This window comes from Ambystoma mexicanum, chromosome 2q (assembly GCF_040938575.1).
Source record: "Ambystoma mexicanum isolate Mex_15411 chromosome 2q, UKY_AmexF1_1, whole genome shotgun sequence".
Taxonomy (NCBI): domain Eukaryota; kingdom Metazoa; phylum Chordata; class Amphibia; order Caudata; family Ambystomatidae; genus Ambystoma; species Ambystoma mexicanum.
In genome coordinates, this window is record NC_090924.1 from 1,030,808,785 (window position 1) to 1,031,765,674 (window position 956,890).

The following is a 956,890-nucleotide window of genomic DNA, read 5'->3' on the forward strand; positions in this document are numbered from 1 at the left end:
ATTCTTTTACTTAGAAACCTTGAGTCAGTGTTTGTCTGAATCATAGCAATTGCTGTCCTTTGTGTAACTACTTGTACTGCTCACTTACTCTTGAGATGAGACTGGCTGCTCCGCTACTGCTACCACTTTAACTGTGTAGTACAGGCTTGTACCAAAGGTGAAACTGTACTATCACTTGTAGTCTTAATTGTGTGTGGTGTTCCCAAAGGGTACTGCATATAATTCTGCCTAACACTGGCATCATGAAGCGATTGACGTAACTCTTCCAACTGACTGTCCCCGGAAAAGACAGGAGCCACATCAGGCTCAAATTCCAAATCAGACCTCTCCTCATCCTCATAGATATTATCCAGAGGAAGAACAAACTCCGGCCTCAGAACAGAAGAGGGTCTGGAATCCTTAACAGGCCTCAGACTTGGATTAGCCTTCCTTGGAGGATCCAAAGTACCAGGGACCTCCATCTGCAAATTCCGGCCAAAAGGCCCCGAAGGCGCCGAGGGCTGGTGTGAAGGCAAAGCTTCGACGTCCGTATCTGACGGAGTCTACACCGACCTCGTACCCTTACCAGATTTCTGCAGTTTCACCGGGGATGAAGACCGAGATCTGGATGCAGCATGTCTCTGTCGATCAACCTGAACCTTGTCCGAACAGGACCTCGAAGGTTCCCGATGAGTATCACGTAAGGACCCGAGCCTGAAGGAGCACGAGCCATGGACCGAGACCGTTCCCTGGCGGCTTCTTCCGAAGGTGCGGACATAACTGTGCCCTGGGAATGAAAAATCGCCAGCATCTGCTCCCTGAAGGCTGCCCATTCATCCAGAGTCCAGGACTTAGTGGGACAAGCCACTTTCCTCCAAGGAGGACAGGGAAGGCGACCGGTGACAGCGCTTCCTGGAATGTCGAAACGAGGACGAATGGCGGGAACCACTCTGGGACCGAGATCCCCGGGACTCCTCCCGATGAGGAGAGTCGCCCCTCGAATCATCGGTGCACTTCCCTTTAACAGCTTTATGGGACTTACTGGGTTTAGAACCCCCTACCTACCTGTAACCTCCCCCTTATGCTCCTGCAAGGCCTTAGCAGTCAGCGACTGGCATTTCGAACAGTTGTCAGTGTCACGAAACTCGCCCAGACACCACAAACAAATGCAGTGCAGGTCCGTAATCGACATCTTAGACTTGCAGTCCCGGCAAGTCTTAAAGCCAGACTGCGGAGCCGGAGGGGGTCGAAGAAGACGACATTCACGAGGAATACACGAGGCGCGCCAAGTTCTCGAAGTAAACACGTTTGTGGAAAAAAAGGAACTGAGGCTACGGGCGCCGTGCGTCCTATTTATAACATCCGGTGACGTCGCCATCGATGGAGGCCTTCGAGGGACATCGACCCAGCGCCATCGACGCAGGACACCCTCTGCCCAATCATTTCCAAAGTAACACAGCTCTGGACATTACATGTCAAAGAAGTGGAATACTGTGGGGGACACAATCTATTCGAAATTAATATTTAGGCTAGTTAGCATAATTTAGCTTTCTTAACAGAGAAAGCAATTGGCAGGTAATCTTTGTGGCTTGTATCCTATGAATGCTTAAGAAGGTGGTAATTGGCTGTTTGCGCTATTAATGCTCTTCTGAGCACCACCTTGAGGGAAGCTGGACAAGTGCACAAGAGTACAGCCGAGAAGGCTCGTCCTTTTTGCATAGAATTGCATAATAGCCTGGCACTTAAGGGATTAAAGGGACAAAAGCCCCCTCCCTTATTGGGCACCAGGAAGTACCAAGAGTAACAACCGAACGACTCCTTATGAGGCAGAAATGGTTTCCATGCCCCCCCCCCTTTACCCAAAAAGAGGGACATGAAGTTGGTGTGCCTGGGTGTTTTGCGAAGGCATCATAAGTAAGACACAGACAACAGATTCACTTTTCTACAAAAATTGTTTGTTTTGCTTATAAGTTAGGATGGAGTAAGGCCTAACTCGTCCTATACTAAGGTGGGATTTCTTTACCTAAAGAAACTAAGGCTAGTCTGTGTCATTGAGTTCAACTCAAAAGTTGGTCTGTGTCCAAAACCTATACTTGCCCTCACAACTAAAGCAATACAATGTGTAACAATGTCAGCAATAAAAGCAACCTTGTTTAACAAAGTTCTGAGCTTTTTACAGCTCCTGGCTTGCTTTTCAGCTTCCCCTTCTCCAAGTGCAAACAATTCCACAAAGGCCTCAAGGTTCCTTTGCCCAAGTTCAAAACAGTTCCACAAAGGCCTGGGGGCACCCTTCCCCAAGAAGGCAGCTCTTCCAGCTTCAAAACCACAGTCAATTCAAATCTCTCTGGTTTCAACGATTCCAGTTCATCTTTGTAACCTTTCAGGTCATAGATAACTTCTTTCTTCAATTACTTCAACATTCATTAAACAAAGCAACTTCTGTATCATGACTTTCCTTGGTTCTTCCTAAGTAGGGGTTATTCGGTCTGGGCGCAGTTGCCAGACCACACAGTCTACCAACTACAGGCCAGGCAACCGATGGCCCTCTTGGCTTTCCTTTGGACCACCTTGCCCACAAGGGGGTTTTCTCTGTGAACCTGTGTCATTTTGAGCACATTGGATTCGGTTTCGGCTTGGCTGTCTCTTGACCATGCCACAACATGACTCACACAACTCACTTTGTGGTGTTCCTTCCTTTTCACCACCTTTCTTTAATATCATCCATTAGTACGTATCACTTGCTTTTCACTTAGTTCATCAGTGCTCATTACTGGCTTCCCCTTTGTTCATACTTTCATGTTGTCCAATAATGCACATTACTTGTTTTCACTGCATTCATAATTGCACATTGCTTTCTAATTTCCATATACTTGCATATCTTTTCTCCATTTCAGTATTCAATAATTTTTTTTTTTTAAAGCTTTATTGTTTTTTTTAACAATAATACAATTAACAGTCCTTAACTTGATTACCCCACATTTCCCATTGTCCCCTCATATTTTCCCTCCACTCCAGGCAAGACATTTTGGACACATAAAATAATGCATTCAGCCTGGTCCATTTGCTTTCTTGGAGTTGCTCACATGAGATCATTGAAGTCTTCTAGTCATTCGGCGTTATTCATTTTACCCGTATACAGTCCATATGTGTCTATGCCCTATTTTGACTACCATTCTGCTTCATTCATGTACTACATCCGTCCCTCTTGGTGGAGGTTCTCCCACACTCAGTTTGGGCCTTATTCATGGTGAACCCACCTCCCCCAATCACCCAATCTTTTTCCAATCTAAGTAATACTGTCTAAAAGGTGGCCACTAATTTAAAGGTCGACTACTGATCGGCAAGGTTTGTGAATATTGGTTTTCTCTCTGCTCACACGTGTTCACAAACTCCATCCATCTACTAAACATTGGTGTGGTGTGTTCCCCCCACGCGCTGGCTATGAGGTATCTCGCAGTCACCAAGCCTATCCCCAGTAATTTATTTTCTTCCTCAACCAGTGCTAAGAGCCATAGTTGGTTATCAACATCTCTGACATGGCATCTGCTATCCCATCCCAGAGGGGCCGTACACGTAGGCATACCCATGCTGCATGATAAAAGTCAGCTGCCTCTACATTACATCTCAAGCATGAGGAGGGCCTATCTGAGTATATTCTGTGTAACTTGGCTGGGCAATAGTAGGTTTGATGTAGAAATGTATAAGGATTAACCTGAATTGTTTGTTCATGGACAGGTTACAGGATTGGCAGCATGAGTTTCCAGTGCTCGTCATTCATGGCCTCACCCAAATTGTCCTCCCGTTTAGCCCTATGCCTCTGTTCCTGGGCAGTCCTCTCACCCCTGGCTAATTTGTATATCGTGGACACTAGTTTCCGGGTCAATAGTGGTTTTAACATGTATTGCAGGACGGGGTGTGTGGCTGGCACATGGGGAAATTCAAGCCATTTAGGTCCAATTACTTCTCTGATCCTGTAATACATAAGTAGGGTCACCGCTGTCCATTCACCCTTTGTACATAGTACAGGATGGTAAATTCATAACCTGGAAAATACTAGGTCTCCTAGTGTCTGGATCCCTACCTTTTGGAGGGGAGTCTGGAAAGATCTCTCATGTGTAAGTGGTATCCTGTGTGTTTTGTATAATGGGAAATCCAGAGAGTATGCTGTAGTTACACCAATAAGCTGTGCTATCCCTTCCCAGGCTCTGCACGTCATGGCCGTGGGCTGGATCACCCTCTGTGGTATACGCATCTGTGTTCCCCACAGCACTCCCATAATGTCATCCGGGGGGACGCTGCCTCTCTGGCCAAAAGGGAGTGTGGGAAGTCAGTGTGGCGTGGTCCCAACCTGCTATATATTGTATCGGAGATACCAGGCAATATAAATATAGATCGAGGTACTCCAGACCGCCCTGGTCACATGATTGTGTAAGAGTGTCATAGGATATCCTTTCATGCTCTTACCAGTCTGATCATTAAACTTCTGGTTCAGGCCCAAAAGTTTTGAGGGGGCCAGTTGGGGACGGTATTAACACATATAGTAACTTTGGCAATATGACAATTTTTGCTTATGCTATGCACGCCGCTTGATATATGGGTAGGTGTATCCATGCTTCTACTTTGTGTTCCATTATATCCAGTGTTTTTATATAGTTACCAATGTAGAGATCTCCTACGTCTGTGGTCACCATTATTCCCATATAACGCATCCCAAAGGGGCACCAGCGGAAGTCCGGGCCAATATCAACTCTGTGCACCGCCGGGGTCATTGTTAATATCTCAGATTTAATCCAGTGAATTCTGAGTCCTGAGAGTTCTACAAATTTGCCTATTTCTTGTATCGAAGGAGGGAGGTTTACTCTTGGGCGTTTCACATACAGCAGAATGTCATGCACGCATAGTGATAGGACATTAAGCTGTGTCCATATTCGTATGCCCCGGTGTGCATGTAGTTCCCTGATGTGGCAGGCGAGGTGTTCCATCATTAGTGCAAATAATATCGGTGAGAAGGGGCAGCCCTGACGCGTTGCTCTCGACGGGTAGCTATATTCCGATGTCACCCCATTCATACACGCCACCGCCCTGGGGGGCCGCGTACAAAAGCTTGATCCACTGTATGAATTTTAACCTGAGCAACAGAGCACCTCGAAGAGGAACGGTCACTCCACCGAGTCGAAAGCCTTTTCGGCATCCAGTGCTGCTATTGCTATGGGGATTTCTGGATTTACATTATGCATTAGTTCAAATATTCTCTGCCGGTTGTGTTGCGTACAGCGGCCTGGTAGAAATCCTGCCTGATCTGGAAGAACCAGCGCAGTCATGTGTGGGAGTAGTCTCTCTGCTAGTATTTTCACAATGATTTTGTTATCTACATTGATTAATGATAATGGCCGATATGATGTATATTTTTGGGCTTGAGTAACACAGTGATTAGTGCGATTAGTGCCATTCTCATGGATTCTGGGAGGATTCCCGTCACTAGGGAATTGTCATACAGGTCTCTTAGTCTAGGGAGCAGTAAGTCCACATATGCCTTATAAAATTCTGTAGTTATGCCAACATTACCTGGGGCTTTACCATTCGGGAGAGAGAGGATTGCTCTCCGGATCTCATCGTCTGTTATTGGGTTATTCAGTTCCCCACCCAGCTCAGGGTCTAGCCAGCCCAGCACTACCTCATCTAGGTATTGCATCAGCGCATCATGCCCTGTACTAGCCTGGGATGTGTACACATTTTCATAATACCCCTGACAAACTGTTAATTCCTGTCAGGTCTTTAAGAAGCTGGCCGGCTTGGTCCTCAACATCCATGATGGGTGTTAGTTGCCGTTCTTGTTTTATGGCCCATGCTAGTGTCCTACTGGGACAGTTGCCCTCCCCATACCTCACTGCTGCTATTGGGTCTCCTTTGAATCTTTCATCCCAGATTGCTAATTGACATATTTCTTCCCTCTGCTTTCTTAGGGATTCCCTTATGTCCTCAGAGTCCCGCACACCCTGCTGTTCCTCCAGGCACTGGAATGTTTCTTCCAGTTTGCGTATGGAACCCCTGAGGGCCTTCAATACACCCCCTTACGTGGACATACAACAGCCTCTCACATACACTTTAAAGGCCTCCCAAACCATACCTGGGTCTGGGCCTGAGCCTAAATTTGTGGCAAAGTATGTCTGGAAATCTTGGACTATATTTTGTCACGGAACGCTGTGGCTCTAAACCTCCACCACAATTGTCTAGGGGCCCCAGCGGTCTGGTCAGGCGAAACAGGACTAGAGAGTGGTCGGAGAAGGTACATGGCAATATTGCTGCCACCGTTAAGTTTCTCGCCAGGGTGGAATTGGCCATAATGTAGTCTATTCTAAACGAGCTGCCATGGATGTCTGAAAAGTATGTATATTCTCTCTTATGTGCGTGTCTTTCTCGCCATATGTCATGTTAATTTGCTATGGCCAGCCACGCCTGTGTGGCACGTGGCAAGGTCAGCTGGGTTGTGGAGGATCTATCATATTCCAGTGTGTGAGATATTAAAATCCCCAACCCAGATGATGTCATATCCCGGGAACTTATGTACATGATTGGCGCATTTGTGGAAACATTTGGGGGAGTCAATATTTGGCGCATATATATTTATCAGTAGGAGTTTTAGCCTGTGGATTTCCCCAGCCAGTATTACACACCTCCCCTCTCCGCCACTTATTTACTCATGAAGTCTAAAATCTAGGGAGTTATGTATATAGGTAGCAACTCCTCTAGTGTGAGTGGTGTATGAGGAGCCGTATCTGTATTCCCCATCAGGGCATGCAGGGGATGGGTGCTTTGTGAGCTAGGTGTTTCCTGTAGACGTTGTGGTTTTTGCTTTGATTAGCGATTAGTCTAGCTTTTTTCTGATTGATGAGGCCTCTTACGTTCTGGGACATTATTGACAACACTCTATTCTGCCTATCGCTTGTGTCGGGCGTAAATTTTAAACTTGTGCGGAACTGTACGGTTCGGCTGTGTTGGGTGAGGCAATTCCTGCCTTTCGGTGTGATCTATCTGAAAGCCTGCCTGATAAACCCTTGGTGTCTGTGCTTTTGAGTGAGCCCCCATAGGGCCTCTTCTTGTGCAACTATATGAACTTCCCTTAACCCCTTTGCTCCTGCTCGCCCGCTACTTCCACCCATGCCAGAAACAACCTACCGGCTCCCCACCCGCCTCAGAACATGTTCAAAGAGGTCTGCAGTTTTCACAGGAATTGGGGCAATAAGGGCGGCCCATACGCTCCATGTGGCGACGGTCGTTGTCTGGTGAGCCATGCCCCAACCAGTTACCCCGGGAGCCTTAGTAGTCAGGCCCATTGGTAGTTTCATCGTAGCGTTCATTGTAAAGGATATGGTGATGATTTCAAGGTGATTGATGTGGCGATCTGTCCGGGTCTGGAATGTTCATGGCAAATCATTCGGTTGCTCCTGGGGTGGTGAAGAACCTCGTTGAGCCGTTGTGCTGTACTCTTGCAGGGTACATCATTGAACATCTTACATCCTTGTTTCGCAGTATTTTTTTGACAGCGTGGAAGGTTTTTCGTTGGTCTTGTACCGAGGGGCTGTCGTCTGGTAAGAGCCTAATCGTGGAAACCCACATTTTAGTTCTTTCTTTTCCCTTGTGGCTCAGAGTAAGGTGTCCCGATCCCTTTAGCAGAAGATCCTAGCGATTATGGGGCGTTCCAGCTCTCCCAGAGGGTTGGGGGGGACTTGCAGCCAGTGATCGGTGTGTGTGTTCCACCATATACATGCTCAATAGTGCTGGGTTCTCCAGGATATCGACTAGTAGCTGTTCCACAAATTTCTCCATGTTATCTATCTGCGTAGTCTCTGGAACCATCAATATGCAGATGTTTTTTCGTCTGGAGTGTGCCTCTAAGTGCTCATGGTTAGCTAATACTTTCTTCCCCAACTGTTGTAGGTCAGACACTTCACGTTGCAGGATAGCCACTTCATCCTCGCCCTCTCCAACTCTGTTCAGCTTCCATCATGTGCACACAGTTTGTCGATGTGTATTGCGGAAATATCCACCTTGCATGTCAAGGTGTCAATCTTTGCCCCCAGTTTGTCTGTGCTACTTTTCAATGCCAACCATGTCCGGTTCACAGAGACGTCACATCCACCTGCGTTTTTGCCTGGGTCGGTTGGGAGGAGGCAGCTGGCTGTGCCTGGTCAGCATGCGCAAACTGATCCATCTTCGCTTGTTTTTTTGGGGGTTGACCATTCTGGTACTGGGGCCTAATCTGAACAAGGTTTGATGCCTGACCTTGGTGGTACATAGTTGCCAATGGCTGTCCCTGATTTCAATGGTGTCCAGCTGTAACCAGATTGTTCTTGCTGCTAGGGTTTCCTGTTTTCTGCAAGGTGGGGCTGGTACGATCTCCCCTGCAGTCTCTCCAGAGTACTGGGTTTGCTAACCCGCCCGGCCCTACCCCTGCCCAATGCGCGATGTATATCCTGGTGTCTCGGTGTGTCGCCTGTGTTAGTGTGACTTTGTGGTCAAGCTGTCCAGTGAGTAGCCAACGTGTCCTCGCGGCTGCTCCTATTAGGTATATTGGTAGGGTTTGTTGCTCCAGGCGTTAGGGTTCTTTTACCGGCAGGTGCAGGGGCTTGGCGGTCCGGCTCTCATGTGTTGACCATATTGTGGCCTCTTTCCTCCACTGGGCCTGATCGGTGCTGGGGTCTACCGGACATTCCTTATTGCCTGTCCAGGCCTGTGGTGGCGTTTGCGTGGCACGCAGATGGGCTTGTGGGGTTATCCTTGGGATGGGTTGTTCAGGGGGAACAACGGGTCGAGGTGTTCAGGGGGAACAACGGGTCAAGGTGGTTGCCCGCAATAGGATTCTGAGTGGCTTAGGGGGTACTCTGACACCCTTTACGGTGGCTGTAATGAGGAAGGTACTCTACAATTGGTCCCCATGTCAGCAGCGTGTTAAGTGTTCCTTGGTTAGTATGACCAGGGGGGGCAGGAGCTTCCCATCTTGGAGCCGGTTTTTGTGTCCTGAGCGCTGGCCCAGTTACGCTGTTTTGTATATCTCACTTATTATCCCTGAGGGATTGAATCCACACTGTCTGTGGTGGAACCCCGGTGTCCCCAGCTGTTGGGATGAGACTTAGGGTCAGTGGGGATTCTACCATATGGTATTCGACTGGGCAAGATCTGCGGTTATTGCGTATTCTTTTTTCACCGCTTTCTACTAGTATGTATATAAGTATAGTATAGTAAGTGTTGGGGTGGAGCCTTTGACTGCCCCTGCAGTGCCGATTCACCGGTCATTATTCCGGATCAGTTCAGGAGCTGTGCGGTCTTGTTGAAAGGGGGTCATCACAGATGTGCTTGCAGGCCCATGCAGGATCCTTTTTATGTTGAAGGGGGGGGGTGGTGTAGCTCACCTTCGTGTCCCATTTCACAGTCAAGGGCTCATCCTCCAGGTATCCCCTGGTTTCTATGGTTCCAGCCAGGTGGTTCGGGCACTTGGCAGAATGCAATCTGCGGCACTGCTTTTGATGTGTCACTACTTCATCTGCTTTCGCTGCTCCTACATGCACGATGCAGAGTTGCATGCGGTTTCTCCTCGCTTCAATGTCTTCTTGGGATCTGCAACCTCCCTTCTCACTGTTCCCGCAGCGTTGGGCAGCTCCTCCTCCACTCGCCCAGCCTGTGTGAAGGATCCCAAAGGCGCCCCAAGAGCACTGACTCGCCAAAGTCTTATTACAGGCTGCTATTTCGTCAGGGTGTGCCTTAACAGTTCACCAAGCTAGTCCGCTGACCACCGGTGGTGTTCGGGTGATCTGGAATCAGGACATTATCAAGGATTTATAAGCCGTTGCCAGAGCTTTTCAGGCGGCTGCCATCTTGGTGAGCCACGCAACAGTACCCCAATACTGTTGTATTTCAAAAGTACTTTGCAGCTTGTTCGATATTCATATTCACTATATGTTTCTATTCAATCAGCATTTCCATCTGCCCAATTCCAGCTCCTGGAGCGCCCCGGTACGAGTGTTCCCTTTCTTTCACTCACCAGTGTCCAGCGGCTCCTCCGGGCATCTTCTTTCTCGTCTCCACCTCTCTCTCGCTCCCCCTGTGCTTGTTGGGAGCTCCAGAAAGCAGCTCTCGCCTCCTTAGGACCTTGCTGCAGCTGTCTGCGGCTCACTGGAGTCTTCTGTGTCCCATAGCTCTGGCTGTGGACACTCGGCACAGTGGACTTCAGGGGTTGCAACAATCCCGTGGCCCGCTCAGGCCCCAGAGTCTTTCTTGCCCCTCTGAAAGGGTCAGCATCCTTTTCACCAGCCCCTCTACAGCCTGCTCCACATCGGGTTGCTGCGTCCTTCTCCACAGGGAGGTTTCTCCCTCGCTCCGCTCTCTCCTTTTATGCACTTATAGCCTCTCAATTGGTTGCAAGTGCAAGTCCTTTGCCTGACCATAGTTAACTATGAGTGGGACATGCCTGGCCTTTGTAATGGTACTCCATAGTCCTCTTGATCGTCTCAGTACAACGGGTCGATAGCAGGGTAGATACAGAGACCCTGAACTGTTTTAACTGGAGCAGTCTGAGCTTTCCTGTGTACAAATGATGAATCACCAGAACCCCCGCCCCCGCCAACCCCTCGGCACGTAGCTGAAGGACAGGGCAGCAGAATGTTGCTGAACAGCCAGGCCTAAAGACTTAGAATCACTCTGGACTCCTTGAACCTCAATATATTTATCAGCCTGAGCTCCAAAGGATTTGATGCCATCGAATAGCATGTCTAACAATAGCGACTGTACGCCCTACACAACAGAATGTTTCAACAAAGAAAAACTGCATTACAAACGAACTTCTGATCAAGCGTCTAACAATCCACTGCAACTAGATGGGCTTGCAGCGTCGGACGTGCTGCCACCTTGTCAGCCACCAGGTCCAGGAATCCATCCCTAATCTCACCTTCCAACAAAGCTTTGAGGATTCTGAAACGATCCACAAAACATGAGAAACGTTTTCGAGAGCACAAGAGGCATTTACAGCTTTCAGTGCTATGCTCCCTGACATGAAGATCCTTTCAGCAAGTTTGTTAATCTGCTTTCAATCAAAGTCGGGTGCCATGATTCCCGCCCTTCATGTCCCCAGCCCTCCAAGATGTCAGGCTGGAGCCAGGCCACGATCACCTACATGGCCCTCAAGGGCCTCTCCATCCCTACAAAGACCCACTTGGAGTCAGACTTGGCGCTTGTGGCACCAGACTCACTCACTCCCATAGGATAACATTGGGGATTGGACATGTAGTGCATTGATGGGGACAAGATGGATGCTGTTACGCTCACCTGGCTCCCACAGAGGCGTCAATCGGAACTGGACAGCTGCGGTCTCCACCAATGTGACGCGTAGGGCCGAGATGACGGACTGGACTGGCCCACCTAGCTTCGTTTGCTTGGCCCGTAGGAATATTCTTCTGTAAATGGAGAAAGGGAATTAACCACCCGTGGAGTTGAGCGTAAATCCACCCACCCCCGCTGTTCTCCCCACAGATCACCTTTGATGTCCCCTCTTATAGTCTCACCTGATGGTTTGAAAAGATGAGCTCTCCATCCTGCATTGAGCGCAGGGGCGCGTTGATAAGTAGTTGCTTCACTGGCTCGAAGGAATTAGTGAGTTGCAGAACAATATTGACTCCGAGATTCCCGGCAAGACGCCGTAAGTATAAAGTTCGCAAGAGTTCAAATGCCCGACTTTCACTCTTTTCCGATTCCTTGCAGGTTGCAGCTTGATCCTAATTAAGAGTTCCTCGTGGCAACCGGTAGTATTCTGGTAAGGATTTGTATTTTCCAACACAGTTCGATAAAATAATGTCAATATGTAACCTGTTGCTTTCTCCCTTATTCAGGCGCGGAGAGAAAGTATGAAGTCTCGGGGAATAATACCTCTGGTGGTAAAATCAGTTAAGTCTATCGGGGGGTAACTAATATTCCTCTGTGTATTCCCTTGGCTCACCTTGCTGTTCTTGTCTTCTCCTTAGGTGCAGGAGTGCGGCGGGAACATGCAGGAGGATGCGGTGGAATGTGAAGATGCTATGAAGGCCGGTGAGTTCAGCGCGGCGCTGTAGCAGGCGAGGCGATGCGCATAAATAGCTTCTTTCTTCCAGCTCGAAGGATCGGGAATTCAGGTAAGGATCAACGGTATTGCTCTTGTTCTAACCTTTTCTCCTTCTTTCTCCCTTTTTCTAGGAGCTCCAAACTCGAGGCGGGCGTAGCAGAAGGCTGGATGCAGACTTGCAGGCACGGTGAGCATTACGCTGCTGGATGCAGAATAGCGCAAAGCGTGTGCTGCTCTTCGAGCGTGGTTTGAATAGCCTCCAAAGTAGTCCCAGGTAAGTATTCCTCCCCAGCCCCACCCAAGTAAAAAATAGTCCCTAAGTAAAGTAGTCCCTTCCAAGCCTCTTTTGGCTTGGAGCTCTTGCAGCATGGTCTGCATCAGGTAAGTTTGCAGCATGGTCTGCATCAGGTAACTTTTAATCTATGAGCCTGGCGCCTATGGCGCCAGGACTGACTCTACATATGAGCCTGGCGCCACAGGCGCCAGCACTGGACCCAAATAGCCCCTACCAGGGGTTGTTGGGCTTGATTAGGATAACTTGATGCCTGCTTCCGGGGTTGCTGGACTTGGTCTGGGTCCCCGGGGGTAGGCATCATGACAGATGCCCCCACATATTTCGGTTCCCAGAACTGCATGTGCAGTCTAGTCTTTTGGGTGTGGTTCAGCCCAGAGACACCTGGGATACCGAGAGACTATTTAAGCCATGCCCAGGCTGAGAAACATGCTTTGTGTTTTCTGCACCTGCAGCGTGACACTCACCGTGTTCGGATCGGTCTCCAGTAGGCCTGCATCTTTCTTCTGCGCTCAGCTCCTGCAGGAACTCCATTAGGAACGGCCTTAACTTGCGGCACTTCTGGCCATCATTCATCGCTCCTTCTGTTCTGCGGGCATCCTCGGCGGTGTCATTCCCATCCCGGCACGCCGCTTCCTAAGGAAAAGGGAAAATAACAGAAAAAAGGCATTATTAAGCATTCAGCAAATCTTCACTTATTTTTTAAAGACTGTACGAGCTTCAAACGCTTACCTGAATCCCAGCCGCTCTAGGGGAACTCTGTCTCCGGAACTTCTCATCCATCTGCAAGAGGGAAAAGACACTCCAGGTTGGCGTGGAAACATCTAGAGGCGCTGCATACCGCGCTTACTCACCGCATTTCTTCATAACCAGCATCCATGCTGAAAACGTTGCGGCACCTAAAAGACACAGAAAAAGAACTCAGTTCAATACAAATACGAAAGGGTCGCATTGCGCATCGCGCTCTCACTCACCTTCAGCGCTACTCATCTCAGCAGCACGTCGCCATCCCTGGACGCCGGCCATCATCTATAGAAGGAAAGCAACGAAGTTAGAGAACTGTTCAAAAGACTCATTATACTTACCTGTCAGACTCTTGCCAGTGAAGTAACTAGGCAGCAACGAGCCGCATCAATCAACGCGCCCCTGTGCTGAAAGCAGGATGGAGAGCACACTTTCCAAGAAAACAAGGTGAGCTGTGGATCAAAGGGAGTGGTTGGACCCCGGGGAAGAAGGGGTTCAAGCACACAGAGACAATAGGGAGTTAAATTCTACCAATCCTGTGTTTCAGGCCCAGTCTCCAGTCGAGTAGACTCCAGGGAAGGGTTTGAGGTCGTAAGAGGTCAGAACAGGCTGAGTGACGTCCCTGTGGATACCAGGTGAGCGTTACAGAACATAAAGCCTCACATCAAAATCCACCTGGGCGTCATGGAAACGTCAGAAACCGACCAGTTAGCCCACATGTTGGGGCAGCTACGTTCCGAAGTGCATATAGCCAGGCAGGAGACCAACACCCTGAGGAGAGAGCCGATAGTAGCCAAAGAACGCACTGATGATTTAAGCCGGCAACTTCTCCAGTCACAAGCAGGGCATGCACCATTGCCGGGAAGCATGCCCTCGATGCCAGCACCATCAGCCAATCCCGTTCAGATAACCCTTCCTGGGGCAGTTCCCTTGGCCCCACCCGAACGATTTACAGGGATCCCAAGAGGTTTGCAACGTTCATGAACCAGTGCCGCCTGCACTTCCTTTGTAGACCAGGGGCCTTTCCGAATGACCAATCACGGGTCGCTTTTGTGCTATCCTACCTAAGTGGTAGCGCCGCGGACTGGTCTGTACCCTTTGTGGCCCAAGACGATCCTTTGCTGCATGACTTCAGGGGCTTTCAGCGGGAGATGGAAAAGCTGTTCGCCCGTCGTACTCATGGGCAGGCATTAGACGACGAACTTCTGTCCCTACGCCAAGGGAATCAAGACCTATTAACATACATAGCCACGTTCAATAGACCCGTAGTTGAAGCAGAATGGGCAGTGGAGAAGAGAACCACATTATTTCATCAGGGATTGTGGGGGGAGCTCAAGGATGTTCTCGCACAAGTAGTAAACCCCCCAAAAGACTGCTCAGAATTCATTGACCTTGTTGTTCAACTGGATCATAGGTTGCAGGACCGAAGAGCAGATCGAACCAGACCGGACCCTCGCCCTATGTATGTGCGTTCAAAGGACAATATTGCCCGCACAACAGAAGGTTCAGGAGAACTAATCCAAATCGGGGGGGTCAGATCCCCCTTGACTAAAGCGGAAATGGATAAAAGGAGACAGCAGCAGTTATGTCTGTACTGTGGAAGGTCAGGTCATTTCCTTATAGAGTGCCCTGTGAAGCCACCGAGGAGGACGGTAGGGGCCACGGACAAGGAAGATACCATCAAGGAATCGGAAAAATATCCAGCCCGGCAAGTGTAGGGGTCCACTTGTCGAGCAAAGAAAGTGAACTACAAACCTCCCATTTTGCAGGTCTTGATCAATCACCAACAACCATCTCGGATGCACGCAGTAAGAGCGTACATTGACAGTGGAGCCGTTGGGAATTACATCGACCAGGATCTTGCGTTACGCCCTAAATCAACCACCGACACTGTTACCACTGTCGACGGCACAGAAATAGCTTCTGGACAGTATCCCAATGCACTGCAGCTTTAACCCTTCTGTGCCAGGTTGGACACCACGAATCTATCGTTTTCGACCTCATTAAGGGACCACAGTTCCGGTTGATTTTGGGAATGCCATGGTTGGTAGCTCACAATCCTCAAATCGATTGGCGAGCAAAAGAATTGGCCTTTCCAGAGACTTGCGCCCACACATGTTAACGCCAAGAGAAACAACCAATAGACAATAGAACCTCCACGCTTGCGACTCTGGCAATCGGCACCCTACCAAGTGAATACCAGGACTTTCAAGATGTCTTTCAGAAAGAACAGGCCAATACCCTGCCACCGCACAGACCATACGATTGCCAAATCGACCTGATACCCGGCGCACAAATCGCTTGTGGGCGAATTTACGCACTCACGGAACCAGAAAACCAGCACCTGAAGGCCTATCTTGACCAATACCCGGCCAACGGGTTCATCCATCCCTCGAAGTCTCCAGCAGCCAGTCCTCTTTTCTTCGTACCGAAAAAGGAGGGGGACTTGAGAACGTGCATCGACTATCGCACGCTGAAGCAGATTACCGTAAAAAAACCGCTACCCCCTGCCACTAATCCCTGAATTGCTTGATCAAGTCAAAGATGCCCAAATCTACACAAAACTAGACAGGAGGGGGGCATATCACCTTGTTCGCATAAAACAGTGGGACGAATGGAAAACCGCTTTTCGCACCAAATACGGCTTGTAGGAATATCAAATAATGCCCTTTGGCCTTTGCAACGCACCTGCATTTCAATACTTCATGAACGATGTCCTACCGGAATTGATTGATGTATGTGCTCTAGTGTACATAGACGATATTCTAGTATATTCTGCATCAAAGCAGGACCACGTTAAACACATCTGATCCGTATTGGAGAAACTCTGTCAACACCAGCTCTATGCCAAGCTCGAAAAGTGCTCATTCCATGCCTCCGAGGTGGAATTCCTGGGCTTTATTCTCAGCTCGAATGGAATCCGAATGGATGTACACAAGGTAGATGCTATCCTGAAATGACCACCCCCAAATTAATTCAAGGCGGTTCAAAGTATGCTGGGTTTTGCAAACTTCTACCGCCGGTTCATCCCAGGATTTTCGCAAATCGTGCATCCCATCACGTCATTGCTAAGGAAAAGCAACAAAAAGTTCCAGTGGACAACAGAAGCCAAGGAAGCTTTCCAGGAACTCAAAGCAAGAGTCACATCTGCCCTAATCTTACGCCACCCTCGTCCTGATCTCCCATATCTGGTGGAAACGGACACCTCAAGCATGGCTATGGGAGCCATCCTCTCACAAAAGGACCCCAAAACGGGCCAGTTACACCCTGTTGCCTTCTGGTCGCGTAAATTCACACCCCCCTGAACTCAATTACGCTATCACAGACAAAGAACACTTGGCCATTAAGTCAGCCTTTAAGGCATGGCGGCACTACCTCTTGGGCGCCAGACACACAATCTGACCACCAGAACCTCCAGTACCTAAAAACGGCAAAGGCCCAATCCTCACAACTACTACGATGGGCTCTTTTATTTTTGCTGAATATGACTACGTGATTACATTTCGACCAGGGGTGAAAACCGGGAAGGCCGATGACCTTTCCCGTATGGGGGTGGAAGAGCAAGGGTATCAGACCCCTGACCCAATAGCAATCATCCCGAGTGACAAGCTCCTAGGAATCACAGCAACCATAACTCAAAGAATTACATGAAGAAATCCAAAACTTGATGAGTCCGGAGCAATTACAAGCGTGGAGTGCACAAGGAGAACATTACATGATAAAAGATCAGTTGCCCTACTTCAGGAATCATTTATTCTTACCAAACCAAGAACTACGAGAAAAAGTCATGTCCGGTTATCATGATTCCTTGATCGAGGGCCACCCCGGAATCACTAAAACCCTAGCCAAGATAAAAAGAAATTATTGGTGGCCCACGTGGAGTAAAGACATTATCCAATTCATCCTATCTTGTGGAGTGTGTGCTCAAAACAAGTCATCCAAGCAGAAACTGGCTGGGCTATTACAACCATTGGAAATCCCACCAGCACCCTGGCACACGTTGTCCCTCAATTTTAATTACCGACTTACCACCCAGTCAGGGGTTTAACACTATTCTTGTGGTCGTGGACCTTTTTTCAAAAATGGCACATTTCATTCCTCTTAAGGGGCTCCCAAATGCTTCCACTCTGGCGAAGGTATTTCTTGAAGGCATTGTACGGCTCCATGGGTTTCCTTCAGTTTTGGTCTCAAACCGAGGTACTCAATTCATATCTAACTTATGGAGAAAATGCTGTTCTATGGCCCACATCGAGATCCGGCTATCACCCAGTCACCATCCCTAAACGGATGGTCAAACTGAGAGGACAAATCAGACGCTCAAGCAGTATCTGCGTTGCATGTTACACCAAGGTGAAGGAAGCTGGTTCGACCTATTATGGATAGCTGAATATGCTTATAATAATTCCCTACACACCAGCACTGGGCAGACACCCTTTTATACCATGTATGGCAGGCACCCACGTACGTCTGAGTTGGACGTTCCTACAACCCTGGAAATGCCAGCAGTCAAAACCTTGCACACAACCATTTCCCAAACCTTTAAAAGGGCACTGAACACCTACTTCAATCTAAGAATCGCCAAAAGAAGTTTGCTGATCAACACCGAGCAAAGGCCCCCAACTACCAAGTGGGAGACAGTCTGGCTGGCCTCTAAACACGTGTCCATTAAAGGAACCCAAACTTTCCGTCCAAGATACCTGGGTCCATTCACCGTCACCTCCGTGATAAATCCTGTTGTGGTCAGACTAGCTTTGCCGTCAAACATGCAGATTCATCCTGTGTTCCACGTGTCTCTTCTTCAACCTGGGACCCGGGTAGCAACGCCACCACAGCCAGTAGTAGTCGCTAGGGAGCCAGAATTCAAAGTAAAGGACATCCTGGATTCAAAGTACGTCAGATCCAAATTATACTACTTAGTAGACTGGAAGGGGTATGGTCCCAAAGACAGGACATGGGAGCCTTGCGAGTACATCCATGCACCTCGCTTGGACGATTTCATCAAAACCATCCAAACAAGCCAGGATTTCGGTTTTACCAGGCTTGAGGAGGTGGCAAGTAGTCATCCAGTGGTCGATTTCAGTGACAGGAGGCAAGGTCAGGACGGTGGAAGCCGGTGATTTGGGAATCTTGAAAATTATCTGGGTGTCATCCGGGTAGTTGTAGCAGTTTAGGTTATGAGAGCGGATGAGTGCTGGGAGGGGACCTCGGAGGCTCCCTGTGTGGCCCCTTTGGGGTCAGGGTGAAGGAGGGAGGAGAATGATTTGAGAGCAGTTGGAGTGAAGGAACAAGTTACTTATCTGTAACTATTCTCCAGCATGGGTCTAGCAAGGATTCATATGCTCATGAATATTTCCCGTCAGGCTGGGAATCCTCGGTAAAAAAAAAAGTTTCACTTTAACTTACAAACTGTCTTTCTCCCTTAGACCAATCACTGTCCTCTAGGTTATACTGCCTCCATCCAATGACAGTCCTCTCCATAAACCCGCCCTCTTGCAGATTTGGTAAGCACATAAAATAGCAGCATGACCAAGAAGAGCCTCGGAGGGAGGGTTCGCAAGTGAATCCATGCCAGACCCATCCTGAAGAGCAATAGTTATAGGTGAGTAGCTTGTTTCTCCAGAATGGGGTCTGTCATGGATTCACTTGTTCATGAATTTAACGAATACATAGCAGTAAAACATTACACAAAGACAGGAGGTGGCAAGGTTCAACAAAAGCAATCAACTCTTACCTCTGGAATAGACTCACCTCAAGTAAACATGTTGCGTAGCACTGCCTGGCCGACTCTGGACTCCTCCCTGGAATCCCTGTCAACGCAGTATAATCTTGTGAAGGTGTGCATGGACCTCCACGTAGCCGCCCTGCAGATGTCCAGTAGGGGCCCACCAGACGGGAACGCCGTCATCGCAGCCATCATTCTAGTGGAGTGGGCTCTTGGACAGCAAGGCAGAGGTCGGTTTGCCAACCGATGACAGTGCGTGATGCAGACAGAGAGCCACCTTGAGATGGAAGCCTTGGACAAAGCCTTCTCATGGTTCATGGGACCAAAGTTCACGAACAGCTGAGAAGTCTCCCGAAAACTCATGTGTGTAACGTAGAATTTAAGGGTACAAGCAACGTCCAGCGAGTGCAAGGCCCTTTCAGCCCGTGACGAAGGCTTCGGGAAAAACACAGGTAACACCCAAGGCTTGTTGAGGTGGAATTCCGACTGAACCTCCGGCATTAAAGAGAGGTGTGTCAGCAGCACCACCAGCGGATAGGGCCTGGATCTAATCCACTATCCTGGCAGAGGTGATGGTTACAAGGAAAGCCATTTTCCACGAGAGGAACTTGAGCAGGGCCTAATGCATAGGATTGAAGGCATCCCCCCCCCCATGAGCCTCATCAGCACCATGTTGAGTTCCCATGTTGGGTCAGGAGCTTTCACCAGCAGGAAAGATCGAAATAGTACTTTGGTCTCACCGACTCGTCAAGGAGTTCCTCAAAGTGAAGATCTTCCTTGATACCTGGTGTAGTGGGAGATAGCCGCCAGATGCACCTTGATGGAGGCGTGTGCCAGTTGGGCCTTGGCCAAGGACAGCAAGTATGGAAGAATCTGCTGGGCCGTGAACCTCAGAGGGGTTACCTTCTGCGACCAGCATCGCATAGCGAAACGCTTCCACTTGTGACCGTAGCACTTCAAAGCAGACGCCCTGGCAAGGACCTCCCTACAGTCTGCAGGCAACACATCCCCCAAACTTTGGGACTGCACGAGCCAAGCCCTCAGGTTCAACGATCCTGGGTTGTGGTGAAGGATTGCGTCTCCTTCTCTGGCGAGAAGATCCGGAACCACTGGCAGCTTGACCAGCAGCGACGCCGACAGCTTGATAAGGTCCAGGTACAAAATCTGCCTCAGCCACACCAGGGCGAGGAGTATCATCCTATATCGGCATTTTCTGAGTCTGTTGACTCATAGCAGGAGAGGCAACAGAGAAACAGGCCTTTCCACAGGAAAGATAACACGTCCCCCCAGGCTACTCAGGTTGGTGCAATCTGCTGGCAAACCTCTGGCATTTGGAGTTTTCACACAGTCGCAAACAGATCGATCTGGGGCCTGCCCCACTTTATGAAGATGCGGTCCACCTGGTCCTGCCTAAGTCGTCACTCACGGCAAGAGCGCAATTCCCTACTGAGTGCGTCTGCAATGCTGTTCTTCACTCCCCCCAGGTGAAAGTGTCCAATGGCCCACTGCCACAAAACCTGCGCCTCTTTGGAGAGCGCTGGGGATCAAGTGCCCCCGTTTCCTGATGTAGAACATCGTGGTGGTGGTGTCCGTGAAGATCCTAAAATCCTTTCCCTTCAGAGACGGAAGGAATGAACACTGCCCGTAGCTCCAGGATATTTATATGGAGATCCTTCTACTCTGCCGTGCAGACGTCCAGTGTGGGCTCGGCATCTTTCCAGGGAAGCGTCCGTGGTGACAGTTTCCTGGTATGGGGGTTCTGAAACCCTGTGCCTGGGCGATGTTTGAGTGAACGCCCCACCACTATATCGCCTGATGGAACTCCTTGTTGAGCAGGACCTTGTCCGTAAAGCTTCCGGACACCTGTATCCAGCAAGCTTCCAGGAACCCCTGAAGAGGTTGCATCCGTTACCTGCAGAGCTGGATAAGGTATATGCAAGACAACATCATGCCAAGCAGCAACTTGATGGTTTGCACTGCAGCAGTCTTCATTGACAACAGGCATTGCACTGTCCCCTGAATGGCTGCTACTCTCTCCTCCGAGGACAACTCTATACAGGAGACTGTGTTGAATCTAGCTCCTAGGAACAGCGCGTTCTGCGATGGCGGACCGGATAATTGATGGAGAATCCCAGATCTGTCAGCAGCTGGGCAGCCATGTCCGTGTGTCCGACGCCAAACTCTCGCGGGCTGGCCCGGATGAGACTGTGGTCGAAGTATGGGTACACATGGATCTCTGTAGGCGCAGACGGGCCGCCACCGGTGCCAGGCACTTCATGAACACCCTGTGGGCTGACTAAGCCAAAAAAAAGGGTCTTGAACTGGTAGCGCTGTCCCTGCAGTACGAAGTATAGACACATTCAGTGGTTCTTGTGAATAGGAACGTGGAAGTAGGCGTCCTCCAGATCCAGCGACGTGAAGAAGTCCTTTTTCCAGTTGGCTGAGCATGTGCTGCAACGTGACCATCCTGAATTTTTGGGACTGGGGGTACTTGTTCAGACGTCGCAGGTCCTTTCTTTTTGACTAAAAAGCATTTTGAATAGACTCTGGAGCCCGAGAGTCGACGTGGAACTAGCTCTATTGCCCCTTTTTCATAGCATGGCCCGTACCTCCTCCAAGAGCTGAGGGATGTGCTGCTCCTGCCGGGCCACCTGAGGGATCTGCAGACACCTGTGCTGACCCATCTGTCAGTGGTGATCTTTTCCCACTCACTGACAAATTCCGTCAGCCGGCCTCCCACAGGGGTGCACAGGTGGGGGCCAAACGTCCTGGCCGGTTCAGGTTGCATTGGCACTAGCCCCTGCCTTGCGGGTGACAGCTGTGCTGGCCTCCTCCACCGCAGGTCTGGGAACGGCCTCTGTCGGCATCCTGAGTCGTGGATCTTGAAGGTTGACGGTACGACAAGGACAAACCTTTTGATGACCTGCTCGCCTTCCCTCTGGAGGAGCGCAAGGAAGAGCGATGCTGCAGGAGATTGCCCAGGGAACAGACCATTCCTGTATCCACCTTCATGGCTTGCAGGGACTTGTCTACGACTTTCCAAAAATGGTTATCACCGCCTGGACCTCCTGGCAGAAATTCGTGGCCTTCAACCAGTCCTGCCAACGAAGGCAGACACTGCTCCCCATCTTCCGGAACCGTGTGTCGGCAATGTTCATAGACAATGAAGGCATGATCCGAAGCTACATCTCCCTCCTGGAAGAGGGCAATCGCCCCCACCCTTTTGTAGGGGAGGAACTCCAAAATCGGGCTGAGGTTGTACCACAGCTCCCTGTCGTACCTGGCTAAGATCGCCAGTGGGTTGGCCGCCTGGATGGTGAACTTCATGGTGTAAATGACCTTCCTTCCCATGGCATCCATCTTCTTCGCCTCACTGACCAGAGGACGGGTTAGCCGACCGATTCCTTGCAGCTGCCAAAATGACTGAATCCGGCAATGGTTGCGACCTCAGGCACTTGGGTGCGGATTCCGGCACCCGGTACTTCTTCTCCAGCTGATCCTGTGTGGATGGAGCCGTGCAAGGGTTCAAGAGGGCGAGGACTTCCTCCCACCCATCGTCCAGAAAGGGCACCGCCATGATTGTCTTCCTCTTGGCCTTGCGCCTCTGGTACAGGAAACCCTCTTTCTTGGTTTCCCCTGGCCCAAGCTGGATAAGCCCTGAGGCTTTGGTGACCATGGAACAGAACGACCCCACCTCACATCTGGCGGGGACGCCCTCGGCTGCGGAGACCTGCCACCCGCTGCGACGACCTGCCACCCGCTGCGACAATGTTGTCATTGGCCATATCCGTCCACATGTCCACCGGGGGAGAGGGCGCCCAGCGTGGATGTGGAGGCTGGAAACTTCAAAGAAAACGTTCTTGGCCCTTGAGGGGCACTGAAATTCACCGACAACCGATCGCTGCTGTCGGCAGTTGGAGAAAAGAGCACATAGGCTCCTTTTAGAAAAAAAATAGACATTTTTTCCATTGGATAAAGATAAAACAGAAGTAGCTCACAGAGCAAAACTCGAGGACTCCCAACACTGAAGCGTGCAGTAAAAATCTGAAGATGGCTGCCAGAAGAGGGGCTTAGGGAGAGGATTGTCATTGGATGGGGGCAGTACGACCCAGAGTACAGCAATTCGTATAAAGGAGAAATACAGTTTGTAAGTGAAAGTGAAAATGTATTTTTACTGAGGATTTCCGGCCTGACTGGGAACATTCCTGAGCATGTGAATCCATGCCAGATCCCATGCTAGAGAAATGAGGAGATCCCTCTTTGAAAAAAATCCCTGATGCCTAGAGAGTGCAGTCTCTCCATGAGGATGGTGTGGTTGATGGCGTCAAAAGCAGCAGAGAGATCCAGGAGGATAAATACAGCACAGCCTTCCAAGTATTTTCTTTTAAGGACACCCCAGAGATGAGGGAGGATTCTGTTCCCCGGTAGGGTCTGAATCCAGATTGGGTGGGGTCGAGAAGGCAGTTGGATTCAGTCTAAAGGCAGAGCTGCGTGCATGCTAAGCGGTCTAAGAGCATGGCAATGAAGTGTGTATTGGAGATAGGGTGAGAGTTAAAAGGAAGGAGGGGGTCAAGAGTGGGCTTTTTAAGAAGGGGCTTTACGTGGGAGGTTTTGAAAGCCCTGGGAAAGACGGCTGAAGTAAGAGAATGGTTAATTATGGATTGTGGAACGCTACCTGCGGATAGGATGCTCTCAAGGAGTGAGGGGGGACAGCGAGAAGAACCAGAGGGGTTGCTTTAGGATAGTTTCAGAAATTCAGGTTGAGAAATGGGAGTAAAGGAGGAGAGGACTGGCCAGAGGGGGGCTGAGAAAGCATGAGGTGGGGAAGAAAGTGGGAAGGGCGATGATAGTTTGGTGGTGATGGAGCACTGCCTTTCGATAGTGATGGTGTAAAAGTGGTCTCATCGATGTGAGTGAGATGAGGGCATTGGAGAGCCATTGGTCGAAAAAAGGTCAAAAGAGAGGCTCTTCATTGTGTGGGAGGGAACCAGCCAGGTTGAGGTTTATAATGACCTTATTCCAAAGAGGTACAGGGGAGGGAGGGATGGGGCTAGAGAGATGGGGGCTTGGGGAGGGGTTCAAGAGAGAGAAGTAGGCAGAGTTGTCTGTCCAGATTAGAGGACGGGGAGACAGGAAGGTCAAGGGTGTGTCCTGCTATGTGAGTGGGGTGCGATATCAGTTGGGTCATGTTCAGAACTTCCATGTGATAGATGAGTGGATGGTTCCATAGGATGGAACGTCAAACCAAATCTGGAAGTCTACTAATATGGTACGGGACTGCTGCAAAATCAGGATGGGTGATAGGGAGTCGCTCAAAGGTTTCTGCAATTATGCTATTGAAACCAGGAGGTCTGTAAAGGAGTAAGATGCTGTGGGTGAAGAAGGGCGGCATTTAGATTTTTACTAGTAATGATTTGCAGTCACTGCTGCAGGGTTGTTTCTAGCTGTGTAGGACAGAGGTGGTGTTTGTGAAGGATGGCTTTAAGGTTTGCTGGACCAATTGTGAATGATCAGGGAGTAGCCAGGGGGCAAGGCCTCATGTGTGATAGGTTTGTAGGCGTTGGAGAACAAGGTTTTAGTGATATAGAGGATGCCTGGGGTTTCATCAGCGATAACGTTAAACATGTTTTTGGCGTTGACTAGGATGCAAGAGAGCAGGTAAGGTTTGTGAAGGAGGTAAGGTCTTGGAGTGGAAGGAGGAATAGGCATATGAGGGATGAAGGGGTAGGAGGTCTATCGGAGAGGTGGCAGAGGGGTGTGCTTGAGTAGGATGGGTGGGGGAGGAGGGTGAACTGGGGTGGTAGGAGAGAGGCTGTGGGGTGAGGTGGAAGTGGAGGTGAGGTTCAGATAGGGTTGGCTGGGTTGAAGGCGGGGAGGTTTGGGAGATTTCGGAAGGGGAGGGAAATAGATTGGACAGGGTTGAGAATTGGAGGGGATGAGACTGTAAGGGGTTGGGCAGAGTTGGTCAGAGCAAAGGATTGAGGGTGTGATGTCCTGTGGAGGTGGCCTTTATGTTTAGGGGGTGTTGTGAGCAAATGGTGTGTGTGAGTGTAGGAGGGGCTTTGGAACGTGCCCCGTTAGTTAAGTCGTCCCGAACTACATGCAGGGAAGGGAAGTGTGATTTAAGGAGGATGGGAAGTGGTTGGAGGGGGTGTGCATGTAGGGAGGAGGGGGGAAGTGGAGTAGCAAATTGGGTTTATGTTCTGGTTTCTGGAACGACAGCCTGCGGCTCTATTCTGGGAAGTGTGATGTGCACTTACGGGAAGGATGTGTTAGATGTGGGGGATGTTGGGTGGAAGGAGGAGCGTTGGGTAGAGTGGGGGGATAGGGGCATGAGGTGTGAGTGTAGGGGTGTTGGGAGAGGAGTGAGGGAAAGAGTGACAGAGAGGGTCATTGTTCTGGTTTCTAGAACACCAACATTCTATTCTGGGATGTTGTAAGGCCAAGCAAGATGATTAGCGCGAGATGTAATGGGGCCTCATTACAAGTAGGGCAGTAAATGTGGCGGTAATTCTGCCAGACAAAACTACTGTTGCCACCATGGTGTCCAGCAGAATTACGACCATATTACAGGTTAACGGACGTGCGCACAAACCATCGGTCAGGGGTTAGCAATCCATGGCGATGGCAATGAACAGGTACCCGAGAACAGGCTCCAGGCAGCACCCACCTTCATTAGGGAGAGCAGCTGTGACTGACAATCGTGTTCCAGGGCCACAAATGTAGGATCTGCGGAGGTCAAAGCTCCAAATCAGCATGGCAATGGTAGCAGCAGAGGGGCCTGGGTCAGTAGATGGGCAGCCCAGATGATGGCCTGGGGACACTGCCAAAATCCACAGATAGCAAGGCACTGATGCAGGACTAGATGATGATCATCAGTCAAAAGGAAAAGGCACTATTGAGCGTCTTCCATGGTCATAGGATAGGTAGCAGGCTTCACCAGTGTATACCTTGGGTAATGCTGTTCTTCAGCAACAGTTCTCTGGGTCGTCATGGCAGTTTTCATGTTGTTGAATTCTTGTCTCCAGTGGGCGAGCTACAACGCTGCTCTTCTCCAAAATCTAGGCTGGGTGGTTTCCCCAACCCACTTATGTAAAGGATCTGCACCAAACTAGTAAGGGTTGTCCAATTATGGGCATCCTCTTACCCACATTGACTGAACAACAGGCACAAAGCACCTTTCCAGGTGTTCCGGCCAGACCCTGCTCAAGTGCTTGCACAGATTTGGTAGTTTCAAAACATAAAGGGCAGGAAGGCTGCCACATGACAGAACTTAAACCACATGGGGAAGGCATTTTGAGTTTATGGTCTACAAATCGGCATTGCAGAGTCAAAAAAGATTGTGCTTAAAAATACACCAGAAAAAGATGTACACCATTGTTCACTGCCACCAGCCTATTTTTGGCACATCACATGGGCATGAAGAATTGTTGGCAGACAAAGGAACACTCTACTTATGGTGGTGTGCATTACATTTAAAAATACAGGAAAAGAAAAAGGAGAAACGGGTTGTCTGCACTTGTACCGTTGGGGGCTGACCAGTGGCTGCATAATGAGTTGAACAGGTACGTAAAGCTGAACATGCAATTACACTGGGGGGTGTTGGGTGCATTGTAAGCAATGGAGGGAAAGCAGCAATGTTTTCCCAAATGCTAGCGTTAGTAGCATAGCGTCAACCCACCAGGAAGATGGGACGATAGGCCCCCTGTTACTTGGACACCTGCTGTTAGGGAGAATTCTCATAAATGGCTGATTTCCATTACCTAAAGGGTCCCTCGGCAGCTTTGCTGGATTTCTAGGGTTTATTTTTTTCACCTGGTAAGAGTGCGAGCCTTTTACCCACTCTTACATGTGTTTTGCTGTGTGTGTTTTCACTTTGTGTGATCTTGGGCACCGGAGCCTCGACTGCTCCATGAGCCCCCCTTTTTTGTGTGCGTTACACAGCACCTTCAGTGCAGTGACACAGGGTTGTCTTTGAGACTTCCCACCGACTCCATTTTTCTGGGGCTGACTACTGTCCCCCAGAAACAGGTAAAGTTGCCATTAACTTTATAAAGTCACTTTAAACCACAGACTCAGTACACCCCATCTTACAAGGATTATTGGAAAGGGTTCACTCTTATTCCTTTTTGTCTGTGCCTCTTGGAGCCTTGTTTCGCTCCCTTAACATTAAGACTTGGCTGCCCTACCCTAACCTTTCTACTGCAATTATCTTATATAAATGTGGTATTGTTTTAGGCTGTTATATTAGCCTCGAACATAAACCCGCTTGACCAAATACATTTTATTTTGGTTCCGGCTAGGTTCATTCGCCATTTCTTTTTGTTAAAGTCTTTCTCGTGTTTTTCTCTTTGCGCCAAACCGGGGATGATTCCTTTGTTCGCTGTCTTTTCGCGGGCTTCTGCACAGAAGCCCTCCTTAAGGCGCCTGATTGTCTAGGTAGGCAGGGTGTGGGGGAGGGATCTTCAGACCCCTGCCATGGGTTCCCTTGCTAACCCAAGTCACACTCTTGTCGGATTGGCTAAGGGGGCTGGCCTTGCCAGGCCAGCCACCCTGCTGTGTGATTGACAGCCAGGCTGTATGAATGGGGGAAAACTGCATAAAAAGCAGGTCTCTGGGATTGGAAAGGCAGAGTCGCCACTGGAACGAAAGAACCAACGAGGAACTGGAAGTGAGGACCCCTACCACGACTGAACCGTCCGGTGAAGCCCTGCTGCAGGTCCAAATCTCCAAATCCGATGACAAGATCCTCCAGGAAACTTCTTCCCTTGAGCTGTTGGGACCAACCAGTTTGCCCAAACTACAAGTCAGGACCCCTCCTCTGGTCCAATTCGCTGTACAGAGCTACAGTAGGCCGGATAGCCAGAAAGGTCGGACCCTAATTGGGTTTTAAGGTGCGCACATTTTATTCGTTGTTTTGCTCTGCTGCTGGCTTCTTCCCTGGGTGGCGCAGGACCCTCCAGTGTTTGAAATCTTTCTCCAATCCGAGTGCTTGTCCTTCTCTTCGAAATAACTTTTCTACCAACCAACCTCGTCCGGAATCTGTGCCACAAACTTTACTGCCAACTACCCTGAACTGTGTGATCTTGAGCAAAAGACTTTTGACCCATTGACTTTGGCCCTAAGCCTTTTCTACCTGATTCTATCACTGTAGTCTGTCTTGTTCAATTGCACTGAGTACTTACCTGTTGGTTTTGCCTAATTTCAAATAACTTCATCTTTCCCTCCCTTTTAAATTGCTGGAGTGCCATTTTGCTCCCACTTCACTTTGTGGGCTTACCTTGTCTGGAATTTAAGGGAAGTGGTGTGGTGTATTTATGATTGTGATTTTTAACTTGCTTGCAATAGTGAACTGTTACACAACTGTTGAGTAAATAAATATATATTCTTTTACTTAGAAACCTTGAGTCAGCGTTTGCCTGAATCATAGTAATTGCTGTCCTTTGTGTAACTATTTGTACTGCTCACGTACTCTTGAGATAAGTCTGGCTGCTACGCTACTGCTAACACTATAACTGTGTAGTACAGGCTTGTACCAAAGGTGAAATTGTCCTGTCACTTGTAGTCTTAATTGTGTGTAGTGTTCCCAAATGGTACTGCATATAATTCTGCCTAACACCGGCAAACACATAAAACCGGGTTACAACCTTCTGCTATTCATAAGTAACCCAGGGAAGTCAAACAAGTTCCATAGCTAGTGGTAGTTCCAGATTGCGGTGTGATGTCCAGGTCCAAGATGATAAAAAAACGAATGACTAACAGCCAAGGTGGAAAACTCCTGCTTAGTACATTTGAAAAATTGGGGCCATCGTCTGATGTACAAATAGGAGTAGAGTGGTGCATACGGGAAAGAATGCATGCAGATCCAAATGCTGGGAAAACCCTACCATTGACACGATTAGGGACAAGATGGGGGAAGGAAACCAGGCATGGTAGCCAGCGGCTGAGTTAAGGCAAGTGCACTACGACAGAACAGAGCAGCTAATCCAAAGATTGAACATAGAAGCTCAGAGGTCAAGTCAGACGGTCACCTTCAGATATTATCCTTAACTTTTAATTGCCATGGTCACCACACCCTCCATATCTTATAAATGTGCCAACCAATGTGCCAATCTCTCAAAATTCCATTTTATGTGCCTAATATGCTGACACCCACCCGCCTCAATGCAAATGCTGTCATTAATTCAGACATCGTTTTCCTGAGACACAAAAAATACAAAAAAATTAAACAATGTAAAAATCTCATCACAAGATGTACTTGAAAAAAAGAGAAGACCAGCCAAATGTTTAAGACAGTTACTACTTGTAACACCACAGAATTAAAAAAGAGTGCAAAAGCAAGTAATGCAGTACAAAACATGTGGCATAATCAAAACAAAAAACACGTATGCCAACAAATGTTCCACCAAACCTGGCTTAAAAAATACATCCTTAAAACGACAATGATTCCAAATACCTGCAAAAAACAGCTACACCCAAATACATTCAAGGATTTAAAAACAACTCTACTCATCCACCCACAATCTGTTTCATTGCAAGACTTTTACATATCAAAGTTTGCTTAGAAAACGTCAAACTGAAAAATAAAATGCATTACAAAGATATTACTACTTAAGCGAATACAAATTACAAAGAAATCACAAACACCCAATTTTAAAGTCGGCCATGAGATCACAACCATCTGCTCACAAGTTCACATGTGGCTTCATTAACAGGTTAAGTGTTACTTACCTGCCTGAGTGACTAACATACTCCTAGTCAATAGTCCCCTTTCCTCCATCCTGTATGGACGTCCCTCGTGAGGGATGGGAATGGAACCTCTTTTCCACCAGAAAAATACATTTCCCCTTTAAATTTACTGGCATGTGGAGGCGCGGTCTCGGGAGCACAGGCTCTTAACCCCACCCACCAGAACCACACCTCAGTCCCCTTTTGACGCATCAGCTTTATTAGATGTAACAACCTTACTGGCCTATTTCTAGCAGGATGGACGGTGGGACGTATGGATGAAAGGGGACTGTGTGCTAGGAGTACATTAGTCACTCCGGTGAGTAACAATTACTCCTATTTCCCGCCCCCTTTCCTCCATCCTGTATGAGCAATTACAAGTGACAACGCCCTGTGGAGGAGAGCCTGACCTTCTAGGCACATAGATTACGTAGCACCGCTTGCCCGACCGCTGCATCATCCTTGGCACTGGAATCCAAGCAGTAGTGCTTGCAAAAAGCTGAAGGAGCGGACCACATTTCCACCCTGCTGATCATCTGCCAGGGAAAAGGTCGCTGAAGCGCGACTGCTGTCGCCTTAGCTCTTACAGTATGCACATGCATGCCCTGTGGCGGGTCCTTGCGCTGCGCCTTGTATGCCATCCTGATCGCCGGCGTCATTCATCATGCTATGGATGCCATGGAGGCCTGATGTCAAGGTCTAGAGCCTCCAAATGTCACAAACAGAGCGTCCGTCCTGAGGATGTCCTTCGTCCTGTCTAGATAGAATTTCAACACCTGCCTGACATCCAGGCAGTGGAGTGTCTTCTGCATTCTGCTTGGGGTCTAGGAAGAATGTGGGAAGCACTATCTCCTTGATATGGAAGGATGATACCACTTTAGGGAGAATCTTGGGGTGCGTGCATAGCACAACCATGTCCTTGTGAAATCTAGTGTACGGCTCTGAGGCAACTAGCGCCTGGACCTCGCACAATCTGCGGGCAGAGGTAAGCCCGACCAGAAGGGCTGTCTTTATAGTGACCAACTTAATGGCTGCTGTGGGTTCAAATGGTGTGTGCGCAATAGAGTTTAGGACTACATAGGTCCCAAACGGTATGAGGGCACCTGACCAGGCGGTAACAGCCTGGTTAGACCCGTCAGGTGTCCCCTTACTACGGGATTGGCCGAAGGCAGGGTAAGAGTCGGAGTTCCTGCATGCGCAGATAGCGGCCAGGTACGTTCTGCAGGTATCCACCTGGACGCCCAACCTGGTGAGATAGGCCGAGAACGGTGTAACCTGGCCGAGGATGCATGTCAACGGGTTCACCATGTGTTCCTTAGCCCAAAAGCAGAAAGTGTCCATTTACTTTTGTACGGCTTGCGCGTAGCCTGGCTCCTGTAGAATCTCCAGATTGTCAGAAGACAGCTAAAGGCGCTGGAGCGCCAGCTGCTCAGGAACCAGGTCGCTAGGGCTAGCCTCTCTGGAGAGGTGTAGCACTGTGCCTCCCTGCTGTGCTAGTAAGAGGGCCCTTCTCGAGGGGGAGTAGAATCTCTGGCAGAAGTGACATCTGCCGTAGGTACGAGAACCAGCGCCGTGCTGGCCAGCGAGGCACCATGAGGACGATTGAGGTTTTTGGAGCTCCTGATCTTGCTCCCTACCTTGTACACGAGCGGTGTGGCTGTGAATGCATATACCCACATCGCGACCCAGGGTACCTGGAGTGAGTCTCCTAGAGAATTGCATCCCCTTTTGCCCCAGGATGCGAACTGCTGGCACGTGCAATTGTGAGCGGTCGCAAACAGGACTGTTGTTGGGTGACCCCATCTGCTGTACACTTCCTGGAGAATTCTCCCGTTCAGCTGCTATTCTCAATTGTCAGCGGCAACGCGGCTGAGCCTGTTCGCTTGCAGATTGGACTCCCCCGTTAAGTGTACTGCTGAGAGATACACTCCCTGGCCGACAGATTCCCAGATGTCCAGGGTCAATGCGCACAGTTGCATGGATCTGGTGACCCCGTTTGTTGATATAGAACATGGAGATTGTATTGGCTGTCTGGATGCACACAACCTACCCTTGATGGTTGGTTGAAAGGACCCGAGTGCCAACTGTATAGCCATAAGCTCCAGCCAGCTGTTGTGATTCTGCCAGTGGGTTTGGGTCCAGACCGTGCATAGAGTGCGCTCCCAGGGTGGAGCCCCAGCCATGGAGTAAGAAATCCATGGTAATGGTGTACTTTATGGAGGGCGGACCGAAAAGTCTGCCCACCAAAATATTCTCTTGTTGCCACCATCTGAGGTCGTGGTCAAGGTGTTGTTGAATGGAGATCGGGGCCGACTGGTGGCCCGATTCCTGATCCCAGGAATCCGTGAAATGTAGCTGGAGCCTACTCGTGCGGAGCCTGGTGTACGGGATTACCAGGAGACATGCTGCCAGCACTCCCAGAAGGTGTTGATACCACAAGGCTATGGTGATCATCTACTGAAATTGGAGACTGCTGACCGGATCGCCGTCACCTTATCCCCATGGAGAAAAACCCTCTGCTGCTGCGTGTCCCACAACAGGCCCAGAAACACCAGCATCTCAGTAGGAGTGAGCTGAGATTTCTGGTAGTTGATCGAAAACCCCAATTCAAATAGGGTAGAGATAAGTCTGTCTGCTGAGTCTCAAACCTACTCCAGAGAGGTAGCCCTGACTAGCCAGTCGTCTAGGTATGGGTAGACGTGTAGCCCCTCCGATCTGAGGAGAGCTGCCACTGCATTCATGAGCCTTGTGAAAACTCTCAGCTGAATTTAACCCAAAGGGCAGAACCCTGTACTGGAAGTGCAGACCGATGACCCGGAACCCGAGGAAGGCCTGGCGAGGGTGCACAATGGGAATGTGGAGATATGCGTCCTTCAGGTCTAGGGAACACATCCCGTCTCCCCAACACAATGTCATGGCAATAAGCACTGGCATCACCATATTGAACTTCTGTAAGGGTAGGTAAAGATTCAGGGAAGATCAATCCAACACCACTCGCAGGCCCACCTGGTTCTTCTGGATAGCGAAGATGGAGACGTAAAAGCCCTTCCCCAGTTGGCAAGGGGAGACCTGCTGTACCATTTCGCACTTGATAAGGGAGCAAATCTCTGCTAAGAGTGACAGTGTGCCGATCTGTCGGAGGGGATCTCAGAGAGAGAAGGAAGAGGTAGCCGGAAGACCCAGGACACTATCGAGGACCCAGGCGTCCGCGAAATTTGGCCACCAAGCCTGATTGTGCAGGGCCAGGTTGCCCCCGACTGGGGTGCAGTGGACATGAAGCGGAACATCATTGTTTCTTCTGGTCAGAGGCGGAGGCAGAGGAGGGGGACTGGAAGTACCCCATAAGAGCGGTTATGTGGTGCTTTCTTTGGTGCCGACTGGGAGACCTGTCTGGCTGTGTGGTCCTGGAACCCACAGTAGCCACCAAATGAGCACCTCTGGTCTGAGTAGGACTGAACTAATGATTTAGTTGCCGTTTTGGTAAGTATGGCTAGAGACTTTGCTGTCTGGGAGCTGGTATTTTTATCAAGCTCCTCATCAGTTGAGGCATGGAAAAGATCCCCCCCTGACCCCCTCAAACGGAAGATCAAGGATTCGGTCATGCATATCGTGGTTGAACCTAGTGGCCTTCAACCAGGCAGTGCGCCTCATGTCTGTTGCCAGACATATTACTGTATTAGCTATATCGGTGTGGCCCACAGACCTCCATCATATCCTAGGCCACAAATTTCACCTCAGTCAGACCGCCTTGAATGAGGCTTGTCTTTAGGGATATCACGCAGAAATTGTGTAATCTCCCTGCACAGGGGTTGATTAGCTGCAGCGAGGATAGAGTCTGCGTTGGCCTGCCTGAGGTGTAGCCCGGCATTTGAATAGATCATCTTGCCATATGAATCGAGGGTCTTTTCTTCCTTGTTGAGGAGGGCTATCGTGGCGGTACTAGACAAGGAAGCCTGGGGTTTGGCATACATGGATGCAGCAACAATTACTGATGACAGGGGTTGCTGGGGTGTAGAGAGTAGTATGCTGTCCCCCTCAGTTTGGCTGAACCTAGCATCAAGCTTTTTGTTGATGGGTTGTGTGGAGTGGGGCTTGAGCCAGCCCTTTTTGGCCAAAGCTTCCACATATGTTTGTAGGGGGATTCCCGACCGAGCCTCAGCATTGATGCTCAGGACCTCTGCTAGCACTCCAGCTTCAGGGATCTCCTTTTGTGGCTGGGTTTACTCAGGTATTCTGAAAAGCCTGCAATCCTGTCATGAAAGGCTTTTACTGAGGAGGGCGTATCCTGCTCCCCATCGTCCGTGTCCTGCTGGGCCACTGTCCCCGGGCATGAAGGTGGGGGTGGCACCAGCAAGCCTCGGGGCTCCTCCGTGGTAGCAGTCTGGGACCACACAGGTGTTGCTGAAGCCTCTGTACTAGGACGCCTCTGTACTGGGCTTCTGCGGTGGTGGAACCTGAGGAGGAGGCATGAGGTGCGTTGCCATGGGCTGCGCCCGCCGGGGAGGCCAACAGCAATATGTCTTTAATAATGTCCCCAAGGATTGTGCCCATTTGAGGGGAGAGCATGAGTGACATGAACTTGTCAAAAAACCTGTCTTCACTGGCTGGCTGTGAGCGGTCTTGGGCGGAAGGAGGGGGGTGATTATGCCAGCTGCCTGCCTAGCCCCTGTCTGTACATGGGGATATTGTACCCAGGGATGTTGGAATAAGACTTGGACCAGGTTGAGTGGAGTCTGTCCGAGGAGCCAAAGCTCTCCTTTGTTGGTCACTGGGCTGAGGGGCCTCCACGCCTGCCTGCAAGGCTTCCCGCCTTTGTTGCTCGCGAGTGGTAGCCATCTTGTCTCTAACCGCCATTTCGCCCGCACCTTGAGCCCATGGACCTGTAGCTCAGCCTGCATGCTCGACAGTACCAGCTCTGCCCCGCCCTGCACCTCAGGTGTATACCCGGAAGGCAGTAAACCCTCGCCCTCCCGGCCGGTAGTGCTGCCCCTGCATGAAGGCGCCCCCTCGGTATCCCCCTTACGGACCCGGTATCAGGGCGATGCCTCTCAGGACGGGTCCCGGTGGTCGTAGACCTCACGGGTCCCTCGTTTGCAGGACCGGGAGGGCCCTTGAACCCCTTGGCTGTGAGGCCGGAAGTTTCATGAGCCTCGGTGTTCCTTTAGCCGGTGTGTGGGTCAGACTGACCCCTCCCGCCAAAGTGCTTCCCTGGGAAGGAGTCGCCTCTGCGAGGTGCTTTGGAGAATAATGCACCCGTCTTCTGTGCCTTATTCCAGACTTATTCCTTGATGTTCTGTGGAGGAGTCCTCTTAAAGAGTTCCCTCCAATGCTTGAGTCAGTGCCTGAGCGACCTGGGTGTGAGGGAGTTGCACGCGGAGCATAAGTCCCAACCGTGGTCCTCACCAAGGCATCGAAGACAGAGCACATGGGGATCTGCTGTCGCGAACGAACCGTTGCACAACGGACACCTGCTAAAGCCTGTCAGGGTCAACATGCGCCGGGGACAGAGATAGGGCATTGGTGGATGGCGTTCCCAAGTCTACAATAGAAAGGAAAAAAATTGATAAAATAATAGGGAAGCGTGTGGAATTACAAGGAAAGGCTTCACCAACGAGTGCTGGTGGAGCGGTCTGTTCCCGACAACGCGGAAAAGGGGACTGTGGGGTGGTGCCGATGGGTGCGGGTTGAGGGAGGGGAGCCTGTGCTCCCGAGGCCGCCCCCCACACGCCAATACATTTAAAGGGGAAATGTCTTTCTGGTGGAAGAGAGGTTCAGTTCCCGTCCCTCACGACGGACACCCATTCAGGATGGAGGAAAGGGAACGGGACGTAGTAGTAAAGTCCAAATTAGTCACATCAAGTTACTTTCACCTACATATACTGATCCACACACTTATCCAATCACAAAATTATCAAAATAGGAAATATCCAACAATCTTCATTGGTTATCTTAATCAATACTATATCAAATACAGGACCAAAAGGTCAAAGCCTGTCCATGGAATATTGCATTAAATGTGCATTCCGTGATCATTACCAAAATATTAGCACGCATCTACAAAACAGTACAAAGAATGTTGATAATCTGAGCATTTGCAAATCAATATGCTGACTCCAACAAAAGAATATGCAAAGTAGTGAGGAAAATAGTATGCATGCAATTATAACCTTAGTATGGCAAGAACATGCGTTAACATTTGGGCACAAATTATACAACGCTGCCTTAACACATTTATAAATCACATGGGGGGGCGAGGAGGGGGTTGTGGGAGGAGTTGACGTTACAAAGGTAAGTTATAAAAGTAGGGTGTGCCAACATTAAGGTTTAACAAACTATTAAACAATAAACATATACAATAAAACAAAAACACTGATTGATTCTTAAATTAAACACACAAACAAGTGAAACAGTAACATCAGCACATCGGCATAGCTATACAAAGTAAAACAAAATCGTACATACCAATGTAGAATGCATCCGGAAAACACACAAAGGTAACCACGTAAATAATAACATTATATATCATGGCTTCAAAATATACACCTGCATGTGCTAAATCACAAGCTTACAACACATACTATTGCTAATATTTTCATGCTACATTCCACAAACAACTTACATTAACATGTCAAGAACAAACACATACAATATCAGTATACAAACTGAATACAAATTACTAGTAACAACAACAAATTACCTCTGGTAACATTTCTTTCAAACCCTCATTTATGATGTTCCATGTCTCCAGCAAAGCAGTTCTTCTGAAACATTTCTGCCACCAAGGGGCTCAGAGTCGCTTCACTTTCTCTCTGCTCGATACCCCTATGTGTTGGGAATGCAAGGTCATGCCCAGCATATATATATATATATATATACACAGGTGTCTCACCCCATGACATCAGTTCTGCCCTTTTCCCCCTAGCACTGATGCTGAGGGACTGCAGAACTCTGAGGTTTACTTGCTACCTGCCAAGTGGGGTAGGTTGACAAGGAAATGAGGAACCGGCGGGAGGAACAACTATCAGAAATAACATTACCAGTGGTAAGTAATGTGTCCTAATGGATGCCTTCCTTCCACGGATGCTTCATTTATGATAGACTCCCATAGCAGTACGCAGACCTAGACTATGGAGGACATCACCTATACCATAAAACTCTGAAGGACGGCTCTACCAATCTGTCTAGCCCTGACTGGGAATCCAAGCAGCAATGTTTGGAAAAAGTGCAATGAGGCACACAGAGCCGCCTGGCAAAGCGGTCAGTATTAGCCAGACTACTTTCAGCTCCAGCAAATTGATAAGGCAACAACTCTCCTTCGGGGACCAGTGGCCGTTGACTTGAAGGGACCCAAAATGATCCTCCTAAGCCTTCAGGGGGGCATCGGTGACAACCTGTACCTGTGGCTAAGGTGCCCAAACTGCCTGCATGTTGCCCCAGCAAGCCAGGAGCCTTCACTGCCCCTGCTTGGACTGGGGGAGCAGCACCCTCTTGGGGAAGGTGGTTTAACACCTAAACATCTACCTCTAGAGCTAAAGGAGAAAGCTTATTTAGCTGGCTGCTGTACTGCCAAACTCATCGATTTTGCAGCCAGTTTCTGAGAATAAATATTTTAAGGGACTATCAGTCTTCAGCACAGACAAGTGTTCTCTATCAAAATCCAGGTCAAGAAGCTTCACCAGGGCAGTCGACAAAAGATCCGAGCTCCTGAGACAAGGTGATCTGCGCAGCAATGTTGACATGCACAAAGCACAATCTACAGTCCGCGGCAAACAGCCCAGCTTGGACTATCTGGCATGCTCTGTCTTTCCCATCCTTTATGTCTAGGAAGCCATCCCTGCTCTCATATTCTTGGAAGTGGTTGGCGGCTTCTCTGATGGTTCTCCACCCTCAATATTTGGCAGAAGCACAGACGGTATTTACCGCTTCCTGAGCAATCTCCCTGATGCAAAGACTTTCTTTGCCAAGACGCAGACCCCTTCTTCGACTCCCTATCCATCGGGAGGTTAGATGTGGAGGTTGTGGACCACAGGTTCACTGTTGTAGCTTGTACCACAAGTCCCTCTAGCCTAGGACGTGCCATCAAAAAGGGAAGATCGCCCTTTGCCAGCTTGGCATCGAGCATGACGCTGCCAAAGACATGACTAGGTCCACAATGGTGGCATTGAATGGTAAAGCCTGATCCGTTTGCAGTTCCCAGACAAGAATGTCTGTCAGCTCATATTGTTGAAGTGCCTTTTACGGGGCACAGAGGCCAAGTGAGACTACTTTCTCAAGCACCTTAGGGTACTGAGCACTAGGGTGACTATACAGAGACATTGGCTGAAACGCAACATCCAGAGACTACAATGAGTCAAATTCCACCCTTGACTCAGACAGATCGCCTCAGTCTCCCAGAAGCTCCGACTAGCATGGGATTTCGGCAGGGCCCAAAATTGTCTTCCTTAATCTATGAAGTTACACATTACTTATGATTGCTATGCCTTTTAAGAACTGTCAGCAGTTGGTGCATTATTAATGAATCCAAGTATTGCGTGGTACCACAGAGTATATATATTTTTGCCATTATTAGAATAGAACTGCCTGAGAACAAAGTGCATTATTTATTTGTGTGTATATATGAGGTGTTATCATCTAACAGTGTGTGGACATTCCGTGTGGGGGCTTGGGGATTCACTGTACTTAAGAATCAGCCTGCATCACCTCCTGAAAGCTTAAGCCTTGGTTGCTTGTCCAAGCTACCATATAGAGAACCTTAGATGGTGTGCTCTGTGCTTCGGTCCCAATCATATAGAGGGCAGAAGCTGCAGTCTTTACACCCCCACCCCATTCATCCAAAACCTCAGGAAGGACCTGAAGACACTACTCTTCAAAAAACATCCCCGCGGTCGCTGCACTCAACTTTATTCTCCCTTCTGGATTCCCTCCCCATATGTCGATAGATACCCTTTTGCTGCAGTCGTTTTCAATTCACAGTCGCTGCAGTCCTTGTTCCCCAGCATGTTCTTTATGGACTCAAACGGGGAACTTATTCCAAAGACAGACTACATGGAAACCCCTCTTGCAATTCTTAGGTTCCAGTTTGGCAATTTTGTGTCTTCCGGTGGTGCACTGGCCTCTGGAGATGGTAGGTTTCTCAGCCCAGTAGAGCAGTGTTTTGGTTGCAACTGTTTTGCAGGGAATACAGGTAGTCTTGAACCTGATGCATGCTTCAAGGGGTAGTCAGTTCAGCATTTTGGAGATGGGTCATGCGGTCACATTTTCTTAGTCCTCTGATGAAGCATATTGTGGCTTTCAGAGGGACCGCAGTGGCATCTGGGTCCAGTGAGAAGGCTTTGGACAACTGTTCTGAAACTCCGGAAGAGATGAAAGGCTTGCCTTTGCAGAGGAGTGCAAGCTGGGACCAGGACAGTCTGTGCTTCAGTCCATGGATTTTGTTGATGCAGTGGACCCTTTAAGTAAGGAGTGTTATCTGCATGTTGGTGTATCTGGAGGTCTGTGAGGAGTTCTCCAGAGGTTTCATATTGAGGCTAAAGGTGGCAGGAGACATGATGAAGCCATGTAAAACTCTGCAGGTTAGTAGGAGGCGCTGGTATCTTTTGGGGCTCATTTGGAAGAGGTGGTCTCTGATGGAGTATGAGTTGAACCACTGTGACTATGCCATTGAATCATATGCCTAGGCAAGAATGTTGAGGAAGACTTTATAGTCAACAGTATTGAAGCAGTAGAGTTCTAGGAGGACGGGTAAGAAGGGGTCCCTTTTTATCGAGATGTGTAGAGCCTCGTTGATAACTAGGATGGCGGCTGCCTCTGTACTGCATTGTGGTCAGGATTCATGGTTCTGTCGGATATTTGCTGACTGATCCTTTCTATCCCTTTATCAAAGGAAGAGCCAGATGTGGCCATAGAAGCCAACTCTCCTGGCTAGATTGTGAGTTTCTTCAGCAAAGGGTGGTCTGTTCCATTTTCAGTGCATCTGGGAAGGTGTCTTGAGTGAGGAATGAGTTGATGACATTGAGGGGTGGCGTTTCTGTTCAGCTTTGATTATCTTCAAAATAGAATGGGGAGAATGTAGCCTTTTCAGTTTGGTATTGGAGGAGGGCTGTCGGTGTACTAGTCAGGCCTTCTGGAGTAATTGTCCTGATTTTGATCCACCTTGATATGGTGTGGATTCGTATGGGTGGGATGTCTTGTGTATTTGAAGCAAACAATGTGCTACCTTATCAGGTCTAACTGGTCTGAAGAAGTGGTTGATAATGTTGCATTTGCCAGTAGATTATGATATTGCAGGGGCTGGCAGTGGGTTGAAATACTTCACAGCTTGGAAGATGGCCTGCTCTTGCTGGATGCTTCCATCATGGTTGTTGCATAATAGTTTGGTTTAGCTGTAGTGATGAGCGTTCTGGGTGCTGATCGAAGTGTTCTCAGGATTGTTAGGTCTTCCAATTGGTGGGGTTTTCTCCGTAACATTTATGCGGATGGCACACTTCCTGTTGAGAAGTTCCTCTATGTACCCAGGTATGGAGTGCTTACGTTGCATTTTCAGTGGTGCATGGGAGTTGGTTCTCTCATAGTGTGGTTAAGTGCGCTGAGCTGGGCGATGATATTTTCCAAGGGGTTGGACATGGTGGCCAAGGCGATGAGGTTTTCTTTCAGGGCAACCTTGAGAAAGTTCTTGAAAGAGCACTGGTGGGTTTGGGATGGTAAGTGTTGGCCCAAATGGGGGGAGAGGCGAGTTGTGATGTAAGAGGGGTATGGCTGCTGGTAGGTCCAGCCAAAAAAAAAAGCAAGACATGATAGCTGGAGAGTCGTTGACTACCAGGTCCAGTGTGTTGCCTTTGTTGTTGGATGTCGGCTAAATTAAGGGCTCACAGGAAGAGGATAGTTGTGTGCGAAGATGCTGTTGTATGTAATGAGGGCTTATTTTGTCGCGAAAGGCTTTGTTGGTTTGGGGTGGTCAGTAGGTCAGGTGGAAGGTAGTGAAGTGGCAAGTGAGGGGTCCAATGGATGAAAGTGTGGTTTGCTCCTGCAGGGTGCATGTCCATAACGTCTTGTGGATAATAATGAGCCCTCTGCCAGTCTTCCCTTTTTAGTCCTTGTTTTGGACTCTGTAACCTGTGGGGATGAGGACATTCAGGATGTGCCAGAAGTTGGGTGTGTACCAGGTTTCTGTGATGTAGAGCACTTCTAGGATGTGCATGATGATATGGTCCGCAAAATCTGCTGCATGTAGCACTACAGAATGAGGATGCGTTTGTGCTTTGGCTGGAAGCAGAGTTTGGACTGGGTGTTTGCATGTCTGGGTGAGGCTGGGAAGGTTTGAGTGTGGTGTTCTGCACATGCTGCTTGCTTACATGGGTTTGCTCCCAGCAGGGGGATCAGGCCCTTTTCCAGGTCCCAAAATGACTAACAAGGAACTTGTCTTTTCTTCACCTCAAAAACCCGGGCGAGATGCCCTGTGATCTAAGAGTTAAGGTAACTAAAGGGGCAGGGCTAAGAAAAAGAGCAGCACAATGTGCCAAAATTGACAGGTAATGAAATGTGGAGCCCAGTAGTGGGTTTAACTCTACTTTCAAGGGGAATCATTAGTACCTCCCCTGGGGTAGGCAGCATCTGGATTGGATTCAGAACCGAGGCAGAGCTGTTGCAGCCTTCTTTAGTCACCCTATAGTCGTTACTCATTTGCACCAGTTGGTCAGCTGGTCCAAGTGGATCTGTCAGGCGACACCTCTCCCACCCACCTGCTAACCACTGCTAATCTTTAGGTGATCTTTTCTTTGCTCTACCATTTTCTATCCCTTTTTAAGTTGCCTTTCAGCCTCTCTTCTAGTGCAGTTGGCCAGATGGTGAGAGTTAATCTATATCACAGAACATCTGCCCCACTCACCTGCTAATCATGGCTAATCCTTTGTGTCAGAATGCTTTTAGATAATGATGCATCTAGCAACAGAGTTATTTCCTCTTAGAAAGTACTTATGTATGGAATTTGGGGCGCTGTCTGCTGTAGAGGGTAGTGAATGTGAAGCCCTCAGCCAATAACTTGGCTTTCAACTCCTACAAACGGAATGATCCAATTGTTGACACAAGAAGGTGGCAGAATACACCTTATCCTGATCTCTTAATGGGTGGGCTGTTAATAGGACTCGCATCCAAAAGTTGCCTTGGTAAAATCCCAGACATCACATACACATTTATACTTTTCATTAATTCCTAAAGCTAAAAGTACTCAAGAGTCCAATATCTGCAGTGTGGAAAGAAAGAAAACCAACAAAAGAACATGTAGCAATGTATGTTTACAAGATGTCACCACTTTGACCAAATTCTACGGCACCAATTATTTAGTTTGAAATCTAGAGTCTACTGCAGGGATTAACAACCATGCTCTTCCCAGTCGAATCTGTAGAATGCGTTTCACCCTGGTTATCATTCTGGAAATGGTATAACAAATTTAAATACAGTAACTCAACATGGCATATTCTGCACATATACTTTTGACACTTCTGTGTTTCCAGTACCAAATGTGTAATCCTTCTGAATGGTAAAACAGAGAATATAAAATGTAATGTTAAAATGCCTGAATACTTTATTCTTCATATTTACAGATGGATGTGTAACTTTTGATTTGATTGTTAGCATAAAAAAGTAAAACAAATTGAAAAAACACTTTGCATATTTACAGTAAAATGATACAACTGCATAACGTTGATTTAAAAAATAATGTACAGAATTGTAATCAGACTAAAACCTGTGGAAAGATTATGCACTTTGTCAAAGCAGTGACCAAGGAGGTTCAGAACTTTGGTCTTCGTAATGTTTCAAGCAACATGAACCTTCTTGTCCAGAACTGCTTGTAAACCCCATAGAATCTGAATGTGGTTCACTTGTCTGAAACAACTCAACCAGACTTTCTGTTTGAGCATCAGCAGTTTTCTCTTTGCAATAACCATTTGTGTAGCGTTTACTCTCACCTTCAGAATAGCTTGTAAATCCTATGAAATCTGAACGTGCTTCACTTGACTGAAATAACTCCAATAAAACATCCAGTGAGCTACTCGTAGGTTTCTCTTCCCAGTAATCTCTTTGCAAAGGTGTACCTTCTTTACCAGAGAAACTTGTAAATCCCAAAAATTCAGAATGTGTTTCACTTGTCTGAAACAAAGACAACAAACTTTCCGTTGGAGTATTAGAACTTTGCTGTTCCCAAATATGTTCTGAGCTGAATGGATGTTCTTTTCCGGAGGAGTTTGTAAACCCCAAGAAATCTGACTGTGTATCACTTGTCTGAAACATCTCCAAATAATGTTCTAATGATGAACCTTTTGCAGTATATTCTTCATGCTGAACCGTGATATCATTAGCCAGATCAGCACACAAATGAATGCTCCGTCTCCGACTACTTCTTTTGTTTCTTGCAAAAGGCACTTTTACTTTCCTCTTCAATTTTCCACCAGGTAAAATGTCTGTTGGAGGAGATCTGTGTAAAAGTGGCTCTGTCTCATGAAATTTGCAATTTTCTTTCAAGTGAGAATTTCCCAACTCAATGCTATTATACATTTTATGAACCAAGTGATGAAAGTCTGGTATTTCATTATTGTTTTCTGGTAAAGGTAATAAACAATCTTTTGAGGGAGAATTTTGAAGGATCTGCCCAAGTTCATAACCTGCGTCAGCTTTTTTAAACATGTGATTCTCCATCCTGAAGCTTTTAGGAATTTCACTGACTGCTGGATCAATATATGATTTTTTAAAATTATTTGTGGGGAAAACGCATATATCTTTTCTCACAGAGTTCTGTAGGATATTCTCTACGAAAACTGTAGACTTTCCGTTCAAGTGAAAATTCTCCAATCTAAAGTTATTAGGAATTCTTCCAACCACTTGCTCAAAGTTCGGTGTTGGCACATTTTTTGCTGGGAAACAAAATACATTTTCCTCTATAGGAGAACTGTGCGGAGCCTGCTCCTCTTCATGAATATTACAATTTGCATTTAAGTGATGGTTTGCAAATACAAAGTTATTGGGAGATGAAGTAAAGGATGAATCAAAATCAGAGGTTTTCAAATCATTTGCTGGAAAAATATATGAAGTACTTTTTTTAGTAGTGCCGTGTGAAATCCTTCCCATTTTTGAAGCTGTACAGTTTTCTTTCAATTGGCTATTCTCCATTATGAAGCCTTTAACATCACCTACCTCTGAATCAATGGCTGATGTTTTTAAGTCATTTGCCAGAATAGGGGAATTCTGTAGCACCTGTCCTGCCGCAGGGGTTGTGCAATTTTCCATCAAGTGAGAATTGTTTAATACAGAGTTACTAGAACAATTATCAGCCACTGGATCATCGTTTTGCATTTTTAAATCATTTGAGGATGAAATAAATGAGCCATTATTTATAGGGGAACGTTGTGGATCCTGCCCCATTCCAGCAACTGGAAAATTGTCATTCATTTGGTTACTTTGCCTTCTAGGAACACTAGCAATCACTTGATTGGATGGTTCTAAATCCTTTGGTGTAAACAAGAGAGACACTTTCTTTACTGGAGAGTGTTGATTCGGCACTGATTCAAAAAGAGCACACTTTCCTTTCATTTTGTAAACCTCCACTGCAAAGCTATTAGTAATTCTACTATCCACTGAAACACTTTTAGGATGATCTTCAACCAGTGGTTCAATATTTGATGTCGAGTCCTTTCCCAGCGAACTACATGAGACATTTACAGAGGAACCTTCCACAACACATTCTACTTCATCCGTTGTACAGTTTTCTATTAAGTGAGAATCCTTTAACAGAGATTTATTGGAGAAATTACTAACTGGGACAATTTGTGGTGTATTTAAATCATGTGCAGACGAAATCAATGAGGTATTTATTAAAGGAGAATATTGTGTGCCTTGCACCATTTCAACTAATGAAAAATCCTCATTCATTTGGTTACTTTCCAGTTCACAACTACTGGGAAAACATACAACTGCTGAATGGGATGTTTCTAAATCCTTTGTTGTAAACAAAAAATCTTTTAAAGGGGAATTATTTTGATTCTGCACTGACCCCAGCAGCGCACAGTTTTCTTTAATTTGGTAATCTTCCACGCCAAAACTACTGGTACCTCTACTGACCATTGAATCAATGCTAGGAAAATCAACAAAGGCTGGATCAATGTTTGACGTTTGTACGTCCTTTATCCGAGAAATACATGGGGCATTCAGAGAGGTAGTTTGTGGAACAAATTCTGCCTCATGAGTGACATTGTCTTTCAAGTGGGGATTCCTTAATACAGAGATATCAGAATAAATACCAATCACTGGATCAAAAGCAGGTGTTTTTAAATTGTTTGCAGTAATAGACAAGTGATTTATATTTATAGGAGAATGTTGTAGATCTTGCTCCATTTCATGAACTGTAAAATCATCATTCATGTGGTCAGATTTCAGTTCACAGCTACTAGGAAAACTACCAATCACTTGCTGGGAGGTTTCTAGATCCTTTGCTCCAAACAAAAATGAAACATTGTTTACAGTAGAATTTGGTTTATTATGTGTCAATTCAAGAACCACACAATTGTCTTTCATTTTGTCATCTTCCACTCCACAACTATTGGTAATTGTACTGACCACAGAATCGGTGTGTGTTTTAGGGTAATCTGAAGGCCAACTAAATGAATCATCTTTTACAGGAGAAGTATGTAGAGTGTTCACCAAGTCATGGTTTGCATAATGTTCTTTTACTTTGCGATTCTCCTTTGGAACACTATGTAAGGTTGTAAAGTCCTTTCCTGGGAAAATCAATGAAGCATGTTTTATATTAGAATTTCTTCCAACATAACTTTCTTCATGATCTCTGCATTTTTCCTTCAAGCAATGACTCTCCATTTCAGATACATTAACATTATGAATCACTGCATCATTTAAATTGGATATCTTTAACTCTTTTGGGGTAGAATTAGCCAAAGCATCTTTACATGGCGACTTTTGCAGAAGCTCTTCTTTGGGAACTGTGCAATTTTTTTCTGAGTGACAGTTATCAAACACAAAGCAATTAGGAATATTACCAACCATTTGACCTAAACCTGAGGTTTTAGAACACCTCACTGGGAAAATGAGCGGTGCAGCTTTTCCCAAGTACATTTGCTGAGCCTGCCCCATAGAATGGACTGTAATAAATTCTTTTAGGCAATTGTTTTCCATTACAAGGCTCTCAGGGAGTTTGCAAACTACTGGAACTAACTTCAGCTTTTCTACATGCATAGGGCTTACTTCCAAATGAGTTGGGTCCACTTTGAAATCAGATATTTTACTTGCAACAGAATTCAAGTTTTCAGATTTGCAACATTTTTTGGGGAAACTCAACAAGGAATTCATTTTACGTTTTCTTAGTGAAAGTCTTCCGACAGGTTTTGGGATTTTCTTTCGTGTGTCTTTAAAAGTATTTACTTGAACTTCACTTGAAGCATTACATGGATGCATTTCACCTTCTTGGACCATTAAAGACTGGTCAATCAAAAGTGCTTTTCTTTCACTGTTCGCTGCATCACTTTGATCTTTAGGACCATTGTCTTTGCTCCCTGGATTGCTTTTTTTCTGAGACATCAATTTTACACAATTAGATATTGCAAACATCCTATCAGTTTGATCAGATTTTTCAGTTTTGCAGTTTTCAGCTTCCTTTACAGTATCTATAGTACATGACGTATGATGAAAAGAGGGAGAACCTGCGGTTTCGGAAACCAGGGAAGGTGTTTGCAAAAAACTGTTCAATGCATCCCTAGGTTCACTCGAAGCATTAAACAGATGCATCTCACCTTCTTGGACCATTAAAGACTTATCAATCAAAAGTGATTTTCTTTCACTGTTCGCTGCATCACTTTGATCTTTAGGAACAATGTCTTTGCTCCCTTGATTGCTTTTTTTCTGAGACATCAATTTTACACAATTAGATATTGCAAACATTCCATCAGTTTGATTAGATTTTTCAGTTTTGCAGTTTTCAGCTTCCTTTACAGTCTCTATACCACATGACGTATGATGAAAAGAGGGAGAACCTGCGGTTTCGGAAAATAGAGAAGGTGTTTGCAAACAACTGTTCAATGCTTCCGGAGGTTGGTCATCAGTTCTAAATATTTGGATGGGGGAGATGGGAACGTTTGCACATGAAAGTTCTTCCTGTAAATGACACATTTTATTAAGTCGTTCCTGTATCTGCTCCTTTTCTAAAACTGTTTCGACAGGAATTCTCTCTCCAGTACTACATTTCCTCCTGAAATTAAACAAAAGGTTTATTAGAGAAATATGTCAAAATGTGTTTTAAAACAGTGATTCAAATAAGCTAAACAATATTGTTTGTATTTGCACATTGTCAAGAATTCTGAAATTGATATGAATTGATATGATATATATATATATATATATATATATATATATCATAGTTGATCTGCTCAAGACTTAAGAGACTGTGTGCCCTTCACTTTTGGAGGACAAAACCTGGGGGCTAAACCACAATTTTAAAAATAATGGTTATAATAATACTGCATGGCTTGCCTTAAATGGGAAAGTGTGGTGTCCTGTGTAGAGGCTATTGGCAACTCACTGTTCAAATAAAAGCAAATAAGCAGGTCAATGGATTGCATTCTCCAAAAAGTTCCTCATCTCAATAGCTATATCCAGCGTTAGCTGTTCGGAATGTTTTTTCAGCAGGGGACATAGTACTGCTCGATATCAACTACGCCCTCGTATACAAACCGTGCCACTCCTCAATTGGACGTCAGATTGGGTGTGGTATAAAAGGATGCACTCCACACACACACCCATACCTCAGTTCTTTTTCCATGCCTTCAGCACGCTATTCAGAACATGCTTGTTTTCAATCTCATTGAATAACTGTCAGTATGTCGGGGCATAAACCGTTCGGGTTCAAGGACTGCAACTCCAAAATGTCCCTCATGGAACCGCACATTGCATGTGTGCGTTTGTGCAGTCTTGGAGTAGGGCATATGACAGAGCAATGTGGTTCCTGCCTTTCGATGAACCCGGCGCAGAGCAGACCACCATCTAAATCCCTGACAAAAATCTCTCCCTGCACTCACCAAGCACCCGATGCCCGAAAAACATTGACGGCCACCGCCATAAGAATCGCACAACTCATTGTACAAGAAAAAATGCAGAGGTGATTCAGGCTCGTCTAATGATACTGGTAAGCCGTACCCTGCGAGGGTGCGTCTAGAAAGGAGAGGGAGGATTTTAAGACTGAAATGCTGGCTGATTGGCTCCAACTGCACCTGATCGGTCACAAAGAATGACCAAGCAGGTTTGTTAGGCAAGATTGTATGCAGTACTGTGTGGGAGATTGCACCAGCCTTGTCCTCTTGGCAATAGTTAACCCAACCTTTGGTATAAGCATGTACTACACAAGTTGGTAGAGTGACTGAGCAGCCAGGCTCATCTCAAGAGGGGTTAATGTGAGCTGTAGGGTTGCAACACAGATTCAGTGTGACAGATATCCAAATAAACTCTTGCACTCAAGGTTTCTTGATTAAGCAATTATTTAAAACCAGTTTGAATAAGCTTTCTTTTGAAGGGAGCAATAAGGAACACAAATATACTTCAAAAATACATACTCAGTTTCAATAAATCAGTAGATATCCATTTGGGATGGCACACGGACACTTCCTACATCCTGAGGTGACTTAAATACTAGAACACTGTGGACATTGATATAACACTGGCACATTTAGAGCAATACTGAGTTTGGTGTAAAATAAAAATGGTTTCGGAATAAAACAAAGGTTAACAAATATTCTTAAGCAGGTATGTACTTTTGAACTCCCCAATGCAAAGTAAATTAACCCTTTCCCAGCTACACAAGTAAGAATGTGTGACTTTTGTTGAGGGATAGTTAAAGCACAAAGTCAGAGGATAGATGAGTCTTTTAGGGAGCCAAGACAGCCAAATGTTAGTTGAGCAAAGTCTAGGGGAGCTGAAGCACTTCTTGCAGTTAAGTAAAATGTCTTGCACAATGTTTTAGAAGTCTTTGTAGAAAATAGAATCACTGTAGTGCCACAATCTGGGAGGCTTGTGAGGGGCAATGCTGCAAGCAACTCTGCAAAAGCAACCAAGGCAAGTCTCAATTGAGAGCTAGCAAGGCTACACAACAAGAGGTAAGCACCCCTTAGTTTTACAGTACCTTTGGTTTGAAGAAATTGGTTCCAGCTGTCTTCTGTTCCTTTGTAGGTCTGCAGATCCTGTGTTCCTGGACCTCAGTCGTGGGGACAAGAGGGAGGACGTCTGGGGACTCCTGCACTATGAATGGAAGTCGGCAGCAGCAATGGGCAAACTTCAGATCAGCGGCACTTTGCAGTTTCAGCTTCTCGCGACCCTCGCAAATAGCACCACCGCGGTTTTTGGATACCTTAATGGACTTTCCTCGTATCTGTGGTCCAGCACTCTGTTGAGGTAGCTCAGGCTTAGTCAGTCCTGCTTCATGGGAGTCCGTAGGATTTTCCTGGAGCTCGGGTCCGACTTAAAGACACTCACTAGATTCTGGTGTTCCTCTCCCTTGCAATCGGTTGATGCAGCAGCAATGGAAGTACAGCCAGCTCCGAAAGGAACTTCAGATGAGCTTGTCTTGGGGGTTGACTGGTCCCACCAACCCAAGGGGAGAAGTCATCCTGGGCAGGGCTTCTCTAGTCGAGGCAAATTTGGAGCGTCAGCACTGCAGCAGGGCTTCATACGGTCCAAGAGTTGCAGAGGGCATCTCTTCCAAGTTCTTCTTCGGATTCCTTCGTCCAGTGGGTCTTTCTGCCTTCCAAGCCAAAGGACCTCGCCTTTGGTGCAGAATTCTCCCAGTCATTCGCAGCCTAGCTGTCAATCACAGAGCAGGGTGGCTGACCTCCAAGGACAGCCAGCCAGTCAATCACCTTTGGGTGCATTCCTGTAACCCAGGGCATTAAGCACAGGGAGTTCCGGGTACCTCCCTCACTTCCTGCCCCTGCCAGACACGCTGCAGCCAGCGGCGGGCTTCACCAATGAATCCTGCCAAAGAAAAAAAGAACCAAGGGGCCAAACCTGGTTTGGCGCGCAGATTCAATCTCAAGAAGGACCTTTACAACAAGAAATGGCGAAAATAGAAGACCGGGGCCATTAATGGGCACCCATGGGTGCTTTACTGTAGCTGCAATTGCAGCCCGCGGTAAAAACACTCAATGGTAGTAAAAAGTAAACCATTGCCACCAGCCATTAATTGTAGAAAGGGTTATATAAAAATGTTACACGAGAAACTAGACAAAGGGGATACTAAGTAACACCTCCAGCTCCCTATTATAAGATAGTGTGTGCTGGGTCAAGAAAGTTACAAATGTAAATAAGGGAGTAGTTTCTTACCTGTAACTCCATTTCTCCAGCGTTGGTATCTTTCAAGGATACACATGCTGTGAATATTTTCCGTCGTCAGGCTGGGAAACTCAGTAACTTTAACTTAGTGTTTTTCTATGGAAAACTACAACACTTCAGTGTCCCATCAGCATTCTTTTTGGGTGCCGTAGGCTACACCAATAGGATGTCTGATATAAATATCCCCGCCCCCAGGGCTGCCATTCAGATTTTAACCACCAAACAGAGGAAACCCTAACAAAGGTTTGCCTGCAGGGGCGGCCAGTGGGCGTATGTGAATCCATGAAAGATATCAACGCTGGAGAAATGGAGTTATAGGTAAGAAACGACTCCCTTCTTCAGCATTGGTCTTTCATGGATTCACATGCTGTGAATAGATTACATAGCAGTATGACAACTTGGAGGTGCATGACAGGCAAGCCACACCCCAAGGCAAAACAGAACATTCCCTGAAGCTGCAGGGTCTACCTTACTGAAACAGGCGTTGGAGGACTGCCCAACCCCCCTGCACATCTTCCACATGTTGTTGCCCCAGGCAGTAGTGCCTGGTGAAGGTATGCAGCACCGCCAAGGTAGCCACCTGGCTTCCGCAATTGGTATACCAGACCGTAGCGCCGCTGACCGTGTTAAATGAGCCTCACGAGTGCCCCCCTCAAAGGCTTGCCAGCTTTTGTGTGACAAAATGAAATTGCAGAGGAGATCCAATGGGAAAGTCCCTGCTTGGAGATGCATAGCAACTGTTGGAGGAATCAAATGCCACCAACAGCTGCTTCGACCTGCGGAAACCACGGGTACAGGTCAAATAAAACTTCAATGCCCTCTTAACGCCCAGAGAATGCAGGGCCTTTTCTGCCGGCGTGGTTGCATTAGCAAAGAACACGGGTAAGGCAATGGAAGCAAGTTTGTGAAATGCTGATGGCACTTTCGGAATAAAGCGCGGATTAGTAGCCAGGAGAACCTTGTCCCTCAAACCTAGGATACGGCGGGTCAACGACCAGTGCCTGCAATTCGGACACCCTTCTGGCCGATGTGATCGCCACCAGAAATGAGACTTTCGATGAGAATCTTGCAGGAAGCCATTGACATGGGTTCAAACGGCGGCTTCCTCAGAGCAGAGAACCACATTGAGACTCCACACTTTCAAAAAGTGCTTAACCAACTGATCACTAAAGAGGGGGGTAGCATGTCGCCGTCTTGTGAACTTAGAAATCTCCGCCAAATGCACCTTGATCGATGACCACGCCAGGCCCCCTTGTGCAAGCGGCAACAAGTACGCGTGAATCTGGCCCGGAGAGACGTCCAATGGCTGCACTTCTGGATGCCTCTAATACCAGGCACAGAACCTTGCCCTTTTACGACCATACAATACATTGGTAGAAGGGGTCCTTGCCGCCTCCAGGATCCGCCGACAATCCTGTGAGATACCTAGATGACCGAACTCGCCGTGGTCAGGAGCCACACAGCCAGGCTGAGAGATACCAGATTGTGATGCCACACTCTGCTTTTGTCCTGCGACAGGAGATCCACTCCTAGACGAAACGGCTCTTACACAGCCGGATGAAGGAGATCTGAGAACCACGTCTGCCAGGGCCAGAACGGGGCTACCAAAATCACTGTGCAACGATACTTGGACACCCACTGGATCGTTCTCAGACTCAGTGGAAACGGGGGAAAGGCATACGCGAAGAGGCCCGTCCCTGGGAACAAGAAAGCGTCCCCCCTCAACACCAGATGAGCCACTCTGCTGGCTAACAGCAGACGCTGCTTGTTTTCCAGCATGGCGAATAAGTCCAGCAGAGGAGACCCCCATTTTCGGAAGATTTTTGCAATCTGCTCCTCCTTCAGCTGCCACTAGTGCAGCTGACTTGTGTCTCTGCTGAGCGTGTCAGCCTGAACATTCTGAACCCGTTGCAGATGGAAAGCCTCAATATGGATCACCTGTGCCAGGGACCAATGCCAGACCCGAGCCTCCTTTGACAGGATCTGGGAATGCGTGACGCCCTGCTTCCTCAAATAGAATATAGTGGTGGTATTGTCCGTCAACATATGCACCACAGTTCCTTGAATGAGAGTTAGAAACTACTTCAGAGCCCAGGGCACCGCTCTCAACTCTAGCCCTTTGATATGCAACCTTGCCTCCTCCCGAGACCATAGACCCCGTTTACTTGTGACTTGTTGAGGTGTGCCCTCAACCCCGCAGGGGAAGCGTCTACCATGATTGTGAACTGAAACTCCTGTTCCAGCAGAGGCATGCCTCGTACAATATTGTCCGTGCAAGTACAACATCGAAGGGCTTCCACCAGCCCCCGGGCAACAACCACAACCCTGGACTCTGCGACCACCTGTCTGCAAGGAATTCCTGCACTGGTCTCATGAACAGGCAGCAACTTTTAACGAGCGGAATGCATGAAGCCATAGCTCCCAACAGCGACATGTAACTTTGGACTGAGACCACGGTACCATAGCCCCACTCGCCCGCCTTAGACCGCAACTTCACCACTCTTTCGCTGAAAGGCTTCACCAGATAGTCCTGGGTAAAAAACTAAGCCCCCAGAAACACCCAACTCCCTGGCCGGCATCAGATAGGATTTTCCGAAGTTGACGGCGAATCCCAGCCGTTGCAGCAGGTCCATGGTTGCCATGAGAGACTCCAATGTCTGTTCCGGTGACAGCCCCCTTCCCAACCAATCGTCCAAGTAGGGGCACACATGATGGCCTTCCCTGTGGAGGAAGGCAGCCAATGGAGCCAGGCACTTTGTGTATTTCCTGGGAGACGACTTCAGGCCAAACGGGAGGACATGGAACCTTTAATGATCCTCCCCTACCACAAAACGCAGTGTTTTTGCCTTTTCATCGTGAAAGTAGGCATCTTGCAGATCTAAGAATGCCAGGAACTTTCCCGGTTGCACCGAGCGGATGACATCCTGAAGTGTGAGCATCTTGAACTTCAGGCGTTGCAGATTCCAGTTTAGCTGTCGAAGATCTAGAATAGGCCTCCACTTGCCATGGGGCTTTTTTATAACGAAGTACTGGGAGTACACCCCCTTGCCCCGCTCCTCGTCCGGAACTGGTTCTATCGCCCCTTTCGCTAGCATGAGGACCACTTCCTGCCGCAAGACGGGAAGATGCGTTTGTGCCACATACACAGGCGGAATGGGGACTGGAGGACACCGAAACTCAAGAGTGGCCAAGACGTACTGCATGCAGCACCCAGTGGTCTGACGTGATAAGTTGCCACTCGTCGACGTGGTTCGCCACCCTGCCCCCAAGCAGCTTGTCCATATGACAGTCATTGTTGAGATTTCCCTTTAGCAGCTGGGGCGTGTGCACCCTTCTTACGCTGTGCTTGAAAGTCTCTGCTCTTTTGAGCCGAATGGAAGGAGCGCCTGTAGCCTTGAGCCGAATTTCCAGTGTGTCTGTAACCTCCATCTCAGGAGGCAGCAAACCGGGCATTACAAGAGGCTCCACGAAAGGCCCGAAACAAACGAAAAGGACGGCCACTCTGTAGGGAACCTAAAGAGTTCATGGTCTGTGCCTTTCAGGGCCTCGTCAATCTTTTCCCCGAACAAGTGTTCACCCTCACAGGGCATATCCACGACTATGTTGGACTTCCGGGCGAAAATTTGTGCATTTCAGCCAAGCCTGCCGTCGGACCCGAACCCCATTATTCATTTGCTTAAAGCCCGACTCCGCCCGGTCCACTGCAATGTTGATGCTGTGGTTGGAGGCTTCCTCCCCCTCCCAAACCAGCAGCATTGCCTCCTTGTGGTGTTGTTCCCGGGAAATCAAGTATCAGGGCCAGCCTGTGCCACATCGCCTTTGTCATACCCGACCATAATAGCCAAGGAATTTGCAGTTTTTACCGTGGTAGCCTCCACAGTCAGGACCTTCTTCCCAAACACTTCCCGTTTCCTGGCCTCACTGTCCAGGGGAGTAGAACAAGTTGCTTTCTTACCTGGTAACGTTCTTTTGATGGGATTTTCCGACGACATATTCCACATCTATGACAGGTAATCACCACAGCTGTGCTCCTTTGGAAACCTTTCGGCGTCTGCGTCGACACGCTGTCCACGAGGGCCTCCGTCGAGCCGACGTCAACGGATGTTATAAGTAGGACGCACGACGCCCCTAGCCTCAGTTGTAATTTTCCCCCAGAACGTGTGGCACCAATCTGCTGCCAGTAGGACTACAGAAAGCCTTGAGTAAATGGAAGCTGTGATCGCATAAGAAATCCTGTAGAAGGGCAGGCTGGGAGGGTACGATGTGGAATACGTCAGGAATAGGTAAGAAAGTAACTTGTTCTTCGAAGGGATTGGTTCCTCCGACGTATTCCACATCTATGACAGACTCCCAAAGCAGTACCAACGTAAGGAGGTGGGAAAATAATTTAGAATTTTAGAATGCCCAATTAAATTTCAGAATAGGGGACTGCCTTACCAAAGGCCAAATCTTGCCCATGGATAGAAACCAGGAAGTAGCGTTTTACAAAAGTAAGGACAGAGGCCCATGTGGCTGCTTCACAAATGTTACGAATGGGAACACCCCTCTGCAGGGCAGTAGAGGCAGCCACACCCCTAGTAGAATGGGCCCGTAAGCCTACCGGAGGGTCTTTACCCGCCAAGTGGTAACATTCAGAAATTGTCAAGATAATCCATCTAGAAAAAGTCTGTTTCGTAACAGCTTGTCCCAAACGCCTTCCAGCGTATCCTACAAAGAGCTCATCGTCCACTCCCGGGACATGCGTGAGATGTAGAAACTTAAAGCTCTCCTAGGATCCAACCTATGGAGCCTCTCCTCTTCCTTACCAGGATGCAGGAGGATAGAACGCCGGAAGAATGACCTTCTGGCTTAAATGAAATTCCGACAACTTTTGGATGAAAAGAAGGACGCACTAAGGACAACTCTGTCCTTATGGAACACTGAAGGGTGGCTTAACGGAAAGTGCCTGCAACTCACTCACTCTGCGAGCGGAAGTGACCGCAACTAAAAACACAGTTTAAGGTCAACAGTCTCAAAGGACAAGAATGTAAAGGCTCAAACGGAGCCCCCATTAGGAATTTTAGAACCAGGTTCAAATCCCAACCGGGCACCTGGAAAGGTGACAGTGGGAACACATTAGTGAGTCCTTTCAGAAACGAAGAAATCAAAGGAATTTTAAAATAAGAACATTCCTCAGACGAGCACTTAAATATGGACAGCGCCGTCAGGTAACCTTTAATGGTACCCACTTGCAGGCCCTTGTGGGTTAACGAAAGCAAAAGAGATAGAACCACAGGAATGGCACATGAAAAAGGATCCACATTCTTTTTTTTTAAACTCTTTATTTTTGGTATTTAACACACCATACAACTACACACCCACATTAGGGAGGACATTAACTTTGCGCCGTCGTCTTAAATCCATCCGCCGCCCCCCCCCCCCCCCCTCTCGCCCTCCCACCCCCGCTTCACCCGAGCAAAGTCTCTGCAGGTATTCGTCACTCCCTTCCTGAACCAAGGTTTGAGAAAAAGTTGTCCTGGACTGAGATTCCATCAGGGTGTGCCTCCTAACTCTGAGGTGCCAATTGAGGGGGGCTCCACTCATCAGGAATGTTATCAGCGGGCCCCATATGTCAGGTGGGCGAGCGTGTAGAGGCAGAAGTCCGATTCTAAATCCTGGTAGTAGAGTAAGTCTTTGCGCCAGGCTGCGTAAGAAGGAGGGGGGCCCCGGCCCCACGCCATGGCCACTCTCCGTCGAGCAAGTGTCAGCAGAACCCCTGTTAACCTCCTGGATGGGACGGAAAGCAGCCTCGTCATGCCGAGCAACGCTGCTGTATGTCTCGGGTGTATAGTTTCTCCAACAATCGCCGTCGTCGTATCCAGCACTCGGTTCCAGAGAGGGGCAATTTTAGGGCACTCCCAGGACAAATGGACAAAGTTCGTGGATAGGGAACCGCATCTCTTGCACTCTGCCTGTACGTCAGGGTGATGTTTGTTGGTCTTTTCGGGAGTGGGGTAGGTTTGATGGAGGAAGTTGAAATGGATAAGTTTGAGGCGTGAATTAAGTGCGATTTTCTGATTCTGATTCAAGACGTAGCTCCAATCCTCATCTGAAATGACTGTTTAGTGCTCTTTCCCATCTGGATTTTCCACGAGTTATGGCGGGGGTCGTGCTAGAGATTAGTGCTTTGTATATTTGTGACACCAACCTGCCGTCACCTTGAGCTTGAATAACGTCATGCAGCAATTGCCAGGTAGGCGGTTGACACGGGAAGCCCGGCAGGAGGGACTGTAGTGTGTAGCGAGTTCGAAAATAGAGGAACACGTCCAGTGCGGTGTTACCCCCTTTCGTTTTTGCTTGGGCCGGTGTCAGGAAGCCATCCTCTGTGAAGAGGTCTCCTAGAGTTTGTATATGAAGCTTATCGACCCATTGATGAAAGACCTTCTCTGAAGTTAGGGGGATACCTGGTATAAACTTGACCGGTAGAAGAGGGGAGTACCGTGTTTGCACCCCGAGCCTTTGGGCTAAGGTTTTCCAGACTTTGTACGTCGTGAGCATCGCGTTCATCGTGTGGCAGGGAACAGGGATCTGGCCGAAGATTACTGCAGTCAGAAAATTGGGCGTTGCCAGGGCTCGTTCCACATGTACATGAGGGCGGATCGTGTGAGTCGCATACCAATGGCTGAGGTATTGTGCCTGGGCAGCCCAAAAGTATTTCTTCAAGTCCGGGAGGGCCAGTCCCCCATTGGACACCGGAAGTGACAATGTTGAGTATGCCACTCTGGCTGGTGTGCCCGCCCAGAGAAGCTCAAGAACCAAGCTTTTCAGCCTTTTCAGAAATGTTTGCGGTAGTAACAGGGGGATATTGTTAAAGAGGTACAGTAGTTTCGGGAGGATCACCATCTTGACCAGGGAGGCCCTTCCCCAGAGCGTTAGTGGAAGCGTCTTCCAGCGTGCAACTTTGTCCTGGAGGACCTTGACCACGTCCTCGTAGTTATTGCAAAACACCTCATGTTTGTCCAGGGACAGCTGTATCCCCAGGTACCGGACACTGGCAGTATTCCACGTCAGATTGAACTCGTCTGCAAACTGTTTTGTGGCCCTGGTCAGTGGGAAGATGACGGATTTAGAATGATTAATTTTTAGCCCAGAGGCCGCTCCGAATTTGATGACTTCCCTCATGGCTGGATTCAGGTTGACCTCTGGGTCACGGATGAAGAGAGCCACATCATCGGCATATAGGGAGACGATGAGCCTGTGTGGGCCAATGATAAGTCCCCTCTGTTGTCTGAGTTCCCGAAGGTTAGAGGTGAGTGGCTCCATTACCAGGGCGAAGATTAAAGCTGACAGCGGGCAGCCTTGTTGCGTACCTCTTTGCAGATCTATTGAGGCTGATTTTGTGGTACCTACAATGATGTTTGCTTGTGGCTTGGTGTACAGGAGAGAGACAAGCTTGATGAAACGGGCACCTAGACCCATCCTGGTGAGGACCGTGAACATAAACAGCCACTCCACCGAATCGAACGCTTTCTCAGCGTCTAGAAGGACTGCAATTGCCTGACTTGAGGGGTCTAGTGCCTCAATGATGCCGAACATTCTCCGGTGCCGAAGGTCGTATTGCGGCCTGGGATAAAGCCGGCTTGGTCCGCTAGTACAAGGGCGGGCATCAGGGGCATCAACCTTTTGCTCAGAACCTTGGCAAGTATTTTGTTGTTGAGGTTGAGCAACCAGATAGGGCGGTACAATGCACATTCTTCTGGTGGTTTGCCTGGTTTGTGCAGCAGGATGACATTGGCTTCACGGGGGGAGTGAGGGAGAGTCCCAGCTTCCAGCGCCTCTTCGTACACCGCCGCCAGGAGAGGAGCCAGGGTGTCCGCGAATGCTTTATAGAATTCTCCCGTTAGGCCGTCTGGGCCCGGCGCCTTGGAAGAGGGTAGGGCCTTTATGGCTGCTTTAATCTCTTCCTGCGAGATCAGCTCATTCAGAGGTTCCCGCAGGTGTTGTTCGACCCAGTAGAGCTCTGTGTCTTCTAGATATTCCAATGGGGCGTTTGAATCTTTGGGGAGTTTCGCACTGTAGGGGTCTTGGTAGAATAGCCTGAATTCCTCTGCAATCTTATCGTCGGTGTGGATCACCTTGCCTTGCTTTGTTCGGATCCTTTCGATATGGGACTGTTTGTTGTCGGCTCTGATTAGGTTCGCCAGAAGAGCGCCAGGTTTTTGGCCCTCGCCGTATTGGCGGACTTGACTGGTGCGACTTAAAAATTTGACCTCTCGCTCTGCGGTGGCGTTGAATTTTTGCAGTTCCGTTTTCAGAGCTGCCGCTGTCTTTGGGTCGGCCGAGTTTGTGTTCTGGATCTCGAGAGATTTAAGTTTACTTTCGGTGGCAGTAAGCTCGCTCCTGATGAGCTTGAGGATGCCATTTTCTTTGGCGTGGCAGACTCCTCTAATGAAACATTTAAAAGACTCCCAGATTGTGCCTGCTGAGGGGACAGAGCCAAGGTTGGCTTCAAGAAACACGTCCATCTCCTCTCTTAATTCGGAGGCAAAGGCATCATCACGTAGCGAGCCCGTTTTGAAGCGCCAGCGCTGTAGGGGCGGCGTGGGGTTGGATGGCTTGAGATTGAGAAAAAGCGGTGAGTGGTCTGAGAGCGTTCCCGGATGGATGCAACACCGGCCACATGTCCAGGGGCCATTTGCTGAGGTGAAAAGATAGTCGATCCGGGAGCTCGTGTTGTGGACCGCAGAATGGAAGGTAAAATCCTGCAGCTCTCCATTAGAGATTCTCCATACATCTTGAAGATCGAACGCTTTGCAGATTTCCTTTATTTGGAGGCTAGCCTTAGAGGGTGGCAGTGGTGTGGCTCTTGATCTGTCTCTCATAGGGTCTAAAACAGTGTTCATGTCTCCGCCCCAGATTATTATTGCAGGGTCGTGAGTGGAGAGCTGTGTCAACACCCAGCCAAAGTTGTCGGGACCGTCCACATTCGGCGCATAAGAATTAATGAAAGTCATTTTTTGACCTGCGATGATGCCGCACACCAGTACTGCTCTTCCCTCGGAGTCCTTTGCCGAATGGAGTAGACGGAAACTGAGCCTCCTGTGTATGAGTATAGCGACTACTCTCGAGTATGTAGAGTAGGATGAGAAATATCTGACATCCCCAGCTCTTGGCCCACTGATGATCCCTCCCAGGGCTGAGGTGTGTCTCTTGGATCAAGGCCACGTCCACATCATGGCGTCTGAGGTATTGCAGGATTTTTCTGGTTTTTGCTGGGATATTGCCGCCTCCTATATTCCACGTTAGGACATTGAATGGGGTGAGTAGATTATTATGTCAGACCACAATGCCATTCCGATCTGCCGCGCTGGTTTGGCAATAAATGGTCTAGTGCTAGGTTCAGTGATCAGGGGTGAAGGGCCTGGTTGAGGCGGCGGGATCGACGATGGGCAGGGAGCAAGCGGGGAACTGGACGGTCGGGATCTGGCAGCGCTGAACAATTCCAATGCACTCTGAGGGCTCGATCTCCGGGCAAACCCCAACAGGCCCGAGACATTACTCTCCGAAGGGTGGGCAACCCCCAACTGGCCCACCGAGATGTCCCTCATTAGCCAACAGTTAACACAAACGGCCCATGGCACCACCATGCTGAGGAATGAACCTCCGCCTCAGCGGAACGAACTCAACTAAAACTAAACTTAACAGTAGCTGTGCTAGGGGCACTCTGGGCCTCCCAGGTGTCCCTGCCCCGTCTTTCGCTTAGTGTGACAGTTCCGGCTTACTTTGTGCAGTGGGCTGGTTTCTGAGTCGTCGCCCTGCCTTACTCTTTATGGAGGATTCCTGGGGTTTCTTTCTCTCTGCGGTCTGGGGCGAGCTAGGTTCTGGTCTGGGCATCCCAAACAGTCCAAGAATAGGTTTGCTTCATCCGGGGTTTGGAAGAACTGGATCTTCCCATCGTGCTGGACTCTAAGGCGCGCAGGATATAGCATTGAATACATCATTTGACTGTTTCGGAGTCTCTGCTTGACACTGGAAAACGTTTTCCATTGTACCTGCACTGATGGGGAGAAGTCGGGGAAGAAATGAATATTGTCCCCCTCGTGGCGCAGCTCGCCTTTCTCTCTGGCCAGCCGGAGTATGGAGTCCCAATCTCTGTAATTCAACAGCCTCGCTACTATTGGTCTGGGTGGCGAGCCCGGCGCTGGTCTAGACGCGGGAACTCGGTGAGCCCTCTCTATAATGAAGAGATGTGATAGAGCCTCCCGTCCGAACAGGTTTATGCAAAGGGGCTCGACAAAATCCTCCATTTTCTCCTACGTTTGCTGTTCTCTCACTCCCATTATCCGAAGGTTATTCCTTCTTGATCGGCCTTCCAAGTCTTCACACTTGGCAATGGTTGTTTTAAGTTGTGATTCCAATAGAGAGACTTTGTTGGTTAGAATTGATGAGCTGTCGTCGAGATTTGACACTCTCTGCTCCATATCGTTCATGCGTTCAGTATGTGAGTCCATCCGATGTTGCAGGAGGTCGACTTTAGATGCTAGACCATCCATTTTATTGCTCAGATTGCTGATTCCAGCCTTCAAATCAAGGAGGATTTCTTTAGTTCGGATGAGTTGCCACTAGGAATTTCTTGCTGCGGACAGACTGACATTGAGGCTAGGTCCTCCTGGGGGAGTGGGGCTCCGGGCGTCGAGCCACTTTCAAAGTTTAACTTCCTCTGGGACTTGTCAGTCTTCCCCATCGTGGCAGCGGATGTGGGAATGACTGGTGTCGGCAACGGGAGTGGGGATGACTGATGTCGGCTACTTATGTCCAGCCTATACCAGGGGCGCCTCCGGAGCCCTTACCTGGACTGGCCTGATCACTGGTTGATGTGGGTGGTGGTCTTGCGGCTTTGTGTAGGAAGAAGCGTCACCATCCGGTACCCACGGGCAGTGGGGAAGGGCTCTGAGAACTTCAGTGGGGTGGACTATCTTTTCCGGTGTAGTTGGCACTCCTGCTGCGGGGTGGTGCTGCCCACCTTAGTGCAGTGGGGCCCAAAGTGACCAGTTAGCAATGCTCAAGTCACAGTCGGAGCAGTGTCATGATGGACAACTTCTGGAGTTCTGCGCTGACCCAACCCTTATGGAGATCCCGGATTGCCTGGGGGGGGGGGGGGGTGTGCTGGTCTGGCACCCTACGGGGAGTGATGTAGACCCCCCCCACTCCTTACCTCCACACCCGCTCAGCCTTTTCTTTCCTCTAGGCGTGTGCGCGCTGGGTGCTCTCGAGCCTTGGAGGGGGGTGAGGGGGGGGGGGGCTCCTGGCTCTCGGTTCGCCGCGGGCTCAGCAGAGGATGGACTTGTAGGAGTGCGCTGGGGGGGGGGGGGGTGGTAGGCCCCCGACCGCTGTTACGCCTCTCGCTCAACGGCCCTCAGCCTTGGAGCTGGATGCCGGAGCAGGCGCGACAGAGGCGGGCGGCGACGACGTGGGGGAGCAGCTGTTCCTCTCTCAGAGCGCCGTCACCTCCGAGGCCGGCCGCTGGGTTAGCTTGTGGCCGGGGTCCCTGCACGGCTGCCGGAGTCCGATGGTGGAGGAGGGAGGGCCCCCTGTGTCCACGACGACACGCTGTCATCTGACGGGTGCCCGCCCAAATTTGTCGTCGGCTCCCTTGGCGTCCTCGTCGCGGCTTGGCTTCTGGTGGGGGATAGGGTTGCCGCTGGCGAGGGAGCGGGGCTTTGGATGGTTGGCGCCCCGCTAACCAGCTACGCGGGGCTCGGGGACAGAGCCGCGTGGGCCGGGTTTTGGCATGGGGGCACCGATTTGGTTCCGGATTTCTCAGAACTGTCACTGGGGAGACCGGGAAGACAAGGATCTGCGGGTTGACACACAGGTTCGCCAGGAACTGGAGGATTCCACAGGATTAATACGGGGCGAAGAGGGAGCTTTAGACCAGGTCGGCCATCTTGGATGGCCCTCTAGCGCCCTCTGTAGGGATCCACATTCTTAACCCTGCACCAGTCGCAGAACTTCCTCCAACGGCAACGGTACAGGGACTTCGTTGCAAGCCTTCTGTCCGAAAGCAACACCTCCATCACGTCGTCAGGAAGGTCCCAATCCTTATACCTCAACCTTTCAGAAGCCAAGCATGAAGGTTGAGGGACTTGACCTCTGGATGGAGAACTTGACCCCCCTTCCTTTGAGAGGGGATCGTCTCGGTAGGGAAGACGGCGTGGAGGGCAGATGGACATGTCGAGAAGGTCCGGGTACCACATTCTCCTGGCCCATGCCGGAGCAATGAGGATCATTCGGAAACAGAACCTCCGTAACCTCTGCAGCACTTGCGGAATGACGGGGACTGGAGGAAACGTGTACAGCAGTGGGAAGGACCACCCCACTACGAACGCGTCCGCTAAGGCTCCTCTTGGGAGGAAATTCCCGCAAGCAGAAACTTTTGCACTTCCGGTTGACACTGGTGGCGAAGAGATCCACTTGTGGGGTTCCCCAGAGGGTGAAGATCTCCAGGAGAATTTCCTGAGCCAGCTCCCACTTAGACTGTGCTCTGCCTGCTCAGAGCATCTGCGGCCGAGATCGGAATTTCCTGCTGGATGGCCCAGAACCAGAGCTGCATCGCCTCTCTGCACAGAGGGAGAGACCCTGCCCCTCCCCCCTTTTTGTTGAGGTAGTACATGGCCACTGTGTTGTCCGTCAGAATCAGGACATTCTTCCCCCACACAGATGGCAGAAAAGCCTTCAGGGCTAGCCTGACGGCCCTCAGCTACAACAGATTGATGTGGAGTCTGGACTCCGACGGAGACCAACGACCGTTGACCAGTTCTATGGCGCCTTTCTCCAGCAGGGATTTGATTTCCTGCGCAAGGAGCGGATCCGGACACTTCAAAGAGAGATTCCCTGGTGGATTGTCATGAGGCCTCTGCCGGAAAGGAAGACAGTAACCGTGGGCTATAATCTCCAGACCCACTTATCTGAATTAATGGCACACCATTCCACAAGATGCTGCGCCTGCCTTCCCCCAACCGGCGAACCATGGGACATGGCCAGCTGCAGCAGTGCCTGAGGGCAAAGAAGCAACTGCTCAACCGGCCTTGGCACCTCGAGTACCCTGTTTTCCACCTCTGGTACTCCTACATTGGCCCCTTTGACTGGCCGCTCCCCTCGAACTACCAAAAGACGAGTAGTATCAAAAGGAACCTCCCCTCCATTGCTGTCCCCTAGGACAAAAAAGCGGAGGTTGGCGAACTGCAGCGCTCAACGACTTTGCTGCAGCCTTTGAGGTCTGCAACCTCTCAAGGCTCTCCTCAGCCTTGCTGCCAAAAAGATGGACACCATCAAAGGGCATGTTGAGAAGCCGGGCTTGTACGTCAGGAGCAAACCCTGACTTCCGAAACAACGCAAATCTGCGCATCATGGTGCTCGCCGCCATGGACCGGCTGACAGTCTGCCATGTGCAGACCCGACTGAACGGATTCACACATGGCATACTTGCCATCCTGAACGAGGGCAAGAAAACCATCCCGTTCCTCCCCTTCGGGAATATGTTCAGCCGCCAAAGACACAATTCCACAGCGTGAGAGTGAAACGTGCTAAGGCACACACGGAGTTGGCTGCCTGTAAAACCATAGCCCCTGAAGAAAACACTTTCTTCGCCCAGCCATCAAAACGTTTGTCGTCCCTATCAGGAGGGATGGCAGGGTACGACATCTGCTTTGCCGGGGTCGTAGCCGCCTGCACCACCAAACTCTCTGGAGTGGGGTGCGTCGACAAGTAGCAGGGGTCGCTACTGGCTGGACTGTATTTTTTCGGCAACGACTTGCTCACTGCCGGTAGACTCTCCGGAGCAGTCCAAGCCGCCACCACCCTTCTCTGTAAAGCCATTTGAAATGGCAGCACCGGGTCAGCGGGTGGACCTTGGTCAAGGATATCCGTCAGGTCATCCAGCAGAAAATCCACTGGTGGGGTAGAAAACCCCCGAGTACTCCGTCACCCTCGACATGAGGCGCCTGTACAAAGATTCAGCATGCGTACCAGACTCGTGGCCTGCCAAACTCGACCCCCGGGGAGGTATCAAGACCACTGGCGTCGTGCAAAAACTGACGCAGGTCTTCCAACTGGCTATGAAGAGATAACAGGTCATCAGGAACCTCATCAGGTACAAAACCTTCCTCAGACCCTTCATCCACGTCAGAGGTATAATCCAGAGGCTGGAATAAATCCCTGGATGAGGGCACAGAAAAAGATTCAAATACAGGCCTCACTTACTTCTTCAGGGCCTTCCTCAGAGTTTCCACCGATGCACGGCGTACCTCCGGTAAAGCCTCCACAAAAGGCGTAGAGGGCTTCGACGGGATCAGCGTCGACGTCGAGCCTGGCACCGATGGCTTCGACACAGGCCTCGAGGGCGGTGCCCAGAGCGTGTCCTTCGACGGCCTCGATGACTTCCTCAGAGGCGGAGCTTCGATAGAGTCCCTCGACGGACATGGCGCTGATGGCGTCAACTTCTTCTTAGAAGACCTCACAGGCGACGAAGACCTGGAGCGGGCATGGCTAGAGCGATCCACCATGTCCGATCGGGACCTCGAACGCTCCCGATGATCGCGCCGACCGCCCGAGCCTGAAGGCGTGCGAGCGGTGGCCCTAGCACGTTCCCTGCCCGCTTCTTTGGAAGGCGCGGACGGACCGGAGCCCTGCAATTGGAAAATCACCATCTCCTCCGTACGAAATGCATCCCATTCTGCAGGAGAGGAATGCTTGTTGGGACAAGCAACCTGCCGTCTGGCGGAGTCCTCGGACGAGGAAGGAGACCGGTGATGGCGCTTCCGCGAGTGCCTCAAGGAGGCAGAGGAATGGCGGGAACCACTCCGGGACCGAGACCCCCTGGACTTATGACAACGACGCAGAGAGTCGCCCCTCGAATAGTCAGTCGAACGCCCAGCAGATTTCGACTTCCAGGGTTTGGAAACCCTACCTACAGTAAGCTTCTTTCGCTCCTGCAAGGCCTTCGATGTTAACGATTGGCAATCATCAGTCATCGGTGATGTGTTCCTCGCCAAGGCACCAGAGGCAGACGTCGTGCGGGTCCGTAAGTGACATCTTGGAACCGCAGTCCCGACACTTCTTGAATCCCGACCGTGGGGTAGAAGAAGACGAAGACATGATATCTTCACAAACGCCAAGTTCGAAGAACCGACAGACCAAGATGCGCCAAGATCTCCGAAGCAAACACGTTCGCGGAAAAAACAGAAGAGGCTAGGGGCGTTGTGCGTCCTACTTATAACATCCGGTGACGTCGGCTCGACGGAGGCCCTCGAGGACAGCATATCGACGCAGGAAATTTTCCAAAGCAGCACAGCTGTGGTGATTACCTGTCATAGATGTGGAATACGTCGGAGGAACCAATCCCGTCGAAACACATTTGTGTTGGATTCTGACCTTACAATTAGCCACCGCCGACACCACCGACTCGGGCGTGGGCTGTGACACAAGACATTTGGGGTCGATTCGGAAGCCTTGAACGTCTTTTCTAGATGCCCCTTCACCACAGGTTCAGAAAAGTGGTGGCGCATAGTGCAAAGACGCTCCTGCCACACATGGACCAGAATCGGCACAGAGAAGACCGCCTTCCGTCGCTTTGCCATGTGGTCGAAGAGAAAGTCTTTTTGTTCTTCTTCATGAGCCAGGCCAAACTCCACATCATCCGGCAGAGACGGTTGAGCCGAGCTACTAGGCCGTTCCACCTCAGGATCCGTATCCCATGCATTGTCCCTCGTAGGCGACAAAGTCACCGTCGACAGAGTATCACGCGGAGAACTCCCCTGATCCGAATCTTCCAATTCCCCTTCAGAATGACTTCTGGGACGGTCCAACCCAACCGGTAACGGCAATGGCAACTGCACTAGAGCCGACATCCTAGGGGCCTCACCAGACGCATGCTCAATCACCAGGGCCACCGGGCTCAGCGGAGTCCTCGCATCGAGTTGCCCCAATAACGACTGGAGTGTGTGCAACACCTGCAAGGATAGGAGGGACTGTTGATTCACCAACGGGTAAAGGGGTGGCCCAGCCCCCACCCCACTTGACAGACTGGCGTGCACCCTGCAGGCCCAGAGCCGACAGATCGAAGATCGGTTCCCGTTCCTCCTATAAACCAGAGTAAACAGTACGCAGCCAATTCGTTTTGCCAATCCAGAGTAAACAGTACGCAGCCAGTTCGTGTTGCAAAATGTCCATAGGAAGCATGGGGCCAAAAGCCGGCAGATTGCCACGGTCGCCCCGTCGGCAACATACCCCCCGAATCCATTGGCGCTGACGACAACAGCGGGCCACTGTCATTAACAGCCATGAACGTGGCGGACGACACCGTCGAAGACGGAAGAGCAGATTGTACTGCCACTGTGGACGAAGGAAAATCAGTCAACGACACTCTCGTCGTCGGAACTGAAGCCTCCGCGGGCCTAGATTTCTCCGGTGAAGCAGACTTCTTGGAAGAACAGCCGGAACTGTGCTTCGACGAGTCCCGGCTGGACGAAGATCTATGTTGGTCTTTAGACGATAGTGCTTCGAGGAGGAAGACACCCTCGGCTTCGCTTGTCCTCTGTCCGACGCCTTCTCAGGCCTACCACCGGGCACCCCCGACTTTTCCGGCCTATCCGACTTGGGCAGCGAGGAGCCATTTGCCCCTTTCGAGTTATGTGACCTGGACGTAGAGGACTTGCTACCTCGCCCCACCTCAGACAATGGCAACTCAGACCGCTGCTGTTTAGCGGGGGGTTCCGCTGACGCTGCCTGCCGGTGCGCAGGGGCCTTCCCCGCCGTCACCGAAGAAAAGGACAATCGACTTTAATGTTGGATACATCCACGTTGTATTTTTCATTACATACAACTTGCTATGTATAACATCATAGCAGGAGGGAATCATTAACTTCTTAAACTCCTCCTTTCCATCTATTAATGACGCACCAACACTTGGTTTATGTCACAGGCGTCACATGATTCATTCTCTTCAGCAGTTTTGTCTCTTATCACTATTCGTTACCATATACGCAGGTCACGTTCTGGTTTATAATCAATGTGACCCACAACTCTTCTCGGGCAAATGGCGAAAAATCAACTCGGACACCTGGATCCTCCAACTGATCGAGTGGGGCTACTGCCTTCCATTTGTGAAAATGCCCCCATAAGGACCTCCACCCTCCCCACGTCATCCAGACCGGGAGCTACTAGAAGAGCTGCAAGCACTTCTACTGAAGGGAGCACTGGCGGGAGTCCCAGCCAAAGAGGTAGGCTCAAGCTGGTACTCCTAGGACTTCCTAGTTCCCAAGAAAGGAGGTGGAATCTGTCCCGCAGACAGTTGCCAAGGTCCGTCACTGGGGATGCACAATACTAGGTCATGGTGCCCCTGTTTGGCTTGACCTCTGCTCCGAGGGTCTTTACCAAGCGGGTGGCAGTAGCAGCAGCACACCTCAGATGAGCCGGCGTCTTTGCATTTCCATACTTGGACGATTGGCTGATCCAAGCATGGTTGACGAGGCATGTTTCGAGGCACCTCGAGGACACCTGTTCACTGCTGCATGACTTGGGTTTCTCTGTGAACTTAAAGAAATGCCACACATCACCAGCACAGAAGCTCCAGTTCATTGTGCAGTCTTGGAAACCCAGGAAAATAATGCCTTTCCCTCCCCGATGGTCAACCTTTCCCATCCTTCCAGCAGTCCACTGGCATGGACATTCTTGTACTTGCTGGGCCTCGTAGCATCCTGTATTTTCCTGGGGCCGCAGGCGAGATGGCACATGAGATCCCTTCAGTGGTTTCTTGGGAGCCAGTGGTCACAATATTACAGCCAGATGTCGGATGTGCTCCAAGTATCAAGGTCGGTGGCGACCAACCTGATTGGGTTGAAAGAAAGCACACAAGTTGGCGGGAGAACCATTTCTGGCATCGTGGCTAAAGAGAAGGTGGTCACAGACACTTTGCTGAAGGTCTGGGTGTTAGGGAGAATTCTCTGTTTAGGCTGAATTTCCTAACCTAGTGAGTCCCCCAGCAGCTTTGCTGGATTTTTGGGGTTTATTTTTTTCTCCTGCCAAGAGTGAGACTCTTACCCTCACTCTTGGGCATGATGAGTGTGTTTCTATGAATCTAGATGTGTTTAATGGGCTATGGGGTCTTTTACTCCATAGGGCTTCATGTGTTTTTGTGATGTGTGTTACACAGCACCCTCAGTGCAGTGACACAGGGGTGTCATAGTGACCCCCCAGTATAGACTCCATACCCTGGGACTGACTACTGTCTCCCAGGGCATGTAAAGTCACCATTGACTTTACTAGTCTTAAATTCTGAACAGAACCAGTACAAACCATCATATTGTGGACGTACTGGCTGGGGCAATTCAATTGCCCTGGGGTCTGTTAGTCAAGGGGGCACGTCTCCATCCCCCCTGATCGAGTTTTGGCTGGTGGCAGTGGATACTACTTTTTATATTCAACCGCAAATATTTTCCTATGGGATTTCCCATTGTTTCAGGGTACTATCTTTATTTAATTATTTACGGTAGCCTCGAACATACCGCCGGTTTATTTAATTAATATTAATTCTCCGGTTGGTATTTTTTGCCAAAACTTGATTCTAAAAAGGCGTTTGTGTTCTCTTCTGTGACTCCAACCCAAGTCGAGCCCTTTGTTCCACTTTTTGGCGGGCTTCTCCACAGAAGCCCTCCAAAGTGGTGCCACTCTGTCTGGGGTACTTAGGAGGGGTGGAGGGAAATTTAGGCACCCTGGACTGAGTTGCCTAGGCAACTCAAGTCGCACTCCATCCTGATTGGCCCAAGAGGTGAGCCGGCCGGCTCACCACTTAGCATGTTTGAGTGACAGCTAGGCTGAGTGAATGGGGGTTTGCTGCATAAAAGCAGGGCTTTGGGGACTGGAACGTCAGAAGTCGCCACAGGACCTAAGAATCCGACGAGGGAGAAGCTGAATCGACCTGCCACGACACCACCACCGGTGGAGCCCTGCTGGACTGCCTCACCTCTTTTCCCAACGACAGAGGAGATCTCCCGCCGGAGAGTCTTCTTCCTTTGACTGGTGGGGATAACCAGTTTCACCGCCTTTTCGCTTTCCTGACGTACCTCGTGGCCGCCTTGCCCGTGCCAAGCACCCCGGCAACCGGGATACCATGTTTTACCACGACCGCGAAACAAAGGTACCACCTTTAACCGGAAAATTCTGCGGCTGGTTTCTTCCCTGGTAGTGCAACGACCTTCATCTTTCCTCCAAGTCGAGATCTTCTCTTCCCCTGGACGACGACGCAACTTGCACCCACTACCAGGAACAACTGCCCAACTGCCACCGCTGGACGATCCTTCCCACTTAAAAGGTACCGTGTCCCGCCTGGCTTCCCTTGCTACCGACTGTGCGGGGTAGATTTAGCCCCCGGCTTTCGAACCTGGGTTAGTCTGACACCCAGGCTAAACTTTCCTAAAGCCTCTCTAAACTCTTTTTGAACCCTCTGCAAGACTTTCTACGCCTAGTGTAACTGTGTGATCTTGGGCGCATTTGTGCTCTGCTCTCTCTAAGAGTGGGCCCAGCCTTTGGACTCTGGCTCACCAGTGACTTTTGCTTTTCTGCCTTGCTAACAGTGTTCCTGAATCTTAGAGTGGTGTACCTTTCCATATTCTGTCTTTTTCCCTCCCTTTCTCACAAACATATTAGAGTGCAATCTAGTTAAGCGCTCACCTCTGTATGAAAATAAGTGGTGTTTTACTGTGACTTATCTGATAAGGAAAAAGGGGTGTATATATTACAATAGTAACTGTGTTTAAAAACACACAGTTGAAACACTCCAGCACTCTTATTGTAAAATATTCTAAATAAATAATTATATACTTTGATACCAAAGCTCTGGTCAGTGTTTGCTTGTATTATTCTGAGTGCCTATTGTGTATACTTTGCATACTGCCTAACTCTTCTTGAGGGAAGTCTGACTGCTCAGCCACAGCTACCAGGTAAATCTGGGTGGTGCAGACTGCTACCAAGTGGGTTTACTGCCAATACCTGTAGTCTTAAATCTTTTGCAGTGGTCCCTAGGGGAACTGCACAGGTTTCTGCCTAACACTGGGGAGGCCACTAAGGCTCGCTCCAGATCAGCAGCAATTGGTCTCAGGAGGAGAAACGTTGCCACATCAATCGGTTGCAGCTGCGGGCAGACTGGTACCGACTGCTTGCTGCTGGCACCGACTGCTTTTGCACCTGCTTTGCGGGGGAAACATGTCATGGTGTTATTGACAACATGGTGACCATGTACTACCTCAACAAGCAGAGAGGTGCGAGTTCACTACCCTTGTCCAGGAAGGGCAAGCAGCTATTTTTCTGGATGCTACACAACAGAATCTCACCCTCTGCAGCTCATATAGCAGGGGTGGCGAATGGGTTGGCAGATTCCCTGATCAGGTAGAGCATGGTCTCCCACGAGTGGGAGCTATTCCCAGAGGTCACAGCAGAGATCTTCACCCAGTGGTTCACCCCAATGATGGACCCGTTTGTGACAGTGGACAATACGAAGTACAAGCAGTTTTGTTAGAGGGAATTTCCCACAGGGGAGGCATTGGGGGACTCTTTTCTAGTGGAGTGGGTCTTTGGCCTCCATTATGCATTATCGCTGATTCCAGTCATCCCTTGGGTTCTCGATTCAGGGCTCATCTGATCCTGATCGCGCCAGACAGTGCGAGGATGACGTGGGACCTGGATCTCCTGGATCTGGCCATATGCCCACCTCTCCGGCTTCCTCGGAGGCCAGGCCGCTTGTCTCAGTCGGGAGGCAATGTGCTTCACTCGAGCCCAGACACTCAACTAGAATGAGTTGCTCGAGAGACTGAGGTACGGCGACTGGGACCTCAAAGAGGTACTAGAGGTATTGTTGGCTGCATGCAGACCTTATACTCGGTCCTTTTATGCATGCAGCTGGAGAATGTTTGTCGCCTGGTGCAAGGCAAAAGGAGTGGACCCCACAACATGTCCCACTATCTCAGTGATGGAGTTTGTGTTGGCCCTAGCCAAATCGGGCCTGCAAGTGGGCATATTAAGGGGCATCTGGCTGCTCCGTCCCTTTTTAAGACTACGTCAGAGCAGGACGCCTCCTTAACCATTCTGTGGAGGCACAGTTTTTGAAGGGTCTTGTTAATTGCTTCCCTCTTTCATCTTTTGTGGTCTCAGACTGGGATCTGAACCTAGTCCTGGCCTTTCTGATGGCGGCTCCATTTGACCCTTTGCATTCTGTTCCCATCAAACTTGTTAATTTCAAAACAAGTCTTTTTGGTGGCAATAAAATCAGCTAGAAGAGTTTGCAAATTACAGGCACTCTTGTAAAGTCCTCTTCCTGAAGTTTTTCTTTTTTTTGAAGGAAATCTCCCTGAAGGTGTGTCCCAAGAACTTGCTAAAAGTAGTGTCTGAATTCCATCTGGGCCAGAGTATAGATCTTCCACTGTTTCACCCTCCTCCTCATCCTTCCAGGAACGAGGAGAGGCTCCACAGATTGGATTCCAAAAGGGAGCTGAGTTTTTACCTGGCCAGAACAAGTTCCTTCAGGAAGGATGGCCAGTCGGTCACCTGCTCACAATCCAGGCTGGGGCAAACAGTCACTAAATAAACCATTTCACGATAGACAGTGCTGTACATTTTGGAATGTAACCAGTCCTAAGACAAGGAGGTTCCAGCAGGGCTAAGGGCCCACTATCAGACGTGTTGCCACTTCCTCTGCTCTTCAGAGGGGAGTGCCTGTCAAGGATATTTGTCATGCAGCAACGTGGTCCCATTCACACGTTTTGCCAAGCATTACCGCTTGGACTTGGGCCAGATGCACGCTTTGGTACGGCGGTCCTCCAGAGTTTCTTGCTTTAAACTTCCAACCCTTCTCCAGAATGGCTACTGCTTAGGGAGTCTATCAAGATGAGGAATCTGTGGAAGAATGCAATTCATTGAAGGAGAAATGACTTGCCAGTAATGGTCTTTCTATGGATTCTTTTCCCAGATTCCTCATCGCAATCTGCTGTCGCTTTTCTGTGTGCGATGACATGAGAGTGCTACGTCTCGGCCAACTACACTGCTCAGGATACCTACATTTCACCAAATCCAATTTCCACAAATAAGAAATCTTCTAAATGTTTTTTCTTTGAATTTGGTTGGGTAAGTGGTTACGTTTTAAAAACAGATGGGGTGGGGTAAGGGTATAGGAGGGGGGAGGTGTGGGGGGTCTTAATAATTTTTCGAAGATTTCATCTTTAGGTGAAGTGGGTTTGCTGAAATCACATGCATCCACCTGGGTCTTCTGGTTTGAATGGATAGCCTTGTTATATGGCATATGCACGCTTTGACAATTGTTGGATCACATATGATTTACATGAAGATATATTTTTGTTGCGGAAATGTCCTTTGTTTTGATGAGACGTGGTGAAACCACACCTACATGTTGAAACCGGTCGATCTTGTTACACTCTTGGAAATGTGATTAGGTCCCATTTTTATAACTATTAAGATCCACTCCAAGACAGAAAAAGAAAATAGATACATGTTGAATATTGTAATTTACTGGTGTTGATAGGAAATGAGATGGAATTTTGTTCAGTGTTTTGTATAAATATGAATGAATACGAGTTTATGGATGACTGAATTAGGATATATTTTTTGATTTACTCATGATCTATTTCATGAACAATTTTGTAGCATAAATAATTGTTTATACTTTCCTATACATTTTGTCCTCGGGATCCTTTTTTCAGTACATATCCATATGAAACATAGCAGTTGTGCTGTCTGTGAAAGTTAGAGCCATTATCCAACAACAAAAAAGAAAGGCTCCATAGACTGATTTCAGCTCCAATATTTTCATGTTAGAATTCAGCCCTTTGTACTGCACCGCCTGTACCCGAAAATGGTCTACTGTAGCATGCCACCCAGCGAGGAAGGAATCTGTCATGATAAATACCAGAGGATACAGAGTGTATAATGAAAAATGTAGCATCATGTTGAATTCCAAATTGACAGTTATTAGAATAGATTTCTAAACGCTGGCCTGGTGGACAGATGTTTAGGAGGTCACCCTTGTTAGATGAACAGGGGACACTTCTGGGAAGATAGCCAGACCAATTTACGGTAGCTTGGAGAGCAGTCAAGTCTAAATCTCAAGATGAGTGTTGGTGATGCGGTCTCCAATGAGCACACGGTGAAGAATTACAATTAGTAGTATGACATGAATTGCTTACCGTAATAGCATTTCTGATAATATGTGCTTAGAGTCACATGCTGTGCATATAGTCCGACATCTAGTGGTAACCACAGAGTATTGCATCTCGTCTTTCGAGGATTGAAAGGGGGTGTCGGGATCGGCGTGTCTGTAACCCTATCCATAACATGTAGTGACATGTAGTGTCCCCAGAAATTCTTACGCATCGAGGTACTTCAGATTGTATTTTTTCTGCCGTGAGGGAGCCTTATGACTATGGTGAGCGAGTACAGAAAGAGCGAAGTAGTAAGACGTCTATGTTCCTTCCATCTGAGCGGGGAGGAAGGTGGGCACATGTGAATCTAAGCAGATACAATCATCAGAAATGCTACTATGGTAAGTAATGCATGTCTTCTGATTCTTGTTAATCTATTTAGAATCACATGCTTTGCATAGACTAGCGAGCAGTACTCAGAGTTGGAGGCGGGATGTTAGAAGGAACAGTAGTGAAAAGATGGCTTAGTACTGCTTGTCCCACCTGAGAATCAGACCTAGAGTGAGTGTCTAGGAAATAGTGTTTTGTAAAAGGTGTGTACAGAACTCCAGGTTGCTGCTTTGCAAACGACTCGAGAGGAACATTTGCAATGAATGCCATGGAAGCCCCCATGCCTAGAGTAGAGTGTGCTCTAGGCTTGAAGGGCAGTTCTCTCTTGGCAAGTTTGTAAAAGAGGGAGATTCAGTTGACAATCCATTTAGAGATAGCTGATTTAGAGCATGGGTTCCCTTCTCTACCAGCTGCCACTGAAATTAAAAACTGGTTTGTTTTCAATAGTGGTATAGTTGTTTCCAGATAGTATATGACTGCCCTGCGCACATCTAGTGTGTGTAGGCTCTTTTCTGCCACGTTGGTAGGGTTCTGAAAGAATGTAGGCAGTTCTATAGACTGGTCCACATAGAACTTTGAAATGAATTTAGGCGCGAACCTTGGGTGAGTGCACAGAACTACTGTATCTCTGAAATGTGACAAAAGGCTCCAGAATAGAAGAACGAGTTACTTACCAACTGGTAACGTTCTTTCGATTGGATGTTCCTCCAACGTATTCCTCATCTTAGATGTATTCCATCCAGCTTTTGCTGCTTCGGAAAAGAATTTCGGCAGAGGGCGCTGTGCGTCGAGTCGATGGTCCCTCGAAGGCCTCCGTCGAGGGTGAAGTCATTGGGTGTACAAGTAGCATGCGCGGCGCCCGTTGGCCTCAGTTCTGTTTTTCCACCTCACTTTTGTTCTACTATGTAGATTGTGCCGGTAATCAGGTATCAGCCTTGCGAGAGTTGAAATGGCAATAATCTACAGAGAGGTAGGCTGAGAGGGCAATGAGGAATACGCTGGAGGAACATCCAATCGAAAGAACGTTACCAGTTGGTAAGTAACTTGTTCTTCAAATGGATTGTGTCCGCCAACGTATTCCTCATCTTAGCTAGACTCCCAAAGCAGTATGGACAATTCTCTGGAGGAGGGAGTACATTTGTTGATACCCTCAAATAGCTGAATATAATACCGCTTCACCAAAATTCAGCTGCTTAGACTGGGAAGCCTCCAGATTACAGAATTTTGAAAAAAGTATGCAGCGAAGACCAGGTTGCTGGTTCACAAATGGATTTTATGGGAACACCTCTTTGAAGGGCTGTCAAAGAGGCGATGCCTCTGGTACAATAGGCCCTTAGGCCCTCTGGTGCGTCTTTGCCTGCTAATCTGTAGCATTCTGAAATGCAAAGCCCAATCCAACCGGATATGGTTTTCTTTGACACGGATTGACCCAATTTCCTTCCAGTGTAGCCGATGAAGTTGATTATCCACTCCAAGCTCGGAGAGCCTAGAGATGTAAAAGCTTAGAGCTCTTTTCGGGTCCAACCTGCGCAATCTTTCATCCTCTTTACTAGGATGAGGTGGAGGGTAGAATGTGGGTCGAACAATTTTCTGATTTAGATGAAAATCGGACACAACTTTAGGAAAAAATGAGGGTGTAACCTTGAATACCACTCTGTCCCTGTGAAACACAGTATAGGGTGGCCCAGAAGACAGTGCCTGCAATTCACTGACTCTACTTGCAGATGTTAAGGCAACTAGGAAAGCAGTTTCCCATGTAAGTAATCTTAATGGACAAGTGTGTAAGGGTGTAAAAGGGGCACACATTAAGATCCCAAATTGGTACTTGGAAAGGATAAGGAGGAAAGACATTGGTGAGTCCTTTTAAGAATTGTACTACTGAAGGAATTTTGAAATAGGAGCTTTCTTCCGACGAGCGCTTGAAGATGGAAAGCGCTGCAAGATAACCTTTTATGGTCCCAACATTTAGACCTCTATGTGCTAGGGACAACAGGAAGGACAGTACTTCCAGAATAGAACATAGAAAAGGATCAAAATTCTTTTCTCTGCACCAGTTGCAAAACTTTTTCAAACGGCAATGGTATAGAGATTTTGTTGCTGGTCAAGCCGAAAGCAACCCCTCCTTGAACTTCAGCCTTTCAGATACCAAGCGTGACGGTTGAGAATCTTGACCTCTGGATGGAGAACTGACCCTCCATTTGAGAGAGAAGGTCCTCTCTCTCTGAGGAAGACGTAACGGTGGACAGGTGGACATGTCTAGAAGGTCCGGGTACCACATTCTCCCGGCCCATACGAGGCAATTAGGATCATGCGGTTTCCGAACCGTCTCAGTCTCCTGATGACCTGAGGAATGGGGGGGTATCGGAGGGAACACGTATAGTAGTGGGAAGTTCCACTCCACCACGAACGCATCCCCAACGGCTCCTCTCGGGGGAAATTCCCTTCAGCAATACGTTTCACACTTCCGGTTGATTCCGGTTGCAAACAGGTCCTCTTGAGGGGTTCCCCAAAGGGCGAAGATTTCCTGAATGACTTCCTGAGCCAGTTCCCATTTGTGGGACACCGTGTTCTGCCTGCTCAGAGAGTCTGCCGTCATATTCTCCTCCCCTGCTAGATGAACTGCTGTTAAGGAGATTCCTTCTTGAATTGCCCAATACCAAAGCTGCATTGCCTCTCTGCACAGAGGTAGTGACCCTACACCACCTCTCTTGTTTAGTGCATGGCCACTGTGTTGTCCGTCATTATTAGGAGATTTTTTCCCCTGACAGATGGCAGAAAAGCCTTCAGCGCTAGTCTGATTGCTCTCAGCTCTAAAAGGTTGATGTGTACTTTAGACTCCGATGGAGACCAGCGACCGCTGATTGTCAGATCGTTGGCATGAGCTCCCCACCCCATGAGTGAGGCGTCCATCACTACTGTAATCTCCGGCCATGGCTGCCAAAACTGTTCCCCTTTTAGGATATTCTCTGTGCAATTCCACCACAGAAGATCTTGCCAAACCTTGTTCGGAATCTGAAGAACATCCGTCATTTGACCTGAAAACTGGGACCATTAAGTCTTTAGAGCCCATTGAAGGGATCTCATCCTCAGGCGTGCTTCCGGCACTAGAAAGATGCAGGATGCCATGAGGCCGAGCAACCTTAAGAAGTCGTAGGCCTGGAGATTTTGGGCATTTTGGAATTTGGAAACCATCTGAAGAATGTCTTGAGCCCTTGACTTGGGAGGCGAGTCTTTCCCAAGGATGTGTCCAATAAAGCTCTTATGTACTGGAGCAGTTGGGAAGGTGTCATTTGTGACTTCTTGAAATTGAGGGAGAAGCCCAGTCTGTGGAGGAAGTTGCAGGTGACTTTCAGATCTAGTGCTTGTTTGGCAGAACGTGCCCTGATCAACCAATCGTCCAGGTAGGGGTAAACATGAATCGCCCCTCTCCTGGGGTGCGCTGCCACCACCACCATCAACTTGGTGAAGACCCTCGGGCGGAGGTCAATCCAAATGGCAGGACTCGAAACTGATAGTGTGAGCCGCCAACTACGAACCTCAGGTATTTTCTGTGCTTGAGGTGAACTGGCACATGAAAATAAGCATCCTGGAGGTCCAATGACACCAAACAATCTTGAAGTTGGAGGGTCCGAAGGATCTGAGAAAGAGTGACCAGCTTGAACTTGTCCTTCCTGAGGAGCTTGTTCAAGTTTCTTAAGTCCAAGATGGGTCTCGGTCCTTTTTGGGAATCAAAAAATACAGAGAGTACCATCCCTTGTTCCTCTCCACTATAGGTACTGGCTCTATAGCACCTTTCTCCAGCAGGGTTAGAACTTCCTGCTGTAGGAGCGGGTCTGAAAACTTCAAAGGGTGTCTCCCTGGTGGATTGTTTTGAGGTCGCTTTAGAAAAGGAAGGCAGTAACCTTGGGCTATTATTTCTAGAGCCCAAACATCTGACGTACTTGCTCGCCATTCTTGCAGATGCTGTGACAGCCTGCCTCCCACAGGCGTCTTGTGATGCAAGTCCTCAAAGTGGTTTTGTGGCGGTTGCTGTAGCCGCTGATGGCAAAGAGGCTGCAGCTGGAGCTGGCTTTGCACGTTTTCCTCGTCCACCGCGAGTGGCCTTTTTCTGGCCCCTTTGACTGGCCATCCCTCTAACCTTTCCATATGAGGAGTAGTAACAATAGGATCGCCCCCTCCAAGATTGTCCTGGCGCACGAAAAGGCAGAGGTTGCCTAATAGCAGCTCCTAAAGATTTGGCAGATGCTTTTGAGGTCTGCAATCTCTCAAGGCTCTCGTCAGTCTTGCGGCCAAAAAGGTGAGACCAGTCAAAGGGCATGTTCAGAAGGTGGTTCTGTACGTCTGGTGCGAAACTCTACTTCCGTAACCACGCAAATCTGCGTATTACCGTGCTAGTACCCATGGACCTGCTCACACCATCTACAGTGTCCAATCCAGATTCAAAGGATTCCTGCATGGCTTCCTTTCCATCTCTAGCAATGGCTAGGAATCCTTCCCTTTCATCCCCTTCTGGTATGTGCTCCGCCGCCATTGCAATGCACTCCCACAGAGTGTATGAAACCTTTGCCAAGGCACATGTGGAGTTGGCTGATTTTAACGCCATACTCCCAGCTGAAAATACCTTACGTGCCCAACCATCCACGCGCTTATCGTCCCTGTCCGGAGGGATAGAAGGGTACGCCATTTTATTTGAAGCTGTGACTGCCTGGACCACCAGACTTTCGGGAGTGGGATGTGTAGACAGATAGTCGGAGTCGCTACTGGCATGGCTGTATTTTGAAGTAAGGGATTTATTCACTGGAGAAGTAGAATCCGGAGTCTCCCAATTTTTGGCCACCCTATTTTGCAAGGCTACATGGAAGGGTAGGACTGGACCTTCGGTGGGACCATGGTCCAATTTATCAGTCAAATCATCCTGGATGAATTGGGTTGGCGGTCTAGCCCATCTTAAATAATCGACCACTTTTTTCATTAGTTGACGGTACGAGGGACTGGCATGCGCTCATGGTTCTGGGTTGCCAAAATCTGTTTCAGGAGATGTATCAATGCCACTTGCATTATGTAAGGACTCCACCAGGTCCCTCATCCTGCTTTCTTCAGAAGACAGGCATTCTGGGACATTTGGTGTACCATATTCCAAAAATTGAGGTCAAGGACTTGAAAAATTCCTTCCTAAGAAGAGGTTTAAAAGCCTTTTCTGGGAGAGGCGAAGGAGGTGTGTTAGTGGACCCTGAAGGTCTTATAGGCTCTGCAGCCTTCACTTCTGGTCGAGTTGGTTGAACTGGAGCCTTTCGAACCTTTGCCGCTGAGGGCTTTGGGGTCGACTTCGACAAGGGCGTCGATGGCGCCGACGGAATAGTGGTCGTCTGCTTCGAGGCGCTCTTCGAAGATTTGCCCTTCGAGGTGTGTCTGGTTTTGGACGGCGTCGGTGACCTCGAGCGGTCTTTCGCTCGGCGTCCTGGAAGGTTCTCGATCCTTCCTTCTTCGATCACCCGGGCACGCGAGTGTCAGAGCGATGACGCTCCCGTCCGGCTTCCAAAGAAGGTGCAGACCGAGGCTTTGCTTTTTCAAACACCTCCATCATTTTAATTCTGAATGCTTCCCACTCTTCGGAGGAAGAATGTTTTGTGGGGCGTTTCATTCTTTTCGGGGATTCGTCCGAGGACGAGGTGGAGGGGTACCTGTGGTGCCTTTTCTTCGATTTCTTTGTCGAAGACGACGAGCGATGGGAATTGCTTCACGACCTGGACCGATGCCTTTCGCGTAGAGGAGATGTCTCCCCATGGAACCTCGACTTGACGCTACAGGCTTTTCGGTCGGATTTACAACCTACCTGTAGTTTTCCCTTTGTCTCTCGCAAGGCCTTCCCCGTCATCGCCTGACACTTCGTACAGGCCTCTGTGTCGTGGCCTTCCCCGAGACACCACAGACATTCTCAATGCGGGTCCGTGATAGACATTTTCGAACAGCAAGATTTACATTTGTTGAAACCGACCGCGGGTTCGTAGTCTGTGTCGATTATCGATATTCTCTAATAATATTCACTGCGTCACAGAACTCGAGACGCACCGAATCTCTGAAGCAACATGTATCGCGGAAAAACAGAACTGAGGCCAACGGGCGCAGCGTGTCCTACTTGTACACCTGATGACGTCACCCTCAACGGAGGCCTTCGAGGGACCATCGACTCGATGACAGACTACATCGACGCACGGCACCCTCTGGCAAAAAAAAATTCCGAAGCAGCAAAAGCTGGATGGTCTAAGATGTGGAATACGTTGGAGGACACAATCCACTTTAAAGGGCCTGTAGTTCACCAACTTCGTATGGAAGTGAATGCCACTAAAGGCAGTCTTGTAAGTGAGCGCTTTTAGGCTTGCTTTGTGCATAGGTCTGGTGAATACCACATTAAGGTCCCATCCGGGAGCAGGGTTGGAAACGGGAGGATACATTCTCTTAACCCCTTAGATAAAAGCTTTAATCACTGGGATCTTCCACCAAGACACATTCTGCTGAGACGTAGTGTAGGCTGAAAGTGAAGCTAGGTGAACCTTCAGGTAATTGAATATAAGACCTGGGTCCAGCCAGTGAATCACATAACACTGTTTAGGAGAACATTCAATTGGATTGATGTCCTTTGTCATATGGTTTACTACCAAGTATTTCCATTTATTGGAGTAGCAATGTCTGGTGTTAGGTTTCCTTGCCTCTCTGATTATATCCATGCATCTGAGGAAAATGGAGAGGCCCAAACTCTAAGATTTCAGGAGCCAGTCCACTAAGTTGAGAGTTTGCGGGCATGGATGGAGCGCTCTACCCCCCCTCCCCCCGTCCTGAGACATGTTGTGAGGGCAGGGCAGCTTCATCAGAGGAAACAGACCTTTCCATCAGATGGGAGAACCAGGGTTGGCGTGCCCATAATGGGGCCACCAAAATCATGGTCACTGGTCCCTGTGCATCTTGTGCACAATCTTGTTGAGTAGGGGATTTGGGGGAAAAGTGTAAACAAATCTCCCTGACCAAGTTATCCAGAGACCGTTCCCCTTGGACTGGTTCTGAGGGTACCTGAAGGTGTAATCTGGGCATTGCGAGTTTTCCAGAGTTGCGAATAAGTCTATCTCTGGGAAACCTCATTCTGCGAAAACCTTGGAGAAGATGTCTTCGTGTAGTTGCCATTTGGACTCCAAGGGCAGTGTGAAGTCTTGGCTGAGCACGTCTGCAGAAAACTGAGTTCCCCTGGAAAGTGTTGAGACAATAGAAACATCTTGTGTTTGAGGGTCTACTTCCAAATGTTCTGAGATAGTTTGGACAGCCCTGGAGAATGAGTGCCCCCTGCTTGTTTAGGTAGTACATGGCAGTGGTGCTGTCCGTGAGGACCAGTACTGTCTTTCCCTGTAGCTGTGGCTGAAAGGCTTTCAGTAATTTGAACACTGGTAGTAGCTCCAACAGGTTTATGTGGTTGGAAGCTAGTGTTGGGGGCCAAACCCTGTGTGCCGTCGGTTGAAGGTGAGCCCCCCGCCACCCCGTGAGGGATGCGTCCATCGCGAGTGGCTTCTACTGCGGGGGTGGGAAAGGTTTTCCCTTTCAAGGGATTTTCCCTCAACGACCACTTCAGAGAGAACGAGGGCTACCGAGACAACCACTAGATTGTCCCATAGTCCACTGGACTGACACCATTGGCCGTTTAGCGACTTTGGCATGGGGCGCAATTGCGCATGAGGAACCAAATAAATGCAGGACACCATCATACCTAGCAGTAGCATGGCCTTGCGTACCGTCACCTCGCGACCGGCTTACATACTGAGGGATTTGAAACTGCGCGTTTTGAACCCTCTCGTTGGCGGGGAAGATGAGCCTGTCATCTGTACGAATAAGAGCCCTTAGAAACTGCTTAACTCGACTGGGGTTGAGGCTGGATTTCTTCTTGTTTATGGAGAATCCCAGACTGAATAAAAAGTTGATCGTCCTTTTGAGTATTTGCTTGGCATGTTTTGTAGGAGTCCCCTGTTATGAGCCAGTCGAGGTAAGGATGAACTGGGATGGATTGCCTGCGCAGGTGAGCCGCTGCCACTACCGTTGTAAATACCCTTGGGCTGAGGCAATGCCGAAGGAAAGGACCTTGAACGGATAGTGCTTGCCCTCCATCATGAACCTTAGGTACTTTGTGTGCCGGCAACATTGAAATATGAAGGCATGCATCTTTCATGTCCAATGTTGCCATGTAATCCCCCTTCATGAGAAGAGGAATTACTTCTTGCAGCGTCACCATACAAAACTTTTGGGGTTTGACAAACTCGTTCGCTGGGCGCAAGTCTAGCACAGGACGCATGGTTAGACCCTTTTTGGGTACAAGGAAGTAGACTGAATCAATACCCTTGTTTACCTGTAGAACGGGGAAGACTTTGATGGCGCCTTTTTCCTGCAGGATCTTCACCTCTTGTAGCAGGATCTGGAGGTGTTCTGGTGTCAGGATCTTGGGGGTCTGTACAGAGGTGGCCGGCTGACCTCTATACAGTACCCGTGGGTGACGGGTCTTTAGCACCCACTGGTCCGATGTGATCCCCTCCCATGCATGCAGGAAAGATGTTAATCGTCCCCCCGACTGGGGAGGCATGAGAGGGGACCCTGACTCAAGAGTTATTTTTGACCAGAGGCCGGAGAGTCTTTAGGGGTGGCGTTGCGACCCCTTCCCTTTCCCTGACGGTGTCCTCTGGGAGGGTAGGTAGTGGGGGTGCTATAACCTTGTCCCGAAGACCAGTTGTTCCTTGAGCCATACAGATTATGAGGGGGGGGGGGGGGGGGGGGGAGAACGTTGATAGGATTCGCCGCGAAAGGAGCCACGAGAACCCTCCCCCCCACCCCCAAGTCCCCCTCTTTGAAAAGGTCTTTGGGTAATTTGGTTCAACGACTTGAGGGTCTCATTCTTTTTTGGCAGTCTCCAGTGCCTCGTCCACCGCTTTTCCAAACAGATCTTCCACAGGTTGGTTAATTAATGATGCCCGAGTCTCGGGTTTAAACCCAGAATTTCTCAGCCAGGCATGGCGCTTTAACAGAGTACCTTGTGCCAGGGAGCGACCAGCCGTTTCAGCAGCATCCACGGTATTCTTGTGAATGTTGTGATTAACTTGTTTGCCCTCTGACGATTGCAAGTAGGCAGGTGCGCACTGGTTCTGCTACCTTGTGCAGACCCTCTTGCAGTAGGTTCCACTGGACATCTGAATAACTAGCCAATAGGGTGGTATTATTGGCTATGCACGTGGCGTAAGCCGCAGCAGTGGTTATTCTTTTCCCCAGACCATATAATTTTTTATACTCGTCTGATGGCGACTCGCCTGTAGACAAGGGGACCCATCCCCCATCCCCAGCCTCTTCGTCGTAGTTATGACCACTAGAGTCTGGCGTAGCATGACTTCTGATAAATAGGGGATCGGTAGGGTCAAAATAGTTTCTACAGTCTGGGATTAACAGATCGAGTCTGAGAGGGCGTTAATAAAGAGAGGGCAATATGCCTCTTGATGGAATTGAGAAAGGGAAAAGCTTGGCTAGCCGGAGGCTTCTCTTTTAAGATGTCCTGCACAAAATCAGAGTCCATAACAGCCCCCTGTGTGGCTATCTGGAAGTGCCCTGCCGTCTTCCGGAGAATGGCATTAAACGCATTTGGATGTCCACAGGAGAAGCCTGATGCACAGGGGGAGATGCAGAGTCAAGGCCAATGGCATCCTGGTCCGGGGTTGGAGTCAGGGATAGCCATGGTGGGTTCTCACCAACAGCTTGGTCATCTCCCCAAATTGGGGTGTGATGAAGAGTATCATCGAAAAGATCACCCCCCGTGTGTAAGGGTCTTGTGCATAAGGGTCAGGAGGAACCTCTTCAGGTTCTGAAAGATCAAAGACCTCCTCCTGGAGGTGGTCTGAGGTCCTCTGATATTTAGTTGCTGAGGGTACAACATAAGGGAACTCCGCACAAGGCATTTTTGGGGTAAACCTCTCTGAAAAATGTACACATTTCTCTAGCCTGTTCATACACCCCTCAAATTTCTCCCTATTCCATTTATATGACCCAGAAGTGTCTAAGGGGGGGAAAGAATCCTGTAAATCCTGTAGAGGATCCTGTAGTTTAGAACATCAAGCTTTTTCACTGATAGTCTTAGACAAAGACTGGGGACTCTCTGTAAAGTCCTGACACTCTTTGGGGCGTCCTGGCGTCTCTTTCGATGTACTTTTAGGCCTATTGCGTCCTTCCAGACGTTCGGATGCATCTTTCAACGTATCCGTGCATGTACCAGCCGCCAAGACAATCTTCGCAAAAGGCTTTCGGTTTATGCTCCGTGTTACGGGATGCTGTTTAGGCTGAGAGGGCGGCTGCGTCAAAATTTTCTTAATCATTGGTGCGCTCTTAGAAGGCGCATCGATGTGGGATTTGGTGCTGGCGCACTTAGTTACAGAATGGCCGGACGTATGCCGCTGACGTGGAGAGGGCTGCCGGTCCTGCGAATCGGCGGGTGTCATCGAGGCCCCCGACGCACCCGTTGACGCCTTGGACCGTTTCGACTGATAAGTCGCATGGTACCGGCGGTTGTGCATTTAGTGCCATGTGCAGTGGGTGCGTCCTTGTCGCCGGGGTGTAACCTCCCCATTGCAGGACTTGCGTCGTGCCTATTGGGGCTGGGGACAGACGTCTTGGAGCGAGCTTGCTCCGTTGTCAGGTCAGTGGCGTCTGTGTCGGAGCCATGGCCGTCACTATGGGCCTTATCGCTTTCGGCGGCTGTGGCGGCGGGGGAGCTACCCTCGGCCTGCGAAATTGCATAGGCCGCCCACCGTTTTACGCAACACTCCCTTACGGTCTTGGGAAGAAAGAGCCTATACAGTGCCGACAGGACATTCAGTGTAGTTGAGGGGAAAACCATTGTTGCACTGAGGGTGCTCGTCTTTCCAGGGAAATGTTCCCTTACAGGAATTGCAACATTTTAAATGGAGTCTTGTCTATAGCACAAGGTAACAGAAGCGACTACAATACCAAAGGGGCAAAGAGGAGAAAAGGACAGACATTCTTAAAAGAAGGGAACCCCCAAACCTCACAGTGTAGGCCGGCCAGAAGGCCGACAGCGTCGACCAGAACGCCAGCTGTCGAAGTCTGTTCGTTCTTCGGCAGTGCTTCAGTAAGCGAAGAGGGGACGAATGTTGTATAAATGACCAAAGGTCAGGATTTTTACAAATTGCAATTTTTGATAGCGCTCCGCATAAGGCGACCAGCTAGGTGGGCGGAAAAAAACAATCTGAGGGACCTGGACGCATGACACGCCTATGCAGACATCCCCTTTCAATCCTCGAAAGACAAGATGCAATACTTCACGGTTACCACTAGATGTCGGACTATATGCACAGCATGTGATTCTAAGCAGATTAACAGGCATCAGAAACAAAAATATACTATTTATTATAGGCCCAATAACACCACAATGAATAATGAAACACTCGCAAAATACCACAAAAGAAACACACTGTAATATATATAAACTCACTAGAGTCAGAGTGATAAAGTGAATAACTTTACCAATACCTGCAAAAGAATAGTGAATAACCTGTGCAGCCCTGTTAGGCTTCAGAGATGGCAGCCCTAAGATGAATGGAGCCTTGGGCTCAATGTTCAAAGCACACAGTTGTGCGTAAAGATACAAATTTCTTCGGAGGAAGCAGGAAAAAGTAATGGTAAGAATTCTGATGGGGGTGAAAACAGGTTCGAAGAGTCTGCTGAGGATCCACTACCATGAACAAGGCTGTCCCCGACTTTCGGAGGGCTTTAGGCTGAAACTACTACCCAAGCCAACAGGAAGGCTCACAAGAAATCTTCAATGCGTAATTATGATTGGGTGAACAAAGGGCCACTGTTAAAGGACTTAACTACTCGCAGCCCTTAGCTCGGTTTTGGTCCGAACTTGGCAGGTCCAGAGGTGGTCACCAGAGGTACGATTTCCTACCCCCCGTTCGGTTCCCAGATGCACAGGCGCTGCGGGTGCGGCTACGTGTCCAGTTTGGCACAGGAGCTGCTACTCTTGATTCAGGCAAGAAAAGAAGAAAAACAACAATGCAGAAGGTCTCAGGGAAGTGGAAGGAAAGTGGGAAAACCGCCTTTTGTGACTGTCAGTATAGCACAGCGACGCAGGGGAACCCAAATGATATGATGCAGCCTTCTATCTCGTTGCCAAAAAGGTGCTGGGATGGTGAAAATCGGCAGAAGGGTGCCTTGTTAGACAAGCTAGGATTCCCTAAGGTCTCGGGTCGAAACTCGAAACTGCAACCCTCCTGCATGGCAACCAAGTTTTGAGCTGGACATCCCACTGGATGGCCCAGGGACCTTTCCGAACAGGCTCGCTTGAAGTGTTACCGGGAGACGTTGCGAGTGATTGTTCCCACCACTGAAAGGGTTTGAAGCACCTTCTTGGGATCAGGCGCAAAGCATGGCTCCACCGGGGCACCATGGGATTCACTTGCCATACGATAAGGGCGTCTCAGGGTCGTCCTTTAATCTGCTAGGCTCCTAAAATACTTGGCTCCTCCATCAGATCTGATGAACGGTTGCAGGGCCCCTCTTATCCACTGTCCGGTGAGTGCACGTACCCAGCCCATCAATGGCAAGAAGTGCCCAACACATGCAGACCAGCAGTCGTTCAATCAGGGACCACTGTTCTCCTCGTGCCCACATGCACAGCAGACACCCTGGGCACCAGTAGTGTGGATTGGGGCCAGACAGTCCCAGCCCACTTCCGGTGTGCCTGCACAAGTGACCTGCAGAGGTCTGCAGGTAAATAGATGCCCAAAAAAGGAAATCCCGGACCTGGAAAAACAGGGAGAAGGCAAAGGGAGAAAATGGCCAAATGAACAAACAAAAGACCCTGTGGCACAGGCATGCTGGACACTAGCCACAGTTATGAGCCACACATGGTAAACGTGGTAAGGCTCTGTAAAATGTTATACCAATACAAGAAAAAACGACTGCTGCAACCAGTTTGTCCCGTGGCACATTGTACAATCACTAAATTCCTTACAGGGTCTCTGGGCACATAAAACACAAAGCCCCCATTGCGTGGTACTATAATGTACTGAGTGCAATGATAAATAGTTACCAACAATATGCAACAAAGTTGAAAGACTAAGAAACAAAGTTTCTCAGTGCAGACAGCACGAAGGACGTGTCAGCTCCCCATAACAATGGACTACAGCGTAGGAGTGTAGCAGAAAACTGTGCCCCACTGTACAAAGTCAGGTCAGGATACTAAAACAAGTGCAAAAAGTTTGGGGGTCGATGTACTATGGAAGAAATGTTGCTTCAAGAGAAATCTTTTCTAACAGTGGTCAATACATGGCAAGACTGGGACTGTCTTCAGATTTTGATTCACTGGCAAATGAAGTGGTCTTCCACAAATGAAGCCCATCAAAGGAGTCTACCAAGATGTAAGATATCATGAGACCCATAAACATTTGAAAAAGCAGGCTCAGAACTTGGACTGCAAACCTAATTAGATCGAATGGAAGGTCTAATGAGATTGAATGGAGGGAAGGGCCTCCCTACCCAGGTTTGTGTCACACAACTTTACATAAACACACTGGAGATGATGGGTAGGGGTCATGGTGGAATTTTTCAAAATTTCCAAAGCCCACAGGAAACAGAAAATCAAGTGTTACTGTGGAGTGTTAATGCGTGGGCGAATTCCTGATGGACCATTTCGTCCATGCTAGAATATAAGTAAGGATATCAATGCATTCTCCACTGGCACAAGCCAGCCATGATCACCGTCATCTGCTTTGTTTAATGAAGACTTGTTGTGCAGAGATGAGGCCAAAGAGGAGCAGTTTGAACTAGGACACCTGGATTTGAGTGGCAAATCTGAGGAACTGGTAACAAGGAGACTGGAGGGGAATGGGAATATAAGAATCCTGCAGATCAAAAGCACACAGAAATCCCCATACTGAACTGCAGAGGAACCATCTTGAAACAATTGTTAGGCAAGCTGTTGAAGGCAGAACGTTCCTCATTTTTCCTGTGTCTTAGTTCAGAACTGCAAAGAGGTATGAGCAGAAGCCCTCCAAAGGATCTGCATGAGGCATCTCTTCCACTGCACTGATCTATAGCAGTATTTGCATCTCTGCTATCGAATGCTAAGAAGGTTAGTGGGGTGACAGGTAAAAGGAGGAGGGGGATCTGAATGCTCGGCCCATTATCAATAATGTCCAAGGGTTGTTAGCATTTAGCTTTCAGGCAGAAAAGATTCATGCAACCCCGCCTTGTGTGGGGTGTTACTGGACAGTGGAGTAGTCAAACCTTTTGTTTCAGAATGCCGTGGCCCTGGCTTGGAAGTCCCAGTCACCATGGAACAAGTGGCTCCTGTCAGACTTTTGCCAACAACCATGTGCACTTCTTTATCGGCCGTTTCATGACAGAGGTCAGCAGGGACAGACTGGGGCATAAAATTGTCTCGGGCACTAGTGAAAAAGTGGCATAGAATTGCAAATGGCAAGTCATTTCTTTTGTGACAGACTGTTTGATGCAAATTGCGCATTTAAAAAAAATGTATTGTTACACTGGTCAAAACTACTAACCGCACGGTGAAGTAACTTATCAAACTGGCCCACATGGGCCCAAAAAGTGGCACACTTTGAACAAAATAACTGGCCCACAGTATTTTGTGTTTTTTGGTGCAGGCATTGCCCTATGCCTATAGGCCAGTTTGCGTCTGGATGTCAGGGATTTTGATTATTCTTGTCCTTTTCTTCAACTGTGGAGAAGTGGAACAATTATAGCCTGTCACAAAAGCATTTCTATGTTTGGAAATTCTAGGGCCACTTTTTAAGCCCCGTTCAGCATTTTGCTTTTTACACATTTTTATTTTTGAAGATCAGTCCTATTTTTGGTGGTAAATGGTGCTGGACTGCCATAAAGGCTCCCTGTCCTTGGGGTGTTTACATAGCACTCAATTTCTGACCTATGGTGATTAGATCACCCTATGTTGGTTTTATGGAGTAGGAGGGTGGCAGTTGTAATTTAGTTTTGGCTTCAAAGGCGCAAGCCATTTTACCACATTGGAAGCCCAATGTACCTTTTTCGTGGACAGCGTAAATAGGCATTTACAGCTAGAAAAGTGGAGAGTATGACTTGAAAAATCACAAGTACTAAAATGCTTGTTCTTAGTCTAAAACCCACTGGACCCAATCTGGGTACAGGAAAAACACCTAGGGCAGGTGAGTACCCACATAGTGACAGAGTTTTACGGTGAGTAGAATGTTCCATTGTAAGCGGGACATACATTAGACAATCTGTGTTTCATAGTGCAGGTGTTTCCAGCTCAGATTTGCAGCCTGCTTTTGTAAATCAGACTTATAGTTACCTTGTACCAGTTCATTGCCTCTTACCTTGTCCAATGTATCTGCTAATGTTTCCTGCATTCCTAGTTTCTGCTTTTTTGTTCTGAATTCTTGTTTCCCCTTGAGGGCTCTTAGTGTCTGGTGTTTCATGGTGTCTGCACCTATGCCTCTGTGTATTGCAGAGATTGGCTCATAACTTGGGGGGAACCTCTGCCCTTCCCTTTGTATCATCCTAACTGTACGCTATAGTGTATTTCATGTAACATTTTGTTTTCTGTTCACACAACACATCCACTGAATGTTCTGGCTGGACCCATGCAGGCCTGACTCATGTAGGTACACTCCTTGTTTGTGCCTTATGGTCCAGATACAGAAGCCACTCCTGCTGCCCCATTCCATGAGCTTGCAGGTATGGCGCCTGTATGAGTAAATGCACAAAGGCTTTGAGCTTCCCTTATTTGTGTTGGTAGTCCCAAGTCTGGCCTGTGCACACCCCTAGTGTGATGCCTCATCGTTTGTCCAGTACATGGTTCCCATTCTTTATTGTTCAGCATCGCAGCCTTTGTTTTCTTCCTATTCCATTGTCCTTATTTACCTTGTCTGCTCTTCCTTCTTGTTTGCCCTTGTGTTGCATGTTTTTCCCCTGTTGCTGTATATCAGAATAGCAGCCCCCGAATCTACCTAGGGTGCCCTGTGCATGCCCTGACAATGGCACATACAATAGGAGTGGATTGAGCCTTGTATGATAAATGTACTGTTTTTGTGCAGGTACTACATATTGAACTGTGTGTTATGTCTGGTCCCCATTTTGCCCCCCACCCCCGTCACGATGTTATGCGCCCATCCTGGGGTAATGGACCCACATTTAGATCTTGGGGTGAGGAGAGTCAATGGCATTTACTGTGTTTATATTATATTGTGTATTTTATCCTCTGTGTGCTACCTGATAAAGTGCTTATTTGAAAAGATGTCTATGTGTAACATAAAAAATTGTGTTTATCTTTCAGTATAACAGTGGGATCTTTTCTATGGATAAATGTGTGGATTAGTTGTAGCTTTGTGTCAGCCTGCTTTCCATTCTTGAGTTACCCCTGCCCCCGACTCCTTTGTCACATTAACTAGCTTTAAGATGGTTTGGCTTTATTTGGCTGGGTGGTTTTGCCCCACCCGAGGGTTAATGGTTGTACAACCCTCAAAAGTGGGTGGGTGGTGGGGGAAGGGGGTTGTACAAAAACTGCTGGAACCGTTTAAAGCAAAAAGTCGAGGGCCTTAAAACGTGGCCATGGAATTCCCAAAAATAGAAACTGTCTGACAATAGCCCATAACAAAGGAGCCCCCTGACATTCTCTAGTGATTCTTGGGCATGTAGTTACACATCTATTCCCAGGTTTGTGCCTCTGGGGGTGCTGTATCGGCATAGCCAGTTGCTGATAAAAGCATAACATTTGCCAGTTGGTTTGCATCAGAGCTGCATGCAAGAAATTGTTTATTTTCAAAAGGGGGTAATGGGGCCATTTTCTGATAATCCTATCATTTCCCCCCATCATTTCCCCCCATCGCCCTGGCTCACCTGCTTTTGCGGCACTAAATCAAATCCCCCGCCCCTGAAACAGACTTTATCAAAACATTCATATTCCCCGCCTCTATCCGTGACGTGACTCAGAGCTGCATGCAAGAAATTGTTTATTTTCAAAAGGGGGTAATGTATGGGAGCAAGGGGTCCTCAAGCCCCCTCGCGTCGTACGCTCCTCAGTACAAGGCTTGGACCACGTGCCTCTGGTAGTGGGATTGCCCCTTGCCCTTATGTAAAGTTGACCACGGTTGACTGCTACATAGATGGGACTACTGAGTAGGACACGGGGCATCCATCTTTTGTGCCCCCTTTCGACTGCTTCTTGGGTAAACAGGCCTCACTGCGATAGTACAGCAATGCTCAGCTCCCCTTCCACCGCGGCAGCCAAGGACAGAGACACACACGGGGCGTGAGAATGGTTACACCAATTTGGCCAGAAGGAGGATCATTTGACAAAAGAGTTTTGGACCTAATATCAACACATTTGCTAGCGCGATACAAAGGGAAACAGTTACAGAACCGGAGAGAAGTGTTAGATTTATGGCAAATGTTTGCGGAAGTTGCCCCCACGGCAGATGTAGGTACAAGCCGAATGACAGAAAAGCAGAAAAACCCTGAAGAAGTAGGCGGGACACCAAAAGGGGAATGCTCAACAACTACGACCGAAAACGAAGTAACAAATATCTATCCCTTAATGACTAGGCCAGCGGTAGCCTCATTTGCGTGACCTTTGATCCTCCTCCAGTGGTGTACAATTATGCTCTGAATTTCAGGCCACTCTTTGGCTTCGATCCCAGCTATTTTGTCCAAGGCCTTCTGCACCTCTTTCGGCAAACCCTTTTTAATGATAAAATAGAATAAAGCTGTTGATTGATGCCGTACCAGTTTCGCTTCTCCACAAGTCTTGCACTCGCAAAATGAATTGCGCAGGATCCTCATTCTCCTCCATCGTGCACTGCATCACTGCATGTAAATCTGGAAAGTCTGGAAATGCACGCCGTAATGCATCCCACACTTGTGCTCGAACATTGTTGAATGGTGATCCATTGTGTCGGTCACAGCTCATCGTTACTCCCGGGAACCCTGCCCTTTTCCAGATTGTGTCTGCTTGGTCCCCGATTGCTGATACTAATAGACTTTTTACATCACCTATAGCTAATGGCACGCCTGCCGTGTTCTTCTCAAATACATGTATCCACTTACCTGCCCCTCCCGTCAGCGGGGGGAGGAGTTTTAACAAGTTGGTTTTGTCCATTTGGGCCCACGGAATGTAGTTTGGCCTACCTACTCCTTTATGTATCAGTGGCATTTGTAGTTTGTTTCTTTCCCGTTTTGCTCGTTTTCCCTTTTTTCGTTTTACTTACCAGTAGGTTTCCTGTCCTCCCTGTTCGTTGTCTTAATCTACCTTGCCATAATGGTGGCGATAGTGTGTCTGGGTAACGGCGGTTTGGCAGTGGGGAACCCTCTGCGGTGGCTGCCTCTTCGTATTCATCTAAATTGTCCCATATTTCTTCCATTTCTGACTCTAGCTCGTTCTCCTCCCAGTTTTCTTTGGGTTCACTTCCTTGTCCTTCCCTTTGATCTCCACTTTGTTGACTCTCCGGTGTGTTTGGGCGTATAATTCTCACTGGTTTGTTATTCAATTGGAACAGGAACTGTCCTGACTGCCACTCTTGTTCTTGCCTCTGCTGCGATGACGTCCCTTGTGATGCTATAGATTGCCCTGATACCGAAGCTGCTGGGGTTGCATTGCTTACTGCCCCTATCGGGGGTGCGAGATCTGCCAGTGACAGCGGGGGTACCTCCCCTCCCCCTGGCAGCATTTGCCCTTTGTCACATAAAGCTCTTAACTGTTATTTCCATTTGTGCATGTGCTAACTGACAGTTCAAATCACCTATTAAATGTGCTATATCCACAGGAGGTGCGCTCGTGGGGCCGTACAGGCCTCCTTTGTCATATGGTGGAGATTCGGGGGCTGTTGCCCCGCCCTGAGCAGTGGGTGGTATATAGAGGGGTTCACTAAACCCAGCCAGCTGCCTGCGCGCCCCGTGTGTGTGTGTGTCTCTGTCCTTGGCTGCCGCGGTGGAAGGGGAGCTGAGCATTGCTGTACTACGCAGTGAGGCCTCTTTACCCAAGATGGAGTCGAAAGTGGGCACAAAAGATGGATGCCCCGTGTCCTGCTCAGTAGTCCCATCTATGTAGCAGTCAACCGTGGTCAACTTTACATAACGGCAAGGGTCAATCTCACTACCGGAGGCACGTGGTCCAAACCTTGTACTGAGGAGCGTACTACGCCAGGGGGCTGAAGCTGGAGAAAGTTGCAACAATCAATATGCTACAGTTTTCTTCCTCTGAGATCACTGTTCGTCTGAGAACCGGCATGTGAACCAGGATGAGCTAAGCACTTTCTGCTCGATTCGTCCTCATAAACGTGCAAGCCACCCACCCCCATTAGGACAATTTGTCATCCTGACCCTGCACCCCCTGTAAGGTATTTCTTTCAAGTGCCAGACCCTCGCCTGTGCTGCGAAACCCACCCAATACACTCCTTACTAACCTTAAGCATTTTTACTACTATATATGTTTTTACTTGTACTAATGAGTTTGAAACCTAGGAAAAGATGCGAAACACAGCCTGATTCTTCTTCATGCACAATGTGGTCAAGGCCTCCAATTAAAGCCACGAATGACCCAATTGTACTGACAATCATTGTGTGTGATGTATGTAGAAATGTGACGGCACGAACGTGCAACACGCCCCCCCCCAAATTTTTTTGCAAACACCGCCGTCCATCGCTGTGATAAGATCTAAGACTTCTCTGTTTTGCATCGTCATCAGGCGCAGTGCACGGAGCTCTATTTTCATGATGTTGAATCCTTCTTCAGTGTTGTTGGCCAGCTGGATGAGCTCCCAGCGTGTTATCTGCAGCCATTTCGCATTTGCCCTTGCTTGAACGCCTGGTGCTAGAAATGATGCTAAGAATGTTTCTGCAGATGAGAAAAGCTTGTACTGCTGTGGGATTTCAGCAAGGAGTTCTGACGATTTGGATGAAATATGTGGTGAACCCAGACGTCTAGTGTCCAAACTATATGGGCTAATGCAGAATACTCAGCATTCCATTCCTGATGTGAAAATAAAATGGGTACAGGATTTGGGGTTCCAACTCTCTGATGCAACATGGCATACATGTTCCTTGCTTACAAAAGCGGTATAGATAGGCGCTCGTCTTAGACTGACCCAATTTAAACTATTAAATCAACTACATTACACACCGACCAAAACTGCCAAATTGGCCTGTTTTTTGGGAAGAGGTGGCTGGGACTTTATTTTATGTACGATACTAGACACCCCCTCTACACTTGCACCGGTTAAATATCTGCTTGGAGATATAGGCAAGGTGTCTGATTACTTGACGTTTTTTCAATTTTGCCTGCGTAATTGGCAAAAAATGTATACTCCGATACTGGAAGTTCAAGAGACCTCAGATTCATATTGAATGGTTATGAGATCTCATTTTCACCTCAGAGAGGAGAGGTACATTTCCACAGTGCCTCCAACGTGTAGGCCTAAAGACATTTGGACTCAGTTGCGCATTTACCTCGCACTGGCTTCGTAGATGTGTGTTCATAAGTGTCATTACCTGTAGAGTTACCTGCCCTCAAATGTTCAGTGTTTTATAATGATTATTTAGATTGTGTGCTGCTACTATAGAAATGTACAATGTTCTCTATTACGCCATGTCACTTAGCTGGCAATTCCTGTTGAAATGTATGTGCTTGCTGTCTGCCCTTTTTGTTCTAAATAAAGTTTATTTTAAAAAAAGCAAGGAGGAGGATTGTTGTGCGTATAGGTAAGTGAAGTGAACCTATCACAGGCTCTGCCCGATCAGAAATTGTTGCATCAAATGATGTTCCTTGGGTGGAGTTTGTTGGGTATTTAAAGTTAAACACGTACAAAGTTGTGAGCGTTTTTGGGAAAGGTGCAGAGGATGAGAACCGGTCTGAAAGTAAAAAAAAAAATGCTGGTTGTGGTTCCACTTTGATATAGATGATGGAAATCCTCCTTACAAGAGCTTTTCCAGAGGGAACTTAATGCAGAAGCCTTTCCTGAGACAGAACTAGATTTCCTCAGAGGGATTTGGGAGTAGAGGGACAGTGTGAAAAGAAGAACTTATCTGGTGGGGTTGCCTGGAGCTGTTGATGTCTTTACCCGTCCTTGGCCTTTAAAAGACAAACTAAAAGTGAGCACAATAACCACAGTGCATTTAGATGTGTGTCCCAAAAATACATTTAATCCCAGATAGCAACTGAAAGTATTTTGGGGGAATCTGCTTACAAACAATGCTACTAAGTGGGGACAGCACCTGCAAATTTAAATTTTGTGGACGTAGTTTTAAAACCTTGGCCTAGAGTCAGGGTATATTAGTCTCCGATAGTAGTCCAGTATTAATAAAGGGAGCATGGTGTTCAATGGGATAAAGATTTTCAGGGATTGGACTTCTTGACCTGTGAAAACCATGGTTTACATAAAAAAATCCTGAGTAGAGTTTTTGAACCCCCAAAGCGGTATAGGAAACATTAGTGAGAGGAAAGGACTACTGCTACGCTAGCGTATACACAACTACAAACCAACAGTGATCTCAATCATAAAGGTGTAACAGGAACAGTCAAGAGATATCTCCTTTGCCTTTTATGGTTACGGAAGCCAAAGGCAGTTTATGCTCTTAAAAGGGGCGTAAATGTGACTAAAGGAACCTAAACAGCAATAGTCCAAGACTCCAAAATAAAAATGTGCAATCAAGATTCTATAAAAATATACATACTTAAACACATCAATATACAAATAGACTATAAAAAAGACACTAGGAACAACCCACCCCCGTGGAAAGAACACGGAAAATGCAGAACATGGAGATGACTGCATTCTGGGTACGAATGCACGCAGGGGCGAAGAGCAAGAAATTACAATGTGTCTAGTAAAGGTCGGTCCTTGTGAAAAAGGGGCAAAAGGGTGGCTAAGCAGGCACTATGGTCCCAAAGGTGGAACAGGGGGTCCGGGCCTCTCAAACGTACCCTAGTCTCTCTGGTTCAACAGCGTTATAATGGGTTTCTCAGTGATGTGCTTGCGATTCGAACTGGGTTTGACTGCAGCGAATCATGGAGATCCAGGCGGCGGCATCAAGTTAGATTTGATGTGAAGCTCCCGTTGAGTAGATTCGGTGTCAGAACAGTGTGGATCAAAGAGACCACCAGGTTAGGCTAGACAGTTGAGCCTGTTCAAGGTGATGGGTCACTTAGACGGGCGAAAGGATGCTTTCAGCTGCACAAGTTGAGGTTCGAGTTGGTTCGATGCAAAGACTTCATCAGCGGTCACCTTCTTGGTCAAGCCAGAGTGGCGATTAACTCTGCTGGTGCGATGCAGCGGCAAACTAGTTTAAGCAAACAGTGGTTTGAAGAGTGTGTCAAAGGCAGACTTGGGCTCGAGGATGGTTTGAAGTGGTGGAAACCTGCTTTGAATTCTCTGGGGCTGCAAGTCCCAATCCAGAGGCTCCACAACACAGTAAGTCTGCTTCCACTTCACTCCCAGTCCAGGGAGCTTAGCTGCCACCCGAGGGCCCTGTGAATCCGTGCATCTGGCAGAGTGCAGGCCCTATAGCAGTCTATCGAAAATGTTCCCTTGGATGGCCTGGGGGACAGAGCCCGCTGCTGCCTTGGAATTACTTTTTTCAACTCAAAACTGAAGACTTGCATAGAGTGCACTCCCAATAGGATTCTTCCTGTCCTGAACACAGTCCAAAAATGAATCCCGAAAGTAGTGTAAGAACCCTTCCTTAAAAAGGGCCACAGGAAATTGGACAAAAGCAAGCCTGCTGTAAAGGGGTCCAATCCCTGGCTCTGTGACAAATGACCCTTACCTTCTTGCTTCATACCCAGAGTGCTTTGTCCTGCATAAAATGGAGAGAGAGAGCCCCATCGAAAACAAGATGGCATAACCTTCCCCTTAGCTCCCATCTACTTGCTACTCTAACCCCGACCCATTCCCAAACCAACAGCTTTAAAGGAAATTGTCACAACCCACATCCAAAAACCCCTCTGACAAGCCCATGGGCCAGGAGGGGTCTGGGCTCGGGTCTCTAATAAGCCTGGGAACCCACTTCTTAAGCCCTCTTGGAGCCAGGCCTCATACACAGTGAAAAGACATGTGCTTAGGTGGACTACTTTATTTTGAAGCTGCCAGTCAACATGGAGACATCCACATAGCCTGGCTCCTAGGAACCAAGCTATGCGGTATAGTGTTTCGGGTGTGGTAGCCTAGGGACTACTTTACCTGGACTACTTTCTTGAAACTATTTAAACCACACCCGAATGGGATAACACGCTTCGCGTTACTTTTCAATCTTTCAACGTGACGCTCACCGTGTCCAGCTATACCCGCGAACCTCGGAGAAGCAGAACCTGCAGGGAGATAAAAGAATGATTAGCAGCAGCATCTTACCTGCAATCTTCATCTTTAACCGCCCACAGCTCTTGCAAACCGCTTCCTTGGATCAGCACATCTTCCGGACCGAAGGATCTGAAAAAAGGAAAGAAGCAAGGTATTAGAGACATCACAATATTACGAAGTGCTCCGAAAGGCTTACCTGGCAGGTCGCCCCTCGGCCGGCATCGCCTTGGAATTCCACACGCTAGGAGAACACCGCGACCTATGAGTAAAGAAGAGAAAACAGGTTAGAAAAGGCAAGACATCACAGCGCTGCGTATAGCGCTTACTTACCGCATCATAGCGCTCATCACGCGCCACCATTTATTGGCGAGGCCCAACTCAGCCGACACGCCACAGTGAACCTCTACATATCTAAGGAAGAGAAAGCGACATTTAAACCAAGAAAGGCATGCAGGAATAACAATACGAAAACAGCAATAAAACCTACCTGGAAGACATCAAACGGGCGGGCGTCAGTGAAGTAACTAGATCGCATTCACCCACGAAGGACAACGCGTCCCTTCCAAGAAGACAGGACAGAGAGCACACCTAATTCAACAATAAGGTGAGGAGAGGGCCCAGAAGGGCTGAAGTCATACGGGGTGGAGGGAGGCTAATTACCTCAGTTGGCCAGTCTTGAACAAAGCCTCCTGTATTTTCAGGCAGAACCTCCCCCATAGTCCACATCTGGGAACCACTGAGAAGGATACCAGCGTCCAATTTGGCTGGGTGGCGCCCCGTGGATACCAGGTGAGCGTAACAGAACTTCAGGTTTTTGCATGCATACCGGGTGCAAGGCTCACCTTTATTACAGGGGTGTCAATTTGAAGCACGGTTCCCAGAAGCTATTCTGCTGATAATTTCCTTGGCTGGAGCAGTGGTTTCCCAACCTCCCAGAATATAAAAAAGAGATCCTTTCTTCCTTTTGCCTTGCTTCCAAAACCCAAGACAGGCAGTCTGAGCAAGAATCCCCGTAGCCTTTCCATAGCTTGCCTCAGGTCACAGTATTGACACCAGTAGGATACCAATTTGATGTGGCTAAAATAATTGTGTGGCTATCAGTTACCATACCAAAAAAAAAAGGTATGGCTTATTTGTCAAGATTACCCCACCACCAGATGGATAAGGCCTACAATGATCATGTTTTTGGATCGGAGGTGAAGCAGTTAAATGCAATCTGTCTGCAGTGACTGAGAAGCTGTGACGAAGGGTGCATGTGACCTCTGAACATGCACTGTGCCACAGAAGGGCAGGCGCTGCAGTTCAGGAAACCGATGCTGCAGACCATGGTTGTGTACTATGCTTTTGGCATGGAGCTTTCTAAAAGTGGGTCCAATTAACAGGCCACCCTTTCTGAGATTATCTGAGTTATCTATATCATTTCTATTGTTAAATAAAAACAATCCAGGGCTTCTACACCCTCACCAGATGGCATTACATCACAGTTCTGCCCCAGTCCTCTTCATCAAGTAACATTACACAGAAGAAAATGGATTCAACCTTAACTGGGCTCATAATGAATTGTAAGGGACAAGTTACTTACCTGCAACTGTTCTCCAGCATGGATCTGGCATGGATTCACATGCTCATGAATATTCCCTGTCAGGCTGGGAATCCTCGGTAAAGAAAAAAAAAAAAATCAGTATCCGTTTCGTTTCTGATCCGTCTTTCTTAGTAACCAATAACTGATCTCTGGGTCATACTGCCCACAGCCAATGACTGTCCTCTCCCGAAGCCCCTCCCCTGGCAGCCATCCTCAGATTTGGTAGCACGTAAAGTGGCAGTATGACCAAGTGAAGAGCCGCAGCGGGGAAGGAGGGAGGGTTTGCATGTGAATACATGCCAGACCCATGCTGGAGAACAGTTACAGGTAAGTAACTTGTTCCTTCTCCAGCATGGGGTCTGGCATGGATTCACATGCTCATGAATATAAGAATACATAGCAGTACACACATGCACAACCACGGGAGGTGGCAAAAGGCTTGCCCAGGATGGCCTTCCTCCGACTGCGAGGCCAGACGCGCCACTGTGTCGAGCTTGGCTCCCAGAAAAAGTGCGACTTGCGAGGGGACCAGGTGGGATTTCAGGAAGTTGATGGAGAACCCCAGGTCCGTGAGCAGCTGGACGGTCTTCATTGTGTGTTCTACAGCGAGCTCCCTTGTCCCTGCACGGATGAGTCAATCGTCCAGGTATCGGTAGACGTGGATCCCCTGCAGGCGCAGCCGCGCCGCCACTGGTGCGAGGCACTTGGTGAAAACCCTGGGTGCCAACTTCAATCCGAACTGGAGGGCCTTGAACTGGTAGTGCCGTCCGTGGACCACGAACCCGAGGAACCTTCGGTGTCCTTTTAGAATGGGGATGTGGAAGTATGCATCCTCCAAATCCAACGATGACAGGAAATCGCCCTCCTCCAGCTGTCCCAGCACGTGCTGGAGGGTGACCATCCGGAACTTGTGCCTTGATGTGCTTGTTCAGTCGTCGTAGGTCCAGGATGGGCCGCCATCCTCCTGTCTTTTTCACGAGAAAGTACCTTGAGTAAAATTCCGGAGCCCCGGAGCCTCTTCGGGACGAGCTAGATGGCACCTTTCTTGAGCATTGCCCTTACCTCCAGTAATAGTTGAGGGACGTGGTTTTCCTTCCTGGCCACGGGAGGAATGCCGGGGGAACGTTTTTTGAAACTCAAGGGCGTGCCCCTGGGCCAGGGCGTCCAGCACCCAACGGTCGGTGGAGATGGACTCCCACATGCTGACGAACTTCGCCAGCCGGCCTCCCGCCGGGGTGCTTCGGTGGGGTCCCAAAGCCACGGTCGGTTCAGTCTTGCTTGGAGGACGCTTTGCCGCCTTGACCTCCCTGGAGACGACAGCAGAATCCACCCGACTTGCCTCGTACCCATAGGCTTCTTGCGACGAGGAGCGGACCGCCTGGCGGTACGTAGAGGATACACCGCCGAATCCCTTGGAGGCACCTTGCTTGCCTCCGGAGTTCCGAAAGGACGGCCGTCGTTGCTGGAGTACTCCTAGGACCCGAGCCATCTCTGTGTCTGCCTTGCTAGCTTGGAGGGACTCATCCACTGTTTCCCCAAACAGGTTGTTCCCGTCAAAGGGCATGTCCAACACCTTGGTTTGTACGTCCTGGCGGAAATCTGTCGCCTTGAGCCACCCTCGCCGTCTAAGGCATACGCTGTTGCCTAGCTGGCGGAAACCGGTGTCGGCAATGTCCGTTGCCACCGTTATGGTGTGGTCCGACGCCACCTCACCTTCCTGCAAGATCTCCAGGGCCTCCACCCTCTTGTCGTCCGGTAGGAAGTCCAACAGGGGGGCGATCTTGTACCACAATTCCCTGTCGTAGCAGGCTACGATCGCAAGGGCATTGGCCACCTTAATCGTTGTTGCCGCCGAGATAACTCCATAATTCCATCGCATCCAGCTTCTTTGCTTCGCCTTCCGGCTGGGAAGTTGACGTTGAGGCCGATGCCCCCCTCCCCCGCTTTCTTCTTGGCCACCGCTGAGACGACCGAGTCAGGGGTCGGTTGCACCCTAAGGCACAGGGGGGCCGCGTCTGGGACCCGGTACTACTTCTCGTACCGATCCCTCTTAGCAGGCGTTGTAGACGGGTTCTAGAGAAGGGCGAGTCCCTCGTCCAGGAGGTCATCCAGCAGAGGCACGGCGAGGACCGTCTTCCTCTGGCCTCGCACCGTTGGTAAAGGAACCCCTCCTTCTCTCCGGGACAGAGCTGGAAAAACTTGGATGCCCTGGCAATCATAGCGTGGAAGGACCCAATCTTGTCGGGCTGGCCCGAGTCGGGGGCGATGGGAGATCCGTCCCGTCGTCGTCATCCGTGCCCGTTCCCGTGTCATCCCCAGCGACGGGGGCAAAGGTTGAGCAGGCCGAGAGGGCTGAAAACGCGGGGCTGGATGGGTCCGTCTCCTCTTGCTTGGGGGACTTCCCAACAGGCCTGGTTCTGGCTCCTCCGTCGGGCCTGGCTCTGGCTCCTCCATCGGTGGTAGGGGCAATCTCATCCTTATCTTTTTAGGATTGTATTGCCAACAAAATGGCCGCCGAGTTGTCCTGCGGTACCGGAAGCGACAGGCGCGACGGTTGACTTGGAACCTCGCCGGCACCGCCGTCGCTCTCGTCGTCCTCTTCGGGATCCTTCCCGTGGGACCGGGCCTCCTCAACGCCCTCATTGAGGCCCTCCAAGACTTCAACCAGCTCCTCCTCAGAGGCTGTGTCCGTATCCACGATGCCACCGGTCGCCCCCCCCACCCTCTTTTTCCGCCAGGGTCTTCACGGGGGTCTTCTCGATGGGCCTGAAAGAGGCTTCCCTCCGCAGTGGCAGGGAAACTCTGGGCCCCGAGGTCGCCTCCACTGATGTAGCCTCCACAGGCTGCGTCAGGGCCGCCGCGACTTCCTCGCTAGAGGCCTTAGCCGGGTGAATCAAGGCCTTCACCACCTTCTGTGGGCCTGTGGCCTTCACCTTGGGGGGAGGGTCACCGCCTCGCTCCGCCTTGGCTGGATCCTTCGAGCCGACCGGGGCCTCTCCAGAAGCTTCGCCGGGTTCTCGGCTTTCCTCTTCCCCGAGCCAGAGCGTTGGCTCATGGTTGATGGCGCCGGAGAGGATGCGTCCCTGCCTGGCAAACGAGGAGCCCGACCGTTTGGCGCTCCCGGTGCACGCGGACTTGCGGTGCTTTGCCTTTTGTTGGGCCCCAGTCACCGGGGCGCCCTCACAGGATTTAGAAGACCGCTCGGACTTCTCACCTGACGGGCTCTTCCCTTCCAGCCAGTTGGAGAGGCGAAGATGTTGATTCTTCATGATCCGCTCCGACATGTTCCCGCAAAACGCACAGTCCTTCTCCACGTGTGTTTTGTCCTCATGAAGGCAGAGGCATTTCTAATGCTCGTCCTCCTTGAACACATTCTGTAGCTGGCATCCAGGACAAACCCTGAACAGCTTTCCGGGCGTCGAGCTTCCTTTCCCCTGGGCCATGTCCGGTTAGGCCTCAAACTTCTGGACTCCTCCAAGAAGCGCAACTCGACGAAAACTTCACCCTTGAGGGGCGTAGAAAATCCGAAACGGGTCCCCGTTGATCAGATTGAGAAACGGTGGAGCTTGAGGCTCTGTTTAACCGAAAAATTAGAAAAATCTCTTTGAAAAAAGCGCGAAAACGTAGCAAGCTCGAGAGCTAAAGGACGAGGACTCCCAACACTTGAACATACAGTAAAAATCTGAGGATGGCTGCCACGGGAGGGGCTTAGGGAGAGGACAGTCATTGGCTGTGGCAGTATGGCCCAGAGATCAGTGATTGGTTACTACTAAGAAAGACAGATCAGAAACGAAACTGATACTGATTTTTTCTTTACCGAGGATTCCCAGCTTGACGACGGGGAATATTTATGAGCATGTGAATCCATGTCAGACCCCATGCTGGAGAAAGATAATTTCAGGATGCCTTTTGTACTTCAATTGCATGATTTCAAGCTCGTGTGACCCTTTTATACATCAAGCAATGTTGCTCTCCAAAGTAAAAGCATCATCTTAAACCCATGCCTGTAGACAAAGTAGCCAGGTTAACCCTACCAAACATTCTTGCATCTATGTCCAAGTTAGAAACCAACAGTGCCCAACATTTTAGGGGATACCCTTCTATGTGAAGCCATGAACACTTGTTGATGGTGTCAGGCAAATGAATTGAACCATTGTAAAAATAATTCCAAGAACGTTTTTTTGTTTTATGAACTCTATATTGACAACAATGTATATGTTTATATTGGAGAGGATTTTACACTGGTCTAAAATAGTTATAAATGTAAACATTAGGGAGATAACGGGCAGTTTGCGTTTTTTGCTTTAGACAAGCTGCTTGAATTAATGTGGAAATTTGTGGGTGATTTATCTAGCATTATCAACTGGAGGATGACCTTTCATTTCTTGATTTGTTATTTTAAATAAAACAAACCTCAGATACAAAACTGCCAGTTGCTTGTCCCATATTTTGAGGCAAGTTTGTCGTGGTGGAGGGTGTTAAATGAAGGGCATCTCTCTTTAAAAGAATGAACTGTAGAACTTCAGATATATTTGACAGATTAAAATCCTCGCCAGATAGACAGGGAGAAAATTATACCTGGACCAACCAGAGTGGAGGTGGGGATACCTATTTGTGTTTTCTGTGGGTTGCAAAGCATGTCAGGAGACCCTAACGGCAGGGAGAAAGTGGGATGGATTGGGTGAGATTATGCACCTACCCAATGCAGACCACTGAGGACATCAGGGATTCTACGACAGCAAGAGGCCATCTTGCTGTCCTAGAATGCAACATGCTCAAATCATTGATAATGAGCTAGGCCCAGGTCTTGGAAGACAAAACCTTACAACGGTTAATGAGGTGAGCAGAGACACTAACTTCCCAAGACTAAGTGACTGTGTGACGCTATCCTGACGAGAACCACCCATGAACCTTGCTTTCTAGACCTGTGGCTGGATGTTATGGCTCAGTAGCGCTGGTCCTTTTAGAGCAGAAGAGAACATTCATTGACCAACCTGACACTTCTTTATATAAAAAACACCATCTGCTGGTAAATAAACCCTTACATGCCCTCTGAGTTATCTCTGCGAGCTCATGGCCACAGGTCATCAGCATTCGGGAGCTTAGCAGGGTGACGGTGGGGTTAATGAGAGTATTTGCAGTTTATTTTCCCCCTGCCCAGAGTGCTTATATTTAGTTATATCCTGATGTGTGCAACATGTGTGTAAACAATACCTGTGGTGAGAACTCCTAATTCCAGTCCCAGTTGTTCTGTCCCTAACTATTACATCACTCCATTGGGAGATGGCCTACTTGGTCTTCATACCATTCTTGGACAAGAAAACCTAAAGCAAGCTTGTCAACGATCCTGAACTTTAGTTCTTGCATTGTATAAACCAAGGACTTTTAGGGCAAGCCCCTTAATGCATTTCTTCTCCAAGGAAGCAAAATGTAAAAGAACCTTTTTTCTAAAGGTGAAACGCAACCACCACCTCAGGCTTAACTGGCAGGTGCAATCCAAGGTCATCCAACATACAGACAACATGGAAAGGAGACTCAATACAAATGACTGCAGCTCGCCAAACTGACCAACTTTTGCGATTACCACCAGAAAAGTGACTACAAAGGGAAAGCAGCTGTAAAGCACAAGAATGCAAAAATTCAAACAAAGCTGCCATAATAAATTAGTAGTGAGCACAAGATTCAAGTCTCAAGACAGAACAGCAAATTGTTTTGGGGGGAAAAGATTTCGCAATCCCTTAAACGGTATAACTGTCAGATGAAAAAATAGGTCCCGCTCTCTGTTGTGATGTGGAAACTGAAATGTCTGTCCAGTGAACTTTGACAGTACCAACGTTTGGTCCATCCTTGACCAATGAAAACAGGAAATTAATAAAAGCTATTGTAGTGAGCGCTTACGATCCAACGGCCTTGTGAAGGCATCATACAAATATTTTCTTGAATCTACAAGCATAAATCGACTTACTGGCATGCCTATGCACAGAACGCATCGCTACTGAAGCATTTTACATAGGCATGTAGTTTCAGATGATACACTTAGATCTTTGCCACACCTTTAGGGATTATACCTCATCTGGTGGACGTATATCAGTGTAACTTTATTATGTGATGCCAGATGTTTGACAATGTCAGGTGGGTAGACCACCTAGAGAGTGTCGCACAAAACAGTTGGTTTCACTAAACACAGAGAAAGCTTTTGATCAGATGGACTGCTGGTTTCCGTTTAGGAGCATGGAGAAAAATTTAGCGAATGATACAGGCCTGCTACCATCAAATGGTTCCTCAAATCCCCCATCAAACTAAAAAATAAATTGACATCCTATGCGCTGCCAATTAACCCAGGCTAAATGAAATTAAATAAGAGAAAAAAAAAACGGAGCATCTGAAATAGATCATGGCTAGGCTGTTGTGAAATACCAATGCCATACTAAAAATAAATACCCTTCCCAAACGGGTATGCTTCGCTTGTGCTATGCATATGCCCAGCTGTTTTCTTTTTCCTTCACATTTACAGAAGAACACCATCCCTTTTTTTATAAGAAAGAAACATTAGGGTATAACAATCACATGAGAATGTGCCAAGGATGGTGGGGGAGGGAGTGGCAGGTGTTGCACGATTTGGGCCTATTTTGTTCGAGTGGTCACAATATCATACAGAAAAACACATGGGCACTGATATCAACATTGTGTCAGTTCATTAAAAGCTGAGCTATGATTACATAAAGGAGAGGTTGCCAAAAATCGTGCACAGTAGCATAGTCCGAGTACAGTGTCAAATGCCGGTATCATTTAACCAGTAATACATCAATGCTCACGTCATTTCCTTACCGTTTAACCCAGATTCCCCCCAACATCAATTTCACGCTTGCGACAAAAGTCTTCATAGAGGAAACAGATGTTTGGGAGTATACTTCACTTAACATGCTTTAGTGAACACCAACAAATAATACCAACAATATAAAACCGATTTTGGGATCACACAACAAGGTGGATTAAACAATCTTTAAATAGGTAACTGGTTTTTACACTTTGGGATTATGGAGGCACTTTGCAGATATCCAACAGAACTTGATCATGACAGTCTGGCTCCAAAGGTTTGACCTAAGTCTTATGCAAAGTCATCAAAGAGTCAGAACGGCACTCAAGAAGAGGATTTTTAGAAAAGTGGGGAAAAGCAGATCTCCACGGAGTCTTAGCCTTTGTCCGAATTCTGGGTGAATGTAGTGCACTGTAACAGTTCAAAGCACTGCAAAGATGCATGATACAAGATAATGTACAAGTGACATCTGAGAGACTAAAAACATTTCCAAATCCATCAGACATGTTGGAGACAATGTGGTAGGAGGGGTGCTGCACTATTACATGTAGTCGCCCTTTTCAAGAAAGGACATACTGGAAATAGATTCCAAGTGCTATCAGAGCATTTATAGGTTTTATCATTCCTTTGCATAATGAGAAAATGGTTTCATACTCATCTACCGCAGTATTTCTGGCAACTGCAGCTTGGGTTTGAAGCAATTACTATGGATTAAGCGACATAAAAACAAAAAGCAATACTTTACTTTTACATTTTATTTAAATTAAAAAAAAAAAAAAACAGTGAGTTACTCATCACAGATACCAAGTTTAACATGGCCATAGGGAGAGGGTGCTACATCAGTTTGGCTAAATATTGTATAGCAACCTATAAAATAAACAAGCCTGTGCATGACAGGAGGAGTTACAGTTAAACTCAAATCTAGGGTAAGAGAAGGGATATGTACCACCTGGGAATGGTGACAAATGAGATCACTGAAGATTAGAAAACCAGAGACACTATTTCTTTCAATGCAAACACATGCAGATGATGGATGACACTTATCCATTAGGGTGCCAAGTCCACAAGTTGGAAGTTCAGAGCGAGCCATGATGCAGCTCCATTCTGCTTCGGGAACATTTTCTGGGTCGCCTGTCCCATCCAAAGGAATTTAGCCCAGCAGGTTGCCACCAGGTGAAGAGGTAAAGAGAATGTGCAGAAACAAAAACCACTTCTGTCTTTGGCCACCCATCAAGGGATGTGGAGCAACAGCTGAGAATTTTGAGATTGAGGACGACACAATATTCAAAAGCAATGAGCATATAACTATGGTGGAAGAATTGAAATGGGACCTATGCCCATGGGAGTCCCACATTAAAAAGTGTATCTATGGAGTTGCAAGTGCTGTGAGATTCTTAATCTTTGACTCTTCTTTATCCTTTTATTCGCACATTTGTTATATCTCACTCCAGTCGTTATCAGTTGTATAACATCCATAAATCTTGCCGTTTTCTCACAATTTATGCAACTAAGGTCTTGCTCTCCCTCGCTGATTTTTTTCTATACCTTTCTACTGTTCATTTATTCTTTTCAGCCTTACTGCATCTACACGTGCTACATTTTGTTTTATTGACAACTTCTATCCGCATTCTCTTCTTACTCTCTCCCAGGGGATCAATTTGCCCCGCTTTACTTTCTCTTGATGACCATCCTTCAGCTCTGGTCTACTTTTCCTTTGCTTAAATGTCTCCATCTTTCCCCTCCTTACCTGTCCTCAATTTCCTTCTCTACTCCGGTTTCTTCTCAAAGATCCCAGTCTCAGTTCCTTCTCTCGATCCCCACCTTCCCTTGTGCGTCCCTCCAGATTCCGGTCCTTTTCACTTCTAGCCCATACGTTTTGGAATGTCCTTCCCCTCCCTCTCCGTACGATCTCTACTCTTCCTCACTTTAAAGCTCATCTCATTCTCAAGGTGCATCTTCTCTCAGATTGCCTTCCTATAAGGACTCATGCTTTATCACTCATGTACCTTTTGTATATTCATGTAAGGCGTTCTAAAAATCAAATGAAATACAACTGTCTTCCGACGGCAATTTATAACATGGATGTACGCTTGCAACTGTTATTAAAAGTATTAATGTGACTTCAGTGTACAAGATACAAATCTCAGTTTACATTATACATTACTTATGGATGTGCATCCACGGGTGTAGGTTTGTTAGTTAAGTGTTTTGTTGTTTCTTACATATTAATGACTACATACATACGGATTACTAGAAATGGTTTCTTGAAATACCAATAAAGAGTTGACAAAATGATCTTCATTGTCCTACACTAGTCTGATATTGAAATGATCATGTCAATACTTCTCGCCAACAGATGCCTTGAAGAAATCAGCAAGTTAATGCACCTATATATTTCCCTTGAGAGTGGAAAATATTCCTCAGAGTCTTGAATCTGGTCTCATATAAGTGGTTTCTGTTAATAAGCATTCATTGAAAGGACCTTACTAAAAGTAGGACTTTTACATAGTTATGATCTCACCACCAGGGATTTGGTGGATATCAACTCTGAGGAATTAGAATAGAATTACGTTTGCATTGGTATCAAAACTGAAATCAGTATGCAAAATAGCCAACATTAAATTAACCAGTTGTGATTAAATACAATGCACACATTTCAAAATTAGATAATTAGAACACACCATTGTCAAATGTTTGGAATATATAAATAGAAATTCCAAACAAAGCTTCGATCAGAACAACCCTAATTACCTTTTGTTTTGGTCATTCGTACGGTCCACAAATTCATTGACATACTTGGAAATCATATCATCTATAACTTGATAATGAGCACTCTGGGCAAATATTCTGTGCTGTTCACTTTCAACATGCTGAAATAAAGAGAATCAAACAAACACATTTAGAAGACAACAAAATGCCCTTCTCAGTTTCTGGAATGATAGTGATTTACTTCTCAAAATACAGTAATCATTCTTTTCGGAGACACATCTTTAGATCTGCATACCATGTAACCTTAATTATAGATTTGCAACCACTGCTCTAGTATTTCTAATACATGGACGATATCTGCATAAGAGTCTGTACATAATTACAACTGCAGAACGTAATAAGAATTACTCATAGGTTACAGTTGATTCGTGTTGACATAGTCGGTTACCAAAATCAGAACATTGTGTGAAATGCAGCTCTCAGCAGCATTACAACTGCCATTAAAATACTTCAAGCAATGGCGCACTTTGGATTCCTTTCTTTTAAATGAATTTTGTCATGTAATGGCTATTACTTGATAAAGAAGGAGGACATTATGGTAGTATGTTTATTTAGTGAACTGCTGATATTTAGCACAGGACGACAGGAATGTATATGCATTGTCAGAAGAAAGACACCAACAATTTGTAGATATGGTTCACAAGTTTGCATTAAAGATATAAGGCCTACATTGCCCCATCTTTATGGGTGGTCCCTGGCTATGGGGAAGTACCTAGTGTAGAAAAGTAAGTTCCTTGGACACATCTGTCAGGTTCCATAAATCAGCTTTATTCCATGTTACACAAAGTTCCTTTATGATGGCAAGTATGAACCGCTGGGCCCCATCACCCAGGCTGGGGCTCTCCAACTGACAAGCAGTGGCACCTTCACTACAGGCATTCCTACACTCACAACTGAACATCCTCTCATGCATTCCCAAGCACCTGCATTCACACCAAGCACATTACAGCACATCTCCCTTCTTCACACATACAAATTCACAGGAGGGAAACGGGGGACACTCATACGAGGCACCTTTCTTGTGAGAGGTGCAACTCAAAAATAAGGAGGGCGTCCCCCCCTGGACCACTGGCTGTGCCTCCAACAGCAGCCACTCACTCTGACGTAAGAGTTGCCCCCCCCACCCCCCTCCTGCCCATATTCTACATCTCCTAGTCACGGGAATATGGCAAGGAGTCCCCTCCCTTATTCACCTACAAATCTGACCCATTCCTCACTTCAATTAAAACCCAGCCATTACCAAAGGGCGAGGTCCAAAAGTACCAGTGACCACTCCTCATACCGGAGGAGAGGTCCCACTCTATACCATACTCACACTTGGGGCTGTGTCGCCACGAACCAGCAAATCCCACCCCCCCGTAGCTGCCGAGCAAATATTTTTTGCAGGGACTCCCCTCTTCAAAGCCGCAGAAGTAGCCATTCCCCTTATGGAGTGAGCATGTAGCCCATCCGGTGGGTCTTTTCCTGCTAATCTCTAACACTCCAGTATAGCTAGAATAATCCAGCGGGATATGGTTTGTTTTGTCACCGCTAAACCCAATTTACGACCTGTGTAGCCCACAAAGAGTTGGTCGTCTTGACGTAATTTTGTCATTCTTGCAATGTAAAAGCTGAGGGCCCTCTTGGGGTCCAGCCTATGTAATCTCGCCTCTTCTTTTCCCAAATGAGGAGGATAGAATGTTGGTAAAACAATTTTCTACGACAAATGGGAGTCGGAAACTATTTTTGGTAAGAAAGATGGTTTAACTTTCAGAACTACTTTGTCTTTGTAAAATGTGGTGGATGAGGTTTACATGAGAGAGCCTGTAGTTCACTAACCCTGCGGGATGATGTTAATGCCACAAGAAGGACAGTCCTTAGTGTTAGAAGCCTCAATGGACAGGAATGCAGAGGCTCAAATGGTATACATGTTAGGAATTTAAGAACTAAATTCAAATCCCAAGTTGGAACATGAAATGGTATTGGTGGATATACATTTGTAAGTCCTTTTAAGAACTGTATTATTAATGGTATTTTAAAGTCAGAAACCTCTTCCGAGGAGCGCTTAAAAATGGACAGCGCAGCAAGATATTCTTTGATTGTTCCGATCTGGAGCCCCAGATTGGCTAGATGTAACAGGAAAGAAAGCACCATTGGTGTGCCACATTGAAAAGGTTCCACATCTCTATCCTTGCACCAGTTACTGAATTTATTCCAATGACATCGGTACAAAGATTTTGTTACTGGCCTCCTGGCCGAAAGCAAAATCTCCATTACGTCATCCGGAAGGTCCCAATAATTGTATCTCAACCCCTCAGAAACCATGCATGAAGGTTGAGCGTGTTGACCTCTGGATGGAGAACCAGACCTTCCTCTTGCGAGAGAAGATCCTCTCTTTGTGGAAGACGTATTGGAGGGCAGATGGACATGTCCAGAAGGTCCGGGTACCACGTCCTCCTGGCCGAATCCGGGGCAATTAGGATCATGGTTTTCCTGAAATTTCTCAACCTACTTGAGGAATCACGGGGACTGGAGGAAACGCGTACAGCAGGGGAAAATCCCAATCCACTACGAACGCGTCTCCTAGAGCTCCTCTCGGAGGAAATGTCCTTGAGCAATACTGATCGCACTTTTGGTTTACTGAGGTTGCGAATAGATCCACTTGAGGGGTTCCTCAAAGGGCGAAGATCTCCAGAAGGACTTCCTGAGCTAGCTCCCACTTGTGGGAGACTGTGCTCTGCCTGCTCAGAGCATCTGCCGCCCTGTTCTGCTCTCAGGCTAGGTGAACTGCCGATAGAGAGACTCCCTCCTGTATCGCCCAGAACCAGAGCTGCATCGCCTCTGTGCACAGAGGTAGTGATCCTACGCCTCCTCTTTTGTTGAGGTAGTACATGGCCACTGTGTTGTCTGTCATTATCAGGACATTCCTTCTCTGTACAGAGGTCAGGAAGGCCTTCAGAGCTAGTCTGATTGCCCTCGGCTCTAAAAGGTTGATGTGTAGTCTGGACTCCAATGGAGACCAACGTCCGCTGATTGTCAGATCGTTGGTGTGTGCTCCCCACCCTGCGAGTGAGGCGTCCGTCACTACTGTTATCTCCGGCCATGGTTGCAAAAAAGATTCTCCCTTGAGGATGTTGTTGCAAGCCCACCATGATAGATCCTGAGCAACTGCGCTCGGGACTTGCAGGAGATCTGACATATTCCCCGAGAATTGGGACCACTGAGTTCTGATGGCCCATTGGAGGGATCTCATTCTCAATCTGGCCTCTGGCAACAGAAAAATGCAGGATGCCATGAGACCGAGCAACCTCAGGAAATCGAAGGCCGGTAGATGCTGGGTTTTTTGGAATTTATTTAGCATCTTCTGGATGTGGAGAGCTCTCACCTCGGGCAGCGAGGCTTTTCCAGAGGAAGTGTCCAAGACTGCTCCGATAAATTGGAGTTGTTGGGATGGTACCATGTGGGACTTCTTGAAATTGAGAGAGAAGCCCAGGTTGTGGAGTAAGTGCCAGGTGATCGACAGGTGTTCCTGAGCTTGTTCTGGAGAGCGTGCTCCGATTAGCCAGTCGTCCAGGTAGGGGTATATGTGAATTCCCCCTCTCCTGAGATTCGCTGCCACTACCGCCATCAGTTTGGTGAAAACCCTCGGGGCAGAGGTCAGCCCGAATGGCAGAACTCGAAATTGATAGTGAGAACAGCTAACTGCAAACCTCAGGTATTTTCTGTGCTTGGCATGGATTGGCACATGAAAATAAGCATCCTGAAAGTCCAATGATACCAACCAGTCTTGGAGTTGGAGAGCCTGAAGGATCTGAGAAAGGGTTACCATCTTGAACGTATCCTTCCTGAGGAATTTGTTTAATTTTCTCAAGTCCAAGATGGTTCTCAATTCTCCATCCTTTTTGGGGATGAGAAAATAGGGGGAGAATCAGCCTTTGTTCCTCTCCGCTACAGGTACCTGTTCTATTGCACCTTTCTCTAGCAGGGTTATAATCTCCTGCCAAAGGAACGGATCTGGAATTTTGGTAGAGTCGGCTCCTGGTGGATGATCTTGAGGTCTTTTTATGAAGAGTAGACAGTAACCTTGAGCTACTGTCTCCAGTGCCCATGCATCTGAATGAATGCCTCGCCATTCTTCCAGATGCTGAGAGATTTTGCCCCCCACAGGTGTTTTGTATAAGACTTCAGAGAGATTTGGAGGCGGCTGCAGGAGCGGCTGAGGGCATAGATTCCGTTCCTGAAGATGGCTTTGTAGTCTTTGCTCGTCCACCACGAGTGACATTTCTTCTGCCCCTTTGAAAAGCCTGTCCTCTTCCTCTACCAACAGAGGAGTAGTATCGAAAAGGACGACACCTCCAGGAAGATGAGCCCGAATAGGTTTTCTGAGGCTGTTGCAAGAAGGCACTTTGCTACCGCTTTCGAGGTCTGTAGTTTTTCCAGGCTCTCATCAGCCTTACTACCAAACAGCCTCGAGCCATCAAAGGGCATGTTGAGAAGCCTGGTCTGTACATCTGGGGCAAACCCAGACTTTCAACCACGCAAATCTGCGAAGCACTGTGCTTGATGCCATGGACCTGCTAATACTATCAGCAGTATCCAGTCCAGACTGGAGGCATTCCCCCATTGCCTCTTTACTGTCATTGGGCCTCATTACGAATCAGGCGTTAAGGGGTTAACCCTTAACGCCAGATTACAAGGTCCGTTAGCGCCATGGTGATATTAACGCCTGCTTTTTGCAGGCGTTAAAATCCCTGGCGCTAAGGGACCATGGTGCTAATTACGCCACCGTAATTTACGGTGGCGCAATTAGCGCCTTCCCCACTCCCAATGTGCCCTATGGGGCAAAAATGGGAATGGGGAAGGGTAAAATGGGAAATGGGGATTTACCGCCCCACTCACCTTGGAATGGGGCGGTAAATCAGCCATCCACCATGGTGTAAACTTAGTTTACACCATGGTGGTAAGGGTACGACCCAGGCAGTAACTTACCGCCTGGGTCGTAATGAGGCCCATTGACTATATTCAGGAAGCCTTCCCTTTCCTCGCCTTCCGGAATATGCTCAGCCACCGCCGAAATGCATTTCCACAGGGTATGTGTGAACCTGGCCAGGGTACAGGTGACATTGGTAGATTTCAAGGCCATGATACCTGACGTAAAAACTTTACGAGCCCAGGCATCAACCTTTTTATCCTCCCTGTCCGGTGGTATGGTTGGGTATGCTGCCTGCCTGGATGTAGTAGCTGCCTGAATAAACAAGGTTTCTGGAGTAGGGTGTCTACTCAGGTACTCTGGGTCAGAAGTGGAAGTTGCATACTTTTTTGGGAGATTGCCGTCTACTGCAGCAATGCTATCAGGTTTTTCCCAGTTTTTCTCAACTGTTCTTTACAATGCCCTATGAAAGGGGAGAACTGGATCTTTCCGGGGTCTTCGGACTATAATATCCGTCATATCATCTTGTTCAAACGTAGGGGAGGCTCTTCCCCAACCCATATATTCAATCACCCTACTCATCAAATTCCTATACCCTGAGTCTGCATGTTCTGCAGGATGAGGTGCAGCAAACTCCAATTCGGGTGATGTGTCCACACCACAAGCAGAACGCAGAGTTTCAGATAAATCCCGATACAAAAATGAGAGATCTATCAGTTCCTCTGGAACTTGTCTAGTCCCATATTTTACTCCAAGAGGAGTGACCTCATCTGAACCAGATTCCTCAAAAATTGAAGACATGGACCTAAAGAAGTCCGATCTTGGTAAAGGTGTAAACCTTCTCCTTCCTCATAATTTGTCGAAGGAATTGGTTTTCTTCGAGGGAGTCGAAGGAACCTTCGACACACTCGACAAAGCCTTCGACAAAGGCGTCGAGGATAAATTAGGCTTCGTTATCGGAGCAGTCGGCGCCGATGAAGTTGCACCCGACTGACAATTTTTGTTTCTTATGAGGGATCGGAGAGGCACTCGATCCTCGAGGATCTCTCGACGACTTGTCGGCTCAAGATCTATGGGTACTACTAGGCTTAACTGTTGTAGTTCCCGACTTCCCTGCATCGTCCAAAGGAGCAACCGGGGTCTGGCTTTTTTGAGGTTTCTTCGAGGGGGTCAAGGCCGCGTTCTCAAAGACCTGCAACATACTTTTTCTAAAGCTCTCCCACTTTGAAGGGGAATCCGATCTAGTCGGACATCGTACCAATTCTGTCGACGAATCGGACGATGACTGAGATCTATGTCTCCTTTTCAGCTTTATGGAGGAAGACAAAGAAGATCGTCTCGACCTGCTACGAGATCGGGATCTCTTCGAGTGCTTTTTATGGCATTCCAATTCCTTAGAGTCAGATGATTTTTTATGTTTTTTAGATAAGGCTTTCGAAGAGCCCTTCGACACCTCCCGCCCCACCGCTAACTTACTTTTCCTCTCACGGACGGCCTTCTCCGTCAGAGTGACAGGAGCCACAGTAGCCGGTTCGATGGTCTGAGCCTAGACACCACAGATACGGTAAGGATCGGTGATGGACATCTTCGATCCACAGTCATTACACTTCTTAAACCCAGTTTTGGGAGTCGAAGCGGTCGATGAAGACATTTTCTTGACAGAAAATCTCAAAGCGCGCCGTTCACGAGAGCAAAGCCATCGGAAAAACGGAACTGAAGCCAACTGACGCGGCTCGAGCTACTTACACCATCAGTGACGTCGACACGGTACGGAGCCCGTCGAGGGACATTCGACGCCACGACCGAGCACAGGGCCCTCTGCTGGGAAAAAAAAATCCGATACAGGGAAGCTGGCAAAACGAATTATCACAAGATGAGGAATACGTGGGAGGACACAATCCATTCGAATAATAGTTTTAAACGGTCTTAAGTATCACCATTGGAGCGGGTAAATAAAGACCTGGGTAAACTACAACATAGCGATAATATATCGGAAGCTAAGAAACTGCTGCATAAAGTGATTGCTTCGGTAATAAGCTTAGTTAGACCAAAAGCGATCAAGGTACCATCGCAAAATGTATTTGGGCATGTAAGAAGGGGTTCCAAAAATGGTTACATTTTAAGAAATTTAAATAGGTTGAACGGTGGAATACAATTGCGCAACTTGTCGTGCAATAGCATAACACTGCTGTATGGGGTGTTGCGCGGGGCAAAAAAGAGAACAGAGTATTAATTGCATCTCTGAAGGCCAGTGGATGGAGCATATCAAGTCCAGTGAGGATCAAGTGTATATTGTGAACAACCTTTCCCACTTCCAAATGAAATACTGAGTTATGAGGAAAGAAGGAGGGAAGATTTATATATGCTCCGATGCTAAAGTCAGGGCAATAACTGGGCAAGATAAAGCAGTGGGGCAGGAGCCCAAAATCAGGCGTTGGCAAGACCACGGGAACCACGTGGAGGACAGTCGCTACCCGCAAAATCGCCGAAACCACTGAGCAGTAACGACACAGGGTGTCCAAAGCCTTGTACACGAACAAGGAAATCACCAAGAGGAGAGAAAACCGAAGGAGACGTGGAATGCTACAGAGAACAGAGAAGCAGTCACAATGCTGCAAGACTCCCAGAAACGTTCCCCCACAGCATAGAAGGTAAACGGTTAACCAATGTAACAGGTTGCCAAGAAATGAGCTGTATGTTATGCAAGTAACTCGTCTCAGTACAAATCGCATAATAAAAGGCCTCTTTAAGGAAATAACTTAAAACTAAGGGGAGAAAATAGGAAATAATACAAGACGAAATAATAACACTCAGATGCAAATTGTTGATAACCATACCCTGGATAAATTTGAGAAACGCAAGGGTGTGCTCAAGGATGACCCAGAGGATCTTTTGCTCAGGTGACCAGGGCAGAGCCTTCGCCTTTGGAACCAAACCCTGGGGGTGGACTAGTGCGGGAGGATCACCTGGACAGGGCGGCCTTGGGAATGTGGGAAGAATGCCCTCAGCAGAGATGCCGTATTCCCTCCTATCCAACACTTCCTCCACCTTTATAGGTTAGGAATCCTGTCCCGTTGCCCCCTCCCCAATTCCACAAGTACCAACATTAAAGGGAGGCTTAAGAGAAGAAATATATCCCTTTCTGACATCCCCTCAGTCACTATGGGACATTATCAAAAACCCATTCACGCACAACCATCCATCTGTCCCATTCACCTGACAAACACTTAAAAGGTTTTCCTCCATCATTAGAGAAAACTACAATTCCCATACTTCCTCCCTATTGCCTTTTTTCAAAACCACTGGGAAGAAGAACAGAGCTGTGAAGATTGCCCATAGGAACCAATGTACCATGGATTCCTATGTGCAGTCTCCATCTTGTCCCATTAACGAGGACAGGCAGAGTCAAGCCTCCATTTTCAACCACTGACACCTGAAACTGGTTAAACCTCCCTACCAGTATAAAAAGCAGAGACAGGAACACACCGAGCAAGCTGGGGATGCTGGATGGTGTACAGATACCGGAGGGAGAAAAGTCAAGCTGGAGAGAACCTGGAAGTCCTGGAGGAAGAAGGACAGCCCGATTGCTGAACCTGTGAGTACAGGGGAGGCTGCAGTGTGGAGAGGGAACGGTACCTCCAGAGAGCCAGACCAGGGGCAAATGGGGTTACATGGCAGTGCCCACACCATAGCTCCTCCCCTGGGCAAAGCAGGACAGCCCTGGCCTTTGAGGGGCAAGTGGCATGACACAGATCTCAACAAAGTATCCCCTTGAACTCCGGCAGCTCCTAAAACCGCCAGAGTGCCAAAAGGGGGAGATAGTGAAGTGGGAGCAAAATCAGAAAGAAGGATTATGGGACTTGGAGTCCAAAGACATTTTACTGAGAAACACAGAGCAAGGCAAAACACACAAAGGAGCAGCGTTTTCTAGACAGCAACTGAATTGGGAGGGGTTCAAGGGGGTCAGCAAACCGAGAAGGGAGAGCACAGCGGGAGATACCCTTAACCTTTCCGACGAGAAACCGTTACATTCCAGAAGCCTTCAGATTAAAAAGGTGTAAGGCCAGGAAACCAGACTGAAGAATCCGGCATTGTGTGTTGGAGACACCTGGGGGCCCTCCTGCAGGACTAGTTGAGTCAAGGAGGAGCAACCGCTGTGGTACAGTCCTTGGCTCCAGGATCAAAGCAGCACCAGAAAAATCAACACAACCGGTGAGTTGGGGAGACCGAAACCAGGCCGGTCTGTGTTGAACCAAGATTGCAAGCAGTAACATTGTACTAAGAGCAAAGGATATGAACGCGTGTGATGAAAGACGCAAGTAAAGCGCAATTGGTGATGGATGTTTGAACTTTGATATGAATCAGAGAAGGTACGATACAAAGAAACAGAGTTGTCTGGCACTGCAGGTGTGCTCAATTGAAGGTCTCTGTAAGTAAAAAAGCGAACCTAATGAATGAAGTGGATTGAAGTGGTCCTGCGACGGTTTAAGCAAAACCCATTGCACAGTTGAAAGTCTTCAATTTTTGATACAAAGACGAAAGCAAAGAAACTGAGATTACAAGTTCTGACCCTGATTGAGGGAGACCAAATGTGAACTTGCTTTTAAGGGGGTCTGAACCCGATCGAGGGAGACGAATGGTGAACGGTAAACCTGAGAACATGTGAATGTGAAAATCCTGATGAGAAAGCAACTTTGACACTTGTTACGTCAGGCACTCTGCAATAAGACTTATTGGGAAAGAGACTTTAGCAGGGAAGGCCCAGATATCCATGTTTTGAACTATATCCTCGTGGCAGAGAAGCCAGAGTGCATGCAAAGCTCGAGTGGGCTCCTTGTCCTGTGCTGAAAACGTGGGTAAGGGAAGCTAATTACTCAACTATCCTGATACATTGTTTCTTGAATAGTTCTTTTGCATACACCATTTTCCCACACTATGTGTGTTTAAAGGTAAGGATTGCAATAGGTTTTTTTTTAGTATAGGCCCTTGTATTTTTTTTATATAATATTTTATTGGTTTTGTAACATACAAACTGTGGTCCTTACCGGACCAAAACACAAAACAAACTAAAAACAATAATATTGTACAGTGGTACACTCAAACAAGCAAATCATACAAAATCGCAATAGAATTGCTATACTATGAATCCCCTGTTGCCAGCACGTTCTACGTGCAGGGGTGTCACGTGGAGTCTGGTTACATGCTTCACACCTCGTCTTCCCACTGGCGCCATATCTTGTCCGCCTTATCGGGACAACCTCGGCCTTTAAACACTCTCCTTTCTATGGCATTGCAAATCTGTACATCAGTGATCTACTGGCTTATTTGCGGCGTCTCCGCAGCACCCCATAGTTGTGCTATATTCCTTTTAGCAACTGCAGTAGTTGTCATAAAGCAGAGTTTTTCATACCTTGACAAGTCAATTTCACTGTCCGCTCCAAGGAGTAACAGTTTCGGGTCTCTGGGGATTGTTTTATGCAGTACTCTAGTTAGGATGTCACAGCATTGCTGCCAATACCCACGGATGTTCGGGCATTCCCACAGTGTGTGAAAGAAGGTTCCCCTCTTCACTATGGCATCGTAATCAATTGGGTTCCGCTATCTTGCCCCAGAGGTATAATGCTACCCTCGGGTAATAAATTCTATGTATTATTTTTAGCTGAACCAATCGCAGCCTGGTTGAAATGGCTACCTCCCTGGGGAACATCAGTATCTGAACCCAGTCTTCCGGTAATATCTCCCCGACTTCGGTTTCCCACTTCGTTTTGAGGCGCACCAGCTCCGTTGTAGCGAAGGAGGTGATGGCATTATACAGGACTGTGGTGACTTTAGCCTGAATGGTATCCGTTATTATATTGCGTTCTATTGGTGTGGTATCTGGCAGGTCAGCTAGTGTGGGGAGATGTTGCTGTAGTGCGTGTCTGAGCTGCGTGTAATGGTACCTTTCTGTCTCTGGGAGGTTAAAGGATATAGCCAGCTCTTCGTAGGATTTGATGGTGCCATTGGTTATAATGTCGCCCACTCTCTCTATACCACATCCCCTCCATACTGGCCATCTCAGTAATTTGGCTACTTCGTGGAGGTTCCTATTATTCCATAGTGGCTGGATTGGTGTGACCTTGTCTCCCCATCCTATGAAGATGTGTGATTCTGCCCAAATACGGGGCGTCTGTGCCGCCATGTTTCGGGAAATCGCTCTGGGCGTTGCTTTGTACAGCTCCAGGGGGGGCGATGCCCGTACATGTGGTAGTGCTGGATCTGCGTGCATCGCATCATTTACTACAGACATGTGACTGGCCCAGTAGTATGTCTGTAGTCTTGGTAGGCCAATCCCACCTTCCCATATTGATCTTTGTAGTGTTTGTAAGGCAATTCTCGGGCGTCCCTCCCATAAGAGTTTTCCGAGTAAGTTATCTATATTCCGAAATTCTTTCATAGGTATACATAAAGGGGCGTTTTGGAGCACATACAGGTAGCGGGAGAGTGTCAGCATTTTGAACAACGCAGCTCGGCCTAATAGTCAGAGGCAGGGACCTCCAATGTCGTACATCCCCTGTGAATCTCTCCGTAATGGGTTGTAGGTTATTCAGTGTATAATCGTCTAGGTTCCTCGTGATCTTAATTCCTAGTTACTGGAAGTGATCAGGAGCTATTCTATATGGGCATGACTCAGGAACCTCACTGCCTAGAGTATTTAATGCAAATAGTGTAGATTTAGCCCAGTTTACTCTCAAACCGCTAAAAGCACCATATTTCTGGAGCAACTGTGTCACCACCGGGCAGGTCGTCTTCGGGTCCCTCAGGTATAGCAATAGGTCGTCTGCATATAATGAGACTTTGTCTTCCCATTCCAAACCACCCGGGATGCTACTCCATATGGGTGTCTCTCTTCGCAACTGAGCCAATGGTTCCATGGCCAGTGCAAAGAGCAGCGCTGATAGTGGGCATCCTTGTCGGGTCCCTCTCCCCAATGCAAAGGGATGTGAGGTCCAACCGTTCACACGGACTTCAGCCATCGGTGCCTCATATAGCAATTGGACCCAGGATAGGAACTGCTCCTGAAAACCCATTTTTCGCATGATAGCCCAGAGAGCCTCCCACCGGACAGAGTCAAAGGCCTTTTCAAAGCCTACTGCAAGTACACCCAAGGGAATATTGAGGGTCTGGGCCCGCTCAATGGCTAAATTAAGTCTTCTTATGTTCATCCTCGTGGATCTGCCCGGCATGAAGCCACATTGGTCCGGGTGGACTAGGGATGTTATGACTTGCTGTAGGCGTATTGCTAGAAGTTTGGCCAGAATCTTGGTTTCAACATTAATGAGGGAGATAGGCCTATATGACCCACATTGGTCCGGAGGCTTATTCACTTTGGGTATAACAATTATTGTGGCTTTCTTCAGGTCTGCCGGGAGGGATCCCATTGTCCGGGCTTGTTGGAACATGCGTAGTAGGTGGGGAGCTAGGTTGCTACAGCCGATCTTCCAGGTTTCTATGGGGAAACCGTTCGGTCTAGGGGTCTTCCGAGACTGGAGCTGGGTCATAGCCACTGCAATTTCATCTTCCGTGATGTCTCTTTCTAAACCAGCAATTTGGATCTCATTGAGGATCGGAAGGGTGATATCATCTAGTATAGAGTTTTCAGGGGGAGTTGTGGGGGCCCTGTATAGCTCCTCATAAAATTTTGCAAATTCCTCAGCTATGTCTTGGTCCGCAAGGCAGGATTCCAAGTTTTGGGACACAATCGATCTCACATGGCAATGTTCCTCGTCCCTCCGTTCAAGCCAGGCTAGGACCTTCTCTGCTTTGTCTCCAGTGTCGTATGTTCTGGCTCTCATTGCACTATGTGCCTGTCTGGCGTTGTCCAGTGCGATATTTTGCAGTTTCGTTTGAGCCAGTATCAGTGCTCTATTAGTATCTGGACTGTCGTTGGTGAGATGTGCGTCTTCTGCTTGTTTAACATTCGTTTCTGCTTCATGCAGTGATTGCAAGTGTATTTTCCTTTGGGCCGTCGTCCAGGAGATGATTTCTCCTCGTAATACCGGTTTATATGCCTCCCAAAGTACGGCGGGACTTTCTACTGTTCCCGTATTGGTCTCAAAGTATTCTGTTGTGACATTTTGGATACGTTCTATTAGTTCAGGAGAGCCTAGATAATAGTTGTTCAATCTCCACATCGGTGGAGGAGCTGAGTTTGCACGTCGTAAGTGATATGAGTGGGGGGGGAGTGATCCGAGATGCCCTGCGGAAGATATTCAGCTTGCGTTACTGTGTGTGTTAATGTCGCAGGCATGAAGAAATAATCCACGCGTGACAGCGATGCATGCACTCCTGAGTGGAAGGAGTACCCCGTTTCTTCCGGGTGTAGGTCACGCCACACATCCCTGATGCCAAACGCCTCCACAAACGTGGCCAGATTGGTTCAGCGGTTGGGGTATCTGTTGCGTAGATGCGTACGGTCTTGTACATTGTTCATGACGTCATTGAAATCTCCTCCCAGGACCAGAACATCCGAGGTGTCGCTGGTTAGTAGGGGCGTAATATCTTCCATAAGTCTGGACTGAAGAGCCGCTGGGGCGTAGATCGTCATAAGGGATATCGTCCTGTTCCAAAGCGTGCCCGTGGCATATGTAAATCTGCCCCCGGTGTCCTGTATTATTTTGGTGAGGGTGAGCGGTAGCCTGTTATGGATTAACATCAATACCCCTCTGGCTACCCATAGTAAAACCAGCTTGTGTGGTTGTGCGGTAGTTCGATCGTTTAAATAGCGTGTTGGAAGTACCTGCCAAATGGGTTTCTGTTAGGAAGGCTATGTCCGGGCTTTGTCGGTTCAGGAACTGTCTCACTAGCCTCCTTTTCAGGCTGTTTCCTAGGCCATTTACATTCCAGGTGAGTAGTTTTAAAGTTTTGTTCTTGTTATCCTGCAGAGTCGCGTTTGTGTGTATGGTTCCAGCAGGCGATAAGGCCTCCTATAGCAGGGGCATTGGACTCGCTTGATTCGCAGCAGGGAACAGAAATTGCTGTCTGAGTGATCACTATCTTCTGTAATATGTAGTATTTCATTGCGTAGTTCCAACTTGTAAACTTGTGCCAAACTCCCCCCTCCCCATACTTCATCCCCAACCGAAGCATCTGTCGCCCTTTTAACAGTTCAAACTTTACTTAAACAGTATATCTAGGCAATCTAGAACTTTGCCTATCGTGTGTACGTTTCTTGCCAAAGAGGGGGCGGGACGGTATCAGCCGTCAGCCATTACTTTCTTCCTGTCATGTGAGACACGTTTTGTCTGAGTTCGCTTTCTTCCGTGTCCCGTGATTTCATTTGTTTTATCCATTGCCATTTTCCATCATGTGTTTCCTTGTTGTGCCACATCCACCTGTCGCTGTGGTGAGCCGTTGTCTGGTGGTCTTTCTGGATGTGGCCTATTACGGTCGTTTCCAATCTTCTTCCTTCCACTCCAGTCACCCTCAATGCGCCTTTCTGCCCAATCCCATGCTTCCTTGGGATTCGTGAAGTGTACTGTCGTGCCCTTGTAGTATATTTTAAGTTGAGCAGGGAAAATCAGGCCATATTTGATTCCACACAATTGGAGGCATTTTTTTTTAAGTGGGTCAAAGGATTGGCACGCTTTTTGTACCTCCCTCGTGAAGTCAGGGAAGGAGATTCGAGCCATTGAAGGTGATGGACCCTTTCGTTCTCGCCATTTGTAGTATGGCATCCCTGTCTCTATAATTCAGAAGTCTTGCTATGACTGCACGTGGTGGTGCACCCGGGGTGATCCTGCCCGTTGGGATGCAATGGGCTCTTTCGATAGGATAGAAAAGAATTTGGAGAAGGATTCTGCATCATATATATCCAATAGCCATCTTTCAAGGAACAGCTCCATGGATTCTCCTTCCACCTTTTCGGGAAGGCCTAGGATGCAGACGTTATTGCGCCTTGATCGACCTTTCCCTTCATCTACTCTTCCCTCCAGGGACGTTATACGTTGTAACATGCCGGTTATCTGGCGGATAACTCTTTGCAGATTGTCTTCGGTCTCCGATACGCGTGCTTCCGCCTCTCAAGTGCGTGCAGTCAGCTTCTGCAAGTCATGCCTCAACAGGGATACCTCAGCCCCTATGGCGTCCATTTTCTTTTCCATGGATGTCCTGGAGCTGGCAATGGCGCCCATTACATCCCTGAGGAGATGTCTTCTTCCATAATCCCAGATTCAGCTGGTACTGGTCTCTCTGGTGAGTGGGACAGCGGGGTGGTTGCATACTGTTCTATCCTGCTTTGTGTGGAGGGGGGGGCCCATAGCCCGCACCGGGAGGTGACCGCCGCGGGTGCTGCGGGGGTTCCTCCTCGGCAGCGCACCCCGGGCAGATGGACTGAATTCAGGACCCGCCCCCGCCTCTCCTTACCGGGTCTCGCGGCTTCTTCCCCCCCCGGCACAGGTCGGCAGATAGGTAGCAGGCTGGAGGGCGCTCAACGGTGTACGGAGTGCCCGCTTCCACTCTGAAGGTCGGGGGGGGGGTTGGGGAGTCCGGCGCGGGTCTCCTCTCTCTGTCGGTGCGTTCCCTCAGCCACCCGCCCTCCGGCGAAAAGCTGGTCCGCGCAGGGGGATCGGTATTTGCAGCGTCCCTAGGTTCGTGCTCGACAGCGCCCGGCGGCCATCTTGGAGTCTTCCAAGACGCCGTCGCTCCAACTCTTTGGCGGCTTATTTCTCTGGAACTGGCTGTCGGTTGCACACTCGAACCACCGGGTGCGAAAGACGTTATGTTCCGACACTCGGAAAGATCTTTCTCTTCACATGGAGATTTAGTTTTTTGGTAGGCTATTGCAGGATACGGCTGCCGGCCTCAGGAGCACCGACAGCTCACGTCTTCATGCCAGGTCCGTTGGCCACGCCCCTCCCCCCCCCAGGCCCTTGTATTTTGACCGAGACTCCACTAGGACTGTTATAATTATTTGATGGTCGTAGCTTGCTCTTAACCTTAGATTCAGGGTTAGATAGGGGTTCAACAAACCCATTGAATTTCAATAAACGCCCTTGAACTGTAATTTTGTGTGTCTTTGTTCATTGCTTGATACCATGCCTTCCTTACAGAAACAGGGAAGAGTACTAAACCAAGATATACAAGAAGAGAAAATAAGTAGGAATAATTACAGTGAACCTGAATTCAGACAAATCAGACAAGTGTAGTTAAATAAGAGATCAACATACCAAAGTGAAAAATCTAAATTGACCAGGAGAAAACTGCTACTGACAACAGAACCAAAAAGGGAAACTGAGGACAAGGGAAAACTACAAGCCACCCTTTAAGAATTACAGAGATTTATGAAAGATATCCAAAGAGATTATGTGAGAAATTCTTATTATTGAAAGAATTTTATAGACTTGTACTAGAAGTACCCTGAGGAAAAAGGAGTGGAGTCATTCTCAGTGAATACATTAGTTTATATAGTGGTAGGGTCAGTTAGGGCAGTTTTGTATAGCACTTTTTCCTTTTGGACTTCCACGACAGACTTACAAACACATTAGTTAGTAAAGTAGGCAGGGACCACCCAAAGTCATTGTTAGGGAGAATTCTCATTTATGGCTAATTTCCATCACCTAGTGAGTCCCTCAGCAGCTTTGCTGGATTTCTGGGGTTTATTTTTTCCACCTTGTACGAGTGGGCTTTTTTACCCCCACACACTTACATGTGTGTTGCCATGTGTATTTCTACTTTTTGTGTGATTTGGGCTCTGGAGCCACACCACTCCATGAGCCCCACTTTTTGTGTGTGTTACACAGCACCTTCAGTGCAGTGACACAGGGTTGTCTTTGAGACTCCCCACTGACTCCAATTTTTCTGGAGCCGACTACTGTCCCCCAGAAACATGTAAAGTTGTCATTAACTTTATGTCTCTTTAAACTACAGACCCAGTACACCCCATCTTACATGGAGTATTGGAAAGGGTTAATTCCTACCCCTTTTTTCTGTGCCTCTTGGAGCCTTGTTTCGCTCCCTTAACATTAAGACTTGGCTGGTGGCAGTGGTATCTACCCTAACTTTTCTACCGCATTTATAGTATATAAACATCGTACTGTTTTAGGCTATGGTATTAGCCTCGAACATAAATCCGCTTGACCAAATACGTTTTCTTTTGGCTCTGGTCGGGTTTAGTCGCCATTTCTTTTTGTTAAAGTTCTTCTTGTGTTTAACCTTTCGCGCCAAACCAGGTTTGCCTTCTTTGTTCGCTGTCCTTTGGCGGGCTTCTGCCCAGAAACCGTCTTTTGGCGTCTGGGTGTCTAGGTGGGCTGAATGTGAGGGAGGGGTTTAGTAACCCTTGCACAGGGTCTCCTTAGAGACCCAGGTCGCACTTTGTGTCGATTAGCTGAGGTGGTTGTCCGGGCCGGACCACCCCCCTGCTGGATGATTGACAGCCAGGCTGTGTGAATGGGGGATTTTGGCATAAAAGGCAGGACTCTTGTGCTGGAAGTCAGAGTCGCCACTGGAACTGCAAGAACCGAAGAGAAACGGAGAAGACAGCTGCTGCAACTCCCGGTGAGGCCCTGCTGCAGTCCTGAGCTATCTACCCTTCAACGACAGCGAAGATCCAGTCCAGAGTCTTCTTCCCTTGAGCCTGGTGGGATCAACCAGCTCACCTTCAACAGCCAGAGAATCCTCTTCTTGGTCGAAATCGCTGCACACAGCTGTAGTGGTCCGGATAGCCATCTGAAGAGCCCTGTCCTGTTTTAAAGGAGCGCACCTTTTATTCACCGTTGCTTCGCTGCTGCTGGCTTCATCCCTGGGTAGTGCAGATCGCTCCAGACATCGTCCTTGACCCCACGACTGAAGCTCCAGGAACCGTGAGTCTGCAGGAACTACCAGGAACAACTGCCGTAGCACCAGCTTTCTTCAAACAAATAAGGTACTGTGTCCGACCTTGAGGAATGGGGTTGAACCCTTTTTCCTCGCCAAAGGCTTGTCCTTTTCTTCCTCCCCTCTTATAACTTTTGCTTCCGTTTGACAATATGCAAGTACTTCTGGCAATCTTCAATCGTGAACTGTTCTAACCTTGTGATACTCGACAACAGGATTCCTGTCCCATTTAGACACTGGCGCAGGCCCATTGACTTATCTACTTTTTAGAAAGTGTCCTCTGATTCCATTTGCCTTGACAAAAGTATTGCCTATGATTTTTGTTCCCTATTCCCTTGTTTTCATTCTTTGTGCTAAGTGTGTTTAACTTTGGGTGTAGTACTTTCCGCGGGTACGCTTTATTTTTCTCAAGACCGAACTGTCATTACTGTCAAAAAGTGATAGTGTTTTAAACCCCCGGTAACACCTTTCTTTCGAAACACTGGTCTATCAGAGTCGAATGTACTTACCTTTAATTGACCAGAACAAAAGGAATTGGTTGTGTGTAGTATATTTGTGTGTGGTTTTATTTAATAGAAATGAAGTGTTTTGTGAACAGATGGTTTAAAAATAGATGTACATCTATTTTTTAACCAGAAACCTTGAGTCAGTGGTTGAGTCACAGTAATTGCAGTACTTTGTGTAATCTTTACTACTGCTCATTTGCTCATGAGATAAGTTTAGCTGCTCAGCCACTGCTACCACTTTACTGTGTAGTACAGGCTTGTACCAAAGGTGAAATTGTATTACCACTTGTAGACTTAATTGTGTGCAGTGGTCCCTAAGGGCACTGCATATGATTCTACCTAACAGTCATAGGGAAAGTTAGGCCTTCTACCATATTTTGGATAAACAAAAACACATGTCTGTTAGGGAGAATTCTCGGTATAGGCTAATTTTCCAAACCTAGTGAGTCCCCCAGCAGCTTTGCTGGATTTTTGGGGTTTATTTTTTTCTCCTGCTAAGAGTGAGACTCTTTCTCCCAATCTTAGACATGATTTGAGATATCCTTTGACTTTGTAATGTGTTTTATGAGCTATGGGGTCCTTTACTCCATAGGGTTTCACATGTTTTTGGGTAAGTGGGTTACCCAGCACCCTCAGTGCAGTAACCCAGGGGTGTCATAGTGACCCCCAAACAGACGCCATACCCTGGGACTGAGTATCGTCTCCCAGGGCATGTAAAGTCAGCATTGACTTTACTAGTCCAAAAATTGTGAACAGAACCAGTACAAGCCATCATATTGTGGAAGCACTAGTAGGGGCAATTAGATTGCCCCTGGGTCTTTTTTTCGAGGGGGCACTGTGCAGTCCCCCCTCGTCGAGTTTCTGGCTGATGGCAGTGGTCACCACGCGAAATATTCCACCGGAATATTTCCTATGGGATTTTCCCATTCATTTTAAACACACCACTTTTTTTTTGGTGCAATGTTAAAGATACCGCCGGGTTCCCCGGTTGGGACTTTTTGACAGGACTCTGTTTTAAAATGGCGTTGGAGCTCGCCTCTGTAACTCCAACCCAAGTTGAGCCCTTTTTATTTCACTTTTGGCGGGCTTCTGCACAGAAGCCTCCAAAAGTGGTGCCACTCTGTCTGGGTCTACAGGATGTGTGGGAGGGGCGGTTTAGGCACCCTTCACTGAGTTGCCTCGGCAACTCAAGTCGCACTCTTGTGTGATTGGCCCCGTGGTAAGCCACCCGGCTCACCACTTAGCATGTTTGAGTGACAGCTAGGACTGATGAATGGGGGGGGTTTTCTGCATAAAAGCAGGGCTTTGGGGACTGGAACTTCAGAAGTCGCCACAGGACCAAAGAATCCGAAGAGGGAGAAGCTGAGCCGACCTGCAACGACGACACCACCGGTGGAGCCCTGCTGAACCGCCCCACCACTTCCCGACGACAGAGAAGATCTCCATCCCGGAGAGTCATCTTCCTATGAACTGGTGGGGATAACCAGTTTGCCCTCTTTTTCGCCTTCCTGGATCGTCTCGTGGTAGAATCGCCCGTGCCAAGCACCCCGGCGGCCGGATAGCCACGCTTCACCACTACCGTGAAAAGGGAAACTCTGCGGCTGGTTTCTTCCCTGGCAGTGCAACGACCTCCAGCTTTCCTCCACGTCGAGATCCTCTCTTTCCCTGGACGAAGCACCGGCTTGCACCCACTGCCAGGAACAACTGCCCCGCTGGAGCTTTCTCACCATTTCAGTTACTGTGTTCCCCCTGTTCTCCCTTGCAACGGACTGTTCAAGGTGTCCTGTAAATTCTTGACTCTCTATCCTGGGGTGACCTCGGACCTGCTAACTAACTTTTTCCGAACTGATCCAACTCCTTTTTAAACTATCTGCAAATACTTTTAAAGTACAATTCAACTGTGTGATCTTGGACACATTCTGCCTTGCTCTCTCCAAGAGTGGGCCTGGCCTATGAACTTTCTTGCTCTACAGTAGACTCTGCCTTTCTTGCCTTGCTGTGGTTCTTTTAAAAGTGTTGGTATTGTGTGCTTTCTCATTCTGCCTTTTCCCCTCCCCTTTTAACTAACTTATTGGAGTGCCATCTTAGGTTAAGCGCTCACCTCTGTCTGCAAATAAGTGGTGTTTTAACTAAGACTTGTTCAATAAGTAACCAGGGATGTATATATATTGATAGTGACTGTTTTGAACTTGCTTGCCATATTAGTGTTAGTGTATTTTTAAATAAATAATTATATACTTTTATACCAAAGATCTGGCCAGTGTTTGCTTGTGCTACTGTATTTTGGTACCTAATGTGTATCCTCTATATACTGTCTAACTCTACTTGCGAGCAGTCTGACTGCTCAGCCACAGCTACCAGGTAAATCTGGGTGGTACAGACTGCTACCAATTGGGTTTACTGCCAACACCTGTAGTCCTAAGCCTTTTGCAGTGGTCCCTAAGGGAACTGCACAGGTTTCTGCCTAACATCACTGTCCTTCGGACTATCCATAGTTCACTGTTTTGGCGGGTGGCAGAATGAAAGTGTTTTTTCCTTACTTTGCTTTATAGGTGTTTTTGGGGGCTTTGTTATGGCCAGAAATGACCCTCATTTGGGCACTCAGTATTTAACAGGTCTTTCCTGCTTGTGACCAAGAATTACCTTTTTGTCGCGTGTTGGCAAGTGTGGCAAATAACGCTGTTCTAGACCTATACGAGGCTAGTTGAATGGAAGATGCTGGCGGTGTGTTCGAAGTAGTCTTGAAACCTCTCAGGTCAGATGACAAGTACTTTATGAAAGTAAGAGGTCTGGAGGGTGGGTCAGGTCGTTCAGGCTGGGTTCCGTTAGGGGTTCCTTGGCTTCCAAGAAACCAAAGATGCCTCTGTTTGCCATCTCCTGAAATTGATACGTGAGCCAGGTTTCTCCGACAATTCCGTCAAATAATCTTAAGAGGTTTGGAAATCTGTCACGTCACCCTCTTTCTGGGTTGGGCTGAAGAACACCCCACATCTTTGCCAACTGCTGGAAATGTTCCCTGAAGCATCCAGAGATGAGTGGCCCGAGGTCAGCGATAGAAGATCTATATCGGCATCCTTTGGACTCCAGAAAGCAGGCGATGCTCTGCTTGCCTGATGAACAGACAGAACAGTAGAAACTGCCCGGTCCTCTTGATCCAATGTGACAAGTCGTGTCAGTTCCCCTTAAGGCGCTATTCAAACATCCAGGTCTCAGCTATTTGACCACGGAATCCAAGCACACCATCTGTCTGGAGTGTCAGTGTGGCTGTTGCCTCAGAAGGATCTTATCTACAATGTTCGAACAGTTTAGCGAGACACTGGTAGCATTCTCCCACCATAGGAACACTCATCTAGTAGCATGTCCTGCTGGATGCACTTGGTTTGAACTGTGACCTCTATGTAGAATCACTACTGTACTTTCTTCGATCTGAAGGTGATAGGCTATTGTTTCTTTGCCTGTTCATAAGGTGGTCCCTCTGATTCATACTGTGCTGTGTGCTCCTATCATCTGGTATCAGGGTCTTAAATTTGCAGACCTTTCCAATTTAGCTGACAATTTCCTGCAAATTGGACAAGGAACATCCCCAGCCTCAAAAAACCCTTTTTGCAGGATACTCAATGACCTGCCGATATACAAGCTCTTCAAAGAATGACTACTCGTGCCTTCTTTTCATGGGTTAAACCCACACACCAAGATGATTACATCCATGACATTCTCAGACATCTTCCCTCTTAACCACACACACCGTAGGTCTGGCCACACTTGGTACTTAAGGAGTGAACCTCACACTATAGGGAAATAACATTTTGAAATCACTGCTCAAGCTAAGATCAGAACTATTAAAATACACCAACAACAAACACGCCAATACGTTTTTAATGATTAATTAACATCTCTCAAGTAGGCAAGGAAGGCTTCAGGAAATGTGCGGGTGAAAATCCAAATCCTGCATGGATACATTTGAATAGTGTGCCCTCTTAAAAATAGCCTTCTATTAAGTAACTGAAAAGATTAAAAAACACTATTTTCATAACTGCCTTCACTCTACCCAAAACAAATCTGCTGAAATGTTCACAAATGCATCAAACTGAGCAACCCACTCGACTAACTCCAATCCTCTTCCAATGGAGGCTAATACCCTCTTTTCTGCCTTCCAGGAAAATGTTTCAATAATCCAGAGAGTTGTTAACGAACAAACTGGATGCCACATGCCAACCATGCAGGACACCCTCACGGACTGCAACAATCTCAAATTCGCTAAAGATCCCTAAAAAAGGCATCAACTCCCTGACCAGTTAAATGAAGGCCTCTGCAAACCAACTCCATCTCAGCTCAGCATCCCTGAAGGACACTTCACAACCTAACGGAACCCAGTGCCAGTAATGCTTCACTCTTGACTTGATGTGCTACCAGGATATATTTATTTAAATTTTATTGTATTCATTTACAAAGAGCGCAACAGCCTAAGGGCAACGTGGCGCTGTTACAGAAACCTTAAACATAAGTTGCATCGCGTACACATACAGTTGCAGCAGTTGACATATAATAGTATACAAGTCTTGTTTGAACAGCCATGTTTTGAGTGCTTTGGCACGTTTGACTTTGGGTAGTAGTAGCCTGCAGGTGTACGATGTTCTACTGGGCCTGGAGCAGTGGGCTCTGCTTATTTTCTGGTAGAGATAGAGAGGTGCCAAGTTGGCGATGCACTGGTGGGTGATGGCCAAGGTTTTGAACAGGACCCTCTCTGACGGGCATGCAATGGACTTCCCTTCTTGCTGTCATGATGTGTTCCCCTTTTGGGATGCTGAAAGCTGCCCGGAGCACATTTTGTATGACTTGATGTTTGTGTAGGTTTTTGGAGGAAGTGCCAGCGAATAGGACATTGCAATAATCCAACCTAGAGCCTATGATTGCTCTGGCAACCTCCAGTTCACCTCCATGAATTCAAATTCAAAGTACAACCTTCATAGATATCCACAGCACAGCCCATTGGCCTCCGCTCCCCAGCCTGTTCGCCCCACTCCTTCTCGCTTCACCCCTGCGTCCTTATTACCAATCGCCCTATAACCTTATTAACAACGATCACTCGCTCTCCACACTCGCACTTGACTGACCTGGAGAACCCCTCCAGGCATGAGAGCAAGGCTCACCACATACATGGTCATTAACTGCATGGAGCTGGGTTTGCTCAATATCCTTGCTGTGAACAATGCATACGCCACTCAGCAATTGCAGGCCCTCAACACCCTTTCCAGCACTCACTCCACCATACACACCTGCCAAGCAAGCATATACACACACACACCCCATCAGACATACAAGCACACACAAAACAACTCCTTCCCCTTGCACACCAAAACTGAAGCACAGACTGGCAAGTTATGGTGCTCTAACTCAGTCTTCATTGTACTAAAAAAAAAAAAGGAAAAAAAAAAAAAAGAGCCAGGGCCAGGTGTTGAACCTGCACTTCTTGGCGCGGTCTTGTTTCTGAAACAAGCATGTTACCAATCTCTCCTTGTTCCACACCGGTCCATTTCGCAGTTTCATTGCACTCCCTAGATCTTCTGCGAATACTATCCATCTAGAGTATTTCGAGACTGCCTTGCACACTGTTGTGGTCAACAGAACTTTGACCTCACTGCCAGAAGGAAACTATCTCTCCATCACGAATTGAGTCTGTCATACCATTCTATGACCTTCATTTTGCCTGCCACAATAATTCTCACCACTTTAGTTTTCTATTTATGCTCTCCTGGCTTTGCGCATCCACAGAGGACACAACTTGGTATGGTGCTTCTGCCCTAGCACCATCTCAGAGACCCGTTACGGATGGTGTGGCACTAACCGGTACAGATTCCCCCTTTCTAGTACACCCTTATACGACACACCCCTATCCCTACTGCCATCTTGCTCACACCATATGGGGCCTATTCAATCTTTACACGTACCGGTTACTCTGTAGGTGATGCAAAGAGGTGATGGCATGCTGCACACCTAGCTTGGCCAAAGAATCCTCCATTTCCTGAGAGAAAAACTGTGGCCCATTGTCTTAAGTCTCGCTTAGGCACACCTGCTCTATACCAGGATGACGAACAACGGAATAAACTCCTGGTCAACACCAACCTTACCAATGCTACTTTAGCCCACTTAGACAAAGTATCTATCGACAACTCAAACACTCTCAGACTACATCAGTGGTCACTGGGTGACTTGAATTGGTGAGGTGCTTGTGATCAGCACTTTATCAATATTGAAGCATTTCCCACACACCGACCACACATTTTTTATGTCTTTATCCATACCTGGCAACCAGAAATCTCCCCTTATTATGACCTAACTCGACCTTTGTCCTCTAGGATCTATGTGGCCACTGAAAACTATAATGCTGAATCCGAAAGTGTTGATTTATTTAACCATTTTCCCGCTATTATATGCAGGGGGAGAACCCCTGCATTCCCGAAGACACCTCACATGTTTAAATAAACCTACCCGGCTCCATATAGTTGCAGAGAAAAGTGCATTTCGAAATCCAACATTTTAATAGACCCCTGATAGATGTGATAGAGATGGATGTGGGGTGATTGGTATAAGGGTGTGCTAGAAAGAGTGAATCAGAACCGGTTGGTGCCACACACATATCCAACCAAAAAGTCCAATCCTTGTAATGTGATCCATCGAATGAGCCACGTGAACACCCTTTCAGTGCCTCTCTGGTTGAAGATGGTCTGTTATTGTGAAATGACTTCCCCACGAATACATATTGAATTTATTGATTGCCTCCAAAACCCATTAGATCTTCCAGCTCAATAACTGAGTACGTAGTTTCTGTCTGAGTGTTCTGGGCCAAAACGCAAAAATACTTTCTTGTGCACCATCAGATTAAGCCAATACTGCTCAGATTACGGTTTCTTTTGCATCTGTACCAGGAGCCTGCAAGATTTTGGCTCTGCAAATGTTTTTAAATTCAACCAACGTAAACCCTAGTAAGCATAGGTTAAGGATCATGGGAGTGGTTGTCCAAAACATCTGGTTGAAGCCAACTGGTATATACAATTGTCTCTTCCCTCATGGAATGTTTGCAAAAAAGGGGATGTAGCAATTTCTCTTGATATTGCGAATTCTCCTTCACAGTCTTGAGACCATGCAAGCACTATTCCCTTTCTGGTCATTTTCCTCATCTCCTGTGTTTTATCCACCATGTTCTTCACAAATTTTGAGTAGAACTAACATTTTTAAGGAGGATGATACCTCTTCTTGTTATTCTCATTTCTTGGTATTCGCATTTGCTGCATCATTTTCCAGTATGTGGTGGGTCGTACTCAGGAGATGGACGAGGTGGTATTGTAACTGACTATGTTCACACAAAACCTATGCCAACACCAACGCTTAGGTTCTTGGTCCTATCCTACAAAGAAAATTACAGAAGGGTGCTTGTCAGGATGTTGTTATAACCCATAAAGTCTGCTTTCCAGATCTTACCCTAACCCGGGTTCGGTCTCTTCCACTTACAAAATAAATACAAATCATGGCGTCTTTCTTAATGAGACTCCTGGCTCCAAGAGTACGGTTTAAACAAGTCTCCTTCAGTGCCTCTTGAATCACTTGCGTGTTGGGAAGTTCAATCAAGTTTCAGTATGGTCTCTCGTCCTCACATGGCAATGGCTGATCAATTTCTTTCTCTTGTGTGATAAAGTACCTGACCTTTTCGCCCTGGTGTTTTAATCCCACCTTAATTTGCAAAATTCTCATCCTACTTTGGGGGGGTCTGGTACCAATCATCCAGCCTCCTGGTCCCACTTCTCTTTTTCTGCTTTAATGTAGTTTTACTCTCACCTGACCCACCTTGGGGCCCTCTCTTTCACCCCTCCTCGGGGTATCACTCCAATCACCCCATTTGGGGTTTCACTCTGTTCAGGCTGGCCCAGGCACCCCTCCCCCCACTTAGAGTGTCAATCCATTCACCCCGCCTCAGGGTATTCTAGCTTTCAAGCCACCTTGGGGTTTCACTCGGTTCACCCCGCCTGTGGGTACTTTTTCTCACCCCACCTCGTGGTTATGCTTTATTTACCCTGATTTAGGTTCTTATCTCCCTCACTCAGACGATGGGGCCTGGTCTGACCTCCCATTCCATCTACCGGTTCCCTGGAACAAACAGTCTTGCTGAAGTGTTCCAAGGGAGACTCAAGGAGTTTGGTCTGGGTCTTCGATTCTGGGTCTTCGATTCTTCAGTGTCGTAGTCAGACTGTCAAGCAGAGCTTGCACCCATCTTTCTCTGACTTGCTGCAGCACTTCAGTGCTGGTATTTAGGCTTGCCAGAAGCTGGGCAGCCTGTGCTTCGTATGGCTCCTCCTGGCTGTGTGCTCCCGGTTCCTGCTTCGGTAGGGCCACAGGCTTCCCATGGGAGTCTAGGGTTTAAGGGCAGAGACATGTGCACTTTTCTTCCCTCTGCTTTGTGTGCAAGAGACAGGAGTGTAAGGAGTCCTGCAGTCAAGAAAGGATAGGCAATAACTACAGACAGGCAGTCATGGCAGTAAAAGTAAACCGAAAGGGGCAGGGAGTACAATGAAGACAAACACGTTAGGTTTCCACTTGTATGTACGCAGAATGGGGGCCAGGGGTGAAGAGTTTCCCATAGGGTCAGCGGAAACTCTAGCCTTCTGAGCTGGTTACTATTACAGGGCTCCACTCTGAATACTCATGGAAAGAGGCAGCAGGAGTGGGTGTCTGTGCCTGGACCCCAAAAGCACGAACAAGGAGACAGTACTCACAAGACTGAAGCCTGTAAGGGGCCAGCAGGAAACAAACTTTGAATGCCCACTGAAACAGGAACCAGCACACCTAACATGGCACACAATACAATACTGAAACGCAACAAAGGAAAGGGGCATAGATGCCAACTGGGAAACCCAGCAGGCAAAATCTGAACAAAGGAATTACAAAGGCACAAGTAAGGACTAGAACAATTCCAGAAATATCCAAGGAAAGAATAGGAAGTCAAAGTAAGCTGATGCAATAGAAACCTTCCCCACTACAAAGTGATTTGAGGGATGCACACCAGGATTCCCAGAAGGTATTGTACAGTCTTTGTGAATGGGAAGAAAGGCTTTGAGCAGCAGGACATCAATGACTGTGCTAAACAGTGGGTCATAGACAACTTTGTTCAGGTTCTTATCTTCCCAGTTGGTTAAGGAAGTATCAGGCAAGGACTGGTTTTCAGGTAGCTGGCCTTAAGAGTCTTCTGTGTTCAGGTACACTGTTGGATTGGGGGTATTCACCAATGTCAAAACTGGACTGCATTATGGTACTGGTTCAGTTCAACATTGTTCTCAATTTCTGGCTCATGGTCTAGTGCCCATGTGTCCACAGAAGCAGAGAAAATATCAGGCTTGGTCACTTCAGTAATGGCTGCATGTGTAATTACATACCATAATCCAGCACAGGAACTGCACAATCTCTTAATCACCAGCATCTTCACTCAAAAGATCACACATGGTTTGTAACGTAATGGCAGTTTCAGCTGTTTTGCCAACAGGAGTGATGAAGTAATGTGGGTCTTCTACCTTACACCACGCAGGAGCCAGAAGGTAAGTTTACATATAGATTTATTCTTAGGTAGTTGATAGGTAGAGAAAGCACTGGGACATCCACACTCATCCAGAGCAGCAACCAACTGACATTTCCAGAGCAAACAACTGACATTCCCAGAATGCCAGAAGCCAGACTCCTCCAAATTTCCACTAGCCTAGAAGGTTCCACATGACCTCACAGCCCAGGTGAGTAGGTAAGAATTACCCACATTCCACTCTGATGACACAAGCCACCAGGAAGCACAGACATAATCAAGCTGCAAGCTATGATTATGACACATCTCCCTCCTTACACCCGCTAACAACAACACTTGCTAGCAGAAAACTTCAACTCACTAGCCCAGAGATAACACTTCTACCACTGAGAATCTGCGGCTAACATTATCTCAGGGATAAACTACCACTGAAACAAACATGCCACGCCACAAAAATCTCACAAAGATCTTAAACGGAAATCACAAGACAAAGTTAACCAACTAGAACAAAACCACAGACCATCTCCAAAGCCTGAACGCCCACACCAGCTAGAAAACCTGCTGATGAACAACAAACAATATAAATGGAAGAAACAATATAAAAAGATCCTTCCCCGGTGGAGACTCTGCACACCACAACCGCTAAACTAACCCACTCAGCTCTTAAACCCCATCCAGACATGTGGCCACCATGTCCATGTCCAACGAACCCAACTCAAAAACGCAAAACCTCAAAACTAATGACCCACAAGCTCACACAGAATCACACTGTCCCTTAACCACATAATAGACAGCACCTCGCTGCCCCTTAACTTAGCCCTGAGCAACCCACATCCACCAGAGCCCACCCGGCCACTGCGGAAATTACCTGGGGACATTCCCCTACAGACAAAAAACAACACAAAACAAATGTGCATTTTACCCCCGAACGGAAAGCACCCCCAACCAAATGTCAAAACTGCCCTTTCAAAAATCTAGAGCTGAATCCTGCACCCTAAAGTCCAGAAACAAAACAAATACTAACCCTGCAGAAGAAAGTTCGCCCACACCTCCCCCTGCAAAAATAAGCATAGTCCCAAAGATACAACATGACCTAGGACCCCGCTCCCACAAGTCCACTGGGACCCCAGTGTCCTAAACAACATAGGCCACAAACAAACACAACAATCACAAATTCCATGTGTCAGGCCCAGACCACTAACATCAACCCATGACCCCAACCCTATGGCACACTAACCCAGAGGCCACAACACCACTATTACAGGCCTCACCCAACACCTACCGTAATTAGTCCTCAGAATTTGGAAAGAGCCTTCATGTGCATATAGGCACCCCACAAGTCGGGATGAAGCTCGCTCATTGCAACGCCGCCAGCATCTGTTGCAAAAGTCCTGCTGCCGTGTCCACCCCTTAATACACATGAAACGCAAGCCCTGCTCTTCCAAAACCTTGCTACCACCTTCCGTCTCTTTCGAACATCCAGTGAACAATTCCTGCGTTCCTCCACAATCTCCACTGTTCCGCCCATTATCCTCCTCATGAGCACCCACAGTTACCAAAATGGGCTATTCCAGCAATTCTAATGTCCCCCGCAACACTGAAAACGTTCCAACGTCTGCCGTACTACAAGACACCTAAATGTAAACACAGCCCCTTGTGACGCCGCACTCCACAGCTGCCTCCAGTCTCGGCAGGGCCTGACTCTCCTTGACTGCATCCGGCAATTCGAATGCTATGCTGCGTTACAGGACAACAACGCACTCCAGCAACCCACGCTGGAACGCCCCTAACGATCCCGCCGACATCACATTGGCCACCGGCACCATAGAGGAAACACCTCTGACCCGCTCACCTACGGAGAGATCACTCATGTCTTTGTCCCGCTGTCGCTGCGCCACCCGGGACACAGCACGCTCCACAATGTCCAGCAGCCCTCAGTGGCTGTATCCTGGTCAGCCACCAATAGCAACCATGGGCAGCGCCTCACCAGCCGTCGCCCTGCTCACAGGGACCGACGTCTGCTCCCGCTGTAGCCGCCAATACCACCTATGACCAGCGCATCCCCAGCCGTCGTCCTGCTCGCGGGGCCCAACGCCCGCTCCCATAGTAACTTGCTAAGCCGTCTATAGCACCCACGGCCAACACCTCATTAGCCGTCCACCGCACCGCTTCTCAGCACAGCACAGCGACAGTAGAAACAGCAGACAGCTCCTGACAGCTCTTGACCTGGTCACCTCAGCCCATTGCCACGGACCACTGCAGCTATTCCTCCTCACCAAGGCCAGTTGTTGCCCTGATTCTGCCACTTGCCGGGGCCACCGTCCTGGACCCTGACAATACCCCACTGCTGCTCCTGCAACACCCGAGATGCAGGATCTGCCGAGCAAACAGCCTCTGGCCTTCCGGACCCGGTATAAATGTGGAATGTCACCTCAGGAAGGAGGTACTCCTTTCCAGCTGCCCCTTCCCAGCAGCGGAACCATCCTCGTCGCCAGTGAAGTAATGTGGGTCTTCTACCTTACACCATGCAGGAGCCAGAAGCTAAGTTTACATATAGGTTTATTCTTCGGTAGTTGATAGGTTGAGAAAGCACAGGGACATCTACACTCATCCAGAGCAGCAACCAACTGACATTTCCAGAGAAGTGTAGGTGCCTTTCCCCGGCTTACGTGTGAGAGAAAATAAAATGACCAACCCAACCCCTTTCGGGGAAGAAGGCACAGAGACCCGGCTGCAAGAGTTCAAAGGATGGTTTATTTCTCCAGCTAAGAAATAACCCAAAAAACCCCTACCAAACATTTACATCATACTTGTATATATATATCAATTAAAGTAACTCTAACCAAAAGTGCTAAATGGACCAGATTGGCTAGGCGGTGTGCTGCTGTAGGTGTGGGTGGCATCTCTTCCTTCTGGTTGGCTGAGTGGCTGACGAGATGACGGACGTCAAATATCTTGTGCTCCACGCAGGTCAGGGTCCGGTCACTGTGGTCACTACCTAAGCTAATATGTTGCATTCGAAAAACACTAAATAACAAATTATCTAAAACATTTTATGCTACTTTTCATATTTTTACACAAGTTACACATAATAATTATTGTCAGTACAATTGGGTCATTCGTGGCTTTAATTAGAGGCCTTGACCTTTATTGTGCATGTAAAAAGAATCAAGCTGTGTTTCACATATCTCCTAAACTTCAAACCTATTAGTATGAGAAAAAACATATTGTAGTAAAATGCTTAAGGTTAGTAGTGGGTGTGTTGGGTGGGTTTCGCAGCACAGGCGAGGGTCTGGCACTTGAAAGAAATACCTTACAGGGAGCGCAGGGTCAGGATGGCAATAAATTGCTCTAAATAGGGGTGGGTGGCTTGCACGTTTATGGGGACGAACGAGCAGAAAGTGCTTCGCTCATCCTGGTTCACATGCTGGTTCTCATGCTAGCAGTGATCTCAGAGGAAGAAAACTATCATATTGGTTGTTGGAACTTTCTCCGGCTTCAGCGTGAGAATGGGAGAGCAGAGCTTTCCTTCGCAGGGGGAGTGCAAGGGTGGGGGCCAGCCAGCTGCCTGCGCGCCTTGTGTGTGTGTGTGTGTGTGTCTCTGTCCTTGGCTGCTGCGGTGGAAGGGGAGCTGAGCATTGCTGTACTACCGCAGTGAGGCCCGTTTACCCAAGATAGAGTCGAAAGGGGGCACAAAAGATGGATCCCCCTGTGTCCTGCTCAGTAGTCCCATCTATGTAGCAGTCAACCATGGTTAACTTTACATAAGGGCAAGGGGCAATCACACTACCAGAGGCACGTGGTCCAAGCCTCGTACTGAGGAGTGTACGGCACGAGGGGGCCTGGGGACCCCTCACTCCCATACATTCCCCCCATTCGTTACATCTAAAGTAACAAACTACTTATCTTGTTCTTTCTGTTATCCCTTCGGTAGCGCTCAGCTTCAGCCACAGCCTCATCCCAAGCGGGTGTACCCTTTATTGGCATCCATGCTTTGCACACACTTGTTACTGTGTTACCTCTTCTTGCGTATTCTTCTGGGGTGACCATTAAGTATATCCCACCATCCCCATCTAAAATCTATCCAAACCTCGTTATACCACAGCAAGTTCTTTGGTTCTTTAATGGTAGTGTGATGTAGACTATCGACCACGTCCCCATACTGCCTATAGAGGGCAGTCATTCTATACTGCGGTGTATTCTCCAGTTTGTACTTGGGCATCTATCATGGAATCCACCGTTGTCTGTCGGCCCACTGTTACCATCATCATCGCTGAATTAGGCATATTATTTTCACAGCATCTTAGTCCCAGTTGGCGCACACAGATTATTAGGAGAAGAAAGACAATAATGGGAATGAGTATCTTCGCTGCTATGTTCACCCATGATGGTATCCAGCTGAACAATTGTCGAACCACATGTCTGCTCCACCTTCTGTTCTCATTCTTTCTCCTAAATTATGGACTGCTGTTATCACGTGTGACAGTGTCCGTTATCAGCACCTGAAGTTGGTACGAACGTTCAACATGCCCCCCCAATTTTTTTGCAAACACCGCTGTCCATCGCCGTGATAAGATCTAAGACATAACTGTTTTGCATCGTCATCAGGCGCAGTGCACGGAGCTCTATTTTTATGATGTTGAATCCTACTTCAGTGTCGTTAGCCAGCTGGATGAGCTCCCAGCGTGTTATCTGCAGCCATTTCGCGTTTGTCCTTGCTTGAACGCCTGGTGCTAGAAATGATGCAAAAAATGTCTCTGCAGATGAGAAAAGCTTGTACTGCTGCGGGATTTCAGCAAGGAGTTCTAACGATTTGGACGAAATATAATTGGATCTTTTGCCGCGTGACAACTTGGTTCTCAATGTTTCTTCTGACAATAGTTCGTATGCTGGGGGCTCTGTGATTGTCTCATCAGGCGCTGTCGATGTTTCAGCCGATTGCCCTGCTGCTGATATGTCAGCTGAAGGCCTTGCTGTAAACTGAACGTAGCTCTCTGGTATCACCATTAATGCAGAGTGAAGTGTGGCTAGGGTACAAGTGCCCCTCCAGGATGCTGGGAGATGCAGGTAAGCTCGTTTGCCACAGATCCAGTATATGTCCATTAATGCAGCAGTGCCTTTTTTCATATTTGGTATTAAAGTCTTATTGCACTGTTGTGCGTTTCCCATATTCACCTTCCCTTCTCCATGGAAGCAGAGTTTGTGCGGTATTTCCCTTTGAAACTTTATGGGTCTCTCCAGGGGTGTGACCCATGTCAGCTTGGTGATATGCTGTGACCAGATGGGGATGCACGTTTCTTTTGCCCACTCGTATGTTTCGTCTGGCAGCCCTTGAAGCCCCTCAGCTTTGCATTGAATCGTTTCATCATGCCACTTGTCGTCTGCATACCTTGTCCCTTTTATGATGAAAAATGGCTCTTGGAGGCAGATTACTCCTTGTGCATGTTTGTTTGTTTACCAATTTTTCCATGGCGACTGTGTGCCTGAAATGTCTTATTCTACACAGCATCAGATGAATCAAACATTTGGCCTCAGACAAGGGTATTTTCTGTGGAACTAACATTTTTGGGGTTCCAGTTGCACGAGGAATAAGTGAGCACACGTAGCAACTTTCATTGCTTGCTTTGCTGCAGTGCTCATGTCTGAATACCATTTATTTGATTGGTCAGGGGTCCTCTATTTCATCTATTCCTCTATTCCCGCCCCCTTTTTCTCCTTTTGTTTTTTAATTGGGTACCAACTCGTTGATATTGCAGCGGGAATATTCTGGACCATGCATCATCAATGTTGTTCATGGTGACGTGTGTATTCAGTAGTGGTTTCTGGTGCCGTGTGTGTGCATGCTTGTATTTCTGGAGTTAGTCAATCAATAGTAATCATCATTTACATTCCATCCAAGCTCTAATTCCTTGGCCATAGTATTACTCAACAATGGAATAGCAGTTTTGTTCACCTGCAATTGTTCATAGGGTGGCGTTGCATTTATGCTATTTGATTGAACGCTATAAGTGTCCTTCAAAATGGTTGTTACTCCAGTCCATATTAGTTTAGACCCTGGTTTTGTCATATTAGCCCCGCTCCCCCCTTTGTTAATTTCATTTGCCACAAATAAAACAACGTTATACCAAATAAAATAAAACATCATTATTGCAAATAATATGGCAGCATATTTTATAATGCATTTTACATTGTTCAATCTACTGGCCCTAGTGGCATCCCCATTTTTATCTAACATTTCAGCCTGCTCAGCCGTTTCATCGCATTGGCTCATGTTGAACCTATGTGGGCGAGACAAATTTGTTAAGTCATCCTGAAAAGAAGCATATTTGCAATTGTTCATTCTTTTGCATCTTTTTGCTCAATTAGGCATTTAACAATTTCTTTCCATTTATCATAAAAGCAATGAAGAAAAATAGAAAAAATAACACGATTCATATGAGATTTAAAAAGAAAAGAGATTAAAAAGAGAGACAATATGTAAAAAACATTTTGCTTTTTCACTATACTTTCCTTGTCTTAGTTGCAGTTTTCATCATGTCAGACTGTGTTAGCGATGCCATTCACAGGCTTTCATTTTGGGGGAGTGTGACACCGCGCGCCCTTCTCACGTCTGAGAGGTGCACCCAGTATTTCAGTCCCTTCACTTTAACTGCGGTTGGGGTGCTAAACACCACTGTGTATGGACCATGAAATCTTGGTGAATTCCACCTTCTTACAAAACCTCTAACATAGATGTGTTCCCCTGGCATTAAAGGCCCCTCCGGGCTATCTGCTGCTGGCATGGAGGTGTCTGTTGCTACATCTTCAGTAAATGGCGGAGCAATTTATTTTTCTATGCTGCGTACTGCACGCGTTAGCTGTGCTAGGTATTCCTTAAACTCTTCCCCCAGCACTGTGGCAGCCCTGTGTGCATCAGACGCCCTCCTAACGGGAGAGAGCGGCGTGTGCATTCTTCTCCCTGTCACGATTTCGTGCGGGCTCAAATGGTGATCCTTGCATGGTTGATTTCTGAGTTTGAACAGTGATAGGGGCAGACAATATACCCAATTTTTTTTCAACGTGCTGCATAATTTCTATAAATTGCTTTTGAGCAGCCTGTTGATCCTCTCCACAACTCATTGGCCACTGGATGATAAATCGAACATAGTTTATATGTTTCACACCCAGAAGGGAGGTTACTTCTTTGAAGAGATCATTCACAAAGTGCGTGCCGTTGTCTGAACGGATCACGTCACAGATTCCCTACCGCGAGAATACTTCTCGCACAAGGAACTTGGCAGCATTTTGCCTCTGGATGGGGACAGGGGCCCGCTTCCACCCACCGCGAAAAAGGGCATACCACCACAATCAAGTATCTCGCTCCATTACATCTTTCTCCCATATCGGCGTTGTCAATATGTAGTTCTCTGAATGGACCTGTAGGGCGTGGCAAAGTCCACACAGAGTTCGTAATGTCATTCCTGAATTGTAAGTTTGGCATGTAGTACATTCAATCACAAATTTATACAAGTATTCGTGCAGCTTGGGAACAAACCAATCCTCCTGAATTTCTGAGGCGATGTGTTGTTTTGCAACGTGAGCTGGGAAATGCAGTTGTTGGAACGCTACTTCTAATAATTCTACAGGCATCACTACCTTGCCTGTCGTTTCCCGTCTCCAAATGAGATCTGTGGCTGATTGTTTACATCCTTGTTTGCCCCACAACTCCTGTTCTTCCGATGGGGCCCTTCTCTGGAGTTCTATCAATTGTGCTATGAGCGTGTTACTGTATGCTTCTGCTGTGGCTGTTTTTACAACGTACTCTGATGTTGGTGTCTTATTGAAGTATGAGGCTTCGTTTGCTGCTGTCGGCTGCCGCGTTCCCCAATGAGACAGCGTCTGTGTTATTGGTATGGGTTTTGCATTTAACCACTGCCACTACCGACGGCTCTGCTAAAACTTCTGTTAGTTCATTTAGTAACGTGGCATGTTGTACGGGGGACCCGTCTGCTCTTCTGAATATATTATTACGGCACAATCTTTGGCTGTGTGTAACGCACTGGTTGGTGCAGTCAGTTCGGCTGCTTGTGCAGAGTAATGTGAGGGGAGGCGCCTTTGAACAATCACTTTGTATGTGTCTTCCATGCGCACTACTGCCATCCACACATGTTTCTGCTGACCCATCTATGAAATAGATTTCTCCTTCTGTAAGGGCATTTTCTCTTGCTTTGGGAATGTCATCGCCCTCTCCCTCATACGTGCTACAATAGTGTTCCTGTAAATCCTCATTTGTGTATGGCTCTGTAATGAATGTGGCTGGCTTCACGGTCTTGCATCTGACCACATGTACATTTGGACTAGATATTATTTCATAAGCAGATGCTCTCTGTGCTGCGAGAGTAGATTTTGATCTTTCCAAGATAGCAAATGAGTGTTCCGCATATAGCGTCACTGAACATCCCATTACGATCGTGGCTCTTTTCTCAATGGCGAAGGCCGCTGCAGCGAGGGCCTGTTCGCAAGCGAAATGTCCCTGCATTACTGGGTCTAATATTCCACTGTAGTACGCTAATGGTTTGTGGCCTAGCGATGTCTTTTGTGTCAATACTGCTGTCATCAATGTTCCATTGTTGTGTGAAAACAGGAAAAATTCACTTTCATAATCTGGATTTGCAAGGACTGGGGCGTCTGCAATAAGGTCTTTTAATCGGGAGAATTGGGCAATTGTCTCGTGTCCATTTTATTGGGGCCCTGTTCTTCTGTGCTTCCTTCAGTGCTTGTAGCATTGGCCGTGTGTATGCTGCATAAATCGAGGATCCATGCTCGGCAATAGTTACATATGTCAAGAAATTTCTGCATGTCCTTCACTGTTTTTGGTATGATAATGTGTCGAATGGCAGCAGCTCTGTCTGGTAGTATTCTTTTTCCATCTTTAGATATTTGCTGACCGAGATATACAACGTCTGCAAGGCAGTATTGTAACTTTCCTTTGTCCACCTTGTATCCCTTGCCAGCCAGTACGTTAAACAAGGTTATCTAGTCTTCTCTACACTCTTCTTCTGTTTTGATGCAGATGAGTAAATCATCTACGTACTGTATAATGGTGCTTCCCACATCTATGTTGCCGATATCTTCTCGTAGTACTCTGTTAAAAGTGCTTGGGCTCTCGCAATACCCCTGTGGGAGTCTGCGGTGTTCATATCTGCTGTTTCCTAATGTAAAGGCTGTAAGGTACTGCGACTCTGGTGCGAGTGGCACAGAGAAAAAGGCATTTTTCAGATTAATGACAGTGAAGCAAGTTGCCTCTTTTGGTATACTGCACAATATTGATGCCGAGTTAGGCACTAATGGAAACTCTTTTTGGATGACGTCATTGAGTGGGCGGAGCTCCTGGACCATTCTCCATGCCCCTCCTTTCGCTTTTTTAATCGGAAAAATCGCTGTGTTGCATGGGGAAGTTGATGGCACTGAGATACCTTGGCTTAGGAGTGCATTAACTGTTTCTCTAATACCTTCCGCTGCTTCTTTGGATATTGGGTATTGTTTCACTCTGGGTGGGAGGGCACCTGGTTTCAGTTTTATCTTTATGGGAGTCACCTCATGCAACAGTCCCATATCGTGTGGCCCTGTAGTCGAAATTTCAGGTGCTCCCCTGGCCATATCTTCCTCAAATATCGTTAGTGGGGCCTTTATGTTAGCCATGAGTGGGTTGTGTATTTCTCTTTATTGGATCATAATGTCACATGGTATGCTTATTTCCATTATTATTTCTCCATCCCCCTCGTAATCGGTAAACAATTCTTCATCAGTTATATCTTTTAGCATTATGTTCGGCTCTATGCATAGCACACTTCTCCAGTCGCGTCCCTGCGCGTCCAGGCCTATGACCACAATGCGTTTGTTGGAAACTTGAACTGCCTCAATGTCTATAGATATAATTGTGCCTGGCACTAAATCTGTTGGTGTGATTGGGTGGAATATGAAGTCTGATGGTATTCTCCACTCTTTTTGTGTTATTTCAGGCACTACTCGGGCTAATACCTGTATTCCATAGACAAACATGTCCATGTCAATGGGGATCCCTCTTACTGCAACTTCCTTTGTAATCGTGATTATTATCAGGAGTGCTCGTACGGGGCATACCCCTGGCGTCGAGCACACTATCCCTCTTTCAGTAAAGGCTACGGTCATGTTTAACTTACCGAGCAAGTCTCGTCCCATCAAATTGATTGGCGCGTCTTCGTAATACAATAAGGGTGCGCGCACTGTTTTTCCCCCTACTGATACATCAATATCTTTTGTATAAGGAACTTTTAAAATAGCCCCAGAGAACCCCTGTGTCTCCAAATTTCTTCCCGAGAGTTGAAACTGCCCTTCTGTGAGACATGATTTTTCTGCTCCAGAGTCTACCATAAAGATAAACTGCTTGTTTCCTATCTCTGCCGCCACTAGTGGTTCCTCATTTGCACTTTGTGTGGTCGATAGGACTGGACACGGAAGTACTCCCTGTGGGCTGTCCTAATCTTGGTATCTTTGCTGACCTGGCACTGAAAAAACATTGTCACCTACGACCGTTACGCCACGAAATGGTGCAAGGGCACCGTTTGCGGCCGCTGCAAAAGGGTTATTGTTTATGTTCCCTACTGAGTTTTGTCTTGCCATGGGCTGTAGTGCGTTTTGCTGTTGTGGCTGCTGCTGTTGTGGGGCTGGCTGTTTGTTGCATTTGGGGGTCATAGCAGTACTGATCTTGTTGTCCCCCCCCCCATTGAAGCTCCACAAGGGCTACCTGGGTGTGGGCAGCCCCACCCCTGTTCATTGTTCATGGGCTGCTGCTGCCCCTGAAAATACCCTGCTGGTTGCATTCTACAATCTCGTGAATAATGTCCCCATCTTCCACAATTCCAACATGACCCCTGTTGTCCTCCTCTTGGTCCTTGCCCACCATACCCTCTGTTTCCCATTCCTCCATATCCTCCCCTCTGCCCACGGTACCCACCTCTTCCTTGGGCCGGCCTGTTCTGCCACTGTGATCCTTGGCATGGATGTTCCTCTCCCGTTCCACTGTCCTTGGTCCATCCCAACCCACTGCGCTGCTATCCCAACGGGCCTTCCTCTCGCGTTTTCCTCCCCTTCGTTTCCTCTGTCTGCAGTTCCACTTGCAGTAAGGGCGGCAACCTTCACTAATTTCTTCTGCACTAATTTTGCTTCGTCGGCCAGCCTCTTTTGCGTGACCTTTTCTTTCCGTTTGATCCTCCTCCAATGGTGTACAATTGTGCTCTGAATTTCAGGCCACCCTTTGGCTTCGATCCCAGCTATTTTGTCCAAGGCCTTCTGCACCTCTTTCGGCAACCCCTTTTTAATGATAAAATAAAGCTGTTGATTGATTCCATGCCGTATCAGTTTTGCTTCTCCGTAAGTCTTGCACTCGCAAAATGAATTGCGCAGGGTCCTCGTTCTCCTCCATCGTGCACTGCAGGTAAATCTGGAACGTCTGGAAATGCACGCCGCAATGCATCCCACACTTGTGCTCGAACATTGTTGAATGGTGATCCATCGTGGCGATCACAGCTCATTGTTACTCCCGGGAACCCTGCCCTTTCCCAGATTGTGTCTGTTTGGTCCCCGATATTTGATACTAATAAGCTTTTCACATCACCTATAGCTAACGGCATGCCTGCCGTGTTCTTCTCAAATACATGTATCCACTTACCTGCTCCTCCCGTCAGCAGGGGGCGGAGGGGAGGAGTTTTAACAGGTTGTTTTTGTCCATTTGGGCCCACGGAATATAGTTTGGCCTACCTGCTCCTTTATGTATCAGTGTCATTTGTAGTCTGTTTCTTTCCTGTTTTGCTCGTTCTCCCTTTTTTCCATTTTACTTACCAGTATGTTCCCTGTCCGCCTCGTTCGTTGTCTTAATCTACCTTGCCATAATGGTGGTGATAGTGTGTCTGGGTAACGGCAGTTTGGCAGTGGGGAACCCTCTGAAGCAGCTGCCTCTTCGTATTCATCTAAATCATCCCATACTTCTTCTATTTCTGACTATAGCTCGTTATTATCCTCCCAGTTTTCCTTGGGTTCACTTCCTCGTCTTTCACCCTGATCTCCACTTTGACTTTCCGGTGTATCTGGGCGTATAATTCTCACTGGCTTGTTATTCAATTGGAACAGGAACTGTCCTGACTGCCACTCTCGTTCTTGTCTTTGCTGTCTTTGCTGTGACGACGTCCTTTGTGATGCTATAGATTGCCCTGATACTGAGACTGCTGGGGTCGCATTGCTTACTGCCCCTATTGGGGGTGTGAGATCTGCCAGTGACAGCGGGGGTAACTCCCCTCCCCCTGGCAGAGCTCTCAACCGTGTTATTTCCATTTGTGCGTGTGCTAGCTGGCGATTTAAAATCGCCTGTTAAACGTGCAATGTTGACAGGAGGCGCACTCGTGGGGCCGTACAGGCCTCCTTTGTCATATGGTGGGGGTTCAGGGGCTGTTGCCCCGCACTGAGCAGTGGGGGTGGGTGGTATATACAGGGGCTCACTAAACCCTACTGCTGGCCTGGTCATTAAGGGATAGATTTTTGTTACTCCGTTCTCAGTTGTAGTTGTTGAGCACTCCCCTTTTGGTGTCCCGCTTAGTTCAGGCATTTTCTGCTTTTCTGTCATTCGGCTTGTACCTACCTGCCGTGGGGGTAACTTCCTCAAACATTCGCCATAAATCTAACACTACTCTCCGGTTCTGTAATTGGTTCCCTTTGTATTGTGCTAGCAAATGTGTTGATACTAGGTCCAACACTTTTGTTGAATGACCCTCCTTCTGGGCAAATGGGTATAACCCCATCTCCTTTTATCTCAGTGATCCACTGATCGTGATACTTCTGTATCCTGTCGCTATATAGTGGAAGGTGCTGGCAAATATGTGCCAGTGGCGTTACTACCCCCATGGCAATACCTCTTTTCCTTTCTTGTGTCTTCTGGTACCCTTGAGTCCCTTCCCACCTCTCACTTGATATGTCAGTTACAATATGTGGCAATACGTTCTTTATCAATGCTCGCAATTATGGTATGTCGCATTAGCTGTTCTTCTTGAGAGGTGTTACCTGGTCACCGGTCACAATTTATTTCTTTGCCTATTATTCATTAATCACAAGTTACTTGTACTGAAATACTTTGGTGTGTTCAACAAGACATATACACAAAGCAGATCGACAAACATATAATCATGCAACATACACATGCACTGCCTGCGCGCGTTTGTTCTTTCCCTATTCCCGTTACTGTCCCTGGTTTTTCTTCTTCCCTATTCTACCTACTATTTTGCATTCACTCCCCACCCCTTTCACCTTTATTATGTCTCAAGATTTCTTACCTCCACGGAAAAAGAATATTCTAAAACTACTCCGAGTCTACTTAATATACGAGACCCCTACTATTTTCTCTATCTCTATTCTGCACTTGGTCGGGACAAATGCTACGCGGCGCTGCCTTCTACCCCGTACGGGCTAGGATACCACTTATCATCTTCTCACTTCTTACAACACCTAATGGCCATATAAAGGATAGATCAGAAAAGCCTCACCGTCACTCACACAGACCCTATTCTTAACTACCTTCCCTTTGTTTGCCAATTCCCTTCTTCCTGCATTTCCCCTTAAATTCCTTTGGGGTCTTTGCAACCGGGACACCATGTGTTCAGTCAGGTACTCCGAGGGTCGCCGCTCACGGCCGGACCTCGCTAGGTCCGTCCCCCAACCAAGCCGTGGCCTGCCTTGGCAAGCAGCTTTTTCGATAGGGTACTCGTCAACCGGGAACCCTTGGCCCTTTCTTCTTGGTGTGCACAGTCTGGTCAACCACGGAGGCGATGGTTTTGCTGGGGGCGCCCTGGATCTCGCTGCCGGGCTGTGCAGGCCTCGAGGCACCTCTCCAAATCACGTTGCGGGGGTCACCAAAAATGTAGGTGCCTTTCCCCGGCTTACTACGTGTGAGAGAAAATAAAATAACCAACCCAACCCCTTTCGGGGAAGAAGGCACCGCGACCCGGCTGCAAGAGCTCAAAGGGTGGTTTATTTCTTCAGCTAGGAAATAACCCAAAAAACCCCTACCAAACATTTACATCATACTTGTGTATATATATATATATATATATCAATTAAAGTAACTAACAAAAAGTGCTAAATGGACCCGATTGGCAAGGCGCTGTGGTGCACTGGGTGGCATCTCTTCCTTCTGGTTGGCCGAGTGGCTGACGAGATGACGGACGTCAAATATATTGTGCTCCACGCAGGTCAGGGTACGGTCACTGTGGTCACTACCTAAGCTAATATGTTGCATTCGAAAAAACACTAAATAAATTATCTAAAACATTTTATGCTACTTTTCATATTTCTACACAATTTACACATAATTATTGTCAGTACAATTGGGTCATTCGTGGCTTTAATTAGAGGCCTTGACCTTTATTGTGCATGTAAAAAGAATCAAGCTGTGTTTCACATATCTCCTAAACTTCAAACCTATTAGTATGATAAAAAACATATATTGTAGTAAAATGCTTAAGGTTAGTAGTGGGTGTGTTGGGTGGGTTTCGCAGCACAGGCGAGGGTCTGGCACTTGAAAGAAATACCTTACAAGGAGCGCAGGGTCAGGATGGCAATAAATTGCTCTAAATGGGGATGGGTGGCTTGCACGTTTATGGGGACGAACGAGCAGAAAGTGCTTCGCTCATCCTGGTTCACATGCTGGTTCTCATGCTAGCAGTGATCTCAGAGGAAGAAAACTATCATATTGGTTGTTGGAACTTTCTCCGGCTTCAGCCTGAGAATGGAAGAGCAGAGCTTTCCTTCGCAGGGGGAGTGCAAGGGTGGAGGCCACCAGCTGCCTGCGCGCCTTGTGTGTGTGTCTCTGTCCTTGGCTGCTGCGGTGGAAGGGGAGCTGAGCATTGCTGTACTACCGCAGTGAGGCCTGTTTACCCAAGATAGAGTCGAAAGGGGGCACAAAAGATGGATGCCCCGTGTCCTGCTCAGTAGTCCCATCTATGTAGCAGTCAACCGTGGTCAACTTTACATAAGGGCAAAGGGCAATCCCACTACCAGAGGCACGTGGTCCAAGCCTTGTACTGAGGAGCGTACGACGCGAGGGGGCTTGAGGACCCCTTGCTCCCATACATTACCCCCTTTTGAAAATAAACAATTTCTTGCATGCAGCTCTGAGTCACGTCACGGATAGAGGCGGGGAATATGAATGTTTTGATAAAGTCTGTTTCAGGGGCGGGGGATTTGATTTAGTGCCGCAAAAGCAGGTGAGCCAGGGCGATGGGGGGAAATGATAGGATTATCAGAAAATGGCGGCTGATTTTGAGTGCGTTATTGGACGAAAAGTCGGGTAAGGTCCATAGGAAAGTTTTCTACGATCTACCGAGTTATGCTTAAAAACACATGGCCGAACCGTAGGGACAATAAAAAAAAAGTCCCGGAACTATCCTTTAACTTTACATAAGGGCAAGGGGCAATCCCACTACCAGAGGCACGTGGTCCAAGCCTCGTACTGAGGCGTGTACGGCGCAAGGGGGCCTGGGGACCCCTCACTCCCATACAGAAGCCAACCGACTTTCCCAGAACCCCCTCCCCCCAGCCTTCCACTATCTTAGAAGGTTCCACATGACCTCACAGCCCAGGTGAGTAGGTAAGAATAACCCACATTCCACTCTGATGACACAAGGCACCAGGAAGCAGAGACACAATCAGGCTGCAAGCTATGATTATGACAGAGTGACTTCTTCACTAGCTGTACAGCAGTCAGTTACTTTGGATGGTAAGAGTTCAATTAGGAGAAGCATCTGTGTTAAGGTTTAGCTGGTATGCCTATACCAATTCCAAGTCGTCCATCTGCTCTGCATAGGCCTGTATCTGTTTCTCTGTTACCAGTCCAGGGCGTATTGTGTTGATATTTAAAGACATAATGTCAGGTATTGGACATACAGTGTCATATAGTCTGGTGAAATGTGTCCCTTTGCAAGATTCTTACAATACAAGTAGACCTTCTCATCATAGGTCTCGAGTTTGTCTTTTAGGGCGCAAGCGCTGTTTCTGTAGCAGATATGTTCCTGTAATATTTTCCATACGTAAAAGTTCAGTGTAGCAGAATTGGTAGGTATTGAAATATGAAGGCTGACTTTGGTATTATCATGGGTAGTAGACATTGGCGAAACATTAAAGAATCCTATGGTCTATATTGGAAACCCAGCAGCCAAATTCTGAAAAAAGGAATTACAAAGCCACAAGTGAGGGCAATAACAGTTAAATAAATATCCAGGGAAAGAATAGGAAATCCAAGTAAGCAAGGTTCAGGACACAATTGCAAGGAGCAGGAAAAGCAAGAAGACACAAATCTAAGTCTAAGGGTACAGTTGAACTGCAGACTATAAACTAAGGACCGGCATCAAGAAACAGCCGACTGAACTATAGACCGGGACCAAGAAAACTCAGGACCAAAACTCTGGATTGGCATAGAAGGACTGAACTGCAGACTGGTAAAACAGAACTGTAACTATGGACAGGAATAACAAGGGCAGGACGGCAGACAGATAAACTCAAGACTGGAATCTAGGAAGCTAAAGACAGGTAACAAGACTATGGGCACAGAACAAGGAACTGCAGGCAGGGAACAAGATAATTGGTGGTAGAGAGCAAGGGGCTGCTGCAGACAGGGAATAGAGGACTGCGAGCAGGGTTGCAGTGCAGGAAACGCAGAGGTTCAGGGTGGAAGACAGTGGAGTGCAGGCAGAGTAGAAGGGCTGCAAGAAAGCGCACAGGGCACTGGAACAGATTCTGGAAGCAAAAGGACATAGCCGAAATCCAAGGATCAAAGCACAAGGGGCTGAGAGCGAACTGAATGCAAGAACCCTATGCTCATGCAAGCACCTGCTTAAATACTGACCTGCCCTGTGTTGAAGCAGGCTCATAAGTAGCATCTGCAGCAGCACACCTGAAGGTAATCTGTAGCATCCCTCTATTGTCCTAGGAAAGTGAAAGCAGCGCTGATCTCTACGGCTTCTGGGGATTGTAGAACTGCTGCATAGGAATAGCCAGGGAAGGAGATCTACTATAAGGTGCATAATGGGATAAGTTTGTGAAATTAAGCAATAAATTACCAAAGTCTTGCAAATGGGGAGCAAACACAAAATGATGATTGTCCAAGGAGGATTATGGAGATGAATGAGTCCCAAATAATCCACACTGGATGCCAATTGGTGCTCCAGTGGCACAGATGTGACAACGGGCTTGGCCGCTCTTGTGTCGGTCCCACCTTGCAGACGCCGGCTGCGTCCTGTCACGCCCCCAAGGTGGCAGATCTCTCTCTACAGCGGCCCCTTCTTCCTGGCTCCGCGCCGATTGTCTTTGTTTCCTCTGTAAGGGGGTGGGATCGCCCACAATGCCATCATTTTCTGCAGTCACTTGGTAGACAGAGGGTCAGAAGCCACACCAACCACTCCTACAGGATGTTTCAGGTTTTAATATAGGTTAACACTTGTGTAGACAATGGAGACATTGTGGTTTTAGGAATAGGGTGGATAACTTACATCCCTCTCTAGGGATCTCCTGTCCTCAAAGAGGTCACCCTCTGTGGGATCCTATTTGACCTGTGCCCAAAGGGGTGTTAATCTTAGCAGGCCCAACTCCCTAGTCCCAAAGGGGGAGGCTCCCCGTCGGGGAGAGGGAACAAATTCCCTGAATTGATGTCAGGTAACATACCTTTATCTGTCAGCTATTACCCAAGTACGTCACTTCTTTTTGGTGGAGTTTGCATTCGTCCAAACCGACCAAGCCAGGATCACCAAACACCTTTAGAAAAGTCAATAGTCATTGATCATGCTCTCGTTTGTTTCGGCCCCATACTAGTAAGTCATTTTGGTATGCTTTAACTCCTTGTAGAGTCCTTAACAACCGAGTCATGTCCTAAAAAAACACCTGATGCAGTTAAGCCAAATGGCATTCTCTTACATCTAAACAGCCGTACTGGTGTGATTAATGCAGTCAGATCCATGGACCCTGGATATAAAAGAATTTGATATGCTGACCTGAGATCAATCAATGAAAACATTGTCGCTTCTTCAATGGGCATCATTTTTCTTATATTTTTGGTAGGGAAATATCTCAGCCACTATGCACTTATTTAATCCTCATAATTTGATACACAATCTGATGTCTTCATTACCTCTCCTCACTACGTCCATCCTGCTGAACCATTCAGATGCCTTTGCAAGCTTTATAGTTCTCGCCGTACAATGTCCCAAATCCTAGTGGCACACCTCTCAACTTGGATACCTTTGGCATTGCTCCTTTAGGTGTGATGCTATGAACAAATTATTCAAGCACCCTAATTCTTTCCCGAACACTAATGGGCACCACTGAGCCACTTCTCCTGTAAGGGGCATATTTAGATCTGCTGTCTCCTTAAACAAAATGTGTATGGGTCCTCATTATCAACTCTGCTTGATCATCCCAAGACAGGAAAATTGATGTGATGGCCTGGAGATTCTGGAATTTCAGCTCTGCCTGAGATTCTCCTACAAGGAGGTAGCTGACCATACGCATGAGCTAACAACAGACTCCAATAATGCACAGAGCTTTAACTGCCCTGTTGTTGTCTTTGTACTTATTAGTGTGTAACCAGCTCCACTGTCAATGAAGTATTAAGTGTCTAAGCCATTCAAATGTAGGCTCGTAAATGGTTTCTTCCTTTTCTGCTGCCCCCTTCAGACTGGTGACATGGATCTCCTATTCCCCTGTAATATGGTCGTAGGCGGCTTTGGACATCTATACTACCCTGCCACCTCGCTTAACCGCTCTACCACAATGGGTTAAGTGCTCCTTCCTTCCACAGTCTCTGCATATTATGTTGAGTGCAAAGCATTCCTAGTCATATGCCAGATCCGAGTTACTACCCCATCGATCATGTTTGGTTGATAGAGTCCGGACCCCTTCCCTCCTGTGGCACGATCAGTCACCTTTCTGGTCATACTTTACCTCTACCATGCTCATTTCACGCACAGATCTTTATATTAGTAAAAGTTCACTTGTTTTTTTCTTAAGATCCTAAGACAAAATTCTATATTTCGACATTCTCAGCGATCTCAATGACATTCTCTTTCCATAGCTGTTCTCAAATTTTTTGATTTGCACATTTAATCATTGACTGGTCTTGTATACTCTTCATAGTAATGTCAATTGGCTAGCTAGACCCCCTCAATGCTGTTAGATTGTTCAATGGCCTCGTCTTGTCTTTGTTTTCTTATAGCAAAATGGTACCTCACCAATGACATGCATTACTCACCGTAATAGCCTTTCTGATGGTTGTATCTGCTTATATTCACATGCTTTGCATGTGGTCCAACATCCAGTGGTAACCGCAGAGTATTGCATCTGGTCTTCCGAGGATCGAAAGGGGATGACGACATGGGCATGCCTGTAACACTATCCTTAACCTGACGTGTATTGTACCCAAGAACTCACACACGTCGAGGTCCCTCCGATTGCATTTCTTCTGCCATGAGGGAGCCAAATGACTATTGTGAGTGAGTACATAAAAGAGAGAAAGTAGTAAGACGTCTATGTTCCTTGCACCCGAACGGGGAGGAAGGGTGGGTGAATGTGAATCTAAGCAGATGCAACCATCAGAAATGCTATTACGGTGAGTAATGCATGTCTTCTGATATTTGTTAATCTGCTTAGAATCACATGCTGTGCATAGACTAGCGAGCGATACCCGGAGTTGGGGGTGGATGGAACAGTAGTGAAAAGAGGTCTTAGTACTTCTTGTCCCACTTGAGAATCAGACCTAGAATGAGTGTCTAGGCAATCGTGTTTTGTAAAGGTGTCAGAACTCCAAGTTTCTGCTTTGCAAATGGACTCAAGAGGAACATTTGCAATGAAGCTATGGAAGCCCCAGTGCCTCGAGTAGAATGTGCTCTAGGCTTGAAGGGCAGTTCTCTCTTAGCAAGAGTAACAGAGAGTGATGCATTTTACAGTCTACCTTGAAATGGCTGATTTAGAGACAGGATCCCCCTTCTCTACCAGCTGCCACTGAAACAAAAAACTTGTTTGTTTTCCTTAGTGGTTTAGTCCTTTCCAGGTAAAACATGACTGCCTTGCGCACATCTAATGTGTGTAGGCTTCTTTCGGCCACGTTAGTGGGGTTCTGGAAGAAAGTAGGCAGTTCTATTGTTTGGTTCACATGGAACTTGGAAATAAATGTATGCGCAAATCGAGGGTGAGTGCGCAGAACCACCTTATCTCTGTGAACTGTAACAAAAGGGTCTAGAACTGAAAGGGCTTGTAGTTCACCAACCCTTCTTAAAGAAGAAATAGCCACTAGGAAGGCTGTCTTATAGGCAAGATCCTTGAGACTTGCCTTATGCATAGGCTCAAAGTAGGACCCAAAGCCTTAACTTATCTTCCACCACAACACCTTCTGTTGTGATGTAGCGTAGGCTGAGAGAGCAGCCAAGTGAACCTTAAGGGAATTAAAAACCAGTCCTGAGTCTAGTAAGTCAGTCAGGTACAACACAATGCGAGTAGGAGAGCAATCAATGGGATTGACACCCTTGGCATTACACCAGATAACAAATTGCTTCCATTTACTGGTGAAGCAGTGTCTGGTGTTAGGTTTGCTTGCCTCACTAAATATGTCCATGCATCTCTGAGGAAGTTGTAGGTGTCCGAATTTAATGACCTCAGGAGCCAGGCCGCTAAGTTCAGGATTTTGCAGGCATGCGTGAAGTGTTTCTCCCTTGGCCTGAGATAACATGTTGTACGGGCAACGCAGTCTCATAGAAGGAGAGGGACATCTCATCAGATGAGAACCAAGGTTGGCTGGCCCACATGGGGACCACCAATATCATGGTGACTGGTTCCTGTTGCATCTTGTGCACGATCTTGTCGAGTAGTGAAGTCGGGGAGGGTGGGGGTCGTTAGCGTAAACAAATTTCCCAGACCATGTTATCCAGAGACCAAGAACATGGTCACTGGTTCCTGGTGCATCTTGTACACAATCTTGTTGAGTAGGGGAGTCGGGGAGGGTCGGGGGAAGGGGGAAGCGTAAACATTTCACAGACCATGTTATCCACAGACCGTTCCCCTTGGAGCGGTTTTGTGGGTACCTGGATGCGTAATCTAGGCATTGGGCGTTCTCCAGAGCTGTGAACAAGTCCATCTCTGGGAAGCCCCATAGTGCGAAAACGGAATATGTCTTCGTGTAGTCACCATTCGTACTTTGCGGGCAGTGGGAAGTCTCTGCTGAGCAAGTCGGCCAGAAGATTGAGTTTCCCTGGAACGTGTTGGGACAACAGGAACATCATGTGTTTGAAAGCCCATATCCAAATGGTTTGCGACAACTTGGATAGCCCTGGAGAGTGAGTGCCCCCTTGTTTATTCAGGTAGTACATGGCCATGGTTGCAGTCTGTTAAGATCAGGACTGTCTTCCCCTGTAACTGTGTCTGAAAGGCTTTCAGTGCTTTGAATACAGCTAATAGCTCTAGCAGATTTATGTGGTTGGACGCTACATCTGGGGACCACACGCCGTCTGCTGGAGCAAGTGAGGGGGCACCCCCCCCCCAACCTCGTGAGAGATTAGTGTCGTGAGAGTGGCTTCTACTGCGGGGGAAGTGAAGGTCTACCCCTTCAAGAGGTTTTCCCTCAACCACCACTGCAGTGAGGGAATGAGGGCTGGCGAGACAACTACCAGATCTTCCCATTGTCCGCTGGCCTGACACCACAGGCTGTTGAGGCACTCTTGCATCGGACGTATGTGCAGATGCACGTGAGGAACTAAGTAAATGTAGGATGCCATCATTCCTAGCAGTCGCATGGCCTTGTGTACCGTCACTTCCCAACTGGCTACATACATAGGGATCTGAAACAGCATGTTTTGAACCCTCTCGTTGGAGGGGACAATGCCATCCTTTGTTCGAATTAGAGCCCCTAGAAAGTTTTTGTCTTGCCTGGGGTCCAGGCTGGACGACTTCTCGTTGATGGAGAAGCCCAGATTGAATAAGAGGTCTATGGTCTTCTGAGTGTTCAGTAGGCATGTTCCGTAAGATTTCCCTGTTAAGAGTCACTCGTCGAGTTGAGGGTAAACCGGGAAGGATAGCTGCGCAGGTGTGCTGCTGCCACCGCCAGTACCTTCGTAAATACCATTGGCGCCGAGGCAACGCCAAAGCGGGAGTACTTTGAATTGATAGTGCTTGTCCTCTATCATGAATCTAAGGTATTTTCTGTGCGCTGGCAACATTGAAATATGAAAGTATGCCTCTTTCATGTTCAGTGTTGCCATGTAATCCCCCTGTTTCAGCAGCGGTGTTAACTCTTGTAAGGTGACCATACAAACTTTGAAGTTTGACAAATTTGTTCACTGGGCGCAAGTCTAGCACAGGGCGCATGGCGAGATCCTTTTTGGGTACAAGGAAGTACACTGAATAAATACCCTTGTTTACCTGTAGAATCAGGATGACTTCTATGACGCCCTTTTCTTGAAGGATTTTTCCTCTTGCAGTAGGATGCGCATGTGTTCGAGTCAGGTGGCTTGATTTCGGTGGTGTGAATTGGGGTGGTCGGCAAAATTCTATGCAGTACCCGTGGGCTACGGTCTTCAGTACCCACTGGCCTGTTAGCCACTCTCATGCTTGAAGGAAATATATTAAACACCCCCAGACTGGGATGGCATGGAAGGGGACCTATATCCGAATGTCACTTCTGACCTGAGGCCAGGGAGCCCCTGGGCGTGGAGCCTCGGCCTCTACCATTTCCACACCGCTGTCCTCTAGGTGGATAGGTGGTGGTGCTGGTGGTATTGGATCCTTGCCTTGAATTCCAGTTACTTCCAGAGCTATATACTGTTTTTGAGGGGCGCGAGATTGCCCTCAAAAGGACCAGTGAGAGCCGCCCCCTCTGTTGAAAAGGTTTCTGGGTAATCTGTTGAAGGGACTGGAGTATCTCATGTTCTTTCTTGGCCGTTTCAAATGCGTCGTCCACTGCCTTGCCAAACAAGTTGGCTTCTTCAATGGGCTTGTTAATCAAGGTAGCCTGGGTCTCCGGCTTAAACCCGGAGTTCCTTAGCCAGGCATGTCGCTTGAGCAAAGTAACTTGTGTCAGGGTTCTTCCCGCTGTTTCAGCAGCGTCTAAAGTGTTCTTTAGCACATTCTGATTTACTCGCTTGCCTTCTGATACGATGGCGAGCAACTTAGCCTGTAAAGGTTCCGGTATTCCTTGAAGGCCTTCTTGCAGTAGGTTCCACTTGACGTCTGCATAGCTAGCCAACAGGGTGGCGTTATTGGCTATTCGAGCAGAAAATGCAGCAGCAGTTGTGACCCCCTTCCCCACTGCATACAGCCTCTTGGACTCCTTATTGGGTGGTGCCTCTCCTGAAGACAGGGGTACACCCACCGTTTCCCATTAGTAGTAATTACTAAAGAATCTGGAGTGGCATGGCCCTTAATGTAAGCAGGGTTGGTAGGAGAAGGACGGAACACCTTCTCCACCCTGGGGTTCACTGCTCTGGTTTGAGCTGGCGTTAACAATGAGGTTGGCAATCTTCTCTTGATAGAGTTCAATAAAGGAATAGCCTGGCTGACAGGAGGCTTCTCTTTGAGGATGTCCTCCACAAAATCTGAGTCCGGCTAAGCTGCTTGTGTGGCGATCTGAAAATGTTCAGCCGCCTTTTTCAAAATTTCATTAAATGCCATTATATCGTCCACAGTGGAGGTGTGGCGGATTGAGGGGGTAGGGAGGGGGGGGGAAATCCACACAGGGCATCGTGGTCCAGGGGGGGAACCCCAGTAGAGGACGCCCAAGCTTGATCCACAATCTGGCAGCTGTCTTGCCAATTGTCCATAGGATCTGCAGCGTCATCCATATTGTAATAGTCCGCGAAGGATGCATCATCTTGCACATAAGTGTCCACAGGGACCTCGTCATCAGTGAGGTCATAAGTATATTCCTCATGAGGATCGTCAAAGGTCTGTCAAAACTTGGCCATAGGTGTTAAGGGCAGGTCCTCCCGTGGCCTCTTGGGATCAAACTTTTCAGAATAAGACATTTCTCTAGTCTGTCCATACAACCTTCAAACTTCTCCCTGGTGCATGAGGATGAACCAGAGGGGCCCAGGGGAGGAAAGGGCTCATCTTCTCTTAATCGGTCAAGATTTATCCCCTAGTGAGCTGGATAAAGTCACAGGACTCTCAGAATAGTCCATGCGGGGTCATAGCTCATCCCTTCAGAACACTCAGTGGTTGTGGCGGCGGGGGAAGAACTGTCGGCCTGCGACATGCTGTAGTCTGCCCACCGCATCAGGCAGTGCTCCTTAATCGTATTAGGACAAAGGAGTCTACAAGCCGCCTCATCCTGCAAGATCTCCAGGGCCTCAGCCCTCTTGTCGTCCGGTAGGAAGTCCAACAGGGGGACGATCTTGTACCATAACTCCTTGTCATAGCGGGCCGCGAGGGCGTTGGCCGCCTTAATCGTTGTTGCCGCCGATGAGTTAACTCGTCATCCCATTGCATCCAGCTGCTTTCCCTCCACGGTGGCAGGGAAACTATGGGCACCGAGGTCGCCTCCACTGGTGTAGCCTCCTCAGGCTGCGCCAGGGCTGCCGCGACTTCCTCGACAGAGGCCTTGGCCGGGTGAATCAAGGCCTTCACCACCTTCTGCGGGCCTGTGGCCTTCACCTTGGGGGGGGTCACCGCCTCAGTCCCACTCGGCTGGATCCTTAGAGATCGACCGGGGCCTCTCCAGAAGCTTCGCTGGTGTCGCGGCCTTCCTCTTCCCTGAGCCAGAGCGTTGGCTCGTGGTTGATGGCGCTGGAGAGGATGCGCCCCGACTGGCAGCCGAGGAGCCTGACCGTTCGGCGCTCCCGGTGCCCGTGGACTCGCAGTGCTTTGCCTTCTGTTGGGCCCCCTGTCGCCGGGGCACCCTGACAGGACTTAGACCACCGCTCAGACTACTACTACTTCTCACCTGACGGAGAGACGAAGGTGTCGGTCCCTGATGGTCTGTTCCGACATGTTCCCGCAAAACGCACAGTCCTTCTCCACGTGCGTTTTGTCCTCATGAAGGCAGTAGAGACATTTCGAGTGCTCGTCCTCCTTGAACACATTCTGCAGCTGGCATCGAGGGCAAACCCTGAACAGCTTTCCGGGCGTCAAGCTTCCTTTCTCTGGGCCATGTCCAGGTAGGCTGCAGAAACTTCTTGACTCCTCCAAGAAGCGCAACTCGACGAAAACTTCACCCTTGAGGGGCGCAGAAAATCCGAAATGGGTCCCAGTTGATCGGATGTAGACACGGTGGAGCTTGAGGCTCTATTTGACCGTAAAATGAGAAAATCTCTTTGAAAAAGCGTGAAAACGCAGCAAAAAGCTTGAGAGCTAAACACAAGGACTCACTTGAGCGTGCAGTAAAAATCTGAGGATGGCTGCTAAGGCGGGGCTCAAATGGGAATGGGGAATAGTTCTCAGAATGGGGATTTAGCGGGTCCTCCAAGGTTGGAATGACCCGGTAAGTACCCATTCCGAGAACCCGGACGCGGTATGCGGTAAGGGGGTAGCCATGGTGCTAATAGTACCATGGCTACCTCCTACCTCGTAAGGAGGCCCTATGTAACATTTAATGTGCATTGTTTTTGAATAAGGTCAGCTGACAGGAGGGGAAGCAATGGGCGAAAGCAAACGGGCATACATGGGGGGTGCCCTTTTCCTATCGCCTGCCAAGCCCCCTATCCAGCCAACCCTTCATCCCACAAACGTACTCCCACCCTTACACTAAAGCACCACTGGGATAGGGGAAACCGTGTTTTTTAGTTTAAACCTAGGAGGCACTTTCTTCTGGGGGTGTTTTCCCGGCGTTGATCGGATTTCACTAAACAGGAAAGCCTAAATATACATAAGGGGCTCTAAGCCCATCCCTTTGTTTTCTCGTGTATGGGTCTGTCACAAATTGCCAATGGGGGCCCGCTGTGGCAAACCTTCCATTTCGTGGGAGGGTTTCCAATGTCAATGGGATCGTCTTTATCACAGGTCCGTTACAGGTGAGTGTTCCGTGGTGGAGAGGATTGGGATGCTCTGGTGTACAACGCCGCTCTTGCGGCTGCAGTGAGCTGCTCTCTGGCAGGCCCACCGCTCAGGATGTTGATAGTTGTGGTTCTCTGAAGAAAAATACCCCAGAGAAAGTGGCCAGCATTTTACAAAAAAGGTATGGGATGATCAACATTGGCACCATTTACAAGTATATGGGAACATAATGAAGGGACAGGGGCTCTTCCAACGGCTTCTTTTCCCCGAAGGAAGGGACTGGCTCTGCCTTAACACCTTCTCCACTATCCTGCAGGCTGGATTATAAATGGCAAGCTTGGCACTACATCCTGTGACCGTTGATGGTGAACCCAGGGAAGACTCGTACCCTCACTACAGAAAGGAACCAGACACTTCATAATTTGGCCTCTGCCAACAGCCTGGATTATTCTTGGAGAATACATTTTATTTAGTTCTAGGCAAGTGTTAGGAGTTTATCCCAAACAAATGGTGTGCCAATAAATTGACATTGAAACTTTAATGCTTGTGGCCCATACTTTCAGTCTGCTTCATACTGCCACTTCCATGTAATGTTGCATCTTGCCAAATTGGATTAGTCTGCAGAACATTACCCTCCTGAGGGTTTGAGCTGATGCAGGTTTGCCTATTTCCATTCCAAGAACCAGAAGACTAAGATTAGACAGGGCATTCCTTTCGGCTTCATAATTCTCTCTGGGGTAGAGAAGACCTGTCTGGTCTGGTGCATTTTCCTTGCGCCCAGGCATCCAAAAAGATGGTTTAATGGAGTTGTGGCCAAGGGTGCCCAACACGGCCGCCTAACTCAGTCTTTCCGAGCAACCGCGGGAGCCACAGTGTGGAGCTTGGGTCGGCCACAATCAGATAAACACAGCCAACTGCATATGAGAGACACCTCCGGCCCTGCTTGCGTGCCCCGTTGTGTCTGGGGTAGGGCCGTGCTGAGTGCCCCGTCAGAGCCGCATGGCGCAGCCTGTGTGCGGAGAAGGATCCTCGGATAGCAGTAAGCACTGAAGTCGGGAGTTGTGACTGGGAGCCTTGCTGCTGCGCTGCTACGCCACCCGACAGCACAATGCGAACTCCAGCCGAGACAGTGGAGCGGAGGCGCTTGGCGCCCCATCCTGAGCTGGGAGCACAAAGCTCCAAAGTGAAGGCTGAAGGGATCATTGGAGCAGCGTCGGGGGCAGAGGAATGGTGGGGTCGCAACCCCATCCCAAGAATGAGCATAGTTGATGTGCTGAGCCCCATTGTGTGTGCTGAGAGGTTTGCTGCATTTTCCCCCCCCGGGAGGAAGGGGAGAGCAATTGCAACAGGTGTCGGGCTCTCAGGTCCCCTGTCTCTCCGCCCGGGAGGGGAGGATGAGCACCAGTTGAACAGACTACCATGAAAGCCAGCCCAACACTGAATAGTGCAATGACCCCGCTGCTCCTGCTCTACTGCCATCACGAAGGGGAAAGAGGTCCTTTGACAGAACGCCCCTCAAACTGAAAACAGAATGTCTGGAACAATTTGTGGACCAGCAGCAACTTGCCCAAGTGGATATTTCTCCTGGTAGGCTAGCGAGATACTTGCACATTTAGGGGCCGACTGCTGGCAAAGAAAGGGGAGCTTAATGAGTGTGCACCAGAGTAAGGCAAGCAACGTCGGTCCAGTACATACATCCCTTATGATAATCCACACCCATGTATTAAGTTTTAGAATTTTGAGTAATATAAATCCCATTGAAAAGCGTGAAAAACTGATAGAAGGGCAAATAAAGGTCACACAAACTGGAGGCTTGGACTGCTATATGCTGCATAAAATATGTAACCTGCTTAGGTAAGTGTTTAGATGTTTCCACTGTATGAAGGTGCCATTTAGGACAAAACTGGATTTTAAGTAACGTAATTGTGGGAGGTTTGGAACATTGTAAAACTCACATCATAAATCTGATCTCATTTTCTGGAAATCCAACCAGCTGAGAGCGAGGCAGAGACCATCACCCTTGTCCAATCCAGTTGTTAGAGTTGTGTTTAGTTAAGCCTTCCCCAGCCATATACTTTGATGTGATTATGCATTATAAATAAGAGTCCCTGACAAGACTCTAAACACACTCGTCCTGACGTTTCTGCGCTGCGTTCCTGTTCCATCCATCCATCCATCCATCCATCCATCCATCCATCCATCCATCCATCCAGATTCCAACTACAAGGCCAAAACATTGCTGACCCAACTCCAGGACCCACTGCAAACCTAAGCAGTGCTGATCCTATTCCCAGCTAGGCCTCAATTCTGAAAACCCACTAATCTCCCATTAAAAAGGGGAAAGCGGTGGTACCTTTTGCATCCTGAACCAGCCTGGCTTGCTGCCCACTAACTGCATGCCCGCTGCCATCCTGCTATCCAGCTGACCTTTAGCATCCAGTGACCAGAATTGCCATTCCAGTCCAGTGCCATCGGTGACCAGAACTACCCAGCTGTTTGCCAGGCGCGCCGCAGTTTGGTGACCAGAACCTATTGACGGTTCAAAAATTCCCAAACTAAAAAGTGGACTGCGAGTATAATCGCCACCCCATAGAAACCCATAGCCTATCTTGTCTTTGTTCTTATTCCACTCACCCCCCCCTCTTCCCCCCCTCCCAAGTCATCCTAACCTTATCCCGATAACTTGTTAAAACTGTCAGCATTATCCCTACAACCCTACCCTTGATTTCTAGTTATAGCGCCATCTGTTTAGTAATTTTGTCTTGTGTTATCCCAAGCCATTAGTCCTATTTTGAGTGATCGGACTGGTTTCAGCCAGGTTTTGGGCGCTGGGGTGACAGGACTGAAATCGCGAGTCGACCCTGGATCTTACTGTGTCCCTCCTTGGTGGGCTAGCCTGAATACTCTAGTTTAAAGTAAAACTGTTCTTGTCACAACTGATTTCCTTTCCTATTTCACGGCTTCATTTTACTCAAAACGCATCTTTTTATATCTTGTATAACTCCTCCAATTTACCAGCTAGAGACTTACTTTCACTCCTAGAATATCCCTCTATACCCCAACCCGAAGACCGCACTCCAAATCAGTGTATTTCACCCGTTGTTAGTAAAAACCGTTCAGGTAATTTCAGGCGGGAATTGAAAAATGTACAAAGTTTCCAACGTGTCATTTTGCTGCAATCTGTTTTCAAATTTCTACTCATTTTCGAACTGTATGCTTTTGGTAATCCATTCTTTCTGATTGTTAGTGTCTTTGCATTGTTGCTTTAGTGAGGAATTCTATTTGCTTCAAGGTTTTTAACACCCATTCATTATTTGTCCATTTCCGAGTGTCATTTCATAACATTGCATGGGGTTTAAAATCCGTTTTTCTCTCTTATTTGGGATGGAAAGGTCAGATTTGGATTCAGTTTCCTGTTTCTTATTCCTGATTACCTGCTGCTTCTGTTTATCGACTCAGAATCGATTATTTGTGGGTTAAGGGAACATTGCAGGGGGAAGTCTAACCTGGGTGCTATCTTTCCTAAATCAAGAAGTGCTCCTATTCCGCTGTGCGGTGTATATGTTCTACTAGAAGGGTAAACCCTGTGCATTGCTCACATTCTCAGTGTAATTATCACCCCATTGGCGATTGCTGCCCCATATTAAAAAGTGTAGATTTCTTTTTAATTTTAAAATACATAATGCATTTTACCAACCAGCCTGGTTCATGGTCCATTGTGACCGGGGTATTTGAAAAGGGGGTGCGATATGAGTGGTGTACCATCTCAATATTGAATCTATATAATATAAAGAAATAAGCATTTCAGTCGTGCGCTGCAAACTAGGCCGAGACCCACGTGTGTGTTGCCTGATTGAAATCCTTAACACATTGGCACGGATTAAACTGGTGAGGAGACCAGCCAGAAAAGTGACCAAGGAGCAGATGGGCCAGAAAAGTGGCCAAGTCATCCGTATACGTGGATAAGCTAAAATCAGCAAACTAAACATCTTCCTGCAAAAGTAATTTTATCGCCTTAAACAGACTGTAAAGTGTCATCATGAGTGAACTGTTGCACAGGTGGGACTGATGGCGCAGCCAGGGTTTCACAATGAGCCCCACCTTTCGATTTAAGAATTCCTCATGACTTTACTGAGAAAGCATAGGGTTTCCTTTACTCCATTCACTAAAGCTGGTGCCTGAAATGAGAAAAGACTGCAATTTACTACAGATGTGTTCTAGTTTCCAAAAAGCAGAGGACTCTGGCCCATTGATGTCATCACTATGCATGAAGCCTAGTGCGATCCCACAAATCCTATGACATTCACAGTCAACCCTACTGTCCAGTTTTTTCAAATTTAGTTCACCTGTAACCCCCTTTCCGGCGTGGCCTGTCTTTGTCATCCTCCTCTCCCCTATCGCTCTTCGCCTCTTCCCAGACCCCCCACTGCATCCCCATGTCTAGTAGTTCCACTCTTCTACTCACCCCCACCCCCCTCATCTCCAACGTATCTGCATGTGCTGCTAAGCCTCAGCTTCTGTCTGTGGCTAACAGTGCTCCATGCCCCCTGTTCCTTGCCTCATCCAGACTTCCCCTTTGACATATCTTTGGGGCGGGGATCCCTCCTTTACTCATTTGGGATCATCTGTAAGGTAGGAGAAATGTGTTAGAATTTCCAGACACCGGAAATGAGTCTGGCAGCAGAAGGTAAAAAGGGCTAAAGATGAAGCCTAAGGAGACTAAGCTTTCAGCTTCCCAAAGTACAGGGCTAAAGCTGGGAAAAAAAGGACCGAGGTGAGCAAGAACAAGTTACTTACTCATGGTAATGTTCTTTAGACTGGATGTTCCTCCAACGTATTCCTCATCTTTGTCATGTAAGGTTCAGCTTTGGTTGCTTCAGAAAAAATTCGGCAGAGGGCGCCCTGCGTCGAGTCGATGTCCCTCGAAGGCCTCCGTCCGTGCCCGTTCGCCTCAGTTTTGTTTTCCCCCCCCCTCCTCGCGTAGCAGAGATGCCCATAAATACGGGGATAACGGTACTCAGCCTTGGTGGAACGAAAGCAGTAATAGCATGGGAAATTCTACTGAAGGGTGGTTGGGAGGGTGATGAGGAATAGGTTGGAGGAACATCCAGTCTAAAGAACGTTACCAGGGGGTAAGTAGCTTTTTCTTCGAACGGATTGTGCCCTCCAACGTATTCCTCATCTATGACAGACTGCCAAAGCAGTATCCATGATTGGAGGAGGGTGAAGAATTTAGATATGCAGAATTTTAAAGGGCAGAGTAAAGTACTGCCTTACCAAAAGCGGCATCTTGAGCATGGGAAGTATCCAGAGAATAATGCTTAGCAAAAGTGTGTTTTGATGACCACATTGCAGCATCACAGATGTTCTTAATAGGGACACCCCTTTGCAGTGCTGCCGATGTGACCATGCCCCTGGTGGAATGAGCCTGTAAGCCCTTAGGAGGGTCTTTGCCTGCTAATTTGTAGAATTCCGAAATAGTGAGGATGCTCCATCTAGACAAGGTCTGTTTGGTAATAGCCTGCCCTCGTTTGTCTCCTCTATAACCTATAACCTATCGCCCACTCTCAGTTTTGACATTCTGGAAATTTAAGAGCTTAACGCTCTCCTAGGGTCCAGCCTATTGAGCCTTTCCTCTTCCTTACAAGGATGAGGTGAAGGATAGAAGGCCGGTAGCACCATTTTCCGGCTTAAATGAAGGTCTGAAACTACGAAGGCAAGAAGGAGGTTTTTACCCTTAACACAAGCCTGTCCTTGTGGAATATAGTAAAGGGTGGCTTGGAAGAAAGTGCCTGCAAATCGCTCACTCTGCATGCAGATGTTATAGCAACCAACAGTATTGTCTTAAAGGTTAACAACCTAAACGGACATGAGTGCAAAGGTTCAAATGGTGCACCCATTAGAAATTTTGACAACAGGTTGAGGTCCCAAACCAGAACCTGTAAAGTAGATAGAGAGAACACATTTGTGAGCCCTTTTAGAAATTGAGACACCAGTGGGATCTTGAAATAGGAGCATTCCTCTGAAGAGCACTTACAGATTGAGAGCGCTGCCAGGTAGCCCTTAAAGGTGCCAACCTGAACTCCTGTACTGGAGCTTTTGAGAAGGTGTCATATGGACTACTTGAAATTGAGGGAGAAGCCCAGTCTGTGAAGAGAGTGGCAGGTAACGTTGAGATCCAGGGCTTGTACGGGAGAATGCGCCCTGATCAGCCAATCAGCCAGGTAGTGGTAGATGTGAATCCCCCCCTCTCCTGAGATGCACTGCCACCACCGCCATCAGTTTGGTGAAAGCCCTTGGGGTGGAGGTCAGCCCGAATGGCAGGACTTGGAATTGATAGTGCGAGCTGCCAACTGTGAACCTCAGGTATTTCCTGTGCTTGAGATGGATTGGCACATGAAGATAAGCATCCTGAAGATCCAATGACACCAATTAATCCTGGAGTTGGAGGGCCTGACAGATCTGAGAAAGAGTGACCCATCTTGAATTTGTCATTCCTGAATAACTTTTTCAAGTATTCCAAGTCCAAAATGGGTCTCAGACCTTTGTCCTTTTTGGAAGAAAGAAAATATATGTGGAATACAAACCCTTGTTCCTCTCTGCTACAGGCACTGGTTCTATAGCGCCTTTCTCTAGCAGGGTTAATATTTCCTGCACAAGGAGCGGATCCGGAATCTCCAAAGTGTGTGTCCCCGATGGATTGGTCTGAGGCTTTTTTTTTTTTTATAAAAAGAAAACAGTAACCTAGGGCTATTGTCTCCAGAGCCCAAGCATCGGAAGTAATGTTTCACCATTCTTCTAGATGCTGAGACAGCCTACCACCTACTGTTGAGCTGTGACTCAAGCCCTCAGTGATTTTGAAGCAGCCGTCACAGCGGTCCATGGTAAAGAGGCTGCTGCTTAAGCTGGCTTGGCACCTCTACCTTGTCCACCACAAGGATATTTTCATTGGCCTCGCCTCTCACCCTTCCAAATGAGGAGTAGTAGCGAAAGATCTACCCCTCCAAGGCTGTTCGCTAGGACGAAAAGGAAGAGATTGCCTAACAGCGGCGCCTAAAGATTTGGCTGCCACCTTAGATGTCTGCAACCTCAAGGATCTCAACAGCCTTGCTGCAAAAAAGACGAGACCCGTCAAATGGCACGGTGAGAAGTCTAGCCTGCACACCAGGTGCAAATCCCTACTTTCGCAACCATGCAAACCTGCTAGTAGCCATGGATAGGCTAATGCTATCTGTAGAATCCAACCCAGACTGAAGAGACTCCCACATGGCTTACTTGCCTTCCTTAACAATAGCAAGGACGCTGTCCCTTTCATCCCCTTTGGGAATATGCTTTGCCACCATAGAAATGCACTTCCACAGAGTGTCCAACAATTTGCAAGGGCACCAGTGGAGTAGGCAGATTTTAATGCGATGCTCCCTGCAGAAAATACCTTTCTCGCCCATCCATCTACACGCTTATCATCCCTCTCAGGAGTGATGGTAGGGTACGTGCCTGTTTCGAGGTAGCCATAGCCTCGAACCACTAGACCACTAGACTCTCGGGAGTGGGGTGTTTTGACAGGTAGCTGGGGTCACTACTGGAGGGCGCTGTATGTCCTAGTAAGACTTTTGTCAACAGCTGGTTTAGTTTCCAGAGTCTCCCAATTCCTGGCCACCCTTTTTTGAAGAGCCACATGGAAAGGTAATACTGGATCAGTAGGCGGACCTTTGTCCAGAATGTCGGTTAGATCATCCTGATAAGGTGCTGGAGGTCTAGACCAGCCCAAGTACTCAACCACCTTAGACATGAGCTGTCTGTATGAGGAGTCGGCATGCTCTCCTGGTTCTGTCTTGCCGAACTCCTGCTCAGTCAGTGGGGGCTGAGCTGGCAAAAGTGGCACAGCTGGTGTCGATGTCGAAAGTGGCACCGAAGGCCTAATAGGGGTTGTGGGCCCCGTGGGCGTCATCGACGGCAATGGGGTTGAAGGCTTCGAACGCGTCAACTACCTTGATCTATCCCGATGTCTCCAGTGATCCTTCGATTTGTTTTCTGATCGAGACCTCTCTATGTGGATCATGCCGCTTACTGAGGCTCGAGGGCACACAAGATTTTGGCCGAGACCTCTCCTTGCCGGCTTCCAAGAAGGCGTGGTCAGAGCATGACCTTGTTTTTCCAAGATTTTAAGCATTTCCACACGGAAAGCTTACCATTCTGGAGTAGACTTTTTGGCATGCCACCCTCTCGGGGAACCGTCTGACAAAGAAGTCGATGAACGAGACCAGCAGTGCCTTCTCCTCGATCTCTTCGAAGAAGAGAATGAGTGGCGGGAACTACTCCTTGACCTAGAGCACTTGGCCTTCCTCCGAGGAGAGTCACCTCTCGACTCTCAGTCGAAGGCCTAGCAGGCCGGGACTTAGGGGGTTTGGAAATGTTGCCTACCTGAAGCGTTCCCTTTCGTTCCCTCAAGGCCTTTCCTGTCATGGATTGACACTTGGAGCATGTATCCTTATCGTGGCCCTCACTGAGGCACCACAGGCAGACTCAATGCGGGTTGGTTATGGACATCTTCGAGCCGCAGTTTTTGCATTTCTTGAAACCGGACCGAGGTGTCGACTGTAGAGGACAAAAACATAACGAGTCATTTTAAAAAAAAACAGAAGAACACGTTACTTCTTACCTGGTAACCTTCTTTCGATGGGATGTTCCTCCGACGTATTCCTTATCTTTGATAGATCATCTCCTAGCTTGCTGGCCTCGGAAATTTATTTCAGTAGAGAGCGTTGCGCGTCCACGTCCCTCGACAGCCTCCGTATCAGCGCCGACGTCATCATGCGTACAAATAGACTCGCGCAGCGTCCGTTGCTCAGTTCTGTTTTGACGTTAACAGTTGTTTTACATGAATTGGTTATTGACCTTGAAGGAGCGTAAGTTGCAACCACAAGGGAAGTATTACTGCAGGGATGGATGGGAGGGGCGATAAGGAATACGTCGGAGGAACATCACATCGAAAGAACGTTACCAGGCAAGAAGTAACTTGTTCTTCGAAGGGATTGTGTCCTCCGACGTACTCCTCATCTTTGATAGACTCCCATAGCAGTGGTGTGTAATTGGAAGTGGGAGTAAAACGCCACGTTTCCTTTTAGGAATGAGCAGAATGTAATACGGCTTTGCCAAACCTAGTCTCTTGACTAGAGGAGGAATCCAGGTTGTAAAATCTTGTGAAGGTATGTGCGGACGACCATGTGGCAGCCGCACATATGTCTCGAACCGGAACCCCTCTTTGGATGGCCGAGGAGGCTGCGACACCCTTAGTTGAATGAGCCCTAAGATTTTGAGGAGGCTCTTTCCCTGCTAGTTTGTAGCATTCCAGAATGGCCAAAATAATCCATCTGGAAATGGTTTGTTTTGTTATCGGTAGTCCCAATTTGTGTCCTGAGTAACCTACGAACAGTTGGTCTGCTTGCCTAATCCTAGCAAGTCTGCTGATGTAAAAGCTTAAAGCCCGCCTTGGATCCAGCCTATGTAGCCTTTCTTCCTCTTTCTCCGGATGGGGAGGCGGATAGAATGAAGGTAAGGTAATTTTCTGAGTGATGTGGAATTCAGAAACCACCTTTGGGAGGCAATTAGGCTTCACCTGTTGGACAACTTTGTCTTTATGAAAAATTGTATGAGGGGGTTTACAAGATAGAGCTTGTAATTCACTCACCCTTCTAGCAGATGTTAAAGCCACTAATAAGACAGTTTTAAGGGTGAGAAATCTTAGCGAACAAGAGTGGAGTGGCTCGAAAGGAGTACCCATCAGGAAATGTAAGACTAAATTTAAGTCCCATAAAAGAACCTGGAACGGTCTTGGAGGATAGACATTAGTTAATCCCTTTAGAAATTGTATTACTAAGGGTAATTTGAGATATGATGGCTCCTCTGCAGTGCGCTTGAAGATAGATAGCGCTGCGAGAGCCCTTGATAGTGCCAACTTGAAGGCCTGAATTTGCCAAGTAGAGTAGAAAGGATAACACCGTTGGTGTACCACATGAAAAGGGGTTGATATTCTCTTCTCTACATCAGCTGCAAAATGTGTTCCAACGGCAGCGGTATAAAGACTTTGTTGCTGGCCTTCTGGCCGAAAGCAACACCTCCATGACGTCATCAGGGAGGTCCCAAACCTAGTATCTCAACCTTTCAGAAGCCAGGCGTGAAGGTTGAGGGTTCTGATGTCTGGATGGAGAACCTGACCTCCCTTCTGTGAGAAGACGAATTGGAGGGCAGATGGACATGTCCAGAAGGTCTGGGTACCACGTTCTCCTGGCCCAGTCTGGGGCAATTAGGATCATGGTCCTTCGGAATCTTCTCAACAACCTGATCATTTAAGGAATGACAGGGACTGGTGGAAACGCGTACAGGAGTGGAAACTCCCAGTCCACTACGAACGCGTCCCCTAGAGCTCCTCTCGGGGGAAATTCCCTTGAACAAAACAGATCGCACTTCCTGTTGGTACTGGTGGCGAACAGATCCACTTGAGGGGTTCCCCAAAGGGCAAAGATCTCTTGAAGGACTTCCTGAGCTAGTTCCCACTCGTGGGAGACTGTGCTCTGCCTGCTCAGATCGTACGCCGTCAAGTTCTTCTCTACGGCTAGGTGAACTGCCGATAGAGATTCCTTCTTGAATTGCCCAAAACCAGAGATGCATCGCCTCGCTGCACAGTGGCAGTGATCCTACGCCTCCTCTTTTGTTGAGGTAGTGCATGGCCACTGTGTTGTCCGTCATCAGGACATTTTTCCCCTGTACGGATGGCAGAAAAGCTTTCAGCGCTAGTCTGATTGCTCACAGCTCTAACAGGTTGATATGTGGTCTGGACTCCGATGGAGACCAACAACCGCTGATGGTCAAGTTGTTGGTATGGGCTTCCCACCCCGTGAGTGTGGCATCTGGGACTACTGTTATCTCCGGCCATGGTTGCCAAAACAGTTCTCCCTTCAAGATGTTTTTCTGGCAGGCCCACCACTTAAGGTCTCGAGCCACCTTGTCCGGAACCTGAAGGAGGTCTGTCATTCTCCCTGAGAATTGCGACCACTGAGTTCTCAGTGCCCACTGAAGAGATCTCACTGGGTTGCTGATCTGTCGGCCTAAGAACAATAGGACAATGGGAAGTTCTATATTTTTTGGATGTGCAGGGGTTCTTAATCTATTTCTTTGAGCATTTCCAATAGGTTTCATGTGGGATGAGACTGTCTTGCATCATTGTGTGGGGCCTATGGTGTGCTTTTTCCAGTCTGTTGGTATGAATGGGGTATTAAGTGTGATGGACTCGCTTTACTGTTCTGTGTCTAGGTATCTAGTCTTCCAGGGTGTTTTTCAGAGCAGCCGAGTTGTGTTGGATTGAGTGCTCTGTTCAGTGGGCTGGTTCCATCAAAAGTTGCTGCAGGTAATCTGCTGGTTTCCTACTTGTGGGCTCTTGTGTCAGGATCCTGTTGGTTTATAGTTGGAAAGAGATTGTGTGATGTAGGACTTATTTCTTGCTTTTGCATGCAGGTTGTCCTCTGGCACAAGGAAGATGCAGGATGCCATGAGGCCTAGCAACCTCAAAAAGTCGAAGGCTGGGAGACGTTGGGCATTTTGAAACTTAGTGACCATCTGCAGAATATCTTGAGCCTTCACCTCTGGTGGCGAGGCTTTTCCCAGGGAAGTGTCCAGGACCGCTCCAATGAACTGGAGTCTCTGTGATGGTATCATCTGTGACTTCTTTAAATTGAGGGAGAAGTCCAGTTTGTGAAGGAAGTGGCAGACAATCTAGTTGAATCTGAGCTTGTTCCGGAGATACAGCTCTGATCAGCCAATCGTCCAGGTAGGGGTAGACTTGCAGCCACTACCGACATTAGCTTGGTGAAGACCCTCGGGGCGGAGGTCAGCCCAAATGGCAGAACACGAAATTGATAATGAGAGCCGCCAATTGCGAACCTCAGGTATTTCCTGTGTTTGAGATGGATTGGCACATGGAAATAAGCATCCTGGAGGTCCAGAGATACCAGTCCTGGAGCTGGAGGGCCTGAAGGATCTGAGAGAGAGTTACCATCTTGAACTTGACCTTCCTGAGGAACTTGTTCAATTCTCCTAAGTCCAAGGTAGGTCTCAGTCCTCAGTCTTTCTTCGGTATGAGAAAGTAGGGGGGAGTACCAGCCCTTGTTCCTCTCCGCTACAGGTACCGGTTCTATGGCACCTTTCTCTAGCAGGTCTACAATTTCCTGCAAGAGGAGCGGATCTGGAACTTTCAGAGAGCTGTTCCCCGGTGGATGACTGAGGAATGCGTAGAAAAGGCAGGCAGTAACCTTGGGCAACTGTCTCCAATGCCCAAGCATCTGACGTAATAGCCTGCCATTCCGTCAGATGTTGAGTTAACCTGCCCCCTACTGGTGTCTTGTGAGGAGAGTCCTCAGAGCAATTTGGAGGCAGCTGATGCAGATGGCGAGGGTAAAGAGGCACCTGCTGCAGCTTTTGTATTTTTACCCCGTCCACATCGGGTGAATTTTTTCGGACCCCTTTGAAACGGCTGTCTTCTGCCTCTTCCGAATGCGGAATAGAAGCGAAAGGACTTACCTCTCCAAGAGGTTCCTGAGGGCCGATATGGTGTCTGACAGATTGCAGCTCCCAGGGATTTTGCTGCTGCCTTTGATGTTTTAGTTTTTCTAAACTGTTATTCGCCTTCTTACCAAACAAAGAAGAGCCGTCAAAGGGCATATTCAAAAGTCTGCTTTGGACATCTGGAGCAAAACCAGACTTTCTCAACCAAGCAAATCTCCGGGTTGTTGTACTTGCTGCTATGGCCCTGCTGATGCTGTCAGCAGAATCAATGCCAGTTTGAAGGGATTCGCACATAGCATCTTTACCATCCTTGATGATGTTTAGGAACACTACCCTTTCTTCAGTCAGCCGCTGATGAAGCACACTCCCAAAGTGTGTGGCTGAACCTTGCGAGCGTACAAGTAGCATTGATGGATTTCAGCGCCATGGTACATGCAGAAAATACTTTTTTGGCCATAGAGTCATATCTCTTATCCCTGTCCTGTGGAACAGTAGGGTAAGCCGATTTACTACCTGATGAAGTTTCTGCCTGAACAACCAGACTCTCCGGAGTTGGGTGTTTGGATAAATATTCAGGGTCAGCAGAAGACACCCTATATTTAGCTGATCATTTGTTAACCGCCTGGATTACCTCAGGTGTTTCCGAGTGTGCCAATATTCTCCTTTGTAATGCCGCATGAAATGGCACCACAGGATCCTCCTGTGGACCTTTGACCAAGATGTCTGTGAGGTCGTCTGAAAAGCAGGTGAGGGTGTGGACCACCCCATAAACTATTATCCTTGCATTCAAGGTTCTATAAGGGGTTTCAGCATGTTCTCCTGGGTCTGGTCTGGCAAATTCCACTTCTGGGGAAGTGTCCATCCAACCCACTTGCTTCCTGTAAGGATTCTTGGAGGTCTTTCAACCTACCTTCCTCAGAGGTAAATTCCTCTGGTACATGAGTTGCAGATCCCTGCAACTCAAAAAGTCTTTCCTGATACGAATCCTCCCCTTCTTCATAAATAGATAAGACTCTGGAGTGATCAGGTCTTGAAAATGGTATAAACCCCATTTCCAGAGCAGAAGGGGCCAAATTCGTCAGGATTGGCTGAGAAAACGTCGACGTTAAAGGCTTCAAAGCCATTGAGAAAGGTGGTAGAGGCCTCGATGAACTCGAGAGAATCGGAATTGTACTCGAGGTTGTCGACGACATTCTCGTAATCGAAGCTCTGGGTATGGCCACTGGCTGTGAGGTGACCGTGGGTTTGTCCTTTCTCAGCATCGAAGACGGCGTCGACTCGATTGACCTGTGCATCGAAGAACCCTTCGATAATGGCGTCGAAGACCCCGATCTATGCGTCGAAGGAATCTTGGACGACGAAGAAGCAACTTTGCCTTTACTCGAGGGTTCATGACGCTCGCGAGTGGCTTCTTTCGTCGGGTGCTGCGACTCGCAGAGTTTTGATTTTTCGGGTCTTAGGGTATCACCCTCAGCAGTCTTCGAGGGGGTCGAGGCTGCTTTCTCGAAGACGCTGAACATTTTTCCTGAATTCCTCCCACTCAGCCTGAGAGCTATGTTTTGTGGGGCAGGAGACCCTTTTTGGGGAAACGGAAGAAGACAAGGAAGGGGATCTTCGATGTCTTTTTTGAATGCTTAGATCTCGAAGAGTGATGGGAACTGCTTCGAGACCTTGAACGAGAATGTCTTTTGTGATGGCGAGGAGACGAATGTCTCAACTCCGCCGAGGAAACTTTCAAAGAAGTTTTGCCTTACCTCTCTCGAGCTTCCCCTTACGCTCCTTCCAGGCTTTCGCCGTCATGTACATGCAATCCTCGCACTCCGAACAATGGTGCTCGATTCCCAGGTACCACAAACAGATCCTGTGAGGATCCGTCAACGACATTTTCTTTCCACAGTCTCGACATTTTTTGAAGCCGGACCATGGAGTCGTCGGTTCGGGTGAGGAAGCCATTGAGTACGAGTCGGTATTCACGAGGAATAATGAAGTATATTTGACTGAAGAACTGAGCAACAATATTCTGAGGCCCCACGAAGCGGGGAAAAACGAAAGTGAGCAACGGACGCTGTGCGAGTCTATTTATACGCGTGATGACGTTGGCGCCGATACGGAGGCTGTCGAGGGACATCGGCTCGAGGGACGTCGACGCGCAGCGCCCTCTACTGAAAAAAAATTTCCGAGGCCAGCAAGCTGGGAGATCTATCAAAGATAAGGAATACGTCGGAGGACAATCCCTTCGGCATATACTTCACAAGTATGCAGCGCACCAAGTTTCTCACGAAGCAAATGCATTTGCAGAAAAACGGAACGAAGGCCAACGGGTGCCATGCGTGCTACTTAGAACACCTGATGACGTCACCCTTGGAGGGTGATCGACTCCATCTACACAGGGCTCCCTCTGCCGAAATATTTTTCCAAAGCAACCGAAGCTGGACATTACATGTCAAAGATGAGGAATACGTTGGAGGACACAATCCATTCGAAATATGTATCCTGAAATGGACATTAGAGTGCCAGAAAAAGCCTAAATATTTTGCAGAAGACAGCAAGGTGGAAGTGAAGCCTATAGGGGAAAGCAGGATAGAAACTAAAGAGAAGATAGAAAATAGAAAATGAAGCTAACAAATTCAGTTTTTAAGAGGTCATGTCTTACAGAATCCCATAATACCGCAGAACCACCACCAACTACCTTCAAAGGAGGACAACCTGCATGCAAAAGCAAGAAATCAGACCTACATCACACAATCTCTTTCCAACTATAAACCAACAGGATCATGACACAAGAGCCCACAAGTGGGGAACCAGCAGATTACCTGCAGCAACTTTTGATGGAACCAGCCCACTGAACAGAGCACTCAATCCAACACAACTCGGCAGCACTGAAAAACACCCTGGAAGACTAGATACCTAGACACAGAACAGTAAAGCGAGTCCATCACACTTAATACCCCATTCATACCAACAGACTGGAAAAAACACACCATAGGCCCCACACAATGATTCAAGACAGTCTCATCCCACATGAAACCTATTGGAAATGCTCAAAGAAATAGATTAACAACCCCTGCACATCCAAAAAATATGGAACTTCCTATTGTTCTTAGGCCAACAGATCAGCAACCCAGTGATGTGGAAGGATTGTTATGCTATGCTATGGTATACTACATTATGCTCTTACATTTAGGCCTCAGACCCTCCATTTTGCCTTTCCCTCTGCACTCTGTTCCTCCGACATGCCCAAACCCCTGCTTGAGCAGATTGGCCCAAGACCCCTTAACAAGGCAGAGGGACACATCAGACCTTTTCTTCTGCTTGCTCTCAACATGTATAGCATTAGCACCATATATCGTAGATGACAGTAAGGTTTTTGCGACTGCCGCTTGTCCATAGTACAACACGATGTACCCAGCCGATGTCCCTACAAAAGTGAGAGGTTGACAGCTTATGCCAAATGTCTGCAATTTCATACCAAGTACCTCCCACCCTTGGCAAATGCTATAATATATTAGTGTTTGCATTGGATATGCTATATAACCGGCGCTCTAAGGGCTGTCTCTTGAGGGCTCCGAGTGCCCGCCACTTGTCCTGCTGCATTTTCCTGCCTATCAGATGATCACTCTGTATGCTGTATATTTTCCATCTAATACAAGTAGCTTGGTTTACCCATCAGTCTGTGTCCAATCTCCTTATTTGCTGCACGCCGAAGCAGATGCAGAAGTGACCCTTGGGGAGGGGCTGTTTTAGTTTAGCTACCACAGATGGTACCTGTATCTCTGGCCCAACTGTGCAGGAGTTTTCTGTGGTCTGCCCTAGACCACGACTGCATGACAGTGTACACACCAATGTCCTCACCATACCACAGGTCGTTTTTTGTCCTCACCATACCACAGGTCGTTTTTAGAAGCGTGGCAACTGCTAAGTTGCCAAATCTGGTGTGGGGGTCGAGAGGTGGGCCACAAAGGATATTCAGGGCAGTGCACGGTTGAGAACCTGTTCCCCTCAGGCTGATCGGTAATACAACCTTCCTGCCCGCTTATTTTCTGTCACTCTTCGGCATTGCACTATATTTTGACTAAACGTTGATTTGTCAGGTTCATGTATACGCTGCCTCTCTACACCCTCTGGTGTATTTTGTATTTTTATGTAACTGTGTAGATAACTGCTCCGCAGATATTGTTCGGTCAGTCGGTCGCATTCATCCTGTCTGTCTTGCTTCTATGCACGGGTTGCTGGCTCCAGTGCAGAGCTCAAATTGAGCCCCCATGGTTGAAATTAGTGCTGCAGGCTTTTCCTGTGCTCAGTTCTTTCTAATGCCTTCGCTGAGAGACCACTAGTGGTACAAATAGCGAGTACAGCGATTTTGGCAGACAAGTTCAAGACAAAAAGGGTAGATTTCCCATATTTTAGCAGATCAGGTCCCTGCAGTCGCAGAAGCACTGACAGGGTGCTACAGCCTACGACTCCCCTATCTTCTCTGTATCAGAGCAGCTCCCTGCAAATGCAGAAAAGCACTGGCAAGGTGCCTAAGCGCCAAACATAAAACCAAAAGCGAAGCACTGAACTACAGAACGCAGTTCTTGTCTATTTATATTCAGTACTTTTAATCTGGGTATCTTAGTTCACTGTCTTCTGCTCTTTCCTCAATGAAAACCTGCGCATTTTAGAGGGCATTTCTTGCAAACCGCTTGTATTTGTTGTTACTGTCTATTTTGTCGTGTTATGTTAAAAAGCCTTCTGCTGCTGAGGATTTTTGTTGTTGCTGGTGAGGTTCTGACTGCTATTTTTGGTTTGTCATGTTAGGTTTAACCGTTTATGTTGCCGTTTAGTTTGCAGTTTAAAAAGGTTTTGATTCTCATTGCGTTTTCTTGTGATTCAGGCCTACGGCCCCCGTGTGACACAACAGTCTTCTTTCTGGTTTGCAAACTATTGGGACATGCTACTGTCTCCAGATTAAGTGAGTTTCAGAGTCACTGCACCCGTGGTTAATGTGCCGCTAAATAGCCACGATTTGTGACCCGATTGGGGGTCTAGGTGTGTTGTTGCATGGCGCCCAAATTGGTCGCAGTTTCCGATTTATTATCCACTTTTTGTCCATTAAGAATTTGTTCCCAGTATGCAGTCGCTGTAAGAGTTTTATGCTTTCCTGCGGCTGCCATTTCTAAGGATACAGCGGATCGTGTTGATATGTGTTGTGTCCTGCGCGGCTGTGTTATTTTGGACTTTCTCCATGCTGTGTCTTGACTTTGCCACTTATAGGGTCACTGGCACACCCTTACCATACATATCGTGGACCTACACCAGATTCCTTTAAATGGCTGCCTGCAGGCCTGCCTTGTTTTGCGGATTCCCATATTCTCTAGGGGTTACTTGTCGATGTGATTTTGGTTGATGAATTGACTGTTTTATTTCTTGATTTATTGTGGGCATTGTCAAGATTTTTTGCTATTATTCATCAGTGCCCTGTCCATGCTACGGACGTCTTAGTGCACAGACATATCTATATGCTTTGCTACCATACTCAGGGGAGACCTTGATTGGCAAGAAAAGAAATGTGATCATAACTATATTTTCGTGATTGGTCCTCCTTCATTGCTTTGTCTACTATACCACTCATAACCTTGCGGTCTATATCTGTGCTCTTGTTTCGACTAAAGAGGCGATGCTGATAGAACTTGGCCATTCGGGAGTTAAACACCGAATGTTATTGCTGAGCTACACCTGATGCGGTTCCTCTGCGTCTTACTTTATCTTTGTATTCCACAACCTCTATCAATCCTTGCTTGCTCCCGAATCCCTTTCTGTACCACCTCTCCAGTTTGTCTTTACGCTGTCACCACTGGTAAATACCAATTGCTGGGAGGGTGTTTGCATCACTCCTCTTGACCTGCACTAACTGCAGGCCCAGTTCCCTTTGTGTCTCCCCGCTCTTAATGCCGAGGCTTAGCAATGGGTTCAGAGCCATCCAGAACAACCCTTACACCTGCAGTGGGGACCAATGCCTTCTTCATGTTTTGAACGTATGGGGCGTTCACCTGTAAATATTTTAAAGATTGAAACTCCTTTTGAACCATAGTCAAAAAATTACAGTGGCCACTTGAGGGCTCATTTCTTGCAGATCATATCGTCTTCAGTGGTCCTTTGGAACAAACCAAGGAAAGTGTACGTGTCCTATGGTCATTGGTCACCCTTTTGCACCTGGTACAATGAATCAATGATCAGATACCGTGCCAGTCGGACTAGATCACTGAGGAACTCTCAGGCTAGGCTAGAGAAAGAATTCGAAAAATACAAGCATCCCTCCAAGGCCGGCTGGCCACACAGTAAAACTCACAGAACAGGTCTCCAGCCAAGTGTTTCTGCAGACACGATTAAAGACCACCCTTCAGAAGCATCCACAGCACCATTTGTTGGACAAACTACCTTCTTTCTCATCTCTCCTGAGTGACCACACACCGCCTACTCCACACCAAAGGGACCCACACCCCCTGACACCACATTGAGCTGACATGCCAGCCCAGTCACCCGCAAGGCCCTCCCCTGCCTCTCACAACCCTACCTCCATCCCTGGACGCTCTATCTTCCTCTTCCACCACAACCTCTCTGTCCACTCCACAAGGAGGCTCAACATCTCTTCCCCCTGCACCTAAAACACTTCTGCAGCCAGCAGCCTCTACCTACACACCACCCTGGACTCGCTCCCAAGGGAGTCGGTTCCCAAATCAATCCACATACAATCCCCTGCCTACTCCCCAGTCCTAAAGGCGCATGTCTGACTCAATCTGCCAACAATACATTGATGACTTACAGACACTGTCCAACTCTTACATTTTTAACTCCAGGAAGGGACACCTTACCAGGCAGGATATTCAATGATCACATTCATCCATGTCTGAGCCTCCCCTCACTACACACTATGGACGCCTCACCATCCGCCACTGCTGCCACCACCCTTACGCCTATGCGCACCTACACTCTGGCCAATACTGATGCTCTACCTATGAGAATACACACTCCCTGGAGCTCCACTAACTTATACCATATGTCACAACAATTCCCCACGTTGCCCGATAACCCCACTGCTTTCATGGAACATTTGAACACAGTGGTTATGAGTCGTTTAGGGTGGAGTTTCCTTATTCCTATAGGTTGAATTGCTAACGTGTTACTGTTTGGGTAAGTGCAGAGAGCTGCTCGTTGGAGGAAAAGCTCTCAACTTAGGCTTGAGTAATCCTTTTTAGATTTGGATCCCCCAATGTAAGTGCTTCTCACATAGATCAATAATAAAATAAAGGATAAATGTTTGGTTTGTGTTTATGTATTTCATTTAGTTGTCACTTTCTCCTAACCATGGATCATCATTTACATTCATAGAAGTTGTGGAATTAGTAAGGAACAAGTTACTTACCTGTAACTATTGTTCTCCAGCATGGGTCTGGCATGGATTCACATGCTCATGAATATTCCCAGTCGTCAGGCTGGGAATCCTCGGTAAAGAAAAAAAATCGGTTTCACTTCTGAACTGTCTTTCTCCTAACAACCAATCACTGGTCTCTGGGTCATACTGCCCCCAGCCAATGACTGCCCTCTACCTAAGCCCCTCCCCTGGCAGCCATCTTCAGATTTGGTAACACATAAAAAGGCAGTAGGATCAAGAGAAGAGCTGCAGAGGGGTAGGCGGGAGGGTTCGCATGTGAATCCATGCCAGACCCATGCTCGAGAACAACAGTTACAGGTAAGTAACTTGTTCCTTCTCCAGCATGGGGTCTGCTCATGAATAAAGAATACATAGAAGTAAACACATGCCCAACCACGGGAGGTGGCAAGGCTCAACATTAAGCTTTTCAACATTAGGCATCTCTTACTGCCTCAACAGGCTCACCTTCAAACGAACACGTTGCGCAGCACTGCTTGACCGACTCTGGTCTCCTCCCTGGAACCCCAGTCGACGGAGTAGAATCACGTGAAGGTGTGCGTCTACCTCCACGTAGCAGCGCAACAGATGTCCAGCAGGGGCACACCAGACAGGAACGCTGTAGTTGCAGCGATCGCTCCAGTCGAATGGGCTCTCGGACGGCCAGGCAACGGTCGGTTTGCCAACCGGTGACAATGGGTGAAGCAGTCAGAGAGCAACCTGGAAATGGAAGCCTTGGAGAGGGCCTTCCCTAGGTTCACAGGGCCAAAATTCACGAACAGTTGTGACGTCTTCTGAAAACTTTGTGCGGTCCACGTAGAACTTCAGTGCTCTATCCACATCCAGCGAGTGCAAAGTGCTCTCAGCCGGCGACGAAGCCGCCAGGAAGAAAACCGGTAACGCCAAGGACTCGTTTAGATGAAAGTCCAACGGGACCTTGGGCATAAAGGAGGGGTGCGTCCGTAGCACTACCCTCGGTTCGTGAAAAGTTAGTATGGAGGTTTACAGGAGAGGGCCTGGATCTCTACCACTCGTCGTGCGGAGGTGATGGCCACAAGAAACGCGGTCTTCCACGATAAGAATTTCAGTGGCACTGAATGCATAGGCTCGAACAGAGAACCGATGAGCATCGTCAGCACCACGTTGAGCTCCCACGTCGGGGCGGTGGCTTCACCGTCAGGAACAAGCATAAAAGTCCTTGACCAGGCGGTGCCACCACAGCGACGACCGCCCCAGAGTTCTGGTGTAGCAGGAGATAGCTGCCAGATGAATCTTGATGGAAGCGTGCACCAGTCCTGCTTTGGCCAGCAACAGCAAGTATGGGAGCACCTGAGGGGCGTAATCCGTAGAGGGTTTACCTTCTGTGCACGGCATCGGATGGTGAACCTCTTCCAATTATGTCCGCAGCATTTCAGTGTAGAAGCAGCCCTGGCCTTGGCAAGTACCTCCTTGCAGTCCGCAAATTCAGTGACCCTGGGTCGTGATGCAGGATCGTGCCTCCTTCTCTGGCGAGAAGATCTGCGACCACCGGAAGCTTGACTGGAGGGGACGCTGACTAGTCCAGAAAGTCAGAGTACCATATTTGTCTCAGCTACGCCGGTGCAATGAGGATCATCCTGCACCGGGACCGTCTGAGTTGATTGATGAGTCGCAGAAGCAACAGAGGGAACAGAGAGAAACAGGCCGTTCCAGGGGAAAGAACGCATCCCCCAATACTCCCCGGCTGGGGAAACCTGCTGGCAAACCTCCGGCACTTGGTGTTCGTCGCCGTCACGAACAGACTGATGTGGGGATTGTCCCATCATCGGAACAGAAGATCCACTTGATCCTGCTGAAGCTCCCACTAGTGGCAGGAGCGCAGCTCCCTGCTGAGGGAGTTGGCGATGATGTTCTTCACTCCCACCCAATGAAACGGGACGAGGAATATCCCATGGGCCATGGCCCAGTGCCATAAATCCAGTGCCTCTCTGGAGTGCTGGGGATCTGGTGCCTCCCTGCTTCCGGATGTAGAACATCGTGGTTGTGTTGTCCGTGAAGACCCATACCACCTTGTCATTGAGGGACAGAAGAAAACACTTGAGGGCCCAAAACACTGCCCGTAGCTCCAGAATGTTGATATGTAATTACTTCTCCTCGGACAGCCCCAGTCCTCTTGCGTGGAGACCTCCGGTGTGCTCGCCCCATCCTTCCAGGGAGGCATCCGTTGTGACCGTCGCCTGATGAGGTGGGGTCTGGAAGTTCATGCCCGCTGACAGATGTGCGCAGACACCCCATGACCGGATCACTAGACGGAACATCTCATCAAGAGAGATCTGGTCATCGAAGCTTTCCGATACCTGGATCCAACGGGCGTCAAGGTACTCTTGCAGAGACTGCATCCGCAGCCTGGACAGTTGACCGAGATATATGCATGACGACTGTTAGGCAGAAACCTGTGCAGTTCCCTTAGGGAACACTGCAAAAGATTTAGGACTACAGGTGTTAGCAGTAAACCCACTTGGTAGCAGTCTGTACCACCCAGATTTACCTGGTAGCTGTGGCTGGGCATTCAGACTTCTCTCAAGAAGAGTTAGGCAGTATGCAAAGTATACACAATAGGCACTCAGACACACCAATACAAGCAAACACTGACCAGAGCTTTGGTATCAAAGTATATAATTATGTATTTAAAAACACTGTTTGAAACACCCCAGCACTCTTATTGTAAAATATTCTAAACACAGTTACTATTGTAATATATACACCCCTTTTTCCTTATCAGATAAGTCACAGTAAAACACCACTTATTTTCATACAGAGGTGAGCGCTTAACTAGATGGCACTCCAATAAGTTTGTGAGAAAGGGAGGGAAAAAGAGAATATGGAAAAGGTACACCAGTCTAAGGTTTAGGAGCACTGTTAGCAAGGCAGAAGAGCAAAAGTCACTGGTGAGCAAAAGTCCAAAGGCTGGGCCCACTCTTAGAGAGAGCAGAGCACAAATGCGCCCAAGATCACACAGTTACACTAGGCTTTGAAAGTCTTGCAGAGGGTTCAAAAAGAGTTTAGGGAGGCTTTAGGAAAGTTTAGCCAGGGTGTCCCAGGCTAGCCCAGGTTCGAAAGCCGGGGGCTAAATCTACCCCGTACAGTCGGTAGCAAGGGAAGCCGGGCGGGACACGGTACCTTAAGTGGGAAGGATCCTCCAGCGGTGGCAGTTGTTCCTGGCAGTGGGTGCAAGTCACGTAGTCTTCCAGGGGAAGAGAAGATCTCGACTTGGAGGAAAGATGAAGGTCGTTGCACTACCAGGGAAGAAACCAGCCGCTGAGTTTTCCGGGTTAAAGGTGGTACCTTTGTTCGCGGTCATGGTAAAACGTGGTATCCTGGTTCCTGGTTGCCGGGGTGCTTGGCACAGGCAAGGCGGCCACGAGGTACGTTGGGAAAGCGAAAAGACGGTGAAACTGGTTATCCCCACCAGTCAAAGGAAGAAGACTCTCCGGCGGGAGATCTCCTCTGTCGTTAGGAAAAGTGGTGAGATGGTCCAGCAGGGCTCCACCGGTGGTGGTGTCGTGGCAGGTCGGCTCAGCTTCTCCCTCGTCGGATTCTTAGGTCCTGTGGCGACTTCTGAAGTTCCAGTCCCCAAAGCCCTGCTTTTATGCAGAAAACCCCCATTCACTCAGCCTAGCTGTCACTCAAACATGCTAAGTGGTGAGCCGGCCGGCTCACCACTTGGGCCAAACAAGACGGAGTGCGACTTGAGTTGCCTAGGCAACTCAGTCCAGGGTGCCTAAATTCCCCTCCACCCCTCCTAAGTACCCCAGACCGAGTGACACTACTTTGGATGGCTTCTGTGGAACAAAGGGCTCGACTTGGGTTGGAGTCACAGAAGAGAACACAAACGCCATTTTAGAATCAAGTTTTGGCAAAAAATACCAACCGGAGAATTAATATTAATTAAATAAACCGGCGGTATGTTCGAGGCTACCATAAATAATTAAATAAAGATAGTAGCCTAAACCAATGGGAAATCCCATAGGAAAATATTCGCGGTTGAATATAAAAAGTAGTATCCACTGCCACCAGCCAAAACTCAATCGGGGGAACAGAAGACGTGCCCCCTCGACTAACAGACCCCGGGGCAATTTAATTGCCCCAGCCAGTACGTCCACAATATGATGGTTTGTACTGGTTCTGTTTAGAATTTAAGACTAGTAAAGTCAATGGTGACTTTACATGCCCTGGGAGACAGTAGTCAGTCCCAGGGTATGGAGTCTATACTGGGGGGTCACTATGACACCCATGTGACACTGCACTGAGGGTGCTGTGTAACACATCACAAAAACACATGAAGCCCTATGGGGTAAAAGACCCCATAGCCCATTAAACACATCTAGATTCAAAGAAACACACTCAAATCATGTCCAAGAGTGAGGACAAAAGAGTCTCACTCTTGGCAGGAGAAAAAAATAAACCCCAAAAATCCAAAGCAAAGCTGCTGGGGGACTCACTAGGTTAGGAAATTCAGCCTAAACAGAGAATTCTCCCCAACAACGACATGCCGAGAAGGGATTTGATGGACCTCACCCTTGCGATCTTCAGGATCAACAGCCGTAACACCTTGCCCAGGATGGAAGCTATCCTCTCCTCAGATGGAGACGCCAGGCACAACACTGTGTTCAGTCGAGACCCCAGAAACAGTGTGTCTTGCGATGGCACCAAGCAAGACTTTGCATAGTTCACAGAGAACCCTAGCTCCATCAGCAGCGGGACAGTTTCCACTGTGTGAGCAACAGCGATCTCCCTTGATTTCGCTCAGATGAGCCAGTCGCCCAGGTAGGGGTAAACGTGGATCCCTCGTAGACGCAGTTGCGCAGCCACTGGTGCCAGGCATTTGCTGAAAACGCTTGGTGCCGACTTTAGTCCGAAGGGAAGAGCCTTGAACTGATGGTGCAGCCCTTGAACCACAAAGCGCAGGAACTTGCGGTGTCCCTTGTGGATGGGGATGTGAATGTAGGCATCCTCCAAGTCCAACAACGACAGGAAATCGCCTTCTTCCAGCTATCCTAGCGCGTGCTGACGGGTGACCATCCAAAACTTCTGGGATCTGATGTACATATTCAAGCAGCAGAGGTCCAGGATGGGCCTTCAACCACCAGTCTTCTACACGAGGAAGCACCGAGAGTACACTGCATAGCCCCAGAGACTTTTTGGGACGAGCTCTCATCATGCCCTTCCTCAGCCTGGCCCGCACCTCCAGCAGAAGCTGAGGGATGTGGTTTTCCTGCCTGGCCACAGGTGGTATACAAGGACACTTCCGTTGGAATTCCAGAGTGTGTCCGTGGGCCAATGCATCCAGCACCCAATGGTCAGTGGAGATGGTCTTCCACACGCCGATGAAGTTCACCAGCCGGCCGCCCACCGGGGTGCGCGGGTGGGGGCCTGACGTCCCAGCCGGTTCAGTCCTGCTTTGCCGTGGAGGAGCCGCCTTGGGGACCTTGGCAATGACGGCGACCTCCTCCGTCCTTGCTGCAGTCCCTGTAGGCCTCCTGGGTCGAAAAGCGGGACGGTTAACGGTAGGATGACGCAAAGCCACTGAAACCTTTAGAGGAACCCTGGGACTTTCCTCTGGAGGTCTGAAAGGACGGCCGTCACTGCTGAAGTGTGCCCAAAGCACGCGCCGTCTCAGTATCCACCTTGATGGCCTGAAGAGACTCTTCCAATCTTGCCAAACAAGTTATCCCCGAAGGGCATGTCCAACACCTTCGGCTGCACATCCTGGCGGAAGTTAGTGGCCTTCAACCAACCCCGCCGAAGGCAAACGTTGTTGCCCATCTGGCGGAACCCTGTGTAGGCGATGTCCGTGGCCACTGTGATGGCATGGTCCGATGCCACCTCGCCTTCCTGCAGGATCTCCAGCGCTTCCGCTCTCTTGTCGTCAGGAAGTCCAAGAGGGGAGCGATCTTGAACCAAAGCTCCCTCACGTAATGAGGCACAATGGCGAGGGTGTTGGCCCCCTTGATGGCCGTCGCTGAGGACTCATCCGCCCATGGCGTGCAGCTTTTCCCTCGCTGTTCGGGGGGGGGGGGGGGGGGGGGGGAGTGATGGGGATTGGGGGTCACAGGACGTCGACGCAGACGAACCTGCAGACTTGCACTTTTTCTCGTACTGGTCCCTCTTCGCCGGGGCCGAGGACTGGTTCTTCATGAGGGACAGCCCCTCGTCCCAAATGTTGTCCAGCAGCTGGATAGACAGCATGGTCTTCCTCTTAGCCTCCCTGCGCTGGTACAGGAAGCCTTCCTTTTCCTCGGGATCCAGTTGGTACAACACCGAGGCCCTCAAGATCATGACATGAAATGAGCTAATCCCGTTGGGCGGCGGGAATGGAAGATCCACTCCGTCGTTGTCGGTACCCGTGCCTGTAGTCACCGTATCCGGTTCCGTCTTGCCCCTCAATGGAGGGGAGGGAGGCAATGGATGGTGAGTAGGTGGAGGATGAACTCTCCTCTTCTAGTGCAGGGGTTCTCCTAATGGCCCAGGTGCAGCGGGGTCTCCCGCCGGCGACAAAGGCATCCTTGTCTGAATCTCTGAGCACAGGCTGTGCAAAGCCTGAAGGATGTCCACAGAAATGTCCGCCGGAGACGACGGAGGCTGAAGCGGTGGCTGCAGCGGAGGGGACAGCGGCAGTGGAGTAGTGTCATCCGGATCCTGACCGCCTGGCTCCTCCTCGGTGTCTTCGCCACTTTCCACATCTGCCTCATCGGGGTCCCTCCCATAAGACCTGGCCTCGACAAACTTTTCATCCAAAACGGTCTTAACAGCAAGCTCCTCCTCGGAGATGTCGTGGACCCCCCCCCCCCCCTTCTCGATCAGGGGAGACTGTTTTGGGGAGACGACTGGCATCACCTTCACTGGTGTCTTCTCCACGGGCAGAAAAGACGATTCCCTCCTGGCCAGCAGGGACACTCGGTCTGGAGGCCGTTTCCTGTGAACCTATATCAACAGCCTTCGCCAGGGACGCCACCACTCCTTCAATGCAAGTTTTCACAGGTGAACCTGGGCCTACACGACCTTGGCCGCGCTGGGGGGGGGGGGGGGTCGACTGGGACTTCTCCAGTAGTTTACCTAGGTGGTCTGACTTACTCTTCTTCACCAAGCCGGACCGTTGGCTCGTGGTCAAAGGTGCCAGAGATGCTATGCCCGCCCTGGCTGCCGAGGAGCCCACCCCAATGGCACTCCCGGTGCCCGCGGAACACGGAACATTGCCTTCTGTTGGGTCCCGTTGCCAGAGTGCCATCAAAGGTTTTAGGAGATCGCTCAGATTTCTTCTTTCGGCTGGATGCCCGGGACTCACATGACTGGAGCCACTTAAGCTGCTTGCAACGGTCCTTCATGGTGCGGGGGAACCATATCCTTGCAGAACATACAGGCCTCCTCCACGTGCGTCTGGTCGGTATGCAAGCAGTAGAAGCACAGGGATTGCCCATCTTCCAGGAAAATGTTCCGTAGGCCGCATCCAGGGCAAATCCTGAACAAAGGCATTAAATCTCCTCAATCTTCAGGCATGTCCATGCGGCGTAGGCCTCCAAGAATCTTCTGGAATCCTCCAAGAAGGGAACTCAATGAAAAATTGCCATTGAGGGGCATAGAAAGTTCTGAAAAACGGGTCCCCGTTAGTCGGATGATGGATCGATGGAGCTTGAGGCTCGATTGACCGAAAAAATTACAGCAAACTAAGAAAAATCGCAAACGCAGTAAAAGCTCGAGAGCTATAGCATGAGGACTCCCAACACTGGAACGTGCAGTAAAAATCTGAAGATGGCCGCCAGAGGCGGGGCTTAGGTAGAGGGCAGTCATTGCCTGGGGGCAGTATGACCCAGAGACCAGTGATTGGTTGTTAGGAGAAAGACTGTTCAGAAATGAAACTGATTTCTTTGTTGAGGATTCCCAGCCTGACGGGGAATATTCATGAGCATGTGAATCCATGCCAGACCCCATGCTGGAGAACAACCGTTACAAGTAACTTCTTTCTTCTCCAGCATGGGGTCTGGCATGGATTTACACGCTCATGAATAACGAATACATAGTAGTACAACATTACACAACCACAGGCGGTGGCAAGACTCAACAAAAGCAATCAACTCTTACCTCCGGAACAGACCTGCCTCAGTCGAACAGGTTGCGCAGCACTGCTTGGCCTATTCTGGATTCTTCCCTGGAATCCCTGTCAACGCAGTAGAACCTCACAAAGGTGTGCGTGTACCTCCACGTAGCAGCCCTGCCGATGTACAGCAAGGGCACACCAGACAGGAACACTTGTCGCAGCGATAGCTCTGATGGAGTGGGCTCTCAGACTGCCGGGCAGTGGTCGGTTTGCCAACCGATGACAATGCATGATGCAGCCGGAGAGCCACCTCGAAATGGAAGCCTTGGACAAGGCCTTCCCATGGTTCACAGGACCAAAGTTCACAAACAGTTGGGGAAGTCGTCCCGAAAACCTTTTGTGCGTGCCACGTAGAACTTCAGGGCACGAGCAACGTCCAGCCGGTGACAGGTTTCGTGAAAAAATAAAAAAAAAATAAAACAGGAAACACCAAAGGCTCGTTGAGGTGGAATTCCAATGGAACCTTCGGCATGAAAGAGGGGTGCGTCCGCAGCACCACCCTCGATTTGTGGAAAGTTAGGTATGGTTGCTTGCAGGATAGAGTCTCGATCTCACCCACCCTCAAGGCAGAGGTGATGGCCACAAGGAAAGCTGTTTTCCACGAGAGGAACTTGAGAGGGGCTTGATGCATCGACTCGAAGGGGGCCCCTATAAGCCTTGTGAGAACCACAATGATGGCCCACGCCGGGGCAGGAGCCTTCACCGGCGGCAAAGACCGAAAAAGTTCTTGAGGAACTCCTTCACGAGTCTGAGACCACAGTGAAGATCTTCCCGGAAACCTGGTGTAGCGGGAGATAGCCGCCAAATGCACCCTTATAGAAGCGTGTGCCAGGCCAGCCTTGGCCAAGGATAGCAAGCATGGAAGAATTTGTGGGGCTGTGACCCTCAGCGTGGTAATCTTCTGCGACCAGTACCATGCAGTGAAACGCTTCCACTTGTGACCATAGCACTTCAAAGTCGATGTAGCCCTGGCCTTGGCGAGGAGCTATCTGCAGTCCGCAGGCAACTCGTATCCATCAAGCACTAGGGCTGCAGGAGCCAAACCTCCAAGTTCAGCGATCCTGGGTCGTGATGCAGGATTGCGCCTCCTTCTCCAGTGAGAATAGCCAGAACTACTGGCAGTTTGACCGAAGCCGAAGGTCTATGTACCAAAACTGGCCCAGTAACGCTGGGGCGATGAGCATCATCCTGCATCCGCACTGTCCGAGTGTGTTGATGACTTATGGCAGGAGAGGCAACACTGGAAACACGTACAGGAACAGGCCTTACCACATGAAGGAGAACACATCCCCCCCCCCCCCATGCTCTTTGGTTGGTGGAATCTGCTGGCAAACATCTGGCATTTGGAGTTCGCCAGTTTCCCGCTCCAAACAGTTACATATGTGGCCTTCCCCATCCGACTAAGATGCGGTCCAGATGGTCCTGCTGAAGTTCCTACTCGTGGCAGGAGCGCAACTCCCTGCTGAGATAGTCTGCAATGGTGTTCTTGACTACCGCTAGGTGAAATGGAACGAGGAACATCTCTTGTCCGACGGCCCAGCTCCACAAGTCCTGCTCTTCCTTGGAGAGAGCTGGGGATCGAGTGCCCTCCTGTTTGTTGATGTAGAACATTGTGGTAGTGTTGTCCGTGAAGATCCTCACCACCTTGCCAATCAGAGACAGAAGGAATGACTTGAGGGCCCAGAACACTGCCCGTAGCTCCAGGATGTTGATATGGAGATCCTCCTCCTCCGGCAGCCACATGCCTCTGGCGTGCAGACGTCCAATGTAGGATCCCCAGCCCTCCAGGGAAGCGTCTGTGGTGACCATTTCCTGAAGGTAGGGCCTAGAACTGGTAGTGCTGGCCCTGCACTACAAAATGAGAAACCTTCGATGTGCCTTGTGAATGGGGACGTGGAAATAGGCGTCTTACAGGTCCAGCGACATCAAGAAGTCTCCTTCCTCCAGTATGCCGAGCATATGCTGCAACAGAACCATCCTGAACTTTTGGGATTATTGAAGTATTTGTTGAGACGGCGCAGGTCTAGGATGGGTCTCCAGCCCCACCCACCCCCCTATCTTCTTTCTGACCAGAAAGTATCTAGAAAAGACTCGGATTCACTGGGCAACTAGCTGTAACGCCCCTTTCTGCAGCATCGCCCGTAACTCTTTCAAGAGCTGAGGAATGTGCTGCTCCTGACTGGTAATCGGAGGGATCTGCAGACACCTGTGTTGAAATGCCAGGGTGTGTCCCATGGGCGAGAGCATCCAGCACCCATCTGTCAGTGGCGATCTTCCACTCACTGACGAACTTTGTCAGCCTAGCCGCCCACCGGGTTGCACATGTGTGGGCCCGACGTCCCGGCTGGTTCAGACCTGTTTTGGAGACTGCGTCCTGCTATGTGGGCGACGCTGTCCTCTGCTAACTTAGGTCTGGGTAAGGCCTCTGTAGGCTTCCAGGGTCGTGGATCTGAAAGGTTGATGGTACGAAGAGGAGAAACCTTTGGAAGATACGCTTGACTTTCCCCTGCAGGATCGGAAAGTAAAGCACTGCTGCTGGAGAGTGCCCAAGGAACAGGCCTTCTCAGTATCTGCCTTGATGGCCTGGAGGGAATCGTCGACTACCTTCACAAACAATTTCTCTCCATCGAAGGGCATGTCAAACACTCTTGCCTGGACTTCCTGCCGGAAATTCGTGGCCTTGAGCCACCCTTGTTGACGAAGGCAGACGCTGTTCCCCATCTGCCGGAACCCTGTGCCGGCAACATCCAACACCACTGTAATGGAAACTTCCCCCTCCTGGAAAAGAGTGATCGCCTCCATTCCTCTTATAGTCAGGGAGGAACTTCAGAATAGGGCCCAGCTTGTACCACAGCTCCCGGTTTTACCTGGCTAGGATCAACAGTGAGTTGGCAGCCTTGATCGTGGACGCTGTGGTGTAAATCTCCTTCCTTCCCATGGCGTCCAGCTTCTTCCCCTCACTGTCTGTAGGGACCGAAAATGACGGGTTAGCCAACCGTTTCCTCGCGGCTGCCAGCACCACCAAATCCGGCGATTGTTGCAACCTCAGGCACTTGGGTGCAGAGTTTGGAACCCAGTACTTCTCCAACTTATCCCGTTTGGCTGGAGCCATGCGAGGGTTATTCATGAAGGCTTGGCCCTCATCCCACACGTTGTCCAAAAGGTGCACTGCCATGATGGTAGTCTTCCTGGGCTTGCGCCTCTGGTACATACAAGAAACCCTCCCTGGTTTATTCGGCACACGCTGAAAAACCTCGGACGCTCTGGCAATCATGGAATGGAACAACCCCACCTTGTCCGGTGGGGACGCTCTAGGTGGAGCATCCAAATGCAGAGACCCGCCAGCCGCTGCGACAATATTGTCGATGACGGTGGTCTTGTCTGTGTCGGGGTCTGATGCAGATGTGGAGGCTGAAATGGTGGCGTGTGATGATGCTTCCACTTCTTAGTTGGAGGATGAACAGGGCCCTCTGGGACCACAGGAACAGGGCCCGGTGGCATCCTCTTCTGGATCTCTGACACCAAGGTGTGCAGGGTCGACAGAATGTCCAAGGACATCTCACGGCCAAGTTGGCGGAATCAGAAAACTAGGCTACGTCTATCGCCTCCGTCGTCCTCCTCATCTTCGTCCTTGTGGACTGTGTACAAGGACTCCTGGTCCTAGTCGGCTGTGGACCAGAACTCCATGGCTAGTGCCACGGCCAGGGAGGGCTGCTTCAGGGCCTCCTCGCCCCTCCTTTTTTTCCCCCTGTGGGGCTTGAACAGGGGACTGAGCCAGTTAACCCCCTCACCCCTTTCTGGCGTGCCAGCAGACTTTGCCAAAGTCACTGCAGCGGTATCACGCCTCAGGGGCAAGAATACATTGTGCTGCAGGGGCTACCTTCATAGGGTCAGCTCCCTTAGCTGTTAGAGCTGCTGCCACCAACTATCATCGACAAAGTCTTAGCCTGCGCTGATTGGACCTGCTTGGGCAGTTCAGTCTTCTCCTCCGTCCGCAGCCTCTCAGATATCTCCTGCAGTTTAGCCGGGGTAGCCGATTTCCTCTTTGAGGAGAAGCTTGAATTCCGGCTGGCAATGGAGGCGGAGGGTGACTTGGATTGCGCCCTATCCACCTTGGGACCCGCTTCCGCTGCGACGCCAGTGGACTGCACTTCCGGTTCTTAGCCTTGTCTTGGGCCCACACGGATGAGGAGCCTTGAAAGGACTTAGAAGACCGCTCCTCAGACCGGCTGGTCCTGGATGAGGCATGACCCAGCTCGGGGCACAGACTGAGACCTTAGCGTTAAGCCACACTACTGTGCCTGTACTTTGTCGTCTTCTTAGAGAACCCCAGGCATATCTCACATTCCACCTCCTTATCCGGGTGCTGGCAGTAGAGGCATTGTAGGTGCTCGTCTCACACAAACACGTTCCGCAGCCCGAACTTGGTGCAAGGCTTGAAGAGGGACCTCCTCTCCTTCTCCGTAATGGTCGGAGAAAGCAAAGTAGGCCCAATGGCCTGCTGGAAACTTCCAAGATCTTCGCCTTTGAGGGGCACTGAAATTCACGGACAACGGATCCTCGCTGTCGGCAGATTGAGAAAAGAGCACACAGGCTCTTGTGGAACAAAAATGTAACCTTTTTATGTAAAAAACATAAGTAGCTCGCAGAGTAAACTCGAGTACTCCCAACCCTGAAGATTGCAGTAAAAATCTGAAGATGGTTGCCAGAGGAGGGGCTTATGGAGAGGGCTGTCATTGGATGGGGGCAGTATGAACCAGAAGACCGTGATTGGTTTAAAGGAGAACAAGTTACTTACCCGTGTTAACGTTCTTTCAACTGGATGTTCCTTCCACATATTCTTCATCTTTGATATTTCCTAATATCCAGCCTGCTGCCTCTGAATTTTTTTTCAGTAGAGGGCCCTGTGCGTCGATGCTTGTTGATTAGATATCCCTCGGAGGCCACAGTCTCGACATCAACGTCATCACAGGTATCAGTAGCGTGCGCAGCACCCGTTGCTCAGTTCCGTTTTGAAGAGCAAAGCACTGTCCCGAGTTAGACGATTACTACCCATGATAGAGAGCAGGCTATAAATACAAGGGAAGTACTGCCTTTCCAAAAATAGATTCTTGGCTAGTGGAGGAATCCAGACTATAGTATCTTGTAAAGGTATGCACAGATGACCATGTGGCAGATGCACAAATATCCTTGATTGGAACTCCCCTTTGCAGATCCGACAAAGCTGCGACACCTCTGGTCGAATGAGCCCTTATGAGGGTCTTTAACGGCCAATTTGTAACATTCTGCAATTGTTGATGCACCTAGAGATGGTTTGTTTGGTGATGGCTAGACCCAATTTATGACCTGTGTAAACCACAAACAATTGGTCAGTTTGTCTCAGTTTTGCCATTCTTCTAATGTAAAAACTCAAGGCACGCCCTTGGATCGAGCCTGTGCAGTCTTTCTTGCTCTTTGCCCGGATGTGGAGGAGGGGAAAATGATGGCAGCAAAGTTATTTTCTGAGTAATGTGAAATTCAGAATCAACCTTGGGGAGGAAATTAAGCTTCACCTTTAATACCACACTGTCTTTATGAAAGACGGTGTGAGGAGGCTTGCAGGATAAAGCCTGCAGCTCACTCACCCTTCGGGCAGATGTTTTGCCACTAAGAAGAATGTCTTGAGGCTAAGTAGTCTTAATGGGCACGAATGAAGAGGCTCAAAAAAGAGCACCATTAGAACGTTTAAGACCAAATTGAGATCCCACAGTGGGACTTGAAAAGGAGTTGGGGGAATAAACATGTGTTAATTCCCTTCAAGAAATGTATTACCAAAAGGTATCTTAAAGTGGCAGACTTCCTCTGCAGTGCGCTTGAAGATGGAAAGTGCTGGTAGGTAACCTTTGATCATACCAATCTGGAGCCCCAGATTTGCTAAAAGTAAAAGAAAAGAGAACGCCAACGGTGTGTTGCATGAGAAAGGGTCAACATTCTTATCCCTACACCAGCTGCAGAACTTATTCCAACGGCAGCGGCATAAGGATTTGGTTGATGGCCTTGCAAAACCTCCATTATGCCGTCCGGGAAGTCCCAATACTTGTATCTCAACCTTTCAGAGGGCATGCGTGAAGGCGGAGAGTCCCGATATCCAGATGGAAAACCCAACCCTCCTCTCGTGAAAGAAGATCCTCTCTTGGTGGAAGACGAATCAGAGGGCAGATGGACATGTCCAGAAGTCTGGATACCACATTCTCCTGGCCCATTCTGGGGCAATTAGGATCATGTATTTCCTGAACCTCCTGATCCTTATTACGTGAGGAATGATGGGGACTGGAGGAAACGTGTAGGGGAGTGGAAATTCCCAGTCCACCACGAACGCATCTCCTAAAGCTCCTCTCGGAGAAAATTCCCTTAAGCAGTACAGTTTGCACTTCCGGTGGGCAATGGTCGCGAACAGATCCACTCGAGGGGTTCCCCAAAGGGTGAAGATCTCTTGAAAGACTTCCTGAGCTGGTTCCCACTCGTGGGTGACTGCTCTGCCTGCTCAGAGTGTCCGCCATCGTATTCTTCCCTCCGGCTAGGTGAACTTCCGACGAGAGATACTCTTTTATTGCCCAGACCAGGGCTGCATTGCCTCTGCCCAGTGGTAGTGACCCTAAAACACCTCTCTTGTTGGGGTAGTACATGTCCACTGTGTTGTCCGTCATTATCAGGACATTCTTTCCCCATACAGATGGCAGGAAGGTCTTAAGCGCTAGTCTGATTGCCCTTGGCTCTAAAAGGTTGATATGTAGTTTGGACTCCGATGAAGACCAGGTGTTAGGGAGCATTCCCTTATAAGGCTAATTTCCCAAACCTAGTGAGTCCCCCAGCAGCTTTGCTGGTTTTTTGGGGTTTGTTTTTTTCTCCTGCTAAGAGGGAGACTCTTTTCCTCCCACTCTTAGAGATGATTTGAGGTGTGTCTGACTCTTTGTGTGCTTATGGACTGTTTTTTACTCCATTGGGTATCATCTGTTTGTGTGTGCGTTACACAGCACCCTCAGTGCAGTAACACAGGGGTGTCATAGTGACCCCCAAACAGACTCCATACCCTGGGACTGACTACTGTCTCCCAGGGCATGTAAAGTCACCATTGAATTTACTAGTACAAACCATCATATTGTGGAAGTACTGGAAGGGGTTAATTCGATTGCCCCTGGGTCTGTTTCCAAGGGGGCACTGTCCAGTCCCCCCTTGTCGAGTTTCTGGCTGGTGGCAGTGGTTACCACAGAAAATATTCCACCGGAATATTTCCTATGGGATTTTTCCATTGATTTTATACGCATCACTTTTTGGTGCAATGTTAAAGATACCGCCGGTTTATTTATTTAATATAAAATCACTGGTTGGGTCTTTTTGTCGGAACTCTTTTCTAAAATGGCATTTGTGTCAGTCTCTGTAACTCCAACCAAGGTCATACCCTTTGTTCCACTTTTTGGCGGGCTTCTCCACAGAAGCCCTCCAACTGGTGCCACTCTGTCTGGGTTCCACAGGATGTGTGGGTGGGGGAATGGGCACCCTGGACTGCGTTGGCTTAGCAACTCAAGTCGCACTCGGTTCTGATTGGCCCACTGGTGAGCCGCCCGGCTCACCACTTATCCATGCATGCTAGACAAACTGCCATACTTCGAAGCGAGTTGTTTACTCAGGTACTGTGGGCAATCCGCTCTGCCTTAATCTAGGCGTCACTCGTATTTTAGCCAACCTACCACACTTCCACCTAGTTGTTGATCTAGGCACTGCAGCCATCCTGTCATATTTGTCCTACCTCCTAGGTGTTATTCAACGTATTTTCAGTAACTCTGCCCTACACTTCAAACCTAGGACACCCCCGGCATCCCAGCCATATCAACTACCCTTATCTAGATGCTACGTAGACCATCCCAACCACTTGAGGTCACCTAAATTCAGGTATTACTCAGCGCTTCACAACACTCTCACCCTCACCATTTAGCATGTGTCTATTCACCACTAACTTGTTTGCCTATTTCCTGATCAGCCTCAATACTGCATTACCGATCAAGATGGCTCCACACCTACCCAACATGCCAGCCCTATCCAGGCTTAACAACAAAGTACCATACTTGATTTTAAACGACTCTCAGAAAGGAACTTAGGAATTCGAGCCAGACTAGCCAAAATCCATGAGCCCCCTGCCCGCTCATTGCCCACCACACGAAACTCTAGAATGCTGCCACTCCGACCAAATGCTTCCACACAAACCAGTAACCCATTACAAAACCTCTACCCTACACCCCTTCATAACTCCCTCAACCAGGGCACTCCTGAACCTACACGAGACAAGCGCCATACTACTACTTAAAAAAACACAGCTACTACTTCTAAAAACATAGTTAGCCCTAAATTAAGGGAGCCTTGATCAATGCCAGATCGCTAGTAGCTCAAGCTACAGAAATTGCAGACTTAATCCTTACTGAAGGCCTCGACTTCCTTGCCATCACTGAGCCTTGGTTACACCCAGCAGCAGGCCCTATGCTCATGTTGGCAGTCCCAGATAACTACTCTATTTTGAGACAAGACCGCCCCAATTCCAGAGGAGGTGGTGTCGCCTTCATCCATAAGTGCAGTCTTACCATGGGACTAGCTACTTCGACCGATGCCCTCTCTTGTGAATCACTAGCAGTCAAAATAACACTCACTAACACCCAAACTCTAAACATCTACTTGATCTACCGCCCGCCAGGCCCCATTGGCACCTTCGATGAAGACCTTAACTCTATTTTATCTAGCAACCTCAAAAGCTCCACTCAAGTTCTCACCTTAGGAGACTAACTTGGGCTACAATGACTCGGAAGACCATCCCGCTAGCACCATAGCTAATACTCTTACTCAATTAGGCTTCGTGCAAAGATGCACGACACCCACGCACACGAAAGGCAGAACACTTGACTGGGTGGCCGACTACAATTGCCTAGTGAATATCACAAATATCTCACCTCTAGCCAGGAATGACCACCACTTGGTATCATTCATGCTCTCCACCGACAGACCTCCATCCCCGCCTACCATTAAGGCCCCACCCACTCTCACTAGAAACAAGCAGAACATGACAGCAGAAAGACTTATCCCTAACCTACTGCCCACACTCAACTCACTTCCCGACAATCTGGACCCCGAGTCTCTGGTTGAAGAATATAACAAGATTATGGCCACCTCGCTGGACCGCATTGCCCCCCCTTAAATTTAGATCCAGTAAACCGAAAACTCACCTCAACAAATGGTACACACCATTCCTCAAAAACCTAAGGCAGCAAAAAAGAAACTGCGAGGCCATCTGGAAAAAATACCCCTCAGTCTCAAACAAACTCAAACTCTCCAAACTAGCTGCACTTTACAAAAAAGAAATCTACCTGGCCAAACGAGCCTCCTTTGACTCTCGTATATCCTAAGCTAAATCCAACATGAAAGAACTTTTCTCCATCCTCAAAGAAATAGAAACCCCCATAGCACCCCTTGACACGTGCACTAAAGATAAAAACTGGTGTTCAGAAATTCAAAGTGCCCTAGCGAACAAGATTGTGACTCTTCAAAGTACAATCTCCAGCAAAAGAGCTTCCCTGAATGACACCCTCAACTCAAAAATTCCGGACAAACTCATGCCCACAGATCTCACCCGTTTCCAGTTCTCCAAAGTCAACATACTGGAAGTTGAAAAAATTATCCTGTCCCTGAAACCGTCTAATTGCCAGGGAGATCTGTGCCCAGCACAGCTCATTAAAGATGCTGCCCGTGACCTCTCCCCTTTCATTACAAAATTGATTAATGCCTCCTTCGCCACTGGCTAAGACAATCCTGGGTACTTCCTCTACTGAAAAAAACTACACTTGACCCAGCCATACCCACAAACTACCGACCCATAACAACTGTTCCCTTTCTATCTACAAAAAATTCTTGACAAGGTTGCCTATGTACAAATACAGAAGCACCTGGAAGAACACAACCTCTTATGTTCTAGAGAATCTGGATTCCGTCCCCAACACGGGACCTAAAACGCTCTTATTGACTTGAAAGCGCAGATGGATTCGCTCAGAGACAATGGACAAGCCGCCCTACTCCTCGACCTATCTGCAGCTTTTAATTTGGTCGATCACTCTGTCCTATGTTCACACCTCCACACTTCAGCTCACTTTTCCAGTGAGGCCATCACCTGGATCACATCCTTCCTTAACGGCAGGACTATGAGGGTCTTTTCTCCCACGGCGGCAGCAGACCCTATACCCATCACCTGCGGTGTTCCTCAGGGCTCCTGTGTCTCCCCCACACTACACAACATTTACCACGCCCCTTTTCGATGATTTGGATCATCTCGGTTTCACCTACACCAACTATGCAGATACTCAGATCCTCCTTCCGCTTTCAGGAGATTATGGAAAGGATTTGGCCTTGCTAAATAGGGTGTAAATCATCATCCAGGCATGGATGGCCACTCATGGACTATGCCTGAATGATAAAACAGAAATCATTTTATGCACTACATTCAGTATAAAGAAACTTGGCCCGGCCTATAATTCCTTCACGATTGACGGGAACAACATCAAAGTCGGACAGGAGGTCCAAACATTGGGATTCTATCTAGACTCCAATTTTTCCCTCAAAAGACAAGTGAGCTCCCTTGCATCCTCCACGGCTTATACGTGCAAATTAATCCGCGCAGCCAAACCTTTCCTGTCGGACACTAGCTGCCTGACACTCGCCAGAGCCCTCATATTGTCTCGCCTCGACTACTGCAATGCCCTTTACCTGGGATCCACTACGGCCACCACCAGTAAACTGCAAACCCTTCAGAACAACACTCTCAGAGCAGCTCTGGGCATTTCCAGAAGAGAACACATCACAGGATTCAGCCAACAGAACAACTGGCACTCCACCAGAGATAAAATTCTCTTAAAACGGCATCACTCACCCACAAGTCTCTTAACAAAGCAGTCCCAACCTACCTGATCAACAGATTCCACAGACAGTCCCCCTTAAGACCCATCAGAACTGCATACAAAGATGGTTTATCTGTTCCCCACTACAAACGGGCCACCATAGGAGGCAACAGTTTCCCGGTAAAAGCTGCCAAGCTTTGGAATTCCTTGCCTCCAAACCTTAGAATAGATCTGCCCTATCAGAACTTCCATTCCAAGGTAGTCTCCTGGCTGAAACTGGAGACACACCAAGACAAGGTAGTGCCCAGCGCTACACGCACACATTGTAACCACGTGTGCCTTCTTGCTTACTTGTATATAACGCCCTGCTGGTTTTACTGCTGATTTGTATATAACATTTGTGTACCTTATTTTTGTATTATGTATATTCTTTGTGTACTGTATGTAACCAAGCTTCAAATATTCTTGTAAAGGCTGCGCCCTGATACCCCCGGGTACGTTTGCGCATTATAAATAATAAAAACAAACAAACTTCGCATGTATGACTGAGAGCTAGGCTGTTGAATGGGTTTTTTCTGCATAAAAGCAGGGCTTTTGGGACTGGAACTTCAGAAGTCGCCACAGGACCTAAGAAATCCGAAGAGGGGAGAAGCTGAGCCATCTGCAACGACAACACCACCGGTGGAGCCCTGCTGAACCGCCCCACCACTTCCCGACGACAGAATATCTCCATCCCGGAGAGTCATCTTCCTATGAACTGGTGGGGATAACCAGTTTGCCCTCTTTTTCGCCTTCCTGCATTGTCTCGTGGTAGAATCGCCAGTGCCAAGCACCCCGGCGGCCTCACCACTTTTCCGATGACAAGAGAAGATCTTCTGCTGAAAGAGTCTTCTTCCTCTGAGCTGGTGGGATCAACCAGTTGGCCATTTTCGCCTTCCAGGACGTCTCTTGGTCGAATCGCCCGTGCCAAGCACCCCGGCGGCCGGATAGCCAAGCTTCACCACTGACAGCAAATAAAAGGAACGCACCTTTTAACCGACGAACTCCGCGGTTGGTCTCTTCCCTGGGCAGTGCAACAACTCCAAGTTTCCTCCTCGACGAGATCCTCTTTCCCTGGTCGAAACCATGAACTGCACCCGCTGCCAGGAACTGCCACCGCTGGAACTTCCTCAACTTTAAAAAGGTACTGTGTTCCACCTGGCCTCCCTTTCTACGGTTTGCTAAAGGTGACCCTTGAATCCTTGGCTTTTCAACTGGGTTGGCCCCAGACCTTCTAACTTTACCTTCTGAATCAACCCAAACTCTTTTGAACATTTTTACAAAGACTTGAATGCATTTCTAAACTGTGATCTTGGGCACATTTCACCTGGCTCCATTTAAAGTGGGCCTGGCCTATGAATTTTTGCTCGACAGTAGACTCGGCCTTCACTAACTTGTTTTGGTCTTATAAAAGTGTTGGGAACTGTTTTATTTTTATGACCCGCCTTTTTCTCTCCCTTTTACTTAATTATTCTAGTGCCATCTAAATTACGCGCTCACACCCGTTTTGACAAATAGTGGTGTTTTGACTTAGACTTGTCTAATAATTCTTAAGGGAAGTGTGTATACTTTTCTGACTGTTTGAACTTGCTTTGATTTATAGTGCTAGTGTATTTCTTTAAGTGTGTGTTAAATAATTATATACTTTTTATACAAAGCTCTGGTCAGTGTTTGATTGCTCTACTGTGTTTTTAGCCCTATTGTGTATCCTCTGTATACTGCCCTACTCTTCTTGAGAGAATTGGGACTGCTCAGCCACAGCTACCAGGTAAATCTGGGTGGTACAGACTGCTACCAATTGGGTTTACTGCTTACTCCTGTAGTCGATGCTTATATCGTTGGTATGGGCTCCCCACCCGTGAGTGAGCCATCCGTCACTACTGTTATCTCTGGCCATTGTTGCCGAAAAGGTTCTTTCAAGATGTTCTCCGGACAGGCCCACCACTGAAGGTCCAGCGAGACCGTTTGAGATTTGTAATAGATCCGACATCCTTCCTGAGAATTGTGACCACTGGGTCCTGATAGCCCACTGGAGAGATCTCATTCTCCGGCGAGCCTCTGGCACCAGAAAAAAGGCAGTATGCCATGAGGCCGAGCAACCTCAAAAATCGAAGGCTGGTAGACGTTGGGCATTTTGGAATTTTGTCACCATCATGTTTCTGGTGGCAAGGCTTTTCCCAGGACTGCTCCGATAAACTGGAGTCTTTGTGATGGCACCATGTGGGACTTCTTGAAGTTGAGGGAGAACCCCAGCCTGTGGAGGGAGTGGCAAGTATAGCTGAGATGATCTAGGGCTTGTTCTGGGGAACTGGCCCTGATCAGCCATTCATCCAGGTAAGGGTAGATGCAAATTCCCTCCTCTCCTGAGACTTGCTGCCACAACCACCATTAGCTTGGTAAAAACCCTCAGGCGGAGGTTACCCCAAATGGCAGAACCCAAAACGGATAGTGATTTGCCAACAGCGAACTTCAGGTACTTTCTGTGCTTGAATGGATCGGCACATGAACGTAAGCATCCTGGAGGTCCAATGATACCATCCAATCTTGAAGCTGGAGGGCCTGAAGGATCTGAGAAAAGGTTTACCATATTGAACTTGTCCTTCCTGAGGAACTTGTTCAAGTCTCAAGTCCAAAATGGGGAGTACCAACCCTTGTTCCTCTCCGCTACAGGTACCGGTTCTATAGCACCTTTCTCCAGCAGGGTTAAAATCTCCTGCATAAGGAGCGGATCCGGAACCTTCAAAGAGTTGTTCCCCGGTGGATGACAGATTTTTGTAGGAAAGGCAGACAGTAACCTTCGGCAGCTGTCTCCAATGCCATGTATCTGAAGTAAAAGCCTGCCATTCAGTGAAGTAACACAATGTGAGGGGGCCCCACGCGAGCCATGCTGCCACCCTCCCCCAAACCCCTCCCCCCCCAACTCGGCAACAAATCATAGGTTGTTGTACACTCTGGGCCGGCCTAGATTATCAAGCTTGCAAAATATGTATGTACATGCTGCTGAAGGGGTATGCCATACACTGTAGGGGAAATAATTAAATATGTGTTTTAATGCAATATACAGCACACTTTGAGAAAAATTGGCTAAATAGCCAGAGTGTTTGCAATTGTCTTTGTAACGTAATACCAATCCAATACATGCAAGTCACCAACAAAGCACAGCAACATTAAAGCTTTGCTATTAAAAATGCCATGCCACATTGAAAAACTTGTCCCACTGGCTGCACAATGTAGACGAGTGTAGACCCGTAATAACATTACAGTAAAGCAGGCCAGGCCACATTTAGACATACCTAGGCTGGTTGCACAAAAATGCCAGTCGAAGCAATAACACTCATAAAGAAGAGAGCACACATTGACGCCCGTGTCTCGGCGTACTCTAACAGCAAAAGTCTTTAAAATCTGCATGTAACTGGTAAATCCTATTGCGGTCTCCACCTCTCCTGTTCCCTCCCAGGCCCTCTGTATGTCTCTGGCCACTCATCTCCACTAAAACTCAGGACATCCTGTCCACCAACTCCTCTTCTTCTCCCTCTTCCCCCCTTTGGCCATCTCTACCTCTTCTCCTCCTCCTTTCTACTCTCTCTCCGACAACACCCGACAAGGTTTCTAGACAAGTTCGATCCATGAAAGTGTCATCCAAACAGGTGCTCCCCTGCTCCTCCAGAACCATGAAAGACCATATTGACACCCTCGCTGCAGCCATGGCAGATTTCTGTAATCACTCTTTCACCACTGGAATGTTCCCCTCTCCCCCACTCCCCTGCAGTCTGCCGATCCTACCTGTCCAGCAAACTATTGGCCAATCTCCATCACCCCTTTCCTGGGCAAACTCTTGGAAAAAAGCTGGCCTTCTCCCAGCTTACTCTCCACATTGAATCTCTTGGTCGTCTCCATGACCATCAGTCTGGCTTCAGAGCTGCCAGAGGCGCGGAAACAGCTCTCCTGAACACCCGTGAAGACCTGCTCTCTAACCTTGACTCCAGCATTCCTTCTGTCCTAGCCCTCCTTGATCTTTCCTCTTCTTTCGACAGTCATCATGGATCAGGCCCTGGAGTGGCTGACCTACTTCCTCTTGGACTGCCCCTCCCAGGTCCAACATGGTCCCTTTCTCTCTGCCACTTCTCTCTCTACCTGTGGCATTCCCTAGGGCTCTATCCTCTTACCCTGGTTTTTCAAACTCTTCTTCGCCCCTTTTGCCCACCTGCTCTCTACCTTCTCCTCTAACTTTCAGTGTTATGCGGATAGCCTCATCTTTCCTTGAGGCTCCTCTCATCACTCGCTCATTCCTGACTGTCTATCCGTGATTCAGGATTGGTGCGCCTCCAACAATCTCTGCCTTAATGCCATTAATATGGAGATCTGTCTCATTGCGACCCCTGCCCCTACTTTCCCTATCTCACTCTGGTCGCCCACCTTGGGTCGTCTTCCTTTGCCTTCCTGTGAGGCAAAAAACCTTTTGTGTCATCTTCGACTCCACTCTCTTTCTCACATCTCTGACGTCGCCAAGAAGTCCCACTACCTACTAGCTGCTCCTCCTCAAAGGGACTCTTCCCTTTCTCACTTTCCCCCAGAAGCTCACTGTCTCCAGAGCCCTGTTTCTCTCTAGGCTGGACTACTGCAAAAGCCTCTATCTCAAGCTGCCTTCCTCTACTCTTTGCCCTCTGCAACTAATCCAGAACAGGACTGCGAGACTTATCCTTGGCCATGAGCCCCGGGAGCATATCTCGCCAGCCCTGAAATCTCTCCACTTGGTCCCGGTGGTTGCAAGAATCAAGTTCAAGACACTTTGCATGGTCCACAAGGCTTTCTGGGGTCGGGCCCACACTACATCCAACACTCTCTCGTAAAATACCTTCTTTCTCAAGCCCTTCCCTCAGCTACCACCAACTCTTAGGGCTAGACACTTCTCTAGGCACAGATTGGGGGGGTAGATTTCTCTACAGATGCAGTTGCCTCCCCTCTGGAGTGGCCTCCCTGTCCACCCCCCCCCCCCTCAAACTTTAGCGGACCACCTGATTTGCAGGAAGCAGCTCAAAACTTTCCTCTTCTCTTTGCACTCTCTCCCTCCCCTGCTGACCTACCTGTCTGCAGTACCGACTGGTTTCTTGGCTACCCTCAGTCTCACCGAGTCCAGGCTCTTTCTTGATCAGTCACCCTCCACTGCCTCCGGCCTACCACGCACTTAGGGGCTGTAACCCTATAGTCCCTTGTTCTCCTTGCAATACCCAGACCCGCACTGCCCAGGCTGCACTTACTGCGAGCATTACTGCCCTGTTTTCCCCTCCCTTCTTCCTTGCACTCCACCCCTCCCTTTGCCCTTGCATTTCTCATTCTAGCATTTGCAGGATCCGAATGACAAGGCATAGTAAGATCATTTGTCTTGTCCTCCGTCCATCTTCCCTCCCTTGCTTGTCGCGCCTAGAAACACTTATGTACAGACGTGTTATAATAGACTATCATAATTTTATCACAGATGGCCAAAAACATATACAATGCCGCAGTAAGAAACAGCTAAGAAACGGCTAGACTGGCAGCACCCAAATGCCAGTCTAGCCAGGTAATTGCACTTATCAGGACTGCTTTATCAGAAATGCGCAGTCAAACCAAATTGAGGAATAACTAGACTGGCTGCCCCAAAAAGCCTCTCTAGCCACTAATACCACATACCATGCCTGCTTAGCCTGGACATGGACAACTATTATGATTTACTGCATGTTGTGACAACTACTGTTGTCTTGTGATTTAAGACCTCAGAGGTTTAGGAGCAGCTGACGCTGAGGGTAAAGCAGTCCCTGCTGTTGCAGTCTCAGTACCTCTACCCTGTCCACCACGGGGAATCGTCTTTGACCTCTTTGAGCTGGCTGTCCTCTGCCTTTTCCAAATGCGGAATAGCGAAAGGACCTACCCCTCCAGGGCACACCTATGGGCGGTTTGGAGTTTGCCTTATTGCAGTTCCAAGGGGTTTGGCCGCCACCTTGGAAGTTCGCATCTTCTCCAAACTCTCATCAGCTTTATTCCCAAATAGATGTGTGCCGTCAAAGGGCATGTTTAGAAGTCTGGACTGGGGCAATCCAGACTTCGGCAACCATGCAAATATGCACTTTACCATACTAGCCACCATGGCTCTGCTGATGCCGTCAACAGAGTCGAGACCGGTCTGGAGGGATTCGCACATAGCATCCTTTCCATCCTTGATAAGGTTCAAGAAACTGTATTTCCTCCCCTTCGGGTATGTGGTCAGCCCACATTGCAATACAATCCCAAAGGGCGTGGGTAAACGTCGCCAGCATGTATGTGGCATTAGCAGACTTTAATGCCATACTACCGGCCGATAAAACTTTCTTGGCCATGGAATTGTATTTTTTGTCATCCCTATCTTGTTGGAATTCCTTAGGCATTTTGTTTGCGATAATAGATCTCGGGAAGATAGCTTAGGGGCAACACGCTCACCTTGGAAGCAAGACGTCATGGAGCGCCACAGGTTCGATCCCCGGGTCCGTGCTTAGAAACCTCTGGGTATTAAGTGCATTATAAATAACCAATCATATCATATTATCCTGTACTACCAGGCTTTCTGGTGTTGGATGCTTCAAGAGGTATAGATGATCAGAAGCCGATGCTCTATATTTAGCCGTCAACTTATTTACTGCTGGGACAACCCGAGGTGTTTCCCAGTTGGAATATACTCTTCTGTAGAGCCTTGTGAAACAGGACAATAGGGTCTTCCTGTGGTCCTTTGTCGAGTATGTCTGTTAAATCATCCTGCTCGAAAACAGGTGTGGACCATCCCATGTATTCCATTACTCTAGTCATGAGCCGTCTATAGTTGCCTTCAGCATGATCTCCTGGATCTGCTCTACCAAATTCCACTTCTGGGGAAGTGTCAATGCCACTTGCCTCATGCAGTGTGTCCTGCAGGTTTTTTTATTCAGGATTCTTCCGATACAAGTTCTTCGGGAACTGAAGGTCTCCCATATTCAAGACCAAAAGGTCTTTGTTCATCAGATGGGTGTTCAGCCTCCTCATAGATTGAGGAAAGAGTTTTGAAGAAGTCTGATCGAGGTTGAAGTGTGTAAATCCGCTCAAAGGTAGAAGAAGGCGCGATAGACGCACTGGGTGCTGGAAGTGTTGCAATCGTTGATGGCGTCCACGGCTTCGATATCAATTTTGAGGGCTTTGACGAAAGCGGCAAAGGAATTGTGTACTGTGTCAAGGTCAGACACTCGAGGGGTCAATTGCTTCCCCTTCAATACTGGCGCAGAGGGCGTCGTCGACGCACTTCAGGTTTGCCGTATGGGTCGTTAGTGATTACTTTTTGTGCGTCACGAAGGCTTTCTCTCGACTCGAGGGATTAAATGACCCTGGAGGAGTTTCCACGGTCTAGGATTCACAGCTCCTGTGCTTCCCAGGTCTCTCAACTGGGGTATCGCCCCTAGGTGTCTTCGAGGGCAAGGGGGGGGGGACATATACTCTCTGAATTCTTCCCATTGAGCCGAGGTACTATGTTTCGAGGGGCAAACAACCCTTTCGGGAGAACTAGATAAAGAAGTGAACGGTGATCTATGACGCCTTTTGTTGCCATGCCTCGAAGACGAGGAATAATGTGATCCACTTTGTGAACGGGAGTTTTTAGGTCTTTTATAACGAGGAGACAAAGGCCTCGACTTGTCAGACAACTTGCATTTGGATTGGGTAATAGATTTTTGAGGCCATCCTCTCTCCAACTGCCAGAGCCCATGCTGGAGTAGTTCAGTGGCTCGCTTTAGTACCCTGATCGCCAAATTGGGCCTTTTAATTCAGCCCAAAGTGCCCTATACTGATCGGCTTAATGGGCCTTCTCATTTAGCCTGCTGAACATAGTGAATGCCTGTTATGATCCCACCATTGGGGGATGTTAAACAACTCCTACAAGATGTGCTCAAAGACACTATACAAACAAATTCTGAACAAACTGCTATGGCATGACATACTGGCGGAAGGTGAGGCTATTACGGCACTTACCACCCTCAAAGAAAAATACCTGGACAAAACTGACTTTAGCAGCATGCAAGCAGAACCAGTCTGAATCTCGCTTTGGCTACCTATCTAGACTGGCTGTTTCACTAAATATTCCGGTATTGCAAACGCTGGGAAACAAGCTAAACCTGCATTAGTTTCTCATTTTGTGAATGGTGTCCTTCCTGAAATTTCAAACAATATTCAAATTGTTCAGATTGAGCGAAGAGCTGAATCTATTGAAAAAGCACTGCAAGCAGCTCAACATTTGACAAGCTCAAACGCCAAGAGCAAGATGATGCTACCCGCCTCAATGCTTTGCAGATACGGCATGCTCAACAAAAGACGGTCTCTGGGGACGCCCGGGTCCCCTACACCAAGCATATGCCCAGCCAGTTCCTACCGCTTTTCACCAGGGCCACCAACCACAAAAGACTTTTGCACAACCATTTCTGCGTGCCAAACGGCCTCTGTCGGGGCAACTTTCCTGCAGATATTGTAAGCAGACAGGCCATGGCAATGTGCTACCAAACCTACCAGACCACAGCAATATGGTCACAATACTCCACGCAATGATTTCGTTGCTCCTAACAATTCTAATTTCTACCCTCCACCCACTTCACCGCCTCCTTCTCCTAACCGGGGATACCAGGATATGCATATCTTGTATGGTCCACAATGACATTGCCAGAGGGACCCTTCTGTGCTGTCTGCTGCTTTGCTCCCGCTGGATCGATCTAGTCCCCATCTTCTATGTGACATCCAAGGAAAAAGAGCGAATTCTTTAATTGACACAGATGCCAGGCGCTCCACTATGAGAGCTGCTGAATTTCCAAATGTTGATGCTGTTGGGTTATCCGTCACACCTATTCCACACCCAGTATCAAATTGTCTGCTTCTATTGGTCCTATCACTGAACATTCCTTGAGCCCTTGCTCAACAGCAAATCTGTTGGGCATTGATCTACTATGCAAAATGCATTGTACCATTTTTTTTATCTAGAAGTTACACAATCTCGGCAAGCTGAATGTTGGTTTCTCCTCCAACAACCCACTCTCCTGGAGCCTCCTACACTCCTCATACCTGCACAAGCTTCGCAGGTAAAACACCTTATTGACTCATTGCCAGTGCCAGTTGCCCTCTGGTAGGACACACTCTCTGTTAAACGGGTTAGTATCACTCAATACTGGAGTGCCTCTCCCACGTGTGCCCCAGTACAGAATATCCCCTTAAGTAGAGGAAGGCATCAAGCTGGTCCGCTCTTCCCTTGTTGATCAGGGCATCCTTTACTACACTACTAGCGCTTACAATGGGGCTACCTATTGAGAAAAAGGGCACAGGCAAATTCCGTTTTGCGCACCCTTAAGGTGGTAATAGCCTCTCATCTGGTGGTCTCTGAATTCCTGACCATTCTCTCCTGTATCCCGCACAATTATTTACTTGCATTGATCTTGCCTCTGCCTTCTTCTCTGTCCCCATTGACCGGGACTCTCAGCATCTCTTTGAATTCACCTACAAGGGACGTCCTCTCCCCTACCGTTCCAATGGGCTTTATTGACTCCCCATCTGTCTTCTCCCAGATTCTGCAGGAAGACCTCTATGTCGTCACCTTCCCAGGGTGCCCCACAATGTCCCAATACATGGATGGCCTACTGTTAGCATCACCTTCCTTTAAGGTCTCCCTCACCGACTCCAAAGTGCTCCTCACTGCCCTAGCAGCAAAAGGTCACAAAGAAAACATGGCAACATACAGCTCTGCCTACCCACTGTCAGTTACTTAGGACACATTTCCTATGGTGCTAGGTACCTCGCCCCCTCTTGTGTGGCCTGCATCTTACAATGTTCCATGTCCACCACTAAAAGACAATTGCGCTCCTTTTTGGGAATTAGCATTTTCTTCCACCCATGGATTCTTGAGTATGCCTCTACTGTACATACACGTGCAAGCTAATCAGAGCATGTAGAGCATTCCTATCCCAAGCTAGCTGCATCATTATCACTAATGCCCTAATACTCTCCAAACTTGATTATTGTAATGCCATGTATCTAGGAGCCAACACATAATCAACAAACTCCAAACCCTGCAAAATAATGCATTCAGAACATCCCTCAACCTACCCTCTAAAGAACATATCTCCAACAAAAGAAGAGAACACAAATGGCTCACAATCTGCAGTCGTATCGCGCTTAAATCATCTCCTCTCACTTTCAAATGTTTAAACAATGCAGCCCCCTCCTACATCGCTGCCAGAATAGTAAAAAAAAAAAAAAAAACTCCACCCGCCCCACCAAAATGGTTAACTCCCATCGCCTTCAGGTACCTAAATTCAGACAAAAGAAAACGGGCGACAGTAGTTTCCCTGTCATGGCCGCCCCACACTGGAACGCCCTCCCACTCAACACCAGAGTAGACCAATCCTACCACAGTTTCAGACGAAATATTCTCACCTGGTTAAGTTCCAGTGATCCACATGACTGATCATCCTAACAGACCACAGCCAACTTGAATATATATATGTATATCCTTTAAACCAACCTGCCGAAATGTAATTAACTGTATGTAATTATGTGCCTATCCTGTAACTAAGTTTTTATGTAACCTTATTTTCCTGCCCTCTGTTGCGCCCCGTTAACTCTGGGTTTTGCACGCCATACCAAATAAATACAAACCTATGCAAAAGATGCTACGACTTCTCGCCTGACAAACTCCCATGGTCTCCTGATGCTTCCACAGCATTCTCCAAGATCAAGACTGCACTTTCTATTGCCCCTGCCCTCACCCTTCCCGACTACTCTAAATCATTCACTCTGGGTCTGTGATGAGAAACAGGGGCGTGCCTTAGGAATACCCACACAGAAGCCTCTGCCATTTCCAAATGTCCAGAGTGGTAGTTACTGCTGCCCTTGTCCTTACAAAAGCTGACAACATCGCCCTAGCACACCACATAAACGTAGCAGTACCACACGCTGTATTAGCACTCTTCCTCAGGGGTAAAACACAACACCTGCATATCTCACCAAATTTGAAAAACTGCTCCTCTATGCCACAAACATCACTCTCATCGGATGTGGCCCACTCAACCCTACCTCCCTCCTACCCACACCTGACAGTCACCTGCATGACTGCCTTGCAGCGTTTGACATTGTATCACCAAGAAGCAACCTCAATGATATCCTCCCCCCATCCCCAATGCAGACATTCTCTTTGTTGACGGGTCTGGTCTTTTCAGCTCCCATGAATTCGATCAGCACAAGTTGCGGAACTCGTTGCCTTCACATGGGCTTGCATAATCGTGGCAATGCACAGCCACTACATACACCGATTCACATTACGCTTTTTATCTCACACATCTACATCCAAGCCAGCATCTCTGCGGCATCTAAGAACTCTGCTGAACTTTCCAAAATCTACAAGGAGCTGGCCAATCCTGCTGCGGTCTCTACCTCTCCTGTTCCCTCCCAGGCCCTCTGCAAGGCCTTGGCCTCATTTCACTATTAAAACTCAGGACACCCTGTCCACCCTCTCTTACGCTACCGCCTCTTCGTCCTCCTCTACCACTCCTGGCCCGCTGAGACATTGCTCTTCCTCCTTTCACCTCCCTTCCACTGTTCACCCCTCACAATGTTTCTAGACAAGTCCGATCTATAAAAGTCTCATCAAAGCATGTTCTCCCCTGCTCATCCAGAACAATCAAGAACCACACCGAGAACCTTCCTCCAGCCTTGGCCGATTTCTTCATTCACTCCTTTGCCACTGGAACTTTCCCCTCCCCCTTAAGCACTCTTCTGCACCCGCTTCTAAAGAAGCCCTCGGCCGATCCTTCCTCTCCGGCAAACTATCACCCGATCTCCATCACTCCTTTCCCGCAAACTCTTGGAAAAGCTGGCCATCTCCAGGTTTAATCTACATATTGAATCTGTTGGTTGCCTCAATGACCACCAGTCTGGCTTCAGAGCTGCCAGAAGCACAGAAACTGCTCTACTGAACACCTGCGAAGACTTGCTCTCCAATCTTGACTCTAATCTCCCTTCTGTCCTCATTCTCCTAGATCTATCCTCTGCTTATGATACGGTCAACCATGCCATTCAGCTTAATCGTCTCTGCGACAACCTTGGTATTCCCGATCAAGCCCTGGCCTGGTTCACCACCGTTCTCACCGACCATCCCTCTGAGGTCCAACTGGGGTGTTTCTTCTCTTCTATCCCTCTCCTTGTGGTGTTCCCCAGGGGTCTAACCTCTCTCCCTGGCTCTTCAACCACTACCTGGCACCTCCTGCCCACTGCATTGCTACTTTCTGCTCCAATTTTCAATGTTATGCGGATGATGCTCAACTCTCTTTCAGACACCCCTCAGCCACTTCGGCTTCTTCCCTCATACCAGACTGTCTGGCCGCAATTCAGGAATGGTGTGCGCCAATGATCTCCGCCTCAATGCCAGTAAGACTGAGACCCTCCTCATTGGAATACCCGCTCCCTCCTAACCCCCACATCCCGCCCCGGCCGCCCCTTTGGGCCAAATTTCTGCTCCCTCCTGTGAGGCTAAGAACCTTGGTGTCATCTTCGATACCACCCTCTCCTTACATCTCTGACGACTCTAAGAAGTCAAACTATCAGCTGTACCTCCCCAGAGGTATTCTTCCTTTTCTCTCTTTCCCTCAGAAGCTCAGTCTCCAGAGCTCCGGTCCTCTCTAGGCTTCCTGCCTCTACTCTTCGACAGTTACAACTCATCCAGAACAGGACTCCGAGACTTGTCCTCGAGCCTAGGGATCATATCTCTCCAGCTGCGAAATCTCTTCACTGGCTCCCTGTGGCTGCAAAGATCAACTTCAAGAGCCTCTGCATCATCCACAAGGCTTTCTGGGGCCTGGGACCACTCTACCTCCAACCTTTTCTGCTAAAACATCTTCCTTCTTGAGCTCTACGATGATCCACCTCTGAGGGTCAGACGCTTCTCCAAGCAGAGAGTTGGGGGCAGATCCATCTCCTCGGCTGGGCCTTCCCTCTGGAACAACCTCACTGCCTTGCTAAAACCTGAGCAGAAACACCACCGGTTTCCGGAGCAAATTAAGACCTTACTTTTCACTTCTGCTCTCTCTTCCTCTCCCTTGCTGATGCACCCGACTGCTCCACACACTGGTAACCTGATCATTCTCTGAATTCGGGCTCAAGCACCTGCATGTCCAGTTGTCCTCGCACTGCCTCTGGGGCTCTCCATCACTTAAGGGTCAGTATCTGCAACCCACAAGTCCCTTCTCTCTGCACTTATGAGCCACACACTGGCTGCACTTGAGTTAAATGCACTCCCGCACCACCACCCCCTCCGGCACTTCTCTTCCCTGCACTTGCGCGATCTGAATGACAAGGCCTAGTAAGATAGTTATTGTCTTGTGCCTAGAAACCCTTGTGTACAGGAGCATTATAAATGGCATATCATATTACAGGACTCCCTGGAAACGGAGGTTACCCAACTGCACAAGGTACTCCCATTCTCAATGCACCCTATGTTGAAGCCCTGCTTAATGCGATCTTTTTACTTAACGAGCTGGCCATTATGAAGTGTAAGGCCCACACTCTACTCTGACAGAACCTTGCAGGGTAACGTGCTGGCTGACGGCCATGCGAAAATGCAGCTCTCCATGGTCCTCTGGATCCTTATGTGCCAATGTTTCTCCTTTCATCTAAGGACCACCTAAGCATCTCTTTCCGTCCTGGTGGACCTCGAAGATGCGACCCTGCCTCCAGGCTGAGAAACAGGGCCAGGACAGTAACAAATGTGTGTGTTGCTCTGATAGCCTATGGTGTGATAACTCGGACTGGTTAGTGGCCCCACTCATTACTGTATCTAGCATGTGTTGCTCACTCTGTGTCCCATTACAGCAAGGGAAAAATGACCTTAGATGCCCAGAGATACTGGTTTGCTCCCATGTTCCCCTGATTTCTCAGAAATACTGTGCTCAGTGTCCAAAATGTCTCATGTTCAACCCTGTAAAGCGTGTGAAACCACACCAGGGGCACATGACGTCCCTTATGGCCCCTTCGTCAATCTCCAAATCGACTGTCACCATGACCAAGTGCACCTTGTGAAGCATGCATGGTATCAAGAGATACACAGACTCAAGTGGGTTTGTTCGAAAACCTTTATTTACTAAAGTTCTTGGGTTGGTGCAATGCCTGACTGGACCCAACGCTAAAAGGATAATATCCTCAACTGAGGATTCTAATGGCCGTCGCTGTCTAAGAGTCCCAAATAAATGTCTGTATGTCTACACCTATGATTGCCCTCACTCTATACAAAAATGTGATAGGAAGTCTTTTAAAAAATAAGATAAATGGTGGTTCAACACAAATGGAAACCAGGATGGGTTTCAGGTGGTCTTCAGCAGGTGTTTTGGGTCAATATCACACAAATCAGTTCACTCCAGAGAGTTATTCATAAGACCTTCTCCACAGGTCCTCAGTAGTTATTTCAACTGCCTTCAAATGTCTTTACGTTCCTTGGAGCTCCCTTTCACAAGCTTCAGCTTCATCAAGTTTCAAAACACCATCCAGAAATAAAAGTAGTTCCTTCTGCAAGCTCTCTGGGCTTCCCTTCCCCATGCTTCAATCCTCTAACAGTAAACAAAACTAAACAAGTCTCTGACTTGGTTAGGCCTCTTAGGGTTCCCGTCCCCAAGCTCAGGGCCCTTCCAACTTTGAAACACAAAACCATGCTCTTTGTCCGGATGCACTTTGATTTCTTAAATAGGCCTCCAAGGCTCTCCTTTCCCCAAGCTCTAGGCCTCTTCCAGCTTCCAAACACAACATATGATTTATTACAGTTCTGTCTTGAATTCATAAACCATTCTTAAATGGCGTAGAATTAGAGGCTTTTCGAAAACGCCAGTCTTTTTGCTTTTCCTAGGCGTGACCACTCAGACCCTCTTTTGGCTCTTCTGTTCTTCTATTACCTCTTTATTTCCTTTCCGATGCTCTTTGCATCCCCTTTCTCCAGCTTTCCTTTCCGTGCACACTAGTACCCTCTTTATTGTGCCCCTGGCACTTAGCTGATCTGTTTTTCCTTCCGAGAACCCTTGCACCTGCATCACTAATTTGCTTTCTGATTTTCCGTGCATTCTTTTGGTTCCGTGCACACTTTTTTTTAATGCCCCAGGCGCTACATTTCTCATGTCCCCTCTTATTGCAGGCCATTTGCTGTTTCCTTTCTACTTTCTCTCATCTTCCGTTTCGATGGGGCTTCTATTTACCTTTGCCCCAATCTGCTTTTCTTGCAATCTTCCTTTTGCTTTCTGTCTCCTCGCTGCACTTTCAGCCTTTTCACTTTTCGTTCACTTTTAACTTTCACACTTTTCTTTCTTTCAGATTCTATGCCGCTTTCTTGTTTGTGCCTTTCTACTGCTCCACTCATCTAAACGCACCCTACCAGGGTTTCTCACATTCTTTCCTGAAACTCACCGGGCAGCGTCGCGTAGAGAGGCGGTGTGAAGGACTGGGGGTGTGGGGGGACTGCGGGGGGGTGATGGTGGGGTGGGGGAGAAGGGGGGGCGTCTGTACACCTGCTCTCCATTTGGTAGAGGAGAGGCACAGAGGACCCCAGCCAAGATTCTCTATTGTGGTAGCAATGGACGAGCAATCAAGGTCTAGCTTCTCAGGAGGTGATGCAGGCTGGTTCTTAAGTACAGTGTAGTCCCCAAGCACCCACAAAGGAATCTCCGCACACTGCATTAGTTAAAACAGTCTTTATATAATTAATATTCAAGGTTATGTACAATATCACGATAACTCACTTTGTACTCGGTTATCTATAATGGCAAATATACAGTTCTACGTGGTACCACAATTACTATTAGATCTCTTTAAAGTGCATCAACTGTACTTTTAAGTGTCACACAAATCAGTTCATAAAGGGAACCAACAATAGATATAGGAGGAAAGCAGTTGGTTAGAACAATTGGCAGACTTAAGATTTATCACAAGCCCAGTCCATATATTGTTCACAAGAGACTTTCCAATAGTTCTGCAACCCCAAAGTACCTGGCGTTGTAGCGTTCGTCGGGGAATCGACGGCCCCTCTTGAGTGTCCTCCCTTTAAGGCAGGAGTCACGGCTCGTCGAACGTCCGACGGAGAACAGGGTGAGCTACGACGGTGAAGTGGACTCCTAGCGGTGGTCGTTGACGGGGAGCAAGGAAGAGGCATGCAGGGCACATCTGGAGTCGATAGTTTATCACCGCAGAGAGTTTGAAGAACTGTGGCCCAGCAAGGGCGTCGAGTCGTCCGCGTCTGGTCTTTGGGTGGCGGGAAACCCACCGGCAGATGCTCCTCGGCGCATCGACGGCCTGGCCTTCTCCGGCGGGATAAGGCAGGCAGCGGTGCAGTCGAGAGCGTCCTTTGATCAAATTAAGTTCTTAGGCAACGGGAGCACCACAGCTCCGGTCGGCAACGGGGGTCGGCGACGGTGGCGGACAACATTCCGGGCGCTTCTCTTTGGGATTCCGCGGTAGTCTCAGTCTCCAGGCGGCAGCTTGTCGTAGGTCTGTCTACCAGGGAGCTTTGGCAAAGATCAGCTGGTGCACGATGGTCCCTCGTAGTTCGGGAAGAGGGTGCCTTACCAGGTCCTCTCTGGGTCAGTCCTTGGAGACAGCAGCTTTCAGACTGATGAAGGAGAGCAACAGCAATTCTTCTCGTCCAGCAGGGCTTCAAGGTCAAGCTTCAGTTTCACTCCAGTTACTCGTCGTAGTGGACTTCAGCTTCTGGGCAAGATTCCTAGCAGTGAGAGGTCCCTAGATATACTGTTGATCTCCCATTCGTTTCGCTGGGTCATACTCAAGCATCCAATCAAGGCAAAGGGAATTCATGCAGGCAGGCAATCAGGTGCATAGGGCATTCAGGCCATTCACTTCTCTCCAGACACTCACAACAAGTTATGTGTACTGGGACAAGTACCCAGCCATTCAACACTCCACACTGCATTCATACCAGTTTCGGGCAGGGCTGTCTCAGTCACTGTGTCAAACACCAGATACTAGACATCCACAACACCGAATGCATATTCGTCACACACTCCATTCACCCAAGTCCCATCCACAGGCGTACCCAGCCAGTCTGGTCGGCACTTCCCCACACAACCATATATGGAACTTCCACCCAACAGCCAGTCAGGGGGAAAGGACAGTCAGGGCTTCCCGGGACTTCGGGAAGATCAAGGTAACAGGTGATGGAAGGCAAGAGGCCACAGGGTCCATCTTGTCTCCATCAGGAACCTACCGATTTCAATGACAGTGCACGGGCATCCCAAAATGGAGGACACTCGGGGCACCAGTCAATTCAGCACGGAGATGCCTCCAGCCCGTACCCTGCTCTGTGGGCCACCCACAGGTGCCCAAAAACACACTAGGGGCACAGGGTTGTACCCCCCCACCCATGGGTGCCATAAGGGTATCTCATGGTATCCCATGGGGTCCGTTCACCAAAACCAAAAGAGCGCTGCACTGCCAGGAGTCCCACATGAACTCCTGTGCGGAAAACACGACAGAAGTGGACAAGGATTCGGAGGCCCTGTCCCTCCAATGCATTTCCAGCATCACAGGCGGCTCCTTCAGGCAGTGAAGGATGGAGGCCAGGGTCTCACCACCTGTCCCTCAGGCACCTTTGGGGTCGGCACTGGCCCCAAGGGAACAAGCACTTTGCTAGTTCTCACCTACAGAGTGCAGGCATAGGTTAGCTGGCTCCCTGGTGGCACGGCTTCCTTGCTACGCTGCAGCCCACACACACCAGGGGAGCGCCTCTGCGCTTTCTTCCTTCTGCCTACAGCTACTGCTTCTCTGCTTCTGGGCTTCACTGGACCGGACGGCATCCCCAACTCGCTCAAGTTTCTGTGACTGACCACACCTTTTATAGCTGAACACACACACAGTCAAGTGGAGTCAGGTAGTGGGACAGTGGTTCGCTAAAGTCGGTTGTCCTTACTTCCCCATGTTATTCCTATGGGTAATCCTCATTGATCCTAGTGGACGCCTCCTCATCTCAATATTTCTTGGAAATGGGGAGGGGAAGAGGAGGTGAGTGTAAACACCCCAAGGCAGAGGGAAGAGTAGGTTATGGTATTTTTAGGATTGGGAAAACATGTCTCGCCATCTGGCATTCTCATAATCCCCGTGATCCTCCACTGCGGTTATACTCACTCAATTGTCCATCCCCAGGGTCGGGATACAAAATGTATGTCCGTTCCCTGGCCACCTGAATGGAAGATCCTGAAGGAGTGGGTCGGAGAATACAGTCAGGTTTCGCACAGCCTCCTTTGACTATATCCTTGTGGTGATGAGACATTGTCGATGGACAGAGACCTACCCCTGTAACTATGCTGATTCCATTACAGTGGCCAAGAAACATCTGAAAGAGTTCCTTCCATGTTCTGGCCATCCAGTCTCTATAAACTCTTATAGGGGAATCCATTTCACAGGACAAATTGTATAGAACATTTGCAATGCCTTAGGGATTCTCCAGAACTTTCATTGTAGCCGTCACCCACAATCGGCAGGGGCGGTGGAACGCTGAAATGGTGTGAAGCTCTGCCTTACGAAGGTCTGCCAGGAAACAGGCCTGAGGTGGCCTGATGCCCTCCCTCTTGTACCCATGGACAAACACTAAATCGGGTACATTGCCTCTTCCTCCACAAGATACTCATGGGAGGACCATGAAAATGACAGTTACTCTGCCATCTTTTCCTGAATGAAGATCTTGTTGTTTCATAAGACTAATGCTAGTTATCAGTTCTCACTTCCGGCAAATCCAAGAAGCCCTGCCAAGACCGCCTGAAACACCAAGCCAGTCTCCTCCCAGGAGACTGGATAGCCCCGAAAGCGCATCAGCGAAAATCCTCCCTGCATCCTCGCTGGAAGAGTACATTCCAGGTCCTGCTGACAACCCACACTGCAGTATGCTGTAGAGGCCATGACTCCTGCTTCAACGCCAGCCAGTATGGGAAAACGGCACATCCAAATCGACGACGAACAGCAAGAAGTCTGGGACAAAGATAATACGCTGTCTGCCAGCACCAAAGACACATCAAAGCGCCAATCTGCGGGGGTACAGGTTGACATCACTGTTTGGCTGCCCACTAGGGTCCCAGCAGCTAAATCCCAGGTGACTCTGCATCCAGGACTTATCGACAACGAAGTTCTGCCACTGGTCCCGAGGTACAACTTGCGGAGTGTGGCCACCATCTCACCGGATATCAGCAGGTGAACCACACATATCGGAAGCACGCCACTGCTATGCCCAACTCCTACTGCTTGCCCATCGCTCTAACTTTGTCACCAAGAAGCTACAATAACGCTGTGCAACTGGAGTGTAGGTGTGTAAGTGCTCCAGCCCAAAGCGTTTTGGGGACCAGCTGAATGTGTCCCCAATTTGGCTGACTTCGACAGCGTTGAACATCCGGTCTTGCTGCCTCGTCTGGCTTGGGCAGGCCTCTCCGAGCCTGTGCTGGCCTGGTTTTCTTCCTTCCTGACTGACAGGGGCCCAATCTCTCTTCTTTTACCTCAGTTTCTTATCCTTTATCTTGCAGGGTTCCACAGGGTTCTTCCTTGTGCTCTTGGCTTTTTAACATCTACATACAGCCTTTGGTCTACCTCATCTGCTCTTTCGGCTTCAGGTGCTACTCTTATGCCGATGACATCCAGATCCTGGCTCGTTTAGAACCAGGCGGAGGTGTCATTGTGCTTCTGTCAGTACATGCCTGGTAGCCGTCGGGATTGGAGGGTAAGAAGTACTGGTTGAAGCTGAAAGGGGACAAGACTGAGGTTCTGGTGGTTGGTTCTCCCCCCATTTGGCTCTCTTGACTCCATTATGGCCTGCTGCACTGGGTGATTTCCTTCTCCAGTGTTGGCCGTCAAGAACCTTGGGGTCACTCATCTACATTTTCTTTGGCCTCCCAGGTTGGAGCAGTGTGGAAAGCCGGGCATTTTCATCTGAGGATCCTACATAGGGTTCAGCCTTTTCTGCTGTGTCATCTTAGACCTTTGGTAGTGGCTTCACAGGTTCTGATCCGGATAGATTATTGTAACTTTGTAACTGTTTTTGTCCCAACCAGTGGGGCTCATCCACCGGCTTCAGTTGTTGCAGAACTTGGCGGCTAGGGTGGCCACTATTACTTCTTATTGTACCCACATCACATCCGTCCTGCGATTTCTAGATTGTCAGTTGCCAAGCGTATAGATTTCAAGGCCCTTTGCTTCGTTCATCAGGCTTTTTACCATCAAGGTGCAGATTATCTTTTGGATAAATTCCCTCCGTACCTTCCCACTCAAGCTCTTCGCTCTGGAGTGCCTGTTTAGTTTCTGTTCCAAGGGTCAGTCTGTCAAGAATAGGTAGCCGTACCTACTCTGTGGCAGTCGCTAGACTCTGGAATGCACTCCCTTTCGCTCTGAAATGTACTTTTAGCCATCTGCAATTCAGGCGTCTCCTGAACCCTCTCTTTATCAAACCAGGTTAATTTTATTAATGTTTTTTTATTTGTTTTCGGTGAACAAAAAAAATGTACTAAACATTACCTCACATTAACTGTAAATGTACATTTACAACAGTTTCATAAAAAAAACATAACATTTCAAGTATATTAAGTCCCAACATGTAAAATTACTACAACATCCATCTTAAGATCACTAATAAAACTCAATTAGGCTTAGCCGCCTCCCAACTAAACTAACCCATTTGCCATGTTCACTAGCTTCAAGCAGAATATCCCTGGAAAAGATTCAGCTTTTAGGTTGTTCATATCTCCTAAATTAATACCTTCAGATTACTATGTTACAATTTTTCAAAACTTGCACTACAGTTGATGTTAAGGCTATTTCATAGCCAGAAATCATTCTGTCCCAGAACGATTCCGAAATCAAGCCCTCCTACCGATCCACGGAACTCCTAAAATGAGTTCTCACACACCACGTTCCTTCACATTCCATTAAAAGGTGCCTTAATGATGGTTTGCTTGGAACAGCACATATTTCACAGAGCCTGAGGGCTTCGTTCCCTTGATTTCGCTCGGACAGCACTTCCCCAGTATGTGTTATGTTCAGTCTTATCCTCAAAAAATTATTTCTAATTTGTCTATCAGGGAACTTTAGAAGATATCACGAGAGGCAGCTCAATTCCCCCCCCCCCCGACAGAAATTGGTTTGCCTGAACCGAAGCCCTCAATCTTGCGATTGTATTGATCCAATCACTTTATTCTAGCACACTCTTCACCTTCTGGGGGTTAGTGATTAATGTTTCCAAGTTTGAATCAATCTTAGACAGAACATCTTAATTTCTGTTCTAATTTGGTTAACATTTTTGATCTTGAGTTTTCAAGATGTATTTTGATATCCCCATAAAGTGTAGAATTCTGGCCAGTGATGATCTCCCGGTAAAGCAAGATCAGCTTTCAATCCGCCAAGCTTCCCAGTGACCTTAAGCCTAACTCAAACCTCAGACTGCAGGAAGGTGTACACATTGTGAGCCCAAGAACCTTCTTCCTGTCATGATGCCTACCCCCGGGCATCTGGACGAGGCCCATCAGCCCCGGGAGCAGGCATCCAGACATTTATTAAAACCTCAGCAGCCCCGGCTAGGGGCTATCTGGGTTCAGTCCTGGCACCTTAGGCGCCAGCCTCATAGTAAAAATCAGTTCTGGCGCCTAAGGCGCCAGGCTCATAGTCATTACTTACCTCAGGCAGACCATGCTGCAAATGAATCCAAGCCAATGTGAAGCCTGGAGGGGACTATTTTACTACAGGGACTATTCTTTACTCGGGTGTGGTTCTAGGGACTTCTTACATGGGACTACTTTTGAGGCTATTTAAACCACGCCCGACCAGCAACACATGCTTTGCGTTATTCTGCATTTTGCAGCGTAACGCTCACCGTGCCTGCAAGCCAGCATCCAGTCTTCTGCCATGCCCGCCTCGAATCCGGAGCTCCTAGAAAAAGGGGAAAGAAGGAGAAGTTAGATGATCACGGACATTATTTTAATTCCTTACCTGATTCTGGATCTAGCACGACTCCGAGCTTGAAAGGACATTACTTCAGCACGCGTTGCATTTATTCCTGACTTCTCACATGTTGTACACCCCATCACAGCACTTTTGCGAAAAAACAAACGCTTCTTGTGGACCGAAGAGGCTGAAAAGGCCTGCCAAGAGCTGAAATTGAAATTCACGTCGGCACCTGTCCTGAAGCATCCACGCCCCGAGCTCCCATACGTAGTCGAAACCGATGCATCCAGTTTAGCCATGGGAGCTGTCCTGTCCCAGAAGGATCCGGAAACCGGTCAACTTCATCCAGTAGCATTTTGGTCCAGAAAGTTCTCGGCCCCCCAAGTTAAACTATGCGGTTACCGATAAAGAGTTATTAGCCATCAAATCCGCCTTCAAGGCTTGGCGGCATTATCTTCTCGGTGCCAGGCATACCATTACTGTAATCACTGATCACAGGAACCTGCAGTATTTAAAAACAGTCAAGGCCCAATCATCGCGTCAACTTCGATGGGCATTATTCCTTGCCGAATTCGATTTCATGATCACTTATCAACCAGGTTGCAAGAATGGTAAGGCAGATGCCTTATCCTGAATAGGGATGGGAGAAGCATATTCGAACCCAGAACCGGTGCCTATAATTCCAGAACAAAGAATTCTTGGCATAACTACTCTACAGACTTTAGAAGATATTCATTTAAAAATCCAACAACTTTTCGATTCAGCAGCCCTGCAGGACTGGGTGAAAAAGTCCAAGATTATTCAGTCATCAATGACTTACCTTACTATCAAGGGCGTCTATTTCTACCACACAAGGAACTACAATAACTAGTCATCTCCAATTACCATGATGCTCTGATGGAAGGACACCCAGGTATTGCAAAGACTGGAGCTAAAATTAAAAGACAATTCTGGTGGCCCACCTGGCGAAAAGACGTAAAGTCATTTGTGCTGTCTTGTGGTATCTGCGCCCAAAACAAAAGTCAGAAGAAAAAACCAGCCGGTCTTTTACAACCTTTGGATATTCCACCCACACCCTGGCACACTTTGTCCTTAGACTTTATTACAGATCTACCTCTGTGTAATGGGTTTAACACCATTCTAGTTATTGTTGATCTTTTTTCCAAGATGGCCCACTTTATTCCTTTAAAGGGATTACCTTCTGCTTCAATTTTGGCCAAAGGGGGGAGTGTTGTCATGATGCCTACCCCCGGGCATTTGGACCAAGCCCATCAGCCCCGGGAGCAGACATTTATTAAAATCTCAGCAGCCCTGGCTAGGGGCTATCTGGGTTCAGTCCTGGTGCCTTAGGCGCCAGGCTTATAGTCATTACTTACCTCAGGCAGACCATGCTGCAAATGAATCCAAGCCAACGTGAAGCCTGGAGGGGACTATTTTACCACAGGGACTATTTTTTACTCGGGTGTGGTTCTAGGGACTTCTTACCTGGGACTACTTTTGAGGCTATTTAAACCACGCCCGACCAGCAACACACGCTTCGCGTTATTCTGCAGCGTAACGCTCACAGTGCCTGCAAGCCAGCGCCCAGTCTTCTGCCGCGCCCGCCTCGAATCCGGAGCTCCTAGAAAAAGGGGAAAGAAGGAGAAAAGGTTAGATCACGGACATTATTTTAATTCCTTACCTGATTCGGGATCTAGCACGACTCTGAGCCTGAAAGGACATTACTTCAGCACGCGTTGCATCGCCAGCAGCAGCGTCGCGTCTTAACAGTCCACAGCATCTTTCGACTCGGCGCTGCCTCCATTTTCTTCGGCGAACTCCAGTACCTGGGGGAAAACAAAAGGAACAACAAGGTGAGCCTAGAGAGCCGACAAATACAATCACTTTTACCACCGGGCTTACCTGCTTTACCACCGGAGGCATTACCCTTCATCTTAAGCCACATCTATAAAGGGAGTGAAAACAACAAGTTAAGCTCACGCAACTTTTACCGGACAGTGTTGGGTAATACAGACTCTTCACTGAACGCCATCAGCAGCCTCCAGACAATAGTTTTAGCTGCAATTCAACAAGGGAATGCAAGAATGAGCATCAGACATATTGAACTCTTTGAACTTTATAAACCCCGGAGTCAATATTCATCCGGAACTCTTCCAGTACCTCAAACCAGTGAAGTAACTGCTATCTACGCGCCCCTGCATGCCACGCAGGATGGAGAGCTCATCATTTAAAAACATAAGGTGAGGATACTAATTGGGAATATCGGAGGTGACTAGTGGGGAGAACGAGAACAGTGGGGAGGGACCATCCCTAAAATCCACAGGGCTAAATTCCCTTTCTTCGCTTGCAGGAGAATACTTCTATTCTATTCTGGTCAAGCAGACGAGATTAGGTGGGCCAGTCCAGACTGTCATCTCTGCAGTACACATCACGTTGGTGGAGACCGCAGCTGTCCGGGTCTGATCGACGCCCCTGTGGTAACCAGGTGAGCGTAACACTTCCATAAACATCCTTCCAATTTACTCCAATTTGAGTTCCAGATCAAGGGCGTAGCTTCCAGGCCATAGAGGATCACTGGGACTACATTTGCAATATAGAACTTAATCAACGGGAGAAAGGAAAAGGGAGAAAGGAAAAGGGAGAAAGGAAAATGTGCAGTATTTTGCATTGAGTTTCCTCATCGGAGGGATCATCTGAGAGAGTTTTCCGACTCCCTCTGACACCACTTTATGGATAGCTGAGGAGGCATAGATCTTATATCCCAAATAGGGTAATTCATCCACCCGTGGGATGGTTTGGCCCTCCAGAACCCAGCTTGCATTGCAGATCTTGTTCTGAGGGTGCCTAAAAACTACAATTTTCGACTTTGAAGGGTTGGTAGACAGCCCATTTGTTTTTGCATACTTGCCCAATTTGGTTAAGAGACGCTGTAATCCTATTGCAGTCTTGTCCAGCAGGACAATGTCATCTGCATAAGCCAGCCAATGTATCCTCCTTCCATTTAACACTGGACTGGCTAATGCGGAAGACTCCAAAAAGATAACCAGGTCCGCCAAAAACATGAAGAAAAAGAGGGGAGCCACCAAACACCCTTGTCTCACTCCCTTCTCCACTTTAATTCAGACAGGTTTCCCTGAGCATCTAGCCGCATTCGCACAGAGGTGTCTTTGTGCAATTCGACCAACATTGCTAAAAGCGCCTCTGGAATCCCCCAGCTACATAATTTACTCCAAAGCAATGCTCTAACCACTTGATCAAAAGCTTTGGATAGGTCAACCCATGCCCCATATAGCGGGGCTTCACCTTTATCCATTGTATATTCACTTGACAGGCTCAAGACCAGGCCTTTCAAACTTGTTTGGTGAAGGGACAGAATTAGAGAAGTGTCTACCCAGTTTGATAATTCCTTCAACGGGAGTTTCATAAAAATTGTACTGTCTATATCAAGGAGGGCGATAGTTCGCCGGATTTAACCATTCGCCCCCCCCCCCCCCCTTTTGAAAATTGGTATGTCAAGCGCCGTCTTCCATGAAGCTGGGAATGAGCGCCTTTAAAGGATTTCCCTGAAAAGATGGTTTAATAGCCTTGACGTAAAACCCGGATCGATCTTTAAAACCTGATATGAGACCATTCGGTCCCGCAGCTCGAGAGGATGAGGACTTAGATATTATGTCGATATTACTGCAAGTGCAAGGAGGCTAATGGGAGATAGTGGAGATGATTTTTGCTGCACTATTAAAATAACTGAAGTCCGGTGTGTGCTAGGCAAGAAACATTCCCTCTTTCTTTCAAATAATTGCAAACCAGAAGTTATCTGGATTATACTTTTATTAAGCTAACTATATCCGGTCTTGCAAAAACAAGTGATATATATATATATATATTTTTTTTTTTTAAAGGACAGTTATTCCATTCCTTTCCTAAAAATGTAAGTTAATGCTTAATTACAGTATTGCAATACCGCATTGTCCCTTACATAATGAATGCATAAAGCGAACTAGAAGTTTACACAAAGTAGTGATAAATAGTTCCATCCAGCATATACAACTATAGATCTACTGCTGAGTGCTAATGGAAATAAATAGTGCTTTCATGGTTGTGTAGGGCGGGAATGCTGCACTTGTGCTTATTTGATTCAGGCGTACCCGACAGGGTTTACCGTTAGCGACACCGCCCTCTCCCTAAAAGTGATAATTAACACTATATTGAAAGCAGTATCTATGATGATAGGTAAGGGCCATCTAGTTCACCTGAAGTTGACAATTACCCTCCCTGCCGCAAACCATACTACGTCTCAGGCTATGACCTTACTTTAACATTGTGAACTCTCCGGTTTTATGAAACATCTTAACTTCTACTTGCATAGAAAATGAAGGGTCAATCGTATAATTTGAAGTGCTCTGTCCTGTGCAACACTGACTGAACCCAGCCGCACAGAAAAAGATTTTCAGAGCCTTTTTATCACATCTATTTTTTTTTCTTTGTTGTCCATTTATGCAGCTAATCTTTACACTCATTGCACTAATGTATTACTTCGGAGATGCATAGAAATACTGTCTTCTTCCTAATTCTATGTCTTCGGTAGGAATAACATTTGGTGACATTCAAAATATTAGTAGAAAATTGCTAATAAAATAAGTTTGTTTGCTAATCAAAAACATTTTAACTACCAAATTCTGCTGATCATTTTTTTTTTTAAACAAATGCCTGCCTTGGTGCTTACCTTGCGAGAAGTTGGACCCTCTTGATCCAATCTAACTACAGAAGTATCACTATATAGTTCTTTAATCAAGTGAGAAAGCATGGTATCTATTCCCCATTGATACAATTTTTTCCATAATAGAGTGGTTGGGAAACATTGTCGAATGCCCTAGACAAGTTAAAGAACAAACATAGTTTCTGCTCATTAATAAGTGCTTCAGATGCTAGATAATGAAGTACACAATTACTATGCAAGGTACTGTGCCCTTTCCTAAAACCGGTCTGAAATTCTTTCAACCACTTGCCTCAGCCCTTTTGTTTAGCTGTTTTAAGAGCAATTAGGCAAATATATTGGTACTGGTATCAGTCATAGCCAACAACCTGTAGATGGAGGGATCCCGAGCTCCTCCCTTCTTGTAGACAAATCCATATAGACTCGTGCCAACTATTAGGTATAACTCCCATTGCTAGAATTCACTTAAACCATAATGTCATAATACCTGCCCAAAAAGTAGGATTTGATTTGTATACAGCGTTAGGAATAGAATTTGGGCCTGGGGCACAAGACTATTTTAGTTTCAAAATAACTTCCAAAATATCCACTGCATCAAAGCCTAACGGAGTCAATAAGTTGACTTGAGCAATATTCTTTGTGGTGTCAATAATATTACTATCATTAATGATGCAATATAACTGACCCAAACTGCATCAGCGATGGGATTCAACTCCTATACTGATTGGGCAGCCAGAGAGCACCGATAATAGGACCATAACTTCCTATTATCATTATGATGAAGTAGATTAAATATAGACTTCCAAATAACATTCACACAGCCCCTATGCTGGCTAAGCCAATTTTCTTTATCAGACAATTATCCTAATAGGGCTGTCCGCTCAGTGCCTGTCAAATCAATCACCTTAGCAACAGCCACTCTATCGTTGCAGTACATCTTTTTCCGTTCATGTATATCCACATTAAATAAATTCCTCTTCACATCCGCTATCATTCTTCAAACAGAGTTTGAATAATGTAGAGAAAGATAACAGTCTCACGCATATCCCAATTGTAGTAGTGCAGCCTAGTCTCCAACCATGTATGATCATGACATAAATAAGGTGACTCTTTCAATGTGCTTATCGGACCAAGTAATCCGATTTGATTATTAACAAGAGTACCAGTGCATATTCACCTATGATTAGATTTACTTGGAACATTCAATGTACACGTCCAACTTAAAGAACGGTCACTAGGCGTATTCGAAGCAACAGAGATAGCACTACAATAAGGCTGTAGTTCATAGTTTACAAATACATAATCCAGACAAGAGCAAGATATCCAATTCATCCAAGTATATTCTGCTGGTATGCCCTTTTGTGCCTTAGTATTAAGACGAGTCAGATCGTAACCATTCATACGATTTCTCCATCCAACATTTTTACAAGTTTTGGCTGTTTGACCTATGGATTGACCAAGAACATCATTACTAAAGGCAATGTGTTTGTCCTTCTGAATCTCAAGAGATTTACTCATTAAAATCACCAGATATCACCACATATCCAGAAGGAAATAGATCATATCAGGACATCAACATCTCATATGTCTGTCTCCACATCAACAGGGTGTGTTCCATACCTTGCGGGTCATACACATTTATAAGTATACATACATAAAAGATTTTCAGGATCTGTCATTATAGCCGACAGAACATTTGGTGAGATAATGGCAAGCATAAAAAGTTTTAATAAAAAATATGATTTAGCCCCTATCGCCAATCCTCCTCTTGGTTTTGCGAGTAGCAGGATTGCATTAAATGTTAAAAACATAGATATAAAAACCATCAACTAACCAAGTCTCCTGCAAAATAAAGACATCATTATCCACAAACAAGAAGAGACCATATGGATCATCGAAGAAGTCAAAATGTGCGAATGGCAAGCATTTGAATCTTTAACCAAATGAAGGTAGTTGGTTTTGATGACATTGAACTTGCAGGTCATTAGTTTGGCCGAAGTGAGCATTGTCTGATCTAATTGTTGCTTCTACTGCTACCATTCCTATGGTGTCAAAAGGCATTCAATGTAGTTCCAGCTGTCTGCATTGCTGCCGATGCCCTCTTGGATCTTTATATGAACATAGATAGTTGTCAACTAAGTTATTAACAGGACAAGGTTGTGAATCGGTATCCACAATGGTGTATTGATCCTTTGTATGCACCAAGGATTTGGTTAAATTTTTAGTATGGCCAGTTTGTATCCATTTATGGAACTGACCGCACAATTGAACTTGCCGAATAGTGCCATCACTCAAAGTATTAGTCACTCTCGTTTTCCCCAGTTGCATCGAATGGCTCCTTTCAAACATTAGTCGAGCTCGTAGTTTGAGACGTAGTACCTTGCAATTGGGATTATAGGATTGTGATGGCTCTATTTTCATTTTAGACTTACAGATAGATTGTGTTTTCCTAGCACCATAGTGTACTGGCCAACCACAACACTTTTCTTTTAGGTTTTGCCCCAACAGGATAAATGGGAATAAGTTCTTTCTTCTCCTACTTGTTCCTCCTGGTGAAGTGTAAGCAGCGATGTGTCATACGGGATATCATCATTAATATGGCCCTCACCAATTCCCCGTGTTTTTATAGGGGCTATTGGATCAATAATGGACCTTCCAACATCATGTTCTTCCAGCATGTCTTTATGTGCTGATAATGATTTTCCATCAATGTCTGATTGCCTAATGACGGTTAAGGTATGCAATACGGCATCCAAAACTCTGGCCAATATAAATTGAAGTTCCTGTTGCACCTTGGCCATATTTGTGCGAAGTACCAAAAGCCTCAATCGAAGCAGCCATCCAGTCAGTCAGGATAGGGAATGACCCTTGGTTGCGACATGAACTCGTACTGAAGAAACAGATTGCACTGAATCATCAGTGTCAGAATCTCTCTCGTCGGAGGAAGAGAAACTAGTAGAGGAGATCAGTTGGTCAAGATTGGGTGTGGCCGACAGATGGGTACTGATTATATTATAAACGGTTGAGGAATTCAACGTTCTACTAAGTGACTCCAGCGATCTCCTCTGAAGACCTAAACATAGATTTAGTAGAGAATTATTGTCGAAAGGTGATGCCACTACTTTCTCAATCTTTCAATATTAATAGCAATCACTTTAGGCAGGCTGGGATTAACAGGAATCTCAACTTGTGAAGGTGCCCCATAATGACAAACATTACTAATCGTAATCGTATTTCTCATGTTTGTATCTGCTTAGATTCACAAGCTATGCATATAGTCAGACATCTAGTGGTTATCAGAGTATTGCATCTTTATTTAGAAGATAGAAAAGGGACATAAAGATGGGCGTGACTAACACTATCCCCAATGTAACGTGTAGTGTACCCAAAATCCCTTGCGCATCGCGGTCTCAGCGTTTTTATTCTGCCATGAGGGAGCCTTGCAGAATGCATGAGCGAGTACAGAAGAGAAAAGGTGTAAGATATCTATGTTCCTTCTACTTCAAGAGGGGAGGAAGGGTGGCTGCATGGGAATCTAAGCGGATACAACCATCAGAAATACGATTACGGTGAGTAATGTTGGTCTTCTGATGCGTGCGAGTCTTAGAATCACATGCTATGCATAGACTAGCGAGCAGTACCCAGAGATGATGGTGGGATGTGTGAAGGAACAGTAGCAAAGAGATGTATTAGCACTGCTTGTCCCACCTGAGAACTAGACTTCGAGTGGGTATCTAAGCAATAGTGTTGGGTGAAAGAGTGAATAGAATTCCAGGTTGGTGCTTTGGAAAGCTATGGTAGCCTGTGAGCCGCTAGTAGAGTGAGCTCTAGGCGTAAAGGGTAGAACTCTCTTGGCAAGAGTGCAACACAGTCTGATGCAATTTACAATCCACTTCGAGATAGCTGGTTTAGAGACAGGGTCACCTTCTCTACCAGCTGCCACAGACACAAATAAATAGTTTGTCTATCTCAGTGGCTTCATCTTTTCAAGGTAGTAAATTACTGCCCTCCTCACACCCAGTGTGTGGAGGCTTCCTTCTACCAAGTTAGTGGGGTTTCAGAAGAAAGTGGGAAGTTCAAATGATTGATTCACATGTGTGCGCAAAACCACCTTGTCTTTGTGAATAGTCACGAAGGAATCTTGAACTGAAAGGGCCTGCATGTCACTAACCCTCCTTATTGAGGTTATGGCCACTAGGAAAGCAGCGTTATAGGTGAGGGCCTTAAGGCCAGCCTTGTGCATGGGCTCAAAAGGAGGCTCCATTAATCTGGTAAGGACAACGTTCAAGCCCCATCCGAGAGTTGGGTTGGAAATAGGGTGATGAAGTCTCTTCACCCCTTCCATGAAGGCCTTAATGACAGGAATCTTCCACCATGAAATCTTGCTTTGGGTTGTGGTGTACACGGAGAGAGCAGCCAAGTGAGCCTTTAGGGAATTGAAAACAAATCCTGAGTCTAATAGATGTGTTAGAAAAAGGACAATATCTTTAGAGGAGCAGTCAATGGGATTCACATTTTTAGCATTGCACTAGATAAAACGCTTCCACTTGTTGGAGTAACAATGTCTGGTGTTGGGTTTTTGTGGTTCCCAGAGCATGTCCATGCATCTCTGAGGGAGTTGAAGGTGCCCAAACTATGACTTCAGGAGCCATGCTGGTAAGTTGAGTGCTTGGGGGCCTGGATGCAGTCTCTCCTCCAGGTCTCGAGACAAAGTTTTACGATCATAGCAACTTCCTGGGTGGAGAGACTGACATTTACATGACATGGGAGAACCAAGTGTGTCAGGCTCACATTGGAGCCATCAGAATTATCACAACTTGTTCCTGGTGCATCAGGGAAAAGCATAGGCAAATCTCCCGGACCATGTTATCCAGACACTGTTCCCTTTGGATCGATGCTGTGGGTGCCTGGATGCATAATCTGGGCATTGGGCGTTCTCCAGAGTTGCCAACAAGTCGATCCCCAGGAACCCCCATTCTGCAAAGACGTTGAGTAAAATGGGCTCTTGTACCTGCCCCTCGTGCTCTACGTGTAGGGCGAAGTCTCTGCTGAGCAGGTCTGGCAAAAGAAAGAGTTCCCCTGGAACAAGGTGAGAGGAGAAACATGTCATGTGTGAGTGCCCAGATGTTCTGGGACAGTCTGGATAGACCTAGAGGCAGTGTGGCCCCCTGTGTCATGTAGTACATGGCCGTGGTGCTGTCTGCAAGGAACAGGACAGTTTTCCCATGAAGGTGTGCCTGGAAGGCTTTCAGGGTTTTGAATACTGCTAAGCAGTTTAAACAGGTTAATGTGATTGGATGCTATTGACGGGGACCACACACAGCACGCCGTCTGTTGAAGGTGAGCCCCCACACGACAAGGATGCGTCCGTGGTGAGTGGCCTCTACTGCGGGGGTGGTAAAGGGTATGCCCTGCAGAAGGTTGTCCCTTTCCCTAGACCACCACTACAGAGACTGAATAAGGGCTGTCGAGACAACCACTAGATCATCCCACTGGCCACTGGCTTGACAGCAATTGCTCGAGAGCCACTCATGGCATGGGGCGCATCCGCAGACTAGCGTGAGGAACTAGGAAGATGCAGGAAGCCATCATCCCCAGTAGCCGCATGGCCTTGCAAACGTTAACCCAGTGACTGGCTACATAGTGAGGGATCTGGAACAGCATGTTTTGTAGCCTCTTGGAGGGGGAAGACAACCCTGTCTGTCCGAATCGCGGCCCCCAGAAACTGACTTGGCTGGGGAAGAGACTTGATTTCAGCTCATTGATAAGGAATCATAGGTTCAATAGGAGATCTGTCCTCAGTATTCTCCAGGCATGTTCCGTACGAGTCCCCTGTTATGAGCCAGTCGTCAAGTTAGGGATACACAGGGATGGACTGCCTGTGCAGGTGTGCCCCTGCTACCGCCAGTACCTTTGTAAACACCATTTGAACTGAGGCATGCCAAAGGGGAGAACTTTGAACTGATAATGCGTGTCCTCTAGCATGAACCTGAGGTACTTTGTGCGCTGGCAACATTGAAATATGAAACTACGCATCTTTCATGTCCAGTGTGGCCATGCAATCCCCCTGCCATAGCAGCGGGATTACTTCCTGAAGATTTGTCAAGCTGAATGTTTGTGGTTTGACATAGACAGGCAAAACTTAAAGGGAGTCCTGTCCATAGCAGAGTGAAGCGGCAGCCAGACCACGAGAAAAGGAAGAGAAGGGGTAAAAGAAAGGCATTCTCAAAGGAGAAAGAAAGAACAGGGACTCACTCGCCCTACAGTGAAGGCCGGGCGTGAGAGCCAAGGCAACACAGTCAACAGTCGCTGAGCAGCCCGGGATGGAACTCCGGCAGACAGAACCAAGCGTCAGCCACCAAGAAGTCGTCGAGGGCAATCAAACCACCAACAAACAGTGGAATTATCTATAAATGTGAAACAGCAATATAAACTCTTACGGACTGTGCATTAAGTGCGACCAACTAGGTAGGCAGAACACAACAATCTGTGGGACCTCGATGCGTGAGGGATTTTGGGTACACTGCACATCACGTTCAGGATAGTGTTACAGTCACGCTTATGTCGAGGTCCCTTTTTGATCTTCATAAAAAAGATGCAATAATCTGCAGTTATCACTGGATGTTGGACTATATGCACAGCATGTAATTCTAGGGAGATTGACATTACATTATATTATATTTATAAACCGCACTATGGGCCCGTAGGCATGAAGACGATAACAAAAGTACAAGACATACAACGGAAGAGGTCATCTATACTAGCCTAACAAGTCCTATCTAGGATAGTCACAATGAACAAAGCTACTGCCGTATACTTCCTAGACAGTACTGCCCCGTAAGGCCTGCTTATGAAAAAAGAAAGTTTTAAAGTTCTTTCTTGAAAATGGCCAGGAGTTTATGTTTGTGCAGGTAATCTGGAAGTAGGTTCCACAGAATGGGAGCTTTGAAAGCAAAAGCCCCATTCTCCGCTTTGGAGGTTTTTGGTCTGAGTGACTCCAGAAGATTGTAAGCACCAGATCTTAACACTCTGGTGTTTACTTTAACATTGATGTAACACTGAAGATATGGAGGCATCATTTGCATTCTACATTTAAATGTTATAACCAGTGTTCTAAATTTGATTCTGGCCTCCACTGGAAGCCAGTGAAGTCCCCGCCTGGGTTCAGAAACGTGTTCGCGCCTAGAAAGCCCCACTACAACTCTGAGCCCAATTCTGAACCTGTTGTAGTTTCTGTAGAGCCAACTTACCGATACCTAATAGAAGGCTGCAATAGTATAGTTTGGCCACCATTATCGCTCTTGCTATGGTTTCAGCGCCTTTCTGAGATACAAGATGCCTCAGGTGTGACAACAGTTTAACATAATATACTGATGAAGACAATCGAGGACACGTGCGCTTTCATGTTAAGAGACTGGTCAAGGGTAACACCCAATATTTTCATCTTTGGGAGTGGGCATACGATATCTTCCCCTACGTGAAAGAGCTGTAGGCATGATTTAGGACCTTCAGCGAATGTGGGGAACCCACAATCATTAACTCAGTCTTAGCCCTATTCAGAGCCAGATAGATCTTCAGCATCCAATTTTCAATCAAGCTGAAGATTCTTTTCACTTCCAGCTCATCCAGTTCAGGGGAACCAGTTAGATTCCCCACACATTGGGTGTCATCAGCATAATTTGAAAAGATTATACCCTCCTGCTCCAACATGTAGAAAAGCAGTGCCATGAAATGATTGTAAATACATGGTGAGGTGCTAGCCCCCTGTGGAACTCCATAGGGAACTGGCATTGAGTCAGCTTCTGCGATATCCGAACAGACACTACTGTGTCTGTGTTCTAAGAAGGAAGCAATCTAAGCAGCGGCCTGGTTGGAAAAGTTAGCCACTTCCTTGAGCCTCGTGTTCAGTATGAGTGTTCAATTAAATCGAAGGCTGCAGATTGATCCAATGATATGATCAATGAGAGCCTGCTCTTGTCGATTTGTGTTAATAGCCTGGATTTTAACTCCAGAAGAGAGGTCTCAGTTCCAGTTTCCTAAAACCTGATTGATGAGAGTACAGGATTGGATGTTGATTGCTGAAAACTTGAATCTGATGGTAAGCCACTATCAAGAATTTTCAACAAAAATTGAGGATTTGAAATGGGGCAGAAATTCAAAGGATTATCTCTCGGCAATCCTGGTTTCTTGATGATTGGGGTAATTTGTGTTCGTTTTAGTTCCAAAGGCACTTTCCTTAAGTGAGGCGTTAAGGATGCAGATTGCTTTAACTAGGGACGGAGCGCAGGATTTGATCATCATGGAAGCACAGGCATCACCTCTACACTGATGGTTTCATCCGCCCTATTATTTTTTCAAGTTCTATTTCGCTTATTGGATGAAAGTTGAATATGGGGATATCTGGATTCCTTATAAAGACATTCGATGATGTAGCATCCGAGAACGCCAAAATCAGCTTCTTTTTTTTCCAAGCATAGTTGCTCGGATGTTATTCAGCTTACTTTGCAAGCCGTTTTGGATTGACACCAGTCCTTATCGTTTGTTTCAGCTAAGCCCAGAGGAGCAGGCGTAATTTCCTGTTCCTTTAGAATTCTAAACAATTCTTTTGTATCAGAAAAAGCATTACTTTTGCGAGTGTTGTGAAAGTTTCTCTTGGCCAGAATTATAGCATTTTTATAGTCCAGGGCAGCTTTCTTATATATAATATAATCATTATATAATGATGACAAAACAGATCATCCTGGGCACTCCCTCGACCCTCAAAAAACTCAGCCCCGAATAGTCAGCATTCAACATAGACAATAATAATATTACGGTCGCCAAGGCCTTCCTGTCATAGGGCAGTTACATCACCCTAGCCAGAGCCCTCATCTTATCCAGGCTGGACTACTGCAACGCTCTATACATAGGAGCCAATAAACAAACCATCAAAAAAGAATCCAACTCCTACAAAATAATGCGCTGAGAGCAGCCCTAGGAATCCCCAAGAGAGAACATATCTCGAATACCAGAATAGCCAACAACTGGCTCTCCACTCATGATAAAATAAAACTAAAAACTGCCTCCCTCATCCACAAATGCTTGAACAATGCAGCACCCAGTTACCTATCCGACAGATTCACTTTGAAGCCTACCACAAGAATCACCAGACTCGCCAACACCAACTACCTCTGGGTCCCCAGATACAAACGTGCCAAAATCGGAGGCAGCAGCTTCCAGGTCAAGGCAGCACTGCTATGGAACTTGCTACCATCCCCTCTAAGAATCGATCAAACCTATCACAAGTTCCGCCAGAGCATCACCAGCTGGCTCAAAGATGCCGACATCTAGGCATATACCTTGCTGACTTTGCCCGGCACCTCTCTACGCTGCATGCACCAACCGCATGCATGTAAAACTATGCATCCTTTCAATGTACCTGCCTGCATATATCTTAACTTTATTATGCATGTGGGCACCCAATCGGCACCTGCACACCAATGTATTCTCATGTTGTAACCAAGCTTTGAATATCCTTATGCCTTGCGCCTGAATTCCCAAGGGTCTGGAGCGCATTACAAATAATAAACTAAACTAATAAGGTTAGTGATACTGGGTTAGGATCACGTTTCCAAGCATAATAGGATTTCATCGAAACGGATTTGAGTTTACTCAATTCCCAGAAAACCAGGTCTTTTTATTGTTGTCTTTACGTATCTTTTTCTGTTTGAGTGGTGCTAATTTATCTGAAATACTAACCAAATTGGTAGTTGGCGCGCTGACCATACCTTGAATTGTCAAAGCGTTTTCAGGTGCAAAAGTATGTATGTTGCCAATCAGAGGTTCAATGTTGGCAATTATCAATTGCTTAGTGTTACGGGAAAATCTTTCCTGAATTATGTGGTTCTTTGTAATTACAAAAAGGTACCAAAATGGTAAAATTGAATTAATGATCCGACCAAGGGCAAGTACTCGAGCTAACCTCGCTACAGGAAGTATTAAGTACACAGAGCCAATCTAGTGTGACTCAATACATGAGTTGGAGACAACATGCAATGGGAAAAACCCAGACTGCTTAGTGAACGTTGTAATTCAGTGGCCCCCTGGTCCTGTATGGAGCCCAACCAATGGTTGAAATCGGCCAGAATTATAAATCTTGAAGTTATTTTAAGCTGTGGCAAAAGGTAATTATTAATTGCTTCAGATCAATTTTTGAGGAAGGACGATAAATTTAAACAAAATTGGTAGTAGCTTCCGCATTCATACCAATTTTTATATGCAAGGTATCTATCCCTTCCATGGAAAGCCCCACTGTTTCCCAGACAGTTAAGAGTCTCCTTTAATATGAATGCAACCCCACCTCCTCTCCCTTCCACCCTATCCTTCCTAATCATGGTATATCCTTCTGGAATAGCCATGTTCAGAGAGGGAGCTGCAGTCTTGGTTCCCAACGTCTCTGTGAGAGCACAAAGGTCCAGTTTTTGGTCCTTGATTACATTTCCAACAATCGTGTGTTTAAAAGCAAGCAGCACAGCGTGTTTACGGGCTTGATCACTCTGGAATGTAAATTCACGATATCTGGTGAAATAGGTTGATTTAGACCTGATGTAAAATTTGGGCCCGAGATGGAATTGGATTCTAAATGAGTAACATCCAGACCCTTGTGTGTCTGTTTATCTGTAATATATGTATTCGTATCCCATGAGTTAACTTCCGTAATAACAGGAGCCGTATTAAGTTTAGATACAGCTGCATCTTCGGCCAGTGTTGACGTAATGGTTTTGGTATCTATGCTCGCTGCCATTGTTCGTATGCTAGATTTCATTTTTTCAGCCGCGATTACCTGAAGTACTTCTTGTATCCCCATAGCTTGATAGGAAGGAGAAGTGTAGTGCCGTAGTCTCGTTCTAGTCGCGGACCGTCGCAGACTGTAGTGCGCTTGACCCATGCGCGCAGGCACATTCGCGCCGGGGTGGAGGTCAGCCTAAACTACAAAACCCATGGGAAATGTAGTCCCGAATGCTATGCAGTACGTGAGGGAAAACAGGAACAGTTGATCCCACGTATTACACCCAGGAGGCACTTAAAGTTGTTATAAAAACACACACTGGAAATGACTTTCTATTTCTCTTCAGTATTATCTGAGCCTAGCCTCCAGTCAATTTAAAATGTAATCAGTTTAAAATTCTACACAGCGTATCAATACAATTGCTAAAATAGCAGAGGTTCTAAATTACATATAAACATCGATATAACCAACAAGATAAAATTAAGCAAAATAAAAAATAATAAGCACATGCATCATAAATCGTGTTATTTTACTTTGTATCACTAAGCTGCCGTCCTGTTCATTTTTTTGGGGCACGGTGCACCATTCGCATGGATATCTCCCACCAGGGAGCTCCGAACTAGCTTACCTGCACGCAAGCTAGCGCTGCGCAAACCATATTTCCTCACCTCATTTGGCTTCATAATAGATAGGGAGGGAGCACCAAATAAGGATACAACAGGCCACTCACCAACGATCAGTTCTACGGCAATACACAAGTCAATATGATCAGCGTGTGACAAGCGATTCGGGATCTACAAATAAAATCCTGAAATCCTGCAGATCCCCAGTGAACCACAACAAATCGCTCCTTTTGCCTCTCTCTGCCTTATTTAACAACTGATGGCCAGAGCAGCTCAATGGGAACTCACCCAGCAGTCACTGCTCATGGTCTAGAGCTGTTATGAACAACTCTTAACAGACTCAATTTGCTAGACCTGTGCTTCAGTGGGACAGTGTACCTCAGGCTCAATAAACATTGCAGTATGGCTCAGCTGAAATAAAGGAGGAGCTGATGTAAAAACTGCGGTGCTCCACAAATGGTCCCAGGAAATTGTGACTACTAATGAGCCGCTGCACCAGGGACCAGGAATGGGGACCCTAGAATGCTGCTCCACTCTCCCTCAGCTCACTAGTGACCAAGACAACAAAGGTGGTCAAAGTCACCCAAAAGCAGCTCACCTCCCAGGAATGAGCCAAGAGTAGGGGCTGCTCAGATTTCACTTGCTACTTCTAGTCTAATTCCAACAATTCTGATGCCTTGGTTCTCTGCGCCCTGCGCGCGCGCGCGTACGTGCGTGCGTACACACACACACACACACTGGAGGAAAGAACCAGTGAACACATGGCGTCAAGCCACACTGCCAATGACAAATAAAGGAATGCTACAGCAGCCGCTTCAGACACCAAACTTCCAGACCACTGCCCCAGCCCAATCTCATCTCTTTCACCGCAATAGGCACTATGCCTTGAATCGGCATCAAACCAGCCACCCATGTCCTTAACAGAGGTGCTACTACAACCACCTATAACCACACTGCCGTCAGTAGCACAGGATCATTTCGAAGTAATGGCACACCTAACACTACAATAGCACTCTACACCCACAGAGGAACAGGTTTCCTTTGTGGGCTAGCGCCTACCAGCGGCTACCAGCTAACTGGACTGTTCAGTGCACCATTGGGTTCATTCACCCAGCGATCCGCTGTGTGTCCCTTTTTCCAGAAGCTCACTACACACCCAGACTGTCCAAACATGACGCCTGGACATGGTTCAAAGGCCTCCTAGGGTTCCTGGTCCTGATCTCCATTCCCCATCACTCCTCCTACAACCGGTAGCCAACAACACCGCAAAAGGAATACAGATTCTTAACAAGTTGCACTCAGAACTATGGTCCTCCAGAATAGAATGGCACTTGATTTACTAGATGCCCAAGGGGGTAACTGCAAAATTATAGGAATAGAATGATGCACCTGATATTTTCCTCCCAGGTTGAGATCCTAAAACACCTCCAAGGGGTTGGTACCATCTTGGACGAAATTATGAAGATTATGCCTACTCCTTATTAACTTGGATTCAAAACACTTGTTTCACTGAGCTCTTCCATTCTAAATGGTATTTTATTCATTGCTGTCGCAAATGCCGCCTTTGCGATGGTAGTTTCTCTTATTTACTGCCTTCTGTCATGCTGTGCTAAACAGGTGTCTAAGTTGCCCGCCGAGGCCAGTCTGCTGCCACTTGAAATAGAGACATCTCTAATTAAGGACGCCGTGTCCCAAGGCGCCGTCAAGAAACAGTAAACGGTACATGTGTTAGGAAAAATGCTGGAAGCCGAATTGTATGCATTTTTGAATTGGGACCGTAGAGGCTGACGATGTATGTCTCTGATGCAACATCTTTTCTGTGATGATCCCTGTGCCTATCCACCCTATCCCTATCTCACCCGTGTACCAGGGCATCTTTGACGCTATGCCCCAACCCTGCTCCCTGTGATCCACAGCCTGTCTCAGGGATGACCAAACGGGGGATTGATGTGGTAGGATTGTTCTGTTATGCTATGGTATGGCATGGCATGCTGCATTAGGCTCTCATACACTCGGGCCTCAGATCCTCCATTTTGCCTTTCCCTTTGCACCCTGCTCCTCAGACATGCCCAAACCCCTCCTCAAGCAGATTGGACCAACCCCCCATAACAAGGCAGAGGGACACATCAGACCTTCTCTTCAGCTTGCTTTATACATGTATAGCATTAGCACCATATATGGTAGTTAACAGTAGGGTTTCTGCGAACGCCGCTTATCCATAGCATAACACAATGCAAGTAGCCGATGTTCCTGCAAGGCTTCGTTACAAGGCCACTGAACCATTGTATACTAACATCCCTCAAGACAAAGCTCTTAAAAGCCTACAAACAGTCAACAGACACCCGGTGCCTCATACAGTGTCGACCGTACAGCTTTGGTTCTTCAAAATAGCTTCTTTAAATTCAAAAACTATGTTTTTCTGCAAACAAAAGGGACAGCGATGGGCTGTTCTTTTGTCCATAGTCTGGCCCTTTTATACATGGCAATCTTGGAGGAACACAGGATTCTATGTGATTCCAATCCATTATTTTCCGATGACATCTTTATCATCTAGAAGGAGTCAGAGTATGCTTTTTTCTGAATTCATGGGATGGCTCAACACCTAGATCAAGATTGAAGATTCACTGTTTAATCCAACCCTGTATCTATCCACTTTTTGGATTGACAAATCTTTCACAGGGCTGGACAATTAGACTGAATTGTTCCGGAAACCTACGGAACAGAATACAAGGATTTATTTTTCAAGTCGACAGCCACCTAGCCTCATCGACCATCAACCATATGCTAGGTTTCTCAGATTAAGGAGAAACTGTACAGATGTCAATCTCTTACACAACATGCAGAGACAATCAGATTACATTGCCCCTGGCTACCCAAAAAAACGAGACCTGCTGTAGTAAGAGGCCACAACATGCCAATCGGGCGGTATTGCTAGTTGGTAAATCAAAACAAAGTGGACAAATCAAGGCCAGTAGGTGTACTCACATTTTACCGACAAGCACAAGCACAAGCACAAGCCAGCCAGGGTTCCATTCAATTGGCATGTACTACAGACGGTTGAACACTGGATGGAAAACCCCCTTTTTACCTATAAAAAGGCTCAGACAACAGTTCGAGCAACTAGGAATGCACCACCTCAATCGCATTTTGGATAGGATTAACAGAACTGTGATTGAGCATTTCCCCTGCAATTCCTGTACCGCATGCAAATTATCTAAAAAAAGTTAAATCATTTGATGTTAACAATCGGAACTTGGCATTTGAGATCTTTTACAACATGCAAAAGTCCCAATGTTATATATATGTGATCATCTGCCCTTGTGATAAAATCTATATAGGCAAGACTAGCCGGAAGGTCCACCTAAGAATTACCGAGCACTGCTCAAAAATATGGACCAAGAATTTACTTGCCCCTTTGGCAGTTCACTAGGGTGAATTAGGACACACTGCTGATTTAACATAGTTCTGTGTTGATAAAGCCACAAGAACTAACAATGTGGATATTGCTCGAAATCTCACATTCAAAAGAACCATTGTGGATGTTTAATCTATAAACTATTTTATGTATAATATATGGCTAGGATTGAAACACTGTTGGGTATATCCATTTAAGATCTAAGCAACTGCTCACAGCGATTCCTGTATTCTTCATTTTTGTTTTCTTTTATCTAATCTTATTATCATTTCTCAATTGATTGTTTCACATTTTTAGCCAACCACATTTTCTTTTATTCTATTGCTAATAAGCTTTGATCTTCATTTATCACCTCTACTGTTTCACTAAGCTTCTCAGGAATACTACGATTCAAAAATAGAATTTTATCATCAAGTTCTACTTTATTTAATTTATATTTTCCTAGATAAATATGCGATGATCTGTTTTTTAATGTGTTTTATATGTTCCTTAAATTATGTAAAATAGAAACAAAAATACAAATAATCATGTGAAAAGTTTATATATAAACTAACATTATTAATAAAGTATTAAACTATTTTATTTGGCTTTAAATACATTGGAGGGGTTAACCACTTATTGGTTTGCCATGATTAGGTTCAATCCATTTCTTTGGATTTGAATATTATAACATTAGGAGCATTAATCCATTCCAGTTGGCAGCCCCGATTCAAAACACTCCCTGCCGACTTGAACAGGTCACATGATGAGCGCTTTCACTACTTGTGTACCATGTGACAGGCTCAATTGGTGGAGCCCCCTGATTGTGCAGGGAAGGCTACAATGGCGGCTAACCTTGGAGTTGACCTCTTTTGAAATAACGTTAACTTTAAGGTAGGCACATTGGGTCTGGGGGCTACGGCATCTATTCTGGGTGCCCAGGTTGAAGACCGGCGTTCACTTAACTGCCGCCCGCGTTTGTTGTGTGTCCCTCTTTTTTAGGCAGATAGCGGCCCGAAACTGGCCAATGTGCCGTGCATTGTGTGGCCAACTATCCTCTCCTACTTTTGTTTTCCCGTGATCAATGTTGATTTTGTTCGACACAGGTAAGCGCAAATAGTGCTATAGTGTTTTGTCTGTCGTTGCAGACTTCCTTGGGCGCTGGTTAAAGTTATCCCACTTACATCTATCCTTTGTTCCTATTCTGAAACAAACGAGAGCATTCCGTTCGGGACGGTGCATCTGCTCTCTCCCCTTCACCCCATTGTGGCTGCCGGCCGTGGGACTCCGAGACCATACTTGCAGGCTGACACTTGAAACTTCCTCCCGCACCCTTCATGACAACCCTTCTCCTTTGGACAACAGCCTCCGAGCAGGTTGGCAGATTCAGATAACTTGCCTCAGTATTGGTCACCCCACTTCACATTTTCCAACAGGCGGTGGCGTTTTACCTCCAGTGATTTGCATGCAGACATGGGTACAGCTTCACCCCTTGAAACAGTACACTGTGATAAGTTTACGTTACTGCCTTCTTTCTGGCCTTTCTTTCTGAAATTCATACCACTATTTTTGGGTATGGTCTGTGGAAATAATGTCTTTAGAAAATGTGTATAATTAATTATGCCCTCAAGAATGTTTTTTGAATTTTTTGCTTTTTTAGTGTTTTGAATTTCCCTGATGAAGACATTTTTGAATGTCGAAACTGGTTGGGACTGATCACTGGGTCCTAGAAATGTCTGGGAACCCCGACACCTGGACTAAAGATGTGTTTATGAAGTCTTAGTGAATGTGTTCTTTTGTGCAATTATATCACTGATTGTGGATGAGCTTGTTTGGTGTGATTGGTTTGATTGAGTATATGGTTTGTATTAATTGACACATTAGGTCTTTGCTTGATTTTTATGCTCGACTAACATTTTTCTGTGCTAGTGGTGGGTAGTTCATTGGGTTCTGACTTTGCTTTTGAAGTAATTGTATGATTAATGCTTTACTTTCAGAATTAAATAATGACTTTGAATAAAGGTGGTTTCAATAAAACAGGATTTAGAATTGTTCTTCAGTTGTTTCACTTTTCACAAGTGAGATGTTGACGGCTATTGCCAAATGTCTACAATTTCATGCAAAGTACCTCGCACCATTCTGCAAATGCTATATTAATACATTTGTTCTCAGCTCTCATAATGAACTTTTTACAAAAACATGTCATAATTACACATCAATTCATCACAATTCTAAACAATTTAAAATATTGCTTATTTAACGAATTTAGTCACTTTTGTCTAAAAACGAGCGTATGATGCCATTCATTTATATTTCCAGACTACTATAAGTAGCAATACAAAGCATTTCCATAATCAACATCACCACACTTCTTGTAGAGATGTAGTCTAATATTGGAGGCAATTTCATTTTACTCAGGTTATGTACCCATTTTGACTTTGATTTCAAACCAGAGGTGGTATAACACAATTCGAACTGACTGTCAGTGTTTAAGCAGTAAGCCAGAAAGCATTCCGCTTTTATGGAGTCATACCAAATTTACCCAGTAAGCTCATACCTTGTGCTTATTTTTACACATTGGGTCAAGACGTGCCTGCCAGTCTCTGGTTTGTCTGGGTCTTTACATAGGCAACAGATTTGTTGATCGGTAGGCATTTGGGTAGATACCCACTGTGCGCTAAGCACAGGGAGCCTATTTATCCTAAGGTGCAGCCTAAACTGCTTACCAGCGGACTGGGATTTTTAACAAGGAATGGCTGGGTTTGTAGGTATTTATGTACGACTCCCACCACCGGTCTGTTTTTCGAGCGCGGAATAATTGGTAGCCCAATCATGCTTTTCCATTTTATTTACAAAAATGCCCTTAAGGATTTCATAAGGGGTACCCCTTTGAAAATCTGGGAACCAATCAATTTGTACGAAACACTCGTTTAATCCCTGGATGTTTTTGCTTTTCGGTAAGTTTGAAGCTTTTCCCCAGCATGACCAATAAGGGACACCTTGGGTTGCTCCTTGATTTCAGATAGAGAGTAGTGAGTTTGCATTTGCGCCTAAGTGATTCCAGGCCCAATTCCAACCGCACAAAGGCTATGGGGGTCGCTGGTGGGAGTCTCAAGATCTTCCTCCAAAAAAGCCCCTCAAGTCTACCATTGCTAATGCTTGGTGTCCATACAGAATTGCTGGCAAGAAGCACTGCTTGTAACGCTTCAATTACCCTCCATTGTATATCCTGCCGATTCTCTAGCAAATCTGTTAACATGCGTTAGTTGTCTCGCTTTTCGTCTCTTTCCTTCAATGATCATGGCATAGGTATCTATGGCTGATAGATCGATTCCGAAATATGGGTAGCTGCTCACGTATTCTAGTGTACCCACTTCAAAGCCCAGTTTTAGCCGATTTATTTCCCCCTGGCTATGATCATCATTTTTGTCTTATTCATATTAACTGTGAGGTCATTTATCTCTACAAATTCCAAAAGTTGCCTACATTTCTCTCACCCTGCCATTAATACCAGGTCAGCTACATACAGAGCGCTGGTAACTACAACAGAACCCACTTTTACTGAGCATCTGGCGTTGGGTTTGGCCACCTCAGGGAGACCTGACATGTATGTTATATAGTAAGGTGGGGGGTCGGGGGGGGACGCGCCTCCCTCTTTGATAGCACATCCCTGTTTGATAGCCCCATCTATAAGCACCTTGTCTGACAGATCCCTTGTCGTCCAGGCGAACTCTCACTGTTGTGTTTGTGTGTAAATGAATGTTAATATCCACCAACCACTCTGGGCCTACCAACTTTCAGTTTCCCCCATAGGTTGCCGAGGTTTACCGAATTGAAGGCAGCTGTAAAATTGCAAAAATCAGCTAGAAGACGAGAGCCCCTTTTTGTGGATTCCATCATCAGTGAATCAATGAATTTCTTTATTTGTAAAGCGCGCCTTGACCTCAGGCATCTGGGTGTATATTTTGAGGATACAGCAGACATAAATGGCGGCATTGTACATCATATAATCATATAGGAGCGTATAGTATCTATTTACAATATTTACAGAGGTGAGTATATATACGTCATATGCAGGGTGGCTAAGTTAGCAGTGCAGACATGGAACAGGAAGCGGTGCTAGTTGTCACTGTTCTAGAGCCACAGTTTGGTATTGCGTTTGAAGGCATAAGGGGAGGGTTCGGACCTGAGTGTGGGAGGCAGAGTGTTCCAAAGTTTGGTTGCTAGAACAGGGAAGCTACAGCCACCAGCTTTCGGTTGCTTAAATTTAGAGAGGGTCAGACAGTTGGCTTGTGCAGATCTCTGCGGTCGAATGGAGGTGCGAGGTGCAAATCGATTGGAGAGATATGTTGGAGCCTGGTGGGCGAGAAACTTGTGGGTGTCAGGGTTTTGTAGGAGATTCTTTGGGTTACTGAGAGCCGGCCCATGTTGCGTCTGGTGGCTGAGATATGGTTGTTTCTAGGGATGTTGAGGGATGCTCTGATGGTGATGTTCTGAGTGACCTGCAGCTTGTTAAGGTTCCTTTGGCTAGTACCCAGGTAGAGCGCGTTGCAATAGTTGATCTTGGACATGAGTGTTCTGGCTAGGATGATGAAATTGGTCGTGGAGAGGAAGGGACGACACGCGGTGATCAGTTTGCACGTGTAGGCGGAGGCAGATGTGACTGAATTGGTTTGTCTGGAGAGGGACAGAGTGGAGTCAAGGTAGATCCCAAGGGTTTTGGTGTCTTTAGAGAACTTGATGTTGCCATCAATGGTAAAGGACTTGAAAGCAGGATCAAGATTACTGAGGTGGTAGTGTGAGCCGAGGATTAGGAGCTCCATCTTATCATCAAGACATAGGTCATGTTGAGCCATCCAGGCTTGTATGACCAGGTAGACATCGTTCAGTGATTTAGTGTCAGCCAAGTGGTCTCCAGTGATAGGGATGAGTATCTGGGTGTCATCGGCATAGTCTGTGTAGGTGACGCCCAGATAGTCTAGAATATCAAAGAGGGGTTTGGTGAACACATTGTATAGTTTTTTATTTTTTTTTATTTTATTGTAAGACTGCAGTTCAATAATAATATCAAACTTTTGTTACATGGCGCAAACTCATGCGGTTAGTTAGAGTATTCTCTCCCGAGGTAGTTCTTTATGCATTATCCATCGATCTTCTCACATGAATCTAGTCTTAGATCGCTTCTTCAAGTTTGATCTGTGCGCAGTATCGCATCTAAGAAGTTGATTATATTGCAGGTAAGCTTAATATTTCTCCCGGCCAAGATTGTATTCCACCATTCATCCGCATCATATAGGATGGGTTTATAAGAGAGCAAGTGGAGCTCTCTGGGAATGATAAGCTGAGGGCAAGCTGTTAAGTGTTTTAGTGTTTCCACTTCTCCTAAGTTGCAAAATCTGCATTTGTTTGAAGAAATGGTTTTGGATCGACGTTGCCATAATGATTCTCTAGTATTCAGGGCATTCAATCTGAGTTTCAGGAATTGGTTCCTGTGGTGGCGTGAGGGGCAAGTTGTGAGATATTTCGGTAGGGAGTGTAGTTTCAGCATACTCGTCGAGTCTGATAAAGTGGATTTAAGCATTGCTCGGTGTTCGTATGATGTTATCCAATCCCAGGCCTCAAGTTTTTTTTTTGCGTGCTGTGGACGTTCAATCAACTCGTTGGTAGATATATTGGCGGCATCCATGATGGTTTTTATTTTGGACTTCCATGTTTGGAGTAAGCTCGACTGAGTTTTCTTTTTCATTTACGAAAATTTCATATGCTGGGATTTGTGATCCTAGCATCATTTTCCTCAGCAGCGATAGGGATTGCCATAGTACTGTCATATAAATTGAGTTCTTAGTCAGTTCATATCTCAGAGCCGCCATTGAGATATATTTGGGAAGTCCTAATGCTCGTCTCCAAAACCTCCCTTCAAGTTTCTGCCACAGGGAGTGGTCAAGATTCCACCCAGTCGCTCCACCAAAAGTTATGGTGGGTATGAACTTCTGGAGATAGAATGAAATTAAAGGCGTTATTGAAAATTTTCCAAAGTCTTTATTGATTTTCGCTCCTTGTAGACCTAGTTTCGTTGCCTTTTCCAACAGGTCATCTGACCATGCAGCTTCGCAGAGAGAGTTGTTAACCATGATGCCCAGGTATCGGATTGCAGTTACTCTGCTTAGAATTTCTTTTCCAATAGCCCATTTAAAATGTTGATCTTTTCTTGATGCGCTTTTTCCAATACACATGATCTTCGTTTTTCCTGTATTTAGTTGTAAGTCGTTAGCTGTTAGATATTCGTTTAAGGAGATCAATAGGTGTTGCAGTCCAATTTGCGTTTGATCAAGTAGCACGATATCATCGGCATATACAAGATATTTGATCGGAGTTCCATTTATCTTTGGAGGGAAGCAGTGCGCAGAATCCAGCCAATTCGGTAAATCCGAGATGAATAGTTTGAATAATTCAGCAGCAAGTGAACATCCTTGCTTTACGCCTTTATACGTTGGAATTGGCTCCGTCAGGTCTCCTTGTGAATTCACTTTCACTTGTATTGTGGTGTTAGTATGCAGAGCTATGAGGGGCTCCAAAATTGACATTGGACAGTTCCAAGCCCGTAATTTAGACCAGAGTTTGTCTCGATTTATTGCATCGAATGCTTGTTTGAGATCGACAAATGCGAAAAAGATTTCTTTGCTTTTAGGGCTTCTAATTTTATAATAGTTAGTAGAGTTAGGTTTGCATCGACACCTACTTGTTCAATGAATCCTGTTTGTCGGCAGTCTGTTTGGTTTTTCTTGGCCGCCCATGCTGTCAGCTTTTGTCGGAGAAATGATCCAAATATTTTTCCCATCGTGTCCAGCAAGGCGATTGGCCGATAGTTAGAAGGATCGTCTCGACTACCTTTCTTATAGATTGGTACCACTATAGCTTTGGACCATGAAGCAGGTATTTGTCTTGACGTTGAAATTTGAAAAAAGAGATTTTCCATAAATTTGGCCCAATGATGCTTGTGTTTTTTTAACGTGATATTCGAGATTTGGTCTGGCCCGGCTGCTCTTGAATTCTTGAGTTTTTGAATTGCCAGTACTAAGTCTTCTTGGGACGGAGTTATATCCCAAGCTCCAGAGGAAATGAACGTAGGGGCTTGTGGGTCTTGGCGCCGCTGTTCATATGCCTTTGTAAAGTATTCGGCCCAATACGCGCTCGAAATTTCGTTTGAGATGTTTGGGATTGTTTTTGAAAATCCTCTATTTAGTAGAGCCCATATTTCTCGCGTGTTTTTGGTGATTATTAACTTGAGCATTGTTTCAGCTCGGTCTTGTTCAATTTTCATTGAGTGAGATTTGAGCAAGTTTCTGTATGTCCGACGTCGATCTTTTAGTATGGTTTTTTGATCAAGTTGGGATTTTCTTATCAGGCGTATATCTTTCCTCAGTTCTTTTTTTGCTGCAGCGATTTCATTGCTGAATATATGTTTTGGGCTATGTCCATATATTCTTGAATTTACATATTTTGGCAAGAATGCCGCGAGCAAAGGAACGTATTCGACATCATTTGAGTTAGCAAGATTTGTTGCCAATTTCAGGATTTGCGGGCCGTTGGTTTTAAGCCTGTTTCCAGCAGCATTTATTGATAGCGGTATGTCGTACGTCTCAGGCTGCGGATGGATTTCGTGATCTAGTGATAGGCATAGCATGTCATGATCACTTTCGGCCTTCTGGACGACCTTTAGTGACACGACCCTCTCGAACAAATTTCTAGAGGTCCAGATATAGTCTAAGGTATTTCTGCAATGTAGTCGCTTCCAGGTTGTCTTGCAGGGTTGGTCGCCTTTAGTATTGCCATTTACCATCTGACAATTACGTGATGCAAGAGCTCGAGACCAGGATTGGCCTCGTTCAGAGACCTCCGACTCCGGGATCTGCTTGTTTTCCATTGTCTGGGGATTGAATCGAAACCAACTGCAGTTCAGATCGCCACAAACAATCACTGCTAAGTTGTTATACTTGATGAAGGCGTCATCCATTAAAGTTGTTACCTTATCGATGAATTCGAAGGTATGGATCATTGCTGGATTCCAGTAACAGTTAATTACAAGTAGGTGGCTGGGTGTCTTGAGGTTCATCATGTCAATTCGGATAATCGTGCACTGCACAAATGGATTCGGGTTGACTACCACAATGGGGGTCATCCAGTTGTAAATTTTCACCATGGTTAGTAAACCTGAATAGGGACGACCTTTGAGGTTTTTTTTTGGCCGGATTTAGGAAGATGCTGTATCCGTCTCGGGTGGGCACTTCACGAAGCCATGTTTCTTGGAGGCAGATTATGAAGACATCATCGCAAGGTTCTGTGAAATTGTCGAACAGATGCATGAAGCCACGAGTGTTCCATGACATCAAGGTAAGGTTCTTCCTAGTCACTCCTTGTTAATGGTGTTGATCGGTTCTTCTGTTCGCTGCGGGTCTGCATCCATCTCTTCCGACTGAGTGGTCCGAGTCGTATCGTGATTTTTGTGGATATTCTAAGGATTTCCGTAAGGACGTCCGGCAAATCGTGCCTTCGGAATTATTTGTATTTATCTTCCTGGTCATAATTCTTTTTTGGTTTGACAAGTCAGGTTCTAAGGTGATATCAAAGCCGAAGACGAGAAGCTCTTCGACTGCTTGTAATAAAATGTTTTTCACAGCACGTGAGGTTATATGTAGCAGCACTTGGTCTGTGGATTTTTCTGTTGCATATTCTACGATTTTTATGTCGTCGGTCGTAATTGTCCGCAGTTGAGGGACAGAGGCGAATAATTTTAAACCATTTGATCTGTTTAAATTTAAATCGTGTTCATCCGCGTGTATGTTCTGCAGTCGTAGTTTCCATGAGGTTGTTTCTGATTCTGAGATAGTATCACCATGTGCTCTAGAGCGAAAATGGACTTCAGTTTTCCTCTGATTCAGAGTTAGCTTAGGATTTAGTTTTGAGTTGACAGGTGAGAGTGAGGCCTTTGCAATGGTTGTTTTTTTGTTTGTTGAGGCTTCGCCAGAGCGTCGTTTGAGGAGATTTTTGTTCAGCGGGATTGACTTTTCTGCAAGTTTGTCAAATACGTTCATTGGGGTTGCTTCAAGGGAAGACGCATTGTGTGTTTCGCTTCCAATTGAGTATGTGGATAGATTACATAGGTCATCAGAGCCTACTTCCGCCGAGCTAGACAGATTTTGGATGTCAGAGTCTATGCGTCGGCGTTTTGCCGATTGTTTAGACGTACCATTATTTTGGCCTTTCGGTTGGGGAGACCTTTGAGTTTGTAATAAGCTTGCTTTTGAATGTTCCAATGTTCTTTCAAACAGACCAGTTTTCTTTGGAGTAGTTAAGATTCTTATAAATTTTTTAACTTTCTGACGAGTGTTTTTTTGTGGCACTGCATTGTGGCAAGTGTCGGAGAGTTTCTTTTGGACAATGTTAGGGCCCTTCTTGGTCTTTTTGGATATTGCAAAAGTTTTGGCTGTGCCATTAAATATATTAAAAGTGGTCGATTGCATACTTGTTTGACCAAGAGCATCCGCAGATTTCTCCGACAAGAGAAGAGCATCCTTTTCTAAAGGAGCAGCAGTTGCCATATGGCTTAAAGAGTCGCAGGGGGTCTCAGAATCAGATTGGCTCACATGGATAGGAGCTGGAACGCTAGTATCATGGTTGGCAAAGGACCGGACATTGAATGCTGCAAGAGATATCTCGTTTGGCGCTTGCTCGTTTCTGGTTGGAGCTGCTGAATTACTTTTTATGATTGATGGCGCCGCATATTTTTGAGTATTAGGATTAGCATTTTTCCTCATCCATTTTACAGCGTCTAGCAGACCTTCTGTTAGTGTGTCGTTTTGACAGTGATGTCTTGCGGCCAAATCGCCTAAACGTTCTTGCCATCTGATTGCCTGGTCAGCGTTTTTTTCAATTTGATTTTGCAGAAAATCTGAAGAGATCAATTTTGTCTATTTTCTGAACCAGAGTCAGCATTATTGCTCCTTGATCGGCTATTTGAGTTTGTAGAGCTTCGTAAAGTTTAGTAAAGGGTGCCAATGCGACTGCAGATGCCGCGAGAACATTGTTATGAATTTGCGTGATAACTTCGGATGAGACATTTGCCTGGAACAAATTAGCAGATATTAGGTCTTGTTCATTTGAAAATGGGATTGAACAGTCCAAATGGAACTTGGACTTGATAGGCGACAGGGTTCGTGGTAAGTTGGACGACGGAAAATCACCATGAGAGGACTTGTTTAAAGAAAACGGGGAGCTTGCTTGGGCCAATTGGTGATCTTGAACTTTTGGGACATTTTGAAGATTTGATTTTAGCTCTGCTATTCTTTGTAAGCGTCTAGCCCTTGCGAGAGTACTGGAATCCAGATCGGATTTCTTGTTTAGAGCTGATATCTCGGGTAATTTTGAGGAGTGACAGCGCAGGGCTCTTGTAGGTGCTGATTCCTCTGGTGCTTGACACGCATAGCTGCTGCGGTTGCCATTGTTCGAGCGCTCAGGTGTGTAATTTGGGATGGAATTGTTGGCACACTCTGTTACTGGGCGTCCTCTTAGGCGCATGGAAGGACCGTGAATTTTTTCAATGGTTCCATCGCTTTGAGGGCCTACATGATTGTATTCTGGTGGCTGTTCCGCGGTCATTGCTACCAGAACAGACGGAATAGAGGATTTATGACAGGACGTAGGACCTACAAGATGTAGGTTTGGTAATACATTTTTTTGAGGATTCTTTGAAGTTGATTTCAGCTGTGGAGATGGTACTATTTGTGCACAGTTAAAAGCACACTCCAATTCCTCATCATTTGGCAGATTTAACAGTTCGTCGTCGCTTATCGTCAGGGAAGAGGCAACGTGGTTAGTATGGCACAAAGATTGGACTGGTGGTGTATGTTGGGGAATCTGATCATCAGGCACTGAAGGGCCCAGGTGGGTCGTGATATCATGTGTTATATCCAGAGAAGCAGCTGCTGTGGTAGCTCTCAACAGGAGGTCCGTTGGCGCAGTAGCAGGCGAGCTGGCATTCTGCGCTGTCAGAATTTCTTCAGTATTATTACATAATTTGAAAGTCAAGGGAGGATTGACAGAGATAGAGAGAGGGACTGTGATCGCTTGAAGTTCAGGAGCGTCGTCATTGGAGATGTCTAGCACATCCCGGCTCAAAAGTGGTACAGATCTCCCAAGATTCTCCTGGTGATTTTGATCTACAAGTGAGTGTGCAACTAAAACTGACGCTGACGTTGTAGGCGGTATGTAATCATTAGAACTGAGGCGGAAAATTGTAGGTGCTTCGATTGGATGTTCATGGTTCAGGGCTTCAGAACATAAATTATGATGATGATGGACGAGAGGTTGTTCTGTGTGGTCAGAGTAATCATTTGATAGGGATATCGGTAAGGCTGTAGGTAAGGTGAGTGATGCGAGCAAAGCTCGTGCAGCAGGTTTGCTTACCTTTGTTCCGGGTGCTGCTTTCATCGCAGTCCAAGGATTGAGCATTCGTCGGTGTTGCAGCGTTTTCTTACGAGTCTGTGGCCCTTTTGGCGTTAACGTCATCGATGCTGGGATTGCGTGGCAATAGCTCGAGGGCTCCCGGTTGCAAACTTATACAAGCTGGATTCGTCGCCGAAAACCACGCCAGAAAGACCTTTTTATCGGTGGGCGGAGTGGAAGCAAAGAAGTAAATTAAGATGGGAGCACAATATTTCGTTCAGCAGACAGCCGTCCACGCCGAACAGCCTAACAGCACCTGCCCTTCTGCCACCAGGGCTTACGCCGCAAGGGTGGTTCTGCCGGCTGTAAATGGAGTTGGTAAGGTCACGTGAGAGATCACGTGGTCGTCCGTAGCTCCGCCTCCTCCAGGAAGTGAAGAGCGGTCCGATGTGGGTTCGCTCACAAGAAGCGTTCAGGATACAGCGGGTAAGCAGGCGGGTAAGCAGGTAAGTAACCAGTAGTCCTTCTCAGGGAAGCACTCGCCATTGTATAGTGTGCGGGAGACGCAGCAGCCTTGAGGCATGCCGCAAGGGATAGGTGAAGGTTCAGCGGCCGCTGATGTGGAGAAGACTTGCATGGATCTGTTGTCAAGGAATGATCTTATCCAAGAGGTGGCTGCATCTGAGAAGTTGGCGGTTGAGGAGAGGTGCTGACAGAGGATGCGGTGGTTAACAAGGTCGAAAGCGCCGGATAGGTCTAATAGTAGCAACAGAGCAAGTTTCCCTTTGTCTTTGAGGTCCTCAATTTGAGTTTTCAGATCAATAAGGGCCGTTTCTGTCCCGTGCCTGGGTCTGAAACCTGATTGCCTGAGGCCGAGGAGTTTATTGGCTTCAAGGTATTCCTGGATCTGGAGGTAGGCAGCCCGATCAAGGATTTTAAGCAAGAAGGGGACCGTGGTGATGGGCCTGTAGTTGGTGGGTGTGTTTGGGTCGAGGGTGGGTTTTTTAAGTAGGGGTACGACCCAAGCATCTTTTAGATTGTTGGGAACAATGCCTGTTTTAAAGGATGTGTTGATGAGGGTGGTGATGAAGGGGGCTAGTTCGGGCCGCATTCTTAATGATTGAGGCAGGACATAGGTCACCTTGGCAGTTGGTTGGTTTAAGCTTGTTGATGTTTTGAACTTCGAATGTGCTGAGAGCTGTGAAGCTGAAGAGCTTAAGAGAAGACCAGGGGGGAGGGGGGAGCCGCGGGGTGCTGCGAGTGGGAGGGGGTTGGCTGCCAGTTTGGAGGCATGATTGTTTGGCGTTGATTTTGGCTTGGAGCGTGGTGATTTTGCCCAGCAGGGCATCTTGTACGTTTGTACACCAGGAGCTGTCTTTGATGCAAGTATCTGGGGAGGTTGGATTTAGCTTCCATGATGTGGCCGTTATATGTGTCTTTCTTTACCTGGAATATCACTTCTTTGTAGTTGAGGCAATGGTTAGGAGGTCTTTTTTGGTGTCGGAGGGGTGACTTTTCCAGCGGGATTAAGCAGAGCGTTTGGTTTTGCAGAGTTCTTCGGTTTGGGGTGAACCAGGAGTTAAGGTGGGCTCGGGGTTTGGGTCTCCTCAATTTGAGGGGGGCGATAGCGTTCAGGGCTTGAAGCATGGACTGGTTGTAAGCGTCAACTAGTAGGGATCTGTGCATGTGGTGGCAATTTTGTTTAAGAGCGGCAGAATGAGGGGGAGTAGTTTATCCTTGTTGATGTCTCTTGTTTCTGGTCCGAGTGGCTGGGGTCAGTGGTTTTGATTTCGAAGAGGATTGTGTGATGGTCTGACCATGCGCAAGGGGTGTTGTCCTTGAGGTCGATGAAACAGTTGGATTCCACTAGCCAGTCAAGGGTTCGCCCTTTGGAGTGGGTAGGTTCTATGATGAGATGGGTGAAGCCTTGGTCAGTTAATGAGTTAGCTAGATTTAGCCTGCGGGGTCATTAGAGTCTTGGTATCCAAGATTGAAGTTGCCAAGTAGGATGATTTGTGATTTGGCTTTATCGGCTATGATGGACATGCTGTCATCAGAGAAGGAGGATATGGGTTCGGGTGGTCGATATATGAGGTGGAGTGTGGCCGTTTGATTGGGGGAGATGGGAAGTTTGACCGTGAGGAGTTCTGCGGACGGGATTTGTTGGCTGTTCATGCTTATAATGCCTAGTAGGTAGGTTTTATGGATGAATGCGACACCGCCTCCTTTGGTTTGGTTGGTGTTGCGGTCGCATCTGATAATAGTGTAACCAGCAGGAATGGCAAGCGCGAGTAGGGGTCCTGAGGGGCTATGTATCCAGGTCTCGGTTACGGTATTACCCAAATTGTTCGTTTACATCTCCCCACCCAACGCCAAACCCATATATATATATATATATATATATATATATATATATATATATATATATATATATATATATATATATATATATATATATATATATATACCTTGACTTCATAGCCGTAACAGAGGTTGTATACGAATTGTTCATTTTACGACTGTTCGAATGACAATTGACCTTTTCACAATTGACCGAATTGTGAAGGTCAATTGTACCATATATGTGGGGGGAAACCCCCCACATCTCCCCACCCAACGCCAAACCCCCAACACCATAGGTGTAATCAGATCAGCAATGTCAATGTCAGGACTATCCCCCTTTTTGTGAACTGGTAACATGATAGCACTTTGTCAAGAAGTTGGAACCTCCCTTTGTTTACACACCTTCTCATATAGTATTTTAAGTATTCCTGCCCATTCCACTGGGTTTCCCTTTAGGACAGCGTTTGACAACCTGTTTGGCCCTGGGAGTCCTTTCGTTTTACTATGGCAGTGTGGCTGTCTGCCGTTGAAATACTCAAGGGCCAGTCTGCAGTTCTCTTATATTCACAAATCATGGGGTTGGATTGGACGTACTTTGTTTTAAGAAATTTTGTCCATTTCCATGCCAGGACTGGGTTGGCTAACTTCCACTACCCTTTAAATTGGACAGGATTTGCCAGATGTCTCCAGTGTTTGTTACACAAAGCAGCTGTGCATCTGCTGCCACTGCACATTTATTTTAGAGAATTTTTGTCTAGTTAACCACTTTTTGTATACTCTTTTGTGCTTTTTTATCTAGTCCTCTTTTTCTGCAGGATGCCCTGATGACCGGGTCTCTTTTCTAATGTTACTACGTAATCACAAAAAGTTTACATGAGAGGACAGCTCAGGGGCAACGCGCTCGCCTTGGAAGCAAGACGCAGAGCAACACAGGTTCGATCCACGGGTCTGCGCTTAGAAAGCTCTGCTTATTAAACACGTTATAAATAACCAATTATACTTCTACTCATCGTTTTTCTCCTTGCACCTCTGAGTCACAGGTTTGTATGATTGTTATTTCCTGTGTCCGATATACCCAGCATTGAATGCAAGTGAACTCAAACTATCACCCATCTCGCCATACCATATGTGGCAAACTGATATAACTTGTGCCTTAATAGGAGGGGTGTAGGTCTAGCAGCCCTACCTATGTTTTAGTGGCCACCCTTTTCAATTTCCTGCGTGGTTATTCTGCGCCCCGTCACTGCCCCTTAGTCTTTGTCCCCATTCATCCAAATTTAGTGTCAGTATTAACATGGAGTGATCACTAAAGTTTGTTTCCTGTATATCAAGAGATCACTCTCTCTGCAAAAAATTATCTAATGTGGAGCATTTGTTCATGGCCCACATACATTTCCCTGGTTTATGGCCTACTGTTCTACCATTCAGCATTAAGCCCCATTCCTGAAGTCTAAATTATTTTTTCCACATTTCGCATCTCCCCTGCTTTTTCCATGTCACTATCTGGGCACATAGAGTTATAAGTCCTGCATTGTTCTGCGTCTATAAACCTGGCATTTGGGTTCCCCAATTAGCACTAAATCATGTCCTTTTATAGTCAACCACTCCACACACACTGCATCAATAGTTTTTAACACCACCTCCAGGTTTACAATTCTGGGTGGCACATGACATCCATTACTTACCGTAAAAGCATTTCTGAGGATTGCATCTGCTTAGATTCACATGCTGTGCATATGGTCCGACATCCAGTGGTAACCGCAGAGTATTGCATCTTCTCTTTTTAGAATCAAAAGGGGATGTCGACATGGGCGTGCCTGTAACACTATCCCTACGTGACGTGTAGTGTACCCAAGATCCCTCACGCGTCGAGGTCCCTCTGATTGTATAAGAGAGAAAGTAGCAAGGCGTCTATGTTCCTTCCATCCGAGCGGGGAGGAAGCTGGGTGGGCACATGTGAATCTAAGCAGATACCATCATCAGAAATGCTTTTACATTAAGTAATGCATGTCTTCTGATGCTTGTTAATCTGCTTAGAATCACATCCTGTGCCTAGACTAGCAAGCAGTACCCGGAGTTGGAGGTGGGTTGTGAGAAGGAACAGTAGAGAAAAGATGTCTTAATACTGCCTGTCCCACCTGGGAGTCAGATCTAGAGTGTGCATCTAGACAGTAGTGTTTTGTAAACGTGTGCACAGAACTCCAGGTACCCGCTTTGCAAATGGACTCAAGGGGAACATTTGCAATGAATGCTATGGAAGCCCCAGTGCCTCGAGGCTTGAAAGGCAGTTCTCTCTTAGCAAGAGTGTAGCAGAGATGGTGCATTCGACAATCCACCTAGAGATAGTGGATTTGGAGACCACATCTCCTCCTCTTCCTGCTGTCACGGAAACGAAAAACTGATTAGTCTTTCTTAGTGGTAGAGTTCTTTCCATGTAGAACATGACTGCTCTGCATACATCAAGTGTGTGCAGGCTTCTTCCTCCCATGCTTGAAGGGTTCACATGGAACTTCGAAATGAATTTAGGCGCAAACCTAGGGTGAGTGCGTAGAACCACCTTATCTTTGTGAACTGTTACAAAGGGATCTAGGACTGAGAGCACTTGCTCTCCCAATGGAGGCAATAGCTATTAAAAAAGCAGTTTTATAGATGAGATCTTTAAGACACACCTTGTGCATGGGCTCGAAGGGAGGCCCCGTAAGTCTAGTCAACACGATGTTTAGGTCCCATCCGGGAGCCGGGTTAGAAACGGGAGGGTGAATTCTTCTCACTCCTTCCATGAAAGCCTTAATAACTGGTATCTCCCAGCACAACACTTTCTGTTAGGCCTGAGTCAAGTAAATGAGTTTGGTACAAAACAATGTGTGTGGGAGAGCAGTTAATCGGGTTAATGCTCTTTGACTTGCACCAGATGACAAACCGTTTTCACTTACTGGAATAGCAATATCGGGTGTTTGGTTTTCTTGCCTCCCTGAGAATGTCCATACATCTGAGGGAGCTGCAGGTGCCCAAACTATGACCCCAGTAGCCAGTCCTCTAAGTTCAATGTCTGCGGGCATGGGTGAAGCGTTTCCCTTTTGTCTTGCAACATGTTGTACGGGCAAGGCAGTTTCACTGGAGGAAATAGGGACATCTCAATCAGATTAGCAAACCAGGGTTGGTGGACCCACATCATGGGGGCCACCAGTATCATTGTGACTGGTTCCTGGTGCATCTTGTGCACCATCTTGTTGAGAAGGGGAGTCGGGTGGGGGTGGCGGGGGGATAAGCGTAAACAAATTTCCCTGACCAGGTTTACCAGTCTGTTCCCCTTGGAACAGTGCTGGGGGTACCTGGAGGCATAATCTTTGCATTGAGCGTTCTCCAGAGTTGCGAACAAATCGATCTCTGGGCAGCCCCATTCTGCGAAAACGTTGGAGCCAATGTCTCTGTGTAATCGCCATTCGTACTCCATGGGCAACAGGAAATCTCTGCCGAATACGTCTGCTAGAAGATGGAGTTCCCCTGGAACATGTTTTGATAACAGGAACATGTTGCGTTTGAGAGCCCACTTCCAAATGTTCTGTGACGGTTTAGACAGCCCTGGGGAGTGAGTGCCCCCTTGCTTGTTCAGATAGTACATGGCTGTGGTGCTGTCTGAGGATCAGCACCGCCTTTCCCTGCAGTTGTGTCTGGAAAGCTTTTAGTGCTTTGAACACTGCCAACAGTTCCAACAGGTTTATGTGGTTGGATGCTATGTCTGATGACCAAACTCTGTGCGCTGTTTGTAGAAGCAGGCGAGTTCCCCACCCTGTGAGATACGAGTCTGTAGGTAGAGTGGCTTCCACTGCGGGGGTGGTGAAGGATTTCCCCTTCAAGAGTTTGTCCCTCGACCACCACTGCAGCAAGAGAACAAGGGCTGGCGAGACAACCACTAGATCGTCCCATTGTCCGCTGGCCTGACACCACTGGCTGTTGAGCCACTCCTGCATTGGACGCATGCGCAAGCACGCATGAAGAACCAAGTAAATGCATGACGCCATCATTCCTAACAGTCGCATAGCCTTGCGTACCGTCACCTCTCGACTGGCTACATATTGAGGGATTTGAAACAGCATGTTTGGACCCTCTCGTTGGAGGGGAAGACTAGGCCATTCTTTGTTCGAATTAGAGCCCCTAGGAACTGCTTGACCTGACTGGGGTCTAAGCTGGATTTTTTCTCGTTGATGGGGAATCCCAAACTGAAAAAACCTACGCAGGTGACCATACATTTTTCAAGATGACTATAAGCACTGACTAACAACTCCCTCAATGATAGAAACCCGAGGATAACAAACAACCTATAGAGAGACCGCAACAAATCTGGAAAAAATAATACTGCACGCAATGACAATGAACTGCAGAATGTGCCACCGGAAATGGTAACAAAACCGGAAACATCTAAAATAGTTATGAATCTCGCAATACTCCTGGACAATGAACTCAACACTGGAATCACAGGTCAACACAATTCTAAGAAAGTGTTTCTATCACCTATGATAAATCAGGTGCATCCTCCCCTACCTAAGCTTCCCACACCAAATACTTTCAATCACATCACTGAAACTGGCAAGAATAGACTATGCACATAGCTGATACTCTGGAATGCCCGCATAGCTCATCAAACTGCAAAATATCCAAAGCATGGTGGCAAGACTACTAAGAATGAACAAGAGGGGGAAAATATCCCCTGGACCCTGAGAAACCTACAGTCTTCCAGAGAAGCAAGAATCCATTTCAAATCACTCTGCATTGCTCACAGAGCAACTGAATTCCTGCAAAAATCACCCCTTAACACGAAGAACACCAAGCTCAAATAGCGACATACTTACCGAATCAAGCCACAACAAAAAGTACAGAGGTATGGCCTTTCACATCCTCAGAGCAAAACTATGAAACTCTACTCCAATAGAAGTCAGGACAACAGAATAACTTAACTTTCGAAACATTTTAAAAACCTAGCTATTCCATACACCAGACTAGAGATTGATCACGAACCGTGGTCGAAGTGAGCAGGAGCGGTTGCGAGCAGAGCTCCTCTACTTTTTAAAATTAATTTGACTGTTCCTATGCTTTTATTTTAAAAAGCAACTGTTCCGGAATGGTTTTGTTTTGAAATAGAAGTGTAGGAAGAAGTTGAAACTTGCACTTCAGTGCACTACACTGAACATTCCCTTAAACAGCAGGTGCATGTATTGGTTTGTATTGTGTGCTGAAGGGGGTGTTGCAATTGGGTTTGTGGAGAGTGGGATGCAGGGAACATATTTCCACTACTTCTTTTCGTACACTTCGACCACTGCTCACAAACGCCAAAAATGTAAAATCAACTACAAATCGATACCACCAACACGTGAACAAACACCTCGTCAAGAAATTACATCAAAATGAACACAAGACAGAACATCTGTATGTGCGTTTCAGGAAACAAACCGCCCAAAAATAGAATAACTCCAAAAAGTACTAAGCTTGGACTAGCCACCCTCTGGATTCACTGACACCCACACCCAAAAATGTTGGGACTCTGATTCGAGACAACCTAATTGGAACCTAGTATGCAGGGCAACCTAAAATACAACAGCATAACCCAATACAGCCAATCTATACAAATAGCCCAACCAACTAACACATTTTCACCTACTCAGCACACTGCTAGAACAAATACCCCTGGCATCCAACAGCTCAATTAGAATACAGAAATCTCTCCCACAAAATTCTAAAAAACATGCAGCGCATCGTCTCATAAGGCCACCCATCTGCAAACATACCTCAGGGGAAGACACAAACCACATAATGAACTCACTCACAGAGACGACAGTTCCTCCTGGTTGAAAACAATACCTAGTATTCTCCCGCTAAACCCCTAACCATCCCTCCCTTTTAGATCCACGACAGTGCCTGGAGACTGGAGGCAATGGCAGCGATGGCATATCCTGCATGCAAATTGTAAGGTGGAAGACAAAACTTAAAACAAGATGAAATTACGTTTAATATTCAGCTTTACGCTCTATTTTGCAAAGAAGAGAGCACTACTTGCAAATTACGCTTTCGAAAATTACAACACTCTGAGAAATCATATTTAGTAAGTGCAGGAGCAGGGGAGACAGAGCCATAGCTGACCCATGTGATGTAATGAGACTCGAAATTTAGGTTTTCATTTTTGGTACTCCAACCTCAAGTGTTATACAAGAGATAAAAAATGGTGGCAATACTATGATAAAGAACATTTAAGAAGAAATCTATACACACAAATCCAAATCACCTAAGTTATTAGCACTGCCGGATTGGACAAAACTATGGCTGGTACAGACCACACAAGGGTCTGTTCAACATGTACCAATGGACTAAGCAGAGTAGAAGTTTGTCCCGCGAACATGCACTAAAATGCCTACACGCTAAGTCAATATATTTTGATAGAACTTGTGTGACAAAGGACTGTCAAGAGCTCATCTACATCATTGTTTCGTTAGAACAAAACAAGAAACTAGAAACCAAACAAATCAATCCTGAGCGCCAGACAAAGCCACACAGCAAAACCTATGCAATGAAAACTAGAGAAACCTGCCCCATGCACCAATAGGCATGAATAGGCAATAACGGCTGCACTGACAGAGTCCAGTTATGCCTGCGCTGCACAAAGAGCACACGAAAAACCCAGAGATGTCTAGGAAATGCAGTGCTGGAAGAGGCCCACCAGATAGGCTGCCTCGTTTGTGTGCATTTCCCCAGAAAGAAGCCCAATTAATGGCTTTCTGTGTTGGATAAAAACCACAGAATTGCAATCCCTAAATTCCAGTAATCAATGGTAAAAACTGTTTTTAAACTGTTGTGGGTGGGAGACGTATTTATATATTGTGTGCTTGTGCGGGGGGTGTATGTATATATACAGAACACATTGCTTCGGCACATGCATGTTCCAAGTGTGCCATCTGTGCTTATTTACATTCCAAGATTGTTGTGTGTGTGTACTGTGCTTTAGTGTATTCCATATGTATATTAAACCCAGTGGATTCTTGTGTCAGAGTATCAAGGTGTGCACGTGGGGAGCCGTAGGGGTGCAAGAGTACTTACCAAGAATTAAATTCTAAGTTCACAGAAACAACTGCAGCAAGAGGCTAAATCACCTTCAGCTATCGAGCAGGCAAACGTGTGAGACTCAGACTACCTAGAACCATACATTTTATACCAAGCAAATAAAGTTCAAGAAACTAACAGACATGGTGCCAGAAGGTGAATGGCAGAAAGGGTTTGCATTTATAGTTTACAAAACAGAATCAGAAATTAGTTTAGTAAAGAGGTTTATCTGCAAATATTATAATAAGCATTTGTCAAACAGATCTGAGGGAATCACCTTCAAGACCTTATTTACGGTCAGCAAGACCTGTTTGATCACATGGTCGTCTTACTTGACATCAAGCTTCTATAGATACAACCAAGAAAGAATATCAGATCCAGCTTAACTTAATCTCTACCCTATCCTTCAAAATGAACAGCTATAGAAGCCATTCCCATGCACAAGTGCGTTTCAACAACTGTAATATCTTACCCATGAAAATCAAGGAGGAACTTTGCCACAAAAAGTCCAAGATACTGACCACGTCTTGGCTGTTGAAACAGGCCTTTGGCAACTAACAAAGTACCCTTGTAGCAGTTCAGGACTTCATGTTTGCTCCACATGGTCTGTATTTGATTGTATGCCACCAGTGAATTTTGAATAGGTCTATTTGCTTGCATGGTTACAGATTACCTAATGCAGCTTCCCTTAAATTTGCCCAAAACTACGTGTCTTGTTCTACAGTTTGCCACTTCACAAAACATTAAAATGAAAAGGTAAAGCTCCTTTCTTTAGACAAGGAGCAAGAAAATAAACTATAATAAAATACCTAAAGTGCCTACGCCCAAAAAAATAAAAGTACAAAGGGATTATAGGAGATTAGGCCCAGAAAGAAAGTTATACTTACTAAAATGGGAAGTTTGCTATAAGTGTGTTTGTTTTTCAACAGCCATTGCATATGAACGCCACATCTTTAATAAACTGGGGGGGTGGGGAGGAGAGGTATGCAGGAAAGAAATAAAGTACAGTAAGCTCCTTTCCATTTCTCGTTACACCAAAAAAGGTATCACAAGAAACTGGAAGGGCAATTACTATGACAGGTGCATTGATAATATTCTCCATCCAAGGGACACCTGAAAAAGAGAAGGTGAGGAGAGTATCCTGACCGATCATGTTGTAATTGACAGGCCCACTACTGCTCATATATGGTTTATTTAAAACAAGCAGTCCACAATTAACACTTATAGGATTTCTCGGTTTTCAATTTTATTGGCACTATGTTCAGAAACGTAACTTGAGTCGACTGGAAGACAGACAAGAACAAAGGAAGATACTTTGTCAAAACAGGACATTATCAAATGTTGCGATGAATATCCAGTGGCATTTGCAATGATGTACATTTTATAAGAAACGCTAATTACATAGAGGGGAATCACCAAACTTAGCATATCCTGCATGCAATTTGCAAGGTGGAAGACAAAACTGAATAAAACTAGATGAAATGACGTTTAATCTTCAGCTTTACGCTCTATTTTGCAAAATAAGTGAGCACTGCTTGCAAATTAGACTTTAGAAAATTAGAACACTCTGAGAAGTCATAGTTAGCAGATGCAGGAGCAGGGGAGACCGAGCCGTATCTGACCCATGTGATTTAGTGAGACTTGAAATTTAGGTTTTCATTTTTGGTACTCCAACCGCAAGTGTTAGACAAGAGATTAAAAATGGTGGCAATACTATGAAAAAGAACATTTAAGAACACTATGCACTCAATCTTTTTGCACTGGGATTTTCTATAAATGTTTTGCGATCGAACAGAATGGAAGAGGTCATAGGTCAGTACAAATTGAGTCTTTTGCAGGTACAGCCTTTGAAAAAAGTCAGCTTTCATGTTTGCAACCTGTACTCACGGATTGTAAGTCTTCATATTTCTTAATACAGCACTCACAATATCCTTTTTTTTTCTTTTCCTTATAATTAAGCAGAAGCTGATTTTCACTTTCTCTCTCTGTGTTTGGCTTATTTCTGGAAAAAAGTTCAAACGATGACAAATAAACAGCATTAAACTACAAAACTTTAAAATATAGGAATGGTAATTTTGGTGCATGATCTTGGAACACTTTTTAACATAGAGAAAACAATGTAAAAATACCTAACTATATCCATCCTCTTGCTTCCTTTCTAAAAAAACAAAATTTAGTAACCACTTTGAGGATTTGTCTATACCAGTACTGGTGTTGGGTCGAGAGGCCAACTTTCAAAGCACTTGCAGGGTTTTGACCTAGTTTGATCAAAATCGCACTGGAAGACATCTCTGAACAGTAAGGTTTCTAGAGGCAGACACTGGTACAGATCACTCACAAGGAAGATTAAAAGATTGTCTGCACAAGATGTATGAAAGATATGTACAAGTGTTTAATTTAATAACTATGCTGTGCCATAAACTAAGATCAACTACTAGGAAAGAACTATACACATACATACACGGGAAGGTGTCCAAAATTGACACACCCCACACTTTAAATACCAAATGTTTGTCACAGATATTACACCGAGCATACACACTGGCAAATGGAAGGTGGGGAGGAAAACCGTTGCCAACATGAATACAGATCTTAAATAAACCACCAAATGTCCAACAAATGACTCCAGAGTAATATCCCTAGTCCCGGAGCAAGGGTTTGAACAATGGCTGAGGAATGAAACAAGTCAATTAGTTAAGAAAAACTCATATTTTTCCAAACGCTAGAATAGGTAAAGTCAATAGGCAAGTGTGGTTATACTGTCATGCATTTTAAGGTGGTACTGAAGAGGCCAGTGACCCATCTTGAGAGTCCAGCATAACCTCATATGGGATTCCCGTATCCAGGTTCCACCACAAAAGGTAAGGCCAGGGTGACTGCAGAGTAGGCTTTTACCCAGTCTTGGAATGCACTCTGGCACCCCAAACTCTTGCAAAGTGGGAAAACAACTCCAGGTTAGCAAGGACCTGCTTTCACCAGGAGTCTTCCATTGGGGTGCAGGGGCTGCAGACGAAAAGGTAGGTTTTGGTGTCAGGTTTATATCTCGCGAGGTGTTGGCTCTGGTTTAGCCTTGCTTCTTGCAGTGCTGTTTACCATTAGGAACTGGAGGTCAAACTTCTGCTCCGCACCAACGCCAGGCGTTTAACAATGCATCAGCCAGGTGAAGCAGTCTTGGTGGCCCAGAAAGGGACTGCAGTTAGCAATAAATGAGGATAAAGAAGAAGTATAACCCTAGTAAAACCTCTCCCTACTTGTTAAACAGCAGAGCCATGAAGTCTGTGCCTGTATGCAAGGTAGCCCAGCAAATGGCAAAATACAAAGGAGTACCCACTCATAATAATGTAGACCAGTTACAGGCCCAGGGCTTCCACAGACTTCAGGATGTTGTCCAACAAGCTGCAGGACTGCATACAAGTTTTGTCCATCGGGTCAAGGGAGAGGACCTCCTCTGGTCAAAAGACAAAGCTCTGCCATGTGGGAGTTGGTGGTGGCAGTAGTTGTTGCAGCGGTTGCTTCCATCTTCCCTCTGTGGTATCCTGATTCCAGGTTCTAGTGTTCAATCCTTGAATAGCTCCAGCACATTTTTGGGGGTCCCCCTTCAGAGCCCCTCCGCTTGCACATCCACCCCTAACCCCCGCTCCCTAACCCCGCCTTACAGCCGCTGGCACCCACCTTTCTCCCTTTTCTTTTTCCCTGGGTTTCCTCCTAAACAACTTTTCTGCACTCGCATTAATCAATGCCAGATCTGTCACCAAAAATCAAGATATACGACTATATCCTCTGAAGGTTCAGACATCCTTTTCATCACAGAAACCTGGTTCTTCCAGGAATTAAGACCCATTGCATACAAGACCTTTCCCCTGGGCTACACCCTTATGGTGCAAAACAGAACCAGCAGGGTAGGTGGAATGGACATACTCTACAATTCCCGCCTCACCATTTCACACTCCAGGGAACAGGCCTGCGAAGCAGAATGCAAATCTCTCCTAGTGAAATTTCTCATCACTCCCACTCTTACACACAGCTTTCAATTCATAGACAGACACCCAGGCTATAGCAGAAATGTTGCTGAATACCTTAGTGACTCCTTAGCGACCATACTGGTTACTCACCCCTCACTCACGATGCTTGGGTATTTCAATATATGGTTCAATGTCCCGCATAACCCCATGACATGACCAATCCTGGACAACCTCAAAGCCCTCCACCTGACGTAACTGGTATCAGGCTGCAATCACTCCATAGGCCACATCCTAGACGCAATCTTCAGTTCTTCTGAACTGATCACCACACTCCCGAGCACTTATGTGGCTGCCATCTTCTTCACTTTCTTAACAGCAGACCCGTTCACCTGCCTCCCACTATGGAACAAGGCCATAGTAACACTGGACTTGGCCAATTCACTGCTTGCCTCCCTGCCCTCCCTCCCACTCCAGGCCGGTCAGCTGTCCATTAGCCATTTCGAACAATGGCTCTCCAATGCTCTTAGACCCTTCACCCCTCCATCAGACAAGGCCCCTCCCCTAAATGGTTCACTCCTACCCTCAGAACCACACCCTGGAAAGCAGATGGCGAGCGGATACCTCACCTCAGAATAGATCTGCGTAGCACAAAATCAAAGCCGACAGAAATTCGGAAGGCAAAGAAGAGAATCTCCAACACCCCCAACAACAGCAGGAAACGCCACAAAATAATATCAGAATTCAAGGCTCCTCTTTGCACCCTCCCCATCCCCCTAAACCACACCCAGGCAACTCTGACACCTTCTACAACATTGCAGTGAATAGAAACCGCACCATCAGCGCTAAATTAGCAGGGCTGCTGCCCTGCCCCACACACCCACTGCCCGCTCTGCTCTACCTTCTCTCCCATCTCCCACCCTCAAATTGCTTAAGCTACTAGCCAGTAGCCATCCTTCAGGATATCCTGGGGATCCCTGCCACACTCCTCTCCTTAAACATATCCCTTCCTCCACCTGTGCCGGCAGCTTTGCAACATCTATCATTAACACTTCACTCACTTCAGGCACGTTACCAGCAGCTTTCAAGACATACCACATCAAACCCCGCCTCAAAAACCCCTCCCTTGATCCCCTTTTACCGGCCAACTGCAGACATCTCTCTAACAACCACTTCATAGACAAACTAATCAACCGATAACCTACTCCAAGTTATGCCTTTTCACTGAATCAAACCTGCTGCTTGATGCCGCCCAGTCCCCTTCAGACTCCTATGAGGAACAGAATATTCCCTAGTCTTCATCTGGGGTGATCTCAAGCGAACTTAAAATTCAGAAGGCTGTGCCGCAATTATGCTCCTGGACCCCTTTGTGGCCTCTGACACCATTTACCACAGCACCTTCATGGTCAGACTCCACTCTTAGGCATCATGAATGCAGCATTGAAGTGGATATCCTCCTTCCTCACCGATATATCCCAAAATTGCACACATGCATCCCTTCTGCTCAACTCTGCGCCCATTCACCAAAAAAAGTACCCTAGCATGCATATCACCAATGCTCTTTAAACTCTACCCAAGCCCCCTCCCTGCTCACGCGTTCATGTGCCCTGTCTTGCTACAACTATACAGGTGACACCCAAATTATCTTCAAGATCCCAAACGACAGCTCTACACCACCCTCCCCCAGCCTACACCCAACCTTGCTTCTTGCCTCTCCAAAATTGACCCCTGGATGACGGTTAACAATCTCCTCCTAAACCCTGGGAAATATTGAAATCATTATCTCCAGAAAGCCGTCATTCCTTCAACCCACCCCTTGGCTATCCTCCATTGCCCCCCACCCCACTCCCACCTCCAACACAGTAAAGAACCTTGGATGCACCATGGACGCGGATCTCACACTATCACATCAACTTTGCCAAAATAATGGCATCTACACCTAGGCATTCTCTGACACATCTTCCCCTACCTCTCCTACCCCCACCGAGGGACCGCAATCATGAGCATCGACCTCTCTCGCCTTGACTATGCCAACTCCGTATACCTGGAAACTCTGAAAACGAACTGGTTCAAAACACTGCAGCCAGCCTCCTGCTGGTCCTAGAGAGCACATCACACTCTCCTGCTGTGTCCTGCACGGGCTCCCCATAGGGCGTTGGTCCACCTAGGCTTTGTGCCCTGCATAACACAGGCCCTGATCTACAAGACAAGATCATCCCCCTACAGACCCAACAGAAACCAGAGATCAAGCTTGGTTCTCCTCGACATCCCTTCAGCCAAATCGACAAGCGTAGGGGGATACTCCTCTTCCGTCCAAGCACCCACAATATGGAACTCTATCCCTTGTAGCATGTGCCGCATAGAGGATCACACATCTTGCCAGAAGGCACTTAAGACCTGGCTTCTCCCTCCTGCATCCTGACTGACCTAATTCACTCCCCTCATACCCCCCCCAGACAGGTAGGCGGGGTCATCAATGAGGAGACTCCAAGAAAGTACCGAGCATGCACAGAAAGGATTTCATTAGACCCGCATGATAGGACCTGCACTGCGCCAAAAACGCAATCAGCTATGAGTCATGGGTTCGTATTTCATTCCATCTAAATGGAAGATAGCCCAAAGGCAAGGCCACTCACCCACACTCATCTGCAACCATCCACTACCGGATATCTTCTCGCACATCACCTCCGACAAAAATGCAGCCAAGTCCCATGAAAAAATTCGGTCTAGCTGGACACAATCAGCATCCTTGACTCGCTTACTCTCACGACAGACTTCACAGCACCCACCCACCCACTTGCCAGTTCTACATGGGTCGCTAACAGGAGCCTAGCCACCCCTACATAGCTTTGTATTGGCCAAAATGCACATGAATTTTAAACTTCTCTAAACAATTTCTCATACCTCGGTTTTCCAAGGGTGTTTACCTCCAGCACATTTTGCGGTGCTATACAAATTGCATACTACATTACTGTGCTGGCCCCCATAATCCAGCTTCCCCATCTACACCTCTTACTGGCCATATGCCTGATCAGCGTGGGGGGTGTGACAATGGTGTACAGCCTTTTTCAGATTTCCCTCTTGACCCAAAATGGACAAATCTATGGCAATATCTACCGTCGAACAAGATGATGATTCAACAATGGCTGTGGTCTAAAAGTACAGGACTAAAAATTCAGACAATAGTGGCAGAAACGCACCTTTGAGGTAAATATTATAAATTACTCACCATAGTGACAAACTCCTAGTCCACAGTCCCCTTTCCTCCATACTCTATAGGTATAAACTTGCTAGGGACGGGAAACAACCTTTTTCACCAGAAGAAATTGTGTTCCCCTTTAAATGTAGGTGCGCGTGGGCATACAGCCTGACTCCGCCCACCAGCGCTACTCAGTCCCTTTTGACGAGTCGACAATATGATTGAGATTTTATGGGGGAGGATGGTGGGATGTATGAGGAAAGGGGACTATGTACAAGGAGTACGTTGGTCACTATGGTCAGTAACTTCTAATTACTCCTATGTGCCATCCCCTTTCCTCCATACTATGTGGGTGTTAGGCAGAACCCTGTGCAGTTCCCTCTGGGACCACTGCAAAAGATTTAAGACTACAGGTGATTGGCAGTAAACCCACTTGGTACCAGTCTGTACCACACAGATTCACTTGGTAGCTGTGGCTGAGCAGTCAGACTTCCCTCAAGAAGAGTTAGGCAGTATACAGAGTATTCACAATAGGTCAAGAGGACACAATAGAACAAGTAAACACTGACCAGGGCTTGGTGTAAAAGAGAATTATTTATTTAAAACCACACGGGCACTATTAGTAAGCAATTCAAAAACACTGTTTCTAAAAGATAAAGTCTTAAGTAAAGCCCCACTTATTTTCAGACAGCGGTGAGCGCTTAACGTAGATGGCACTCTAATAGTTCATTTTAAAAAGGGAGAGAAAAGCAGAGAACAAATTGAAACAGATCCCAACACTTTTACAAGAACATAACAAGAGAGGAAGGCAAAGTAAAACCGTGAATTCAGAGTCAGTAGACCGGATCCGCTTTAAGAGGATCGAAACGAAATGTGTCCAAGGTCACACGGTTGCAGTGCACAAAAGTCTTGTAATGGTTCAAAAAGGAGTTGGACCAAAGAAAGGGAGCAGTTAGAGGGTCAAGGCAGCCAGCCCAGTCCAGAGGGTTAAGGGGTTATTACCACCTTGTAGCAATCTTTAGAAAGGGAGGCCTGGCGGACACGGTACCTTAAAGTGGTGAGAATACTCCAGCGGGGGAAGTTGTTCCTGCCAGCGGATGCAAGTCGGTGCTTCGTCCGGGGGAAGAGAGGATCTCATCGGGGAGGAAGACAGGAGTCCGTTGCACTGCCAGGGAAGAAACCAGCCGCGGAGTTTCTCAGGTACAAGGAGCGGTCCGTTGATTCGCGGTTCAGTTGTGAGTGGCTATCCAGCCGCTGGGGTGCTTGGCACGGGCAGTTCGACCACAAACCGGTCTGGGGTGCGAAGAAAGGTGGTGAAACTGGTTGTGCCCACCAGTCAGGGGAAGAAGCCTCTCCAGCCGGGAGATCTTCTGTCGTCGGGAAGTGGTGAGTCGGTTCCGCAGGGCTCCACCAGTGGTGTCGTCGTGGTAGGTCGGCTCAGCTTCTCCCTCGTCGGATTCTCAGGTCCTGTGGCGACTTCTGAAGTTCCAGTCCCCAAAGCCCTGCTTTTATGCAGCATACCCCCATTCACTCAGCCTAGCTGTCAAACATGCTAAGTGGTGAGCCGGCATCACACAAGAGTGCGACTTGAGTTACCAAGGTAACTCAGTCCAGGGTGCCTAAACCCCCTCCCACACCCTCTGTGGTACCCAGACAGAGTGGCACCACTTTTGGAGGCTTCTGTGGAGAAGCCTGCCAAAAAGTGGAACAAAGGGTTCGACTTGGGTTGGAGTCACAGAAGAGAACACAAATGCCATTTTAGAATCGAGTCCTGGCAAAAAATACCAACCGTCGTATTAATATTAAATAAACCGGCGGTATGTTCGAGGCTATGAGAATTAAATAATTAAAGTTGGTAGCCTCGAACAATGGGAAAATCCCATAGGCGAATATTCACGGTCGAATATAAAAAGTAGTTTCCACTGCCACCAGCCAAAACTCGATCAGGGGGGACGGAGACGTGCCCCCTCGACTAACAGACCCCGGGGCAATCGAATTTCCCCGACCAGTACGTCCACAATATGATGGTTTGTACTGGTTTCTGTTTAATAATTTGGGACTAGTAAAGCCAATGGTGACTTTACATGCCCTGGGAGACAGTAGCCAGTCCCAGGATATGGAGTCTATGGTGGGGGGTCACTATGACACCCCTGTCTTACTACACGGAGGGTGCTGTATAACACATAATAAAAATACATGAGACCCTATGGAGTAAAGGACCCCATAGCCCATAAAACACATTAACAGTCAAAGCAACACCATAAGCATGTCCAAGAGTGGGAGAAAAAGAGTCTCACTCTTGGCAGGAGAAAAAAAACAAACTCCAGAAAACCAGCAAAGCTGCTGGGGGACTCACAAGGTTAGGAAATTCAGCCTAAAGAGAGAATTCTCCCTAACAGTGGGCAATTACAACTGAATGCAGCTCTGGGGAGAGTTGGCCCCTCTAAGAAAACAAGTTCTTGAAAACTGCCTGGACAAATGCCGCTTCCGACCTGGTGCTGGAAACTAAGCAGTTGTGCTTGCAAAAGGTCGATGGGGGAAGCCCAAGTAGCAACTTTACTGATCGTCTGCCATGGGACGTGTCTCTGGAAAGCCAAAGCCGTGGCCTTGGCTCTGATGGTGTGGGCATGCATGTTTGGTGGTAAAGGCCAGTGCTGCCACTCATACTACTCATTGATGGCCATAACCATCCACCTTGCAATGCAAGTCTCGTTGGCTTGACCGCCTGGTTTTGACCCGCCAAATGTGATGAACAAGGCATCAGATTTACGGAAGCTTTGTCCTGTCCAGATAAAACCTTAGAGCATGCCCGACATCCAAAGGGTTCAATACCTTCTGAGCCTCATATTTCGGATGCGCAAAGAATGTTGGGAGTACCATCAACCTCGTTAAGGTGAAAGGAAGAAACAACCTTAGGGAGAAGGCAGGACGCATCCTAAGCATCACCTTGCCCCGGTGAAGAGTGGTACAGGGCTCTGGAGCCACCAGAGCCGGAATTTCGCAGATCTGGCGTGCTGATGTAAGGTCAACCAGCAGGGCAGTCTTGATAGTAACCAGCCAAATGTCTGCCGACGCCATGGGTTCGAAGGGTTTGTGTGCCAGGGCACCCAACACCACGTTAAGGTCCCAGACCGGATGTTGATGTCTGACAGGAGGCTATAATCTGGTCAGACCCGCCAAGTGTCTTTTAACAACCATATTGGAAGATATGTCTCCGGAATTCTTGTAGGCACCTATGGCCACCAGATACGCATGGCAGGTGTCTACCTGCACACCTGAGTGAGCCAGATGCGCAGCGAAGCATAACATCGTCCAGCGAGCATGTCAGCAGATCAATCTCGTTTGACTTGGCCCAGTGGCAGAACCTGGTCCACTTGCCCCTGTACGGACGCCTGGTGGAGTCGCTTCTTGCCCTTTGTATGATAGCCAGGTTGCCATGTGACAAGTGTAGATGCTTCAGGGCGACATGTTCAGGAACCGAGCTGCCAGGGAGAACTTCTGCAGAGCTCGGTGAACCACTGTGCCACCCTATGGGAGAATAAGTGGGCTGGACCCAGCAGGTGGTGAGCTGGAGGTTGGTCTGACAGTCGTAGGAGTTCCGAGAACCAAGGTCTTGTGGGCCACAATGGCACTATCAAGATGAGCCAGAGACTCAGATTCCTTGACCCTGTGAATCAGAGGAGCGGGGGAGGGAACGCATATACATTCATGACATTCAATGGGATCTGCAACATGTCCCCCAGCTATTCCCTGCCTTGCCCCAGCCAGGAAGCAAACCGAGGGCCCCTTCTGTTGTTCATGTTGGCGAATAGGTCTACTGAGGGTGGCCCCACCTGTCGAAGATCCCCCTCAGGACCGCTTTGTTCAACTGCCATTCGTAGTGGTCGATCCCCAGCCTGCTGAGCCTGTCCGCCTCCAAGTTGGACTCTCCCGGCAGGTGGACTGATAAGTAAATGCTGTTCGACAGTGCCCACTCCCAAATGTCGATGGACAACCTGCAGACCGGAGGGAACCTGCTACCTCCCTGCTCGTTGATGTAATACATGCAAGTGGAGTGGTCTGTCAGGATGCAGACCCACTTGCTGCTGACAATGGGGAGAACGGTCTGTTTTCTTTTTTCCTACCCTCCCTCACAACCACACCGAGCCCCCTCCCTAACTCATGTAGACTGTATGGTGCTCCTTATTGAAGGAGCGTTGTGAACACTCGGCTTTCGCTTTCCTCGCCCTGTCCAGCAGCAATGTCCCCGCTTCATCCACAAACTTCCATGTCTCGGAGGAACGATAACCGACATCCAAATTAAGTAGATACCATCATCATTTGCTGGGATGTTTAAATGCATTAATGGATATTATGAAGCTTAGTGTGCTCTTACAAGCGCTGCCCCATCTTCCATTTGCATGTATGCTCCTTGACACTATCTTCGCCAGCTTACCTCTGCCTTCCATACTCCCTCTGATTCTCTCCCCCTACCCTTTCTGCCCCTGCCTTATCCTCTCTTCTTCTCCCCCCACCATAGGCAATGCACTTTCACTGTCAGAAATGTAGTCAGGCCTAGTACGATAGTTATTTTGCATTCTTAATGTCTCAAGGCCTTGTAAGAATCTTATTGTTTTTTTCCCTTGCTCCCTCCCCCGCTTTGAAGCAGTTTGAAAGACTTGTGTATAGGCGCTATATAAATAAAATAGCATATCTCACCAGAAAAATGCAGGATACCATAAGGCCGAGCAACCTCAAAAAGTCGAAGGCTGGGAGACGCTGGGCACTCTGAAACTTGGTTACCACCTTCAGAATGTCTTGAGCCCTCACCCTAGGTGGCAAGCTCCTTCCCAAGGATGTATCTAGTACAGCCCCGAAGAACTGGAGCTTTTGAGGTGTCATATGGGACTTTTTGTAATTTAGGGAGAAGCCCAGTCTATGGAGTGTGTGGCAGGTGACTTAAAATGATCACGGACTTGTCCAGGAGAACGCGCCCTGATCAGTCAATCATCCAAGTAGGGGTAGACGTGAATCCCCCACCCAGGCAACCACCACCATCAGTTTGGTGAAAACCCTTGGACGGAGGTCAGCCCGAATGGCAAAACTCAAAACTGATATTGAGAACCGCCAACGGCGAATCTCAGGTATTTTCTGTGCTTGAGATGAATTGGCACATATAAATAAGCATCCTCAAGGTCCAATGAAGCAATCCAAACCTGGAGTTGGAGGGCCTAAAGGATCTGAGAAAGTGTGACCATCTTGAACTTGTCCTTCACGAGGAACTTGAGGATCGGGTCTTAGTCCTCCGTCCTACTTGGGGCTTAGAAAATATAGAGAGTACCATCCTTTGTACTTCTCTGATGCAGGCACTGGTTCTATAGCGCCTTTCTCTATCAGGGTCAACATTTCCTGCACACTCAGCGGATATGGAACCCTCAGTGGATGGTTCGGATTTCTCTGAATGAAGGGAAAGCAGTAACCTTGGGCTATGGTTTCCAACGCCTAAGCATCCATTCTTTCAGATGCAGAGACGGCCTGCCTCCTACTGGTGTTTCCTGACTCAAGACCTCAGAGGTTTTGAGAAAGCTGAAGCAGTGGCTGCTGGTAAGGATGTCCCTGCTTTAGCTGGCTTTTGCACCTCTCCATAAACCACGAGGGAATTTTATTTGGCCTCTTTGACCAGCCATTCCTCTCGCTCTTCCAACTGAGGAGTAGTAGCAAAAAGATCTACCCCTCCAAGGCTGTCCACTGGAGTGAAAGGGTGTAGGCTGCCTAATAGCAGCACTTAAAGATTTTGCTGCCGCCTTCGAGATCTGCAACTTCAAGGCTGTCGACAGCTTTGCTGCCAAAAAGAGACCCGTCAAAAGGCATGTTAAGAAGTCTGGATTGCACATCCAGCACAAATCCAGACTTCCTCAACCACGCAAATCTGCGTATTAATTGATAGTTACTCACCGTAGTGACTAACGTACTGAAAGTGAGCGTCCCCCAGAAAGGCATTTAAAACTCCCCAATGAGAGTCAATAATGGAAACACTCCAGAAGGGAATGAGACCAAGACCAAGTACGGGTGAAGTCAAAAGGTAAAAGTTTATCCAACCAATATAGGGCAAGCAGAGAACTCTGCAAATTCAGAGTGCTCTGTCAAACATCAGCAAACATTCACATTTTGTTACAAAACCACGTCACCTATGACGTGGGAGCTTAGGGATACATGAATTAATGGGATTGAGCAGGGGGGTAGAGGCACATATACATCCATAGGGGTGAAGGTCCGGGATTGGCGAGGCCTCTTGAGGTGTCATTGTGATGCTTGCAAGTCAGCTGAAATCATCAGTGTGGCGCTCTGGTCAGAAGATAGTCGATTGATACATTTTGTACTATGCTAGCATTTGCCCTTGTGGCCACACAATCATTCAGCATTCATTATAATTTATAATGCCCTGTAAATCCTACAAGTTGTTAATCTAACATCACAAGAGAAATTGTACACAACTTTGGGTGCTCTTATCTCATCATCATAAAAAACACTATGCAATAAAGGGCCGCTTCAGGAGTTCAGGTACTCTATCTGAGGGCACATGTCTGGGATACCTACATCATTCTGCTTTGTTAGATCTAGTTGGGGACATATTTAAAGTATGTTAGTACAAGAGTAGATATACTGCCACCATTGTCAGTCGGGGTGAGCTTGGATTCTATCTGGTCAGAGGGCGCATAGATGGTATATCAAAAAGGCAGCGGGATGAGAGTCTTGTTACTTGTATTGCTTTTAACTAAGGCCTCGGGGTGTGAAACATGTTTTATGGTGTTACTGTGGGTGTGGGAGTTTAGAGGAGGGCTGATAATTGGTACAGGCTTAGTGGATGGGTGAGAGGTTGCAGTTACAGCACATTATCAATGGAAGAAGGGCCTTTAGTTCACAGCCTGACCTGAGGCAGGGAGGAAAGGGCCCTGTTGCTTCTAGCTCGTCTATGTTATAGGGTTACATGCGCATCGTTTAAAACGCGAGGTAGGATTAGGCCAGTGTAGTTACGCGTACATCGAACATTATGCGAGCTTATGAACATGGTACATATTACACATTTACGTTTATCATGAGCACCATGTTACAAAATAACTTCCATCAACAACAGTCTTGTTAGCATCACATCATTCACAGGGCTAAGGTTTCACATCCGGGCCCAGCCCGAGGGGAAAGATAGGTGGGGGCTGCTGCGTGAGCGGCGATACCCGAGGGGTGAGAGGAGACATGGCCCCTTAGCATGTTGGGCCATATATTCTCTACGTTGTGAGGGACACATGCAAAAAGCTTGCATTCAAAAATGAGGAAGAAACAGGTCAGTGTGTGCATTGGCATAGGGAAGTGTCTGCAACGTTCTGCTTACAATATGAATTGCCTACCTAAATACTCAGAGGGTAAACAAAGGCTACGAAGGACATTATATTATATACAGTCAGCATTCATTACATTAAAAAACCATACATATTGCAACACTTAATTGTCTATTTGTAAACTTGTACGTTTTTAAGAAATCAGAGTATATATGGGTATCATACATTGCTTTATGTATTGCGCAGCAACAGGAATCCTTGATTAATAATAAAAGGCTCGAACATACATTTCATAACTGTGTGATTTGGGATAGGTGAGGGCCATCTTATTTCAATATGTACAATCAATCCTATTAACTTGAACCAAATGTATCATCCTTCAGATTGATTAGCTGCATGGGTGAAACAGGGTGGCACACAGGCTTAGCACACATGTCTGGCTCTTCAAACAGGGAACAGGGTTGGGGGTCATCCACAGCATATATCATTAATGTGGGGGTCTGCGAGAGGACAGGACAAGTTTTATGGAAGCAGCTCGTTTTTCTCAGACCCCAGCTTCAACCCGGTCATCTGCAGGTCAATGGTGGACTGCGGAAGGTGAAAGATAGTGTTTGTAATGTAGCTTGTTCGTTCCTAGTCTCTCGTGAGAACAGGCCTGCAGCAGAGCCGCCAAGGGGAGGAGGGTGAGGGAAGCGCTGGGCTCGGGGGGGGGGGGGGGGGGGGGGGGCAGAGGGCCAGCCCTTCAGGCTGCTTGCGTTAGTGAGGCCTAAGTTTGTTATTTTCAAAATGGAGTCTAAGGGTGCCACAAAATGGAGTTGGTACTATGCTACAGGATGAGCCATGCAGCTCCTTGTTTCGGCCAGCAGCCATCCCACATCCCGGGCCCAGGTGCATGAATGGCTGTTGGGAGAGTCATAGGCTGCATGTTGGTGAGGAATGAAGGGGAGGGAGGGCCTAAAGACTACCCCTCCAAGGCTGTCCACTGGGGTGAAAGGGCATAGGCTGCCTAATAGCGGCACTTAAAGATTTTACTGCCGCCTTTGAGATCTGCAAATTCAACTTCTGCAACTTCAAAGCTGTCGACAGAGCAAATCCAGGACTTCCTCAACCACGCAAATCTGCGTATTAATTGATAGTTAGTCACCGAAGTGAACTCTTAGTCCTTTCCTCCATACTGCATGGGTGTCCCCCGCTAGGGATGGGAGACCGAACCTTTTTCACTAGGAAAAACCTCCCCTGCCCCTCCCCAAATCTAGAGGCGTGGCTCAGGGAGCATGCACTCCCCTTACTCTGCCCACCGGCACCACACCTCAGTCCCCATGGACATGTCAACAACATTAACATCGCCTAATGACACCAGTATTATTAGGGGGTGCCGGATGGTGGGACATATGGAGTAAAGGGGACTATAGACCAAGAGTATGTTAGCCACCACGGTGAGTAACTTAATTACTCTTATGTCCCGTCCCCTTTCCTCCATACTGCATGGGCGATTAAAACTGAATGTAGCCCCAGGGTGGAGATGAGACCCTCCTTAAGAAAACAAGTTCCTTAGAACCACCTGTTCGAAAACCACGCCCGACTTAGAGCCGGCGTCCAAACAGTAGTGCTTACAGAAAGCCAAAGAGGTGGCCCAGGTGGCCGCCCTGCTGATGACCTGCCACAGGACCTGCCTCTGGAAGGCGAAGGACGTGGCCTTCTCTCTGACAGCATGGGCGTGCATGTTAGCTGGAAGTAGTTTGTGCTGCCCCTCATCAGCCTCCTCGATGGCCGAAACCATCCACCGTGCTATAGAGGCCTTGGATGCCTGAAAATCGGGCCTTTGTCCGCCGAAGGTTACGAAGGGAGCATCGACTTGCGGAAGCCCTTGGTCCTGTCCAGATAGAATTTCAGAGCTCATCTGACATCCCGACAGTGCAAGACCTTTTGCGCCTCGTCCTTCGGATTAGCGAAGAAGGTAGGTAAGACTATATCCTCGTTCAGATGGAAAGCCGAGACTACTTTGGGTAGAAACGCAGGTGCGTTCTCAGGACCACCTTATCCTTGTGGAAGGTAGTGTAGGGCTCTGAAGCCACCAGTGCCTGTATATCGCTAACTCTGCAAACAGAGGCTAGACCCACCAAAAGCTGTTTTTATGGTGACCAGTCTGATGTCCACAAAAGCCATTGGCTCAAAGGGTTTGTGCGCCAGCGCGCCCAACACTATATTGAGATCCCACACCGGGTGTGGCTTCTTGATGGGCGGGTAAAGCCTGGCGAGGCCTGCCAGATGTCGGTTGACCACTGAGGAGGAGTAGAAGACTTCCTCATACGAAATTCCTGTAAGTGCCAATGGCTGCCAAGTAGGTGAGACAGGTGTCCACCTGAAACCCTGAGTGAACGAGGTGTGCAGAAAAGGAGAGCACACGGTCCAATGTGCAAGTTAGGGGATGTTGGGGTGGAGGTGGGGTCGATCTCTTTAGAGTCCATCCAATGACAGAACCTAGTCCATTTACTCTTGTACTGGATCCTAGTAGCCTTGCTTCTAGCATCCTGAATGATTTCCAGGTTAGCCTGAGACAGGCTCGGGTGCATTAGTGTCACCTGCTCAAGGACCACACTGAGCGCTAATTTCTGTGGAGCGGGGTGGATGACTCTGCACCCCCTGCTGCGAGTGGAGGGGACCTGGGCCCAGTGGTAGGTGAATGGGAGGCTGTCCGAGAGGCTGAGGAACTAGGCCGGCCACCACAGAGCTATCAGAATGACGTGGAGGTGACTAGATTCCCTTATCTTGCACATCACCCTGCGGACCAGCGCTGTGGGCGGGAATGAATATGCCGTCATGCCTTTCCATTGTATTTGGAGTGCATTACCCAGAGAGCCGGGACCCAGTACCTGCCATGACGCAAACTGTTGACACTTCCTTTTGGTCCAGGAGGCCAGGAGATCCACCTGAGGGCACCCCATTTGCTGAAGATGTCGAGCATTGCCGGATCGTTCAATTACCATTCGTAATTGTCTGCTCCCAATCTGATGAGTCTGTCCGCTTCCAGGTTGGACTCCCACCGGGAGGTGGATGGCAATCAGGTAGATGTTCTCCAGGGCCCATTCCCACATGTTGACCGCTAGGCTGCATAGTGAAGGGGACCTGGCGCCACCTGCTTGCTCACATAGTACATGCTGGTGGAGTTGTCTGTATGGATGAGGATGACCTTACCCGGGAGGAAAGCCTTGAGCGCTAGCCAGATAGCTTTCAGCTCCAGCCAATTGATAGGATACTCCTGCTCCTGGAGGGACCAGACTCTGGATGTCGAGGGTGGCCCCCAAACCTTCCAGGGAGGAATCTGTGGTGATGGTGACCTGAGGGGTTGGCTGTCGAAAGGGCTTGCCCGTCCTCAGGTTGCAGTCCTTGGACCACGAATTGAGGTCATCGTAGAGAGACTGAGGAATGCTGAAAAACTCATATTGGGAGCCCCGCTCCTGATTCCATGAGGCTGCGAAGTGCAGCTGTAAGCTCCTCATCCTGAATCTGGTTTGCGGTACGGCCAGCAGAACTGCCGCCATGATACCCAATAGATTCTTGTACCACCAGGCCAAGGTCACGTCTCGGCTGAGGAAGTGGTTTGTGGCCCCCTTGATGGCCCCGATCATCTTGTCCCCAGAGAGGAAAACTTTCTCTTGTGTCCCAGATGAGGCAGAGAAATGTCAGGTTCTGTGTAGGTTGCAGCTGAGATTTCTTGTGGTTGTTAGAAAATCCCAGCTCGTGAAGAGTGGTCATAAGCTCGGAGGAGGCGTGATGAACCGCCTATGGAGATCTCGCCCTGACGAGCCAGTTGTCCAAGTATGGGTAGACAAAGTGGCCCTGAGGAGGGCCGCCACTGCATCCATCAGTCTGGTAAATACCTTGGAGGCAGAGTTGAGGCCGAAGGGTAAAACCTTGTATTGGAAATGGCAGCCCATGATCCTGCACCACAGAAAGGAGCGATGGGGCTGCAAAAAAGGGACGTGTAAATAAGCGTCCTTCAGATCCAGGGAGCGCATCCAGTCTCCCCTGCACAGTGTCTCCGCAATGAGTGCTGGCGTAACCATCTTGAATTTTTGAAGAGGGAGGGAGAGGCTGAGGGTGGAGAGGTCCAACACAACTCTCAGGCCAGCCTGGTTCTTCTTTTGTATGGTGAAAATCCTGTAGTAGAAGCCCAAGACTCTGGAAGGTTGGGACTTCTACTGCTTAGCTCTTGAGGAGCGACCGAATTTCCACCAACAGATTTGCTGTCCCAATCTGTGGGAGTGGAAGGAAGGAGGTTTGGAGAGGAAGGATTAGGTAAACGGTACCCCATAGACACTACAGAGAGGATCCTGGGGTCCGCGAACTTCCGACGCCAAGCTTGTGCGTGAAGGGCAAGCCTGCCCCCCACCGGAGACACGTGGACCTGAAGGGGCGCGTCATGCCTTCTTACCCTCTGAGGCTGTTGCAGAGGAGGGGGACTGAAAGAAGCCCTTGCTTCCCCCTCTTTTGTTGTTTGTGCCGGTGCTGACTCTGAGAACGGTCAGGCTGTCTAGACCTCAGTTCTTGGAAGCCCCGGAACCCGCTGAACACCCGCCCCTTATCAGAGCGTTGATGCGACTGGGTGTACACCTTGGGCGTGGCCTTCGTAAGGTTAAACATTTTGCAGTTTGGGAACTGTTTCTTTTTAGCGTGTTCCTCATCGGTGGTGGAGTGAAAGGTAGCCACCCTCGAATGGACGGTCCAATATGCGTTCCTGGACGTCTGGGTTGATTTTAGTAGCCCAAAGCCCGGCGTCCTCATGTCCATGGCGATGCATATGGTCCGGCCAGAGGTGTCAATGTGGGCCACGGTGGACTCCATGATGTCCTGCGCCACCAATTTGGGCTCCGCCAGCCCCGCCTTGAAGCGTGCCTGGCTCTGCAACAGAAGTTCTGGAAGTAAGTCAGCTATTTCCCGCCAAAGCCTCTGGTTAACGGCTGCCAGCATGGCATTCACGCTGGATTGACGAAGGTACAGGAAAGTGTTGGAATAAATCTTTTTTCCGTAAGCCTCCAAGATCATCTCCTCCTTGCCTAGCAGCGCTGAGGAGGATGATGTCTAGAACAACAGAGGCTTGGAGTTGAGTGAGGCTGCAGCGTTCACCGAAGTGTGGTTGAGGGTGTGCCGACAGCAAGAGTGGGTCCCACTCCATCTGCCTATGCGAGGAGTCGATTGACAGGCTAAGCTGAGTGGGGCTTAAGCCATCCCTTTTTTGCCAGAGCGACGTCCTTCTGCATCTGAATCCCTGTTCTAGCCACGGGGTGTAGAGTGAGGACTTCGGCTATGACCCCCCCCCCGCCTCTGATTGCTCAACCTCGGGTTGTGGAAGCCCGCAGTACTCTGCCAAACCTGCAAGCAGTTCATGGAAGGCCTTGGCTGACGATGGTGTGTCGGGGTCCTCCTCCTTATCGGTGTACACCAGGGTGTCTGGCTGGTATGGAGCGGGCAGAGGAGTGCTGGGCGCTGAGGGCTGCGGTGTGGGAACTAGAGCCAGTGGCTATACTGTAGGCTGGTGTGGAACCGCCTGAACTGTGGGAGGTAGGGGAGCCGGAATGGAAGGAGCCGGCAAGGGCAGCGGTGGCTGCACTGGGGCCTGTGGTGCAGGAGCCATAGGAAGGAAGGACTAGGGGCGGAGGGGCCGGCGGGAGCATGTCCCTGATAACATCCCAAAGGATGGCCCCCATCTGAGGAGATCTCATGAGAGAGGAGCTTTTTCAAAAAAACGGTCTTCACAGGCCGGTGGGTGGCAAGTGATGTTGACGGGGTAGTGGGCGGCTGGTGGGGCCGATGCGTACTCTGTCTAGATGGTTGTGGGGTAAACCTGCCCAGCTGATGGATAAGCAGTAGGCCACGTACCTGGTTAACACCAGTCCCAACTTGTAACTCGTTCACCCACCTGCTCCGCTGCAAGGGGCGGTATCGGACAAGCGGCCATCTTGTTTGGCGCGGCGGCCATCTTGTCGAGCTGCGTGCCACATCCCGAAGTCATGGTGCCTGGCTAACTGGGCCCGGCCTCCTACAGGACTCTTGGCGGTGGAGCATGAGACCAACCCTACACCTCAGGTCATGGCCTGGTAGGCGTGTTGCCCTCGGCAGTATTGCCGGTAGTGCTACGTGCAGGCGTCCCACCTCTGACATTTGGCTGGTACTAGGGTGTAGCCCCTCGGGTGCAAACCCGGTAACAGAACCTTGCGGTCCCTCACCACTGTTTCCAGAAGGGTTGGATGACACCTCAGCTTGGCGGCCGGTACCTGAACTAGCTTCGGTACTCGTGCTGTGTGAGAACCTTGGGAAAGAGTCACCTTTGCGGGGTGCGATGGAAAAAAGTGGCCCCACCTTGGGCCTTGACTTGTGTCTGACAAAGTCCTTCAAGTCCTCTGGAGGTGACTTCTCGAAGAGCTCCCTCCACCGAGCTAACCTGTTCTTCAGAGCACGCGGTGTAAGCACGTTACACGTGGTACAACCCTCCCAGTCGTGGTCGGGGCCAAGGCAGTGGAGACAAAGAGCATGGGTGTCGGACGTAGGGAAGAGCCCTTGGAAGGTTGGGCACCTGCTGAAGCCCGCTGATGTTGACATGTGCCAGGAAGGAGCGTGGCACCAAAGGACTGAGTACCTGATTGAATAAAAAACAGAAGGCAGAAGAAAGTATCTGGGGAAGAGCGTGTGGTATTACATGGCGGAAGCCAAACCCAGAAGCGCTGGTGAAATGGTCCCGTTCCTGTTGATGCGGAAAAGCGGACTCAATGGTGGCGCCGGTGGGCAGAGTCAGGGGGGGGGGTGCAAGCTCCCAGGGCTGCGCCCCTGTGCGCCTCTAGATTTAACGGGTGCTGGGGAAGGTTCCATCTCCCATCCTTAGAGAGAGACGCTCATGCAGTATGGAGGAAAGGGGACAGGACGTAAGAGTACAGTGCTCGTTGCCATGGCTCTGTGATGCTATCAGCAGAATCCAGACCAGACTGAAGAGACTTGCACATTGCTCTGGCTTCTTTGCTGTCTCTAACAATAGCCAAGAATCAGTGTCTTTCCTCCCCCTCTGGAATGTGCTCAGTCGCCATGGAAACACAATCCCAATGAGTGAACGAAAACTTTGCTAAGGCACATGTGGAGTGGGCCGATTTAAGAGCCATGCTCCCTGCAGAAAATACTTTCCTTGCCCATGCATCTACTCTTTTGTCATCCCTATCTGGAGGGATGGCTGGGTAACCTGCCTGTTTTGAAGTTGCCGTAGCTGCCTGCACCACCAGACTTTCTAGGGTGGGATGTTTTGACAAGTAGTTGGGGTCACTACTACATGGACAGTATTTTCTAGTTAGGTTTTTGTGTACTGCCGGACTTGACTCTGGCATTTCCCAATTTGCTGTCACCCTTTTCTGAAGAGCAATGTGGAATGGTAAAATCGGATCCATTTGCGGACCATTATCAAGGTGTCTGTTGGATCATTCTGCTCAAAGGGGAGGGTAGGTCTAGTCAATACCAAGTAATCTACAACCTTAGACATTAACTGTCTATATGATGCATCTGCATACTCCCCAGCTTCAGGTTTACCAAACTCTAGCTCTGGTGAAGTATCCACTCCACTGGCTGTGTGCAAGTTGTCCTAAATATCTTTTAGTCTCGACTCTGATATAAAACCTTCAGGCACATTTGGTGTACCATATTGTAGCCCAAATGGCACATCGTTATCCGATGGCTCATTTTCCTCATAAATTGAGGTTAGGGATTTCAAATAATACTTTCTTGGTAAAGGAGCGTAAGCCTCATCTGTAATGGGCAAAGACTTCAGAAATGTTGAACTCGACGCTTGAGGAGTCGATTTTTACTGAAGTCGTTTTCGGCCTTGATGTGATTAAAAGATGCCATTGGTGTTGATGACATGGCTGGTGTCAATGGCGCAGCTGCTGTCTATGACCTAGATCTCGATTTTCAATCGTGTCGAGACCTCGACGGCTCTCGATAAGGATCTGACCTTCGTCTCGGGTTCAAGGGCGCGCAGGATTTGGCTCGAGCCCTTTCTTTGCTGGCTTTAGAAGGTGCAGTAGGAAAATGGCTTGAGGGTTTTGTTTCTCAAATATTTTTAGCATTTCTAACCTAAATGATTCCCATTCGGCAGTAGTGGTATCCTTTGTGGGACAGGATACATTTCCCTCAGGAGAAGATTCTGACAAGGGTGACCTGTGGTGCCTCTTTTTCGACTTCGACGAGGGGTGGGAGCCACTGCTCGACCTGGAACTTTCCACCTTCCTTCGGGGAGAGTCGCCTCTCGTATTGTATGAAGATTCTTTCAAGAGGGTAGTCGATGGGGATTTCTTGGGGTTTCTACCTACCAGTAATTGCCCCTTTTGCTCCTTCAGAGATTTTCAGGTCATCAACTGGCATTTAGAGCAGTCCGAGGTCTTGTGCTCCACACCGAGACACCACAAGCATACCCAATGACATCTTGGAGCCGCAATCCTGACACTTCACGAACCCGGTCTTTTGCGTAGTAGGTGTCGAGGACGAAGACATTTTCACGTAAACAATAGAAGCGCGCCGTAGTTTTCGAAGCTTAGTCAGAAAAACTCTACTAAAACCAGCAGGCACTGCACGTGCTATATATACACACCTTCAATGACATCACCCTCGAGACGGAGGACCTCGAGGGGCATGGAGTCGACTGTACCCTTTGCCGAAAAATGTTTCCCAAGCAGCTGAAGCTGGAAATTGAATATCAAAGATTAATACGTGGGAGGACACAATCCATTTGAAACCAACAGCTACCGGGAGCTATTTTTGGCTCCCCAAGCCAAGTGATGAAGAACACACATCTAGGTGACATCTACTCTGCTTTTTGGTCATGAATAATGGTAAAAATGGGATGTTTTCATCTTATGTGGAAGTTAGATTTACGGAATGCTATGTACTAACTCCTAGTTCCCTAGTGTTCACTCCGGCTTACTGGTTAATGCCAGATACCCAGGAGCTGCTTGTAACTCCTGCTTATTGAATCTTAATTTCGATCCCTGCATTTGAGAATCAGTCACCAGTGACACATGCACCCAAGAAAACACATGGCGGGAAGAACAGGGTTGGATAATGCTGGTCTACACTCAATCATGAATGGCCTATATGAAACTGAAACAATCTCCGTTCTGTGGGAAGAGATGGAATCCAGCCCCAAGGAAAATTCAAGGGCAAGAGACTAATACCAGAGAATGGTGTAGTACCAGTTTACAGTTAAAGGCCAGCAAGTTGAAGAGTCAGACCAATCTGCTCCCTTCAGAATGTCTGCCAGGAAGGCACCCGCAAAGACGTGTGACGAATCTGGACAATTTGTCCCTTCTCTGCAAAGGGGAGCCACCCCCTTTGAGGCTAGGAAGGTCTGCTACACAAGACCCTCCCAGGGGGTCTGGGAAAGTGGGACCTCATTGGGAGTGACTCCCCTATAGCGGACAAGGACTCTGATTCCAAACCACCCTTTTTGCATATATGGATGTTGGAAACACTTTGGGATTCCCCTGTTACAAGCATAATTAACAAAGATCTGTCTTTGACTCTGTTGGCTTCAGGTAATGCTGAACGTTGCCCGAATGCCATCATCATAGAAGACTGCCAATTCCATTTATTTTAATGGTGTATAAGAAGAGAACAGACTTTGAATGGAGGGGAGACTCCTACAGAGGAAGAGCAAATGCTACGCAGAAGTGAGCCTCTGTAGCAAGGACATCCTGGCGGGGAGGAGCCACATTAAGCCATGTAGCCATCGGTGGTGTGAACAAAGTGAGACTCGCTAGCTGGAGACTGGACCACTGGTGCCTTGACCGAGTAAGAGGGTCCAGTCAGGAGAGAAAACGCAATGGGAAGACAACTGGCTTTTCTGGAGGTGCGACCACTGAAGATCAGCAGGAGCCCAGCAACCGACGCCGAGACCAGAGACAGAAGATGAGCCCAGGCCCCCGAGCTCCATCCAAGTGCGTGTTATGCAGAGAGAGTGAGTAACACAAACACAAGTGCTATTGATTCATGGATGCCAGTGAGGCCTATAGCGGTTGGTTTCATGGAGTACCAGAACCGATGTAGATACGAACAATGGTGTGAAAGATATCCGAACACTATGTAACAGCTGGAATATCCACCAAAAGCACGAGATCTTTAAAAAGTTAACAGCGCCACTGAAACAGTGTGAAAGAAACCAGAGCATTCTATAGCGAGACTGGAATAACCGACAAGCCTACTGAGGAACAGAGCGAAAGGTAGATTAATATTCTGCATCAAGACAAGTGCATAAGGCCACTGGAACCTGCAATATCCGAACAAGCAGACAGCCTAAGTTAAATACTGTAATTGTGATATAAGACACATACCACAGGACTTTGGGTGAGTCCCAGTGTCACAAAGGTGGAAGACAGCGAAGTGTATTGTCGAGTTAACCTGGTGGGATTTGGATTTTTGAAATAAATCAGGAGAAAAGAAAGCAACAGTTTTGGTCTTTGAAAAGGGAAGAGTGAAACCCGAACTAAAGATAATTATCATTTTTACCAAGACAGTCTTTGGGAAGACTGTAAATACTATACCTAGGGGTTCTAAATGAACTTTAAGACTGAGAACAAGTACATTTTAGGTTCAGCCAGGCAGAAGCCCATACCAAAGCTATTGTGCAAGCCTCCCCTTTTTCCTTATAATTAGGTGTACAAAATTGCAAGACAATTAAATCAAGTAATTTAAAAAAGATTAGGAGTTTTCTTTTTTTTTTAGACTTGTTTTTATTCGTTTTCTTAAACATGACTTACAATTACTCATTTAATGATCCCCAACTCCCTCACCCCCTACACTTGAGTTAGAATCAGTCTGAGCAGTTTTTCTTTTCTTGTTTATGCCTGTAATATGTCCAATATTTGAATGTTATGGGGACAACATTGTTGCATATAGTCATTCTGAAGGTGTCTAATCACCTGTCCCCACTCATCCCTGAATGCTGTTTGGGCCCCTGTAGATGGATAGGTCACCCACTCAAGAGATGCATAGTTCAACACTTTATGCAGCCATTCGTAGATTGTGGGAGATGTGTTTTTCTTCCACTGCTGGACAATTGGGCAATTGACAGCCATGCAGCTATCACTACCATCATGAAGCCCCTTTTTGAGGCCTGGTGAGGGTCACCGTTACTGGTTCCCAAACTCCCCCGGCCATGCCCTTTCCCTATGCCTCTTCAATCCTGGAACCATCGCACCCACTTGTTCTTTTACTTCGTCCCAAAAATGCTGTAGCACTGGGCAGCTCCACCATGAATGTTTCCAGTCCCCCTTCCTATCGCAACCTCTGCAGCATCTGTCTGAACTTGTTGGGAACATAGCATGAAGTTTCTCTCGGGTGTAGTGCCATTGGAGCAGGACCTTTTGCCACATCTCCCCCAGTTGTATGGAACGTGTCAGGTTAGGGATAAGTCCCCATATGTATTCCCACTGTTTCCTCGGAGTTTCCCCCATAATCCCGTCCCATTTCCCCATATAGTCCCACTTCACCTCCTCCCCCTGTGTATTCAGGAACCCCTAGAGGTTCAATACTAGTCTTCCCTGATCCCTCGTCCGTTGTCAAAGAACGTCTTAAAATGAGTCGGCTGTCGAGTAACTGCTTGCCTCAGGTGGGGGGCTGACAGCCAATTATTTAGCTATGTGTATTGAAAGCTCTCTCCCAGTTAACCCCAAGTCTTGGATGCCTTCTTTAAATGTTAATATGCCCCCCCAACCATGATACATATCCCATATAGTCCGCCAGCCAGCACTTTCCATTTATCAAATGCTTTCGTGTCAATCCCTGGTTGAAAATCTAGAATACCAAGCATAAGCGAGAATGGGGAGGGTATTGTTGACAGTGCCCCTCTTGAGTGCTGCGTACCATATCTCAACTCCCACCTCTACCACTTCGCAGATCTTGATATTCTGGTGCCTATGTTGACCCTCCAGCCAAAGAAGCCCCATTAGTGGGGTAGCCACCACTGCCATGCTCTGTCCACATGCCTTGTGGGGTCTCTGGCAGCTATTCCTTTACTACCCTCAGCTGGGACGCTTCATAGTACCTGCAAAAGTGGGGGGGGGGGGGGGTGCCACTCCCCCTAGATGTCTAGGTGCCGTCAAAATTGGCATTGCTATTCTTGGCATCTTGTTACCCCATACATATGCTTTCACAGCTTTGTTTAGAGATTTAGAAAATGCGTTTGGGACCAATTGGTAGGGCTTGAAAATATCACCATTTTGGAGGCAACCATTCTCCCCCTCCGCCACCACCATGACGTGGCTTGCGGGTTTCCACTTCTGGATAGCTAATTTAATTTTATCTAGGAGGTTTGGATAGTTTGCCCTATACATTTGGTACATTGTCGAAGTCAGTGTTATTCCCAGATATGTAATCTCAGATTTTGCCCAGTTTAGCTGGGTTTCCTGGGTTAGTTTCCCCACTATAAACAGGTCTACTGATAGATTCAGTATTTCAGATGTGTCTTAAATTTTAGGCCAGATACTGCCCCAAAGTTCTCCAATTCCTTCATTAGTGTCCCGGGATGGATGTTTCCGGTTCAGTTAGTGCCACCAACATGTCATCCGCAATGCCATAGTTTTGTGTTCCCTACTCGCCATTTGTATTCCTTTTACTCCCTTTGACTCTCTAATCCTGGCCAATAGTGGTTCCAGGAATATCGCGTATAATAGCGGCGATAATGGGCACCCTTGTTTCGTCCCCCTCCCCAGGATCACTGGCTCCGATACCATTCCGTTCAGGGCGACCCGCATCTGAGGTTTGCTATAATTTGCTTTCACCATTAGGAGGAAATTCGGTCCAAACCCCATTTGTCTCATTGTGAGGAAAAGCTGTGTCCACTCCACCCTGTCGAATGCTTTCTCTGCATCTAAAGAGACAAGAACTGTGACCCCAACCTTTTCTATAAGATGACATACTCTTCGTGTATAGTCAAAGTTTTGCCTCGTCGGAATTAACCCGGACTCGTCTGGAGCAATAAGTGCTGGGATTAGGTGCAAGATCCTATCTGCCAGCACACTCTTATAAAGTTTTGCTCTGATAAAATACAGGTAGTATGATCCCGGAAGCTCTGGGTCTTTTCCCTTTTGGGGGAAGACCATCAGTTTTGCTTCATTCATGGAGCGAATGATATTGCCTGCTTGTTTAAACGTATTGAACGGTTTTGTTAGTTTAGGTGCCAGGACATCCTGAAATGGTTTATAAAAGCAGTCCGGGTAGCCATCTGGGCCCAGAGCTTTGTTGTTTGACAGTTTTACCTTTGATAGCTCTCCGGACCTCTTCCTCCGTTATGTCTCCCTCTAATGTCTCCCTGTCCGAGATTCTGGGTAGGCTTAGGCCTTCCAATATTTCTCCTGTGTGTCAGGGCACAAGTTGCCCGATTTGTACAGTTTCTGATAGTAGTCGAGCGGTATCGCCCCCATGCCCTCATCTTTTGTCTGTACCTATCCCAGATTATCCCGGAGTTTCATTACCGTTCTGCTCATCTCCTTCACAGTTTGTCTGCCTTGTTAGCTCTAATGTAGTACCAGTGCTTTAGGTCAAGGAGTGCTTTTCCTGCCCGTTTGTTGCGCACCGTTCCCAACTGTCCCTGGACATGCCTTAATGCAAGTTTCAATTTGTCGGATTCTTTGAAATTTCCCCTTGGATCTCTTTCAGTTTTGCCTCCAGCTGTTCTACCCACCTGCGTCTCCACTTCTCTCCCTACCTTTAAAGCCATCAATTCCCCTCTCAGCACTGCATTAAATGCATACCATACCACCCCCTGTGGTGTCTGTCGTTCTCCGTGAAGTACTGTACTATTCTTTCCTTTATGGTGCCCACCGTTACCTCATCTTGTAGAAGTTCAATAGGAAATTTCGACTTCCAAATGCCCCTTCTAGCATGCCTCAAATTGAAGGTGGCCCTAAACGGTGCAGGGTCCCATTTCTTTTACCTTGCCTACCAGTCCAGTTGATGCCCATATATAGTCGATCCTTGATTGTGGGGAGTGGACCGGAGTAGTGGGTATATCCCCCAGTCTTGTCCTTTTACTGCCCCCCATACGTCTAGTAGCGCTAGCATTTTCATTTTGTTTTTCAGCCTCTTTATGGGGCCAGTGTCCCCTGTCGAGTGCTAGTGCTCCTGTCCAAGTGGGGCTCCCATGCTAAATTGCGGTCCCCTGCCAAGATAATTTCCCCACATGCGAAGTCTTCTAGGTTGGATACGACCTAACCCCCCCCCCCTCGGGTCCTCCAAGAAGCGGTCTTGGCCGGTGTTGGGGGCCTATATTGAGGCTAGTGTTAGGTTCCAGTCACTAAGAGATATGCACAAGAGAAGATCAACATTTCTCAACCATTGTTTTTTTTTAACCTTGATCCCTTGTCCAACCCAAATTTCAATCAGTACCCGCACTTTTTTCTCTCCCGTATTGGCTTGATTATAATTGGGAGAATCCCCTCGGTTTCAAGTGGCGTTTGTCTGACTTCTTGATATGCGTCTCTTGGTACATTAGTATGTCCGGTTTGTACCCCTTCAATAGGTGCGCCACCCCTTTCCTTTTAATGCGTGTATTTAGCCCCCCTACATTATGTGTCAGCAATTATAATGACGCCATTTAGTTTCCATCCCCTCTGTATTCTTCCCTGGCAAGAGATTGATTCTACATGCCCCCCCATCCCCCTTTTACCCCCATCCCCAAGTTCCCCAACTGTTCTTCCCTCCCCCGCCCCCCCTACCCTCTTCCTGAGGGACGAGGTTCCTATATCACCTGCGCCTGGCCCTCAAATCACCTAGAGTCAACTGCGTGGGGAATACTAAACTCCACTGTGATAGCAAGAACCCATTCCCATCCCGTCCCCCGGGCCTCTCATATTTTGAAATCTTGGCAGTTCCTCTCCCTCAGGATCTCATCCCTCCTTATGTTCTGGTCGTACGTGTCCACCTTTTGTTCATTGTTCCTTTGTTCTGGCCTTGTCGTTAATTTCCTGTTGGCTTTCCTGCCAGTGTGTGATCTTTTTCCAATCCCATAGCTTTCTGCGGACTCTATCCCCACTTCTTGGTCCCTCACCCACGTCTTGCAGGTTCAGAATCTGTTCTTCATATGTGGTGATTGTGTTGCCGTCCATCCCAGGTGAATACACAAATAAGGTACAAGTGGACATTTTCTTTTGATTGCTAGACATTAGAAACTTCACCACTGGCCCTATCTGTCTCATCTTCTGTAACGTGCGTTGCACAAGATCTTCATGAAGTTGACCCTCTTCTCAGTTTATTCAGACTTTGCACACTAGTCTCGCTTTCTGTAGCATCCGTTCATTCTGCCCATATGATGCGATTGCCGCCAGAATATCCCTCGGTCATGCTCCTGGTTCCCCCGTTCTTCGTGGGCCTACGCGATGCACCCGGTCTATCTGGGTCCCTTCTTCCGCTAAGATTTCTCGAATAGTTGCTGCGTGGTTGGTTTGAGCTCGTTATCTTCTATCCGTTCTGATAGATTTCTTATTCTTATATTGGACCTCCTAAAACGATTATCCAGGTCCTCACTTTGTATCTCGAGGTTATGAGTCAGGCGTGCTAGATGTTCTAGGTCCTCTTAAGCTTCTTGTGCTTCTTCCTCCCTGATTTGGACAGTCCTTTCCAGTGTATCAGTTCTTTCTGGTGTTGCGACGGCCAGCCGTATTGCCTGTACTGACGGTCTCATTTCCACTTTTGAAGTCTCAAATTGCGCTTGAAGGTGACCATTAATTGTTTCTGGAATTCTTTGAGCCTTCTCTGCATGTCATCCTTGGTCATGGCCATCGCTCCCTCTGCTTCTTGATTTGGCGAGGTCTGCTTCCTACCTTCTCCACTCAAGATCGACAGTGACTCCCCACCCCACATTTGTTTGATGCTTGCCATTTTGTTTTGTTTGTGGGGTCACCACCGCTGCTTTTCCTCTTGTCTGACATGTGGGTGCTGGTTTTCATTGCGGTGCGGCCTGTTCATGCAGTTGCCTTTTTTGGCTGTGTGCGTAGCAGCTTTCCAACCACAGCCCTTTTGAGGCCCACCACTGGGTCTTTTCCCTGGTCTTGCGTTTCTCTGCCGGCCCCCTCCCCCCAACCCGGGGCTCCCGCTCCTTCTGCTGGTTGTAGCTGTGTTTTTTTCTTCACCCCCTTTTCCGTTTTCCCCCTGGCTGGGGCGTCAATCAAATGCCTGTCCCTGAGGTTCCTCCAGTGGATCACGAGTGCCTGTGTTTGCTTTAGGAGGATCTCCTCTGTTTAGCTTCCGTTCCCTCCCCGTCCTCAGGGTGCTGAGTTGTGCTGTTAACGCCAAGCCATACTTGAAATAGAGAAAGCAAAACTAGACCTTAATGTAACTCACGCTTCCCCAATAAGTATCAGAAACAACTAATTATTTTAAAATAAAGAATTCACTTCAGAAGGATTTAGTGTGATTTTTCTTAGCCTCAATTTAATCTAATTGTTTGCAGCATTTCCTTCATTGAATTAAGAGTAATTCAATTAATTCAATTTCATTTTCATTGTGAAAAAACTTAATGATTAGTTAAAATGAAATGTAACTAACCAATTCAAGTTTATTCACAATGAAAATAAAATACAACTAATTGAATGACTTAATTTAATGAAGCAAACATCGATCCAAGTCCATTCATAATGAAAATGAAATGCAATTAATTGAATGACTCTTAATTCAATGAAGAAAATGCTGCAAAAAAATGGATTATAAATTGTGGCTAAGAAAAACTAAATCCTTTTGAAGTGAATTCTTTATTTTAAAATAATTAGTTTCTGATACTTATTGGGGAAGCGCGAGTTACATTAAGGTCTAGTTTTGCTTTCTCCATTTCAAGTACGCCTCTCTACAGTCTGAGGGTATTAGACCTTTAATTTGCTGCCTCTTTTCTCTATAAAAATTGCATAACACGGAGCAGCGCCGGAATCAGCCAAAGACTGTTTTATTTTCCTATAAAGCCAAGCCATAGTAGCTCTTCCTCCCTTGGCGGGCCGGAGAGTTCGCTCCAGTCCCTCGTCCCTTTCCGTGCACGCACTTGCGCTTATTTTTGAGCACTGGAGGCTGCTGGGCCGGATGGGGGTGGGCGGGTGCGACCCAGGGCCCAATACCTCCTCACCTGGCCATCACCCAGGTAAGTCTCTGCTGGCGCTTGTGTGCTTGCTCCTCCGTGGTCTGCGGCACTGATCTCCCTTCTTCAGCTTGGGTCGAAGCAGCGCCACGGCCCCAATTGTTGTACCGTTCTTGCTCTCTTTTGCTATATGGGGCTGTTTCAAAGCTCTGCCTGTTGCTGCCATGGTGCTATCCCGTCCCTCACAGGGGAGTGCGTGGCGAATCTCCCGACGTGTTCGCATTCTCACCCTCTGCTTTCTTTAATCTGGTTACCACCGACCCGTTCTTCTTGCCGGGTTATTTTATTTCCGTGCCAATGTTGCTTTATGCTTTCATGGTCACCTTAATTGCGGCACTGTGGGGAGAGGTTTTCAGGTGCGTCCTCTTCCCACGACAGCCATTTTGGAATCCAATTAGGTGTTTGCTAAGTGGTAAAGGCTAGTTAATTGTTAAGGATTTGGACAGAAGACTACTTTGGACTTACATGCACCTTTATCTTTAATTCTGCTAGATAGGGAACTCATTTAACTATGACCCAATGTAGTCAGAGTCCTTCTCTGGTTCACCACAGAGTGCACATGAAGCCAATGAACACTGAGCACCAAAGAATCAGCGGTTGACTCCTGCGTCTCATGGAGGGCAACCACTGTGCACATATAGGGGAGGACATTGGTAGAATGGTGGCATCAGGTGAAAGCAGGCGTTAATATGCCCTGTGAGGTAAAAGGGGAACCCTGGTCTTTCATACCGTCAAGCAGCGAACCCTTCAAAATCACACACAAGAGTCAAAGGCAGTAAACAGAGGACAATATGAAAGCAAAACCTATCTGGGGGTGAAGTGCCACAGGGACACGTCTTGTGCCCCGACGTCCAGACAAGCATGGAGGATATCAAGCACAGCAAATTAGTTACCGATCCCAGCTGCAGAAGACAAAGATCAAGGTGGTCAATGCCAGGTGTCAAATCGGAGGAAGACCGGAGTCACATCGCAGAGAAGAACAAGTTACTTCTTACCTTGTAACGTTCTTTCGACGGGATGTTCCTCCGACGTATTCCTCATCTTAGATATCTCCTTCCAGCTCTGCTGGCCTCGGAAAAATTTTCTCTAGAGGGCGCTGCGCGTCGACGTCCTCCGAGTCGATGTCCCTCGACAGCCGGCGTAGCGACGTCAACGTCATCCTGCCTATAAAGGCTGCGTGCAGCGTCCGTTGCTCAGTTCCGTTTTGTAGCCCACAATAATACTTTCTGGACTAGACTAATCACCCTGAAGGAGCGTAAACTGCAACAACACGGGAAGTAGAACTGCGGGGATGGATGGGAGGGTCGATGAGGAATACGTCGGAGGAACATCCCGTTGAAAGAACGTTACAAGGTAAGAAGTAACTTGTTCTTCGAAGGGATTGTGTCCTCCGACGTATTCCTCATCTTAGATAGGCTCCCATAGCAGTATTCTATTATTGGAGGAGGGAGTACTGACTTCACGCTGTCTTCTATTGATGAATAGAATGGAGTACAGCCCTTCCAAACCTAGTCTCTTGACTGGAGGAGGAATCCAAATTGTAAAAACGTGTAAAGGTATGGACAGACGACCATGTAGCGGCCGCACAGATGTCTTTAACCGGCACGCCTCTTTTGAGGGCCGATGAAGCTGCAATACCTCTGGTTGAATGAGCCCTAAGGTTTTGAGGGGGCTCTTTCCCTGCCAGTTTATAACATTCCAGAATGGCTAGAATGATCCATCGTGAAATGGTCTGCTTAGTTATTGGTAACCCCAGCTTGTGACCTGCGTAACCTACAAACAGCTGGTCTGCCTTTCTTATCCTGGCTAGTCTACTGATGTAAAAACTTAAAGCCCTTCTAGGGTCTAGCCTGTGTAACCTCTCTTCCTCTTTCCCCGGGTGAGGAGGATAGAAAGATGGTAGGGTAATCTTCTGAGTGATATGGAATTCAGAAACCACCTTTGGGAGGAAATTAGGCTTCACTTGCAGGACAACTTTGTCTTTGTGAAATATTGTGGGAGGGGGTTTACAAGAAAGAGCTTGTAATTCGCTCACCCTTCTAGCAGATGTAAGTGCTATTAATAAAACAGTTTTAAGGGTAAGGAATCTTAACGAACAAGAATGGAGTGGTTCGAAAGGTGTGCCCATCAGGAAAGTTAGTACCAAGTTTAAATCCCATAGGGGAACTTGGAATGGTCTTGGGGGATAAACATTGGTTAACCCCTTTAGAAACTGCATTACCAAGGGTAATTTGAAATAGGATGGTTCTTCCGCAGTGCGCTTAAAGATGGATAGCGCTGCGAGATAGCCCTTAATGGTGCCAACTTGAAGGCCTGAATTCGCCAAATATAGAAGGAAGGACAAAACCATTGGTGTACCACATGAAAAAGGGTCGATATTCTGTTCTCTACACCAGCTGCAAAATCTGTTCCAACGGCAGCGGTATAAAGACTTTGTTGCTGGCCTTCTTGCCGAAAGCAACACCTCCATAACATCATCAGAGAGGTCCCAATCCTTGTACCTCAACCTTTCAGAAGCCAAGCGTGAAGGTCGAGGGTTTTGATGTCTGGATGGAGACCCTGACCTCCCTTCTGTGAGTGTAGGTTCTCTCTGAGTGGAAGTCGAATTGGAGGGCAGATGGACAAGTCTAGAAGGTCCGGGTACCACGTTCTCCTGGCCCAATCCGGGGCAATTAGGATCATGGTTCTCCGGAATCTTCTCAACCTCCTGATCATTTGAGGAATGACAGGGACCGGTGGGAACGCGTACAGAAGCGGAAACTCCCAGTCCACTATGAACGCGTCTCCCAGAGCTCCTCTCGGGGGAAATTCCCTTGAGCAGAACAGATCGCATTTCCTGTTGACGCTGGTGGCGAACAGATCCACCTGAGGGGTTCCCCAAAGGGCGAAGATCTCTTGAAGGACTTCCTGAGCTAGTTCCCACTCGTGGGAGACTGCTCTGCCTGCTCAGAGCGTCCGCTGTCAAGTTCTTCTCTCCGGCTAGGTGAACTGCCGATAGAGGGATTCCTTCTTGGATTGCCCAAAACCAGAGCTGCATCGCCTCTCTGCACAGGGGTAGTGATCCTACGCCTCCTCTTTTGTTGAGGTAATGCATGGCCACTGTGTTGTCCGTCATTATCAGGACGTTTTTCCCTTGTACAGCTGGCAGGAACGCCTTCAGCGCAAGTCTGATGGCTCTCAGCTCTAACAGGTTGATATGTAGTCTGGACTCCGATGGAGACCAACGACCGCTGATGGTCAAGTCGTTGGCGTGGGCTCCCCACCCTGTGAGTGAGGCATCCGTGACTACTGTTATCTCCGGCCAGGGTTGCTAAAAATGTTCTCCTTTCAGGCCCACCACTGAAGGTCTCGAGCCACCCTGTCGGGAACCTGAAGAAGATCTGTCATTCTCCCTGAGAATTGTGACCACCGAGTCCTCAGTGCCCACTGGAGGGATCTCATTCTCAGGCGAGCCTCTGGCACTAGGAAAATGCAGGATGCCATGAGGCCTAGCAACCTCAAAAAGACGAAGGCTGGGAGACGTTGGGATTTTGAAACTTGGTAACCATCTGTAGAATATCTTGAGCCCTCACCTCTGGTGGCGAGGCTTTTCCCAGGGAAGTGTCCAGGATCGCTCCTATGAACTGGAGTCTCTGCGATGGTATCATTTGTGACTTCTTTAAATTGAGGGAGAAGCCCAGTCTGTGAAGGGAGTGGCACACGTCATTTAGTTGGATCTGAGCTTGTTCCGAAGAGACAGCCCTGATCAACCAATCGTCCAGGTAGGGGGTAGACATGAATCCCTTCCCTCCTTAGACTTGCCGCCATTACCGACATTAACTTGGTGAAGACCCTCGGGGCGGAGGTCAGCCCAAATGGCAGCACTCGAAATTGATAGTGAGAGTTGCCAATTGCGAACCTCAGGTATTTCCTGTGTTTGAGATGGATAGGCACATGGAAATAAGCGTCCTGAAGGTCCAGAGATACCAACCAGTCCTGGAACTGAAGGGCTTGGAGGATCTGAGAAAGAGTGACCATCTTGAATTTGTCCTTTCTGAGGAATTTGTTCAATTGTCGCAAGTCCAAGATGGGTCTCAGTCCTCCGTCTTTCTTTGGAATGAGAAAGTAAAGGGAGTACCAGCCCTTGTTCCTCTCCGCTACAGGTACCGGTTCTATGGCACCTTTCTCTAGCAGGTCCAAAATTTCCTGCAAGAGGAGCGGATCTGGAGCTTTCTGAGAGCTGATCCCCGGTGGATGACTGAGGTATGCGTAGGAGAGGCAGGCAGTAACCTTGGGCAACTGTTTCCAATGCCCAAGCATCTGACATGATAGCCTGCCATTCCGCCAGATGTTGAGTCAACCTGCCTCCTACAGGTGTCCTGTGAGGGAAGTCCTCAGAGTGGTTTTGGGGCGGCTGATGCAGATGCCGATGGTAAAGAGGCACCTGCTGTTGCTGCGGCCTTTGAATATCTAACCCGTCCACCTCGGGTAGTTCTTCTTTCTCCCCTTTGAGCCGGTCGTCCTCTACCTCTTCCGAATGCGGAGTAGAAGCGAAAGGACTTGCCTCTCGCAGAGGTTCCTGTGGGACGAAAAGGTGTGACGGATTGCAGCGCCTTGGGATTTTGCTGCTGCTTTTGAAGTTTGCAGTTTTTCTAAACTGTCATCCGCCTTTTTCCCAAACAAAGAAGAGCCATCGAATGGCATGTTCAAGAGCCTGGCTTGCACATCTGGGGCAAAACCAGACTTTCTCAACCAAGCAAATCTCCTGGTTGAAGTACTTGCCGCCATTGCTCTGCTGATACTGTCAGCCGAATCAATTCCCGTCTGGAGGGATTCGCACATAGCGTCTACCGTCCTGTATGATATTCAGGAACGCCTCCCTTTCTTCTCCCTCCGGGATGCAGTCAGCCGCTGTAGAAGCACACTCCCAAAGTGTATGGCTGAATCTTGCAAGGGTGCAAGTAGCATTCACAGATTTTAACGCCATGCTACATGCCGAAAAAAACTTTCTTTGCCATAGCATCATATTTTTTATCGTCCCTCTCCTGTGGGACGGTAGGATAAGCCGTCCTGACATCGGTAGAAGATGCTACCTGTACCACCAGACCTTCTGGGGATGGGTGTTTTGACAAAAACTCTGGGTCTGTAGAGGATACCCTGTATTTTATAGAAAGTCTTTTATTTACTGCCGGGACGACATCTGGGATTTCCCAGTTTGTCATAATCTTCCTCTGAAGAGCTTTATGGAAAGGCACCACAGGATCCTCCTGTGGGCCTTTATCAAGAATATCCGTGAGGTCATCTTGTTGGAAAGATTGTGAAGGTGCAGACCACCCCATAAACTGTGTGATCCTGGCCATTAAGGCTCAATAGGGGGTTTCAGCATGCTCCCCCGGGTCTGGCCTAGCAAACTCCACCTCAGGGGAAGTGTCTAACCCACTTGCCTCATGTAAGGAATCATGAAGATCCTTTAACCTGCGTTCTTCAGAGGAAAATTCCTCTCTAATTGGGGTTACAGGTCCCTGCAACTCAAATGTGTCTTCCTGTTCAGACAATTCACCCTCTTCCAAAATTGAGGACATAGTTCTCAATTGTTCTGAACTCATAAAGGGAGTAAATCCCATTTCCAAGGCAGAGGGTGCCGAACTTGTCATTATCGGCCTCGAAAACGTCGATGTCGGCGACGCAGACGGCTTCGAGCGTGGCGTCGAAAACAAAGGCGGAGGCCTCGATGACCTCGACAGAATTGAGATTCTACTCGACAATCTCGAAGCCATCGTCATCGAGGACCTGGGGATAGTCACTGGGTGTGTCGTGACCGTGACTTTTCTTGGCGTCGACGCCGGTGTCGAAACTGGCGTCGAGTCGACAGACCCGTGTGTCGAAGGTCCCTTCGACAACGGCGTCAAAGACACCGACCTCTGCGTCGACGGAACCCTCGTCGACGGCGTTGACGGAACCTTCGAGGAAGGTTTGGAGGTCATAGTCCTACTCGAGGGTTCGAGACGCGCTCGAGAGGTTTCCTTCGCCGGGTACTGCGACTCGCGGCATTTTTGACCTTCGGGTCTTTCGACCAGAGCATCGCTCTCGGCAGTCTTCGAGGGGGTCGAGGCCGCTTTCTCGAAGACGCTCATCATATTTTTGCAGAATTCCTCCCATTCAGCCCGGGAACTATGTTTTGTGGGGCAAGGGATTCTTTTTGGCGAAACAGAGGAAGAGGAAGACGGAGAAGGGGATCTTCGACGTCTCCTCTTCGAGTGCTTCGATCTCGAGGAGTGATGGGACCCACTCCGAGACCTGGAGCGTGAATGGTGACGAGGAGACGAGTGTCTCGACTTCGTCGACGAAGAAGAAGCTTTAAAAGTCTTACCTTTCTCCAGCTTCCCCCTGCACTCCTTCAGGGCCTTAGCTGTCATGGACATACAGTCCTCGCACTCCGAACAATGGTGTTCAGCTCCCAAACACCACAGACACTCTGTGAGGGTCAGTCAGCGACATCTTTTTTCCACAATCTCGGCATTTTTTGAAGCCGGATCGAGGAGTTGTCGGTTCCGACGAGGAAGCCATCGAGTACGGATCGAATAACTCGAGGTAAATAGTATTAATCTGACAAGAACTGAGCAACGGTATTCCGAGGCACTGAGTAAGAGCGGAAAAACGGAACTGAGCAACGGACGCTGCGCGCGGCCTTTATAGGCAGGATGACGTCGATACGGCGGCTGTCGAGGGACATCGACTCGGAGGACGTCGACGCGCAGCGCCCTCTAGAGAAACATTTTCCGAGGCCAGCAGAGCTGGAAGGAGATATCTAAGATGAGGAATACGTCGGAGGACACAATCCCTTCGAATTACATGCTTCAAAACAGGAGGTGCATCTATTGCCCTTGAAAGGTCGGCACATAAGGGGACATCCCCTGACATAGTGGCCATTCACTACCTCCAGTCTCGTTGCAACAAAAAACATGGAGCAGTAAATCATGCTTTCGCTTATCCACAAATGAAATCAAAGCCATTGTTTTGGCCAGATCCATCACTACAGTTTGAACAGATATAGGCAAGCCGATACGCCAACACTGACCAGCATCCCCATCAGGTGCTCTGTACCCAGACCTCTGAACCGCAGCAGGTACCAAATACTTCTGAAAGTTGACAGACACACAAGTAATTCTCCATGTAAGAGTTGTCAAGGCGCCAGTCTCCATTGGGACTTTAAAAGGAGATCTCGGGGGAGCAGTAGCACTACCAGATTTGTGGCTCAGTAGACTAATGCATCGACTACAGGGGCCTGCGTTTGACTCATTGTCACAGGTTTGAATCCCGGCAGGTCCACCCAGCCCTTCATCCTTCCAAAGTCAATAAAATGAGTACCATTAAGTTTGGTACCAAAAATCTATTAATAGTGCCAGGATGTCACTCTGGGGGTGAACATGCTCTCTACAAATACACTGGTTATGTTACGGGCAGGCTCGGCTACTATGACTGAGCACAACAGAGGCGTATCACAACGAAAGGAAATACCAGGATGTGGGGATCCTGAATAATTACTTGCCGAAATCAGAAAAATGGTAGCAGGTTACATGGAAACATTGGAATCACAGGGTTGCAGCAAGACATTGATGAAGAACCGGGAACCCTGGCGTACGACACTGAAAAACATTTTCTGCTGGATTATGCCCAGCCTTGCATGCAGCATGCAGCATCGTTGGAATCAAGTGGCGAGAAAGATAACAGACTTACAGGTAATGTTCTTTCTATGGATTCTTCTCTCTAAGGTGGGGAGCATGCTACTGTATGGCAGCAAATTATGGGGGAACACCAACTGCGACAAGTTGGAGGTTATTCAAAACTGGGTCATGAAACAGTGGACAGGCCTCCCGTTGGGAACCACAAATTGTGTCCTGCGCTTGGAGCTGGGGATTACTAAATTTGCAACACAGGTCAAAATGAGACATCACACCTTTTTGAAGCACTGCAGTCAGCTCCAAAAAAATCATAACATGCAGTATATCTTGGCAGAGATGGTAAGCTCAACTTTCTGCCCAAAGTTCAAGTGGTTCCAAGATAGTCTAATGCAGACGGGTGGGATCGAGTCCCTGAATTCAGTAAGAGATCTCAGCCGGTCAGACCTGAAATTAAGGGTTAAAAGGGGGATAGTAAGTAGGGATTAGGCAGAGGAGTGGAGTGCGGTCCAGGCTCTGGGTTCTCGGAGCCTGGGGTTGGCGTGTTTATTATCCGCTCGCCCAACTGTAGACTTTCCATTCTATGAATGCCAGCCAGCACTAACCAGGGGATGGGAGACCCAGAGAAAAATTCTATGCGAGAGCTAACAGTAAGGGAGGACCTTAACCACTTTTTGCTAATCTGCAAGCGGTAATTGGACATGCGAAGGGAGTTGTTAAGGCCCTTCCTTCTGAAAAAACATCAGGGACTGTTAAGGGGCACTGTATTTTATTTGGAAGTGTACGGACCTGGATTTTTAATTTGTGCAACTATGTGAGCCAGGCTTTGATAAGACAGGCAAGGAAAGTCCCAGTTTAGTACCCTTGTTTGGGGTCGGTAGGTTGTCTTGTCAAAAACTTCAGGGTGGTCTTAACTATTTTAACATTTTATCTCTTTGTACTAAGGATTTTTATGCCTTTACACAATGTTTATTTATGGTGTATTAATCGGTTTTTGTTAATTCGAGAAATCCGATTGAATAAAGTGTATTAATTCTCTTGCAGATTCCTCCTCAGATATCCTTCCAGCGTCAGCTGCTCTGAAAAGTGGTGCTTGCTGACTCCGGACGGGACATCGGCCGCTGTACCATATTACTACATCACTACTACTCCCGTACCTCAGTTCACACCCCCCCCCCTTGAAAACTGCCACAACACGTGTTTCAATACCAGAAATGTTATTATATATAAACACATGATATACGTCTCTTTTTTGGGTGAGGAACAGACCCGTACGTAGCTGTGATAAACAGCACAGATAAGAAAAGGCCTCAACAATAACTTGAAAAGCAACCATTCACCACCTCGTCTCGGAAGAAGAGGCTAGTCACAATCTGCAGAGCACTTTCATAGGGGCGGGATGGGAGGGTGATGAGGAATCTGAGGGAGAAGAATCCATAGAAAGAACATTACCCCTTAAGTAATGTATCATTCAATGGATTACTTTCTCCTGCAGATTCCTCATCAAAAGCAGTATACAGTGCAGAGGCTGGATGAAAGTCGCAAACAAGGAAGTTCTGTAGGACCGTCCTGCCAAAACGGGCATCTTCACCATGTGCAACAACCAGGCAATAGTACTTGGTGAACGTGTGTAATGACTGTCGCCCCAGCAGATGACGGACCAGGACGTCCCTCTGCAAAACAGAAGATGCTGCCACGCCGCCAGTAGAATGTGCCCTTATTCCTGGTGGCAACTCCTTCCCCCGCTCTCAGGTCACATTCTGCAATGCAGAGAGTAATCCACCTGGAGATTCTCTGTTTAGAAACCGAGAATACCTTCCTGGCCAAAGAAGTCTACAAAGAGTTGGATCACTGTCTAAAATCAGATGTCCCTGCCACACAAAAACTAAGGGCCCTTTTTGGGTCCATTTAGAAAGATGTGGGAGGCGGGGGGAGGATAGAACACTGGCAAGCGTAAGGGGGTAGAAGCAAGAAACCAACACAAGGGTGGCCTTTTGATTGTTATAAACGTATTCAACTTAAGAAGGATTGGGGAAATGCCTCACTAACCCCCACACTAAGAGGGGATTCCCTGCCTCAACCAACTGTTCTAATGGTTAAGTCAGGATGTCCAAAAGCAAATAAGTTCACTGTCGGGTCATAACCCCAGCTCTAACCCTCACACTACTAATTCAAACTAAAGTGCAGGGGGTGGTGGTCTTCTTAACAGTTCAAAAGAGCCATTGTAGCTCAAAACACAAAAGTTCTCCAAAGGTGCAAAACAACTCCAAAAAGTAACAACCTTAGTCCTGCTGGCTGCCGGATCCTGGTGTTGCCAATAGAGGATTTCCTTCCTCTTGGTGAGTAACAATGTCCACTTTCCTTCAAGTGCTATTTGCCTTTTCCTTGATTCCTCTTCCTGCTTGACATTTCCTAATAACAGTTCAGGGGATATGTGCCCCTTTTTTCTTCTATTCTCAGTCAATACGGTGCACTAACCTGCCAGGCACTATTTGTGAAGTTTAATATGGGTGCGAGTATTATTGCTTAACTCGCCTTGATCAGGATTAGTTTCAATACCTTGGTGTTAGGTCTCTTGCAGTCCTAGCCAATCTGGTGCACTAACCTGCCAGGTACTGTGGCTAAGAAGGTCTCTCTGGATGCAACTATCTGGTTTGGGTGTGGGTCCTAGACTTGCCTTTCTTCGGTCTCCTACTTTCCTGGACAAAATTATATGAGAGTTTGTTTATATAGTGCCTACACACAATGTGCTTCAATGCGCTTCAAGGCAAGGGAGTGAACAAGGGAAAATACAATGACATTCTTACAGGCCATGAACAGTAAGGATGTGAAATTAACTATCGTACTCAGCCTGACAACATTTCAGATAGTGCAAGAGTTAAGACATAGATAAGGAAGGGAGGGGGAGAGTGGCAAGGAAATGGGAACCGACAGGCGACTACCACACTAGGCCTGACGACATTGCTGGTAGAGACGGAGGAAAACAAAAGGAGAGGGGTGCAGAAAGAGAGAGGAGTAAGAAAACAAGCGACTATCGTACTAGGCCTGATATTTCAGATAATGCTGGAGTGGGGTTGGGGGGGCGGTTGGACAAGGAATGGGGGAGGAGAGACTAGGTTGCTATCATACTAGGTCCATGGACAATTCTGATCAAGTAATTTCATAGAAAAAAGTAAGGGGGGGGGGATAGGAAAAGGGAGAAAGGGAAAGGAGGCGAGAACAGAGTAAGCAGTAAAATAGAGCAGAGAAGCAAGAGGGGAGATCGAATACAATTGCAGAAGTCAGTAGTAACACAATGTTGAAAGCCAGGATACAAGATGAACATGGGAACAGCATGCTTCAGGGCCACCATGAGCACCAGATGCAAAGGAAATCCCACATGAGAGCTGAGAAAGGGTGACGCACCGTGAATCAATGAAGTCCATAAAAGGCAAATCCAGCATTGGCCACAAGACAGTGATGGTGAAACCAGAATGTATCGGGATAGACGAAGTAGGCTGTGGGGGGGTGGGGAAGGTTAGAAGAATCAAGCAAAAACAGGCAACACCTGTGTGCGAGAAGTGTGGGGGGCACAAGGGAACATCACAGGGGGACCAGAGGGGTTGGGATGGCGGGAGTAAACATGTTGGTGCATGCTTACCTGCTGTCTGAGCAGGCAGTCGGGCCCTGGGACCTCCTAGTCGGAACATGCACAAACAGGAATTGCCCTTTTCTTTGTCTGCCCTTCACTTCGGACGCCCGGGCGAGAGACGCACTTGATATAAGAGTTAAGAGGCAGGACTAAGAAAGTGGGTGGTGCTTAGGCCAGGTGACCTAGATCAACTTGCACCTGCTCCGCATCTACAAAGGAAAAGAGGCTGGAGGGCTCCTTCAGTAGGGAAAAGAAGCATCAATCTGGAAGGTACCAGGTGGGCAGTACTTGCTAAGTGGGGAAAAAGAGCAGCAATCTGGAAGGCAATATGTGGGCAGGGCTTAGGCCAGGTGACCTAGATCCACTTGCACCTGCTCCCCATCTGCGAAGAAAAAGAGGCTGGAGGGCTCCTTAAGTAGGGAAGCAAAGAGCAACTTGAAAGGCACCAGGTGGGCGGGGCTTAGACAGATATTTGTCCACCAGGATCCCCGACCCTGTTTTCAGGGTCTCTCCCCTTCAGGAAACCTCTCGGGGCCCCCTTGTCTATACAATAGCCAGCGGCAGAGGTTAGAGAGGCTTCAGAGCCGCGGCTTTGCTTCCTCGCATCTCACCGTGGCCAGGCACAGTGGGAGCTTCTGCTTCCTTGCCCGGAGCGCTGTCACCTTCCCTAGGGCTGGCTTCTCTCCTTCTCGCTCCCTTCACGGTGTCCCACTGTAAAGACTGGAGGGGGGCATCTGTACTCCTGCCCTCTATACGGCAGAGTATAAGCACAGAGCACCCCAGTCAAGATTCTCTATATGGTAATGTTGGATGAGAAATCAATGCTTAAGCTCTCAGGAGGTGATGCATGCTGGTTCTTAAGTACAGTGTAGTACCCAAGAAGCCAACAAAGGAATGTCCACACACTAGGTTATGTGATAACAGTTCTTTATATAAATATGGTTCAGAATATATACACAATCAATAACACTTTGTGCTTGACAATACTAATGTGATAAATATGTACAATGTCTATGTGGTACCACAGTTAACACTTGACTCCTAATATGCACCAACTGCTGACAGTCTCAATGGCATTTAAATCAAATAGTAAAGTGAATCAACAATAGACATGGAGAGGAAGGCAAGTTGGGTTAAACAAATGGCAGAATACGTTGCCCCCTACTCCAGACAGTTCTGTGTGAGGACCCCCCCCACCTGGGCAACCTGTAAATAAAGCGCATCAACAGTTTCCTTCTACAAATGTTGTACTACCCCAATGTACCTGGTCTAGCAGAGTTCTTCGATGGGTCGTCTACAGTTCCCTCTTGAGTGGACTCCCTTTAAGGCAGGAGCCACGGGTCGTCGAGATTCCTCGACGAAAAGGTGAACAATGTAGTTGAGGCCGCAGCTTCGGCCTTTGCGGTGCTCGTCGGCGATCGATAATTGACATCCTGCGAAGATGAGGCATTGATGACTAGAGTTCCTTGCTGCAAAGCAGATCAATGAAGAACGTAGACCCAAGCAAGGGCGTTGGGTCATCACCGATCAGGACTCTTACCACGGCTGGCTTTCGGATCTTCGTCAGCGTCTTTCTGGACTTTGGTGGGGGAGGTTCGGGGGGACATGGAAGGGGGGTTTTATGCGAGCAGGTGGGAAAACCATTGGCGGATTCTCCTCGGGTCGTCGGCAACCTTGACTTTCTCCGGTGGGACAACCCGGTCAGTGGTGATGGCGAGGGAGTCCTTGATTTCAAAGTGTCTTAGGCAATGGAGCGTTGAGGCTCCACTAGACTAGGCTACAGCGGTCATCCGAACATCGGTCAACGGTGATGGCCGTCGACCGCATCGACATCCTGGCGCTTACTTTAATGTTTCTCGGAAGACCCCGTCTCTGGTCGACAGCTGTTTGGGACTGACTAACAGGGTGCCTTGATGAAGATGTGCAGGTATACTATGTTCTCTCGTAGCTCGGGAAGAGGTCTCCTAGCCAGGTCTTCTCTTGGATCAGTTCTTGGGGACACGACAGCTTTCGGATTACGTCGAAAGAAAGCAGCAGCAAAGCCTTCTTCTAGCTGGGCTTCAAGGTAAGCATCAAGTTTCGACTTCAGCTTGTGAAAAATTCTGGTGAGAGGTCACCAGATATACTGTTCTGTTTCTCATTCACGCTGCTGAGACAAGCTCAAGCAGCCAATCATTCAGAAGGGAATTCATGAAGGCAGGCATCCAATCAGGCTCACGGTGCATTCAGGTCATTCACTTCCATCCAGACACTCGCAACAAGGAATGTGGATTGGGACAAGCCCCCAGCCTTTCAGCACACCGCATGCATTCATGCAAGTTTCGGGCAGGGCTGTCTCATTGATTGTGTCACACACCAGAAACCAGACACCCATAATATGACATTGATATTTGTCACACTCCATTCACACAGGTCCCATCCCAGGGTGTACCCACAACATAGTCATTGGGAAGGCTCCAGCCAGTCGGCCTGGACTTCCCCCACAATAACATATGGAACTTCCACCTATCAGAGAGTCAGGGGAAGGGACAGAGTCAAGCTTCCCAGGACTTTAGGAAAGCAGGGTAACAGATAATAGAAACCAAGAGGCCACAGGGGCCATCTTGTCTCCCATCAGGAATCCACCAATTCCTATGGCAGGGCCTGGGTATCCCAGAACGGAGGATACTCAGGGCACCTGGCAAATTCAGCAGGGAGCCACCACTAGCCCATACATTGCTCTGTGTGCCACACACAGGTGCCCAAAAACAAACAAGGGGTACAGGATTGTATCCTCCCAACCATGGGTGCCATAAGGGTATCCCAAGCATCCGTTCACCACAACCAAAAAGAGGAAGAGCTGCACTGCCATGAGTCCCACATGGACTCCTGTGCAGAAAACACAGACCACACATAAGGGAGTACAGGACAGGGACATGGAGGCCATGTCCCTCCAATGCATTTCCAGCATCACACCCGCCCCGCCTGCTTTCCGAAACGTCCTCCTACACCGCTTGTAACTGTGGTTCCTCCAGGGAGAGCTTGACCTTGTGTAAAGTGCTCCTTCCATCTTTATTCTTGTGAGCGGTTTCCATTGTCCATATTGACTAGACCAAGCTGTTGGTGCTTGCGTGGCATTCATCAATCTCCGGCACTTCTTTGTCCCAGTAGGCTTACTTTGATGTTCATATGGGTAGCTCTTGTTCTTCATCTCAGTACATGGTGCGACATTCATGTAATCATCCTGCAACATGACATGGGGCAGTTAAGGACTACGTTACCCTGTGGGGTGTGTAAGGGTATGTGAGTTTGACAAGGGGTATCTACATACAGAGTTCTCCCTTCCTTGTCCTCCCACCTCACATGACGGATATCTCCCCCAATGTGACCCTCCTGCTGTGTTCGAGCCACACAGGGATTATTGGACTGTAACCGCACTGCCCTGGCTCCAGCGACGTATTCATCACACAAGCCAATTGCTTGTGAAGCATGAAATTCATAAACTACCGTTGGCAGAAATCCTGGCCATACCTTGAGTGACACATTCTCTTTGAAGAACAGGAAATAAGGTGGCTAGCAGAACAGTCTGTAGCTGGCAGACGCGATTGTCACCATAAAGAAAGCTTTCAGTGTGAGCAACCCGATAGAGCATGAGCCCAAACTGAGCCATTATCAAAAATATGAGAAACCGGTTAAGGTCCCAGGTCAGAACTACAAACTCAATAGGCGGGAACCAATTTATAAGGCCCATCAGGAAAAGGCCCCCAACCGAGATCGTAAAAAAAGACCCTTGACTCAGAGACCTCCTAAAAACAGACAAAGTCGCCAATTAACCTAAAGGACTGAAGAGGCAAGTAATAAAAGGAACTACATCACTGAAGTGGTGGGGCAAGAGATAGGGCCCATCTTGCATTCACTGCACCACGCCTCAAATCTTCTCCATCTGCACGCATACAGCGATCTGATGTATGGTTTGCGTGCAGCCAATAACACCTCAAGCATCTTGTTCTGAGAGGTCCCAGTCATAACTAATCCTCTCCAGAGCCACATATGTACGCTGAGGGACTCTGGTTGCGGGTGGGCAGATGGTCAACTCTAGGAGCTTCAAGTACCGTGTTCTCCTTGCCCAATTCGGGGTGATTAAGATCATGGTTGCTTGAATCTTCCTCAACCTGAGAGCCCATGGGATGACAGGAATTGAAGGGAAGGCATAGTGGCTGTCTAAGTGCATTCCTAGTGGAGTCTCTAGACTCCACTAGGAATGCATCCACCAGTGTGTCATTCGCTGTGAATTCCCTCAAGCAAAACTGTGTGCACTTTTGAGTTGGTCTACATGGCAAAGATTTACCGTCAGAATACCCCAGTGAGCAAAGATCGAGAACTTCCTGGCACACTTCCCACTCATGTGAGACACTGCTCGGCATGCTCGCAACATCTACCAGCCCATTCTCCGCTCCCGCCAAATGGACTGACGAAACAAAGATCTGGTTCTCCAGCAACCAGAACCATAGCTGCATCGCCCTCCTGCAAAGGGACAGACTGCACACCTCCGTTTGTTCAGGTAGTGCATGGCCACTGTATTGTCCGTCATGACCAGGATGTGCTTCCCTTTGAGTGAGGGCGTAAAGAGCATCGAGGCTAGCCTGATCGCCCACAACTCCAGCCTGTTGATATGCCACTGGCTCTCCATTGAAGACCAAAGGCTGCTCATCTGCAGATCCCTGAAGTGAGCGCCCCAACCCTTAAAACGTGGATCTTTAACCACCCAGGCTTGGGGCCACAGAGGCCAGAATGGTTTCCTCACAGTCATGTCTTTGCCGGCCCACCAAGTTAGTCGGCCACCGGCCTCGACCTCTTAAGAATATCCCTCAAGGCGCAGAAATACTGGGACCATTGACCTCACAGCAACCACTACAGAGATCATATATGCAACCTGACTTCTGGCACCAGAAAAATGCAGGCAGCCATGAGGCCCAAGTGGCGGCGAAGGAGGCCGCTGGTAAGCTCTCGTGGCTCTGGAAGTGTTTGACAATTTGCCCGACACTGGCGACACTCTTTAGGGGGAAAAGCCTTACCCACCAGAGTGTCCAGGACTGCTCCAATGACCTGGTGCTTCTGTGTTGGCATATTGTGGGACTTCTGGAGGTTTAGGGAGGAGACTAACTGGTGTTGCAGCAAGCAAGTGTCCTTGTGGTGAGTGGATACCTGCTCTGGTGACATCCCCTGGATCAGCCTGTCGTCCAGGTAGGGGAATATGTGGATACTGGATCTCCTGAGGTGCTCCGCCACCACTGGCATCAGCGTGGTGAACACAATGGGCGTGGAGGTGAACCCAAATGGCAGCACCAAGAATTGGTAATGGGAGTTGTAGTGTTGAGTAAGCAGGAGACTAACCAAGAGAAGGCATGTTTTACAATGCTTTATTGTTACACAAAAAGCATAAGTGCATCTGTACCTATTCTAAGTGGTTTCCCTACCTGTCAGTCGAGTTCTTAAAATAAGCAATCTTGGTCAAAACCCTGCTATCGCCAACGCTACAACAAAATCCAACATAGATTTAAGATCCCCTGTGCCTCAACTGGGATGACTTCCCTCCCCACTAGACAAATTGACACTTTGTCATAAAGGAAAGTCTCCAAACAAAAGTTCTGATCAACCTGGGAGGATGACTACCTCCACCCAGCAGACTCCTCGTAGAGACAAACCGTGCGCCTTGTTACCAAACAAAAGGTTCTAAAGTAAGGCTCAAAATGTTCTTGTGTATAAAAACAGAATTCAACCAAAAAAAGTTCCAAAGCCAGCGAACCCAAAAGGTCTATGTGGTCCCACCAGGCAAAATAAGGATTTTTAGTAGCAGTGGATCTTTCTCCAGTCCATCAAGTATTTCCCACTTGTGGTATTGGTCAGGTACTGGAGATCGAAAGAGATCTATACTACGATATATTTGTCGGTTAAGTTCCCGACCACACCTGGACTCCCAAGTACCTTAATTCTGTTACGCTCACCTGGTATCCACGGGGACGCCACCCAGCTGTGGGGACTCTGGTATCCTTCTCAGCCGCTCCCAGGTATGATCAGCGGAGAAGTTCTGCCTGGAATACAGGTGGGCAATGTTCAAGACTGGGCAACTGGGGTAAGAGCCTCCCAACACCCTGTATACCTGCAGGCCCTCCCCGGACATTTCCTCACGTTATGGGTTTTGGCGTGCTCTCCATCCTGCCTTCTTGGCAGGGGCGCGTTGTCCTCTGTGGGTGAGTGCGATCTAGTTACTTCACTGATGCCGGTCCTTTTGAGTCTTTCAGGTAGTTCTTATTACTGTTATACTTGTATGCCTTTCTTTGGTTTAAATAAGGTCTTCTCTTTTCTTAGGTGCGCGGACGTTGGCTGAGTTGGGACTCACCAGTAGATGGTGCATCGAGAGCGCCTTGATGCAGTAAATAGGCGCTATGCGCAGCGCTATGATGCCTTGCCTTTGCTAACCTGTTGTCTTTTCGTTCCCGTAGATTGCGGTGCTCACCCGGAGCAAGAAGTCCCAAGGCAATGCTGGTCGATGGGCGACTTGTGAGGTAAGCTTCCGGCACGATTGTAAAATGTCTAATGTCCTGTTTCTCTCTTTTTTGCAGATCCGTTTGGTCCGGGATGCTCGCTGATCCTTGGATGCTGTTTGCAGGAGCTGAGGGCAGCTAGCGATGGAATTACAGGTAAGCTGCTGCTATTAACGATGTCCTTTTGTTTTTCAGATGCTGTTCTTCCGAGGTTCGACGGCACAGCTGAACACAATGAGCGTCACGTTGCAGGATTGTAAAGTAACGTGAAGCGTGTCATTCAAGTCAGGTGTGGTTTAAATAGCTTCAGAAAAGTAGTCCAGGTAAAGTAGTTCCTAGGCTACCACACCCAAAACACTACCGCATCGCTTGGTTCCAAAGGAACCAAGCTATGTGGGTGCCTCCATGTTGGCTGGCACTGGAAACAAGTAGTCCCAAAACACAAGTCCTCACGAAGTAGGAGCCTGGCGCCAACAGCGCCAGGACTGGCACCAAGAGGGCTTCAGCATAAGGATGCACGAGTTTGTTTGAGACCCGATCCAAAGCCCCTCCTGGCCCATGGGCTGGCCAGGGTTTTTTTTTTTTTTATACGGGTCATGACAAATTCTGGGAGTTTTCCGCTGGTGCTTCCTCAGCTCTCGGGAACTGCAAGATCATACAAGGTGCTTCTTCTCTGACTTCACCTACTCACTGGTGTGAGCATGCTCCCACATTGCATCTCCTCTTGGCAGTGGCTATTCCGTCTAGGTATGTGCCGATGCTTCCAACTCCAAGGGTCCCTACGTATGGATTCTTCATCATAGGGAAACATAGCAGTACATGGCAGTTCTTTGTTCACGTGTGAAGGTCTAGTTCCACCCCCTCTCCCGCCAAGGAAGTGACGTTACCTGTAAGATCTTGACATGGTCCCCTATGAGGAATCTCAGGAACCACCTGCCTGTGCCTCTGATGGATGGGCACATAAAGGTACAGATCCGGCAGATCCAAAGACACCAACCAATCCTGAAGCTGCAGAGCCCAGCGAATTGCTCACAAAGTTACCACTTTGAACTTGTCCTTCCTCAGGAACTTGTTCAAGGCACTGAGGTCTAAAATGGGACGCAGTCCAACCTCTTTTGGGTACCAGGAAATACCGGGAATACACCCCGATCCCTTCTGCTCAGGATGTACCCCTTTCTCTGCCACTGCACACTGCAGTAACAGGGCCCAGAGTTCCTTCTGGAGTTCCTGTTCCGGCTGTTGAAGAGGGGGTGGTGTGTGTGGTTTTCTTTAAAAAAAGGCAGACAGTACCGCTATTTGACGAGGGTCAAGGCCCAGGCGTCAGAGGTTATCTCCTTCCATTGGAGTAAGTATTCGCCAATCCTACCTCCAAATGGGGAAACGTTGGGATAGAACAAAGTGACTTCATGGGCAGTGTTGCCCCTGCCGTTACTGCCCCCTAGAGGATCACCTGTCCAGTCCGGAGGTCAGGAAACGCCTCTGGCCTCGCACGGCATGTGGGAGCCGTCTCTCCCTCCACCCCCACCCCCCACCCCCCGCAAAAGGGGCCATACACTTGTAACCCCTTGCTCTTGAAAAGAAGCAGAAGGATGGCTTGGGCAGGTTTATGCGCAGCCAGGCCTAGAGACATGGCTACCAGTTTGGAGTTTAAATTTCTCTAAAGACTCATCAGCCCTAGGGCCTAAAAGGTTTTTGCCGTCAAACGCAATTTCCAGCAAATAACTTGGACACTGGGCATAAACCCAAAACTGTGCAGGTTGGCTTACTTCGGCAGCACAGGGGCCAACCCGATTTCCCTGCCCATGCAGTCTGCAATGTCCAGGCCCGTTTGCAGCACCTGGCAGGCCACCTCCTTCCAATCATCCAAGAGGTGTAGAAAACTGTCTCGCATTTCCCCCACAGACCGGGCAAATATTTCAAACGCACATGAAGCGTTCACGGCCTTTAGAGCCGTACTGCCCAAGGAAAACACCTTTTTGGTCAGTGCGTTCCATTTCTTAAGACTCCCCTATCCATAGGAAGGTTTGCAGTCAACAAGTATGGCCTTGTATTAACAGCGGCTGCAAGCACCACCAGCCCCCTCCGGCATATAGCGATTTGAGAGAAAATGTGGATCTCCCCCTCGTTAGCTTGCACTTCTTTGTGAGCTCCAGGCTCATCACAGGGCCGAAGTGAGGCCTCTGCAATAAGACGGAGATGGGATCGGATCTCGCTGCATTGAAAGGCAATGCCCTTTCCGTCGACGGGCCACTGTCCAAAATGTCAGTCAACTCTTAACCTGACAGGGGCTTTTTGCAGGTGCATCCACCATATGAATAATTAACTTCATGGTGATACGGGTGCTCTTAGTCCAGGCTCTCCCTCCTTCACAACTGGTTGGGAATGCCTGCATCCACATGCGGGCCAGAAAAGCTGGCTGAAAAAGATAGCCGTCACTTTAAGAGTTTTAGAAAGGGAAGGTCCTACCTCATGCGTGCATCCCCGCCGGGCCCACATCTTACTCTCACGTCACCAACGGTCCACACCCAGTTCCTGTGGTTCCGCCGAAGCAGTAAAAATAAAGTACATGCGTACTGCAGTGGAAGGGTGGGTGTTGTGAAGGAGGGAGAGCCTGGACTAAGAGAACCTGAATCATCATGAAGGTAATTTTTCTTTTCTCTGTCGTCCAGGCACTCTTTATAGTCTGGTCCAACTGGTTGGGACCAGACTAAAACGCCTTAGAATAAGCAAGGGTGGAGGAGACCGCATGTACAGGATTCAGACAAACAAGTTGCGGCGAACCTCTGGACCAAATTTTGCATCATTTCTGGACGATGTGTCCATAGCATAGTACTTGCAAAAGGCAAGCAGGGTAGCCCAGGTAGCTCCTTTACAGATGGCTATTATGGGAACATGCCTGGTAAAGGCTACAGGTGCAGCTTTGGCTCTAGTAGAATGAGCCTGAAGTCTCTGCGTAGTCGCCAGCCCTTTCAAGTCATAGGAGACAACCCATCTGGCAAGAGAAGCCTTTGCTACTTTATTGCCAGAATGACCACCGTAGGTAACAAAGAGCTGATCTGCTCTTCGAAACTGCTTCGTCATTTCAAAATTCTTACTACATCTAGATATGCAAATTCTCTTCTGCCGCAGATGCATGCGGTCTAGGAAGAAAATCGGGAAGACATATTTCCTGGTTTAAATGAAAATCGGAAAACACCTCAGGTAGAAAAGAGAAACCGTATGCAAGACAACTGTCTTTATAGAACACAATATATGGTTCCTTAGAAGAGAGCTTGGAGCTCCCCAATTCTTCTAGCCGAAGTAATGGCCACCAAGAAGGCCGATTTCCAAGCTAGAAATTGTAAATTGCATGAAGCCATATGCTCAAATGGTTTTTTGCATCACGGCTGCTAAAACCACGTTGAGAGCCCACTGAGGTGGAGGTTCACAAATAGGGGGATGTAAACGTAAAAGGACCTTGTAGTGGCTTTTTAATGGCCTCGATGGAAAGAGAAAAAGACTTGTGTTCCCGATTCAGGTAAGCACCAATAACTGATAAGTAATGTTTGCAAGTGTCTACCTCGACACCGGTGGAAACAAGATAAGACATGAAGGACATGACATTATCAATGGAGGCCTTTAGAGGGTTACGATTTTGTTCTAAGGCCCAGTGACAGAAAAGTAACCATTTGCTACGATATTGTTTTAGTAGAAGATTTCCTGGCGGCCGACATAATAGCAGTGTTTTGTTCTGACAAATGCAAGTGGGAGAAGGCTGGGAGAAGGCTAGCTTTTCGGGAACCAAGCCTTCAAGTTGAGCAATTGAGGAGAGGGGTGAAGAAGAACAAGTTACTCTCTTACCTGGTAACGTTCTTTCGATGGTATGGTCCGACGACGTATTCCATATCTATGACAGTAATCACCACAGCTGTGCTGCTTTGGAAAATCTTTCGCCGTCTGCGTCCTGCGTCGATACGCCACCCTCGAGGACCTCCTCCGACAGCCAACGTCACTGGAGGTTATAAGTAGGACGCACGACGCCCGTAGCCTCAGTTGTAGTTTTTTCCCCAGAACGTGTGGCACCAGTCTTCTGCCAGTCTGACCACACAAAGCCTTGCGGAAACGTAAGCTGCAATCGCATAAGAAATTCTGTAGTGGAGAAGACACGGACGGGAGCGATATGGAATACGTCGTCGGACCATCCCACCGAAAGAACGTTACCAGGTTAAGAGAGTAAATTGTTCTTTGAGGGGATTGGGTCCTCCGACGTATTCCATATCTATGACAGACTCCCAAAGCAGTACCAATGCAAGGAGGTGGGAAAAGAATTTAGAAAACAGAAATTTAGAATGCCCAATCAAATTGCGGAGTAAAGGACCGCCTTGCGGATGGAATATAGGGAGTCGTGACGTACAAAAGTATGTACCGAAGCCCAGGTGGCTGCATCACAGATATTACGAATAGGAACACCCCTCTGTAGGGCAGTAGAGGCAGCCATACCCCTGGTAGAATGGGCCCGTAAGCCGACTGGTGGGTCCTTACCCGCCAAGCAGTAACACTCAGAGATAGCCAAAATAATCCAGCGAGACAAAGTCTGTTCCGTCACAGCTTGTCCCAAACGCTTTCCAGCGTAACCAATGAAGAGTTGATCGTCCACTCTGACCCGGGACATGCGTGAAATATAAAAGCTTAACGCTCTCCTAGGATCAAGCCTATGGAGCCTCTCCTCTTCCTTAGCAGGATGTGGAGGAGGATAAAACTCCGGAGCTTCCCAACTTTGGCATCACAACTCTGGAATTCCATCCCACTGGATATTAAATCTACACCTACTTTCCAACCCTTCAGAACTAAGGTCATTTCCTGGTTAACCAACAAATAACTGTCCTACCACATATGTATGCACTCCGAATGTCCAATTTTATGTATATTGTTTGAATACTATTATCTATGCCCTATCAATACTGTACTATTGTCTTTTACCTGTAACCTGATGTTCAAAGCGCATATATACCCCCGGGTCAAGAGCGCTATATAAATAAATAAACAAACAAACAAACAAGAACAACCTTCTGGCCTAAATGAAATTCCGACACCACCTTCGGAAGAAAAGAAGGACGAACTCTAAGGACAACCCTGCCCTTATGAAACACAGTGAAGGGTGGCTTAACTGAAAGTGCCTGTAACTCACTCAGCGAGCGGAAGTGACCGCAACCAAAAATAAAGTTTTAAGAGTCAACAGTCTCAAAGGGCATGAATGCAAAGGCTCAAACGGAGCACTCATCAGAAACTTGAGAACAAGGTTCAAATCCCAACCGGGCACCTGGAAAGGTGACGGAGGGAATACATTAGTGAGCCCTTTCAGAAACTGAGTAATTAAAAGGAATTAAAAAGGAATTTTAAAATAGGAACACTCTTCAGAAGAGCGCTTAAATATGGACTGCGCTGCCAGATAACCTTTAATGGTACTCACTTGAAGGCCCTGTGGGCCAAAGAAAGCAAACAAGACAGAACCATGGTAATGTCACATGCAAAAGGATCCACATTCTCAACCCTGCACCAGTCGCAGAACTTACGGCAACGGTACAGGGACTTTGTTGCGGGCAGTCTGGCTGAGAACAACAACTCCATCACGTCTTCAGGGAGGTCCCAATCCTTATACCTCAACCTTTCAGAAACCAAGCGTGAAGGTTGAGGGATCTCAACTCTGGATGGAGAACCTGACCTCCCTCCCATGAGAGCAGATCGTCTCGGTAGGGAAGACGACGTGGAGGGCAGATGGACAAGTCGAGAAGGTCCGGGTACCACGTCCTCCGAGCCCACGCCGGAGCAATGAGGATCATCCGGGAACCGAACCTCCGGAGTACTTGCGGAATGACGGGGACTGGAGGAAACGCATACAGCAGTGGGAATGACCACTCCACCACGAACGCGTCTCCTAAGGCTCCTTTTGGAGGAAATTCCTACGAGTAGAACCTCTCGCACTTCCAGTTGATACTGGAGGCAAAGAGATCCACTTGAGGGGTCCCCAAAAGGGCAAAGATCTCCAGGAGAATCTCCTGAGCCAACTCCCACTCGTGAGAGATTGCGCTCTGCCTGCTCAGAGCTTCCGCCGTCTCGTTTTCGTCTCCGGCCAGATGAACTGCCGAGATCGAAACTTCCTGCTGGATTGCCCAGAACCAGAGCTGCATCGCCTCCCTGCACAGAGGAAGTGACCCTGTCCCCCCCTCTTTTTGTTGAGGTAGTGCATGGCCACCGTGTTGTCCGTCAGGATCAGGACATTCCTCCCTCGCACAGTCGGCAGAAAAGCCTTCAGGGCTAGCCCGACGGCCCTCAGCTCCAACAGATTGATATGGAGTCTGGACTCCGACGGAGACCAACGACCGCTGACTGTCAACTCGTTGGCATGAGCTCCCCATCCCGTGAGGGATGCGTCCGTCACGATCGTCAGCTCCGGCCAGGGAAGCCAAAACGGAGCCCCCTTCATCAGATTGCCTTCGACGGCCCACCACAGAAGGTCCTGGGCGACCAAGGGCGGCACCTGAACAGGGTGCGACATCCTGTCGGAAGATTGCGACCACTGCATCTTGAGTGCCCACGGCAAAGAGCTCATTCGCAGACGAGCATCTGGCTCCAGAAGAATGCAGGATGCCATTAGGCCGGGCAACCTCAAGAACTCTAACGCTGGGAGCGTCTGGGCAAGTTGAAACTTGTGCACCATCTGCTGAATGTGAAGTGCCCTCCCTTGGGGAGGAAAACACAGCCCCAGGGATGTGTCGAGAACTGCTCGGATGTACTGGAGCCGCTGTGTTGGCGTCAAATGGGACTTCTTTAAATTGAGGGAGAAGCCCAACTTGTGAAGGGAGTGGCAGGTGACGGACAGATGATCCAGGACTTGCTCGGGAGAGCTCATCCCGATCAACCAATCGTCCAGGTAGGGGTAGACGTGAATCCCCCCTTTCCTGAGATGCGCTGCCACCACCACCATGAGCTTGGTGAAAACCCTCAGGCGGAGGTCAATCTGAACGGCAGGACCCGAAACTGAAAGTGCGAGACGCGAACCTCAGGTACTTCTTGTGCTTGGGATGGATCGGCACATGGAAGTAAGCCTCCTTGAGGTCGAGAGACACCAACCAGTCCTGAAGTTGAAGGGCCTGGTGGACTTGAGAGTAACCATCTTGAACTTGTCCTTCCGGAGGAGTGTGCTCAAACCGCGCAAGTCCATGATGGGTCTCAATCCCCCGTCTTTCTTCGAAATCAAAAAATAAGGGGAATACCATCCCTTGTTCCTCTCCGCTACAGGCACCAGTTCTATGGCGCCTTTCTCCAGCAGGGCTTGAATTTCCTGCGCAAGGAGTGGATCCGGACTATTCAAAGAGGTTCCCAGGTGAATTGTCGTGAGGTCTCTGCCGAAAGGGAAGACATCTGAAGTAATGGCGCGCCACTCTACAAGATGCTGCGCCAGCCTTCCCCCAACCAGCAAACCATGGGACATGGCCTCATGACTGAGTGGTAGCGGCTGCGGCATTCACCTGAGGGCAAAGAGGCAACTGCCCGAGCGGCTTTGGCACCTCGAGTACCCTGTTTTCCACCTCTGGTACTCCTACGGTGGCCTCTTTGACAGCTCCTCTCGCTTTATTGAAGGATTAGTAATAACGAAAGGAACCTCCCCTCCATTGTTGTCCCCTAGGACGAAAAGGCAGAGGTTGTCGAACTGCAGCGCCCAACGACTTCGCTGCAGCTTTGGAGGTCTGCAACCTCTCAAGGCTCTCGTCAGCCTTGCTGCCAAAAAGATGTTCACTGTCAAAGGATATGTTGAGGAGCCGGGACTGCACATCAGGAGTGAACCCCAGACTCCCGCAACAACGCATACCTGCGTATTACGGTGCTCGCCGCCATGGACCGGCTGACACAATCTGCCATGTGCAAACCCGACTGAACGGCCTCACACATGGCATTCTTGCTATCCTGGACCATAGCAAGGAAACCATCCCGTTCGACCCCTTCGGGAATATGTTCAGCCGCTAATGCAACACAGTTCCACAGAGTGTATGTGAAACGAGACAAGGCACATACGGAGTTGGCCGCCTGAAGCGCCATACCCCCTGAAGAAAACACTTTTTTCGCCCAGCCATCAAAACGTTTGTCGTCCCTATCCGGAGGGATGGTAGAATACGACGCCTGCTTTGCCGGGGCCGTAGTCGTCTGCTCCACCAAACTCTCCGGAGTTGGGTGCCTGGACAAGTAGCAGGGGTCGCTACTGGCTGGACCGTATTTTCGCAACAAAGACTTGGCCACTGCCGGGAGACTCTCCGGAGCAGTCCAAGCCGCCGCCCCCTTCTCTGCCGAGCCATATGAAACGACAATACCGGGTCAGTGGGGGGGGGACCAAGATCGAGGATGTCCGTAAGATCATCCTGAACAAACTCCTCTGGGGGAGCCGACCATCCCAAGTACTCGGTGACACGAGACATAAGGCGCCGGTACGAAGAATCGGCATGAGTGCCAAGCTGAGGCCTACAAAACTCCACCTCCGGAGAGGTGTCCAGTCCACTGGCATCATGCAGTGATTGCCTCGGGTCTTCAAGTTGGCTATGGCCCGAGAGAAGCTCATCTGGCACCGTATCCGGGACCAAGCCCTCATCATAGCCCTCATCAACCTCTGAAATGTACTCCAGGCGGTGAGAGGAAGGCCTCTGGGGACCAAAGCTATGCCTGACCTTAGCCAGAGCCTTTCTAGGGGCTTCCCCCGTGCTACGGGGCCCCTCTGACACCACCGCCTCGAAAGGCGTCAAGGGCACCGAACAAATCGGTGTCAAGTGAATCGGCGTCGATGTCAGCCGCAGCGCCACCAGCATCGACGGCGTTGACACAGGCCTCAAAGCCAGAGCTCAGAGTGTGTCCGACGACCTCGGCGCCACAGGCGTCGACGTCTTCCTCGACTGCATAGGATCACGCGGTCGAGGACCGGGACCTGGAACGGGCATGGCGAGAACGGTTACCCTTGTCCGAGCGGGACCTCTCCCGCGAACCGTGCCAACCACCCGAGCCCGAAGGCATGCGAGCGGTGTCTCTCGACCGATCATGACTGACCCCACTCGGAGGCGCGGACGTCCGGTGCCCTGCGTTTCGAGAATCGCTAACATCTTCCCGAAGGGGGGGATTTCAAGAGCCTGCATGGCTGTAGTGACAATGTCAAGGAACACTTTAGAGGATGAATGAGTGGTATCCTCCTCTATATCTTAGTCAGTGTCCTTTGACATTTTGTTTTTTTGGATGGAGGAGCAAGGTCCACATGTACCAGTAAAGGATCATGAGTAGGGTCAACTGGAACTGATCCCTGCGGTAGTACTGGTCACATTTTGTCCTTGATGCATTGAGCCAAGACTTTGAGGAAGGGCTCTGACAGCATAGTTTCCAGCACAGTGTTAGTGATGTTTGCCATTTGGGAAGGGCTAGGGAAAGGTTCCTCCAATGCGATAGGAGAAGTAGAAGAATCGACCCCATCAAGCGGTTGGCTAGGCTTGAAAATGTTCAACACCGCTGGTCTAGGCAACTGAATGTTGGTTAGAACCACTTTGGGTGCATGTTGTGATGGCCCCCAGTGCAGGTTCACCCAAATTGTCCTGAGACTAAAATTGAGGCAAAATGTGAAGATGCAGAGCTCTTTGTATTTGTTTTATTTGTAACGCGCACCATCCGGCCCGGAGGCATCAGGGCGCAATTTAGACATGGTTACATAAGCATACAATTAAATATATTCAAAGCATTGAACAGTACATAGTATACAAGGCATACAGCAATATACATATCTGGTGCCTAGCTCTCACAGGAGTGCTGAACAATAGTTCTGGTGGAACAGTAAAACATTTTGAAACGTCAGTCTTCTGAGTCAGAAATTAAAGCCGAATTGTTTTTCTGGCTAGTAAGCCAGAGACAGAAGCCACAGGAGATTTCTTCCGTTTGTGTTTTTGCAGAGAATTCGGTACTGGACTAGCTCTTGAATGAGAGTGCTTATGCCTCTTACGAGAGGACTTATGAAATGTCCTCGGTACAGAGACGCTTGCAAGCTCAACTGCGATAGTTGAGGGTAAAACCTTTTATTTAAGTACCCAAGTACCAGAAGTTTTATGTGCAGAAGCAGACTTGGCTTTGTTCGGTACAGGGGAATCTGAATGGACCGAATCAACCACGGAGGCGTGCGTCTCTTTGCACATACCCTTGCCTGTTCGGTGTACCAAGGCAATAGAGGGTATTGCCAGTACTGTTATTTTAAACAGAGTAAATAACTCTTCCGGTACCGGGTGGGTATTCTGTAACCCTTTCCCACCTGGAGTTCTAACACTTTTCGCACCTGGAGGTACTAGTGCTTTCCCACTCAGAGGTACTTTCAGGTTAATGGGCTGGGGGTTTCCCATTGAACAGTCCCGTGAAGACTCTGGAACTAAGGAGGCAGTCTTGCCCTGGGGTACCGACAGCCAGTGCCGAAACTAGTACCTCACCTGATGGTATAGACCCCCCCCCCCTCCCTCTTACGGGCCTCCCTCCAATTCCAAACTAAGTCCTCAGTCGATTTCGGTACCGGTCCCAACTCGAACATGGAGAGAAGGCGAGTCCGCAGAGACCTCGGGTGAATTCCACAGCAAAATATGCAGGTACGCACCAGGTGCTGTATACCCAGACAGCAGACGCATGCATGGAGGGGGTCGGTCTCTGAAAATTGCTTCCGCAACAGATGCGCTGCTTGAAGCCTGTGGCATACGGCACGCGTCGAGGGAGGTACCGCAAATAGAAAAAATAAAATAAAGAACCAATCACTAGGAAAAAAGGGATGGACAGCTCAGAAAAAGGAGTCGCAGCGCAGCAAAAAATTCCAACCCGCCCATAGATGGAAAAGCAGGAACTGGGTGTGGACCGTTGGGGACGTGAGGGTAAGGTGTGGGCCCGGTGCACGGAGGGACGCACGCATGACGTAGGCCCTTTCCTTTCTAAAACCCTTAAAGTGACAGCTATCTTTTTCAGCCAGCTTTTCTGGACTGCCTGCGGATGCAGGTGTTCCCAACCAGTGGGGAAGGAGGGAGAGCCAGGACGACAGAGAACCAAACGTATAGAGGGTGTTGGAAAAGGGTTGACTAGCTGGGTGTCTAGATCGGGGACGTATCGAGACCACTAGAGGCTTGCAGCTCTTCCGCAAAAGCGATTAAGTCGGCCTGGTCGGCACAAAAAAAAAAACCCACCAACTAGGCCTTCTCCCGTAACAGCTCGAAGCCAAATGGCACCGGATCCCATCGTTGCCCAAGACTGACTGCATTGTGTGAGGGGTCAGAAATGTGAGGACAACTTTGCGAAGACTTTTCAAAAAATGCCATTTTATTAAGTGAAAAGGTTGGATAAACGCCTCACATTCCCTATCCGGACAAGAATTTCCCAGCCTAAAATAAACTAAAAGAAACACAAAGGCTTCTGTCCCTCACACTTGTACATACAACAATTCACCAAGGCAACACATGGCAAAACAAAATATTACAGTTCGATTCACAATCAGATATTCGCCTCTCCTTATAATCTGGGTGAATTCCACTTCCCCAGATTCAAGCAGGATTCTGTTCAACAGTTTCAAAAAGATAAGTAAATCCTATCTTAACAAAAGTTCCAATTCAGTTCGGTTTCTTTTAACTTGACAACAAAAGTTCCAACAGTTCTATTCGGTTCAACTGGACTGTAACCAATAGTTCAACTGTGATTTTCCTCCTTCCAATTGTGACAAAGAGCTTATAGTAACTTCTTCTATTCAACCCAGAATGCTCATTAGGAACAGAAATGGTCTTTGTGAGGGCATTTCAGCAACAGTTCATAAACCACTTGTTTTCAACAAAGTTATATGATTCCACACAATACTTGCTTCAGTAATGTCAGGATGATTCATCAACTCAAAACATTGTTGTGGTTCTGCCATTTCTTCTAGATTTTCAACCACACCACATTACTTCAGTGACTTCCACCTGGTCCACTTACCCGTCAGGCCTACTACCACTAAGTCCTCTGCTTTTGTGTACTCTCCTGCCAGAACATAGACAACTATTACAAAGTCTTCTGGTCTGTTGTACTCTCTTGCCAGGCTAAAATAAACAACTGCAAGTACTTCTGGGGTAAAGGTTAACTTCCAACAAATTAGCAATGCCTCTTGCTTCACAACATCAAGTTCAAGAAAGTCTTCAGGAAAAACAAGAACCACACTTGTGCTGTTTGTTACTTGTGATTGCCACACGCAATGCAGGTTCTGCCCCAGTCCCCACTCCTGAATACCTTCCATCAGAAGGGCAGCCTTCCTGGCACTATTGTTTCCCCACTTCTGCTTTGACTAAATGCTGACGATGATTCTCGCTCTCTTACACCTCTTTGGCAGAGGTAAGGAACAAGTTACTTACCTGTAACTGTTGTTCTCCAGTATGTGTCTGGCATGGATTCACATGCTCATGAATATTCCCCGTCAGGCTGGGAATCCTCGGTAAAGAAAAATCAGTATCAGTTTGGTTTCTGATCTGTCTTTCGTAGAAGTAACCAATCACTGATCTCTGCGTCATACTGACCACAGCCAATGACTCATCTCCCTAAGCCCCGCCTCTGGGAGGCATCTTCAGATTTGGTAGCACGTGATGTGGCAGTATGACCAAGTGAAGAGCCGCAGAGGGGTAGGCGGGAGGGTTCGCATGTGAATCCATGCCATACCCATGCTGGAGAACAACAGTTACAGGTAAGTAACTTGTTCCTTCTCCAGCATGGGGTCGGGCATGGATTTACATGCTCATGAATAAAAGAATACATAGCAGTACACACATGCACAACCACGGGAGGTGGCAAAGGCTCAACATTAAGCATTACATCCAAAACTCAACATTAAGCAATTCTTACCTCCTCACCAGGCTCACCTGAGGCGAACATGTTGCGCAGCACTGCTTGGCCGACCCTGGACTCCTCCCTGGAATCCCGATCGACGCAGTAGAATTTCGTGAAGGTGTGCGTCGACCTCCACGTAGCAGCCCTGCAGATGTCCAGCAAGGGCACACCAGATAGGAACGCCGTGGTAGCTGCGATCGCTCTGGTGGAATGGGCTCTCGGACGGCCAGGCAGCAGTCGGTTTGCCAACCGATAACAGTACATGATATACAGCCGGAGAGCCATCTGGAAATGGAAGCGTTCGAGAGAGCCTTCCCCTGATTGACAGGTCCAAAGTTCACAAAAAGTTGTGACGTCTTCCGAAAACACTTCGTGCGGTCCACGTAGAACTTCAGCGCTCTAGCCACATCCAGCGAGTGCAAAGTCCTTTCAGCCGGCAACGAAGGAGACGGGAAGAAAACAGGCAACACCAAGGGTTCGTTGAGGTGGAAGTCCGACGGCACCTTGGGCATGAAGGAGGGGTGCATCCTGAGCACTACCCTCGTGTGGTGAAGAGTAAAGTACGGGGGCTTGCAGGAAAGGGCCTGGATCTCTCCCACGCGTCGTGCGGAGGTGATGGCCACAAGAAACTCAGTTTTCCACGACAAGAACTTCAACGGAGCCGAGTTAAGAGGCTCAAACGGAGGTCCCATGAGCTTGGTCAGCACCACGTTGAGATCCCACGCCGGGGCCGGGGCCGGGGCCTTCACCGGCGGGAACGATCTGAACAGTCCCTTCATGAATTCTTTCACCAGACGATGAGACCACAAAGACATCCGCCCCGTGGTTCTGGTGTATCGGGAGATCGCAGCAAGATGAATCTTGATGGAAGCGTGCGCCAGTCCAGCGTCAGCAGGTACGGCAGTACTTGAGGAGCCGTAATCCGTAGAGGGTTAATCTTCTGTGCGTGGCACCAGACAGAGAACCTCTTCCATTTGTGTCCGCAGCATTTAAGAGTTGAGGACACCCTGGCCTTTGCAAGATCCTCTCTGCAGTCGGCCGGTATGTCGTAACCTCCAAACTCTAACGCTGCAGGAGCCAGGCCTGCAAGTTCAGCGACTTCGGGTCGTGATGGAGGATGGCGCCTCCTTCCCTGGAGAGAAGATCCGCGTCCACTGGCAGCTTTATTGACGGGGACACTGACAAGTCCAGAAGGTCCGGGAACCAGATCTGCCTCGGCCACGCAGGTGCGACGAGGATCATCCTGCACCGTGACCTCTTGAGCTGGTTGATGAGCCGGATCAGCAGCGGCAATGGAGGGAACGCATATAGGAACAGGCCCTCCCAGGGGAACGAGAAAGCATCGCCCATGCTCCTCGGCTGGGGAAACCTGCTGGCGAACCTCCGGCACTTGGAGTTCGTCGCCGTCGCAAACAGATCGATCTGGGGTGTGCCCCACCGTCGGAAGAGGCGGTCCACTAGATCCTGGCGTAGTTCCCACTCGGGCCCAAAACACTGCCCGGAGTTCCAGGACATTGATATGGAGGGACTTCTCCGTCGGCAGCCAAAGGCCTCTCGCGTGCAGATTTTCAGTGTGCGCTCCCCACCCTTCCAGGGAGGCATCCGAAGTCACTGTCTTCTGGTGGCCCGGGGTCTGGAAGTCCATGCCCGCCGTCAGATGCGCGCGGGTGCCCCACCACCGGATCGCTCGTCGGAAGCTCTCGTCGAGTGTGATCCTGTCCTCGAAGCTGCCCGTCTGGATCCAGCGAGCGTCCAGGAACTCCTGCAACGGGCGCATCCGAAGCCTGCACAGGCGGATGAGATAACTGCAAGACGACATCATTCCGAGGAGGGATTTGGTGGACCTCAAATGGCCGCGTCCGCAACCAGCATCCGCTGCACCTTGCCCAAGATGGCCCTCGTCCTTTCCTCCAAGAGGCCAGAAGCGCCACTGTGTCGAGTTTCACTCCCAGAAACAGTGCGTCTTGCGCGGGCACCAGGTGGGACTTGGCGTATTTTATGGAGAATCCCAGGTCCGTGAGTAGTTGGACGGTCCTCGCCGTGTGCTCCGCAATGAGCTCCTTTGTCTTTGCTCGGATGAGCCAGTCGTCCAGGTAGGGGTAGACGTGGATCCCCTCCAGGCGCAGCCGTGCCGCCACCAGTGCGAGGCACTTGGTGAACACCCTGGGTGCCAACCTCAATCCGAAGGGAAGGGCTCTGAACTGGTAGTGACGTCCCTTGGACCACGAATATGAGAAACTTTCGGTATCCCTTTAGGATGGGGATATGGAAGTAGGCATCCCCCAAATCCAACGACGACAGGAAATTGCCCTCCTCCAGTTGACCCAGGACGTGCTGGAGGGTGAGCATCCGGCACTTCTGTGCCTTGATGAATTTGTTCAGTCGTCGTAGGTCCCGTCTTCTTCTTCACGAGGAAGTATCTTGAGTAAACTCCGAAGCCTCTTTGGGACGAGCTCGATGGCGCCTTTCTTGAGCATCGCCTTTACCTCCAAGAGAAGTTGAGGGACGTGATGTTCCTTCCTGGCCACGGGGGGGACGCGCAGGCACTTCTTTAGAAACTCGAGCGCGTGACCCTGGGCCAGGGCGTCCAGCACCCAACGGTCGGTGGAGATAGACTCCCACACACTGATGAAGTTCGCCAGCCGGCCTCCCACCGGGGTGCTTCGGTGGGGGCCCGACCCCACGGCCGGTTCAGTCCTGCTTCGACAAGGCTTTGCCCTCCTTGGCGACGACGGCGGGGTCCGCCTGACTTGCCTCGTCCCCTGTAGGCTTCTTGCGACGACGAACTGGCCGCCTGACGATAGGTGGAAAATCTGCCGCCGGAACCTTTGGAGGCAACCTGCTTGCCTCCGCCGCTCCGGAAGGGCGGCCGTCGTTGCTGGAGAACACCAAGAGCCCGGGCCGTCTCCGTGTCCGTCTTGATGGCTTATAGGGAATCGTCCACGGTTTTCCCAAACAGGTTGTTCCCATTGAACGGCATGTCCAAGACTCTGGTCTGCACGTCCTGACGGAAGTCAGTTGCCTTGAGCCATCCACGCCGTCTAAGGCACACGCCGTTACCCCACTGGCGAAATCCAGTGTCAGCGAGGTCCGTCGCTATCGTAATGGCGTGGTCCGACGGCACTTCTCCTTCCTGCAAGATCTCTAGGGCCTCCGCCCTCTTGTCTGGTGAGAAGTCTAGCAGGGGGGCGATTTTGTACCACAACTCCCTGTCGTAGCGGGCTACGATAGCCAAGGCGTTGGCAGCCTTAATCGTCGTCGCTGCCGATGAGATGACTCTGCGTCCCATCGTGTCCAATTTCTTTCCCTGGCCGTCCGGCGGGGAGGTTGACTTAGAGGCCGAGGCCCCCCCTCCCCGCTTTCTTCCTGGTTGCCGCAGAGATGACCGAGTCTGGGGTCGGCTGTGCCCGAAGGCACAAGGAGGCCACGTCCGGGACCCGGTACTTCTTCTCGTACCGGTCCCTTCTCGCAGGCGTTGTGGATGGGTTCTTGAGGAGGGCGAGACCCTCATCCCAGATATCGTCCAGTAGAAGTACAGCGAGGACCGTCTTCCTCTTGGTCTCGCGCCGTTGATAAAGGAAACCTTCCTTCTTCTCTTCCAGGCAGAGCTGGAAAAGCTCGGATGCCCTGGCTATCATGGCATGAAAGGATCCAATCTCGTCGGGCGGGGAAGCCCGGGGAGGAGGTGACGACGGGAGATCCTCGTCGTAAACCTCGTCGTCTGTGCCCGTCGCGGCCGTGTCAGTCCCCGTATCATCCCCACGGGTCGTGGACGGGGAGGAGGGCTGAGCAGGGCGCGATGGTTGAAAAGGAGGTGGAGGATGAATCCTCCTCTTAAGAGGAGGGCTCCCAGACGGGCCTGGCTCCCCCGTCGGGAGAGGTTCCTCCGTTGGTGGTAACGGCAATCTCGTCCTTATCTCCGAGCATAAGGACTGTATAGCCAACAAAATGGCCGCCGAGTTGTCTTGCGGCACTGGTTGAGGGGAGTCCGACGGGCAGTCAGGAGCCCCGTCGGCACCCTCAACGTTCTCGTCGTCTCCTACGTCGGGGTCCCTCCCGACAGGCTGGTCTTCTTCCACGCCAACGCCGTGGCTTAAGACTTCGATCAGCTCCTCAGAGGTTGAGGCCGAATCCACAACGACCTCCTGCCCCCCCCCCTTTTTCTTCTCCGGAGGTTTCACGGGGGTCCTGTCGATGGGCATTAAAGAGGACTCCCTCCGCAATGGCAGGGAGACTCTGGGCCCCCGGGGTCGCCACCACTGGTGTAGCCTCCACAGGCTGAGCCAGGGCCGCCGCGACTGTCTCGATAGAGGCCTTGGCCGGATGGATTAAGGCTTTCACCACCTTAGGTGCGCTCACTGCCTTCTCCTTGGGGGGAGGGTCACCGCCTCGCTCCCCCTCCGATGGGGCCTTCGAGCTCGACCGGGGTCTCTCCAGGAGCTTCGCCGGGTGCTCGGCCTTCCTCTTACCCGAGCCAGAGCGTTGGCTCGTGGTTGATGGCGCCGGGGAGGATGCGCCCTGCCTGGCGCCCGTAGAGCCTGACCGTTCGGCGCTCCCGGTGCCAGCGGACTCGTGGTGCTTGGCCTTCTGTTGGACCCCCGTCGCCGGGGCGCCCTCAAAGGTCTTAGAAGACCGCTCGGACTTCTTCTTCTTCTCGCCTGACGGGCTCTTCCCTTCCAGCCAGTTGGCGAGACGCAGATGGCGGTCCTTCATGGTCTGCTCCGACATATTGCCGCAAAACGCACAGTCCTTCTCCACGTGCGTCTTGTCCTCATGCAGGCAGTAGAGGCAGAGGGAGTGTTTGTCCTCCTTAAAGACATTCTGAAGCTGGCATCCAGGGCAGACCCTGAACAGCTTTCCGGGCGTGGAGCTTCCCTTCTCCTGGGCCATGATCGAGATGGGCCTGAGAAACTTCTGGAGTCCTCCAAAAGCGTGGCTCGACGAAATCTTCACCCTTGAGGGGCGTAGAAGAATCTGATACGGGTCCCCGTTGATCGGATGAAGAAACGGTGGAGCTTGAGGCTCTTTTGACTGAAAAAGAGAAAATGTTCTTAAGAAAAAGCGCAAAAAAAGCACTAAAGCTCGAGAGCAATAGCACGAGGATCCCAACACTTGAACGTGCGGTAAAAATCTGAAGATGGCTGCCAGAGGCGGGGCTTAGGGAGATGGCAGTCATTGGCTGTGGTCAGTATGACGCAGAGATCAGTGATTGGTTACTACTACGAAAGACAGATCAGAAACGAAACTGATACCGATACTGATTTTTCTTTACCGAGGATTCCCAGCCTGACGACGGGGAATATTCATGAGCATGTGAATCCATGCCAGACCCCATGTTGGAGAATGTGAGTTTAAGCCAATTTACTCTTAGGAGCTTCTTGATATATGGGCAATAAGTTTAACAAACGTTGAGATTCTCATGTGCTCCTTCTTGACTTTGGCAATGGTTCTCTAACTTGCTTGTTTATAGTTCTTTTTTGGCTTTGGCAATAATTGTTCAAATTGGTTTCTTGCCTTATTGCCCCGCTTGTTGTTAGCCTCTAATCCAACCCACATACAAACTATCTCACCCTTCTGGTCTGATTATTTTCTTATTATCCCGCTTTTAAAGTAAGCTTGGTTCACAAAATAATTGTTAGTCTGCTTTAGGTCAGTTTGTTATTCAAAAACATGTTTCCGTACAAATTTCACTCTGCTTTTATTACTTCTAAGGTATAGGCATCCGGTCTTAGCAAGCAGTTACGGAGCACTGCAGGTCACAATCCCTTAGTGAACTCACCGGACTGGCGTGCGTGCACGTTCGCCTCGCTGCCTTCAGGTCCTCTGCTGTCGCTTTCCTTCGTGGCCTGTAATCCTCCGTTTCCCAACTTCCTGCGACCAGCGGCAGTCAATACAGGAGCTCTCCTTGCTCCCACGGCTTAACGGTGCTTGCCTGCCACCGTAGCCGGACTGAAATTGTGGAAAACTTTCAAATGCTGCACTTTCTGCTGCACGTCCTCTGCAGTAGGTTCCTCAAGGGGAAAGCATCCAATTACAACACTTCCTGCTGCACTACCACTGCATTCATAGACTGGAACAGCAAACAACTTCTCAGGACCGAAATCAGCTCTATGCACTACGATGGTCCCAACGTCTCTGCTCTGCGGCCACGTGTAGGTATTACAACTACTCCACCTTCTAGTAGCACCTTTCTCCATGGGCTGCACCGGAGGGGGCCTTTCATGCCTCCCAGTTTCCATCAGGTGTGGGTCATTACCACCAATAGGCTGCATGTTACAGTCTTGGGTCTCTGCAGCCCTCTTCTTTGTCACAGTACTTTAAAAATCGTGGGACTTGGAGTCCACAATATAAAAATCTGTTTTTCTAGCAGCTTTGATTTTACAATATGCCATCAAAAGGAGGGGGGGTTAGGTGGGGGGGTTACAAAAGGGATTTTCCCATTGTTCCCCAGCTTTCCCCAACCCCCAATGTGATCCTCTCACAGAATATCACCTACAGGGTCAGGAAGCATCTGCCTTTCCTTGGCCACATGATGGGTCCCCCAGGCTGGGATTTCGGGGGGAATTATACCAGATTCATCACAATTGTCTCGAAAATTAACGATCAAGACTCAGGGATAAGACAAATTACTCAGCGTAGTCATATTGCTGGTGCTTGCATCTGCTTAGATTCACATGCTGTGCATGTAATCTGGCATCTAGTGGTAATTGCAGAGTATTGCATCTTTCTTTCGAAGATGGAAAAGGGACGTCGACATTGGCGTGACTAACACTATCCCTTCAAGTGTCAAGGTCCGACCGGTTGATTTTGTTCTGCCGTGAGGGAGTCTCATAAAATGCGTGAGTGAGTACAGAAGAAAGGTGGTGTAAGATGTCTAAGTTCTTAACAAACGTTCATAACAAAGGTCTGTTCTACTGATGAAATCGGTACTCAATTAAAAATTTCTAAATCTTTCGTTAGCCCAATGACATGCTAATGCTTCTTTCCGCAAAACGGAACAGTTCTTGACCGCACCTCTCAAACCTCTTGAAACATGTGCAATTATCTCCTCCTCATTGGCGTTTCTCTCCTGGAACAAAACAGAGCCAAAACAATTGTCACTGGCATCTACTGGAACAATTCTATGTGTATTGAAACTCCCCGAGGGCTTGCCCAAATCAATTTCCTCCATTATGGTAAACTCTGAATATTTACCATTCCAAATAAGCTCATCACACTGTCAGCATAATTCCTCACAAATTTCTGATCAAATTCAATCATCCCTAGAAATGAACACAATTGCCCTTTCGATTTTGGCCTTTCCACCTCCTTTATGGCATGCACCATACTACTTTTTGGCTTTACCCCTTTCGCCGATACTTCGGGTCTCTACTCTACTTTATCCACTTCGAATTCACATTTTTCCTTCCTCAGTGTTATTCCCCTTTTCTCCACATCATTCTTGAAGTTCAACCTGATATGCCGACGTCATGTCCAATTTAGAAAATATCCACCCTTGACCCACCACAGCCAGCATTTCTCTCATGTTGGGTAAAGGGTGGTGATCCATCATGACACCTATTCACTTCACGCAGATCTACACATAGGCGCAGTTCACCAGACGTTTGTTTTTTCCTTTTAAATCCACCACCAACATGGAGGTCCATTCAACGCCACCTACTCTTGCAATGATCCCCATTTGTAACAACTTGTTTAATTCACTTTTCACACCTTCCCTTAACGTTAAAGGAACTGGTCGTAACAGGGATACTCCCCTTCTTTAACACCATTGGTGTTGCATACCATTTACTTTCCCCACACCTTTCTGAAACACATTTATGAACTTCTCATTCAATGCAGACCCCACATGAAGAACTTGGTCCTCTGTGTTGGGATCCAACCTACCTTATCTTGAGGTTTTTTTTTTTTTATCTTGCCATCCCTACAACCTCAACCCTTTCTTGGTTACATACACTTTGCCATGACCACATCTCCTTTTGAACTCAAATTCTGCTTCAAAGTACCCACAGCTCTATCTTATCCTGGTTGTACCCACCAGGATTGACATACGGTTCCAACAAATTCCGAGTATCTCCTTCCATGTCTTGCTCAAAATCCAACCTCAACATTAGTGATCTTTTAGAACCTGAGTCCACCATCATTGATACTTCCCTTTCATTCACTCTCACAATTGCATATGGGTGTTCACACTTTATCATCCACACCTTGAATCATATTAATGGTATTAACCATAACATTCTCAACATGACACGCTTCTTCCTCCTCAGGGGATATATGCTCTTCATCATTCATGTAGAACATCTTTTTAAAAATTAAACTGGAAGTTCTTGCAATTATGAAATGTCCACGTCTCTTGCATTTAGCTCACCCTGCTCTTGTAGACGTATGCCAAACTTCGAGCATTCTAGTAGTGCTTGTTTTGGGGTTAAATGGAAGTCCAATTTGAGTAATGCGTTCTCCAGTTCATTTGCACCGTCACCACTTCCATCATTGAGTGTGTGAGGTAAAGTGTCAAAAATGTGCTGGTCCTCATAGCCTCAGAAATGCATTAATAACCAATGTTTGCTGTCATTTGACTAAGAGTATCCACAGACAGTCTTTATATAATGCATGAATCCTTTTATCCATTGTGCACATCTCTTTTCAGGTCCTGGAGATGCCATAAACATAGGCGATCCAACCACACCCGGCATCGCCATTTTTGTTTCCTGCCACAGGTTTTTGCACCTTTCTTTTGCTAATGAGAATTGTTCTCTATCTCCATCTCCTTTGAGGGCATTATTACACTTTGTTTCTCCTTTGGCTAGCATGTGTAATTATTACTCCTTAATTAGGCCTTTCGCGGACTGTCTTGCTTCAGTTCTTTAAAGTTCTTTATTTGGGCGCTTCCTTCCTTTTTGCTACTGTCAGATGTTAGAGAATGGGAGGCTGCGAAGGAAAGGCACGGAGTCTCAATTTCTCCCCTTTATTATTTCATTTTAAGTTACTTGGAGCACGCACGTGGTACTGCCCGTCCTTGCCTCACTGGACATGTGCAGAATACGCAGGCGCAAGACAGCCGACTTCCTTATTGACGCGTGTTCTGACTCGAGTGTCGTGTAGACCGTTGAGACCTCCGTCCCCATGTGACGCACAGGGGAACCAAAAGAAGCCCGCTATGCGACCTTTGGAGCCACAGGTAGGAGATGTTACTTCCCGGATCCACGGAACCTCTGGAACACCGATGCTGCTGAGAAAAAATGGGGTTAAGTGCCAGGCAAATACAATAGAATACAAGAATCACAGGATCTGAATAATCTTACCTATCCGGTGGTTGGAAAACCCGGGAAACCTAGTGAGAGAGGTTCGAGACTCAGATGAGAGGTAGTTCCCAGAACAACAGGGACCGGAGTCACACGTGGACACAGGACAGCCCACCTGAAACTAGAGCTGGAGGCGTAGCGGGAGTCCCCAAAGGACAATGGCGTAGAAGTCCAATAAAGTTCAAGTCCTGCAAGTTCTGATGATCAGAGTAGGCAGTGATTGGATGCTTAGCCCCCAGGAGATGATGGCGCCAGACACGAAAGGTGTCCATGACAACCAGAAGTTCCTTCTCCGTTACAGTATAATGGGCCTCAGTATTGGAAAACTTGCGGGAGTGGTATGCCACCGGGTGCAACTTGCCCGCAGTCGGACATGACAACACCGCACCGTGGGCGAAAGAAGAGGCGTCCGCCTCGACTATGAATGGAAGTTCGGGATTGGGGTGCTGAAGGATCGGTGCGGTGGTGAAAGCGGTCTTCAGAGCCTCGAAGGATTCCTGATGTTCCTTTCGCCACCGATAGGGTACTTGAGGGCTAGTCAGAGCCGTGAGTGGGGCCAGAATTGTAGAAAAGGACGAAATAAAGCGCCTGTAGAAGTTGGCGAAACCCAAAAAGGCCTGCAAGGCCTTGAGTGTCTGAGAATCGGCCAATCTAGGACCGCCCTCACCTTGGATTTGTTCATGGATAGGGCCCCAGGGGTGATGTGGAAGCCCAGAAACTCAGACGTTTTATGGAACTGACATTTCTCGGGTTTGGCAAACAGCGAATGTTTGCTTAGACGGGATAAGACCTCCCGGACATGCTGCACGTGGTCATCAAGATCCTGCGAAAAGATCAGGATGTCGTCCAGATAAACAACCATGTACACGTCCAGAATGTACCTGAATATGTCATTCATAAAACGCTGGAATGTGGCCGGGGCGTTGCATAGACCGAATGGCATGACCAGGTATTCATACAACCCGTAACGGGTGCAAAAGGCTGTTTTCCACTCATCGCCCTCGCGGACGCGCACTAGATTGTATGAGCCCCGAAGATCTAGCTTAGTAAAAACGGAGGCATTGGATAAGCGGTCCAGGAGGGGGGGGTGATCAAAGGGATTGGATACCTGTCCTTTTTCGTGATGGCATTAAGGCGCCGGTAATCCACACAAGGACGTAGATCCCCCTTTTTCTTGGGAACAAAGAAAATAGGGTTTGCGGCTGGTGAAGTAGAGGGGCGGATGTGGCCTAGTCGTAGGGCGTTCTGGACATACTGCTTCAGGGCCTGTTCTTCCGAGGGGGACAGAGAATAGATTCTGCCCGAAGGAACGGTAGAACCCGGGATTAGTTCAATTGGGCAGTCATATGGTCTGTGTGGAGGAAGCACCTCGGAAGAACCGCGATCGAACACTGATTCAAATGCTTTGTACTCAGGGGGAATTTCGCCAACTACCCCTCCAACAGTATGGGAATTCACAACCACTGATCCACCGTCATTCAATGTGAGCTGAGCGAGAGCTCCCAAGGCCCGTGACGGAGTGTCTGTTTCCTGATGGGTTGGGAGACAATAGTTCTGGCAGATTTCTGACTCAAAGAGGACCGTGCCTGTTTGCCAATTAATGAGAGGATTGTGCTCACGCAACCAGGGTATTCCTAATATGATACCGAACTGGGGTGTGGTAATCAGGTCAAAACTTAGCGTCTCTGTGTGAATGTCTTGTATAGTCAATAAGAGGGGGGCAGTTTGGTGCCTAACGGGACCAGAGACTAGGGCAGTGCCGTCTACAGCCTGAACCGGTTCGGGTCGGGTTTTCACCACTAAAGGCAGATTGAGAGAAGGGGCTAAAGCAATGTCTACGTAGTTCCCCGTGGCACCAGAGTCAATGATGATGATCGTGACTGCCTGGGAGATACCCGCAGAGAGACAAAGAGTGGCCTGTACAGAGATGGGCTGGACACGAGCGAAAGCAGGTGAGGCACCCGGAGAGGAGGACTGGAAGCTCGACCTGGTCTCCGGGTCTAGGGTCGAGCTGTCCAAAAAACCTGGGACTTCTTGGGACATCGCGGGCATTCCATAACATAATGACCCATGGTGCCACAATAAAAGCATGCATTATCCACCCTCCTACGTTCTCTCTCGGATGTCGTGATGGGACTACGTAAACCTCCCATTTGCATGGGTTCCTCAGTGCTGGAGGCGGGAGTACTGACCGCTGTAGGATGGGAAAAGCCCTGCGCTCTGAGCGACGTGCATCTACCTGCAGGGCAAGATCCACTCGTTCTTGATACTGAGTGGGCACGGAAGGGACCACTGCTAAGGCAACTTTCATTGGATTACTCAACCCCCTATAGAAGACGACCGCCCGCTTGCTTTCTGGCCATGATGTCTCGGCGACCAATTGGTTGAAGCGGGTGATGTAGTCTATCAAGGTCCCTCTACCCTGGGTTAGTTCTAACAACTCCAGATCCCTGGATTTTGCCTTGTGTCGAAGACTCGGACATCTCGGTAACTAGCAGATCAAAATCATAGAGAACTGGGCTATTGCTCTCCAGTAAATGATTAGCCCAAGCGGCAGCCGTTCTGGCCAGGTGTGACAGGGTAAAGGCCACTTTAGCAGTGGAGTTAAGGAAGGCCAGAGGTCTGCACAGGAAGTGTAACTTGCACTGATTGATGAAGGTCCTGAACTTCTTGGGGTTGCCTTGATAACGTTCAGGAGCAGCCAGGGGAGAAGGGGCTGGAAGGACCACCGGGGTTGGAGCTGGGCTACTTGCCAATGGAGGTGGTGTGGCTGGGGTGGCAGCATCCCCGAATTCAGAGTCTGCAGGGAGGGAATGCTGGACACTCTGTATGGACTCTAGCCTTTGGTGAATCACAGTGTTTGCGGCGGCCATATCTGCCCTTAAAACTGTAATTGTCTGTACTAAAGCAGCTATGGGTTCTTCTGTGGACCCCTGCATTGTTCAACACGACTATACGGCTTCTCCGTCTGTTCTCACTTGAGTGTCGTGTAGACCATTGAGACCTCCGTCCCCAAGTGACGCACAGGGGAACCAAAAGAACCCCGCTGTGCGACCTTTGGAGCCACAGGTGGGGGTTGTTACTTCCCGGATCCACGGAACCTCTGGAACACTGATGCTGCTGGGAAAAAACGGGGTTAAGTACCAGGCAAATACAATAGAATACAATAATCACAGAATCTGAATAATCTTACCTATCCGGTGGTTGGAAAACCCGGGAAACCTAGTGAGAGAGGTTCGAGACTCAGATGAGAGGTAGTTCCCAGAACAGGGACCGGAGTCACACGTGGACACAGGCCAGCCCACCTGAAACTAGAGCTGGAGGCGTAGCGGGAGTCCCCAAAGGGCAATGGCGTAGAAGTCCAATAAAGTTCCAAGGGAAGATCCGAAGACAGGTGAGGGACAGGCCGAGGTTCAGCAATGATTAAACAGTTCCAATCAAAGGTACAAAAGGATAATCCGAGGGAGTCCAGGTGCGTGATCCAAAGTCAAGGCAAACCAACAGAGTAAGTCCAAACGTAGCGCCAAACAGAGTCGAAAGACAGCTGAGAAGCGGTGAGTGCTCCGTGCATCAAGCGTTAAGTACTGTGCGCTTCCGAGTCATGTGACGCCTTCCATCGCCACGTGAGAAACGCCGCTCTGAATCACGTGAGTGGATGATTGTTCGATGCGGAAGCGTTCCGCCGCCCCTTCTGCTGTATGCTCTCCATGGCAACTGCAAATGCAGGAAGGGCTGCAACCGGGTACGTACACTGTAACCGGTACGGAGCTTTCGGTCCTTTGGGGCAACCACATCACGTGAGTCTCGAAACCTGGAGGGAGTAGTGTGGGAACTCAGGGAAGGTGTTGTGGAGGTACTAGCAGTGTTCTGGTGTGCAGAGGAGCGTCCAACAACGCGGTGCCTTGACATGCACGAGACCGGGAGTTCCTCTTCTGTGCATGTGCAATGCTGCCGGACCTTGTTCCAGGGACCAGAACAGGCTGCACATGCGCGAGACCCGTGGCTTTGTTAATCACCTTTGCTGGGTATTCGATGAGCCCGCAGGCACGTCACAGAGGGCCCTCCCACAGCCCAAGGTATAGCGATTCACTTACTTGGGAGTGGTGGATGTTGGGTTGTCCTACGTTGGCCTCATCAACGCCCGGGGTAGGGCACAGCGGCTGCCACTGGGTGTTTGTACTGACACCAGGAGCTTGTATGATCTCTGTTGGGGTCTCTGTTTCACTTGTTAGGTGACCTGGGTCTGGCACTTCGAGATCCTCAACCCCAATCCTAAGGGGTATAAACCACAGAGAAGCTAGTAGGTTTATATCTTATTTAAATAACATGAAATCAGACCCCCAGTACAGCCTCTCCTTCGCCACTCTCCACCAACTGCTGTTCTTAGAATCAAAAGTATACGATACATTCTATGCTCAACATTCTGCATGGAGTGTTACCAGCGGAACACTCCTTAACAAGTAAGAACCATCATCATCATAACATCCTTCTACTCCAGGGGAAGAAGGCTAAGCAAATACAAGCAGCAGAAATACGATTATATTGAGTAATGCATGTCTTCTCATGCTTGTTAATCTGCTCAGAATCACATGCTGTGCATATACTAGCAAGCAGTATCAGAAGATGGTGGTGAGATGTGCGAAGGAACAGTAGTAAAGATATGTCTTACCATCGCTTGTCCCACCTGTGAATCCATTTTAAGTGTGTGTCCAAGCATTAACGTTGAGTGAAATTGTGACAGAACTCCAGGTAGCTGCTTTGCAAACAGAATCAAAAGGAGCATTTGCAATTAAGGCTATAATTGTGCGTCAAGTAGAATGTGCTCCAGGCGTAAAGGGAAAAATCTTTTGGCAAGAGAGTAACAGTGTGATGCATTTAACAATCACTCTAGATATGGGCAACTTAGAGGCAGGTTCCCCCCTTTTCTGGCAGTGGCAATAGAGACGAATAATTGGTTTTTATTTCTTAGTGGTTTTGTTTCATCAAGGTAATACACCACTATTCTCCTATCATCAAGTGTATGGAGGCTTCTTTCAGATGAAATAGTGGGATGCTGAAAAAAAGTTGAAGTTCGATAAATTGATTCACATGGTACTTAGAAATTAATTTAGGTGCAAGCGCGTGTGTGCGTAGTAACACTTTGTCCTTATGAATGGTAACAAATGGGTCTTGAACTGAGAGTCTGCAGTTCACCAACTCTCCTGATAGAAGTAATAGCCACTAGAAAGGCAGTCTTATAGGTAAGTACCTTAAGACTAGCCTTATGCATTGGCTCAAAATGAGGTCCCATTAGTCTTGTAAAAACAAAATTAAAGTCCCAGCCAGGAGTTGGGTTCGAAATAGGAGGGTGAAATCCTTTTACCCCTTCCATAAATGCTTTAATTATTGGAATTTTCCACCAGGAAACCTTGCTCGGAGATGTGGTGCATGCAGAGCGGGCCGCCAGGTGGACCTTAAGAGTTGAAAACAAGTCCTGAATCTAGTAGGTGTGTTAGACAAAGGATATCTTTAGGTGAACAGTCAACAGGGTTGATGTTTTCAGTATTGCACCAGATGAAAAAAGTTTCCATTTATTGGAGTATCAATGTCTGGTGATAGTTTTCCATGCGTCGCCAAGTATGTCCAAACATCTTTGAGGTACCCAGACAATGACTTCATAAGCCAAGCTGCTAAGTTGAGCGTTTCAGGGCACAGGTGTAGTGTCTTCCCTTGGTTATGTGACTGCATGTTGTATGGACAAGGCAGTACCTGAGTGGGGAGACTGACAGTCTCGTAAGAGAACAACCCATGGCCGTCAAGCCCACATTGGTGCCACCTGGATCAATGTGACTTGTTCCTGGTGCCTCTTGTAAAATATCCTGTTGAGTGGGGGAAAAGCATAGGCAAATCTTCCTGACCATGCTATCTTGAGACGCTTCCCTTTGGACATCCTCTGTGGGTACCTGCAGGTGTAATCTGAACAGTTTGCATTCCCCTGGAGCTGCCAACAATTCTAAGTCAATGTCAGGTTGACCCCATTCTGCCAGAAGATTTTTTTCCCCCCTAGAACATGTTGCAATAGTAGGAACATGTTTGTCAATTTCCAAATGTTCTGTGACAGTTTGAACAGCCCTGGAGAGTGAATACCCATCTGTCTGTTCAGGTAATAATACATTGTTGTGGTGCTGTCAGTAAGGACCAAAACGGTCTTCCCCTGAAGTTGTGTTTGAAAGGCTTTAAGGGCTTTGAACACTGCAATTAGTTCTAACAGATTGATATGATTGGCTGCTACTGATTGAAAACACATGCCGTGCACAGTGTTCTAGGAGATGTCCTCTCAATCCTGACAGGGATGCGTTTGTGGTGAGAGGGGCTTCTACTGCGAGGGTGGTGAAGGGTTTCCCCTTCAGAAGGTTCTCCTTGGACCACCACTGCAGAGAAGAGACTGAACGAGGGCGGTCGAGATAAGCACTAGATCGTCCCACCGACCGGTGGCCTGACACCATTAACTCTTGAGCTACTCCTGCATAGAACGCAAGCGTTGACTGGTGTGTGGAACTAGGAAGATGCAGTCTTGCATCATCCCTGCAGCCGCATGGCTTTCTGTATGGATACCAGACTGGCTACATACCAAGGGATCTGGAGCAGCATATTTTCAACCCTCTCGTCGGAGGGGAAGACGAAACAGTCTTCAGTTCGAATTAGGGTTCCTAGAAACTGTTTGACTTGACTGGGGACCAGACTTGACTTGACTTTCTCACTGATTGAGAGCCCCAGGTTGAAAAGAAGAAGATCTACAGTTTTTTGGGTGTTCTCCAAACATGCCCGGTGAGAGTCTCCAGTTATGAGCCAGTCGTCGAGATAAGAGTACACTGGAATGGACTGCCTTCGCCGATGAGCTGCCGCTACTGCAAGTTCCTTCGTAAACACCATTGGAGCTGAGGCAATGCCAAAGGGGAGTACTTTGAACTGATAGTAAGTGTTCTCTATCTTGAACCCGAGATACTTCCTGTGAATTGGCAACATTGAAATCTTTTTATCCAAGGTGGCCATGCCATCCCTCTGTATCAGTGGGATTATTTCCTGTAGAACGGTCATCTTGAACTTTTGAGATTTGACATACTAATTTGCAAGACACAGATCTAAAACAGGGAGCATGGTTAGGTCCTATTTGGGTACAAGGAAGGATATTGAATACATACCCCTTGGTTACCTGTAGATCTGGGACAACCTCTATTGCTCCTTTCTGCAGAACGATCTGTACCTCTTCTAGAAGGATGTGTAGATGTTCTGCCGACAGCCGTCTGCTTTTCAGTGGGTGGTATCAGGTGGTCGCAGGAATTCTATACAATAACCGCTGCCGACAGTTTTGAGGACCCACGGACCAGAAGATATGTCCTCCCATGCGTGGGTGAAAGAGGTTAATTGTCCCACTACCGGGGAAACAAATTGGCGGGGATCTGCACCACAGTCATTTGTTGGCTGGGGCAGGGGAACTGGCTGCTGAGTTTCTCCTCCTACTTTTGCCATTCCAAAATCCTTCTGTTGAGGGCCTTGAAAAATGCTGGAAGTGCCCTGTCCGGAATACCAAGAAGACCCTCTCGTTTCATAGGCACTTTGAGAGGCGTGGCAAAAGGATTGCCCATGAAAGGAGCATCGGGTGTTAAAAACTCCCTGTTGAACAAATGGATTGGCCGAGATTTGGCGACTTCTGCGTTTTGTGTTCCTTCCTTGCGGTTTTCGAGGGCCTCGTCTACCGCTTTGCCGAAGAGGGCAGAGCAGAGTCTTCCACAGGTTTATTAATAAGAGAAGTCTGTCTCGCATTAAAGCCAGAGTTTTTGAGCCATGCATGGCGCTTCAGTAGGGTGCCTTCTGGCCTAAAATACCCTGCCGGCTCTGCCGAATCCTGGGTGTTTAGTATGTTTTGCATCACCCGATGCCCTTCATTCATGACCGCCTTAAGATGAGATCGAGTAGGTTCTGGAACATTTTGCAGGCCGGTAAGCACTAGCCCCCACGGAACATTGTTATAGCTAGTCACGAGTGTGGTGTTATTAGCTATACGGGTGCTGAAAGCAGCTGATGTGGTAATACGTTTTACAAGAGCAGTTTCTTGCAGTCCTTGTCTGGAGGAGATTCAGACAAGGACAGTGGGGCGCGCGCACACACACACACACACACACACGCATACTGTGTTGGTTGTCAGGAATGGTATGTCCTCTGATGCATAAAGGATCCAAGGGCACGGGGCACATTGTTTTTTTTTCCAACTCTCTGGTGACGGCCCGAGTGAGTGAGGGTCTAAGTAAGGAGGAGGCAGGGCGCTTCTCAATTGAGTTTAGAAGAGGGATGGCTTGACTGACGGGGAGTTTATCGTTAGTCATTTTTACGACTGCCTTTTAAAACTAGTACAAAATTACGAAAAAGGTAACTCAAATTCATTTTCTTTTTGGGGGGGTTCCCCCCTAAACCTTAAACCTTCCCTCTTCCACCTATTTTTAACTATCCCCAACTCCCGCCTCCCCCCCCCCCCCCATCTACCCTTTCCCACACCCCCAAAACAATTTTGTAAACCTTTCTTGTAATTTTCTACTCGTTTAAAATTAAGTCGCAAAAATGACTCCAGATGAAACAATGTTATACCCTTTGAGGATATCTTCAACGAAATCCAAGTCGGGGACTGTCTCCTGTGTCATGATATAAAAGTGGTCGGCAGCCGTCCAGAGGAAGGTGTTGAACAACATTTGATTGTCAACAGGTGAAGCCTCCCGTGGCTGAGAGACGGGAGGCGCATCCAGGAATATATTGTCTGGTTCAGGCTCATAGGCACGGGTAGTGGGTCAAGTATCCTGGTCATTAGCAGGGGCCCAGGTATCTGGATCTTGAGAAATTGTGTCATGTGAGCCTTGATCTGGATTCGGGACATAATAGATGTCATCTAGGTCATCTTGATCATCCGGGAAGATGTTTTACAGGGTGTCAGATAAACATTGTCTAGACAGAGGAAAAGTGAGCCCCAGGAGAGTGGTGTCTTGGGGGCTATGAAGGACTAGTGCAGTCATCCATGGGCTGTTTAAGAATATCATTGATCTGAAAATTTGATGAAATCCTATATTCTTTCCATGCAGGCCTCAAATCGCTCCCTTGCCCACACAGACGAATAAGATTCAATAGAGGGAGGAATAGATGGAGCAGGGTCCTGCTGTAGGGCCTGTGATAGAGGAGGAGAGGCTGGAGAAAACTCCCCGGGTAAAGGAGAGGTATTCTTGTACCCAGAGCCATGAGAAGAGGCCTTGGAAAGTTTCTCCCAAGGTTTGGAAAGTGTTTTAGCAAGAGAGGCCCGTTTCAGCTCACCTTTTGACGGCACTACAACGTGTGCTGAGGTTTGTGTTGGGGGGGCGTTCTGTGAGGCCGAAGCTTCGGACCTTGCGCCTGCCGCGATGGCAGAAGCGCAACAGGCACTCAATTGCGAGGTTCAGGAGGCCGCGCTGAACCTTTCTACAGCCTCCGGGCGTAGATGGCTTCGAGGGATCGGTTGACGGAGGCCGAAGGGTTGCATGCTTGACTTTGTGTAAAGTGTGTGCACCTTGTTCACTGGGCTGCTAAATCCCCATCGCACTGCCAGCAGCATGTTTATCAGCCCAGGGTCAGGCACGTAGGAATCTGCAGATTCCATGGTTACGTCTACGGGGTCCACATGGAGCCGTGGCTGCTTACAGACTCCTCGTCTGAGGCGACGACGGGAGAGTGACTCTGCGCGCATGGCGTAGGACACCCACCGCTTGGGGCCCCTGTCCTTAAGGGTTTAGCGCCAAAAGAGTTTACAAGCCTTGCAACGTCCATAACACTAGAGTGTCCATCTCCAAGGGAATTTGATGTTACACAACGGGCAAAATTTAAAAAGGGCTTTTCTCCATAATGGAGAGAAAAAGCAGCCAGACTAAAGGAGGAAGAGGAGGAGATGCAAGAAAAGGGCATTCTCAAGAGAATAGTTAGTAGAAACAAGTCCCCACTCTCCCTATTGTGAGGCTGGGCTGGAGGGCCAAGAAAACAGCAGTCAAGTCACCAGAGATGCAGAAACAGCAAAACTGGATCAGCTGTCGAGAGGGTCGAATAGTCGAACAGCCAAAGAGGTCTGGTGACGAGCGTGCCAAGACGCAACAAGTAGCAATATAATCTCGATAGACAAGCTCCGCATTAAGCAATTGAACAGAAAGGGAGGAAAAAAGCAATCTTGTGGGACATTGACACATGAAGGATTTTGGGTACACTACACCTCACGGATAATGTTATTCACACCCATGTCAACATCCTTTTTGATCCTCGAAAGAAAGATTCAATACTCTGCGATTACCACTAAATGTCACACTATATGTACATCATGTGATATTAAGCACATTCACAAGCATCAGATATGAGCGTTCAGTTTGCGTCATACCTCACGGCGCCAACGGTAACCGCTTTGATGACAAAGTCGTCTTTTCGACGGTCGGTGTCGAGCCCAAAGGTGTCGGACCGGCATGGCTTCTCTGATGCCGGAACCAATGGGCACAACTTTGTTGATGATTGAACTAGGACACCAGTGGCCATTTGTACATTTGGAGCATCTTCTCCTTGAAGGCCTCCCACTCAGCTGTTGACGCACCCGCACTAGGGTTAGACTAACCCTGTTCTTCCGAAGAGTCCGAACCGGGTTTGCTTCTGTGACAACACTTTTTTCTTGTGGGATGAGGACGAAGAATGGCTTCGTGAATGCAATCTTTTCTTTGCCTTCTTTCAGTGCCAGTCCTTTTCGGGAGTGGGCCCCTCTGTAACCAGCTCAGACGATCTGTTGGCCGATCGAGCCGGAGATTACAATGGAGGCTGTGTAAGCTTTATCGCTCGTTCCCTTAGCGACTTGGGATTTCTTTTTTGGCAGGAACTGCAAACTTAAGTGAAATTCCAAGACACCTCACAAAGATGCCATGTGGGTTGGTAAACAACATTTTTTCATTGCAGTCCTTACACCGTTAAAATCCTGATGCCTTAGAAGCAGACATTGCGAATAGTGTTGAATTTTAGACTTTACCCAATTTAAATAACAAAAAAAATCTACTTGAGTTGTCCCGAGCGCATGGAATAAAGGAACAGGGGTACGGTATGTGGTATATGTACGGTGGCCAACGTCACGCTCGAGTCGACAAGCAACATGTCAAGTCAAGAGGGATCCACGGTCGAGTCGCACTACACCCAGTGTTGAAAGGTTTTCAGAGCCACTGACACTGGAAGAATGTCTGATGAGGAATCTGTGGGAGAAAGCAATCCATTGATTTTCAACCCACCGCTAGGTTTGAAGATCCTACATTCAGGCAATAATTCAAGCTGTCCCGGGCCAGGCGACTGATCTAACAGACTGACAATATGTTGTCCATGAGCAAATGAATCATACAACATTCACTGTCCTTGGCCACTCGGAGCGAAGGAACCAGCCAAAGAGCTTTCTGCAGTTGATGTGCAGGAGCCTCTCTCTGTGTGGACAAAAAGCTGCCCATCTGCAGAGTGCCTCACTGCATACAAAATAGGGTCACGTGCATCCAATTCCAGGACAAAGTCCCAAAGTGATCTGAAAATGGCACTCCAGCTCCATGTAGGTCTATAGGGCCAATGAGAGGGAGTCACTATATGGGAGCTCCATCAAAGGTGGAAGGCGGCCTGGAAACAATGCCTAAATAGAGACAAGGAAGAGGCCCAAAACACGGACCAACTGCGAGCGGATTTCCCACTCATTGACCACCAGTGACCAGGTATAAGCTTCATCTAGCCCACAGCAGACTGCAGCAAGAATTCCAGCTACGGACTCAGAGACAGTACCAACTTATTATCATTCACTAGAAGATTTACAGCATGAGTAACATGTGTCCCATAATAGGTCAGTGTTTGAGCAACGGGAGTGACACAAATTCAATACATAAGATAACCGCTGCATTGAGAACCCAGCGAACCAAAAAGATCATGTGCCAAGACACAGACAAAACAGATGCCCCACAAGTAAATCGGGGAGAACCTGTGCAACTGAAAGAATCTTGGGAAGGAGCAATCTGTTACTAACAACATTGAGATTCTCCTAAGCCTTCTTCAGAGTGAACGTGCCAGCTGCCAGCATGCTTCCCCCATCTTTTTGACCAGGTAGCCACCAAAGAGGAAGCTTATAGCGTTCATGAAACAGTCCTTTTTGGCCAAGCAAAACAACTTTGAGTCGACCACCATCAGGAGCAGTTTCCGTCTCAGTGAGCAGTGTGATGTTTTCATTGCCCAGCATGGACGAGTGCTGGGTCGACCCATACAGAAGGTCCACATAAACCAAGACGTCGCGCAGGATAGCGGTCATGTGCATTATGCAAGCCAGGAGGCAGAGGGCGTCCAGCAACTTACCCGTGCAAACCCAGAAAGCTAGATTTAAGCTCACACAACAGATTATAAAGGAATAGCTACTTTGAACACCCTGTCTATCTAAACATTAAGAAAAAGAGGCCTTTGACGAACAGAATAGGAGCGTGTAGTTCTCATAGAAACTCCATGATCCCCGTGATTTGCTCAAGAAAGGCTGCCGGATGACTGATTAAAGAGGGGAGAGATGGCACACTGAAGAAAAGCAAAAAAAATGTGCTGGAGTGGGGTGAAAGAGGCTAGGACAATGGCTTAGTTGAATTTAGATGGAGCATTTGAGAAAAGGGGGTGAAAAGACAGAAGTACTTCTACCTAGCACAAGTAGAAAATGAGAAAGATCTGCTTTTAGATGCTGTAACATGTTACTAAGTTAGCAAAATAACGCCTCTCCTTAAGAAGGATGAATGGCCGAGTAAGCCCTGTTTTGATTTACTTCTGTGAATGGAAGTTGAAGCTGGACCCCGGGAAAATAGTTAAATCTGTAGCACTATCCAATCAGGACACATCACGTTGTGCGAGTGCCGTGAAATTGCCAACCTTGGCACATGAATGTCTACACAAACACACACCACCCACAAGGTTCCTAAAACCTCAAGCAACAGTCACCGCTCTTCCCAGTCCAGAACACAATCGACCCTCGCCTTCAAATCCATTGAACCAAAGACCCAGAAAAACAGGGGCAGCCCCTGGCTGTGCAACAGGGAAGCATGGAGGCTGAGAATACAGATCGGATGGGCTTGAAAATCTGCCCAACAGTTAAGTCATAGTCACAGCTTGTGAGCTGGGAGCAGCATAGTACTTTGAACCCGCAGGGTGGGGTGGGTTTTAATGATGACAGGGTTATTTTGGGGCTTGGGCGAGCCAAGCAAACAAAAAGTGTGTGCAAGGACGCCTCAGTGGCAAGACAGCAACACTCCTGGTGTTAGAAAAATAAAGTCAGATCTGGCAGTGGATTGGGGACAGGTACTGAATGAACTGGCATCCACGGAGGACTTAACACACACATGACTTGGTGCAAAAAAATGATAGGTAGTAAGATGATAGGATCTGCTGGTCAGCCACCCGAACTACGCTTTGAGACAGCATGTACTGTGGAGTACATGGCTAAGCGCCGAACGAAGGGGATGGTGAGTCGGGGATATTCAAGATGGAACAAGTTACTTACCTTTAACTGTTGTTCTCCAGCATGGGTCTGGCATGGATTAACATGCTCATGAATATTCCCCATCGTCAGGCTGGGAATCCTCGGTAAAGAAAAAACCAGTATCAGTTTCGTTTCTGATCTGTCTTTCGTAGTAGTAACCAATCACTGGTCTCTGCGTCATACTGACCACAGCCAATGACTGCCCTCCACCTAGGCACCGCCTCTGGCAGCCATCTTCAGATTTGGAAGCACGTGAAGTGGCAGTATGACCAAGTGAAGAGCCGCAGAGGGGCAGGCGGGAGGGTTCGCATGTGAATCCATGCCAGACCCATGCTGGAGAACAACAGTTACAGGTAAGTAACTTGTTCCTTCTCCAGCATGGGGTCTGGCATGGATTCACATGCTCATGAATAAAGAATACATAGCAGTACACACATGCACAACCACGGGAGGTGGCAAAGGCTCAACATTAAGCATCACATCAAACTCAACATTAAGCATCTTACCTCCTCACCAGGCGCACCTCAGGCGAACATGTTGCGCAGCACTGCTTGGCCGACCCTGGACTCCTCCCTGGAATCCCGATCGACGCAGTAGAATTTCGTGAAGGTGTGCGTCGACCTCCACGTAGCAGCCCTACATATGTCCAGCAGGGGCACACCAGAAAGGAACGCCGTGGTAGCTGCGATCGCTCTGGAGGAATGGGCTCTCGGACGGCCAGGCAGCGGTCGGTTTGCCAACCGATGACAGTACATGATACAGCCGGAGAGCCATCTGGAAATGGAAGCCTTCGAGAGAGCCTTCCCCTGATTGACAGGTCCAAAATTCACAAAGAGTTGTGACGTCTTCCGAAAACACTTCGTGCGGTCCACGTAGAACTTCAGCGCTCTAGCCACATCCAGCGAGTGCAAAGTCCTCTCAGCCGGCGACGAAGGCGACGGGAAGAAAACAGGCAACACCAAGGGTTCGTTGAGATGGAAGTCAGACGGTACCTTGGGCATGAAGGAGGGGTGCGTCCTGAGCACTACCCTCGTGTCGTGAAAAGTCAAGTACGGGGCCTTGCAGGAAAGGGCCTGGATCTCTCCCACCCGTCGTGCGGAGGTGATGGCCACAAGAAACGCTGTATTCCACGACAGAAACCTCAACGGGGCCGAGTGCAGAGGCTCGAACGGAGGTCCCATGAGCTTGGTCAGCACCACGTTGAGCTCCCACGCCGGGGCCGGAGCCTTCACCGGCGGGAACAATCTGAACAGTCCCTTCATGAACTCTTTCACCAGACGATGAGACCACAAGGACGTCCGCCCCGTGTTTCTGGTGTATCGGGAGATCGCAGCAAGATGAATCTTGATGGACGCGTGTGCCAGACCAGCTTTGGCCAGCGTCAGCAGGTACGGCAGTACCTGAGGAGCCGTAATCCGTAGAGGGTTAATCTTCTGTGCGTGGCACCAGACAGAGAACCTCTTCCATTTGTGTCCGCAGCATTTAAGAGTCAAGGACGCCCTGGCCTTTGCAAGAACCTCTCTTCAGTCGGCCGGTATGTCGTATCCTCCAAACTCTAGCGCTGCAGGAGCCAGGCCTGCAAGTTCAGCGATTTCGGGTCGTGGTGGAGGATGGCGCCTCCTTCCCTGGAGAGTAGATCCGCATCCACCGGCAGCTTGATTGGCGGGGACGCTGACAAGTCCAGAAGGTCCGGAACCATATCTGCCTCGGCCACGCAGGTGCGACGAGGATCATCCTGCACCGTGACCTCTTGAACTGGTTGACGAGCCGGATTAGCAGTGGCAAAGGAGGGAACGCGTAGAGGAACAGGCCCTTCCAGGGGAACGAGAAAGCATCGCCCATGCTCCTCGCCTGGGGAAACCTGCTGGCGAACCTCTGGCACTTGGAGTTCGTCGCCGTCGCGAGGAGGTCGATCTGGGGTGTGCCGCACCGTCGGAAGAGGCGATCCACTAGATCCTGCCGTAGTTCCCACTCGTGGCACGAGCGCAGCTCCCTGCTGAGTGAGTCGGCAATGGTGTTTTTTATCCCTGCCAGATGAAACGGCACCAGAAACATCCTTAGGGCGACGGCCCAATGCCACAGGTCCTGCGCCTCCTTAGACAGTGCTGGGGACCTGGTTCCGCCCTGTTTCCTGATGTAAAACATGGTGGTGGTGTTGTCGGTGAAGATCCTCACCACCTTGCCCTTGAGGGACGGAAGGAAGGACCTGAGGGCCCAGAACACTGCACGGAGCTCCAGGACGTTGATATGGAGGGACTTCTCCGTCGGGAGCCAAAGGCCTCTCGCGTGCAGATTTTCGGTGTGCGCTCCCCACCCTTCCAGGGAGGCATATGTGGTCACTGTCTCCTGGTGGTCTGGGGTCTGGAAGTCCATGCCCGCCGTCAGATGCGCGCGGGTGCCCCACCACCGGACCGCTCGGCGGAAACTCTCGTCGAGTGTGATCCTCTCCTCGAAGCCGCCCGTCGTTTGGATCCAGCGCGCGTCCAGGAACTCCTGCAACGGGCGCATCCGGAGCCTGCACATGGGAATGAGGTAGATGCAAGAAGACATCATTCCGAGGAGGGACTTGATGGACCTCACTTTGGCCGCGTCGGAAGCCAACATCCGCTGTACCTTGCCCAGGATGGACCTGGTACTTTCCTCCGACTGGGAGGCCAGAAGGGACACTGTCGAGCTTGGCTCCCAGAAACAGTGCGTTTTGCGCGGGTACCAGGTGGGACTAGGCGTAGTTCACGGAGAATCCCAGGTCCGTGAGAAGTTGGACGGTCCTTGCCGTGTGCTCCACGGCGAGCTCCCTCGTCTTGGCTCGGATGAGCCAGTCGTCCAGGTAGGGGTAGACGTGGATCCCCTCGCGGCGCAGCTGCGTCGCCACCGGTGCAAGGCACTTGGTGAATACCCTGGGTGCCGACCGTAGTCCGAAGGGGAGGGCTTTGAACTGGTAGTGACGCCCTTGGACCACAAACCTGAGGAATTTTCGGTGCCCCTTTAGGATGGGAATATGGAAGTAGGCATCCTCCAAATCCAACGACGACAGGAAGTCTCCTTCCTCCAGCTGACCCAGGACGTGCTGGAGGGTGACCATCCGGAACTTCTGCGCCTTGATGAATTTGTTCAGACGTCGCAGGTCTAGGATGGGGCGCCATCCTCCCGTCTTCTTCACGAGGAAGTATCTCGAGTAAACTCCGGAGCCCCGAAGCCTCTTTGGGACAAGTTCGATGGCACCCTTCCTGAGCATCGCCCTTACCTCCAGGAGAAGCTGAGGGACGTGAAGCTCTTTCCTGGCCACGGGGGGGACGCGCGGGCACCTTCTTTGAAACTCGAGCGCGTGGCCCCGGGCTAAGGCGTCCAGCACCCAACGGTCGGTGGAGATGGACTCCCACACGCTGACAAAGCTCGCCAGCCGGCCTCCCACCGGGGTGCATCGGTGGGGGCCCAACCCCACGGTCGGTTCAATCCAGTTTCGACGAGGCTTTGCCGCCTTGACCTCCTTGGCGACGACGGCGGGGTCCGCCAGACTTGCCTCGTCCTCTGTAGGCCTCCTGAGACGACGAGCGGGCCGCTTGACGGTAGGTGGAGAAACCGCCGCCGGAACCTTTGGAGGCGCCCTTGCCTCCGCTGCTCCGAAAGGGCGTCCGTCGTTGCTGCAGAACCCCAAGGGCCCGGGCCGTCTCAGTGTCCGCTTTAATGGCCTGAAGGGAATCGTCCACTGTTTTCCCAAACAGGTTGTTCCCATCGAACGGCATGTCCAGGACTCTGGTCTGTACGTCTTGACGGAAGTCCGTAGCCTTGAGCCATCCACGCCGCCTAAGGCACACGCCGTTGCCCAACTGGCGAAACCCAGTGTCGGCGATGTCCGTCACAATAGTGATGGCGTGGTCCGACGCCACCTCACCTTCCTGTAGGATCTCCAGGGCATCCGCCCTCTTGTCGTCAGGTAGGAAGTCCAGCAGGGGAGCCAGTTTGTACCATAGCTCCCTGTGGTAGCGGGCCACGATAGCCAATGCGTTGGCCGCTTTAATCGTCGTCGCTGCAGACGAGATGACCCTGCGTCCCATAGTGTCCAATTTCTTTCCCTCGCCGTCCGGTGGGGAAGTCGATGTGGAGGCCGCACCCCCCCCCCCGCTTTCTTCCTGGCCGCCGCGGAGACGACGGAGTCCGGGGTAGGCTGCGCCCGGAGGCACAGGGGGGCCGCGTCCGGGACCCGGTCCTTCTTCTCGTACCGGTCTCTTCTAGCTGGCGTAGTGGAAGGGTTCTTGAGGAGGGCGAGGCCCTCATCCCAAATGTCGTCCAGTAGAGGCACCGCGAGGACCGTCTTCCTCTTGGCCTCGCGCCGTTGATAAAGGAATCCTTCCTTTTTCTTCTCCTCAGGGCAGAGTTGGAAAAGCTCGGATGCCCTGGCAATTATGGAGTGGAACGAACCAATCTCGTCAGGCGGAGAAGCCCTGGTGGGAGGTGACAACGGTAGATCCTCGTCGTATACCTCGTCGTCCGTACCCGTCGCTGCCGTGTCAGTCCCCGTATCATCCCCTCGGGTGGACGGGGAGGAGGGCTGGACAGTGCGCGACGGCTGAAAAGGAGGTGGAGGGTGAATCCTTCTCTTCTTGGGCGGGGGAACACCAGAAGGTCCCGGTTCAGGATCCCCCGACGGGAGAGGTTCCTCCGTCGGCAACGGTAGTCTCGTCCTTATCTCTGAGCATAAGGACTGTATAGCCAACAAAATGGCCGCCGAGTTGTCTTGCGGCGCTGGCAGAGGGGAATCCGATGGGCGATCAGGGGCCCCGTCGGCACCCTCGACGATGTCGTCGTCACCTGCTTCGGGATCCATCCCGACGGGCCGATCTCCTTCCACGCCAAGGCCGTGGCTTAAGACCTCGATCAGCTCTTCCTCCGAGGTTGAAGCCGAATCTACGACGACGCCCTGCCCCCCCCTTTTTCTTCCCCGCCGGGGATTTCACGGAGGTCCTATCGATGGGCACAAAAGAGGACTCCCTCCGAGGTGGCAGGGAGACTCTGAGCCCCGAGGTCGCCACCACTGGTGTAGCCTCCACAGGCTGAGTCAGGGTCGCCGCGACAGTATCGATAGAGGGCTTGGCTGGATGGATTAAGGCCTTCACCACCTTAGGTGCGCTCACCGCCTTATCCTTGGGGGGGGGACACTGCCTCGCTCCCCCTCCGAGGGGGCCTTCGAGCTCGACCGGGGCCTCTCCAGGAGCTTTGCCGGGTGCTCGCCCTTCCTCTTACCCGACCCAGAGCGTTGGCTCGTGGCTGGAGGTGCCGGGGAGGGTGCGCCCTGCCTGGCGCCCGTAGTGCCCGACCGTTCGGCGCTCCCGGTGCCAGCGGACTCGCGGTGCTTGGCCTTGTGTTGGACCCCCGTCGCCGGGGCGTCCTCAAAGGTCTTAGAAGACCGCTCGGATTTCTTCCTCTTCTTCTCGCCTGACGGGCTCTTCCCTTCCAGCCAGTTGGCGAGACGTTGATGGCGGTCCTTCATGGTCCGCTCCGACATATTGCCGCAAAACGCACAGTCCTTCTCCACGTGCGTCTTGTCCTCATGTAAGCAGTAGAGACAAAAGGAGTGTTCGTCCTCCTTAAAGACGTTCTGCAGCTGGCATCCAGGGCAGACCCTGAACAGCTTTCCGGGCATCGAGCTTCCCTTCTCCTGGGCCATGTCCCGGCCTGCGAAGCTTCTAGAGTCCTCCAAAAGCGTAGCTCGACGGAATCTTCACCCTTGAGGGGCGCAGACGAATCCGACCCGGGTCCCCGTTGATCGGATGGAGTCGGTGGAGCTTGAGGCTCTTTTGACCGAAAAAACGAAGTTTTTGAGCAAAAAAAACGTGAAAAATTAGCACTAACGATCGAGAGCAATAGCACGAGGATCCCAACACATGAACATGCGGTATAAATCTGAAGATGGCTGCCAGAGGCGGTGCTTAGGTGGAGGGCAGTCATTGGCTGTGGTCAGTATGACGCAGAGACCAGTGATTGGTTACTACTACGAAAGACAGATCAGAAACGAAACTGATACTGGTTTTTTTCTTTACCGAGGATTCCCAGCCTGACGACGGGGAATATTCATGAGCATGTGAATCCATGCCAGACCCCATGCTGGAGAAACCTGGTTACGTTGTGTTATGTTCGATGAAAACTCAATAAAAAGAACATTTAAAAAATCACTGCTGGCCAAGACCCAAAGCAGGGCCTAATATGTCAGAACTCCAGACTTGAACAAAAGTTGTAAAATTATCCCTCATTGGTGATTACAGCAGATTCTTTCATTATATAACAAATTGTAGCTCAACCATTTTATATCACCAGTATCGGCACTTAGAATGTCAACCAGATATTCTTCTATCTAACCCCCATTCTTTCTTTTACCTCTACCATTGGTTTCAGCAGTACAGCACCACCAAAACCAACAAGTGGCCAAAATACTCCTAGTTATATCTGGTATGCCAAAACGTTTGCTGACCCACAGGGTTATTTGTGATGCCCTGGTTGGCCAGTTTGCAAATTGCAGGAAGTGTTAAGGAGAATTCTCATAAATGTGCCAATTCCCTTCACGTTAGAGACCCCCAGCAACTTTGCTGGATTTTGAGGACTTGATTTTTTTAGCTGGAGAGAGTGTGAGCCTTTTTTCCCCACTCTGTGTTTTGAAATGTGTTTTACTCTGGTGTTTTCTTTGGCTATGGAGTCTAACTCCATAGGCATCATCTTTTCATTTGTGTCGCACACACAGCGCCCTCAGTGCAATGGCACAGGGAAACCTTTTCCGGCTTTCCCAAGGTTTAAATACCTTCTCTGGGATAAATTACTGTTTCCCAGAGTAACTAAAGTGAAATTGACTTTAGTCTTTTTAAATTCCTAGATCCAGCACACCCTATCTTACAATAGAGTGCTGAAGGGGTCACTTAGTATCCCCTGTGTCTACATACTAATGTAGCATTCGAATGCTACCCTTGCCTCTCAGAATGACTGGTGGCAGTGGTTTTACAACAAACTACCATGATTTTTCCCGACCACGAACACCGGTAGCTTTAAATCACGGGAGCCATGTTTTTCAAGATGGCGTCTGAGCCTCCTTTGTTTAAACAGGTCCCGGTCTTTTTTCGCAATTTCTTTTTGGAAAGGTCCATCTAGAATTTGTCTCTGCCCACCAAACTAGGTTTGGTCCCTTTGTTCCTTTGCCGGGCTTCAGGATTGAAGTCCGCCCATGGCATCTGAGTGTCTTGGCTGGGCAGGAAGTGAGGGAGGTGCCTGAAACTCCCTGTGCTTGGTCTCCTAGGAGACCCAAATGCACTCTGGCGTGATTGGCTGCTGACTGTCCAGCAAGGACAGCCACCCTGCTGGGTGAGTGACAGCTAGGCTGGAATGAATGGGAGAAAACTGTTTAAAAGGCGAGTTTCCAGGACTGGAAGGCAAAGTCGACCACTGGAACGAAAGAACCAAAGACGAGTTGGAAGAGGACGGCTGCTGCAACCACTGGACCGTTGGTTTGCCCGGTGAAGCCCTGCTGCACCTCCGAATTGCCAGATCTCCATTCGACAGAGAAGCTCCTTTAAGGACGGCTTCTTCCTTTGAGTTGGTGGGACCAATCAGCTCAGAAGACACCTGGATACCATTCTCAATGCTGGTTAAGGTTTAGCCAGTGAGAGGGAAAACAGTTTTAATCCTGAAGCAACGGCTACTCAACAAAAGTGACTCCATTTTGTTTGCTCCGACGATGATCCAGCGCAGTGGAGGAGTCCCCCGACTGAGGCTCAGGAACAGCGAGATCTGCAGGAACTGCCAGGAACCAACATCTTCAGCTACATCATTTTGCTTCACTTTAAGGTACTCTGCCATTCGGTTGAGAGATCCTAACTCTCGCTGTTAAAGTTTGTGAAAGTTTCCCAACGTGCAGGCCTAATCAGCTTGTTACCCAACATATCATTCATTTTCATCTAAACTACTTCTAGAAACTTTTACAAAGACTTTTCCATCTGTACCACAACTGTGCTGTCCTATCCAAGAACACTAGACTATTGACTTTGGCCTGGCCTATTGAATTGAACTGACCCTCCTGGTACATTGAGCCTTTGCATTAACAGAAGTGTTTTCTAATCCATTGTAATTTAAAATGTCCACTTTTAGTTCCCATTTTAAAGTACTGAAGTGCCATTTGGCTCCCTTTTCAGGGAAGCTCCAACTGTCCCTACAACTATGAGTTTTGTACTGTAGTATATTGGTGTTTAATATCGAGTTGATTTCTACTAGTGAATGTTCTCTAAATGATTATGTAAATAAACGTTTAGTGTAAGTGTCTACTTGAAAAATTGTGATACTTCTGTGTAACTTCCTTTACTGCTCACATTACCTCTTGAGATGAGCCTGGCTGCTCAGCTGCAATCATAAGTGAGGTACAGACTTATACCAAAGGTTGGTTTTTGCTTCACTTGTAGCCCCAATTGTGCGCTGTGTTCCCAGAGGGTACTGCATGTAATTCTGCCCAACACTGCCAGGAACAGAAGTCATCAGCTGCCTCTTTCTTCATTTTGTAAGATGCTGTAAAACCAGACAGAGTACTTGCCTCTCGCGGTGAAAGTGCTTGAAACTTTCCCAACTCACAGGCCAAATCAGCTAGTGACCCATCATATGATTCTTCTTGCTACAAACTATTCCTATGAACTTTTGCAGAGACTTTTCCGTTTAACTACCAGAACTGCTTTATCCTTAAAGCCACTGGATCCTGTAAAAAGTCAGTGAGCAGCTTCAAAACCTGACCCAGCCCCAAACTAATCTGATAAGTTTCCAACCAGCAGATCTAGTTCCCTCCTACTGAAATTCATAGAACCTTCCTGTTAGGCAAGGTTTGTATGCAGTATCCTTTAAATATAGCAAGGAAAGCGGACATTCTCCCCTCCAGTTTCCAGCACGATCATTCTGCACTTTTCTAATTTAACAAAGTTTCCTTAAACTTTAATCAAACTAGAAATGTATTGCTGCAGTCTGAGAAATGCTATGTACATAATCATAAAAAGTGTGCTGTGGAGTTTAACGACACCTCCCAAAGTAACGCTTATGAACGCCTCTTTTGGCTGGTCCAGGAAGAGTGTTCTGGCCTCCGAATACAGTCCTTGCCAGCCCATTACATGTGAGGTGGTTGGCAAGGCTGTTGCCATGCCATGCCATAAATCACGGCTTTGCAGGAGTCGCCGACTTTTTTCATGGAAAAGTGTCTCAACACTTATCCATTATAACACGCACCTCAGAATCAGGCCCTTAGGTCTGTTGGGACCTCGACACACGAGGGATTTTGGGTACACTACATGTCATGTTAGGGATAGTGTTAGTCACGCCCATGTCAACGTCCCTTTTCGATCTTCGAAATAAAAGGAAGCATAACTCCACGATTACCACTAGAACACAGCATGTGATTCTAAGCATATTCGCAAGCATCAGAAATGTAAATAAAAACTATTTACTTACAACATTCTCAGTGGCTAGGCGTTCAAAACTGAGCACATAACTGTTTGAAGAAGTCAGCAACAGCTTAAGGTAATTGTTCAAACGTTTCTCCTTTTTGCATAATTAACATCCAGCTCAATCGTACAAAGATGTGTCAGCATTCAGGGTTTGTCAATTCAGCTCTTTGTAGCTATAATGTCATTTCACATGCACACAATACACTCACTAAATATTCCACAGTGCACTGTGCTACTGAATGAAAACTGGAACCCGCACCTGCTTCCTTCCCAGCGCGTGGGAGATGGATATGCTTGCTGCATTCAGAAAATTAAGGCACTATAAAGAACTACTGGTAGACCTGAAAACGGATTCTGTATTTTTCATCATTCTGATGCTGGTAGGCCAAAAACTACATCTTCCAATATGTGCAGTGCTGAGCTACTTACTGGACATTATGGAACAAGTGCATTTTAAAACCTTTCTGAACAGGTTGTGTAACTTCTGGCTATACAACATCAAGAATCTCAAGTTTGAAAGTGCATGTCGCAGGCGCAGCATAGTGTTGTTGGGGTGGTCAATGAGGATCCCCATTATTACAAAGGATTCATGTTGCGCACATCATATTGATGACGGGCAGTGAACTGGGTCAGTATTGCAAATCCATATGAATCGAATGGAGTGAATTATGGATGGGATATGTTTCTTTATTTAAATGTATAAAGCGCACAGCAGCCCAGAGGCATTGTGGTGCTGTTAGAGGATATACTCTTAGATACAGAATACATGAAATCAGACTGAACAGAAAGCGTTAAGAGGTTCACAATAATAATGCAGTATGAATGTTCCATGGATATAAGGGAACAACTTCAAATAAAAACTAGTTGAAGAGCTTAGCTTTCAGCGCCTTTCTGAACACAGTGAAAGAGGTTTCCTTTCTGAGCGAGCAGTAGTGAGTTCCAGGATTTTGGTGCTCACACCTCAAAACTCGCACTGCGGGCTTTGGCTGTTTTGAAGGCAGGGAATGAAAGTTGGTCTGAGATCGCGCCTGATGAATTTGTTCTGCGAGATAAGAGGGAGCAGACTGGGATAGAAATCTTTGTGTGATGGTAAAGGCCTTTAACAGTACGTGTGCGCTCTTTGAATGGGAGCCAATGGGCGTCTCGTCTGACCTGAGATATGCGCTCTCCTAGGAATGCTGAGAGCCTTGTTTTGCATGATTTGCAATTTGTTCAGGTTTTTGGATGAGGTACCTAAGACTAGGACATTTCAGTAATCCAACTTTGCATCCATGGTGGCTCTAGCAATGTTGAGGCAGTTTTTGGCCGATAGGTGAGGTTTGACTGCACTAATCATTTTCGTTGTGAGCGCTGCCGATGATGAAATGGCACTGACTTGCCTTTTCATTGACAGGGTGGAACCTAGGTATACACCCAATGTTTTACTGCAGCAGAGACTGACCCAGTTCACTTCTGTTTTGTCCCCATTGTTAGGCAGAATTATATGCAGGAACCTTTGGGAACACCACACACAATAAAGACTATAGTGACTGTACAAATTCACCTTTGGTACAAGCCTGTACTACACAGTTAATGTGGTAGCGATGGCTGAGCAGCCAGACTTATCTCAAGAGTAAGTGAGCAGTAGCAGATAGTTACACAAAGGACAGCAATTACTATGATTCAGGTAAACACTGACTCAAGGGTTTCAAGTAAAAGAATATACATTTATTTCACTCTTCAGTTGTATAACATTACACTATTATAAGTAGTCTAAAAAAATCACACTCTTAATACACCACACCACTTCGCTTAAATTCCAGACAAGTTAAGCTCACAAAAGGAAGTGGGGGCAAAATGGCACTCGAGCAATTTAAAAGGGAGGGAAAGAAAGTTAGAGAGAAATGAAATCACACCAACAGTTAAGTACTAAGGGCAATTGAACAAGAGGAACTACAGTGATAGAATCAGGTAGAAAAGGCTTAGGGTCAAAGTCAATGGGTCAAAAGTCTTTTGCTCAAGATCACACAAAAAGTGAAAACACACATAGCAAAACACATGTAAGAGTGGGGGAAAAAGGCGCTCACTTTTCAGATGAAAAAAATAAACCCTAGAAATTCAGCAAAGCTGATGAGGGACGCATTAGGTAAGGGAAATCCGTCATTTATGAGAATTCTCCCCAACACCCATTGAGACATAGGCTGTTTAGCCGCCATCCAAGCCTGGATGAGTGCATATGTCTCCTGGTGAGTGTTGAGATCTTGCTCATAGACACCAGATAGAGGGAGGAAAATTTGTGTATCAGCATAGTTGGTGAATGCTTGCCGCACTATTCTAAATCACTAAATAGGGGTAATGTGAAGAGATTATGCAGGGTAGGGGATGTGCAAGACCCTTGTGGGACTCAGCAACCAATGGGGGATGGAATGGCTGATGCCTGGTCAGAAAAGATCCTCATGGCTCGACCCTCCAGGCAGGATGTTATCCAGGTAGTAGCTTGTTGTGAGAAGTGAGCAGCATCCGTAAGGTGTCTGCAGAGGATCTTATGGTGGACCAGGTTGAAGGCGGCCAACAGATCGAGAAGGAGAAGCGCAGGCTTGCCCTTGTCCATAGTTTCAAGTAGCTGATTCTTCAGGTTTAACAGAGCTGACTCTGTGCCATGACGAGGACGAAAGCCAGATTGCCTTCCCCATCCACCTACCTCCCCCTCCCAAAGATGTAAAGCAGTTCCAGGTAGGACTGGATCTGCAGATATGCAGCTTTGTCCAGGATTTGCAACAAAAATGGAATGGTGGTAATTGGTCCGTAATTGTTAGGGGAATCCGGGTCAAGGGTAGGCTTTTTTTTTTAGCAGTGGCCGAACCCATGGCTTCGTTGAGGGAAAACGGGACAACGCCCAAAGCAAAGGAGGCATTAATAAATTCTGATGAAAGGAGCTAGTGATTCTGCACAGTCTTTGATTCAACTAGCTGGGCAGATGTCACACCCTTGCAAATCGATGGTTTGACAAGCTTCATAATCAATAGGACTTCTGACATGGTTACATTAAGGGCAAAGGGCTTTGGTTTTTTTGTAGCAGGTGAAACACCCAGGCTGGCCCAGTGCCAGTAGGGGTTTGGGGGGGGGGGGGGGGGGGCGGGGGTATCGCGACCATGGGCAGGTTGTTGAAGTGAGACATATTTTTTCCTGGAGTGTGTTAATTTTGTTTAACATGGCGTGTTGAATATTGTTACACCGTGTTTTATCTTTCACAGTTTGTTGTGGGGGATACAACAAGTTCATTAAAGATAGCAAACAATTCCTTGGACAGAAAGATGGCAAACAATTCCATGGACTGAGATTTGGCATTGTCAATTCTGAGGTTGTATGCAGATGCTTTGGCTACAGATATGGCCTTTTTGTATTGTTTGGCAACTGTCAAGTAGGTGTCTTGTGTGGAGACAGGCACACGATTGCAATTCGGAAGGTGCTGCCCGTTTGAGGGCTCTTATGTCAAATTAGCTCTTGGGTGAACCATGAGTTGGCAAGTTTGATACGCTTAGCTCTTTTTTCTAATGGGGCAATGGTGTCTAATGCTTCTTTAAGGGTAGCATTGTAGAGCTCTACCAATTCTGTATGGTTCTTAGAGAATGGTTGTTTTAGAGCTGAGGCTTCTAGGAAGGGGAGAATTCTTCCTTTGGTAAGTAGTTTTTTTGACCTGGCCACAGCAGCTGGCACAGGTGGGCTATGTTTATGTTATTCTGGATGGAAGTGCAAGCGATGTTGATCGGTCCAGGGGCGTGGAGTGTTGGAGCTGATGTCAGCTGCACAGTTGTGATCAGCTATCCAATCCAATGTGTGTCCTTTAAATGTGGGTCGGATTGTCCACTTTTTGGATAAAACCCAAGTTTAGGAGAGCTTTGCCTTTCTTATCTTTAGGATTGTTGAATACTAGATTAAAGTTTAAGAGAATAGCTCTTGTGTTCGTTTTTAGGTTGTCACCCAGGCGGTGTAAGAGATTAGCTTGGAAGTCAAGAAGAGGGACTGGGGGGCGGTAGACTACATGTATGGTTATGTTTGGTGAAAAATATATTTTAACTGAAAGGTCAACATTATCCTGCGCTCCCGGCGGCTGCGTATTTGCAGTGCTTTGCCTTATGTTGGTCCCCTGTCGCCAGAGCGCCCTCAAAGGTTTTAGAAGACCACTCGACTTCTTCTCACCTGCTGCTGGGCTCTTCACCTCCTGCCAGTTCGCGAGTCTTGTACAGCGGTCCTTCATGGTCTGGCTGGACATGTTCTTGCAGAACGCACAGTCCTCCTCCCTGTGCGACTTGTCGGCGTGAAGGCAGTAGAGGCACCAGGAGTGCTCATCTTCCTTGAAGACGTTCTGTAGTCCACATCCTGGGCAGATCCTAAACATCTTGGATCCAACGGGCGTCAAGTCGTCTTTGTCCTGGGCCATGTCCACGCGGGGTAGGCCTCAAGATCTTCCGGAATCCTCCAATAAGTTGACTTCGATGAAAATCACCCTTGAGGGGTGTAGACATTTCTGAAACAGGTCCCCGTTAATCGGAAGATGAAACCGAGATCGAGGCTCGATTTGACCGAAAAAAGTGTTTGGAAAAAAATGCAAAACACAGTAAAAGCTTGAGAGCTAAGCACGAGGACTCCCAAGTGTTAGGGAGAATTCTCTGTTTAGGCTGAATTTCCTAACCTAGTGAGTCCACCAGCAGCTTTGCTGGATTTCTGGAGTTTGTTTTTTTCTCCTGCCATGAGTGAGTCTCTTTTCTTCACACTCTTGGACAGGAGGGGTTCCTTTGTCTGTTAATGTATTTTATGGGCTATGGGGTCTTTTACTCCATAGGGCCTCGTGTTTTTACTATGTGTGTTACACAGCACCCCCCGTGCAGTGACACAGGGGTGTCATAGTGACACCCCACCATAGACTCCATACCCTGGGACTGACTACTGTCTCCCAGGGCATGTGAAGTCACCATTGGCTTTACTAGTCCCAAATTATGAACAGAAACCAGTACAAACCATCTTATTGTGGGCGTACTGGTCGGGGCAATTCGATTGCCCCGGGGTCTGTTATTCGAGGGGGCACGTCTCTGTCCCCCCTGATCGAGTTTTGGCTGGTGGCAGTGGATACTACTTTTTATATTCGACCGCGAATATATCTCTATGGGATTTTCCCATTGTTCGAGGCTACCAACTTTAATTATTTAATTCTCATAGCCTCGAACATACCGCTGGTTTATTTATTTAATATTAATTCGCCGGTTGGTATTTTTTGCCAGAACTCTATTCTAAAATGGCGTTTGGGTTCTCTTCTGTGACTCCAACCCAAGTCGAGCCCTTTGTTCCACTTTTTGGCGGGCTTCTCCACAGAAGCCTCCAAAAGTGGTGCCACTCTGGGTATCACAGGGGGTGTTGGAGGGGGTTTAGGCACCCTGGACTGAGTTACCTTGGTAACTCAAGTCGCACTCTTGTGTGATTGGCCCAAGTGCTGAGCCGGCCGGCTACCACTTAGCATGTTTGATTGACAGCTAGGCTGAGTGAATGGGGGTGTGCTACATAAAAGCAGGGCTTTTGGGACTGGAACTTCAGAAGTCGCCACAGGACCTGAAAATCCGACGAGGGAGAAGCTGAGCCGACCTGCTACGACGACGGAGAAGCTGAGCCGACCTGCTACGACGACACCATCGGTGGAGCCCTGCGGAACCGGCTCACCACTTTCCGACGACAGAAGATCTCCCGGCTGGAGAGTCTTCTTCCCCCGACTGGTGGGCACAACCAGTTTACCTTCTTTTCCTCGCATCCCAGGACGTCTCTTGGTCGAATTGCCCGTGTCAAGCACCCCGGCAACCGGATAGCCACTTACCCCTGGACCGCAAATAAAAGGACCGCTCCTTTTAACTGAGAACTCCGCGGCTGGTTTCTTCCCTGGCAGTGCAACGGACTCCTCTCTTCCCCCGGACGAAGCACTGACTTGCATCCGTTGCCAGGAACAACTGCCCCCGCTGGAGTATTCTCACCACTTTAAGGTACCGTGTCCCCCAGGCCTCCCTTTCTAAAGATTGCTACAAGGTAATAATCCCTTAACCTTCTGGACTGGGCTGGCCGCCTTGACCATCTAACTGGTCCCTTTCTTTTGGTCCAACTCTTTCTGAACTGATTGTGAGACTTTTGGGCACTTTGAACCGTGTGACCTTGGACAGATTTCGACCGGAGCCTCTTAAAGTGGGTCCGGCCTTGTTAACTTTGACTTTACGGTTTTAACCTGCCTTCTTCTCCTACTGTGTTCTTCCGAAAGTGTTGGGATCTGTTTCTATCTTTGCTCTGCCTTTCTCTCCCTTGTAAACCGATTGATTAGAGTGCCATCTTAGTTAAGCGCTCACCGCTGTCTGAAAATAAGTATTGCTTTACTTAAGACTTGTCTAACTAATCGTTGAAGGGAGTGTATATCTTTTAGTGACCGTGTTTTTGAACTGCTTGATATTAGCGCCAGTGTGTTTTACTAGATGTGTTTTTAAATAAATCTCTCTTTTACACCAAGCTCTGGTCAGTGTTTGCTTGTTCAACTGTGTTCTTTTGACCTATTGTGAATACTCTGTATACTGCCTAACTCTTCTTGAGGGAAGTCTGACTGCTCAGCCACAGCTACCAAGCAAATCTGTGTGGTACAGACTGCTACCAAGTGGGTTGACTGCCAAACACCTGTAGTCTTAAATCTTTTGCAGTGGTCCCAGAGGGAACTGCACAGGTTTCTGCCTAACACCAACACTTGAACGTGCAGTGAAAATCTGAAGATGTCTGCCAGAGGAGGGGCTTACGTAGAGGGCATGCATTGGCTGGGGCAAGTATGACCCAGAGACCAGCGATTGGTTATTAGTAGAAAGACAGTTCAGAAATGAAACTGATTTTTTCTGTTACCGAGGATTCTCAGCCTGGCGATGGGGAATATTCATGAGCATGTGAATCCATGCCAGACCCCATGCTGGAGAACCAGGTTTCTGTGATGGCTAGGGCATCAAGATCAGGTCAGTGATCAAGTCATGAATCTCTGTGGCGTGTGCTGACATGGAGCGTACATTGATGAGTGCACATTGGATTTGACTGGCAGGGTTGTTATTTTAGTTTTAGTTTGGACGTCGATATCCTTGGTGGTTATGCATGGGTCCTTGGTCTGGCGGTGGTGGTAGGTGACGGAGAATAGTGGGGATGCCTTCCTAGTTGCTTTTTGTGGGTGGATGCAATTTGGACAAAGCAGGTTCTTAGCCGTTGATTTCTCATGTGGAGGGGTATAGGGTGTGTAGGGGCCTGTGACCCTAGAGGTAACTTGGGTGCGATAGAGAAGGATCGGTGATGAGCTAGGGACTGAGGTGGCATTCTTACTAGGTAGGAGCAATGTGCCTTAAGAAGAGCAGGGAGGAAGGGTGTGGGTGCGATCAGATGACAGCAGGGCAGTTTTTGCGCCATGTTAGGGAATAGAGCGGATTGGCTAGTGTAGGGGTGCGTCCTCTGTAAGGATTGAAATTCCAAGTCTCTAATGCAGTAGCCTGGCGTAGTGACGCTTTAATTAGTTTTCAGTTGGACAGACTAGGACTGTGCTTTTGTGTTAACATGATTGGGGTTACTTTGGATCTAATGCTATACAGATAAACAATGTTAAACACATTTGCACAAATCTGTTATAAGCAATCAGATGCAGTAGGTACAAAAACAAATACGATGGATAGGCTTAACACAGTAGCACATTAACTACATAGGTTAAAGTGGTAGATGCTGTTATCAGAGACATTACTTATGGGACGAGTGTTACTATGACAACAAAAACGTAGTAACAGGTGTGGAATACTAGTGCTACGCTATTTTGGGAAGCCAGCATACATTTGGAGATAGCTTGCGTGGATGCTTTAATTTTTACATATAATGAATACATGAGCAAGTAACCTTTAATAGTATGTTAGGGGAGCATAAGTGATGTGAACGCTCAAACTTACACGCATAAGTCGTTCCTTGACGTACAGTCCGGGAGCTGCGAAGTTCAGAAGCGTGGGAGAGCTAATTCCCGTGCAGGAAGCAGCAATGAAGAAGGGGGATGGAGCAGAGTTGAGGTGATGTAGAAAGGTTGGATGGACAAAGTAGCTGGGCCTTTGTGGAGTGCCTTGGTGGGAGGGCCGGCTGACGCCTTCCGGCGTGGCCGGTTCCGGTAAATGCAGTCAGACCAATGGGCCAAGGGTTCGTCGAGCGATTGCTAAGCAACCAAATACACAAAGCGGCGGCCATTACAGAATCTCCTTGTGTGTGGAAAGCATGAACAAAGGGGAAAAAGTACAATCTCAATTTCTGTGCCAGCCTGACATTCAGGGGAACTTGCAGGAGGGTAGGAGCCAGGTGTGGGTGCTAGATGCACTGCACTCACACCACCTTACCCTGCTGCACGTTAGGTGTCGGCAAAGGGGAAATTGCTACTGATGCGACGGCAATCGTTGCAAGCTGGGCTCCTGCCCACCCGAGAATCACGAAGGAAGCGATAGGTTACTTTTAGTGATGCATTCGTTTAGAAAGTATACATATTAGAACTTCACTCAAGTACACATACAATATCAAAACTGCAAATGCAACACAAACACAATGGGCTGCTGTGCATCATGGTTAGCTGTTGCACATGATTTATAAGTAGCAGAGACATTTGTGACAGAAAGAAGGAGTTTCCTAGTAAGAAGGTCAGTGTACAGACAGGACAAGGTTTACAGTCCCACAAGGGAACAGATGCTATCTTGCCCTTTGTATTAAAATCTTTAGAGGGGGTTAGTCATTTGTTTGGTGTTAATAAACATGAGGCCAGGTTATCCGGCGGTTAAACTTTTTTCCAGTTCATTAGAGGCTGTATGTGGCCGCATAAATTAGGTTTTATAGAGGCGCCAGGAGTCTGGGGAATTGAGACCACAATCAGTAGTTCGAAGAAAATCCTGTTTTTGCAGGCCTTCCTCCATTTGCTAAAATACAAAAGTGGACCATGTGCAATCACACTTAAAATTAAAGGACTTAGGCCAGTTATGGATAGCAATGAATTGTGTTTTCAATACCAATGTTTAACCATGTACTGACGTCATGACCTACTATGGACGAACCCCAAGATGTGTTAATATGATATGAAGATGATAATCAAGATAAGACTGGACAATGAAAATGTAAGAATTGGGAAAATATGGTATCTCTTTGAAGAGGTCTTGTTCAATCATATTTGAGGGGTGGGTTGTGATAAAGTATCTGGGAGTGTTTTTAATTGTTGCAAAAATTATATAAAATGCCAACTGATGTTTGGTTGAGACTTGGGTTAATTTGGTCCTTCAAAACCATCTAAATCGCTCCCCGGAGCTTTGTACAATAAAATTGCTTTATGTACAACCATGTACTCGCCTAAGTGGTGGGCCTGTTTTGGGTTAAGGGATTAAAGGCCCATCCCCAAAGTGTACTTTGTAAGGTGGCGTATTTTCCGCCAAGTTTCAAATATGCACAATTTGGATGGGTCTACTCAGCATGAGAGAATGATCACCAAATTTAGGCACAGTAATATTTTTTCTAAATAGCAGACCCAATTTTCACCACTAGAGCACTGTGCAAAATGTTCTAGGTAAGGCCCGTTAAGTCAGAAAAAGGATGAGTCAAACCTGGCGAAATACGTCCCGAAGGACTGTTCAATGCATTTAAAACAATACATCCCTATAACTCAAAGTTATTCACTAAGATTCACCAAACTAATTAAATCACACAGTCTTTACCACACTCAACGTTTGGAAAATGGGTTGAACGTTGGTGAACGCTTTCAAATGTTGTAGCAAGGAAAATTAAAAGGTACAATTTCCTACGTCTATTGCAATGCACCCTTAACTAAACTGCTGTTGTTGCAACAGTATAATAGACACACTTAGTGAAATAATGTAGGTTAAATAATGTTCTGGATAACTTTCTGTATTAAACACCTTTACAATGCGCAAAAACCTTTAAGCAGCATTACGGTTGCAGAGAAAAACCTACAAATCAAAGATGTAGCAGTTATCCCAAGCAAAACAACCATAACTTGCTCCCCTTCATGCACTAATGACCTCATTCAGATAGTCTAGGTGGAAAATACGTTCTTCAAAGTAATTATTTTGACTCGCTTTGTGATCCCACCATATTCTTGCTGACTTCTATACCACCGCCCAAGATGCTGGATGACCGAATAGTGCAGAGGACACTGCCAGAAGCTGTGCTTCTGCCATCCCATCCTTCAGAAGGGGAAGCTCTTGCTCTATAAGATCAGATGAAACCTCTCTCCTGATAATTCATTCTCTTAAACCAGCAGGAACAGTTGGTTCACCTGCCACTACAGTCTTCTTGTGCGCTCATAAAACTGAAAATCTGCTCTTCGAGTGGGAGCTTCTTCTATATCTTGGAAATCCTAGCGGCATTGCATGCCTCTTATCAAAGACACATTCTCCATTGCAAGACATCAAGCACAGTACTCCTGCAGCTGCTCCTCATTGTGGGGCAGAAGCCACTTATAATTTGAAACCCCATCTTAAAGGGTCATGTTATTACTTGACATTTCCTTGCAACCTGCTCTGTATGCATGGAATGTTATGAGTGATTGACATGGAGTTGAATGGTCCCTCCTGGATGTTCTGAGAGAGAGAGAGCTGAAGATGGGTTGACAGAGAGAGGGTGCTGGTGGATGACGTTCCTTAGAAACGTACCAGATGTTACAGCTGACGCTGCACATACCAGGTTCCAAGATTAACAGAACACCTTGGAAATTTAAACCTGCGGCCCTATAGGACTTGGTATACAAAACCGCCATGACAAAACACATACAGGAATTTTTTGATATAAATGAGAACTCAGTCTCCAGTCAGGCTATATTATGGCAGGCGTTTAAAGATTGTATAAGGGGAAATTCCATATCCACAGAGAGTGGGGTCCTCAAAGATATCCGAGGAAGACTAACGCGTCTAGAGGCACAAATATTCTCCCTTCAATCCCTGTACGCGCACACCACATCCTCACAACTGAGATCAGAGATTAAACTTAAATTGGAGGAATACAAAGAAACGGCAGACCAGGAGATCAGATATTTTGATAAGCCAGTCGTAGCGCGCAGGTACGGAGAAAGTGAGCGTCCAGGAAGACTACTGGCCAGAACAGTAAGGGGTGAGAGAGGTCATACCGCTATACCATGCATAAAATTATCGGATGGCACAGTTACCACCAATAGTGATAAAGTGTTAGAGGCGTTTTATGATTTCTACAAGGCATTATGTTCCCCTCAAAGCACCGCCACTGATGAGGAGATTGATGAATATCTCTCCCAAATACCAAAGACATTATCGGCAGACGCCACCAGAGAATCACTTGAAAGGCCAGTAAACGAATCCGACATATCGGAGGCTATAAAAGACTTGCCCAATGGGAAAGCCCCCTGGACAGATGGCCTTGGAGCAGAATTCTACAAGGAATTCAGTCACCTCCTGGTACCGAGACTACAAGCTGTCTGGCTGGAGGCCCTGAATAAGGGGGAACTGCCTGAAACCACCAGGGAGGCGGTGATTACACTACTATTAAAACCGGGAAAGCCGCCTGAGGAATATGGCTCGTGTAGGCCATTGTCACTAATTAACACGGATGCGAAGATTTTCGCAAAAATACTTGCAACTCGACTTACACCAATCATGCCCTACATGGTCCATGAAGACCAGGCTGGGTTTGTCATGGGCAGGTCTACGGCCATGATTATACGGAAATGTCACAACATAATAGCCAAAATAGCTCCCAGAAAAAGTGGAATAGCAATGTCTCTCGATATGCATAAGGCATTCGATACAGTTTACTGGTCCTTTCTATTCGGGGTAATGAGAAATTACGGATTCGGCCCTTATATAATGAAATGGATACATACACTGTATGTGCTCCTGTATGCCAAAATAAGAGTTAATAGCGTAATGTCGCAGATTCTTGAACTACTGGGAGGCACTAGGCAGGGATGCCCATTGTCACTGCTGCTATTCGCTCTGGTGATAGAGCCTCTATCAGATATACTACGGTCACGATACAGTTCATTTGGGCTAAGGATAGAAGGTAGACTCCAAATTATAACCTGTTATGTGGACGATATATTGCTTTATCTACGTGATCCTGACCGCACGTTGGGCAAGGTTCTGACTGCAGTTAAAAAATTCTGAGAGTACTCTGGTCTTAGACTCAACCGTAACAAGTCAGATTTTTCCACTAACAAAAACCACATTAGCACCTCAGGATTGTCAGGGCCTCATCTGGAGCCCGATGTACATCAGATATTTGGGGGCATATATAGCTAGAACAGCCCAATTGTCCCGCGCTTTGAACTATACTGAGCTAGTTGACTCCATATGTGCCAAACTGAAACGCTGGAATGCTCTACCAATCTCAATGATGGGCAGAATAGCCCTAGTTTAAATGATAATTTTGCCGAAGCTGGCCGGGACAAACCCTATTTAGCAAAATGAATGGTGCATGCGTCTCATTTGTGTGGGTGGGACACCCTAGGTTGAGCTGGAAGATGTTAACACATATACGAGGGGGGGGGGGGGCCCGATGGCGCCTGACTTTGAGCTATACCATTTATCAGCACAGGCACATTACGCAGCACATTGGGCCACTATCTTCCTCAATCCCGGAATCCTCCCGCCCGACATAAAAGAACGAGAGGCAAATGCAGCACTGCATGTGATGACTAAATTGCCCCACACACACCATAATTCCATAGATCCCACAAAGGTTACGGTCACGGCTTGGGCCAAACTTGCAGATATATACGGAAAGGACTCACTATCACCCAAGTATGCCGATATGGGGAGACCCTCAATCCCCATTCACACTCGATGGAGGTGGCTCTGCACTGGAATTCCAGAGGTAACTCCCAATGGGGACGGCTGTTCCCCTAGAAGCTCTTTGTAGAATGGGAGCCTATCCGAGACATCGTGGGGAATACCAACACGCATAAAACACAATATATGAGGGTAAAAGCGTGGGTCCAGAGGATATTCCCATCCTTCCCGATTGAGCCGGAGATAAATATGCGACTGGGCTACATGTTCACAGGGGGGGGGGGGCAATACAGAAAATCACAGCTGCAGCACTTTACTGTTACTGTCTCCACCAACGTGATGCGTAGTGCAGAGATGACCGACTGGACTGGCCCACCTAGCTTTGTCTGCTTGACCCGTAGAAGTAGTCTCCTAAAGACGGGGACAGGGATTTAGCCACCCGTGGATTTAAGTATTAACACCTCACTGCGTCCCCACTTATCACTTCTGACATTCCCTTTCACAAAGCTCACCTTATAGTTTTGTATGATGAGCTCTCCATCCTGCGAAGAATGCAGGGGTGCGTTGATGGCCAGTTACTTCACTGGCTTGAGGATATTGGAAGAGTTCTGGACAAATCTTGGCTCCAAACCTCTGTGTGAAAGGCCGTAAGTATATAGTTCTGAGTTCAAAATGTCTGATTAATCACTCTTGTTCAATTCCTTGTTTCTTTTGCAGATTAGACCCAAAAGATGATCGTCTTGTGGCAGCTGAAAGTGTTCAGGTAAGAGTCTGTTTTGTAACACTGTCCGGTAAATGATGTCAAGGTTTAACTCGCTGCTTTCTCTTTTCTTGCAGGTGCAGCGTAGGAAGATTTGGCGTGCTGGTGGAGAATACCTCCTGCGGTAAAAATCAGGTAAGCATATGGTGGCAAGAGATTGTCCTCGTTTGTTCCCTTGGCTCACCTTGTTGTTTTCTTGTCCCTCTTAGGCACTGGAATGCGGCAACCAGGTGATGGAGACAGCACCGGATCGTAGAGATGCTGCGAGGAACAGCGAGTATGGCGCGGCGCTGCTGCTGGCGATGCGATTAAAATGAAGTCTGTTTCTGGTTCGAAGATGTGCTGAATCCGAAATCAGGTAAGAAATCCAATAAAGTTCTTGTTCTAACCTTTCTTCTTCTTTCTAGGCGCTCTGGACTCGAGGCCGGCGTGGCAGGATGCTGACTGCAGAAATGGTAAGCGTTTCGCTGCTGGATGCAGAATAACGCGAAGCATGTTCTGCTCTTCGGAAGTGGTTTAAATAGCCTTCAAAGTAGTCCCAGGTAAGTATTCCTCCACAGCCACACCCGAGTAACAAAATAGTCCCTAGGTAAAATAGTCCCTTCAAGCCTCACATGGGCTTGGATGCTTGGATCCCTTGCAGCATGGTCTGCATCAGGTAAGTTTTAACATATGAGCCTGGCGCCTAGGGCGCCAGGACTGATGTCCCATATGAGCCTGGCGCCATAGGCGCCTGGACTGTACCCAGATAGCCCCTAACAGGGGTTGCTGGGTTTGCTCCAGGTAACATGATGCCTGCTTCCGGGGTTGATGGACTTGGTCTGGAGACCCGGGGGTAAGCATCACGACATTTACGATAATGCAAACGCGCCCAATGGGAATAGACGGCCAGGAGCAAGTGGGAACTTGATCTGGGGCAGCCGATAGAGGATCACGAGTGGACCCAGATCTGTGAATTAACCAAACAAATGTCCTGTAATGCCAGATATAGGCTTATACACTATAAAATAGTGCATCAAACCCATTACTTTTAAAAGGCTCAAACAAATCTACCCCGCCTTATCCGGAGCGTGCCCGAGGTGCAAGGCTGAAGATGCAAATATATATATATCACATGCTTTGGGCATGTGTCAAGTTGAGCAGTTACTGGGCGGAGGTACGGTCAGCCCTGGATGAAATGGCAGATCTACCTGTCAAATAGACTCCACAACTATGTTTGCTGGGCGTGACTGGTGAAAAGGATCCAATCTGGTGAAAATTATTAAACATAGGTTTATTGATTGCGAAAAGAGCGATTCTAACTAAGTGGAAAAATCCATACCCTCCTACTAAAGCAGACTGGGATTACGATGTGTTATGGACGAATGACGCAGAAGAATTGTACATAGACTCGGTGTCACCAACATCTAAACCCAAGAATATATGGGCCAGGTATAAACAATACTTACCAGATAAAGCAGAAATCGGGAACCCCAGAGCCGAAGAGGATTGACCAGTGTGCAACTTTTGTACGTAATGTTAATGCATAATTCTGTATGTGCTTACCTTGTGCATCAATAAATAAAGTGTTAAAAAAAAAAGAAACGTACCAGATGTCCCCATGTATATCTGTAACCCGTAACTAAAGCTGAACTGAAGTAAAGAAGCTTTCCTGTGTGCAGAGTCACCTGTACCTTCAAACCTCGTCACAATACTGGTGACACGCTTCAGGAACCTGCATGAGCGGTGATAGGGGTTTGGGGGGTGCAGCAGAAGACCGAGACAGCAAGGAAAGAGGGACATACACTGTCCCCAAAACCCAGAATCACTTCCCTCTCAGGCAGATGCATCAGCCTTAGCTTCAGTGCTGCAAGAGGCAGCCAGGCCTCGGCCTGAAGTGTCAGCCAAGCTGGGCAAGGACTGCCAGTCTTTGCTGTAAGGGACAGCGTCCAGGGCCAAAGGCCAGACTGGTCAGCGAAACCAAGAGGAGTGCCAATCTGAGGCTCTGGCAGGCTGCATGGGGCTGAGGCGTCAGTCGTGTGCATATATCGTGCTACAAGGAGCAGCCTAGCGGTAGTGCAGTGCCGTCACTGGCAAGCATTGTGTTGCTGCGAGAGGGAGCGTTTAGACCACGTGTGGCAGTGTCAACTTGGGAGCGGACGATCATGCTGCAGGGGGCAGCCGAGATGGAGGAGGCAGTTGCCATCCCAGTAGATAACAGCCCTGGCTGGTACTGGACTCACCAGCAGTTTAAGTGGCAGCAGGACACAAGCAGGGGCTGCCAAGGACAGCCAGCGGGCCATTTTCGTGCCTCCTTCATTTTGCTGTTGGGCAGACCCTGTAGAGGCTGTGTGCAGCATCTGTAGGGTGCTTGAGCGGCAAGCTGCTAGTCGATGCGAGGAGTTCCATTCTGGGTGAGAGTTGGCGCGATACTATAACGTGGGAGTACGTCAAAGATTGGAGCGTTCGTGACCAACAGGCTAGTTTACAATTTCACAACGTTCATTAACATCTCAGGTCAGGCTGTAGCGAGCCCACGTCACAGGGTGCAGTTTTCCTTGGATCAACTATCGCCACAAGGCATGGCGGTGACACGTTGTCCACAGGAGTTATGGAGTTGGTCTACTGCAGTGAGAGGAGAATGAATAGATTTGCCGGCATTGTGGGCCAGCAGGTTCAAGGAAGGATCGCTAGTACAGAGGAAGAGATGGTGCATCAATGGGGGAGGGGCAGCGTTGAAGGACATGTACCAGAGATACTGTGATGTAGAAAGGGGTGTGTGTGGGGAGGCTGTTTGGAACAGCAACGAGATGTGGAAGATGAGGGGGTAGTCAACCTTTCCAGGTTTTGCCTCATGTGAAACTGTATTGGAAGTGCCAGGGAACAGTCATCTTTTGGCGCTGTAAGAATTAGATCCTCACGTGTCATTGTCTCGGCACAGGTTAGAGTGTTCAGCATTGGTTAGCTCTATGATGCGAGGCCTGAATTTATCCAGCGTCAGCATTAGAGTATGCATGGAAATATGCACGCCGTGGCCTCCGTTTAGATAAGTCATCAGCAGTGCATTTTTGACATATTTACTTATTTTGTCATTTGTATAGTGCTCTAAACCGGTAGGCATCGAAGCGCTGGTTACAGATAAGAAGTTTGCAAATTTGTCAGAAATTTAGATGAGGTTGTGCTATCAGTAAACTCTGGTTTAGCAATATTGACAAAATAGCCACGCTTTAAGGTGCTTACGAAAAGCCCACTAAGAACATTCTGATCTTAAGGATGATGTAAGGGCATTCCAGTTCTTTACCGCAATCACTGGGAAGCAGAGGCCGCCTGATCTTTGAAGTTTGAATCTCAGAGTGGTGAGGCGACGTGTGTAGGTAGAGCAGGGTAGGTCTAGTGGACTGAGATTCGAAAAACATTTGAGAGACAAATATTTGGGGGCAGTGTCAGAGATGCACTTGTGAGTGATGTCTAGAGTTTTGAACAATATGCGATTGCGGATAGGCAGCCAGAGCACATTTCTTCTGACCACAACTATGTAATCTTTTTTAGGGATGTTCAAGGCTGCTCCAAGTGCACTGCTTTGAATGATTGCAGCTTATTCGATGTGGTGAGTACCGGTGCTGGCAGATAGGGAATTGCATTAGTCAAATCTGGATCCTATTAGAGCTCTAGCTAATGTAATGCAGCTGTCAGAGGAGAGACATGGTCTACAGGCATTTATTAGTTTGGTAGTATAGGCTGCCGAAGAGGCAATTGCATTTAGATGCTTGCTTAGAGACTAGGGTCGAAGAGACCCCGCAGATATTAACTTCTTGAGAGACTTGGATAGTAATGCCATCAATAACAAAAGATGTGTAGGCTGCATCAAGGTTATTGAACTGGGATTGCAAGCCAACCAACAGCAGCTCTGTTTTATCGTGGTTAAGGCAGAGAGAGAGTGATGTGCCATCCAGGCCTGGATGGTGTGATAGACCTTGCCTAAGGTGTTTGTCACTGGAGTAGTCCGGGTAGGAGGATCTGGGCATTTTTCGCAAATGAGTGTAGGAGATACCCTGAATGTCAAGAAGGTCAAATAGCAGCTTTGTGAAGACGTTCTACAGTGTAGGTGAGCGTAGGAGCCCTGAGAGACACCACAAGTGACCGGAGTTGGCCGGGCTGCAGGGGAAGGTGAGGAAACGGTTACTTACCTGTAACTCCGGTTATCCAGCCTTGGTATCTTTCATAGTTTCACATGCTATGAATATTCCCTGTTGTGTCCGGCTGGGAATCCTCAGTAACAAAGCAGTTTACACTTAAAGCTTTGTCCCTTTTGTGCTCTATCAGTCATTTTGGGTAATACTAACAGCCAATTGAGGCACCTCCCTTAATTCCTCCCCCGTCGCCCATCTTCAGATGTGGCAGCGCACGTGAGTGGTGGTAAGAGCCAAAAGACGAGCCATGCACGGTAGGTGGGAGGGTTGCATGTGAATCTCTGAAAGATACCAATGCTGGAGAACCGGAGCTACAGGTAAGTAACTTATTCCTTCTCCAACATTGGATCTTTCAGATTCATATGCTGTGAATAGATTACAAAGCAGTATTACAACAATACCCATGGGCAGAGCCAAGCTCCCAGCATAACTCACCACTGAAGCCTTACCTACCTCACACAAAAAGGCTTTACAGAACCGAATTGCCGACTCTAGACTCTTCCGTGGAATGTCGGTCGACAGAATAGAAGGTTTGCACCAATCTCTAGGTGACTGCACGGCAGATGTCTGGCAGCGGAATTCTGGAGAGGAAAGCAGTGGTTGCAGCTACGCTATGGTAGAGGGAGCTTGGGGGCCTGCCAGGAAGTGGTCTGCTGGCATGTTGATGGCAGAATGAGATGCAGGCAGGAATCCATCTTGCAATGGAGGACTTTGAGAGAGCATTCTCAGGCGCAGAAGGTCCAAATGAAAAAAACAGTTCTATAGAACGATGCAGTACTTGAGGGCGCGCACCACATCCAGCGTGTTTAGTGTTTGCACCGTTACTGTGCCAAAGAATACAGGCAGAACCACCTGCTGAATTAGATGGAAAGCAGATGGCACCTTCGGCACAAATGTCGGGTTGGTAGGTAGAACAGCCTTGTCCTTGTGAAACGTCAAATAGGGCGGTTTTACACAAAATGTCTGCATCTCCGCCACTCCGCTGGCCGAAGTTATGGCCACCAAGAATACCGTTTGTCAGGATAGGCGTTTAATAGATGCTTGGTTTATGGGCTCAAACGGTGGCCTCATGAGCCTTGAGAGTAACAACTTGAGCAACAATGGTGGAGCTGGCCGACGGACAGGCATAAAAGACCGGAACAGACCATGCAAAAACTCCTTCACCAGCCGGTGAGACCATAGGGATGGCACCCCTGCAGTGCGGGTGTACGTGGAGACCGCAGCCAGGTGCACCTTAATGGAACAATGTATTAAACCAAACTGAGCCAGGAACAGATATGGCAACAGATTATCAAGGATGGTCTGAGGTTGCAATCGTTGGGTTATGCACCATACTTGAAAATGTTTCCACTTGCTCTTGTAGCGTTTCAAGGTGGACTGAGCTCTAGCCCTGGCCAGGATTGCCTGGCAATCTTGTGGAAGGGACAAAGCCCTGAACTCTAGGAACACAGGAGTCAGGCCGTCCGATTGAAAGAGGCCGGGTCATGGTGCAGTACTGCTTCCAGATTCCTGGAAAGGAGCGATTGTTCTCCAAAACTGTCGCTGCTATGCCGGGGGCACTAATATCAGTTTGCACCAATACAGTCTGAAGTTATGTAAGACTCAAGGCACCAGAGGAATCAGGGAAATGCATAAACAAACTTTCCCTCCCATGGAAACGCAAAGGCGTCCCGCAAGCTCTCCGGATGGGGGAAGCGGCTGGCAAAGGTCTTGCAGCAACTTTTGCCTTGTGTGACAAAGATCCATCTCTGGGGTACCCCACATTGGAAACAACAAGTGAGGCTGGTCGCTGTGCAGTTCCCACTTGTGGCAAGAGCGTTACTACCTGCTGAGGGAGTCTACCAGAGTGTTCTGAATTCCTGGTAGATAAAGGAATGAGAAACATGCACTGCTGTAGAGCCCAATACCACAGGGCTTGGGCCTCCCTGAAAAGCTGCGAGCACCTTGTTCATCCTTGCTTGTGGACATAAAACATTGACGTTGTGTTGTCGGTGTAAATCGTACTCCTTAGGAGGGGGAAGAAAATACTTAAGCCCTCCAGTGAAGCATCCGTCGTGATGGTGGTCCGGCAACCTAAAGGGGGCGCCCTACACTAGATGTTCCCTCACTGATAACCATCAAAGGCTCAGTTTGAAAACTGGTGTTAGAGCAAAGCGGTCCTCCCAGGACCCTGAGGCTTGGATTCAGCGGGCACCCAGGAATTCCTGCACCAGTATCACATATAATCGGCAGTTGGCGATCAACGGGATGCACGAGGACAACAACCCTAGCAGGGATTTGTAGTTGCGGACTGTCATTACCTGGGTGCTGTCGAGACAGCGTAATCCGTGTAGAAGAGCTGCCACCCTTTCTTATGAGGGTCTGGCAATGCAGGTGTGGGTGTTGAGCCTTGCTCTGAGAAAGTGTCTGTCAGGAACCAGGCACAACTTTGGGAAGCTGATGGAGAAACCCAGTTGGTGTAGACCCTGGATGGTGGTGGCGGTGTTGGTTTCTGCCAGGAGATAAAGGGGGCTCTTACTAACCAGTCTAGATACAGGTAGACGTGAACGCCCGTCCGCCGCAGGTGAGCCACCACTGGCGCAAGGCATTTGAACACCCGCAGAGCAGACTACAGGGCAAAAGGAAGGGCCTTGAACTGATAATGTACTCCTGCCACCACCAAAATGTAGGTAGCGTCTGTGAGCGTGAAATAGGTATGTGGAAATATGCGTCATCAAGGTCGAGGGACGCCAAGAAATCTCTTGGTTGTTGCTGGGACAACTGCTGTAGCATGACCATGCGGAACATTTGCACCTTTAGGAACTTGTTGAGCACCCTCAGATCTAATATGGGCCTCCAAACCTCCTGACTTGTTGTGCGGTGACTTTTTCCTTACCATGAAGTAGCAGGAGTGTGCCCAGCTTGTCCTTGGAAGCCTCTCCACCATGCCCTTCTGCTGCAGAGCTAGCACTTCTTGAAACAAGAGGTGTCAGCAACTTTTCTGGTTTGTGTGCAGGGTTAAGTCTGCTGGATAGGCCACGAACTCCAGCGAGAGGGATAGCACCCATTAGTCGGTGGTGATATGTGTCCATTCTTCAACGAACCTCGCCAATCGACCCACAGGAGTGCTGCCAGTCGTCGACCCACAGGCGTGCTGAAGTGAGAGGACCTGGCCCTGGGCTGGTCATGCTTGTCTGCCAGACTGGCCCCTAATTGGGTGGAGCCACAGCACTCCTGCGAAACCCTGTAGGACTGGGACCTTTTCCTGCACTAACCCCTGATGAGTACGTGTTCTTGTAGGAGGAGGAAGACTGGTACGTGGTGCGGTTATCCTGCATAGTCCTGACATAGCGCCCTTTTCCTGGCACCTCTGCTGTAGTGTACCCAAGGAACGAGCGGTTTCTGGGTCCGTTTTTATGGCCACTAAGGCCTCAACCACCTTCTTCCCAAAAAGGGCAGATCCATCAAAGGGCATAGCAACAACCCTGGACTGGACATCCGGTCGAAAATGTATGGGGTTGAGCCAACCCGGTATACCTAGGACCACTCAATTCCCATGCTGGCGAAAACCGGTGTCAGTGATGTCTGCAGAGACTGTAATGGCATGGTCTGACGCCAACTCGCCTTCACATGCGAATATGCCCATTGCATTTGCCGCACTGATCGTCGTGGCTGCGATATTTTCTTGTCGAAGTTGTCAAGGCGTTTTCCTTCCTTGTCTGGGGGAACAGAGCAGGATGAGGATGGATTAGCTGACCTTCTCCTGGCTGCAGCCAAGACAGTCTGGCATGGGTTGAGTGCGGAGCCAGGCGGCAGCGCTCTCGGGGGCTATGTATTTTTTGTCTAACCGGTCTTTTAGCCAGGGCAGTTGCAGGATGTGCTAAGGTGATTAGGCCATCATCCCCAGACATCTTCAAACAGCAGAATAGACATGACAGATGTCCTGCCCTGTATCTGCGCTGGTACAGCACCCTCTCCTTTTGCTGTTCCTCCGGTGCAAGGTCGAACATCATGGCTGTCCTGGACTTGCGCGCGTGGAAATGCCCCCACCATCTGGTCCCCATAAACTGTGATGAAATTGTCAAATTAATCCGTCATGGAGGCCCAGTCGCTGGGGTCTGTGTCACAGAACTCGACAGCCTCTGCGGCGCGGACTGGTGCTTATCCTTTTGGTATTTATCCCTCTTGGGGTGGTGGGGGGGGAGGGGTGTCGACCACCTCCCTGGAAGGGCCAAGGCTATCTGTGCGAGGTTGTCTGACCGGCGTAACCGGCACTGGTGCAGGCAGACGTTGTTGCAAGGTAAGAGTAGATAAAATGTCCAGTGACAGGACTGTGTAGGAGTCGTCATGTCTTGATCCGAGTGCAGAGGGGGGGAAGTTGGCAGCCTGATCCAGCTTGCCTCACCCCGATTTCTGGGAAGCGGTGCCCTGTGCTCTGGCGAGGATGGCAGGGATATGATGGCCTCCTCCTCTCCTTCCTCTGCATCCGAGTGGGAGAGAGCTGGCTCTGACACAACAATACCACCCTGAAGCAAGGCCACCCCAAGGTTAGGAGAAGATGTCAGTGGACAGGCAATCAATTCAGACACTACTGCCGTCAGAAAACGCCAGTGACAATGGCATGGCGGTCATTGGTGTCGTCAATGAGGGAGTCGAGTGGACAGCCGTGGACACAGATGTCGATGAGATCCTCGAGGTTGGTGGTGTAGTCGTCGACAACGTGGTAGTTGTAGCCGATGACTGTTTAGTGGACGACGAGGTAGTCGTGCTCGTTGACTGCTTCGTTGACGGTTGTGATGAGGTAGTTGTGGTCATAGACTGTTTTGTTGACAGGGTGCAGGATGGTGTTGGCGGCTTTGGGATAGACTACCTGAAGCGACCATAGCATTCAGTCGCCGATTTCGACAAGGAGCTTGTTTTTACCTCGAAGGTGAAGAATGGTCACCAGATTTCAACATGGACTTGGAGACATTATCTCCTTGGGGCAATAGTAGGAGCCTCAGCTCTCATCCCCTGTTGATACCCCTTGGGCACGGACATTTGGTGAAGACAAGTTCTTGTGCGAGGATCTGGGCTCCATCGCCTGAGGCATTATTCTTGCTGCAAGCCTGGACTTCATGCAACCTACACTTCTTGCTAGAGGTGGTTCGGAGGGCCGCCTTGCCCCGGCCTAACAAAGCATAGCCCAGTACTGAAGCAGAGTCAGAGGCCCAGCCGGCATCCTTGAGTCACGCGACGAGACGGCGGTGATGATACCTCAGTGTTTTTTTCGGCGAACGACAGGCAGATTTCACAGGCCTGGATGACATGGGGAGGATGAAGGCAGTAGAGGCAGTCGTCGTGGTGATCCTATACGTAGACATTCTTCGGTCAACAGCAGGCGATAACGCGCCTGCACCCTCCCCCGGTATCTAATCCATCTTTATGAAAGATTTAATAATTCTTAGGGAATCAATCGGAAGGGAAACAGTAGGGCCCAAGGTAGTGTGCAACCAAGTTTCTGTGATGGTAAATCGATCCAAGTCGTTCAATGTGATCAAGTCACTGATGTCAAGGGCATGCACCGTCAATGATCTGCCATTATGAGTGCTCCCTTAATCGGAGTGACATATTCCTGACTAGGTTTGTTTGGCTGGCAATTCTGCGGTGTCATGTGGTGGTGAGGGAGAAAGTGGAAAGTGGTCCTAAAATAGTAATTTAAGGTTGGTATTTGGTAGTGAGGTCATTGTGTTGATGTAAGGTGAGGATCACCTTGTGGACTGGGGCTGCAGTAGGCCAGCTGATTTGAGAGCTAGTGGGAGGCATCGAAGGGGGCACCGCTGGGTCTAAGCGGTCAGGGGCTCCCTCTCTGCGCAGTGTAGAGCACGCCATGGTATGGCGTGCTGCGTGTGTTGTGGCCACAGGGGGTGAGCTACATTCGAGTGCATTTAGGAAGCATGTAAGGGGGCAGCGCTAGGTCAGGGCTGGCAATGTTGCACTCCTTAAGTGAGGTGGTGCAGGCTTTAGTAGTAGCTGCTAGGAGAGTTAGAACCAGGGCCAAGGAGTTGGGCTTGGTGCGAGTCAGAGAAGGGAGTATTTGGTGTCAGTAGCTGAAGGCATTATCGCCAAGCAGTACAGAGCAAGGCTTTGCAAGAGGTGCCCTTCTTTGTTCCTTGGAGGTTTGGCGCCAGGAGGCAAAAGGCAGGTAGTGCATATAGAGGCGTTCTCTGAGGTGGTGCTCGCCTGGAGGCACTTGTTTCTTAGTGAGTTAAGTAGGTGTTTTTTCCCCCGGGAAGAATCAAAAGGCAAGTAGTGCGCATTGAGAGGTGCCGACACCTTAATGCACCACATCATGGACAAGAAGTCCAACAAACAGAGGATGTCAGATGTGTGAGCAAACTCTGTGGTGCCTGGTCGTGAGTAGGGGAAGCAAAGGGGAGTTGCAAGGGGCACAATATAGCAGGGGTAGTAAGGTGGCAGGGCAGATAGGTGTGTGGCGACAGAATAAGGGACCTAGATAGCAAAACAGATTTGTTTAGTTATGCATGAGAGGACATACCGTGGGTAGAGTGCAGGGTTCGGGTGGCAATCCACAGCCTGACAGGGCCAGACAGGAGTTGTAGGCCTTCATGTGGGGCCCGCTCTGTGGTGCACAGGGAGTATCCAGCAGTGATGGCCAACCTGCGGTGAGCGGAGGCGGACCCAAGGCTGGTGCTGGCCTCTGCATGATGGCGGCCATATTGTCAGGTAATACAGATTCCAAAATATTAAGCCCAACAGGGCTTGGATGGGGTATATGCTTTTTAGCAATTGTTCTTTTTCCACTGGGTGGACATTGACATCAGTTAGGGCATGGCCTTATAAGGCCAAGTTAAATACATTTTGAATGCATAGTTTAAAAATGTCGCTATCTACCATGTTTTAAGTGTAACATGCAACTGTTGATTTGCAGGCACGTTTCATGTTTTGAATTTGTTGGCTGGTACAATTTTGGGGTTTGTTTACCCGTTTATTGTGTTTGGCGTTGTGCTGTGTGTGCGCTACCTTTGGGGAAAGTTTGTTTCATATTTCTGGAATTGTGACAGGTTTACCCACTGGTCCAGGTGTTGGGGCATTGGGACACTCAGGAGTAGGATTATTACCTTGGTGGCAGCAAAGTAGTAGTGCTGTCAAATGCCAGGCCACTAGGCATTGGTTGAACAAATGCACCCGTGACTGGGGGTGCACATTTCCTGTGCTCAGAGAATGGGGTAGGTTTGGTGTTTCCCTTTGTGGTGTTTTGGCTATGTTAAGTTCATGTTAGAGCTGGGTTTTGGGAGTGCGTTCTGTGTGCTCAATGGGGAAACACCCAACTCATGTTTAGGGCACGGTTGTGCCTGAGAGAAGTGATGTGGTTTTGGGGCTGGAACCCTGTTGAGTAATTTTCAAGGTTTGCCATATTTCTTTTTCTTCATTGGTTTGGTGCCTCTCCTCTCACTGTTAGAAAAGGGGAGGGGCATAACTTGAGTAGATTTTTCGCACTGTCTGCAAAATTGTGTTTACTGTGGTAGGGTTCTGTGTTTCAATAGTGTAGTTTGGGTGGTATCAGATGAAGTTGAGGGATGTACATGTGAAAGGCTTTTGATTTGTATGTACGTCTTTCCTCTTTGGGTGTTTGTCTTGTGTCAGTAAAAGAGGGAGATGTGCCATGACTTGCCCTTTCCTTGCAACCTGTTCTGTATGCATAGAATGTTATGAGTTATTGAAATGGAGTGTTGAGTGAGGGGAAAGGTCCCTCCTGAATGTTCTGAAAGGGACAGTTGAAGATGGGTAGACAGATGCCGGTGGATATTGTTCCCTAGAAACTTACTGGATGTCCCTATATGTATCTCTAACCTGGACTTGAAATTGGAACTGAAATAAGTCTTAGTTACTTACCTGTAACTGTATTTCTCCAGCATTATCTTTCATAGATTCACATGCTTGAATATTCCCCGTCAGACTGGGAATCCTGAATGATAAAAATGAATTATTAAAAAATGTAATATACATACCTTCTCTCCTGGAGAATGCATGTAGATGACAATGAATTACTTAGCGTAAAAGCATTTCTGATGGTTGTATCTGCTTAGATTCACATGCTGTGCATAGGTCCGACATCCAGTGGTCACTGCAGAGTATTGCATTTTGTTTTTCGTAGTCGAAAAGGGGACGTCGACAAGGCGTGTCTGTAACACTATCCCTATAGTGACGTCCGTTGTACACACAATCCCTCACGCGTCGAGGTCCCTCTGTTTGTATTTTTTCTGCCCTGAGGGAGCCTTCTATACGTGAGTGAGTACAGAAAAGAGAGAGAGATGTAGAAAGGTGTCTATGTTCCTTCCATCCGAGCGGGGAGGAAGGGTGGGCGCATGTGAATCTAAGCAGATACAACCATCAGAAATGCTTTTACGGTAAGTAATGCATTGTCTTCGGATGTTTGTTAATCTGCTTAGAATCACATGCTGTGCATAGACTAGCGAGCAGTACCCGGAGTTGGCGGTCGGTTATGAGAAGGAACAGTAGAGAAAAGATGTCTTAATACTGCCTGTCCCACCTGGGAGTCAGATCTAGAGTGTGCATCTAGACACTAGTGTTTTGTAAAGGTGTGCACAGAACTCCAGGTAGCCGCTTTGCAGATGGACTCAAGGGGAACATTTGCAATGAACGCTATGGAAGCTCGAGTGGAATATGCTCTTGGCTTGAAGGGTAGTTCTCTCTTAGCAAGAGTGTAACAGAGTGATGCATTGAACAATCCATCTAGATATAGTGGACTTTGAAACTGCATCTCCTTCTCTTCCTGCTGCCACCGAGACAAAGAACTGATTAGTCTTTCTCAGTGGTCTGGTTCTTTCCATGTAGAACATGGCAGCTCTGCGTACATCTAGTGTATGCAGACTTTTTTCTCCCAAGCTGGAAGGGTTTTGAAAGAACGTTGGTAGTTCTATTGACTGGTTTACATGGAATTTCGAGATGAATTTTGGTGCAAACCTTGGGTGTGTGCGTAGAACCACCTTATCCTTGTGAACTGTTACGAAGGGGTCTAGAACAGAAAGAGCCTGTAGTTCACTTACTCTCCTAATGGAGGTGATAGCTATTAGGAAAGCAGTCTTAAGAGTGAGGTCTTTAAGAGTTGCCTTGTGCATGGGTTCGAAAGGAGGGCCCATGAGTCTAGAAAGTACCACATTTAAGTCCCATCCGGGAGCTGGGTTAGCTATCGGAGGGTGTATTCTCTTTACCCCTTCCGTGAAGGCCTTGATAACTGGTATCTTCCACCACAACACTTTAAGTTGGGAAGTGGTGTATGCAGAATGTGCCGCTATGTGGACTTTAATGGAATTGAACACTAGACCTGAATCCAGTAAATGGGTCAAGTTCAGAACAATGTTAGTGGGAGAGCAGTCAACCGGGTTGATGCTCTTACCTCTACACCAGACAACAAATCTTTTCCACTTGCTAGAATAGCAGTGGCGAGTATTAGGTTTTCTGGCTTCCCTGAGGAGGTCCATACATCTCTGCGGGAGTTGTAGATGTCCAAATTCTATGATCTCAGGAGCCAGGCTGCTAATTTCAATTTGTGAGGGCATGGATGCAGTGTCCTGCCCTTGTCCTGTGACAGCATGTTGTACGGGCAGGGAAGTTTCACTGGGGGAGATAGGGACATCTCCATCAAGTGCGCGAACCATGGCTGCCGGGCCCACATTGGGGCCACTAGTATCATGGTAACCTGCTCCTGGTGCATCTTGTGCACCACTTTGTTGAGAAGGGGAGTCGGGGGAAAGGCGTAAACAAATTTCCCTGACCATTGAATCAACAGACTGTTCCCCTTGGACTGGTTCTGGGGGTACCTGGAGGCGTAACTTTGGCATTGTGAGTTCTCCAGAGTTGCGAAAAGGTCTATTTCCGGGAATCCCCATTGCGTGAAGACGTCTAAGACGATGTCTTCGTGCAATTGCCATTTGTACTCTTCGGGCAGGGGGAAGTCTCTGCTGAGTTTGTTTGCTAGCAGATTGAGTTCCCCTGGTACTTGTTGTGACAGTAGGAACATGTGTTTGAGAGCCCACTTCCATATATTCTGGGACAGCTTGGACAGTGCTGGAGAGTGGGTGCCCCCCTGCTTGTTGATGTAGTACATGGCTGTGGTGCTGTCTGTAAGGACCATCACTGTCTTCCCTTGTAGGTGTTCCTGGAAGGCTTTTAGTGCTTTGAACACTGCCAGTAGCTCCAGTAGGTTTATGTGCTTGGATGCTACGTTCGGAGTCCACACTCCGTGAGCAGTCTGATGGGATAGGTGAGCCCCCCCCCATCCTGTGAGGGATGCGTCCGTGGTTAGAGTGGCCTCCACTGCGGGTGTGGCAAAGGGTTTCCCTATTATCAGGTTTTCCTTTGTCCACCACCGTAGCGAGAGAACCAAGGCTTGCGAGACCACCACTAGATCGTCCCATTGTCCGCTGGCCTGACACCACTGGCTGTTGAGCCACTCTTGCATTGGGCGCAGGCGCGCGTGAGGTACGAAATAAATACACGACGCCATCATTCCTAGCAATCGCATCGCTTTGCGCACCATCACCTCTCGACCTGCCACATATTGGGGGATCTGAAACAGCATGTTTTGGACCCTCTCGTTTGAGGGGAAGACGAGGCCGTCCTTTGTTCGAATTAGAGCCCCTAGGAATTGTTTGACTTGGCTGGGGTCTAAGCTGGACTTCTTCTCGTTGATGGAGAAGCCCAGTTGGAACAAAAGGTCTACAGTCTTTTGGGTTTTTGAGAAGCAGGTCTCGTAAGAATCCCCTGTTATGAGCCAGTCGTCGAGGTAAGGGTATACTGGGATGGATAACCTGCGCAGGTGGGCCGCTGCCACTGCCAGTACTTTCGTGAATACCCTTGGTGCAGATGCTATGCCGAAGGGTAGCACTCTGAACTGGTAGTGTTTGCCCTCTATCATGAACCTGAGGTATTTTCTGTGCGCTGGCAACATTAAAATATGAAAGTATGCATCTTTCATGTCCAGTGTTGTCATGTAATCTCCCTGTGATAGCAGTGGGATTACTTCCTGTAAGGTCACCATACGAAACTTTTGGGGTTTGACAAACTTGTTCGCAGGGCGCATGGTTAGATCCTTTTTGGGTACAAGGAAGTACACTGAATAAATACCTTCCATTACCTGAGATAGAGGCATGACCTCTATGGCTCCTTTTTCCAGCAGTTGGTCCACTTCTTGGAGAAGGATGGCGAGGTGTTCTGGTGTCATGTGGCGTCCCCTCGGGGGTCTGTATGTTGGGGAACTGTTGAACTCTATACAGTAACTGCGGGCTACGGTGGAAAGTACCCAGCGGTCTGATTTTATTCCCTCCCATGCTGGAAGAAAGGATGTTAATCGGCCCCCGACCGGCGTTGCATGGGAGGGGACGCAAATCTTCGCGTCACTTGGTGGTGTTGTTGGCTTGGGAGCCTCTGGGGGTGGAACCCCGGCCTCTTCCCTTGCCACGACGTTCACCCCTCTGATTGTATTGGCCGTTATTACTCTGGTAGTTGCTGGAAGAGTACTGTTGTTGGTTTTGTTGCTGGCGTTGTCCACGAAAAAAAGCGCTCATTACCAAATCCCCGCCTGTTAGGGGTTTTTGAAATTTGGTCTAAGGTCTTTATTGTATCAAATTCTTTCTTCGCGTTCTCCAGCACGTCATCCACTGCTCTCCCAAAGAGGTTGGACTCCTCTATGGGTTTATTAATAAGGAACGCTTGTGTTTCCGCCTTAAATCCGGAATTGCGAAGCCAGATGTGACGCTTCAGTAAAATTCCTTGTACCAAAGTGCGGCCAGCCGTCTCTGCTGCATCGAGGGTATTCTTGACGATTCTTTGATTGACCAGAGAGCCCTCGTTAACTGTAGCCAGTAAACGAGTCTTTAGGGGTTCGGGAGCTTCTTCAATGTCCTGTTTGAGCTTAGCCCATTGGGCATCGGCGTATTATTGGCGATTCTGGTAGAGAATGCTGCAGAGGTGTTGATTCTCTTGGCTAGGGCATACAGCTTCTTCCCCTCTTTATGTGGGGGTGCCTCGCTAGTAGATAGTGGGACTCCTGCTCTTTTCCTAGTGTTGGTCACAACCAGGGAGTCCGGGATTGAGTGACCCTTAATATATAATGGGTCTGATTGAGAGGGAGAAAACAGTTTCTCAATCCTCGGATTGACCTCTCTCACCAATGCAGGAGTGGAAAGAGAAGGTGCAATACGTCTCTTAACTGAGGCGAGGATGGGTATAACCTGGCTAGTGGGGGGGTTTTCTTTGATAATCCTCTCCACAAAATCGGTGTCTGGGGTGACCTCCCCAGTTTCAATCTCGAAATGTGCTGCTGCCTTCTTCAGCAGTGCATTGAAGGTGGGTTGATCATCGACAGGCGAAGGGTTCCTGACTGGTGTAGTTTCAGTAGACCTGATGACTATACTGCTACTGCCTGTGTCAGTCGACCTAGCCGGTGACTGCCAGGGATTTGGGTCGCCCTCGCCTGTGTCTTCCTGGAATCCTTCCTCACATAGGTTAGTTTCCTCATGAAAACCTTCCTCTTCTTGTTGGTCCTCAACATAGGTGAACTCGTCTTCCTCTTGGAAGGTGTCTTCCTCAGTGGGATTGTAAGAGTTTATGTCCTCCTGTATGGGGTTATAAAACTTCTGGTATTTAGCCCTTGGACTCTCCAGGGGTGCCTCCCTTGGTCTCTTGGGTGCCCTGTCTTCTGGGATGGACATGAACCCATCTAGTTTGTCCATACAGGTCTGGAACCTTTCAAAGGTCCACTGAGGTCGGCCAGGACGGTCTGGGAAAGAAAAGGGGGTTTCTTCCTCCTGTAATTGTCTGGTTCTGTCCCATAACGTCGAAGAAAGAGCCTTTGCCTTCTGAGTAGCCTTCTTGCTTGTAGTAGTTTAAGAGAATAGCTCTTGTGTTCGTTTTTAGGTTGTCACCCAGGCGGTGTAAGAGATTAGCTTGGAAGTCAAGAAGAGGGACTGGGGGGCGGTAGACTACATGTATGGTTATGTTTGGTGAAAAATATATTTTAACTGAAAGGTCAACATTATCCTGCGCTCCCGGCGGCTGCGTATTTGCAGTGCTTTGCCTTATGTTGGTCCCCTGTCGCCAGAGCGCCCTCAAAGGTTTTAGAAGACCACTCGACTTCTTCTCACCTGCTGCTGGGCTCTTCACCTCCTGCCAGTTCGCGAGTCTTGTACAGCGGTCCTTCATGGTCTGGCTGGACATGTTCTTGCAGAACGCACAGTCCTCCTCCCTGTGCGACTTGTCGGCGTGAAGGCAGTAGAGGCACCAGGAGTGCTCATCTTCCTTGAAGACGTTCTGTAGTCCACATCCTGGGCAGATCCTAAACATCTTGGATCCAACGGGCGTCAAGTCGTCTTTGTCCTGGGCCATGTCCACGCGGGGTAGGCCTCAAGATCTTCCGGAATCCTCCAATAAGTTGACTTCGATGAAAATCACCCTTGAGGGGTGTAGACATTTCTGAAACAGGTCCCCGTTAATCGGAAGATGAAACCGAGATCGAGGCTCGATTTGACCGAAAAAAGTGTTTGGAAAAAAATGCAAAACACAGTAAAAGCTTGAGAGCTAAGCACGAGGACTCCCAAGTGTTAGGGAGAATTCTCTGTTTAGGCTGAATTTCCTAACCTAGTGAGTCCACCAGCAGCTTTGCTGGATTTCTGGAGTTTGTTTTTTTCTCCTGCCATGAGTGAGTCTCTTTTCTTCACACTCTTGGACAGGAGGGGTTCCTTTGTCTGTTAATGTATTTTATGGGCTATGGGGTCTTTTACTCCATAGGGCCTCGTGTTTTTACTATGTGTGTTACACAGCACCCCCCGTGCAGTGACACAGGGGTGTCATAGTGACACCCCACCATAGACTCCATACCCTGGGACTGACTACTGTCTCCCAGGGCATGTGAAGTCACCATTGGCTTTACTAGTCCCAAATTATGAACAGAAACCAGTACAAACCATCTTATTGTGGGCGTACTGGTCGGGGCAATTCGATTGCCCCGGGGTCTGTTATTCGAGGGGGCACGTCTCTGTCCCCCCTGATCGAGTTTTGGCTGGTGGCAGTGGATACTACTTTTTATATTCGACCGCGAATATATCTCTATGGGATTTTCCCATTGTTCGAGGCTACCAACTTTAATTATTTAATTCTCATAGCCTCGAACATACCGCTGGTTTATTTATTTAATATTAATTCGCCGGTTGGTATTTTTTGCCAGAACTCTATTCTAAAATGGCGTTTGGGTTCTCTTCTGTGACTCCAACCCAAGTCGAGCCCTTTGTTCCACTTTTTGGCGGGCTTCTCCACAGAAGCCTCCAAAAGTGGTGCCACTCTGGGTATCACAGGGGGTGTTGGAGGGGGTTTAGGCACCCTGGACTGAGTTACCTTGGTAACTCAAGTCGCACTCTTGTGTGATTGGCCCAAGTGCTGAGCCGGCCGGCTACCACTTAGCATGTTTGATTGACAGCTAGGCTGAGTGAATGGGGGTGTGCTACATAAAAGCAGGGCTTTTGGGACTGGAACTTCAGAAGTCGCCACAGGACCTGAAAATCCGACGAGGGAGAAGCTGAGCCGACCTGCTACGACGACACCATCGGTGGAGCCCTGCGGAACCGGCTCACCACTTTCCGACGACAGAAGATCTCCCGGCTGGAGAGTCTTCTTCCCCCGACTGGTGGGCACAACCAGTTTACCTTCTTTTCCTCGCATCCCAGGACGTCTCTTGGTCGAATTGCCCGTGTCAAGCACCCCGGCAACCGGATAGCCACTTACCCCTGGACCGCAAATAAAAGGACCGCTCCTTTTAACTGAGAACTCCGCGGCTGGTTTCTTCCCTGGCAGTGCAACTGACTCCTCTCTTCCCCCGGACGAAGCACTGACTTGCATCCGTTGCCAGGAACAACTGCCCCCGCTGGAGTATTCTCACCACTTTAAGGTACCGTGTCCCCCAGGCCTCCCTTTCTAAAGATTGCTACAAGGTAATAATCCCTTAACCTTCTGGACTGGGCTGGCCGCCTTGACCATCTAACTGGTCCCTTTCTTTTGGTCCAACTCTTTCTGAACTGATTGTGAGACTTTTGGGCACTTTGAACCGTGTGACCTTGGACAGATTTCGACCGGAGCCTCTTAAAGTGGGTCCGGCCTTGTTAACTTTGACTTTACGGTTTTAACCTGCCTTCTTCTCCTACTGTGTTCTTCCGAAAGTGTTGGGATCTGTTTCTATCTTTGCTCTGCCTTTCTCTCCCTTGTAAACCGATTGATTAGAGTGCCATCTTAGTTAAGCGCTCACCGCTGTCTGAAAATAAGTATTGCTTTACTTAAGACTTGTCTAACTAATCGTTGAAGGGAGTGTATATCTTTTAGTGACCGTGTTTTTGAACTGCTTGATATTAGCGCCAGTGTGTTTTACTAGATGTGTTTTTAAATAAATCTCTCTTTTACACCAAGCTCTGGTCAGTGTTTGCTTGTTCAACTGTGTTCTTTTGACCTATTGTGAATACTCTGTATACTGCCTAACTCTTCTTGAGGGAAGTCTGACTGCTCAGCCACAGCTACCAAGCAAATCTGTGTGGTACAGACTGCTACCAAGTGGGTTGACTGCCAAACACCTGTAGTCTTAAATCTTTTGCAGTGGTCCCAGAGGGAACTGCACAGGTTTCTGCCTAACACCAACACTTGAACGTGCAGTGAAAATCTGAAGATGTCTGCCAGAGGAGGGGCTTACGTAGAGGGCATGCATTGGCTGGGGCAAGTATGACCCAGAGACCAGCGATTGGTTATTAGTAGAAAGACAGTTCAGAAATGAAACTGATTTTTTCTGTTACCGAGGATTCTCAGCCTGGCGATGGGGAATATTCATGAGCATGTGAATCCATGCCAGACCCCATGCTGGAGAACCAGGTTTCTGTGATGGCTAGGGCATCAAGATCAGGTCAGTGATCAAGTCATGAATCTCTGTGGCGTGTGCTGACATGGAGCGTACATTGATGAGTGCACATTGGATTTGACTGGCAGGGTTGTTATTTTAGTTTTAGTTTGGACGTCGATATCCTTGGTGGTTATGCATGGGTCCTTGGTCTGGCGGTGGTGGTAGGTGACGGAGAATAGTGGGGATGCCTTCCTAGTTGCTTTTTGTGGGTGGATGCAATTTGGACAAAGCAGGTTCTTAGCCGTTGATTTCTCATGTGGAGGGGTATAGGGTGTGTAGGGGCCTGTGACCCTAGAGGTAACTTGGGTGCGATAGAGAAGGATCGGTGATGAGCTAGGGACTGAGGTGGCATTCTTACTAGGTAGGAGCAATGTGCCTTAAGAAGAGCAGGGAGGAAGGGTGTGGGTGCGATCAGATGACAGCAGGGCAGTTTTTGCGCCATGTTAGGGAATAGAGCGGATTGGCTAGTGTAGGGGTGCGTCCTCTGTAAGGATTGAAATTCCAAGTCTCTAATGCAGTAGCCTGGCGTAGTGACGCTTTAATTAGTTTTCAGTTGGACAGACTAGGACTGTGCTTTTGTGTTAACATGATTGGGGTTACTTTGGATCTAATGCTATACAGATAAACAATGTTAAACACATTTGCACAAATCTGTTATAAGCAATCAGATGCAGTAGGTACAAAAACAAATACGATGGATAGGCTTAACACAGTAGCACATTAACTACATAGGTTAAAGTGGTAGATGCTGTTATCAGAGACATTACTTATGGGACGAGTGTTACTATGACAACAAAAACGTAGTAACAGGTGTGGAATACTAGTGCTACGCTATTTTGGGAAGCCAGCATACATTTGGAGATAGCTTGCGTGGATGCTTTAATTTTTACATATAATGAATACATGAGCAAGTAACCTTTAATAGTATGTTAGGGGAGCATAAGTGATGTGAACGCTCAAACTTACACGCATAAGTCGTTCCTTGACGTACAGTCCGGGAGCTGCGAAGTTCAGAAGCGTGGGAGAGCTAATTCCCGTGCAGGAAGCAGCAATGAAGAAGGGGGATGGAGCAGAGTTGAGGTGATGTAGAAAGGTTGGATGGACAAAGTAGCTGGGCCTTTGTGGAGTGCCTTGGTGGGAGGGCCGGCTGACGCCTTCCGGCGTGGCCGGTTCCGGTAAATGCAGTCAGACCAATGGGCCAAGGGTTCGTCGAGCGATTGCTAAGCAACCAAATACACAAAGCGGCGGCCATTACAGAATCTCCTTGTGTGTGGAAAGCATGAACAAAGGGGAAAAAGTACAATCTCAATTTCTGTGCCAGCCTGACATTCAGGGGAACTTGCAGGAGGGTAGGAGCCAGGTGTGGGTGCTAGATGCACTGCACTCACACCACCTTACCCTGCTGCACGTTAGGTGTCGGCAAAGGGGAAATTGCTACTGATGCGACGGCAATCGTTGCAAGCTGGGCTCCTGCCCACCCGAGAATCACGAAGGAAGCGATAGGTTACTTTTAGTGATGCATTCGTTTAGAAAGTATACATATTAGAACTTCACTCAAGTACACATACAATATCAAAACTGCAAATGCAACACAAACACAATGGGCTGCTGTGCATCATGGTTAGCTGTTGCACATGATTTATAAGTAGCAGAGACATTTGTGACAGAAAGAAGGAGTTTCCTAGTAAGAAGGTCAGTGTACAGACAGGACAAGGTTTACAGTCCCACAAGGGAACAGATGCTATCTTGCCCTTTGTATTAAAATCTTTAGAGGGGGTTAGTCATTTGTTTGGTGTTAATAAACATGAGGCCAGGTTATCCGGCGGTTAAACTTTTTTCCAGTTCATTAGAGGCTGTATGTGGCCGCATAAATTAGGTTTTATAGAGGCGCCAGGAGTCTGGGGAATTGAGACCACAATCAGTAGTTCGAAGAAAATCCTGTTTTGGCAGGCCTTCCTCCATTTGCTAAAATACAAAAGTGGACCATGTGCAATCACACTTAAAATTAAAGGACTTAGGCCAGTTATGGATAGCAATGAATTGTGTTTTCAATACCAATGTTTAACCATGTACTGACGTCATGACCTACTATGGACGAACCCCAAGATGTGTTAATATGATATGAAGATGATAATCAAGATAAGACTGGACAATGAAAATGTAAGAATTGGGAAAATATGGTATCTCTTTGAAGAGGTCTTGTTCAATCATATTTGAGGGGTGGGTTGTGATAAAGTATCTGGGAGTGTTTTTAATTGTTGCAAAAATTATATAAAATGCCAACTGATGTTTGGTTGAGACTTGGGTTAATTTGGTCCTTCAAAACCATCTAAATCGCTCCCCGGAGCTTTGTACAATAAAATTGCTTTATGTACAACCATGTACTCGCCTAAGTGGTGGGCCTGTTTTGGGTTAAGGGATTAAAGGCCCATCCCCAAAGTGTACTTTGTAAGGTGGCGTATTTTCCGCCAAGTTTCAAATATGCACAATTTGGATGGGTCTACTCAGCATGAGAGAATGATCACCAAATTTAGGCACAGTAATATTTTTTCTAAATAGCAGACCCAATTTTCACCACTAGAGCACTGTGCAAAATGTTCTAGGTAAGGCCCGTTAAGTCAGAAAAAGGATGAGTCAAACCTGGCGAAATACGTCCCGAAGGACTGTTCAATGCATTTAAAACAATACATCCCTATAACTCAAAGTTATTCACTAAGATTCACCAAACTAATTAAATCACACAGTCTTTACCACACTCAACGTTTGGAAAATGGGTTGAACGTTGGTGAACGCTTTCAAATGTTGTAGCAAGGAAAATTAAAAGGTACAATTTCCTACGTCTATTGCAATGCACCCTTAACTAAACTGCTGTTGTTGCAACAGTATAATAGACACACTTAGTGAAATAATGTAGGTTAAATAATGTTCTGGATAACTTTCTGTATTAAACACCTTTACAATGCGCAAAAACCTTTAAGCAGCATTACGGTTGCAGAGAAAAACCTACAAATCAAAGATGTAGCAGTTATCCCAAGCAAAACAACCATAACTTGCTCCCCTTCATGCACTAATGACCTCATTCAGATAGTCTAGGTGGAAAATACGTTCTTCAAAGTAATTATTTTGACTCGCTTTGTGATCCCACCATATTCTTGCTGACTTCTATACCACCGCCCAAGATGCTGGATGACCGAATAGTGCAGAGGACACTGCCAGAAGCTGTGCTTCTGCCATCCCATCCTTCAGAAGGGGAAGCTCTTGCTCTATAAGATCAGATGAAACCTCTCTCCTGATAATTCATTCTCTTAAACCAGCAGGAACAGTTGGTTCACCTGCCACTACAATCTTCTTGTGCGCTCATAAAACTGAAAATCTGCTCTTCGAGTGGGAGCTTCTTCTATATCTTGGAAATCCTAGCGGCATTGCATGCCTCTTATCAAAGACACATTCTCCATTGCAAGACATCAAGCACAGTACTCCTGCAGCTGCTCCTCATTGTGGGGCAGAAGCCACTTATAATTTGAAACCCCATCTTAAAGGGTCATGTTATTACTTGACATTTCCTTGCAACCTGCTCTGTATGCATGGAATGTTATGAGTGATTGACATGGAGTTGAATGGTCCCTCCTGGATGTTCTGAGAGAGAGAGAGCTGAAGATGGGTTGACAGAGAGAGGGTGCTGGTGGATGACGTTCCTTAGAAACGTACCAGATGTTACAGCTGACGCTGCACATACCAGGTTCCAAGATTAACAGAACACCTTGGAAATTTAAACCTGCGGCCCTATAGGACTTGGTATACAAAACCGCCATGACAAAACACATACAGGAATTTTTTGATATAAATGAGAACTCAGTCTCCAGTCAGGCTATATTATGGCAGGCGTTTAAAGATTGTATAAGGGGAAATTCCATATCCACAGAGAGTGGGGTCCTCAAAGATATCCGAGGAAGACTAACGCGTCTAGAGGCACAAATATTCTCCCTTCAATCCCTGTACGCGCACACCACATCCTCACAACTGAGATCAGAGATTAAACTTAAATTGGAGGAATACAAAGAAACGGCAGACCAGGAGATCAGATATTTTGATAAGCCAGTCGTAGCGCGCAGGTACGGAGAAAGTGAGCGTCCAGGAAGACTACTGGCCAGAACAGTAAGGGGTGAGAGAGGTCATACCGCTATACCATGCATAAAATTATCGGATGGCACAGTTACCACCAATAGTGATAAAGTGTTAGAGGCGTTTTATGATTTCTACAAGGCATTATGTTCCCCTCAAAGCACCGCCACTGATGAGGAGATTGATGAATATCTCTCCCAAATACCAAAGACATTATCGGCAGACGCCACCAGAGAATCACTTGAAAGGCCAGTAAACGAATCCGACATATCGGAGGCTATAAAAGACTTGCCCAATGGGAAAGCCCCCTGGACAGATGGCCTTGGAGCAGAATTCTACAAGGAATTCAGTCACCTCCTGGTACCGAGACTACAAGCTGTCTGGCTGGAGGCCCTGAATAAGGGGGAACTGCCTGAAACCACCAGGGAGGCGGTGATTACACTACTATTAAAACCGGGAAAGCCGCCTGAGGAATATGGCTCGTGTAGGCCATTGTCACTAATTAACACGGATGCGAAGATTTTCGCAAAAATACTTGCAACTCGACTTACACCAATCATGCCCTACATGGTCCATGAAGACCAGGCTGGGTTTGTCATGGGCAGGTCTACGGCCATGATTATACGGAAATGTCACAACATAATAGCCAAAATAGCTCCCAGAAAAAGTGGAATAGCAATGTCTCTCGATATGCATAAGGCATTCGATACAGTTTACTGGGCCTTTCTATTCGGGGTAATGAGAAATTACGGATTCGGCCCTTATATAATGAAATGGATACATACACTGTATGTGCTCCTGTATGCCAAAATAAGAGTTAATAGCGTAATGTCGCAGATTCTTGAACTACTGGGAGGCACTAGGCAGGGATGCCCATTGTCACTGCTGCTATTCGCTCTGGTGATAGAGCCTCTATCAGATATACTACGGTCACGATACAGTTCATTTGGGCTAAGGATAGAAGGTAGACTCCAAATTATAACCTGTTATGTGGACGATATATTGCTTTATCTACGTGATCCTGACCGCACGTTGGGCAAGGTTCTGACTGCAGTTAAAAAATTCTGAGAGTACTCTGGTCTTAGACTCAACCGTAACAAGTCAGATTTTTCCACTAACAAAAACCACATTAGCACCTCAGGATTGTCAGGGCCTCATCTGGAGCCCGATGTACATCAGATATTTGGGGGCATATATAGCTAGAACAGCCCAATTGTCCCGCGCTTTGAACTATACTGAGCTAGTTGACTCCATATGTGCCAAACTGAAACGCTGGAATGCTCTACCAATCTCAATGATGGGCAGAATAGCCCTAGTTTAAATGATAATTTTGCCGAAGCTGGCCGGGACAAACCCTATTTAGCAAAATGAATGGTGCATGCGTCTCATTTGTGTGGGTGGGACACCCTAGGTTGAGCTGGAAGATGTTAACACATATACGAGGGGGGGGGGGGGGGCCCGATGGCGCCTGACTTTGAGCTATACCATTTATCAGCACAGGCACATTACGCAGCACATTGGGCCACTATCTTCCTCAATCCCGGAATCCTCCCGCCCGACATAAAAGAACGAGAGGCAAATGCAGCACTGCATGTGATGACTAAATTGCCCCACACACACCATAATTCCATAGATCCCACAAAGGTTACGGTCACGGCTTGGGCCAAACTTGCAGATATATACGGAAAGGACTCACTATCACCCAAGTATGCCGATATGGGGAGACCCTCAATCCCCATTCACACTCGATGGAGGTGGCTCTGCACTGGAATTCCAGAGGTAACTCCCAATGGGGACGGCTGTTCCCCTAGAAGCTCTTTGTAGAATGGGAGCCTATCCGAGACATCGTGGGGAATACCAACACGCATAAAACACAATATATGAGGGTAAAAGCGTGGGTCCAGAGGATATTCCCATCCTTCCCGATTGAGCCGGAGATAAATATGCGACTGGGCTACATGTTCACAGGGGGGGGGGCAATACAGAAAATCACAGCTGCAGCACTTTACTGTTACTGTCTCCACCAACGTGATGCGTAGTGCAGAGATGACCGACTGGACTGGCCCACCTAGCTTTGTCTGCTTGACCCGTAGAAGTAGTCTCCTAAAGACGGGGACAGGGATTTAGCCACCCGTGGATTTAAGTATTAACACCTCACTGCGTCCCCACTTATCACTTCTGACATTCCCTTTCACAAAGCTCACCTTATAGTTTTGTATGATGAGCTCTCCATCCTGCGAAGAATGCAGGGGTGCGTTGATGGCCAGTTACTTCACTGGCTTGAGGATATTGGAAGAGTTCTGGACAAATCTTGGCTCCAAACCTCTGTGTGAAAGGCCGTAAGTATATAGTTCTGAGTTCAAAATGTCTGATTAATCACTCTTGTTCAATTCCTTGTTTCTTTTGCAGATTAGACCCAAAAGATGATCGTCTTGTGGCAGCTGAAAGTGTTCAGGTAAGAGTCTGTTTTGTAACACTGTCCGGTAAATGATGTCAAGGTTTAACTCGCTGCTTTCTCTTTTCTTGCAGGTGCAGCGTAGGAAGATTTGGCGTGCTGGTGGAGAATACCTCCTGCGGTAAAAATCAGGTAAGCATATGGTGGCAAGAGATTGTCCTCGTTTGTTCCCTTGGCTCACCTTGTTGTTTTCTTGTCCCTCTTAGGCACTGGAATGCGGCAACCAGGTGATGGAGACAGCACCGGATCGTAGAGATGCTGCGAGGAACAGCGAGTATGGCGCGGCGCTGCTGCTGGCGATGCGATTAAAATGAAGTCTGTTTCTGGTTCGAAGATGTGCTGAATCCGAAATCAGGTAAGAAATCCAATAAAGTTCTTGTTCTAACCTTTCTTCTTCTTTCTAGGCGCTCTGGACTCGAGGCCGGCGTGGCAGGATGCTGACTGCAGAAATGGTAAGCGTTTCGCTGCTGGATGCAGAATAACGCGAAGCATGTTCTGCTCTTCGGAAGTGGTTTAAATAGCCTTCAAAGTAGTCCCAGGTAAGTATTCCTCCACAGCCACACCCGAGTAACAAAATAGTCCCTAGGTAAAATAGTCCCTTCAAGCCTCACATGGGCTTGGATGCTTGGATCCCTTGCAGCATGGTCTGCATCAGGTAAGTTTTAACATATGAGCCTGGCGCCTAGGGCGCCAGGACTGATGTCCCATATGAGCCTGGCGCCATAGGCGCCTGGACTGTACCCAGATAGCCCCTAACAGGGGTTGCTGGGTTTGCTCCAGGTAACATGATGCCTGCTTCCGGGGTTGATGGACTTGGTCTGGAGACCCGGGGGTAGGCATCACGACATTTACGATAATGCAAACGCGCCCAATGGGAATAGACGGCCAGGAGCAAGTGGGAACTTGATCTGGGGCAGCCGATAGAGGATCACGAGTGGACCCAGATCTGTGAATTAACCAAACAAATGTCCTGTAATGCCAGATATAGGCTTATACACTATAAAATAGTGCATCAAACCCATTACTTTTAAAAGGCTCAAACAAATCTACCCCGCCTTATCCGGAGCGTGCCCGAGGTGCAAGGCTGAAGATGCAAATATATATATATCACATGCTTTGGGCATGTGTCAAGTTGAGCAGTTACTGGGCGGAGGTACGGTCAGCCCTGGATGAAATGGCAGATCTACCTGTCAAATAGACTCCACAACTATGTTTGCTGGGCGTGACTGGTGAAAAGGATCCAATCTGGTGAAAATTATTAAACATAGGTTTATTGATTGCGAAAAGAGCGATTCTAACTAAGTGGAAAAATCCATACCCTCCTACTAAAGCAGACTGGGATTACGATGTGTTATGGACGAATGACGCAGAAGAATTGTACATAGACTCGGTGTCACCAACATCTAAACCCAAGAATATATGGGCCAGGTATAAACAATACTTACCAGATAAAGCAGAAATCGGGAACCCCAGAGCCGAAGAGGATTGACCAGTGTGCAACTTTTGTACGTAATGTTAATGCATAATTCTGTATGTGCTTACCTTGTGCATCAATAAATAAAGTGTTAAAAAAAAAAGAAACGTACCAGATGTCCCCATGTATATCTGTAACCCGTAACTAAAGCTGAACTGAAGTAAAGAAGCTTTCCTGTGTGCAGAGTCACCTGTACCTTCAAACCTCGTCACAATACTGGTGACACGCTTCAGGAACCTGCATGAGCGGTGATAGGGGTTTGGGGGGTGCAGCAGAAGACCGAGACAGCAAGGAAAGAGGGACATACACTGTCCCCAAAACCCAGAATCACTTCCCTCTCAGGCAGATGCATCAGCCTTAGCTTCAGTGCTGCAAGAGGCAGCCAGGCCTCGGCCTGAAGTGTCAGCCAAGCTGGGCAAGGACTGCCAGTCTTTGCTGTAAGGGACAGCGTCCAGGGCCAAAGGCCAGACTGGTCAGCGAAACCAAGAGGAGTGCCAATCTGAGGCTCTGGCAGGCTGCATGGGGCTGAGGCGTCAGTCGTGTGCATATATCGTGCTACAAGGAGCAGCCTAGCGGTAGTGCAGTGCCGTCACTGGCAAGCATTGTGTTGCTGCGAGAGGGAGCGTTGAGACCACGTGTGGCAGTGTCAACTTGGGAGCGGACGATCATGCTGCAGGGGGCAGCCGAGATGGAGGAGGCAGTTGCCATCCCAGTAGATAACAGCCCTGGCTGGTACTGGACTCACCAGCAGTTTAAGTGGCAGCAGGACACAAGCAGGGGCTGCCAAGGACAGCCAGCGGGCCATTTTCGTGCCTCCTTCATTTTGCTGTTGGGCAGACCCTGTAGAGGCTGTGTGCAGCATCTGTAGGGTGCTTGAGCGGCAAGCTGCTAGTCGATGCGAGGAGTTCCATTCTGGGTGAGAGTTGGCGCGATACTATAACGTGGGAGTACGTCAAAGATTGGAGCGTTCGTGACCAACAGGCTAGTTTACAATTTCACAACGTTCATTAACATCTCAGGTCAGGCTGTAGCGAGCCCACGTCACAGGGTGCAGTTTTCCTTGGATCAACTATCGCCACAAGGCATGGCGGTGACACGTTGTCCACAGGAGTTATGGAGTTGGTCTACTGCAGTGAGAGGAGAATGAATAGATTTGCCGGCATTGTGGGCCAGCAGGTTCAAGGAAGGATCGCTAGTACAGAGGAAGAGATGGTGCATCAATGGGGGAGGGGCAGCGTTGAAGGACATGTACCAGAGATACTGTGATGTAGAAAGGGGTGTGTGTGGGGAGGCTGTTTGGAACAGCAACGAGATGTGGAAGATGAGGGGGTAGTCAACCTTTCCAGGTTTTGCCTCATGTGAAACTGTATTGGAAGTGCCAGGGAACAGTCATCTTTTGGCGCTGTAAGAATTAGATCCTCACGTGTCATTGTCTCGGCACAGGTTAGAGTGTTCAGCATTGGTTAGCTCTATGATGCGAGGCCTGAATTTATCCAGCGTCAGCATTAGAGTATGCATGGAAATATGCACGCCGTGGCCTCCGTTTAGATAAGTCATCAGCAGTGCATTTTTGACATATTTACTTATTTTGTCATTTGTATAGTGCTCTAAACCGGTAGGCATCGAAGCGCTGGTTACAGATAAGAAGTTTGCAAATTTGTCAGAAATTTAGATGAGGTTGTGCTATCAGTAAACTCTGGTTTAGCAATATTGACAAAATAGCCACGCTTTAAGGTGCTTACGAAAAGCCCACTAAGAACATTCTGATCTTAAGGATGATGTAAGGGCATTCCAGTTCTTTACCGCAATCACTGGGAAGCCGAGGCCGCCTGATCTTTGAAGTTTGAATCTCAGAGTGGTGAGGCGACGTGTGTAGGTAGAGCAGGGTAGGTCTAGTGGACTGAGATTCGAAAAACATTTGAGAGACAAATATTTGGGGGCAGTGTCAGAGATGCACTTGTGAGTGATGTCTAGAGTTTTGAACAATATGCGATTGCGGATAGGCAGCCAGAGCACATTTCTTCTGACCACAACTATGTAATCTTTTTTAGGGATGTTCAAGGCTGCTCCAAGTGCACTGCTTTGAATGATTGCAGCTTATTCGATGTGGTGAGTACCGGTGCTGGCAGATAGGGAATTGCATTAGTCAAATCTGGATCCTATTAGAGCTCTAGCTAATGTAATGCAGCTGTCAGAGGAGAGACATGGTCTACAGGCATTTATTAGTTTGGTAGTATAGGCTGCCGAAGAGGCAATTGCATTTAGATGCTTGCTTAGAGACTAGGGTCGAAGAGACCCCGCAGATATTAACTTCTTGAGAGACTTGGATAGTAATGCCATCAATAACAAAAGATGTGTAGGCTGCATCAAGGTTATTGAACTGGGGTTGCAAGCCAACCAACAGCAGCTCTGTTTTATCGTGGTTAAGGCAGAGAGAGAGTGATGTGCCATCCAGGCCTGGATGGTGTGATAGACCTTGCCTAAGGTGTTTGTCACTGGAGTAGTCCGGGTAGGAGGATCTGGGCATTTTTCGCAAATGAGTGTAGGAGATACCCTGAATGTCAAGAAGGTCAAATAGCAGCTTTGTGAAGACGTTCTACAGTGTAGGTGAGCGTAGGAGCCCTGAGAGACACCACAAGTGACCGGAGTTGGCCGGGCTGCAGGGGAAGGTGAGGAAACGGTTACTTACCTGTAACTCCGGTTATCCAGCCTTGGTATCTTTCATAGTTTCACATGCTATGAATATTCCCTGTTGTGTCCGGCTGGGAATCCTCAGTAACAAAGCAGTTTACACTTAAAGCTTTGTCCCTTTTGTGCTCTATCAGTCATTTTGGGTAATACTAACAGCCAATTGAGGCACCTCCCTTAATTCCTCCCCCGTCGCCCATCTTCAGATGTGGCAGCGCACGTGAGTGGTGGTAAGAGCCAAAAGACGAGCCATGCACGGTAGGTGGGAGGGTTGCATGTGAATCTCTGAAAGATACCAATGCTGGAGAACCGGAGCTACAGGTAAGTAACTTATTCCTTCTCCAACATTGGATCTTTCAGATTCATATGCTGTGAATAGATTACAAAGCAGTATTACAACAATACCCATGGGCAGAGCCAAGCTCCCAGCATAACTCACCACTGAAGCCTTACCTACCTCACACAAAAAGGCTTTACAGAACCGAATTGCCGACTCTAGACTCTTCCGTGGAATGTCGGTCGACAGAATAGAAGGTTTGCACCAATCTCTAGGTGACTGCACGGCAGATGTCTGGCAGCGGAATTCTGGAGAGGAAAGCAGTGGTTGCAGCTACGCTATGGTAGAGGGAGCTTGGGGGCCTGCCAGGAAGTGGTCTGCTGGCATGTTGATGGCAGAATGAGATGCAGGCAGGAATCCATCTTGCAATGGAGGACTTTGAGAGAGCATTCTCAGGCGCAGAAGGTCCAAATGAAAAAAACAGTTCTATAGAACGATGCAGTACTTGAGGGCGCGCACCACATCCAGCGTGTTTAGTGTTTGCGCCGTTACTGTGCCAAAGAATACAGGCAGAACCACCTGCTGAATTAGATGGAAAGCAGATGGCACCTTCGGCACAAATGTCGGGTTGGTAGGTAGAACAGCCTTGTCCTTGTGAAACGTCAAATAGGGCGGTTTTACACAAAATGTCTGCATCTCCGCCACTCCACTGGCCGAAGTTATGGCCACCAAGAATACCGTATGTCAGGATAGGCGTTTAATAGATGCTTGGTTTATGGGCTCAAACGGTGGCCTCATGAGCCTTGAGAGTAACAACTTGAGCAACAATGGTGGAGCTGGCCGACGGACAGGCATAAAAGACCGGAACAGACCATGCAAAAACTCCTTCACCAGCCGGTGAGACCATAGGGATGGCACCCCTGCAGTGCGGGTGTACGTGGAGACCGCAGCCAGGTGCACCTTAATGGAACAATGTATTAAACCAAACTGAGCCAGGAACAGATATGGCAACAGATTATCAAGGATGGTCTGAGGTTGCAATCGTTGGGTTATGCACCATACTTGAAAATGTTTCCACTTGCTCTTGTAGCGTTTCAAGGTGGACTGAGCTCTAGCCCTGGCCAGGATTGCCTGGCAATCTTGTGGAAGGGACAAAGCCCTGAACTCTAGGAACACAGGAGTCAGGCCGTCCGATTGAAAGAGGCCGGGTCATGGTGCAGTACTGCTTCCAGATTCCTGGAAAGGAGCGATTGTTCTCCAAAACTGTCGCTGCTATGCCGGGGGCACTAATATCAGTTTGCACCAATACAGTCTGAAGTTATGTAAGACTCAAGGCACCAGAGGAATCAGGGAAATGCATAAACAAACTTTCCCTCCCATGGAAACGCAAAGGCGTCCCGCAAGCTCTCCGGATGGGGGAAGCGGCTGGCAAAGGTCTTGCAGCAACTTTTGCCTTGTGTGACAAAGATCCATCTCTGGGGTACCCCACATTGGAAACAACAAGTGAGGCTGGTCGCTGTGCAGTTCCCACTTGTGGCAAGAGCGTTACTACCTGCTGAGGGAGTCTACCAGAGTGTTCTGAATTCCTGGTAGATAAAGGAATGAGAAACATGCACTGCTGTAGAGCCCAATACCACAGGGCTTGGGCCTCCCTGAAAAGCTGCGAGCACCTTGTTCATCCTTGCTTGTGGACATAAAACATTGACGTTGTGTTGTCGGTGTAAATCGTACTCCTTAGGAGGGGGAAGAAAATACTTAAGCCCTCCAGTGAAGCATCCGTCGTGATGGTGGTCCGGCAACCTAAAGGGGGCGCCCTACACTAGATGTTCCCTCACTGATAACCATCAAAGGCTCAGTTTGAAAACTGGTGTTAGAGCAAAGCGGTCCTCCCAGGACCCTGAGGCTTGGATTCAGCGGGCACCCAGGAATTCCTGCACCAGTATCACATATAATCGGCAGTTGGCGATCAACGGGATGCACGAGGACAACAACCCTAGCAGGGATTTGTAGTTGCGGACTGTCATTACCTGGGTGCTGTCGAGACAGCGTAATCCGTGTAGAAGAGCTGCCACCCTTTCTTATGAGGGTCTGGCAATGCAGGTGTGGGTGTTGAGCCTTGCTCTGAGAAAGTGTCTCAGGAACCAGGCACAACTTTGGGAAGCTGATGGAGAAACCCAGTTGGTGTAGACCCTGGATGGTGGTGGCGGTGTTGGTTTCTGCCAGGAGATAAAGGGGGCTCTTACTAACCAGTCTAGATACAGGTAGACGTGAACGCCCGTCCGCCGCAGGTGAGCCACCACTGGCGCAAGGCATTTGAACACCCGCAGAGCAGACTACAGGGCAAAAGGAAGGGCCTTGAACTGATAATGTACTCCTGCCACCACCAAAATGTAGGTAGCGTCTGTGAGCGTGAAATAGGTATGTGGAAATATGCGTCATCAAGGTCGAGGGACGCCAAGAAATCTCTTGGTTGTTGCTGGGACAACTGCTGTAGCATGACCATGCGGAACATTTGCACCTTTAGGAACTTGTTGAGCACCCTCAGATCTAATATGGGCCTCCAAACCTCCTGACTTGTTGTGCGGTGACTTTTTCCTTACCATGAAGTAGCAGGAGTGTGCCCAGCTTGTCCTTGGAAGCCTCTCCACCATGCCCTTCTGCTGCAGAGCTAGCACTTCTTGAAACAAGAGGTGTCAGCAACTTTTCTGGTTTGTGTGCAGGGTTAAGTCTGCTGGATAGGCCACGAACTCCAGCGAGAGGGATAGCACCCATTAGTCGGTGGTGATATGTGTCCATTCTTCAACGAACCTCGCCAATCGACCCACAGGAGTGCTGCCAGTCGTCGACCCACAGGCGTGCTGAAGTGAGAGGACCTGGCCCTGGGCTGGTCATGCTGGTCTGCCAGACTGGCCCCTAATTGGGTGGAGCCACAGCACTCCTGCGAAACCCTGTAGGACTGGGACCTTTTCCTGCACTAACCCCTGATGAGTACGTGTTCTTGTAGGAGGAGGACGACTGGTACGTGGTGCGGTTATCCTGCATAGTCCTGACATAGCGCCCTTTTCCTGGCACCTCTGCTGTAGTGTACCCAAGGAACGAGCGGTTTCTGGGTCCGTTTTTATGGCCACTAAGGCCTCAACCACCTTCTTCCCAAAAAGGGCAGATCCATCAAAGGGCATAGCAACAACCCTGGAGTGGACATCCGGTCGAAAATGTATGGGGTTGAGCCAACCCGGTATACCTAGGACCACTCAATTCCCATGCTGGCGAAAACCGGTGTCAGTGATGTCTGCAGAGACTGTAATGGCATGGTCTGACGCCAACTCGCCTTCACATGCGAATATGCCCATTGCATTTGCCGCACTGATCGTCGTGGCTGCGATATTTTCTTGTCGAAGTTGTCAAGGCGTTTTCCTTCCTTGTCTGGGGGAACAGAGCAGGATGAGGATGGATTAGCTGACCTTCTCCTGGCTGCAGCCAAGACAGTCTGGCATGGGTTGAGTGCGGAGCCAGGCGGCAGCGCTCTCGGGGGCTATGTATTTTTTGTCTAACCGGTCTTTTAGCCAGGGCAGTTGCAGGATGTGCTAAGGTGATTAGGCCATCATCCCCAGACATCTTCAAACAGCAGAATAGACATGACAGATGTCCTGCCCTGTATCTGCGCTGGTACAGCACCCTCTCCTTTTGCTGTTCCTCCGGTGCAAGGTCGAACATCATGGCTGTCCTGGACTTGCGCGCGTGGAAATGCCCCCACCATCTGGTCCCCATAAACTGTGATGAAATTGTCAAATTAATCCGTCATGGAGGCCCAGTCGCTGGGGTCTGTGTCACAGAACTCGACAGCCTCTGCGGCGCGGACTGGTGCTTATCCCTTTGGTATTTATCCCTCTTGGGGTGGTGGGGGGGGAGGGGTGTCGACCACCTCCCTGGAAGGGCCAAGGCTATCTGTGCGAGGTTGTCTGACCGGCGTAACCGGCACTGGTGCAGGCAGACGTTGTTGCAAGGTAAGAGTAGATAAAATGTCCAGTGACAGGACTGTGTAGGAGTCGTCATGTCTTGATCCGAGTGCAGAGGGGGGGAAGTTGGCAGCCTGATCCAGCTTGCCTCACCCCGATTTCTGGGAAGCGGTGCCCTGTGCTCTGGCGAGGATGGCAGGGATATGATGGCCTCCTACTCTCCTTCCTCTGCATCCGAGTGGGAGAGAGCTGGCTCTGACACAACAATACCACCCTGAAGCAAGGCCACCCCAAGGTTAGGAGAAGATGTCAGTGGACAGGCAATCAATTCAGACACTACTGCCGTCAGAAAACGCCAGTGACAATGGCATGGCGGTCATTGGTGTCGTCAATGAGGGAGTCGAGTGGACAGCCGTGGACACAGATGTCGATGAGATCCTCGAGGTTGGTGGTGTAGTCGTCGACAACGTGGTAGTTGTAGCCGATGACTGTTTAGTGGACGACGAGGTAGTCGTGCTCGTTGACTGCTTCGTTGACGGTTGTGATGAGGTAGTTGTGGTCATAGACTGTTTTGTTGACAGGGTGCAGGATGGTGTTGGCGGCTTTGGGATAGACTACCTGAAGCGACCATAGCATTCAGTCGCCGATTTCGACAAGGAGCTTGTTTTTACCTCGAAGGTGAAGAATGGTCACCAGATTTCAACATGGACTTGGAGACATTATCTCCTTGGGGCAATAGTAGGAGCCTCAGCTCTCATCCCCTGTTGATACCCCTTGGGCACGGACATTTGGTGAAGACAAGTTCTTGTGCGAGGATCTGGGCTCCATCGCCTGAGGCATTATTCTTGCTGCAAGCCTGGACTTCATGCAACCTACACTTCTTGCTAGAGGTGGTTCGGAGGGCCGCCTTGCCCCGGCCTAACAAAGCATAGCCCAGTACTGAAGCAGAGTCAGAGGCCCAGCCGGCATCCTTGAGTCACGCGACGAGACGGCGGTGATGATACCTCAGTGTTTTTTTCGGCGAACGACAGGCAGATTTCACAGGCCTGGATGACATGGGGAGGATGAAGGCAGTAGAGGCAGTCGTCGTGGTGATCCTATACGTAGACATTCTTCGGTCAACAGCAGGCGATAACGCGCCTGCACCCTCCCCCGGTATCTAATCCATCTTTATGAAAGATTTAATAATTCTTAGGGAATCAATCGGAAGGGAAACAGTAGGGCCCAAGGTAGTGTGCAACCAAGTTTCTGTGATGGTAAATCGATCCAAGTCGTTCAATGTGATCAAGTCACTGATGTCAAGGGCATGCACCGTCAATGATCTGCCATTATGAGTGCTCCCTTAATCGGAGTGACATATTCCTGACTAGGTTTGTTTGGCTGGCAATTCTGCGGTGTCATGTGGTGGTGAGGGAGAAAGTGGAAAGTGGTCCTAAAATAGTAATTTAAGGTTGGTATTTGGTAGTGAGGTCATTGTGTTGATGTAAGGTGAGGATCACCTTGTGGACTGGGGCTGCAGTAGGCCAGCTGATTTGAGAGCTAGTGGGAGGCATCGAAGGGGGCACCGCTGGGTCTAAGCGGTCAGGGGCTCCCTCTCTGCGCAGTGTAGAGCACGCCATGGTATGGCGTGCTGCGTGTGTTGTGGCCACAGGGGGTGAGCTACATTCGAGTGCATTTAGGAAGCATGTAAGGGGGCAGCGCTAGGTCAGGGCTGGCAATGTTGCACTCCTTAAGTGAGGTGGTGCAGGCTTTAGTAGTAGCTGCTAGGAGAGTTAGAACCAGGGCCAAGGAGTTGGGCTTGGTGCGAGTCAGAGAAGGGAGTATTTGGTGTCAGTAGCTGAAGGCATTATCGCCAAGCAGTACAGAGCAAGGCTTTGCAAGAGGTGCCCTTCTTTGTTCCTTGGAGGTTTGGCGCCAGGAGGCAAAAGGCAGGTAGTGCATATAGAGGCGTTCTCTGAGGTGGTGCTCGCCTGGAGGCACTTGTTTCTTAGTGAGTTAAGTAAGTGTTTTTTCCCCCGGGAAGAATCAAAAGGCAAGTAGTGCGCATTGAGAGGTGCTGACACCTTAATGCACCACATCATGGACAAGAAGTCCAACAAACAGAGGATGTCAGATGTGTGAGCAAACTCTGTGGTGCCTGGTCGTGAGTAGGGGAAGCAAAGGGGAGTTGCAAGGGGCACAATATAGCAGGGGTAGTAAGGTGGCAGGGCAGATAGGTGTGTGGCGACAGAATAAGGGACCTAGATAGCAAAACAGATTTGTTTAGTTATGCATGAGAGGACATACCGTGGGTAGAGTGCAGGGTTCGGGTGGCAATCCACAGCCTGACAGGGCCAGACAGGAGTTGTAGGCCTTCATGTGGGGCCCGCTCTGTGGTGCACAGGGAGTATCCAGCAGTGATGGCCAACCTGCGGTGAGCGGAGGCGGACCCAAGGCTGGTGCTGGCCTCTGCATGATGGCGGCCATATTGTCAGGTAATACAGATTCCAAAATATTAAGCCCAACAGGGCTTGGATGGGGTATATGCTTTTTAGCAATTGTTCTTTTTCCACTGGGTGGACATTGACATCAGTTAGGGCATGGCCTTATAAGGCCAAGTTAAATACATTTTGAATGCATAGTTTAAAAATGTCGCTATCTACCATGTTTTAAGTGTAACATGCAACTGTTGATTTGCAGGCACGTTTCATGTTTTGAATTTGTTGGCTGGTACAATTTTGGGGTTTGTTTACCCGTTTATTGTGTTTGGCGTTGTGCTGTGTGTGCGCTACCTTTGGGGAAAGTTTGTTTCATATTTCTGGAATTGTGACAGGTTTACCCACTGGTCCAGGTGTTGGGGCATTGGGACACTCAGGAGTAGGATTATTACCTTGGTGGCAGCAAAGTAGTAGTGCTGTCAAATGCCAGGCCACTAGGCATTGGTTGAACAAATGCACCCGTGACTGGGGGTGCACATTTCCTGTGCTCAGAGAATGGGGTAGGTTTGGTGTTTCCCTTTGTGGTGTTTTGGCTATGTTAAGTTCATGTTAGAGCTGGGTTTTGGGAGTGCGTTCTGTGTGCTCAATGGGGAAACACCCAACTCATGTTTAGGGCACGGTTGTGCCTGAGAGAAGTGATGTGGTTTTGGGGCTGGAACCCTGTTGAGTAATTTTCAAGGTTTGCCATATTTCTTTTTCTTCATTGGTTTGGTGCCTCTCCTCTCACTGTTAGAAAAGGGGAGGGGCATAACTTGAGTAGATTTTTCGCACTGTCTGCAAAATTGTGTTTACTGTGGTAGGGTTCTGTGTTTCAATAGTGTAGTTTGGGTGGTATCAGATGAAGTTGAGGGATGTACATGTGAAAGGCTTTTGATTTGTATGTACGTCTTTCCTCTTTGGGTGTTTGTCTTGTGTCAGTAAAAGAGGGAGATGTGCCATGACTTGCCCTTTCCTTGCAACCTGTTCTGTATGCATAGAATGTTATGAGTTATTGAAATGGAGTGTTGAGTGAGGGGAAAGGTCCCTCCTGAATGTTCTGAAAGGGACAGTTGAAGATGGGTAGACAGATGCCGGTGGATATTGTTCCCTAGAAACTTACTGGATGTCCCTATATGTATCTCTAACCTGGACTTGAAATTGGAACTGAAATAAGTCTTAGTTACTTACATGTAACTGTATTTCTCCAGCATTATCTTTCATAGATTCACATGCTTGAATATTCCCCGTCAGACTGGGAATCCTGAATGATAAAAATGAATTATTAAAAAATGTAATATACATACCTTCTCTCCTGGAGAATGCATGTAGATGACAATGAATTACTTAGCGTAAAAGCATTTCTGATGGTTGTATCTGCTTAGATTCACATGCTGTGCATAGGTCCGACATCCAGTGGTCACTGCAGAGTATTGCATTTTGTTTTTCGTAGTCGAAAAGGGGACGTCGACAAGGCGTGTCTGTAACACTATCCCTATAGTGACGTCCGTTGTACACACAATCCCTCACGCGTCGAGGTCCCTCTGTTTGTATTTTTTCTGCCCTGAGGGAGCCTTCTATACGTGAGTGAGTACAGAAAAGAGAGAGAGATGTAGAAAGGTGTCTATGTTCCTTCCATCCGAGCGGGGAGGAAGGGTGGGCGCATGTGAATCTAAGCAGATACAACCATCAGAAATGCTTTTACGGTAAGTAATGCATTGTCTTCTGATGTTTGTTAATCTGCTTAGAATCACATGCTGTGCATAGACTAGCGAGCAGTACCCGGAGTTGGCGGTCGGTTATGAGAAGGAACAGTAGAGAAAAGATGTCTTAATACTGCCTGTCCCACCTGGGAGTCAGATCTAGAGTGTGCATCTAGACACTAGTGTTTTGTAAAGGTGTGCACAGAACTCCAGGTAGCCGCTTTGCAGATGGACTCAAGGGGAACATTTGCAATGAACGCTATGGAAGCTCGAGTGGAATATGCTCTTGGCTTGAAGGGTAGTTCTCTCTTAGCAAGAGTGTAACAGAGTGATGCATTGAACAATCCATCTAGATATAGTGGACTTTGAAACTGCATCTCCTTCTCTTCCTGCTGCCACCGAGACAAAGAACTGATTAGTCTTTCTCAGTGGTCTGGTTCTTTCCATGTAGAACATGGCAGCTCTGCGTACATCTAGTGTATGCAGACTTTTTTCTCCCAAGCTGGAAGGGTTTTGAAAGAACGTTGGTAGTTCTATTGACTGGTTTACATGGAATTTCGAGATGAATTTTGGTGCAAACCTTGGGTGTGTGCGTAGAACCACCTTATCCTTGTGAACTGTTACGAAGGGGTCTAGAACAGAAAGAGCCTGTAGTTCACTTACTCTCCTAATGGAGGTGATAGCTATTAGGAAAGCAGTCTTACGAGTGAGGTCTTTAAGAGTTGCCTTGTGCATGGGTTCGAAAGGAGGGCCCATGAGTCTAGAAAGTACCACATTTAAGTCCCATCCGGGAGCTGGGTTAGCTATCGGAGGGTGTATTCTCTTTACCCCTTCCGTGAAGGCCTTGATAACTGGTATCTTCCACCACAACACTTTAAGTTGGGAAGTGGTGTATGCAGAATGTGCCGCTATGTGGACTTTAATGGAATTGAACACTAGACCTGAATCCAGTAAATGGGTCAAGTTCAGAACAATGTTAGTGGGAGAGCAGTCAACCGGGTTGATGCTCTTACCTCTACACCAGACAACAAATCTTTTCCACTTGCTAGAATAGCAGTGGCGAGTATTAGGTTTTCTGGCTTCCCTGAGGAGGTCCATACATCTCTGCGGGAGTTGTAGATGTCCAAATTCTATGATCTCAGGAGCCAGGCTGCTAATTTCAATTTGTGAGGGCATGGATGCAGTGTCCTGCCCTTGTCCTGTGACAGCATGTTGTACGGGCAGGGAAGTTTCAAAAAAGGGGGAGATAGGGACATCTCCATCAAGTGCGCGAACCATGGCTGCCGGGCCCACATTGGGGCCACTAGTATCATGGTAACCTGCTCCTGGTGCATCTTGTGCACCACTTTGTTGAGAAGGGGAGTCGGGGGAAAGGCGTAAACAAATTTCCCTGACCATTGAATCAACAGACTGTTCCCCTTGGACTGGTTCTGGGGGTACCTGGAGGCGTAACTTTGGCATTGTGAGTTCTCCAGAGTTGCGAAAAGGTCTATTTCCGGGAATCCCCATTGCGTGAAGACGTCTAAGACGATGTCTTCGTGCAATTGCCATTTGTACTCTTCGGGCAGGGGGAAGTCTCTGCTGAGTTTGTTTGCTAGCAGATTGAGTTCCCCTGGTACTTGTTGTGACAGTAGGAACATGTGTTTGAGAGCCCACTTCCATATATTCTGGGACAGCTTGGACAGTGCTGGAGAGTGGGTGCCCCCCTGCTTGTTGATGTAGTACATGGCTGTGGTGCTGTCTGTAAGGACCATCACTGTCTTCCCTTGTAGGTGTTCCTGGAAGGCTTTTAGTGCTTTGAACACTGCCAGTAGCTCCAGTAGGTTTATGTGCTTGGATGCTACGTTCGGAGTCCACACTCCGTGAGCAGTCTGATGGGATAGGTGAGCCCCCCCCCCATCCTGTGAGGGATGCGTCCGTGGTTAGAGTGGCCTCCACTGCGGGTGTGGCAAAGGGTTTCCCTATTATCAGGTTTTCCTTTGTCCACCACCGTAGCGAGAGAACCAAGGCTTGCGAGACCACCACTAGATCGTCCCATTGTCCGCTGGCCTGACACCACTGGCTGTTGAGCCACTCTTGCATTGGGCGCAGGCGCGCGTGAGGTACGAAATAAATACACGACGCCATCATTCCTAGCAATCGCATCGCTTTGCGCACCATCACCTCTCGACCTGCCACATATTGGGGGATCTGAAACAGCATGTTTTGGACCCTCTGGTTTGAGGGGAAGACGAGGCCGTCCTTTGTTCGAATTAGAGCCCCTAGGAATTGTTTGACTTGGCTGGGGTCTAAGCTGGACTTCTTCTCGTTGATGGAGAAGCCCAGTTGGAACAAAAGGTCTACAGTCTTTTGGGTTTTTGAGAAGCAGGTCTCGTAAGAATCCCCTGTTATGAGCCAGTCGTCGAGGTAAGGGTATACTGGGATGGATAACCTGCGCAGGTGGGCCGCTGCCACTGCCAGTACTTTCGTGAATACCCTTGGTGCAGATGCTATGCCGAAGGGTAGCACTCTGAACTGGTAGTGTTTGCCCTCTATCATGAACCTGAGGTATTTTCTGTGCGCTGGCAACATTAAAATATGAAAGTATGCATCTTTCATGTCCAGTGTTGTCATGTAATCTCCCTGTGATAGCAGTGGGATTACTTCCTGTAAGGTCACCATACGAAACTTTTGGGGTTTGACAAACTTGTTCGCAGGGCGCATGGTTAGATCCTTTTTGGGTACAAGGAAGTACACTGAATAAATACCTTCCATTACCTGAGATAGAGGCATGACCTCTATGGCTCCTTTTTCCAGCAGTTGGTCCACTTCTTGGAGAAGGATGGCGAGGTGTTCTGGTGTCATGTGGCGTCCCCTCGGGGGTCTGTATGTTGGGGAACTGTTGAACTCTATACAGTAACTGCGGGCTACGGTGGAAAGTACCCAGCGGTCTGATTTTATTCCCTCCCATGCTGGAAGAAAGGATGTTAATCGGCCCCCGACCGGCGTTGCATGGGAGGGGACGCAAATCTTCGCGTCACTTGGTGGTGTTGTTGGCTTGGGAGCCTCTGGGGGTGGAACCCCGGCCTCTTCCCTTGCCACGACGTTCACCCCTCTGATTGTATTGGCCGTTATTACTCTGGTAGTTGCTGGAAGAGTACTGTTGTTGGTTTTGTTGCTGGCGTTGTCCACGAAAAAAAGCGCTCATTACCAAATCCCCGCCTGTTAGGGGTTTTTGAAATTTGGTCTAAGGTCTTTATTGTATCAAATTCTTTCTTCGCGTTCTCCAGCACGTCATCCACTGCTCTCCCAAAGAGGTTGGACTCCTCTATGGGTTTATTAATAAGGAACGCTTGTGTTTCCGCCTTAAATCCGGAATTGCGAAGCCAGATGTGACGCTTCAGTAAAATTCCTTGTACCAAAGTGCGGCCAGCCGTCTCTGCTGCATCGAGGGTATTCTTGACGATTCTTTGATTGACCAGAGAGCCCTCGTTAACTGTAGCCAGTAAACGAGTCTTTAGGGGTTCGGGAGCTTCTTCAATGTCCTGTTTGAGCTTAGCCCATTGGGCATCGGCGTATTATTGGCGATTCTGGTAGAGAATGCTGCAGAGGTGTTGATTCTCTTGGCTAGGGCATACAGCTTCTTCCCCTCTTTATGTGGGGGTGCCTCGCTAGTAGATAGTGGGACTCCTGCTCTTTTCCTAGTGTTGGTCACAACCAGGGAGTCCGGGATTGAGTGACCCTTAATATATAATGGGTCTGATTGAGAGGGAGAAAACAGTTTCTCAATCCTCGGATTGACCTCTCTCACCAATGCAGGAGTGGAAAGAGAAGGTGCAATACGTCTCTTAACTGAGGCGAGGATGGGTATAACCTGGCTAGTGGGGGGGTTTTCTTTGATAATCCTCTCCACAAAATCGGTGTCTGGGGTGACCTCCCCAGTTTCAATCTCGAAATGTGCTGCTGCCTTCTTCAGCAGTGCATTGAAGGTGGGTTGATCATCGACAGGCGAAGGGTTCCTGACTGGTGTAGTTTCAGTAGACCTGATGACTATACTGCTACTGCCTGTGTCAGTCGACCTAGCCGGTGACTGCCAGGGATTTGGGTCGCCCTCGCCTGTGTCTTCCTGGAATCCTTCCTCACATAGGTTAGTTTCCTCATGAAAACCTTCCTCTTCTTGTTGGTCCTCAACATAGGTGAACTCGTCTTCCTCTTGGAAGGTGTCTTCCTCAGTGGGATTGTAAGAGTTTATGTCCTCCTGTATGGGGTTATAAAACTTCTGGTATTTAGCCCTTGGACTCTCCAGGGGTGCCTCCCTTGGTCTCTTGGGTGCCCTGTCTTCTGGGATGGACATGAACCCATCTAGTTTGTCCATACAGGTCTGGAACCTTTCAAAGGTCCACTGAGGTCGGCCAGGACGGTCTGGGAAAGAAAAGGGGGTTTCTTCCTCCTGTAATTGTCTGGTTCTGTCCCATAACGTCGAAGAGCCTTTGCCTTCTGAGTAGCCTTCTTGCTGGCTAGGGCCTTCTGTCGGCGTCGGGAACTGGCCTGATCTGTTTTCCGGCGCCTTCGGTGTATCTTTGGCCTTGTGCCCGGTTTTCGGCGTTTCACTCGCCGTACGTCTTTGGCCGTCCTTGGATGCTATGCACGCGAGGCTTTCGGCGAGCATTCTCTCTTCCGAGGGATCCTTGGTCGTCGAGTCCTTGGTCGTCGAGTCCTTGGTGGCAACGTGAGCGCTCTTGCGATGCGCGTCGCCAGAAATTTTGGTGTTAGCGCCCTTATTTTTTGAGTGCCCAGTCGCCTGTCGCGGGAGTGGTGGCGGGGAGGGCGGACGACCCTTACGGTCGGCAGAAGAGGTCGGTGGGCCCGGCGTCCCAGTTGGCGCTATGGCTGCCTTCGTCTTTGACGAAAGTGTGTCTGTGGGGTATGTGCTGTGGTGTTTTTTTGTTTGCGTCCTTGTCGCCGGGGTGTTCATCCCCATAAGCTGGGCGTGAGCCGGGCTTGTCAGGGCCAGGGACGGACGACGAGCGTGAAAGCTCCTTTGAGAGGTCTACAGCCTCCGTTAAGGGGGCCGTGTAGTCACTGTCCTCGTCACAATCGGCGGCGGCAGCGGGCGAGGAGGCAGGCCTAGACATGGCGTAGGCCGCCCACCTTTTGACCCTGCGGTCTTTTAGAGTTTTGGGCTTTAGTAATTTACAGGCCGCACAGCCGTCCTCCTGGTGATCGAGGGGCAAGCAACGGTTGCACCGTTTGTGCTTATCCTTCCAGGTATATTTACCCTTGCAAAGCGGGCAAAACCTAAATGGCGTCCTCTCCATAGCTGAGGGTAATAAGTGTGACTACGACCTCGAAAGAGAGGGAGGGGAAAGCGAAAGGCATTCTTAAAGAAAAGAAAGCAAGACCACAAAACCCCACTCTCCCTACTGTGTATGGCCGGCGAGGCCAGGCCACGTGTTCGGCAGCGCCGAAGGATCCCCTCCGCTCGTCCTTCCGTCGAAGATCTTGCTCAGCGGAGAAACGGCTCTGCGTCGAGGGAGGGATCTACGTTATTGATATTAATAACAAACGACCAAAGGTCAAAGAAACTATTTGGCAATGTCTCTCGAGGAGCTCCGCATAAAGGCGACCAGTAGCTGGGCGGAAAAAAACAATCTAAGGGAGCTCGATGCATGAGGGATTGTGGGTACAACGCACGTCACTATAGGGATAGTGTTACAGACACGCCTTGTCGACGTCCCCTTTTTGACTACGAAAAACAAAATGCAATACTCCGCAGTGACCACTGGATGTCGGACCTATGCACAGCATGTGATTCTAAGTAGATTAACAAACATCGGAAACTCCATTGTGTCCTATGAGCCACTCCATTGTGTAGTCCCTCCATCTCACTTTGGTCCTTTATGGCCCCAACCAATGAGGTGGCAGGGCTTAAGCTCCGCCCCAGGCAGCCATCTTCAGCTTTTGAACCGTAGTAATTACAGTATGATGGGTGCTGAGCATAGGAGCAGCCTCTCAGGGAGGCGGGTGGGCGCATATGAATCTATGAAACATACCAATGCTGGAGAAATACAGTTACAGGTAAGCAACTAAGACTTCTCCAGCATTGGAGCATTGGATCCTTCATAGATTCAGATGCTTGAATAGAATACCAAGCAGTTAAAGCTTAAAGTATACCACCATAATAGATTACCATACAGCAATACCAAGGTTACATACTCAGGCAAAGGAGGGAAAATAGGCTGGTACTACCTTATGCAAAGAGGTGGCAGAGCACTGCCTCTCCAACTGCAGATTCTTGGTTTGCATCTTCTGCTAGGCAGTAGTGCTTAACGAATGTGTGCAGAGTGCTCCAGGTAGCGGCTCTGCAGAAATCCTTCAAGGGAATCCCTGCATGAAACGTTACTGATGCCGCTCTTCCTCTGGTGGAGTGCGCTGAAGGGATCTAGAGAGGGGGTCGCCCTTCAATTGATGACAATGGGTAATGCATTACGAGACCCATCTTGCCAGACTTTGTTTGGAGATATGTTGTCCTTTCGTTTGGCCAGCGAAGGCAATGAACAGTCTGTTAGATAAGCGGAACTCCTTGGTTCTCTGCAAGTAGAATTTCAAAACCCTAGTCACATCTAGGGAAGAAAGACGGTATAAGAATGCGCTCTGTCATTTCCAATAAGACCTTAGGCAGAAATTTTGGGTGCGTCCTCAAAATGACACGTTCTTGCTGAAACAAGTAAAAGGAGGTTCTGAAGACAAGTCGTGTAATTCACCGATCCTCCTGGCAGAGGTCATGGCTATCAGTAAAGCCGTTTTCCAAGATAAGAATTTTATTTCACATCTGTGAATGGGTTCGAAAGGGGGTTCCATGAGAGCCGTTAGCACAGTATTCAGGCTCCAGGAAGGAACTGAAGCTGGCGCAGGAGGATAAGTACAGATCAACCCTTTGAGGAAGATCTTCATGGCCGGAAGAGAGAGTAATGACTGCGCATCTGGAGTCGTTGTGTATGCTGATATGGCAGACAGGTGAACATTGGAGGATAGGGAGAGACCTGCTTTGGCCAAATAGGTAGTATTTGTTCTACCGAAGCTGTAAGTGGATTAATCACAGCTGTTTCACACCACTTAGAGAAGCGGGTCCATTTGCGCACATAGGTGATCCTTGTTGAGGGGGCTCTAGAGGCCCTTATGTCCCAGCAGTCCGCCAGAAGGTTCAAGTTCATGTGTTTGCGCTGTTCAGGAACCAGGCTTTGAGGGAGAGGCACGCTGGGTCGTGGTAGAGGACTTTGTGGTTCTGCTGGGTCAAGAGGTATTGATGACCCTGGAGGCTAATTGGAGGCCACCGGGATAGATGTTGCAGAGTCGGGTACCTGTTCTGTCACGCCCAGTCCAGCGCTATTGGGATCATGGAGCAATCATGTTCCTTCATTCTGCGCAGAACTCTGGCTATGAGTGGAATAGGGAGAAAGGCATAGAAGAACTTCCCTGTTCAGTCCACTGAGAATGCATCTCCTGCGGATTGATGTTCCGGGTAACTTGAGGGAAATGCTTTATATTTCCTGTTGACCCTGGTGACAGAAATGTCGATCTGTGGCTGGCCCCATACAGAGAAAATCCGTTGAACTTCCTTTTCATCTAGCTCCCATTCATGGGATGACGCATACTCCCTGCTAAGTTTGTCCGCTAAGACATTGTCTACTCCCGGGAGATGTTACGCCCTGATCTGGACTTTGCGGTGCAAGGCCCATAACCATAGTAGTCGAGCTTCCTGAAATAAGATCCGACTTCATGCCTCCTTGCTTGTTTGTGTAGTGCATGGAGGTTGTATTGTCTGTCTAAATGGTTAAGACTTGACCCGGCACTACTGGGAGGAAAGCTTTTAGAGCCCGTCGTATAGCCCTGAGCTCTAGGACATTGATGTGGAGCTGTGCTTCTTGATCTGACCAAGCCCCTTTTGTCTAAAGGTCCGCCAAGTGTGCTCCCCCATCCCAAAAGGAACGAGTCTGTCCTTAAGAGAAGAGTGGATGTTGGTGCATCCCTTGGAGCAGGTTCCGTGGAGTGTTCCACCATCGTAGTGCCTTGTGCACTGCCTTCAATATCTAGACCAAATCTTCCAATGAGCCCTTGGCTCGTTTCCATTGGTGGTCCAGGGCTTCCTGGATTGGTCTCATGCGATTTGTGCAGTTTGGTATGAGGAAATACACATGAGGGCATCATGCCCAGGAAGGATTTGAAAGAGCATATCGTGGTAGTCTCTTTCTAGGAACAATGATGTCGAGCGGAGGATGGTTGTTACTCTGTTAGCCGATGGTCTTACCCTGGGAATGGTGGGGTCGAACTCGGCCCCCAGAAAAAGAACAGTCTTGCTGGGGACTGAGCAGGATTTTATGTTTATCGAAAAACCTAATCCTTTTAGGAGTTTTATCGTTTGACACTGCCAATTGAGCTTGACTGTGAGAGCTTTGCCCTTATCAACCAGTCGTCCAAATATGGAAAGACCTCAGTCTCTGAGGTTCGCTGCTACGGGTGCCAGACATTTGGTAAATACCCTCAGTGCTGATTTTAGCCCGAACGGGAGTACCCGGAATTGGAAATGTAGGTCTCTTAAAGCGAACCCGAGGAACGGTCTGTGGGCAAGATGAATTGGAATGTGGAAGTATGCGTCCAGAGTGGCTATGTTATTTGTTATGTTATTTTGTTATTTTTCTTATACCGCGCCGAAGCCCGTAGGCATCCAAGCGCCGAGAGACAGATAAGGCGGTGACCAATGAGGAGGAATATGCTAATAGAAGGTGAGTCTTCAAGAGTTTCCAAAACACAAATAGGTCCCCCGTTTTACGCAAGGTAGCTGACAAGGCATTCCAAGCCTTGGCGCCTTGGATATGAAACGCTCTGCCAAGCCCACAGGCCCGTTTCACACGGTGGACTAATAAGAGATCTTCCGCTAATCTAAGTCTTCTAGAGGGTTGATAGACATTTACAACATCTTTCAGATAGCTAGGTGCAGTCCCATAAATACATTTATGGCAGATAGTAAGTAATTTTAACCGAATGCGGGCCTCAACAGGAAGCCAGTGTAATTTTTTCCTGGCAGCAGTAATCGGTTCTGAGCTTTTCATCTGGAAAATGATACGGATGGCTTTATTTTGTACTTTCTGGAGTTCATGGAGATCATCTTTACTTGCCCCACATAAAAGTGCATTACAATAATCCACACGAGGTAAAATAACAGCTCTCACAAGTTTGGTACGATTTTCGATGGAAACAAGTGGGGCAATCTGTCTGAGCACTTTGAGATGGTAATTAGTGCTCTGTGAGATAGCTGTAACGTGGGCATCGCAATCTAAACTACTCTCCATGAACGTGCCTAACGTTTTACCTTTATGCACAACTTTTATGTCACTGCCATCAATTCTAAAGCCCGAGTATGCTTGGTCCAGTTTAGTTAGTGTTTGGCGGGGTCCAAAAAGCTTAAGCTCAGTCTTAGAAGCATTTAGGCAGAGCCAATTGGTAGACATCCACTTTTTTATTAATTGATACACCATGTCCACCAAGTTTTGGTCAGTATCATGATTACCAGTGATATCAAGGACCAATTGAAAATCATCCGCATAGTTACAAAAGAATATCCGGAAGAGTTCCAAATCATTACAGAGGGGGAGGATGTAAATATTAAACAATAAAGGGGAAAGACAAGCCTCCTGTGGGACTCCACAAGTTAGTAGTTGTGGGGGCGCTAGAGGGCCAACCAAGATGGCCGCTCTTACCCGAGCTCCCGCTCTGCCCGTAATAAATCCTGCTGAATCCTGCGGTTCCTGGCTGCGCTTTGGAAGGGAGTAGTTTCTTACCTGTAACTCCATTTCTCCAGCATTGGTATCTTTCATGGATTCACATGCTTAGAATATTCCCCGTCGTCAGACTGGGAACCCTCGGTACACATATATATAGTCATTTCCAATAGGAAAAACTTCTGCCCTATCCCCGTCTGCGTCCTCTACGGGGCCGCCCACGTACGCCCCGTTGGACGTGATGGTATATAAGCCCCGCCCCCGCGGGTCCCTTCAGATTTCGACCCCTCCAAGATAACGGGGGGAAAACTTGCTTACATACCAATCTTCCACATTGCAGTCCGGGGAGGCCGGAGGGCGCATGTGAATCCATGAAAGATACCAATGCTGGAGAAATGGAGTTACAGGTAAGAAACTACTCCCTTCTCCAGCATTGGATCTTTCATGGATTCACATGCTTAGAATAGATTGTAAAGCAGTAACATCAAGAAGGAGGTGAGAGTGCAATGTAACTTACATTCGTAGAGACACCCCCAAACACTACCGTTTACACCATGTATGTAAGCAACAACTTATTATACTGATACGAAACGGATTTCCGCCATACAATGCTATGTCATATGACTCAGTATGCACCCCTTGCGCACATATCTACCCAACCACTTATGTTTAGGTCAATAAACTATGCACATTCATGTATACACTCTGAAAAACCAGCTGAGGCCAAATAATAATAGGCAGCATTCTTCTTGAAACTTTGGCTTACCTCATTGAAAAAGGTGGCGAAGCACTGCCCTTCCCATTTGTACCTCATCCGCGTGCTGCTTTTCCAGGCAGTAGTGGCGCGTAAACGTGTGCGGAACAGACCATGCCGCCGCCTGGCAGATGTCCGTCAGCGGAATTCCTGCCCATAGAGCCACGGAGGAAGATGTCGATCTCGTGGAATGGGCTCTGGGACGATGTAGTAGAGGTCTCCCGGCCTTGGAATGACACAGGGTAATCGCCGAGGAGACCCAGCGAGCCAGACCTTGTTTGGAGATAGCCTTACCCCTAGCCGAGGGGCCGTAGGCGACGAATAGCTGTCTGGTGGCTCTGATATCTTGCGTTTTTTGCAGGTAAAATTTTAGCGCCCTTTTGACGTCCAGAGTGTGAAGAGCCTTCTCCGCCGTCGACGAAGGAGATGCAGAGAAAGTAGGGAGTACCAGGGTCGAGTGCTTATGATAGACCGACGGTACTTTTGGGATGAATGAAGGGTTAGTTGATAAAATAACTTTGTCCTTAAAGAACCTCAGATATGGAGGGTCTATGACCAGTGCCTGTAGTTCCGACATTCTTCTAGCCGAAGTGATGGCAACTAGGAACGCGAGTTTCCAAGATAGAAATTGTAGAGATGAAGAGGACATTGGCTCAAAGGGAGGCTTCATTAAGGCAGCTAGAACCGTGTTCAGACTCCACGACGGTGGGAACCGTTTTTCCGGAGGGAAGGTTCTAAACAGACCCTTCATGAAATGCTTCACTAGCCTGTCACTGAATAGTGGAGGGGACTGTCTTCTTCTGGTAAATCTCGAAACAGCCGCCAGGTGTACTTTGATTGACGATGATGACAGTCCGCTCTCCGCAAGATGAAGAAGATACGGGAGGATTTGCTCCGGAGTTACTTCCAAAGGTTGTATATTTTGTTGTGTTTTACACCATATACAGAACCTTTTCCATTTGCTTACATATGATTTGTTAGTGGACGGGGCTCTGGCCGCCTGCAGAATCCTTCGGCAATCAGTCGAGACTTTTAGGTTCCCGAACTCCGAGAAGTCAGGAGCCATGCAGTTAAGTTCAGGCTGTCCGGATTGTGGTGCCACACGGTCCCCTCGTCCCTGGACAGGAGGTTCGGTACTTTCCTGAATGGTATCGGCTGATCCAGCGACAGATGAAGGAGGTCTGAGAACCATGGTTGCCTCGGCCAGCGCGGGGCCACTAGGATGACCCGGCAATTGTACCTGTGGATCCCCTGGATCGTCCTCCGTATGAGGGGAAATGGAGGGAAGGCGTAGAGGAACTTGCCTGTCCACGGAAACGAGAACGCTTCCCCCAGGGAGCCTGTTTGGGGCCATCTGCTTGCGAACTGAGCACATTTTCGGTTTCTTTCCGTGGCGAAGAGATCGATCGACGGGGTCCCCCATCTTTCGAAGATTTCCCCGAGTTGAGTGGAGTCCAGCTCCCACTCGTGTATTTGTGACATAGTCCTGCTCAGGGAATCCGCCTGTAAGTTCTTCGCTCCCGGTAGGTGGTATGCCACTAGGGAGATGTGGTGTTTTAAAGCCCAATGCCAGATCTTTTGAGCTTCCTTCGAGAGGGTCCTGGATCTGGTGCCACCCTGTTTTATCAGGTAGAACATAGCTGTCGTATTGTCCGTGAGCACTCTTACTTTTGACCCCTTGATGTGTGGGAGGAAAGATTTCAGGGCCCATCTCACCGCCCTTAGCTCCAGGACGTTGATATGTAGGCGAGATTCGGTCGACGACCACCTGCCTTGGGTTTGGTGACGTGACATGTGTGCTCCCCAGCCCGACAGAGAGGCGTCTGTAATGATGGTGTTCTGAAATTCCGGCTCCTGCAGGGGGACCCCTCTGTCCAGGTTGCGCGCCACTTTCCACCATCGGATGGCTTTGATAACTCGTTCGTCGTCGACTATTATCTTGTCCGACCAGCGGCCTGTGGCCTGCTTCCATCTGTCTGATAGGAACTCCTGTAGAGGTCTCATGAACAACCGGCAGTTCGCGACTAGGTGGATGCACGATGCCATGGAGCCGAGGAGAGCCGCATATTTTCTTACTGACAACCTTCTCTGTAAACGAAGTTGGCTTGTCAGGTGTTTGATCTTCAACAACCTTTCCAGGGATGGTTTCACTAGTCCCGTGTGGGTGTCGAATTGAGCACCTAGGAACTTCAAGCTCTTCGAGGGCTTTAGTGAAGACTTTTCGTAGTTCACTGCAAATCCCAGACGCTGTAGCAGTCGCAAGGTGGTCAATAGGGTGTCGTTGGTCGACGCTGGGGAGGATCCCCTCACGAGCCAGTCGTCGAGGTACGGGTAAACGTGATGCCCTTCCTTCCGCAGCCAGGCTGCTACGGGTGCTAGGCACTTTGTAAAGGTTCTTGGGGAGGACTTCAGGCCGAAAGGGAGCACAGTAAATTGGTAGTGTGTTTGGCCGACTAGGAACCTCAGGAACCTCCTGTGGTGAGTGCGCACCGGAATGTGAAAATACGCATCTTGGAGGTCCAGAGACGCCAGGAAATTGTTCTTTTGGACCGATCTGATTACCTCCTGTAGAGTAAGCATCTTGAACTTTTGACTCAGCAGGGTTTTGTTGAGGTCCCGTAGGTCGAGGATGGGGCGCCACTTCCCGTTTGGTTTCTTTACTACGAAGCAGCGTGAGTAAACCCCTAAGCCTCTCTGTGAAGCAGGGACTAACTCGATGGCGCCTTTTTTTAGCATGAGCGCAACCTCTCGACGCAAGACGCTTAGGTGTGGTTGAGACAGGCGTATCGGTGGACGTCTTGGAGGTCTGGATTTGAATCTTAGGGAATGTCCCAGTCTCACCGTGTCCAGAACCCACCGATCTGTCGTAATTGACTCCCATTCCTCGACGCAACTTGACACTCTCCCTCCTAGAACGTCATTGTTGATCTTTTTGTTTTCCCGTCGACAACGAGTAAGTGGGACGTCTCTTAGAGGCCTGGAAATTTCTGCGTCGGGTCGAGGACTGTGAGGCGCGTCTATAGCCTTGGGACGGATATGAAGACCTCCCGAATGCTCTATCCCTGGATCCCGCAAATCGTGCGTTTCCCGTAGCTCCTCTAAAGGGGCGAAAGGAACGAAAGGGCTTACCGCTTTGGAGAGAGCCCAGCGAGCGCGCCGTCTCAGAGTCCTCCTTCATTCCTTTCAAGGCCTCATCCACCTTTTCGCCAAACAGGTGGTCACCTTCGAAAGGCATGTCGACGACCTTATATTGCACCTCGGGTCTAAAGTTGGTGCACTTGAGCCAGGCCTGGCGTCGTAGAACCACTCCGTTGTTAATTTGTTTGAACCCCGAGTCTGCCAGGTCCACCGCTATATTGATAGCATGGTTCGAGGCTTCTTCTCCTTCACGAACCAGGGACATAGCTGATTTTCTGTGTTCTTCTGGGAGGTGGTCCAAAATGGGTGCCAGTCTGTGCCACATCTCCCTGTCATACCTGGCCATGATTGCCAGGGAGTTCGCTGCTTTCACTGTTGACGCTCCCACTGACAGGATCTTCTTACCGAAAGCGTCTTGGCGTCTAGCTTCGGAGTCCGGCGGGGTAGAGCACTTATGCTGGGCCTTTGCCTTTCTCGTCGCCGCCGCCGATACCACCGAGTCAGGCGTGGGTTGCGCAGAGAGGCATTTTGGCGTCGAATCTGGAACTTTAAATTTTTTCTCTACGCGGCCTTTGACCGCAGGTTCCGAGAATGGATGCCGCATGGTTTGGACGCCCTCTTTCCATACGTGGTCCAGTATCGGTATCGAAAAAACGGAACGCCTATTCTTGCCCATGTGGTCAAAGAGGAAGCAGTCCTTTTCTTCTTGTTGGGTCAAACCGAACTCCTTGCAGGCCTTTTCCATCATGGAATGGAAGGCCCCTATGTCATCCGGTGGAGATGGGTGAATGGGACTTTTCGGAGGATCCACCTCCACATCCGAAACCCATGACGGGTCTCTCGACGGCGAGAGGGAGATATCAGAAGCTGACCCCTGTTCAGAGAGGGAGTCCGAGAGCTCACCTTCTTCCTGGACTGTTGGAGCAGTTGGGCCCACGACCGATCTAGTCGGGCGGTGTGAAGGTCCGGGCTCGTCGACGAGGGGAGTCGTCGGAACAGGTGGGAGCCTTTCGTCCAGGGACTTCAAGAGCGAGTGTAAGGAGGAAAGTACCTCCATGGAGAGAGTAGCCTGGGCGTTTGGAGGCTGGGTGAAAACTTGAGAGCAGGTTGCACCAGAAGGAAATCTGGGCCATAGCCCCAGGTCTTCCGGGCTCACTATTCTGAAGCCGTCGTCTTCTTTGGAGGCGATCGAAACTGCCTGTTCTTGTAGCAGTGTGTCGGGTAGCCCCATGTCGAACGCTTCTGGCCTCCAGGCCTGGAACTCCGTCGACGAGGGAATCGTCGTCGACGATGAGCCCATTTGAAAGGCGGGGGACTGTGACGGAGTGGGCACTTGGATCGTCGCCGTCGTCGTCGACGGAGGGCCTGCAGGTGGCTTAGGCGGTCCCGCCTTCGCGGAGCTCTCCCTGCGTTTATCCGCCTCTCTACTCGTAGCTGATCTTTTCTGATCGCTCGAGGAGGATTTTGGCCTGTCCTTATCTTTCTTCGACGAAGAAGAAGAGGAAGATGATTTCTTCGTCGATTCTTTCGATGAGGCCTTAGAGGAATGACTTCGAGGCACGTCCTTCTCCGTAGGTCGTGATTTTTTGGCCGGAGGTTCCGACGGATGTGAGCGTCGGGAGGCTTCTGATGTTTTCGCTGAGGCGATACTGCGCACCGATCCTACCTCCGACTGAGGGTACGCTCCAGCGCCGTCGTTCAGCCACGAGACCAGTCGCCGATTCCGGTCCTTCAGGGTTTTTTGGGAAAACCCCTTGCAGATATCACATTGGTCCGCCGAGTGGTGGGGGTGAAGGCAGTAGATGCAGTCAAGATGGCCATCCCCTTCATAAACCTTCTTTAGACCGCACGTGGCACACGGGCGGAAAAGAGGCTTACCCGACATTATTGCCAGACCAACTAACAAAAACTCGTAGGAGTTAGAAGCGGACCAAACAGACAAACTCGCAGGAGTTAGAAACAATCGATAAGTATTTGAAGAAAATACACGAGGAGATCCCACTATCTTTGGAGACGGTTGAAATCTGAAGGGACCCGCGGGGGCGGGGCTTATATACCATCACGTCCAACGGGGCGTACGTGGGCGGCCCCGTAGAGGACGCAGACGGGGATAGGGCAGAGGTTTTTCCTATTGGAAATGACTATATATATGTGTACCGAGGGTTCCCAGTCTGACGACGGGGAATATTCTAAGCATGTGAATCCATGAAAGATCCAATGCTGGAGAAACTAGAAGGCTTCTCCCTGCTTCTGTATGCACCGCGCCCTCCCTGGCGAAATCTGGGGGAGGATCGGCCAGTTCAAGACCCCACACCACTACAACGGTGCGGAGGCCGGAGCCTCCCCGCGCGCCGAGCGGGCGCTGGGGGGCGGGGCGCGGCTTCGTGGGGGCCGCTGTGCGGACGTCTCATCCTCCAGAGATCCATCATCCACGAGCGCCGGCGGCCCTCGGGGGTGCGGCCCCCCCCGGTTCCAGGCCGGCGTGGGTCCCAACGCGATCCTGTATGGCCCCCCCCCTCCTGATCGCGGCGCCAGCACTCCGGGCGCGTAGCCGAGGCCGGCGCTAGTGGAGCCTCCCATCCTTCCCAGGACCACCTCACCAGCGGACTCCGAGGAGAGGGGTGTCGACGCTTAACCATCTGGCGAATCCTCGCCCGCGGGCGGCTCCGGGCCGGCGGAGGCCCCAACATGATCCTGGGTGGCCCCCCCCCTCCTGATTGCAGCACCTGCGTTCCGGCGATAGTGGCGCCTTCCCGCTTCCCCGGAACCATCTTGCAGAGGCGCACCGGACCGGGAGGCGGCGGCGCGGGCTGTGGAACGCCAGAGCACCCGTTCGACGGATGAAGACCTGAGGTACGTGCCGGGAATCACCGGGGGCCCCGGAGAGTAGATTGCTGCGCCCCCAAACCGTGGCCGTGGGCGCGGTTGGCCGTTGGTAGCGGCGGCTCGGGGGGCTGGACTTCCTCCAGTCTACTAGGAAGTCCATAAAACGCCATGGCCCTGGCTTCGACCCTTGGAGCTACTTCGCCCCAAAACTCCTGATACCCTACTAGCAGTCGCGCCTCCTCCGGAGCGGGCCGTGCTGTCGGGCAGCCTCCTGTGCGACCCCTGCGTGGGGACGGATCATATACCAACCAACTCCGGGTCTTCGACCCTCTCATCGCAAGCGCAAGATAATACAGCCACTCTCTCTGGAACACAATTGAAGCTTCAGGAGGATCAAGGTGTGATCCTAACTTTATACCCTTAACTGTCCTCCATACAACTGCGCAGTCCTTCACCCTCCATCGACCCAATGCCCCTTCAGTCACGGCGATAACTGCGAGCCACCTAGCCACCGCTGACCCTCTTCATTTAAACTGCTTACATACATCTGCCAAGATGGGCAAAGTAGACAAACTACAAAAGAAGCTGACATTTGACAGCAACACTGCACCCAAAACCCCAAACCCACAACAAGGAGATGACCCGTCACCGTGCAGTTCTAATCAACCAGTAGCCGAAACCTATCCGATGGAAATAAAAGAACTCCTTCTAGACCTAAAAGCAGGCATAGGGAGTCTAAATAACAAGATGGATGGTCTATCCTCCAAAGTCGACCTGATGCAACATCGCCTAGACACACATTCGGAATGGCTAACTGACGTCGAGCAAAGAGTCTCGAACCTCGATGACGGTGCTACATCCCTCTCCAACAAAGTCGCACGACTTGAAAGCCAAATGTCTGCAACAATGGCCAAGTGCGAGGACCTGGAGGGTCGCTCTAGGCGGAACAATATCCGAATCATTGGGGTCAAGGAATATGACACCCCAAGGAAGATGGAGGACTTTGTGGAGTCCGTGTGCCTCTCCCTCTTCGGCAAAAACTCCTTCTCGCAAATGTTCATGATAGAGAGGGCCCACAGGACCCCGACCTCCAGACCAGCCCCGGGCGCCCCTCCCAGGGTCATCGTAGCGAGGCTGCTCAATTACAGAGATCGCGACACCATCCTACGGCTGGCAAGGGAGAAGGGAGATTTACACCATGACGGAGACAAAATCCATATTTATCCCGATTTTTCATCGACAGTACAGACCCAGAGAAGAGCTTTCACCAGCGCCAAACAAAGACTTCGTGAGGGGAAGCTCGCATATTCCATGATATTCCCTGCACGTCTCAGGGTACAACACAACGAAAAGACTCACTACTTTGATTCTCCTGAGGAAGTCCATCTATTTCTGGATCGTAACGGCTGCCCAGCTCACAATCCTCGATGACCCCGCGCACAGAGAGAGGGTCCCCAGGAATCCTCCTTAAAACCCAGGTCAGGCTCCGAAACATACCCAAACAGCCGGAACACGCTCATTCTCCATTAAACAATTGGGCAGAGTTCTTGGAGAGGCCCCGAGCACAGCATCTGTTCCCTCACCCAAGTTTGGGGGGATCCCGTCGGACATGTTGGGGGTTGTCCGCGTAATGGGAATAGTTTTAAGGACTGTTGGGTTGTTTATTGCTTTTTGTTCAGGGTTGGGATAATAACCACCCTTCTGGCATTGCCAGAACTTGTTAAGTGCAAATTTCTCACAAGGAAAAGCCAGCACCTTCCCGGAATGCCCCCCACCAGATTCGCTCCCCGCTCTCTGCTTCCAGCTGTCATGCTCCATGTAACGTACCACGATATGCTCCAAGCCCATCATTCCACAAACAAATGTATAACAACTGCAAGACCAGTGAACCTCCAACGCAATTCCAAACATTTTTCTCCTTTCAACATTCAAGGTTGCAACCTGGAATATAAGGGGAGGTAACATCCCATCCAAAACCCGCAAAATCCTGCAATACCTAAGAAGACATGAAATTGATGTGGCAATGATACAGGAAACCCATCTGACACCCGAGAAAGAACGCACATGGGCCAAATCATGGGGATGCCATAGATATTATTCATCATACTCCTCCTACTCTAGAGGCGTGGCTATTCTAGTGCACAGAAGAACCAACTTCCGTCTCACATGTTGCAAAAGACTATAGGAAGATCCGTACTGGTCAAGGGCATAATAGCAGGCAAGGCAATAACCTTCATTAATTCCTACGCCCCCAATGTGGACGGTCCAGATAACTTTGGCTGGGTTCTGTCGCAGCTCTCCTCACTTGAACAATCCACGGTGGTTTGGGGTGGCGACATGAACACTGTCATGGACCCGGCCAGAGACAGATCACACGCCACGTCACAACAGACCTCTAAAGCCAGCATGCAAATAACAGAAATCTGCTGTGCCTTTGACTTAAGGGACGCCTGGAGAACGGTTAACGGTGATCTGAGAGACTACACTTTTCACTCAGCGGTCCATAATACCAGCTCTCGCATCGACTACTTGTTCACATCCAGAACCGGCCCCCTGCAGCCCGGTCCCTGTCACATCTTACCACGGACTCTATCAGACCACTCTCCAATGGTCCTCTGTCTCCTCCCCTCCCAGCCTGTTCCCAGACTACAGAATTGGCGCTTCAAGACGGGTTCCATGCTGGATATGGTTTTCGCAGCAGAGCTAAAGGAGGAAATCGATATTTTTCTCGAAGCCAACGTGGGGTCGGTCTCATCGGCCGCAGTGCTATGGGAGTCTCTGAAATGCTTCGTAAGAGGAGTGTGCCAAGCCAAGGAGAACGGCATCATCAAACTTATTAGACGCTAACTCAAAACCTGTGAGGACCGCCTCAAAGATCTCGAACACAAAATTAGAGACTCGGACGAGCCGAAAACGAAAGCTACCCTGAATGAAGAACTACTGAAGTTTAATACACTCGCCGAGCGCAAACTAAAATTTCTCCACCGTGGCACTGTAGTCAGACAATACGACGAGGGGCAAAAACCTGGAGCACTCCTGGCGAGGTTGCTGAGAGCTGACCGCACACCGACGCCTACTACAGAAATTTGCAGCCAGAAGGAAGAAACATTGAACACAGATGTCGACATGGCGGAGGAATTTAGACTCTTCTACCAAGAGCTTTATAGTTCCCAACACTCCGACAATTCTGATGCTCCACTGAGATACCTGAGGGAGACTGAATTATACTGGGTAGAAGCACAGCTAAGGGAACCCCTCAACGAACTGATCTACCCAGAAGAAATAGTTGAGGCAATTAAATCACTCCCGAATACCAAAGCCCCCGGCCCCGATGGCCTAACCGGGGAATTCTATAAAGCCTTTGCGCTTACCCTTGCTCCCCTTTTGGCCGATGTATACAAGGAGGCCCTGGAGGAAGGTACCCTACCACAGACCATGCGTGAAGCCAATGTGATTCTCCTGCACAAAGCAGACAAGCCACCGGATAAATGTGCTTCCTACCGCCCCATTTCCCTCCTAAATCTAGACAACAAGATTCTAGCAAAAATCCTAACGAATAGACTGATGCCACTAATGCCTGCTCTAGTCCTTGCTGACCAGGCGGGGTTCATACCGGGCCGCAATACCACATTCGGCATTAGGAGACTATTTGGAGTGATGGGAGCACTGAACCCATCCCAACAAGCCATTGCTCTTCTTCTTGATGCTGAAAAAGCATTCGACTCGGTGGAGTGGCCATTCCTATTCTCAGTACTCACCAGAATGGGCCTGGGGGCTCGCTTCATTAGACTAGTTTCCCTGCTATACTCTAAACCTACAGCCAACATAATAGTCGGCACAGCTAGATCATCCATCATCAACTTACAACGTGGTACCAGGCAAGGCTGCCCACTGTCAGCTCTACTATTTGCCCTAGTAATGGAACCCCTTGCCTCCAATCTACGCGAGCATAGGCAACACAGGTCTGGTCATAGGCCCGCATAAACTCATCATCTCATTGTACGCTGATGACGTGGTTCTCTATATAAGGGACCCAGTCGACAATTTAAACCCTATCATGAGCGAAGTGATCAGATTCGGAGCTGCATCTGGCCTCAAAATTAATCAAACAAAATCAATTATCTTCCCGCTCACCCCGGCCATTCCATGATGACTTCCATCTCACCTGGAAGTCATCCAAGGTGAGATACCTAGGCATCCAAATGTCACTAAATCACCAAGAAGAATTCCAGGACAACTATGAAGTGGTCTTCAAGTCCTTAACAGAAAAAGTGGCCCGATGGAAAACCCTACCCCTAACACTATGGGGAAGAGCCTCTCTTGTCAAGATGGTGATTCTACCGAAACTTCTATATCTCTTCACCAACATTCCCATCCTACTTCCACAACCCTTCCTGAAGAAACTAAAGACTCTGGTCCTGGAACTACTGTGGGTCGGTAAACCCGCCAGAGTGGCTCATTCCACGCTAACCCTCCCAGTAATAAAAGGTGGCTTGGCGCTCCCCGATCTGGAGAGATACTACTGGGCGACCCAGGAGCAATTTCTTAGCCACTGGTACACCACAAACCCTGTCAGACCACACGTGCAAATAGAGAGGGCCCTGGCCTCACCGAACCTACTGAAAGCAGTCATCTTCAGGAAAATCCCGGTCCCCAACGACACTATGAATATAATCTTAACAACATACAAGATATGGAAGCTCTTGGCGCAGAAATACAACATCGACACTCGATATTCTCCACTCCTCCCAGCAAAATTCATACCGGGGATCCCGTTGACGTCCGAAAAAAGTATATCTCCAATGGCTAGAGAAACTTCAAATCAAGAAAAGGGGAAAAGGTGGCACTACCCCGTTAGACATCTTTATTTCAGGGTACGCCACACTCTGCGAGCAATCCTTCCTACCTTTCCACAGCAACCCCAAACATGGCAGCTCTTACACTCAGTAATTCAGTCTCAGGGTGAAGGGAGACCACTCTCTCAGATCTACAGAACCATCATTTCAGACACATCTCCCACAGTGTCCCGAGCCAAGATTAGATGGGAAAGGGCCCTAAATATAACCTTCTCCGACACCGATTGGTCCTTTATCCTTAGACAGACCCAGAAGATTGCCCTCAATACCCGCCTCAAGTTAATCCACTTCAACTACCTGCATCAAACATACTTTACACCAGCCAAAGCAAAAATGCAGCATCCAGAATCGTCTTTCGGATGTGAGGTGTGGGTTGACCTCAGCAAACTTCTTACATCTGGCATGGGACTGCCCTAAACTGGCCTCATTTTGGCCCCATGTGCTGGAAATCACGAGTAAGATAATCGGTGAGCCGATTCTCCCAGCGAACACTGCAGCTCTGTTGGGCATGACCAGACTGTTGAAGACCCCTACGAGAAAGCTAGCAGGTATTCTGCTGACACTGGCTCGCAGAAGAGTCGCCTTGGCCTGGAACCGCGTCCCCCCCCCCCCCCCCCCCCCCAACTATCACCGCATGGCGCAGAGACATTCTTTACTGCCAAGATGTTGAAACCGATTTCATTAAGCTGCTGCCACAACATGCACGCCCACCTGACATCTGGGGACCACTAGTAACTTTTTTGATGAATGAGTCTGTGAGTGCTCTTGCCTCACCGGCCATTACTCAGTAAAGGTAGTACCTTCTCGTCATTGACAGCGGGTGAAGTTTCTCTTCTCATACCGACCGCTGATTCGGTTACATACTTATAGACTTGGTGGAGTATACACAATATAGGGGGTCAGGGGGCGAGGGTGGAAGTGGGGAGAGAGGTCGGGGGGACAAGGCTAGGCTAATTCCACCCTAATGTGGGTGACAAGTTGTTTGTGGTTTAAAAAAAATAAAAAAAAAAAGGTTAGTAGTTGTGGTTCAGAGGCACTGTCCCCCCCCAATATACCTGTGATCGTCGACCCTCTAAAAAAGATCTCAACCAGGCTATAGCATGTACAGAGAGTCCCCCGAACAGCTGCATTCTGTCAAGAAGGATGTTATGATCACGCAGATCGAAGGCTGCTGATAAGTCCAGCATTATCAGCAGCCCCGACCTACTTTATTCCAGCTTAGAAAGCATAAAGGTCTGTAGGTCGAGAAGGGCACTCTCAGTGCCATGGTAACTTCTGAAACCTGACTGCTTGGTATGAAGTATACCAGTCATTTGTACATGGTCTTGCAACTGGATAGTTGCTATCTTATCTATGAGCTTGAGTAAAAACACAGTATTTCTAATTGGCCTAAGGGTTGCAGCATCAGAGGGATCTAATCCAACTTTTTTTTAATAATGGTGAAACCGCCACGTTTTTTAGTGGCTGAGGGATTTTACCTAACCGAAAGGAGGCATTGGCGAATCTACATAAGAAAGGCGCGAACTGCACCTTGTGCTCTAAAATCATTTTAGATGGGAGAAGTTTGCTAGGACAATTAGTAGGGTGCATGGATTTCAATATATTTATCATTTCCACTTCGGTAGTATCCTTAAAAGTAAAACCAGGAGTAGATTCAGTTTTGATGGCAGAATTAGGCCTAACGTGTTTCATATCAGTTAGTTTAGTGTCAGATAAAAGCGTCTCGTTAGGCGGCAATATGGTCTTAGCTGTAGATGATAAAGAGGTCAAGGTTTCCTGCTTAATTTGATCTTGAGCCTTGAGTAGTTTGTCGGCAAAAGCCTTCTGTACTCGGTTACAGTCCTCAACAGTGGGTTTAATAGAGGAACCACAGGCGGTAGGTTTTTCCCAGGATCTAAAAAGGCGGAAAAGTTACTTAGTCTGATCTCCTGCGGAACTAATTTGGTTATAATGAGTTTTCTTGGCCTCAAGAATTTCTAGTTTGTACTGTTTTTCTTTAGGTTTCCAGCCCAAAAGATTGGTCGTAGAACTATCTTTGCGCCAAGTGTGTTCGGCTTGCCTTTTACTTGCTCTCAAATCTACCAGGGAGGGGGAGAACCATTTATGACGATTTGGTAAGTCTGACCAATTTATTTTTAAAAGGGGCAAATTTATCTAGCATATCAGTGGTCAGTTTATTGTAATTATCTATCAATGACTCTGGATCGTCAGTGTCTTAAGTTAATGTCGTAGAGAAGACAAGTAGTCATCCAAAACAGATGTAGTTATGTTTTTCAGATTTCGAACTCTGAGTGAGTGGGAGCGTGCACTCTACGTGCAAGGGCAGGAAGCTGTAAGACGCAGGTGACAAAAAAGTGGTCAGACCAGATACAAGGTGTAGTCAGTATATCTTCGACAGGCAGATTACTACTGCCGACCCAATCCAAAGTGTGGCCCTTGTTGTGCGTTGGGTCAACATTGTGAATTATAATCTGATGGCTTGCCAACATTTTTTCCAGTAATAGGGCTTTCTTATCTCTCGTCACCTTTCCAACGGTTGAAGTCCCCCAAGACAACTAAACCCGTATTGGAAGTTAACATAGGGGAAAGGTTGACTAAATCCTCATTTAGGAAGACTAGGAAGTCGTTTCTGTTCAGCCACGGTAAGACACCTTGTATGGATATCATTTTGAGTTTGATGTATCTGTTGAGTGCCCTTAGGTCCAATATGGGCCTCCATTGACCGTTTATCTTTTTGATTAGAAAGAAGCGGGAGTAGAAGCCTTTTTCTTTCTGGGAAAATGGAACTGGCTCTATAGCTGCTTTGTGCAGTAACTTTTGAACTTCTGCCATGACGTTCCGGTGCATGTGAACTTTGTGAGGGGTGGGGGCAAGGGATGGAGGATGTTCTAGGAATTCTATGGTGTGATCCCTGTGGACCACCTGTAAAACCCACTTGTCCGATGTTATCGAATTCCAGCGTTGAAAAAAATTGGCTTACCCGCCACAGGTGTTCGGCATAGAGGGGGCAGAGTTGAATGGTCAATTCTGTTTGTTCTGGGTTTTACCCTGGGAAGAGCCACGCCTTCCTCTCTGGGAATACCTGTTGGTGGATTGATATATGTAGCCTTGGAATGGGTTACCTTGTTACTTTTGACCATGGGAAGAACATGTATATCCCCTGTCTTTTGATACTGCACCTCGAAAGGGCCGAAAGGACCTGCAATCTTTATATTTATCCTTCAAGGAACTAATGGCGCAACTGTATCCGTGTCAGTTTTGATTCCTTTAAGGAAGTCATCTATCTTTTTGCCAAATAAGTCGAAGGGCATGTCCAAAATTTGTGCCTGCACCTCAGGCCTGAAATTCGTGGCCTTCATCCATGCCTGTCTCCTTAGCACCATGCCGTGGGCCTTTTGTCTGAAGCCAGATTCAGACACATCGACAGCCGCGTCGATCATGTGGTCTGAAGTGGCTTCTCCGTCCGCAATGATGGACCTGGCTTCTTCCTGTAAATCTATTGGTAGATGTTTGGTCAGCTTTGACATGCGAAGCCAAAGCTTGCGGTCAAACCTGGCTGTCATGGCTAATGCGTTGCCCCCTCTGATCGTGAGAGGGGCTGAGGAAGACACCTTTCTACCCATGGCTTCCAGTTTACGACCTTCCTTGTCTGGCGGTGCTGACAATGGTGATGATGGGTTGGCTAATTTCTTTCTAGCCGCTACTGTGATGACTGAGTCTGGCTTCGTATGACCCCTTAAAGCAGAGCCGACTTAGGTGCCTTGTACTTCTTTTTGGGTCTTGAAACTAAAGCAGGTGTGGATAAGGGTATGTCCAGTATCTTCGACCCAGACTCCCATATGGTGTCGAGAAGAGGAATGGTGGTGACCGTTCTTCTGCGTTTGTCCCTGTGCTCGTAAAGCACTGACTTCTTCTCTTCCGTATTTTGAAGAAGTTCGCAGCTTTACCAATTATAGTATGAAACGATACCAAATCGTCTGGGGGTGACGAATCACCTGGTGAGTCCTTCCTGGGTTTCTCGACGATATAATCATCCCATTCACTGGGAGCATCCGGTTCCTGCGTAATCTCTCCTTCCTCCGGATCCGTAAAATCCCTGAACGGTCCTCTTGCCAATCAGATACTGACACAGATGAAGGTACCGTAGTTGGATGTCGAACTGGTGATCGAGGTCTATGAGATGCTGGAGAGGGGACTCTTGTCAGTGAAGCACTGAGTGTTCTGCTCCTGGATCTACGTGGAGGCTCAGGTGATCGTGCTCTTTTCTGCGGTCTACTCCTGGAAGGGGAGTGTCTGGGTATGCTATGCCGAGGTGAAGTATGCCTTAGGGGGGGCTCTTGGCTCCTTAGGTATAGAAGACCTATTCTGTAGCGCTTGGCACCTGTTAAACTCCTCAATAATTGTCTGCATCAATGCCATGAGCACCGGGTCATAAGGATCAGCCATGTTCTCTCAATCTGGTTGCCAAGGAGGGCTGTTTTCCTTAGGAAAGAGGAAAGGCTGCTCACCAGGCCTTTCTGTATCTGAGAACAACAACTGAAGAATGACGTTGTTAGGGAGAATTCTCTGTTTAGGCTGAATTTCCTAACCTATTGAGTCCCCCAGCAGCTTTGCTGGATTTTCTGGGTTTATTTTTTCTCTCCTGCCAAGAGTGAGACTCTTTTACCCTCACTCTTGGACATGTTTGAAGTGTGTTTCTTTGGTTTGCCTTGTGTTGAATGGGCTATGGGGTCTTGTACTCCATAGGGCCTCATGTGTTTTTGTGAAATGGGTTACACAGCACCCTCAGTGCCGTAACCCAGGGGTGTCCTAGGGACCCCCCAACATAGACTCCATACCCTGGGACTGACTACTGTCTCCCAGGGTCTGTAAAGTCACCATTGACTTTACTAGTCTCAAATCCTGAACAGAACCAGTACAAACCATCATATTGTGGACGTACTGGCCGGGGCAATTCCATTGCCCCGGGGTCTGTTAGTCGAGGGGGCACGTCTCCGTCCCCCCTCATCGAGTTTTGGCTGGTGGCAGTGGAAACTACTTTTTATATTCGACCGCGAATATTTTCCTATGGGATCTCCCATTGTTTTAGGCTAATACCTTTATTTATTTATTTACGGTAGCCTTGAACATACCGCCGGGTTATTTCTTTATTATTATAACTCCGGTTGGTATTTATTGCCAAAACTTGATTCAAAAATGGCGTTGGTGTTCACCTCTGTAACTCTGACCCAAAGTGGAGCCCTTTGTTCCACTTTTGGCAGGCTTCTCCACAGAAGCCCTCCAAAGTGGTGCCACTCTGTCTGGGGTACTTAGGAGGGGTGGAGGGGGATTTAGGCACCCTGGACTGAGTTACCTTGGTAACTCAAGTCGCACTCCGTCCTGATTGGCCCAAGTGGTGAGCCTAGCATGTTTGAGTGACAGCTAGGCTGGGTGAATGGGGGTTTGCTGCATAAAAGCAGGGCTTTGGGGACTGGAACTTCAGAAGTCGCCACAGGACCTAAGAAGCCGAAGAGGGAGAAGCCGAGCCGACCTGCCAAGACGACACCACCGGTGAAGCCCTGCAGAACCGTCTCACCACTTTTTCCGACGACAGAGGAGATCTCCCGCCGGAGAGTCTTCTTCCCTTAACTGGTGGGGACAACCAGTTGCTGCCTTCTTTTCGCCGTCCCGAAGCATCTCGTGGCCGCCTTGCCTGTGCCAAGCACCCCGGCAACCGGGATACCACTTTTTACCTCAACCGCGAAAGAGGGGTAAAAATCCTTTGTGACCGGAGAACTCCACGGCTGGCCTCATCCCTGGTAGTGCAACGACCTGCAGCCTTCCTCCCCGTCGAGATCACCTCTTCCTCGGAACGACGCCGCGACTTGCACCCACTACCAGGAACGACTACCACTGCTGGAGGAATCTTTCCACGTTTAAAGGTACTGTGATCCGCCCGGCCTCCCTTGCCACCGATTGTACGGGGTAGATTTAGCCCTCGGCTCTCGAACCTGGGTAGGCCTGGGTCACCCTAACTAAACTTTTCAGAACCGTAGTAAAACCTTTTTCTCTCACCTGCAAAGACTGAGGACATTGTGTGATCTTGGGCACATTTTTCGCCTGGCTCCCTCTAAAGCGGGCCCCGAACTAATTCTCCTGGTTCCACCACTGACTGCCTTTGCTAACCTTATGTGAAAAGTGTTTTACCTTACTGCTCTCTTTATTTCTGCCTTTTCCCTCCCTTTTGGTAATACTTGTTGGAGTGTCATCTAACGTTAAGCGCTCACCTCTGTTTGGAAATAAGTGGTGTTAACTTAGAATTGTCCAACAAATGATTAGGGATGTACATATGAGTAATAGTAACTGTGTTTGACTTTCTTATCTTTTCTAGTGTGCTAGTGTAATTTATGAGTGTACCTTTAATAAATAAGTTTATACTTTTACACCTAGCTCTGGTTAGTGTTTGCTTGTGCTACTGTGCCTCTGTACCTATTCTGTATCCTCTGTATACTGCCTAACTCTTCTTGAGGGAAGTCTGGCTGCTCAGCCACAGCTACCACAGTGAATCTGTGCGGTGCAGACTGCTACCAAGTGGGTTTACTGCCAACACCTGTAGTCTTAAATCTTTTGCAGTGGTCCCAGAGGGAACTGCACAGGTTTCTGCCTAACAGACGTCCAGGAAATCAGTCATCTCTTTTAAAGGGGACAGTTGTGCTCCAACTGGCTCAGGTGTATCTGGAATCGGAGACGTTGGTCCCAATGACTTGTGAAGACTGCTCACATTGGATGGTTTATCTGTGATGTCAGCGAATGGTGGTGTGGGTTCTATTTCTTCAGAAGACACTGAATTTTTCCGAATTGTTGACGGTGCTTTCGTTGACAGTGCTTTCGCTGACGATGGCATCCTTCGACGACGACTGCTTCGTGGATGATGACTTCGATGAGGATTTTGTCGTGGATGAGGTTTGGAGTGTTGTCGACGACGGTGCCTTTGCAGACGGCTTGGTCGACGGTGCGTCCCTGACTTTGCCGCTCGTGGACTGCTTCTCCATGGACAGCTGCCCCCGAACCCTGTGCCCCCTCTGGTTTTTTGAAAATGCCTCCTTACCTTTGGATGTGGTTTTTTCTTCAGGATGACATGTTTTGTGGTGTCCTGGGTCCAAGGAAGGCATAGAAGAATTGGCTTCCAACTTTCTTTTAGCCTTATGAGTGGGAGCGGACCTCATTTCCACTGAAGAGGAGCTGCTTTTAGAGGTTTGTCTCTCAGATGGCTTAGTAGACGATACAGGAGCTGTTTTGGCAGACTCCTCGTCAGAGGACAGACCCTTGGCTTCTAGGTGTAACAGAAGTCTCCTGCATCTGTCCTGCAGGGTTTTGGTGGAGAAAGTCCTGCAAATGTCACATTTGTTGACGTCACGCGGATATAAGCAGTAAATACAGTGGTCATGCTAATCCATCATGGAGACCAATTTCTTTCTGCACCTCGTGCAGTTCCTGAACAGGGAAGGCTTCTCGGCAGGTTGAAGCTCAGCCATGCTGAGGTGAACTTTCAAGTACCAAGAAAATTGTTTCTCAGAGTCAAAAGACTCAGAATAGCAAGCCCCTGAAGAGGGGAAAACAGTACAATATATTAGAATATATACTACACACACAAGGTGAAAAGAATTTTGAAAGCTCAGAGAGCTGGAGGATTCCTTCTGTCTGATAGACGGCAGTGAAAAATATGCAAGATGGCTGCCTGGGGCGGAGCTTAAGCCCTGCCACCTCATTGGTTGGGGCCATAAAGGACCAAAGTGAGGTGGAATGACTACACAATGGAGTGGCTCATAGGGCGCAATGGAGTATCTACATGCATTCTCTAGGGGTGAAGGGATGTCTTAAAAAATTGTAATCATTTTTATCACCGAGGATTCCCAGTCTAACGATGGGGAATATTCAAGCATCTGAATCTATGAAAGATCCAATGCTGGAGAAAGAAGCTTTCCTGTGTAACCATGCCTCAGATCATAAGTACCTTCAAACCACGTTACAATATGTTACCATTGTGCTTTCTCATTGTTGCAACAATGTGTAGCCCAGCTTTTCACAAGTACCTTGAGGGAGGTCGACCAACAATGCTAAATGAGCGTTTAATGCACAGCCATTTTCCAGGACTGGTGGCACAGGTACCACGACTATAACTTTATCTAGACGCCAATTATGATCACTACACTTGTGAGTCACTAATGGTTGCAATCAACCTGGGGCACCGTTCCGGGTTTTCAGATTTGTATCTAGGAGATGGCCTCCTCCATTAGGATTGACATTGCCTGCAAACTTCCCCTGTCCACAACTTAACGGGACTATCGGTCCAACAATGCAACAATTCTGTAGATATCTGGCCATCAAATCTGGGACTGGATCAAGTCTGGTGTGCAGCCACATGCATGACTGTTGAATCTTCAACAGCTCTCCTGAAAGACTGGGAATACTTAGCTACATAGTCACTATATTTGCCAGCAGACTTCTGACTTTGATCTGATCATTCCATTGGACACACTTTACTAAACGTTAAGTGTCTTAACGTACCTCACAGTAGTTCTTTTCTTCTTTACATGTGTGGATATTTCCCGAGGATTTTTAGGGACACTGTACTGAATTCAAATTACTTTGCTTCTATTTTTGAAAGTCCTGTTTGTATTTTCTTTTTTAGACATTTTCCCACTTTAAAAGCTGTAACTAAGCTAAAATATATTAACAGTTGCAAATGTGCTACTATCCTTTAATTAATTGTTGACCTGCGTGGAACACTTTTACTCCAATACCTATGATTTAGTATATAACCTGAAGGTCCAGGATTCAGGGATAGGGTGGCTGACTATGGTTTCAGTATTGGGTCCAGCTATGCACTGGTGAAGAAGTCTGTTACTGGGAGATCTCCAAAAGACTTGCAGCTTGACAGGCCAGACACCTGAGGTCAGAAGCCACAGCAGGTCCCACAATGTGAAGTGGCCTCTTGGGCACAGAAGACGTAGGGAAGCAGCGCATAAACACTGGTTGCGGGCAATGTTAAGTACGTTATCCTAAAGTCCAATTGGGATTGGACTCCAAGACTTATCCCTTGGTTTTACAGCCCCAACTTCTAATATAGGCCTGTACTACGCAAAGGTCGGTAGAGTGGCCGAGCAGCCAGGCTTATCTTAGTTCAGGTTCTTCAGTTCAGGTTTTGAAGTGAAAGCAAGCATTGCCAAAGCCAGTCGGAATGAACGATTTAGTGTAGGGAAACCAGCAGGGCCCAATTCAATAGGAATGAAACAGTTCTGGAGCAAATCTTAGTACATGTAGTAAGTTAGTTGTCCTTTCAAAGGTTACATGCATTTTGGAGAAGCCTTCCTATAGGGGCACAGACTGTTAGGCCTGGGCGACTGGAATTGATTGATCACCCGAACAGCAAAATGAGTACTCCAAAAGTAAAGGAGTGACACAAATGGCTCATGTTAAGTTTAACCCAAGCCCCGCAGTACCTTGAGAGTGAAGAAGCTGATGCAGCTGGACACCTTCTGGATGCACGGCTACAAACCGGGTCTCCTAGTCCTTGGTTGTGGTGATGAAAGGGGGAACCTAGATGGGCTTCTGCAGCAGTAGTCAACAGGGGGACTCGCCAGCAAAGCATTCTTACTCCCTTCGTGGTTTTGGCGCCTTTTTTTCAGCACCAGGAGCAAATGGTTCAAATCTTCTTTTCTTGATCCTGCACTGTGGTATGGGGACTCTGAGGAGAGGATTCATGCTTCTGGAGGTCCAAACGGATTCCACCGAAGTTCCAGCGAGATTCATCCACGGTAAGGCGATGCAGTTCAATGTGGTTGAGGTAGCCTGGGTTTTGGGATTCTGCAGACCTGGAAGGTCGCAGGACGTCGGGGGATGGTTCAAATTGAAGAGTGTCTTGGGCCTCGTTATGCCCACCACCCCCAAAAGAGGAAGTTGTCCTTGGCGGAGTTTTCCTGTCAATTTAAAAATAGGGTCAGGAAAGCAGCAGTACTTCGGTTATTGGTGGTGCTGCAGGCGTCTCTGGTCGCGGTCTTCTTCGGACTTTCAGTGCTAGTGGTAGACTTTGCCTTCTGTCCCAAAAACCTTGCCTTTTATGCAAGAATCCATTAATTCAGTCCTATTGGACCTGTCAATCACCTGGGGGTGGCTGTCCTTGCTGGACAGCCAGTCTCCCAGTTCAAACTGGTTCCAGCCAGGCACACTGGAATGCTCTACCTCCTACTCTGCAAAGAGAGATATCCCTCATGGCTTTCTGCAAAGCCATGAAAACAGGACTTTTCACCTGATGGGCACCTCATTCGTCACCCATATTTGCGGATCACATCTCTCGGTAACCTGCAAAATGTTTTTATAACATGCACCCTACTGTATGATTGTATAACATGTAAATGCATTACCTACCTGTATCTGTACCCCCTGTAACTAGGTTCCCCGCAAGTATCAGCGCCTCAATGCCCAAGGGAAATGTGTTTGCTATGCAAATGTAAAAATAAATACTCAGACAAAAGCATGCAATGTTTTGGGCTCCTCCCTTACTTCCTGCCTCAGCAGATACACCGTAGCCTTGGCAGGCTTCACAAAGGAATGCCCACCCCCACCTGGATTGATAGAATGTTTAAGAAAGAACATACAAAAGAAAAATGGCGATGAAAGAAGACTGGCACTATTTTGGGAAAATGGTCACCCATGGGTGCTGTACTGCAGCTGTGGAAACAGCCTTTAAGTAACTAATGCACAAACGGTAGAAAATGTATCCACTGCCACCAGCCATTTAGGTTGGTTTGTAACTGCAAATATAAATGTTACAGGAGCAGTGAGAAATGAGTTATAGGGTAGCCCCTCAGCACTCCATATAATTGGTGTGCTGATCCAGCAAAAAGAAAAAGATACAAATATTCTACTATCCTTGAGAACAGTAAAAAAGTAATACAAAAATAAAAAGCGAAGCCCACGGGACTCCCCGGCAACACTGCACATCCGGGCGCTATGTGCTGCAACTATCCATTACAGATGCCTGTAGTGAAATACATGTAGGAAAGCATGACTCCATTAAAGTAAAAGGATTTACAGTAGCAGAAAATAGGGTTCTCAAGTCATAGCAAAAAGAATGAGCAAGGGGTAAAAAGTAACTCACTCAGGAGAATAAATTAAAAAAAAATCCCAGGAGTCCAGCAACATTGCTGAGGGTCGCTCAGGTTGAGGGGAATTGGCACAAAAACTGAAAATTCTCCCTAACAGGCAGGCAATCAAGCAGGATTTGTGTCCTGTGGTAACGATTTTGTTCTAAGGAGGCCTGCTTCATCCAGGAGAGTAGCAACAGTAGGCTAGAGGATCTTAGGACACAAGTCAACGACAAGCAGAGTACAAAATTGCAGCTCAGAGTGACTAGTGCTGTAGAGGCCTTCACAGAGGATAGGTAGCCCACTGAATGGTCCCGGGCACTTTGATGTCCTAGGATTGCGGGTTCTTGGTGTAAGGGTCAGTACTGTTTAGTCCCATTAGTACAAGAGTCGAAGCACCAGCGAGGGTCTTCTGGGATCGTAGCAAGTGCAACAGAGCTTCACAGAGGGATGGCTTTAGCAATACTGGTTTTCTGTAGCAGGAGTCTTGCAGGTTTCCAGTGCAGGCTCTTCTTCGGGGTCTTGGCTCCAGTAGACAATCTGCAGAACAGCTGCAGGACTCCCACTTGTATCCAAACTTTGGGCTGGGAGCACCTCCAGACCACCAAGGGCAAGGACCTACATCACTCAAACAGGTAGGAGCTGTACAATCATAAACATCTTCAACCCCTACATCTTCGCCGCAACAGACACGTTCTGGCATGGATGTTCATTGGGCCAGACAGTCCAAACCTCCATTTCCACCAGGTCAGATACACAAAGCACCAAGCTAAGTCCTGCAAAAATGTACACCTTATTATGTTGTTCCTGGACCAGAGAGAGCACGAAGGAGGCTAAAGAACAAGATGGCCACAGGACAGGTCTTAAACCACATGGCACTAACATTCGGAGAATAGGGTTCTCAAAATGGCATTATAAGGAGAAAAACAAAAATAAAAGACGGTAAATAAACTGATCACCATTTACTGCCTCCAGCTTGCCCTAGGTACATCTAAAAGCTAAGAAAGATGTCACGGACAAAAAAGGAAAAAGGGATACAAAGTACCCCTGCAGCACTTCACTGCAAGGCATACAAAACAACTCCAGAACTAAGGGGTGCACAGTCTCCCTGCACTGGTGACCTTAAGGGCTTGCCAGTGCCCCCATAAGAAATCTGTTGCGCAAGGCAAGCAAGCAAAAATTATTTACTTGCCTCCAATGTCAGGTTAGTTTAGATTTCAAGGCATTGGAATACGACAGTGGAGAAGGGCGGTTCCCATGGAGGTCAAAGGAAGGAACGTTGCAAAAAGAAAAATCTTTCATAACATAGTGGAATCCAAGATCCCAAACAAATACAACCGTTTAAAGGAGAAATTGCTTACTACAGATTTCTCATCTGATAGATCCAGCATCTCGGAAAACTGACAGGGGGCGTAGTGCACCTCGACTCAGTCGTGAATCCATCCTAACTCGATCGACTACTACAGACGTGATTCTGGTAGTCGTACATATATCATGTCACTAAGCCCCCACGTACCTCAGTTCCCCACCCAAGAACAGCTAGTGCGGAGGCAGATTGTGGACTCGGCCAAAAGCAGCCACAACTCTCAAAAACAAAAATGTAACATTTATGTTTTTTAGAATGAGGAACAGGACTGCAAGAAGTTGCAGATGCACACACATAACAGGCCCAGAGCCAAATAAGAGATAGCTCAACTCTGCTTCTTCCAAGAGAAGGTCAGTCATCAAGGAATGCAGGCATCAAGCAGGCTTGAATGGGAGGGTGATGAGGAATCTTCGGGAGAAGAATCCAAAAAAATAACATAACCAGTAAGTAATTTCTCCTTCAATAGATTGCTATCTCCCGCAGATTCCTCATCAGATAGCCTCCCAAATCAGTGCATAGTCTGAATGTGGGCTGAAAGTTCCTAAACCAGGAAGCTCTGTAGCACTACTCTTCCAAAACGAGCATCATTAACACGCGACACATCCAAACAGTAATTTTTGGTGAGGGTGTGCAAAGAGGACCATATCGCTGCCCGGAAGATCTCTCTAATCGGCACACCTCTCTAGAATGCTAAAGAAGCAGCCACTCCCCTAGTGGAGTGAGCCCTGATATCCGGCCAAAACTCTTTTCCTGGATGTTGGTAACACTCCGCTATACAGAGTGTAACCCACAGAGATATGGTCTGTTTAGAACCAGCCAGCTGTTTTGTTGTCAGAGGAAAAAGCCAGCTGCTCAGCACTCCTGAACTCCGTTGTCCTTGTGACATAGAAACCAAGTGCCCTCTTATGGTCCAACCTGTGTCACATCTCTTCTTGGCAGGAGGGTAGAACACAGTCAAGTATATGCCTTGGGAGATGTGGCACTCTGAAACGACCTTGGGCAAGAACCCCTACCGAAACCTCAGCAATACCTGCTCCTTAAAGAAGCAGAGAAATGGAGGCTTTTCTGACAGCCTGCAGTTCACGACCCTTCTGGCAGAAGTGACTGCCAGTAGAAAGGCTGTCTTGAAAATGAGTAACCGAACTGGGAGAGAATGCATAGGCTCAAACTGAGACGCCATGAGGAAAGTTAGAACCAAGTTAAAGTCCCAGTCTGGGACAACAAAGGGAACAGGTGGAAACGTATTCATAAGGCCTTTCAGGAATTGGGCCATAACCGGGATTGTAAATAAAGACCCTTGATCCGGAGACCTTTTAAAAATAGACAAAGCCGCCAAGTGTCCTTTGACTTGCCACCTGAAGGCCTGATGAGGCCAGTGACCAAAGGAACTCCAACACTGCAGTGGTGGGGCAAGAGACGGGGTCAATTTTGCGTTCCCTATTCCACACTTTGAATCTTCTCCATCTGAACGAGTACCATAATCTTGATGGTCTGCATGCAGCCAGCATCACCTCAAGCACCTCTTCCGAAAGGTTTGTAATTAATCCTGCAGCGTCATCACTAAACCCCAGCCTAGGATCTCCTCCCATGTGGCCAGGGGAAGGCAGCCGTTTCCCAATCCTGAGGGTGGTATATGGGAAGATCACATGGGAGGAGATGGCTGTCAGGGGGAAGTAATGACTCCCTTGGAAGGGACGCGGTATTCGTCCTCTTCTGAAGATGAAAACCCTAGAATTCCCAAACACTTAATGGTGTGCTGTCATTATAGAAGTCCCTCCCAAGAAACTACCCAAAGAACATACTATGAAAAGTCATCTGATCAGAGTAAAATGGTACATCCCCCAATTGCAGATTACACCTCAAGCACCTCCTCTGAGTGGTCCCAGTCATCATATCTCATCTTCCCAATAGCCACACAAGTAGATTGCGGGACTTCGGATTTGTTGCAACACCCAAACTTCTGCCTGGGATAGTTGGTCCAGCCGACGAGCAGGCAGATGGCCAAGTCCAGGAGTTCCTAGTACCAGATTCTGCTCGCCCAATCGGGGACTATCAGGCTCAAGATTGCTTGGACCTCCTCAACCTCTTGAGAACCCACAGGATGACAAGGATCGGAGGAAAGGAAGAGTGGTGGTTGAAGTACTACTCCACTGGGAATGCATCCCACAGTACACCTCTCGCCGGGAACTGTCTGCACTTCCTGTTGGACTTCATGGCTGACGGATCCACATGTCGGGGTACCCCACTGATCGAATATTTCCGCGAGACCTTCCTAGCACACCCGCAACTCGTGTGAAACGTGTTCTGCCTGCTCAGGGCATCCTCCAGCACGTTCTCCATTCCCACCAGGTGGGCTACAGAGACAGATCTGGTTCTCCAACAGCCAGAAACAGCTGCATCGCCTCCCTGGGAGGGGACCGTACACCACATTGCTTGTTCAGGTAGTGCATGGCCACTGTATTATCATTCATGATCAGGACGTGTTGAGAGAGGGCGCAAAAGCTTTAATGGCTAGTCTGATCACTCGCAGCTCGAGCCTGTTGATATGCCACCAGTTCTCGATTGTGGACCAGGCTGCTCACCTGCAGATAATCGCTTCTGTGACCACCCGGACCAGAGGCCACAAAGGTTCCCCCGCCATCATGTCGTCTCTGCTGGCCCACCAAGCAAGATTGCTAGCCATCAACCTCGACACCTGACATCCCCCCCCCTCAGGGTGCCAAAATACTGGGACCACTGACCTCTCTAACTACTGCAGAGATCGCATGCACAACCTGGCACTGGCAATAAATAAATGCAGGAAGCAATGGGGCCTAAGAGGCAGAGAAAGAAAGCCGCCGGCAAGCTGGTGTAGCTCTGGACTAGTAGGACCATTTGTCGCACACTGGCAACTCTCCTCAGGGGATGGGGAAATCAAACAGTTTTCCAGGTATGGGAATACATGAATACTGGATCTACAGAGGTCAGCAGCCACTACTGCTATCAGCTTGAAGACCAGCAGATCAGATGTCAACCCACACGGGAGCACCTTGAATTGGTAGTGCCTGTCCCCTTGGAGGAACCGAGGGATCTCGATCGGCACATGGAAATAAGCAAACTGCAGATCTACTGACACCAGCCAGTCCTGTGACTGCAGAGCCTGGATAACTTCTTGTAGCGTCCCCATTTTGAACTTGTCCTTTCTCAGGAACTTGTTTAAAGTCCTGAGGGCCAAAATGGGACGCAGCCCTCACCCTTTCTTGGGCACCAGGAAATACCAGTAATCGCAGCCTGACCGTGTCTGTTCAGGAGGTACCTCTTCCACAGCACCCTTCAACAACAGGGTTTACAGTTCTTCCTGGAGCTCCTGTTCTGGATGTATGGGAGAGGGGGGTGGTCTGTTTGCGGGTCTTTACAAGAAGGTTAGACAGTACCCCCAATGGACAAGCAGCAATGCCCTGGTGTTGGTTATCTCCCGAAATTGTGGCACATGCTCTCCAATCCTCCCTCCAACAAGAGAAACATGAGGGAATAACTCAAAGTGGCTTTGCGGTCGGTAGCATCCACACCTATGCTGCCATTTTGTCAGCTGGCCCCTAGATGCCCTCCTGCCCCTTCCAGAGCACCGGAAACACCTCTGACCTTGCTGGGATTGTGGTGGCTGCACCCTTCTCCCAAATGGGACTAAACACTAAAATCCTCTTCCTCAAGAGGAAAAACTAAAAGGATGGCTTAGCATGCTGTTGGACAGCCAGGCCCAGCGACTTGGAAAAATTCAAGGACTCCAAATTGGCTGCTAAGGACTCATCAGCCCTAGAACCTAACAGATGCCCACCATCAAAGGCAATGTTGAGCAACTTGTACAGTGGGGGAAACTCTGAACTGTGCAGGTAGGCCTGCCTGCGCATCACTGTAGCCAACCCCATAGCCCTGACCAGATAATACGCAACGTCCAGGCCAGATTGCAACCTTTGGCTGGCCTCATCCTTGCTGTCCTCCACCAAGTGCACAAAACCATCCTGAATTTCCCATTCCGGGGTGTGTTCTGCTGCTTCCTGAACCATCCTCCAAAGGCAGTGAGTATATTTGGCAAATGCACATGAAGCATTCACTGCCTCGAGAGCCATGCTACTAGAAGAAAATAACTTCTTAGCTAAGGAATCATAGTTCTTCGACTCGGTCAGTTGGCAAGTTGACTGTCGATGTGGATGGTCTATAGTATTCACTGTGGCTTCCTGGACCACTAAACCCTCAGGCGTAGGGTAAGTCGACAAGTATATGGGATCTCTCCTCGCCAGTTTATATTATTGCGTCAATTCTGGGTTCACCAGAGGCATGGAGCAGACAGTCTTTGCCAAATGGAGACAATGGGGTCTAAAATGGTCATATTCAAAGGTATTGCTCGCTGAGTGGGTAGACTTGTCTAAAATATCTAAGTATGCAAGAGGACAGCAGATTTGCAGGGGCACACAAGCCCAAAGCATAGACCACCCTCTACCCACCCTTTCAATACTGGCCAAAAGCATGGTCATAAGGTTGGGCATGTTGCATGTCCAGGTTGTGGGAGGTGTCCAAGCCACTGAAATCGAGTAGGCCCTCATCCAAGTCGATGTGGTCAGCAAAAAAGTTGTCGCCGCCTGATCCTCCAAGTGCCGGCAGAAAATAGAAAGCCTGCTCCCCACCTCCAAAAATTGAGTCCAACATGGATGTTCTCAACTGTGGGATATGACAATGCATTACTTACCGTAAAAGCATTTCTGATGGTTGTATCTGCTTAGATTCACATTTCACATGCTGTACATAGTCCGACATCCAGTGGTCACTACAGAGTATTGCATCTTGTTTTTCGTAGTCGAAAAGGGGACGTCGACAAGGCGTGTCTAACACTATCCCTATAGTGACGTGCAGTGTACCCACAATCCCTCACGCGTCGAGGTCCCTCTGTATTTTTTCTGCCCTGAGGGAGCCTATTAGACATGAGTGAGTACAGAAAAGAGAAAGGATGTCTATGTTCCTTCCATCCAAGTGGGGAGGAAGGGTGGGCGCATGTGAATGTAAGAAGATACAACCATCAGAAATGCTTTTACGGTAAGTAATGCATTGTCTTCTGATGTTTGTTAATCTGCTTAGAATCACATGCTGTGCATAGACTAGCGAACAGTACCCAGAGTTGGAGGTGGGTTGTGAGAAGGAACAGTAGAAAAAAAAGAGGTCTTAATACTGCTTGTCCCACCTGGGAATCAGATCTAGAGTGGGCATCTAGACAGTTTTGTAAAGGTGTGTACAGAACTCCAGGTTGCCGCTTTGCAAATAGACTCGAGGGACATTTGCAATGAATGCTATGGAAGCCCCAGTGCCTCGAGTAGAATGTGCTCTCGGCTTGAAGGGTAGTTGTTCTCTCTTAGCAAGAGAGAAACAGAGTGATGCATTGGACAATCCATCTAGATCTAGTGGATTTTGAAACTGCATCTCCTCCTCTTCCTGCTGCCACAGAGACAAAGAACTGATTAGTCTTTCTCAGAGGTCTAGTTCTTTCCATATAAAACATGACTGCTTTGCCCACATCCAGTGTATGCAGGCTATTTTCCCCCAAATTTGAAGGGTTTTGAAATAACATTGGTAGTTCTATTGACTGGTTGACATGGAATTTAGAAATGAATTTTGGTGCAAACCTAGGATGTGTGCGTCGAACCACCTTATCCTTGTGAACTGTTACAAAGGGGTCTAGTAAAGAGAGCGCTTGCAGTTCACTCGCTCTCCTCATGGAGGTGATAGCTATTAAGAAAGCAGTTTTAAGAGTGAGGTTCTTAAGGGATGCTTTCAGCATGGGTTCAAAGGGTGAGCCCATAAGCCTGGTAAGTCCCACATTTAGGTCCCAAACGGGAGCTGGGTTAGCTATAGGGGGGGTGTATCTTCTTTACTCCCTCCATGAAGGCTTTAATAACTGGGACTTTCCAGTGTGACACTGTGTTGAGAAGTGGTGTATGCGGAAAGTGCGGCTAGATGAACTTTAATAGAATTAAAGACCAATCCTGAGTCTAATAAGTGAGTCAGACAAAGAACAATGTGTGGGAGAGCAGTCAACGGGGTTGATGCGCTTACCTCTACACCAGATGACAAATCTCTTCCACTTGCTAGAATAACAGTAACGAGTGTTAGGTTTTCTAGCCTCCCTAAGAATGTCCATGCATCTTTGAGGGAGCTGTAAATGTCCAAATTCTATGACCTCAGGCTGCTAAGTTCATGGTCTGTGGGCATGGGTGTAGCGTCTTGCCCCTGTCCTGTGACAGCATGTTGAACGGGCAGGGAAGTTTCACCGGTGGAGATAGAGACATCTCCATCAGGTGAGCGAACCATGGCTGCCGGGCCCACATCGGGGCCACTAATATCATGGTGACTAGTTCCTGGTGCATCTTAAGCACTATTTTGTTGAGAAGGGGAGTCGGGGCGGGGGATTGGGAGCATAAACAAATTTCCCTGACCATGTTATCCAGAGACCGTTGCCCTTGGATCGGTTCGGGGGTACCTGGAGGCGTAATCTTGGCATTGGGAGTTCTCCAGAGTTGCTAACAGATCTATTTCTGGGAATCCCCATTGTGTGAAAACGTCGAAGACGATGTCTTCTAGTAACCGCCATTCGTACTCTGCGGGCAAAGGGAAGTCTCTGCTGAGTTCATCTGCTAGCAGATTGAGTTCCCCTGGTACATGTTATGACAACAGGAACATGTGTTTGAGAGCCCACTTCCAGCTTGGACAGTCCTGGAGAGTGAGTGCCCCCTTGCTTTTTCAGGTAGTACATGGCTGTGGTGCTGCCTTTGAGGACCATCACTGTCTTCCCTTGCAGGTGCGCCTGGAAAGCCTTCAGTGCTTTGAAGACCGCTAGCAGTTCCAGCAAGTTTATGTGTTTGGACGCTACACTCCGAGTCCAAACTCCAAGTGCAGTCTGATGGGATAGGTGCGCCCCCATCCTGTGAGGGATGCGTCTGTGGTTAGAGTGGCTTCCACTGCGGGGGTGGCAAATGGTTTCCCTATTACAAGGTTTTCCTTCGACCACCACTGTAGCGAGAGAACCAAGGCCTGCAAGACCACCACTAGATCGTCCCATTGTCCGCTGGCCTGACACCACTGGCTGTTGAGCCACTCTTGCATTGGGCGCATGCGCGCGTGAGGTGCCAAATATATACATGACGCCATCATTCCTAGCAAACGCATAGCTTTGCGTACCGTCACCTCTCGACCGGCCACATATTGAGGGATTTGAAACAGCATATTTTGGACCCTCTCGTTGGAGGGGGAAGACGAGGCCGTCCTTTGTTCGAATTAGAGCCCCTAGAAATTGTTTGATCTGGCTGGGGTCTAGGCTGGACTTCTTCTCGTTGATGGAGAAGCCCAGTTGGAGCAAAAGGTCTACAGTCTTTTGGGTATTTGAGCAGCATGTCTCGTAAGAATCCCCCGTTATGAGCCAGTCGTTGAGGTAAGGGTATACTGGGATGGACAACCTGCGCAGGTGGGCCACTGCCACTGCCAGTACTTTTGTGAATACCCTTGGTGCTGACGCTATGCCGAAGGGTAGCACTCTGAACTGGTAGTGTTTGCCCTCTATCATGAGCCGGAGGTATTTTCTGTGCGCTGGCAACATTAAAATATGAAAGTATGCATCTTTCATGTCCAGTGTTGTCATGCAATCTCCCTGGGAAAGCAGGGGGATTACTTCCTGAAGGTCACCATACAAAATGTTTGAGGTTTGACAAATTTGTTCGCTGAGCGCAGATCTAATACAGGGCGCATGGTTAAGTCCTTTTTGGGTACAAGGAAGTACACTGAATAAATACCTTCCGTTACCTGTGATAGAGGCACAACCTCTATTGCTCCTTTTAGAAGCAGCAGTTCCACTTCTTGAAGATGGATTGGCAAGGTGCTCCAGTGATAGGAGTCGTCCCCTTGGGGGTCTGTACGTGGGGGACCCACTGAATTCTATGCAGTAACCGCAGGCTGTAGTTGACAATACCCAGCGGTCTGATGTTATTCCTTCCCATGCTGGTAGGAAAGATGTTAACCGGCCCCCGACCGGCGATGCATGGGAGGGGACCCGAACCTTCGGGTCATTTGGTGTTGGAAGCCGGGGAACCTCTGGGAGTGGGGCCCCGACCTCTACCCTTGCCACAGCGTTGTCCTCCGAGTGTATTGGCCACTGGTTCCCCAAGTAGACCACCAGTTGCCTGCAGTGTACTGCTGCTGTTGTTGACGACGACGTTGGCCTCGAAAAAAGCATTTGTTGCCGAATCCTTGCTTATTGGGAGGCCTTGAGATCTGCTCTAAAGTCTTTAGGGTGTCGAAATCCTTCTAAGCGGTCTCCAGTGCATCGTCCACCGCTTTCCCAAAGAAGTTAGAATCCTCGATTGGTTTGTTTATGAGTGGCGCCTGGGTCTCTGGCTTAAAACCAGAGTTCCAGAGCCAGACATGACGCTTCAGAAGTATCCCCCTGGACTAAAGAACGGTCAGCCGTTTCTGCAGCATCAAGTGTGTTATTAATGATGCTCTGGTTAACCAGAGATCCTTCCGTTACAGTGGTTAACAAGCGAGTTTGTAAGGGCTCTGGGACGTCCGAGGTCTTGGCGTAACTTCCCCCATTGGGCATCGTCATAACTTGCCAGTAAGGTATTATTATGGGCAATTCTGGTGGAAAAAGCTGCCGAGGTTGTAATTCTCTTACCCAGGGCATAGAGTTTCTTTCCTTCCTTGTCCGGGGGTGCTTCGCTAGTTGATAGCGGAACCCCTGCCCTTTTCCTTGTGGTAGTTACTACCAAGGAATCTGGTATTGAGTGACCCTTAATGTATAATGGGTCCGATGGAGAGGGAGTAAACAGTTTTTCAATTCTTGGGTTGACCCCCTCTAACCAACGCAGGTGTAGACAGCAATGGGATGATTCATCTCTTAACTGAAGCGAGGAGGGGAATGGGCTGGCTAGTGGGAGGTTTTTCCTTAATGATTTTTTTCTATAAAATCAATATCGGGAGTAATTTCCCCAGTCTCAATTTCAAAGTGCGCTGCTGCTTTCCGTAGTAGCGCGTTGAAAGTGGGTTGGTCATCTATAGGCGACGGGTTCCGGACCGGTGTGGTTTGAGGAGGGGAAAGGTTTAGGATCTCAGGGTCTGTAGATGCTGTTGGGGACTGCCAAGGCTGTGAGCCACCTTCATCTGGGTCTTCTTTGAAGCCCCCCCCCCCCAATGTCAGGGTTTTCCTCAAAACCTTTGAGGTTCTGTTGGTCTTCACTATCTAAGAACTCCTCATCCTCTTGAAAGTGAGAGTCTTCTTCAGTGAGGTCATAAGTATTAGCCTTCTCTTGAAGGGGGTTAAATAGTCTAGGATATTTAGCCCTGGGGTCCTCATGAAGTACCTCTCTTGGCCTCTTGGGTGTTTTATGTTCAGGAGTGGACATAAATCTATCCAGCTTGTCCATACATGATTGGAATCTCTCAAATGTCCAATGTGGTAACCCAGAATGTTCTGGAGGCGTAAAGGGAAGCTCCTCCGCCTGTAGCTGTCTAAATCTGTCCCATAACGTCGAGGATAAATTCCCTTTGCTTTCTGAGAAACGTTCTCCTAGGCTAGGGCCTTCCTTCAACGGCGGGAGCAGTCCCTGCCTCCCTTCAGGCATTCTCAGTGTCTCCCTGGCCTTGTGAGCGGGGTCCCTGGCCGTCAGTGGAAACTATAGGAGTCAAGCTTTCGACGATTAATTTCTCCGTCGAGGTTTCGTCTGGCGTTGTGTTGGGCGGTGCCGAGTCTCTTTCGGTGACAGTCGCACTCTTACGAGGTGCGTCGCCTGGCGTTTTGGTGGGAGTGCCCTTGCCTGCAGGTAGCCCAGTCGCTAGTCACGTCTGCGGTGGCGGGGAGGGCTTGCGACCCGTACGGTCGGTGGAGGACACCGGCAGGCCTGGCATCTCCGTTGGGGATAGGGCTTTCTTCGACGAAGAAGTGCCATGGGTTGTGTGCTTTTGTTTATGTTTTCTGTGTTTGTCAGTGTCGCCGGGGTGTTCATCCCCATAAGTAGGGCGTGAGCCGAACTTGTCGGGGCCGGGGACAGACGCTGAGGAGCGGGTACGCTCCTTAGAGAGGTCTACAACCTCTGAAACGGAGGTTGGGTTATCACTGTCCTCGTCACACTCGGCGGCGGCGGGTGAGGAATCGGCTCTAGACATAGCGTAGGCTGCCCACCTATTGACCCTGAGGTCCTTTAAAGTCTATGGACGAAGAGGTTTACAGGCCACAAAGCCGTCCTCGTTGTGGTCGAGGGGTAAGACACGGTTACACCGCTTGTGCTCATCCTTCCATGTGAATTTGCCCTTACAGCGCGGGCAAATTCTAAAATGAGTCCTCTCCATAGCTGAGGATACAATTAAGAGTGATAACAACCCCGAAGGAAAGGAGGGTGAAAGAGAAAGGCATTCTTAGAAGAAACAGAAATGTCCCCCACTCTCCCTACTGTTTTAGGCCGGCGAGGCCAGGCAACGTGTTCGGCAGCACCGAAGGATCGCCTCTAAGTCCCCGCCGTCGAAGTTCTTAATCGGCGGTGAAACAGTTTCGCCGTTGAAGGAGGGACAGGATGTAATATATAATAAATAATGACCAAAGGGTTAAATAAATGTTTTGCAATTTCTCTCGAACGAGCTCTGCGTTAAGGCGACCAATATATGGGTGGAAAAAAACTATCTGAGGGACCTCGACGCGCAAGGGATTGTTGGTACACTGCACGTCACTATAGGGATAGTGTTACAGATACGCCTTGTCGACATCCCCTTTTTGACTACGAAAAACAAGATGCAATACTTGGCAGTGACCACTGGATGTCGGACTATGCACAGCATGTGATTCTAAGCAGATTAACATCAGAAATGACTTTTCGTATACTGGCAACAAGATATATTTCAATGTTGATGGCACCGGCGCCGCCAGTGCCGAATGCAGATTCGATGGCACTGTCGGCTTGACAGCAGCGTTGGGCCTGAAGGAGGCAAACGCTACCCTCCTTGACGCTGGCAGCACAGGGCGCAAGTGAAACCCTCTCTGGTCTTCTGCTTAGAGGGTTTCCCTGTACTTGCAGTAGCCTCTATCATCTGGAGCATTTGCTTCAGAAACTATTCCCATTTGGCTCTGGACGTACCAGAGCTGGATTGGGACTTACCTCACTCCTCCGTTGAGGCCAAGTCATGCCTGCAACGCTGCTTCTTGTGAAAAGAGTAAGACAACAAATGGCTTCTGAAGTGTGTGCTCTTAGCCTTCTTGTGACACCTGTTCTATTTCTACGAAGTGGAGTTCTCCGTTTGGTTTTTGAATAACAGAGGAGCCGACCCAGCCGGCGACTTCGCTGGAGGACGACCCAACTTTAGTTTTGTCACCCGCTCACGTAACGACTTCAGGTTCATCTGCTGACACAACCTGCAATCTTTGGTGGTGTGATCTGTGCCGAAGCAGCACAGGCATATCCCGCCGTGCGGGTCGGTCAGACAGCGAGTTGCAATTGGTGCACTTCTTGAAACCCAACAGTTTGAGAGTGGCCATTGTATCGCCAAATGTCAAATGCTTAATTGGAAAAAAACGTAGTGAGAATTCTCTCACAAGACCCGTTCCATGAGCAGCGTGCTGAGCGCATGGAAAAAAGGAACTGAGGTATGGGGACGTAGTCACATGGAATATGTACGATGACCGACATCAAGTCCAGAGTCAACGACCACTGCATTGAGAACAGATGGATCCACGACTGAGTTGAGGTGCACAACGCCCCGTGTCAAAAAGTGTTCAGAGCAGCGGCCGCTGGAAGGGATATCTATCTGATGAGCAATCTGCGTGTGAAAGCAATCCATAGAAGAAAAAGTATAGTTTTTCTGCACTTTTACATATTGGGCCGATTTTTCTACATAGAAGATGATTAAAAGGCGAGGACCTTGGAAAGCACTGATCCCACCTGCTGAACGATCTGGCACAAGTGAATTTTATACACTCAACATGACTGGGTACCGGATCTTCTAAATACTACGTGATAATGGCCAGAAGACAAACTGGGTTGGCACAGAGTGTAAAGTATTAGTTTTTAATATAGATTACTTGCAACCACAAACATTAAACTGGTGTCACAATATTTTCACTAAAGCAACATTGTAACATACCTTAAAGTAGCCTGATTTTGCTTTTGTGCTGAAGAAACCTTTTTATCCACTTCAAATGGACTGCACATCTTTGCAATGGAATAGTTAATAACTGGAAAGGCTGACAATTGTAGATAAAATGGTCTATAATGCCTAAAATGCAAAATAATTGTAAAATAGTAAAATATTAATTACAAAAAATCGTAATTTGAAATATTTATCAAAGTACATCAGAATACCTAAATTCATTTACACCACCTTGAAATACACAGTAAAACATTTCATATTGTTTAAACACAAAAACAAGGAAAATTAAAAGATTTTAAGACAATAGAAATACAAATAAAACAAAGTAATATGTGTAGGAATCAATTTCAATATTCAAGGCTCTAAAAAAGGTAGTAACAGCCACCATAATAGAGGTAGTCGAGTCAGACAAACAATTCCATGTAAATTTATTACATCCTACAATACTGGAAAACAAGTGCAGGATCGTTTTAAACACATAACATCCTTGAACTGCAGTAAGTGTTTAATTGTCTCCTGGTGATCTTTGTCTTTGTACAAACTACAGAACACATACCTCTTTTTCCACTCCATAACGGACCAAAATCTCTTTAGTGTGAACTAAGTTCCATTGAAACCTAAAAAACAAACATTGAGTGCACCTATCTGGGTAGCTCGATAAGAAAGGGGCTAAAGTGCCTCGCCCCTAATGATTCCCCCTGCAAGTGGCACAGCAAGGTTTACCAATGAAAGCCATTCACAGTATGGACCCAATCAAGGTCGTATGAGGTGTGTCTTACTTTAGACAAGTTCTCTATCAGTTCAGAAAAATGACATCCACATTCAGCTAATAAGGTGGGTCAGAACACCTTAACCTCTTGCAATATCACAGAGCCCTTTTCCTTGCAAATGTCTATGTTGGGCAAGACTATGCAGCACCTTGGGGGAGACTGCGCCAGCCTTGTCCTCTTAGCAATAGTTAACCCACCCTTTGGTATAAGCATGTACTATACAAGTTGGTATAGTGAATGAGCAGCCAGGCTTATTTCAAGGGGGGTCAATGTGAGCTGTAGGGTTGTAACACAGATTCACAGTGACAAATATCCAAATAAACTCTTACACTCAAGATTTCTTGATTTAAACAATTTATTAATTTAATAGTCAGTTGAAAAAAGCCTTTCTTAGAAGGGAGCAATATATAGGAAACACTTAAATATACTTCAAAAATACACACTAAGTTTCAATAAATCAGTAGATACCCATTTGGTATGACAGATACTTCACTACACCCTGAGGTGACAAATAACTAGAACACTGTGGACAGTGATCTATCACTGGTACAATTAGAGCAATACTGAGTGATGTCAAAAGGAAAAAGGCTGTGAATAAAACAAAGGTTAACCAATATTCTTAAGCAGGTAAGTACTTTTGAACCCCCCAATGCAATGCAGATTAACCCTTTCCCAGCTACACAAGTAAAGAATGTTTGACTTTTGTTGAGGGATAGTTAAAGCAAAAAGTTAGAGGTTAGAAGAGTCTTTCAGGGAGCCAGGACAGCCATTATCAATTCTAGGGGAGCTGAAGCACTTTTTGAAGGCAAGTAAAAAGTCTTGCACAATGTTTGAGAAATCTTTGTAGAAAATGAAATCACTTTTGGGCCACAAGCTGGGAGGCTTGTGAGCGGCAAAGCTGCAAACAACTCTGCAAATGGTAGCCAAAACAAGTCTCAAATGAGAGCTAGCAAGGCCACACAAGAGGCAAGAACCCCTTAGTTTGCAGTACATAACGTCGGAAATGTGTTCCAGCTGGCTTCTTTTCCAGTTGTATGGCAGATCCTGTTGTACCTGGGCCTCAGTCGTGAGGACAAGAGGGAGGATGTTTGGGCACTCCGTCATTACGATTTGAAGGTCGGCAGCAGCAAATGGCAAACTTCAGATCAGCGGCACTTAACGGTTTCAGCTTCACACAAACAGCACTACCACTTTTCTCAGACACTTGGTATACTTTCCTTTCTTCTGGGGTCCAGCACTCTGTTGAGGTGGCACATGCTTGGTCCGTTCTGCTTCATGCGAGTCCGGAGGATCTTCCTGGAGCTCGGATCAGGCTTAAAGACGGCACACTTGATTCTGGTGTTCCTCTCCCTGGCAATTGGTTCCTGCAGAAGCAATGGAAGTACAGCCAGGTCAGAGAGGATTTCCAGATCAGTTTGTCTTGGGGTCGATTGGCCTCACCAACCCAATGGGAGAAGACCGCCTTTGCAGGGCTTCTATAGTCAAGGCGAATTCCGAGCTGCAGCACTGCAGCAGGGCTTCACCTGGTAAACCAACGGTCCAGGAGTTGCAGCAGGCATCTCTTCCAAGTTGTTCTTCGGATTCCTTTGTCCAGTGGTCGATTTCGGCCTTCCAAGCAAAAAAGACCTCCTTTTATGCAGGTTTCTCCTATTCATTTGCAGCCTAGCTGTCAATCACACAGCAGGGTGGCTGACCTCCAAGGACAGCCAGCCAGCCAGCCAATCACCTTTGCCTTTGAGTACATTCCTGTACCCATGGAGACTAAGCATAGGGAGTTTCAGGAACCTCCCTCACTTCCTGCTCTGCCAGACACGCTGGAGCCAGAGGCAAGCTTCACCAGTGAATCCCATCAAATACAAAACAAAGGGACCAATCTTGGTATGGCGCACAGAGTAAATCTCAAGAAGGACCTGTCCAACCAGAAATGGCAAAAAAAGACGATTGGCCAAATGGGCACCCATGGGTGCTTTACTGCAGCTGTAATTGCAGCCTGCAGTAGAAACACTCAATGGTAGTAAAAAGTAAACCACGGTCACCAGCCATTAATTGCAGAAAGGGCAACATGAAAATGTTACATGGCAACTAGACAAAGGGAATACTAAGTAACCTCTCCAGCACCCCATTGTAAGATAGGGTGTGCTGGGTCTAGAAAGTTACTAATGTAAGTAAAGTCAATTTCACTTCAGTGCTCTTGTAAACAGTAGTTTAACCAAGAGAAGGTATTTAAACCTTTGGGAAATCTGGAAGACTTCCCTGTGCCACTGCACTGAAAGTGCAGTGTTTCACAATGTAAAAAGATGATGCCTATAGAGTTTGTCAGACTCCATAACCAAAATAAACAGTTCAAATTAAACAAAAATGCATGAGAGAGTGAGAAAAAGGTCTTACTCGCTTCAGGATAAAAATTAAAAGTCCTTAAATCCAGCAAAAGTGCTGGGGGGTCTCGAAGGTAGAAGGGAATAAGAACATTTCTGAGAATTCTACCCAACACGCGTCCCCCCGCTCCCCAGACTAAGGGACAGGAGTATTTAATCCATTCCTGGGTGAATCTTCTTAATCCAGTCTGTCATACTTTCTGGTGAGACCATCAGCATTTTGGTGGTTAGACCCTGACCTGTGTTCTATGGTGAAATCAAACCCCTGCAAGCTGATTGACCATCTTAATTTAGGATTCTCCCACTTCATCTGAATTAACCATCTCAAGGGTTGGTGGTCTGTTTGAATTACAAAAGTAGATCCATACAAGTATGGTCTAAACTTCTTCAAAGACCACACAATTGCAAAACATTCTCTTTCAATGGTTGCCCACCTTGTTTCACGGTCCTTCAGTTTCCTACTCATGAAGCATATAGGGTGTTCCATGCCTTTCTCATCCAGCCGACTCAGAACTCCACTTATTCCTGTATTTGAAGCATCCGTTTGTACAATAAATGATTGGTTATAGCCAGGAGCTCTCAAGACTGGAGCTTGACAAAGGGCTTTCTTAAGTCCTTCAAATGCCCCGACCTTCTTGGGGAATTTGGGTGAGGAGATCATATTCAAGGGGGAAGCTATGGTCCCATAGTTCTCAATGAAGTTCATATAGTAAACTGTGAGACCTAGGAAGGCTCACACTTGGGTTTGAGTAGTAGGTGTGGCTCAGTCTTGTACAGCTTGTACTTTGCTAGGCAATGGCCTTATTTCACCTCCTCCTACCTCATTTCCAAAGTAGACTACTTTACTCTGACCAATTTGACATTTACTAGCCTTTATGGTCACATCGGCCTGTTCACGAGCATGCAAAACATATCCAAGGTGGTCAAGATGCTCTTCCCAAGTGGGGCTGAACACTGCAATGTCATCCAAGTATGCCATGCAGAAGTCCTCCATCCAATTCAGAACATGATTCACCATTCTTTGGAATGTAGCAGCTGCCTTTTTTAGTTGCCTAACCTTAAAGCGGTAGAGGGCCCCATAGTATGGAAAATGCAGTTTTCTCCTTGGCATGGTCTGTCTGATGTTAGGTCAAATGTACTGAGGAACTTGGCTGAACCAGGTTTGTCCACCAGCTCATCTTTCCTAGGTAAAGGACGGGCATCAGTCGCAGTGACTGCATTAAGAGCTCTATAGTCAACACAGAATCTCAACTCCTTGGATCCCGCCCTTGACTAGCCCATGGACTTGTAGATGACTCTAGTACCCCAAGATCAAGCATCTTCTTTAACTCTTCCTTTATGTGGGTTCTTACATGGTCTGACATTCTGTAACCCCTGCTTTTGACAGGGAGACGGTCACCAGTGAGTATATCATGCTGGCCCCAAGGGGTCAAGCTTGGTGTTAGTGAAAACAGGGAGGCAAACTGATTCAATGTTAATGTTAAAGGATATTTGTACCTCGCACTATCACCACCGGAGTGTTGCCCTGGCGGCTCTGAAAAGGGAGGAGGGGGTGAGTTAGTGGGAATAAGCTGGACAAGTGCAAGAGAGCAGTGATGTGCGGTTGGCGGCCTCAGCCCGCTGGGTCAGTTGGCTGGGCTTGGGGTGTTTTACGGTTGGTAGTAGTCATGTGCTGTTGTGCAAGTCTAAGTGTGGTTTGTTTTGTTGTAGCAATGTAGTGAAGTTTGTGCGGATTGCTGCATTTAAGTTTGTGGTTGTGTTTGGTTAGAGTCTGAGAAGTGTATCCAGAGGTATGAAATTGTTAGTGGATGGGTTAGTTGGCATTGCTGTCCTTGCAATTATGTCTAGGTGTGATGTTTGCTATCATTCACCATTCCATCTGAGTCTGGCACTTGCATGCTAACATTCATAATCCTGTCTAGATGTGACGCAGGCTAAAAAAGACTGACCTTTGCACTCCTCCTGCAGTTGCAGAGTCAGATCAGAAACTAATAGTTACTCACCAGAGTGACTAACATACTCTTAGTCCATAGTCCCCTTTCCTCCATACTATATGGGCGTCCCTCGCGAGGGATAGGATACTGAACCCTTTTCACCAGAAAATAATCTTCCCCTTTAAATTTAGAGGCGCGTGGGGGCGTGGCCCTGGGAGCATGCACTCGCCTGACTCCGCCCTCTGGCACCACTCCTCAGTCCCCATTGATGTGTCAACAATATTTAACATTGCCTAATGACACCAGTATTATTGGGGGGGGGGGGGGGGGGGGGGGGATGGAGGAACATGAGGAAAGGGGACTTTGGACTCCATACTGTATGGGCGATTACAACTGAATGTAGCCCCAGGGTGGAGAGGAGCCCCTCTTTAAGAAAACAGGTTTCAGAGAACCACCTGCCTGAATGCCGCATCTGACCTAGAGGTGCCGTCCAAACAGTAGTGTTTACAAAGGGCCGAAGGGGTGACCCCGGTAGCCGCCCTGCTGATGACGTGCGACAGCACATGCCGTTTGAATGACATGGCCGTGGCTCTGACCGCATGGGTATGTAAGTTAGTTGGCACTGGTTTGTGCTGCTCCTCAGGCCTCCTAGATGGCCGCAACCATCCACCTTGCTATGGAGACCTTGGAGGCCTGATAACCGGGCCTTCACCCTGCGAAAGGAACACACAAGGCGTTTTCAGGTAGTATTTCAGAGCGTGTCTTACATCCAGACGCTGCAAGACCCTCTGAGGTTAGTCCTGGGGATCGGCGAAAATAAATTGGGAAAGACCATTTCCTCGAGATGGGAGGAGGAAGTCACCTTGGGAAAGAACGCAGGGTGCACCCGCAGGACGACCATGTCCCTGTGGAAAGTGGTGTAGGGTTCTGATGCCACCAGAGCCTGGATCTCGCGGACTCTGTAAGCTTAAGTGAGGCCCACGAGCAGAGCTGTCTTTATGGCGACCAGCCAGATGTCCGTGGATGCCCTAGGCTCCAAAGGTTTGCGCGCCAGGGCGCCCAACACAACATTAAGGCCCCACACCGGGTGTGGCTTTTTTATGGGCGGGTAAAGCCTGTAAAGGCCTGCCAGATGTCGTTTGACCACTGGGTTGAAGGAGAAGAGGCCCTCCTCCGAGTTCCTGTAAGCCCGATGGATGCCAGATGGGCGGAACATGTATCCACCTGCACGCCGGAGCGGCTAGGAGTGCTGAAAAAGGAGAGCACATCGTCTGAGGTGCACTTCGATGGTCTATCTCCCAAGAGTCGGCCTAATGACAGAATCTAGACCATTTACTCTCAAATTGGGTCCTAGTAACCTTGCTTCTAGCGCCCTGGATGATAACTAGGTTAGCACGAGATAGGCTTAAGTGTTTCAGAGTGACCTGCTCAGGAACCCCACTGCAAGGGCTAGCTTGTGAGAAGCAGGGTGCAGTACCCTGCCCCCCTGCCTGGCTAGGAGAGGAGCTGGGCCCAGCAGTAGGTGGATGGGTGTCTGTCCGAAAGGCTGAACCATGGTCTGCTGAGGTGCCAGGTGCCAGGATTCCTTATCACCCTGTGTCCTAGGGGTGTGGGCGGCAAGGCATAGGCGGTCATGTCGTTCCACTGATCTGGAATGGGTCGCCACGCGAGACCAAGCCCTGCCCCTGACAGGAGGCAAAATGTTGGCATTTCGGTTGTCCCGGAAAGGCAAAAGGATCCACCTGGGGAAGCCCTCACCTGAGGAAGCTCTCCAGTACCAGTTTGTTCAATTGCCACTCAATTGTCCATCCCGGTCTGCTGAGCCTGTCCGCTTCCAGGTTGGATTCCCCTGGGAGGTGGACAGCCATGATGTAGCTGTCGTTCTACAGAGCCCATTCCCACATGCCGACTGCTAGGTTGCACAGCAGCAGGGATCTGGAGCCCCCCGCTTGTTGAAATGGTACATTCTGGTGGAGCTGTTTAAGAGCTGTCTTGCCCTCGATAAGAGGAAGGCCCTGAGAGCCAAACATATGGCCTTCAATTCCAGCCAATTGATGTGGGCCTCCTGCAACTGCTGAGTCCAGACTCCACGCTCCGTAGTAACTGACGTGAGGGGCCGGATGCCGGAAGGGCTTGCCTTGCCTCAGGTTGAAGTCCGCGGACCACCGTTGGAGGTCCGAGAGGCGAAAGGGAGGAATGTTGACTGGCTCCTCTTGGGAGTCCTTCTCCTGATTCCATAAGGAGGCTGCGAAGTGCAGCTGTGATCTCAGCATCCTGCGTCTAGTGTGGGGCACGGCCAAAAGGACTGCTGCCCTCAGCCCCAGTAGGTGTTGGTACCACCAGGCTGAGGTCACAGGCCAGGAGAGGAAGCGAGCTGTAGCTCTCTCGAGGGCCGCAATCTTGTACTCGGAGGGAAAAGCTCTCACAGAACTCTTGTCCCAAATGAGGCCCAAGGTGGTCAGGCTTTGCGTGGGCTGCGGCGGAGACTTTAGATTGATGGTGAACCCCAGGTCGTGGAGTGTGTTCATCAGTCCAGAGGCAGTATGCGGAACCGCTTCGGGAGAGGTGGCCCGGACGAGCCAGTCGTCCAGGTGTGGGTAGACGTGGTGGCCCTGGGGACGGCTGCCACTGTATTCACCAACCTGGTAAAAACCCTGGGAGCCGAGTTGAGGCAGAAGGGTAGCACCTTGTATTGGAAATAAAAGCGCACGATCCTGAAGCAAAGCAAGGATGGCAGCGGCTGCCAAATCGGGACGTGTGGGTAAGCGTCCTTCAGATCTAGGGAGCACATCTAATCTCCCCTGACCAGTGTTTCCGCGATAAGTGCTGGCGTTACCATCTTGAATTTTTGCAGAAGGAGAGGGAGATTGAGGGTGGAAAGGTCCAACACAACTCTCGTGCCAGCTTGGTTCTTCTGCATGGCAAAAATCCTGGCATAAATGCCCAAGCCTCACTGGGAGGTTGGGACTTCAACAGCCTGGCTCTCGACGAGTGACCGAGACTCAGCCAGCCGAGTTGCTGTCCCACCTGGGAGAGGAAGGCAATGGTAGGCGGTACCCCATGGAGACTACGAAGAGGCGGTACCCCATGGAGACTACGAAGAGGATCCAGGCGTCTCAATTCTGGTGCCAAAATTGCACGTGGACACGAACGGGCATGTCATGTCACCCACTTTCATTTTTGGAAGCTGCTGCAGAGGAGGGGGGATTGGAAGAACCCCTTGCGCCCCCCCCCCCCAACTTTGTTGTCTCCTCCGATGCGGACTCGGAGAACGTTAGGGTTATCTGGACCTCCGCCCAGGGACCCTTGGAACCCGGCAAACGACTGGGTGAGGTCTTGGGCGTGGCCTTCGTAAGTAAGAAACAAAGACCTTGCGGTGTGCGAGATGTTTCTCCTTTTATCTAATTCCCCATCCGCGGTGGAGTGGAAAAGGTCACCACACTTGAAGTGAAGGTCCAATATGAGTATCCTGGACCCCGGGATTAACTTGGTAGCCCAGGGCCAGGCCGTCCTTACTCCTGTCCGGGCATCGATGTGGGCCCCGGAGGACTCCATAATGTTATGCGCTGCCACCTGGATTCTCCTACTCCCGCCTTGAGGCGCGCTTTATGTAGAGTGCTGAAAGCAAGAGTGTATTCCCCTCAATGTGCCGTTACTTGGCGTCGAGCGACAGGCTGGGCCGTGCGCGACTCGAGCCACTACTTGTTGGCCAGGGCAACTCCCTCTTTCTGCATCGGGATCCCAGTTTCTGGCAGAGGAGTCTTGGATGAGAGCTTCTGCAAAGAACCCCCTACCTAGGGCCGAGGAAGGCCCAAATACTCTGCCAAACCTGAGAGGCGTTTGTGGAAGGCCCCAACTGGAGATGGCGTGCAGGGACCTCCTCGTCTGTGTCTGCCAGAGTCGGAGGGGTTGTGTGGGGGGGGGGGGGAGCAGAGCTGGTGGAGGAGTGCTGGGTGCCGTGGGCTGCGGAGTGGAGACCGAAGCTGGCAGCTTCTGCAGAGCCGCCTGTACTGTGGGAAGCCAGAATCGGAAGAGCTGCTTGGGGAGCAGCGTCTGCGCTGGGGCCCGTGGCACCGGTGCCAGTGGAGGAATGACATGACTATGGGTGCAGAGGGGTGCCCTGAGGGAGCATGTCCCTGATGGCACCCCTGACGATGGCCTCCCCTGGGGTGTTCGCATCAGCCCCTGGAACCCTTTGATGAACCTGTCCTCAGAGGCTGTAGATGTGGCAGGTGATATCAGCGGAGTGGCCAAGGGCGTCTGGGGCACGCTCTGCCTGGGGTGCAGGGGAAATCTGCCCTGCGCAGGTGATGGATAGACTGTAGGCCACACACCTGGTTGACGCCAGTCTCCCCTAGCGACTCCTTCCTCCACCCGCTCCGCAAGAGGGGGTATTGGGCGAGCGACCATCTTGCCTGGCGCGGCTGCCATTTTGTCGAGCTGCGTGCCACATGCCAAAGTCGTGGTCCCAGTCCATCTGGACCCAGCCCCGCCAAAGACTCTTGGGGTTGGAAAAAAAGGCCTATCCCGCACCTCAGGCTGTGACCTGGAAGGCATATTGCCCCCAGCAGAGCTGCAGGTAGTGCTGCGTGAAGGCGCCCCCTCAGACATGATGCCGGTACTAGGGCATTTCACTCGGGAGTAACCCCGGTAAAAGAACCTTGCGGTCCCCTCAGTATCGATACCGGAAGGATCCGGAGACCCCTCCGCCGTGAGACCGGTAGCTGGACAAGCCTCGGTACGTATGCTGGTACTTAAACCCGACAGGTTCCAGAAAATAGAACCTTCTGGTCCCTCAGCACTGTCACCGGGAGGATCCACTGACCCCCTCGGCCTGCTGGCTGGTAGCTGACCTAGCCTCTGTACTCGTGCTGGTAAGAGGACCTAAGCGGTTCCTCCTGTGCAGACGTGTCCCAGGAAGGAGTCTCCCTAGTGAGGTGTGCGCTGGAAAAGTGTGGCCCTACCTTGGGCCTGGATGGTGATTGACCAAGTCCTTCAGGTCCTCTGGAGGCGATCTCTGGGAGAGCTCCCTCCACAAGGCTACTCTGTTCTTCAGAGACCCCGAGGAAAGTGCGTTGCATGTGGTAAAAGCTTGCCAGCCGTGTTCTGGACAAAGGCAACATAGGCAGAGGGCGTGGGAGTCTGAAGATGGAAAGAATGTTGCAGGAGGAACTTGCTGAACCCTGTAGAAGTCGATATGCGCCAGGAGGAGCGTGACACCTGAGGACCGAGTACCTGAATGATAAAAATACAAAAAGACAGAAGAGAAAAAGTATCTGCGCGTGGAATTACATGGCTGAAGCCAAACTCGGAAGCGATGGTGAATCGGCCAGTTCCAGTCGACGCGGAAAAGGGGACCGAGGAGTGGCGTCGGTGGGCAGAGTCAGGCGAGCGCATGCTCCCAGGGCCGCGCCCCTGCAAACCTCTAAAATTAAAGGGGGAGAGGATTTTTTCTGGCCCAAACAGTATGGAGGAAAGGGGACGTGACGTGAGAGGAGAGATTAACTCCTATTTTTCCATCTAAAGGTAGAGGTTCACCCTCCTTCTCTTGCTCAGATGCTAAGAGCAAAGCTCCCAGTTCTGGTCCTTATACATATGTCTTAAGGCTGTTGAAAGACCCTCTGGGCCTCCTTGGGATTGCCAAAGTCCACCAATTAGTTGACCTATCCAGGTTTGCCCACAACCTTGAAGGGTCCAATCCATTTGTCCTGTAGGCCCTCTGCCTTGTAGGTACCATAACTAGAACTTGCTGGTCTGGAGTGAACTCCACCATGCTGGACTTCGGGTCATGCAAATGTTTAACCAGAGCATGACCTGCTTTCAAGTTATCAGAAGCTTCCGTTATCATTTGTGTCATTCTCCTTCCGAGATCTAACACAGTCAGTGACTCTCACTGGCTTGAGGGAAGGAGCACTCTCCAACCCTTCCTTGATTAGGGCCAATGGACCTCTAACCGGATCACGATAGAGGAGCTCAAAGGGACTGAAATCAACCCCTTCTGAGGGACTTCTCTATAAGCAAAGAGAAGGCATGGACGTAGAAGGTCCCACTTTCTTCTAAGGGGTTCCTCTAAAGCACCAATCATGTTCTTCATAGTTCTATTAAACCTCGCCACAAACCCATTGGTTTGGGGATGGTAAGATGTAGAGAACTTGTAGGTCACTCCACAGTTTTTCCACATGGCTTGCAAGTAGTGGGACATAAAATGTGGCCCCCTGAGATAGCCTCCTTAGAAAAACCAACCCTAGTAAAAAAAAAACAAGGAGGGCCTTAGCCACTGCCTGAGCAGTAACAGTCCTCATAGGTATGGCTTCAGGATACCTGGTAGCATGGTATACCACAATCAATATAAATCAATTGCCTGGAGATGTGGGAGGGTCTGGTGGACCAACAATGTCAATCCCTACCCTCTCAAAAGGAACTCCCACCACTGGGAGAGGCACCAAGGGTGCCACGTTCTTGGATCCACTCTTTCCAGATGTCTGACAAGTGTGACAGCTTCTTCCGAATTTATCTACATCAGACCCCTATCTTGGGCCAGTAGAAATTCAGAGAAATCCTTTCCTTGGTTTTCTTAAAAAACTTAAGTGACCAGCTAGAGAAATCTCATGGGCTAAGTGTAGAAAGTGAGGTCACCACCTGAGGCACTACAAGTCTCTGTAGTCCCCTGGGGAAGACTCAATTAGCTCACTGTAAAGGAGGCCATCATCCCAGTACAACCTGTGCTTCCCTGGCTCTTGCCCTTCCACTGTTGGCGAAGTCCTTCAAGTGTAGAACACTCTTTGGCCTCTGCTGATGACTGTCCTAGAGTGTCCAACTTCTGCAAGTAAAGTCTGCAGCTCAGGATGGTCTTTAGGATACAGATCTCAAACATAGGGAAGGGCTTCTTCCAGCTCTGTTTCACCAGTAGCTGATTCACCATTATCTGTTTGTTCCACAAACTTAGCCTCAGCTGGTGGAGGGGTCACAGGTGTGACCTTGGGCTCTCCTCTCGGGGATGTCCTTGTCCTCTGAACAGGGGTGACCCTGTTCTTTCCTGCGGCCATGGTTTTCCCCTTTGCTTCTTTCCTTGTCCTGGAAATAAAAGGCTATTCTTCCTGGGGACGGGAAGTTATAGATACTTCTGTAACTTCCCACTGAGAGTTATCTAAAGTTGCCTCTCTGGCCAATCTAGTTTGCTTCCGCTTCCTTTTACTGGGAGCCTGGGAGTGCTTAATACAACTCCAAGAATCTTTAAGTCTTTTCCCAATAGGACTCTCCCAGGCACCCCACTTTGTACACTAACAAGTATTCTTACAGTCATACTGTTGCACTGAATGAGAGCTGGTAGTCTAAGAATCATCTGAGAGGGCCTCCAGCAAGTTTAGCAAGAGCAGTCAGTGCCTTAACATCTTCTGACTAGAAAAAAAGTTTCATCCACTACTGTAATGCTGGTCCAGTGTCTCTAATTGCAGGGTTCTCCTGTCCATTCACAATTACACTGTCGTTGCAAAATTCTTTTGTATTAACTGGAATAGAGTATACACATCTACATTTTGCTGTTCCCACAGACCCAGGGATACTAAAACACTGGCTGAGACTCCAATGGGGTCTTCAGCCAATACTTTAAAGTTGCCACATGAACTTCATCCTCAGCGATGAAGGCTAAGAAGGCAGTGTGGGCCCCTGAAGGTTTACCCTTGCATCTGGGATCCCCTTTCACATGGTCAGTTGACCCACAAGTATAACATTTACCAAATGTTCTTTTGAATGAGGGTTTCTGCTGACCTCCCTCTGGTTTACCACGAGAGGTTTCACTAGACTGGCCGGGTTTTCCCATGGTGTTCACCCTTTTTTGTTGGCCCTCTTGTCGGCCCATGGTGTTCACCCTGTTTGTAGCCCTCTTTTGGTACGTTGGAATTTGAATTCTCGTCTCCATCTTTCTTGTGCTGCTTCCCCTCATCCTTTTTGTGCGTGGCCCCACAATCCTTGTGAGTGGCCCTGTTGGCAACCCACAAGTCAGCAGCCTTTGCTAACTTTTTGGGTTCAATCTTTTTGAGTCAGCCAAGTGCTGTCTCAGCTCAGGAGAGCAGGCATTAGACTAACAAAACAAGATTGATCATTCCTCCAAATGTGTTCACTCTGTAACCCTTAACCTAACATCTAAGATTTTCAAACATTCACACACCCAGGTAGCCCAAGGGGTACCTTCAGTCTTTTTGAGGGTCCTAAACATCTTAAGGTTCTGGGAAGGACTTTTCCCAAATCTGCCTATCAAAGCCAGCTTGACATTCTCATACTCCTGCCTTTCAAGTTCACCCACCTCCATTACAGCATCAGTCTGGGGAACCCTAGACAGAAGCCAAGGAATAAACTGATTTCCTGTGAGACCCTGAATCCCAGAATTGTACTCAAAGGCACCCAACCAATACAAAATATCAAGTTTGACATCATACATACTCATTGCTCGTTTAGGCAGGCAAGGCCTCTTGGGACTGGAAGACCTAGAAGACTTTGGGAGGGAAATAGTTTCATGAGACAATTTCCTCACTTTAGGAGCATGTTGCATTTCCAATTCCGAGTTTGAGGTCTTCATGTTTGACTTCAGCTTGAGCTTGCAACCTTTTAAATGCAATTCAAGTCTCATTTTTTCAAGAGAAACATTCCAGGCTCTGATGGGCTGTCATGACTCCTGCCCCTGGCCTTAAGGCCATCTGGACTGCACCAGGAACCTCCATCAAGGCCTCGAGGGCCTTGTCATGTTTCCCCAGACTCTCAGAGTCAGTCCTGGCACCTTTGGCGCCAGGCTCATGTGGAAGGCCAGTGAATTGGGGCCCATAATGGCATTTTCACAACATGGATGCTCCCACATGGCTCAGTTCCATAACTGAGCCATGCGGTCTAGCTTTTTAGGTGTTGCCAGGCCCAGAGGCACCTGAGATACCTGCAGGCTATATAAGCCACGCCCAAGTTGCAGAACACGCTTTGCGTTGCTCTGCTAGTCGCAGCGCGACGTTCACCGCGGTCTGCTGGAATCTTCCTCTGCACGCCAGACCTAATTACCTGCAAGAACAAGGATAAGCCTCTGTTAGCATTTGCTTACCTTCTAGCGAGCCCTGCTCTCGTACTCCGCTCCAGTAACCCGAACATCCAGCATCTTAGCGTACCTCGCTCCATCAAGGAAACCGCCACCTGGGGGGGGGGGGAGATAGAGAAGTAGCATTAGTAAGCGTTTATTCTTCACATCTAAAAAACAGCAAAGGCGCTTGCTTACCTGCATTGAACTCGTTTTGGGTCCACGACCATTCCGGGCCTTCCACCACCTGCAAGAAAAGAAAGGACCGATTACTCCGCAGAGTGCCAGTAGGCGGTTCGCTCAACACTACTCACCGCTCTCCATCTTCTCGGCACGCACAGTCCGTATCAGCATCACGGCCTGCAAGAAGCATAAGAAAGGCACATAGAGCCGCGCTGTGCGCTCACTTACCATCTCGTGCACAACTCAGGCAGCACGACATCACGGGAACTTCACCGGCACCTGCAAACAAAGGAAAGACATTGATAGAGACAATTGCAAAATTAAAGGACAAACTCTCAAAGCAAGACTTACCTGACAAACAGAGTCGCAGTAGGTCTGGACCCTGAAGGGCCTGAACCAGTGAAGCAACTAGGCAGCGACGTGCCCATCCCCAAAGCACCACTGCACTGAGCGGCAGGACGGAGAGTGCACCTTATCAAAAAGGAAGGTGAGAAGTGCACTAAGGGGTCGGTGGGCCCATGAGGGAAGAGGGTCCAAGGGAGGAAGCAGTCTGGACTGGGTGGCGCCCCCGTGGATACCAGGCGAATGTTACATGGGCCTTGTGGGCTCCCCAGTGGACATGCCTTGAGGCAAAAGGGCCTGCTGAAGCAAAGAGGGGCTCGCATCCTGGGACTCTACCTCCTCTGACTCTTCTAAGACATTAGAGTTGGACTCTGAACTATCATCCTCATTATCCATTTCCACATTTCTTGGGTTAGTAGGTGTGACAGGCCTACTACCCAAACATTGGTGATTCAACAACCTTGTAATCAATTCATTTTTCTTTACTTTTACAGGGAGATCCCTGATCTTACACATTTCTTTCAATTGATCTACTGTTAAAATGACCAGGGCTTCCTCACTGAAGTTATCCATATTTGGCATGTTACAATTGCTGTTCTGATGGCGCTTAGCCTTGTGAAGATTTTAGTTGAACAAAAGCAAGGCAAATTCTCAATGCAACAACTCTACAAGGATCCTCACCGCTTGCCATCAGTGTTGGGCAAGACTGCATGCAGCACCCTGGGAGCAACTGCACCAGCCTTGTCCTCTTGGCAATAGTCAACACACCCATTGGTATAAGTATGTACTAAACAAGTTGGTAGAGTGACTGAGCAGCCAGGATTATCTCAAGAGGGATCAGTGTGAGTTGTAGGGTAGTAAACCAGATTCACAGTGACAAATATCCAAATAAACACGTACACTCAAGGTTTCCTGATTAAACAGTTATTTACTAATTTAACAGTCTGTTGAATAAGCCTTCCTGAGAAGGGAGCAATATATATGTAACACTTAAATATACTTAAAAAATGAACACTCCGTTTCAATAAATCAGTAGATACCCATTTGGGATGACACAGATACTTTATACACCCTGAGGTGACATAACTAGGACACTATGGACATTGATATATCACTGGTACATTTAGAGAAACACTGAGTTTGGCGTTATTGTTAAGCAGGCAAGTACTTTTGAACCACCCATGCAGATTAACCATTTCCAAGCTACACAAAGAATGTGCGACGTTTATTGAGGCATAGTTAAAGTACGTCGTCAGAGGTTAGAAAAGTCTTTCAGGGAGCCAGGACAGCCAAGGTCAATTAAACAAAGTCTAGGGGAACTGAAGCACGTCTGAAGGTAAGTAAAAGGTCTTGCACAATGTTTTAGAAATCTTTGTAGAAAATGAATCACTTTTGGGCCACAAGCTGGGAGGCTTGGGAGGGGCAAAGCTGCAAGCAATTCTGCAAAAGATAACCAAGACAAGTCTCAACACAGAGCTAGCAAGGCTACAGAAGAGGTAACTACCCCTTAGTTTACAGTACCTTAGGTCTGAAGAAATTGGTTCCAGCTGGCTTCTGTTCCAGTTCTAGTATGGCAGATCCTGTTGTACCTGGAACACAGTCTGGCGACTCCTGCACTACGGTGTGAAGATCAACGGCAGTAACTGGCAAATTTCAGATCAGCAGCACTTTGCGGTTCTCGGACACTTGGTAGACTTTCCTTGCTTCTGGGGTCCAGCATTCTGTTGAGGTGGGTCAGGCTTGGCCAGTCCTGCGTCATGGGGGTCTGGAGGATCTTCCTGGAGCTCAGGTCTGACTTGAAGACGACACACTCTATTCTGGTGTTCCTCTTCCTGGCAATCGGTTCCTGCAGCAGCAATGGAAGTACAGCCAGCTCCGAGAGGATTTCCCAAGGGGAGAAGTCGTCCTTTGCAGGGCTTCTCTAGGAGAATTCGGAGCTTCAGCCTGCAGTGGGGCTTCATCAGGCAAACCAACGGTCCAGGAGTTGCACCAGGCGTTTCATCCAAGTTCTTCTTTGGATTCCTTCATCCAGTGGTCGACTCTGCCTTTCAAGCAAAAGACCTCACCTTTTATGCAGATTTCTCGAATTCATTCGCAGCCTAGATGTCAATCACACAGCAGGGTGGATGTCCTCCAAGGACAGACAGCCTTTCATAAACCTCCCTCGCTTCCTGCCCTGCTAGACACGTTGGAGCCAGAGGCAGGCTTCACCAGTGAATCCCGCCAAAGACAAAACGTACAAAGGGACAAAACCTGGTTTGGTGTGCTGAGTAAATTCCAAGAAGGATCTTTACAACAAGAAATGGCGAAAAAAAAGACAGGTGCCATTTTGACAAAAACAGCACCCATCGGTGCTTTACTGCAGCTGCAATTGCAGCCTGCTGTTGTTGAAACTCAATGGTAGTAAAAGGTAAACCACTGTCACCAGCCATTAATGGTAGAAAGGGTAACAAAAATGTTACATGAGAAGCTAGACAAAGGGAACACTAAGTACCCCTCCAGCACCCTATTGTAAGATAGTGTGTGTTGGGTCTAGAAAGTTACACATGCAAGTAAAGTCAATTTCACTTCACTGCTCTTGGAAACAGTTTAACCAAGAGAGGGTATTTAAACTTTGGGGAAATCTGTAAGACTTCCCTGTGCCACTGCACTGAAGGTGCTGTGTCACAATGTAATAAATTGATGCCAAACTCCAGAACCAAAAGAAACAGTTCATTCAAATTGAACAAACATGCATGAGAGTGTGAGAAAAAGGTCTTACTCTTCATGATAAAATTAAAAGTCCTAAAGTCCAGCAAAAGAGCTGGGGCTCTCCACGGTAGAAGGGAATAAGCACATTTCTGAGAATTCTCCCTAGGACACTCTCTCAACCAATAGGGATCGTTCTCTGTACACTAAGATTTTCCTATTGTGGGATATATTGACCCACTCAAAAGCATTGCCCCACATCACTAAGCTGCATTTGCGGAGAAACAATCGCATAAGGGTTGCGCTGGCTCCTGCGTTTTGCAACAATAAAAATGGCTGCACCGTCCTGCCAAGCACCCATCAGGCAGGACGGAACCAGGAGACACATTAAAGGAAATTGCCAGTGGGTTCCTACATAAACAAAAGGAAGAAAGTGGGAAAAGCAGTGTTGCTTTGCTGCAAAAGCCAAAATATCAATTGAAAAGAAACCCCTTTTCACCTTTAAAAAGAAATGCACCTTTCCCTCTGTTCCTTAAAACCACTGTGATTAATAAGCCCTGCCAAGCCCTGTGTGTTTCACTGTGCCTCAGTAAAACCAGGCATGATTCTGAATTGACAAGCACAGTCAAACGAACTCTAAATTTCTTTTTTAAAAAACAACCAGGAACCTTACTTTTTACTCACACGGGAAACACAGTCATTTTCTTTGCAAAACTCAGCTCTTCAAAGAGAGACTAACTAGCTGAGCCATGCCTGCTTCAATGTATCCGTGCTTCAGACCAACTCCATTTGAAGAGAATAACTATAGTTGCAGTGTTTGAATCTGCTGGAGATGAAAAGTAGAATTTAAAAAGGAAGGCCGGCTGCACCACGTGTAAAAAAATAAATAAAAACAAAATGGCCTTTTGCAAACTATAGAAAAACAAATGCCTGTGTGTTGGAACAGTACACTGGTGAATGAAAGCCTGCCAGTCGTTGGCAATATGAATGGGTGTGTTGCTGGTGAGATTATATAACATGAGTTATTTTATGCAACCGTCTTGCTTTAATTCTGGATCCAAGATCAGAAATTAAAAGGTTAAAAATATACTGGCTGGAGCTGCAAGTTGAAAAACAGGTTTTCTGCTTAGAGGGGTGGCACCAAACGGAAGGGCTCTCTCTCAGCAGATACTGACAACCCCATGATAAATACAAGGTTGAACAGACTTTTGTCTCTGCTGGGACCCAAACAATGAAGCTCCCAGGGAAGGAAGTCTGAAGTGTGAAGGGGTAATATAACTTCAATCAAGGGAGAAACCCACACCATGCTCTAAAGGAAATGACAGTTGGCAGCAGTGAAGGACAGAAAAGAAAATGGACACAGTAACAAAGACTGCCATTTGGTCCCAAAGACTGTTTCAGGAGTAAACTTTAAAGACTTCTATCTTTGCAGCAAGACCTTGAAAAATTGTAAAAATGTCAGTTTAAACGTGATTTTACGTGCTTTCTTTTGAGACATGGTAGAACTCACTGACCCCCTGGGGGCAGAAAGGGCAAAGTATTGAGGATAAATCGAAAAGTATCAATGTTGCAAACATAAAATTTGGTACATATATCCCTGGGGATCAATTGCATCTGTGTAGAAAGATATGGAATATTAGGCCAATCCTTAATGCTAAAAATTACCAAAATGTATCAGAAGGGCGAAACAAGGTCCCACAGACTTGAGGATTGGACCGATATGTGCTGCACATAATATGTAACCTGGATATATAATTTACTAAGATTACAATTGTATAAATGTCTGTTTTTGGCAAAATCGGAGTTTAAGTGAAGAAAATGTGGGAGTTTTTGGACATTGTAAAACTCACCTCATAAACCTGACATCATTCCCTTGGAAATCCAACCAGTTGAGAGCAAGGCAGAGACTAGCACCCCTGCCCATTCCAACTAGTTTAGGGGCGTGCTTAGTTAACCCTGACCAGCCTACACTTTGATGTCATTGTGCACTATAAATACGGGTACGTGACAAGACTCTACACACACTTCCTAATTTCCTGCACCCATCATCTTTCTGATCCAGACTGCAACTACAAGGCCAAGCATTGTTGGTCCTACTCCAGGGCCCACTGCAGCACCCAAGCAGTGCTGATCCCATTCCCAGGCAGGGCTACTATATAAAAAAATAAAAAAAAGAAAAAAGAAAACCCACAAAATTTCCCATTAACAAGGGGAAAACTGTGGTATCTTGCCACTCACTGCATGCTGCTGCAATCCCGCTACCCCGATGACCTATGGTATCCAGTGACCAGAATTGCCAATCCAGAAGTGCTACCCGGTAAGCAGAACTGCCCAGCTGTTTGCCAGGCGCCCTGCTGTGTAGTGACCAGAACCGTTGAATGTCCAAAATTCAAAAACTAAAAAAGTGGACTATCAATTGCCACCCCATCTAAACCCATAGCCTATCTTGTCTTTGTACTCATCCCACTCTCCAAGTCAACCTATCCTTATCCCTTGTTCAAACTATTACAATGATTCCTGCAACCCTGCCCTTGATTTCTAGCACCATCTCTTTAGTAATTTTTCTTGCGAAATTACATCTTGTAATGTAAGCCATTAATCCTATTCGAGTGATCGGACTGGTTCCGCTAGGGTGGGCGCAGGGGCGAGAGAGTCAAACTCGCGAATCAACCCTGGAGCTTACTGTGTCCCTTCTTGGTGGCCTAGCCTGAATACTCTAGTGTAGAGTAAAACTATTCTCGTCACAACTGATTTTCCTTCTTTTTCGCGCCTTCATTTACTCAAAGTGCACCTTCTTAGATCTTGCATAACTCATCAATTTACCAGCTAGAGACTTACTTTCACTTCCATAGTATACCTGTGATCTATAGCAATCCCCCACAATATTTCACCCGTTTTTCAAAGAAACCGTTTCAGTAAATTCACCCAGAAAACGGAAATGTTTGCAAAGATTCCACGTGTCATTTTGATTGTCAACTGTTTTAAATCTACCATTCACCTTTCGAACTGTCTGCTCTTGCTAATTTATTGCTTGTGATTGTTAGTATCTTTACATTATTGCTTTAGTGAAGAACTGTATTTGTTTCAAGGGTTTTGCACACATTCATTATTCTATTCACCCTCCGAGTGTCCTTTTTAACATTGCAAGGGTTCCAAATCCGTTTTTCACTCTTATTTGGGTAGGGAAGGTCAGATTTGGATTCTGTTTACCGCTTCTTAATCCTGATCACCTGCTGCTTCCTTCTATCCATTCAGAATTGATTATTTGTGGGTTGAGGGAACTTTGCAGGGGGGAAATCCTAACTTGAGTGCCATCGGTCCTAAATTAAAAGTGCTCCTATTCTGCTGTGCCGTGTAAGTGCTCCACTAAAAAGTCAAACTCAGTGCACTGCTTACATTCTCATTTGTAACCATCACTCCATTGGTGATTGCTGCCCTATATGAAAAGTGTGGGGTTTCTTTTAAATAATATTGCATTTGAGCAACCAGCCTGGTTCATTGTCCATTGTGGCCCGGGGTATTTGAAAAGGGGGTGTGATCTGGGTGGTGTACCATCCCAAAATTGAATCCACATAAATGAGAAAAGCACCTCAGTTAGGCGCTACATACTATGCAGAGACCACGGTGTGCATGTCGCCTGATTGAAATCTTTAACACTTTATAGTGAAAGACTCCTCCACTGAGCCCTAGCTTTTAGCGAAATTAAACAAAGCTTGTAGCAAATTGATAAGAGCGGTATTGAGCCAGGAGCACACAAGACATTCCTCCAAATAATGGCTTCAAAGACACAGAAGTGGTTAACTGTGGATATATCATACACTTTGATTCCACAAAGGATCTTCGGCACCATTTTCCCTTCATAAAAAGGAATACCAGGCAGAAGGGAAAATCTACCATAACGAGAATCCACTGAAAACATCCCTTCACTGAATTTCAGAAAGCGCTTTCAGACAGCACATAGTGCAGCAGGACTTAACGCAGATCTAAGACCTGGCTAGATCCACAATGAAATCTAGCACATCATTGATGGAACATTGAAAGAGGTTTGCCCCCACGACCCCCGATCTGATTGCCACTTCCTACAGTATTCTACAGCTGCACGCACTCTAGTTGTATTGTGAGCATGTTGAGTCCTTTGCCGTCTACATAATCTGCAAGCCCTTGCGGGATTGGCCAAAAAGAGCAAAGATCAAGTACTTGGGTACAGTCACATAAGAACATCACTCCAGGGTTTGGATGCAGCACAATACGCACATGTTTGCAGGTGGACACATGCCACGTGGCATAACTCTGAAAACAAATAACTTTAATTATAAGAGGGAAATGGGAAGAAGAAAGTCAGTTATACTGCTTGTGGAATTCATCAGTACATGTGGGAAAAGAAAAATGGGATAAACATCATGGTCATAAAGGGGTTGCTAGGAGAAGCAGCTGCTACCCCGGCCAACTCTCCTGTAACCTCTGGCACGGCCTCATCAACCCCTGGACTGGGGACTGCAAAGGAAGTGAGAAACAAAAAGGAAAGGCATTACTTTCGACATCTGCCACCACCACAGCTTTGTCAATGTGTGCAGACCCAGTTTATGGATTGAAATTCAGGAGCTGGGCCTACCAGGAAGCACCTACAACATGTCTCAGGTGCACTTGCATGCTGCTGCTGTATTATTAAGTGGGCACCCCATTAGTCATGTGTGGGGCTGGGGACGTTTAGGAGTTTTCCCCCCTGAACTTTGTGAACGGTGCCCTTGAACTTGCATGTGAGCTTTGTCACCAGATGAGTCAGTGCAGACCTAAAATAATGCCATCAGTGGGCAAACAATACTGGTAGACCACAAGGCCTTGTCTGAGCAAAGGGTACACAAAGTTAACAAGCATCCAAAGTTAAGTACAGAAACAGTCGATCGCAGGGATGTTGCATCATAACCACTGCTGTATCATCCGTTCATGCATTGGCCCCAGGACCAGTGCAATCACAAGTGCAGTCAGCAAAAATTGACACCTAGCGGTTTTCATACTGCCTTTGTTAAAAGTTGCTTAGTTCTTTTTCATAACTAATACAGTATCTGGTTAAGAATGTGTGTGGTTTAAATAGACGATTCAACATTATAGTTCTGTGGGTCAGTGCACCTGTTACAAAGAACAGTATACTAATCTCTGGTTCACAGAACCAGCCCTTCAACTAACTGAAGCCACTAAAAGGCAAACACCTAGTATGGAAAATAGGAACACATTGTTCAAAGTTTCAGACTTCAGAGAGGTAGCATGATAAAAGGCAAGCTCTCAGTTGGCCCACTATCCGATGCTTTCAGCCCAACCTGGCATTGCTTTCGTGTTTGGTTTGTGAGGCATATCGTTTTCCACTGTTCATTATAAATGCAGCACTACTCTTGCATGAAGGAAGTATGGTTTAGCTTTGTGGAATGAGAATCCAAGCACACTCCTATCAACAGAGCAACTTTCTCATGATGGTGAAATCCAGGGGTCACAAAATCTACTAGCACACTCGCATTGGTGAGGAGATTTTAAGAAAAAGTACAATTATCATCGTACGTGACCTTGCTGGTAAGCATGGGGATGTTTTAAACTTTTCACATTTTCTGCAAATACACTGTTTTCAGTAAATAGCAATTAAATGTTTCACTGTGCATAGCTGGCCTTTGGTTGGCAGAACAGCCCCAAATATGAAGTGTGCTCGCCCTCCCTGTGCTTCCTCTTGCATCTGCTCCCTCTTCTTGCTCCACTTGCATGGAATTCTCTTCCCTCGTGAATCCGAGTAACAGTCCACACAGATTTGTTCAAAATCAAACTAAAAGCCTACCTCCTCGCCATAGAGTACCCTCTTAATCAACCGCTCATCTGCCTGCCACCATGCCTGCTGCCTGCCTCCCTCACCTCTAACCGTCCTGTCGCTGTCTCACTTCCTCTGCCTCTTCGCCAATCATGACGACATCCCAAACACAGCTGGTTGGTCCGCCTACCTGCACTTAAAAATGCCCAATGTCCTCAATCTATGTATGTCCCCTTATGTATTGACCCTGGTGACTTTCATTTACTACCCGCCACAACCTGGTCAGAATGTCTCTCAAACTCACCCCATTGTAAGAAGCTCACTGCTTCCTGTCAAATCCGAGTTATCTATTGTACATTCTTTTGTGATCAAACACGTTTTTTTCCTCCTGTATACAAATAAAATAAAGAATTAACATGCACCATTTTACAGAAAGCACTGGTAAATACTTGGTCTACAGTCACCATGGGGAGAGTGCAGTTTTCTTAGGTCAAATATGCAAACTAAGGCAATTGTCCCTGCAGATCTATTGGGATTTAAGAATTTGCATGGCCTGCATCAGTGGGAGTTTGGAGGTATTTGGGGAGACATAGGGGATCATTTAGTTTCAGATCCTGATGTGAAAGCTGTTAGGAACTCATGGTGGCAACAGTAAAGACAGACACAGGTGATCACAGTTCAAGGGATTGTATTGAACTATAAATGCAGAGTGGAAAAAACGGCTAACCTAAATCTAAGATGGGAGCAAGCGTCGACCATCAAATGAAAAGGCAGTCCTAGTGGCGTTCTGTCAAAATAAAAGGGCCTACACTAAGAAAAACCCATTGCCAATTCCTTAAAACTAATTACAGAAAGTGTGTGGGATCTGGTATCAATTCAGGATGCGATAGCCAGGGATCTCCCTTCCCCACATTTGCAGAACGGGACAAGGTGGGACCGTGGAGCACAGCACACGGTCAGGCTTTCTTAGTATGAGCAGACAGTTCGGTTCAAGCTGGCACAGCTGGAGTCCTTGGATCAAATGTTCTTAGGCAAAGGGAGCACTGCGGCTCCGGTCGGTGACGGCAGTCGGCTGTCTGGGGCTTCTCTTCGTTCTCCTCGGTGGTCACCTTCTCCGATCGGCAGCCTTTCGTCTGTCTACCAGGCAGCTTTGGCAAAGATCAGCTGGTGCACGATGGTCCCTCGTAGATCGGGAAGAGGTCTCCTAGCCAGGTCCTCTCTTGGATCAGTTCCTTGAAGGCAGAGCAGCTTTCAGATTAGCAAAGGACAGCAGCAGCAGTTCCTCTTCCAGTGGGCTTCAAAGTTAAGCATCAGTTTCAACTTCTGAACGATTTCTGGCAGAGAGATGCCCCCAGATATACGGATGACCTCCCATTCATTCTGCTGGGTCACACTCAGGCAATCAATCACTCAGAAGAGCATTCAGGCAGCCAATCAGGAGCATGGTGCATTCAGGCCATTGTTCTCCATCCAGACATTCCACACAGAATGTTGATTCGGACAAGCACTCTGCCATTCAGCACTACACACTGCATTCATACCAGTTTCGGGGCAGGGCTCTCTCAGTCATTGTGTCAAACACCAGATACTAGACACCCACAACACGGATTGCATATTCATCACACACTCCACTCATCCAGGTTCCACCCCACGGGCGTACCCACAACATACAGCCATTGGGAAGGCTCCAGCCAGTCTGGCCTGGACTTCCCCACAATACCATATATGAAACTTCCACCCCAACAGCCAGTTAGGGGGAAGGGACAGAGTCAGGGCTTACCGAGACTTCAGGAAAAGTAAGGTAAATGCGATAGAAGGCAAGAGGCTACAGGGGCCATCTTGTTTCCTATTAGGAATCCACTGATTCCAATGACAGGGCCTGGGCATCCCAAAATGGAGGACGCTAAGGGCACCTGTCAATTCGGCACAGAGCTGCCACCAGCCCGTACCCTGCTCTGTAGGCCACACACAGGTGCCCAAAAACACTAGGAGTACAGGATCGTACTTCCACCCATGGGTGCCATAAGGATATCCCATGGGTCAGTTCACCAAACCAAAAAGAGGAAGAGCTGCACCGCCAGGAGTCCCACATGAACTCCTGTGCGGAAAAGAAGACAGAACATACATAAGCAATATAGGATAAGGATACAGAGGCCCTGTCCGTCCGATGCATTTCCAGCATCCCACACTTAGAGCTGAAGCCATTAGACTGCTGTTACGAATCTCTCAATGTCGTCACTTCTCCTCCAGGAGAGGGACCCTTCTCTTTGGGCCAGGGAAGTGTGGCTGCTACCCGATAGTCCCCGCAGGGTGGTACTCAATGGGAGGATCCCACCCCTCCTTGGGAGAAGGGAGGCCTGTTGAGGGAGAAGGCGGTAAACAAGCCATCATACTTTTAAACATGGATACATCCAGCCCTATATGTAGGACTGATACCACCATTCTTTCTTTCTCCTCTTGCTTCCACTAATTTCCTCATACATGGTAATGGTGTCCATCAGGCAAATAACACTGACGAGGAAGAGTGAGGCAAGAATGAATATGGATAACTTCAAAGTGCTGTTACGGGGAAGAGCAGGGCGATGTCGAGCCCTGCTCGAAACCAATACGAACATGCTAGCTAATGGAAGCTAGAAAGCAGTCTGCACATAAGAATTGACAAGGGACTCCCCTCAGTCGGACCTACCCCAGAGCAGCTTCCCACTGGGGACCGGTACGCAGAGGAAAGGTCACCGGCAGACCTGACCACCTGAAACAGAGGCAGTTAACGGCAAGGCGGGGAAGCACCACGACTTACCTGGTTGTGGCATCAGGTGTTAGAAGCAAAGCCGCCCGAGTGTCCAGGCGAGACTAGAAATGCAGAGAGAACAAGGTACTTAACAAACTGGTAACGTTCCGTCGATGGGATGTTCCTCCGACGTATTCCACATCTATGACAGTTGTGTCCCACAGCTGTGCACTTTAGAAACTTATCAGAGGGCGTCTTGCGTCGAATGCGTCAATCCCATGTTCCTCGAGGGCCTACGTCACCGGATGTTATATATAGGACTCACGGCGCCCTTTGCCTCAGTTTAGTTTTTTCCCTCAGAACGTGTCACACCAGTCTCCTGCCAGTATAACAGCCTACAGGCTTGCGGAATGGAAGCTGCAATCAGAGGCAATACTCCAGAGGGGCAGGCTGGGAGGGCAATGTGTAAAACGGAGGAACCTCCCATCGAAAGAACATTACCAGTTTAGTAAGTGTTCTTCGAAGGGATTGTGTCCTCCAACATATTCCACATCTATGACAGACTCTCAAAGGGTGTCCAGTCAAAGGATTGAATACAAAGGGTTGAATGGTCAAAGGATCGACACCAAAGGATCGAAAACCAAAGGATTGAATTTTTTTTTTTAAAATTCTATATTTTGGGGGGTGGGGGGTTTAGTTTAGTGAAAAAAAATATATTTTTTAAACCACCCACCCCCCCACCCTCCCCAAGAAAAAGTTTCAAAAAAAATTAGAATTTGATCCTTTGGTTTTCGGTCCTTTGGTGTCGATCCTTTGGCCAACAACCCTCACAAAGCAGTACCACACTTCTGGAGGAGTGGAAGAATTAAAGAATGTGAAATTTAGAGTGCCCAATCAAATGGCGTAATAAAGGACTGCCTTAACAAAGGCCAAATCCTGCCCGTGGATGGAGTCCAGGGAATAATATTTAACACAAGTATAGACAGTATGGACAGAGGCTCATGTGGCTGCTTCACAAATATTGCTAATAGGAACACCCCTTTGTAGAGCAGTGGAGGCAGCCACACCCCTAGTAGAGAGGCCATAAGCCTACCAGAGGGTCTCTTCCTCACCAAACGGTAGCATTCAGAGATAGTAAAAACAATCCATCTGGATAAGGTCTGTTTGCAAACAGCCTGACCCAAGCGGTGTCCAGCATAACCTACAAAGAGCTGATCGTCCACTCTGACCCGGGACATCCGTGAAAGATAAAAGCTCAAAGCTCTCCTAGGATCCAACCTATGGAGCCTCTATTCTTCCTTACCAGGATGCAGAGGAGGATAAAAAGCTGTAAGAACCACCTTCTGGCTCAAATGAAATTCAGACACAACCTTTCGAAGAAAAGAAGGTTGTACCCGCTGGACAACTGTGACCTTATGGAAAACAGTAAAGGGTGGCTTGGCAGAAAGTTCCTGCAATTCACTAACTCTGCGTGTGGAAGTAACCACAACTAAAAACAGTTTTAAAAAGACAACAGTCTCAGCAGACAAGAGTGTAAGGGCTCAAACGGAGCTCCCATCAGGAACTTTAAACCCAAATTTAAATCCCAACCCGGCACCTGGAAAGGGGACGGTGGAAACACATTAGAAAGGATTTTCAGAAACTGTGAAATCAAAGGAATCTTAAAGTAAGAACACTCTTCAGACGAGCGCTTAAATATAGACAGAGCCGCCAGGTAACCCTTAATGGTACCAACTTGAAGGCCCTTGTGGGCTTAAGAAAGCAAAAAAGACAACACCATAGGAATAGAACATTTGAAAGTATCCACATTCTGACCCCTGCACCAGTCGCAGAACTTCCACCAATGGCAACGGTACAGGAATTGTGTTGCAGGCCGCCTGGCCGAAAGCAACACCTCCATCACGTCATCCAGGAGGTCCCAATCCTTGTACCCCAACCTTTCAGATACCAAGTGTGAAGGTTGAGAGACATGACCTCTGGATGGAGAACCTGCCGCCCCCCTCCCCCCCCGTGAGAGCAGATCGTCTCGGTAGGGAAGACGGCATGGAGGGCAGATGGACATGTCAAGTAGGTCCGGGTACCACGATCTCCTGGCCCAGTCCGGAGCAATGAGAAGCATTCAGGAACCGAACCTCCGCAACACCTGAGGAATGAGGGGGACTGGAGGAAACGCGTACAGCAGTGGGAAGGACCACTCAACTACGAACACGTCCCCTAAGGATCCTCTTGGTGGAAATTCCTGGGAGCAGAATCTCTCGCACTTCCGGTTGACACAGGTGGCGAAGAGATCCACTTGTGGGGTTCCCCAAAGGGTGAAGATCTCCAAAAGGACTTCCTGAGCCAACTCCCACTCTTGAGAGACCGTGCTCTGCCTGCTCACAGCATCTGCCGCTGCGTTTTCATCTCTGGTCAGATGAACTGCAGAGATCGAGATTTCCTGTTCGATGGCCCAGAACCAGAGCTGCATCACCTCCCTGCACAACGGGAGTGACCCTGCCCCCCCCCCACCCATTTTGCTGAGGTAGTGCATAGCCACTGTGTTGCCCGTCATAATCAGGACAGTCTTCCCCCGCACAGACGGCAGAAAAGCCTTCGGGCCAGCCTCATGGCTCTTAGCTCTAACAGATTGATGTGGAGTCTGGACTCCGACGGAGACCAATGGCTGCTGGCTGTCAACTCGTTGGCATAAGCACCCCATCCTGTGAGGAAGGCATCGTTCACGATCGTCACCTCGAGCCATGGTTACCAAAACGGTGCCCCCTTCATCAGATTCCCATCGTCGGCCCACTATACATAATCCTGGGCGACCGACATCGGAATCTGAACGGGATCCGACATCTTGCCAGAGAACTGCGAACACTGCATCGTGAGAGCCCACTGCAGGGAGCTCATCCGCAATCTTGGCTGTAGGAGACTGGCATTTGGAGCAGGTGGCAGTGTCGTGCGACTCAACCAGGCACCATAAGCAAATACGGTGCATGTCGGTTGACGACATCTTGGACTTGCAGTCCCAGCAAGTCTCAAACCGGACCTTGGAGTCAGAAGGGTTCAAAGAAATAGACATCATAAGAGATTAGAAGAATCCACGAGGCGCGCCAAGTTTCACAAAGCTAACAAATTCGCTGTCGGAAAAAACAGAACTGAGGCAACGGGTGTCCTATATATAACATCCGGTGAAGTAGACCCTCGACGGAGGCTCTCGGACATGGGATCGATGCCATTGACGCAAGAAAGCCTCTGCTGAAAAGTTTCCGAAGTGCACAGCTGTGGGACACAACTGTCATAGATGTGGAATACGTCAGAGGACACAATCTTTTCGAAACCAGTGTGGTACAGCCGCCGAACATCGAACGAAGATCGAGACAGCCCAGGGAATGCCACAGAAGCTGTCTGGTATTGCTGAGGACCTGAACCTCTGCAGACCGAGTACAAAGGTACGTAGAGGGGGACCGGGAAGGCACAAGGATACCCCAGAGGCTGCCGTTGGGAGGAAGTGCAGGGCCATCTTTCTCATCCCAGTGGGACCAAAGAGAGATAGGAGTTGAGAACGGAAGGGTGAGAAAGCGCCCGAAAGAGACTGGAAGAGAGGCCTGGCAGGATAGTGAACCGGGCCTAGTTAAGAGATTGTAAAGTTGGAAGAGGGATCAAGGACCAAAGCATCAAGAGATACTAGTGGAGAAGAGTGGGTGAAAGAACACTCCATCGAGACAAAGAGGCTTGGCCGGTAAGTGAACCAGGCCTGGTTAAGAGACATTACAGAGTTGAACAAGGGGTCTGGGTCCCACAGAACGCAACGAGAAGTCCAGGAGAAGAGAACCATTTGCACAAGTTGCGAGAAGTCCTAGGGGGAAAGAAAGACCCTTTGGGCACAAATCACAAAAAGTCCAGAGGAAGGGAGTCATAACCTTTGGCAGAAGACAGAACTGTGATAGACAGACTATTGATCAAAAATAACTTGAGGAATGCTTGGGGAAGGGAGACCCCTTCCCAATATTGTTTTGGAACTTGGAATTCCCTATAGCACCACTAAGAAGGTTATGACATGCATTCATCAGCAGTTTTTCTTTCGCTGCATTTTTTGCCCAACAAACTCATGTGGGGGTGGGTGCATATAAGGGGTAGGATGGGGAATAGGGAATTAAAAAAATAGGTGAGTGAAGGTTGGGGAGACCCTGCACCCCCAAATAAAACAAATTAAAAGATTCAATATGTTTTTTCGGGCAAAAATGTTTGCCAATTAACTCAGCGGAAATAAAACTGGGGATGAAAGAACATAGACCCAAAAGAAGGGAGTCATCTTGTTCTAAGCAGGGTGTAGTTTAGTTATAGATTTTCTGTTGAAGTGCAAGAGACTAATCAGTTTAGGACACATGACAGGGGACTCTATACCTTTGATGCACATTCTGACATTATCATTAGTTTTGGTTGAGGCAGGGAATCACCTCTTAGTCATCGGAACAGGTGGGGTTCTTCCTTATTTTCAGTTCAATAAATGTCTATACCAACAAGCATGCCACCTTTGTGCCTTGAGTCTACTTCTACACCATTACACTGCCCAGCCCTTTCCTTACTATTTCTGATAGCTAGACATTTAGGCTCACCGTTACATATCATGCCCTTCTGGAGTGGCTAAAAATGTTCCATCCGCACTTTCGGAACCGCAACACAATCTATTTAACGGCTCCTTGAAGAGTCGAATGAAAAAAGTGTATGCTAGGATGGCAAAGAACCAGGCAGTTGCCGGATAATTGCACAGCTTCCGTTTCTGGCCAAACAGATGGAGAGTGGTTACTCACCCATTGCAAACATTGATGTAAAATGCCAAAATTCTCCACCCTGCCCAACATGGGTCAGACTGATGAGTACTGAAATTATATTCACGGCCATTGTTGACAATCTCAGGTTGAGCTTGGGTGAGAAAAGGCCTGGTATTGTGATGCTTTTAGACCTCTCTGCATTCTTAGATACCATTGATTAGCAGATACTGGTATCAAGGCTCAAGGATTACAGAATTCACAGCACAGTCAGTCTGTTTAACGTCATCTCTGAGCAACTGACATCACCAAGTTTGACTAGATGGCTTTACCTCACAATAATATATTGTGGACTGTGGTGTTCCACAGGGCTCTGCCCCATCCCTGTTGTGTTTAAATCTATCTGTGGAATCGAATGGATTTAATAACCAGTTTCTGGATATTTTTCTACAATTACTCAGATCCTCCTAGATTTCAAACCTACTAACACTCCATGGAGTGATAAGGTTAGAAAATGCCTTGCTGCAATTAAAAGCTGGTCTGAGAACAATTTCCTGAAAATAAATCTTGAAAAAAACAGATCTTGATTGCTAACCCTAGCCCAACCACCTGGAACCCATCGTCCTTGACCTGATAATTTCAGCAAATTTCCAGAACCTAAACAAAAGATCATAAATCTTGATATTATTATGGATCATGAGATAACGCTCAAAGAGTTGGAAGTAATAACCAAATCTTGTTTCCTCTGTGTGAGAAAAACCGAAATATTTTGCCTTATCTGACCTTTGCACATCAATTTATAGTGATTAGTGCTTTTATTTAATCAAGACTAGATTACAATAGTGTTAATCTGGGTCTCCCATCCTTTTCCATCAAAAAAGCTGCATAGAATCCAGAATACAGCGGTCAGGATATGTTTGGAGCTTAAGCGATCTGACCACATCACACCTGCTCTGCACACATTGCATTGGCTTCCTGTTAAAAGGAGAATTATGTTCAAGAGTAAGCATGGTATTTAAAAGCCTAAATTCTCCTTGCGACTGTCACCTAGTTTCAAATGGCACACACAGAGGCATGCTCTGAGATCAGGCAATGAAAGACTGGTGCAAGTCCCACACTACAAACAAACCACAGAGGTCATGCCTTTGCGATTCAGGCCGATAAACTATGGAACTGCTAAACTATGGAACTCAAACACCTCTGTCCATTTGGAATCTTTCATAATGTAGGAAGAAACTGAAAAGTTATTTGTTAAGTCTCCCTTGAATGTTTATAGTCTTTCTAAGCTAGGTCCAATTGGTTTCATGCTCAAATTTTTGTCCATATCAATAGCACCAAGATGCCTTATAATGAACGTTTGCGCTTTGTAAAAACCAATACCAAAATACCAAAAATACCACACTGCATCAGCATTGACTTTTGTATTTTTAAGCTCTGCTCCTTTCCAATTTTAGTTTTTGGTTGGGGCGCTCATTCAATGCTCTTGAAAGTTTCATCTGGTTCCTGGACATTCACCTTTACCTGATTTTATGGACCATCATATACATTTTCTAACTAAATTGGTGTCCTTTTCTTTGTTTTCTTGTTCTCTGCTGTTTTGAATATAACCATTTCACTTATTGCACCAAATGTAAGGAACTCAAGATGGCAACAGTAAAGACGGCCACAAGTGATCACAGTTCAAGGGTGTTTATTAAACTGTATAAATGGGTGAGAAAAAACTAACCCTAAATCTAAGTTGGGAGCAAGCTACGACCATCAAAATTAAAATAAGGCAGTCCTAGTGTCGTCTTGTCAAATAAAGAGGGCCTATACTAAAAAAACTATTGCCAATCCTTACCACTAAGTTGGAAAATAATGTGGGATAATGTTCACCAGAAAAGAAAGAAGTGCTCACAAAATGATAAGTCAGGATGGTAAAGCTGGGGTCTCCCCTCCCCATGTTTTCTGGACGGGACAAGGCGGTACTCCTGAGCACAATACACAACTGGTCTGCTCCAGCATGAGGTTACAGTTCTTTTCAGCGATATCAGGACCTTCAGTGGCCAAGTCTCTTTCCTATAAAGTCTCTTGACTCCAAGGGCCTGCTGGGTCAACAATAACAAAAGTTCCTTTCCGTAATCTTTTACGATGGGTGATGACTCTTCACCCCTGAATACCAATCAACGAGCTCTGAACCTTCTTGAATGTTAGCCTCCCTCCGTCTGGTTCACTACTGCATTTTACACAAATATCTGTAGTGTTCAGATAAGAATTTGAGGTGGGAATATTTTACTCCCTATTTTTAACCTTTGAGAGTAAATATGATTTTAAGAGTAAAAATTACTTTTCTCCTTTACAAGAGAGTAAAATGTATGTGACATCCAGCCGACATGTGAAAAAACTGTATGGAAATCATTACTATGCAGAAGCTTTCAGTATTGACAGAATACACCTTTCATTATTTCTCCAAGGTCTGGCCAGTCTGTCTCTCCTGTATATATTTAAATGTTGAACACAAATACCTAGCCAATTACATAGTAAAGCAAGCATGAATTGTATTGTGTGTTTTGAGGTTCGATAGCAGAATTGTCTTTTGATGTTTAATGAAAGTCCTCATTTCCTGGAGCTATTACCACCTAATGGTATGCCAATGTTGTGATACAACATTGCAGAGAGGCAAGGACTCCAGGTTCAATACTATATCCAATCTCATGGTCAAACGGATATTTATATAGTGCCTTTTGCAAAGTGCTGTACGTATTTATCACAATTATCACCAAACCGAAGTCGGTACTCCTTTATCAACCTTGAAAGGATGAAAGGCTGAGTTGGCCTTGCTGGGATTCGTACCTACAAACTACAGATAACGCACAGATCCAAGCAACGAGTGCTCAACTGGCTGAGCTATCTTATTGGCCAACATCCTTCAGAGGTTGGTTAACGTATCGACTGAGGTATAATAATCCGTGCCTAGATGTTGGACGAACCATGTAGGAAGCGCTACATAAAGTTCAATACCTATTTGGATTACAACAGGGAAAGGTTTTGCTGAGCTATTTCAATTACAAATGTAACTTTAGTTTGTTTTTGAACAGCGCTTGCACTTCCTGGTGAGTCAGGTTTTGGATGTTTTAATTGTATGTAGTCTTGAAGATTTGAGAGGCTAAAACACCAGAGATTGATGTAATGACAATCACTCACCCTTGAACAAAGACTCTGCTGCCACTGACCATTTACAGTAATGTTCCCCATTGAATTCAAGGTTGAATGGAGGTAAACTAGACCGTGCATAGTCGCCATTTTGCACACTGTTTTTATAATTAGTGTAAATGAAATTATAAATGTAAAAAATATCTGCTTCTGCATGATTATGCACACATCACAGGAACTCTGAAAAATACAATAGTGCAATGTTTGTTTTCTTTCATTGGGGGGAAAAAAAGCATAATTTGTTACAAAATATTAATTCTCGATTGCAAATTAGTTTTCCATTTTATTAATTTTAGAATCCTAAAATGCTAGGAAAACATATGCACAGTGCTTCTGTTTGTGTAACACAGGAGAAGCTGAATGGAAATATACAATTCCTTTTATTCCAGTTTGCAGTTTTTGAAAAGGCTTCGGAGGAATACATTGTTTCAGAGGCTTTTATCCATGGGTTGCAATTGCATTCATGTAGATTAAAAACAAAAGAAGCCTTCTGATTTTTGTCAAGTAACCTGACCTTTGCACTGCCCTCTGCTCTAAACGTCTGTGTAAATGTACACAGAAAAATAAAGCTGTCTTATTTACAAGATTTTCATGAATAAAAAGGCCTAGTACACACCTTATTTGGAGGCCTGCAGGCATCCCTCAGCAGAGTTCACATTTGCCAGATACACAGTTAATCCGAAACCAAGAGTTCCCTTCCCCTAGCTTTCTCTTGGCATTCCTTGGGTTCACACTCGTCACGCTTCACAAGAAAGTCACTCAAGACCACTTAGGTTCTCTTACCTAAGCCCGGGTCTCAGCCCACAGTCAGGCTTTACACAAGTCGATTAATACAATGTTCTCGGGTTTGTTACTGGTCACCCTAATTCGTAGGCATCCCTCAGTCGGGTTCACAATTGCCACAAACAGTTCTCTTAGCCTCCACAACGTGTCAAAGACTTTCGACTGTACAAGGGCCTTTCACTCGACCCTTGTATGACCACTTTGACCTCTTACATAGGGCTCTCCTAGGGCCTTCTGGCATCAGTAGTTTCAACAAAAGGGGACCAGTCAGACTTTCGAATGAGCACCCACGTGGCGCCGAACCACTCAGTAGCTGGTCTAACCCTGGGCTTTAAAAGTTCAGTAACACACGTTATTTCTATTCATATCATATTGCCGTTTGCAGCCTTCGCTCAACAGTTCGGTTCTAAATATCCTGCTGAGCAGAATGGGGAAAAGTGGTCACTAGAAATTATATCCATCGCCCTAGGGGGTTTGGTAAGCTTGGAAGGGTGAGTTTAGTAGGGTTTGTGAAATAAATAGGTGGGATTATGGGAACGGTAGTGGTTTGTCAAAGTAGACTGGGAGTTTGGGAAATAATAAGAGGGACGTGGAGAAGAATGACTAGGAGTACTTGGGGAGATAACAGGAAGACCGGGTTTCTGGAAGATGTAGTTTACGGGTTTGAGTCCCTAATAGGTGGGGGTGTTGGATTCGGGTAAGGGAGAATGACTGGGTGGAAGGGAGGTAGATTTGGAACAGCCTACAAAAGCTTCAGGGACTTCGTCGATCTCGCCTTCTTCCCTGGTCTGATACTGCATCTAGCCTGGGCGATTCCCCGGGCTCCACTACCCAGGTGTTCCTCCCTCGCTCACCCTCAGGGTTGGGATCTGAGAGCGCAAGCCCTTCCCATGCCACCTGAATAAGGGATTCTCGAGGTCTACTTGGGAGAAAACCCTCATGTTAATCACACAACTCATTAATTTTTGTAGAGCGCTTTGGCATAAGGCGTTATAGTAGTAATTAAATAATAATAATATCCATTATGCCATTTTAAGCATGTCAAGTCGAGACCCACATGCAGAGCCAATAAAGCACTGGCTTTATTTTAACAGTATACTCAATGCCTTTAGGTCCAAGTCCCCTATGCAACAATACATTGGGGGCACTATCAGGCAATGCAAGAAGCTTTTTCAAAATAACGTGACTAGAGATTTAACGTGAGCACGTCCCCAAATGTGTGCTCAATACAGGGCAGTTGATGTTGTCTGGGGCCTGTATCTCTCCAGGATTGGTGCTAGGATTCATTTTATTTTATGTTTTATTTTATTCGGATTTGTAGAGCACACGTCAGCCCTGAGGCATCGTGGCGCTTGTTACAGACATATCTTAGTTGCATATACTAACATAACACAATATTCACAGGAGCAAAAAAATAAAAAGTATGACATTTATACAAATTTACAATGCAGATTTACAAGGGTTCGCGAGTGTCCCATATCGTGCAAGGAAAGAGGTTTTCAGTTTCCTACGAAAAATCGGGAGCGAGTTCTCGGCTCTAATGTCTGCAGGTAGAGCGTTCCAAGACTTGGCAGCAATGTAGGGGAAGCTTAGGCCACCGTCTATGGCTTTTTTGATGCATGGGATGTGGAGTAAGTTGGGGTATTGCGTCCTGGTGGGACGTGTGGAAGATTGTTTGGAGATGGTCTGATAGGTAGGGCGGGGCGGAAAGCGAGAGGCATATGTGTGTGTGAGGGTGAGGATTTTGAGAGTGATCCGCTCTTTGACCGGGAGCCATTTGGCTGAGTGTCTGGCCTGGGAGAAATGCTCTCTTCTTGAAATGCTAATAGTGGCCCGGAGAGCATTGTTCTGTGTGACTTGTAGTCCGTTTAGGTTTTGCCGATGTGCCTGCTAGGAGGGCATTGGAGTAGTCCAGTTTGGCTCCAATGGTTGCTCTGGCTATAGAGAGGCAGTTCGTTTTCGAGAGGTATGGCTTGATGGCGTTTGAGTTTGGTGGTATGTGCAGATGAGGCAGTGATTGCGCTGACTTGTCTGGTCATTGATGATGAGGAGTCTAGGTATACTCCCAGAGTCTTGACAGCTGTGGATACAGGGATGATAGAGTTGTCAATGGAGACGTTGGCGTATAGTTTGTCGAGTTTGTCTAGGGTGCTCTGTTGACATAGTATCACGATTTCAGTCTTGTTTCCACTTCCCATGTCACTTTGAAAACGACAAGGTAGCACCAGCTCTTCTATTCAAAGTGACTGCTTTCATCAATTTGGGGTCCCAATGTGTGATTATTACTGCAGTTGATAATTTATTGATCTCTAAATGATATAAGGCTCTCGGTCTAGCCAACATTTGACCATGAGATTAGATATAACCAGGTTACTCAACGTAGTGACCACCTTACTCCTAGTCCATAATCCTTTCTTCCATAGTTATGGGACATCCCTCCGTGGGACGGGATCGGAGCGCTTTGTAAAAGCATCCAAAAAAAATGAATTGTTTAGTCCTTCCTCTCTTTCTATGCGGGGCCCGGCACGCAGCCGTAAACCCGCCCATCTCGGCTCCGCCCCGCGCATCGCCCATCAGCCATCAGCCCTTTTCCATCGCCAGGTCAGAGACCTTTTAGCAATAACAGGAACCTTATTAGAGGGGACGGCGGGCGTATGGAGGAAAGGGGACTATGGACTAGGTACTCATACATCCCATCCCCTTTCCTCCATACTTATGGGAGATTCCCAAGCACTCCTTACAGGAACTATGGGTGGATGGAAAAAAACCCTTACTGAAAGAGGTTCTTCAGCACAGCCTGACCAAACTGGGCATCAGCTCTTGAACTCGGGTCTAGACAATGTTTACAAAAAGCCGATGGGGAGGCAAAAGTAGCTGCCTTTGCGACGGTCTCCCAGGGGACATATTTCTGAAAGGCAACTGCGGCTGCCTTGTCCCGCACCAGGTGTGCATGAATACCTTTAGGAGGCTTCAGCCCTTGAACAGTGTAAGACTCCGTAATGCAGGCCACGATCCATCGCAAGATGGTCGCCCTAGAGGCCTGCTTACCTTGTGGATTACCAAAGGTGACGAACAGTTGAGAAGAGCTCCTAAGTTCGGAAGTTCTGTCAAGATAGAACTTAAGAGCCCTTCTAACATCCAGACAGTGTAGAACCCTTTCCGCCTCTGAAGCGGGGTTCAGGAAAAAGACGGGCAAGGAAATAGACTGGTTTAGATGGAACTCGGCAAAAAAGCAGGGTTTGTCCGTAGGACCACCTTACCCGTGTGAAAAGCCAAAAAGGGATGTTCCACCGGCTAAGCTTGGACTTCACTCACGCACCTTGCTGAAGTGACGGCCACCAAAAAGGACCTCTTCCATGAGAGGTGCTTGAGGTCCACCATGGCCATTGGTTCGAAAGGCTTATGGCACAATGCCGTCAGGACCACATTTAGATCCCACGCCGGGTGCGGACTGCGAATCGGAGGCTAAAGGCGCGTCAAGCCTGCAAAAATGTCTCTCAACCATTGGATTAGAGGGAGTAAGAATATTGGTCCATAGATAGGTAGGCGGAAACCACCGAAAGAAAAGTTCTACATGACAGAACGTGAACTCCAGACTCTGCTAGGTGGGATACAAAGGACAGTGCCGTGTCAATTGTAGCCCACCTTGGGTTCATCTGCTTGTCTAAACACCAATTGACAGTACCTACGCCATTTGCTTTTGCACTGGGACCTAGTCGAAGGTTTTCTGGCTGTCTGGATAATGCGCCTGGTATCCGCGGACAGGCCAAGATGTTCTAAAGACCTGAACTCAGGCACCACGCCGCCAAGCTGAGTGATTGGGGGAGGGGTGCCACAGTTGTTCCCCCTGGTGAAGATCGGGGGTCACCGGTAACCTGATCGGCAGATACACTGACAGGTGTTGAAGTTCTGAGAACCAAAACCTGGCCGGCCACCACGGGGCAATGAGCAGAAGAGAACAGTTCACTGAGTTCTTCAATTTGCAAATCGTCCGATGAACTAGAAGCAGAGGCAGGAAGGCATATGCCCTCATGTTGTGCCATGGAATTTCGAGAGCATCCCCCAGAGAGGAGGCTCCCAGTCAGTTTCTGGAGGCATACAGAGGAAGCTTCTTGTTTGCCGCCGTAGCGAAGAGGTCCACTTCCGGAGTGCCCCAGCGCAGGAAAATCCATGAGAGGTCGTCCGCCTTCAGTTCCCACTCGTAGCCGACTATCGTCCGCCGACTGAGGGCATCTGCCGTGACATTCAGCTGGCCCGGAATGTGTACTGCAAGTAGCCAAACACCATGCTGAACCGCCCACTCCCAAATCTGGATGGACAGTTCCACGAGCAGGGAAGACTTGGTGCCCCCTTGCTTGTTGATGTAAAACATCAACACCGCATTGTCCGTGCGAATCCAGACCAGCTTGTTGACTATGATCGGTCTGAATGCCTTGAGCGCTAGGAAGATCGCCAGGAGCTCCAGATGATTCATGTGGAGGAGCTTGTCCTGAGGCGACCAAAGATCTGAGACCTGAAGATGATCCAATGTCGCACCCCACCCCAGAAGGGAGGAGTCCATTGTGACCGTTACCATCGGAGCTGGGTCCTGAAACCCCGCCCCCACCGACAGGTTGCTGAGAGACGACCACCAGTCCAGGTCCGCTCTCATGGAAGCCGGAATCGTTATCAACTTGGAGTCCGGATCCACAGCCTAAAGCCAAGAACTCCGAAGAGCCATCTGAGTCCGCCTCATCTTGAGGCGAGCAAGAGGAAGCGCCAAAATGCACGAGGCCATGAGGCCCCGAAGCCTTGAACGCCCAGGCCGACATGCTCTCCGACTGCGCAAACATCTGACACGTGGCCAACAGATCCGCCATTCTGTCCCCGGTCAGGTACACTCTGCAGTCGATAGTGTTCCAGCGAAAACACAGGAAGATCAAGTCCTGAGAGACAGACATGGAAGCCTTCCGCCAGTTCACCGACAGCCTGAGGTGGAACAGGAGCTGGAGAGACTGAAGATTGCAGGCAGCTTTCAGCAGGCAAGGGCTGCGCAAGAGCCAGTCGTCCAAATACGGATATACATGGATACCCTGCAGACGAAGATAGGCCGTGATCACCGACATCTTCGTAAAGACACGAGGTGCCTAACTTAGGCCAAAAGGAAGCACTCGAAACTGGAAATGCTCCTCTCCCACAGAGAAACGGAGATATCTCCTGTGTATACCCCAAATCAGGATATGCATGTAGGCATCATGAAGATCCACCACGCTGAGCCAATCGCCCATCTGCAGGGAGGACCGTATATGGCTGGGCGTGAATTTCTCTTGGGGTAGGAAAAGATTGAACTGGGAAAGGTCTAGGATGGTGCGCAGGCCAGCCTGGTTGTGTTTGGGGACTGTAAACAGCCGGGAGTAGAAGCCCTCCCCTCGCTCCCCAAGAGGAATGGGTTCCACAGCTCCGAGGTCCTGCAGTTTCTGCACCTCGGCTTTTAGGGAGGGCGATCCCGACTGCTGGAAAGGAGGGTTAAAGGGTGGGGTAGCGGTAAGCGGAAGCCCGCCCGAGCGACTGACAAGACCCACCTGTCCTCGGTGATAGTCTGCCATGCCTCCCAATGAAACGCAATGCGTCCTCCCACCGGGGTCTCGTGTGAGCGAGGAAAACCCTCATTTGGCAGGCTTTTCAGGGGTGTTACCACCTGAACCTGACGAGGAGGAGGCTGAGGAGAGGGAGAAAAACCGAGTCCGTTGCTGCCTCTGGCGGTTATTAACCGAAGGAGTATCCACTCTCCGGGATTTCCGGTCTAGGAAGCCCCCTGAAACCAGAGGAGGGCCGGCTCTGCCATAGCTGTCTCTGAGTCCTGAAAGGGGTTTTAATCAGGACTGACAAGGTCTTCGCTGTCTGGGTGCTGTGCTTTGTTTTGGTGAGTTCCACATCCGTTGTGGAATGAAAAAGCTCCTTACCGTCAAACAGCAGGTCCAACACCTTGTCCTGTACCTCCTTCGAGAACTTGGTGGCATGCAACCACGCCTGTCGTGAGGTGTCAACACCCAGCATAAGGTCCCGAGCAGACGTGTCGACGTGATGAGCCGCGGCCTCAAGCAGATCCTGGGCCAACACTCTGGCGTCAGATAAACCCGCCTTAAAGTCTTCCAACTTCTAGACTGGAATGAACTCGAAATCGGACAGACCTTTCCACATCTTCATGTTCGCCCCTGCTAACACCAGTTCTGCATTGGCCTGCCAGAGCTGCAAGGCCGAGTTAGCAAAAATCTTCCTCCCAAGGGAGTCCAGGAGTTTGTCGTCTTTCCCCAGAACCTGAGTCGCCGTTGAAAAAGAGGACGCTGCAGGCCTGGACTGCAAAGTGGCCGCAGCCACCACTGTGGAGGAGGGGGGGCGGACAAGATGACGGGGCCACCTCTTCCAAAGAATGCAGCCTGTAACGTGCGTAAATTTTCTTATTGACGAAAAGTCCAGAGAGTGGCTTTTCCCAGACCCTGCGGACCTCGGCCAAAACAACCTTCTGCAAGAACAGGCCGGTACACTCCGAAGGAGGCAAGGTGAACGCCCCCGAAAGCACACCCTCCTGCGGAATGGGTGCCAGGGGCACTGGAACATCCAATAAGCACATCATATCCAGTACCCGGTGGTGAAAAGCTCTAAGTGCGGGGCTGGTCTTCGCTGTCCTGCTTGCCCTGCGCATCATCCGACAGGTCAGGATCCTGCTGGACCGTGTCAGGCACCGTCTTGTCCACGGGGGACAATGAGGGCAAGGGCGGAAGGGTTGGTGGAGGAACCGTAGGCAAGGGCGGCGCCGGCTAAACCACTGGTGGAACGGGTGGAGCCGGAGACGCAGGCAGGCAGATCTCCCTAAAAAGACCCTTGAAATACTCTCATGGGGTCGGTACGCATGAGCGTCTGAAATTTGCCGAAAACACGTCCTCCGGACACAGTTTTGGAACTGCCGGAGAAGGCCTCTCATGAGGAGGATAATTCCAGGGACGCAGAGGGGGGGGGGGTTGCCACACAGGCCCATCCCCCAAAGTATCCACAAAAATCAAAGGTGCCGAACCCACAAGCAACGAGACATTGTGCGGAAGGGGCATCCAGGCGTTCCAATCGTAAATTGTACGAAAAGGATGTGTACAAGGAATTTTATGGTCACCCGCGGAAGCAACTCCTACACCTGAGGCCGATGGCATAGTTGTAGGGTGAGCGCCCAAAATGGCCACCATGGGCATGGCAGGAACAGCCGCCATTTTGCCATCACCTGAGAGGAACTGACTTGTGTGGAAGTGAGGCAGGGGTCCCCATCGGTGGGTCAGGGGTATTAATTTTAGCCTTTACATAAGGAACCTCGGCCGAGCCGGTACTATGTGGCCTGGAATGTTTCTGCGACATACCACTGGCCAAACTAGCCTCTACAGGAAGGACCTCAGCACTGCTGGGAAAGGAAGATATTTCACTCCTTTCCCCCTCAACAGTTCTTGCGTCGCCACAAGAGCGGAAACAGTGAGGAACAACTTTTACCGATAAGGCCTTGGCAGGCCTCTCAGAAATGTTGGTCGCTTTAGCCTCTGCACAAGGGACCTCGGACCCAAGTCCGTTAACAGCCTTACTAGGGTGGGCCTCGAACATCCGTTCGGTAACACCAAGCCCAGCCGAGGCCTCGGGACGCACTCAGGTATTTTTGAGGGAAGCCGATAACAAGGCCTCAGAGTGAGCTCCGGTACCCCACAACAGTAGAACAGGGTCTACAGGCAGCCCCCACAGGAGGAGCCTCGGATCGTGATCCAGTATCCACAGGCCCCTTACGGAGACCCTCGGAGAAAACTCTGGTACAATTATCAGGCCCAGAAGACACCTCGGGGCAATCCCCGGTGACAGAGCGAACAACGCTCCTCCCGGCTCGGGAAGAGCCCGGAAAGGTATCTCTCGGCCGGGGTGCTCTGAAAAGTAAAGAACTTACCGGCTGTTTCTTCTTTTCGTTGATAAACGCCTGAAAATGCAAAGGAGGAAGAAATGCCTCCTCCCACTGCTCCAACCGACAATAGTGCCCGGACCGAAAGGGAGTCGCAATTAAAAACAGGAGTCCCAACAGTGATCCGGACCCAGACACTCTAGACAAAGAGGATGAGGATCCACCCTCGCGAAGCGTCAGTGACACGATGAACAATCTGGAAAGTCTACTTTGAACGACAGACAGGCTAGTACACGATCAGTAGTAAGAGCCAGAGAGGAGGAAAAAAAGGGAAGAAGATCTTCCGAGGATGCAAGCGCGTCCAGTCCCGAACTAGCAGAGAAAAGGACCGATGGTCGATGACGACGAGATAGGCGGGGTTACGGCCGCGTGCCGGGCCCCGCGTAGAAAGAGTAAAGGAGTACATTTTTTGACATTTTTGGATGCTTTTACAAAGCGCTCCGGTCCCGTCCCACAGGACGGAGGGATGTCCCATAAGTATGCAGGAAAGGGGACAGGACGTAGGAGTATGGATTTTAGCATTGAGCATTTACCGATCTGCATCACTGGTATACCATTAACCAATACTTTTTCCAGGAAATTAGAACCTTCATTAATTACAACACAATTCTGCTATAAAAGCTCAACATACAAGCCATAAAAGTCATGTATGCTTTGTGTAATTTGCAAAGTTTGTTTGCATTTAGAAATGAAGGTCAAAAGGTACAGACCTTTGTAAAGGAATAATGAAAGGCACATTGAGTGATCTATCCTCCTTTAATATTAGCATCCTTCTGCAACATTCTTTAGTAAGGGAAACCGTTCCAGTGTGGCTGGGAATTGGTACACAAATTTGCTTTTCTATGGTTGAATTACTTCCAATTACGGTTTACTAAATTCCTACTAGACAGATTTCCAGATTCCAGCCGAGTTAGTCTACATATTTGGACTGGTCGCTATCAATGCTATACTAGTTCTATGTATGAGGCGCTTGCACTACAGAGCCAATTGACTGTTCCTGTTCTATCTGGGTGGTGCTCAAGGCCTTGGTTATGCTGTACCCATTCTATGCAAGGGGAGTTTAGATCGCTGAGGCCAATATCGGGCATGCTCTTTGGGATGGGAATTTGGACTGCTGATGCCTATTCTGTTTGCATTCTGTGCGAGTGTAGCTTGCATTTCTGAGGCCCTTCATTTACCTGTTCAGTGGGCAGGTGCTTGCCCTGCTCCATCCCATGCAGTACCTTCTCTATGAGAGTAGGACTTCGGCTGTTACCCAAGACATATCTGTTGTATGTGCTATAATCTTGCACTGTTGAGACCAACAATGTCCCTGTTCTACATGAGGAAAACATGATCTTCTGCGATCCATGGAATACATTTCTTTGTATTAGGAGGGAGTGGCCTTTTGAAACCTATGTTGCATCTGTTCGATTTGAGTGGAGCATCTACTGCGAAATTTATTTCTTATCCATCCCAATTATGTGTGCCTTCTAACCTTACTTTAGCTTGCATTGATCCATTCCACATGTCCTGCATGAGCTTCAGTTTATGTCTATATGAATATATTAACAGCTTACCGGCTTCTGTCCTCAACCTTCACAAATGGTTTCTTCAGTCTCCCTGCTAAAAAAAAAAAAAATCTTATTGCTTCAATTTTCATAGCAGCACATCATTTTCATTTGCATTGCTGGTGAGAGAGGCATAAAAGGTGGAAAACTGATGTTCAAGCATGTAAACATTCATTCAGAGGAATCAACGCTTTTAAACCAAAAAAAGACTGATGTTGAAATTGGTTGACAAAGAGTCTAGCTTTCAAGTGAGTCAAGAATCTGGTACTAGTTCTTACAGCAATAAAATAAATCATGGTATGTATAAGAAAATCGGACATGAGCTGCAGAAACGTCTAACTTACTCCTAAACCTCTGGACAACAATGTTACTGCACATTGTTAACAGGACACCATATTGCCAAAAGTAAGAATGCAGCAGCCAAGACACTTTTGGAATCGTAATGTGCCCCGACACTGCGCACCTCACTACTTGAGGCAGGCCAATGTAGCCTTCTTACTGGTGTCTAGCCTGTTAATTCCAAACAGGCGGAATATCACAAAAGCATTGTCTAAGGGTAGAGTGGCAGCAGCAACAACTAGCATGGATTCCACAATCATGTTGAATAAGGCTTTGTTCAAACTGCTTCTCTGGCCTGAACAGGTGTCCTGGTAGTAGTGGTGGTTGTAGAAAGCATATGGGTAACCCATCTGCACGCAAATCAGATTATGCTAATAGACACATGCTTTTGGAAGAGAAGTATCACTTAGTGTAACTGTAGTTCTAAATCTATTTCCATAGATTCACACGGTTTGAAATCAGCTAACATTCTTATCCAACTCAGTCGGTCCCTTTCGTCCCTGATCAATGATTGAGTAGGTTGGGAGCACCGACCATGGATACAGTTGTCACACGCATGGCACAATTGTAGAATCGATGTGTAACTATGAAAGATGCCAATGCTGAATAAATACAGTCACGTCCAATTATCCAGCATGACATATTTCAGTTTGAAATCTTTTAAATGGGAAGAGGCTTACAATGGTTCTAACCTTATGGTAATAGATTACCGAGTAATGCCCGTCTTACCATTATCTAGGCACCAGTGGATGCTGATAATGGTTTGCAGTGAGAAGCAAAAATATTTACTCTGATTGTCCCAAGCAAGCAAGCTGGAACGGTTTAGCTTGGTGGCCACTAAGGGTTCCCGCCCCAAGAATCTGTTTTAAGTAATGGATTGAAAGGCCAGAAAAATTGGGGAAAGCCATACAGCGAGTTCCTTCACATCACCACTCCACCAGGAGATGCACAAATCTATTTGGGAGTGGGTGGTCTTTACCTTTTAGAACACTGAAAAAACACTGCTCCCACATTTATATGTGGTAACACTATTATATTTCAGAATGCATAGGGTGATGTAGGGGAGCAAGAGACTGGCAACTATGCACACCACTCCAATACGACCATCCATCTGGCACATTTATACTTTTAAAAAAAAAATGCTATTTTCCGGGAGAAAAACAGGGTGTAACTATTCCAAATGCATTTCATAAAGTTTCCCTTGGATTCTAAGAGTTTTGATTAACGAATTTGGTTTTCATGGGTGTTAACAAATCTTTTGTTTTTGCAGCCTTTCAAAAAGGAACCACAGCATATCTGCAGACTGATCATTTACTGACTAATCACAGAGCAGAGCGAGCTCTGGAGGATAATTGCAGCGTATGGCATTGCTGTAGATGTGTAGATTTACAGAGTGGGTGGGACGATTGATGACTACTTCGCTCTGTTTTCATTATGTAGGAGGGGAAAAAAGACTAAGGAGAGTGGATGACAGCAGGCAGATAACTGGGTGTACTAGGTGGAATATTGTAGTTTATGGCCTCAATTTCAGGGTAGCTGCTATAAAGCAACGGGTTGATAAGATAGACTCACGGAATTTGGGATCAGCTCATGGTTTGAGAACCAGTTTTCACAGATATTTGAAACCAGCAGGTCACAAAACTATATATACTTGCTATCAAAAGCATTTGGCTGTGCGGTCCTGTACATTTTTAAAAGCATTCACTCGTCAATATGATGTACCTTCCCCAACAAATTCTAACAGCTGACACTGAGATTTAGATACACTAACCTAACTTTACTAAAGTATATTCCGACAATTCAGTGTTTTACTGTAGCAATACTGTAATTATGTAACAACTTTTTTTTAGGATTGAAATTGCAGGACTATCTTAAATTGAATTAAAACAAACTGCTCATTGGCAACAGGAGACAGTGAGCTTAATAAAACTATCCCCCCTAGTTTGCAATATTCGGAAAAAGAACTAAGTGTTCGTGTCTAACACTCCCACACAAGCCTTTGGTACTTTTGTGGAGGAGAGGATTACTGCTGCACTCTCCCTCCATTAGAATACAGGGTGTTGCCTTGAACTTGCAGTGAACAGAGAAAAGGAGGATAGAGAGAGCCCTAAGGGGAAGAGAAGTATGCAGGGTGATCTGTGTTTTTACTAAACAGGGTAATTTAAAGCGTTAGCTGTTCTACACAAATGTCAATTTAATTAGCAAACTTACAGAATTGCATAACAAATTGCTATGCAACATTGCTTATTATATACCCTGCCTTATGAAAGACTAAAGGAAGGGTTAACTGACAGCGCCTGAAGCTCGCCTTTATGTCGGGCAGAGGTTATGGAAATTAAGAAGGATACTTTCCATGACAGGAACTTTGCGTCACACCTGTGTACTGGTTTGTACGGTGCTCCGCAGTGCTACCTGTATGAAGGAGCCAATACGCTAAGTAGGTGGCTTCTTGTGCTTGTTTCAGGGTCAACATGTTAATGATTTCTTTGCAGGTTCAGCCAATTGATGCTCCTTTGTCTTTGCAGCTGCAGGTCGATGGCTCCAGCGTTCCAGGATAGATCCTAGTTAGGTGTGGGTTTATGGTTCCAGGGATCCAGATCAGGGGATACAAGGTAAGCATCCTGCTGCCTTCATGACAGGAACAACGTGAAGCAAAGGATGTGGGCCCAGGGCGTGGTTTAGAGATGCCATTACTGTGTGGAGCTGCCAATGTGGTGTGGGCTGCCGCACTGGCAGGAAGGTTCTGAGGTGTTCTTACAGAATGAGCGGCTTGCACAGGAGGTTCTCTGCTCTGATCTGGATCCTCTGTCAGAGCCCACTTGAAAAGACGACGTGCCTCCGCAGACAACAGTGTGGATTGTGTGCCGACTTGCTTGCTGGTGTAGTGAATTAATGTCAAATTGTCTCTGCACCATCACAACTTACCCCTGGAGGATGGGTTGAAAGGAATTCAATACCCGGCCCTAAGCTCCAAGACATTTATATAAAGTCTGGACTCTACTGCTGACCACCAGCCCTTTGACTGCAGGTGGCCCATATGCGACCCCCAACATGTAAGAGAAGTGTCAGTTCTCAATGTGACTGTGGGCGTTTGAAAGAGCATTCCCTTCCACTGTTTGTCCTCCCTCCACCAGCGCAACGATGGATGGAAATGCTGACTTAGTCGAATGGTGTCTTCCTAATAACCCTTGGCCTTGGTCCACTGTAAATCTATTTCTTGCATGGGACACATTTTTAGTCTGCAACTGGGTACCAGCAATACAGAGGACAACATGCTCAGGCGGGACTTGCTTTGTCATACCGTAGAACTGTTTTTTGATGAACAAGTTTGCCAATTGCAGGTTAGCTGCAATTTAATCCAACGATGGCCTTATTTGTCACATGCTTGTGTCGAATTCTGATTACAGAAATCTGTCTGTACCAAGATGAATGTGGACTTTGATGTTGACAGAGAACCCTAGAACGGCGATGCCATCAACTGTAAACTGAACATTTTGTGATGTTTGGGTTCTGGAGTGTGCCTTTTTCAATCAATCATCTAAATATGGATAGACTTCCGTTTTGGTCCACCGCAAAAGTGCAGCCACCAGTGCTAGGCATTTCGTAAAGACCCTTGGTACAGACTTCAGGCTGAACTGGAGCACCCAGAACACTGGTAGTGGTGTGTGCCCACTATGATCCGTATACAACGCCTGTGGGCCAGGTGTATGAGGTTGTGCAAGAATTAACTCTCCAAGTCTATGGCGCCAGGAAGTCACCTTCCTGCACTCATGGAGGGTGGTCATTTTGAATTTCAGGTGTTTGATGGGGAGACGCAGGTCTAGAATGGGTCATCATTCTATGTGTTTTTTTCTCATCAGAATATACCGGGAACGCACTGTTTCTATAGCCACCTTCCTTGGCGGCTGGTCCACTTCCCGGTGAAGTTGGCTGAGGCAGGTAGGTTATGTTTTTTTGCAGTGGAGAGTCCGGTGCCGAGCTGACCAATTCTAGCGCCTGCCCCTTGGACACCAGCACCGTTATTTCGCACCACTGATTCACGTGGTGACTGACCCAGCCACCCACAGAGGTGCTGTGCGAGAGGCGAGGTGAGTGAGTCAAGCTTGTTGGTTTGTCTGAGAACAGGAGTGTCCTAATCGTCGACGACTAAGCAGTGTATTTGATGCAGGACTGTTGGTATCTTGACTATGGCGAATGTGTGGAAGATGAGCGATGCAAGAAAAAAAAAGTTTCACTTTAATTTATAATCTGTCTTTCACCTATAAACCAATCACTAAGCTCTGGGTCATACTGCCGCAGCCAAAGACTGCCCTCTCCCTAAGCCCCTCCACTGGCAGCCATGTTCAGATTTGGTAGCACGTAAAGTGGCACTATGACCAAGAAGAGCCGCAGAGGGGCAGGAGGGAGGGTTTGCATGCGAATCCATGCCAGACCCATGCTGGAGAACAACAGTTACAGGTAAGTAACTTATTCCTTCTCCAGCATGGGGTCCGGCATGGAGTCACATGCTCATGAATAAAGAATACATTCCAGTACATACACAACCAGGGAAGGTGGCAAGGCTCAACAGAAGCAATTACCCTTACCTCCTCACCAGGTTCCCTTTCAAGCTAACAGGTTGCGTAGCACTGCTTGGCTGACTCTGGACTCCTCCCAGGAATCGCTGTCGACGTGAAGGTGTGCGTAGACATCCATGTAGCAGCCCTGCAGCTGTCCAGCAGGTGCACACCAGACAGGAACGCTGTTGTAGAAGCAATTGCTATGGTAAAACAGGCTCTCGGACGGCCAGGCAGCGGTCGGTTGTCCAACCAGTGACCATGAGCGATGCAGCCGGAGAACCACCTGGAGATGGAAGCCTTGGACAAGGCCTTCCCATGGTTCACAGGACCTTGAGAGGAGCTTGATACATAGACTTGAAGGGAGCCCCCATGAGCCTACTCGGCACCATGTTGAGTTCCCACAACGGGGCAGGCGTCTTCACCGGCGGAAACGAATGGAACAGTCTTTTAATGAACTCCTTCACTAGACGGTGTGACCAAGGAGAAGACCGTCCGGAGATCTGGTGCAGCTAATAATAGCCGCCAGATGCACTTTGATGGAAGCGTGAGCCAGCCCCGACTAACAAGTACGGAAGGACTTGGGGGTTATCATCCTGCACCAACACCGTCTGAGTTGACTGATGACTTGTAGTAGTAGAGGCAACGGAGGGAATGTGTACAGTAACAGGCCTTCCCACGGGAAGGAGTATGTGTCCTGTCCCATGCTCCCCAGCTGGGGGAACCTGCTGGCGAAATTCTGGCACTTGGTGTCTGTCGCCAATAGATCGATCTAGGGTCTGCCCGACTTGAGGCAGAGCCTGTCCACATGATCCTGCCGGAGCTCCAACTCGTGGCAAGAGCGCATCTCCCTGCTGAGAGAGACAGCGACACTTTTTTACTCAAACAAGGTGAAAAATAACGAGAAACCTACCCTGGGCTACGGCCCAGTGCCACAGTTCATGCGCCTCTCTGGAGAGCGCTGCTGAGCTGTTGCCTCCCTGCTTTCTGATGTAAAACACTGTGGTGGTATGGTCTGTGAAGACAACACCTTGCCCTTGATAGACTTGAGCAATGACTTGAAAGCCTTATCGCTCCACAGAACTCTTCGTTGAAAACAATCCCGTCTTTGAAGCTTTCGGACACCTGAATCCAACGGGAGTCCAGGAATTCCTGGAATGATCACATCCGCAACCTGCAGAGCCTGAGCAGGTAGATACACAAAATGATGCCGAGCAGCGACTTGATGGTCCTCACCGTGGCGATCTTCAGTGCTAACGGCTATTGCACCTTGCCCAAAATGGCTGTTATCCTGTCCTCAGAGGGGGCTGCCAGGCAGGACAGCATGTTCAGCCTGGCCCCCAGGAATAGCGCGTCCTGCGATGGAGTCAAGCAGGACTTTGCATAGTTCACCGAGAACCCCAGATCCGTGTGCAGCTGGACGGTCCTCTCAGCGTGATCGATGGCAACGTCCCTTGCCCGGATGAGCCAGTCGTCGAGGTACACATGTACCCCCTGTAGAGGCAGATGGGCCGCCACTGGAGCCAGGGACTTTGTAAAGACTCTGGGCGTGGACTTCAGTCCGAAGGGGAGAACCTTGAACTGGTAGTGCTTCCCTTGTACGAGAAAGCGCAGGAACTTGCAATGTTTTTTTAGAATGATGATGTTGAAGTAGGCGTCCTCTAGATCCAACAGCGACAGAAAGTTTCCCTCCTGCAGTTGGCCGAACACGTGCTGCAACAGGACCATCCTGAATTTTTGGGACTTTATGTACTTGTTGAGTAGTCGTACATCGAGAATGGGCCTCTAGCCCCCGGTCTTCTTTCTTACTAGGAAGTATCGAGTCAACTCTGGAGCCCTAAAATCGCTTCGGAACCAGCTCTATTGCCCCTTTTTTTTTTTTTTTTAACATGGCATGAACTTCCAGCAGCAGCTGAGGGATACACTTTCACTGAAACTCCAAAGTGTGGCCGTGGGCAGGAGCATCCAGCGTCCATAGATCGTTGGAGATGTTCGGCCACACGCTGACTAAGTTCACCAGCCAGCCTCCCATCGCAGTGCAGGGATGGGGGGCCTGACATCTTGGCCGGTTCAGTCTTGCTTGGAGCTGGTGGGCCACCTTGGGAGCCTTGACAACTAAGGCGGCCACCTCCGAAGGCCTTTGAGCGACCCCTGTAGGCTTCCTGGGTCGTGAAACGGGAAGGCTGGCGGTAAGACGATACACTGTCGAAACCCTTCAAATATCTGCCCAACTTCCCTCCTGAGGAACAAAAGGATGGACGGTGCTGTTGCAGAGTGCCCAGGGCACGGGCCGTGCCTGTCGGTCTTGATGTCCTGAAGAGATTCATCTAAGGCCTTTCCGAAAAGATTGTCTCAGAGAAACGGCATGTCCAGGACCCTCGTCTGGACCTCCTGCCTAAAGCTGGTGGCCTTCAGCCAGCCACGATGACTGAGGCAAACCCTGTTTCCCCATCTGGCGGAATCCCGTGTCCGCAATGTCCCGGGCCACGGTAATGGCGTGGTCCGACACCACTTGGCCTTCCTGAAGGATCTTCATCGCCTCGTTTATCCTCGGGGAGGAGATCCAGGATCTGAGTCATCTTGTACCATAGCCCCTGATCGTACCTGGCCAGGATGGCTAAAGCGTTGGCCTTGACTGTCGTCGCGAGTAGATGACCTTTCTACCCACAGCATCCAACTTCTTCCCCTCGCTGTCCAGGGGAACGGAAGCTGAGGCCGAAGGGTTGGATGATTTCTTTTCAGCGCTGCAGCCAAGACCAGAAGCCCGCTGTGGCTGGATCCGGAGGAGATTAAAGTCAACGATTTCTGGTCCCGAATGACAGAGGTTGCTATAAAAGGTGCCAGCTGGAACAGCCGATCAGGATTTACCAGAAATGTTAGTGAAAGTGATGAAATGTAAGGAAAATATAGTAAAACTTGAAAAAAGCTCAGAGTGAGTGAGGAGGATTCCCATGTCACTAAACCGTGAGGACTAAAGATGGCTCCTAAAGTCCTGTCCACCCCATTGGCTGAAGCAGAAAAGAATCAAAATGAAGTGGACAGGCTACAATCCGCTTTATGGTATGTAAGGCAATCTCCTTGCTGTGGTTTTTGTCCTTATACACACACACACACCCACCCACCCACACACCAGGTGATTCAAGCATGTGAATCTATGAAAGACCCACTAATGGAGAAAGTTTACCTTTTTCGGTTGCGGTTTGTACATTTTTTTTTTAAATCACATGAAAACAGTGTTCAAAATGGCTAGCAAGGTTTTTTTTTTTAATGCCCTTTCGCTCCATTGACCTTTTGGTCTTCTTCCTCCCAGGCAGAGGAAGAAAGTAGCCACATAGGGGGCATTTTCTTTGCTACCTCATGCCAGAACCCAGGACAATAGGCTCTGTATGTAAGGAAATGGTTTCAAATGAGTATGCTCTAGACAGCAACAGTACACATTTGAAATCTTGTGTGAGGTCATGGCTGCATCTGTGCTGGCTGTCCATCAGTGGACAGCCAGAATTAGAGTTTGAATGTTACAGGTCCCCCCCACCCCCTCTTTGGGGGTGCCTGGGGTCCCCACCAGAAGATTGTTTATCTGAAGCCAATCTTCAGATTGGAAATAAAGAGGCTGCATGGGGAAAATGGAAGACTTGCTGGAATCATCACTAGCTAAGCCATCTACAGCAAGGCAAAAAGCTCTGTTCTTTAATCAACAGCCGACACATTCTACTGTGCCTCCCTCCCTTGCACTGGCGGGCATAACCTGTTCCGACTCCTGCAGCAGCAAAGTCTTCCTTCTGAATCTCTGAGAAGTCATGGTGCCTGCATCTGGAGCACAGCATCTCTAAGGGGAATTTTTATGTTGCTGGGATCTAGTGCAGCCAAGTAACATGAATTGTGCTGTACATCCTCATTTTTGGGACTGGGAACTCGCACTTTGCCGCCTGTAACAAGAAGGAAGTCCTGTGGTTTTTCATGTTTTTGGCTTTATACCTTGTGCTAGGTGTCAGACTAAGATCGGGTGGAACCCACAATAGGCAAAGACACCAAAGATGATCTTTACAAGAGTACTGCTTCATCAAAAAAATGCTGTGCGTGGTAACCCCCTTAAGGCTACAGAAAGTTTTAGATTATGACAAGGAACAAACCTTTATCCCATCTCAGTGTGGACATGTACTTGCTATGTATTTGAATATCTCTTCCACAGCACTCCATGAATAATGGAGCACAGAGCCTGTGTTTAGTCACCCTATTCTTACGCTTAGCTCTATAGCCTTTGCTGGCGAGAGGAGTATATGTATGTCTCTGCAATGTTTGTCTAAGTGTGGATTATTTCAGTGTGTCAGTGCACAATACATTTCTGGCAATTCTCTTGGTCCAGAGCAAATATTGTTCCCACTTATGTGTGTCTAAAAATACAGAAACCTCTGGCGAGTAAAATCTAATTTCTTGGCATCCCATTGATTTTAGAATGTTGCAAAATGGACAACTGTTTTCAGCGGATTATGTGTTAGTCTAACTGCTTTCTTCGGGACCCAATTGTTTTAAACAACCTAAAACTGCTAATGAATTTTAAAGACCAGTAGGGTAGTAGTTTTCTCAATCTTTAGTTGGGGCTGAAATTCAATCTCTCTCCTGGGTATAACCTGTAGTGGGAGACATACATTAAAATACAAGTATCATTCTGTATGGGTCCTATTCATGGCTGCTGTCTTAATGTTGCAGTGTTTACCCAACATCAGAACTCTGATGCCATTTATCCAGGCAGCCTGAACCTTCGCTCGACTGGTGTAGCCCTGCAATGAAAGTACCAAAGGTGGAGGAGTCCTTAATATACAGTTTCACAACACATCTCTTCAGACAATTTTAAAATGATATTGGCCAGTTTTTTAAGACATGATGGTTTTCTTACCCATCCTTTGTTCGTTGTGGGCTCATTTGTTCGTGCCTCTGATGATTATTTCCTGCTTATGTAGAGCTTGTAGGAACAATACCCAAGGTCAGTTCTGTGCAACTCTTAGACCACTTGTTGGTCTGTTTTGCCGAGTGCTTTGGTACTTATATTATTCACCTATCTACCGAGTGTCTTCTCAGGGTGTTACATCAATGCAAATGCACTTTTCCGGTATCAAACTTTATTGTCTCAGTTGTAGTCTTTCTATGGTTATATCCACACCAACGCACGGTGCTTACCATTTTAAGATTTTGCGGTAAATAAATACTGTTATTTCTATATTAGTCCCGCTCTCCTATGTCTTTATGGTGTAGTTATGAGACAGAGGGCCGTAGACCACTCGTATCAAACACTTGCTCAATTACAACAATGCTGCGTGCCACATCTCAATTTTCTTGGCTACTCATGCTGGTGATCGATGTCTAGGAATTAATCTGTTTAGGTTAAATTGTCTTACCAGAGCTTCCTTTTCTCTTGCTAATCTGCCGCAATTTCTCGTTTCATTTGCACGCGTATCTGGTTTGAATTTTGGTCGTATTAGCTTGCGACTCTGACGCTGAACATATGGAACGGTTTATTAGCCGTGCGCCCTTATTGAGCGGAATGCTCCGCACCCTTTTCTATATGTGTTTACTCGTGTGTATCTGCCCTTCATTGCAAGTTTTTCAACCGCACAGCTGATCAGGAAGTATCGAGATGAACTTTGGGCAGTTGACGTAGAGATAGATGCTGACTTGGATGAACCTGATCCCTGTGTCGATAACGGCGAAACAAGTGGTTCAGCTGATTTAGATGTATGCCCGATTGTACCTAAGGGAAAGAAAGTAGAAGTGGCAGAAATACAACACGTGTTAAAATGGTTGGCTGAAGCGCTTCCCGAAGCTCTATCCAATCATTGAACCTGGTCATTACTTTCGTGGAATTGCAGAGGTTTTGCGCATCTGCTGTCCTCTGAGGGGTCAGCAAACTTTGTCGCCAAACATGAGCTATGGACCCTTTATTACTGGATGGTTTTGTGACTTATCAGTCTTGCGAAAAGGGGAGAGAAGGGTAGACCATTCGGCGGGTTGCTTACTGGGGTGGCAAGCCGTTTGATCTCAAAACAGATACCCTGTAGTCTAGACAATAATCTGTTGGCAGTGGAAGTTAAATACGGGCCTAAGGGTAAAGGAGAAAAGGTACTGTTGATAAATATATACAATCCTCCTTATGCCCGTATAAGTGAACCACTTCAAGCAGCCATTCAAGAATTGTTGGCATCCTGGTCAGCAACTCAGGGAAACGGTGCGGTTATGGTAGTTGGCGATTTCAATTGCCGAATACCGGGGGAGGGAGGGCTACACCCACAAAACTCTAGGCTAAGAAACATGCGGTTACTTACGCATAGCAAAAAAGATTCTGAAGGCCCGCAATGGCGTCTCTTGTTTGATGACTGGGATCTTGAGATGGTGAATGGTTACACTGTTAGTGACCATCCAGGAAAACCAACGTGGGCTAACGGTTCTTCTTCCAGTACAATTGACTATATATTTATGTGCCCTAAAATGTTGCTATGTGTTGTTGACCTAATGGTATCTTTAAATGAATGGAGTGACCACGCTGCACTTCAGTGTGTATTAAATATTGTCCACACTAAATCAGAAAAGAGTAATCTGGGTACAATTCAGGCCAACAAAGCGGGCTCTAGTATCAGGTGGACTGCCCAGAACATACACTTGGCTTCAAAAGCATTAAACATTGAGAACTGGCCCCTATTACCCAACTTCAACGATATGTCTATAGAAGCCATAGAAGGAACAAGTTACTTACCTGTAACTGTTGTTCTCCAGCATGGGTCTGGCATGGATTCACATGCTCATGAATATTCCCCGTCGTCAGGCTGGGAATCCTCGGTAAAGAAAAAACCAGTATCAGTTTCGTTTCTGATCTGTCTTTCGTAGTAATAACCAATCACTGGTCTCTGCGTCATACTGACCACAGCCATTGACTGCCCTCTACCTAAGCACCGCCTCTGGCAGCCATCTTCAGATTTGGAAGCACGTGAAGTGGCAGTATGACCAAGTGAAGAGCCGCAGAGGGGTAGGCGGGAGGGTTCGCATGTGAATCCATGCCAGACCCATGCTGGAGAACAACAGTTACAGGTAAGTAACTTGTTCCTTCTCCAGCATGGGGTCTGGCATGGATTCACATGCTCATGAATAAAGAATACATAGCAGTACACACATGCACAACCACGGGAGGTGGCAAAGGCTCAACATTAAGCATCTTACCTCCTCACCAGGCTCACCTCAGGCGAACAGGTTGCGCAGCACTGCTTGGCCGACCCTGGACTCCTCCCTGGAATCCCGATAGACGCAGTAGAACTTCGTGAAGGTGTGCGTCGACCTCCACGTAGCAGCCCTGCATATGTCCAGCAGGGGCACACCAGAAAGGAACGCCGTGGTAGCTGCGATCGCTCTGGTGGAATGGGCTCTCGGACGGCCAGGCAGCGGTCGGTTTGCCAACCGATGACAGTACATGATACAGCCGGAGAGCCATCTGGAAATGGAAGCCTTCGAGAGAGCCTTCCCCTGATTGACAGGTCCAAAGTTCACAAAGAGTTGTGACGTCTTCCGAAAACACTTTGTGCGGTCCACGTAGAACTTCAGCGCTCTAGCCACATCCAGCGAGTGCAAAGTCCTCTCAGCCGGCGACGAAGGCGACGGGAAGAAAACAGGCAACACCAAGGGTTTGTTGAGGTGGAAGTCCGACGGTACCTTGGGCATGAAGGAGGGGTGCGTCCTGAGCACTACCCTTGTGTCGTGAAAAGTCAAGTACGGGGCCTTGCAGGAAAGGGCCTGGATCTCTCCCACCCGTCGTGCAGAGGTGATGGCCACAAGAAACGCTGTTTTCCACGACAGAAACTTCAACGGGGCCGAGTGCAGAGGCTCGAACGGAGGTCCCATGAGCTTGGTCAGCACCACGTTGAGCTCCCACGCCGGGGCCGGAGCCTTCACCGGCGGGAACAATCTGAACAGTCCCTTCATGAACTCTTTCACCAGACGATGAGACCACAAGGACGTCCGCCCCGTGGTTCTGGTGTATCGGGAGATCGCAGCAAGATGAATCTTGATGGACGCGTGTGCCAGTCCAGCTTTGGCCAGCGTCAGCAGGACTTGGGGAGCCGTAATCCGTAGAGGGTTAATCTTCTGTGCGTGGCACCAGACAGAGAACCTCTTCCATTTGTGTCCGTAGCATTTAAGAGTCGAGGACGCCCTGGCCTTTGCAAGAACCTCTCTGCAGTCGGCCGGTATGTCGTATCCTCCAAACTCTAGCGCTGCAGGAGCCAGGCCTGCAAGTTCAGCGATTTCGGGTCGTGGTGGAGGATGGCGCCTCCTTCCCTGGAGAGCAGATCCGCGTCCACCGGCAGCTTGATTGGCGGGGACGCTGACAAGTCCAGAAGGTCCGGGAACCATATCTGCCTCGGCCACGCAGGTGCGACGAGGATCATCCTGCACCGTGACCTCTTGAGCTGGTTGACGAGCCGGATTAGCAGTGGCAAAGGAGGGAACGCGTAGAGGAACAGGCCCTCCCAGGGGAACGAGAAAGCATCGCCCATGCTCCTCGCCTGGGGAAACCTGCTGGCGAACCTCCGGCACTTGGAATTCGTCGCCGTCGCGAACAGGTCGATCTGGGGTGTGCCCCACCGTCAGAAGAGGCGATCCACTAGATCCTGCCGTAGTTCCCACTCGTGGCACGAGCGCAGCTCCCTGCTGAGTGAGTCGGCGATGGTGTTTTTTATCCCTGCCAGATGAAACGGCACCAGAAACATCCCTTGGGCGACTGCCCAATGCCACAGGTCCTGCGCCTCCTTGGACAGTGCTGGGGACCTGGTTCCGCCCTGTTTCCTGATGTAAAACATGGTGGTGGTGTTGTCGGTGAAGATCCTCACCACCTTGCCCTTGAGGGACGGAAGGAAGGACCGGAGGGCCCAAAACACTGCACGGAGCTCCAGGACGTTGATATGTAGGGATTTCTCCGTCGGGAGCCAAAGGCCTCTTGCGTGCAGATTTTCGGTGTGCGCTCCCCACCCTTCCAGGGAGGCATCCGTGGTCACTGTCTCCTGGTGGGCTGGGGTCTGTAAGTCCATGCCCGCCGTCAGATGCGCGCGGGTGCCCCACCACCGGATCGCTCGTCGGAAACTCTCGTCGAGTGTGATCCTTTTCTCGAAGCTGCCCGTCGTTTGGATCCAGCGCGTCCAGGAACTCCTGCAACGGGCGCATCCGGAGCCTGCACATGGGAATGAGGTAGATGCAGGAAGACATCATTCCGAGGAGGGACTTGATGGACCTCACCTTGGCCGCGTCGGCCACCAACATCCGCTGCACCTTGCCCAGGATGGTCCTGGTCCTCTCCTCCGACGGGGAGGCCAGAAGGGACACTGTGTTGAGCCTCGCTCCCAGAAACAGAGCGTCTTGCGCGGGTACGAGTTGGGATTTGGCGTAGTTCACGGAGAATCCCAAGTCCGTGAGAAGTTGGACGGTCCTTGCCGTGTGAACCACGGCGAGCTCCCTTGTCTTGGCTCGGATGAGCCAGTCGTCCAGGTAGGGGTAGACGTGGATCCCTTCGCGGCGCAGCTGCGCCGCCACCGGTGCGAGGCACTTGGTGAACACCCTGGGTGCCGACCGTAGTCCGAAGGGGAGGGCTTTGAACTGGTAATGACGCCCTTGGACCACAAACCTGAGGAATTTTCGGTGCCCCTTTAGGATGGGAATATGGAAGTAGGCATCCTCCAAATCCAACGACGACAGGAAGTCTCCTTCCTCCAGCTGACCCAGGACGTGCTGGAGGGTGACCATCCGGAACTTTTGCGCCTTGATGAACTTGTTCAGACGTCGCAGGTCCAGGATGGGGCGCCATCCCCCCCGTCGTCTTCTTCACAAGGAAGTATCTCGAGTAAACTCCGGAGCCCCGAAGCCTCTTTGGGACGAGTTCGATGGCGCCCTTCCTGAGCATCGCCTTTACCTCCAGGAGAAGTTGAGGGACGTGAAGTTCTTTCCTGGCCACGGGGGGGACGCGCAGACACTTTCTTTGAAACTCGAGCGTGTGGCCCCGGGCCAAAACGTCCAGCACCCAACGGTCGGTGGAGATGGACTCCCACACGCTGACGAAGCTCGCCAGCCGGCCTCCCACCGGGGTGCTTCGGTGGGGGCCCGACCCCACGGCCGGTTCAATTCTGCTTCGACGAGGCTTTGCCGCCTTGACCTCCTTGGCGACGACGGCGGGGTCCGCCAGACTTGCCTCGTCCTCTGTAGGCCTCCTGAGACGACGAGCGGGCCCGCTTGACGGTAGGAGGAGAAACCGCCGCCGGAACCTTTGGAGGCGCCCTTGCCTCCGCTGCTCCGAAAGGGCGTCCGTCGTTGTTGCAGAACTCCAAGGGCCCGGGCCGTCTCGGTGTCCGCTTTAATGGCCTGAAGGGAATCGTCCACTGTTTTCCCAAACAGGTTGTTCCCATCGAAGGGCATGTCCAGGACTCTGGTCTGAACGTCTTGACGGAAGTCCGTAGCCTTGAGCCATCCACGCCGCCTAAGGCAAACGCTGTTGCCCAACTGGCGGAACCCAGTGTCGGCGATGTCCGTCGCAACGGTAATGGCGTGGTCCGAAGCCACCTCACCTTCCTGCAGGATCTCCAGGGCCTCTGCCCTCTTGTCGTCCGGCAAGAAGTCCAGCAGGGGAGCTAGTTTGTACCAGAGCTCCCTGTCGTATCGGGCCACGATAGCCAAGGCGTTGGCAGCTTTAATCGTCGTCGCTGCAGACGAGATGACTCTGCGTCCCATAGCGTCCAATTTCTTTCCCTCGACGTCCGGTGGGGAAGTCGATGTGGAGGCCGCACCCCCCCCCCCGCTTTTTTCCTGGCCGCCGCGGAGACGGAGTCCGGGGTAGGCTGCGCCCGGAGGCACAGGGGGGCCGTGTCCGGGACCCGGTACCTTTTCTCGTACCGGTCTCTTCTAGCTGGCGTCGTGGAAGGGTTCTTGAGGAGGGTGAGGCCCGCATCCCAAATGTCGTCCAATAGAGGCACTGCGAGGACCGTCTTCCTCTTGGCCTCGCGCCGCTGATAAAGGAAACCTTCCTTCTTCTCCTCAGGGCAGTGTTGGAAAAGCTCGGATGCCCTGGCGATCATGGAGTGGAACGATCCAATCTCGTCGGGCGGAGAAGCCCTGGTGGGAGGCGACGACGGTACATCCTCGTCGTATACCTAGTCGTCCGTACCCGTCGCTGCCGTGTCAGTCCCCGTATCATCCCCTCGGGTGGACGGGGAGGAGGGCTGGAAGGGGCGCGACGGCTGAAAAGGAGGAGGAGGGTGGATCCTTCTTTTCTTGGTAGGGGGAACCCCAGAAGGTCCCGGTTCTGGGTCCCCCGACGGGAGAGGTTCCGTCGGCAACGGTAGTCTCGTCCTTATCTCTGAGCATAAGGACTGTATAGCCAACAAAATGGCCGCCGAGCTGTCTCGCGGCGCTGGCAGAGGGGAATCCGAAGGGCGATCAGGGGCCCCGTCGGTACCCTCGACGATGTCCTCGTCACCTGCGTCGGGATCCATCCCGACGGGCCGGTCTTCTTCCACGCCGAGGCCGTGGCTTAAGACCTCGACCAGCTCCTCCTCCGAGGTTGAGGCCGAATCTACGACGACGCCCTGCCCCCCCCCCCTTTTTCTTCCCCACGGGGGATTTCACGGGGGTCCTATCGATGGGCACAAAAGAGGACTCCCTCCGAGGTGGCAGGGAGACTCTGAGCCCCGAGGTCGCCTTATCCTTGAGGGGGGGGGGGGGGGGGGGGAACAGTGCCTCGCTCCCCCTCCGCCTTCGAGCTCGACCGGGGCCTCTCCAGGAGCCTCGCCGGGTGCTCGGCCTTCCTCTTACCCGACCCAGAGCGTTGGCTCGTGGTTGATGGTGCTGGGGAGGGTGCGCCCAGCCTGGCGCCGGTAGAGCCCGACTGTTCGGCGCTCCTGGTGCCAGCGGACTCGCGGTGCTTGGCCTTATGTTGGACCCCCGTCGCCAGGGCGTCCTCAAAGGTCTTAGAAGACCGCTCGGATTTCTTCCTCTTCTTCTCGCCGGACGGGCTCTTCCCTTCCAGCCAGTTGGCGAGACGTTGATGGCGGTCCTTCATGGTCCGCTCCGACATGTTGCCGCAAAACGCACAGTCCTTCTCCAAGTGCGTCTTGTCCTCATGTAGGCAGTAAAGGCAAAAAGTGTTCGTCCTCCTTGAAGACGTTCTGCAGCTGGCATCCAGGGCAGACCCTGAACAGCTTTCCGGGCGTCGAGCTTCCCTTCTCCTGGGCCATGACCGGGCCTGAGAAACTTTTTGGAGTCCTCCAAAAGCGTAGCTCGACGAGATCTTCACCCTTGAGGGGCGCAGACGAATCCGACACGGGTCCCCGTTGATCGGATGGAGAGTCGGTGGAGCTTGAGGCTCTTTTGACCGAAAAAACGAAGTTTTTGAGAAAAAACGTGAAAAAAATAGCACTAACGCTCGAGAGCAATAGCACGAGGATCCCAACACATGAACGTGCCGTAAAAATCTGAAGATGGCTGCCAGAGGCGGTGCTTAGGTAGAGGGCAGTCATTGGCTGTGGTCAGTATGACGCAGAGACCAGTGATTGGTTATTACTACGAAAGACAGATCAGAAACGAAACTGATACTGGTTTTTTCTTTACCGAGGATTCCCAGCCTGACGACGGGGAATATTCATGAGCATGTGAATCCATGCCAGACCCCATGCTGGAGAAACTTGGATCAGTCGTTTTTCTAATACTCATGCCTCAACCCCTAATCGGAGTATGATTAAACCAGAGGGTGGTATACCCCCGTTTAACAAAAAGATCAGAGACACTAAGAGGGAATTTAGAAGGGAGCTGCGCACGATCAAACAAAGGAGCGAACCTTTAGAAAATCTCAGGGTGGCTCTTCGGAAATGCAAGAATAAATATAGAACCAATATCAAAAAGCTACGGCTTACCGAAAGAACTCTGGCATATCAGAAATTGATTCACACCATTTGCTCGAAAAACACTTGTAGCATCTGGGCACTGCTGCGTGAAGCTAGAGAAACTACCAAGGGGCAACTTGCAAACCCTATTGGTGCAAAGGAATGGGAGGATTTCCTGTTGAATCGTAACGCCATCGTGCAGCCAGAGGAGAGTCTTCCATCGCTTCCTCCAAGATCTAGTATATCATTTGATATGACATACACAGCGATACTCTAAGATAAAAACTCTAAAATCCTCTAGAGCTCCCGGCCCTAATGGCCTAGCCAACATAGTTATCAAAGCCCAACCTGAGTTTTGGGCAGGATTGTTGACAATTATGTTTGAGAAAATTCTGAACCAAGGGGTGATACCTAAATCGTGGCAAACAGCCGTGTTGATCCCGGTATTTAAAAAGGGAAACAGGCTAGACCCGAATAATTACAGACTCCTCCCTATGCTGGACACGACAGGCAAATTGTTTGCCGCTCTGTTGCTCAAGGACCTTCAGACATGGGTAGATGAGGCCCATATATTATCCAAATTCCAATGTGGTTTCAGAAAAGGCTACTCCACCGGGTACAATTTGATGGTAATGAATCTACTAAGAGCAAGAGCCCGTAAAAGAGATGAGCCACCGTTGTATGCACTATACATCGACTTTAAAGCAGCTTTTGGTTACATATTTCTGTGCACTACTATGATAAAAAGCACGGTTAGGGCATTTCTTCTTTTTGTTAGACAGTCTTGCACTCGTGTGCATTGCAGCTGTTAACACACCTTATGTTAAGGCACACTTCCTCATCCCTAGGATTTGTATCCCTCTACGGCTTCTAGAGGAAACAACATTCTGTAGTGAAAACCAATTCATAGTCATTCTCGATAAAGAATATCTATTTTCTAGACTCCCTCAAAAACAGAGAGTAAGGAACAAGTTACTTACCTGTAACTGTTCTCCAGCATGGGTCTGGCATGGATTTACATGCTCGTGAATATTCCCTGTCAGGCTGGGAATCCTCGGTAAAGAAAGAATCAGTTTTGTTTCCGAACTGTCTTTCTCCTAATAACCAATCACTGGTCTCTGGGTCATAATGCTCCCAGCCAATGACTGCCCTCTACATAAGCCCCTCCTCTGGCAGCCATCTTGAGATTTGGTAGCACGTAAAGTGGCAGTAAGACCAAGAGAAGAGTCGCAGAGGGGTAGGAGGGAGGGTTCGCATGTGAATCCATGCCAGACCCATGCTGGAGAACAACAGCTACAGGTAAGTAACTTGTTTCTTCTCCAGCATGGGGTCTGGCATCCGCTGTCACCCCTGCTGCTTTTTTCTTGGCCGCCGCGGAGACAACCAAATCCGGGGATAGCTGAGCCCTAAGGCATATGGGGGCGGAGTCCGGGACCCAGTACTACTCGTACCGTTCTCTCTTAGCAGGAGCCGTGGACGGGTTCTTTAGGAGCGTCAGGCCCTCGTCCCAGATGTCGTCCAGTAATGGAACTCAGAGGACTGTCTTCCTCTTGGCCTCACGCCGTTGGTAGAGGAACCCTTCCTTCTTCTGTTCTTCGGGACAGAGCTGGAAAAGCTTGGATGCCCTGGCGATCATGGCGTGGAAAGAGCCAATTTCGTCGGGCGGGCATGCCCGAGGGGGTGGTGAAGGTCAATTCCGTCGTCACCACTGTCCTCATCCGTCCCAATTGTCGCCGTCTTCATTCCCGTCTCCTCCCTCGGACCTGAAGGACTTTCCGATGGACCAGGCTATGCTGGATCGTCCGTCAGGGATAAGGGTAACCATGTCCTTATCTCCGTACACAAGTCCTGAATCGCCATCAAGATCACCCCCGAGTTGTCTTGTGGCATAGGCACCGGCTGCGACGGGAGCGATGGTTGGGGAGCAGGCTCCGACCCCTCCACGGCTCTCGATTCCTCCACAGCACCGCCGTCGCTTTCTTCGTCCGCCTCGTCGGGATCCCTCCCGTATGACCGAGCCTCCTCAAACTTCTTGTTCAAGATCTTTGCGATGCTTCAGAGGCTGAATATCTGCGTCCGTAATGGCCACCGGGCCCCCCCCCTCTTTTTCCGCCTGGGGCTTCACGGGGGTCTTATAGATGGGTTGAAAAGAGGATTCCCTCCGCTGTGGCAGGGAAACTCTAGGCTTAGAGGTCGCTTCCACTGGGGTAGCCTCTGCAGGCTTCGCCAGAGCCGCCACGACTCCTTCGATTGAGGGCTTAACCGGGTGAATCAGGGCCTTCACGACCTTGGCCTTCACCTGGGGGGAGGAGGGTGGGGTTACCGCCTCGCTCCCCCTCGGTTGGATCGACCCGGACTTCTCCTGAAGCTTACCCGGGTTCTCAGACTTTCTCTTCCCCCCAAGCCAGAGCGTTTGCTCGTGGTTGATGGTTTGTGATAATGCGCCCTGCCTTGCAGCCAAGGAGCCCGACCGGTCGGCGCTCCCGGTACCCGGGGACTCTCAGTGCTTTGCCTTCTGTTGGGGCCCCCGTCACCAGGGCGCCCTCAAAAGGTCTTAGAAGACCGCTCTGACTTCTTCTCACCTGCTGCTGGGCTCTTCCCTTCCAGCCAGTTGGTGAGGCGGATACGACGATCCTTCATAGTCCGTTCGGACATGTTCTTGCAAAACGCACAGTCCTTTTACACATGCGTTTGGGCTTCGTGAAGGCAGTAGAGGCATCGAGAACGCTCATCCTCCTTGAAAACATTCTGCAATCCGCATCTAGGGCAGCTCCTGAACAGCTTGGATCCGGGTGTCGTGTTTCCTTTGTCCTGGGCCATGTCCACGCGGGGTAGGCCTCAAAGATCTTCTGGAATCCTCCAAGAAGTGAAACTCGATGAAAATTTCGCCCTCGAGGGGTATAGAAAACTCCGAAACGGGTCCCTGTTAATCGGAATGGTGGAGTTGAGGCTTGATTGACCGAAAAAATTAGGTTAAACTGAGCAAAAAAAAAAAAAAACAAACGCAAAACGCAGTAAAAGCTCGAGAGCTATAGCACGAGGACTCCCAACACTTGAACGTGTGGTAAAAATCTGAAGATGGCTGCCAGAGGAGGGGCTTAGGTAGAGGGCAGTCATTGGCTGGGGACAGTATGACCCAGAGACCAGTGATTGGTTATTAGGAGGAAGACAGTTCAGAAACGAAACTGAAACTGATTTTTTCTTTACCGAGGATTCCCAGCCTGACGAGGGGGGATATTCATGAGCATGTGAATCCATGCCAGACCCCATGCTGGAGAATTGAAAGAATTTTAAGGGAAATAACACCCCCAGTCAGCATACCGGTCACCTCTAATATGCAACTGGCAGATATTGTTTTGACAAAGATTTTCTTCATTCTAGAAAATGAGTACTATTAACAGATAGCAGGAACTACTATGGGGCAACGTTTGCCCCCAGTCTAGCGAATCTACAAGTTGCAGATTTTGAGACATTCAGTATCGACACAGAACAACCTGTTCCTACAGAACATAAGATGGGTGCGCTCCATAGACAACGTGCTCCTGATATTTAAAGGCACAGAAGAACTATACACCTTTATATTATGGTTAAACAACCAAAATGCCTTTTTGAAATTCACCCCACCGGCCATACACCCTGTGGCAAATGTTCAGTATGTGCCTTTACCAAACAGAGCACCTCGATCAATATAGGGTGGAGAACGCTCGGGAACTAAAGGGATCTAACAAATTGCAACTTGCAATTGATTTGTGATACATTACGCACCGTAATATTATTCCTGATGCTTTTATCTGCTTAGATTCACATGCTGTGCATAGGCCGACATCTAGTGGAAGCTGCAGAGTATTAGTTGTTTTCTTAACTCGAAAAGGGACGTCGACAGGGCGTGCCAGTAATACTATCCCTAGAGTGACGTTCACTGTACCCATGATCCCTCACGCGTCAGGGTCCCTCAGATTGTTATTTTTCTGACATGAGGTAGCTTGAGGTCTAGCACGAGTACAGTTGCATCCAAGCAGATACATATCAGACAAGTTCATAAGCATCCATGCACCTTCGCTCAGAGGGGAGAAAGGGTGGGTCGCATGCGACTAAGCAGGTACAAGCATCAGAAATACGATTACAGTGAGTAATGTATCCCTTCTTAGGCTCACATGCTGTGCATAGATTAGCGAGCAGCTGAAGGAGGTGGGATGTGAGGTGGTTCATGAACGAATAAATGTCTTAGAACCGCTTGTCCCACTTGTGTATATGTCTTGGAATGAATGTCAATGCAATAGTGCTGAGTGAAAGGATGTACAGAGCTCCATGTAGCTTCCTTGCAAATACCGTCTAAGGGGACATTTGCAATGAAATCCAGAGTGGCTCCTTTACCTCTTGTGGAGTGAGCCCTGGACATAAAAGGCAGTGTTTTATCCGATAGGGAATAGCACAGTTAGATACAATCTGACTATCCACCTAGAGATGGCATTATTAGAAATGCGGTCACCTTCTCTGCCTGGCGCTATGGAGACAAACAATTGATCTGTTTTCCTTAGCGGTCTGGTCTTGTCTACATAGTAGAGGACCGCTCTCCTCGCATCTGGTGTGTGGAGTTTTACCTCAGCTGAGCCGTTGGGTTCCTGGAAGAAAGCCGGTAGTTCAATTGACTGGTTTACATGAAATGGGTCGATGAACTTAGGGGAGAAACTAGGGTAAAACCAGCTTGTCTTTATGTACAACCAAGGAAGGATCCTGTACTGACAATGCTTGGATTTCACTAACCCTTCTTATGGAAGTGATGGCCACTAAAAAGGCAGTTTTACAAGTCAGGTGTTTGAGACTAGACTTGTGCATAGGCTCGAAAGTGGGTCCCATGAGCGTAGCGAGTACCACATTGAGGTCCCACCCTGGCGGCGGGTTAGAAATTGGAGGGTGGAGTCTCTTTACTCCTTCCATAAATGCTTTGATGGCCGGTACATTCCACCATGAGACCTTATTATGAAAGGTTGTGTAGGCTGACAAAGCCGCCAGGTGGACCTTTAGGGAGTTCAATCCTAACCATGCATCGCACAAATGGAGCATATAAATTAGAATGTGGGATGGAGTACATTCTACGGGGTTGATTTGTTTAGCCTGGCACCACATTACGAATCTTCTCCATTTGTCAAAGTAACAGTGTCGAGTGATTGGCTTTCTTGATTCCTTCAAGATCTCCATACATCTCTGTGGCAGGTTGAGATGTCCAAACTCTAGGACCTCAGGAGCCATGCTGCCAAGTTGAGTGCGGCGCGGGTGCACTGTTAGTCCTTCGTGCTGGGTGAGTAGGTTATACTGGCACAGGAGCAGGAGTTTGATGGGATTGCACATTGCCAGTTTGCGCAGATGTGGATACCATGGTGGTCTTGCCCACATAGAAACAACTAGGATAAGCGGCATATGTTCCTTGTGCATCTTGTTCGCCACCTTCCTCATGAGGGGTGTTGGTGGGGGGCGATGGTAAGCACATTTTCTGGACCAGTTCATGCATAGGGCCTTCCCCTGGGAGCCTGGCTGCCGGAACCTGGACATTAAGTCTGGGCATTGACTGTTTTCGCTTGTTTTTCGAATAAGTGTTGGGAAACCCCATTGAGAGAAGAGGTGTTCTACGACTCCTTCATGTAGGCGCAACTCGTGTTCCTCTGGAAGGGGATCTCTGCTCAATGAGTCTGCTAGAGAGTGGAGGTCCCCTGGAACATGTGACGACAGGATCATTTTCTGTTTAAGTGCCCATGTCCAAATTTGCTGTGCAAGTCTGGACAGATTTGGAGAACGTGTACCCCCCTGTTTGTTGATATAAAACATTGCTGTAATGCTGTCTGTTAGGATCTGCACAGATAGGTTTGTTAAATGGGGTTCGAATTCCTGAAGGGCTTTGAATACTGCCAGAAGTTCTAGCTAGCAGATTGATGTGGTTCTGAGCTGCAGTGCAAGACCACAGACCCTCAGCTGTGTGGTGAAGATAGTGAGCCCCCCCCCATGCCAATGAGGCGTCCGTCGTGACAACCACCTGTACCTCTGGATCGTACAAAGGTTTTCCTTTCGTTAAGATTTTCCCTTATCCACCAGCGAAGATTTTGTACAAGTGTTGGCGAAACGACCACTAAATCGTCCCAATGACCACTTGCCTGAGACCACTGTTTCGCCAACCACTCCTGCATGTGTCGCAGGCGCGCATGAGGATCCAGGTAAATGCAAAATGCCATCATGCCTATTAAACGCGTAGCTTTGCGCACACTTATCCGACGGCCGGCCTGATAATGTGGTATTTGCAGTAACACTTTTTTTACTCTTTCCTATGATGGAAAGACAAACTCCTCTTCTGTGTTTAAGACAGCTCCTCAGAACTGTTTTGAAGTGCTTGGCATTAGGCTTGACTTTATCGTTGATGGAGAAGCCCAATTGAAAGAGGAGGTTGATTGTTCTCTGAATGTTTTGTCTGCAAATCAGGGGCAATTCCCCTGTAAGGAGCCAGTCGTCCAGGTAAAGGTACACTGGGATTGCTTCCCTGCGCAGGTGCTCTACCACCACCACCAGTACCTTTGTGAATACCCTTGGAGCTGAGGCTATTCCGGAGGGCAGCACCTTGAATTGGTAGTTTGCTATCTTACAACGCAAGAATCTTCTCTGCCCTGGGACATTGAAATATGAAAATAGGCATCTTTCATATCCAGTGTTGCCATGTAATCATCCCTTTTTAGAAGATGGATTACTGTAGCGTAGTCATGCAGAACCTTTGTGGCTTGACATACTTGTTTGCAGGCCGCAAATCTTATACTGGGCGCATTGTTAGATCTTTCTTTGGCACAAGGAAGTAAGTTGAATACCCGTTTACCTGGTTGGCCGGGACGACTTTGATGGCATCCTTTAATAGAAGTGTGGCCATCTCATCGAGAAGGATACGCTGGTGTTCTTCTGAGTGGATCTTCTGTCGTGGGGGGTGGTCGTGGGGACATTGAAGTAGTTCTATACAGTATCCACCTGCTACTGTGGACAGCACACATCTGAGGCGATTCCCTCCCATGCGTGGGTGAAGCTGGAAATGTGTCCTACTGGAGAAGCATGGGAGGGCACCTGAAGCGCAATGTCACTTGCTCTGAGGTGGTGTGCCACCTCGAGCAGGGCCTCTGCCCCGACCATGACCTCTGTGTTGTCCCCTAGGATAGCCCTGGGAGGATTGGCATTAATTATTTCCCCAGGAGAAACCCTCACCTTGACCGTAGTTGGATCCTCGTTGAGTTTTGACCTCAAAAACTGAGAAAATTACCATTACCCCTCTGTCCGGAAGGCTTGTTGGTGAGTCGACCTAAAAATGTAAGCGTGTCATACTCGTCCTTTGCTGTTTTAAGGGCGTCTAAGACCTTACCGAAGAGCATGTTAGATTCAGGCATGTTTATTAGAGTGGCCTGCGTTTCTGGTCTAAAACCTGACTGGCGCAGTAATGCATGTCTTTTAGTAACCGTCCCCTGCGCAATGACTCTTCCAGCATTGTGCGCCGCGTCAAAATTGGTTTTAAGACGACAGCAAGACACTGCCCTCCCACCTGCAGGCACCTGTACTAGCTGGGATTTGAGTGGCTCTGGGGCAGACTAAAGTAAAGCAGACATTTCTTCACACTTGTGGCAGTTTTAACTAGCCAAGTGTGTTGCATTGTTCGCTATTCTGGTTTGGTAGGCCGCAGATGAGACATTTCTGGCCATGGTGTAAATCTTCTTGCTCTCCTTATTGGGTGGAGCCTCAGAGGAAGCAAGGGGTGTGCCCGCTCTTTTTCTAGTTGTAGTCACAACTAAGGAGTCTGGTTTCTGATGCCCTCTAATATATAATGGGTCTGAAGGTGCAGGTCTAAATAATTTCTCTACACGTGGGGTTACAGGCCATGTGAGATTAGGGGCTTCTAAAGATGGCTGTATTCTGTGCTGCACTGATTTCAGTAGCGGGATAAACTGGGCCACTGTCTTTGTCCCCAAGGATTTGTTCTGCAAAGTCTTTATCCCCCTGGGTGTCAATCTGAAAGTGCTCAGCCGCTTTGGCAAGTACTTCATTAAGGAGGGGTTGATTATCAATAGGAGAATCAACAACTGCAGTATCTTGGTTAGGAGGGGAAATTAGAGAGTACATATTGGCTTCTTGGTCAGCCTCTTGGTCCACTGTATCCTCATCAAATTGAGGGTCAGTTGCCCCTACAAAGGAGAGATCTTGTTTGTGGTCTGATTCTGGGTCATAGAGATCTACGACACTACTTTGTAAAGGAACATTAGTACGAGACCTCTTAGAAGGGGGTTGAGTAGGTAGAGCAGAGGCTTGGGAACCAGAGGAAGTTGTGATGGGTTTGGGGGAGATTTGGGGAGAGGGGTAATGGAGTTGAAACTCTGCAAGTAATTAGGGTTTTTCTTGAAAAAATTGGCCATGAAGGTCATTCTTCTCATCACTCTGTCTATGTTTTGAGAAGACCATTCTTTGGAACTTAGGACTTTCCCCACAACCTGTGTTTATCCCAAGTCCTCATCTGTGGGAGGTACCACCTTAGATTTTTCCTTCTTAGATATAGGCCTAGATTCTCTAGGTTTCTCTACGGGCCTGGATTCCCTCGGTTTTTCCTTCTGATGGGTTTTATCCCTAGGAGGGTTCTTGTCCTTATGAGGAGTTTGAGGATTTTTTGTTATGTCCTCCCCCATCGAACCCCACCCCCCCTCCCGGGGCAAAGAAGGGGTCTAGCTGCCTTTTTAGGGCCCACTACTATATCTGACGCCGAGTGTCGATTTTCAGATGCTGGAAGGGCCGAGGCTTTGTCCGCAGACAATCGACCTTCGGTCTCGACCTGGGCTTAGTGGTGTGAGTCTTTGTAGAGCTACCGCTGCTGGGTGTAGTCCCCACAACATGGCCGCCGGCATGTGTTACGGAGTCAGGGGCCTACGCTTGGGTAGCTGTACCTACCCCGTCGCCCTCTGAAAATACAGTGTCGCTGCCATCGCTAAATGCGCCTTCTACCTCCATGGCACAGAGCTGCCTGGCATAGTGGGACCAGCATTTCGTGGAGCGGTCCTTTAACGTCTTTGGCTTGAAGAGCCTGCATGCTCAACAAGATGTTTCAACGTGGTCTCTTGTGTTTGTCTACCCACGTGAATTTGCGATCACACATGGGGCAGAATTTAAAAAGGTGTATTTTCCATAATTACAGGCTATGGCAGCTGGGGGAACAAAGTGTAGGAAGGGGGTATATACATTCTAAAATGTCCTCCCCCCTCTCTCCCTACTGTCTGGGCCAAGGCCTGGGGATGCCTTCCAAGGCCAACGGTCCGTTGCGGTAGTCTTTGACGGGCAGTTTTCTCTGTCTTCACCGGCGTGATGTTTCGGAGGTCGGTGAAAGGATGGAAAGAAATACTATTGCTAATTGTAAATAGTCAATGGCTTTACGCCGAAAGGAACTCCGCTATACGCGTCCGTCTAGAAGGGTGGATAAACAATCTCAGGGACCCCAACACATGAGGGATCATGGGTACAGTGGATGTCACACTAGCGATAGTATTACTGGTACGCCCGGTCAAGGTCGCTTTTCGAGTTTCGTAAACAACTAATACTCTGCAGCTTCCACTAGATGTCGGCCTATGCACAGCATGTGATCTAAGCCGATTCCACAAGCCTCCGAAATTTAATTTCATGCCCATACAACGTGAGTCACGTGGGAATGACTTGGCCTATAAAAACCAAGGATCTGCAAACACTGCTCGTGTGTAGGACCAAAAGGCTAACGGCATCCCTAGTGGACCACTTCATTTCGGCAAAACATACCGAAAATCACATAAAACGGACAGTTGTTGAGAAAGTCACAACTCCACGAAGTGGGGGTGATATAGGAGCGATGCTCCTGAAAAGAGAACAATTGTGGATATTCCGCCTACACACGCAGAAAGAAGGTCTGAATGAGGAGATCTGCCGGCAACCATTAGCCACCGTGGGATAAACAAAAGAAAGGAACAACTGTCCTAGGAGTCAGACCATATGGCACATATCACACATACATGAGAATAAGAGTGTCACAGAAATTCCAGCCAACCCACACATCCAATGGAGGTGGGGGACATGAGCCCTTATAATGAAAAAATTGTGCATTTGGAAAATGAGGAGAAAATTGATCCAGAGACGAGAATTAGAAATATACAAATCCTAAGGATGTGAAGCGTGCCTCGACACAAGGTGTGTTAGCAGCTGGAATGCACAGAAGTGCAAGACTGCCTAACCGAAGAAGAAACTCCTAACAGTGCGTTTTATAATAGTAATGCACAGAAATACGTGACAAGTACCGATGAACAACCCCAACAGACTATATATGTGGAAAGTAGCCGGTAAAAAGAAGTTTGATGAAGTGCTAATGATGGCTGAAGTACATATACGGATGAAAAACCACCAAGTCAGAATATCGGGAACAAGACAATCTATACTACGTGTGTGGTGACAACCACACAGGGTGAATTTAAAGAAAAAAAAGAGTTTGGTAATCATATGCTAAGCAGAAAGCACCATCTGTAATAAACACTTTTATAGTAAACAGCTACAACACTGCACTTAATAACGGTGCATGGCTAATAAACTGTTCCATACGTTATCAGAGACACGTGATGCGCGAGGATGTAGGCACGCCAATACTACAACCAAAATTCCAACCACAGTCGCGTGCGAGGAAAGAAGAAATGCCTAGGGATTAGATAAATAAAAGGAAGCCCCGGTAATGCAATTTAAACTAAACCGATAGATTCCTAGACATCGATCACCATGAGTAGCCGAGACATTTTTACGATGTGGAACGCAGCATTGTTGTAATTGAGAAAGCGCTTGATACAAGTGGTCTATGGCTCATAAAGACATAGAAAGGGACTAAAGTAGAAAAAACTGAATTTATTTACTGCGCAATTTGAAAAATAATATTGTGCAATGTGTTAAGCACTCGTGCGTTGGGGTGACCTCAGTAATGCTGTATGGATAAAACCATTAAAAGGCTAGAACTGAGACCATAAAGCTTAGTAAAAAAAAAAACTTTTTTGCAGTGATCTAACACCCCGAGACGACACTTTGAAGACAGGTGAAAAATATAAGACATTATTTAGAAGTACCAAAGCACTCTGCAAAACAGGCTGACCGGTGCTATAATATCTGCACAGAACACAAATATAGTACTGACGTCCGGTATGGTTCTACAGGGACTACATAAGCAGGAAATCAGCAGATGCATGAGCAAATTAGCCCATAATGAACATAGGAGGGTTAAGAAAATCATGCGTCAGTCGAAAAGGCCAATATAATTTTTAAATTGTCTAAGGAGATGTGTTGTGAAACTGTATATTAAAAGGACTCCTCTCGTTGTGGTACGCTCAATAAAGGGAAATACAGGCCAAGTGAAGGTACAGGCTGCTTGAGTCACACCATCTGAGTTCTTATGATGGGTAAAGACAAACACTAAAGGAGCCGTCACAAATGACAACCATACAGGTGTCATACGGAATGATAAGAATAGTGTAATGTATGTCTCCCACTACAAGTTATACCCAAGAGAATGAATTCGAGCCCCAATTTATGATTGAGGAAAACAAAACAAAAATACCCTACTGTCTTTACAGTTCTTTAGCAGTTTTATGTTGTTTAAAACTATTAGGTCCTGAAAAAAGCAGACTAACATAATCCGCTGAAACTGGTCGCCCATACTGGGACATTCTAAAATCAAACAAATGCCAAGAAATTAAATTGGATTTTACTCACCAGAGAAGTTCCTGTATTTTTAGACACACGTAAGAGGGAGCAATAAAGCTAAAAATCTCTCCCAGTGTTTGTTTTTGGAAGTATTGAAAAAAGTGAAAGAAATGTTCAGCTTACTTTGTGCAAGACAGGGTGAAGTTCATTCATATAACTTGCAAAAAGAATTCAGCAAATTGGTTAGCTAGACTAGGGCAAGTCTCCCACCTATCCTCTTTATCTAGACTGGCGCCGCACCAGGCTACCTAGGGAAAGGAAATACCTCAGGAAGGGATAGGAAGACTAAGGGAACTCTAGCGAGCAGTAGGCCGCTTGTAAAAAGTAAGAAAATGGAAAACTCCCATCTATATTTGCGTGAAACTATACGGAGCAAAAGGTGGATGTTGAAGCTCCCAAAAGCCCTCCCTTGTGTTTTGCCAGAGCAAATAATGGCTGCAGAAGTCAATGCTTACAGGAAAGGTACAGTGTCTGGTTACAGACAGCAACAGGAAAGAAAATAAAACGATAAGTGCTGTTTTCACTGGCACAAACGACTCCTTCCGTTTTACTCCTTTAATACTGCCTTTGTCCTTCATTGCTGTTCCTTACGCTGTCTAGTCAGAGAACCATTTTTCAAAGATGCTCCAATTATGCTCAGAGACCAGATTCCTTTGACTTCTACAAAACCCCAACCCCTGCCGCATCCGACCAGTTTTGTCCTTGCCCGGTAAAGACTAGTTGTGTCCATAGTGTTCCGTCACAGTTTCCCCCCCTTATGTGGTATTCTGTTGTGCCTTGTTATTTACAGACTGAGAATTGTTTCCTTGTCCCTTCCACTGTCTCCCAGTATGTAAAACAGCGTCATGGCACATCAAATCAATTACCCAACCAGAAAAAGGCACTCACCCATTTTAGTACATGTAAAGTCACTATGGGTCTAGTCATGCATACATCTTCAGAAATGGCATTGGTACACAGAGGTCGGATACTTTTAAATGGGGTATAAGCAAAGAGATTCACATACACATTGGATGTTAGTTCACGGCCAGTTCTGTCACAAGTTTGGACACTACAAGATCCTCTATGAACCCAGAACCAACTGTCCTGGAGGGGGAGTTGCCCTGATCTTCCCAGAGTGGTTCCCTGCTTTGGTCATTCCTATGCAGGCCTACACCTCCTTTCAATGCCTGGTCTGCAGGCTTTCTATCACTCCAGGCTTCTCTCACTGTGGCCACCATCTACAGGTCCCCCTCTTCGTCTGAGTGGGCTGACCTCTTCTACTGCCTCCTCCACCTCTCAACTTCTCCTCGGAGACCTCAACATCCACTTCGGTACTTCTAGCCCCTCCTCTGGGCTCTTTCACAGCCTCTGACTCTATATTATTCCGTCTGGCCAGACTCATTCTACAGGGCACACCCTGAATGTTCTGATGTCGTCAGACCTCCCATTCTCCAACCCTTTCACCACTCTCTCGGACTGGCCACTTTCTACTCTTTCACCCGTCGCTCTCTGCCCCCCAGGATAAGCCGCCCCAGAACTTCCACCCACCTGCTCGGCCATCCGGCATATAAAGCGTGCGTCAGTGGAGTCTTTCGCCACTACTTTCTCTCCTCCTCCTACACCTTTGGCTGACTCACTGACACAGCCCTCTCCAACCTTCATCTCCCAATCTATAACACTCTGGGTGACCTTGCCCCTGTCATGAGGATCTGTTTGAAGCCTGCATCCAAGTGAAACTCTTGGTGCGATTCTGACCTCGTCACCCTTCTGTGTGGAAGGATAGGGTGGCAGAGGGGAAGTGGAGGGCATCAGGCTTTTCCTCTGACAAACTGGCCTGCCAACGGCTCCAAAGGCAATACAGACTTTCTAAGAAGAGCATACATTTATACGTTTAGGGGATTAGAATGTAATAAGAACACGATAGTTAATGCTTTCCAATCGTCCAAAAACAGAGGTACAATGCTCATCCTATTTTTCTTCTTATAATGCTCCTGGCGTTTTGAATTGCAATGTTGCTGGTGTTTTAAAGATGAGATTTGTCAAGAAAAGTCTTGTGGTAAGAAAGAAGAAAATCCATTTGTTTTGAGAATCCCCGTTCCATGGATCTACTTGGGATCTAGACTATTCAATTGTCTCAGATAAAGTTTACCTGAGTGTTCAAAGGTGGATCACGCTCGAAACACGGGTTGTGGAGAGACCGGGTCACCCAAAATGGGTGCTATTTATCAAGGAGTCGTCATGATAACGTGATATCACGGATTGCGTGAATGACATCAAGTATGTAAACAAAGTAACGTCCTCCTCTTATGGTTCCAGGATCATGTCTATATTAACGGCCCTCATATGATTAGAGCTTTATCCCATTATGAAAAGCTTAAGAGACTGTATTAAAGATGATCAATTTATAATTTACATTGCACTTAATAAAAATATATTGCAGTATTTTGAATGTCCCACGCTTGCTCTTATGTTACCCATGAAGTGTGAGATGGGAACACCCCCTTTTTTACAGGATCATAACAGAGTAGGACGCAAGAATGGTATATGAGGAAAGACCTTTGAATACTTAAGAATTCCCCTTTCTTTAGATCTTAGACACTCCATGGGTAACAAGAGCGAGCGTGGAACATTCAAAGATACCGCAATATATTTTTATTCAGTGTGTTAGGGAGAATTCTCAGAAATCTGCTAATTCCCTCTACCTTAGAGAGCCAGAGGACTATTTTTTTACCTGGAGAGTGTGAGACCCATTTTCCCACTCATGTATTTTAATGTGATTTTGTACACTGTTTCTATTTGGTTGTGGAGTCTGAAACTCCATAGGCATCACCTTTTACATTGTGTCACACAGCACTTCAGTGCAGTGACACAGTGAAGTCTTTCAGATTTCCCAAAGGTTTAACTAGCTTCTCTGGGATAAACTACTGTTTCCCAGAACAGTAAAGGGAAATTGACTTTACTTACATTTGTAACTTTCTAGACCCAGCACACACTATCTTACAATAGGGTGCTGGAGGGGTTACTTAATATCCCCTTTGTCGAGCTTCTCATGTAACATTTTTATGTTACCCTTTCCTTACTAAATAGCTGGTTGCAGTGGTTTACTTTTTACTACCATTATGGGATTTTACAGCAGGCTGCGTTTGCAGGCACGATAAAGCACCCATGGGTGCCATTTTTGTAAAAATGTCCCTGGTCATCTTTTTTCGCCATTTCTTTGTGGAAAGGTCCTTCTTGAGATTTACTCTGTGCGCCAAACCAGGTTAGGACCCTTTGTTCGTTTTGTATTTGGCAGGCTTCACGAGTGAAACCCGCCTCTGGCTCCCGGGTGTCTGGTGGGGGCAGGAAGCGAGTGAGGTGCCCGAAACTCCCTGTGCTTAGTCTCCTAGGAGACAGGAATGCACTTTTAGGTGATTGGCCGGCTGGCTTTCAGGCAAGGACAGCCACCCTGCTGCGTCACGGACAGCTAGGCTGGAATGAATTGGAGCAAGCTGCATAAAAAGGCTTTTGGCTTGGAAGGCAAAGTCGACCAATGGACAAAGGAATCCGAAGAAGAACTTGAAGACGCCAACTGCAACTCCTGGACCGTTGGTTTGCCTGGTGAAGCCCTGCTGCTTTGCTGAAACTCCAAATTTGTATCGACAGAGAAGCTCCCGCAAGGATGACGAGTTCTCCGTTTGAGTTGGTGGGACCAATCAACTCCAAAGTAAGCCACCTGGACATTCTCTTGGAGCTGGTTTAATTACCAGAGTTGCTGCTGAAAACCGAAACGCCAGCGAGAGGAACACCAGTTTGTGTGCGTTGCTTTTAAGCTGGCCAAGAGCTCCAGGAAGATCCTCTGGACTCCCAGGAAGCAGGACTGACCAAGGCTGAGCCCCCTCAACAGAGTGTGGGACTCCAGATGCAAGGAAAGCCCATCTAGACAGCCAGGAACCGCAGTGTTGCCATTTGCGGTGACGCAAGGAGCTGAAACACTGAACAGCCATTTGTTTGTAGTTTGCCGGTTGCGACCGTCCCATTGCAGTGCAGGAGTACACAGAAGTCCTCCCTCTTGTCCCCACGCCTGAGGCCCAGGAACAGCGAAATCTGCAGAGCTGCACTGGAACAGAAATCTGCTGCCTTTTTTCTTCAATTTAAAGGTTCTGTAAAATCTAAGAGAACTTAACTCTTGTTGTGTAGCCACAGTCCTCGTTAAAGACTTGCTTGGTTGCATGTGTAGAGTTGCTGTCAGCGTCTTTATATCACAAGCCTAATCAGCTTGTGGCCCTACTTTGATTTTCTACTAGTGTACCAAGAATTTTAAACATAGGAAATTACCTTCTACTTACCTGCAATTAGAGTTTCAGTTCACCTTGACTTTTGCTAACTTAACATTGGCTGGCCAGGCTCACTGAATGACTTCTCTCTTCTGCTCATGTGTTTTGCCTTCCCTCCAGGAAAGGGTTAACTGACTTTGCATTGGGGGTTGTATTGAAAGTACTTACCTACTTAAGAATAACAGTATGAATACTTGTTTTATTCTGAAAGCTCTTCTCTTTAAAACTGATCCTAAGAATACTCTAAATGCAACAGTGATATATTAATATCAACAGCACCCGAGCTATTGAAGTCACCTGAGGGTGTAGGTAGTGCCCGTGTGCCATCCCAAATGGGTGTTTGCTGATTTAGATAACTAAGCGTGTGTATTTTTGAAGTATTTGTGTGTGGTGTTTTATATTGCTCCCTTTTGAAGGTGGCTTATTCCAACTGACTGATAAATTAATAATTAATTATCAAGAAACCTTGTGTGTAAGTTTATTTGAATACTTGTCACTGTGAATCTCTAACTCCCCTACAGCTCACATTGACCCCTCTTGAGATAAGCCTGGCTGCTCCACACGCTACCAACCCGTGAGGTGCAGACTTATACCAAAGGTTGGGTTTCTATTGCCAGGAGGTCAGGGTTGTTGTAGTGCAACCAAAGGGTACTGCATACAATCTTGCCGAACAAAGCACAATGTAAATTATACATTGATATTCTTTATTACAGTCTCTATTAAGCTTTTCATAATGGGATAAAGCTCTAATCATAGGAGGGCTGTTAATATAGAAATGATCCTGGATACCCTAAGAGGATGACGTTACTTTGTTTACATATGTGACGTCATTCGCGCAATACGTGATGGCGTCATAACGTGATGACGCTTTGATAAATACTGGCCATTTTGGGTGACCCGGTCTCTCCACAACCTGGGTTTCCAGCGTGGGACACCTTAGAATACTCAGGTAAACTTTCTCTGAGACAATTGAATAGTCTAGATCCCAAGTAGATCCGTGGACCGCAAACTCTAAACAAATTATTTTCTCCTCTTTCTTACCAAAAACAGACTTCCCTTGAAAAATCACATCTTCAAAACACCGAGAACATTGCAATTCAAAACGTCGGGGGCATTATAAGAAAAATAGGGTGAGCATTGCACCTCCATTTTTAGACCATTGGAAAGCATTAACTATCGGGTTCTTATTAGATTGCAATCCCCTAAACGTATCTCTACAAACACAGATTGAAAGACTTGGTGATAGAGGGAGAATTTGTGGAATGGGGAAACCCACACAAAAGAGACAGTAGCGCCATAGCTACTTAACAAGGTTAGCACCCTTTTTTAATTACAATTATAGATTTGAATTGATTAGGTTTTTTAAGAATTCCCTCACTTTTGAAGCATAGATGAAGAGAGAATCTTATTACTGCCCATTCTATAGGATTTGGCAATATAGTAAGAAACAGTATGTATTGATGTGAAAAACTAAATCTCAAATGTCTGATGAATTGCTAAAACGCAATTATAGGGATGATGAATATCCAGAAATGATATTCTCAGATTTCTTACTACACAATGTTTAAAAAGCACAAAATAATTTTTGAGTATTAAAGTTGGAGTATGGATTGGAGTTGTATGACTAAAGATAGGATGATGCACAATTGATTAACATTTGGACATTTTACAAATGTTTTTGTAGATATTGTTATAACAGGTCCTGAAGAAGAGAATTCCAATCTCGAAACGCGTTGGGCAATAGGAATAAAAAGCCTTAAATGAAGAAATGAATTTGCTATTCATCATTTTGGCTCTAAACAATTGAAAAAGAAATAAAAAATGTTTGTATGAATGATTCATTATGAACAAAGAGTATAAACTGCCCACAGTCAGGGTCAGCTTGATCCAAAAAGTTGGGCTTATTAATTGAGACAGTGTGCAGGGGGGACACGTTCATTAGTCCCTCTGGTTCTCCCACTTCTGCATAGATCGCCAAAACGATCTTCTTTCTGCAGCACGCACTCCGGTGTCAGTTCCAGCTCCTTATTGCCTGCACCTGAGAGGGCCTTTTATGCCTCCCAGGCTCCTTCAGGTGTCGCCGTTAGGCTTAATTGTCTGACTACTACAGCATGCCTCTTTAGTCCTTACCCCAGTACTCATGGGATTATGGGACTTAGTCCCCAAGAAGGTTAGTTCTTTTACGCAGGGTAGGATAATTTCCCTTAAACCCATTAAAGGATGAACCGTTCGAATTAGTTATTACATAGGAAGACAATTGCCTTAAGGCAATATTGCTACATCCTTACATTATGCCTTTGGCAGTAAGGAGGGTTTTTATCCTGAGATAGCTTGCAAGATCTTTGTTATTAAGGTCTGTTCAGGTTTCATGGTATTGTTGCCCAGAGCCACACCATTTATATGTGGTTCAGATACATTGTAATGTAATGGAAATAAGCTTTTATCTGCTTTAGAAATAGCTCCTATCCTACTCTTCTCACTAAGACTGGAAGGAAGAAGCTCAAGAAGGACACCCTGGTCTCCAATCCAGGCCTTCGCCATGGCTGACACCTATGTCAGCGCTTCCTCCAGACAGATTCTCACCAAATACTCTTTGTTGTTTCTTTCTCCTGACCTATGGGCCCTTCATATTGTCACACTTCTCCCTCTCCTTCCTCCTCTACTCTTATTAATGGTGGCACCCGGTGGGAGGTCCTCTTGGCCTCCTTTCAGTCCTCCAGAGTCATCATTAACGTCTATCTAAACGGCACCGTCATGGTCCAGGGCCCTCAGCCCAATCTCCCATTTTATAGGCGACTTCCTTGCTGCATCAACTTCCTTTTGTCTCCGGCTACTCCTACTGATTCTCTGGCTCCTCTGCCATTGCCGCTTCGGCTCCTATGCCATCCACTACCTCTCTGGCTCCTCTGCCGCCTCCACCTTCCAACGCTCGGGTGCCCCTGCCACTTCCGATGGATACTCCTCTCCCCCGTATCCCTCCCTGGAAGTCTTTCAAAAGTGGCAACCTGCTCCCACATGGCAACTCGAACTGTCGCGCTGCTGCCAAACACTCTGACATCTGCCACCTCATTGAACTCCTGGATGTAAAGACTGGTAGGGGGTGTCTGTACTTCCGCTCTCTATATGGTAGAGGAGAGGCACAGAGGACCCCAACCAAGATTCTATATTTGGTAGCAATGGACGAGCAATCAAGGCCTAGCTTCTCAGGAGGTGATGAGGGCTGGTTCTTAAGTACAGTGATGTCCCCGAACCCCCACAAAGGAATGTCCACACACTATTACTCAAAACACAGTCTTTATATAATTAATATTCAAAGGTATGTACACGATCACAATAACGCACTTTGTACTCGGAAGTCAACAATGATAAATATATACAATTCTAAAGTGGTACCACCAATGTTATCGAATCTCAATAAAGTGCACCAAATGTACGGTTAAAATGTGTCACAGATCAATAACGAGGAAACCAGCAATAGATAGGCAGGAACGTAAAATGGTTGAAAAGGTAGTCTGATTTCCTCCTACTAAGGTTTTACCCCCCCCCCACTGTACCTGGTGGAGTAGAGTTCTCCGAAGATGCGTCGACCGATCCTTCTTGAGTGACTCCCTTTAAAGCAGGAGCCACAGATCGTCGAGAGGCGTCGAGGAACTCTGCGTTCGGTGTCGGGGAATCGACGGCCCTTCTCGAGTGCCCTCCCTTTAAAGCAGGAGTCACGGGTCGAACGTCCGACGGCGAACAGGTTGAACTACGGCCGTGAAGTGGCAGCTTCGTTCCTAGCGGTGCTCGTCGACGACAGAGCGTTGGCGTCCTGCAAGGAAGAGGCGGGCGGGGCACCTCGGTGACGATAGTTCTGGACCGTAAAGAGATGATGAAGAACTGTGGCCTAGCAAGGGCGTCGAGTCGTCGGCATCTGTGGTCTTTAGGTGGCGGGAAACCCACCGGTGGATGCTCCTCAGCGCGTCAACGATCGGGCCTTCTCCAGCGGGATAAAGCGGGCGACGGTGCAGACAAGAGCGTCCGATGAAAAAATGAAGTTCTTAGGCAAACGGGAGCACGGCGGCTCCGGTCTGTGACAGCGGTCAACAGTCCGGGTGCTTCTCTGAGATTCTGCGGCAGTCCCCGTCTCGGGTCGGCAGCCTGTCACAGGTCTGTCTACCAGGGAGCCTTGGCAAAGATCAGCTGTGCACGATGGTCCCTCGTAGCTCAGGAAGAGGGCGCCTTACCAGGTCCTCTCTGGGTAAGTCCTTGGAGACAGCAGCTTTCAGATTGTGAAGGAGAGCAACAGCAATTCTTCTCATCCAGCAGGGCTTCAAGGTCAAGCTTCAGTTACTCCAGTTACTCGTCGTAGCGGACTTCAGCTTCTGAACACGATTCCTAGCCGTGAGAGGTCCCCAGATATACTGTTGATCTCCCATTCATTCCGCTGGGTCACACTCAAGCATCCAATCACGACTAAGGGCATTCATGCAGGCAGGCAGCCAATCAGGCACACGAGGTATTCAGGCCATTCACTTCTCTCCAGACACTCACAAGTTATGTGTATTGGGACAAGTAGCGAGCCATTCAACACTCCCAACTGCATTCATACCGGTTTCTGGCAGGGCTGTCTCAGTCAATGTGTCACCCACCAGATACTAGACATCCACAACACAGAATGCATATTCGTCACACACTCCATTCACCCGGGTCCCACCCACAGGAGGTACCCACAACATACATCACTGGGAAGGCTCCAGCTAGTCTGGCTGGGCCTTCCCAACAACACCATATATGGCACTTCCACCCAACAGCCAGTCTGGGGGAAGGGACAGGGTCAGGGCTTCCCAGGACTTTGGGAAAACAAGGTAATAGGTAATAGAAAGCAAGAAACCACAGGGGCCATCTTGTTTTCCATCAGGAATCAACTGATCCCAATGGCAGGGCCGGGGTATCCCAAAATGGAGGATACTCCGCGCACCTGTCAACTTCAGCATGCAGCTGCCACCAGCCCATACCCTGCTCTGCGGGCCACCCACAGGTGCCCAAAAACATACACTAGGGGCACAGGGTTACACCCCCACCCATGGGTGCCATAAGGGTATCCCACAGGTCCCTTCACCAAACAAAAAGAGCTGCACTGCCAGGAGTCCCACATGGACTCCTGCGTGGAAAACACGACAGAACACACGATAAAAAGCAGTAAAGGACAAGGATACGGAAGCCCTGTCCCTCCGATGCATTTCCAGCATCACACTGGACCTGGATGTTCTCGCTATTATCGAGACATGGTTCAAGGCCAGTTCGGTCAAGAGTTTTGAGACACTCCTCCCAGAGGGCTACATGATCCTCTCCAGGCCCAAAAGGCGGAGTGGCCCTGATCTCTCCTGGGTGGATCCCTGCTTCCATCATCCAGACTCAGACCTATTCCTCCTATGAATGCCTGGTCTGCAGGCTCTCTATCCCTCCTGGTCTCAATCTCTCCTGGCCTCTCTGCGACCTTGGCCACCAGACCAGGTCACCCTCTTCCTCTCTGAATGGGCTGACCTCACTTCCTCTCTCCTTCCCTGTACCTCCAAGCTTCTCCTCCACCATGGCAATCTCTACACCCACCTGGATTCTCCAGACTCCTCTGGGCTTTTCCGCTACCTATGCAACTCTTTCCCTCTCCATTATACCTTCGGGTCCGACTCACTCTGCCAGACGTACCTAGGATGTTCTCATCTCTTCAGACATCCCCTCGCTCATCCTCTCACTACTCCTCTCTCCTCGACTGACCACTCATCTTTCTTCTCACTTGAAGCTTCCTGTCCCCTTGGCAAAAGGGCCCACCAAGCACTGCCACCTTCGTTCGTGGTCATTCGAACTACGAAGAGAGCATCAATGGCCACGCATCCTGACACAGCCCTTTGCAACCTTCACCTGTCCATATCCAACACTCTGGAAATCCTTTCCCATGTCATGAGGTCATGAGGATCCGCCTGAAGCCTGCCAAGTGCAACTCTTGGTATGACTCTGATCTGGTTGCTCTGAAACGCAAGTGCAGAGTAGCTCAACGGAAGTGGGAAGCTTCAGTGCACCCTCTGACAAACTGGCCTGCCGCCTGTTCCAAAGGCAATACAGACTATCCATCTTCTCTTAGAAAAGGGTTCATATTAAAGCATGAATCTCTGCGGCCTCCAACAAAAAATGGCAGAACTTTACAAAACGTGCATGGAGCTGGCCAATCCTACTGCAATCCTTCTACACATACCCAGGCCCTCTGCATGGCTCTGGTTTCGCATTTAACCAATAAAACCCAGTACATCCTGTCTGCACTCTCCTCTTCTTGCTCTCCTTCCCTCAACCTCTCTCGGGCCCTCCTTGGCCACTCCCCCCTCTCCTTTAACACCTGATGATTTTTACAGACAAGTCCAGTCTATGAAAGTCTTATCCAACAGGTGACCCCCCCCCCCCGCTCCCCAACCCCTTGCTCCTCCAGAAACATTAAGGACAAAATTGGTTCTCTCGCTCCAGCCTGAGCAGATTTCTTTAATTACCCCTTCGCCACTGGATCTTTCCCCTTTCTTCTGAGGCACTCACTTGTTGTACCCGCTACTAAAAAAGCCTTCTGCTGACCCATCCATTCTGGCAAACTGTTGCCCGATCTCCATCACCTGGGCAAACTCCTGGAGAAGTTGGCCATCTCAACACTGAATCGGTTGGTTATCTCCAGGACCAGCCGGAGGAACGGAAATAATAATCCTCCTCCTCCTCCTCCTCCTCCTCCTCCTCCTCAGCTTGGGTCCTTTCTCTCCACCACCTCTCTCAACATGTGGTGTTCCCCAGGGCTCTATCCTATCCCCGTCCCCTTTGGTCCCCCTGATCTCTACCGTTTCCTCTAACTTTCACTGTTATGCAGATGACATGCAGCTCTCTTTCAGGCTTCCCTCAACCTCCACCCCGCTCATGCCTATATCCGCTATTCAGGCATGGTGTGCCTTGAACGATCTCTGCCTTAATGCCAGTAAGGCGAAGATCCTTCTCATTGGGAGCCCTGCTCCAGCTTTTCCTCTCACTCTGGGCGTCCTCCTTGGGCCCTCTGCCCTTGCCCTCTATTGAGGCAAAAAACCTTGGTGTCATCTTCGACTCCACTCTCTCCAGACATCAAAGACCTTACCAGGAAGGCCAATTTCCAGCTGCACCTCCTCAGAGGTATTCTCCCTTTTCACACCTTCCCCCAGAAGCTCATTGTCTCCAGAGCCCTGGTTCTCTCTAGATTGACTACTGCAACAGGCTCTTTCTCAATCTGCCTAACTCTACCCTTCGACCGCTTCAACTCCTCCAGAACAGGACTGTAAGACTTATCCCTGGCCTCAAGCCCAAAGACTTCATCTCTCCGGCCCTGGAATCCCTCCACTGGCTCCTGGTGGCTGCAAGGATCAAGTTTAAGACTCTCTGCATCATCCACAAGGCTTTCTGGGGCAGTGGGCCTCCCTACTTTCAACTCTCTTACAAAGTACCTTCCTCCTAGAGCCCCCCTGCTCGTCTACTAATTCTCTGCGGGCGAGTCAGGTCTCCAAACAGAGAATGAGGGTACATCTCACTCATCTGCAGGTGCCCCCCTCAGTCTATTGACTGACTGCTCTGTCCTCTGAGTCGTACAGGACACCAGCCACCCCCCCACCCCCCGACCAATCCCCCTGCACTTGCCAGCTGGCCCACCAGGCACTTCATCTGGCTAACCTTTAACTACAGGGATGGGATTGCCCCCTGTAGTATCAGCCTTACTTGCACTTCACTATGGGGACTGCTGCTCTGGGTGCACTTCCCCCGGTACCCTGTCCCCTGCACTTCTTGTTGTGCACAATCTAAATGGCACTAGGCCTAGTAAGACTTATCCTGTACTCTATGCTACCCTCCCCCTGCCTGGTTGCGCCTTGAAACACTTTTGTATAGGCGCATAATAAACTCAATCAACGTGGGGTTAATGCGAACTATCTCCTTGTGAAGCATCAAATAAAGGCGCTTGCAAGAAAATGCCTGGATTTCACCTATCAGCCTGGCCGATGGAATGGCCACCAAGAAAGTAGTCTTCCAGGAAAGAGGTTTGATGAATGCCCTGTGCAGGGGCTCAAATGGCATTTTCATGAGCCTTGCCAGCAGCACATTTAATACCTAAGCTGGGGCTGGGCGTCGAACGGGTGGAAAACACCTGAACGGCCCACACTTGAACTCCATTAAACCACTGGGACCACAGGGATGGCACACCTGCAGAACGGTTGTACCTGGAAATGGCTGGCAGCGTAGCTGGATTGAAGAGTGTGTCAAGCTTGATTTGGCGAAGGATAAGAAATAAGGCAAGAGGTCTTGTGGCCTAAAGGCATGAAGCCGAAACTGCTGGCTCATGCACCGCACCTTGAAACGTTTCCACTTGCTCTTGTAACACTTAAAAATGGATGGAGCTCTAGCACAGACATAAATTCCTGGCAGTCTTGTGGAAGGGACAAGAATCAAAATTCTAGCAACACAGGAGCCGGGCCATCAGTGAGCGAGGCCAGGTCGTGGTGCAGTACCGCCCTTTGGTACCTGAACAGGAAAGCCTTGTGTGGATTCAAACTGAGAGGCGCAGTTGATAAGAGGGCGAGTCAAACCGTAGTACCAATGACGTCAGAAGTTGGGAAGCCATTGCTAGGAGTGCAACAGTCCTTGCTGCGGCATGGGGTGGGGGATACCCAAGGGAAAGGAAATCAAGGCCGGCCTCGCCTAATGCGGGCGCGCATTCTACATTCAGAGGTCAGTGCGTGTGGTGGCATCTTTAATCCAGGCACCGAGGGGCCAAGTGGAGCAGCAGATTATACGGTGGCCATCACAGGGTCAGGCTGCAGTTAGCTGAGGTGTTCCAGGATCATTACAAATACTGCAGAGGATAGGATTTATCCAAGTTTGGTGAGCTTCCTGAGGACTCGCATCTAGTATGTGGGAAATAGAATTCCATAATAATATATTAAATAAAGTGAACACTTTTTCATCTGGGTGTGGCAACAAGATTCATAATTTATAATGGAAATCTACAAAGAAGGTGTTGCTGGAAAGAGTAATTAGTAACTTACCTGCCTCGATTCCTGCTGAATCCAGGCTAACCAATCATCAAGTGGGACATTTGGAAGGAAGACTTCCAACACTACAGTTCCAGCCATTCATGGACCAACATTTAGCATACAATGAAAAAGTGCATTGCTTATGCATTACCTTAGATTTATGGCGCAGAGAATTCTCAAATGTTTGTCTGATCTAACTGGAAAAGCAGGCAAAGGTCAGGATGCTATGGGCGAAGACGTGTTGAACCCTTACAAGACCATCTCATGAAAATTGGACCTGCACTACGAAAAGAAAGCAAACCTCATTTGAGAGCACTATTGTTTTAGAATCGTAGAACAATCGGAAATCGGTGGAGGATTTTATAATGGAGCTTTGTGAGGTGGCCAACCTTTGAATCGTACAACAAACAGATACAGGACCAATTAATGCTGCAAGTGCAGGAACATAACATAAGGGAAGAAATCGGAAGGGAGATCCCAGTCTGGAGGATGTCTTACAAATAACGAAGAAGATTGAAAACATGATGAAATGTGTCAAATATTTGGAGAGTATTAGAAAGGAAGGAATGTCATGCCATAAACTCTGGAGGACAAAAGAACAGAGCCTAGACCAGATCGGAGGCAGCAGGTTTAGGAAGGAACTATACATCACAGGAAACCAGAGACAAGCAGAGCGGCTGGGTGCAGAAGAGTATCAAAGGGAGGTGGCAGAGAAATAAAGGTGCTTTTGATGTGGGAGTACCTTCCCCTTTCCAAACTTTTAAAACTGTGCAGGGATAACCTCGGTGTGCAGAAGGTATGGGGAAAGACAATTGTACACGGTGCTGTGAACATTGTTCGCAGCAAGGGAGGTTTTGCATGAAGGGGAGGAAGCCGACAAGTGCAAGAGAGTGGATATTGGTGGGGTTGAGCTTTTCTGTAAGCCAAGTGGGCAGCACGAAAAGGAAGGCTGGGAAGCCGCATGCAAAGGTGAGCGACAATGGTACACCAGTACCCATGTTGATCAGATTATACCATCTTCGATTGGAAAACCTGGAAAGTGCATTCTGAAGGGAAATGGATTGCACTTAGTAAGCCTAGTGTTCGCACCAATGCCTATGGGGGCTTGAAAATTCAGATTGTGGGGGCTTAGAGGGAAAACATGTGCTTGGGGTGATCAAACACAACTGATGTCTATGTGTCCAAGGGTGGGGGGGTGCCTCATGGGGCTGTATGAGCCAAGCGAGAATATACTGTTGTGCGTAAGGTAAGAAACATATCAGTTTCACACACATAGGAGGTGACGATCAGCGGCAAAAGCTGGAACGGTTGGGAGTAATAGAGCAGGTGGCGGCACCAGAGTAGGTGTCTGTTATGCACAATTGTATGCAGTACCCTTTGGGAACACTACAACAATCCTGACAACAGGTCATGGGAAACCCAACCTTTGGTAAAAGCTTCCACCACAGTTTTGGTAGCGTGTTGAGCAGCCAGGGGCATCTCAAGAGGAGTCAATGGGAGCTGTAGGAGAGTTACACAGAGATTCACAGTGGCAAGTATTCAAATAAACTCTTGCACACAAGGTTTCTTGAATAAACAAGTATTAATTTATCAGTTAGAGTAAGTCTTCTTCAGATGGGAGCAATATAAAAGTAACACTCAAATATACTTCACAAAATACACCCTCTTAATATTTCTAAATCAGTAAGTACCGTTTTGGGATGGCCCACAGACACAACCTACATACACCCTCAGGTGACTTCAATGGCTAGGGTGCTGGGGACATTAAGTTATCACTGTTGCATTTAGAGTAATTTAAGAAAAAGTCAAAGGAAAAAGGTTATTAGAACATACAAGACACCACATATACTCTTAAGCAGGCCAATACTTTCAGATTCCCCCAATAAGAGTCAATGGGCAAAAGTCTATATGAGCTGAAGTACTTCTTTGCAGATAAGTAAGAAAAGTCTTTGCACTATGTTTTAGAAGTCTGAAGAAAAAGAAGAATCAATGTAGGGCCAGAAGCCGTTAGACTTGTGAGTAGTGGAAGATGCAAGCAAGTCAGCTCTGCAGATATCACCGTTCCTGGGCCTCAGTCGTGGGGAGGACTTCTGGGGACTCCTGCACTGCAATGGGATGGTCACCGCTCGCAACCGGCAAACTACAAACAAGTGGCTGTTCAGTGTTTCAGCTCCTCGCGTCTACCGCAAACACTGCGGTTCCTGGCTGTCTAGATGGCCGTTCCTTGCATCTGGGGTCCCGCACTATGTTGAGGGGGCTCAGGCTTGGTCAGTCCTGCTTCCTGAGAGTCTGGAGGATCTTCCTGGAGCTCTTGGCCAGCTTAAAAGCAATGCACACAAACTGGTGTTCCTCTCTGGTATTTCGGTTTCCAGCAGCAACTCTGGAAAGTCAACCAGCTCTGAGAGAATATCCAGGTGGCTTACTTTGGAGTGGATTGGTTCCACCAACTCAAGGGGAGAAGTCGTCCTTGCAGGGGCTTCTCTGTCGATACGAATTTGGAGTTTCAGCGCAGCTGCAGGGCTTCACCGGTCAAACTAACGGTCCAGGAGTTGCAGCAGGCGACCTCTTAAAGTTCTTCTTCGGTTCCTTCGTCCAGTGGTCGAGACTGCCTTCCAAGCTAAAAGTCTCGCCTTTTATCCAGTTCTCTCCCATTCATTCCAGCCTAGCTATCAGTCACCCAGCAGGGTGGCTGTCCTTGCCGGACACTCAGCCGGCCAATCACTATAGCGTGCATTTTGGTCTCTTAGGAGAGTAAGCACAGGGAGTTTCAGGCACCTCCCCCACTTCCTGCCCACCCCAGACACCCTGGAGCTAGAGGCGGGCTTCTCTCGTGAACCCCTCCAAAGGCAAAGCAAACAAATGGACCAAACCTTGGTTGGCACGCAGAGTAAATCTCAAGAAGGACCTTTCCCCAAAGAAACTGCGAAAAAAGAAGACTAGGGCCATTTTGACAAAAATGGCACCCTTGGGCGCTTTACTGCAGCCCCGAACGCAGCCCACGGTAAATGCACAAAACGGTAGTTTAAAGTAAACCACTGCCACCAGCCATTCAGTGAGGAAAGGGTAACATTAAAAAGGTTACATGAGAAGCTAGACGAAGGGGATACTGGGTAACCCCTCCAGCACCCTATTGTAAGATAGTGTGTGCTGGCTCTAGAAACGTACAAATGTAAGTAAAGTCAATTTCACTTTGCTGCTCTTGGAAACAGTAGTTAATCCCAGAGAAGGTATTTAAACCTTGGCAAATCTGCAAGACTTCCCTGTGCGTCTGCACTGAGGGTGCTGTGTGACGTAATGTAAAAGATGCCGCCTATGGAGTTTGTCAGGCTCCAAAACCAAAAGAAAGCATTCAGAAATCGCATTAAAATAGATGAGAGAGTGGGGGAAAAGGGTCTTCCTCTCTCCAGGTTAAAAAAATCAAGTCCTCAAAATCCAGCAAATTTTGCTGGGGGTCTCTAAGGTGGAGGGAATTAGGCAGAATTCTCAGAAATATGCTAACAGTGTCCCCCATCGTTTTAGTGAGGAAGGCCAGTGGAGAGGTCAGACTTTGCGTAGACTTGAGAGGCCTTAATCAGAATGTTAAAATGGACACATTTCTCTTGCCCAACATGGGGGGGAAATGGTTAGTTTAGTGGGTGTTGCCAAGGAGTTCAACACCTTCGATCTTGCTTCAGGCTACCATCGGATTAGTTTACATCTGGAGTCCAGAGATTATACCACTTTTATAACACCAGACAGAAAATACAGATATCGGAGGATGTCATTTGGACTCATTTCGGCCGCTGCCTTCTTCCAAATAGTTATGCATGCACTGTTTAAGAGAGTTCTGCATCCAGGAGGATATCCTGGTAACTGGGGTTAATGAGGAGAAAAAATGCCAAAGGTTGGAGAGAAGAACTGACCTTGAAAAATGTAGGCTGAGAGTGGGGGAGATTTCAAACCTAGGACACAAATTAAATGTGCAAGACGTAGAACCAAAGGAGGAGCTGTTCTTAGCCATTATGAAAATGGAGAGACCCAATGATAGTGTGAAGAGCCAGGAATTAAAGACACAGAGGACTCAAGATTTTTGATTCACTTTGGTTATTAAATCAAAAAGTGGGTTGGAAAATGCCTTGCCAACCCTAATCTAGGCAGTATATGCCTACCTCACCAAACCTAAGATCTGCCCTTTGTCAAGATATCCAAAGCAAAAATATGTCCTGTGTCCGAAATCCTATCCTGTCCCACACAATCTAAAACTTACTCTAAGGTGCAAAGGATAATGTCTCAGGTTTTCAAAGTGCACAAATGTTCAGATCCAATACAAACGTACCACTCCGACCAAAATGTTTCAAGTGGACAATATTCAAAGTTCAACAGGATGCCTACCTTCCCAGATTCCTTTCTACCAATACGAAAAGTTCAAACAAAGAATAGCCACATTTTCCAATATAATCCAAGAGGATAACTCCCCCTCTTGGTAGGTTCACAGTTCCTGGGTAAATGGCTCCTTTCCTCAGTTTTCGCTTCACATTCAAGATACTTCAACAATCCTAAGGGCATGGGTCTTCCTTGGGATTCTTTTCTACTGTATTATTTGGGTGCGGGTCCCAGACTCGTATGTCACCTGCACTACTACTCTGCCAGGCTCTCTTCCACATTTACAATAATCCAAACTCAAGGATATGGATCTTCCTTTAGGTTCTCCTCTTACTTTAACTTTTTACACACACTTGACTTTGCCTGGTATAATCTCCTACCAGGACCGCTACACAGTCTTTCGAACACTTGGCTTATATGGTTCCCTTCAGGCTTTGCCTGGTATACTTTCCTGCCAGAACAATTCTGCAATTACTTTCAAGCACTTTGCTTTGCCTGGTATACTCTCCTCCCAGGACTTGTATGCAGTTACTTTTCCTTTCATCCATGAAAAGATATATTTGTCTTGTTTGCTAAAGTAAGCTCCAATATTTGCTTATTCTCTCACACGTTGGGTCTCTGCCATTCTTCCAAAACCATTCCCATTTACTTTCCTTTCTCCCTTATGATATGGGTTCAGCAAACCGTTCATACCATACTTCACAAATAAGTTAATCTCTTCACAGGCTTCACTTTGCATCGCTCGCATTACTTTCACGAAACCCCACACACTTTCAGGCAACCCAGTAACCCGTCCGTCTTCCCTGGGATAACCAGATACTTTAAGCCTCTCCTGCATTTCTCCACTTCTATTACTTTCAATTTGCTGGCTCAGCATGCGTCCGGTTAGCCGCTGCGCTTTCACCGGGTTCTCTACTATGCATAATTCCCGCTGTCACACATTCTTTAGCAGCAGGCTTTCTGCATTCCAGCTGCTATTTCCAACGTCTGGATTCGCCTCCCCACCGCTTCTCATGGTGTGCTTTCTCTCAGGGTTCAGACCAGTGTCAGCACAGGCCGCGGCACAACTCAGTCTCTGCAGCTCTCCCCGTCTATCAGCTGTGGCAGATTTAAATTTCCCAGCATGATTGAACAGCTCCGTCCCTCTTTCTCGTCTCAATTGTTGCCATGCTGTTGCTTGTGTTATTGAAGAATACTTGTTGTAGACCTAGCAAGTGGTTGAGCAAGAGTATTAAAATATGCCATAAGGGCATGAGGAATGGTGGGAGCATCCCTAAAAGGGAAATGGGGGGGGTATGTACCTTTCTCCAATGATGTCGTGTCACCCCCCCTCCTGACTGTTGCCTCCCCCAGGTGGTCCTCCCGCGCGTGGGCGTTTGCGTTTGAGCGCGTGGGCGTTTGCGTTTGAGCGCGTGGGCGTTTGCGTTTGAGCGCGTGGGCGTTTGCGTTTGAGCGCGTGGGCGTTTGCGTGCGTGGGTGTTTGTGCGTTTGTTTGTGCGCGTGCGTGCGTGTGTTCCCAGTGCAAATGAGTCTAAAGACGAATCAGAAAGTGGGTGGCAGCCCTGCAAGGACATGACTTTATGGTTGAATAAGTTGAGGGGAGTAATAATGTGTTGGCTGATTTCTTGTCAATTTTAGAAAGTGAAGGTGAAAGGAAAAGTAACTGCATACAAGTCCTGGGAGGAGAGTATACCAGGCAAAGCAAAGTGCTTGAAAGTAATTGCAGAATTGTTCTGGCAGGAAAGTATACCAGGTTAAAGTCATGGAAGAATGGGAACATGAAGTTGATAAAGTATTTCAAGTTTGAGGTGGTGCTTTTAGTAGAGAGGAGTGGGACAGGGCAGCCGAGGAGGATGCATGCCTCAAGGAGGACATTAATATGGTTACTGCTAGATGGCGAGAGCGGCTAGAAGATGAGTCCATGAAATAGTATTACATTGAGAGGAACTTAGTATAGAGAATGGATTTTTGTGTAAGGGAGGGAGGGGTGTTCCTACATTGGGTTTGAGGAAGAGAATCCTGAACTGGCTCATGAGGGACATTTAGGGATTACCAAGTGCGAGGGAAGGCTGAGAAGATGCTTTTGGCGGCCCAAGACCGATGTGGAAGGAGATGTTGAATACGTGTGGGATGTGTATTGAGTTTGATACGTCGGCAAGAAATTACATCCAACCATTGGATTTACCAAGTTTGTCCAGGGAATATGTGGCACTTTGTTTTTGGGCCTGTGGCAGGAGACAGGGTAGGAAGATTTATGTTCTTGTGTTGATTGGTCTTTATTCAAAGTGGGTGGGAGGTCAAGGTAGTGTATATGTAGCTAATTCAAAAGCAGTGGTTAATTTTATGTTTCACGTATTCCGCAGTGTGAGTTTTCCATCCATGAAACCTACGGACAATGGGGCCCTGCTGACCTCAAGGTTGGGCGAGTCCTTTTTGAGGTGTTGGGGTTGTACATCACAGGACAGCTCTCTAGCAGAGACAAATGGTGCAGTAGAGTGTTTTAATTGCACTATTATGCAGGCAAATTGCATGGCCATGCTGAAGGGTGGGAACTCAGAGAAGGTGATACTGAAGAGAGGGTGTGCTCATCGCCGAATGCCACGAGCCACCAATGGGCTTTTATCATTTGGGGTGCTGAGAAGAAAGCCACACACCATGGTATACCCCCATGGTTAGGGGGAGCTTGTTTTGTGGTATGAGAGGAGCAGGAGCTCAAAGAGCATGTGATAAGTAAAGGGGAAATTATGATGAAAAGGTATGACATGATCAGACATTTTAAGAGACAGGATTATCCATGTCGGTGAGCATGAGAGAATCGGGAAAAGGGCAGTAGTTAAAGGGGAGAAACGGATTCTAGAGAGCTCATAAAGTCGTGAGAGTCTAGGATGTATGGTGGTCACACAAAATAGGAAGGTATGGAACAAAAGCAGGGTGTTAAAGAAAGTTGGTTGAGAGAGTTGCATCATCATGTAGGAGCTACAGCGAGCTAACAAGATCTGCATTAACTATACATAACATTTTTGTATGTGGGGCGAGAGAGGGCGAGAGAGAAAGAGGGCGAGGAATATATATACATATTTAAAAAGGTGTGTTATAGCCACTTGTGTAATAAAACATGGAGTGTTGGGTGGCACATTGGAGAATGCCATGTCTGGAGTACCTAGAGAGAAGGCAGCTGGAGGACGAGTTGGATGAAGGACGTCCTCCAAGGGGCTTTAGGCACACTGCTTTACTACAATAAAAGCATTCAGTTGCACTTATCAGCATTAACTTAACATCTTGCCTCTATACCACCTTACCGCCCTCTCCTACATTCTTTCCACTTAATTTACTACCCCCCCCCCCCAACCCCCTTCACCAAGGCTTGCAAACTTGGGGTCGTTTGACAGTGAAATTAAACTTCATCACAATAGTACCTCTACTACAGCAAGATGAACCCACTTATCAGGTAAATCCGCCTCCTTAGTGAAAACGCTGCTAAAGCCCTTATCTTGACCCTTGTACTGAACTACTGTATGGGGCTTCCCTCGCGAGGGAAGGAGACAACCTTTTTCACCAGAAAAATCATCTTCCCCTTTAAATTTAGAGGCGTGTGGGGCATGGCCCTGGGAGCATACGCTCGCCTGACTCCACCCACCAACGCCACTCCTCAGTCCCTATTGACGCGTCAACAATATTCAGCATTGCCTAATGACACCAGTATTATGGGGGAGGAGGTGGGACGTATGGAGGAAAGGGGACTATGGACTAAGTATGTCAGTCACTACGGTGAGTAACAATTACTCTTGCGTCTCGTCCTCTTTCCTCCATACTGTATCGGCAATTACAACTGAATGTAGCACCAGGGTGGAGAGGAGACCCTCCTTAAGAAACCAGGTTTCTTAGAACCACCTGTGCGAACGTCACGTCTGACCTAGAGGCGACGATAACCGGGCATTGCCCCAGCGAAAGTGAGATAAAAGGCGTCCGACTTGCGGAAGTCCTTGGTCCTGTCCAGGTAGTATTTCAATCTTGAGATTGATAGTGAACCTCCGGTCATGGAACGTGTTCATCAGTGCGGAGGCAGTATGGTGAACCGCTTCTGGAGAGGTGGCCCGGATGGGCCCGTCGTCCAGGTATGGGTAGATGTGGTGGCCCTGGGCCCCGAGGAGTGCTGCCACTGCGTTCACTAACCTGGTAAATACTCTGGGCGCCGAGTTGCGGTCAAAGGGTAGCACCTTGTATTGGAAATGGCAGCCCATGATCCTGAAGCGCAGTAAGGAACGATGCGGCTGCCAAATCAGGACGTGTAGTTAAGCGTCCTTCAGATCCAGAGAGCACATCCAGTCTCCTGTCCAGTGTTTCCGCAATAAGAGCTGCGGTAACCATCTTTTGCAGATGGGAGAGATTGAGGGTGGAAAGGTCCAACACAACTCTCAGGCCAGCCTGGTTTTTCCCTGTATGGCGAAAATCCTGGAATAAAAGCCCAATCCTCGCTGGGAGGCTGGGACTTCAACTGCCTGGCTCTTTATTTCCGCCAGCAGAGCTGTCATCCCAATCTGTGGAAGAGGAGGGAGGAGAGTAAGGCACCAGTAGGTGGTACACCGTGGAGACAACGCAGGGGATCCAGGGGTCTGAAAAATTCTGGCGCCATAATTGCACGTGGACCTTTCTTTCCCACTGAGGCTGTTGGAGGAGGGGGGATTGGAAAAAACCTCCCCCCACCTCCTTTTGTGGTTTCCTCCGGTGCTGACTCAGAGAACGGTCAGGTTGCCTGGACCTCCGTTCTTGGAAGCCCCGGAACCCGCCAAACATCTGCCACTTGTCGGAGCGTTGCTGCGACTGGGTGTAGGCCTCGGGCATGGCCTTCATAAGAACAGATAAGGACTTTGCGGTTTGCGAGCTGTTCTTTTCATCTAATTCTTCATCCGTGGTGGAGTTGAAGAGGTCACTACCCTCCAATGGAAGGTCCAATATGCATTCCTGGCCATCAGGATTAATCTTAGTAGCCTGGAGACAGGCTGTCCCGATGTCCCGTGGCAATGCAGATGACCCGGCCAGAGGCATCGATGTGGGCCACGGTGGACTCCATGAAGTCCTGCGCTACCAGCTTGACTTCTCCTAGGCCCGCCTTGAAGCTTGCTTGGCTCTGTGCCGGAAGTTCTGGGAGGAAGTCCGCAATTTCCTGCCAGAGCCTTTGGTTAACAGCTTCCAGCATGGCATCCGCATTGGCTTGATGCAGGTGCAAGGAGGCGGAGTACAGCTTTTCCGTAAACCTCCAAGATCATCTCCTCCTTGCCTAGCAGCGTTGAGGACGAGGTGGCCGAGGACGACTGAGGCTCAGAATAGAGCGACGCTGCAGCAATCCCGGATGAGTGCGGTTGAAGATGCGCTGAAAGCAAGAGTGTATCCCCCTCCACCTGCCTATACTTGGCGTTGAGGCGCCGATTGACAGGTTGGGCCGAGTGCGTCTTGAGCTACCCCCCCTTCTTGGCCAGGGCAACTACGTCTCTCTGCATCGCGTTCCCCTTTTGGTAGGGGGTTTTAGGGTGAGGACGTCTGCCTCCTCAGGCTGCTCTACCTCAGGCTGAGGAAGGCCCAAATATTCTGCCAAACCTGTAAGTCGTTCGTGGAAGGCCCTTGCTGAAGATGGCGTGTCGGGGTTGTCGTCCTGGTCAGTGTCCACCAGAGCGCTCAGAGGGTTCGGAACTGGTGCAGGAGTTCTGGGCGCCGTGGGCTTTGGTGTGGCGACTGGAGCCAGTGGCTGCTGCAGAGTTTGGTGTGGAACCGCCTCTACTGAGGGAGGCAGGGAAGCCAGAATCGGAGGAGCCGGCTGGGTTAGCAGTGGCTGCGCTGGGACCAGTGGGACCGGAGACATAAGAATGACTATGGGTGACGGTGGGGTGACCTAGGGGAGCATGTCCCTGATGGCATCCCTGAGGATGGCCCCCATCTGGGGAGTTCGCATCAGCCCTAGGAACCTTTAGAAGAACCCGTCTTCGGAGGCTGTAGAGGTGGCAGGTGATATTGACAGAGGGGCTAACTGCTGCTGAGGCCAAGGCACACTGCCTGGGGTGCAGGGGAAACATGCTCTGTGCTGCTGATGGATAAACTGTAGGCCATGCACCTGGTTGACACCAGTCCCACCTTGGGACTCGTTCCTCCACCCGCTCTGCCAGAGGGGGTATCGGACGAGTGGCCATCTTGTCTGATGCGGCGGCCATTTTGTCGAGCTGCGTGACACGTGCCAAAGTTGTGGTGCCTGGCTCGCTGGAACCAGCCCCGTCCAAGATGCTTGGTGTTGGAACACAAGGCCTATCCTGCACCTCAAGCAGTGACCTGGAAGGCGTATTGCCCTCAGCAGAGCGGCCGGTAGTGCTGTGTGAAGGCGTCCCCTTGGACACGATGCCGGTACTATCTGCTCAAGAACCTTGCAGTCCTTCAGTACTGACACCGAAGGATCCGGAGACCCCCTCTGCCATGAGGCCGATAGCTGGACTAGCCTCAGTACACGTGCTAGAACCCGAAAGGTTCCTCCCGGTCGAGCACTTCTTGGGAAAGGAGTGGCCTTTACAGGGAGCAATGGTAAATAAAGGCCTTCCTTTCAGCCTTGAGCAATGGTCCACCGGAGGCAACTTCTGGAAGAGCTCCCTCCACCTAGCTAGCCTGTTCTTCAGTGCACGTCGAGTCAGTGCATAGCATACTGAAAAACCTTCCCTGGGTGATCGGGGCCAAGGACGCAGCGGCAAAGGGCATGGGTGTAGGATGAAGGGAAGAGCCCCTCGCAGGCTGGAAACCTGCTGTAGCCCGCTGAAGTCAACATGCGCCAGGGATGAGCGTGACGTCGGAGGACCAAGTACCTAATTGAAAAGAAAAAGACAAAGAAGCCAAACCCAGGTGTGCTGGTGAATTCGGCCTGTTCCGCATCAACGCGGAAAAGGGGAGTGGGGAGTGGCGCCGGTGGGCGGTGTCAGGCGAGCACATGCTCCCAGGGCCGCACTCCCAAATGCCTCTAAATTTAAAGGGGAAGAAGATTTTTCTGGAAGAAAAAGGTTCCGTCTCCTGTCCCTCGCAAGGGCCGCTGCATACAGTATAGAGGAAAGGGGACAGGATGTAAGAGTAAGTGCTCAACTTAAACAGCTTTACTGACTGCAGCCTTCACCACTTTTCTCCCATATCCAACCACCACCTTCATGCTGGTGGGCCAAATAACACAAATGAAAAGGAGTTCCATCTTAAAATATCTGTTACTTGTCTTTACATCCCCAATTGGCTTCCTCCCCTAGTCATAGCCAAAACCCTCACTTCCACCCCCACTCCCCTGCCTTGCATGACCCTTATAGTCTTCTTGATATCCTCCTCTTCAGCGGGTCTCCCTAGGATTTCTCTCACTTCCTCCCTTTTTGCCCCTTTTCACTGGAACGCCCTGCCGCTTCATTTTAACAGCGATCACCCACGTATTTAGGTGGCAAAAAATAAATGATAAACAAAGTAAAAACCCAGCTCCTTCAACAAGAAGGCTCACCTTCTAACTTCTCCCATGAACTTGTTGGCCTCCATTCTACTGTACATTATAACTGATCTTTAACCATTTCTGTATTATGCGATTGTCCTCCCCCAGTCTCAGTAACATACACTTGCCATCAACCACAGGCCAGGTACCACCTCTGACTCCCCGTTTAAAATTATTATATACATACACTATATATATATATATATATTTATTTAGACACGATTCAGAACTGCATGCTGACTAGCGATTCATCAGATATATTTTATCCTCTGTAATATAAATGGATACCAGACCATGTTTCAATTGTAATTTACAGAGGTATTCCATGATTTTGTGAATAATTTAAAGGGTATTGGTGGAAATGAAAACATTTTCATTGTAAACCACAGTGTACATCAAAATACTTACTTTTTGCTTTCTGTCTGTTACATCCTTTACCCTGTTCAAAAAAGAAAACATTAAATTAAAGGCAGAGAAAGGACTGCCAGCATATGAGTATTTAGTTCCTAAGATAACAATTCTTCCACACCACCTGGAAAGATCTTGGAATATGGTTTTGATAAATCAAACACTATTGTTTCAATACACATTTATTTACTTTGAGCTTTATGTATTGACTTCACATAATGCTGTGCTCCATGCAGGCTAGACTACTGCATATTACTCATTGCACGATGGGAACCTATTCTTAAGGTTGTCAGTGTTTTAATAAAATTAAATCTAAAAACAACTCACATCTTTAAAAATCGTACACCAGGGCATGAGACATATTAAGCTTCCTAATAGAAGGAACAAATTGGATATTTCACAGACTTCAGGTTAAGGAAAGGTGGTCAAAAATGGCATTAGGTATGTGCAATGACGACAAGAAAACACCAGGCTTTTGTATATTGTGAAATGTTAAATATTTCAAAGCTCTAGTAAATACTATACTCATCTAAATACTATAATAAGCAGACTATTACAGTGAGGGGTCAGAAATGTGAGACGGACGACTTTGCACAGAGTCTTCAACTTTTGCCATGTTTATTAAGGAAAAATGATAAGTTACTCACTGTAGTGACTAACGTACTTTTAATCCATAGTCCCCTTTCCTCCATACTGTATGGGCGTCCCTTCCAAGGGACATGAGACAGAACCTTTTTCACCAGAAACACCACCCTCCCCTTTAAATTTGCGGGGGGCGGCCCAGGGAGCATGCGCTGCCCTGACTCTGCCCTCCTGTGCCACATCTCAGTCCCCATTGACGCGTCGACAATAGATTTAACATTGCCTAATGAAACCAGTATTATTAGGGTGGAGGTTGGTGGGACGTATGGGGGAAAGGGGCCTATGGACTAAGTATGTTAGTCACTACAGTGAGTAAGTTATAATTACTCTTACGTCCCGTCCCCTTTCCTCCATACTGTATGGGCAATTACCACTGATTGTAGCCCCAGGGTGGAGAGAGGACCCCCTCCTTAAGCAAATAGGTTCCTGAGAACCGCCTGTCTGAAACCCACATCGGATCTAGAGCCGGCATCCAAACAGTAATGCTTGCAGAAAGCCGAGGGAGAGGCCCAAGTGGCCGCCCTGCTTATGACTTGCTAAGGGACATGTTGCTGGAATGCGATGGCCGATGCCTTGGTCCAGACTCCGTGGGCATGCATGTTGGCCGGAAGCGCATTGTGCTGGCCCTCATACGCTTCTTTGATGGCAGGGACCATCCAGCGGGATATGGAAGCCCTAGAGGCCGGATAGCCTGGCCTCGAGCCGCCGAAAGTGACAAACGAGGCGTTCGACTTGTCCAAGTAGAATTTTAGGGCACGCCGGACATCCAGCAGTGCAGCATTTTGTGCTTCGTCCTTAGGATCGAGAAAGAACGTAGGAAGGATCATTTCCTCGTTCAAGTGAAATGCCGATGGAACCTTGGGCAGAAATGCCGGGTGCGTCCGCATGACTACCTTGTCCCTGTGAAAGGTGGTATATGGTTCAGAGGCGACCAGCGCCTGAATCTCGCCGACTGCGAGCTGAGCTAAGACCGACTAATAAGGCCGTCTTGATGGTGACCAGCCTAATGTCCACGGACGCCATTGGCTCGAATGGCTTGTGCGCCAGGGCACCCAAGACTATATTAAGGTCCTGCATAGGGAGCAGTCTATTGACGGGTGGGTAGAGCCTACTGAGACCAGTCAGGTGTTTCTTGGCGATAGGGTTGGAGGAGGAAAAGATGCCTTCCTCCGAGTTCCTGTAAGCCCCAATGGCTGTGAGGTATGTACGGCAGATGTCGACCCAAATGAGCGAGGCGCGCTGAAAAGGACAGTACGTCATCCAAATTGCAGGCCAAGGGGTCAATTCCCTTGGAGTCTGCCCAGTGGCAGAACCTGGTCCAATTGCTCTTGTACTGGGCCCTGGTGGCTTTGCGCCTGGCGCCCTGTATGATTTCCAGATTGGCCTGTGAGAGGGTAAGGTGCCGAAGCGTTACCTGCTCAGGTACCACGCTATGAGGGCTAGTTTCCCTGGCGCGGCGTGGCTGATCCTGCCCCCCTGCTGTGCCAGAAGATGAGCTGGGCCCATGGGGAGATGTATCGGAGGCACTTCCGAGAGGCTGAGGAGCTCTGAAAACCATGGTCTGGACGGCCACCATGGAGCAAATAGAATGAGGAGTCGTCGGTGCCACTCCTTGATCTTGCAAATTACCCTGTGGATCAGGGGAGTGGGCGGAAAGGCGTAGGTCTTCATGCCGGTCCAATGGAGGTGAAATGCATAGCCCAAAGAGCTGGGGCCCTGACCTTGCCAGGATGCGAACTGGGGGCACTTCCTGTTGTGCCAGGTGGCAAAGAGATCCACTTGGGGTGGACCACACATGTTGAAAATCTTCTGAACAACAAGGTTGTTTAGCTGCCACTCGGAATTGTCCACTCCCAGCCTGCTGAGCCTGTCCACCTCCAGGTTGGATTCCCCCAGGAGGTGGACTGCTGAGAGGAACATTTCGTTTTCCAAGGCCCTTTCCCACAGTCTGATCGCCAGTCTGCACATAGGAGGGGATCTTGTGCCTCCCTGCTTGTTGACGTAGTACATGCTGGTCGAGTTGTCTGTCTGGATGAGGCCAACCTTGCCCTTGAGAAGTGGTAGGAATTCTGAGCGCTAGCCAGATGGCATTCAGCTCCAACCAATTGATGTGGTATTCTTGCTCCTGACGAGTCCAGGTGCCGTGGACCGAGAGATCGTCCAGGGTGGCTCCCCAGCACTCGAGCAAGGAGTCTGGTGATGGTGGCCTGTGGAGAGGGCAGGCAGAAGGGCTTGCCCGTGCGTAGGTTGCAGCCCATGAACCACCAAGTTAGGTCTGGGTGGCGAGATGGAGGAATGTGGATCGTCCGATTGGGAGCCCGGCTCCCGACTCCATGAGGCCGCAAAGTGCAGCTGAATCCTTCTCATTCTTAGTCTCGTGTGCGGCACGGCTAACGGAACCGCCGCTAGTAGACTCAGGAGATGTTGGCACCAACATGCCGAGATCACCTGTCTGCTGAGGAAGTGGGTGGTGACCCTCTTGATGGCGGAGATCTTGTCTTCCGACGGGAAAACCCTCTCGGAGCATGTGTCACAAATGAGTGCCAGGAATGTCAGTCTGCGTAGGGAGCAGCTGCGACTTCTTGAGGTTCAGCGTGAAGCCCATGCCGTGCAGTGTGTTCATAAGGGCATGGGAAGAGTGGTGAATCACTTCCGGAGATGTAGCCCTGACGAGCCAGTCATCGAGGTATGGGCAGATGTGAATGCCCTGCGCTCTGAGGAGAGCCGCTACAGCGTTCATGAGTCTGGTAAAGACCCTGGGGGCTGAGTTGAGGCCAAACGGGAGGACTTTGTATTGGAGATGGTAGCCCATGATCCTGAACCGTAGGAAAGAACAATGGGGCTGCCAAATCAGGATGTGTAGGTACGCATCCTTCAGGTCCAGGGGGCACATCCAGTCTCCCTTGTCCAATGTCTTCGCTATAAAAGCTGGTGTAACCATCTTGAATTTTTGCAGGGCTCGGAGAGGTTGAGGGTGGAAAGGTCCAGCACAACTCTCAGGCCCGCCTGCTGGTGGTGGTGGTTCTGAATGTCGAAAATCCTGGAGTAGAAGCCAAAGCCTCGCTGGGAGGCTGCCACTTCCTCCACTGCCTGGCTCTCTGAGCAACCGGATCTCCGCCAAAATAGTTGCTGTCCCAACTATGTGCGAGGGGAGGAGAGGCTGGGATGGGAAGGCGGTACCCAGTGGATACTATGGAGGGGAGCAAGGGGGTCCGTGAAATTCTGGCGCCAGAATTTTGCATGGAGCGCAAGCCTGCCCCCCATCGGAGACACGTGGACCTGAAGGGGTGCGTCATCCCTTCTTGCCCTCGGAAGCTGAGGGGGAATGGAAAAAGCCCCTACTCCCCCCCCCCCTTTTGTTTGTGCTGGTTCTGAGGCGGCGAGCGGTCCAGCTGTCTGGATTTGCGTTCCTGGAAGCGCGAGAACCCTCCATATGTACGACCCTTCTGCGAGCACTGCTGAGATTGGGTGTATGATTTGGGCGTGGTCTTTCTAAGAATGGATAAAGACTTTGCCATTTGTGAGTTCTTTTTGTCCTGCTCTTCGTCCGCAGAGGAGTGGAAGATGCCCCCCCCCACCCCACCGAACGGTAGATCTAGAAGGCGCTCCTGGACATCCGGGTTAAGGAACAAGTTACTTACCTGTAACTGTTGTTCTCCAGCATGGGTCTGGCATGGATTCACATGCTCATGAATATTCCCCGTCAGGCTGGGAATCCTCGGTAAAGAAAAATCAGTATCAGTTTCGTTTCTGATCTGTATTTCGTAGTAGTAACCAATCCCTGATCTGTCATACTGACCACAGCCAATGACTGCCCTCTCCCTAATACCCGCCTCTGGCAGCCATCTTCAGATTTGGTAGCACGTGAAGTGGCAGTATGAACAAGTGAAGAGCCGCAGAGGGGTAGGCGGGAGGGTTTGCATGTGAATCCATGCCAGAGCCATGCTGGAGAACAGTTACAGGTAAGTAACTTGTTCCTTCTCCAGCATGGGGTCTGGCATGGATTCACATGCTCATGAATAAAAGAATACATAGCAGTACACACATGCACAACCACGGGAGGTGGCAAAGGCTCAACATTAAGCATTATATCCAAAACTCAACATTAAGCAATTCTTACCTCCTCACCAGGCTCACCTTAGGCGAACAGGTTGAGCAGCACAGCTTGGCCGACCCTGGAATCCCGATCGACGCAGTAGAATTTCGTGAAGGTGTGCGTCGACCTCCACGTAGCAGCCCTGCAGATGTCCAGCAAGGGCACACCAGATAGGAACGCCGTGGTAGCTGCGATCGCTCTGGTGGAATGGGCTCTCGGACGGCCAGGCAGCGGTCGGTTTGCCAACCGATGACAGTACATGATACAGCCGGAGAGCCATCTGGAAATGGAGGCCTTCGATAGAGCCTTCCCCTGATTGACAGGTCCAAAGTCCACAGAAAGTTGTGACGTCTTCCGAAAACACTTCGTGCTGTCCACGTAGAACTTCAGCGCTCTAGCCACATCCAGCGAGTGCAAAGTCCTTTCAGCCGGCGACGGGAAGAAAACAGGCAACACCAAGGGTTCGTTGAGGTGGAAGTCCGACGGCACCTTGGGCATGAAGGAGGGGTGCGTCCTGAGCACTACCCTTGTGTCGTGAAAAGTCAAGTACAGGGGCTTGCAGGAAAGGGCCTGGATCTCTCCCACCTGTCGTGCGGAGGTGATGGCCACAAGAAACACTGTTTTCCACGACAAGAACTTCAACGGAGCCGAGTGCAGAGGCTCGAACGGAGGTCCCATGAGCTTGGTCAGCACCACGTTGAGCTCCCACGCCGGGGCCGGGGCCTTCACCGGCGGGAACGATCTGAACAGTCCCTTCATGAATTCTTTCACCAGACAATGAGACCACAAAGACGTCCGCCCCGTGGTTCTGGTGTATCGGGAGATCGCAGCAAGATGAATCTTGATGGACGCGTGAGCCAGTCCAGCCTTGGCCAGCGTCAGAAGGTACGGCAGTACCTGGGGACCCGTAATCCGTAGAGGGTTAATCTTCTGTGCGTGGAACCAGACAGAGAACCTCTTCCATTTGTGTCCATAGCGTTTAAGAGAGTTGAGGACGCCCTGGCCTTTGCAAGAACCTCTCTGCAGTCGGCCGGTATGTCATAGCCTCCAAACTCTAACGCTGCAGGAGCCAGGCCTGCAAGTTCAGCGACTTCGAGTCGTGATGGAGGATGGCGCCTCCTTCCCTGGAGAGAAGATCCGCGTCCACTGGCAGCTTGATTGATGGGGACGCTGACAAGTCCAGAAGGTCCGGGAACCATATCTGCCTCGGCCACGCAGGTGCGACGAGGATCATCCTGCACCGTGACCTCTTGAGCTGGTTGATGAGCCGGATCAGCAACGGCAATGGAGGGAACGCATATAGAAACAGGCCGTCCCAGGGGAACGAGAAAGCATTGCCCAGGCTCCTCGGCTGGGGAAACCTGCTGGCGAACCTCCGGCACTTGGAGTTCGTCGCCATCGCGAACAGATCGATCTGGGGTGTGCCCCACCGTCGGAAGAGGCGACTAGATCCTGTCGTAGTTCCCACTCGTGGCACGAGCGCAGCTCTCTGCTGAACGAGTCGGCGATGGTGTTTTTTATTCCTGCCAGATGAAGCGGCACCAGAAACATCCCTTGGGCGACGGCCCAATGCCACAGATCCTGCGCCTCCTTGGACAGGGCTGGGGATCTGGTACCGCCCTGCTTCCTGATGTAGAACATGGTGGTGGTCTTGTCGGTGAAGATCCTCACCACCTTGCCCTTGAGGGACAGAAGAAAGGACCTGAGGGCCCAAAACACTGCACGGAGCTCCAGGACGTTAATATGGAGGGACTTCTCCGTCGACAGCCAAAGGCCTCTCGTGTGCAGATTTTCGGTGTGCGCTCCCCACCCTTCCAGGGAGGCATCCGTGGTCACGGTCTCCTGGTGGCCGGGGGTCTGGAAGTCCATGCCCGCCGTCAAATGCGCGCGGGTGCCCCACCACCGGATCGCTCGTCGGAAACTCTCGTCGAGTGTGATCGTCTCCTCGAAGCTGCCCGTCGTCTGGATCCAGCGCGCGTCCAGGAACTCCTGCAAAACTCTCCGGAGTAGTCCAAGCCGCCGCCACCCTTCTCTGCAGAGCCATATGAAACGGCAAAACCGGGTCAGTGGGGGGACCGAGATCAAGGATGTCCCGTGAGATCATCCTGAACGATCTCCCCGGGGGGAGCTGCCAACCCAAGTACTCCGTGACCCGAGACATTAGGCGCTGATGTGAAGAATCGGCATGAGTGCCAGGCTCTGGCCTACAAAACTCCACCTCCGGAGAGGTGTCCAGTCCACTGGCATCATGCAGCGACTGCCTCAGGTCATCAAACTGGCTATGGCCCGAGAGAAGCTCATCTGGAACCATAACCGGAACCAAGCCGTCATCAGAGCCTTCATCACCCTCTGAAATGTACTCCAGGCGGGGAGAGGAAGACCTCTGGGGACTAAAGCAGTGCCTGGCCTTAGCCAGAGCCTTTCTAGGGGCGAACCCCGTGCCACGGGGCCCCTCCGACACGACCGCCTCAAAAGGCGTCAAGGGCGCCGAACGAGTCGGCACAGACAAAAAAGGCGTCGAGCAAATCGGCATCGACGTCAGCTGCAGCGCCGCCAGCATCGGCGGCGTCGACACAGGTCTCTAAGCCGGAGCTCTGAGCGTGTCTCGAGGACCTAGGCGCCGACGACTCCCTCGGAGGCAGAGCCTCGAGAGAAATAGTCGACGACCTCGGCGCCACAGGCGTCGACGACTTCTTCGAAGACGGCACAGGATCACGCGGTCTCGAGCGCGTCGAGGACCGGGACCTGGAACGGGCATGGGGAGAACGGCTACCCTTGTCCGAGCGGGAACTCTCCCGCGAGCCATGCCGACCACCCGAGCCCCAAGGCGTACGAGCGGGGTCTCTCGACCGGTGCTGACCGACCCCACTCGGAGGCGCGGACGGACCGGTGCCCTGCGATTCAAGAATCGCTAGCATCTGCTTCCCGAAGGAAGCCCATTCCTCCGATGTAGCTTGCATGGAGGGATAAGCGACCCGCCGACGGGCGGAGTCCTCGGAAGAGGACGGGGAAGGGGAAGGCGACCGATGCCGGTGCTTCCGGGAATGCCTCGAAGAGGTGGAGGACTGGCAAGACCGACTCCTGGAAGGAGACCCACTGGACTTTCTGACGACACGGAGAGTCGCCCCTCGAGTCATCCGTCGAAAGCCCCGCAGACCTCGACTTCCGGGGCTTAGACACCCGGCCTACCGACAGCAGCTTCTTTCGTTCCCGCAAGGCCTTTGCCGTGAGCGACTGGCAGTCGACAGTCATCCGTATCGTGGACCTCCCCGAGGCACAAGAGGCAGGCGTCGTGCGAGTCCGTGACCGGCCTCTTGGACCCACAGTCCCCGCATTTCCTGAAGCCCAGACGCGGGGTTGAAGACGAAGTAGATGTTGCCACGAACAGGTCTTCACAAAAAACCGAACAGGTTCAATGAACCGAGAATTGAAAACAGCAAACTCCAAAGAGTCGAGGCGTACCGAGATTCACAAAGCGAACACGTTCGCGGAAAAAACAGAACTGAGGCTATGGGCGTCGTGCGTCCTACTTATCACATCGGGTGACGTTGGAGGAGGACGGCGCATCGAAGCAGGACGCAGACGCCAAAGATTTTCCGAAGCAGCACAGCTTCTATGACATTACCCGTCAGATACGGAATACGTCAGAGGACCCAATCCCCTTGAAATGGCAAATTGGGTATTAGAAGGAAAGTATCCATGATGCCATTGCAAATTTTAATACTTACATGCCTAGTGATAATCCACACCCATGGATAAAGCGGGGACTAGCCCCCCCTGACCAATCCAGTGGTTTAGAAGCGTATTTATCTAAGCCTGCCCAGCCATATACTTCCATGACGTCACTATGCATTATAAATGGGAGTCCATGACAGAGCTCCAGACAGACGCTCCTGAATGTCTTGCGCCGTCGTTCCTGATCTCCATTCATCTTGCCGATTCCAGATTTTCCCTACAAGGCCAAAGCATTGCTGACCCTACTCCAGAGCCCACAGCAAAGCCCAAGCATAGCTGATTCCTACTCCAGCAAGGCCATTGAACCAGAAAAAACCCACTAATATCCCATTAGCAAAAAGGGGAAAGCGGTGGTACCTTTTGCATCCTGAAGTCAGACCGGCTTGCGGCCCACTAACTGCACGCCCACTAACTACATGGCCGCTGCAATCCTGCCATCCAGCTGTCCATAGAGTCCGGTGACAAGACCTTGATCAGCTGTCTTTTGCCAGGAGAGTCTGCTACCTGGTGACCCGAGCCCTGGAGACCAAAACCTGTTGACTGTCCAAAAATCCCAAAACTCAAAAGTGGACTAAGTATAATCCCCACCCCACAAAAGCACATAGCTCACCTGGCGTTTGTCCTTATCCCACTCTAAGCAGTCATATTTATACCCTGGTGGTAACCTGTTGAAACTGTTAGAATTACCTGTCCTTGACTTTCTAAAGTGCTAGCGCCATCTCTATTAATTTTGTCCTGTGTAGTCATTTGTTGAGTGATCAGACTAGTTTTGGATGCTGAGGTGATGAGGTTGAAGTTGCGAATCAACCTTGGATCTTACTGTGTCCCTCTTTGGTGATGTCATCTGAATAGTCTAGTTTAAAGTAACCTGTTCTTGTCTCAACTGATTTTCTTTCCCATTTCAAGGCTTCATTTTACTCAAATCGACCTTTTTATCTTGCATATCTCATCCGATTTTGTAGCTAGAGACCTCCTTTCACTTTTGTCTTGTCCCTGCCTTATATATATCTTTCCCCCAGTCCAAAAGCTGCACTCCAAATCAGAGTATTTCACCAGTTTTTATTAGAAACCGTTTGGGTAATTTAAAGCGGGAATTGAGAAAATTGCACGTTTTCCAACGTATCATTTGGCTGCAGCATGCTCTAAACTTTCCACTCATTTTTGCATTGTATGCCTTTTGCTGATCCATTGCCTTGTGATTGCCAGTGATATAACATACATGCTATTGTGATAAAACCTATAATTTAACCACACATTAATTATTTGTAAAATTTGAGTGTTATTTAAGGCCTTTGCTAAGGTTTTGGAGTCCGTCTTGCCACCTATTCTGTGAGGGAAGGTCGGATTTGTCTACTGCCTCTTATCCTCGACAACCGGCTGCTTCTTCCTATCCACTCAGAATGTGATTTGTGGGTTGAGGGAACATTGCTGAGGCAAACCTTAACTTGGGTGCTATCTATCCTAATCCCAAAAGTGCTTCTATTCATGTGTGCTTTGTATATATTGTAGGAGAAGGTTAACCAAGTGCATGGCTTCCATTTTCATTGTAAATATCACCCCATTGGTGATTGCTGCCCCACATTATAAATGGTATTGTTTATTTTCAAATTTAAAAATAAATATTGTATTTTCACCAACCGGCCTGGTTCATGGTCCATTGTGGCCCAGGGTAATTGAAAAAGGGAGTTTGATACGAGTTGTGTACCATTTCAAATCGAATTCACATAAAATAAAGAGAAAGGCATATCAATTGAGCGCTATAACTTAGGCTGAGACCAAGTTGTGTGTCGCCTGATTGAAATCCTTACCACACCCCACACTCCATAATACCTATACCAATCCTCTTTTTGACATACTTTATGCACTGGGCATCACCTACACCAACTTTGTGGATGACAAGTACATTCTCATCCCTATTTCGGGCAATCACACTAATGACTCGGACACCATCAACACAATCTTCGGCAGGGCGCTGTTCCATGGCAAGTGGATGAGGGCGGGAGCCTCTGCAGCTCTGCTGGGGCCACCACAGCCAGATTATAAAATCCGGTTTCCCAGAGGCAAAATTGACAATCTTTGCTGGGAAGTGATCATAGAACCCTCTGGCTTCATCCTGCTGCAATTTCCAGAAAAATCAGGGTCAGGAAGTCCAGCAATACCGAGCTGAAGGCGGCAGACCTTGCTTTGTACCATTTCAAGGCAAAGTCGTTGGACTACAGCGGCAGTGAAACAGCGCTGGGGACCGCCGACTGGGAAGCCAGACTATCTGCAGCAGGAATAAGAAGCAGCCATTGACTATGTGAGTGGAGGGTTCTTGCTGGGAACCGACCCGAGGGACTGGGTAGCAGTAACACCCGGGGCAACCAGCTTGGCTCCCGAGACTGCAGCACAGCAGTGGGGGCCAGACTCGGGAGACGACTGCCAAGTGGGAGGAGAGCGCTGGGAGGTGAGCATGGGCGCTCGCATACCCCCGCTGAAGGAGGTTCCCGTTCTCTGATAGAGTGTGTGAGAGCAGCAAGCAACAGTGTGCACGTGGCAGCAACAAGGCGGAGAGCAAGAGCGGACACAGAAATCAGCACAGCCACAGACACCGGGCCGGCATGCTACAAGCTTATTAGAGTTCAGGAGCAGAGACCATCAGGAGGGAGCCGGGCCAGCAGCGGTGAACCCCTGGGGAGAACTGTATGGTGGGACATCCATAACCCGATCGGCGGGACCCTCTATTGAGGCCGTGTCTCGGGCAGTGCAGGGTCCTCATCAGGAAGAGCAACAAAAGGGCAGGGAGGTCGGATAAGAGAGCTCCGGCAAGGCTGCCTAGGGGCAAAAAAAGAGGCTGCCTCCCAGATAAACAGCACAGAGGTGCAAGATCACAGACTGTGGTGCCAGAACTGAGTGAAGTTCTGTATAGCAGACCCTCACCATGCGAAAATAGAGCCCAGTGTTCAGAGCTTGCAGGGCTGCCCCACTCTTGACTATTTTTGACCTCGACACTTGTGAACCGCAGGAGGGCCAGCTCAACACTTGGTAGGCGGCAGAGGCTGGTGTAGCGGCAGGTGAGGACCAGGGACACATTGAGAGGAAAAAGGAACCCAGCAGATGGGGGAGGGAGGGCCCGGTACCATTGTCAGACAGGCCATAGCACCAACAAAACCATGCAGATTACTGAGTATCCTGGAAAGGGAAAAAGCCTGGTGAGGCTCCCTACCTTGGACTGTCAAGGGCCCAGCAACACTCACAGGGGAACTGGCGCTAAGGCTGCAGAAAGCCATCACAGCAGTAGGCAGTGGTGACCTGGGGTCTGCATGGAGGTGGTGGCTGCTCCACACCGAAAGGCAGACTGCGTCATATCAATCTTAGAGGGCCCGGAGAGCCATCACTGGAGCAAGGGGTGCCCCATTGAGCGAAAGTTTGTAGTTACGCGACAGCACCGGGCCTGGTGGAGGGTGGTATGGGGGGGTGAGACCTAGGAACCAGGGCACTGGGGGCTGAGTACCTGCAAGAGTGGCAGAGTGGCAGCCGGGCACCAGTGTCTGGCGCAGGAACATGGTCAAGAGCAAGAGGACTGTGACCAAACAATTGATCAGTACACAATGAGTGGCCCTCCGCCTACCACGGCTCATACACCAGCGGGTAATTTCACAGGACAGGAGCCGAAGGCCTCTCAGGTCTCCCTCACATATACCATAACTGCTATTGGGGAACCAAGATAATCCATTGAGAAGATAGACGGCCTTTCAGCCAAGGTGTACTTTCCACGGCAGGACCTGCAAAATCATTCATCGTGTGTGGGAGAGGCGGCACAGCGCATCTCAGACTCCGAAGATGCACTTAAAAGGATGGAAAAGCAACTAGCAGTGGTCTCCCAGAAGCTCTTCCATCTGGAAAGCAGATGCAAGACAGTGAGAAGGAGATTGCGGCGTAACAACCTGCGTTTCCTGGGGGTGACGGAAAGGGAGGAGAGGCCCAGCATGGAGCTCTTCTTGGACCAATGTTTAACAGAACTCTTTGCCCCGAAGAAGCTCTCAAATATTTGCTCAATCGAAAGAGCCCACAGGATTCAAACGGGCTGGCCGGTGCCCGGGTCTCCTCCTTAACTGGCCTGATTACTTGATAAATGTTGCGGAAACGAGAAGGGAAGGTGTCGGAAGGCCTGGAGGCTAGCCAGAGCAACTTTTGGGAGGAATTACGACGCCAGACAGACATCATCGCAGTCGGCAGAAACTGTGTGATATATTCCAAAATGGCAGGTGCACCCGGCTCGGCTTGGTGAGAAGAGCCTGCACCGGAGAGTGCGACGCCAGCCCAACCAAGAGGAAGGCCATCTGGAGACACAGGCGCAGACCAGCGAGACAGTTCAGAAGCGGAGCAAGGTCTGGGCCCCGGAACACTGGGTTGCTTCATGACCCCAGGAGCGAGGACTCACCAAGGAGTTATTGAAAAGTGAGACGAGAACCAGCATATCCGCCTGGGGCGTATGACGGCCATGAGCTGGGGTCCAGTGTTCACACAAGTCCTTAGATCGACCTGTCAGATCCTCACATTCCAACTACCTTATCCCTAGGTTGAAGCTCCAAAAGGCAGGTGGTAGAAGCTTCCTGGTCTTAGCAGCCAAAATGTGGCACTCCATACCGGCAACCATCAGAGCCGAACCTTGCTTCCATATATTCAGACAGATGTAAAAACCTGGCTCACATTGAATGAATCCTAAAAACGTGTACGAAAGCTACTACCTCTAACCACCTGTGATATAAACCTGCACACTCTCCTTATTTGCAAATGTTATTGTATTCTGTTGTATACTATGCCTTACTGAATCCTAAGCCTACTATCTTACTTTAGACCTGTTAATTGTATTCTCACCATGTAAATACTTGCCATATGTAACTTGTAAATATTTATTATATGCAACTGTAAATGAACTATGCTATGTAACTGTAAGAAATGCGCCCAGATGCCTAAGGGCTTGGCGCGCTATACAAATAAAATACAAATACAAAATACAAATACAGTGCAAATACAGTGCAATCCTCGCCGAACACCCTGGAAGAACGCAGCAGGCGCTGAGGCTCCACCGGAGTGGACACCAACGCATGTGGCCCGACTGCCTGAAACTGCCGCAAGTACTGCAGGGACGGCCCATCGGACATATAACAAGTGTACAGCCTGGCCAACATACGAGAAAACCTGAGCTGAGCACACCTTCCAGGAGGCGAGAAGGTGGACATGCCGGGGGCAGGCGGAGAGAGTCGCCAGACCCCGGAGGCCCAGAGAGCTTCATAGCATCCGCACCATTAGTGCAGGAAGGCTGGCCTGCACCCAGCAAGTGGACACGACAAGATCCAAAAGGGACCTGGCATCGCCAAGGCTGCAACAACCGCGACACAGTGAGCGGTTCCAGGACAAAGCAAGGACTACTGGAAGGCGGTGCCAGCGCTTACAACAGGCACGACATCAGCCGCATGACACAGACGCAGGAGACCTCAATCCGAATCGACAGTCTCACCAGTGTGGCCCCCCCCCCCCGCAAGCACCACAATTTCCCCGCACTGGGGAAGGGACAAAATTGACGCACCACCAGACGAGACCGAAAGGGCCAGGGAGCCCGGTGTAGAGAACCTGGTGGTGTTAACCAAGCCAGGGGGCGACCATTCTCCCCCCCTGGGTGGCAAACAGTGGAAAACCCTGGCATAAACTCAACGAGCACCTGAGGATCCCGGCCCTGCTTTGGTAGACAGCGCAGAGCCTGAGACAGGGCGAGAGAAAGGACCAGAGACGCCATCGGAGCCGCCCAGACCCACAGGGAGAGGGCAGTAATTACCGGCCAGATACACGGCACATGTGTAAGCTCTGGCCTGCTCCAGAGGTACGCATCATTGGGGAGCCCTCAGGCACACCCCACGATAACGCACATGGCAAGAGCGAATAACCACCTATACAGAGCACAGCTGATGGATGCGAGGATCTACAACTGGCTGATGCGTGGGAGTACATAACCCACAGAGCTTCACATGGCTCAGAGGAGTGTAACAGTAAGGCAGCGCTGAGCCAATACATAACACGCAAGTACAGAGAAGCATCCTATACGAGCAGGTGGATACTAGCGGCAGAAAAGGGGGGGTGCCATCATACCGCCTACATCCACAGCGAGTTGCCACCCTGGAAGGCTCAGTAAGTGCAGAAAGACTGTCAGAGACAAGTTGACGTGGGAGAGCACAACCGACTCGCTGAACAATATAGCAGAAACAAAAGGCACAGGAACAGAGCAAGATATCAGGAGGCGAAAGGGACAAGGCCAAGTTGGAAGCGGACCTACGTCACAGAGGGAACGAGGGAGAGTGCGCCGCAGGAAGTTGCAGAGAGCTGAGCAATGGACAAGGCAGACTGCTCGACAGGGGCCGGGGGAGGGGGGGTTAAGATACCCACCCGGGGAGCAATATAACGGGGAGCAGGCCGGGAGAGGGAATCGGGGGACAGTGCCTCACTGGGCCAAGTAGCACAGCCAGTCAGGAGGGAGCGAGACAAGCTGTCAACAATACACCCGAGTGGGCCAACCTTTGGGTTCGAAGTAGCGGATAATGGGGCAAAGTGCGACGCCCAGTTCAAAGGACTAAGCTACAATTACGGCATATTTTTGCCTTCCACGCAGACCCACAACATCGGGGGAGGACACAATCCATGCACTGCTGTGGCGCATAGGCGCACGGGGAGAGACACTAGAGTAGAAGTGCATATGAGGGCTACTGTACCCCAGCGAAGGAGGCAACGACATCCAGACACCAAAATACAGGGGCCCAGAGTGCTGCCTTCCAGGGAACAGCGGGAGAAGACGATGCTTAAAGCCTCAAGAGAAGAATGCCAAATAGATCAAAAGGAGGAAGAGGCAAACAAATTAGCATGGACTCCTTTACCAAAAAGGTCAGACAAAAAAAGCCGACCCACCAGACGCAAATATGGCTTTGTCAAGCTCTGCACAGCAGGTGGGAGGTGAAAGAGAGGGCCCAATACTAGAAACTATTGCGGCCCTAAAGGGGTCTCTGGAAAATAAGCTGAATACACTCAGTGAATATGGGCCTCATTCAGCAAGATGTATGGAACCTGACAGACCGAGTGACTATCTGTACGGCAGAACTGCAGGTACAGCAGAATGTTACCAACTTCGCTACCACTCGGACCCAAATGTCAGATGTATTACAACAAGTTAAAATTCTGTAGCATAGAGCGGAAGATGCCGACGGGAGGGCCAGAAGGTACAACATCCGGATTGTCGGACTGCCAGAAAGAGAAGAGGGTCGAGATTCCACGAACTACGTGGAAACTTTGCCGTTACAGGAGATTGGAGCCAGCGTTTTGTCCCAAGGCTTCACTGTAGACAGCCCACAGAGCTCTGACCAGAAAACTTCAACCGGGATCCCACCCAAGATCAATGATCGCTAGGATCATAAATTTCAAAGATCGGGAGAAGATGTTGACATTTTCAAGAGGGAGCGGGGGGTGATCACCAGAAACTCCTCTAGAATAAACATTCATCAGGACTACACAGTGATGGTTCAGAGGCAAAGAGTGCGCTTTCGCCCCACAACAGATCGTCTTAGAGCAGCAGGCATACGGTACATGCCGGTATACCCAGCTAAATTGAAGGTGATACGTGAAGGCAGAGAGTCCTTTGAAACGACAGAGGCGGCCCATGGATGGACCAGCAGGGTATTCCACAGCAGAGACCCAGGAACGCCAATAATGATGACAATTAGCTCCGAGGATGATACGGAGGAACCCAACAGAGAGAATGTTTTGATAACACTGACATTAAGCTATCCAGATGAAACCAAAAATGGAGCGACGAGCTTTGGTTCTGCCGCAGAGGATGGAACTCAATTAGTGTGGATGCCAGTTTTACGGCATCATGCTGCAGCAGGCCGGTCTCAGCTCTGTGGATGTTGCAAGAGAAGCAGCGGGGTCGAGCAAGGGGAGGGAGGCTGGGTGTTGGTTTAATAGTTGTAGTTAGCCAGTTGTTTGGTTAATTGGTGAAAGGCACGAACAGTGGAGGAAGCAGCATACAAAGAAGAACAAGGCACAGCGCGAGTGGCAGCGGAATGGACAACGAGCAAATTAAGCCAATCCAGGAAAAATTCCCTAGTCTGTGGTGCCGGGCAACATCAGCACAGAATGCCATTAACGAGGGGAAGAAGGAAACAAGCCCAAGCGGAGACAGGACAGCACAGACTGGGGCCAGTTTAACGAGAGTACACTACAAAAATGGGTCAAGACGAGATAACCATTGCAACCTGCAATGTCTGAGGACTCAACGCTTACCAGTATATGCCTGGCTGAACAGGATGAAGGTCAAAATAGCTCTGCTACAAGAAACTCATTTAAGGCCTGAGACGCAAACTAAAGTGGCCAAGAAATGGGGTGGTCAAATGTACAGCTCGACATACTCCAATTATATTAGGGGAGTGCCGATTGGGTCACCCCTGGGGTCCCATTTCAATTGGTAAAGCAAGAAAGTGACCAGGAAGGCAGACTGGTGATAGTGCATGGATTGTTGGGGGAACAAGGAAATATGCTTGATAAATACATACGCTCCGAACCATGATGCAACGGATTTCCTCAAAGTCGCACCCAAGTTGGCCCAATACAGTGAGGCCACATTCATCTGGGCAGAGGACTTTAACTGCACCCTGTACCCTCTTATGGGCAGATCTGTAGTACAGGAAGTTGGCGCTGCCAGCAAAGGCTCTACAAACAATCCTGAACCAACTGCACCTGGTGGACGTCTGGAGGAAGGTACAAGGACAAGGGAGAGGGTACACACACTATAGCGCCCCCCACAGGACATTCACACGCATATAGTATTTGTTCACGGGCACAGAATCTTTGGGGGAATTCACAGGGGTAAAAATTTAAGGCACAAACATTGTCAGACCATGCACCACTGCTCGTGACATGGGCACATACCCAGAGGAAGGACCCTATACCAACGTGGCGGCTGAGGACGGAGGCATTGAACAAGGGCACTTTCCAGGAACACATACAAGAAACGATAGAGGATTACTTTGAGCATAACGTGGGAAGCGTAGAGAGCAATTGTGTAATCTGGAATGCCTTCAAAGTGGTTATAAGGGGGACTACGAGGAAGCGCCCTGGCGTATCTCGAGGCGGTGGAAAGCGATATAGGAGGTAGCTGAACGCCAAGCCGCGGTAACTGGGGAGGAATCTGAGGAACTCAAATGGTTGAGACTGAAATTTGTCGCAATTTGGGAGAGACTGGGGAGATTGGATTATGGGAAGTCTATACAGAGGTTGCATGTGGAGGGGGGTGTGTGGGGGGGTGCGGGGAGGACAAGCCCAGCAGGCTCCTGGCCTGGCTCACCAAGCAGGAGAACAGGAAAGATCCCATTACTGTGATAAGAGATAAAGCAGGGCGGGAGGTCAGGACCCAAGAAGCTATCAACAAAATGTTTTTGCGTTTTTCTGAGTAATTATATGCTCCCAACCCAGCGGTAGAGACAGGAGATACAGCAGACGCCCTGGCAGAAACTAGCGGAAGAACGGGTCCAGATACTTGAGGCTCCCCTCATGGTGGAAGAGATAGAGACTAATTGATTAATTCCTCGATTAATGCAATAGCTACAATAAACGTCCATTTCGATTCAATACAATGCCTACAATTTCCATCCACCTATATTAAATAGCCAGGCTACATTCTGCCTTCACTTGGATTACAATGCAACAGCTACATCCTAGATAAGCTAGATTCAATATTATGATATAAATGTATTACAGTGGCCACCTTTAGTGCAATACAATGGCTACCCTTCCCAATTCTTTTAAGAGCACTACATAGGCTAACCTTCACGTTCTTCTAAGTGCAATATATTGGCTAACCTTCACAATTCTTCCAAGAGCTAATCTTCGCAAAACTTTAGAGTGTAATACATGGGCTAACCATAACATTTCTTTTAAGTGTGATCCATTGGGTAACCTTAACAGCTCTTCTAGGTGCATTACAAATGTTCTAAGTGTGATACATGGCAAACCTTCACAATTCTTCTAGGTGCAGTACATAAGCTAACTTTGTATAACAGCATTCAAGTTTCACAAGCTCCAGAATAACATTTTATTCTATATTTAATAAAGGCTGCAGGAGAATGATTGACAGGCAATCATTTTCCCCTTTCAGTAAACAGATATTCCCTGGAAATCAGGTCCCATCAGCAGTCAATTTATTGAGGTTTAGCTTCATACCAACACCAGCAGCTACAAACCGGAAACTGGTCAAAACTCCTTTTTAACAACAGTCATTCCAGATCTCGGTTGGATGACTTTTAGGGCAATGTTTCCAACTTACTACTGCAAACAGCTGGTCTATTTTTATCCAGATCACTGTTCCAGCACAATATTCTGAGCAATCACAGATGCTCTATAAAACAGTTTTCATACACCAATTCCATGAGTCAAAATGCATCCTTAGAATACTGATCTAGGATTCTTACAAGTAAGATTCATGTATCACTTGCATCATCTGTAGGGAAATAATCCAGGCAAAGGAAACTATTCCCCCAGTCAGGGGCGCTAGTATTTACCGAATAGTCATTGCTCCTGTTGGTACATGGGGAGCAGAGATTCATCAACAAATTGTAAGATCGCTATTAATCCTCAATCTCTGTATCTCAGCTGGCATGAAGCTGGAACATCAGCGAAATGCAGTCTGAGTTCTAATCAGCAAGCAAGGGGTTTGAACCATCATCCCTGCACCATTTAGGAGGGGGCCACAGCTGGGAACCATTAAGTATGGCCCCAAGACTATGGTTGTAATATTTCCACTCTTATCTGACAGGATAAAAAGATATCTAGTCTCTAAAAACATCTGGACCACCATTGTTCATTCACAATTCTTAGTCCATCAGCTCAATGGTACATATATTATGTCTCCCTTTTCATCACTTTCTACCATGGTTAAAAACTCCTAACTTCCAACAAAATGTACAGGCAGTTGCAGGAGACAACACATGATCACTTTTGCTCATGCAATCACCCTGCGTTCACAAGACATAAGAGGTCTCTATGATTCCTTGTCAAAATAGATGGCAGCTATTAAGTCAATATTTCTGACCCTCTTAAAGACAGTCCAACCACTGTATGCCAAGTCATGTAGGTAACACCTGCAATAAGTTATTTTTGTTTTTAATCTGCTGCTTTTGCTGTATCCATTTCATGTCAAGTGAAGTTAACCAGAAACGGATGACGTTAATACCTACATATTGTTTCTCTTCACAAGTCACTGCGATTGAAAATCAACTTCAACTCTGCTAATTTACAACATGAATAAAAACTCCTTGGTGGAAAACGGAAGATGTACAACTCGAATTTTAAATTTCAATCCAAATGAAAAACGATTTATTGTAAAAAAAAAAATAAATAATAACTCACCACTTCCTTAACAGCAGGGACTGGTTTCTGGCCAACATCACACTCTTTCTTCTTTTGTTCAATATAACATTTTATGTCTATAAAGAGAATAACATGCAGCAATTTCAACTGTATGTCTCCAATAAACACCAACTGTAGTTTGATGTTCCAATTGACCAAATATACACAACTGAAGTTTGCCAGGTTCAACAAGGGGACATACTATGGTGTAATGTATTCTCTGTCGCTTTAAAGGTACTCATTTACACTGGGAAATTTATTTTTGTAGATTCTTTATTTCCCCTGTGTATCGTCAGCAGTGAAGCCTCCTCTCTCAACCTTCCCTTCAATAATGGATTGCCTTCAATCGCTAGTACAGACCTGGGAAGAACACCATGCCCACTACAAAAACCACATAGCTCCAACCAGTATTACAGATAAGATTTGGAAGTGGGAGTATTGTACGTACTATTTTTTTTAAGTTGGGAGTAAAACTAAGTCCACTTCACAATTACAGCATTTTATAAGCGAGTAAAAATATGTTTTAACTGAAAAAGACTTGTTTTTGTGATATTATTGCTTTGCACCAAGTTATTCATGAACATTCAAAGATACATGTTTACTTCTTGCAATCAGGCAATCAAAATATTTTTTTTCCTTGTTACTATGTTCACTACTGGTCCATAAAATATACATTGAGCTGCGAGGGTGAAAGCAGGGGCGCAAGATTCTACATTACTTTGATATTTTTTGTTGGGAGTATTGGCCACATTTTTAGGGAGCAAAAGTGGCCGATGCACCATACACCCCTTATCTCTAGGGCTGGCTTCAACGCCAGTCAGCCATGATATTTTACACACACACACACACACACACACACACACACACCCCCCCCCCCCCCCCATCACAAATGAAAACACAGTTGGAAGGCGACGGTCCTACTGCTAAAACTATATTAACTAGCCATCACTAATCGCCGATCTCCAAGCATTCTTATGGACATCATGCCTGATCACAAGCAAGTCAGCAAAGATGGTAGACCAGTAGCAAGAAAAGAACATGCAGAGGAAACCTGGAAACAATGTGCATTCCAAGCTATAGCAAACAAACACGCTTCACCATGAGAAGGGTTCAGAAAGGATCACAAGCCCAATCCCATGGCCTGCTAGATAACAGCATGAAAATCACTAAAATGGTACAGAGAAACAATAAACTAGCCATTTGCAAAGTGTGCTCGCCCCAGAAAATGTGTTTCCCCTCCCCACCCCCCAAAGCAAATGTCCTTTGTAAATACCATCAGCCTTCGCCACACCACACAAGGATCCATGAGCTCTGCAGAACAAGCCTACACTTGCTAGATATACCAGAGCAAACCATGAAACCACCACATGTTGCACATCTAGAAACCCAAACACAAATAAAAGGTCCAGGAGTCCCTTCTACTGAGAACGAACACAGCCAAATAAGCTGTTCTATCAGAAGGTGCCCACTCAGGAGGGTCTACAACCACATATTAGCTCACTGTACTTTTCAAAAGAAAAATCTATTTGCACATCAGTCTCGTCCCACCCACTAAGGCAGCCAAGCACAGAGGCACAGCGTCACCTGACTGATGAGGCCTGACTAGGCCGGAACCGGTATCTAGGATTACTGTTGGTACACTCGTTCAGAGAATTGCCTAGCATTTCAGTGCTGGACTGCCTATGTAGGGATAGACCGATATGCAAATGGTTACGTCTCCCCTGTGAAAGGGATAGAACTAAAACGTGGTTGTAGACCCACCCGCATGGGCAACTCCCCCCCAGAACAGGTTATTTGGGTGTGTTGGTTCTCGGTAGAGAGGCTCCCAGACCTTTTTCTGAACACCTAGAAACACAGCAGCAACCCAAACAAAACAGGTCTGGAACCCATTGGCCATTCCAGAGGCAGACGGCACACAAACCACTGAAACCTGCCACCACAAATTCACTTATAGAAGTTAGAATCATTTCTGCACCACCCTTAACGTGCCCCAAAAATGCAAATCTGTATCTGTGTCTTTCTTTACTCTCCCTACTCACCGTCAGCAAGGAGAAGAATCACGCTCGTCGCAACAACCTTGCACCCTGTGCTTATTGGACATTTTCTCAAATTAAATATTTGTGGTCTTAAGTGTATTCTCTTGCACTACTTGCACAAGCCGCTTGGTTTCTCATATCTTCGCTTCTCTTTCCTTCATCCTAGACACACCCATTTGTTCCTCCAGTCTCCCACTGGCCTGCCTACTTCAGCAGCCTCCACACGCCACACCCCCGAAGTGCTCCATAAGTACGAGGCTGTTTGGCTGGTCGGGTGTGCGGCGTGTGCAGATGGATGCAGGTATAAGTTTTGCGACTTTAAATACTCAGTTTATAATTTGTAGTTGTTGTCGATGCCTTGGTGCTGGGACAATTGAACATTTTACTGCTTGCCAACAACGGCAAAGAACAAGTTACTTATCTTACCTGGTAACGTTCTTTCGATGGGATGTTCTTCCGACGTATTACACATCTTTGACAGTAATTACCACAGCTGTGCTGCTTTGGAAAACTGTATGCGTCATGCGTCGATGACGTCGATACGCTGTCCCTCGAGGGCCTCTGTCAATGGTCGACGTCACCAGATGTTATATCTAGGACGCCCGTAGCCTCAGTTGTAGTTTATTTCCCCCATAACGTGTGGCACCTATCTCCTGCGAGCATGACTACAGAAAGCCTTGCATAAACGTAAACTGTAATCGCATAAGAAATTCTGTAGCGAGGCAGGTAGGGAGGGTACGATGTGGAATACGTCGGAGGAACATCCCATCGAAAGAAAGTTACCAGGTAAGATAAGTAACTTGTTCTTCAAAGGGATTGGGCCCTCCGACGTATTCTACATTTTTTTTAGACTCCCAAAGCAGTACCAACGTATGGAGGTGGGAAAAGAATTTACAAATGCATCAATTTAGAATGCCCAATCAAATTACAGAATAGAGGACTGCCTTACCAAAGGCCAAATCCTGCCCATGGATAGAGTCCAAGGAATAATGTTTCACAAAAGTATGGACAGAGGCCCATGTGGCTGCTTCGCAAATATTGCAAATCGGAACACCCCTCTGTAGTGCAGTGGAGGCAGCCATACCCCTAGTAGAATGAGCCCGTAAGCCTACTGGAGGGTCGTTTCCCACCAAACGGTAACACTCAGATCGTCAAAATGATCCATCTAGATCAGGTCTGCTTGGAAACAGCCCGACCTAAACGCCTTCCAGCATAACCAATAAAGAGCCAACCGTCCATTCTGAGTTTCTATCTCTCACGGATGTCCCGGGTCAAAGCTCTCCTAGGGTCCAACCTATGGAGCCTCTCCTCTTCCTTACCAGGATGTGGAGGAGGATAGAATGCCGGAAGAATTACCTTCTGGCTCAGATGGAATTCAGACACAACCTTCGGAAGAAAGGAAGGCCGCACCCTAAGGACAACCCTGTCCTTAAGGAACACAGTGAAGGGTGGTTTGGCGGAAAGGGCCTGCAACTCACTCACTCTGGGTGCAGAAGTAACTGCAACTAAAAATACAGTTTTAAAGGACAATAGTCGCAACGGACAAGAAAGTAAATGCTTCAAACAGAGCTCCCATTAGGAACTTTAAAAACAGATTCAAATCCCATCCCTGCAGCTGGAAAGGCGATGGTGGAAACACATTAGTTAGCCCTTTTAGAAACTGAGATATCAAAAAGGGATTTTAAAATAAGAACATTCCTCAGACGAGCGCTTAAATATGGACAGCACCGCCTGGTAACCCTTAATGGTACCCAAAAGCAGGCCCTTATGGACTAAAGAAAGCGAAAAAGACAAAACCAAAGGGATGGAACATTGGAACGGATCGACATTCTGTACTCTGCACCAGTCGCAGAACTTTCTCCAATGGCACAGTTTTCGTTGCGGGCCTTCTGGCTGAAAGCAACACCTCCATCACGTCCTCGGGAAGGTCCCAATCCTTGTACATCAACCTTTCAGATACCAAGCGTGAAGGCTGAGGGACTTGACCTCTGGATAGAGAACCTAAACCCCCTCCCGTGAGAGCAGATCGTCTCGGTAGGGAATACGACGTGGAGGGCAGATGGACATGTCGAGAAGGTCCTGGTACCACGCTCTCCTGGCCCATGCCGGATCAATGAGGATCATCCGGGAGCTGAACCTCTGTAACCTCTGCAACACCTGTGGAATGACGGGGACTGGAGGAAACGAGTACAGTAGTGGGACGGACCACTCCACTACAAACGTGTCCCCTAAGGCTCCTCTTGGAGGAAATTCCCGCGAGCAGAATCTTTCGCACTTCCGGTTGACACTGGTGGCGAAGAGATCCACTTGTGGGGTTCCCCAAAGGGCGAAGATCTCCAACAGAACTTCCTGAGCCAGCTCCTACTCGTGAGAGAGACTGTGCTCTGCCTGCTCAGAGCGTCCGCCGCTGAGTTTTCGTCTCCGGCCAGATGAACTGCCGAGATCGGAATGTACTGCTGAAGGGCTCAGAACCAGAGCTGCATCGCATCCCTGCACAACGGGAGTGACCCTGCCCCCCCCCCCCCCCCTTTTGTTGAGTTAGTGCATGGCCACTATTGTCCGTCATAATCAGGACATTCATCCCCCGCACAGACGGCAGAAAAGCCTTCAGGGCTAGCCTGACAGCCCGCAGCTCTAATAGATTGATGTGGAGTCTGGACTCTGACAGAGACCAATGGCCGCTGGCCGTCAACTCGTTGGCATAAGCTCCCAACCCGTGAGGGATGCGTCCGTCACGATCATCGTCTCCGGCCACGGCTGCCAAAACAGAGCACCCTTCATCAGATTGCCTTTGATGGCCCACCACGGAAGATCCTGTGCGACCGAGGGTGGAATCTGAACGGGATCCAACATCCTGCCGGAGAACTGCGACCACTGGATCTTGAGAGCCCACTGCAGAGATTTCATGTGCAGCCTGGCCTCTGGCACCAGGAAAATGCAGGATGCCATGAGGCCGAGTAAGCTCAAGAATACGAACGCCGGGAGACTCTGGGCACGTTGAAATTTGTCCACCATCTGCAGAATGTGATGAGCCCTCACCTGGGGAGGCGAACACAACCCCAGGGATGTGTCGAGCACTGCTCTGATGTACTGGAGCCGCTGGGTAGGTGTCACATGGGACTTCTTTAAATTGAGGGAGAAGCCCAGCTTGGGAAGGGAGTGTCAGGTGACAGACAGCTGATCCAGGGCTTGTCGGGAGAACGCGCCCTGATCAACCAATCGTTCAGGTAGGGGTAGACGTGAATCCCCCCTTTCCTGAGATACGCTGCCACCACCACCACCACCATCAGCTTGGTGAAGGCCCTCAGGGCGGCAGTCAATCCGAACGGCAGGACCCGAAACTGAAAATGCGAGTCGCCAACCGCGAACCTCAGGTACTTCCTGTGCTTTGGATGAATCGGCACATGAAAGTAAGCATCCTTGAGGTCAAGAGACACCAACCAATCTTGTAGTTGAAGGGCCTGGAAGACTTGAGAAAGAGTTACCATCTTGAACGTGTCCTCCCTGAGGAGCTTGTTCGGCCCATGCAACTCCATGATGGGTCTCAAACCCCATTCTTTTTTCGGATTCAAAAAATAAGGGGAATACCATCCCTTGTTCCTCTCCGTTACAGGCACCAGTTCTATGGCACCTTTCTCCAGGAGGGATAGGATTTCCTGCGCAAGGAACAGATCCGGACGCTTCAAAGAGCTTCCCCGGTGGATTGTCGTGAGGCCTCTGCCGAAAGGGGAGACCGTAGCCACGGGTTATGATCTCCAGAACCCACACATCTGAAGTAATGGCTCGCCATTCTCCAAGATGCTGCACCGGTCTGCCCTCAACGCAGCCATGGACCGGCGGACACAGACTGCCATGTCCAGACCCGACTGAACGGATTCACACATGGCATCCTTGCTGTCTTCCACGAGGGCTAGAAAACTATCCCGTTCCTCCCCTTCGGGAATATGTTCAGCCGCCAACGATACACAATTCCACAGAGTGTGAGTGAATCTTGCCAAGGCACAAACAGAGTTGGCTGCCTTTAAAGCCATACCCCCCGAAGAAAATATCTTCTTCGCCCAACCATCAAAGCACTTGTCCCTATCTGGAGGTATAGTAGGGTACACAGCCTGCTTTGCTGGGGCCATAGCCGCCTGCACCACCAAACTCTCCGGGGTAGGGTGCGTTGACAAGCAGCAGGGGTCACCACTGGCTGGGCGGTATTTTTTCGGAAGCAACTTATTCACTGCTGGGAGACTCTCTGTAGCAGTCCAAGCTGCCACCACCCTTCTTTGCCACGCCATATGAAATGGCAACACCGGGTCAGTGGGTGGACCTTGATCCTAGATGCGTGTCAGATCATCCTGAAGAAAATCAGCAGATGGAGCAGACCACCCCAAATACTCAGTCACCCTCGACATGAGGCGCGTATACGAGGAGTCCGCATGTGCACCAGGCTCAGGCCTGTCAAACCACCTCCGGAAAGGTATCAAGACCACTGGCGTCATGTAATGATTGACGAAGGTCTTCCAGTTGGCAATGACCAGACAACAGGTCATCAGGAACCTCAGGAGGCACAACCCCCTCCTCAGACCCTTCCTCCACCTCTGAAATATACTCTAAGGGTTGGAACAAATCCACCCTGGGAGGAGGGCACCTCCGGTAAATTCTCCACAAAAGGCGTTGAGGGCGCCAACCGAGGCACCGACGACTTCGACAACGGCTTCGAGGCCAGAGCCCCGAGCGTGTCCTTCGACGGCTGTTGTGCCGATGGCGTAGGCGACTTCCTCGAAGCCGGAGCCTCGAGAGTCCCTCGACAGACATGGCGCCGCCGGCGTTGATGCCTTCTTAGAAGGCCTCACGGGCTCCGACAGTCTCGACAGCGTCAAGGACCGGGACCTGGCACGGCTATGGCGATCACCCTTGTCCGATCGGGACCTCGACTGCTCCCAATGATCGCGCCGACCGGCCGACCCCAAAGACGTGGAAGTGGTGGCTCTAGCGCATTCCTTGTCGGCTTCTCTCGAAGACGCAGACAGAAGGGTGCTTTGCGATTCGAAAATTGCCATAATCTGCTGGCGGAATGCATCCCATTCGGCCGGCGACTAGTGTTTCGTGGGACAAGTTACCCGCCATCTTCCCGCCGGAGTCTTCCGACTAGGACGGGGAAGGCGACCGGTGACGGCACTTCGTGAATGCCTTGAAGAGGCACAGGAATGGCAGGACCCACTCAGAGAACAAGACCCCCTTGGACTTAGGCCGACGCAGAGTCTCGCCCCTCGAATCGTTGGTCTAAAGACCAGTAGATTTCTACTTACAGGTTTTAGAAACCCTACCTACCGACAACAACTTCTTCCGCTCCCACAAGACCTTTGAAGTTAGGGACTGGTAGTCATCGCAATCGTCGGTGGCGTGGCTTTCACCGAGGCACCAGCGTTAAACGTTGTGCAGGTCCGTAATGGATATTTTGGAACCGCAGTCCTGACACTTTTTGAAGCCTGACTTCAGGGTAGAAGGTGAAGACATCATGAATTTTCAAGTCAGAAGAACCGAGACGCGCAAGAGAAAACTAGGAATACATCTACGCATTTGAATACATATAGTCCAGCAATCAACATATTGAAGCGCAGGAAAAACTGTGCAATTCGACAACACAAAATTCAATAGGGCTCAATTCAGCATATATAGTCTTTAAAAAAGTAATTATCTTTAAGTATAAACCTGACGTAAAAAACATTAAATTTGAACAACATCTGAAAAATAATCAAACTATGATCAACTTGTTATGTAAAAAAGAAATTAGAGATATTTGGTCCATATTAAGGAATCCTTTGGGTAGGCAAACTACTACATTTCATGCTTCTATTTCTGGTGACACCTGAATCATATTTCTAAGAAGAGTGATTCCGTAATCATGGCTTACATCTATAAAATATTCTGTTGCACAAGAAAGGCGCAACTGACAGCCCTGCCAATTTCAGACCAATTGCGTCGATAGATGTTGCCGCAAAGGTGGCATTTGCCTCTTTGGTACTCAATGGTTTAAACAGTTTCATTTCCACTCACACACTATCGCGTTTCCAACCCGGATTTAGAAAATATATGGGCACCCTGTTAAACACCACCATCTGATCTCATGTTTTGGCATCTTCCCATCAGTAAAAAAAAATGGGCCCATTTATATAGCATTACTTGATTTATCTTTCGCATTTGATAGTGTTATTAGAGGCATACTGTGGAAAAAAATACGTTTCAGGGTCAACATCACTGTCTGTATATACAGCACGTGCAGTGTCCGTTGGCGTCAGTTCTGTTTTTTACGTCTTCCTCTTATAGAGTAATAGCATCAGTGAGTCCCAGACAGTACCAGAGTCTGGAGCCTAAAGTGTAATGCAGCAGGGTAGGTTGAGAGGGGCAATTAGGAAGACGTGGGAGGAACATCCAGTGGAAAGAACATTGCCAGGGGTAAGTAACTTGTTCTTCGAATGGATTATCCTCCCATGTATTCCTCATCTTTTGATAGACTGCCAAAGCAGTGTCTTGGAGGAGGGAGTACGAATTTTCAGATTGAAGATTTGTCATGGATTGAATATAGGACAACTTTCCCAAATCCTCCTTTATGGCTAGACGATGAATCCAGACTCTAATGCGTTGTAAGTGTATGAAGGGTAGACCAAGAGGTTGCTGCACAAATGTCCTCTATATGCACCCCTCTTAAAGCAGATGTCGTTGCCATAACCCTTGTGGAATGAGGTCAGTCCTTCAGGGGGATTGTTTCCAGCCACTCTGTAGTACTCTGTAATAGCAAGAATTATCCATCTGGAAAATGTTTGTTTTGTAACTGGAAGCCCCAGTTTGTGTCCAGTCTACCCAATGCAAAGCTGGTCATGTGATTGTATTTTCGCCATCCGCGAGATATAAACGCTCAAAGCCCTTCTGGGGTTGAGCCCATGTAGTCTTTCCTCTTCTTTGCTAGGATGAGGTGGATAAAATGTTGGTAGAACAATTTTCTGGGATAAATGAAAATCCGATACAATTTTTGGCAAACATGAAGGTTTAACCCTAAGGACAACCTGCTCCTCATGAAAAATAGTAAATGGAGGCTTACTGGATAAGGCCTGCAACTCACCCTGTGGGCTGAGGTCCATTCAACTAACAGAATGGTTTTAAATGTTAGTAGCCTTAATGGGCATGAATGGAGTGGATCAAAGGGAGCGCACATTAGAAATTTCAACACAAGATTGAGATCACAAACCGACACTTGAAAAGGTGTAGGAGGGAACACGTTAGTGAGCCCTTTAAGGAAATGAATGATTAACGGCATCTTGAAATAAGATGACTCTTCGGATGTGCGCTTGAAGATTGAAAGCACTGTCAAATAACCTTTTATTGTTCCAATCTGGAGCCCCAGATTTGCCAAGTGTAACAAAAAGGACAACCCCATAGTTGTATTGCACTGAAAAGGATCCACATTGGAGTGCCATAACAGTTTTTATGGCAGGTTCTACCCACGACAGCCCTGACTTGTGTTATTTGCACCTGTTAAGAGTTTCAATGAACTCAGTTGAGGTTTTCCCTGAATCAATCATGTAAATATCATCTTAACCTCTGGTAGGTTCACTTGTAACGCTATAAAAACCTTGCCATCATCCAATGATTCAATATTGGACAGAGTATAAAACCCCGGATCGAGATTATAATGCTGTTGCCATATTAGTTTAGATAGGATTATAGATTGCTATCCACAGAACATGCAGTTATTCATTTGAGGCAGAGTAACCCACTCAATATCATCTGATTCTAAATATCTCAAAGCTGGCATTTTTTTGAATAGCTGCAACAGGGATGATCTATGTATTCTACCTCTACCATTAATTTCAAATGTACTCCCCCATCCCATCATTTTTGTTGAGTAGATTTCTGAATTCAAAGCATTTTCTTGATTATTGGGAATACAGGTTAATGGTTTGGGAGACGGAGTAGGTATAGATAATGGAACAAAGGTAACCTCTCTATTATCACATTTTTTTCAGTGATGACTGTTGGTTTTGGGGCAAACTCCTCAAACTGTTAGAAGCAGCAGGAATGATCGAGCCAATCTTATTTTTTTTCCCAGGGTGGGAAAAAAGTCAAATTTGTGTCTGTTTGATGTCTCCATTCAGTTATTAAGATGTACTGGTAATGGCATTAGGTCAACTCAAGAATCCTTTTGATCATTTGTGAATGTTTTTTTCCCCCAAAGACAGCAAGCACACATTTGAATTATTTTTATTTTGCTGCTAGGGCCATGATCTACAATCTCAGACAGGGTAGGGGTGGAGGGATTTCCAACCCAGGCAGGATGTCTAAGAGAATTCTTTTTTTTAATGGCTGTATCATCAGTCAAGTTAGATGCTCTGTTAAAATTGGAATCAGTATCACCTTCAGCAAACTTTTCATCCCATTTATTTGGTTCACTAGCGTTGTTTTCTAGGGCCAAATTCTGCACATTTTTAATTGTGTCCGTGAATTTTAGCAGCCTGCATATTTTTAGTTCTTTTCTTTACAATCATTGGAGATCCTAGATGCCTTTCTCTGCACCTTATTTTCTTTATGTCTAATTCTGCATGAGTTAAGCATAATTTGGCAAGGACAATTCATAGGTTCAGATTGGACTAAAGTTATTTGCTATCTCTTGTTCTGAATACATGCGTTTCTGTGCTAAGGGTTCTACCAAAGGCGTTGGGCTATTAGGTGGTGAATAATTTGAATAATCTTACATCAGAGGAGCTTTGGCGTGTACATGAATTATAGAAGGACTAGTGCCGAATGAAGATAACAGTTTTTGCATTTCCCTTTCCATCATTGTCAGTTTATATGTGTTAGAGTTGACCATCTGCCACATATCGACACCCTGCCCATCTTGTGGAATTTCACTAGGTAGATTTGCAAATTGATTTACACATTCCTGCATCTCAATTAGCTCCCGATTTGGATCGTTCCCATATTGGCTTAGCTCTGAGGAAATTGCTGATACCTGCACACCAATTGAGGTAGCAGTAAAATGACTTGGTTTTGTTTGAGTAGCAAAAGATACTCTGCAAACTCCTTTTTCTCCTAAAATATCCTTATTTCTGAGAATATTTGAGCCACAGTTTAGTTTATTTGTAGCGCGCACCTAACCCTTATGTATCTGGGCACTTAAGGATACGTGGTTGTTACAGGTACAAAATACAACAGGTATTTGACAGTAGGCTACTGACATGTTACATATCGGTCAGCAAGCTGGCATAGGAAACAAGTACAGAAAGGAATAGGACATGAATACAGTTTAGGACAAATACAGTTACAATTGCTTGAAATTAGTTATGCTGGTTGTGGAGCCATGTTTTTACTTTGGATCTGAAGTCCCAGAAGGAAGGTATGGCTCCGATAGCTGTAGGTAGGGAGTTCCAGAGCTTCAGTGCCAGAACTGGGAAGCTGGACCCGCCTGCAGTTTTCAGACTGAACTTAGGTATGTTGAGGCAATGCGAGTAGAAGGATCTGGTAGGTATTGAAGATTGGTTCCTGGTGAATTTGTCAGCCAGATATTCTGGGGTTGTTTTAGAGAGGCATTCTGTGCGCAGAGAGATTCTGCCTCGCACTGGGAGCCAGTGTGTAGCCCAGTTCATGGAAGAAATGTGGTTGTATTGAGGAATATTTAGAGCCGATCGGAGAGCATTATTCTGCAGGACTTATAATTTATTCAGATTTTGTTCAGAGGATCCTATGAATAGGGTATTACAATAGTCCAGCTTGGATAAGATCAAGGCTCTAGCGAGTGTGATGCAACTATTGATAGATGGGTAGGGTTTGCAGGCGTTGATCAATTTGTTGGTATAAGCAGCGGCTGAGGCTGTGGCATTGACTTGCCTTTTGAGGGAGAGGGTAGAGTCCAAGTAAACGCCCAGTGTTTTGACCTCGCTGATGATGTTCCCATCAACGTGGAAAGCTATGTATTGTAGGTCTAGTTTAGGCGGGTTTGGGAGCCTGTGATAAGCAGCTCAGTCTTATCAGCGTTTAGGCAAAGGCTGTGGGAGGCCATTCATGCCAGAATGTGGAGGTATATTTTTGTTAAGCATTTTAGAGTCTTCGTCGTGGGAGCCAGTGAGAGTAATGAGGACTTGGGTGTCCTCTGCATAATTTGTGTAGGTGACAACCAAGCTCTCAAGGTGATCAAAGTAGCTTTGTAAATATATTGTAAAGAGTGGGCGAGACACAAGTCCTGGGGGACTCTGCAGGTGCTGGGTACCGGGTCAGCAGTCGCTGTAGGTGCAAAAACCGGAGTTGTTCTGTTGAAAAGAAAGGATTGAATCCAGATGGCGGTGTTGGGAGAGAATGAGGCGGCTGAGGTTAGGTGTTTAGTGAGGATCTGGTGGTCAACGAGATCGAACGATGCTGAAAGGTCCAGCAGTAGGAGGAGAGAGAGAGGTTTGCCTTTGACTTTGGCCTAGTGCATTTGTATTTTTAGATCGAGGAGGGATGTTTCCAGTGCCATGCCTGGGTCTGAAACCGGATTGGCGCAAGCCCAAGAGGTTGTTGTCCTCTGTGTTTTTGTATTTGGAGATAGGCAGCTCTATCTAGTATTTTTAGGAGGAATGGGACTGTTGTGATGGGTCCATTAGGATCTAGATTTGGTTTCTTGAGGAGAGGCATGACCCATGCCTCTAAGATTGCTGGGGACTGAACTCGAAAGAGGAATTAATCAGGGAGGTAAAAAACGGTGCCAATTCTTTGGCTCCTGATTTGATCATTGGGGATGGGCAAATGTCTCCCTGACATCTCGAAGGTTTTATATGAGCGACGATGAATGGCCAGAATGAGTCCCTAAAGTAGGTTAATCTTAGCCATCATGTCAATTAACATTGACCTGACTTCACGTAGCTCAAAATGAGTCGTGTTGTGACCCCTATGCAATAGGTTCAAATAGGTTCAGAATTCTAGTGAGTACAGGAAACAAGCAGATATCAAATGGCGAGTGATTTTGTGTTTGAATGTTTTCACTTATAGGAGTACAAATCAATTCCCTTTGAAGTCCCCATCTGTTCTGTCAGGCAAAAGTGATCTTATTATATAATTCAAGTCATCTTGTGAAGCGGCAGCAATAGGGACAGAGTTTATGGACTGGTTCAGTGAATTGGTAATTGCAGGTGCCTCCAAGCAGTTGGATAATGCATTTGACTCATACAACACACTTCATCAATCATGGCAGGGAAACGTGAATTTGGAGTAAACAGTCCGAGAGAGGAACGGATTCGCTTCCCCAGCTCACTAGATGCATTACTGGTGCTAAAATTGATACAAATAAAGTTGTCGGCACATTTAAGAAGGTCCTCCGGATCTATGTGTGTAGGGCAACAGGAAGAGTCCCCAAACTGTGATGGAATTACAGTATTAACGTCTGCCGCTTCGTTTGCTTTCCATTATGACTTGGAACCTGTGGGTTCATACAGAAATCAAATGGTTCGTTACGAAGAGTTGTAACATTAGCCTCTCCAACATTATTAGTAGCGTGAATATTTTCATTGTTATTTTGCACAATATTTAGTATAAATATCATTACATTTAGCAACACTGATGGGGTTATCAGTCGAAGGCTTAAAAGTATTAGTAGAAGAGAATAACCTGCTTGTGCTGGTGTATTCATATTTTGTCAATATTTACGAGAGACCTGTTCTTTTAGGGTCTTCCCAATTCTCAGGCCAACCACCATGAACTAATTTGTTTTTTTAAGTTGTTTAACTTTGATTTCATATAGCACATAAAGGGAGAAATTAATTGATACAGTTAATGACAAGGTTAGAGTGCAAAGCTCTATTCAATGCAGCACTAAGTTTGGCTTCAGGTAACCTTGAAAAGCTTACACTACAATAAAGCAATGGAAGTTTAAATTTAAAAAATGGAAAAAAAATACTTTTGTCACAGTCATAAAAATGTAATAGAATCACGTTGAATTGAGTCAATTCTTTGTTGAAACTGGGTTGATAATTAGAAAATGAATCCTCATAAATCTACATTAATTGCAATCAGACTCTTGTTCAAGTTAGAATTCCCGGGAGTGTTATTTGTGCTGTGCCGTGCAGGACGAAACCAATGGCACAATGCCCAGAGACTGATCTACGGCGTACAGTACAGACAGCCAAACAGTTCACGGTTAAACGTAGAGGCTCTTTCTCCTGGAGATCTGTGCACAAGCCGCAAGAGATCAAAGGCTCAGAGGCCCGCAGTCCCTCCAGCGACATGTATCAAGAGAACGCTTTCTAAGCTGGTTATTTTAAGGCTTTCGATATTGAGAGTTAGGGGCGGCCGGAGATCAAAAGGCACTTTGGGCCAGCCACAGTTTCTCCTACCACCTTATGTAAACATGTTTCTCATCAATATGGTACCTTAAGTGAAGCACCTTACAAAAGAAAAACTGCACAAGATCAATGGCTTTTTAGCCTGACAAGAGCCTGACAATTTACGAAAGAAATATTTTAAGGTTTACGCCTTTCAAATAATGACTGCCAGAGATCAAAAGCTCTTTGGCCCACAATCTCTTCGGCGTCGAAGCAACAATGCATGTTTTCTTAATGTTTAATGGGAGCAATTGAACTTTTCAAGGACACACTGACCTGTAAGGGGTCGGGGATCCAAAATATTTGCAGTATCTTTCACAGTATTGGAAACAATGATTTTGCTCAGCAAAGGGAGCCGTGTCCGAAGAAGTATTTAGATTAGTTAACAGTCTCGTGATGTTGCGTCAGCACACTGATCGCGTTCAGAGCTGCCTGAATAATAGGTTTACCAAACGGTATCCCACGTTGTCTGAGTTTGTGGAACAATGACTCTCTGAATTGCCTCAAAACTTGTGCTTGAAAATATGATCCACATTATTTTCCCTGCACCAGCCGCAGAATTTGTGCCAACGGCAGTGGAACAAGGACTTCCTGGTTGGCCTTCTGGTCGAAAGCAAAATCTCAATTACGTCATCTGGGAGGTCCCAATCCTTGCATCCCAACCTCAGAAACCATGCGCGAAGGTGGGGTGTCTTGACCTCCGGATGGAGAAACCGACCCTCCTCTAACAAGAGAATGTCCTCTCTTTGTGGAAGACACATTGGAGGGCAGATGGACATGCCCAGAAGGTCTGGGGACCATGTCTTCCTTACCCAATCGGGTGCAAGTAGGAGTAAGCATTTCCGAACTTCCTCAGCCTCCTGCTCACGTGAGGAATGTCGGAGACTGACGGAAACGCATACAGGAATGGGAACTCACAGCCCACTATGAACGCATCACCTAGAGCTCCTCTTGGGGGAAATTCCCCAGAGAAGAACAGTTCGCACTTCCAGTTGACACACAGATCCACTTGAGGGGTTCCCCAAAGGGTGAAGATCTCCTGAAGGAATTCCTGAGCTATTTCCCACTCGTGGGAGACTGTGCTCTTGCTGCTCAGAGTCTCCGCCGCCGTGTTCGCTTCTCTGTTTAGGTGAACCGCTGATCGGGAGATTCCTTCTTGAATTGCCCAGAACCAGAGCTGCATTGCCTTGCTGCACAGTGGTAGTGAACCTACACCTACTCTTGTTGAGGTAGTACATGGCCACTTTGTTGTCTGTCATTATCAGGACATTCTTTCCCCATACAGTGGGCAGAAGGGCCTTCAGATCGCACTCAGATGTAAAAGATTGAAGTGAAGTTTGGACTCTGATGGAGACCAACGACCGCTGATTGTCAGATTATTGTCGTGGGCCCCCACCCAGTGAGTGAGGCGTCCATAACTACAGTTATCTTTGGCCATGGTTGCCAAAAAGGTTCTCCCTACACAAGATTGTCCTTGCAGACCCATCACACGAGATCCTGTGCAATGCTGTTTGTAGGTCTGACATCTTGCCCGAGAATTGATACCACTGTGTCCTGAGAGCGCATTGAAGGGATCTTATTCTCAGGCGACCCTCTGGCACCAGATAATTGCAGGATGCCACGAGGCCGAGCAACCTCAAATAGTCGAGGGCCGGAAGACGCTGGGCACTTTGGAATTTGGTGACCATGTCCTGAGCCCTCACCTCGGGTGGCAAGGCTTTTCCCAAGGTGTTATCCAGGACTGCTCTGATGAACTGGAGACTTTGAGATGGTATCATGTGGGACATTCTGTAATTGAGGGAGAAGCCCAGTCTATGAAGACAGTAGCAGGTGATGCTGAGATGTTCCTAGAATTGTTCCGGTCACCGTGCCCTGATCAGTAAATCGTCTAGGTTGGGGTAAATGTGAATCCCCCTCTCCTGAGAAACGCTGCCACCACTGCCATTAACTTGAAGATCCTCGGGCGGAGGTCAGCCCAAATCGCAAAACTCGAAACTGAAAGTGGGAGCTGCCAACTGCAAACCTCAGGTACTCTGTGCTTGCAATGGATAGGCACATGAAAGTAAGCATCTAGAAGGTCCAATGACACCATCCAGTCTTGGAGTTGGAGGTCCTGAAGGATCTGAGAAATGCTAACCATTTTGAACTTGCCCTTCCTGAGGAATTTGTTCAGGTTTCTTAAGTTCAAGATGTGTCTCAATCCTCTGTCCTTCTTGGGTATTAGAACATAAGGGGAGTATCAACTCTTGTTACTCTTCGCTACAGGTAACGGTTCTACAGCACCTTTCTGTAGCACGGTCAAACTTTCCTGCACAAGGAGCGGATCTGGAATTCTGTAAGAGTTGTTCCCCGGTGGATGATCCAGAGGCCTTTTTAGAAATGAAAGGCAGTAACCCTGGGCTACAGTTTCCAATGCCCATGCATCTGAAGTAATGCCCTGCCATTCTTTCAGGTGCTGCGAGACTCCACCTCCGACTGGGGTCTTGTCGGTTAAGGCCTTAGAGAGGTTTTGGGACAGCTAAAGCAGCGACTGAGGACAAAGTAGCCATTGTTTGGGTGGACTTGGTACCTCTCCCTCGTCCACCACGAAGGTATCTTTTCTGGTCTCAATGACTAGCCTGTCCTCTCCCAACTGAGAAGTAGAAACTAAAGACCTTAACCCTCGAAATGATGTACTAAGTTAAGAACGTTGAGGCTGTCCGATTAGGACGCTGAGACTTTTCTGCCGCTATAGAGGTCTGCAGCTTCTCCAGGCTGTGGTTAGCCTTGCTGCCAAACAGCCGAGAGCGTCAAAAGGCATACTGAGAAGCCTGGATTGTGCATCCAGTGCAAACCCTGACTTTCTCAACCACGCAAATCTCTGTAGCATGGTATTTTGTCGCCATGGATTTGCTAATGCTGTCTGTAGTATCGAGACCTGACTGTAGGCACTCGCACATTGCCTCTTTTCCATCTTTAATGGTAGCAAGCAATCTCTTTCTTCCCCTTCGGGAATGTGGTCAGTTGCCATTGCTATGCAATCCCACAAGGTGAACATGAATTTCGACAAGCCGCAAGAGGCATTTAAGGCCATGCTCCCTGATGTAAAGATCTTCTGCTCTCTAGCGTCTACACACTCGTCTCCCCTGCCTAGCGGACTAGACAAAGACACTAAAGCAGGACGCAACAACGCTGAGCTCAACCGATAACTAGGGCCCAAAAGGAGCCCAGCTGTAATCCCAGGACTTATCGCAGCATACCACTAAGAAACCTTGCGATCCTCTGAGGCAACATATGCCCTGTGTGTTACCAGCAGTTGTATAAGTTGCAGTTTCGCATAGCACGACACCCTCTTATGATATCCCAATATCTCCACCCAGTGTGCATCTGTGAAAAAGGACCCCTAAATCTTCTTCCCATTTGCCCCTTACCACCAGGGGGCAGGGAGGCCCATTAGTCAGTAGGAAGTCTTATATCTGTGATATTTTGTGCCCTCCCTTTCGATATGTCATATAGGGTGTCCACTATGGAATGTTTTTCCATTAATTCACTGTACATGGCCCACCTACGTGTGATCTCTCCCTTGATGGTGCTGTGTAGTAAATATTGGCCTGTATGCAAGCCTGTGTTCGGCCAGCTCTAAAAAGGGTATAAAAGAGGTATAGTGCAGTAAATCCCCTATTATGGCTACCCCATGAGATTCCCAATTCGTGCGTATCCCCAATCTCACCTGTGCTGTAGGTACTTCTACTGAGACAAAGGGGATCTGTACCTAAAACATATCTGTGAGCCCTATCACTGCAAGTGCCCTATCCCACATTTTCACTCCTAGGCACACTAGGTGCGACCTTTGGCCACCTCAGGGCTTCCTAATCCATACCCGTTCCTTCAGGTAATAGCGTGACCAGGTAGGTTGCAACATTAGTGTATCTGGGGTTGGGTCGTCTGCGAGCCAGTACACCACAAATTGTAACTGTCCTGCTATATAATATAGCTCAAAGTGTGGGGCCCCAATACCACCTTCATATAGCCTATGTAGCAAAGACCGGGCCATTCTATTCCTACCATGTTGCCACAGAAAACCTCTACAAATGCTATCCAGTGTCTTGAAAAAGGGTCATTTACGAAGAAGTGCAGCAATCTAGACAGTATCACCATTTTCAACAAGGCTGCTATCCCCATCAATGAAAGGGGCAGTTAAGCCCAGAATTTCACGATTGATGCCTTCAACGTGTTATGTATATGTTCTTTCGCCGGATTATTATCTACATTGATCCCCAAATATCTAAACGTGGACTTTTTCCATTGTAAGGCAAGAACTGGCAGCACCTTTTGCTCCATCTTACGCAGACCTGCTATTGGAAACAACGCTGATTTATCTGTACCGATTGCGATACCTGACAGTTTCGTGAACAGCACCAAGGCCTCCAATAACAGCTCTAAATTGTCTTCAGGATTCTGGATGTATAACAACGCATCGTCAGCGTAAAATATCAGATGTCTGACCCCGTCTATTTATATACCTTCCCTCATGTATTCAGCCCTGAGGTACTGCGCAATTGGTTCCATGGCAAGGAGGTAAAGCAGCAGGGATAGTGGACAGCGCCGTCTTGTTCCTTTTCCCAATTCCCATGCTTCCGAATCTGTGCATTTTAACTCTTGCAATCGGTCTAGTGTACACCAGCTGAACAGACTTAATATAGGTTTATCGAAAACAAACCTGCGCAGAGTTGCATAGAGCCAGTCCCATCTCAATGAGTTAAACGCTTCCACCGCGTCTAGCGTGGCTAAGGCGCACAGGGTCTCCCAGGATGCTGTGCTGTCTATCACATGATGTAACCACCTCATATTCCAAGTCATACCTCGGCCTGTCACATAGCCCGTTTTGTCTGGCTGTACTAGAGTGTGCAACGCCCTTTTCATCATATTTGCAAGTATGGACGTCAGTATCTTATTGTCCTGGTTAAGCATTGAGAGGGGCCTATATGAACTACACTCCGTCTGAGGTTTGTGGGGTTTAAGGAGGGGAATAATAATGGATTTCCTCAAACTGAGATGAAGGACACCCACCTCAGAGTCAGTAAAGGTATTAAGCAAATGAGGGGCCAGCTCCTGAGCATATTCCTTTTAGAATTCGCTAGGCAGCCCGTCTGAACATGGGGTCTTTCCCGTCGGCAAGGCTTTAATCGTGCTTTCTTTAAAAAACAATTTCATTGAGCTTATATATTGCGCTTCATGCTGAAGACCAGCCTAAAAGTATAGCATAGGGCAGGGATTTGAACCTGTGATGCTCTGTGTGGTCTTGTTTCAAAGACAAATGTGTTGCCCCTGAGCAATCCTTCCTTACCCGTGTAAATCCTTCATGTGCATTTAACCTTTCTACCACTTTCCCCTACTCTGCTATCCTTTTCTATTCTCTTGCAGACGAATGTCTGGCAAACCCTAATTCGGGGGTGCGGATGGCAGGCACAACATGCCACTCTGTACAAGACTCAGTGCTGTAAAACCTCTAGCAAGGCATAACATAAGCAGTATCGCAATTCACGATGCAATAATGATTAATTGCACTAACTGCGGCATGATTTCAGAGAAGATTAGTGCTTTTGTTATTTCAGTCACCAAGCTCCAGGACAGCACATGGAAAGGAGGAGCCTCAGGCTGCTGGCGAACCCAAACGCTGACAGATGGAAACTGGAGATCAGAGTGTGGAAGCCTGTCAGTGTTTCTGGTCCTTCCTTGCAAGCATAAATAGCCCCAAATATATATTGAGGGGGCTGCTTGCAGGATGGGACTAAACGAAAAGGCCCTTCTTTTAACTGTCTTCTCTCTGCTTTGTTCCTTGCATTTTTCCCTTTCATTAAACTTTCGTTCCTTTGTCACCCTTTCTTGCTTTGCTCTCCTTATAACCCTTTTAACTTTCCCTTCTTTCATCTGTTCCGATTTCGCACGGTTTCTTAAATCAAATGTCTTCTAATTTGCCCCTCTCTACAGCTCGTCTTTGCCTACGTTTCCTGAGCACTGAATGCCACTCAGACTGAAGTGTGTCTGGAAGGGATAGCATTTTGCATGCACACGTTGTGCGCGCAAACCTGTGATGCATGTAGAAAGCAGAGTGTGCATGCAAAAAGCTGAGGCACTTCTGCATGTGAAAGTCTGCACTGCTCGGGGTAGATGATGGTGCAATGGTTGCACATGCCAAGTCAATTAATATATCAAAAAATATTATTACCAAATGTCACAGTCAGGGGCAAACGTGCAGAGTACCAAAGTCTTCTTTTAATGTACGTTAATGCTTTCTGGGGGAACTCATTAGGTAATTAGGATGCATACGTTTGTCCTCCATTGAGGGCAGGTTTATGACTTGCATGGCACTGTGCAACAAAACACATGTAGACTCCCATAAATTGCACAGTTATTGACATCACAGGAAGTGGCAAAGACAGTGACATCACAGGTAGTATTTGACACTCAAGGGGATCATGATAATTATAGCAATGTCTTGTACTGTAACTTAAGACAAGAGGTAAACAACTCTGACATGCAATATATCAAATTTCACAGTCCTTATTAGAAGTGAAGCACTACCTTAAGTGAGGCTTTTTCATATAGTGTACAAATGTCAACTGAAGGGAAGTTGGGACTTTTTTCATTTTGGCAGGAAATGCACAGTGACAAAACAATTTGTCCAGGATCACAAAATGTAGTTCATTTGTGAAGCCAGGATTGGAGACCAATGTGCAACCTAGGCACAACCACATATCGTCCCAGCTCTAGTTAGAAATAGGCGTTTGGTTTACAAGAATAGTTTTGTAGCGATGACTTGAAAAGTACAAAAAAAATCATAAACCAATCTGACAATGTAAATTCATATAGAAAACGTAAAAGACGAAGTGTGTGCTACTTTCTTATTCCATTTTTTGAATGGAAAACTACAAGTTCCAGGATGAAAATAAATATACTCTTTTAGGAAATGTACATTCAAGACACAGAACACAACAAAAAGTACTGTATGATAAGGTCACCTTCTTGTAGTCAATGCGTGACGCAATCCTGCTGCTTGCTATTGCATAATATATGAAGGAAATGTGAAGAGAAGACTTAAAAGAAAAATGTTACACCAGTGGGCTATCCTTAAGGAGTATTCAATTGAAATTCTCTGCCAATAGCTTAGAGGGTGTTACATATGTGCAAGGCCCTAGTGGAAAGCTCTATTTATTTTGCTAGGGCATCACTGTTGCTAGTATGTCCTAGTAAGGCATTCGTTCATCATAGCTCTAGTGTCGAGGAAAGTGTCCTAGGCCCTATGTTGGTGCACATGGGTCACATGTATTGTGGGAGTCATGGTGGAAAAAGGGATATGCACATTTGCTACTCATGTATGTCGGATTGCTAATTAAAATAAAATAATTTAGCAATTTTGACTAATCAATTTTTAAACACTAATTTATGCCTGGACTACAGTGGTGTCTGATCAATAAATAAACCTTGACATAAATCACCTTCTACTGCAAGCTGGTTTATGTTTAATGGCAAGCGGAGTAAAGAATAGGCTCTTCCCTTTAGGATTTAATACTTAGGCATGACCACAACTACATTTTACAGACTTGCTTACTGAAGACATTTAATTGAAAGAACGTACATTAATGTACTTATATTCATGGTCTTAACATTTTTCAGAAGCATCTCATTTATAAGTTTTTGAGACAGCTACACATAAATTCTGCACTTTCTTACAAGATCGGTCATTTACATACCATTGATATGAATTACTTTCACACCCCAAGACAAGGCATTAGAAAGTACACTATTCGACGGGATAATCTCCTATAAAAAGAAAAGAAAAGTATTTAGCCTTATACAATTTATACTTTATTGCATTTTGTTAATGTTTGGGGGAAGCAGGATGAATGACCACTTTCCATCAAAAACAAATTCCATTTTAAAATAACACATTCATATCTGTAACTGTTGCTTTGCAAAACATGCAGGTGAACACTCCTACTTTTCCAAGCTATTTTGGTGGATATCGCCAGAAAAAGTAATCTAAACATGTTAACGTTCATCTCCTAGTGAAATCATCATGCTACCCACTGAAATCAGAAACATAAATGGAGCTAGTCTATAACCCCATAATCCACTAGCCCTTTCCCCAGCCCTAATGTGCTGATCCAACTACTCCAGTGGTATTTTTTTACAACTTTCATTAACTGCCAATGTCAAGTCTGGGACATTCATGCAGATTGCCGGAATTGGAGAAGGCAGCCATAATGGCAACTGTGAGAAACCTCTGAAGGCGTCTCCCTGGCTTGTCCCCGGGATCTGTCATCCAGGTGGCCAGGACACAGCCATTGCTATTGGCTACAGTTCATGGGGGTGGACCAGTGAGGGAGGATCACCTGGTTGGGGTGGGGGGGTCCTCAGGGAGTGGGACACCGACAGGTGAGACGCAGTATCCCCTTCCTTTTACAGCTTTTCCCCCATCCTCTCATGGAGGACATTCCAAACCACTGGCCCCTCCCTTCTAACTAACACTTTCGCACATCACAAAGGACAACAAACTAACACCAGATCCGTTTACCTGACGTCCCAATACAATGGTCAGGCAAAGTCAGGCAATTGATCAGAATCACGCCTCTGACTGCCCCTTTCCCCTCGACAAGAATAAAAGGTGGAGCCAGAGAGCAAGGTAAGGAGCAAGGCGAGTACAGCAGACAGCACGACGAGACGGCTACCACGCAGCAGTTCAAAAGAAGGAGAAAGGCAGCAGGAATCGAGAGGTTGGTGAGGAGAGAAGTAACCTTGCCCTTTTCATCCTAGGCCCGTGGAACCTTTGTGGAAGAGAGCCTAAGACCGTAAACAATAGCACAAGTGGCCTGCAGCAGATGTCAAAGGTACACAGGGCAAGCCTATGCCGATAAGCAGGAGCGAGGGAAGATCCCCCCGCCCATGGTACCAGCCTTGACTTCAGAGAAGCCAAAAGTCAAGAGTTTCAACACAGCTGTTGAGTCGGGGGGAGAGCCAATAATAATCGGACTGTGATGAGAATCGCAAAGTGGCAAGTTTTGAACCAAAGCTGATGAACTTCGAATGAACTGTTAAAAGTATGAAAGGGAGACTAGCTGCTGAGGGAAAGCGGCACCACGTGGCTAACTCGAGAGACTCTGGTCGAGCCCCCTATGAGAGAAACTACAAGTTCCAGAACTTTTGTTTTAGTTATTTGAACACATCAGCCCCCAAAGGCAAGAGACTTTCACAGGAAACAAGACTTTGCCATCGGTGGTCCTGAGAAGTGCCATTGGAACAGTCGTCTCGTGCTGGAGAAGCCAGAGACTGTACTGTGCTCCAAGCTCCCATCTTACCCAGTGTCCAAAACCTGGGGAAGAGACCCAGCCTACCGCATCCTGACATTTGAGAACACTACCATCTTTTCTTGAGAACAATCCCACACCCCCTTTTGTATTAGTTGCGAGGTCTGGTATTAGGTTTCTTAGTATGGGTCCTTTTGTTTTGACAGGACACCACAAGGACTAACTTATTTTTCATTTGATGGTCGACGCTTCCTCCCATCGGAGATTTAAATTGGGCATTTTTCCAACCTGCACCTACCATTCATTCATCAATAAACAGCCTTGAACTGTGATCACTTGTGTCTGTCTTACTTGCTGTCACCATGAGTTCCTCACAAAATACAGGGCAGCACTTATTGTAGAATAGCCATGTCCATCAAGGGAAAGACAACAGCTGTTTCTGTATCACCGGGCTCCCCATCACATTAAGCAACAGCATCAGGGTGTCCTGTATGCAATTTTGCTAGGGAGGGGAAATGGTGGTGGAAGCGTACTAGGGACATTGGGCTGCTTTAAGAGCATTACTTTCAGTAATACCAGGGTAGTAGACCCCATCAGTTATACCGTGACGCTCAGCAAGAAATCAAACGGCAATATCAACTGGACAATATACTTTTCTGATCTTGTAAAACACAGATTCCAGGAACAGTATAAACCTATAACTGAGTCAGGAGAACACGGTTATTCTAGGGGAGTTGGACCGTGGTGTAATATTCAATTACAGTTGCTTTTCAGTTCACAGACTAAGGGAAGCAATAACTAACTTATTTTAGGCTAACAGTTATACTCAAGGTAAGACTGTTTGTGTCCGTCTAAAACAGACCAGGGAAAGCAAAACCCAGTGTTACACTTTATGAATGACTCAAAATTATTCTAGGTAGGTAAAACCTAATGCAGAATTATTCTGGACAGGCTAACAGCAAGTCAGGAGAAGCAAGAATCAGTTGGGGACACTCAAATTTATCCTACATACATTTATCCTAACAGGAATAGTGAAGTGAAACCAACAGCATTACTTTTGGGAAGAGGAACAACCAAATCACACAAGTAATATACCCTTACATCTACTCTGTTTGAATGGCAAAACTGTTTAAGGAAAGAAAGATGCTACATATAATGTTCAGAATGGCAAAACGTTTCTAAGGTAAGTAATAACTGTTCACTCTCAGAGTTACAGTTACCAACCAACTTATTTTGTAATTAAGTCCCTTTTAAACATGTATTCTCTTTTCTTGGCAAAAGGCCCAATCCATAGAGGTCTTTCCCTTATTCCTAGAGATTGAGTGTTCTCAGTGGCAGAAGTTGGGTGACTAGGGTCTAGTGTCCAACAGACAGGTCAGTATAGGTTCTGAAGTAGCAACGGTCAGGGTTCCGAAGGAAGACTGTTAGAACAAGTAAGTAATTTACTTAAGTTAGTTGAGGGTCCAGGGGATTCACAGAAGACACCCCTAGGAAGATTACAGCAGGGGCCTGTATGCACTGGATGAGAGGACTCCCAATCACAGAAAATACCCCAAAACTACACAGGAATCAATAGAGACTTCAGTAATTAAATACCCAATCCAGCACAGAAGATTTTGCAGCAGGACGACTTCAGGATCTGCAGCAGAAAACCTGGTCGCTTAATTCCTTCATCGAGAAGACAGAATACCAGATTGACCTTTGCAGCAAGGATCACAGGGAAGGCTCTAGGCAAGATCTTCCTTACGGCTGGATGCGGCTCTATGGATTTGGTGCCTTTTGCAGGCGCACAGAAGACATATCACTGATCGGATTCTCGTTGTTTGCAAGGTCCAGCACTCTGGTGAGGGGAGTTTCTAGACTGGAAACGTGCCTCTGGAGATCCAGCAGGATGTCCACGTTTCAGCAAGATTCGGAAGACCGTGCACAGCACAATGGCTCGAGGTCCCAGGGTATTTGGATATTGCAGCCCCGCAAGGTCGCAGCATGGCGTGGGATGGCTCCGAATGCAGGTCTTCTTGAGTCTGGTGGGTCTCACCAGGCTCTGGGTCAGGGTTGTAGTTTTCGGAGTCCCCAGGTCGATTGGAAGCAAGTGCTACAGCAGGCTCTGGTTACACAGCATGCTCTTTGGTCGCTGGAAATCATTTCAACTGCAAATTCTTCCTCTTCCTCTTCAGTTTTGGTTCCAGTGGTCAACTACCTCTTCAGCTTCCAGGTACAGACTTTTATGCAGGAGCCCAGCCAATCAAACAGCCTTGCAACATTCAAACTGGGGTGTTGGCAATCCTCTCAGGACAGCCAGCCTCCCAGTTTGAACAAGAAAGGACAAGGAACACTAAAATGGAGAAAACACAAGACGGACCATTTTGGTAAAATGAGCACCCATGGGTGCCTTTACCGGGGCTGTGCGAAACAGCCTGCGGTAAAGGTGCACCAAATTAATAAAAAGGTTTGCTGCCGCCAGCCATTAAAGGCAAGTTGGTCCTTGTAACAAATGTTAGATTTAAAATGAGGAAGGGGATACCCTGGATCTCCCCAGCACTCCACATAAGGTGGAGGGTGCTGGTGGTTTCAGCTAATAAAATGTAAAAGGGATCCAAAGATCCTTTCTACCCTTGGGAACTGTAGTTCTCACAAGGTTAATCAGAGAAAGTTAAAAGGGGAGCCCCATGGGCAACCCAGCAACAGGTACTTATTGCCAAAAAGTTGTCAAAGAGGGTAACTGTTAAAAGTCACTATGGAGAGTCTTCAAAATAACACCCATAAAGAGAGTAAAACGATTCTGTGAGTGTAGGAAAAGGTTCACAAATCACAGAGGTATAATGAACAATAATCCACCAGTAAACGCAAAAAAGTTCTTATTGCTATGGAAAACTTACCCAACACCCACAACCCCTGGACCTTCCTCACCAGAACCAAAGTGGAGAAGATTGTGATCCCCAATGGATTCCGGAAGACCAGCAGTGGTATCTGAAGGCGGGGTAAGTTAACATACCTGTTTCCGCTCCACACTCCCTGTTCTCCATAGGGTAATATTGAGAGCAAGTCCTGACCCTAGCTCACTCTGACCTCCGGCAGTAGAACCTGGGTTAAGGATCCTTACTTAGGTCTACCCTAGTGCACAGGATTGAGTGGAGTACATTTCTGAACTTTACTAAATACTTCTGTAACTTACGAAAAAGCAACACCAGAGCCCACTGCATCATTCTGAATAATCTTACCTGACGATATACATCCAAACCTAGGATCTTTGGGCACACGGCTCCATGCCACTTTAGGATTAGCTTTAAGATTGAGGGACGCTGTTGTGTTGGTTTTGCTTATTTTCCATGCATCCGACTACTCACCTATATTGCATTGGTAATTAATTCATATACAATTCTATTCTCCCAATGGTGAATGTGTATATATGTGTTATATGGCTTTGTGTGACAATACCTGTAATTTTTATGTATGCTTCCTAATAAATAACTATTTTTTATATACCGTCTAACCTGAATTATTGGGATTGCTGTGTGGACTCATTGTAGCCCTAGACTAACCTCACCCTTTTTCTAAGACTTGACTGCTCAGCTAACTTACCTTGATTGGATTTTGGCTAATGTCCGAGTCTTCCCTGTTTAACAGTAATTGGGTGGCCTCCAAAATCCCCCTCAGCAGGGCTGATTTTGAAACTCCATCTTAAAGTATTTGGCTAGCTACACTATTGCAATTCTTGTTTCCCCAATTGTCACCCATGTGCGACCAACAGACATGCTATGCACTAAACAAAATCCTAGAGGATTACAAAATAGTAAAAATGATAACCTACCTGCTCTTTGATAACTTTTTCAACCAAAGATTTTCCTCGACTTATTCGTACCTGCAAAAAAAGAAAAAACTTTTTCAAATAAAAATAAATCCATGTCAACTGTATTTATGATCACACTCTGGACAATAGGCTCAGAAAAAGGACTTGATATTTTACTTTCCAATTCTTAATACTGGTACAATCTTACTAATTGAAAACTAAATCCTCATGTAAAATATCCCAACTCCCACGCATCCCATCCCCAGTCTCCCCCACCCCCTATCTTATGTCCTATGAAGAGGACTGAAGCACTCACTGAAATAGGTTTTGAAAAACGTGTGGTAGGCTGTAGTGTGCATGGCTGGGGAAGGCACGCCCCTGTACTCTCACGCCAGATGGAATACAACTCGCTAGGGGAAAAGGCCAAGAGATTGCTTACAAGGATAACAAGTTTTAATCACACAAAAAGGTGCAAGCAAAGGACTCCCCTACTCAAGAACGTTCTGCCAGAGTCTGCATAAACACCACATTACAAGGGTACCCAGCGTCATCAGTGACATTGTATAGGGTTGAAACTTGCACAGCTGGTTGGGGAGGCCCAATGCATTGGCCTGCTCCATAGGCGATGCCGGGCTATGATTGGCTCCAGTCTCGTGGGTTCAGCTGGGCTCATCTCTCCAGGGACTGAAGGTCAGGCTTTTCACATGTTGCAGTTTCATGGTTACTATTGTACGATAACACTACTACATCATTATGACATGCACCAGGGAAACGTGGGGACTGCACAGGGAGGAGGAACACTGTCCTGCTGTCCACACATTCTCTGCTCTGTTTATATCGCACTCTACGCACCCAAGGCATCCACCCTTGTTTTGGGCTAGAATGTATTCCTCCCTTTACCTCATACTACAAAGGGTGCATTTATGGGATACAGTGAAGTGGTTCTGTTTTAGATCTTTCATGGCCATTGGTTTTATTGCTGGTGGTCGGAGGTCACCAATTATCGTGGAATGCAGGGGTTCTTGGACTGGGTCAGTGCTGGGTGCCATTACTCCTGGTGGGCTGGGTGGGGGTTGGAGGTCTGCTGTTGGCCTGGCTGTGCTGAATATGCGCTGCGAGGAGCATGGTTCTGTGTCATGGCTTTTCAGGGCACATTCCACTCTGGGATAAGTAATTGAAACAGTTGAGAATTAGCAGTGCAAGTTCATCTACCCTCAGCATTTGGGCCTGTTAAGGTTTTCCTGCAGGGCCTACATTTACCACGCAGCCATATAAGACTGAATGTGTCTAAAATAACTATAAAATACGTCTATGCATCTATAGTTCCTGCAAGATAGTATTTGTGCTTGGTTTCCTAGCACGTCCCTCTCCCCACTGGTACATCGCACGTCTATCTATGTGACTCGCCTCATTCGAAAGCGCCTATTTGAGAAAAATAAAGATGCCACCACCGAATACAGATCAAACACTAAAAATTGTGACAAAACAATGACTAGTCCAGAAACCAACACTGTACCTAGGATGAACAGAGCAAATAAGGAATCACCAAACATAACTGAGGAAAAGCTAGAGCGACAAAATAACAAGGATTCCATCAACCTATTAAATAAAAGATATATATTTGATGATCCTAGAAGATCTTACTCGCAATAGATAATCAATATTAGATTGCTCTGGGAAAGAAAATGATATAGTGCTGAATAGAACAAACATGTGTTTAATAAGTGCAATTCCACATCTGGACTCGATTAGATCAGACGACATTAAAACAATTCCTCCACGAAAATCAAACGGATAATGTGGCAGTACAACTCAAATCGCGAAAAATAGTGGAAGACCTAATAGAAGCAATAAAGACCTTCTATTCATTAGGCTTCCAGGTGACTAATACCAAAGTAAACAACCATGGAAGCAGAGCAAAAGTTGGTCGCCTTAACACAAGTATGTTAGCAAATAAGATAAAACTGGAAACACCATATTGGAAAAAGAGTAAACATCCACAAAGGAATACCTCCAAGACAAATAAAGCATAATGCAATGACACTACAATAAAAAACACCTTGGAAACTAAGTTGTTGGAATTAGCGGGAGTCCAGACATCTATCCGAGGGGGAAAATTACAACTTAACAAATGCGGACATAATATGTCTCCAAGATACTTGGATTAGCAGAGCAACCAATATGTGATGGTTATACAGTATTTATGAACCCAGCAATTACCCGCCGGAAAGGACGCCCATCTTCAGGACTACTGACAATGATCAAAGCAGCTGCCAACTTACATGTGCTACAGACTACCAATCTGAATTCCTTTATACAGACCATTACATTAGAAAAGACCCCAAACACTGCTAACATGACTGAGAACAGCGGCCTCAGAAGACACTATCCATTTTCAATGTCTTTTGGAATGATAATTGTTTCATGGACGTCATATTCTCAGCAATAGATGAATTGGGAAACCACTATCCAAACAATGAGACAATTTGTGGTGATTTGAACTTTCATCTATTCACAAAAACAGCCACTGAAATCTGCTCTATTTTGACCATCCATGGCATCATAACCCCATCCCATCCATCAGTCTGGGTGAACTCTTGTTTTGTGTACTCATGTTTTGCAAGAGGGGCTCTGCCCACCCTGATGGATACCATCATCCTGGAACTCTTCAGCAGGGTCTTTGTGCAAAACCTCAGGATCATTTGACACAAACAAAAATGATCAAAAAAATATTTTTTTAAAAAAAGAAACGTGATGGGAACCAACATTTTTACTGCCATTTCAAACCACGATGGGGCCCATGAAAACAGAATCAAACCAGTCATCAGCGTTCACTCCATAGCGATCCTCAATTTATGAAGGGCTCCTATAGCATGAGACAAAGACCCATTGTCTGCATCATTTAGTGGACTATACGTAAAGCAGGACAGTCCAATTTTCTTGCATACACCCTCACCCATAGCAGTGAAACATACCAGTTCTGGAGGGTCATAAGCCAAATTGCCCTCAACTAAGTTTTTATTGAGTTAAGAACCTGCGCTCTGTCTGGTTCGTCATCTGCAGCATCTACTATCTGGTTATCTGCGGCCATTTTGCATTAGCTGCAGTCTAGATACCTGGCATCAGGAGGAAAGAAAAAAGGTCTGTTTTGGTTAATAGGCGGTATTTCTCTAGAATCTTCTTTCATTTCTTAGAAGAGTCTTCTGATAAATAGTTTGTGCTCTTCTGACGAATTCTTGGTGTGCAGCATTACTGACAGATGAGAATCAGGAACTACTAGAACTGCAGAGTGTAGGGTGGTCATACCCCTCTCCATGATAGTGGAAGGTGCAAATATGCATATTGTCCACACACCCATCAATACTGCAGTATCGTCAGTAAGGTCAGGGATCAACAACGGCTGGCTCAAACGTGTTTTGCTGCCACTGGCAGTCTGACATTTCTTCTTCGGATCTTCTTTTAAACGTCCCGGGCACAGGTGTATGCTCACAATAACTGTAGCATCGCGAGTGCTCTGGGCTTCCTCTGATCGGCCTTCCTCCAATTCATCACAGCGTTAAGGGGTTTCTTGGAATGGTAATTTCTTTCAACTTGCACCTGCCTTTGAGGAAGCAGGGAAGGAACGACAATAGGCCATTAAGATGTTGTGTATGGGAGATTCATCCTGTCTGGGGAAATGGGAATACCATGTCTAATCCATGGACACCGCCACTACCCCAAGAGGTGCCTCTACCCCAGCCCCCCCAATGTGATCCTCATGTAACATCCCCCAGGTCAGGAACAGGTAGTGGCAGCCGTCCCCTGGCCACATGGGAGGTCACCGCCGGGTAAACAGTGATGGGTCCACCGGCTTCATCACATACCCCTGAAACTCCTCCCCCAAAAATCCTACTGCCCTGTGTGCATCTGATGCCGTGCATGTAGGAGTAAGAGGTGGGTGCATCCTTCTGCCCGTCTTTTTTTAAAAAACGTTCTTCATTGGTATTTCATAACACATACAGCACCTGCATGCTGGCACTCATTTAACAGTACAAGAAAAACAGAAGCAGCAAAGTGGAGCAGAGTAATTCGTTCTCAACCTCAATAGGTCTGTGCATTACAGTCAGAAATACAGTAATACATTGTGTTATTTCAAGAGAGGATGAAGTGGTTACATTTCAATTGCCATTTCCGTGTTTGTTTTCATCGCACACTCAAAGTAGTCCTGTATGGCAGTTCATTGTTTAGTTTACATATTTCGAGAGATTTAATCAAGTTCTTTCGCACAACGTTTGGGATTGGGCAATTAGGTAGTGCATATATGGTCCCCCATATGTCTCTAGGTCTAGCTTGGGGGGTGTGAGCACCTGCCATATTGTGTCTCCATATAATTACAGTACAAGATATCTGCAAGCCATTGCTCCAGCCCAGGAGACTGAGTCCCTCCTCATGCCATTGCCAAGCATTTGCAAGTGTGAGGAAACATGAAGCCCTGTCAGGAAAGAACCCTGGGCAGCCCAAAGTGTGAAACTAGAGCAACAGAGAAAACCCTGGCAGGAGAATGCCTAACTAAATATAAATGCCAAAGATATATCTTTTAGCCCTGCTAGTGTCCCCACTCTTGGGGATATGCTTGGGGTAGCCCAGTAAGCAGTTATTGGATTCTGTTGTAATCTTCTCCCAATATTTCACAAAGTGTCTCAGAAATTCCTTCCTAGCACATCTCCTACATCTTTAAGACCTCCGGGAAGAATGGATCCAGTGAAGCTGTCGTGTAATAATATTGGTTTAAGTATTTCACGTGTATTAATTTGAATCTTGCATTGAGTGCCACACGTTTCGTCTCACCACAGCAATAGCTCCAAGTCTGCTCGGATATAGTGCATCCCAATGTGGCTTCCCATTTCTCACTTTATCTTTAAGGCACACACCAAACATATCAGATGCTATCCCACCATGTTGGGGGCTTTTCAGCATTCTGTCAAGTATCAGAGCTACTTCTGGTTCTCTGGGAAAGGTCAAGAAAACCAGTTTCATGGAGTTCCGTAGCGTGAAATATAGAAATATGTCCAAGGGTGTGTGTTCCCCTATTTTCCGCATCTCTTCCAGCGTTATAAACTGAGCATTCTGGAGGAGATCGCAAAAACAAGTCACATTCATTCAATGTGGGCAACATAGCTCTTTTCACTAGTCAATGGGATTCCTGGTATGTAAATGACTGGTATTTACTTATTTTATTGCATTTGTTGTACGCCCAAACCCTGAGGTATCACGGCGTAGTTACAGACATCTTACTTATCAATTAATGGCATAAGGAACAACAAAGTACAGACATAATGAAAAAAACAATAAGTTAGGGAAGAAAACGAAATTATACTTAGGCAGCTATCTTTCCCGATTATCTGATGTAGGAGGTACCTACTAATATTGGGTGGAAGTTGACAGATTAGAATTGGTTAAAAAGCCGTGTTTTTAAAACCTAGGAAAGATTCTTCCTTTTTAATGCTAGTGGGGAGGGTATTCCAGAATTTAGGGGACAAAACTGGGAAGCTGCTCCCTCCTTCTCTAGAGCCATTGTATAGAGGGACAGAGAGTGATTTGATAGAGATATATATATATATATAGTAAAAAAAGGGAAAAGTAATTGCACTTCTCCACATAAGGACAGCACTCTTTGCGGTTAGGACGCCAGTATGGATCTCCAAAAAATAAGTCAATTCACCATTCGCCAAAGGTTCTTATGCCATATTCAGTTCATTAAACTTACGACGCGTTTCGCAACGCTCCCGTTGCATATATATATATATATATATATATATATATATATATATATATGATACATTACTCACCGTAATCGTATTTCTGATGCTTGTATCTGCTTAGATTCACATGCTGTGCATAGGCCGACATCTAGTGGAAGCTGCGGAGTATTAGTTTGTTTTTCAAAACTCGGAAATGGGCGTCGACACAGGACGTGCCAGTAATACTATCCCTAGTGTGACGTCCACTGTACCCAAGATCCCTCACGCGTCTAGGATCCTCAGATTGTATTTTTTCTGACATGAGGTAGCATGAGGAGTAGCGCGAGTACAGATAAGCCAAGCAGATAGACAGAAAGGTAAGACTACAAGCAATCATGCGCCTTCTCTCGGAGGGGAGGAAGGGTGGGTCGCATGTGAATCTAAGCAGATACAAGCATCAGAAATACGATTACGGTGAGTAATGTATCCCTTCTGAGGCTTGTGGAATCTGCTTAGATCACATGCTGTGCATAGATTAGCGAGCAGTACCAGAAGAAGGAGGTGGGATGTGAGAAGGGTCATGAGCAAATAAGTGTCTTAGAACCGCTTGTCCCACTTGTGTATCTGCCTTGGAATGGGTGTCAATGCAGTAATGCTGAGTAAAAGTGTGAATAGAGCTCCAAGTAGCTGCTTTGCAAATGGTGTCAAGGGGTACATTTGCAATGAAAGCCAGAGTGGCCCCAATGCCTCTAGTAGAGTGGGCCCTTGGCGTAAAAGGCAGAGTCTTTTCAGAGAGTGAGCAACACAGCTGGATACAGTTAATAATCCACTTCGAGATGGCACCTTTAGAGACGCGATCCCCCACTCTGCCTGTAGCTACGGAGACAAACAGTTGTTCTGTTTTCCTTAGCAGTCTGGTTTTATTTACATAGTGGAGGACCGCCCTACGCACATCTAGGGTGTGTAGTTTCACCTCAGCCGAGCTTTGCGGGTTCTGGAAGAAAGGCCGAAGCTCGATGGACTGGTTTACATGCAATTTTGATATAAATTTAGGTGAGAACCTAGGGTGTGTGCGTAAAACCAGTTTGTCTTTATGGATAGTAAAGAAGGGATCCTGCACTGACAGAGCCTGAATTTCACTGACCCTTCTTATAGAAGTAATAGCTACTAAGAAGGCAGTTTTATAAATCAGGTGTTTGAGACTGCTTTTATGCATGGGTTCGAAAGGGGGGCCCATGAGCTTGGCTAGCACCACATTAAGGTCCCACCCTGGTGGTGTGTTTGAAATAGGAGGGTGAAGTCTCTTTACTTTTTCCATGAAGGCTTTAACTACTGGTACTTTCCACCACAAAACCTTGCTATGGGAAGTGGTGTAAGCCGAGAGGGCTGCCAGGTGTACTTTGTGAGTTAAAAAAACAATCCTGCATCTAGCAGGTGGAGCATGTATGTAACAATAGTGGAAGGAGTGCAATCAACTGGGTTGATTTGTCTACTCTGGCACCAGATAACGAACCTCTTCCACTTGTCAAAGTAACAGTGCCTTGTGTTTGGTTTCCTAGATTCTTTAGGATGTCCATACACCTCTGTGGCAAATTGAGGTGTCCAAACTCTATGACCTCAGGAGCAATGCTGCCAGGGTCATTGAGTTGGGTTGCTGGTGCACTGTTTGACCTTGGTGCTGGGACAGTAGGTTGTACCAGGCTGGAAGTTTGATGGGCTCGCACACCACCATCCTGCGTAGGTGTGGGAACCACTGTTGTCTTGCCCACATGGGAGCAACTAGGACGAGCGTCATCGACTCCCTGTTCATCTTGTTCACCAATTTCCTGGAGAGGTGTTCCCCTGGGAGTCTGGTTGGGGGAACCTGGATGCAAATCCTGGGCATGGTCTGTTTTCGCTTGTGGCGAATAAGTCTATAGTGGGGAAACCCCACTGAGAAGAGATCTTCTACGACCTCTCTGTGAAGAACCCATTCGTGTTCCTCTGGGAGGGAGTCTCTGCTCAGAGCATCCGCTAGGGAATTGAGCTCCCCTGGAACATTTTGTGATGAAAGGAAGATGTTCCGTCTGAGTGCCCATATCCAGATTTTCTGGGCAAGCTTGGACAGATTTGGCGAGCGAGTCCCTCCTTGCTTGTTCAGGTAGAACATGGCTGTAGTGCTGTCCGTCCGGGTTTGCACTGACAGGTTTAGTAGATGGGGCTCGAACGCCTGAAGCGCTCTGAATACTGCCAGAAGCTCTAGCAGGTTGATGTGGTTCTTGGCCACTGAGTGAGACCAGAGACCCTGAGCTGTGTGGTGGAGATGGTGAGCTCCCCACCCCGTCAGACATGCATCTGTAGTGACTACTGCCTGTACTTCGGGATCGTAAAAGGGTTTCCCCTGTGCGAGATTCTCTCTTGTCCACCCGTGAAGGCTTTGTACCAACCACTTGCCTGAGACCACTGTTTCGCCAACCATTCCTGCATGGGACGCATGCGCAGGCGCGCGTGGGGGACCAGGTAAATGCATGACGCCATCATGCCCAGTAAACGCATTGCTTTGCGTACCGTTATTTGTTGACCGGACTGATAATGCGGAATTTGCAGTAGTATATTCCGAATTCTTTCTTCTGAAGGAAAGGTCAACCCCTCCTGGGTATCCAGGATTGCTCCTAGGAATTGTTTTGAGGTGCTTGGCACCAGGCTTGACTTCTTCTCGTTGATCGAGAAGCCTAACTTGTGGAGGAGGTTGATAGTCCTTTGAATGTTTGTCCTGCAAATTCCTGGGGTTTCCCCCGTTATGAGCCAGTCGTCCAGATAAGGGTACACTGGGATTGCCTCCCTGCGTAGGTGTGCAGCCGCCACCGCCAGTACCTTGGTGAATACCCTTGGTGCTGAAGCTATCCCGAAGGGCAGTACCTTGAATTGGTAGTGGCGACTGTCCACCTTGAAGCGCAAGTACTTTCTGTGCGCTGGGAACATGGAAATATGAAAATAAGCATCTTTCATGCCAAGGTTGCCATGTAATCCCCCTTTTTTAGGAGGGGGATTACCTCTTGTAGCGTGGTCATACGAAATTTTTGGGGCTTGACATACTTGTTGGCAGGCCGTAAGTCCAATACTGGGCGCATTGTCAAGTCGTTCTTTGGCACAAGGAAGTAAGTTGAATAAATATCCTTGTTTACCTGGTGTCCCGGGACGAGTTCTATCGCGTCCTTTTGTAAAAGAATGGCGATCTCCTCGAGGAGAATCTTCTGATGTTCTAAGGAGTGTACTCTTTGTCGTGGAGGATGGTTCCGGGGACGCTGCAGTAGCTCTATACAATATCCTGTGGATACTGTTGACAGCACCCATCTGTCTGATGTGATCCCTTCCCAAGCCTGGGTGAAGTTTGAAATGTGTCCCCCTACTGGGCTTGCGTGAGAAGGGACCCTGAACTGAGCGTCACTGCTTTGGTGGAGGCGTGCCGCCTCCCTTGCTGGGGCTGCCTCTGCCTTTACCACGACCTCTCCTATTACCTCTGCCGTAACCCTGGGTAGACTGTTGGTTGTTGTTCCACTGTGTACCCTGCCCCTGGGAATAGTTAGATCCTCACTGGGAATTTTGGCCGCGTGGGCGACGAAAATTGCTATTCCCTCTCTGGTTAGGGGGTTTATTGGTTAACTGGCCAAGGGATTTGAGTGTCTCGTATTCGTCCTTGGCATTTTTCAGTGCGTCTTCGACCGCCTTACCAAACAGATCGGCTTCCACCGGTTTGTCTAACAATGATGCCTGTGTTTCTGCCTTAACACCAGACTGCCGTAACCACGCATGTCTCTTGATAACAGTACCTTCTGCTATCAATCTGCCTGCGTTATCCGCGGCGTCGAAGGTTGCTTTCAGAATGCAACCAGACACGGCTCTACCCTCTGCGGAAATCCGAGCTAATTGGCCCTTTAACAGTTCAGGAGCAGAGGCTATGAGAGCCGCGACTTCTTCCCACTGATGGCAGTTGTAGCTGGCCAACAGGGTGGTGGAGTTAGCAATCCTTGCTTGATAGGCGGACGTTGAGGCTACCTTCCTGCCGACACCGTATAGTTTTTTGCTCTCCTTGTCGGGAGGAGCTTCTGACGAAGACAAGGGTGTCCCAGCCCTGTTAAGAGTGTTGGTGACAACTAGGGAGTCTGGCTTCAGATGTCCTCTTATATAGAGAGGGTCAGACTGTGCTGCCCTGAAAAGTTTTTCAACCCTGGGATTGACTGCTCTGGTGAGGTTTGGGTTCACCAGGGACGGGTCTATTCTCCGCTGAATGGATTTGAGGATATGGATGGTCTGGGCAACAGGCCTCCTTTCTCCCACTAACTCTTCTGCGAAGTCCCCTTCCTCTTGTACACCGTGGGTGTCAATGTGGAAATGTTCTGCTGCGCAAGCGAGAATCTCATTTAGGAGGGGTTGGTTATCGACCGGGGAGTCGGTAACCGGGGCTTCGTTCTCTACCGGGGAATCTACTCTGTATGTTTCCGGGTCATCATCATCTTCTTCCTGGTCCTCATCATCCCCATAGTAGCCCGTCCCGGTTTGCTCTTCTATCATACCAAATTCTTGGTCTTCACAAAAGGAAGCCTCTCCTTGATACCGCGAGTATGGTGGTCTTGCGTAAGGTTGTACCTCGAAGGGTTCAGACCTAATCAGAGTTTCAAACCGGGCCTTCTTACTCGGGGGGATAGGATCAGTAGAGCCTGAGGGAATGGCCCCTTGTGGATCATACGAGAGGAAATGTTCTGGATTTTTATCATAAAAATCAGCCAAAGAAGACATTCTTGACATGACCCTATCTATGTCTTCACTGGACCGTTCTTTGGAACTGGGAATGACTCAGCAAGTCTATGGGATTTATCTTGAGTAGCTTTGCTGGTTGTGGACCTATCAGCAGACCTGGGCATGTCTATCTGTTTAGAGGGGGTTGGAGTGTTTCAAAGGTGTGGAAGATTGTACAGGTAGTTTCTTCTGCTGTTTTCCCCCCTCCCCGTGCGTAGAAAAATGTTTTCCCTGTCCCTTAGTGGCTCCGGAGTTTTTCGACGCCTGCCGTCGAGGATCGGGAGAGGTGTCCCTGTCCTTCGAGCGTGGGGCCTTGCTGGCTTTAATTGCGGGCTCTGACTCCTGGAGCGCGGCCTGGGGGTGGAAGTCGTCTTCCGACGATCGAACTTCTGTTAGCCTAGGGAGCGAGGCACTTTTGGCAAGAGTGGATGATTGCCTGGAGTCATGCGGCGATCTTGATCGAGAGCGCCCAGAGGACACCGAATCGGACCGTTCTGTCTGTGCCTCTTTCCGAGAACTCGACGTCGAGTCTCGGTTGGACTTAGTGTGTTTAGTGTGTGTAGTATGTGAAGCGCTTGTGTCGCCGGGGGTCTTCCCCATAGCCGCCCTGCCGGACGACCTTCCGAGGTCGGGGACCTGCGCTCGGCTGTCTTTCAGCGCCGTAATGCCCTCGCCGTCCGAAAGTACGGCGTCGCTGCCATCGCTAAAGGCACCCTACGCTGCCATGGCCGCCTGCCTGGCGTGGTGGGCCCAACGCTTCATTGAACGGTCCTTAAGTGTCTTAGGTTTAAACCTACTACACGCTCTGCAGTTCGCTTCGGGGTGGTCCCTCGGCAAGCAGAGATTGCACGTGGCGTGCCTGTCGACCCAAGGGTATTTGCGATTGCACTTGGGGCAGAATTGAAAAGGGGTACCCTCCATACGCACCTTGAGGCAGCGGGCTGTTAAGTGTAGGAAATGTATAAGGTGTACCTATATACCAAGAGTGTAGAGTATGTACCACCCCCACTCTCCCTACTTGCAGGGCCGAGGCCAGCGGCCTACCAGGCCCGGGCCTAGGCCAGCGGCCTTCCGAGGCCCAAATCCGTCGTGCAGCAGCCGACGGTCGATTTCTTCTCCAGCCGGCGTCTAGTGTCGAAGTTCGACGTTGGGGTGGGGAAGGATGTCAATAGATTATTATTTTAAATTCTAGCAAAAGTATGGCTAAGGCCAGGGGACTCTTCAAAATGCTTCCGACCAGTATGGCGGAAAAAAACAATCTGAGGATCCTAGACGCGTGAGGGATCAGTGGACGTCACACTAGGGATAGTATTAATGGCATGCCCTGTGTCGACGCCCATTTTCGAGTTTCGAAAAACAAAAACAAACTGTAATACTCTGCAGCTTCCCTTCCACTAGATGTCGGCCTATGCACAACATGTGATCTAAGATTCCACAAGACTCATCTATATTATATATCTATATATATATATATCTATATATATATATATCTATATATCTATATCTATATATATCTATATATCTATATATCTATATCTATATCTCTATATATATAGCATGTATGTGTAACGCACAATGATACAATGATTTAAAAACGATTCTGGCCTTGATGTGAAGCCAATGGGTTTCCCTTCTGATGTTGAAGATGTGAGCAAATTGTTTGGGTCCAAAGGCTGCTCGTAGGGCTTTATTTTGCAGGAGTTTTGCTAAATTTTGCTAAATTTGCATTCGAGGTGCCTAGTAGGAGTAGGTTACAGTAGTCTAACTTAGATAGTATCAATGCTCTGGCAAATGTTGTGCAGTTTTCAGGGGTAAGGAACTGACGCCTTAAGGCAATTAGTTTGGAGGTGTATAAGGTAGATGAGGATAAAGCATTAACATGTTTCATCATGGTTAGGTTGGCATCTAGATAGACACCTAAGGTTTTTACCCGTTTCAATACTGGAATAAAGTTGCCATCTATGTTAATGGAGGAGTAGTCCGAGTGGAGCGCTTTAAATTTGGTTGGGGATCCTAGGATCTAGAATCTCAGTTTTCTCATCATTAGGACAGACTGTTTAATGCCATCCAATTTGGGATTTTAGCTTAGATTTTATTGATAGCCAGGGTGTCTTGGGCATAGTTCCCAGCGATTGGATTGAGGATCTGGGTGTCGTCAGCGAAATTGGTATAGATAACACCCATAACATCCATCGCCGCAAATAACAGCTAAGTGTAAGCGTTAGAGGGTAGGCGATAACCATGATCCTTGGGGTACACCTATAGGGACTGGAATGGGGTCTGCAGCTTCTTTACTGATTGAGACTATGGAGGGGCGGTCCGCTAGGAAGGATTTCACCCACTGGGTGGCCTCCTTTGGGAAACTAAAGAAGTTTGTTAGTGTCGAGCAGAGTTTGTTGTGATCCACTAGGTCAAATGCAGCGAATAGGTCTAATAGCAGTAATATACAGAGTTTGCCTCTGTCCCTGATGGTATCCATTTGAATTTTTAAAATCAAGGAATGCCGTTTCCGTGCTATGGTTGGGTCGAAAACCAGATTGTCTGGCACCCAAAAGATGGTTTTGTTCCAGATGTGCCAGGATTTGGATGTAGGCTATCTTGTCTATCATCTTAGGCAGGAAGGGGACCGTTGTTATTGGTCGGTAATTCGTGGGTATTGTAAGGTTCAGAGTGTTTCTTCTTTTTAAGAAATGGCGTTACCCACGCTTCTTTTATACTAGCTGGGACTGCGTTTGTAATGAACGAAGTATTGATAAAGTTAGTTATGATCGGAGTGAAGGTGGGTGCACAGTTTAACTAGAAAGGCTGGGAAGTTATCCCCTTTGCAGATAGAGGCTTTCAATTTGGATATTGTATCTAATACAACTTCTTGGGTCACCTGAGTAAAGTGGAATTGAGGGGAGGCAAGTTAGAGGTGGAGGCACGAGAACTTTTCTTGGTTGATGATTTTCTTTTGGTAATGGTTTTATTTTGTAGTAGTTCGATTTTGAGGCTAGTGCATTTTGAATAGTAGTGCACAATGATTTACTGGAGTCAACTGGTATAGAGTTTGGGATAGGGTTGTCCAGTTCTCTAAGGATACTGAAGAGTTCCTTGGCATTGGAGGTGGTGTTGCTGATACGGGTGTTAAGGGCGTTGGCTTTCTAGCGATATTATTGCTGCTTTGCAGATTTTGTTATCCGATGTGAAGGCATTAGCAGAGTCCATTACAAGGGTTTTTCTGTGAATATGTTCAAGGAATCTTTTAGTACGCCCGAGTGTGACTGTTAGGCAGAATTATATGCAGTACCCTTTGGGAACACCACACACAATTAAGACTACAAGTGACAGTACAATTTCACCTTTGGTACAAGCCTGTACTACACAGTTAACGAGGTAGCGATGGCTGAGCAGCCAGACTTACCTCAAGAATAGGTGAGCAGTATCAGATAGTTACACAAAGGACAGCAATTACTATGATTCAGGCAAACACTGACTCAAGGTTTTCAACTAAAAGCATATACATTTATTTTACTCTTCAGTTGTATAACATTATACTATTATAAGCGCACTCTTAATACACCACACCACTTCCCTTAAATTCCACACAAGTTAAGCTTACAAAATGAGGTGGGAGCAAAATGGCACTCCAGCAATTTAAAAAGGGAGGGAAAGACCAAGTTAGTAGAAATTAAATCACACCAACAGGTAAGTACTCATGGCAATTGAACAAGAGGAACTACAGTGATAGAACCAGGTAGAAAAGGCTTAGGGCCAAAGTCAATGGGTCAAAAGTCTTTTGCTCAAGATCACACGGTTCAGAGTAGTTTGCAGTAAAGTTTGTGCCACGGAATCCGGACAAGGTGGTTTGGCAGAAAAGTTAGTTCAAAGAGAAAAGGACAAGCCCTCGGATTGGAGAAAGATTTCAAACACTTTCCCCGAGGTTGAGCGAAACGAACAACCGGAATTGCACAGTACCTTAAAACGGAGAGGAAACTGTCGCGGAGGTGGACGTTCCTGGTAGTTCCTGCAGGCTCATGGTTCCTGAAGCGACTGTCGGGACTGACAAGAAGTAGGAAGACTGGAGGGTCCTGCACTACCCAGGGAATGATACGATATGATATATGGCATTTGTAACGCTCCTATACACAAGTGTTTCAAGGCGCGACGAGGAAAGGGGGGAAAACAAGGGAGACAGACAACGATCCTACTAGGCCAGGTGTCATTCAGATTGCGCAAGTGCAAGGGTAGAGGGGAAAGGGAGAAGTGCAAGGGGGAAAGGAAGAGGGGAAGTGCATTACAGGGTCAATAGCATACAGGAAATAACAAGGGCCAACTAATGGCAGTGCGAGTAAGTGCAGATAAGTGCTGGGAAGGGGGGGGGGGCTGTGGGATACAGACAGTACCGTAGTGCAGGGGGTGCCAGGAAGGCAGTGCAGGGGAGAGTGGCTGGGCCAAGGACCGAGAACGGCGAGTGGCCCAGTTGCAGATTCAGTGCAGTTTCAGTAACTTTAGCAGGGGAGAGGGAGAGAGAAAGCAGATGCGAAGAGGAAGGTTTTGAGGTGCTTCTGGAACCGGAGATGGTTCTCCTCAAGTTTCAGGGAGGCAGGAAGGCTGTTCCAGAGGGAGGCCCCTGCAGCCGAGAGAGATCTGCCACCAACTCGTTTGGAGAAGCAGCTGACCCCGAGGGAGTTGGAGGCGGATGAGCGAAGAGCTTGAGAAGGAAGATATTTAGGAAGAGAGTTGAATGTATTTTGGCCCAAGGCCCCAGAAGGCCTTGTGGACAATGCAGAGGGCTTTGAACTTGATCCTCGCAGTCACTGGGAGCCAGTGTAGCGATTTCAGTCCTGGAGAGATATGGTCCCTGGGCTTGAGGCCAAGGACAAGTCTCGCAGTCCTGTTCTGGATGAGTTGCAAAGGGCGGAGAGTAGAGGCAGGCAGATTTAGATAGAGGCTGTTACAGTAGTCCAGCTTTGAGAGAACCAGGGTTCTAGAGACAGTGAGCTTCTGGGGGAAGGAGAGGAAAGGAAGGATACCTCTGAGTAGGTGTAGCTGGTAGTGCGACTTCTTAGAGACGTCAGATATGTGAGGAGAGAAGGAGAGTGTGGAGTCGAAGATGACCCCGATGTTTTTTGCCTTGCAGGTAGGAGCAGGAAGAGGGCCAAGAGAGGCCGGCCAGAGAGCAGCAGGAAAGGAGGGAGTGGGTGTGCCGATGAGTAGAATCTCAGTCTTACTGGCATTAAGACAGAGGTCATTGGCGGCACACCAGTCCTGGATAGCAGAAAGACAATCAGATGAGGGAAGGAGAACGCGGGAAGGTATGACATTTGTTGCGTTCGCATGATTTTCATATCATTTCGATCCATTTGCTGCTGCCCTTTGTCACACAACCCTTTCATTTCTCAAATGTGACCTACATTTAGTCACGGCTTTAGGCACCATACACTTTTGTAAACTGCACAAGTCACTTACCCTTGAAAAGGTCTGCCTGTGTTCTTTACATCATTTTAGTGGCTTTTTTTGAAAGAAAAAAAAAACATTTTTGCCCTTTTTGCTTATTTTCTCTCACCCCCCTACAACAACCTAGGATTCCTGGGTGGCGTTACGACCGGCTACATGTGGGGACAAAAAGGGGCCAAATTTGGCCGCGATATCTCATGTAACAAAAAAGTTAAAAGGCATTGAATGGCGACATACCGAAATCACCAAAAAAAGCCTTGTCACGGGGGTGGGGGGGACCCATGGCACTTAAAGGGTTAAGTCACCTGCAAAACTATGCTTACCTACCTCCGACACTGCTGAACACTGTAGGATACGGATGGACTTTTGAAGCTTAGTTTTGAGTTGGTGTTGCTTATAATAGCATAAGCATTGTGATTAACTTTTACCCCACAGTTAGAGCATTGGTATGAAATCTTTATGTTAACGTGGTATTTACCCCACTCAGAGTTACCAAACTATGTAAGCAGTTATCAACAGAGGCCTGACAAGGGAATACACAAACTATTTATCAAAAGACATGTGCAGGTTTCAGTCGAAATTAGTGGGTAGTGTCAGGACTGGACAGATTACGATGGGTAATCTCCATGTTGGGCTAACACTTGGGACAACTTAACAAAAGAGCCTCTCACGGATCAGGTCTCTCTCCAGGTTGCTTAACACCAATACCAGTCAGCGGATAGTCTTGCGTTTCATATTCTCTAAAACCCTACATATAATCTGTCTTGGTGTGCTTCTAAGGGTTCCCAATCCCTTCTTCATTGTGAGTTTCCCTAACCCTTTTCCCAGTTGTCTGGGTCTCTTACTTGGTTCCATCCCAGATTTCAGCACTGGACTTAATGCCAAACTACAGGCTTCAGGTGAGTGAGTGGTGAGCCTTCCATCAATGACTAGTGCCACAGGACAGGAGGTTCTCACCATGTCCCTCTTAATCTCTCATGGTTCTGTTTCTTCAGTCACAATATTTCACTCTTCCCTGGCAGCTCGCCAAGTCTTATTCCTCCAAGCCACCTAGACACACCACCCTTTGCATCTTCGCGTCCACACCACCTCTTCTTCACTCCTGATCGCCCACCTCCCTTGTACAGTGAATACTTCCACCTCCTCAATATTTCATTCCCTCTCCACACCTATTACCTTCTCGTCTATGCCTGATGTGTCACATGGTTTACCATTAATTTCTTTACATCACCTTCTTACCCAGCCTGTAGTTACTCCACTCCTTCAACTCGATTAATTTCTCCATCTCCTGTTCTTTCCATATCCACCTCTTAGAACTGACTCGCATCCACCGTCTACTCTCATTCCTACCTTCACTCCTTTAGGTACCTTTCTTGTAATAATAAAGTTCAACCAATTCTACCACCTTTCCCCTAGCCCTTTGGGTGCTCCTTTTCCCAGCCTTCTGGGTTTGCCTCCCATCGACCACCTCAGCAATCTTCTCCCAACTGCCTAGATATTTCTCTCACAAGCCCTGTGGGTATTGCTCTTCCAAGACTGCTGAGTTAAACACCCTTCTCAAACCTCATTGGCTTTTCCCTCCAGCTTGTCTTGGTCCTTAATTACCCACCTCCAAGGTCTATCCTTCTCCAGGCTCCTGTGCCTTTATCAGCCTCGTGTCCTCTGGCGTGTACCCCTCCATGGAAGTCCTTCATTTGGCCACCCTATTGCCTCCTTCCTACGCCACCTCTCCGGCTCTCTTCCTCCACTCGGACTTTCCCGCCATCTCTTCCTTCCTCCTCTGCCTATTCTCAGGCTCCTCCAACACTTCCGCAGGTCTTACCTGTGGCCTGTACCCCTTCTACGGAGGTCCTTCAAAATGTGGCAACCTGTTCCACATTGCTACTCTCAACTCTCGCTCCGCTGTCAAACATTCCTCGAACATCTGCAGTCTACTGGAAGAGCTTGATTTGGATATACTTGATCTCACCGAGACTTGGATCACGGGCAGCTCTGTCACAAGTTTAGACACTCTGACGGCTACAAGATCCTCTCCGAACCGAGAACCAACCGTTCCGGCGGGGGTGTAGCCCCGATTTTCCCATTGTGGATCCCTGCGTCCGTCACTCCAATGGAGGTCTACTGCCTGGTCTGCAGGCTCTCTCTCTCCTGGCCTCTCTCTCACTGTGGCCGCCATCTTCAGGCCACCTGGACAGGTCGCCCGCTTCCTCTGCAAGTGGGCTGACCTCTCCTCAACCCTCCTTACCTCTACCTCTCACCTTCGCCTCCTCTGAGACCTGAACATCCACCTAGATGCTAGTAGCCCCTCTTCTGGGCTCTTTTGCAACTTCTGCGACTCTCTCCCTCTATTCTTCCCTCAGGCCTGACTCACTCTGTAGGGCACACTCCTGTTCGATGTCTTCAGACCTCACCCTCTCATCACTCCTCTCTCGGAGTGACCACTATCTTCTTTCCTCCCACCTCTCCCTACCCCTCAGGCCAGGCCGACCCCAGCACTGCCACCCACCTGGTCGGTCATCCGGCACATAAAGCGTTTCGGTGGAGGCTTTTGCTGCTACATTTCCTCCTCCTACACCTTCAGCTGACTCATACTCTGACACAGCCCTCTCTAACCTTCATCTCTCTGTCTCTTAACACTTTTGACATTCTTGCCTCTGTCATGAGAATCCGTTTGAAGCCCACTTCCAAGTGCAACTCTTGGTATGATTTTGACCTCACCAACCTTAAACGCAAGTGTACGGCGGATAAGAGAAGTGGAGGATATCTGGCGCACCCCTTGACAAACTGCTTGCCGCCTGCTCCAAAGTCAGTACAGACTCCTCTCTAAGAACAGAGCCTACATCCAAGCCTGCGTCTCTGCGGCATGCAAAAACTCAGACAAACCTTTCAAAATCAGCAAAGAGCAGGTCAATCCTGTTGCAGTCTCTACCTCTCCGGTTACCTTGAGGTCAAATGCAAGGTGATCGGGTAATGTGTGGCCGTCAATTTGTCCATGAGATTTTTTTTCGTAGAATATGATGCTTCCATCTCTTGGGGAGCATTGAGCCTGCTTCAGTTCACACAGCATATTAAATCAATAAATCTCAGATTTAGAAATTATTCAGTCCTTGCGTATTCTAGATTTTGGGAGGTTTCAATCAACTTTAGGGACCTTCACCTTAATAGATCCTTGGCCTTAGTTAAGATAATTTCACTCTTGCTTTTCACAGGCATGGAGTCTCGTATTTATTTCATGCTAGCAGTGTGGGGCAAATGTCAGGTACAAGCTCTACAGTCCTCTGGTTGCCTTCATGTCAGTTGTACAGAGAGTTCAACTCAATCGACTGAGTTACCTGTGGAAATGCTCTGCATTAGATTCGGAAAAAGGACAAGGGAGTGTTTTCTCCCTCATCCTTTTCAGGGACTAAGAGCAACGCATTAAAAGTGGTCATGCCTGATAAATGACTTGAACTTATTAAAAATGTGAACTACATGGATCCATAAAAGATTCAATGTCAACCAAGTAAGTCACCTCTTCCATTTGTTTGAAGACACTATGGGCTAGACCACTTGGCCTTGCTCCACAGACAAGCCACAGTTAATGTGAAGTAAAACCATGTATTCTTAGAACCACCTAGGATCCAAAACTAATGGAGACACTAAACTATCACCTCAGCAAAAGCCTAACAAGGTCTGCAGATCTGCTCTGCCCTTGCAATACCATTCTCTCTCTCGGCAAACACTAAAGCACTATTTTTACCTCACTAAGCTGTGATAGACACTAAAACGAATATACATTCCGGGCCTAACAGTAGGAATTGTGCATTAACAAAAAGGTAGCAAATTGCAGAGAGAGGTTTAGAAATATATTGTACTTTCGTATATTGCTTGACACTAAGAAGAACAAGTTACTTTCTTACCTGGTAACATTCTTTCGATGGGATGTTCCTCCGACGTATTCCACATCTTTGACAGTGATTACCACAGCAGTGCTGCTTCGGAAAACTTTCAGCGTAGGCATCCTGCGTCAATGGCGTTGATGCGCTCCCTCGAGGACCTCCGACGGTCGACGTTACCGGATGTTATATCTAGGACGCACAATGCCCGTAGCCTCAGTTGTCGTTTTTTCCCCCCAGAACGTGTGGCACCAATCTCTTGCCAGTATTACTACAGAAAGCCTTGCGGAAACGGAAGCTACAATCGCATAAATTCTGTAGAGGGGCAGGTAGGGAGGGTACGATGTGTAATACGGAGGAACATCCCATCGAAAGAACTTTACGATGTAAAGATAAGAATGTAACTTGTTCTTCGAGGGGATTGGGCCCTCAGACGTATTCCACATCTTTGACAGACTCCCAAAGCAGTACCAACGTAAGGAGGTGGGAAAAGAATTTAGAATTTTTTAGAATGCCCAATCAAATCCCAGATTAGAGGACTGCCTTACCAAAGGCCAAATCATGCCCATGGATAGAGTCCAGGGAATAATGTTTCACAAAAGTATGGACAGAGGCCCATGTGGCTGCTTCAAAAATATTGCGAATCGGAACACCCCTCTGTAGTGCAGTGGAGGCAGCCATACCCCTAGTAGAATGAGCAGGTAAGCCTACTGGAGGGTCCTTACCCGCCAACCGATAACTCAGAAATCTTCAAAATGATCCATCTAGACAAGGTCTGCTTGGAAACAGCCTGACCTAAACACCTTCCAGCATAACCAATAAAGAGCCAATTGTCCACTCTGACCCGGGACATCTGTGAGAGATAGAAACTCAAAGCTCTCCTAGGGTCCAACCTATGGAGCCTCTCCTCTTCCTTACCAGGATGTGAAGGAGTATAGAACGCCGGAAGAATTACCTTCTGGCTCAGATGGAATTCCGACACAACCGTCGGAAGAAAGGAAGGCCGTACCCTACGGACAACTCTGTCCTTATGGAACACAGTGAAGGGTGGTTTGGCGGAAAGTGCCTGCAACTCACTCAGTCTGCGTGTGGAAGTAACCGCAACTAAAAATACAGTTTTAAAGGACAACAGTCAACGGACAGGAACGTAAGGGCTCAAACGGAGCTCCCATTAGGAACTTTAAAACCAAATTCAAATCCCATCCCGGCACGTGGAAAGGCAACGGGGGAAACACATGAGTTAGCCCTTTTAGAAACTGAGATATCAAAAGGGATTTTAGAATACGAACATTCCTCAGACAAGCGCTTAAATCCAAAGGAAAGGAACATTGAAAAGGATCCACATTCTGTACCCTACACCAGTCGCAGAACTTTCTCCAACGGCAACGGTACAGGGATTTCGTTGCAGGCCTTCTGGCCGAAAGCAACACCTCCATCAGGTCTTCAGGTAAGTCCCAATCTTTATATCTCAGCCTTTCAGATACCAAGCATGAAGGCTGAGAGACTTGACCTCTGGATGGAGAACGCGACCACCCCCGTGAGAGCAGATCGTCTCGGTAGGGAAGACAACGTGGAGGGCAGATGGACATGTCTAGAAGGTCCGGGTACCACGCTCTCCTGGCCCATGCCGGAGCAATGAGGATCATCCGGGAACCGAACCTCTGCAACACCTGCAGAGTGACGGGGACTGGAGGGAACACGTACAGCAGTGGGAAGAACCACTACTACGAACGAGTCTCCTAAGGCTCCTCTTGAAGGAAATTCTGGCGAGCAGAATCTTTCACACTTCCGGTTGAAACTGGTGGCGAAGGAATCCACTTGCGGGGTCCCCCAAAGGGCAGAGATCTCCAAAAGAACTTCCTGAGCGAGCTCCCACTTGAGAGACCTCCTGCTGCTCAGAGCGTCCGCCACCGCGTTTTCGTCTCTGGACAGATGAACTGCCAAGATCGAAAATTCCTGCTGGATGGCCCAGAACCAGAGCTGCATCGCCTCCCTGCACAGTGGGAGTGACCCTGCCCCCCCGCCCCTTTTTGTTGAGGTAGAGCATGGCCATTCTATTGTCCGTCATAATCAGGACATTCTTCCCCTGCACAGACCGCAGAAAAGCCTTCAGGGCTAGCCGGACAGCCCGCAGCTCTAAAAGATTGATGTGCACTCCGATGGAGACAAACGACCGCTGGCTGTCAGATCCTTGGCATGAGCTCCCTAACCCGTGAGGGATGCGTCCGTCACTATCGTCACCTCCGGCCATGGTTGCCAAAACAGAGCCACTTTGAACAGATTTCCTTCGACGGCCCACCACAGAAGGTCCTCGGCGACCAAGGGCGGAATCTGAACGGGGTCCAACATCCTGCCGGAGAACTGCGACCACTGCATCTTGAGTGCCCACTGCAGAGATCTCATCCGCCGCATGGCCTCTGGCACCAGTAAAATGCAGGATGCCATGAGGCCGAGCAATCTCAAGAACTCGAACGCCAGGAGACTCTGGACACGTTGAAATTTGTCCACCATCTGCAGAATGTGGTGAGCCTCACCTGGGGAGGCAAACACTGCCCCAGGGATATGTCTAGCACTGCCCGATGTACTGGAGCCGCTGGATAGGTGTCACAGGAGACTTCTTTAAATTGAGGGAGAAGCCCAGCTTATGAATGGAGTGGCAGGTGACGTACAGATCCAGGACTTGCTCCAGAGAGCGCGCCTTGATCAACCAATCTTCCAGGTAGGGGTAGACATGAATCCCCCCCCCCCCCCCTTCCCTGAGATGTGCTGCCAAAACCACCCTCAGCTTGGTGAAGACCCTCGGGGCGGAGGTCAATCCGAACGGCAAGACCCGAAACTGAAAATGCGAGTTGCCAGCCGCTAACCTCAAGTACTTCCTGTGCTTGGGATGAATCGGAACATGAAAGTAAGCATCCTTGAGGTCGAGAGACACCAACCAATCCTGAAGTTGAAGGGCCTGGAGGACTTGAGAAAGAGTAACAATCTTCAACTTGTTCTTCCCGAGGAGCTTGTTCAAACCATGCAAGTCCATGATGGGTCTCAATCCTCAGTCTTTGTTCGGGATCAAAAAAGTATGGGGAATACCAGCCCTTGTTGCTCTCTGCTACAAGTACCAGTTCTATAGCATCTTTCTCTAGCAGGGATAGGATTTCCTGCGCAAGGAGCAGATCTGGACGCTTCAAAGAGCTTCCCCGGTGGACTGTCCCGAGGCCTCTGCCGGAAAGGAAGACAGTAGCCGTGGGCTATGATCTCCAGAAGCCACACATCTGAAGTAATGGCACGCCAGTCTACTAGATGCTGGGCCAGCATTCCCCCAACCGGCGAACCATGGGACATGGCCTCATGACTGAGCGGAAGTGGCTGCGGCAGTGCCAGAGGGCAAGAAGGCAACTGCCCGAGTGGCTTTGGCACCTCGAGTACCTTGCTTTCCATCTCTGGTACTCCTACGGTGGCCCCTTTGACTGGCAGCTCCCGTCAATCTACCAAAGGAAGAGTAGTATCGAAAGGAGCCTCCCCTCCATTGCTGACCTCTAGGCCGAAAAGGCAGAGGTTGACGCACTGCAGCGCTCAAGGACTTTGCTGCAGCTTTGGAGGTATGCAACCTCTCAAGGCTCTCGTCAGCCTTGCTGCCAAAAAGATGGACACCATCAAAAGGCAGGTTGAGAAGCCGGGACTGTACACCTGGAGCAAACCCCGACTTCTGCAACCACGCAAACCTGCGCATCACAGTGCTCGCCATCATGTACCAGCTGACAGTGCCACGTCCAGACCCGACTGAACGAACGGTTTCACACATGGCATCCTTGCCATCCTGAACGAGGGCAAGAAAACCATCCCGTTCCTCCCCTTTGGCAATATTTTCAGCCGTCAAAGACAATTCCAGAGAGTGTGCGTGAAGCTTGCAAGGGCACAAACAGAGTTGGCTGCCTTTAAAGCCATACCCCCAGAAGAAAATGTCTTCTTCGCCCAACCATCAAAGCGTTTGTTGTCCCCATCAGGAGGGATTGTAGGGTATGCAGCCTGCTTTGCTGGGGCTGTACCCGCCTGCACCACCAAACTCTCCGGAGTAGGGTGTGTAGACAAGTAGCAGGGGATACCACTGGCTGGGTGGTATTTTTTCGGCACCCTTCTTTGTAAGGCCATATGAAATGGCAACACCGGTGGGTGGACCCTGGTCCAAGATATCTGTCAGGTCATCCTGCAGAAAATCCATTGGTGAAGCAGACCACCCCAGATACTCCGTCACCCTTGACATGAGGCGTCTGTACGAGGAGTCAACATGCGTACCAGGCTCAGACCTGCCAAACTCAACCTCCGGGGAGGCGTCAAGACCACTGGCGTCATGTAAAGATTGAGAAAGGTCTTCCAATTGGCTATGACCAGACAACAGGTCATCAGGAACCTCAGGAGGCACCACCCCCTCTTCCTCAGACCCTTCCTCTACCTCAGAAATGTACTCCAAGGGTTGGAACAAGTCCACCCTGGGAGGAGGAACAGAGTATGGGTCAAACACAGGCCGCACAGGCTTGCTGTGTAGCGGCTATCCGCGTTATTCGTGAAGTGATGCCCGATTGCAACATGGCGGTTCTCGCAGACGGCTGCAGCAGTCTAGTTGTTGCTCCCCAGAATGCATTGCAACATTTCCAGATTGATTCGCCGGCAGCTTATCAGCCTACAGATTCCAGACGAAGACGCGTTGCTACTCTTCAAGGAGCTGCCGAACGCTACGTGAGTCCGTGTTAGGACCGAAGCTGCAGAAGCAGCTAGCGTTGGAGGATTGTGCTTCCTTCATCCGCCTTCAGCTGGTGCTGTTTCATAGGGTCTCTTTCGGTAGGCATTTGCTCTGCCTGATTTATTGATAGAAGGTATTTTTCCTTTTCTTGCGGGTTCATGGTCTGCTCTTTATTTTGTGCAATAGATCCGACGCCCTTTGTGTCCATACACTCTGAACACCTGTCATCCCTCGAGGTAGAGCGGGTCTCCGTCCATTCTAGGTAGATATTGCTCCAATCTTTCCTCTCAAATTAAGGTTGCCCCCATTAACACTACACACTCCGTTTACTATTATCTTCTGACTTTACTTTATCCAGTATACCCACCTTTCCTGTTTGTACCTGATCTTCCGTTGCATTCATTTCAAGATCTCATTACCATCAGATCCTGTGGTGAGAATTCTGCTCCAGAGTTGTCTTTTCTCCAACAAGACTCTAAACTAATCATTTTGTCTCCCTATCTCTCATTAGCCAACCCAACACTTCTGCCCTGGATCAGATCCTTTAAAGACACCGATCCATCACCGAACCCCCAGGATAGTGTAACCTACGTCTCAAGGAGTCTACGTTCACTAGCAGCTCCTCAGGGTGTTATTCCCCAAGAGGGTTTCTCTGGGAATCTTCCAGTGATCTGGCCTCTGTACCGGGTCACTTGGGGCTTCTCAAGGGGATTCTATTTTTCATTTGAAGGAAGATACTAGACGTCAGCTTCCATCTGAGTATTCCATTTTGCAGTATCACCCGCCATCTTTGTTCCAACCCTCAGGTGAGAAACCTTTGTTTCTATGTTGTCCTTACTTGGGACATCATTGATTGCAAAACAGTGAAGTATTGTACTTAATCATAACATGCTGAGCGCCTTTCTCAGAGCCTCCACAGCTCTCCGAGGGACCTCCGGCAAGTTCGCATCAAAAGGCGTCGAGGGCTCTGATGGGAGTGAGGGCACTGGCTGGCAACGGCGTTGAGGCCGGAGCCCCGAGCGGGTCCTTAGACAGTCTTGGCGCCGATGGCGTCGACGACTTGCTTGGAGCCGGAGCCTCAAGCAAGTCCCTTGACGGACATGGCGCCCATAGCATCGATGCCTTCTTCAAAGGCCTCACAGGCTCCAACGGTCTCAACGGCGTTGAGGATCGGGACCTGGAACGGGCACGGTGGCGATCATCCTTGTCCGATCAGGACCGCAACGGTTCCAGATGATCGCGCTGACCGCCCAAGCCTGAAGGCGTGCAAGCGGTGGATCTAGCGCGTTCCTTGCTGGCTTCTCTGGAAGGCGCAGACAGAACGGCGGAATTCTGCCCATTCGGGCAGCGACGAGGGTTTCGTGAGACAAACCACCCGCCATCTGGTGGAGTCCTCTGACTATGACAGGGACGGCGACCGGTGACGGCGCTTTTGTGAATGCCTCAAAGAGGCAGCGGAATGGCGGAACTCACTCCTGGACCGAGACCCCCTGGGACTTACACCGACGCAGAGAGTTGCCCCTCGAATAGTCAGTTGAAAGTCCAGCGGATTTCGACATACAGGGTTTGGAAACCCTACCTACCGACCACTTCTTCCGCTCCTGCAAGGCCTTCGACGTCAAAGATTGGCATTCATCGCAGTCATCGGTGGCGTCGCTCTCGCCGAGGCACCAGAGGCAGACGTTGCGCGGGTCCGTAAAGGACATCTTGGAACCGCAGTCCCTACACTGCCCGACTTCGGGGCAGCAGAAGACGAAGACATATTTCTCGAACAATAGAAGAACCGAGGCGCACCGAGATTCTGAAGCGAACACGTTCGCGTAAAAAACAGAACTGAGGCTACGGGCGTCCTACATCTAACATCCGGTGACATCGACTGTCAGTGGAGGTCCTTAAGGGAGCGTATCGTAGTCATCGACGCAGGACACCTATGCTGAAAAAAAATTCCGAAGCAGCACAGCTGTGTTAATCACTGTCAAAGGTGTGGAATACGCCGGAGGACACAATCCCTTCGAAAATGAATTCAGATTCAAATCGAGACTAAACGTTTCATGCATTCCAAATTAAATGCAAGATAAAATGCTTCAAGTGATCACACTCCCTCTTAAAAGTCCCACAACACCAAACCTAATGTCACCATCGTGAATGAGAAAAAAAAAACAGAATGCAAGTTTACCAACAATTGTCTCCAACTATCCCTAATCCTGATTATGCAGAAATATTGAAATGTAAAGGTTTCAACAGTACAAAAGCACTTACGGAGTCAGCAGTTTTGTGAAGATTTCCATCCAGGCTCCCTCTTTTACTGTTTGGATGTGGTGAACTATTCCCAGTATTCTGTGCAGATTCTGGACTCGCTTCAGGTGAAAATGGTCTAAATGCACGGGCAAATTTTGCTTCCTTTTTATTAGAAATTAGGTAACTTATGTCCTTGCTGAGAAATCCTTCTACTGTCTGAAACAATTTAAACAAAAGATTCAGAACGCTGCACACATAGGGTATGATTATTTTTCATACATTAAATGCAGAAGCACTAGATAATTTTTTACAAAAACTAAATCATGGCATTGCAATAAAAAAAATTAAAGGACGTTCTTAATCCTGAAGTCCTTCCCAACCCCTTTTTCACAGCTCCTCGGATATCCTTCTCTGAAATACAAATAACACTGGCAATATAGCAGCTCCAAGGACCAGATCAAACTAACCAGTGATGTTCTTAAATACCGCTGGCCAAACTGAGCTTCACCCTTCAGTCTAATATACATAGCAAAGCTTAAAGAATGTGCAAGAAGTAGCCCACGTGTTACTCATATGGCAATTGCAGGTTTTGAAATTGCTGGAAAAAAAAATATATATATATTTTTTTTTTTAAAACATATGTTTATTAGCATTTTTGTAAACCAAACAATGTGCAAAGAAACAACGAATAGGACCAAACCCAACCCTCCTCCCCTTCCCCTCCCCCCATACCCTCCAATCCATCGGTTGGTAATACATACATCTCCCCCAAAGCAAGACCATACAGGTGAGCACATATGTCCTATTAACAGTCCTGGCATATCTCCGCGAGAGACCGGCTCTTACCGAACAGTCCCTTTCATGGGTCCGAGACCTCCTGCGGATCTATAATACCCAACAGTCATTGCTCCAGGACACCAAATCCTGCTTTCGCCACCACCCAGAAATGCAAGCAAAGCAGACCAATCTGTTGCAAACCACATCTGGGCACGCTGTAAAGAGTGGGTGAGCCTTTCCATAGACACTACTGACCACATTTTAGCTATCCACTCGTGTTCCTGAGGGGGTACATTTGCTTTCCACCTGCGGGCGATGACAATTATTGCCGACATCATCATTAAAACATTTTGCGGAGAGAAGCAGTAAAATAGCCACCAGGGTTTCATACATACAAAGGATGTCCAGACCCCGACTACTCCCCCCCCCCCCCCCCCCAACCACTTCTCCCAGCACCCGCAATATGGCTTGGTGTATATAGCCCCAATATATTCCCAGTTTCGGGGATTCCCACCAAATGTGTGCCCAAGTGCCCACCCCCCCACATTCCCTCCAGCACATCTGGGAGTGATTCGGATTCAGCTTATGTAATTTAACCGGGGTCAGGTGCCAAAGAAACATGAACTTTAGCCATGTCTCCCAGACCTGTACTGACCTGTTAAATTTTGGAATCTGGGTCCACAATCTCTGCCAGTCTTGATCTCCTATGCTTTCCCCACTGCCAGTTCCCACTGTTTCGTGTAGGGTCGGGCGGGGACAACTTCCCTCCCCTCCTTAATATACTTGTATATATTAGCCATCAGGCCTAAGTCACCAGAATGTGTATCCAAATATTTCTCAAAAGGGGTCAGGAGGCGAGTTCCAGCAGTTTTTAAGGACGACAGTGACAACCAGTGACGCAGTTGCATATACCCATATCTTTGCCTCTCGTCCAAGTCAAAGTCTGCCTAGCAACGCTCAAAATCTTTAACCTTCCCATCTACAAACAAATCCTGCACCATCCTGCGCCCGCCTTGATGCCACTTCCCAAACGAGATCGTATCTGTGCCCGGGGTAAATTGAGGGTTTCCCCACAGCGGGGTGTAAGGGGACGGGAAGGTGGTAATCTGAGCCTCTTTCACTGCGGTGTCCAAGGCTAGCCCCAGCATCGCAGTGATTTTACTTAGCGTACATCTGGGGGGGGGGGGTTCTATCCTCCCTCGGTTTCCATAAGGTCCCTTCCAAGTGATCCGCCACCACTGCCCTATCCATCTGCCTCCAGGGTTTATTCCCGTCATCCCTCTGCCAATCTCTGAGAATCCCAATTTGTGCAGCTATATAGTAGCTGCAAAAGTCTGGTACACCCATACCTCCTTCCCCCTCCCACTCCCCCTCCCCCCCCCCCCCCAAGAGGTAAGTGTTTTCATGAGAGCTACAGAGAGTCGCGGCAGTTTATAGCAGATGAAGCGGCTGGTCGCCCTCTGTAGGGACCTGAAAAAGTATTGTGGGATGTCAATCGGCAGAGCTGCAAAAAGATAGAGAACTGCGGTAATACCGCTATTTTTAAAACATTCACCCGTCCCAGCCACGAGATTGAGAGTGGGCCCCAATCTATTAGTTTCGATTTAACCTTTTCCAGCAAAGGCAGTAGATTGGCCTGGTACAACCCTAGCTGGAAGATATTTTGCTCCCGCTTCTGGCCTAGGATAGCCTGGTTAGCTTGAAACCAACAGCTACCAGAAGCTAATTTTGGCTCTCCCATCCAACTAGTGCCTTTCAAACATTCATACGTAACATTAACTTTCAGTATATGAGAATGTGAATGAATAATACACGTCAACATAGTGGACCATACATAATGGCAACACAGTTTGCCTCTCCTTTGGAAGTTATATTTGTAGTGCAAGGTGTAGTCACTCCTGGTTGCCCCAGCAGTAGATCCTGCCTAATGGTTAATGCCCAACACCCAGGAGCTGGTTTTAGCTCCTGCTAGTCGAATTTTTTCACCCTGCAAATGGGTTCGGACTGTGAAAAGTCAGAGACCCGATGGCCTTGTACCAAACTGTTTGCGCAAAGGGAACAGAGCGATGAACAGACTTGAACAGTAATGAAATCAGGTTCCACATGGCCAAGAAGAGAGGCCTTGTGTAAGTGCAAACAGCACTCTGTTTGGATCAAGATTCATTGTTTTGCATAGCGCTTTTAATATTAGTTTGCAGTTTCAGAGCATCATGTTCTCCTCTAGTATGCTTTCTTTCTGACTGAGCAAGTGGCTGAAAACACAAGAAAACAAATCTTAACTAGCAGAACAAAGAAAGGGCGTATTTAATTAGAGCATCATTTCACCTTTGTGAAAGGAAGTAGAGGACTTGCAAGTTGAAAGAAGAACAAGTTACTTACCAACTGCAACGTTCTTTCGATTGGATGTTCCTCTCACGTATTCCTCATCTTAGATATATCCTTACCTTTAGGTTTTCGCCTCGGAACATTTTTCCTCTCTCCAGCAGAGGGTGCTCCACTCGAGGCGGCCTCCGTTGAGCACGTCATCCGTTGTATAAAGGCCTTGAGCGTGCCCGTTGGCTTCAGTTCTGTTTTTTCCGTATGTCAGAGTCCATGACCATTGTTAAAAGCATGCCTCTTTTGACCCCAGCCTCAAAAGAAATCAGAGTGTAAACCACGTAAACTGTACTGTAGGGTAGGTTGGGAGGGTCGATGTGGAATATGTGGGAGGAACATCCGAAAGAACGTTACAGTTGGTAAGTAACTTGTTCTTAGAATGGATTGTGTCCTCCCACTTATTCCTCAACTTAGATAGACTCCCAAAGCAGTTTTCTATTGGAGGCGGGAGTACAGATATCTTTTTAGTCATGTACTGAATGTAGCACAGATTTGGCAAATGGACGACCTTGAGAGGTAGTCTAGTCCAAAGCATAATGTTGTATGAAAATATGCATGGGTGACCATGTGGCTGCTGCACAAATATCTTGTACAGGGACACCCCTTTTAAGTGCTGTTGAAGTTGCCATGCTCCTAGTTGAATGAGCTCTTAAACCATATTTTCCAGCTAGCCTATAACACACTGCTATGGCAAGGATTATCCATCTTGATAATGTTTGTTTAGTTACAGGTAGCCCCAATTTACGACCAGTGTATCCCACAAACAGTTGGTCACACCGACGTATTTTTGACAATCTTGAGATATAAAAGCTAAGAACCCTTCTAGGATCTAGCCTATGTAGTCTTTCCTCTTTCTTACTTGTGTGAGGAGGAGGAGGGTAGAACGTAGTTAGAATTATTTTCTGTGACAGATGAAAGTCAAACTATTTTTGGCAGAAAAGAGGGCTCGAGTCGAAGGACAACTTTATCTTTATGAAAGATGGTGCGAGGAGGACCACTCGAAAGTGCCTGCAACTCACTTACTCTGTGGGCTGATGTCAAGGCAATTAGAAGTATAGTTTTTAGAGTAAGAAGCCTTAACGGGCAACAATGTAAAGGCTCAAAGGGTGCACATGTGCGGTATTTCAGTACCAAAATGAAATCCCACACAGGAACTTGAAAAGGCATTGGTGGAAAAACATTGTTTAAACCTTTTAGAAATGGTATTATTAAAAGGTATCTTAAAATACAATTTTTCTTCTGATAATCGCTTGAAGATAGATAGCGCTGCTACGTATCCTTTTATCGTCCTAACCTGGAGCCCCAGATTAGCTAAATGTAACAGAAAAGATAATACCATTGGAATATCACATTCAAAGGGATCCACATTGTTATCCCTGCACCAGTTACTGAACTTGTTCCAACGACACCGGTACAAAGATTTTGTTGCTGGCCTTCTGGCCGAAAGCAAGATCTCCATATCATCATCCGGAAGGTCCCAATCCTTGTATCTCAACCTCTCGAAAGCCATGCATGAAGGTTGAGTATGTTGACCTCTGGATGGAGAACGTGACCTCCCTCTTGCGAGAGAAGATCCTCTGTTTTTGGAAGACGTATTGGAGGGCAGATGGACATGTCTAGAAGGTTCGGGTACCACGTTCTCCTGGCCCAATCCGGGGCAATTAGGATCATGGTTTTCCCGAACTTCCTCAACCTCCTGATTACTTTAGTGATCACAGGGACTGGAGGAAACGCGTATAGCAGTGGAAACTCCCAGTCCACTACGAATGCGTCTCCTAGAGCTCCTCTCGGGGGAAATTCCCATGAGCAAAACAGTTCGCATTTCCTGTTGACATTGGTCGCGAACAGATCCACTTGAGGGGTTCCCCAAAGGGTGAAGATCGCCAGAAGGACTTCCTGAGCTAACTCCCACTCGTGGGAGACTGTGCTCCGCCTGCTCAGAGTGTCCGCCTCTATGTTTTGCTCTCCTGCTAGGTGAATGAAGATACAGAGATCCCTTCTTGTATTGCCCAGAACCAGAGCTGCATTGCCTCTCTGAACAGGGGTAGTGACCCTACACCACCTCTTGTTGAGATAGTACATGGCCACTGTGTTGTCAGTCATTATCAGGACATTCTTTCCCCGTACAGCTGGCAAGAAGGCCTTCAGTGCTAGTCCGATTTCCCTCAGCTTCAATAGGTTGATATGTAGTTTGGACTCCGATGGAGACCAACGACCACTGATCGTCAACTCGTTGGTGTGAGCTCCCCATCCTGTAAGGGAGGAGTCCGTCACTACTGTGATCTCTGGCCATGGTTGCCAAAATGATTCCCCTCTGAGGATGTGCTGTCTGCAAGTCAACCATTGTAGATCCTGTGCCACCCTGGTTGGAACTTGTAAAAGATCTGACATTTCCCCTGAGAGCTGGGACCATGGAGTCCTGAGAGCCCATTGAAGATATCTCATTCTCAATCTGGCCTCAGAAAAATGCAGGATGCCATGAGACCGAGCAACCTGAGAAAGTCAAAGAAAGTCTGCAGAATGTGGTGAGCTCTCTCTTCGGGAGGAGAGGCTTTGACCGAACAAGTATCCAAGACTGCTCCTATGAACTGGAGTTTCTGTGATGGTATCATGTTTGGCTTTTTTAAATTCAGAGAAAACCCTAGTTTGTGAAGGAAGTGGCAAGTCTTGGATAGATGGTCCAGGGCTTGTTCTGGGGAACGTGCCCTGATCATCCAGTCGGCCAAATAGGGGTAGACATGAATACCCCCCTCTTCTGAGACTCACTGCCACTACCACCATCAACTTGGAGAAAACTCTTGGGGCGGAGGTTAACCCGAATGGCAGAACTCGAAACTGATAGTGAGAATTGCCAATCACGAACCTCCGGTACTTTCTGTGCTTGAGATGGATTGGCACATGAAAGTAAGCATCCTGAAGGTCCAATGATACCAACCAGTCTTGAATTTGGAGAGCCTGAAGGATCTGAGAAAGAGTGACCATCTTGAACTTGTCCTTCCTGAGGAACTTGTTCAAGTTTCTCAAGTCGAAGATCGGTCTCAGTCCTTCTTTGGAATGAGGAAATATGAGGAATACCAACCAGTGTTCCTTTCCGCTACAGGTACATGTTCTATTGCACCTTTCTGTAGCACGGTAAAAATTTCCGACAACAGGAGCCGGTCTGGATTTTTGGTAGAGTTGTATTCCGGTGGGCGATTCTGAGGTTTCTTTAGAAAGGGAAGGCAGTAACCTTGGGATACTGTTTCCAGCGCCCAAGCATCTGAAGTAATACCCGCCATTCTTTCAGATGTTGCGAGATCCTGCCTCCCACTGGGGTCTTGCGAGTCAAAACCTCATGGTTTTGTGGCAGCTCCAGCAGCGGCTGAAGGGACAGATCTAGCACCTCTTCCTCGCCCCGAGGAAATTTCCTTTGCCCTCTTTGACTGGCCTTTCCCCTTCATCTCCCAAATGAGGAGTAAAAACGAAAGGGCCGACCCCTCCAGGAAGATGAGCCTGTGTAGGGGAGTTTGAGGTGGTCTTATAGCGGCACTGAGTGACTTTGCCGCTGCCTTGGAGGTCTGCAGCTTCTCCAAACTTTCATCCTCCTTGCTGCCAAACAACCTTAAGCCGTCAAATGCCATATTAAGAAGTCTAAATTGAACATCTGGTGCGAAACCTGACTTCCTTAGCCACACAAATCTGCGTAGCACTGCGCTAGATGCCATGGGCCTGCTGATACTGTCAGCAGTGTCCAAACATGCTTGAAGACATTCTCCCGAAGCCTCCTTGCAATCCTTAATTATGGACATGAAACCATCACGTTCCTCTCCTCGCGGGATGTGTTGAGCTGCTGCTGACATGCAGTCCCACAGAGTATAAGTTAATCTTATACTCTTATACCCAGGGTCGTGGATATCAAATGCATTGCACAACGAAGCAAGAAAATAGCAATTCAAGCGGCAAGAGCCCGGCCCAACTTCAACGAACGCAAAGAAAGCTGATAGATCCAACATTCGACTAGGCTCTTGGAACACCAGGGGACACTCCCATTTAATGCGTCAAGGAAACATTGCATTAAGAGATTACGATTTCCTCTGCCTCCAGGAAACCTGGCTTACAGAGGCCCCGACATTAGAGGGATACGAAATCATCCTCGCCCCGGCAACAAAAGGTCAGACAGGGCGGCCGTCCTCAGGTATACTGACAGCATGTCGCCAAGGCTGCAGATTTTCACAAGATTCCACGCTAGTGAGCAGCCCATCAATCCTGATGACTAAAGTAGTCCAGACAAAGTGCAAAGATCATCCAGCCAACCAACCATCAGAGTCAGTGATAATCATAAATACTTACTGGAACCCAGCAGGCATCAGCGACACATCTTACCTGGAGCTAATGGAAAGAGCGATTGACGAGGCTTTCGCGGTCCAGTCAACTCCTTTCCTATTGATTTGTGGAGACATCAATGCCACATGCCACTCACCGGACAAATTCACCAGCAGAGTGGCCAAGAATGCCCCAGGTACAAAGAGAGGTGCAGAGTGGCTAAAGCTAATGAACTCTTGCGAACTTCATAACCTGGACGCAGCCTTTGTAGACCCTAAACGGCTGCCAACATGGACTAGGAGAGAAGCGAGCGCCACTATAGACTATATATTTGTGTCTACATCGCTGCTGTCCGTGATAAGTTCCTTCAATGTGATCAACGCGCCAGCAAGTGGCCATAACTTGGAGACAGTGTAGTCGACAACACAGGCGGAAAGGGAATATGCCGCGCCACAGCTTAGTCTGAACAATCAGCGAACAAGACTGAAAATATCGGCAAATTCCATAAAGGAACTAGGAGCCAAATACCAAGCCCAAACACAGATGGGAACAAGTGAGGAGATTGTATGTTGCCAGCAAGGGTAAGTAATCAAAGTAAAGGTCAAAAACAGTCAGCGACAACAGCTTGCACCATAGATACGACAAGGTTGTGATGTCCAAAAGAAAGGAGATGAGAAGACCAAAACGGCAAGCGATAGTCAGAGGAACCCAAGCAGCTCTAGCGGAGGCAGTCGAGGGGTGCCGACAATACAAAAACTGGCTCAAAAACTACCGCCTGACCTTATACCAGCAGGACTCGGAGGTAATCCTGAAAACAATAACCAATAACAGCCGAGAGTTCTGGAGCCTCCTGAATTCAACAAATGCTCATGGGAAACCCGCATTCATCTCAAACATCGGGGGAATCTACCTGGGTGAACTTTTTCAGCTCCTTATTCCAAAAATTGGAAAAAGAGCAAACAGAAGGTGGCAGAAGCACCGGCCCCATGGGTTAAAGTGGATGACATCGAGGACATCTTAAAACAAATTGAGAGACTCAAAAACTCCCGAGCTCCTGGGCCAGATGGCATTACAGACGTCGACCTGAAGTCCTGCAAGGAAGAGTGGGCACCTCTCCTCAGTAACATCTTCCAAAGATGCGCCCACTTGCAAACCATTCCACCATCTTGGAAAACAGCCATAGCCGTGCCAATTTACAAGAAGGGCGATAAGGAAGACCCAAAAAACTACAGGCCAATCGCCCTCCTCGATTGTATTGGAAAAGTGTTTGGATCTCTTGTGTTGAGAGAATTTAACAACTGGGTCCAAACAGCAGGCTGTCACGACTATCTTCAAACAGGCTTCAAAAAAAGGATTGGGTACCGCAGCCAATATACTGCTGCTGAGCGCGCTCAAGGGGAGGGTGCTGGAGGGTGGACCTCGACTTTACCTCACTTTCATCGATTTAACCCAGGCGTTCGACAAAGTAGAGCGTCCACGTCTCTGGCAGAAACTCGAAGCCTGGGGATGTCCCTCCCCGATTTTGGAACCGATTAAAGCCCTGTACACTGGCACTACCATGCGAGTGAGACTCAACCAACAAGGTCTCTTATCCCAAGCAATTCCAACAGATAGAGGGGTGAAACAGGGTTGTCCACTTGCCCCGGCCCTATTCATCTCTTTCTTGGGGGACTTGCAGACCGCGTTTCAAGATGTTCACTGTTTCCCACCGAAGTTGGGAAACACTCACGTCAACAGAACCTTATATGCGGATGACCTGGTGCTTCTGGACCACACCCTTGTGGGTCTGCAACGTCAAATGCAGAAACTTTCGGACTACATGAGTGATAAACTAGAGATTAACGAAAAAAAGACCAAATTCATGATCTTGTCCACAAAATCAAAGAAGCTAGAAAAATCCACTTTGTTTCTGGGAAAGCAGCGGGTCGAAAAAGTCTCCGAATTCAGATACCTTGGAGTGATTCTGGACTGTTCCAGAAATGACCTGGCAATGCAAGCTCATCTTAAAGTGACAACAAAAAAGCTGATTGCTCAAGCCAAAGCAATCAACAGGAAATTTGGTCATTTTTCGCTTATTCCTGTGTTAGATTTCTACAAAAAAAAGGTAATTCCCACCTTAACTTACGGTGCTGATGCACTCCCGAACCTACCCATCACTCTGTGGCCAAGCTTGGAAGCGTTGTTTTGGAGAGGGACATTGGGTCTGCCCAATTCCACCTCGATCACCGTAATAAGGAAAGAACCTAGCCTCCTATCTCTCGGGGGAGCAGTGAAATCCAGCATGCTTCTGCTCTATCGCAAGTACAGAACGGCGTCAGACATCTCCATCTTCACCTTAATCAAGAAAGAATGCGACAACGGCCAAAGCAAAATATTAAACCGCTGGACAAAAGCAAACTTGGCACTACTGGCGACCACAGAATGTGACGAAGAGACACTTCATAAACCCAACAAAAATAAAAAAAAAACTGAAAGAAATCGACTGGATTCAAACCAGTGAGGCTGCCTCAAAGAACAAACTTACACAGCACCTACCGCCTAACATTAGAAGATTCAACGAGTTACAACCATATATCAAAAAGTTTCATTCGAGACAAGCCCGAGACCTAATTATGAGAGCACGACTGAACCGGCTTCGAACGAATGAAATCTTGGCAATCAGAGGGCTCTCTACATCGAACAAGTGCAGCTTCTGCAAAGCACCAGAAGCAAGAGACAATCCGGCACCTGCTTTTGACATGCTCCAGCACTGCCAGGATCAGAACAGTATACCTGACAAGGATTTTTTCGGATCACATACTGAGTGACGAAGATGTATGTTGGTCTAGATTGATGGCCGGTGACAGATCCTCGTGGCAACTGGCCGCCTACAAAATGTTGGACTATATAAACACTGAACTTCTTAGCAGGCCAACGCCAGTCTAATGGTGACCAAAAGGACCCGTGACGCTCCCGGGTCTCTCCCATTCACCATCGGCTGCGTCTCCCACCCTCGTCCTGTTGCAGTCTTCTTTTGGCTTCTATCTTCATACCGCCACAGCTAGACTGAAAACCAAAGGGCTTCCTTTTGTAAAAATCTTTTTGTTTTTGTTTTAATCAATAAGTGAATCTAGCCAGAGTGCAAGATACATTCGTGGATTTTAGAGCCATGCTCCCTGATGTAAAAACCTTTTTCGACCATGCATCGATCTTTTTGTCATTCCTATCAGGGGGAATTGTAGGGTATGCAGCATTTTTTGTTGATGTGGCTGCCTGAACTACCAGACTCTCAGGAGATGGATGCTTACCCAAATACTCTGGATCAGAGTTAAAAGGTCTGTATTTTGTCACATTTTTTATTCCCTGCTGGAAAGGATTCAGGTTTTTCCCAAGCAGCATTTACTCTCCTTTGCAGGGCAATATGAAAGGGAAGTATGGGATCTGGTTGAGGACCTCCTGACAAAATATCTGTCATATCATCATCCTGGTATACAGGCGAGTTCCTACCCCATCCCATAAACATTTACTTTGTTCATAAGTTATCTATAGCCCAAATCAGCTTGTTCTGCTGGACCTGGTTTTTCAAATTCGTATTCAGGAGATGCATCTAGTCCACTTGCAGACTGTAAACATTCATACAGGTCTTGCATTTTTGATTGAGGATCAATTAATTCCTCAGGGACCTCCCTTGCACCATATTTTACCCCCGCTGATGAAACCTCAGGTTCATCTTACTCTTCATCCTCTTCATTTCCTATAGACATTTCTCCATATATAGATGACAGTTTGGAAAAAAATCATGTCTTTTCTTGGTGAAATACTCTGAGGAATAGGTTTCACCCCTGTAAATGGTGTCGATATCGACAGAAGCATCGATGGCGTCGAAGTCGTGGCCGTTACCTTCGATGTTATTGAGGCATTCTTAGATGTTTTCGAAGGCGCTACGAATGCTGTCGAAGGAGCCTTCGAAACAATCGACGCCGTCAAAGGAGTCTTCGAGGTCGTCGATAAAGTACTCAACGTAACTTTTCGGCTGGGTCGTCGACCCCTTATACTCGACAGCCTTCGACGGAAGCTTTAAAGATGTTCGAGGTTCTTAATGACGTATCAACGTCTAAAGTCTTTTTCTTAAGGTCTGCTGCCTGTTTATGCACTGGAAGGCTTTTCTTTTTAAGGTGTTTGGGAAGAGTCCCTAAAAGACACCCTCAACAATTTGTCGGATTTCCTAGTTGTAGACCTTCCCCTGTCACTTTTATTGTGCGTAGAGGCATGATCTTCAGACATTTTTTAGGGGGTCTGGGCCGCATTCTCAAACATTTTCATCATTAATGCTTCCCACTTTTTAGGGGAGTCATGTTTTGTTGGACAAGTAATAACTTCCTCCGATGTAGTCGAGGAAGAAGAGGGAGATCGGTGTCGTCTTTTCTTTGCTTTTTTGGACAAAGAAGAAGGTCTTCCTAGATCTACTCCTCGATCTAGATTTTTTATGGCGTTTCGCCAAAGACTCAACCGAGTCTTTCTTCCCTCTAAGAAAACTTTGAGGATTCCTCCCCACCGCCAGTTTACCTAGTCTTTCTTTCAAGGCCTTATGGGTCATAGATTGACAAGAACCGCAGTCGTCGATCCGATGTTCAGACCCGAGGCACCAGAGGCAGTTACGATGAGGGTCGGTCAGCGACATTTTTCTTCCACACCTTAGGCATTTCTTAAAACCGTTTTCGGAGTTGACGGGTTCGAAGAAGACGACATAATTCGCTGTGACTGAAGCGCCGTTTTATCTCAATCCGAAGCGAAGCTAACGGAAAAACGGAACTAAAGCCAACGGGCGCGCTCGAAGCCTTTATACAACGGATGACGTTGGTGCTCGACGGAGGCCACCGAGGGACATTGATGTCGCCGCCTCAAATGGAGCGCCTTCTGCTGGAGAGAGGAAAACTGCTCCGAAGTGAAAAACTAACGGTAAGGATACATCTAAGATGAGGAATACGTGGGAGGACACAATCCATTCGAACACGCAGTTTACGGACTATGAGAAGGGCAAGAGGTCTCCTTCCTGGTCACCAGCTTCACATCATTAGGAACAATGGATTTAAACAATTTGTACACACAACCAATGAAATGATCACCTGATGCCCTCATTGACAAATAGCTTATTTCAGTAAACCCTAACACACAGATGAGACTTTCAATGAGGAGCTTGTTCAGTAGACCATGCAGTAAATAAACAATACTTTTGTCACGTTCACTCACTTGTGCAACTTCCTCACCTGGAACTTGGTTGAAATACTATGAAAGTAGCAAAGACGGTTGAAGTCCAAGACCATTCTTTCCCTTACAATTTCATCTTGCCCTTTTCTGATGGTTTTAGTTCATTGCCACCCTTTTTAAATACAGTGTAACACACCAGCATGATTTTGGTCACACACACGAGATCAATATGCAGAGGTTTAATGGCCAACTAACCTACTTAATGAAAGCAGGAGCCCACTATATGAAAATATCCAGCCATTCATGCTTTTCATCCACGTCATTAGACTACCAACAAGTGACCATTGGAATTTACTAGCTGGTAATGACATGAAATATTAGACATTAAAGAGCAAGAAAAGAGAAGGTTTTAGCTGCAGCACACCAAGTCTCTTCGGACAGTACGATATATCGACCGCTTTGGCACATCCGTGTCCGTCTGGTGCCCATTTGGGTTTAATATTTTCCATCAGAGACAGTGGACTAGGTTGCCCTCTAGTAAATTGTTAGGAAATACTTATCACAGTGATTGGTTATCAATCAGGGTCTCTGCTAAACGGAATCCAAACTAATTTGGTTAATTTTTCGATGGGCACATCTACTTCCAGGGTATGTGATCTAGACTTGCATTTTGCTTTAAAGTCACTCTTATCCTATTCTTTACACTCAGTATGTCTGTTCCTTTCCTGCTCTCTCAGAATTTAATGATAGTTTATGGGTGTTAATGAGAGAAATGAGGAAAAGACAAAGCTGTGCATGAATTTTAGATACAAACTAGGTAGGTGTAGAGGTGCACACAGACTTCTATAATTTATAAATCTGTGTACGGTTAACCAGAAAAGGTTTAAGGGCATTTTAGGTGCTCCCAGCCCGATCCTGGCTACAAGATCATGGAACAATGGAGAGAAAATGTCCTCTGTTGAACACCGGAGGGCAGGGCTCAGGGCACACTTTTGGACAATTCAATGGTCAGTGAATTTCTTCTAAAAAAAAGGGCAAAATTATATCAATGATTCAACCATCTATTTGTAAAGAGAAGGATTTTTACTGAATAGTGCAGAGCAGAATTTCAAATAGTGGCATTAAGTGCAAACAAATATTTTACATTTCAAAAGAATTGAAGATAAGTAACAAGTGTTGCAACATAATATTTCATTCAGTGAAAATAAATCAAGGATAGATGATTACGTACATAGTGAATAACAATAGGGTTATGTTCAGTGTTTGTTAATGTCAAATACAAATCAATACTTGAAAATACAAGATATCTCAATAGGAACAAAACGTCACAGTTCTTGACGAGAGCAGTTCTCTCTCATAGTCTCCTATCGGTTTACTATGCATTTCGGGCTCTTGTGCCCCTCATCAGGTAAAGATACCTTGTGAGATAAATCAATACTACTGACCTTATGGTGCATCTAGGAGGACTCACGATGTGCTTCATACGAATTCAATTAAGACCGTGGCAGTCTCGGTTGTTAAAATTACACAAATCGTCAGTTATGTTATTAGGTATCGGTTTATCTCGCCCGATTCAATTTGTGAAATGATCAATATTCCATTAGTGATCTGCCAGTACAGAGATTTGAATTCCAGGCTAAGTAATCTGCAGTCTCTTTAGTGTCAAACACAGTTGACACTGATGTACCATTATCCTCATTTTCAGAACTGAATTGAACTCTCTCACGAGGTATTACCTGATGAAGGGCACAAGAGCCAAAAACGCATGGTAAACCAATAGGAGACTGCCATTAGAGAGAACTGCTCGTCAAGAACTGTGACGTTTTGTTTCTATTGAGATATCTTGGATTTTCAAGCATTGATTTGTATTTGACATCACTGAACATAACACTATTGTTACTCACTATGTGCATAATAATCTATCCTGGATTTATTTAATCTATCCTGGAGTGGTTGGTCAATCAAGGTAGCTCAGCAACAGGTATATAAAGAGAAGTTGAATACACTCAAGGGTGTACAAGAGTATCAACCTTTACACCAAACACTATTCTGTGTGTGTAATGACGTGATACTGTCTTAAAGGGTGACTGGAAAAAGGAGAAAGCTTCTTAGTTTAGTTTGTTTATTTATAGAGCGCACCGAGCCCTCAGGTAACTGGGCGCTAAACTTACATGTTGCAATAATACATACATTTATAAGGAAGAACAGCAATGACATTTACAAGCATACAAAATATAAGCAGCAATAGACCGATTTAAGTATATACACACACACACATCAAATTTACACAGTACAGGATATTTACAAATGTGTATGTCAGAACAAGCTTAAGCGTTAGAACTAGATTGTTGCTCCTGGAGCCCAGCCTTTAGCGCCAGGCTCTTGGAAGAACTTAAAGAAGACACTTTTATTATGGGCAGAAGTGCTGGGAATGGAACGGACCTCTTATTATGGGCAAGAATACTCAAGAACTTTCCACTTGTGTGTAACTAGTCCAGGTGTGGCCTTCCATCTGCAGCTGCACGTGCAACTTCTAGGAGTTGCAGGGTGTGGCAAGCAGGTCTGAGCTTGGGGGCGTGGCCTTAAGAGCTCAGCTATAAAAGCCAGCCCAACCCCAAAGCACACGCTTCACGTTATTCTGCACCTCCATGTCGCGTAACGCTCACCGTCGCCTAGGAAAGCCTGTCATCTACATCCATACTTCCCATCGGGAGGATCCTGCTCTCACCTGTACGCTTCTTCCTGGCACCGCGGCTCACCTGCAAAACATCTCGGAGCGCAGACAGCATCATCTGGGCACCGCAACACGACGCACTCCATCCGAACTCGCAGCACCTGCAAAAGAAAGGCAAAAGACAAAGTTAGACACTTAATTTATGGTCGCGGTGCCATTAAACCTCTAGCCTTCCCTAAAGCCTTCACTCTCGAGACACAATGCGGTCGCATCCATCTTCCGCTCAGCCGCGTCCCGCGCCTCCACAGCCGTTGTTGGGCCGCATTTCCACCTGTTTGGAAGAAAACAGGAACGTTATTCAGAGAAAAACAACATTGAGAGCAATAAAATCAAGACATTGGGAGAAAACAAAAAGAGGGGAAAAGACAAGAGAGTGAGAGAAAGCAAAAAGAGGGGCTTAGTCGCAGCCGGACTGGACTACTACTCCGGAATCAGTGAAGGTGTCATGATCACTGCTTCCAAGGAGCCAGGATCAGTCCAACGTCCTTGGAAGCAGGCCCCTAACCCTGATCCTAGGCACCAGCCGGTCCCCACAGGGACCTTTTGGACCTTGTCCTGGCGCCGGTGGCACCAGGCTCATCAGAAGCCTTGGTCCCGGCACTGGAAGCGCCGGGCTCATCATAGGTGTGAAGATGCTTGGGTGGACTTACCTGCGGCAGAGCATGCTGCTGACTTGCCAGACTCTTAAAAGTCCTCGGTGAACTGGGACAACTTTTCTTACCTGGGTGGGGCAGCTCCACTGCGCTGGAACTCTTCTGGAAGCAGGAACTCTTTTCATACCTAGGCGGGGCCGTGGAAGGAGACGCCTCATCACTCCAAGGCTATTTAAACCACACCCGATTGATGAAACGTGCTTCGTGTTATTCTGCATCTGCAGCAGAACGCTCACCGAGTCTGCTCCAGCTTTTCTTCTTTGGATCCTGAACCTGCAAGAATTCTACTCACCATTCCGGTACCCGAGCAACATCAGCACCTGCAAAAGATCAGAAACCACAGGTTAGCAGAACGAACTTTCACACGCAGGGTTTGCTTACCTGATCCATCGGCAGCGGCCGTGTCTCACGCTGCACCTTCGCCTGCACAAAGACAAACAGCATTATTTTACTTACCGGCACGCCGTGCATTCCAGATTCTTCACGCTGCATCTGCACAAAGATAAACAGCATTATTCTACTTACCGGCACGCTGTGCATTTCGGATTCTTCACGCTGCATCTTCACCCGCATAGACAACAGCAGTGTTACACTCACCGGCACGTGGCGATTTCCGGATTTCTTCTTTCTGCATCGTCGCCTGCAAAGACAAAGAAAGAGACAGTAAGAGCGCTTGCCATACTTACAGACTAAAGGTGTCCAGAAACTTACCGGTCGTGCAGACAACGACGGTACTCATCCTCTGAAGTGAAGAGGCTAACGTTTCACCAGTGAAGGAACTGGCAACGGCACCCTGCACTAGACGCAGATGGAGAGCCCAGCATTCACCTATCTAAGGTGAGCAAGTTGACCTGGGAGGGGGGGGTTCAACCGACAAGCTGGGAGGAGAGAGATAGGGACATTCAACAACCCAGACCTTTAATCCCCATATTATTTCACCTGCAGAAACCTCACCCTTCGAGTTCGACACACAGTGCGGAGAGGTTCGACCCCAGAAGCCAACCGAATCCTGCACATCACGTTTCGTGTTACGGACACCTTCCTGCCAAGACCTGCGCCTCCGTGGGAATCAGGTGAGCGTTACAGAAGGAACTCGATTCGATCAACAAGCGCCCCTGCCAGAAGTAGCAGGACGCAGAGCTCATCGTTCATACTTACCAGGTGTGCCTTATCGGCCGGTACGTGCCACAGAAGAACAAGTTACTTCTTACCTTGTAACTTTCTTTCGATGGGATGTTCCTCCGACGTATTCCTTATCTTTGATAATTCGTCTCCAGCTGGCTGGCCTTGGAAATGTTTTCAGTAGAGGGCGCTGCGCGTCAACGTCCGCCGAGTCAATGTCCGACGGCCACCGTTTCGGCGCCGACGTCACCATGCCCATAAATAGCCACGCGCGGCGTCCGTTGCTCAGTTCTGTTTTGTAGTATAAGAAAAGTCATGCCTGAATTGCTTATTGACCTTGAAGGAGCGTAAGCTGCAACCGCAAGGGAAGTATTAATGCGGGGATGGATGGGAGGGGCGATCAGGAATACGTCGGCAGAACATCCCATCAAAAGAAAGTTACAAGGTAAGAAGTAACTTGTTCTTCGAAGGGATTGGGTCCTCCGACGTATTCCTTATCTTTGATAGACTCCCATAGCAGTGGCATGTAATTGGAGGTGGGAGTAATAATGTCATGCACCCCTTAGGGATGAACCGAATGTAATACAGCTTTGCCAAATCTGGTCTCTTGACAGTGGAGGAATCCAGGTTGTAAAATTTTGTGAATGTATGTGCGGACGACCATGTGGCAGCCGCACATATGTCTCTGGCCGGTACCCCTCTTTGGAGGGCCCAAGAGGCTGCGATAACCCTGGTTGAATGAGCACTAAGATTTCGGGGTGGCTCTTTCCCTGCCAGTTTGTAACATTCCAGAATGGCCAAGATAATCCACCTGGAAATGGTTCGTTTTGTTATGGGTAATCCCAACTTGTGACCTGAGTATCCTACAAACAGTTGGTCTGCTTGCCTGATCCTAGCCATTCTGCTGGTGTAAAAGCTTAGAGCTCGCCTTCGGTCCAGCCTATGTAGTCTTTCTTCCTCTTTCCCCGGATGGGGAGGAGGGTAGAAAGAAGGGAAGAGAATTTTCTGAGTAATATGAAATTCAGAAACCACTTGGGAGGAAATTAGGCTTCACCTGTAGGACAACTTTGTCATTGTGGAAAAATTGTATGTGGGGGTTTACAGGAGAGTGCTTGTAGCTCACTCACCCTCCTAGCAGATGTTAGTGCTATTAATAGGACAGTTTTAAGCGTGAGAAATCTCAGCGAACAAGAGTAAAGTGGTTCGAATGGAGTGCCCATATAAGACTAAATTTAAGTCCCATAAGGGAACATGGAATGGTTTTGGAGGATAAACATTAGTCAATCCCTTGAGAAATTGTATCACTAGAGGTAGTTTGAAATACGATGGTTCCTCTGCAGTGCGCTTGAAGATTGAAAGCGCTGCGAGATAGCCCTTTACAGTGCCAACTTGAAGGCCCGAGTTTGCCAAGTAGAGTAGAAACGATAACACCGTTGGTGTACCACATGAAAAAGGGTCGATATTCCCTTCTCTACACCAGCTGCAAAATTTGTTCCAACGGCAGCGGTATAAAGACTTTGTTGCTGGCCTTCTAGCCAAAAGCAATACCTCTATGACGTCATCAGGGAGGTCCCAATCCTTGGACCTCACCCTTTCAGAAGCCGACCGTGAAGAGTGAGGGTTCTGATGTCTGGATGGAGAACCGGACCTCCCTTCTGTGAGAGAAGATTCTCTTTGAGTGGAAGAAGGATTGGAGGACAGATGGACATATCTAGAAGGTCCGGGTACCACGATCTCCTGGCCCAGTCCGGGGCAATTAGGATCATGGTTTTCTGGAATCTTCTCAACCTCCTGATCATTTGAGGAATAACAGGGACTGGTGGAAACGCGTAGGAGTGGAAACTGCGAGTCCACTACGAACGCGTCTCCTAGAGCTCCTCTCAGGGGAAATTCCCTTGAACAGAACAGAACAGAACAGATCGCACTTCCTGTTGGTGCTTGTGGCGAACAGATCCACCTGAGGGGTTCCCCAAAGGGGGGAAGATCGCTTGAAGGACTTCCTGAGCTAGCTCCCACTCGTGGGAGACTGCTCTGGCTGCTCAGAGCATCCGCTGTCAAGTTCTTCTCTCCGGCTAGGTGGACTGCCGATAGAGATTCCTTCCTGAATTGCCCAAAACCAGAGCTGCATTGCCGCTCTGCACAGTGGCAGTGATCCTACGCCTCCTCTTTTGTTGAGGTAGTGCATGGCCACCGTGTTGTCCGCCGTTATCAGGACATTTTTCCCCTTTACTGATGGCAGGAAAGCTTTCAGCGCTAGTCTGATCGCTCTCAGCTCCAATAGGTTGATGTGTAGTCTGGACTCCGATGGAGACCAACGACCGCTGATGGTCAAGTCGTTGGCATGGGCTCCCCACCCAGTGAGTGAGGCGTCTGACTACTGTCATCTCCGGCCATGGTTGCCAAAACAGTTCTCCTTTCAAGATGTTCTCTGGATAGGCCCACCATTGAAGGTCACGGGCTACCTTGTCGGGAATCTGGAGGAGATCTGTCATTCTCCCTGAGAATTGCGACCACCGAGTTCTCAGTGCCCACTGAAGAGATCTCATTCTCAGGCGAGCTTCTGGCACAAGGAAGATGCAGGATGCCATGAGGCCTAGCAACCGCAAAAAGTCGAAGGCTGGGAGACGTTGGGCATTTTGAAACTTGTTGACCATCTGCAGAATATCTTGAGCCCTCACCTCTGGTGGCGAGGCTTTTCCCAGGGAAGTGTCCAGGACCGCTCCAATGAACTGGAGTCTCTGTGATGGTATCATCTGTAACTTCTTTAAATTGAGGGAGAAGCCCAGTTTATGAAGGAAGTGGCAGACAATCTAGCTGGATCTGAGCTTGTTCCGGAGATACAGCCCTGATCAGCCAAACGTCCAGGTAGGGGTAGACGTGGATCCCTTCCCTCCTTAGACTCGCAGCCACTACCGACATTAGACTGGTGAAGACCCTCGGGGCGGAGGTCAGCCCAAATGGCAGAACTCGAAATTGATAATGAGATTCGCCAATTGCGAACCTCAGGTATTTCCTGTGTTTGAGATGGATTGGCACATGGAAATAAGCATCCTGAAGGTCCAGGGATACCAGCCAGTCCTGGAGCTGGAGGGCCTGAAGGATCCGAGAGAGTTACCATCTTGAACTTGTCCTTCCTGAGGAACTTGTTCAATTCTCGTAAGTCCAGGATGGGTCTCAGTCCTCCGTCCTTCTTTGGTATTAAAAAGTAGGGGGAGTACCAGCCCTTGTTCCTGTCCGCTACAGGTACCGGTTCTATGGCACCTTTCTCTAGCAGGTCTATATTTTCCTGCAAGAGGAGCAGATCTGGAACTTTTAGAGAGCTGTGCCCCGGTGGATGACTGAGGGATGTGTAGAAAGGGTAGGCAGTAACCCTGCGCAACTGTCTCCAATGCCCAAGCATCTGACGTTATAGCCTGCCATTCTGTCAGATGGTGAGTTAACCTGCCCCCTACAGGTGTTGTGTGGAAAGACCTCAGAGTGGTTTGGGGCGGCTGATGCAGATGCCGAGGGTAAAGAGGCACCTGCTGCTGCTGCGGCTTTAGTACTTTTGACCCGTCCACCTCAGGTGGATCTCCTTTGGCCTCTTTGAGCCGGCTGTCCTCTGCCTTTCCCAAATGCGGAATAATAGCGAAAGGACTTTCCTCTTCCAGAGGTTCCTGAGGGGCGAAAAGGAGTTTGGCGGATTGCAGCTCCTAACGATTTTGCCGCTGCTTTAGATGTCTGCAGCTTTTCCAGACTGTCAGCCTTTTTTCCGAATAATGAAGAGCCGTCAAAGGGCATATTCAAAAGTCTGGCCTGTACATCTGGAGCAAAGCCAGACTTTCGCAACGACGCATGCCGGCGGATTGTTGTACTAGCCGCCATGGCCCTACTGATAGTGTCAGCGGAATCAATGCCAGTTTGAAGTGATTCGCACATGGCATCCTTGCCATCTTTAATAATGTTAAGGAAGGCTTCTTTTTCCTCTCCTTCTGGTATGCAGTCAGCAGCTGATGAAGCACACTCCCACAGTGTGCGACTGAAACTGGCGAGCGTACAGGTGGCGTTGATGGACTTCAACGCCATACTACAAGCAGAGAAGACTTTCTTTGCCATAGAATCGTACCTCCTGTCATCTCTATCCTGTGGGACAGTAGGGTAAGCGGTCCTGCTGCTTGATGAAGTTGCCACTTGGACCACCAGGCTCTCTGGAGTCGGGTGTTTTGATAAGTATTCAGGGTCACCTGCAGCTACCTTATACTTAGCTGACAATCTTTTATTGATAGCAGGGATAACTTCAGGAGTTTCCCCAATTAGATGAAATTTTTCTTTGTAAGGCTGCATGGAAGGGGACCACAGGATCCTCCTATGGACCTTTGTCTAATAGGTCTGTCAGGTCATCCTGTTGAAAAACAGGCGAAGGCGCAGACCAACCCATAAATTCAATAATCCTTGCCATCAGGGTTCTAGAGGGTGTTTTGGCATGTTCCCCCGGGTCTGGCTTAACAAATTCCACTTCTGGGGAAGTGTCCAGCCCACTTGCCTCATGTAATGACTCCTGTAAGTCTTTCAACCTTCTTTCCTCAGAGGTGACATCCTCTGAAACAGGCAGTGTGGTCCTCTGCAACCCGAAGGTTTCCTGGTCAGAATCTTCCCCCTCTTCATAAATTGAAGATAATCCACGGTACTCTGACCTCTGAAATGGTGCAAAACCCATCTCTAAGGCAGAAGGAGCCAACTTGTCATTAGACAGAACGGCGTTGAGAAAACTGGAAGAGGCCTCGAAGAACTCGAGGGGATCGGGATCCTACTTGAGGAGGTCGACAACGGTCTTGGCGCCGTGCCGGAGACTCTTGGAATCACCCTTAGCTGTGGAGTAGCCGTGGTCTTCTCTCATCGTCGTCGACGATGGCGTCGAGTCGATCGACCGATGCGAAGAGCCCTTCGACAACGGCATCGATGGCGTCGGTCCATGCGAAGGAATCATCGACGACGGCGAAGACAGTGCCTTCTTACCCGATGGCTCGTGGCGCTCTCGGGAGGAATGTTTTGCCGGGTGCAGCGCCTCGCAGAGTTTTGATTTTTTGGGTTTTTCACCCGGGGTATCATCCTCAGCTGTCTTCGAGGGGGTCAAGGCTGCTTTCTCGAAGACGCTTAACATTTTCTTTCTGAATTCCTCCCACTCAGCCTGAGAGCTGTGTTTTGTGGGACCGGAGACCCTTTCTGGGGAAGCAGAAGTCAAGGAAGGGGATCTTCGACGTCTCTTCTTTGAGTGTCTTGATCTCGACGAATGGTGGGAGCTACTTCGAGATCTAGAATGGGAATATTTGACGGCGAGGAGACGAATGGCTCGACTTTCGAGGAGGTTTTTGACTGACTTACCTCTTGAGCTTCCCCTTGCGCTCCTTCAAGGCTTTCGCCGTCATGGACATGCAGTCCTCATACTCCGAACAATGGTGCTCGGCTCCCAAGCACCACAAAAAGATCCTGTGTGGATACGTTATCGACATTTTTTTACCGCAGTCTCAACATTTCTTGAAGCAGGATCGCGGCGGCGTCGGTTCCGATGAAGATGCCATCGAGAACGAGTAGGTATATTCGAGTAGATGAACAAGTTACTTTCTTACCTGGTAACGTTCTTTTGATGGGATGGTCCAACGACGTATTCCATATCTATGACAGGTAATGTCCACAGCTGTGCTGCTTCGGAAAATCTTTGGCGTCTGCGTCCTGCGTCAATGAGCCGTCCCCGAGGACCTCCTCCGACGGCCGAAGTCACCCGATGTGATAAGTAGGACACAACGCCATAGCCTCAGGTATAGATTTTTCCCAGAACGTGTGCCACCAGTTTTCTGCCAGTCAGACAAACAAGGCCTTGCGGAACGCAATCTGCAAACGAAAACGGAATTCTGCAGCGGGGAAAGGCAGGGAGGGAGCGATATGGAATACGTCGTCGGACCATCCCATCGAAAGAACGTTACCAATTGTTCTTCGAGGGGATTGGGTCCTCCGACGTATTCCATATCTATGACAGACTCCCAAAGCAGTACCAAGCAAGGAGGTAGGAAAGAATTTAGAATACAAATTTAGCAAGCCCAATCAAATTGCGGAATAGAGAACTGCCTTGCCAAAGGCCAGATCTTGCCCTCTGATGGAATCGAGGGAATAGTGACGTACAAAAATATGTACTGAAGCCCAGGTGGCTGCATCACAGATGTGACGAATAGGAACTCCCTCTGCAGGGCGGTAGACGCAGCCACTCCTCTGGTAGAATGGGGCCGCAAGCCAGCCGGAGGGTCCTTACCCGCCAAGCGGTAACACTCGGAGATAGCTAAAATAATCCAACGAGAAAGTCTGTTTCGTCACAGCTTGTCCCAAACGCTTTCCAGCGTAACCAATGAAAAGTTGATCGTCCACTCTGACCCGGGACATGCGCGAGATATAAAAGCTCAACGCTCTCCTAGGATCAAGCCTATGGAGCCTCTCCTCTTCCTTACCAGGATGTGGAGGAGGATAGAACGCCGGAAGAACAACCTTCTGGCTTAAATGAAATTCCAAAACCACCTTCGGAAGAAAAGAAGGACTAACTCCAAGGACAACCCTGTCCTTGTGAAACACAGTGAAGGGTGGCTTAACTGAAAGTGCCTGTAACTCACTCACTCTGCGAGCAGGAGTAACCGCAACCAAAAACAGTTTTCAGAGTTAACAGCCTCAAAGGGCAAGAATGTAAAGGCTCAAACGGAGCACCCATACGAAACTTAAGAACAAGGTTCAAATCCCAACCTGGCACCAGAAAAGGTGACGAGGGAACATATTAGTGAGCCCCTTCAAAAACTGCGAAATTAAAGGAATTTTTAAAATAGGAACACTCTTCAGACGAGCGCTTAAATATGGACAGCGCTGCCAGGTAACCTTTAATGGTCCCCACTTGCAAGCCCCTGTGGGCCAAAGAAAGCAAAAAAGACAGAACCATGGGAATGTCACATTCAAAAGGATCCACATTCTGAACTCTGCACCAGTCGCAGAACTTTCGCCAACGGAAACGGTACAGAGACTTAGTTGCCGGACGTCTGGCCGAGAGCAATACCTCCATCACGTCTTCAGGGAGGTCCCAATCCTTATACCTCAACCTTTCAGATTCCAAGCGTGAAGATTGAGGGATCTGACCTCTGGATGGAGAACCTGACCCCCCCCCCCTCCCGTGAGAGCAGATCGTCTCGGTAGGGAAGACGACGTGGAGGGCAGATGGACAAGTCGAGAAGGTCCGGGTACCACGTCCTCCGGGCCCACGCCGGAGCAATGAGGATCATCCGGGAACCAAACCTCCGTAACCTCCGCAGCACTTGCGGGATGACGGGGACTGGAGGAAACGCGTACAGCAGTGGGAATGACCACTCCACCATGAACGTGTCTCCTAAGGCTCCTTTTGGAGGAAATTTCCACTTCCAGTTGACACTGCGGATCCACTTGAGGGGTCCCCCAAAGCGCGAAGATCTCCAGGAGAATCTCCTGAGCCAGCTTCCACTCGTGAGAGATCGAACTCTGCCTGCTCAGAGCGTCCGCCATCTCGTTGTCGTCTCCGGCCAGATGAACAGCCGAGATCGAAACTTCCTGCTGGATGGCCCAGAATTCGAACTGCATCGCCTCCCTGCACAGCAGAAGCGACCCTGCCCCCCCCCTCCCCTTTTTGTTGAGGTAGTGCATGGCCACCGTGTTGTCTGTTAGAATCAGGACACTCTTTCTGCGCACAGTCGGCAGAAAAGCCTTCAGGGCTAGCCTGACGGCCCTCAGCTCCAACAGATGGATATGGAGTCTGGACTCCGACGGAGACCAACGACCGCTGTCAACTCGTTGGCATGAGCTCCCCATCCCATGAGGGATGCGCCGGTCCCGATTGTCACCTCCGGCCAGGGCAGCCAAAATGGGGCCCCTTTCATCAGATTGCCCTCGACGGCCCACCACAGAAGGTCCCGGGCAACCGAGGGCGGCACCTGAACAGGGGCCCCGACAGCCTGCTGGAGGACTGAGACTACTGGAGCTTGAGTGCCCACTGCAAAGATCTCATCCGCAGACGAGCCTCTGGCACCAGAAGAATGCAGGATGCCATGAGGCCGAGTAGTCTCAAGAACTCGGACGCTGTGAGATTCTGGGCAAACAAACTTGTGCACCATCTGCTGAATGTGAAGAGCACTCACCTGAGGAGGAAAACACTGCCCAGGGGTCGTGTCGAGCACTGACCCGATGCATTGGAGCAGCTGCGTTGGTGTCAAATGGGACTTCTTTAGAAGACCAGCCTTTGAAGGGAGTGGCAGGTGATGGACAGATGATCCAGGACTTGCTCGGGAGAGCTCCCCCTGATCAACCAATCGTCCAGGTAGGGGTAGACGTGAATCCCCCCTTTCCTGAGATGCGCTGCCACCACCACTATGAGCTTGGTAAAAACCCTCGGGGCGGAGGTCAATCCTAACAGCAGGAACCGAAACTGAAAGTGCGAGTCGCCAACCGCGAACCTCAGGTACTTCTTGTGCTTGGGATGGATCGGCACATGGAAGTAAGCATCCTTGAGGTCGAGAGACACCAACCAGTCCTGAAGTTGAAGGGCCTGGAGGACTTAAAGAGTCACCATCTTGAACTTGTCCTTCCTGAGGAGTTTGTTCAAACCGCGCAAGTCCATGATGGGTCTCAATCCCCAGTCTTTCTTTGAAATCAAAAAATAAGGGGAATACCATCCCTTGTTCCTCTCCGCTACAGGCACCAGTAGCGGATCCGGACTCTTCAAAGAGAGGTTCCCTGGTGGATTGTCTTGAGGCCTCTGCCGAAAAGGAAGACAGTAGCCGTGGGTTATGATCTCCAGAACCCACACATTCGAAGTAATGGCTTGCCACTCTACAAGATGCTGCGCCAGCCTTCGCCCAACCGGCGAACCATGGGACCTGGCCTCATGACTGAGTGGTAGCGGCTGCGGCGTTGCCTGAGGGCAAAGAGGCAACTGCCCGAGCGGCCTTGGCACCTCGAGTACCTCTGTTTCCACCTCTGGCACTCTTACGATGGCCTCTTTGACAGCTCCTCTCGCTTTACTGAAGGACGCGTAATAGCGAAAGGAACCTCCCCTCCATTGCTTTCCCCTAGGACGAAAAGGCGGAGGTTGGCGAACTGCAGCACCCAACGATTTCGCTGCAGCTTTGGAGGTCTGCAACCTCTCAAGGCTCTCGTCAGCCTTGCTGCCAAAAAGGTGTTCACCGTCCAAAGGCATGTTGAGGAGCCGGGACTGCACATCAGGAGCGAACCCAGACTTCCGCAACCACGCAAACCTGCGCATTACGGTGCTCGCCGCCATTGACCGGCTGACACAATCTGCCAAGTCCAAACCCGACTGAACAGCCTCACACGTAGCATCCTTGCCATCCTGAACCATAGCAAGGAAACCATCCCGTTCGTCCCCTTCGGGAATATGATCAGCCGCTAATGCAACACAGTTCCACAGAGTGTGTGTGAAACGAGACAAGGCACATATGGAGTTGGCCGCCTGAAGCGCCACACCCCCCCGAAGAAAACACTTTCTTCGCCCAGCCGTCAAAACGTTTGTCGTCCCTATCCGGAGGGATGGTGGGATACGCCGCCTGCTTTGCCGGGGCCGTAGCCGCCTGCACCACCAAACTCTCCGGGGTGGGGTGCCTAGACAAGTAGCAGGGGTCGCTACTGGCTGGACGGTATTTTCGTGACAAAGACTTGCCCACTGCCGGGAGACTCTCCGGAGCAGTTCAAGCCGCCGCCACCACCCTTCTCTGCAGAGCCATATGAAAAGGCAAAACCGGGTCAGTGGGTGGACCGAGATCAAGGATGTCTGTGAGATCATCCTGAACGAACTCCCCTGGGGGAGCTGACCAACCCAAGTACTCGGTAACCCGAGACATAAGGCGCCGATATGACGAATCGGCATGAGTGCCAGGCCCTGGCCGACAAAACTCCACCTCCAGAGAGGTGACCAGTCCACTGGCATCATGCAGTGACTGCCTCAGGTCATCAAACTGACTATGGCTTGAGATAAGGTCATCTGGAACCGCAACCGGAACCAGGCCGCCATCAGAGCCTTCATCACCCTCTGAAATGTACTCCAGGCGGGGAGATGAAGACCTCTGTGGACCAAAGCAGTGCCGGACCTTAGCCATAGCCTTTTTAGGGGCACACCCCGTGCCACGGGCCCCTCCGACACATCGCCTCGAAAGGAGTCTAGGGCGCCGAACGAGTCGGCGTCGACAGAAAAGGCATTGACGTCGAGCGAATCGGCGTCGACGTCAGCTGCAACGCCTCCAGCATCTGCGGCGTCGACCCAGTCCTCGAAGCCAGAGCTCCGAGCGTGTCTCTCGACAACCTGGGCGCCGACGGCATCGACGACCCCCTCGAAGACGGAACCTCGAGAGAAATCGTCGACGACCTCGAACTGAGCAACGATGTTCCGATGCCCCACGAAGCGTGGAAAAACGAACTGAGCAACGGACGCCGCGCGTGGTTATTTATGGGCATGGTGACATCGGCGCCGATACGGTGGCCGTTGAGGGACATCGACTAGGCGGACGTCGACGCGCAACGCCCTCTACTGAAAACATTTCCGAGGCCAGCAAGCAGGAGACGAATTATCAAAGATAAGGAATACGTCGGAGGACACAATCCCTTCGAAATCGCACCATGGGTCGAAGGGCTTGGGAGGTACCACAGTCACATCAGCGCATTCACATTTTCCCATATCCACGCGGGAGTAGTGCTACCAATTGTCACCACCCACAGCTGATCCACAGGGGATGAAACCAGTAGGGTGTGTTCTAACTCCAAGGAGGACTACAACCGTGCCCAAATGCCTCTGCGGAGACCAGTTGAGCGTAACAGTGGCGAGACAATGTGTTGGCACTTGTGACTAAAAGGGATAAAGTTTTGTAAGCTAGTCTTTGGTTGATGTTAAGCCATTTTAGCGATAGTCTAGTATCGGAAATGATGATTCCTTGGGATATTTAGAGCTGCTCAGATGGCGTTTTGCAGAACTTGCATTTTATTGATTTTTGTTGAGATGTGCCAAGGTATAATGCCTTACAATAATCTAGCTTAGAGGACTAAGGCTCTGGCTATTGGACGGCAGGCTGCGATGAGCTTACAGGTGTAGGCGAATGAGGAGGCTCTTTGTGGTTTGTTTTATTATTTGTAATGTGCGGTCATACCCTCGGGTACCAGTGCGCAGCATTTACAAGAGATTGCAAAGCTTAGTTACAACAGCAAAGTAAAGAAATTATACATATACATAGTAGAGTACAACCAGAAAAATATACATATATACAGATAGGCAATAAGTACATAGTAAGTAACAGCAATGAGCAGGGCAATATGTACAGATGGCAGTTTGGAGGTGATTCATATGCCTATGTTTTCAACCATAAAACGACCTTAGAACGGAAATTCTGAAAGGGCTGGTCCATTCTGAGAGTTGGCGGAAAGGAGTTCCAGTTTGGCTGCTTTCACTGGGAAGCTGTTGCCCGCTATAGGAGAGCGTTTGAAGTTGGAATCGACAGGCAGTCTTTGTAGGCCGATCTTGTGGGTCTTAGAGAAGTCGGTCTATGAAATCTGTCGATCAAATAGATCGGGCAGCGTTGTTGAGGGATTTGTGCGTGAGAGAAGCAGTTTTTAATAGAATTTTGTCATTGATAGGAAACCAGTGATTCTGCTGGGAATGTACTGTAATATGCTCTTTTGGAGATGCCTAGTGCTGCTCTGAGAGCGTTATTCTGGAGAGTTTGCAGTTTGCTGGTGGTGGCTTTGGAGGACCCAAGATAGAGAGCGTTACAGTAATCCAGGCGGGACAGTATGAGGTCTCTAGCAAGGGTCAAGCAACTAGTGTCGGATAGAAAGGGTTTGGCTGCACAAATCAATTTGCACGTGTAGGCCGTGGAGGAGGCTAGAGAGTTCACCTGTCTGTTGAAGGAAAGGGTAGAGTCCAAATAAAGGCCTAGTGTTTTAACCTCTTGTCCTACATTGATGATATGGCCATCAGTCGTGAAAGAGCGATATGCAGGGCCTAATTTCTTTAGGCTGGTGGTGGTGCCTAAGATGAGGAGTTCTGTTTTATCATCTTTCAGGCATAGTCCATGTGTGGCCATCCATGTCTGGATGATGCACACCCTATTCACCAAGGCCAAATCCTTCCTGTGCTCTCCCGAAAGCGGAAGGAGGATCTGGGCATCATCTGCGTAGTTGGCCTAGGTGATACCAAGATGATCCAAGTCATCGAAAAGAGGGCTTGGTAAATATGTTATACAGTGTAGGGAAGACACAAGAGCCCTGTGGCACACCGCAGGTGATGGGTATGGGGTCTGCTGCAGCTGTGGGTGAGAAGACTCTCATGGTTCTCTCATTGAGGAATGATCTGATCCATGTGATGGCCTCAGCTGAGAAGTGAGCTAAAGTGTGTAGGTGCATGCATAGGACAGAGCGATCAACCAAGTCGAATGCTGCAGAGAGGTCTAGGAGGAGGAGTAAGGCAGCTTGGCCGTTGTCTCCAAGCTTGCCGATCTGTGCTTTAAGTTCGACGAGAGCAGTCTCAGTCCCATGTTGCGGACGGAAGCCCGATTGTCTGGCTCCTAGTAGGTGGTGTTCTTCCAAATACTTCTGTATTTGTACATAGGCAACCTTATCCAATATTTTTAGAAGGAATGATATGGTTGTTATGGGTCTATAGTTAGTAGGCGTGGCTGGGTCAAGGGTGTTTTTTTTTTTAAGTAGTGGGAGTAACCCATGATTGTTTTAAATTGGTGGGGATGGAACCAGTGGAGAAGGAGGCGTGGATTAATTTAGTGATGAACGGGGAGTGGTCACGGGCAGCATCTTTAATGAGCTGTGCAGGGCACAGATCACCCTGACAGTTGGACGGTTTCAAGGACAAAATAATGTTCTCTACTTCTAATGTGGTAACTTTGGAGAAGTTGAAGCGGGTGGTATCCTTTACAGTAGGCTTCTCAGGCAGTTTGGAGGGGAAAGGGTCATTCAGGGAAGCTTTCTTGCTAGAGATTTTGTTTTGTAGGGTGGCAATCTTGTTAGCGAAGGCATTTTGGATTTCTAAGCACCAGTTTGTCTTTGGAGCAGGTATCTAGTGGTGCTATAGGGTTTTCTACTTCTGAGAATAGAAAATAATTCCTTCATGTTTGATTTTGCCTGGGAGATGCGGGAGTCGGAGGTTCGTTTTGCAAGGTAAATTTCTTTTTTGTAAAGGGCAGTTAGTTTGGTAAGTTTAAGTTTATTCACTGCTGAAGGGAGTTTTTTCCAGGTGGCTTCACAGTTTCTTTTTTGCTGTCTTAAACTTTTGAGGAAAGGTGTGTACCATTTGTTCAGATGAGTTTTGGGCTTGCTTGGACTGAGTTTAAGTGGGTAGATTAGATCCAGCAAAGTAGACATGATTTTGTTGTATTCATCAACCAGGGTCTCTGAGTTCATGTTGTCAGGGAGTGCGTTCGGGATGAGTGTCTCCACAGTGATACTCTTGTTTCTTGTAAGTGTGGCCCTACTGATTGGCACGGGTTGGGGGTCGGATAGTTGAGAGCATGAACGATACCAAGTGGTGGTCAGTCCAGGCTAGTGGTGAGAGGTCAGTGATGTTAGCTAGGCAGTTGTAGTCGGCCACCCAATTAAGGATTCTGCCCTTGGTGTGTGGGTTCCATGCATCTTTGGGTAAATCCTAAATCGGAGAGGGTATTGAGGGTAGTACTGGCCAATGGTCTTCGGGGTCATCAAATCCCATGTTATAATCCCTAAGGGTGAGTTTTTTGGGTGGAACTTTTGAGGTTGCTAGATAGATCAGATGGATATTGAGAGTTTGGGCATTGGTGAGAGGGATTTTGACCGAGAGTAGTTTGCAAGAGAGGACGTTGATAGTAGTTACATTTCTCATGGTAAGACTGCATTTGTGTATAAATGCAACACCCCCACCTCTAGAGTTGGGTCGGTCTTGTCTCAGGATGGAGTTGTTGTCTGGGACTGCAAGCATGAGCATTGGGCCTGCTGCTGGATGTAGCCAAGTCTCCGCAATAGCAAGGAGGTCAAGGTCTTCGAGGATCAAGTCTGCAATTTCTGTAGCATGCGCTACTAACAATCTGGCGTTAATTAGGGCTCCCTTGATTTGGGGGCTAGCAGTGGTGTTGAGGTTTGTAATTTGGGCTTGTATAGGTTGGGCTTGTATAGGTTCAGGGGAACCCCGATTAGAGGGACTGTGTGGAGGTATAAGGTTGGGGTTCTCGGATGAGTTGGAGTTTATAGTAGTTCGGCTGGCCCAGACAGTCATAGTTCTTAGTCTGTCTGGTGGGCATAGAACGGTAGAGGGGCTCGTAGATGTTGGCTAGCCTGGCTCTGAGACCTAGATTCCTATCAGTAGTAGAGCGGGGAGGCTGGTAGGTAGCAGTGGTTGTGGGTCATTTGTATGTAGAGAAGGACTATTAGGTGACAAAGTTGAAAGTATTCAAATGCATAGTGATAGGTGGATGAAGTGACATGCTAAACAGTACTGTGGTGTTTATGAGGAGCAAGAGGCAGGCGACCAAGCTGATACTCTGGAGACACATACTAGGTCGTTGTGAACTAGTCCAATCGAACTGGAGTGCACAGAAGAGACACCTGGGTTAGAAATAGATAGGCTAATGCATTAGTTTGTCTAGTTTGTGTTAGTGCAGAATCTATGTATGTACCTAGTGTTTTCACCACTTTGGCGACTAATTATATTGATGTCAATGTTGAAGGAGGAGAATGACACATCCAAGTTATTCAGGTTGGCATGTGAGCCCAGGAGGAGCAGCTCTGTCTTATCGTCGTTAAGAAAGTCTGTGCTTCGCCATCCAAGCTTGTATGAGATAAAAGTTGAGTCCCACTGTCCACAGTGTAATCCCCAGTAATGGGAATGAGTATCTGGGTGTCGTCGGCGTAGTTGGTGTAGGTGACACCCAGATAGTAAAGCTCATCAAAAAGTGGCTTGGTAAATACATTGTATAGAGTGGGGGGGCACGCAAGAACCTTGGGGCACCCCACAGGTGAGGGGGGGTCGGTGTAGCAGAAGCTGCAAAGACCTTCATGGATCTGTTATTGAGGAAGGACTCAATCCAGGCATTAGCTTGGTCTGAGAAGTGTGCAGTTGATGAGGCGCTTGCACAAGATTTTATGGTTCACCAAATCAAAAGCTGATAGGTTAAGTAAGAGGAGCAAAGCAAGTTTGCCTTTGTCTTTCGGGGACTGTATTTGGGTTTTAAGGTCGATAAGGGTGGTTTCAGTTCCGTGTCTAGGTCTGAATCCAGATTGTCCAATTCCCAGTCAATTATTGGATTCAAGGTATTGTATCTGCAGATATGCAGCTCGGTCAAGTATTTTTAATAAAAATGGAACCGTCGTAAGAGGTCTGTAGTAGGCTGGGTTGTTCGGGTCTAGGGAGGTTTTATTTAAAGCGGGATTACCCAAGCGCCTTTCAAGTTGGTAGGTACTATGCTAGATTTGACAGAAACATTGATAACTGATGTAATAAAAGGGGCTAATTCCTTGGCAGCTTCCTTGACAAGCGGGGCAGGCCATGCATCTCCTTGACAGTTGGATGGTTTAAGTTTCAGGATAATGGTTTCAACCTCTTTGATAGAGTGGTGAGAAGTTGAATTGGGGCTGTGTCAATAGTCGAGGAGTGAATTCGAAATGGAGTCAATATTAGAGATAAGTGATTTCTTCATTACCATTTTGTTTTGGAGCATAGTAATTTTGTCGGAGTGCATTCTGTATATTGGTACACCATTAGGTGTCTTTGATGCACATGTCAGTGGGTGGGGCAGGAGATTCTAGCTCCTTAAGGAGGTTAAAGAGTTCCTTGATGTTGGACTCGGCTTTGGAGATCTGGTCAGTGTAGTTATCCTTTTTACCTTGTATTATTGCTATTTTGTAGTTGAATGAGGCTGCAGCAAAGTTGGCTTTATTTTCTGATGAGGGGGTGTTTTTCCATAAAGATTTGGATGATCTTTTGATTTTTCTGAGGGCTTTGAGATATGGGGTGTACCAGGTTTTGAGGTGGGTGCGTGGTTTAGATTTTCGTAATTTCAAAGGCTGCTAATGTGTTAATCGCCTTGAGAATGGTCTCATTGTATAAGTTACAATCCTGTTCTCCAGCATTGATATCTTTCATAGATTCACATGCTGTGAATATTCCCTGTCAGGCTGGGAATCCTTTGTTACTTTTTGATTCCACTTGCCCTAGGCAAGAACCACCTACATTTTGTAGCCTATAACCCTTGTTATGGGTGTTTTTGGTCCCCACCAATAAGAACTTGAGTAGCTCCAGACTAGACCCTCTTCCCCTCAGATTCTGACCCTGTGGTACCAGATGTACCTAGGGTGCAAGTGGTTTTACCCGACAGGGTGGAAGGAGGGCGCATGTGAATCGATGAAAGATACCAATGCTGGAGAACAGGAGTGACTGTTAAGAAACCTTCAGCATTGGATATTTCATAGATTCACATGCTGTGAATAGACTATGTAGCAGTATAGAGACACTGGAGGTGCATACAAATAAAAAGCTACCCAGCATACCTTACAGCAAATCCATCGGATCTTACCTTATTTAAAAAGGTGCTGTAGGACTGCTCTACCCGTCTGCACTTATTCGGCTTCTCTAGGAATTAGTGACTTGTGAAAGTATGCAGCACTGACCAGGTAGCCGCTTGGCAGATGTCTGCAATAGGTACCCTCAAACCAAAGCTACGAAATGTTGCATTGATTTTCTTAAGGACTGAGTCACTTGAGGTCGAGCGGGTGTAATGCCACCTCTGTCGGTGAGGAGGGCTTGCTAAAGAAAACCGATGAATTCTTGTGAAAATATGTGGGTACTTTGGAACGAATCGTGGGTTTGTCATGAGAAGTACCCTGCCCTTTTGGAACCGCAAGTATGGTTGGTTGCAGCTCCAACACCCGCCTAGTTGACGTAATAGCCACCAGGAAGATTTTCCACAACAAGTATCCCAGTGGCTCGGAGGCCATAGGTTCAAACGGTTTCTTCATGAACCCTGAGAGCAGTGTTGAGATTCCATTTGGGCGATATACGTCTTTACTGGTGGAAAAACTCTGAAAAGGGAAATGCTTTAGGAGTCTGCATCTGTAGAGGGACAGCGTTTCTGCATCTGGTGTACCTAGAGATGGCTGCCAAGTGCACTAAGTGGTGGGCAGGGCCTTGTTTGGCCAGGCCTAGCAGATATGGCAAATGATTCTCTGGCGTCACCCGGAATGGGTTCAGCCATTCCTGGTGTTGCTGGCGTTGGGTTTTGTACCATTCGCAAAATCGCTTTCACTTCAGGCAGTATGATTTGTTAGTGGCGGGAGCTCTCGCTGAGCCGCTGATATGTTCAGGCTTCCGAACTCCGCAAAGTCAGGAGCCACGCCGTCAGGCGAAGTGATTGGAGGTTGTGGTGCAGAATTGTCCCCTTGCCTTGCGTTATGCTGTCCAGACGATTGTCGAGTTGGATGGGTCGGTCCCTGGAGAGCTCAACTACTTCTGAGTACCAGGTCTGTCGTGGCCAGTCTGTAGCAATGAGGATCACCTTGCAGGAGTGCCACTTGATCGTCTATATTGTTTTGCGTAGGATCAGGAACAACAGGAACGCGTACGTAAAGATGCGTCCCATGGGTGTTCCCATTGAGCCCTTTTGGGGGAGTGGGGTGGGGGTCCCGGTAGCACACCTGGCACACTTCATGTTACATATCGTGGTGAATGGGTCTACTGTTGGTCGATTCCAACGGTGGAATAGTGATTGCAGCAAAGGGTCGAGCTCCAATTCATGGTTCTGGGACATTTGTCTGCAAGGGCTGTCCGCTGTCTGATTCTGTATACCCGGAAGGTGGAAAGCCTGAATGCTGATCCTGTGAGCAATGGCCCAGTGCCATTTATTTATTTTATTTTTACGTTTATAGAGCGCGCCAAGCCATGAGGCATCAAGGTGATGTTACATGATCAGTTACTTTCGGGATAGTACAAGCATTATGTTAAATACAGTGTGGATCCGGCAACCGGACTGTCAGTTTCGCAGTACCGTTAGGGTGGAAGGTGTTATTGGCAGTTGAAATTAGGTCAACATAAACGTTTTTAAAGCTCTCTGGAAAGTCCAATACAAATGTTCTGCTCGCAGAGTAGGCAGAAGAAGGTTTCAATGTTTGGCCGCAATTGCCGGGAAGATAGAGCCTCCAGCTTTGGCCCGTTTAAATTTGGGCTGGGAGATGCAGTGGACATAAGCTGCCCTGGTGGGTCTGGAGGAAGATGCGTTTGTGAATTTGAGATAAGTATTCTTGGGGAATCCTTGGACAAGCATATTTGTCTGTGATGGAAAGTGTTTTGAAGGGAATCCAGCCTTCTGCTGCTGACCATCGCCCTGGTGATGACCGGCCTTCAGTGGGCGACGACGGCCTTCGGTTTTTCAGCCAAAGACGACGACTTAGATGTGGGAGACCCTGTACTTGGTAGTCTTCACCGGCTGTTCTTCCGACCTGGCCCTTTCCCTCGACCGCGGTCGTTTCCACATGGGAGTGGCCATGCTCTTGGTCGGCTCGACATTGGAAGGGTATTGGGGCTAGTTCCCTCTTGTTGAACCAGCAGACTAGCCTATTTCTATCTTTGCGAGTCTTGGAGCTAAGACCTTAGCAGACAGAAAAGCTTTCAACTGTGTGGTAGGGGAAAAGGCATTATATGCAGTCTGAGTAAACAAGCGTGGCAGTTCAAGAGAAGGAGAAAGGTGGCAGGAATCCAGGAGGCGGCCTCCTCCAGAACTCTTGGTGATGGAGCTTGCACCTCAGGACGAGGCCTGGTAGGCGTAGTGCCTGCAGCTGTGTCGCTGGTAGTGCTGCATACAGGCACCCCCTCAATTTGTCCAGTAGTAAGTCATAGCCCCTCGGGTTGACACCCAGTAAAAGAACCTTGCGGTCCCTCAGCACCATCTCCGGAAGGATAAGGCGATCCCTCGGGCCGGTGGTCAGTAGCTGAATCAGCCTCGGTACCTGTGCTGGTGTGAGAACCTGAATGGCCCCTCCCGCTTGGGCGTTTCCTGGTAAAGGAGTCGCCCTTGCGGGTGTGATAGAAAAAAAAGTGGCCCTACCTTGGGCCTCGACTTGTGTCCGACGAAGTTCTTCAGGTCCTCTGGAGAAGACCTCTCGAAAAGCTACCTTGACCGAGCTAGCCTGTTCTTCAGAGCGCGTGGTGTAAGCGCATTACACGCCCTACAACCCTCCCAGCCGTGTTCGGGGGCCAGGGCAACAGAGGCAAAGTGCGTGGGGGTCAGACGTAGGGAAGAGCCCTTCGCAGGCTGGACACCTGCTGAAGTCCGATGATGTCGACATGCGTGGCGGAGGGGCGTGGCGCCAGAGGACTGAGTACCCGATGAAGACCAAAAAATAGAAGACAAAAGATAAGACAATATCCGGGGAAGAGCGTGTGGAATTACAAGGTCAAAGCCAAACTCAGAAGCTCTGGTGAAAGCGGTCCGTTCCAGTCGATGCGGAAAAGGGGACTGCGGAGTGGTGCTAGTGGGCGGAGTCAGGGGAGCACATGCTGCCAGGGTCATGCACCCATGCGCCTCTAACTTTAAAGAGTAAGGAGATTTGCTCTGGTGAAAAAGGTTCCGTCTCCTGTCCCTAGCGAGGGACACCCATGCAGTATGGAGGAAAGGGGACGGGAATTATAAGTACAGAGATGTGATCCGAACATTTAAGGCCAAGGGCGGAGCTTAAAAACTTGTTCTGGAGAAGTTGCAATTTAGTCAAGTTGGTGTTGGAGGAGTCCATGAGTCAGACAATGCAATAGAAGATTTGGAGAGGAAAAGAGCTCTGGCGAGAGTGATGTAGTTGCTCGGGGAGAGGAACTGCCTGCTCAATGGGATGAGCCTGGCAGTGTAGGACGCAAGGGCGTTGATTTGTCTGGTCATGGTGATGTCAGCTTCGAGGTATACCCCAAAGTTATGGGCTGAGAGATAGGGATGAGCATCCAATCTATGCTGAAGGACGAACATGCAGGGTCGAGGTGTTTGATCCAAAATGGTGGACCAATGATAAGGAGCTCGGTTTTGTCAACATTTAAGCATAGGTTGTGGGTAGCATTACAATTTTGGATAGTGCTATAGACCGCGTTGATTTGGACTCTCAGTGACATAGTCCCCCGAGAGAAGGGGGAAGAATATGAGTGTCATCAGCAAAGTTTGTATAGATGATTCCATTAGAATCAAGGAGATCAAACAAGGGGTTAGTATAGGTATTATAGAGGGTGGGTGAGAGACATGACCCTTGAGGCACACCCTGTGGGGCTGTGATGGCATCGGCTACTGCGTCTCCTATGAACACTTAAGTGGTTCTACCACAAAGAGTTAATCCACATGGTGGCTTCCAATGAAAAGTGGAAGTGTTGGTTGAGGTATTCACATAGGATAGGTCGAAAGCGGCCGAGAATGAGCAGGATTGCCAAGTTGTCTGAATCTCGAATAGAGTCCATTTGGATCTTTAAGTCTAGTAAGGCAGTTTCTGTACTGTGCTTGGGGCGAAAGCCAGATTGCCTTTTTCCTAGGCCGATTGGATCACTAGGGGCACTGTACTCGTAGCAAATGGAGCGTTGGAAAACGCAGTTAAGCTCTGCTCCCCCACACTCCCTCCCATCACTAAGTGCACAGGACATAAGTCGCCTTTACAATTAGATGGTTTAAGAGCTCTAATGGTAGCTGCGACTTGCTCCAGGGGTCACTTGATTGAAGGAAAAGGATGCAGTGTTGCTAGTGACCCTTGGATGCGGAGGAGGTGAATCTAGGTTCAGCACCTGGGGCTTGCTGGCGAGCAGGGATTTTTTGGTATTCATTTTGGTCAGTAGTGTCTCAATTTTAGAGGAGAGGGCATCTTAAATTGTGGTACACCAGTCAGTGTAGCTGGTACCCACCGGGGGAATGGGGGTCTCAAGTTCCCGGAGGATAGTGAATAATTCTTTGGTGTTCGAGCTAGCATTGGCAATTCTATCGTTACAGTCATTAGCTTTGCTGGTGAACATTGCTTTCTTATAGTCGAGAGAACCTGTGGCGAGCGTCTCACAATTCTTGGGAGAGGGATTTTTCTTGCAGAGGTGCTCGAGGGATCTTTTTTTTCTACGTAAGTGAACCAGGTCCTCAGAGAGCCAGGAGTTGTAGTTTGTGGGGTTTAGGAGTTTTAGATTTGAGAGAGTAAGCCGAGATCAGCGATTTGAAGCTATGCAAAACAGCTATGTAGACACTTGGTGGCTCTACATTAAGAAAACACAGCTAGCCAGACATGATGCGAATGTTGAATGTGTGCAATGGTTGCTAGTAGAAAACTAGAGCAGGGTGAGTGACCCCACCCTTTTCAGTTTGTTTACGACAGACGTTTCTTTGCCTTTTTCAGGATTTATTGCGAGTTGATCCTACTTCAGACTGATGCTTTAAATCATGAACTCTGGTCGATGTTTATTATTATTTTTAGGTATTTATGGTATTATGACAAAAACTTTGCAAGAATTGTCTAAGTTGTATTATCTTTTGTATGTGTCTACTCCTACATCCTAGTCCCTTCTCCCCATAATCTTGGGGAATTCTGGTCCATGCCGGACGGGACTGCAGACATTTTACAGCAGAAAAGATTCATTGCTAATTTGAAGGCGCAGTCAAAGACTGCACATACGCATGCACGTGACTACACTACCACCCCTCAGGCGCCGCTCTCTGCCTCGCCACTTCAGTCCCTTTGCCTGCTCATGACAAACTGGAGCCTGTAGCTCAGCTGTCACACTTTTTTGTCTTCATTTAGCCAGTTTATTCTTTCTTTTTACCCCTCTGGTTCCTGGCGTAGGAGCAGCTCCCGGTCCCTCCTCTCAGGACGGGGAAATAAGGGTGCAGTTCCTTCGTCAGTTGCCGCCATCAGGTTCTCGTAGCAACCCACAAGTCCTGGGGTTGGAGTGCCTCAAGCCTGACCACCATTTGGACCTCTGCTGGTCCCAAGACATCCATTTTGATGCATTCACTTACCAGGTCCTTTTCTGGCACAGGATCTTTTCCAGGCCTCCTCATCAGCACATTCTGGATTTCTTGGAACACGAGCTGCAATAACAAGCGAGTGAGCATCCCTCCTGAAGTCGCAGGTCTGGCTCAACAAGCTACCCCAGCCACTTCCTTTGTGGCCTCCACCTCCAGCATTGGTAGCTCTGTCACCACCACCACCGCCTCCTCTGGCAACCCGGACCCCACAGATACAGGGGATATAGGTGGCAGAGATGACAGAAGTGTTGTGGAGTAGCTGCTCTCTCCAGTGGAAGCAATCCATGGTCCGATTTTAGACATTGCATTTTGGACATTCCATTACCAGGAGCCATGTAGACTGGGCTTGGGGTACCATCTGCTGTGCTAGTGTCTTGTGGTTAAGAGCCTATGTATGCTCCCCTCCAGTATGATGCGCTTGCAGAGGATGAAAGCATTTGGCAGTAAACTCATTCTACCCACAGGGTCAGAAGAAAGGTGGAGGTCTGGTATTGACTCTTGCCATCTGAGACGACCTGCGTGGTCTCAGTTCAAAAACCTCATGTTGGCAGTAGCAACCATTTACACAAAGGAAACTCTGGGGATGTGTCCTTTTCAGTCCTTGGCAAGGATTACAAGTGGTCAGAGGGAGGGCACTGCACTTGCATTGAGCAAATATAGACATTCTTAGAGCTGTTAGAGACTATAGAAGAAGCTAGCCGAGTTGGGGCACTGCCTCCCCCAAGGAGAGGGACGTGTCGGGAGGATAGCTCAAGGGCAACAAGATTGTCTTGGAAGCAACACAATACAAAGCAACACATGTTTGAATCCTGGCACCACACTTAAAGACTGGTCTCCAGTATTAAGCGCATTACAAAAGATTAATTAATGCAGTCTGGGATAGATTGCACCCCAAGCTTTGAAGACTGGCATGGATATCAGGCACCAGACTTCTATGAGGGCAAAGATATTCAAGCTAACAGGAAAAGATATTCTCCTTACCCAATATAGGGATTCAACCTGTATAACACCACCATGGATGAATAGCTCTTTAAAAAAGGACAGCCCTCTAAATTGCTTGTTGTCCTGGTGAAACTGTTTTTATCCTCTCCTGAGAAGTCCAGATCCTGATTACTTGTGTGATTCTAGGTTTTTCAAGAGCAACAGAAAAAAAAACACAGACAGGTCACATGTTCTTAAATGAAAGCAGGAGAGCTCACCCCTATTGGACACTTCCATGGCTCTTCCTCCTCCACATCCACCACAGAGCCAAGAAATAACTGCCTTGTACACCCTCATGCCAGTCCAGTGGTCGGACTCACTCCACCTGAAGTCTTAAGACAGTATCTACTAATCTCCTGGATTTTGGTGGTGAGGTGGGGTTTCAGGTTCCTACTACGCCCGGACACTCCTCCGTTAATTCAGGTTTCTGACTATAGCGTAGAGATTCAGAAGTTGCAAGAGTTCGAGGCAGTGGAAATGTCCCCTGGCTCACCAATGTGAGGGAAAGTTTTCTCCAGGTTGCTTACAGTGACCAAACAACCAGGAAAGCCTGTGAACCATCCTGTGTCTCACATTCTTTCTCTCTCTCTCTCTCCTTCGAGGGGTTAAAGAGAATTACACCAGCATATATCGAGTGGCCCTCTTTAAAATCGTTCTATTAAGTTTTAACCAAAAAAAAACAGATAATTGAATGTGAAGCAGTCAGTCCCGTTTACTGAGGTTTTAACAACTCTTTAACACTTGGTACTTGTTACAGTGTTGGGCATCGATTTTTGTGTAGTTTACTCCCCCGTTAGCCCAGTGTTCAATCTCATGCCTTTTCCTATATAAAGAAAACCTTTAGAAAATTTGTTTGGACTGTCATTTGTGAAATGTGTGTACTATACCTGTAAACACCCCATCCGGAGAGCCTGGTGGAAATTGAGGGAATCAGTACCCAAGTGAAGAAGTGGCACCTAAAACTGACCCAGACTACAGGGTCCACGTCAAATCTCCTTAACAACCATCTAGTTGTGAACCCATAGTTAAACAATTAGGAAAGTGCAAAAAGTGTGTCAACGCAATTTCATCCAGGATTTGAGTGAAGTAACAAACAGAAGATGCTAGATAAGTCATGTGAAAGTATATCTGCTTGAAAGTACATCTGCAAAAACGTCCTTAGAGATAAGGTTATCCATTTACCGAAAGCAGCACCTGCAAAACAGAGGCGCCAGTGGCATAGGATCAGTGGCAGCCGATCCACCATGTTCCCCCACATCAGGGGTGAAAAAGTCATCCAGTCCTGATTTGTATTTGCATTCAGGAACTTGTAGTTTTTCTTTATCATTTTGAATTTAGGAAAACTAAAAGTCACAGAATTCAAAGAAAAAACAGACACAAATGGGTGACATTCCAGCACATGGAAAAGGGCAACTTGAGTGCTCGGTGACAAGAGTATTGCCAAGTCTGACAAAAAAGTAAGTGGAACAAACTGAATAACTCTGAGGAATTATTTCCTTTATTTGTGAGAAATGTTTTGTCAAACTAGGATTCATTCAAATAGAAGTGAGATCAGTTGCAGGTAGATGGAGCATGACTAACTGGGTGGCCATTCCACACCAGTCCCTGCCCCTCCCCACCCAAAACAACTCCTCATGGGAAATCTGTGAGCTTGCTTTACTCAACCCGTACCCGAAAACACTGTGCGCCAAGTGCCTGCCAGTGTTTTTTCAAAGCAGTCATCTGAGAGTGAACAACTTCATTGGAGTTGAAAACCCATTACTGGTGTAATAAAAATGTTGTAACCTGGTCTTCCTTGCAACCACTCTATTTATAAGCACTATGCATGACCTTCACTGAAGTCCTGTTAAAAACAAGCATTGGCCAAGCCAACAGTTTTGGCTTGTGTATAAGTATTAGGCATCTGCCAGGCACTGCTATTAGCTGCCCAGGTACTCTTACCGTTTTGCACCTGCTACCATCAATGGCCAGTTAATACCACTATGGCTGTGCCAGGCAATTGCCTTTCACTTGCCTAGACAAAAGCCCAAACGGTTGCCATTGGCAATGCTTGTTTAAGATTGGAGTAAAAGGCTTTATTTTCTTTTTTAAAAAGGGATGAAAATATTGCTTCTCATGTGAGGTATTTTATTTTAGGTAAGTGAGAATATATTTGGCATCCTTTTGCAAGCCATGGCTCTTTGCACCAAATATTTCATGCAAATTAAAGCCACACTTTAACGAAAGTTTCCGTTCAATATTAAAGATCCTTGTGCTGCGCTCTGCAGTTAGCACCGATCCAAACATACCCATGCATCTGCATGGGTCAAAGCAGGGAGCAGGCTCCTATGTGTGATATTTTTGGGGGAAGCATCTTTTTTGTTTTTATTAGTATTTATCGGTTTTTCTGGTGAGAAAGTGGTGGATAGGGGGCAGGGGTATCCAAATGGCTGCTTAAAAAGTAACAACAATGCAAGACCAAGCAATACTAAACAAATAGTTATACTGAATACTCCACAGGGCAGAATTAACCTGAAGCAAGAAAGGATGGGTGGCCATGCATGTAATGGGATACGTAACCATAATAATTTGTCAATCGATACACAGGTAGTACTTGGGTATACCATAGACGTTCACCAGTGGCAGGGAGGTGTGACCATCTGTTCCCTTTTTAAGCTTTTATTTATTGTGCATTTGTAAGGCGCTTATACATCAAGTAAATTGAGTTTCAAAGCGGCAACAGGGAGGGAACATGGGAATGAAAGGAAATATAACAATGAAAGGGAGGCAGTCCTACTAGGCCTTGTGAGCATTCAGAGGGTGCAAGTGCAGAGACAGAGGGATAGGGGTGTGGGGGGAGGTATGTGGTAGGTGTAACAATGTGGGAAGTGCTAGGGAGTAAGTTGCAGACTGTTAACTGACAGGCAGAAATCACTTGGTGAAAGTGGTCAACTGCCAATAGATATGTGCAGGCCTGTGATAGCATAGGTGGACTGGAGGGAAAACCCTATGTGTTAGGAAGGTCAGGTTAAGGGCATCAAAAATGCTCTTATACAAACAAGAAGTGACCTCATCCCATCAAAGATATTCATCTTATTACACACACCATTTCTTCCCGTGTGGTACTCTACGACAAAGAGGCTTAAGACTAATTTGCCTATAGAACAATAAATGTTGAACCCAGAAACTCTGGATATCTGATTAATTTGATATCTCAGGCTACCCAGAAGTATTCAGTGTTGCTGCCTTGGAGCAAAAGACAATGTATAAAGAAAAACTACTGTAATAGCTTAGTGGCTATTTATTAATTGTACAGTTCTTGTCTAACAAACATGGTCTCCCAAAGGAACATTCAAAAAATGATACTTTCAAAATGAAACAATGATCATTAAAACGCACAATGAATTGCATCAAATGGTATGGAACATACACTCTGGTGTTGGCAAAAGGTAAACATTTTCAAACAAAGCCATCCACAGGATGTGTAGCTGAATACACAGTCTATATAATGAGTTAAAAAGGCAAAGTGAAAAGAAGGAAGAAACACAAGTGAAACCCCAACACGTCCTGGTTGTGTGTGATAGGGCAAAGCAACCAAATGCGACCCCCACCAGAGTCTGTTGTATATGTTGCCACGGCCAAAGAACCAAATGTCAAGTCCTAAGGTTTGGAGCCCAAAGCATATGTGGTTCCAAACCAGTGCCAGAGGTCAGGTCCTCCTGATAACTTGGAGGGTCAGCTGATGGGAGTTTATCAAGAGATCAATCCTAGGTCCAGTGGCGCCTAAAGAAAGTGCTGGAAGTGGGCGGAGGCGCCCAATGACCCAGGTGGGCACATAAGGGCCCTGGTCACCAATCTCCGAAACTGTGGGGTTTAGCAAAGGCGGGAGGAGGAGGTTTTGAAAAGGAAAGTCTTGAAGAGTTTCCGGAATTGGAGGAGATCCGGCTCAAGATGAAGATGGTGGGAGAGGTTGTTCCATAGGAGGGAGCCAGCAGAGGTTAGATATTGTCCACCAGCACGCTGTTTAGCAAAACACTTGACACGCAGAGAGTTGGTGCCGGAGGAACGTAAAGATCTGGAGGGAGTGTATTTAGTTAGAGCCAATTGTAGATAGCGAGGTCCCCGGCCCCATACAGCCTTATGGATGATGCAGAGGGATTTGAATTTGATCCTTGCAGCAACCGGGAGCCAGTGGAGAGTTTTTAGGGCTGGAGAGATGCAGCCCAGAGCTTGGGGCCAAGGATAAATCTTGCAGCCCTATTCAGAATTAGCTGGAGGGGACGTAGAGAGGAAAAGGGTAGATTAAGGAAGGGGCTATTGCAATAGTCAAGTCTAGAGACTACCAGAGCTCTATAGACATTCAGCTTCTGGGGAAAAGTGAGGAAAGGAAGGGTTCCTTTTAGGAGGTGGATTTGAAAGTGGGGGATTTGAAAGTGGGCCTTCTTGGCAAGCTCCTGGATGTGAAATAGGAAAATAAAAGGAGTTGAAAAGGACTCCAAGGTTTTTGGCTTCAAATGAAGCGGGAGAGCCCATAGAGGGTGGCCAGAGTGAGGGGAAGAAAGCTGGCGCATGAGTCCCAATGGTAAGGATCTCAGTCTTGCTGGCATTAACGCAGAGATCATTGGAGGCACACCAGAACTGGATGGCAGATAGGCAGTCAGGAATGATGGCGGTGGTAAGGAGAGGCGCACAGAGAAGTTTGAAAAGAGTTTTGCATCATCCGCATAACACTGGAAGTAAAGGGAGTAGGTGGAAATTTGGTGTCTGAGCGGGGCAAGATAGATGTCAAAGAACCAGGGAGATAGGTTGGCACCCGGGGGGACTTTACCGGTGGAGATAGTTGTGGGAGAGGAGAAAGAGCCCAGGATAACCTCGGAGGGGTGGTCATTCAAGAAGGTCAGCCAGTCCAGTGCCGCTCTGAGATACCTAGGGTATTGTGGAGCAGTTATGAGGATGGAGTGGTTGACCATTTCAAATGCAGAGGAGAGATCAAGTAGAATGAGAACAGTAGGAGAGTTCGAATCAAGAGATGCAACCAGTTCATCACTGGTGTTCAGAAGAGCAGTTTCCGTGCCTCTGGATGCTCTGAATCCAGATTGATGGTTGTGGTAGCAACTAACAAGCTCAGTATGCTGGGTCAGTTGGGGAGGTGGTGGGGGACCAGCTACTCCAAGAGTTTCCCAAAGGAAGGGGTGATGGAGATGGGGCAGAAGTTAGCCGGACAAGACTGTCTGCAGAAGGATTTTTTCAGGAGGGGACACACAAGAGTGCTTGAGGGAAGAGGGGAAAGACCCAATGGCAAGATTGCAGAAATCAGCAAGTGCAGGGAAAAGATAGCCAATATTGTGCTTAGTTCTGGAACAACAGGGGGATACCTCCTTGGCGGGAGAAGTAAGAATGCCCATCTTTTGTTATGATGTGACAGTATGGTGGGAGCAAGTGGGGGAAGAGTGAAGCCTTACACTTCGAGACGCAACTTGATACAAAGTGGGCTATAAATCGAGGAATAATATCCCAGACATCCCAACAAGGTCTGCCTAGCAAAATAAGCTATTGAAAGGGAAAAACGTGATTGGGAAATCAGACTTGGTTTCATTTTCAAAGAGTTCTCATGAGCACCATGAACTTACCTTGTATTTGGTAACACTTGGTTCAACTTTAAAGAATAAACACATAATATCCCTAAAAAGGTACCCTTGCTGGGTTCACATAAGGCATCCATAAAGTGCACTGCATAGGATGTGTGCTCCATAGGCAGGCTTTGAACCATTTTATAGTTTGGGTGCAGGACGGGAGTGGACACAGATGGCACAAGATGTGCGCCTCTACACTTCCAAGCTGGTGGTGGATAATTGGATTTGTGCCACTGGCCCTCAGCAAACAATTGGCTTCAGGCTATCCTCATAGGGGTGTGGTCTGAACCACCTCCCTCCCTGGGAACAGTGCACAACTTTGAGCTCAGTAGAAGGATGATGGGATGGAGGGCATGAAACTGGGAGAGGTGGACCAGGCTAGATTCAAGAGGGGAGATTAATACACCAGCACAGGTTAAGATCGTCAAGGGTCAGAGGGATTGTGCGCAGGGCAGGTAGGTCACCATTCCATACAAAAAAGGTAGCAGGTGCCCCTCTCTAGAAAGAACATGGCACGATACTGTTCTGTGGTTTTTAGCCACTTTGAGAGTCCACCGCTGGACTGCCCTTGCGGGCAGGACAAACGGTGATAAGCAAATGGATATACCTCCTTTGTGAAAAGTACAGTGAGCAAAAAGATGACTGCGGACTCTCAAAGTGGGTAATTTCAATCTTTAGACCACAGTCTAAACGATGATGCATATGTAATCCCTTTTTTATCAATTCCACCTCAAAGGACAAAGTCAAGAATTGAGTCAGACTACGAATTTCATTTTCCGGCTCGTCTGCTATAGCAATTTCTTCGGAACCAATGACTCTTAAAAGGGCAATACTTGGCAAGATTTGCACAGAGTTACAACTGGATTCAGAGGTGGATGTTGACTAGAGAGGAGCAAACTATGTGATTGCAGCACCTTTAGTGCACTTTGTTCACATGGCCCTTAGATTTATAAAGGCTAGGGTGGTTTGACAAGATTTGGAGGCACAGGTAGTGGTGGTAGATCTGGAAAATGGAACAATTATTAAGAGACAACACTGTAGTGCAGCCAGAGGCTGATGTTGAAATAGCAGTTCAAGTCCATCTAGTTGTTGAAATACTCTCTTCTTTTCTACATGATGACTAATAGTTCTTGCAAGCGGCTCAGTTGCCTTTTGAGAATGAGATTGAGGAGTCTAGGTCCTTGCAGATTCATAATTTTTTAAAATTGTTTTATGGTTACACAAGTTAACCTTTAACAATTCACAATTCAAATACAAAAGACAGGCAAAAAGTCAAAAAACAAAAGCCATCAACTACATACTTATTGTAAGACGACGCATCAGGCAGCAGATTCACAAATTAATTCCAAATTCATTGCCATAATTAAAAAAGAATAAAAGAACAGTTATGACCACAAAGTAAATAAGCTTACATGTTCCCAATAGAACAGGAATAAAAAAGCACACAATGGTCCCTTTTCATTCATCCCTCATCCAACATAAGTGCTTTAATACAAGTGACTAAAACTACAGTGGGGGTTTGGTGAACAGATTAAACGATGACCAGATCCTCTCAAAATCCCGGATAGTTACACAAGGCACAAACCTTTGCAGATGTATTGCTCTCAAACTGTTCAGTGCTGGATAGGCAATAAATAAATGTTTCATGGTTTGATTTACTGCCAAATTCTTGCAAAACGGACACCCGACCCAGTCACCAGCAAAAAGTCCCCTTCTGTGCATAATTTCTTTGGTCGATGCAAGGTTCCAAGAAAAACAAAAAAAAGAGCATTGCGCCCACCTTGCCGGATACGCTGACAAGAGTGGAGCAAGAACTCCCAATTTCTTATGGTCGAATTTTAGATGGGAGAAAGAGGAATAGGCATGCATTGTTTTCTGTGGTAGAGATCCAGTCATGATCAAATAATAATCTTTTGACCCGTTCTGGGTTTTAGGATAGTTCCTTCAATGAGCCATCTACATTCAGCAAAACCAGTACACAATGATCGAATATCTCATTAAGCCAAGAGCTACTCCTACTTGCCAAGATGTTTTTTTTTTAGGTCTTCATAGAGGGAACACTCCACCCCCAAAATCAGGGACCAATATTTTCCTGAGTAAGGATAACCTTTTCCACTCAACGCAGGCGGACAATCAGGTTATCCCAAGATCATAACGTATGACGTCAATGGGAACTGCGTTGGGCACACCAAACGCCCTCTGCCAGACCAACATTGTATTCTTCCATTGTCTGCCCTCTGACCGCTTTGTAAACCTATAATTTGTTGTAACCTGCTTTAAGTCTCTGGCACCCAGTTACCTCAGGGTTCGGAGCGCGGTATAAATAAAGAAACAAACAAAACTTCAAGACGTGGCAGAATGTCAGTTAACGATAACGAGTAAATTTCCATCCCATAAATAATTTTAGGGACCAATTTTCCCTTGTAATATTTTAGGGCTGGAATCAGTGTAAAGTTTCCACATAAGTGATCCATACGTACCAGTTGGTTTACTAGTGAGATAGTCCGTTCTCTTACCCAGGTTATCAGCTGGGTCATGCTTGGGTTTGCCTGGATTAGGAAACCCAAGTTTACCATGGAATTCACTTTCGTTATAGTTTCACTTTCAACGCGTCACTTAAACTTTGCTCGAGATGCACTTCGTGCATTGGCAGATCATGGTCCTAGCAAGATTGATCAAGAGGGAGTGGGATAGAGTGTAGGCAGAGAAAGCGCCCATGAGCCTTTCAAGGCTCACTGATGCAAGGTCAAAAAAGGAGAAAAACATCGGCATATAACAGCCAAAACGGCCTACACTGGTCGACTACAGGTGAGGCGAGTGCGGCTGATTTCACGTGCTCACCAACATCAGACAAGTAGGAGGTTAAATAGACAAGGAGCAAAGAGACCTCCCTGCTCGACACCCCTACCTGTAGGAATACGGCGAGACAGAGCACCTTCACATTCCAAGCTAACTTGAGCATGCCAACGAGGAGTCTTAGGAGGCCATGAAGCACTCCCCACTGATGTAATTTAGTCCATAGAAGCTGGAAGATCTACTGCATCAAAGTCAATCAAGGCAATATATACTGTTTATATTTGCCATCCAAAGCCTGACGCTTACAATTGGCCTGTTGAGGCTGGTACCCAGGTTCCAAACAAAACCTGGTTTGCCACTTAAATAATCTCCCTGCCACCACCGCCCAATCCTCGAGGTGGGACAGCAGAATAGCAGCAAATACCTTGCTGTCCGCATCCAGGAGGGCAATTGGGCGGTAGTTCAGGGGGCTTGTTTTCAAACCACGTTTAAAAGATAGGAACTATGTGGGCCAGCGATCATGAGGATGGAAACCAGTCAAAAGTTACCACATCTTTGTAGAGGATACTCAGCACTTCTTGATCAGCCTTGAACACAAAATTAGAGAGCCCATTGGGGCCCCGGAGCTCTCGAAGGGTTAATCCTCTTAAGAACTGCTAAGATCTTGTCATGGCTGAAGGCAGCTAAATTCAGTCGGTCCCCTGTCTCTGGAGGCAAAAATGGGATGCACTGTGAGGTGGCGCATAGCGAGCGGAAAAATGTATGTACCAATCACTTGCTGAGACTGTATTTACTTGGTTCATAGGGTCTGGGCAATTGATAGAATTCATCAACTGCCAAAATATGCGAGAGTTCTTATTTCTCAAGGAGGGTAACAAATTCAGCATCCTCCTGGCTACGTTTACCCAGACTGTTTCCTCTGCCAGTTTTTGATATTTGACACTTTTTTCATCAAGCCCCTAAGCAACTCGGGCAAGAGATCAGCTCTTCGCTTCAATAGCCTCAACACGCATCGCAAAGTTCTATTGTCAGAAGTCTCCTTGAAGTAAGCATGTACGTGCTTTCTATGGGATGTATTCCGACCCTTACCCCGCTTTCCTTTTTGTTCTCTAATAAGAGCCTCAGAGTAGTCCTCAAAGTTGGAAGAGTTAAACACCCTAAGTTTCCAATTTATCGTTGCCTTTTCTAAGCTCTTGGCCAATGAAATGTTAAACGCTCTGTCATTCCATGGTTCCACACAATTCGAGAACCTGAGGGGTTAGTGACAAGATTAACCAAACGCATGTGCCCCACCTGTGTAGCCAACCCTTCCAGGGATAATTAGGCAATTTAGCTGGCGTGGTCACAATGCGTGGTTGGTAAGATGGTTAATGTATTGCACCTCTCAAAGAGCCAATCAGTGGTGAATATGTCATTGTCGAGTTTAAGTGCCCACTGGACCAGGTATGGCTTTGAGGAATATCTCCCAGCACACTCCCGTTAAGAGGATGCAGACCTAATCCACGCAAACCTTTAAGCCAATGATGGCCTGTAGATTTTCTTGACCTTTTGTGGCCATCCATCCCATGAATCTCCCCCAACCCAACATCCACCAGATATTCTAGGTCAGACCACCAGCAAGCAATACTTGTCCACCCCCATGAGTACAGCACCAATCGCTAATGCAGCTCGCCATATGATCAAGAAACTAAGTGAGATGTAATACATTCTCATGCCAATAAATGTTTACCATCAGGAGGTGAAAGGGGAGAACCCCAGTCACTTCCACGACTGCTGGTAGGATATCAATAAAGCCTCCACTCTCAAATTGTCAACTGATTCCACCATGGTTAGGAGACCCCCAAATGGATGACCCCCTCGCTGTGCAGCCTGCCCTGTAACCACAAACCACCCATCACAGGAATGGTGCACAACCAGGTTTCCTGTCAACATACAACCCAATGGGATGTTAGTTCCCGCCCAGATACTTGGTTATTAAACAGAAGTGAATGGCCCTGTGAGTTCCAAGAGAGCCTCAAGACACCTCCATCAACCCCCTCGCAGTGCTCATTTATTTGTTGACTCAACAACCAGTTTAACACCTTCAATATCGAGGGCAACACCAAGGTCTCGAAGGATGTTAAAACATTAGGCATTTACATTGACTCAATACTCTCATTAGCTAGGAAAATTAGCGCTACTGCTTCCACCACTAGCATACACCATCAAGCTCATTAACGCCTGCAGACCTTTTCTGACCACTGCCTTACCTTAGCTAGAGCTTTAGTACTAACCAAATTAGACTATTGCAATGCCTTATATTTAGGCACTAACCAACACAATCTAAATAAACTGCAAATATATCAAAACAATGCGCTCAGAGCAGCAACCAACTTTCCAAGAGCACTCCACATATCAGAACTTGGGCACAGTGTCCGATGGCTCTCAAACCAAAGAATCAAATCTAAGACTCTCTCACTTACCTACAAATGTTTGCATAATCAGGCACCTAGGTACTTTTGCAACAAATTCAAACTCTATACAATGGATAGACTGATCAGATCATCGCAATCCAACTCCCTTATCATACCAAGGTTTAAGCTCCAAAAGGCAGGCAGCTGAAGCTTCCCAGTACTTGCAGCCAAAACTTGGAATTCTTATCCCCACCACCCCCAGCATTATATTGGGACCCTCCTACCACAAATTCTGAAAAAGAGTGTCAAACACTGCCTTATTACGAATGAAGACTAACCTCCTACTTGCCATCCCTTCTAAGCCTTCCGCCTTCTCTCCGCTCTGGGGCTGCAACTAGTAAATATCTTTGTATACATGTCCGGTTATGTAAATACCTACCCATGTATCTGTAACTTCAAAATATGTAAATAATGTTCATGTAACTTTAAGAAATGTTCCCAGATGCCCAAGGGCTAGGTGCGCTATATAAATAAATACATTGCAAGGTGCAGTATAAGCAATGTATGCAATAGCTTGGTGCACACTACCTCCCTAGTGAACGGGGCCTGCACATTTTCTCTTCTTCCCTACTACCCCATCGGTCTATTCCCCTTCCTCCTTGATTGATCTACTTCCGTCTAGTCTAAATTACGCAATAACTAAACTGTCCTCTTATAGCCCGATAACTATTTGTGGGTAATCTTACCCAAAGCACTTTAGACTTAAATCTTGGGTTCTCACAGTCGGGAATGTTACTCTAATGAGTTTGCCAAACTCCTACTTAGCACAATACCAGTACACAGGACCGGGTACTTCCGTCTTGCACCAAACAACAAGACATGTTTTCACAACTGCCTTTCCCACTTTTCTCGCAAAGTCACAAGAAACAAAGCCAACATAAATAGCAAATGGCAGAAGGGCACTATACAAGACCACATTCCCTTAACTTATAAACCTTGTGTTAAGATATCCCCGTTTCTAGCTTAATCATAGGTTTCTAGTTTCCAGACCATTTGCAGAGAAAGAACCCAAGGAGGATGCATACTCACTCAAGTGAATCCATGGTTTCTTTTCTGTATCTTGCTTGCGTAATGCCTGTTCTTATATTGTGAATTGTGCTTGTAAAATAGTCAATGTTCAAGGAAGCCATAAGATTTAATTCATTCATCCCAATTCGCTTGGTTCCCAATCTGCTTAATTCCTGTTGGATCCAATAATTGTAACATGCCGGGTTTTGTCATATGAGTCACCATATAATACACTTCAACCTGAATAGATTTAGTTGATAAAAAGTTCAATGCATGTTAAATGCTAAACCCAAATATATTGAAAAGGGAAATTGATGCTTTGTGATCTGTTCATACATGTTCAAAACCATATTCATACAAAGGTCAGAAAGTCACTGTATGGGAAAATTATAAAGCCATAAGAAAGGGAAAAACAGTTACAAGCACTACAGCAAAGCAATCGCCTGTCCTCAATTCCACCACAATGTAAAATTAACTTACCCCTCCAAATTCCTTAATATCCTTCTCCAAGTTTTCAGAGAAGACATTAGATGGTAGATCAAGATAAAACACTTTTCCAGTGAGAGGTTTACATTTTGCTTGCTCTGGGTTTGCTGCAATTTTCTTATCAGGTTTGTCAGACGGGCTGATTTTGCTGCTTTTTCCTTGTGCACGACCTGCTTTCACCAAAGTAAAAATCATGATTTACAATGTAATCAATTAATATTGTTTTTGACCAAAGGGTGTGCAAGGTCTGTTTCAAATTGCTCCATTTTACAAAACTAATTCAATTCTCACAGTGGCTTATGAAAAATGTATGTGCTGTAATAAAAACATCACAGCTTAAATATGCAAATGTCACCATTATCTTAGAAGTCATTTAAAAACGGCTACAAAGTCTTACATTACTTAAAACAAGCTATCCAAATTCTGTCTAAAGCACAAACATTGGTGCAATTAGAACTTTACGGGAACACAGACAACTAGACTTACTGTTTAATTTTCCTTTGGACCCATTATTCAAATTACTTCGTTTCATTTTCAGAAAGTTACATGCTTCATGCAGTTTCGTGTGCAGGTGAAGTTACCTGCAAAATTAAGATAAACAAAATTGTATTGAGGAAAGATCGTATCAAAGAAAATAATAAATGAGTGCATTGAACTACTGTATACATGAAAAGGAGGTGGAAAGAAAACAGAAGATCGAACAGGGAAGGATTGAAAGCGAAGGAGACTGAGAAACGCAGGGAAAGGAACTAAGAATACATGTGATAAAGGAGAACCGTGCAATCATGCATGGGACCTTTGGATGCTGGGATTTGGGGCGGTGGGTGGAACAGTAGGAATTCATAGGCCTGGGTGAAAACAGCAGGACCACCCACCAGATGAAGGTGCACAGCCACAGTGCCCCCAATGAGACTGGATGGAAAATAGCAGAACTCCCTATGCGCTAGCCAAACAACCAATGCAATAGGATGAAAAACAGCTAGCTTGCATATGCGATAAAGGGGAAATAGAATTAACAAATATGGCTCAATGTGGGAAAAGCAGGCTATCCCACTGGACTTGGGGGAGGAGGATAGGAGGAACAGTGGGAGGGTACAATGGAGGAATGGTGAGGTATGACCAGACAACCCTTGGGACATTGGGGCAGGGCGTAGGATTTGCGGGGCCCTGTGTGGCAAAAGATGTGTGGGGCCAATTTTTGTTTTTATTGTAATATCGGTTGTATAAAGCAACCTTATACAGAACAAATTCATCCCAAATACTAAAAAAAAAGAACACTTCTAAACATGTGAATTGATAAAAACCAACACAATTCAAGTACATTTAAAATATGAAGATCAAAATCATCTCAAACTTAGCAGCAGTATATTTAAGATTGCACTACTGAAAAGGTCATATTTCCCAGTCACGCATACAATACTAAAAAAGGTATAATTCATTACCAGATTTATTAAGTGCAAAGCTAAAACAAGAGGCAGTCCTCAAATAACCCATGGTCTCGTAAACCTCCGTTGTCGTCCTCTAAATTCAATGAGCCCTACCACCTTAAGCAGTTGGACTACACTGCAGGTCAATCCCGTCACTTCACCACTAGCTAATCTATTATAAAACCCCACATGCTTTTATATTGGAAATTGTGTAAGGTACTTTGAGCATAGTTCCTCTCGGAGCGATGGAGTCAAATTCATTCACTACATGGAACCTTGTTTGAAGCACTCCAACCTTATTACAACAACTACAATCCCATTAATCTGGAAACGCTTTTGCAATTATTCTGGAGACACTTTTGCAATACCTCAACCTCACCTGTATGCAATACATTTAGACGAAATCTTAAGAATCAAGACCTCCAATAGGAGCTGGAGAACCTTTTCAAACAGAGTGCCACTGCCCCGGGATAAGCAGCTCCTAGCTATCCAGCATGGAGCTACCTCTGGATAACCAGGAGCTAGTACAGACTGTGCAGCAAATCTAACTGTGCAAGATGCAAACCAAAACCTTTTGTCCATATCATGTTATCCAATATGCTTTAAATGTGTTCTTTATAGTCCTTTCATATACATACCCAAACGTAAAAGGTTAATATCACATAGCTAGGTTTGTATGGCACTGCTTGCCCCAGGAGTCAAAAGTAGCTCCTGGTAGCTGTTGGTTTCAAGCTAACCAGGCTCTCCTTGGCTATAACCAGGAGCTAAATAGCTGCCAGCTCCTGGCAATTTCAAACCCTGATTCACACCATCTGTTGTCATAATCTAACAATCATTTGGCCTTCATCAGAATTGCAATAAGGTCCACTACCCGGAGGTTGAGGTCAGTTAATATGGTCTTTGCTTCATTCCCACTCAAGGTTCATTAATGGCAAGGGACCTGCCACGTGCCATTACCTCCGACAAATCCAAATACAAGGATTCTACCGCTGGGACAAGTACGTTTCTGCAGAGTCAAAACCTTCCATTGTATGTGGCATTAAGAGGCGAATCCCAGTTTGAATCGCAAAGTGTCAGCAGGGAGGCAATCAGGACGGTTCAATGATCTTTGCCAGAGTCTGGCTTCAAGTGATTCCCAGTTAATTGATCTAGTTTACCCTTGCTTTCTACACACCATATAAAGGGAGCATGGCATGCCTTATGTTATAAAAATTAATCAAGGGCAACAAAGAGAATCGGCCGTATATGCCGCAAATCTTTCATTTGAGATGCTATCTGGTCAAGTTTCTACAGAACAAACCTGCATGCTTTTCTGAGACGGTGTAGAAGAAACGGACCCAAATAAATAAAAACTACTTCCAGGACCAAGACTGGACTACCCACATTCCAATTCAACCCAATCTTTTTACTTGCATTGCCCTTCCTCTCGTTGAGAACAGGTTCATTCTTGATGGAATAGCACTGTATGCACACGAGTTGCATCGACAACCCCATCTGTGTTTTGTCCATCAGAATCGGTTGTATACGAATTGTTCGAATGTCAATTGTTCGAACAATTGAACTTCTGCACAATTGACCAAATTTAAACGGTCAACTAGGATATATATGCGGGGCGAAACCCCCAAAGCCCCCCACCCAATCCAACCCCAACCCCCCTCCCAATCCCCTTATATTATTATCACACCAACCCAACCCATAATATATATTAAAATGACCATACGGTCAATTGTGCAGAAGATGAATTAGGACCCCTATTGTAAACGAAAAATGTGTGTAATACCTCAGAATCACATCATCAGTATACGCAAGTTAAGTTATTGCGAGATTACCATTTCTGGTGGGGGAAATCCTGTCTCCTCCAGATGCTCCCCCAGGTCCGCCAGATAAAGGCAACAGGCACTGAGCCAGGAGCCCTGTCTTAATACCCTCATAGTGGGAATTCTCCTAGTCAACTCGCCGTGCGTGTTCAAGCGTACATGGAGCAAGCTATTTTCATGCATGAGGATTAGAATGGAGAGCAACTTAAGTGGGATCATCAGCCTTCCACAGAAGAGAGCGATTGACAGAGTAAAAGTCCTGGGAGTAATCTATAGTGACCACGAAAAACGGTGGTAGCTCCCTACCCCATGATGTTTCATTAATACATCTAATGTTGAACGCATTAAGTGAGGTTGATAGCCTGCTGAGGAAGCCGGTTTGGAATTTCTACAAGCGGCCAGTAGATATCGCCCAGGTCTCTCAAAACAATAGATGCAAAGATTTTTTTCCCCTCTGAATCTGAGATCAGACTATAGTTAAACGGGTAACATTTGTCGCCTTTTTTGTAAATTTTAACTACAATCGCCTGACTCCAGGAGCTGGGTAAGGCCCTAGGTTCTAGCACAGCCCTAAATAAAATCATATCTGAATCAAAGTTCAGGATTCGATTTCAGCAGGGCATTTCTTTTTTAAACTTTTGAACCTGTTGCACGCATATTGGTCACATCAAAGTGCCGCATCCACGGCCCCTCCAAACTGGAATAAGATCTACTCATATTCCTTCAGATATCAGGTTAATTACACGAGTTCTTTTCTATTATAATTTTTAGCATTGCCTCTCCTTCACTTTGGAATAAAATAAATGTATGACTCTTGCACCAATTTCTGTGCACTTGCCTTACATTCCTCACTTCTTAGCACAATATTGTGAGACCCCACTTTCACTTTGCAGTCCATACATTCATTACAAGCTCTTTTTAATGTTGTAACTCAAGGTCAAACCAGTGGAATTTGGGTCGCGAAGGAGCCATATTGCCTTTGGATGAAAATCCAAAATCATCAAACACACTATCGTCAGACTCAATGTTTTGTTCCAGTGGCATAACATTGAAAAGCTTACACATCTTTTCATTGAACTTGCTATCCTTCTGGCCAAACTATTCCTACTGTTAATTACCAAGTTTCTACAACGCTTCTTAATAACCTCCCTTACACCATAAACTTTGCGGTTACCAGATTATGGTCCCTGTCCTGCGATGCCACAATTTTCATTTCATAACATGCATCAAAAAGTGGCTGCGACAAAATTATATAATCGATAAATGAAGCAGACCCTCTCCCCTCCAAGTTGGCCGTGCTGGTACATCACCCCTGATCACCGGATGAACACATCTCGGGTTCCAGCGATCAAAAAGGTTGACCCACTTCTTTCCATTATTAGTGGTTAATTTAGGAAGCCGCTGATGTGGGAACCCTTCTCCTAGGCCATATTCACAGGCTGCAGTTACGCACACCGCATTTAAGTACACACACCGATTCATGTGCTCTCCACCTTCATCCCCCATAAAAACATTGCACACTTATTACATACATGAAACCTTCAAATCTGGTCACACACTGGTTTCAGTAAAGGAACAAAATCAGAACTGGGTCCTCAAAATCGATACTGTGAACCAAACCTTTATAGCCAATAGCCCATTTGTATTCTCTAAGACTAACAACATCTTAATCGTGGAGCCTCTTATCGCTAACATGAGGCCCCTCCCGCCCCCCGAGGGACAGCCACTGTTACTTGGTGTTGCCAGCTACTGTGCAATTGTAAAACCATCAATTACTACATGCTGGGTAAACCATACCTCCTGCAGGAGCACCAAGTCATATGAATACCTCCTTTAACCATTCCAGGGAACCCATGAAACGATTCCACCCTCTAGTGTTCCAATTTACAACAGACAGGGTATATGGAGCTTCCCAGGCAGGGTTAGAGGCCAGTCTTCCCGTCACCTAACTTTCAAAACACCCACCAAATTTTTTGACAGCTAACCTCAATCTTGAGAGCCCCCCCCCCCACCCATCAATTTGTTTCTGTTCAGTTACAAATTCAACAAATCTGTTTCCCTGGGACCCTGCAGTACAGGTAACTAATATGACGATCAAAACGGGCCCTATATAAATCATAGCCGAGCATCCTCAAGACGGTCTAGTTCTCACAGTACAATCCTCAACACAGCATTTTATCTAAAATCAAGCTGCGTCAGGTCCAGGCAATCGTCCGTCCCTCAGGAAGAAGACCCCACATATATCCCCAGTAGTTATAATTCAGTTTTAGAATTTCATGAAATAGACTTAAAACATTCCCTCTGTTCAAAACCACAATAAAATAAGAGGCTTCCAGCCTTTCTAGAATATCTGTTTTTGGAATATCGAGTTGATTGCGAGCTCACCCTGTCCATGAATTAACCCCAATAGATTCTCTATGCTTCAAAAATTCACATTTGTGACTCAATATGGACTCTTCTATTGCCTCTCATCCTCCCAACTCGGACAAGCTCCATACCTTTTTTCTCCTGGTCATATTGAACATAGATTATTACCTATAACCGAATCTCCAGGCCATGTTCCTTTTCACACAGACTTGGAGGCTTTACCAGCCAAGCATTTTGGGCCATAAAGAGAATCCTTTCTTGAGGGACGAAAGGAATCTTCATTACACATAGTTGGATTAGCCATGCCATATAAACGAGCCTCACTCATTTTACCCCCTTGGAGAGGCCAGGATGGGGCTTAAATCACCTCGCAAGCACCTGTCCAGACTACACTTGTTTAAGAGCCACAGAAACCTCCCCAGACTTCTTATATTCCAGCCTGTTCTTGGACAAGTCAGCCCCTCCCAACGACAGAGGATAAAGAGTCTCCCTCCCCTCATTACCCTTTGATCGATTGCTCTGTGCAATCATGGTCCCAACCTCCTTAAAAACGTGAGTAAAAAGTGGATTTTTTTCAGACCCTCAGCCTTGGAACATAACCTTTTTGAAACCATCCAATCGATCAACCCCGGTTCCACCCCCATGGGACCAGCCACTCCAACACGATCGGTAGAGACACAGTTTAGCCATTGCTCGGTACAGAGTCCATGTCCATCATTATCTCAATAGAGGCATTAGATCATTCCATTCCAGTCTGGGTGGAAGCATTGACCTCAATCCCTGTCACTTAATTTTCCACTTAATTTTCCACCAGGAGAGAAAGATCTTGTACCTGGCCCACTACAACTTCATCCTCAGTTGAATTAATGTTCTTAAGAAATGTTCTTAATCCTGTGTTACGCTTATTAGGTCCCTTATTGTTTCCAGTTACGCAACATCCTTCCTGCGACGCCACATTGTATTTGTTTATTTATAACGCGCAGACCATCAGGGCGCAATTTGTACAAAGTTACAGAAATGCATATGTACAGACATAAAAATTACATTAACAGAAATATTAATAGGGTTTCTATCTACAAATGTTAGTGGTTTCAGTGCCGCTAAGGCTTAGCAGTGGATATCCCATAGGAAAAAAAATTGTAACAAAGGTCAGAGGGTCAGTGTAAGTAAGACAAGGGTGCTACATGTCTTAAAGTTGGTCGAAGAGCCAAAATTTGGTTATGGCCTTGAATGTGTTGAATGAGTCTTCAGCTCCGATTGTAGCGGGGAGGGAGTTCCATACCTTAGAGGCTAGGACAGGGAAGCTCGAGCCCCCCGCTTTTTGCAGTTTGAACCTAGGGATCAATAGACAGTGGGACTGGGCAGTTCTTAGTGGTCGGGAGGTCGAGTGGCGCGACAGCCGACTGCAGAGATAGATAGGGGCCTTGTTAGCCAAGCATTTGTGTGTAAGGGCGAGTGTTTTTAGTGAGATTCTCTGCTTGACGGGTAGCCACTTTAGGTTGGTTCTAGATTCTGAAATGTGGTGGTTGCGGGGGATGTTTAGGGCAGCACGAATGGCATTGTTCTGAGTTCTTTGGAGTTTATTCAGGTTCTCTTAGCTGGTGGCTAAGTAAATTTTAGCCATAATGAGGGTTCTAGCTAGTGTGACACTGTTAGGGGTGGTGAGGAACGGTCTGCAAGCTGCAATAAGTTTGCAGGTGTATGCAGACGCAGATCTGACTGCACTTATTTGTCGGGATAAAGATAGGGTGGCGTCAAGGTAAAAAACTAACGTTTTAGTATCTTTTGAGAGTCGTATGGTGTTACCGTCTATGGTGATTGACTAATAGGACGGCTCTAGTTTGCTCAGGCGTTCTGCAGTGCCCAGGATCAGGAGCTCCGTCTTGTCGTCATTTAGGCATAACTGGTGTTGGGCCATCCAAGCTTGGATGACCAGGTAGATGTTGTTAAGGGCCTTGGTGTCAGCTAGATAATCACCTGTGATGGGAATGAGTATCTGGGTGTCGTCCTCATAGTTACTGTAGGAGACACCCAGATAGTCAAGCACATCAAAGAGGTTTCGTGAAAATGTTAGAGTGTAGGTGACACGCAAGATCCCTGAGGTAGGGGGGGTGGCGCTGTTGAGCAGCCCAAGATGGCTGCTTAGTCTGAGAGCTACGTGTGGCCTGGCCAAAAATCCAACTACAACTGCGGTTTCCGACAACTTTGCTGCCCTACATTAGGCGGAATCACGTTTGTGCTCCAGCTGCCTGTTTCGCTTCGATTCTGGCCCGAATCGGCTACAGGAAGCCTGAAAACAGGACTCCTCGCCAGGCTGACTGGCGGCCTGCAGGGCCCTGCGCACGTGGCCGGCCCACTGCCTCCTCCTCCTTGCCGGCTCTCTACTGGGGTGATTGGCGACCGCAGGACCCGGTGCCCGCGCGGTGCGTCTCTGCTGGGGGCCTGCGGTGTGCGGCTGGAGCGGGGCCTTGCCATCGGCTGCGGCAGCCCCCCTCTGGAGTATGCTGCTACGCGGGAGTACGCTGCTACGCGGGAGGCCACCGTGGGGGCCTGCGCTGGAGCACACCCCATCTCCTTGCCTGCGTGCCGGCTCTGAGGCACTTCAATAGCTGGGGTGTGCGGCGGCTGGGCTGGTGCCTGGCTGCCCCCTGGACATCGTGGCCCAGGTTCCTGGGACACGGGCCCCCGGTAAGGTGCAGAGGGTTGGGGTGCCTGCATTGTGCCACCGGCAGTACTCCCACTCTGGCCTCCAGCTCCGCCCTGAGGAGGGGGGGGGGACCATCTTGACTGTCCACCTCGGCGGGGGCCACAGGAAGGCCTGCCCACTGGTCACCTCACCGGACTTGGCCACTGCAGCCCCGGACTGGGCAGTGACCCCCACTGGAGGGGACTGGGGGTGCAGAACCCCTGAACTGGTGGGGTCAAACTCATCTTCCTACCCATTCCATCGGAGGTGCCTGCTCCACGGGGCCCAGTGCACTGCCCCTTGATCTACAGGAGGGGTGAGCTTTTGCACTGCAATGGCCACACTTTTCGCTCAGAAAACTGCATGTGTTGCCGAGACAGCTGCCTGGCCTTGTTGGCCCCTGATTAACTCGGCACTCTTGTCATTGCTGTTGCCCCCTGGTCTGTACTATGCCTGCTGCTTGCCCATACCATTGCCACGTATGCAGTGCCCGATATCGTTCCTCGGCTGGATCCTACGTACCTCGCCTATCCCGCCTGGGACCCCTGGGCCACCGGAAACAGCACCAGTGATGCCCAACAAATCCAGAGGGAACTCTAAGGAGGGTAGGGGGGCATGGACAAATTCGCTAAAATCTGGCCCCTCCTCGCCTCTACAGGAGGCATCTGAACCTGACCCTCATCCCTGCGCGGCAGCCCCTGACATGACCACACTAATGGAAACTATGGCCAAAAACTTCGCGTCATTCCATGAAAAACTAGATGACATTAATGTCAACGTTGCCTCCCTGAAAACGCGTGTGGATCAGGCGGCCACCAGGATCACAGATGCAGAGAGTAGGATATCTACGACCGAGGACGATATCCAGGTCCTGCAGAATACAGTTGCCTCCTTATCACGCAACATGAAAACCGTAAAAGCAAAATGTGAGGACTTGGAATCGTGCTTTCATAGAAACAACCTACGAATTATTGGGGTCCCTGAAAACACCCTGAAGGGGCGCATGGAGGATGCAATTGAGGCGTTGCTCAGAGAACTCCTCGGCAACCCGGATCTCTCACCCTGTTTTACAGTGGAGCATGCCCATCGAGCCCTCTCACCACGCCCCAAGCCGGGCGACATCCCGAGGCCCATCATTGTTAGGATTCTAAACTATAGGGATCTCATCCTCCGTCTGGCGCGTGAAAAGGGAGACCTACGACTTGAGGCCAATACCATCAGGATTTTCCCTGATTTCTCGATAGCGGTGCAACAGGAGAAGCCAGTTCCTCGGGTCAAGAAACTACTTCGGAACGAAAAGTCCCATACGCCATCCTGTTCCCCGCACGACTTAAGATTACACACAATGGCAAACTGTATTTCTTTACTGTGCCTGAAGAGGCGGTGAAATTTATCGAAGCACACATCTCGCCCCATGCTCCGAATGGGGGCCGCAACGGTGAAGACTGACCTCACGTATCATACTCTAAGGTGGCCTGATCCTTCTCTCAACCAGAATGCGTCAATGGCAATGTACTGCAACCTCAGCGATCTAAATCCTGTGTATGGTCATCCGGCCTGGGGCTTACCCCTGGTCCCTTTGACATTAATCTCCGTTCTTCGTTCAAAGCATGGAATTGACCAAGACCTCTTGCTTCTTCATTACCATCTGGTCCCATCAGTGAACTGCTGAATTCGGGACCTGACCTGAGATCCGGTTACCGCAGAACCGGACGGCTCCTGCCGTCCTATGCAATACTGAAGTGGCCGTCCCAAGTGGCTTCCCAAGTGGCTTGCCTTCGGCTTCACTCAGGCTTGCCTTCGGCTTCACTCAGGACTCCTCGCTGGAGTCTTCCGTCACATCAATGGGGGCCTCGGCCATCAGTGACGATGAGGTTGTTTGTCGAAAGCCCTAGAGCAGTCCGTTGGCCATGAGAACAATAAAGGAAAGAAATAGTCTACAAGTAAATTTTCAACTAAAAGGCATCAGCGTGGAAGAGAACTCTGCATTTGCGACTGGTTTCAATGGCGAAAAAACAATCCTGTGTGAAGGACTATGGGTACAGTACATGTCACACTAGGGATAGTATTACTAACACGCCCTGTCGAAGTCTTGTTTGAGTTTCGAAAACGAATCTTGTAATTCTCTGCGGCGTTTTCAAAACCCAAAAAGGGACTTCGACTGGGCGTGGCAATAATACTATCCGTAGTGTGATGTCCATTGTACCCATGGAGCTTCACGCAGCGAAGTCCCTCAGATTGTTTTGTTTCTGACATGAGCTAGTGTGAGGTATAGTGCAAGTACATATGTAATAAAGCAGAAAATAGCGATAGAACAAGAAACATCTATTCACCTTCAACTCCAGGAGGCGCATGTGAATCTAAGCAGATACAAGCATCAGAAATAGGATTACGGTGAGTAATGTATCTGTTCTGAGGCTTGCGGATTTGCTTAGATCACATGCTATGCATAGATTAGCGAGCGGTATCTGGAGGTGGTGGATTGTAAGAAGGTACAGTGGCAAATAGATGTTTTAGTACTGCTAGTACCTCCTGTGAATCTGCTTTAGAATGTGTGTCAATGCAGAAGTGCTGAATAAAACGCGTTTACTGACCTCCAAGTAACCAAGTAGCTGATTTTAAAATAGCATCTAGGTGCGTGGGGGGAGGGGGTGTTTGCAATACATGCTAAGTAGCTCCATACCTCTGGTAGAGTGAGCTCTTCGTGTGAAAGGCAGGGTCTTTTTTGATAATGAATAGCATAGTTGTATGCACTTTATTATCCATCTGGAGCTAGCGTTCTTTGAAATGTGATCTCCTTCCCTGCCAGTTGCTATGGAAACAAAGAGTTGGTCTGTTTTGCTGATAGGCTTTGTTTTTTACATAGTACAAGACCACCCTTCTTAAATCTAGTGAATGGAGGCTCCTTTCAGCTGAGTTCCACCTTGTCCTTTTGGAAGAAAGGATCTTGCACAGAAAATGCCTGTAGCCACTAACCAATGTCTAATGGAGACAGTTTTGGCTTGTGGTGAACAAGTCTAAAGGGTGATAAACCCCACAGGGAAAAGAAAGTTTACAACAGCTTTGTTGAGATGCCACTCGTGTTCTTGTGGAAGAGGATTTCTGCTTCGAGAATCTGCTAGAGCATTGAGTTACCCTGGAACCTGTTAAGCGACTAGGAACATGTTCCGCTTTAGTGCCCACTAAATCTTTTGGGACAGTCTGGACAGACTTGGAGTGTGAGCCTCCCAGGTTTTTGTAGGTAGAACATGGATGTGGTGCTGTCTGTTAGGACTTGTACTGTCTGACCTAGTAGATTAGAATTTAGCATTTATATAGCGCTACGACACCTCAGGCATCTGAGCGCTGCTTATTATTACCCACAGTGTGTGGTGCTCATTTATCAACCTCGGAAGGATGAAAGGCCGAGTTTGGCCCTGCCGGGATACGAACCTGCGTCAGCAGGCTCTGCACAGATGTCAAAACGGGCGCTCTACTCGCTGTGCTATCGGATGCTGCTGAAAAGATTGCAGAGCCTTTAGAACTGCTGGAGGTTCTAGAAGGTTGATGTGGTGTTGGGCTGTGGTGTGTGTCCATTGCCCACGAGCTGTGTGGTGAAGGAAATGGGCTCCCCATCCGGAGATTGAGGCATACGTTGTTAGCATCGCTTGAACTGGTGGATTGCAAAAGGGTTTTCCTTTCAATACATTATCATTGGACCACCAGCGAAGAGCCTGTACCAGGGTTAGCATAACAACCACTAGATCCATTTCCGCTTGCCTTAGATCATTGTTTTGCTAACCACTCTTGAATTTGGCGCATGCACAGCCGCGCGTGTGGGACTAGGTAGATGCAGGAGGCCATCATTCCAAGCAGGCGCATTGCTTTGCATATGGTTATCTGGCGACCGGCTAGACAGCGAGGTATCTGTAGCAGTATGTTCTGAACCCTTTTGTTTGAGGGGGAAGACCAGACCTTCCCTTGTCTTGCACCCAGGAATTGTTTTGTTTGACTCTGTACGAGATTTAATTTTTAATAGTTGGAGAAACTGAACATAAGGATGATAGTTCTCTGGGTGCTGAGTTTGCAAATTTGAGGAGTTTCCACCGTTATCAGCCAGTCGTCTATATAGAGGTACAATGGGATGGACTCTATGAATAGGTGCGCCGCCACTACTGCTCGCATCTTTGTGAACTCCCTTGGAGCTGAGGCTATGCAGAGGAGGAGCACCTTGATTTGGTAGTTTTCTCCTGCTATCTGGAAGCGCAGTTATTTTCTATGTGCTGGGAACATTGAAATACAAAAGTATGCATCTTTCATATCCAATGTTACCATGTAGTCCCCCGGCTTTAGCAGGGGAAAATTCACCTCCTGAAGTATTGGCATGCAACATTTATGTGGCTTGATATACGCGTTTGCTTTGCGCAGGTCTAGTACGTTGAATAGACACCGTTGTTTACCTGGGACAAACTCTTTGGCGGTTTTCTCCCGAAGGGCTTTCACTTCATCCAATAATATACACCCATCTTCCGATGTCATTTTCTTGTGCTATGGCTTGTGTAGGAGTTGCATACAATATGCGCCCGCCACGGTGGACAACACGCACTTGTCTGACGTGATGATCTCCCATGCGTGGGTGAATAGCGAAAGGAGACTTCCTACTGGAGTGGCATGGAAGGGGACCTGGAGCAGGGCATCAGTGTTTCAGTGGGGCGGTGCCTCTGGTTGAGGAGGTTCTACCTCTGCTCCTGGACCTTTTATAGTCTCTTTCAAAATTCGAGGAGGATGATTGTCCCTGCGAGTTGCCCTAGTATGATGATTGGTTACCCTGGCTGTAACCAGAGGAGAGTAGAGGGCCGTGTCCACAAACCTTGTGTTGGAGGACCCTGTTTGCACAAACGGCTTGTTGGACAGCTGCCGAAGAGATTTTAGGGGGTCATACTCCTCCATGGCGCTTTTAAGGGCATCCTCACCCGCTTTACCCTACAGAGCATTGGGTTCAATAGCCATGTTGAGTAACGTGGCTTGTGTTTCAAGTTTAAAACCTGATTGCCTAAGCCAGGCATGATGCTTAATGAGCGTGCCTTCGGCTAGGATACGGCCTGCGTTGTCTGCGGCATCCAGGTTGTTCTTTCGGATGCAGTTGGCTACCTGTTTGCCTTCAGTTTTAGTCTTTAGGAACTGCGATTTTAGGGCCTCTGGGACCGTTTCAATTTGTAGAAGCAGTTCATCTCACTTATGGCACCTTAACTAGCCAAAAGGGTAGTATTGTTGGTTATCCTTATCTGATAGGCAGCCAATGAAGCCACCTACCCGCCAAAAGTGCAAATCTTTTTACTTTCTTTATCCGGTGGAGCCTCTGCAGAGGCTAGAGGTGGTGCCTGCCCTTTTTCTAGTTGTGGTAACCACCAGTGAGTCGGGTTTCAGCTGACCCCTGATGTACAGAGGGTCAGTATGGGCTGGTCTGAAAACCTTCATGATGCAGGGATTGACTGCTAGAGTCAGGTTTGGCGTTAGGAGAGAGGGTTGAACGAGTCTCTAAATAGATTGCAGGAGGGAAAAGTGTTGCAGAATTCTTGTCTCAAAGAATGTACTCCATTAAAGCCTCCTGGGTGTCTGTTGAAATGCTCTGTGGCTTTGAGAGCAGCTCATTTTACTGGAGCCGGTTATCGACTGGGGAGTCAGCCACTGGTTGATCTTGATGGTCCGGTGACTGGATAAAGTAGACGTCATCCTCATAGTATTGGTCACCCTGGTCCCGATCATACTGGTCCACGAGAGAGCCAGGGTAGAGTGAACCTGAAGTGTCTACAAAATATAAGTCCTGAGAGGGGAGCCGGGGGGTGAGATGGGCCCTGAAGATTAACAGGTCTGCAGGGTGGCGGTCCATAAAGTCTACAAAGGAGGACATCTTCCACATGACCCTATCAAAGGTTTCTGAGGGTCCACACAAATGACCTCGGAAATACTGAAGTAAGAGTGTCCTGTAAGGGTGTGGGCTCCTTATGGTTTTGAGGGGCCACTATCTTGGGAAGCAGAGGGCTTAGGCGGTAGAGGTAGTTTGTGGATTTCGACATCTTGGATTTTAAAAGAGGGCCTGGGAGTGTTTTTCAATGAGTTCTCATTTTCGAGGTAGTGGAAGGGGCTGTCGGACATGCAATGGGGCTTCCGTTTTATGCGCGGTGTCAGAAACGGACTTGTGGGACTGTTTCGGAAGCCTGTCGTGCGGCAAGCACGATGGCCCAGAGGACAGGGACGTTTGAGGTGGTGTCCTGTCATTTTTTCGACCGCAAAAGTTTCGAATGACAATTTTGTTGAAATAATTCGAAAGTGCTGTCGACATGCGTTAGGGTTGGGGCGTGGGAGATTGGCGTGGGGGTTGGAAGAAACCCCCCCCCTCATATACACTACAACTTTGAAACATTACATGGAGCGGTCCAGTGCTGAAATGACAGCACTGGACAGCTCCACGTAACATTTCAAAGTTACACAAAAGAAAAAGCATTGAAATGCTACTTTTAACAACATGTGAAAGTGGATTTCAATTGAAACCAATCCATGACTATGGTCGACGGATTGGTTTCGAAAGAAATGCACTTTGCATATTAAATATAGCATGTCACAGCTTTTGTTTTCGAAACTTTGGTTTCAAAATAATCACTATAAACCGTTTGAGGTGTAGTCTCCGTAACAGGTCCACCGGCCTGCTTAATTGAGTTTGGGACTTGCACATGGGTTCGCCCTCGTCAAATAGGACACTGATGCTGCCATCACTGGAAGCTCCCTCCATGTCAATGGAGGCCTCGGCCTGCATGGTGTGGGCAGCCCAGTGTTTTGTTCTGCAGTCCTTAGGTCAAAAGAGCTTGCAAGATTTGCAGTTCTTTTTCGGGGTGATCCCGTGGGAGACAGTGGTTACACACACGCTGTGTGCATCTACCCAGGGGTACTTCCTGTTGCAGGACGGATAATACTTAAAATGTGTCTTTTCCTATGATTAGTGGAAATCGCATCACGGCGAAGAGAAGGAAATGAGGGGAAGCGATTAAGCATTCTCTAAAAGAAGAAAATATCGTCTCCCCCCCACTCTCCCTACTATGATGGGCTGAGGCCCGGTAAGGCCTGTGTAGGCCGGGGCCAGTGTCCACTGAGGCGATTGTTCGGTTGTCTATGATGGCTCTATCCGTCGAACTCCGCTGCAGAAGATCTTGCAGTGGGCGATGAGAGGTGAGCAAAAGAATAGTAAGAGAGTCAATGCTAAACTTTCTAATCAAAGGCACCAGCCTGAATAACTCTGCAAACTAGCGTCTGACAACAATGGCCGAATAAAACAATCCAGAGGTACCTCGACGCGTTAAGGACCATGGGACATCACACTAGGGATCGTATTATTGACACGTCCAATCGACGTCTCAATTTCTAAAACAAATGTAATACTCTGCGACTACCACTAGATGTCAGCCTATGTACAGCATGTGATCCAAAAGCCTCCGAAATACATATAAATAAGAGGTATATATCTTGATACGCTGGGTCTCATCCTCTATCAATTTTTAAAATACACCAATATAGCTCCAAAACTCGATATAATCGGACAACCATAGTTTGTTGTGTGCAGATATTTGGTTTGTATCATGAGAGGAGTGTGCGGTTTGAGTATTTTGGCAGGTTGTTTCACTAGCACCTCTGGGTGTGAAGTATGCAAGAGATTGTAGGGGTGTGGGAAGAGGGGGCTTGGTTAGCTGGCTTCTTCTGATCTCTGGATGTGGAGTAGTTTTATTATCAGTTTTCCATTCTGTATGGCCACATGTGTGCTGCTTTGGTCCAGGAGAATGGTTTGTAGGGGTATGCGTCAATGTATCTCGTGAGTTGAATAGCCATGTTTTTAATAGTTTTCGGAATATTAGGTGGTCTTCTTTAGTTCTCATTTCCTTCAGTAGCGAGTTCCAAAGTTTGTCCATCAGAAAGGCAAAGGTGGTTCCTTCGGATTGCCTTTCCTCGCAGACTCATTTCTATTTGGAGGTTGTTGCTCGATCTTAAGTCTCTTGTTGGTTGGTAATGGTGATTTTAGCATGGAGGAATCTTGCTCATTGTAGCGATTTATGAGCAAAGCAGAGGGCATTGAAGTTAATGTGTTTTTTTACTGGCAGCCAGAGTAGACTTCTCGGGCCGGGTTAGGTGTTCTCTTCTATTAAGTCTCAGGAATAGTCTTGCTGTGGTATTTTGGATACGTTGTATTGTTGTGAGGCATTCTGGCATTCCAAAATAAGAGAACACTTGCATAGTCTGTTCTTGAGAATACCAAGGAGATGATCGCAAGGGTTCAGTGTCGGAAATTGAAGTGAGGATCCCTCTTACGTCGCAGGATGTAGGAACTTTGGGTGCTATTGCATTGACTTGTGGTTCCAAAAAGGGCGTTGTCCACAAGATTCATAGATTCTGTTATCACTGTTGAGGTCTCCAGTTGCGTTCCCATGTTCGGTGGCCAAGTCAAGCATGCTGGTGTTGTATTTTCTTCTGGAGGGAGAGATGTTTTGTTGTATTTATCTTGAGGCTGTTGGTCATCCAAGTGTTTAGGTCGGTGAGGCATTTGTTGAGGGTTTGTCAAGGTCTCGGTTGAAATTATCTTAAAGATGTGTGGGGTGTCGTCTGCATAGTTGTAGGCTGTCAGTCCATAGGTTTGAAGAGTTCCATTGGTGGTATGGGGTCATGCAGATGTTGAAGAGAAGCAGGGAAAAAGCTTGATCCCTGTGGTACACCGCAGGTGATATCTTCAGTTTTGATGTAAATGTGTCTTGATTCCTCTTTTTTTTTTTAAATGGGCGACCAGGAGTCATGGATCTCCAATTCGTGATAAAGCTGTGACATGAATAATCAGTCATTCATGTCCAAAGCAAGCCAAGCACGGTGCTAGCATGATGTATGTTGAGGCTTACTTTCGCATGGCATGATAAAACATAACCAGCCAGGGTATTGTATCAAGTCTAAAAACACCTTTTGGAGAAGACCACTCTGAGCCGTTACAAAATAAAAAAAAAATACCACTGGATTTTTTTTTTTATCATGTAAACCATTATTTCCGAAAAGCATGTACATTTATAAAGGCAAGCCGGACAGTCAGTCTCCCCCTCTCCCCCTCCCTCCCTTATATATTTAATTTGTTGACAAACATGGCGGTCAGTAAGTTTGAAATGATCATTCTTAAAAGTCATTCAGGCACATGTTCCCCTCCGTATCAGAGTTAAGATCTTTGCAAGTTCAAATAATCAAGTCTCACTTGATGCGGTATCGGAAGGCTTGTTACACAGCGAAGTTTCGAATTTCAGCTCTTGCGCCAGCTTCTTTAGCAAAAACTTCCTCTGCATTCACCTTTCACTCTTTGTAGTTATAAGGGGCAGCAAGAAATCTCATAGCTCATACCCATTAACCCTATCCCAATGTCTGCAGTCTGAACAATGTCTCTAAAATGGGAACTGCCTATTGAAGCCTTATGATCTGCACAGGAAGCAGCTTGTATGTCATACCACTGTTTAGTAAGGGAAGATAGCATTGCTAAAGGTTGGAAACTGATGACTTCACTGCGGCAGGAATAGAGTTGCAAAGGTTAAGGAACGTGCACTGTCGCCCTTCAGAAAACCCATGTGGCGTTGTACATTGGGATTACAAAGCTGTGATAATTCAATGTGGGCCATGATCATTCTAATGCTTTGTTCTGATGGCAATTGTTATACACCACCATATGACATGCCCCTTATGCAAATGTTGCAGTCTGTTACAGCCCACTGCTTTGAGTTGATGTCATAATGAATGAGGTCATAACCATAAGGGCAGGTATCATGTCAAATTGCTGTAGGTGTGTTCTTTCGGTTGGCGAGCAGCCATTGTAGTGTGGTGCTTTTAATGCTGAATTCCACAAAATCTCTGTTAGCCTTGTGTGTCATATATGGCCTGTAGCATAAGAGACGAATGGGTGTGGTAGTCCGCGTTTCATTTCATTTTAGGCTGTCCCATATGGACGGAAGTGCGGATAGTTTCTCTTGTGGGTCTGGACTTGGGATTGGTTAAGTATTCTGTTGATCCTGTGTTGATTTTCACAGGATTGAGTAGTTTTGTAGACAGGGATTTCTAGGATTTTTAGATTTGATGTGGGTCTCTAGTTAGTAGGGTCTTCTGTGTTTCCCATCTCATCTTTTAGGAGGGGATTAGATGTACGCTGATTTGAATGATTGTGGTACCATTCCGGTGTTTAGGGAAAAGATTCATTAGTAGTGGGAGGTAGAAGGCTAGTGCTCTGTATTTGAGAAGATTTTTGTAGATACCCAGTGAGCATGGGTCACTGGGAGATCCAGCAGTGTTGGTGCCTTTTATTAGTGTGTTGAAACTTTCCTCGCTTATTGGTTGAATCAAATCAAGTGTTGTGGTGGTTTATGGACTGCTGGTTTCCAGGGTATTTGTGGTACTTGGGCCTGCGTCGATGGCCCGTTGTATTGCTTTTCTTTTTTTGCTCTTGGATGGGCAGTTAAACGGTCACATGGGTATTACGATTGAGAGGAAATGGGGTGCGGGGATGTTACTTGCGGAGCACTGCAGCTGGAGTCACCATACAGTCTAATAAGCCCTGGGGGTATGGTGTATTGGGCCCCCAGAGCATGCCGGTCCACAATTCCCATGATGCCTCGGGGATGGTGACAGATATGTAATGCACACAGGGCTCGAGAAGCTCCTCCTTGGACCATGTCGCATGCTGGTGATTTTGTTGGTTATAGGCATGGGCTGTAGGTGACCGGAGCAGCATTTGTATGACCCCTTGATGCGGCGGTGACTAGACTCGTGCCCGGCGGTGAGGCGGAGGAAGCTTAGCAAGAACTCCTCGTTGCTCGCGGGGCTGCACGCCGACAGCATGCACAAGCAGGTTTCCGGCTGTGAGATGTTCAATGCATACTGAACTTCGCTTGGGGGTGTGCCGACCCTGGCCCTACAGGCCTCAGATAAGTGCACGCTGGGTTTTGGGAAGTCAGAAGAACGAAGGCTAAACCGCAACTTCAGTGAATGTTTATGTGAACTTTATGACGCTCAGATGCGCACGCGCTTACGCTGTTTGTGCGTTGCTTTTCATGTGCTGAACTCCATTATTAGGAGTAATGGAGTAACATGGCTAGCAGGCTCGTCTTAGTGAAATGGTCCAGTATGTGCTCAAGGATTCCCAAGTTACCCATGAGTTCAACAGTCCGGTCAAAGCCAGTGTCAATTGTCAAGCTGTCATGTAGCATGGCATATGATTGTGTAATGTGCCACTATAATGTGCCACTGTTTGTTGCTTTGTTTGTGCTTGAAGGAGGACAGGAGCCTAAAGGAGGGGTTCACACTCTGAAATAAGAAGGAGTGTAACCACAGGAATTCAGGGTTCCGCACTCTAGACAAGGAAGGGTATGGCGTCAGGTGGGGGTGCTACCAAAAGGAAGGTGCATTATGTTAAAAAGCAGCGTGTTTAAACTCCCCTTTTGGAAGCAGGAGTAGGGCGTTAAGAGTCTTGCAAGGTATAGGTGTTGTAGGTCTATCCCCAAATCCCCACTACCCATCCCAGCTCCAAGTTCCCAAGCCCTCTATCTGGTTTCCTCATCACCCCCAAATCTATCCACAACTTCTCCCTAACCCTCTTCCCCACCGGCCCAAATCGACTGCCTCGAGGTTACCAGTTATCCAGAATCAGGAGACCCTGCCAACCAAGGTTGGAGGGTCGACTACCATTCGGCTTCCGTGATCAGGAAGGAGTTGTGAGATACTCCTAGGGTGTAACAAAGATGGTATGAAGTAGTTGTTGCAAGATGTTGGGGGGTTTTAATGTTCATGATGGTTTAGAACCTTTCTTTTTGTCAGTTTGTTGCAGTTTGTATACTTTTAGCGTGGTATGCTTTTTTGGCTATCGGAACTGCTTATTCATATCAGTCATTGGTTTTTGTCCAATTGGTTGAAGTGTTTTCACCATTGTTTTTCCAGTTATTTTTTTTTTTCCATTAGTTCTTCTGTGCACCAACTCACTGCGATTTTGAAGATCTTTAGGGGTGCTAATTGACCTAGTGTATCTGTGATCCACGTGTTGAGCTTTAGCGGGGAGGTGTCAAGTTTGATAGATTCCAGTGTATCTAAGTGTTTCAAGGTCAAGTCCTTTCCAGTTTCTTTGGTTTCTCGCCAGGAGTTTCATGTGTGTGGGCATCATGCAGCTCGAGATTTTGACTGAGCGGTGCATCTCTGCAAAAGACTGCATGTTCCGCTCGATGTGTGGCGTCGTTTGCCATTTGTTTGAAGTGAAGGGTTTCCAGGGAGTATCTAGTTGTTTCATTTTGTCTTTCAAACCAAATGTTTATGTCCCCGGAACAATTCTGTTATGGTTTGTAGAGGTCTAATATGCATCAGTGGGCGGTCTGTAGAGTTGGATTGGTTGTTAGGCAAAGTTTGTATGCAGCGCCCTCTGGGAACACTACAACAAACTCTGACTACAGGTATAGGAAACTCAACCTTTGGTATAAGCTTGTACTACACAGTTTTGGTAGCGTGTTGAGCAGCCAGGCTTATCTCAAGAGAGGACAATGTGAGCTGTAGGGGAGTTACACAGAGATTCAGTGACAAGTATTCAAATTAAATCTTGCACTCAAGGTTTCTTGAATAAACAATTATTAATTTATCAGTCAGTTAGAATAAACCTTTAGAAGGGAGCAATATAATAGTAACATACAAATCCACTTAAATACTGTACACTCTTACATTTCTAAATCAGTAAAGACCCTTTTGGGGTGGCCCACGGACACAACCTACACCCTCAGCTCAGGTGACTTCAATAGCTAGGGTGCTGGGGACATCAATATCTTACTGTTGGCATTTAGAATACTGTAAAAGTTGGTAAAAAGAAAAGATTATTAGAACAAGAGACCACAAATATTCTTAAGCAAGCAGGCAAATACTTGGATCACTACAGCAGAGTCACTCAGTATAACAGGCTAGACCGAAGTCAATGGGCAAAAGTCTTATATATGAGGAAGCACTTCTAATGGGTAAGTAGAAAAGTCCTTGCACAATGTTATAACAAGTCTTTTAAGAAAAGAAGAATCAAATGTAGGGCCACTAGCCGTTAGGACTTGTGAGTAGAAGATGCAAGCAACTCTACAGCAAGTTTTCTCAGACTTGGTTACAGTACCTTTGAATTGAAGACAAAGTGCAGCAGATGACTTCTGTTCCTGTGCAGCTCTGCGAATCTCACTGTTCCTGGGCCTCAGTCTCAGTCGTGGGGACAAGCGGGAGGAGGGCAGGGGTGGGAGGGGGGGGGGAATCCTGCACTGCAATGGGACAGTCAAAACTTGCAACAGGCAAACTTCACTTTCAGTGGCTGTTTAGCGTTTCAGCTCCTCGCGTTTACCGCAAATAGCACTGCGGTTCCCGGCTGTCGAGATGGACTTTCCTTGCTTCTGGGGTCCCGCACTCTGTTGGGGGGATGGGGGGGGGGGGCTCAGGCTCGGTCTGTCCTGCTTCCTGGGAGTCCGGAGGCTCTTCCTGGAGCTCTAGGCTATCTTAAAAGAAATGCACACAATCTGGTGTTCCTCTCCCTGGCTATACGGTTTCCAGCAGCAACTCTGTGGAAATTCAACCAGCTCCGAGATGATATCCAGGTGGCTTACTTAGGAGTTGATTGGTCCCACCATCTCAAAAGGAGTCTTTTACTTTACTCAATTTGTAGTGTGCAGCAATTAACCCGTAGGCATGATGACGCTGACAAGACTGATACAACAAGAAACAGAGGAGTCAGTAGTCGGGCGTGTCAGGAGCTACGCTTGTGGAGAGCTTCAATCGAACAGCCAGGTTTTTAGCTTTCTTTTGAAGGCCTCAAGTTCAGTTTCCAACCTTAGATCCAAAAGGTAAGCGGTTCCAGGCTGTCAGGGCTGCTATGGCAAACGCTCCCTTTTCAGCTTTCCTAAACTTACTTTTTGGATTTTTTAACATTTTGGTCTCCCGAGACCAGAGGACCCGTGGGGTACTCTTGGGCAGGATCAGTTCATTGAGATAGCGGGGCATGATGCCCAGAAGACTCTTAAAGGTGATAAGGAGGCGGCAATGGATTCTAGCCTCAACATGGAGCCAGTGTAGTGCTCTTCTGGCTGGTGTAACATGGTCCCGTCTGGTTAGGCCTGTGACCACCCTCACTGCTCCACCATTGTGTATGGGTAGACCTAGCTTAGCTCTGGTTCTTATAGGTGGCTTTCTGAAGTGCTTTTCCATGTTGCCAGGTTCTGAGCATTGTGGTAGGTGGTTAGATAGTGGGGTCCACTCTTGCATTCCTTGGGTCCTTTGTTGTGGGAGGTTTGTTTTCTGGTATAGAAGTATTCTAGGTGGAGGGGTGGCAGGAGATGCATGATGCATTTGTCTGTATCTTTAGTTGATTCGGGGCAGTTGATGCCGATTTTGAGGTGCTTTGAATTCCGGTAGGTAGTTCCTGTTCGACGGGGTGAAGTTTAATTTGTCTTTCTTGTTCTGTTTTCCATTCTGGTTTCTGGAGATCTCTTTCTAAATTTTCCCCTTTTATTTTGCAGGTTCTTGGATCTCAGAAAAGGTTAGATGCTACGACTGTACTCGGTTTGAGGAAACGTTAAATGTGAGTTCGTCTTAACTGAGTAGTTGCAGCCTTCAGAGACAAGTGCAGTAATAACTAAGCGAAGAATAACTTGCTGGGACTTCAGGTAAGCAAAATCTGTAAAACTCCTTGTTCTTGTATCGGGGCATGTTTGTGGTTGCAGCGTTTCGTGACTATTGTTGGTCGTGTTCTACTGCGGATCTGGTTGTGCGTTAAGCTGTCTTGGTAGTAGGCTCCCTGGTTTGGTGGGGCCTCTCTTGTTGATTGCTCCTGTTGGTTTTGATCATGGCAGGAAACTGTAGGGTTAGATGATTGTTGACTGGATAGATCGATGTGGGCTACACACATTGATGGGTGCCTCGCTGTGGCTATAGGTCGGAATCTTTTCTGTTGATGGAAAATAAGACAGTGCATGTGAAGGCAGGGTGGAGGGTGATTACAGGCCTAAGCAAAAACATATGTCTACACTACACAACACCACTTTCAGGAGTTCTGCGTGAGGGGGAGAGGGGTTTCAAACACAGCACACGGTCTGGTTTCCATTGCATGTGGTAGGAACTTCAGATTTTTCTTCCTGCACGGTATAGTATGAGCAGGGCCCGCAAGGTGAACTCAACCCACTCGAGGGCAGCAGCCAACACGCAACAATAATGATGTAACAGCCAAGGCGCCAGTCGAGGTCCCATCGAGGGGCTGGTTCTCTAAATCCAGAGCAGATAATATGCTACTTCGGATCTCATCGCTCATCTGCTGTCAGTGAGCAAGGCTACACACGCTCACGAGTATGCCACTGCACTACTCTCTGCTACACTTGTCTCCCCCCGCACATTGGCGTTCATTGATGTGCGATTAGGCCCCTGCCCAGAACGAGCACCCTGCACAGTTCAAGATCTGGGACAAAGTCGATGTGGAGAAAAAGAGAAAACTAGTTTACACACCAATAAGGGGGTTGTGCAGGCAGGGGGGTATTAGAAAGATTGGAGCCAGGAGAAGGTTGATTGAGGATTGAAGTGCAAAAGTGAGCCGGAAAGGTTTAGAGCCTCAATAAGACGAAGACCTCACATGGAATTTCAAGATATCTGGGGCACTCATAAGATGCAGTGGCTCAAAGACTAGTCAACAAGGCTTAGAATCTATTCTGGGACCCAAAAAGCAGAAAGAAATACTGCAAGAATAGATTGAGCCGAGAGCTTAGCCTGGCCAAAGGCACCTCCACAGGAACCTCCTTTAAGGAACGTAAAATGAGGGGGCCGGGGGGTGTTCTCTTCTACCCCCTGGGTAGAAAGAACAATGTGGGCCCCACCCCTCCCTGATACTTCAAGTGCTTTCAACAAGCTCAAAGAAGCTCAATGACCTGCCTTTTACTCCCCCCCCCCACTCTGGGGGACAATAGTCGACAATGATGGATCAGTGTTTCATACCAGAATCAAGGGCACAGTTCTTGTCTATGTTGACCAGTATGGGGACCCAGTCCCTTTTGGAATGGAGTCAAACCATCAAGGTGTCGACTTCTTCACATAACAGGCTGATCGCTTGGCCTTGGCAGAAGGGCTGCACGAGGCAACCAAGCTTAAGGGCTTGCCTCTCCCTAGAACCATCCCAATGCTCAATACAGAAAAACAGCTGAAGGTGGTACTGACTATGGGCCATAGTGCCCCAGCAAAACAGCTGCAGTCCTACGATCTAACCAATATCCTCAAAATGATTCTCAGTCCGAAAGTGCGTTGCCTTCCAATGTAGCTATATCTAATCCCATCAGAGCTTAATGGCAACAAGCATGTTCAACACCAGCAATTTATGCCGAGCTAATGAAGAAATACAAACCGGCCTAAACTTGTCTTTTTTGTCTGCCCAACTTACCCTCAAAGGGCTTGTGGTCCAGGCAACCACGTTGATTGCACGCATGGTCCACCTCAAACCTGCTGACAGACAGTCAGAAAAGACAGACGCTCTGGCCAAGAAGATATTTGCATCGGGGAGTACAGCGCTGAAGGCAATTGACGCTAGTTGTGCTTTTGCCAACATTTGCATGTACTCCGAAGGACGATAACGGAGGCGGCAGACCACCCGCAGGAGGAGATGTGAGATGGAATTCTAGACATGGTGAATGATTGGACAGCAGTGGTGTGCTTCCTATTCCATGGGGACATTTACGGTATTTAGGAGGGCAGCATAGGGGTCTCCCCTAATGTGCAACCGAAGTTGCCGGATATGGCCTTTCATGGCAAGCACATGTTCAGGCCCTGGAATGGTTCATGGAATCGAAACTTGCTGCAAAGTCTCTAGGCGGTACAGTGCAGCAGCCAGACAAAATCTTTTGCCTTTCAATCTAGAGGCAGAGCTTAGAGGCCCTATGTCTCTTTCAGAAGGAAGGCACAGCTGCCGCAGACAAAACTGGGACAGAGGGTCTCTAAGGAGCAGTCGATTTAGACAGCAGTGTCGGGTGCGGTGACTCCAGCTAAGGATGCATATTTCCATGTGCCGATTTATCGAAAGCACAGGCGGTTTCCTGAGGTTCGTCATTGGGGACACGCACCATCAATTTTGGCCTAACCTCCGCTCTCTGGGTTTTCACTAAGCTGATGGCAGTTCCGATGGCTCACCTAAGGAGATCCAATGTTCACATGTTCCCTTACCTGGACTAGCTAATCCGGGGAATGTCATGATCCCAGCAAAGGAGCCCTGTTCCTATTCAGAAATACCAGGGAAGCAAGGAACTTAATATCAGTCAGTGGGTCAATAGTGGCTTCAAGCCTGGCACAAAATGCATTTGGCTCATTCATAGCATTGCACCCATAGGCTCACATACCGCTTATATTGGTTTTTCCTACACTCAACATGGCTGCCGCCATGTCCATTGTAATCTCACACCACATACTACACCTATTGCAGAGGGAGCTACTTAAGCCCCGCCTCTGCTGGAGCGCTCACTTCGCGTCTTCTCCGCTACCAGCGATCTCCTGACAGAACCTGTAAAAGGAAAAAGGAAGTTAAGAGATATTACTTACTGAACCAAAGTGTTTCCTTCAGTCAGCTGTTTATTTCATAGTCTCTGCATCTTCTGTCAGAAGTACAGCCGTAGCATCTTCCTCGCAGCAGTCTTCGTTCGCGGTTGCAGTGCCTTCATTCAGAAGTTTTCCTCAGCGCAGTCTCTGCATCGCCTGAAGGTTCTCTTCTACAGTTTTCCGAAAACCTGCTAAACAAAAAGGTATTTTTGTTAATGAATGAACTTTGTGAATAAGAAAGAAGTTTTACATATGTTGCTTACCTGAGGTCCCAGCAAGTTATACTTCGCTTAGTTATTACTGCACGTCTCTGAAGGCTGCAACTACTCAGTTAAGACGAACTCACATTTAACGTTTCCTCAAACCGAGTACAGTCGTAGCATCTAACCTTTTCTGAGAACCAAGAACCTGCAAACTAAAAGGGGAAAATTTAGAAAGATCTCTCCAACATAGGGACTGCTCAGAATCTGAAAAACTAGATATATTTTTTCCACCAAAGAAACCACCCAAGATAACTCTAAAAATGGCAAGGACATTATTCCGACAAGAATCTTTTGAACACCGCAGCCTCTCAAGTTAAAAGTTTCAAACCAACGCGCCCCTACAGGAAGGAGAGCTCCAAAAAACAAGCACAGGTGAGGGAGGGATTTATCAAAGGCACACTGCATTACAGTTTTTTCCCGCAAATAGAAATTACAGTAGTTCTATTGTTATTATTGTTGTCACAGAATAAGAGTACAGATAACAGATCCTCTAGCTGAGAAGGCATTACGCTCTCGCGGAGTCCCAGGTGAGAGTTACAGACACCCTTTTTCTGCTTCGCAGTTTGGGATTCTCCCTGAATTCCCCGAAGTCCCATGTCACACCAAAACACAAAAGCCCAAATTCAGTCGTAGACATCCAGGTGGGGGGGAAGGCTGCCCCCTCTGTTGAAATTCACCAACATCAGACAGATCACCACACTGTTCCAGAACCACAGACTTCCTGCTGCTTCCTTCCTTTGCCTCTTGGTTCTCATGGCCTACTGCATTTTTCTTGTGCCAGAGGCCAGGCTGCGGATTAAATCCCTTCAATGGCTTTTGCGGGAATAAATGGTCTCAGTACTTTGACGTCCTGAGTGTGTCGAAGTCTGTGGCCAGCGGCCTATCATGGCGGGCTAGCAGAGAGAGTGACCCTAAATGGCTGAGTCACTCACTGTGGGGATCTGCAAGCGAACAGCTTTTGGTTTCCAGTGGAGCGCCACTGGCATATCAACAAAATCGAGTTATGAGCAATCAGGTTAGCCATCCCGGCTTTCTCGCCGTACCTCGGGAGTGAGGGGGGTTTAGTATGGGGGTGGGCATGTTCCGATTCCGACGGACAACACAGTGGCCACAGACTACCTCAACAAGCAAGGAGATGTGCAGTCAATGCCACTATGGTTCTGGCTGTTGGGAGAATATCTCGGCTTCCGTCACCCATCGGGCAGAAGCAGAGAATGGGCTGGCGGATGCTCTGAGCAGGCAGAGCATAGTCTCCCATGAGGGGGTGGCGAGTCTTGGTTATTGGGGAAATCTTTGCCCAGTGAGGAACCCGGTCGGTGGATCCGTTTGCCACGAGGACAAACATGAGATGCAAGCGGGTTGCGCACGTCGAAGATGGCCGCCTAGGTGGAGAGCTCCGGCTCGAGCGAAATTCTGTTACCCCGAATATCCTTCCAGTCAGCAACTGCTCTGAAAATATTTATGAAATACTGTGGCGAAATGCCCCTTAGAAAACAGAGCTCGCCGACATTGGGATTGAGGAGATATTGGTCGGTGAAGTCGCGGCGCTCAGGTAGCGGAGACGTAACCGCTGCTGGGCTCCACGCCGCTCCCGCGCGACCCCGGAGGGGGCGGTGCGGCCTACCAACATTAGGGGCAGCGCTCCGGCTCCCCCTCTTCGCCGAACGAGGGCTTGGGGCAGCTCCCTCCGCATCAGGCCTGAGAGGGGGCCCCCACCGAGTGCCTGGAGATGGCCGGGATTGCAGCACGTGCCCCGGACCCCTGAGGCAGAAGTCCAGGGAAGACACGCTGGTGAAGTAAGTGGGCCGCTGTGGGAGGCAGGGAGCGCGGGGGGCCCTGTAACATTGGCCGGCCAACACTAAGGGGAGGTGCAAGACACCCTGCGATACGGCGGCCGCCACTGCGGGCTGCGACGCACATAGCGCGAGAAGCTCCTGCCTGGATCGCCTGGGCGCGGGGTGTAAACGCATCAACGAGACCGAGGCCTCCCTGCGTTGGCGGCGGCTCGGAGGAGAGGCGGAGTGCGTGGCTGGCCGCAGGGTGTGAAATTTGCTTAACACACCGAGTACCTCACCAACTTAGAGAACTGTACCGTCACGATCCTTCAGACAGGGAAGCACACGCCAGATAAATTAGCACTGGATCCTCCAGGTGCACTGTGACACGGCCAGACTATCGCAAATAGACACGTATTACTGGAGTGCCAGCCTCCACACCTGCTGAACTCCTTCAGAAGACACCAGAAATTCAGGCATATAAGTGCTCAGAGCTGGGGGCGCGATTGGCGGGGTGATATTGGGGACAGGCTGGCAACAGTGCAAAGGCACCACTCCAGGATCACAGGGAAGCGGGGCGGGGAGACAGGCCGGAGCGAATATCTGGCCGCCACAACGCCAATTGCTCCAAGGAATCATGTAATGACCATATGGATGGCATACCCTATAGCCAATGCCCGTGCATATGCCGGAGCTGTGTAGTTCCATAACTAGGCCCCTGCAGTAAAGATCTTTTGCCCGTAGCGACAAAGGCCCAGTTTCCTGCCTGTACTGCGGCGCACCCTGGCTGTGGGATCAGGGCAAGGGCTGCACTGCCAACCTCCATTGTAGCCACAGTGGGCAATAACTGAACGCAGGGACAGCGGTTCCATTCACGTGGGAGAGCACAATCCACTCTGCAGGTGATCACTTTGCCTAATGGGCCGCACTGAGAAGAAGGCCACAGGTGGTAGAAAGACCGGCCCAATGGACTCCTTCGCCAGCTCCCAGCCGCAGGTGACAACAGGAGGGGCAACACAAACACAGGAAAATCAAGACAGATCCCTTGGACCGCCTGGCAATAATTGTGCAGAATGGGTTCCTGGCCGTCAACGTAAAACTGGATGACATAGTGGCGACGATTGGATCCTTGAAGCGCGAGTGGAAAAGGAAAGCGCACGCATATCGGAAGCAGAAAACAGGATAAGTGTAAATGAAGATGTGCTTTCGCAACATGGACGTGATATAGCCCTACTCCAGACGGAGCTACGCAAGACTCAGAACAAGTGCGAGGATCTAGAATCCAGGTCCCGCAAGAACAATATCCGTATTGTAGGGGTGGCGGAGACGTTTGGCAAAGGCTCCATGGAAAGGCAGGTGGAATAACTGCTGAAATCCATACAGGGGAAAGAATCTATTTCAAAACATTTCCTCGTTGAAAGAGCTCATTGCACCCTTGCACCAACCCCCAAGCCGGGCGCTCCACCCCGAACCATAATTGCACGTCTCCTGAATTATAGGGACAGGGACACGATACTCCGTCTGGCCAGGGGAAAAAGCGACACTGCACCATGAAGAAAACAGGATCCATATATATCCAGACTTTTCTGCGAACATACAAGCACAACGTAGATCCTATGAGTTGGTCAAGAAACAGTTACGGGTCCGCAATACACCTTATGCTTTCATTTTCCCCTGCGAAAATGAGAATCCAACATGGAGGCAGGGCCCATTTTTTTGAAAACCCTACAGAGGCAATGGCATACGTGGAGGCCTCCATTCCACTGCCCCCCAGAGATCGCATAAGGGACCCAAATTTAAGACCCGGCCCGGGTGGAGGCAGAGGAGATCCGATAGACGGATGAATTGTGCCTCCTTTGCAGCAGTAACATGCTTTTCTTTCCGCAAAGTCAACACAGCTGTACTGGACTAAGATCCGATGGTATCGGGCCGTAGTCTCCCATGTGGGCGACCAGTCGGCTGGTCAATGGACAGCAACGAAGCACCCTCAGGAATGTTCCAATCAGTTATATGGGTCCATCGTCAAGTTGGGGCAGATGATGTGGGTGGAGGGTGGGACAAGGCGAAAGGGGAAGTTTTTTTGTTGTGATAACCAACCGGACGAGTTTAAGTCTGGGAGGAGAGTTTGCACTGTTGAAGGTTGTTGGTTTGTTGAAATAAGGTCTCACAGGTACTGGTGCTACCCTAGTTCTGGTCACTCGTGCATTTATGGTTGTTATAATATATTGCAATGTGTATATATAGGAAATGGGTGACAGGTTGAAGATTAAACTAATATTATGGAATGTTCGAGGCCTAAATAACCCAATGAAGGCCAGGAAGGTTGGTAATTATGTCACCAGACATGGGCCCCACATTTTAATGTTGCAAGAAACGCATGCACAGGGCTCGGTTAATGAGAAAATACTGGCTAAATGGGGCAAACAGCGCTACTAAACGAATTACTCCTCGCAGTCCAGAGGGGTATGCACTCTTATTCACAAATCACTAGGTTTCATCGACAAGGGCCAACTTGTGGACCCGATGGGCAGATATGTGTTGGTCTGGGGGGAAATTGCAGGGGAACACACGACCCTGGTGAACACCTATGGCCCTCTCTCGATGGCCCGGACTTCTACTTACATATACTTGAGATCCTTGTTAAGCACGAAGCAGCAACTATACTATGGGGAGGGGACTTTAATGTGGTGCTCGACCAGACTCCGGACAGATCCGCCAAGGCAATCAGGCATCCTTCCAAGACGGCGCTAGCTTTGAAACAGATCATCCAGCAGCTATCCATGCTGTATGCCTGGAGAGTGCTCCACCCAACAAGCAAACGTTACACGTTCTACTCTTTCGTACAGGACAGCGAGTCACGCATAGACTATTGGTTCGTCCCCTCAAATACAACACACACCCTACAGAATTGCGAAATCCTTTGCCGCACACTGATCATTCCCCGGTGACACTGGAAATTACTCTGGGAGATGCCCCTAGGCCGACTAGGAGATGGAGAATGCCTAGAGATATATTAAAAGACCCAAACGTTGCTGAAACCCTACACAAAGAAATTGCCAATTTCTTTGCAGACAACATCGGGTCTGTTGACCACATCTCGTCGGTTTGGGAAGCATTTAAAGTCTGGGCGAGAGGGACCCTGATATCTAAAACTACGGACCTTCTAAAAGGAGGTACGACGGGACCTGGAGAGGGTGAAGAAGGAACTGAACGTACTAGAGGAAGTTTACAGCTGGACGCACGGTGGAGACACCCTGGCTGAAATACACAAATCCTAGGGAATTTGACCGACTGGCAGTAAGGGAAGTACAAAGTGTTGCAAAGTGTTTCGGTTTAGACTTTCATCCCACCTTAGAGTGCTGTACTGCTTTGGGAGTCAATCAAGATGAGGGTTTGTGGTTTGGAGAAGAATTTGTGAAACAGCAAGGAAGGTTCTTGGGTGCATACGTGGCCCTAGAAAAAGCCCAGTATTCAGCCAGAATTTTTGGCGGACTGCTCCGCTGGATGTTTTGTGTCATAGAGAAGGCCCCTTAGTAGCAGAGTGGCCCAGCATTGTGAGACAAGACAGTCAGACGCCTTTGTTCCTTCCTGAGCAAGGGAGATGAGAGGCTAAAAAGGGCAAAGGAAGTTTCCAACAATAGGCAGCTAGTACAGTTAAGAGCAGAATATCACGTCTACCCTTCGTTAGGGGGCAGAAGTGGTTGGTTTACAGAAAAATGGCAAAAGCTCTCAGGGGACTCCTGGGTGACTGATCACTGCGACACTGTGGCTAGGGAGGGGGGAGATCTAAACCATATCGAGAGAACGAGCAGCCACACAGAAGCACTACCACGCAGCAGCCCTGAGCAGCTGTGTTACAAACGGGACTGGCAAAGCTCACTGGTAGACCAGAAACAATTTCACGAGACCGCCGTGGACCTGAAAGAGGAAGGATCCCTAGACTTAACTGCAAGGTCCATCATACAAACCAGTAAACAAACTTTGGCTTCATCTTCCATCACTTACAGATCTCCAGGACAGCAAGCCTTCTTGAGAAAGTGGGCAGGGCTAAGATCCACTTTTAAACCTTTCCTTTAGCACATATACGCCAGGGGAGGGGGAAGGAAAAAAAGGGGATTGGGTAAGGACATGTGGCCAACCCTCAGCAAGGGAGGGATATATAAGTAGGGAACAGAAGTGTGGGTGAATCTGGTGAGGTCAGAGGAGTAGGTGGATGGCAACCAAGAGGCCAGGAGGGGGAGGAGTGAGCAGCAGATTGGGAAGTTAAGGGGCAGGCGAGGAGTGGCTTAGGAACATTTGTGGTTCTGTAGTGTGAGTGCATGTTTGAGAGGAGTGTGTTTAGTAAGGACAGTGGGCCTCATTGAAAGTACGGATGTGCGGAAAAGAACAGTGTTAACATGGTAGTAATTCTGTTAACAGCAAGTTGCTGCACCGCGAGTCTGGTGATAAGGTGGAGGATAAAAATAATCCATTCTACCACCAAAAAAGAAAAAAAAAATTTAAGAAAATGCAGGATTACTGCTGGCGCTAATTCTGCCAAAATCCCCATGGAGTCCTATGGTCTCCAAAAATGGGGACTTAAACCACCATACCATTGTAATCCCGCAGGACCAAGCAGCAGCAATGGTTAACAAGTTTGGCAGTATTTTGGCGGATTTACAGCCAAATTCAGAATGAGGGCCCCAGTTTAGGGGGTGAATGTGAGAAGAGTGGTACTGAGAACAAGGAGCATGGCTGGATGGTAAAGTGGGAGGAGTGGTAGTATAGGAGGAGAAGTGGAGGGAGGATGTGGTATAGCAGTAGTGGTAGTAGAGTTGGAGGAGGAGGGAGAAATAGTAAACATCAAATGGTGGAGAAAGAGGAGTGAAACATTGGAGGGACAGTTGGAGTGGGGGGAAGAAGGTACAGTATAAGGGTGAGGTAACCGAGGACATAAGTGGAACCAGTTGAATTTTCCGGTTCCCAAATTTCCCATTAGAACATGAACATCTGGTGGGATTAGGGAAAACTAGGGAGCCCCTGAGGGAGTTTGAGAGCCTGCTTTCAGGTAGAACAATATCGGAGGAAGGCCGCCATTAGACAGTAGGGTTCACCAATCAGTAGAACTAACCAGGGGCCAACACCATCGGGAGGCAATGTGACAGGGACTGCCATAGTCCTCAAATATTTGAATTCAAACACTTGAACCGTCCTTTGAGAATGTTTTCTGTTCCATTTGTGGCAAGGAGAAAGCATGGGGGAAGATTTAGTGTGGTGGGGTTAAGTGGGGGTGACGGTCGAGATGGATAAGAGTGGGTGAGTAAAGAAGGGTTAGGGAGGTGGGTCCAGTGGTAAAGGTGAAAAGGTTTGGACTGGGGGTAGATTGGGGAGGTGTTGTGCAATAGCTGAGAGGGGAAAACATTCTGGTGATTCAGTTTTATGCCCCACGTCAAAATCTTAGAGGACGGATCTGCCTTTGCTGTGAACGACTCCTGCCATCTCGAGCAACCATCATGCAGTGTCTATACAATTTCAGACAGCTGCTAGAACAAATTATGGAAAAGCACATGTATTTTCATTTTTTCTTTTTTATTCTTCTGCACTTCATGTTCAAACTAGAATCATGACAGGGCTAGCGTGTATTAGCTATCTGGCCTGGGTGTCTCCACAACAACGTAGGACCCTGCCCAGGGAGCTGTTCGTTTGAGGTCCCCAGAGAATCAGTGCTTAAAAGACAGTCCTGACATAACAAAGACACTTGCATCAGGGTGCTGGTCATTGGAGTCCTTTTAAAGTAGGCAGACATGGATAGGCGCTGGAATTATGAGCAACCCAGCGGAGAGGGTTAGGCCAAGAGTGGAGTTCCAATATCTTGGGAATCTGGCAATGCGCTCTAAACTTCCTGCCCCTTTCCCACTTCCTGCAGACAGAGCACGCTGGGTAGGACATTAGTGGACAAAGGTCACTTGTTACAGCACGCTCACTTAGACTCCTGACAACATGCTTGCTACGGACTAATCTGTACTAGAGTTTTGCTTTTAAAAAGGGGGCTGGGGGGCTTGCCTATAGTTGATTCACCTTTGGACTTGACTTTGGAGTACACCCCATCCACAACTGAGTTCCATGCAAGCCTCTTGTCTTCCGCTGACAGAGACGAAGACAGAAGCTTCCAAAGCACTTCACCCTACCCACCTAGGGTGCACATTTGGGGTGACACTGCTGTGTCTAAGGCCTCTCTGCCAACTGTACACTGGAACCAGGATCCTGCTCCATGGAGGGTGAAGGACCCCCCTAATCCCCATGTCCCAGGAGAGACTGAATTGGGCCTCTCAGCAACCCAGAAGTAGTTCAGGACCCGGTTAATGGCATTGAGACCTCATCGAGCCAGCGCAACGCACTTGACTCACTTCGAGCAGCTACCAGTCACTTTTGCCACTCTCCAAATTGTTTTCCTGCTTATTAAAGGCGTTGCAGCAGACAACATAGTGAAGCACATTATCACTGCGACTGAACTGCTAGCTTGCCACTGTGAAGCACCAGGCTCATCGCATCCTGAGCAGCGACATGACAATAGCAGTTCCGACCCACCTCAAAAGCAGACCAGATGGAAGCCATCTCCTTGTCAGTGACGACTGCCAACTCGACCAGGGGATACACTGTTTTGACCCAACCACTAACTTGAACGTTTGGGGCCCATAAGCTTGACCAGTCTCAAATACAGACTCGCCACTGGAACAATACGACTCGACCACCTAAACACCTGCTCGGCTGCAGAAATGCACGAAGGCGGCGGCGGCACCGGCACCCTTTTGCCTTCTCAGGACCCATTGTTACTCAAATCAAGTGCCTGTACCAGTCTTAACCAAGAGGGCCCCCTTTGCTCTGCAAGTCCACATCCTCCAAGTTTCCTTTACCGGATTAGGCATTTTTTTATTTTTAAATGAGTCTTGTGTGTCAATTAATATCCTGTTTTTATAGAACCTTGTTTTTACATTCTTTTATTTGAGATCACCATACTATTGTTTGTGTTGAAACTGAGTCAGCTCACACCCCTCCTGAAGAGTGTACCGTCTCCTCAGTCCACATTACTACAGGAGGTATACCGGTCTGGCTGTGCCTGTTTCACCTTTATAATTGTGATCACGTCTGTTTTAGCAGTAGGGTGGGATTGAGCAGGCACTTTAATCACTACTCAGGAATGGAAGGGCACGCCGGTACCAGTGTTGGGGGTGCAGCAGTCTGTCTCTGCAATGCCAGATAGTAAGATCACTACAGAAGCCCCTCCTCACAATCAACTCCAGGTACTGCGCTTCATGTTAAGGAGCTCATGTCGGGAGATGCAGGGGGTTTAATAAACCAGACTATATTTATTTAAAAGGTCAGATATAACTAATACCACAGACAGTTCATTCGATTCACCCCAGATGCACTGAATCATCATTATCCGATTTGCCTTTCTTTTGGAAGAAAACCTACTCCCTTACCGAGAGTAGTCATATCTTGCAGCCAATCCTTAGACATTGTTACGCTATTGCTTTTTCAATGATTTCAAACATGATTTTTTGCCACTAAAAGAGCCCTATATAAACAACTTCACTTTGGCCGCTCTAATCCGCGTTTGTAAAGGCACAACTCCACAACACTTAAAAATAGGCGTTCTCTGGAATGACGAGCCCAAAACCAAATCTACTCTGCCTCTTTTCAGAAGGGTCTAATCTTATGTACATTTATAAAGCACAACCCTGCACCAGCTAGGGATTTATGGCGTTAATGGCAGGGCTGAAGATAGAAGCAGAGAAAGCAAGAAGCAGAGAAAGCAAAGAGCAGAATCAAGCCTAAAACAGGAAAGTTTTAACAGCGCGTCGAAATGACAAGTGATCATGGACTCTACAGAGAGAAAGGGTAGAGTGTTCCACACCGAGCCTCGGGAGACTGAGGAGCACTTGAACCGGGGGACAGAAATGCACAGCGTAGCAGCAGAACAGAGTGGACACGGGGGGGAACAGAACGGGTGAATTTAGTCTGCATGTACTCTGGGCCAGTCTTGCAGAGGTGCGATTTCCAATGCAGAGTGCCTTAAATTTGACCCAGTCATACACAGACAGCCAATGCAGATAAATAGGAACGGCAGAAGCTAGGCGTGGGGCCCAAGAGGACAGTCGAGCCCCTATAATTCTGCAAAATTTGGAGACGATGAAGAAGATAACCAGGATGAGCAAGGTTCAGAGAGTTACAGTACTCTAAAGAGCCAGCAATCAAAGCGGGGACGACTAGGGGACAGAGCAGAGGAGGAAGAAAGAAGCACTTTCTGCAAAAGCCATAGCTTGAAATGAACAGTTTAGCAGACTGCGCTCACCTGGGGCAGTAAGGAGAAAGAGAGGCTGACAGCTAAAGTCATAAGTACCCACTTCATTTTTACAAAACCAGCATTCATTTGACTAATAGTTTACTGATGCAGTCTAAAAGGGGACCAAGATAATTGATTAATTATTCGTTGTTGCGTATAATGCAGGTTTAGGTCCACTCTTATATGGTAAGGATTAGTCAAGTTTTATTCCACTCAGTGATATTTTGATTACTCATTCATACGCCCTACGGATTCCAGAGTGGCAAATTTTAGAGGAAGACAGATGAAGCAGATAAAATAAGTTGATAAAGGAGTGAAGGTTCATGAATGTCAATATTTATAGGGGGAAAAAGGGAAAATAAATGAAATTGTGGATAATGTGATATTTCTTCTTGTCAAAATGTATATTTAAAACCAAAAGAAATCAAATCTAAACAGGTTATCCTCATCAAGCACTTGATCCAACTTCGATATAGCCACTCTTGAACGGCAGGGTGTGAGTATTGATTTTTAAAGGCAGGGTTTCTCCGTAATGAAGCCTCTCCAGACAAAAAGGTATTTTTTCACCCATTTCAAGATTAGCCTTTCTCCTCCCAAAGCACATGTTTAACAGAAGGCAGAGTTATTATAATTGGTTGGCAGAAAACAATTAATGGGACGGGTTGAATAGAGGTTGACTAGCTTGACCCCATTCTGAATATTTTCAATGTCCGCAATTTCACTAATAATGATGCGAGCAAAGAGCAGAAGCCCAGGATAGGATTCAATCCTAGCAAGAGCAAAACTCCCCTTCACTTGACAATGCAAGCCAATGAAAGATATCTTGGGTCTAGCTTGTTCTCCCCGCAAACATTCCCTAAATGATGTCAGAAAGACTTGGCCAATAAAGGAAGTGGGTCCATGTTGAAGAGAATGTATTTTAGGTAACATTTTCATTGCCTCAATTTTCCCCCCCAACGATGTCAGATTAAGCCTAGACCACTTCCTGCAGAGGGTTTTAACCTCCAACAATAAATATTGAATATCAGTTTGTAAAAGTGACATATATGCCCATTTATTTTAACTCTACAATATTGAAATCCCTCCATTACCCAATTAAACGTTTCCAATGGTATAAGTCTTCTATGACAAGCAGTAGAAATCAGAAATATGTCGGTCTTAGTATCATTTACCTAGATGTTTCAAACATCTGCAAATTCCACAAGAAACCGTCTAGGATGATCCAAAGAGTTCTCAGGATCAGACAGCAAAACCAAGAGATCAACTTCATAAAGCAGAGTTTTTGACATGCAGTACCACAATCTGAATTACTTCAGTCTCAGGATGTTGCCCAATTAAAAACGCTAGTGGCACAGTCAATATGGTAAACAAATGAGGGGATACGGCCAGCCTTCTCTTGTCCAGCTTGTCATGTATTTTACCCGAGTTTGAAGAAAATACATTCATGAGATTTGAGCAGTTTCACAAACTGTGTAATCCTGTTATATATTAGTTAAAGCACACATGGGGCTTAAATAGGTAGATCTGTATATTGCAGACAGCATTTTAGTAAGAGGGGCAAGGTTTTGCGTTCGACTGTACTCAGGCACTGTGCACAAATTGACAATTACAAATTAATCCTTTATTATCATGCAAGCAGTCTGGCCTTCAAGCCAGGTTATAATTTCTTTATGGTACACGATTGAACACAATAAGCATAGGTTCCATGCAGGGATCCAGTGAATGTTTTGTTTACATAAACAGTATCTGGTGTTCCTGTAAAACTCTGATTAACTCCAAGCCACAGAATGCACTAGAGCATCTGGGCCTGGGCAGACATTCCAGGTGGCCTCAGGCCAAATGTCTTGTGGGACATGTACCCTCATAATATTCGAGGAATAGGAATGTGGTGAACATGTACTACGGGAATAGGATTTGAAATCCAAAGCTTGCATAAATAGAGCTTCTGGCATCACAGAGGGCTCTCGGGGACGAGCGGTGGACTGAAGCAAGCTGGATAGCGTTCTCCATTCTCGTTTATCGTCATCGCCCTTTTTTTGTACTGGAGTTTTGCACTACGAAATTTTGATGGTAGAGGCTCCAAAAGCTTCTCCTTTTTTAAAGAATTATCCTTTTTCATTGAGCTTTATATGGAAGCCCCAAGCATTTAACTACAGCAGTTCAAACGGATTTAAATATCTTATTGCATTTGGCTTATGTTTGCACAATGGTCAATCCAATTGACAACACGTCTATTTCAAGGATTTTTTATAGCCATTAGAGACCAAGATGGTTTTCAGGTGGTTTGCCACTGGATTTGATATTTTAACAATTTCGCCTGGTTTTTGGGATTGTACAACACAAACTTCCTTAGTTTGTGGCTGTCAGCTCAGCTTTCATCTCTCTAATGTCACAGCGGTGTGATGAGTGTATGAGATATATCACATTAAGAAGCAGTTATTGTAAGATCAAATTCAATTAACCCCTTCAGTGCCAAGGACGAGGTAGCTCGTCCTTTTTGGCACTCTGTTTTGAGCGATCCCTGCAAAGCAGGGATCGCTCAAAACTGTAATCTAACCCCCGGGCTATGTGATGAGGAGGTCCCTCCTCACTGCCAGGGGGCTGGATTACCTTCAATTTCACGTCGGCGTGCGTAATGCACGCGGCGTGAAACTGAAAATAAATTCACCGCGGCAGCCATTTTCGGCTGCCGCGGTAAAGAGAGAAGGCGGTGCCCTTCTTCCTCGATCTCCGGCTGTATTTGATTCTCCCCTTTCCAACGACACCCTTTGTATAAGCATTGCTGTTCACGATCGGGCGCAGATAGCTCAATCCATGTGCAGCAATGCCACTAGACAGCAGGGATGTCTAGTCAGTACGAGGGGGAAGGGGCTGCTTACTAGGTAAGCGCCCCCCCCCTGACCCCCCCACCAAGGCCCCAAAGCATGGGGCCACATGTATGGGGACCATCTGCAGGGGAAGGGGGCAAAAAAAAATATGGCTGGTGTTGGGGGGCGGTGGGTGAGTGCCCCCCCCCCACTGGACCACCAGGGAATTCTTTTTTATGTAAAGGGGATGTCCTCCCACCACCCCCCACCCAAAATGGGCTTGGGGTCATGTTATGAAGCCCTCCCTGGGGGCAGTTATCTGCTCTTAGGAAGGGACACGTAGCCCCAGGGAGGGCTGAATGAGATGCCCCCCCCCCTGCATTTGGTGTGTGGGGGAGAGGGGAAAAGGGTCACACCCCCCCCCCCCCATTACATTAGAAAATTACCTGGCGGTTTAGGGTGCCCCTCAGCCCCCCCCCCCCTTAAAGGGCAGCCTGCCATTTAAAATTTTTCTCTTCGTTTACCAAACTTGCCTTGGCGCAGAGGGGTACATTGGTGTGCCAATCTGGCCCCAGGGTGCCCAAACCTTACTGCCCCACCCACTGGGGAGGGGGGGCCTGTCCCACAATTTTTGGTGGCCGTTTTCCCCACACCACAAATGGAGGGGTTTACCTAACGCAGCCGTTTGAAAGAGGCCCAGTGAGGCTTGCATGATGTGCCCCCGCCAGCACAAAATGTTGGACAGGCCCCCCCCAATGGGTGGGGCAGTAGGTTTTGGGCACCATGGGGGCAGATTGGCAAACTATTGAGCCCATCTGCGCTAAGGGGAGTTGGGTCACCAAAAGGAAAAAAGTGAAAATGGGAGACAGCATTTTAGGGGGGCTGTGGGGCACCCCAAACAAACAGGGAATTTTCTAAAGGGCCGGGGTGGTGACCCCTCCCTCCACCCACAATGGAGTGGGGGCCATGTCATGCAGCCCTCCCGGGGGCCAGATATCTGCTCCTGGGAAGGGACACCTGAGCCCAGGGAGGAATGCACGACAGCCCCCCCCCCCTTATTTGCCCCCAGGGAGGGCTACATGAGATGTGCCGCCCCTCAAATTGGGGTGGGGGTGGAGAGGTACACCCCACTTCACATTACACAATTCCCTGGTGGTGTAGGGTGGCCCTCATCACCCCCACCCCCAAAGTGCAGCTTGCCATTTTCAATTTTTCTCCTTGTTTAACAAACTTGCCTTGGCGCAGATGGGCACATTAGTGTGCCAATCTTGGCGCAGGGGGCCCAAAACGTACTGACCAATGCATTGGGGGGGTGGAGGGGAACCAGTATGGGTGGTTTGGTATTTGGCTGGGCTGACACAGGTCATTTATGTTTTGTTTTTCCCTTTACAGGTCTTGAGCAGTTCAAGCTTCTCCCTTGTTATGTACGTATGGAATTTTGGTTATTTCAACATTGTATAGTACGTGGAGGGCACATTGCTATTGGGGTGGGTGGGAACTGGGCCTGTAGTACTGGTGTTGTGAAGAGGAGTGGGTGCTCTGGGGAGGTATTGGGGTGGCCAGTGACACTTGCCGGGGTAGCACACAAAATGCCCCTAGTCCAGCTGAACAGTGCTGTTCCCCTGGGAGGGCAGTTTGCCACTTAGCCATCTGTACAAGGTCTTTTTTTGTGCTGTGGGTTGCCATACGCCTATTTTTCTTATTTCCGTTGCCTATCATTCTGCAGTCCAGCCTTCCGTGGTGGTTAATGACTGAGATGTGTCTTGTTTCTGGTGGAAGGAACTGAAAAGTTTGTAGATAGCTGCCAGATAGTTTGGGTGTGTTATTGGCAGGCAAAGCACTGAATGTAATTCTTTTAGGTTTTCTTTGCAGTTGTGGCTACTGAAAAGCTTTCTCTGACTTCTGTAAGTACTACATATATTACTTGGTAATGTGGGGATGTAGGGTTAATGTGGTGGGAGGAACTGTGGCTGCAGTGTCGGTGGTATGGGTGGGAAAGGGGAGTGGGGAGATTCTGGGGGCAGTGATGGGTGTGCCTTGTATTGAGGAAGGTGGCTGCTTTGCAGAAGGAAATGTTTGGCCGACATAAGTATCAGCAAACTTTAAAAAAAAGTTTCTGGTACTAATGCAGATGGTCATTTTTTCTGAGCACGCTATGCACACTTGGTACAGAGCTCATTCCTTTTACTGCAATGGTCACCATTTCTGTGGTCCAATTCCAGCAGTGGCCCCAGTGATCCCCGCCAGGGTACCCATCCTTTTGCAGTGGGAAAAGCTGTAACGCAGGGTAGTTGGAGGGGCAGGACGTTCGGGGGAAAAGGGGCAAGGGGGTGATGTCAGTGGCCTTGGGCGTCCGTCTCCCAGATGGATATTTTATCCCCCAAATTCAGCAGTGGGTGCAGGGTGCCCGGCAGGGTCCCCATCCCTTCCTGGAGGGGAAAGCTGTTATGCTGGCCAGGCAGAGATGTAGGGTGGTGATGGTAAATGTGTGTGACCTTGGCCACCTCTCTGCCTTGGTAGTGGAGTGCCCCCAAGTTCATCAGTGGTCTTTGAGCTGTGGCCGAAGCTCTCGCAATCAAAGTGTCCAAAGTTGCATCCATGTCGAGATCACCGCAAAACATCCAACCCAAAGTGTTAGACGACGGCCCTTGCCCATTTCAAAGAAACTCTGTTCCTTTGATAAAAAGCCAAAACACCCTTTCCGAAACCGTGTTGCCATGGAGACTATGGCGTCCTCTCCACAAACAAACTATCATGCTGCAAGGAAGAGGAGGGGCCAATCAAGTTCGCGGCTACCCGTTATAACCTTTCCGGGTAGCTGCACTCGCTGCTTCTGATTTTCGTCAAAATCGCTGAAAGCTCCCGAACCCACGTCTTGTTCCCCTTGACTGCGCTTATCTTTTCCTGGCCTTTTTTGGACCGCAGTCTGTTTCTTGAACTCTTGCTTCCTTGTCTGTTTACGGTTTGTTACTTACTGAACTGCTTTCACGTTGCCAGACCCCGGAACGCTATTTGACCTCCTTTGCCTGCTGATTCTGATCTGCATCTCTGTCCGCACGCTGCCGAACCCCAGAACGCAATTTGACCTGCCTTGCCTGCTGATTCTGTTCTGCCTTATTGTCCGCACGCTGCCGAATCCCGGAACGTTATTGGACCTGCTCTGCCTCTACTGTTCGCACCGGCTTTCCAGCAAAGTCCTTTGCAACATTTCGGACTCAACACGCCGGATTAAGGAACAACAACTGTTTACACTGTGGCACTATCGTTACCTACCTGAGCAAAACTGCATGCCCGAAAGAATAGCGCAACGAACTAGAGACTGATTCCCGGCGCTCAGGTCGTTGGGCGTCCTCGTTTCGTCGGGATCGTCTGTGGACTTGAGACTGCCAAACTCAGTCTAGGCGTCCTTGTTTCGTCATGAGTTAGGATAGGTTGGGTTTGCAGAGTTTGCTCAGTAGTGTCCTTCCCCTGTCTACCATTGGTAAGTTTCACTGCCTATTACCAGATTCCTGATTGTCATGTTTGTCCTTTCCTAAAATTGTTTGTTTTCCGCTCTATACTCCGAGTCTTCTGATATATGGTTTAACCCCTACAGCCTCTATTCTCAGTGTACATCAGCCATCATTACAGTGTTCCTTAATCAGCTGCTTTTCTACGCTCCACGGCGTCTGTCTCCATCTCCAGCTACAACAGTAGAACCATCTTTCGACTAATTGGTTCCTTTGTAATTTTACTTAGAAATACAAAGGGACACATTGGTAGGAAGAACTCAACGGCTACACTTCGAGTTCTTCTACCAGGCTTCCTGATCACGAGTCGGGCCAACTTGACAATCCATTTGTGGTAAATGGTGCACATTCTGTCAGGTTACCTATATTCAGAGAGCGTACAAAGCACACTTGCTGTGGAGTTCATATCCTCTGGCAGACTAGTCACCCTGCCAAAGTATAGTGGTGTAGCATGTGCAAGTCACCTTACCACCGTTCAGTATAGTTGGTGGCCCACAGGAGTAGAAACCTTCACTTTTTACAATTGCGCCAGCACAACTGTGTTATTGGCACAAGGTGACATACTGTCTACTTCACCGCTTTCCCCTGAAAGTAATGTGCCAATTACGGATCGACCTACTGTTATTTCACATGAGAGGTGTGTGTCTGGGATTGTTACAAGAGCCATGTGTTGACGCAATCGTTGTGCTATTTGGTAAACTGTATGTCTAGCCATAATCATGGGGGTTTTCCGGTTTCCATTTCCTAGCGAGGATGAGGGTTGTGTGGATTTTCGGCCACTCTTTCATCCAAGGGGGCTGCACAACTTTTCCGAGGGCCACCCACATCTGGGTCTGGAAGGGATGGCCTCACAGTGCATTGGTTTGGGGGTCAGGGGATGCGCCTTCACCAGCTCAGAGGAACCATCATAGATGCCCAGGCAAAAAGACGAGGCCCCCTCCCCCTGACCTTATAGTGGTGCACCTGGGAGGAAATTGTTGGCGTCTGTAGAACGGAAGGGGGTACGGGAGCAGCTCATGAAGGACCTAGAACAGATTTGCACAGAGGTTTCCAAACACTGTGGTGGCCTGGTCCCAGGAGGGATTGAGAACTCCAGGGAATGCAAGGGCCATTAACCGCTCGGTGTGGAAACTGAATGGCGAGTTCGCTAGACTCACAAAGGGCAACGACAGAATTCAGACCATTCACCATGGCTTCATAAAAGGTGAAGTGATGTTTCACAGAGATGGGGTGCATCTTTCAAAAACGGCATGGAACTGTTCATATAAGACATAATGCAATTTGCCAAGACGCCATTTTACAGGGGGAGCCCAGTAACTGATGGACTTACTGGATTATGTGAAATGTGAATAAAAATGGTAGTAAGTATGTTGGCAGTGAGACTCCCACTTCCTAGCAATTGTTCATGTTCTTGGCATGTCAATGCATTCAGTATGTGTGTGCTGCTCATTTCTTAGCTGCCCATCACCACTTTCATCAGCCTAAATCAATTTGCTTGCCCTTGCATTAATTTCGTCCTTGTGACCTTTACCCTTCCAACACAGACCCCTACTTGAATGAGCAGGTGTTTGTGTCAACTGTCAGCAATTGTCTGGGAGGGCCTGGCGTGTACTTTTCTTATGTTCCCTGTCTGCGTCTTGATAGCCTCTGGCTTTTCAACTCACCCAATCTCTAATACGTTGCATGGTTGCTTCTCACCATTTCCCATCCACCAGCATCCCATGGAGGAGAGCATGGTGCAAAGCACGTTGGCCGTTTCTGAATTGGTAGTGTGGCTGCAATCCTCATCCCCACACTTGTATTTGTGTTATGTATAGTGGAAGGACACCTCATCCTTAGCCTTTTTGTTATCTTTCTTTTAGGTGCAGGCGTGTTGTAGCTGTCTACCCACTTGTAGGAAAACAGTCAGCTGGTCCTTAGCCTTTCACGTGAAAGTTTGTAAAGTAGTACTCAGTTTATTGTAGCGTGCAGGGAGTATGTCATATTGCAGTGGGCTGCTACAGTTTATGAGCAAAGTCTGGACCTTTTGGTGTACTTGTGTGGAGTAGGTTTGTGGCACTGAATACGACTTACTCTGCTATGTTACATACTTTGAGAAGCACACATACTTATTGTTTCAGTCTCCATCTGGTCTTTGGGCAGTGAAGGGTTACATAGCGACAGTGCTCCTGGCTTCTCGTCGATCAATGTCTGGTGCGGAGGCTTTGGCTGCAGTGATGGAGTCTGGCTCAGAGTAAGGCACAGAGGTGGACATTCAATCTGAAACAGCTAGTGCTTCTGAGGGTCAGGAGGGAAGTGATTGGGGAAGTGTGTTGTACATTGATGAAAGTTCCTCCTCCAGCTCATCATCGTCATCTGATGACGAAGAAAGAGTGCATTCACCTTTTCGCACACGCGGGGGGACCTGTAAAGGGGAGGGGACGTGCAGGACGTCCACGCAATGTGGCAGTTGCTGACATGGCAAGAGTTGCAGTGGGTGCCTCCAGCAATGGCTCAGCCCGTTGTGCCCCCTTTAACTGGTATATCAGGGTGCACAGTGAATACAGATGGGTTTCAGCCTATTGATTTTTTCAACCTTTTTGTTGATGATGGGTTCATTGCAGATGTGGTTCAAGCAAACCAATGTATATGCTGCACAGTTCTTGAGGTCAAGGGGTCCCACTCTGAAACCCCAGTCCAGAGCACAAGCATGGGTTCCCACAACCGATGTTGAAATGAGAAAATGTTGGGATCTCATTCTGCTCATGGGACTTTCCTACAAGCTGTCTCGATGTACTGGTCTATTGTAGCTCCACTTTAATGCCCATTTTTTGCAGCTACATTGAGCAGAAAATCGCTTTCAAGCACTGCGCCGTATGTTGCACTTCAATGACAACTCGGCAGCATTACCCAGAACTGACCCAAACTTTGATAGGCTCCACTCCAGCCATTTCTGGACCACTTCACTCACCGATTTGCGGAGGTGTATGTTCCTAGCCAGAACATATCCATCAATGAATCATTGGTGCTGTATAAAGGTCGGCTACTGTTCAGGCAATACATTCCAAGCAAGAGAACATGATATGGGATCAAAATGTACATGTTGTGTGAAAGTACCACTGGGTATGTCTGCAGCATGAGAGTCTACACTGGTAAACACTGTACCCTAAACCCTCCAGACTGCCCAGCCCATTAAGAGACAAGTGAGAAGATAGTTTGAGATCTTCTAGCACCATGGCTCCACAAGGGTCACCATTTGTATGTGGACAATTTCTACACAGGAAGTCCACTGTTCAAGGAATTGTTCAATGTGGGCACACTGGCATGCGTACAATCCGCAGTAACCACAAGGGCTTCCCCAGACAACTTGTGTGTAAGAAGTTGGCCAAGGGAGAATGTATGGCATTGCGGCGGGATGAACTGTTGGCCGTGAAATTCTGTGACAAAAAGGGATGTGTACATGCTAAGTACTATTCATGATGAAAGTACTTCACCAGTCACTCTGCGCGGGCAGACTCGGCAAGTGTGGAAGCCCAACTGTATTCTGGAGTACAAGTACATGGGAGGAGTAGACAAAAATGACCAAGTGCTCGAGTCATACTGTGCTGAACGCAAGTCGCGTTTCTGGTACAAAAGGTTAGCCACACACATTGTACATATGGCAACATACAATGCTTATGTGGTGTACCGTGCAGCTACTCCACAAAACAAACTCTCCTTTTTGAACTTTGAATTAGCAATTGTTCAATCTCTGGCTATGGTTCATGTACAAATTCCCTCCTTTCCAGAGGTAGATGATGTGGCCAGATTGCAAGAGCGACACTTTGCTGATTATGTTCCTTTCACTGCCACAAAGGCACAACCTTACCGAAAATGTAAGGTGTGTACAAAACAAGGAAAGAGGAAGGATACTCTGGTGTACTGTCCCCAAAGCCCTTCCCAGCCTGCCTTCTGCTTTCAGCCTGGTTTCCTTTTGTAGTCAGCCTCTGAATTTGTGCAGGTCTTAAAAAGGAATGGCACTCCTGCTCCCTGCACTGAGGTGTACCTTCAATGAAAATGCAACAAGATGCCAACTCACTTCACTTGATTTAGTGTGCATTGCTAGTCCTGCTTCCTCTACTTGAGGCCTGCCTTGGAAAGGCACACCAGAGCCGTAGCTTTCCCTTGAGGCCTGGCTACGAAATAAACATCAGTCTAGATCCCTCAGCTCAAGGCGTGACTTGCAAACGGACGCAAATCAGGCTCCTTCCATTGGAAGCGTGCCTGTGAAATAGGAATCATCATGGATCCCTCCACTCGAGTCGTGCCATGCACAAGAAAGGACTCCACTACGGGTCATTCCCCTTTGGTGTGTTTTGGCAAGCAGTGCTAGTCCTGCTCCCTCCACTTGAGGCCTGCCTGGGAAAGGGACATCACCCAGGTACCTTTCACTTCAGGTCTGCCTCAGAAGGAAACGTCATTCTAGCTCCCTCTGCGCGAGGTGTGCCTGACAAAGTAACGCAATTTAGGCTCCTTCCACTTCAGGCGCACCTTGGAAAGGAATGCCACTCCACCCCCCTCCACTTAAGACGGGCCATGAAGAAGGGTAGAGCACTCTGGGTCACTCCCCTTTGGGGTGTCTTGGCAAGGCACTCTAGTGCAGCTTGCTCCTGTTCAGGATTGCCGTAGAAAAAAAAAAAGGTCAGGGAAGCCCCCTCCGCTTCCGGCGTACATCGGAAAGGTACCCAAATCCGGCTCCTTCCACCTAAGGTTTGGCATGCAAAGAAATGCCAGTGCCGCTCCCTCTACTCGAGGGGTGCGTTGGGGGAAGACCGGAAACCCTTTCAGGTTCCCTTCACTCCAGGGGTGTCTTTTGAAAATAATACACGCCACTTTGGCTCCCTCCCTTGAGGTGTAAATGTCATGAAAGTGGTACTTGGACACCAACTGTACGGCAGCGGTGTCTTGCGTACAACATCCTGCCTTATTTATTGTTTTACTGCAAGTAATCTTGTATGGTGTAAGTGACATGTCTTCTGTAGGAATTAATTGGATACAATTGGTGTGTGAATGAGGTAAAGCTATGTAGAACATGCAGATGTCATTTCTGTGAATGCACTTTCCCAGCACTGCAGAAATGATTGCCATGTTGCAGGGTGTGTGTTTTGTGTGGGTACGGTTGAACGTATGACTGTTTGCACATAGTTGCTATGGTCATACTCGAAGTTGGTGTGGAAGACAGCGCCTGTAGGGTAGCCAAGTGAGCCAGTATGCACTTGCTTTCAGGTGCACATACGATTAAAGGCACAAAGTTTGAATGCAGACAGTTGCTATGCAATTGCTGGCAAATGATGGTCAAGACATTGCTAGAGACATGCATTGGGAGCACATGTCCACGTGGTGTAAGTGTAGATATGCTCATGTGTAGATACGCTTGCTCTGGTGCAAGTGATTTGGTAGAAGTGCGACTGCTGAAATGGAAGCAAACTGACTGCAGACATGAAAGGGTTACGAATGGCCAGTGATCCGGTGGGTGCCTTGTCGTGGCATCACTGCTCACAATGATGATACTTCTTGTGCTACACAAGGAGGTTTGTCCTTGTGCTAAATCCCACCTTGCCTGTCCAACTGCAGTGTGACTGGTACGTACGAGAAGTGTGAGGAAAGGTGCATGTGAAATGGCTTACTAACAGTACTTTACTGTTTCCTGAGCACACTAAAGAGAAGCTACTGTATGAATGATGTACCCATTGTCACTCAGGTACGACAACTGCGCATGAGAGGTCTGCCTCTCATTGGGACACCTGCGGGAACGCAGGACGGTAGGCCATGTGTTGTTGGCGGTGTGTTTCGGTGGGTGGCCAGAGCAAAATGTCTGAGAATTGTCGTTATTTAGAGCCATTTTCAGAGACATTACCCTCTGTCCACTCACCGAAACGTCGCCAACAACATGGGTCATACCTTCCAGCGTTCCCACAGGTGTCCCGACAAAAACAGTACCTCATATGTGGGTGCACCTACCGGGGCACAAATGGAAAAGGGTAACCCACTGGTAACCCCAAGCCTTTTGGCACAGCACATTTTGTTCATGTGGGAAACCTACAGATTTGGGCCTAGGATGTCGAAGCCAGCAAGGAAAACGGGGAACCCCATGCATTTCCCAAAAGAGGACACCAGTGGGAATGCACAAAGGTCTGACTTGCGAAGCGGCCCAGAATTTATTACCCAGAAAGCCCGGCAAAGTCCGAAATGTGGCAAAAACCCCCCAATTTTCACAAATTTCACTCGGCTCGCCCACCGAAAAACGCTGCCAACAACACATTGCCTTCCTTCCCGCGTCCCCACACGTGTCCTGATTAAAATGGTACCTCACGTGTGGGTGCACCTACCGGGGCGCAACAGGAAAAAAGGCCACTTGTAACCCCCAAAGAGTTTGTGGAGACAACCTCCAGAATAAATTCTGGTTCGATTTGCGCATGGTAGACCTTTGTGCATTTACACGGGTGTCCTCTTTTGGTAAATGCATGGGGTTCCCCGTTTTCCTTGGTGGCTTGGACACCCGAGGCCCATATCTGTATGGTGTGCGCGTCAGGAAAAATCGCGACATTCAGCTGTCGGAAAAGACTTGGGGTTGGGGGTGTTTTTGGATTTCCCCTTGGCACCCAGGTAGGTGCACCCACACATGTGAGGTACCGTTTTCATCGGGACACGTGTGGGAATGCGGGAAGATATCACATTTGTTGTGTGTGTGGTTTTCATAACGTTTCGACCCATTTGCTGGTGCCCTTTGTCACACAACCCCTTCATTTCCCAAATGTACCCTACATTTAGTCGCTGCTTTAGGCAGCGTACATTTCTGTAACCTGCACAAGTCTCCTATCCTTGAAAAGGTCTGCCTGTGCTCTTTCAAAAAAATGTATGCTTGCCGTTCACCACATTGGTTTTCCTGATTTACACATGCTAAGTATGTCTGTTCAGGCCATAAGCATAAAACTCCTGTGTACCATGGCTCGGTGTTTGGCTTATGGTATTGCTTGTTTGTTAAACATGGTGGGGAGAATCCTCATAAATGGCTGATTTCCCTTACCTACTGAGTCCCTCAGCAGCTTTGCTGGATTTCTAGGATTTTTTTTTTCTTCACCTGGTAAGAGCGTGAGCCTTTTTCCCACTCTTACATGTGTTTAGCTGTGCTTTCACTTTTTGTGTGAGAATCACCTACTCCAAAGGCCTCATATTTTCATGTGTGTTACACAGCACCTTCAGTGCAGTGACACAGGGTTGTCTTTGAGACTTCCCACTGACTCCATTTTCTGGGGCCGACTACTGTCCCCCAGAAAAGGTAAAGTTGCATTAACTTTATTTTAGTAACTTTAAACCACAGACCCAGTACACCCCATCTTACATGGAGTATTGGAAAGGGTTTACTCTTATCCCTTTTTTTCTGTGTCTCTAGGAGCATTGTTTTGCTCCCTTTACATCAAGGCTTGGCTAGTGGCAGTGGTAACTACCCTAACTCTTCTACCGTGGATATAACCATGGTATTGTTTCAGGCTATTATACTAGCCTCGAACATAAACACGCTTGACCAAATACATTTTATTTTGGCTCCGTCTGGGTTTATTCGCCATTTATTTTTGTTAAAGTCTTTCTCGTGTTTCTCTGCGCGCCAAACCGGGGATGGTTCCTTTGTTCGCTATCTTTTTGCGGGCTTCTACACAGAAGCCCTCCTTAAGGTGCCTGAAAGTCTAGGTAGACAATATGTGAGGGAGGGATCGTCGGACCCCCGCCATGGGTTCCCTTGGTAACCCAAGTCGCATTTCTGTTTTATTGGCTGAGGGCACTGTCCTTGCCAGGACAGCCACCCTGCTGTGTGATAAGACAGCCATGCTGTATGAATGGGGGAAAACTGCATAAAAAGCAGGTCTCTGGGACTGGAAAAGCAGAGTCGCCACTGGAACGAAAGAACCGAGGATCTGGCAGAAGAGGACCCCTACAACGACTGAACCGCCCAGTGAAGCCCTGCTGCAGGTCTGCATCTTCAGAATCCGATGACAGAAGATCCTCCAGGATACTTCGTCACTTGAGCTGGTGGGACCAACCAGTTCGCCAAAACTACAAGCCAGGACCTCTCCTCTGGTCGAATTTGCTGTACAGAGCTACAGTGGGCCGGATAGCCAGGAAGGTCAGACCCAGCTTTATTCGTTGCTTTGCTGCTGGTTTCTTCCCTGGGTGGTGCAGGACCCTCCAGTCTTCCTACTTCTTGTCAGTCCGACAGTCGCTTCAGGAACCGTGAGCTTGCAGGAACTACCAGGAACGTCCGCCTCAGCTACAGCTTCCTCTCCGTTTTAAAGGTACTGTGGAAATCCGGTTGCTCGTTTTGTTCAACCGCGGTGAAAGTGTTTGAAATCTTTCTCCAATCCGAGGGCTTGTCCGTCGCTTCTCTTTAAACTAACTTTTTTTATCAACCAACCTCGTCCGGAAACCGTGCCATGAACGTTACCGCGAACTACCCTGAACTGTGTCATCTTGAGCAAAAGACTTCTGACCCCTTGACTTTGGCTCTAAGCCTTTTCTACCTGATTCCATCACTGTAGTTCCTCTTGTTCAATTGTCCCGAGTACTTACCTGTTGGTTCGATTTAATTTCTAATAACCTTGCCTTTCCCCTACCTTTTTAAATTGCTGGAGTGCCATTTTGCTCCCACTTCATTTTGTGAGCTTAACTTGTCTGGAATTTAAGTGGTGTGGTGTATTAAGAGTGTGATTTTTACACTGCTTATAATAGTGTAATGTTATACAACTGAAGAGTAAAATAAATGTATATGCTTTTACTTGAAAACCTTGAGTCAGCGTTTGCCTGAATCACAGTAATTGTTGTCCTTTGTGTAACTATCTGATACAGCTCACTTACTCTTGAGATAAGTCTGGCTGCTCAGCCATCGCTACCACTTTAACTGTGTAGTACAGGCTTGTACCAAATGTGAATTCGCACCGTCACTTGTAGTCTTAATTGTATGTGGTGTTCCCAAATGGTACAGCATATAATTCTGCCTAACAAAACACTAAAGAAAATGCGTGATTTCCTAACTGCAAGAGTCGAGGGAATGCAACAGAGCATTGTTTTTCTCAGAATTCGTAGGAGCCATTGCCGTACCAAGCCAACCATGTACACCACATACCTTTTTTTTGGTAATTTTTCCTGCTTTTCCCCCCCCAAACTATGGAATTTTCCCCTACCCTAGTTGTTGCCCCGACCTGCGCAAATCGCCCCTTCCTAAACTTAGAATGGTCTACTTTTCAGAAATGCATGCCTTTCTGTCCTCCAATTCGGCTTTCCTACCCTTTTATTCCATTCTGTCCACGCATGTCCAATTGGCAATAATCGCCTATATCTCACAAAACGGTTGATAACCACATCAAAATAATGTTTTTCTGTTTCCACTCAACCTGTTCTTGAAAGCCAAGAAATTGGGGAATTCAGCACAGCAAACCATTTGTTCCTAGCTCTTACAAGGAAAAACCACAGGCCTCTTTGTACATCAATTATTGGCATTTTTTGAAAAAACACATTTTCGCCCTTTTTGGTTATTTTCTCTCATCCCCCTACAGCAACCTAGGATTCCTGGGTGGCGTTACGACCACCTACATGTGGGGAAAAAAGGGGGTACATTTGGCCGAGATCTCATGTAACAAAAAAGTTACAAGGCATTGAATGGAGACATACCGAAATCACCAAAAAAGGCCTCCGCACTGGGGTGGGGGTGGGGCTGAACCCATGGCACTTAAAGGGTTAAAGGGATCATTAATATGCATGAGGCATTTTAGCATTCAAATTGCCTTCAAGAAGGTTTTTTGACAAGTAGGCAGACATGCTAGTAAAGTATACAAAGGTTTTCATTAATAAGCTTTGTTATGATATTCCAAGATGGCAGTGGGTCGGGGGAAGGACGTGTTGAATGTCTCACATCCCAGCCCACCACAAATAAGGCAAAGGCACGATAAGAGCCGAGCACCGCCCCCCCCACACACCTCCCACCCCCATGTAAGGGACGTCACTGCCCTGAGGAGTACGGGACCAGCCCGGCTACAGAAGTCATTCTCCCGGCATGGAGAAATCATGAAGTGTGGCTGGCCCAGCTGGATGCGAGCTTCCGCAGGTTTTGAGGCAGGCACGGCAGGAGGTGTCCCTAGTCATGCTGGTGGCATTGCCCCTGGCGGCAGAATGCAGTAATAACCGACAACCTGAACCTGCTCTAGAAAGACCAGGCGGTTCTTTTCACGGCATACTCATCCCAGCTTTTTTCAGATTTGGACTGTGTTCGTGGATTTACTAAGGTGCCAGAGTACCACTGTTGTAACCATTGAACTACTAACTGCAAGGCCAGGTGTTGATCTCTGTTGAACTTTGTGACATTACGGTGGGGCCGGCATCACACTATTAGTAAAGCTGTTTTTTGGAGCAAAGTGGTCTGTAGTTCGCATACATATCTGTCAATATAAGGTTGCTGGGGAAGGTGGGGCGTGCTCTAACAAGGATTGCTACTTCATGGCCAAGTCCTAGGAAGAGCTGAAGGAGAGTGCCTTGGGAATTGAGCTTTGGAGGCTTTGAGTCCAGGAGAAGGTGGGGCACGACACAAGCAAGTTCTTCATACCTAAAGGGAAGGGGAAGGATACCCCGGCATGCCAAAGCGCCTATGCCAGGGTGAGGAGGGTGCTGGCAACAGGATAATCCAAAGCTACAGAAGCAGTCCCAGCCACGCTGCGCGGAAGCAGAAAAGGAACATTCTTCACTGGTCCCCATGGCGGTAAATAAAGAAGAGAGCATGCAAGGTTGACTGACGTTCAAGCAAAAATGACAGGCTTGTTCCAAGAGCAGTTCGCTACACGAAGAACGGAACTGAAGCAATACATACAAGGGTGCATTGACGAAACTTGAAGAGTGGAGACGAATGAGAGGTCAGTACAGGACCTCACGGAGGACTCCAAGAAGACAGATGAGGTACAGAAACATCGGTCACGGCTGTCGCATAATCTGGATCTACAGTGCGAGGACCTTGGTCAAAGACTTTAAGGCGATTATACTGGGCATAATTCATAGGGTGGACCCGCTCAGAATGGAACCGTGCGCTCAGCCGAGGGATTTGCTGGTGGTCAGAACATCTTATGGGCATAAAGAGGACATTCTTACGGTGGCACTGTCAGCTGGCTCCTTGAGGATTAATGGGGTCGAAGTCGAGCTTTTCCAAGACTTAGCCCAATCAACTGATAAAAAAGAAAAGTGATGGGTCCAGTTGCGAAGATCTTGATCCACGACAAAGTCAGGTACAAATGGACCTTCCCGTTTGGGTTACTGTTCACCCAAACCGTGTAGGATTACCTCATGTGATGAAGGTCTGGACATTGTCTCCAAATGAGGACTCTGCACCCTCTGCCTCCCAGAATGTTACACTGGACAGCCAGAGGAAGAGGTTGTCGGAATGGTCCACAGTGACAAGGGACAGAAGAGGAACTTGTGCTCCGAAAGGGATGGTAAAGGATAAAAAGGTAAGTACTTGCACGGTTGGCAATGCTGTAAATCCCATTGGTGTGGGAGGTGGGTTAGATGAATGCTACTAAATCTGGGTACAAGGATACTGTTCTATGCTTGTACTAGTTGGAGGTTTGGATTGTGGAAAGGGCTGTGGGGTGGGACATGGTGGGATCTATGGGGGCCAGGAGATGGTTTGTGTAGCACTGCCTTGCGGAATCCTAATGGGAGCAGTAGTGAGACTGCCGCAGGTTTTCGGATCATGGCCAGGGTCTCACAACCTGGGATATCTATAGGGTCTATGGCCCGACCTGGGTGGTTGTTTGTGGGAAGGGAGTGAGGGGTTAGAGGTTGGGGAAATGAGTGGGGACGAACAGGGAACTGGTTTGGTGAGTGCAAGGGGGAATTGGGTGTGGGTGGTAATTGGAACGCAACCGGGGCGATGCACTGCGGAGGTAAGATAGAGAGATAGATGACATTGCGGGGAAACTCTGAATGGTCCTTGTAAAGACTGGAGGGGGGCGTCTGTACTTCCGCTCTCTATATGGTAGAGGAGAGGCACAGAGGACCCTAGCCAAGATTCTCCATTATTGGTACCTGGTCAAGCAATCAAGGCATAGCTTCTCAAGTACAGTATAGTCCCCAAGCACCCATAAAGGAATGTCTGCACACAGTATTCGTTAAAACACAGTCTTTATATAATGTTCAAGGTTATGTACACTATCACAATAACTCACTTTGTGCTCAGAAAATCAATAATGGTAAATATATATATGGTACCACAAATATTATCAGATCTCATTAAAGTGCATCAACTATACTGTCAAAATGTCACACAGATTAATAAAGCGGAAGCCAACGGTAGAGGGAGGAAGGAAAGCAAGATGGTTGAACAATTGGCAGAATACTGGTTGCTACCGTTAAAACACAGCTCTGTGTGGAGATTCCCCACCCCCCCCAACCTGGGCAACCTGTAGAATAAAAGGTACAAGCCCAGTCCATATATTGTTCACAACAGACTTCCCAATAGTTCTGCAAACCCAAATTACCTGGCGTTGCAGCATTCCTCAGCGGGGAAATCGACGGCCCTTCTTGAGTGCCCTCCCTTTAAGGCAGGAGTCACGGGTCGAACGTCCGACGTAGAACAGGCCGAGCTACGACGGTGAAGTGGCAGCATCGTTCCTGGTGGTGCTCGTTGATGGGGGAAGCGCAAACGTCCTGCAAGGAAGAGGCGTGCGGGGCACCTCGGTGTCAATAGTTCTGGACCGCAAAGAGTTTGAAGAACCGTGGCCCAGCAAGGGAGGGGAGTCATCAGCGTCTCTGTTGTCTTTAGGTGGCGGGAAACCCACCGGCGGTAGCTCCTCTGCACATCGACGGTCAGGCCTTCTCCAGCAGGATACAGTGGCGACGATGCGGAGAGCGTCCTTGGATTCGAAAGTTCTGAGGCAAAAGGGAGCACGGCGGCTCCAGTCGGCGACCGCGGTCGTCAACAGTGGCAGACAGACCGGGCACTTCTTGTGATTCCGCAGCAGTCCCAGTCTTGGGTCGGCAGCCTGTCGAAGGTCTGTCTACCAGGGAGCTTTGTCAAAGATCAGCTGGTGCACGATGGTCCCTTGTAGCTCGTGAAGAGGGCACCTTACCAGGTCCTCTCTGGGTCAGTCCTTGGAGGCACAGCAGCTTTCAGATTGTGAAGGAGAGCGAGAGCAAAAGCAATTCTTCTCGTCCAGCAGGGCTTCAAGGTCAAGCTTCAGTTACTCGTCATAGAGGACTTCAGCTTCTGAACACGATTCCTAGCAGTGAGAGCTCCCCAGATATACTGTTGATCTCCCATTCATTCTGCTGGGTCATACGCAAGCATCTAAGGGCATTCAGGAAGGTAGGCAGGTAGCCAGCCAATCAGGCACATGGGGCATTCAGGCCATTCACTTCTCTCCAGACACTCAACAGGTTATGTGTATTGGGACAAGTACCCAGCCATTCAACACTCCATACTGCAGTCATACTGGTTTCAGGCAGGGCGGTCTCAGTAATTGTGTCAAGCACCAGATACTAGACACCCTCAACACAGAATGCGTATTCGTCACACACTCCATTCACCCAGGTCCCACCCACAACATACGGTCATTGGGAAGGCTCCAGCCAGTCTGGTCAGCACTTCCCCACACTACCATATATGGAACTTCCACCCAACAGCCAGTCAGGGGAAAGGGACAGAGTCAGGGCTTCCCAGGACTTCGGGAAGATCATAACAGGCGATGGAAGGCAAGGGGCCACATAGTCAATCTCGTCTCCATCAGGAACCTACCGATTCCAATGACAGAGCCTGGGCATCCCAAAATGGAGGACGCTCATGGCACTAGTCAATTCAGCACGTAGCTGCCACCAGCCCGTACCCTGCTCTGTGGGTCACACACAGGTGCCCAAAAACATACACTAGGGGCACAGGGTTGCACCCCTACCCATGGGTGCCATAAGGGTATCCAATGGGTCTGTTCAGAGAGAGCTGCACCGCCAGGAGTCCCACATGAACTCCTGCGCAGAAAACGCGGCAGCACACACGATAAAAAGCAGTAAAGGACAAGGATACGGTGGCCCTGTTCCTCCGATGCATTTCCAGCATCACAGTCCTCACAGGGGGTGATGGAAGGGATTACACCGAAAAGTGATGCAGGTTCTTAAACACAATGTTAGGGTTTTAAATTCCCCCAATTAACGGTCTAAAGTTTAACATTTTCTGAAAAATGAGAAGCCCGACATTCTCACTTTTCTAAAAAAAAAAAAAAACATACACAAGTGTGATCAACGTAGATTCCAACTTCGCTTACCCACGTGATTTTCAATTCCCTGGATAAAAAGACATGGGTTAGCCTTTCAAAATTTCCCAATCTTACGATTTTGGGTACACTGGAGGACAAGCAGGTCGTTATGTGTTTGTTAAATTTAGACAGGCAGGCATATTTATACGATAGCCTCAGTATATGCCCCAAACTAGAGACAAGATGGATATCGAAGGTCGGTCATAGCAGAGTAGGAAAACATGGTGGAGGGGATCATTTTGACAGGGGATTTCAGATTGGCATAGGCTCCAGAGGTTGATAGGAGTGGGAGTGTCCCACGTGGGCAAGGGGCTCAGTCGACAGGGCATAAGGCGAGTTTCACCCAGTTAGAACTAGTGGATACATTGTGCACATTTAGGGGTAATGAGGTGGTTTACACCTTTTATCCTCAAGTTCATAGATTGCTCTCACACATTGGTTACATTTGGCTTTCGGCGCGCTTGGTGGGTAAAGTGAAGAAAGTGGCAGTGGGTTGTATTGCTCAGTCTCCTTTGACGGTTTCTCTAAATATACACCTCGCTCCTATGCGGCGGTGGTCTTTCCCATACGACGTGGTGCTTTCAGAGGTTGTAAATGTTAACATTAAGGGGTACTTACTGTTTAATGGTGAGGCATTGGTGTGATGTGTTCAAGGCAGCGATGCGGGGAGAGCTAATAGCGTTAAAGGTCCCCAGGGATAAACAAAGAAGAGCATTGGAAAAAAACTTGGAATCCCAATTACAAGACGACATGTTGAAAATGGGGGAAGTCAACCAAGTAGGGAGACTATGAAATGACTCAGAGAAACCCAGGGGCAGTTGGATTTACTGGAGGGCTAAAAGGGCACAGAAGAGTCTGCTAAATTTGAGGCAACTAGATTACATTAAAGGTAATAGAGTCGAGGTTACTGGTCAGGCAACCTAGAAAAAATAAAAGCAGCATCACAGAACATAATGTCACTTCAAAGGGATTCTGGGGAACTAGAAAGACTATGAACAATTCTATGAGGCCCTGTACTCCACTGACCATCCCATGTAAGGACCCCAAGGAGAATATTTAGATTTAATACATACGAAGACCCTCTATCGGAGACAGAGCGGCTTGAGAGGGATATAGCAGAGGATAAAGTCAACAATGCCATTAGGAAACATCCCCTGAAAAAGGCACCCGGCCGAGGGCTTTCCAGCTGCATTTTACCAGAAATATAGCTTGGTACTGGTCCAGAGGTTGACGTCCTATAATTCTTTCTGGAAAAACTTGGATATCTCCGACTCAATGGACCAAGCTAAAGTAGTTTTGTTCCCCAAGGTATAAATAAAATTAAAAAATAAAAAAAAGCAAAAGAAAAAAAAAAAAAAAAAAGACTACACGTTGTGCATTTCTTATCGTCCTATTGCCCTTATCAACATATGCGAAAATCTATATAAAGATTTTGGCGACCAGACTAGAGGGCCTTCTCCCGGATCTCATACTTCCTGAAGAATCTGGATTTATTCAATCTTGTCAGACGTTTGATAATATCTGAAGTGTGTCACCTAGTAGAAATAAATGTACAACCATAAGAATCCCGCCCTCCTGCGCTCCCTCAATGCCGAAAAAGGCTTTTGATAGGGTAAAGTGGTCTTTTCTGCTCTGCACCATGGGTAAAGTGGTCTTTTCTGCTCTGCACCATGGATTGTATGGGATGTGGAAGAACATTTTTACAAATGGTTTGCACTAATTATCTTTATCCCTCTTTGCGGGTGGTGGTGAATGGCCAGCTGTCGAGACAGATTAATCTGGAACGCAGGACCAAGCAGGGTTGCCTGCTCAACATTATTATATGCCATATATTTATAACCCTTTCTGCAGCGGCTGAGGGAATCTTCCCAAGTGCAGGGGATTCTGCTTGGAGGTGATTAGCATAAGGTAATGGCTTTCGCCGATGATATGTTGCTGGAACAGTCTCCCCCTCTCTATCCGCTCCACCACCTCTTACTCCTCCTTCCGCACTTCCTTAAAATTTTACCTCTTACATTCTCCATCCTGATTCCTCTCCACTGTTCTCTCACAACTAAGTTGTTCTGATCACGTTTACTTCCATTTCTCATGATAAATTGTTCCGTATATTATCAGTTTTTTGATTCATGACTTGTTTCATACTCATTGTTGCTTATGTAAAAGCGCTTTGGCTCAAAGCACTATATAAAATTTAGTAAATACAGATACAAATCTTGCTTCGTTTTTATACAAACTTTTCACAGAGAAATCCAGTTCTATGACATAGCCCTATATGGGCAAGTGGGAGGGGACACTCGGTCAATGCCGCTCAAGAGGATTGGGCATTCCTATTGGGTAATATCTATACAGATCAAGGAGGTATGGTATAAGGAAGTGCTTTAAGTGGGATTAGAAATCGACAGTGTAGTACTGGGGCTCCGAGGGGGCGTGTTCCAATACACCTGTACCTAGGCCACGCCCCCTAAGGAGAGCCCCCCTCGCCTAAAGGGGGGGGCTGGTAAAAGGAGTAGTGCTGGGGTGCACTGGCATTATTACCTTTGATGCACCCAGCCCCTCCTTTTAAACAAAAGAGGCTAGGCGGAACAAATGTGCGACACCAGTGAGCCCCAGCTCGCACGCAGCAGGCAGCCCTTTCATTCAAGGCGCTGTGTGGTGCAACACTTAAACCACAGGCTCCTTCAATTAGGTCTGCCTGCTGCTGATGGCTCTGATGGAAAAACCATTTACAGAAAGGAAGGAAAATGGCACGGGATAGAACAGCATGCAACATTCGGGATAGATGGCTAAAGGAGTCGATTTCTTTCTACACACCCCTCCCCATTCACTCCACATCGGGAATTCAAGCTTCGCCCCGGGGACGGAAAAGGGTATGTTTAGCAAATGGCAGAAAAAAGGGGTGCAATAAGGTGGGAGGCATGGTATGGGAAGGGGAGATAATGACATGCGAGGCGTGCAAAGCTCACCTGTGGGTGAAGGAAACCGATAGATTTGAATAAATAAAAGACTAAAGCAGCCCAAGATCCACACCACAGCAACGAGACAGAATTTGAAAAGTATATTACTACTCAATCAGGGGATAAGCATTTAACTTCAAGCATCTACACAATCATTCAGGGATGTTGAGTTCGAGAGGAATGGCCACACCAGGTAGCGTGGGAAGCAACGATAAGGACAGCTATTTCACGGGAACTGTGGGGGGGACTGCAGAGAAACATTCAGAAGCGGACCAGGTCTATACGACTTCAGGAGACCCGGTATAAGATGGTACTATAGTGGCATTGCACACCTAGCAAATTACACAAGATGTATAAAACGGTTTCCCAAGAGTGCTGGAGGGGATTTAAGGGCATGGGGGATTGGAGGCACATTTGTTGGGACTGCCCCAAGATAAAGAAATTCTGGGACGATGTGAAAGCTCAGATAACTATAATCATACCGTAACTACAAGCTATATCCCTGGGGAAGGGCATATGCAGACTCTAGACCAGGAATTTTCCACAATCTCGAAACCCCGAAAGAGTGCTCCAATGACGGTTCTGATAACTGCCTGCCTGGTGATAGCAAAGAACTGGAAACAAAAATATTCCCCCACATGGTCGGAATGGATACATAAAATATGGGACGTGTTAGCAAAGGAGTGGATTACATACCGAATTCAAGGGGAGGCAGTTACATTTCGGTCAGACTTTTGAGAGGTGTTAGAATACCTAAAAAGCGAATATATATGCAACAATGGTGTCCACAAAACCTGAGAATGCTGAACCCGAGATGAACCCACGAGCAAAAAAGAATTAAGACTTTGAAACCCATGTGGCGCAAGAGCAAATAAGGATATGGGTATCACATTAACAGTATAATATCCAAAGTGTAACCATATCCAAAAAATAGCAATAATAAGAGTCCAAATTAGAGTTCATCAACATTCTGATTTGTAGAACCAAAATGGATACCCAGATCAAGAGTTCATAGTAAACCAAATATTCCATGTGTAGACAAAGCACACCATTATTGCAAGAACACAAACCTGAGAATAACTGTAGTAGTCACATGGTCGAAACAAAATCATAAAACCATACGGCATAGATGGTAGTGTTATCAGCAGGTTCAGGGGATAGAAAATAAAATGGTGAAATGTCACCTTGTATGTAATTGCAATCTGCGCGTTATAACAGCTCCATTATGGTTAAAAACATGTTTAACTGCTTGTCGTAGCTATGAAGCTAAAGTGAATCTGAAAAATAAATGCCAATGTGACAGGGGTTCATTTGTATCAATGTCCGCTACATGAATCGTGCGATTATATGTAACTGAATTGGCTTCATTAAAATATTTTTCTGTCCAGATTTTTCAAAAGCTACTCAAGACAAAAAGATTTTTGGATTACAGACCAGGGTTAAACAATGACATTAATATGGCTAAAAGCCTCATGGCATTACTAAAAACATACAGACCCTGAGGAATTGCACGCTCTTATTAAGTCTCTTCAATCTCCAGATATGGAAGAAAACAGTGCTGGTCAGTCTTGTCAAAATAATAATGGCCTACGCTAAAAATTAAATAAAAAACGAATGCCTGCCCTTACTCCAAGATAGGAAATGGGTGAAGGGATATGGAATGGGTCAAAAGAAAAATCAGTGTGAAAAACAAAAGTCAGTGTGGCGGAGCAACCGTCTCTCCCCACGTTTTGCAGCACTTAATAAGGTGGTACACTGGCTTGGGTGACACACTGGCTCCAGGCACACGGATGTAGTTCAAAGATCATGGACCAGGGCCTGTTAAGTTCCTTTTTTTGGCCGTTCAACAAAAATCACAACAGTTCACACCTCTAACCTGATGACACTGCCATGTTTTATGACCTGCAAATAGCTTTTTTACCCTCAGTTTAATTTTCCTATATCCTCGACTATAGCTGCATTGCGAGAAAAACAAGATGGCGGTCATTTCATTTCTAATAACACCCGGTTTCGGCTAAAACCCCAAGATACAGCTATCTATTCTTAAGGGGAGACACCCTTCTCCATCAAATATTTAAATACCTACTGCATGGAATAACCCCAAACCACGCACTGATAATGATATGATATTTGTATCGCACTCGTGCCCAAGTTGTTTTGGACCTGGTCCAAATCAGTCCAGCAGTTTGGGCTGTGCGCTGGCAAGAATTGACCTGGTTTATCTATGGGAATATGAATGGGAAGTAGGCTGCAATTTTGGGGGGGGGGGGGAGAATCTTTGATGCTTAATAACGTTCTTATTTTTTAACAAATCTTTACGAAACTTTGCATTCTGGATGGGGTGGTCCGCTTTTTAATCACTTTCAAAATGTTAGTCCAATCCGTTACTCGAATCAAAAGTTATTAAACAATAGAATTTTGAGGGGTTCCTATGGCAGTTCGACTCACCTTAACTATAGGGCGGCTATCGCCGATATATACAAGTCTAGAGTGGATGACAGACACCCTCTTGTCCAAGTAAGTTGAGCCGGAAAGTCATATGGGAGGTTCCCATTTAATCTTTGTAAATCCACACCCCTTTAACATTTCAAATAATGCCCCTCCTTTAGGATCTTGGTGCTCCCTACTAATGTTAATAGCAGTTTCAATATCATTGTTCGAACATGTACAGTTTAGATTCCCCGCTAATAGGATGTGGGTGAATTTGCCTTCAAACCGGATCTCTAAAATGCCTTTCAACTTCTCAAAATCACAACAAAAATTTAAAAAAAAAAAAAAATAAGAGGCTAGAGTGGTGCTCCCAGGAGTTCCAACAGACATTAACAAGCATTCACACACTTTTAGTTGTCGCATCCCATCGCATCCCACTGTATTTTAACCATCTGATAGTCAGTGAAATCCCCCCCCCCCCACTTCACAGAGGTAATTTTCAGGGTTTGAAATTGAGAGGTGCTGGAAGCCATTTAGCTCCTGCTTGTGGCCTAGAACAGCCTGGTTATCTTGACACGAACAGCTACCAGATATTACTTTTGGCTCCCCAGGCCCACTGATGCCAAACAAACACACCTATATGAATTTAACTCTGTGCATTTTGGACAATCTAAAAACAAGGACACATCTATGTGACATTTAAAGCATAAGGGGGTCATATAGTATAGAATAAGGATTCGTTTGCACCTTATGTGCAAGTTAGATTTGCAGTACATAATGTACTAGCTCCTAGTTCCCCAGTGGCATCTTCTGGTCACTGGTTATTCTGGATACCCAGCAGCTGCTTTTTGCTCCTGCTTATCCATTCTTGATTTTGATCCCTGTAATCACACTACCATAATCAAGCCTCCTAAAAGGTCGACCTTTTCAGCTCATACTCGTCCATAAATGGTTTGTCCATCAACCACGTTTCCTGTATCTCTAAGGACAGTGCCCTGGTTAAAATGCCTAAACAGGTATGCATGTCCTCTGGTGTTCTATGAAAGTAGTTGTACAAGATTTGGTACCTAATCTCAAAGCCAATAGTTAGAAAAGCGTGCATTGCGTTTCAAAGAGCGGGTTAGCCATGACCCATCCCGTTCCTCCAAATTCTGGTTTACCAAGTTATCGTCAATTAGAGAGACTAGTCGAGATGTATGAATATTCCCTTGATTTTGAACTCTTGGGCCTCCAATTTGACTTTGGATACTCAGCGGTTCACAACACCTCTTTGCTCATTGACTATGTCTTAGTGAGCTTGCCCCTTATACTTATAGGTATGGAGAGATGGGTAGACCAGGCAGGCAGCTTGCAGCAATGATTAGGCGCGAACGGGGAGCCATGGTGATCGCTGCCATAAGAAACTAAGTTGGCAAGGTGGTCGTAAAACCGGACGCTATCCTAGACGTGTTGCGCCAATACTAAGCATCTATACACATCTAGGGGGTCAATTCCAACTCCTGAACTAGTGCAATATGTGTGCGAGGCGTCTCTGCCTGCACTGCAACGTGAGGTGGCTGAAGTACTTGCAAAGCCTGTTACACAACGATATCCTGTTCGCTATAAGCGCCCACCCCTCGGCTAAGGCACCGGGTACAGACCGAATCACGGCCAAGTTCTATAAGGAGCTAGGCCCTGAGGTAGCTCAGCAATTGCTGCCGTTCTGGGAGGAGGCAACAGAGGTAGGGCACCTCCCTCCGACTATGCGGAGGGCAGCGATTACTCGATGATTAAGCCTGGGAAGGACCCCATGGAATGCTCTTTGTATCACCCCATCTCTCTGCTGAATTTAGATACAAAAATCTTTGCCAAAGGGCTGGCGACCAGCTGCTTCCGGATGGCTCAACTATAGTCAATTCAGATCAATCATGCTTTATGCCGGGAAGATCGACTTCGTTGAACCTGTGTAAACTCTTTGCTATCCTTGCCCAGATAGACCCCAAGGTACAGGCAATCACAGCGCTGCTAGATATGGAAAAGGCATTTGATTCCGTTAGTGGAGCATTCGATTCCGTTGAATAGGGCTATCTATTTTAGGTCCTGGGGCAGGTGGGCATCCCAGAGTACTTATCGGCGGTGTGCCTATTGTACGCTGTCGCAAACACACAAATCGGTCTGGACGGCAACAGTCCAGGACCTTCCCTTTAGGCCATGGAACTAGACAGGGCTGCCACTGTCGCTGCTAATCTTTGCACTGGCAATATAACCATTGGCGACCCTGCTAGGTAACTACACCTGGCGAGGGGGCTGGCACTGGGGGGCACTAGGGAGTTGGTATCCCTGTATGCGGATGACGCTATCCTGTATCTTAAAGACCCTGTGACTAACCTAGGACCGCTCTCACGGAGATAGCATAAACTGGACCAAATCCATCTTATTCCCACTGAATGAGCATATGATTAAGCCGGCTGACGTGGAGGGGGTTATAGATGGGAGAAAAAGTCGGTCACGTACCTTGGTGTGCGGGTGAACTGCGATGCCAAGACGCTGCTGGAGGACAATCACATTAAGTATCTGAGGGAACCGAGATCCAGGGTGGATGGGTGGTGCAAGCTCCCACTCGCTGCTGGGTCAAATAGCAATTGCCAAAATGGCAATATTTCTGAAACTCCTTTACTTTTTCCAAAATATCCTTGTGTGGCCGGGTGTCTGATTCTTTGCCGAGCTGAGGGCCCAGCTGATCAGGCTGGCGTGGCACCCGCAGGCCCTGTGAGTAAGCTGGGACACCCTGGTCCTCCCCTGGGAGTGTAGGGTTACCAGACATGGAGCTGTATACTTCCTTGCCTGGCAGCTACACTTAGCATCCTACTGGATGCTGGGGGCACCACGGCACACCGCGTACGCATTGAGAGATGCTCAGGCACCCTTTTAGGCTGCAGAGGGTCCTGATACCGCGGAAGGTGGCAGAGAAATGTAATTTTGATCCTGTAATATGCACGATTCATGCATGGAACTGCGCACTGGACCACCAGATATGGAAAGTAGAGTGCCTTCCACAAAATGTGATGAAGCTGTACTACAAGAGTTGAAGTGGGTGGGGATTGAAAGCATGGCTGACTTGTATCCTGGGGGGAACATTTTTATCACTAGAACAATTCTCTGAGTAGACAGGCGGGGGCTCCATCTCACACTGCAGTACCTTAGAAGGCGGGCGACATTTAAAGCATGGTCCATGTTCCGCACATTCCGACAGCCCTCCCGCTGATGTAATATTTGGTTGGCTACCCGCCTGCGAGGTGTCTGCAATATATGGGCTTATCCAGCGCGACACCCCTTGGGAAATCCTTCACTGCAGGTGTCAATGGGAGGAAAATGCAGGAACTATTTTGCAGCCAGCAGACTAGGCCTAAGAACATTTGGGCCCCTTTGTATGCCATGTTAGGTCTCAGGGCTCGGATTTGGAAATGGGAGAACCAATATTTGACTCCATATGCAGGGTACTATAACCAGGCATAACTTCTACATGAACCAATTGGCCAGAATGTACTTCACGACTAATGTTGCCCCCCGCCACCACACTTTCGGGGGGAACCCTGCTGCTTATTGTTTGATGCATTACCTGTATTTGACCTCAGTGTTGTACCTCAAATTGATGCCATATTGTTGAATGTCTTGAGATGTGAAACAATCACTAAAGAACGTTTACACAAAATAGAAAAAATGAACAGTTGATTACCGGCTCAACGCTTCAGTCTCTAAAGAGCCAAATGCTGTAGGACGAATGCCTCCTCACGAGCTAAAACTGAAAGTAGGTGCTACTAGACAATCTTATGCCATCAAATGACTCTGTAATGGAACATGGTTGACAATTACGTGTCTCCAAAGACACAGTGTGATCGATGGAGCTTATATACTGTTCTTATCTGTGCTCCAGATATGATTTTGAAGTGGGGGTATTTTACTCCCTAAAAATAAATGCAGGTACAATTCCCAATGGAAGTATTTTACAGGCGAGTAAAAACATGTTTTAACTGAAAATCGGACATGTTTCGGTAATAATTATTATATCTTTGCACCTAGTTATTCATAAACATTAAAAGATGCATGTTTATTTCTTCTGATCAGACAGTAATCGTTTTTTCTTCCTGTGGTACTATGTGCACTACTGTCCAAATATATCAATGGAGCTGCGTGGGTGAAAGCAAGGACTCAAGAGCCAGCCCGTTTCCCCATTTTTTGTGGGGAGTAATTTTACTCTCCATTTTTATATTTGGAGAGTTGCTGCCTATTTTTAGGGAGTAAAAGTGGCTGTTACACCCCTTATATGTAGGGCTGGTTCTTATACCACGCACAACCTAGTGACAATTAATGAATCCCAGGGCTCTACACCCCCTTCCTGGAAGCCATCAGTGGTAATCCCAGTGACAGAAGTGACCCTATGAATTACCGACCGATATTGACATTTAAGATATGCTAGAACAGCAATTGTTATGCCAGGAATAGCTAGTATCTTGGAGTAGAGCTAGCACATTTTGTCTATTAAGAATAATTGATTTCACAGATTTAATAATTCTTTCCATACCAACACATAAGGACATTGTTGGACCTTTCTTTGGCACAGATGGGATCACATGTGTCAAAGACAGTAGTTTCAGACCATGCTTCTTATGCGCAGAAATTCATTCTACTTCTAAGGTCTTAAAAGTAACATCCTTCCCGAAAAACAGGAGGGCTTGTTTGATGCTCTGCATTCTCAGCTTCTTCCTATATGGAATTGTTGCAAGAGTACTCAAATATAGGTCTTCTTGCATAAGAGCTTCATTAGATAACTGTCAGGACTCCTTGGGATGGGATATCCTTACAAGATTGTTTAGAACCATTCCCAAACTGTTTTCATGCTAACTTGCTTTTAGTACTCAGCACCGGAGGTACTAGGCCCTTGGTCGGGATCCTGAAGGTAACATTTTCCGAAGAAACAATCTCAACCCTGAATTTTCAAGTGTGCTCACATTTTATTATTCTTATTTTGTTAATTTCATTCATTTCTGAAATATCCCCAGTCCTACAATTCTCGTGATCCCCACTAGCGCAGCTTCCATCATTTTGACTTTTCGGACTAGTCATTCAAACAATCAATTTGTTCCTCTCCTTGTAACTGTGGAAAAGGAAGAGGCTGCATTGGATCATTTCCATTGGACCCCGACAAGGTTCCATGAAGCACCCATTCTATTTTCAGCAAAAATGTACCCTTCTAGAAAATGTAACTTTGCATTTATCGTGTTTAAAAGAGCTTTATGACCTTCACACTCGTTATTGATATTCTCAGAGTTTAACCAATGAGTTTGGCATTAAGTCAGAGCATGCATAAATAGCTGGTCAGGGATCCATTACCATTTGGGGAGTTCAGTAGTTTTGGCGATTCCAATGGGGTTGCAGAGGGCAGATAAGAAAAAGCAGAAGGTTGAAGACTTTGGTTATCATCGTTGACAAAGAAGTAGAGATCTAGTCAGAAGCTCAGCTAAATCTTTCAGGGTATTAAAATTCAGCTGAGTCCCTGTCCTCAACCTCACATGGATGGGTGTCAGAATTATTAAACAACTTTTCTAGTGAGCTATGTTTCCTAGTGGCGATTTTTAAATTACTTTTCAGTTTGAGCACTGCCAACAATTCAGCATCAAATGGTGAATTAGGAATTGCCCCTTTCCTCAAGAGGAGGCTTGTAATTTTTGCCAGCGCCTTGGCTTTAGCACCCGCTTTCACTGGGGACCTTGGGGAGTGCCTCAAGAGAGTCGAGAGCTCTTGTCTGCAGATTCCCTTGTCACAAACCAGTTTTTACTTGGTGGAGTCCGACTGATCGATCCAGACAATGGATATTTTACTCCTTATTGATTCCTGCAGCAACAGCTCTTAAATCACCGATCAAAACAAACCCTTGACCTTTGTCATGATCTCTGCTTACAAAAGGTCAGGGTTTTCCCAACTCCTTTGGAAGCAGATCCATAACCCAGGTTCCGAGTGCCAACCAGTCCCAATTGGGACCTTTTGGACCCAGTCCTGGCGCCAGTGGCACCAGGCTCATAAATATGCCCAGTCCCAGCGCTGGAAGCGCCGGGCTCATAATGCTTGGGTGGACTTACCTGCAGCAGACCATGCTGCTTACTTGCCTGCCAGTTGAGCCTCTGATCCTCTTCTGTTTGGAACTACTTTTCCTGTTGGGTGGGGCTGGAGCCACTCCCTAGATTCAGAACACTGGAACTCTTCTGGAAGGCAGGAACTCTTTTTTTACCAGGAACTCTTTTCTTACTTAGGCGTGGCTGTGGAAGGAGACACCTAAGCACTACAGGAGGCTATTTAAACCACACCCGGTGGATGAATCTTGCTTTGCGTTATTCTGCACCCTCTGCAGCAGAACGCTCATCGTGTCTTCTGCATCCGGTCCTGGCCCTAAGGAAAAAGGCTTACCATCCTGAATCCAGTCTTCAGCAACACCTATAAAGACAAGAAAGAACAGGTTAGCATTCCGGCATCTGAAAGGCAAAGGCTTACCTACTCTTCGCACGCTCCGGAGGCCGTCGGCGCTGCATCTCGCATCTGAAAGACAAAACAAGGTGCGTTTAAAGACATTGGGGAACTTTAATACTCACGTGCCATTACTCCTTTCCACATCTAACCCAGTGGGTATCCCGGCACCCTGCAGCCGCTCCGAACTTGTACCTGCAAAATAAAAAGACAGAGCGCTTTGTGAAGCTGGCAACAAGCGCTTACTTACGTGCTTCCAGGCGCTTCTATTCATCACACGGGCTCCATCTTCAACTCACTTCAGCCCGTCATCCGCCATCGCCGGAACCCTGCAAAACAAGAGACATCATTATTAAAGACTTTAAAGACATTTGAGTTACTCGAAACTTACCGTTCGTGCAGTAAACGACGGACAGCAGTCCTCTGAAGTAAAGAGGCCTGCGCTACCTATCCAGTGAAGAAACTGGCTACAGCACCCTGCCCCGAGGCAGATGGAGAGCTCGGCATTCACTTACCTAAGACATCTTACTCTGCACGTCAGGCATACAGGGCACAGAGGTCCAGCCCAAAGAGCCAATCGGGTGCTGCACATCACCTTTGAAGATACGGTAGTCGCCCAGTCAAGACCGGCGCCTCTGCGAGAATCAGGTGAGCGTTACAACCTTTCCATCCAGACTAATTACAGACCCATCACTACTGTCCCATTCTTACTTAAAATCATCGACAGGGTAGCCTACTTGCAAATTCAGGACTACCTTGAAACCAACAACCTTCTAGGCTCACGACAATCCGGCTTCTACCCCCTTCACGGCACTGAAACAGCCCTGATTGACTTTAAGACTCAAATTGACGAGTTGAAGGATAATGGAAAATCAGCTATGCTACTCCTCCTTGACCTCTCGGCAGCCTTTGACCTGGTAGATCATGCAGTATTATGCAATCACCTTGGCTGCGCTGCCCACTTTTCAAGTGATGCCATAACCTGGGTACAATCCTTCCTTGCTAACCGAATAATGAGAGTCGCCCCCCCCCAACCTCCCATCAGCTTCTGATCCCATACAAGTCTCCTGCGGCGTCCCCCAGGGATCATGTGTGTCTCCCACTATGTACAACATCTTTACCAAACCTTTGTTTGACAAGTTGGACAGACTGGGCGTCATCTACACGAACTATGCAGATGACACTCAGATCCTTATCCCCCTTTCGGGTAACTTCCTGGAAGACTTAGCTTTGGTAAACAAGATATATCTCCTCATTCAGGCATGGATGGCATCCCATGGCCTCTGCCTGAATGATGACAAAACAGAGATTCTGATCCTCGGCACAGAGACAGCGATTAATAAAAACTTGACCCCAATTATGCTTCGTTTAACATTGACAATAATGTCATCGAAGTGTTGGCTGCAGTCAAAACCTTGGGGGTTTATTTGGACTCAGCATTCACTCTTAAGAAACAAAACAATTCCCTAGCTTCCTCCACAGCCTATACTTGCAAACTGAACCGAGCATGTAGACCATTCCTAACAGAGGCTAGCTGTATTACCTTAGCTAATGCACTTATATCCAGATTGGACTACTGCAATGCACTATATGCAGGATCTAACAAGTATATCCTTAAACTCCAAACATTCCAAAATAACGCTCTTAGAGTAGCCTTAAACATACCTAACAGAGCCCATGTCTCTACTTCCAGAAGGAACATCCACTGGCTAAAAATTAAAGACAGAATTACCATCAAAATTCTCACTCACGTCCAAAGGCCTTAACAATATAGCTCCTCCCAACCTAGCAAATAGAATTAACAAAAGAATCTCAAACCGCTCCACAAGAATGACTAATGCTTATACACTGATGGTGCTTAGATACAAAAAGAGCATAGCTGGCGGCGCTAGCTTTCCTGTCATAGCAGCCCAAACATGGAACAAACTCCCCTCAGAACTTAGAAAGGACCAACCTTATCCAAGTTTCAGGTGCAAGATCCTTTCATGGATACGATCGAATGACATCTAACGTAATCACCCTCCCTCACCAGAACCACTCGTACTGAGTGTCACCCCCGTCTATGCCCTTTGTTAAACCTGACCCCCTATAGGGACTTCTGTCTACTACTGCTAGTATCTAGGAATCTCACTGGATCCTCTGGGACTACAATACTTTGGCTGATTGTTACTTATACTTAGCACTTTATGCAATTGTATTGTATAGCATATTCAGCATATTCAGACTGTAACACTGCTGAACTGTCCCACTGCCTATTCTGTTTTCTATTGTAACCAAGTTCTCAAGTTTCCTTGTAATGCTTGCACCCGGCTACCTACGGGTTTGGTTTTTGAACTATATCAAATAAACAGATCGTCCTGAGGCTACCCCAATTGAACCTTCAAGCACAATACACCTTTATAGTTTCTCTCAAAGTCACAAATACCGTTACAGGGATCATAATTGAGGGACGCCGAGTGTGGTTTAGCTCCTGGCAGTCCAAGGCAGGCATTTTGCGCTCCTGAACGACTAGCCCCACAGGAATGCGCATGAATCACTCTCGTCAGACTTACACACGAGTTTAGACCAAAGTTATAGTCTTTCGAAATTAAACAAAGTGTGCCACCAGGACCTTTTTAAAATCCCACAAAAGTAGTAATTGGACAAACTGTAGTAACAGCTCTTGCATAAGTGACCGTTCCCTTTCTAAAATGTAATTACAATTTATAACATTTTTTCTTAAGCTCTGCTTTTCAAATCGGAGTCAGTTTGACCTTTTCTCGCAGGAAAGCAGTAGATTTCTTGTAGAGCCTTTCAATTAGAAGGACTAACAACATTTTCTTAAGGATTTAAAATTAGATCATGAACTGCTACAAAAGGCAATGGAAGTAATAACTGCTGGAAGCCCCATTGTGCTTTTTTGTAACAGTTTATTAACCAAAATTGATTAAAAAAAATACAAGCAAAAAGATGTACATCGACTTTCACATTATGTTAATGCACCATGAATTACAGATACACATTACAAACTATGCCACTCATTAAAGCCATGCAGTTGGCTTAATTAGAGCGGTCACTAAAATTAGAAAGGATTTGGTAATGTTCTGATTGCTTGCGGTAATCTTGATTACTCCTAGTCATACTCGTCCTCGTCACAGTACTTACCTTATGAGGCCCCTGCCTCTGACACAGGACCTTCTTCTATTTCTTTAAATCCCTATAACTCCTCCCCCACATCCACGTCACTCAGTCCCATATTACCAAGACGGAGCATGGGACCTTCCCCACAGGAAGGGCGAGGAGGGTTGTCAGTACTGCAACGAGGAAGAGTAGGACTAGGAGTAATGAAGATTACCGGTAAGTACACATAACTTTTCCTCCACTCTTCCTCGTCCCAGTACTTACCTCATTAGGTATACCAAAGCAGCAACGGGGAAAAGGTCCCAATGTGACACAGAGCCAAAAACAGTGCAGCAAAACACACCCACAATAACTTAATTCACATCGCCACAGACAAAACTCCAACCCCGAAGGAACCAACCCCCCTCCTCACCCCCCCCCCCCCCCCCCGAGTGGGAGAAACTCAACCCAGAGCGCTTGATGAAAGTGCTTAGACCAGCCCAGTCGGCAGCCATACAAATCTCTTGCAGAGAAATCTTCCTTGCATTGGCCCAGGAAGCTGCCAAACCCCTGGTGGAACGCCCCTGATTGTGCGCAGGCACAGGCAGGCCAGAAGCCACATAGGCCATAAAGATCACAACACAGAACCACCGGAAAACGGAAACCACAGATGCCTTACGCCCAGCCCCAGCCAGACCACAAGCAATCAGAAGACTATCAGATTGACGGAAAAGAGCAAACCTAGCCAAACAACACGGCCGGCTGGACATCAATGTTATGCCAAGCCACCTCCAGGCTTTTTCGGATCATGAAAGAAGTCAGGGAGAACCAGATCCTGAGAGGTGTGAAAACCGAAGACAACTGGAGAAACTTCGGACCACGCCTCAGCACCACCGAGTCCGGCAGCACCCTCAGGAAAGCATGGTGACATAAGAGAGCCCCAATCTCCCCAAGCCTACAGGCAGAAGTGATGGCAATAAGAAAAGCAGATTTCAGTGTAAGATGATTGATATCAATCTCAGAAAAGGGATCAAAAGTAGGCCCTTGAAGGAACCGTAAAACAAGAGGGAGTCCCCAAGGGCGAAGCCCTTTATCAGTACAAGGACGGGAAGAAGAAAAACCCCGGAGCAACTGTATTCTATGTAAATATGCACATCTGTAAACTGTATTACTGCATGTGTCGTAACTGTTTTAACCATGTACACTCTGTGAATACGTACCTATGTACACACTAACTATTGAACATCAATGTAACCAAGCTGAAAATAACCATGCTGCTCCTGCGCCCTTATACCTTTGGGTCTGGCACGCAATATAAATACACAAATTAAAATAAACAAAACAAACAAACTTCCCCACCAACACCTCCCCATCCAAGTGACCATCAGAGTCCCCCAAAAGGAATTTAATGGAGGCCCACTGAGAGCGAAGCCTGGAAAAAACACCAGGCCCTTGTCAAAACCCCTCCTGGAGGAATTGAAGAATAGAGGGGAGGCCAGAACGCAGGGGGGGATCCCAGACCGCCCATACCAGACTCAGAAATGGCTCCAATGCCTGCCGAACACCTACAGAGTTGAGGGTCCAAGAGCATCCATTATGGACTCAACTACAAGACCTGAGAACCCCCGAGATATCAGCATAGACTGGGCAATAGCCACACTGCCCATTGCATCCGGCGGACTTCCAACCGCAGATCCCCTTGAAGGGAATACAGCCTCCTCGGAACCAGCCAAGGTTCCTAGGACCGAAGCTCCAACAGAGGGGAACCAACTCCGGCAGAACCCGAACGGAGCTAACAACAACACAGTCACCCTGGACACACAGACGTCGAACCACCCGAGGCAGAAGGGGAACAGGCAGAAAGGCATAAAGGAAACCCCAAAGCCACTGTACAGAAAGGGCATCCAACCCCCCAATCCCGTCGGCCTGAAAACAGAGTAGAAGAGGGGAAATTCTGCTGAGGCCGGGGATGCAAACAGGTGACCCTAATCTGACACAGGTCACCGCAAAGACCTGGCCCGACAGGACCAGTTCAGCAGAGGAGTGAAACCGGCGTCTGAGAAGATCCGCTTGAACATTGTCCACCCCCCCCCCGATATGCGAGGCCACCAGAGACATCAGAGGAGATTCTCCCCAGGTGCCTATCAGTGCTGCCAGAGCATTCAAGGAGCGGCCGGAACCCCTTTTGCGGTTGACACCTGCCAAGGCCATTTTATTGTCCATTCGGACCAAAACTGCCCAACAACTCCTCGGAGAATGGCACACAACTCTCGCCAAGTGTATGATCGACAGCTCTCCCCAGATCTCACAACCCTTCAGCTGAGAGGACCCCAATGTAGACTGCCCAATCCATTTTGCTGGCGTCTGTAGTAAGAGGCCACAGGAGGAAGGACTATGGACGCCTCAGCCTGTAGATTTGGAACCCCCCGCCACCATAGCAGGGAGACTTGCAGCGCTGGGAACACTGAAATCAAAGCTTTGAAAGATGAGATGTCGGGAGCCAGTGGGAGAGACACCAAGGGACGCAACTGAAGACGGGCCCAAGGAACTAGAAAACAGGCAAAACGCCACGTAACTTCAGCAACAGGCAAGCCGAGACACACTGCCTTCTGAGAGCCCTGCCCAGAACAGCCAGCAAGTGACAGACCCTCCCTAAGGACAGAAACACCCTCTCCATCCCAGTGCAAACCAGTGCCCCAATGGAAAACTAGATCCTGAGAAGGCTCCAGCCGAGACTTCCGCCAGTTCACTAGCAAACCCCATTCCTGCAATGCCTGGCAGACTAAAGGGAGATGAGGCAGGATATCCTGCCGACAGGACTCCCCGACCAACCAAACGTCCAGGTAGGGAAAGAAAATCTGCATTCCCTGTAAAAGCACCACCAGGGGAGTCACCAACATGGAGAACACTCCGGGAGCCGAACGCACCCCGGATGGGAGCACTCGGAACCGAAAACGCTGTGATATCATCCAATCCACCCTGCACAATATCTAGAGTACGCTCCGCAAAGCCTCTACATTGAAGTGTTCCGTCCGGACAAGCAGTGCAGGGCCTCGAGACCCATAAGCAGGTGACACCTCCTAGAAGGCATAGGGACCATCAACACCCGCGAGTGGAAAACTTGACCCTGAACAGGGAGTGGAATGGGCAAGACGGTAACCCACAACAAAAACTCGGAGAGAACAGATCCCATGGCCAACTACTTGGTCCGTGAGCTGGGTACCAAAGTCCTAACCATGCAGACCTGGACAGTGGGAGACAGGAACGGCAACTGATAACCCCCTCCGGAAGGAGCCCATTACCCAGGAAGCCGAACCCCACCGGTCCCATACACCTCCGCGAAGATAGAGATGAGGAGCCAGGGGAAAAAAAGCCAGTCACTGCACTTGCACCAGAGGAAAGTCACAGGACGTTGAAGCAGGCCTGCGCCGCAATATAACAGCATGCTTGTCAGCACACAAAAAGATCTGACCTATCAAAAGGAAAATACAGGACAGCCCAGTAGTCCAGCAGACAATGGCACCCTCAGCCGACAGAGGAGCCTGGCGTCAATGGGCAGAGTACTGTCACAAAGCGGGGCGATGTAATCCATCCCGGATAGCAGACATCAAAGGCAACCCCATACCTGGTGTATGCATATACTGGAAAACTCACTGAAGGGACAGTCCCCTCCACCGGCACCAGGGGCTCTGAGAACCCCTTTAAGAACAGACATGTGGCACCATCTGCAATATTACTTCCACGCGTCTCAGAGGAGGCGTGAAAGCAACACGTCGGCACCGGAGGACCTAGGCCCTAAAAGAAGAGACACTGGGAACCCCCTGCATGGCCGTTACTTCCATGATGCATTAGCAGTTTCTATAATTCCATGCCGGACAAGGGAAAAGAAATTAATCTCCTTTGTCCGACCCCCATGCAGTTCAGAGGAAGAGGACAGGACAAGGAGCCTGCGTCCATGGCTAGCACAGACCCAAACACACCACTAACTCACCACCTGTATACACCACACATAACTGAGAGGTGGTTTGAGCCCTGCATCAAGTAGCTGGTAGCCTCATGCTCTAAATGGTTCTCCTCAATGCGTAGGCCTTGGAAGGATGAAGGGCTGAGTCAGCCCCTGCTGAGAATCGAACCCCCGAAGTGTAGAATCGAACCCCCGAAGTGTAGACTATGCCAGGCTGCTACCCTTCCGGCTGTAAGATAGTGCTTGCAGACGTGTCCAAATCTGCGCCGTTTTCACAGGCTGCAAACAGAGAATGCAGCAAACATCCGGTGCATCCCGGGCTGTATGTGTGAGGAGCGGGTGACATGCCTGCGACAGAACAGAGCCCCCGCACTTTCAAAGACTCTCTGCCACTGTCACCCCACAACAAGAAGCAGAGAGGCCTCACAACAAAGGGAAGGCTAGCCCATACTGCCAAGTGCTTGCCATCATTTCTTAACGTCCCAACTTCTCAGTCAGAGCGTCTTCAAAGATGCAGCCAAAAAAGGTGTGTACACAGAGCATGAGGAAACGGCCTGTCGAGCTAATGGGTACCCTCCAGAAGGCACCAGCCAATAGGGAAAAACAAAACAATCCCATAGGCAACGCTGCATCAAACAGGAGGCATGTCGTTGCATAGCCCCAACGGCAGGAGAATCAGGGCACAAACATTCACAAAGCCCCCAACTCCTTACCGCATCCCGGGCACTGCAGGACCCAGGCTGTGATGTCCTTGCGTCGGCCTACAACCTCGCAAAAACACAACCGGGTGAGGCACCAGCCTCCGTAAGGCACACCAAGGAGCCGCCATGAATGGGACACCAAGAGGGCCATACCAGCAGGAGAGGGGAAAACAGCAAGCACAGAGCCCACTCCCCTCTCCTTAACTTCCCCCGGGCCGAGTAAGACCCGGGACAATGCCCACGCTGCGGTCCAGAGCCCAGCAAAGAACCGAGCGAGGCAATCCCACTCAACTGGGACCCCAAACCCTGCAGGGGTCCCAGGAGCATCGCCGCACCACAGGGAGCGGAAAGCCCCGCCACACAGTCCCCCCCCACCAGGCGGCCAGCAATCGGCGCTCCCCAGTGCCCCACACCGGGAAGAAAAAGTCCAACCTGCCAGAGGCAGGAAAAATTAAACTGAGTGACGTGGATGTGGGGAGAGGAGTTATAGGGATTTAAAGAAATAGAAGAAGGTGTTCCTGTGTCGGAGGCAGGGGCCTCATGAAGTACTGGGACGAGGAAGAGTGGAAGTGGAGGTAATGAAGTTGCCTACCCCTATATCCCTGTGTAGAAATGTCTTTGTCCTTATGTGACTCTCCAATAAATGGTAAATTAAATGTCAAGTGACACCGATAGTGAACACAGGAGCTCAGAAAAGTTTTGCCCAAAATCACAATGGACTACAGTGTAATTCCCACTTCTTCCCAACCCTAATTGAAGGGGAACTCAAAAGTGCAATACAGTATGACTTGTCAAACTATATGGAAAAAAACTGTCAACCAAGGAACGGCGCAGTGAACTCTACTGGGGCAAATACAATATCTACACTATTAAAAAAACGCTCACAAAAGGGTTAAGTTAAAGGGAACTGTACTTGTTCCTCATTCTAATGCAATTTGCCCTCAATGTGGTGGGTTCATAGCACAGTGAAGCCTTTCTAGGGTGGTGGGTATGGTAACGCAAACATGCACATTTAGTGATGTGCGCAAAGCACTCGTGACCCTCCAACCCATTCTTAGTTTGGCAACGGGTGCCCCATAGATATGATATGGCATGTATAACGCGCCTGCAAACAAGTGTTTCTAGGCGCGACAGGAACTTCCCAGTAACGTGAATTACATAAAATCTTGTAGGGACCCATGTCTGAGATGTTGCATGGAAAGTGCACCGCTTTGGAAAGTGATGCTATAAAAAAATGCAATGTGAGAAGTTTTGGAAGACACGGAGTGCCGAAAGTCGTCGCATAAACTACCCCCGAGACAGACGTCAAAAAGTTGGCATTTGTGCAGCACTGGTAACTCCCTGGAGCTGCGCACTATTATGTTCATGCACTACTTACGATCTAAATTACACGTTTGAAAGGTGGCAGGTCACAAAATGTGCTGTCAATGTTTCCTGCAAACGGAATATACCAAAGCAACGTGCCAGCACCCCTTCCACCAAAAAAATTCAAAACAAGGACAACTCTCACACCAGCACAAGATTCGAGCCATCATCCTCCTCCTTACCTGGTTTACTTGATCATCAACAGCAAGGAGAACAGCCGGGTACAGAAGTAGGAGGCGTGGCTCTATCCCACACCCAGTTGTTAACTGGACTGGTAAAAAAGTGATAGCTCATTTCCTCTCCAGAGAAAAAACGAACTCACCCGCTAATTATGAGTGGTGTTAGAGACGTAGCAAGGCGAGCGAAAGTTAGGTCACACAGTGACTACGAACGAATTCTCCGCCCCTTGCTCGGCGGTGACGTGCACAGGCCCAGCTTCGCACTTTCCCGCCGGAGCATCTCACTGGACCGCTCTGTTCGCGGATGGTAGTGTGTAAGGCGCATCCGAGAAACGGACCTGAGGAACGCTCCGCCTCCTGCTCATCACGTGGGATGCGTTTTGAGTGCCTGGAATGTCACGTGCTTCAGGTTGTGTACTTCATCTTCAGCGCGGAGTTCCCATTCGAGGAAGGGACCATAGCCACGGCCTTCTTACTCTTCTTTGCTTGACTGCCAACGTCATCATTGTGGTTTTTGGGAGCAATTCTTGTGAGCGTGAATGCCGATGCTCTGGCTGTTGGTGAAAATGCACCCCGGATCTGCGTGCCTTTAGCTTGCAGTTGCACCGATTATGGTGGGCATTTTAACACCAGATGGAACTGAGCATGACTATGCTCAGTAATGCCCCCTATAACACGGTTTTTAATGTTTCATGGATACTGTGTGGCAGAAATCACGTAGAACTACGTCCCCAGAATATAAACAGCCTAGCTGGGTGCCGTACACGAGTGCTGTACTATATGCTGCAAGCATGTTGCCGGTCATTTAGCCAACACTTCAATATCTGCGTTGATCTAGGCTGACCAGATTTCCCGGTTTTGCCGGGACTGTCACAGTATTTGGAGCTCTGTCCCCCTTTCTCGTGATTATGTTCCCATTGAAAACTGCAGTGGTCCCTGTTTTTGTAGTAGGTACTAGGTCCTAATTGTAATAACTGGCATGCAGGAATGCACAATCTCGCACAGAAGGAATGCTGCATTTTACAACTTGAGATAGTGTTAGATTGTGATAAATGAATTATATGTGTTTCTTTGGACAGTAACACTAAAAGCTACTGACTTGACAGCCACTTTCAAGAGTAAGTCATAGCTCTCAACTCACACGCTTTTGGCGGATGTCACCCGCCTTGTAAAAGGCTGACTCGCCCGCCAAGCCTCCAGCACTCCCATTCATTTCAATGGGCGTCTCACCCGCCAAAAACAAAATCGGGTGATTTCACCCGCCTTTGCAACACAAATGGTTGAGAGCTATGAGTAAGTCCTACTTTTATGTTAGTTGCTCTGTCCCGGTTTTTAACTCTGGTCACTCTAGGTAGAACTCGCATAACAATGGGTCTTTCCCAAGCTTCTTAATGTTAGCAGCGTCCAGGACACCAATTCTGCAGCTTATTCGAACACCGAGAGCATACGCAGAGCTATCTGCTCCACCTTGTAAAGGTCAATGGGGAACTCCTCTGGGGCGTGTCGCCTTTCATTTAGAGGGGCTGGATAGACTTGGTGATCTCTTCTAACGTCAAGGGCTGGTAAGGGTGTTCACATCTACTGCTTCTGTACAGGTTTATGTCTTCTAGAAATGCATCTATTTGTTGTGTCATAGTTTCATGACTGTATAGTTTTTTTAATAAAAAGCGAGAAAAGGTCTAAATAATGTCCTCATGCCTATAGACAAGACTTCTCGTCGTATTCTGCTGCTGGCTTCTCAGCACGGAAGTCATTGAGCTGGAGAGTTTGTCACCCTCTTCTTACAAGAGTTGGGTTTTTCTTGTGAAATATTTCTTCACCTGCAGAGCAGTAATGTTTTTAGCTCCCTCCGAAGTTTGACTGATGCGCACAGTGTTTCTGGGTCCTTGTGAGATGTCGCCTTATCTCTCCTCTCCTGTCTCCAAATACAGAGCCTATGTGACCATACCATTTGCAGATACCGCATAGGTAGGCCTCAAACGCGTCCCATCATTTAAAGGTGGTAAAGCCCTTTCTTTTTTTAATTTTTTTTACAAACTTTATTTGTATTATTCATGAGCACCAACAATATGCATTCATATTAAGGCAGTAAGTATCTTAATTTAGCACCGGGTCATGAGTAACAGCTATAACTTTATAACATTTCAACTCCCCCCACACCCCTTTCGGTTAGTTTGCTCTAGCTGCTGTCGTTGGGCAAGAACACCTCCACTTGACCTTTTGAGTTCCTCACTGGTGAGTCTGTACTTGTGGCCGAGCTTCACACAATGCAAACTTTGCTCAGCAGCCTAGGTTTGAAAAACATGTGTTCTCCCTCCCCCATAAAGTCATGGAGTGGCATCCACACATTCAAATATTTTGAGTAGGAACCAAATGCCAGCGCCAATACCTTCTCAATTGCCAGCACTCCCCATAACCTCACCCACCACATTGCCACCACCGGGCCTTGTTTACTTTTCCACACTAGGTTGATTCTAGCCACGCTCAGCATATGCGTGATGAGGGTGGCTCTGTTATCAGCATCAGGCAAGATGCTCACTGGCTACCGGTACGAGACAGAATCACCCTCAGATCCCTAATCATTGTCCATAAATGCCCTTCCAATGATGCACCCAAATACCTGGCAGACAAGTTCCACAACCACCCTTCAACTAGACCAACCAGAATGCCATACTCACATTGCCTTTCCGTTCCCAAATTCGCCCTAAAAAAAGCCAGTGGCGCCTGTTGAGACGGATTTCTGAACTCTGTCCTGGTGGCGCAGAAGTTCAGAAGGCCAACCTAATTACTTGGAACAGGGTAACCTCTGGACGAGCCAGACCAATCAAGGTAGCGATCGCGGCGGTCAAGACTAGGTCTCAAGAGGGGTGAGGGTGACTGAAAGCCCGCAATGAGCATACAAAGCAAGAACACTTACAAACTACTCCAAACAGTTGTTATATTAAAAATATATACACATTTATTTCAAGGCCTTTAAAACAATGATCGTAGCGAGAAAATCACAATATAACGATAGTAAACCAACACATACCATATCAACACAATATATGTACAAATACAACAAGTCTCAAGCGTTATATGCACGAAATGTGTAGTCCACCTAAAAGGGAGGGAAAACAGGCAGTGCGCAATAATGCTTAGACCCAGTTCGCCTTCAGAGGCACCTAACTAGATGAAGTCCGAGCCCTGCGAAGAGTGGAGCCTTGTGCTCAAAACTACCTGCACGCGCTGGTGCCAACGGGCAAAAGGAGAAGCTCTTCGAGGGAAATCAGGCAGTTCAGTTTAGTGCACAAAAGAAGAAGAACAAGTTCCGTGACTCAAGCGCAGCCTCCACAGTGGGCAGAAGCAGAGCGCGAGTACGGAAAAGGGTGCTGTTTGGCACAGCGGGGAAAAACAATGGGCTCCTGCAGGAGGGCGACCAGATCCTAGCTATGCTACTCACCGGTCCCCGATGCAAGCAGACCCAGGCTCCTCCGCGTCAGTTTCAGCAGCTGGCAGGTTCAGAAGAGCAGGGAACGCCTCGTCGTCGTGTTGAGTAAAAAGACGTCCCAATCGAAGAAACCCGCACAGTTTGTTACCACAGCAGGGCAACAGAGCGGCCGTGTGTATCTGAGCCAAATGTACACTACTCACTTCAGACCTGGGAACGCCAAGTGTATGAAGCGTGTGAGAGTGACAAGGACTCGATATACTGCACAACCTGGCGGCGGTTACAGAGCAAGACTCCCGTGTAAGCTGGTCAGTCAGCTGGATGGCCCAGAGACGCTTCCGAAGGCTTACTGGCAGGAGATGGTGAAGATGCCGAGAATAGCTGTTCCCGCTATTCCAAGGGTCGAAGTACCAGTACAGGCCTTCTGGTTCGATCAAAGGTGAAACCCAAAATGGTGGCCTGGCTCCCAAAATGGCCAGACCACGAGGCTCCTTTGTCCTGTCCGCTGACCGTCTTGCTCCCTTCACCTTCCCCAGGTCTCTCAGCCTCTCAGACTCGCCATTTGCCCTTGGCCAAAGGGGGGTGATCTTCCTGTGTTAGGCAGAATCCTGTGCAGTGCCCTTAGGGACCAATACACACAATTAAGACTACAGGTGGTGATACAAGTTTTACCTTTGGTACAAGCCTGTACTACCATGTCATAGTGGTATATGAGCAGTAGCAGAGATTACACAAAGGGACCACAATTACTGTGACTCAAGCAAACACTGACTCATGGTTTCAGGTAGAAAAATATAAGTACATTTATTTGTTACGCTCACCTGGCTCCCACAGGGGCGTCGATCTGAAAAGGACAGCTGCGGCCTCCACCAATGTGATGCGTAGTGCCGAGATGACGGACTGGACTGGCCCACCTAGCTTTGTTTGCTTGGCCCGTAGGAATATTCTTCTGCAAATGGAGAAAGGGAATTAACCACCCGTGGAGTTGAGCGTTAACCCTCCCTCACTCCCGCTGTTCTCCCCACTGATCACTTTTGATGTCCCCTCTTATAGTCTCACCTGATGGTTTGGAAAGATGAGCTCTCCATCCTGCATTGAGCGCAGGGGCGCGTTGATAACCAGTTGCTTCACTGGCTCGAAGGAATTGGTGCGTTCCAGAACAATATTGACTCTGAGATTCCCGGCAAGATGCCGTAAGTATGTAGTTCGTAAGAGTTCAAATGTCTGACTTTCACTCTTGTCCGATTCCTTGCAGGTTGCAGCTTGACCCTAGCGAAGAGTTCCTTGTGGCAACCGGTAATATTCAGGTAAGTATTTGTATTATCCAACACAGTTTGATAAAATAATGTCAATATGTAACCTGTTGCTTTCTCCCTTATTCAGGCGCTGAGAGAAAATATGAAATCTCGGGGAATAATGCCTCTGGCGGTAAAATCAGGTAAGTCTATTGTCGTGAGGAGGTTTCCCCTTGTTTGTCCCTTTGTTTCACCTTGCTGTCCTTTTGTTTCCCCTTAGGGGCCGGGGTTCAGTGAGGATGCAGTGGAAGCTGCGCCGACCCGTGAAGAGGAATAGTACCCCCGGTGGTAAAATCAGGTAAGTCTATGGGGGGTAACTAATATTGCCTCTGTGTATTCCCTTTGCTCACCTTGCTGGTGCCCAAGTGTGGCGGGAGCATGCAGAAGGATGTGGTGGAATGTGAAGATGCTGCGAAGGCCGGTGAGTTCAGCGCGGTGCTGCTGCAGGCGAGGCGACGCGCATAAAACAACTTCTTTCCTCCAGCTCGAAGGCGCGATGGATCGGGAATTCAGGTAAGGATCAAAGGTATTGCTCTTGTTCTAACCTTTTCTCCTTCTCTACCCTTTTTCTAGGAGCTCCGGACTCGAGGCGGGCGTGGCAGAAGACTGGATGCAGACTTGCAGGCACGGTGAGCGTTACGCTGCTGGATGCAGAATAACGCGAAGCGTGTGCTGCTCTTCGGGCGTGGTTTAAATAGCCCCCAAAGTAGTCCCAGGTAAGTATTCCTCCCCAGCCCCACCCCAGTAAAAAAATAGTCCCTTAGGTAAAGTAGTCCCTTCCAAGCCTCCTTTGGCTTGGTGCTCTTGCAGCATGGTCTGCATCAGGTGAGTTTGCAGCATGGTCTGCATCAGGTAAGTTTTAATCTATGAGCCTGGCGCCTATGGCGCCAGGACTGACTCTCCATATGAGCCTCATATGAGCCTGGCATCATAGGCGCCAGGACTGCACCCAAATAGCCCCTAGCAGGGGTTGTTGGGTTTGCTTAGTATAACTTGATGCCTGCTTCCGGAGTTGCTGGATTTGGTCTGGGTCCCCGGGGGTAGGCATCATGACATATTTTTAAACCATTCGTCATAAACACAACACTTCTATGAAACTTCAATAAAAACCACACGTTAAATATACTACAACTAACCAATTCACTTTGTACAGTAAGTCTCAAGGTAAGTACCATGTGTTGGAATGAACCGGTGTTAGGCACAAAACACGTTACTGCAAATACGATTGCGATCACTTTTTGACAGTTCGGTCTACTAAACAAATGCGTATCCGTGACATGAAATGCTACCGGGGCAAAAACACACTTAGCACCTGAGATACCCCGAGGGAGCTGGAGGCAAACATCACAGGCAATATTTTGGTTAGGCAGGCAGAATCAAGAAACACTCAGAGACAGGAGTTCAAAAGTCAAAGGGCCGGAGCCAGCATCGAGAGACGCCGGGGCCAGTTGCCGAAGATCGCACGGTCAGATAGTTCACGATTCAACGCAGCCAAAAGTACTTCGATATTGTCAATGTTTGGAAGCAAAAGTTATAAGAAGGAGGGAAGACAAGGGCAAGCCTTGAAAATGAAGAAAAGGGATTCACCTAGTTTCCTCAACAGAACACAGTACCTTGTTACAATGGTGCAGCTGGTGCCCTGGCAGTTGTTCCTGTAGGTTTCCCGCAGACCCACGATTCCTGGAGCTTCGTCGAGGAGGAAGGACGTCTGAAGGGGGTCTGCACCACACAGGGATGAGGCCGGCAGCAGCGACACGAAATAAAAGGTGCGCTCCTTAAAAACAGGAGAGGCTCTTCAGCACTGTGCAGTGATTTCGACCACGGAAGAGGATCCTCTGACTGAAGAAGATGAGCTGGTTATCTCCACCAAGCTCAAGGGAAGAAGACTCCGGACTGGATCTTCTCTGAGTTGTTGAAGGGCAGATAGCTCAGGACTGCAGCAGGGCTTCACCGGGACGGGGTAGTTGCAGCAGCCATCGTTCTCTCTGCTTCTCTTCGGTTTCTTGTAGTTCCAGTGGTGACTCTCTGACTTCTAGCCCAAGAGACCTGCCTTTTATGCGAAAAACCCCCATTCACGCAGCCTGGCTGTCAATCTCCCAGCAGGGGGGTTGTCCAGCCCGGACAACTACCCTGGCCAATCATGACAAAGTGCGACTTGGGTTAACTAAGATACCCTGTGCAGGGGGTGACTACACCCCTCCCTCACATTCAGCCTACCTAGATACACAGGCGCTTTGAGGAGGGCTTCTTAGCAGAAGCCTGCCAAAAGACAGTGAACAAAGAAGGCAAACCTGGTTTGCCGGGCAAAGTAAAACACAAGAAGGACTTTAACAAAAAGAAGTGGTGAATAAACCCAACCGGAGCAAAAAGAAAGACGATTTGGTCAAGCGGGTTTATGTTCGAGGCTAATATAATAGCCAAGAACAGTACCACGTTTATCTAATATAATTGCGGTAAAAAAGTTAGGGTAGATACCACTGCCACCAGCTAAGTCTAAATGTTAAAAGAGCGAAACCATGCTCTAGGAGGTACAGATAAAAAGGGATACAAGTTAACCCTTTCCAGTACTCCATGGAAGATGGGGTGTACTGGATCTGTGGTAGATTGACTAAGTAAAGTTAATGATAACTTTACCCTTTTCTGGGGGACAGTAGTCACCTTAGAAATGGAGTTGAGGGAAGTCTCAAAGACAACACTGTGCCACGGCACAAGTGGTGTACTTCAGAGTCCACACTCACAAAAACAGTTGGAAACACATAGCAAAACACAGGTAAGAGTGGGGGAAAAGCTCTCACTCTTACCAAGTGGAGAAAAATAAACTCCAGAAGTCCAGCAAAGGTGCTGGGGGACTCACTAGGTGAGGGAAATTAGCCATACATGAGAATTCTCCCTAACACTCTCCCCCCCCCAGACTAAGGGACAGGAGGATTTAATCCACTCCTAGATGGACCTCATACCTCTAGTCGGTTACAAACATCCTAGAGAGAGCATCAGCATTTTGGTGGTGACTTCCTGCTCTGTGCTCAATGGAAAAATCAAATCCTTGCAGGCAGATTGACCATCTGAGTAACTTTGGGTTTTCCCCTTTCATTTGCATCAGCCATCTCAAGGGTTGGTGGTCAGTCTGAATAGTGAAGGTAGATCCATACAAGTATGGTCTAAACCTCTTCAGTGCCCACACAATAGCAAAGCAGTCTCTTTCTATTGTTGCCCACCTTGTCTCAGGATCCTTTAACTTCCTGCTGATGAAAACAATGGGGTGTTCCCTACCTTTCTCATCCAGTTGACTAAGGACTGCACCTGTAGCTACATTAGAAGCATCAGTTTGTACAATGAAGGGTTGGTGATAGTCAGGAGCTCTTAGGACTGGAGCTTGACAAGGGGGTTTCTTTAGGCCTTCAAAGGCTTGATTGCACTCCTCATTCCACCTGACCTTTTTAGGAAATTTGGGAGAGGAGATGACATTCAAGGGAGAAGCTATGGTCCCATAGTTCTCTATGAAGTTCCTATAATACCCAGTGAGACTCTCACTTGGGTTTGAGTAGTAGGGGTGGACCAGTTTTGTACAGTTTGTACTTTGCTCGACAGTGGCCTTATTTCACCTCCTCCTACCTCATGTCCAAGGTAGACCACTGAACTCTGACCAATTTGACATTTGCTTGCCTTTATGGTCAGATGGGTCTGTTCAAGAGCCTGCAATACATAACCTAGGTGTTCAACATGTTCGTTCCATGTAGGGCTGAACACTGCAATGTCATCGAAGTATGCCATGCACAAGTCCTCCATCCCATTCAGAACTTGATTGACCATCCCCGGAAATGTAGCAGGTGCATTCTTTAGTCCAAAAGGCATTACCTTGAATTGGTAGAGGCCAGCTGGGGTGGAGAATGCAGTTTTCTCCTTGGCATGGTCTGTCAGGGCTATTTGCCAATAGCCTGACGTTAGGTCAAATGTGCTGGGGTACTTGGCTGCACCAAGTTTGTCCACCAGCTCATCTGTCCTAGGCAAAGGATGGGCATCAACCGTGGTGACTGCACTTAGAGCTCTATAGTCCACGCAGAATCTCAACTCCATGGATCCTGCCTTTGGTACAAGCACAACTGGGCTAGACCATGGGCTAGTAGAGGGCTCTATTACCCGAGTTCAAGCATCTTGTTGACCTCATTCCTTATGTGGGATCTGACATTGTTTGGCATTCTATACCCCCTGCTTTTGACAGGCAAACAGTCATCAGTGTGTATGTCATGCTGGCCCCAAGGGGTTAAGCCTGGTGAAAGTGACAACAGGGAGGCAAACTGATTTAACAGTAACTTGCACTCGTCCTGCTGGTCAGATGTTTTGTTTGTTTGTTTGTTTGTTTATTTTATTTATATTGCGCACCAGACCCTTAGGTTACCGGGCGCAGCAACAAGTATATGCGAAGCTTACAATGTTACAATGTTATATAAATGAATTTACAATATTACACCATATTTCACAAATTACAAGAATGTACAGATAAAGAGTTGCCGTATTTACATGAATGTACAGTTAACAATATACAGGATTAGCAGTAATAACCATAATGGTTGATGTCACGTCAGGGTGCATTAGGTAGGACTACACTTGTGAGTGTTCGGGTGTTAAGTCGTTGTTGGCGATAATGTGTTTGATAAGGTTCCTTCTGAAATGGGGGAAGGGTTGGTCAGCTCTTAGGTTAGGTGGCAGGGCGTTCCACAGGTTAGCAGCTTTCACAGGGAAGCAGACGCCACCAATTTTGGCAAGTCTGAATCTAGGTACTGCCAAACAATTGGAGTTGGCGAGTGTCATGGGTCTATTAGAAGTTTTTCTTTTTATTTTGTCCATCAAGTAGCTGGGAGCAGCATTATTTAAGGCCTTATGGGTTAATGAGATCATTTTTAGCTGGATTTTATTCTCAGTAGAGAGCCATTTGTGTTGCCGCCTAGTCGAGGAGATATGCTCCCTCTTTTTTATTCCTAATGCAGCTCTGAGAACATTATTTTGTAGAGTTTGAAGTCTTAGGGTAGTAGCTTTATTGGCGCTACTGTATAGGGCATTACAGTAGTCGAGTCGGGAAAGAATTAAGGCTCTAGCCAGGATTAGGCAGCTGGTATTAGACAGGAAGGGCTTGCCTGCTCTGATCAATTTACAGGTGTAAGCAGTAGTGGCGGCTAGGGAGTTTACCTGTTTAGTGAAGGACAGGGTAGAGTCGAGATAAAAACCAAGTGTTTTTACTTCCCTCGAGACTTTAATGGCATTTCCGTCTATGCTGAAGGCTGAGTAATCCGGGCCCAGTTTGTTAATATTGGCTTGTGTGCCCAGAATGATCAACTCTGTCTTATCATCATTCAGGCAAAGACCGTGAGTGGCCATCCATGCCTGAATGATGAGATACACTCTATTCACCAACTCCTCATCCTCGCTGTGATCCCCAGAAAGTGGGAAGAGAATCTGTGTATCATCTGCATAGTTAGTGTAGGTGATACCGAGATTGTTCAGATCATCGAACAGAGGTTTGGTGAATATATTGTAAAGGGTCGGAGAGACGCAGGATCCCTGAGGGACTCCACAAGTAATGGGTATAGGGTCAGCTGCTGCCGAAGGGGAAAAGACTGGAAGAGAGATTAACTCCTTCCACTTGCTCACCTACAGGTAAGCCTCTGAGGAGGTCAGGTAGAGGTTCACTCTCCTCCTCCTCCTGAGCTGAAGCTAGAAGCAGAGCTCCTATGTCAAATCTGGAGACATAAGCCTTTAAACGGTTGGTGTGAAAGACTCTGGGAGCCTCCTTAGGATTGCCTAAATCCACCAGATACTTCACCTCTCCAAGTTTACCCACAACCTTGAAGGGTCCTATCCATTTGTCCTGCAAGACCCTCTGCCTTGTGGGGACCATAACAAGAACAAGCTGGTCTTGAGTAAATTCAACCATGTTAGCCTTCTGGTCATGCCAGTGTTTGACCAGAACTTGACCATCCTTCAAGTTATCACTTGCCTCTGCCATCAGGTGTGACATTCTCCTTCGGAGACCTATCAGATAGTTAGTCACTCTGACTGGCTTGGGGGAAGGAGCACTCTCCAACCCCTCCTTAATCAGGGCCAATGGGCCTCTGACTGGATGGCAATAAAGAAGTTCGAAGGGACTAAATCCTACTCCCTCCTGAGGGCCTTCTCTATATGCAAAGAGAAGGCATGGCAGTAGAAGGTCCCACTGTCTTCTAAGGGGTTCTTCTAAAGCACCTATCATGCTCTTCATAGTTCTGTTAAACCTCTCTACCAATCCATTGGTTTGGGGTGGTAGGCAGTTGAGAACTTGTAGGTAACTCCACAAGTTTTCCACATGGTTTGCATGTAGTGGGACATAAAATTTGATCCCGCCAGATATCATCTCCTTAGGAAAACCTACCCTGGTAAAAATACCAAGTAAGGCCTTAGCTTCAGCCGGAGCCGTAACAGTCCTCATAGGTATAGCTTCAGGAAATATAGTGGCATGGTCCACTACAACCAGGATAAACCTGTTGCCTGAAGTCGTGGGAGGGTCAAGAGGACCAACAATGTCAATCCCTACCCTCTCAAAAGGAATTCCCACCACTGGGAGAGGCACGAAGGGTGGCACATTCTTGGATCCACTCTTGCCAGAGGTTTGGCAAGTGTGGCAGCTTCTGCAGAACTTGTCTACTTTGGTACCCATTTTAGGCCAGTAGAAGTGCAGAGATAGCCTTTCTTTGGTCTTCTTAAAACTTAAGTGACCAGCCAAAGGTACCTCATGGGCTAACTGCAGAAACTTGAGTCGGTTCACTAGAGGTACTACAAGTCTTCTGTAGTCTCCAGGGGTTGGCTCAGTTGGTTCACTGTAGAAGAGGCCATCTTCCCAGTGCAACCTATACTTCCCAGGCTCAGTCCCATTGAGCTGAGAAGCTGCCTGTTGGCGAAGACCTTCCAAGGTAGGACACTCTCTTTGTCCCTTACTGAAATCTTCTCTGTTGGGTCCACCTTCTGGCAGTAAAGACTGCAGCCCAGGATGGCAAACAGGGTAAAAATCTCCTACCAAGGTAATATCCTCTTCTAGATCTGATTCCTCAGTATCTAGTTTGACCATACAGGGTTGAACCTCACACTCAGCCTCAGCTGGTGTGGGAGTCACAGGTGTGACTTTGGACAGTCTTGCAGATGTCCTTTGGTGCACAGGAGTGCTAGCTGGTTTCTTGCTGGCAGACTTAGGTTTCCCTTTTGTCTTTTCCTGACCTGCAATAGCAGTAAGTAAGTCCTGTGGACTTGGGGCAGTGGCGGCCGCTATCATAGGGCGGCAGGGCGCCACCCCCCCCACCTAGGCCCCCACCAGGTGTCACAGTGTTCAGTAAACAGATTCAGAGGTTCTTCTGACTGTGTTTGTATTTGGCTGCAGCGCGGGGGCGCTGTGGTGAATACTGTTCTATGGACGCACCCGCTGTGGCAGCCGAGCCCATGATAAGAGTCCTATCATGGGCCGACTGCCACATCGGGGCGCGTCCCAATTTGCACTGCTTTTCCAATTGTAAAGTGCGTGGAGCTCATAGCTCCACGCACTCTACGTAACGTTTGTAAATCATTTAAACTAGGAGGCTGGCGGGGCGCTTGAGGGGTGGCCCCGCCAGTCCTAATATGTGCGCAAACAGCGCACTGAAGAAATGATAATCTCCCCCTGGCCAGCACAGATACAGTAATGTCATTGGCTGCTTGCCAGCCAATGACATTTGAGCGTTAGAGTTGGGGTGATGATGCAGGGTGCACGTACGTGTTCACGTAGAAAACGACGAGCTGAGCTGCCCAGAGAACAGCAGGCCCACTTCACATGCGGTGCACCGCGGCCTAGTTAACCCTCACCAAGCGCCAACTCTGGTAAGTTAATTATTCGCCTTACTGTTCTGTTCAAGTGCATTAAATATGCTAACGTCGCGGCCCGAGCCGAAACGTTAGCATATTTAATGCTTCTCGGCAGTCGCTCTATATGTAATGACCCACTTGTGGGTTTGCATGCTTATTGAAGATTGACTACTTTAAATAGTCAATCTTCAATAAACGCGCGTGTGTGTGTGAGAGTATGTGCCTGCTGCAGATATCTTAGCCCTTAAAAAACCCTGCAGTCAAGCCTCATTCTGTCTGTTGTGACTTGCCAATGCTTGTGTTTTGTCCCCTCTTGGGCAAGTTGTAGACCCGTTAGAAGGGAACTGTGGATTGTCAAATCCGGCATTCTACAAGCTCTACGTCAGTAATTCAGCAAGGAACGGGTTTCTTCTATTTGCTCTGCGTCATGTTAATTAATTATTTAATAAATGGCGGATCCAATTTACTATAAAAAGTTTCCAGTGGACACATTTATTAGCCCACATGCACATTTTAAAATCCAGTGTCATGTAGAAAATCAAATGCCCTCCTGTCTTTCGTTTCTGGACCATGTTCAGTCCATCTCTTCCCCCACCCTAGGGGTCCAGTTCAAATCACCCTGAAGCACAATGCTTGTCTCGCGGTGCCTTGCCAACATGCTTGGCAGCTGGGCCACAAACTGCCATGAACTAACCTAGGTTACCCTGTAATCACTTTCTGGAACTAACTAAGCTGCATTCGAGAGCGTTTCACAGAAAGGGGGAAACGATGCCCGTGCACAAGTTTCAAAGGTTACTTATGTCGCACTTGTGGGTTTGCATTCTTATTGAAGAAAATAGTCAATCTTCAATAAACGCGAGTGTGAGTGAGATTATGTGCCTCCTGCAGATATCTTGCCCTTACTTTAATTAACCCTGCAGTCAAGACTCATTCTGTCGTGACTTTTTGAGCATGTGCCAGATTGATTGTAATTCCACTTTGCGCTTACATAGGCCATGAGTTGACATTTGTGTGCATTACTCAGAATATTTAACACACTTTCCCACCATGAATACGTGTCTTGAAGCACACACCCTACTCCCCTCTCCAGATACTCCCGATAAATAATAGCAGCGTGAGGCAATTGCGATGTGCAGATTGAGGTTCGGCAAGACATAGTGAAAGCAGGTCCAACTACCACTGCTGTTCTGCAATTCTGTAATGAAGGCTCAGTCTGTGCTGTAGAAAGCATCCTGTTTTGTGCACTCGCCCAGTCTCATGAACACGAGCTCACTCCACTCCTCTCTTCTGCTATCAGACTGTCTCTTGAATCAGGATGGAGTGTGCGCCCATGAAAGGGCTCCCTTGAAAAACACTATTTACATTGGCCGTGGGAGATTGCAATCACTCTGGTCCGACAGCTTTTTATAGCTTCTGTTCACCCCACCAGCACACTGCATTCATTTCTGTCATTTTTGGAAGACGACTCAAAATATGCAATTTATTTTTTCAGAAGGATCCCGCCCCACACACATTCTCAGCAGCTTCACTCCCCTTGCATGCCAACTATTAAAAGCGGATTAAACCGCAAGCAAATGATTAGTGCTGGTTACTTTGGCTGACTCACATAAAGTTTTAAGAAGATATAAGATTAAAAAAAGTCGACATGGGCCAGAATGAATCAAGAAACCATGGATTCGTGTTTGCAAACATTGGCTCAGCGCAAAACATACTCCCGTTCAGAATATAAAATGCAAAAAAATGACTGCGATTTTCACTCGTAGTTCTGAATTCCATTCCTTTGTCAACATTTCAATGCCTTGTGAATCGCATGGGCATGTCTTTCCGGTGTCATAGCTTGCTTCAACCAACCTGTTCATGGGAAACATGCAAAGGCTGTTACTTTCCATACGTTTTCAAAATGAGTTATGCAAAATGAGTGGTGCTGCGCCTACTTATTGCTATTTTATATTGTGATTAGTATGTCTTTATTTCATAGTACTTGTCTAATTCAACTTGTAGTACAGCTCCATAAGCATTCATGCCCAGTTTTTTCTTAATGGAATGTGCGGGTGCTGGCCATCACTCTTCTTAGCGATCCTGCTGTGAACGCATCAGTTGTTTTGAAAATCTCATGGGTCGGTAGTGTTTTATTGGTTCCAACTCAAAGCCTAGTGAGAGAATGATCACATATGAATGCCAGTAACAGCATGACAAAATGATATTTTCCCATTATTAATGGTTATATACATAATGAATTTCTTTATGCATACACCACAGTACAGCTCTTCTCAATACAAGCTGCTGTAAAATACCATCACACTTGCACACGTAAGAATGATGTACCATCAGTAGTATGTAAAACCTAATCCTTTTTATGTCCTATTTATGTGGGTTTGGACAGTAAATTGCACATTTTGGATTTTGGATGCCGTTTTTCAAAAATGTTTGCAGGGAGAACCCCCCGCTGCACCAGCCCTGATAGGGGGCTGGGCTCGCCCAGAGAATTGTACGCCCCACCACCTTTCAAAGTCACCAGCCGCCACTGACTTGGGGTGATAGCTTCCTCTATCATGTTCCCAGGAGAGCCTTTTAAGGTTCTCTCCCTTGCAGACCTTGTGAGCTCCTGCTTCCTTCTGCTGGGGGGTCTGGGGGTGCTAGACTCAACTCCAAGAGTTTTAAGGTCATTACCCAACGTGATTTTGCACACGTACAGGTATTCTGACAGTAATGCCATTACACTGGATGAGAGCTGGTAACTGGGGAACCATTTGCACAGGGCCTCCAGCTAACTTGGGTAAGTGTTTGGGTGCCTTAGCAACATCCTCCACTTTGAAAAAACATTCATCAACCACAGTTATGCTGGCTCCAGTGTCTCTGATGGCAGGGGTCTCCTGACCATTCACAAGAACACTATCTTTATAATACCCTTTAGTATTATCTGGGATTGAGTTATAGACATCTAAGTTCTGTTGTTCCCAAAGACCCAAGGACACTAAAGAAACACTAGCTGAGACTATCATGGGCTCATCAGCTAGTAGCTGAAAGTTTCCACTGGTCATAGGTACTTCATCCACCTGGGAGAAGGGCTAAGGAGACAGTGTTGATCCCTGAAGGTTTACCCTTACACTTGGGATCTCCTTTCACATGGCCAGGCAACCCACAAACAAAGCATTTCCCAAACGCTCTCTGGAATGGGGGTTTGCTCTGCCCTCCATCCGGTGTGGAACCAGGTGCTACACTAGCCTGATTCGGTTTACCTTGTGGCTTACACTGGTTATGTTTGGGGCCCTCTTTTGGATTGCAATTATTGGAATTCTCTTTGTTGTCTTTATTTGGCTGCTTCCCCTCATCCTTCTTCTGAGTAGCCCCAGAATCCTTGTGAGTAACCCTGTTGGCAACCCACAAGTCAGCAGCCTTAGCTAGCTTCTTAGGATCTATCTCCTTTGAATCAGCCAAGTGCTGTCTAAGCTCAGGAGAGCAGACATCAAAAATAGACTCCAACATTACAAGATTCCTCAAACCTTCATAAGTGTTGACCTTGTAACCCTTAACCCAACCATCTAAGTTTTTCAAACATTCACACACCCAGGTAGCCCAAGGGGTACCATCATGATTTTTGAGGGTTCTAAACCTCTTAAGATACTTGGAAGGGGTCTTCCCAAACCTAGCTATTAAAGCTATTTTCACACATTCATAATCCTGTTTATCCTCCTCCCCAACGCCATTACAACATCACTTGCAACAGGGGGGAGCCTAGAGAAAAGCCAAATAATCAACTGATTCCCTGAGATACCCTGAATCCCATGATTGTACTCAAACATTGCTAACCAATCCAAAATATCAAATTTAGTCTCATACATACCAATCATTGCTTGGTTAAATTTCCCATGCCGGATACTAGATATATGCGGTTCAGGTTTAATCTTCTTCCGACAAGGGAAATAATGGTAAGGAGAGGGATGGCCCCAAAATAATTAAATTATTGTCGATTTTGCCAAAATATGGATTTTTGTGAAACTCTGCAACATTTGTTAGTGAGCTGTCCAGCTCTGACTCCAATATGAAAATCCTTTTTCACTGATCTTTTATGTGTTTTATGCACCAATGGATGAAAATGAAATATGGATTAGACTATTTAGAAGCAAAAAACTGGTCATTAGAGTGGCAAATAACACAATATTTAAGTGCGATTTTATCCAATGTATACGATGAAATTGAATGATTGTTTTTTCTCATTTTAACGCATCAAATTTGTTGTATAGATCGTAGTCTAGTCAATCAAGTAATTTTACTACCATTTAACATTGAACTGGTAAAAAAAAATGTATAAATTGTATATATTGTAAAAGTTTGCATTTCTATGTATTTGAAAGGTTGATTTTATCAGCCAAACCAAATAAATAAATTAAAAACATACCAATCATTTCCTTTGGCATAGAGGGTTTCTTAGGGCTTGAAGACCTAGAGGACTCTAGGAGAGAAGCATTTTCTAGAGACAGTTTCTTCATTTCTAGTTCATGGTTCAGCTCCATTTCTCTGAGCCTTAACTCTTGATGTTTCATGGCAGTTTGTGCATCAATACGTTTCACTTCTAATTCAAGTCTCATTTTCTCAAGTGCAATAAATTCAGGAGTAAGTGCAGGACCTGTGGGGGTCCCTGTGGACAGAGGTTGTGCATTCTGAGCAGGCAAGGGAGTTGCAGGGTTTCCTAGCAAGGACTCATCTACTTCTTCACAATTAACACTCTCAGGGCCTCATTACACGGAAGGCGGTAAGGGTTAACGGTCACCGGTAAAGTTACCGGTGACCCTTAACCCTTACCGCCTTACTACGAGGTCCCTTTGCGGGACCCGCCCTTAACCGCTGGTGTAGACCAGCCGTTAAAGTTGGGACCCGCAAAGGGACCTTGGTGCTAATTACGGTACCGCAATTTGCGGTACCCTAATTAGCTCCTTCCCCATTCCCATTATGCCCTATGGGGCAAAAATGGGAATGGGGAAGGGCCATGGAGAAAGGGGGAATTACCGCCCTGCCAACCTTGGAATGGGGTGGTAATTCCCCTTTCCTCCATGGTGGTACCGGTATGGTACCGGCGGCAACCATGGTGCTAATAGCACCATGGTTTACCGCCTTCCGTGTAATGAGGCCCTCAGAATCAGAAACATCAAAATCCACATTTGCTGGAGTGCTAGGTCCTTCTGACCCACTCTCCAGACTTTTTCCCATTAACTTTGCAACCAGTTCAGATTTCTTTCCTTTACCAGAGATTTTCTTATCCCTACACATGGTTCTCAGAACTTCAGCAGTATAGAGTAAAAGACTCTCTTCAGTGTAGTTTTCCATATTTGAAATGATTTCTTAGTTAAATAGAATTAGTGGTGTTAGCCTTGTGATTTGTTGAACCCAAGCAAAAGTAGCACTCTAAGTGTAATCACTCTACTTCCAAATCCTCATCGCTGTACACCAGTGTTAGGCAGAATCCTGTGCAGTGCCCTTAGGGACCACTACACACAATTAAGACTACAGGTGGTGATACAAGTTTTACCTTTGGTACAAGCCTGTACTACTATGTCGTGGTGGAGCAGCCAGGCTTATCTCAAGAGTATATGAGCAGTAGCAGAAATTACACAAAGGGACCACAATTACTGTGACTCAAGCAAACACTGACTCAAGGTTTCAGGTAGAAAAATATAAGTACATTTATTTTTAAACCATTCGTTATAAACACAACACTTCTATGAAACTTCAATATGAACCACACGTTAAATATACTACAACTAACCAATTCACTTTGTACAGTAAGTCTCAAGGTAAGTACTCTGTGTTGGAATGAACCGGTGTTAGGCACAAAACACGTTACCGCGAATACAATTGCGATCACTTTTTGACAGTTCAGTCTACTAAACAAGCGCGTATCTGTGACATGAAATGCTACCGGGGCAAAAACACACTTAGCACCTGAGATACCCCGAGGGAGTTGGAGGCAAAAATCACAGGCAATATTTTGGTTAGGCAGGCAGAATCAAGAAACACTCAGAGACAGGAGTTCAAAAGTCAAAGGGCCAGAGCCAGGGTCGTGAGACGCCGGGGCCAGTTGCCGAAGATCACACGTTCAGACAGTTCATGATTCAATGCAGCCAAAAGTACTTCAATATTGTCAATGTTCGGAAGCAAAAGTTATAAGAAGGAGGGAAGACAAGGGCAAGCCTTGAAAATGAAGAAAAGGGATTCACCCAGTTTCCTCAACAGAACATGGTACCTTGTTCCAATGTTGCAGCTTGTGCCCTGGCAGTTTTTCCTGTAGGTTACCTGCAGACCCACGATTCCTGGAGCTTCGGAAGGATGTCTGAAGGGGGTCTGTACCACACAGGGATGAGGCCGGCAGCAGCGACACGGAATAAAAGGTGCGTTCCTTAAAAACAGGAGAGACTCTTCAGGTGGCTATCCGGACCACTAAAGCAGTGTGCAGCTATTGCGACCACGGAAGAGGATCCTCTGGCTGAAGAAGATGTGCTGGTTATCCCCACCAAGCTCAAGGGAAGAAGACTCCGGACTGGATCTTCTCTGAGTCGTTGAAGGGCAGATAGCTCAGGCCTGCAGCAGGGCTTCACCGGGACGGGGTAGTTGAGGCAGTCGTCGTTCTCTCCGCTTCTCTTCGGTTCCTTGTAGTCCCAGTGGTGACTCTCTGACTTCTAGCCCAAGAGACCTGCCTTTTATGCGAAAAACCCCCATTCACGCAGCCAGCCTGGCTGTCAATCACCCAGCAGGGGGGTTTTCCAGCCCGGACAACTACCCTGGCCAATCATGACAAAGTGCAACTTGTGTTTCCTAGGATACCCTGTGCAGGGGTGACTACACCCCTCCCTCACATTCAGCCCACCTAGACACCCAGGCGCCTTGAGGAGGGCTTCTGAGCAGAAGCCCGCCAACAGACAGTGAACAAAGAAGGCGAACCTGGTTTGCCGGACAAAGTAAAACACAAGAAGGACTTTAACAAAAAGAAATGGTGAATAAACCCAACCGGAGAAAAAAGAAAGACGATTTGGTCAAGCAGATTTATGTCGAGGCTAATATAATAGCCAAGAACAGTACCACGTTTATCTAATTAATCGCGGTAGAAAAGTTAGGGTAGATACCACTGCGACAAGCCAAGTCTAAATGTTAAAAGAGCGAAACAATGCTCTAGGAGGTACAGATAAAAAGGGATACAAGTTAACCCTTTACAGTACTCCATGGATGATGGGGTGTACTGGATCTGTGGTAGATTGACTAAGTAAAGTTAATAGTAACTTTACCCTTTTCTGGGCGACAGTAGTCGCCTCAGAAATGGAGTCGAAGGAAGTCTCAAAGACAGCCCTGTGCCACGGCACTGAAGGTGCTGTGTGACACACACGAAGAAGGGGGCTACTGAAGTGGTGTACTTCAGATTCCACACTCACAAAAACAGATGGAAACACATAGCAAAACACAGGTAAGAGTGGGGGAAAAGCTCTCACTCTTACCAAGTGGAGAAAAATAAACTCCATAAGTCCAGCAAATCTTCGGGGGACTCACTAGGTGAGGGAAATTAGCCATAAATGAGAATTCTCCCTAACACACGGCCACCACCCCGTGCTCAAAGGCCACAGACTCCACAAACTCAACCCCTGGGTATCTCGAGTATTCATCCACGATCACTAGGAAGTGGGTACCCAGCGTTGTAGATCCAAAGTCCACGTGTACCACCTCCCAGGGTCGCGTCCCTCAAGGCATCGCCTCTATGGCTGGTTCTCTCTGCAGAGACGCCGCCTGATACCAGACACAGGCCGCCACAAAATCGTCCACCTTCTGCTCTAGCAACCACACCTTTAGCCGCAGCCGGGCCTTGGTCTTCGCAGCGCCCTGGTGGCCACGGTGAGCAAGGGTGATCACTTCTTTCACCTTGAACTGGGGGACGACTATCCGGTCACCTCTGAGCAGCAGGCCGAACGCCGAGAATGATAGTTCTTCCCTGACCTTCCACAGCTGCTCTAATCCCGTCTTGGCCTCTTGAGTACGTCCGGCCAGGGATTCCAGCACTGACTTCCAGGAACCCTGCTGCATGGAGTGTCTCAGGATTTGGAAGCACTCATCTCCTACCGCTGCTGCCTCGAGTTCCTTGAGGGGCATCGCATTAGGCGTGACCGCCTCCACCACCATGCGGACATGATCATCAGCTTCTTCGGCACATGTGTCATAGTCTTTCCCCCCATGTGCACCCGGGTGTCGGGATAGGTAGTCTGCCTCGTTATTCGCCCCTGGCCGATACACCAAAGTGACCCCATACTCCAGGAGGGCGAGCATCCATCGCTCGATCCTCGCCGGTGGCTCGGATGATCATCCTGCAAGGATGGGAAGCAAGGGTTTGTGGTCCATCACCGGGCGTCCCAGGACATAGAGCCTGAAGTGTCTGCAGCCCCAGAGCACCGCCAGCACCTCGCGCTCAATTTGCAAGTACCGTTGCTCAGTCTCAGACAGCGCTTTGCTGGCCTAAGCCACCGGACGGACACCCCATCCCAATCTATTTGTGTTAGTACGGCCCCCAGGCCAAATGGCCTGGCGTTCACAATGGCTTCTGAAGTTATGGCAGGGTCAAAGAATGCCATAGTGTCTTCAGCCGCAAGTGTGCCCTTGATGTCCTCGAACGCTGCCTGCTTGAGCGAGCCCCAGTGCCAGGTGGACTCTTTCTTCGTCAGGGCCCTGAGAGGTTCAGATCTTGAGGCAAGGTTTTGAATAAACCGTCCACAGTAAGTAACCATGCCGAGGAAGCTCCTTACATCGGACACCGACTCGGGTGGCTGTGCCTTTTTGATGTTCTGGACCTTCTTTGGATCCGGCGACACATCTCCCTCTTTGAAAACAAAGCCAAAGAACTCAATGGACGGACGCAGAAATTCACATTTCTACCTATGAAGGGTGAGGCCCAGCGACAGCAATCTCTCAAAAGTCTTTGACAGCCTCCGCAGGTGGTCCACCTCAGTTCTGGGGAACACCAGGATATCATCACTGATGTTCAAAACGCCCTTTAGGTCTGCGAGGGTGCTCCGGATGATATTCTGGAATACCTCCGCTGCCGAGGACACGCTGAAACTAAGGGCCTCATTACACGGATGGCGGTAAGGATTTACCGGTACCGGTAAAGTACCGGTACCGGTAAATCCTTACCGCCTTACTACGAGGTCCCTTTGCGGGTTGGGGGATTTAACGCCTGCTTTGTGCAGGCGTTAAAAACCAACCCGCAAAGGGACCCAGGGAGCTAATTACGGTACCGCAATTTGCTGTACCGTAATTAGCGCCTTCCCCATTCCCATTGAGCCCTATGGGGCAAAAATGGGAATGGGGAAGGGCAATGGTGGAAGGGGGAATTACCGCCCCGCCAACCTTGGAATGGGGCGGTAATTCCCTTTTCCGCCATGGCGGTGCCGGTATTTTACCGGCATGAACCATGGCGCTAATAGCGCCATGGTTCTCTGCCATCCGTGTAATGAGGCCCCAAGTCTTTTGTAGCGGTAGAGTCCCCGGTGGGTGGTGAATGTCGTGATGTATCTTGATTCAGGGTGTAGGACCACCTGATGGTAGCCCGCCCGAAGATCCAACTTGGAAAAGAAACGAGCACCCTGCACCTCCCCAATGATGTCGTCAATCGTTGGGGTAAGGTGCCTCTCTGTTTTGATGGCTTTGTTCGGCAGCCTCATATCGACACAGATGCGGACAGAGTCAGGTTGCTTAGGTTTCCTCGCCACGACAATCGGGGACACCCAGGGAGTTGGACCCTCCACCTTCTCGATGATGTCAAGATTAACAAGGTTGTCCAGCTCTTTGTCCACCTGCTCACGAAGATGAAAGGGTACCCTGTGATGTTTCAGGGCGATGGGCTGCATGGACTCATCTATGTGCGGCCTCAACAGGTCACCAGCCATCTGTCCAATTCCATTGAATAGGGCAGAGTACTTGTCTAGTAGGTCGCTAATGTCCTCCAGGTACACCGAGTAAGCAAAACTGACTATGCCGAGGGCCTCAGCCGCAGCGCAGCTCAAGAGAGTGTTCGTACTTACCAGCGTTACATAGAAGTGTGCGGTGATCTGTGAGCCATCATGCTCCACCTTCGCCACGAAGGCACCATCCAGAGGGATGGGTTTGAAGCCTCCGAATGCAAAGATGCAGGCTTTCGGTGTAACCAGCCTGGGAGGCATGTCCATGGCGTCGTAGTGCCCACCGGCCATCACATTGACTGATGCTCCTGTGTCCACTAGGACCGGGACTGGTGACTTGTTGACCTCCACCACACACCTCAGTTGTCTCCTGTTCTTCGTTTTGAGGGCCCCCACACTGGAGACGGAGAAAATGTTCTCTTCCTCTTCTTCCTCCACTTCTTCCACCGGGGCACCCTCCTCGCCCTGGTCCACCTGGGCGACGTTCGGCGGGCAATTCTGGCGAAGGAACCCGGACTGAACCGGGCCTCTTGGCACCATCACGGGCAGGGCTGCCTTGCACACCAGGGAAAAGTGATCCGGCAGCCCACACCTTCCACATGTCCTCCAGCCGCTGGACACTCCGCTGGGTGGGGAAGGTCGTACCCAAACCTCTGGCATGACTCACCAGCTCTCCCAGCTCTGTCACGGGGTCCAGCACCAGGTCTTCTGATGCCTCTTCCACCTCGCCACATGGCACACACTTCCTCTGCCTTGACTGGACGGGTCCCAGCCTCCATCCTGGCTGCCCGAGCCTCGTACACCTCATGGCACCGCCCCAGCTCAAGGATGCGGGGCAAACTGGTGCCCGGCTCTCTTAGGACCTGCCGTCTGAGCTTGCCGGAGGAGCACGCCTGGATGAGCATTGTTCTTATCATGTCCTCTGCATTGCCCCATGCACATGCCAGCGACAGGCGCCTGAGGCGGCCATAAAAAGTGTCCAAAGTCTCATCTTCCTTTTGCTTGACAGCATCACGAATCTTTCGTAGTCCGCGTTAACAAGGGGCAGAAAATGAGCCTGGAGGGATGTCTTTGCCGCTGCATGTGTGCCATCCGCTGTCTGTAGCGACTCAAATATCTCCTGTACCGAAGGTCCTGCCGAATACAGCATGGTCGCCAGCATGCTGTCATCATCAGTCACCTGTGCGGCCCTAAAATACATGTCGAGGCGGTCAACCCACCTTTTCCATCTGGGCCCCAGGCTGGATGGTGGACCCGAGACATTGAATTCGGGAACGGGCTGTAGAGCCGCTGGGGCTCGTGCTTGGGCCATGACGGGAGGTAGTGGCTGAACAACCGGTTGTGCCGCTGGTGGCGCCTGAGGTAATGGAGCCTGACCTCCTGCTAGGGCCTGAGGAGGCTGCTGTTGAGCTGCTGGTTGCCCGCCATCCTGAGGAGGCTGCTGTTGAGCTGCTGGTTGCCCACCGTCCTGACGAGGCTGCTGTCGAACTGCTGGCTGCCCACCAGCCTGAGGAGGCTGCTGTTGATCAGCTGGCTGGCCACCGTCTTGATCGCCAGGCCCGTTCATGGGCTTGAGCACACAGGCACCCCCAACGTGGATCTTGGGGGCCGCAACTCACTCCCACCACCACAGCACAGTTCTGACATACACCCAGGCAAATGAAATGTCCAACCTGGTAATGAGGATGATGATGGCAGAGTGTCCACCCCCACAGAATGTCTCATGCACAGACACAGCCGCTGGACATGATGATGAAAAGGATGAAGAATATGGAAGTCCCCAGCTGCAGCAGTTTACAATGATGATGAAGAGGATGATGAAGAATGAATCCCCAGCTGCAGCAGTGCTGTGTGTAGGCACGGATGCTCCAAAAATTGAGCCAGGGAGATTTTGGGCTAAGCAGGCCCAGCCATTGTAGACCATCACCTCGCTTTCACTCGACGTAGGAGGCCCAAAAATAAAATTGGGCATGGGCGCACAGGTATAACTGCCTGCTAACAGTTTGTCCAAAAATATTTGGCCTGGATGCCACTCACCGTGCAAACCGGAGCCTGGTGAGTTTCCACAGCCGAAATTCAAAACGGCCGCCTGCCGCGTGGTGAATGCACGGCCTACGGCATGAGACTAAAACCCCAACAATCTCTGCTTCAAGAAGAAAAATTAACGTGACTTTCACCGCCGGGCCCAGGCATTCCACCAACCTCATCGCACTGTTGGGGGTCTGTCAGTACCCCCACTTGCGATGCCCGTAAGCCCCCAACAAGTACAGACACACACAGACACATCTGTACTGCTCAGGCTTCCCGGTTGCACTGCCGTGGCTGGGAACGCCCCTTTTATTTATACTGCACGCGGCGGCGTGCAACGTCACGCCGCCGCATGCGCATCCCTTCAAGGGGCAGCGCCACATTCTGTATTGAGAAAAGATGCGCCTGAAACCCAGACATGGGTTAAAATTCACCCCAGCATTTGCAAAAGTAGAGACCCCATAGTATAATGACATAAAGCTTTCTGTTGAACCACCTCCATGCATATGGACAAGCAACAAATAGAACACAATAGGGAAAAGGTAGTAAACATTGGCTCTGAACAAGGGTGAGGTGCAATAAGAAAATAAATACCACGTTTCAGGTAAGAGGTGTTCTGGGCGTGACTTGCGAATACAATTCCATGAATATGCTTGGCGTGCATTTTTTATTCTGCACGGAGGCTCACGCAGGGTTGTTCTCGGCACACGAGCGAGCAAGGCAAGGATTTCCATGAATCGGGCCCAGAGCCTGTCAGTCATGTGTTGAACTTCAGCAGTGCATAAAATGAACATACTACCATAAACAGTTCTTTATCAATGACTATCTGGATAGTATCCCAGGAAGCCGTTTTACAAGAAAAACGTGTTAAAGCTTTAATTAAGTGCTGCAGTGACAACTGGAATTCTGCTCTGTGCTGGGTCAAGCAGCAGGATTTGTGATGTCAACTGAAGTGTAATAACTGGTTGCAGTGCAGAAGCAGGCCAAAAGCAATATCACTACTAGTCTGTAATAAGAAAAATAATAAGAAAATTATTTGCAGGATTTTATACAGTTATTGCAGGTGGCCATGTATTGTAAATATATCACATAATTCACAATAACAACTTAGTAGTTCTAGTTGAGCAAAGCAATACTTTCCATAGGAAGAGGCAATTTTTAAGCAACAGACACCGACGACTGGGGCTTTACTGGGGCCAGTTAATGTTTGCCTGGGCATTACCTGCCCTGGTAAAGCCCCGCCTGGAGGGGTTTATTGCTATTGGCATCCCAGCATGTTATACCGATCTGCTAATAGTTTTTTTCTCAAGTTTATATACAGCATGTTTGCTGTTAACTTTTTAAAAAAATTGCAAATCAAGCTCTGACATGGATTAGAGACAAGGGAACTACACAGAGTCCATTCTCCCTTTCCATGGCGGCCATTGCTGTGATGGAGATGAACTGGCAACAGAGCCAGGGATACCTCATCAGGGGTTAGACTGAAGGGCAGTGCTTAATTTGTAAGAAAATAAGTGCCACGGCCCAAATTCTTTCTAGCATGCCCCTACCCACAGGCTGCTCCATACTTTGTCAACATATTTGTGGACAAAGCTGCAACTCCCACTGGTTAATTGAGGGTGATGGATCCACTGTGCAATTTACAGATATCAATCAATATAACATATTAGTTGTGTCTTGAAATAAACTAAATTTGTAAGTGCTTCTTTAAAGTACATAATCGTTAATATTTTGCTCTGAGCTTATCGGTGGCAAGTGGAACATGTTAACCATCTATCTGAAGAAAAAAAGAGCAAGCATGCTTCCTCCTACGGTAAATCTATGGACAAATTTAGTCAAAATGATTACTTAACTGAGGAACTTGCCTATCAAACACTGCAGCAAGATTGTCTTATATAGGTTGTCACTAATGACAGGAACTCCTCTTCGATATTGATCTTTTCACTGACCTTGCCCCTGTGTTGGGGCTGCTGACTGGTGACTGTCCAGTTGTTGGCAACCTACCCTGATGGTTATTAGAGTAGAGAATTTGCAGCAATATCATGCAGGATGAGTGGAGCAGTATGCGGACATGGTCAGCATCAGTGCCCAGCATTGTCACCGTCCAACCCATTGTTATTCATGAAAATGGATAAATAGCCCTGCCAACCTCGGTCATCAGGATCATGAATCACATTGAGCGAGCCCATGCAGAACTCTCCTGGCCAGTGCACACTGCAATGCTTGAAATTAAGATTCAATGAGTAGGAGCTAAAATCAGCTCCTGGGTGTCAGCTATGGCCAGGTGCCTAGGAGCGGGTACACAGCGCACCATAAATCTAACTTCCACATGAGATGTACAGTAAATTTGTTGGCTATTATGTATGATCCATTATGTTTAAATGTGTCCTAGATGTGTCCTAGTTCTCCTTTATTAACATTTTCAAACACTCAAAGTTAATCTCACACAAGCATGTTTGTAAGGCAACACTTGGACTGGGGAGCCAAAAGCAGTTCTTGGTAGCTGTTGGTTTCAAGGTAACCATCCATGCTCTTCTAGGGTAGAGGTAGAAGCTAAATAGCACACAGAAATGTTGAATCTTGCACTGTTATGTTACTATGACTGACCGACTGCTAGTTAAAATAATAAAGTTGCCAAAACACCACAACATAATCAAGCTGGAATCTGAAATAAGCGTAGGGGCTTAGAAATAAGTGCCAGGGCTCATCCCTTGCAAGCCCCCCTACACATTAAGCACTGCTAAAGGGTATTTGTTTGGCACTTCCTGCATAATCAAACAACATCAGACCATGCACAAGTGTATCTGTAGTTGATATTGTCATGCTGATTATACTGCATCTTTGATGACCGCACCAGAGGTAGCCCCTTCAGGGGGGAATGAGGTGGATGCATCAATAGTGAAGCAGGGAGATGATTTGCATGATCATGAGATGAGAATATAAGAACTTTTTGTTTGGCTGTGATAAACCACCAGGACAGTTGACCTATTGTTTAATCGGTTCCAGGAGAATTCACCGCAGGCCAGTTTAGGCTGAAGCCTGGTGTCCCGTGCCCGACTTTAGCACTGCAGGAAATCATGTTTCAATATCCATGCTCCCTCCTGACTCACCGCTTGTGTGAGTGGCACAACCCCCGCACCCTGGTTTGTTGGCCCCTCAGCCACACCTGTACCCTGATCATTATCTTGGGCGAGGGACACCCCAGCAGCACCTGATCTCAAGCTAGGCTCGGCTTCTTACCACCCTGCAAACCCTCCACCCTGTCCCTCATGCTCTCCCCCAAATGAAATCATGTCTCCTTCTGTACCTCTTGTGGGTCTGGTGCCACCTCAACCTGCCTCTACCCAGTAAAGCGCGATGATCGCCTGTGCTGTTCCTGAGTGACCAATGTTCGAGAAAAGTGGCTTATTGGGAAATGGGCCTTCCGTAAAATGGGTATTTCTGTTTGTTTGTTTTTTTGTTGTTATTTTTGTGGAACCTGGTTTTTCTGTTTCAATTAGAAAAACTCAAAACATGTTTTAAAAAATGCATCATCCTTTCTACTGCACCTCATAAAATACATAGGACAGTGAGGGAGTACTAGAGTATTATTATAGATTTGTCTACTTTAGTATTTCAGCCTCATATCAGAGCTACTAAAAGTAGGCAGTTTGGACTGAATGTGTGAGGGGAGATATGTACACGTCATGATGTCTCATTATTCCCATGGCAAATACAGTTTTAGGGTCTGCACCAGAGGTTTTCCTTCTGTGGTAGGTGACTGGTGACCAAATGAGTGGTCTTGACCAAAGGTGAGGGTATTTAACAAGGATGAAGATCACCTAGCACACAATGCAACTTTTTGGTAAGGGCTCTTGTCATATTAGAGGTTCTGTATGGAGGGAAAAGAGAAGGCTCAGATGGGCCTTTGTGTTAGTGAGCCTGTACATGGTTCCTTGCAAATTGGATACACATCAGAAATGTAGGGCTGGAAAACTGCCTTTACAGCACATGGAGCCTCCATTTTAAACTTGCTGATTGAGTATAGAGCTGGAAATAGTGGGAAGTACAAAGAAGAAGCATGGAGAGGAAGCAGAAGTCACCTATAGAGTATATTCTCTTGTAGTAGCACTCACAAATTACACTGGGCAATTTGGGAGTGCAAGCGGTAGGTTGGGAAATGCACTAAGACCTATGCTACCCACATGACATCATCTAAGAGTGTACCAAGGTGGATGAAAGTGGTAGGTTCTTACTTATTTACTTGTAATGCTGTCAGAGCAGGTCTTATGCCTGAGCCACGCAGGGTTGATGGTTTCACTGGCTGACTCAAGTTTCTGCCACAGTTCACTGTCCCCTTTTCTTTTCCTCATATAAATTCATGTACAATTGGTGAGTACTAGTATAATAATGTATTTGTTTCAATGCAGTTGGCATCATTAGAGCTAACAGAGATAGGTAGATTGGATTGTGAATGTGTGAGGAGTGATATGTAAACTGAACAATGGCTGTTAGATTTGGCAAGTAGAATCATAAGTCTGTGCCAAGGGATAATACAAGAAATACCAGACGAGTCTGGATATATATTGTATACTTAAAGCATCAATGCATACAAATCGGCTGCACGCACAGGGACACTCTAGTAAGGAGGAAACAGTTATGACCAAAGAATGAAACTGAGATTAGAGTCCGCCATCATGAATATAAAATGTGTATTATCTGTCTGGGACCTGCTTATTGTTACATGTATGAGCTTAGGCAAAACTCTAAAGAAAGTATGTTACATACATTGTGCAAGGTTAAGGTTTACATAGACAGCACCTTTATAGTATGTGTATCATGCTTTCAATGCAGCACGCCTAGGACAAGTCCAGTGTTAGTCCCCATCCCACTCTTCATCACAGTCCTTCACCAACTCCACCTCACTCTTCACCACAGTCCCCTAGTAATTGCACCTCATTATTCCTCTTCACAGTACCCAACTACCCTACCCCACTCTTCCTCATCATAATCCCCACTAACTCCACCTCACTCTTATTTATTTATTACATTTTAGAAACGCCCAGAGATATCACAGAGTTGTTACAGTGGAGATAAAGACAATACATGGGAAGAATACAGGGAACATGGACTAGCAATGAATGCAGGTAGTTACCATAGATAAGAGGCAGAGGCAACCTTAGTCGTATTTGTCAAATATCCAAGTCTTCTTCATTACAGTCCCCAGTCACTTTTCCTCATGGCAGTACCCCACTAACTCCACCTCATTCTTCCTCATCTCAGTTTCCCAGTACCAGCAACTTACTCTTCCTTGTCACAGTACTCCAATACCACCACCTCACTCTTCCTCGTCACAGACCCCCAGAAGCTCCAGCTCACTCTTCTTCATCACAGTCCCCCACTAACTCTATCTCACTCTTCTTCGTCACAATCCCCCACTAACTCCACCTCACTCTTCCTTGTTACAGTCCGCCATTAACTCCACCTCACTCTTCTTTGTCACAGTCCCCCACTAACTCCACCTCACTCTTCCTCTTCACATTTCCTACTTACTCCATCTCACGCTGTCCTTTTTACAGTCCCCCACCAACTCCACCTCACTCTTCATCGCCACAGCCCCAGACTATCTCCACCTCACTTGTCTTCGACACAGTCCCCCACTAATTCCACCTCACTGTTCCTCATGATAGTCCCCCACCTCAAACTTCCTCGTCACAGCCCCCGACTATCTCCACATCACTTGTCTTCGACAAAGACCCCACTTACTCCACCTCACTCTTCTTCATCAGAGACCCCAACTACCCCACCTCACTCTTCCTTGTTACAGTCCCCCACTAATTACACCTCACCCTTCCTTGTCAAAGAACCCAACTAACTCCACCTTACTCTTCTTTGTCACAGTCCCCCACAAACTCCACCCCACTCTTCTTCATCACAGACACCACAATCTTCACTTCACTCTCCGTCTTTGCAGTATGACACTATATCAAAGTCTTCTTCATCAAAGTTGAAAGGGTGTCCCTGAACGCTCACACCAGAGAAAATACAACCCGCTAGGGAAGGAAGGCCCAAGTCAATCTTGTAAGGATAACCAGTTTAATCTCACAATGAGAATGACAGCAAAGAGCTCTGCTGCCCCGAACGTTCTTTTTTTCATTCATATTTTATCATTTTCAATACATCAAATACAAGCAGTATACAACAGTGTTAACAAAATATAATACAATTAAAAAGCAAAGAAATGGTAACGCAGGTAATCCAATGAGAGCAAAAGCAGAAAATAGCAAATAAATCAAAACATCATATATTGTTGTAATAATACAGAATATCCCAAACCCACTTTACAAACTTGTCCACAAATACAATGCACAAACACATAACACAAGAAAAGACAGGACAAACACAAATACAATACACAAACACATAACACAAGAAAAGACAGGACAAACAACATGAGCAAACACTAGATACAAAAAGGGACGAGGGTGAGCCAAACCAGCAGATCATTATTCATACACACATTATAAGATTCCATAACAGTAATATTATAAGCATATAGGTGATTGAAAATACCCCCAAATTAATTGATAGTCTTCAACCAAATTTATTTTAGCATATGAAACTTTTTCCCTAGCAGCCAAACATATTCTGAAACCAGTCCTCAAGTTGGGGTTTTCCATTAGACTGCCATTTCCTCAAAATCTGTTTCTTATCCAGTAACAATGCTTTTTATGTCCAATTTGTTACTCCAGCTGATAACTTCAAACCTTTTGGGACTAAGCCACGAACACAAAATATTGGAGTACATGGCAGTACTGACTGGGTTACAAACTCCATTCAGGAGAGGACTTGCTCCCAGTATTGAGATACTTGCGCACAATACCAAAACATATGGGTATTGGTTCCAATTTCCTTTTTGCAGTTCCAGCAAATATCATATTGTGAAAGTTTACATACTTTCATCCTCCACGGCGACCAATACTGACAAGCTATAACCCTCTGTTATGTGTAGCGTAAATCAAGGTCCAGTTGGAATTTCTTCAGGCTTTTACATATTATCAACCAGTTGGAATCAGATATCTGCACATGCATTTCAGACTCCCATATTTCTCGCTCTGGCCATTCCAAGGGCACTTTAGAGGACACAGAGAGTAGGCGGTAGACCACAGATGCAGGGAGAGGGCAGTTCCTCAACATGACATAAAGGCCAGGAGGGTCATGGGTCTTGGCATTTAATGGAGAGGAAATGGATGTCAGAATTCCTTGCAGCACTATATACTTTGATATTTCAGAATTATGTGATTTATATTTACATTTCAAGAAGCCAAGGTCTAATGTGCTATTCTCTAAAACATGTTTCAGCTTCCAAAACACCTGCAAGCTTCCAGGTGTGCAGCATCTTTTTGTCAACCGTAATTGCTGGATTCTTCCCGATACATGACTCCAGAGATAGCTGGACCTTTTGATTCAGTTGTGTGATTTGTACGTTTCCATTCAGAAACCATATGTCATACTGTAGGTAAAGTGTTGTCAAGACCAAGTTGATAATACATTGTAAGAAGACAATCCAAGGGTATAGGCGACACAGAGTCCTTTTCCATCCCTACTGTGAGAAACCAAAGGGTGTCTCACCTATAAGTCCCCGGGGATCTCTCTCTCTCAGGTGGTCAGGGCATGGCCATCGCCTTTGGATCCAGACCCTGGGGGCGTCTGCACACCTTCAGTGATGCATTAACAGGATAGCATTTTCTGACAGCGCCCCAACCCTTTTAAAAGCAATCAAATGGGATTGTTGATCAGTATCGAGGACATAAACAAACAACTGGTGTTCACTACCAAAGAAAAGGAGGAAGCCCGCGCTTCTCACGAGAAGCCTGCGTCTGATTCTGCGGAGAAACCCACGCCTGAGTGGCGCAGCAGGGGTGATCCAAGAAACACAGCAATAAGCCACAGGGAAATGAACTGCTAGGAGCTAACTTCCCTGCCATTATTGGCTTCTTCACTTCACCATCGCTGCTAAGTTTCAATGATAGAATGAATGAATGCACTCTCAGGGGAATGAATCGTTCGTAAGCAATGATAGAATGAATGCACTATCAGTTAAAGGAATGGGCCTTTGCATAGACTGATTGATGTGCTCTCAGGTTAATGAAACTACGCACTAATTACTTTAAATGTTGTAAAAAACGTGTGCGGGGGCGTGGCTTGGAGCCGACGCGATGCAGTCGCTCCTCTAAAGCCGCCCGTGGACGGCCCGCTGTTTCAGCTAAAATCGTGCGGTTCCTGTGGCCTATACGACCCACTGACGACAGCTATGTGGATCGGAACCAATGGGGCTCTAGTGGCTCAAAGATGAAAGCTGGGAGAGGGAGCACTATGTCCGTACTTGTCGCCTGAATCCTGGTCCCCCCTTTTGAGGGTTCCTACTTGTCCCCATGCGGTCCCGTAGCCCCACCATGTAAGGACGACACTTCCACATGCGTCCTCACAGTTCGGGCTTCCCGGTCGCTCTGCGTGGCCGGGAAACGCCCCGTTTATTTATGTTGCACACGGCGGCGTGCAACGTCACGCCGCCGCGTGCGTGCCCGTCATCGGGCAGAGCCACACTCCTCCTTTTTCCAGGAGAACAACAACACGCGCTACAACTATTCACTGCACATCAAACACACATTGTAACAATAACACGTTAACATTCCCCATTCTGAGAAACACCCCTTTATAACCAGCCACCCGGGTCCACTTACTTCAACAGTGATTGCCACTACAGTAATCAGCCAAATGTCCAAGTACGTAATCGGTGAGGCGAGCCCTCTGGGGGTACCTCCTGCTCACCTCCGACACGGGTGATCTATCCACAGGTGTTGGTCTGGCCGGGGACTCAGGCAGGCACGGTGTTTCATCAGTGTCCTCTGGGAGATCCCCGGGATCGGGCTCAGGAGGCGGGTCGGTTCTTGGATCCCGTAGGTTCTTAAAGAAGCTGACATTGTGCGTGACCGCAGACCGGCCATCCGATGCAGTTACCTCTGCGGCTCAGAGAATCCAAGATGGCGGGCGCACGTATGATGGCAGCCACAGTCAGGAGTCGGAGGCGATCCTCCCCGTAATTCTCGAGCCGGAGGGGACAAACGGACATCCGGATGTCCACACAAACGGGGACTATTTCCATCGGCCAGCGAGGGCCCCCCGCTGGAATCGGCAAGGAGGCCCTCATACATCGGCCCCGTTTTGCATACCCTCTCCCTTTTCCTCCTGGGGCGCCCCGGCCTACGTCGCCCTACACACTTCCAGCAGACGGAGATCTACGCGGCTGCGTTAGTGGCCCACCTGGATGCTCGGTGGGGCCTACCTTCTGGCTCATGGACACAGATAGAGGCAACTCAATTCCTGAAGCGAAGATGAGAGACCCTCCCCCCAACGGTTGGCGACGGGAGCCTTCAGCGGGAGCCCCTTGAGAGATTTAAGGTAGGCCTAGCTTGTATGCGCTTCTCCCTGAGCGCTTCCTGGGGCGTCCCGGCCCACAATCCGGCTCCTCTTCGCCACTACATCACTCCCAGCGGCCATTGTCCTGCCTCTAACAACTAGCGCGATGTCCAAGCAACAAAAGACCACCAAGTCTTCGGACATAGCAACTCTGCTGACCGCTTCCAAAAAGCTAAAAAACAAGATTCCTGCTCCTCTATCCCACGGGACTCCCTAGATAACAAGGGACCTTTGGCGACCAAAGAAGATATCCGTGAATTCATGGCAGATATCAAATCAGAATTCCGCTCTTGTATGGCAGAACTCACAACTAAACTGGAAAGCACTGACAAAATGGTCTCGGAGGTTGAACAAAGAGTGGAAGTTGTTGAGGATCATATCCAAGACCATGCCTCTGCGCTAACAGAGGTCCAACGCTCAATCCGACTACTGCAGGATAGATGCGACATCTTGGAATACAAGCAAGAAGACCTCGATAATAGGGCCAGCCACATTCAGGGGGTTCCCACCTTGATCCCAGACAAGGGGTTAGCTGAATATGTGGGCCTCTTTTTCCAATCTCTTCTCCCCGACCTCGAAGATTCACTGCTTCTCCTGGATCGCACCCACAGGCTGAACCCCCAACGCGGAGTGGAATCAGATGGCCCCCCCCGACGTCATTACTAGGCTGCACTTCTTTAATACGAAGGAAGCCATCTCGGCAATAAGCCGCTCCAAAGACGAGATTACATTTCAAGGGACTTCTCTCCAGATCTTCCAGGACCTCTCTCCGCTTACCCTTCAAAAGAGGCGGGCCCTTTGCCCTTTAACCGCCCTTCTTCAGGCTCAAAAAATCTGCTACAGATGGCTCTTTCCCACAGCTTTGCAATTTTCCTACAAGGGCTCGCTCAGGAAAATTAGCCACCTGGACGATGCTACCGACATCCTACGTCCAGATGCTTCCAATCCCTCGTCTCTCCCGCCCTCTGAAGCAGCGGCTGATTCAACCCTGGTGGCCTCCCCTAATCCCACACAAAACTCTTGGTCGAGGGTTCCCAGATTCCGGAAGAGGAAATAGCCAGATGCGACCCCATGATGGAGCTTTCACCTCGATACCGGCTCACAGTCCGGCACCATGATCCGATCTACACCCTCAGGAACACAGATAAGCTTTATTCCTTAAGCAGCGGGCATTATTCCACGGCCCATGCCCGGTTCCAAGGCACAATCCATCTACGAGTCCTTGGAACAAACTACTAAGATTGCTCATAAGGTTAGCCATGTTGGCTACACACTGTTCGATGGCCCCGTTGGCCAAGGGAGGCATTAGACCCGCAAAAGGTCAGCCACCCTCAGTTAAAACTCAGGCCTCCCGTTGGCGGCCCGAGAAAAAACCCCACAGGCAGGATGGGGAATGGCTACACACTCTGCGACATGATGGCTGATTCCTCTACATCTCGCCCCCTCCCCCAAGACTCGTCAACCTCCTCAGACCTGGCCCTTGAACATCGAACTTTAAGGTTCGTCTCCCTGAATGTCAATGGACTAAATTCACCCGCCAAATGCAAATCTATCCTACAGAAGCTTCAGAACGATGGTGCAGCTGTGGCTATGCTACAAGAAACCCATCTGCTGCCGGCAGACCACAGCCGCCTGCACTCCCGAGACTTTCCGAAGCAACTTTTTGCATCTGGGAACTCCAAGAGGGGTGGCACTATTCGAGAGGGGCCTGAACCTCAGATTCTGGACTCTATAAGCTGCCCAGAGGGGCGATACATAGCGGTGAAATGCCTATTACTAGGACAACTCTATTCTATAATCTCTGTATACGCACCCAACTCAGGCCAGGCGCTGTTCTATGAATCCCTGTGTACAACCCTCTCCCCATTTTTGGAAGGCCAGATAGTGATTGGAAGGGACTTTAATGGGGTCCCGGACCCCTCGAAAGACAAGTCACACCCACCCAGCGCTGGAGACCTCACCATAGCCCTGGCTCTCCTACGACTATTTAGAACCTTGGGGGTGGTGGATTCATGGAGAGTATTCCACCCATCCGAAAGAGACTTTTCCTTTTATTCCTATGTCCACCGGACCTTCTCCAGGATAGATCTTCTCCTAGTGTCCCCACAAATCTTTACGTTTACGAACGATGTGACAATTGGCTCCAGAATCTTTTCTGATCATGCTCCAGTGACCCTGGAAATCTGAGTGCAGGTACCAGCTAACCCCCAACAGCGCAGATGGACCCTATATGATCCAATTCTTAATGAGATGCCACTCAGGGACGCAATCGCAACCACGATCACCAACTTCTTTAAGGAGAACCCCAGTGAGGACACCTCTACCGCCAACACTTGGGACACAATGAAAGCAGTAGTGCGGGGAGAACTGATTGCTCAAGGAGCGGCTTATCATAGACACAAGCGTCAAACTCGCCAGGGCCTTGAGGAAGATCTTAAAAATGCAGAAAGGACCCACAAGGAGAAGGGCTGGACCCCTAAAACCCAGCGAGCCATCCGGATAGCACAGAAAAAGATTGAGGCCCACTATGCTGAACACACTGCCCACCAAATGGCAAAAGCAAAACAGTTTTATTATGCTAAAAACAACAAAGCAAATAAGCTACTAGTGGCCAAACTTGCCAAAGCGAAGAGGAACAATACAATTGTTGGCCTGCGGGACCAACAAGGCAAGGTCCATTACGCTGACCAGGACAAACTGCGACTCGCTGCGGGCCACCTAACTCAGGTGATGACCGCTCCAGCGCGGGACATGGAGGAACAGAAGGAATACTTACGGGGTGCAGCACTTCCCCGGCTAAAAAGAACAGCCTGTGACTCTCTGGAGGCGCCGATCACTGACGAAGAGGTTGACGAGGCAATAAAAGCTCTCAAATCCCGAGCCCCTAGCCCTGATGGCTATACAACCAGGTTCTATAAGATTTTCAAACCCCAACTATTAGCACCTTTGGTACAGTTGTTTAACTCGTTCATGACCACGGGCACTGTAACCCCGTCCATGCAGGAGTCAATTACGGTCTTACTACCTAAACCTGGGGGCGATCCGAAGAACCCTGCATCATATAGACCCATTGCCCTGCTCAACATAGATGCCAATATTTACTCTAAAATCCTGGCGTCTCGTCTGTCTTGATTCTTGCCGGAGATAATCAGTGCGGATCTGAATGACTTCCTCAGACACCGCTCCACGGCCGACAATATCCGAAGAGCCTTGGATCTGGTGGAGCTCGCTTCCTGAGATTCCCGGGAGTTGGTGCTCTTGGCCCTGGACGCGACCAAGGCGTTTGACAAAGTGGATTGGACTTTCATGAGGCTCAACCTGGAGGCTTTTGGATTTGGCCCGGAATTCTGCACCATGACGCTGGCAAATTACAAAGCCCCCAAAACCCTTCTTAGAGTTAACAGCACCCTCTCCTCCCCCATCAACCTAACTTGCGGAACCCGACAGGGATGCCCGCTGTCGCCACTTCTCTTCGCTTTAATTATGGAACCGTTTGCCCAGCGGATCAGGTTGAATCCTGCAGGCGAAGGCTTTCAATCAGGCCCGGCGCATCACAAACTGGCCCTACATGCAGATGATGTCCTCCTGACTATAACGAAACCCCGCTCCTCCCGCCCTCAAGCCCTGGCTGAGATAACGAGATATGGCAGGGTCACAGGCTTCACAGTTAACTACCGGAAATCAGTCGCTATGGGAGTTGGCTTGACCCAAGAAGCCCGAGAAGCCCTGGTTCCGCTGTGCCCAATACATTGGTCGACCAAAGAACTTAGCTACTTGGGAGTTCAGATCCCGGCCAGTCCAAGCGAGACTTATCGGGCTAATTTTCCCCCATTATTCACAAACTTGGAGGCAGATTTGAGACGATGGGCGACACAGGAGATATCGCTGATGGGCCGTATCACAGCCTGTAAGATGAACTTACTACCGAGATTTCTGTATGCATGCTCCACACTCCCGGTACCGGTCCCGGCATCAGCCCTTCAACGCCTACAGAAGAAAATGCTGCAGTTTATTTGGAGGGGGAAAAAGCCCAGGATCCCTAAATCCACAATGCTGGGCAACGCGAAATTGGGTGGGCTCGGGGTCCCTGACTTGCAGAAATACCAAATCGCGGCTCACCTGTCTTGAATCCAATCATGGCAAGTCCTTACCAACCGCACTAGATGGGTAGACTTCGAACAAGCGCAGCTGCCCCTCCCATTACGCTTCTCCCGGAACAGCGACTGTGGCGGAATCTCCTGGCATCCACCAAACACACCATTTCGGTGTGGGACAAGGCGTTAAAACAGAAGAGGATCCTGACGGGGTTCTGCCCCCTCTCCCCAGTCTTCATGAACCCGACCTTCTCTCCTGGTCTGTCTCCCTGGAATTTTAAGGCCTGGATTGCAGGAGGTCTAGAGACCCTGGGTCAACTTTTTGAAGGGGGCCAACCCTGCACCTTTGAGCGATGCAAAGAACTCTTTGGGGTCCAGGAACGAGATAGGTTCACATATACCCAGCTACGCCACTGGTGCACGCATCCTCAGACTCGTCAGGCGGCTACTCGTCTCCCCACAGCCATCGAATTGACCCTTAAGGAGCTTCCGCCTCGAGGAAGAATCTACACTCTGTACAGGCGCCTCCAAACAGACTTTCTAACCTCCAAGACCCGGTACATGGCCCTATGAAAGGCGGACCTGGGCCATCCGATTGAAGACCAACAGTGGGTTGACATCTAGTCCCGGGCTCACACCTCCTCATCATGCATCACGAATAGAGAGTGCGCCTACAAGATCCTCCTCCGGTGGTACTACCCTCACCTAAGACTCCACCACATGAACTCCACGATCAACCCTCAATGCTGGAGGCAGTGCGGCCAAATAGGCTCCTTCTTCCACATGTGGTGGTCCTGCCCCAAGGCCCAAGCCTTTTAGAAACAATGCCTGGCGACGATAGCGGACATCACTCAGGTGCGACTGCCCTTGGCCCCCAAGCCTATCCTCCTTGGAGCACTGATCCCCGGGATCTACCCCAGGTCTAGCCCCAACGCCAAACTATTGTCACAATGCTTACTTGCGAGTAGGAACGTGATAGCCCACACCTGGAAAACGACGGAAGGCCCTCTCATGCCTTTCTGGTGGATGAAAGTCTGGGACATCCTGATCGCCGAGAAGGTGATGGCTGCCGGAGCAGGGACCTTGCATCGCTTTCGCAACATCTGGGGTCCGGTATTGGAGTTTGATCAAAGGTTCCCAGCCCTGACTTTCAAGCCCCAACTGGCCAGGAGAACTATTCGGGATGGAGACCCCCTACAGGGAAGTGAAGAAGGAACTTGAGCCCGAGGGGTGGGGTGGGAGGAGCGTCAAATGGTATTACTATATGCTACATGTCGCAAGTGATTAAGCTTTGTATCGCCATAACCTGGCTGTTTAATTTCATTTCATTTCTAACAGACTCTGCACTGCAGAAAATGTCATGCCCAGTGCTGAGCACGTTAAATGGAAATGTGCACACTTGTATAAATAACACTAAAGTCAGTCAGAAAAGTCACCCTGACTTGACTCCAGCAGCAGTGGCAGACTGACAGTGGTAGATGTGACGTCTTTAGTTAAAGGCGTGCATGCTCGAGCCTCGTTTCGGGCCGCGCATGCGTGGAACCAATAAAGACGGTCCGTGCTGCAGTTGCCGCCGGGACCTTGGAAAGTATAGACGTGTGTGTCATTACTCCGTGAGTGTATGCATGCGTGTATGAGTACAAGGCGGCCCGAGGCACGGGTGCGCCCATGACATTGGCAACAAGGATGGGATGCAACAGAAGAAGTGTTCGACACGCGCGTGCGTGTCAATCATGAGTGAGCGATGGCGCCCATGTTATTTTCAGCGCATGAGGCAGTAGCGGCCCGCGAGGGTGCTCGTGCGCTGCACACGTTCTGAGGGATAGCATAACCTCAATTTTTGGAACTTTTGCAGTCCTCCAGCCCATGAGGACTGCAGTTTGACCTGGGACAACAGGTTCTTGGTGGCAGGGTGCCAGGAGGACCAACCAGGGGCTGATTGCAAACCAGGTGTTGGAGGGAATCATCACCGCAGCACCACAGGGCCACAGCTCACGCATCCAGGTGCGTCAACATTTGTCTAAGCCAGGTTTGCGGCCTCTACCATCAGACTGAGGTGCCTGTGCGACCTGGGACGATGAGGGACAGCGATGGAGAAGCATCTGCGGCACCGACAGTGGTACGTAGGCATCATGGCTCGTTGCTACCAATGCAGGAATTTGACACTTCTGGCCCACCTTCGAAATTGGGCCCAAAATGGCTCCTGTGGATCAATAAATTAGATATGTATTTCACAGCAACTGGAGAGACAAATGATGATGCGAAAAGAGCCACACTGCTCTATTCAGCGGGGATGGATGTTCTCCGCATCTATGAGTCCCTAAACCTGCAGGTAGTTACGTATGCGGCCGTCAAAACGGCGCTTCAAAACTATTTTATTCCATTGTCCAATGTGGACTTCGATAGATTTCTCATGTGCGGGGAGAAGCAGCGTGAGGAGGAATCTCTTGATCAGTTCTGTGCACGTCTGTGACAGATGGCAACCAACTGCAGGTGGGACAACGAAGAAGTCATGGTTCGCAATCAGGTGATCCAAGGTTGCAGTTCAGGCAAACTATGGAGGCAGATGACTCTAGCTGAAATATTGGACAGTGGCAGAGTGTATGAGCTGGCCGAGACGAGAGGTGTGAAGATGGACGCGGCGGTGCGCCCCGGAAAATGTGAAGAGGCATTTGCAGTGGGAAAGCAAGCCATGTCAAAAGCTCGCTGGAGCCAAAAGCGCCAGGAGGCGGGTCCTGCCCATGGGTCTGCGGCCATATACCAGTACTGTGGGTATGATTTGCCCCACTCCGAAGACTGTCCCGCCAAAGTCGAGGGTCTGCGGCAGGTGCAACAATCCCGTTCACTATGCCAGGATGTTTCGCGCAGCTGCCCCGGTAACCACGCACCGAGGGCCGGCAAGGGCGAGCAGAGGTGGCTTTAGGAGACAATGCTCCATCGCTACACTGGAGCAGGACACTCAAAGACTCAATATCGCGGAGAAGAGGAAGAGGAAGAGGAGGAGGACATTTTCTTTATTTTGAATCTCGCAACAGGAGTGAAGAAAAGGAGGCAGCCTACATGCATTGTAGACATTCAAGGTGCCCCCACCCAGGTACTGATTGACACCGGGGCATCTGTTTGTGTACTTGCCACCAACCACTACAAGGCCATCCCGGGCCTGCCACCATTAGATGTGTCAAAGGCAAAGGTATTCACTTTTGGGGGTGACACACCACTACCCATTCAAGGGGTGTTTGTGGCGCCCGTAACTAAGGGGGCCAAGACCATCAAGGCATGATTTTTCATCACTCACGTTAGTCCGCACTCACTGCTAAGCTGTGCTGCGTCCAAGGCGCTGGACATTGTGCACTTTGCACTCGAGGTGTACCAGGTAGACATAGACCAGTTACTGGACAAGTTTTCCAGCCTTTTTCAAGGGGTGGGCAAGTTGAAGGCTCCCCCAGTGCATCTACACATTGATGACACCATTCGGCCCACGGCCCTAAAGCATCGACAAATCCCTGTCCATCTTAGGGAGCAAGTAGAGAAGGAATTACAGCTACTAATCGAGATGTACATCATAGAAAGGGTGGAAGAGCCGACGCCCTGGGTATCGCCCATTGTAGTGGCGCCCTAAACCAAAACAGCCAGGTGCCGTCCGCATCTGCATGGACATGCGTCTCCCAAACGCTGCCATCAAACGGGAAAGGCATATAACACCAGCGCTCGATGACATTGTGGGAGAACTACAGAGGGCCAAAGTGTTCTCCAAGTTGGATCTGAGGTCGGTGTATGACCAACTAGAGCTACACCCAGACTCGAGATACATTACAACATTTACCACACATGAGGGCCTCTATCAATTTAAACGCCTAAGTTTTGGCATCTCTTCTGCGGCAGAAGTCTTTCAAAATGCCATTAGGGGAGCGCTGGCAGGTCTCAAAGGGGTGCTCAATATGAGTGATGACATTCTGGTTTTTGCTGAGTCCCAGGCCGAGCATATGGAGAGATTAAAATCTACTTTGCTGGGCCTTACCTTACATCGAGGAAAGTGCGTATTTTTCAAGGATCGTATTGGATTTTTTGGCTTCATTTTATACGCCAACAGTGTTTCGCAGACCCGGTGAAAATCAAGGACATCCGCGAGGCTGCGGCGCCCCAATCCCCCTGCAATGTCAAAAATGACAAATAAATGCCCAACACAACACTACTGTCACAAAGTGCACTTCCACAAATGGAACTAGGTCAGAAATAACTCACTCTGACTGTCATGAACTTCCCCCGTCTCACCTGAATCCGCTTCTTGCAGGATTCCGCAGGGATATTCTTCTTGCACACGGATCGGGTTTTGTACAAGCCCGCACGAGTCTCTTCTGACTCTAGCGTGCATTCAGCGTTCCAGGATACTCTGAGGTTCAGGACATCCAGGAAAGGAGGAAGCATGCACAAAGGGGTACGTGGAATCCAGGAACAGGGTGAAAGGAGAAGGTGGAAGGAATGGGAATAAGGATCCAGGAACTTAGGATAGAGGAATAGTTCGCCAAGCTACGAAGCACACGTCTAGTCACTACCTGATGATAGCGTTGAGGGGCGCGGGGCCGCAAGGGCGTGGCCAATTTGTAGGACATACTACGTCCGCCGTGAAGGCTGGCGCAAGGCGTGCCACGCGAGACGGCCATGTTGGAAGTATCAATTAATGCAAGCCCCGCTGCGATAAGGACCAGGAAGTCCAGAAGGGGTGCATTCTGTGATTCATGACAGCATGCCTCCTCCGAAAACCTGTTCCACCAGATTTGCCTGGGTGTATGAGATGATATCTTCTGAGTAGTCGAGGGGTATTCAGATTTGATATCGGTTCCCAGGTTCTTTCACTTGGGGGGGTATCCTTTCCACTCGACCAGATATTGAAGTTGTCCCCGTCTATACCTGGAATCGCATATTCTTGATACCTCATATTCCAGTCGGTTGTCCACTAGCACGGGATTGGGTCTGCAGGATTTCCGGGAAGATTGGATGTAAGGTTTCAGTAAGGAAGTGTGGAAAACTGGATGAATCTTCTTCTAGGAATCAGGTAATTTGAGCCGGAAGGAGACTGGGTTTATGATCTCCTTTATGGAAAAAGAACCATAGTAACGGGGGGCTAGTTTGTTTGGTCGTAAATGGCGAGGTAGTAGTTTCGAAGACAACCAGACCTGATCACTGATGGCATAAGAAGGACCTGGTCTTGTTTGGTGTCCGCGAAATGTTTAGCGTGAGTCTGGGCCTTTTGTAGATGTTCTTTGGCATCCTTGTGAACATTGATGAGAGTTTCAATCCAGGGATCAACGGTTGGTACAGATGTGGGTTGTGGTAGAATGTAAGGTGGGACTGAAGGGTGGAAACCTTGGCTGCTATAAAAAGGGTTGGTCTTGAGTGCCGAATGATCAGAGTTGTTGTAAGCGAATTCAGCCAAAGGTATAAGGAGCGACCAGTCATCTTGCACCTTGGTAGCGAAACAACGAAGGTACTGTTCCAGGGTCTGGTTTACACGCTCTGTAGCTCCGTTAGTCTGTGGGTGATAACCTGATGAGAGAGCACGTTGTATTCCTAGAATTCGACAGAGATGTTTTCAAAATTGAGAGATGTATTGAGGACCTCCATCAGATATGATCTTGGAAGAGAGTCCATGAAGACGAAATACATGCTCCAGGAAAATGCCAGCGAGTTCTGAGGAGGATGGCAATTTGTTCAATGGTGTGAAATGGGCCAGGTGAGTAAACAAATCTATGGTAACCATGATCGTCGTATAGCCCCTAGACGGCGGTAATTCCACAATAAAGTCCGTAGCTATGCGCTGTCAGGGTCTATCGGGTAGTGTAGATTGCAGTAGGAGACCTGCCGGTTTCTTATTGTCATGTTTGTTTTGATTGCAGACTGCACAGACTTGAATGTAGCGTTGGATGTCAGTTTTCATCCTGGGCCACCAGAATTGTCCCTGTATGAGATGAAGGGTATTGGTGACCCCACAATGTCCGCAATGTAGAGTGTCATGGCAGAGGTTAATAATCCTTAGTTGTAGTCTCTGTGTGGGAATGACCAGGGCCTTGGACTTGAACAAATATCCATCTCTAGAATTAAGTTTCCATCGGTTCTTTCCTGTCAATTCTTTCCAGATTTCAGAAGACTGGGTTTGCGTTCTAATCTCTTCCAAGAGACTGACTGCTTGTAACGCTCACCTGATTCTCGCAGAGGCGCCGGTCTTGACTGGGCGACTACCGTATCTTCAAAAGTGATGTGTAGCACCCGGTTGGCTCTTTGAGCTGGACCTCTGTGCACTGTATGCCTGACTCGAAGAGTAAGATGTCTGCAGATAGAAAATATGGGATTAATGAACTGGGGTTCTTGGGGTGTCCCTATCTCTTTCCTTTTCTCCTCTCCTGTAGAACCCCAAAGGTTAACGCTCTCACCTTAGGTAAGTGAACGCCGAGCTCTCCATCTGCCTCGGGGCAGGGTGCTGTAGCCAGTTTCTTCACTGGATAGGTAGCGCAGGCCTCTTGACTTCAGAGGACTGCTGTCCGTCGTTTACTTCACGAACGGTGAGTTCCGAGTATTTCAAATGTCTTTAAAAGTCTTTTGTAATGCTGTCTCTTATTTTGCAGGGTTCCGGCGATGGCGGTTGACTGGCTGAAGTGAGTTGAGGATGGACCCGTATGCGGAATATAAGCGCCTGGAAGCGCGTAAGTAAGCGCTTGTTGCTTGCTTCACGATGCGCACTAACTGTCCTTTTATTTTGCAGGTACCAGTTCGGAGCTGCTGAAGGATGCCGGAATGCCCACTGAGTGCGGCGTGGATGGAGTAATGGCACGTGAGTATTTAACGTTACCCAATGTCTTTAAACACACCTTCTTTTGTCTTACAGATGCGGGATGCAGTGCCGAAGGCCTCCGGAGCGTGCGAAGAGTTGGTAAGCTTTTGTCCTTCAGATGCCGGAATGCAGTGCGATGACCTCCGGAGCGCGTGAAGAGTAGGTAAGCCTTTGTCTTTAAGATGCAGGAATGCTGCGCGAGGCGTTGATGACAGCCGATGGACCAGGTAAGAGATGCGCTGTCACTGAAGACCGTAGTGCTAACCTGTTCTTTCTTGTCTTTATAGATGTTGCTGAAGACTGGATTCAGGATGGTAAGCCTTTTTCCTTTAGGCCCAGGATCAGATGCAGAAGACACGATGAGCGTTCTGCTGCAGAGGATGCAGAATAACGCAAAGCAAGATTCATCCATCGGGTGTGGTTTAAATAGCCTCCTGTAGTGCTTAGGTGTCTCCTTCCACAGCCACGCCTAGGTAAGAAAAGAGTTCCTGCTTTCCAGAAGAGTTCCAGTGTTCTGAACCTAGGGAGTGGCTCCTGCCCCACCCAACAGGAAAAGTAGTCCCAAACAGAAGAGGATCAGGGGTTCAACTGGCAGGTAAGTAAGCAGCATGGTCTGCTGCAGGTAAGTCCACCCAAGCATTATGAGCCCGGCGCTTGCAGCGCTGGGACTGGGCATATTTATGAGCCTGGCGCCACTGGCCCCAGGACAGGGTCCAAAAGGTCCCAATTGGGACTGGCTGGCACTCGGAACCTGGGTTATGGGTCTGCTTCCAAGGGAGTTGGGTAAGTCCTGGCCTTTTGGAAGCAGAGATCATGACACTGCTTGGGCTACAAAAATTGTGTGGGGGAAACATTCTCAGATAAGACCGATCTTCAGGAGTTTCATAGTCAGGACGCCGAGATAGGGCATCTGCAATTATGTTCTGTGATCGGGAACATGATGGATGTGGAACTGTTACTGGGCAAAGAAAAAGGCCCAGTGGGCTTGTCGGCTATTTCGACATTCCATAGATTGCAGCGATTGAAGATTTCGATGGTCCATATGGACCTGGATAGGATGTTTAGCACCCAGAAGTAGATGCCGCCATTCAGTGAAGGCTTGGCGGATCACCAACAGTTCCTTTTCTAAGACGGAGTAATGGGTCTCACTAGAAGTCAGGGTTCGTGAGGGATAGGCAATAGGGTGTTCTAATTTATCTTCGAGTTCCTGCTTTAAAACTGCTCCTATGGCGTAGTTAGAGGCGTCCGTCTCCACTAGGAATGGTCGATTAATATCGGGTTGAGCAAGGATAGGAGCTTGTGTAAATTCCGTCTTCAATCGTTGAAATGCTTGGTCTTGGACTGAAGTCCAGAGGAAGGACGTATCTTTCTTCAATAAGGTGATAATCAGTTCAACTATCTCAGAAAAAGATGGTATGAATTTCTGATAGAAATTGGCAAGCCCCAGGAATGATTGAATTTGTTTCACAGAAGTGGGGGCAGGCCAAGATAGTATGGCTTTTACCTTTGAGTGGTCCATTCCAATTCCTTCTGGACTAAGGGCGAATCCTAGATAATGAACAGAAGTGACATGAAAAAGGCATTTCTCGGGTTTAGCCAGGAGTTTATGTTCACGTAGTCATTGTAGAACTGCCTTCACATGCTCTTCGTGTTTTTGAGAGTCCTCGGAGTATATCAAGATATTGTCCAGGTAAACGATGACAAAGAGAAACAGGATGTCAGAAAACACCCTATCCATGAAGCGTTGGAAAACTACGGGGGCATTTGCGAGCCCGAAGGGCATAACTAGGTATTCAAAATGACCAAAGGGTGTTCTAAAGGCCATCTTCCACTCGTCTCCTTCCCTGATACGGATCAGATGGTAAGCACCCCTGAGGTCCAACTTAGTGAAGATTACAGCTCCCCTCACCGCTTCCAAGTTATCCGAGATTAAGGGCAGGGGGTAGCGATCCTTGAGGGTACATTGATTCAATCTACGATAATCAAGACAAGGTCTAAGTTCTTTGGTGTCTTTTTTGGGAACGAAAAACAATGAGGCTCCAGCTGGAGATTTAGATGGTTTTATGGTGCCATTTTCCAGATTGGTGTCCAAGTATTCGCTGAGGGCCTTCTTTTCTGGTTCGGAGAGAATGAACATCCTCCCAAAGGGAATCACTGCCGAAGGTTCTGTATCAATTGCGCAGTCTTCAGGCCTGTGAGGGGGTAGGGTCTGGACTATAGCAGTTGAAAATACATCAGCGTAGCCCTGGTAGGCTTTTGGAACCTGTACGACGTTCGAAACCATAAGTGGGCTTAGTTGATCTGTTGGAGTGTTATCAGATGGTATCAAGGAGGGATCCGGGGATAGACAATGTGACAGGCAAAACTCTGAACCAAGAAACAAAGATCCTGCTGCCCAATTGATGTATGGATTGTGCTTCTGCAACCAGGGCATGCCTAGTACCATGGGGTAGTGGTCTGATTTGATGATATCAAATTTGATCAATTCCTGGTGATGATTTATTGAAAGTTGTATTTCCTTGGTCGGCAAGGATATGGGTCCTGAAGTGAGGGGTCTTCCATCAATTGCCTCCTCAGGTTGCATTATACCCCGAGCTTCATATGGAATATGGTGCTTAAAGACTCAAACTTGATCAATGAATATTCCCATAGCTCCACATTCCACCAAGGTCAGGATGGGGTAGGTCTCCTTCTTCGATAATGATAAGAAGGCTTGTAGAACCACTAAGTTGTTCTGTACAGGAGAGTTCAATGATGGAATAGATGTGGAGCAAACATCTCTCTCCCGACACCTCGCTCCATCTAGGATCGGGAGCTGGCATTTCCCGAATGCTGTGGAGGGGCTAGAGGACATTCTCTAACCATGTGTTTATCTGAGGCACAATACATGCACAAGCCTGTGTGGCTCCTCCTCATCCTTTCTTGTGGGGATATGGGTCCACGGAAAGCCCCTATTTGCATGGGTTCCGGATCACAGTGAGGGGCTGGAGTAGGATCAGTTTTCAATGAAGTCTCAAGGGAACTCTTCTGGAAGGGCACCTTGGTCTTTTTTCTTTCTGCCTTTCTCTCCTGGATACGAAAGTCTATCTGCATGGCTAAATCCGTAAGAGCCTGGAATGAGCTTGGATGAGCCACTCTGGCTAATTCGTCTTTATTTCCTCGTTTAAGCCCCTGCGGAAAGAGAGTGAAATCCGCTTCCTTGGCCAATTGTTTGAATCTTGTGACATACGTTAGCATGTCCTGGGATCCTTGCCGAAAGTCAAGTAGGCGTTCCTGGGCACTATAAACCTGTTCTGGGCGGTCAAACATGGTCTTGAGGGCCTGTAGGAACCCGTCATAATCATCCAGGAGGGCATCTCCAGAATTGACTAAGGGAGTAGCCCAAGTCAATGCATTCCTGGCGAGGTGTGAGATTATAAAGCCCAACCCTGCCCTGGGAGTTGAAAAATAATAGGGCTTAAAGGTAAAATGAACCAAGCAGGAGTCCAGGAATCCACAAAGGGTTTTTGCAGACTCATCGTATTTGTCTACAACGCCACCCAGTAGAACACTCACTTTTGTAGCAGAATCGCGAGACAGAACAAGTTGCTTTAATGCGGCATTCTCTGCTTTTAAATTCTGTACCTCGGTCGTTAGTCCTTGCATGCCGCGCATGAGATCCTGAACAGCCTTTTCCATATTGGTTTCACTGTCGGTCATATGGCGTCTCAAACTGTCATGAACTTCCCCCCGTCTCACCTGAGTCCGCTTCTTGCAGGATTCCGCGGGGATATTCTTCTTGCGCACGGATCGGGTTTTGTACAAGCCCGCACGAGTCTCTTCTGACTCCAGCGTGCGTTCAGCGTTCCAGGATACTCAGAGTTTCAGGATGTCCAAGAAAGGAGGAAGCGCGCACAAAGGGGTACATGGAATCCAGGAACAGGGTGAAAGGAGAATGTGGAAGGAATGGGAATAAGGATCCAGGAACTTAGGATAGAGGATAGTGCGCCAAGCTACGAAGCACACGTCTAGTCACTACCTGATGATAGCATTGAGACGCGCAGGGCCGTGAGGGCATGGCCAATTTGTAGGATGTACTACGTCCGCCGTGAAGGCTGGCGCGAGGCGTGTCACGCGAGACGGCCCTGGTGGAAGAATCAATGAATGGAAGCCCCGCTGCGATATGGACCAGGAAGTCCAGAAGGGGTGCATTCTGTGAATCATGACACTGACACATCAAAATAAAAACGAACACAGGAACATCCATTTTCCATCATAACATGTCATAAACACAGGACCCAACAGTGACAATGTCAGACAGTGACCAATCACAATAGCACAAGTGCCTGTCATGTCACACATGACACAAACTCAGGCACGCATGCAGTGTCAATGAAATGGAAGGGGAGCATGAAAGCAGACATGGATGTGTGTCAAAGGGCAAAATAACACATGTACTGCATGGTGCATAGCACCTACTTCACACACAAGCCTGTGACTGGCATAATCCTTCCACAAACTTGACTGATTCCAATACACAGATGGCACGTAGCATAGCCATGCCAGCACTGTCAACCAGAGTTGAATACTACTGTTCATGAGCCATGTACAATGCATGTCAGATGACATTTCATGGAATTCACTATTAGAAAACACATGTGTCACAGGGTGCAACAACGCTAGGGTGTTATAATACAGTGAAGGCAGGCACACTGATTCAATAATGCTAGGTCACATTGACATCACGCAAGTGAATAGGCATGTTGAAGGGGAGAACAGGGTTTAGAAGTGTGTGGGTGCAGTGCAGTACCTGGGTACGGCCTCAACTATGAATAAAAACACAGAACCAGTAATGTCAATGTCATGCCCTGATGGCAGTGTAAGGGTAAGTGCAGTCATCATGTGCAAAGTGTTGGTAGTGGGTTGTAGGGATACAGTAAACCCCACCCCAAGGGTGGGGGATGCCTGGGAGGCAGTGCATGGGTTAAAATGGTTGCTCAGAGGACTGTGTTGTAGCAGACAGTGTGGCCAGGTGGCAAGTGCATTCTCTCAGTCATCTGGCACTACAGCAGGGGAGAGGAGGACAGAAAGCACAACACATGAGGAAGCATCACATGCGCCTTCAGACCCGGAGAAGCTACACCTCTAGTTACATAGAGGCAGGGAGGTTGTACCAGAGGGAGGCCCCAGCTCAACACAGACGAGAACCACAATTTAATTCCCATGAGGAGCAACTGACCCTGAGGGAGCATGAAATGGATGATCAAAGACCATGAGAAGGGAGTAAATACTGGAAATGGAATTGAAGAAATTGCTGGCCCAGGACCCATAGGAACTTGCTGAGAATGCACAGGGTTCAGGGATGAACACTCATAACCACTGTGCACCTGTGCCATCATCACAGTCCTAGGGAGATACCTTGCACCAAGCCTAAAGGACTTTTCACACAGTCCAGGTCTGGCAGAGTTGCAGAGGGAAGAGTGTAGAATCACAGAAATCCTGGTAAAGCCTGTTGCAGTAGTCCTCCATAGGAATTACCAGTCCTCTGGAGACAGTGAGCTGCTGGGGGATGGAGAGAAAAGGAAGAATGCCTCTGAGGAGGAGCAGCTTGCAGGGTGACCTCACAGAGATGTCAGTCATGTGACGCTAGAAGGCGAGTGTTGAGTGAAAGATCACCACAGGCTATCCGCGACCACAGGTTGGAGCCTCTGTGTGCAGCACATGGTTTGTATGCAGTCTGCATGACAACAAGCATGTATTATTTCAACATCACATAGGGTCACACATGGCAGTCATGGCAATGTAGCCTGAACTGGCAGACAATCATGACACATCCCCCAAGCAACATACACAAGGCCTGGACACACACGCATCACCACTCACCGGACATTGGCTCATACATTGGCAGGTCTCCCACGCCTTGGATCTGCTCCACTGCAATGAAATCACTAGCAAGCTCCTCATGTCCAGTGAGTTCATCGTCCTCTGGTGGTGACCCACCGCCAGTCACCAGAGTAGAGGCGAACTTGTCAGCCAGCTTGTCTTTTGCTTGGCATCAGAGGTCATTCCAACGCTTCACAACATCACCAGCTGTTCACCTCTCATAGCCCAAGGCGCTAATACGGTTAACGAGGCACTGCCAGTGGGCCATACGCTGAGCAGGCATATGTGTGCTCCCTGCCTGCATCAGTATGTAGCGACAACACGTAGTCCACAAGCATGTCCAGTTCCTCATCACAGAAACTCCTCTTTCTCGACGTGTGGGACTGCTGTGCCATGTCAGGGGTCTCAGCCTGTACCGCTGGAGCATGCTTTTGCCTCTTGCGAGGTGGTGCAGACACTGAGTGGCTTGTACCGCTCTGGTCAGTAGGGGCTGGAGTACAGGTGGAATGGCCTATGGAATCAGCCACTAATGTAACTACAGAAGGTCGGCTTGCAGGTATCGGTAGCTGGGTGATGTTGCCAGGACCCTGTCAGGAGCAGCTGCATCTCCCGCCCCGGTTGGGTGGGGGGCATAGCTCTTCCTGCATGGGCCTGGACAACTTGCCCACGTGGACCACCTTGGCCAGCTTGGGCACTCTTGCCACGTCGCCCACCTTGGCCACGTCGCCCTCCTTGGCCACCTCTGGCAGGTCGCCCACCTTTGCCTCCCTTCCCATTTGTTGCCTACCAGTTATGGCACTGATGGACTAGCGCAATGGGAGGTACAGCCAACAATTGTCCTGGGCAATTGGAGTCAGGGGGCAGGGTACGTGATGGAAAACGTACTACTGTGTTCCAGCAAGGCTCTATGTGACCCCTGGTGAAGAATGACGGGTTGCGCAATGCTCAGGCACCCCAAAAACAAAAATCAACGTGTACGTGACTCCTCGGTAGCCCAAGTGTGACTAAAAAATGTCCGGCAGTATGCTGTGGCACCCAGCAACACAAAAGATGCATACATGAGGAACACATTGGCTACTATGACCTCGAAAATGGAGTATGTGACACACAGGGGCAACCACAGTGGGAAAAATGCCTCGTACAATGTAAAAAATCACACACGCGTGATCGCGTAGGCAACTCCCCCGCCATCACAAGAAGTGCGCACTGCCACAGTATTGAACTATTCGCGTGTGAACCCACAAAAATATAAATTTCACGTGTCTGTCCCCACGAAAAGCACGTACAGTGCACTGTTGTCCTACGCAGACCTTTAACCCGATACGAATGGCAACGCCCAACCTCCAGTGCGCGTCACGTACTTACGCACCTTGGGCCTTTCCTCCGATTACATGCTAATGCGCTGTTTCCGCACATGCAGAGTCACTCTGTTTCCGGCTGGCCACGTGAGGAACACAGAAGACCCACGCTCCCGCCTAGCAGCCAATTTATCTGCCTCCAACTGCCCCAAGCTGCCTCCTACAAGCCATCTGCTGCTGCCAGCCCACTCTTTGTGCCTGCTGCCCACATGCCCTGCATTTTGGTGCCTGCTCTGACCCCATTGCCAGTGATCTTGTCATTGTGACCACCTCTGCTGATCCTGGAGACTCCCGACTGCCATACGACCCCTCCACAGCCAAGCCCCATGACCTCCTTGCCCTCCCACACCTGCCTCGGGGGTTTCCATGTCTAACACAACACCATCTGAGGCAAGTGGCAACCCTCCGGCAGAGAGGCAGAGGGCTGTCAGATTCTCTTCCGCAGAAGTTGGCATCTTGGTGGAGCAAGTTCTGGGGCATTATGATGCCCTCTTCCTTGGACCATCGCAAGTCGGCAAGGAAGGACGGAGGAAGTTCTGGGCGGACATCGTGGGTGACAACAATGCGGAGGGGGTGGCACCCCGCGATTACCGACAAGTCCGTAAGTGCTGAGAGGACTTCAAGTCCAGGACCCTCAACAAGACCTGGTGCTTCCTCGAGTCTGGGGCTGACCGAGTGGGATGCTGGGGCTGGTTGACCACTGACGAAAAGAGGGTCCTGGAGCACTTTAACTCAGCACTGCACATCCAGGTCTTGAAGTTGGAGCTCCATCCGGAGTCGACTGGTAAGTGTCCATGTGTTCTTGTCCACCATAGTGCATGTGCATGTAGACGTGTGTTTGGTGTGTGCACCCTGCTCTTATGTTTGGCATGCCTACTGTACAGATGTCCGTGTGCATGTCCCAGGCACTGCTGCATGTGAGTTCATTAATGCATGTGCGACATCAATGGTGTCTGTGTGGAAATGCGTGATGCACGCATGTATGTCACAACATGCACATGTTTGCATCCCTGTGTGTGGATTGTGTCATGCCAAGAGTGTGACACATGTGTGCATTCAGGAACATCATGAACAATGCATGGTGTACATGTGTATGAGAAGTGAGTGTGTGATTGGCGAACACTCCAGGATGTCCGAGACTCTTCGCTTTTGCATGTGTGATTGTCTCATGCTGCCAATTTTGATTTTGATGGGGTGCCGACGGGGTACGTGCGGCCCTTTCCACACGATTTGGCTGTTGTGAAGTGGTACATGATTTTGCTGGGGTGCGGATGGGGTACACGCAGACCTTTCCACGCAATTTAGCTGTTGCGAGCGGGGTATGCAATTTCTCTGGGGTGTGGACACAGTACGCACGGCCCTTTCCACGTGATTTGTCTGTTGCGAGCGGGGTATGCGAATTTGATGGGGTGCAGATGGAGTACTCGTGGCCCTTTACACGTGATTTGGCTGTTGCGAGCGGGGTATGCGATTTCGATGGGGTGCGGACGGGGTATTCGTGGCCCTTTCCACGCGATTTGCCTGTTGCGAGCAGGGTACACGATGATTAGACCCGCAATTATATTGGGGGGGCTGTGTGCTGTCCCATGGATGGCGCTGAGCCTTGCGCCGTAATAGCCATTTCAATGGTTTTTTCATGCGCACGGGGGCTTTTTGGGGCCGTTACTGGCACTGCTTTATGTGCATTGCGCTACGGCTACTGATGCCTCTGAAAATCCATTAATACGCATGCCGCATAATTGCTGGTTTGCCCTATGTCTATGTCCCCTCTGTATGTTTATAATGTAGTGTGACGTGACGTTTGGGCTTATTTCAAAGCAACATTCAGCCTATTTTTTTCTTCCAACCTGGCAACACTGATGTTGGAGAGGGATCAGTCTTGGAACGAGTAATTGTGAGCATGAAAGCTACGCGTAAAACAATGTAAAGCCACCAGCCCTTACTTTCACCCACATGCTGTCCATTCCTATCTCAATAATCAGAGAAGTGATCTAGCTTCAAAGATTATAATAACAAGAAGGAAATTTGACGAGCTACTGGGACGTCTGGTCACCATGCATTCTAGTCATCTGATGAGTGGAAAAGTACACAACATCACTCCTGTGGTTAAATTACTTTGGGTACCGTATAGTTGCTTTGAACATATGAACCCAACACTGCATCAATGCAGAGATCCGAAACCGCACAAACAAGCTCACACAACACCCAAAACCCCTCCCTAGACCACCAGGGGCTGAAAAGAGAGAATGACCCTCCACACCCAAGAAAAGCTTACTGGGAGATGCCATGGAATTGGGTGCTGAAACACAAACATTAACAATGGCCTTGCCTGTCCATCAGAATCAGTAAGCAGCGAGCTAGAGCAGAGAAAGTGGGAGTGGCGCACCCCCAAACTTATGACTTTTTGTTACACATACATGCCCCAGGTAGGGAAGACAGGGCATGCTTGTCCAGGGAGAGCAGACACACCTCTGAGAGAAAGGGGGATATAAGCAAGGGAAATGAAGCAGGAAGTGTGGGTTTTGTAGGGTGATGTCAGAGTTGGAGGATGATCAAGAGACCTATGAGGAAGGAGGAAGTTGTAGTTTGTGGAGAACATTTGTGACTCAGGTGAGGTATTGGCTTTGGAGTGAAAGTGGTTCTGCAGTCTGAGTGTGTGCTTATGTGGCATATGTGTAAAAAAGTAGTGTAAGGAGTGACAGTGAAATTAATGTGCCTGAGTAAACAAAGGTTGTTTGAGTAGTGGTTAAGAGAGCGGAGTAGTGTGAAGGAGGGATTAGTAATGTGGCAGAGGGGGTAATAGTGGGGTGGAGGGAGTAGTGGACAGAGGAAGGGTAGAAGGAGTGAGATGGAGTAGTCAAGAAAAAGGAGTAGAGAAGGAAGAGGTGAGAGTGGGCATGTTAGATGTAGGCTGAATCACACAGAGGGTTTTTAAGGCACCATCCCACGCTCCTGTAGAGGACTAACAACTGGATAGACTAAGGATAGTGTGGAAGTCCTTGAGGGACTTTATACAGCCAGCTTTTAGATTATCATCTTTAGCATAAGCCAGGTATGTAGACAGTAGGGGTAAACATTCAGTAGTACTAACCTGGGGTTTAAGGACACCTCGGCTAGGTAAATGGTTCATTACATGATGAGAGACAGGGATGGCCCTAGGGCCCATCACAACGGTAATTTAAATAACGGAACCACCTCTGAGAGTGGCAGTAATTCTTGTGCCATCTGTGACACGTGGTGTCATAAGTATGATTATCCAGCCACGAGATAGAGGTGGTCCGTTGCCTTCTGAGACCTTTAGAGTGGTAAGATTGACACACACTGATAGACTTGCCCTTCAAGTTTCAGCGAAGCCGCAGGCTGTGAGCTATACGGAGACATAGAAGTCACTATTCTCCCCAAAGGCCAGGCCACGGTTCGGACCAAACTTATGCTAGAGTTACAGGAAGGAACCTATGGAAGACTGACATTTCCCACATATATTCTCTGTGGGTCATATGACCGACTGGGACTACCGTGAAGAAGTTATTGTAATCCTACAAAAATATGGCATACTCCATTTGTGCTGAAACCAACCCACTCAGCAGCTGATATGTGAGAAGATATTCATCTAAAAGTGAGGAAGTAGCCATCTTGGAGATTATGGATAGAGCAGAAGCAAGGTTTGGGGAGATGACCGAAGCCCAAGAACAATAGAATGACCCCAGCGACCACCTGGGTCCAGCTTCGACAGTGTTTGTGCTGGCGCAAAGAATTTATCTCCTGCTAGATCAGTCCCAGAAGAACCTGGTGGGGGAATGAGAAAGTTGAACATTGAAGACCCTGCATTTTATAGAGCGAAGGGAGGTGCTGTTTCAAGTTAGTGTGACTCCTTGTGTGGACCCAGTCAACTACTACAAGTTGTTGGTCCCCTAGACACTCTGGAAAGCTCACCCACTCTAACCTATCATTCAGAGCTGGGCGTAGAAAATCGCTGAAGGCCCCTCTCAGCCAATTCTATTGGCAAGGGGTGTACCCCAAAATAAACATTTGTTTGCACCTGTTCCCCCATCCGGCAGAAGGCATTACCGGATGATGTACATAGGGCCCCGCCACAATCCCTGCCCATCACCGGGGTACCTTTTTACCGGATCGGCCTGGAAGTAGTCAGTATTTCAGATGCCTCAAAATCAGGTCCTATATATATCCTAGTTATAATCGACAACGCAAACCGATATTCTGTGGGCCTTTCCCATGCAAAGCAATACCATAAAGTTCATTTTGAAGGAACTCATTCCATTTTTCACGAGAGTGGTCTTTCCAGCAGAAAGCTTGACTGGACCAGGGAAGTAGCTTCATGTCCAAACTAATGGGAGAGGGGAGAGAACTGATGAAGATCCAAACCCTGCGTAAGTCTGTCTATCATCTGCAGACCAATAGCTTGGTGGAGGGGTTTAACAAAGCCCTAAAGAATATTCTTCGTACATTTTTGCAGAAGATGGATGGACTTGGGATGACCTGATTTCCTCTGCTCTTTTTGCTCTAAGGAAGGTACCAAAAGCATCAGCAGGGTTCTCCATTCCCATTGAGTCCTATGTGACTCAATGGGAATGGGGATTAATGATTTTCCGGCGCCTGACTTCCAGGAACGCCACGGTCGTAATCCCCCAGTGTTTCTGCGAAGCCAGGTGTTGGAAAAAATCACAACTCCCGCGGCAGCCTGCCGGTTTTACCGGCACGGCTACTGCCGGAGTTGTAATGAGGCCCAAAGTCTCTCCCATCACCTTGAGAAGGTGCATGGAGCGCTGAGAACTTTATAAGACTTTACAACAGAACCAACAAATGGCAACTGAGTGGGGTTTCCATCAGGCTCGGGAGGTCGCGACTGCTGGGGACGCTCCATGCAACACAGGCCTGTCGTATCATGTGGTTCTTTGCCATAGCTCCCCAAGGGGGGTCGGGATCACTTATCTGCTTAGTTATACACTTCAAATGTGCATGCTGAAGTCGGGTGCGACTGTAAGGAACAACAAGGGAGGTGACCACTAAGGTAAAATATCACAGAGCTCTACGGGGCGATCCCATTGTGTCCGGAATGTCCCTTGCAAAGCGTTCTGCAGCCTCCAGGGATGTAAAAAAGGTCACCTTGCCATCCTGAACCACTCTAAGCTTGGCCAGGAACAGAATTGAGTATCAGACCTCATTTGTCCTAAGGATATTCTTGGCCGCTTGGAACATTTTCCTCTGGTCCTGCACTTGCGGACTGATGTCAGGAAAGAGACGGACCATTGCCAAGCTCCAGCGTAGTTCTTTTTTCACCCTTGCAGCACAAAGCAAAATATCCCTGTCACGATAGCTGAAGATACGGGCTATCATCGCGCTCCCTGGAGCTCCCGGAGGAGGTTTGGCTGCCAGAGACCTGTGCGCCCACTGAACCATAAACATGTGTGTGACCGGAGGGTTATCAAGGATTTCCAAAAGTAGTTTTTCAATGAATTACTCCATGTTGTCAATGGGGGTAGATTTGGGTATCTCTGTTATCCGGATATTGTTCCTCCTAGATATCCCCTCTAGGTCATCATTCCTGGCCATCACTTTCTTAATGTTTTGCTGAAGGGACGCAACCTCCCATTGGAAAGTCACAATCTTGTCTTCCCCATCACTGATTTTTTGTTCTGCCTTCGACATTCAACCACATAATTTGTTGATCTGAGCCGCCGAGATATCCACCTTACAGGTGCGTGCATCTATTTTCGCCCCCAAGTTGTCAGTGCTACCCTTTAAGGGTATCAGCTAATATTATCCCCACCAAAAATATTGCCGTACATATGGTCATCGGGAACGGCCATAGGAGATATTTTTGGTGGGGATAATGTATGGTGTAAATGGATGGGGGTTTGCAGGGGTGTCCCCCACTCCCTTTTAAAATATATGGGGGTTGCGGCGGTGTCCCCCGCAGGTTCCATGGGGTAATATCGCCACAAAAATATGGCGAAATTTTTGTATGGCGATATTTTCTCGCCGATATTATCACATGGAACCGCTTTAAGGCAAGAAGCATATGATTAAGTGTAGAGACGTCCAATTGTGAAGGCTCAGGGAGGTCAAAAGGGGGTGGGGGGGCACCGGTCTGATCTAGCAAATTGGTCAATTTTCACCTGTCGCTTGGGGCTCACCATATTAGGCCACTGAACACTGGTTGACAAGTTTGTTTTCAGCCGGGTGTTGGGGGGGCTATTGGTTTTCCAAATGGGTTGGCAGCAGTTCTGGTGGTAGGCTTACCACCACGTCTTCCTGGCCGTGTTCCTGGAGGCCGGGGAGATTGCCAAGATGTCCAACCCAGAGCGGGCCCAGGAGTATGTGGGGGCAAACCAGGGTGGACGAGATACAGGAGGTTGCAGGGACACAGCCGTTTCGGAATGATCAGGAGTGCGACAACAGCCTGGGGGTTATGAGCGATTGCATAACCGGGCTTCTGGATAAAGAAAGTGGGCCTCTCTGCTTCCTGGTTTCAGCAGGTGTTTCCCAGCAGGGGGGGTGGCGGGTGTGGTGAGGCCTCAGGGGCGACCTGGGGGGTAGCCTGTCAGATTGCCTCTACCCAAACACCGTCACCCTGGCTGAGTGCCGTTGTCCGCTGGGTTGTCATGGTGGCTCAGGTGGATCAGGTGGTCAAGGCAGTAGGTCCCAGGGTGCCGCTACCAACAGACCACCTACAGAAGGGCGCCTAGCAAGTGAAAGTGGCTGCCGGGGGCATAGGAGCACTGGGGCCGGCCAGAGGTTGTAGCAGAGGGGGCCAGCGTCAGGTGGAGGAGGCTGGTGATCTTGAGGAGTAGATGTTTATGCAGCCCACCCAGTGGGCTGCAACAGATGGCATCTAGGGCCTAAGACAGCGTGGCTCCCAGGACGCTAGGAAGTCCGGCGATATGGAGCAGGGTGCTCTAGGGGGGCCTAAATCCTCACCTGGATGACAGTGTCCAGCTGTATGCTGCAGCTCAGGGCCCAGTGTCAGGGGGCCAAGTCTGCTAGAGTCCAGGGCCACATGGGGGTCCAAAAGCAGGCCGAAGAAGCGTAGTGCAGGTGAACCAGGACCACACCCGTGGGAGCAGCCCTGACCTATGTATACAGATTGAGGGAGAAGAGCGCTGATCAGGGCTTTCCGCAGGCCAAAGGTGTATGGTGAAGCAGGGAGCACCTCCAGGGCGGCGCCACGGTCCAGGCAGTGTGTGTGTCCCGGGCACTGGGACACTTAGAACAGGGTATTGGAGCCGGGGTCCTTGCAGCGCTGGATTGCCTCACCAGGCCAGCACTCCACCCAAGGCGAGGCTAGCAAAGCCGCGCAGGCTGGGTTGAGGGTGCTCAGCATGCGGCAGAAGCTGGTGCGGGCGTGGGGGGTCGCTTACCTACAGTTTCCATTGGCCCGTTCTTGAATCCTGGCGGGGGCCCGTCCCCAGGTGCAGGATGGGCCGCCGTGGGTCCAAACTGCCACAGCGGGAGGTGGAGGCTCAGGTGGAGGAGTGTCCCCGAGGGGGTCCCTCTGGGAGGTCCTCTGCTGTGTCGGGGAGGGGCGGCTTGAAGTCCGCCCCACTCCGCACAGCCGGCTCGATGAAGGAGAGCCCTGGCAACTGACCCTCAACAGGATGAGTAGGAAGGACCTGCAAAGGAGTCAGGATTGGAGTTCGGGACTCCCGCTTTCGCAGTAGAGATCAATGGGAACACGCCCGGGAGGCCGGCCACAAGTTTCACAGGCTAGCCGTGTTGCAGGGGGACCAAAATGTCACCACTCTCGCTCGGCAGGCTCCGGTTCAGTCGTTGTTGTCTTCCAATATAATAAGCTGGCAAAGCAGGATATCTGTGGCCTGTGTCAGAGCACTTTCAGGTGGCGGCCATTTCCCAGCCTCACAAACTAGGAAATGGAAGTTGAGGAAACTTGAGAGTGGTGACCAGGTTTTTTTCTAGAGGCTGAAAAAGAACCTGACATCAGTTACGCAAAGCTCAATGAAACCACTATTCTATCTGATTTAGCTTTCGACCAGCAAAATGATCCGATACTCGCTGAGGCCTTTTTACAAGTAATACCTGAAGACGAAGGCCAAGGGAAAGGCAGCCCCTACTTTCTAAAACAGGGACTCCTATATAGGAGAGAAACAACTGGGGATGGCCTAATTCCCAGTTGGTAATACCTAAAACCCATAGGAAAAATAGTACTGGAAATTGCACACTCTCATTTTACCGGAGGACATCTTGAGCAGTTTAAAACTGTAGCCCATATCAGTCGTAAATTCTATTAGCCAGGTATACATGCAGATACAAAGAACTTTATTCAGTCGTATCAATTGTGTCAAAAAAAACCAGCACACATATTCCTTTGCTGGCTCTACCAAACCCATTACCTAAATAGAGGTTCCCTTCTCTTGGATAGGAATGGACATTATCGGTCCCTTAGAGACTTCTAAATTGGGGAAAAAATTCATTCTTGTAATTGTAGACTATAACACCCAGTACCCATAAGCATTCACCATGAGAAATAGTACCAGCAAAAGACTTTAAAGCATTTGCTACCCTTTTTCTCACAGGTAGGTTTTCCCAAGGAAATTCCAACAGACCAGGGAACGAATTTCAGAGTAAGCTAATGAGTCATGGCTTGCAAATGCCCTCACTCAAGCTCTATCACCAAATCAATGAGTCGCTGAAAATTGGCTCATGGAACACACGCATATTTTCACATCTATTCAATATTGGCAACCTGGGATTAGAAAAATACGACGTCCTGTGTTCGCAGGAAACATGCCTAAGAGTGGCCCCTGTATGTGATGGATATGATTGTTACTTGAAACAAGCCAAAAAAGAGTAATGGGCAGACCAAACTCAGGTTTTTTTAACCTCGTCAGGAGACATATAGGTTTAACTGTCAAAAACGTTCAGAACCCGAATGTCTACGTGCAATTGGTGACTATTGAAAAAGCAATAGAGAATAAGCTGCAGAATATGACGATCATCCTCTGTAAAGTCTACAACAGTGTGAATAAGTGCAATTATTATGCATTTATCAAGGGAATAATGGAATCTTTGGATGCCTCCCAAGTATCCTGCAAAGATCTACACATTTTGCTGTGTGGTGATCTAAACATGCGCCTCATAGATGAGCAGGATGCCATCATCAATAATGAGACCTTGGCTCGCAATACGCACAGATGGCTTGATGAAACCGCAGACCTTGAGCTTCACATGCTGAATGCTCACACCTTAGGAGACATCCCCAGTAACTTTACCTGGGTCAAGGAAGGAGTCTCTGCCTGCTCAGACTATGTATTTGTTTCTGTAAATCTCTTGCAACTGGTGTCACAGTTCAGAGTTAGACAGATGCTGACGAGTGATCATAACCTTCTTGGAATATCCTGTACCATCATAACCACGAGTCACGCTGATATGCTTGACTGGTTGACTGCAAGATGCAAGTACTACAAGGGGGACATAGAGCCTCTTTACGAGGCTGGTGGTAAGGGGTTAACGTGCCGGTAAGGATGCCGGTGCCGTTAACCCCTTACCACCGCATTACGAGGTCCCTTAGTGGGTCCCACTAAGGCCAGCTGGTAAAACCAGCCGTCCCTAGCTGGAGCCACTAAAGGACCAGGGAGCTAATAACGGGCCCGTTATTAACAGGCCCGTTATTAGCTCCCTCCCCATTTCCATTTGAGCCCTGTGGGGGCTCAAATGGGAATGGGGATGGGTATTTTGAATGGGGACTTACCGGGTCCTCCAAGGTTTGAATGACCCAGTAAGTCCCCATTCAAGGAACCCGGCACGACTTTGGAGGCAGCCATGCGTTAATAGCCCCATGGCTACCTCCAAAGTAGTAATGACCCCCATAGACTATGCCTGAAGACTGAAGACATTATTTTTTTTTTCTTTATTTGTGTATGGTTCCTTTACAAAAAAAAATACAATTTTCGCAGAACCTTTACAAACATTAAAATGTGATAAAGTTTAAAAATTTTCCATTTCCTTATCTATATGTCTACACAAGGTAAACCGTTCAAATATCAACGGTATGTGCGTCCCTTGCATCATCTGTGCCTATAATGAATGCATACAGTCCTCAAAATCTCTGTTCACAAATTTTATAAGACGGTTGGTCCTCATATTCTTAAAATGGGGACATTCCAGAATAAGATGTTTTAAGGACTCAACCGGTTCATTACACAAAGGAAATCTGCAATTCAATACCTTCATCTCACCCAGTTTAACCCAGTTGGCAGTTCTTTCTCTGGAATGAAATAGATTCAGCCGGTACCTCATATAGACCTGTCGCACATATTTACATTGGAACATAGTTATATGTGAATACCTCGGTATACGTTTTTTAAAAAAAGTTCCGTATTCTACATACAGTTTAAATAATGATATGCTTTTCATAGTGTTCTTCCAATCCAGTTCAAATAACTTTTTTTTAACATATGCAGGACGGTTGCATAAGTCCTCTTTCGTGATGTTTATGACGTATATCAGATTTTGCATATTTAATTGGTATTTTTTGAACGACAAGGGAGTGGATGCATCCAATAACCCATTCAAGTCAGTATATAGAGAGTTATTGGAAGGAAAGCATATCTTTGCGTAACCCGAGAGTTGACGCCATTTCCATCGAGTAGATGGTGCAATTAACCCTAATTCATGACGAAGAACTGCATTAGGTCAAGACATGGGCAAGTGCATAGCTGATTTTATCATAGTTCCCTGCCATGAGTCTAGAATTCCGGAAACATCGCTAAGGCACATGTCAATAGAATACAGTATAACCGATTCAATTTTTAGAGTTAGAAAATCTATCAAGGGTACCAAGGAAAATTTGCAGTATTTTAGATAAATGACTTTAAGTTGTGATAACAAAGGGCGCGATTTATTTTTAATTAAATCCGACCAATGTATAAATGAATTGTGTGCAGATATTTCATAACCCAAGTATATTGCCCTTAAAGAACAACCAATTTCAGTCTGCATAATTTCCCAATAATATCTTTTACTGTTCTGCTTCACCCCAAACTTCAAAATAACTGTTTTTGCGGGATTAGGCATTAAGTTATGTGCAATGGCAAATTGTTGGAACAATAGTAACTTCGTTTGTAACCCAGACGCAGTTGGATCAAATATAATGATGTCATCGGCAAATACCATCCACTTCACCCTCATTTGACCTATTTTTACAGAGAATAAATCTTGAAATTTTCGATATAGCCCATTTCAAATCTTCCCTTGACCATTTCAAAGGGACAATCTTTGAATAACATAGCTGAGTATTTGAGATCGACTCAAAACGCTCCGGAATATGATATTTTAGAGAGATATATTCACACCAAATTTCCTCTGATATACAACAGGGTGAAACTACAGAAATTTCCCTTTCATTCTTTTTTATCGTTCGCCATATAGTTCTCCTATCATGAAGAGCTATTGCACGTATAAGATCACAGTTCTCTCTATTATATTTACTTATTCGCGCAGTTTTTAAATTTCTTCTATATTCTTTCAAAATCAACGACTTCAGCGAACTGCGTTTATCCGTACTAAAATCTGAAGCTTGTAATTGCCTGATTGCTTTGTTTTTATTTCGTTTAAGTACTTTACATGTGGGATCAAAAGGATGAGGATGCTTTGTCTGCACATACTTTTTACTGAAAAACGAAAGTGCATTATTGATCAACTCTGTGTAATGCTCAATCTTTATTGTGGTTACATCAATATTGGAAACATGGCTCAGATTTAATTTTTGAGATATATATTTGACAAATTGTGAGCATAATCCTTGATTCCATCTAATGGAAATTTGTGGACGCTCAATTTCAACTAGTGCCATAGCAGGTTCAATATGTGCTCTTTTACAATCCCATTTTAGATTACACAAGAGATGCGCATGATCACTCATCCCACTCATCCCACACTGAGAGGAAACAAATAGTGAAAGTAGTGATCTAGTGACAAAGATGAAGTCAATTACCGAAGATTTTTCTCCACGAGACCATGTTATTTGTGCTTTTGAATCATTATAAGTTATCATATCCATATCCCAATTTTCCATTAATTCTCTAAATTGCGTGCCTCTACTGCGTGAGAGTGCATTTGGCTTTACTGGGCCATAGTCGTCCATTTCTCTGCAATCACAATTGAAGTCTCCTCCAATAATAATCTCATTAGATGGCAAAGATTTAGCTATAGTCTCCAAGCAGTCGTCAAGTTCGTCTAACATCGCATCAATCCCTGTGTTAGCTGGATTCCACTATAGGCACACTACAGTAATAGACGAGGTTAATTTCAATAGACTATTTCCCACAGATACACCTAAAAGATTTGCAGATTCCCAAACCACTTCAGTGTGAAAGTTACATCCATTATTTATGGCAATCGCAAGTCCACCACTAGGGCGACCAAATGACTGTTTCTTTGCTAACTTACAGTACGTTGTAAAACCTGGTATGCACAATACATTAACTTTCATAGTTTCTTGTAGTAAAAGAATAGTAGGCATATCTTCAATTGTAAGAGAAGCATGCCAACTCATCAAATTCGAATATCCACATGTATTCCAGGAGATTACCTTCAGCAACTCACACACGTTCTAACGATGGCATGCCTTTCTTTATTGCAACTTGTGATAGAAGTACTTGCAAATCTTCTTTAACATCAATATTGCTTTGTTGAGGATCTGTTATATTGGTATCTATGGATTTCACTTCTAAATTAGGATCACTGTAGGCCAAAAATTCATTGGCTATTGATTCTGTTGAGAATGTTAATAATGTTATACCTTGATTTTTAAATTCCTCTCCATAGGACATTATAAAATTTAACATGGTTTCTGATCCCAAGTAACATACTGCTCTACAATTATCAGTCTGCGCTATGGATACTCTCAATAGATCTTCCATAGTGATCATTCTTAAGTGTGGAATTCGGGAAAAGAGAGATAGTATAAATGATCGATTAATTCTCTTACCTAGAGTCGAGGTCTTATTTCCTTCCATCCCCACAAGAAAAATGTTAGCTTTACTTTCATGAGAATTCTCTAATGAGTTCTCTGTGTTAACACACTGGGGAATGGTTCCACACTCTTCTCTTGAATTTTGTCCATTGGTAGTACAGATCTTTGAGTATCTGCACATGATTCTTTGTTAGACAACACCTTTAGCATTACCTCATTAGACTCTGGAAAACAAGTCAAAGAATTTTTTGTATCAATGCAATGCGAAAGCAAGATTTGTACCTGTTCTAATCTCTTCATCAATGATACTTCTCTCATCTTCACATCTTCGCCCAATGTTGGAAGACTACCACCATCCACTAGTTTAGGAATTTTTAAATTTCTCAGCTCTGCCACGGGTAAGGCTCTGCTCAAGGCAGGTCCATGAATCGCAATGTATGGAGGTGAGAAAACAGACTTTACAACTGTTTTACTTTTAATTGTAGTCTTTTCCCTCTGCGTGCTAATATCATTTTCTTCCTCGTCTTCTTCCTGAAGAATAGAATTCTTTTCAACAAAGGGTCTTTTCATACCAGAGGAGGGAAGTACATGTTCGAAAATAACCTTTGATGTCTTCCCTTTCCCATTAATCTTATTTGAAAACTTAATATTTCTTATTTCCTTCATATCTGTACTTCCATCTGAGCAAACCGCTGGCTTATTACAGATTTCACTATAGGATTTTATCTCTCCTAACTTAGATTGAGAATCCGTTTTGACTACGTTATTGGGCGTGAGTTGGTCACTAATTGATATAGTTCTTGCTGTTCTATTTGTACTAAAAATAGAAAAAGTGTTTAATTAAGTTTGATTTGGAAGGGAAAAGGGGTTAATCTCTTACCTTAATCTTTATTTCCTTTCGTATTACTTCCTGCTTTGTACAAATACATTTAGGTATATCTTCCGCCATGTCAGCCTTGTTATTATCCATCTTTGTTGATGGAGTTGCATTTTCTACATTAACAACATGCTCTTTGCTTTTATAATTAGCTTTTGCTGTTCTAGTCGGAGATACTTTCAGTGCCTCCTGGCTCTCTTTTGAGAGCTGCTGAAAGTCAATACTCTCTTCATCGGATATTACAATGGGCTTTTCATGGGGGAATTTATTGCCTATAGATAAATGCTTATTATCTATCTCTTTATAAAATTTCTTCCCCTTAGCTTCTTTTTTCCTCTTTGCTAATCTTCTCATTGCTCTTTGGTGAACCCTTTTTATACGACGCGACATGAAGAAGGACTCATTTACCCTGGTGTTATACTCAACTTCCTTCTGCTGCTCTTCCTCAAGAACTTTCAGTAACGTAGAGGGACTATCCGGACATTCAGAAGATGGAAGTACTTTATTCTGACAGATTCGAATGGAAGCATTCATCATTTCTATTTGGGTTTTCAGCGCTTCAACTTCAGATTTACAATCACAAGTAGAGGGAACTAACTCCGAACTTGAGGGTAAGATATTGGATTTATCTGAGCCATCACCTACTTGAGTATTATTATCATAGACACTTCGATTAGGTTTAGTATTCATATTACGTAGCGTATCAGCTGCTAAAATAAAACCCTCTAATTTTTCCATTTTGCAACAAAGAAGCTGCAACGTCCCCTTGATGGCTTTCAGTTCTAAATGTGTCAAATCGTGGCCCTTATCCAATAAGTCCAAGATTTTAATAATAACCGGGAAGGTACAGGGGGACTCAGGTATTTTCTGTTCTACCTCATTTGTAACATCCTCCACAAAATCTATTTGGCAAGGTCGGATCGAATTATCAACACCCTGTGATTTAGGAAACATGCGAGGGGATGACGATATGTGAGAATAAGATAATTGTTCATACGAAGACTCTCTTACTTCACCTTCACCACATCGCTGCAAGGATACATTGAACAACTTTTTGTTAGGACCAACCATGAGGGGAGTTAATGTACCTATGGCATGAGTTACTTGTTCATCAAGGGCAATCATGTTTTTTAAGGTGGACTCATCCTGCTCACTTGAGTCAGATATCGACGCAGGATCATCGCATCTACTCCTACTCAAGTTGCCCTCTACCTTCATGTGTGATAGCTTCACATTTCTATCTTCACAGCCAGGCAAAGTGCCTTGTAAAGCAGAAGAGCTCTTTACATTTGTATGTAGTGTTGGCTCGGGGGTGAGGATAGTTATGCACTCTTGTTTGATATTGTTAGTGCTCATATGTATGCTTTCTGTTAAAAGAGATTCAGTATCTATGATTTCATTATGCGATGTCAGTAGATCAGTATTCATACTGTTTATTAAATTGTCTATCCGTTTACTACGTAAACCCGCTGCCATGTTATTCCTGACCAGTCCTACTAAGAAAAATAAACCGGTACCTCACAATTTCAACCTTACAATTTATCACTAAAGGAGGACCAATCTAAAAGTGTCTCTCCCTTGATTCCAATATTTGGATATCAGAGGACTTCTTCCTAATGTAGGTCTCCCGACAAGAAAGACACACGCTTAAAAGGTAGAATCTCACCCCCAAAAACAGAGAAAACAGAAAGAAAAGGGAAAAAGGAAAAAGATCATTAGATCAGTAAGTACACATCCATGTCTATCATCGGGAAAATGATGGCATATAAGAAAAGCCGTACCTCGCACAATCGTCAGAATTCTAAGTACAGTATAAATGCGCGAACTGCGCCGAACAGCCGCCAAACAGTCACTAGGCTTGACCCCGCCGGGCTTATCGCCGCAAGGGTGGTAGCCTCCGGGCTTTGAAGTGGCCCAAGTCACGTGAAGCAGTCACTTGAAGGTCTAGTCACGCCTCCTCCAGGAAGCGCTATCCTCCTACAGCATGGCAAGAGCCTCGACCGGCTCGCAGTGCCAAGCTGAAGTACAGTAAGTATAAATGGGGCCAGCCCAGCGTTCCAAACCGCAAGGTAATTTCACTCCAGATCGCTCACACTGAGCGGGCGGCAGCCTCCGGGCTTTGAGGTGGCCCAAGTCACGTGAAGCAGTTACGTGAAGGTCTAGTCACGCCTCCTCCAGGAAGCGCTATCCTCCTACAGCACGGCAAGAGCCTCAACCGGCTCGCAGTGCCAAGCTGAAGTACAATAAGTATAAATGGGGCCAGCCCAGCGTTCCAAACCGCAAGGTAATTTCACTTCAGATCGCTCACACTGAGCGGGCGGCAGCCTCCGGGCTTTGAAGTGGCCCAAGTCACGTGAAGCAGTCATGTGAAGGTCTAGTCACGCCTCCTCCAGGAAGCGCTATTCTCCTACAGCACGGCAAGAGCCTCGACCGGCTCGCAGTGCCAAGCTGAAGTACAATAAGTATAAATGGGGCCAGCCCAGCGTTCCAAACCGGAAGGTAATTTCACTCCAGATCGCTCGCACTGAGCGGGCGGCAGCCTCCGGGCTTTGATGTGGCCCAAGTCACGTGAAGCAGTCACGTGAAGGTCTAGCCACGCCTCCTCCAGGAAGCGCTATCCTCCTACAGCACGGCAAGAGCCTCGACCGGCTCGCAGTGCCAAGCTGAAGTACAATAAGTATAAATGGGGCCAGCCCAGCGTTCCAAACCGCAAGGTAATTTCACTCCAGATCGCTCACACTGAGCGGGCGGCAGCCTCCGGGCTTTGAAGTGGCCCAAGTCACGTGAAACAGTCACGTGAAGGTCTAGTCATGCCTCCTCCAGGAAGCGCTATCCTCCTACAGCATGGCAAGAGCCTCGACCGGCTCGCAGTGCCAAGCTGAAGTACAATAAGTATAAATGGGGCCAGCCAGGCGTTCCAAACCGCAAGGTAATTTCACTCCAGATCGCTCACACTGAGCAGGCGGCAGCCTCCGGGCATTGAAGTGGCCCAAGTCAAGTGAAGCAGTCACGTGAAGGTCTAGTCACGCCTCCTCCAGGAAGCACTATCCTCCTACAGCACGGCAAGAGCCTCGACCGGCTCACAGTGCCAAGCTGAAGTACAATAAGTATAAATGGGGCCAGCCCAGCGTTCCAAACCGCAAGGTAATTTCACTCCAGATCGCTCACAAGACATAATTACAATGACTAAGTCATTTGATAACTACCTTAAAGGGAACAATGAAAGTTCAGAATATGCATGGCTCTTAGAAGCCTTTCAAGAACATAGCAGCCTACACAACAAGACGTCCTTTGCTCCCCGGCTGTTACACCTCAGAAGCTATGCCGGGCCTTTCCAGCTCACACGGTATACGTTGGCAGCAGATGCACGTCTGCTAGCCTTGGCAAAGGCAGATTTCCGGCTGTTCGACTTGACAGACTGTAACGCTTACCTCTGGTGCACTGCAGGAGTGCCAGGCCCAGATCGCTGGGAAGATGTTGCAAGGTAAGCAGGGGTTTTCTGGTACAAGTACAAGATGCCGATCCAAACCACTCCTTCCCCACTGTTTTGCGCTTATGGCCATTGCCCAACGTGCAGTGCGGGTGGCAGTGATTTGGTTTGTTTGTTTTATTATTTATAATGCGTGCCAGACCCGAGGGTATCAGGGCGCAAGAGGCAGCAAGAAAATGTTCAGCTTTGGTTACATTGCTGTGCAGACATATACAAATATATACAGTTTATATACATACAAAAGGGTGGCAGAAGGGAGTGGACAAAGAAGAGTGTCGTAAGTAAGGGGAGTCAGAGTATTAACAGTTATTTTCCTTGATCCTGTGGATGAGGTTATGCCTAAAGTGTAGGTATGAATGATCTACCCTTAGGGCAGGGGGAAGGGAGTTCCAGTGTTGTGCGGCTTTTCCCAGGAAACTGCTTCCTCCAGTTTTGACAGGTTTGAATCTAGGCACTGTCAGGAGTTTGGAATTGGCGGTTCTAGTCAGGCGGTTTGAGGACTGTCTCTGGAATCTGTCAATGAGGTGTTGTGGGGCGGCATTGTTGAGACATTTATGAGTGAGTGATGCTACTTTAAGTGAGATTTTGTCTTTTGTGGTGAGCCAGTTGTTAGCTCTCCTTATGTCAGAGATATGAGCTTTTTTGGGGTTACACAGTGCTGCTCTGAGAGCATTATTTTGTAGAATCTGGATTTTGTTGGTGATGTAGATGTATTTGTTACTCCCTAGATATAGGGCGTTACAATAATCCAGCTTTGACAAAATTAAGGCTCTTGCCAGGGTGGTGCAGCAGGTAGAGGAGAGGAAAGGCTTGGTTGCTCTGATTAATTTGCATGTGTAGAAGGTAGAGGGGGCCATGGAGTTGACCTATTTATTGAATGTTATGTTATGTTATGTTACTTGGCATTTATATAGCGCCTTATGTATCATTGGTATGACCTCAATGCGCTGGTAGGTTGAACGCCCTCGGGAACCATAGTTCAAGTCAGTAAAGAAAGAGAGTGTCGTATGGTGCATGGGCGTACCAGATATGTGTGCAGCTGGTGTGGTTGTTGCATGATGGCTGCTTCTTCGCGGTAGGTGTAGTGCTGAGGAAATCAGTTGGATGTGTTCAGTCTGGAGGGTGGACACCCAGACTGAGTTCTGGCTGCGTTAGGCTGGAGGAGATGCCTAAAATAGCCAGTATGTGCACAGCTAGCTGTGTTCTATTAGGATGATGAGGTGTTCATGGGGTCATGTTAGTATGAGAACAGCTGGCCCGAATGTGTCCTAGTATAGCTGTGTTCTAGTTGAATGATGGTGTATAGGATTGAGTAAGCTTAGTAGTGTGATATGGTGGTTATCAGTAAAGCGCCTGCGACCAAGCACGAGAGCAGGACAGGGAGCGTACATTGCGACTCACGTATATAAAGTGACAGGATGGTTAGGGGTAAACATTTGATACACATAACATGGGGATACAGGTACATAGCATATACGTAGCATATATAGGAGATACAGAGATATATCCACTCCATCCACTCCGTCCACTCCGTCTGTTCCGTCCACTCCGTCCGCTCCATCCACTCCATCCTTTCCATCCACATGGAGAACGGGTGTTGTCTCTATCCGCACCATAGATGACAATATTAGTGACATTTTCTAGATTCAACTTTAACACAGTGACACTATTAGGCAAACTTTCATTTTTTTTATTTTTTTTATTTGTATATAATCATAGGATTTTTACAAAAAGAAACAGATGAAGCATCTTGATAAAAGGACCACTTCTTGGGCCCTACATTTAAAACTAAGTAGTGAAGTTCAATTATGGTGTCGAAAAATCGGCAGTTCACTATGTCAAGTTCACGAACTACGGCGTCGTAGGTGCTGAAGGAAACATCACTTTTACTATGTATTGCATGATGTTTACTGGCGCCAACTGCTTTGAAGTTCTGTCAACTCCTATCAATTTCTTCCAACAGGATTCTTCATCTATGAGAGAAAAATTAGACCTAGTTGCATGTAAATATTTGAAGCAAATCTCTTGAGTCGCTGGGCATACAAGAGGCAGGTAGCGAATAGTTTCTATAGCCGTAGAAGACTTACAGAGGCGGCAGGTATTTGTTGATGTTAAGCCTCTAATAGCCAGGATTTCTTTAGTTTCTAGCAGATTTAGGCGGATTCTCATTAAGAAATTATGCGCCGTTCTATTCGGGAATAGATTGATGTAGCTTTGAAGATCTTCCAATTTTTTGGTGTTCTGTGTCAATTTGTTTTTGTTAGCGGTTCCAATATAGTTATCCAATGAAGTTCTCAGATCTTTTTGTAGAACTTTTACATGATTGGTTGTTAGTTCCTCTTCTCCACTCTCCACTGAAGCCAAGAGGGCAACGTTATCTGCACTCCATCTTGTCAACATTTTGCAGTTGGAAGACAGTAGTTCTCGATTTATCAAGTTATAGACAAACGGAGAGTCTTTTGCACTGCATTTCCGGTACAGCATTAGGATATTACAGTTTATCGTCGTCTGTAAAGAAGAAAGGCTGAGTTCTCGTGTGATCGATGCTACTGGCGTTGAGTTGGGAAGGCCCAGCACCAATCTCCAAAATATAGCTTCAAGCCTAGGCCACAAGTCAGAAGGGAGATTAGGCATGGCGTTGGCGCCATATGTTAGCGATGGTATCACTTTCTTTTTATAGAATTCTCGGATTGGAATTGTCGAAAAACGTCCAAATTTGATGTCAATTGCTTTGCCTTGGGCTGCAAGCTTTTTCTTTTTATCATACAATGCTGCTTGCATCGCTTTTTCCTTCCCGGAACTGTGTAAGGTGACCCCCAGGTACTTAAAGTCACTTACTCTTTCTATTTTTGCAGCACCGAGGCAGAGATGGATTGTTTCTTTCTTTTTGATTGTTTTTTCTGTTATCATCATTTTTGTTTTGCCTTCGTTGATGTCTAAGTTGTTTTCTGCCATGTATTGTTGTAAGTTGTTCATTTGGCGCTGTCGGTCTATGGGTGCATAGTCCAGAAGGATCAAGTTGTCTGTGTATAATAAACAACTTATCTTTTCTCCACCCATTTTTGGAGAGAAGGAGCGTATGGACTTTTCAGATTCCTGCAACTCGCCTAGATAAGCCCAGAACAGCGCCGGGGCCAGTGGGCAACCCTGTTTCACGCCCCTCTGTGTAGTAATCTCTGTTGAGAGAGTCCCTTCTTGGTTTAAGCGGACTCGCATAATAGTGTTGGTCTGCAGTGCTCTTATTGGTGCTAATATTTCATTCAGGCACTTCTAAGATGTCAGTTTCGACCAGAGTCTAGATCTATCCACTCGGTCGAACACTTGGGTGAGGTCAATGAAGGCAACAAATATTCTGGGACTGCCTTCCAGGACCTTACTTTTTAGAGTGCTCAGGATGAAGATGTTTGCGTTAGTGCCCAGGTTCTTCTTAAAGCCTGTTTGAAGGTGGTCCTGGCAGGGGGCGTTGGTTGCCCATGAGGTGAAATTACGTAAAAGGAGAGATCCGAAGACTTTACCTATCGGATCTTAAAGTGCAATTGGGTGATAATTCACCGGGTCTGCCTTGTTGCCTTTTTTGTAAATCGGCACCACATTTGCTGAATTGCGTGAAGGAGGAATTGATTTTAAATCGGCACAACGGCCGTAGATCTTGCTTAACATGGATGCCCAGGCTTCAGGGTGGGTTTTCAAGTCCAAGTTAGTTATACCATCCGGGCCCGGTGCACAAGAAGATTTTAATTTCTTTATTAAGTCAAAGATGTCCGACTGTGTGTCTAATCGTACCCAAGGTGAGTCGTGTCTCCAGTTGTCTTCGCTGCTGTTTTTGGGTTATTGAAAGAGACTCTCAAAGTATTTTACCCATGTTGTTTCACCTATTCCATTGTGGAGAGAAGGTGGCGCACCAGCAGATGTTGAGCGAAGTAGGGACCAAAAGTCCTTAGTTGGTTGCCATTGATGGCCTTTAGAATGGCTTCTACGTCTTGTTGATATAATTTGGCGCAATGGGTTCATAGCCAAGCATTATATGATCGTATTGCTGCTGCAGTAGTGGTAGATGCCACTAGAGGATTTAATTTTCTACCATTTCTTTTGGTCTTCCTTAGCTCACTCCTTTTATCTGCCATCAATTTGTTGTAGACATGTTTAGTCTGTACGTTGGGTGTTGTCTTTTTCCGAGACAGGACTTTGTATGTAATTAAGAGTGGGGTATAGTCAACCTGCTGTAGGTCGTCTCTGTTAACTAGGTTTGTTGTAGGTAGCCGTCACGGCTCTGATGGCACCATCAGTCATCCTTAGCCTTGTGCCCTGGTTGTTCGTATCAAGTTGGGTCATCATCCTCTCGTAAGGTGCTGTGTTTGAGGACAAGGTTGTTAACAGGAGATTATTATCACTGGCAGACGTCCTTACCACTTCAAATGCTGTTATTAATTGAAGTAGTGGCCATGACACAAACATGTGGTCAATCGTGGATTTCGCTCCTTCTCGTTCCCAGGAGGGTATACAATTTGGGTTAGGGTAAACTAGGTCGAGGTGGAGCAGATCTCTCGATTTCATTAGTTTCATCCACTGCGTGGCCCGCTGTTCAGAGGGGGTTTTCTTGGTGTTCCCCTTTGGGTCATCTCCTCTTTTTCGGTAATTAGCATTAAGGTCACCACAGATTAGTAGGTGGTTGACCTGATGGTCTACTTGCCCTGCGTCAATTTCAGCTTCTACCATGCAAGGAATTTTGCCGGCTCGATTGTAGCTGGATTCCAGTAGGTGTTTATGATTATTAGTGTCTTTGTTATGCTCTTTTTTTCTTTCTTAGTTACCGTAGACCAGTTTATTTTCACTACGAGAATAGATTGATTTTCTCTGAGCCTCTGTAAGAGGGTGATGCCACTACCATTTCGAATGGCCATCAGCAGGCCAGAGGTAGGCCGTCCTGCAATTCCTTTTTTCGCCCGGACCAAGCAGATTTCATAGCCATCCACGGTAGGAATTTCCATGAGCCACGTCTCCTGGAGACATGTGATGTCATAGTCGCCCAACTGTATGTCACCCGGCACCGTTAGATGTGAAAATCCTCGAGTGTCCAAGAGCACAACCTAATTTGTTGTTGGTGAATTACTGATTGAAGGTTATCTTTAGGACTGTGGCTTGGATCACGGGTGGCTATCTTTTTTGTTGGAGAGTCAGGGCTTTAGGTAGCCATGACCACATGCCCTGCAGTGAAAGACCCGCCTCAACACTTGTGGGAGTTAAGTGGATGTCATTTTGGACTTGTCTTGAGATTTTGAAGGTTGTCTGACTCAATGACTCCTGCCGTTGATCAGATCTATTTACTTTGCCTTCAACATGGGTTTTCATGCTCAATTTAGTCGTGCATTTGGAAAGAACTTTGGGGGACGTTGTGGAGACCTTGACAGTAGTTGTTGGTCTGGTTGTCACAACTATTTGTTGATCTTTAGGCATTGTGATCCGTCTGCCCAATGCAGCAACTTTTTTTTAAATTTGATCTTGACGATTCATAAGAGAGTGATTGAAGTCGAGACTCTCAATGTGGTAATTTTTGGTTGTTTTTCCATTCATCTGATTTGGCATCACAGATTTTCCTAGATGATTCCGTTAGATCATAGCCCATTATCAGCAAGTCTTCAACAGCTGCTCTCAGGAGGCTGTTTACAGTTGATGACACAATGTAAAGGTGCGAAATAGCCTTCTGATGTTGGTGGCTTGGATCTATTTTCAAGTTAATAGATCTTATTGACCGTAGCTTTGGAATATAGTGAAAAAGATCTATCACCGCTCTTCTATTAAGTGTGACAACGTCGTGGTTTCCAGGGATCTGTTCCATTTTTAAGATCCATCTAGTTTGTCTCTTACAGAGTTCTTTATTTTGGTAAGCGTCAGTTTTTTACCTGAATTGGGTACCTCGGGTCACCATGTCCTGCGCTCCGGGATAGTCTCGTCTGTGTGGATCAGCCACTGAGTATTTTTGTTCTTTGTTGTTGCGTCCTTTGTAAACTGCCCCCAAGGGTCGGTGCCTGCTGTTAGATATCTTTTCTACTTCTTCATTTCTATGGTTTCTTTCTGATTTTCGTGGATCGTTAAGAAGAGCTTTTCGCTCTTGTGTCATTGTTTTCAATCTCTGCATTAAGTTTGACCTCTTTTCTTCTAAAGTATGGAAGGAAGACTCTATTGAATCTGATCCCTCTTTACTAATGAGAGGTGGCGGAGTAGCCATGCTTTGCCTATCCAACTGATCTCTGGACCCAGCGTTGGAGAAGTGTTGTCGTTTGAATGTAAAGTTATGTTCATCAGTTCCTCATTTCCTAGGAAGTTTTCAGTGGTTTTGGGCGATGTCATGGTGATAGGTATCATCTTTATTTGTTGTGAGTGAGATTCTTTGGTGACTTTATTTGATTGAAGAGGAGCTGCCGGGACTATGAGAAGAGGCATTGGATGAGGAGTTTTGCACTTCACTGGCTCCAATTGCTGGAAAATGGGCTCCAGTGATGATTTTTCGCCCAACTTTGAGTTTGATCCATTCTTGTATTTGGTGAAATGTGTATTTGGTGTAGGTGGCATCGGGGTAATCGTCAAGACTTTGAACGGTAAGGTTTGCGTTCCTTCAGTCTTGTAGTTTTTGACTATGTTAGAGTTTCCAGAAGGATCTGGTAGCACTTCTTGCAAGTTTGAGATCTGAGGAGATTGGTTGTCTGTAATAAGTTGGGTTGGCTTTGTTTTTGTCTCCAAAGCCATGATATAAACTTCCAGATAAATGAGTTTAGTGAACATCATTGCTTGAATGGATGTATGATCTTTCAATGTATCGCTTATGGCTTCATATAGTTTTGTAAACGGAGCTAGGACGATAGTCATTGCCGACATTATTGAGAGCATATCCGTTTTTTAGTCGGCGTTCCTCTGATCGAAGAAGAATGAGTGGAATTAGGTCTAGCCTTTGTTGGGGTAGATGTCTGAGACAGAGAGGCTGATGTGACTCTCCCTGGCTGGGGTATTGCGTTAAAGAGGCCCATTGAGGTTCTTTGCGGGGAGCTATGATAAATTGGTTTTGAGTGCATGTCTTTGGCTGTCTTCTCAAGATGGTTTTCACTTCCATGAGTATTATTTGCTGTCGTGTTTCCCTTAGCCCGAAGTTGAATCTCAAGGCGTTGTCTTTCCGGACTTCTGACGGTGGTTTCATTCGCTTTTACCAATTCAGGATCTGAATTTGTGGAAATTGACAGGATTTCAGCTTTGCTAATCAGCTTTGGAGTTAATCATAAATCATTTTGTCGTTTTTTTCCAACTTCCTTTCACATTCTCATTTTTTCGGTACCTCAGGTCTCGTACCGGAGTTCATCCCCTTATTTGTTATAGTTTCCTCAATTGCAGAGCTGCTGTCAGGCAGGGGGATCTGTTGAAGTTGGTCAGTTTCAGTCCCAGGTCTGTTATAAACAGATTCTGCAGGTTTGGACAGGTCGAAGAGAGGTTGCTCTAAGTCGCCGCTCTTTTTCTGTGGGGATGACAAAAGGTTTGAGGATGACTGAACAGGAACCTTTTTTGTTTGGGTTGGCGGTGTAACCCTCTTTGGAGGTACGAGGGAGGGGGGAACCCCTTTGCCGAACTGCCACTTTATTTTGTTCATCTCACCAAAAGTTCCAGCCATCTCTTGATGTATTTGCGATATTGTCTTAGGAGTTACAACAGAGAGTTTATGCTGTTTGTGAGGCAGCATGTTTTCTTTAACTGCTTCTAGCATCTCAGCGTCAGTTAATTCCTCACATCTTTCCTGGATTACCTTTGAGTGTTTCAAAAGAAATCAGATAAGAGTTTAAGCGGAGGTTGGCGAGTTTTACGGCTTTTCCTTAGTAGAAGGCTTGGATGATTTATTATCCTTAGCCTGTGTTCTGTTAATTTCCTGAAGAGAGTCTCTGGGGTTTCTTTGGCATTTTTTTGTTTTGGGAGGGACTCTCATGTCCGCCTCTTCCAAACTAGAATCCGGTGGTAGACTGTCACAACTATTTTCTGGAAGGATATTGGGAGAAGGCTCTGGAGTCTTTTGGGTGTCGTGAATCATTGCCTTGACAGATAGCTGGGGGTTGGAGGGGCCGCGGGCTGCGGGTCCTGCACTGCCGCTTGGCTGGCTCCTCATGGATCTAGCGGTCGCTCAATCCCTGGGCACCTCATCCAGAGCGGAGTGAGGCCCCCGGTTCCCCCCGACTGTCCAAGGACTGCCCCACATCGCCGCCGGCAGAAGCAGCCCCTCCCTTCTCCACAGGGGATCCACTGTTGACTCCCCTCCGGAGGACCGCGGTACGTCTGGCCGGGTGGGGCAGGCGGAAATCCAGGAGGGAGCTAGAAGGCTCTCAGCGCAGGGCGGAAGTATCAAGGTCGTTGAAGTTGCTGGTTCATCATGGGATCAAGCAGGCGTAGATCTTCCAGGTGAGTCCATTTCTTCTTCGGAGTTGAAAGGCTCCAGGCCGCTTACACTGTTGGCCCCCAAGTGCCGCGAGGTAGCGGCTAGCTTTGGATGTAGCACACTCAGGGGGGGCACACTCGGGGTCCCTCCTCAGGTTCCACTTCAGGAATGTTACTATGATAACTAGGGTTACCACAAGTTTGATGTGTCTCTGATGTTTGGTCTAAGCAAGGTTGTGAGCTTCTTAAATGCCGCCGCACATCCTCTTCGTGGGGTCGACCTGGGGCGAGCGGGAGAGCCGTCTTTGCAGTCCTGCCTGTCATGACTGCAAGACTACTACTCACAGCTACTCCGCGTCCGCTCTGCAGACTTGTAGACTCTTTATGGAAGCTGTTACACACGCCTCCTCTGTAACAGTAGTGATAGGCAGGGACAACAGATTAAAGTTCCGGGTAACAAGACTGCCACTCACCGCCACTCCGCGTCCGCTCTGCTGACTTGTAGACTCTTTATGCAAGCTGTTACACACGCCTCCTCTGTAACAGCAGCGATAGGCAGGGACAACAGATTAAAGTTCCGGGTAGCAAGACTGCCACTCACCGCCACTCCGCATACTTTCTAGATTCAACTCTAACACAGTGACGCTATTAGGCACACTTTCTAAATACAACTTTTTAACACAGTGACACTATTAGGGCACATTCAATTTTGTTGGGAGAACAGTCAAGCTGCAAGGTTGAGCACAGTGATGCTATTAGGGTACGAGTAATTGTTTGACTTTAATATGTGACTGTACGATGTAACACAGTAAAACCTTTTAGATTTTTTAAGTAAGAGTGGTAGGGCTTTTGTGTCGTGAAGTCATTGCTTCAGTCCCCACCCTTGCCACACTTACTTTTTGGTTGGTGCTCGTTGACGGCAGGGTACTGGCTTCTTGCTTCTCCTGCAGATACGATCTGGAGTCGCAGGGGCTGCACGGGTAGAGAGCTACCCTGTGAAGGGAGGTAATGGCCTGGGAAACACAGTCAGTGCGTAGTAGGCGGGTCGGGAGGAGGGAAGGGACAACCAGGAAGCGGGGAGGGAGCGAGGGTTGCAGGAGAGATATTGGGGGCTGGGGCCTGTTAAAAATGCGGATTTTGGGCAGAAAACAATGGGATTTCACAAATGAGCCTGGATGCAGGGATTACCCACCGGGCAGGGTCACAGCAGAAATGGAGGCCTTAGTGCAGGAATGGGTCTCTAGACCTCGAACACACGGACAGTGGGGCCAATCGGGGCGCAGTGTGTGGGTCGGGAGGCGGGAGGTGATAATCAGGAAACCGGGAGGGAGCGAGGGTTGCGGGAGAGATATCAGGGGCTGGGGCTTGTTAAAATGCAGATTTTTGGCAGAAACGATGGGGATTTCACAAATGAGCGCGGATGCAGGGATTACTCACCGGGCAGGGTCAACATGGGAACGTGTACACAGCATAGAGGTAAGTGTGACAGGAACGCCAATGTCAACACCCTTGGAAGAAAAAAAATGTTTATCCTCTGAACCAAGCAGACGGTAGACTATGCAAAAGCATGTGAATCTAAGATTCACAAGCTCAAGAAATGGTTTTACTCCTGGTATATATGTCCTACATTTTTTTTGTATTATTATTTTTTTTTAACACCCTCAATCATGCTCAACACATTCTCATCTTTGTGCTATTGTATACCCTTTGAGGGAATGCCTCTGCCATCAGTACTGCACTGTTACAAGATGCCAGCCCAAACACTGGTTATGCAAACCATGTACAGGGCTCCGGTGCTCTCAAGCTAGGTCCACATAAAAATGTAATGCAAGTCACGTGTGATCAAAACAGGTAACCCAGTTGTTCCAATGAATACAAATCGTAGTCTTGTGAGCCAGTGCAACTAACCTACATTTTTTTCCGAATTTGTTTCAGCCATCAGGATCAAGAAAGACCAAGTTCTTGAAGATGGCCTTTCAAGTCCCACCAAGGGAGGTTTCCAACGTTCTACAAAACAAAGTCGCATCTTTCCCCATCTCCCACAGATCCCTTAGCCATGACCACAGATTTAATGGAAGACTCCACAGAGGACTGGATAATATTGTATCATCCAGCTTTTTGCCCCCTTATTCAGAGGCAAACTATTTGGGCCCAATTGAACTATTGCAATCTCCCAGGAACTTGGCATTGTGCTGCCATGACCATAGACGGGAAGGAAATCCACGTGAAATCCATGACACAAGGAAAGTAGGAGCTGGAAACCTTTTAGAGGAACTGTGCTGTCAAATTTCCACAGTGCAGCTACTGCTTGTAAACTGCTGTGCAACCTGGCAACAGCCTGACCCAAGAGAAACACTCAATCAGCAGAGGAACACTTTGAAGTTTCAATCATGTAGCTTTGCAGCCAGCCCTACCGATAAGGGGTGCATCTGCTACTTGCACTACCTAAAAATAAGCAAATACTCGCAAAAAATTAAAATTGGGAGTAGAAATACTGTGTACAAAACATAGGAAACAGATATGTAGGATCTTGTGCCTCTGCTTTCACTCACACAGCTATATGGATAGGTTTGGACCAGTCGTGCACGTAGTACCACAGGAAGAAACACTGGCAGTAGTGCAGTGGACGATTGACAGTTGAAGAAAGTCTAAAGTTAAACGTTTGTCTACAAAAGGCGTTCGCCTGAACTCCGCAAATTATCAAACAACCACGATGGTGGAAAAAAAATATATAAGGGACCTCGACGCGCGAAGGACTATGGGTACAGTAGACGTCATAGGGATAGTATTACTAACACGCCCAGTCGAAGTCCCTTTTTTGATTTGTAATACTCTGCAACTACCACTAAATGTGGGCCTATGCACAGCATGTGATCTAAGCAGATACACAAGCCTCATAACGTTTCACTCATGAGCTGCTTGGATATATCCCACCTTAAGGCTAAATGAGGAATCAACCCCTTTACAATCTCATGTTACTAACACCACTGGGACAGAGGTAGTAACTGGAAAATAGCATTCCAATTCTAGTGCCACCACTATGGAAACAAATCGAGAGCAGTGTGGGTCAGGGTAAATGCCATAATGCAGACAAACGTCACTACATTATCATGACTGCACCACAACGCAAACCAACACAAGGCACAAGGAGAGGACAAGGCCCAACCATTTCTGCAACCAAGCTACAGATCTTGCAGCACCATCCATGTCTGGAGGATGAGGTACACTCTGTTCACCAAGGCCAAATCCTTGTCGTAATCTCCCCTCAACGGGAGAAGGATCTGGGTATCATCGGCATAATTGGTAAAGGTGATACCAAGACCATTGGTTAGGTTCCCCTGCTGATAAGGGGCCTTCTGGGGCCTAGAGGTAAACAAGTGGAGAATATTAGGGCCTGTTACCCTCTCCTTTCCACCCCACCTCCCCTCCCTATAACCGTAAGGTGAGTGATTAGTGGGAGTCAGGGCTCACCTTATCATAAGTAGTAAGTGAACTCCAGTACAACAAACATCTGCTTTCCAGTTGCTTCATTGGATGAATGTGGCCCAGTCCTGCTGCGACGCACAGGACGCTCCTGTGGGTGAGATTGTAAATGTCTTCTTTGTTGCATATTCCGCGGGAACGCAAAGTCCTTGGAATGTCTTTAGAACTGTCTATAAAGTGCTGATTCCTTTAACAACATGATTGGGTTCAATAATTAACTGGCACACGCAGTGTGCATATTATGCACAGTGATTAATGTCTTTTGTTTTCACACAGTGATTAATGTCTCTGTTTTCGCTTTCAGAGAGGTGGCCGGCTGCGGCAGCGAAGATCCGAAGTGTTGCCCTGCTGAATGGACTGTGGGAATATGCAGGAAGTGAGACAGAATGAAATGCTGCTTGTGCCGCATCGGTGATCAGCTGCACGAATGTCAGAGGCAGAATGGATGCTGCTTGTGCGGAGCCGGTGACCGGAGAGCTGCCAGCTGGACGGATGTCAGTGCAAAGGTAAGAATGGGCTTCTGGGGCTCCGGGAGGGACCAGCATAAAAGGGAAGAACCTTCCTCTCACTTTGCTTCTCTCATTTGCAGGCGATCACAGAAGAGGGCTCTCCGATGTGAAACCAAGGCTGCTTTGATTCCCGATATCTACGTTCTGTTCCAGGTAAGTTCATTTGGGTGGCAAAATGAACGCTGAGGAACTCCAAACTGCTGGCAGAATCAGGACAGCTGAAAACGGAATACTTCAGGCACGTGGGGGCAGAGTCAGAAGCAAGCGTTACACGACTTGCATTATGCAGAAGAGCAAACGCTAAGCGTTAGGTGTGGCCCAGGGTGGGGTTTATATAACCCTGGGCTGCACCTCTCCAGTAGACCACCAGGAACGCTTGCAGGATGGATAATCTGGAGGCCATATTGGTTCCCAGGTTGTGTCTGGATTTGGCAGCCATGTTGGCAAGGGCAATCCCTATCTATGTACTGCTGTTCACGCCACCCAGCTACCCTCACAGTCCATTGCCTCCCTATTGTATCTGGATGTCTTTCATGGCCTAATGGGGTCATGCTTAGTGCCTGATTACAGTTCATGACACAGACATCGCTTCTCCACTCCTTTCCTCTGGCGTGGGAGGCTGTCATGGAGATGGGGTACAGCGGCTGATTGTTCATACATTTCCCATAGTCCTCGGATATCACGTGAACAGCGCCGCCAATGACGATCAGTGCCTCGACTTCAGCTATGTATTTAAACGTTGTTTTAAATTCTGTTTGAAGTAGCTACCAGCGTTTGAAGTTTTGTATTTGTTTGCCTGATCTTTATCCCCGATTACCCATGAATCAAAATCAGCTTTCCTTATTCGGACTGCCTCTCTTACTGTTTTGTCTGCCTTGACCCGACGTGAACCGAATCCGGCTTCTCTTACACAATCTACCCTTGGATAACGTTCTGTCTGCTTGAATTTCATTTGAACCGAAACAGGCTTTTCCTACGATGACTGCCTTTTCATAACATTCTGTCTGCCTACCCAGCATTGTTCTATATGGACTGCTTCAGCTTTTACACCGCCAACTGGTAATCCAACGTTCTGCTTTCCCACGTGCATCCAACTTTATCCATCCTGCTTCATGTACCCAACCGTACTGCACCCTTTCTTCACCCACTGGATTCCTTGATTACTTGTGGAGTTGTTTCTGATTGGGTTTCTAGACATCCTGAAGCATGTGTGGCTCTTAACCTTGATATAGTACAAGGCATGCCATACATCCAGGGTCGTTTGTTCATGCCACCCAGCGAAGCACGAGGTCAAGCACTTACTTGGTCCCATGACTCTCTCATGGCAGCACATCCCGGTCAACAAAAGACGCTGGAATCGTTGCACCGCTGAGCCTGGTGGCCTTCTATGTTGAAAGATGTAATAGACTATCTCTCCACCTGCTCCGTCTGTTCCCAGTGAAAGTCCTTTTGCTCCAAACCTGTTGGTCTTTTCCTACCTCTGGCCGTGCCGCATAAGCCCTGGTACATGGTCTCTATGGACTTTATAGTTGACTTACCTCCTGTTCGTGGATTCAACACGATTTGGGTTGTCGTGGACTACTTCATGAAAATGGCTATATTCGTACCTTGTGTAGGTCTCCCTACAGCTCCTGCCCTGGCGGATCTGTTGTTGAGGAATGTGTTCCGCTTCTTTGGCTTACCCACAATAATAATATCAGACCGCAGTACTCAGTTCGCCTCCCGCTTCTGGCGGGCATTGACCTCTTCCCTTTGTATAGATGCCAGGTACAGCTCTGCCTACCACCCGCAAACAAACGGACAGACCGAGAGGGTCAATGCTACCCTGGAGCAATACTTATGGTCTCTCTGTCTTCAATATCAAGAGAACTGGTTGTCAATGGTACCCCCTGCCAAATTTGCCTACAACATTCGGTGCATTCAGCATCCGGGGTGTCCCAGTTTTTTGCACTGTACGGCCAACACCCGCAGACTTTGCCATTAGACCCGGCTCTTCCTATTGACAACCCCGCCACTCAGGCATGTCTCCATAACATGGATACGTTGCATCAGACCATTCATGACCGTCTCGTCCAGGCCCAAGAAAGGGCTAAACATTACGCAGATCAACATCGTACTCTGGCTCCAGAATACAAGAAAGGGATGCAGGTTTGGCTCTCCACACAGAATCTCAGAATTCCGGGTAAAAGGACACTCCTGCCCCAGTTTGTTGGTCCTTTTGTGGTTTCTGCTATCATCTATCCAGCGGCTGTTTGTCTCTCTTTGCCAGCTTCTTCGAAGGCACATCCCGTCTTCCATGTTTCCCTGCTAAAGCCTTGCTCTCAAGCTTCTTACCTGCCTTGTCTGCCTCAACCGGTCAAGGTAGAAGGGGAAGAGGAGTGCAAGGTGGTGGCCGTTTTGGATTTCCAATTGAGAAAGGGGCGGCCATTCTATTTTATTGATTGGAAGGGGTATGGCCCTGAGGACAGGTCCTGGGAGCCACTTGTCAACATTTGTGCCCGGGCTCTTCAGAGGCGGTTGCATGCCCGCAGGGGGTTGGCGCCGCCTTTGGGGATGGATGCTGTTAAACCTCAGAAGCAATGCTGGGCCTTTCCAGCTCACACGGTATACGTTGGCAGCAGACGCAAAGGCAGATTTCCGGCTGTTCGACTTGACAGAAAGCGCTTCTCTGCACATTTCCTCCGGTGTTGAAGGCTGTCATGGAGATGGTGCGGCTGCTTGTTCATACATTTTCCATAGTCCTCGGATATCACATGAACAGCACTGCCAATGACGGATCAGAGCCTCGACTTCAGCCATGGATTTATACGTTGTTTTAACCATCAAACGCTGCTTCTTGTTGAAGTAGCTCCCAGTCTTTGAAGTTCCGTCTTCGTTTGCCTGATCTTTATCCCTGATTACCTGTGAACTGAAACCAGCTTTCCTTATTTGGACTGCCTTGCTTACTGCTTTGTCTGCCTTAACCCGACGTGAACCGAATCTGGCTTCTCTTACACGGTCTGCCCTTGGATAACGTTCTGTCTGCTTGAATTTTATGTGAACCGAAACCGGCTTTTCTTACGTGGACTGCCTTTGCATAACGTTTGTCTGCTCTGATTACACAGAAGCAAAACAGGCTTTTTCTACGCATATTGCCTTTTCATAACGTTCTGTCCACCTATCCAGCCTTGTTTTAGATGGACTGCTTCAGCTTTTACACCGCCACCTGGTAATCCAACATTCTGTTTTCCTGCGTGCATTCAGCTTTATCCATTCCTGCTTCATATACCTGACCATACTGCACCCTTCCTTCACCTACTGGATTGCTTGATTAGTTGTGGATTTTATCTCTGTACACTTTACGGATGCCCTGCTGCCAGTGCACCTAGCGTGCCCCTCATGCCACCCGGGTCCAGACTTCCCACATTAACATCCCTTTTTATTGGTTTATCCTGTCGTTTTTGTGGACTTTCCTTCAACACGTCCCTCCTCTTGTCCAAGCACGGTAAGAACCTCTTTAATCCTGTGGCATATATATTGTCATACTGTTTTGACAAGTTAGTATTCATTCTATATCTCTACCTCTGCATCATAGGGAAACCAAAGGTTAATGCCCTCTAGGAGGGAGGGGAGCTTGATTCAGGTACTCATTAAACTGCTATTTCTGTTACTAGTCTCTGTTACATTTACCACATTACTTATCTATGCTTTTTCCTTTTTTAGCTGGATCCGTGGTGGTGTGTTCTCCCCGCTCTTTTAAGTGATCAGCCCCTTTGTCCGCCGAATTGGTTCAGCAAAGGGGCATAGCACAGAAAAGAGTTTGTCCCTGAAAGAGAGGAGGCTCAGGCTCCAACACAGCCAGAGCTCTACAATCAAGTCCTATATTCAACCTATCGAGTCCTGCCTCCCTGCTTCGCTTCTTTACCGGTCCGGTGAGTGACATCAGCATTTAATCAACTCTGGAATTGTTGAAGCAAAAAATCGATACAAGCACATCTGGGATCTGGAAAAAAGGAAATTAAAATATAAAAATTGGCTAATCACGACCAAATCGCTAAAAGCCCAACATGATGGTGAACTCATGCTAAAGGCTGTAGGAAACAACACCAGATGTCTATCAGAACTCGTCAATAATGATGGCAAGTTTCAAGCAGCCCTACAATCCTCCAACGTCTTGGAAGACTTGTGGATAGCCCACTTTACAAAGTTGTTTGCTGCAGTGCCAGCAACCACCGCCGTAGATCGTCTACCAATGACACACATCATGTTGAAGGAACACTGTGATCACTGGGCCAAATTCAGCTTCTTACTCTTCAATCAGATCAAGTGTGCCAGAGTGATCGCCTGCTCCTGGAAACTAGCGACTATAATCCCCATTTTTAAGAAGGGGGACATAGAGCACCCCTGAAACCATCATCCGTTAGCTCTTTTACATATTATGGGAAAACTATTCAGATAAATTCTGCTACGCGAACTCAATAAATGAGCAAGGCGTAGTGGCAGGCTGGACATTAGACAAACTTAGTTTGTAGAGAAGGAGCCAAGTACCCCCACCTCATCCATGTCACCCATATTGCCTATATGTTGGGAGCCAGAGTGTGAGGCACATGCATTACCAGTAAGAATACCGATACCAAAAAGAATCCTGGAAGCAAGGTTCCCATTGAGAAAACCATACCTATATACGAGAAAATATGATGGCCATTTGAATGAAATCCGTGAAGAAGCAGAGCAAATGAATTTTCAAGATGAACGGTGACGTCATGCTGAGTCGAACTGACGTACAAAGAAGAGATGCAGGGACAAGACATTGCAGATATTCTATAAGGCATCAAGAAAGTATCAAGGATAAGTGACATCTTGGGACCAAGGTGAAGAAGCTTATGCCACAGAAACGATAAAAATATCAAGTTGTTTTACACGTGTACAGATGCAGAGAAATGCGAGCAGACAAAGTATTCTTGAGGCTAGCTTTATAGTGAATAGATTGCGGCATGCACCAATATACATATACATATATGTAAAAAAGGGGGGGTGAGGCCCGCACTCCAATTCCTGGCCAATATACTACCTAAAGAAAGAAAACATATATAACTGAGTTAAATCCCAAAAGTGTCCAATTCACTGGGTTAGATCCCAATTGTAGCCAAAATATTCACAGGGTTGGATCCCTTCTGCTGCATTTGTGCTGCTGTTTTCCTCCTCCTAGCGCTTTCGTGTCCCAACACTCTTCCGGGAGGCTGTGTTGCCTTGCTTTTCAGGTGAATCCAATTAAATTGCTAATGCAGTCTCTAAGAATTATGGGAGCTGTAGTGAAAAAATGTTGTTCAGTTCAGGTGACCAAAGAAAGACTCCCCTCCAGGAGCACACATCTTACCCTTAGCAGGGGGAGGGAGGAAAACCATAACTATGGTTCTCCACTGTAGGGCAAAATATCCCCGGTGCTGCAGCCTCTGGTAGTATATGGTCTTTCTTCAGGTAGTATATTGGCCAGGAATTGGTGTGCGCGCCTCGCCTCATCTTTTTTCTTACATGTAATTTGTGGAGATCCGGACTCCAGAGGCTGCAGCACCGGGGATATTTTGCCCTACAGTGGAGAACCATAGTTATGGTTTTCCCCCCTCCCCCTGCTAAGGGTAAGATGTATGCTCCTGGAGGGGAGTCTTTCTTTGGTCACCTGAACTGAACATTTTGTCACTACAGCTCCCATAATCCTTAGAGACTGCTTTAGCAATTTAATTGGATTCACCTGAAAAGCAAGGCAACACAGCCTCCCTGAAGAGTGTTGGGACATGAAAGCGCTAGGAGGAGGAGAACAGCAGCTCAAATGCAGCAGAAGGGATCCAACCCTGTGAATATTTTGGCTACGACTGGGATCTAACCCAGTGAATTGGACACTTTTGGGAATTAACCCAGTTATATATTTTTTCTTTCTTCAGGTAATATATAGGCCAGGAATTGGTGTGCGCGCCTCGCCTCATCTTTTTTACATAAATATACATATATGCATAAAGAGTAAAGTATGGTGTTTCCACTACGTGTTATAGTAGAGCTGTACTAAAAAAGGAAGGCATCATTTTCAGTGTGTCACAGTAAGAAAACAAACTAACTACCAAGTGAATCTCGGAAAGGCGAGGCTGGATGAACCATGAAGCCAAGCCAAGAAGCAAAGTTCTTATCAGGCTGGAGTGAGCTGACATTGGATACAAAATCATGTGAAAGAACAACTCCTGTTCAGAAGGCATGAACAAAACAAGGAAGACGTCAGAGGTCTGTTGGAAAATAGTATTCTTTATTACATTAGAGGCTCGATTTTGTGGCCTTGGGTCACGTGGACAGATGAAGTTGGACGAACAAGACTATCACACCTACGCAAGAGGGAAGAGAGTGCTTTCAATCCCCTGAATTCCCCAGAGCTAAGAACACTCCCAAGGACAAGTTCAAAGTCTTAATTGCCAGCAGACCACTGAGGTGATGATAGATGGATATGCTAATTGGTGGGAAGCTCAGTTTTAGACAAGCTCACCAGGAGGTCCAATCTGTGTGCTGCTAGACATAGGTTGAAAAGTACTGACAGAGGTTAGAGTGCCAACCAATTATAGGGGACCACTTAATTCGGGGTCCTATAGTATGCATCATATACTTAGTTGATCCCTTAGACCCAATCACTTTCTTCAATAGGTTTTTGTAATTTACCACATAGGATGACGTTCGTAATACATAGGTTAACATCATCAATGACAATTATTTGCTATATAAAACTGCTTTTTTTGTAATGCATTGAGAGATTGCGCAGAGCCGTCCGTTGATGTCCATTGTACTCCCTGTTTTAGATAATTGATATTAAAACAGTTAACCTTTTAGCCAACTACCTGAGTCGTTTCAATTATTGATATATGAATAAAATCTGCATCCCCATCCATCTACAGGGTATTGCCACTCATCTTAAAGGGCTGGAGATCACCCAGTTCACGTAATAGCGGAGAAGATGGTTTAAGAAAATCCATCGAGATAAGTAAGCTTTGGGGTCCAAGCAATATCGCATGACCGCTGCCATTCAGCTGAAAGGACGTGAAGCTCCCTGTAGATAGCGGTAGTAGTTAAAAATGTTATGCTTGTAAGCTAAGGTGTGACAGGTCCCCTGGTTTCCACGGAATCCCCTCCCGGCCTCTACAGGAAGCCGAAGGAACGAAAAGTTGAAGAGGAGATAACGAGGCAGGCGATCCCGAGAGTCTGAAGTTGAGCACACGAATGGTGAGTAAAACTGAGTAAGGTGGCAAAATTGTGTATGGGCAGTGAATGAAGAAAGTGATAAAGGGAAAATGAGTAACGGAGGGAGGCTGGGGTAAAAGTAACTTGAGGATAATGAGTGTTAAATATTGAGTGAAATTGACTTGAGGAGAGGCCAAGCAATTAAGGGTTTATGGTCATTGCATCGAATTTCTTGCACCTAAATGCATTTGCATCAAATTTTTTCCATCTAAAAAATTTGCATCGGATGCATTTATTTTTGGGGGGACCCCCAAACCCTCGTTTCTTCCCCTTTCAAATCCTCCTGAACAGAAATTAACCCTTTACGCCCCAAATACATGCATTGGATGCACATTTTTTAGATGGAAAAAATGTAATTGAATGGCATTTGATGCAATGACCAGATACCCAATTAAGAGGTATTGTGAGGAGAGTCCATGATAAAGAGTACGCCTAGATCCTGCGTTTTAAAGAACGTAACAGAAGGAACAGCATCCCCCAGTGGATGACATAGGAGACGAACCCGGTTATAGACGGGTTTAAAGAGGGCAATTCAAACTCCGTAGGAGTATTTTTAGAGGCAGGAGAAGTCTTGAGGAAAAAGGCTAAGATATATGTGGCCGGCCGAGTACGTTTGTTTGTTTGTCTGTTTTATGTGATTGTGTAATAATGACTAAATAATAGATGAGATTGATAAACATAAATAGGAGAAACGCGAGAGTTAGAGAATTAAGCGTCTATTTAAATAAACTTGAATTGATGATATTTTTAGCAGGTTAAAGTAAAAAACGTGATATAGAGTGTCTGGAGCCTGCAACGATTGGTGCGTGCTCAATTTGTTTTATTTTCTTGAAAAGTATTATTGAAATTTGCAAAGAATAAACGGTGAGTATTGACGGTCAAAGAGTGATGTAGCAAAATGGAGGATATTACTCTGCTTATACACCTTTGCAAACAGTTGCCGAAACACGCACCTAAGCTTAGACAGTACAGTGCGGAATTGGTTAAAGGAACCGCAGACAAAAGGTTCATGCCATGGTCACAAGGGGGATCACTATCGAAGGTAGTTCTGCAGTATATGACGACATATTTGCATGCTGCATATACGGGGAAAAAGCTAGACAAGCGACTAGCAAGGTTAGAGCTCTGGAAGATGTACCAGGAGGAGTGAGAAAACCCGCCTCCTGTTGATTGCATACTTAATGTATGCACAGAAGTGGGTGAGGAGACTTCTGCTCCACCTGCCGCCCCTGAAGCAGACGGCGATAGTAAGAGAGATGATGGACTGTACCCATTAAGGGAACTCAAGGCAGCGACAGGGTAGAGAAAGCCGGCATATGAGTCGCCTGCGCAAAACAGCGACAAGGGCCCATAGAAAAATACTGAGAGATGTAATCTCTAAGGTCCCGAGGGACAAGGAGAGACGCGAGAAAGAGAGAAGTGATCAACCAAGTACATCTTTAGACATAGGACGAGAAATAAAGTGATAGAAAGGAGAAAAGGATAAGGATGATGAGTTTGCATTATACTGAACGAATGGATGGCTGGTCAGATTTTGCTCAAACTCAATGGTAAAGGCATCAAGGACGTAAGGCAAAGGGAAGATCGACACAAGCAGGATAAGGACAAAGAAAGGGAAGAAAGAATGAAAGACGATGGGGCAAAAAGAAAGGATAGACAAAGACGGGATCAATTGTATCAAGATGAGCAATTGCAGAAACAGGAAAGAGCAGAAGAGCAATGAAAATATGACAATAGAAGGAGAGCAATCGAAGAACGGGAAAAATTAGAAAGAAAGAGAGAGGAAGAGGAGGAACAGAAATTAAGGGATAAAAAGTAATGGAAAGACGTAGAGATGAAGAAATACAAAGGGCAAATGAGAGAAGAAATATGAAAAGAAAAGAGTAAGACAGGGTACAAGAGGAAGCCAGAAAGCAAAGAGAGTTTGATGATGAAATAGAATGAAAGAGAAGACAGAAAGCACATGATCATGATCGCATGGAGAAGGAAGTAATGGATCTTGATCCAGTAGTATCATGGGAAGATTTAGAAGAGTTCTTCCCAGAACATGAGCCAATAGCAGGGCCGTCTAGAGCAAATGTAGAGAATGAGTTAGACTCTAGAAGCATTGGGGATGCTATCGATAAAGTCTATCATGATATGAAAACTAAGAAAGCATTGCAGGGGGAGGGTAAAAATGACTGACTTGAGAGTACACAGTTGTACGACAAAGAGGGAGCCTCATGTAGTTTTGAGTCCAAAGAGCTGTCTCTAGATAGATTGACTCTGGATAGAGATGAAGAGGAGAGAGGTCACACAAGTTGAGCACAGGAGATGTCAGACGAAGACAGAGAGGCATTCCATGGGGAGGTGGGAGGTAACACATATGGACCTGAAGGATGTTTTACAATGGATAAGGAAATCAGATTGTCGGATTTAGACCTACCTACATCTTAGGCGTCATAATCATTGACGCGGCTAGATCCGCCATCCAAAGGGCGAATCCATGGTCAGAGTGGGGACTCGCCACCTTATGTGAGCAGGTTAAGGACGCTGCCAGGAAGAAGACGGTGCAGAACCATTGAACCATTGTCCCTGCTATGGATAGGCAAACAATGGGAGATGAGAGCGTATTTGGGGTCTCACAGTTTCCTTTGTTAGAGAAGGGAGGGCCCAGACCACAGTATATACCTTGGTCGCAAATGGACAAGGATAATTTAAGGTGGAAACTCCTGAGTTTAACTTCTGATGCTGGGAAATGGATACATGAGCTAGAGAAAATGACTTTAAGGATCCCCTAATTGCTATCCTTGGGTAAACAGCTGATGATGTTTGGTCAAGAGCAGGATATTCTCGTGTTACTACGGTGAACACTGCTCATGACGGAGCACCGTTCAACAATTGCAGAGCGGTAGTTTGGAAAGCACTTAGAGTGCTGTACCCGGACACGTCAGATATGGGAGCTATAATGACCAAAAAGATGCAGGAAGGAGACGACCTGCTTATTTACATTCAGAAATTCCAAGAGCAGTGGAGCTTGGAGACACGTGAGGCTTGGGGGAAATCTATACCTATATTTGATCATATATTGTGTCGGGGGCTGCCAGACCCAGAAGATGCAAAGTTACTGCAGAAAAAACTCTCCAAGTACGCCACTGAAGGGGCAATGTTAACTAGTGGAGATGGATCGAGCTTGCAGCAAGCAGCAAACATGCCGCAGATGAATAACCAGAGGCAGTTTGTCCAAGGTAATAATGGGTTTATACCACGGGGAAGGGGAGGTTTTCGAGGAAGAGGTTTTCAGAATAATCAGGGGAACTTTCAGAATAATCAAGGTGGGTTTCAGAACATGCAACATGATAATCAAGGTATGCATGGAGGACAGATGGGGAGACCTCCGCCTATATGTTGGACATGTGGTATGACAGGTCATTTTGCTTGCACATGTAGAAATCAATGATTTGTACAGGATAATCAATTTTCAAGAGGGGATACTTCAAACCCGCCTGCATATTCACAGCAGAATGGAGATGGGTTTGCTCAGAATCAAACAGTGCAGCAGACACAAGCACCGAGAGTGCAGCAAAAATTTACAGACACAGCAGGCAACATTGAATCTGCCACAAGGGCAGTCAGCATTCGCCCATGCAGATACAGCAAAGCACATGCACGGGACAGTTGATTACTCCAAGACTAGGGGGTGTCACTGTCGATGAAGGGAATCCTTTTACAGGTACAGGGATGATGCTGTATCCGCAATAGGACAACTCACTGGGAAAATTGATGTGTTCAATACTATCAGTAATGCTAAATGCTCAAGAGGACCCAAGGGTTGACATTAACATAGGAGGCAAATCTTTTTTGTTGTTAGTAGACACAGGTGCAACACGCTCATGTATACAAGAGGGGACATTTTCGATGTCTGGAAATGCCATGAATACTCAAGAATTTACAGGAGCTACAAGCATAGTTCCTTTTACTGACGCATTGCCAGTCTATAGGAGAGTGTGACATTTCAGTGCCATTGCTATATTCAACTTTGGACCAAGGCATGCTTAAGCCTTGATTGAAGAGAAAAAGATATGCCAAATCTGAAGTTTATCTTTGACAACTGGAAGAGAGAGCAGTATCCAGATTTGTTTCTTACTGAGTTCCTGTTGAGAGGCACACGTGGTGGTGCCCAATGACAACGTTTCACAGGTCATTATTGCAGTTTTCATGTTCATACTGCGCGCTTACCCTACGCTTGTGGGGAGAACTACTAGCGTTCATATTTTCTTGCACAATCCCAAGAATGGTCCAATTGTGAGGAGTGCTGAGTTCAGTGAGTAGCACGCAAATGTCCCTGTCACCGGATAATGCACACAGACCGGTCAGCTTAGTAGTCTACTACCTGATTGAGGAGTCCTAGCATTTGCTGGGAGGCAAACCGACGTTTGAATGTTCCTGAGAGACCCAGGAAGCAATGCAGCGCTTAATTAAATTTTGAGAGATATTATAATTCAAGTGAATGGCGACACTGCAAGAACATTAAGAACTGCATGAGACTTTCTTGTGAGGAACAGATCCGAGGTCTACTGATTGAAGAACTTTTGTTTCATGCTGAAAGAAAATCCTCATGTCGTCTGGTGAAAGGCCAATTCATGGCATTCATTGGGAATTCGTATTCATCATTCAGTATGCAGTCTGCTGATCGAGGAGATTTACAGAGCCAATTCAGCAGCTTCAAAAAGAGAAATGGACAGCATTAGTAGCAATATCATCATGCCAGATCCTGAGAGACGTCCGTGAAGTATAAAAAGTAATTGCTGTAAGTGGACGTATCTTTGCCTGATTTATGTTTGCATTTTGTTCATAGTGATATTGCTCTCACTTACAGTGTGCACATCTTATTGTATATAGGTAAGTGGAGCAAAGACTCCTGTGTATCCTCCTATACAAGAGAAGGGTACTAATATGGCAACTACAAGGCAGCCAAGACCTTGGGGGTCATTACGAGGTTGGAGGTAAGTACCGGTCATTACCGGCACAGAGCAAAGACTGTGTCCGTGCTGGCAATAGACCGCTAAAAGCGGCCTATTACGACTTCGCAGGCACAAGCTTAGCGCCATGCCGGTAAAGACCCTACCGCCATGTCGGTAAACGGCGAAATATTGCCCTTACCGGCATTGCGCGAAACGTAGATAGCTCCACCGCCATCCAAGCCATATGTATTATCTATTAGTGGTGACCGCAAATAAGCAGAACCGGAACCAGCGTCATCGCACAGGAGCGGGAGGAGCACAGCGGCCATCTTTAAAAACACAATCCATTGCCATCCTCCACAACCAGGAGACATCTGACCACCACAGCTATACCACACCCCTACCACCAGCTGCTGCATCTTACCATGCCGAAAGCAGTAAAAAAAAGCACAGATCGCCTGCGCAAGGAGCGCTTCTCCCGAGAGGAGTTGACCATGCTGGCGGAGACGCTGCAGGAACATGCAAATGTTGTCTTCTCCTCTGACATGTCCCGCCCTGCAGTGCAGCGCAAGAAACAGATATGGGCGGAGGTTGCTCAGAAAGTAAGTGCCGTTGGCACCACACCCCGCACTCCCAAAGATGTCCGGAAGCGCTGGGACGATCTGCGTTTACGCGTGCAGAGCATTCTCTCCACCAACCGCCAGCTGGGGATGGCGACAGGTGGAGGTATGGACTCCCCCCATCAAATTGCAACCATGGGAGGAGATCTGCGCAAGCACAATAGGGATGGAGGCCATGGAAGGAGTGGGGGACATGGAGCGAGGAGCCCCGTCTTCGGGCAGATGCAGGTAGGTGTCACAAAACAAACACTCAAAAGTACTAAACGATGATGTCCTCCTGAACTGACAGTGCAATGATGGGAGGCAGGGTCCACCAGACACATAATTGCAAGACTGCATACTGGCAGTGCACAGCACCAACTCGTCCACATTCATGATGCACACCATATATGTCTCTTCCCAGACGCATCTCTTCATTACCCACCCAAAAGCCAAGCAATCCGTATGTCACTACCCCAATGGCAATCTCCTGCCATTCCATAGAGAAACAGCAAAACCAGTGCATGCCTGATGCACGTTGACCCATCACTAATGCCCTCCCTCTCTTGCTCCCCCACATGCACGCAATCAGTCACTGATGAGCAGGACACCAGGGAGGATGCCGCAACGCCCCACAAGAAGGCCAGGGGCATGGAGGGACCAGACTGCCCCTCTACATCAAGAGGAAGAGGGCAAGCTGCAGTTTTGCGCAAGGGCAAGACAACCCCAGTACCTCCACCACCAATTACCATTACAGCCAACACCACAGCACCCACACCAGCCACCAACACCCAGGAGGCAGTGGCTGAAGGCACTATTTCGGGTGCCAGCAGTATTGTTGGGGAGACAGCTGCCACAGCAGCCGTGTCCGACGATGAGGCTGAAAGTCTCACACAAGGCACAACTGCCGCTACTGGGCCAATGCATTCACCACAACTCACACCAACCAGCATTGACGACATCAACAGGCAAGAGCTGTCTCCTGGGGAGTCATGGGCCGCCAGTTTCTGCCCCCCACAAAACCTGCCTGAGGAATGAACGATGGCAGTGGCACATCATAGCTCCACCAGTGTCCCAATTAGCCAAGAGGGGATGAGGGCAATTCAACAATGGCAGGTTGAGCTGGCAAGGCTGTTAACCCAGCATATCACAGAATGTGGACATGCACGGGATGAGATGAGGGAATGCGCCTCTTCCATCAGATCTGCTATGGAGACAAGCTCCAAAGAAATTTGTAGCCATTGGCAGCGGTGAGACAGGTACTCTCACAAATGGTGGCAGCAATGCAGGCATGGGCCCGGCACAGGTGGCCGAACAACCTGCCACATCGTCGAGTGCTAGCTCCACGAGGACCAGCCCCGTGCGTATGTCTGGACAGAACCTGCACAGGTCCGCCAAGGGTCCACCTGATGCCTGAAGAGGGGAAGGGGTGTAGGCTCTGACAGGCATCCTGAACTCATGTTGACTTATGGTGCATGCAAGTGCACACCATGTGTGGGGAAGTTGAGGGGGTAGGGGGGAGAGAGTGTGTGGGGAAGTTTAGGGGGGGAGAGGGTGTGTGCGAAAGTTGAGGGGGGAAGGGAGAGAGGGTGTGTGGGGACGTTGAGGGGGAGGAGGGAGAGGGGGTGTGGGGAAGTTGAGAGGGGAGGGGGAGAGGGTGTGTGGGGTGGAGGGTTTGTGCACTTTATGTTCTTTTAATACACGTGTTGGATAATCATAACTCACATGTGTGGACATTGCTAATTGTGTATGTGTGCTTTATTGGTGAACAGTCTGCAGTGTCCGTGTCCGTGACACACCCAGTGCCCGGAGTGCCACCTCCATGTCACACCCCCATCCATGTGTGCTAGAAATCATTGGTTAATCAGAGTCAGCCGCATGTCACGTCCCTCCTGTGCATCGCTGCCTCCCTGAAGTGAAGCCACATCTCCACCCTCCTCATCCTCATCGTCAGGTGGTTGCAGTTCAGCGTCAGGAGGCAGAGGCACATTCCGTCTGATGCACATATTGTGTAGCATGACACATGCCATGACGATCTTGCCCACCTTCCCACCTTCTCATGGCCGTACAGGAGTGCCCCACCAGATCTGCTGAGGCATCGAAACCTTGACTTCAAGAGGCCAAATTCTGCTCAATCACCACATGGGTACATGTATGCGCACGATTGTAGTCCTCCTTGTGCCTGTTCTGCGGGTTCCGGACTGGGGTAAGGAGCCACCTCTTCAAGGGATAGCCTGCATCACCTGCATGTGGCAACAATGTGTATGTTTAAGTCACATCATATGGGACCTGTATCAATGACACCATAGCATGCATTGATTTACTGTTCGCTACCACATATCCATGCATGAATACAGACACACGATGTGACTGCTATGTGTGTATTCCGCCTATGGACAGGTGTGCATGCCATCGTCTAGTGGGCGCAGGGGGGTCCTATTCCTTGTGAGTGATCATGCACTGTGTTAGTCCACGATGGTGCTGGTTGTTCCTATGCTCTGGCTGATGTGCAGTCATTTCTATTCTTTCATCCTGTCACTGTTGATGGCAGCAGATGCTCTCACTATGCACGACAGATGGTGACATGCAGTTTTGGCGGACCTCTGTTAGTGTAGTGGTGTTTTAATGTATTTGGCCCTCATGTGACTCCTTTGTACGCAGTAATGGAGGACTGTCCTTTCTGTTGATGGTATTTGGTGCTGTGCATTGGCCATACTATTTCCTTGCAGCTGCATTGTGTTGCAGGGTATACAGTCTGATTATGTACAGTGCACATGTTGATGGCTATGGGATGGTTGTAACACTGCATCATTTTCATGGTAGGGCAGATTACGTCTTGCATTTTGGGGTCAGGTGTCAGGTGGAGTCTAGCTTGCTTTGGGTTATGAGCATGGTCCATTCTCCCAGGCACTCTAAGCCAGGTGAAGTATGCATCCCCCCCACCATCTCAGCCAGGTGAAGTATGCATCTCTCCCCGCAATCACCTACCCACATCGCAGTTCCATGAGCCTAACATGCAACTCACCCAGAAGCCAGGATCTCTGCCCCGGATGTCGCTCAATGTAGCGTGGTATCGTGGAGTTCCGCAGGACCATTGAATCATGGGTTGATCCGGGGAATCGGGCACAAATATGTGTGATTATCTTGTTTGAGTCACATACCATTTGCACGTTGATGGAGTGGTATAAGTGTCAGGGATGGCACTCTATAAAGAGTGGCACAGGACACCCAGAAAGGGTTTGGGTGGTTGTGCCAAAAATAAGTGGACAGATAGGTACACACAGAGCAGAAAGGAGAGAGAACGAAGAGTAGGCAAGAGTAGTAAGGGGAAAGGTACAGAATGAATTCCCTCTTGGGGTGTATGCAGATATAGGAAAAGAGTATTCCACGAACCTTAGGAAATACTCAAGCCTTCTGCACAGTTTGCTATAACAGAGGCCCACGCTGTTTGCTCATGGCTTGGAACAGCAGCTATGGGTGTCTGTAATGTAGAAACGAGACAAGGGAAGGGGCAGAGTTTGACTGATGGGAACCAACAGACAAGCTCGGTACAAAAGGGTCTACAAACAGGACAAGAGAAGATACTTACAGACAAATCCAGGAAAAGGAGGTTGATAGCAAACTAGCAGAAGGAAATGAAGGGAAAGTCGTGTAACAGGATAGGATAGTAGAGGACAGTAAGGAACAAGGTTGAGAGCTCAGAGGAGCAGGAAAGCAATGAGCAAGCCCACAGGAGCAGGGCTGTAAGGTAGAGAGCCCAGAGGGAAAGGGCTTAGGGTAGCAGAGTAAAGCAGGCTGCAAGGCAAGGAACCCAAAAGGGCCGGGCAGCGAGGAGGGGACCCTGAGGGGCAGGGCCGCTGACCGTAGAAGGTTGCAGAGGACTGTAGAGGGCTGCTAGGCCGAGAACCCAGCGGAAAAAGGTAGGTAGTAGGCAGCGGAGTGTGATAAGCTGCAAAGTAGGAAGCCCAGAGGACATGGGCTGTAGGCAGCCGGAGTGAGGCAGGCTGCAGAGCAGGAAGCCCAGACGACAAGGGCTGAGGCTGGAAGACAGCAGAGCGTGATCAGCTGCAATGTAGAGAGCCCGGCAGGGCAAGGGCGGAGGCTGGAAGGCAGCAGAGCGTGATCGGCTGCAATGTGGCGAGCCCGGCAGGGCAAGGGCGGAGGCTGGAAGGCAGCAGAGCGTGATCGGCTGCAATGTGGAGAGCCCGGCAGGGCAAGGGCGGAGGCTGGAAGGCAGCAGAGCGTGATCGGCTGCAATGTGGAGAGCCCGGCAGGGCAAGGGCAGAGGCTGGAAGGAAGCAGAGCGTGAACGGCTGCAATGTGGAGAGCCCGGAGGGCAAGGGCGGAGGCTAGAAGGCAGCAGAGCGTGATCGGCTGCAATGTGGAGGGCCTGGAGGAGCTGGGCTGTGAGGAAGAGAGTCTGGAAGGCTATGGCTGTAGGCAGCGAAGAGTAACAGGCTGCAAGGCAGGAAGCCCAGAGGAGCTGGACTGGGGCAGGGAGCCCAGAAGGCTAGGGCTGAAGGCAGCAGGGTGTAGCAAGCTGCAAGGCAGGTTCCAAGCAGGAGTGATGGTAAACAGCATACAAAGATCTGTAGAAAGACACGAAAGGTGGAGGAAGGTTTCTCAATGCAAGAGGCTGAGCCACTGCAGGCAGCAGCCTTTTATACTGCCTAGCCCAGCCCAGAGGCAGGCTAATTGGTTGCACCTGACTAAGCACACCTGCAGACAATCGGCCACCTCCCTCTGTTCCTGAGCTGCTGGAAGCAGAGCCGATCCCTAGGGCTTCTGGGGGGTGTAGTTCCTTTGATGACCAATAGGAACAGCCAGGAATCGATGCTTATAGCCAAGTGCATTGTGGTATGCGTAGTTTGTTGGAAAAAATAATAAAGCACCAAAGTCTCGCAAATGGGAAATAAAGTCCCCAAAGTAAATATAGATTGATCCAAGAGTCTGTTGTAAATAAATGATAAACAAATAGTCCATATTGAGCGCAAATGGATGCGCCCATGGCGCAGGCATGACAGTATGCCCCTCTCCAGGCCCCTCTCCAGGCTCCCTGAAGACCGACCTACAAGAAGAATGTCTGTCACACCGTACAATAGTCTTAATCCAAAAAGGCACATCATGAAGCACCAAAAACGGTTTAAGGTTGCAAGGTGAGAGTCTTGAATGACGGAGACAGTACAAATGTTCTGAACTTTAGATGTAGAAATCAGAAAAGATGAAGTCTTTGGAACACAAACCCCAACTGTGTGTGCATGAAGAGAGGAACTGCGAAAAACTGCTGCAGGCTCCATGATAGATTTTGCTTTGACGGGTAACAGAATGATGCTGGAAGGTGGAGACATAGGTACAGCAGAGTTGGTAGCTTTAGGAAGGTTTTCCAAGACATCCGGAGCAGCCATGACAACGTTAGGGTTAGCCGCAGAGAGTTCCGGAGTCACAGCGGCGGTTTCCCCATGATTAGTAGACAGTTCAGAGGTTACAGCAGCAGTGAGATCTTGAATGGCTGTAGAGAGTATCGAGGCTGTAGCAACTGGGTGTGTGGGTGCCATGAGAGAACCAGCGGGCTGGAACGCACCTGAGACTGGTAGAGTAGAGTCTGGCAGTCTTAGTGCTATAGATACACCAGCAGGAACTACTGGATCAGTAGTCTTAACAGGGAAACCCTTTGCTGACTTTGCTGTCTCTGGCCCGTCTCTCCGTCCACATCTCCCCCCCGCCCAAAAGGGGAGCAGAGAGGGTCAGGGAAAGATGAGTGGATTGGACCGGAGCGGGAGTGGCCTGTCTCCATCCCCGTGGGAAACGATGTGCTGCTGCAGACAGCGGGCAGCCTTCCCAGAGCGCCTGGATTTTGCTTTTGTTTTGTTTTAAAACCACAAGGGTCTGAGGCCGACTCCCAATTGGGGAAGCTAGACAAGGGTGCAGGGCTGTCTCGCCACAGCTGGCGCTGCCTCCCCCAGCTCTCCTGCACTGGCAGGATCAGGCCGACGTCTGGAACAAAAAAAAGTTGCCTGTGACTCTTGGCAGTGGATCACTCGGCTCACGCGTCGATGAAGAACGCAGCTAGCTACTAGAATTAGTGTGAATTGCAGGACACATTGATCACCAACACCTTGAATGCACCTTGCGATCCCGGGTTCTACCCGAGGCTACGCCTGTCTGAGCTTGAACATCAATCATCCTGGGGTTCCCTTGCAGGGGCGTGGCTGGGGCTGTCACAGGGACCCCATTCCCTTCGCCCCCCACTAGGGTCAGACCCCAATCAGCACCGTCGCAGGATCACCAGACCTGGCATGCAGGCTCATTGCCGATGCGTCCCGTCCTCCCCAGTTTCTTTGCCTCGTGCAAGTTTTCGAGAGGGACGGGTGTGCCCTGATTGTGTTGGTGGTGGCAGCAGCGGGCCTTAAAAAAGCCTGACGCACCTTCACCATACCCAGGGCACCTGGCCGTGCCATGTGTGGCTGTCTGTGGTGTCCCACAGCTGCCGGCGTAGATTACCCTGGAGCGCCGGCCTCGCGACCATGTGGGCTTCAGCAGCAGATCGGGACAGCGCACATTCGGCCGTACTGGAGGCACGGGGCTGGTGCAACCCCCCTGTACAGCCCTAAGGCTGGCCGCCCCAAGCTTCTTGCTCCCAGACTATGGCCTTAGATCAGATGTGGTGACCTGCTGAATTTAAGCATATTACTAAAAGGAGGAAAATAAACTAAACAGGATTCCCTCAGTAACGGCGAGTGGAGAGGGAAAAGCCCAGTGCTGAATCTCTGTTCAGCGGTAGACGTGGTAAATGTGGCATACAAAAGACCGACTCCCCAGCGTCGCTCATGGGGCTCAAGTCTCATCCCATGGACGGTGTTAGGCCGGTAGCAGCCTCCGGCACACCGGGATTGGGTCTTCTCAGAGTCGGTTTGCTTGGGAATGCATCCAAGGCCAAAGATGGGCGCGAGACCGATGCCCAACAAGTACAGTAAGGGGAAGTTGAATAGAACTTTGAAGAAAGAGTTAGGGCGTGAAACCGCCGAGAGGTAAATGGGTGGGGCCTGTGCAGTCCGCCCGCAGGATTCAACACGGCGGGGAGGTTGGTCGTCTGGAACGGCAGATGCCCTTGCGGGACTGCTGTCCGGGCACACCAGGCCCCGCAGCCTGCATTTCATCTGTGATGGTGCACCATGACCAGCTGCAGGTCGGTTGGGAAGGCCCCAGGGGGCAGGTGCTCTCTGCTCCGGCAGAGAGCGTTACAGCCCCCTGACCGCAGTTTTCCTGTGTCTGCAGGACCGAGGGAGATTGATCGCCACTGCGCCCTTCTCCGGCAACCATCCCGGCCCCTGTTGGTGTCGCTGGTGCGGCGACGGGAGACGGGACTCCCGATGCGACTGTCGACTGTGGAGGGCTGCCCTATATGCGCCCCCCCGAACACATATGGCGCCTGGCAGGGTGGCCCACAAAGTACACCAGGGGTCTGAAGGGATTTTGGTTACCCACTGACCCATTTTGAAACACGGACCAAAGAGTCTAACATATGCGCCTTCTTTAGACCCTCTTGTCCTGGCAAATTTTCATCCCATTTTGCTTCTTCAATTTCTTATGAAGCTTTTTGAAGCCTTAGTCTGCCTTCTCCTGAGTTCCTTTCTTGAGTAATCTTTCTTCTTCCATGCTTCGCAATCCGGTTTTTGACCAGAACGTGGCATAGAGGGGGTGTTGGTCTCCAACGTTGACGATCTGGCTCGGCTGCACAACTCGGGCGGCGTTGGTGCTTTATTGTTACTTGACTAATCTGCTGCCTTTGATACCATTGACCATGCTGTCTTGCTCATCGGGCCGGCATTTCTGGTGCTGTTCTTTCATGGTTTTCTTCATTTCTCTCTGACCTAACAGTCAATTTCCATAACGCCTTTTCACTCTGTGCCTACTGCCTTGACATGTGGAGTCCCTCAAAGTTCCTCCATCTTCCAGGTTTTGTTTAACACATACATGCAACCTCTTGCCAAGCATATCTGCTCTCACTGCTTCCAATGTTACTCTTAACAGACGACACAGATTCTGATCTGTTTAGATCTCTCTCTCTCTCTTGTTGAGGCAGCAACCAGATTTAGGGCCTGCCTTGAAGCTGTGAGTGCATGGATGTGTAATATCTGGCTCAAGTTGAATGGGGAAAAAATGGAGGTGTTGGTGGTGGGCCCTCCTTCCTCTACTGCCTTTTGGACCTCCTTTTTTTGGCCATCTTCTGTAGGACCTTTTCGTTCTCCTATTCTGCTAGTGAAGGATTTAGGAGTAAAGATATTATCCTCGCTGTCTGCATTATGTCAAATGGGCTATCTTCAACTGAAAACCCTTAGTAAAGTCTTTGTTTTCTCCTTTTCTCAGTTACGTACCCTTTGTGGTGTTCTCACTTGTTATGTCCTCCATGGACCACTGCAACGCCCTATTTGTCTCACAACCTGTCTACCTCTTATGGCACCTTCAAGTCCTGCAGAACTCTGCAGCCAGAGTAGCCACTTCCACACCTAGTTGTGCTTACATTACTCCAGTTGTGCACCATCTTCATTGGCTACCATGGCCAAGCGCATTCAGGTCAAGGCCTAATGTCTAGTTCATCATGCCTTTTATTGAACTTGAGCAGCATATCTACAGGCCAAATTCTGTCTGTATATTCCTGCTCGGACACTCTGCTTAGTGAATGCCTGTCTTGTATCTGTCCCCCAATTCAAGGCCACTCGTATTGGGGAACAATTATTTCCGGTTGCTGCGGCCCACCTTTGGAATTCTATTCCTCGTGCTAACACGGAAGCATCTATTTCCGATTAGAGATACGTCCCTTTAACCTGGAGAAGCAGAAAGGTCCTCTTGTCTAATGGGAACTAGCCTACTAACACTGAAGCATCTATTTCCGATTAGAGAAACGGCCCTCTAACCTGGAGAAGCAGAAAGGTCCTCTCGTCTAATGGGAACTAGCCTTCTCAGTGAGAGTAATCTAAAACTCATTATTATGCAGGACCTGACCACTAGGGGAGCAAAAAGGGCCCTTTCTCTAATGGGAACTAGCCTTCTGAGTGAGAATAATCTAAAACCCTTTATTATGCAGGACTTGACCACTAGGGTCAAAAAGGGCAATTTCTCTAATGGGAACTAGCCTTCTCAGTGAGAATAATGTAAAACGTATTATTATGCAGGACTTGACCACTAGGGGCAAAAAGGGCCATTTCTCTAATGGGAACTAGGCTTCTCAGTGAGAATAATCTAAAACCCATTATTATGCAGGACTTGACCACTAGTGGCAAAAAGGGCGATTTCTCTAATTGGAACTAGCGTTCTCAGAGAGAGTAATCTAAAATCCATTATCATGCAGGACCGGACCACTAGGGGAGCAAAAAGGGCCCTTTCTCTAATGGGAACTAGCCTTCACAGTGAGAATAACCTAAAACCCATTATTATGCAGGACTTGCCCACTAGGGGCAAAAAGGGCCTTTTTGTCATGCGCCTCACTTGCCTGCCTTCCTGGAGGCTATGGAATACGTGGCGGCTTCAGTGCCATTGAATTGTGCCATCAACCTCTTTCTGACTCCTGCAGCACCGCTCTAATCTTTTCTGTCTGTTTTTTGTGTTTCCTACATAATCACGCCACTCCTCGCCTCTGCGCGTTGCAACTTTTCTGCTTTCGCTTTTGGGTTTATGCGCTAGTGCTTTCCTTGCTTTCGTGCCTTTACGGTTCTCAAGTCTTTTCTTTTGTCCCTTTGTTTGCAATTCCGGGTCTCTGCCCGTTCCTCTTTCCATCTACTTCGTTCCCTTTTCGGGTCCTGTCCCATTCCTTTCTTTCTCTGCTTTCTGCCCGTTTTTGTACCGGTATTTCCATGCTCTCTTTTTAACCCGTTTCTCTGCGGCCTCCTCTGCACTGAAGTCTTCCATTCCCTCCACACCACACCTTGGATGCCTCAACAAATAATCTGCCGCATTGTTATTGCCTGGGCAATACACCAGCGAGACACCATACCCCAGGAGCGCAAGCATCCGCCTTTCAATGCGGGGACAGGGTTTTGATGATGAACCGTCCATGATCGGGAGCAGAGGCTTGTGGTCTGTTACCACAGTCAATGGCCGGCTGAGTATGTAGAGGTGAAAATGCTAATACCCCCACAGGACTGCCAGGGCTTCCCGCTCAATCTGTGAATAGCGCTGTTCCGTCTCGGACAGGGCCTTGCTCGCATAGGCAATCGGCCTGATGTCACCTTGTGCGTCCGTCTGGGTAACGACTGCACCTAGACCAAATGGGCTGGCATCGACCACCACCTCCGATGACAAAGACGGATCGAAGAACGCCATTGTGTCTTCACTGTTAGTGCCCCTTTTACGTCCTCTAACAGCGCTTGTTCTAGGGGGCCATACTGCCATGCAGAGTCCTTCCTACTGTGACTTCACAGGGGCTCCGACCTGAAGGCCAGATTGCGGATGAACCGGCCACAGTAGGTGACCATGCCCAGTAAACTTCGGACTTCGGTCACATTCCCCGGAGATCTTGCCTCCATAATGTCCTTGACCTTCCAGGGATTGCGAGACACACACCCTTCCTTCAAGACGAACCCAAAGAATTCAATCTTCTTCTTCAGGAATTCGCACTACTCTTTGTGCATAGTTATCCCCAGCGCCTGCAGGCGCTCCAGAGTATTCACCAGCCATTCCATATGTTTCGCCTCTGTCTTGGTGAACACCAAAATATCATCACTGATATTGAGAACGCCATCGAGATCTGCCAGGGCCCCTCGTATAATTTTCTGGAAAACATCCACTGCAGATGACAGACCAAAGCTCAGGCATTTGTAGCAGAACAGGCCCCGATGTGTAGTGAAAGTGGGGATATATCTCGAGCCCGGGTGTAACACAACTTGAGGATAGCCAGTACGCAGGTCAAGTTTTGAAAAGAACTTGGCACCTTGCAGTTCCGCGATGATGTCATCGATCGTGGGAATGAGGTGTCTCTTGCTTTATGGCCTTGTTCGGGAGCCTCATGTCTACACCGATCCTCACTGAATCCGGCTTTTTTCGGCTTCCGTTCAATGACTATGGGCAACACCAATGGCATAGGTCCATCCACTTTCTCTATAATGTCCAGCGACACCAGATTTTCCAATTCCTTATCCACCAGGTCCCGCAGATGGAACGGGACTCTGTGGTGCTTGAGGGCTATTGGTTGTATGGATTTGTCGATGTGAAGCCTCACAGGTTTGGACACCCATGCAGCATATCCCCTCAACCAGCCGACTTTATTTTGGGAGAATTCCTTGCATGTCCTCCACATACACCCCAAACGTGAAACTCACAATGCCCAATGCTTCGGCTGCTGCACAGTTAAGAAGAGGGTTGTTGCTTACACTCGTCACATAGAAACAGGCCTTTATAGACGTGCCTCCATGCTCGACCTTCACCACAAACGCTCTGGCCAACGGAATGGGCTGCTCACCGCCAAACATATATTATGCTAAGGGCTGCCAGAGCAAGTACACAAGCAGCTCGAGAAATTAGTGGGGATTGAAGCCAAACCGTGGTCGGAAATCCCGTTAATCATTGCACATTATTGCAGATTGCTGCAGGAAAAGAATCGCAAAAAGGACGATAAGCGAAGAGGTGAGGAAGCAAAGTTGGTTCAGAAAAAACTGTCCAAGTACGCCATTGAAGGGGCAATGTTAACTAGCGTAGGCAGATCAAATTCACAGCAGGCAGTAAACATGCCACAGATACATAACCAAAGACAGTTTGATCAGACAAATAATGGATATGCTCCACGAGGAAGGTGATATCGAAGTAGAGGTTGGCAAGGTAATCAAGGGAATTGGCAGAATAATCAGGGAGGTTTTCAGAATGTGCAACAAGGGTTTCAGAATATGCAGCAAGGTAATCAGAACATGCAATACGGGCAGATGGGGAGACCACCACCCATATGTTCGACATGTGGAATGACAGAGCACATGGCTCGAATGTGTAGAAGCCAAGGGATGGTGCAGAATGATCAGTTTTCTAGACGGAATGCTAAATCCACCTGCATATTCGCAGCAGAGTGGAAATGGATCTGTGCAAGATCAAACAGTGTAGCAGCAAGCGCTGAGAATGCAGCAAGGCTTGCAATCACAGCAAATGGCAGGTAATCAACCGCAAGGACAATCGCAGCAATCTCCTATGCAACTTCAGCAGAACACAAACACAGAAATGTCTATGATGCATAGAATAGGAGGGGCCACTGTTGATGGAGGAAATCCATTCACGAGTGATGGAGTGAGACTGTACCCGAAATAGGACAGCTCACTGAGAAACCTGATGTGTTCAGACCTATCTGTAACGCCGAATCCTCATGAGGAACCGAGGATAGACGTAAATATAGGCGGCAAAGCTTTTTCCTTCTTAGTGGACATGGGTGCAACACGCTCGTGAATACGTGAGGGCACATTTTCAATGTCTGGCAATGCGATGAATACTCAGGGCTTTACAGGAGCGACGAGTGGAGTTCCTTTTACAGAAGAATTACCAGTCTCCATAGGAGAATACGATATACAGGTGCCACTGCTTTATTCGAGGCAAACACCTGTCAACATATTAGGATGAGATTTGATGACAAAAATGAATATGACCATTTTGTTTACAGACTAAGGCATAATATGCTCAACAGCGGGAATGCATTATTTAAACGTGTGAGAAATGATCATGACATTCGCAGGGCAAATAGCGCCTACAGCAATACTGCTCGAACCCGAGGTGTTCCATTATGGGATACACATTCTGTTAACATGGCTACCAGGTCTAGTAGGCAGAACCATGAGAATACCAGATGAGTTTCTATTCAGGCTTCAGATACCCATGGACGAAGAGGAGGGGCAAATTTTTCCCTTTGACATAGAAGCAGCTATAGTCTGAGGAAATATGGCTTTGCTTGATGCAACGATGATAAGCACAATAATTGCCATTAAGGAAGGCTGCAGAATGACTGACGTCACTGATGATAAATTGTTTGGAGATGACCTATCTGATGATTTTGTAATATTTGAAATGTGCTTTACTTATTGGGTAAAGGCAATCAAGAGAGAAGTGCCACAGAAAATTATGCTAGCAAAGAAGCGTCCTGAATATTTTGATGAAGATATTGTGAAAGTGCCAGTTTCATTATGGACCACTGGCCCCTATGAAGTAGGCCTACTGAAAGGGGTTGGGGAAGTGAAGATTAAATTGAAACCAGGAGCAATTTTACCTCGAGCATGGCAATATCCCATGTCTCGAGAGGCAGAGGCAGATGAAGGCATTTTCAAGATGATTTCCGCCATTATGGAGCAAGGTATCTTAGTGACGCCAGAGTCACCATGTAATATGTCTTGGAGACTAACACAAGATTTGAGGCCAATAAACCAAATTGTAGAGGCTGAGTTCCCTTTAGTCACGAACCCCTTTACAATTCTATGTAATATACCTGTTGATGCATGATATTTCACAGTGATTGACTTGAAAAATGTGTTTTTCTCAATCCCATCGCACAAAGACTCACAAGATTTGATATCGTTTATGTTTAGACAAGTGCGATTAAATAGCACAAGGCTGCCCTAGGGGTACTGTGAGTCCCCATCAATTTTCAACAGAGTCCTCCAGATGGACTTGAGCAATATTGCTTTAGAAAGCGTTGTGCTGCAATACATAGATGACATTTTAGTTTGCAGCACCACAGAAGAAGAGAGCAGACGCGATTCTGTTCAGCTGATGATTATACTTGCTGACAAAGGTTATAAGGGTGACAAGGAAAAGTTACAATATTGTCAACAAGAAGTGTTGTACATAGGCCAATTGATTTCACATGAGGGAAAGAAGGTCATTCCTGAAAGAGCTGAGGCCATTTTGAAAACAGCCATGCCGCACATGATTAAACAGATGCAGAGTTTTCTAGGATTATGCAATTATGTCAGGTCATGGGTCTTATACAAGGCCTCTCTTACAGGCCTTAAAGAAAGCACAGGCAACGCAAGAAAAAATCGTATGGACCGAGGCAATGGAAGAAGGGTTTGATGAATTGAAAAAAGCAATTTGCACAGCCCCGTTCTAGGGATCCTCAATTATGCAGAGGAATTATTTTTATTCTTGCATACAGATGGTACCTTTATGACAGCAGTACTCACACAGAGAATCACTGTACAAGGTACAAGCCCCTTGCATATTACAGTGGATTTTTGAACCCAGTGATGAGAGGTCACTTTCCATGCAAACAAGGTTTGGTAGCCGCCGCATTCGTCATAGAAAAGGCTAATAGGCATAGTGATGGGATGTTCTATGATGCTGTTTGTTGAACACACACTTTTTGCCATTTTGGAAAAACCAAAAGGCATGTTGACTTCTCAAAGGGCTTCTGCCTGTGAGGTAGTCATATTGAATACAACGATTAAAATAGTTTGATGTAAAATAGTGAACCCAGCTATGTTTATAGCTGAGCCAATCACAGAAGGAGAACCTATACACAATTGCACAAACTATGAAGAGTTTTGTGATGAGCTCCCTAGAGTAAAGGAGAATGCACTCACAGGGGGGAGAGATTGTTTTCATTGACGGGTTCTCAAGAATCGATCAAAATGACGGGCAAAGATATACAGGCACCGCAGTAGTGAAACATTTCGCAAATAGAGAATTCGAGTGCTTGTGAGTACTCAATTGCCATCTCATTACTCAGCGCAAGCTGCAGAATTACTTGCGTTGATACTTACGATTGAGAATCACGCAGACCAGGAAGTGACAGTGACAGCAAAGTGACAGTGTACAGCGACTCTGCCTATGTGACGTTGACGGTGTATGCAGGACTAGCTTATTAAGGCACTACAACTCCCAGTGTGCATAGCAGTCATTAAAGGCGCAGCTCACACGAAAGGGACAGATTTTATCTTACGCAGTAATCAAGCAGCCCATGCTGAAGCCAAGCACATAGCAAATACAGATACTGGGATGATGAATATTGAAACCATTGATGTGAATGAAAGAATGAATGTGATGATGATTGTGAGTGAGGGATATAATCACATGCCAAAAACACAGATAGTGGAGCTGCAAGAGGAGGCACCACAAGAGCAAAATAATTTGTGGAAGCGAAGAGGGTGTTTTTTAAACCCCTCTGAAGCATTGTGGCGACAAGACAACACTGGTAAACCAGTGATGCCTATAGCCTTATAAAGGGTAGCGCTAGAACAGTTACACTACCCAGCGCATACAACTAGGAAGAATCTTGCTGTAACTATTGCTGAGGATTGGTTCGTACTGAACCTGATGGAGCATGTTGCATTTTTTATGGTCAATTGTATTGTTTGCCAACAATTCATGGCTGGGCATACACTGCGCATTACACTGCGCATAGTGAGGGGAGTCATCCGAAGACCCAATGGCCCTTTTCAGCACTTGCATATCGACTATGTTGACATGATACAAGTTTGCAATGGATACCGCTGTTTGCTTGTTGTAGTGTGTCCTTTTTCTAGATGGATAGAGACGGGTCCATGCAACACCGAGACTCTACCTGTGCAGCTAAGTTCTTAGTACGGGAAGTGTTTCCTAGATGGGGAGTGTCTAAAGTAATGAGATCGGATAATGGACCTCATTTTGTTAATACAGTTTTTGAGCAGATCAGCTCGTTGCTTGGTATAACACACAAGTTTTCTTCGGCTTATCATCTGCAAGGAAATGGGGTCTGTGAAAAGCTCAATGGCCTGTTAAACGAAAGAATAGCCAAGTTGAAGCTTACTTTGAAGAAAGGGTAGTTGCTTTGCCTACCACTGGCATCATATGCACTAAAGAACCAACCAGGTTCTGACCACCATCTTACGTCATGAATGAGAACACCCTTAATGCCTCCATCCTGGGTTAGAAGTGATGCTCAGCCAACATCAGAAGTTTTAGGACTTGAATTGCAAAACTATTTCAACTGTTTGTAATCCAGTTTTTCTGTAATTTCAGGACAGTTGCAGAAACGAGGGTGTAAAGCAGTACAGAACACAGAAGGAGATGCTTCAACAACCGAACCTACTGAATTGCAACTTCCCAAAGTATGCCCCGGAGATGCAGTCCTAGTTCGTAACCACACAAGGAAAAAGTGGGACGAGCCCAGATTCAGCGGTCCTTTTTTTTCATTGAGGACGTAACGCCATCTGTTGTCAAATTGCAGGGTAGGCACGCTTGGATCTTCTTGGGAGATACGAAATTCTACTCTGGAGAAACCTCTATGCCTACACCCCACCGCGAAGAAACTACAATCATCGGGGAAGAACCACAGCATGTCCAGACGAGATCTATGATGAAGAAGAAGGAAGCATAACCTGAGAAGTGGAAAGCATGAAGAACTCATTAGTGGACTATGGCTTGATTTTGGACACTCCCTTTTGAGCTATAAATAAAAGGGTAAAAGAACACATTCGAACACTCTGTGCATCCTAGTTGCAGGGTTAAGGGAAGATCTGCATTCTTAAAGCCACAGTACCTTATTGACTTTGGACTGATTCCTGCCCCTCATGTCCCCAGCCCTCCAAGGTGCCAGGCTGGAGCCAGGCCACGATCACCTACATGGCCCTCAAGGGCCTCTCCATCCCTCCAAAGACCCACTTGGAGTCAGACTTGGCACTTGTGGCACCAGACTCACTCACTCCCATAGGATAACATTAGGGATTCAACTTGTAGTGCATTGATGGGGACAAGATGGATGCCCCCACATATTTCGGTTCCCAGAACTGCATGTGCGGTCTAGTCTTTTGGGTGTGGTTCAGCCCAGAGGCACCTGGGATACCCAAAGACTATTTAAGCCACACCCAGGCTGAGAAACATGCTTTGCGTTTTCTGCACCTGCAGCGTGACACTCAGCGTGTTCGGATCGGTCTCCAGTAGGCCTGCATCTTTCTTCTGCGCTCAACAAGAACACCATTAGTAACAGCCTTACCTTGCGGTGCTTCTGTCATCGCTCCTTCTGTTCTGTGGGCATCTTCGGGGGTGTCATTCCCATCCCGGCACGCCGCTTCCTAAGGAAAAGGGAAAAGAACAGAAAAATTAGTAAGCATTCTGCAAATCTTCGCTTATTTTTAAATACTGCACGAGCTTCAAACGCTTACCTGAATCCAAGCCACTCTGGGGGAACTCTGTCTCCGGAACTTCTCATCCACCTGCAAGAGGGAAAAGACACTCCAGGTTAGTGTGGAAACATCTAGAGGCGCTGCATACCGCGCTTACCCACCACATTTGTTCTTCATAACCGGCATCCACGCTGAAAACGTCGCGGCACCTAAAGGACACAGAAAAAGAACTCAGTTCAATGCAAATACGAAAGGGGTGCATCGCACATAGCGCTCTCACTCACCTTCAGCGTTACTCATCTCAGCAGCACACCGCCATCCCCGGACGCCGGCCATCATCTAAGGAGGGAAAGGAACGAAGTTAGAGAACTGTTCAAAAGACTCATTATACTTACCTGTCAGACTCTTGCCAGTGAAGTAACTAGGCAGCAACAAGCCCACATCAATGAACGCGCCCCTGCGCTGAAGGAAGGATGGTGAGCACACTATCCAAGAAAACAAGGTGAGCTGTGGATCAAAGGGAAGGGTTGGACCCTGGGGAAGAAGGGGCTCAAGCACACAGAGACAATAGGGAGTTAAACTCTACCAATCCTGTATTTCAGGCCCAGTCTCCAGTCGAATAGCCTCCAGGGAAGGGTTCGAGGTCGTGAGAGGTCAGAACAGGCTGAGTGATGTCCCTGTGGTTCCCTGGTGAGCGTTACAGAATGCAAAGCCTCATATCAAAATCCACCTGGGCGTCACGGAAATGTCAGAAACCAACCAGTTAGCCCACATGTTGGGGCAGCTACGTTCCGAAGTACATGCAGCCAGGCAGGAGACCAACACCCTGAGGAGAGAGCTGATAGTAGTGTCATGCCTGCGCCATGGGCGCATACATTGGCGATCAATATGGACTAATTGTTATTCATTTATATGCAGAAAACTCTTGGATCAACCATTATTCACTTCTTGGACCTTATTTCCCATTGGCGAGACTTTGGTGCTTTTCTATTTTTCCCAACAAACTACACCTACCACAATGCGCTTGGCTATAACTATCTATTCCTGGCTATTCCTATTTGTCATCATCGGAACTACAATCCCCAGAAGCCCTAGGGATCAGCTCTGCTTCCACCAGCTCAGGAACAGAGAGGGAGGAGGCAGATTGTATGCAGGTGTGCTGATGCAGGTGCAACCAATTTGTCTGCCTCTGTGCTGGGTAGGGCGGTATAAAAGCTGCTGCCTGCAGGGGCTCAGTCTCTTGCATTAAAAGTCCTTCCAGCACCTTTTTGCTTCGAGGTACGGATCTTGTATGCGGTTCCTCCTTACTCCTGCTTTGGATCCAGTGCCCTGCTGGGCTCTCTGCATTGCAGCCGATCATGCTCTGCTGCTTTCCAGCCTCCGCCTTTGCCCTTCCGGGCCTCTGCCTTGCAGCTTATCACGCTCAGCTGCTACCTTCCGCCATTGTCTTCCAGGCTCCTGCCTTGCAGCCGATCACGCTCCGCTGCTACCTTCCGCCTTTGCCTTCCAGGCTCCTGCCTTGCAGCCGATCACGCTCCGCTGCCTTCAACCTACAGCCTTCGCCCGCTGGACTTCCAGTCTAGCAGCCTCTACAGTCCTCTGCAGCCTTCTACAGTCATCAGCCCTGCTCCTCTGGGTTTACTCCTTGCTGCCCGGTCCTTCTGGCTCCTTGCCGCACAGCCTGCTTCTCTCTGCTGCCAACAGCCCTTGTCCTCGGGGCTTCCTACCTTGCAGCCGATCACGCTCAGCTGCTTGATACCTACAGCCTTTGTCCACTGGGTTCTCAGCCTAACAGCCCTATACAGTCCTCTGCAGCCTTCTACAGTCAGCGGACCTGCTCCTCTGAGCTCACTCCTTGCTGCCCGGCCCTTCTGGGCTCCTTGCCGTGCAGCCTGCTTCACTCTGCTGCCCTAAGCCCTTTCCCTCTGGGCTCCCTTCCTTACAGCCCTGCTCCTTTGGGCTTGCTCATTGCTTTCCTGCTCCTCTGAGCTCTCAACCTTGTATCCTACCGTCCTCTGCTATTGACAACAGTTTACCTACATTATTTACTTTCAGTTATTGCAGTCCCCCTGTTTCCTGACTGCTGCTCCCTTGCTTTCTTCCTTGTTTTCAACCCTCTGTTCTTTATCCTTATCCAATCCTGTTATACAGCTTTCCCTTCATTTCCTTCTCCTAGTTTGCTTATCGATTTCCCTTTTCCTGGATTTGTCTGTTAGCGTCTTCTCTTGTACTGTTTGTAGACCCCTTTGTACAGAGCTTGTCTGTTGGTTTCCGTCAGGCAATCTCTGCCCCTTCCCTTGTCTCGTTTCTGCGTTACAGACACCCATAACTGTTGTTCCAAGCCATGAGCAAACAGCGTGGGCCTCTGTTATAGCAAACTGTGCAGAAGGCTACAGTTTTTCCTAAGGTCCGTGGAATACTCTTTTCCCTTATCTGCATACACCCCAAGAGGACACCCATTCTGTTGTACCTTATTCCCTTGCTACACTTGCCTACTCTTTGTTCTCTTTTACTTTCAGCTGTGTGTGTACTTATCTGTCCCTCTTACTCCGGCACAACTACCCAAACCCTTCCTGGGTGTCCTGTGCCACTCTTACCAGAGTGCCATCCGTGACAAGTAGCCAAAGAACGCACTGATGATTTAAGCCAGCAACTTCTCCAGTCACAAGCGGGGCATGCACCATTGCCGGGAAGCGTGCCCCCGATGCCAGCGCCATCAGCAATCCCGTTCAGATAACCCTTCCTGGGGCAGTTCCCTTGGCCCCGCCCAAACGATTTACGCGGGATCCCAAGAGGTTTGCAACGTTCATGAACCAGTGCCGCCTGCACTTCCTTTGTAGGCCAGTGGCCTTTCCGAATGACCAATCACGGGTCGCTTTTGTGCTATCCTACCTGAGTGGTAGCGCTGCGGACTGGTCTGTACACTTTGTGGCCCAAGACGATCCTTTGCTGCATGACTTCAGGTGCTTTCAGCAGGAGATGGAAAAGCTGTTCGCCCGTCATACTCATGGGCAGGCATTAGACAACGAACTTCTGTCCCTACGCCAAAGGGAATCAAGACCTATTAACATACATAGCTACGTTCAATAGGCTTGTAGTTGAAGCATAACGGCCAGTGGAGAAGAGAATCATGTTATTTCATCAGGGGTTGCGGGGGGAGCTCAAGGATGTTCTGGCACAAGTAGTGCACCCCCCAAATGACTGCTCAGAATTCAATGACCTTGTTGTTCAATTGGTCATAGGTTGCAGGACCGAAGAGTAGTTCGAACCAGACCGGACTTTCGCCCTATGTATGTGCGTTCAAAGGACAATACTGCCCGAACAATTGAAGGTTCAGGAGAATCAATACAAATGGGGGGGTCAGATCCCCCTTGACTAAAGCGGAAAGGGATAAAAGGAGACAGCAGCAGTTATGTCTGTACTGTGGAAGGTCAGGTTATTTCCTTAAAGAGTGCCCTGTGAAGCCACAGAGGAGGACGGTAGGGGCCACGGACAAGGAAGATACCATCAAGGAATCGGAAAACTCCCCAGCCCGGCAAGTGTAGGGGTCCACTTGTCGAGCGAAGAAAGTGAACTACAGACCTCCCATTTTGCACTATCTGTGGTTTTGATCAACCACCAACAACCATCTCGGATGCACTCAGTAAGAGCGTACATAGACAGTGGAGCCGTTGAGAATTACATCAACCAGGATCTTGCGGCAAAGATGTGGCTTCCGTTACGCCCTAAATCAACCACCGACACTGTTACCACAGTCGACGGCTTGGAAATAGCTTCTGGTCCAGTATCCCAATGCACTGCAGCTTTAACCCTTCTGTGCCAGGATGGACACCAAGAATCTATCGTTTTCGACCACATTAAGGCACCACAATTCCGGTTGATTTTGGGAATGCCATGGTTGGTAGCTCACAATCCTCGAATCGATTGGCGAGCAAAAGAATTGGCCTTTCCCGAGACTTGCGCCCACACATGTTATCGGCAAGAGAAACAACCAATAGACACCAGAACTTCCACGCTTGCGACTGTGGCAATCGGCACCCTACCAAGTGAATACCAGGACTTTCAAGATGTCTTTCAGAAAGACCCTGCCACCGCATAGACCATACGATTGCCAAATCGACCTGATACCTGGCGCACAAATCCCTTGTGGGCGAATTTACACACTCACAGAACCAGAAAACCAGCACCTGAAGGCCTATCTTGACCAATACCTGGCCAACGGGTTCATCCGCCCCTCGAAGTCTCCAGAAGCCACTCCACTATTCTTCGTACCGAAAAAGGAGGGGGACTTGAGAACGTGCATCGACTATCGCGCACTGAACCAGATTACCGTAAAAAATCGCTACCCCCTGCCACTGATCCCTGAATTGCTTGATCAAGTTAAAGATGCCCAAATCTACACAAAAATAGACCAGAGGTGGCCATATCACCTTGTTCGTGTAAAACAGGGGGACGAATGGAAAACCGCTTTTCGCACCAAATACGGCTTGTACGTATATCAAGTAATGCCCTTTGGCCTTTGCAACACGCCTGCTGCATTTCAATACTTCATGAACGATGTCCTACGGGAATTGATTGATGTCTGTGCTGTAGTGTACATCGACGATATCCTAGTATACTCTGCATCAAAGGAGGACCACGTTAAACACATCCGATCCGTATTGGAGAAACTCTTGCAACACCAGCTCTACGCCAAGCTCGAAAAGTGCTCATTCCACGTCTCCGAGGTGGAATTCCTGGGCTTTATTCTCAGCCCGAATGGAAGCCGAATGGATGTACACAAGGTAGATGCTATCCTGAACTGGCCATCCCCAAATTCATTCAAGGGGGTTCAAAGTATGCTGGGTTTTGCAAACTTCTACCGCCGGTTCATCCCAGGATTTTTGCAAATCGTGCATCCCTTCACGCCTTTACTAAGGAAAAGCAACAAAAAGTTCCAGTGGACAACAGAAGCCGAGGAGGCTTTCCAGGAACTCAAAGCAAGATTGACATCTGCCCCAATCTTATGTCTCCCTCGCCCTGATCTCCCATACCTGCTGGAAACATACACCTCAAGCATGGCTATGGGAGCCGTCCTCTCACAAAAGGACCCCGAAACGGGCCAGTTACACCCTGTTGCCTTCTAGTCGCGTAAATTCACACCCCCTGAACTCAATTACGCTATCACAGACAAAGAACTCCTGGCCATTAAGTCAGCCTTTAAGGCATGGCGGCACTACCTCTTGGGTGCCAGGCACACAATCACCGTAATAACTGAGCACCGGAACCTCCAGTACCAAAAAACGGCAAAGGCCCAATCCTCACGACAACTACGTTGGGCTCTTTTTTTTTGCTGAATATGACTATGTGATTACATTTCGACCAGGGGTGAAAAACGGGAAGGCTGATGCCCTTTCCCGTATGGTGGTGGAAGAGCAAGGGTATCAGACCCCTGACCCAATAGCAATCATCCCAAGTGACAAGCTCCTAGGAATCACAGCAACCATAACTCAGAAAGAATTACATGAAGAAATCTAAAACCTGATGAGTCCGGAGCAATTACAAGCGTGGAGTGCCCAAGGAGAACATTACAAGATAAAAGATCAGTTGCCCTACTTCAGGAATCGTTTATTCTTACCAAACCAAGAACTACGAGAACAAGTCATGTCCGGTTATCATGATTCCTTGATCGAGGGCCACCCTGGAATCGCTAAAACCCTAGCCAAGGTAAAACAAAATTATTGGTGGCCCACGTGGGGTAAAGACATTATCCAATTCACCCTGCCTTGTGGAGTGTGTGCTCAAAACAAGTCATCCAAGCAGAAACCGGCTGGGCTATTACAACCATTGGAAATCCCACCAGCACCCTGGCATACGTTGTCCCTCGATTTTATTACTGACTTACCACCCAGTCAAGGGTTAACACTATTCTTGTGGTCATGGACCTATTTTCAAAAATGGCACATTTCATTCCTCTTAAGGGGCTCCCAAATGCTTCCACTCTGGCAAAGGTATTTCTTGAAGGCATCGTACGGCTCCATGGGTTTCCTTCAGTTTTGGTCTCAGACCGAGGTACTCAATTCGTATCTAACTTCTGGAGAAAATGCTGCTCTATGGCCCAGATCGACATCCGGCTATCCACCAGTCACCATCCCCAAACGGATGGTCAAACTAAGAGGACAAATCAGACGCTCGAGCAGTATCTGTGTTGCATGTTACACCAAGCTGAAGGAAGCTGGTTCGACCTATTATGGATAGCTGAGTATGCTTATAATAATTCCCTACACACCAGCACTGGGCAGACACCCTTTTATACCATGTATGGCAGGCACCCACATACTTCTGAGTTGGACGATCCGACAACCCTGGAAATGCCAGCAGTCAAAACCTTGCACACAACCATTTCTCAAACCTTTAAAAGGGCAGCTGAACACCTTCTTCAAGCTAAGAATCGCCAAAAGAAGTTTGCTGATCAACACAGAGCAAAGGCCCCCAACTAGTCTGGCTGGAGTCTAAACACGTGTCCATTAAAGGAGCCCGAACTTTCCGTCCAAGATACCTGGGTCCATTCACCGTCACCTCTGTGATAAATCCTGTGGCGGTCAGACTAGCTTTGCCGTCAAACATGCAAATTCATCCTGTGTTCCACGTGTCTCTCTTTAAACCTGTTCAACCTGGGACCTGGGTAGCAACGCCACCGCAGCCAGTAGTAGTCGCCGGGGAGTCAGAAATCGAGGTCCAGGACATCCTAGATTCATAGTACGTCAGATCCAAATTATACTACTTAGTAGACTGGAAGGGGTATGGTCCACAATACAGGACATGGGAGCTTTGCAAGTACATCCATGCACCTCGCTTGCTTAGACGATTTCGTCAAAACCATCCAACCAAACCAGGACCAGACAGAAGAGCCACCTTGAGAGGGGTCTTGGGGGGGAGTGCTGTCATGATTCTTGCCCCTCATGTCCCCAGCCCTCCAAGATGTCAGGCTGGTGCCAGGCCACGATCACCTACATGGCCCTCAAGGGCCTCTCTATCCCTCCAAAGACCCACTTGGAGTCAGACTTGGTACTTTTGGCACCAGACTCACTCACTCCCATAGGATAACATTGGGGATTGGACTAGTAGTGCATTGATGGGGACAAGATGGATGCCCCCACATATTTCGGTTCCCAGAACTGCATGTGCGGTCTAGTCTTTTGGGTGTGGTTCAGCCCAGAGGCACCTGGGATACCCAGAGACTATTTAAGCCACACCCAGGCTGAGAAACATGCTTTGCGTTTTCTGTACCTGCAGCGTGACACTCACCGTGTTCGGATCGGTCTCCAGTAGGCCTGTATCTTTCTTCTGCACTCAGCTCCTGCAAGAACAAGAACACCGTTAGGAACAGCCTTACCTTGAGGCGCTTCTGCCCAACAGTCATCGCTCCTTCTGTTCTGCGGGCATCTTCGGCTGTGTAATTCCCATCTCGGCACGGCGCTTCCTAAGGAAAAGGGAAAAGAACAGAAAAAAGACATTAGTAAGCATTCTGCAAATCTTCGCTTATTTTTAAATGCTGTACGAGCTTCAAACGCTTACCTGAATCCCAGCCACTCTGGGGGAACTCTGTCTCCGGAACTTCTCATCCATCTGCAAGAGGGAAAAGACACTCCAGGTTAGTGTGGAAACATCTAGAGGCGCCACATACCACGCTTACCCACCGCATTTGTTCTTCATATCCGGCATCCACGCTGAAAATGTCGCGGCACCTTATAGACACAGAAAAATAACTCAGTTCAATGCAAATATGAAAGGGGTGCATCGCGCATCGCGCTCTCACTCACCTTCAGCGCTACTCATCTCAGTAGCACACCGCCATCCCCGGATGCCGGCCATCATCTAAGGAAGGAAAGGAACAAAGTTAGAGAACTGTTCAAAAGACTCATTATACTCACCTGTCAGACTCTTGCCAGTGAGGTAACTAGGCAGCAACGAGCCTGCATCAATCAACGCGCCCCTGCGCTGAAGGCAGGACGGAGAGCACACTATCCAAGAAAACAAGGTGAGCTGTGGATCAAAGGGAAGGGTTGGACCCCGGGGAAGAAGGGGTTCAAGCACACAGAGACAATAGGGAGTTAAACCCTACCAATCCTGTGTTTCAGGCCCAGTCTCCAGTCGAATAGTCTCCAGGGAAGGGTTTGAGGTCGTATCCACAGGGACGTCACAGCTGAGTGACATCCCCGTGGATACCAGGTGAGCGTTACAGGTTTATTGACTTTGGACTGAGGCATGTTTAAGCCTTGATAAGAATAAGGATATGCCAGATTCTGATTGTGGACACAGCAACTGGAAGAGGGTACAATACCCTGATTCCTTCTACACAGAGTTCCTGTTTGGTTCTACTCATGGTGTTACCCAGTGATGACCTTTCTAGGTACATACTTACTTATTTCGAGTTGGTGTTACGCTCTTATCCTACGTTGGTGGGGAGAACTTGCCACATTTCAACTTTTATTCAAAATCCTGACAGTGAAAAGCTCATAAGAAGATTGCTCATAATCATTACTGAAGATTTTTTTTAATTGGCTGAGTACAGTGAATGACACACAAATGCTCTTATCAAACGATGCAGCACATAGACTGGTCAGTGTGGTGTTCTTTCATCTAATTGAAGAATACCTGCATCTTGTTGGAAGACACACGGATGTGGTGACCATTCTGAGAGATCCAAGAAACACTGCAAACTTGAATGTGATCCTGGAAGGCATAATAATCCAGGTGAGCATCTATTCTGAAAGAAATCACAGAGCGGTGTAGAAACTTTCCTCTGAGGGACAGATTGAGGAAGAAAATAAAGACAAAACATTTGTTCATGCTGACAGGGAAGCAACATGTCATCTAGCCTGAAGCAGATTCGAGGCATCGATTGGGACCTGATATATGAAGCACAGCTCGTATAAACTTGCATAGGACATTTTTCTTCACGATAAAGGAACATTTGCATCCCGACTGGTGAAAAGATTGGTTCCAGAAAGAAAGATAAAGCCATTTCTTAGCATCCAGAAAGCAGATAGTTGATAGAGGACAAATGCTGAATGAAGACAACAGCTTCCAAAAAGCAATCTAAAAATGCATAGCCACTGAAGTTTGTTTTGCCTTCCTTAGCATCAAATGATCGCGATGGGGAACTTTAATAGTAACTTTGTGTTGCCCCATGAGAACAGACGTACCCATTGTCCAAGAGGTAGATGCTGTAAGCACACATACCACTGCATCATCTACACATGCATTATATTCATACTCATATTGCTTTCACTGACAGTGAGAACTGCATTTTATATAGGTGCACATGAGGCAAAGACTCCTGTATATGCTTCTGAGCAGAAGGAAAAGGTAAGCATGGCAACTACAAGGCAGCCTCGACCCTACATAGTTATTCCTGTCCCAAGAAAAAATGGGAAGATACTTGAGCTTGAAATGGATGTTGTTAGTAACCAATCACACACAGCACTTGGTTCAGAGATTGCTTTTAAACGCCGGAGAAAGGGTCGGCGAATCAGGCCAAATAAGGGGTTAATAAAGGTTGGGCCTACACAGACAATATATGTAGACACACCTGGTTCAGTGACAAGAGGCCCAAATATGCGTCCCAAGGAAAGGCCACGCGCAGAGATGATAGCAGAATCTATATGGCCGCTTTTAGCAGTTGCAAGAAAAAGACAGATGGATCAAGAAAAACTTGCTGAACTTTCATCTAAGCAGGGAACCGGGATGGATGTTCCTGCAAACAAATCAGCCAGAAGAAGCTATGTGGATGCATTTAAAAACATCGTGATAGGCAACTACATGAAGAGTTTGAGAACCAAAAGAAGCACCCAAGAAGATAATTATGAACTGAATGATTATCTGGACAGCACAGCACACTTGGGAACTAACATATGTTACCAACACGTGAAAGAAGTTGGAAGAAGGACGTCATATGAAGAATGCTTTGTATGTGCTCTCCTGCCATACAGCATGGGGAAGTCAAAGATCTTCATAGCTACTGAAATAGATGTCCTAACTGCAGAGTGCACCTAGCTTTCTGTAGTACAAGAGGCCAGTTCATGGGTCACACAGCCACTCTCAAATGGGCAACTGAAGGAACAGATCCAAATGAAGATGACTATGTTCAAGACACAAAGACAAGAAACAATGCCAAGACAAAGAATATTGTGATCAGATACGAGAAGCTTGGAGTAAAAGGAACTGGAATAAAAAACGGAAAGTTCCAGGACACTCTACAGAAGACATTAGTTGATGGAAAAACAGAGGCCAGATGCAGATTTGAGGAACTGTCCTATCACCAGATTGCTGGGAAGAAGGAGTAGTAATCTGCAGAGACTTTGTAATAATGGTTCACTACCAACCAACAATCGAGAATGCACAAATGTTGTGTAAACCATTATGGCCAAAACTTGCTAAACTACTGACATGGGTCTTAGACAGAGGAGGACCCCTGCAGATAGTACCAATGTAAAGTTCTAAATTATGCTTCAGGAACAATGGTACAAGTAAAATGGGGGAGAATCAGAACTGTGAACGAATCTTCGATGCACCGGGAATGAACATTGGGACGGCAGTGATAATAGATCATTATTGGGCTTGTGCATCCAAGGCCTACATCAGACTGCCTTGGAAGCACAAGATTGGGGAGGAATCTGCACGTTGGTGAATGTCCATGTTCCTGCGTTGGTGATTCCTAAAAGTGACCTGAACATTGATAGTTTCCTGAAAGCAGATGCTCATCTAAGTAAGAAGAGATCTGTGGAGCTAATGAAACGAATGAATAGAGAGAACTACTTCTCAGCCAAATCAATAGAAGCTTTTGACTCTATTCCGTATGAGCATAGACTGTTCAGCCAGACTTCTTCAGTATTCACGTTGATCTTCATGCCAAGGATCCAGGTTAGAGCAAATACCAAGTGGCTACAGATCACCAGATGGGAATTGCTGCAGATGATCAATACTACTATAAATGTATTCAATGCCATCAGAGAAGAATTGAGAGCTGTAAGATTGATGACCCTTCAGAACAGATACGTCCTGGACATGATCACAGCTATGGATGGAGGTGTTTGTGCCAAAATTGGAGAATCATGCTGTACATTTATACCTTCTCATAATGTGAATGGAACCTTGATGGAGGCCATAGACATGCCGACGGAGCTCCATGGCCAGATGATAGAAGAAGTTGAAGACATTGCTGATGACAGCTGGTTTGGATCACTCTTCTTGTGGGTTCCACAATGGATGGCAGATATGTTCACATTTCTTGGAGCTTTGTTATTGTTAGTGATGCTCGGATTCTGTGTGATCAAGATAATAATTTCACAGAGCAAGAAGACAGCAAATAACGCCATAGGGATGAAGATTATGATTGATGTTGAACCAGGATGGAAGGCCAAAGATCTGACTGATGAAGAAATCAGAGACTTTGTGAAGACCATTATCCATGCACCTGAGGGAACAAAGTTGCTGTATCCAAAGGACCATAAGAACTGTGTGGGAAGATGGATCTATTGCAGTCCAAAGGGACAGTGCATGTTCATGACATGGAACAAGGATGAGCATGTGAAAACAGCTGGATGCTTAAAGGGAGTCATAAAAATATGGATCCCTAAGAAGCATTTCTTCAGACCAGGATGTCTAGATATAGAAGATGATGTCAGAGTGGTTGATAAATTGCCCAGAGGCGGGAGTGTAGAGGAGGAGCCAAGTACCCCCACTCCAACTGCCCCGCCTACATTACCTGAAACGTATGAATCAAAATATGTGATGTATACTGAACAAGTAAACCAGCAAAGAGAACAGTGTGGACTCTGTGCAGTACCCATAGGAATACCTATACCTAAGAGAATATGGGAGGTAAAGTACCCATTGAGGAAACCATACTTACATCCAAGACAATATGATGGCCATTTGAACGAGATTCCTGAAGAAGCAAAGAAACTAAATGACAAGGATGAAAGGTGATGTCATGTAAATTTGAATCGACACCCATATAAAAAGATAACCAGACCAGAGAGGCAGACGATTTATAAAGAACAAAGAACTAGCAAGGATAAAGGCCTGTTGGTTTCTTGCTTTCGATGCCTCTAAGCTTGTTATCTCCGCTTTAGCTTTTGCACCCCTGTTCTACTACTTTAGTCTTCTTCTCTGTCCTCCCAGGCCTGCCAACATTTGAAAATCAAAAACCCTTAGATTCAGTTGTCCACCACGCATGAACGTCTCACTCCATGCCACCCAGTACTATATATATATATATATATATATATATATATATATATATTTTTTTTTTATTGGTTTGTTACAAACCTTTAAAAAATAAGAAAAGAAATACATAGGAGAAGACTAGAAAAAACCACCAAATTGGGAAAACAGTTGTTGGCCCCTAGACTGCGCTCTACCTCATTACTGAGCTGGTGCTGTTGGGCTAGAGTGGGCTAGAGAATTATTTCTCACGCGGTGAGGCAACAAATATTGTATTTGCGCACTGGCGCGAAATCTCGTAATTAAGTCGATAGGCTTTATCCCCGCAAAGCCGTGGAGTGTTTGACTTCTCCTGTACCTGCTGGTTGCGTGCATTAGCCTACTATGAAGTTGGCCCATTAATGTTTGATTTTTAAATATTTATATTTGAGTCCTTAGACAACATAGACATTCCAATATGGCGGATACACCACCATACCGAGCCATAGAGTTCGTCTGCAGTAAATTTAGACTGGCTATCACATGATGCGCAGGCGGTAGGTGGGAGGGGTCCATCACATGGCTTGCGAGGTAATATAAACACAAGAATACACTAGTTGGGAACAACTACAAGACTGAGGAAGCTCGCGAGTCAAGCGGAACGCATGGCGTTTTTCCACCCGGTGGGGTGAGGGCTGCTTCACACCTAGTCCGACCAGTTACTGCTGTTGTATGCTTTTTAATATTGTTTTAATATTGTTTTGCACTACTTGTGATTAATAAAGTAATTTTAAATTTAGTAAATGGTTGTGAGTGCTTGGGCATTCCTTGGCTGAAGCTGGAGCTAATGTTTATCTGCTATTCTGCATCCTTACCGAGTATTTTCTTGAATTTTTAGAGCCTAGCCTGCTCTAGCTGTGGTGTTCTGAATTTTATGATTAAGGTGGAGACCTTACAATTTTAGAATTTGCTGTATTTTTTACATTACATAAATGTCAATAGTATTTTTAGTTTTGCAAATAGCAGTGACTATTATTGCATGTTTTGTTTCATAATCTGTCCGTCTGCAGACACATGTTATGTAAATCAATGAAAGAGAAATGCGTTTTGTGTGTCACAGCCAAAGCTGTTCATGTAAAAAGTGGTGTGCAATGAAGCACAACATAGTTGCAAAGCATTAGGTAACATATATTTGCAAGTGCTACTAACAGCACTACAACAATACACTACAGTATATTCATATCTTTCAACATTTGTGAACAGTTAAGTGGGAGATTTTTCTCTCAGAAAAGGGATGTTTGTGTTTTCTCCCATTGAATTGCATCAGTAGAAAGGACATCTTGCAGCACAAAGTTATATTTTTATGACACACTAGCTGGGGTACCTGGCATTGCTCATGTCCTGATCAAGTGGTGTCTCATGTGCCCTGTAGGATGTTACTCTTGTCCTAATGTCAGCAAGTCCTGCTTCAGTTTGCTCTGGCATCTCATTTGCCCTAGAGAAAGTTGCTCTTGTCCTCTGGTCGGCAAGTCATGCTGCTGTTTGTTGTTTTGTTTCCGAAGGTCTTGATATTAATTTTCGCTCTGCCACAGATGGAGTTTTTCCAAGTGATGTTCGTTTATTTTTGCAGCATGTTTGAGTCACTCAACAGCTTCAGAAAGATTGATTGTGCTCTCTTCTTGTGAATGAACTTAAGTAAACTGTAACTTTGTCATTTGACATATTTGGAGTGGTGTGATTAAATGTTTTTTAATTCCCTTTAAAAATGTTTTATTAAACACTTTCAAGCTGTATACAGTAATAATACATTTCCAAGGAATAACCAACACATCGAATATTTTGCTTCAGACACTTTTCCAAATGTTGCCTCCTTCTAGTACTTACTGTAGTGAATCGGGGTGAGCATCATTAAATGAGAGTGTCTACAGAGTGAATTTTCTGCATCGAAACATAGACTACAATCTTGCCCCAGACAAATGAGGAATCCATGCAAACTTGGGTAGCAGTGGGTTCAACGGTGTGGATTTGTATAGCCGGACAAACATACACACACACATCCAAAACCTTTTTAGCATATTAGATTTTTGCATCCAAACACAGACTATGATCTTGTTTGTTTGTGTCATAAATCACCAAGGTATCTTATGAAAAGGATACGGTAACCAAAAAGGATACAATTGGTAGGGCTGTTCTGAATCATTGAATTCACACGGCTTGATAGTAGTGAAGTCAAATTAGACCTTCCAAATGATACAAATCTCTGACTACTAAAACAGGCAGAGAGAGGGATCACTGGAAAGGGCGTGGGAGCATTATAGGAAGTCAGCCTGGGATAAATAAAGCATCATGAGAAGTTGTCCCAACTAAACTCTCACTGATAGCACAGCAATAGCACTAATTACAACACTAACCTGTAGGCTTAGAACTGGAATCTCCACCAACAAGTCTCAGAAGAAATTCAGGAATTGAAACAACGACAAAGGATGGGAGGTTAGTAAGCGAGACTTATCCCGAACGGCACGAGGCTCACGCTAGATACCAGGTTGGTGCATCACAGGATACTGTCCAAAGTACTGTGCACAATCCCCTTCAAATAAACATCCGTTGATAATACTTCCTTTCCAACGTAGAACAGAAATGAAATGAGTCCACCTGTTATCTCCTCACAGGTGCCAGGGATGCGTGTGGAGTTACACGTTTCAAAGAGTTCAAAAAACCATGTGCAGATTTACATGGGACAAAAGTTCACGCAGCCTGAACAGCCGCGCTTGCAAGTACAGTAGAAAGCGTGCTGATTTACACGCAACAAAAGTACACGTAGCCAGATAGCCGTACCTGAAGAGTTCCAGAGTCGGCGTGGGTTTTTACCCATGAACAAAGTACACGCAGCCAGGAAAGCCGCACTTGGAGAGTTCCAGAGTCCGCGTGGGTTTTTACGCGCGAACAAAGTACACGCAGCCAGGACAGCCGCGCTTGGAGATTTCCAGCGCCCGTGTGAGTTTTACCCGTGAACAAAGTACACGCAGCCAGGACAGCCGCGCTTGGAGAGTTCCAGCGTCCGCGTGGGAATTAACACACAACCATTTACACGCAGTCAGGAAAGCAGCATGCAAAGATATCAGAAATCCGCGTGTGAGGATACACGCGACTGAAGTGCACGCAGACAGTGCTGCCAAAACTCGCGTGTGAAGGAAAGCCAGCTCCAGGAGTTTGCATGTGGAAGAAACACGCCGAAGAAAGCCAAGGAAGTAACTGACAAGATGCGAGGACGCTGATCAAGGGTTCAGCTACCAAACGCCATATTGGTTCAATCGGAAGCAGCGAGCAACGTCGCCACGCTGATTATGAACATACTGCAGTAACACACGTGACTACCCTGAATCACGTGAATTCAACGACGTGAATAATGCAAATGTCGTTTTCCCGGCAGTACATCAAAAAACCTCCATTTAGAATGGAACGGTCTAGCAGTTCTATGAGCATAACCCGTTCTGCGTGAAGATGGTTTTCCAGGTCCAGAGGTAATATGTCTAGCATGCATGACAGTGCCACCCCCAAAGGAGCAGCCTCTCCCCTTTCCAAGTGGAATTTTCTTAATAAACCGGGAGCATGGCTATTGGAAAGAGGTTCTCAGGACCTACCTTCTGGACCATATCCTTTCCAGTCCACCAGATAATAAGGTCTACCAGAACACAGTCTCATATTCAGTATTTCTTGTACCTCAAATTCATCTGAACCTTTCACAGAAATAGCAACAGGCCATATAGGCAATCTAGTAGCATCAGAGCATGGCTTGATGAGTGACACGTGAAATACTGGATGCACTCGCCATCGTTGTGGCAATGCCAGACAGACAGCAGCCGGGTTAATCACGTTGAGCACCTCATATGGCCCAATGTACTTAGGCAACAGTTTGTTTTTACCAGGTATCCTCAAGTTCTTTTACCAGGTATCCTCAAGTTCTTAGTAGACAGCCATACTTTCATTCCTGTTTTGTAGACTGGTGCAGGTACTCTACGAGCATCAACATAGATCTTATCCCGTTTTTTAGCCTGCTCCAATTGCTGCTTCACCTTCGTCTGTAAATTCTTTAGATCTCTGATATTACGAACTGCTGCAGGAGTATCCATAGACAAACCGGAATCCAAAGGAATCGATCTGGGGTATTGCCCATACAGAGCATAGAAAGGAGAAGTACCTATGGCACTATGGGTGGAATTATTGTAGGCAAATTCTGCTGCCGGCAGGACAGTGATCCAGTCTGATTGGAACTGAAGACACAAACACTGCAGGTATTGTTCTATAGTGCTTTTGACCCTCTCAGTCTGTCCATCCGTTTGGGGGTGATAAGCACTAGACATCCTGTCATCAATAAGCAATGCAGAGGTTAGTGCGCTCCAAAAACGGGGTGCAAATTGTGAACCCCTGTCGGTAATTATCACTGAAGGCAGTCCAAAAAACCGGAATACATGGCGGATGAATAAGTCAGCCAGGACAGCAGCTGTTGGTAACCCAATACAGGGAACAAAAAGAGCCAATTTCGTAAAGTAGGCCACCACAACCCATATGGTATTGTAACCATTATTCCTTGGGAGTTCTACCACAAAATCCATCGATATCATATACCATGGTCTATGAGGAACAGGTAAAGATTGCAGTAAACCCACAGGTTTGCCAGGAGTGTTCTTGCATTGGATGCATACAGAACATGTAGAAACATAATCTATTACATCTTGTGTAATGGAAGGCCACCAACACCATCTCTTGAGCAGCTCTAGGGTTTTCTTTGTCCAGGATGGGCTGCCACAATGGAGTCGTGTCCCCAACTGAGAGCCTTGTTCCGAGTGGTATCTGTTGGTAGATAAAGCACCCCTTGTGTGAAAGGCAAACCGTTGTGTATGTCTAGATTAAATTCCTGAACCAATCGTGCATTTTTTTCAACCCATTCCTGTAATTCATGTTTTAGGGAAGACTGTGCAGAACAACAACATATCACGTGGTCTGCCAACAACGAATTTTGAACTGGAGGTTCTTCCTTTACCTCATCACCGATGCAGGATAAAGCATCCGATTTGACATGTTGTCTGGCAGGGCGATATGTGATTTGGAAATCGTATTGAGCAAAAAACCCATGCCATCTGGCCTGTCGAGCCGTAAGACATTTCATAGTTTTGAATGCCTGAAGATTTCGATGATCAGAGTACACCAATACCTGATGTTTGGCCCCCAGAAGATGATGTTGCCATTCTCGGAAAGCATCCTTGATCGCAAGCAATTCCCACTCAGTAACGGTATAGTTCTGTTCGTATGGGGTTAGCTTACGAGAAAAGAAAGCGACTGGATGCTTCTCCTTGGTTTCTGCACAAACTTGCAAAAGTACAGCTCCTGTAGCGACACTGGAAGCATCCGCCTCTATGATAAACTGACAATCAGGATCAGGATGTTGTAGCACAGGTGCAGTGGTAAATGCTTCCTTTAACATCTCAAAAGATGCTTGGGTGTTCTGGTTCCAACAGAATGGTACTTTTGAACTGGTTAAAGCTGTCAATGGGGCTACTATTTTGGAGAAGGAACGAATAAATCTGCGATAAAAATTCGCAAAACCTAGGAATGACTGTAGAGACTTGACATTATGTGGATGAGCCAATTTAATATGGCCTTCAATTTGGAACGACTCATTCGGACACCATGATTGGTAATGTCATAACCCAGGAATTCCACTTCTTGTGTATGAAAGACACATTTCTCGGCTTTAACAAAGAGTTTGTTCTCTCTGAGTCTTTGTAGGACAGCGGACACATGTTTAACATGCTCTGGGAAAGAAGATGAATATATCAATATGTCATCCAAATAGATCACCACGAATTGGTCCATCATGTCTCTGAAGATATCCTTCACGAAGAACTGAAACGTGGCGGGAGCGTTACAAAGGCCAAAAGGCATCACAAGATATTCATAAAGACCGTACCGCATCTTAAAAGCAGTCTTCCACTCATCGCCCTCACGAATGCGAACCAGATTGTATGCTCCTCCTAAGTCTAATTAAGAAAAGTACATGGAAGTACCTAGTTGATCTAACAAAACATTTATCAATGGTAATGGGTACTGGTTCTTTATGGTGATGTCATTAAGAGCCCTGTGATCTATGCAAGGCCTTAGGTCTCCCTCTTTTTTCAGAACAAAGAATAATGGTGAGGCAGCAGGCGATTGGGATGGCCGTATGAACCCCATATCAAGAGCTTTATCGATGTATTCTTTCAGGACAACATCTTCTTTGGGAGTTAAAGAGTAGACACGACCAGTAGGGATATTGGCCCCAGGAATTAATTCAATCGGACAGTCATACTATCTATGTGGAGGCAGCTGTTCTGCCTGGCCATTGTCAAAAACATCTGTACATTCCGTATACTCGTATGGTATATGTGTACAGCTCTGATGTACAATACTGATAGAGGAACCTCCCTCGATTGAGGCCAAAATATGTGATTTGGTTGACACCCCCTGACTTGAAAAGCAATGTTTGTTGCAATAAACAGAAGGATATTGGATCAATCCTGTAACCCAGTCAATGTTTGGATTATGAAGTGTCAGCCAGGCAAGACCAAGCAATAGTTTGTATTGAGGAGCCACAATGACATCAAAAAGCATTTCCTCTGAATGATCATTTGATAAAATCATTTGAATAGGTACAGTCTCCTGGGTTACCATACCCAAAGTCAAAACTGACCCATTCACAGTGTTCAGAGTTTCAGGTTTGTTCTTGGTTATAAGAGGTATAGAACATTTCTTAGCATATGTGATGTCAATGTAATTATTTGTGGCTCCGGAATCCACCATAGCCAAGGAAACTAATTCTTGGTCAGCAAAACGTAACGTCACCTCCACAGCTATAGTTGCGTACGCCAGAATGGTATGGGAGTCCGATGTAACACTCGAGACAGGGACTCCTGCTAATGTCGATTTTTGGCGTTTCCTGAACGCTTAACTGGTTTCTTGGGACATGCCGCCAGTAAATGCTCAGATGAACTGCAATACATGCATAGATTGTTTTTCTTCGGGTCTCTCTCTCTCGGCATTAGATAACCAGCCTCTCACGGCACCAATCTGCATTGGTTCAGGGTCATTCGAGGAGGCTGCCGGTACTTCCGGACGAACAGGTGCTTGCAAGAAAGGTTTTCTCTCTCCTTTGCGAGCATTTCGTCAAGCATCGAATTGTAGAATCAGATCGAGCAATTCTGTGAACCCTGTAGGGACCACAGGAACCGTAGACAAGGCATCTTTTAGTTCTTCTGAAAGACCCTTGTAAAAAACAGCCGTTTTCTTGTCTTCAGGCCATTGGGTCTCGGCTGCTAATTGGTTGAATCTGGCTATGTAAGCCAACAGGGTTTGACTACCTTGTTGTAAACTTAGCAACTCCAAATCTGTGGCTTGAGTGGCATAGCGCATGTCAAAGACCTTACTCATGGCAGCCAGAAGATCATCGCAATCATACAGCAAAGGACTGTTTGACTCCAATAAAGGATTAGCCCAAGCAGCAGCTGTGCCCCCAAATGGGAAAGCACGAATGCTGCCTTTGTAGTTAAATCGGGAAACAAGTTAGGCCGGCACAGGAAATGAAGTCAGCACTGGTTGACAAAGGTTCTATAGGTTTTAGGATCACCTGTGAACCTTTCCGGGGGAGCCAAAGGAAACAGTGTTGGCATAACCACTTTAAGGGTTTCTTGTTGTGGTTCCGGTGTCCCGGATCCAGATGCAGTGGCCGCTGGAGCCTGTGCTCCCTGAGGAGCGGCATGAATGGCGTCTTGCATAACATCCTTGCGATGATGCAATGTGTCCTGTGCCGTAATCATTTTGTTTCTCAAATCCGTGATTAACTTAGTCAAGACCGTTAAAGGATCCGTACCCTCCATGGCTTCTGATTCTGTCATAAATCACCAAGGTATCTTATGAAAAGGATACGTAACCAAAAAGGATACAATTGGTAGGGCTCTTCTGAATCATTGAATTCACAAGGCTTGATAGTAGTGAAGTCAAATTAGACCTTCCAAATGATACAAATCTCTGACTACTAAAACAGGCAGAGAGAGGGATCACTGGAAAGGGCGTGGGAGCATTATAGGAAGTCAGCCTGGGATAAATAAAGCATCATGAGAAGTTGTCCCAACTAAACTCTCACTGATAGCACAGCAATAGCACTAATTACAACACTAACCTGTAGGCTTAGAACTGGAATCTCCACCAACAAGTCTCAGAAGAAATTCAGGAATTGAAACAACAACAAAGAATGGGAGGTTAGTAAGGGAGACTTATCTCGAACGGCACGAGGCTCACGCTAGATACCGGGTTGGTGCACCACAGGATAGCGTCCAAAGTACTGTGCACAATCAACTTCAAATAAACATTTGTTGATAATACTTCCTTTCCCACATAGAACAGAAATGAAATGAGTCCCCCTGTTATCTCCTCACAGGTGCCAGGGATGCGTGTGGAGTTACACGTTTCAAAGAGTTCAAAAAACCGTGTGCAGATTTACACGCAACAAAAGTTCACGCAGCCTGAACAGCCGCACTTGCAAGTACAGTAGAAAGCGTGCTGATTTACACGCAACAAAAGTACACGCAACCAGGACCACAGCATGTAAAGAGTAGAGTAGACCGTGTGTGATTTTACACGCAAACAGAAGTGCATGCAGCCAGACAACCGTACCTGAAGAGTTCCAAAGTCAGCGTGGATTTTTACCCGCGAACAAAGTACACGCAGCCAGGACAGCCGCGCTTGGAGAGTTCCAGAGTCCGCGTGAGTTTTTACACACGAACAAAGTACACGCAGCCAGGACAGCCGCGCTTGAAGAGTTCCAGAGTCCGTGTGGGTTTTTACACGCGAACAAAGTACACGCAGCCAGGACAGCCACGCTTGGAGATTTGCAGCATCCACGTGGGAATTAACACGCAACAATTTACACGCAGTCAGGAAAGCAGCATGCAAAGATATCAGGAACCCGTGTGTGAGGATACACGCGACTGAAGTGCACACAGACAGTGCTGCCAAAACTTGCGTGTGAAGGAAAGCCAGCTCCAGGAGTTTGAGTGTGGAAGAAACACGCTGAAGAAAGCCAAGGAAGTAACTGACAAGATGCAAGGACGTAGATCAAGGGTTCAGCTACCAAACGCCATATTGGTTCAATCAGAAGCAGCGAGCAACGTCTCCACGCTGCTTATGAACATACTGCAGTAACACACGTGACTACCCTGAATCACATGAATTCAACGACGTGAATAATGCAAACGTCGTTTTCCCGGCAGTACATCAAACAACCTCCATTTAGAATAGAACGGTCTAGCAGTTCTATGAGCATAACCCGTTCTGCGTGAAGATGGTTTTCCAGGTCCAGAGGTAATATGTTCAGCATGCATGACAGTTTGTTTTATTTGCTTATATAGTGCACCGAACCCAAGGGTATCTGGGTGAATTACTTGAGAACAACATGGTTACAGAATACATACAGTAGGAGTTACAATTACTGAGCAAGGTAATGAACAAGTAGCATACACGGATTAAAGTATAGACATCATAGGTAATATACAAGAATGTATAAAATAGATAATATACAAGAATGTACAGCAATAACAATGGCAAGTAATATGTAGGAATTTACAGGAGAGCTGCAGAGTGATTGTAGTGCCAGGAGATAATTAGTTGGCTTGTGAGATTAGCCAGGATTTTACTTTGTGTCTGAAGGCTAGGAACATTGTATCTGATCTGAGAGCCAGCGGTAGCTTGTTCCAGGCCTCGGCTGCAAGCACAGGGAAGCTGGATCCTCCTGCTTTGGATAACCTGAATTTGGGAATGTTGAGGCAGTGTGCATAAGTGGCTCTGGTCGGTCTGGCGGATTCGTTCCTTGAGAATTTGTCACTCAGATACTTAGGGGCAGAGTTGTTTAGGCACTTATGGGTGAGCATAAGAGTTCTGAGCGTGATTCTGTCCTGGATAGAGAGCCAGTTAGCATTGTGTCGGATTTGTGAGATGTGATGGGAACATGGAATGTTTATGGCAGAGCGGAGGGTATTATTTTTCAGTACTTGAAGCTTGTGCAGGTTTCTTTGACTGGTGCCGAGATAAAGGGTGTTGCAATAGTACAATTTGGACAATATCAGGGCTCTAGCAAGGGTGGCGCAGCTGCTTGTGGACAGAAAGGGTCTGCAGGCATTTATTAGTTTTGAGGTGTAAGCTGATGTGGAAGAGGTGGTGTTGACTTGTCTGAAGAGTTAAATCCGAGTCAAGATAAAAGCCTAAGTTTTTGGCTTCGTTGTCCACTTTGATGAGATTGCCATCAATGTTGAAGGCGGTGTAATTAGGGCCAAGTTTGGTGAGTCTCAATTTTGATCCAAATGAGTGATAACTCTGTTTTATCATCGTTGAGACATGGTCCATGTATGGCCATCCAGGACTGAATTTTACTTTAGATATTGTTTAGAAGAGTGGAGTCTGTTTGCTAGTCACCTGAGAGTGTGATGAGAATTTGCGTATCATCAGCGTAGTTAGTATAAGATACACCAAGGTCATCTAGGAGGTCAAATAGGAGCTTTGTAAATATATTGTATAGGGTTGGGGGAGATGCAGGAGCCTTGTGGGATGCCACATGAGATGGGGGCTGGGTTGGCTGAAGCATTAGGGGAGTTGGCTGAAGCATTAGGGAGATCCCTCATGGATCTGTCAGAAAGGAAGGAGTTGACCCAGGCTGCCGCTATGTTGGAAAAGGCAGCTACTGTGGTTAGATGGTTGGTTAGGATCTTGTGATCAACTAGATCGAAAGCTGCCGACAGGTCCAATAGGAGGAGTAAGGCAGGTTTTCCGTTGTCTCTTGCCTCGTCCATTTGGATTTTTAAATCCAGAAGGCCGTTTCTGTCCCATGTCTGGTGCGAAACCCGGATTGTCTGAGACCCAGAAGGTTGTTGCTCTTGAGGTGGTTCTGAATTCAGATATAGGCTGCCTTGTCCAAGATTATTTAAGAGGAAAGGCACAATGGTTATTGGTCGGTAGTTAGTGGGAATGTTGGGATCAAGGTTAGGCTTATTGAGCAAGGGCATGCCCCAGGCGTCCTTGAGGTTTTTTGGAACGGAGCAGGAGGCGAAGGAGGCATTTATGAAGGAGGTGATGAAGTGGGCAACATCTTTGGCTCCTTCTTTTATGACATGGACATATGTCTCCTTGGCATTTGGAAGGCTTGAGACTTTTAATGATGGACTCTACTTCTGAAGTAGTGACTGGGGAGAGTTTGAATGCTTTGGTTTGAGTGGCAGGCGGGTGAAGGTGTGGGTTCGGCTTAGGCGTAGGGCTAAGTAGCTTGCTGAACCTGTTGGCGGCCGGTAGGCAGGATTTTTGGCTTTGATTTTGGATTGTAGTAGTGCGATTGCCTTTTGAATATTTGCACACCAGCTAGCATATTTTATGCAGGTGTCTGGGGTAGCTATGGGATTTTCAAATTCTTTACGGATAGTGAATAATTCCTTAGTGTTGGATTTGGCATTGGCGATTCTGTTGTTGTAGTTTTCCCTTTTGGTCTCAACAATCGCGGTTTTGTACACTGTGGAAGTGCTGATGAAGTTAATCCTTTTCTGCGCTGATGGTTTTTTTCCAGGCTGCTTCTGCATCTCTTTTGGTTTTGCGTAGGATTTTCAGCCCAGCCGAGAACCATTTATTCAGATGTGCACGAGGTTTGGCTTTCCTGAGTTTGAGGGGGTCTAGCTGGTCTAGGGTCTTGAGGAGATTTTGTTTGTAGATTTCTACCATTTTGGAAGGATCTAGGTCGAGGGGCGGCTGTGCGTGGTGATGGGTTTAAGTAGAGGTAGTAGACTGTATAAGGAGATGAGTCGGTTATTTCTGGTTAAAGCTGGAGGGGCTTGGATGCCCTTAGGTGAAGCTTGTTTGGAATCATGAATTTCAAAGGTAATGACCTGGCAATCCAATCTAGGAGTCTGCCTTTACTGTGTGTAGGGTCAGAAATGCATAGAGAGAGACCTAGTTCAGTAATGGTGTTTTGGATGGTTAGGGCATTAGTATCTGTTTTGTCATATAGACAAAGATTTAGATCACCAAGAAGTAAAATTTGTGATCCAGGTTTGTTGTTTTGCGTGAGGAGGCCATTTAAGTCTTCTTTGAATGAAAAGAGCGGGCCAGAGGGTTTTTATAGGATGTGGATGAGGAGAGTCCGCTCTGGTGAAAGGGGGAGTTTTATGGATAGTAATTCCCCAGATAAGGTTGGTGTGGAGTTGCTAACTCTGATAGCTACTCCAGCTCCTCTTCTGGTCATTCTATCAGTCCTGATGATGCTGTACTCATCAGGGACAGCTAACATGAGAGCAGGGCCTGCCGCTGGGTGTAACTATGTTTCTGTGATCGCTAAGGAGTCAGGATCGTTGGCGGTGGTAAGGTCAGATATGTCTAGGGCATGGGCAATAAGCGATCTAGCATTTATAAGAGCCCCTTTGAAGGTTGTAGTATCAGGTTTCACTGGGGCTGCAGGGGTGTTGTGTTGAGGGAGTTGTGGGATGTGAGGTGCAGGTGAGGGGGAGTCTTTACTGTATGATTTGGGGGTATTTTGCTGGGGAGTAGCTGCGACTGTGGGAGAGTTGTGTTGTACTCTGTGCACAGGAATGAGTCTCAATTGGACTATAGTGTTTACATAGTTGCTAGACTGTAAAACAGATGTACAGAATGTGAGGCAACAGAGGAGTATGGCCAGTATCCAGGTTGCTATGTGCAAGGATTAGGGATGGCTAGTTAAACGTTGAATGCAGAAAGCTGTGACAAGGGCTGACTAGCAGCAGTGCAGTAGTAGGCACGCAGCGCAGAACATACAGCAATTGCAGAGGCAATAGTGGCAGTTGTTGAGGGTGCACTTCAGTGGCTGGAATCCAAACAGGCAGAGGTACTTTGGGCCGTTGTGCCGGAAGTATACTTGAGTGGTATGTAAGTAGGCAAAACAGAGGTCGTGCATATATGTATCGCAGGTGCTTGCAGTGAGGGTAGTTATGTGGGAGCGCTTTGGCAGTGGGTAACAAGCGATGCGGTAACAACAGGCAGTAATGCGAGAAGAGTAACTGGGCTGCAGGCAGGGGAGTTGCTAGGTCTGGAAAAGACACGGGGCTAAGCTGATGTCAGAACTGTTGGGACTGGGGGCTAGCTAGTCTTTTGGCTGTCGCTCCTGAGATTCTATCCGGGGCTACAACCAAAAGATCAGGGGCTATAGCCCCCTTAGCCCCCACCTAGCAACGCCCCTGCAGGTTAGGGAGCAAGCAATATTATAGAGCATGTGATCGGCGAATGTGGAAACAAAGATGGTATTCATGCAGTAATATCAAGCGCACAATCAGCAAATGTGGAAACAGCGAGGGCAGTTATTCATGCACAATGTACGGGCCGAGGCAGTAACAGGGGCAATTGTACTAGGAATATACTTACGCTTGCTGGCTAGGTGACAGGCATGCTAATGATAATACATATAGATGCATGACAAGCATGGTAATGGTAATACATATAGATGCAGTGAGTGCCGGCATTTTACTGCACATAACACGGTGCAAGCATAATAGGTCGTTATGACAGGAGTACATATAGTGGCAGGAGGGCGTTAGATGCAAAGTTTGTATGCGCATATGTTGCGAAGTGACCGTCAGAGTGGTTGAGGGCCTCCAGGTGGCGTGACCCAGAGATTCAAATTACGATGGCAGTGGAGCTAATGGTAGTAGTATGAGGCTCGCAGGGGGCAACCAAAGTCAAGGAGTCTCATGAGAGTTACTGGGCTTCTGTGAGCGGGCTCAACTTAAATCTTAGCGCACTTGAGGAAGACAAAGCACCAGAAGAATGTAGTAAGCTGGAAGTCGTAGACAGCCGCGGTGCAGGGTCGCTGGCAGACGGCAGGGAAGGCTTGGACAGGAAGCAGCCTTCGTTCAGGGCCTTAGTGAGTGTTGTATGGCACCCCTCCTGGGAGCATGGTAGCTCCCATGTTGGTGTAATGGGTCACGTGGCAGTGGCCACGTGAACAACCTAATAAAAGGTACGAGCCACTTCCGCTCGTCAGTCCAGCCCATCACTGACTCCGGTGTCCTTTGTTTGTGCACCAATGCTGGTGCAGCACCCTAAGCCCATCTCCAACTTGGCCCGCAAAGAAGAAAAGAGGAGCGGCTGCCCTTCTCCCGTGGGGAGAGGGTCTGCAGCATCAGCCGCGTGAGCTGCTTCCCCCCTCTACCATCCAAGGAGAAGTGATCTCAGCCGCGGTGGCCGCGGCGGTGGCCGCGTGAGCTGCCCCCCAGAGGGGGGACGGCCACAACGAAAGGAGAGGCGGCGCAAGCCGCGAAGGAGTCTGCTGGGAAAGGGGCCACCGTACAGCTGAGGCGGCCCCGAACCACAAGCGGCGTCGGCCGCAGCACTTCCACTGTGATGGGGGCACCAAACAGCTGATGCGGCCCCTCCGGAGGGTGGATCTGCGCCTTTTTCCCCTGTGGATGAGGAACATGCGGGCGGCCGCATCGCGATGAGGTGGTGCTGCCCCTCCCATCCACGAGCCGTGGAGCCGAAGGAGCGTCAGCGGCCGTGTGAAGACCGGGTTGGAGGTGAGCGGCCTTGCCTCCACCCGCAGTCCGCGTACCATGAAGAGGCTGGGCCGTGTGGTAGTCGGGCTCGAGTGTGGCATCGGGGCGGTGCCAGCCGCGTGGCATGCTGCCCCTCCCCCACCGAGTGGTGGAAGAAGCGGGTTGTCACCCGCGGTGAGGGAGGGGAGGCGCGTGCCCCCATGAAGAGAGTGGAGCGGCATCCGCCGCATCTGCCACAAAGAGACCCGGGGCGCAGAGAAAAAAAAAATCAGGAAAGCGGCATAGGCCGCGTGGGTCGCTGTTAGCGCGCAGGAAGAGGTGTGGCAGCTGCGGCCGCAATAAAGAGGTGAGCTGCCGGCCCCTCCCACACCCCGAGTGAAGAGCAGCAATGTTCGCTGCAGTGTGAAAGAAAAATAAACAATGATGCCGGCCCAAAACCAACTGGGCCCGCAACGGCAATATGGAGGAGCCGCTGCCCCCACCCGTATGGAGAGGGATTGCCGGCGGCGTCGGCCGCAAACAAAGGAGGGGGCGGCATCAGCTGCAACAACACGCCCAGCGGCCCCGCCGCGACTGCACCGATGCGGATCGTCACCCGCAGGTGAGAGAGAGAGGCAGGATGTTTCTCTCCCCCACCAGAAGGAGGGGAGCTGCCCGCCCGTGAGCTGTGCAACAGGGGATCACAATGAAATCCCTGATCAACATCATGACTTGCTTGGTGCCTGCCAGGAGAGCGGTGTAGTGGCCGTTCCAACAGCATGAGCAATGGTGGCAGCAGGCATGGAGGAGGGTTGCAGCTCTCATGAGTGCTTGTACGCCCTCGGCTGGGATGAGCAGCAATTTAAGGGAAGGAATTGGCCCGCCATCCGGCCACCAGCCCAGCATCCAGTCAAGGTACTACATTGAGCCCGGGCACCCACAGGAAAAGAATAGAGCAGGAAGAAAGGAAAGGTGACAACAGCACCCCGCCAAGAAGAGCTGCAGGAGACATGAATGGCCAGACACCATGCCAGCAGCCCCTATGTGACAGGGGAAGTGTGAGGAGTGGCCTGTCGTCCGTCATCAGTACCCTGCCGTGGGTTGACCCCCATGCAAATGGACCTAGCCGATGTGGCCCATGGGCCTCCCCAGGTGCGGCTTTGCCGGCCCTGTTTGACTCGGGTGAATGGTGGTGAGGACTCAGACGGTGTTTCCTGCAACTCCACAAGTGTGGAAGATGGACATCATCATCGATATCCCCATGAAGACTGGGGGCCTGCAGACATGAACTTGCTTAAAATGGACCGGTTGGTGGGCAAAGTGATGTTGTGCACACCCGCACATGCAGAATGCTTCATGTGGTGCCAGTGGCTCGCAATGGTGTTTTTGTGTGTTAGTTGAACCACTAACCCAGGTTAATAAAGGGTCTGAAGACTAGTAGAGTGGTGATAGTAGTATTAGTGTGTGGGGTGTGTTGAGACTTTGGGTTGGGTTTGTTTTGTTGTTATGGAAAAGGAGGAGTCTTGCATGGCACCCCTCCTGGGAGCATGGTAGCTTCCATGTTGGTGTAATGGGTCACATGGCAGTGGCCAGGTGACCAACCTAATAAAAGATATGAGCCGCTTCCGGCTCATCAGTCCAGCTCATCACTGACTCTGGTGTCCTTTGTTTGTGCACCATGCTGGTGCAGCACCGTAAGCCTGGGGCCTAACCACATGGCCCTCGGCTCGGACGGGGACCCTGCCGGGCAACGCCGTCCAGAACCGGGGCCGTTGTATGCTCGGTGCCCCCGGCCACGTCTGCGCCTCTGGTGATCCAGAGCAGGTGGGGTGACCCCCCACCCGTACATCTGCGGCATGATCGCTGCACTGAGCAAGCCCGTTGGGTGATCCCGACATGAGTATGGGGCCTGCCTGGTGATCCAGTGCATGCCCCCAACAGTGAGGAGGGCCGGCGTATGCCTGCCGGCATGTGATTGCCCCCCCCCTAGTAGGCACGGGTGACCAATGAGGGAGGCCAACAGACCTGGGTGGGGATAAGGCAGGGAAAGGTGGATGCCTAGGACTGCCGTGCCACCATCTTGGAAAGGGCGCCCACATGCACCTCAGTATGGGAACACTGAAATAAATGAAATTAACGCTGCGTAGCGTATATCTGTAGCCTACAGCAGATATTCTTCAGCAGGTAGTAGTTATTGCGCATTCAGACTGGCATTTTGGAAATGAAAACGGCGAGATTCCAGAGGCGGTAGAATAAGCCGACAGGCTTATCTCAATGTTGGAGGAAGCGCCAGCTTCTCCTCCTAAACGTAACACGGCTCCTGCAGTGTTGATGGGAGCTTGTGCTCCTCCGGTGATGGGGATCTCTCCCCAGAGAAAAGAGGAATCCATGCAACATTTGGTAGACGTGGGTTCAACGGTGTGAATTTGAATAAACGGACAAACATACGCACACACACCCCCATTGACTCTTCACCTGTACTCTCTCCTTCTCTTCTCACATCTCTGACATCTCCAAAAAGTCTCACTATCAGCTGCACCTCCTCAGAGGTATTCTACCTTTTCTCACCTTCCCCCAGAGGCTCACCATCAACAGAGCCCCGGTTCTCTCCAGATAGGACTACTGCAACAGTCTCTTTCTCAATCTTCCTACTTCTACTCTCCAACCTCTTCAACTTATCCAGAACAGAACCGCAAGACTTATCCTTGGCCTGAAACCCAGGGACCGCATCTCTCCGGTGCTGAAATCCCTCCACTGGCTCCCCGTGGCTGTAAGGGTCAAGTTCAGGTCCCTCTGCATAGTTCACAAGACTTTCTGGGGCCAGGGCCCATACTATCTACATACTCTCCTTCTAGAGCCTTCTGCTCACCCTGTTAGGAAAACCCAAAGGTCTTACTGGAGGTATTGTCATGAACCATCGAACTCGCCCCTTCTGGGCCTCCTGGTCCCTGACACGTCGGGCCTTACACTCCATAATACTACCAACATGGTGGCAAGCTCAGAACGCTGCTCGCCAGTCTTCACGTTCTAGGCAGCGTCCTCTATAAAGAAGCCACACCCCCGCGGCCCTGCGCATCTCAACGCTGCTACTAGCTGTGATCGGACGTGTGCTCAGAACCTTCTCTAGTGCTACTTGCTATCCCCTGGCCCCTGGATTCCCTTCTCCCGTCTTCTTCCCTCTTTCCTAACTTCCCAGAATCCCTGTGCCGCTTCCGCGTGCCCCCAACTCCTTCTTGAATACTCCTGGAGTTTCCAGTGATCCTGGGCATCGAAGCTGAATGTAATCTGGAAGCCGAGGATGGCCGAGCGGGCTTATTTAAGTCTCGAACCATACGAAAGAAGACTCCACCTAAAGAGGACATCAGGCAATATAAACAGGTGAGAAGGGGGGAAACCTGTGACAGATTGAGACGCCACCTGACCGAAGTCAATACAGACATGGAGGCTGCCATCCAGGATCTTATGCGTGGCATAAAAGAACTATCGACCGAAGTACAGAACTTGAAAGCAGAGAACGCCACGCTGAAACAATTGGTACATTCACGCGACTCTGCCTCAAAACACAGCGTGCTATTGGGCGGCATTGTTGACAAATATGACGGCTGTGCAAAAACCCTCTGAGGATTCCTGTATTCTTGTTTGGTCCACTTTACCTTTAAACCTTATTATTTTTCCACCCCCAGGGCTAAAGTGGCCTTTATTATTTCTCACCTCTGCGGGAATGCCTTAGCCTGGGCCACACCATTAGTTAACACCGGAAATTCCCTTTTGGATGATTATGATGGATTCATTCAAGCACTAAAGACTATGTTTGACCGCCCAGAACAGGTCTTTAGTGCTCAAGAACGTTTACTCGATTTCCAGCAAGGCTCTCAGGACATGCTCACCTACTTATCTCGATTCAAGCAATTGGCTAAAGAAGCGGGTTGGCCTTCTGAAGCTTGCTTCACCCTCTTTCGAAGAGGGCTAAATGAAGGTGTTAAGGATGAATTAGCCAGGGTAGCACGTCCTAGTTCTTACCAGGCACTTATGGATCTTGTTCTACAAATTGATTTCCGCATCCAGGAAAGAAAGGCAGAGAAAAGGAAGACCAAGTCAACCATCCAAAGCAATCCTCTTGTGAGCCCTTCAAAATCCGAAGATTCTCCTGTTCCTACAAATGAACTCGAACCCATGCAGCTAGGGGCCTTCCGTGGACCCATATCTCCCAAGAAAGGCTGAGAAGGATCCATACTGGCGTATGCATGTACTGTGCCTCAGCCAAGCATTTAGTCAGAGAATGTCCCTTAGCCCTTCCACGGAGTTCGGGAAACGCCAGCTCCCGATCCTAGATGGAGCTCAGTTTTGGGAGAGAGATGCAGGCTCCACATCTATACCATCCTTGAACTCTCCTGGACAAAACTCCCAGTAGTCTTACAGGCTTTTCTATAGTCATATAAGAAGGAATCCTACCCCATTCTGGCACTAGTGGACTGTGGGGCCATGGGAATATTCATAGATCAGGAATGGGTCCTTAAACATCATATTCCTTATGAATACCGGAATGTCCTGCAACCTGTAGAAGCAATTGATGGAAGACCTCTTTCTTCTGGACCCATATCCCTTCAGACTAAGGAAATTGAGCTTACTATAAACCATCACAGAGAAAGGATAAAGTTTGACATCATAAAATCTGCCCATTACCCAATGGTTTTGGGAATGCCCTGGCTACAAAAACACAACCCATACATCAATTGGACAGCTGGTTCCCTGTTCCTAGGTTCTGAATTTTGCATGTCCCATTGTCTGCTCCAGGATCCTTCACCGACAACATCAGAAGAACATTCAATAACTCAGCAAGATCCTCTTATGGTCCCCAACATCATCCAGGTTCCTAAAACCTACCAGGAATACGCCGATGTGTTCTCTTCTGCTATTGTCCAAGCCCTACCACCCCATAGGCCTGAGGACTGTGCTATTGAAACCGAACCTTCAGGCGTGATTCCCTTCGGAAGGATGTTTATCCTGTCTCAACCAGAGAAAAAGGCCCTTTGTGAATACCTAGATACTAACCTAAAAAACGGCAACATACGCCCAACCAAGTCTCCGGCTGGAGCTTCATTATTTTTTGTTCCTAAAAAAGACACCAAGGAACTAAGACCTTGTCTTGACTATGGAGGTCTTAATCAGTGCACCCTTAAGGATCGTTATCCATTACCCTTGATCTCGGATATCCTGGAAGCCGTAAGAGGAGCCGTAATATTCACCAAATTGGATCTCAGGGGTGCTTATCACTTGATTCGTATTAGAGAAGGTGACGAATGGAAGACAGCCTTCAGAACACCCTTTGGTCATTACGAATACTTGGTCATGCCCTTTGGACTCTCTAATGCTCCGGCAATCTTCCAACGCTTCATGGACCGGGTGTTTTCGGATATGCTATTTCTTTTCGTCATCGTCTACTTGGACGATATTTTGATATTCCCTAAGGATCCTCTCAAGCATGAAGAACATGTTAAATCAGTGTTACAACGGCTACGTGAACACAAGCTTCTAGCAAAACCCGAGAAATGCCTTTTTCATGTTTCCACTGTTCACTATCTAGGATTTGTCCTTAGCCCAGATGGCATAGGCATGCTCAATCCAAGGTTAAAGCCATACTATCCTGGCCAACTTCGACCTCCGTAAAACAGATCCAATCTTTCCTGGGCTTGGGCAATTTCTATCGAAGGTTTATACCATCCTTCTCCGAGATTGTTCAACCGATCATCTCCTTGTTGTAGAAAGATACTCCCTATCATTGGACCCAAGACCAGGAGAAGGCCTTCCAATGCCTGAAAACAGAATTTACACAAGCCCCCATCCTGGTTCAACCTGATATAAATCGAGCATTCCTAGTGGAAACAGATGCCTCTAACTATGCCATCGGTGTCATGATGCCTACCCCCGGAGCACCAGGCCAGGCCCAGCACCCCCGGAAGCAGGCATCATGCCCTCGGGTAAAAGCCCAGCGGCCCCTTATAGGGGCTCTTTGGACTCAGTCCTGGCGCCTTTGGCGCCAGGCACATGTTGGACATCAGTCCTGGCGCCATAGGCGCCAGGCTCATAAAGGGAGGTGTTTTGTGCACTTACCTGATACAGACCATGCTGCACGCTTCAGGCCTCCCTGAGACCTGAAAGGGACTATTTTTTCATAGGGACTATTTTTTCACTCGGGCGTGGCCAGGGAAGGATACATACCTAGTTGGGGAAGGATACATACCTGGGACTTCTTTGGAGGCTATTTAAGCCACGCCCAGACAGCAGCTCATGCTTCGCGTTGTTCTGCTTCCTGCAGCTTAACGCTCACCGTGTCTGCTCCTGCTCCTGGACTCCAGCCACACCCGCCTCGAACCTGGAAGACCTGCAAGGAAGGAAGAGAAGAGAAAGGTGAAAACCAAGGACTATTTCAAACTTCTTACCTGCATCCGGAATCTTCTCGCCAGCATCCCTGAAGAAAGACTTCCATTTAAAAGCATTGCGTTGCTCGCTGCAGCGCCACGCTTCACTCACCTGTCCTCGAGACATCTCCCGGCTCCATCGCGGCTGTCAGCATCGGACGCCACATCTCTGCACCTAGGGGAGAGAGGAAGAAACAAAAGTTGAGCAGAAGGAACACAGAAGGAAAGCCTGATTAACAGCCATAATACTTACCGGCTTTTCTTCCACATTTCGGGTCGGCGCCGCCCCGTTGGCAGGTACGGTACCCCGGCCCCTATGGGGAAAGGACAAGAGACATTTCTGGGGAATGATAAGGACATTTAGAGGGATCACCCTCATCACTACTCACCTCGGCAGTTTTATCCCTCGACGCATCGCCTTCATTCTGCACCTGAAATAAAGGACAGATCACAGGTTAGAAAGACAACATAAAGGAGGCCTCAGTTGAACTTTGAACTTTCATACTTACGGTGCATCGCTCAGGAAAGTCAAGTGGATTTTGCCAGCGCCATTCTGAAAACCAGTGAAGTAACTGGACGAAAGCGCGCCCCTGCACCAGAAGCAGGATGGAGAGTTCATCCTTCCAAACCATAAGGTGAGCTTAAACCGGGGTTTGGAGGAAGTTAGAGAGGAACGAAGGGGGAAAAGGGGGAGCTAGCACATTATTCTGCAGACTGTTAATCCCCTTTCTCATCTGCAGAAGGATATTCCTACGGGCCAGGCAAGCACGATTTGGAGGTCCTGTCCAATCAGTGTTCCGGGTCCTGCGCATCACGCTAGAAGAGGCCACAACAATCCAGACTAGACCAGCGCCCTCGTGGGAACCAGGTGAGCGTTACAATCGGAGCAGTTCTGAAACAGGAACTAGATGACGGGCTGGAACATCCTATTGCCTATCTTTCACGGACATTGACCTCCAGTGAAACTCATTACTCAGTCTTAGAAAAGTAACTTCTAGCCATCCGTCAAGCCTTCACCGAGTGGCGTCATTTACTTCTAGGAGCTAAACATCCTGTCCAGGTTCGGACGGACCATCGAAATCTCCAAGTGTTACAGGCCCTGGAATGCAGGAACAGCCGTCAGGCCCGTTGGGCGTTCTTCTTTGCTCAATACCAGTTCCAAATTCACCATGTTCCGGGAACACAAAACGTGTTTGCTGACGCCTTGTCTCGGCGCCCTGACTATGAACCTCCTGATGACCGAACATTTCCCAAGATGTTTCCCCACAAAATAATTGTAGCCCAGGTGACCAGCCTCCTAGATGAAGTCCGCAGTCAGACTCAATCCTCAGAACTCTGGAAAGATATCTCGGACAAGAACTAGTGGAAACTGAAGACCAAAGATGGATACTTGTTCAAAGACAATGCCTTGGTCATCCCAACACAAAGATTACAGCAAAGGATAATAAATCTCTGTCACGATACTCTTTACTCCGGGCATCGTGGTATTACCAATACCCTCCGATTAATACAAAGGCAATTTTGGTGGCCTGGAGTGAAAGCTGATGTACAAAGGTATATCCAGGCATGCTCTGTCTGTAATCAAAACAAACATGACAACAAGAGACCAGCGGGTCTATTGCAGCAACCTCCACTTCCAACAAGGCCTTGGGAATTCATAGCAACAGACTTCATTGTGGAATTACCACCTTCCAGGGGATACACAACCATCATGGTCACCATTGATTTGTTCACCCATGTGGCCCATTTTACACCTCTGTTTAAACTGCCATCCTCGTCAGAACTTGCTGGAATTTTCCTGTAACACATATTCCGACTGCATGGACTTCCTTCCAAGATCATATCAGACAGAGGGCCCCAATACATTTCTCAGTTCTGGAAACATCTTTGCCAAATACTAGGAATCCAACGCGCCCTTTCTCTGGATATCATCCCCAAACCAACAGAGCCACAGAGCGCGTAAACCAAACCTTGGAACAATACCTCCGTTGCTTCGCTACCAAGGTCCAGGACGATTGTTCCCTCTTGATACCAGTGTCAGAATTCGCCTATAATAATTTGGACCACTCTGCTATTAAGACCAGTCCTTTTTTCTGTAGCCAAGGATTCCTCCCTTTGGTTCTAGCCTCCATCCTTCCTCATCCTACACCAGTTCCAACAGTTGATTCCTGGATTGAAATGCTCATTAATGTTCAAAGAGAAGCCAAAGAACAATTAGAAAAGGCCAGGACCCAGACCAAACTGTATGCGGACTCCAAACGAAGACCAAGCCCCTCCTACACAATAGGGGATAAGGTTTGGCTGTCCTCGAAACTGCTACCACGACATTTGCGACCAAATAAATTGGCTCCTCTATATTATGGGCCATTCTTTATAAAGGAAATCATCAACCCAGTGGCCTACCGACTCAAGCTTCCAGACTCCTGGAAGAAAATCCACCCAGTCTTTCACACATCCTTAATAAAGCCATATGTTCAGACCTCTCGAACTAACCTTCGGCCCAAACCAGTACTCATCAATGACCAACTGGAGTATGAGGTCTCCAGGATTTGCGATTCTAGATATAGACGTGGCAAACTCCAGTACCTGGTGGAATGGAAAGGATATCCCCCCAGACTACTCAGAAGGTTCCATCTCATACACCCGGGCAAACCCGGTGGAACGAGTTTCTGGAGGAGGCATGCTGTCATGAACCATCAAACTCACCCCTTCTGGGCTTCCTGGTCCCTGACACGTCGGGCCTTACACTCCATAATACTACCAACATGGCGTCAAGCTCAGAACGCTGCTCGCCAATCTTCACGTTCTACGCAGCGTCCTCTATAAAGAAGCCACACCCCCACGGCCCTGCGCGTCTCAACGCTGCTACTAGCTGTGATCGGACGTGTGCCTCGAACCTTCTCTAGTGCTACTTGCTATCCCCTGGCCCCTGGATTCCCTTCTCCCGACTTCTTCCCACTTTCCTAACTTCCCGGAATCCCTGTACCGCTTCTGCGTGCCCCCAACTCCTTCTTGAATACTCCTGGAGTTTCCCGTGATCCTGGACATCGAAGCTGAACGTAATCTGGAAGCCGAGGACAGCCGAGCGGACTTATTTAAGTCCCCAACCATACGAAAGAAGACTCCACCTAAAGAGGACATCAGGCAACATAAACAGGTAAGAAGGGGGGAAACCTGTGACAGTTATTGGAAATTGCATCATCCCTATTACCTAAAACAGAAACCAAGATGGTGCCTATTTGGTTCCCTTTTTGTGAACCAACAGTGCAGGTCTAGTTCTCTTCAAGATGGCGACCTACTCTCTCCCAGTACTATATCTTTCCAGCACGGGAGCAGGTAGGTGCGTCCCTACTCGCTCCACACCTTGTGCAGCTACTTGTATCACGCTCGCTTGCTAAGCAATTCTCTTTTAACTTTCTGCCGTTCTGACTTGGGTCTTCCTAATTCTATATCTCCGTTATATCCACCTTTTCCTTCTTTCTCCCTCCAGGCTGTTATTCTTAGCTTTCCTTATCTACCATTCCTCTGGGCGCCTTGCCTAATTGTTACCTCTTGAGCCCCGCCTCTCTGGGCCCGGCTTCTTCGCCTCTGGCGTCTTCCTTGCGGTACTGCTCCTGTCTCCCAGAGCCTTCCTGTTATGGCACCTCTCCTGTTACGGCAGGCTCAGCCCCTTGCCATGTTCTTCTTCACTGTCGGAAGCCTCCTGAATACAGCGTCCTGGTTCCAATTGTTGCAGAGCTTGATTTAGCTCCTGAAAACCTGCAAGAACGCCGACATTGGTTTTTATTCCCCACAGGGTTTCCTGAGGGTGCCGCCCAGGAAACGCTGAGAGCCCAGACACTGGTCTCTTCAGCGCTTTCTGGGAGGCATACCATTACTTCAAACAAAAGACAGGAAAATAAATTCCAGTAGAGGAAGAGACAGCCCCCTGAGTACCAATTGTTGTGCTATTGTTAAGAGATAGCGACGCCATGGATCAGCAAGTACAACAACTAATCACAGCAGTCCAGGCTCTCAATACAGAGGTACAGACATTAAAGAATGAGAACAATACGTTACGTTAATTGGTTACTTCCCGAACAGAACTACCCCCAGGGCCTTTACCGATGGGGAAATATGACGGTAATCCCAAAAGACTAAAGGAATACCTGGATTCCTGTACAGTACAATTTACATTGAAACCCACCTTTTTCCCTACAGTTAGAGCCATGGTCAGCTTCATGATCTCCAACATGCCTGGCAATGCCCTGTCTTGGGCCACTCCCATTGTTACCACCAATAACCAGTTAATGGATTCAGTGGCAGAATTAATCAGTCACGTTCAGGCCATGTTTGGCAGAAAGGAATTGGTGGTAATGGCTCAAGAACAAAGCTTGGATTTAAAACAAGCAAACACTGACCTACTCTCTTTTATCACTCAGTTTAAACAACTAGCCACTGAAACCGCCTGGTCAGACGATGCACTCATTACCATCTTCAGAAGAAATGTTTGCAAAGAACTGAAAGATGCAATATCTCGGGTTCTTAGACCCCAAAACTTGGCTGAATTGATATCTCTGGTCCTCCAGATGGATTATCGAATTCAGGAAAGAAACTCTGAAAGACGCAAAAGTCGGAATAAAGTGTCAGTCTTTGTATCACATAACGAATCCCCAAGGACTTGTAGCAAACGCGACAAAGGCAAACCTATGCAAGTAGGAGCAGCCCGTGGTCCTTTATCACCTGAGGAAAGGCTCAGAAGAAAGACAATGGGGTTGTGCATGTATTGCGGATCTTAGCAAAACAAAAGAGTTGATGGCTGGAAGGGTTAGAATAAATCTTGACCTCTGGCATTGCTCTGGGCAACCCTCCAGACCATCGTTCTTTGCCTGCCAAGCCATTACAAAAGGGGAAAGACCATATGCAAATCAGGCTTGGTCCCACCCCCAAAGGGGTAGTCCAGCCCGAACTGCTAGGTCACTTCCCTTTTGCACAAGACCACAAGCATCCCCAGACATGTTTCAGCCTTGTTGGGCGTCATCAGTGAGGAGTAGCTTGCGTCTCTAGGCCCAGCAGGCAAGGGACCCACGTCTGGGCATACCCTTCCCACTCGGGGTGACAATAGCAAAACAAAAGAGTTGATGGCTGGAAGGGTTAGAATAAATCTTGACCTCTGGCATTGCTCTGGGCAACCCTCCAGACCATCGTTCTTCGCCTGCCAAGCCATTACAAAAGGGGAAAGACCATATGCAAATCAGGCTTGGTCCCACCCCCAAAGGGGTAGTCCAGCCCGAACTGCTAGGTCACTTCCCTTTTGCACAAGACCACAAGCATCCCCAGACATGTTTCAGCCTTGTTGGGCGTCATCAGTGAGGAGTAGCTTGCGTCTCTAGGCCCAGCAGGCAAGGGACCCACGTCTGGGCATACCCTTCCCACTCGGGGTGACAATAGCAAAACAAAAGAGTTGATGGCTGGAAGGGTTAGAATAAATCTTGACCTCTGGCATTGCTCTGGGCAACCCTCCAGACCATCGTTCTTCGCCTGCCAAGCCATTACAAAAGGGGAAAGACCATATGCAAATCAGGCTTGGTCCCACCCCCAAAGGGGTAGTCCAGCCCGAACTGCTAGGTCACTTCCCTTTTGCACAAGACCACAAGCATCCCCAGACATGTTTCAGCCTTGTTGGGCGTCATCAGTGAGGAGTAGCTTGCGTCTCTAGGCCCAGCAGGCAAGGGACCCACGTCTGGGCATACCCTTCCCACTCGGGGTGACAATAGCAAAACAAAACAGTTGATGGCTGGAAGGGTTAGAATAAATCTTGACCTCTGGCATTGCTCTGGGCAACCCTCCAGACCATCGTTCTTCGCCTGCCAAGCCATTACAAAAGGGGAAAGACCATATGCAAATCAGGCTTGGTCCCACCCCCAAAGGGGTTGTCCAGCCCGAACTGCTAGGTCACTTCCCTTTTGCACAAGACCACAAGCATCCCCAGACATGTTTCAGCCTTGTTGGGCGTCATCAGTGAGGAGTAGCTTGCGTCTCTAGGCCCAGCAGGCAAGGGACCCACGTCTGGGCATACCCTTCCCACTCGGGGTGACAATAGCAAAACAAAAGAGTTGATGGCTGGAAGGGTTAGAATAAATCTTGACCTCTGGCATTGCTCTGGGCAACCCTCCAGACCATCGTTCTTTGCCTGCCAAGCCATTACAAAAGGGGAAAGACCATATGCAAATCAGGCTTGGCCCCACCCCCAAAGGGGTAGTCCAGCCCGAACTGCTAGGTCACTTCCCTTTTGCACAAGACCACAAGCATCCCCAGACATGTTTCAGCCTTGTTGGGCGTCATCAGTGAGGAGTAGCTTGCGTCCCTAGGCCCAGCAGGCAAGGGACCCACGTCTGGGCATACCCTTCCCACTCAGGGTGACAATAGCAAAACAAAAGAGTTGATGGCTGGAAGGGTTAGAATAAATCTTGACCTCTGGCATTGCTCTGGGCAACCCTCCAGACCATCGTTCTTCGCCTGCCAAGCCATTACAAAAGGGGAAAGACCATATGCAAATCAGGCTTGGTCCCACCCCCAAAGGGGTAGTCCAGCCCGAACTGCTAGGTCACTTCCCTTTTGCACAAGACCACAAGCATCCCCAGACATGTTTCAGCCTTGTTGGGCGTCATCAGTGAGGAGTAGCTTGCGTCTCTAGGCCCAGCAGGAAAGGGACCCACGTCTGGGCATACCCTTCCCACTCGGGGTGACAATAGCAAAACAAAAGAGTTGATGGCTGGAAGGGTTAGAATAAATCTTGACCTCTGGCATTGCTCTGGGCAACCCTCCAGACCATCGTTCTTCGCCTGCCAAGCCATTACAAAAGGGGAAAGACCATATGCAAATCAGGCTTGGTCCCACCCCCAAAGGGGAAGTGCAGCCCGAACTGCTAGGTCACTTCCCTTTTGCACAAGACCACAAGCATCCCCAGACATGTTTCAGCCTTGTTGGGCGTCATCAGTGAGGAGTAGCTTGCGTCTCTAGGCCCAGCAGGCAAGGGACCCACGTCTGGGCATACCCTTCCCACTCGGGGTGACAATAGCAAAACAAAAGAGTTGATGGCTGGAAGGGTTAGAATAAATCTTGACCTCTGGCATTGCTCTGGGCAACCCTCCAGACCATCGTTCTTCGCCTGCCAAGCCATTAAAAAAGGGGAAAGACCGTATGCAAATCAGGCTTGGTCCCACCCCCAAAGGGGTAGTCCAGCCCGAACTGCTAGGTCACTTCCCTTTTGCACAAGACCACAAGCATCCCCAGACATGTTTCAGCCTTGTTGGGCGTCATCAGTGAGGAGTAGCTTGCGTCTCTAGGCCCAGCAGGCAAGGGACCCACGTCTGGGCATACCCTTCCCACTCGGGGTGACAATAGCAAAACAAAAGAGTTGATGGCTGGAAGGGTTAGAATAAATCTTGACCTCTGGCATTGCTCTGGGCAACCCTCCAGACCATCGTTCTTCGCCTGCCAAGCCATTAAAAAAGGGGAAAGACCGTATGCAAATCAGGCTTGGTCCCACCCCCAAAGGGGTAGTCCAGCCCGAACTGCTAGGTCACTTCCCTTTTGCACAAGACCACAAGCATCCCCAGACATGTTTCAGCCTTGTTGGGCGTCATCAGTGAGGAGTAGCTTGCGTCTCTAGGCCCAGCAGGCAAGGGACCCACGTCTGGGCATACCCTTCCCACTCGGGGTGACAATAGCAAAACAAAAGAGTTGATGGCTGGAAGGGTTAGAATAAATCTTGACCTCTGGCATTGCTCTGGGCAACCCTCCAGACCATCGTTCTTCGCCTGCCAAGCCATTACAAAAGGGGAAAGACCATATGCAAATCAGGCTTGGTACCACCCCCAAAGGGGTAGTCCAGCCCGAACTGCTAGGTCACTTCCCTTTTGCACAAGACCACAAGCATCCCCAGACATGTTTCAGCCTTGTTGGGCGTCATCAGTGAGGAGTAGCTTGCGTCTCTAGGCCCAGCAGGCAAGGGACCCACGTCTGGGCATACCCTTCCCACTCGGGGTGACAATAGCAAAACAAAAGAGTTGATGGCTGGAAGCGTTAGAATAAATCTTGACCTCTGGCATTGCTCTGGGCAACCCTCCAGACCATCGTTCTTCGCCTGCCAAGCCATTACAAAAGGGGAAAGACCATATGCAAATCAGGCTTGGTCCCACCCCCAAAGGGGTAGTCCAGCCCGAACTGCTAGGTCACTTCCCTTTTGCACAAGACCACAAGCATCCCCAGACATGTTTCAGCCTTGTTGGGCGTTATCAGTGAGGAGTAGCTTGCGTCTCTAGGCCCAGCAGGCAAGGGACCCACGTCTGGGCATACCCTTCCCACTCGGGGTGACAATAGCAAAACAAAAGAGTTGATGGCTGGAAGGGTTAGAATAAATCTTGACCTCTGGCATTGCTCTGGGCAACCCTCCAGACCATCGTTCTTCGCCTGCCAAGCCATTACAAAAGGGGAAAGACCATATGCAAATCAGGCTTGGTCCCCCCCCCAAAGGGGTAGTCCAGCCCGAACTGCTAGGTCACTTCCCTTTTGCACAAGACCACAAGCATCCCCAGACATGTTTCAGCCTTGTTGGGCGTCATCAGTGAGGAGTAGCTTGCGTCTCTAGGCCCAGCAGGCAAGGGACCCACGTCTGGGCATACCCTTCCCACTCGGGGTGACAATAGAAAAACAAAAGAGTTGATGGCTGGAAGGGTTAGAATAAATCTTGACCTCTGGCATTGCTCTGGGCAACCCTCCAGACCATCGTTCTTCGCCTGCCAAGCCATTACAAAAGGGGAAAGACCATATGCAAATCAGGCTTGGTCCCACCCCCAAAGGGGTAGTCCAGCCCGAACTGCTAGGTCACTTCCCTTTTGCACAAGACCACAAGCATCCCCAGACATGTTTCAGCCTTGTTGGGCGTCATCAGTGAGGAGTAGCTTGCGTCGCTAGGCCCAGCAGGCAAGGGACCCACGTCTGGGCATACCCTTCCCACTCGGGGTGACAATAGCAAAACAAAAGAGTTGATGGCTGGAAGGGTTAGAATAAATCTTGACCTCTGGCATTGCTCTGGGCAACCCTCCAGACCATCGTTCTTCGCCTGCCAAGCCATTACAAAAGGGGAAAGACCATATGCAAATCAGGCTTGGTCCCACCCCCAAAGGGGTAGTCCAGCCCGAACTGCTAGGTCACTTCCCTTTTGCACAAGACCACAAGCATCCCCAGACATGTTTCAGCCTTGTTGGGCGTCATCAGTGAGGAGTAGCTTGCGTCTCTAGGCCCAGCAGGCAAGGGACCCACGTCTGGGCATACCCTTCCCACTCGGGGTGACAATAGCAAAACAAAAGAGTTGATGGCTGGAAGGGTTAGAATAAATCTTGACCTCTGGCATTGCTCTGGGCAACCCTCCAGACCATCGTTCTTCGCCTGCCAAGCCATTACAAAAGGGGAAAGACCATATGCAAATCAGGCTTGGTCCCACCCCCAAAGGGGTAGTCCAGCCCGAACTGCTAGGTCACTTCCCTTTTGCACAAGACCACAAGCATCCCCAGACATGTTTCAGCCTTGTTGGGCGTCATCAGTGAGGAGTAGCTTGCGTCTCTAGGCCCAGCAGGCAAGGGACCCACGTCTGGGCATACCCTTCCCACTCGGAAACAAAAGAGTTGATGGCTGGAAGGGTTAGAATAAATCTTGACCTCTGGCATTGCTCTGGGCAACCCTCCGAAACATGTCTGGGGTTGCTTGTGTTTCCGTGCAGAGGGGACCTGGCCTAGCAGTTCGGGCTGGGCTGCTACCATTGGTGGCAGTACCTGACTGATTTGCATATGGCTGGACCCCTTTTGCAATGGCGCAGACGGGCTAAAAAACGGTGGTGTGGAAGGTTGCCCAGAGCATTGCCAGTGGTACAGATTCGTTCAAAACCTTCCACCCATCACTTTTGTGGTCACAGTTTGTCTCACTATGTGAGAGAGGGTATGCCCAGACGTGGGTCCCTTGCTCACTGTGCCATAGGGAACCAAGCTGCACCTCACTGAGGAGGCCCAACAAGGCCGAAACATGTCTGGGGTTGCTTGTGTTTCCGTGCAGAGGGGACCTGGCCTAGCAGTTCGGGCTGGGCTGCTACCATTGGTGGCAGTACCTGACTGATTTGCATATGGCTAGACCCCTTTTGCAATGGCGCAGACGGGCTAAAAAACGGTGTTGTGGAAGGTTGCCCAGAGCATTGCCAGTGGTACAGATTTGTTCAAAACCTTCCACCCATCACTTTTGTGGTCACAGTTTGTCTCACTATGTGAGAGAGGGTATGCCCAGACGTAGGTCCCTTGCTCACTGTGCCATAGGGAACCAAGCTGCACCTCACTGAGGAGGCCCAACAAGGCCGAAACATGTCTGGGGTTGCTTGTGTTTCCGTGCAGAGGGGACCTGGCCTAGCAGTTCGGGCTGGGCTGCTACCATTGGTGGCAGTACCTGACTGATTTGCATATGGCTGGACCCCTTTTGCAATGGCGCAGACGGGCTAAAAAACGGTGGTGTGGAAGGTTGCCCAGAGCATTGCCAGTGGTACAGATTCGTTCAAAACCTTCCACCCATCACTTTTGTGGTCACAGTTTGTCTCACTATGTGAGAGAGGGTATGCCCAGACGTGGGTCCCTTGCTCACTGTGCCATAGGGAACCAAGCTGCACCTCACTGAGGAGGCCCAACAAGGCCGAAACATGTCTGGGGTTGCTTGTGTTTCCGTGCAGAGGGGACCTGGCCTAGCAGTTCGGGCTGGGCTGCTACCATTGGTGGCAGTACCTGACTGATTTGCATATGGCTGGACCCCTTTTGCAATGGCGCAGACGGGCTAAAAAACGGTGGTGTGGAAGGTTGCCCAGAGCATTGCCAGTGGTACAGATTCGTTCAAAACCTTCCACCCATCACTTTTGTGGTCACAGTTTGTCTCACTATGTGAGAGAGGGTATGCCCAGACGTGGGTCCCTTGCTCACTGTGCCATAGGGAACCAAGCTGCACCTCACTGAGGAGGCCCAACAAGGCCGAAACATGTCTGGGGTTGCTTGTGTTTCCGTGCAGAGGGGACCTGGCCTAGCAGTTCGGGCTGGGCTGCTACCATTGGTGGCAGTACCTGACTGATTTGCATATGGCTGGACCCCTTTTGCAATGGCGCAGATGGGCTAAAAAACGGTGGTGTGGAAGGTTGCCCAGAGCATTGCCAGTGGTACAGATTTGTTCAAAACCTTCCACCCATCACTTTTGTGGTCACAGTTTGTCTCACTATGTGAGAGAGGGTATGCCCAGACATGGGTCCCTTGCTCACTGTGCCATAGGGAACCAAGCTGCACCTCACTGAGGAGGCCCAACAAGGCCGAAACATGTCTGGGGTTGCTTGTGTTTCCGTGCAGAGGGCACCTGGCCTAGCAGTTCGGGCTGGGCTGCTACCATTGGTGGCAGTACCTGACTGATTTGCATATGGCTGGACCCCTTTTGCAATGGCGCAGACGGGCTAAAAAACGGTGGTGTGGAAGGTTGCCCAGAGCATTGCCAGTGGTACAGATTCGTTCAAAACCTTCCACCCATCACTTTTGTGGTCACAGTTTGTCTCACTATGTGAGAGAGGGTATGCCCAGACGTGGGTCCCTTGCTCACTGTGCCATAGGGAACCAAGCTGCACCTCACTGAGGAGGCCCAACAAGGCCGAAACATGTCTGGGGTTGCTTGTGTTTCCGTGCAGAGGGGACCTGGCCTAGCAGTTCGGGCTGGGCTGCTACCATTGGTGGCAGTACCTGACTGATTTGCATATGGCTGGACCCCTTTTGCAATGGCGCAGACGGGCTAAAAAACGGTGGTGTGGAAGGTTGCCCAGAGCATTGCCAGTGGTACAGATTCGTTCAAAACCTTCCACCCATCACTTTTGTGGTCACAGTTTGTCTCACTATGTGAGAGAGGGTATGCCCAGACGTGGGTCCCTTGCTCACTGTGCCATAGGGAACCAAGCTGCACCTCACTGAGGAGGCCCAACAAGGCCGAAACATGTCTGGGGTTGCTTGTGTTTCCGTGCAGAGGGGACCTGGCCTAGCAGTTCGGGCTGGGCTGCTACCATTGGTGGCAGTACCTGACTGATTTGCATATGGCTGGACCCCTTTTGCAATGGCGCAGACGGGCTAAAAAACGGTGGTGTGGAAGGTTGCCCAGAGCATTGCCAGTGGTACAGATTCGTTCAAAACCTTCCACCCATCACTTTTGTGGTCACTGTATTGCGGATCTGACAAACACACCTTACCTGACTGCACAGTAGTACCTCCCCGACGTTTGGGAAACAAATCCGCCCGTCCATGAAGGGAACCATTAACCGGTACTGTAAGAAAAATTCCCTGGACTGTCTGCCTATGTCTCAAAATATGGTAGTAATACCCGTTACCCTTCAATTTCAAGACAATATAGTGAGTGAGGTCCCGGCTCTGATTGATTGCAGAGCTGCCGGATTATTTATGGACTCTGACTGGGCCAGGCAAAACTGATTCCAAAGGCTAACCAAATCTATTTCGGTACCAGTCGAAGGAGTAGATGGAAAACCGCTGCTCTCAGGTCCCATAAAAGAAAACACCCTGGAAATTACCATGAACATATCTTCACACCAAGAAAAGATTGTTTTTGACTTCATAAGGGCAGCCCATTATCCATTGATTCTGGGGCTTCCTTGGTTGGTAAAGCACAACCTGTACATAAATTGGACTGCTGGCACACTATTCTTAGGATCTGAAGGCTGTCTTTCGAAATGTCTACCCACAGGTGCTGTGGGCTTGTTCACAGCTCCTCACCAGGAAGAGCCAACTTCCTGACACCAGTCTGTCTCCAATTTTAATGTTCTACCAGAATGCTACAGAGAATACCATAACGTTTTTTCCAATGAGGAATTTAAAGAACTCCCACCTCATCGCAGTGACAACTGCTCAATTGAACTCTTACCTGACAAACAGGTACCTTTTGGCAGAATGTATACCCGCTCAGGACCCGAAAAAGAGGCCTTGAAGGAATACCTACAAACCAATCATGGATTGATCACTGAATCCAAAAGCCCAGCAGGCACTTCACTGTTCTTTATCCCTAAAAAAGACTGCAAGAAATTAAGACCATGTATCGATTACCGGGGTTTGAACCAAGTGACCCACAAGGATAGGTACCCCTTGCCGCTTATTCAGGACATCCTAGAAGCAGTCAGAGGCGCATCTCTATTCACTAAACTGGACTTACGAGGAGCTTATCACCTCATCAGAATAAAACAAGGGGATGAGTGAAAGACTGCGTTTCGCACGCCCTTTGGACATTATGAGTATAGGGTGACGCCTTTCGGTTTAGCTAATGCTCCTTCTGTCTTCCAAAGATTTGTAGACAATCTTTTTTCCGACTTACTCCTGCATTCCCTTATCGTCTACCTAGACAACATTCTCATTTTCTCAAAAAACCTGCCAGAACACATTCAACATGTGATGGAAGTTCTGAAAAGATTACAAGATAACCACCTGTATGCGAAGCTCGAAAAATGCTCATTCCACCAATCCACCATACCTTATCTGGGATATATCCTTTCCGCTGACGGTGCAGCTATGGATCCAAGAAAAGTTGAGGCTATTCTTCATTGGAAGACACCTCATAACACTAAGGAAATACAAAGGTTCTTGGGATTTTCCAACTTTAAAAGGAAATGTATCCCTAGATTCTCCTTGGTTATCAAACCATTGACCAACCTCCTCAAGAAAGGGACACGATTCTACTGGAACCAAGAAGCTCAGCAAGCCTTTGAATATCTAAAAAATGCCTTTTCCTCTGCACCTATCCTAAGACTTCCGGATCAGTCTTGACTTTTCATCTTGGAAACAGATGTTTCATCTACAGCTATCGGAGGGGTACTTAAACAGAAATCTACTAAGGGAATTGAACATCCAATCGCCTACATGTCCAAGACACTTACATCCTCTGAATGCAATTACACTGTTTTAGAAAAGGAATTATTGGCCATAAAGAGAGCCTGTCAGGAATGGAGACACCTTCTTCTAGGAGCAAGACATCCTCTGTTGATCCGGACTGATCACCGGAATCTGAAAGCTTTGCAAAATTTCGAGTGCCAAAATAGTCGACAAGCCCGGTGGGCTTATTTCTTTTTATCATACGACATGATAATTACCTATATTCCAGGAACCAACAACCAAATAGCAGATGCCCTTTCATGCAGTTCCGAAGCAGAGGACATTCCGGATACAATAGAAAGAATGTTTCCCAAAACAACATTTATCCACTTTGTTTCCTCCTTACTACAGGAAGTTCGAGAACAAAATCAAGGCATCTCTCAGCAAGACATAACCCAATACAATCTAACATCAGAAGACGGACGGATTGTGTTATTACAACGAGCACTTGTACATCCCTACTCATGACCTTAGGAATAAAATCCTACACCTTTGTCATGATCACAAAACGGCAGAGCATCGAGGTATTTCTACCACTCAGGAATTGATTGGTCTGTATTTTTGGTGGCCAACCCTGAAGAAGGATGTAAAGGACTATGTCGCCTCATGTACTATCTGTCTCCAATCCAAGACCCCCAGAAGGCTACCTATGGGCAAGCTCGTTCAGCCGACACTACCGGCGCAACCTTGGGAAAGGATTTCTACGGATTTCATAGTGGATCTTCCTCCTTCATCCCATTACACCACCATAATGGTAACCATAGATTCGCTGACCAAACAAGCTAATTTTATACGTATGGCTAAAGTGTTTCTTACATACCATTTTTCGCCTACATGGACTTCCCAAAAGTATCCTATCCGACAGAGGACCACAATATGTCTCTGCCTTTTGGAAAAATGTATGTCAATCTTTGGGAATTCAACGCAGCCTCACTTCTGGCTACCATGCCCAATTTAACGGCCAGACGGAGAGACTTAATCAGTCGTTAGAGCAATATCTATGGTGTTTTGTCTCAGATTCACAAGATAATTGAAGTTTGTTGCTGCCTTATGCTGAATTTGCATATAATAACGCATTTCATTCTGCCATACAGATGTCTCCTTTCTATTGCTCCTATGGATTCCACCATTCTGTGTTTCCAACAACCTCACCTCCTTCCACTAAAATACCTTCAGTGGAAGCCCCTGTTGATAAAATACAGACTGCTCACACAACAGCTCTCTCAGCTCTCACTGAAGCCCGGGTTAAGGCTAAACAACAAGCCGATAAGAAACGGTCACAGGAACCTTTCTGCAAAACGGGGGATCTTGTATGGCTAGCCTCAAAATATCTTACCAGGCATCTAATTCCTTCAAAACTCTCTCCCCGTTACTTTGGTCCTTTTTCAGTGATCTCGGCCATAGGAAAGGTGGCATATCCTATTTGATTACCCAAAACTTGGAACAGAATACATAATGTATTTCATGTTTCTCAACTGAAACAACATATTCCTGATGGATTCCAGAGAAAACAAACCATCGTTCCTCCACCGATTCTCACTCCTGAAGGACCGGAATATGAAGTTTCAGCGATCTGTGATTCCAGATATCATCGAGGCTCTTTACAGTACCTGATAGACTGGAAAGGTTACGGTCCTTCTGATCGCTCTTGGGAACCCGCCTATATGGTACATGCACCTGCCTTAATACACAGATTATATCACACTCACCCTTGGAAACCCGGAACTACAGCCCTGTGGGGAGGGCATACTGTTAGGAAAACCCAAAGGTCTTACTGGAGGTATATGAAATTGCATCATCCCTATTACCTAAAACAGAAACCAATTTGGTTCTCTTTTTGTGAACCAACACTGCAGGTCTAGTTCTCTTCAAGATGGTGACCTCCTCTCTCTCAGTACTATATCTTTCCAGCACGGGAGCAGGTATGTGCATCGCTACTCACTCCACAACTTGTGCAGCTACTTGTATCACACTTGCTTGCTAAGCAATTCTCTTTTACCTTTCTTCCGTTCTGACTTGATATGATGTGATTGTTTATTTATATAGCACCTGTACACAATGTGTTTCAAAGCGCTTCAAGGAGAGGGAGGGAACAAGGGAAAATACAACCACATTCTTACAGGCCATGAACAGTAAGGATGTGAAATTAACTATCGTATTCGGCCTGACGACATTTCAGATAGTGCAAGAGCTAAGACATAGATAAGGAAGGGTGGGGGAGAATGGGAAGGAAATGGAAACAGACAGGCGACTACCGTACTAGGCCTGACGACATTTCTGGTCGAGCCGGAGAAAAACAAAAGGTAAGGGAGAGGGGTGCAGAAAGGGAGGGGAGGAACAAAACAAGCGACTATCATACTAGGCCTGACTACATTTCAGATAGGGCTGGAGGGGGGTGGGGAAGAATAAAACAGTAATGGGAGGGTGGAGGAAACAGACGAGGTTGCTATCATATTAGGCCCAGGGACAATTCTGATAGAGTAAGTGCATAGAAAAAGTAAGGGGAGGAGACAGGAAAAGGGAGAAGGGAAAGGAGGAGAGAACAGAGAGTAAGCAGTCAAAAAGAGTGGAGAAGAAAGAGTGGAGAGCGAATACAATTGCAGAAGTCAGTAGTAACACATAATGTTGCAAGCCAGGATACAAGATGGAGATGGGAATATCATGATTCAGGGCCACCATGAGTACAAGATGCAAAGGAAGTTCAGCATGAGAGTTGAGAAAGAGTGACTGACGCACCGTGAATGAAGTCCATAAAAGTCAAATCCAGCATTGGCCACAAGACGGTGATGGTGAAGGAAGGCGCCAGGTGGGCGGGGCTTGCTAAGTGGTGAAAAAGAGCAGCAGGCAGGAAGGCACCAGGTGGGCGGGGCTTAGGCCAGGTGACCTAGGTCCACTTGCACCTGCTCCCCATCTGCAAAGGAAAAGAAGCTGGAGGGCTCCTTAAGTAGGGAAACAGAGCGGCAAGCAGGAAGGCACCAGGTGGGCATGGCTTGCTAAGTGGTGAAAAAGAGCGGGAAGCAGGATGGCACCAGGTGGGCGGGGCTTGCTAAGTGGTGAAAAAGAGCGGCAGGCAGGAAGGCATGAGGTGGGCGGGGCTTAGGCCAGGTGACCTAGATCCACTTGCACCTGCTCCCCATCTGCAAAGGAAAAGAGGCTGGAGGGCTCCTTAAGTAGGGAAACAGAGCGGCAAGCAGGAAGGCACCAGGTGGGCGTGGCTTGCTAAGTGGTGAAAAAGCAGGAAGCAGGATGGCACCAGGTGGGCGGGGCTTGCTAAGTGGTGAAAAAGAGCGGCAGGCAGGAAGGCATGAGGTGGGCGGGGCTTAGGCCAGGTGACCTAGATCCACTTGCACCTGCTCCCCATCAGCAAAGGAAAAGAGGCTGGAGGGCTCCTTAGGTAGGGAAACAGAGCGGCAAGCAGGAAGGCACCAGGTGGGCGGGGCTTGCTAAGTGGTGGAAAAGAGCAGCAAGCAGGAAGGTCCCAGGTGGGCGGGGACTTGGGTCTTTCTAATTCTATATCTCTGTTATATCCACCTTTTCCTTCTTTCTCCCTCCAGGATGCTATTCTTAGCTTGCCTTATCTACCATTCCGCTGGGCGCTTAGCCTATTTGTTACCTCTTGAGCCCCGCCTCTCCGGGCCCGGCTTCTTCGCCTCTGGCGTCTTCCTTGCGGTACTGCTCCTGTCTCCCAGAGCCTTCCTGTTACGGCAACCTCTCCTGTTACGGCAGGCTCAGCCCCTTGCCATGTTCTTCTTCACTGTCGGAAGCCTCCTGAATACAGCGCCCTGGTTCCAATTGATGCGGATTTATCTCCTGAAAACCTGCAAGAACGCAGACATCGGGTATTATTCCCCACAGAGTTTCCCGAGGGTGCCGCCCAGGAGGTGCTGGGAGCCCAGGTCTCTTCAGCGCTTTCTGGGAGGCATATCATTACTTCAAACAGAAGACAGGAAAAGAAATTCCAGTAGAGGAAGAGACAGCCCCGTGAGTACCAATTGTTGTGCTATTGTTAAGACGCCCTCCTCCAACTCTCTGCGGGTGAGACACTTTTCCAAACAGAGATTTGGGGGTAGATTATTATCCTCCGCAGGTGCCTCCCTCTGGAACAGTCTCCCTGCCTCTCTCTGTCTTGAGCCAGACCTCCTTAAGTTCCAGAAACTCCTCAAGACCTTCCTCTTCTCTCCCTCGTTCTCTCTCCCTCTCCCCTGATAACATCTTTCTCTTCTCTCCTGCTTCCCTACTCCTTTCGCTTCCCCAACTTGCTCAGTTCGCTGACTGGTTGCCTTGTGCACCTCTAGAGCCTCACAGGTCCCAGGATCCCCCACCAGTCCAACACTTACCTCCGGGTCTCAGCACTCTGCTTGGCACTACTGCACTCGGAATACGTTCCATGAGAGGGGCAACCACTCTGCACTTAAACCGAAGACCCTGATGGACTGGGCACACTTATCCCCTCTGCCACCCTGGAACTTCGTGCCTGCGCACGTGCATGTCCTTGACTGTACTAGGTCTAGCAAGATTGTCCTGGCCTCCCTCTGTCTCCCCTCCCTAGCTTGGTTGTGACTGAAATACTTGTGCTCAGGCGCATTAGTGATGACCATACACCAATCAATCTGAATATTTCCAGGCCTAGCACGGTAGTTTATTGTCCTGTATGTCCTTTTGCCTCTCCCCCCTCCTTCTCTCCTCACATTCTATCATGCACTTGCACCATCTGACAAGTCGTTAGGCATAGTACGGTAGTTTATTGATTGTATGCTCTTTTCCTTCTCCCCCCCCTCCTTCTCTCTTTCCTTCCTATCATGCACTTGCACTAGTAGAATGCCTCTGGCTTAGTATGCTACTTATTTTTGGTTAGATCATTCGGAAAGTTCAAGGCCTAAGAATGAGGACTGTATTGCCTTGTTCCCTTACCGCCTGGAAGCGCTTTGAAGCACTTCACTTGTGTATAAGCGCTTTACAAATAAACAATTACAATTACAATTTACACACATACATACATTCAGCTTTATATATAAAGATTTTTAAGTTAGTTGAAGGTCGAAAGGAGGGTTTGGTTGCAGGGGGGAGAGTCAGGACAGAAGAGCAGCACACATTATTGGAAACAACAAATGCTTCTTTTCATGGTGAATATGAATGGTCGCTATTATTATAAATGGAGGAACACTACTCCTTTAAAGTGAGGCTTTTTTGGAATAGTGTACACTGAGAACTGAATCACTTCTAGGGACGCCCCGATACAGCACAGGAGATTAAATTAGTTGCTCAAGATCACATACTTTGTTTAAGTGGGGAAGCCAGGATTTGCGTCTAACCTGAAATGTAAGCATTTGATCGCATACCTTCCAAGTTCATGTTAATTTTAGGGTTTGAAGGCCTAAAATAATACTCTGTTTTTTGGAGGTGACTCTAATAGTGCACATGTGCATGTGCCACACATAAACCAACCTCACAATGTATAACTCTGTTATGCCGCGAGGCAGGTGGCGTTTGTGGAGCTGCTGGCGGTGCGGAAGATGATCGTCTTCCGTCGCGCTGTGGCTGCCTACCTGTCATGTTCTTTCTATCACCGGTCTAGTTGTTGCACGTAGGCGCGACCCTGAGTATTTATTCCACCTCTTCCGGGTTGCGGATGCGTCGCAACGCTTCCGGTTACTCTGCTTGTTGCTATCGCTTCCTGTGTTCTTTGTTCCCGTCCAGCCCGCCGACTCTGTTTTTTAGTGCTTTATCTTTTGTTCCTGCTTTGTTCTGTTCTTCTTCACTTGCATTCCTTAATTGGACCTCTCTTCTTTTCCTTTCTTCTTGCCTTACCTCTCTTCCTGTTTTCTTTCTCCCTGTCTTCTTCCTTTTTCTACCTTCGCCCTGAATCTGCTTTCTGCTTCTCGGGGTTTCTTTCCTCTGTACTTCTTACACGTGTACCAGGCCTGCCTATTGGATTGCTTTATTCTGCACGTTCTACTTGCTCTTTGCCTGTTACCCCGTCTACTGGGTCATAGTTGCCTCTCTGGATTTCACCCCTTCAGGATCTTAACCGCCATCTCTCCTGGGATTGATTCATCTTGCCCTGCATTCGTCTCAAGAGTGTTCCGCCTGCGCATCTCTCCAGCTGACACCGAGGTCTCTCAGGGGTTTTTTGTGCCTTCAGGCTTTTTCCCCTCTTGGTGCTCCGAGGGGGGGGGGGCTTGGTCACCTTACCTGGTGGCACGGTGGCTTCCTTACGTGGTCGTCCTTATCGCCACAAAAAAAGGGGAGTACCAGAAGAAAGGAGAGGAAGGGCTCCAGGAAAGAGGACGAAGGTGAGGAGTAGGGGAGGGAGGAGATTAGGAGTCTACTTTTTCCGACGAAGATAACACTGAGCCTGGTGACAAACTCATTGAAGGAAGACGTTAAGCAAAAAGAGTTGCTTTATGTTTCCTCTGTCCTGAATGGGAGCGTCCAAGTTCCAGCATAGAAAGTAATGTGAACCTACAAAAACATATCCTACAGGCACAATGTAAAATAGAATGAATAGCAAAGTCACTGTTTCACACAGACTTTAGATTGTTATGCACCCCTCTCATTTCTAATCGCCCAATACTTTGAAATGGAAGTATTAGGAATGCTCTTCAAATGCAAATCTACATCAACCACTGATTGCAAGGCCAATAGGTCTGGCTCTGCACATGAAGAAAGTAAGACTTTTTTGTTGAGTGGGCCTTTACAAAGAAATATTATGCTTTTTATGTGCAAAGCAAGGCCTATTCGCTTTGCTAATGTTTGACAACATATACAGTGTGAGCCAGGTACCTTTCAGGGTGATTAAAACACCTATGCTATTTAACTCACATTGCTTGTTATGGTTTCCCTCGTGTGCACGTTTTTATAATTGCTGCTGATGGGTCAGGCCCCAATTATAAAACGAATACACAAGCATTCCTCAGAAGAACGTACATTCATGTGTCTCTCCCCTGGCTCCCCAATTTTACTCACTCACCTAGTGTTGTCAAGTCAAACAAAACTGGTCTCTGATGTTCAAACATCTTTGAACTCTGTAAAGCCCCAATACCAGTAGTTGTTCAAGAATTCGGTTTGACCCATGTCCTCTCTCCTTATTAAACCCTCATTCACTTCTGTCCTTTCTGCCTGCCAAGGCAACAGTCCAACATGTTTGTTTTATGCTTCAGCTTTACCCTGTATCATGTGCTCACTAGGCTGCCTACCATTGTGCGTCTACTAGCCAAGCCAGGCTGTAGGTGAGGAGTCAGTTTGGCAGGTAAGTGACGAGAAGCCATGGCGGTAACAGGTGTTGTGAGGGTTGAATTACAATGCATACACATGCATGGCCCATTCTATTCGGAGGTGTTTGTCCAGTCCTGTTTTTGATTTTCCGCATACACATGCATGGCCCATTCTATTCGGAGGTGTTTGTCCAGTCCTGTTTTTGATTTTCCTTTGAGACTTCTACGTCTGGATTCCACCTTTTAAAGCCTAGACTACAATACTCAGAATTCCACAGAAAAAAAAGTAGGACTGGGCAAATAACTCCCAAATGGAATGAGGCATGTTTGTGATGCAACTTGAATGTACGCCCCTGCACGCTCACACCAGAAAAAATACAGCCTGCCAGGGAAATAGGCCCAAGGCATGCTTGCAAGGATAACAAATACTTATTTCTCCAAAATATTAATGAATCAGCAAAGAACTCTGCTGCTACCAAATATTCTGAGCTCCGCAGAGACGTACAGCACATTACAAGCACAAATAACGTCACTAATGACGCAATCATATATAGTACTGAAGAGGGAAAATCGAGATCAAACCCATGCCCCCTCACCCCAGGCGCATATACAGAAGAACAGCAGGAAGAACAAGGAGCGCACTTATCATTTGAACCAGGCCCCAGCGCACCCATGGGTGACAAATATGCTGAAACACACCCACTTCACCAACAGTGCAACTTCCATGCTACATTAGAATCAATGCTGCAATATCAGAATCTACAAACACAAAAATCCCTGTTTAAAGGCTTGCAAATGCCTATATGAATTAACATGGTCTAAATGCACAGTGTAAAGCCATGTTTCAGGAAAATTACAGCCAAGTTCATTTCTCTCACTTAACACTGGCTGCAGAAGCCTTCAGCAATGTTCCTCGCAAAACCTCCGAGCTGCCAAGGTCGCACATTCAAGATAAGATTGCTTTCTGCAGACAAACATTTTTAATTATCCACAAATGCGAATAAATCACGGCAACCCAGTGTGCTTTTTTTTTCTTTCTGGGAAAGAAAGACATTTTCTCAAGGACTCGCACAACATTTGAAACATAATTGTAACAAGAATGGATCAGCCCAGCTAATCAGCGCTCAGAGCTCAAGTGCAAACTGCTTGTTCAGATAAAAAGTTATGGGAACAAAGTCATAATGTAAGAAATTAGAATTAGGTAATGGGGGCTGGCACAGCTAAACCAACCCACTGACGCAAAAGGCTAATATCCAATTGTCAGGCTCTCTATGAGGGCTACATAGGTGACCTATCACTTAGCAGCCAATAGCAGGAGGAGTTAGGTTTCTGGGAACTGATCCAATTCTGTGAGGTCAGCCTGCAGTGTGATTATAAAGCTGGCTTGCAAGCCAGCCCCGGGGGAGACGGCGCCTGAACTCTCAATGTGCACGATGCTCTGCATGTTTTTTTTCTTTTTTGCTGCCCAGAAATAAACGCAGTTTGGAACATGCTGCTGCCTGCTTGGGACTCTGTTGCATTTCTGGGCGCCATATGGGAGGTGTTGGGGTCTCCCATAGATGGTGAGGGTATGGCTGCTGGCCCCCCACTGCGCTGATGGGGGTCCAGCTTCTCCCCAACAAGTTGGTGCTCTCTGTAAGGCTCATTGCTCATTGTAACATGGGTGAATGAGCACTGCCTGCGCAAGCCCTGCGTTGAACTGAACTCCCTGCCGCCGACTCAACGAAGCTGTGGGACCCTCGCCTGCACCTGAAGACCACCGGAAAACGCGTAACCGGCTAAAGGCTTCGGGGGCCACTTCGAAATACCCCGCTTGAGGGCAGGTGAGAGCCCTGCAGGAGAAGGGGTCCGGTGAAGCGCCTTGAGGGGGTGTCCAGCAGCGGAGCAACTGCCAGTGCAGCATAGGAAAATGTAAGTCAACCAGCAACATGGGCTTTGAGGGGGGGAAACGTTTAAAGTATTATGATGCATTGTTGATCAGTATGTTGCAGAAATGTTAAGTTCTTTTGTTTGGGTAGAAATTGGGGGAGGCATTGTAAATTGGGTGGTGGGTGATTGTACATTGTCGCAAAATTCAGCGCATTGGTGGTGATCGGCACGTGAATTGTAGTTGGGACTGGGGCGTGGTCCCTTCTTGTGTTTTTGAGCCTATTGGGTGGGGTAGTGACTCCCCAAATATAGGACAGGAGTGTCGCACTGGTTGGTCTGGATGGCGATTTCATGTACGGGGGTCTGGATTTCCTATGAATTGACATTGTAGATCAATGAGTAGATGAGGTTCCCTGCTAATTGAGCATTTTAGTTCAGTGAGTGGATGATGTTTCCCCGCAGAGGTAGCTAGATTGTTCCCGAGTGCGGAAGATAGTTGGCTGGTTAAGGTCCCCTGGTGAGGAGCGTATCACACGTGAGGCGACGCAGGGTGTGCAGTCCAATTATAAGAGTTTTTATTATAGTTTACCTTGTTCCAGTTGAGACAGAAGACAGCTGTGGGGATTGTGGGGTTTTATTTTGGGATTTTTGTGGGGTTGGGAGAAATGGGTTATTGTTCTGTGTATGCACATTTGCCTGTTCATTTGCACTGTGTTTTTAGTTTGGTGACGTCACCTTCAGATTGATGCATAGGACACAGAGTTTTGATGGTGAGGAGATAGTGGTGTGGTTTTGGATTTGGAGAATAGGTGACCCAGAGGCGGTGTGTGGAAGACACATGCGCAAGATAGTGGGGGTGTGCCGGAGAAGGCAATGGTTTGGTGAAGATGGGCTGCACGTGGAGTGCACTGGCTAAGGTGCGGAGCCAAGAAGGCTCACAGAAGTTGAAAAATGTTCAATTATCTTCTAACTTTTGCTCCCTGAACAGCGGACTATCGAAATGTTCGAATTGAATAGAGGTAAAATGTATCACACAATACAGAAATGACTCCCCTTCACCTGTTGTGTAGCACACAGCTTCCATGCCGAAATAAGTAAGTAAAACATAGTGTGCAAAGATTCAAAAGTACTGAAGGTAAATTAAAAAAGACCATGGCTGCTCATAGGCGGCTTCTCCAGAAGCGTGCAGCAATCGCTAAGGACACACATACACAGCACTTACACGGAATAGCTTTAAAAGCACATGGCTACATTTGAACTGTGTGCACGAAGGAAAGGGAAGGTGCGAGGGGTCAGCTGATGCTGAACCAGCGCGAGCAGAGGGAAGAGGGGACTCACCCTTCTGAACCTCCGGGAGTGTAATATTTGATGACACAGATGGTAAGCAAGGAATGCATTGCATGAGAGAACTGAAAACAGCAGAAGGACATTTAAAAACCAGACACACACAATCACAATACACTAAAGCGAACAAACAGGAAGGTGCAAAACAACCATCTAGCAGCACAGGAGTGAGCAAGGAAGGGCTGCAGTGCATGGAAGCAGATTTGAAGGCACAGGTACAGAGGAATTAAATTTAAAGGGAAGATAACGGGGGAGGTGCAAGGAGTAACAATAGCAACAGAGAGGGGGAACTGGAAAGGGAAGAAAGGGATTGGAGGAGGAGAGAAGGACTGAACGAAACAGCACAGCCAAACATGATAGAGGATCAGTAAGGCGTGGTGCAGCATGCATGGGGTTATGGAAGGGAGGAAGGAAGGATAGCGCGGTAGACATTGACTGTGTGCATTGTAGATTGTGGCAAGAAAACGGCATGGGCAGAGAAAGGCAGATGAGGACAAGTAGGCACAAAATAAATTATTAAAGTATGCAATGGGAGGGGCAGTTAAAAACAGCTTCAACACACACGCACAAGCATCACAATAGCAGTGTCAACAACCACCACAATATGCACCACCCATGTGGGGAGGATACATGGGGCAGGACGGGATCATTTCAGCAGACACCATAAGCACCAACGCAGGTACTGTCACCAGTACATGTACAGACACAACAAATGACAGCACCACTACCCCCGGACTGACAAGAATCACAACACAGGGGCACTGCACAGCAGCCAGCACCCATACAGAACACTGACACAATAGCAATGGTACCGGTTACATGACTGGGTGGGGTCTTCCTGATGGGGAACAAACCTTTCAAAGGACATAGATTGACATTACACCGCTAATAGGACAGCCCAAGACAAACTTGATTTGACTCACTCTGCCACACACACTCATGCTCCACCTCCCCGACAGAGCGGGCGAGACGCGCGCCGACACACACACTCACGCACACTCAATAATGCAGAGGACAATTGCATAGGGGTGGTGATAGGTATCAAAACATTTTCTTTTCTGGGTGACAGTGGGGCGACTAGGCCATGCATTAGGGAAGAGACATTTGTGACATCATGAGCGATGTGGACATGACCACCTTATTAACAGAGAAATCCATAACTTGTTAAACACCTGGCATACACATGTTGAAAGTAAGGAAGATTGTTTAAGCATAATGGGGGTGAACGGTACAGAGGGGGGTGCATAATGATAGCGCATCACAAGAGAGTACATTTAGCTACATTTTTGAGCACACATCTTTCAGTGAGGAGACTGGGCTCATGAATACACGATTAACACAGAACAATTAAATGAGACACACAAGGTGGAAGAAGGTGCACTTGAGGGGGGAGGCCTACATTTCATTGACAGTTCACCACAGGAGGAGAGAAATAGGGGTAAAGGGTGGATGATCCATGTTCCCAACAGAATTAATTTGGCGACAAAATAACAGTTCAAGTGGTGATGCCACTAGCGCTTTTGAAAATAGCACTGGCACAAATGCATTAGCCAACACACATAGGGAAAGAGGTCATTGCTGCACGAACTGGAGCATGATGATTGTATTAAAATTTGAGAGCAGATAATGGGGGGATAAATATATTGTTTAAATGTAACAGTAATTAAAGTAGTGGAGCAATAAAATACTAGACTAAATGAGTAATTAACAGTAAGTAGGGTTTAAAAAGTGGACATGGGGTGGGATAGAGAGAATGGGAGTAAATTGTGAGGGTTGGGTTTGCAAGAAAAGAGGAAATAAATAAATAAATAAATAAATAAATAAATACAAAGAGGGGGGAGGGACAGGTAGCGAATAATTGGTAGCAAATTTAATTAGTACCAGCTTAAAGTGCCTGCAGTTCACTGCGAGGCACGCCCTGAGAAGTTGAGAGAGGAGCCATAGAAAAAAAAGAAAAAAGATTTTAAAACCCTGCGATTATCTTAACTAAGTAACATGGTGCACTTAATTTAGAAACACAGCCACCCTATATGACAAATTTACCACCCTGATGTTTCCCTATTTAGCTTGTCAGTGCCTGATGCCCCACGGGACAAAGGCACGCACTATAAATAGCTTACAACAAAAGCACAGTAAATATAAAGATCCAAAGGCCCATTTGTACACTAGCACCTAAATTGCATATATATGATCCAAGTGTGTAATGAGTATCTTCACATAAATTAAGTGCCTACCCATTTTCTGAGTACATTTCGAATTCTGTAACAATTTACAGTCAGACCTCCATTGAACGCCACCAGGTGGTGACAGGATGGTGCATAGGTGTACCATTGGCTCCTCCCACTAGGACACTGAATAGTGTGAGAGTAGTGCAGAGAGGTTAGGTCAATAAATTGAAGAATATGTAAATTCTCAGGTCTCAAGCGCTTCCATTTAATTTCTCGCCAGATATAAAGGACCCAGGGCAGGCCTGAAGACAACGGACAACCAACACCCAATGGCTATGGACTACAGTGGGACATTTTCCCCTCCTGACAGACTTTGTTAGATGTGTGAGGCGTCAAGCCCTACAAAGCGGTGGCCACCCTGGCAACGAGGGAGCAACGATCAACAGGGCCAACGCAAGAGATTTTCATGAACTGCAAAATAGCACAAACGCTCCCGAGTTAGGGAAACATGGCCATCCTATGGTCCAACGCACACTAGCAACTAGAATAGGGACTGACACACGCATTTCCAAAGTTTAATTGAGTTTCATATTACATTTTGTGCACCTACAGCTGTAACACTGTTTTGTTCCTTCTCTTTTCCCCCGCACATGCTGGTTGTTGCGTATGTATGCTGTTAGAAATGTGTAGGAAATTTCCTTAATATTATCTTCCATTAGAAACTGTGAGGCCTACTGATTAAAACATCGTGAATCATTCCCCACTCAATTGCCCACCCTATCAAGAACCTCAGACCCCTTAGAGCATGTTTCCCTGAAGTATATTTCCTTGCTTCCATTGAATAAACAGCCCAAGATTTTCCCTACCCATATTGAGAAATTTTGAAAACACGAAATGTCCAGGGGGAGGTTTGATTTTTGCCCTTAGTGATTGTTTAGTTCGCGGAGCTTGAGGTTACTAACAAGTACTAACGTATTAACGCCTTTCTTGCGATTTTCAGGCGGGCAACTTTATCATCTCATCAGCTGCAAGGACCCAGCAGCGTAAGTGGTTATGGGCACGCAAATAAGGACTTTTACCTTCACGATGGGACTATTAATGATGAACGAAATAATGGGGGTGGCAATTTGAAAATTATTTGTAATAGTGAGCATTACCGCTGTATCCCCTGCTAACATTCCCTAACCTAAGCAGGAAGAGTTACGGCGTCAGTGGGTGAGGAAAAGCTGCTGCTAAAGTAAGGAGAGTTAAGGGCAGACACAAAGGGAGTAAAACATACACATAACACACATAGTAGAAGTGACCAACAACATGCACACATGTACAAAATTGGTAGGGACACCGCTGGAGAGAGCTGTCCTGACTGTTCTTTAACATATGCCGGAAGAGAATTGATTACAGCAGAGCACGACGCACATGTATGCCAAGGTGCGAAGAAGATTGCGAGGGAAGACAGCAACATTGAGATTGATAAAAAAAAAAAAGGGGGTTAATCCCCTATGGAAGATGATTACATAAAGCAGCTAATTGGAGAACAACTGTATGTGGAAAGTGACCAGAGAGAGAAGAAACAACGAGCAAATGCACCAGTGAGCAAGCTGCAAGAGAAAAAAAAAAACAAGAAAAAATAAATAATAAAAGAGGAAAGAAAAACAAAAAGAGAGAAGAAAAAATAAAATAAAAGAGAGAAATATATGATAAGTGCCTAACGGAGTGAGACAAAAGAGCAAAGATGGTCACTTGGGTGGAGAATGAAGAAGGACGTATACTGTTAAGGTACCAGCGTTATGTTACCAGCACAACAGTGACAAGAAGTGGACAATCATTCTGGATGCAAGAAGGTTCAGAGAAGTTGCGAGATGAGAGCAGGAACATCACTGCTTATGGACTACTATTGAGCACATGCATCCAAAGATCAAGAGAAACTACCACTGAATTGGGGAGGAGAGTGTTCATTGGTGCGCATCAGCATGCCCTTGTTGGTGATGACCAAGGAAGATGTGAAGAGTGACACATTCACCAAGATGGAAAACAACGGAAGAAGAGAAACAGACAGAGGAGTAAAAAGAGGGGGGAATAACTTCTCGAGCGAGACAGAAGAATGATTGGGTGAAGTACCAGCATACTAAAGAATGATCAGCAAAAAATGCATCTGAAAAGAGAAAGCAAAGAACTAGCTAGTGCTTGCATGGTAATGGATGACATCATGACTGCCTGGTTGATTGAAGGTGATAACGGAAGGACTAGTACCGAGCACAGCATCATTGTGCAAGATAGAGATACATTGCAAGATATAAGAGAACAACAGAAGAAGACATCGGAATGCAAATAAGAGACATGGTGAAAGGAAGAGCCGGACTAAGATAGCGGTGTGCAACATGGTTCCAGCAGTAATAAAGGTGGCCACTCCCTGTGATCAGAGGAAGTACGAAGGGAAGTGAGTGTGGTGGAACACAGAAGGAGAACACTCCTATATGTACTGTTCATCAACAACAATGCAAAAAATTATGGACACTTCAAGGAATTGACAAAGATAAGAAGAGCGGAAGGAGGTGAATGTTGGTTGGTGGTGTGGTCGACAAAGTCGACCAGAGGGGGGACTGAAGAGGGAAAATCGAGATCAAACCCATGCCCCCTCACCCCAGGCGCATATACAGAAGAACAGCAGGAAGAACAAGGAGCGCACTTATCATTTGAACCAGGCCCCAGCGCACCCATGGGTGACAAATATGCTGAAACACACCCACTTCACCAACAGTGCAACTTCCATGCTACATTAGAATCAATGCTGCAATATCAGAATCTACAAACACAAAAATCCCTGTTTAAAGGCTTGCAAATGCCTATATGAATTAACATGGTCTAAATGCACAGTGTAAAGCCATGTTTCAGGAAAATTACAGCCAAGTTCATTTCTCTCACTGAACACTGGCTGCAGAAGCCTTCAGCAATGTTCCTCGCAAAACCTCCGAGCTGCCAAGGTCGCACATTCAAGATAAGATTGCTTTCTGCAGACAAACATTTTTAATTATCCACAAATGCGAATAAATCACGGCAACCCAGTGTGCTTTTTTTTTCTTTCTGGGAAAGAAAGACATTTTCTCAAGGACTCGCACAACATTTGAAACATAATTGTAACAAGAATGGATCAGCCCAGCTAATCAGCGCTCAGAGCTCAAGTGCAAACTGCTTGTTCAGCTAAAAAGTTATGGGAACAAAGTCATAATGTAACAAATTAGAATTAGGTAATGGGGGCTGGCACAGCTAAACCAACCCACTGACGCAAAAGGCTAATATCCAATTGTCAGGCTCTCTATAAGGGCTACATAGGAGACCTATCACTTAGCAGCCAATAGCAGGAGGAGTTAGGTTTCTGGGAACTGATCCAATTCTGTGAGGTCAGCCTGCAGTGTGATTATAAAGCTGGCTTGCAAGCCAGCCCCGGGGGAGACGGTGCCTGAACTCTCGATGTGCACGATGCTCTGCGTGTTTTTTTTCTTTTTTGCTGCCCAGAAATAAACGCAGTTTGGAACATGCTGCTGCCTGCTTGGGACTCTGTTGCATTTCTGGGCGCCATATGGGAGGTGTTGGGGTCTCCCATAGATGGTGAGGGTATGGCTGCTGGCCCCCCACTGCGCTGGTGGGGGTCCAGCTTCTCCCCAACAGTACAATTCTACAATCCTAACTGGACAAGCTCTATACGCATAGGGCCTGCTTCATATGGGATGCCAGGCCATTGGTCCATCTTCATCTGTTAGTCTGTAAAATATAGCCCTATCATCGTCTCGCCCCCCCTGGGCAAGAATGCTCCGGTCTCAGACAATCTCTGACAATCCCCTAGGGAAGGTGTATATGGTGCCTATACCCCCCAACCTCCATGTGTCAGGCCTCTTGTGCACTATGTTACTCCTAGATTACTTCTAACAACATACCCACATTGTACAGAACAAATAATACTAACACAATACCAACATACTCCTATCTTACTCCTATGGACACAAATAACAAGACACAAAGAACAACACATAAATCAATTTAGTTATAACAATGGAATACATTTATTTGGCCACACCAAAGCATAATTCAGGCAATGCTAAAACTCTAGCCAAGATCGAATTTGCACCGTTTATACTTCTGGTGCAAATTTACCATGCAATAACTATAAGCCTTTCAGGTTCCTAATGCAAGCCTATAGTGTCATGACCTACAGAACGCGCCCCTTTTAGACTTCCTGGTCCTTGTCTCAACAGGGCATGCACTCCCTGGTACTCCCAACATGGCCCTCCAGCGTGAAACACCTTCCTCGCTCTACACGTTGGATGCAGCGTGTTCTATTAATAGACCACGCCCCCCGTGGCTCCGCGCGTCTCAATGCTATTGCGAAGTAGCGACCAGATGTGTGCTCCATAGCACGCGGTATTGCTTCCCTGATTCTGTCCCTACTAACTCCATTCCTAGTCCCTCTCCTTTCTTTCTTACTTCCTGGACTTGTGTGCTGAGTAGTGCACTTTCTTAATTTCCCGGATTCCTGGATCGTTGCATCCCGGAACTTTGAACGCACGCTGGTGTCGGAAGGGACTCGTGCAGCCTTTTTCAAGACCAGATCCGTCCGCAAGAAGGCATCGACCAAGAAATCCAGCAAAGATCGAACTCAGGTGAGAAGGGGGGAACTCCTTGACATATAGTGCAAGCCCTTCATTCTAATACAGTCTAATGCAAGCATGTGTTTCTGATGCAGTCTAAAATACAAGCCTATCGTGCAAGCGTCAAACATCCAACAATCCTCTCCTTCATACAGAATCAAACCTCTCTTCAATCCACACCAATCCACACCATGCTTCACACTCACTCTCTTTAAGACAATCCCTGCCTGATCCCCCTTTCAAAGCTCTTTGTGTGAGTGTCTGACCAACCACTAGATGGTGTCACATTCTAATCATGGGGGTGGAACATGGATGCCCTCTGTCCCCAACCTCCATGGCACACCATTCTGTCCCCACTCATTTGGCTCGGGCACCTCCCCTTCAGATGTCATGTCCTTTCCAACCCATCAGCAAAGTTACCCCTTCAAAATGTAATCAATCAGTTTGTCTAGCCATGATCCATACTTCCCATTTGCTTGTGCATCTCTCTGTCTCCAGCTCTCTTCCCGCTACTCTCTGCAATCAGTCAGTCAGCTGTGGCAGCCCCCCAAGATCTGGTCACACGACTGCTTCTGCCAAGTTCTGCCAAACTCTCTTTCAAAGCCATCGGATCCTGCTCTCTCCCATTTTCAGGATTGCATTCTCCATCCAAACTCCATCAGCAGCTAGCTCGAACAAACTCTATCAGTTTCTAGCTGCATCCTCCATCCGACTCTCAGCAACCAACAAGGACTTGGGGCAGCTCCCTCACAGCAACTACCTCGAACTAGCCGCAACTCTTTAGACAGTCCCCTCTCCCCTTCTGGTTATACTCTTCAAATGACGCACACATCCCTATGGTTACATTCTAAGGATGTCTCTTTCTGTCTCAGCATTCTATATTCAGGACGTGCCTGCCAGTCTGTGTTTTGCGTGTACTTTGACGGTATGTCCTGTGTCAAAGAGTGTCAAAGTGACATTGGACCTAATATCTTCTTTCATGGCCATCTGTGTCTGGTGCAAAAAACACTATCTAATTCCCTATTTCTCCATGCACTTCCACTGTAGGCTCTCTCTGTCCAGTCTCTCTCTCATGCAAAAGGCACCTTCTCCCATCTCCCCATCATGCTCTCTGGTGCAGCCCCCACCCTTGTGTTGTCTCCGCGAAGCTCAGAGCCCAAGTTGATAAGCTTCCTTCTCGGACAACGGTTCGTTATCTGTGTCTGCCAAACAAATGTTTACAAATTCATGGTACACTGTTAATTCAAAACAATGTTCACGCTGAGTGCAGTGGAGCTTCTAATGTGTCTCCTTCAGAATGGATTCAAATGCCAGCCTAATGCTTTCTAACGTTTACGCTATTCTTCTCGCAATGCAAGCGCTAACATAATGCAAACTCATTCTAAATACACACTCAACATACATACATACATACATACATAACAGTCTCTCCATGTGTCTCTACAAAGCATACATGTGTCATCAGACTAAATGGCTCTTCATGTCATTTAAAATATGCTTGTGTGTGTCATTTCCAGGCCTAATTTGTTCTCTTCTGCTCTCCTGCAAACAATAGGTTTCTCTCAGCCTAGGCACTACTTCTAATGCAAACATAAATACTTAGCATATCATGGTGCAAATATACTGTGGCCCTCATTACAACCTTGGCGGAGGACCATGGTGCTATTAGCACCATGGTCCATGCCGCTAAGGTTACGATTCCGCCATGGTGGATGGCGGAATTACCGCCCCATTCCAAGGTGAGTGGGGCGATAATTCCCCATTCACCATTTGCCCTTCCCCAGTCCCATTTTTGCCCCCATAGGGCATAATGGGAATGTGGAAGGCGCTAATTACGGCACCGTAAAGTATGGTGCCGTAATTAGCTCCAAAGTCCCTTTGCGGGTTGGATTTTTAACGCATGCTAAAAGCAGGCGTTAAACACCAACCCGCAAAGGGACACTTGTAATCAGGCGTTAAGGGTTAACGGCGCCGATGGCGCCGTTAAACCCTTAACGCCTGAGTTGCAATGAGGGCCTGTGTCTCTAAAGCACAATCTGGGCACTTTAAAATATGTGGAAGTGTCATTCTATTGCAAATGGCAAAGTGTCTAGCGTGTTTCTCTCCTAATGGAGCACTATAATGCATAACATATCATTCTAAAAGCAAATATTTCTGTCATAACATAACTAAACAAACCCTTCATATAACAGGGCCTATTTCTCTCAGACAAATAACATGTCAATCTATAAGCAAATTGCAAATGCATACAAAGGTGGCAGTTTAATAATGTGGATAGTGTCTACTTCAGCAATGTACCTAGCAGAACTAAACAGAATGCAATAATGGAATGATTCCATAGCAAAGAGTAATGATTGAGTAATGGTGATTCGAATGATTCTCTTACAGTGAGTCTAATAATGGGTAATGGTTCTCTACAATGAGTCTTATGATTCTTCTAATGATAACAATGCAGGCTCCTCATTTTATCAATTCCACACATCTGTTCATCTTTGTCCACGTGGGTGCTGCTGGGCTCACTCATCCAAGGTGAAGTTGGCCTAACAATTAATTGTCTACTAGCACAAACAATGTTATTTTATCGTTGTAACAAGCACCTGGCAGATGGGCTCGTGGGAAGAGCTGCGGTCCTACTAACTCACATGCTTCACTCGCTGCCAGACGCATTAGCAACTCCCAAGGTCTTTCATAGCCTTGCTTTCTGATCTTAGTGATCGAATAAGGGGAGTAAAAGTTTTATGGTCGGTGGTCTGAGGTTTGACAGTGCCATGGCTTTGGGGTGTCATGGGATGAAAGAATGGCAAAGCTGTATTTCTTGTGTGGGGATCGTTGGGGGCAGGAGGACCTTTCTCTCTGTACTGTGCAATGGTACTGCCAAAAGGCAATCTGCTCCCTTCTCATGACCTTGCAGGGTGCATTCTTTCCAGGGCACGAGGGCCTGCACCTTTCTTAGAACAATGGAGGATTTCATGGACTCTGTGGGACCTGACTGGGCTTGGGGTGGTGTTCGCGCTAATGCAAGAGGTCTAATACTACTGCAGAAAAATGTTGGTTGCCGCGCTTGGGCCAAACTTCTATAATGGCAGCCGCTCGCCAAGATGACGTTCATTCCCGCATCTACCATATAACATGTACTGCATGCACTAAGGTGATTGCACACACTCCTGTATTTGAACCCCTCCCGCCCTTGTTCCCTGCATGTGCTGTTTTAGCATTTATTTCTCATTCGGTATCGCAGAGGGGATGGGATGATCCTCTCTTCTTCCCAACATTCGCCCCTTTTTTTAATCCTAAATTAACAAAATCCCCTGCAGTGTCATTGGCAGCTCAGTATATGATCTCCTTCCCCCTTCAAACCCTCTCCAACCTCTCAGCTTCCAAGTATGGTGGCAACCCGTCCTTAGGAACCCATGCTCTGCAAACATCTCGCAAACCTGCTCCAGAATGAGCATATTCTTCTGGGGTACATATCATGTAAATACAGCCCCCATTTCCAGTTAAGTCAACCCAGTGCTTTGTGTAGTTCTCGGGGCACGGTGGGGGTGTAATATTTGTACCCCGGGGGTGTATGGGATGATACATCTGCACCATACAGGGTTTATTTGGGTTGTCTGTCTGGGTAATGCTCTCTGTAGTACTACAAAGGGCTTTGGGTGCTACCCCAATTGATACCATCATCATTGCACTATTGGGCACTGTGTTGGCACAACATTGGAGTCCCATTTGGCATGTGCAAAAGATGACCAAGATGAAGACAATGACGGGCACCTGCATTTTCACAATCGCCCCATCGAGGATGGGGCCCAAGAAAAAGTCAGTTCAAACCAGTAGTCATTGTGTATTCCATCTTCTTTCTTCATGCGCACTCCTAGGTTGTGTACAGCTTCAATTATATATGACAGAGAGCCGTTCTCAGCATCTTCAGTAAGCTGAAGGTACAGCAGGAATCCTCAATTGGTTTGCACTCACCTCCCTCCATTGCAGTAAGCATGTCTAGGACGTAGCGATTCTGCATTGTCATCAGCCTCAGAACACAGAGTTCTACCTTTATGACATTGAACCCTTGCTGGGTGTCGTTTGCTAGCTGTATCACTTGCCAGTGGACAATTTGCAGCCATTTAGCATTGGCTGCAGCTTGTACACCAGGTAGTATAAATGAGGTGAAGAAAGTCTCTGCTTTGTTGAAGAGTCTGTACTCGTCTGGTATTTCATTGAGCAAGTTTGATGAGTCGTTGGACAAATAGTTCGCTCTCTTCTTCCTTCGAAATTTGTCAAGTTTTTCTTGCCCAAGGAGGGTGTGGAACTCTGGTGTTGGCAAAGGGTTTTTGGTTTCTTCCATAGGGGACGGAAGGGTGGTAGGGGTAAAAGTCTCTGTTGGATCCCCCTTGCAAATGTACTTCTGGGATTACAAGTAGGTCTGAGTGCAGCATGGCCAGCGAACAATAGCCCCTCCATGATGGCGGGAGGTGCAAGTAAGACTGTTGGCTGCACACCCAATAGTAATCCATCACTGTCACCGTCTTATTGCAATGTTTGTTGGACCCTACAGATATTGTTCCAGCACTATAAAAGCAGAGTTAATAGGTTTCCACTCTGTGCACTTTCACTGGTTTCTCCGTTCCTTCGATCCAGGTTAGTTTTGTGATGTGTTCAGTCCAGAATGGTGCACATGCTGTTTCCACCTCGGCCAGAACCCCTTCTTCATAACCTATTAGTCGCTCTGCCATGCAGCTCACTGTTGTTTCTTGTCATTTGGTATTTGTGTTTTTTAATCCTTGTATTATCAGGTAGGGTCTTTTCCGGCATTGGTTGCTCTTTGGATTGTTGTTGCATTGCAAGCGATCTGGATCAACAATTTATTTCAAGCCTCACATTGTGTGCCTGGAAAGTGCCCCTGACCCTACATAGCACAAGATGTACTAGGCATTGTGCCTCTAAAATTGGTACTTCCTGTGGCACTAGGACCATGGGTGCCCCTGACGCATGCATTATCAACAAACAAACATAGCAACTTCCGTTCACTTTATTCCTCCCCACCGAGCTCATGTACTTATACCAACTATTAGAGAGTTCTGGATGACGCATGTCTTCTATAGCGTCAAGACCAAGCCTGTGGTAGCCATCATATTTCGCCTTTCGTGCTTGTGTCTTTGTACATTTGGGTGCATCTATATACCCATTAATAACCGTACTAATATTATTTACATCAGTAGAGGTGGAGTTGTGAAAGATATTGAAAAATATTGGGAACAATAGGGACCTGGCAATATATTCTAACAATCCAGTGCGAAGATGTTGATTATTACTGTGTACAGAATCATTGACATGCTGGTGCGTAACAGTCATTTTAATTTGAGTGTATATTTGACCTATTATTTACAGTGACATTGTAATGTTCTCCTTTCCCCTACCGCCTCTAATATAAAAGAAGCCCCTAAGTACATTCCTAAAATAAACATTGAAATAGCAAATATACCCGTTATAAAATGCATTGCGCACATGTAAGAATATGAAAACCTGGACATAACACTGTAAGCAGAATGTTTTTTAACATACATGGAGTGATTTGAGACCGCTGGTTCCATATTTTTCTTGAATCTGACAGGCAAAATGTATGCACACAAAGTGAGAGAGAGAGAGAAAGAGAGAGAGAGAGAGAGAGAGAGATATGTAAAAAGCATCTGTTTGGCAAATGAAACTATTTTAGCAGCAGTGTGAGTGTACGAGTTTGGGGTGGGAGGGGCAATCTGGTAGTGTAGATACACACTACCAGTCTTTCAAAGTTCTGGTGCAATGTTTGAAGGTGCGTTCCAAATGTCGGATCCAATAACGGAGCCCCTTCACTTTTACTGCGAGAGGAGTGCAATAAAGTACCTCAAATGGTCCATTGAATCTGGGGCTGTTCCACCTGTGGACAAAGGACTGCACGTAGATAAGTTCTCCTGGCAACAGTGGTTTTAGTGGGCAGGGAATCAATTGTGGAGACAGCTCTGGCACCTGACACGCCCTCTGATTGTGGTGGTGCAATCTGTCGGGAAAAACATTTGATGCTCATGTTAGGGTTGTCAAATAGTCTTTAAATTCAATGCCTAAAACTGCTGCTGCCCTATGCACATCAGATGCACTCCTAATGGGGGATATTGGTGTGTAAATGCAGCGACCAGTAACCACCTCATGGTGTGATGAATGATGGTCTTTGCTGGGCTGTGTGCGCAAACTGAATCGAGCCAAGGGTAAGCAATGCACCCAGTTTTTTTGTCAATGTGGTCCAAAACTTAGACAGCTTACTTTTGAGGAGTATTTTTATCCTCTCCACAACTCTGTTGGCCTGGGGGTAATACATTGTGCACATTTGGTGTTTAATACCAAGTAGTGCAGTAATCTTTTTAAACAACTCCTTGAAAAAGTGTGTGCCATTATCTGACCTTAACACATCACACATGTCCCATCGGGGGAACACTTTGCGGACCAGAAATGTTGCTGTGCATTTGGTATCCAGATCTGCACAAGGACCCGCCTCTACCCAACATGAGAAGGGGCAGACAACAACGATCAGATACCGGGACCTCCTGCATCTCTTGCCCATGTCTGCATAGTCGATATGCAACTCGCATAATGGCGCTGGCGTTTTTGTCCGCCATAGTGTTTCCCTTCACAGCCATTCACCGCACCGTTCTAGTGGTTGCACGCGAACGTGACCGGAAGTATAAATTACTCCGCTTCCGGGTCACGTACGCGTTGCAACGTTTCCGGGTTCCCTCCTGTGTTGCTGCCGCTCCCGCTCCTGGTGTTTACTCCGCCGTCTATTTTCGCCTTCTGTTTCCCGTGCTTTTCTGTTTTTTCCTCCTTTACTTCTACCCTCGCTCTGTGCTTCTTAGCCTTGTGCCTTCCTTCCTCTTCGTTTCCCTGCTCGTCTGCCTTTTCCCTCTCTCTTCTCTTCCTTGTTTTTTCCCTTGTACCTGATTGATCTGCTGCCTTCCAGACCCTTGCCTGCTTACCGGACTGCCTGTGTCTTGCCCTTGTACCTTATTGATCTGCTCTCTTCAGACCCGTGCCTGCTCGCCGGATTGCTCTCCCGTTACCAATCATCCTCCAGCGCACTCTGCCATCTTCGCTTATCCTACAAGAAGGACACCTTCTAGGGTTTTTTTTGTGCCTTCTGGCTTTTTTCCCCTGATTGGTGCTCCCGGTGGAATAACCCCGGTGCCCTTATATTAGAGGCACAGTGACATCCTATTGAGGGCATTCTTACCTACACAAAAAAAAGGAGAAGCCTCCAAGAAACAAGGAAGTGAAACTCAAGAAGAAAGTGGAAGGTGAGGAGTTGGAGGAAGGGGGAGAGTCTGCCTTTTCGTCCGACGAAGAGGACATCACCGACATTTGTGACAGAACCAGTCCTCTTGTATATCAGTTGCAATGTGGTGTTTGGAGCTGTGGGAGGGCTGATGGAGTTGATCAAATGCCATTACCAACAATTCATGTGGCATTTCTGCTTTTCCTATGCATTCCTGCCACCACAATAAATCAGTAGGGGATTGTTTGCACCCCCTTCTGATCCACAACTGTTTCTCCTCTTCCTTTTAGTTCAATAATTTGCACTACGGGCAGGGTGTTGTATGAGACAGGGGGCTGGTCAGTGGCAGGTGTCATGAGAACATATTCAGCTACAGTAGGTACTGGGAGGTATGCTGCTATTTTGGCCGCAGTGTCTGTGGCAGCATTTCTGAGCAACATTTTGTCAGTGTTGTTAGTATGGGCGACGCATCTAATGACTGCCATTACAGAAGGCTGAGAGAGTGAAAAAATTAGCTTGTATAATAACGCGCAATGCTGTATCGGGGACCCATCCACCCTCCTGAAGCTTCTCCTTTTCCATCAGGAAAGACCGGCGTGCACTGTGGTAGTGACATATGCCGTCTCCAAATAAATGGTCACGTGACACCCCTGTGATGATTGATTGTAGCACTTCAATTAGTGCAATGAGTTCTGCTGCCTGCACAGATTAGTGCATTTGGTAGTCTTTTTAGAAATAATGTGTCATAATCACCATCCACTAGGCGCACCACCCCAGCCCCATTATGTCAGTTGTCGCTGGTCCATTCACGAGGGGACCCCCCCCTCGAGTGGCCTGTCCTTTGCCTTGGGGATGTCATCCTCTCCCCCCTCATATATTACACAGTCATGTCTGCCAAAATCCTCATCAGTTCACATTTCTGTTATGAATGTTGCAGGGTTCACTATTTTGCATCATACAATGTGGATATTAGTACTGGAAAGAATGATTTCATATGCAGATACTCTTTGGGTAGTCAAGGTAGATTTTTATCACTCTAAAATGGCAAAGACGGCATGTTCCAGGTAGCATGTAGTAGAACAGCCCATCACAATTGTTTAACTTTTTTCGTTTGCAAATGCTGCTGCAAGTGCCTGCTCGCAAGCGAACTGCCCTTCCATTACTGAGTCTAGTGTGCCACTATAATAGGCCAGTGACTTGTGGCCCATTGTGCTCTTTTGGGTCAACACAGCGCTCCTAAAATGGCCACTAGAGTGGGAGAATAAGTAAAACTCCTGCGTATAATCTGCGGTTGCAAGCACTGGGGCAGTTGATATTACTTCTCTAATATTTAAACTTTTTATCATCTCTGTCCAAACCACTCTATTGTCAGTCTTCTTTTGTGCTTCTTTGAGGCCCTGTAAGAGTAGCCCTGTGTATGCTGCGTAATCAAGGAACCATGCCCTGCAGTAATTACTCAATCCTAGGAACTTTTACATTTATTTTACTGTTTTGGGCTGTGGGGCTGTGGGGTAGCGCACACAGAGGCAGCATGGTCTGGCATTATTCTTTTGCCATCTGCGGGTATTAACTGTCCTAGATATACAACTTCTTGTAGACAGTACTGTAATTTCATCCTGTCAACTTTATAACCCTTGCGTGCCAGGAGCTGGAGGAGTGTAATGGAGTTTTGTCTGCAATGTTGCTCAGTGTTGCTGCACACCAGCTGGTCGTCAATGTACTGAATGATCGTGATGGACACTTGAATGACACCCAAATCTGCTTGGAGTATTCTGTTGAAAATGCTATGGCTCTCACAGTACCCTTGAGGTAATATTGTGTGTTCGAACCTCATCCCACCATGTGTAAAAGCAGTAAGGTACTGTGAGTCTGGGTGCAGTGGTATGGAGAAGAATGCATTTTTGAGATCAACCACTGTAAAACGTGTTGCCTTATTGGGGATTCTACACAAGATCGTGGGAGGGTTAGGGACCAGAGGAAACTCTTGCTGCACAACATCATTTGGTGGGCGCAAATCCTCAATCATTCTCCAATTGCCCCCCATTGCCTTTTGTTATAGGATATATATAGCCGTGTTGCATGGGGATGTGGATGGTACAATTATCCCTGGTTGAGTAGGGGACTGATGTTATCCTTAATTCCCTCTTATTCTGACTCCATGGACAGTGGATATTGTTTCACTTAGGTTAACACTGCTGCTAGTTTCAATGTTATGTGCACTGGGGTCACTCCCTGTAGAAGCCCTTCATCACGGAGGTTAGTTTTCCACAGTCTCTCAGGCACCTGCTCCACATCTGTGTAAATGAACTGGTGTGGCGCTGCAATGGCCATTATGGGGCATTGGACCTTCTGGTACTGCACCATTATCTCACAGGGGATACAGATTGCTAGCACAATTTCTCCATCATCTGGCTTGTCCTCAAACAATTCTGCTTAGTCACCTCCTTCAGACGTACTGTGGGGTCAATGCAAAGTACTGTGTGCCATTCGTATGCGTCCTAGTCATTTCCTATCACAGCAAACCTTTTTGTCGAAATCACCAATTCTTGTAAATCTAGGGACAGTATTGTACCTGCCGCCAAATCAGGGGAGACTACAGGGTGAACATTTAAATCTGTGGGCACTCGCTAAAACCCTTAGCCAATCCGAGGCACTGCCTCCACAAGCAAAGCTATTCCATACACAAACATGTCTGGGTCTATGGGAATTCCACAGACCACCACTTCTTGTCCCATTGCATGTATTATTAGCATTGCTCTCATGGCGCACATCCCTGGCGTGGCGCAAACTATGCCACTGTCTGTGAATGAGATGGTCATGTTGAGCCTGCTGAGCAGATCCTTGCCCAGCAAGGTTACTGGGGAACTTTCCGAATAAATTAGGGGTGCCCACATCACCTTCCCCCCTATTTTGATGTCAACCTCTTTTGTGTATGGAACCATGGAGACAGCCAAAGAGAATCCTCCCTGCGTGTCAAGTGTGTGGCCTGATAGTGGGAAATCTCCCTCACTGATGCATGATTTTGTGGCACCCGTGTCGACCACAAAAATGAAGTGTTTATTTCCTATCTCTGTGCCTACCAAGGGTTCCTCATCAGGGTGAACTGTCATAGATAGTACTGGGCACGCAAGCACTTTCTGTGGGCTGTCCTAAACTGGGTATGTGTTCAACCCGGGGAACATGAAGGGGTTATTTCCCATCACGCTCACCCCTCGGTAGGGCACTATGGTGCCATTCGGTACTTCATTGGGTGTGTGCATGTTACCATTTCCGTGCTGGGGCATTGCTGTTTTTGGTGCTGTTGTTGTTGTGCTTGCGTCCCCGGGGGCTGAGGTGAGAGTTGCGTGTATGCTTGGTGTATTTCATAGGCTACGAAGGTCATCCGTGGTGTTGGCATTTGTTGTGTATTCTGGGGTGGTGGGTGATAAGCTCGAGAATGGAATGTGTGCAGGAGTGAGACCGGGAGCCCAACTTTGGCCAGAGGCCATGCCCCCTTTCAATATATTCACCTCTAGGCACCCGTAGCGGTGAAACCCAAGCGTGGAAGGGCGAGCCGTGCATGTATGCAGGAGTGAGACCGGGAGCCTATCTTTGTCCAGAGGCCCTACCCCCTTTCAATATATTCACCTCCAAGCACCCGTAGCAGTTCAACTTAAGCCAGAGGGTTTGCAATGTACAGGGATAATGCTACTTTTGATGGAAGCTTACTGCTTGCATTATTCCTAAGGTTGTCGAGACCAGGGGCCTCATTATGACCCATGCGGTGTCGGAATGAAGGGGGCCGGTACGGGACCAGCCCCCTTCATTCCGACAGGGCTGATTACAAGCTTCCCATTGCGGGACCCGGATCGCACGCCTGGTACACCAAGGTGTGCTTTTCGGGTCCCGCGAGGGGAAGAAGGAGGTAACAACGGGCCAGTTGTAATCTGCCCGTTGTTACCTCCATCCCCATTCCCATTGAGCCCTATGGGGGCTCAAATGGGGATGGGGAATGGTTCCTGCAAGGAGGAATGACTGGGTCCTCCAATGTTGGAATAACCTGGTTATTCCTCATTGCAGGAACCCGGTAAACGAGCCCGGTTTGGTGGCAGCCATGGAGCCAATAGCTGCATGGCTACCGCCAAACTCGTAATGAGGGCCCAGGTCTTCGACCTGGACCTGGCTATTGTGGTGTCACATGCCGGAAAATAGCCGGTCACGTGACATTAGAAACCAAGGAAGTAGGGAAAAATAAAGATGCCACCGGAACTGATGTAATAACGGCAGTCCAGTGTGTTAACCGTAGCAAACGGTTGTGTGTTTTCCTTCTGCGCAGCGACGCGCTATGTTGTAACAATTTACTTGACAAGTGTCTGCATGGTGATTGATAAAACATCACACTGGCGACGAGCGTGACAAGAACCCAAGAAATGAACTAAGTGTGGACCGCAGTATCGAAGCAAGGAAAGTGTGAGGTGAGGGGCTTGTGACCAACAATGTAAACACGCGTATACTCAGAGCCTCGTTTTCGTGCCCCCAGCGTTCCGTTACTGAATTAAATAACTAACAGATACAACGCGCGCATACGCAGGACTTTGTTTTAATGCCCTCAATGCTGTTACATGTTTAATATCTAAAGCAGGAAACGTGTGCATACACAGAGCCTCGTGATAGGGCCCCAACATTCAATTTACACGGCCTGATGAAACGGAGCTCTATTTTAACAAGCTTAAGGCTGTTTAGTCACGAACAAGAAAAGAAAAGCACAAATCTACGTTTTTTTTTCTAATCAAGCCAAAGATAGAACAGTATAGAGAAAGCACAGGTGCAGACACAACAAATCAGTAAGAGTTCCAGACATCATTGACCAAAGAGACAGCAGTGAGGCTGTCAAGGAGGTTTGTAAACAACCTGAAATGCCAATCCTGCACATTAGTAAATGAAACTAAACCACTCTGGGACGCGCATTGTTTTTATTACTTATTATCATCATCTTCTAAGTGATTTATTCAAGTAAAGACTCAATTTTGAAATATCATAGTGCCAACCATGTCCAGCACTGAAACAAGCCCTGCGAGGACCAGCACAAGTCTGTCAACAAGAAGGAATGGCACCTCAGATCACCGAGACCCACCATTGACCACTCTCATGCTACCGTTTGACCCATTCACCACAGGTGCAGCTATTCGATGGAAAATCTGGTTACAACAATTTGAAATGCATTTGGATGCAAGAGAAATCACTTTGGCTAAGAAGAAACTCACATTTCTTCTACTCAACATTGGAGCGGCAGCATTATGTTTGTTTAACGCAATCCCGGACCGTGGAGATGAAAACAACTATGATGCTGCAAAGAATGCTCTCACCAATATGTTTAAGCCTGAACTCAATCCAGATTATGAAAGCTTTCATTTCAGCATGGCGAGACAGCGTGAAAATGAGACAGTTGACAAATTCCATGCACGCTTACGTGAAATGGCCGTTGGCAGTGAATTTCCCAACGAAGAATTTGCTATCCATCTACAAATTATAAATGGAAGTTCATCTGAAGAACTGAGGAGGGCCATCCTGTCTGAAAGAAATAGAAGTTTGGCCCGAATCTTAGAAATGGCACGCCTGCATGAACAAACAGAAGACCAAGTCGCAGTCATGGAGGCAGCAATACAAAAACTCCCACTCGATAACCCAAAACCGACGGAAGATGTTGCTGCAATATCGAGAAACCAAAGTACCCAAGAACAGTGTGAGCGAAAAAAGAAGACACCAAAACACAAATGTCACAAGGGAAAAACAAGGCATGTAAATCGTGCGCAGGCCCATGGCACAAGGGGGAATCCTGCCCAGTTTGGGGATCGACATGCCGAAAATGCAACCGCCTCAATCACTACGCAGCTGTTTGTTTAAACCCACCAAACAGAGGTGATCGAGAACAAACACTGTGGTAAAGTCATGAACGCCAGAAGAAATTCGGGCCCAGAGAAACAACTCGCCAACCAGGAAGGAAAGGGAGAGCGAGACCAGTAGATCACTCACAGCGATCACCAGACACAAGTGAAAGTGAAGACAGCGAGGACAGTGCATCACCTGATAGAAATGACCATGACAGATGGAGAAAATCCAAAAAACAAGTACATCATGTACACCTCATCTCAGCCGTAGAGCCGCAACGGTCTAGACAATGGAAAAGGTCATCATGCACTGTCATTTCTGATGGAGAACCACTACGTGTAGTCATAGACACAGGCGCAACTGTCAATGTAATGCCCGTGTCAGCATTTACCAAACTACACCCAAAACCCAAACTCCAAGACAGGAAGGTTAGATTATATGCACATGGTTGCAAGAAACCTCTGCCAGTGCAAGGGTTGTTCAAATCTGATTTCGACCAACAATAGTGCCATGTGCCGAGCACAAGTTTACGTCGTTGATGCTAGCTGTGAAACATTACTAAGTTGCAGAACTGCTGAGAAACTCAAATTAATCCATTTTGCTTTCAACATTCAGTGCAGAGAAATTGACGAACTATCAAAAATAACACCATCAAGTATTCCAAGGTATCGGATGTTTAAAAGGCAGGTCAATCAAACTCCACATTGACCCCACCATGAACGAAAAGCAGTACGCCATCGCCGAGTACCATTTCAAATGAGAGAAGCTGTAAAGGAAGAATTGGACAAACTAGAAGCAGCAGGTATCATAGAGAAAACATCAGGGCCAGCCCCATGGGTATCCCCCATGGTAGTCACGAGAAAACCTAAACAACCAGATGCAGTACGAATCTGCATTGATATGCGGCTCCCTAATACAGCTATCCGAAGGGAACGCCACATTACACCGACCAAAGATGAACTTATTGTTGACTTAACGGGAGCAACCATTTTTCAGCAAACTTCACCTTACATCTGGATAACATCAACTTAAGTTAGCCAAGGAGTCGAGATACATCACTACATGCTCCTCCCACCTCGGACTGCGACGCTACAAGCGGCTACATTTCAGAATATCATCAGCTGCTGAGGTATTGCAGCTCAAAATTAGAAAAGTTCTTACTGGTTTGGAAGGGACGATGAATATCAGCGATGACATTATTGTGTATGCGTCCAATGAAGGTGAACACCTCAAATGCCTTGCAGCAGTTCTACGCAGCTCTGAATGCTGAAAATGTGAATTTAGAAAAGACGAACTAAGTTTCGTCGGATACATTTTCAATGCAAAAGGGGTATCGCCAGACCCTGCCAAAGTCAATGACATCAAAACCACCAAGCCTCCCACATCAGTTACCGAAGTAAGGAGTTTTATGGAAATGGCAACATACTGTGCAAGATTTATCCCAGATCTTGCCACCATTGCAAGTCCCCTTCGTGAATTAACCAGGAAGTATCAAAAGTGGGAATGGTTGCCTACTCACCAACAAGCATTCCAGCAAATCAAGGACACTCTATCTGCATCCACAACAATTGACATCAAGAAGCATACTGAACTTTTAGTAGATGCTAGCCCAGTTGGCCTAGGAGCCGTGCTTACCCAGACTGACAATGATGGACACATCTACCCAATTGCTTTTGCCAGTCGTGCTCTGACCAAAACAGAAAAGAATTATGCACACATAGAGAAAGAGGCTCTAGCTATATCATGGGGATGCAGGCACTTCAAAGTCTACCTGCTGGGCAAGCAGACAAAAGTATTCTCAGATCACAAACCACTTATACCAATTTTCAGAGGTTCGGCACCTCATCCACCAGCACACATTGAAAAATGGATGCTTCAACTCCAGCCATACAACATAGATGTGGAATACCGACCAGGGACAGATAATCCAGCTCATTATCTATCTTGCCACCCACGACCCGCTACAGAAGAGGAAGAGCACCATGCAAGGGAGACAGAGGAGCATGTATGCCATGTGGTAGCCTGCGCCCGACCACGAGCATTGACATTGCAAGAGATAGCTAATGTAACTGAGACAGACACCATCCTAACTCACACCATATCAGCCATCCAGTTAGGGAATTGGAATAATTTCCTTGCCTCTCTGGCTCAGCGTACAGCAGCGGTACAGGTCAAACTTCAATCCCTTTTTGGAATCCGTCATGAACTTACTTTAGCTCCTGAAGGAGCAATACTAAAGGGCCACCGTATTGTACTACCCACTTCGCTGGAAGAGAGAGCCCTCAGACTAGCTCACAGTGGGCACAAAGGCATCGTGAAAACAACAGCATATTTAAAGTCCAGGACGTAGATGGCTAACATACAACAGAGAGTGATGGAGCTGGTGAAATCTTGTGCAGCCTGCCAAGCTACACAGAAGACAGAGAACCCAGAACCTATTCTAAGCGCCCCAAGAAGTACTAAACGGTGGGAGGCTATCAGTATTGATGTTTGCACCATTGCTGGAGAAGGTTATCTTCTTGTCCTAATTGATGAATTCAGTAGATACCCAGATGTTGAGCATGTGAGGTCCACGGATGCTGAAACAATGACTCTAGCATTGGAGAAAATGTTTGCAATACATGGGATTCCATTAGAAGTTAAAAGTTACAATGGGCCGCCTTTCACCAGCCAAGAACTACGTCAATTCTTTCAAGATCTTAATATACGGAACAAACGAATCACCCCAGGATGGCCACAGGCGAATGGTGACGCTGAACGATTTATGGGGTCACTCAACAAAGTTATCCGTATCGCTAAATAAAAAGGACATTTATGGTTAAAACCAGTGTATCAATTTCTGCGACTCACAGACAGACCCCACATTCCTCGACAGGAATCAGCCCAGCAGCGCTTATGTTTGGAGTACCCATACAGGCTGAACTCCCCATACACCCCCGATGGGTAGCGCCTGAACCAGATATTCCAGCTATTGATGCCAAGAGAATGAAACGGAATGAACAAGAGAGTGTTTCACAACGAGCCAGCCACAGAGAGCTAATACCTGGACACACTGTCATCATCAAGAACCGTGCCACTCAGAAGAAGATGTCTCTTAATTTTGAGTACCAGCCCTGGACAGTCAGTGCCGCGAAACACAGTATGATCACAGCCACACGAGGAAGTGAGACTGTGACAAGAAATATTTCACATTTTAGGAAAGTGCCATCTGAATTGTGGGAGGAAAGTCAAGAAATTACGAGAGAAGAATCTGAATCGTCACACCGGTCCCTCAGTAGAGAAGAATCTGGATCGTCACACCGTCCACTCAGTCAATCACCCTACCGGCTGGTAAACCAATCGACACCTAGATTCTATTAGACACCTAGAGAGCCGAACACTCCCAGTCGGCAAGAAGAAGCAGTTCTTCCTAAGAGCCCACAAGCGGATACCCCGGAAAGATGCAATCCCCGATACCATTTTAGGGAAAGACCGAAACCATCGTCCCGCCTGCAAGGCTATGTGGTAGATGGGATCTACCAGCAGGTGAGCCTGCCCAGATAAACTTGAGAGACTAGAATACATTATGCCTGTTCAATTTGGCTATAAAATAAGTATTGTTTGAAGTTTTTTTTTTCTTCAAGTTGGAGAGGAATGTGGTGTCAGTGCCGGAAAATAGCCGGTCACGTGACATTAGAAAACAAGTAAGTAGGGAAAAATAAAGATGGCACCGGAACTTAGGTAATAACGGCAGTACAGGCGTGTTAACCGTAGCAAACAGTCGTGTGTTTTCCTTCTGTGCAGCGACACGCTGCTTTGTAAAAATTTACTTGAAAAGTGTCTGCATGGTGATTGATAAAACATCACAGCTATCATCTGTTTACGGCGGCCAAGCCATTATTTATACAAGCACAAGGCCCTGGAACTGAGCAAGCGAATTACTCCATATGTAATCATTGACTGCTGTTTGTTGAATGACTGATCACAGTGCCTGTCCCAATTTATGAGCTGCCTTCTATAACCTGACTTTTCTCATCGCCAGGAGTTAAGTAGAGCCCTCTTCCCTCTCTCCTCGCACGGGTACTTGCAAAATTGCAAAATAGCTTGGATTTCGTGCAGGAACCTTGATGTAACCGAGAGCTAAGATACTTACTGTTTTCAAATTTCGTATGATTACCAGCTAGTGTGTTGAGCAGGGAGGAGGAGACGGACTTTGGCCGCCTCCTTAGCCATTCGAGCATGCCCTGCTTGCACTATTCGCACTTTTAATTTCTACTCTTTTGAACTTTTAAGTTTCACTGAAGTCTGACGAGGTCTGCTGAGTGAAAGCAGTAAATGGATTCTGCCATCAAAGGAGTGCTTGAGTCCTCTGAAGTGCATTCTCTGCCAGCTGACTGCTCTCCGGAATATATTTTATGCTTTTGGGACTGCCCTAACAGCAACCTTTATTGTGACGTCTGGCTCTAGTTTGGGCCTATAAAGGTTCCAGGGCCCATAAGATTTGATCAGACGTATTAGGGCACTTAACACTTTTATTGTTTGTTATATTTTAAAGTCCCATCAATGTTTAATTACTTGGTTCTTAAACTGTTTTTATTTTAACTCATTGAGATTGAACGGATTTTGCTCTCTTCAGCACTTTTTGTGCATTTGCATTTGTATTTATAATTTGCAATGTTGTGAATTTTTATTATTAAGCACACCACATGCATACGTATTGGTTTTAGGAATCCCACTCTTTTCTTGTTTGATTCTTTTTTATTGTGTTGTGTATTGTTGTGTAACTTTATATTATTTTGTATTTGCTTGGTCTATATTCTGCTCTATTCTGTTCTTGTTCTTGGTTTTGGTGTTTGGCTCATTGACACTTGCTATCCCCTCTGGTCCCTTAGGGAAGAAGACGGTAAAGCGCAAGGCAAATACAACAATTTGACCAGGGATTTAAACACTTTTTGAGCACTTCCAAGCAGTTAATGTTTTGATTTCTGAAATCAAGGGCTTTTGTATGACTTGGACGGGGGGAGGGGGACCATAGATGCTTCAACGCAGTTAAAACACAATTTTCAATTCGGGGGTGGGGGAAGTTCTGCCTCCAAAAGGCCCAGCTTCCCTAGCGTTATTACCCCACCCCAACCCTCACCCCCTCCTTTTTAATTCCTTACCCCACCCCCATATATACTTTTACCTAAAAATTCGCTATTTATTCATTATTAAAAATGTGTTCAAAAGTGAATCGTTATTCTAAATTCGTTAATATCACTTTATACCACTTAAACTACCGCGTAGCTTCCCAAGTGCCCTACTTTTAATGGAATGTGGGCTTGTCCCTATCATTTACCAGCTAGTGTGGAAACCTGTTTTTTATTGGACTGGGCTTTGGGGGCGAGGGGTTTAGGGGGTTCCTGAACTAGAAAAGTATCAAAAAGCACTCTGCGATCTGATGAACCACCCTGGTGGATGTTCCTTTCAATGGTTGGTCCATGTTAAACATCAACTTAAATCAGCTGGTTTGGATGAATTATCGTGGAACCTGCACACTATGCCGTGTAGCGCAAAAAAGTGATGTCACGTTCTTTGCCAAATGAGACACGCAAGAATGCCTTATAATCTCCTGTTTATAACTGAATGTGTGACTGGCATATCTATTGTTTAAAACATCATTAGGTGGAGAGAGGTACCTAGACTTAACTAGGTCTCCAGTCTGTGCCATAAGGAAGGCATGGTATCAACGCGAGACAGACACAAGTGATCACAGTTCAAGGGTGTTTATTGAACTGTCAAATGGGCGAGATAAACACCTACTCTAAACCTAAATCTAAGATGGGAGCAAGCTATGACCATCAAATAATAATACAGTCCTAGAGGAGTCTAGTCAAATAAAAAGGGCATATGCTAAGGAAACCTATTGCCAATCCTTACCGCTATGCTACAAAAGAGTGTGGGATAATGTTCACAAGAAAAGAAAGAAGTGTTCACAAAATTTTGAGTCAAGATGTTATGGCCAGGGTCCCCCATCCACACGTTTTTAGCACAAGACAAGGCGGGACTCTTGAGCACAGCACACTGCTGGGCTTCTCCAGCACGAGGTTAAAGTTCCTTTTCTCAACATCAGGGCCTTCCGTGCCCAAGTCTCTAACATGAAAAGTCTCTTGCTTCAGAGGGCCTGAGGTCAAAAACAACAAAACAAACAGTTCCTTCAGGTAATCTTCACATCGGGTGATTCCTCTTCACCATAGGATCCCCCTCTGCTAGGCTCTGATCCTTCTTTCAGCGTTAGCTTCTCAAAGCACTTGCCAATTTAAACAAAGACTTCCAAAGGGCGATCACGTCTCGCTGGGGCACTCTGTTATTCTATGGCAAGTGCGTGCTTCGCAATATCACAATTCACAAAGTGTTCCCCTCAGCCGGGCACAAACGCCAGTTTCACAAATACCTCAGTCGGGTTAACACTTTCCACAGTTCACAATTTCTAAATTTCATCAGAAAGCAAGGGTTCCTTTACCCTAGTTTTCTCTTGGCGTCCCTCCGTCGGGTTCACATTTGGCACAGTTCACATTTCAACAAAAAGTCCTTCTAGACCCCTTAGGTTCTTCCCTTTACCTAGGTCTGGGTTTCAGCCCCCAGTCAGGCTTTCTCTAAAGCCTCCAGTCAGGCTTTGCACAATTCATTCATCGCAATGTTCTCGGAGGGGTTATTGTTTGCCCTCATTTGCAGGCATCCCTCAGTCGGGTTTGCGTCTGCCTCCACAACGTGTCAAAGACTTTTGACTGTACAATGGGTTTGGTGTGACCCTCGTATGAACACCTGGACACCTCATGCGGCCTCCCTTATGGCCTCTTGGTACTTGTTGTTTCTCTTGGTTCAGGAAAGAGGGCACCATCCAGAGACCTTCGAATGAGCGCTCACCTGTCACCGGACTACTCAATCTCTGGTGCCAGTTTCTCTCAC

The 956,890-nt window shown here is 47.8% G+C and overlaps 1 protein-coding gene and 1 non-coding gene across 7 annotated transcripts; one reads left to right on the forward strand and one right to left on the reverse strand.

Annotated features, from left to right (window-relative positions):
• Positions 1–42,110: 42,110 nt before the first annotated feature.
• On the reverse strand, positions 42,111–761,045 carry DBF4 (DBF4-CDC7 kinase regulatory subunit). Of its 6 annotated transcripts, none has more exons than XM_069648379.1 (13): positions 760,842–761,045; positions 683,117–683,211; positions 682,625–682,800; positions 630,125–630,319; positions 603,345–603,395; positions 597,980–598,049; positions 575,876–575,952; positions 555,973–556,003; positions 500,809–500,854; positions 456,692–456,823; positions 265,187–265,301; positions 108,031–108,149; positions 42,111–46,801 (listed from the first exon to the last, which is right to left on the reverse strand). In XM_069648379.1, exons 2-13 carry the CDS (start codon positions 683,160–683,162, stop codon positions 42,319–42,321), a joined length of 5,541 nt encoding a protein of 1,846 aa, XP_069504480.1. In that variant the 5' UTR covers positions 683,163–683,211; positions 760,842–761,045; the 3' UTR covers positions 42,111–42,318. The 6 variants fall into 6 exon arrangements, with proteins under 6 accessions (XP_069504480.1, XP_069504477.1, XP_069504479.1 ...); XM_069648376.1 differs by having other exon boundaries at positions 682,625–682,803; XM_069648378.1 differs by having other exon boundaries at positions 760,702–761,045.
• A 100,325-nt stretch (positions 761,046–861,370) lies between these two features.
• On the forward strand, positions 861,371–861,524 carry LOC138570662 (5.8S ribosomal RNA). The gene has a single exon (XR_011303698.1). It is a non-coding gene; the product is annotated as a 5.8S ribosomal RNA (ribosomal RNA).
• Positions 861,525–956,890: the final 95,366 nt, after the last annotated feature.

Bases quoted from the DNA above. Each gene is read 5' to 3' on its own strand.
- DBF4 (XM_069648376.1), bottom strand. From the start codon at position 683,162: ATGAAACGAAGTAATTTGAATAATGGGTCCAAAGGAAAATTAAACA. The intron at 556,004-575,875 runs GTGAGTTATTAT...TTTTTTGAACAG, and splicing joins TCCCTGCTGTTAAGGAAGTG to GGTAAAGGATGTAACAGACA. The intron at 46,802-108,030 runs GTAATTAGGGTT...GTTTAATTTCAG, and splicing joins ACGAATGACCAAAACAAAAG to GAGGAAATGTAGTACTGGAG.